At 42.5% G+C, this 1119703-nt stretch overlaps 11 protein-coding genes and 2 long non-coding RNA genes across 22 annotated transcripts; 6 read left to right on the plus strand and 7 right to left on the minus strand.

The window, feature by feature from the left end:
* Positions 1-24045: 24045 nt before the first annotated feature.
* Positions 24046-88263, minus strand: SLC41A2 (solute carrier family 41 member 2). Of its 3 annotated transcripts, none has more exons than XM_069973682.1 (11): positions 87728-88263; positions 62581-63149; positions 59876-59983; positions 56382-56453; positions 54149-54293; positions 51669-51815; positions 47488-47635; positions 44201-44280; positions 34413-34544; positions 33199-33347; positions 24046-25684 (listed from the first exon to the last, which is right to left on the minus strand). In XM_069973682.1, exons 2-11 carry the CDS (start codon positions 63097-63099, stop codon positions 25499-25501), a joined length of 1686 nt encoding a protein of 561 aa, XP_069829783.1. In that variant the 5' UTR covers positions 63100-63149; positions 87728-88263; the 3' UTR covers positions 24046-25498. The 3 variants fall into 3 exon arrangements, with proteins under 3 accessions (XP_069829783.1, XP_069829799.1, XP_069829792.1); XM_069973698.1 differs by lacking the exon at positions 87728-88263 and adding an exon at positions 83129-83197; XM_069973691.1 differs by lacking the exon at positions 87728-88263 and adding an exon at positions 69070-69216.
* Positions 87953-95167, plus strand: NOPCHAP1 (NOP protein chaperone 1). Its single transcript, XM_069973709.1, has 4 exons — positions 87953-88486; positions 88875-88961; positions 91345-91478; positions 94140-95167. The coding sequence occupies exons 1-4, from the start codon at positions 88414-88416 to the stop codon at positions 94293-94295; spliced, it is 450 nt and encodes a 149-aa protein (XP_069829810.1). The 5' UTR covers positions 87953-88413; the 3' UTR covers positions 94296-95167.
* Positions 95168-103354: 8187 nt separating this feature from the next.
* On the minus strand, positions 103355-142416 carry ALDH1L2 (aldehyde dehydrogenase 1 family member L2). The gene is made up of 23 exons (XM_069973721.1): positions 142350-142416; positions 135376-135520; positions 134695-134929; positions 134219-134384; positions 132133-132234; positions 129916-130005; positions 129700-129834; positions 126485-126610; positions 126239-126330; positions 124768-124912; positions 121567-121686; positions 120144-120271; positions 119566-119716; positions 119150-119220; positions 115603-115708; positions 114810-114897; positions 113251-113344; positions 113069-113168; positions 111559-111657; positions 108189-108354; positions 106039-106144; positions 105476-105675; positions 103355-104132 (listed from the first exon to the last, which is right to left on the minus strand). Exons 1-23 carry the CDS (start codon positions 142395-142397, stop codon positions 104077-104079), a joined length of 2769 nt encoding a protein of 922 aa, XP_069829822.1. The 5' UTR covers positions 142398-142416; the 3' UTR covers positions 103355-104076.
* Positions 142417-169663: 27247 nt separating this feature from the next.
* Positions 169664-220601, plus strand: WASHC4 (WASH complex subunit 4). Its single transcript, XM_069973734.1, has 33 exons — positions 169664-169797; positions 176097-176236; positions 178947-179000; positions 180735-180800; positions 182732-182777; positions 184388-184455; positions 186299-186381; positions 186644-186686; positions 186801-186904; positions 187645-187765; positions 187855-187978; positions 188060-188187; positions 189230-189390; positions 190032-190158; positions 199548-199673; positions 201945-202052; positions 202579-202725; positions 202976-203055; positions 203196-203301; positions 204010-204126; positions 204406-204574; positions 204810-204964; positions 205445-205519; positions 212035-212139; positions 213558-213692; positions 213829-213937; positions 214576-214642; positions 214917-215003; positions 215346-215493; positions 217107-217203; positions 217621-217817; positions 219202-219301; positions 220009-220601. The coding sequence occupies exons 1-33, from the start codon at positions 169731-169733 to the stop codon at positions 220071-220073; spliced, it is 3525 nt and encodes a 1174-aa protein (XP_069829835.1). The 5' UTR covers positions 169664-169730; the 3' UTR covers positions 220074-220601.
* Positions 220602-229401: 8800 nt separating this feature from the next.
* APPL2 (adaptor protein, phosphotyrosine interacting with PH domain and leucine zipper 2) lies at positions 229402-276582 on the minus strand. Of its 2 annotated transcripts, none has more exons than XM_069973755.1 (21): positions 276337-276582; positions 266919-267017; positions 262767-262826; positions 260179-260250; positions 256249-256336; positions 254270-254308; positions 254078-254136; positions 250749-250895; positions 250571-250653; positions 249627-249785; positions 248436-248624; positions 247674-247716; positions 244526-244582; positions 244336-244424; positions 244057-244218; positions 243897-243952; positions 240085-240259; positions 239389-239425; positions 238128-238268; positions 236215-236262; positions 229402-231244 (listed from the first exon to the last, which is right to left on the minus strand). In XM_069973755.1, exons 1-21 carry the CDS (start codon positions 276388-276390, stop codon positions 231110-231112), a joined length of 1992 nt encoding a protein of 663 aa, XP_069829856.1. In that variant the 5' UTR covers positions 276391-276582; the 3' UTR covers positions 229402-231109. The 2 variants fall into 2 exon arrangements, with proteins under 2 accessions (XP_069829856.1, XP_069829847.1); XM_069973746.1 differs by having other exon boundaries at positions 254270-254311; positions 276337-276581.
* Positions 276583-303968: 27386 nt separating this feature from the next.
* C1H12orf75 (chromosome 1 C12orf75 homolog) lies at positions 303969-343454 on the plus strand. The gene is made up of 5 exons (XM_069973768.1): positions 303969-304083; positions 332263-332287; positions 333593-333628; positions 335830-335900; positions 342465-343454. The coding sequence occupies exons 1-5, from the start codon at positions 304053-304055 to the stop codon at positions 342527-342529; spliced, it is 228 nt and encodes a 75-aa protein (XP_069829869.1). The 5' UTR covers positions 303969-304052; the 3' UTR covers positions 342530-343454.
* Positions 343455-345419: 1965 nt separating this feature from the next.
* Positions 345420-390388, minus strand: LTA4H (leukotriene A4 hydrolase). Its single transcript, XM_069973778.1, has 19 exons — positions 390158-390388; positions 384422-384552; positions 381711-381831; positions 374815-374883; positions 373841-373945; positions 373452-373504; positions 372064-372136; positions 371722-371862; positions 370749-370772; positions 369866-369936; positions 368845-368956; positions 368478-368622; positions 367084-367187; positions 365686-365756; positions 364009-364063; positions 361531-361626; positions 347947-348029; positions 347231-347335; positions 345420-345695 (listed from the first exon to the last, which is right to left on the minus strand). The coding sequence occupies exons 1-19, from the start codon at positions 390302-390304 to the stop codon at positions 345575-345577; spliced, it is 1827 nt and encodes a 608-aa protein (XP_069829879.1). The 5' UTR covers positions 390305-390388; the 3' UTR covers positions 345420-345574.
* Positions 390389-455930: 65542 nt separating this feature from the next.
* On the plus strand, positions 455931-489622 carry ELK3 (ETS transcription factor ELK3). The gene is made up of 5 exons (XM_069955635.1): positions 455931-456277; positions 482655-482863; positions 485167-485997; positions 487925-488047; positions 488684-489622. The coding sequence occupies exons 2-5, from the start codon at positions 482657-482659 to the stop codon at positions 488780-488782; spliced, it is 1260 nt and encodes a 419-aa protein (XP_069811736.1). The 5' UTR covers positions 455931-456277; positions 482655-482656; the 3' UTR covers positions 488783-489622.
* Positions 489623-497650: 8028 nt separating this feature from the next.
* CDK17 (cyclin dependent kinase 17) lies at positions 497651-611012 on the minus strand. Of its 3 annotated transcripts, none has more exons than XM_069973789.1 (17): positions 610631-611011; positions 551010-551162; positions 541321-541485; positions 523725-523858; positions 517753-517878; positions 516545-516601; positions 514892-515006; positions 513792-513886; positions 511158-511220; positions 509448-509571; positions 507955-508075; positions 506509-506606; positions 504460-504565; positions 503043-503085; positions 502132-502222; positions 499608-499685; positions 497651-498148 (listed from the first exon to the last, which is right to left on the minus strand). In XM_069973789.1, exons 2-17 carry the CDS (start codon positions 551125-551127, stop codon positions 498111-498113), a joined length of 1572 nt encoding a protein of 523 aa, XP_069829890.1. In that variant the 5' UTR covers positions 551128-551162; positions 610631-611011; the 3' UTR covers positions 497651-498110. The 3 variants fall into 3 exon arrangements, with proteins under 3 accessions (XP_069829890.1, XP_069829898.1, XP_069829904.1); XM_069973797.1 differs by lacking the exon at positions 610631-611011 and adding an exon at positions 595668-595836; XM_069973803.1 differs by lacking the exon at positions 541321-541485 and having other exon boundaries at positions 610631-611012.
* Positions 611013-632415: 21403 nt separating this feature from the next.
* CFAP54 (cilia and flagella associated protein 54) lies at positions 632416-890670 on the plus strand. 3 transcript variants are annotated; one of them, XM_069973813.1, is made up of 69 exons: positions 632416-632620; positions 648521-648626; positions 652309-652452; positions 653480-653651; positions 654613-654671; positions 656819-656962; positions 660118-660231; positions 663857-663958; positions 664775-664973; positions 666368-666466; positions 667154-667266; positions 670937-671102; positions 673293-673375; positions 679130-679264; positions 680719-680869; positions 690456-690520; positions 691789-691917; positions 693561-693714; positions 694372-694449; positions 694538-694659; positions 694937-695113; positions 696843-696935; positions 698076-698261; positions 698931-699070; positions 701877-702024; positions 706492-706647; positions 708598-708720; positions 710094-710261; positions 713951-714056; positions 717689-717778; positions 720337-720463; positions 739709-739817; positions 740264-740370; positions 743868-744098; positions 750642-750796; positions 752293-752465; positions 763934-764161; positions 771423-771646; positions 771857-771992; positions 785531-785639; positions 787001-787144; positions 788785-788985; positions 790185-790272; positions 798919-799116; positions 800542-800608; positions 800705-800905; positions 801897-801983; positions 809895-810017; positions 810148-810201; positions 811859-812075; positions 819311-819390; positions 819765-819934; positions 820743-820830; positions 821990-822137; positions 822917-823074; positions 827641-827814; positions 834167-834284; positions 846034-846192; positions 848444-848552; positions 849142-849262; positions 851229-851327; positions 860635-860776; positions 862666-862845; positions 869338-869540; positions 879456-879641; positions 882594-882700; positions 883964-884135; positions 889905-889979; positions 890253-890670. In XM_069973813.1, the coding sequence occupies exons 1-69, from the start codon at positions 632466-632468 to the stop codon at positions 890370-890372; spliced, it is 9465 nt and encodes a 3154-aa protein (XP_069829914.1). In that variant the 5' UTR covers positions 632416-632465; the 3' UTR covers positions 890373-890670. The 3 variants fall into 3 exon arrangements, with proteins under 3 accessions (XP_069829914.1, XP_069829930.1, XP_069829922.1); XM_069973829.1 differs by having other exon boundaries at positions 862681-862845; XM_069973821.1 differs by having other exon boundaries at positions 694544-694659.
* Positions 857616-869480, minus strand: LOC138794926 (uncharacterized). The gene is made up of 4 exons (XR_011363529.1): positions 869300-869480; positions 862607-862728; positions 860482-860543; positions 857616-857694 (listed from the first exon to the last, which is right to left on the minus strand). It is a non-coding gene; the product is annotated as an uncharacterized lncRNA (long non-coding RNA).
* On the minus strand, positions 890072-937744 carry LOC138794919 (uncharacterized). Its single transcript, XR_011363528.1, has 5 exons — positions 937668-937744; positions 924363-924632; positions 901865-902041; positions 899953-900115; positions 890072-890562 (listed from the first exon to the last, which is right to left on the minus strand). It is a non-coding gene; the product is annotated as an uncharacterized lncRNA (long non-coding RNA).
* Positions 937745-937785: 41 nt separating this feature from the next.
* On the plus strand, positions 937786-973759 carry NEDD1 (NEDD1 gamma-tubulin ring complex targeting factor). 3 transcript variants are annotated; one of them, XR_011363526.1, is made up of 15 exons: positions 937786-937894; positions 941259-941402; positions 947155-947249; positions 951928-952044; positions 952187-952327; positions 952432-952661; positions 955598-955796; positions 956764-956956; positions 959388-959519; positions 961257-961304; positions 962113-962309; positions 962680-962824; positions 962997-963159; positions 966233-966359; positions 967261-967327. XR_011363526.1 is itself a non-coding variant. In XM_069973842.1 (15 exons), the coding sequence occupies exons 1-15, from the start codon at positions 937855-937857 to the stop codon at positions 973739-973741; spliced, it is 2016 nt and encodes a 671-aa protein (XP_069829943.1). In that variant the 5' UTR covers positions 937786-937854; the 3' UTR covers positions 973742-973759. The 3 variants fall into 3 exon arrangements, 2 of the variants coding, with proteins under 2 accessions (XP_069829943.1, XP_069829951.1); XM_069973842.1 differs by lacking the exon at positions 966233-966359 and adding an exon at positions 973637-973759; XM_069973850.1 differs by lacking the exons at positions 937786-937894; positions 966233-966359 and adding exons at positions 937914-937969; positions 973637-973759.
* Positions 973760-1119703: the final 145944 nt, after the last annotated feature.

Below are 1119703 nucleotides of genomic sequence, written 5' to 3' on the forward strand. Positions count from 1 at the left end.
TCCAGGTGCCGTTACTGAGGAGGACTGAGGGGAGGACTTCATCATCTGCACCTGAGCTGGGGGGGACACAGGGTTAGCTGAATAGCTGCCTGTCATAGTGCAGCAGCTCTAGCAGGTTAGAAAACTCAGCTATGTCTGTGGGGGAGCTGGGGAGGCAGGGTGCCAGGCAGGACCAGGTGTGTGTGTTCTGAGCACTGGCAGCTCTGTCAGTGATCCCTCTGGCTGCAGCTAATGGCTGCCATCAGGGGCCACACAGGCTGCAGGACATTCTGCTCCCTGTGTATGATGCTCTCTAGGAGCCCCCTTCCCTCCATCAGCTCCTCTTCATGCAGCATCTGACACCCCCACCCCCCCTGCCGGGCCCCCCTCCTCCTGCTGTAACTGGTGTAATGTTACAGCAGTCGTCGGGACAATGGGGGAGAGGGCTGCTGTGTGAGGATCAGAGCGTGCTGCTGCTGCCAAGGACAGAAGGGAGTGCACCACTACACCCAGCATGCTGCAATAGGTAGTAGGTTTAACTGTACATGTAGTGTGTGTGTTTGGATATATGTGTGTAATAGATGAAGGTAGTTTTGGATTTGTAGAATGTGTTTTCATGAATGTGTTAGAGTGTGTGTGTGTGTGTGTGTATGTATGTATGTATGTGTGTTTATATATATATATATATATATATATATATATATATATATATATATATATATATATATAAAATCTGCATTGGTCACATGAGTAGCGTATGATGTCACTAATGTAATTCTGGGTTTATTCAGGTGTTATTCAGTCCCTATTCAACATGGCCAAGTGTGCTGTAAGCCACAGCCAGACAGATCGACTTATCTCTCTGAGAACAAAGAGGTTGGTTGATTTTCCATCACGTCTGAACCTCTAAGTCCACTGACTTCATTAGAAAGTTTGCTATGGGGCCCTGCCACTTCTAGTTATGCCCCTGGTTAAATTACAAAGGATTGCCCATATGGGGGAGAGGGTTAACTTATAGGGAGATGCCTGCATGTGGGAGGGGGTAATTTTATTTATTTTTATTTATTTTTTTTGGGGGGGGGGGGGCATAATAGAATTGTAGTTTTAAACCAGCTGGAGGGCCTGAGTTTGACACGTCTGATCAACTGTATAAGTTGTAGCACTAGTAGCCCAGGAGCATATAGATGTTTAAAAAAATTGTCCACAACCCCAGAATGATTTAGCCTTAATAGAAATGATTAACCTTATCACTTCCATAGGGAACTACAACACCCAGCATTCCCTGACAACCATAAACCTTCAGGAACTGCTGGGAGTTTTAGTCCTCCCTACAAATGACACTGTTTTCAGCCGAAACAGACTGATGAGCCATCTACAGGATGGCTAATTGGTCACTGGTTAGTGAGGTGCAACTCCCGGCACCCCCACTGATCAGCTGTTCAGTGTCCGGCTTACACAGTGAATGGCACCGGAAGCAGTGTCTCCATACACTGTGTGGTGGTGGCAACCTGTAACTGCAGCTCAGCCTCCATACAAGTGACATGAGATGCAATCACCACACAGTACAGAGACTGCTTCTAGGCATATTCACTTTGTAATTATCTGTAATTCGAGGCATGGCTGTAGCCATGCTGCACCCGCAACATCTTATCATAACCTTTTCACTGCACGGCGAGTGGGCCTGTGTGTTCTAAAATGCCAGGGCTGATTTTCAGTCCCAGTCCGGCCCTGTACACATTTCATTTAAAAGAATATATGTGCAATATATTAAGGGGTGCATCTTCCATGAGGCCACTTGAAGTAGTGTGACACCTATGCAGGAATGGTTGTGGAAGGGAGGTATATTTCTCCTAGGTTCCTCTCCTATGTCAGCTAACAGCCAAGGCCTCTCACCTGCGGGGTAATTAATGAAGTTGCTCAGAGGGCGGGTATATAAGAGAAGCCAGGAGGGCAGATAGAGCTCTCTGGCTGGGGACACAGAAAGCCTGTCTGTATGAGAGACTGGTGTGAGTAGTAAAGGTTGCTTAAAGGGAATGTGTCGGCAAGTAAAAAAAATTTTTGAAAGTGTTAAAAGTGAATTTGTTATTTTTTTTTGTTAATTTATATGTGTTTTTTATTTTTTTTACATGTAAGGAAATATGAAAAATTAACGATCGAATTTTCCATATTTCCCAGTGATGGCCACCAGGGGGAGCTCCAGCAGGAAACTGCTGGTAAAAGCAGCCTGAAATAGGGATGCTGAAAAAAAGAGGCAGTCCCTGCTCAGCTGCTGTGACATCATCACCTCCCCCCTCTTTTCACAAAAGAACAAAGAGGAGAAAGGTGATATTATGTGTACTGTTGGGCAGAGCCATTTTGTTGTTGTCTGCACAGCAGTACAGATACAAGAAGCATGTCCCTAGCCGATAATACACCTCAGCTGCTGCAGAACCTCCTAATACACCTCAACTCGCTGCAGAACCACATACAGCCGCCCATCCCCCGAATGCACAAAGTATTGTTGTTACACTCATACAGACAACTCATGTCACACATTACACAGGTAGAGGGTATACATATACAGGAGAGTAAAGGCACCAGAGTATTGTTCTCTGGTGTCCGCTGTGTCACACATTACACAGATAGGGTGCGTGCACACTACGGAATTGCCGCGTATAACCCGCGGCGTATTCCGTTGCTCATCTCCGCACGCGGCGGCGCGCATTTCCGCCCGTGACATAGACACCGTTTTGTGCACGGGCGGATTCTGCATTCCGTCAAAAGAATTGACATGTCTATGGCACGGGCGGGGACGAGCGACGGAATACGCCGTGGGTTATACGCGGCATTTCCGTAGTGTGCACGCAGCCATAGATAGATAGAAAGATAGATAGATAGGAGATAGATAGAGATGTGTGTGTATATATATATAATGTGTGTATGGCTATGTTCACATAACGTCATTTTGTAGTAAAGAACAGATGCTGATTGCAATTGCCTCAGTGTCCGTTCTTTACTGCAGGGGTGGCATTGCATTGAAGTCAATGCAATGTCGCCCGTTGTGTTGACATAGCGTTATTCTAACGCCCGATCTTTAGAACGGGCGTTAGAATAATGTTCCTGGACATTATTTCCGGACACTGTTCACTGAACAGCGTCTGGAAACATCAGCTGTTCACACAGCGCAATGTGCAGTACGGCCGCACATTGCACTGGAGTGAATGGCTAATTGATTTGCGGGCACAGCCACCAAATCAATTGTGAATAAAGAACGTTCCTGCATCTGATACGGATGCAACGGATGCTGTTGAACATAGTGTGAACGTAGCCTAGGGCCATGTTCACACTATGTATATATCCGGACGCATATTTTCACGGCCGGATATATACGTGTTAAACTCCGGCCGGAGATTTACGCTAGTTGCGGCCGGCTACATACGGACCGTACGTAGTCTACTTACGCTTCCCGAGCGGCATACGTAGTGATCTGACAGCGGTCTTTTACTTGGAAAGCTTCGCCTAGCCCCGGACACCACACAGAACCTTTTGAAACGGCAAAGAAGAGTGGAAAAAAGAAGAAATCACCACTACGTAAGGGACCGCATGTTACGCTACGCGCGTAAGTTACAGCATTTCCGTCCGGAAACAATGGTCTGGTTCATTTTTTACGTCGCCGTATACGATCCTGGCGTAAGTTCTTACGTAGTGTGAACTGTGCAGCCGGGATCAAATACTTTACATTGTACGCAAACTACGTAAGTCTCCGGCCGCTTATTCACGGAACACGCTACGGCTGGAAACTTACGTAGTGTGAACATAGCCTTAATGTGTGTATGGCTAGGTTCACAAAACGTCAATAACGGCTGCCAAAAAACGGCCGTTTTTGCCACAATTTAACTGACTGCAATGGCAATGCATTGAAGTCAATGGGAGGACGGACGTCCAATGCACACACCGCATTGAAAAACGGCCGTGTGTGCATTGGACGTCCGTCCTCCCATTGACTTCAATGTATTGCCATTGCAGTCAAATTGCAGCAATAATGGCAGTTTCTTAGCGGCCGTTTATTGACGTTGTGTGAACGTAGCCTATATGTGTGTCTATATATATATATATATATATATATATATATATATATATATATATATGTAAGAATATAGGGCTGGACGGCACTGTGTGGCACTGTGGCTCAGGTGGGTGCTTCAACCTCAGTGGACGGACTCCAGGACCACCTTAGTAATGAAAGAAACCGAGAAGAGGCAGCACTCCAATATGTGGTGAAAAACGGAAGATAATTTATTCACCCATCAATGTGCAACGTTTCGATCTCCCAATGAGATCTTGCTTGAAAAAGATCTCATTGGGAGATCGAAACGTTGCACATTGATGGGTGAATAAATTATCTTCCGTTTTTCACCACATATTGGAGTGCTGCCTCTTCTCGGTTTCTATATATAAATATATATGTATATGTGTGTGTATATATATATATATATATATATATATATATGTGTGTGTGTATATGTACAGGCTATTGTTCGCTGGAAGAGGCTGGGGTGACGGGGGAGGCTGGAAGAGACTGGGGTGGCGGGGGGAGGCTGGGGTGACAGGAGGGAGAAGCTGGAGGAGGCTGGGGTGACAGGGGAGGGGGAGGCTGGGGTGACAGGGGAGGGGGAGGCTGGGGTGACAGGAGGGAGAGGCTGGGGTGACAAGAGGGAGAGGCTGGGGTGACAGGGGAGGCTGAGGCTGGGGTGACAGGGGAGGGGGAGGCTGGGGTGACAGGGGAGGGGGAGGCTGGGGTGACAGGAGGGAGAGGCTGGGGTGACAAGAGGGAGAGGCTGGGGTGACAGGGGAGGCTGAGGCTGGGGTGACAGGAGGGAGAGGCTGGAGGAGGCTGGGATGACAGGAGGGAGAGGCTGGGGTGACAGGAGGGAGAGGCTGGGGTGACAGGAGGGAGAGGCTGGAGGAGGCTGGGATGACAGGAGGGAGAGGCTGGAGGAGGCTGGGGTGACAGGAGGGAGAGGCTGGGGTGACAGGAGGGAGAGGCTGGAGAAGGCTGGGGTGACAGGGGAGGGGGAGGCTGGGGTGACAGGGGGAGCAACTGGTGGTGGTGGGGGCACGGATAGCAACCGGGGGGGGGGGGCACGAGGAGAAGGCAGGGCAGAGGCTCCCCAGTACAGTTAGAGGGCCGCGTTGAGCTTCCCCCCGATAACCGTTCAGCACACCGCCGGCGACGCCGCAGGCCAGGCAGGGGTGGTCTGGGTAGGACAGTCCCCCCCCGTACAGTCACCGGGCAGCTGTGAGCTTCGAGCACGGACAGGCTGTAATACACCGTCCCGGAAGCTCACAGCTGCAGCCACTCTGTGCACTGACTTCTCTCCTGCTCTGCAACAATGATTTCACCGAGCAGGAGAGAAGTCAGTGCACCGAGGGGCTGCAGCTGTGAGCTTCCGGGACGGTGTATTACAGCCTGTCCGTGCTCGAAGCTCACAGCGGCCCGGTGACTGTACGGGGGGGGACTGTCCTACCCAGACCACCCCTGCCTGGCCTGCGGCGTCGCCGGCGGTGCGCTGAACGGTTGGTGGGGGGATGCGGGGGAGGGGGGGGGGGGGGGAGAGCTGCACAGTGTTCTCCAGCACACTCACTGTGCGGTCTCTCTCTCCTCCCCTCTCGTGCCTCTTGCTGGCCAGTGGCTTCACGAAAATGGCCCCACCACCCTGCCCCATGTACTTCAGATGTGTACTGCGCATGTCCATGCACATGCGCAGTACACAGTGACGGAGCCTCCAGTGTGAGTGAACCAGACGGACTCCGTCGGTTCACTCCAATGTTCTGGAGGTGCCGTATAGTGTCTGTGTGTGTGTCGTGAAATGACGTCACACACAGACACTATAAACATGGCAGCCCCCTGTGCAGGCATCAAATTGATTAAAAAACACTCAAGCACCATGTAAAAAAAAAAAAAAAAAAATAGAACACACTTATTTTCTCTAAATACCTTTTATTAAAAAAAAATCAAAAATGTGACACTGTCCCTTTAAGTGTTTTGTAAGATGGCAGGAAGCAGCTCTCCAGCTGATAGTCAGGATACCTGAATGTATAGTAAGCGCCGGACAGGCAAGGATTTTCTTTTGTTGCTGTTTTGTTTTATTTTCTGCTTGCAACCTTTTAAATAAACCTGACTACGTGTCAGATTGCACCTATGTATGCTGTTGGCCTGATTTGGATGAACCAGATACGTGTCCTTTGACCCCAGCAAAGGCGATCCCAGTGACTTATATAACAGTGGCCAGTGACAGTACTGTGAGAATTCACGTAGATGGTGCACTTGGACCTTTAACTTTGAGTACTCACAGTTAAGTAATGTGGTGCTGTGATTAAGACAGCAAGGATCCTCTCGAAAACACTCTGCCAATAACACTTGTGGCCACAGGCAGCATTATGTCTCCGACTACAAGAGGGTGCCCCCTCCTCCAGTGCTTGTGTGCATATAGAGCATGGAAGGTAGAGGCTAGAGGACTGCATCACTGCAGCCAGGTATGGCTTTTTTTTTAATTAAACAGGGGGATAACTAAAGGGGGCAGCTACTTACAGGGGATTACCTACGGGGGGGGGGGGGCAATTTTCAACAGGGGGGATGTCTACAAGGGCAATATATTTCCGACTTTGGGGACAAAATAGGGGGTGGGGGGATGCTACATGCGAAATACTACTGGAACCTACCTGCCCAGTAGTATCTACAATATGGATGCACAGAGGGGACCTAACTGCTATATGGGAACACAGAGGGGGGCCTAACTACTATATTAGAGCACAGTGTGGCCTAACCACTATATGAGGGCACAGAGGGGCTTAACTACTGTTTGTTGGCATAAAGTAGCATTTTGGATGCTAAAATGAAATGGCACCCATAGCCAGTGAACAGAGAGGAAAAAATTAATAAGCACCCTATTATGTGGCTTCACATGGATGATGACAGCTTACATTTTGTGAATAGTCACAAGTAATGTTGTGTGTGCTTTTCCTTATTTAGTAGAGATAAATAAAAACTCCCTCAATCTTGGAGAAAAATATGGAATGGTCAACATATATATAGATAGCTAGTAGATGGCTCCTCATATTACCTAGCATCAAGAGATTCTGCGTGTGTACTCTGGGGCCAAACCCACACAAAGTCCTGATACTACTATCTGGACTTTGTACACTAGTCTTGGTGGGTGGCCGGGAAGATCGGGTGCACAATATAAAATCCCAATACCTCACAAAGACTTGAGCTGCAAATCCCAAAAATAACAAATAAATGTATTCATTCATAAATATGCTCAAAATGCAACAGAGAATTAACAACCAATATAAGTGTCAGCTAAAACATCTAAAAACATGGTAATATTATCCTTCCACACCCCAAAAACAAGAATGTGGAAATCTCTCCATGGGTAAGACTGATATCAAGTAAACACAATGCAAACTGAGCAATATTAATCCCACCCTGGGGGCCATTTGTGTTCATTTTTGCCTGAATGCAGAGAGGTAATACCCCAATGACTCCAGGTACTTAAGTTACATACAGCCCAGGCAGCAAAGTTACTCACAGACACACATATCACGCACATGTATAGAATGGGTATTAAATAACCTGCATCATCCTGCCAGCAGCCTTACTTGAGGTATATACACCTAATAAGGTGTATACTTAAGAAGGGCAAGATTATAAAGAGATTAGGTAGGTGATATAATAAACCCTTCAAAACAAACCGTATTTAGTTCATTGTCCAAGTTTCCCTAGTGAACCAGCTCCCTGTATTCTGAGCTAGGAGCAGAGAAGGCTTTTCACAGTTAATAAAGCTGCGGGTCCCATCTGTAGCTTAATGGCGGGCTATGAATTCATTATGGTCAAGGTGTACTATTAGTTTAAGTAAAATATCAATCAGTATCGATATTGTCTTATTTTTATGTGGCCTACTGCAGAATTATCGATTAGGGTGTCCACTGGGGGATTACCTACAGTGGGACGCCTACATGGGGAGATAACTACAGGGGGCAGCAACCTACAGGGGATTACCTTCTTGGGGGAGGGCAATTTTTAGAGGGACTACCAACAGGGAGATGTTTTAATGGGGGGCTAACTATGAGGGGATGTCTACCAATATATTTCGTACTTTGGAGACTAAATAACAGAGGTGGGAGGTTGCTACATGGGAGATGATACTGGGGCCTACCTGCACAGAGAGGCCTATCTACTATATGGATGTACAGAGGGGACCTAACTACTATATGGGAACCGAGAGGGGGACTAACTACTATATAAGGGCACAGAGGGGCTTAACTACTTTTTGGTGGCCTAGAGTCAGGGCCGCTTCTGCCACGAGGTGAAGTGAGCACTTGGCCTCAGGCAGCAGATTCTCAGGTGTCTAAGGGGCCCGACATTTTATTGAAGTAAGTCAGACCAACTCACTCAATGTTCCTTTAAGTTCCCCGATGTTTGCAGGGGGGTGGCAGCCTCCCTATCTATATAGCATGTGCTCTCCTTCCTCACTGCCCAAGGTACCCCTGCAGTTAGAACAATTAAGTTCAGAACCTGTGTGCGCAGTGTTATTGGTTGAAGGCGGGTGCTGTGTTTGCTGGGCGCTCTGGTCCGGCTCCTGACATGTCAGGACATTCCCCACAATGCAGAGCGGACTTGCTAGTGTTCCCCTCCCCATTACTGACCACACTGCTGCTACTGTTGGCGTCCTCCTCCTTCTCAGCTTCTGATGCTGGTCATGTCATCCTCCTCTGGGCTGGTGCCGGCTCTGGATGATGCTGTGTGGTGAGTGTTCATGATGGTGTCAAGGAGGTCAGGGAGGTCACAATCACCGTCATAAAACAGAAAGTGCAGATTCCCTGCTCTGCTGCTCGAGACACAGTTTACACCATGCAGCCCCATAAGACATTCATTCAGGGTCCTATTCCACGGGCCGAGGAGGGCCCTATCAACGATGTAAACGAGCGGCGATCTGCTAGATCGCCGCTCGTTTACTGGGCCTATTCCACGGCCCGATGATCGTTAAGCGAGGGCTGCAAGGACATAGTTACTGATGTCCTTGCAGCAGCAGTAATACATTACCTGCAGGTCTTCTCTGCACTGTCTTTATCCCAGGGTCCCGCGCGCTCTATCTTCTGAATGGCCAGTCAGCTGACAGGCCACACTCAGCCAATCACAGGCCGCTGCGGTTTCGGCCTGTGATTGGCTGAGCGCTCCGTCAGCTGACCGGCCATTCAGAAGATAGAGAGCACGGGACCCTGGGATGAAGACAGCGCGAAGCCTGGACAGGTAATGTATGATGATGCTGCTGCTGTCAAATCGTCGGTCGCCCACCGCGCACCGCTATTCAAACGTAGCAATGCGTGGTGGGGGAACAATGATTTTAGGTCTGGCCCTAAATGAACGATCAGCCGATGACACGATCATCGGCTGATCGTTCTCTCTATTTCACCGAACGATAATCGGCCAAATCGAGCCAAATGGGGCCGATCCGGCCGATTATCGTTACTGTGGAATAGGGCCCTTAGTGTGTGTTCCCCTCTTCACACCATGTCATTATTAGAGATAAGCGAATAGTATTCGATCGCATAGCTATTCGATCGAATACTGCAGTATTCGAAAGATTCGAGTTCGATCGAATATGTGATCTAATATTAGAATCAAAATTAACTTTACTAAAACAGCTAAACAATTATTTAGCTGTTTTAATAAAGTTTACTGCTCCCTGGGAAAGCAAGGAATCAGTATTACAGGGATCGGTATCACCAGGGTTAGCGATCCCCAGAAATAATGCTGATTCCTGTAATAGTAATATTTAATTAATAAAAAAAGTTTCATTCTAAAAAAGTTATTTTTCTTGTTCAATAGCTTAATTAAAACGAATCCATGCTTTTGCAACTAAATATACTGTTAATAAAAAATAAAAAAAATGTATATTTATTTACAGTATATTTAATTGCAAAAGTATGTATTCGTTTTAATTAAGCTATTGAACTACGAAAATACCTTTATTAGAACGAAAATGTGTTTTATTAATTAAATCTTAGCTACTACAGGAAGCTCTATTGCCGGCAAAACCTATTGCCGATAATAAAGCTCAATATACTAATTAATACTTTACTTTAATTAAAACAGGAAATGTTTCTTCTAATGATGATATTTTTTTCTATCACAATAGCAACATTAAAAGAAACATTTAGATTTATATGTCAGTTCAGCTGATTGGCTGAGCAGACATATAAAGAGCCGGTTTCGTCACACTAAGCTCAGTGTGCCAGGGACCGGCGAAGAGAGGGTGCAGTCTTACATCAGTCTGTCCCCCAAGGGGTTAAGTGGGGGCCCTTACTTAACCCCCTGGGGTCCAGATTGTTCAGTATGGCACCCAAAGGGTTAAGGGGGATGCAATGCATCCTCCTTTAACCCCTTGGGTGCCACACTGTAAGCAGTGATCTGTGAAGATGCTGCATACTGTAAGGTGCACAACAACGCTCACAATGATTTGTGTGCTTTTTTTGTGTTTCTCCCTTTTCGTTTTTCAGATATTGGTATCCTGTGGATTACGGCAGATTCAACGGACTGCGTCGATGACCAGCGGTTGTTGGTATTTTTTTTTTTTTTATAAAATGGTTAACAAGGGGTGTGTTTTTTTTTTTATTTGAATAAAAAATATTTTTCACTTGTGTTGTGTCTTTATTTCTTTACTATATAGACTTAGTAGTGGAAGCCGACTAATAGACGTAATTCATTACTAAGTCAGGGCTTAGTGTTAGCTGGTATAAAATGGCTAACACTAATCCCCCATTATTACCCCAGTACCCAATTATTACCCCAGTACCCAATAAACAAATAATTAAAAAAACGGTGTAGGGTTCCCCCTATTTTCATAATCAGCCGGTTTAAAAACCAAGCAACAGCAGCCTAGTAACACCAGGGTGGGAAGGGCCATTGTTTTTGGCCCTCCCCAGCCTTAATATTACCAGCCTGCTGCCGCCCAGTCCAGGAGCGACAATTTTGACACTCCAGGACCACTGGCACCCGGCTCTTCCCAGTACCCCTGGTGGCATTGGATACTGGGGTTATAATGGTGGGGGTTAGTGTTAGCCGTTTTATACCAGCTAACACTAAGCCCTGACTTAGTAATGGATTCTGTCTATTAGACAGCTTCCACTACTAAGTCTATATAGTAAAGAAATAAAGACACGACACAAGTGAAAAATATTTTTTATTCAAATAAAAACACCCCCACACCCCTTGTTGACCATTTTATAAAAAAAAAAAGAATCCCAACAACCGCTGGTCATCGGCGTAGTCCATCGAATCCGCTATAATCCACAGGATACCAATATCTGAAAAACAAAAAAGGAGAAACACACAAAAAAACACACAAACACTAGGACAACACCCATCATTGTGAACGGTGTTGTGCATCTTACAGTATGAGGCATCTTTACAGATTGCTGCTTACCGTGTGGCACCCAAGGGGTTAAGAGAGGATGCATTGCATCCCCTTAACCCTTTGGGTGCCATTCTGAACAATCTGTCCCCCAGGGGGTTAAGTAAGGGTCCCCACTTAACCCCTTGGGGGCCAGACTGATGTCAGACTGCACCCATACCAGCAAGGAAGGGGTTAAATTCCTTGCTGGGATGGGTGTAGTGCAGGGGGGAGCTTTCTTCTCACCCTCCGATGTCTTTTATCTTCTCTCTTCGCCAGTCCTCGGCACACTGAGCTTAGTGTGATGGGACCGGCTCTTTATATGTCCACTCAGCCAATCAGCTGAGCGGACAAATAAATCTAAATGTTTCTTCTAATGTTGCTATTGTGATAAAAAAATAGCATCATTAGAAGAAAAATTTTCTGTTTTAATTAAAGTAAAGTATTGATTAGTACATTGAGCTTTATTATCGGCAATATGTATTGCCGGCAATAGAGCTTCCTGTAGTAGTTAATATTTAATTAATAAACACGAACTGGAGAGGAAGGAACGGCGGCACATCCCATCTATGACTGATACTATTGTCGCTAGGCCTATATTAAAAATCAACACCAGAGTATCTATATATGATTTGATCAAGCCATAATAGCCCCGTGTACCACGTGCAGGTCCTCTGGTTCACAAGGGTCCCTACGCTGACTCCCCATCGTGTCGGTCAGTGACCGCCACCCCCGCAAAGCGTGCACGTGCAGGGAAGGGAGGCCATGGAACGGCCCTGCAACCCCCATGTCACAGGACCAGACCCAGAACCAGAACCGTATTTTGTTTCTCTCTTTTCTCAGTGTTTTTGCACTCCTCCTGGAAGACCCACATGACCGCAATTAGCAGGAGACACCTGAGTGCATGTGCTTTTATCCCTCCTGTTTGTCCCATTCTATCTGCAGTAGCAATGGTGAGTGCAATACCTTATCCAGACTTGTGCTGTTTGGGGGCAGCTTCCTCCGCCGGCGGTGCTGGCTGGGAGTTTTTTGGGGGGTCATTTTGGGTCTGGTCCTGTGGCATGGGGGTTGCAGGGCCATTCCATGGCCCCCCTTCCCTGCCCGTGCACGCCTGCGGGGGTGGTGGTCACTGACCGGCACAGTGTGGACTTAGTGTAGGGACCCATGTGTATCAGATACCTGCACGCGGTACATGGGGCAGTGTGGCTTGATCAATTCATACACTAAATTCTGATGTTTTTTATGCAGCCGAGAGGCACTAGTGTCAGCCATAGGTGTGAGGTGCAGCGCTCTTTTTCTTCCCTGAACCGTATTTAATTAATAAAACACATTTTCGTTCTAACAAAGTTATTTTTGTTGTTCAATAGCTTAATTAAAACGAATACATACTTTTGCAATTAAATATACTGTAAATTAATAAATAAATATACATATTTATTTATATATTTATTTTTTTATTAACAGTATATTTAATTGCAAAAGCATGGATTCTTTTTAATTAAGCTATTGAACAACGAAAATAACTTTTTTAGAACGAAACTTTGTTTTATTAATTAAATATTAACTATTACAGAATTCGGCATTATTGTCGGGGATCGCTAACCTGTGCCCTGTAATACTGATTCCCTGCTTTCCCAGATGCATCCAGAGGTATTTGCATCACTTTCTAAAGATGTCTTGGACTTGGTGACCTCCAATTCGTCGAATCTTGATTTCCAGGTCCCAAGGATTTTTCTCCCATAGACTATAATGGGATTCGATATTCGATCGAATAGTCGAATATCGGGAGCTATTCGAATCAAATCCAATCAAATCAAATATTTCACTATTCGCTCATCTCTAGTCATTATTACTGGGAAACTCTGATTGTGGTTATCTACAAGTGAAAGGAGCCATCAATTATTGCGAGACACTGCCTTGTCTCAGGAGGGCACTCCACCTGTTTTTGTTGGCTCCCATGTAACATTATCATTTTCTTAGGGTCTAATGTATTTGGCATTAGTAATGAGGGCACAGTAATTTTCACTGTTATACAATATGTGTGAGTTACAGTTCAGGGGGCACATTGTGTCTGGCACTATTTAAATCAGTGGGCACGGTATGTGGCACTATATTCAGTGGGCACAGCATGTGTCACTGTTATTTTCAGGGGACATGGTAGGGGGCACAGCATATGGCCCTGTTCAGGGGACAAGTATGTGGAACTATTATAATAAAAGGGCATAGTGTGCGGCTGCATTGTATTCAGGGGGGACCATGTGTGGCAGCATTGTATCCAGGAGTTGCAGTGTATGGTAGTATATTCAGTGGGCACAGTGTGTGGCATTTCTACATTTCCATGAGTTCCATTGTAATGAATGGAGCTTCACTGTAAGGAAATGTTCACACTACGTAAAGAGACCGGCCGTTTCGTGACCCCTGCCGGGTCATGGAACGGTCAGTCTCTGCCGGGATCATCTCCGCCGGTACTTAGATCTTTCTGGCTGCAGGGCTATGATGCGGGCGCGCGCCCGCATAAGAGCTTCCCATAGCACATAGTGAAGCAAGCGGCCGGAGCCGCTCGCTTCACTGTGTGAACTGACAGGGTTTCCTACGGCCGCAATTCATTGAATTGCGGCCGCAGAAAACTAACATGTCAATTATTTGCGGCGCCGCACAGGATTCTGGCCGGAGCGTGTGCGATGTGTATACGCTCCGGCCGGGATCCCATTGAAAATAAGGCATTGTTCCACCCCGCAAAAAGTACAATTGTTGTTGCCGATGGCAACAACGGCTGTACTTTTACGTAGTGTGAACATAGCCTGTGCTTAATTCTGGATAACCCCTATAACTTTATGATAGTTTCCCACACATTCCTGTTTACATGGGGAAAAGTGCAGGCAACTACCAATTAATGCCCACATAGAAGCTGCTGTCAACTGCCTCAGGCAGCGTAAGAGCTAGAATCAGCCCTGCCTAGAGTAACATACTAGATGTTGAAATTAAATGGCACCCATAGCCAGTGAACAGAGAGGGAAAAATTTTATGAGCACCCTATTACGTGGCTCCACATGGATGATGACAGCTGACATTTTGTGAATAGTCACAAGTAATGTTGTGTGTGCTTTTCCTTATTTAGTAGAGATAAATAAATAAAAAAAATCCCTCAATCTTGGAGAAAAATATGCAATGGTCAACATATATATAGATTGCCAATAGATGGCTCCTCACATTACCTAGCATCAAGACAATCTGTGTGTGTGCACGGTGGTCAAACCCAGACAAAGTCCTGATACTAGTATCTGGACTTTGTACACTAGTCTTGGTGGGTGGCCGGGAAGATCGGGTGCACAATATAAAATCCCAATACCTCACAAAGACTTGAGCTGCAAATCCCAGAAATAACAAATAAATGTATTCATTCATTAATATATTTACAAAATGCAACAGGGACAACAGAAAATTAACAACCAATATAAGTGTCAGCTAAAACATCTAAAAACATGGTAATATTATCCTTCCACACCCCAAAAACAAGAATGTGGAAATCTCTCCATGGGTAAGACTGATACCAAGTAAACACAATGGAAACTGAGCAATATTAATCCCACCCTGGGGGCCATTTGTGTCCATTTCTGCCTGAATGCAGAGAGGTAATACCCCAATGACTCCAGGTACTTAAGTTACATACAGCCCAGGCAGCAAAGTTACTCACAGACACACATATCACGCACATGTATAGAATGGGTATTAAATAACCTGCATCATCCTGCCAGCAGCCTTACTTGAGGTATATACACCTAATAAGGGCAAGATTATGAAGAGATTAGGTAGGTGATATAATAAACCCTTCAAAACAAACCGTATTTTTCACATTGTCTAAGTTTCCCTAGTGAACCAGCTCCCTGTATTCTGAGCTAGGAGCAGAGAACCTTTTCACAGTTGATAAAGCTGCGGGTCCCATCTGGAGCGTAATGGCGGGCTATGAATTTATTCTGGTCAAGGTGTACTATTAGTTTAAGTAAAATATCAATCAATATCGATATTGTCTTATTTTTATGAAGCTGTCTTATTATAAGAATGTACTTGCCCACAGTAACCTATCACAGCTTTCATACAGTATATTATTATGTGCCATGGTAAAATGAAAGCTGAGCTGTGATTGGTTGCCATATTAAGGAAGCATAATAAATCTTTCCTTTGTGATTACAGTGAATCTGTCAGCTACAATTCATGTTCCAAACCGCTGACACTGTTAGATAGCGTTTAGGTCACAGTGACACATGGTACCTTTCATATATCTGTCTGTGCCTCCAGACAACCAACGTTGTTTGCACGAATGTCAAAATAATGATCATGAGAGTTATTCGCAGATGTCTTTTGCAAACAATCGTTCTTTCCCCGTCTTTACGGCTTTTCACAAAAAAGCCAGTATATAATGGACATTATAAAAACTTCTCTCTAAAACGTAATTTTCCAGAATATAATGCAATTATCCTGTTGGCTCGCAGGGGGCTAAGCGCCACTTTAAAGGACTTTTTACTGCATTACTTTGTTTAGAACCAGTCAGAGTTGGAAATCAAGCTTTATTTCCCAGTTGTCACTGTCAGGGACCAAAATAATGAGGCAAACATTATTTATCTGTATTATATGAGACATCCATTGCTCCACAACATGGGACATGGAGGCTCCAAAAAAATAACTGATCGCTGTTAGTGAATGCTGGGTGTAAATAGCAATTTAAAGGAGTGGGTGTTTTTACTTCTGGTGTATTATGTAGGTCAAAGAAAGCACAGAGGTGGCTCCTAGAAGCTTCTATCAATTTCCATGAGACATGCCATCAACAAGATAGATGACTAAAGGATCCACAGCACACAGGGGAAAAGTTTCATTCTAGTTAATTTTCAAAGAATAAAATTAATATTTTTATAACAAGCTGTAAAATGAATCCAGTGTCTTGCTGGTGTAATGTAATTAGGACATCCAGTGTAAAGTAATTCCAGCTAAAATACTGCTGGATGATAGGGCAAAACCCTGCATATAGGTCAGGAAAGGACTGTAACATTTTTCAGATTGTTTCCAGTATCCTCCACTTTTTTTATCCGATTACAACAATCTAATTAAATGTTCACACACAGTATATTGTGCTCAGTATATTGGTCAGTATTTTTTCAACCAAAACCAGGAGTGGGTTAAAACACAGAGACTGTGAAGATTTTTTCATTATAATTTTTCTCTGTCCGAAAATTTAGGGAACTGAAAGTATTCTTTGTACTCTTTGTTTCATTGCAGCCATTTCGTAAGTTTATTCTTTTCATTTTTTGCTCATTAATGTACACTCTGCACTCCATCTTCACAAAAAAATGTAGATATTTTTCAGATTTATTAAACAAGAAAAACTGATATATCCGATGGTCATAAGTATTCAGACCCTTTGAGTAGAAGCACCCTTTTGAGCTAGTACAGCCATGAGTCTTCTTGGAAATGATGGGGATCCTCTGCTATTCTTCCTTGCAGATTTACTCCCATTCCCTTAGCTTAGATGGTGAAAATTGGTGGACAGCCCATTTTCAAGTTTCTCCAGAAATGTTCGATTGGGTTTAGCACAGGGCTCTGGCTGGGCCAGTCACGAAAAGTCGCAGAATTGTTCTGAAGCCACTGCTTTGTTATTTTAGCTGTGTACTTAGGGTCATTGTCTTCTTGGGAGATGAACCTTCGGCCCAGTCTGAGATCCAGAGCACTCTGGAAGAGGTTTTTATCTAGGATCTCTCTGTACTTGGCTGCATTCATCTTTACCTTTGTAAGAGAGGTAAAGAAGAACCCCAAGATCTCTGTGGAGGAACTCCAGAGATGCAGTAGGGAGATGGGAGAAAGTTCCACAAAGTCAACTGCATCCCTCCACCAGTTGGACCTTCATGGCAATGTGTGTGCGTTTACCTGTATTCAGGTGGGTTCACACCACAGAAACCACTCTGAGAAGTTCCAGCGGATTCCGTCACTCGTACCTGCTCGCGGCGGTGCACATCTCCGCCTGTGCCATAGACACCATTCTATGGCTGGGCCAATTCCGCAGTAAGAATTGACAAGTCATTTCTTTCGGCGGATGGCGGAATTAAGTCTATGGGACAGGTGGAGTTGCGGCGAGCGTGTTGGACCAACGGAATCACCGGAACTTCTCTGTGGGGATTCCGTAGTGTGAACCCACCCTAAGGCATAAAGAGCTAATTATACTCACAGAAATATTCTCCTGATATAAAGCATCCAATAAGTTCTAAGAAACAAGATTTAAGCCATACTGTGAAACAATTTGAGGGAACTTAACCAAATTCATGTTGTTGAACAGATTTGTAAAAAATTGATGTCAAACAGATACGCCATGCGCACCCATTGACTTCAATGTAAAAAGTTGACTGTTAGCTGTCCATTTTTATAAACCGGGAAGAAATTTGTTCTTGTGACAATTTTTTGTGCATTCAAAAATGGACAGCAAATGTAACTGAGCCAAACTGAAGGCAAACTGAGACCTGATGTGTGTCGTCGTAATCAGGGGAACACTTTTATTTATGTTTTTGTGGTGCCTACAAACTGATGGAAATCATGGATGCAGACGTGAAGCAAGATCAGAGGAAAGAGGAGGCACATGCCCTACAATAAGTATTCATTGCATATCCATATCAATGCAGATCTGTAGGATAAGAGATGACTCAGTTCAGGCACTGTGTAGGACAGAATGCTATAAACCTCAGATGTTTCCAGAAGATATGACTCATGGTTCCATAGAAGGCTGCATTATAATTCTTTTCATTTACCACAAGAGTCACTGGCATATGTATTCATGATGTCAGCATCTGCAGACATCATGTGTTGTAAAACTAAAATATAGATACTAAGAAAAAAAATTCCTCTAAGAACCTCTATGCCATAGGCTGGTTCTGTCTCTGAAGAACACCTGCAGGCAGGGATACTGCCTCAGCAACCACAAAGCTATTCACTCTAAGTGTAAATCTATTTATTGATGCATTACAGATGTCAAGAAGTTTATGCAGAAGCTCAGCAAGCTGGATAGCACACACAGGACAAAGAGTACCAAGTGTGCAACTATATCTCATACCCAAAAATATATCAAGTGTTGATAAGGCCAGGTATTGGGATATTACCTACTTGCACCGTACCTATTTGACTACACCTATATAGACTGCCCTCTGAATGAGAAGATGATCAGAGGGTGACAGAGAGATGTTCTGGATGAAGAAGAGGAATGCTGGAAGCACGTCACTTAGAACAGCTCCTGGAAAGTTATCATTTGTAGACACAATCCCCAAGGACCCAGAGACTCTTATCTATAAACAATTTATGGAAAACAACTACATTGTGCTCTTGGATTCATGAAAAAGTATCTTTGTACAGAATGTATTGTTTTAACCTTTTTGACCTTCTTGAATAATAATAATAATGAATATTAATATAGATGCCATTGCGCATGACTGAATATCTAAATCACTAGCACCGCCTCATCTATGTCTTATTAGCATTTGTTACCACCCTATATTTTATCTGTCTATAAAATGTGATGACCATAATAAAACTTGGGCCATTTCTCCAGGCTTATAATCATGATACATTGTCTTATCTGTGTCAGTGACGTATAAGTAACGAGCTGGTAATACTGCAGATTCCAACTCTAGATATAATTTAAAAAACATCCTTTACCTGGGTTTTCGGCTTCTCTCCATAGAGAGAGGTCAACATCTAAATTTAGACTTAACAGTGTAATAAATAATCTATAGCTGACTCTTACCATAGCATTTAATAAATATAAAAAACAACATATATGTGGATAATATCACTAACAAGTATAGAAATATACAGGGGGTGCCTAATAAAGTGAATTACTAAAATACCAAAGTTCTATATAATTAGGTGAATGAAAAGACTGCATGGCCCTTATGGACAATATGCATGCATATAAATGTGCGCTGTAAAAATATTGTAAACAAAATGATTGTTATAAAGTCACAGCACGGCCTAATGCAGGCATAGAAAAAACTTGCTCGGCTTGGCCTCTATCCTAGATCATAGATAGGTAGGCCATATGTAACTTGCAATCCCTTTGTAAATCTAAAAGTTAGTTGTTAAAGGGGTTATCCAGCGCCACAGAAACATGGACACTTTCTTCCAGAGACAGCCCCATTCTTTTCTCCAGGTCAGGTCTGGTTTGCAATTTAGCTCCATTCAATTCAATGAAACTGTGGGGGCTGTCTCTGGAAAAAGTGGCCATGTTTTTTGTACTGCTGGATAACCCCTTTAACTGCCAGTTACTATATTTGTATTATGAATATAGTTCAAATATAGTTGTTTAGTTGAATGTTAATTATTATTAGACTGACGCTACAGTTTGGTCTAAGTATATATTAGATAGATTAGATCAATTGCTATAGTGGTATTGCTATACCGTAGCTAAACTTTAAAACCAATAAATTTTATTAGATTTGCCTTAAAATAACACACAGTCCCTAAACAAACTCAAATAAATTAATAATGAGTGTGAGATTGATCACTCGATATGCACTATAGATATAGCTAACACTGGGCGAAATATTCGACTCCTCAACCAAAACAATAATAACAATTCACTGAAGGCGGCGACACATATTTATCACCACAGTTGTATAAGTATATTTCTATACTTTTTATCTATATTACCATGTTGTTGTTATTAGATTATTTTTTTTTTTTAATAAAATGCTAGAAGTGTACTTTAAGAGCCAACTATAGATGATTCATTACAGATGTCCTCTAATGTTTATTATTTTATGTCACCTGCAATTCAAGTTCAAAACTGCTGTCAAAACTGCCCCGAAGAGACACATGGGGGGAGATTTATCAAACTGGTGTAAAGTGAAACTGGCTCAGTTGCCCCTAGCACCCAATCAGATTCCACCTTTCATTCCTCACAGATTCTTTGAAAAATGAAAGGTGGAATCTGATTGGTTGCTAGGGGCAAATAAGACAATTCTACTTCATACCAGTTTGATAAATTTCCCCCATGGTGCCTTTCATGTATCTGTCTGTGCTTCTATGAAGTACAAAAATGCCAGCATTATAATAATATTGATTTCTATAGCGCCAACAGATTCCGCAGTATTGTGGAACATGAATTGCAGTTGACAGATTTTGGTTTAGAAAAAGATTCCATAGGTTTTATTACACTGTTTAGGCTGCTGCATACGACAATTTACACAATGACCCAACCAGAAGGCCCCTCTTATGTCAGCACTTTATACTGGCAGTCTTCCAGCCATATGAAGCACTTGATCATTGCTGACTGAAACATAGTATGAATATGTGAGGTAACAATGACGGAAAATGTGCATACAGTAATAGCAGCCTGAAGGAGTTTACAGACTACAGACTTTTCCCACGGGTAATGTATACTTCCATTGTGAAAGCATTAGTCATTGCATAGCCCCTGACAGCTATGCCCCACAGATTTACTTAGATATGACGCGCAAGTAAGTGATTCACCAGCATCTGTGGAATGATGTACTACACTGAGTATTTAGACAGATCCCCTCACACAGTCTACTGTCTTTGAAGCCTACCAAGCTGAAGAAGGACAAACAGGATAATAAATTACTCTGAACAAATCACCTACCTGGTATTTAAAGCTGTAAGAAAAGTATACCTTGCAGGAAAGCTATTCTAGAGCATGCCTCAGAGGGGTCATGATGTGAGAATTTCCATGAAATAATGGCCTGTCTCTTAGTCATCATTAGAGTAATGACACCATTGCACTCTAATTACGCCTTAACCTCTGTATATTATGTTAACTTTGCAATAGATAGATGGCTCATCACTATCTTTATTATCCTATGAAGTTACATCCATTGCCTATAAATAGTTTGACAACTTTTTCATGTTTTATTCTGTATTAGAACTTTTTTTATATATATATATATATATATATATATATATATATATATATATATATATATATATATAATGCAGTGTTTGTTTCATCTCACCATAGAACATGCCTTTTTATCATGAGTTTTCAGCAACAAATTCTTCATCTGCCATATTCCCACAAAGTTGTGACTGGTGATACACCTAGATCTATTTTAGAGAGCTGTATAGTTATGCAGTATTCTATTGAAGAGGAGCTTTTCAAGGATTAACTTTTATATGCAAATATTGATTTTTTATATGCAAATATGTTCAGGTTGAGGGGAAAAAAAGTATACTCATCTGTCCCTATCCCCACTGTGCTGACACAACCTAGCCGTGCTGTGCAGCACTTTCTGGTCTCACTTTAAACATAAGGAACTGTCTGCCTGGACAATCATTGGCCACAGCAGCATCCTACCCTGGCTAGAGCTTGGATAAGTGGGCACATGTGGTGAGACCAAGTTGAGGAAGTGCTGGGCAGCTGGGAGTTGTAGTTTCAGTCACAGGTCTCACCAGCAAATCTTGAAACGCATTTAGTCAATTTTTCTAGACAAAAGCGCATACAAGGCATTATAGCAATCCAAATAGGGATTTATTAACAAATTAGAAAAGAAAGAAATGTTCAGGAGACCATTTATTTTAAACCAATCATTTTATATCAAAGATTGTCAGCTAAATCTATGCATAGTGAAAACACAAAGCCATTCGCTGCAATTTAAAACCTTCTATTACATGTACTTCAATTTTCCCATCAGGAGGGTGACGGTAGATCAGCAGAGATTAGTGGGTAATGTACTGACTGAATAGATTTGTAGACTGTTGCTAGCTATGAGTGTTCCTGGAAAGTAGTCTTATGATGATGGAAAATACACAAAATTTGCTGATAAAAATATATTTACCCAGATTAGCTATTGCAAATGTGACAATTCTGGCACCACACATGCACCACATTTAGTATGGATTTTAGACACTTTTTAGGCACTGCTCCTTTGTGCTGCAAAATGGGCGTGAAAGGGTGCGACTTGGGGGGGGGGGGGGAAGGGGTCTTGGCATAGGATGCAACTCCATGCCTCAAATGTCAAACAGCGTGTCTATGGTAGGGCTCGCGAGGCGTGCAAGCCCTCCCATAGACACACTGTTTGACACTTGAGGCAGGTGGGATTCCGCGGCGGAATTTTTGTTTATGTTTTAGCACAAGGATTTGAATTCTATTTTCTTATTATGGCATTGAAATAATTTGTGTGCCATTTTTAGCATATTTTTTTGGTAATCTCAGGAGAAGCGGGGTAGAGGCTGCTGTTTAACCCTTTCATATTTAATGGGGTTGCCCACTTTATAGTAAAAGAGTTCAGTGTACAGTATTAGCAAGTGTACTCACTGAACTTACTGACAGCAGCTCCCTGTGTGCCTCATAGAGCTAAAATCAGACTCCCTTTCTCCAGGCAGTGCTGTCCTGCTGTGTGGTGAGTCTGTCCATAAGATGGCCAACACGGAGGAGAATGTGACCAAACCCCGCCCCAAGTGTCCTCCACTGAGCCTGTATATGCCCATGGAGGACAGAATCTCCACAGAGCAGGGCAGCCCAGCCTGGAGGAGGGGTGTTTGAGTTTAGCTCTATGAGGTACACAAGGAGCTGCTGTCAGTATATACAGTATATGCCAACTGCTAGGTTTTCTTTTCAAATCGGCCGGACTTCTCATTTAAACAACAAAAACTTTAACTGAGCTTATTCTAACATATTGGTGCTAGGTATCACAGGACACCTTCAAAGGGCTTGTGCATGCTATGTCACAACACGTCAAAGCGGTTTATGTGGGAACATGTAGACCTACGCAATATTCGGTAGGTTATCTAGTGTTACACTACTCACAAAATGTTAGAGATATTTGGCTTGCAGGGGAAATTTATGGAAAACATAAAAAGCTCCTGCTCCAGTGTTATTATATCATGAAAGTAGGGCATTTAAATAAGTGTAAAAAAAAAAAAAAAGTGCCATAAAAAAAGTTTTTAAAAGTAAAAAAACAAAAAAACAAAAAAAACACTTATAAACCCCCAACAAAAGTTTAATATACCGCCTTGCCCATTATAAAAATATTTTTAAAAAAATATAAATAAATCAACATATTATATATCATAGCAAGCGGAATTGTCCGATCTATTAAAATATAACATTATTATTCCCACACGGTGAACTGTGTAAACAAAAAAAAAAAAAAAAAAAAAAAAAAGAACACCAGGATTGCTGATATATCAGAAAAAAAATTCATAAAAAGCAATCAAAATTTTTCTGTTACACCAATATGTTACACCAAAGAAAAACAACACCCCAAACAGCCCTGTAGTTGAAAAAATAAAAGCGCTATGGCTTTTAGAAGGCGGGGAGAAACATTGCATTAATTTGACCCAGACATTCATGCATTGATGGGCTCGGTCTTGAAGGGGTTAACTTTTTGGGGCACAGAGTTACAAGCCCATACATGGTGACTCACTGGTGCCCACTGGTCCCTCGTCCAGCATAGAAGGATCAGTCTTAGATTCCATGCATTGCTTCAGTCAGTGTCAGAACTTTTGTAGCCTCTTGCATTAGATCCACGGAATGAAAAAGCATTACATAATATCATATCTTAAAAGGATATATATAACCCCTATTCAGATGCAAAGATATGTGTAAAGTTGTACAAATCAAAAACTCAAGGACAAACTATTCAATGTGTATGAGAGACTTTATTGGCAGCTTCGGGCTTTGCTGTGTAATGCCCAGTTTGGTGAGTAATACAATTATATGCTCAACCCTTCTTAAGCAGCCTCAACCCTTTTGTTAAAACGTGTACTCAACAGACGATTTGGCAAAGGATAAAGACAATGTTGTAACAACATTTGACACACTACATAATCTCTTGTGTTCATTTCAAACAATACCATTAAAGTCAATAAGAAAAATAAAATAAAGGGGTTATACAGTTACAGTATGAAGAAAGAATGCACAACACTGTTCCACATAGATGTTTGTGAGATTCCCTCTTACCATGCAGGTTTCAGATGCAAAATACAACATGGGGATCGATTTTAAAAATATATTCATCATCTTCAAAGTGCTATATTTCCAAGGAGGGGTGAAGACCGTACCAGTCAGCCATGGTAAGTCCTCAGCTTACCAACAGCAAGTGTGGACTCTTTTTCATATATCTAGAAAATGAATTCCCTACAGCTTACGCAGAACACACATATAGACTAGAACTTACAGTGCTTCACTGGGACCTATATTCAAAATGAAAATACTAAGAAGGAAAACATAATTATTTCCTAATAGAAAAGTATTTTGTATTAGTACCTTACTAAAACGTAGTTGTGCTGAATTACTATACCTTTTTACATAAAGTTCTGATCAACCTGGCACATGTTGATTACTTCCAAGTAATTTTTTTTTTACATTGAAAAAGTGGCACAGTCACAAACTTATCACTAAAATTACCATTGGCCCATGGAGGCACTTCTGTTGGAAATGTATAGCGTTAAACAAACAATTCATTGACCAATGCACCAATATGTGAATGGTTTTGAGTCCAATACATATTAAATTGCATTTCACCGACTTCTGAGATATCAGAAAAGAAACTATATTTTGATTTAACTAAAAATTTGCAATTCAGAGAACAATGCCAGCTTTAATTATTATTATCGGCACTATCAATAGCTGGCATCTTCAACAACAGACAGTTGCTGGAGAAGTTGTAAGAAGAAGAGAATAAATTACATACAAATATAAGACGACAAAGTGAGACAGGAAAAACAACGTACCATTATTATTTATGCTACTTAAATCAGTCAAAATGTTACATAAAAAGGTATCAGAATAATACCTGGAAATATGGAATACCCTCTGGAAACGAAAAACAAAGTCATGAAACATGCATATATCATTAGATAAAGTGCAGTTAGCAAAGTATGCAACCTCCCCAATCCTCTCGATCCTTAAAGGATTGGAAACTTGGAAAAATTAAAGGATTTTCATCCAAAATAAAACCTGAAATAAAAACAAAATGTCCTGTTTTGTGTAGTTGGTTTTGCATGGAATTAGATATTTATGATGTCCCAGTTTGCCCCTCAGGAATGATTATCTAGGCACACTAAAAGGCTGGAAGTCCAAGGTATACTCGCTAGTCACCAACATCGCCATCTCTGTCCCCGATAAGCCAAAGGATATGGAAACTAATGGCAAGTAAAGCAGTTCCTAAGAGATCTCCCAATGCAGTAAGATACGGAATGGAAAAACTGTCTGGATCCTTTCCTTTCCTCCAAATGTGATGTACCATCCAGTCTGCGATCCACAGCAGAGCAAATACCTAGAAGAGATAAATCATTGATGAAAAGGATTTGACTGTAAGGCTCCATACCAGCAGTGGAACAACCATGGATTAACACACACAAGCCCTGGATTATTTGTCAGGGAGAGTCAAACAGGCGACATACTGATCAGCTATTTTCCTGCACTTATGAAAACACTAAAGGACTGTACAAATCTGAATTAATTAGTAGAAGACATATTCTAGTCATTGCTAGACAGTAGAATTTAAAATTATTTCAATAAGATACCAAAATGTCTTCTGAAGCTTCAATCAATGTTTCATGTTAATTTGCAGAGGAAAACATAACTTTAGAATTTGAATTTTAGGACATTTATTCAAAATTTGTTTAGATTAAAACATCAAAAAGTTTTTACTGAAATACCCCTATAAAAAGGTATAATTTAATCATTTTTATCCCTATTAAACAAATACTTGGTTCAATAATCATGGCTTGTAAATATTAAAATAAAATGTCCCCCTGTATGTAAAATTACATATGGATGACTGCAGTAATGTGAATTTTAAAATTCTGCCAATATGTTATTATAAATCCATTAAAATAAAACAAATTCCCTACAGATGTGACAAACAGGACAGCCCTTGGCCAGTGATTGGCTGAGTGTGCTGTCACTGAAGAGATAAGAGAAGCATCAGTGGTGAGCAGGAAACATGGGCAAAAGGCTGCAGGACACCGGGGAGAATAGGTAAGTATAGACTTTATCATTTTTACACTGCCATCAGCTGTAGGCCGCACACCACTACACGTAGTGATGGGCGGCCAGCAGCCGATGGTTTATAAACATGTTTAAACTACAACGATCAGTGATAATTGGCTTTTTGGCTGACCGTTGTCTTTATTACACGGAGCCATAGTCTGCCAAATGGGCCTGATCGGGCAGACTATAGCTCTGTAATAGGGCCCTTATTCATCCATCTGTCAAAACATGGGTGCTAGCATTCTGTTGTTACCCTGTTTTGTGCTACAATAAATGACAAAGGCAAATAATGGATGAATGGATTAAAAAAGTGGGGGTTTGAAATATTTTTTCCATTCTGCTCTGGCATCTTTGTGTTAGGCTGCATTCACACAGAACCCAGACGTGGAAGGCGCCCCCCCCCCTGCAGGGGCAGCATCTCTGATATGATGCTGGGAGCGGGGGAACTGTATGGTTATGTGCTGCGTTGTAATGAAGTAGCTAGCTGTGTGGCTCTGTCATATTCATACAGTTCCCCTGCCCCCAGCATCATAGTCCAGCCCAAGTCTTCTTTATCTCTGTCCCATGAGCGGCTTGCATTCGCCTACCCAGTTTGACTGACAGCCACGAGGTAGGACATGGGCCGGACTCGCCCAAGCTCTGCTCGAGACTGGCCCCCTTGGGAAGTTCTGCCTTACCTGCATATTTACAAAAAGGTTTGCCAATGGAGAGTTCTATTGAAATGAGGGGCCCTGTCTAGCCACAGGCTTACCTACACCCTTATTTTTCTGCTCACAGGTCTGCTTTTAAGCAGATGCAATGCACACTCACCTCCCTTCCCTATATCTACACTCCCATATGCTCACAGTTTTCTTAATACCTTCCATGTTTAAACAAAAACTCTGCTTGCCTACAATGCCATATTTTAGCTGTATAACACCACACTGTGTGTATACACAAGCCCCTTCATTGCTGAAGCCCGAATCATTATGCATCTGTTAGGTGTGCTGACCTAAGTCCAAAAACATATTTAACAGCATGTTTACCTTGGAGGACCTCCTCAGTAACGCTGACTTCACTCTTTCTTCTTCAAACAACAAATGAAAGCCTGTAAACTGCTATACTGTGTTCATGACGCTGCAATATTTCATGATCACAGCTCAAGACTGTACAGTATGTGGCAAGTGTGTCTGGAGAATAAATTACAGCACATCTGTCATAAAACAAATGCACTTTAGGTACTAACTTTTAACTCTTTGTGACATGGTACGTGACTGAGGATCTGAACTCTGGTACACTATCTCACAGTTAATACTGTCAAATCAAACTTCTTTTTAAAGGGGACCTGTCAGTAATGTTATGCCTGAAACAGAGTGGTCCATCGCGGCAACCTTGATTGGTAGATCTCTCCATGTCTGGGTATAGTGACATATCTATTGATCAAGGCCAGTGAGGAATTGAAAAGCCACTAGGGACCAGTCTTGATGACTCGTGGTTCAGTCAGGATAAATGTGACAGGTCCCTTTTGGAGCCCTATCTACTGCTCTTCTTAGGATATGAAGGTTTTTCAGTCCTAAGGCTGGGTTCACACATACAGTAGCATATTGGTTAGTATTTGATCTTCATTTTGGTCAGTGTTCATTTAAAACCACATAATGCCACTGATACGTTTTTCTGTTTTGGACCCAATACTTTTTGACAAAAATACTGAGCTCTATCACCACCACGGTTTCCCTGCAGCTTCCCTACTGGCTAAATTATAGACAACAATCCTTGTACAATCCTAGTAAAATAGTCGATGACACAAGAATGTTTTACCACCTTCTTAGCAATTATTTTTTTTATTATACATATGGTGTCAGTAGTGTGGTATAATAAAATGTGGGCCCCTTTCACTCTAGCGTTTTCTACCAGGAAGAGAGTGGTTAGTAGCATATTGTCAATCAGAAATCACGGCAATGGCTTCATATGCTTCTAGAGCCTGAAAACTTCAAGGTGGTTTCCACAGTTCACAAATCAAGCCCTTTAGTTTTTTTTCTGTAATTTCTATAAAGTCCAAAAGCTAAACTATACTGGTATACTTACTGTTAAAGAGATTATGGAGGCTTTAAAAAAAAAAAAAAAAAAAAAAAAAACATGGACGCTTTCCTCCACAAATAGCACCACTTTTGTCCTCAGTTTGTGTGTGGTATTGCGACTCAATTGACATGAATGAAACTGAACTGTAGTACCATACACAACCTGGGGACAGGCGTGGTGCTGTTTTTGTAAGAAAGTAAGCACAAGCCTCATGGTGCAAATCTAAATGACAAAAGTAAGAATGAAGCTATATGCACCAGCTGACTGTTAACTCTCAGATCTTTTGTAACCTATCCAAGATGCTAGCGTAGAAAGAACAGTAGAACAAGGAAAATATATTGTTTCTGTTCTAGAGAGCATTGTAAATCAACTTTAGAACACAAGCAGCCAGCTACAAATACCCATATCAATACAGTCAATGCCATACACTGCAGCTTCATAGTCTGTGAAAGCGCTTAAACCCACAAGTCTAATCCCACTCAGCTTTATTGATGTCACTTTGTAAAATGTGGAATGTAATATTGACGGATACAACCCAACGGCATTCATCGGCAGCAACACAGAGAACCTTTTCACAGGGCAGAGAGCGCATTCAATTAGATAAACATGCTTACCAAAAATAATGATGGAAGTAATGGAATTAGAACTTCTACATTGGCCATCCATTGGATGGCCCATGGTGAGGGTTATGCCTAGCAATTAGAGAAAATATATCTACAACATTGGTCGGTAACCCAAAGCCTTCCTTTAACAGCAGTAGCCACAAAAACATTATTCTGATTTTTTAGCCTTGGTTACTAGGCCTCAGTAAAAGTACCAGTGCCTGATGTACTGCACTAGTTACCTTTTATAGGAGCGAGAATGCAAGTTCTGGAACCTGCGCAGAGGCCAAGTTACAGTGAGGGAGGTGTTATATGCAGAAGCGCAATAAGGGGTAGGAAAATTAACTGCAGGGTGCCAATCAGTGTGTTGTCCAGCCGTAGCCACTGATTGGCTTGGCGGGAGAGCAGAAAGCCAGGACCCCATGCAGAAAGGAGACAGGCAATGTATATACAGACAGTGCGGGAGACGAGTGGGAGACGATGAAGGGGTTAAGGGGGCGGCTGCATTACATACTCGCAGGGGTCTGAAAGATGTAGTCACAGTATGTAGTCACAGGGGCCTGCCAGGACCTTAGCTCGTAGCGGATCTCGCTGCAAAACTCACAGCTAGATTTCCGCTGCGAGTTAGTATGTGTGAAGGCACCCTTTAGCTGCATAAATAGTTTAATGAGAGCTGCCGCTCCCAATGCAGGCAGTGTCTCTGTAACACACTGCGTGTGCCGACATAGGAAAGACCAGGAAACATAGAAGATTGTCGGCAGAAAGCCCTTTTAGTATTTCCCTTCTTATTATCTTAGGATAGATATATGTTTATCCCTGGCGTTTTTAAAGTCTTTTATTATAGATTTACTAACCACATCTGCTGAAAGTTTGTTCCAAGCACCTACTACTCTTTCAGTAAAGTAAGATTTTCTCCTGTTGCTTCTGATCTTTAATAATAATGTGTGCCAGTACAAAAGCAGCAGTTGAGCAATGTGAATTTTTTTTTCTATTTTCATCACACACAGAAGAGCCTTATACTATACGGGGCTGCACAGAGGGACCCAATACTATAAAATGACACAGAAGAGGCTATCTACTTTATGGGGGCTGCACATAGGGGCCTAATTCTATATGGCGCAGCACAGAGGTTGGCCTAATGGGGGTATAAAGAGACGCTAACTACTAAGAGCAGGTACAGAGGGGTCTAACTACTATATTGTAACACAGGTTGCCCAACTACTATATAAGGGCACAGAAGGAGTTTCTTTAGGTGTGAAGACTGTGCAGAGAAGAGCATGAGCCATGGCCAGGAGAAGTGTTCATGATGGCCTAGGCTGGATGGGGAAGAACAGGAAGAATGAACAGCTCCAATCAGAGAAGATGTAACCTTTGATTCACAAAGAGAAGAGGCCCCATGTGAGTCAATGGATGTAACTGCATTATAATCACTTATTTGGTCTGCAGAGGTATGTCGAGCTGGTATCTATCCTTTTATGGGCATTGTATAGGGGTATATTGGCCTTGGTATAGTGGATTTTACTCACTAGTCGTGTGGTGGTATTCGTAATTATGTTGTGGTGTTATATGTCCCTTGTAAACTGGGACTATTGATCTTAGTATACTAGATTTGGTCAGCAACAGTATGTGACAGTAATATTTGCCCCTTGTTTACCAGTATTGTTGGTAATAATTGTCTTGGTATACTGGATTTGGTTTATAACCCATGGTGAAAATATGTATGGTAATAATATTTGCTCATATATATTGGTGTTATTTGGTGACTGTATTTTAGGGGTATATGGTATCATGCATGAAAAATTCTTGCATGTAAAAGTGTACCGTCATTTAAAATATTTTTGAAGAAATCAATAGTACAAGCGATTTTATGAAACTAATTTTGCTAGGCAAATAAGCATCTTTCTGTACTCCTCCCCCCTCACATCATATCTGTTCATTATCAAGGCAAAGTCATTTACATTACAGAGGAGCAAAGTGAAAATGGGTTTGCTGTGTCGATTCTAACCTATGAAGGGGGCATGGGCTGAGGAGGAGAGCAGGAAGAGCAGGCTAACAGCTTATGCAGTTTGGAGACTGTCTGGGCACAAAAACGCTGGATTCACAGGTCAGAAAGCTCAGTGCTGGTCTGGTAACTTGGTGAGAGAAGATTGCAGGATGTTGTACTCTCTGCTGTACATGGGCTGTTTTTCTCCTCTGTCTGCTCACTCACCCCCCTCTACCCCTTCCCTCTCCATAGACCATAATGAACACAGAAGTCCTGTTTCTTCTGTAGTGGTGGTGTGGGGGGGAGGCTGCAAAACAGCTTTTTGAGAACAGAAGGAAACGCTTTTGCTAAATAAAACCTAGTACAGAGTTTCTTAAATTTGCTTGTAGTATTGATTTATGTACGGTTACACTATAAGATAGATAAAGAGGTTGATAATGTTATTACCTTTCCACGTGGTTAACGTCTCCAATTCAAGTCAGTTTGGAAATGGGAATTTTTTATTTTTCAAGTGAAAAGATGTGAGATTTTTAACATGAAAATCAGTGAGTTAACCACGTTCATTAATGTTCATGTGAACATGTCATAACAATGCTATTGGGGATGAGTATGGAGGCTGAGGGGTGGGCCCAAGATACTCCAGTCTAACAGTGACTAAGCTACATTATCCTCTACTTCAAGTTGGTATATTTTGCTACACAATAATTAACCATAAGAAAGAAAACATTCCCTGGCATAGCCCTGTATTTTCTCTGTCTCTTCAGCTCAGAATTACCAGTTACCCGCTTTATATCTATGTCATTCTTGCTCACTTGTCACTGTATCTTTTATAGAGTGTTGGCTTATCCCAATCTGTAAACATTAATAAATACAAATATAAAAAGAATGAAAAAATAATACAGGGAAAGTGTCTTTCTGCTGCCAGATAATTCACAGAGCTGCAGCACATGCATATTGAATAGACGGCTAAACAAGTGCTGTCAAATTTATACACTGTGAGGTTGCCTTCCTGGAGAAAAGCTAAATAAAATATTGAATGCTAAACAAGATAAAAGGGCACTGTGGTCCAGGTGCGTCCTATGAATAATAAACCATACAAGTCTCGAAAGACTAATAAGTGGTACAGTACTTAGTGTGCAGAAGTGAAACATCTCCAACCTCTGTATCATTACTGCTATTCTATTCTTCTATGGAAACCACTTGCTTTTCAAGCTGAAAATCATTGAACAATTTATTGTTTTGCTGTTGACATGAATAAGGTATGTTGGCTTAAATATCCCCACCAGCTCAAAGCCTTTCCAGCTATATTGTGGCTGGTTTTTAAAGCAAAAATGTAACTGTCTAGATGTGTGGTAGATGAACTTGCCTACTGTAGAGTAACAAACTTTGGACAGAGTTGAATTATTTCTTATTTTTCCTAGCCACCCAAAATACTCCATTACTTAGGTTGTGTTCACACTAGCTTCTGTTTATAACAGAAGCATGATATGAAAGGTCAGTTTTCCAACTCTTGATTTGAAGTCTTGATTTAAAGAATCAGAGATGATGTACATATATTCACATCCACTTCGGGATCTCTGCAAACATTTGATTTTTCATTGAATAGAGGCCGAACAACACTGACAGCTCACACAATGGAAAGTGCGGCTTTCCATTGTGTGCTATGGTGAATTCGGATGCGCCCACATCCCAATTCAGCACAAATGAAGTTCATCTGGCCGGTCCTGTGAGATGATCTTCACTGACACTAGCCGTTCTGTGACACGGCCGGGTCACAGAACAGCTGGTGTGATACAGCGTGTGAACCCTAGGGCTGCATCAAACTTCTGCATCCATGGGGAGTCAAATGCTGAATGTTCAGGTTTAGAGAACGCTGCCAAACCTTAAGAGTTTGGCATCTTCTCTCAACACAGTGTATGCATTAGACGTGTCTAGGGTAGCATAAGTTCAAAATCGAGTTGTGTTTATAGGGGCTACCCAGGATAGCTTTTAATGAAAGAAATAAAGGTTTGTGGTGTAGTACTAATGTGGTATTGATAAACACATACAAGATTTGGATAATAAAATACAGAAATCAAGCAAACAGAAGATACAAGATGCGACATAGGACACTTAACCATCAAAACGCCATTGCAATTTTGTGTTTCCTACCTGTAAAAGAGCCGCCAATAAATAAACCATTATAAAGATAGGTGTCAGGGACGTGTGACCGCTCTTCATTAAATAGATGGTGTATAAAAAAATTAAGTGTCCGGGGATAACAAGAGAGAGAAGAACTTGAGCCGATTTCTTATTCACCCCTGTGAAAGAAAAGGACTTGCATTTATGGGTCTGCGGGTCATACAGTCATTAACGTAATGAAATCCTGCTCAATAATTTATTTTTAGGATTCACTTTCATCAATCATTATGCAGTGATAAAACCGCATCTTAGGAGTGTCTATGTCAGTAATTTCCAACCTCTGGTTACCCATCTCTTATGGCACTACTCTATGGGATGCAGGTACTTCATCCAATCAATGCCAGGGTAAATCACAATCATGAGGAATATACTGGAGGTCAACAGCCCATTACCCAATTCTATTGCACATTGCAACAAAAGAGAGAAATGACCACAAAGAGTATGCGGCAAAAGTGAAATCTTTAGGTCTGAATATTGATATAACGATACATAAGACACTCCCTCCCCCCAACCCCAGCAATGTCACCGGAGAGTAAATGATGCATTACACCTATTGGTGCCTATTGAGATCAACAAGCTATCTGAAATGTATGGATATACTACATCCTATGCATACACAACTTAACTCTCTGGTCTTGTATAAGAGGTGACTCTTAACGTAAATCGAATGTACCACCGGTAAATCGCTTCTGTGATTTTTACATGGATAGACCGGGGCCGGGATGCCAATGCACTACCGAGCACTGGCCGGGGGTGGAGCACTGAAGGTGGGCCCGTCCGCCCCCCCCCCCCCCCCCCCCAATGTGACGAAACCCCCTCCCCTCTGTGATGCGGCTCCATTAGAATCAATGGAGCAGCGTCACAGAGGGGAGGGCCGATCTTTACACTGGGGGGCTGGCGGGCCTGCCTCCAGGGCCTCACTTTTAAAGGGGTATCCAGGATTAGAAAAACAGACGCTTTCTTCTATAGACAGCATGACTCTTGACTCCAGTTTGGGTGGGGTTTTGCAATTAAGCTCTATTCACTTCAATGGAACTGAGTTGCAAAACCACACCAAAGCAAAGGCAAGTGATGCTGTTTCTTGAAGAAAGATGCCATGTTTTTATAAGCCTGGATAACCCCTTTAAATCCAAAATAAGGCATTTAGAAAGGGTTGTTTGGCTTCACAAACAAATTTCTATTACCTGTTCCACAAAATGTCCTGCAAGGTTGGAAGCAGCCTGTGACCTCATCAGGTAGCTCTCCGGGAATGCTGTGCAAATGCAAAAAAGTAGAAATTCTGCTGGCCTGTATGGCTACCAAATTTCCTCCAATACCTACAAAGATTAAACACAGAATGATCATAGTGAACAGATTTTATACAGTAATCATATGTTCCAATTATATGGAGCTAAAACCACCAATCTATTAAAATAAGATACTGGCAAAATCTAGTAAAAGTAGAACATTTTAAGACAGTACATTTTATACAGTACATAAAAAGCCCATACACAGTCCAAATCTCAGCTCCTGTACCCCTAAGGCTGTTGATAACCAAGGAACAAGAAATAATACCCAATAGAGGGCCCAGTAGCTGACAAGTACCTGAATGACAGAGGTAGAGAGAGACCAAGTGTACAAGGTAAACTACAGGAAGCAGTAGAGAGCTTGTAAGCCACCACTTCAGAACCTATATCTTTTTACTCCCTTATGTTGCTCCATCTGCAACCAGGCAGCGTGCTGCATGCTGATGAATGAGTCCTCTCTATTATATCACTAAGCTTTGAAGCCCTGTCCATTAGATCACTAAGCTTAGGATCCCCCTCTATGCACAGTGCACTACATGTGAAGAAGAATTAAAAAAAAAAAAAATCACATACATTGTATTTTGCTGTGGAAACCCTGCAATTAAACCACCAATTTTGAATGTGCACTAACTGCGTAAGCCTGGACTGTCTTAGAATGCTGATTTATGGACAGATTCTAGAACTAATATTTCCTTTGGACATTCTACATGGCACTTCAGTGGACACCTTTTATTCAGTTCAGGTATGTAAAAATGTCCCAGTTCTAAGTGGATATGCCCTGTGGAGCGCCCTTTCTGAGATACTATTTTTAGGCCAAGCCCAAGGTGAAGCTTAAAGACCACATCAGAGCATACGTAATACCTGTAATAACCTGAACATCTTTTTGCCTTATGCTGGTCATACATTTACATTATGCAGAATGAAGACATTAAATTGGTAAAATATCTACGTGTAACATTAATATGTTTGAATGTGCATAAAATAACCATGTGTTTCTAATTCATGTAATGCTGTGATATACATCAGAAGCTGTAATAAAGACAACACATGAAATGTAGTGGTGCTGTAGTGGTGTGCGGCATGAGCTGTATGGAGGGGGACGAGATGACATCACCAGCGCCTGGCATTGTATAATGATGGGTACAGGCAAAATGACTGCAGCTCATGAGGCTATGGCATTGAAGGGACATGAGCATGGTGTGCTTTTCTCATTGTGGTCAGTACAAATTAATGGACAACCGTTTCATCGGAAATACCAGTGATATGTCATGAAAAACCCAGTGGGTTTCAAATAATATTTGAAATAACTTCCCTTTAATCCTGAGCGCACAGCATCCTGTTATGTATGTACAGATGATAGTGGGTGCCCTCCTTTTGATGCTGAAAGCATCCTTTTTCTCAGTTGTTGTCATCCTAAGCTTTTTATCCTTTTTCATATAGGTCATCTGCCAATGCTGGGTCTAGATCATGAGTAGCCTTAATAAGTAGGCTGGCAGTCTGCCACAGATCCAGGCTTAACATATTGCTGAACAGGAAACAAAAGTACAGAAACAAGCCTAGTGGCTGCAGACATGTAAATAATTTGCACTGTCTGGTGTATTGCCTCAATGTGTCAATGGAGGCATTTTACACCTGTGGAGCACTTGTGAATATTAAATCGTACTAGGAAATTTAATACATACACAGCTAATTCTAAAAAAACGTGTTGTGCTGCGCTGCTTGAGGGCTCCAAATATATAAAACATAGTGCTGCAAAACCGATGGATAGAGTGAACAGACCAGAGACTCACAAAACCATTTTAGCAATCAATGTCTGAGTGCCTCAACGCCCACCAAACAAAACTTCTAATGCTATGCCAGGTTGGAAATTGTTATTTCTTTTTGGTTTTTAAATGTAGACACCTTTTAAATAACAGAGATCTATAAATAATGGTACTTAGGAGATTGATGTATTATACAGTCCTCCAAAAACAAAGTGTAGAATGTAAAACATGCTGAACAACAAATGCATGTCCTGACATTCTTGGTTTCTAAGGGTAGATTCACACATACAATATTGCAGTGCATTTCACACTGTGCGTTTCGCAACGCAATCTGCTGAGATACTTTGTATGGTCATGGCCTATGATTGCAGCAGATTTTCATTGAATGTAGCCATTGCCTACTTAACTCATTAGGTGCCAGGCATTAAACATGCTAATACTTTATCTGCCCATGTTCCCATCTCCGGCTCCTGGGTCACTAATATCCCACTCAGCCAGTGTGCGGTCCACTGCAGCCACTGACCGGAGATCACCCTTGGCTTGGTTGTTCCTTCTTGGAGGAAGGTCTGGCTAGCTCACTCACGTTGAGAAACACGTGATGGGGTCTCTGCAGTATTTTTGCATATTTGATTTTCCAGATTCACTGATGTTAAGAAACACATGATGGTGTCTCCGTGGCGTTTTGGTTTCGCTCTCTGAGGTCAATCATTATTCTTCTTGGCTGAGCAGGACGTCAGCAGCCCAGGAGCCGGAGAAGCAGACAGAAGGGAAAATCAAGTAAAGTATTACCTTGTTTAAAGCCCGGCAGCTGATGAGTTTAGTAGGCCGTGGCTAGACTCTCACAGTGGAATAAAAATCTGCTGCGAGTATGAAGAGCCATAGGCCATGAAACTGGCAGTGTAAAATCCACTGCAATACTCCACATGTGAAATACCATAAGGTAACATTTAGGCTATGTTTACACACCATAAAACAGAGCCATGATTTTATGGCAAAAATGTGGCTGTATTTTCAACATAATAATATGCTCCATACACAATTGATTACAAACGTCCACATAATGAAAATCCTCACTGTTTACCACTTGCAAAACACAGCCTTTTCCCTCTGTTTGCACATTTTACTGTCACCAAAAGTTACGGTCATATTTAGCTTTAATTTTACTGTGTGTGAACCTACAACCCAAGTCCTGTTAGATGGCCAAACAAGATTGGTGCTAACTCGCAGAGCCTTTACAGGGCACTATTGTGTGGCCGGGCCACACAAATATCACTGTGCGGCCATTTTTATAGTCCAATCATCTCTTGTTAAGACAGACAAATGTGTGGCCAAAGTCAGCCTTTTGGTAAAAAGCTTCTTTAGGCCCCCTCCACACATCAGGAAAATCTATCTGGATTTTTTTTATCAGGAAATCCAGATTGATTTCCTGATTTGTAGGGTTCTATTGTGCACAGACACCCATCAGAATTATAGAATTATAAGAAGATCTTTACCCGATTTATTGACCATAAAAAACATGTTTAAGGTTAAAAAAAACATCTTATTTTATGTAAACATGGTCTTATAATAATTTGATATCCCCAGACTTTATTAAAGATAATCTGTTGAATGATTTTACGTGGTATAACTAATCACAGCACAAGGTAGATCTTGAATACATCTTTTAAATGCTAGTGTTGCTGCCTATTCACTGTACTATATGGCAGTGGTCCTGATATCAAAGTTTAAAGGGTTATTTAAAACTTTATAAGTCTTTATAAGTCGGGAGCTTTAGAAGCCCTGGCTCCAGCACGGTTAGACATTACAACTGGGAAAGCAGCCTGTGTTAGGAGTACTGCAGCTGCACCACAGTGAAAGAGTCAGCAGTGTTTGACAGCTATCCCTGCTTGCTCTGCTTCACTATGTGGCAGATGCAGTACTCCTGACACAGGCTGCTTCCCCAACTCAAAAATCCATTAGAATAGACATTAGGGGAGGCTTAGTATTGCTAACGCTGTATGCAGCAGTGCTAGTGATGGCTAACTGTGCTGTGACCACGGCTTCTGAAGCCCTGCAGTTCCTGACCAAGAGTAACTCCATACTTCTGCCAGTTTTGTTTTGCCGGAATACCCCTTGAAGAATACAGGAAAAGAATTAGCGATAAAAAAAACAAACAAACAAGCACTTTCAGTGTACCCTATATAGCCAAATAGGGTACTTTATAAGGTACCTTTTGTTCCCTTAAAATACCTACTAAACAGGCACAGGGGCAATATTAACAGAAAAACTAGCAGTACACAGAAATAAAGTATTATTTGTAAAATGCAACAGCAGACAAATGTAGCAAAGTGAAGACTAAAAAGACAAAAAATTTTCTTATGGAACTACACATTAAACATAAAAAAAATAAAAAAAATAGCGAAAACATTGAACTCTGCTACATCTTTCTCTAGACAGGTGGCTGATGGGCTGCTGATCTTCTAAACAGTGCAAGACATCTGACAAACTAGTGAAGCATCTTTTGCTGTGCCAAACTTTAGAACATGGTTTCCTCATGCTTACAAGTGACAGATTTAGATGAGGGAAGTCTAGCAGGACCTCAAACAACCTTTCCCTCCCCCAAAATAAGGCAAAGCTTTCTCTCTACAAAAGCTGAGGCTGGATAAGACCCTGTATTTCATAAGTACCAGCGCTGTCCCAGGAAGCACTGAAGAGGTTGGTTGAAAGTCAAACATTTCAGAATGACATCAGGGACCAGAACAGATGCAAATCTGCTTTGATGCCCTGGCATTTTCTTCATGTTACAGATTTACTTTCAAATATTTACTTGAAGATCAAACGTTCATGACCCAGGAATTGCTGCAGACATATACCACTACACATTATGTAATGATCCTTGTAAGTGTATCTATTTGAAGATAAAGTACTGATATACTTTTGAAGTCACATTTATTAAAGAATTGTTCATAGATCTGAGCTTTTGGTGCTTTGATTATGGCTTATAAATTATGTTTATTTGGATACCTTTCTCTTCCTACATATTAAGTTGCTTATTCCAATCTAGACATTAATGGCATATCCACATGTTAAAGCGACTCTGTACCCACAATCTGACCCCCCAAAACCACTTGTATCTTCAGATAGCTGCTTTTAATCCAAGATCTGTCCTGGGGTCCGTTCGGCAGGTGATGCAGTTATTGTCTTAAAAACAACTTTTAATCCTGCAGCGCTGTGACTAACAGCCGGGGCTTACATTTGTATATGCATTAGGCTGGCACAACCTCTCTGTCCCTCCTCCCCGCCCTCCTCATCATTAGGAATGCTCCAGGCAGATTGCTTCCTATTCCCCACCTGTGTGCATAATGAACATGGGCAGGATCGTTAAGACACCTGTGCAAAGCTCAAACAGCAGTAAATGTTCCTGGGTCATTCCTAATGATGAGGAGGGTGGGAAGGAAGGACAGAGAGGTGGTGCCAGCCTAATGCACATACAAATGTAAGCCCTGGCCGTCAGACAGCGCTGGAGGATTAAAAGTTGTTTTTAGGAGAATAACTGCATCCCCTGCCGAACGGACCCCAGGACAGATCTTGGATTAAAAGCAGCTATCCGAAGGTACAGGTGGTTTGGGGGGGACAGATTGTGGGTACAGAGTTACTTTAAGTAGAGGACCCTTCTGGTTGCAGGGAAGCAAAAAACAAACAAACACACAAACAGTGAGTGTGCTGTTATACAAGGTTTACTTAAAAGGGTACTCTAAAAATACAGGGGGTAGTGGTAACATAATAATCAAGGGATACTTACCTGTCTCAGTGCCCCAGGCCACCGTCACCTGCTGGTCTCCTGAATCTCCAGGTTCCAGAATCATCACGACACCACAGAAACTACCCCCTCTGAGGCTATGATATCAAAGCACCAGGAGATACAGAAGACCGGTGAGTAACTATGGTGGCACTGCAGCTGCATTGGGTAGCAGGGCAAGTATCACTTGATTGGTATGTTCTCACCACCTCTTGCCCTTTTTTTTTTTCTACACATTTGCTCTCCTCTAACTCCCATTGACTTTAACATGAGTAGCATGAAGAGCTATAAGCTATGTTTTTATAACCCGGGATTTATAACAATGTAGCCTGCAGTGCTATGCCTTTTTGCCATTATTGAAAGTTATGGATACTGTGCAAACCAGTAGTTTTGGCTAATTTCTGCTGCTAAAACACATTTGGCTGGTAAGGGGACTCTAGATAGATCTCAAGATAGATGCAGGTCTCATATGAGACCTGCACATGTCAGACATTTATGGCACATCTTGAGAATGAAAATACACTTTTACAACATCCACCATTTCCAATACCCGCTTAACAGGTATTCCTACTTAAATTAACCTATAACCCTTTAACTAGTCAGACATACAGAACTGTTCATCGAGTGGTTTATGGTTGATAAACAGAACTGCAGTAAAGAAAACAACAAAATTAGGTAAACATTCCTTATTGGCCAACCTAATAGCTGCAGCTAAACTTTTGGTGCCACTTTACTGGTCAGACAATCCCCACAAGATCACAATGGATAGACAAAGTTCAACAGATATGCAGACTTGAAGAATTAACAAGCCTCTTGGCTCGCACTCAAGCCATTTTCCATAAGGTATGGACACCCTGGCTGCTGTACAAAAACTCATCTACACCCCTGTAGATCACAATCATGATATTGTGATTTCTTACATGATATCACCCACTGGTATCACTCTGCATTTGGCTTTATCGTGGAATCACCTCCCTTATCCCGATCCTTCCCCCCTCCTCCCCTATTCTACCCTAATGTGTAAACCTATGTGATCCCCTACCCTAAGTAGCCCCTCTCTCTTTAGTGATTGTTATTAGTTAATGTTTTATGTTATTGTTGCATATTTATGTATACCTCTCAGGAATCAGCTAACGGTATGCCTAGAGGCAGCAGCCCGCTCTCTTACGGCTAACGTTGCACACAACAGCCATTTCTTGGACACATCAACCTATCACCTCTATGAAACTTGGGAAGACAGCCTGCCTTCTGTACATGGCAGCACAACGCATCCTTAAAGATCCAAAGACTCTCTGAAAATGTGTACTGGGTATCCCAGTTGCTGTTCCTATACATTTATACTGTTCATAGTTCCTTGTTTTATGATAACACTGAGACATACCTTTGTGCTATCTACCGCAAATGTCAACTTGCAAACTTATACTCGGTATGTAACAATGTTCACTTTATTCCATGAAAATTTAAATAAAGTATAGATTAAAAAAAACTGCAGTAAAGAATTACACATAAGCAGAGAAGCTGAATGAATAAAGTCACCCAAAAGGACAAATAAGTTACTTATATTTCCATTTACTGTGTGTGTATTTTCCAGGGAAATGCTGATTCTGTGACAATAGACCCTGTAACCTTACAATGCATTGTAAAAGATTAGAAAAACATGGCTGCTTTTTTTCTGGGAACTGTGCTACATTGCTCAAGCTCTGCGTCTAGTACTATGGATAACAGCAGTGCTATTTCTGCAGATTGCAGTTTTATATTCCTAAACAAGAGATGAAAATGCTGTGCCCTTTATAACATGCAATATTTGAACTCTCTCATGATATGTGGGTGGGATTGGGCAACAGGACATCACCATTATATTTACAAGCAACACATGTAAATGTTGTCTAGTAAGCATCTACTAAATGCAAACCACAGCAAACTAACACTTAAACAGTCTATTACCTAGTAAACTCAAAACGAAACCCTCCTACTCATGTTCTTCTAGAACGAATCCTGATGCATTTAATATAGAATAATATTGGATGTTGGTTGATATATAACACATAAGTGTACATAATGTCTGCTTACAAGGCTGAGATGGGTCACTCACACCTCGGCCCTGCAGGATGGTAATGATGTATAACAGGAGCAGTTTGTCAGCTTGGCAGTGACAGCCTGTAAATCTCACTGTTCGACCTAAGAAAGTTCAGAAGCTTAACAACAGAGATTCTAAATGTCATTGTATGATGTCAAATCCCTCTTTTAATAGAGCAGTTAGGTAAGCTTTAGAGAACTTCAATCATTGTATAAGAGTCCATTCACATGTACAGGATCTGTTGCAGGGTTGATAATATGTTAAATCATTAAGTTTCATTTAGGTAAATCACTTTGTTTTTTTACATCAACAGAACAGTGTTAGCACGGGGATGCCAGTCTCATGGTCCTTTTTCCGAACTGCTGCTGGTTCCTGCCGACGGGGCCGGTCAATTACAGAGCACCGGGCTGGCATGAAGCACTGAGGACGGGCCCGCTAGCCCCCAGTGTGATAAAACTCCTCCCTCTATGTGATGCAGCTTCATTAGAATCAATGGAGCCGTGTCACAGAGGGGAGGGGAGATCGTCACACTGGGGGGTGGCCAGCCCGTCCCCAGTGCTTCATGCCACGCTTGGGAATAGCCTGGCGCCATGCGTGGGAACTGGGCGTCAGTTTAAAAAAAGGACACAGGGCTGGCATCGCCACGCTGGCACTGTTCTGTTGATGTAAAAAACACAAAGCGATGTACCTAGTGGTACATTCGCTTTAAAGAGATTATGTCAGCAGTCTTATGTTGTCCTATCTAAAGGTAGCATAAACTAGTGGCAGAGAAGCTAAACAGAATGAGGTATCACTTACATTGTCCTGTGCAACAGATATGAGATATCCTCCTGAATACCAAGAGCTCTGAGCAGCGCAGGCTAGTCCTCGACATTGATGAGCACCAGCTCCCTCCAGGCTGATGATTGGCAGTTGTCCATCTATATTGTGTATATACAATGGGGGAGATTTATCAAACATGGTGTAAAGTGAAACTGGCTCAGTTGCCCCTAGCAACCAATCAGATTACACCTTTCATTCCTCAGACTCCAGTTTCACTTTAAACCATGTTTGATAAATCTCCCCCACTGTGTATAAGCAGACAGAAGAAATGGCACAGCATGAAGCCCAGGAGAACGGATGAACAGAATGATGTAAGTAATACACCAATCTGTTCAGCATTTCTGTCACTACTTTATGCTTGGGGAAATTTATTGTGTCACTTAACCCTCTAATGACTGGTATGTTTTGCTTTTAAATGAATAAAAGTTTGAAGCATCTGTGTGCATGTGTGGAGAAAATGGTTTTCTCCATCGAGGTCCACATAGGGGGCCGACGTACTTCTCAATTTTAAAAAAGGAAGTCAAGACCTGGTTTTCAGAATCACACAAAAGGCATGTATACATATTTACTATACAACAGAATTCACAGGCAGAGATTCAAACATATGGGCGTGTGTATGCAAAGACTACATTAGGAATTTAAAAAAAAAAAAACAGACTTGTCACACAGATGGCAACTTTATAACTGAGGAAAGTGCACAGTTTCATCTATTTTTTGCAATATACATTTTTATACTGTTTCTTTTAAAGCATAACTCAATAGGTATTCTTTGGCTTCCACTTTCTTTTTGCAGTAGACATTTTTCTTAATGGAAATTTTTAAAGATTCTGAATGAAGGAACCAGTTAACCAGCCCTAAAAATAAAAAATTGTACCGACTGTGTTTTGTTTTTTTTTTCTTGGAGAATCTGGTTTGCTTTTTTACAGCACAATAAGCACAGTACGTTGCAAGGAGCTGATGCTTATGAAAATTCCCTCACCAGCTGTGACATAAATGTTATCTTTATACGTGCGGGCGAGAGGCTTGTAAATTAGTTGTGGCAGCTCTTTGAGAAATTCAGTTCTTTCATAGACGCAGACTGTACTACTGGTACTTAAATAAACACATAAGTGGTAAGTGGGGACCACTTCATATACCTACGTGCAATTCATACACACAGCAACATATTATTTCAGTAATCATACATGGAGAATAAGGGCTGACGAATATACTAGCTATAAAGAGCAGTGAGCTGCTGCACCCTTACCGTTTATTACTGGTGTGTAGACAACAATCCCAGCCAAATTTGGGTCGGACACAGTTGTGTCTAGTATAAGGCCACCAACACTGAAAAATAAGTTTTACTCATTTATTACAGCAGACGGTAGCAGGTACTTAATTATTTATTTAGCATCTCGATTTCATTTTAACATGCTACAAGTTCAATGCGATGGGAGCTCTTCAGGGATGAGCTTTTGTGACAAGCTATGCTACCAGATGTGAGGCTTCCTTTGTAGTCACTCTCTGAGATATGCGAGTGGCTGCAGGCCTCATCTTAATTAACGGCTGAGCAAAGCCAAGGAACTTACAAGATAAGGCGGTGGTGGAATAGAAAACTTTGCAGCTACTATTAAACAATTTATCTATCGGAGCAAAAGCATATGGGTGGTCTATGAAAAGGACGCCAAAAGTTAAAGATAATTTCTAAAAGAAGAGTAAACATAGAATATATTAGTAATATAGTATTTGGTTTAATACATAAGAGCTATACAATTTAACTAAAAGCTGCAGGTTTTCAATCATATTGCGTCATGAATTATAGAATATAACTCTGATTTGGACAAAGAATCTGCACGATTTTCCATATATATTAATCAGCGCAGTTCTGCATGAAAAAAACATCTCCTATTGACTTCAATAAATTTTACAAAATGCAGTAAATCTGCCCATTTTGTATGTCAGATTTTTTTTTAGCCTAAAAAAAGCAACATGTCACTCTTCTGTGTGTTCCTTTATGAATTCTCCTATTGAAATTTATGGAAGCTTTAAATTTGGTGTCAAAATCCACAAAAACCTGCCTCAAAGTTCACACAGATTTCAGAAGTGAGAAAATCCCTATAAATAATGGAAGATTAAGGCAATTACTTGATTAATGTGTATTCCACACATAACATATTGGGCTGCATTCTCAGAAAAAGTAAGAAAATATGCAGGAAATAGGTGTAAAAAAATAGCAAAATTAAAAAACACATGTTCAAGAGAGGGTGGGTTCACATGTAACTGAACCGCAGCGGATGTCACACGGAGTTTGCAGCAAAATCCGCTGCGAATCCATTAACTGTCACTTTCAATGGGATTAAACACTCGCAGCGGAATTATCATCCCGCTGCGAGTATGTAAAAGTAAGCCCCCTTAACCCCACGTGGCCCGCTGCATACATTACCGGGTCCACGCTTCGGCTTGCTTCAGGGGCTCTTGGCGTCTGGACGTCCTGCTCAGCCAATCAGTGGCTGGGGGTTAAAGGAACTGCTTTTACATACTCACAGTGGGATGACTATTCCGCAGCGAGTATGTAATCCTATTGAAAGTGACAATTAAGGGATATGCAGCAGATTTCACTTTTCATTGCGAACTTGCAGTGTGAAATCCACTGCGATTCAGTTACGTGTGAACCGACCCTTAGGGTATGTTCACACTAAGCAAATATGGCGGTGTCCCAATGTGGGTGAATGAGAGGGCGCACGCTCCTCCGCTGCCACCGCTATCCGCTCAAAGTAGTGACATGTCACTTCTTTGAGCGGAGACCGGGGGCAGCGGAGGAGCGCTTATAGGCGGGCTATGGCACACTGAGACAGGCGGGATTCTTGGCGGAATTCCGTCTGTTTTACTCAGTGTGAACATACCTTTAAAATTACATGTGTATTCTACAGCCACCTTTTTATGCCCATTAATATACCCAAAGAAAAATATACGTCTTGTTGTCCATGGCAGCCAATCTATTCAGTCCTCAGCTTTACTTTCTTAATCCAGCCCTGTGATTGGCGGTTATAGACAACAAGACCTGATGTTCTGCTATAATGTTTTAATAAGTGATGAAAATGGGGTAGATTGTCTAAAAAACAAGTTTCTTGTCTACAGCAACAAATCAGGTCAGTTTAAATCTTACCAGATGAGTTTAAAGGGCTTTACCCATGAGTACAGGTTATTCCTAGCCTCAGAAAAAATATAACAATTTGTTTCCTGGGGGTCAGACTGCTTCTCCCTGTGCAAATTTGCTGTAATTCATGTTTCAAACCTCTAACACTATTAGATAGCTATAAATTTAAAGTTTTACTGTCAGAGAGAGCAGTCAAAAGTTTTGATCGGTCCGCGTCTGAGTGCTTGGACATGTACCGATTGGGCGAACGAGCGTGGAGAGGATAGAACTGCAGCGCGTCCTCTCCACGCTCAGAGTTAAAAAAAAAAAAAAAGTCAGGCTCCAAACAGTTCCATTATAAGTCTGAATCTTTTTCAGAGGGGAGGAACAGAGAGACATTCAGGCCCTCAGGAGCTTGGCAAAGCCACTTTGACACTTTGCACAAGACAATAAAAGCTTTTTTTGTTTTGTTATGGAAGCACTGATATAAATATATGGAAGGTACCATGGGTCTCCTTGTCCTTAAAGCTATCTAACAGTGTCAGCAGTTTGAAACATGAATTAAAGTTGACAGATTCCCTTTAATATTCCAAATGAAACTTTGTAGAAAGAAACTGTTTAAATCGATTCCTTCCGTCGTGAAAAATATGGAAAGGGACAATCCATTTAGATAGATCAGAAACAAAGACTAAAAACTGATATTTTTACAGGTGTCTGGGACCTACACTCTGTATGCTTAAAAATAAAAATGTTCAATATATAAGAAAACAAAATGTTTCTGGTCTTCTGTGTTCTTATATTTGTATCTGCAATAACATATGACCGCAAAAAGTGTTCATGGTAAATGTTCTAATACACACTAAAAAGGCAAACAAAAATCTTCATTTACTTACCTCTTCTATACTACATAAACAGCCCCTGTCAACCTGTCACATGGCATGACAAATGTGCATGACTGTGTGCTTGGAAAAACATTATAGAGAGATTTCATTTGCCTCCTGCTGGGAGTTGAACCATATGCTGGGAAATTTAAGTGAATATATGTCTATATATTTATTGAGATTTGTCATCTTTATGTAACCGCATGAATCAAGGGCATCCTGCTGGGCTGAGCTGAATTTTACACAATGGCATGTTGTATTGGCACAAAGATATGTGTTGTTCAAAAGACATACGGAAGCCCCTTTGGTATTAACTAAAAATTAAGCCCACCGACTATAATAGGTGTCACTCAATACTGCATACAGTGAATTATACGGGAAGCTACAGGCAACACATCAGTTTCATTAACGTGACATATTATATAGTTTGTACAGAAATGACACCATCTGTTTCTCATAAATGTATTACCTAACAAATGAAACATGGACATAATTGTTGTAAACCCAGAAGAGAAAATGCAGCAGGAATGCACCAACCTGCTAATAAGCATGGCAGTAATGACTGGCTCCCAGCCAGAATGCAGAACAGTTTTAGTAGCCGGATGTTTGGATGCCACTACAATCCATATTGGGGTTAGTGCCAAGAAGAAAGAACCGACCAAAGGTGAAACAAACGAATATGAATCTAGAAGAGAGAACAAATAATACCTATGAGAATTTCCTAATTCTCAATTATACATGCAGATCTAGAATAATAAGACAACTCATCAATGAAGCCGTTCTGCATGGTTTTACTGAAGATGACATCTTCCTTCCTAGGCAAAGTGACAGTATACCATGGCTCTCATCTCCAGGTAGTGACATGCGTTTTTCCTATGATCATGCTATATGATCACTGCTGAATAATAAAATATCAGGCAGAATTTGTTGAGACCATTGCATAACAGCAACTCTTGTTAACTCTTTCAGTAGTAATGCTTTTTGCATATAGCCCTCGCTGCTAATTCATTGTATTGACTAAAGTATGCCTAATGTTTGAGGCATCTGCAGCCTCTTCTGTACCTACATCTGTGGGAGTTCAGCAACCGTATCACACCTTGGAATGACTGAGCTTCTGCTAAATGTGACCTGACCACCACAAAGTAACACTAGGCAAGGGACATAGAGCCCTGATATATTCAGCTAGCCTGCCACTTGTTTTCGCTGAGAACCCAGGGACTCAGGGGGGGGCCCTACTGCAGGGGTCTACATTTATCACCTATTCTGTAGGTAGGTGAAAAAAAACAAAAAACAATCTATAAATTGAATCAATAGTCTGAGTATTACTGATTCTCATCGTTTAATAGATCATGAAAGGGGAACTATCAGCAGGTTATACGAATTTAACCTGCTGATAAGTCCCTATTGTGCATGAAGCGACGAGGGTGACTGAAAGTCTCTTACCTTCATCCTCGCCGCTGTTCCCATGCATTTAGTTGTTTATTTGGAGCACTGGGGCACCGTTAGGAGCAGTGCTCGCCCCCAAAGCTCTAATCTGCCCCTTATAATGATTTTAAATCAAGCGGGCCAGCCGGTGGCTGGCCAGATCATTACTAGGTGCCAGGGCAGTGCCCCTAACGGTGCCCCAATGCTCCTAATGGTCTTACCGGACCAAGGAGTAAACTACTTAGTGCACAGGAATGGTGCCAAGGATGATTTTTTTTTTTTTAAGTGTTCTATGTTTAAGTCAACTTTATACATCTGGCCACTAGGTGTCTCCCTTCCTGTCAGACTGTGGTCCATGCTCCCTCTGTGTCCATATTTTGGTATCTTCTCTGTTTGAAGAAGAAGAAAAAAAGACAGGGAGTCCCAGTCCTTTGCGCGCTCACAGACATGGCTTGGAATTGATTGACAGATATTCCTGAGCATGCTCAAAGCGGGACAAGTCTTCACTGTGTGTACAGCTGCTGAGGTTGCACATTTTGTAGCAGAGAATCCTTGGGGTGCTCGCATTGTATAGTCAGCTCTCTAGTCATACAGCACCAAAACCTCTGTAACAGTGGCATTACATAATAAAGAGCACTGTCTCCTGGTAAGCATGCACAGTTGATAATATAGTTGGAAAAAGTTAATAATATAATAAGGGTTCATTTACACAGAAAGATTATCTGACAGATTATCTGCCAAAGATTTGAAGCCAAAGCCAGGAACAGACTATAAACAGAGATCAGGTCATAAAGGAAAGACAGAGATTTTTCCCCTTTTCAGATCCATTCCTGGCTTTGGCTTCAAATCTTTGGCAGATAATTCTTCTGTGTAAATAGGCCCTAAGCCAAAGGTAATTGCCCTCAGTTGATACCTGCATAATGTGTAAGTGCAAAAGGGACTGGGACTTCCTGTGTTTGGTCTCTCTCTCTCTTTTTTTTTTTTTTTTTTAACCAAGAAGAGACCAAATATCGGAATGGAGGGAGCATGGACCACAGTTTGGCCATATGTATAATGTTGATTTAGAAAACATAGAAAACATAGAAAACAAAGAAAGTATATTTAAAAAAAAAAAAAAAAACACTATTCTTAGAAGAAAAAATCTTTGCGACAGTGCCTCTTTAGGCCATACACGTACATCACCTCTAAACTGCCTCGGTAGCACATACTATATTAGTAGCAGTTGGTCCTACCATGTTTCCCCAAAAATAAGACAGTTTCCTATATTAATTTTGCTCCCAAAGATGCACCATGTCTTATTTTCAGGGGATGTCTTATATACTGTACAGTAGTTGTCATAACAAACCAGCATAACCAGACATAACCCTGGTGGCGGGGGATGCCTTATTTTCAGAGGGATGCCTTATTTGAAGCTATCTTGTAAATTCTCTACTAGGCCTTATTTTGAGAGGATGTCTTATTTTCTGGGGGGAAAGGGTAAAATAAACTTGAAATTATAATAGTTAGATTTGAGGATTTCTAACTTGCTTCAACTTTAGGGTACAACATTTTAATACCATACCAAGATTTAAATAGGTGCTACTGCTACACGAGGACAGCTGTGCATAGTGTAAGACTACAGAGACCTCTAGTGGTAGAAAGAGATAACTACTTCCAGCCTTTGGAATTACTGTACTTTTTTTTTTTTTTTTACAAACAGGACATCCTCAAGAGAAAAAAAATATATAATATAAAACATTTGACTTTAATATTTAGGGTGCAAAAGATTAAGTAAATTGGCACCTCCTGGTGAAACATACAGGCAGATACAAATCAGATCTAATCTCACTAACCACCACAATGCAATTTTGTTAGTGATGTACTAAAGGGTTTCAAATGGGAATCTTTTAGCAGGATATGCCCCCTTATATTCAAAATGTCCAAGGATAGGCACAGATGAGATACTGCTAGGACATGCCACCAATGTTTAATTGTTGGGGTTCTGACCACTGAGATTCTTGTTGCTCACTGCAGTTAACAGGGTTATCCAGGATCGAAAAACTTATAGTTGATTTTTTTCCAGACTGCCACTCTTGTTTGTGTATTGTATTACAGCTCCATTATATTGAAGTGAGTCGAGATCAGGTGTGGTGCTATTTCTGAAAGAAAGCAACTTTGTTTTTCTTATTCTATATAACCCCTATAAAATGACTCTGTACCCACAATCTGACCCTACCAAACCACTTGCACCTTCAGATAGCTGCTTTTAAACCAAGATCAGTTCTGGGGTCCGTTCGGCAGGTGATGCATTAGGGTGCCTTATCGATCCAGAAGGCAGGGAGGAGGGACAGAGAGGTTGTGCCAGCCTAATGCACAGACATTCTAGGCCATGCCAATTTGACACAGGGCTGCAAGTTTAAAAGTAGTTTTTTAGGACAATAATTGCATCACCTGCCGAACAGACCCCAGGACAGATCTTGGATTAAAAGCAGCTGACGGTACAAGCGGTTTGGCGAGGCAGATTGTGGGTACAGAGTCACTTTAAGTTAGGAAAGTACAGTGCCATTTCTGATTTCATTGTAGTCTTTATCTGACCAACTCACACGAAACTTTTCTAGCTACGCTACTGCTTCAGGTTACCAAGTGGGGGCATATCCAAGCATTATTTAACCAATGTGTATCCTAAAGCTGACCACACACATTCAATAGCTGTCAGCTTAAAGCTAGTTTGGATTACAGTTACTGTATCTCTCTCCCAAAATGGATTCAACATGCCCAATCTGTCTGTGCTTAACATTAACTGTGGAGAGAGAGTCAGGAGGCCTGTTGAAACTGTTGAAATCGTTGGGTTCAGTCGTTTCATGTATAATTATTATGGGGATCTTAAGACAACCTTGTTAAGGAATATGTCAGATGCCAAGACATCTATTCAGGAGTGAATATGAATAGAGATATTCCAGATCCATAGAAAAAAATACAGAATCGGGGGGGGGGGGGGGGGGGGGGGGGGACGACACATACTTGCCTGTCCCAGTCCCTCACTGTCCCACAACCATTCTGTTTTTTCTGGAAGAGATTGGACAATGTCCAATGATGGCTAAGTAGGAAGGTCCTACTCCAGGTGCTTATCTCAGAAGCAGGTTGAAGAAAAGAATGTCAGGGGGCCAGAAGAAGAATAAACTGAGTTGTGGTGGAGTATATAGAGCACAAAAGCAACATAATTTTTATACTATGCTGGAATACCTTTTTAAAAGCATACTTCTTGAAATGTATGACACTACCCAAAAACTATAATTCACAAGAAATAATCTTACCTATACAGTTGTAAAGTCCCTGGCTAATCCATGCCAATATGGCAAGTGTAATAAGATCACCAAAGCTGGCAGCAATAGGCGTGGCAACATTATCAGGATTTATTCCTGTTTTCTTTGATCCAACAATCACTCCTACCATGATTATACCTAAAAAAGAAAAATATTTACACACAGATCAAAGATGTGCAGTACTAATAAAAGCAGAAATGACCAGAGGAATAGAATAAAAACTGAGCAAACTACTTTCCTTGGTTACTACACTAGTAACCAAGAAGAATATGTTTTCTGTCATGATGAATCACCCTTTTCTAAGAAACTAATTTATAGAGGACACATTACAGAAGTAGTTCTGAAAAAAAGAGACTGGCTGGAAAGAGAATGGATGAAGTATTAACCAGTTCACATGACTGAAAGAGTCAAGAAAACCAGTTTCAATTCCACAGAACACAAATGCTTTTATATTTAAAACTGTTTTTTTCCCCGAAGATCAATAACTTTTTGAGTACTATCCATGATTCACTTCACCATCACTTTCCGAGCAATGCCATAACAGAAATAAAGCATGAGACAGTGTCCATGGAAATCATTGGGTGTCACAACTAAAAAACCATGTAACTGGAATCAGTGCTAACTGCTGTATTGTTTATCCTTCTAACGAAATAAAACATGATCAAATAAGCCCATAGCCCACACAGTCAACAGAAAAATAAGACTTTGGGGTTTTAAATACATCAACCCAATATTTTGTGTTTTATTGTGCAAAAGTACCAGAATATACTGATACATAGTTTAGTATCACCATTCAGGATACTAAAACAATACTTTTTAAAATATATAACCCTTTCCTTGCAGTGCACATGGCCTAAATAAGAAGGGGTTAAGTGGGGATGCAAACATCGCGCCCAAAGACCCTGTGGTCCAGACAGTAAGCAGCGACAAATACAAATAGCTACTTACTGCAGAGGAACAGAACATCTGTCAAATTGATGAGTGTTCTGCTCCTTAGTGAGCAAGTACTCACCCATCCCTACGGCCTGGCCGTGTCTTCAGCGTGTCTGACTGCATCCTCTAGTGACCATGACATGATCACTGGAAAGAAGACCTTGGGGGAAATTTATCAAACATGGTGTAAAGAAAAATTGTCTCAGTTTCCCCTAGCAACCAATCAGATTCCACTTTTCATTCCTCACAGACTCTTTGTAAAATGAAAGGTGGAATCTGATTGGTTGCTAGGAGCAACTGAGACAGCTTCACTTTACACCATGTTTGATAAATCAGACGATTTATCGTCCGAGTGTGTAATGCTGGCAAACAGCAAAGCTCTGGTTCTGCCTCATGAAATGGGGAAATAGATGAACAGTCAAGCGCCATGGTGGGAACTCTCCATAGCTCAGTAACAGCATTGATAGCACTACAATCCCATCTACTGAAGGGTTAATCTAACAAAACCATAGTTTATAAAAAATCTTCTGAAACAACAGGTAAGTTTTGGGTTATATAATGTGAGTATTTTTCCTTAAACAATGCGAACCTTTTAATCTGCCAGCCCAGAAAGAGATCTAAACTACGATCAGCAACATTGTGCTGTGCCTAACATAGGGCAGTGCATGACCAGCGACTTCATCATGCAACCCCCTGTTAGGCCCTGAACAAGGCATAGCAGTGTCAGCTCTGTCTAGGTTTTTCCTCTCTTACGTCTCCATATGTGAATATCCATATTATATTTAAAACATCCTTAGGTGTTACAAAATTTATTTATTTATTTTTTTTTACATTTCTTTCAAAAAGTTATATATTTCTGTAATGTAACTTTATTAAAGAAAATGTCTTTTTTTCATGTTTTCACTTACTGGCAGAAATAAGGGGTGACAAAGCCCCTCTATTGCCCCCAGAGGCTGTGTTGGGAGGGCTGCAGGGCTTTATAAAGGAAATGTAAAAACAAAAAAAAAATTTGTTTCTCCAGGGCAATACAAGGTAAAAAAAAATAATTTAAATTTAAACCTGTAAGAGTTAAAAACCACTTCCTACACTTTTAAATGCTTTCTTTTATGTTAAAGGGGTATTCCACCCAAGAGATAAAAAATGTAACGCTCCCAAACCTAGCTGGTCTTACTTACCAAGTCTACCAAGTCTATTTTGAGCCATCTCTTGTTTTTCTAGCTGCTGCAATTCCTGAGTTACAAGTTTTTCTAAAAGCTGATCTATGTCAAAGATGGCGCAAGCCAGGAAACTACATTTCCCATCATGCAGTGCTTCTCAGATTGGTCCGCTCGCGTGCCCACCAGGGTGAGTCAGGAGAAGTAGCCCCAAAAAAGCTAAGAACAGGTAATTGCTTGCTTTGAGCACTATATGGAGCTATGGGTGGGGTATTTAAAAATGCAATAAAACATATCACATACTAGACATTATACAGAGAGATATGTTATAGATGGTAGCATGGTAGCATAGATTGGCCTTATTCTGTTCAGCGGTATACTTGCCTTGAAGTAGTGATGCTATAAAAGCAGTGGCCACACTGCTGGAGCAGAGAAGTATTGCATGGTCTAGGCGGTATTTTCCTTCTGGAATCCAGCCCAATATAACTGCTGCAACGGCAGCCAAAAACCCAACTACTGTTGCTTGTACCTATTTAAAAAAGAAACAGTGATTTATGCATTGCTGAAAACAGACAATGGATTCTGAGTATCCAAACAGATTTCTCAGAATGCTAATGCTTATGCCGACCACTGGAACTTACGCATGTGAGCCTGACTTCCCTCCCTCATGAACTATTGTGTATATTTAGTTCTTGCATTTAGTTTGGTTAGTTGCTGTCCATTTTATCTGATCCTTGAAAACGCGTTCATATTGGACTAAAAGTTATTGGACAATGTGTTAATAAATGTATGGGATCTGAAGTCTGTGCTGACAGCTGGTATTTTTTCTACTATTGGATTTCTCTTATATCCCCTCCCGGGCTGATATATTGCTGTGGAGCTGCGGCTGACATCCAGAGACTAGTGCGTTACAGTGGTTGTGGCTGCACACAACCACGTCAGGTAAGCCTTCATTTGGGATCACTAGGTGGATATCTACTGCTATTCTAGGTGTACTGCCCGATCAGGTACTCTGCCTGTTTTTGTTTTTTGTTTCCACGGGGATCTCGGTAGTCAGACCTCTACCAATTGGACAGACAGAAGATTATGCCTAAGGGTACAAACACACACAGCAGATACGCAGCAGATTTGATACTGTGTTCAGTTATTTACATCTAATCTGCTGCGTATCTGCTGCGTATCGCAGCAGTAAATACGCAGCGTATATGCCGTGTGTGTTTGTACCCTAAAGATATCATTTAACCCCTTCCCTCCCAGGCCAATTTAATTTTGTCCTCCTTGTGTTTAAAAGACCATACCGCTTGCGTTTTTTTCACCCACAGACCCACATCCTCAAGTCAGTATGATTACAATAATAGGTAACTTGTATGAATGTTATTTTTTTTTATGGTTTTTAAAAAATTCAACTAAAGTTTTTCAAATTGATCTATTATGATCCTTTTAACGCTTTTATTTTTTGGTCTATTGGGCTGCGTGAGGTGTCATTTTTTGTGTCATGATCTGTACTTTTTATCGGTAGCTTGCTTGCATATATGTGACTTTTTGATCACCTTTTATTACAACTTTTCTACATTAGATGGGACAAACAAATCTGCAAGTGTGCACTTTGGCGGGTTTTTGCGCTTTTGCCGTTTACTGTGCAAGATCGGAAATTTTTTTATTACTGCACTGATCTCTCAGAGATCAGTGCAGTATACCTTTTTAGCACTGATAGATTAAATCAGTGCTGGATTTCTCAGAGCCCAGAGCAATCCATCACAGAGCCCAGATCACTGTCATTGCAACGCTGAGGCTTGGCCGGGTGCGATGAAGGGATCGCACGTCTCCGCCCGTGTCATAGACTCCATTCTATGCACGGGCGGATTCTGTCGTTCATTCTTTGGACAGATGACGAAATCCACTCGTGCATAGAATGGAGTCTATGACACAAGCGAAGACGCGTGCCCACCAGAGTCCAAGAGTGGGTGCAAGCTGAGGAATGCGCCATTTTATAGTGTGTAGTACCCTTATACATAATAAAGACAATAAAAGTAGACAGTTCTTTAAACGTATCCCCTAATTAATCGACACAGACCTGTAACATCTATGGGCATGTGAATGGGGCCATAGAAATGAATGGGTCTGTAATTACAGACATGTGAACAGACTGCAACTGTCGTTTCAAACAACTTTCCAGAATTTAGTACTACAGGCATACTTTTCTTTTGAACTCATAGGGCTGTTTAACCCCCTCTACCCAAAACCATCTATAGCAGAATGAAGATGGGCTTATATTGCAGTGGATAACAGTAGTTCACAGGTCAGACTGCTCAGTGCTGGTTTGGGGACTTCTGATGGTTTGCTACAGTGAGGTCAGATTGCAGAACCTAATTTATAGTGTCTATATGGTGTATAGTAGACAGCACACAGGCTAGTCTGCATCCAGCCTGCAGAGTGGTAACTGTAATAGTGTTAGAATGGCCACAACTAGTGCTGCTCCTCCTCGCATAAACACAGGTCAGGACATCCTGAAAACTCACCTTCAATGATATTCACTTTAAATTTGATATGAAATAAGGAGACGAAAATCTAATTGAGGATTTAAGTTAATAGATGTAACAACAAAAACATTTCTTACCTGTTTTAAAGCCAAATTACCAATAATAAGATTCCACTTCTCTATAGGTGAATCCATCTTCCCAACATTAACCTTAAAAAAAAAAAAATAAAACACAGACATCATCACTTTTATCTATATGTTGCAGACTCTGCCATTATATAGTCACACACAGTTTTGTTGCTGACATTTCTGCAGCTATCCTACTCAATGCAATGGGGTTTGCAGAAATCCATGTGCATAAACAGATACAATCCTCAGACTGCTTTTAACTATGTTTTTATAAAAACAAATTTAATACAAAGAATGAACCACAAGTTACAATTTTAAAGTTGGCCGCACAGTTATGCTCAGCCAATCGCAGCTGAGTAGCTGATGACGCGGCAGAGGGCGGCCGGCACTAGGGACGGTCGGAGCGGTTCGGGCGGCCGGCAGAAGATGAAATTATTGGCACAAGATGGCGGACGGGGGTCGGCTAGAGGCAGGTATGTATAGAACACTACACTTCTGGGTCTGGTGTGGGTGGGGGGAAACACGGGGAAGGGGGCGATTCACTAACATAACATACATTACAACGTTGTATAACTTTGTAATGTGTGTTATTTAGTGAATAATTGTTTAGCGCCGCACTACCCCTTTAAGGCAAAAGAACATGACAAGAACCCTGTGTGTCTGAACAGACAAACCAGTAATATTTTTGTATAATGTACATGACCATTTGCTTAAAGGTAGATACTGAATGTCCAGGAAAAATAAGTAACATGTTAAAGTGACACTGCCACCCCCTGACCACCTGCGGAGGGCCTTAGCACCTCTACAGCTTACTATGCTGTGTGCCTGCCCCTTTGCACACTGCATCAATGTTCACAGCCCAATGAGGAGTAGCAGTGCCAGGGCCCAGGGAGCGATAGGCCCACATTCTTGACTCTATTCAAGGCCAGAATAAAAACGGTTTAATTTTTCCCGGACATCCTTTACGTAAAATATCATTTATATTATACAAAAAAATTACTGGTCTATTTGTTCAGACACATACTGTATTGTTCTGATAGGACCTTTTCTTGTTATAAACTTGTGGACAACAATTATCAGTTATAGAAGCTTAAAATCTGTCCCAAAAGCCAATGTTACACATGCATTTGGTGAAGATATAGCCATGGATTTTACCCACTGCCATCCACACTGTGCCCTCACACCTGTGAGCTTTGGCTGCTATGTGTGACAGTAGCAAAATTATTTTAAATTATTTAAAATCCTTTCTACCCAACCAAAGCAGCAAAGCATAACAACCCAGAAAGCATCATCCATTCAATGTAAGTCCTGGGATATTCCTTCCTATGATTTGTCAGGCTGCAATGCTTGGTAATTACTTCTAGTCTTCTTGCCATTTTTTGCAAATAGATTATTGATTATTTAATGTTGAGCCTTTGTTTAACAATTTGTGCTATCATGCGATAATCATAAGCCATTATGTCGAGCCGCCATATGGGAATGTACAGATCTGTGGGTGAGATTGGCTGTGCACACATTAACAAGAGGAATAAGCTTGTTGGCATTTGTTACCTGAAGGCAATTCATTTAAGAATTGATTTTCTGGGCGATATGTTTCTGCTACCAAAAAACGGCACAAGTGACATTTTGTCCGGATCACGTTGGACATGAATAACATTGTGTTAGAATAGGGAGAAGAGTTATGATTACACTGTCGGCCTCTAGATTTCCGTCCACAATTGCGGCCTTTACGAGGGTGACCTTGAACAAATCTGTTTTTGGGAATAAGAGGCTGGATAGCACTAAAGGATTTTTCACTTGTTACTGTGTCTGCTGTTTGCTTCAGGTGGCTCCTAAAGTCTGAAAGACGCTCTTTTCTGGGTACATTACAAAACACTGGGAAATAATTATACAATTAAAGGGCCTTTCTGGGACTATCCTCAGGATAAGTCATCAATAACTGTTAAGACACCAGGCACGCCAAGCCAATCAGCCATATGCCACAGCACCCACACACAGTGTCAACAGAGATGAAAGCAGATGGGAGCTGTAAGTGTGTAATAATTGTGCTGGGTGACTGCAGTTCAACTTAAACCTTCTTTTTGCCCCACACGTCACAATGGGAAATAACGGGGCACAGTTTGCCAATGTCCTTAACCAGGGTTGACTTGACTAAAATGGCCTTCTAAAATGTTATTACCTATTCCCAGGATTGGCCATCAATATTAGTTGCTGGGGGTCCCACTGATCAGCTGTTTGAAGAGACCACAGCACCTCCCTAAATTTTGCAAGTGCTTGTACATGAATCACTGGACTATAAATAGCATTGGGCCATTTAAGGAAACAGACAGGCCAACAATTTTTTTTAAGCTGAATAACACTTACCGGATCCGCAGCTGATTTTCTGCTGCGGATCCGCAGCAGATTTCATTTAATTAACTGAACACAGCATCAAAACTGCACCATCAAATCTACTGCGGATCTGCTGCGGATCCTGTAGGTGTGAACGCACCCTAAAGCAGACCTGTCAAAAGGATTAAGGTGGTTAAACCAAGTGCATTACTTGCTTTTACAGATAGAGTCCTCCAACACAGGGATAGCACTGTCTTTTTATTATCATGAAATGAGCTCCAAAAACCCAGTGGGTGTTCTTCTTGGATCCAAAAGCCCAGCTACGTAAATCCCAGCAGCTGCCTGCATCATCTCTCTGTGCTCACATCTATCAACCTCTAGCTGCTTGACTGACATCCACTAGGCTTTATTGAGACTGTGCATGTCAATTGTTACACCCTCGATAACCCTTTTAAACCTACACCAAAAGCCTATTCATTTAGTGTAGGTTTAGGCTAGGGCTATACAGCAATTTTGGCTGAGTTAGGAAAGATTCTTACAGTTTAGGGCAGCGCTTAAAGGGAACCTGTCACCCCCCATGCCAGGGCAGAACCCGGCTGACCCCCGGTTCAGACCCATATACTTACGACTTCCACGAAGTCCCGCTCCGCTCCCGGAGCCAGTCTCGCCGCGGAGAAATCCCTGTTCGAAGCCACGCGCACGCTCCCCAGAGATGAGTCCAACGCCCATAGAGAATGACGGCTCCACTCATTCTCTATGGACGTTGGGCTAATCTCTGGGGAGCGCGCGGCTTCAGACGGGGATTTCTCTGCGACGGGACGTGCTCTGGGAACGGGACTTTGCGGAAGTCGTAAGTATATGGGTCTGCACCGGGGGGTCGGCCGGGTTCTGCCCCTGGCAGAGTTAAAAGCTCCTGATCATCCTTCTCTCTGCTCTTCCTCTACAACAGAGCTGTAAATGTGGTATGTGGTACAGCACCAATGCAGCCCTCGGTGTCTCCATGGATACTGGCTACAAATCAACTTCTATTATCTGTACTACATCTACTATCTGTAGGCAAGCAAAAAAAGAAAAGGCAGATAGAAGCAAGCTCTAAAGGACTGTAAAAATGGTGTTCTGCGATCAATGACACACAGAGGAAAATCATCTAAAGTTTATAAATATTCACTTACCGCGGTCGAAAGTCGGGATGCTAATGTCATTTCTAGGTTTCCTTTAAGGCCAAGCAATGCCGGAACCAAGATGAACACTTCTGTAAGATTTTTGAAAACTTCCCAGTGCTATTGGAAGAAGGACACAAAGAAAATATGGACATTAATTTACAATATAATGGAAAATACATAAAAAAGTACAGAACATAAACTAAAGAATAAAAATTATTTCCCTTTATTTGACAAGTCTGTATGCTGCAACCCAATAATAATAGATGCAGAAAAAGCAGAACTATTCCAGGATTTTTGTCAAGTAACAGTCATGGTGTCTAGATATCCATCCATGTGAATTATGATTCATTTCCAATATGTAATGTTTTTCAATTATACTAATGAATTGTGTAGGACACTACTCTGTAAGGGTGGTCCATCCCCCCCTTTCTAAACTAAGCTTTCCATAACTACTCCAAGAGAGACTCCATCACACGCCAATCTTAGTGTCTGTGTTTCTCTCTCCCCAAGTGGCCCTGTCACAAAGAGGAAATACCCCCTCTAAATTAACGTGCAGAGGAGGACATTGGCACAGAAGCAGTCTGTGATAGCTGGTCACCTGCCTATAGATGCTGCAGTCAATCAGACCTTAGCATCTATAGAGAGAATAGAGGGATGCTTCCAATGTCCTGCTACAGAAGCCTAAGAGCCAATCAGCAGGGGAGAGAGGGGAGGGTTGGCAAAATTGTGGCAGTTATATGTTATAACCTGAAAGACATTGCGGCTCCCACTCCCCTCCCTCCCTCTGCTGCTGTCACAAGCTTCCCTGAGCTGGCGGCATCTTCAAATCCTGTACCGTAATGCAGTGTCGGGCTGGGGTACCTTGGACCTACCAGGGAATCTGATTCTAGGGGCCCACTTTGGGCCCACCCAGCTAATGGATTGCCCCTCAGCCAATCAGTGACTCAGACGGGACACCCCTGCCGTCACTGGGCAATGGCAGTCCGTCAGCCAGTCCGTGACATTGCAGCTGTAGCCGTGATGTACACAGAACCCGGCTGAAAATTACTTCCGTCAGCTGTGGCAGAGCCGAGAGTGGCACTACAGGAGGACAGGGACTGGTACTTAATTTTCTTCCTGCACCCACCTGCCCGTCATTTGTTAGTTTTTAAGAGACTTCTCCTTTAAAGGCAACCTGGCAGCTGTAATTCATGTTTTTAAACTGCTAGCACTGTTAGATGCTGTTAGGTCAAGAAGACACATGGTACTTTAAATTTATTGGTCTGTGCTTCCATAGCATAGAAAATGCTTTTATTCTCTGGTACAAAGAGTCGAAGTCCCAGCAGGTTTAGGTATGGGAGGGGGAGTTACAAATGAGTGCACATAACGTGTACATACATATTACATTCACACATCATACAAAGAGTCTACTGGGCCCTCACAAACTGCCTGTCGGTATATTGCCAACACAAATAATACAATGCAGTACAGAAGTACCTATAGAAGTGAAATTCAAAACATAAAATAGAAAAAATTTCTTTAACAAACTGCTATTTGTAACCCTTTAAGGACAAATGTAATCTGGAACCCACATTTATCTTAAAAACAAGGCCTCCCCTAGGCCCAATCTGGTCTGCTTGTGATTCCAGCAGTTGGTCTGGAAGAATAATACAGCCGAGTACGCTGTCTTAGGGTCCTTTTACAAAGTATGATTATCTGCAGCCAGGAACTTCACTGCAGATAAATGGCCTGTGTAAAAGGTCTAGCAATCAGCCAAAAGAACAAAAAAATCTTAGTCAGCTGATCACATCTTTTGTGGGAGCAATAAAATCATTGGTATAGGTAAATGGGAGTTGCACTGACAAAGTGGCACCTCCCGACTCTGGAAACTCTGTGGCTCACAGTGCTATGCTGTTTATGCACTCCCGTAGAGGTTAATGGAAGCTGCATAAACAGACTTAACTTTTTTTTTTTTTTAGCCCAGACCTCCTCTAACCACTGTAAGAGGCTGATTTGGGGCAGGGGAACCTTGCCCTCAAAATGGGTCAGGTCCCAGATGTGGAATTCACATCCTACAGACAACTATGGCATATGCTGTAGATATTTAATTGAAGATACCATTTGATCTAGCAATGTTTCTTTTTTTTGGTCCCATTCCAGGAGCCATATTTTAATAGACATAGTTGTATGAGAGCTTAGAAATTGTATTTTTAATGGTACATTTTGGGTACAGATGATTCGGGGGTATGGCATTCACTGTGTGAGTAAATAAAATGACAACTTTACTCAGCATGATTACAATGTTACTAAACATTTACTATTTTTTTTTGTTGTTGAAACTAATGCCCCCAGATTCCAAGACCCATAAAAATGTTATTTTTCTGATGACTAAGCAATGTAAGTGCTTGTTTTTTGTCGGATGAGATGACATAATATCAGCACAGCAATGAAATTCTGGTTTCTTCATAGAAACTGCTCCTCATTGTGATTAAGAGAGACAAGAGACCAGACACACACCAATCTGATATTTATTTACTCCTATATAGGGTTCTTGCTGGAATAGCCCTTTTACGGTCAAATATTTTCCATCTTCACCAAAGGCTGTTTAAGGTAAATGACAATCGTCAAATAAAGTTAACAAAAAGGAATCTAATAGTATGCCATAGATTACAGTCATCTGATATGTACATGTACGGAAGGCTTACATATTAAAGAACATACATATGCATACAGACCTGTACAATGTCTAGAACCATTCCGGCTGACACTGTTCCAAATCCTGCTAGGAGGAATGGCACAAGTATTTGGAGTGCCATAGTAAAGCTAGATTCTTTTGGCAGTTTTTTGCTCCCCTCCAAGAGGGCATCAGAGTCTCCGTCTCCAGAATTCCTGCCATCTTGAAGCATTGCGTCCGTTTCAGAGACGTCCCTCCCATCGCAGTAATCATAAGTGTCATAGTCATAGCTTGTGCTGCAAATATTTGAGCAGTGTGGGCCATTTCCAAGATAGCTTGGCTCAGAAAAGTGATGGTACTCAAGATGCTGGTCAGCTCGAAGGTTAAAGCCATGTCCTGTGGGTGACAAGCCATTGATTTTCTTCAGTCTGTCTTCCTGGCCTTTGTGGCACACTAAAGGAACCATGCTCAGGAGAAGAGATAGGAACTTGTCAGACTGAACTGATTTCAAGCTAACATTCCAGTCCACTGGCTCTCCATCTGTAAATATGGCATATGGGCTCCCATGGCTGTCACTCATTCTGCAGCAAGTTTACTTTCAGAAGTGGTGTAATACTGTTGAGCTGTTCCCTAGAAGAACACAAAGGAGAAACATTGTTTGTGTGTTAAGACAAAACATATGTACATGTCAGCATTTTGCAGATGAGGCAGAAGCTTTATGAGTGTAATGTATGTGTTGTAACCTGCCGCAGCTGACCAAATATTGTCTCTCTTCTACACGGCCACAAGCAGACAACCAACCAGGTAATGGCCCATTGCTGGTTTTCCTACTGTTTGTTAAAGAATTTGCTGGGTACTGGAGCAATGATCCTGGATGTTTACAGATGTGAGGATGCTACATTAACCCCTTATCAACCAGGCCTGGACCTTATGCACCTAACTTTTCTGTTCTTCATCTTTGCATTCCAGTACCTGTAGCTCTTTGTTTTTCCGCTGACATAGCTGTATGGAGCAATTACACCACAGATTTTTACACTTTACATTTTGTAACATTCATAGTGTGGTCTAACATAGGGTGTTATTTTATCCTATGGGTCAGTACTCTACGCACTGGCGGAACTACCGCCGTAGCAGCCGTACCGGCTGCTACGGTGCCCCGCCGCATCAGGGGGCCCGTGACGCGGGCCCCTGGAGCTTACATATCCTGCAGCACCCGGCGGCTGAGCATGCCTCCCGGGTGCTGTAGCCGGGGGCCGGTCCCGTGCTCCTCCCGACCCAGAGACTCCTTTCCCCAACCATAGGAAAAAGGAGTGACTGGGCCAGGAGGAGCACGGGATCGGTCCACAGCGCTCCTGTCACCCCCTGTCTGATGCGCGGCTGCCGTCTGATGCCGCGTCCTAGCCCCGGCAGCGCGCGTATCATAGAGTTCTGTGTGGGCTTGTGCTGCGGCCGCGACTTCCGGCACAGAGACGTGTGCCGGAAGTCGCGGCCACAGGCCCACACAGAACTCTATGATACGCGCGCTGCCGGGGCTAGGACGCGGCATCAGACGGCAGCCGCGCATCAGACAGGGGGTGACAGGAGAAAGGCTCGACGGGGGAGCGTGTTGTTAGGTGAGTTTTTCTTCTTTTTTTTAAACTTGCTTTCCTCGGGTGCGGGGGGGGGGGGGGGGGGGAGGAGGAGAAGGGGGCATATGTAAGGAAGGGGGGGGGGAGAAGAGAAGGGGGCATCTGTAAGGAGGGGGGGGAAGAGAAGGGGGCATCTATAAGGAAGGGGGGGGGGAGAAGGGGGCATCTATAAGGAAGGGGGGGGGGAGAAGGGGGCATCTGTAAGGAAGGGGGGGGGGAGAAGAGAAGGGGGCATCTATAAGGAAGGGGGAGAAGAGAAGGGGGCATCTATAAGGAAGGGGGGGGAGAAGGGGGCATCTATAAGGAAGGGGGGGTGGAGAAGGGGGCATCTGTAAGGAAGGGGGGGGGAGAAGGGGGCATCTGTAAGGAAGGGGGGGAGAAGGGTGCATCTGTAAGGAAGGGGGGGTGGGAGAAGGGGGCATCTATAAGGAAGGGGGGGTGGGAGACGGGGGCATCTATAAGGAAGGGGGGGAGGGAGACGGGGGCATCTATAAGGAAGGGGGGGAGAAGGGGGCATCTGTAAGGAAGGGGGGGGAAGAGAAGGGGGCATCTATAAGGAAGGGGGGGGAAGAGAAGGGGGCATCTATAAGGAAGGGGGGGAAGAGAAGGGGGCATCTATAAGGAAGGGGGGAGAAGAGAAGGGGGCATCTATAAGGAAGGGGAGAAGAGAAGGGGGCATCTATAAGGAAGGGGGGAGGGGGCATCTGTAAGGAAGGGGGGAGAAGAGAAGGGGGCATCTATAAGGAAGGGGGGGGAAGAGAAGGGGGCATCTATAAGGAAGGGGGGGTGGGAGACGGGGGCATCTATAAGGAAGGGGGGGAGAAGAGAAGGGGGCATCTATAAGGAGGGGGGGGGGAGAGAAGGGGGCATCTATAAGGAAGGGGGGGGGAAGAGAAGGGGGCATCTATAAGGAAGGGGGGGGAGAAGGGGGCATCTGTAAGGAAGGGGGGGAGAAGAGAAGGGGGCATCTATAAGGAAGGGGGGAGAAGAGAAGGGGGCATCTATAAGGAAGGGGGAGAAGAGAAGGGGGCATCTATAAGGAAGGGGGGGGGAGAAGGGGGCATCTATAAGGAAGGGGGGGGAGAAGGGGGCATCTGTAAGGAAGGGGGGGGGAGAAGAGAAGGGGGGGAGAAGGGGGCATCTATAAGGAAGGGGGGGTGGGAGACAGGGGCATCTATAAGGAAGGGGGGGGAAGGGGGCATCTGTAAGGAAGGGGGGGGGAGAAGGGGGAATCTATAAGGAAGGGGGGAGAAGAGAAGGGGGCATCTATAAGGAAGGGGGGGAGAAGGGGGCATCTATAAGGAAGGGGGGGGAGAGAAGGGGGCATCTATAAGGAAGGGGGGGAAGGGGGCATCTGTAAGGAAGGGGGGGAGAAGAGAAGGGGGCATCTATAAGGAAGGGGGGGGGAGAGAAGGGGGCATCTATAAGGAAGGGGGGGTGGGAGACGGGGGCATCTATAAGGAAGGGGGGGGAGAAGGGGGCATCTGTAAGGAAGGGGGGGGGAGAAGAGAAGGTGGCATCTATAAGGAAGGGGGGGAAGAGAAGGGGGCATCTATAAGGAAGGGGGGGAGAGAAGGGGGCATCTGTAAGGAAGGGGGGGGGAGAAGAGAAGGGGGCATCTATAATGAAGGAGGGAGAAGAGAAGGGGGCATCTATAAGGAAGGGGGAGAAGAGAAGGGGGCATCTATAAGGAAGGGGGGGGAGAAGGGGGCATCTATATGGAAGGGGGGGGGGAAGGGGGGGGAAGGGGGCATCTGTAAGGAAGGGGGGGGGAGAAGGGGGCATCTGTAAGGAAGGGGGGGGAGAAGAGAAGGGGGGGAGAAGGGGGCATCTGTAAGGAAGGGGGGGGGGAGAAGAGAAGGGGGGGAGAAGGGGGCATCTATAAAGAAGGGGGGGTGGGAGACAGGGGCATCTATAAGGAAGGGGGGGGAGAAGGGGGCATCTGTAAGGAAGGGGGGAGAAGAGAAGGGGGCATCTATAAGGAAGGGGGGGAAGAGAAGGGGGCATCTATAAGGAAGGGGAGGAGAGAAGGGGGAATCTATAAGGAAGGGGGGAGAAGAGAAGGGGGCATCTATAAGGAAGGGGGGGAGAAGGGGGCATCTATAAGGAAGGGGGGGGAGAGAAGGGGGCATCTATAAGGAAGGGGGGGAGAAGAGGAGGGGGCATCTATAAGGAAGGGGGGAGAAGAGAAGGGGGCATCTATAAGGGGGGGGGGAGAGAGGGCCATCTATAAGGGGGGGGGGACACCATAGTGGGAGAGCAGGCCACCTATAAGGGGAGAACATAGGGGGAGAGGGGGATATAAACGTACAACATTGGGGGAGAGGGGGGAACATCCATAAGGGGACTATAAAGGGGGAAAGGGGGCCATCTATAAGGGGACAATATAGGGGAAGAGGGGGCAACATAGGGGACTATCTATAAGGGGACAACATGGGGGGGGCATCTATAAGGGGGACAGCGGGGGGGCAACATAAGGAAGCTATCTATAAGGAGGGGCGACAGAGAGGAGGGCCATATACTAAAATAGGATCACATAGAGTCAGCCTACCCACTAAATGTGTGTGTAAAGGGGCAAATATAGATGTGCAGTTGGTAGAGATGAGAATGGTGACTAATGTGTGTGGAGCCTAATATGTCTGTCTGGCAGATTCTGTGGATTCGTGGCCCGGAGAAGTTCTCATAACGGCCCAGGGCAGATGGAAAAGAAAATGAAAAGGGAAGAACTCCGATCAGAAAAGACGTCTCCTGTAAGTCACCTGATGTAACTGTACTGTAATTTATATGGTGTACAGAACCTGTGTAGAGCCGAGTGTGTTGATGGCATAGTGGTCGATCGAGAGGGGGTGGGGCGGGGGGGCCCCAATCAAAAGTTTGCTATGGGGCCCAGCCATTTCTAGTTACGCCCCTGACTCTACGTGGGAAGACTCAAAGGCCATTCCTGCTCCACTGGGAATTCTGGAAAGTGTAACCAGCCATCACCTTGTTCTGTGCTGAAAAGGGGCAATAACCCAGAAACAGCAGTCTGCAAATGGGTATTTCCTTTTGGAAAAATTTCTGGCTTGGCACATACCCCTAGTCAATGTTCTAAGACTCCTTGATGGAGTGAAACTGAATGGAAGGAAGTTCACTGTGGTTTAATGTTAACTTTATTAAATTTGGTTTGTGGTAAATAGGTTTGTGGTGGTACCATGTATGTGTACTTTATTTTTTAGTCATGTCAGTCAAACCAGGGAGGTTGAGAATTATGTTCACAGGTCGGCCCTGAGAATATAAAGAGAACACTTTCTTTCTTCATAACTGCTAAGGTTTCTATTGATCAGAGTTAGGGGTAAAGTGGAACTGTGGCAAAAAGAAAAATTCTTTAAAAATCAACCGGTGTCAGAAAGTTTTTTATATTATATATATAATCTGTAAATTACTTCCATTTAAAAAATCTCCAGTCTTCCAGTACTTAGCTGCTGTATGTCCTGCAGGAAGGGGTGTATTCATTCCAGTCGGACACAGTGTTCTCTGTTGCCTCCTCTGTCTGTCACAACAGGAACTGTCCAGAGCGGAAGCAAATCCCCATAGAAAACCTCTCCTGCACTGGACAGTTCCTGTCACGGAGAAATGTGGCAGCAGAGAGCACCGTGTCAGACTGGAAAGAATACAACACTTTCTGCAGGACATACAGCAGCTGATAAGTACTGGAAGGTTTGAGATTTATATTGTAAAAATATAAATATATTATAAAAATATAAATATATCCCCGGAGTTATCGCCAATAACAGCCAATGCAGAGGAAAACCCAGCTGTCAGACAGATTCCTGGGGTGTAGCATACTGTGGGAACTACACCCTGCAGATGACTTACATATAAGGCATTCTGCATTATTGATTCCCTTCTAAACTCATATAGGCAAACTTCAAGTAAAATATTTTTGTAAATACAATTATATAGCAGATTTGTCATATAATTGTAGCATGGCAGCTCATTTCCATTGTTGACAGCTCATTGTCTAGGTTGTTGACTACCACTCTGCACTAACAGCAGTGGCCTACTTGGTGATATTATTTATTTATATATATATATATATATATATATATATATATATATATATATATATATATATATTATATATATATATACACACACACACACACACATACATATACACACTGTAACACACACACACACACATATACATATATATATATATATATATATATATATATATATATATATATATATATATATATATATGCGCATTAGCCAGACCATTACCTATATTAGTTAAGAAGGGAATATCCCATTAATAGTCCAGACACTAAGAATTATAATACTTGTGTGTTAGAAAAGGAAAGAAATCAAATTAGCCTCTAAATACCACTTCTTCAAACAGTTTCCATTGCTTTTGTGTAAATGTGGGTTGTTGTTTTTTTTTAACCCAAGTGAAAGCAATAAACAAGACTACGCCGAATGCCAACAACAGTGGGAGTCTGAGGAAGTGAAAGCAAATAGATCTACAGAAGGCATGGATTGTGGATGGATAATAATAAAATAAAGCACAGAAAAAGAAAGTGTTATACCAGGATGTAGGGAGCATTAGGAAATTAAAGTGGTGAGCGTATATTTATAGTACATCTTGATTTTTGCTTTTATGCATCTGTGCTTATACGAAATAGCAATTAGATAGCATTTCTAGATATAATTTCTATATTTAGTAAGGCTATATGAAATATACAAAAACATTAGGATTCATGTCATAATAAGTAAATGGAATTCTCTGCTTATTAAACATCAGGAGGGCCTGTAAAGAAGAAAGATCTCTCCATAGCTCTCTTGTATGATGCAAATGATGACCCATGTCAAGACAATCATATCAGGTGTGCATGGTCAATCTTGCAGTGTAGCATTAGATAAAGGAGAAAAACACTTACCCAGAGATCTATGCTCATGTGTCTCTTAAGCCTGGCCAAGATGGTTATAATACACCAGTACAGTCTGCGCCTACACTACATGTACAGCAGAAAACCATACAGCAGAGAAACCTTGCTCTGAGAGGCGACCCGCAGGAGCAATTTCCCCATGACCTATGATAAGTCTACTATCAGTTTGTAAGGAACTCATCTCAATGACAAAATTCTTTTCCAAAGTCCATGTTATATTACAGCAATGTGCTGCGCCTTTGCCTGAACACTTCACATGAACCAGAAAGAGGGATAGGCCCAACAAATGCCAGCTGAAGAGACACAGAACTTACCACCAGCTCGAAGCAGATAGCTATAAACGCCAAGATTTTACGAATTGTGGCAGAGACAAAATACAACTTTTACTTTAAAAGGATGAAAGATTTCTACCATGTTTTACTGTCCTTTTATTTCTCTCTCTACTTCCTGGTAATTCTTTTTATACACTGAGCTTTCTCCACATGTAGGCCTTCCTACACGTATAGCCAAGGCACAGCGGTCTGTTGCCAATCTCCCTGGGGCACATGAACCGATAGCCCTCCACAGCTATGGAATTTTGATATGAATTTTACAAGTTTTGCTCATGAATATATATTATGAGCAACATTCTAATAGGACACTGGCCCTATTACATAAGGGGGGGTCATGGAAAAGTTGTCGGTCACTATTTAGCAGTTTGTTTCTAAGCTGGAAGAGTCCATTGTGTGTGTGTGTGTGTGTGTGTGTGTGTGTGGGTGGGTGGGGGGGATCTGTGCTGTTCTCTTCCTGGATGCTGGATGACTGTATATGAGCAGCAGTGTAATATGAAGATATTCTGTGTAATATAGAGGAGGAGAAGACATAAGTAGTGTAGCAGTAACCTCTGTCCTCAATGTGGTGTTTTCTCTCTGGGAGAAGATTGTGTGTTTTTCTTCAGTGTTCTATGGCTGCAGCTGTTTGTTTGTGTGTGTCTGTGTGCGTGCGTGCTATGGCTGCAGTAGGTTGTGTGTGTGCTATGACTGCAGCAGGCTGTGTGTGTGTGCTATGGCTGCAGCAGGCTGTATGTGTGTGTGCACTATGGCTGCAGCAAGCTGTGTGTGTGTGTGTGCTATGACTGCAGCAGGCTGTGTGTATGTGTGCTATGGCTGCAGCAGGCTGTATGTGTGTGTGTGCACTATGGCTGCAGCAAGCTGTGTGTGTGTGCTATGACTGCAGCAGGCTGTGTGTGTGTGTGTATGTGTGCGTGCTATTGCATGCCCCCACAGTGACCTTCTATATCACTGTGTGACCTCTATATCAGTATGTGTGACCCCTCTCTATATCACTATGGCTGACATCTATATTGCAGGTATCTGGCATTGTTAGCAGTGTTTCTTGTGAATATTTAGTTAGAAACATAGAAGACTGTCAGCAGAAAAAGACCACCAGCTTTATCTAGTCTAGTTGTGAGTAGTTCAGGGCATGGAGGCTGAAGACTTGCTGCATCCACTGCACACACAGGAGAAGCTGCTTTATATATACAGTATTCCTTTATTCACTCAGAAGTCGCCCCAGGATCATGTAGGACATTAGGGAGACGCTGCTGAGCCAGTGTGATAAATAACTCTCCAGTGTGTATTTGCACCTTTCGCCCTATGGTAAAACTGACATGTTATATATGTTCAAGTTGGTACGATTAGAATGATATGCAACTTGTTTAACATATTTTATTGGATGGCTTTTAAAAATTTAAAATCTTTTAAAAAAAACTAACTGTGCCTTAAAGTGACACTGTCACCCCCTTTTTGTATTATGACTGCTCTACACAGGTGTAAAAGATAAATTTAGCAGTTTTCATACCTCATTTTCTATCATTCCTCATGATGCTTGTTCCAGTAAAAAGTAATCTTTTATAATCATGGATTGGAATACCTGGGCGAGGCTTCACGGCCGAAGCGCCACTTAGCTCTGTGAAGTCATCACCACATAGGCCACACCTCTCGGCGGCCATTGGTGTGGGCCAATCTAGTCGGGGTGGGGCCTAGACCTTTAGGCCGACCCTTCCAATGGGTGCTGAGGGGGTGGGGCCTATACAGCGATGACGTCAAGGAGGGGCGTGGCTACACTGGGCTTTGGCCGTGAAGCCCCGCCCAGGTATCCCAATCCCAGATGATAAAAGATCACTTTTTACTGGAACAAGCACCATGACATATGATATAAAATGAGGTATGAAAACAGCTAAATTTACCCTTTACACCTGTGTAGAGCAGTCATAATGCAAAAAGGGGATGACAGTGTCACTTTAAAATTGCTCTATTACCATCCTTATAATGCATTAAATTATTGGTCTATGGGGCTGTGTGAGGTGTCATTTTTTGTGCCATAATCTGTACTTTCTATCAATACGTTGTTTGCGTATATATATGACTTATTACAACCAAAAATGCGCAATTTTGCACTTTGGAATTTTATTGCGCTTACGCCGCTTACCATGCAAGATCAGGAATGGTATAACTTAATAGTTCGGGTGATTACGCACTCAACAATACTAAATATGTTTGTTTATTTACTTATATTTACAAAATCACATTTTTATACATTAATATGAAGTCAACTTGGGGGGCTTCTAATACAGATGATCTAATAGAGATCAGTGTAATTATATTATACAGCACTGATCGATTAGATCACTGCAGCCCAGATCTATGGATTGTTGAGCGGGGATCAGCGTCATTCCGATGCTGAGGACCAGCCTTGCCAGGACAATAATTCACCCCTCCACGATCACATCACGGGGGCGGGGTATCCGTCCACTGGACACCAGGGATGCGGTTCCATGTTTGACAGCTGCATTTAATTGTCTTAATCAGCGGGCACGGTGATCGGACCGTGCCTGCTAACTGCTGCGTCCCTGGCTAGTGAGGGCCCCCCTCTGGACTCCTCTAGCAGCACCAGGACGTACATTTACATCCTGGGTCGTCAAGTGGTTAAAGCTAATGCAGATAAACCAACTGTTTCTTTTATAGACAAAAGCAGGAATGTAATAGGATGAACTGAGTAACAACAACTCTTTGTCTGTACTAGTTTTGTATGGCCAAGTGAGTTGTAACACATTACCAGATGTGATGCATCTATCTTGTTGCACCTGGCATTTCCATGTGGATCGACAAAAATATAAGAACCAGTCACTAAATTAAACAGAATAACCTGCAGACAGGTGTGCGGCCTAAACTTTTGGTGGCAATGTATTAGTCTTTTGGCATTCCCATGGTAATACGCCACTAAAATACCATCAAAACTATTGGCAACCCTGCAGACCATTATTTGGGGATTCATACCAATTACTTGGCTTACAAGACATTCTTTCACAACTGCTACTTTGTAAAGAGTTGCAACACCCATTGTCCAGTCTTCCCTTTATGTTTAACAAGTCAAGCGTCAAGGAACACCTCATCACTACTGGCACACGTGTTGGCGTTATTCAGCCAGTATTGAACTAGGAATTAATACTTGCATAACCATGCCTGTGCTAACAATTACACATAGGGTACGGATCTTACCACTATCATGACCTATTGCATCATGGGGTTTATTTGTCTATTACCTGCCAAAGTGAATAGCAACCATGCTACAACTGCATAAAATTTTGGAAGAAATACTGGGGCTTACTTATAACTACGCCACCAGTTTTCTAATATAATTCATTAAAAAGACTAGTGCTCAGAACTTCTGTCATAAAGCCCAACAGACAGGCGGGAAACCCATGGATTTACTTAAAGGATAGGCTGAACCAAAGGGTAGATTCTAAGAGATTATCTGTTCTTAACTTTCAATATATCAAAAAGGCAACATGCCACTGTCTTTTTGTTTTTTTTTACCATTATGACTCTGTAAGTGAAGTGCAGTTTCTCTGGTTTTGTGACACAGATCTCCATCATATAGCTCTTGCTGTAATTCTCTATGGTTTACTTTATGCTCCGTGGTTTCCAAGTATTAGCGATTAAGCCCCATAGAAATGTTGCAGGTTGTTGGTGCAGACTTATGGTTTATGTCTTTCCACAGAGATGCACAGCTAAGGGTGCGTTTACAGATTATTGAAGCCAAAGCCAGGAACAGACTATAAACAGAGAGATTTCTCCTCTAAATCCATTCCTGGCTTTGGCTTCAAAATTCTGTCAGATAATCTGTCTGCTTAAAAACACCTTTAGTTTATAGGGCTACACAAGCATAGTGGTTACTTGACACGTAGATGTCACCTCTAAAAGGTTAGCTTTCCAAGACTGCTGATGGCTCCAGCTCAAATCGTTTGTTTGTCACTATGGGTCTAGGCAAGGCTACCCCTTGCTCAGCATGTCTGGCCTAGAAAATACTTGTGGGGCTGCACCAGGGTGCTGGCTGCTGGGCCACTCTCTTTGGGTTGGTTCACATTGAGGAATTCTCGCGGATAAACTCTGCGGAATTCCGCCGGCTGTACGCACGCCTTTCTGCCGGCTCCATAGACACCATACTATGGGCTGGCTGATTCTGCATTCCGCCAAAAGAATTGACATGTCAGTTCTTTCAGCTGAATCAGCCGGCCCATAGAATGGTGTCCATGGAGCCGGCAGAAAGGCGCGTCCGTGAACGCGTACAACCGGCAGAATTCCACTGAGTTTATCCGCAAAAATTCCACAATGTGAACCCACCCTTGCTCTGCAATACCTACTGACCAGTTACATATGTACACAGCGTACGCCCTGTCGACTTGCATTTCAATTACAGAACTTTTGTGACTGACACTACTTTGTGTCCATCAAAAAGAACGGATCCGTTTTGATCCCTTTTTTTTTAAATGTAAGTCAATGGAAAAACGTAAGCACACAAATGCATTCTTTTTTTTTTTTTTTTTTGCAAAAAACGGATGGAAAAAAAAACCGCAGTGTGAACATAGCCTTAACCCCTTAAGGACAGAGCCTGAAATGGCCTTAAGGACAGAGACAAATTTTATGAATATGACCAGTGTCACTTTATTCATTAATAACTTCGGGATGCTATTACCTATCCGGCTGATTCTGAGATTGTTTTCTCGTGACATATTGTACTTTACATTTCTGGTAAAATGGAGTCGATACTAATAACGAATCTTTATGAAAAACACCAAAATAACGTGAAAAATTGTGAAAAAATGCCTTTTTCAAACTTTGAAACCTTTCTGCTTATACAGAAAATGGTTATGCCACATAAATTATATATTAAATAGCATTAGAAACATGTCTACTTTATGTTGGCGGCATTTATTAAACTACATTTCATTTTTTTTTTTTAGACAATAGGAAGCTTAAAACATTAGCAGCAATTTTCCAAATTTTCTGTAAAATTTCAAAATCAGATATTTTTAGGGACCTGTTCAGGTTCAAAGTGTATTTGAGGGGCCTGTATGTTAGAAAGCGCCACAAAGCACCCCATTTCAGAAACTGCACCCCCCAAACTCTGCAAAAGCATATCCAGAAAGTTTTTTAACCCTTTAGGGGAGTCACAGAAATAAAAGCGAAGTGTGTAAGAAATTTGAAAATTTTTATTTTCTGTGCAGAGATTTTATTGTAATCCAATATCTTTCATAATGATAAACCTATTAGCAGAGAAATGCACCCCAATATTGATTGCCCCGTTTCTGCAGTTTATAGAAATACCCCATATGTGGCCCTATTGCGCTATTTGACGCAACCACAAGCCTCAGATATAAGGGGGCGCCCAGTGAATTTAAATGGCTCCGTTATATTTGGTAATTTTTGACCGTACCACTTCAGGTTGGCAGAGGCTCTGGGGTGCCAAAACCTAAAAAACACCCCTAAAGGGACACCATTTAGAAAACTGCACCCCTCAAGGAATGTAACAAGGGGTGCAGTGAGCATTTGGATCCCACAGGTGCTTCTCAGATTTTCAGAACAACGTGGTATAAAAAAGGAAAAATTCTATTTTTTACACTTAAATGTTTAACTTTTTAAATGATATTCACTGATCAGCCGCTAGGGGGCGATAGAGCGACACTGCCGGAGATTACCGAGGCCCGCCGAACACGAGGACCCGAGCGATTACGAAGATTTCAGACGCTGGATGACCGAACCCGGAAGTGACCCGAAGAAGACGCTTCGGACGGCGCGGACCGCAGATCGTCGCTTCGGACGCCCAGATCAGGTGAGTATGGTACACCTGCACCACACACACCTGTTCTGCACCCCTCAGCTACCTAGCTGAGGGGTGCAGAACGCGACAAAACAGTTTTTTTACAGTTTGATCGCCATGATGGGCCGGCCGGTACTGGTCGGCCTATCACGGCGATCGTGGGGGTGGCATCGGCGCCATCTTTGGTGGGGACACTAATGGCGATTGGTGCCGTCTCGGACAGCACCAATCGCCATTGCTTTCCGGGTCACTGATGACCCGGAAAGCTGTTTTCAGCTGCTATATGCTGATCTGTATAGATCAGCATATAGCAGAGATCGTCAGCACGGGAGGGGTTAATCACCCCCTGTGCCGACGAGCAGAGATGGCCTGCTATACATTATAGCAGGCCATCTTCCCCGACCGCTGTGTGAACACACAGCGATCGGGGAAACATCGGGCGTAAGTATACGCCCGTTTGCGTTAAAGCCCGCCCTGCGGGGGCGTATACTTACGCCCGATGTCGTTAAGGGGTTAAAAGAATATTACCATCTCAAGAACAAATCCCCTATCTAGTTAGGCTGTTTGGTGTACTGAGCACCCTACTTCCCTCAGTGAACCTCACACAAATAAAGAACCATAAAGTGGTGTGTGGGATAATATACTTTGACCAAAATGGATACTAACTCCTGATGTTAGTTTTGATTTGGCTGAGAAGCAGAAGATCAGTGCGCAGCAAGTGGATCTGCGGCCTTGACTTTCCTTTCCATAGAATTACAGCTGAAAGTGTAGTGCCTTTCTAAATATATAAAAGGAAGTTACAAAAAGGCAAATTGCCAAACACAGACACATGAAGGTTTAAAAAACAAAACATACAGATCACAAAAATAAAATTCTGCCTGATGTAATCCTTACCTGATCTTAGCCACAACCCATAACCCGTAATCCATTTTACAACAAATGTATTTCAAATAAATAAGGATGACAAAGGTTGTTCCAACAATCCTAAAATCCTGGCACACATGTTTAACACATACAGAAGCCCCATTCACTGTCTTTCTGGCATCTGCTTGGCCAGTATAACATCAGGGTTGCCATTTTCTTGCTGTATAGAATAATACAGACAGTGCTATTCCATAAAGAGGAATCAAGTAAAATAAAAAGAATGTCTACCATGAAGTATACTTTTTCAACATACAATTGAGGTTTCTGCAGAAGCACTTTGTTAGACAGCATGGAGGCAGGCCAAGCTGAAGACTTCCTTCCCCAACCAGAAGCAGTTTCCTCAGCTGTCTGGTTATTCCTGCTCAGTTTTCCTCAGATTTCTCAGGTAAAGAGCACAAGGTACTGAACGCAATGTGCTGGTGACAGATTTTACTTCATTTAAGAATAAAGTTTATATAGTCTATGGAGGGTCCAAGAGGATGAGGGAGCAGAAAGAGATGAGCAGCCAGTACAATGTGCAGACTTTGCGGCCACAGAAAACACAGACTGTTAGGCCTAATTCACATGTTCTGTAAATATGTAATTGCAGATCCAAATTTAAAGCCCACAGATCTCTTTTAGTCTAAAAAAAAAAGACGGAACCGATTAGCCAATAGAAGCCTATGGGATCCCCAAAATGTGGATCACCATAATTTAACTATCACTCTCCAATTTTTTGTGCATCCGCAAAAAATGCGATTATGGCAGCACTTCAGACTACAGATTTTTTCTTCTTTTGCTGGGTTGTGGACAAAGATTGCAGACATAGTTTACAGTCCTGAAATATTACTGAATGTGTGAATGAGGCCTTAAGCTGCTCAGTGCTCTTCTGTGTACTTCTGAAGGTTTGCTACATAAAGGTAGGATTGCAGGATCTCACTTCTAGTGCGTGTATATAGTGTATAACACCTCCATCAGAATGAAATCTGAGTCACCCAGGGGAGGAGATATCGGTACAATGGGGGCGCCAGGCCTGTCTCTGGTCCATAGAGCGGGCTGAAGTGCATGTAAAGAAGCCAACGAATATCGCAGGAATCAGGCAGCGTTTCCAAAAATAGACCATGCCACCACTGACCAGGTAGTAAAAAAAAAAAAAAAAATTGCGTAAACAATACATTCACTTTAATATATTACTAGAATATTCTAACACAACTACAGTAACATATTACAGGCTCGTATATAAAAGCAGGGGTAGAGGCTGGCAGGGCATGCAGCCTTGGTGCTAGATGTAGCGCTGATGGAAAGACTTAAGAAAGGTGGTACATAGGATTCTGTAAGCATACTCACTCTGTGGGGTGAAAGAGAGTGGGTCAGCCATCAGTAGTAGTTCTGGCACAGGGCAGGCTGCTCACTGGACTCCTCAACTACAAATCAAGCTATGTCAACATACTGTATTTCGGGGAGTGGAAACAAGCTATAGCTTTGTCCTGTGAGATGGAAAGCCTAGTTTCCAAGCCTCACCATATGCAAATAACCCCCTAAGATATTCCTCTATACGAATAAACTGTGACACTATGACCAGAATGTGGCAGTGACACCACAGATACACCAAATACCTATCACAAGAGAAAATGTGTCTTTGCAAGCAATCTCTTCATAATTCACATGAATAATTGCAGCTTTAGTGATTATAGTATGTTGTCCCACAGGCTAAAAGAGGCCTAAAAGTGGTAGAACCAGAAATTTCTTCTGAGGTATAGTTAAAGAGAAAACTTGCAGCACTTAGTGGTTTGTCAATATTTTTCTCCTTAAAGGGAACCTGTCACCCCCCGTGCCGGGGTGACAGGCTCCCGACCCCCCGTTAGAGCCCCCTATACTCACCTAATCCCGCCGGGTCCCGCTTCTGGATCCGGTCGGGTGACGGAGATATCAGCAGCTGCAGCCAGGAGCGCGCGCTGAGAGATGAGTCCAACGCTCATAGAGAATGACGGAGCGCTGGACTCTCCTGTCATTCTCTATAGGTGTTGGACTCATCTCTCAGCGCGCGCGCCGGGCTGCAGCGGCTGAGATCTTCATCACCCGACCAGATCCAGAAGCGGGACTCGGCGGGATTAGGTGAGTATAGGGGGCTCTAATGGGGGGACGGGAGCCTGTCACCCCGGCACGGGGGGTGACAGGTTCCCTTTAAAAGAACTGTGAGAACTACTGAGGTCTGGCTTAGGGTGCATTCACGTACAGGATCCGCAGCAGATTTGATGCTATGTTCAGCTATTTAGATCAAATCTGCTGTGCATCTGATATGGATCCGCAGCAGAAAATCCACTGTGATACGGTGTGTGTGAAGCTACCCTTAGGGTAAATTCACACGGGCGGATCCGCAGCGGATTTAACGCTGCAAATTCACAGCTAAATCAGCAGTGGATCAATCCCCTGTGCATTCCCATGCAATTACATACTCGCAGCGGGATTGTCATCCCGCTGCCAGTATGTAAGTGTCGGCTGCATTAACCCCCGCCGCCTGGGATGATACATTACCGGCAGCACAGTCCGGCCGCATCTGAGGCTCCCGGGCAGCCAATCAGTGACTGTGGTGGGGCCATTAACTGATAGGTTGCACGGGACCTCCAGGAGCCGGGAGCCTCAGATGCGGCCGGATCGCGCTGCCGGTAATGTATCATCCCGGGCGGCGGGGGTTAATGCGGCCGACACTTACATACTGGCAGCGGGATGACAATCCCGCTGCGAGTATGTAATTGCATGGGAATTCACAGGGGATCGATCCGCTGCAGAATTAGCTGCGAATTCGCATAGTTAAATCCGCTGCGGATCCGCCCATGTGAATTTACCCTTAAAGAAAAAATCCAGAGGATTATAAAATCTGGTAGCCGGCAGGGGCAGGGAAGAAACTGATTACAAGTACTAACTTGCCTCTCCCCGTGCCTGAGGTGAGCAGTGGGACTGGCCGCGGGACCCCTGCCAGGCTCGGAGATCTCCACAGCTGACACGTCATGGCCCAGCTGATGGACTGGCCACTCAGCCAGTCAGTGACTGGGGTGGGACCCAGTGGCCAGTCCATCAGTGGAGTGGCCAGTCCATCAGCCGGGTCATGATGTGTCAGCTCCGGAGATCCCCGAGCCCAGCGGGGGTCCTGCAGCCAGTCTCGTCGCTCACCGCAGGCATGGAGAGAGGAAAGTTGTGACACCATCGTTTATCTAGCCACTGACTTCATATTGGATCCATTCTTCCTCTGGGAGATTGGCTGCTGTCAGATGCTTCTGACGGAACAAAGCTTATTTCTTTCTCTCTAATAAAACTAGCTAACTTATCTATAGGTGGAAAATTAGACACCTGATATGTATGGCCAACTTTAGGGATATAAGATGTACAACATAGGATGACAAGGTTGCAGCCAGAGATGTATCTCATGTATCTCCAGCCATGAAGCTGGCCACGTACAAGAGATTCTTGTTGGCCAAAGTCATTAACGCAGAACAAAAAGTGGAACTCTGGTTTAAGTCCCAATTATGGAAATGGCTCTCTGATGGAAAGGAAAAGAAATCACTGGAGACAAAAAAAAAAAAGGCTCTTACAGTTTGACAGACTGGTCCCATGAGGCAGGAATTTCATTTGTAATACCAAAGCCTCCTGGTGACATAGAAGAAGCTATGAAGAATGTACTGTAGGGGGCACGATTAGAAGAAGGAGCATAGCTGGCAAAAACCTTTAACATAACTTTGCTTTCATTCTGAATTGTGTGGTTTAGCATTGGTACCTGACCTCTTTAGAGTTATCAGAACACTAAACCAAGAGATAGAGAACCCCAACTCATCGTGCTTTCTGTTAGTTATCCCTTCAACCTCCTTGGGTTACTCCAGCACAAAACAAAAGTATTGTAAAATAGGGAAACATACTTAAATTCTATTCACAACAATAATGCTGTACAGCATAATGTCTTAGCAATATTAAAAGGAATGGGACCAACCAGACCTGGGCCCCAGAAGCTGCATGGTCTGCCTTTATAGTATGTGTGACCTTGGCATTTACTACCACTATTCCTACAGTCCCAATTTGTTTCAATCCAGCTCTTCTGTATCCATACTTTTCATTACTGTAGCCGGGTCATGCGATAAGCAATCAGACCACCAGAAAATGACTGCACATAGAATTGTGTGTCTCAGGAAGAGATCTGTGCTAGGTCAGCTGACTTCCTGTGACCTACATGACCACACCATCACCTATTGGATCCCTCCCGGCATCTCTCAGACACCTCCCCTCCTGGCTCTCTCCGTATATTGCTGCTACTATCTCTTATAGATCAGGACATAAAGCAGTTATACACCTCCCCTGAGGCTGTGTTCACATGTTGCCTGTGTAAAGGGTTGTGGCCTTATAGCCTCTGGATTTACTACAATATACACTGGAGACCTAGTGTCTAGCTAGAAAAATAGTATACATGTCAAAGCATGGCGAGCAGGACAGCCATGACAGTGGCTGATTCACCTATACACCTCTTTATGAATCAGCCCAATGCTAAAGCTGTAGGATTTTACTATACTATAAGAACTTGTGTGTAAGAGGCCATTCTTGGTAAATTTCCCCCAAGGTGTACGCAAAACGCTCCACATTATTCTCTAATAATAGAGTATACAGCACTATGTAAGCATTGCCCCTCTAGCCTCTTCCCTACTAAAGTTAGTGTGGCAATTACCTGAAATCCATCAGTCTGTATAATCTTTCGGCCCTTGCTCTACTAGGAATCTGCTTTTCATACACTGACCTGGTATAGAGCCACTGATGGCCTTGTGCTTATACACAGCTGCCATTCTGGGAGGCAGAGCTACAGGGAAGGAGACAGGGCAATGAGGGTGGGGGGTCTTAGATGATGTCTGAAGGCGTTGTATCTAAACACAAGTGACATATCACAGCTGCGCCTTAATATCCGCATGCTATTGTATTCCACTGTTCTTACAATGAGATTGCCATCAGATGTTGTCAGACAAAGCTGTTAAGAAAACACCACCCCATAGCCTCCCATTTTACCTGTTTTTAGTCAGGTTTCTGTCCTTGTGTCTGGTATTTTGCTGCATGGACATAATGGCATTGCACGCTGCACTATTTTGTTGTATATTTTACGCAGACCCTGCTGTTCAGATGTGAGCAAAGCGTTAGAAAACTGGTGTAATGGAATCTCTTTCCATAAATCATATGTTCTGTTTTCATCTCTTAAATAAACATGAAGTCAAAGGTTAATAGGACAAGAGTATTGGCCTCAAAGGCTGAAAAACCTGTGTATCCACTCTGGTCAACCCTGTGTGAGCTGCGTACATCATCTGTGGTAATGTCTCCACTGCCCTGAGCCTTCCACAACTTACCTGTATATGTAATGTCTAGAAGCTGGATCCACGCGGTTCTTATATCTGCTTAAATCACACCCTAAAATTAAAGACACTTTACAAATCTATTAGGCTGGAGCATAGTAAGGTAACATATCAAAAGTTATGTTTGAGTGTAATACCCCTTTAAAGTGTCCCTTTAGAAAAAAAAATAGTGTTGACATCCTAGAGACGTGTCAAAAGTCTTGATCGGTCAGGGTATGGGTCTTCACTCCCAGTTTGCTGAAGAAAACAATCTCCATAGACTTACAATGTTAGGGTAGCTGCACAGGTACCGTATCGCCGCGTATTTAACGCTGCGTTTTTTTACATGCGCGTTTTGATTTTCACATGATTTTCATGTGAAAATCAAGACTCACATGTAAAAAACGCTGCAAAAATGCAGCAAAAAGGCCGCGATAAAAACGCAGCGTTAAAAAAGCAGTGATATGGTACGTGTGAAGCTACCCAGAGTCTAAACCAGTGTTCCCTTTAAGCTGTGCAGCTGCTCAGCTGAAAGGGAAGCCCCGCTCACTGCTGCCAGCCGCTGCTCAGCAGCACATAATTTTGCCCCTCTAAATGTAAAGTGAGTGGCAATGCATACTATGTACACATCACCACTCACTAATTTACAGGAGCAGGAAATCCGGAGGGAAATCCCAGCTCCTGTACGTACATTTTGTAGTGTACTACGTAATGTGCGAACAAAAGCAGGGACTACCTGTTCCTGTACACTCCTGTGCGCCTGTAGGAGAAGACCTGCAAGCCACAGAGACTACAGGAGGATGAGGCCGGCCAGCCTTGGAACAGAGGACAGGTGAGTGGGATTTTTTTTTTTTTTACTTGGAATCGCAACACACAAGGGACATTACTTTGTGGACAGAGGGTTTGATTACAATGCATGGGATCCCTGGGTGGGAAGAAGGGGGGGGGGGTCATTTAATATACTAGGTGCATTCAAGGGGGAGGGGGGTTATACTAGGGGCATCTTGGGTTAACTACAATACTAGGGGGATCCTGGAGGGGGCAGGGTAAACTACAATACTAAGGGCATCCTGGTGGTGGAGGGGTTATATACATTACTACAAGCATCCTGGAGGGGGCCTAAAAACTATAGGGGCACAGAGGGCCTTAACTACTACATGTGCTGGAGCTAGCAACCTAAAATGATTCTCTCGCAGATTCTGGAGAGGATTTGTGGCCGGTAGAAGTCTTCAAGACGACACGGCCTTGTTAGAAAGGAAAAATGAACGACTGATCAGAGAAGACGCCCCACATGAGTCACTGGATGTAACTACACTGATCTGAGGCTGGGTAAACCAATATAACAACATTTCTAAATATAGCATCAAATCTGCATTGGACTTTCATGTGAATGTACACCGACTGCTGCACTAGACTAAGGTACTGAAGTTCCTGTGTTAGGTTTTTGGTTTGCCCAACTTTGCTTGAACATTGCTCAGCTCACTTGCTATTCCGCTCAGCAGTGGCTGAAGCTTAGAGGAAACACTGGCCTGAACACCTTTTCTGCTAATACCACAAATATACAAGCAAAAATGGACGGCCATTGGACAGCAAGTGTAGGCTACAACATGAGAATATACCCTTATAAAACAAAAATCACAGGGTCATACCATTGGCAACAGGTGATGGCTCAGCGCTCTCCCATAGAAGTCAATAAGTCATCTCCACCACAGGTCCCTGTGGTCCAAAAGGCTGCTTGAAGGCAAACTTCTAAAATGCAACTAATAGAGCAGATAAACAGCTCAGGTATGGTGACCGCCCACATATTATTGTGCAATAAATAAAAAGAATAATTTATAATCAGATTAAAGAAGATATGTACGAGTGGCTTCAGGAAACATATTGCAGATACATAGCACAGAGTAAACAGTGTCCCGCAGCACACCCAGATGATACACAGAGCTACAAATGTAAACCGCAAAGAACTTCATAAGCAAATAAAACCAAGACCGCATATGGCATAGAACAAAAGCTGGCAAACAAAAAGAGTACGACTACCCTGGAGACATTATACGTCCACATGACAGCTACAACAACACTAAAGTAATTAGGCATTCTCTTAACTGTTTCTTTCTATAGAGACTCCCCATAGCTAATGAGACTGTGTCCACAGCGCTGTACATAGATAGGTGGTTAGTTCATGTCCCCATTACAATCTAATCTCTAGATGACAGCACCTGTTTCAGTGTAAGACAACTTATGGACGTAAATTAGTACATATTGGGCACCTACCTGAGCTTAGCTAGAACATACAATGTCACTACAGAATATAGCTAAACTCCATCCTAAACATATGCCCTTCTATTCTAAAGTAAAGGGCAGGGGACACATCAAAAGGGTCCACATGCAGTGCAGCTAAGACGACGAGGCATAGGGTATTTCCAGGTCCCACCGGTACAACTGAGGGTAATTTAGTATTTTTTTAATCAGAAATAATTAAAAGGAAAAGGCCATCTGTTTGGAAAGAGATGTCTGCTGGAAACATTTACTTCTAGGCAACAAGGTAGGAAAGTTACAGCTCAAAGTATAGCACCTGGTCATGAAATGAGAAATCAACTATATTACATGTAAATAACGATTGGGGGGGGGGGGCAGCGTGTACACCAGGTGGTGTCTTTGGGGGGTGGGGGTACATCTTGTGCACATTGGACTGGAGCCTAATTAGTAGAAGCATATACATAGTGAATTTAGAATACCATTGGTAGAGATGGTGGAGTACAGCAGACTAGATCAACTCCAATGGGGTCTGATTAGGCCACCTCGTTGGGAGCCAGGCTTGCAGTGACTTTCTGCTCCTTGAGGTGGTCTTCATCTGCAAACCCTTTCCTTACTACCAGTTCCCATCAGGATGCTTGGGGCCGCATCACAGACAGCAGCTGGCTGAACAACAACATACAGATGCCATGTGCCCCATTACCACCATGTCACATCAGAAGGCTGCGGGTGCAGATCCCCCCCCTCCGCTCTGTGAACAGTAGCTGCTCCACACCTGAAGTAGGAACAAAATCCCCAAGTAAACTGTGAGGAAAGGAGAGCGGTCACCCTGGACCGGGGAAGCATATAACAGGGAGGTGATGACACCATGATGACCCGTCACTTGTATGAGACACACACTGTGGGCCGGGCACCCTGTCACCGACTCCATCACCTATTACAGAGACATAGCCGGTAATGAGGGACCATGCAGCAGGGCACTGCCACACACACAGCAATGACTGAGCTGCTGGGCACCCTGTCACAGACTCCATCACCTATTACAGAGACATAGCCGGTAATGAGGGACCATGCAGCAGGGCACTGCCACACACACAGCAATGACTGAGCTGCTGGGCACCCTGTCACAGACTCCATCACCTATTACAGAGACATAGCCGGTAATGAGGGACCATGCAGCAGGGCACTGCCACACACACAGCAATGACTGAGCTGCCGGGCACCCTGTCACCGACTCCATCACCTATTACAGAGACATAGCCGGTAATGAGGGACCATGCAGCAGGGCACTGCCACACACAGCAATGACTGAGCTGCCGGGCACCCTGTCACCGACTCCATCACCTGTTATTACAGAGACATAAGCGGTAATGAGGGACCATGCAGCAGGGCACTGCCACACACACAGCAATGACTGAGCTGCTGGGCACCCTGTCACCGACTCCATCACCTATTACAGAGACATAGCCGGTAATGAGGGACCATGCAGCAGGGCACTGCCACACACACAGCAATGACTGAGCTGCTGGGCACCCTGTCACCGACTCCATCACCTGTTATTACAGAGACATAGCCGGTAATGAGGGACCATGCAGCAGGGCACTGCCACACACACAGCAATGACTGAGCTGCCGGGCACCCTGTCACAGACTCCATCACCTATTACAGAGACATAAGCGGTAATGAGGGACCATGCAACAGGGCACTGCCACACACAGCAATGACTGAGCTGCCGGGCACCCTGTCACCGACTCCATCACCTGTTATTACAGAGACATAGCCAGTAATGAGGGACCATGCAGCAGGGCACTGCCACACACACAGCAATGACTGAGCTGCCAGGCACCCTGTCACAGACTCCATCACCTATTACAGAGACATAAGCGGTAATGAGGGACCATGCAGCAGGGCACTGCCACACACACAGCAATGACTGAGCTGCTGGGCACCCTGTCACCGACTCCATCACCTATTACAGAGACATAGCCGGTAATGAGGGACCAGGAAGCAGGGCACTGCCACACATACACAGCAATGACTGAGCTGCTGGGCACCCTGTCACCGACTCCATCACCTGTTATTACAGAGACATAGCCGGTAATGAGGGACCATGCAGCAGGGCACTGCCACACACACAGCAATGACTGAGCTGCTGGGCACCCTGTCACCGACTCCATCACCTGTTATTACAGAGACATAGCCGGTAATAAGGGACCATGCAGCAGGGCACTGCCACACACACACAGCAATGACTGAGCTGCTGGGCACCCTGTCACCGACTCCATCACCTATTACAGAGACATAAGCGGTAATGAGGGACCATGCAGCAGGGCACTGCCACACACACAGCAATGACTGAGCTGCCGGGCACCCTGTCACCGACTCCATCACCTGTTATTACAGAGACATAGCCGGTAATGAGGGACCATGCAGCAGGGCACTGCCACACACACAGCAATGACTGAGCTGCTGGGCACCCTGTCACCGACTCCATCACCTGTTATTACAGAGACATAGCCGGTAATGAGGGACCATGCAGCAGGGCACTGCCACACACAGCAATGACTGAGCTGCCGGGCACCCTGTCACCGACTCCATCACCTATTACAGAGACATAAGCTGTAATGAGGGACCATGCAGCAGGGCACTGCCACACACAGCAATGACTGAGCTGCCGGGCACCCTGTCACCGACTCCATCACCTATTACAGAGACATAAGCGGTAATGAGGGACCATGCAGCAGGGCACTGCCACACACAGCAATGACTGAGCTGCCGGGCACCCTGTCACCGACTCCATCACCTGTTATTACAGAGACATAAGCGGTAATGAGGGACCATGCAGCAGGGCACTGCCACACACAGCAATGACTGAGCTGCCGGGCACCCTGTCACCGACTCCATCACCTATTACAGAGACATAAGCGGTAATGAGGGACCATGCAGCAGGGCACTGCCACACACAGCAATGACTGAGCTGCCGGGCACCCTGTCACCGACTCCATCACCTGTTATTACAGAGACATAAGCGGTAATGAGGGACCATGCAGCAGGGCACTGCCACACACAGCAATGACTGAGCTGCCGGGCACCCTGTCACCGACTCCATCACCTGTTATTACAGAGACATAAGCGGTAATGAGGGACCATGCAGCAGGGCACTGCCACACACAGCAATGACTGAGCTGCCGGGCACCCTGTCACCGACTCCATCACCTATTACAGAGACATAAGCGGTAATGAGGGACCATGCAGCAGGGCACTGCCACACACAGCAATGACTGAGCTGCCGGGCACCCTGTCACCGACTCCATCACCTATTACAGAGACATAAGCGGTAATGAGGGACCATGCAGCAGGGCACTGCCACACACAGCAATGACTGAGCTGCCGGGCACCCTGTCACCGACTCCATCACCTATTACAGAGACATAAGCGGTAATGAGGGACCATGCAGCAGGGCACTGCCACACACACAGCAATGACTGAGCTGCCGGGCACCCTGTCACCGACTCCATCACCTATTACAGAGACATAAGCGGTAATGAGGGACCATGCAGCACGGCACTGCCACACACAGCAATGACTGAGCTGCCGGGCACCCTGTCACCGACTCCATCACCTATTACAGAGACATAAGCGGTAATGAGGGACCATGCAGCAGGGCACTGCCACACACAGCAATGACTGAGCTGCCGGGCACCCTGACATGAGCACAAGTGACAGCAGCCATCCGCACACAGTGTGCCTGTCATGGTGGCCTCCCCTCACAGCTGACAGCTCTGGAATACAGATGTCTACGTACCATCAGTGTGTATGGGGGCAGCACATAGGCTGTTACTGGCGGCCACCACTGCCCTCATACACAGCAGCAGGGGGCCCCCCATGGGCACAGTCTGACATAGGTCACCCGGGGTTCCCCTATATGACAGCCCTGTGCCCACTACAGATAACACACAGCCCGTTATACACGCCCACAACAGCCCGGCTGTTACCTCACAGATGCCCCGGGCCGTGCCCGCTCCATGCTGCCGCTGTGCCCCCGGCTCATCCCTCTCCTGCGGTGACCAGACAGTCGATCTGACGGCTCACCGCTACGCAAGCGTACGGGGAGGGGGCGTGGTGAAATGTGTGACGACACCGGACCGCTTCTGAATTACGGGATCCACGCGTATGGGCGGAGCTTGTGTATCCTGGAAACCAGTGACACGTCACCCATAGTGACCGGACTGCTCAGAGTGCTGTGTAGCTGCACATCTCTCTACATTGGCAGTTACCTGAGTTTTATGGTATTATTAGACGGCACAATGTAACTACTTTACCACTTGTATGCATCAGGCAGCTATCTGCAGCAGCGCTACCCTATGCCTAGGAGCTTCGTCCGTTTCTCATGTTGTAGTACATACAAATGGCCAGCAGAGGCCCTCGGTGTTTGTTAGTATTTCCAATAATTCTACCAGAGAGGTGACATATCCATCAGGTCGCGCTCTGTATAAATCATTGCTGCTATAGGTGAGCTGCGAAGTTTATCAACTCTGAGAATTCTAATATAGAAAAGTGCTGGCACTCTGCCCATAGTTGTCATGGAGAATGATAGCGCGCCTTGTGGTGACGTCATCACTGAGCTGCCGGCTTCCTGCCCTGGGCGCGTGCTCCTCATTGCGATCCGACACGGGGAGACATGGAGGCGGCCAAGGAGCAGAGAGCGGAGCCTGTGCGGTCCGGAGAGCTGCTGGATGTCGGCCCCTCAGCAGGTACTGACTGCTCGTGTTCTTCTGGGCATAGGAGTGGTGGCACTTGGAGAGTATTTAAAGGGAACCTGACCACTTGATCTATAAATGAGGTGCTGCTTTTCCTTACTAATATACAGTGCACAGGGGTGGGGGCTTTTTGGAGCCTGCACACAGCTGCCAGTAAGTCTCTGCAAATTCTGAATTGTAGCATGAACAAATTCAAATGGATTTTGCAGGGTGTATATAAATGCCATTTTCTCCCTATACATTGACTTGCCTGGAGTGTGGGTGGTTGTTCTGGGAAGGGAGGGATGGGGTTAACTCAGAATAACACTCTAAGAAGCTTTATAGTACTGTGTTTTTTTAGTATATTATGTCAGGGCTCATTTTGTCCCCTCTGTTATTTTAGGTCTGTACAACAAGTTACTTATAAATTCAAAACACAACAAGAAAACCAGTTCCTGTTCTCCAATAGTTAGAATGCCAAGAAGCAGCAGTAAGTGTATTTTCCTCTGTGTTTTGTGCTCTGCTAGTGGTGTATTACTGTGTAAGTGCACTATATGGACAAAAGTATTGGGAACCACCTCTTTAACATTGCATCCAGGTGTTGCAGTCCCATTGCCATTGTTCGCTTTTTCATACATTTGTGAAAGAATGGATCATTCTAAGGAGCTCCCTGAAGTTTAATGTAGTACTGCCCGACAGTGTCAACGAGCAGCCCCCCCCCTATAATGAGCCACCATGTGCCCTAATAACAGTGTCAGCTACAGCCCCCTATAATGTACCAGTCATAGTGTCCCCATAACAGTGCCTTTCTACTGTCACGTGTATACACTAGACTATATATCCATTATATTTGCTGTGCCTCTAGCTGTCATCTGTATATACTATATACCCATCATATATACCGTGTTTCCCTGCAGTACATACCTGCTGTGTGGCTTGTAAAATGGGGGCATGTCATAATTATCGTTACCGCAGTTACATGTACGATTAACCGCAAATGAGATTTAGGCCTACATTATCCGCACACAGTGTGTGCTGGGAGCTTCATGGCATGGGTTTCTGTGACTAAACAGCAAGTCTTAAAAGGGTTATTAAATTATAAAAAAAAAAAAATTATATATCGTTGCAAGTACAGTGGTGCCTTGGATTACGAGCATAATTCATTTCGGGACCATGCTTGTAATCCAAATCCACTCATAAACCAAAGCAAATTTTCCCATAGGAAATCATTGAAATGCAGACAATTGGTTCCACAACCCAAAAGTAATTTTTTATTCTAAATAACATGTAAAACAAATGAAACAAACTAGAACCAGCTGAATATGTGATATTATAAGTTACTGTACAGTATAGCAATCAGCATGTGGAGTATAATGTATAGTAAGTGCATAAACCTGAAAAAACAGCCGCAGTTTGTAGATACAGGATGAAACTGCAGATCCCTATAATGCAGTAGCGTAGTACAATAGCTGCTGTCAGAGGTCTGTGTGGTCACATGACAGCAATGGAGCATGGACCAATCAGGACTGACAGAGACTGCAGGGAGCATGAAGGAATGAGCAGGACAGATGTGGGCACAGTATAGCAGCACTCTCTGTCCGGTGAGAGAGGGGTTACAGCTATGGAGTGATTACCCCCCACAGTCCTGTCCCCTGATGCAAGCCCCTGCCTGAAGTGGATCTGCTATGATTTGGAAGGTGAAGGAGACTTCCTGGGTCAGAGAACAGTGCTGTAGACCCAGCTATGCAGGCCTTGCCCCACTCGCGCTCCCACCCGGTACAGGGAGCTCTTAAACCAAGTCACAATTTTGAAAAAATGTGAGCTCTTAAACCAAGGTACCACTGTATATAGAAAATAATAAAGCACCTATTCTTACCTGAGTTCACTCAGACGATCACTGGCTCAGACAGGGCACCACCGTGGCTAGTGATTGCCTGAGCAGGCAGTCACCACCAAGATGACTCTGAAAAGCGGAAGCAGAAACGTTCAGTGGGGGACACTGGAGAGGTAAGTATAGGCTGTTTATTATTTTCTATATACTTCCAACAATATAAAAAGAATTTTCCCTAATCGGATAACCCATTTAAGGCCCTCTGAATTGGGAAAACCCCCAGAGAATTTTACTTGCCTGACAGCATTGTGCCAGCTGTAAAATTTGGTGTAAGAGGAATGATGTTATTCAGGGGTTGTCCTAGGGCCCCTTATTGTTAGTGAATGGAAATCCTTGTACATACCAAGACATTTTGGACAATTGTTTTCTTCTTTTCTGTCCCAGTATGACTGTACCCAGTGCACTACGCAAAGTGTATAAAGAAATAGTTGGGGAAGTTTGGTATAAAAGTACTTGACAGAGCCCTGACCTCAACCCTATCCAACTCCTTTAGGGTGAAGGAGAATTTAGATTACGAGCCAGGTTTTCACATCTTACATAACTGTCTGACTTCACAAATGTCCTTCTGCATGAAAGGGGCAAACAATCCAACAGACCCTCAAAATTTTGCAGAATGGCTGTGAATTTAGAATGGGGTGTCTCGATAACTTTGTTTGTATAGTGTATGTGTAGTGAAGTAACCAAAAATCCTAGCCATTGTAATACTATACATGTCCTGATGTGACTCAGTGGTCTCCTCCTCTCACTTCCTTCAGTAGGAGAAGACAGACATGACAGACTCTCTGGCTGGTAAAGAGGGTGATACCATGCAGGAGGTCCCTGGATGCCTGTACAGAGGGACAAATAACAGTAACTGGCTCCTTTCCCCATCCATTTCTGTACAGATATAAAAGTGTGAAGTGAAATTTTACTCCCCATTTGTGATGTCAGTTACAGTGATACTAAGTTCATCTTGTATTCCTTCACTTTCTTGTTGTTACAGTACTTGATAGAGTACAAAACTTCCTGCCTCAAATGGCACAAGCCAATGAGGATCTCAGCAGGGAAATTCAGTCATCTTCAGATGGAAAGTTTGACATCGAAAATGTGGATGGTGAGGAAAACATAATCGAAATGGTAAGTGTCAAACCTAAGACCTAAGTGCGGACAATGGGTCATTTTCAAACATCTTATATTTACAAGTGTGTATGGGATCTTTCTTTTGGAAAGCTGTAACTGATGCATGAGATGTATGACATCACATATTTAGATTATAGTGTCACATTTTCCCTTACAAGTTTTAGATGGATGTAACAAAGGTCCAAATAGATGTTATATATCTATAGCTGTCTGTTTGTTTAAAGGGTACCTGTCGGAAAAATTGCTTTAATGTGGTTTCCTACCACAACGCCAGTGTTCTGTGTACAAATTCTAATTTATAGGGCTAGTGCACAGAACATTGGTGGCGTGGAACAATTTTCCAGCATCAGCTGCACACTGATCTGCACAATTCTTCATGACAGCTACCCTTTAATTTTTATTTTAAAATATATCATTAGAGGTGAGTGGACTTAAAGGCAGGGGCGGTCTTGGCATTTCTGGGGCCCCAAGCGAAGTTATATCTGGGCCCCCCGCCCCCTCGACACGAGTTCCAAAACAATAGACCGCTGTGTGTTGCCCCCAGTAGTATATACCCCTTGTGCGCTACCGCCAGTAATATATACTCCTTGTGTGCTGCCCCCAATAGTATATACCCTTTGTGTCCTGCCCCCAGTAGTATATACCCCTTGTTTGCTTCCCCCAGTAGTATATAGACCCCTGTGTGTTCCCCCAGTTATATATAGCCCCCCCCGGGTGCTCCCCGAGAAGTATATAGACCTCCTGTGTGCTGCCCCAGTTGTATATAGACCCCCTGTGTGCTGCCCCCAGTTGTATATACCCCCTGTGTGATCCCCCACTAGTATATAGGCCCCCTGTGTGCTCCCTCAGGGGTATTTAGCCCCCCTGTGTGCTTCCCCACTTGGATATAGACCTCCTGTGTGCTCCCCCACTTGGATATAGACCCCTGTGTGCTCCTCCAGTAGTATATAAACCCCCTGTGGGGTTCCCCAGTAGTATATAGACCCCCTGTGTGCCCCACCAGTATTATATAGACCCCTTGTGTGCTGCCCCAGTAGTATACAGACCCCTGTGTGCTCCCCCAGTTATATATAGACCACCTGTGTGCCTCACAAGTAGTATATAGACCCCCTGTATGTTCCCCCAGTAGTATATAGACCCCCTGTATGTTCCCCCAGTAGTATATAGACCCCCTGTGTGCCCCACCAGTAGTATATAGACCCCTGTGTGCTCCCCCAGTAGTATATAGCCCCCCTGTGTGCTTCCCCACTTGGATATAGACCTCCTGTGTGCTCTCCAAGTTGTATATAGACCCCATTCTGCTGCCCCAAGTAGTATATAGACCCCCTGTGTGCTGCCCCCAGTAGTCTATAGCCCCTCTGTGTGCTCCCCCTGTTATATAACCCCCCTGTGTGCTCCCCCCATTTATATAGACACCGATGTGCGCTCCCCCAGTTAAACAGACCCCTGTGTGCTCCCCCTCCCATATAGTATATAACACAATAAAACAAACACTTATACTCACCTGGGTCTGGGCGTCTCCTCTTCTCTTCACTCTTGTGGCCGCAGGAAGGGTTTTCCCTGCAATCACAAGAGGCCGCACTCATCTTGTCCTGGTGCCGATGCTCCAGTGATGTCACTGCAGCACCGACACCACAAGGACAGAGCTGCCACTTGTGACCGCAGGGAAAACCCTTCCTGCGGCCACAAGAGTGTCTGACAGGAAGGGGGCCAATGTCTCCCGCCCTGTCAGTGCTGCTGCATGTAACTATGAGCGCTCATTACGAGTGCTCATAGTTACAGTTCAGATGGCAGCAGCGAGCGGGGCAGCAGCCCTGTCCAGCGGTCTTGAGCACAAGAGCGGGGCGTGGGGGCCCCCCTGGATGTTGGGGGCCCCAAGCGATCGCTTGGGGTGCTTCGTGCCAAAGACCGCCACTGCTTAAAGGGGTTGGCCACTTTATAGTAAAATAGTTCAGTGTACAGTATTAGTAAGTGTATGCACTGTATATACTGACAGCAGCTCCCTGTGTACCTCATAGAGATAAAATCAGACTCCCCTCCCCCAGGCTGGGCTGCCCTGCTCTGTGGTGAGTCTGTCCATAAGATGGCTGACCTGGAGGAACATGTGACCATGCCCCACCCCCAGTGTCCACTATAGGAATATACAGGCTTAGTCATGGACACAAGGGGGCGGGGCATGGTCACATCTTCCTGCAGGTCAGCCATCTTATGGACAGACTCACCACAGAGCAGCACAGCCTGGAGGAGGTGAGTCTACCACTATGTGGTACACAGGGAGCTGCTGTCAGTAAGTGCTGTGAGTACACTTACTAATACTGTACACCAAACAATTTTACTATAAAGTGGCCAACCCCTTTAAAGTAAGTTCAGATAAATCTGATGTTACTTGCTTAGCAATTAATTTGTTTCATATAAAAAATCATGGAAAAGTCAAGTCATACTGGACCTTTCTGAAGAATCTGCACTAAACAGCATGATTACCGTGGATGGATAGCAGTAGTGTTTTTTTTTTTATGTCTTGATTTTAGGAAAATGGTACCAAAACTGCAACTTGACCACAACGTGTGAATGAAATCTAAGTGAATATTTAGATACAAACAGATTGTTTTTCAAAATTACTGTATATAAATCTAATACTGGATTGTTGTTTTCTTTTAGAATGTGGCTTTAGTTGAACTAGATAGCTCTGACTCAAATGAGGACGACTCTGACAGCTCAGACTCTGATTCAGAGGAAGAAGTGACAGAACATAACATCAGACTGAGACAAAAAGGAAAGAAGGGCAAGATAGAAGAACTGGCTCCAAACAAGTGATGCCAAGCACACGAATGTTCACTGCTTTTTAGAAAGACTCTTGTTTGTAGGTGATGTCTTAAGTCCACTGGTTGGGATTATCCTAACAAAGGGGAGCTCACCTGTGAAACATTGTGACGCTGACTCCTCCCTATAATTGTGTGGGTTTAAGTAATTTTCAGAAGAATGTAGGTGGCTATTTCACTGGAAACCAACGTGAATGGCTTTCCTAAGCGTTCAGTGTCATACTCCTATAGCCCATACTTGTACACAGGGGAGAGGCCAGCAGATTCATGACTCTGTGTAACATGCAAATTGGGATGTTGGTTTCCACAGGATATCCTCAAAAAGAGCTGTAATTTGCCATGGATTTTGTGCACAGAATTCTCATTAATAATCCCAGCGCAAGTTCGGGAAGTGTTAACATGGCTGTAGACTGTTTTTTGCTCATAACCTAAATAACTTCATTGTAAGTTGGTGACTAACCAACCAATATCAGTACTACCTAATGGTTTTTACCATTTCATATAAAGATTATATGCTTTTTATAAAAGCACATGGTTTTTCTAATTTACCTTTAGGATGGGTTCCCACATTTGCAATCACAAACGTGGCCAATAACCGCATGATGTTGCTGAGATTTATTGGCAACATCACGGTGGCTATTGATGCAGAAATTGGGGGGGTTCAGCCGCATTCGTGATTGCAAATGTAGGAACGCAACCATACACTTAATTTGATTCTTGAGGCAGATTTATGGGAAATAACTTTACAGTTTCAGTGCTAAGCTGGAGATTCGATATTAAATGTAATCAAGCGTTACAAGACATTACTTTTTATGATAACAAATCACGTTCGATTACTTTTATTAAAGTTATTTTTCTGCACCATCATATGGTTTCCTGTAGAATCTTATTATACTTTTACATTAGATATGGGGGTGTCTGTTCATTTTGGAGCAATAGAAGAATTGCTGTGCTGAAGAGGGTGAGAATTGGCACTGTGCTGGATTTGTGTATGCAGTCTGTGCAGGAGACCCAGAAGAGAAGCTGCTTACTTGTAGCCCCTTTCAGGTCTTTGACAAGCAGCCAACTGTTAGTTTGGGTAAGCTGGAGGAACCATGAATAAAAGACAATTGTGAACTGTGATGATATCAAGTGTCACTGGTGAGCAGCCTCAGGTGTTGCAGCCCCCAAATAAAAGGTGTTTGTTCCACAATTAACAATGGGACATCCATGTGCTTAGAATAATACAGCTGCACTACATAAATAGTGTAATGAAATACATATTTATGTTAGTCTGTGCCGTCAGGGACAAAGAAATGAGACTGAGATGAGATTTACACACTGTAAAATAATGGCCATTATTTTCAGTCTTCAATGATTTTCATTGAAGTCTATGGAAACAAAGGCCGTTAGTTCACACAATGCATAGAATAACAGCTGTTGTACGCAGCAACCATCAAATTAATGTTGAGGACCTTTAGTGGTGGCTGTTATTTTAAGTTGTTATACAAAATTCAATGGCTTTAAAAAAAATAGCCACACCCAAAAGGGTGTTGAAAGTGGCCATCATTCAAGCTCAATTTAAATGAGAATTCCGGCCAGGGTTGATCTTTGGCTGAGTGTCGGGAAGGTGGGGGACAAAAGAGGTAACATGCTCTCACGTCCCCCGCTCCAGCACTGCTGCCGGTATCCCGCTCCAGCCGCTTCAGGATCTGAGTGGGGACCTGGGTTGTGACAGGCCTGCTTAGGGCCCTATTCCATCGGACGATTATCGTTCGCATAATCGTTAATGTTTAACGATCTCAAACGACCGTTATTGCGAAAGACCTGAAAATGTTCACTCATTTCCATGGAACGATAATCGTTACTTATTATCGTATTTGCGATAATTTTTCTTCGCTATTGCGTTCGTATCTACTGCGAACGACCGAATGTCTTATTCAGTGCGAACGAGCAACAATAAAAATTGGTCCAGGTATTATAAAGCGATCAACGATTTCTCGTTCGGTCGTTAATCGTTAACTGCATTTCAACCGAACGATTATCGTTTAGATTCGAACGATTTAACGATAATCGTCCGGTGGAATAGGGCCCTTAGCCAGTCAGCGGCCAAGGTGGGACCCCCCTATAGCTACTGATTGACTAAGCGGGCCTAGTACGTCACATCCCAGGTCCCCTTTCTTACCAGGAAGTGCCTGGGGGACCAGAGACTACAGTATACCAGCATCAGCTCTGGAGTGGGGGAAGTGAGAGCATGTTACTACTTTTATCCCCCACCTTCCTGGCACTCTGCCAAAAATCACCCCAGCCTGGAATTATGCTTTAAATAATGTACCCACAGTCGTCATTGCAATGACAAACGTCAAAGTATGTTAAATAGAGGCCGTTAAAAATTGTTGTGTGAACATGGCCTTGGGGTCCTTGGGATATGGGATTATTGATCACTATAGTTTATGCGGCCATTTAAATATATTGCTGTCGGCCGCACATTCACTGTTTATACAGGGAGATCTGCGGATGATAACGTATTTTAGCACAGCCCAATAGATGCGATTGAATGATTTCCCAAAGCTCGACTGATTGCTGAAACACTTACAGGGGTAATTGGCAAGGAGCATTGCTAATAATACTCCTTTGCCCAGTAGCTGACTGCTATCTTTCTTGATCCCTCCCCCTACACATTATTATTATTTATTTATAGAGCGCACTTAATTCCAGAGTGCTATACAAGTGATGGTGTAACAGGAAGCATACAAGATCAAAACACATTACATAAAAGCAAATGGCAGACTGATACATGGGGGAAGAGGACCCTGCCCGCGAGGGCTTACAATCTATAAGGTAATGAGAAACAGGACGTAAAGTGCAGCCAGTCAAGTGTGATGCAGAATTGTTATAGGTTGTAGCCTACTTTGAAGAGATGGGTTTTCAGGTTACTTTTGAAGGACTTGATGGTGAATGAGACACGGATGTGTCGGGGTATCAAGTTCCAGAGTATGGGGGAGACTCGGGCAAAGTCTTGGAGACGGTTGTGTGAGGTGCGAACAAGGGGGAAGCGCAGAAGGTCGTAACTGGAGGATCGGCGGTTGCATGAGGGACGGTAGCGGGATATCAGGTCAGAGATGAACGGAGGGGACAGATTGTGGATGGCCTTGTATGTCATGGTCAACAATTTAAAGTGAATACGTTGGGCAATGGGAAGCCAGTGGAGGGATTGGCAGAGGGGAGAAGCAGAGGCAAAGAGAGGGAAAAGGTGGATAAGTTGGGCAGCAGAGTTAAGGATAGACTGGAAAGGAGCAAGGGAGTTAGATGTAAGACCAGAGAGGAGGATGTTACAGTCGTCCACGCGGGAGATAATGAGAGCATGTACCAGCAGTTTAGCAGAGTCAGGGGTGAGAAAAGAGCGGATTCTGGAAATGTTTTTGAGGTGAAGGCGGCAGGAGGTAAGGGCCTGAATGTGGTTTAAAAGACAGGGCAGAATCAAAGGTGACCCCAAGGCAGCGGACTTGGGGAACTGAGTGCAGCCATTCATAGTTATTGATAGATTAGACGGTGAGGTGGGGGAAAGATGATTAGTTCTGTTTGTCAATGTTGAGCTTAAGATAGCGAGAGGAAAAGGTGGAAGATATGGCCGCTAGTCATTCTGGAAGCCTAGATAGCAAAGAGGCGACACCCAGACCAGAGAGGTGGTACCTGAAGCCGTGGGATTCTATGATATGTCCCAGGCCAAAGGTATAGATGGAGAAGAGGAGAAACCCGAGTACAGAGCCCTGGGGGGGGGGGGGGACACCAACAGTGAGGTGATGAGGAGAGGAAGTGGTGTGGGAGACACTAAAAGTGCGGTTGGAGAGCTAAGAGGGCCGAGCAAGTGACACCAAGGGATGAAAGAATTTGTAAGAGGAGAATATGGTCAACTGTGTCGAAGGCAGAAGATAAGGAGAAGGAGCACAAAGTATTGGCGTGAGGCTTTGGCAGTTTGCAGGTCATTGGCCACTTTGGTTAAGGTAGTTTCTGTGGAGTGGTGGGGGCGGGAGCTGGATTGCAGGGGGTCAAAAAGCGAGTTGGATGGGAGGAAAAGTGGGAGGAGAGTTCATGGTAGACATGTTGTTCCAGGAGTTTTGAGGCAAAGGGGAGAAGTGAGATGGGGCGGTAGCTGGATAAGGAGGTAGGGTCAAGGGATGGCTTTTTAAGGATGTTGCCTTAACAGTATTGGTTTCCAAAACTTCAAATACACTGCAACTCACTGGATGTTGACAAAAAGAAGACAGCGGGAGGCTAGGGATCTGGCAGCTTTAGCAGAGTGGGACAGGTAAGTATGGAGCACTGTTGTATTCCCCACAGCAGCATGAATTAATAGTTTCTGCCAGATCTTTAATCTTTTTCCTAGACCAAGTATATTACGTTATCAAGTGGAAACCAATGCATGTTGCCTCCACAGATATCTTCTAAATTATGACCATTCCCATGTATCATTCAAATTACCCTTTCCTTTTTACTTTATTAGTGCACGTAGCAAGAAAGTATAATTCCATATCTGGTACTGCTTGACCTCCCTTCAACTTCTATGTAATCCTTCTTATTTTCCTCCATTTTCAGATCAGATATCTCACCAATCTTTTAAAATGCTTTAAAGGGGTTATCCAGCGCTACAAAAACATGGCCACTTTTGCACCACTCTTGTCTCCAGTTTTGTTGGGTTTTAAAACTTAGTTTCATTGAAGTAAATGAAGCTTAAAAGGGGTACTCTGGCTGGGAGGGCTTTTTTCTGATCTGGCCCGGAAGGAGGTGGATGAGGACAACAACGTCAACTCACCTCCTTGGTTCCAGGGGTGGGTCCCGTATCACTACGCTCCAGTCCCAGCTGCCTGGTCGCTTCCTGGTCTCTTGACGCAGGCTCGAGATGTGACGTTTCAAGTCCGCTCAGCCAGTCAGTGACTGAGGTGGGATCCCGCCTTCGTCACTGACTGCTTGAGCGGACTTGAAACGTCACGTCTCAAGCCCGCGCCATTGACCAGGAAGCGGCCGGGGACCGGAGCGCTGCGATACGGGACCCGCCGCTGGGAGGTGAGTGGACATCGTTGCCCTCAGCCACCTCCTCCCCGGCCAGATTGGAAAAAAGCCCCCCCCCCACGGAGTACCCCTTTAATTGCAAACCACACCTGACCTTTATCTTACCACCGTTTCTGCCATAGCGACTAAGTCTGGCTCAGGACGAAAAACAGCCTTAATAAAAGTGACTACTTTTGGTACTAAAATACAACCATAGTCTTTTTAAATTGTGAATGGTAGACCCCATTCCAGATGCATTAGACATTAGAGCCATTAATCACCTTGCAAACTACTTCAGGTACAATATCTGCTTCAAGAATTTCTAGAGGATTGTGCAAATTTTGGAAGCTCACAATTACATATTTCATTATTTTTTCCCCCTACCTCTGTTGGTGAGCGATATAGATCCTCATGGAAATATTTCTGATTCTTTAATGTTTTCCTACCAATTCCGCTTTTGTTTAAGGCTGGGTTCACACTGCGTTTTTGCAATCCGTTTTTTTCATCCGTTTCTTGCAAAAAACTGATGCATTTGTGTGCATCCGTTTTGATCCGTTTTTCCATTCACTTCCATTGTAAAAAAAAAAAACGGATCCGTTTTTTTAACGGACACAAAAATAGTGTCAGCTACGTTTTTGTGTGAGTCTAAAAAAACTGATCCGTTTTTTTTACAATGGAAGTCAATGGAAAAACAGATCAAAACGGATGCATACAAATGCATCCGTTTTTTGCAAAAAAACAGATGAAAAAAACGGATTGCAAAAACGCAGTGTGAACCCAGCCTAATATTGCTGAAGTCATTTTTTGTTCCCTCTTGTCCTTTATAATGGTTGCTAGGAACTTTCCTGGTCCATTACTTTCTAGAAATAGTCTGACCTGATAAGAAATAGAGAATTGGGGCCTTTTGTTTCAAAGCTTCTTTGTATCTTTCTACTGCAGTCTCCCATATTTTTAAGAAATCTATTCTTCACCTTCTTTCCTCCTTTTACCTGGGCTTCTGTTTCTTAAAAGAGGTTATCTCAGATTAGAAAAACTAAGCTGGCACCAGGCCCCAGGTTGTTTATGGTATTACAACTTAGCTCCAATCACTTTAATGGGACCGAGCTGCTATATCACACAAATTGAGAACAAGTGGGGTGCTGTTCTTGGACAAAATCAGTCATGTTTTCATAATTCTTTTTTTCCTAATCTTCTCTACTAAGAGCCCCCAAGAAAGCTTTAAAATGTCCCACTCCAATGTAATCCCAATGCTGTATTTTTTCCAATACTACTTTCTAATTCTTCCATAACCAAAGAGGATTAAATTTCAACCCCATTCTTCTATTGTAACAGTCTTTAATCTTTATCAGCATTGGGGAGCGGTCTGAGACATTTACATAACTTCCACATACCCTCTGAAGAATAAAAGGTTAGCACCAATTTTCTACCTGTAGGGGAGTGTATTAACTTTTCAGCTGTTTCTCCCCCCCCCTCCCTCCCTCGCTACTGCTGCTATTACATGCACAGGCAGCAGGAGGGGCTGCCTGGACCATTTTTAGATTGTCCAGGCTGCCCATTGAATTCAGAGGCAGTCTGCTGCAGCCTCTTTTATTGCACGGACTGACTCTGCAGACCATTGCTCACGTGATCATGATTTTTCACAACATATTGTGCATGTCAGCTGATCATGGTTTGTTAGGTTGCCTTTACACAGAGAGATTTAGCTGACAGATTTTTGAAGCCAAATCCAGGAATGGATTTTAATAGGGGGGAAATATCAGGCTTTCCTTTATGGCCTGTTCCTTGTTTATAGTCTATTCCTGGCTTTGGCTTTAAAAAATCTGTCAGATAAATCTCTCTGTGTAAAGGCACCCTTAACATGTACTATTACACCAAACGATATTGGCCGATTATGGCTTGTTGTAATGTGGCCTTTACGCTCTTTTCTTTATCACCATTCCCATGCTGGTGCTGTTGGATTACAGATAAGGAAGATGCAGTAAGTACAATGTGAGATAACAGCAGCACAACAGCTCAGGGCAATGTTGTCAGTATTACAAAGCATTGGAGTGCCACGGTGATCGGATCATTCCTTCTCTGCTTAAAGAGGACTAAATAGGAAAAGTAGAGACCCATACTGTGCAATCTCTGCATGAATGTGCTCTTTGCTGGATGTAGCCAATGGCAACAGGAGGAATATTTTCCGTTTGGGAGCATAAGTGCATATAAACACGACACAAACAATTTCTAAACATAAGTCATAAGATGTAAGAAAGCACTTTTTTATTTTTCCTTCAGCGCTCATACACTTTTGCTGGTTTTGGTTGCTGCATGTGGATTAGAGCTGTGTTGCATTCAAGAAGTTCTAACTATTCCTTCTCCTTATGTAACACAAGATTTGGATATTTGCATGACCTGCTAGGACCTTGTCCTGCTTACACAAAAGCAGACGAGGGAAAGACGGTGCATTCAGTCTCCATCAATTACGGTGTCTGTGGTCAGAGAAGCACTGCGCTGAATACAGGACTGTATCCTGGGAGCAAAGAAACTACTAAACAACTGAGGTCCACAGTGCAATGGGCTATCTTTGCTTATCTTTCCACCAAGTGGCCAACCAATTGAAAAGATGAAACTTAAATTAAGGTTTATTGAAAAGTCCTGGACAAACATTTTATTATTTCCAGTGCTGTTTCTGTCCTCAGGCCGGGTTTCTGCCTGTGATTTATTCTCTGTGGTGTCATGTTTGCTCTGAATTCCTGTTCCTTCCAGTGAATGTGATGTCGCAGGATGAGTCATTGGGTGGGTTGGGGCAGGCATCCCTCCCATAAGCTGGCTAAAATTCCACCTGTAATTTAACACTGCCCATGAATACAGAGTTCTCAAAGCATGATGAGAACATGGGCTGATAAGTAACTTGTGGGTTTTACAGAAGCTCAGTAGTGAGTGCATAAACTATGTGTGTCATAGAGTAGACACTCTTAAGGCTGTGTTCACACATGCAGTAACAAAGAAAATGCAATGTGAATGCATTAATAAACTGTAGCAATTTATCAATTAAAATACACCTCAAACATGTGCAAACATACCCTAGAGGCACTCTTAGGCCAACATAGATCAACATTCAGCTGATGAGCCTTTAAAAGGTGGCCTTTTAACTTCATCATTGTCAGCGAGACATTACCTGTTTACAGAGGGCAATGTGTGGCCAATAATTTAAATTTTAGATAAAACAAAAAAAAAAAAATCCAAATCATCAGACAAACAAGCATTTGCTTGTTAGTCAGCTGATGCCTGGCTCTTCTACAGGGGAAGATTATCATGAATGAGCGTGCCTAGGATTCATTTTCTATGGAGCTGCTGGAAAGAGCCTAGAGCAGTACTGTGACCTGCAGCTCGATTCATAATAAAGGAGCCAGGTCACCGATAGAAAGATCCCCAGTGGGCAACAAGGTCAGACCCTCCTGCTGATCTTAAACTTGTTCCCTTAAATTGGAAAACCCCTTTAAGATTTAGGCTATGTTCACACTGTAAAATACAGTCATCATTTTCAATTTAATGATGTGCTTCACTGAAGTCAATAGGAAATGGGCCAGCAGTGCACACCGCATAAAATAACATCCGTAATTTATTAGGGCCATCCAAATAAGGAACATGCTCGTTATTTACGACCTGCTTTTGCAATATAAAGCTGTTTTTTATCATCTATTCACATATTATTTTATTTTCATCTAAAATTACGGTCTTATTTAGCTTTTATTTTACTGTGTGTGAGCCTGGCCTCAGGGGTCTGTGTTGTCACAGATAACTATCTTCTTCAACAATCCTATCTAATTGGCCTTAGAGAATAACCTGTTCGTCCAGTTGTAGCAAATATTTATTAAATGCTTGGGAATTACCTGTAAAAGCATTTTCTTAATATATCCGATAACAGATCAATGTTTCAATTGTTTGATACAAAACACAAACTTTCAAAAAGGGGTTTGTGCCAGCTGGACAGCCCCTGCTTATATGTCCTATTTGAGAATACGGACATCATAAAGCGATATCTTCAAGCGATATCTTCTCCTTGAGGTATTTGTCGACTCACCATAGAAGAGAGCTATTGCATACAGCTGATCCCATTTGTTTCAATTGTTACCAGGCAATAATTTTAGCAGGAAATTACGGTAAGCAAATTTAGTAATACAATATAAAATAAAAACACATTGAGGCTATGTTCACACATGGTATTTTCGTCAGTTTTTTTTATTAACCAAAACCAGGAGTGGGATAAAAACACAGAAACTGTGCAAATTTTTCCATTATAATTTTGCCCTATCAGTTCCACTCCTGGTTTTGGTTGAAAAAATACTGACCAAAAGACTGATGGAAATTGTATTTGTGAATGTGCTTTTAAGGTAGTTCCTATGTCTGTTTTGCAACATACCTGTCATAACTTGAGGGACACTTTACAGCACATGGGGTTATGTTTGCTTAGTACAGTACATACAATCAGCGTGTCAATAGCCCTGCTATCAAGTTTACAGCAGGTACATTTCCCACTAGAACGTGAAGAAAACAATCCCTGTAATGACTAAAAGATTGCATATATCATGTTTCCATGAAGGAAAAGGTGTCACATGAAAAGGCTGTATGAAAGTGATGGTATAGGCACGTGGTTTCCATTGTTCTACCATTTCCAGTATACAGTTCTTGATATTGTGAAGAGGACCGCACAAAGAAAATACCTCCATGGTGATTTTTACTGATATGTGGCTGCATAGAAATGCTTAGTACTCTACTGTGACAGCTTTTGTTCTGAGGTATTCGTGGAGTGCCTCTTCTCCTGTAGTAAAGAAATACACAGCATTAGAATCCATAGTTACCATCAAGATGAAAAACAAAGACAGGTTTAATACTTCTCCTCAGGGCAAGCTTTATACACACAGTGAGTAAGAAATAAAGAAAGATTTCAGCTCTGAAGCCTGCGACTGCGTCTGCAACCTTGTGGTGTGGTATGGTATAAGATAAGTAAGGCAGTGTGGTTAAAGTTAGGGGCAATGCACCTAGGACTTCACTGCATTGAGTGCTTTCACTAGCAGCCGGCAGTGTTGTTGTTTGGCTGGTCTCCCTGATCTGTTTCTCATAAGATAAGTAAGGCAGTGTGGTTAAAGTTACTTCACTCATATCTACCATAGGTAAATGCATAAAATACATTGAATGTCAAGCGTCAACTTCAAGAATTTGAATAGTGGAAATATTAGAAGCGAAAACTATTATGTTAATTTGTTTTCCCTGAGACCCATTGGCATCACAACATATGCCTTGTGATGCCAATGGGACGATAGGGAAAGTGTTTTGTTGAAACACTTAAAGGCATAAGTTCTACGCCCATTGGAAGATAAGGAATGGGACTCCGCGGTTAGTAATGTTAGGGTGCCATCAGTAAATTTCTCACATAGACTAACACAAGTGAAAATCTTATATAGGCTAGACTACTCCCCGCAGAGTCTGGCCAGAATGGGCTGTAGAAGTTGCGACGATTGCCCTAGATGTGGCAGAGTTCAAGCGGGGTTCCTACATTTACTTTGGGACTATCCGGGAGTTTTTGCCTTCTGGGAAAAAGTGTTGGAATTCCTTAGGCAAAAAGTTGGGTACCCTGGGGAAATTGATTGCAGAAGGGCGCTGTTGGGTTCTTTCCCGACTAATGAGATTTAGAGAGGGGGGTTTGGGATGTCCGGTCTCCTCGAAAGGGGATAGTGTTTTTGTTTTTTGTTTCTTGCTTGTTTGTTGTTGTGTTTTTGTTTTGTTTTTCTTCTCTCTCTCTCTCTTTTGGGGGGTGGTGTGGAGGTGGGTGGGGGGAAGGGGTGATTTATTATTACTATGTGATTCTGTTCTGTGTGAATTATGGTTTTTGCTGGTATTTAAAATGGAAAATAAAGCATAATTAAAAAAAAAAAAAAAGGCATAAGTTACACCCATGTAAAATAAAGAAACTGTTACTAAATGTAATTTAAATAACTTATAATAACCAAGAAATGATAAGTACTAAAGAAAGCTGTCATTATCATCGGCCTAGGTCTATAAACATTTATCTGTATGCAACACAGGAAAGTGAACTTACAGAAAAGTGTATCATTAGATATAGTTTTTGATGAGAAATGATCTAATAGCTCATGAAATATTTACCTAAGTCCTTGCCAAATCCAGACTGTTTAAATCCTCCAAATGGTGCCGCAACATCAGTTTTGTTGTAGGTGTTGATAAAAACAGTTCCCGCTTCCAGCTTCTCACTTACATACATGGCCTTACTAATGTCTCTTGTAAAAACTCCAGAAGCTAGCCCATATTCTGTCATATTAGCTCGTGCCAGTACTCCGTCTATATCACTGTGTGAGGGGAAAAAACATGTCAGATTAAATCTGTCTGGTGCCCCCTAGGTTAAAGGGGTTTTCCAGGATTCTATAACTGACTGACCCTATTCTACGGATAGGCCATCAATATTTTATTATGGGGGTCCAATGCCTGCTACATCAGATACTAATAAGGAATTGATTATTATTAGTGGCCATCAATAGACATCTGCCTTTCCCCAATATAGGACTGCACATTTCCATAGTTGGAACAAAGCCTAAAGGTAGTCATACACAGGACCACAAGAAAAAAGTCCCGCTCTGATTGTCACATGGCCTCAATATCATACAACATAACGTTCCAATATGTCTTAGTGTAATTAAACTAAAAGTACGTACCCATCTTTAAACTTGGAGATCACCATTACTGGTCCAAAGGATTCTTCTTGTGCAAGGTACATATGGTCTTCCACATTTGTGAATACAGTGGGTTCCATAAAAAAACCTAAAATAGTTAAAAAAATTACAATTTACCTCTAAAGGCAAAATTAAGCAATTCCCTATTGTATCCTTAGGGCTACTAGCTAGAGATAAGTGAACTTTGAGTATGCTCGGGTGTGTGTGAACCAAAACCCTCGGCATTTGACTAATCGGTGGCAAAGTTGGATGCAGCCCTAGGGAACCCTGGAAAATATGGTTACAGCCATAGGCTAAGTTCACACACTGTAATTTTTTGGCCGTTTCATGGACTTCATTTTGGTGCCAAAATGCAGCAGTTTTATTAAAATTTTGCATAAAACTGCTACATTTTGGCGCCAAAATGACGTCTGTTCAAAAAAACAGATGCAGCCCTAGGGTGTTCTGGAAAACATAGATACAGCCATAGGCCATGTTCACATAACGTATCTTTTGCTTAACCCCTTAAGGTTGCATGATGGGTAATGGGTATACTCGTCATGCGGCCGTTAAGGGGGATTAGAGAGGGCTCCCGGCGTGAGCCCTCTCTGCAGCCCCCAGTCCCCTGTTCCTATGTGCAGCCAGGGACCGCAGGTCTTAGCCACCGCGGCCGATCGCCGTGGCCGGCTAATTAACTATTCAAATGCAGCTGTCAAATAGTTGAGTAGTCGAATAGTGACTGTGCCCCCCTGTCCCTGGTGTCTAGTGGGGGATCTCTCCCCCCCCCCCCCCCCCCCCCCCCCCGTGATGTGATCGCGGAGGGGAGATCCCTGCTAATGAGCCAGCCAGGGCTCAGAGTGACACTGATCCCGACTCGGCAATGCATGTAGATGGTCTGCAGCAGACCATTATAATAGAGCACCAATCTGATGGATCATTGCTCTATTATATACACAGCATTGATCTCAATGGTATATAAAGTCCCCCAGGGGGCTTCTAATTACTGTTAGTGAAAATAAAATAAAGTGTTTTTATTAATAAATAACCCCCTCCCCTAATAAAAGTCCAAATCACCCCCCCTATTCCCATTTTATAAATAAAAATAAATAAATAAACATGTTTGGTATTGCTGCCTGCGTAATCGCCCAAACTATTAATTTATTTAATTCATGATCCCTCACGGTAAATGGCGTAAGCGCAAAAAAAATTCCAAAGTGCAAACTTGCGCATTTTTGTTTGCATCAAATCCAGAAAAAATTGTAATAAAAAGCGATAAAAAAAGTCGCATATGTGCAGTCAAGGATAAAAGCGCTATAAGCATGGTAATACAATACAAGTTATACATGTAACATATCGTTTTAATTGTACCGACTTGAGGAACATATATAACATGTCAGTTTTTCCATAGTACACATGGCGTAAAAACGAAAGAGAATTGCGTTTTGGTTTTTTTTCTATTTCACTGCATATATATTTTTTTTCTGGTTTTGCAGCATATTTTATGCAAAAATAAGGCCTGTCATTGCAAAGTACAATTAGTTAACGCAAAAAATAAGGGCTCATGTGGGTCTGTAGGTGTAAAAATGCAACTGCTATGGCCTTATATGCACGGAGGAAAAAACGAAAAACGCAAAAACAAAAATTTGCCCGATCCTTAAGGGGTTTAAACACGGCCACTTTTGCAATTTGCAACAACAGCCGTGATTAATGCAGAAAAAACTTATGTGAATGAATGAAATCCCGGCCACAGTGCATACACAAAGTATAAACTCCAGCTGGAATTCCAACCTGCCGCGCGAGAAACTGACATGTCAGTTTTGTGCGGCGCTATTCATTGATTAGCGGCAGCACAGAACATGTCAGTTCACACAACTCCAGATGCACGCTCCATTGTGTGCTATGGTGAATCCCAATGGTGAATCCCAATTCAAGAGAAATAAAGTACTGCAGTACTGGCTGTTCTGTGACCCGGCCGGGTCATAGAACGGCCAGTGTTTTACGCAGTGGGAACATGGCCATAGGCTGTATCCATGTTTTTCAGGACTCCCTAGGGCTGCATCCAAATTCTTCAGCGTTTGGATGCGGTTGAACCCAAACATACTCAAGGTTTACTCAACTCTATTCATTACTTCATTAGTAACCATCTTTTTTACCTGGTCGAGGCACTTGTCTGGCTCCATAAACCAAAGTTGCACCTTCCTTGACTCCAATTTCACAGTATTCCAGCAGTTTGTCTAAGTGTGCCTTGTGGTTCTGAGGGCCATGGTCAGTAGACCTGTCCAGAGGGTCCCCTATCTTCATCTTCTTAATTTCTTCTACCTACAAAATGTTTAGAATGCTTTGTCAAACGTTTAAATCAGTATTGGACAAGCATGGATGGAGACAGGTTATACTCTGCTGAAATCCTATACTATTCAGAGACAATATTCCCCTTTACATTGACCATATATTGGTAGATTTCAGTGCTACACATTCTCTGCAGACCGTACTAATGATGACAGTGTCTTATATCCAGTGACTCAAAGGTCATGTATTCTCTGATTGGAGTTGCTCACTTTTTTTTTTTCCCATTTATAGTATTACGCTACTTTATGCTCCTATGTACAATTGACAGTTGTTTCACACGTGTGTGCACGCACTTTTCCTGCTGGTGAATCACGCACAAATAGAAGTTATACCCCTGCAATGGCGAGTGCCCCTCCATGTTGGTATCCCCTTGATAGGAAATCCTACCGTAGTTAGCCCTCCAGTAGGTAATGTATCCCCCTGTACATAGTCCCACCCAAGGTAGTAATACCCCATCTTAAAAAATGGCTGGAACATTGAAGTGAAGTAATGGAGCAATTTAGCCCTTTTGTCTCAATCCCTCTCCTTATTCATGTTTGATTTAATGGTTAAATTGATATTTTTGTAATGTCTGATTTTATAAATTATATACACACTGTATATTCATTACTACTGTCATCATTGTTCCCTGGGCCTATCTGCCCATTGTATGCACTTTCCGCAGTGACCAGGGATCAGCATGGATACCCTGACGGGTTTGAGACTACTTGGCCCCTATTGCAGCATGTTGGTATACAGGAGGCATGTCGAACTCTGGCTCACAGGCCTTTCAAGGAAATTGATTGATTCCCTGGAGCTGGCCCTGCGGATTATAATATGAGCAGTCCGGACGGCCGCTTGGACCACCCATATTATAATCAATGGCTTGTCTGTAAGATTGGATCAAGCAGCTAGCCTTTACACGACATGCGCATTAAAGAGCCAATGGTATCTATGGGTAAGCTGGTTGTCCTACCTTTGACCAGTTTTGGTAGGTACTAACCACTGCATGAGGTAAACAAGACCTGATGTTTTGGGGATGCTCTTACCCAGTCATCTAGCATCACAATATGCATGTCTATTTTCCTTGGATCCAACACATCAACTTAAAGAACTGACTATTCACTTGTTGCCTAACTTCACCTGTCAGTGGTATTAATGTTAATTCAGAGTGAAATACATAAAGACATTAGGTATATAAAATCTGTTATTAATAAATTACAATATGATAATAAACAGTAATACCAGGGAAATCGGTCACTGATAAAAGTTGCCTATATTCTGTCCAGCAAATCCCAGATTAGCAGCTGGTATGTCCGCTTATAAGTGTATATTAAATAAAAGCTGTGCAATTTCATTATACAGAAGAAAACTAGGAAAGTAAATCACGGTAGTGGTAGACAAATAACAGTGGTAGTCAAATAACAGACTGAGTTTATTTAGATATAAAAATAACAAACTGATTAGTCGTAGCAGTGACAAACAGTATATCACGGCACCACAAAAGTATATTGAAAAAAGGAAGAGAATCCCTCTACCAGACTGGTTAGGTCTGATACGTAGGGGAGGGGGGAGGGGGGAGGGGGGGAGAGGAGGAAAAAGTTAAGGGTGTGAGGTCGGCAGTAATAAATACTGATTCACCCTGCCTCACTAGGTAGGAGCCGCTAGAGTCAGGCGTCCCCTCCAACTAGCGGAACTGTCCCTGCACTCAGTCGGTGCTAAGGTCCCTCAGTCCACAGGACACTAGGTACTCTCCTATCTAGTTTGTCTCCAGATGGGTACCCTTGCATTTATTAAGCACACTGTAGACTCAATGTCTTTGTTTCTAGGAACTCTGTCCTTCACCAACAAGGACCAGCACGGAGTTGTCCCAAAAACCCATTTATCATCTGGACAACCTGACATATACATTAATGGTGCGTTCACACCTACAGGATCTGCAGCTGATTTTCTGCAGCAGATTTCATTTAAATATCTGAACACAGCATCAAATCTGCTGCAGATCTGCTGCAGATCCTGTAGGTGTGAACGCACCCTTACGAGGTAACTCAGATAAACACCTATAACATAGACCATAACATCATAGTGGAACCGAGGGGTGGGACTTATACTCCTCTCTCTCATTCAGATTACCCTAAGAAGTCCACATCCTCCCAGATGAACCTCCATGTTCCCGCCACAACTGGTTGAGACAAGGAGGGGAAACGCGTCGGGACACCAGTGGACAAAGCCAGTACATCTATACTGGAACCATAGTGGACAAAGCGAACATACATATATCTCCCTTCTCTGCTATATCCATAATATGACTTCTTAACTTGGACTAAGTGGAACTACCCGACCTTAGCACCGAGTGCAGGGACAGTTCCGCTAGTTGGAGGGGATGCCTGACTCTAGCGGCTCCTACCTAGTGAGGCAGGGTGAATCAGTATTTATTACTACCGACCTCACACCCTTAACTTTTTCCTCCTCTCCCCCCCCCTCCCCCCTCCCCTACGTATCAGACCTAACCAGTCTGGTAGAGGGATTCTCTTCCTTTTTTCAATATACTTTTGTGGTGCCGTGATATACTGTTTGTCACTGCTACGACTAATCAGTTTGTTATTTTTATATCTAAATAAACTCAGTCTGTTATTTGACTACCACTGTTATCTGTCTACCACTACCGTGATTTACTTTCCTAGTTTTCTTCTCTATGTTTATATGATACGGGTGGAGACACGGAACCATATACATCTACCATATATCTATCTTATTACACAAAATTTCTTACTTTACAATTTCATTATACACAAGAAAGGCAAGTCTACCATTTAGCTTTTCCTTTGTGTAGGACCTAATTTTGCTGTCATAATATGATTTCAAATGTGATGCTTAATAATTTTGGTGTATATCATGTAAACTGTGGTCTAAACAGCAACTAAGCCTATTAGAAGTATATACACCTTGGGGGAGATTTATCAAACATGGTGTAAAGTGAAACTGGCTCAGTTGCCCCTAGCAACCAATCAGATTTCACCTTTCATTTCTCACAGACTCTTTAGAAAATGAAAGGTGGAATCCGATTGGTTGCTAGGGGCAACTGAGCCAGTCTCACTTTACACCATGTTTGATAAATCTCCCCCCTTGTTTTACGATACCATCTAAAAAGAGGGTTAGGGAAGGATGTACATTGATGGTATTTAAATGTACACTTACCACTCTTTTAACAAATTCATCATGAATAGATTCTTCAACAAAAAGTCTACCAGCTGCAATGCAGTTTTCACCTTTGTTGAAGTATACGGCTCCCATACCCTGTAAAAATAATAAATAAAAAGAATGCGTAACCAATGGCCATGAGAGACACATTACAATGAGCATTCTATTTCTGTACAGCCGTTCAGCTGAGAAAATACAAATTAGGGATATATTTAATATGTACAGGATCTGCAACCGATTTGATGGTGCAAAAATATCAATGTAACTAAGATTTAGGGTATAAACCCACACACCGTATATGCAGCGTATTTACTGCTGCGATACGCAGCAAACTCGCAGCAAAATCGCAGCAAAATCGCAGCAGATTAGATCTAAATAACTGAACACAGCATCAAATCTGTACCAACAAATCTGCTGCGTATTTGTTGCATATCTGTTGCATATACGGTGTGTGGGTTTATACCCTTAACAGAAGATTCTGTATGTGTGAATGGACCCTTCTGTTCACATTACGTAAAATGGCAACAACGGCCGTACTTTTTGTGGAGCGCAACATAACCTTATCTGATATGGGATCCCGGCCGGAGCGTATGCACATCGTATACGCTCCGGCCGGGATACCATACGGGGCCACAAATAAGTGACAGGTCAGTTTTATGCGGACAGAATTCAGTGAATTCCGGCAGCAGAAAGACCTGTCAGTTCACACAGTGAAGTGAGCGGCTCCGGCCGCTCACTTCACTGTGCGCTATGGGAAGCTCTGATGCGGGCGAACGCTGATGCGCCCACATCAGAGCTCTGCGGCTGGACGGATCATCCGACCGCGATGGCCGGTCTGATATGTTGTGTGAACATAGCCTCAGACTGGAATCACACAAGCAGTTTTTGGCGCTAAATACAGGAGTGGATATATAAAGAAAACGGAAGTATTAAACAACTTATGTGTTTCCTAACTGTAACATAGAAACATAGAAGATTGACACCAGTTAACACTGAAAATACTGAAGTTGATCCCTTACAACTGGAAGCAATGTTATGTTTAGCCATATTGTGATCAAAAACTACATGTTAGATTCTGCCCTAAAAAATGTCCTCCTGTGCCACAAAAGGACTTCACCAATGCCATCAATGCTTTCACCAGAAAACTACTCTAAAAAGTCACTTATTTTTGTACAACACTGTAAATTTTTGCACAATGTTCTAACATTTGTGCAAAACACAGGAAAACTTACACATTTTGGCATTTTGTATTGGGTAATAAGATTTGCTTTATTTTAATAAAATTGCCATGTGTTATTGTTGTATTTCTGTGGGGTGCTTTGTTCTGAGAGGACTGCATTATCACAGTGCACATTTGCAGCACGGAAAGAAATCTAGTATTGCAATATGGGCACAATCTCTTTCTGTGCACACTTGAAAAGGTGTCATTTCTAAATGTCTCTATTCTATTATTTTACCCAGCAAACAGATGATCTCACCTATAAATGATGTTTTGAGATATACTTACCATTCTCACAGCTTTGTCAAGATCACAGTCATTAAAGATGATAAGAGGAGATTTTCCACCAAGTTCCAGTGACACCTTTTTTAGATTACTCACAGCACAACTATAAAAACAGCAAAGAACAAATGTATAAAAAAAAAAAGGGAAATTGTAGATAGATGAGAACTACAAACCAATGAACATACCTTTTCATGATCTGCTTTCCTATTGGGGTAGATCCAGTAAAACCAAGCTTGCGTATATCTGGATGTTCCGATAATCTCTGTCCAACTAGCCCTCCTACATAAGCCAAGAAAAAATAATGTAGAATTCATATGGTAAATGCTTTACAGTTTAGTTAAAGTTATTCCAATAATGCAATAGAAAGAGAAATAGTATATACTCTAGTATAATGCCTTAGGCTCTGTTCTGGATATCCAGGTGTACAGGTTTACAGGGATTCAAGACAGATAGAGCAAGTCTGTCATCGACCACTCGCATTTATAATAAATGGGCATTGTTGTCTCAAACAGCTTCCCTTTAAGTGATTGCTTAGGTTATTCATACCATATTTCCACTAGGTGTCTTACTTCCCAAAAATCTGCTATCCTCTACCTTTTTTGGCCCAGCCCATTTCTAGTAAATTAGACACGAAGTTGATCTGCTAGATCGCCGCTCGTTTACTGGGCCTATTCCACGGCCCGATGATCGTTGAGCGAGGGCTGCAAGGACATCATTACCGATGTCCTTGCAGCCCTTGCAGCATCATACATTACCTATCAGGTCTTCTTCGCGCTGTCTTCATCCCCGGGTCCCGCGCTCTCTATCTTCAGAATGGGCGGTCAGCTGACAGGCCACACTCAGCCAATCACAGGCCGCGGCAGTCCCGGCCTGTGATTGGCTGAGCGCTCCGTCAGCTGACCGGCCATTCTGAAGATAGAGCGCGCGGGACCCGGGGATGAAGACAGCGCGGAGAAAAAGCCTGGACAGGTAATGTATGATGTTGCTGCTTCTCAAATTGTCGGTCGCCCGCCGCGCACCGCTATTCAACCATAGCGATGCGAGGTGGGGGAACGATGATTTTAGGTATGGCCCTAAATGAACGATCAGCCGATGACACGATCATCGGCTGATCGTTCTCTCTATTTCACCGAACGATAATCGGCCGAATGGGGCAGATCCGGCCGATTATCGTTACTGTGGAATAGGGCCCAAAACATTGGAAGGAGGTTTAGCGAATTGTGTGTAAGAGTTAACACGATCTATGTGAAGGAAAGCTGAGTCTGTCATCTTTCTCCAGAGGCCCTACATTGTGTCTCAAAGGTAAATCAGGTCTTCCAGATATATAGTGAGCCCCTAGACATCCAGTCTCTAAATTTAGGCTCCTCCAATCTTATCAAATTACAGATTAACCAGGATCAGGGAAAATGGATAAGGAGGAAGATCATAACAAGGGAGTGGGTGTGGAATCTTATAGGACATAAACTGGGTCTTCCTATTCAACATAAAGCTGACAGACGAAAGGTTGTGATGCCCACTTAATATGAACTATAGTGTTTGGCTTGGCTACGACAGCACCGGATGGTTACTTGTGACAGGTATATAACAAGTGTTCCTTTAAATATTTTATATTTTACTAATAAAAATAATAAACTAACTTTTATCCTTATTCTTTTAATAAGAACAACAAGGCTTTTTAGTAATATGATAGAATATGTACCCGTTACTAGGTATTTTAATCTACTTACAATAAAATATGAATTACCTGATCCAGGCAGGATATTGATAACACCCTTGGGTACACCTGCTTTGGCCGCAAGTTCTGCAAATTTTAAAGCTGTTAATGGAGTCACCTGAAATAAGTAGGTATTAATATGATAGCAGCACCAAACTGTACACACACAGACTAGATTAGGTGTTAGTTCTTATTAAGATTCTTTTTTATGTTTTGACTCCTAAAAATATGTTAAATTATTTTAAATACAGGTAGATGGATGAATAGACAGACAGAAACAACTATATGGCCAGAGGTATTCTTATGCCTGACAATTGCATTAGGATTAATATGGTTGCCTTGCTACCTTGAATTGCACTTCCACTTTAGAATAACACTTAACTGGCCAAAGCTAGCAGACCAAAAATCTTATGAGCCAACTTGTGGCTTGCCATTACACTGCTGCATGTCACTAAGCTTGTCAGTAGAGGTATGTTCACACACACTGGAGTGTCACTGCATTATAATAATTAATTGCTGCAATAAAAAAAATCAGTAATGCAAGGAAATGATCAATTACTCAAATTATATGATTCATTTACATTGCATTTTGATGTGAACACATCCTTAAAAATATACAGTACCGTTCCTACCAATGTTTGTCTATAGAGATTGCACGGCTGTGTCTTCATTTTATCCACCTGTTTTCATTAGGTGTGACTAAAACACATGAACTCAATATTCAGAAGGGGGCCCACATACCTCGGTCATATAGAGAAGGTAAATATAGGTATGCACAGAATCTATAGTAAACATGCTTTCATATAAACAGAAGATAAAGTACCTGGGCAGGTTTCAAAACAAGAGTATTGCCTGCAGCCAGACATGCTGCACTCTTCCAGGCAAGCATCATCAATGGATAGTTCCAGGGGATGACTATGGCGCACACACTGTGGACAGAACATATCAGCAGGTCACAAAAAAGCAGCTAAGATTTTGTCTTGCACAATGGTTACTTATGACAGAGGAGCAAACAATGTCATCATTTCTATCATTTGTCAATTTTACAAGTCTTTTCGACACGCTTGTCATTTTTTGGTGGTCCGGTGCCTAGGGCAGCACTTTGCAGGGGGGCAGCACCAGGGAGCAGGGGGACAGAAAAAACTATTTTTTTTTGTTTTTCATTTTTTTAGTTTCCCTCCTCCCGTTCAGACTTGCCAGTAAATCTGGTGTCTTTTCCAGGGGGGTGGGGGGTATGGTGGTATTGGTCATGTCTGGTATCGCCAATAGGTGCGTGAAGATGGGGCGTCTTCAGGTTTAGTGCCTAGGGCAGCAGCAGCTGTTAATATAGCCCCCCTATATGTTTTTTTGTCATCAGCTGACTTGTCATCAGCTTATTCCTAAATTAAACTGTCATTTTTCTATATTTGAATCTTGTCCTTACCAGTGCCTATAAGCTGTTCAGGTTACTAACACACTAGCTTATTAGTGTATTTTGCCAAGAAAATCCCTGTAAGGAGTCTACGGCTTTATTCCCATGCTCCACAGAAGCTATGGAGCGTGAAGCTGTGTGGCTGAATTGCAGACCGGCTATATTAGTACAGTACCCCCAACATTTAAACATTTTTGGCATTCCTGGCATCATGTTTAAATCTTTTCAGAACTGTACTGACACAGCCCCACAAATCACACACAGTTTTAGACACTGTCTGCCGTGTACCTTCCATGTGGGAATAAGGGCTTAAAGGGGTTATCCAGCAAAAATATTTCTCTTTCAAATCAACTGGTTACAGAAAGCTATATAGATTTGTAATTTGTTTCTATTTAAAAATCTCAAGTCATCCTATACTTATCAGCTGCTGTATGTCCTGCAGTAAATGTTGTTTTCTTTTCAGTCTGACAAAGTGATCTCTGCTGCCACCTCTGTCTGTGACAGGAACTGCCCAGAGCAGCAAATCCCCATAGAAAACCTCTCCTGCTCTGGACAGTTCCGCTCTTGGACAGAGATGTTAGCAGAGAGCACTGTTTCAGACTGAAAAGGAAACAACATTTCCTGCAGTACATACAGCAGCTGATACCTACAGAAGACTTGAGATTTTTAATTAGAAGTAAATTACAAATCTATATAACTTTCTAAAACCAGTTGATTTGAAAGAATTGTTCACGCTGAATAACCTCTTTAAAGACATTTCAGTACTTCTTGTCATATCAACATACAGGCTAATGAAAAAACAGGGAGTGGGTCTAAGCACACTTCTGTCTAACTGGAGTAATGAAGCCAAATCTCTGATACTCATGAGCCTTGACCGTTCTGATACTGGGTGCCTAATGTGACAAGCAGATTACATATGTAAAATATTGTGTTTTACTTGTAAATGTATTTCTGTCATAATCATTTGCTTCTATACGCAAACAAAAAGTATTCTACAATATATACAGCCAATATAAGAAGTATCTTAGAACACTGTATAGCCATATTACAGATAGGAAAAAAACTAAATTAATCTAATTTTCCAACTTTATCATCATTGCATTGATTTATTCTTCTTAAGGTTGTTTTCGCACATTGTTTCTTCATTATGTTAACACTGGAAAATTTCCCAATGTATAAACTGTTTAGGTCAGATATATCCAACTATATGTCATACAGCTGATTATGTAGCCTATATGTAACTTTCATTGCAGGACCAGTTTTTATATAATAGTTTTCAAATTAGTGAAAATAAAAAGTATGCCACATGGAATGGCCTAAGGAACATTCCGCCAGACGGAATGGCCTAAGAAACATTCCGCCAGACGGAATGGCCTAAGAAACATTCCGCCAGACGGAATGGCCTAAGAAACATTCCGCCAGACGGAATGGCCTAAGAAACATTCCGCCAGACGGAATGGCCTAAGAAACATTCCGCCAGACGGAATGGCCTAAGAAACATTCCGCCAGACGGAATGGCCTAAGAAACATTCCGCCAGACGGAATGGCCTAAGAAACATTCCGCCAGACGGAATGGCCTAAGAAACATTCCGCCAGACGGAATGGCCTTAGAAACATTCCGCCAGACGGAATGGCCTAAGAAACATTCCGCCAGACGGAATGGCCTAAGAAACATTCCGCCAGACGGAATGGCCTAAGAAACATTCCGCCAGACGGAATGGCCTAAGAAACATTCCGCCAGACGGAATGGCCTAAGAAACATTCCGCCAGACGGAATGGCCTAAGAAACATTCCGCCAGACGGAATGGCCTAAGAAACATTCCGCCAGACGGAATGGCCTAAGAAACATTCCGCCAGACGGAATGGCCTAAGAAACATTCCGCCAGACGGAATGGCCTAAGAAACATTCCGCCAGACGGAATGGCCTAAGAAACATTCCGCCAGACGGAATGGCCTAAGAAACATTCCGCCAGACGGAATGGCCTAAGAAACATTCCGCCAGACGGAATGGCCTAAGAAACATTCCGCCAGACGGAATGGCCTAAGAAACATTCCGCCAGACGGAATGGCCTAAGAAACATTCCGCCAGACGGAATGGCCTAAGAAACATTCCGCCAGACGGAATGGCCTAAGAAACATTCCGCCAGACGGAATGGCCTAAGAAACATTCCGCCAGACGGAATGGCCTAAGAAACATTCCGCCAGACGGAATGGCCTAAGAAACATTCCGCCAGACGGAATGGCCTAAGAAACATTCCGCCAGACGGAATGGCCTAAGAAACATTCCGCCAGTCGGAATGGCCTAAGAAACATTTCGCCAGACGGAATGGCCTAAGAAACATTCCGCCAGACGGAATGGCCTAAGAAACATTCCGCCAGACGGAATGGCCTAAGAAACATTCCGCCAGACGGAATGGCCTAAGAAACATTCCGCCAGACGGAATGGCCTAAGAAACATTCCGCCAGACGGAATGGCCTAAGAAACATTCCGCCAGACGGAATGGCCTAAGAAACATTCCGCCAGACGGAATGGCCTAAGAAACATTCCGCCAGACGGAATGGCCTAACAAACATTCCGCCAGACGGAATGGCCTAACAAACATTCCGCCACAAGGAAGGTCCTAAGAAACATTCCGCCAGATGGAATGGCCTAAGAAACATTCCGCCACATGGAAGGTCCTAAGAAACATTCCGCCACATAGAATGTCCTAAGAAACTTTGTAAAATTTCCTCCTCCTTAGTCTAAGGAGGTTCATTTAAATTTTATGGTATATTCAAAGGATATAAGGACCCTTATTTATCCACAAAGTAGAGGTTCAGATGCATATCCACATTGCCTTTCAGTCCCTGTCTGGATACAGCCACAACTAGCTGTCTCTTTTTTCCAACAAGAGGTAGGACTCTAGGACTAGGACTCCAATTTTATAGGAAAGAAAACCTCTTTTTATCATGCACTTACCCGAGTGGCTCCTTCTTAGTAAATGTTAAGTTGCGATTTGGACGAGCTTGATTTATTGGAATAGTAGCTCCCTACAAAATAAATAGCATAAGGGGTGCATTTATTAGACGCTAATGTATAATGTACACCAGGTTCCTGTACATATTCTATACACTTAGGATTCCTAAGATATGGAGCATTCATTTCTGTGGTTAAAAGGATAGAATGGAGCAGACTGTATCATTTTTCCATACCACCATTTGCATTATTATTTTACACCATTTCAAGTTGGAATAAATATTTGCCTTGAAAGTGCATAAAAGACAGAGCCGCTAACTTGTTTTTACTTGACCTGAAAACTATGACATTTTATACAAGATGTAGTCATGCAATAAATCAACAACTAAACCTAATAAAGTAACTATAAAAACTCTTGCCTGAATTTTATCGCACCATCCAGCGAAGTACCTGAAGGTCTGCACTGACATCCCCACATGGGTCTTCAGAGCCAAGGTGTACACTGCCCCTGAATCTAGAGCTTCAATAGTGGCTAATTCTTCTTGATGCTCTTCCATGAGATCTGCAAGTCTTGTGTTACAATAAGGTGTATTTATTATGTTCATATCCCTACTGTCCTACTTATAGTCAGAAAATGGCAAATGCAATTGTAGAATGCCTGCATATGACCATGACTTCTATAAACTGGGACAGTGAAAGGCTGCCGCATATGGGAATAGGGGAGGTATAGTCCACTCTTTGGGTGACTCTAGAGTATCCATTCTTCACTAGAGAAACGTATGATTTAACAGTCAGGATCACGCCTTAAAAAGTGTCAGTGCAATTCACCCTTATTCCAAGGCTTCTCCCTTTCTCTCATTTCTAATAATCTCTTCTGGAATTTAACCAGCTTCTAACTATTGGAATTGGCTCTTAAACCTGGCTAAGATTTGTCCACGCCTGCATTAATAGTAATAAAGTAACGTAAGGAAGCCAAGGTTATGTAGCACGTACTCACCTGTACAGTACTCTACCCCTATCTCGAGCGTTCATTTTCCCCCATTCACCATTTTCAAAGGCTTCTTTTGCTGCTGCCACAGCTTTGTCTACATCTGCTACAGAGCAATATGAGACTTTGCATAAAACCTATAAGCAAACAAATATATACATAGTTTATTAGTGTACCTTCTATTAAAAGTATTAGATTAGTAAGGACTGGCAAAGTCAAATACAGCTGACTACTATATTCAAGATCTCTCTAAGTCTGTGCTACACAGAACTGAGTATTTGTAACACAGTATGCCACCTAGACCACCTTGGGAAGGAAAGCTGAATGCAGTGTGTATATCTTTTTTATTCTCCTTGCAGAACACATTGCTGGAGCTTAGGGAGGTAGGTAGTCACAGTGTAGCTGCAAAAGGATTTACCGGAATACATCACCTAAATAATTTTTTATTCCAATTTAGTAAAAATAAAGAAAATTCCCGGATTATTTTAAAGTACACAGTAAAATGGAAAGTTAGAAAAAGTTGCCATAAATTCTTAAAAAATATATCTGCCAAAAATTATTTAAACAAATTAGGTCATTTTCAGGTCCCTTTAAAGTGTATTTGTAATTATGGACACTGCCGGATCAGTGGTAAATCCCACTCAAGACCATAATGCATGCAACCTTTATTCTGATCCAAAGGGGGTTGTGCACATTATGGTCTCAGCATGTTTATCGCCATGGATACCCGAACTTCCGGACGCAGAGTGGAATTCACCGCTGATTCGGCAGCAGCTGGGAAAACAGGTACACTTTAAGTTCCCAATCCACACATCTGCTGGGGAAGAAAAAGTAGCACAAGGTCAGGGAACTTTGTACACAGAATAAAGACAAATATCAGCTGCTGGTTACACTCACACAGCTATCACTGCCAGTTCAGCGCCCCAAAGGCATATACTATACGGCAGCAAAAATATATACTTTTACCTGGCTGGACCAAGCATAGCATACACTGCTATTTTGCAGGCCTCCAGAACATAGACAGATGCACTTTTGGAGTTCCACTAAATAACAGTTTATGCTTACAAATGAACAGAACATAGTCACTAGTAGACTATGTTTGGTCCCCTGAACTCAAAAGACCTGGTAAAGGAATGCTGCAGTATACATTAGCCTACTGTCCTGCCAGTTTTCTGACATACACCACAATCAGAGGGTCATTTTTAGATGTGCACATAGTCCTTTACCAAAATGGTTTATATCACTCTAAGAATATGTATATTGTATACCAACTGTACATATACAGTATAAGATGCCCAGGTTATATCAACATTTCTATGAGTATAGCATGTTTTTTTCTGTTTTCCAAATCTGTTTGCCCCATAGCTAGTTGCACCATGTAGTCAGAAAAATACTGTGTGTATGCGATAGAAAATAAAAGAAGCACACTTACTGATCCATCTGTGGGATTAATAGTGTTATAAGTCTTTCCACTGTCAGAGTCCATAAACTGCCCATTAATAAAACACTGGTATGGCATCTTCACAGTCATATTGTTCACATTTAATGTGGCCTGTGGATAAATATATTGAACAGACAGGCGATCAGGAAATGTATTGACATGAACCTACATTTTATAGGGAGCTTCACTACACACTTGGTTCAGCGAGGTAATCATTCACCTAAAATCTACTCTGCTTATGTTTCATGTTTAAACTAAACAGGCTGTAGTGGTTATGGCAGGAAGCCAATGGCTGTGCCAATGTGCTGTACCACCAGCTCTAAAAGTATGAGTACATAGGCTGCATACACTAGGAAACACTTTCTAGACTTTTGGTTTTAAGGTCATCTACAATCTCTGATTATATACAGTTTTCCTATGAGGATAATAGATACTAAGGTTTACCCTCAAATTACTGAACATACAGGTTTTCAGTGAGGGTGAGGAGAACATACAATCAGCATACACAAAACAAGCCTTATGTAATGTACAAACAGTAATGCTAATATTTACATAATGTTACCAGAGCAAGCGATTATAATAATAATAACTGCTTGCGGTGCAAAGGCTGCCACACCCAGTCACAGTGACAGATATCTTCCCCCTGGCTACTGTATATTCTAATAAGAACATACCATACAGCCCTACTGCTGCCACTTAACAGAAATCAATGTATAAAGAAAAAAGTATGCACATATGACAAATGGTTGCGCTACTCCGGAGTTTCCAGTAAACAAACGTGATTTATTTAGTCCATAAACAAGAGCAATACAGCAGTGACGTTTCAGTCCTTTCAATGAGGACTTTTCTCAAGCTAGTGAGCACACTTCCCTCTTGGGGTTATATATCACACAACCACACACAGGTGCAATCAATTATTCATGTCACATGATCACAAGACGTGTTGTAAACATTATTGTGCTAATAAAAATACATCATTACAAAGTGTCAAAAGTAAAAAAATATTTAGTGTTATTCAATATATAAAAAGAATTTTCTGATACACAAGTATCTTAGAAAGTCCAAAAAAGCTTCATACAAAAAGAGATGGGCAAGAGTGTTCACTTCTCCGCGTATTTTCCTCTGCCAATAAGCAAAAGATTTTAGTGTTATGCCATCCACAATAAACGCAACTAGGTGCATGTCAGTCTGAATAGCATCTTGTAATTCACAGCAGCCGCCGTTGAATGAATTGAGACCCGAAGCTCGGAGGCTTGTGGACATGTATTAGTTGTGACCACTGTGGAGGGCTCACCTATTAACACAGCTGCGTACAGTAAGGATCTCTCCCACCATCCGCAAACCAAAGATCATCTGGACACTTATCTGGGACTCAAAGTGGTCCCCATACGGACACATTTTGTATTAATTTGAATAACACTAAATATTTTTTCACTTTTGACACTTTGTAATGATGTATTTTTATTAGCACAATAATGTTTACAACACGTTTTGTGATCATGTGACATGAATAATTGATTGCACCTGTGTGTGGTTGTGTGATATATAACCCCAAGAGGGAAGTGTGCTCACTGGCTTAAGAAAAGTCCTCATTGAAAGGACTGAAACGTCGCTGCTTTATTGCTTTTGTTCATGGACTAAATAAATCACGTTTGTTCACTGGAAACTCCAGAGTGCGGCAACCATTTGTCTTATATATAGCCAAGCACCAGCGGATCCTGGTACTTTTGCTGGCACCCACCTGCAACAAACAGAGTGCTGCGATTTGTTTATATTATATATATTATATATACACTCACCGGCCACTTTATTAGGTACACCATGCTAGTAACGGGTTGGACCCCCTTTTGCCTTTAGAACTGCCTCAATTCTTCGTGGCATAGATACAACAAGGTGCTGGAAGCATTCCTCAGAGATTTTGGTCCATATTGACATGATGGCATCACACAGTTGCCGCAGATTTGTCGGCTGCACATCCATGATGCGAATCTCCCGTTCCACCACATCCCAAAGATGCTCTATTGGATTGAGATCTGGTGACTGTGGAGGCCATTTGAGTACAGTGAACTCATTGTCATGTTAAAGAAACCAGTCTGAGATGATTCTAGCTTTATGACATGGCGCATTATCCTGCTGAAAGTAGCCATCAGATGTTGGGTACATTGTGGTCATAAAGGGATGGACATGGTCAGCAACAATACTCAGGTAGGCTGTGGCATTGCAACGATGCTCAATTGGTACCAAGGGGCCCAAAGAGTGCCAAGAAAATATTCCCCACACCATGACACCACCACCACCAGCCTGAACCGTTGATACAAGGCAGGATGGATCCATGCTTTCATGTTGTTGACGCCAAATTCTGACCCTACCATCCGAATGTCGCAGCAGAAATCGAGACTCATCAGACCAGGCAACGTTTTTCCAATCTTCTACTGTCCAATTTCGATGAGCTTGTGCAAATTGTAGCCTCAGTTTCCTGTTCTTAGCTGAAAGGAGTGGCACCCGGTGTGGTCTTCTGCTGCTGTAGCCCATCTGCCTCAAAGTTCGACATACTGTGCATTCAGAGATGCTCTTCTGCTTAACTTGGTTGTAACGGTTGGCTATTTGAGTCACTGTTGCCTTTCTATCAGCTGGAACCAGTCTGCCCATTCTCCTCTGACCTCTGGCATCAACAAGGCATTTCCGCCCGCAGAACTGCCGCTCACTGGATGTTTTTTCTTTTTCGGACAATTCTCTGTAAACCCTAGAGATGGTTGTGCGTGAAAATCCCAGTAGATCAGCAGCTTCTGAAATACTCAGACCAGCCCTTCAGGCACCAACAACCATGCCACGTTCAAAGGCACTCAAATCACCTTTCTTCCCCATACTGATGCTCGGTTTGAACTGCAGGAGATTGTCTTGACCATGTCTACATGCCTAAATGCACTGAGTTGCCGCCATGTGATTGGCTGATTAGAGATTAAGTGGTAACGTGCAGTTGGACAGGTGTACCTAATAAAGTGGCCGGTGAGTGTATATATATATATATATATATATATATATATATTATATACACATATATACACACACTTTCTAAAGTACCCCTTTAAGAAATGAAAATTACCATTTTCCTCCTCAAATCTTATATTGGTGTAAGTTCAACAAACACATCAGAATGGCACTGTGTAAAGAAGCAGTTACAATAACACTTACATAATCTATAATCATTTCTTCTTTATCTTCCCCCCTGAATTTCTTAACTACCATCTGTATGAAGTCTTGGAATGTGGTGGCCATGTAGACATCTTCATTCTGTAACTCTAACCCAGCACATTTCTGTTTGATTTCTTCCACTAACCTGTACACAAATAAAAACATATACAGTATAGCTATAAAGCTATAAAATACAGTAATCACCATAATGACATAGCCACCAGTCTCTCCCCAGCCGTCCATTTTATCATTATTATGAGCAACATTTTTAGCAAGGCATGAAGAGTTAACATTATCTTAAATGGGGTTGTCTGGTGATTTATTATTTTTAAAAGTGGTAAGACAGCTATAAAGGAAACCTCTAGAGGGGTTGTCTGGTGAATTCTTTTCAATTTTAAGTGCTCAGATTGGGCTAGAATAATTAAGGTTATACTCAACTCCTGCAGTTTTCCACCACTGCTGTACCAGTGGTGGCCAGTCCCCACCACTTCCTGCTCCTCATGACAGCAAGGCCTGTAAGAATGGCAGTGGCTAGGGATCACAACAGGTAAGGCTCGGTTCACACTGCGTATTTGCAATCCATTTTTTTTGCAATTGTGTGCAATATGGATCAATTTTTTTAATGGATACAAAAATGAGGTTGACTATGTTTTTGTGTATGTTAAAAAACAAACGGAACCGTTTTTGTTCGTATATTTTTATAATGGAAGTCAATGGAAAAACAAATCAAAACAGACACACACAAATGCATCAGTTTTTTGCAAAAAATGGATGGGAAAAAAGGAGATTGCAAATATGTAGTGTGAACCTAGCCTTACCTGTTGCGATCCCTTGCCACTGCCATTCTTAGAGGCCCCGATGTTCACCACTTTTATTGTTCATACAAGTCCATCGGCCAACTTTGCAAATCACTGGCCACAGTGGTGACCTATCTCATTTACTGGCCAAGTAGGTAATTTCTTCTGTCAAGAGGAGGAAGCAATGAGAAATGGGGACTGGCCACCATTGGTACAGCAATGGTGGGAAACTGCGGGAGTTGAGTATAACCTTAATCATTCTAGCCCAACCTGAGCACTTCAAATGGAAAAGAATTCACCAGACAGACCCTTTAATCAGGATAAGAAGAGTTGTGACTAGAGATAAGCGAATTTGCCGAAGTTTTGGTTCGTATGAACCTGAACTATCGGCTTATGATTCCCACTGTCTGCCCACTTCGTGAAAAGGGGGGATACAGCCGCCTGGAAAACTGGGATACAGACATTGGCATAGGCTGTATCCCAGTTTTCCAGGCGGTCCTTAGGCTGTATCCACCCTGTTCACGGAGGCTGCAGACAGCAGGAATCAGAGCCCTGACAGCAAACACTAAAAGATAGTCAGTCTAGCAAAACGTGTGGCCATCTTAATGTATAAAATATTAAACTAAAAGGCATTTCTCTTCCACAAACCTGCTATTCTTTACTAAATCACTGACCTGACAACGTCCATAGATGCAGCTCCAGATTTAAAAAAGTCTGTTGTATCTTCAATCACAGCAACATTGCTTAGTATCCCCTTCCAAATATCCTATGTAAGTAAAGAGACATCTTATGTAGGAATGACTAATACAGGACCCTGTAGGATGAAGCTGACTTCCAAACCAAGACTACTGGTCCACATTCAGAAGTCATGCTGAATTCTCTTTATTAAAAATAATTGATTTCCCTGCACTACAGCTTACCCTGATGAGAGACTCCATGGCCTTTTCCTCCTCTGTCAATTCCAAAACTGTAACATCGCCCATTGAGAAGTAATTGGATGCAGGAATCATTTTTCCATCTTCAAACTGAAGATTTCTCACTATTAACTGTAATACATAAAAATATTAAAACAGTGCAACAGGTAACCACACTGATCTCCACAAGATTGAGGAGATTTTGACCAGTTGTGTGTTTTTTTAAAGTAACTGGGACACTTTAATACTTGCATATATTGTTCATTAGAAGGTCCTAAAGGTAGTATATGGGCAAGATGCTTTTCAGATAGATGTCCGGGGGAGGGGTAAATAGGAAAATAACAGACACTTACCTTTCTCATGTGTTGCCACAGATCCACTCAGCCAAGCAGTGGCTATAGCAGGACACTACTGCAACCACTGGCTGACTGAGTGGCCCTTTGATGTCACGTCCCTGAATTGGGAAGTGTCACACAAAGTGGGCTACAGCAACATAATACCAGTTAGAACCAGGAAGGTAAGTATAGACAGCTTATTCTGATAACCAAAAGCTGAGCTGTGAGTGGATACTAAATGTCTGGGGCAAAAATGTGTCTGATTTTTGTTTGTGATTTTAGCCATTGTATCTATAGCAATTCATCACAGTATTCAATATTTCCATATGCTGATAATGATTATACAACTAGACAAACAAGGGGTATTCCTGGGGTTATAATGCCCTGGCAGGTGCTGCACAGAAAAATAACATATGCATGTATAAATTTGCCATACGCATGTATAAACCTAGAAATGCTGGGGCAGGGAGCTCAATGAGAAAGGTGAAGGCAGGGAAGTAAGAAAGGTAAGTATATGTTACTGTAATTTGTGGCACCTGCCTGGATATAATTGCATTTAAAAAAAAACTAAGTAAACACCTTTGATACCCCTTAAATGCCTAAATATAACAGGAAACTCAATTTTACCTACAAAAAAAAAAATGATATATATATTCTACAGCTGGATGCAGAAGTATCTGGACAGTGACACAATTATTATAGTTTATCCTTCTTCAATGTGACTGAAGTGTAGACTTGCAGCTTTAAGTGATTTAACAAAAATCCGAAATTTAAGTGTTACTTTCACATCAACTAAAATGAAGCAAACAAGTCAAATTTGATTGACAATCAGGGAGAGACGCTCTGTGCTGTGCACTCCCCTGGCTATGTCTTTACATCGCAGTGGATCCCAGGAATACAAGTGACAGTAACGCTTCAACTCTAAGAATTACAGTCATCTTTTACACAGTCAAAAGTAATCAGACAAATAACTGATAAGTAGTGTCATGGTCTGGTGAGACCAGTTATATCAGTATTTCATGACAAATTAAGGCTGGAAATTGATTCCAAGTGTTGAATTCACATTTGGTAGCTGTGTGAACTCTATGTGAACTCTCAATATGTGCTTCAAAGAGCTAGTAGCAATCCTTAGGCTTAAAAAAATTTATCTATTAGACATAGAAGAAAGTTGCCAAATCGTAATGGTGGAACATTCTTGAAAAGAAGAAAGGCACTGGTGAAATCTGCTGCACAGATATGGCTACAAGTCTACAATGAAAAGGTATCATTGTGTATGTAAATATAGGGGATTTATCTCAATATGCTAACAGTAACACTCAAGAAAAGAAAAGCCAGATAAGTAAACTTTGCTAGACAACATCTAAAAAAGCTGTCCAGTTTTGAAACAAAATTGTATAAACAGACAAAGCCAAAATTAACCTGTGCCAGAAAGATGAGAAGAAAACCAGGTGAAGAGAGAAAGGAAGGGTTCATGGTTAGAGAGGAGCTAACCCTGAGCACACTTGGGTTCAACCAAATTTGAGCATGCAGCTTTGATTACAGGTGGGTGAAGAAGATGGATGCAGCCTTTAAAGAGGACCTGTCCCCCCGCATAGCCTGCCCAACCCCGCCAGTGGAGCCCCTTCCACGAGGTCCCGCTGTCGAGTAATCGCAGTCGGAAGCCATGTTGATTACCAGAGAGGAGTCTGACGTTCATAGAGAATGACTGCTCCAGTCATTCTCTATGGATGTCGGACTCCTCTCCGGTAATCAGCATAAAATGTGCACAGAGCTTCCAACAACGATTTATCAGCGGCGTGACTGGGTCCAGGAGCGGGACTTTGTGGAAAGAGTAAGTATATGGGGCTCCATCGGGGGGTCAGGCGGTCTCTGCCCCGACAACTGGGGTGACAGGTTCCCTTTATGCCTTACTAACACGACCAGTGAAATTGTCTGCGGTTGCGGATCAGAATTTTTGGGGCCCATTAAATCTTGTGTGTATTCATACCATCCGTGCCACGATCCATGCTGTGATAAAACAGCACAGGTAAAAGTGCCGAGGCAGATGGCAGCACAAATGCCCCAATAGACTTCTATGCGATACCGCTCCTGTCACACACACCCCTCCATCACCACTCCTGTAACCCACTCCTGTCATCCTCCCATTCCTCCTCCAGACAACAGCAGCGCCTCCTGATCCCCAAGCCAGCGCATCCCCTGGAGCCAGGACATATTGACCTGAACCAGCAGCACAGCGCCTATTGCGTGCTTTTCACTTGCTTGGAAAAAATCTAAATGCAAAAAACACAGAAACAAGTAGCAACTGAAGGGTTCCAGGCTTCGGGCAATGATTGGCTGTAAAGTATTTGCATCCAAGTATTAAACATAATCCTTAAAGTTATAATAATTTTGGTTTATCCAACTACTTTTAAACCTATGGAAATGGAGGCACTGTGTAAAAAACATTTGTAATTTCTAGAGTTAATGCAATATTGCTAGCGCTCTGGAATTAAGGGTGCTTTATAAATAAATAATAATAATAATAATAATAATAATATTGTTGTCAAACTTCTTTTATTAAAGTCATAAGTCTATACTTCAGTCACATACAGATGGCTTTGTTTCAGATCTATTGCAAAGGATAAATAATGAAAATAATGTCACTGTCCGAATAATAGAGCAAGCTGTATATGTATTGCCAAGGCTCATGGGGCACTTTGGCTAGTACTCACGACAGAACAAGCATAGTTTGACATGGCGCAAGGAGATTACGTTTTGCCACTGCTGGAGAACCACAGGGCACAGACCAATGCCCTAGCATGTGTTTTTATACAATGACTATTTGATCAGGAACATTTTGGGTGCATTTTATTTCAACCTCTTAATGATATCAAAATAATATCTCACCATTTTCCCATCTTTTCCAAAGAGAACTAGTCCATTCTTTGTGACAAGTCCTGGTCTGGAAGCCCCTTCAATATGCATTGGTTCACCGGTGGGCACTGCACCCTCCAGCAAAGAAGATCCATACAGTGTAACCATCTGGGGAAACAGTTTAAAAAGAATTAAAATCCTGCTAGATCGGCCCTAAACAGGAATACAAGAGATTTTTAGAGTACATACCTGACCATTTAAGACTGTCCATGCCCCAGGAACTTTATCATGTCCTCGGATCCAATTATGCAGGGCCTCCGCAGAGTTATCCCAACATACCTAGCCAATTTAAAGTGAATTACAAAGTGATATAAATATAGACTGATTTATTATTATATATGCATGCGTGTTACTGTTTGGTTTTTTGCATGCATCCATTTGCTAGTTTCACTATTTATTTAGCACATTATGCTCTCTCTATAGAGAGAGAGCAATGAAACAGTCTAGTTGCATTTATGATTTGGAATTATACCTATCCAAGTGATTCTTTTCTGTGGGGTTTCTCTTTTGCTTTTTAATGTATTCTTTATAGTTGTGATCATGTGGATGATTAAAAATGAATTTAATATTATGTTGTTGTCCTGTGGTTATAGATTGTAAGCTCTCTCAAAGCAGGGCCCACACTTGTCATGCTTGACTTGATTGTTAAATGTGCCTTTCTGTAATGTCTGAGTTTATAGAGTCTGAGTGCTGGCCAAAAGTATTGGCACCCCTGCAATTCTGTCAGATAATACTCAATTTCTTCCAGAAAATGATTGGTAATAATATCTTCATTTATTTTTCTTGCAATGGAAAGCCACAAAAGAGAATGAATAAAAAGTCAAATCATTGATCATTTTAGTTTCCGGTAACCAGAACTTGTTTGGATGTTAGTCGGGGTTCTTTAGCCACCATCTGCACAATCTTTCGTTGAAATCTCTAAATTTTTCTTTTCCGTCCACATCTAGGGAGGTTAGTCACTTCTTGATGACACTGCGCACGGTAGACACAGGAACATTCAGGTCTTTGGAGATGGACTTGTAGCCTTGAGATTGCTCATGCCGTCTCACAATTTTGCTTCTCAAGGCCTCAGAAAGTTCTTTGGTCGTCTTTCTTTTCTCCATGCTCAATGTGGTACAGACAAGGACACAGGACAGAGGTCCGAGTCAACTTCAATCCATTTCAGCTGGCTGCAAGTGTGATTAAGTTATTGCCACCACCTGTTATGTGCCACAGGTAAGTAACAGGTGCTGTTAATTACACAAGTTAGAGAAGTTTCACATGATTTTTCTAAGGGTGCCAATACTTTTGCCCACATCCTTTTTATGTTTAGTGTGAAATTCTATCCAATTTAGCTTTTTGACAATTCTTTTTGTGGTTTTCCATCGAAGACAAATTGAATGAAGAGATTAATACCAAAGCATTTATGATTGCAATCATTTTCTGGAAGAAATTGAGGATTTTCTGACAGAATTGCAGGGGTGCCAATACTTTTGGTTAGCACTGTATATAAACACCTCCTAGTATTATAAAGTGCTGCTTAGAGGGGTTATCCAGTGAAAATCGTTTTCTTTCAAATGAACTGGTTTCAGAAAAAGATATAGATTTGTAATTTACTTCTATTTAAAAGTCTCGAGTCTTTCCATACTTACCAGCTGCTGTATGTCCTGCAGGAAATGTAGTTTTCTTCTCAGTCTGACACAGTGCTCTCTGCTGACATCTCTGGCCGAGACAGAAACTGTCCAGAGCAGCAGCAAATCCCCATAGAAAACCTCTCCTGCTCTGGACAGTTCTTGTCTCGGACAGAGATGTCAGCAGAGAGCACTGTGTCAGACTGAAAAGAAGACATTTCCTGTAGGACATATGGCAGCTGATAAGTATGGGAAGACTTGAGATTTTTAAATTGAAGTAAATTACAAATCTATATAACTTTCTGAAACCAGCTGATTTGAAAGAAAAAGATTTTCACTAAATGACCCCTTTAATATGTTGGCGCTATAAAAAAAAATAATTATGATTATTATTCTAATACAACGATTTAAGTAAAATGTGAAGGGATTTTCATAAGAGTACTGTATTTATGTTGGGTCAGTGACAGTTATAGGGGGTGCAGAGGTAGTAGTCACACATTGATCCTGGTGCTTGAAGGGATCCAAATGCACTGCTACCACATAAATAGACACCAGTAATAAGAATGGCACATGTAACACGATGGCCTGTTACACAATTTGGATTGGAGCCAAGGAGCATTAAGTTACATCTCTGGTTAGTGTAATGCCTTATGTCTGTAATAAATGTACTAAGCTTGCTCAATAGTCATATAGAATAAACACAGATGACATTTACTCCAAAAAGAGCAGATAGACATAGACTTGTGTCATGTTACATAAAATATAGCATGCACCATACTGCAGTAATGCTGCGTACCTTAGCATTCTCCTTCTTTTGAATTCCTTCATAGGTAGCCCCATCTTCTGGTTGGCCTATTCGAGGGGCCTTCCCATCAGCAATTAATTGTACAGCTTCCACCTGGGCAGCAAAAACAATCTTCATGTAAATCTTATAATGTATAAAATATATTGCAGACAATGCGTGCAAGTAAATCTAGTGGACAACCATAATTTGCATCCATCTATGATAAAATGGTTATGGTCGATTGGTTTGGCAGTGCTGGCAATTTTCATTAAATGGCATTTTTCCCTCCTTGTATACCCCCCTTCCCTGCATCCACCCCCTGCTTGTATACCCCCCTTCCCTGCATCCACCCCCTGCTTGTATACCCCCCCTTCCCTGCATCCACCCCCTGCTTGTATACCCCCCCTTCCCTGCATCCACCCCCTCCTTGTATATCCCCCTTCCCTGCATCCCCCCCTTCTTGTTTATCTCCCTTCCCTGCATGCATCCCCTCCTTGGTTAAACTTGATGGACATGTGTCTTTCTTCAACCGTATTAACTATGTAACAGTCTTGTAGGAGTTCCCAGCTGTGTTGAGCACTTTTTTTTTACTTTTCCTCCACTCTGCACTCCAACTCATCCCAAACTATCTTAAGTGAGTTTAGGTCAGGTGATTGTAGGAATATGCCATCCACACTAAGGAATTCAGGAGAATCACCTGCCGCGGATTCTGCAGCTTGCCCCCGCTTGCATCTCTGCTGGTCCCATAGGCTTCATTCTATAGTTTAGCAGATTCTGCCATCCACCCAAAGAATGAGCGGAATAATTCTTCGGGCAGACGTCGGAATCTGCCAAACCATAGAATGTAGCCAATAGGACCAGCGGAGATGCATACGGCCGAGCTGCAGAATCCGCGGCGGGTGATCCGCCGGAATTCCTTATTGTGGACATACCCTTACGCAGCACTCCATCCCTCTCCTTCTTGGTAAAATAGCCCTTACATAGCCTGAAAGTGTGTTTGGGGTCACTGTCCCTTTTAAGGGTGCCTTCGCACCTACCGGATCCGCAGCAGATCTCACTTCTGCGGATTCGCAGCGAGATCAGCTGCGGATCCAGTATCAATTCACCCCTATGATAGCACATACTCGCAGCGGGATTGACATCCCGCTGTGAATATGTGCTTCAACCCCCCGCGTCCACAGCCCCGCGTCCGCATCCTCCATCCCCAGCCGCATCAGCCCATCCCCGGCCGCATCCAGCAGCCCGCATCCCCCATTCCTGGCTGCATTCCCCCCATCCCCGGCCGCATCCTGCAGCCCGCCGCCGAGAGCACACAGTACCTGCTCGGTGGCACGGCTGCAGTGAGGCTGCCGGCTCCGGTCCCGTTCAGATCAGCTGAGCGGGACCGGAGCCGGGAGCCTCACTGCAGCCGCGCCGCCGAGCAGGTACTGTATGCTCTCGGCGGCGGGCTGCAAGATGCGGGCGGGGATGGGGGATGCGGGCGGGGATGGGGGATGCGGCCGGGGATGGGGGAGATGCGGCGGCAGGGCTGCGGGATGCGGCCGGTTAAAGCACATATTCACAGTGGGATGTTAATCCTGCTGCGAGTATGTGCTATCATAGGAGTGAATGGTACCGGATGCGCAGCGGTTCTCGCTATGAATCCGCAGAAGTGAGACCCGCTGCGGATCCGGTAGGTGTGAAGGCACCCTTAAGATAAATGATGGTCCCACTAGTTCTGTTTTGTATAATACTTTTTATTTACTACTTAATTATACATGTGCTCCTTTATGGTTTCATGTCCTCTATACGAAGATACAATGTAGAAAAAAAAAACAATAAAAACCATTGGTTGAAAAAGGTGTGTACAAATTTTTCAGTGATAGTAAATGTCAAGAACTACAGAGGGGACCCTATCCTACCCGATGAGCTGCCTGCCACCTGACACATTCAAGAGAAGAATGAATGGAGAGGGATCCATGCATCTGCAAAGCTCTCTCTATTCACCCATTCTCAACATAGAAGTGGGGCTCTCACTCGTCAGGCATTGGTGACATGTCCCATCCATACTTCATAAATGTCTGAGACCCATCATAAAGAACTGATAAAAGGCTCTTACCATAGCTTTCACTCCTTCGGGAAAGAGAAATCGGTTGTAAAGAGAGTCTACAGTATCATTGGGCTCTACATCACAAACTTTCTGCAGCAGAATTGGTCCTGTATCCAGCCCATCGTCAGCCCAGAAAACAGAAAAGCCGGCCTTTTTATCTCCATGAATCAAGGTCCTGTGGATAGCATGTACATCACATTTTTGCTCAGTTACATATTACATTATTTTTTGCATTTTTTTAACCAAATGTGAAAAAAATCCCACCAGAGTAGGACAACCTCTCAATATGATAAGATTTCCTAGCTGTCCTCTTAAGTGAACTATTTGACATGAAATAAATACTCAAACAGGCAAAAATAAAGTTATAGGTACAGGGGCCTTAAAATTTGCTGAATGGATCAAACTGACATGTATGTCAGTACAAATACTGGAATACATTAAATCAGATTTTTGGCATTGTACCACTTTAAAATAAGTGGGCTCACCAATTTATAGCTGAGGCTCCTCTGTGACGAGGCAAGATGGAAGGGTGATAGATGATAGATCCATGCTTAGGATTATCAATGACGTCCATAGGTATGAACTGGGAGCAGAAGGGCAGAACATTAAGCTCAGCTCCAACAGACTTGTAGGCTTCTACGACCTCTGGAATAGATTTCCCTTTAAGTCTCCATCGGGGGAACTTAAACACTGGTGTGCCATCCTTTTCTGCTGCCACCGCTGAAACAGAAACGACACAATAAAAATCAATTGTCACTGTCAGATCTGGTACAAGCTCTGATTGATTGACAGCTGTCTCCCTATAAAGTCATTAAACTGGATAAATATACAGTATATGAAAATAAAACAGAGATATATGCAGTCAGATTTGGCAGGGAGGGTAATGGGTGGAGGCCCCAGGTACGTGACCCTCATGTTCTTTCTAATTTTTGGCCTTGCCTACAGATACGGCTAGTATCAGCCAACAACAGCTATTTGTCCTGATAGCAAAACTATAAAATTTCTGCTTAACCCATGTAGTAAAGCCCCAATATAATATTTTTCACATTAAATGAAGTGTCTAAGATTTTAAAAAAAAAAGCCTGTGGTCAGTTATGGGCAAGTTAGAAGCTGAATTACATATAGTGATTCCACAAGAAAAACAAGTGACCAAGCAGAAGACTTACCAAGAGGATCTGCCTTCCCATCCTTGTCTGGGACTGTGAAAACTCCCACCACTTTATGTCCTTCCTTGCGTAGGTTACTATACACTTCCTGACCAAAGACACTCTGACCAATAAGAGCTAACCGGAGCTTATTCTGATAGTAAACCTGTAATAAAGACAATTACAGCAGTCCTTAGACAGTCCTGAAATTGTTATACTAAAGGGAACTGTTAACTATAAAAAGCAGCAGCAAGTGATAGGCAAATCAATGTAATACAATATTCCGCAGATTCTATTGCGCCATATCATATATAGTAATGTGACATACTGACAAGCAAGTGAAAAGAATGCAATATTGTACCAGGTTCTAAAAACAACATTCAATGAAAATCAGGAAGTAAACCGTAACTACTTCCAAAACAACATAACATATGTTAATACAGAACAATATACTGTAGATGACCAGATATGAACTTGGTTGTAGTAGGTGGACACTTGCTACGGCCAAAAAATGTCACCGCACTGCACAGTTTGCATCTAGCTAATCGAAGACACTGAATGGCTAATACACCCATCATCTAATACAAAAAAATATTAGATAATTAATAAATAAAAGGCTGAAAATAATATAAATGTTATTAACAAAAAACACAGGCAAATCGTAATACAGTACCAATATGTTTGACATATGCATTCCTTGCCAGATGATTTCTCCATTCGTTTGCTGCATATGCATTCTGTAATATTTACTTGCAGAAGAAAATCCATTGTTATATATGGAGCAGAATGATCTATTCTTCTTATTTGAGAGCCTTGTTTTGCATTTTTTTGTAATTTTCTTTTATTATATCACCAGAATACAGGATATCACAACTTACCAGATATGCTCACTACGTCACAAGGTGTCTCTTCAATGTTCTGATATGCTTTATCCATTTAGCTCAGAGCCACTGCTCTCCTTATGGAGGAAAGAATAGCTCTGAGCTAAATAGATAAAAAACTGCACACAAGATGAAAGGCCCTTTACAGTCTAGGAAAGCTTCTTATATAGAAACTTATAAGTAACTACAAGGTTGGTCTAGTTCTAGGTTATTGACATTAGTGATTGTCTAGGAGTGGCTGTTTTACTGGCACGATAAAAGGCTACGGCACACCAGAGCCAAGGCATTTAAATACTTGCACTTTCTGTTTTTATAGTACCATAAGGAGAATGTGTCCCTAAAGCAACTAAAATTGGGGTTACTTAGTTCTCACCTAGTATGAAATCATTTTCCAGGTAATAACTACATGGCAAATTAAAAACTATTGTTTCTTCAAAAATAACACATCCCCTGAAAATAAGACCTAGTAGAGGTTTTGCTGGATTGCTAAATATAAGGCCTCTCCCAAAAGTAGAACCTAGCAAAAGTTTTTGTTTGGAAGCATGCCCGCCAAACAGAACACCAGGGCATGCAGCCCTGATTCTTTTTAGTCCCGCTGCCGTTGTCCCCTACCTTCACCATCTGTTGCAGAGCAGCTGCGCACAGAACTGTCACTTGCCACCAACCCCGTTCTTCCCTTCCGCGCCAGTCACTTGTAAATGTGTAGGGAAAGCATCAAGAGGCCCATCATTTGCCACCATCCCCGCTGTCCCCCACCAGATGTAGAGCTGCACAGTCTGCTGTTATCCCGTTGCCTGCTACCATACCATACACTGTCCCTGCTGTGCCGAGGTGAGCTCCCCCTGGTGGCCAGAAGCTGGCTTACTGACCCTCTGTCCCTGCTGTGTTGTACAAGTGTGCTGCAGTGAGCTCCCCCTGTGGCCGGAAGCCATCATACCATGCACTCTGTCCCTGCTGTGCATGTGACATGTGAATTCCTCTTCATGGAAAAATAAGAAATCTGCTAAGTGGATCCACTAAGACATCCACTAATAAGACTGTCTTATTTATATATTAAAAAAAATGTAGGATGGAAGGGTCTACTTGTCTAATCCATCCATCCATATATTGTACTGTAATAATGTTTCCGGATCTTTGGAGATAATCTTACTTTAGCATTAAACATATTGCACATAGTCCAAATTAATAGACATAGACTTATAGACATATTCTTCATCATACTTTATATAACCAAACACAAATTGCTGCCTGGGTAATGAGATTATAATGGATCAGATATAATATGTCTGGGCGCGAACTCTGGGTCCGCTTCATTTACCAGTTTTCGCTACAAAAATTATACTGAAACATACACCAGGTCTGAGCTGGTGTAGGTTTCAAACTTTTCGCATGGACGGGCTCCGTGCGATCGGGATTTATGTAGAGGCAATGCGCCTCTACATAAATCCCCTGAGCTCCGGAGCTGCAGGGACATTTGTAAGCCTGGCGTAAAAAGCGCCAGATTTCATAAATATCCCCCTATGTGTTTAGATTGCAAACACACGGAAAAACAAGCAGGAAAAGCCGCACTTAGGGCAGTCCTCTCCCGGCTCTGTGTCATGTGATGAGATGGCTGCATAACGGAAGTCTATGGGGCACGTTTCTTCACACAGACACAGAGCGGGGAGACGATCGTGAAGCAGCTCAGAATCGAAGCCATAAAAACATTTGACATGTTTCTCTGACATATCAAAAGTTTTTTTGGTGACAGGTACACTTTAATGCCGTATTAGATTGGCACTTGTTTTACAAGCCTATTACACTCCTCCATAATCTGTAGATTGTTTGTGCAGCCCTAGCGTTAACCCCTTCCCCCATCATACATTCTATGTCTTTATGCTGCGTTTACACGATTATCGCTCGAACTTTCGCATAAACGATAGCATTTGAGCGATAATACCGTATAAACACAGCAAACGATCAAACGACGAGTGACAAATCGTTCATTTTGATCTTTCAACATGTTCTTAAATCGTCGTTCGCTGAAAATGCGCAGATCACTTCGTGTAAACAGTCTTTCACCGATTTACCCTATGTAAAAGATGGGCTTAAGCGATCTTAAAAACAATCGCAATAACGATTTTTCTTACAAATTTTCAAACAATTTTTCTAATGATTTATTCGTCTAAACACTGATCGTTATAAAAACCAAATTGTTGCTTTAAAAATCAGTTAACGATCGATTGGGCGAATTATCGCTCAGTGTAAACGTAGCATAAAGGGAATCAATCAGCATTATTGTGCCAATATGGTTCCCAGCTGCATAGTATAGATCTACTGTGCAGCTCATAGAGCATACCAGTCACATCTGCAGCGGTAGCTTTACAAAGGAGAAAATGATGTTTTATTCTGGCTCGCAAGGCCGGGAGAGGGGCAGCAACTAGCCATCTGGTCGGAGACCTGTTAGATGCCTCTCTTCCTGTCAATCATCCCCGCAGAGCACTCTGACAGGCAGAGAGCCACAGTCACAGGCCACTCTCCGCCCAGAAGACTAGTTGCCGCCCCTCTCCCAGCCTTATGCTGCGTTTACACGAAACAATTATCGTGCAAATTCGCACGATAACGATCGAATTTGAATGATAATCGTTTGTGTAAACGCTGCGAACGATCAAACGACGAACGACAAATCATTCATTTTGATCTTACAACATGTTCTAAAATCGCCGATTTCACCAATGTGTGATATAGGCTTAAGTAATCGCAAAACAATCACAAAACGAATTTCCGTACGCTGATCGTTAAGAAAAAAAAATCATTACTCCGGCATCGTTAATCGTACCAATTATTGTTTAGTGTAAACGCAGCATTACACACCGTAATACAACTCCTTTTTCGCCAATGTAACGTATTGCTGCAGATGCAGCTGGTGGCCTTAGGGGGCTGCACAGTAGATCTATACACTGCAGCTGGGAACTATATCAGCACAATTGTGCTAGTTGGTTCCCTTTAAAGGGTGCTCCAGCCTTTTCAAATTTTCTATAGTGCTACATAGAATATAATAAGCATACTAATCTTACCTAGCCCAGGGTCCTCCTGCACCATCTTCAGATCCCCTGCTGAATGCTCCAGCCACTACTTCAGAGATGCACTTGTCTCCTCCGTTACAGCATGTTGAGACAATCACTGACTGAAGCGAGACAGCACCGTGGCCAGTGAATAGCCAAGTGGGCTGTCGCTGACAATGAGGGTCCTTCTTGGAGGTAGTGACCAGAGCGTTCAAAGGGGGACCTGAAGATGCAGGAGGAGGTCCCTGAGGGAGCGAGGTTAGGAAAGAACAGCATTATGTTCTATGCAGTTCCAGCACTATAGAAAAATATAGCTAAAATATCTCTCAAGTAATAGTTTTTATTTTTCTGTCGTCACCTGCCAAGTAGTATAACTTTTTTATTTTGAGGGGAGCAAATCTGAACCATTGGTACCATTTTGGAGTAGTATGATTTTTTTTAAATTTTCCTAGCATTTGTTTTGTTATCTTCTTTGTTGTCCCACTAGGGGACTTATACAGCGATCAGGAGATCGCATTGGTCCTCTAGTGCAGCATATTGAGCCTCTCAGCATAACGCTGACAGGTGATATACCCGGCCACGCAGCAGACAGACAAATATGCCTCCACGTTAAGGGTTAATCTAGTAGCAACAGAGGTTTCCACATTCCTGTGTGCTACAGCAGGGGCCCGGCTGTCATACAGTGATCCCTGCATGGCAGACCCACTGTGAAAAGACAGCGACCTAGAATAAGGGTGGTATTACACGGAACGATTATCGTTCGAAAAATCGTTAAATCGTTCGGATTTGAACGATCATCATTTCGTGTAATAGCAGGCAACGATTCAACGACCAACAAGAAATCGTTGATCGTTTAATATGATCCGGACCTATTTTTATCGTTTGATCGTTCGCTCATCGTTCGCATATCGTTCGGTAGAATAAGAATTCACAGCTGAAACGTACGCAATAGCGACGACTAAACGACTGCAAGAACGATCATAAATAACGATCATCGTTTTGTGTACTTGGGCGATCGATTCCAGGTCGTTTGCCTTAGCGGTCGTTTAAGATCGTTTATCGTTAGTCGTCGGAAAATTGCTTGGTGTAATAGTACCCTAAGGATCCTTAACGACCACTGTAAAGAGGGACATCTGCAGTCATCAGCAAACTTTAGTATCGGACGCTAGTCATAAGTCTTTTTATTATTGAGTTGATCGTCAAATAACCTATTTGACCTTACTGATAATGTCAGTGCAATATTAAACACATAGGGGGAGATATATGAAAGGGTGTAAATATACACCTGGTGTAAACTGCCCACAGCAGCCAATCACAGCTCAGCTTTCAGCTCTGGTAACATATAAGAGGAGCTGTGATTGGTTGCTCTGGGCAGTTTACACCAGGTGTATATTTACACCCTTTCATAAATCTCCTCCATAGGCTACAGTGCATGTTGTGTATAAATGGAGACATTTTACAATATATGTTATGCATAGAAGGAGGGAGTTTACAGTATATGCCACGTATAGATGAGGGGTTACACTGTATGGTATGCATAGGTGAAGGTGAGAATTACAATACATGTTCTGTATAAATTGAGGAAGGTTACAATATATGTTATGTATAGATGGAGGGGTTACACTGTATATGGTATGCATGTTATGTACAAATGGAGGGAGGTTACATTATGTAATATAATATAATATAATTTTATATAATATAAAGTATGTGATATGCATATGGAGGGTACAATGCATGTTATATACAGATGGAGGGGTTACACTGTATGTTATGTATAGGTGAAGGAGTGAGTTACAATATATGTTCTGTATAAATGGAGGAATGTGGAGGGAAGTTACAATATATTATGTAATATAAAATATGTAATATAATATTATATAATAATATAAAACATGTAATATACAATATGTTATGTATATGGAGGTTACAATGTATATTATGCATAGAGGGAAGAGGTTACAATATGTTATGTACAGATGGAGGGGTTATAACGTATGTTATGCATAGGTGAAGGGGGAGTTACAATGTACATTCTGTATAAATGGAGGGAGGTTACAATATATTATGTAATATACAATATATTATATAACAAAATATGTAATATACAATATGTTATGCATATGGAGGTTACAATATATGTTATGTACAAATGGAAGGGGGGTTAATGTATGGTATATACAATATACGTTATGTATAGAGGAAAGAGGTTACAATATGTTATGTACAGATGGAGGGAGGGTACAATGCACGTTCTGTATACAGAGAGGGAGGTTACAATGCATGGTATGTACAGACGGAGGGAAGTTGCAATACGTGTTATGTACAGATGGAGAGATTACAATATATGTTATGTATACATGAAGGAAGGTTACACTGCGTGTTATATACAGATGAAGGGAGGTTACAATATACAGTACGTAAGCATGAAGGGAGGTAACAATGTATGGTATGTATACATAGAGGGAGGGCCTGGAGGGCCCAAAGCTCCCCGTTCTACACTGCGTGTCTCACACTTCCATTTATAACTGACTGAAACAGACACCTTACTGGATGATAACGTCAATGATAGGAATAACAGGAGGGCAACTTTTTTTTTTTACTGGGTAGCTGCATGCTCTATTCTGCCCAACCAAGAAGAAAGTTTCCTAATGTCCCCAATGGCATCGGCTGCTGCAGGCAATGGGGGTGCTGGGGGGATTCTTCTATAAAACATTAGAACAGAGTAAGATAAAAATACACCTGTGTGACCAGGTCCATTGGGAATACAGCATTGTACATGGCATCCATTGTATCATCATTCATACATATAATTACTGTATTCTAGACAAATCCAGCAACATATGCACCAACTACAACAAACAGCCTTGGCCCCAACCCCAGCAGCTGGTCACTGTATACATGTGGTATATGCCACAGCACACATGGCTAGCTCCATGGGATTGGATGTGGTCACAGCTGACAACCATCTAGCCTCAGAGTCCTTCAATCACAGAGACACATGGCTGGTGGGGTTATATGTAGCCAGTGCCAGCATATGTGCATGCCAGCTCAGTGCCAAGTTACTCACAGCTGCAGTGGAGAACTTCCTGAAGACCTGATTGGCAGCCCACAGCATTGTTAGAGGTGGTCGGCGGCAGATGACCCCCAGATAGCAGGAGACGAGGAGAGAAATCACCTACAGCCCTGTCCCTGGCTGACTGCAGAGCCTGACAAACAGCAAGGACCAGATCCAGCCTCGCCACGCCTCCACCGCCAAGCCCCGCCCACTGTCCTGTCCATCATTCCCACTGACAGCGATCGCACATTGCTGCAGCAGGGCTTCTCACGGGTGCGTGGCATCAGGTCACGCCCACCCGTCATATAGACCACGCCCCTAACCGTGAACCTGCTACGTCTACCATGTTGCTACGGAGCGAGTGATGCAACCTCCATGGAGGCGGGAGTCCTGCTTAGTATGGGCAGAATCACGGGCCGTGTGAAATCCTCGTCAGCCGTCATCCTGCGCTGTATATGGCATCAGCATGGATGTTATTTGTAGTGCACCGAGACCAGGAGCGATAGGGACATAACTGTAGGCCCCAATGTTAGTATGGGCAGTGCAGGGGCCATGCCATAGATATTATTACTGGGGCCTAAACCTGCTCGGATCACAGAGAGATCCCCCACACCTGCCCATCAGGAGAGGCCTGCAGCCCATCAGCATGGACCTACAATAATAATAATATATGAGGGAATTACAAGTTACAGTCTGTGCGCTGGAGCCATGCTGGAAACACAGTCCAGTCTGTAGTCGTCACAGACCAGAGCACATTGAAGAGGATAACCATTTACTCGTAATTATCTGCTCATTCTGGACCAACTGGGAAATTGGGCCGGCCTACCCTGTGACTGACAGTTGTCTAAAGGTGCGTTTACACGTAACGATTATTGTGCGAATTTGCGCGATAACAAATTCAAACGATAATCGTACGTGTAAACGCAGCAAACGATCAAGCGACGAACGAGAAATCGTTCATTTTGATCTTTCAACATGTTCACAAAAAATTTGCAGATCATTCCGTGTAAACAGTCGTTCGCCGATTTAACCAATGTGTGAGATAGGCTTAAGCGATCGCAAAATGAATTTTCCGTACGATATATCGTACCGTCTAAACGTTGATCGTTATGAAAAAAAAACGTTACTCCGACATCGTTAATCGTATGATCGGGCCAATTATCGTTTCATGTAAACGCACCTTATCAAGTGCGCATATCAGGGGCCTGTCGGTCACTGATAAGACCGGCCACTTGACTACTTACGGTGCATTTACACAGAGAAATTTATCTGACATCTTTGAAGCCAAAGCCAGGAACAGACTATAAACAGGGAAGAGGTCATAAAAAAGACTGAGATTTCTCCTCTTTTCAAATGCATTCCTGGCTTTGGCTTTACAAATCTGTCAGAAAAATCTCTCTGTGTTAACACACCAGGTGGCTCACTCAACTGCTGCTTGTCCCCATTAATACAACCTTAAAGTGTACCTGTTATCAGGGCTGCTGTGGGATCTGCAAGTGGAAGTTTAGGTCTCCATGGCTCTGAACACGCATGAGACAATAATGCATGTGACCCCAATTGGATCAGAATGGGGGTCACGCACATTAGGGTGTCGTGTTTGTAGTCATGGAGACCTGAAGTTCCGTTTGCTGAGTGGCATTCACTGCTGATCTGGCAGCGGCCCTGATGACAGGTACACTTTACCACAGGGCCGTGACTCTTACCAATCAGTATTTATATTATGCATCTATATTGGCAGGCGGAGTGTGCTGTAGTACTTATGTTTGCATCTGTATTTCAGCCATGTCAGCATGCAGCTACTTAGTTATAATAGTTCTATTGGATGTGCTGACCAATATTCTACATTTCTATATTATATGTGGGGGAAGGGACTGGCTCCATTTTGGATCTTGCACTCCACCCATCGTGATTTCAGCTGGAAAATGTTGGATCCTACATGCAAAGAAGTTGTAGGGCTTAGGGACATCATATGTATCAGTATTTTTGCAACATTATTTTGTTTAAAAAAAAAAAAAAAAAAAAGGTGTTTTTGCGCAGTGTATTTTTTGCAGCATTTATGAATCGTTTTGAGCAGTGTATGCCAGCTGCACCTTTTTTCATATTATTTGCTCAGAGGGGGTCTTTGGGGTGTGGTTTATATTAGGTATTTTTTAGCCAGATTTATCATGTGCAATTTTTTTTATTTTGCACAAAAAGGATTGGGCAGCAGTCCTCCAGTCAGACCCTGATGTACTTGGTTTGCCTTTTTTTTTTTTTTTTTTTTAACTCCTAACATAATCTGTCGGGAGTGTTAGAAAGCCCCTATGCACATTAGACAATCAGAAGGTCCTGTTTGGCAAACCTTTTCTGTTATGTTTAAAGGCATTATCTAGGTAACAAAAACAATATTCTAAGCCATCCCTCTTCCCAATATCACCGTATGTCTAATAAACAGGCATAACCTATCTTGCACCCTTTCCTTGTTTTTTTATCATTCTTATCCGCTCTGGACATGTAAAATCCTCTATTCTGGGTCCACTCTGACCACTCTTAGCTCCCTCTTCCCCCCTCCTTTTGTAGTCACAGAACATGTGATCTCTCTGGGAGCTGGGTTAGCTGTCTATTGACATCATCTCCATGCACCTGTGCTGCTTCCATAGACTTACTTGTGTCCCTGAGCCTAGGTTTCTGTAATAAGAAAAGTTATAGTTCTATCTCCGCTTGCTTTAGTGAATGTAGGCATATGTACTTTTCTTTGTGTCTCAGCTCTGTAAGTGTTATGGATGTTCTTAGAGTCTGGATGGAGCTAGAATGTTTTTTTCACAGTCAGCAAGCAGAGATCTAAACCTACACTACACCCCCCGGTAAACATATGCATGTTATGCAGCACATAGCTACACCATGCGCGCGTCAGCTCTGCTACATCATCAGCTAGTATGGAATACATATTGGGGTGATGTGATGCAAAATCAGTAAAAAAAAAAAAAAGTGTTGTGTGTTTACTGTGCAAGGGTGGGTTCATACTGAGGAATTCTCGCGGATAATGTCTGTCCGCGCGCACGGCCGCGCGCCTTTCCGCCGGCTCCATAGACACCATTCTATGGGCCAGCGTATTCCGCTATCGGCCGAAAGAAGTGACAGCGGAATTCCGAGGACATTATCCGCGAGAATTCCTCAGTATGGTTTGTCAGCCATAGCAGAAACATGTAACAAGGCCTACTGCGTCATAACTCCCAGAGGCCGATATCTGTTGGATGGAGAGTCTCATCAAGGCCCAGAACTCGTGGGGACTGTGAAGTGGATTTGCGTATAATAAGCAAAGCATTTGCTGCAATTCTAGGAGTGGCCACTAGATGGCAATAGTAGTTCTGTCTGTTTCTGCATACCTGCTTACATCTGTTTATCTTTTTGGTTTATTTGTTGCTTTTTCCTCTGTTTGCTGATTTCTGCCATTTCCTCTTTCACTTTTCTTAACTGGGTCACTGCAAAAGGAAAAAAAAGTTTATAAAATTAAAGCTACACCTATTACTCCTATTTAAATACTCCAATACTTATCATCTGCTGTATACTTTAAGTGGTACATTTTTTCCAGTCTGACACTGTCTGTGAGAGCTCTCTTCTGCCACCTCTTTCCATGATAGAAACTATCCAGAGCAGCAACAAATCCTGATAAAAAAAACCTATCCTGCTTTGGACAATTCCTGTCAGGGGCAGATGTGGCAGCGGAGAGCACCGCTTCCTGTAGGGCATTCAGAAGCTGCTAAGTACTGTAAGGGTTGACATAAAGTAATTTGCATGTCTCTATCTTCCTGCCAACTGATAACTCTTAAGTACCCCTTTAAGTTCTCAATCTGCAGCTGGCCACAAACTTGCGGCCTATTATTAATACAACAAACGTTCATTTATTATACAAATATGACGCAACATTTAAAAAATTAAAGGTGTTGTCCCCTTTTTAGTCTCCTTTATTATTTATAAAATTAGAAATTATTTTCCTTATATACATGTACTAAACTTTCTGCTCACATACCTTTCTGATACCAGTGTAGTAACTCCCATCTCTGCATAGCAAAATGATATAACCCACAGATTAGTCTTGTATAATGCATCCATTTCCTATCAGGAAATCCGGACGGATTTCCGGACCCATACACTTTAATTAGTCACGGACACCCAGATTTTTCCGGAAGGGTGTCCGTTCCGGAAAATAGATCCGGAAAAAATAAGACATTCCGGCCCGGCCGCCCCTATAGAAGTCTATGGGAGCGCCGGAATCACGGGCACTTTCCTGATGTACATCAGGAAATTGCCCGTGATTCTGGATATGTGAGAGCCCGCCAGCCCCCACAACTACTGGAACCCCTGCCTAACCCCCCGGCCCCCCCGCACGGACATCAGCACAGACAGCCCCCCCCCCGGACCGCAAAGCAGCCGCCCGATCCGCTCTGCTGGCAGCCGCCCGATCAGCAAACCGCCCCCGGACCGGACAGCACCCCGAACTAGTCACTCTTCTCTGCCCGACCGGACAGCAGTCGCCTGGTCACCCGCACCCCCTGCTGCACCAGCTGCCGCCGACAGGTGAGTTAAGCATCCCACCCCCACCCCCCCCACCACAACTAAAACTCCCATCACGCAGGCCATGGTGGGAGTTGTAGTTCTGCAGCCTGCGACCATCCAGGTTGCAGAAGTACAACTCCCATCATGCCTTGCTGATAGGCCATGGTGGGAGTTGTAGTTCTGCAGCCTGTGGCCATCCAGGTACACTAAGGGCTGTGTGGGTACCTGTGATTTATGTTGGCATACTAGACCATATTATCTCATCAGGAAATCCTGAGGGTTTTTCCTGATGGTAAAAACGGATTACTGTCAGGAAATCCTGATACTTTCCTGATGACATTTAAGGTCTCCTGATCAGGATTTCCTGACAGTAAAAACTGACACGGACGTGTGAATGGGGCCTAAGGCAGGGTTACCCTTGTTCCTTCCGAGACACATGCACATTGGCACCCTGTCAGAATCAGGTGGTGATGGACCCTATATACCTCTATGGTCAGAGTGTAGTCAGCTACTGACTACATATGGGTAGTTTCTTACACGGGTCCTTTTACACGCACCGATAAATCGCTTAATCGCTCTTCTAGTGAATGACAAGTGATGATTATGATTTTTTTTAAATAAACGATAGGCATTTAAACGAGAAGATAAATCATTATAAAAAGTCGATAATGCAATTGAAATTGCGTTCGTATATATTTTGTGAATATTTATAATTGCGTTTGTATCTATATACTGTGGACGATGAGTGTATACACTAAAAGACTTGAGAACGATTAACAATAAATTTAAGGTATGTTCAAAAGATTCAATCAACGACATACATCCTCTGACTCCATTTACACTGCTTAAAAAAATAAAGGGAACACTTAACACAATATAACTTAAAGTAAATCAAACTTCTGTGAAATCAAACTGTCCACTTAGGGTCAATTTACGCAAAGATTATCTGCCAAAAATTTGAAGCCAAAGCCAGGAATGGATTTGAAAAGAGGAAAAATCTCAGGCTTTCCTTTATGACCTGATCTCTGTTTATAGTCTGTTTCTGGCTTTGGCTTCAAATCTTTGGCAGATAATCTGTCAGATAATCTTTCTGTGTAAATGGACCCTTAAGCTACGTTTACACGGAACGATAATTCGCCCAATCTTACGATTAACGGTGTCGGAGTAACGATTTTTTTCATAACGATCAGCGTTTAAACGGTACGATATATCGTACGGAAAAAATTTTTGCGATCGTTTTAAGATCGCGCGCCCGCAGCCCGGACCCACGGTCAACCGCAGCCCCAATCGGCACCCCCGCCTCTCCGATCGCCGCCCCGCTCCGATCGCTCCCCTCTTCAGCCAATCAATGCACTGAAGAGGGGAGCCAGGGATTTCGAACACCTGCTACGCGGAGCAGGTAAAATAAGCTCGTGGCCGGGGCGGCGGGTGCGATCGTAGCGGCGGCGGGGCGATCAGAGTGGTGGCGGCAGGGGTGGCGATCAGAGCGGCGGGGGTGGCGATCGGGGCGGCGGGGGTGGCGATCGAGCCAGCGCAGGGGGCTGCGGATAAACGGGGGGCCGAGCTGCGGGTGGCGGACGGACTTTCGCGCGATGACTGTTTACACGGAATAATCTGCGAAATTTTTGCGAACGACGATTTAAGAACAAGTTAAAAGATCAAAATGAACGATTTCTCGCTCGTCGTTCGCTGCATTTACACTGCGATTATCGTTCGAATTTGATCGTTATCGTGCAAATTCGCATGATAATCGTTTCATTTAAACGCAGAATTAGGAAGCAACACTGATTGACAATCAATTTCACACGCAATTAGCAAGACACACTCAATAAAGGAGTGGTTCTGCAGGTGGAGACCACAGACCACTTCTCAGTACCTATGCTTTCTGGCTGATGTTTTGGTCGCTTTTGAATAATGGTGGTGCTTTCACACTCGTGGTAGCATGAGATGGACTCTGCAACCCACACAAGTGGCTCAGGGAGTGCAGTGCATCCAGGATGGCACATCAATGCAAGCTGTGTCAAGAAGGTTTGCAGTGTCTGCCAGCATAGTGTCCAGAGGGTGGAGGCGCTGCCAGGACGTGGAGGAGGCTGTAGGAGGGCAACTACCAAGCAGCAGGACCGCTACCTCCGCTATTGTGCAAGGAGGAACAGGAGGAGCACTGCCAGAGCCCTGCAAACTGACCTCCGTCAGGCCACAAATATGCATGTGTCTGCACAGTTAGAAACTGACTCTAAAGGATAGAATGAGGGTCCAATGTCCACAGATGGGGGTTGTGCCCTGTGATCTTCACAGATGAAAGCAGGTTCACACTGAGCACATGTGACAGAGTCTGGAGACATCGTGGAGAGCGATCTGCTGCCTGCAACATCCTTCAGCATGACTGGTTTGGCAGTGGGTCAGCAATGGTGTGAGGTGGCATTTCTTTGGAGGGCAGCACAGCCCTCCATGTGGTCACCAGAGGAAGACTGACTGACATTAGGTATCAAGATGAGACCATATGCTGGTGTGGCTGGCCCTGGGTTCCTCCTAATGCAGGACAATGCTAGACCTCTCGTGGCTGGAGAGTGTCAGCAGTTCCTGCAAGATGAAGGTGTTGATCCTATGAACTGGCCCGCCCGTTCCCCAGACCTGAATCTGATTGAGCACTTCTGGGACATCATGTATCGCTCCATCCACCAACGTCATGTTGCACCACAGACTGTCCAGGAGTTGGCGGATGTTTTAGTCCAGGTCTGGGAGGAGATCCCTCAGGAGACCATCCGCCACCTCATTAGGAGCATGCCCAGGCATTGTAGGGAGGTCATGCAGGCACATGGAGGCCACACACAATACTGAGCCTCATTTTGACTGGTTTTAAGGACATTACATCAAAGTTGGATCAGCCTGGATTATGTTTTGGTTTGTTTTTGGGTTTTTTTCAATTAAATTTTGTGCGTGACGCCAAATCTATTGGTTAATAAATGTGATTTCCATTGATGATTTTTGTGTGATTTTGTTGTCAGCACATTCAGCTTTATACAGAACAAAGTATTCGATGAGAATATTTCATTCATTCAGATCTAGGATGTGTTACTTGAGCGTTCCCTTTATTTTTTGAGCAGTGTATATATTGAAGAGCTGTTTCTCAATAGTTGATTAAGTTCAGGCAATAGAAGTGAATGGGGGCCATGCAAACCTGTAAATATAGATTGCCAACGTATCTGTGCCTGGGAAGGCAGAATCATGGTTTGAATGCAACTTGACAGAACTCAACATGTTGTCATGTAACATGCAACACACTATGTGACTTGGCATTCAGTTATCCAGGGGTTATCCATGGTTAAATATGCATAGTGATAGATTCATTACTATTGTGGTTAGTCAAACTTCTTCTTTACTGTAAATGGACTCTACTGTCTATGTCTAGGGGAAATTGTCATGTTATTAATAAAGTTAAGGTAAATAAATAGTCAGCTGTCTTACACTATACACTATGGGGAAGATTGATGAAAGATTGATGAAAGAGTGTAAACTGCCCACACCTGGTGTAAACTGCCCACAGCAGCCAATCACAGCCAGTGGCGAATCAAATGTACCCTGGGCCCCGGGCGGTTCACCCAACCTGGCCCCCCCGCGGTCAATCTGCCCAAATTATAATCCGCTACTGACCCCCCCCCCCCCCACACGCTGTCCCCAATAAACACTGCTTGTCCCCCCCCCCATGCTGGCCCCAATAAACATAATGTTTGGTCCCTTGCTGCTACCCCCAGTAAGCATTGTCCACCCTACCTCCACTGCCCCCAATAAACATATTGCCACCTGGTTTCCTGCTGTTGACCCCCCTCCCCCCCCAGGTCACAGCAGCACAGAGGTTGTCAGGAGAGGAGGGGGCTGATCTTATAGGGGAGGTCACAGGGTCACAGCAGCACAGAGGATGTCAGTAGAAGAGGGTGCTAATCCTATAGGAGAGTTCCCAGCAGCACAGAGGATGTCAGGAGAGGAGGGTGCTGATCTTATAGGAGAGGATCCAGCAGCACAGAGGATGTCAGGAGAGGAGGGTTCTAATCCTATAGGAGAGGTCCCAGCAGCACAGAGGATGTCAGGAGACGAGGGTGCTAATCTTATAGGAGAGGTCCCAGCAGCACAGAGGATGTCAGGAGAGGAGGGTGCTGATCTATATGGGAGGTCCCAGCAGCACAGAGGATGTCAGGAGAGGAAGGGGCTGATCTTATAGGAGAGGTCACAGCAGCACAGAGGATGTCAGGAGAGGAGGGTGCTGATCTATAGGGGAGGTCACAGCAGCAAAGAGGATGTCAGGAGAGGAGGGCGCTGATCTTATAGGGGAGGTCACAGGGTCACAGCAGCACAGAGGATGTCAGGAGAGGAGGGTGCTGATCTATAGGGGAGGTCACAGCAGCACAGAGGATGTCAGGAGAGGGGAGTGCTGATCTATTGGAGAGGTCCGAGCAGCACAGAGGATGTCAGGAGAGGAGGGCGCTGATCTTATAAGGGAGGTCACAGGGTCACAGCAGCACAGAGGATGTCAGGAGAGGAGGGCGCTGATCTTATAGGGGAGATCACAGGGTCACAGCAGCACAGAGGATGTCAGGAGAGGAGAGTGCTGATCTTTTAGGGGAAGTCGCACGGTCCCAGCAGCACAGAGGATGTCAGGAGAGGAGGGTGTTAATCTATAGGGGAGGTCACAGCAGCACAGAGGATGTCAGCTGGCCCCCTCTTTCCCCCTTATAGATGGTCCCCCTCTTCCCTCTCCCCCCCCTTATAGATGGTCCACCTCTTCCCTCTCCCCCCCTTATAGATGATCCCCCTCTTCCCTCTCCCCCCCTTATACATGGTCCCCCTCATTGCTGGCCCCCTCTTCCCTCTCCCCCCCTTTATAGATGGTCCCCCTCATTGCTGGCCCCCTCTTCCCTCTCCCCCCCTTATAGATGGTCCCCCTCAAGTTGGTACGATTAAAACGATATGTAACATGTATAACTTTTATATTAATTGATGGCTCGTAAAAAAATAAAACCTTTTACAGAAAATAAACGTTCCTTAACCCCTTTAAGACCGAGCCTATTTGCACCTAAAAGACCAGGCTCATTTTTCAAAATCTGACCTGTCTCACTTTATGCGCTTATAGCTCAGTGATGCTTTAACGTATGCTAGCGATTCTGAGATAGTTTTTTCGTCACATATGGCACTTTATATTAGTGGCAAAATTTGGTCACTACTTTGTGTGTTTTTTGTGAAAAACATCAAAATATCATGGAAAATTGAAAAAATTAGCATTTTATGAACTTTGAAATTCTCTGCTTCTAAAAAAAGAAAGTTGTATTACATAAATTAGTTACTAAGTCACATTACCAATATGTCCTCTTTATTCTGGCTTCATTTCATAAACATATTTTACTTTTTTAGGGTGTTACGGGGGTTAGAAATGTATCAGCAAATTACCACATTTTCGTGAAAGTTTCCAAAACTGATTTTTTTAGGGACCAGTTCTTATTTTAAGTTGATTTAGGAGGTTTGTATACTGGAAACCCCCATAAGTGACCCCATTTTGGAAACTAGACACCTTAAAGAATTAATCTAGGGGTATAATGAGCATTTTAACCCTACAGGGGCTGGAGGAAAGTATTCACCATAAGGCTGGGTTCACACTATGTATATTTGAGGCTGTATTTGGTCCTCATGTCAGGTCCTCATAGCAACCAAAACCAGGAGTCAATTGAAAACACAGAAAGGATCTGTTCACACAATGTTGAAATTAAGTGGATGGCCGCCATATAACAGTAAATAACGGCCATTATTTCAATACCACAGCCGTTGTTTTAAAATAACAGCAAATATTTGCCATTAAATGATGGCCATCCACTCAATTACAACATTATGTGAACAGAGCCTTTCTGTGTTTTCAATCCACTCCTGGTTTTGGTTGCTATACAGCCTCACAAATACAGCCTCAAATATACATAGTGTGAACCCAGCCTTAGGCTGTAAAAAAATGAAAAATTAAAATTTTCCAATAATATATACATTTAGATTAAAGTTTCTCATTTTCAAAAGGAACATGAGAGAAAAAGCAACCCAAAATTTGTAACACATGTTCTCTTGAGTACTACGGTACCCCATATGTGGGCGTAAACCACTGCATGGGCACACAGCGGGGCTCAGAAGGGAAGGAGCGCCAATTAGCTTTTCCATTGCAGATTTTGCTGAAGAAGTTTCCGAGCGCCAGGTGCATTTGCAGTGCCCCTTTAGTGTCAGCAGAAAGAAAAAACCCCATAAGTCACCCCATTTTGGAAAGTACACCCCTCAAAGAATTCATCTTGGGGTAGGTTGAGCAATTTGACCCCACAGGTGTTAGAGGAAAGTATTCAAAATTAGACAGTAAAAATGAAAAACTCAAATTTTTTCCAATAATATGTTCCTTTAGTTTGAAATTTTTCAATTTCACGAGGAACAAGAGAAAAAAAGTACCCCAAAATTTGTAACGCAGGTTCTCATGAGTACAACGGTACCTCATATGTGAGCATAAACCACTGCATGGGCACACAGGAGGGCTCAGAAGGGAAGGAGCGCCAATTAGCTTTTTCAATGCAGATTTTGCTGAAGAAGTTTCTGAGCGCCAGGTGTGTTTGCAGAGCCCCTGTAGTGCCAGCGGAGTAAAATCTCGCCATAAGTCACCCCATTTTGGAAAGTGCACCCCTCAAAGAATTCATTTTGGGGTGTGGTGAGCATTTTGACCCCACAGGTATTAGAGGAAAGTATTCAAAAGTAGACAGTAAAAATGAAAAACTAAAATTTTCCCAATAATATGTTCGTTTAGTTTGAAATTTCTCAATTTCACGAGGAACAAGAGAAAAAAAAGTACCCCAAAATTTGTAATGCAGGTTCTCCTGAGTAAAAAGGTACCTCATATGTCGGTATAAACCACTGTATGGGCACACATCAGGGCTCAGAAGGGAAGGAGCTCCAATTAGCTTTTTCAATGCAGATTTTGCTGAAGAAGTTTCTGAGCGCCAGGTGGGTTTGCAGAGCCCCTGTAGTGCCAGCGGAGTAAAATCTCGCCATAAGTCACCCCATTTTGGAAAGTGCACCCCTCAAAGAATTCATCTTGGTGTGTGGTGAGCATTTTGACCCCACAGGTATTAGAGGAAAGTATTCAAAAGTAGACAGTAAAAATGAAAAACTCGAATTTTTCCAATAATATGTTCCTTTAGTTGGAAATTTCTCAATTTCACGAGGAACAGGAGAGAAAATTCACCCCAAAATCTGTAACGCAGAGTCTCCTGAGTAGAACGGTACCCCATATGTGGGCATAAACCACTGTATGGGCACACAGCCGGGCTCAGAAGGGAAGGAGCGCCAATTAGCATTTTCTCTGCAGATTTTTCTGAAGAAGTTTCTGAGCGCCAGGTGCATTTGCAGCGCCCCTGTAGTGTCTACAGAATAGAATCCCCCCAAAAGTCACCCCATTTCGGAAAGTACACCCCTCAAAGAATTCATATTGGGGTAGGATGAGCATTTTGGCCCCACAGGTATTAGAGGAAAGTATTCAAAATTGGCCAGTAAAAATGAAAAACTTGAATTTTTCCAATAATATGTTGGTTTAGTTTGAAATTTCTAAATTTCACAAGGAACAGGATAAAAAATGTACCCCAAAATCTGTAACGCAGGTTCTCCTGAGTACAACGGTACCCCATATGTGGGCATAAACCACTGTATGGGCACACAGCAGGGCTCAGAAGGGAAGGAGCGCCAATTTGCTGGAGCAAAACCGCAGCTAGTAATGGTTATTAGAATAGCGCAGTTACTAAAATACAATAAAAAAATTAGATTACAGGTAATGTGGGGTGGTTACGGGTAATCTGGGGTGGTTCCGGGTAATCTAGAGGTGGTTTCGGGCAGTCTGAGGTGGTTACGGGCAGTCTGGGGTGGTTACGGGCAGTCTGGGGTGGATACGGGCAGTCTGGGGTGGTTACGGGCAATCTGGGGTGGTTACGGATAATCTGGGGTGGATACGGTCAACATGGGGTGGTCACAGGCAACCTGCTGTGGTTACGGCAACCTGGGGTGGTTACAGGCAACCTGGTGTGGTTAGAGGCAACCTGGTGTGGTTAGAGGCAACCTGGGGTGGTTAGAGGCAACCTGGGGTGGTTATGGGCAACGTGGGGTGAATACGGACAACCTGCTGTGGTTACAGACAATCTGGTATGGTTACAGGCAACCTGCTGTGGTTACGGACAATCTGGGGTGGTTGCGGACAATCTGGGGTGGTTACAGGCAACCTGCTGTGGTTACGGATAAACTGAAGTGCTAATAGGTAATCTGAGGTGGGTACCTGTAATCTGGCGTGGTTACGGGCAATCTGGAGGGGGTCACTGGCAATTTGGGGTGGTTAGAGGCAAGGTGCAGTGTTCAGAGGCAAGTTGCGGTGGTCAGATGCAAGGTGCGGTGGTCATAGGCGATGTGCGGTGGTCATAGGCGAAGTGCGGTGGTCATAGGCGACGTGCGGTGGTCATAGGCGACTTGCGGTGGTCATAGGCTACGTGCGGTGGTCATAGGCGATGTGCGGTGGTCAGAGGCGACGTACGGTGGTCAGAGGCGACGTGCGGTGGTCAGAGGCAACCTGCGGTGGTTGCGTTCAATCTGGGGGGTTACATGTAATCTGGCATGATTACGGGCAATCTGGGGTGGTTATGCCCAACCTGCGGTGGTTATGCCCAACCTGCGGTGGTTAGGGGCAACCTGGAGGGGTTACAGACAATCTAGAATTGTTACGGATAGAGTGAAGTGCTTATAGCTAATCTGGGGTGGTTACATGTAATTTGGGGTGGTTACAGGCAATCTGGGGTGATTACGGACAATCTGGAGGGGGTCACTGGCAACGTGCGGTGGTTACGGGCAACGTGCAGTGGTTACGGGCAACGTGCGGTGGTTATGGGCAACGTGCGGTGGTTACGGGTAATCTGGGGGGTTACGTGCAATCTGACGTGATTACGGACAACCTGGGGTGGTTACGGGCAACGTGCGGTGGTTACGGGCAACCTGCGGTGGTTACGGGTAATCTGGGGGGGGGGGGTTAGGGGTAATTTGGGAGTAAACTGTAATTATTACTATAATAAAAAGTGTGTGTTTTATTTTTTTGTATGTTTGTCACTTTTTGTACTTTATACATTCATTTTCACTGTATTACTATGATTACTGTGATATTTTCTATCACAGTAATCATAGTTCAGTGACAGAGACCAAATTGGTCTCTGTCACTTTAAATTTTCAGAGCTTGGCTGGTTGTGGAGCGCATGCGCACTTCATAACCAGCCAGGACGTCGAGGAGGAAGGAGCTCCGTGGATCCGGTGAGTATATGGGGAAGGGGGGGTGACTGGGGGACGGGGGTGACAGGGGGGGTGGGGGGCGACTTGGGGGGTGGGGGGACATCACTTTTTATCCCCTGTCACCAATCATCCATGGTGACAGGGGATAAAAAGTGCCGGCGGCACATGGCACAAGCGATCAGCGGTATATAGTATATACCGCTGATCGCTTGTACCGGGACCCCACAGGGGGGGTCCCGATGACTGCCCCATGCTCTCCGCTACCTCCGGTGGCGGAGAGCATGGGGCTTTCATTCATTTTTCTTTTTTGATCACTGTGAACAGACATTAGTCTGTTCACAGTGATCGCGGCGGCCATCTTGGATCCGATGGCCGCCGCGGGAGGGGGGGTTAGTGACTGGGGCACTAGGGGGCTGATCTGGGGTCTGATTTCTACTTATTTCATCTCCCCCCACCGTGGATTCACGGTGGGGGGAGATGAAATACAGCGGCGGCACCGGCCCATTAGTGACCGCCGTTTCGGCGGTCACTAAGGGGTTAATGGGGGTCAGCTGCGGGATCGCAGCTGATCCTCATTATCTCCGGTGCTGTACACAGATGAGAACGGGATCGCTGTCCCTGTAGCGATCCCGTTCTCATCACAAAGCCCCCTAAAGTCAGGAACGTATATGTACATTCCTACTGCACGGGGCATGTGCAATAGGAACGTATATATACAGATGGCTGACGTGAAGGGGTTAAAATCACTCTATTCCCATGCTTAGGCTATGTTCACACAACGTAGGGGACCGGGCGTTCCGTGAGCTTCCCATAGCACACAGTGAAGCGAGTGGCCGGAGCCGCTCGCTTCACTGTGTGAACTGACAGGGTTTCCTACGGCCGCAATTCATTGAATTGCGGCCGCAGAAAACTGACATGTCAGTTATTTGCGGCGCCGCTCGGGATCCCGGCTGGAACATATACGATGTGTATACGCTCCGGCCGGGATCCCATAAAGAAACAGGCAATGTTTACAGGCGCATAAAGTACAGCCGTTGTTGCCAATGGCACCAACGGCCGTACTTATACGTTGTGTGAACATAGCCTTATAGTGCTTTTATCCTTTGGTCTATGGTGCTGTGTGAGGTGTCATTTTTTTCGCCATGATCTGTACTTTCTATTGGTACCTTGATTGCCCATATACGACTTTTTTTATCGTTTTTTATTACAATTTTTCTGGATTTGATGCGACCAAAAATGCGCAATTTTGCACTTTGGAATTTTTTTGCGCTTACACTGTTTACCATGAGGGATCATGAATTAAATAAATTAATATTTCGGGCAATTACGCACGCTGTGATACCAAACATGTTTATTTATTTATTTATTTTTATAAAATGGGAAAAGGGGGGTGATTTGGACTTTTATTTGGGGAGGGGGTTATTTATTAATAAAAACACTTTATTCTTTTTTCACATACAGTAATTAGAAGCCCCCTGGGGGACTTCTATATACACAGCACTGATCTCCCATTGAGATCAATGCTGTGTATATAATAGAGCAATGATCCATCAGATCAGCGTCATTACGACGCTGTGCCCCGGCCGGCTCATTAGAACGGATCTCCCCTCTGCGATCGCATCACGGGGGGGAGATCCCTCACTAGACACCAGGGACAGGGGCACAGTCACTATTCAAATGTGGCTGCGGCGATCAGCCGTGGCGGCTAATACCCGTGGTTCCTGGCTGCACATAGGGCTGAAGAGATGGCTCACATCGGGAGCCCCCTCTGATCCCCCTTAACGGCCGCATGACGGGTATGCCCATCATGCGTCGTTAAGGTTAAACAGGGAATTTGATACAATGGATCACAAAAAAATTGACAGCTGGATGCCTGCCACAGACTATAAGGAAGTCAGAGGATCTTTCCCTGAGGGGGCTATGGAATGACTATTGCCTTTTAGACTGTGGTATGGCACTTGAGAGGGATGTATGTCTCCTTCTTGAAAGTCTTGGGAAAATACATCAGCTGTGGAGAAACATCTTCTATTCTCCAACAACCTGCACACACATTGGATGACACAACATACTATTAGCATTAGGTATATCAGAACCAATACTAGTGCCAAGGATCATCCATCCCAGAATTACTTTACAGGAATGAATGTGCAACAGATGTCACCAGGGCCGGACTGGCCATAGGGCTCTTCTGGCAAATGCCATAAGGGCCGGTGGCTTCGGGGGCCAGTTCTGTGCTCCCCCTGACCCGGCGACTCCTTTCCCCTACTGTAGCGAAAAGGAGTCGCAGGGCCAGGAGGAAGACGGGATCGGCCGTCCCACAACGCTCCAGGCAACCCCGGATGATGCGCGAAGGCCGGTGGTATCCCGTCCTATGCCCGGCAGCGCGTGCATCATAGAGCTCCCTGTGCAGCTATGGCCAGGACTTCTGGTACAGTGAGCGCACGTTTGAGACGCTCCCTGTGCCGGAAGTCCCAGCCCTGACGCACAGGGAGCTCTATGATGGCATCATCCGGGGGCCAGACGGAGGGTGAAGAAGAAGAGAGGATCGACGAGGGAGCACGTTGTTAAGTGAGTTTTTTATTTTATATCTGCTGTGCACGGGGGGGGGGGGGAGAAGGGGCCATCTATAAGAGAGGGGGGAGAGAAGGGGCCATCTATAAGGGGGGGAGAGAAGGGGCCATCTATAAGGGGGGGGACAGAAGAGGCCATCTATAAGGGGGGGGGGGAGAAGGGGCCATCTATAAGGGAGGGGAGAGAGAAGGGGCCATATATAAGGGAGGGGGAGAGAAGGGGCCATCTATAAGGGGGGACAACATAGGGGGAGAAGGGGCCATCTATAAGGAGGGACAACATAGGGGGAGAGGTGGCCATCTATGGGGGGACAACTTAGGGGGACAGGGGTCCATCTATAAGGGGGGCAACATAGGGGGAGAGGGGCCATCTATAAGGGAGGACAACAGAGGGGGAAAGGGGGGCAACATAGGGGGAGAGGGGGCCATCTATAAGGGGGGGCAACATAGGGGGAGAGGGGGCCTATAAGGAGACAACATAGGTGGAGAGGGGGCCTATAAGGGGACAACATAGGGGCAGAGGGGGACTATAAGGGCACAATATAGGGGGAGAGGGGGACATCTATAATGGGGCAATATAGTGAGAGAGGGGGGCCATCTATAAGGGGACAACATAGGGGGAGAGAAAGACATCTATAAGGAGACAACATAGGGGAAGCATCTAGAAGGGGGGAAATATACTATAAGGGGCACAACATAGCGTCAGCATACTCACTAAACGAGGGTGTAAAGGGGCCAATGCAGATGTGCAGTTAGTGTAGAGATGAGGATGTTGCCAGAGTGAGGAGCCTAATATGTCTGTCTGGCAGATTCTATGGATTCGTGGATCAGAGAAGTTCTCATAATGGCCCAGGGCAGAAGAAGAAGAAAATGAAAAGGGAAGAACTCCGATCAGAGAAGATGTCCCCTGTGAGTCACCTGATATAACTGCACTGTAATGTATATGGTGTACAGAACCTGTGTGGAGCTGCGCCCACCTCTATATGACTGTATGAGGTGATCTGTGTACAGTGGATGTTATTCAGTAGCATTAGTCAGTATGTGGTGGTATTAGTCAGTATGCGGTGACATAAGTCAGTATGTGGTGGTATTAGACAGTATGCGGTGGTATTAGTCAGTATGCAGTGGTATTAGTCAGTATGTGGTGGTTTTAGTCAGTATGTGGTGGTGTTAGTCAGTATGTGGAGGTATTAGTCAGTGTGTGGTGACATCAGTCAGTATGTGGTGGTGGTATTAGTCAGTATGCGGTGGTATTAGTCAGAATGTGGAGTTATTAGTCAGTAGGTGGTGGTATTAGTCAGTAGGTGGTGTTGGTGTTAAACTCAGCATGGTGACCGGGGCAGGAATTAGTCTGTCTCTGTACACTGTGTAGTGGTGACGACCTGTAACTGCAGCACCGCTACACAGTACAGAGACTAAAACCAAAACCAAAAAAAGGGAAACAAATGCAAGATCAAAGTATGGAAAAGGTATCCCCAACAAATCCCCAACAAAGGGTGGATAAGTTGGGGATTTGTTATAGCTCCAGCTCCCATCACATGTATTTTAGCAAAGTTTGTTTTTGAATATATTCAATAAAAGATTATACCTTTTCCATACTTTGGTCTTGTAACGCCCGGAGTAGTGGATCCACTGGACCGGGACCAGCGATGGCACAAACCTCACCAGGGAGCGGAGTCTAAGGGGCCGCTGGTTTTCACCAGAGCCCGCCGCAAGGCGGGATGGACTTGCTGCGGCAGGCGACCCCCAGGTCGCTACCCCTGGCTTGGTTGCTGGTGACGGCAGGCGAGGCGTGACAGGAGCAGGTACTGACAATGGCGTGTAAGCGTACCGCAGGTGACAGGCTGAACACAGGAACAGCAGAGAGACGGGAAGCAGGAACCAGGGACTAGGAGTAGGGACTGGGTAGCGGACAGGAATCAGGAACAAGGACTAGGGACCAGGTAGCGGACAGGTATTAGGAACAACAGGGAGCTGGGCCAAACGCTATGGGAAGCATGTAGAGGCTCCAACACAGGGGACAGGGCATGCTGGGATTTATAGGGAGTGATTGGGAGTGATTGGGTGCAACTATCAATTAGGGACGGACTGGCCCTTTAAATCTGAGACAGCCGGCGCGCGCGCGCCCTAGGAGGCGGGGACGCGCGCGCCGGCCGGCACAGACGGAAGGCGGAGCGGGACGAGGTGAGGCGCCCCCCGGGGCCGAACAGACCGCAGCGCCGGGTCCCTGCACCAGGACCCCGGCAGCTGCCTGGGCAGGATGGCGGTCGCGGCGGCGGCCCCGAGCACGGGACGCCGCCGCGGCCATGACAGTACCCCCCCCCCTTTGGCCTCCCCCTCTTTCTTGCCTGCAGGAACCCCTTGATGAGATCTTTATCCAGGATGTTAGCCTCGGGTTCCCAGGACCTCTCCTCAGGACCAAATCCTCTCCAGTCCACCAGGAAGAAACGTCTCCCTCTGACAGTTTTCATGGCCAGAATATCTTTAACAACGTAGACGTCGTCTGAGACGGCTTGTGGTACAGAGAACGGAGACTGATCGGAGAACCGGTTGAGGACCACAGGTTTCAAGAGGGAGACATGGAAGGCGTTCGGAATCCGCATAGTAGGAGGCAGGCGGAGTTTGTAGGTGACAGGGTTGATGCGTTTTAGCACCGAAAAAGGACCAAGGAATCGAGGACCCAACTTGTAGCTGGGAATCTTGAGTCGAACATATTTGGCCGAGAGCCAGACCTTGTCACCTGGACGAAAATTTGTGGCAGGTCTCCTCTTCTTATCCGCCTGGTCCTTCATGCGTTCAGAGGCTTTGAGTAAGGACTGTCGAGTTTGTTCCCAGATCGACTGCAGGTCAGATAACAGCTCCTCCACGGCTGGGACCCCAGAGGATGGAGAGAGAGGCAGAGGAGGACGAGGATGATGCCCGTAGACCACATAGAAAGGGGACTTGCCTGTGGAACTCGAGTCCAGATGGTTATAGGAGAATTCCGCCCATGGAAGGAGATCGGACCAGTTGTCTTGGCGGCTGGACACAAAATGCCGTAGGTAGTTACCCAGGATCTGATTGACTCTCTCCACCTGCCCGTTAGACTGGGGATGGTAGGCTGATGAGAAGTCCAGCTTTACTTGGAGCTGCGAGCAGAGGGAACGCCAAAACTTAGAGACAAATTGAGAGCCTCGGTCGGACACAATGTGAAGAGGAAGTCCATGCAGGCGGAAGATGTGTCGGAAGAACAACTGAGCCAGATGAGGAGCAGAGGGTAGGCCAGGAAGAGCCACGAAGTGAGCCATTTTAGAGAAGCGGTCCGTCACCACCCAAATAACTGTATTGCCCGCAGATGGAGGTAGGTCTGTGATGAAATCCATCCCAATGTGGTGCCAGGGATGGTCCGGGACTGGCAAGGGCAAAAGTAGGCCGGCAGGTCTTTGACGAGGAGACTTATTCCTGGCACAGACTGCACAGGAAGCCACAAAATCCTTGACATCCTGGAGGAGATTGGGCCACCAGTAGTGACGGGAGATCAATTGCCCAGTTTTTTTAGTTCCTGGATGCCCGGCCACCAAAGAGGAATGCCCCCACTTCAAGATGCGTTTACGGAGCGCGGGGCGCACATAAGTCTTCCCGGGGGGCAGTCTCTGCAGAGCAGAAGTAGCTACTGGTACTAGGCGGTCGGGAGGTATAATGTGACGAGGAGATTCCTCTTGCCCCATGACATCGGATGCTCGGGATAATGCATCGGCCTTTAGATTCCTCTCGGCTGGACGGAAATGGATGGTAAAGTTGAACCGAGAGAAGAAGAGAGACCACCTGGCCTGCCGGGGATTGAGGCGTTGAGCCGACTGGAGGTAGAGGAGGTTCTTGTGGTCCGTATAGATGTTAACGGGGTGTTTAGCCCCCTCTAGTAGATGACGCCACTCCTCCAGTGCCAACTTAATGGCCAGGAGTTCACGGTCCCCAATAGTATAGTTCCTCTCGGCAGGGGAGAAAGTCTTAGAAAAGAACCCGCAGGTTCTGGTCTTGCCTGATGAGTCCCTTTGCGAGAGAACGGCTCCTGCGCCCACAGAAGAAGCATCGACCTCGAGAGAAAACGGCCTGGAGACATCCGGGCGGACTAGGGCAGGAGCAGAGGCAAAGGCAGACTTGAGGCTATTGAAGGCTTGTTCCGCCTCTGGAGGCCAACGTCTGGGGTCCGCCTTCTTTTTAGTGAGAGCCACGATGGGTGCGACCAGGGTGGAGAAGTGAGGGATGAATTGCCGATAATAGTTGGCGAATCCAAGGAAGAGCTGGATAGCTCTAAGTCCCACAGGGCGTGGCCATTGGAGGACAGCTGAGAGCTTGGCCGGATCCATTTGTAGACCCTGGTCGGAGACGATATAGCCAAGAAATGGAAGACTGCGCTGATGGAAAACACACTTCTCAAGCTTGGCGTATAAATGATTGGCCCGTAGTCTTCGGAGGACCTGGCGCACTTGTGCCACATGAGTCTGCTGATCTGAGGAGAAGACCAAAATGTCATCCAAATAGACAATGACGCAGACATAGAGGAGGTCTCGGAAGATGTCGTTCACGAATTCCTGGAAGACCGCTGGGGCATTGCATAGGCCGAATGGCATGACCAGGTATTCGTAGTGCCCATCTCTGGTGTTGAAAGCGGTCTTCCATTCGTCTCCTTTGCGAATACGGATCAAGTTATACGCTCCCCTGAGATCCAGTTTGGAGAAGATCCTAGCTCCACGAAGACGGTCGAATAGTTCAGGAATAAGTGGCAGAGGATAGCGATTTTTAACAGTCACCTTATTCAAGCCCCGGTAGTCTATGCATGGGCGAAGGGAACCGTCCTTCTTCTGGACAAAGAAGAATCCTGCGCCAGCGGGAGACGTGGATTTACGGATGAAGCCCTTTTGTAAGTTCTCCCGGATGTAGGAGGACATGGCTTCAGTCTCGGGCACAGAGAGAGGGTATACCCGACCACGTGGAGGAGATGCCCCGGGAAGAAGGTCAATAGGGCAATCATAGGCCCGATGAGGTGGTAGAGAGTCCGCCTCCTTGGCCGAGAAAACATCACCGAAATCTTGATAGTCCTCCGGTAGACCGGCTAGAGGCTTGACATCAGCAGGTGACCTCGTAGAGCACTTGGGTTGAGGAGATCTCAGACACCGGTTATGACAGTCCTGGCCCCAGCTGAGAACCTCCCCAGTTCTCCAGTCCAGCTTAGGGGTATGAAATTGCAGCCAAGGAAGGCCCAGCAGGATGTTGGAAGAGGAATGGCACAAGACATAGAAGGAGATCCTCTCCTGATGTAAGGCGCCCACCTGGAGGGCTAGGGGTGCCGTCTGGCAGTGCACAGTTTCGGTAAGAATCTCCCCCGTAACCGAAGAGATAGACCGGGGTTGGGCTAGCTGGATCACGGGTAGCCGCCATCGTTGGACCAAAGAAGCAGAGATGAAACTGCCAGCAGAGCCAGAGTCGATGAGGGCAGTAGTCTGGAAAACTTGCCCTGTAGGCGTCTGGATGGAGACGGGTATAGTCAACCTTGGAGAGGTGGCATTCACACCTAGGGAGGCCTCTCCCACCGGACCTAGGTGCGAGCGTTTCCCGGACGCTGAGGACGCTGGGGACATCTCTGCCGGTAGTGATCTGCACCACCGCAATAGAGACAGAGATTCAGCTCCATCCGACGGGCTCTCTCATCAGTCGTCAGACGAGCTCGTTCCACCTGCATTGGGACCTCTGGAGACGACTGGGGCATAGGAGCAACGGGACTCTGGAACACCGGTGCCAGCCGAGGATGGCGACGGGGCAGGCTCAGTCGTCGTTCCTGCCGGGCCTCCTCCTCTCTCTAGGAAAACCGGTTGTCGACTCTGGTAGCCAGTAAGATAAGATCGTTTAGAGAAGAAGGGAGGTCGCGGGCGGAGAGTACGTCTTTCACTCGGCTGGATAGACCCTTCTTGAAGGTGGCTACAAGGGCGGCCTCGTTCCAGTCCAATTCAGCTGCCAGGGTGCGGAACTGGATGGCGTAGTCACCGACAGAGGAGCTCCCTTGAGAGAGGTTGAGAAGAGCAGTCTCAGCAGAGGTGGCACGGGCAGGTTCCTCAAAGACGGAGCGAAACTCGGCCAGGAAGGCCCGGAGATTGGCAGCAACAGGATCATCACGGTCCCACAGTGGCGTGGCCCAGTCCAGAGCTCTACCCTCCAATAGGCTAATAATAAAGGCCACTTTAGAGCGCTCGGTGGGAAACTGACTACTTAACAGTTCAATATGCATTGTGCATTGAGTCAGGAACCCCCTGCACAGCTTGGGATCGCCTCCATATTTATTCGGGAGGGCCAATCGAAGTCCCGAGGTGGCTGCAGGTGGTGGTGGGCGCTGGCCTGTAGTATGCTGCTGTAGGGCGGCAGTCAATTGCTGGATTTGCTGCGACTGCTGCTGGATCTGTTGAGCCTGTTGAGCGACCACTCTGGCGACGTCACGGAGATCAGGCACCTCGCCGGGATCCATGGTTGGAGCCTACTGTAACGCCCGGAGTAGTGGATCCACTGGACCGGGACCAGCGATGGCACAAACCTCACCAGGGAGCGGAGTCTAAGGGGCCGCTGGTTTTCACCAGAGCCCGCCGCAAGGCGGGATGGACTTGCTGCGGCAGGCGACCCCCAGGTCGCTACCCCTGGCTTGGTTGCTGGTGACGGCAGGCGAGGCGTGACAGGAGCAGGTACTGACAATGGCGTGTAAGCGTACCGCAGGTGACAGGCTGAACACAGGAACAGCAGAGAGACGGGAAGCAGGAACCAGGGACTAGGAGTAGGGACTGGGTAGCGGACAGGAATCAGGAACAAGGACTAGGGACCAGGTAGCGGACAGGTATTAGGAACAACAGGGAGCTGGGCCAAACGCTATGGGAAGCATGTAGAGGCTCCAACACAGGGGACAGGGCATGCTGGGATTTATAGGGAGTGATTGGGAGTGATTGGGTGCAACTATCAATTAGGGACGGACTGGCCCTTTAAATCTGAGACAGCCGGCGCGCGCGCGCCCTAGGAGGCGGGGACGCGCGCGCCGGCCGGCACAGACGGAAGGCGGAGCGGGACGAGGTGAGGCGCCCCCCGGGGCCGAACAGACCGCAGCGCCGGGTCCCTGCACCAGGACCCCGGCAGCTGCCTGGGCAGGATGGCGGTCGCGGCGGCGGCCCGGAGCACGGGACGCCGCCGCGGCCATGACAGGTCTTGCATTTGTTTCCCTTTTTTTGTTTTAGTATTTTGTATGCCTATAGATCTGTAATATTAGAGCCTGACATAGGATAACAGTACAGAGACTAAAGCTTCTGACCCCATTTACTGTGTCATGGCTGTGATGATACAACAAGTAGCTATGCTGCACTTACAACATCGTCTCATAACTTTTCACCGCGCGGCGAGTGGGCCTGTGTGCTCTGAAATGCCAGTGCTGATTTTCAGTCCCAGTCCTGCTCTGCCTTTAACTACTAGTGTGGAAGACCAAGCCAGCCTAAAGAAGACCTAAGGAGGATGTCAGCCAAGACTGGACTGGGACTAAAATGCAGCCATAGCACACACACACACATACACACACACATACAGCCTGCTGCCGCTATAGCACACACATAGCCTGCTGCAGTCATAGCACACACACACACACACAGCCTGCTGCAGCTATAGCACACACATAGCCTGCTGCAGTCATAGCACACACATACACACACACACACACAGCCTGCTGTAGCCTTAGTACACTGAAGAAAAACACACAGTTTTCTCCCAGAGAGAAAACACCACATTGAGGACAGAGGTTACTGCTACACTCCTTATGGCTTCTCCTTATCTATATTACACAGAATATCTTCATATACACTGCTGCTTATATACAATCATCCAGGATGAGAACGGCACAGATCCCCCTCTATACAATGGACTCTTCCAGCTCAGAAACAAACTGCCAAATAGTAACTTCCAACTTTACCCCAAACACCCTTATCTAATAGCTTTTTTATTTTTTAAATAGATTTTACATTTTGTGATTTTTATTTTACATTTTTGTGTGAAATGTATGGTGTATGGGCCCATGTGTAATTTGTGTTTGTACATGTCTGTACTGTATAACATGTTTTGTCTGTACTGTGCAGCTAACAAGTAACTGAGGGAATTAGTAGAGTGTGAATTCCCCAATGCAAGAAGAAGGATGCATGGAGGAGAAAGGTGGGGCCTCGGAGAATGACAGTCCCTTAAGTTCAGATTAACAGCGGTTATGGCCCATTAACTTGTCAGTGTCCTTGTGAACTGCTAAATTTTGGAATAAACCCTTTGTTAAGTAAAGATTACGAGTGGTGAGTGCTTCATCTTTTATCTCTGTTGGGAATTTGGATGTAACAGGTCTTTGTTCCTCCCAAAAAAAGATGTCATGTGCTACTAGAAGGAGAAAAGAAAAAAATGCAGAAGCCTGAATTATCGGCAAATACATACTTCATGATGTACTTGTGGTGTATCTGAATGTTGAATTTAAAGGGTTATTCCCTAAATTTTTGTTGGGTGATCGGGAAATGCAAAAGAAAGCAATTTTGCTAATTCTTTGCATTAGCTATCTTGCTTTTAGGTTGACAGTGGTTGCCTAGAATCCCGTGCAAGTGACGGGACTTGGGTGGTCAGGAACTAATATGTTTTTTCTTTTACTATGTTATTCTTTGACACCCCTTAACCCCTTCATGACCCAGCCCAAAATGACCTATATTTAAATTTTTGCATTTTGGTTAAGGATGGTCCAAACCTGCTGAGGTTCGGGTTCGTATGAACCTGAACCCTCAGCATCAGATTCCCGCTGTCTGGCCGCTCCGTGCAGCGGGTGGATACAGCGGGAGGACCGTCTGGAAAACTGGGATACAGCCTATGGCTATGGCTGCATCCCAGTTTTCCAGGCGGTCCTCCCGCTGTATCCACCCTCTCCACGGAGCGTGCAGACAGCGGGAATGATTGCCGAGAGGTTCGGACCATCCCTAATTTTGGTTTTTCCTCCTTGCCTTCTAAGAGCTCTAGCACTTTCACTTTTCTATCTACAAGGCCATGTAAGGGCTTGTTTTTTTCAGGAACAAATGTACTTTGTAATGGAGCCTTTCAATCTACCATAACATTTAATATTTATGAAAATTAAAATTTGTGAAATTGGGAAATGATGACATGATACCGTTATTTATGTTTTTAAATGTCCCTTTTATGACTCCCTCCCTTTTATGACGGTTTTATTTTTTCACCTATGTAGCTGTTTGGGGTGTCATTTTTTTGCGCCATGATCTCTAGTTTTTATTAGTTTTTATTTTATTATCATGTTTGTGTACATCGGACGCTTTGACATCTTTTTTTATAAATAATGTAACAAAAAATCAGCAATCCTGGTGTTTTCCCCCGTCTTTTCATTTACGCTGTTCATTTACAGGATCAGACAATTACGAACGCTACGGTATCTAATATGTTTGTTTATTTAATTATTTTTAGGATAGGGGGTGGTTTTAATTTTTATTAGGGGAGTAGATTTGGGGTATTTTTAAAAATCTTTTTTACTTTTTTTTACATTTTTAAGTCCCCCTGGGAGACTTTTACATGCAGTGAATAGATTGCATACACTGATTATTTCTATGCTATAGATAGGCATAGATAAAGGCATAGGATTGATCAGTGTTATCAGTGTTCTTCACATAGAGTCTGTCTGTGGCAGACTCTATAAGCAGAACACCAACTGGACCACATGGTGGTAAGCAGATCTCCTCCGGTGGTCTGGGAAAGCAATCAGGACCTTCGCAATCATACTGCAATTGCAACATTTAAGGGGTTATTAACAGACTGCTTTGACTACTAGTTCTGCGTATCTCCCTACCCCTGGGTCCTAAAGAATGCCAGTATGTAATCCAGCCCCTTTAACCCCCCGCCGCCCGCAGCTGGAGCATACATTACCTGCTCGGCGCGGAGGCTCCCAACTCCGGTCGATCCCCATTAGCCAATCAGTGCTGCCTGTGCACTGATTGGCTGATGGGGACCGCTGGGAGCCTCACATGCAGTCCATACATTACCTGCTTGGCGGCGCGGGCTGTGGGCTGTGGGGGTAAAGGGGCCAGGTCACATACTGGCAGCGGAATAATAATTATGTTGCGGGTATTTGACCCAATCAACTTTACTGTACCAGGATTCACACAGGATTTCGCTGCGAATTCGGTACATGTGAAGCTACCCTCAAAATGAATGTGCAGTTCCACTGTAGCCAGTGATTGGCTAAGCAGGCTGTCACTGAGCAGCGACCCAGAGTAGCATGGTGTCAGGAGCTAAGTAATTCATATTTACAAGTCTACAGCAGTGAAATTGGCGTTCCATAGACTATAATACAAGTCAGTATTGCAGCAGATTTCATTGCAAAACTTGCAGCGTGAAATCCACTTCGATATGGTACGTGTGAATTTATTGTATAAATGCCCCACATACTGATAAAATGTATTACCGCAATCCTTTTTCATAGCTTAAAAAGAGAAAGAATTTGCTCTTCAATAGTTTAACAGGCAGCTACACCAGAAGCAAAAGGGGGAGGGAGGTCCCAATATGTATAAAAGCCATTCATGCACACATTGGTAATAACTATCACTCTATACAGATCATAAGCCTGTAATTTGTAGACCAGATTCATCAAGACGAGAACAAAAGTGGACGAGCAGTCATGGCAACCAATCAGATTCCAGAAAATAAGAGCTGCAGTCCTTGTCTCCCCAAATCTGGTTTACTGCTTATCCTGCACTAAGTGAAACTAAGTGACTGCCGTGTGCCAGCAGAAAAGATGGCGGCCAAGGAACCGATTCACGTATCTGCGCATCCCCCGACACCTCTGGTGGGGGCGTGCCCCGGCAGGAAGTCACGTGCCCCCGAGTGTCACGGGGAAGCAGGCGGGCGGAGGCTGTGGTCATCCCTCGGTTGCTGTGCGGAGATGGCGGCGACTACAGAGACCATTTCCCCGGACTGGGAGTTTGATCGCTTTGATGACGGTTCTCAGAGTAAGCCAGTGACCGGGGGAAGGGCGGCAGCCTGGTGTGTGACAGCGGAGGGGTCACTGTCACCTCCTATGTGTCGTATCCATAGAGGCAGGCAGCTATGGGATGTGCTCTCATCGGGGTCCTCTCTGACGAGCCACTAGTAATGTCTGACCCATCCGTGTTATCTACCGGGACAGCTGAGCTTTCACTTTCTACTTAGGCTACTCTGTTCTTAGCTCCTAGTCCAGGTGACTGCACATAGATGGCTGGTGTCCCCTGTGATGGCTAGTGACTGCACATAGATGGCTAGTGACTGCACATAGATGGCTAGTGACTGCACATATATGACAGGTGTCCCTTGTGATGGCTAGTGACTGCACATAGATGGCTAGTGACTGCACATATATGACAGGTGTCCCTTGTGATGGCTAGTGACTGCACATAGATGGCTAGTGACTGCACATATATGACAGGTGTCCCTTGTGATGGCTAGTGACTGCACATAGATGGCTAGTGACTGCACATAGATGACAGGTGTCCCTTGTGATGGCTAGTGACTGCACATAGATGGCTGGTGCCCCGTGATGGCTAGTGACTGCACATAGATGGCTAGTGACTGCACATAGATGACAGGTGTCCCTTGTGATGGCTAGTGACTGCACATAGATGGCTGGTGCCCCGTGATGGCTAGTGACTGCACATAGATGGCTGGTGTCCTTTGTGATGGCTAGTGACTGCATACAGATGACAGGTATCCCCTTTGATGGCTAGTGACTGCACATAGATGGCTGGTGTCCTTTGTGATGGCTAGTGACTGCATACAGATGACAGGTATCCCCTTTGATGGCTAGTGACTGCACATAGTTGACAGGTGCGCCCTGTGATGGCTAGTGAGTGCACATAGATGGCTAGTGTCCCTTGTGATGGCTAGTGACTGCACATAGATGACAGGTATCCCCTTTGATGGCTAGTGACGGCACATAGATGGCTAGTGACTGCACATAGATGGCTGGTGCCCCCTGTGATGGCTAGTGACTGCACATAGATGGATGGTGTCCCTTGTGATGGCTAGTGACTGCACATAGATGGCTAGTGACTGCACATAGATGGCTGGTGCCCCCTGTGATGGCTAGTGACTGCACATAGATGGCTGGTGCCCCCTGTGATGGCTAGTGACTGCACATAGATGGCTAGTGTCCCTTGTGATGGCTACTGACTGCATACAGATGACAGGTATCCCCTTTGATGGCTAGTGACTGCACATAGTTGACAGGTGCCCCCTGTGATGGCTAGTGAGTGCACATAGATGGCTAGTGTCCCTTGTGATGGCTAGTGACTGCACATAGATGGCTAGTGTCCCTTGTGATGGCTAGTGAGTGCACGTAGATGACAGGTATCCCCTTTGATGGCTAGTAAGTGCACATACCTGTAATGGCTAGTGAGTGCACATACCTGTAATGGCTAGTGAGTGCACATAGATGGCTAGTGTCCCTTGTGATGCTAGTGAGTGCACATAGATGACAGGTATCCCCTTTGATGGCTAGTGAGTGCACATAGATGGCTAGTGAGTGCACATAGATGACAGGTATCCCCTTTGATGACTAATGAGTGCACATACCTGTAATGGCTAGTGAGTGCACATAGATGGCTAGTGTCCCTTGTGATGCTAGTGAGTGCACATAGATGACAGGTATCCCCTTTAATGGCACTGAAGCTGTAATAATCTCTTACATCTTTGGCAGTTATATAACGGTAGGGCCAGAGGAAAGCCACTGTGGCTAACATTAAAGTCTATTGTTGCATCCAGAAGTTGTCATTTACACTTTGTCGCCCAAAGCTGTAACTTTCCATAAAAATGATGTGTATACTATTGCACAATCTTTCCGTTTCCTATAGAAGGATAAGAGACGGCACTTCATGCACTGTTATTACTTACAATAAAGCAGAGCGCACAGATGGACGCTCACCTACAGTAGGTCCGTTACGCATGTGGCCACAATACGCTCACACAACTTTTAATGAACTTCAGATTTTCAGAAAATCGCCCAAGCTCTAACCATGTAGTCTTGTCCTTGGGATAGGAGGTGGGCTGTGAGGGGTCCTGTCCTCTGTGCCTCCTCTCTAGCAGCTGCTCTCCTGTCAATAGGAGTCACACTGAATGCATTAGGATGTAGAAGGGAATGGCTGAATAGATGGAAGGCGGCGAGTAGCGAGCCCTTCAAAAGAGTGTCTGTGTGCAGAGCCGGTCTGTGTGTGACATGAATGGCAGCCTATTTATTCCCTTATTCTTATTAAGCTGTGCTTCCTCTTATAATGCAAATGATTGAAAGATAGTCCCAGAATCTTCTTGCTTTATAACCTATGAATGGATAATTCGAGTATGGCTCCCACACGGGTCATCTGACATATGTTTCAGTTCCCCACCATGGTTGAAGGGAATCTGTCATTATAACATTCTAAACCAACAAAGAATGTGATATAAAACAAGTTTGCAATTTACACTTTTATTTTTTTTTATCATGCTGTTTAATAAAGCTGTACTTACTTGTATCCAGGTCCAGTCTCCTGAAGGCAAATTTTTATTCTTCTGCTGGTTGAAGTCCAGTGTTTTCCAGGTCATCTGCGCGCTCACGTAGAAGGCAGTCGTGATTGACACATGCATGGAGCCGTGACTCTGTACTGACCAGGACTTCCTGCATTTAGTCTTTTTTTTTCAACCTGCACAAGACTAAAAAGCTGCCTTCAGGAGACTGGACCTGGATACAAGTTAGGGTATGTTTCTTCTACAGAATATGCGTCGGACTCCGCTTGAAGCTCCGCCTGTCCCATAGACTCAGTGATATTCTCTAACGAAATCTGCCGTCCGCCCAAAGAATCTTACTTTTTCCCTATCCTGTGAAAACCTCTTAAAAGCATGATAACTAAAATAAAAAAATAAATAAGTAATGTGTATTGTAAACTTGCTTTATATCACATCTACTCTTGATTTAGAAAGGTATAACAGCAGGGACACTTTTAAGTAGTACCACATTTTTTTTTCACCCCTGATGGTTATCAGGACAGCAGCACCAGATCCCTGAGGCTACATTCACACGTTCCGTAAGTTTGTCCGTAATTCTGGATCCACAATTGCAAACAAATTTGGAGCCCATTAATTTCTATTGGGCTGTTTACAATATCTATAGATCCATAATCCATGTTTTACAGATGTGCAACGATTACTGACAAGCTCTAGAATGAGAACATCTGTAAATTTTGTGAATCTGTTCATCTGGCTGTTACATCACATGAGTGGCCGTAAAACACGCTAAATCCTACGGCATCTGCTGTTTGGACCAGAAGTCACTTTCATTATTTGTTTCTATGGGACTTTCTATGTTCTTCCCATAAGGATAACTAGTAAATGTGACTTCCAGTGCACATAGCTGAAGCTGTGTGATTTGACAAGTCTGCTGTGCTCAGCCAAGCATTTATATCTTCTGGATGGAGAGAGGGGAGGATTAAGCTGTGGTTTGGTGTCGGCTTACCTCCCAGAGAACAAAAGGATCAGACAGTTGAAATTCAACATACCTGATCCCTCTCTCCCTAACATCATCTGTCAGAGGAGAGATGGCAGTCGCCATACACACTGGCCAAGATTTATCAATCTGACTGAGACAAGTATGTGCAACGTATGCACGAAAACCCACTGTGATGTATAGTGGAATGCTTGTGGATCCATATACGCACATACTGAAGAAAGAAATGACAGATTGTCGAGTCCACAGCATGCTCCCTCTCCTGTATTGTTTCCCCAGGTTTGGCCAGGATTTCGCTCATTGACATGTGACACAGGCAGATTTTACTTTTATATAAAGTCAGCAGGAACTCTAGGAAAAATCTTGATCGGCTCTTAGTCATAGCGAAGTGCTTTATGCGGAACTTCACAACAGGAAATATTACTAAATCCAGTGTGACTATCTCTTCTCTCTACTGACAAAATGAACAATTTCCCTGCACGTATCCTCATTTACTGTTGGGATCAGCACTTTTGGTACAATACAATTATTCAGCATTCCCATGATGAAGTATTTTATTCTTACAGTAACGTCTTAAAGGGGTACTTTAGCAGAAAATAATCTTTCAAATCAACTGGTGCCAGAGATTACTTTTATTTTAAAAATCTCAAGTTATCCAGTACTTGTCAGCAACTGTATGTCCTGCAGGAAGTTGTGTATTCTTTCCAGTCTGACACATTTCTCTCTGCTGCCACCTCTGTTCGTGACAGGAAATCCCAATAGAAAACCACTCCTGCTCTGGACAGTTCCTGTTATGGACAGAGGTGGCAGTAGAGAGAGCAATGTGTGGAAGGAATACACCACTTCCTGCAGAGTTTACAGCAGCTGATAAGTACTGGAATACTGGAGATTTTTTAATAGAAGTAAATTACAAAATCTGGCATTTTCTGACACTAGTTGATTTGAAAGAAGCATTTATTTGCTGGAGTTCTCCTTTAATGTGACCTTTGCAAACCTACTTGAAAATGATGTTTTTCAGGTATGACTGCTGTACTTTCCTGCTTTAGGGAGTAGGGGAAGTGTGAAAGTCCTGGTGTGTTAGGTAGGGTACATTCTTCACTGTCTATCAGTTACCTGTATGGATGAATTGATGTGCTTGTAAAAACAATGAAAGGGCAGGGCTGTGCTAAGTGCAGGGGCTTCTGGGAGACCCAAACTTTTCCAGGGCTTTTCATGGGCTAACTTAGACGTAGGCCATCAGTATCTGATATGTGGGAGTCTGACACCCCACTGGTCAGTTGTCTGCTAGAGCCATGATGCCTGCATACACAGTTAGCAGCCCTGTATGTTGTGCAGTGGCATTGTTAGTTTATGTAAAATGTACCTACAGTGGTTTTTTGGGAAATTACTATGTTGCAGCACTGTTCCTGATAGACATTTCTCTAACATGCATCGCTTTTGAAGGTGGCGCTGTAATAGGCTTCCAAGAGCCTGTTCTCCATGCCGGATGTTATTATTCCCTATTAGACAAGCTTCATGCTGCATCTCCATTGCAAGACACAGTGCAATGAAAGGGGCCATTTACACGCTCTGTAATCCATGGACCCTATAAAGCATGGCGCTGGGCAGTGGACTCCTGGCATCATATATCAATATGATGTCGGGAGAGCCAAAAGTGTTTAAATCTTTGCTGGACTGTACTCATACAGCTGTATCAGTACAGGCCCGCAAAGATTTAAACACTTTCGGCTCTCCTGGCATCATATTGATACATGATGCCGGGAGGTCTGTCGTAGGGTCAGTGGATTACAGAACATATGAATGACCCTTAAAGGGAACTAATCACTTAAAAAACGCATGTAACGCTAAGGCAATGTGCTGTAGCAGCACCCAGCACACTTCCCAAACATGCTTTTATACCCCCCGTCCCTGCAATGTACAAGCCAAAAACGTACTTTATAAACCCGGCGCCCTGTATGTAAATTACCCCCAAGTAGTCCTCTGCGGGCAAGTAGTCACGGTCCCTGGGCGTTCTGCAGTGCTAATCACACCCCTCTGGGCGTGATTAGCCTGCATAATTGTGGCGGCGTCATCGGAGGCGTGCTGACGTTAGAGATAGCACGCCTACATTCTTGCTGTGCCGCTCATGCGCAGTACAGCGGGTCCGGTCTGCGCTGTTCTGCGCAGGTGCAGAAAGCCTTAAACTCATTGCTGGAGATCCGGCAATGAGTTTGAGGCTATTTTGCACCTGCGCAGAACCCGCTTATTCTTCGGACGGATGGCAAAATCTAGCAAACCATAAAATGAAGTCTATGGGACCAGCAGAGATGCACGTGTCCATGAGCGGGTAGACATACCCTAAGACTTAAAGGGTAAAGACTATTCCCACGTCTATAGTGTGTCATAACTTTACAGCCTTGTCTACACAAAGCGATGACCTGATATTGTCTGTCACCCAGAATGCCTCCATGGATTGTGTCTTGTGACACTTCAGATGGATGACTGCACGTGGGTGAGAAGTGGTGATTAAAGGGGGTCAGTCAGTCAGTCAGCAGTTTTATCCCATGTGCCTACAGCTCGGCTGAACAGGAATGTTATCTGTATGTTCATTTCCTGGATGGAAGAAAGTCTTGGAGATGTAAGAATCCAACTTGGCTGATCTCTGTTCCCTTAGCAGGAAGTATATTGATGCTTAGATTGTTGCTGTCAATAATAGCTGGAGTTCTTAGAACCTTGTGACTATCAGAAATACTAGAATTGATCCGGAAACTTGTCTTTTCATTGAATGCATCTCATCTAGGAACATTTTGTTTTTGGTTGTAGAAATTCACGCAGAGGTACAACTTAAAAACTATGGGAAATTCTTGGAAGAATACACGTCTCAGCTTCGGAGAATAGAAAATGCACTGGATGATTCTATCGGAGATGTGTGGGACTTCAGTCTGGATCCTATAGCGCTTAAGGTTCGGTTTCTATATTGTTCTCACAAATACAACAACATATAGTTCTCATTGGTTTCTGTCTTATGTAAATGTTTGCATTGCTAAATAAGTGAACAAGGCCATAGCTATAAACTTAAAGGGAAACTATCAGCACGTTAGACAAATCTAACCTGCCTATGTCTTCCTATTTTGTATGGGGCGCTGACAATAAAGGTATGTCTCTTAGGTTTATCCTCAGACTAATCGGGCACTGAGCCGGCCCATTCACTTCAAAGGAACGGAGATGCAATTCCACACACAAACAATAGTATTCAGTTGAAATGGAGAGGCAGCCAGCCTGCACTGCATACACGTAGTCCCAATCTTAATAAATCGGAGGCACGGGGTACGACTATGATGAATGCAACTGGGGTGCTATGATGAATAGGTAGGAGTGTATAACGGAAAGGAGAAAAAATCTAGCACTCACCAGATGATGTCTTTGAAAGTTTATTGCATAGAAACCATAGCAGGGAGGGGAAGGTGGATCAGTAGAGGTGCAGGCGCATCACCTGGAATAGCTATTTCGGGACTCCTCCCTTCGTCTAGCCAGGCCGATACGTCACACCCGGGGAGGGTGCTTTATATACACAGTGAACAGTGATAAGTAGTGGTATAAAAAATGTGAACACGAAGGAATTATCAGAAATACATACATATTACAGAAACGTAGCAATGCTACAATGTATAAGTAACCAAGACACTTTAAAAATACACTGAGGTCATTACGTTCATTTAGACCTCCTGCCCCTGTGGCATTAAGCCTGGAGATCCACATCGATTCCCTTTGTAGGAGGAACTGGTGACGCTCGACCCCTTCTGGGGCTTGGTTAACTCTTTCGAGCCCAAGAAAACGCAGAGCCCCTGTGTCGTCGCCATGAACAGTGTGAACATGCTCGATAAGTCTTGGAACTCCTTTTTTAGATCTTTACTTTTTCTCCTTTCCGTCAAACAATAGTATTGTTGTGCCTGGAAGAAAGCAGCAGCATGCCATTTCTAATCCTGGATAACCGCTTTAAGGGAATGAGTATCCGCACATTCTTAAAGCAAATCAGTTTCATTGGGTTCAAGTCAGGGCTTTGGCTGTGCCACTCAAGCTCATTGTCACTAATTCAGGGTTTCATTAAAAATATCTGTGTACTTTGCTTGATTCAGATTCCCCTCAACCCTGACACCGTGCTGAAAAAAAGCCCAACAGCATGATGCCACCACCATGCAAATGCCAGATGGGTTTTCATGCTTCTTTTACTGTGAAGAGGCTTCTTTCTCTGATATATGTCCAGATTGATAGAATTCTGCAGTGATGGTTGACCTTCTGACAGGATATTTGGATTTCACCATGGGAGACCATTGGGTTCTCAGTCATATACTTAAAGGAGAAGTCTGGCAAAAACTTTTATTTGTATTGTATTGCCCCCGAAAAGTTATACAAATCACCAATATACACTTATTACGGGAAATGCACATTAAGTGCTTTTTTCCCTGCACTTACTACTGCATCAAGGCTTCACTTCATGGATAAAATGGTGATGTCACGACCTGACTCCCAGAGCCGTGCAGACTGTGGCTGCTGGAGAGGATGATGGTAGAGGGATGGTCATTGTCCCCCCAGTGCCCTGTGTCCCTCAGTGTCCCCCTGCCATCATCCTCTCTAGCAGCCACAGCCCGCACAGCTCTGGGAGTCGGGGCATGACATTACCATGTTATCCAGGAAGTGAAGCCTTGATGCAGTAGTAAGTGCAGGGGAAATCGCACTTTATGTGCATTTCCCATAATAAGTGTATATAGGTGATTTGTATAAGTTTCAGGGGCTAATACAATACTTTAATAAAAAATTTTGCTGCACTTCTCCTTTAAGGCTGCATTCAATGCCTTAGGCTGGGTTTACACTGTGTTTTTGAAATTTGTTTTTGCAATCCATTTTATGCAAGCCAAAAAAAAGCGCATGAAAAATCAGATGCATTTGTGTGCATCTGTTTTGATCCCTTTTTCCATAAAAAAAAAAAAAAATCAAAAAGGGATCAAAACGCATCTGGTTTGGTTTTTTTAGCGTACAAAAAATTGTGGCTGACCACAGTGGCACAGTCATCACTATTTTTATATTTCAGGGTTTGCTAAAACTTTTTACTTTGTTTTTTTCCCAGCTATAGGTAGGTTCAGGCTATGGAATTCTCGCAGATAAATTCCGTGGAATTCCGTCGCCTGTACGCACTCACAGCTGCACGCCTTTCCGCCGGCTCCATAGACACCATTCTATGGGCCGGCTGATTTCGCATTCCGCCGAAAGAATTGACGTGACAATTCTTTTAGCGGAATGCGGAATCAGCCGGCCCATAGAATGGTGTCTATGGAGCCGGTGGAAAGGCGTGCTATAGTTGTAGATATGTGTACCCATGACCTAGTTCTAATAAATGTATCTATTACTAGAGGCCCTTTTCTTTCAGTAAGGTTGTGGCCTGGGGTTGGAGGTGGGCCTCCTGTCATGCTGAGCCACATGACTGCTTACTCTTGCATGGCTTACACACCAGGAGAAGGAATCCTCACCATGGATGGTGGATTAAGACATTTCTTCTTCTCCTATGTAATAGAGATTTATTCCTACAGAAAGACAGTATGTTGTTTGTATGACTTTATTTGTTGTTTGATTTTATGTCATGTACTTAATACTAATGTAGTTTGTTCCTTACTACAGCTTGTACCCTATGAACAGTCTTCCCTTCTGGAACTTATTAGAACAGAGAATAAGGTAATAGAATACACACCTCACAGTGACTTCTAGTTGTATGGTTAATGTTTTGCCACAAGGGAGGAAAGTTCAGAGTAATAGCATTTCTATATAAGGTAATGTATACATCTTTAAGCCCTTCAAGGTTGCAGTCTTTTTTCTTTTTTTTTCTTTTTTTTTCTTTTCCCCCCACCTCCAAAGAGCCCTTACTTAATGTTTCCGTTGATGTAATAATATAAGGGCTTGTTTTTTTGTTGTTTTTTTTGCAGGACTAGTATTTTTCTGTGGGACCATTTTAGGTTACCTATGACTGACTAACTGATATTTCAGTCAATTAATCTTAGCAACAAAAAAACATAACATTTTTACACATACAACTCACTTACACACTGTTTTAGACCAAGGGCACTGTTTTAGTTGCAGTGACCTATTTCAGCAGGATAACATGCCAGCATACATCCCTGTATGAAATGAGTGATGGTCAAGGATAGCATTAACACTCCATTCAAAGTCTGTGCGACTGCCAGAGACAAGCCAAGTAAAGTCAGCCATCTTGTCTGTTAGTGTCTTTAAATCAGTGTGTCTGCTCCTATTGTCTTAGGGCCCTATTCCACAGTAACGATAATCGGCCGGATCGGCCCCATTTGGCCCGATTCGGGCGATTATCGTTCAGTGAAATAGAGAGAACGATCAGCCGATGATCGTTCATTTAGGGCCAGACCTAAAATCATCGTTCCCCCACCGCGCATTGCTACGGTTGAATATCGGTGCGTGGCGGGCGATCGACGATTTGAGAAGAAACAGCAGCAGCATCATCATACATTACTTGGCTGCAGGGCTTCTTCTCTGCGCTGTCTTCATCCCCGGGTCCCGCACGCTCTATCTTCAGAATGGCCGGTCAGCTGACGGAGCGCTCAGCCAATCACAGGCCGGGACCGCCGCGGCCTGTGATTGGCTGAGTGTGGCCTGTCAGCTGACCGGCCATTCAGAAGATAGAGCGCGGGGGAACCAGGGAGGAGACGGAGCGGAGGACAAGCCCTGCAGCCAGGTAATGTATGATGCTGCAAGGGCTGCAAGGACATCGGTAACGATGTCCTTGCAGCCCTCGCTCAATGATCATCGGGCCGTGGAATAGGCCCAGTAAACGAGCCGCGATCTAGCAGATCGCCGCTCGTTTACATCGTTGATCGGTCCCTGCTCGGCCCGTGGAATAGGACCCTTAGTGCCAGATACCACAGGACAACTATTTAGGTCTTATGGAGTCAGTGCCTCAAGCCTATTTGGTGGATTAAAGAGCACCTGTCATGAAAAATAAGGCTTGTCAAAAGTTATTGATTGCAGTGGCTCTCCCTGCTGACCTGCTGTCGTGCTGTCGTCTGTAGATATAGCCGAGGACAGAGCACAGTAGCAGCACAAACCACTCCCCAGGCGGCGAATAACTCCAACAGTGTAGTCCAATAGACGTTGTTGGAATTAGCTGTTATGGCCATACAGCCGGGGAGTGGATTACTCTGCTGCTTCAGTCTCTTTCCGGCTATATCCCCTGATCACAGTGGGTCTCAGCAGAGAGACTCAATGCAATAACTTTTGAAATGCCTGACAACATGTCAAGTTATTTTGCATGACAGGTACTCTGTCATCTAGGCAGGTGGTTGAATTATTAACTTATTTATAATCAATGGTATATGTGACATAAAGGTTTTTAGATTTTTATTCCCCCCCCCCCCTGATATGCTTGTGTGTTTTATCTGTTAGGTTTTAAATAAAGTCATAACTGTGTATGCCGCCTTATGCTGTGAGATTAAGAAACTAAAGTATGAGGTAAGTCCTTTTCCTGCTATGACATTTCACTGGTCAATTGTGGTTTGTGTCCTGCCAAGAAATTTTTTTTCCTCCTTGCAGTCAGGCTGCAGTAACTTGATCTTCTCAAGAGGGGGGTGTAAACTAAAAACTGCAGAATCTTAAGAACTCCAAAGTTGTTTTTGGGATGAAGCTGCCAAAAAGGCATTTACTGACACTGGCTGTACAGACTTCTGTGTCTGAACTGTCTGGACTAAAACTGCAGATCTTAAAGGAGAACTCTGGGCTGGGGTGATTTTTGGCAGAGTGCTGGGGAGCATGACAGCTCCAGTCCCCCAGTCCCAGACGCTTCTAGGTCTTGGGGCCCTATTACACCAAAAGATGTCTGACAGATTTTTTCAGCCAAAGTCAGGAACGGACTGTAAACAGAGAACAGGTCATAAAGATAAGACTGAGATTTCTCCTCTTCTCAAATCCCTTCCTGGTTTTGGCTGAAAAAATCTGTAAAATAATCTGTCAGACATCTTTTGGTGGAATAGGGCCTTTAGTGGGGGACCTAGTTTTCAGGGATAATTTTTTTTTCATACAGATGCCTGGGAGTGGTAGTAAAAAGGAGGGTGTGCCTACACTGATCCTTTGCAGCTACTGCACCAACAATTCCTTGGCCGTTTCCTTAAGCCTCTATTCCACGGGTCGTTAAGAGGAGCAAACGAGCGCTCTCAGCGCTCGTTTGCTCCTCGTTCCCCGCTCGCTGCCGCCGCTATTCAACACGGCTGCAGCGAGCTGGTGAGTGCGGGAGGGGCGGCGGGGAGCTGTGGGGGGGCTGCCCGGGTGATCGCTGATCGTCCGGGCAGCCCATAGGATACAGCAGCGTCTGCTGCCGATGCTCCTATTCAACGAAGCGACGGCAGCAGATCGTTGCTGTATAAGTTGCTTGTTTTTCAGCATGTTGAAAAACAAGCGACTGCAACGATCAGCCGACATGAACGATGTCGGCTGATCGTTGCACTCTATTCTACGGGACGATTATCGTCCGTAGCGGCCGATATCGGCCGAATACGGACGATAATCGTTCCGTGGAATAGGGCCTTTATTCCTGATGAAATGCCTGCTGTGCAGGAATTGCCCTGCTCAGCTAATGGCAGACTGAGGTGGGACATTGCCACAGACAATAAATGCCTGAGCAGTGAAAATCCTGTGAACCAGAAAGTAGCAGCCAGGATCAGGGAATGTAAGTGTAAGTGATTTTTTATCTTGTTCTTAAATCGTCGTTCGGCAAAAATTTGCCGATCGTTCCGTTTAAACAGTCGTCGCGAGAAAGTCCAGCCGTCCGCAGCCCGGCCCCCCGCTCATCGCCGCCCTGATCGCCACCCCTGCCGCCGCTCCGATCCCCGCCGCCGCTCCGATCGCCCCCGCCACGAGCATACGTTACCTGCTCCGCGTAGCAGGTCTTCGAAATCCCCGGATCCCCTCTTCAGTGCATTGATTGTCTGAAGAGGTGAGCCGGGAACTTCAAACTGCTCCTCTTCAGCCAATCAGTGCTCCTCTTCAATTTTTTCGTACGATTTATCGTACCGTCTAAACGCTGATCGTTATGAAAAAAAATTGTTACTCCGACATCGTTAATCGTACGATCGGGCCAATTATCGTTTCGTGTAAACCCAGCATTACACTGAACGATTAGCAAACAACTAACAATGATTTTGGTGTCAGTACAAAATCAACGATCAATGATGGTTTCTCGCTGGACATTTGAAATTTAAACAATTTAACAATATATAGCCTGATATAGTTCCATTTCACAAGCAAAATTTAGTGCTACTACATCAGTCATATGTTGTTCTTCTATTGCCATAGATCGTACAGGAGGGTCCACGTGCTGTTGTTGATTCTATTGTACTGTGATAAAATGTTTCTTTGTGTAATTTTGTTTTTTATTTCCTGGAAAACAGGCAGAAACAAAATTCTATAATGGACTTTTATTTTACGGAGAAGGAGGTAAGCCATTCTTGTATATGTTCCTCGAATAGATCTAACATTTATTAGCAGTCTTTAGATGAACTTAGGAATCATTGGGCTAGCCTTTAAAGGGACAATATCATGAAAGAAAGCCATTGACCTGTTAACAAGCTTTTGGGTCTGAGTGTTCAGATTGCGACCATACAGGTGAACGAGTCAGAAGTCTGCGCTCAGAACATTCTCCCTCAGCTCTGTGTCACTTGATGAGACTGCTACATAAAGTCTGTGGAGCCACCTCTTCACACAGACACAGAGCGAAGAGACGACCGGGCGATCAGCTCAACTCAAAAACCTGACCGAAAAAATTACTTAAATTTAAAGGGGTCGTTCATCAAAAAAAATTTCTTTCAAATTATCTGTGCCAGAGATTTGTCATGTACTTCTATAACAAAAGTCTCAAGTCTTCCAGTACTCATCAGCTGCTTTATGTCCTGCAGGAAGTGATATTTTTTCCAGTATAGAGAGCAGGAGAGGTTTTCCATAAGGATTTGCTACTGCTCACCATAGTTCCTGCCACAGACAAAGGTGGCAGCAGAGAGCACTGTGTCAGACTGGGGCATACAGCAGCTGTTTAGTACAGGAAGATCTTTTTAATAGAAGTAAATTACAAATCTCTGGCACTTTTTGATGCAAGTTGATTTGAAAGAAAAAAAATTAGCCGAACTACTACTTTAGGGTAGCTTCACACGTACAGGATCCGCAGCGGATTTCATGCTGCCAATTTGCAGCGGATCCATGTACTGTGAAGGTCTATAGGAGTTACATATGCGCAGCGGAATTTTCATTCCAATGTGAATATGTAAGCTTGCCCCTTTAACCCCCCTGCATCCCGCCACCCGCAGCCCCAGCCCGAAGCATGCATTACTTGCTCGGTGCCACGGCTGCAGTAAAGCTCCCAGCTCCCCTCGCTCCTCATCAGCCAATCAGTGCTGCCGTGCACTGATTGGCTGATGAGGAGCCACGGGAGCCTCACACAGCTGCGGCACCGAGCAGGTAAAGGTTTTAGGATACGCAATTCATGTGCGTTGACTGTAGGACCGAAGGCTGGGCCCCATCAATCACTTAGAAGAATTAAAGGGGTTATCCAGGTTCAGAAAAATATTACTGCTTTCTTCCTGAAAAAGCATCCTTTTGTCTTGTGTTTGTGTGCAGTTGTAATATCACAAACAACCTGAGGACAGGTGTGGCACTGTTTTTAGAAGAAAGCAGCTATGTCTTTCTAATCCTTTGATAACCCCTTTAAATTTCTGTGCCACTTCACAGTTTTTGGGAAGTAAGCTAAAATTGGAGGACTCATTATGCTATATTCACATATGAAAATATTGTATTCTTTTGGTATAAAAACCTGTATGCCAACATATTCCCAGTGTATCCATGCTTGGATTTTAGTGGCACTAATATATACTGACAGTGACTATGTTTATTTGTGAGTGTGGTCTGTAAAAAAAAAAAAAAAAAAAAGTTTTAGCATTGTATACTGTGTTAGCCTTTATTTCTATCATATACCACAATATTAACATTGGATTACATGTGAGCATGCCCTACCAGATATTTATGTTTGCTATGTGATATTTCTGATTCCTCCACAGCTCCAGAATCGAGTATTGTGGAGGGAGATTCCCAAATACAGATGGGAAGGTTTGTCTCATTTCTGCAGGTAAACTTTGCTCTAGCATCAGACTACTTTATATTGATAACACACAAAAACACCGCAATGGAAAGATACAGACCCACTACAGACATGAAAATAGTTAAAAGCAGCCCCCCAACTGTGAAAAAAATTCCCACAAAAATAATGAGGCTCTTGGTTACCATTTGCAAACAGTGTAAGCCACTCCACCACGATGAGGGTGGCCTCATGCTCGGGGCGGACCCTACACTGTACTGTGGCCTCTCCATACTTCATATTGTTTCCAGTGCTTAGGTACTATGTCTGCAGATTCATGGGATGTCCATGCACTTAATACATGGCTTTATCTGAGCGTTCATCTCATGCCTATGTGCTAGTGATTGTGGCAATTGACTGCCAGGTTAAAGTTATTCTGCTTTGACCCACACAGCATTCTTCCCACTTTTAGCAGCATTGTTTGTTCTTGCCAGATGTTTTTAAGTCTGTAGTATAATATATGAAAGTGTGTATTCACATGCTACTGAAATATTCCGATTGGAATCTGTTTGGAATTTACCTGCAGCGTGTTTTTCAAGTGTTTTCTGTCGTTTATAAAAACGTTTGACATGTTGCACATTTAGGTAGGTCAAGGTCTCATGCCTATAACAGGGGGGCTTCTCCTGCAATCAAATAGACCAATCACCGAGCCATAGAGAGAAATACTCTATCTATACTGTGGAAGGTCTTAACACCGACCATTTTAAACTTTTTATTTGTGTGACATGTTAAAAGTATTTTAAAGTGACAGCAACATGTTAAATCTACCTTATGTCTAATTATGTTGTGAAAACCTTTTGGATTTGCTTCTGTTAATTCACATGCAGTGACATGCTGTAGTGATCCGCAGCCACAAAATCCTTCCCCCGTGAGCGTGCCCATATTCTTTATGAATAAGTGGTCATATTAAATGGTAAATAAAGAACCAGTAACCTCACTAATCTGGGATCACACGTGCAATCTTAGTTGTCAGTTTTTATGCATTTTGTTGTAGTCAATAAACAATTGATCATAAGGGAAATAATAGTATAACAAAGCCAATGAAAAAAATATCTTAAAAATGTTAAAATGGAGTGTCACACAGCAGGAAAAGGTGGCATCCCATCACAAACCTGCCAGTAGTGTGCAAAGGTTACAAAATAATGCTTGTAGGAAATCCGTAATCCTATATGACATACTGCAACGGCAGTCCCATAGTATAACATAGATGATAGAGAGCATATACGTAGTCACATCAATACTTACTCATAACTCCTTGTTTTTTGCCTTTTGTTGACATACAATACACTTGATAGTAGTGATTATTATATTAGCTTATTTTGTATTATTTCCATTATGGAAGCTTGCCCTACCTTTCTATCCAGAATATTGGACAATCTGGCACACAGTTTTCATTTACAATATAACATAACTCAACACAACACTGTGTTAAAGGGAACCCGTCGCCATGAAAATGCTATGTAAGCTATCAACATCATGTTATAGAGAAGGAAGAGCTGGGCAGATTGATATATAGCTTTATGGGAAAAGATTCAGTATGACTTGTCATTTATTGATTGAAACCTCAGATGTTTCCTTGCTAAGGAGTCCAGTCCATTGTGTGACACCGCCCACTGGACTCCTTAACACAGAATAATCAGAGATTTCAATTAACATATTACAAATTATACTATATCTTTTCCCACAAAGCCATATATCAATCTGCTCAGTTCTTCCTGCTCTATAACATGATGTCTATAGATTAGATAACATTGTCTTGGTGACAGGTTCCCTTTAACTAATGTATTTTCTGCACTCCTCCTTTGTAAAAACAGTTTGTTCTTGTTTTCTCTAGGAACTGTCCTGTTTTGTCACAAGGTGCTATGAGGTGGTGATGAATGTGGTACATCAGTTGGCCGCCTTGTATACTAGCAACAGGTCAGTGTCACAGCTCTTTTTATGTGTGGATTTAACCATTTGCATTGCAAAAATAATTAAGTACTTCCACAATATAAATGGCATGCTGCAGATTGAAATTCATTATTTTTCTGCCAAATGCAAATGGTATTTCAAATCCCCCATATTGATGATTCTCTTGTGAATTCCCCAATAACAATCCTCAAATTCTGCCACGTCTGAATAAAGCTTAATATAGGTATACTGTCTTATGACTCATCATCATTACCTAATTCTTTTCTAGGAATGAATCCAAGATCATTGAGACTTCTGGAGTTCATTTTATGGTAAGATACTTGACTGTATTTTTGAGGATTTATTTGTATTTCCGGTCATGTGCGATGTGCCTGTAGCCGCAATGTTAAAGTGTTTCACCAGGGTAATATGTTCCCTTTCTCTAGACTATGTATGAGCACCTGGGCGAGCTGCTCACTGTTCTGTTAACCTTGGATGAAATCATTGAAAACCATGCCACTCTGAAAGATCACTGGACTATGTATAAAAGGTAGGGAAAGCCAAGAGGTATAAGGGAATAAATTGCATGACTTCTCTAGGCTGAGATTTCATCGCCCTATGATTCTTTACTATTACACCCGAGAGGCAAACATCATGCTGTCTCTGCATGTCATGCTATCTGATTATTGCCATATGTCATGGCTGGACGATTCCCAAGATCCACGTAGTCAACGCTTCAAGAAATATAGTACCTCTGTCTAACTTTATGTACATCCAAGACTATTTTTTCCTGGTTACTTGGTGGGCTTAGTAACTATGTGTTTGTTCCTATTACTGGTGACTAAGACATGGATTGAAGTGGTTGTACAAGGTTAGTAATAAAGGACCCACTTTTCTCCATAGCTGTGTCTGCAACTCAACCTTCTTCAAGTGAATGGGGAGCAGATAGACAATTATAGCACACATTTTCTAATTATATTAAGCCTAGGGGATGGATCATAATACACAGAAAAGGCTTCTGGATGGGTCAGACTCACTTGGTCTTGTAACTTTTCTGAGGTGTATATGTATCACTGGCCTGTCTATCTGTACTCTTCTGTATGCTTAAAAGAAAATCGTAAAGGAAGTAATAAAAGGGTAGACACCATGGACCAGGTATAAGGGCAGACAACATGGACCAGGTGAGCTTTTTCCAACAATCTTTTATGACACCAAACTTTTTTTTGTAAAATGTTGGTTTTGTTCTCTTAGTGCAACTCTTCTTACCAAATGCATCAATTTATCCTGAAGGTTATTAAAGTCTGTACACCATAACCCAGGGAAGTTTGGGATTCAGGAAGACAAGCTAAAACCCTTTGAAAAGCTGCTTTTAAAACTAGAAAGCCAGTTACTTGACGGCATGCTGTTCCAGGTACAGTGACGGAAGTATTTGCCTTATAATGGTACTATGGGTATATATTCTTTGTCTTGTACATTTGTAATATTTCCCTGCTTTTACAGGGCTGTGTTGAACAGCAGTTTGACTCTACCAATGGAGGTGTATCCGTCTCGAAGAATGGGACCTTTGCAGAAGAGTTTGCACATAATATTCGCACAATATTTTCTAACGTAGAAGTAAAACTTGGTATGTCCATTTTGTAGCATTAATATAGTTTTTTTAGCTTCTTGTGTGGACTCTGACTGATGTGTGTTCTTGGATCTCTAGGAGAAGCCTCTGAAATCGATCAGCGGGAGAGATATGTGGGACTTTGTGGACTGTTTGTCCTTTACTTCCACATCTTTCGTACAGTGGACAAGAAATTTTACAAATCTCTTCTAGACGTGTGTAAAAAGGTACATGCCGTATTACTGCCTAAGAATTAGGCTGGGTTCACACACTATTATACATGCATACTGTACATTAAGGTATACAGTACATGACTTATAGATTAATATGATCTATTTTTATGATGTGTTATATGGTGACATTATAACTTATAGGTGATAGTTTACTATGCTTTTCCATGCATTTTTTTGTCCTGTATAAATGTATACTGGTCTGATGAAGATTTGCCTCTGTCAGAATAATGGATCCCTATAGAGATGATTAGTTTGCACATGTTTGAGATTTTCCTCAATATACTCGCTAAACATAAGATAATAACACAGTATGAACCCAGCCTCACTGGAATGGCTTTGCCACATGTGATGGTACCAGTACAGGACCAGCCCTGGTGACACCGCCTGCCCCCTGCAGGTGGGGAAAGTAGTAACCGTATGTATCACCACACTTCCTGAATGTAAGCCGCCAGGAAATGAGCATCAAAATAACTTATTTTATCCCAAGACAGCCGCAATAATGAAACTAGCACAGTGCACAGTGGTCAAACAAAAAAGCAATGACCCAATGGTAAAGACTTAAATGGAGCTAGTTTGTTAAGGAGTTCTACCAGTAGTAAATCTTATTAAATATGCCAGTGAACGATTTATCTTTCTAGTCTGTAATGTGCTAATCCTATTGGAAATGCTTGTCCTACACCTTGCATGGCAGCAAAGCATTTCAGGTTTTTCATCTAGACTCTATGGATCTGTCAGCATACTACAACCTGCTGGATTCTTCTAATCTGTCTTTTAGGCTAGGTTCACACTGCGTTTTCAGCATCCGTTTAACGCATCCGTTTTTTGCAAAAAACGCATGAAAAACGGATTGCAAAAAACGGATTCATTAGTGTGCATCCGTTTTTCCATTGACTTCCATTATAAAAAAAAACGGATCCGTTTTTTTTGGCGGACCAAAAAACGTTACTGACCCTATTTTTCTGGACGTTAAAAAAAACGGATCCGTTAAACGGATGCTGAAAACGTAGTGTGAACCTAGCCTTATCTGTCATTCCAGGTACCAGCAATTACATTAACAGCCAATGTGATTTGGTATGCAGACAATTTTCTAATCCAAAAGGTTCCGGCTGCAGCCAAATTAATGGACCGGAAGAGTTTACATTCCATAAAGAGTCAGAGAGAAAGTTACCTTCAAACCAAGACTCAGTCTCTAACCAAGTAAGTCAGATGGAAGACCACAAAAATGAGAAGACAAACAAGAGTATATTATTTACAGTATTTTTACACCAAAAATGTGCACCAGCATGTTCTGGCTTCATCTAATGCAATTAATTGCTTCCATCTAAATTTTTTTGCATTGTATTTTTAGGTAAAGTGTTAGTCATTTGTAATAACTTTTGACATGTCATCAGTTACTGAGCGAACAAAGTCTCACTCCTTAGACCCACTGTGATCCCAGGATACAGCAGTGGAAGTGTGCAACACTGCACGCCTCTCCCTGGCTGTGAATCAAATCCAACTCACTTGCATCATTACATTCTATGACAGTGAAGTGCACTGCTGTGCACTCTCCCCAGCTGTATCTCCAGATCACAGTGGGTCTGAAGAGTGAGACCCAGTGCAATCATCATGTTACTACAAATGACTGTAACACTTTAAAGGAGTTATCCAGCACTCCAAAATGTTGAAGATGTTGCTGCCATTTTGGTAAACATAACAAAACATATTTATGGTTACTAATATGGCAGCAACATCTTAAAAACTTTGGAGCGCTAGATAACCCCTTTAAGAGCAGATATTAGTTTAACTTGTTTGTGTTGCTTTTTACTACTAATTAAGAAATGTTTGCCTCCCTTAAGAGAGGTCCAGTCATACTATGTTTTCGTAAGTTCTTGGATGATGAAGATGGAATCCATATTGTCAAAAGAGCAGAAAGCTGAAAAATTTGCAGAAGATCTAACCAACAGATGTAACATATTTGTACAGGTATTAACTATTTTTACCTATTATTGAGGTTTACTGCCAAATGATCTACGACCAAGGGCGCAGCTGTATTCTGATAAGGATTTAACATCGGTAAATTTGAGACAAAAAAACACAGAGAAAAAGTATAACTCAAAGATTTCAACCTCGTCTATGTCCTGGTTTTGGCTTTCCAATACTTATGCAACAAATTGACCTAAATATTACTGCTTAAAGGGAAAGTATCAGCAAGTAAAATAAATCTAACCTGCTGATATGTCCTTTTTGTGCATGGGGCGCCAAGGATGAAGGTAAGTTTCTTACCTTCATCCTCAGTGCTGTTTCTGTGTTCTTTTTTTTTTTTTTTTAAATTCTTTATTTTCAACCAAGCAAGGAACAAGGCATGACAGTATCCAGCCACACATGCCGGAGGAGAAAAACATCAACATCAAATAAATGTCATCAGGAGTTAGCATGTAGCCACAATCCGGCCACAAGACACACTTAAACGTACAGAAAATCAGGAAAAGATCTCCAACCAACTGCGGGAGGACACCCCGCCTGTCCAGCTCGACCTTTTCACTTTATCAAACATAAACCATCACAAAAACACAAAACAAACATAGGACTACATTGTAACATCAGATGTGCGAAAGGAACGCAGAAACATATAAGGACACAGGACAGAGGGGGGGGGAGGGGGGGGAAAGGGAGAGATGGGGGCCAGCGTGTGTCAGCAGGTGTATGAACACTCAGTTTCATCTAACCTCAGGTAAAGGTCCCGTCCGGGAGGCATCAGCAGTACGCAGGAGATCTCTATAGGCATCCGTCTCCTGGAAGGTAGCCCAAGGAGCCCAAGTGGAGTGGAAGTTTTTATTTTTGGAATGAAGTTCTGCAGTGAGATCTTCCATCCACATTACGTCATTTACTTTGGCGACCCAGAGCGAAGGGGAGGGAGGGGAGCGTTGTTTCCAACAGAGAGGAATACATGCTCTGGCCGCCATTACTAAGTAACTCAGCAACGAATGTTTGTATGCCTTTAGAGGGATCTCGCTGTGGTGGAGTAAGAACAGGGCCGGTCCCAAACGCATGGACAGGCCGGTCACCTTCTTGATGGTTTCAATTACAACTGACCAAAAGTCAAGCAAGCGTGGGCATTCCCAGAACACATGTAGGAATGTCCCCTCAGCCTCCCCACATCTCCAGCAGTTAGGGTCAACCTGGGGGATAAGGGAGTGTAGTTTGGACGGTACTCTGTACCACCGCGAGAGGAGTTTGTAGTTAGCTTCCTGAAATTTGGAGCTGATGGAAGACTTGTGCGTCAGATAGAAAATTCCCGATCTCTGGGCCTCAGTAAGATTAATTCCCAGATCGGCTTCCCATTTAAGGAGATAGGGTGGTGGGGTCTCCTCCGGACTGGCCTGTAGTAACTGGTATACAATAGAAAGGGTGTGTCTGAGCGGTTCCTGGGAGTTGCAGAGCTCCTCAAAATCCGTGAGTGCACGGGTAAATTGGGTTGCCTGGGGCAGAGATAGCAGAAAATGTCTCAGTTGCATTACCCTCCAATGTCCCAAGGCACACGGTTCCGTCAGCGCTAGTAGGGTTTCCGCAGAGAGCCAGTCTCCATTCTGTATATAAAACTTGGCTCTATGGTTCCCAGCCACTATCCAGTCTCGGAATACCTTGTCCGTCAGGCAGGGGGTGAAGTCGGGATTCCCCAAAATGGGGGTCATGCTGGAAATGGGTGGCAGGAAAGCTTGTCTAAGCATCCTATCTGAGCATGTCGCCAACGCTGGGCCAATGGTGGGATGATATTTAAGATCATTAAGGCGTTCCACCGGTAGCCACGCTACAATATTCAGTGGCAAGCCCGTGTACGATTGTTCTATCGCCACCCACGGTTTCCTGCTGCTGTTCCTACACCAGTCTACAACATGTGATAACTGAGTGGCCAGGTAGTACTTTTTAATGTCAGGCAGTCCAATCCCTCCACGTTCCTTTGGGCATGTGAGTAATGATTTCCGGATGCGCGCTGGTTTGCCACCCCAAATAAATTTAGTTTGGATGGAGGATATGGAACGGAAAAAGGCTGTCGGGATGCGGATGGGGAGGCACTGGAGCAAGAACAAGAGTCTGGGTAGAATATTCATTTTATAAATGGCGCAACGCCCAAACCACGTGTGGAGTCCTTTCACCCAGCGAGTGCAGTCAGCCTTGACGGCATTCAGCAACGGCAGATAGTTACGTTGATACAGGGTACTGAGGTCGGCGGCCACATAAATACCTAGGTATTTGATAGCCTCAGCAGACCAAGAAAAACTGAAAGAAGAACGGAGGCGATTGACCATCTCCATAGGCAAGGAGATGTTCAATGCCTCCGATTTGGTGAAGTTTATTTTAAAATTAGAAAGTCTGGCATAGGTGGCGAACTCTCTCATTAAATTTGGCAATGCAATGAGGGGGTCGGTAATGAAGAACAACAGATCATCGGCATAGGCCGCTATTTTATACTGCGTCCTCCGTATCGTCATCCCATTGACGTTTGGGTTTGCCCTGACATGACACAAAAATGGCTCCAAGGTTAAAATAAAAATCAGGGGAGACAGAGGGCACCCCTGGCGAGTGCCGTTCCGAATCGGAAAGCCTTCCGAGAGGATGCCGTTCGCTTTGACTTGTGCGCTTGGTGAGGCATATAAGGACATGACCCAAGCTAGGAAGGAGGGGCCCAGACCAATAAACTTCAATGTTTCCACCATGAAGGACCAGTTAACCCTATCAAAAGCCTTTTCTGCGTCTGTTGAGAGCAGCATTAGCGGCGAGCTAGACAGGTTGGCTTTATGAATCAGGTTAATGGCCTTCATGGTGTTGTCGCGCGCCTCTCTACCAGGCATAAAGCCCGCTTGGTCTGGGTGAACGATGCGGTCCAGGAGGGCCACCAATCGTGAGGCAAGTATCTTGGCAAATAGTTTAAGATCTACATTAAGTAACGATATTGGTCTATAGTTAGAGCAAAGGGTACTATCCTTCCCTGGCTTGGGTATGACCACCACATGAGCGCGTGTGGAGTCACTCGGCAGGGAGGCCCCCCGTGAGATGGAATTATAGGCGGCCAGGAAGTGTGGGGACAGCTCTTCCTGGAACGTCTTATAATATGTCAGACCAAACCCATCCGGACCCGGGGATTTGCCAGTTTGTGTGGATTTGATCGCCAGTGCTAACTCCCCAGCTGAAATTGGCACCTCCAGGGCCTCAACATCCTCCGCCGACAGCGCGGGCATTCCCGATTGTGTAATATATCGACGGATTTTGTCACGGATCGTCGTGTCCAGCGTCGCCGGATTGTCTGTGTCCACAGAGTACAAGGTGGCATAAAACTGTTTAAAAGCCGCCGCTATTGCCCCTGGTGTGTTAGCCCGTGTAGTCGGGCCCGTTTGGACGAACGGGATATAGGACTGTTGATGTTGTGTCCGGAGCGCCCTAGCTAGTGAGCGCCCGCATTTATTACCGTGTTCGTAAAAGTGGCGCCTGCATTTAGCCAGTTTAGACCGGGCATTCTTAGTAAGGTGTGCTCTCAGAAGGTCGCGGGTTTGCAATAAAGTCACCCTGGTGTCTTCCGTAGGAGTGCGTTTATGCAAAGTTTCCAGCTCCTCCACCCTTCCCAAGAGCTGCAAGGTCTTAGCGGCATGGTCCTTTTTGAGTCTAGAACCGTGTTTAATCAAAATGCCCCTGGCTACGCATTTATGAGCCTCCCACAGGATCCCTGGGGAGATGTCGTCTGAAGCATTTGTCGTGAAATAGTCGGTTAGGGACTTCTTAAGATCCTCCCGGGCCGCTACGTCAGAAAGGAGCGAGGTATTCAGTTTCCAATTCCATTGACGAGGGACGGGTTGGGGGAGAGAAAGCTCCACCGTGGCCATCGCATGGTCAGAAAAGGTGATAGACCCTATTCTCGCTCCTGTAAGGAGATGCAGGTCCCTATGATGGAGAAAGCAGTAGTCTAGTCGGGAGTACATGTCCCTGACCGGAGAGTAAAAGGTGAAGTCTTTGTCACGAGGATGTAGTGTTCTCCACGTGTCTATGTACTGATGGGCATGTAATGATGCGTTAACCCTCTTAACCACCGCCGCAGGCAGGTGAGAGTGACCCGTGGAAGTGTCTGTCTTTGGATCTAAAGCTACGCTAAAGTCGCCCCCCATGACAGTCACCCCTTCTGAGAAGTCCTCCACCAGCTCCAAAAAGCGTTTCAGCACTGAATCCTGACCAGTGTTAGGCAGGTATATTGACACTAAGGTGTAGATGGACGAGGCAATTTTACCTTTCACCATCAGAAGCCTGCCTTCCCCATCACAGCGAGAATCAAGGAACTCCCAGGGAAGGGAGCGGGATATCAAAATGCTCACGCCCCGTGCTTTGGAATCATCAGTGTGACTATGGTAGGCATACGGGAACCACCTGTTAGAGAGATTGAATAAAGAGTTAGCCTTAATATGAGTCTCCTGAAGTAAGGCGACCTGTACACGCTGTGCCTTCAGGAAGCTAAGTAAGATGGACCTTTTACCTGGGTCATTAAGACCTTTCACATTCAAGGTCCCCACCAGAAATTCCGATTGTGAAGCAGACGCCATGGCCAGTTCACGTCCTCCTGCACACTCGCCCCAGGAAAGGGAAGAAGCGAGGGGGGGGGTGGGGGGGAGGGAGGTAGAAGCGAAGGTGGGGGAAGGGGGAAAAGTAAGAAGCGGAAGAGATATACAGACAGACAACAAATGGACGAACACCAACAACACTGAACGGGACAGTGAACACAAATGAAGAACTTAGCACCGAGGTGCACGTGGGTCAGAACGGCCCACCTCAAGAAACAAGGAGAAAGTAGAAAACCATGGAGGAGAGAAGCTCCCCACGGCAGCACAGACCTAAATCAACAGTGATGGCTATGGTCAGACCCCATAATGGGAGGGAGGAGGGGAAGGGGGGGGGTGAGGGAGGACCCGGTGGGGTGTAGGAGTTTAGGGAGAGGGGGTAGAGGGATAGGGATGTGGGGGGGGGGTAGAGGGATGGGGAGGTGGGGGGGGGGGATGGGGATGTGGGTGGGGGGAAAGGTGAAGTGGGGGGCATCAACGACCCCCATAGCATGCATAAAAAGCAAAACGCACTCGGTACCTCAGAGGTAACAAAGAAAACAGAAAACAGGACCCTGCCCGCACTTAGCCCAGAGTCTCCAGTCCCTGGTCATTAAGGCAGGGCTAGCCATAACTATTAACGGAGGATCAGTGCAGGAGAGGTTGCATTATTGGATTCCGCAAGGGCATGAGTGCTTAACAGGGTTTGCATAGTCTCAGAAATCTGGAACTCCGGAACCTTTCAGCGCCCCGGCGGCAGTAGACATCCTAATGGGCTCCCTTAGGCCTCCATCGGGAAGGGTAGAGACAGGTCCGCTCGTGGCGGGTCAGGTTCACTCGGCGTAGTTTCCGCAAGTGGGGCTCCGCGGGGAGGTCTCCTCCTCTGGGACATTGCTGAAGATGATTCCTGGTGTCCCAGCGACAACCAATCAGGGATCGCGATCGGTGGGATGTTCAGGAAGGTGAAGAGCTCGGACAGATCATCCGGGTGACGGAGCAGGAACGTGGAGGAGTCTTTTCTGATAATGAGATGAAAAGGGTGACCCCATCTGTATGAGGCGCCCACTTCCTTAATTTTTGCAAGTAGCGGCTGGAGCAGCCTCCGCATGTACAGGGTCCGCGCTGAGACATCAGGGTATAGGTGTACCTCTGTTCCCTCAAAGTCAATCCGTGCAGAGTCCCTCACAGCTTGGAGGATCCGTTCTTTATCTGTATAGTAATGGAGACGACACAGGACATCCCTAGGGGGGGCATTCGCATTCTGGAACAATCTGGCCACTCTATGCACTCTGTCTATCTTAAAGGTGGCCTCCTCCGGCCTATTTGTAAGCAAATTGAAAAGAGCAGTCACTCTCACAGCAAGATTATCAGCAGTAGACAGTTCGGGCAGACCTTTTATGCGAATATTGTTTCTCCTGCCTCTGTTCTCTTGGTCATCAAGGCGCAGAGCAACCGTTTGCAAATGGCGGCGGTTCACAGCAGCTTCCTGTTCTAGCATTGCCACTCTGGATTCCAGAGCTGTAGTGGCCGTTTCTGTAACAGATGTTCTAGAAGCAAGCAGTTCAACCTCTCCCCTCACAGAGTCTATTGCTTGCTGCTGTGCAGCTTCAATGCGGTGCACTATGGTGAGGATGTCCTCCTTAGTGGGCAATGCCTGTAGTAATTCCCTCAGGCCATGCAGCTCCCCCTGCAAGGAATGTGTGGATACTGCCCCTTGGGGATCATTCTGGATGTCCCTTACCGCTGGCAAATAGTGGGCCGAGATGACCGGGCCCCCTGAGTGAGAAGGAGGGGGTGAGGGCGCGTGGCATGTGGTGCCCAAAATGGCGGCCGCACCGGGGGGCCGACTCCCCACATCCATGGCTCCCATCTGTGCCGCCGCCGAGACCGTGGCCTCTGCGCTTCCGGCCCAGGAGGACGGCGGAGAAGTGGCGGGGACCCGTTGCGGGGATCCCAGTATGCAGCGCTCACCCGTGGAGTCGTCCCGTTGAGGTGAGGAGGAGAGGCGCGCGCCTTGTCTCTGCAGCGTCGGCGCCATGACAGGGTTCAGGCTGTGCTGCGTCCCGGGACTGGAGGAGCTGCGGAAGCGGAGCAAGCTGCTCCGGAGGGTCTGGGAGCGCTGGTGCTTACCGGGCGGCTTGAGGGGAGGACGTTTGCGGGATCCGGGCATCCCAGGGAGAGGTATGGGGTCAGGAGAGGAGTCGGTCTGCACTGCTATGGACGGAGCTCCTCAGGAGTGCTTCTTCACGCCGCCATAGCTAAGCCACGCCCTCCCTGTTTCTGTGTTCTATCCTTATATAATAAATAAATTATATATATATTTATTTATATCCTTAGGCCTTATTCCCACGTTCTGGACAACACGGACATAGAAGGCCTGTAGTGAAATGTGGAATCCAACATCTCAATGTGATGCTGGGAGCAGGGAAACTGTATCCCTATGAATATGCTCGGTGCTGTAATGACACAGTTGTGCGACTGCTTCATTACAGCTCTGCGCGTATACATATAGTTTTCCCACTCCCAGCATCACATTGGAGATGCTGTGTGGGGGTGAGTCAGGGGGATTCCACTGCAGGCCTTCCGCGTCTGTGTCATCTGTGAAACACGGAATGTTGGAATAAGGCCTTATACAGTGGTTTGGAGACTACTGCCCCCTGGAGCACCGATATGCCCCCAGCCAGCCTGTCTCTCCTAATGAATATAAATGGAGTGGGCGGGTCAGATAGGTGCTCTGAGGGCACCCCTAGTACGCCACATTTTAACCTAAGGATATAACTACTAACTACACGGAAACGCCGCTAAGAATAAAGGTAAGTAACCTTTTTCCTTGGTACCCTGTGCACAAAAGGGACAAATAAGCAGGTTAGATTTGTCTAACCTGATCATCATTTTCCTTTGAAAGTGTACTAGAGGATTAAGACATGGCAGCCCTATAGAGAATTGTTTAGGGAATGGAAAATGGCTAAACCTCCTTCTGCTCCCTGGTGGTCACTTCTGGTTCAAAAACCATAATTCCGTAATGGGGTGATGTATATGCCAACATTGTGCAGCTGTTGGACATCAAGTGTGGCCATGGTTTCGCCTGCACATGATGATTGGGATGTGTACCCACCCCCTCCATGTTTTTTAAAGCTTACTTCTGAGACATGGAATCGCCAGGAGTGAGCACTGGAGAGCAGAAAGGGTTCAGACGTCTCCTGCTCCCCAGGTCACACCTTTAACCCCTTAGCGACCCATGACGTACCTGGTACGTCATGGTGCCGCGGGGGGTGTTCAGAGCGGGTTCCCGCCAGGACCCCGCTCTGAACGGCACCGCTCCCGACTGCAATCTGCAGCCGGGCAGTGCCTCTATTAGCCTGCGCGGGTCCCGTTGCCGCACTGGCTAATTAAGCACTTCAATGCAGCTGTCAAACCTGACAGCTGCATTGAAGTGCTTTGTACACAGCATCCCTGGTGGGACGGATCCCCCCCCCCCCCCCCCCCCCCCCCCCCTCCCACGATGCAATCGCGGGGGGAGATCTGTTCTTCTGCCCGTGGCGGGCCTCAGCGTCGCAAAGACGCTGATCCCGGCTCGGCAATAGATTGCTGTGGCATGCAGCAGGCCATAGCAATCTATCACCGATGTAATAGATCATTGCTGTGTATATACACAGCATTGATCTCTATGAGAGATCAGTGCTATGTATATACAAGTCCCCCAGGGGGGCTTCTAGTTTATGTAAAAAAGTGTTTTTATTAATAAAAAAATCCCCTCCCCTAATAAAAGTCCAAATCACCCTCTTTTTTCCCATTTTATAAATATAAATTAATAAATAAACAAATAAATAAACATATTTGGTATTGCCGCGTGCGTAATCGGCGAACTATTAATTAATCACATTCCTGATCTTGCACGGTAAACAGCGTCCGCACAAAAAAATTCCAAAATTGCACATTTTTGGTCGCATCAAATCCAGAAAAAATGTAATAAAAAGTGATCAAAAAGTCGTATTTGCGCAATCAAGGTACCGATAGAGAGAACACATCATGGCGCAAAAAATGACACCTCACACAGCCCCATAGACCAAAGGATAAAAGCGCTATAAGCCTGGGAATGAAGCGATTTTAAGGAACATATATTTGTTAACAATGGTGTGAATTTTTTAAAAGCCATCAGATAATATAAAAGTTATACATGTTATATATCGTTGTAATCGCAACAACTTGAGGAACATGCATAACAAGTCAGTTTTACCATAGGGCGAACGGCGTAAATGCAAAACTCCCCAAAATCAAAACAAATTCGTTTTTTTTTTTCATGTTGACAGCGCAAATGATTTTTTTCCGGTTTCGCAGCATATTTTATTGAAAAATAATGCCTGTCATTGCAAAGTACAATTGGTTTCGCAAAAAATAAGCGCTCCTATAAGTCTCTAGGTGAAAAAATGCAAGTGCTATGGAGTTTTAAACATAAAATGGAAAACGCAAAAGCGCATAAACGAAAATTGGCTTTGACCTTAAGGGGTTAATGCATTAGTTGACATATGATTTTGGGTATGTAAGTGATGTGTCTTACTATTTCATACTTGCATTGCTCAAGCTTCAGCTAACTATTGCCACCAAGTATCTGGAAATGTTTTATCACTTCAGTGGGGGGTTTAGTCTGATCACTGCCATCTTCCTGTGTAAAATGGTTGTCATTCATTGTTAGAACAGATCTTGCCATTATGTTATCTATGAAATGGAAAATGATACTTCACTTAAAATCTATCTTTCCTTTATCTGCTTTTGTGTTTTCCTTTTTTTTTTTAGGGTTTTCTGTATGCCTGTGGCCTTAGCAACATCATCAAAACAACAATGAACTTATATATGTCTATGCAAAAACCTATGACGAAGACGTCCGTTAAAGCACTGTGCAGACTCGTGGAGCTTCTCAAGGTTAGCATTTTTTCTTTTCTTTTTGCTGTTCAAATAAATGCACTTTACAAAGGCGACATGGGTGTAATGAGGGTAGCTATTTTTGGGGAATCCCTTATTGGTAGAAAGTTTCTCTGAGGAGACACTGCGAACAGCTCCTTCTGCTATTGGAAATTGTCATTGAGAAGCTGTATCCTGCAGGGATCCTGGTATCAGGTGTTTGTTCCGTTATTTTGCAGTGTTAACAAAGAGTAAATTGTACACCACATGTTCCCCAATAAAATCAATAGACTATACAATGCTCTTTCTTCCTGCTGTCTACTGTGGCTAGTTGATGGGAATAATGTAGAACTCCATCCTATCAGGCTGCTTCCACAAAAGCATATTTTCCACCCATATTACTTTTTTTGTGTGCACCATAATATGGAGCTAATGTTCATTGGCTATTCACAAAATGAAGCCCAAAAATACCCTGGTTCTGAAGCAGATGGTCTATATTAGGTGATTATACAGTGTAATTCTTTTAAATCAACTCATTATTCATTACTGACTAATACAGATAGCACTATATAATAATACAATACAAATTGTTAAAATGAGAAATACAATGTGGGAATTAATTCTTAGTCTTAGTGTATTTTCAATGCATGCCCCTTTGACAACACCATTGTGGTCATAATGATGATCAGCACAGGGGCAGATCTTTCTTCTATGAATCTCTCTGACTCTTAGGCAGATCCCTGTATAACATTTGTTTTTTTAAAGTGACACTGTCACCCCCTATTTGCATTTTGACTGCTCTCCACAGGTGTAAAGGGTACATGTTACAGCTTTCATTACTTATTTTATACTATACCTCATGGTGCTTGTTCTGGTAAAAAGTAATTTTTATCACCGGTGGTTTGGTATATGTGGGCGGGGCCTCGCATCCATGAGGTCATTGCCGCATAGGCCCCACCCCCTCAGGGGCCATTGGAAGGGCCAGCCTAAAGCTCTAGGCTCCACCCCCCATGCAGCAATAGTCGCTGGTGGGGGCGGGGATAAGTGGCACTAGGGGCGGAGCGATGTGGCACAAAGGCTGCAAGGCCCCGCCCACATATACCAATACATCGGTGATAAAAACGACTTTTTACCGAAACAAGCACCATGAGGTGTGATATAAAATAAGTAATGAAAGCTGTAACATTTACCCTTTACACCCGTGGAGAGCAGTCAAAATGCAAAAAGGGGGTGACAGTGTCACTTTAAATGGTTAAAACTAGACTGTCGAAAACTCCTGGAAAAGCATCGGCGGGAACGAGATGGGATCTGCTGGTGACAGCATGGTTCCCTGGTACCTGATTCCTTGGCAGACTATTACATAGTAATAGAGGACCGTAAGGGTTTATAATCTATATACAGACGTGTCAAACTCAGGCCCTCGAGCTGTTTTAAAACTACAATTATCATCATGCCTGGACAGCTAAAGCTTTGGCTGTCCAGGCATGATGGGACTTGTAGTTTTGCAACAGCTGGAGGGCCTGAGTTTGACATCCCTGATCTATAAGGTGAAGGTAAATGGCAGCTAGGCAAAGTGTGGTGCAGAATTATTTTAGGTTATAGCCTTGTATAAAAAGATGTTTTTTCAGGTTACTTTTGAAGGTTTTAATGGTGGATAAGAGCCGGGTGTGTCACGGTAGTGAGGCTATTGTGTGAGGTACGAAAGGAGGTCATTGGAGGATTGGAGATGGCGTGAGGGACGGTAGCGGGATATCAGGTCAGAGATATACAGAGGGGACAGGTTGTGGATAAACATTGCACTGAACATCTAGTCTACTTAATCTACTAGCTGCTTTGTGCACTAAATATTGGATATTGGGCATTTGAGTCCTTGGTCAAGTCATCAAAAGGGTCGGGGTTTTTTTTTTCCCCCTAAGGTGTTTTCAGGGCTTATATGATTGATAGCCTCTCCACAGAACAGACCACCAATCACGGATTGGCACCACACACTGCAGTGAATGTCTCCCGGCCCACACTACTATACAATAAACAGTGCCCCACGCCCAGCCCTGCTCACTGCTTGATCTGCGGGATGCCACTTAGTGGCATTCCACCAGTCAGCAATTGATAGCTTATCCTGTGGATTGGCCATGAATCTATATTCCACAGACACCCTTTGAGTTTAACCACTTTCCGTGTTTAAACTTTTCTAAGCTTGTAGTGTAACTGGAGCATCACCTTCATATTGCTATTTTTATATTGTTCTTATAACTCACGGCTGCACAGTGAATAACACAATTGTTTCTATTCCAGGCTATAGAGCACACTTTCCATAGAAGAACTATGGTTGTTGCTGATTCTGTATCCCACATTGCCCAACACCTTCAATATCAAGCACTTACTGCCATCGCTGTTGCAAAGGTAAAAAAGTTCAAATATCTTCATTACTGAAGCTTCTTTGTGTGCCAGTTCAAAGTGTTGAAATGGGGTCCAAATTACACCAGTGATAAACTGCTGCGGGAGTCAGCTGGTAGGCAGATCAAGGGCTACAGGGCCACCCCCAGTGCACCAAACCACCTCGTTTATATATGAAGATAAATATACCTTCTAAATAGAGGTTTGGCTATACACTCTCTGCCCGCTGCCCCATTAGAATCTAGCAGCAGGTTAAAACCCACTTGCTGCTAGATTTACTTTAGGTGAATGTACAGGATCTGCAGCAGATTTGAGGCTGAGAATGTAGTGACAGCCATGTTTAACTATTTAGCTGCTGTGCCGGTAAAAATAAGGTTCCTATAGTTAGAAGTGCACTTACTGGATCAGCACATCTGTACTGTACATCTTAACAACCACTTCTGGGTTTGTCTTTGGTTTCCTTCCACCTTTTGTGTATCTGCCTTTTTAACTAACGTCATTTTTCCTTTTTTTGTGTGTTTAATAAATGCAGAAGAGAGTAATTTCTGACAAGAAATACAGTGAACAACGCCTGGATGTTCTCTCTGCCCTGGTCTTGGCTGAAAACACCTTAAACGGTCCTAGCACTAGGCAGAGGAGGCTTGTAGTGACCCTAGCATTGAGCGTGGGGACACAAATGGTAAGAATGTTGTGCTTCAGTGTATATATGTTTATTGTATGTGTATGTATGTGTATGTGTGTGTGTATATATATATATATATATGTGTATATGTGTGTGTGTGTGTGTATGTATATATATATATATATATATATATATATATATATATATATATATATATATATATATATATATATATATATATATATATATATATAAAATCCTGGAATACCTCATATAATAAAGCTTGTTTGCCTATTGTGCATTGTAGAAAACCTTTAAGGATGAGGAGCTGTTACCACTACAGCTTGTGATGAAGAAGCTGGATCTCATAAGTGAACTGAGAGAAAGGTATTGCCCAGTGTCTGTGCACATGCTGTAACTGTTGTGTGACCATGAAAGCTTGGTATTGCCACGATTTGAAGTGTGGATGGCAAGTCTGTGAAATACATTCATCAATACAGGTGCATGTTAATTTTTCCTTCTTTTAGAGTCCGGGCACAATGTGACTGCTGTTTCCTGTATTGGCATAGAGCAGTGTTTCCAATTTATCTAGATGATGTGTATGAAAATGCAGTAGATGCCTCCAGGCTACATGTAAGTAAATTCATACTATTTTTTACTTTTTTTTTTATATCTTTATTATTACTGTATACTGTCAGTAGAGCCAGGCATAGACACATTGGAGTATAATTGTTATATTTTATCGTATAGATGAAAATTAGCAGCACTCACGACTTTGTAGCAAATTCACCATTCCTTTATTGAAAAAACCACAACATTTTTATCGCAGGTGAAGCGCCAGTGCACGCCAAAACTGTGTTGCTGGCAACACAGTTTTGGCGTGTACTGGCGTCTCACCTGCAATGAAAATGTTGTGGTTTTTTAATAAAGGAACAATGAATTTTCTACAAAGTGGTGAGTGCCGCTAATTTCCTTCCATACAATATGATGAACTGAAAAACTGTTTACTAATATAGCTGAGCACCCCACATAGCTGAATACCGGTTCCATTTGCTTGCAAGGATTTACTCCTTATATATTGGATGGGAGAACGTGTTTCACGGGGAAGTAACTCCTGCTGTGCCGTTGCTGTCTCTTTCTTGCAGATTGTTATATTTTACCCATAGACCCAGCACATCCCAAGTATTATTTGCATTTGTCTTTCCTTTACAAAGCGTCAGACATCTTACAATACTAAAACAGAGTATGGCTTTTTAACTTAATCTTACTGTAATGTGTATGGGTAGCCCTAAAATAGCTCAGAGCATCAATAATGTATTTACACTTTTTCCCTTTATTCAGTATATGTTCAGTGCATTATGGAGCTGTGTTCCTGCAATGATGCATGCTAGACACTTGGAGTCTTCTGACATGTTACTGAAGTGCTATGACAAGGAAATAATGGAGGTTTTGACAGCGGTATGTATGTACAGCTCACATGGTGCAATTCATTGTGGGTTTATTTCTTCTGTAGTATTTTGGGAACTACATTGTTATTTCTGTATGGTGTATATGGCAATTCAGTATGAGCATATGTGTTTATGCTTCAGTTCCTGTATTTGATGGACACATTCTATCGTGGTTTGGGGAAAAGTTGTGCTACTTTGCATATCTTTATATTAGGCAGACGGGCACAACAGCCACAAGTGTCCTTTTTTTTTTTTTAATTATTTTTTTTTTTTTGTTTTACGTCTTTAGCATTTGTTAGACAAGCTATGTAAAGAAATAGAGAAGGACCTCCGCCTGTCTGTTCACACTCACCTTCAGTTGGATGAGAGGAATCCTTTTAAAACTGGTATGAAGGACTTGGCCCATTTCTTCTCTCTGACACCCATCCGCTTCTTTGACCGATGCATTGACATCAAAGGTAAACTCAGTATATAAAAGTATATTGTGATACATTTTAACAGTACTGAAGAAATTGGTTGTGCACTTGCATACTAGTCAGCTCTTATTCATAAGTGCCCCATCACAGTAACTACTGATATACCCATAGTGAATGAACACTGACTATAAAGGTTTTGTATTTTGTATTATATGAATGCACCGCCAGTTATATCCAGAACAGCAGAATAACAGTAGTTTTTACTTATGTTTTGCAGCCTATGTGACACATTATCTGGATAAAACTTTCTATAATTTGACAACAGTAGCACTCCACGACTGGGCTACATATAGTGAGATGCGGAATTTGGCCACACAACGCTACGGCTTAACAATGACGGAACCTCATTTACCAAGCCAGACGTTAGAACAAGTAAGTGTGTATTATTTTTTTTTAATAAAAGGGAAGCCTCAGGATGTCAGAAGTCCATGATATAAGTAGTTTATCAAATACATTTAAAGCTAATGTACCATCCATACATTCGGCCTAAGTTTTGCACATGAATACATTGGCGTAGGGAGTCTATTACAAGCATTGGCCCGGGCTGAAGCACTGGAGGTGGGCCGGCCCAGCTCCCAGTCGGAAGACACCACCGCCCCTGATGCGGCTCCATTAGAACAGACATAACTGTCATACATTTTATACTTACCATCCCTCCTGAGTCAATGGGTGTTTCAATTCCCACCGGCCGTTGTCCCCATTACGCATTCAGTTCTCCCCAACTGGGTTCCAGTGTAATGAATGGGAGAGAAAAGGACAATATTTGCCTATAGGTTTGTTCTCGGATGTGAAAGGTCTTCGAAGTGATAGATCCTTTTTAATTGTTAAAAAATACTGTTTATTTAATTGTAGGGTTTGGATGTTCTGGAGATCATGAGAAACATTCATGTGTTTGTATCACGCTACCTGTACAACCTCAATAACCAGGTATGAGTGTTTACCTTCCACCATGTAACAGTGACTCCGTTGTGTTTTCCGCTATTTATTTGACAGACACCACTACTTACCAATGACGTTTAAGGTGGCTAAGTAAGCATGGTTTCAACCAACTTTGCAGTGATCGATAGTACAAGCGAATATAAGAAACTAATATGATAAATATTATAAAAAAAAATGTAATAATGGCCAGATGTAGTGGAGCTCTTCATGTACACACGCAGGACAGTTTATCCTAAAAAGTCACTTGAAATGACAGGTACATTTAACACATATTTACTATGTCTACAGCGGACATTACATAAGCTACTTACTTTTTGTAGCAGGAATGTTTCCAAAGCTCGAGGAATTATATCAGAAAAGAGCATTGCACTGTTCTGAAAAAGAGATTATTCTTGTAGCATTGTTTGTAGTATTAACCCCTTAGTGACCGCCGATACGGCTTTCTACGGCGGTCACTAATGGGCCTTATTCTGCTGCCATCAGCTTTTTACGGCGATGGCAGAGAATAAGGCTGCGGGGCCGGGACGGCCCCCACCCCATCCCCCCGGCTACCGGAGGTAGCTGAGGGGTTGGGGCAGTGTGTGAGGTCCGTCCCGACCCCCCCCCCCCCTTACCGACGATCGCCGCTATTAACGTTATAGCGGCGGCCGTCGGTAAAGAGGATTACCGGTGCCGCCGCCACCTTTCATCTCCCCCCGCCGTGAATCTACGGCGGGGGGAGATGAAATAAGTGTATATCAGACCCCAGATCAGACCCCTCTAGTGCCCCGATAACTAACCCCCCTCCCCCGGCGGCCATCATTTCCAAGATGGCCGCCGCCATCGCTGTGAACCGACTAACGTCGGTTCACAGCGATTAAAAAGTTAAAATGAATGAAAGCCCCATGCTCTCCGCCACCGGAGGTAGCGGAGAGCATGGGGCAGTCATCGGGGACCCCCCTGTGGGGTCCCGGTACAAGCGATCAGCGGTATATACTATATACCGCTGATCGCTTGTACCATGTGCTCCCGGCACTTTTTATCCCCTGTCACCATAAATGATTGGTGACAGGGGATAAAAAGTGATGTCCCCCCACCCCCCAAGTCGCCCCCCACCCCCCCTGTCACCCCCGTCCCCCAGTCACCCCCCCCTTCCCCATATACGTTACCTGCTCCTGGAGCTCCTTCCTCCTCGACGTCCTGGCTGGTTATGAAGTGCGCATGCGCTTCACAACCAGCCAAGCTCTGAAAATTTAAAGTGACAGAGACCAATTTGGTCTCTGTCACTGAACTATGATTACTGTGATAGAAAATATCACAGTAATCATAGTAATACAGTGAAAATGAATGTATAAAGTACAAAAAGTGACAAACATACAAAAAAATAAAACACACACTTTTTATTATAGTAATAATTGCAGTTTACTCCCAAATTACCCCTAACCCCTCCCCAGATTACCCGTAACCACCGCACGTTGCCCGTAACCACCGCACGTTGCTCGTAACCACCGCACGTTGCCCGTAACCACCGCACGTTGCCCGTAACCACCGCACGTTGCCCGTAACCACCGCACGTTGCCCGTAACCACCGCACGTTGCCCGTAACCACCGCACGTTGCCCGTAACCACCGCACGTTGCCCGTAACCACCGCAAATTGCCAGTGACCCCCTCCAGATTGCCCGTAACCACCCCAAATTACATGTACCCACCCCAGATTACCTATAAGCACTTCAGTTTATCAGTAACAATCCCAGATTGTCTGTAACCCTTCCAGGTTGCACATAACCCCCCCAGGTTTCCCGTAATCATGCCAGATTACATGTAACCCCCCCCCAGATTGCACGTAACCACCGCGCGTTGCCTCTGACCACGCCACGATGCCTCTGACCACGCCACGATGCCTCTGACCATGCCACGATGCCTCTGACCATGCCACGATGCCTCTGACCACGCCACGATGCCTCTGACCACGCCACGATGCCTCTGACCATGCCACGATGCCTCTGACCACGCCACGATGCCTCTGACCACCGCACGTCGCCTCTGACCACCACACGTCGCCTCTGACCACCACACGTCGCCTCTGACCACCACACGTCGCCTCTGACCACCACACGTCGCCTCTGACCACCCCAAATTGCCAATGACCCCCTCCAGATTGCGGTGCCCATGTCAGATTACAGGTACCCACCCCAGATTGCCTATAAGAACTTCAGTTTATCCATAACCACCCCACATTGCCCGTAACCACCCCACGTTGCCCGTAACCACCCCAGATTGTCTGTAAGCACAGCAGGTTGCCCGTAACCAGCCCACGTTGCCTGTAACCACCCCAGATTGTCTGTAAGCACTGCAGGTTGCCCGTAACCACCCCACGTTTCCCGTAACCATCCCAGATTGTCTGTAAGCACAGCAGGTTGCCCGTAACCAGCCCACGTTGCCTGTAACCAGCCCACGTTGCCTGTAACCAGCCCACGTTGCCTGTAACCAGCCCACGTTGCCTGTAACCAGCCCACGTTGCCTGTAACCAGCCCACGTTGCCTGTAACCACCCCACGTTGCCGTAACCACAGCAGGTTGCCCGTGACCACCACACGTTGCCCATAACCACCACACGTTGCCCGTAACCACCCCGCGTTGCCTGTAACCACCCCACGTTGCCTGTAACCACAGCAGGTTGCCCGTAACCAGCCCACGTTGCCTGTAACCACCCCAGATTGTCTGTAAGCACTGCAGGTTGCCCGTAACCACCCCACGTTGCCCGTATCCACCCCAGATTGTCTGTAAGCACTGCAGGTTGCCCGTAACCACCCCACGTTTCCCGTAACCAGCCCAGATTGTCTGTAAGCACAGCAGGTTGCCCGTAACCAGCCCACGTTGCCCGTTACCAGCCCACGTTGCCTGTAACCAGCCCACGTTGCCTGTAACCAGCCCACGTTGCCTGTAACCAGCCCACGTTGCCTGTAACCACCCCACGTTGCCGTAACCACAGCAGGTTGCCCGTGACCACCACACGTTGCCCATAACCACCACACGTTGCCCGTAACCACCCCGCGTTGCCTGTAACCACCCCACGTTGCCTGTAACCACAGCAGGTTGCCCGTGACCACCCCATGTTGTCCGTAACCACCCCAGATTACCTGTAACCACCTCAGGTTGCCCATAACCACCCCTGGTTGCCCGTAACCACCCCACATTACCTGTAATCTCATTTTTTTTATTTTATTTTAGTAACTGCGCTATTCTAATAACCATTACTAGCTGCGGTTTTGCTCCTGTAAATTGGCGCTCCTTCCCTTCTGAGCCCTGCTGTGTGCCCATACAGTGGTTTATGCCCACATATGAGGTACCGTTTTACTCAGGAGAACCTGCGTTACAGATTTTGGGGTGAATTTTCTCTCCTGTTCCTCGTCAAATTGAGAAATTTCAAACTAAACCAACATATTATTGGAAAAATTCGAGTTTTTCATTTTTACTGGCCAATTTTGAATACTTTCCTCTAATACCTGTGGGGTAAAAATGGTCACCACACACCAAGATGAATTCTTTGAGGGGTGCTCTTTCCAAAATGTGGTGACTTTTGGGGGGAATCTATTCTGCTGACACTACAGGGGCTCAGCAAACGCACCTGGCGCTCAGAAACTTCTTCAGAAAAATCTGCACTGAAAATGCTAATTGGCGCTCCTTCCCTTCTGAGCCCGGCTGTGTGCCCATGCAGTGGTTTATGCCCACATATGGGGTACCGTTCTACGCAGGAGAACCTGCTTTACATATATTGGGGTGACATTTCTCTCCTGTTCCTCGTGAAATTGAGAAATTTCAAACTAAAGGAACATATTATTGGAAAAATTCGAGTTTTTCATTTTTACTGTCTACTTTTGAATACTTTCCTCAAATACCTGTGGGGTCAAAATGCTCACCACACCCCAAAATATATTCTATGAGGGGTGCACTTTCCAAAATGGAGTGACTTATTGGGAGATTTTACTCTGTGGACACTACAGGGGCTCTGCAAACGCACCTGGCACTCGGAAACTTCTTCAGCAAAATCTGCATTGAAAAAGCTAATTGGCGCTCCTTCCCTTTTGAGCCCTCCTGTGTGCCCATACAGTGGTTTACGCCCACATATGGGGTACCATTGTATTCAGGAGAACCTGCGTTACAAATTTTGTGGTACTTTTTTCCTCTTGTTCCTCGTGAAATTGAGAAATTTCAAACTAAAAGAACATAATATTGGAAAAATTTGAGTTTTTCATTTTTACTGTCTACTTTTGAATACTTTCCTCTAATACCTGTGGGGTCAAAATGGTCACCACACACCAAGATGAATACTTTGAGGGGTGCACTTTCCAAAATGGAGTGACTTATGGCGAGATTTTACTCCGCTGGCACTACAGGGGCACTGCAAACGCACCTGGCGCTCGGAAACTTCTGCAGCAAAATCTGCATTGAAAAAGCTAATTGGCGCTCCTTCCCTTCTGAGCCCTCCTGTGTGCCCATACAGTGGTTTATGCCCACATATGGGGTACCATTGTACTCAGGAGAACCTGCGTTACAAATTTTGGGGTACTTTTTTCCTCTTGTTCCTCGTGAAATTGAGAAATTTCAAACTAAACGAACATATTATTGGAAGAATTCGAGTTTTTCATTTTTACTGTCTTCTTTTGAATACTTTCCTGTAATACCTGTGGGGTCAAAATGGTCACCACACACCAAGATGAATTCTTTGAGGGGTGTACTTTCCAAAATGGGGTGACTTATGGGGGGTTTTCTCTCTGCTGACACTACAGGGGCACTACAAACGCACCTGGCGCTCAGAAACTTCTTCAGCAAAATCTGCATTGGAAAAGCTAATTGGCGCTCCCTTCCTTCTGAGCCCTGCTGTGTGCCCATACAGTGGTTTACGCCCACATATGGGGTACCGTTGTACTCAAGAGAACCTGCATTACAAATTTTGGGGTGCTTTTTCTCTCATGTTCCTTTTGAAAATGAGAAACTTTAATCTAAACGTATATATTATTGGAAAATTTAAATTTTCAATTTTTTTACTGCCTAATTGTGAATACTTTCCTCCAGCCCCTGTAGGGTTAAAATGCTCATTATACCCCTAGATTAATTCTTTAAGGTGTGTAGTTTCCAAAATGGGGTCACTTATGGGGGTTTTCAGGATACCAGACTTCTAAATCCATTTAAAAAAAGAACTGGTCCCTAAAAAAATCAGTTTCACGAAAATGTGATAATTTGCTGATAAATTTCTAAGCCCCATAACACCCTAAAAAAGTAAAATATGTTTACCAAATTATGCCAGAATAAAGAAGACATATTGGTAATGTGACTTAGTAACTAATTTATGTGCTACGACTTTCTTTTTTTAGAAGCAGAGAATTTCAAAGTTCATAAAATGCAAATTTTTTTAATTTTTCATGATATTTTGATGTTTTTCACAAAAAACACACAAAGTAGTGACCAAATTTTGCCACTAACATAAAGTGCCATATGTCACGAAAAAACAATCTCAGAATCGCTAGCATACGTTAAAGCATCACTGAGCTATAAGAGCATAAAGTGAGACAGGTCAGATTTTGAAAAATTAGCCTGGTCATTAAGGTCCAAACTAGCTGCAGCACAAAGGGGTTAAAGGAGAAGTCCCATGAAATGAAAAAATTACCGGGGGTTTGGGTACAGGAACATAATAAACAAAGGATCCTTGCCTATCTTTATGTCTTCATGCTCCTCCTGGAGGAGCTGGGTACATGATGTACACAGATGTCGGCTGAAAATAACAGACTGTCAGCAAGACCTGGGAACAGTGCTACAGGGGCATGGGGATGGGTAAGTATACTTTATTATATTCTGCACCCCCCTGCCTGCCTTTTCTTATTTCATGGGACCTCTTTTTTTTAAGGAATATGTCCTCTTTCAAACAGCATTACTCAATTTACTTACATAATTAAAACCTATGAGGCGCTAAGTAAACTTACATTGATTCTTTGTTATGGCCTGTACTGCTTTCCAGAGCTGCACTTGCAGGTCTGCAGATTCCAGGGCTGGAAACTCCTAAGGCTAGGTTCACACTGCGTTTTCAGCATCTGTTTAACGGATCCATTTTTTGCAAAAAACTGATGCATTTGTGTGCATCCGTTTTTCCATTGACTTCCATTATAAAAAAAAAACGGATCAAAACGGATGCGGTTTTTTTTACGCACAATAAAGTACTGTTGACACTACTTTTTTGACCGTTAAAAAAAAACGGATCTGTTAAACGGATGCTGAAAACGCAGTGTAAACCTAGCCTAACACCTTACTGGTTCATTGTCTGCAAATATGTTGGAAATTCTTGAAATTATGGGCTTTACTCTGGGTATTGTGAAGCATTCTAATATAAGAATTATAGTACTACCACTGCTTTAGGTGGATTTACACTTTATATGAATTCTAGAATGTTCTCTTGTTGTACACATGTATAAATTGTCCTTTTAACTTGATTAAGATTTCTATTGTTCCTTTACTTTATTTCTTTGCAGATTTTTGTTGAGAGGACCAGTAACAATAAACACCTGAACACCATCAATATCCGGCACATTGCTAACTCCATTCGAACACATGGCACTGGGATCATGAGTACAACAGTAGGCATTTTATAGTCAACTATAGCATAATTATACTTTTAGGTATATTATTAGAAATTTCTAATTGAAAGAAATCCTGATGTGACGTGCTTTTCACATGCATACTCATGTAGTGGCTGCTGGGTTACTGTAGCTCAGCTCTATTCACTTCAGTTTTATAACTGCTGGAACAGTAGGGTAAAAAGTATTCCTGAGGCTACAATTAGGGTTTAAAGGGGTATTTTTATATATTGAACATAATAAAGAGCTTATCTTACCTAACCACACTCCCCCAAGGTCCTCCAGCAGCATCTTTGGGTCCCTTGCGGAATTCTCTAACCGCCACTTCCAAGACGAACTCATCTCAGCAGTGACAGCCCCCCTCAGCCAATCACTTGCCGCAGCACCATCCTGCTTCAGTCAGTAATTGGCTGAGCAGGCTGTCACTGCCAAGACATGTCATTCTAGGAGTTGGCAGTGGGAGCATTCAGTGGGGGGATCCGAAGACGCTGCAAGAGGAGCATGGGGGAGTGGGGCTAGGTAAGAATTGGCTCGCTAAATATTTAAAGGGCTGAAGTACTTTAATATTTATTTAAAGGAGAAGTCTGTCGAAAATTTATATTTAAGTATTGTATTGCTCCCTAAAAGTTATACAAATCACCAATATACACTTATTACAGGAAATGCACACAAAGTGCTTTTTTCCCTGCACTTACTACTGCATCAAGGCTTCACTTCCTGGATAAAATGGTGATGTCACGCCCCGACTCCCAGAGCTGTGCGGGCTGTGGCTGCTGGAGAGGATGATGGCAGAGGGATGCCTAGTGCCCCTCCAGTGCCCTGTGCCCCTCAGTGTCCCCCTGCCATCATACTCTCCAGCAGCCACAGCCCGCACAGCTCTGGGAGTTGGGTCGTGACATTACCATTTTATCCAGAAAGTGAAGCCTTGATGCAGTAGTAAGTGCAAGGAAAAAAGCACTCTTTAATAAAAAAATAAAAAAAAAACTCCACACTTCTCCTTTAGGGTGCCTTCACACCTACCGTATCGCAGTAGAAAATCCGCTGCGGATCCGCAGCAGACCCGCAGCAGATTTGACTAAATGAATGAACACAGCATTAAATACGCACTGTCAAATCCGCTGCGGATCCGCAGCAGATTTATAAGTGCGGTTTGATGCTGTGTTCATTCATTTAGTTAAATCTGCTGCGGATCCGCAGCAGATTTTCTGCTGCGATACGGTAGGTGTGAAGGCACCCTTAAGGTCCCTAGCTTATGCAACCACCTACATTTACTTCAGGCATAAATCTAAAATAAAAATTGAAGTGACTGAACTCCCTGTGTCAAGCACTCCCACATCAAGCTTTGCACTAGATGTATCTCAGTGTATTCTTTTTGCCCAGTGTGTTTCTTTTGAAGTCATCAGTTTTTCTTCTTTCAGGTAAATTTTACATACCAGTTTCTACGAAAGAAGTTTTATATATTTAGCCAGTTTATGTACGATGAGCACATAAAGTCCAGACTGATCAAAGATATTCGCTATTTCAGAGAAGTAAAGGACCAAAATGATCAGAAGGTAAGTTGAGATGTTTTCTTTGGGAGGTCGTGATGTAGGGGTATATATATGTATGTGTTCTTTCCTGCCATGCTTTGAAGGGGGATATTAGCTGTCAATTTTCAGTTTACTCTTTTTGTGGTCTGCTTTTTAACAGTATCCTTACGAAAGAGCAGAAAAGTTTAACCGTGGCATCAGAAAGCTTGGCCTCACTCCAGATGGACAAAGCTACCTGGACCAGTTCAGGCAACTTATCAGCCAGATAGGTGAGCTAGAAAATGGAACTATTTTGGTGGAACTGGTTTTTTTTTGTTTGCTTGTTTGTTTTTTTTAATGGCGGTTTTGAGAGTATTTAAAATTGGTCTAAATTTGCACTATGCTGTGAGCTTAATGGCAAGCCCAGCACACAGGGTATCAATCAAGCTAGACTGGTTGGGAGGAGAGCAGTGGCAGCATGTCCACATGCTGCTGTGGCTCCAGCCCTGTACCCACTTACCAGGAGCAGGGTTTACAAGAATATTTAACTTGATGATCCCTACAAGTTTAATTTAACCTAAGTTTAAACAGTAGTTGAGATGACTTTACCACTGTAGGCATTTCCGCAAGATCCGCTGATGTGCTTCTTGGACTGAAAATGGCCCCTCAACATAGATTCTATACTGTCCGTGCTGTATGGAAGTGGCACATCAGCGGATCTTGTGGAAACATTAACAGAGAGCGAGAGGCCTGGGAAACGTCAGCTGCGGCGCAGCAGGACAAGCAAGTGTACATCACTGTCATGTCCTCTGCAGCATCTACCATTATGTGTTCATCCCGGACAACCCCTTTAAGTTCCACCCAAATGTAACTTGTTGTCTTGATTTTTCTGTGGCTGTTTTATGCTGACCATTACTATTCTTTGCAGGGAATGCAATGGGCTATGTTAGGATGATCCGGTCTGGAGGTCTTCACTGTTGCAGTAATGCAATCAGGTATACATATTAACATTCTATTCCTGGAAATGCAGATCAGTTGTAATACACGCAAGCGTATGGTTCTGTTTAGTTGTATGTAGGTGTTCGCAACGATTTGCAATTGCCAGTGCAGCCCATACTGCTGCTTACTGTATATGAATATGCACCTACATTACTCTTTCAGTGGCCATTCGGGACTGGGCCTGGAGAATTGATATTTGTGCTGTGTTTTTATTTTTGTTTTGTGCAGGTGTGTGGTTTTTTTCTTAGGGTTTTTTTTTTTTTTTTTCAGATTTGTACCTGATTTAGAAGACATAGTCAATTTTGAAGAACTGGTGAAAGAGGAGAGCTTATCAGAAGAAACTCAGAAAGCTGCAAGGTGAGGTTTTTCATTATGAGCACTTAGGGGGTATGTGCACACTACAGATTCAGGGCGTAGAACTTCAAGCGGATTCCACTGCGCGCCCGCCCACTTGAAGTTCCGCCATCCCATTGACTTCATTCTATGCTCAGACAGATTCCGCCATGAGCCCAAAGAATTGAGCTCAGAATGGAGCCTATGGGACGGGCAGAACTTCAAGCGGGGGTGTGAGGCAGAATCTGCTCTGCTCAGAATCTGTAGTGTACACATACCCTAACGCTTTCAGTTTTATTCTACAGTATATTAGTATTATTGAGCCGAAAGCTGAATTTTGTTAAATAGTAAATGTTCTCTTTATAGACAGCTGGATTTCGTGCTTAGTGACCTAACCAGAAATTCAGCAGAAGGGACAGAATACTTCAAAATGTTGGTGGACGTGTTTGCTCCCGAATTCCGTAGTGTTAAGAATATTCACCTTCGAAACTTCTACATCATTGTCCCTCCTTTGGTATGTTGCTCTATACTCCTCTTTATTGTATAAATATACGGAAGTTGTTGTTGCTCTTTTGTACAAATTAAGTGTTCTGCTATTTGTTATCGCTGTTTATTATTGGATCATACCTGTTAAAATGGGTTGTATCCAGCAAACCTCTTGTCCATATGATATAGAAGGGGAAAGCACTGAAACCCCCTTGTGAATGGAGAGCCATTGAAGAGTGACTTCTGCTTTGTTAGACTTTAAAGGAGAAGTCCGGCCAAAATTTATTTTTTATATGTTATTACTTATGGAAAGTTATACAATTTTCTAATGTACATTAATTATGGGAAATGCTCATATACTGCTATTTCCCTTAATTTAGTGTATCAGGAAGTGTTAGAATTCTCTCAGAAGCAGTGACGTCACGACCAATGGTGTAATTCTTATGGAGTGTCCAGCAGGGGGCGCTCTCTATATAGAAGTCAATGAGTACCATTGACTTCTATATATAGTGCGCCCCTGCTGGACACTCCATTGGAATTACAATGGATGTGTGTATGTAATGTACTGTACTTTGCGATTGAATACATTTATGGAATACTTTGGGGAGTAAATGTCCTTGCTCCCTAAAGTATCCCATAACTGTAATCAATAAATACATTTGCTGGGCACTGAGCAGGGAGGGAGAGAGGTGCCATCTACCTCCCCCCCCTCCCTGCTCGGTGCTGGGAACATATACAAAGTACTACTCCCCCTTATCTGCAGATAATGGGGGAGTAGTACCTGTGCTATCTTATCGCCGCCCGCGCCGCCGCTCACAGTAGTGCCCCCTCCTCCTCCGCTCCCCCTCCTCCTCAAAACACTATGGCCCCGCTGACTCCCCGCCGCCCCTCACACTATACGGCGCTCCTGGTGCTTCCTGGTGTCCCAGGCCAGTGTGGGTGAGGGCTGACGCGGCCGGCCTGCAGGAGCAGAGAGTGGTGGCCGGCCGGATAGTGTGAGGGGCGGCGGGGAGTCAGCGGGGCCATAGTGTTTTGAGGAGGAGGGGGAGCAGAGGAGGAGGGGGCACTACTGTGAGCGGCGGCGGAGCGGGCAGCACTTGTGTGAGCGGCGGCGGAGCGAGCGGCACTTGTGTGAGCGGCGGCGCGGGTGGCGATAAGATAGCACAGGTACTACTTCCCCATTATCTGCAGATAATGGGGGAGTAGTACTTTGTATATGTTCCCAGCACCGAGCAGGGAGGGGGAGGTAGATGGCACCTCTCTCCCTCCCTGCTCGGTGCCCAGCAAATGTATTTATTGATTACATTTATGGGATACTTTCCATATTCCATATTCCATAAATGTATTAAATCGCAAAGTACAGTATATTACATTACATACACACATCCATTGTAATTCCAATGGAGTGTCCAGCAGGGGCGCACTATATATAGAAGTCAATGAGCATTTCCCGTAATTAATGTACATTAGAAAATTGTATAACGTTCCATAAGTAATAACATATAAAAAATAAATTTTGGCCGGACTTCTCCTTTAAGTATCAGTTGTCTGTGGTTAGAAAGAAAAGGAAATGTGCAGATTCTGTATATTGCTGTTGGAGGTTTGCACGATTTTTAGCCAGATTTTCCCCTTTTACCCTAGACACTCAACTTTGTTGAGCATTCCATCAACTGCAAGGAGAAGCTGAACAAGAAAAATAAAGTTGGTGCTGCTTTTACTGATGATGGGTTTGCGATGGGTAAGTTACACATGTTGATTTTTATATTGTGTGTATGCTGTGGGATGTAAACACTGCCCTTTTATACATTTGTGTGTGCTGTAATGCTGGTTCCTCTATTTCTTCTTATTCTGCTAATATATAATAAGAGAATTTGCTATCATTACTGCTTTTTATCTTATTCACCGTTTATGGGATATGGGCATATAAATGTTGTTCTGTTAACCAGAAGAAAGAGACATTGCTTAACCTGCTGCAGGGACATTGTTAAACAAGGCATGGCTTCCCCTAGTGGTAATACTCATTAGCTGGGAGTTTGGTAAGCTGTACAAGTTGCAATCAGCTTGCATCAACTTCCCCTTATGAAAAAATCTTTACATTTAGTCTATTTTGTTGACATTTTTCAAAAGTTTTTCCTTTTTCTCTTGTTCCTTTCAGGCGTTGCTTATATTCTCAAGCTGTTGGACCAGTACCAAGAATTTGACTCATTGCATTGGTTTCAGTCTGTAAGAGAAAAGTACATGAAGGAGAAAAGAGCAGTCTCGAAGCAGCAGAACGTACAGTCTAACAATCAGGATGAGAAGCTGCTTCAGACAATGAACCTTACACAGAAGAGGCTAGATATCTATCTGCAGGTGAAGAACCTTTTTGTCTTTGCTTTTATAGTTTTCTTTCTTTTTTTTTTCTTATTAAATTTCAGAGATTTTACAAAAAAATACCTCCTGCAGAGACAAACAGTTCAACATAACAATAAAAACAAAAAAAAAAACAGAACCAAGGCATTGCTAAAAAGCATCTATGCGTTTTTCTTCATAGCAAAAACCATATAATAAAGTCATTTAAAGTATATTTGGAGGAAGTCCATTGATTCCAAGCTTTAATCTATCCTTGACCTGATAAAGTAAGGCTGCATTCACACTTTCCGTGAATCACAGACAACACAGGCAGTAAGTGTCTGTCCTGTCTCCCTGCACAATGTAACAATATCATGCTGGGAGCGGGGAAACAGTCTGAATCTTTGCGGCTCTGTCACTACAGGGTCGGGGAGATTCAAGCGATTTCCCCGCTCCCAGCATGATATTGTTACATCATGCCATGGGGGAAAACAGTCAAGGACAGGCATTTACCATCCGCGATTCACTGAGCGAACACGGAACGTGTGAGTGCAGCCTTGGGGATGAGAGACTCAACTCATGATGAGATTGGGAGTTCAATCGCAGAGAGAGTGGGGGGTCATTTCCACAACTGTGCCAAAGATATTCTTGCAGCTATTAAAATATGGTGCACAATGTTGCGGGAAGGCGGAGGAAAGTATTGAGAAGAAATATCGGCAAGAGACTGGGTCAGCCACAATGAATTGGAAAACGTCTTTCCAAAAATGATGCAATTTTGGACATTACCACCACATTTGCAGCTGTGAGGCTGTTTGGCCACATTTTTTTCCAGCATGTTGAGGAAAAGTTAGGCAGTATATGTTTTATGCTTTAATAGTTCTCTAAAACCAAAGGACAAAACTTGATTGTTCAGCACAAGGGATTTCCTGGTAACAATAACGTTTCAGCTGCCTTAGTAGAAGCCCAGTGAACTTTCCCAACAGCTAAGCCCTCTCTGTCATTGTCAGACTGACAGTCTATTAGTGGCGTTAGCTGAACCACAGTTCAGTCATGCCCAATTCACTTGGCTGTAAAGTTGTTCTTCCATTTTTGTAATGTTTTTATGATTATTCTGATAAAAATACATACAAGGAGCCACGCAGCCTTCTATACTAAGGAGAGGTCTGCATGGTTTCTAAGAGCAGAGGTGTCCTATGTCTTCTATGGAACCAGAGCAAAATCTGACACAGCATACCTCATTTATTTGTTTATTCATGCTAAGAAATGACAACTTTTTGTAGATACGATGTAAAGACCAGGCCATTAAAAGGCCATGTGTCAGAGCCCTTACATATTGATAGCTTATTTCTTCTGAGAACTAGCTTGCACAAATAATGACTCTATTGTATATTCATCTATGCTCTAGGAGTTTGAGTTCCTTTACTTCTCACTAAGCAGTGCAAGAATCTTCTTTAGAGCAGACAAAACTGCAGCAGAAGAAAACTTGGAGAAGAAGGAAAAGGAGGGTATGTATAACACAACAACACATGTACTGTTGTGAGCCTGATCCTTTGTTGTAAGAGTAGATAACTCAGCTTGTTCCTCTCTCTCCACTGGAGCGCACACTTGTCCAACTGTGCGTTTAACTGAGTTACTGTATATGTATGTGATGGCTGAACAATTGTCCGGCTGTCAGTTATCTCTTCCATTATCTCTCTGCACTTTTTCCATCATGTCCAACCCCTATCTCCACCAACAACATCTCTGTGAATGGTTGGGAGAGCACCATACACTTTATACTGACTCCCAAACCAGCTGATAAACCCAACAAAAGTATAAGGTGGTTGTTACCTCACAGTTGTTTGGTGGTTGAGTTGCTTGTAGTTTTATTATCCTTCTGTCCCTGCAGGTTCCCTGCCCCAGGTTCTCTTAGGCCTTCTTTACACATTGCAGATCTAGTTCATATTTTGCCTCTGTATTTTGAAGCCCAAATCTAGATGAAAAGAAGTTTTCAGGATTTGGTACCACTAAAACACTGATGCAATATACTGACCAAATTTGCAGTGTAAGAATGAAACTTTAAAGACCCTAGTCTAGTAGTTGAGAAATGGTTGATAGCATTTACTGCTTTTTTATGTAGTATTTTAGAACCTAGATAACTACTGCATGTTTGTGTTCTGTGTGATGGCTTGTAAAATTACTAATGTTTGGTGTTTTTTTTTTTTTTTTTAAGAAACGTCTAAAGCAAGTACTGACAACCTTTCAGTCAATTCTGCTTCAGACTTAGTCATGAAATGATGTGTACTGTCCAGAAAATGTCTCATCTGTCAGCTTTTTGAGCTATTTGCCCACACTGGTAAACTGAAGAGACTGGACACAGACAATGCACTTCACAAAGGACAGCAGTCTGGCAGATCCCAAGCACTTTTGGAGCCACGACAGCAGATACATTGAAAATGTGCACATCTGGATATCTCACATGGTGACAGCTACTGATGAGGAACTGAAAGCCATTAGATGTAAATGAACATAATGTGCAGCTTATCATAATGGATAACCGCTCTAACAGAGTAGCCTCTCAGGATCCCTAGGTTTTAGCAAGTACCCAGAGCTTCACTACAGAAGGACCTAAGCACTACTGTGAAGAGACTGCAGAGAGTAATACTAGCGTCTTATTGTATAGTAAATTGAAGGAGCAAGTTTGTGAATGACATGAGAGGGATTGTGAGCCTGTATATGTGTAAATGCACACTTTTTGTACATCAAATGTGTATTGTAAATGTCATATCTTCAGATGTAAAAATGTATAAAATATATATAAAACTTTTTTCTGTCAGGGATCTTCATTCCTACATGCTCAATTTCAATTACTTAGAAATTTTTAAAGAATCATTATCTATACAACAGCATTATCTGAGATGTGCACACACATTACCTGTAGGGGCAGAAAGCTGAGAAACTTATACCCCTTCTTCATTCTTATTATTTATTGTCCTCATGCACCTTTAACGCTGTAAATTCAGTTCAGTTAGAGGACTCAGTGTAACAGAGACCAAAAAGACTTTTTGGGAGATTCATATAGGACAGGGTGTCAAATACATGACCCTCCAGCTGTCACAAAACTACAGTTTCCATTATGCCTGGACAGCCAGAACTTTGTTCCCCTGGGCCTTGCTGCCTTCAACCTTGTGTCTCCAGACTTGCTTCATTCAGGGTGGTCCCTTTAGTGCAGCTTTAGATTTGCTTCAGTTTTGTTCCTTAGGCAAAGCATACCAATGGCCTCAGAGTTCTACCGGGCAAAGTCTTTGAAACATGTGCAGGGCCCTTGTAAGTAGAGATGATTGAACAGCTGAAAATCTTAGGTTCTATCAAACTTGAACCTAGCCGGACCTTCTGCATTCCTGATGCCTTCCCGGTCTGTGGGGAAGGAGGAGAAAGCCTGGGTACTGCCTGGAATTCCAGAATTAAGCCTAGGTAATAGGCTGTATCCTGGAATTCCAGGCGGTCCCCGAGATGTCTCCGCCTTCCCCACGGAACGGGAAGGCTTCAGCAATCAAATGCGGAAGGTCTGGCAAGGTTTGAGTTTGATAGAACCTAAGATTTTCGGCTGTTCAATCATCTCTATTTGTAAGTTCCTATACATGGCACTGCTACTATGAAGTTTGCATTTAAGTAACTGTAGTGATAGTTTGTCATGGTGGCCTAAAAGTAACACTGTGACGGGGAGTACGGGGGTCAGACCCCCTGCAATCTCTTACTTGTCTCCTATGCTGTGGATAGTGTACAAGTTAATTTTCCCTGGACAACCTCCTTATTTGTTGGGGTCTGGATGTTCAGCCCTCCACTTTGCCCTTAAATAATGAGATGCACCTCCTGTGACACAAGGGGTGCCAATTAGTTGTTACGACAGCCAGCTGTGTTCTTAAGGCTTGTGGCTTTCAAAATACTCCATATACACCCTGCAAGCAGAGGCCAGGGAGTAAGTTGGAGCCTCCAAAAAACAAAAACTTTTTTTACTATGTTCACAGGATCTATAATCTCAATTTCGAAATTGATGTGACTTAGGGGCCTTTTATATGGACCAATTATCGGCAAGAAGCATCGCTTGAAACGCTCCTTTGACTGATAATCAGCCCTTGTAAAAGTGTCAGCGCTCAGCCGAGGAGTATAAAAAAGGCCAAATCCCATCTGTTGGGCTGCATTAAAATTTATTCCTATCAGCTGCACATCTCCCTGTGTAAACAGCGATTGGCAGCTGACAGCAATATATTTAAATTTATGCAGGGACCTTCTGAAGGCACTGAAAATGAGCACCTATTTTGCTGATACAGGGCTGTGGAAAAAGACCCTTTTAAAGCCTAACAGAGCAGGGACACTCACAGCAGTATTGTTGAAGCCATCAGTAAAGCTTGATTTACAGTGGATTGTGCCCTGTACTGGTTAGCAGTAGAGATGAGCGTAACTAGAGCATGCTTGAGTCCGATCGCATGGTATTCGAATGCTGCAGGTGTCTCTCTATGGATTAGGCAAGATAGTCATACATAAATGAACAGTGACATAATAAACATGTGATACAACAGGATAAAATAGATTGCATTGTTTAATTTGTCATGGATAGATAATTACAATTAGATGGATTTGTAGTTTAGTGCAGGAATGACACTGTACTCCCCAATCATATCATTAATTGAGAAATGAATCGTTTTGCTAGTGATTACTCATCCTTATACAAACACGGAGTAGTAGTGTAAGTCATCTGTAAACAATCATGCTAGTAAACTTTTGCATACGCCTCCTCCATTCTTTAGAAAGAAAAATGCATAATACATTCAAATCCCAAACATATAGAGGAATGTTCTAAAATAAAAATGAACTCTATATAACACAGGATTGAAAGACAAATAGTAAAGAAACGCTATACCAATGCTACTCTGATGTCCCACCCTGTACAATATCAATGATCACACAATGCATAATTTCTGCTTTATTAGAAATCCTTTGTGAAGGGGTTGGGCACTTTATAGTAAAATTGCTCAGTGTAACTGTACGCACTCTATATACCGACAGCAACTCCCTGTGTACCTCATAGAGCTAAAATCGGATTGCCCTCCTCTAGGCTGTGCTGCTCTGGGGTGATTCTGTCCATATGTCGGCAGATATAGAGAAAACACCACAATGAGGACAGAGTTTACCTATTACTGCTACACTGCTTATGGCTTCTTCCCCTCCATCTTCAGAATATACTTCTGCTCATATACAATAATCCAGGAAGAAAACAGCACAGATCTCCCCTTTGTTTACAGGCTCCCCCCACCCAATGAACTCTTCCAGCTTAGAAACAAACTGCCAAATAGTGAGCGCCAACCTTTCCCTTACCTAATAGAGCTGGTGCTTTTTACTGATATATGGAGGAAACTAATGGTGCGTTTACACGTAACGATTATCGTGCGTATTTGCCCGATAACGATCGAATTCGAACGATAACCGTACATGTAAACGCAGCGAACAATCAAACGAACGAGAAATCGTTCATTTTGATCTTTCAACATGTTCTCAAATCGTCGTAAACAAAAAATTTGCAGATCGTTCCATGTAAACAGTCGTTCGCTGATTTAACCAATGTGTAAGATAGGCTAAAGCGATCGCAAAACAATTTTCCGTACGATATAATGTACCATCTAAACACTGATCGTTAAAAAAAAAAAATCCTTACTCCGACATCGTTAATCGTACGATCGGGCCAATTATCATTTCGTGTAAACGCACCTTAAATGTACGTGAGAAAGGGAGTTTCTGTTTTTAATAAATAAAATCCTTAGATTGATAAAACATAAAATATATGAGGAACATTTATAAAATCCATATAAAAATTTGATAATAAAATGATTTACATTTTTTTTTTTTTTTTTTAAAGCTGGCATCAGTACAATTTTTTCCAGACTCCACAGCCCTGTGTTCCTCCATGTCAGCCACCTCATGGACAGAATCGCCACAGAGCAGGGGTAGTATGATGTACACTTACTAATTGTCACGGCCGCGGCGGCGTCCCGTGCTCCGGGCCGCCGCCGCGACCTCCCTCCATCTCATGCAGCTGCCGGGGTCCCTGTGCAGGGACCCGGCGCTGCTACACGTTCGGCCCCGGGGGGCGCCTCACCTCTCCACGCTCCTGTCTCTCGCTGTGCCGGCCGGCGCGCGCGTCCCCGCCTCCTAGGGCGCGCGCGCGCCGGCTGTCTCAGATTTAAAGGGGCAGTGCGCTCCTAATTGGTAGTTGCACCCAATCACTCCCCTATAAATCCCAGCATGCCCTGTCCCCTGTGTTGGAGCCTCTACATGCTTCCCATAGCGTTTGGCCCAGCTCCCTGTTGTTCCTGTGTCCTGTCCGTTACCTGGTCCCAAGTCCCTGTTCCTGAGTCCTGTCCGTTACCTGGTCCCAAGTACCCGTTCCTGGTTCCTGTTCCCCTGTCACTCCACCTGTTCCCGTGTCCAGCCTGTCACGTGCTCTCTCATCTGCAGACTATTGCCTGTGCCATCTCCTGCCACGCCTCGCCTGCCGACACCAGCAACCAAGCCAGGGGTAGCGACCTGGGGGTCGCCTGCCGCAGCAAGTCCATCCCGCCTTGCGGCGGGCTCTGGTGAAAACCAGCGGCCCCTTAGACTCCGCTCCCTGGTGAGGTTTGTGCCATCGCTGGTGCCGGTCCAGTGGATCCACTACTCCGGGCGTTACAGTAGGCTCCAACACATGGATCCCGGCGAGGTGCCTGATATCCGTGAGGTAGCCCGAGTGGTCGCCCTACAGGCTCAACAGATCCAGCAACAGTCACAGCTGATCCAACAACTGACTGCAGCCGTACAGCAGCATACCACAGCTCAGCAGTCATCACCCCCGGCAACCTCTTCAAAACTACGACTGGCTCTCCCAAGTAAATATGGAGGTGACCCCAAGTTGTGCAGAGGATTCCTGACCCAGTGCACTATGTATATCGAACTTTTAAGCAGTCAGTTTGCCACCGAGCGCTCTAAAGTGGCTTTCATTATCAGCCTATTGGAGGGAAGAGCTCTGGCCTGGGCCACGCCACTTTGGGACCGTAATGATCCGGTTGCTGCCAATTTTCGAATCTTCCTGGACGAGTTCCGCTCTGTCTTTGAGGAACCTGCCCGTGCGTCTTCGGCTGAGACTGCTCTCCTCAATTTATCCCAAGGGACTTCCTCCGTTGGTGATTACGCCATCCAGTTCCGCACCCTGGCTGCGGAACTAGACTGGAATGAGGCCGCTCTGATTGCCACCTTTAAAAAGGGCCTGTCCAGCCAAGTGAAGGATGTGCTCGCTGCCCGGGATCTGCCTACCTCCTTGAACGATCTTATTCTACTGGCTACCAGAGTCTACACCAGGTTTTCCGAGAGAGAGGAGGAGGTCCGGCAAGGACGGCGTCTGAGTCTGCCCCGTCGCCATCCTCGGCTGGCACCAGTGTTCCAGAATCCTGTTGCTCCTATGTCCCAGTCGCTTCCAGAGGTTCCTATGCAGGTGGAACGTGTTCGCCTGACGACTGACGAGAGGAACCGTCGACTGGACCAGAATCTCTGCCTCTATTGCGGTGGCGCGGATCACTATCGACAGAGATGTCCCCAACGCCCTCAGCGTCCGGGAAACGCCCGCACCTAGGTCCGGTGGGAGAGGCCTCCCTAGGTGTGAATGCCACCTCTCCAAGGTTGACTATGCCCGTCTCCATCCAGACACCCTCTGGGCAAGTTTTCCAGACTACTGCCCTCATCGACTCTGGCTCTGCTGGCAGTTTCATCTCTGCTTCGTTGGTCCAAAGATGGCGGCTACCCGTGATCCAGCTAGCCCAACCCCGGTCTATCTCTTCGGTTACGGGGGAGATTCTTTCCGAAGCTGTGTACAGCCAGACGGCACCCCTAGTCCTCCAGGTGGGCGCCTTACATCAGGAGAAGATCTCCTTCTATGTCTTGCGCCATTCCTCTTCCAACCTCCTGCTGGGTCTTCCTTGGCTGCAATTCCATACCCCTAAGCTGGACTGGAGAACTGGGGAGGTTCTCAGCTGGGGTCAGGACTGTCATAACCGGTGTCTGAGATCTCCTCAACCCAAGTGCTCTACTAGGTCACCTGCTTATGTCAAGCCTCTATCCGGGCTACCGGAGGACTACCAAGACTTTGTCGATGTTTTCTCGGCCAAGGAGGCAGACTCACTACCACCCCATCGGGCCTATGATTGCCCTATAGACCTCCTTCCAGGGGCTTCTCCTCCACGTGGTCGAGTATACCCTCTCTCTGTGCCCGAGACTGAAGCCATGTCCTCCTACATCCAGGAGAACTTACAAAAGGGCTTCATCCGTAAATCCACGTCTCCAGCTGGCGCCGGATTTTTCTTTGTTCAGAAGAAGGACGGTTCCCTCCGCCCATGCATAGACTATCGGGGCTTAAATAAGGTGACTGTTAAGAACCGCTATCCTCTTCCGCTTATTCCGGAATTATTCGACCGTCTTCGTGGAGCTAAGATCTTCTCCAAGCTGGATCTCAGGGGAGCGTATAACTTGGTCCGAATTCGTAAAGGAGACGAATGGAAGACCGCTTTCAACACCAGGGATGGGCACTACGAATATCTGGTCATGCCATTCGGCCTATGCAATGCCCCAGCGGTCTTCCAGGAATTCGTGAACGATATCTTCCGGGACCTCCTCTATGTCTGCGTCATTGTCTATTTGGATGACATCTTGGTCTTCTCCCCGGACCAGCAGACTCATGTGGCACAAGTGCGTCAGGTTCTACGAAGACTACGGGCCAATCATCTATACGCCAAGCTTGAGAAGTGTGTTTTCCATCAGCGCAGCCTTCCATTTCTTGGCTATATCATCTCCGATCAGGGCCTACAAATGGATCCAGCCAAGCTCGCAGCTGTCCTTCAATGGCCACGCCCTGTGGGACTTAGAGCTATCCAACGTTTCCTGGGCTTCGCCAACTATTACCGGCAATTCATCCCTCACTTCTCTACCCTGGTCGCACCCATTGTGGCTCTCACTAAAAAGAAGGCGGACCCCAGACGTTGGCCTCCAGAGGCCGAACAAGCCTTCAATAGCCTCAAGTCTGCCTTTGCCTCTGCTCCTGCTCTAGTCCGCCCGGATGTCTCCAGGCCGTTTTCTCTCGAGGTCGATGCTTCTTCTGTGGGCGCAGGAGCCATTCTCTCGCAAAGGGACACATCAGGCAAGACCAGAACCTGCGGGTTCTTTTCCAAGACTTTCTCCCCTGCCGAGAGGAACTATACCATTGGGGACCGCGAACTCCTGGCCATTAAGTTGGCACTGGAGGAGTGGCGTCATCTACTAGAGGGGGCTAAACACCCTGTTAACATTTACACGGACCACAAGAACCTCCTCTACCTCCAATCGGCTCAACGCCTCAATCCCAGGCAGGCTCGGTGGTCCCTCTTCTTTTCTCGGTTCAACTATACCATCCACTTCCGTCCAGCCGAGAAGAACCTAAAGGCCGATGCATTATCCCGAGCATCCGATGTCATGGGGCAAGAGGAATCTCCTCCTCACATAATACCTCCCGACCGCCTAGTACCAGTTGCCACTTCTGCTCTGCAGAGACTGCCTCCCGGGAAGACTTATGTGCGCCCCGCACTCCGTAAACGCATCTTGAGGTGGGGGCATTCCTCCTTGGTAGCCGGGCATCCAGGAACCCAAAAGACCGGGCAATTGATCTCCCGTCACTACTGGTGGCCCAATCTCCTCCAGGATGTCAAGGATTTTGTGGCTTCCTGTGCAGTTTGTGCCAGGAATAAGTCTCCCCGTCAAAGACCTGCCGGCCTACTTTTGCCCTTGCCAGTCCCGGACCATCCCTGGCACCACATTGGGATGGATTTTATCACAGACCTACCTCCATCTGCGGGCAATACAGTCATTTGGGTGGTGACGGACCGCTTCTCCAAAATGGCTCACTTCGTGGCCCTTCCTGGTCTGCCCTCTGCTCCTCGTCTGGCTCAGTTGTTCTTCCGACACATCTTCCGCCTGCATGGACTTCCTCTTCACATTGTGTCCGACCGAGGCTCTCAATTTGTCTCTAAGTTTTGGCGTGCCCTCTGCTCGCAACTCCAAGTGAAGCTGGACTTCTCTTCGGCCTATCATCCTCAGACTAACGGGCAAGTGGAGAGAGTCAATCAGATTCTGGGTAACTACCTACGCCATTTTGTTTCCAGCCGCCAAGACAACTGGGCCGATCTACTCCCATGGGCAGAATTCTCATATAACCATCTGGACTCGACTTCCACAGGCAAGTCTCCTTTCTATGTGGTCTACGGGCATCATCCTCGTCCTTCTCTGCCTCTCTCTCCATCCTCCGAGGTCCCAGCCGTGGAGGAGTTGTTATCTGACCTGCAATCGATCTGGGAACAAACTCGACAGTCATTACTCAAAGCCTCTAAACGCATGAAGGATCAGGCTGATAAGAGGAGGAGACCTGCCACAAATTTTCTCCCAGGTGACAAAGTCTGGCTCTCGGCCAAATATGTCCGACTCAAGATTCCCAGCTACAAGTTGGGTCCTCGATTCCTCGGTCCTTTCTCGGTGCTAAGACGCATCAACCCTGTCACCTACAAGCTCCGCCTACCCCCCACTATGCGGATTCCGAACTCCTTCCATGTTTCCCTATTAAAACCAGTGGTTCTGAACCGGTTCTCAGATAAGTCTTCGTTCTCTGCTCCTCAAGCCGTCTCTGACGACGTCTACGCTGTTAAAGACATTCTGGCCATGAAGACTGTCAGAGGGAGAAGGTTCTTCCTGGTGGATTGGAAAGGATTTGGTCCTGAGGAGAGGTCCTGGGAACCCAAGGCTAACATCCTGGACCAAGATCTCATCAAGAGGTTCCTGCAGGTTAGAAAGAGGGGGAGGCCAAAGGGGGGGGGTACTGTCACGGCCGCGGCGGCGTCCCGTGCTCCGGGCCGCCGCCGCGACCTCCCTCCATCTCATGCAGCTGCCGGGGTCCCTGTGCAGGGACCCGGCGCTGCTACACGTTCGGCCCCGGGGGGCGCCTCACCTCTCCACGCTCCTGTCTCTCGCTGTGCCGGCCGGCGCGCGCGGCCCCGCCTCCTAGGGCGCGCGCGCGCCGGCTGTCTCAGATTTAAAGGGGCAGTGCGCTCCTAATTGGTAGTTGCACCCAATCACTCCCCTATAAATCCCAGCATGCCCTGACCCCTGTGTTGGAGCCTCTACATGCTTCCCATAGTGTTTGGCCCAGCTCCCTGTTGTTCCTGTGTCCTGTCCGTTACCTGGTCCCAAGTCCCTGTTCCTGAGTCCTGTCCGTTACCTGGTCCCAAGTACCCGTTCCTGGTTCCTGTTCCCCTGTCACTCCACCTGTTCCCGTGTCCAGCCTGTCACGTGCTCTCTCATCTGCAGACTATTGCCTGTGCCATCTCCTGCCACGCCTCGCCTGCCGACACCAGCAACCAAGCCAGGGGTAGCGACCTGGGGGTCGCCTGCCGCAGCAAGTCCATCCCGCCTTGCGGCGGGCTCTGGTGAAAACCAGCGGCCCCTTAGACTCCGCTCCCTGGTGAGGTTTGTGCCATCGCTGGTGCCGGTCCAGTGGATCCACTACTCCGGGCGTTACACTAATACTGCCCACTGAACAATTTAACTATAAAGTGGCCAACCCCTTTAACCACTGTCACATAACTGCATGCACCTGTCAACTGATGTGATATTTGCTAGTGTGGGAAAATAGGTTAGGAACATATTTAATAACATGTATGCATCCAAAAATATGATACTTATAAGACAATGAAAAACAAAAAAAATGGTCTCTGGGTTCATATGTGTTCCTTCAAGCAAATACAGTCTGACCACCACCCATTCCTTTGGTCACAATGTGAGGTTTAATGCTTTAAACCATTGGTGGACTTTAAGACAGAAAACATACAGGGGTGTTTTCTTTAATGTCCATTTTCATATATATTGATCATTTCGCATGACCATGTAGTGACTCAACTGTTCTCCAATATGGAGAGATAGTGCTAGAATTCAAGGCTGAAGCACTCCATTAGTTAGTTTTGATTATCGTCCAACCGATATGTGACTGCAGATATCCTGGAATATCGCCAATGTTTTATACACACAGACTGAATCTGTTTAGCTCATATCAACTAAGTATTTTGGTCCTGCTGTGACTCAGTAGCTAATGTCTCCCTAAGTAAACACAGCCCAGAGTTTGACATCCTGCAAGACTGACATTTGCATACTGTGCAGAAGTTAAGTCTAGATCCCCAAACATTTACTTGTCTGCAGGTGACTATGAGCTTTTTACATGAATGCAGAGAAGCAAATGAATGACATGGTACTGCCAGGTATTTGCCTATCTTGTAGGAAAAATTCTAGTGTATTGGAAACTGAGCAATGGTTTTTATGTAATGGGCAATAGTAATAGTGCAGTATATATGAAGAATAAAATATTCTATTTAAAATATATATATTTGCTCTCATGTACCATTGCCATTCCTCTGGATAAACACAGTAGGGTTATAGGTTGAACTTGATGGACTCGTCTCTATTTTCCAACCTTAAAGGAGCACTCCGGAGAGAAAAAATTGCAGAAAGAGAAGATTCAAAATGATTGAGAAATACAAAGTAAGGACAATAAACTTCAGCCTCCAGCTGGATCAACTTCAGCTCAACAACTGCAAAGGCAGTTAAAAGAAAAAACAAATGTAGTGTAACTACAGCCTTAAAGGGGTTTTCAATGCAAGTGATTGATGGCCTATCTAGCAGATAAGCAATCAATGATTGGTGCCTGTACTACACAGTGAATAAGGATGGAAACAGTTGGCTCCATTCACTGTGTATTGTGGGTGCTAAACAGTGACACTGTGTGTCGGTACCCCTATGATCTGTCTAGGCAAGCCATCAGTTTTGCCTGGAAAACCTCTTTAATGACCAGTCTAATAATCCAGAAAAGGGAGTACAAACCTTTTTTTTTTTTTTTAGTTAGTGAGCAATGTATGCTCACTAAGTATACCATATTCATGCAACAAGTCCAGTTGTAAAACTATGTATACCATATATAATGCAATGATAGCATGGACTGGTGGGTTAGGGGCTGTCACATGTCACAAAGCACTGATCATTGCAACAATCTCATTCTTGATTAATCCCATAGGTGCTAGTTCATCAGAATATAACTGTTGTAAACATTTCTAGTACAACTTCCCATTAATCTTAAGTGCACATCATTAGATTGTATGAAAATAACCACCTCTAGGTCTACTTAAACATTTTCACCAAACTGGTGTCAAATTTATAGTACTTGCAACTGTGCAAGGTCAGTTCTGTTATGCTTCAGATTCCAGGCCTTCAGCGCACAACACATTGTTGTCATCATCCTGCGATTGGACATTGAGAAGGACAAACTTCCCATCATTTGATAGTGGGACTGATGACATAAGTTGTGCAAGTGCTTCAGGATCCTGCAAAATAAAGTTATATTTATCAGAAGGACAAAGGCAGACTTATGCTGTCATGCTGTTAGAGCTGTTTTTTCCATTCTATTTAATGTTTATTAATCATTTGTGTAAAAAAGTAGAGAAAGACATTAAACAAGTATAACATATTGGGTGTCACAGTGGTCAGTACTCTGATCATCATTAAACCTGGAAAACAGAAATAAAAGAATACAAGAGCATGACAAAAACATTGTGGAACCACAAAGAACGTGTAGTAAAATGGTTGTGCAATGTAGGTTGGGTCTACAATACCTGGGGATATGGGAGAGAGGCACCAACTATGACTACTGTGTCACAAGAGGAAAGAAATTGTAATGAGAAAATCATAGTTCATGGTAGGAGTATGGGTCACAGACAGCCAGTGATCCCAGATTTTTAAAAGCTTCTATGGGGGTAAAGCCATTATTTTATTTTGTTTTATCAGGAAGGGAGGATTTTACAGGAGCCATCCATTCTGTGAGTGTAGGAAGGCAGATAGCAAGCCAATTTTATAAAGTACGGTATATACATAAACTGATTCACATTTCTCTGAACCAAGATAAAGGAGGCATCGTAAGGGGCAAAATGGAATTGGTGCACTTATTTTGTCATGAAAAAATTAACTTGTGCCCAAAAGACTAGAGTTTTAGGACATTCCTGCAAGAAATAAAACAAAAAAAAAGGTTCCCAAAGGGCTTAGGCATTTGGAGCATTTATTAGGGTTATTAAAGGGGAACCCAACACAGACCAACAGAGGAGCACAGTGCAGTTGCTTAGGCATTTGGAGCATTTATTAGGGTAACTAGATTAGCATTTTTGAGGGAAATACATAGTGCTTGAAAAGAGCGCCCCTTTACCAGTGACTTCCTTTTAAGAGAAACTTTAACCCTGGGTGCCATCCCTTTAAGAGCGACTTGGGTCCCGTCCCTTTAAGAGCGTCATGGGTCCCGTCCCTTTAAAAGCGTCATGGGTCCAGTCCCTTTAAAAGCGACTTGGGTCCCGTCCCTGTAAAAGCGACTTGGGTCCCGTCCCTGTAAAAGCGACTTGGGTCCCGTCCCTTTAAAAACGACTTGGGTCCCGTACCTTTAAGAGCGACCTGGGTCCCTTTAACAGCGACCTGGGTCCCTTTAACAGCGGCTCTGCTACTTATAATGGTAAAGATCATTGCTCGGTTACCATGACAATCTTACTCATGTCAAGGAGACAAAATTGTTAAGGACCTTCCATCTTCTACATCTTCTATTGGCCAATAGTAGACATGTGACTGTGTGGATGGTGTGATACATTGCCTGACAAGACCTTAGAGTTCCTATTGGCTGCTATATTTCAGCTATTTGCATATGTGCTGTGATTGTCTGTCAGCGTTTAGAGTGCGGCCATTATTTCCAATCGGCCATTATTTTCTATGGGAAATTAGGGGTCTTTAAACGTAAACGACAAATCTGATCAAACGAAAAATAGATAGCACACCTGTCACCGCTGAGGGCTTCGAAACGCAGTTTGACCGGAGTCTGTGCGCAAAGCGGTTCGGGCTGTATTAATCGCAGAAAAATAGAAGAGTACGGATTACAATATAGTGCTTTTCAAGCACTATAATTAAAGGCAAGCCCAACACAGACCAGCAGAGGAGCACAGTGCAGTTTCTCAGAATAACCAATGACTGTTGAGGTGCCCGCCCCCCCCACCCAAAGCAGGAAGAGAAAGCAAGCCAGGAGCGTGAAGAGGGGTAAGTTTGGCAGATGAGAATACCCTTTTAAGCCAAAATTTATGAAGTCTGGAATGGCTTCACTGCAGTCCTAGTTTGTGAGCTGCTTGACATCTCTCTTTCCGACACAGCCCAGAGTATCCAATAGGTCTATAAGGGTCTGGTTTGGATAAATCTTTCCATTCTTTGGGCAGGACTACTAAGATGACAATAGGTCATTATCTAATGACACATTCCCTATAAGTTCTATTTACCTGAATGCAGTACCAGGCAGAACTACACCTGTGTATATGCTGTGCTTAGATAAAGAATAGAGAATCTGCAATGCAGCTAAGTGACTCATCTGACCCCCCAAACCACTTGTACCTTCGGATAGCTGCTTTTAATCCAAGATCTGTCCTGGGGTCCGTTTGGCAGGTGATGCAGTTATTGTCCTAAAAAACTACTTTTAAACTTACAGCCCCGTGGCCTAGATTGTGTATGCATTAGGCTGGCACACCCTCTCTGTACCTCCCTCCCCACCCTCTTTGTCCCTCCTCCCCACCCTCTTCATCATTAGGAATGCCACTGGAACATTTTCTCCATGCTGAACATTGCACAGGTGCTTAACAATGCAGCCCATGTGCCGGGCTGAAGCAGCTGACGAATAGTAGGCAATCTGCCTGGATCATTCCTAATGATGAGGAGGGTGGGGAGGAAGGACAGAGAGGTTGTGCCAGCCTAATGTATACACAATCTAGGCCACTCCCGTAGGGAACGGGGCTGCCAGGTTAAAACAGATCTTGGATTAAAAGCAGCTATCTGAAGGTACAAGCTGTTTGGGAGGGTTAGATTGTGGGTACAGAGTCGCTTTAAAGGCCCTTTTAAATGGGCTGATTGTTGTTAAAGGGGTACTACAAATTACCCTGTTGAATTCCTACCCATAATGTTGAATTGTTTGTAATAGGTTTCTTTAACATGAATTGGGCCATTTGTCTGCAGCACATACTGACTTGCACCCTGAAGCTGCAGAAAATCCTCTCTTCCTGGTCCACATGGTCTCGTCTCCTCTATCCACTCTCCTAAGACCAAAGCCAAATGAACTCGTCTTTTCTGTTGCCAGGCAAGCTGTAACACCTCATCTCTAACCCCGCCCACCACTGACAACACACCTATCAGTGAGCACCTGGCCAAGGGGCAGGGAAACAACAGAACAGAAAGGAAACATTTGTTTTATCTCTCTCTCTTTCTAATCTATCTATGTAGATGGATATATGGCACAGGGTAAGATTGACTGTCAATGTCAAGGGTTAATTAATTACCTCTGTCTGGCAGTTAGAGAATTCCAGAAGTGCCAGCATACAACATTGCTGTCAAGCATTGAGGGAGTTAACAGTGTGCTGTGCATACTGGGAGAGGAGGGGGATAAAAGAATCAGCAAGGGAGTACAGTCAGTGTTGTGTGAGGTAAAAGGAACAAAGGTCCTGTTGTGTGTGAGGTAAAAGGAAGCAGGGTCTTGTTCTGTGTGGGTTAGAAACAGTGACAGAGAAAGCCAGACTTCTGTGAAAACAATAGATAACAGCACAGGAGCTGCATTTGCCATAGGGGGAGAGAATTCAACCCAGTGGGAATCAGATGGATTACAGGATAGAAAGGAATGATGGCTGACCTCAGGGAGATCAACCAAAACACCATCACGTCAGGTAATGTCAGTGGAAAATTGCCCCTGGGAAATCAAATATGCGAAATTTTGCATATGGATTACAGGACAGGACTGATGAAACTCAGGTACCTGTAAACTTATCCCCCTGTGAGAAGCAGGCAGACTTGTGTGGGTGCTAGGAAGCATTTCATCACTGTCACCACTGATGCTTCTTTCTGCTGGAGTTTACTTTATATACCTGAATAATACATGGGAGCCTGCTTAACTTCATCAGGTGTGCTATAGAGAGGATACAATTAAGGGATATGACTCAAGGCACCAACCTCCCCCTAATTTCCTCAGAATCTCAAATAACTCACACTACTATGCGATTGTGACACAGCCACTTAAGAGTAGCTGTGGATAGGAGTGATAGATATTTTGTATATAGAGTCAAACAAAAGCAGACTGATTTAGACTGTTTTTTCAGAAAAAGTTGCAGTTCAGGAATGACAGCAGCTAGAAACATGTCTCAAAATACTCAGGGGGGCTTTATGAGTAAGACCAGCTAGGTTTGGTAACATTTCATTTTTTAGTTCTTGGGTGGAGTACCCCTTTAATGAGCATTCCTAGGAATGCTCATTCACCCTCGAATGGCCAGTGTAAAAATCAGCCGATGAGCAATAAAACGTCTGCTCATTGGCTAATTTCAAATCATTGATATCGGTTGCACACCTCTCTGTCTAACCAGGAGATGTGCAGGCAATAATGCATTTTAGCATTTTAGTGGTTGCACAAACTATACTGCGATTGTTCGTGAGGCCAGGTTACGCCTTTATGCAAGTTTATTGGTGCTTATTTGAGGTCATAATCAGCCACATATCACTCCATGTAAAAGGATCCACTAGTGCTGCACACTCTGGTCCTGTATTCAAGGTAACGTATACTTAACATTGTAACCATAGTGATAGTTGCTCCTGACACCTTTAGGGTGGGTTCACACATAGCAGAATCGCAGCGGATTTCACACTGAAAGTTTGCAGTGAAATCCGCTGCAATTCCCGGCACTGTCAGTTTGAATAGGTTTACATACTCACAGCTCCGGCGGGACAGTGCACAGATTGGCTGAGCAGGATGCTGGGAGCCCTGGAAGCAAGCCAGAGCATGGACTGGTAAAGTATTCATTAGGCCATGTCGGGTTAAGGGGGACGGCATTTACATACTCTTAGCAGGATGAAAATTCTGTTGCGGGTATGTAAACCTATTCAAAATCCGGAAACCGCAGCAGATTTTTCGATGCGGAACTCACAGCGTAAAAATCCACTGCGATTCCGCTATGTGTGAACCCACCCTTAGGCTATATTACCACAAGAGTCTTCTATACAAAGAATAAAGGTCAACCAGGGAAAGATTTTTATATTCTCTGGTAAAAAGAAACCCTGCAATGAATCTTGTTGCATATTAGATTTGTGTCAAGCTTAACAGTAATATATAATGCTAAAATCAACTCCACTGTCCTGAACCACTTCCCTAAATTGACCCAGAGAAGTGCAAGACTATAGTGATGATGACTGAATGTGGATGTTCTCTCTCATGAAGATTTCATAAAACATGGGTCTGAACACTTGCCTTCTCAGCAGCAGCAATTTCTTTTCCCAAGCTGATGGCAAAACATATCTGTAGAGAAGAAATGAAGGGCTGTCAAAACACCACATATATCTTCTGTCAACACTTCATAGAAGTTCACTGTTCAAAGTTTTTCCATAGACTTCTATTATAAAAAAAAAAAAAAACGGATCAAAACACATCCTTTTTTTTTAGTGTATAGAAAAATGTGTCTGAACACGTTTTTGTGTACCCTAAGAAAATGGATGCGTTTTGATCAGTTTTTGGTTTTTTTTAAACCCAATGGAAAAACAGATTAAAGCGGATGCAAACAAATGCATCCTTTTTTTAATCAGTTTTAAACAAATTGCCTTACTGTTTTTTTAAGACTGGATGCCAAAATGTTTGAGAACTAAAGCAAACTTTTCTTAAAAATATAGTTTAAGAACTGAACTGATAAATATATAATCTCGAGAAAAATATTCAGTATGATTTGATGGAAATCCCTGGTCTTTCCATGCTTAGGAGTCCAGTGGGTGATCAGATTACTCAGTGACAGTGTCCATAGGACTCCTAAGAACTTGCTCAGCTCTTCCTGCTCTATAACCTGATACTGATGGATTAGATAGCATTTACATGGCTGACAGGTTCCCTTTAAATCTGATACATGCAAATATTAATCAAATAGCAAAGAAACACAAGAACTATACTATTATTCAAAGTAGCTCTGCCAGACCAGCCATGCTTGACTGCCCCTAAGTGTCCCACATGTTCAGATAAATGGAGCTAAACTTTTAGCACACATGTAGTGCTTCATTTATAGAAAACATCATATTCACAGTAAAATGTAGTCTCAATTCCGATATATAGTGCTGATATATATATGCCATCAATAAGTGAGTCTACAAGGTGGGGGGCAACTCTGGTTAGGGTACTCATCTATCAGCCAGAGTAAAGAACAGTAGTTACAAAAAGCACTTCTTGATCTGGAAGACTTGCTCATTCCTACATTACACAACCTACATCTGAATGTCACAGCCTTAAGGCCCTATTCCACCAACAGATCTGCCGACAGATTATCTGCCAAAGATTTGAAGCCAAACCCAGGAACAGACTATAATCAGAGAACAGGTCATAAAGGAAAGACTGGATTTCTCCTCTTTTCAAATCCACTTCTGGGTTTGGCTTCAAATCTTTGGCAGATAATCGTCAGATCTGTTGGTGGAATAGGGCCTTTACTCCATGACGTCCGAGCCAGATGAAGGACTGTTATTATTAGGGAACTGGAGGTTGGCCACTTGTGTGTGGCACCTATTAACTATACAAAGTGCTGCGCAATACTCTATTACTAGGCACTGTATAATACTTCCCCTTGGATGGCAATGCAGAGAAATTGAACAATAAATATGTTTTCTCACAGCAGATTGTTGGCTGTCCCAGCAGTGCAACACTTTTTGCCAAGGAACCTTTCCAGCAAATATGAAACCGCAAATAAACTTGCCTATCAATACACAGTCTTCACTCAAACACAAGATGGTGTATTATACCCTGTTTCACCCCCCCACAAACACACAAAAAAAGGCAGTGTCTTATATTAATATTTTGCTCCCAAAGATGCAACAGATGTCTTATTTTCAGGGGTTGTCTTATTTTTCAATGAAGAATTCACAATAAAATTAACATTATATACTGTACAGTAGTCATCACAAACCGGCATAACCAGACATAACCCTGGAGGCGGAGGTCTCTTGTTCGGGGGATGCCTTATTTAAAGCTATGGTGTAAATGCTCCACTATGCCTTATTTTCGGGGGAAACAGGATAATACCCCCACCTGTAACGTAATTACGTTGCAGCTGGATTCATAACAAAACAGATCTGTAAAGACATTATTACTGCCCTCCAATCCTCAGAAGGTGGTATAATATGTGCACTGACCTTCTCACCCTCAGTGTTACTTTCCAGGACATAAGCACTCAGGGATTCGTCTCCAGATGCTTCAGGGGTACTAACAACAAATCCCACCAAACGCTTATTCTCTTGGTGGGCAGCAAACTGGGTTATGTTTTCCAGGTCAAACTATTAAAAACAAAGGGTAGAAAAAAAACATTGACTGTACACCTGACTGTACACAAATATTAGATTTGACAAAACAGAGCAGTTCGGTAAGCTTCTCATGACTGAAAGAATACAATGTGGAGGAACTTATGTGTGACTTCTTTATGCTTTTCTTTCTAGTTTGCACTGTCTCCTTTATGCCAGTTTCAATTCTGAAAAATGTATCAAATTGCCAAGTGATGTATGAAAATTTGCACATAACAAGTATGTCTAATAAGGGCTCGTTCCCACTGAGCAAAAGCAGCTGAATTTCTGCGCTGAATCAGTGCTGAAATTTCAGCCGTTAAAATAGGTGCAGAGCTAATTTCCATTGTGTTGAATGGAAATTCTGCTCTGCAGTTCACACAGTGGAGTTTCTGCACTGAACTAATCCGCTTTCCGCCAGAAGAATGAACATGTTCATTCTTCTGCTAGCGGAAGCCTATACAAATCAATGGGGCTCTGATTTTCTGTTTCAGCGCGGAATACGCGCGTATTCAGCACGGAATACAAGCGTAATACAAGCGGAAATTACTCGCTGAATCAGCGCGGAAATGGGGAAAAGGGGGGGGGGAGAAGGATTCTAGTATATGTTCTGGTATAGTCTAGTTTACTCACCAAATACTCGCTGAATTTCAGCGCTGAATGCATGCGGATTCAGCGCGGATTCCTCGAGTATTCCGCGCTGAATTTGTCAAGAGCTGATTACGAGCTGAACACTTTCCTAGCGGAATACGCAGTGATTCTGCTTACATTCTGCTCGGAATTCAGCGTCAGTTGATTTCAGGCTGAAATATTTCCTTGCGTAATCCGCTCCTTTTGCTCTGTGTGAACGTAGCCTAAAATACACTACAATAAAACCACACCCCCTTTGTCAGGTGTAAGCCACAATTGTTTGCAAAAATGAGTAACTTTTTTTTGTCTCCAAAAATCTGGCATACAAGTCTTGTTAAATTCCCCCCATTGTGTCCTGTACAAAAAAAGGACATGAAGCAAAATGAAGCAAGCAGAAACAAATATTATGCACAAGTATGTCATTCTCCAGTATTCTGAACAAAAATAACAGTATTCCATTGTGCTGGTATACTAAAAATGTACTTACACTTATTCTTATAACTTGTGTTTGTGGATCTATTAATCTGAAATGTAGAAACACGTAAAATAAGGATCTGATCTCAATTTATAGAACATATAAAAAGAACACAGATTTTGATACTGACCAACAATTTACATAACACTGCCTGCTAACCAGGCAAGGGTGGAAGACAAGGAGAGAACTAAGCCATGACAGCTATGCTACATCCATTGTTAAAAATATACCAACAAGTCCTTATAAATCTATAAACTAATAATGGAGTTTGTCAAGTTTATTTAAAGGGGTGGTTCAGCAAAAAAAAAAAAAAAAAAAATTCTGTGAAATCATCTGGTGCCAAAGATTTGTAATTTACTTCTATTAAACAATCTCAAGTCTTCCAGTACTTATCAGCTGCTGTCTGTCCTGCAGAAAGTTATGTTTTCTTTACGGTCAAACACGGTGCTCTCTGCTGCCACCCCTGTCTGTGACAGGAACTGTCCAAAGCAGTAGCAAATCCCCATAGAAAACCTCTACTGGTCTCCAGACTGGAAAGAATACACCACTTCCTGCAGGACATACAGCATCTGATAAGTACTGGAAGATGAGATTTTTTTAATAGAAGTAAATTACAAATCTCTGGCACCAGTCGGTTTGAAAGAGCTTTATTTTGCTGAACTACCCCTTTAAGGGTTCTGGTAATGTACAATAGCATCAAAAATGTACCTTATGCTTTTGCTGGTTACCATCAAGTGGGATTCTGTCATTCGAAATATATTATGAATGGCTCGTGCAGCTAAGACCTGTCTCATTGCTTCAAAGATAACCTGGTGGGTATTGTCTGTTTTTACCGCCATTGAGCCTAAGAAGCGAACTACAAACATCTGCTGCAAAAGTAAACCTGAAAAAAAAATACAACCATAAAATTACAAACTACATATAAACCCTTTAAGTTATAATAAGTATGTTCTCAGATAACCCATGTAAGTCCAAACATTGTAAATTGGTACCATAACTATGGAAAACAAATATTTGGTTGTAAAGCCACTGTAATGCCAGAAAATTAGATTCTTATAAATGTAATAAAAAGCTACTGGAAACTGTAAAATACTTTGTACAAAAAAGGACAGGAGCTTATTGGGGCCCTGAACAGTCAGCATGAGGGACAGATTTACCAGTTCAAATGCAGCAGAATTTCTGGCTCCATTTCCACTGAAACTGGTGCTGTGTATCATGCTTGTACAGTCTAAGGCCGGGTTCACACTACGTAAAAAAAACACGGCCATATTTCATAACAACGGCTGTATTTGCACAAACAACGGCCAGTATTATGAAATATGGCCGTGTTTTTTTTACATAGTGTGAACATAGCCTAATAGTGTCTAAAGATCCACCAAATTTATCACAAAGCAAGAGCCACTGTGATACATTTAGTTCAATTTCAGACTACCTACTGTTAGTCAGGATTAGTAATTCCATTGTTCAAGAAAATAACTAAGGGTTCAGACTAGGGATGCACGATGCACCGAAATATCGATACTACTATCGATATTTCGGGCAAAAAAACTATTCGGTACCAGGATTTCCTGGTATCGATACTTTATATTAAGCTGCCTAATAACGCAGCTTAACATAAAGTATAGAGCAGAGAACACAGCCGGCGGCTAGCAGAGCGCCGGCCATGTTCTGAGTACAGCCCCCTGGCGTCACTTCCTCCTCCGCCCGCCCCTTCCTCCGCTCACTGCAGGGATAAGTTATAGCCGGCACACAGCGATCGCTACTGCCGGCTATATAACTGTGCAGATGCCGCTGTGACAACTGACAGCGGCATCTGACCCATCCTGAGCCTCTCCAGAAGCAGTGGGGGTCGGCTACTATGTGTAGCAGACCCCCGCTGCTAATGACCCGCAGCCTGTCACACCTCAGCCTCCTGTCCCTCCTGGAATGCAGCCGGTGTGAGGAGCTGCGTCTAGGGCTGCGCTTCTCAGTGTGAGGTTGGTGAGGCTCTGATGCCGGCTTGCTCTCTGTCCATCCGCGGCGCTGTTCCTATGCATATTCATGTATGCACACTCTCGGTGGCTGCACTTCCTGACCGGCCTGAGTGTGCACACATGAATATGCAGGAGGAACGGAGGCCTGACAGCTGGGAGCTTCCCGGAGCTGAGGGGAGGGGGATTTGTAAAGGGAGCTTATTTAAGGTGGAACAGACAGCCTGAATCTTGGCCAGCAGCAAAGGTTAATCTTCCTGCTGGCCGAGGTTCAGGCTGTCTGTTCCACCTTAAATAAGCTCCCTTTACAAATCCCCCCTCCCCTCTGCTTTGACAAGCCACATGCTTTGAGTATCCACAGGTACCGCAGTAAGTGAGAGCAGGGAATGTGTGCCCCCTCTAGTGTGCCCCCCACATCCCTGCCCTCTGGTGTGCCCCCCCCCCACATCCCTGCCCTTACACCCCTGCCCTCGGACAGGAACTGACCTGCCAGGCAGATTAACCCTCTCTTGTTTGTCCAGACCTGGCAGCCTTCACCAGCTCCCTGCAGTGTGGGGGTTGTAGTCTGTACCCAGTGGCGGATTAAATGTACCCTGGGCTGTTCACCCAACCTGGACCCCCCCCGTCAATCCGCCCACATTATAATCCACTGCTGCCCCCCCCCCCCATGCTGTCCCCAATAAACACAATGTTTGGTCCCTTGCTGCACAGAGGATGTCAGGAGAGGAGGGGGCTGATCTTAAAGGGGAGGTCACAGCAGCACAGAGGATGTCAGGAGAGGAGGGGGCTGATCTTATAGGGGAGGTCACAGCGTCACAGCAGCACAGAGAATGTCAGGAGAAGAGGGGGCTGATCTTATAGGGAGGTCACAGCAGCACAAAGAATGTCAGGAGAGGAGGGGGCTGATCTTATAGGGGAGGTCACAGCAGCACAGAGGATGTCAGGAGAGGAGGGGGCTGATCTTATAGGAGAGGTCACAGCAGCACAGAGGATGTCAGGAGAGGAGGGGGCTGATCTTATAGGGGAGGTCACAGCGTCACAGCAGCACAGAGAATGTCAGGAGGAGGGTGCTGATCTTATAGGGAGGTCACAGCAGCACAGAGGATGTCAGGAGAGGAGGGGGCTGAACTTATAGGAGAGGTCGCAGGGTCCCAGCAGCACAGAGGATGTCAGGAAAGGAGGGGGCTGATCTTATAGGAGAGGTCACAGCAGCACAGAGGATGTCAGGAGATGAGGGTGCTGATCTTATAGGGGAGGTCCCAGCAGCACAGAGGATGTCAGGAGAGGAGTGTGTTGATCGTTAGGGGAGTTCACAGCAGCACAGAGGATGTCAGGAGAGGAGTGTGCTGATCGATAGGGGAGGTCACAGCAGCACAGAGGATGTCAGGAGAGGAGTCTGCTGATCGATAGGGGAGGTCACAGCAGCACAGAGGATGTCAGGAGAGGAGGGGTCTGATCTTATAGGGGAGGTCACAGCATCCCAGCAGCACAGAGAATGTCAGGAGAGGAGGGTGCTGATCTATAGGGGAGGTCACAGCAGCACAGAGGATGTCAGGAGAGGAGGGGTCTGATCTTATAGGGGAGGTCACAGCATCCCAGCAGCACAGAGAATGTCAGGAGAGGAGGGGGCTGATCTTATAGGAAGGTCACAGCAGCACAAGGAATGTCAGGAGAGGAAGGAGTGTGCTGATCTTATGAGAGGTCACAGCAGCACAGAGGATGTCAGGAGAGGAGTGTGCTGATCTATAGAGGAGGTCACAGCAGCACAGAGGATGTCAGGAGAGGAGTGTGCTGATCTATGGGGAGGTCACAGCAGCACAGAGGATGTCAGGAGAGGAGTGTGCTGATCTATAGGGGAGGTCACAGCAGCACAGAGGATGTCAGGAGAGGAGTGTGCTGATCTATGGGGAGGTCACAGCAGCACAGAGGATGTCAGGAGAGGAGGGTTCTGATCTTACAAGGGGGGGGTGTTGTATTTTTTTTTGAGGTATCGAACTGGTATCGAGTATCGAACTAAAAAATCGAGTATTGGTACCGAACTCAAAATTCTGGTATCGTGACACCACTAGTTCAGACTGCGTTTTTGCAAGCCATTTAGCATATACGTCTTATGGAAAAAACAGATGCAATTGTTTGTTTGGATCAGTTTTTTTATTGCCTTCCATTAAAAAAAAAAAAAAACGGACACAAAAGTAGTGTTGACTACGTTTTTCTGTCCGTTAAAAGTAACCAATTAAAAACGGATACCTTGAACATATTGCAAAAACGCAGTCTAAACCCAGCCCGATTATAATATATATATATATATATATATATATATATAATGCTAGCACAGGTAGAAAACAGAACAGGATATGCAGTACCTTACTGTATAAGGCTGCAGCTAAACAGCCAGTCTGTGCAATTATGTCATGTGTTTTACCAGTGATATTGTAGCCACTGTTACATAGTTTCAAGTTAGAATGGTTCAAAAAATTCATTCTACATTGAAAATATTATAACCTAAAACCATATGACTTGAGGGACAACTGCAGTATATTTTAAAGTTACCTTCATCCGCAGAATTGTCAGGTTTATCTTCAGATTCCCCAAATGGATTTGTACGTCTGAAAACAACATTTATCAGAGGATTATAAATTCAATTCACTTAATAGCCAGTATAATTAATTGCAGAACATCTGTATAATTATTATATCATAAGATAAGATACCTGCTGCCTCTATTCTGGTCCTGGAATTCAGTGGCCGGTAGAACAATATCAAACTGTATGGGGGTTCCAGGAGCTATTAACTGTTCCAGCTCTGGTTCCTTGAAGGCTTGCTCAGACAAGGGTTCAGGTGATACAGGCTGCATGGCGCCTTCACTGTTGGGGCTGATTTCATAAATAACAATTTCATTGTACAGTTCCAGCTACATAACAATATAAGGTTATGTTCTATTAGCGCTAAAACTACTATACTACTATAAAATCGCACCATCTTGCACATACCTTTGTGGTATGTTTTCAAGTTTTCTATCAAAACTGGTAATAGGAGTTACTGCCTGCTGAGCAGTCTGGTTAAGTTTTATGGCTACTGCCTATGGGGGGAAAAAAACAAAACAAAAAAAACTGACATTTATTTCACATTTAATAAAACCACAAACTACTTTGAAATAAAAAAATAAATTCACAAAAATACCTCAGGATTATCTGATAAGTAGATTTGCCTTGAAATATTGTTGATTGCAGAAATCCACTGAAAATAAAAGAGAACATTACCAATACTCACATAAAAAGAAAACACTATCAATGTTTACAGAGGACACATGTCTGACCTGTCTGTTATAGAAAATCCTTGTAAAATATGTTCCTACAGCTCTGTGATGTGCCATACATCTGTTATACTTACTAGAAATGTATGGCTAAATAGCCAACTGGGTGTTACCAGCTGGGGGGGGGTCCCCACACTGCCAAACATTAACCACTTTCATTGGATATTCTTTAAGTGTTAAGATACAAACTTATAGTAACAGTAATAGTAACACTCAGTTGACAACTAATAGCCCTATTTCACGAATTGATTATCGTTCATAGACTCGCTCAAACGACCGCTCGTTAACGAGCATTTAACAATTTTTTTGAGCGAACAATAACACATAATACGTGTGGGAACGTGAACGATATCTGTAGTGTAACGTTTTTTTGCGGTCGTTACATGGTCGTTTAAAACGTGGGGAAATGTAGGTAGACAGAACAACTGAAAGATTTTTTTATTCAACGAAAAGATTAGCGAATTATTGTTGAAAGACCAATTTTATTTCAACATGTTGAAAAAAGATAGTGAACGACTCAACGACGATTTCGCTGTTGTCGTTCGCTCGTTTATAGCTATTCCACAGAACGAATATCGTTAACGAGCGGTCGTTTGAACGATTTTATGAACGATAATTGTTTGAAAAAGTTCCGTGGAATAGGGCCTTTAGTCATACATTTCCAGCAGAAACAATGTGCTGTTTTTAGTTATCAGTTTATATTTAAGGTATGTTAATAATTCTATTAGTATATTAAAAAGTATGCATGTTTAACAGTATATTCAGCTTTACTTCGATTCAGCTGAGCTGCAATACCACACAGAAGCTGAAGACAAGAGTAGCACTCTTTTTAGCAGAAAAAAAACAAACATGGTAGTACGTTTTGCCATATTTTACGAAAAGGTATACAGACATCAAGCAAATGAAACACACTATCTGAGGCTATTTGAAGTCTATGGATATGTCAGACTATACATTTGCAATGTATTTTCATCAACACAAATGTATATTTCAAGCATGGAGCAAAACTGTAATGTGCTATTTCTCTACCATTGTTAGGCCCCATTCACAACACAGCGCTATAAGAGAAGGGGTTCTAAAATGATTTCATTGGGGATACAAGGATTTAATAAAATAGACAAGCCAGAAGGGGCCACAACTGCAAATGCAAACTAAGGGGTGTTTGGTAATGCTTTTCTGCATGATCCAAAAGGGGGCCGTGTCTTCAGGTGAAAGGAGTGTGGCTTTTGGTGCATAATAAAATTGCACAAATTCTGGCACATGCTAAAAGCGACTCTGTACCCACAATCTGACCCCCCCCAAACCACTTGTACCTTCGGATAGCTGCTTTTAATCCAAGATCTGTCCTGCAGTCCATTCGGCAGGGGATGCAGTTATTGTCCTAAAAAAAATACTTTTAAACATGAAGCCCCGTGCCCAACGGGAGTATCTGTGGCCTAACTTTGCACCACCCCTCCGTCCCTCCTCCCCACCCTCTTCATCATTAGGAATGCTCCAGGCAGATTGCCTCCTATTCCCCACCTGTGGCAGCCCATGCACATGGGCTGGATCGTTAAGGACCTGTGCAATGTTCAGCATGGGAAAATGTTTCAGTGGCATTCCTAATGCTAAAGAGGGTGGGGAGGAGGGACGGAGAGGTGGTGCAAAATTAATGTACAGATACTCCCATTTGGCACGGGCTTCAAATTTAAAAGTATTTTTTTAGGACAATACCTGCATCACCTGCCGAACGGACCACAGGACAGATCTTGGATTAAAAGCAGCTATCCGAAGGTACAAGTGGTTTGGGGGGGTCAGATTGTGGGTAAAGAGTCGCTTTAAGTCTAATAACACCTGGTGTAAACTTAGATTACAGTCTTCAGATGCAGTAGATTTATCAATCAGTCTGATATACAGTGATAAATCTGAAGTTTCAAAAAGTTTAAGAACTGGAAAGTTTTAGTAACTCTTGGCCACTGCTTTTCTCGTATAAGATACGGTATATACAAAACAAAAAATGTTGCCAAAAAGCGAGTGTCTTATTGTTTGCAGTCAGGAAGTAGGCCTTGGGGCTCCAAACTCCCCTGTAACAAGCTTTTTAGAGATCAATCAGAGTGCTCATTATCTGCTCTGCCCAATCAATGAGCGAATTCTGCATCTGTCGCTGGCAGTATCTGGCTAGCACTTATCTGCATGATTAGGTCAGGAGAAGATGACTGATGTGCTCACAAAACACATACCCAGAGCCCAAGGAGCTCACTAAACCACTCCACCATCAGGGAACACAATATTAACTATCAACCCCATATTTACATTATACTACTAACGGCCCTATTACACAAACAGATTATCTGACAGATTTTTTTTTAAGCCAAAGCCAGGAATGGATTTAAAAGAGGAGAAATCCCAGTGTTTCTTTTATTACCTGTTTTCTGTCTATAGTCCATTCCTGGCTTTGGCTCAAAAACATCTGTCAGATAATCTGTTGGTGTAATAGGGCCCTAAGTATTAATCCCAACATTTACCTAGACTACCCAGTCTTTTATACAAAAATAAAAAAACAATTCTCCCATTTCCCATTAGGAAATCATTTCCCCTAATAAAGGGGATTTTGGAAACCATTCTTAATGAGCTTAATTGGGGAGAAGTGAGGGATGAAGGGATACACCAGCACTTTGCTTGTAGCCTGCTACCACTAAGAACAAAAGAGTGTTAGCTGCTCCTACCAAGCTATACTTATCTTGCAGGCAGTGATCTAAACTAGGATGTCCTTGAGCAGTAGAAAAAGCGGAGACAGAAAAATAACAACATTGTAGAGGGTTAACGGAAAGGTCAGGGTCCAGACACAAATGAATCATCCAATAGAACAAGGCTTGAAAAACAAAAAACAAGAATCTGAATATTTCTGCAGTTATAATATATCTGCATATTTAATGGTTTGGCATTCTGTACAGTTATGTGCAATTTCTTATGAAAATTAAACTAAAATTGAGCAAAATAATTCAAGGAATCACTATAGATTTAGAAAATTACTACCTCTTCATATTCCCGTTTTCCTTCTGCTTGAAGAATTAGACTCCTACAGAAGGAAGCAATGAATAAACTTTGTTTAGCCAAAATATCACTTAAATAAACATACACATCGAAACAGAACAAGTGGAATCTGGTCTGAATATTAGTATAATGAAGTAAAAAAGCACTGTTTTTAGTGAGGTCAGCAGGATTATCAAATAGAATCCTGACTTATTTTCAAACTCTTTTTTTCACATAATAAGTAGTTATCTTAGAGAACATTGGAAATCTGCAAAAAAAAATTTTAGGGATAAATATTGCAAAGTGCAAGATTCTGCTTTGGATGACTTTTTTGAGTTGAGTGATACATAAAATGAGCTTCCGCAAAAACTGAGAGGAGATCATTCAATTACACCTAAAGAATCATCCCTATTTTGTATATATTGCTGCCCTTATATAGAAAATAATAATAAGCCTATTCTTACCTCACCATGCTATTCCCACCCCCCGAGTTTTCCTCGTACAAGCCTTGGCAGTGACAGCCTGCACAGCCAATGGCTGACTGACAGCACCACCCCCAGTGATTGGCTGAGCAGGCTGTCACTGTAGACATGAATCTGTCTCGGAGTGGGTGCAGTGCAGAAATATATTTTGAAAAATTTGAGCCAGAGTACCCCTTTAAGTCAACTTTGTGTTATAATGATTTCCATAAGGTCTATTCTTAAAGTCCTAGCACAAAATTACTTAAATTGCCAAATGCATAAATAAAGGAATTGGACTACTTACGATTTGCCATTGGGAGAGGTGATTTGAAAGCAATATCTTCTGTCCTCACAGTCCACTGCCATGACCGAACAATTGTCTAGATCCTGAATAAGACCCCCAGCCACTTCCCCACGGTGCTGACACATTAGGTTACCACCTTGTGTAAAGAAATACAGTCTCTCCCATGTTGTGGTGACCAAACCGGTTTTGCTGAAGAAGAAAAATAATGGCTTGTAAAATACATACACTGATATAAAATGGTTATAACTTTATGTTGCTCTAACGCTCAGGGGAGCACAAAAACATTTCTCTAACCATAGGAAACAGTTATCTAATGTCAGACTGTCGGTTTGTTTTTTAAAAGAGATCTTTTCATCTCAAGTAATATAGTTAAACTTTTAGGCTCATCAAGTTAAATATTTTTGCAAATGCACTCATTTAACAAACTTGCCTCTCTAATTTTCCCTTTTACCATCTTTATTTTAAAATAATTCTGAAATGACCACTAGGCCGAATATTACACTTCCTGTTCTATCTGTGATAATAAGGAGAAGGCTGCTCTAAAGTGATCAGTATATTACAGTAAAACAGAAATTTAATTAGATGAAGCTTACAGCACATCTCCCCCCTCCCTATTCAATGACATCGTGGACTATTCCATAGGCAGACTGAAAACTGCCAAAAAGGAACTAAGCATACACTCAGTAGGTTGCTCCATTAGTGGTTAGAACTAAGGGCCCTATTACACGGGACGATTATTGTGCGGAAAATCGTTAAATCGTTCGAATTTAAATGGTAATCGTTCTGTGTAATTGCAGGCAACGATCGAAAAATCGTTCGTATGTCGTTGATCGTTTATTTCGATCTGAACCTAAAATTATCGTTAATCGTTCGCAGTAATTCCACGTTCGTTCGCTTAAGTTCCAAGTTTTTTCACTAATCGTTCAGTGTAATAGCACATTGTTCATTGTTTTTCTGGGATCAGAAGGAATAAACGATCATAGTAACGATCGCACTAACGATCATAATAACGATTGTAACTAATTATCGTTCTGTGTAATATGGTGAACGATTTCAGGTTAATGATAAAAATCTTGTTTGCGATCGTTTATCGTTAGTCGTTAAAAAAAAAAAAAAAAAAAAACGCTCAGTGTAACAGGACCCTAAGAACAGCAAATTTAAAGGATGACCTTAAATAAACACATATTTTACCTTCTCATGTTTAAATAGCCAGCCTTTTGGATCAGGTTTCGATTGATAACTGGGGATGACACATCATAATCTGGTGTATATACAGTATCACTACAAGAGAGTAGCTCCTGTTGAGTAATCCTCATGGCCTCTGCTTCTGCATCCAACTCTCCTTGTATCCTAAAAGAAAAGATAGCATGAGTGGACACAATCCCCAAAAAACATAACATTAAAGGGAAAATGACAGCACAGATACAAAAATATCCATGCTTCAAGTTTCCTGTTGCAGATCACATGAGCAGCATTCTCTGGCTGCTGCTGTATCTTCAGATCCCCGTCCACCTCCTCTATAATGATTGACAGCCAGAAGAGGCAGGCGGGGGCCTGAAGATGCAGTGTTGGCTAGAGAGTGTGGAGGGAGCTGACAATGTCACAGACCTGCCGCTGTGATACTGTTAGCAAGGGATAAAGAATGTTTTTCAGCAACCTTCTGGATCACACAGTAGCAGTGAAGGTAAATAGGCACTGCTCGTGTGATCGGCAACAGGAAACTGGCAGCACAGATATATGCATATCCATACTGTCTCTTTTCCTTTATGGCTATTTTCACACAACCCAGTAAAATAAAAGCAAAATAAAACAGTAATATAGGTATAACAAGGCAGTTGTATTTATAATCTAATCAAATCAAATATAATGTAATCAAATTTTATTTTATTGTGTGTGCATATAGCCGAAAGCTGTAACTACATAAGACAATTTTCATCTGCACATCTCTGTCTAAACAGGATATGTGGAGCCAATAACAATGCATTTTAATAGCTGCAACCATTGTCCGTGCAGGCCAGCTACACAATAAACGGTGCCTTGTAAAAGCTCTGCAAACGGGTGCCAATCTAGCTGATCAGCACTTATTTGTTGCCTCCCATCAGGCCATGTAAAGGGCCCTTACTATACATGCTTACCGCTGAATCATGCTGGACACAGAAGCTAGAAAACCATCAGTTTTATTGGAAAACATTTCATATCCTTTTTTCAAAAAAGCAATCTGCAACATAAATTTACAAAATAAAACAATTATATTCTTATGTTATGTAATAGTTAAAAAATAATCTTTTAAAATAGGAAGACATTAATTCTCACCTGTCCTTGTGTGTAGCCAAGTATAGGATCCAGCATTGCTGTCCTCTTCCTGTACTGCAAAGCATTTAAGGCACAGTAATACTGCAAGGATGACAGGTGTTGCTTCCTTCTAGCTCCCGCAACTTCTTTTGCGATCTCCGCTTTTAGCTTTAGAAAATCAATTAGTGAAAAGTTACAATAATGTTGCATACAAAAAGTTGTCAAGGCATCCTATTCTCCTGGAAGGGCTGCTCTGTTATACATGTACTTGAAAAAATATACAAATGAATTCTGAATCCTTACAAACATGTTTTAAGTGTATACATATTAGTGAAATGCCATTATTGAAAATCAAGCTACTTTAAAGGGAACCAATCACCTCAAAAATGCATATAAAGCTTAGGAAATGTGCTGTTAGACCACACAGCACACTTGCCACACATGTTTTCATAGCCTCCTTGCCTCCCCCGTGTAAGCCACAAAGTCACTTTATAAAACTGGCGCCCTGTATGCAAATTACCTGAGGTAGTCATCGGGGCGGTGTGCAGATAGCAGGTAGTCACGGTCTGCTGGGCGTCTCCTATCGTCCTGGGCGTTCTTCCGCTTTAATCATGCCTCTGTGGGCGTGATTCAAATTGCACAGTAGCTGTGACGTTACTCAGGAGCGCGCAGTGCCCGACGTCGGCGCGCCTACGTTGTGACGCCGCCGTGCATGCGCAGTACCGCCACTTCCATTCCGGCGGTACTGCGCCTGTGCAGAATAGCCTTGAACTCAGCGTGAACCGGAGTTCACTGCGCGCTCCCGAGTGGCGTCACAGCTACTGTGCAATTTGAATTACGCCCACAGAGGCGTGATTAAAGCGGAAGAACGCCCAGGACGATAGAAGACGCCCAGCAGACCGTGACTACCTGCTATCTGCACACCGCCCCGATGACTACCTCAGGTAATTTGCATACAGGGCGCCAGTTTTATAAAGTGACTTTGTGGCTTACACGGGGGAGGCAAGGAGGCTATGAAAACATGTGTGGGAAGTGTGCTGTGTGGTCTAACAGCACATTTCCTAAGCTTTATATGCATTTTTAAGGGTGATTGGTTACCTTTAATATTAAAGGAGAAGTCCAGCGAAAATTTTTATTAAGGTATTATATTGCCCCCCAAAAGTTATACAAATCATCAATATACACTTATTATGGGAAATGCACATAAAGTGATTTTTTCCCTGCACTTACTACTGCATCAAGGCTTCACTTTCTGGATAATATGGTGATGTCACGACCCGATCCCAGAGCTGTGCGGGCTGTGGCTGCTGGAGAGGATGATGGCAGGGGGATGCTCAGTGTCCTGTGTCCCTCAGTGTCCCCCTGCCATCATCCTCTCCAGCAGCCACAGGCCGCACAGCTCTGGGAGTCGGGTCGTGACATCGCCGTTTTATCCAGGAAGTGAAGCCTTGATGATAATAAGTGTATATTGGTGATTTGTATAACTTTTGGGGGATTTCTCTTTCACATACAGGGTATGTATACATTGTAGCGAAAGGCTATGATGGACATACTCGATCTCCAGCCTTAATGTCTCCTCTCCTGAATGATATTGTAAGCCAATTTGTGACCAATCAGTTTAGATAATTATTTAGGAAATGAAATAAGGGCAAATGGCAAAAGCATACATTTCTATATTTATGTGCTCTTGATCACCAAAGCTTGGCGCAGGTCAGGTACATGCCCTTTTCTAACCATGTATACAATTTGACCAAAACCTTGGACCTATTTTTTTGCTAAAAAATTTCAGGAGTAGGTTGAAATGTATATGTTGCTCCAAACGTTTATCAAGAACCATGAGTCAAATTATTAGATTCCATAAAAAAATAAAAGTCCGCATGTTGGAGTCTAAACAATCTCTAGTAAATCCCCCTAAGTGTGTGAAAACTAAGTGGTTGTAGAAAATAAAACAAGCAAAGACCTACAGACCTGCACCCTAAGTAGAAAGCAAAAAAAATAACCAACGCATTCAAAAAGGGTCCATAACCTTTAGGGTACAAACCCACTTGACGTATTTGCTGCGTGAATCAGTCTTAAAAATAAGCAGGCAAAACGCAGGTTGGCTTTATACAATTGTTCTGCAATAAAATACGCAATTGTGTATTTTTGAAGCGTGAAGCTACATGCGTTTTTCGCACAGGTTGTTAACAACTGATGCTTTGCTAACAACAAGCTTCACGCTTCAAAAATACGTAATTGCGTATTTTAACGCAGAACAATTGTATAAAGCCAACCTGCGTTTTGCCTGCTTATTTTTAAGACTGATTCACGCAGCAAATACGTCAAATGGGTTTGTACCCTTAAAGGAACTTATAATGTCTATGTCATTATAAAAAAATGTCGACATGTTGCCGATCTCTGAGTGTTTAGATCTCCACCCATCTTTGTATAAAGCCAGGAGAATTGGGCAGATGAGTGTCTCTCTCCAGGGTTCCTCGTGATCTCTGTGTCATGAGACAGGCTTCATTATAAGTATATAGCTTGGAGAGAGAGACACTCAGCCACACACTTCTTCCAACTCTATCTAGAGATTGGTGGGCATCTGAACACTCAGACCCCAAAAGATCAAAACATTAAAAGTTATTTTTTTTTCCTGTAGTGACAGGAATACTTTGGAAAGATTCTCTGTAAAGTGATCATCAGGTGTTGCACATAAACAGAAACGCTCCAACGCAGAGAAGCTGCTGCCATGGTCCTTTTTTGAACCCTGGCCTAATTCCTGTGCAGGGGCTGGCCCACTTCCAGTGCTTCAGGCCAGGCCGATGCTATATAGCCAAACGAGACACAAACATAAGACTGTTACTTGACAAGACCTGATTGTAGGAGAACATAAGTTGGGGACATTATATTTGTCTATAACTGTATCTGACAGCTTCTTATGCTCTTCCTCGATGTCTATCCCCATTATTCTGCTAGTGAGCAGTAAAGGCATTTCAAGTGCAAATCTTAGTACTGCTTAGCCATAAAAGCTGTGTAGTTCTTGAAGCAGGAAATGTCTAAAGAGAACTGGAAGAAACTGGGTGGTGGTGGTCACTAACCAACTACATATTTTACTCCCATACAACAAAGTCCTGGTAAAAGTGCAAAGAGTATAACATATATTGTTTGATATTCTCAGTTAAAAAAAAAACCTCTTATACATTTACTTTGTTTTAGTAGTTGGTTATAGATTCTAATAACTGCAGACCTTCCTACATTTACATATACCCAAAGCCATAGACCTGGGTTTAAAACTGATAAAATTTATGAAAAAAACTACAAGAACATCAACAAGGTTATCATGAGTTTCCAGTTTATTAGCTATTACTTACTTTTTCATTCTCTCGCTTTTTTGGCAGTCGGCTGTACTTTGCCATTGACAGGTCATGCTCTAAAACGAAGCAAATACAACATTCAATGAATAAATAAATAAATAAATAAGTAAGTAAAGCATAAGTAAATGTCATGGACATATATTATGAGAAATTTCATGAAAGAATATCTGTATTTGAAAACAGACATACCATTGCTAGCAAGAAGAAAAAGATCTTTTAATGTGCTTACTTCTGTAAAACAAAATAATAATGAAATTAATTTAAAAAAAAAGTAAAAAAAAACAAAAAACAGATGTGGTAAACTATAAACTGATGTCATATTCATTGGTCTTAAGGAGACAAACATTTATAAAAGTAAAAGTGTACCTGTCATTTCAAAAGCGTGCTAAAACATTATTTTGTTAGGTTAACTCATCCAAGTGGTGACAAGTAGAGGTGGGAGCAGGGTGCTTAGTTTAAAGCGACTTTGTACTCACAATCTGACCCCCCCCCCCCCAAACCGCTTGTACCTTCGGATAGCTGCTTTTAATCCAAGATCTGTCCTGGGGTCCGTTCGGCAGGTGATGCAAGTTATTGTCCTAAAAAAAACTACTTTTAAACTTGCAGCCCGTGCCAAACAGGAGTATCTGTGCCCTAACTTTGCACCACCCCACCGTCCCTCCTCCCTACCCTCTTCATCATTAGGAATGCCACTGGAACATTTTCTACATGCTAAACACAGCACAGGTGCTTAACGATCCAGCCCATGTTTAGTATTCACACAGCTGACGTATAGGAGACAATTTGCCTGGAGCATTCCTAATGATGAGGAGGGCAGGGAGGAGGGACGGAGAGGTTGTACCAGCCTAATGCATACACAATCTAGGCCACGCCAATTGGGCATGGTGCTGCCAGTTTAAAAGTTTTTTTTTAGGACAATAACTGCATCACCTGCCTAACGGACCCCTGGACAGATCTTGGATTAAAAGCAGCTATCCGAAGGTACAAGCGGTTTGGGGGGGGTCAGATTGTGGGTACAGGGTCGCTTTAACCGAGTAAGTAATAAAGGAATCGTCTCTTGAAGACAGACAGGCGCACACAGCCCTCTACTCTCTCTTGCATACAGCCCTACCTCGACTTTCTGTGTTCTTTCCCAATCTAGCTGTTACTGAGACAGAGGCTCAAATGGTAGAAAGTTGTTTAAGATGACAGTTATTTCAATACAAGACTATATGAAGAACATTTTTCACTTCAAATGACAGCCACAGTTTTCATTAACATAATTGCAGTCCTCTTTTTGAAAACTTTAAGGTCGAAAGAACATATGAATAGTGTCATATAAAATAATATAATAAGAAAGGCAATAAAAAAAAAAAATGCAAAAAGAAAGGCAAACCAAATTTGTTGTTTTTTTGTGTTGTTATTTAACACTATTTTTGTCTTTGTGAAGAGCAAAAATCATCAACACTTATGTGTTTTATCACTGGTATTACTGCAACCCTCGCCACATCTAATCTAGCTGTCGGGACAAGTACGGGTACATCTGTGACAAACTCTACAGACACTCTTCAGTTACTCTTCAATATTGTGCTTGCAGCACAGCCACTTATAGGAGAAATCCGGTGAAAATTTTTATGAAAGTATTGTATTGCCCCCAAAAGTTTTACAAATTACCAATATACACTTACTACGAGAAATACACAAAGTGCTTTTCCCTGCACTTATTAAGGCTTCACTTCCTGGATAAAATGGTGATGTCATGACCCGACTCCCAGAGCTGTGCGAGCTGTGGCTGCTGGAGAGGATGATGGCAGGGGGACACTGAGGGACACAGGGCACTGGAGGGACACTGAGCATTCCTCTGCCATCATCCTCTCCAGCAGCCACAGCCCGCACAGCTCTGGAAGTCGGGTTGTGACATCACCATTTTATCCAGGAAGTGAAGCCTTGATGCAGTAGTAAGTGCAGGGAAATAAGCACTACATGTGCATTTCCCGTAATAAGTGTATATTGGTGATTTGTATACTTTTTGGGGGGCAATACACTACTTTTATAAAAAATTTTGCTGGACTTCTCCTTTAAGCTCTGATCTGCACCACTGCACTCAGGATAACACAGTTTTGTACCCTGTCTTGTGTTCTTCTCAAGCACTATATCAAGAGCAAAAATAAGAAATAATGATCTTTTACCAGTCAGGTCCTTTTCACGGAACTGTATCAAGGGCAACACCATGCTGTCTGCCAGCCGCTTTGCTAGTTCTGTATGTAGCACATTAAGCTGGAAAAGTAAGAAACATATTTACTGCAATCTGAGAGCACTTGGCCATAGTTAAAGGGGTTGTCCGGCGATAAAAAATTATTCACAGAATAACACACATTACAAAGTTATACAACTTTGTAATGTATGTTATGTCTGTGAATGGCCCCCTTCCCCGTGTTTCCCCCCACCCACGCTAGACCCGGAAGTGTGGTGCATTATACTCACCGCATGTCGTGTCGTCCACGGTCTCCGATCGTCAGCAGTGACGTCTTCTTCGGGAGCTTGGCGGATCTTCCCGAGTGCCGGCCACCCTCTGCAGCGTCATCCGAAGCTCAGCCGCGATTGGCTGAGCATAACTGTGCTCAGCCAATCGCGGCTGAGCGGCTGATGACGCGGCCACGTCATCAGCTGCTCAGCCGCGATTGGCTGAGCACAGTTATGCTCAGCCAATCGCGGCTGAGCTTCGGATGACGCTGCAGAGGGCGGCCGGCACTCGGGAAGATCCGCCAAGCTCCCGAAGAAGACGTCACTGCTGACGATCGGAGACCGTGGTCGGCACGCGACAGGTAATGTATAGCGCACCACACTTCCGGGTACACGGGTGGGGGTGGTGGGACACGGGGAAGGGGGCCATTCACAGACATAACATACATTACAAAGTTGTATAACTTTGTAATGTGTGTTATTCTGTGAATAATTTTTTATCGCCGGACAACCCCTTTAAGAACACAATGGCCCAGCTGTGTTGTATTTGCACAAGGAATAAAATTGGTCAGCACTTAGGCCCAGATGTCTCTGTGCCAGAATTCTCTCCAAAATCTGGGACACAGGATTTTTATTAGGTTTTAGACACTTAGGGGACACATTTCCTCCAGAACTGAACAGGTGGTGTGATCTTGGTAAAAGTGGGGCATAGCTTAAGCTGGAACACTGTAAGCCAAAAAATGTGCCAAAATCAGGCATTAAATTCAAAGAGTAGTCTTCAGGTGTAACAGAGTTATCAAACAGCCTGCATCACATTGACAAAGCTGGCATATTTGGAGGCAGTCTACTCTTAAGTTTGCACATAGGAAATTATGGTATATCTGGGACATTTAACTATGTCACAGAACAGTCCGTGTCAGAGATGATCATCCCGGATAATCTTTACGGCCGCTGATTTCGGATGCGGGCGCATCCATGCGTGCCAGCATATGAATTCCCCGATGCACACAAAGAAGTGTGTGCACGCTCCATTGTGTAAACTGACAGGGTTTTCTGCGGCTGATATTCACTAAATAGCGGCTGCAGAAAACTAACATGTCAGTTTTTTGCGGCGCCGCTAGGGATTCCGGCTGGAGTGTGTACCATGTATACACTCCCTCTGCAATTCCCTCAGATGCAGCACTACGTAAGTTCCGGAGTATTCACAGCCGTTGTTACAACAGCCGTGATTAATAAGGAACTTACGAGGAGGGAACATGGCCTAAAGCTACATTTACACTTAATAAGGTTATCCAGGCTCAGTAAAACATGGCTACTTTCTTCCGGAAATAGCACCAATTTGGGTTTGGTTCTTCACTTCTGTGAAGTAAATTGAGTTTAATTGCAATTCAACACCCAAACTGACCAGATAACCCCTTTAAGATGAAGGTCAGTAAGAGTATATTAAGCAAAGAAACTGGTTTTATTGTCAGAGTGATTTTACTCACAAGAACCAAGCAAATGGGAGATGAAAGTATTGACGTGTTTAACAGCAATTTTCACCTCCAGTACAGTTTTTAGTGTACTTAGTGTGAAATAATTGATCAGGTAGCACCGCACAATGTGACTGCAAAATAGAATCCACATCATACATGCAAACTCACTAATCCATACTATTGACCAATCCTGCCAAGCTCAGATTCCCTATCAGCTGTATTGTTCAGAATTATGACCTGTGGACCAGTTTGGAGCCAGGAAACTTTAATGTTTGTTGGTATTTTTAAAACCAGGCTTACCAATTATGATGCAAATCCCTATGGCTCAAACTTATCAATCTGCCTGAGACATATGAGGCACGCAGCTCATTCCCAAGAAGTGAAAGTTAAGTTATGATTGGTTGTTATCTGTCCAAGAAAAATGTGAATTAATCATACTTAAAACCTGGCCCCATGCCCAACACCAGACGTAGGGCCTTAATAGGGCCCAATATTTCTGGATTATTTTTTTAATATATCTAGAAATGGGTTAAAAAATTATAAAATATGTTAACTATAAAAATGTGTGGCCCTAGGGCATGTATGGCCCTAAGACAGGAACCGAGCAACATTACTGTTTAGAATACATTGTATATATTTTTATTCTGGGTCATCTGTGGGTAACTATGCTTACTTATGCATTAAAAAAAGATTTATTCCCAGCTGTTATACAAACTAAAATATTAAAACTGTTCATTTATTTGACTCATTGATTTGTTTCAAGCGAAAAAAAAAAAAAAAGTGTAACCAGAGGCAGCACCAAGCTACTCCTGAGCTTTTCATCTCCAGCTGAGGTGCAAAAAGCATTTTCACATCTACTAGCTACAAAAAACACTTCTTAGTTATGTTCCCATAACATAGTTTTTGCCAGTTTAAGGCCAAATAGTTATTTTATAATGATGGCCATCATTTGTATAATAATAATTATTTGGCCTCAATTGGCCTTGTTAATTAATATTTTTATGTTAAACACATTTTTTAAGAGTTTTTGGTGACTTTTTAAAAAAAATTTCTGTCTATATAAGCAAACAATTCTGAAGTCTTTAAATTCTCACCACTGGGGCGGAAAGTAAGCCGAGACTGCCTGTCCAGTAAGTAGTGATAAGAGGAGGCTGCTGTAGAGTGATCCATACAGCATTGCAGTGACATGTGACACCAGTAGGTAGAAGAGACAATAACAGCTCCTTGTGGAGAGACCTCTTCACAGGTCACAGAGCACATTCAATAATGTTTCACATTCATCTCAAGGGGACAATTTCCCTGTCTATTCTAGTCTATGTCCATGAGGCTTGGTGTAAAGCATATCACTAAATGCTGTTAAAAACAGCCCAGGGAAGATAGCAGCCCCCAACCCAATGTACAAAAGTCACAAAAAATTAGTCAAAATCAGAAACAAATTAGTATAAAAGAACAATTTTTAGTATCTGACTCTAATCAGTAAAAGAAAAAAAATCTTTGTGTGAACTGTCCCTAAAGGGAATGTGTCACTGAGTAAAAGAGGTGTAACTCCGCAACAGAACTCTCCGCCACGGAATCTTGCCAGCCTCATTGTCATAAAGTCTGTCTATGGAAGGGCTCGGGCGCCTCCTCTCTCCGCACCTCTTGCTCAAAGAATTGACATGTCAATTCTTTGAGTGGAGAGGCGCACATGCCCTCCCATAGTCAGCCTGTCTGACACTGAGGCTAGTGGGACTCTGAGATTGAGAGTTCGTATGACGTAATTCCACCTTTTTTACTCCGTGTGAACTGGCCCTTAAGTATACTGTACAAGCTGTGAACACATGGACAATAGCTATTCCACTATTGCCTCCTAACCACTGCAGCTCTGCTTGTTGAGGGGCTTACAGACTTTAGGGAGCTACACTTCTCCAAATATAATGGTTTTACTTATAAGTCATTAATACCATTTAAAAGGGGTTTTGATGCAAATAACCCTGCCCACAAAATTAACAAAGCAAAGGCTATTAAGCAGAGGGCCACTGAGGAAAAAAGATTTTGCAAAAACAAGCAAGAAATAATGACATGCATTCTAACACTTAGAAGATGCACTGCAGAAAGTTTCTCTAGTTTGCAGATTGTAAAACTTGTATTTAAACATCACATAAATCTGCTATCAAACAAAAGGAATGAAAAAGCACTAACCTCATTTGTTACATTTGCAAAATATTGTAGAGTTGAAATTACTTCTTCATCTCCTTTCCCCAGAGCAAAATTCTAGAAGTAGATAAACATCAGGAAAGTGACTGAGATCACAATATCACAAGACCTGATCTATGGAGCTTTACTTTACATTGTACATCAAGAGTATGTCCACACGCTACACATAAGTGGCGTACGAGTACGCTAGTCTTAAATACCCCCCCCCCCCTCTTTCCCCTGGCCAGATTTAAGCCCCCTTCACACGTCCGGACAAACCATCCGTACCCATAGACTTTAATTAACTAGTCACGGACACCCTTCCAGATTTTTCCAGAAGGGTGTCCATTTCGGAAAATAGATCAGGATTTTATAGGACATGTCCTATTTTTGTCCGGAATTCCGTCCCAGACACCCCCATAGAAGTCTATGGGAGCGCCGGAATCACAATACATCAGGAAAGTGCCCGGGATTCCTGATTGCCTGCGGACCCCCCACCACCTGTACCCCTCTCCCCTACATTTCACCAGCCTGTACCCGGCTCCCCCATCCTCCTGCTTTATGGTGCCGCGCGTCCCGGTGTGCACCTGCGTCCTGCTGCTGCCGTCCCCGTCTGCCCTGGCACCCCCGGCCTCCTGCTGCACCCCCCAAGTTTAGCGGCCCCCTTACTCAGCAGCAACACCCCTCCCCCCCCCCCCGGACCTCAGTTTAGCGGCCCCCTCCCTCAGCAGCACCCACCCCCCGCAGCACCCCTGTATCCTCCCCCCTCCCCCCCTAGAACTAAAACTCCCACCATGCCCTTCTGACAGGTGATAATGGGAGTTGTACTTCTGCAGCCTGTGGCCAGGTTGCAGAATTACAACTCCCATCATGTCCTATTTTTTTTCTTCTGATCAGGAAATCCTGAAGGCTTTTCCTGATGGTTTCCTGAAGGTAAAAACAGATTACTGACAGGAAATCCTGATACTTTCCTGATGCCATTCAAAGGCCTCCTGATAAGGATTTCCTGACAGAAAAACCTGCGCAGACGTGTGAATGGGGCCTTACTAAAAGGGCACACACCTCTTAGTACAGCCGACCGATCCTGTACAGGGATTGCACAAAAATCTCTGAAGCAGGTGTAGATTTTTGTCTGGTTTACCTTCATAATCCAGGCGTGGGAGAAGGCCACTCCTCCTCCCTGTCTAACCGTGCGAGGGATACGGCAGCAATACGCGACTGGAAAAGGGGCGAATCCGCCCCTTTTTCGTGGGAGTATAATGATAAATTCCCCCACAGTGTTTATAGAACTTACAATTCTATAAACTGACTGGTGGTGCAGATTTTAAATTCATAGCATGTGAATAGGTTGATTTTTTTAAAATACATCTACCTTTATCAAGGCTTCACTTCCTGGATAAAATGGTGATATCACAACCAGACTCCCAGAGCTGTGCGGGCTGTGGAGGCTGGAGAGGATGATGGCAGGGGGACACTGATGGACACCAGTATGTTATATGTTTATTTATATAATGGGAAAGGGGGGTGATTTGAACTTTTATTGGGGGAGGGGCTTTGGGGTAGTGTAATAATGTGGGGGTTTTTTTTGTTTTGTTTTTTGCACATTTTCCCTTTCCCTTTGGGGGACTTTTACATACATTTGTTTGATTATTCACTTTGATCACTGCTATGCCATAGGCATAGCATTGATCAGTGTGATAGGCAATCTGCTCATTGAGCCTGCCTGTGCAGGTGAGTGACCTCCGGCGGTCTGTTGCAACGATTCCCCCTGTCACTCACACTTAAACGCCGCGGTCACGCCGCAGGGTTTAAGGGGTTAATGACATGCTGCAGCGTGATCACTCACTGCAGCTAGCCCCCACCTCCTATGAATTGTGCTCCACTCCGGCATACAGGTACGCCCACAGTCGTCTGGGCACAGACTTCCAGGGCGTACCTGTACACCCTAGGTCGTCTAGGGTTTAAAGCGACTCTGTACCCACAATCTGACCCCCCCAAACCACTTGTACCTTCGGATAGCTGCTTTTAATCCAAAATCTGTCCTGGGGTCCTTTCGGCAGGTGATGCAGTTATTGTCCTAAAAAAACTACTTTTAAACTGGCAGCCCGTGCCCAATGGGCGTGGCCTAGATTGTGTATGCATTAGGCTGGCACACGCTCTCTGTCCCTCCTCCCTGCCCTCCTCATCATTAGGAATGCTGCAGGCAGATTGTCTCCTATTCGTCAGCTGTGCGAATACTAAACATGGGCTGGTTCGTTAAGGCACCTGTGCAATGTTCAGACAGGAGAAAATGTTCCAGTGGCATTCCTCATGATGAAGAGGGTGGGGAGGAGGGACGGAGGGGTGGTGCAAAGTTAGGACACAGATACTCCCGTTGGGCACAGGGCTACAAGTTTAAAAGTTGTTTTTTAGCACAATAACTGCATCATCTGCCGAACGGACCCCAGGAAAGATCTTGGATTAAAAGCAGCTATCCGAAGGTACAAGTGGTTTGGGAGGGTCAGATTGTGGGTACAGAGTCGCTTTAAGAGGGATACTGCATTTCAAACTCTGTTTGAACATAGCTAAACCGGTGAAATACTTATCTCTAATACCTGTTTTTCATATGCAAGGAGTTGGTTGGACAGTTGTTGGGTAGCCAAGCACATTTCATTCTGCAAACAGAAAATAAATTGTTAACATCCCTCAACATTTTGTAAAATACATTTTAAATCACGTAACATTACAGAATTTTTTTTTTAATTCCTGGTGTCAAGTAGAATGTGAGTAAAATATTACTTTTTATAGCAACCCTTCTGAATGAGAAAAATTACATATTTGATACATATATACATCGTAGCTTTATTTTCTTAATGCTATTTTTCTTAGGCTGTGTTTACATGGCGCTACAGACTGTATAGCAGATCTGTCAGCGGAATTTTGATGTTATAATTAAACATAAGGCTATGTAGGGGCTTTAAACTTGAATTTGTGAATACCTTTGTCTTGTCATTTGTCCTCTCTACCAAGATATAATGCTTTTAATCCATACACAAATCAGGTGCAAGTGACCATGTTCCCCTGAGCCCAGGGCCGGCGTCAGCATGTGGCGTACTCGGGCAAGTGCCGGGGCCCACAGCCGCTCAAGGGGCCCCCCGCCACTTGCCCGAGCAATGAGCCACTGGATATCTCCAGCAATGGGGCCCGCCGCATCCCCCGTACTCACTGTCGTGCCGACAGTGAGTACGGGGGATGCGGCGGGCCGCATTGCTGGCGACATCCGGGGGGTGTGGCGTTGCTGGGCGGATGCGACGTCCTCAATGACGTCCTGGGCTGGGCCTTCCTCCGCAGCGCTTCAGGACGTGATCCCCTTAGCAGGCGCAGAGCGATGACGTCATCGCGCCTGCTAGCGGATCCGTCCCTGCGGCGCACAGAAGGGAGAAGCCAGGAAGAAGAGGACCGTCCCTTGGATTAGGTGAATATGATTTTTTGTTTTGTGTTAAGGCAGAGCAGGGGGCATCTACTATGGGGCAGGGGCCATCTACTATGGGACAGGGTAGGGGTCATCTACTATGGGACAGGGTAGGAGTCATCTACTATGGGACAGGGCAGGGGACATCTACTATGGGACAGGGCAGGGGTCATTTACTATGGGGCAGAGCAGGGGGCATTACTATGGGGACAGAGGGCATTATTACTATATGGGGGCACAGCATGGGGACACAAACCTTCTTACTTTACTGCACATGACACCAAGCAGCGGAGTTACTAATGTATAGGAGCCTATGGGTGGGAAAAAGGGAAGGAAGTTGCTGGAAATGTGCGGAGCCTAAGATGTTTGTCTCACAGGTTCTGAAGAGAAGAATTGTAGCTGGAAGAAATCATCATGGTGGTCTGGGCCGGATGGCGAGGAAACAGAGAGCGATCGCATCAGATCAAAGAAGACGTCACCTGTGAGTTACCGAATTATGTTTGTTGTTTTTTTTTGTTATTTTGTCAAACTTTATTTGGTAGGTGTGCCCCGAGGTGAAAAAGGTAATCAGCAGTGTAGTATATACTTTTTATCCTTCTGTATGAGTGTGTATATATCTCTCCATTCTGTGTAGGTATACAGCATTGTATTATATACTTATTATCCTCCTACTGTATGAGTGTGTGTATATATGTGCTCGAGAGATAGATATATACACACTCAAACAGGAGGGGGGATAATAAGTATATAACACAGCTGATCCCCTACACAGAATCAAGAGCTAGAGACCCTCTAACAATGATGCCATATAATTTGCTATTCAAAGGGGCCCGCCGAGGCTCTCTCGACCAAGGGCCCACAAAAACCTGGAGCCGGCCCTGCCTGAGCCACATGAGCAGGGCAATGTAGAGTCCATTCACTTGCAACCACTGCCTCTCTGGCCACTTGTTACCTTAACAAGGCTTGGTACGCTTAAAGTGTGAATTAAAAAAAAAAAAAAAGAATATTGGAAGAATTGTTTATTTGAAATCATATCCCATGACTTTTTGTAATGGGTTCCCTAAAGCAGAGCAACACACATAAAGGACAACTTTGGCCAGTAGTCAAGGACACTCCCAATAGAAGGAGCCTGGGCCTGGATGGTTTTCATTACAGATTTTATAAGACCTTGAACCCTTTCCTTTATTTGCAACGGTCTTTCACTTCATTGCACCCGACTCTTCATCTGCTCTGCAATCCCTATCGCCCTTATTGTATGCTACTGTATGCCATAGTGATGGAGTACCTGTAGCATTAATGCATGAAACAGACAAAGAGCATTGCTTTGGGATCCCGGACCTACAAAGTCAGCCTTTATGCTGATGATACTCTGGTTTATTTGGCTATTCCACTTCTGACTCAATGGTATGGGTTCCCCAACGCTCCCATGCACTTTATACCTATGTCAGCTAAACACACCATTCACTGTATTTTCACCTATCAGTATAATGTGTATCTCCTAACCCTCCCTGTAGAGAATACAGGAATGTTCAGCTGTGCTGGTGTTGCTTAAAGCACAATGCTTCATATATTTTGGAAAAAAAACAATTTTGAGACAATGGGAGACGTGTGGGGGGGGGGAGATTACTAGTCTCAACAGTGTTTATACCTCTTAGGGTGCCTTCACACATACCGTATCCCTGAGTTTTTATCGCTACGTTTTTTACATGCGCGTTTTGATTTTCACATGATTTTCATGTGAAAATCAAGACTTGCATGTAAAAATCGCACCAAAAACGCAGCGATAAAAACGCAGCGATACAGTACGTGTGAAGCTACCCTTAGCGTTTCAGGCACTGCAGAAACTGACCCGCATGCTGCACTTTAAGCATAGGGGGGTTGCGTTAAAAAACAATGTTTTTGTAATTTATGGTTGAGTTTCCAGGAGTGATTTGAGACCTTTTTTCCCCATCATCCCTGGACCACTCTATTAATAAGGGGGGAACCTGCTAACCCCACTCCCATAGACCCATACCCCCAAAAAACACAACAAACACATGTTTGGCGGAAATTGCAGCATACGCTGCACTTTATTTAACATTGTAAACATAAACGGGGAGGCCCGACACAAATCACGCCCTTTCAGCCAGGAAACTAAAATCGACCATTTATAAAAGCGACCATTTACTGAGGGTAGCCTGTACCAGACCTGCCCTCCCCCATTGGCAGCAGCGCTCCCGTATAGGAGAACTGTCCCTGTCAATGAGGCCCCTAACCTAAAGTGCAAACCTGGGCTGAAAGGATCGTGATTTCCGCCACAAAAAGTAGGGCCCCCAGCACCAGCCCTACTTTTCCGCCACCAAACCTTACTTACCTTCTTATCCTTAACCGCTGCTCCAGGGAGTCCTGCAACAAATTGTTAAAATTGCCCAAGCCAATGTCCGACAAAATGTTCACCTGCATGGTACCATGCACTTGTGATCCAGTAGATCATCATACCCAATGGTGGTACCTCCTAGACCACCAACCAATTGCTTCATCTTGTTTACCTTTTTACGGGCTCTCAACTGCCCTCCAAGACACAGCGTGCCTCCATTTCCTCCTCTGAACAATGGAGGACCACACCACTGTAACCACTGGCCACCTTGCCAGCCAACCTTTGATCTCCACTTCCATGCCAGCCACCAGCTGCAACGACTTCAGTGTGCCCAGGTCTTTGCCTCCCACTAGTACCACAATGACGTCTGGAGCCCCATGCCTTCAGGAGACTTCACTTATGAGCTGGTGCAGGCCACTCGCACAGGCCTTTCCTGCCAAACCACTTGAGCGCAACTTTCTCTGCCAGCAGACCAAGCTGTAGACCCGCCACTTTCTCCTAGCTACCAGGACAGTCATCCCAAGGTGCTGAAAGTCTTCTCTGAGTTGCTATTTAAAGCTTCAGACCTCTCTCCCCTTTGTGCACTCTCTTGTCTAACCCCCTTCCCCATTTTTGTTGTTTCCTTTGTCTTTGTTTCGTTGTATATGCATTGATCAGGGATAATGTTCTTCTACTGAACTCAATAAGGGTTATTTGTCATATTTAACTGTGGAGATATTGATTGTTTCATTTTCTGTTGCTTGATATTTCTCAGGATTGGCAATATAGTATGATTTTTATGCCAGAATTTCTATGATACAATAAATATTAAAGTAAAAACACCACAAAAGTTTCTATCATAGTGCAAGTGACACAGCTTATTTTACAGGTAATGTTGATAAGAAAATAACGAGACACACATGAACCAGTTTGCAGTCTATTATTATCTGTGTGACTCACCTGGGCACCATAAACTCTTTGCATAGTCTGAAGCAGCTGATTTGTATACTCGGTTAGCGTTCCTGCATCTTCCTCGAATACACTCAGGAGGGATCGGGTCTACCAAAAAAAGCCAAAGCACAACATTTCAAAAAACTAAATAAATAATAATATATAAATCTAAATACATGTATAATAAACATTATGTATAACTGTAACTTAGAGTCAGAACAAGATAAATGGAAACAAGTAATGCTTAAAGGGAATCAGCAGGTTAGCGATTGGTGCACTGAGGACAGTAGTCTTGCCCCAGCGCACCTATAATGACTTATTAGAATAGGGGTTAAACTCCTAATTATCTTCACCCTCAGCGCTCCATGCACTATAGGGAGCTATTAGCAGGTTAGATGCAAAGGACATTTGCTTTTGCCATAAGGGCCCAGGATCCGCTGGCTTTCTCTGCTACATTGCTCCTGCCTTTGAAGGAAGGCCACAATGTGATGTTCTTTGGTATCACAAGCCAGCGATCCCAAACCAGTCTAAGGGTACTATTACACGGGCTACGACTACGGCCTGATAATTTTAGTAAACAAGCGCCGATATGCTAGATGGCCCGATAATCGGGCAGTAAGGCCTAACGCTAACGATGTCCATGCAGCCCTTGCCCAAACACCTGACACGTTACCTCTCCCCTGTGCTCCGCAGCCCCCCAGTCCCAGCAGCAGCAGCATCTGAGCAGCCAGGCAGCTGACAAGCCACTAAGATGCTGCAACCGCTGGGACTGGGAAGCTGCCGAGTGCAGGAGAGAAGACCGGGAGCAGGGAGAGGTAAGGTGTCAGGTGTTTGGGCAATTGTCAGCCATCAGCCGCGCATTGCTATTACACGTAGTAATGCACGGTCGGCGCCCAGCATTTTTAGGCCCAAACCTAAAACAAAGATCAGCTGATGATCATTGTCAACGGCTGATCGCTGTCTCTATCACACGAGTGATAATCAGCCGAATAGGCCCGATTTGGGGCCCTAAGGCAACCAGGGGGTCACACATGTACAGTCATACAGTTCTTTGGGGATGATGAAAGAAAGAGACAATATAGTGCATGTCATTGAAAGGCCTTTGTGTGGTCTATTAACCCCTTAGCATCCCATGACGTCATGGTGACGCGGGGGGAGTTCAGAAACGGGTCCCGTCGGGACCCCACTCTGAAAGGCGCCGCTCCAGGCTGTTATCTGTAGCCGGGGAGTCACGGGTCCCGTTGCCGCACCGGCTAATTAAGCATTTCAATACAGCTGCATTGAAATGCTTTATCACGCACGTCCCTGGTGTCTAGTGGGACGGATCTCATAACACTGATCGTTATGAAAGAAAAATCGTACGATCGGGCGAATTATCATTCCGTGTAAACGTAGCATTAGTCTCTGAAGTTGTCCTGTGATATCTGGCACCATAACTGCAATAGCCTATCCTTTAGGTTGTAAGGTGGGGCCTCCATGGATTGGACTTTGGACCCTTGGTCATATCTTGGGACATGGAGCCCATGCCAACATCTTTACTAAAGTTGAGCAAACTTTGAGCACATTCTGGTTTGTCCGAACCTGAGTGTGTCACATTTGATAAGTGATGGCTTCTGAAATTAGATGCAGCCCTAAGGAGTAATGTAAAACATTGTTACGGCCATAGACTATAAACATGGTTACAGCTATAGGCGGCAAGTTCACTCATCACTACTTCTGAGCCATTTTTCTAGTGGGCAGGGTGCATTATCCTCCTGAAAAAGCCACTGAAATTAGTGAATACTGTTGTCTTAAAACATATATTAGAATAATGTGTACACAGAGAATCTCTATCTGCTATCTGTCAGCATAGAGACTTGCTACTTAAAGCGACTCTGTACCCACAATCTGACCGCCCAAACCACTTGTACCTTCGGATAGCTGCTTTTAATCCAAAATCTGTCCTGCGGTCCGTTTGGCAGGTGATGCAGTTATTGTGCTAAAAATTTACTTTCAAACTGGCAGCCCCGTGCCCTACGGGAGTGGCCTGGATTGTTTATGCATTAGGCTGGCACAACCTCTCTGTCCCTCCTCCCCACCCTCCTCATCATTAGGAATGCTCCAGGCAGATTGTCTCCTATACGTCAGCTGTTTGAATACTGAACATGGGTTGGATCGTTAAGACACCTGTGCAAGTTTAAAAGTTGTTTTTTTTGGACAATAACTGCATCACCTGTTAAACGGACTGCAGGACACATCTTGGATTGGGGGGGGGGTCAGATTGTGGGTACAGAGTCGCTTTAACATCTAAGGGTGCCTTTCCACAGAGATTTATCTGACAGATTTCTGAAGCCAAAGCCAGGAACAGACTATAAACAGAGAACAGGTCATAAAGGAAAGACTGAGATTTCTCCTCTTTTAAAATCCATTCCTGGCTTTGGCTTCAAAAACCTGTCAGATAAATCTCTCTGTGTAAAGGCAGGCTTAGTGAATAACAAGTACGCCCAAGCTGACAGCTACCTCTCATCCCTGTAAAAATGGTTGAAGTAAGAACAAGTAAACATTTCCAGATGAGATTTATAATACATAGAAATGCTCATAATGCATGGGATGTATCATTATTGCTTAAAGTATGTGTGTCAGTTAGATTTGAATCAGATACTGAAACATGTTATTGTCTGTTTATTTGTTGTTAAAACAATGGAAACTGCAGTTTCTTCCCACTTTGGAACAACAGCAGAGGAAGGCGGCAGTCCCATTATATAGCGGACACTAATAATGATCTTTATTTGCTGCCGTCTATATTACAAGACAGCCCCTTTTCCCTGCTATGACCCAAGGTGGGAACATAGCCTCAGGGTGCCTTCACACCTACCGGATCCACAGCGCATCTCACTTCTGCGGATTCGAAGCGAGAACCGCTGCGGATCCGGTATCAATTCACCCCTATGATAGCACATATTCGCAGCAGGATTAACATCCCGCTGTGAATATGTGCTTTAACTCCCTGGTGCCCGCAGCCCTGCCGTCGCATCCCCCATCCCCGGCGGCGGCACATTCCCCCCATCCCGGCCACATCCCCCCATCAGCCCAACTCCGGACCGCCGCTGCGAGCATACATTACCTGCTCGGCGGCGCGGCTGCAGCGAGGCTCCCGGCTCCGGTCCCGCTCAGCTGATCTGAGTGGGACAGGAGCCGGCAGCCTCACTGCAGCCGCGCTGCCGAGCAGGTACTGTATGCTCGCGGCGGCGGGCTGGGGGTGGGCTGATGGGGGGATGTGGCCAGGATGGGGGGATGCGGCGGCGGGGCTGCGGCCACCAGGGAGTTAAAACACATATTCACAGCGGGATGTCAATCCCGCTGCGAATATGTGCTATCATAGGGGTGAATTGATACCGGATCCGCAGCGGTTCTCGCTTCGAATCTGCAGAAGTGAGATCTGCTGTGGATCCGGTAGGTGTGAAGGCACCCTCAAAATGTAAAATAACAAACCGGGGGAAAAAATCCTGGAAGGATGGACTCGAGTGAGAAAGCATGTAGTTAGTGAGGTATGGCGGGAAACTTTCTTCAAAGTAATGCACCATGCCTTCAAAGTAATGCATATTTTGCCTTCAATCTACCAGCCAATCCAATGTATCCGGATAGGATTTTACATTGTCCTAAGTGCAAAGTGCCAGCCACAGATTTTTGGCACAGCATGTGGTCCTGCCCGTTCACACAGGCCTTTTGGCAGGAAGTGGTGTCTTACGTGCTCTCCCACTGGCTCAGGCGGTGACAGGGGCGTCAGGCCTACGATCAGTGCCAGCATTAGTCCATGTCATACTACTAGTAGCTAAGCGCGTCTTACTACGCGAATGGCTGAAGCCAGAGGTACCTACGGTGCCAATGCTAATTAAGGATCTGAAACTATTCCTGGCATCTGATCGGCTAGAGGCTGAACGCAACACGGATAAACACGCAAAAAGCTTTTTCCAAAAATTGAAGATTTTCCTACTGACTCATTTTTCACAACAACAAATTCATGCCTTTGTATACCCGTATAGATTCACCACTTGGTACCTGAAGGCGGATATTAGCGGGACACTGGGGAGGCTTCGGCTACCCGAGCAGCGTTGAGTTGAGGTGTACGACCCTGATCTAGTGTTTACATACTTGGAAGCATGGGAGGGTAGGATGGGGAGGGCTCTTGGGGACCCCCTTCTTCTCCTTCCTCTCCTCCCCCCCCCCTTTTTTTTTCCCCTCTCCTTCTCTCTCTATCATCTCACTTTTCTGATTATCTCCTTTTCTCTATTATCTTCCTCTTTTATCTTCTTCTTAATTCTCTAGATCTGTTCTTTGTGGATGTAGGTTACCAAATAGGTGACCAACGTTGGCTGGTTGGTTATTGTTGGGAGTCTCCGTTGAGACGCACAAGGGGTTTCGGTTCCTATGGGGGCCTTTTTTTGGCCTCATGCTTTCTTGTGGGTTGGAACTGTCGGGGCATGACCTCTATAATGTATCCACTGTAAAATTGAAAAATGAGCGCTTCGACGCTTAGCTGGTTTGTGTGAACTGCTTGTCTGTGCTCGAATAAAAAAAATATAAAAAAATAAATAAAATGTAAAATAACGCACTTGTGGTGAAGGAATCCTCTATTTGTGTACCATATTGGTGTACCATATAATATTTAATTCTGTATAAATGCACTTTTACAAATAAAGTTTCCTTTAGTATGGAAAAAAATGAAAAGCCTTTGAAATTAAAACAGTTCACTTGGAGGTGCAGCCAATTTGGCAAGAACTACTTTCGATGACTGTTTCATCATATGATTCTGAAACCATTGGACAATTAGTCATCATAACAAGCTGTACCCACAATCTTTCCCCCCCCCCAACCACTTGTACCTTCGGATAGCTGCTTTTAATCTAAGATCTGTCCTGGGGTACGTTCGGCAGGTGATGGAGTTAATGTCCTAAAAAACTACTTTTAAACTTGCAGCCCTGTGTCAAATTGGCGTGGCCTAGAGTGTCTATGTCCTAGGCCTGCCCCTCCGTCCCTCCTCTTCATCATTAGAAATGCCCCCAGGTAGGATTTCTCCTATTCATTACTTTTCTGAACATTGTACATATGCCTTAACAATCCAGCACATGTGCAGTGTTCAGACAGTGTTCCCTTTTTATGTTTACTGTGAGGTGTAAACAACATGATAACTTTACTATGCATCCTATCATTACAGACTTAGTTATTACTATAGATATTTCGGGCAAAATAACGGTTCGGTACCAGGATTTTCTGGTAACGATATTTTATGTTAAACTGCACTATTAGGCAGCTTAACATAAGGTATAGCGCAAAGAACACGGCCAGCGGCTATCTGAGAGCCACCCGTGTTCTCTGTGTGCCTCTCCCTGCTCCCTCCTCTTCTGTTCTCCCTTCCTCAGCTCTCGGCGGCGCCAATTTCAAACAGCCAGCACTTTGCAATCGTTTGTGCCGGCTCTTTAACTGTGTAGATGCCGCCGTCACAACTGACAGCGGCATTAAACCCTCCTGAGCCACTCCATATGCAATAGGGGTCGGCTACTGTGTGTAACAGACCCCTGCTGCGGGTGTCTCTCTGATAATAGGGTCCGGCTCGGTCAGACTTTGTTATCAGAGAAATGATTAATACAGAGGAGCCGGAGGTCTGGGCGGCTGGGGAGAGGAGAGGGAGAGCGGGAGGTCAGAGGAGCCGAAGCTGCACAGGAGGTATCCGCGGCTGAAGAGGGAGAGCGGGAGTAGACTGAAGGAGAAGAACGGGAGGAGGCTGAAGAGGGAGAGTGGGAGGAGACTGAAAAGGGAGAGCGGAAGGAGACTGAAAAGGGAGAGCAAGAAGTCCCGGAGAGGAGAAGGGGGCCCTGCAGCACATGTGAGGAGCCAGCCAGCTGGCAGGTGGGGGAGGTGCACAGGGGCTGTGATGTGCCGACATCAGCCTAAGTAAAAGCAATGCAGAGCAGAGCTGTCCAGGCAATGCATAAGTAAACGCTGTACGCGCGGTATAGCAGAGCTGTCCAGGTGATCGCTGTACGCGCGGTATAGCAGAGCTGTCCAGGTGATCGCTGTACTCGATACACAATTATGTAAAAAACTTAAACTTTTATTTTTAACATAAAATTTAAAAAGGTCCATAAATTGGTATCTCTGTAATAGTGAAGGCCTGAAAAACATAGATAACATTTAAGGTTTATTATATTCGCTGTCTAGGGGGTATTATATTTCTGTTGTTGTGTTTTTTTGTTTGTTTGTTTTTTTAAAATATTTTTGTAAGTATCAAACTGGTATTGAGTATCGAAATAAAAAAGTTAGTATCGGTATCAAACTCAAAATTCTGGTATCGTGACATCACTAGTATGTTCACACTACGCAAATGGGGTGGAATACCGCGGCGGAATGACCGTAGCGGTCATTGAAAGCAAAACTGCTGTGTCAAACCACGGCTGTTGGATTACACTGTGTGAACATAGATCAAAAGACATATAACTAGGTCAGGCCTAGAGATCTTTGTTAGGCCCACTGCTGCCTTAGCAGCTCATCAGCCTCCTGTGATTGAACTGTAGGTAACAGTGAGGTTATCTTTGATGCAAAACAAAATAAACATTTAACACTATTTTCAGATTTCTTTTATAATGTAATTGCATTTACAGCAATCTCCTATAATCAGAATTGCTCCCTTTGTGAACAGAGAGCATTGTAACAGCAGAGAAGGGAAACACTGGTTGCTATGCCAGCCTGTGTCTGCTACACCATAGTCAGATGACAGACTGGCATTCATGGTGGGCTACATTGGTCTAATTACATTGTAGGTTTAATGGAAAGGATATGATTTACCCTCTTCTATTATCTGAAAGGAATCATATTACCTACACCAGCTTAACATAGAATTAAAATACAATAAGACGCTGTGTGCACCGCTCCCCCTTTATTTTTGCAGTGTTATATTACCACAAATTACATAAGAAATTGCACCAGCAAAAGAAACTACCAGCTCAAACGTGTTAAAACAGCCTGTGATCACATAAAAGCAAACATCCTCCTCTCAACAAGCAATGCCGCTTTAGATCAAACACCCATCCCATCCACTCCTAGTAACTCCTAGAACGTGCACAATAAATCAATCTAAGGCTGCAGTCACATGCAGGCGTTTATTGTAACACTGCCACTGTAGTTTTACAGCCAAAATGAAAAGTGGATTTAAAAGGATAAGGAAAACTATAAAGGAAGGACTTATACTTCTGCTTCCTGCTGGATCCACTTCTGGCTAAAAAACTGCAATGGCCGTTCTCCAAACTGATACCACGACTTCTGTAAGGCCGGTCTACATGCAGTGGAATATTTCCACCTAAAATTTCACTGCAAATCTGCAGCATCTGAACATTGAGTATGTTGTCTGACGCAGCAAATAAATTGTAGTGCTCAGCATGAGGAAAACAGCCATTAGGAAAAAAACAGAAAAATGTAGAAGCAGCACTCACCAAAATGCATATCTGGCAAACTTTATTGTAGCATCTCCCAGGAATACAGCACTGTTGCAGGGAGAGACAGGTAGGACGCTTTGCACTGACCTCTGGCCTGTAGCTGTTTGCACAGCGTCCTACCTGTCTCTCCCTGTCCAAGTCCTATATTCCTTGAAGATGCTTCAATAAGGTTTGCTAGATATGAATTTTGGTAAGTGCCGTTTCTACATTTTTTCCGTATGTTAACCCTGCCTGCAGTCAATAACTGCCATTCATACCCTATAGCTAGCCAGCGATTTATTTGTATATGGGGGGAGCAATGGGGGGAGGAGTGGCTAGGGGCAGATGAAATACATGTATGAGGCCAGGAGGCAGCAGCAGAAAGGTGAGCCTCCTGGTTTCCATCACTTTATGTAGTCATAAGTCCTCTTTACACCCTATCTGTCCCCCTATTATGACATTGGTAGAATTGTATAGGTGTTATAAAATAATGCAGTGCTGCCATACCTAAGAATAGTGCATCTCTGCCTTATATCTGGTATACAAAAAAAAAAAAGAAAAAAGTGAGGCAGCAGTGCCTTGGAGGCGGACCCTGATTCACTACACCCCCTTACCCTTTCCATTCCCAGAGCCATGCCCATGGCTCGACTGATGTCAGCAAGCCCCTTACATCTTATGGCCCTATTTCACGGGTCGTTTAGAGGAGCAAACGAGCGTTCTGAGCGCTCGTTTGCTCCTCGTTCCCCGCTCGCTGCTATTCAACGCTCGCTGCTATTCAACGCGGCAGCAGCGAGCGGGTTAGTGCGGGAGGGGCGGCGGGGAGCTGTGGGGTGGGGCTGCCTGGGTGATCGCTGATCGTCCGGGCAGCCCATAGGATATAGCAGTGTCTGCTGCTGATGCTCCTATTCAACAGAGCGACGGCAGCAAATCGTTGCTTATCAGTTGCTTGTTTTTCAACATGTTGAAAAACAAGCGACTGCAACGATCAGCCGACATGAACGATCTCGGCTGATCGTTGCACTCTATTCCACGGAACGATTATCGTCCGTAGCGGCCGATATCAGCTGAATACGGACGATAATCGTTCCGTGGAATAGGGCCTTTACACTAGGGCCATGTCCTGCAGCCACAGGGGAGGTCCTCTGACTGTGGAGGAGGGGGGGGAATCAAATAAAAAATTTGAAAATATTGGTGATTTATAGAATGTATAAAACACTCATGCAGCATATGATACTGTCATCCATAATAGAAAAATGCCTATTGAAGTATGGATGTGTCTGTATATACTCAGGGTTGCAGCAGGATTTCATCTGTATTGCACCCATTGCAGATAGTGGTACTTCTTTTCCTTGCCTGGTGAGTACTGTGCAGCCTATGGATGCATAGCTAATGGCGGACTGATATCCCTCACACCTCCATGCCGGTGTGGTACAGGCTGGAGAAGGATACAGCTGCTTCTTGTCTGATATTTCTTTCCTCCCCATTGTAGCTGGTGTTATGTATGCCCCCCATGGCGGGGACCTCCCAGACCTGCTCGTACCCCATTACACCCCGGAGGAGGCATGTCCCACAGGTACTGTAGTATCCCGGAGGGTGTTAGTAGTGGCACAGGTGGGCACAGGGAGGTGATGTCGGGGTCGCCATGCTCCTGTCCCCGGTCACACTGCCCGTGCCCTCCCGCAGGCCTCACAGCCGCCCGTGGACAGGAGCAGCCGCCCGCAGTCACGTGCCAGGCGGCGGCGGCGGTGGATACGCATCTAGGACAATCAGCAGCAACAACAACAACAAAGTTTCCAGCATCCGGGTGACACCGTCCTTCCCCGGTCCAGCCCCGCAGCCCATGCCCCTTATTACCACATCGCACCGACTTTGTGCCCTGGCACCTGGGTGATAACTTTCCGCAGCTGAGGATGTACGGCCGTCACCCTGCAATCTGTGCCCCGCTGCCGCCACACCGGGAAGGACGGGGGCGCCGTTACCTGGGGGCTGTCCAGCAGGGCCTCCTCCAGCAGCAGCTTATCCACAGCGGGCATCTTGTCCTCAGCAGCAGGGCCGGCGCTGAATTATTTAGCTGGATTCAATTATGTGCCCTTCCTCCCGGAGCTCAGCGACACGTACTGAGCGGACTGCTATTACACCCGCCGCCGCTAGTTGGCAGCAAGGAGCTCTACGGAAAGAGCGTCCCCTGACCCGAGCCTCGCTGCCCTGTCTATTGGCTGGGCGTCCGACAGCCACACCGCGAAGGGTTAACAGGCTGACGCGTCTGATACACGGCCACAACACGATACAACTGTGTCACTGTAAATAAAGCTCGGGCTCCATACACATAGAAGTCACGTGTGTCCTGTGTATAGTCTGCTGTGTTCTTCTAATAGAGCCGCTTATAAGGCTGTGTTCACATGCCATTCACCTGCTGCTGGATGCACACACAATCCTGGCATATACCTCCACTATACTGAGAGAATGTGATCTCAGCAGATCGATCTAGTACAAAATGTTATTAAATCGGAAGCATGTATCGGAAAGAACCACGGCACTTCGGTATTTGCAAGAATAAGTGAAAAGTTTATTTTAACAAAATGATATACGGTATGTTACTCCGACCATACATAGAAAGTATAAGGCATGAGACCAGGTGCAACGTTTCGGTCCGCTATGGACCTTCCTCAGGCAGTAGGGTCTCTTTAAACGCTGTATGCAGGGAGAGAGGTCGGTGGAGTGTGTGGGAAGCCCCGCCGGGCGGACTATATGGAGGCAGGGCTTCATATAGGCAGGCCTCCATATAGTCCGCCCGGCGGGGCTTCCCACACACTCCACCGACCTCTCTCCCTGCATACAGCGTTTAAAGAGACCCTACTGCCTGAGGAAGGTCCATAGCGGACCGAAACGTTGCACCTGGTCTCATGCCTTATACTTTCTATGTATGGTCGGAGTAACATACCGTATATCATTTTGTTAAAATAAACTTTTCACTTATTCTTGCAAATACCGAAGTGCCGTGGTTCTTTCCGATACAAGATTCATGGGTGAAGAACCCATTTACCACTGAGCACCGGCTTCCACATTTAAGGCAGAGGTGTGCAGCACTGACCCTATACAATTAAATCGGAAGCATTCCATCAGGGATCCTTTAGGCTCTGTTCCCATCTGCATTAGGGACACCTGTCACTCTGCCCTGTCATAGTAGCATAAGGGATAAAACAGTGGCAGTGCTGGATGCCATACATGTGGGCTCCAATGCCGAATAGAAGTGCAGCTGGGCCCACTGCCAGTCCAACCCAGCTTACCCTCTTAGCAATAGATAAAGGGGTTTTGTTTCAGAGGGATAGCAACCAACTACAGCTCAGCTATCCCTTCTCAGAATGGGCTGTGATTGGTTGCCTCCAATTTCTGATATTTCAGGGCCATTGTGTCTCATGTCTGTAGAGTACAGCATTATCTGTATGGTTATCCTCCATAATAAAGAAAAGATGCAAAGGCATCCAACTAAACTTATAAGGTGCATAAAGCATCTTAGTTATGAGAAAACTTTGAAACAAAAATCTGTTTAGTTTTCAGAGGAGATGTTTAATGGGGGATGTGATTGACGTATTTAAGTATATATCTATGGCTGCATAAAAATATGCTGATGTAGCAATATATATTCATCCATCCCCTCCCTTTGTTGAACTTGATGGACATGTGCCTTTTTTTCAACCTAACTATATAACCAGCAAAGTGCTCTAAATCTATTACAGTGGATGATAGTATATGTGCAACTACCTCTCTGCTGCAAACTAGGTACAAAAAAAATGGATAATGTGAAAAGGCCAGCTTACCGCTCCTATGACTGCAACTCTGCCCGGGCTCTTCACTCCAATGAGGTGAGCGGGATGCCAAACGAAACAAGGATGAGTCCAGCAACTTCTACAACCCTAGAAAAACACCAATGCATTTCGGGGGCGCTACGGTCTTTTATGCAGCACCCTTAATCAATGACACCCAAAATGCGTCAGTTTTTCTAGGGTTGTAGTGATTCCTGTATACGGTTGATGAATTAATAAATTTAAAAGCTTTTTTCTGCAGAAGTTGCTAGACAAAAAAAATGGAAACAACCTTTGATAGTGCTTACAGCCATGTTAGCCTCAACAAACATCATATACAGTCATGGCCAAAAGTTTTGAGAATGATACAAATTAATTTTTACAAAGTCTACTGCTTCAGTTTTTAAAATGGCAATTTGCATATACTCCAGAATGTCAGGGAATGGAGGGTTCACTTACCGACAGCGCTTGAGAAAGAGGGCTCCTCCCTCAAAACGTAGCGTACATGTAGACGTCATGTTTCCCAGAGGGTAAGAGCCTCGGTGGACAGAGAGCTGCAGAGCACCATTGCAAAGTCAATATTTGGATAGAAAATGAACTTTATCCCCCAAAACACATTTCAACATCATTGCAGCCCTGCCTTAAAAGGACCAGCTAACATCGTTTCAGTGATTGCTCCATTAACACAGGTGTGGGTGTTGATGAGGACAGGGCTGGAGATCAATCTGTCATGATTAAGTTAGAATGACACCACTGGACACTTTAAAAGGAAGCTGGTGCTTGGCATAATTGTTTCTCTTCTGTTAACCATGGTTATCTCTAAAGAAACACATGCAGTCATCATTGCACTGCACAAAAATGGCCTAACAGGGAAGAGTATCGCAGATAGAAAGATTGCACCTCTGTCGACAATCTATTGCATCATCAAGAACTTCAAGGAGAGAGGTTCCATTGTTGCCAAAAAGGCTCCAGGGTGCCCAAGAAAGACCAGCAAGTACCAGGACCGTCTCTTAAAAGTGTTTTAGCTGTAAGATCGGGCTACCAGCAGTGCAGAGCTTGCTCAGGAATGGCATCAGGCAGGTGTGAGTACATCTGCACGCACTGTGAGGCGGAGACTCTTGGAGCAAGGCCTGGTCTCAAGGAGGGCAGCAAAGAAGCCACTTCTCTCCAGAAAAAAACATCAGGGTCAGACTGATATTCTGCAAAAGGTACAGGGAGTGGACTGCTGAGGACTGGGGTAAAGTCATTTTCTCTGATGAATCCCTTTCCAATTGTTTGGGACATCTGAAAAACAGCTTATTCGGAGAAGACGAGGTGATCGCTACCACCAGTCTTGTCTCATGCCAACTGTAAAGCATCCTGAAACCATTCATGTGTGGGGTTGCTTCTCAGCCAAGGGAATCGGCTCTCTCACAGTCTTGCCTAAAAACACAGCCATGAATAAAGAATGGTGCCAGAATGTCCTCCAAGAGCAACTTCTCCCAACCGTCCAAGAGAAGTTTGGCGATCAACAATGCCTTTTCCAGCAGGATGGAGCACCTTGCCATAAAGCAAAGGTGATAACTAAATGGCTCAGGGAACAAAACATAGAGATTTTGGGTCCATGGCCTGGAAACTCCCCAGATCTTAATCCCATTGAGAACTTCTGGTCAATCATTAAGAGACGGTGGACAAACAAAAACCAACAAATTCTGACAAAATGCAAGCATTGATTGTGCAAGAATGGACTGCTATCAGTCAGGATTTGGTCCAGAAGTTGATTGAGAGCATGCCAGGGAGAATTGCAGAGGTCCTGAAGAAGAAGGGTCAACACTGCAAATATTGACTTGCTGCACTAACTCATTCTAACTGTCAATATAAGTTTTTGTTACTTATAATATGATTGCAATTATATTTCTGTATGTGATAAAAACATCTGACGAACACACATAAAAACCAGAGGGCAGCAGATCATGTGAAAATATAATATTTGTGTCATTCTCAAAACTTTTGGCCATGACATTATATATATATATATATATATATATATATATATATATATATATATATATACACAGTTAGGGACAGAAATATTTGGACTGTGACACAATTTTCACGAGTTGGGCTCTGCATGCCACCGCATTGGATTTGAAATGAAACCTCTACAACAGAATTCAAGTGCAGATTGTAACTTTTAATTTGAAGGGTTGAACAAAAATATCTGATAGAAAATGTAGGAATTGTACACATTTCTTTACAAACACTCCACATTTTAGGAGCTCAAAAGTAATTGGACAAATAAACATAACCCAAACAAAATATATATTTTTTTTCAATATTTTGTTGCGAATCCTTTGGAGGCAATCACTACCTTAAGTCTGGAACCCATGGACATCACCAAGCGCTGGGTTTCCTCTTTCTTAATGCTTTGCCAGGCCTTTACAGCCGCAGCCTTCAGGTCTTGCTTGTTTGTGGGTCTTTCCGTCTTAAGTCTGGATTTGAGCAAGTGAAATGCATGCTCAATTGGGTTAAGATCTGGTGATTGACTTGGCCATTGCAGAATGTTCCACTTTTTTGCACTCATGAACTCCTGGGTAGCTTTGGCTGTTGGCTTGGGGTCATTGTCCATCTGTACTTTGAAGCGCAGTCCGATCAACTTTGCAGCATTTGGCTGAATCTGGGCTGAAAGTATATCCCAGTACACTTCAGAATTCATCTGGCTACTCTTGTCTGCTGTTATGTCATCAATGAATACAAGTGACCCAGTGCCATTGAAAGCCATGCATGCCCAAGCCATCACGTTGCCTCCACCATGTTTTACAGAGGATGTGGTGTGCCTTGGATCATGTGCCGTTCCCTTTCTTCTCCAAACTTTTTTCTTCCCATCATTCTGGTACAGGTTGATCTCTGTCTCATCTGTCTATAGAATACTTTTCCAGAACTGAGCTGGCTTCTTGAGGTGTTTTTTGGCAAATTTAACTCTGGCCTGTCTATTTTTGGAATTGATGAATGGTTTGCATCTAGATGTGAACCCTTTGTATTTACTTTCATGGAGTCTTCTCTTTACTGTTGACTTAGAGACAGATACACCTACTTCCCTGAGAGTGTTCTGAACTTCAGTTGATGTTATGAACGGGTTATTCTTCACCAAAGAAAGTATGCGGCGATCATCCACCACTGTTGTCTTCCGTGGACGCCCAGGCCTTTTTGAGTTCCCAAGCTCACCAGTCAATTCCTTTTTTCTCAGAATGTACCCGACTGTTGATTTTGCTACTCCAAGCATGTCTGCTATCTCTCTGATGGATTTTTTTCTTTTTTTTCAGCCTCAAGATGTTCTGCTTCACTTCAATTGAGAGTTCCTTTGACGGCATGTTGTCTGGTCACAGCAACAGCTTCCAAATGCAAAACCACACACCTGAAATCAACCCCAGACCTTTTAACTACTTCATTGATTACAGGTTAATGAGGGAGACGTCATCAGAGTTAATTGCAGCCCTCAGAGTCCATTGTCCAATTACTTTTGGTCCCTTGAAAAAGAGGAGGCTATGCATTACAGAGCTATGATTCCTAAACCCTTTCTCCGATTTGGATGTGGAAACTCTCATATTGCATCTGGGAGTGTGCATTTCAGCCCATATTATATATATATATATATAATTGTATTTCTGAACATGTTTTTGTAAACAGCTAAAATAACAAAACTTGTGTCACTGTCCAAATATTTCTGGCCCTAACTGTATATATATATACACACACACACACACTACCGTTCAAAAGTTTGGGGTCACCCAAACAATTTTGTGTTTTCCATGAAAAGTCACACTTATTCACCACCATACGTTGTGAAATGAATAGAAAATAGAGTCAAGACATTGACAAGGTTAGAAATAATGATTTGTATTTGAAATAACATTGTTTTTACATCACACTTTGCTTTCGTCAAAGAATCCACCTTTTGCAGCAATTACTGCATTGCACACCTTTGGCATTCTAGCTATTAATCTGTTGAGGTAAGCTGGAGAAATTGCACCCCACGCTTCTAGAAGCAGCTCCCACAAGTTGGATTGGTTGGATGGGCACTTCTGGCGTACCATACGGTCAAGCTGTTCCCACAACAGCTCAATGGGGTTCAGATCTGGTGACTGTGCTGGCCACTCCATTACCTATGATAGAATACCAGCTGCCTGCTTCTGCTGTAAATAGTTCTTGCACAATTTGGAGGTGTGTTTAGGGTCATTGTCCTGTTGTAGGATGAAATTGGCTCCAATCAAGCGCTGTCCACTGGGTATGGCATGGCTTTGCAAAATTGAGTGATAGCCTTCCTTATTCAGAATCCCTTTTACCTCCACCATGCTAAACAGATGGCGTCAGGCATTCTTCCAGATTCTTTTCATTTGTTCTGCATCTCACAAACGTTCTTTGTGATCCAAACACCTCAAACTTGGATTCATACGTCCACAACACTTTTTTCCAGTCTTCCTCTGTCCAATGTCTGTGTTCTTTTGCCCATCTTTTTCTTTTATTGGCCAGTCTCAGATATGGCTTTTTCTTTGCCACTCTGCCCTGAAGCCCAAAATCCCGCAGCCGCCTCTTCACTGTAGATGTTGACACTGGTGTTTTGTGGGTACTATTTAATGAAGATGCCAGTTGGGGACCTGTGAGGCGTCTGTTTCTCAAACTAGAGACTGTAATGTGCTTATCTTTTTGCTTAGTTGTGCAACGCGGCCTCCCACTTCTTTTTCTACTCTGGTTAGAGCCTGTTTGTGCTGTCCTCTGAAGGCAGTAGTACACACCGTTGTAGGAAATCTTCAATTTCTTAGCAATTTCTCGCATGGAATAGCCTTCATTTCTAAGAACAAGAATAGACTGTCAAGTTTCAGATGAAAGTTCTCTTTTTCTGGCCATTTCGAGCGTTTAATTGACCCCACAAATGTGATGCTCCAGAAACACAAACTGCTCAAAGGAAGGTCAGTTTTGTAGCTTCTGTAACGAGCTAGACTGTTTTAAGATGTGTGAACATGTGTGCACAAGGGTTTTCTAATCATCAATTAGCCTTCTGAGCCAATGAGCAAACACATTGTACTATTAGAACACTGGAGTGATAGTTGCTGGAAATGGGCCTCTATACACCTATAATATCCTAAACAAAAAGGCTTACTACTGTTTAATCAATATAAATCTCTTTATTATCTCAAATATCAATAAAATCACAACATGGAGTAAAAATCATGCACACAAGAAGTACTGTCTAGATATACAAAGATAATATAGATACAACAGTGTATCTATAAGATGTAAAGGTATCCACTACTAGTGTGAACACTGCCTACAGGATGGTATTGGCTTTGGTGCTCTGTATTGCACTTAAAGAGTCACTGTCGTATTTTTTTTATTTTTTTTTTGCAGAAATCAATAGTCCAGGCGATTTTAAGAAACTTTGTAATTGGGTTTATTAGCCAAATCTGCCATTATCTGCATGTAAAAAGCCTTTTCCCAGGTCCCCCCCTCCTTCCTCTTTTTCATCCACTCCAAAAAATCTGAAAATTGTGACTTGTTGCAGGAGACGTCCCCTGTCTGCTCTAGGGAGAGGGGAGGGGGGAGGAGGAAGGAGGGAGTTAGCCGACAGCAGAAAGCAGATAACAGAGGATTACAGGGACGGAGCTGGGTGACAGCTGTAATCCGAGCTCAGACAGGTCACTGGTGACTGTCACAGGAGATATCCCGTTAACTCTTTGTTGTCCTGTTTTGCCTTTTCTTTAGCTCTCTCCATAGGAGAACAATGAAGAAAGGGGGGAGAGCTTCAAACTGCTTTTTCATGATAAAAATGCATTTTTCGGATAATAAACCCAATTACAAAGTTTCTTAAAATCGCCTGGACTATTGATTTCTGCACAAAAAAATTTCACGACAGTGACACTTTAAATGTCTCCTGCTATTGCACTGAACCCAGATAAATGAAAGTATCTAAATAGTAATTAGAAAGTTCTCCAAACAATAAATACACTAACTGGGAAGAAAAGACAGTACCTGATATAACTGTGTGCTGCCACCTCTAACGCACGTTTCGCGTACCGCTTGTTCACAGAGGAGTCAATACTCCTATACACCTATGTAGATATTGCACCATGTATAGAGTGTATTTGTTTAAAGTTAGGACTAGTTTAAAGTTATCTTTATTGAAAAGTACAGTGCTTTTCCTTCAAAAATAAGGCCATTTCAATGTCACCCCAAACTTTTGAACGGTAGTGTGTATATATATTGGACATGCATGCATGTGAAGGTGGCAAGAACACAAAATGAAATAGTAACGTGGCATGCATTTGGAACTCTGGGAAACGGAATATTAGTAAACTTTGTTTTCTGTTTTAGTGAACTGAAGCCCAAAATAATATTGTTCCTTTTTCATGGATTTTTTTTTTATCTAATACACTGACATTGACTCCAGATGTTTCTTCCGCTAACCATTTTCCACCACATTGTGTACTGTGTTATTAATCCAGATGATATCTGATGACAAATGAAAACTTTGACTAATGCCTTTCCAGCTCATGTTCCAACAAAGTTTCATAGCCATAGGATAAGTATGCCATAGGATCAGTCCCAATTCCCTTATAAAATGGCAGTTTGGGTTGGCTGCAAATGTATAGCATTTTAATAAAATGGAGTAGGTTGAGTGTCTGCCAAAATAGGATCTATGAAGGTAAAAATATTACTAGTTTCCTCCAACAACAGGATTCTGGACATTGTCGAAGTGTTTAGGGTTATTGGCAGGTGCCACCAAAAAGAACCAAACAGAAAGATTATCTGACAGATTTGAAGCCAAAGCCAGGAATGGATTTGAAAAGAGAAATCTCAGGCTTTCTTTTTTGACCTGATCACTGGTTATAGTCTGTTTCTGGCTTTGGCTTCAAATCTTTGGCAGGTAATCTTTTTGTGTAAATGGACCTTTGGCATTTCTAACAATACTATATCCTTTTATTTATTGTTGCTGTTATCTTATATTTAATTTGTACTTTTGGCTCTGCGCCAATTTTACATCGCCTACTGCATATTTTCTTCGCTTGTTCATTCCATGTATTTTTTGTATTACTTTTTCACTTCTTACCTTTTACTGGTATTTATCACAGAGCCAGAACTATACACTACTTTGCCTGCCTCTTAGGGTCATATTATTTATTGGCCCCTGGCCTGTTATAACAAGTCTTTCTGACTTATAATGTAATGTGCGACCAACAAAAAAGATAGAAGCAAAGGTCTGCACAAAAATCTCGCAATCATTCATGTAGGTCTGTCCACATGATAGTTGAGCATTGGAAACACAGTACGACAGGACATGTAATAGGGCTCAGAAAGAAGTTGCACAGCAAGCTGTTATATTTTTTCTGTAAGATGACAGAAGCCATGGCAGAACCTTATCGAAGCCAATGAGGTTCATCAGGCGCTGTCTATCTGTTTATCATGTGATAGTTCTCCCGCTGCCAGTAGTTTTTTCCTCTGTTCCTGTGAAGGAACAGAAAACTGTAACTACGTATGCAAACAGCCTAATATTATCTACAATACAACTAGTGCCAAATTAGTAATTGAAGAAACAGCACTGCGTAAACAAAACTCAGGAGCTAAACCCACAGTGTGGAAACAGTAAGAAGCAGCTATATTCACACAGCATCTTTTTAGGCAAAATAACGGCCACTGTTTGATAATGACAGACATAAATAATGTTTATGATCATTATTGCTGTTATTTTGTATAAAAAGACATTGTGTGAACATAGCCTAAGGGTTCTTTTATTGACATTTATGTAGAGTAAGTAGATGTTTCAACTCCTCAATTGAGTGTAACAGTGCAAGTAAATATAGGTCCTTCCATAAGATGTCAATTAGTGACATCATATTGTGTCATTAGTGATATCACAAGTACCTGCAATGTTACATCCATAAATACATACTAGGCTATATATATATATATATATATATATATATATATATATATATATATTGAAAACGAGTTGGTATGTCACCTTGGCATATGGATAAATAAATTCCCATACATCTTCTACTAGATATTTTGGAATGTTGCTTCTTATTGCTTTTTCTACAATACAACTAATAATGTTGAGTCTGACAATATCATAATAATGTACCTCACAGATACCGATTTCTGAAAAACAAAAGGGAAAAACACAAAAAAACGCTGCTTACAGTCTGGCATACAAGGGGTTAAGTGGGGATGCATGGCATCCACACTTAGCCCTATGGGGGCCAGACTGATCTCACATTGTACCCATCCCAGCAAGGAATGGAGTTAAGTGCCCCCCTTCCTTGCTGGGATGGCTAGAGTGCTGGGGGAGAAAATGGGGAGGGGGGGGGACTTTTTACACTCACCACCCACGTTACCAGTCTAGACTTGAGCTAGAAGTGTGCCGGGCTCTGGCTCTTCAAATGTAACAGCGAATCAGTGTCTGCAGTTGGGACACCACTGCAGCTGCTGATTGGCACAAGGCACAAGCATCATCTTAGCCAATTAGCAGATGTAGCAGCGGCCCGGCTCAGCCGCTGATTGAAGAAGCCGGGGAGAGGACCCCCTGGGCCACAGTCTAGCACACAGGAGGTCACGTTAACCCCCTGGGCTATAGTGGATTTTAGTGGAGCAGAAGACTTCCAATGAAGTCTATGGGAGACAAATGCCACAGTTTACAGAAAACAAAAACCACCAAACCCATTTTCATAAAACTGCTACAAAGCCTCAAAAATGCCAAGGACGAGAAAAAAAACGCCAACCAAAAAACTGCTATGTGTGTAAGGTAAATCATAAACATCTGGTTGCTAGCGTTTTTGCAAAAAAACAAAAAGAAAAAACCCTCCATGGCGTCTAAGACAGAGAAATAGAGCAATTTTAATCATAAATATTTGCAAACATTTTTTTACAGTTAGGGCCAGTTCACACGGAGTAAAAGAGGCGGAATTCCGCGACGGAACTCTCCGCTGCGGAATCCCGCAAGCCTCGGTGTCATACAGTCCGTCTATGGGAGACTCGCGCGCCTCCGCATTCCGCGCCTCTCCGCTCAAAGAACTGACATGTCATGAGCATGGAGACATGGAGAGCGAAGGCGTGTGAGCCCGTCTATAGAAACAGAGTCTGGCTGGATTCCACCTCTTCTACTCCGTGTGAGCTTCCCCTAAAACATTAGAAAAGCTATATTGTTCTAGAAAAAAAAAAAAAAAGCTGGAGAAATTAAAGGACTATAGGTCATAGAAAGCAGGGAGGGAACAAAACAAAATTGCAAAAAGGAACATTGGTCTGGTCATTTAGGCCACTTTGGGCTGGGTCATTAAGAGGTTAAAGATAAAAACTCTTTGCTAACCCTTTTTTTATCTTGTGAGCTCAGTCCCATTTTAATTTTAGCTTTGCACAGCTTAATTCTCCAGTAAGGTCACTGCCTGTCGGAATACAGAAATCACAATACAGCCCTTTTATACAGTCCCTCAGATTTGAATCTGAAGATATTTGAAATGTCCAAACAGATAATGTGGCTATTGTTGTAAGGACGTCTCTATTAAATCGTCGCTTTTTGCTTCTCAGAATTTATGCTCATCAGGCACAGCTCTTAGGATCAGCATCAACAGTTTTGTAATATTGTTTTTCATTGCAGTATTCGTCCCACAGGTAAACATGCCATAGTGAAAGCTGCTAAGGGGTCTTAAAGGAAAAGTTTTCGCATTTATTTTGTTGTAAAAAAATTATCTAACAACAATATGGCCATTGGGTATGTTCACACATGTTGGAGTTTCATTGCAGAAACACAATAAAAGACAGCTGGACAGCTATGAAATGATTACTGCAAATAAGTGATGTAGTAATGCAATGACAATGTATGCGTGAACACAACCGTTATAATAAAGTTGCTTTCACCTAATTAACCTATTAAACTAATTTATTTAATTAATTAAGATTGCCCGTATAGGGTATGTTCACACACGTTGGAGTTTCATTACATTAACGTAATGAAGGACAGCTGGACAGTAATTAAATAAGGCTGGGTTTACACCACGTTTATGAAATCTGTTTTTTTCATCTGTTTTTGGATAAGTTTTTTCCACTGACTTCTATTATAAAAGGGACAGATCACAACTGATGTTTTTTTAATGTACAAAAAACGTAGTCGACCTAGTTTTTGTGTCCGTTAAAAAAAATTGATCTGTTATGATCAGTTCTTTTTATAATGAAAGTCAATGAAAAAATGGATGCACACAAATGCATGTTTTTGAAAAAAAAAAAGATGAAAAAAATGGATTGCAAAAACGCAGTGTGAACCAAGCCTAACTACTGCAATGAAATGATGCAAAAACACAATGAGATGATGCAGCACTGCAATAAAATGATCAATTACTGCAATTAAATGACACATTCACATAGCATTGTATGTGTGAACACAGCCTTATAGCACTGCAGGCCCCTGACAGCTGGCCATACACATAAGATAGCTTTCAGCTGAATGTGCACATGACTGTTGCGGCCAATGCTCATTGCATGGGGACATTAAAACTAGAGATGAGCAAATGTACAGTAATAACAAAGCAAAATAAAACCAAGGACTTCAAAGCTGCTGTGATAAGGAGATAAGTATAGGGGTTTTTTAGGTGTCTTTTAGGTTGGGGAAAGGTTAAATTATTTTTTTACATTTTTAATTATTAAAGCAAGAATTCATATTTTTATCGATTGCTTACATTATATTTGAACTTGATAGAAATGCTGCACAACGAAATGTTAACCTCATATCTGGTTACAAGTCTACTTCAAGAACATTTTAATAATTTGCAACTGTATACAAACATAATAAGATGAATGGTTAAAGGGGTATTCCCCCCAAGAGCTAAAAAAATTAAATGCTCCCAAACCTAGCTAGTCTTACTCACCAAGTCCCCCATGAGAATTTTGAGCCATCTCCCATCTTTCTAGCTGCTTCCGTTCCTGAGTTACAAGTTTTTTAGAAAGCCGAACTATATCCAACATGGCTCCAGCCAGAGAACTACATCTCCCATCATGCAATGCTTACGTCTGATTGGTCCATGGTGTAGCAGAGCTGATATCCACAAGATATAACAGAGTTGAGATGTGAAGGGGGGGGGGGTAGAGAGATGTGAAGGGGGGGGGGGAAGAGAAGAGGTGAAGGCTTGGGGGGTGAGACACCACCACCCCCGTTCCCACCCGCAGCACCTTGGCCCCCCCCCCCCCCCCGCCTCACCCGTGGCACAGCTGGCATGGAGCGGCGGAACCAACACCCCCGGACCCCACACAGCTCAGTACAGCACCCCCCGCCGCCGGCTACTCTGCTTGGTTGCCGGGATGCAGGGGGTGCTATGCGGCGCTCACTAATCGTCCGATCCCCCTCCCCCCTACGATACCAAGTACATCACCCCTCTGATACCAAATACATCACCCCCTCATCAGATCTGCAGCGCCGGGCCGTCTCTCAGCTTCCATCAGCAGCAGGAGCTCACAGCGTTCTGTGCGGGACGGAGCATGGTGAGCTGCTGCAGCTGCTGTGATGGGCGGGGGGGGCGGCAACGTCAGGGGGCACAGTGTGAGGGCCACAGGTGTGTTCAGGGGCGAGGGGGCACACAGCTGACCTGGGGGAGGCAGTCGGATGACAGCAGCAGCAGCTGTCAGTGTCCTCCCTTACTTCAATAGGCAGGGTTAGAAGCCAGCCCATTGAAGAGATGGAGGACACGTGATGCCGTCTCGGAGGGTGAGGGACGGGAGCAGGGAGCGTGTCGGGTTGGACTGAGATCTGATGATTCTAAGCAAATGGTGGGGGTGAATGCAGCTGGATAACAGCAAAACTGTGCAGAATCCATAATAACTTTATATGGGAAAGATGGAAAGCTACGGGTGGGCAGCGTATTAAGGCAAAACATTTTTTGGGGGAAATACCCCTTTAATATAGAATTGAGAACTCATAACCACAACTTATGGTGCGTTTACACAGGCAGATTTATCTGACAGATTTTTGAAGCCAAAGCCAGGCACAGACCATAAACAGGGAACAGGTCAAAAAGGAAAGACTGAGATTTCTCCTCTTTTCAAATCCATTCCTGGTTTTGGCTTACAAAATCTGTCAGATAAATCTGCCTGTGTAAACGCACCATTAGTATGAACTGTATAAAGAAAGGCCATTCCACATGAACGGCTGTTGTTTAACACTACCTATGGCGGAAAGTAATGATCATGATTCGTAGGCTAATTCCGGCTGTAGTTAATACCTAATTTGTCAATGTGAACTCTATGTTATAAAGATTGTAAATCAATCACAAAATTATGTGCACTAGTGACTTCTACCTCAGTTTACCTTAGATCAAATACAACCACACAATACTGAGTTTCAGTAACAAATAAATCTTTATTATATAGCATTAAAAATAACATTAAAAAGAGGGAAAACCATGCATTAAAAAGACAGTGGCAATCCCGGAGGGTATATAAAAGTACAAAATACTATATTGTTGCTATCTGCCCACCTCACAAAAGCTACATAAATTAGGGCATCATATCACACATATCATTACAGGGTTCAAAAATAGAATAAAGTGCAAGCGCAAAAAACAATATATAAGCTACCTGGGAATTTCAATATATAAAATGCTATATGCAAGTAATTACATAATTCACATCACTCCCCACTGATATAGCTGGACCACATTTCGCCCTTCAATCTCTATTCCCCCGCAAAGGTTTGGGACAGAATAGACATATTACCTATAAGTCACTGACAATCACACTCCTCCGGGGCGCCACCACCCCGGGTATATACCCTCCGAGAATTCCGCTATCTTTTTATTGTATGGTTTTCCCTCTTTTTAATACAGTGGTACCTTAGTTTAAGAGTAACTTGGATTAAGAGCGTTTTGGTTTACGAGCTCACATTTTTTCAAAATTGTGACTTGGTTTAAGAGCTCCCTGTACTGGATGGGAGAGGGAGTGGGGGAGGGGCATGGTCTGCACAGTGGAGTCTACAGCACTGTACTCTGACCCAGGAAGTCTCCTTCAACTTCCAAATCATAGCAGATCCACTTCAGGCTGGGGCTTACATCAGGGGACAGGACTGTGGAGGTAATCTCTCCATAGCTGTAACCCCTCTCTCCCCGGACAGAGAGTGCTGCATGTATGTGCCCACATCTGCCCTGCTCATTCCTTCACACTCCCTGCAGTCTCTGTCAGCCCTGATTGGTCCATGCTGAACACACACCCCTTCCTCACTGCTGTCATGTGACCACACAGACCTCTGACAGCAGCCCTGCTTCTCTATTCTAGCCTGTTGTACTACGCTACTGCATTATGGGGATCTGCAGTTCCATCCTGTATCTACTTACAGGGCCGGCGTTAGGGGGGGGCAAGCAGGGCAAATGCCCAGGGCCCCCATCCCCCAGGGGCCCCCTACCGCAGTTCCAGTGGAGAGGAGAGCACAGACAGCGTCCTGCAGCGTCTGGGAGTGATCCCTGGCTGCTGCTATCAGGGGTCACGCAGAGGCTGCAGGACGCTGGGCTCCGTGTCTGCTCCCCCTCCCCCTCCCTCCAGCTCCTCTCACTGCACGTGACTTCCTGCTCTGGTGTGGAGCTGTCGGGACGATGGAGGAGAGGGCTGCCGGGGGAGGATGACAGCCTGCTGCTGCTGCAAGGAACATGAGGGAGATTCACCACTACACCCAGCATGCTAGAGGGAGTAAGTATTCTGTACATGTAGTGTGTAATGTGTATGAATGTAGGTGTATAATGCATGAATGCAGTGTGTGTTACATGTCCTGTGTATAGTGTGTGGACTGGATGGTTTGTATCTGTATAATGTGTTTTCATGGGTGTGTGAGTGTGTGTGCGTATGTGTATATATATATATATATATATATATATAATGGTGTGTGTGTGTATATATATATATATATATATAATGGTGTGTGTGTGTGTGTGTATATATATATATATATATATATATATAATGGTGTGTGTGTATAAGCACTGCTGACTCCAAGTGTTGAGGTGAATAGACTGTATATAGGAGCTGCAGCCATTCTCCGGCCTCATCAGTCCTATGTAATTGCTGCAGCTCCTATGTATAGTGTATGATGACATCACCAAGGCAATACGGTGTATTTTATTGAGAAAAAAATAAAGTGGTATTCAGTCTTTAGGTGGTGGTCACTGTATGGTGGTAATATTGGTCTGTATATAGTGTCATTATGCAGTGGTCACTCTTTGGCATTAATATTGGTCTGTATATAGCGTATATATATACACTCATTACTGCCATAGATTGACTACCACATAATGACACTATATACAGACCAATATTACCGCCATACAGTGACCACCACATAATGACTCTATATACACACTATATACAGACCAATAGTACAACCATAGAGTGATCGCCCACATAATATTGGTCTGTATATAGTGTGTATATAGTGTGTATATAGTCATTATACAGGGGTCAGTCTATGGCAGTAATTTTGGTCTGTATATAGAGTCATTATGCAGTGGTCACTCTATGGCGGTAATATTGGTCTGTATATAGTGTCATTATGCAGTGGTCACTCTTTGGCATTAATATTGGTCTGTATATAGCGTATATATAGAGTCATTATTGCCATAGATTGACTACCACATAATGACACTATATACAGTACAGCCACAGTACAGTATATATAGTACAGCCATAGAGTGATCGCCACATAATATTGGTCTGCATACAGTGTATATAGAGTCATTATACAGGGGTCAGTCTATGGCAGTAATATTGGTCTGTATATAGAGTCATTATGCAGTGGTCACTCTATGGCGGTAATATTGGTCTGTATATAGAGTGTATATAAAGTCATTATACAGGGGTCAGCCTATGGCAATAATATTGGTCTGTATATAGCGTATATAGCGTAGAGTCATTACTGCCATAGATTGACTGCCACATAATGACTCTATATATACACACTATATACACCAATAGTACAGCCATAGGGTGACAGCCACATAATATTGGTCTGTATACAGTGTATATACAGTCATTTATTATACAGTGGTCAGTCTATGGTGGTAATATTGGTCTGTATATAGTGTATATAGAGTCATTATGCGGTGGTCACTCTATGGCGGTAATATTGGTCTGTATATAGTGTATATAGAGTCATTATGGGGCGGTCACTTTTATGGTGGTAATATTGGCCTATATATAGTGTGTTTTCTTCAATAACGGTATGGAGGTAATATTTGGTCCTGATTATAGTGATTTTTTTTAATTTATTTTTTTAAAGCAATTCATATAAATAGTTCTTGTATTTACACCACTAGCGGGCAGTCCTGACATTTAGCGACAGTCCTGGCATGTAGGGGCAGTCCTGGCATTTAGCGGCATTCCTGGCATTTAGCGGCAGTCCTGGCATGTAGTGGCAGTCCCAGAATGTAGCGGCGGTCCTGACATGTAGGGGCAGTCCCAGAATGTAGCGGCGGTCCCGACATGTAGCGGCGGTCCTGGCATGTAGCGGTAGTCCTGACATGTAGCGGCATGTAAACTTCTGAACTGAGTAAGGGCCCTAATACATGGAGCGAAAATTGTCCGAATCAGGACGCTATCGCTCTGTGAGGACACTGGGGAACATGATCAGGTAGTATATATCACAGACAAGGCCTGAGGACACCGGGGAACATGATCAGGTAGTATATATCACAGACATGGCCTGAGGACACCGGGGAACGTGATCAGGTAGTATATATATCTTTATTGTTTACTATATACAGCAAGGATTGCACACACATCACTAATGATATACTGTATATATACACATAGGGGGAGATTTATCAAACATAGTGTAAAGTGAAACTGGCTCAGTTGCCCCTAGCAACTTATCAGATTCCACCTTTCATTACTCAGATTCTAAGTAGGTGGAATCTGATTGGTTGCTAGGGGCAACTGAGCCAATTCTTCTTTACACCAGTTTGATAAATCTCCTCCATAGCTTTTGCTGTAGTAGGCTCTCTAAGCGAGCTCCATTCTACCAGATTGGCGCTCACTTCTGCAGAATATCAGGCCGTGTAATACGGCCTTAAAAGTGGCCGTATGCTTCCAATAACTGCTGGCTGAACATTCCTTCAGCTGACAATTATCTGTCCCATCCGGTCCCGTCCTCCCCATACACAGACATTTGGCACATCTGAGTTTTCCTGTGTTTTCTATGAGAGGGTAAAGCCATAGCCATACAGATCTGATGGCGGCTTATCTCTCTTAGAACAAAGAGGTTGGGCATTGATTTTCCATCAAGCTTGATCCCCTATGTCCACTGATATCATCTGTCAGAGGACTGTCCAGAGAGCCCCATACACCTTACACTGATGGCCGAACCCACCAGGAGCAACAGGTACCACCAACAAAAGAGTAAAATGTATGGGGACCTTAAATTGTTGCTAAAATATTTCAGCATTTGGGGCCCCACCTTTAACTTTGCCCAGGGCCACATCTAGTCTAAAACCGGCCCTGTCTACTTATCAGGTTTATGCACTTACTATACGTTATACTCCACATGCTGATTGCTTTACTGTACAGTAACTTATAATATCACATATAAGCAGGGGCTGGCTGGCAAACTTTAGCCTGGGGGGCAAGTACACAGCAGTGGCCCATGAGTAGCGGATATTCGCCAGGGCACATATACTTAAAGGAGAACTCTTGCCGAACCTAAACATCCCAAGCTGGCAGGGGGTGAGGGGAACATAATAAAGAATCCATACTTGTCCCTATGCCTCCGCAGCGCAGCGTCACTGCTCACAGACCGGTTCCTGCAGCTCCTGGTCCTGCAACGTCACGCACTGGGGCGAGTGGGTACTTCCTGCCGGACTTGATAATGCAGGAATGGGAGGAGCAGGATAACAGCAGCTGTGAGAGAGGTGGTGAACCTGTACTGCAGGGGCACAGGGACGGGTAAGTATAGATTCTTTTTTATGTTCCTCTAATCGTGGCCGCCCCAGCATTTTTATGTAAGGCCAGAGTTTAATCTGCTCTGGCTTGGATTATACCATGTATGGACATGGGCATCATACTATTACTGACCAAATCCTGTATACTTATATTACCAATAATATTAGTATACAAGGGGCAAATAATACCGCCATACCATGACCACATACTACAATCACATAGTAACTACATTATAAAAGGTTACTTAATAATACCGTCACACCACAAGCAATACTACTATACTGGTACTACACTCCACCACACAGGGGCCAATATTCCCCCATACGGTGACCAAATAGTGGTAGATACCAGCTGTACACAAGCTCTGTATACCATATAAGTACAGTGCAAACACATCCAGTGACTCACAGGTGACGTTTTCTGAGTCGGTCAGGTTTCCTTTTCTTTTCGATCATGAATAATTCTTCCAACCACAAATCATCTCAGCAGTATCTGCCAGACAAACATCTTCAGCACCTTACTTTTACAGCACCTTTAACCACCTCTATACAAACTCTCTATCATAGTGCCCCTAAACAGTAACAGGAACTTCTTTAAAGACCAATCTGTAGTCACTTCTCTCTTCTGTGCCTCTTTTTAAAGTTAGGTCCCTTCTTCATGCCTGTATCTGTAATGAGACCCCCTCTTTGTTCCCCATCTGTAATTGTGCCCCCTGTTTTTGCCCTCATCTTTAGTTAGGCCCCACTTTGTGCCCCCATCTGCAGTTAGCCCCAGACTCTCCTAAGTGAATAGCACCCTTTGTCCTAATGAACTGTACTACTGTCTCCCTAGATAAACTGTGCCTCTTATGAACTGTGTCTATAATAAATAGTACCACTGCCCCCCCAACACTGTCCTCTAATGTACTGTACCACTGTCCTCTCTAATGTACTGTACCACTGTGCTCTCTAATGTACTGTACCACTGTCCCCTCTAATGTACTGTACCACTGTCCCCTCTAATGTACTGTACCACTGTGCTCTCTAATGTACTGTACCACTGTCGCCTCTAATGTACTGTACCACTGTCCCCTCTAATGTAATGTACCACTGTCCTCTAATGTACTGTACCACTGTCCTCTCTAATGTACTGTACCACTGTCCCCTCTAATGTACTGTACCACTGTCCCCTCTAATGTACTGTACCACTGTCCCCTCTAATGTACTGTACCACTCTCCTCTCTAATGTAATGTTCCACTGTCCTCTCTGATTTACTGTACCACTGTCCTCTCTAATGTACTGTACCACTGTCATCTAATGTACTGTACCACTGTCCCCTCTAATGTACTGTACCACTGTCCTCTCTAATGTACTGTACCACTGTCCTCTCTAATGTACTGTACCACTGTCCTCTGTAAAGTACTGTACCACTGTCCTCTGTAAAGTACTGTACCACTGTCCTCTCTAATGTACTGTACCACTGTCCTCTCTAATGTACTGTACCACTGTCCTCTCCAATGTACTGTACCACTGTCCTCTCTAATGTACTGTACCACTGTCCCCTCTAATGTACTGTACCACTGTTCTCTAATGTACTATACCACTGTCCTCTCTAATGTATTGTACCACTGTCCTCTCTAATGTACTGTACCACTGACCCCCTAATGTAACGTACCACTGAGCCCCCTAAATCATTGTTTCCCAACCAGTGGCTCCTCAGATGTTCGCAAACTAAACTACAACTTCCATTATGCAAGCAGGACATGATAATAGTTGTAGTTTGGTAACACTTGAGGAGCGCCTGGATAGGAAGCAATGATTTATGGGTACAGTTTATTTAGTGTGATTTCTCCAACATGTGACCCTTCTGCAGTTATTAAACTACAACCCCCATTATATCCTGCCAGCAGGGCATGATAGGGGTTGTAGTTTTGTAACAGCTGAGGAGCCACTGTTAGGAAGCAATGATTTAGGGGTACAGTTTATTTTGTGTGGTGTTCTTCAACATGTGACCCTCCTGCTGTTCGTAAACTACCATCCCCTTTATCTCCTGCCAGGGCATGATGGGAGTTGTAGTGTTTCACTAACTGAGCAGTCACAGGTTGGAGAACACTACCTAAACTCTACCTAAATTATTGCTTCCTAACCAGTGACTCCTCAGCTGTTGCCAAACTACAACTCCTATCATGTCCTGCCACCAGTGTATAATGGGAGCTGTAGTTATGCAATAACTGGAGAGTCAAATGTTGTAGATAGGACAAAGCACAATGTCCCCCCCCCCCATATACTTCACAAGCTGGCCCGTGCTTCTCTGCTGTTCTGGCCTCTTCTGGTCAGGCCTGGCCAGAGCAGAGAGGAGCAGGCAGTGCTAATCACACTGCACAATTACGGAGGAAACACTGGCTGGCCAGAAAGGAAGGTGAGTGTCCCCTGCTCCAGCCAGCCCTAGGCTACTGTATTGTATTGGTGTCTTATAGACCCCAGTACTATACAGTAACCCCCCCAGACCCCCTCCCCACAACCCAGACCCCCTCCCCAGATACCAGTCGGGGCGGTGGGCGGCTCCTCTCCCGGCAGGCGTCCTCCTCCATGTGCTGTGCACTTCTCTTTGCTCAGTGATTGCTCATTGGTGGAGCAGGCAGCCTGTTCAAAGTGGAGTGTGAGCAGGGCCGTTTCTGCCATGAGGCGGAATGAGTATTCCGCCTCAGGCGGCAGATTCTGCGCCCCTGCAGGGGGCGGCAAGATTTTCCCCACCGCTGTCATTTTAGCTAAGTTTAACTAGCTAAAATGACAGCCGCATCCATGGCCTTACCACTCGTCGCGCCGCCCACGACGCTCACCTGCGTCCCCTCGTAACGCCGGGTTCACTGTCCGACGTCACCCGGCAGCCTTCTCCCTGATTGTTTGGTTGCGTGCATGCGTGTGCGCGCGCGCGCCACGGCCGTCCGCCGCGACGCAGCTGAGGTCACGTCACCGGTCTCCAGGAAGCATGAGTGGAGTTCAGGTCCCCATCTGAGGAAGAGCAGTTGCCCTGTGCCGTGGTAAGTTTCTGGGGTGGGAGGGAGGTTGGATGGGTGGCGGGCGGGCGGCTTGCAGAGGTGCGGGTTGCTGGGGGTGGGGGGACCTGTTAGTTTTTTCCCATGTTGGCAGTCTATTTTCATTATTAGGGAGTCTCTGCATTGAGGGGGTCAGGGCCTCTGCTGAGACCTCCTCATAATGACAATAGACTTAATGCAGCCAGCCTTGTTTGCTGCTCATTCACTTTTTTTTTTTTTTTTTTTAAACAGGTACAGACAGGACTACTTCGGAAAGAAGATTTTTGCATTTTTGATTTAATAAAAGGGTCAACGAGGGGTCTCTGGGGAGTTTTATTTCAATAAAGAGCTTTTTAAAATTGGTGTTTTTTTTCTTACCTATTTTTGGCTTGGTAGTGGAAGCCATCTAATAGATGACGTCCATTACTAAGCCGGGCTTAGTGTTAACCCATAGAAGGGCTAACACTAACTCCCCTCGCTTATTACCCCGGTACCCACCGCCACCAGGGGTACCGGGAAGAGCCAGATACATCAGGCCTGGAGCGCCAGAAATTGGCACGCCTGAACTGGGCGGCAGCAGGCTGGCGTTATTAGGCTGGCAGTGGCCAAAATAAATGGCCCCTGCCACCCTGATAGCGTCAGGCTACTGCTGCTTAGTTTTGTATCTGGCTGGTTATGGAAAATGAGGGGGACCCCACACATTTTTTTTTCCATTTATTTATTTAATAAAATAATGCCTGGGCCCCTTATTTTCTATAACCAGTCAGATACAGAACCAAGCAACAGTAGCCTGACACTATCATGGTGACAATGGCCAAAATCAATGGCCCCTGCCACCCTGATAAAGTCTGCTTGATTTTCTATCTGGCTGGTTATGGAAAATGAGGGGGACCTTATGTATTTTTATTTACTTATTTAATAAACTAATGCATGCTTTGACCCTTCATTTTCCATAACCAGTCAGATACAGAAACAAACAACAGCATCCTGACACTATCAGGGTAGCAGTGTCCAAAAATAAATGGCCCCTGCCTTCCTGATAGTGTCAGGCTGCTGCAGCTTGGCTGTATCTGGCTGGTTATGGAAAATTAGGGGGACCCCACGCATTTTATTTATTTAATAAACTAATGGCTGGGGTCTCCCCTATTTTCCATAACCAGACAGATACAAAACCAAGCAGCAGCAGCCTGACACTATCAGAGAGGCAAGCCCCATTTATTTTAGTCATTGCCAGCCTAATAATGCCTGCCTGTTGCTGCCTAGTCCTGGATCGTCATTTTCTGGCGCTCCAGACCAGAACCAGTATCTGGCTCTTCCCAGTACCCCTGGTGACAGTAGGTACCGGGGTAATAAGCATGGGGGTTAGTGTCAGCGCTTATAGAGGCTAACACAAAGCCCCAGCTTACTATTGGATGCCATCTATTAGGCGGCTTCCACTACTAAGCCAAAAATAAGTAAGGAGAAAAACAATTTAACAAAGCTCTTTATTGAAATAAAATACCCCAAGAGCCCTTGTTGACCCTTTTATTAAAAGTAAGAATCTTCTATATGAAGTAGTCCAGAATGAAAGTATAAAAAATACAAACAAAATAAAATGATACTTACCTGCCCTTGGTCCACCTTTCAGTCCCTAAGGGTCCATTTACACAGAAAGATTATCTGCCAAAGATTTGAAGCCAAAGCCAGGAACAGATTATAAACAGAGATCAGGTCATAAAGGAAAGTACGAGATTTCTCCTCTTTTCAAATCCATTCCTGGCTTTGGCTTCAAATCTTCAGATAATCTTTCTGTGTAAATGGACAAATGCGACGATTTGCAACACCAGTAGATTTTGGCAGACAATCCAGGCTGTGTGTCAAAATCTGGTGCCACCTTCTGCTCTTTCAGGCATTCAGCAGAAGTACAGCAAACCTCATAGAGCTGTGCCCTGTAGCCAGCACAATGAATTCGCACTTGGTGAATATAACCATGTACCACATGGTTATATTCACTGCTGTGGTATATATCAATGCATACAATATATTCATCACTGGTATATATGAATGCATTTGTTGCTGTTATATATGTATGCTTGCGGTATATATGTATCTGTGTGGTGTGCACTGCTGATATATGGTTATGCATTTTGTATATTCACTGCCGGTATATGGTTATGCATTAAGTATAATTATTGCTAGTATATTGTTATGCATTTCGTATATTTACTGTTGGTATATACAGTATATGTGCGGTAGATTCATTGCCGATATGTATGGATGTGTTTTGTATATTCACTGCTAGTATAAAGATATATGCATACATTTGGTATATTCACTGCCTTTATGTATCTGTACAGTATACACTGCTGGTATATGGTAATGCATTGAGAATACTCACTGATAGTATATATGAATGTGTGCAGAAGTATATTCATAGCTGCTGTATATGTATCTGTGCGGTATATTCACTGCTGTGGTGTGGTTATCCATTTGGTATATTTACTGCTGATATACAGTGGTACCTCGGTTTAAGAGTAACTTGGTTTAAGAGTAACTTGGTTTAAGAGAGTTTTGGTTTAAGAGCTCACAGTTTTTCAAAATGGTGACTTAGTGTAAGAGCATTGCTTTGGTGTAAGAGCTCCCTGTACTGGGTGGGAGAGCTAGTTGGGGAGGGGCATGGTCTGCATAGCGGGGTCTACAGCACCGTACTCTGACCCAAAAAGTCTGTGTGTGTGTGTGGGGGGGGGGGGGCGCCATTTAAATTTTCGCCTCAGGCAGCAGAAAAGCTAGAATCGGCCCTGCGTGTGAGGCAGAGTCAGCGCGGCGTTCTGTCACCGCTGCTGACTGCTAGAATGTAAGTGCAGCGGCCGAACTTACTGAGGAAAGAATTAAAGTGGCAAAGCGGCCCTAGCAACATCCGGGCGCCGCGGCCCTTAAAGGGAACCAATCACCCAGAAAATCAATGTAAAGACAAGGATATGTGCTGATAGATCACCCAGCACACTTCCCAAATATGCCCCTGTAACCTCTGTGCCCCCCTCAATTAGACAGTAATCTTACTTTGTTCAGGTCAGCGTAGTCTCCCGCCGTACTGCGCATGCGCGGGTTCCCGAACACGTCGGCGCGGCCGCGACGCGGAACGCAAGCCGCCGGATGACGTCACTGGACCGCAAGCCTCCGAATCACGCCCCTCTGGGCGTGATTACAGCCCCGGACCGTGACTACATACGCCCCCGGACCGTGACTAGATACGCCCCCGGACCGTGACTACATACGCCCACCAGGACTACATACGCCCACCAGGACTACTTAGCAAAAATTTACATACAGCGCGTGACCTGAACAAAGTAAGATTACTGTCTAATTGAGGGGGGCACAGAGGTTACAGGGGCATATTTGGGAAGTGTGCTGGGTGATCTATCAGCACATATCCTTGTCTTTACATTGATTTTCTGGGTGATTGGTTCCCTTTAAGTGTAGTGGGGGGACCAGCCCGGGGGGCATATGCCACCCTGCCCCCCTGCCCAGCCCACCCCTGCATATTAGGCTGTTTCTAAATGTTTGTTTAATTTGTTTTACATGTTATTTAGAATATAAAAACATTTATTACGTTATTTTTAATGCTATATAATAAAGATTTATTTGCTACTGAAACTCAGTATTGTGTGGTTGTGTTTAATTCCGGCTGTAGGTAGTGTTAAACAACGGTCGTTCACACAGAACGGACGTTTTTTTATCCAGCGTGTGAACATAGCCTTAAGATGAATCATATGAGTTAACTCAGTATGGTCATGGAAAGAAGACTTTACATTCATTTACATTTACTTTACATTCTGTTTAAAATTACGAGTCAAAGGAAACACAGTTTGCAGCATTGTTTTTGTCACACTAGACAGTTAAAATTATAGACACTATTGGAAAATCTGATGGACCTATTATAGCCAGTGGGGTGTGTCAGGCTCCCTTCACATTTGTTGGTGCAGCAGTCCGTTTGTCATTGCCAAATGGGTTCTGCGACAAAGCCTCCGAATAGTGAAAATTAAGAAAATATTGTGCAGTCATCTGGTCAACATAAGAAAAACCATACTTTCTTCCTCAATCCATCATTGCGGCCACTGTCATGGAGCCCTGATCCTGATGCACAGCACTAAGGCTGTATTCCCATGTTCCTCACAGAACACGGACGAGGAGTGCCTGTGACGGACTCTCCCCCGCCCGGGCAGCATCTGTGATAAGATGTTGGGAGCGGGGAAACTGTACTCATATGCGCCGCACTGTAATCACAGCAACGCGCAGCGCTGATTCATTACAGTGAGGCGCATATTAGTATACAGTTCCCCCGCTCCCAGCATCTTATCAAACATGCTGCCCGGGTGGGGGAGAGTCCGTTACAGGCATTCCTCGTCCGTGTTCCATGAGGAACACAGAACGGGGGAATACAGCCTAAGGCATATGAGGCACTTCGTTCATTAAAGGGTTAGGGAGCCTTTACCCTGAGAGAATTAGCTGACAGATTTTTGAAGCCAAAGCCAGAAACAGACTATAAACAGGAACATATCATGAAGGAAAGACTGAGATTTATGCTATTCTCAAATCCATTCCTGGCTTTGGCTTCAAAAATAAATTAAGATAAATCTTTCAGTAGGTTATCCTCTATCCATGGGATAAGAGATAACAAGCAGATTGGTGGGGCCCAACCAGCCGATCATGAAAGCAGGAACATAGTCGTCCCTGAAATGAATGGTGCAGACAGCACCTGGAAGGCCCTTATTCCAAATGCAACTATGTTGTTTGGGGGACAGTTTATGGAGAAAATAATAAAGCTATACTTTACCTCTCCATGCTCCCCGGTGTCCTCCCGGCTTCTCTCTGTGTTCATATGTGCCTCTAGGTTAAAAAACACCAGTGCTGTGGGATTTTAAACACGGGGAGCAAAAAACTAGAGTGCAAAAACGAAGATTAGTTCTGTCATTAAAGGGGAAGTCCGGCGATTAAAAAAAAACTGTGAGACGGTGAGGAGGAAATAATAAGGAAACAGTACTTACCTCTCCCCGTGCCCGTGAAGCTTGCCCAGCGGCTCCCGGACACTTGCAGTTAAGGCATTTTCCCTTGAGAGATGACGTAATGACCCGGCTGATGGACAACCTGCTTAGCCAATCAGTGACTGGAGCGGTGCCCAGCCCCAGTCACTAACTGGCTGAGTGGGCTGTCAATCAGTCAGGTCATGACTTCAGCTGAGAAGAAGATCCCTGAGCCCAGCCAGGTCCTGGAGCTGTGATCTTCTCCTGGACAGGTGAATAGTGGTGGTTATCTTAACCCCCCCCCCCAGAAATAAAATGTCAATTCCAGTAGTGACACCCCAGGCTGTACAGATACTAGGGGCAGCTTTAGGAGGGGTATCTGTGCTTCCTCACACAGTCCACCCTCCTTTACCCTCATAGTAATCACTCATAGACTCTGTCAGAACTGCTGCTGCTCCTCTTCTCTCTTTTCAGGCCATGAAGTGATGGTGTCCTCCAGCTGTGGTGACATCCATGTGCCCCCTCCTCTCCTCACACAGGGCTCTGCAGAGTATCTCACCACCAGGAGGAGCCGTCAGCAGCAGCAGGAGCTCAGGTGTTTGCTGGGGGCGGGGTGAGGCCCCTGACAGGAGTATTACCGCCCTGCTGCATACAGGGAACACAGAGCTGGAGACTTACGGTACAGCGCCGCCTCTCCACACACAGGTGTGATAGCGAATGACCGGGGCGCTGTGTGTGCGGGGAGGATGGCGCCCCACTAGCCATGCGCCCGGAGCAGACACCGCCCTCTGCCTACCCCCTCCCCCGCACCGCCCCTGGTGCAGACCGTCCCCGCCCCGCTAGTAAAAGCCGCCAGCTCCGCTCCGTAGTGCCCCGCTCCATCCCTGACAGCAGGCTGCACGTGTGCCGCTCCCCGTAGTGTGCCGCCAGTGTACCCGGCAGGATGGGCTGCAGCCAGTCGTCATCTGCGGGAGGTAAGGAGCGTCCGGCATGGCAGCGCTGTCACTGTGTAGCTGCCCTCATCCACGGGGGATAGTCCAGCCGGTATAGTGCACGGAAAGCATGGACACCTGTGTGCTGATCCAGAGAATAGTTATTTCTTATGGAGGTGGTGTTGTGCGGTGGGCTGTTTGTCTCTTTTACCACTTTCTGTTATGTTTTCCTTCGGCATTCGCTATTATTTCACCTATTGGGGCTGCAGGATGGTACCTAGAGGAATTACAACAGTGGGTGGCAGACCCCCTTACACCCAGGTTTTGTTTGTCAAAGTTGTATTTCTTTTTGTTTACAAAAACAAGGTTTTTAATTGCAATTATTTAATGCAAAGCAAGGAAAAAGATCATGAATACACGAAGGAAAGACTGTGACTTCTCTATTCACATCTATTTCTGGCTTTGTAGTCAGTATTTGCAATAAAATTACATATATATATATATATATATATATATATATATATATATATATATATATATATATATATATATATATATATAATGTGTGCGTGAACAAACCCTAAATGTGACATAGCTATTTTCTTGCCTTTGTTGTGTTTTGGGGTTTTACAACTTTAGCAATCAGTAGAAACTAGGGATTCGCTTTGTCTCCTGGAGATGAAGATACGTATCTGTAATAAGAAGTGGGGGGAAGAAGGGTACAAGAGAACACATGGGGGTTGTTCACACTGCAAATTGAAGAGTAAGAAAATCTACATGGAATCTGAAATTCATGTAGATTTTGATGTAAATTTACATGGGGGTTTTAAAACTACCACTGATTTCAGAAGAGTAACACAAGAAGCATACAGAAATGTGTGAGTGTGGAATTTCCTATTTAAGTCAATAGGAGATGGTTTTTCTTGCAAAACTGCACTGAAACATGCCTAAACACTCCTCTGCTTGCTGCCCTGAATGTTCATAAGGTGAGGAGCACCATAGGGCATTGCACACACTTAGTACAGCAAACAGATTCTCTGAACCACATAGAAAGGGCAAAACTATGACTGCCAAACAGGTACAAAAGTATTATACCTTATTTATACGCCAGTATTTAAGGTACTTTACAGAACATATCAGGAAACGCCATAGTGTATTATAATGAATCTAAAGGGGCAATTATTTTGTACAATAGCTGCAGCTGCTTTGTTTTACCAATTGATGGGAATTTTAGCACATTTACAGATTTTTTTAAGCCAAAGCCAGGAATGGATTTGAAAAGAGGAGAAATCTCAGTCTTTCCTTTATGACCTCTTCCCTGTTTATAGTCTGTTCCTGTCTTTGGCTTCAAAAATCTGTCAGATAAATATCTGTGTAAATGCATCCTTTCACAGTGCAACCATCATAAATAAAGGGAACACTTAGGGTCTATTTACACAGATTATCTGCCATGGAGAAATCTCAGGCTTTTCTTTATGACCTGATCTCTGTTTATAGTCTGTGCCTGGCTTTGGCTTCAAATCTTTGGCAGATAATCTGTCAGATAATCTTTACTGTGTAAATAGACCCTTAAACAACACAATATTACTCCAAGTAAATCAAACGTCTGTGAAATCAAACTGTCCACTGATGTTGCGTTTACACGGAGAGTTAATTCGCCCAATCATGCGATTAACAACTTCGAAGTAACAATGTTTTTTTTATAATAAGCGTTTAGACAGAACAAAATATATTTTGGAAAAACCGTTATTGTGTATGAAGATCACTTAAGCCTATCTCACACACAAGGTAAATTGGTGAAAGACTGTGTACACGAAGCGATCTGCGAATTTTTAGCGAACAACCAATGACGTTTGAGAACACGTTGAAAGATCAAAATGAACGTTTTCTCGCTCGTCACTTGATTGTTTGCTGTGTTTACATGAGCCGATTATCACTCAAATGTGATCGTTATAGCGAAAATTCGAACGACAATCGTTCTGTGTAAACGGAGCATTAAGAAGCAACACTGACTGAGAATCAATTTCACATGCTGTTGTGCAAATGGAATAGATAACAGGCGGAAATTATTGGCAATTGGAAGACCCACTCAATAAAGGAGTGGTTCTGTAGGTGGGGACCACAGACCACTGGCTGATGTTTTTGTGACCTTTGAATGTTTTTGCTGCTTTCACACTCGTGGTAGCATGAGACAAACTCTACAACACACACAAGTGGCTCAGGTAGTGCAGCTCATCCAGGATGGCACATCAATGCGAGATGTGGCAAGAAGGTTTGCAGTGTCTGTCAGTGTAGTGTCCAGAGGGTGGAGGTGCTGCCAGGAGATGTGGGGGAGGCTGTAGGAGGGCGACAACCCTGCAGCAGGACACCTTCCTGTAGGAACAGGAGGAGCACTGCCAGGGCCATGCAAAATGACCTCCAGCAGGCCACAAATGTGCATGTGTCTGCACAAATGTTTAGAAACCGGCTCCATGAGGATGGTATGAGGGCCCAACACCGTGCAGGACGCTTGGTATTTACCAGAGAACACCAAGATTGGCAAATCTTCCACTGGCGCCCTGTGCTCTTCACAGATTAGAGCAGGTTCACACTGAAAACGTCAGAGTCTGGAGACACAGTTGAGAGAGCAATCTGTCTGCAACATCCTTCAGCACAGGTTTGGCAGTGGGTCAGTAATGGTGTGAGGTGGCATTTCTTTGGAGGGCAGCACAGCCCTCCATGTGGTTACCAGAGGTAGCTTGACTGCCATGAGGTACCGAGATGAGATCCTCAGACCCCTTGTGAGACCATATGCTGGTGTGGCTGGCCCTGGGTTCCTCCTAATGCAGGACAATGCTAGACCTCATGTGGCTGGAGTGTGGCAGCAGTTCCTGCAAGGTGAAGGTATTGAAGCTATGGACTGGCTATCCCCAGACCTGAATCTGATTGAGCACATCTGGGACATCATGTCTCGCTCCATCCACCAACGTCATCTAGGACCACAGACTGTCCAGGAGTTGGCGGATGCTTTAGTCCAGGTCTGGGAGGAGATCCCTCAGGAGACCATTCGCAAACTCATCAGGACCATGCCCAGGTGTTGTAGGGAGGTCATGCAGGCATGTGGAGGCCACACACAATTTTATAAGGACATTACATCAAAGTTGGATCAGCCTGTAGTGTGTTTTTACACTTTAATTTTGTGACTCCAAATCCAGGCCTCCATTGGCTAATTAAATTTGATTTCCATTGATTTTTGTATGATTTTGTTGTCAGCACATTCAACTTTGTGCATAACAAAGTATTTAATGAGAATATTTCATTCATTCAGATCTAGGATGTGCTATTTAAGTGTTCCTTTTATTGTTTACTATTGTATTACTATGAAAATGTGGATAAAGATCATACATCCGTTTAGTAATTAATCTATCTAATCTCTCTATCTAATCTAGTACAAGGATTTGACTCTTTACCTTTACAGATAAATTATGTATGATGCCTTATTGATCCCATACTTATGAAAAGTTGCAGGGTTTGTTTTTGGACATCATAATGCAATTGCAGATAGTGTTGACCGATCATGACTTCCAATCAATATTTGTATTTCACTACACTTGTGTTTTTAGGCTATTTTAGGAAGGTCTCTTGGTAGGCTATAAAAGTTATCTCTTCTTTCTGTAGATCTACACATATGTACTTATAAGAGTTCAGTAGAGTTCAGTACTCATACTGTACAGAACCAAAATCAATACTAGTTAATAGATGTAATGACAGATGAACAATGCCCTTTTCACTTGAGCAGTAACCAGTATCCGTACATTGAAAGTTCATACCAGGACATCTATCTTTTCTGAAAGCCTCTGGTACATAGAATAAATCACTATAGAAGACAAAGTGCTAATGCAGTATATGTAAGCATTCAGGTCTTTATTTTATAGCAAGATCTGTCCTAGGGTCTGTTCAGCTGTTGTGCTTAAAAACAACTTTTAAACTTGCAGCCCGGTGTCGAATTGTCATTTCCTAGAGTACCCATGCTCTAGGATTGCAACACCCCTCCGTCCCACCTCCCCACCCTCCTCATTATTAGGAATGCCCCTGGAACATTTTCTCCTGTTCACCACCTGTGTGAACACTGCACATGAGCTGGATCGTTAAGGCCCATGTGCAGTGTTCGGACAGGTGATGAATAGGAAAAATGGTGGTAGGGAGGAGGGACGGATGGGCGTCGCAATCCTAGGGCATGGGTACTCTAGGCCGTGCCAGTTTTACACAGGGCTGCAAGTTTAAAAGTTTGTTTTTTAGGACTGTAGAATCCTGTTTCTGCTACCTCTCCTAGCCTATGATCTCTTGCCCATAAGGCACCAAGGCTTTAAAAGAAATAAGGGTTTAATACAATAAAGGTAAAATACAAAATAACAGAGTGAATAGCTAATAGCAAAACCTTCCTCCATTGTCCTATATTGGAAAAATACAAGCATTAATACAAGACATACAACCCTAAGTGCTAAATATCTACCATACATAAAGGTGCTATATTTATATGGAAAGAACCCACATCCACACCAACACACACCCACAGTTCCACCCCTGACTCCGGTAACGTCCATCCTTCTTTATGACAGTTCCTCCAATCAGTGGGCAGAAATGGAATATCGGTGACCTCCCACATTCCAGTGAGCTGCTTGTCATCTTCCTGCAGGTGGCGATCTCGCTCTTTAACCCCTTCCCCCAATATGACGTCCCGGGACGTCATGAAAAGCAGTGGCAGAACGCATCATGACGTCCCTGGACGTCATGCTTTCCCTGCCTCCCCCCTCTGTCCCTAGGTGAGATCGGGCAGCAGGAGGAGGCTGTGTCACACAGCCTCCTCCTGCTGCCACTGCCCGGAGGGGAGCCGCGCTCCCCCCCCCCCCGGGCAGTTAACCCCATAAACGCCGCGGTCAATGTGACCGCAGCGTCTATGGGGAGATTCAGTGTCCCCCGCCGATCGGGCGGCGGGGGGAGGCTGCTGAACGCTGCCTCCCCCCACCGCCAATCAATGTGTCCCCCCTGGCCCCCTCCCCTCGTCCCCCGATACCGGCGGATCGCCGCTACTACCGTTTAGCGGCGATCCGCCAGTACCGGGCATTACCGGTGCCACCGATAGCTTTCATCTCCCCCCACCGTGAATCCACGGTGGGGGGAGATGAAAAATGTCCCCTCAGACCCCAGATCAGCACCTCGATCACCCTACCCGGGCGGCCATCAGATCCAAGATGGCCGCCCCCATCCCTGCGAACAAACGATGTTTGTTCGCAGGGATGGAAATGAATTAGTGATCAAAGCCCCATGCTCTCCACCACCGGAGGTAGCGGAGAGCATGGGGCAGTGATCGGGGACCCCCCCGTGCGGTCCCGGAGCAGGCGATCGGCGGTGTTTACTATATACCGCCGATCGCCTGTTCCCAGTGCTGATAAGCACTTTTTATCCCCTGTCACCATAAATCATTGGTGACAGGGGATAAAAAGTGTCACCCCCCCCTTCCCCACATACGTTACCTGATCCACGGAGCTCCGTCCTCCTCGACGTCCAGGCTGATTCTGAAGTGCGCATGCGCTCCAGAATCAGTTATCTTAGAAAATTTAAAGTGACAGAGACCAATTTGGTCTCTGTCACTGAACTATGATTACTGTGATGGAAAATATCACAGTAATCATAGTAATACAGTGAAAATTAATGTATAAAGTACAAAAAGTGAAAAACATACAAAAAAAATAAAACACACACTTTTTATTATAGTAATAATTGCAGTTTACTCCCAGATTACCCCTAGCCCCCCCAAATTACCCGTAACCACCGCAGGTTACCCGTAACCACCGCAGGTTGCCCGTATCCACCGCAGGTTGCCCGTATCCGCCCCAGGTTGCCCGTATCCGCCCCAGATTGCCCGTATCCGCCCCAGATTGCCCGTATCCGCCCCAGATTGCCCGTATCCGCCCCAGATTGCCCGTAACCGCCCCAGATTGCCCGTAACCGCCGCACGTTGCCCATAACCACCGCACGTTGCCTGTAACCACCCCAAATTGCCAGTGAGCCCCTCCAGATGGTCCGTAATCAGCCCCGATTGCCCGTAACCCCCCATATTGCACGTAACCACTGCACGTTGCCTCTAACTCACACACGTTGCCAGTGACCCCCTCCAGATTGCCCGTAACCACACCAGATTGCCGTAACCACCCAAAATTACATGTACCCACCCCTGATTATCTATAAGCACTTCAGTTTATCCGTAACCACCCCAGATTGTCTGTAACCACCCCATGTTGCCCATAACCACCGCAGATTGTCTGTAACCCCCCCCCCCAGGTTGCCCCTAATCACATGTAATTCCCACCAGATTGCCTCTGACCACCGCACGTTGCCCATAACCGCCGCACGTTGCCTGTAACTACCCCAAATTGCCAGTGACCCCCTCCAGATGGTCCGTAATCAGCCCCGATTGCCCGTAACCCCCCATATTGCACGTAACCACCGCACGTTGCCTCTAACCACTGCACGTTGCCTCTAACTCACACACGTTGCCAGTGACCCCCTCCAGATTGCCGTAACCACCCAAAATTACATGTACCCACCCCTGATTACCTATAAGCACTTCCGTTTATCTGTAACCACCCCAGATTGTCTGTAACCACCCCATGTTGCCCGTAACCACCGCAGATTGTCTGTAACCCCCCCAGGTTGCCTCTAATCACATGTAATTCCCCCCAGATTGCCCCCGACCACCGCATGTTGCCCCCGACCACCGCATGTTGCCCCCGACCACCGCATGTTGCCCCCGACCACCGCATGTTGCCCCCGACCACCGCACGTTGCCCCCGACCACCGCACGTTGTCCCCTCAGACCCCAGATCAGCACCTCGATCACCCTACCCGGGCGGCCATCAGATCCAAGATGGCCGCCCCCATCCCTGCGAACAAACGATGTTTGTTCGCAGGGATGGAAATGAATTAGTGATCAAAGCCCCATGCTCTCCACCACCGGAGGTAGCGGAGAGCATGGGGCAGTGATCGGGGACCCCCCCGTGCGGTCCCGGAGCAGGCGATCGGCGGTGTTTACTATATACCGCCGATCGCCTGTTCCCAGTGCTGATAAGCACTTTTTATCCCCTGTCACCATAAATCATTGGTGACAGGGGATAAAAAGTGTCACCCCCCCCTTCCCCACATACGTTACCTGATCCACGGAGCTCCGTCCTCCTCGACGTCCAGGCTGATTCTGAAGTGCGCATGCGCTCCAGAATCAGTTATCTTAGAAAATTTAAAGTGACAGAGACCAATTTGGTCTCTGTCACTGAACTATGATTACTGTGATGGAAAATATCACAGTAATCATAGTAATACAGTGAAAATTAATGTATAAAGTACAAAAAGTGAAAAACATACAAAAAAAATAAAACACACACTTTTTATTATAGTAATAATTGCAGTTTACTCCCAGATTACCCCTAGCCCCCCCAAATTACCCGTAACCACCGCAGGTTACCCGTAACCACCGCAGGTTGCCCGTATCCACCGCAGGTTGCCCGTATCCACCGCAGGTTGCCCGTATCCGCCCCAGGTTGCCCGTATCCGCCCCAGATTGCCCGTATCCGCCCCAGATTGCCCGTATCCGCCCCAGATTGCCCGTAACCGCCCCAGATTGCCCGTAACCACCGCACGTTGCCCGTAACCACCGCAAATTGCCAGTGAGCCCCTCCAGATGGTCCGTAATCAGCCCCGATTGCCCGTAACCCCCCATATTGCACGTAACCACTGCACGTTGCCTCTAACTCACACACGTTGCCAGTGACCCCCTCCAGATTGCCCGTAACCACACCAGATTGCCGTAACCACCCAAAATTACATGTACCCACCCCTGATTATCTATAAGCACTTCAGTTTATCCGTAACCACCCCAGATTGTCTGTAACCACCCCATGTTGCCCATAACCACCGCAGATTGTCTGTAACCCCCCCCCCCAGGTTGCCCCTAATCACATGTAATTCCCACCAGATTGCCTCTGACCACCGCACGTTGCCCATAACCGCCGCACGTTGCCTGTAACTACCCCAAATTGCCAGTGACCCCCTCCAGATGGTCCGTAATCAGCCCCGATTGCCCGTAACCCCCCATATTGCACGTAACCACCGCACGTTGCCTCTAACCACTGCACGTTGCCTCTAACTCACACACGTTGCCAGTGACCCCCTCCAGATTGCCGTAACCACCCAAAATTACATGTACCCACCCCTGATTACCTATAAGCACTTCCGTTTATCTGTAACCACCCCAGATTGTCTGTAACCACCCCATGTTGCCCGTAACCACCGCAGATTGTCTGTAACCCCCCCAGGTTGCCTCTAATCACATGTAATTCCCCCCAGATTGCCCCCGACCACCGCACGTTGCCCCCGACCACCGCACGTTGCCCCCGACCACCGCACGTTGCCCCCGACCACCGCACGTTGCCCCCGACCACCGCACGTTGCCCCCGACCACCGCACGTTGCCCCCGACCACCGCACGTTGCCCCCGACCACCGCACGTTGCCCCCGACCACCCCACATTACCTGTAATCTCATTTTTTTATTGTATTTTAGTAACTGCGCTATTCTAATAACCATTACTAGCTGCGGTTTTGCTCCAGCAAATTGGCGCTCCCTTCCTTCTGAGCCCTGCTGTGTGCCCATACAGTGGTTTATGCCCACATATGGGGTACCGTTGTACTCAGGAGAACCTGCGTTACAGATTTTGGGGTACATTTTTTTTTCTCCCATTCCTCGTGAAATTGAGAAATTTTAAACTAAACGAACATATTGGAAAAATTCGAGTTTTTCATTTTTACTGTAATTTTAAATACTTTGCTCTAATACCTGTGGGGTCAAAATGGTCACCACACCCCAAGATGAATTCTTTGAGGGGTGTACCTTCCAAAATGGGGTGACTTTTGGGGGGGTTCTCTTCTACGGACACTACAGGGGCGCTGCAAACGCACCTGGCGCTCAGAAACTTCTTCAGCAAAATCTGCACTGAAAAAGCTAATTGGCGCTCCTTCCCTTCTGAGCCCCGCTGTGTGCCCATACAGTGGTTTATGCCCACATATAGGGTACCGTTGTATTCAGGAGAACCTGTGTTACAATTTTTGGGGTACTTTTTTTCTCTTTTTCCTTGTGAAATTGAGAAATTTCAAACTAAACGATCATATTATTGGAAAAATTCGTGTTTTTCATTTTTACTGTCTAATTTTGAATACTTTCCTCTAATGCATGTGGGGTCAAAATGCTCATCCTACCCCAAGATGAATTCTTTGAGGGGTGTACTTTCGAAAATGGGGTGACTTTTGGGGGGATTCTATTCTGCTGACACTACAGGGGCACTGCAAACGCACCTGGCGCTCAAACTTTTTCAGAAAAATCTGCATTAAAAAAGCTAATTGGCGCTCCTTCCCTTCTGAGCCCGGCTGTGTGCCCATACAGTGGTTTACGCCCACATATGGGGTACCGTTGTACTCAAGAGAACCTGTGTTACAAATTTTGGGGTGCAGATTCTCTCATGTTCCTTTTGGAAAGGAGAAACTTTAAACTAAACATATATATTATTGGAAAATTAAAATTTTTGATTTTTTTTTTTTAAGGCCTAATTGTGAATACTTTCCTCCAGCCCCTGTAGGGTTAAAATGCTCATTATACCCCTAGATTAATTCTTTAAGGTGTCTAGTTTCCAAAATGGGGTCACTTATGGGGGTTTCCAGTATACAAGCCTCCTAAATCAACTTAAAAAAAGAACTGGTCCCTAAAAAAAATCAGTTTTGGAAACTTTCACAAAATGTGATAATTTGCTAATAAATTTCTAAGCCCCATAACAGCCTAAAAAAGTAAAATATGTTTCCCAAATTATGCCAGAATAAAGAGGACATATTGGTAATGTGATTTATTAACTAATTTATGTGCTATGACTTCCTTTTTTAGAAGCAGAGAATTTCAGAAGTTCATAAAATGCAAAATTTTCAAATTTTTCATGATATTTTGATGTTTTTCACAAAAAACACACAAAGTAGTGACCAAATTTTGCCACTAATATAAAGTGCCATATGTGACAAAAAAACTATCTCAGAATCGCTAGCATACGTTAAAGCATCACTGAGTTATAAGCGCATAAAGTGAGACAGGTCAGATTTTGAAAAATGAGCCTGGTCATTAAGGCCAAAACAGGCTGCGGAGGCAAGGGGTTAAAGGGAATGTGTCGCAAAGTAAAAAAAAAAAATTTGAAAGTATTAAAACTGAGTGTTATTTTTTTTTTTTTTTTGTTAATTTATATTTGTTTTAAATTTTTTCATGTAAGGAAATATGAAAAATTAACAATCTAATTTTCCATATTTCCCAGTGATGGCCATCAGGGGGAGCTCCAGCAGGAAACTGCTGGTAAAAGCACCTGCCTCCACTTTTCACAGGGAAACAAAGAGAGGGAAAGGTGCTATGATGTGTTCTGTTGGGCAGTGCCATTTTGTTGTCTGCACAGCAGTACAGATACAAGAGTGTCCCTAGCCTTCTAAATAAACCTCAGCTGCTGCAGAGCCTCCTAATACACCTCAACCTGCTGCAGAACCACATACAGCTCGCCGGCCCACACTCACCTCCCATACTTCTCATCGCCCATCCCCCGAATGCACATAGTATTGTTGTCACAGCTCATGCCTGTACACTTGGGATCAGTAAATGTGCAGCAGTAGCGAAACCCTTCGCTATGCTTGGCCGTCAGCCGGCTGCATTTGAGCTCCGCTCCAGGTGTCTAGAAAATCTGGTTACAGCTCTGGGGAGCTTCTCCCAGGACTGTATCCAGTTTTTCCTAACACCCAAAGTGGAGCTCAAATGCAGCCGGCTGACGGCTGAGCATAGCGAAGGGTTTCGCTACTGCTGCACATTTGCTGATCCTTAATGTACACTCATACAGGCAGCTCCCACATGCACTCCCCTACAGGCAGCTCCCACATGCACTCCCCTACAGGCAGCTCCCACATGCACTCCCCTACAGGCAGCTCCCACATGCACTCCCCTACAGGCAGCTCCCACATGCACTCCCCTACAGGCAGCTCGGCAGGAGGGAGAAGCTGGGGAGACGGGGGAGAGGCTGAAGGAGGCCGGGGTGACGTGGGAGAAGCTGGAGGGGGCCAGGGTGACGGGGGGGGGGGGGCGAGAGGCTGGAGGGGGCCGGGGTGACGGGGGGAACAGGCTCCCTGCGGCGAGCTTCCCCCCCACTAACCGCAGCCCCTCCCCCCTCGTACAGTTACCAGGCTGCTGTGAGCTTCGGGCACGGACAGGCTGTAATACACCGTCCCGGAAGCTCACAGCTGCAGCCCCTCGGTGCACTGACTTCTCTCCTGCTCAGTGACGTCATTGTTGCCGAGCAAGAAAGAAGTCCGTGCAACGAGAGGCTGCAGCTGTGAGCTTCCGGGACAGTGTATTAGAGCCTGTCCGTGCCTGAAGCTCACAGCGGCCTGGTAACTGTACGGGGGGGGGGGGGGGGGCTCGCGCTCCGACGGTGTGCCAAACAGTTAGTGGGGGGAAGCTCACCGCGGCCCGGTAACTGTACGGGGGGGGGGGGGGGGGGGGAGGCGAAGCTCAGAGTGGCCCGGTAACTGAATGGGGGGGGGCGGTCTGCAGCGCCAACGGCGTGCTGAACGGTTAGTGCGGGGGATGCGGCCAGTCCGACACTGTGTGTGTGGGGAGGGGAGAGAGCTGCACAGTGTTCTCCTGCCCACTCGCTGTGCGGTCTCTCTTTCCTCCCCTCTCGTGCATCTTGCTGGCCAGAGGCTTCACGAAAATGGCGCCACCACCCTGCCCCATGTACTTTAGCTGTGTACTGCGCATGTCTATGCACATGCACAGTACACAGTGACGGCGCCTCCAGCTTGAGTGAACCAGACGGACTCCGTCGGTTCACTCCAATGTTCTGGAGGTGCCGTATAGTGTCTGTGTGTGTGTCGTGAAATGACGTCACACACACACTATAAACATGGCAGCCCCCTGTGCAGGCATCAATTTGATTAAAAAACACTCAAGCCCCATGTAAAAAAAAAAAAAAAAAAAAACTAGAACACTTATTTTTTCTAAATACCTTTTATTAAATAAATTTGAAAAATGTGACACTGTCCCTTTAAATCAGTCCTTGTCCTTCTGTTGACCCTCTGGGACTGAGCTGCATTGTTCCTCAAGGGCGACAACAGCTGCCTTGATCCATTGTGCACGGCTCACATGGCTGTACATGGTCCCAGTAACAATAGAGCTCCAGAATAATGGCCCTATTCCACCAACAGATCTGACCACAGATTATCTGCCAGAGATTTGAAGCCAAATCCAGGAGTGGATTTGAAGAGGAGAAATCCAGTCTTTCCTTTATGACCTGTTCTCTGATTATAGTCTGTTCCTGGGTTTGGCTTCAAATCTTTGGCAGATAATCTGTCGTCAGATCTGTTGGTGGAATAGGGCCTTAACTTGCAGGTTATCACCAGGGTGTGATGTTTATAACAGTCCATTCAATAGCATCTGTTTAACCACAAACAGTCCATTCAATAGCTTCTTAATAGCAATCGTTTAACCACAACAGCTCCATACACACCCAGGGGCTATTCCAGGTTTATGACAGGAGCCCCCTGTAGAATGCTAGCTTCCCCACAGAATCTCAGATGATCGGAAAGATCATCTGGCTGGTACTTAAGTGCCAGCCGGGATGATCTGGTCACGGAATGGCAGGTCTCATATGTAGTGTAAACATAGCCTTAAACTGTGCTTGTTGGACTGTTGCTAGTAGCCTTTGCAACACAGTCATTTACTACGCTGATCTTCTAACCTGGTCTGTGAGGGGCCGACCACTGGCACACCCACTGATTATGAGAATGTGTTTTTATTTTATTTTTAAAGAGTCAGAGGCTTTTCCGAGCTCCTGAAGTACAACAAGCTGCCCCCCCTCCCATACCTGACCCTGCTTTCAGGTAAAGGAGGCATTACAGCGTTTCAAGGGCTAAAAAAGCCTCTTTGACCATTTGTACCAGAGAATAAAAACATTTGTAGATTCTAGAAGCACAGATAGATATGTAAAAGGTACCATGTGTCTCCTCGTCCTAACAGTATCGTCAGTTTGGAGCGTGAATTATCGCTGACAGATTCACTTCAAATCCACATCACAGGTCTTATTTTTCACCAACCTCCTGCGGATTTTCTCGACAGTGCATAAATTATGTTGAAAATCCGAAAGGAAGACGTAGACATGCAGCCAAAAGACAACTGAAAGCATATAGACATGGTATTCCCTGCTGGACCTAGGCTCTGCTTATCAAATAGACACTCACCTGAATAGGGGCAATTTCACTGCAGAATCTTGCCTAAATTGTCATGCCCCAATGTAACTTCATGGATTTGAAATGCCTGGAATTCTTTTCACAGAATACAGCGGCAATAAGAAAAAAAATAATTATGTACTTTAACCCTTTTAAGGACCGTGCTAACTTTCGTTTTTGCGTTTTCGTTTTTTCCTCCATGTGCTTAAAGGGAACCAATCACCCAGAAAATCAATGTAAAGACAAGGATATGTGCTGATAGATCACCCAGCACACTTCCCAAATATGCCCCTGTAACCTCTGTGCCCCCCTCAATTAGACAGTAATCTTACTTTGTTCAGGTCACGCGCTGTATGTAAATTTTTGCTAAGTAGTCCTGGTGGGCGTATGTAGTCCTGGTGGGCGTATGTAGTCCCGGTGGGCGTATGTAGTCCCGGTGGGCCTATGTAGTCCCGGTGGGCCTATGTAGTCCCGGTGGGCCTATGTAGTCCCGGTGGGCCTATGTAGTCCCGGTGGGCCTATGTAGTCCCGGTGGGCCTATGTAGTCCCGGTGGGCCTATGTAGTCCCGGTGGGCCTATGTAGTCCCGGTGGGCCTATGTAGTCCCGGTGGGCCTATGTAGTCCCGGTGGGCCTATGTAGTCCCGGTCTGGGGCTGTAATCACGCCCAGAGGGGAGTGATTCGGAGGCTTGCGGTCCAGTGACGTCATCCGGCGGCTTGCGTTCCGCGTCGCGGCCGCGCCGACGTGTTCAGGAACCCGCGCATGCGCAGTACGGCGGGAGACGACGCTGACGTACTGCGCATGCGCAGGTTCCCGAACACGTCGGCGCGACGCGGAACGCAAGCCACCGAATGACGACACTGGACCGCAAGCCTCCGAATCACGCCCCTCTGGGCGTGATTACAGCCCCAGACCGGGACTAGATACGCCCCCGGACCGTGACTAGATACGCCCCCGGACCGTGACTAGATACGCCCCCGGGCCGTGACTAGATACGCCCCCGGGCCGTGACTAGATACGCCCCCGGGCCGTGACTAGATACGCCCCCGGGCCGTGACTAGATACGCCCCCGGGCCGTGACTAGATACGCCCCCGGGCCGTGACTAGATACGCCCCCGGGCCGTGACTAGATACGCCCCCGGGCCGTGACTAGATACGCCCCCGGGCCGTGACTAGATACGCCCCCGGGCCGTGACTAGATACGCCCCCGGGCCGTGACTAGATACGCCCCCGGGCCGTGACTAGATACGCCCCCGGGCCGTGACTAGATACGCCCCCGGGCCGTGACTAGATACGCCCCCGGGCCGTGACTAGATACGCCCCCGGGCCGTGACTAGATACGCCCCCGGGCCGTGACTAGATACGCCCCCGGGCCGTGACTAGATACGCCCCCGGGCCGTGACTAGATACGCCCCCGGGCCGTGACTAGATACGCCCCCGGGCCGTGACTAGATACGCCCCCGGGCCGTGACTAGATACGCCCCCGGGCCGTGACTAGATACGCCCCCGGGCCGTGACTAGATACGCCCCCGGGCCGTGACTAGATACGCCCCCGGGCCGTGACTAGATACGCCCCCGGGCCGTGACTAGATACGCCCCCGGGCCGTGACTAGATACGCCCCCGGGCCGTGACTAGATACGCCCCCGGGCCGTGACTAGATACGCCCCCGGGCCGTGACTAGATACGCCCCCGGGCCGTGACTAGATACGCCCCCGGGCCGTGACTAGATACGCCCACCAGGACTACTTAGCAAAAATTTACATACAGCGCGTGACCTGAACAAAGTAAGATTACTGTCTAATTGAGGGGGGCACAGAGGTTACAGGGGCATATTTGGGAAGTGTGCTGGGTGATCTATCAGCACATATCCTTGTCTTTACATTGATTTTCTGGGTGATTGGTTCCCTTTAAAAGGCCATAGCACTTGCATTTTACACCTACAGACCCACATGAGCCCTTATTTTTTTGCGTCACTAATTGTACTTCGCAATGACAGGCTGAATTTTTCCATAAAATATGCTGCGAAACCAGAAAAAAATTATATGCGCAGTGAAATTGAAAAAAACGCAATTATTTTTTTGGGGGGGGCTTCATGTAACATGTATAACTTTTATTGTATCTGATGGCCTGTAAAAAATTAAAACCATTGTTAACAAATATACGTTCCTTAAAATCGCTCTATTCCCAGACTTATAGCGCTTTTATCCTTTGGTCTATGGGGCTGTGTCAGGTGTCATTTTATGCGCCATGATGTGTTCTTTCTATCGGTACCTTGATTGCGCATATGCGACTTTTTGATCGCTTTATATTAAATTTTTTTCTGGATTTGATGCGACCAAAAATGCGCAATTTTGCACTTTGGTATTTTTTTGCGCTTACACCGTTTACCGTGCGAAATCAGGAATGTGATTAATTAATAGTTCGGGTGATTACGCACGCGGTGATAAAAAACATGTTTGTTTGTTTATTTATATTTGTAAAATGGGAAAAGGGGGGTGATTCTGACTTTTATTAGTGGAGGGGATTTTTTATTAATAACACTTTTTTTTTTAACTTTCCCTTACAGTAATATGAAGCCCCCTGTGGGACTTGTATGTACACAGAACTGATCTCCCATTGAGATCAATCCTGTGTATATAATAGAGCAGTGATCCATCAGATCGGTGCTCTATTATAATGGTCTGCTGCAGACCACATATATGGATTGCCGACGCTGAGCCCCGGCCGGCTCATTAGAACGGATCTCCCCTCCGCGATCGCATCGCGGGGGGGACATCCCCCACTGGACACCAGGGAGAGGGGGCACAGCTGCTATTCAAATGCAGCTTTCAGCTTTGACAGCGGCATTTGAATAGTTAATTAGCCGGCCGCGGCGATCGGCTGCGCCGGCTAATACACGCGGTTGCTGCCTGCACTTAGCAACCGGGGGCCGCGCGCTGCAGAGAGGGCTCACGCTGGGAGCCCTCTCTGTTTACTCTTAACGGCCGCATGACTTGAGGCCCTATTACACAGGCCGATGGTGAGGAGCTAGCGAGCGCCGACCTATCAAATCAGTGGTTGCTTGCTCCTTGTTCCCCAGTTGCTTCTGGTGCTATTACACATGCCGACAGTGAGCAGGTAAGAGCTGGGGGAGGTGCGGGAGGATCTTTAGATCGTCTGGGGAGCCCATAGGAGATAGCAGCGGTCTGCTGCCACCGCTTGTTACATGGAGTGACAGCCAGCATACAGTCATTATCATTCATAAATTTTTCAACATGTTGAAAGACAAGGATCAGCCAACATTGTGCTTGTCAGCTGATTATTGCCTTTGAACAGTAGCTATTACACCATGTGATTATCGCCGATAATCGGTCGCTTGGTATAATAGGGCCTTTAGGTACATGCCTGGAGGTGACACGGTTTATCAGTAAAGCTAGGCACAAATAAACAAAAGCAACTGCTCATAGCAAGATAAAACACCAGAATTACACAACCAATCTCATTGTGTGCAGACACATATTACATGTGCAGTGTTCAACACAACAGAAGGCTTCTAAAAGATGGTTCAGGGTTGTGTTGTTGTTTTTTTGAGAACAAATGTCTTTATTTGTAGAAGAGGGAATACAAAAGATTACATGAGTAACCTGACAACAAAATGTGAAAATCTTTTGTCCCTACTAAACAGTCTTTAAAGTAAGGGAACGTGCATATTTTTTGGTTTTCAGATATGGAACAAAACAGTGCTGATGGCAAGGCAAAATTTCTAATGTAGTCTGCAAATTAGAGCTTGCCAGTTACTATGTTCTTGTTTATAAAAGCTGTTTTACAAAGTTAAAGTGCACTTTTGTCCCTGCAGAATATAGGTCATGGTTGCAAATGTTGTTATAAGAGGACGGCTCTGCAAACAGTATGTCCATTAAACAAAAACAGCTTGTTCTGTCAGCACTCATCATTGTCTGTACAGTATGTAATGGTAATGTTTGCTTATAAACAGTGTATAGAAGTGTGTAATGCTTCTTATAATTGCTGTATCTCCTGAAAAAATATTAAAAACAAACACAAACTATGGGCTGTACTAGGACATGGTTTCCCTGTCATATGACCACACTGTGGACTTAATAAATATCAAACTCTATTGTTAAAGCATGACTAACTATTCAGATTTTAAAGTGGTGCTACTAACTGATCTCCGTTGGTATGGATTGTTTTCTTCCATTCCTTACTATGGCTAGGTTCACACAACGTCTTTTTCTTTTTTCTTTTTTTTTTGGGCAGTTTGACTGCCGTGTTTGTAATCGTCCGTCACTTTGAGGTGAAATAACGGTCAGTTTTTTTGAGATTACGGATTACAGACGCTATTTGACCTCAAGATGACAAAGATGGATGTCCAATGGCCAAAAAAGACGTGAATCTAGCCTATGCCGGACACTAAGGGCCCTATTACACTGGACAATAATCGTGCAAAAAATCGTTAAATCGTTCGAATTTAAACGATAATTCTTCTGTGTAATTGCAGGCAACTATCGAAAAATCGTTTGTCGTTGATCATTTATTTAAATCTGAACCTAAAATTATCGCTAATCGTTCGCTGTAATTCCACATTCGTTTGCTCAAGTTCCACATTTTTTTCACTAATCATTCAGTATAATTGCACATTGTTCAGTGTTTTGCTGGGATCAGAAGCAATAAACGATCGTAGTAAAGATCGTAACAAACAATTATCGTTCTGTGTAATATAGTGAACGATGTTAGTCGTTAATCGTTAAAAATCGCTCTGTGTAATAGGACCCTAAACCTCATGTAATGATTAATACTTTGTTTGATCAGATACCTTACTGCACTTTATTAATATAAAGGAGCAGTTGTCATGAGAGATCCTGCGTAAACCATATCAATTCTGATAGGAAACTGTACTTAAAGGGATATTCCAATCTCAACTAATATAGTTATACTTATAGGGTTCGTCACGTTAAATATTTTGCAAATACAGTAATTTAGCAAATATGCCTCTGTCTCCTGATGAGCTGCTCTTTTCCTCTCACTGTAGACAGCTCGTTGTATAAGGGTGGTATTACACGGGCCGATGGGGGGCCAGATAATACCTATAAACGAGCAGCGATCTGCTAGATTGTCGCTTGTTTACTGGGCCCATTACACGGCCCGATAATTGTTTAACAAGGGCTGCAGGGACATTGTTACCGATGTCCTTGCAGCCCTTGTTTAAACTACATACATTACCTATCCACTTTCCAGGGCTGCTCCTGCCGTCGTCTTCTCCCTGGGTCCCGCTCACTCGCTTCAGAGCGGCCTGTCAGCTGATAGGCCACTCTGAAAGCTAATCACAGGCCGGGACTGCCGCGGCGTGTCAGCTGACAGGCCGCTCTGAAGCGAGTGAGCGGGACCCAGGGAGAAGACGACGGCAGGAGCAGCCCTGGAACGTGGATAGGTAATGTATATGGTCTGTCGCTGGCTGCGCACCGCTATTACACGTAGCGGTGCGCGGTTGGCGCCCGATGAAAATAGGTTAGAACTTATATTAACGATCAGCCGATGATTGTTGTCATCGGCTGATCGTTTTATTTATTACACGGAGCGATAATCGGCCGAATCGGGCTGATTTGGCCAAATATCGCTCCGTGCAATAGTACCCTAAGTTACCGACCTACACTCAGCTCTAAAGGCATTGGTCTGACTTGAGCGAGACTGTGTGTGTGTAATATATATATATATATATATATATATATATATATATATATATATATATATATATATATATATATATATATATATATATATATATATATATATATTGAAACAAATAAAAAATTAACCAGTGAAGAATACAAGCAAAATTAAAAAACACACCTGTATCAAGATTCATAAGGCTCTATAGGCATATACATCAGTATATATTTTCATAGTATGATAATCACAGGAGTATATATATTAAAATTCTTAGTGTAAAACACATATAAAAAAAACATAGCAAAGCTTGAAGGATGTTTCATTAAAAAAAAGGTATCTTTGTGTAGTATATTTCATAAACTACTATTTTTCCTAAACTATTATAGCAGTACGATCTTGTCCATATGCGACTCTGCAGGGCCCTTGCAGGTCGCAGCGGTTTGTAGTCACTGTGCTTATGGTAAATATAGAACTGTTCCTCTGTTAGTTGATTTGAGATATATTATATCACTTATTCTCGTATATGCAGAGGTAATACAGTTAAAATAGAATAAAAGCGGTGAAAGTACACCTCTCACCAGTCCGAAGTCTCGGTGTTTGCAGGATCTGCGGCCGCAGTTAGTGAGGAGCACGTATATGGATATGGAACTTCTCCTGCTCAGAGATCCTTCATTCGGGAGGTTCTCCCCAGAGTATTCCGCAAAGATCTTGTCTCTCACATTTGTGGAGCTTCAGGAGGTATGTTTCATGTCTGATTGCCTCTCCCAATATGGCTGGGTGTTGACCCCTGGCTGGGTGCTTAGATCTGAAGTGCAGACTGGTGATATATTGTGCACAATGCGTCTTTCTGCTATATATAACGTTGCAACTCTTATTAGACGCGTTTCAGAACGATGCTCCGTTCTTTCCTCAGTAATATGTTGCAAAGTGGATTCTGTTCCTTTTTGTAGCATTTAAATATATGTTAAATCCATGTTAATTGCAGACCTGGAGTTTTCCCTGTTGCTGCTAATGAGTGGACTGGATTCCTGCAGCTTTGCTTCATGGGGAGTGTCCATAGTATACTCATACTTTAAAGTACTGTTGTATAGACATAAAATTAGTATATTGATAAATTTTTTCCAGGTCTGCACAGCCCTGGGAGTCGGGTTGTGACATCACCATTTTGTCCAGGAAGTGAAGGCTTGTTGCAGTAGTAAGTGCAGGGAAAAAAACACTTAACAAGCTTTTCCCCTAATAATTGTATATTGGTGATTTTGTATAACTTTTGGGCGGTAATGCAATATTTTAAGAAAAATTTTCACCGGACTTCTCCTTTTGAACTGATCAAAAATATTGTATTGTAAGAGTCTGCAGAGTGGTCCAGTTAAAGGGACCAATAATGGAAACGAGCTGTCTCAAAGGTGTCTGGGCATGCTTTGACTTTGAGATCATTCCACAGGGAGCAAAATGCTCTCATTACGGCTCTGTTCACACACTGTAGGTTTGTTACAGAAATGCATGGAACTGAAAATCATTTCAATTCATCTGAATGCGGGTGTTTTGCAACCAAGCATGTGGCTTTTTTGTAAGGTTCATTCAAATGAATGGGACCACTATGGAAACGTCAGTATAAAAAAATCTGGTTCAGAAAGTGGTTTAGAATTGGATCTTGGTGTAAAAATAAAAAACTTGAAATATTACCACTTACAGTAATGTCAGAATTTGTGAGTTAGGAGTCTAGATGAAAGTCGTGCCATGTATACCTTAGGCTTTACAAATACACTTCAATCTGTATAAGGCACACCACAATGATTTTCTGTCTGAAGAGGTTTTTCTGTTTGCAGTGTAGATCTATGACTTGTTGTGTTGTGGGCCGTTCAGATAATGCACAGTTTACCTTCTGTGTAACATTTAACTCTTCCATCGATTTTGGCTTGTCCTTCCCAGGCTGTTTGCCTGTGTCTGCCTTGCACTGCATCTCAGTGATTTATTGATAACCTGAGATACTGTACAATATTTTATCTAGTGTAAGGGAAATGGTATTGTCTAGTGAGTGACCTTGTAGATCATAGCAAAGCTAATGAAAACTTTAGGGTTTTGGCCAAGTAAATACATCTTTATTACTTATTACTAGTTGAAGCCATATGCAATAACATACAACTGTCACCAATGTATAAATAGTTGTAATCTTGTCTGCAGGAGTAATTGTGAACTATAGTTGTATTTTGCTGATTTTTACTTTCTGCACGTGGGTTGGAGAATGAGGTGCTGTACTTTATGTACACTTAATACTGCACACTTAATATTTTGGTTCTTTAGTGGGCCTACCTCCATGATCTTAAGTCCGATGCACATATCTTTGATTGATATGTCAATAGAACCTTACTGACCTGAACCATTGCCTTAGGGTCCTATTACACTGAGCGATTTTTAACGATGAGTCCTGAAGTCCTGGACTGGGTACACTATAAGGGCCTAAAGAGATGGGTCGATGTAATGTATTCCATATGCCTGGTTAATCCCTCCCTTCTCCCTTGGATATCTCTTAAAGATTGCTGCGCTCTCTCCACTCTCCCCTTCCCTCTGTCACATACGCTATGCGTTTGGGATCGGTGGGTTTCGAAACATGGCTTGTCCAAGGTTCCTGGGCGGATTGCCCCAATTCTTTACAAACGTCTTTCCGGCCACGATGGCAGACGAGTACATTCTTAGTATGGGATAGCTCTGCTTGTCCCAGGATGCAAGATTGTATGACTGGCAATGCTGTTTCTCCTCTGGTCTTTTTTCAGGCCCAGTCGGTGGGTCATGGGTTGTCCTGGCTGGAATGTGGGCAACTGGTTTCATTTGTGCTGGCTCTTTTCCCACGGGGCACCTATACCTCCACACTCACTGATTTCGATAATTTGGTGGTCTCTTCTTTTGCAATCTTACACAGTGTCTCAGTTCTCTATCAGATCCTGGTGAGCTCTGCTAACCCTGACTGGGCTTCCTTCTTTGATAGGTGGGAATGCGATCTTAATATTTCTTTTGACACAGTCTCTCCAAAAAATTTGTGAACTTTTCCATGGTATCTCCATGGCTGCGAAAGAAAAGAATTTAAAAATCCTCTCCCGATGGTATTATTGCTCAGTAACTTTGCATACCCTGGATCTCCGATCGTTGTTGGCGATACCTGACGGAGGCAGGTGACGTGCTCCACATCTTGTGGGCTTTCCCCGGGAATTAACGATTTTTGCGACAAGGTCGTAGGTATTTACACTGCATATTCTGGAAAGACTGTTGCCAATACTCCCCAGCTGACTTTACTGTCGAAACTACCGGGCTCTATTGCCACAACTAAAAAGGGGATTCTGCTGCATTTTTTGATGGCTGCTCCCATTGTCATCCCCCGTCATTGGAAAACGCCTGCTATACCTACCATTGCGGAGTGGCTGGGTGAACTCAAGGAACTTGGCAGAATGGAGGAGTTATGGTCCTTTTACACGGAACGATTTATCGTTCGAATTTGCACGATAACTATCGAATTCGAACGATAATCGCACGTGTAACTGCAGCGAATGATCAAGCAGATCGTTCGGTGTAAGCGGTCTTACAACGATTTCACCTATGTGTGAGATTTAAGCGATCGCAAAACGATTTTTCCTTATAATGTATCGTTCCGTCTAAACGCTGATCGTTATAAAAAAAAAAACATTGTTCATTCAAAAACGTTAATCGTGCGATCGGGCGAATTATCGCTCCGTGTAAAAGTACCATAAGTTGCTGAGGCCCATGATTGTTCTGATAAATTTGAAAAGGTGTGGTTCCCCTGGCGCCTGTTCCTTCATTCAGATGAATTCATTGATCTCACTCGTTAGTTCATGATTCCCCGAAGCCTTGGGCTTTCTGGGCTTTTATACTGGGTTGGTTGTGATGTCTGTTCCCCCTCCTCCTTCCCTCTTCCTTTCCTTCCCATTTCCTTTCCCTTTCTTTCGTACTCCCCTCCCTTATCTTTGGCGTGGGCAGTTGCCCATAATTTCTGCTTCTTTTTCTTGTGATCCTTCCTTTTCTCTTTACCTGCATATATATAGTAGCTAATCTTCATGCTATATTTTGTCAATTTGAGCATTTTAGTTCTCTGATAGTAATTTCTTCTACTTCATCTCCTCTGTTTTATAAAAGAAAATACCTGACGCCATGTGACTTGCAGGTCGCTTTTTGTCGCATTTTATCTGCTATGTAATTTCTGTTTTTCTATGGTTGTCAATAAAATCAGATTACACATAAATCAACGACATACGAATGATTTTCTGATTGTTGCCTGCAATTACACAGAACAATTATCGTTTAAATTTGAACGATATAGCAAGGAGCGCGCTTCATAGCAGGTGGGGGCTGCAGCGTGTCATTAACGGTGAGGTGCCGGCTGCTGATTGCAGCCGGCACCTCACCGTTAATGACACGCTGCAGCGTGACATTAACTCCTTATATGGCCGCGGCGTTTAAGTGTAAGTGACAGGGGGAGTCCCCTGTCACTTACTGATCGGGACCCCCGCAGTAAAACGGACCGCCAGAGGTCTCTCACTTGCCTCCGTGTGGTCCGATCGGCGCTCTGGTCACTGAGCCTGCACAGGCAGGCTCAATGAGCAGAGTGCTGATAACACTGATCAATGCTATGCCTACGGCATAGCAGTGATTTAAAAATGAAAGTAATCAATGTACAAGTCCCCCAAATGGGACTTAAAATGTATATAAAAAAGTTAATATCACTAACACACTACCCCAAAACCCCCCTCCCCCAATAAAAGTTTAAATCACCCCCCTTTCCCATTATATACATATAATGTATAACATATAATATACCGTAGCGTCATTGCAAACGGCTTAGACGAAAAGAGGGAAGAACGTGCGCGGATTACTGATTTTGTTTAAAAAAAAAATAATATATATATATATATATATATATATATATATATATATATATATATATATATATATATATATATATATATATATATATTTATGAAATTTAAAATTTTTTTGCAATTAATTAATAAGATGGGCCTATAGTGACGCTTATAACAGTTTTATTTTTTCGCCTACGGGGCTATGTAAGGTGTCATTTTTTCCGCCATGAACTCTAGTTTTTATTCATACTACATTTGTGAAGATCGCACGTTTTGATCACTTATTAATTTTTTACCGATTTTGTATAATATATATATATATATATATATATATATATATATATATATATATATATATAAACACATTAGAGAATCTGTGTAAACCTGCATGTGTGTGTGTTCAGGCTGACCTATAGAGTAATAGTATCACGTCGCTTTTACCTTATAGTGCATTACGTAGACACAGGAACCCCCCAAACATTACCATATTGCATTCTTTTTTACGATTTCACCTATTTATATCTTCATAAATAATATATTTGGGATTCTGTCATACATTTTATGGTAAAACGAAAGACGCCATTACAAAGTACAACTATTCCTGTAACAAACAAGCCATTACATGGCCTTGTAGATAGAAAACTGAAAGTGCTAGAGCTCTTAGAAGGGTAGGAGGGAAAAACGAAAGCGCAAAGATCAAAATTTGCGCGGTCCACTGGGTCATTTTGGGCCTGGTCCTCAAAGGGTTAATGCCACAGCATGCAAAAACATTTTTTGACAATTGTATGTTTACAACTTTGGGAAAGTCTTTTAGGGACTTTTAGACCAGGAAGTCTGAAGATGTACTAAATTCTTCACGGTGGCTTATGCTATTTGACAAATGTAAGAAATATTGTTACGTACCTGCTACCCCCAATGTTGGATTTTGGAAAATTGTTGCAGAAACAGTCAAAATGCAGTCAAGATTTAACACGCAAACGCAGACTAAACACTTAAAAATCTTATAACTCAAATCACTTTCTCCTCATGGCCATATTTCTCTAAAATGCACACTTAAAATAAGAAAATGTATCAAAACTGCACACAATGTGATCTGACCCTAACCCACTTATGAACCTAATTAGTTGATATGAAAACACTTCAGCACCAGCAGCCTAACCAATGAGCTGCAGTGATGAGACTCCACCCCTTCTACCTGCAAAGCCAGAGGATTAATGGAAAATGTAGTCAGTATTGGGCAATCATTTCAGTGTGGGAAAAACCATTACAAAAGACATGCACATTCTCTCGTACAATAGCCTATCCTATGTTCTTCAAGTGCTTCTTGTCTGTTATTTAAGGGAGAAGTACAGCAACATTTTTTATTATATTGTATTGCCCCCAGAAAGTTACAACTTACCAATATACTTTTATTGGTTTCGTTCACACTGAGCAAGAATGTCGGAATTCCGCGGCGGAACTCCAGCCATGCTTAGTGTGCTGCTTTGACCGAATGAGAGGGCGCGCGTGTGTCTGTTTCCTCGCCTCTCTGCTCAAAGAAATTACATGTCACTACTCTGAGCATAGAGCGGCGGCAGCGGAGGAGCGTGCGCCCTCTCATTCGCTCAAAGTAGCACACCAAGCACGGCGGGATTCCGCGGAGGACAGTTTCTCCGCAGAATTCTGACGTTCTTGCTCAGTGTGAACAGGGCCATTACGGGAAATGCACGTAACATGCTTTTTTCCCTGCACTTACTACTGCATCAAGGCTTCACTTACTGGATAAAATGGTGATGTCACAAGCTGACTACCAGAGCTGTGTGGCCTGTGGCCAGGGCCGGATTAAGGTTGGTGGAGGCCCCAGGCGACAAACCCCCCCCCCCCCCCCCGCCAAAAAAAAAATAATTTATATAATAAACTATGCCACGATCTATACAGATGGCAGCTTGCTGTAGGCGACTTAGCACCTACCCAGGGGCGGTCTTGCCATTTATGGGGCCCCAAGCAAAGTCATGTCTGGGGCCCCCCCATGCCCCCCCTCCTCGACATGTGCTGCCCCCCCCAGTAGTCCTCTTATAACCCTCCTACCACCATACAGAGATTACATATCACCTCAAAACTGCTCTGAACAAAACAGGAAGATATTACCAATGATGCCATAAGATAATACTGCCACACCATGACCCCTATCACTACAGACCCTATAAGAGTGCAGTTACATCCAGTGACTTACAGGAGGCGTCTTCTCTGATCAGCGTCTTTTACTTTTTTTCTTTCTCTCTCCATCCAGCCTGGGCCACCTTGAAGTCTTCTCCCGGCTGGTAATCTTCCCTCCAGAATCTGTCAGAGAAATATTTTAGGCTCCAACACATACAGTAGTTAGGTCCCCTCTATGTCTATATAGTAGTTACGCCCCTCTGTGCCCCCACAGATTAAAGGTGTCCCTGTGCTGCCACTTAATAATTAGGTATGTTCTGTGCCCCAGTATAGTAGTGAGGCATATAGGCACTTCTGTGCAGTCCCAATGTAATTAAGACCGCTTTGTGCTGCCCCCAGTTATATAGACCCCTTGTGCGCTGCCGACAGTAGTAAATACCACTTGTGTGCTGCCCCCAGTAGTATATACCTCTTGTGTGCTGTCCCCAGTGGTATATAGACCCCCCTGTGTGCTCCCGCAGTTATATATAGACGTGTGATCCCCCAGTTATACATAGCCCCCCTGTGTGCTCCCCCAGTATACTATATAGACCCCCTGTGTGCTTCTCCCAGTCGTATATACCCCGTGTGCTCTCCCCAGTTGTATATACCCCCGTGTGCTGCCCCCAGTTGTATATACCCCGTGTGCTGCCCCCAGTTTTATATACCCCCTGTGTGCTCCCCCACTTGTATATAGCCTCCCTGTGAGCTCCCCCACTTGTATATAGCCCCCCTGTGTGCTCCCCCTTATATAGCCTCCCTGTGAGCTCCCCCCGTTTATATAGCCCCCGTGCACTCCTCCACTTATATAGAGCCCCCCTGTGTGCTCTCCCGTTTATATAGACCCCCACTGTGCGCTCTCCCGTTTATATAGACCCCCACTGTGCGCTCCCCCCGTTTATATAGCCCCCTGTGCGCTCCCCCCGTTTATATAGCCCCCCTGTGCGCTCCCCCCATTTATATAGCCCCCCTGTGCGCTCCCCCCGTTTTATATAGGCCCCCAATATATAAAACACACAAAAAAACAAAAAAAAAACACTTTTACTCACCTGGGTCCGGCGTCTCCTCTTCTCGTCTCTTCCCCCTTGTGGCTGGAAGTGTTTCCCCTGCGGTCACATAAGGCCGCTCTCCCGTTGTCATGGCACCGGCGCTCCAGCGACGCCTCGAGCGCCGGCACCAGAGACACAGAGCAGCCTCTTGTGACCGCAGGGAAAACACTTCCTGCGGCCACAAGAGTAACTGACAGGGAGGGAGCCAATTGCTCCTGCCCTGTCAGTGCCGCTGCTGCCTGTAACTATGTGCGCTCGTTACGAGCGCACATAGTTAGCCGCAGCGGTCTTGGGCACCAGAGCGGGGCCCCCCTGGATGTCGGGGGCCCCACGCAATTGCGTGGTATGCGTGGTGCCCAAGACCGCTACTGCACCTACCCCTCCTTGCTCCTGGCTGTATTGTTTAGCATCCTCCTCCGTTGCACACGGGATGGTCACTAGAGGCTGCAGTGCAGTGCAGTGGAAGATGACAGACCCTAGAGACAGGAGCGGGGAGGGCTAAGTATCAGAGTGTATTCCCACGTTGTGGTCGTGTTAATAAGGCAATGTGAGAACACAGCACTTTCTGTGCGCTGTTGCCCACTGTTTTAGGGTCCTATTACATAGCCTGATATCCTGGGTAAGCAGCACCGATCTACAAGGGTTCTTGCTGGTGGGGGCCCCCAAGTGGTGGAGGCCCGTGCCCCTGGTGCCCCTCCCTTTAATCCGGCACTGCCTGTGGCTGCTGGAGAGGATGATGGCAGGGGATGCTCAGTGTCCCTCCAGTGCTCTTCAGCAGCCACAGCCCGCACAGCTCTGGGAGTTGGGTCGTGACATCACCATGTTACCGTGACATCACCAGGAAGTGAAGCCTTGATGCAGTAGTAAGTGCAGGGGAAAAAAGCACTTTAGGCTTTTCCCATAATAATTGGTTATTGGTTATTTGTATAACTTTTGGGGGGCAATACAATAATTTAATAAAAAATTTTCGATGGGACTTTAACATGATGGAAACAAATGTTATTGCTGTATCTATGTAGGATCAAGGATCCCCCTAACTCTGCAAAGAATGGTAATAGGAATGTTTTGGATATTCAGATATCCTGTATGCTAGAAGTTACTAAAATGACTTTTTTTTTTTTTTTTGTAACATTATAGGTTGCAAAGATCCTGGAAAGGATGTGTGAGTATGTTATGTATGCATATGGATTACTGTACTGGTTCTGGATGGATTCCATTTGTTCCATATCCATTCTGTATATGTTTGATACACCTTCCAAGGATAGTTTTATATCTTATGTACACACTTTTCACAGCAAATACAAATTTTCATGTGGTCAGAATTTTTATTGACTTCAAAAGAGAGAAACTCTGGCTATGAAAACATCAGGATACATTAACTCATAAACTAACTTTATGGTTACTTTTCTATATGGAATGCAAATGTGCTTTTGTGCACAAGCCCTAAATCTGATAAAATGTTGAGTTTCTGTTATGATTGTACCTGATAAACCCTTGGTTTCGAGCTCTGGCTGCTAGCTACGGCCATTGGGGTAAAATTTACGTACTTGCTAGTTGTTCTCATGTCTGCATTTCACTAGTGTGAACATGGGTGGATTCTGTCCTGACCTAATAGATCACATTCTGGTTAACACCCTGCATTTTCTGGAGTGCATTCTACCACACCTTAACAGTTAAAGGGGCTATCCAGTGCTACAAAACCATGGCCACTTTCCCCCTACTGTTGTCTCCAGTTTGGGTGGGGTTTTGAAACTCCAGTTCCATTGAAGTAAATGGAGCTTAATTGCAAACCACACCTGCTTATTGTCTGGTGACTCTATACAGGTATCTCTCCTGGTTTAACCATAGCTTGCTAACCACCTGCCATTGTGTATTTTTGTCCTTGTCTCATATTTGTCTCTGCCCTGTGCCACCTGTATTATAGGGGACGCCTCTTGAGTTGTCCCATGTCGCCTAGAACACATTGAGCCAAGTAGGCAGGGACAGTGGGTGTGGGACAGTGTCAGGACTACACTTGACTATGCGGTACCTGTGTGTACTCTGATCCATCCTGACAGTTTCACTACAAATGCTTTTTCTTATTTCTTCAGTCACGGTCAAATTTGCAGCTGGTTGCTACTTTTAATATGTTAGGTAACCATTTTTCTGATATATTGAGGTCAGAACTGCAATAGTCAGACTTTAACGTATCTGTGTGCTTTTCAATCAGTTTTTTGGTGGTGGCATCTTGGGGGAGACTTATTAAGCGGGCATCATAAGGATATTGTTATAAAAATTGTTCCTGGTATCCATTGTTCACTGAGATTTGTTTTTAGAAATCTGCCGTTGTACCCACACTCTCCTTCATTCCTTCAATGGTCTTGCCATTCTGGAAACCAGTGATGGTGCCAGATGTATCTAAATCATTACTGTACTAGATTTCACCTTGAGTAAAAGTAATTTGTTACAAGCCTTATCTGATCTATAGGTCGGATGACTCCACATCTCAAGAGGAAAAGCACAGGTAAATGGTCTAATGTCTCATAGATTTCCAGTTCTAGTTTTGTATATTGTAAGGTTGTATACCTGCTTTTAATTATTCCTGTAGTGCAGATGTGTGTAAATAATTTACCTCTTAACGTTGGGGAGACATTTTGAAACTGATGAAGGAAGTGGTGAGTAGTTGCCAGTAGTAACCAATCAGATTAAAAAGAAATCTGGCGTTATTTTCATGCTTCCTGAACTAGGCATCATTGGAATGTTCAATGGAGGCTTCTCCTCACCCCATTAGTCTTGATTGATAGATCTCTCCATGTTTGGGTATAGGGAAAGATCTGTCAGTCAAGGTCAGCAGGGCAGGCAGAAGCCAGGGACTACCCTCAAGTCCAGTTGTTAGGCATCATGAACATGATGACATATTCCCATTGAAGAGGACATCCAGGCTTATACAAAACAGCTACTTTCTTGCAAAAACAGCACCACAGCTCTTGTGGTATTACAACTCAGCACTATTCACGTCAATTGAACGAAGAGGTAAAACCACACCGAAACTGAGGACAAGTGGTACTGTTTCTGAAAGCAGATAAGCCTGGATAAGCCCTTTAAGATCAAATTTTGTGTCCCCATTCAAAATGAAATAAGCAATCTGATTAGTTATTATGGTCAACAAGGTAGTTTTTTTGTGTGTTTATGCTGGATTTACACACAGCATTTTTAGGTAAATACAGGAATGGGACAAAGACAGAAAAAGGTGTACATTTTTTTTATTTTTTTTATTATAGTTTTTCTATGTTTAGGTTTCACTTCTGATTTTGGCTAAAAAATACTGTCTGAACCTAGGCTTAAAGTGTCCCTGTCACTTGCAAAACGTTTGATGTGTCAAAGAGACGGGCTACCAGATTTTGGGATGGATGTTTAGTCCCCAGGATCTCTAGAACAAGCCGTGTGAAGCATTTAGCTGAGTGCTTCTTTCCCGGCTTGCTGCGATTTCCATGGTCTTACAATGTAGCGAGACAGAAAAGGCAGCGAGCTCACCGGGATCACTCTAAAAATCAGAACTCTATTGATTAAAACATCTGACATGCTTATGCAACATGTCAAACAATTTTGCTATACCACTTTTTGGAATTGTATTATGTTTGATTTAAAAATTCATTATAAAAGGGGTTGTGGTAGGCCAGGATTCACTTTGTAAATAAGGGCAGCCTGGTTTAAAAAAAAAAAGTCTCTACTGATATCCACTTCCTTGTCCTATCTTGACACACAGAAAATGCCCGCTCTGCCAGTCACAGGCCATATTGGTGAACCACCTCATTTCTAGCAATTTTCTCTTGTATTGATGCTTGGCCAGGAGGTAGAAATCAGCAGGGTCTGAGGGACTGAGATTTAGAAAAGCAATGGTGGTGGATTAGTAACGTAAATCCATATTTTATTTTAATTTTCTTACCCAATCTTCTCCTTTTTTAATGATCCTGCTGGACAACCTTTGTAAAGCTTTAATGTCATTTGTGATAACTTTTGACGTCATCAGAAAAATAGGATCCAAAAGTACCTGGTTATAAACAATCCAAATGGCATATAGCCAGATGAAAAATCACAAAAATCTTGGCCGTACTATAAACTTTTGAAGACTTTCTTAAACTGTCTGGATGTTTGTTAGGAATGCATAAACAGGGTGAATAGCTAGGGAAGACACCACAGTGAGCCCTAGTGCGAGGTCCCCCAGCTGTCCCTACCTACTTGCCCATCCAGCCCTATGTGGTCGGTGACAACTGGTCCACGTTCTCTTCACGCTAAAGTGCACACTGTGACAAGAAAAAACAACACTGAATGGTTGTAGAGAAATGGGTCAGAAAGTGGGTAAATATAGTACCAAATCAACAGACAGGAGGTAAGAAAATCCAAAATATATTTTGAATGGTTTGCACGCTTGTGTGCTGATCGCTGACTGATACATGGGGAGATATCTGCCTGATTTGGCAGATAATATCTGTGTAATAAGGCCTTAATGTGACAGAGTAGAACTTGTTTGACAGTCGGGGAGAGCAGTGCACTGCGCCACACTACCCTCTGCTGATCCTGAGATACAGCCGTGATGGTATCAGTAACTTTTACATGTCTCATAATGATGTCAAAAGTTGCTACACATGACAGTAATGCTTTAATGTTTATTCTGGTAATATATATGTTTTATGTATTTAGTGTTTTTACTGTATTTTCTTTGAGGAATTATGGAGGAGTATATGTTGGTCTTCCAACAGACACAACTACGAGTAGCGACACAAAGGGAGCAGAAGGTATTTCTTTATTTTTTACTTGTAATTAAAATACACGCAAATGTATAATCTATGTATTTGTCCTATTGAACCTGCACCACCTCGTATGGGCGTGCAATAACCACGGTCCAAATACGTGTAAATTATATTTAATTTCCCAGAATCACGTATAAAATCTAACTTTTATTAGATATGCATTAAAAGTAAAAAATGTATTAAAACAAGTGTTCTACACATATGAAATTGGCACTTCACAACAGATCTAGGGTGTTGACCCTCTGATAGACTGGTATACTTAGGGATAAATTAGCCCAGATGTATAAAGATAAAACCAGACTTCAGAAAAAAATTGCGATAAACAGGTATCTCTGTCTCAAACCAAGTCCCTGCGCGTTTCACCCAGATATGTCCCTGGGATCATCAGGAGACCTTCACAAAACACAATGGTTACTGTTTAGAGATTATATAGAATTGTTGTGTTTAAATAAATAGAAAAATCAGATAAATATAGAAAAGGGTAGGAGACAAGTGGGGATATATATAGTGTGTATACTCTGTGCGTCGGGTGTTCACCCTGAAGCGATCAGAATACAGGAGAAGGACCTGTCAGCGTCCTCCTCCTGTATTCTCTCCCATAGGCTGCCGGCACTTCATACCAGCAGCCTATGGGAGGCCGGGCCGTGATCATGTGCCCCTCCGGCAGGCGTGACGATGTGACGTCATCACGTCTGCCGGAAGTCCCGTCCCTGCGGCTCGCAAGATGGAGCCCGAAGAGGAGGAGGATGAGCTGCTGTCTGCACAGCGCGGATTAGGTGAGTAAGATGTTTGTTTTTTTTAGGGGCACCTCTGGGGGCGTTATTAGTATATGGGGGCATTATTAGTATATGGGGGGCACCTCTGGGGGCATTATTAGTGTATGGGGGCACCTCTGGGGGCATTATTAGGGTATGGGGGCACCTCTGGGGGCATTATTAGCGTATGGGGGCACCTCTGGGGGCATTATTAGTATATGGGGGCACCTCTGGGGGTATTAGTATATGGGGGCACCTCTGGGGGTATTAGTATATGGGGGCACCTCTGGGGGCATTAGTGTATGGGGGCACCTCTGGGGGCATTATTAGTGTATGGGGGCACCTCTGGGGGCATTATTAGTGTATGGGGGCACCTCTGGGGGCATTATTAGTGTATGGGGGCACCTCTGGGGGCCTTATTAGTGTATGGGGGCACCTCTGGGGGCATTATTAGTGTATGGGGGCACCTCTGGGGGCATTATTAGTGTATGGGGGCACCTCTGGGGGCATTATTAGTGTATGGGGGCACCTCTGGGGGCATTATTAGTTCATGGGGGCACCTCTGGGGGCATTATTAGTTCATGGGGGCACCTCTGGGGGCATTATTAGTTCATGGGGGCACCTCTGGGGGCATTATTAGTGTATGGGGGCACCTCTGGGGGCATTATTAGTGTATGGGGGCATTATTAGTATATGGGGGCACCTCTGGGGGCATTATTAGTATATGGGGGCACCTCTGGGGGCATTATTAGTATATGGGGGCACCTCTGGGGGCATTATTAGTATATGGGGGCACCTCTGGGGGCATTATTAGTATATGGGGGCACCTCTGGGGGCATTATTAGTAGATGGGGGCACCTCTGGGGGCATTATTAGTATATGGGGGCACCTCTGGGGGCATTATTAGTATATGGGGGCACCTCTGGGGGCATTATTAGTATATGGGGGCACCTCTGGGGGCATTATTAGTATATGGGGGCACCTCTGGGGGCAGTATTAGTATATGGGGGCACCTCTGGGGGCATTATTAGTATATGGGGGCACCTCTGGGGGCATTATTAGTATATGGGGGCACCTCTGGGGGCATTATTAGTATATGGGGGCACCTCTGGGGGCATTATTAGTATATGGGGGCACCTCTGGGGGCATTATTAGTGCATGGGGGCACCTCTGGGGGCATTATTAGTGCATGGGGGCACCTCTGGGGGCATTATTAGTGCATGGGGGCACCTCTGGGGGCATTATTAGTGCATGGGGGCCACCTCTAGGGGCATTATTAGCTCATGCGGGCACAGCTGGGAATCCTACATACAGGGGGCACAGCAGGGGATCCTACCTACAGGGGGGATCCCACACAGCGCAGTTACTATGGGAGCCTACAGGGGGGAGAAAGGAAAGGAAGTTGCTAGAAATGTGCGGAGCCTAAATTGTTTGTCTCGCAGGTTCTAAGGGGATGAAACGTATCTGGAAGGAATCATCATGAAGGTCTGGGCCGGATGGAGAGGAAAAGGGAAAGTGACGCCTCAGATCAAAGAAGACATCACCGGTGAGTCACTGTATGACACTTTTCTTATTTTGTAGAACATCATTTAGTAGGGGCGCCCCGAGGTGACAGCTACTACATTATCTGTATTTAGAGATATCACTGTGTTATCTGTGCTGTTACATAGGACTGCAGGTGAAATCTACTACATTATCTGTACTCAGAGATACCACTGTGTTATGTGGTGTTACATAGGACTGCAGGTGATATCAGGTGATTTCTCCAGGTTGCAGAAGTTCAAACTTCATCGTGCCCTGGTGTGCTGGTGTCTGTATGTCTGTTTACATGTGTGCTGGTGTCTGTATGTCTGTATACATGTGTGCTGATGTCTGTATACATGTGTGCTGGTGTCTGTATGTCTGTATACATGTGTGCTGGTGTCTGTGTGTGAGATCAATTCTAGAGAACTGGCTCATATATCCCATTTTCCCCAGTGGCTTAAAATGTAACCTCTGTTATACAGTTATAAAATTGTAGAACCTAAATGTGAACAAGGTGCAATTTAAATAGACACTTACTTGTATAGCTGTCTCTTGTGCTCTGTATGCAGTGCATTATATTCACCCTTGCAACGTACAATTTATAGCGTGTCTACAAGCCCAGCGGGGCTCATTATGATGGAGACTAAAACTTATACAAGAGTGGGGTAGGGGTTCCCCTGTATTCAGAATGCTGTTGAGTGCTAGGCAATGCCCCATCTGGGATTATTGAATTTCGAGGGTCTATGCAGAGCAGGATAAAGACACCTCTGCTGCACAAACAGGATCTCCTAGAAAGCGTTCTCACCGCCATGTATTCGCTATCACTGTCTTGGGTGAGCTAAACTAGTCTGCCTGGGGGTGGGTAGGATTTGTATATGCTCACTAACATGAAACAGCCTCATTATATTAGCCTTATCAACATATTCTATGTTAGTGAGCTTACCGGGGGGGGGGGGGGGATGCTGATATTGGTGAACATATACAAATCAAACAGCCCCCCCAGACCCTCGAAATTCAATAACCCCAAACGGGGCATTGCCTAGTACTCAACAGCATTCTGAATACAGGGGAACCCCTACCCCACTCTTGTATAAGTTTTAGTCTCCATCATAATGAGCCCCGCTGGGCTTGTAGACACGCTATAAATTGTACGTTGCAGGGGTGAATATAATGCACTGCATACAGAGCACAAGAGGCAGCTATACAAGTAAGTGTCTGTTTGAATTGCACCTTGTTCACATTTAATTTCTACAATTTTATAACTGTATAACAGAGGTTACATTTTAAGCCACTGGGGAAAAAGGGGTATATGAGCCAGTTCTCTAGAATTGATCTGAACCAAATTATACCTCCCAGCAAGGCGTGGGGCGAACACACAATTGTTTTTTTTATTAATGTGGGGGGCCCAGACACTTTGGTTGTATGGGGCCCCGAAATTCCTGATGGCGGCCCTGGCTGCAGTATTACACATCAGAAACTGTATGTATGACCAATAGGGATAGCAATAACCCTCAGACAGTCCTTTGGGGTTCAGGTTAGATACCAGTATCCTATGATGTCACAAGCCACATGTAAATATGATAACATGCATAACCTCTATGATAATCTATGGCAACCATGCATATACTAGCTATGTCTGCCGAGTACTAGAGGAAAATCCAATCCTGGAAGATGATAAAAGTCTCATACAGCAGGTACAATCACAGAAACTGGCAAGTGCATGAAGCATATATACTGACAGTGTTTGCCAAGACAGCCATCATGATAGAAAGTCACAGTGCAAGTATGGTGCACTCATCCCCACAGGGATTACTCACTACCCCCAACGTGCCCAGGATGGTGATTCTGGTTGGGGCACGTTGGGGGTAGTGAGTAATCCCTGTGGGGATGAGTGCACCATACTTGCACTGTGACTTTCTATCATGATGGCTGTCTTGGCAAACACTGTCAGTATATATGCTTCATGCACTTGCCAGTTTCTGTGATTGTACCTGCTGTATCACTGCTGTATGAGACTTTTATCATCTTCCAGGATTGGATTTTCCTCTAGTACTCGGCAGACATAGCTAGTATATGCATGGTTGCCATAGATTATCATAGAGGTTATGCATGTTATCATATTTACATGTGGCTTGTGACATCATAGGATACTGGTATCTAACCTGAACCCCAAAGGACTGTCTCTGAGGGTTATTGCTATCCCTATTGGTCATACATACAGTTTCTGATGTGTAATACTGCAGCCATAAAAGTGTACTCCTGATTGTATTGTGTGTGGTTTGTCTGTGTCTTGGGGTTATCCTGACCTGTTGCTCCAAGTGCTTATCGGAGGCCGGGCCAGGGTGAACACCCGACGCGCACACACAGAGTATACACACTATATATATCCCCACTTGTCTCCTACCCTTTTCTATATTTATCTGATTTTTCTATTTATTTAAACACAACAATTCTATATAATCTCTAAACAGTAACCACTGTGTTTTGTGAAGGTCTCCTGATGATCCCCCATATCTGGGTGAAACGTGTAGAGACTTGGTTTGAGACAGAGATACCTGTTTATCGCAATTTTTTTCTGAAGTCTGGTTTTATCTTATACATCTGGGCTAATTTATCCCTAAGTATACCAGTCTATCAGAGGGTCAACACCCTAGATCTGTTAAGTGCTGATTTCATATGTGTAGAACACTTGTTTTAATACATTTTTTACTTTTAATGCATACCTATTGAACCTGCCCCTTAATGTGATTGCCCCTTGCATGGCAGCACTACAATTGTCAAGGGACTGTGATCTGTATATCAGTGTATAAATTATCCTGTCAAGCTGTCTTCAAGTGATTCTCTATTGGAGCAACTGTCGGCAAAATGTAATTATCAAGTATTGCAAAATGCCCCCATATAATGTAAGTGACCTAAAATATTATATATATTATATATAATTTGTATTTTGTATACCGCAAAGAAAACTTATAAGGCAGTGCAATCCATTCTTTTATCATGTACGCCAATATTAAATGGATCTTGCTGTATGGCATACATCAGCATCCATTTTTTTTTTTTAGATTTTTTTTTTTTAAACAGTATAAAACATATTCAAAGTTAGAGTTAGGCTGGGTACAAACTGTGTTTGTGTGGGTTAAATATATTTTTTTTGTTTTATAATATTAAAGGGGTTATCCAGCGCTACAAAAACATGGCCACTTTTCCCCCTACTGTTGTCTCCAGTTCAGGTGTGGTTTGCAATTAAGCTCCATTTACTTCAATAGAACTGAGTTTCAAAACCCCACCCAAACTGGAGACAGCAGTAGGGGGAAAGTGGCCATGCTTTTGTAGCGCTGGATAACCCCCTTTAAGGTTGAGGATTATCTGTATACAGTATGTATCTTTTTAGGGAGGGGTCCTAGACTCGATAGGGGGCACTTCTCCTATACCAACCTCTTCTAAAATGAGTGGACCTAGGACTATGGTTATTTTTGACCCCTTTATGTGCAACCAGGACACACATTTTAGGAAGTGGTATAGTCTTTCCAGTCTCAGTACTTTCTGCTGCCACCTCTGCCCGTGACAGGAATTATACAGAGCAGGAGAGGTTTTCTATGGGGATTTACTTCTGCTCTGGACAGTTCCTGTCACGGACAGAGGTGGCAACAGAGCACTGTCAAACTGGAAAGAATACACCCGTTCCCACTGAAGGTTTAGGGCACAGGTAGGGTGGTAGACAGAGATAAAGGAGCAGAAGTAGGCTATTTTAGTAGTATATTAACACATAATGCATGCATGTCAATGGTCAAGCTGCTTTCTGAGATGATTACAGTTAAACCAGGATAAATCCAGTCCAGCTCAATCTTTCATCCAACCCTGTAGAGTAATTACTTTGAAAGTCCATCCTTTCTCTTAAAGCTCGTGGTATAGAAAGCTCTACCACAAGAAGAAAAGACTTAGTGTTACAGCAGGTAGGTAGAGCAGGCCGGTGCTGCAGAATCAATAAATTGGACAAGCAATATTTCAAGTTTAATGGAAATTAAAACTAGGCTAAAGTTCTATTTCCATTACAAGTCAAGTCAGAACATTAGTATAATAGAAAATCCTAATTTCATTAGTTTTTATTTTAAATGCCCTGTATCCTGATATTGAATGTTCATCCATATAATGATCAGAGTGCTAATTCCTTAGGGATGGTGATAAAACTGCTATGGCATCAATTAATTAATCATATCTTTGATCATATGTGCAGGATCATGCATAACAAATGTCTCCTAAATGATTACAGACCCCATGCAATTGAACGCACTGAACACAAGGCCTGGATCCTCTCTACCAGAGAATGTCTGCTAGCACAATCCTTGATTTAAGAACTCTTAACACTAAGTACGGGTAACTGTAAGTCCACAGTTCTGATGTGACATCTTAAGGATATTGCATCCCCTAGAAGACACTGTGGTCACATCTCAGCTGCCGCTCCATTGGTGTATTATGTAATTTTATGATAAACTCTTGAGAGCCTGAAAAAATACATTTGTGTAATTATGATTTTTTTTTCTGAGCTACTCAATAGTTAGACTTTAGATGAATAAACCAATTGGGCTGTTACGCAAAATGATAGACTTGTGGAAATGATGCAGTGATAGGTACCTGTATATAAGGAATATATTTTTCATATTAAAGGATTTATCCAGTTTTATGTAAATAATCTCTGTAGAATGAACATTTGGAAACCTTCTTACTGTATATACCTCTTTAAATTTCTTGTCATTTTTCAAGATCTGTTTCCTGTCCTTGAATGAAAACTTTGTTTACATCCAGAGCGTAAAAACAACCCATACAGACCTCATGGTCCTCACAGTGGTGGTAACAATCGTATCCAGTCTGTGAGTTACATAACCTTGACTGCGCTGATATGTTGTAGCAAACATTACAAGGATTGCTGAATTTTTCATTAGCAGTGACAGAAACCTCACTGTATATCTTTCTTTGTGTTACAATAAGAAATTATGGTTGGTGTCTGAATGGTTTTAGCTGCCATAGGTGGACTAAGCATAGTAAATGATTTAATATCGTAGGCTTAATGTGTAAGTCAATGGTGTTGAACACTAGAGGATAGGGACCTGTTTATGTTACTGGGGATATTTAATGTAACTAACCCTATTGGTTAATATAAGTTCTACCCATTCTCTTAACCAGATTTTTTTTTTTATGCAGAATGCAAAACTGTTAACTATGAATTTTATACATTGTCAATTAATAAAATTATTTTTCTGTATTTTTGTCATTTGTGTGGGTTTAATAGGCTCTCTACAGGAAAACCATAATGTAACCATTATGAAAAGTCATAATGTAAACACATACACTAATTTCTCGCTTTTTCCTTTCTCATCTGTGTGAATAACATAAATAAAACTTTAAAAACATGGTGTATGAAATGGCCCTTAAAGGGGGTTATCCAGCGCTACAAAAACATGGCCACTTTCCCCCCCTCTTGTCTCCAGTTCAGGTGCGGTTTGCAATTAAGCTCCATTTACTTTAATGGAACAGAGTTTGAAACCCCACCCAATGTGAAGACAAGAGAGGGGGAAAAAGTGGTCATGTTTTTGTAGCACTGGATAACCCTTTTAAGTTCCCTTTACATTTTCAGACACCCCCCTTCCAGTCTTATTAGTTCCTACTGTGCTCTTCCGCCTTCATAGAGTAGTCAGGTTCTCTCTGTGCCCCAATGTAGTAAGGCCCCCATCTGTGCATTCATATAGTAGGTCCTCTCTGTGTCCTCATATAGTATAAGGCCCTTCTGTGCTTCCAAATGGTAGTCGGGCCCCGCCTGTATACATAGACTAGATACACCCTCAGTAGGTGGTTCCTCATGTAACTTCCGCCCCCCCTTCCCTTTGTAGGTAGTCACCCTAGTAATTAACCCTCCCAATAAATGGTATCCTCCATGTAGTTGGCCCACATTTTGTTTTGTAGATCCCTGCATCTTGATTGTTAGCACCCACCAGGAAATAGCATCCCCCATGTTTGTAATCCCTCCCTGTAGGTAATTAATAAAACTCCCCCCATAATATGTAAAAAAACAAAAATCAACCAAACACACAAGCACCAAGTCCACCGGTGCTTCTTTCTCTCTGCTCTGTGCAAGCAATGCTCAAGTCACATCATTTGAACATCAATGATTGGGGGAGAGCGCAGCTGGATGCTACAAGACTTGAAGACTGACTCGCAGGAAGACAGACAATGCAATGCATTGAACTATAAGCGATCATTAGCAACATGTAGTTAAAGGGCTAGGCGCAACACCCAGCAGACTAGTGGGCCCAAGGAGCGGTTATGTGTTTTTTTTTTTTTTTTTTAATCTTCTCCTTCCTATGTGCAAGATAGTGTTTTAAGGCACTGTTTACTATTGAGTAACACAATGAGAACCAGTTAAGTCATTGCTCCAGCAGCCTTGGTTGGGCGACACCACTTCCTATGACATAGTTTTCTGTTCGCTGACATCCTAGGACATCGGTTCTCTTCCCGGGTTGACTGGTTTGGCTTCTTCCTTCTCTGACCTGTAGATTCTGGTAAGGATATATAATTACATATGCTATATAACTATTTATTTTGTTCCTAGAAACTCACTGCATTTTATTCTTTATTTATGCTTTACTCTTATGGTGAGTTTACACAGGCAGATTTATCTGACAGCTTTTGGAAGCCAAAGCCAGGAATGGATTTGAAAAGTCAAGAAATCTCAGTCTTTATGACCCGTTCCCTGTTCATGGTCTGTTCCTGGCTTTGGCTTTTGGCTGTGTAAATGCACTATAAGTCGATATATACCTGGGATTACTTTGTGTGTGTGTATATGCAGTACAATTCTGCAGACCATATATCCATATTTGGTCCACCAGTCTGGATGTTGGAGTACCAACATAATGACATCAGTCATGCACTATTTTTGTGCACAGACAAGTCAAAAGTTTAGATCAGTTAGATATATTTGGGAGAAGTGTGCATCAGCATGCATCACTCTACAGCTCGCCACTCAATCTAGCCTATTAGACTGCTATTAGAAGGCTGTCTGTCTTATTAGTTAGACTAACCACCGAGATGCAGAGTGAAGCAAGCTGCCGCACACTTCTCCTGACTATAGTTAACCATTAGAGGGCGTCATTCAAATGACCATAACGCTTTATAATATATCATTACAGGTACACCCCTTAATGTAAAAACAAAAGAACAGATAAAGGCATAATTTTCCTGTAAAATATCACAATCCTGATTTATTGTCGCAGGGAGCATACAAATACTTTATGGAGTGCGCTTCAATTCTACTTTAAAATTAAGGCAGTAACTTATTAATTGTTTAATTCCAGTAAACATCCAGAAATGTGTTGTGTGCTTAAAGCATTAGGAGTCCACATGCAAGTCTTTGGCCACCAGCATTGCAGTCACTGGATGCATAGAGGATCTATTCTTGAGGAAAGTGCTGACTGTTTGATCCCGAGCTTTGTCAAAGTTATATAGGTCCCTAAAAAAAAAATATACAAAGTAAAGTTGTTAGAAAGAAAGGATTTATATAAAGTAGTCGAATAGAGGGAAATAGAAACTGATTTTTTTCTTGATTGACCTATTTTGTAAATAATGTAAAAAAACATATGTCCTGGAAAAATAGTGGCTTAATCATACTGAAATCACTTATGTCTATTACTGGAATCCTTTCCTATCTTTGTTAAAAGGTGGGCACCCACTCTAAGGCTATGTTCACACAACATCCAAAAAAGAATAAAGGTGTCCTCTTTTTGATGTAAAAGAGTGTTATTGCATCATTTTAATTGACTCCAATAAATTGCATTGAAGTCTATAGAATAACGGATGTCTTTTTCACATAGTGTATTGAGTGATGTCCGCCTCAAGTCTTTTTTTACATGATGTATTGCATAATTGATGTCTTTTGAGGCGGACATCACTTAATACACGGTGGGAAAAAGACATCCGTTATTCCATAGACTTCAATGCAATTTATTGTAGTCAATTAAAATGATGCAATAACGAACGTCTTTTTTTTTTTTTTTTTTTACATCAAAAAGAGGACGCCTTTCCTTTTTTTGGACGTTGTGTGAACATGGCCTAAGGGTCCTTTTACACATACAGATAAATCGCTTAAGCGGCAGTTTAGCAAACATAAAGCAAAGATTTTTTTTCCCCCTCTTCTTTTAAAGAATAGGTGTTTAGACGAAAAGATAAATCGCTACAAAAAGTCACGATGAGTGTTTACACCGAAAGACTTGAGAATGATTGCTGATGATTTTGATGTATCTTTTGAGGTTTCTTTATGGGGTTTTTTTTCCCACCTTTGTCTTTTAGGTCATAAGTAGAGATGAGCAAATTTATAGTAAAAACAAAGCAAATCGCTTCCTTAGCTCTGCTTATTTTTTATTTTTTTTAAATTGGAAAAGGATGTGTGTTTAAAATTATTTACATGGTGCATTTTTTTAAACTTTATTTCTTTCCAATTACATTTTAGTACCCATAGGGGTCTTAAATATGGAATTGTTTGTACTGTACACTGAGATAGTAATGTGCTTCTATATACTTTCACTTTGTCACCCTCCCACGAGTGCATTGCAGAATTTTGTGGTTGGACAGGACCAGCACATGGGATTTAATCTGTTAAATGTTGATGTCGTTATTGACTGTAGCACCTAGGGGGTTAAAATGAGAGCTTCTGTATGGAGCTCCATATTTCCTAGAGCACATCTATTGTATGTTGCGCCATAAGGTTGCACTAGAGGTAGCTTTTAAAGGTATCTACATATTGGATTTGGGGCTTTGTAGCAGAATACCTAAGCCCCAACTACTATAAAAATACTAGAAAAGAAAATTTGTAGAACCGTTTGAATCTGAGAATAAAAATTAAATTGTGTTAAAGGCTGCCATTTACTTTGATGCTGATAACACAAAAGCAGGAGAATAAGCAAAGAAAGTAGATATTTTTGTCTCTAGATAAGACTTTCCCCAGATCAAAAATTTATTGCATTAAATCCTTTTGTAACTGTAACTTACCGGTACAAGGGACGAGTAAACTTCATCCGGCCCTGCTCTGTTGCCATTTTTAAAGCCAAAGGAATAACGTCTTCCCACTTGGCACGGATACAGAGTCGTAACCACCTAAATCAGGGGGCAAAACCCATCAAGTTAGATGGCTAGGTTTAACGCTGTATTCCAACAGGGAAAAATAAAACCATGTGTAATTATGTAACTCTGGCTAGCATTTATAAGATATATGTAAGATGTTTTACACCAGTCTTGCCTTAAAATATTAAGAAAACTGAAGGGGAAATCTATGTAGTGTGTATGTTCACACACTGAAGTGGTGCTGCAGGAAGTGACCGACTGGAATCATGACGTATTGTTTGCATTATTATTACTCCTTACTGAATTAACGTGTGAAAAAATGGAACACTGCCAGGAAACATGAACACTAGCTAGCAGCAGAGCTAGGATTTATATCAGGTTAGATGTAATGTTTTAATAAAGCAGTTGCCATCCTAGTCAAGGTATCCCTACTGCCAATTGCTGGTACTGAAGCTGCTACATCAACTGCTATATTAGAAGGAAAAAGGTGTATTCCCATCCCATAGGAAATAACAAGCAGGTAGGGGGAAGGTCCAACTTCTGGGATTATCCACCAATCATGAGAAGAGAATGGAACGTATCGTGTGTTGAAGAATATCCTTTTAACACAACTGATACTAATTGTAGGTCTTGACCTTACGTACCTAAATAGAATTTCAGAGTTCTTGACATCATTGAAATTGTATACCTCCTGCATACGCTTCACATGAGACACAGGCAATGGATCCTGCAGAGAATAAAAATAAAGTCAGGGTCCATATGCTATACATGTATTATATTTGATAACAAATGAAATAAGTAATCTACAATATAATTATGTGTAATCTAATTATTGCTAATTACAACTTATATAAATTAAAAAAAAAAACACATTACCCTGACTTAAAGTGAGACAACATAGAGCATACCTAGCTTCTGATGTTCTGCATCACTATAAACTGCTTGACTGAATGTGGACCAGATCTGAGACTGGAAAGTCTTTCCAAATATCTAATTAAAAATAGCTCCTAGTTTAAAGAAAATTTCTACTTTCCTACTGATCTTGCAGCTGGGAATGCGGACTGATGTCTCATTGTGTCATAGCCCCAAATCAGTCAGAAGTTCTCTTCTGACTATAATATGTCTTGGATCAGTGACAGAAACATATCTCAAGAAAGGAGAAAAAGCTATGCCAAAAATAGGGGGTGGCACATCCACGGGTAATTAAATAATAAGAATGAAATAATGGACTATGGTCCAAAATATAAGTAATCTAGAAATCTTTATTGATGTACAAAAAGGCAGGTGCAAGACATACAGATAAAATCATTTAAAATACACAAAACACAAACATGGAACTGTGCAAAATAAGCACAGACCCAACAGGTACACAGACATCTGCAAGTATAGAGACCCCTTAAATGGCTCATGTGATGTTACAAGCTATAGTGCAAAAACCTACCAGAAGATGTATATAAGTATATATGTAAGCCTGTAATCAGTAAGTACAAGACAAGAAGTAGCAGAGAATAAATGTGGCCAAATAAGGCCCAAATGACAAGAATAGATATCACCATAGAGGGGAGTCCATGTCGTCGTGGTTGAGATGGAACGCGTGGGGCTCTTTGGATCCCGACATGGACTCCCCTCTATGGTGATATCTATTCTTGTCATTTGGGCCGCATGAGAATCTGTGACTGACGTGGAGGAGGCTACAAAGGAACTGTTGCACCAACTTTTACCCGACATGTCTGATCGCTATTATGACCTTGACAGGGCCCACCGCGCCCTTATGGCCCCCAGAGCAGATGGCCTCCCCAGGGATATTGTGAAACCACATTACTATTCCACCAAAGAGAAACTGTTGCGGTCAGCGCGTGATGCACCTCAACTGCAATTGCGAGACGCACCTATACAAATATATGCAGATCTAGCTCCGCGCACTATCCAGAGCAGACGCAACCTCAAGCCGCTTTTACATATTCTTCAAAAAAGGGACATTTGTTATCGCTGAGCCTTTCCATTCCACCTGGTGTTCCTGTACAAGAACCACACGCACAGAAGAAGTGGTGCTGGAATCCCTTGTTTTGTTGTCCAGAGAACCCCCTGCATTCGTCTGGAGACCCGGCTCCGAACACAGATCCTGAAAGGAGAAGATGCCTTCCCATCTTACCACTATGGAAGAGAGTAGCTAGAGCCCCACCCCCTCCATGATTTCAAAACGGACTTATAGTCCTGAACATGGTTTGAATGGGTTCCAGTTTATATGGCAATGATGGTTAGGTTACATATTTGCTTTTTCCTGATTCCTCCTCCCCCCCCCCTTTCTCTCCACAGTATTTCATATGTAGGATATTATACGTGGGGCTGCTTCATGTAGGGCTGTGGTGAGCTGGAGTGGAATAGTCCTTGTGCTCCCCATGACTTCTAGAGGGGTTGCCCCAGACTGGCACTGGGGGAACTCTGTCTCTGAGTCCTTATGAGGGGCCTGGGCCCCAAGGTCTGCAGGGACCTGTAAGACTGCGGATGTGTGGTGGTTGTTTTGTCTTGTGCGGTCCTCGTGTTTTGTCTTGTCCTTTGTTCTGGTTTGGAATGATTCTTGCCCTCGCCCCTCCCCCTCGTGTGATAACCTAAACATTGTCTTAGCCAGTCAAGATGGCAGATAAATCGGTATTTCGGGTGGTGACACATGTACAGGGACTTAAGTCCTGTTAAGAGGAAAAAGGTTTTTAATATATTTAACTCTATGCAAGCTGATGTCATATGTTTACAAGAATTGCACTTCTCAAAAGACTGCTCCTAAATTCATACATAAACGATTTCTCTTCTTTTTTCTCTCTTTAGCAGACGAAAAGAAGAGGAGTGGGCATATTTTTCTCTAAGAAGGTCGATTTTGTTTCATCGGGCACGTATTGCAACTCAGATGGTCGATACTTGCTGGTCACGGGCACTCTTCAAGGTTCTTCGGTCTCCTTTCTATCCTACTACACACCTAATACGGGTCAGGTAAAATAAAATTTCAGGACGTTTCAGACTCTTGCCCCTCATTTTGTGGGCCGGCTCATACTTGCTGGGGACTCTAACTTGGCATTGGATTTCACTCTGGACAAAAAAGCAGGGGAAGCCCCCAAACGTAGAGCCCAAACTTTTACGACTTGATTGATGCTTGGCGGTCAGCTAATCCCTCTATTAGAGACTATACATATTTTTCAGTAGCCCGAATAGCTCACATCCTCCTCTCAACTTTCTTTTAACTTTGCCTCCTTCAAAATAATCCCCACCCCATAGTCTGACCATGATCCAGTATTGGTGACTTTAGAGTCCTTCTGGACTTCTCCAACCAGGTAGCCATGGTGACCTAATGAATCCCTTCTAACCAATCCCATCTTAAGTGAAGAAATATTGACTGAGCTGAAAGCCTTCTTCCAGATTAAATTGGCTTCAGACACCTCTTCATTTATAAACTGGGAGGCGCATAAAGCAAACTGATCAGCATAGCCTCAAAAATGAAGAGGGAAAGGGGGAGGCAGCGCTGAAAAAAAACAAACAGGCTAATGTTCTTTCTGGATTAGAGGCTGCTAGGACAGAGTTGAATTTAAGGTTAACTACGGTAGCGGAATGCAGTCTTAGATGGATGCAGTACAGTTTCTTTAGCCAGAGTGACAAACCTGGGACTCCTTTTAGCTTGGAGGTAAACTCCTAGATCCAAGATGTCTTTAATCCTGACTCTGAGATTAGCGGATGGCTCCACCTCCCAACATCCTGATCGAGTCTTAGACGCGTTCCACATGTTTTACAACTCACTATATACTAATAATCAGACCTTTAATAAACGAAAAGCAGACGATTTATTCGGGGATATCCACCTGCCTTCTTTATCCACCACTAGAGATGAGCGAACCTGGAGCATGCTCGAGTCGATCCAAACCCGAACTTTTGGCATTTGATTAGCGGTGGCTGCTGAAGTTGGATAAAGCCCTAAGGCTATGTGGAAAACATGGATATAGTCATTGGCTGTATCCATGTTTTCCAGACAACCTTAGAGCTTTATCCAAGTTCAGCAGCCCCAGCTAATCAAATACCGAACATTCGGGTTCGGATCGACTCTTAACCCGAACCCGGTTCGCTCATCTCTATCCACCACACATAGGGATCTTATGGACAAGCCAATTTCTCTGGTAGAAGTGCTCTCTGCCATCAAAGTCCTTAAAAGAGGATCAGCCCTGGGCCCCGATGGTTTTTCAAGTTTGTATTATAAGACATTTGCTGATGTACTAGCCCCTCACTTAGTGGATTTGTTTAATTCATTGCGGGATGGGGGTCTTCCCTGCCCAGAAACGCTGAAAGCGTACATTTCCGAGATTCCAAAGCCGGATAGGGACCATGCTTATTGTGAGAATATCCGTCCTATCTCGCTTATTAATGTTGATTTAAAGATCCTGATCAAAATTCTGGCTCTCCACATGGATTTCTTCTTGGAATCTTATATCCATGCCGATCAGGTCGGCTTCATCCCCAACAGACAGGCTTCAGCCAAAACAAGGTGGGTATTGGACCTAATTTCTCTACTTCAGTCCCAATAGGCCCCCTCTACCTCTAAACAAGCTTTGTGTCTATCTCTGGACCTACCTCTGGATTCTCTAAATTAGGAATACCTTTATGTTCTTGAGCGCAGGGGGTTTGGCCCTGGGTTTTAACGATACTGCGTGGATTATATTCCGCCCTTTTCGCTCAGGTCAATATAAAGGGTCATTTGTCCCCACAGATATCAGTTAGATGGGGTACACGCCAAGGGTGACCGTTGTTGCCCGCCTTGTTTGTTTTAGCCATCAAGCCCCTGGCCCATTTAATTAGGTCCAACATGAGCATCAAAGGGATAGAGGTCAGGGGAATTCAACATAAGTGCACATTATATGCGGATGACATTTTACTTATGCTCACCTCCCCTTTGACCTTTCTCCCTAATGTAGATCATGTTCTCGATAAGTTCTCTCAGGTCTCTAGGTCAATCATAAGTCTGAAATTTTAAATATAAATATTCCTGTGGAGGATGCCAAGTTGATCAAACTGAACTTTGATGTTCAATGGACAGAGGACAAATTAAAATATTTGGGAATATATATAACCCCATCCCTATCCTCCCTTTTTTCCGCTAATTTTGTAGCGATGAGACGCAAGCTTAAGACTGATCTGACTTCTTGGGCAGCAATAAACTTATCTTGGTTTGGTCGCATCACTGCAATTAAGATGACTCTATTGCCCAAGATCTTATACTTGTTTAGAACGGTGCCGATTGATGTTCCCTCTCCATTCTTGCTTTCTTTCCAAAAAGAGATTCTAGCTTTTGTCTAGGGCCCCCGCTGCTGTTGTGTAGCCAGTAGAACCTTATATACTAGCAAGATGAATGGGGGTCTGGGTTTACCTAATCTCACTAAATGACTATGCTGCCCGCCTTGCATAAATTGTGGTCTTACATCGGAAATCTTCTCGCCCTTTGTGGGTTGACCTACAAATTGAACAACAAGCTTGTCCAAAAGTGCCCATTGATTTCCTACCGTGGATGCCCATGCGTAAGAGGCCGCTTATTTTATGCCCACTCCTCTCCTCATCGCTAGCTCTCTGGGACCGGCTTCATAAGCCCTTTGGATTTTTGGATTTCAATCACTCCACACCCCTGCTGCTCCGTTATTTGGTAACCTGGAGTCCCCCCCCCCCCCACCCCAGGGATACAACTTAGGCAATTTCAATGGTGGTTGGATAGAGGCCTTTATAGGATAGGGAACTCCTTTTACCATAAAGGGATTCGTCCTAAAGACTATTTTTTGTCTCTATTTATAAGTTGCCTCTGGGGGAATACTTACGCTTTAATCAAATATCTCACTTCTTAGCTTCAGTGAAGGAAAGAGCAGCTGACGTAACTGCCACTACGGCTTTTGAAAACTTATGCATCAAATTTTCTATAGGGGGTCATGTATTGTCTATCTTATATGCAATGTTATCACCACCGGATAAACTAAGCTATATGGTGCAATGGGAACGTGATCTATCTGTATCTGATTCCACTTGTGAATGGCAAGATATTGCTATGCATACAGCTAAAATATCCATAAATGCAGCTCTAGTAGAAGCCAATTATAAAGTCCTCCTAAGATGGTACCTGGTGCCCGCACGTATAGCTAAGATGGTTCCGGAATACCCCTCTCACTGTTTCAGGCATTGCGGAGCAGAAGGAACAATGTACCATACATGGTGGACTTGTTGAAAGTTAAAAGGTTTTGGCGAATCTTTAACATGTTATACTCACTGACCCAATGTAATGTACAGATGTCACCCACATATGCTTTGCTAAATGTGAAGATTCCAGGTCTGCTGAAAACCTCTTAATGGTTTGCCTCCTTTCTATTTCTAGCTGCTAAAACTGCCATTGCTACTTCATTATAGTTCTACTACTTATAGATTGTAAGCCCTCGCGGGCAGGGTCCTCTGCCCCATGTATCAGTCTGCCATCTGCCTTCATGTAATGTATTTTTTGATCTTGTAATGTTCTTGTTTGTTACCCCTGTCGCCTGTATAGCGCTCTGGAATTAAGTGCGCTCTATAAATAAATAATAATAATAATGGAAAATAGCAACGGTGCCTATAGATTTAGTTAAATCTAAGCTAAACTGGATAATGGTTAATGACAGACTCCATGCCATTCTTAATGATAAGTAAGAACTATTTTACGAGGTTTGGCAGCCCTGGATGTCATATTTAGATCCCACATCTACTAGAAGCAGGTCTCTATAGGTGGAGGAGGTCGCGAGGGTCTCATGCTTTCCATCCCCCTTCCCTTCCCCTTTTTTCTTGTCTCTCGTGTGTGTGTGTGTGTGTGTGTGTGTGTGTGTGTTTCATACATGTTCTGTGTTGGATCCATACTTTTGTATCTGTCAAGGGTTTCCTCCCGTTCTTTTGGTTTTGAGGTTCCGTATAGACTTCATTGAGACTGCTACATACTAAGTCTATCACGGGACATAATATGTTACTTGCTGACATTGTTAAAGTTTCTGCCTGTTGTTGGCCTAATGTTAGGCCTTGTTGTTACGCCTATGTTAGGCTAATTGTATGTGTCCTTATACAAAAACATTACTAATAAAACTCTTTGAAAACCTAAATGTGTTAGTGTCTATATTATACCTTTTAAAAGAACGATGGTTGACCTCAGGGAGTCCAACCAAAACTCTGCGGAGACCATCACATGTTTCTCAATGTCGGTAATCTAGCCAGACCCCTCATCAGTGTGGAGCAAGATTCTGGCTATTGGGAGTTCTCCACATTGATGAGGTGCAAATAGTCCAGAAACAGGTGTCTCTGGTGTGGATTTCTTGCTTGGGTATTTCCCACGTCATCTCATGCTTGATTGTGGCTTTTTGGAAGGGGAAACTCCAGGTAGAGGTAAAAAAAAAAATAAACCTGCTGCAGAAGCAAATAGCATTGCTTACCTATCCCAGTTTTGAAACTACCCAAAATCCATTTGTTTTGGGTTTTTTGTTCTGTATTGTGTTTCTGTACTTCCTGGTTGAGCAGTTGTACACAGTACTACAGGTTCCAGAATGCAATGCTTTCCCTCAGCTGTTCATCAGTCACCCACCCTGCCCATTCCCACCCAAAGCTGTTGCAGAACATCTAGGTTGTGTTCACACATTGCAGTTTTATTGTGTTACTGAATTAATTGCAGTACTTTTATCATTTCATTGTGTTCCCACAAACACAGCACACTAGATTCTCTACCTGTAATGCTGATATTTTAATAAAGTAAAGAGCTTTTTGAATTTATTTTTTTTTCTTTTCATCTCCACGCACATATTATGATCAAGCATCTTTTATCTTTGAAGTTGAGCCCCACAATAGGACTTTATCGGATAATCTTTACATGGGATATACTGTTTATGCCTCGTTTTTTGTCCAGGTGGGATTGGCAGTGCCGACTCTGATCCTCTGTGCCATTTAGCATCATTTAATTGTGTTACTGTATCACTTCTGTGAAGACGCTGCAGTACTGCAATGAAACTCCAACATGTGTGAACATAGCCCGAATCTTATGTTACGTTTACATGAAACAATTATCGGGCGAATTTTCGCGATAATGATCGAATTTGAACGATAATCGTACGTGTAAACGCGGCGAACGATCGAAAAATCGTTCATTTTGATCTTTTAACATGTTCATAAGTCGTCCGCCGTTCGCAAAAAAATTCGCTGATAGTTCCGTGTAAACAGTCGTCGTGCGATAGTCCGGCAGCACCGCCCGCCGCCCAGCCCCCCGCTCATCCGCAACCCCCGCCACCCCGATTGCCTCCCCCGCCGCCGCTCCGATCGCCACCCCCATCCGCTGCCGCTCCAATCGCCACCCCCACCCGCCGCCGCGGCCAAGAACATACGTTACCTGCTCCACGCAGCAGGTCTTCGGACATCCCCAGCTCCCCTCTTCAGCGCACTGATTGGCTGAAGAGATGAGTCGGGAATTTCAAACGGCTCCTCTTCAGCCAATCAGTGCTTCTCTTCAGCACTGATTGGCTGAAGGGGAGCCATTTGAAATTCCCAGCTCATCTCTTCAGCCAATCAATGCAAGGCAGCACTGATTGGCTGAAGAGGGGAGCCGGGAATTTCAAACTGCTCCCCTTCAGCCAATCAGTGCTGCCTGCACCTGTCACTCAGGTGCAGGCTAGACTGGCTGGTTAGAGATGGTGAATCACTCAGGGGATTGGGGGGGGATCCAGCCAAGCCCCCTGTGACATCACGCCCTGCCCCCTGTCTGCATCATTAGCCTGTCCTCAGCAAACACACACAATGTAAGACAGAGGCATGTAATCTCTGTCTCCTAAGATGGGAGAGCAGTGGGAGCAGGAGACAATGTGGATTGGCACAGAGGCCACTTTTTTTTTCAGTTCCTGGATGTCAATCAGCTACCAGTGTGGCAAAACCGTACAGATATGGTAATACATTATATAGATACATCTATATAACTTTTAATGTACTTTTAGTAGAAAAACTAGTTTTTCTTACTGGAGTTCCCCTTTAACTGTAGACCCTACCTTGACTTGGTTGTTCTGTTGAAGGCCTGGCTAGCTTACTTATGTTGAGAAACGTGATGGTGTATCTGCAGTATTTTTGTATATTATACTTTTGGCCGTATGAGCATCTTTTCTATGCATCAAACTTATCAAAATGGCGCACAGCCATCAATTTGGCGCAACTGTAAAAACACACTCCTTACAACTGAAGTGCCTTTAGGGTATTATGTAAGTGTGGTTTTGCACCTTTTAAAAAAAAAATGCAGTTGTTAAATGTGCCGTGACAGGCAAAAATGATCATACATTTTTGCGCAATAAAGCAATTGTCCCTCAAAGAACATAGGGTCCATTTACACAGAAAGATTCTGCCAAAGATTTGAAGCCAAAGCCAGGAGTGGATTTGAAAAGGAGAAATCTCAGGCTTTCCTTTATGACCTGATTTCTGTTTATAGTCTGTTCCTGGCTTTGGCTTCAAATCTTTGGCAGATAATCTGTCAGATAATCTTTCAGTGTAAATGGACCCATATGTAAAACAATTATAAATCCCCCTCCCCCAAATCTAAACATACAATTACAAGAAATCCAACATGTAAATGTTATATAACTTTTTTAAAACAATAAGTCAAATAAAAAAAAAACCAATGGAAGTTGCCATTGCCGCCTGTAATATATGTTCCTTAACCCCTTAGCGACCCATGACTTATCTGATACGTCATGGTGCCGCGGGGGGTGTTCAGATAGGGGTCCCGCCGGGACCCCGATCTGAACGGCGCTGATCCCGGCTGTGCAGCCAGGCAGTGCCTCTATTAGCCGGCACGGGTCCCGTTGCCGCGTCGGCTAATTAAGCCTCTAAGTGCAGCTGTCAAACCTGACAGCTGCACTTAGATGCTGTGCTGTCCCTGGTGTCTAGTGGGACGGATCTCCCCAACCCCCCCCCCCCCCCCCCCGCGATCGCATCGCGGGTGGGGGTGGGGGGTGGGGGAGATCCGTTCTTCTGCCCGTGCCGGGCCTCAGTGTCCAAATGACTCTGATCCCGGCTCGGCAATAGATTGCTATGGCCTGCTGCAGGCCATAGTAATCTATGACCGATCTGATCGATCTTTGCTGCGTATATACACAGCATTGATCTCTGAGAGATCAGTGCTGTGTATATACAAGTCCCCCAGGGGGACTTCTAGTTAATGTAAAAATAAAAGTAAAAATGTTTTTTTTATTAATAAAAAATCCCCTCCCCCATTAAAAGTCCAAATCACCCCCCTTTTCCCATTTTATGAATATAAATAAATAAACAAATAAACATATTTAGTATCGCCGCGTGTGTAATCGCCCGGCGTAAGTGCAAAAAAATTCCAAAGTGCAAAATTGCGCATTTTTGGTCTCATCAAATCCAGAAAAAATGTAATAAGTGATCAAAAAGTCACCTATGCACAATCAAGGTACCGATAGAAAGATCACATCATGGCGCAAAAAATGACACCTCACACAGCCCCATAGACCAAAGGATAAAAGCGCTATAAGCCTGGGAATAGAGCGATTTTAAGGAACATATATCTGTTAACAATGGTTTGAATTTTTTACAAGCCATCAGATACAAGAAAAGTTATACATGTATCATTGTAATCGTAACGACTTGAGGAACATGCATAACAAGTCAGTTTTACCATAGGGCGAACGGCGTAAATGCAAAACTCCCCGAAATCAAAACAAATTCCTTTTTTTTTTTTCAATTTGACAGCGCAAATGACTTTTTTCCAGTTTCGCAGCATATGTTATGGGAAAATAATGCCTGTAATTGCAAAGTACAATTGGTTTCGCAAAAAATAAGGGCTCATGTGGGTCTCTAGGTAAAAAAAAAAATGCAAGTGCTATGGCCTTTTAAACATAAAGTGGAAAAAGCAAAAGTGCAAAAACGAAAATTGGCTTTGACCTTAAGGGGTTAAAAAGAAATACACTAACAAGAAAGGGCCATCAGCCCAAAACACATCAGAGTGAGTTCCCACTATCTAAAATAACTTTTATTGGCTCATATGCAAATAAATATCCCTAGTGCGATTTTAAAAGTACGCACTCCTATTGCTCACATAGTATCATAACCCTATTTGGGGAGTAGTAACCCAGTAGCTGCAGACTACTAACTGGCTATCAGTATGTCTATCTAATATTATTCATTCATAGGAGTGTGCTAGTTAAAAGCAAAAACGCATAGCCCCTCAACTAGTATCCCCGGCGTCATCATGAGGTGGGCTGGTGGCCCTTTCTTGTTGGTGTATGGTAATTCCATCAGAATGAGTTCCTTTATAGGCACATTTAGGGTTAGTTATTGATTTCCTTAAAAAGATACACACCAAATATCTGTACCTTCTCCATGTTTCCTTTTCATTTCATTGCTATATAATCCTAAATCTCCTCCGGGCTGAAATCCTGCACCTTTTACATGGTAGCTGATTTTTTTTTTTTTTTTTTTTTTTAGGACAATAACTGCATCATCTGCCGAACGGACGCCTGGACAGATCTTGGATTAAAAGCAGCTGACGGTAAAAGCGGTTTTGTGGAGGGTGGGGGTGGGGGGGTTTGTCAGATTGTCGGTACAGAGTCGCTTAAAATAAAAGATGTGTTGAATTGCCATATTCTGACCCCTATAACTAACTTATTTTTTTTATCTGTGAAGTCGTATGATGGCTTGTTTTTCTTCTGTATACTGTAGTTTTTGGGGTACATGGCACATTTTCATACATGATGTAACAAAAAAATAAAAAAACAGCAATTTTAGCATATGGTGTTCTTTTCATTTATACCATTCAGGATGTTTAACATTATGCATTAATAGTTTGGACAATTTTGTGTGCAGCAATACCAAATGATGTATATGTTTAACACTTAAAGGGGTATTCCACCCAATGCAGTTAAAAAAAAAAAAAAAAAAAAAAAAAAAAAATTGCAAAAGCAGCCCTGTTGTACTCGCTGTGTCCCCCTAAGCGCTGGGACACCATTCTTGCATTTCTGCATGCTTCTGCTCTTTTAACATTCTGTCATGCTTTTCAATATGGCATTGCCCTGGAGACTCCAACTCCCAGCATACACCACACCTCCTATGTCTCCCTCCCCCTCCTCCATTCTGTCATACTTTCTCCCTAGCTCCCTCCATCCCTCATCTACCGCTCTGTTTCCTCCCCTGCGTTCACGCCTCTCCTCTCTCCATCATCCATTGCTGTTTCCTCCCTGATTCACATCCCTCTCTCCCTCCCTTCCTCATCCATCCATGTGCAGGGGCTGCTGTGCTGAGGAAATGTATCTCCTGTCACACCTCACACCAGAGACAAGCCTCTATTGTCCTGTGTCTCTGCAGTGGGCTGGGTTAGCAGCAGTAAGTGTTTACAACCCAGCCCAAAGCAGAGACTGAGGACATGTGAGAGGGGGAGAGGAATAAACAAGACTGAAAACTCAGTGTAACAGCATTTTTTGTTGACATGGGGTGAGACACCTAAAAAAACATCCAATTGCATATATATTAGGTACTATTAAATAATGCAAATATATATATATTTTTTTTTTAGTGGAAAACCCCTTTAAATCCCCCAAGTGGACATTTATAAGCTATAATTCCATTGCTTAGGGTCCATTTACACAGAAAGATTATCTGACAAAGATTTGAAGCCAAAGCCAGAAACAGACTATAAACAGAGATCAGGTCATAAAGAAAAGCCTGATATTTCTCCTCTTTTAAAATCAATTCCTAGCTTTGGCTTCAACTCTTTGGCAGATAATCTGTCAGATAATCTTTCTGTGTAAATGGACCCTTATACTAATCAATTGCACTGCATTATCACTGCAGTGTTATTGGTGCTCTGCTAGTACAGCCTGCCTGCAGTAGGCCTCTGGCAGGCATAGTAGTAGATGTTGACCAACTACTATTGATTGCAGCAAGTAGAGGGATAAACTGCCAGTACTGGACTGAAGTTCACTCCCAGTAGTTGCAGGCAAATATGACCTGTAAGATGAAGTTGGCTTCTGTCACCTAATAGAGGGGCACAGTCTATGTTCATCTAACCTACTGATAGATCACTATTGCACATGGGGTGCTGAGTATGAAGGTAAACTTCTTATGTTTATCAACGGCACCGTTTTCGTGCAGTTTGTAGTTAAACCCCTATTCTAGCGTTCCCAGTGTGTTGATTCAGCACGCCCGCTCCACTGATTTTCATTATTAGGGGCAGGTTGGCCAAGGGCGAATCAGTGCACTGGGGCCGTAGTCCTGTCCCCAGTGCGCAAAACCACTTTTCTAGTCTAGGGATTTAAAGGGAACTAATCACAGCTATAATGCATATAACAATGTAAGTAGCTCCTAATAGAGCTGCTAAAGTGTTTCCCTACCATATTGTGTCTGCTGTCTTCCTAGCGCACACTGCAGGTAGAGAAACCAGGACTGCTCTCTGCCTGTTAGCATGCTCTGCAGGGATCACTGACAGGCAAACAGGCCTGTTTAGAAGCCACTTTGCCTGTCAATCATCCCTACAGAGCAAGCTAACAGGCAGAGAGCCGTGACTAGTTATGGCCCAGATGACTAGTTCCGGTTACTGTTCATTTACAGCACCCTGTGCGCAATAGGGTCATATCAGCAGGTTAGATTCCTTTCATTAATTATTCATAACTCATTTTCCATTATTCATGTTTTTTCCATTATGCTTCTCATCCTTTGCTTACCCTTTCTTATCTCAAAATCTTCTCCTTGACTGGAATAGATTCCCCCCTACTATTTTGTAGGCTCGTGTTGAATGATATAACACACTGTACCATGCAACCTTTGATAGTTGTGAACTATTTGATGTACACTAACACTTGTTGTTTTAGTATTTTATTTACCTATTGCTAATCTTGTTTGAACACTCCTATATAAGTACCTGAATATGTTTAGAAAATCTTGTTTGGCCTACCTTGTACTCTCTTCATACTGAAAGAATCTTTCAAAGTAAGGGCCCTATTACACCAACAGATAATCTGACAGATTTTTTTAAAGCCAAAGCTGGGAATGGATTTGAAAAGAGGAGAAATCTCCATCTTTCCTTTATTACCTGTTCTCTGTGTATAGTCCATTCCTGGCTTTGGCTCAAATAAATCTGTCAGATAATTTGTTTAATAGAGAATTACTTAGCATAATATAATCTGACATTATTGCCACAGCAAAGGAGGAACAATTACCTTAAGCAGCAAGAGAGTCAGTAACTCAATTAGCTGATGAGATGATAATTCTTTCAAATCTGCTGCCGTGAATGAACTCAAATCGCTCTCCTTAGCCTGAATGGACAGCAAAAAAAGACAATCAATAACCGACAATAATTAAAGGGATAGTGCGGCGTTTAAAAATTATTCACTAAACACACATTACTAAGTTATACAACTTGCCTCCTTCCCCGTATCCCCCACCCCTGGAAGTGTGGTGCAGTATACTAACCAGTTACTGTTGACCCCAGCTGCCATCTTGGGTCGAACTACGTCATCTTTGGGAGGCCGGCCGGACCGCTCCAGCCCTCCCTCAGCTGGTGTCGACAGTAATCTGGTGAGTATAATATACGACATGGAGAGAAGAGAGCGGCTGCACATCCCACCTATGGCTGACACTAATGCCGCTAGGCCTATATTAAAAACCAACGCCAGGATGTTGGTATATAAAATTGATCAAACCATATTGCCCCGTGTACCATGTGCAGGTCTCCTACGCTAACTCCACACTGTGTCAGTCAGCGACCGCCAACCCCGCAAAGCGTGCACATGCAGGGAAAGGAGGCCAAGGAATGGACCTGCAACCCCAATGTCACAGGACCAAACCCAAAACACCTCACCAAAACCCAGCCGGCACCACCGGCGGGGAAGGCTGCCCCCAAACAACACAAGTATGAATATGGTATTGTACTCATCACTGCTGCTGCAGACAGAATGGGAAAGTCATAAGGTACTAACATGTGAGCACAGGTATATCCTACCAATTTGGGTCATGTGGGTCTTATGAAGGGGAGTGCCAGCTGCTCAGAAAAGGGAGAACTACAAAATACGACATGGAGAGAAGGGAGTGGCTGCACATCCCACCTATGGCTGACACGAATGCTGCTAGGCATTCCATGGCCTCCCTTCCCTGCATGTGCACTCTTTGCGGGTTGGCGGGGACCTGCACGTGGTACACGGGGCAATAGGGTTTGATCAAATTATATACCGACATCCTGGTGTTGGTTTTTAAAATAGGCCTAGCGGCATTCGGTCAGCCATAGGTGGGATGTGCAGCCGCTCCCTCCTCTCCATGCTGTATTTTATAATTTGAGTATACTGCACCACACTTCTGGGGGTGGGGGGACACTGGGAAGGAGGCTATTCACTTACATAACAAACATTACAAAGTTGTATAACTTTGTAATGTGTGTTATTTAGTGAATAATATTTAAACGCCGCACTACCCCTTTAACAGTTTCCCCCTATAAAATAAACTGAAAAAGAAAATATTAAAAGGTTGTTCCCATCTCAAGTGTTATAGTTATACTTGTAGGGTTTATCATGCCAAATATGTTTGCAAATACAGTCAGTCATTTAGCAAATTTGCCTCCTTCTCCTGATATAGTGCTCTTTTTCTCCCATTGTTGATAGCTTGTTTAGTTATAGACCACCACTCTGCTCTAAAAGCAGTGGACTAGCTGGTGTGTGTATATATAGCTACAATATGCATATTAACAGATTATACAGTATATGTTCACTATGGAGGAGATTTATCAAACCTGGTGTTAAGTGAAACTGGCTCAGTTGCCCCTAGCAACCAATCAGATTCCACCTTTTATTTTCCAAAGAGTCTGAAGAATGAAAAGTGGAATCTGATTGGTTGCTAGGGGCAACTGAGCCAGTTTCACTTTACATTGTGTTTTGATAAGTCTTTCCCTATATCTCTATACATCTACATTATGGGTCCATTCACACGTACAACTGCAGTTTTTAAGCTGCAGATATTGCTTAACTAGTTCACTAACTTGACGAGTTAGTCCTACATATATTTAACTACATCAGCAGAGATGGGAATATCCCTATAAACAAAAGTAGAAGCCTGACTAAGGCAACAGCTTTTAAGATGTCCTATTACAGCATATATGGATATCCCTCTAAGAACAGCAAATAAACGCTTAGGGCCAGTTCACATTGAGCAAGATCGTCGGAATTCCGCGGAGATTTCCGCCGCAGAATCCCACCGTGCTCAGTGTGCTGCTGTAAGTGAATGGAGAGGGTGCACGCTCCTCCGCTTCCTCTCCGCTCAAAGAAGTAACAGGTTAGTTCATTGAGCGGAGAGCAGCGGCAGTGGACGAGCAAGCGCCCTCTCCATACACTTACAGCAGCACACTGAGCATGGCAGAATTCTGACGATCTTGCTCAGTGTGAACAGGGCCCTAAGTGGGAAATTTACTAAGATTGGCGTTTTAGACGCACATCTCTTAAGAAATCCAACAGCATCTGAGGCTGTTCAGTGGCAGTAACCTCTGAGCTGGTGTAGATTTCCACTATAATTTACAATTGCTAGCTGATGTAAATTGAAGTAAACATGGTGGGGGGGGCCATGACCCATGACCCATTCACACAAAGGCATGCCCATCTGTGTTTAATTCAAAGCTGCTGAAGCCCAGAAAAGAGCAATACTTCACTTCTTACCTGAGTCCATCTGTCACCAAGTTTAATACAGGCATTGGCAAGAGTCATATCATACCTGTAAAAGATACACAATGGGGATTTAAATTTTAAGGCAAAATTATATAAAAGAATGAAAAAAAAAGACTAACAAAAAGCTACATAAAATTGCATAAAGACTGAAGGAACCAAGTCTCTAAGTACAGTAAATATTCTGATATATGACTGCATTAAGTAAATATGGAAACATTTTAATAGATGCCTTCATGCACGTAGATAGAATAAGGTTTTCCAGCACATAGAATGACATGAATGGATATAGGTTCCAGAATACACCAGATTGTCCAAGATCTCCTCACATGTATCTGCCACATCCCAGAAGATCTATTTGACCTAATTTATCTTGGTATTAAAAAATAAATAGATACATTTAAACATTTATAAATTAATCATTTATTAAAGAAAAATATAACCTGATGATATGGTCTTGTAGGGCAGTGCATGAATATTTATGAGGAGGCAGTAGGTGGGTGGATCAATGCACTGAGAATATATACCACCCCCAGCACACCTAATACCCTCATTAGTAAATTAATAAAAAGTTAAATTACACAAAAATGTCCAAGCGGATGACTATTATAAAGTTACATTGGTAGTCAGCGTCCCCTGCCCTATAAACCCAAACCAGAAGGTTCCATTCTTCTACCTACCCTGCTGTTAGTTTCCCTTCAAATAGGGAAGTAACAAAAACTCTGTAGTGACCAGGTGGTGTTACCTCTGTATATGCAGTGTGTCAAAATAATGGCGAATTAAGTAACTTTTTACTGAAATGTTGCTGACTTTGGTGAGACTGCCATTCTGATATTTAGATGAATGCTGTACAATACATTTATCTAGGTTGAGAGACAGAAGTATCTTACAGGAGTGGACAATATGTAGAGCGTTTGTAGCAGTGACATTCATCATGAACCAAGTGACATTTTAAAAAGCATGCACTCATTAATCAAACTGATGTCCTCTTATCCACAGCACCACAACCTGTCCTATGGACAGTATGAACAATGCCACTTTGCCGCTATTACACACAGTGGGATGCAATGTGTTTAGGGATATATTGTTAAAATGTGCTACTTTACAAAGGATCAGTGGTGTAATATAGGTGTGGCAGGAGTTGCAATTGTGACCTGGCCTCATAGTCATAGTACTAATCCTCATTGTGTGCTGCAGCTAGGGCCAGATAATACGGAGGGCATCTGGGACCCACAGCCTCTATCAGAACTGGGGAGTGGAGGCATCTGCAGCCACAGCTTTCAATTCTTTTGATGTCTTTACCTTGCGACGTATTATTATCAATATTTTATATTAACAATTTCATTTAATCTACCTAACTTTTCTTGAGCTAGACATGGATGCTGTTTATTACTATAGGCGTGGTTGCTATGTGGCCATGTATATCAAGGCCAACAGAAGTTGCCCAGAAGGGGGGTGGGAGGGGGGGCAAGCCAAACTGGGGCCCATGAATCTTTAGTTACGTCCCTGAGCAGGCTGCACCGAACACCACAGGTTGTGGATTACAGTGGTTGGTTTCAGTTCACAGTTGTTGCACAGCCTTCAGTCAGTGTATGATAAAAGTACAGCACTCCTATTGTAGAAAACAGAGAGAGAAAAATCCATATTGAAGCAGAACTAACAGAAACTTACTTTGGCTGCACTGGGGGCATGCCAGGTGTGTGCATCCACCCATCCCAGTCAACTTTATCAAGAATGTCCACCTACACAGAAAGAATACATATTGATAGTGAATGCACAAGTAAAAGACAAACAACGCATTAGAAAGGTCTTGAGACTCTTTCACATGTTATGTTGCAGCCTTGTGCTATTATAAAAAAAAAATGTAAAAGCCCCCCCCCCCATCATTCTGCACTTAATAACAAAGTGATAACTGAATGTTAGAAATCTTTGCGAATTTATTGAAAAGCAAAAACTAAAATATTGAACTGACATTAAGTATTCAGACCCCTATTGGTATCTTTAGAGAAGTTCCTGTGGATTCCATTGCTCCTCCCTGCTCACAGTCACATGCATCTCCGCCGTGCCATAGACTCCAATCTATGCACAGACTGATTCCACCGACCATCCAAAGAATGAACCAGTTCATTCTTTGGACGAACATTGCAGACCAGAGTTTATGGCACGGGCAGAGATGCATGGGGACGAGCGACGGAATCCGTGGGAACTTCTCCGCGCAGATTCCTTAGTCTGAAAATACCCTAACTTAGTACACTTAGTTGAAGCCACTTTGGCAGCTACTATAGCTTGGTGATTTTCTGACATTTTTCTCTGCAGATCAACTAGTGTCAGAAAGTTATACAGATTTGTACTTGTATTAAAAATCTCCAGTCTTCAAGTACTTATTAGCTGCTATATGCCGTGCAGGAAGTAGTGTATTATTTCCAGTCTGACACAGTGCTCTCTTCTGCCACCTCTGTTTGTGGTGGAACTGTCTGGACAGGAACTGTCCAGAGCGGTAGCAGATCCCCATAGAAAACTTCTCCTTTAGGGTATGTTCACACTGAGTAAAATTGGCGGAATTTGCGAATCTCCTCTCCCGTTGCTCTCCATGTCAATTCTTTGAGTGGAGAGTGACGGAAGCAGAGGTTTGCGAGCCCTCCTTTAGAGATACTGTAGGACATTGAGGCAGGCGGGATTCCGTGGCAGACAGTTCCGTCACGGAATTCCGCCGATTTTACTTTTAGTGTGAACGTACCCTTATATCTTTTCCTTTATACCTTTCTGTCACTAGCGGAAAAACCTTTTTCCCACCAGCGTACTCCTTTAATCCCAACCCGGACTAGTCTCTCTGTACCAGCCACAAATCCAATTTCTCATAGTTAGAGTTCTTTAGGTGTTTTTTTTGCAAATTCCAGGTGATCTTTCATTTGGGGAAAAAAGTGGAAGGGTCAAAAGACTATCTGAATGCACTGTAAAACACCATGTAAATACTCCATACAATACGTTTCCATATATTACCATGATCTATGGTTGTTAAAAAAAATATAACCCCCCCCCCCCAAAAAAAAAATAATTTTTTATTTGTACCTTGTCTTTGAAATATGAATACAGGAAGGTTTTCCACTCCTCGGTGGTAACACTCTTATAGGCAAACACCTGGATGTATGTTTTCAAAAACCCAAGAAACACCTCTAGAGAAGAAATTAATATTTCCAATAAAAAAGGACAACATCCCACATATTCACATACAAATAATAGATATATATATATTTTTTTTTCTTAAGTACGGATTATGTTATTTCCTATGATGCAAGGACTTATACTGAAAATCTTGGTTATGTACGTCTCAACAGCCCTGGTAATGTACTTTATATAAGTAGTTCCATTTTATCAATATGACAAATGAGTCTGCAGTTTTAAGGTAAAAGGCATTGGTTATATCCCTGGTGCTCTGTAACCCCTGACCCCTTATAGGTGTCGCGATCTGCTTAGTAGTTTCTTGTGTGGCGGCATTCTCAAAATATTGCTCCTCGCTCCGGTTGCCAAGTAAGTAGGCATGGGACATAGGCCAGTGACATATAGTGATGCTGCCTCCCCCCAGCTACTTACACATAATTGACTCCCCAAGTTTTGGACTTTGTCATCCTGAGCGTTGGGAGCTTATTGCAATCAGGCGTAAGAGACTGGAAGGAGGGTGGAGGTAGCGCGACTACATGCCACAGTGGCTCCACCCTCATGCCTACTTACCAGCTGCCAAGAGTATCGATTAAAGACTGATATTTTGAAAACACCTCAATGTGTAAAAGAACAAAAAGAATTTTCAGTAACCAACCACATGAGGAAAATCTGTACATTCACGATTGGATGACGAGCCTGTTATATAGTATTTACAACATTTCACACTACATTCTGTGGGCCCTGGAAGCATATTGCCTGATACATAGAGGAGAAATGCAACTGTGCTAGGAAACACATTCTTTTTGTTTTTTTACAGACAAAGTTTTGTGCCATATCTTGTACAGGACCTACATAGAAGTGTGCATGAGGCCTTACTGATCAAATACGGAGTATGTAACACTGTTTTATAAAGAATCTGTCACAGAAGAACTATTTTTACACTGACGTTTATTTTTCTGTGACACGGAAGAACTATCTGCAGCTTCTACAGGGTAAATTTTTTTAAATACAATCTAAGGCTATGTTGACGTACCGTACTTTTTATTAAAAGAACGGCCGTTGTTTTCATAATACAATGACTTGCAATGGATTCAATGCAAACGACTGACCCAATTTATTGAACGATGGCCGTCGAAATAATGTTCACGTCATTTAAGGCTATTGTCCATAAACTTAAATGCAATTTTTCACTTAAAACAATGGCCTTTGTTTATACAAAGTGGGAACATAGCCATAGGATGTTATGACACCTAGAAAAAAAATACTCATCACTCATGTAGCATTTAAACCTAACAATGTCAGACCTGGTCCTCCAAGAAGCTGCTCCAGGTAGAACAAAAGGGCAAATCCTTTCTCGTATGGTACAGAAGAGAATGCTGCATCCACATCAACTTCGTGTAGATTGGGGACCAAATTTGTGAGAGGATTAGTGGCACCGAAGGTGTTAACCTGTGTTCGAAAGAGAATACACAGAATATCAAACAACGTTCTATGAACACTGGTCACCAGAATATGTTCTGGTGACGTTTGTTGCAGTACATCAACCAAAAGTGTGATTGACAACCAAAAAGTTTCTCTATCCCCATGAAATCCCATGGGAGACCCATCCATCCACAGGGTGGCACATGTGCAATGATGGAATCAGCAGCCTCATAAATGTTATGCACATACCGAATTCTGCAGTTCTTTCCATCCCCCCAAAGCCTTGAACTGTCGGAAGTGCTCTCCATAAAGAAGTCCATCAATTCTCCTCTCCAGATATACTGTGTGACCTTCATTCAACCTAAAAGAAAAAAAAAAAAGGTGCAACTAAAAATACCACACTAAAGTGGTTGTGAACACTTAGGGAAAGGAAAAGGATCTTTCCCCAAAACAGACACCGCTTTATTGACAGGTGTCATGCTAGAGCTACAAGAAAGTTCACCCATTTTTCTGATCCTGAACAACTCATTTAAACATATAAACAATTTAATGTCTTATTTTAAATACCTTGCTATAAAAAGGCATGGTTAGTACCAGGAGAAAAGTTTATAAAAAAGTCTTATCCAGCCTAATAATGTGACCACTTTCTATCAGCCCAAACTCTTCACAGGGAAACTTATGTATAATGTCCCAATTTATAGAAATAATAAAATGGGTTATCCAAATAAAAGTTATCGTCATTACACAGGAGACAATTGGTGGGGTCTGACCACTTGGACCCTCATCATGAGAACAGAGTCAAACGTTGACATTGACTGTCTAAGGGACTTTTGAACTTTACTAAGCACTGAACTGTCCCATGGACTGCAAATGGAAGACTGGCTGAGCATAGGCACTTATGCGCTATTTATTCAGGGATAAAAGGTGCTTCTGTTCTCATGAACTGTGGAGGTTACAGTGGTCAGACCCAATCGATCAGCTAGATATCCCCTAATCTTGGGATAACCCCTTTAAATCGGTTCCCCAAAACACACTAGAAGTTGATCAATAGGAGTAAGACCTGATTAAATGTCACTGGGAAAAAAACTTGGCAGAACTCCTCTTTCATTTACTTACCCATAAAAATTTAACCAACATAGCAAAGTAAAATAAGTGCAATCCCATAAGGTAACATGGATTTTTTTGTTTTCCTTATCAGCTAAAAAAGACTCTGTTTGGGATCACAGAGACAACCATGTAAGGAGATAATGAATCAGGGAAATGTACATACCAGAAGTTTTCCCAGGTTCTGTTTGTAACCAAGTTTCCTGTCCAGCTGTGTGAAATTTCATGAGCAATGACCTACAAATTAGATGGGTGAGAGTTCCATTTCTGACATGCAGTAGAATAGACTTTTGTAAATATTACTGCATGTACGGAGAATTATCACAAAACTAAAGAAATAAACACTTTCTCTTTCCAGCTAAGTGTAATGCTGTCCAGCCAAAGTTAGGGATGATTTTTTTTTTTATTTATTGGTTGTTAAACTGATTAAAATGTTATAATTGTAGAAAAAACTCATTAGGGTTCAGAGGAGTCCCTGCATAGGACAAGAATACCTTCATCATCAAAGTTTGTTGTATAGATTACACTAAATGGGCTTTACTGGAAAATATTAATGGCAGGAGATTTGATAAACCACAAAGTAAGATATTAAACTGACTTTTTTAAATAAAAAAATTGTGCTACAGTAAAGTCTATGGTAAAATGTCCATCTATAAACATAAATAAATAAATGTGCACACAGATGATGTAATAATATAGTAATAATAATAATATATTTATTTGTATAGCGCCAACAGATTCCACAGCCCTATGTGCATTTTCTATAGACCTTAATGTAGCATATTATTAGATTAAAGATACAGCTGTTTTTTATACCAGCCATATTTTGCTTTAGTGTGTTAACCTATTACCATATTGTTGGCCTATCTATAGGACAGGCCATGAATATTAGATCAGTGGGGATCTTACTCCAATGTTATTTATTGGTTGGTTTAATCTTTTTTTTTTTTTTTTTTATTTGTTTTTTTTTTCTAGAAAAATGCATCATCCAAAGTGATAGTTACAAACAGCATACAGCTTCCAATGATTGCCAACATTAGCATACTCACACTTGCTAGAGATCGGTCACCAGCCTGGAATATACAAGCATAATGCAAAAAAAAAAAGAATTAGCCAAGTATATTTTTTGCACATTACAAGTCACAACATTTTTGCCACTGAACATAATTAAACAAATATATTTAAAAATCCCAACTGCATACACTTACCAGATTTGTATGTGATAAAAAAAAAGCTTAGCTACCCTTACCTAAGACAGTTTTTCTATGGGTTGCAAAGATAATAAGAAAGGAAATACTAAAATGTATGGACCAGGTGGTCATTGTCTACCAACAATCTTCTATGTTTCTATTCTTGGTATTACAGCTCAACCTTACTCAAGTGAATGGATCAAGTTGCATTATTAGACACAACCCATAGGCAACACTGGCATGGCTTTTCTAGATTATATATTTATTATACGTTTCTAGATTATATGCATATCTAGATAGAGATATTCATATCTACTGTCATATCTAGTACATGTATACTAAAAGAGAAAACACAACCAAGATGACATTTATTAACAGATGCTGCCAGGCACCCATATAAAGTAATTTTAAAACCAGAAAACATTTAGTCCAGGCAGCATTTGTGGAATTAGCTATTCCAAAGCATTTTAATTCCTAGGGATCCAGAAATAAAAATCAAATACACACAGATTTATTATATCATTGTAGCGAAAGCAGCTGTTTTTGCTACATTAATGTGATAAATCTTCAAATGCTATATTGTCATATCTGCAGGACCTTCTTTTCCTGGATTATACTTTGGGAAGTGGTTCATCCCTTGTAAATTGCACCTATCTTTATATTGGCTAGAATGGTGCTGCCCATGACTTACTTGGTTATTTCTTATAAATGTCAAATAGTTCTGTCTTATGACACTTATTCTATCTGATAACACAACGTATACTGCACTGTATAGTACACTGTCAACAACAGCATGACAAGAAACATGTCTGGTAAGTATATGATTACTTACCAACAAAGTCGGCGTTGCAAAGGTAAGGCAAGGGTTCTCCATTCCACCGTATGGGAAAGACGGGGGTAAAACGAGCAGGTCATATTTCTCCCAGACGTAAGGGCCCACCAGAGACTCTGCACATTTCAGCATTTTTTCTGTCTACAAAATTTATGTAGAAAAACAATTATATTACATTATATAAACATTTTTGTAAAAATAATATTAAGTTACAAATTTGAAATAGGCACTGATCCCGGCAGAATGTGTACGGCCAGCCTTGGACTTTATTTTCACATCAACTGTATAACATGATTCTAAGCTTAAAAATAACATATTGGACATGAGACTGCACAGACCCACCTCAGCAAATTCATAGACAGAAGCTTCCAGTAGCTGCTGCTCGGTCCATACTGTGGTCCTAGGACCAATCTTCCTAAAAATAAAAAGAGACTGGGATGAATATAGCATTAGGAGGAAATCGCCCGCAAATATCACTAAGTCTATGGGACGCGCGGAACATTAAACGGAGGCTGTGCACTTGCTTGCACTTTTTCCCATGTAAACAGGAATGCGTGGGTAACTATCATGAAGTTATCCAGAATTCAGCTGCTTTCTTGCAAAAACAGTGACACCCCTGTCCCAAGATTGTGTGTCGTATTACAGTGCAGCTCCATTCATTTCAATAGAACTTACGGAAATGTAGAAGCACCACACACTATGCCCACTGAATATAATACCACACACTGCAACTCCTGGATATAATGCTGCCACACATGGTGTACCCCCTGAATACACTGCTGCCACATACCGTGCCCTCTGATTTAAATAGTTCCAGACACAATGTGCCCCCTGAAATGTAACACATGTATAACAGTGAAAATAACTGTGCCCATATTACTGATGCCAAATATATTAGGCCCTAAGAAAATTATAATGTTACATGGGAGCCAACAAATACTGGCCAAGTGCCCTCCTGAGACAGGGCAGTGTCTCACAATAAATGATGACTCCTTTCACTAGTGCCTAACCACAATCTGAGTTTCCCAGTGATGGTGACACAGTATGAAGAGGGGAACACACATTAAATGAATGTCTTACGGGGCTGCAGGATGTACACTGTGTCCCAAGCAGCAGAGGAGGGAATCTGCACTGTTTCATGTGCCGTGACTGTGACCTCCCTGACCCCATCCCTCCCTGACCCCATCATGATCACTTACCACACAGCGGCCTCCCGAGTCAGCACCCGCCCAGAGGAGGACGACAACAGTTAGCAGGAACAGTGTGGTCAGTAAGGGGGAGGGGGACACTAGCAGCCTGCTCTGCACTGTGAGGAACGTCCTGACATGTCAGGAGCCGGAGCAGAGCGCCCACCAAGCACAGCCCCCGCCTCCAACCACAAATCAGGTTCAGGACCTGTGTGTGACACTTACGCTGCACAAACACAGGTCCTGAACTTTATTATTCTAAGCGCAGGGGTGGCTTGGGCAGGGGGAAAGAAAGCACATGCTAAATAGATAGGGAGGCTGCTGTCCGCTGCACACACCAGAGAACACTGAGTGAGTTGGTCTGACTGACTTAACTAAAATGTCGGGCCCAGTTGCCGCCCCTCAGACACCTGAAAATCTGCCGCCTGAGGCCAAGTGCTCACATGGCCTCATGGCAGAAACGGCCCTGACCCTAATTGCTGATTAATTGACTGATGATGGTATTTGTTAAATGTAAACAGGCCTGACTAGAGGCACACTTACCTCCCCTCCAAAGCACCGACCACTAGAGCTATTAAATAACTTGGTATGGACACCTACAAACCAAAAAAGCTGATGTTACTTATAAAAATAGGCTTTCTGTGGGGTCACATGAACACATTTAAAGTCATCGCATGTTACAAACAGATAGGAAAACTTGTTTGTTTAAACTGTTCCTATTATGTTTAGCAATCGACAATAGCATGTTACAAAGCTCTTTGGTTTTTTATTGTTCGAAGGAAGACAAGCTACTGTGCGACCTACATTACGTACAACATGGCCCAGGAGCAATCTTTGTGCTGTAACCCAGATAGAGGCAAACAATACGTTTCATGGTAAGAATAAAACAAAAATAGAGAACTATACATGTAATGGAAAGAAAAAAACCCTACATTTTGCTTGAAACGATAGATCTTTCTACTGGGGTCTTGTGGATCAATAAAGTCTCCATCATTCAAAGCGCTCATCAATGCCACCAACTCCTTTGGAACGGACACCTAATGGGAAGAAATGATAATTCTGAAGGTGCAGAGTTGCTCTTTTTTCCAATAAACAACTGATGTCAACAGAAAAAAAGACACACTACTATACAGAAAAAGAGAGCAGGATTCTCTAAAACCTTTACCGAGACCCTCAAGGAGATTCCCAGTAAGGAACCTCACCAATTCCCTAAATTGGGAACTATCAACAGGTTAGACAAATCTAACTTGCTTATAGCCTCTTATTGCACACGGAGGGCTGAAGATGAAGGTATGTCACTTACCTTCCTTCTCGGTTCCATTTCCGTGCAGTTAGCAATTTACTCCTTGGTCCGGAGCACAGTTAGGAGCACTGCCCCGTCCCCGGAGCGTAGAGCCAGCCTGCTCCTTCTAACGATAATCAATGGTGCGGGCGGCGCTATAGGGGCAGGGCAGTGATCCTAACCAAGGAGTAAGCTGCTAAGGGCACCGAGGAGGAAGGTAAGATACATACCTTCCTCCTCAGCACCTCATGAGCAATAGAGGGCTATCAGCAGGTTAGATTTGTCTGACCTGCTGATAGTTCCCCTTAAACAAACACTCTAGGTGGTTAGGTAAGTGGCCCAGAGCTCCCACTGCGCAGTCCCCCAAATCAATTCTCAGGGGTCCAGTGTTGTAGCACCCCAGCTGCTCATAGGCATCTTATGGATGACAGTGTAAGGATGGTGGCACTTTAACAACAACCTCTAAGCAGTTATTAATTTCAGTTTGCAATTCTGTGAGACATTAAGCTATAGTGCCATCATTACAGTATTTCTAAAGGCACCATTTACACAAGTGTGTTTTTTTGCAAAGTACTTGGAGTGGTTACGAAAAAGCTGAGCTTCTATTAACACTTGGTAACAAACCTGACAGTAATAGGTGAATTTCACTGATGGAGTATCTTGACAAGGAATGATTGTTCTGCAATGTGTGGCCTAGAAAACATAAAATACAAGAGGATATCTGTACTTATTTCCTTGCTGTAAAACGTGCAACAGTTATTTGTTAAATGTTTTAATATTAAGAAAAGGGATGAGAGAATTTACAGTATTAGTGCTTCGCTAGGCTCGGAGGTCAGCTTGTCAGCTAGCTGCCTTTGAACTCCATGCAGCTCCATTCCGGGTGCCTGGAAAAGGTAAATCAAGCCCTGGGAAACTTCCTCCAGTTTCCCAGAACAGGAGAGGAGCGGCACAGAGTTTAATGGCAGCTGGCTCCATCCAGTCACAACTCGGGGAGAAAATGACTTTCAGAGGGGGTCCAGAGGCCACTCCCACTGCTCACACCAGGCATGGGGAGAGGTAAATCCATACAGTGGTCCCTCAAAATACAATATTATTTGGTTCCAGGACGACAATTGTATGTTGAAAATTTCTATAAAAAACTGGTAATTGGTTCTGAATCCACTAAAATGTCATCACAAATTAAGAGAAAAATAAGATTTAAAGGAAAACAGGCAGATAATTAATATAAATAAAGCAAATCCTTACATATAACAGTCAGAAAGAGTGACTGGAGACTGTAAAAGACTTTCTAAGTAGAAGATGGGAGCATTTTCACAGTCCTGTACAGGTCACACAGGGTCCCAGAAATATAAAATGAAGCCGTCCTCTCCTGGTGCCCAAAGGAGCAGCTCAAGCTGGCACAGGTTAAGAGCAGCACAGGACATGTACAGTAGTATGACACTACTACTACAGTAGAGAGGAGATACCAGAAAGCCAAACAGTGTCTGCATTTCAGTAATACTGGGGTTTTACCAGTAAAATGGCCATTATCATTGGTTGATCATCTACTTATTGGTTGATCATCTACTTATTCACATGTGCCGCAGATCCTGACTGTCCATAGCATTGTACGTTGAGTCTGGTCTTAAGTTACGATGAAAATATTGTATTCTGAGGTCATTGTAAGGCCACTGTGTTGCTTAGCTAGAAAACGTGGAAATTGCTCCAAAAAAGGGATCTTTAAGATCGATAAAAAAAGAAAACGAGGAAAAAGGGGCAAATAAAATGGAAAAATTATCCCTAAGATAGGGAGTTGGAAAATCTTGCACCATAAGTGCAAAAACTGTGGCAGATATGAATATGGAAGAAGCAGGAATGGAAGGGACACAAAACTAGTTGGATCCCAACTCAGCATTGGGGAAAATCCTTTACTCTTTACTCTTTAAGCAGAATTCTCTTTAATCAGGGAAGATTTAAAGAAAGTTAGAGAAAGGCGCAATGAAGCAGAAAGTTGCATCAGCACAGTGGAAGATGAGGTAGCCAAACTGAATGTTTTGGGAAAAGTGGTGCCAACACACCACTTTTTCCCAAAAAGACAACCTTCTACATGCAGGGATTTCAGATGGGAAATAAAGGATTCCCTAATCTGTAACACAAACAGTGTCATATACCTTCTGCAATGTAAATGTAATAAACAGTACATTGGAAGAACTAAAAGACAGCTAAAGATAAGGGTAGCTGAGAATATGTACAACATTCGGAAGGTAAATATGACACACCCACTCAGCGCACTTTGCAGAACATCATGATAGTGATCCATCTGGAATTGTCTTTTTAGCCCTGCAGAAGGTACATTAGAACTGGTGAGGGGGAGACCATATTGCTACGATGTCTACCAAATCTATGGATTTGGTAGCCTAATACCAAGGGGCCTCAATGCAGAACTATTTGGCTTCATTTGATCCTTAGGTGGTTCGACGGCACCCACAGAAGGTTCTGTGCCAGGCTGCATATCAATGCCAGAACCAACCCTGGCTTCTGTCTTATTCACCCCATATCTAATCCAAGGCATCATCCAACCATTTACAGTATCTGACCAATTGCATATCTAGTTTTACACCAAATATGATTCATCCACTGTCTATGAAACTATTGAAAATAATGCCATTATTTCTAGTTGTTTATGCTATTTGTATGTACATTTTCATTTTACTAGTGTTTCATTGCTATTCTAAGGTTTTATGCACAAGCCAAAAAGACAGAAATGGCTGCACATCGCACCCATGGCTGACACGAAAGCTTGTTCAGCTACATTTAAAACCAACATCAGAAGTTAGGATATAATTTGGCCAAACCATATTGCCTCATGTACCACGTGCAGGTCTTCTGATACACATGAGTCCCTAACCAAACAACATCACTGTGCCGGTCAGCGACCACAATCCCCGCAAAACGTGCGCAAGCGGAAAAGAGGGGCCACGGAATGGCCCTGCAACCCCATTGTCACAGGACCAGACCCAAAAGGGCACCCCCGAACCCCGCAGGCGCCACCGGCGGAAAAAGTGGACGCCAAGCAACACAAGTGTGAACAAGCTCTTACCTCTCTCCATTCCTCTGCAGGTAGAATGGGAGAATACTAGGAGATCCTCCCCTTATGTACACAGGTGCTTCCTGCTAATTTGGATCACATGGGTCTTACACAGCACGAGTGCTAGCCACAATGAAAAAAGGGACAGAATACATAAAATATGCACAAGCCAAAAAGACAGAAATGGCTGCACATCGCACCCATGGCTGACACGAAAGCTTGTTCAGCTACATTTAAAACCAACATCAGAAGTTAGTATATAATTTGACCAAACCATATTGCCTCATGTACCACGTGCAGGTCTTCTGATACACAAGAGTCCCTAACCAAACAACATCACTGTGCCGGTCAGCAACCACTTCGTTCGTGTTTTACAGTTCTCCCTCTCTGAACAGCTAGCACTCCTTTATATAAGACCCACATGACCAAAATTAGCAGGATATGCCTGTGCTCACATGTCTGGACCCTATGTCTTCCCCATTCTGTGAGAGCAGCAATGGTAAGTGTAATACCATATCCATACTTGTGTCGTTTGGGGGCAGCCTTCCCCGCCGGTGGTGCTGGCCGGGTTTTGGTGGGGCTTTTTGGGTCTGGTCCTGTGACATTGGGGTTGCAGGGCCATTCCATGGCCTCCCTTCCCTGCAGGTGCACGCTTTGCGGGGTTGGCGGTCGCTGACCGACACGGTGTAGAGTTAGCGTAGGGACCCGTGTGGACCAGGGGACCTGCGCGGTGGTACACGGGGCAATATGGCTTGATCAATTCATATACAGACACTCTGGTGTTGATTTTTAATATAGGCCTAGCGGCATTAGTATCAGCCATGGATGGGATGTGCAGCCGTTCCATTCTCTCCAGTTCGTATTCTAAGGTTTTATGTATATTTCATCTCATTATGTAGGTATGAACTTATTCTCTGCTTTAGAAGATACATTATCATTAGAGATGAGCGAACCGGGTTCGGGTTCGAGTCCATCCGAACCCGAACGTTCGGCATTTGATTAGTGGGGGCTGCTGAAGTTGGATAAAGCTCTAAGGTTGTCTGGAAAACATGGATACAGCCAATGACTATATCTATGTTTTTCACATAGCCTTAGGGCTTTATCCAACTTCAGCAGCCGAAAGTTCGGATGGACTCGAGCATGCTCGAGGTTCGCTCATCTCTAATTATCATATGTTGTATGGATCAACGTATGAATTTGCATATGGCTTGGCCCACATCTGCACCTTTGGCCACTGCAATCCTATAATTTATCTATCAACTGATTCCACACGCCTGCTGAATTATTGCCAGCTACGCTTTGTTACCGAATAAAAATGAGGCTGTTTACATCATCTGCCTCCACTCCACTTACCACTGAGACACCGGGTCTCCAGAGACGGCAGGAACACACTAACTGCAGATGGGTGAGGGGTGCACCAAACACTGTACTACTGTATAATCAGCAGGTGCGATATCTGGCAGACCACCTGCTGATATCTTACTGACTACTGTCACATTCAGGAAGTGTTTCAGTCTCAGTGATGCTATTGATGAAGTCCTAGATATTTACGCATTCCAGTGAAGAGCGCAGCCTTGTACAGTACATTGATCTTGGATTCATCTGTTAAACATTTGCATGGTTGAAAATTCCTAACTCTGCTGCCTCCCGCAGTTTTATCGATTTGGGAGGATCACGGAGGATGTTGGGAGTAGTTATCTTATGAAATAGCATTTTTCAATCGACTGTACACTTCTGGTACTACAACTCTCAACCGTAAAGGGCTAAGGAGGATGATGGGAGTAGACATTCTATGCAATTACACTGTTTTTAAGTGACTGCACATTTTCTAACGGCCGTAGCCATGATAAACTTTCAGTATATGTGCTTAGACTTGGCTACATGTAGTATATGTGCTTATGATTTTAAGTGATTCATTTACTGTATGAGGGGAGCTCAAAAACAGCTGCATGCCCGCTGTATGCGGCGACCGCTTTAAAAAACAAACAATCCAACTCACCTGTCACCCGTTCCTGGCAGCCACGCGTCTCCTGTCATGTACCTGACGCAGGCAGCGTGGTGCAGAGACACTGCCTGCACCGGAAGTCCCCAAAGCCTCTATCATTCACCCGAAGCTCTCCTAGCAGCCGAAAGAAGCTTGGCTGCCAGGAGAGCTTCGGTAGAATGACAGAGGCTTCACGGACTTCCGGCACAGGCAGTGTCTTTCCACTACGCTGCCTGCACCGGGAACATGAACAGGAGGCGCGAGGCTACCTGGAGAGAGGAGCTGCTTATAAGACAAACCCCTGAAAATCTTCTTAAAGGAGAAGTCCAGCAAAAATTTTTATTAAAGTATTTTATTGCCCCCCAAAATTATACAAATTACCAATATAGACTTATTACGGGAAATGCTTATAAAGTGCTTTTTTCCCTGCACTTACTACTACATCAAGGCTTCACTTCCTGGATAAAATGGTGATGTCACGACCCGACTCCCAGAGCTGTGTGGGCTGTGGCTGCTGGAGAGGATGATAGCAGAGTGATGCTCAATGTCCCTCCAGTGCCCTGTGTCCCTCAGTGTCCCCCTGCCATCATCCTCTCCAGCAGCCACAGCCCGCACAGCTCTGGGAGTCGGGTCGTGACATCACCATTTTATCCAGGAAGTGAAGCCTTGATGCAGTAGTAAGTACAGGAAAAAAAGCACTTTATAAGCATTTCCCGTAATATGTATATTGGTGATTTGTATAACTTTTGGGGGCAATACAATACTTTAATAGAAATTTTCACTGGACTTCACCTTAAAAATTCAGAGGTCGTCTTATACGCCGAAAAATACAGTATGTTACCACAAGGGCAGGGGCATAGCTAGGATTCACCGCGCCCCATAGCAAAAATTTGTAGGGGGCCCCCCTCCCCTACGCACAACATAAAGCACTGCACACACACACACTATATATATATATATATATATATATGCATGCTTTACTGCTGGTGCACTGATAACCCCTGACCTCTGCACTGATTTCTGCACATTTTCCTTTCCTACTTAATTGCAAGCTGGAGAACAGAGGTCAGAGGTTATGCAGTGAAGATCTCTGTCTTCTGCTTGTTAACCCTTTTTGTGTTGCTGCATGTAAGTAAACATTGGGTCACTTACACACTGCAGTACATAAGGGGTTAAGCAGAAGGACACACACTCTTACCTTCTTCCCCGGGCCCCATAGCAACTGCCTACCCTGCCTCTATGGTGCACAAGGGCCCTGTGGTTTATGCATTGATTTATTGACCTTACCCTCTGATTCACCAGGTTTATATTTGTACATGCACTCATCTGTCATAGAGTTTTAGTTTGATTATTTAAAACTCTACATTAAAAACTTTATACCATAGGTTTGCTTTGAGGGCCGATACTTTTTCCTTTTTGACAAGAAAATATAGTTCAGGAGTGTGGTTAGCAAGTTAACTTCAAGTAAGGGATCCACAAGTGGTGGGTGGTTTGGAAGGAAAGGAGAGGACTTTTTTTTGTCTTGCTTTCTCACACTGAAAAATAGGATTATATACACGCTCACTGCCCAGGTGAGATAAAGGAGAAGTAGAGGCGGGGGATGAGAACGAAGCTGGTGATGTGAACCGAGAGGGAAATGAGGAAGAGGGCTTGACCTCCTTTGAATTACATCATTAGATCAGCTATAGTGGCATTATAAAGGTGGCTCTGAATACAATGGCAGGACCTTGGGGATCTTAAAACAGGATAAATAACACCTCTTATAGGGAGGAAAAGAGACTGACTGACGCTAATCCTGCGGTGAGTAAGCCTGGTGCACTGGGCCTTTAGGACGCCTAGGAATAAGGCAATTGAAGAAAGAAAGTGCCCATAAAAGTGGCATGGACCTACATAATAGATGTGGGACAGATCACCAGAATGAGTGTTGGAGTAAACATACACCTCAGGGGTAGAAAAGTGCTCATGTTGGGCTCGGTGCCCAGGCGTGGCGCTGGGCATAACATGGGTTAAAGAATGTGGAGCAGGATTGTCAAAAGAAGTTGGATAGGTGAAAGACAGGAAAGAATAGGTGGTAAAATAAAAAAAGGAGATAAAGGGCAGAACCAAAACATATGTGCAAAGTCTCCCTCTGCATGTAGGCATCTAGGAAGGGGGAGTCCAATTTACGCATTTAGAAACATGTAGCGTGAACAAGCCAGTCACTAGCAGAGATGGTAGCAGAAATGGATCACATAAGGCTTATAGCATTTCCTCTGTATCCTCTGTATCCTCAGGAGCCAATGGTTATTATTATTCCATCTATGGCTCAAGTAAATTTATATGAGGTGGCACAGAGAAGATGGCCATAAATCATGGAAAGAGCTTGACCAATATACTTTTTCTCTGTGGTGGTTCTACTCCTGGTTTTACCTAAAAAATAATGATCAAAATATTATGTGTGAACCCAGCCCAAGAAGTTCATCTACTTACCTGGCACTGACTGAAGAGATAAGGATGGATCTTCCCTGCAGTCTGTTCAGGATTCAGCCACTGAAGAGCCGATGATTTAGGCGAGGTTTCAGAACAGATTTCCAAAATAGCTTCTTGTCCTCTATGCAAAATAACACAAAAAATGCATAGTATATTATTACATAAAGATCCTGAAATGCCCCAATGTTTAAATCATGCAAGTGTGTCAACGTTAAATAAGTAAAACATCAGACACATCGCAAAGACATGTCAAAAGTTTTGATCAGTTCAGGCCCCCACTATCATTACAGCTGGAAAAAGCGTGGAATTATCTCCTTCCCTCCCAGTCAGGAGCATCTTGTTTATGAGGAGAGATTAAAATAATTAAATTTGTTTAATTTGGAGAAGAAATGTTTAGGGGAAATATGACTCATTTATTTAAATATATAAATGGCCCCTACAAGAAATATGGGGAAAAGATGTTGCAGGTAAAATCTCCTCAAAGGACAAGAGGGCACTGCCTCCGCCTGGAGAAAAAAGGTTCAATCTCCGGAGGCAACAAGTCTTCTTTATAATGAGAACATTGAATCTGTGGAACAGTCTACCACAGGATCTGGTCACAGCAAAAACAGTAGAGGGCTTCAAAACAGGGCTAGACAAGTTCTTAGACCAAAATAATATAAATGCATATGTATAGAACCTATCACCCCTCCCCCTTCCCTGTATCCATCCCCTCCTTGTACATCCCCCTTCCCTCCATCCAACTCCTCCTTGTATATCCCTCTTCCCTCCATCCATCCCCTCCTTGTACATCCCCCTTCCCTCCATCCATCCCCTCCTTGTACATCCCCCTTCCCTCCATTCATCCCCTCCTTGTATACCCCCCTTCCCTGTATCCATCCCCTCCTTGTACATCCCCCTTCCCTCCATCCAACTCCTCCTTGTATATCCCCCTTCCCTGCATCCATCCCCTCCTTGTATATCCCTCTTCCCTCCATCCAACCAACCCCTCCTTGTATATCCCCCTTCCCTCCATCCAACCCATCCTTGTATATCCCCCTTCCCTCCATCCAACCCCTCCTTGCATACCCCCCTTCCCTCCATCCATCCCCTCCTTCGTTGAACTTGATGGACATGTGTCTTATATCAACCAACTATGTACTGTAACTATGTAACTGTATGAGTCCACTATAAGTCTATGGAGCTAATCTAATGTAGACGGAAAAAGACAGCGAGTTAAGGAATGAGGCACATAACCCTATGATTCTCCCAGCTATATTTATCAATCGGTGATGGTCAGAACACTCAGAACCTGAATAATCAATATATTGTCTTTTTAACATGTCTAAAAAAAAATTTCTAACAACCAGGAGACTTTAAAGAGGTTTTCGTTAATGACACACATTATCCGTTGTGTGGGATACTCTGCAGAGGCTTCCCCACTATCTGCTAGACTAAAGAAGCCATTGCAAAAAGCAACTTAAATAAGTGATACAAGTTGATCGCCGGGTATTGGCTGCCTAGTTCCTGGGGGTTTTAAAGGGGTTATCCAAGATCTGAAAAGCTATACCCACTCTCCTCCAAAAACCCCACACCTGTCCTCAGGTTGCTTTAACTGATCTGAGCTTCAATACCTCACACAAACTGAGGAAAAGGGTGGTGCTGTTAAACCTTCTCTAAGAGAAAGCTATTTTTTAAAAAAAAATCCTGGATAACCTCTTTAAGCTAAAAACAATGTATAACTTAGGACCACAGCCTAAGTTCTTAATTCTTCCCTTTTCATTACAGCTAAATCCAATACAGCTACAAGTAGTGTCATTTTACAGCCGCTGGAGAGGCACAGTTTGGGGAACACTGGCCTAAAGGACAGCTTAACTGCATTTTCATCAATGGAGATCAATAGCTCTGGAATATTTAAATGTTAACTGAGATACTATGAATGCACTGAACCTTGTTGTAGCTACCAATAGTCAATATTTAGAATTATGGGTACAAACAGAAGATGAGAAACTGCCAAGCAAGCAGCACTAGGGTCCAAATCAATAAAGTTTGCACTTCGCTCCATCATTATGCATACGTTGTAGACAACTGTGATACGAAGACAAGTAATAAAACTGGTCAGAGTCTTCACAATGTACAAGGTTGCAAAATGTAATCATTCATTCAAAGCAATCCAAAGTGTCAAAGTCAAAGACCTATGAAGTTAGTACTAAAATCGAACCCGCTATCAGAATCGCCTACTGTGCCTAAGCTATAAACTGTCCACCAAGACCACTGTGTGCCATCTCAGCCATAAAACATAGCCATTCATTGGAGGAGGAGACAGAAATAATCAATGAATTACATGAGTTTTTCACACTAAGCCTTATCAATAGAGTAAAGGACGTATTACATGTCCAGATGTTCGGGGGGAAAGCGAGCACCGACCAGTCAGCTCAGCACTTGCTTCCCTCTAATTCACTGCTCACTGCTAGTGCTATTACGCGCACAGACAGTAAGCGGGTAGCAGCGGAAGGCTTCTTCAGTGGCTGCTCCCATTACATAGAGCAACGCTCACTGCACGAATCGGGATCTGTCAACATGTTAACAGACCACGATCAGCCAACAACGTGCAAGTCGACTGATCATGACCTTTCAACATGTCTTATTACACTAAATGATCATTGGCCTGAACATTCGGTAATCACCCAAGTAAGGCCAATAATAGTTTAGTGTCATATCAGTATCCTTACCTGGTCAGAGGGGAAGGGAGGGTGATTTCCAGTGGTGTGCCTTTAAAACTGTGAGCTGCCCCGAAGGAAAATTTTGCATCTTGTCCATTTAAAGAAACCTTCTTGATGGTGAGGTCTTTGGTGTCCAAAGTCTATAGAAAATCAAACAGAGCCATAAGCATCAAGGAACAATAAGAAGACGAAATGCCAACTACTCTGCTGTGGAAAAAAAGACTAAAGGGCTTGACTGAAATAAAGCATAGATATGGTATTTGTAGTCAATGAGTCACTCAGCAGGTCTGACCTCTCCAGTATGCATTGATCATGAGGATGAGGGGACTGTGCTGCTCAGTGGAGGGCTGTGACCCCTTTTCCAAACAGTACTTCTCTTTCTCATATGCGCGCCTGCCTCTATTCACGTGAATATTGTTATAATGCTCTGAGCTACAATACACAGATAATGCATGGATGACATTGGCCACGTGTCCAGCAAATTGATCCATTGAGTTTAAGTCTTGCAGACTGTGGGGGAGATATATTAAACTTGCACCCCTGGTGTACGCCAGAGAGAAAATAGATTGCACTTCTCCCTGGCATACACCTGACCTATCCCCTCGTCTGATATACACCTGCTATAATATCTTACAAAAAGAGTAACAGGTGAGCCATCATTGCTACACCCATCATGTCCTGGAGTTTATGCCTAGATCATTATTATCTTGCAAAAAATAATAATAAAAATTGTAGGTATCTAGAGTGAAGAGGTTTTTATGCTATTTACCCATCTTATAAATCCCCACAATATTAATGATAAAAGAGAAATTCCGTCTGATTTTTTCCCCATCTCAACTGGTACTAGAAAATTTGATAGATTTTGTAAAGAACTTGTATTTAAAAATCTCAAGTCTTCCAGTACTTAACAGCTGCTGTATGTCCTGCAGGAAGTGGTGATTTCTTTCCAGTCTGACACAGTGCTCTCTGCGGCCACCTCTGGCTGTGACAGGAAGTGCCCAGTAAATCCCTATAGAAAACCTCTGCTGCTTAGGACAGTTCCTGACATGGACAGAGGTGGCAGCAGAGAGCACTGTGTCAGATTAGATAGAATACACCACTTCCTGCAGGAAAGTTGATAAGTACTGGAAGGCTTCAATTTTTTAAATAGAAGTAATTTACAAATATATATAACCTTCTGAAACCAGTTGAGTACAGAGTTGGCCAACAATGAGAGATACAATAAATAACACTGCGCAATATAGAAACTAAATTACTAAATTACTTTCAAGATATCATATTACAAAACAGTACTGCAAGCTTTCAGAATAATTCCTGGCAAGAGACTGCGATGAGTACAGAGAAGCTCCATAGCAATACTGTAATAACAAAGACTTGTGAAATAACTGACTGTATTAAATAGCTGAAGGGGTCAATAGTCCACAATAATATGTTGGGTGATCACACCTATACTGATCTAGAACTTGCATGGATGAAGCCAGTACAGAGGAGCAGGAGCATGTAACAATATACAGTTCTGCTCATCTGTAATACTCTCGGCACAGTTACCATAAGGAAGTGGAGCAATAACTGAAGGTGCAGAACAATCCTAGGCATTTAAAGGGTGTGCCGGCACAATCTGATGTAACATACTGGAGGTCGTGCCCAAGAACACTTTCACTATCCTACAGGTACAATGCAGACCAGTTTAACTGGCTAGAGTCAAGTGGCCACATAAAAGATTGTTTAAAGGAGTTATCCAGCGCTACAAAAACATGGCCACTTTTCCCCCTACTGTTGTCTCCAGTTCAGGTGTGGTTTGCAATTAAGCTCCATTTACTTCAATAGAACTGAGTTTTAAAACCCCACCCAAACTGGAGAAAAGAGAGGGGGGAAGTGGCCATGTTTTTGTAGCGCTGGATAACCCCTTCAACAGCCTATTGAGATGTTCACACACTTTTGTTTGGCCATTTGAAGGCCGTCATTTGAGGCCAAAAACAATTATTTGGACAGTGATGGCCGTCATTATGACATAACGGACATTATCTGGCCTTAAATGATGGCCTTCAAATGGCCAAATAAAGACAGTGTGAGAACATAGCCTATAACTGCCTGAATGTAAACTAGATGGGTCTGCACATCTGATGGGAAGGGTTGGGGATGTGAGAACATAGCCTATAACTGCCTGAATGTAAACTAGATGGGTCTGCACATCTTATGGGAAGGGTTGGGGATGTGAGAACATAGCCTATAACTGCCTGTACATTACAGAACAGCACTATATACAGTACAGGAGAATACAGAACAGCACTATATACAGTACAGTACAATACAGAGCAGCACTATATACTGTACAGGACATTACAGAGCAGCACTATATACAGTACAGTACGTTACAAAGCAGCACTATATACTGTACAGGACATTGCAGAGGAGCACTATATACTGTACAGGACAATACAGGACAGCACTATTTACAGTACAGGACATTACAGAACAGCACTATACTGTACAGTGCATTACAGAACAGCACTGTACTGTACAGTACATTACAGAACAGCACTATATACTGTACAGGACATTACAGAGCAGCAGTATACTGTACAGACATTACAGAACAGCACTATACTGTACAGTACATTACAGAACAGCACTATATACTGTACAAGACATTACAGAACAGCACTATATACTGTACAGTACATTACAGAGCAGCACTATATACTGTACAGGACATTACAGAGCAGCAGTATACTGTACAGACATTACAGAACAGCACTATACTGTACAGTACATTACAGAACAGCACTATATACTGTACAAGACATTACAGAACAGCACTATATACTGTACAGACATTACAGAGCAGCACTATATACTGTACATTACAGAACAGCACTATATACTGTACAGGACATTACAGCGCAGCCCTATATACTGTACAGGACATTACAGAGCAGCACTATATACTGTACAGGACATTACAGAGCAGCTCTATACTGTACAGGACATTACAGAACAGCACTATTAACAGTACAGAGCAGCACTATATACTGTACAGGACATTACAGAACAGCACTATATACTGTACAGGACATTACAGAACAGCACTATATACTGTACAGGACATTACAGAGCAGCACTATACTGTACAGGACATTACAGAACAGCACTATGTACTGTACAGTACAGAACAGCACTATATACTGTACAGGACATTACAGAGCAGCACTATATACTGTACAGTACATTACAGAACAGCACTATATACTGTACAGTACATTACAGAACAGCACTATATACTGTACAGTACAGAACAGCACTATATACTGTACAGTACAGAACAGCACTATATACTGTACAGTACAGAACAGCACTATACACTGTACAGGACATTACAGAGCAGCACTATATACTGTACAGGATATTACAGAGCAGCACTATATACTGTACAGTACAGAACAGCACTATACACTGTACAGGACATTACAGAACAGCACTATATACTGTACAGGATATTACAGAGCAGCACTATATACTGTACAGGACATTACAGAGCAGCACTATACCGTACAGGACATTACAGAGCAGCACTATATACAGTATATTACAGAGTAGCACTATATACTGTACAGGACATTACAGAACAGCACTATATACTGTACAGGACATTACAGAGCAGCACTATACTGTACAGGACATTACAGAACAGCACTATACTGTACAGTACATTACAGAACAGCACTATATACTGTACAGGACATTACAGAACAGCACTATATACTGTACAGGACATTACAGAGCAGCTTTATATACTGTACAGGACATTACAGAGCAGCACTATATACTGTACAGTACATTACAGAGCAGCACTATACTGTACAGGACATTACAGAACAGCACTATATACTGTACAGGACATTACAGAACAGCACTATACTGTACAGGACATTACAGAACAGCACTATATACTGTACAGTACATTACAGAACAGCACTATATACTGTACAGTACAGAACAGCACTATATACTGTACAGGACATTACAGAGCAGCACTATACTGTACAGGACATTACAGAACAGCACTATATACTGTACAGTACATTACAGAGCAGCACTATACCGTACAGGACATTACAGAGTAGCACTATATACTGTACAGGACATTACAGAGCAGCACTATACTGTACAGTACATTACAGAACAGCACTATACTGTACAGTACATTACAGAACAGCACTATACTGTACAGTACATTACAGAGCAGCAGTATATACTGTACAGGACATTACAGAACAGCACTATATACTGTACAGGACATTACAGAGCAGCAGTATACTGTACAGACATTACAGAACAGCACTATACTGTACAGTACATTACAGAGCAGCACTATACTGTACAGTACATTACAGAGCAGCACTATATACTGTACAGGACATTACAGAACAGCACTATATACTGTACAGGACATTACAGAGCAGCAGTATACTGTACAGACATTACAGAACAGCACTATACTGTACAGTACATTACAGAACAGCACTATACTGTACAGTACATTACAGAGCAGCAGTATATACTGTACAGGACATTACAGAACAGCACTATACTGTACAGTACATTACAGAGCAGCACTATATACTGTACAGGACATTACAGAACAGCACTATATACTGTACAGGACATTACAGAACAGCACTATACTGTACAGTACATTACAGAGCAGCACTATATACTGTACAGTACATTACAGAGCAGCAGTATACTGTACAGTACAGAACAGCACTATACTGTACAGGACAGTGTACAGGATGGGAGATGGTGGTGCACTGACTGTACAACTACTGTACTGTATATGCACTCCAGCAGTCTTATACAGTACTGTACAGGATGGGAGATGGCGGTGCACTGACTGTACTACTACTGTACTGTATATGCACTCCAGCAGTCTTATACAGTACAGGATGGGAGATGGTGGTGCACTGACTGTACTACTACTGTACTGTATATGCACTCTAGCAGTCTTATACAGTACAGGATGTGAGATGGTGGTGCACTGCCTGTACTACTACTGTACTGTATATGCACTCCAGCAGTCTTATACAGTACAGGATGGGAGATAGTGGTGCACTGACTGTACTACTACTGTACTGTATATGCACTCCAGCAGTCTTATACAGTGCATACAAGATAGGAGATGGTGGTGCACTGACTGTACTACTACTGTACTGTATATGCACTCCAGCAGCAGCAGTTTGAGCTCCAAGCTGTTGGAGAACCGAGGTACCACTTTATATAGTAGATGTTCTGCCCCAAACAATGATTAAAATCAGATCTGATCTCTGGTAACACAGTTATGAAAAGTAAAAATGTTAATTATTATTATTATTATTATTATTATTATTACTGCGCTGTACAGCAATTACCAACCCAATTAATGTCACATGTACAGTATGTACTACTTATATACAGTGTCATATAGAGGTGTGTGGTCAGCTATGTAATATAGTAATACAGCTAGGATGGATGATACTGTAGATAAATGGACAGACAGTGTGTACAGTATGTAGGAGATGATAGACATACAGACAGAATACTACAGTGTATGTGTATATATATATATATATATATATATATATATATATATATATATATATATATATAGATAGATAGATAGATACAGATAGATAAGTAGATGTGGTGAGACAGATGTTGGAGGTGAGGGGTGCAGGCAGCAGGGAGGCGGCATATGGGCACAGGTACCAGGCTGGTGAGGGAGTCCTGCAGGCATCGCACGGTCAGGGCACTGGAGGCGGCGATCACCCGGGTACAGAAGTCCACTCTCAGCTGCAGGTTCAGGTGGCGGGTGGTGAATTGCTCCGGGGAACAGAACGAGCTGGGGTCAGACATGGTGACTTGGATACCGGAGCTGTGGACACTGATCACACTGACGGCAATGAGACGGTTTAGACGGGATTGAAAAGAAAAAAGCCAATCCCTTCATGCAACGGGGACACGTGACCGCGAAAGTCCTTATGGGAGATGTAGTTTTACTGGGCGTGCTCACTGTCTATTCGTGCAGCCTATGGAGAGCCGTGCACAACATGGAGGGGAGGCAGCAGCAGCAGCAGCCATCCATGTGCTGAAACTCAGCAGCTGGTATAGTAGGAGCCATGGGGCAATGTGAATGGGACAGACCAGGTTTTATTAATATAAAGACTTATGTTCCTCAGGCATTTTTAAAGGGAACTGTAGAGATCAAATGATGGGCAGTCATATGTGTTCCTGGGAAAACTGCTATATATATATATATATATATATATATATATATATATATATATATATATAAAATTAGAGAAATACTCCGCAGCACTCCGGTAAGTTCAAAAGACGTGAAGTGAGTTTATTCCATCCAAACAAAACGAGTCACAGCAAACAAGAAGAAAGTACACGACGTTTCGGCGTGCCTTACGCCATTCTCAAGTGTACACGTTGTGTACTTTTTTCTTGTTTGCTGTGACTCGTTTTGTTTGGATGGAATAAACTCACTTCACGTCTTTTGAACTTACCGGAGTGCTGCGGAGTATTTCTCTAATTATTAACCCTTGGTTCATGGTCTGAAACCCATCTGCTGGCACCGGACTTGCAGAGTTCTGCCTATATTGTTGGATATATATATATATATATATATATATATATTATTATTTTTTTTTTTCTGTAATACCTGTATGACCCACGTACCCACGTCTTCCCACGTCTTAAGCAGATGACCAAAAAACCTTAGACGTAAAGGAAAAAAATAATAGTTTATTCTTGAAACTTGAAAATTCACCGACACAAGAACATATACTGCATACAAACAGGCAATTCAAGTAGAACCAGTACACAGCGAAACCTAAAATGGTTGGAATTCCTCCCTTCTGTTGGGAACATGCAGTTGCATACAAATAGACAAACATTCAGGCCAACCATTAATACATATACACAAGGTAAAAAAATACATGTACAACCACATGGGAATGAAACCCCGACTAAATGAAATGGCAAGTAAGTATATCCAGAATCATGCGTAATCGCAGAATATATATATTCTCTATCAGTAAGTGTGCTGCATACACATACAACTAACAGCCCAGTCACCACAGCAGGAGGCAAGAGGGGTGAGTAATAAAAAGATACATGTGGGCAATGAAGTTAGAAATAAAGAAAGCACAACTACATAGTAAGTGGAGAGGTGCTAAAGAGTGGGGGAGGGGACTGCAGCCATACTAGACGCACGTTTCACATGTGTTTGCTTCTTTCAGGGTAAGGTTTAACTGGCAATGTTAAGTATTTATGTACAATGATATATTGGGTCATCAGGAAAACTCTCACAGCAGTCACCATGCTTATCAAAGTATGACATTACACATCATAATCTACATCTAGCGTAATGTAATATAGATCCCAATTGGTAAACGTTCCACACGGGCTACTTACACGTGTGTTTGTGGCGCGTGAATGATAGACAGTGGGTGGAAGTATAAATTGCAAGTGTGCTGTTGGCCTGGACCTGTGAGCTCCCAGCATCATGATTAATTATGATGTCAGGAGCACCTAAGCAGTTTAAAAGATTGCGCTAGTGTACTGACACAGCCGCATCCATGTACGGAAGGAATTCTACGGACGTGTGAATGACCCTGTAAGCCCCTATTACACGGGGCGATCTTCAGGAGCAAGCGACCGCCAGGCTGTCAGGTCAGTGCTCGCTTGCTCCTCGTTCCCCACTCCCTGGCGGCGCTATTACACTCAGCAACAGGGGACAGGTATATGCGGGGGAGGGAGAGGAGGTTGCGAGAAGCCCATAGGAGATAGCAGCAGTCTGCTGCCACTGCTCCTCTTACACGAAGCGACAGCAGCAGATCGCTGCTATGCTTCTCATTTGTCTTTTAACATGTTGAAAGACATTAAAAGACAACAATCAGCCAACATTGTGCATGTCGGCTGATAATTACCTTCTATTACACTATTTTCGGCAGTAATTGGCCTTTAGAGTGATGCCCCTATTCCACGAGTCGTTTGGAGGAGCAAACGAGCGCTATTAGCGCTCGTTTGCTCCTCGTTCCCCGCTTGCTGCCGCCGCTAATCACCGCGGCGTCAGCGAGCGGGTGAGTGCGGGAGGGGCGGCAGGGAGCTGCGGGGGGGGGCTGCCCGGGGGATCGCTGATCGTCCGGGCAGCCCATAGGATATAGCAGCGTCTGCTGCCGACGGTCCTATTCAACGGAGCGACGGCAGCAGATCGCTGCTATATCAGTCGCTTGTTTTTCAACATGTTGAAAAACAAGCGACTGCAACGATCAGCCGACATGAACGATGTCGGCTGATCGTTGCACTCTATTCCACGGGACGAATATCGTTCGTAGCGGCCGTTATCGGCCGAATACGAACGATATTGCTCCTCTAAACGACCCGTGGAATAGGGCCTTGAAGGTCTTTTGCCACCAACATTTCTGTCACTGGATGCAGGGAGGATTTGCTTTTGTGGAATCTGCTAAATCTTTGATCCTAAGTTTTGTCAAACTAATACAGGTCCACTGTAATGACAAGAATTATTAAAAGAAAACTCAAGATTTTGCAGAATAGTACATTTTGTAGAATTTTTATTTTATTTGAAAGAGTATGACGGAGGTTTCCGAGACACTAAGGTACAAAACTATCTTTACTGTAAAGAAAAGAAATGGTTATTCTTGAGGGGTTAAAAAAGATAATTATTTTGCCTTATAAAGGTTCAACAAATGATCTATACACCTATGTAAATGAATACATAAAATAGGCATATATCATTATCATTGCGAAACCCACTGCTGATACTTGCCTATTCACTTCAATGGGCTGACATACTCGCAGCAGGATTGTCATCCACTGCAGATACATTTCTTGTGAATTTAGCCTAAATGTGTTTAATTGGTAATCTCACTTGGTACAACCCACTATCCTCACCCGCAAAAACGTTTGGTTAATAAGCAAAGTTCAAATTCCGAATGTTACTTCCATGTAAATTTAAATTCGAATACCGAACAGTTTCAGTTTGGAAGCATTCGAACACCAAGGTACTACTGTATTGTTTTACACCTGATGGGGAAAAAATGTTTAAGAAAAAGCTAAAAAAATAAAAATAAAAGGTTGTCTTCGTAATAACTTTCAGTTGTCTTCATTATACATTTTCTTTGACACATACCATGGAAACCAATTTTTCTCTCAAATCATGCAAGGCCCATATAGTTTACGTAAATCTGCGGTTTACATTGGAGATGAATTAGAGAAGCCATTGAATTTAGTTTATTTAGAACAAATATTGAAATATTTTCTTAGCGCATCTTGCTGCATTTGTGCAATGCTTATCTTTAGGTTATGTTCACACATCGGATTTTGGGCAGTATTCCACACTTTGTTTTGGTTAGAATGTCAAAAATCCTTGCACTTATTTGGAAGTTGTTTTTTGTTTGTTTTTTATCAAGGCTGCCCAGAGTTCTCATTTAATTTCAATTTTATCATGTAACTTTTTTTTTTAAATAAAGTACGAATAAAAACCCATAAAATCTAGTCAAAACAATTTTCAACAGCAGGAGGTACCGTATTAGCTTATGGCCAAAAAATAAACCCAATGTGTAGCCAGGAGTCTTACAAAACTAGTCAATGCAGGTCAACCAGATTTCCCAATCACCAAAGGTACTTAGCACACATTTCAGTTAGCAGTTTTGACATACTGTATTTTGCAATTTTTCCTGCCACCCAACGCTTCAAAGTGTCTAAACTGTTCATTATAAAGGAGACCATCCATTCTGCTGTCAGAATAAACCATGAACTCTTGATTTAGGAGATTTAGGGGGAAGAAAATCAAGTACTACTATTCAGAGTGCCAAAAACTGACAATAAATAGAAAAACTAATAAAAACAAAAGAATCCAAGCTATATTATTCTCTTTAATAAATAAATATAGGTTTAGAATTAGAGATGAGCGAATTTACAGTAATGAAGCAAAGCGCTGTCTCTGCAATCTGCTCAAGCCTGCTACTGATCTGTGCCGCTCCTCCCCAGGGGCTGGAAAAAGCTGGATCCAGTACTGGGAAACTTCTCCCAGTTTCTCAGGACTGGATCCAGCTTTTCCCAGCACCCGTGGAGGAGCGTAACGGAGCAGCAGTGAGTAAATAGGCAGCAGGCTGATGAGCAGATTGCAGAGATAACAAAGCGCTTTGCTTCATTATTACTGTAAATTTGCTCATCTCTATTTAGACAAAAAGTGCAAAAAAAAGAAAAAAAATCTGAACTCTTGTAGCGGTGCTGGACTTACTATAGATTTTAAAGTACTTGCATTCTTATATTCTCTTTTCTAATTCCATAGCCTGAAAATAGGCTTTATTTGTTTGTTTGACTGCCAAGTCCTTACAATAGTTTAAAGGGTTGGTCATGCCCAGTGATTAAAGATTCAATTACGATTAATCTTCATGCCATTATAAAAATTATAATCTTGGCCAAACAGACTAAACCATAATCGTTAATGAGAATGTACCTCTTCAATCTGTAAATAAATATTTTATATGAACTGATGGGCACTGCTGCACAGATTCTGATGGCGTAATCCATTTCGCAAAATGATGCCCTGTTCCCGTCATCTGCCTCGCCTTCTATGTATGTAAATGAGGTCTCTTGGTGCAGTGGAGGTGGGCCCAGCGCCCCCAGTGCACTGATATCACCATAACTGGGTGATGTGCGCGTTCTAAATCAAGTCCGGCCCCAGCTTGGCTCTGCCTCAGCGTGTCACCCAGGGGAACAGATATCAGTGCACTGGGGGCGCTGGTCTTGCCTCCAGTGCACCAAACTCCCTTATTTGCATACATAAAAAAGCGGCACAGATCACGAGAACAGGGAGGCATTTTTAATAATGTTACGGCGTCATCTGAATGTGCACGATGGTGCTCATAAGGTCGTATAAAAAAATTTATTTACAGATTAAGGCCATGTTCACACGTTCCGGGTCCGGCCGGTGTCTGCAAAGATCATTCCGGCCGTAGTGTACTGATGCGGGCGCATCAGCGATTGCCCGCATTAGAACTCATAGCACACAATGAAGCAAGCGGCCGGAGCCGCTCGCTTCATTGTGTGAACTGACAGGTCTTTCTGCAGCCGCAATTCACTAAATTGAGGCCGCAGAAAACGGACGCTCCGGCCGGGATCCCATAGAGCAACATGAGGCCTGTCCACTATGGCAACAACGGCCGTATTTGTACGTTGTGTGAACATAGCCTAAAGTGGTACATTTGCTTTAAGCCAATTGAATTCCACAGTCATGAAACAAAATTAATAATGTATAATTATTCTTTGAGGGGCCCCATAAAAACTACTCTGCTATGGACACCTTCTATGTAATCCAAGTGATAGGAATTACTGCAGTGATTTGTTCTGGAGGATGTAACTGCTTTTCACATTCTTTTGTGATGACTAGGACTTTGGCTGGTGGGTCCCTTTTGTGGCACTAGTATATGGGAAGACATGCCTGGGGTGGTGATGTCAGAAAAATTATGTGCATCAGTACTTACTATGAATGGCCAGACTGCATCATGTGTTTTTACCCTTAGGGGCCCAAATAACCCTTATAATAGTTTGTATCCTAAAGACCTGGTAACTATTGACTGCACATCTTCATCTTCAGAATGTTTATGTATCAGCTTTGTCCAGACATTTGGGGGAACAACACAGTGGAGATTTTCCTACCTGATAGTTATGAGTATGGAGCAAGTTATTCTACCAATGAGAGGTGGTTCTGCCATGAGGCAAGATGAGTTTATTGCTCAGGACGGCAGCTTTGTAGTTGTTTGTAGAGGCAGCAGATTTTATGGAGTGGCCATAAATTATATTGTCTGCTATACACCACTGACTTCACTGACCCCATGACCCGGAGATGATAGCTGGGCACAGACGTAGAATGCCAGGAAGTCAGGACTGCAGACGCTTTATAGGGATTGTTATAAGCTTCACATGTCACTACTCTACAAGTGATCACTACCCCTGAAGAATTGGAAACTTTGACACTTTTTCTGTCTTGTCTAGTTCTGTCTTGAGTGATTTATGGTGGAGCAGGATTGTGTATACAGTATGCACTTATTATAAGCTGCAGGTTTTGTGCACACACACCTTACTTATGATTTTCAAAAGGCTGGAAGGGGGGGTTAATGAGTCTGTGTGGGCATGAGGGGGGGGCGCCATTTCAGGTTTCACCTCAGGCAGCAGAGAACCAAGAATCAGCCCTGGGTGGAATCTACACAGAAAACTACCTAATGGGGAAAGTTTCAAGATTTTATTGTTGGGCACCAGCCAACCACAAGGTTTGAATGTGCCCTACAATGTAATTCTAACAAATTAAGAGCATTAAAGCGACTCTGTATCCACAATCTGCCCCCACAAACCAATTGTACCTTCTTATAGCTGCTTTTAATCCAAGATCTGTCCTGGGGTCCGTTCAGCAGGTGATGCCGTTATTGTCCTAAAAAACAACTTTTAAACTTGCTGCCCTGTGTCAAATGGCGTGGCCTAGAGTGTCATTAGACTTGCACAAGCCCTCCGTCCCACCTCCTAAAGGTGAAGAGGGTGGGGAGGAGGGATGGAGAGGTGGTGCAAGCCTATGCATAGACACTCTAGGCCATGCCAATTTGACACAGGGCTGCATGTTTAAAAGTATTTTTTTAGGACAATAACTGCATCACCTGCCGAACGGACCCCAGGACAGATCCTGGATTAAAAGCAGCTATCCGAAGATACAAGCAGTTTGGAGGGGGCAGATTGTGGGTACAGAGTTGCGTTAAGATATGTCAATATACATGGTCTGCCTTTTGACATTCTTTCTTTTTTGCTTTCTAGATTTTACGCTGCACAAAATGATTAAGGCTGGGTTCACACTACATATATTTCAGTCAGTATTGTGGTCCTCATATTGCAACCAAAACCAGGAGTGGATTAAAAACACAGAAAGGCTCTGTTCACACAATGTTGATTTTTAAATTTTTAATCAATACCAAGGGTCAGGAACCTATGGCTCGCAAGCTAGATATGGCTCTTTGGATGGCTGCATCTGGCTGGTAGCCCGTCGGTGTGTGTGTGTGTGTCAGGTCTGGTAGTGTGTGTGGGGAGGGGAGGTCCGGTGGGGTCATTGCTGTACTGACAATGTTTGGCTCTACATATGCATGTGAGCAGTCTTTCTCACATCTAAAGAACATCAAGACCAACTTATAATTACGTTTAACAGATGGAAGTCTAAACACCTGCATAAAGCTTAAAGGGACTCTGTCACTGTCGAAACACCTGCTAAAACTAAGTTATCAGTACATTATACATCAGTAGAGTATACAACGCTGATTCTATATCTGCAATTTTTATCTTGTATTCCTTTGCTATAGTCCACAAATGAAAGAGTCTAAGCCATCCTCTCCATTATGTTTATGAGCTAAGTAGTCCTCTCTATAATACAGAAAAACAGACTGGCACCACAAAATGAAAAGGGGAGTGCTAGATTCCACAGCCTAAACAACATGTACAACTATAAACAGCAAATGGCTGGAAAAAATGGACTGCGCATCCCAATAATAGAAAAAATATTCACAATCTTTATTAAATACACATCAAGCACAAACAGTTAAAAACACTTAAAAACATACACAATATCGATCACTGGTTCTGATACAACACAGTGAAAAACTGACCTATCAAAAAGATATATATGAGGAGCAGCGGAAGAAATAAAACTAATGACCAAGAAAAAGTGATAATAACCTCAATCAAAAAAGTCTCAAAAACCCCCCAAAAAAGTGTGAAGTATCAAGTGAAAATAGTCATACAAAAAATATTGAGAAAGGGCCCTTGAGAAAGTCCTGGTGACGGACCGCGTGGGGTGTTCTGGTCTGACTCTATCTGGGGCAGTGGAGCTTATTTCACATTTTGGCTCATTATGCTTGCATTTTGCATTTTGTACTTTTCAATATTTTTTGTATGACTATTTTCACTTGATACTTCACACTTTTTTTGGGGTTTTTTTTAGACTTTTTTGATTGAGGTTATTATCACTTTTTCTTGGTCATTAGTTTTATTTCTTCCGATGCTCCTCATCTTTTTGATAGGTCAGTTTTTCACTGTGTTGTATCAGAACCAGTGATCGATATTGTGTATGTTTTTAAGTGTTTTTAAGTGTTTGTCCTTTCTGTATTGATGTGTATTTAATAAAGATTGTGAATATTTTTTCTATTATTGGGATGTGCAGTCCATTTTTTCCAGCCATTTGCTGTTTATAGTGTACATGTTGTTTAGGCTGTGGAATCTAGCACTCCCCTTTTCATTTTGTGGTGCCAGTCTGTTTTTCTGTATTATAGAGAGGACTACTTAGCTCATAAACATAATGGAGAGGATGGCTTAGACTCTTTCATTTGTGGACTATAGCAAAGGAATACAAGATAAAAATTGCAGATATAGAATCAGCGTTGTATACTCTACTGATGTATAATGTACTGATAACTTAGTTTTAGCAGGTGTTTCGACAGTGACAGAGTCCCTTTAAGCTTTATGCAGGTGTTTAGACTTCCATCTGTTAAACGTAATTATAGGTTGGTCTTGATGTTCTTTAGATGTGAGAAAGACTGCTCACATGCATATGTAGAGCCAAACATTGTCAGTACAGCAATGACCCCACCGGACCTCCCCTCCCCACACACACTACCAGACCTGACACACACACACACACACACACACACACCGACGGGCTACCAGCCAGATGCAGCCATCCAAAGAGCCATATCTAGCTTGCGAGCCATAGGTTCCTGACCCCTGGTATTGATTAAAAATTTAAAATTTTGTTCACAAATAAGGCAAAGAAACCCTACAAAACTGGGGCTAAATTTTATTCTAAAAAAGAAAAAAAATTGAAACAGACATTACATAAAATCTGGTTTATTTTTCCTCTTTTGTATTCTTACACATTAGCATATATTTATTTCACAACACATTGCTGAGTATTGAGTAAAAAATTTACTTAATACTTCCTTAAACAATTTCCCTTTTGTGCCGAAGGTATTATGTAATGTTTCCTTGAAGTTACTAATAGGTTTTGTTTTATTTTATTATGTTTTATCACCAGTTAGACAACAATATTTCATGTAAAGAAGCCTTTCACTTCCCTGTTTCAGGCTTTGAGAACACATAGAGGAATTAAAGTGGAGATTTTAGCTTTAGCCCCAGTGACAAGTGACAAGTCATCCATTTGCATTATTAAATGTAACAGGATTTTTTCCAGCCATTTGCTGTTTAAAGTAGTCCTTTCTATGCATCAACATGCCACATTTGTAGGCTTACACTGGGGAAATACAAAGGTATAGAACACTACAAATTACAGATCTGGAATCAGCATCCTTTATCCTACTTACACATGAATTTAGTTTAGGGTTTTGAGGAGGGTGGGTTGGAGGTGACAGAGTCCCTTTAAGCTTACCACATACTGTATCAACCAGACAGCAAAGCCATCAGGAAAACAATGCAGCACCAGAAGTCACATTAATGGTAAGAAGTACTTAATTCTTCATTGGTAGAAACAGCAGACTTGTTCTTTAAAAGTGTTGGTCTTACATAAAATGCACGCATTTACTGTTCATTTAGTTATAAGCATATTGTATGGCTCTCACGGAATTACATTTAAAAAAAAATTGGGTGTTCATGGCTCTCTCAGCCAAAAAAGTTCCCTACCCCTGATCTATACAGTGTAGTTGCTCAGATTTTAAGGTAATCTATACAGTGTAGTTGCTCAGATTTTAGGGTAATCTATAGATTTTAGGGTAATCTATACAGTGTAGTTGGTCAGATTTTAGGGCATGCTATGTAGCACTCCTGCTCCACAGATATGGAGAGGATGTGCAAAGAAGATGTTTTGTCATACAGTAATGTTCATGTTCACGGCACACATGGAACCAGGTAGAGCCCGTCATTTAACGGCAAAGTGTCCGTCTATTGGTAAAAATGACCACCTGAATTATAAAAAACTGAACTTGACAAAATAAAGTTATGCTTAAATCTTCATTGAAAGTGGAGTCAGATACTTCAAAACGATAGATACAACGCAAAAACGCTAGTTCATTTGGCTCTAGGGTGCTGGTAATATTAAACTTTTTTACACTTTTTTTTCAGTATTCATAGGTTTCCAGTAACCTTCATAGTCCTTCATACATTTTGTCAGAGTTGACAATGATTTGCAAAGCAAATGCAAAAATAAAAAGTTTGGTAAATGTACACAACTGTATGTCATATGCAGTACATTCTGCATACTTTGCAAGATCTTAAAATCTTTCATCTGTAATTTACATTTCAAATAGCCAAGACTGTTAGATAGCTTTTAGAGCAAGGAAACCCATAATAACTTTCTTATATCAGTCTCTGCTTCCAGGTGGAAGAAAAATGCTTTTATTCACTGGTGCAACGTGTCAAAGAGGCTTTGCCAGGCTCCTAAGTGCTGTAACATCTCCTCGAATCCATATTCCTGCTTGAGTGACAGTCAGCTGAAATTTGGGCCCTGGTTCCAAATCAAAATTCGCACAATTTGTATGCAAAGAGGAGGAATGTGATACCAGGAGAGAACAACACTGGGGAACCATAAGGGGAATAAATATGAATACACATGCCACTGATGTCATTCCTATGCAGTCACAACTGCCCAGAGCTTGCTATTTTTTGTTCTGACACATAGGAAATGCCCACTGAGGCCACCGATTAGCAGAATAGATATTTACTACATATCAGCATGAAGAACAGGAAGCTCTAAATAGCTGGGACACAGCTACACTACTGTAAGATCAGTGTCAGGTGAGTATATGTGTATTTATATTTTCAACTTTACATATAAAGATTTTTTTTTCTGGCCTTCTGGCAAAAAAGTTACTAGTGGAGTTTTATACTTATCGTAATTTGTAGTTGGTTAAAAATCAATTTGTTTCCCATGCCATTTTCTTTCCCTGTACACTTTAGGCGCTGTGCAAAAATGTTCATTTTTCAGCGTGAAGAGAAGAGGCGTGCAAGCCTCCCATAGACTGTCATTATGACAGGGAGGCTGGTGGCATTCTGTCGTGTAATTCCGCTACTTTCGCTCTGTGTGCACGGAGCCTTAGGTGTAAATAACATTGTGGTCTACATATTGCCTGTTCTGGTTATAGCTCAAGATACACTATAAACACTCTTATCTGACACCCAAGTCTTTAGGAAAGTTTTCACATCTTTAGGACTACAATTTAGAGAGGGGAGAGTACCAAAATGCTTGAATGGAATGGGCACAGCAGGGGGATATACTTAGTTATACATACAGATAACAGCTTTCAGGGGAAGGCCCTCTGTTGGATGGATATCCAGCACACACCTGGTTAGAGAGTAGTTTCCAAACATGGCTGCACGTGAACAGCCATATTACACATAAACTATGAACAGGGCCTCTTCTGCCATGAGGCGAAGGAGTATTTCGCCTTAGGCGGTAGATTCTGCAGTCCTGCAGGTGGCAGCATTATATTCCCCCTGCTGTCCTTTTAGTTAAGATTCACTCAGGCGACAGACACCCAGAATCGGCCCTGACTACGAAGTTATAAAAGGACCCCCTAGTGTTTCATGCACTTAGTAACTCTCTCTCCACCCCTTCTTGAACTTTCCAAAAAGAACATTCACCTCCACCTTTTAGATTATAAAAAAAAAAAAAAAAAAAAAAAAGTTTCTGCTAGGGAATGTGAATCCTCAACCCCCAACAAGTACAAAGTTATAAACCATGCAAAATACTCTTCCCAATTGGCTCCCAAGTAATAAAATACCTACCAGGTAAGTGCGATAAACATTAGACTAAGATAAGGGGGGGGAACCTTACACTGAACAATTATCAGCCTTACTTGGCTGGTTATCGATAGTGTAACATAGCAAAATCATGAAAGGCAATGATCAACCAACATGCATGATGTCAACTGATCATGGTCCTTCAACATGTTGAAAAATCATGAACAGCTTATAGCTATGTAATAGGAGATTGGGCAGCAGACCGCTGCTGACGTCAATGGGCTGCCTACTTGATCTATGGATTGTTTGGGCGACCCCTCCCTCTGTTCCCTCATCGTTGCCTGTGTGTGTAATGGCACAGTGCAGCGAGTAGGGGGAAGCAAGTGATGAGCTGAAAAGTCAGCGCTCGCTTCCCTAGAACATTGGGCCATGTCATTCGCCCTTTAGCGGATGTCTAGAAACTAGTAAGAACAAAGTAAGAACATAGTTAACCCTTTCATATATATTCTATCCTTAGTTATTGTGTCAGATAATTCTATGTGCTAACACCGTCTGGTTTTACTCTACTATACACTCATACAAGATCTTGGTTTGAAGTAGGAAAACATACTTAAAAAATTAATGTACTTTGAAGGACCTTTCTTTCTATGTTGTTTGTATGTATTTCTATGCTAATAAAATCTGATTATATATAAAAATGAATGTACAGGTACAAGGGTTTGAAAATATTATGGAAGTATCTGTTAAATGAGAACTCCCTTAAATATTTATTGGATTATGAAATAGTACTTTAAAAAAAAAAGAACAGTACACTTGGGGGGGGGGGGGGGGGGGGGGGGAAGAGAAGTGAAATTGTTTTCTGCTCATCTGGAATTTGCTGAACTTTCTAGTTCCTAGCCACAGAAAAGTTTATACCCTCTATTGACATTTAGAAGTCCATTAAAGATCAGAAGTATTGTAGATTCATAAGGCAGAATGATTTTCAGACCAGTAACACATATCAGAAATTAAATGCTAAAGAAGATAATAGATGTATTAGGTCAGTGCCAAGTGATAGCTTAGATACTGATATCCCAGATTGCCAATATCCCTTGGGTGGGTCTATTACAAAATTTGTAATTTTCGATTCAATCATGACCATCTAAATATAATCATACGTATGAACTAAGTATAACCTATACCGCCTCATTAGGCTCATCTTTGGCATGGGCTCATAGAGCAGCATAGCTAGGATTCATGTGGCCCCATGAATCCTGTACAGAACCCCCCTCATACTCACAAGGCCCAATGCAGTCCCCAGGCGGTCCTTCGTTCTCCCAGCTCTCAGCCGAAGGTCTGCGCTGGGACAGGTGAGTATGTGTTTAGGGGGTGCCTCTTGTGGCTGGAGGTGCAATGCTGCCTCCATCCACAAGAGACACTGTCAGGGCAGAAAGCTGAGAACGCTGCAGCATTTAACTGTGAGGGCTTATCACAAATGCTCACAGTTAAAGTGCCAGGACCTCTTAGTCCATGTGCCCCATAGCAGGGATGTGGTCTGCCTTCATGGTAGCTATGTCACTGGGCTCACAGTTTTTCAACAAGAATAAGATTAAGATCCCTGTATTATAGGCAATTGCATTCTGACCTTTATTGAATCAGCTTCAATGATGTCTCAGAGTCCATCTATAGATTATTTTTCCTCTTTTTAATAGTAAATCTGTAGGCACTGAAAACCAACATCCCCCCCATCTAAACCACTGATACTGGTGCATTGCCAGTGGCGATCCATGTCCAGTCTAGGGATCCGCTTCTCTCTTGATGCCGGAATTTGCATAAAAGTGCTCCTTATTAGAGATGAGCGAATACGATTTGATCGAGATGGTATTCGTTCGAATATTGCGCTATTCGAAAGATTTGACTTCAATCAAGTAGTGTGACGAATACGCGGGAAACATTAGAAAGCCCTCCCATCGCAGTTGGCGCTTTTTAAAATCCACTTGTGACACTGTCACTTTAAGCATCCTGAGAAGCTGCGGCCGCGCAGCTTCTCGGGATGCACAGATCGCTTTGATGTTCCGCCCGCACAGTGAGCGGGCGGAACATTAAAGCGATCAGAATACAGGAGAAGGACCTGTCAGCGTCCTCCTCCTGTATTCTCTCCCATAGGCTGCCGGCACTTCATACCAGCAGCCTATGGGAGGCCGGGCCGTGACCTCTCCGGCAGGCGTGATCATGTGACGTCATCATGCCTGCCGGAAGTCCCGTCCCTGCGGCTCGCAAGATGGAGCCCGAAGAGGAAGAGGAGAGCTGCTGCCTGCAGCCACAGCGCGGATTAGGTGAGTAGGATGTTTGTTTTTTTAGGGGCACCTCTGGGGGCATTATTAGTTCTTGAGAGCACCTCTGGGGGCATTATTAGTGTATGGGGGCACCTCTGGGGGCATTATTATTGTATGGGGGCACCTCTGGGGGCATTATTAGTTCTTGAGGGCACCTCTGGGGGCATTATTATTGTATGGGGGCACCTCTGGGGGCATTATTAGTTCTTGGGGGCACCTCTGGGGGCATCATTATTGTATGGGGGCACCTCTGGGGGCATTATTATTGTATGGGGGTACCTCTGGGGGCATTATTAGTTCTTGAGGGCACCTCTGGGGGCATTATTATTGTATGGGGGCACCTCTGGGGGCATTATTAGTTCTTGAGGGCACCTCTGGAGGCATTATTATTGTATGGGGGCACCTCTGGGGGCATTATTAGTTCTTGGGGGCACCTCTGGGGGCATCATTATTGTATGGGGGCACCTCGGGGCATTATTAGTAAATGGGGGCACCTCTGGGGGCATTATTATTGTATGGGGGCACCTCTGGGGGCATTATTAGTTCATGGGGGCACCTCTGTGGGCGTTATTAGTTCATGGGGGCCACCTCTGGGGGCATTATTAGCTCATGGGGGCACCTCTGGGGGCATTATTAGCTCATGGGGGCACCTCTGGGGGCATTATTAGTTGATGGGGGCAACTCTGGGGGCATTATTAGCTCATGGATGCACCTCTGGGGGCATTATTAGTATATGGGGGCACCTCTGGGGGCATTATTAGTTCATGGGGGCACCTCTGGGAGCACTATTTGCTCATGGGGGCACCTCTGGGGGCATTATTAGTTCATGGGGGCACCTCTGGGGGCATTATTAGCTCATGGGGGCACCTCTGGGGGCGTTATTAGTTCATAGGGGGCATTATTAGTTCATGGGGGCACCTCTGGAGGCATTATTAGTTCATGGGGGCACCTCTGGGGGCATTATTAGTTCATGGGGGCCACCTCTGGGGGCATTATTAGCTCATGGGGGCACCTCTGGGGGCATTATTAGCTCATGGGGGCACCTCTGGGGGCATTATTAGTTGATGGGGGCACCTCTGGGGGCATTATTAGTTCATGGGGGCATTATTAGTCTATGGGGGCACCTCTGGGGGCATTATTAGCTCATGAGGGCACCTCTGGGGGCATTATTAGCTCATGAGGGCACCTCTGGGGCCATTATTTGTTCATGGGGGCACCTCTGGGGGCATAATTAGCTCATGAGGGCACCTCTGGGGGCATTATTATTGTATGGGGGCACCTCTGGGGCCATTATTAGCTCATGGGGGCACAGCAGGGGATCCTACATACAGGGGGCATCCCACATTCCTACTCACTTTACTGCACATTACACCAAACAGTGCAGTTACTATGGGAGCCTACAGGAGGGAGGAAGGGAAGGAAGTTGCTAGAAATGTGCGGAGCCTAAATTGTTTGTCTTGCAGGTTCTAAGGGGATGAAACGTATCTGGAAGGAATCATCTTGGAGGACTGGGCCGGATGAAGAGGAAAAGGGAAAGTGACGCCTCAGATCAAAGAAGACGTCACCGGTGAGTCACTGTATGACGGTTTTCTTATTTTGTAGAACATAATTTAGTAGGGGTGCCCCGAGGTGGAAAAGGTTGGGAAGCACTGCGCTAATCTGTCCCGCTGCGCCCGCTGGCACATGCTGTCATCTGATTGGGCCTCTTACCTAATCAGATGACAGCAAGTACCAGCGCCCCTTCCTCCAGACATCTGCCTTGGCGGCCCAAGCTATGTCCTATGGCCGTATCTTTACCGCGTTGAGCTCCAGCTGCGTTATCTGTGGTGTTACATAGGACTGCAGATGACTACTACATTATCTGTACTCAGAGGGATATCACTGTTATCTGTGGTGTTACATAGGACTGCAGGTGATATCAGGTGACTTCTCCAGGTTGCAGAAGTTCAAACTTCATCATGCCCTGCTGACAGTTTATAATGGGAGTTGTAGTTTTGCAGCATGTGGCTCTTCAGGTTGCAGCACTACAACCCCCATCGTTTCCAACTGGCAGTTCATGATAAGAGTTGTAGTTTTTCAGCTGTAGAGTCAAAGATTGGAATACAATGATTAGACAATGACACAGTACAGTCCATTAATTATAGGGGGCAGTAGTGCAGTACATGAGGTGGAGGCAGTGACAGGGCATTAGAACATGGTGGCACATTAGAGTAATTGGATATAACGTTAGATAGGACTTTGCCTGATCGGGTGAGATGGGGGGCCCCAAGCTAAAATTTTGCACCAGGGCCCATCAGCCTTTAGCTACGCCCCTGCCACTAAGGGCACGTAAACGTTATACCTATTGTGCCAGTTGCCCAGTAAAAGGCACGTGATACCTATTGTGCCAGTTGCCCAGTAAAAGGCACGTGATACCTATTGTGCCAGTTGCCCAGTAAAAGGCAAGTGATACCTATTGTGCCAGTTGCCCAGTAAAAGGCAAGTGATACGTATTGTTCTAGTAGCCCAGTAAAAGGCACGTGTAGCTATTGTTCTAGTAGCCTAGTAAAAGGCACGTCATACATACTGTTCCAATAACGTTCGTACAGCATGATGCGTGATTCGCGTGAATAACTTGATGCTCTACGGACGCACATTGGAATCATGTATGTAACGCTGCGCAAAAAATACAAAGGAAATGTGTGAACATTTCCGTAAACATTCGTAAAGCGTTCGCAAATATTTTTCATTCGCAACTGCAGAGAATGGCATTATACTGGGATTTTGGGGTGTTGGGTGCACCCAGGCATGTTACCCCTAATGTCCCAGTGTCATTCCGGAGGTGTTGGCATCGTTTAGGGAGGTTTCATGGGGGACTTGGTGACCTCCAAGTGGTCTAATTTGAATTTCCAAGTGCCGAGAATTTTTTTCCCATAGACTATAATGGGATCGAATATTCGTTCGATTAGTCGAATCTTGGGGCCTATTCGATTCGAATTCTCGAAAGTCGAATATTTCACTACTCGCTCATCTCTACTCCTTATAGCTGAAACATCATGCAGCCAACATTATGAGGGGAATCCATTTCTTTTTTCATCCTACATTTATATTTTATATTTTGATAACGTGACAAAAATTTACCACTAACATAAAGTACAATTTGTCACAAAATAGTAATCTCACAATCTCATTGATAAGTCAAAGCATCACAAAGGCATTGCCACATAACATAAGACAACAAGAGTTGAAAAACATAACTAAGTCTTAAATGGGAACTCTGGCAATGTTTTCCCCCAAATCAACTGGTATCAGAAAGTTATAAAGATTTGTAAATTACTTCTTTTTAAAAATCTCAAGTCTTCCAGAGAAGAGAGAGAGAGAGAGAGAGGCATTTTTATTAATTTCTGCATGGTCAAAAGTGTACATACATTTCATTAGTACTTGGTACTATTGCCTTAAACTGTATGACTTGGGTTAAACATTTGATATATCTTTCCACAAGCCTCTCACAATAGCTGGTAGGAATTTTGAGAAAACTTGTATAACTGAGCGATGTTAAAAGGCCACCTTGCTTGCACCTGGCTTTTCAGCTTTACCCATACATTTTCAATAGGGTCGAGATCAAGAATTTGTGATGGCCACTTTAAAACATTGACTTTGTTACCCTTAAAGTGTAACTGTCATTTTTTTTTTGTAGAAATCAATAGTTCAAGCAATTTAAAAAAAAAAACCTCGGTAATTAGTTTTATTAGGCAAAAAAGCCTCTTTCTGTACTTAAAAAGCTGTTTTCTAGCCTTTCCCCTCACTTCTTATCTGCTCGTTATCAGGCAAAGCCATCTTAATACAGAGGAGCAAAGTGAAGGCGGATTTGCTGAGTCCATTATAACCTATGGAGGGGGAAGGGGTTGAGAAGAATAAGTTAACATAGAGAGCAGAGAAGCAGCCCAGCAGTTTGTAGACTGCCTGGGCACATAAAACACTAAATTTAGATATCAGAATGGTCAGTGCTTATGTAGAAACTTGGTGAGATAAGATTGCAGGATGTAGTGTTTTCTGAGACTGCCTTTTCTCCTCTCCATGCTCACTCACCCCCTCAACCCCTCCCCTCTCCATAGAGCATAATGGACACAGAAATTCCGCTTCTTCTGGAGTGAGTGGGGAGATAGGAAACCAGTTTTTTGCGTACAGAAGGAAACTCTCTTGCATAATAAAATCTTTCTTAAAATCGCTTGTACTATTGATATTTATTGATTTCTGAAAAATGTCATTTAAATGACAGTTACGCTTAAAGCCACTTTGTAAGCAGTTTGGCAGTATACTTCAGGTCATTGTCCATTTGCAAGTCCCATTTGCGCCCAAGCTTAAAATTTCTGGCTGATGTCTTGAGATGTTGCTTTAGCATTGCCACATAATGTTCTTTCTACAGTATTTTGTGAAGTGAACGAGTCCTGCCGCAAAATAACCCCACGACATGATGCTGCTACCCCTCTGTTTCATCGTTGGGTTTGTGCTCTTTGGCCTGCAAGCTTCTCCCTTTTTTTTCGAAACGTAACAATGGTCATTATGGCTAAATGGTTAAAAAGTCACTGTCGTGAATTTTTTTTTGCAGGAATCAATAGTCCAGGCGATTGTAAGAAACTTTGTAATTGGGTTTATTAGCCGAAAAATTTATTTTTATCATGAAAAAGCAGTTTGAAGCTCTCCCCCCTGTCTTCATTGTTCTCCTATGGAGAGAGGAAAAAGAGAAACCAAAACAGGACAACAAAGAGTTAATTAAAAGCTACATTACCCTCTGTACTCTCTCCTCTGATGTCACCACTGACCTATCTGACCTCTGAATAGCACTCTGAATAGCTCCCCTGCTGAGGAATCCTTTGTTCTCTGTTTTCTTCTGCGGACATTTCTCCTCAGTCTCTTTTCCCCCCTTCCCCTCTTCATAGAACAGACAGGACGTGTCTGATTGAGATTTCCTGATGCTGAGCAGTGGATGGCAGAAAGGAGAGGAGGAGTAGGGGGGGGGGACCTGGGAAAAGGCTTTTTAAATGCAGATAATGGCATATTTGCCTAATAAACCCAACTACAAAGTTTCTTAAAATCAGCTGGACTTTTAATTTCTGCAAAAAGAAATTTCACGACAGTGAATCTTTAAATTTTAGTTTCGGCAGACCACAGGACGTCTCCAAAAATGAAGGTCTCTGTTACTGTGTGCATTAGCAAACATTGATCTGGCTTTTTCTTGTTTCTTTTGGAGTAATGGCATGTACCTGGCAGAGTGGCCTTTCAGCCCATGTCAGTAAAGTACTTGTTGTAGATAATGACACTCTTACCAGCTTCAGATACCAACTTCACAGGGTATTTGCTTTTCTTCTTATGTTGATATACACATTTTGTACCAAAGCACGTTCATCTCTGCGGTACAGAACCTGTCTCCTTTTTGAGTGGACAGCCCCATCTTGTTTGTGCTTGCATATAATTGATTGTACAGATGAACAAGGCACCTTCGGGTCTCGAGAAATAACACCAAAGGATGAACTAGACTTGTGCAAATCCACAATTCTCTTCCCAATATCTTGGCTGATTTCTTTATGCTGCGTTTACACGGAACGATTATCGTTCGAATCTTCGCTATAACGATCGCATTTGAGCGATAATCGTTTTGTGTAAACACAGCAAACGATCAAGCGACGAGCGAAAAATCGTTCATTTTGATCTTTCAACATGTTCACAAATCGTTGTTCATTGTTCGCTAATAATTCACAGATCGCTTCGTGTAAACAGTCTTTCTTGTTCAAGTATTTTATTAGAATTTTTAAGTTACAAAGCAATTACCAAATAGTAATAGGCGAACATTCAAAACTGTGCTCCATACAGAGCAAAACACCAACAAATCAGCACATCTCATGTAATAAGTAGACCTATATCGAGAACAAGAGTCAATGCAATTACAATTAAAACATCAGTATTGTTGAATATAGAATACTAATAGCTGTGGTAGGAGTGAGGATAAGTATGGAAGGAGGGGGGGGGCAGCTAGACTGACAAATTCCTACAAATAATGACGGTGCAAGACCACTTCGAACAAGAGGTAAACAAAGAGAAGATACCATGTGGGTTTATGGCATTGACAATTTTGGGAAATCTAACCATTTTCCCCACTTAGACCTGAATGATTTGTCTTCTAAACTGCCTCTCATGTCTACCATGTGTTCCATAGTGCAGTTAACTTGAACTGTTTGTATGATTTCAGCTATATGCGGTATTTTATCTGATTTCCATTGTTGAGCAATTTTTGTTCTAGATACAAATAGAACATAATAATTTATTGTCCCATCTTCAGTAGGGAGATCCTCTAGTCCTAGTGAAAGTAAAACCAGACCAGATGACCATTTACATCAGCCACCAATGCTTTAACCGAGTTCCAGAAAGGTCTAAGGTTATCACATGACCACCATATATGCAATAATGTCCCTACAGTGGATTGGCAACGCCAACAGGTAGATCCCGGAAATATTTTGGAGTAAGATACCATCTGTATGTCAATTTTCGGAATGCTTCTAAGTGGCTTGCACATTTGTGTAAACAGTCTTTCAAAGATTCACCCTTAAAAACGATCGCAGTAACGATTTTTCTTACGAATTTTCTAACGCTTTATTTGTCTAAACGCTGATCGTTATGAAAACCTAATCATTGATTCAAAATCGTTAAACGAACGATTGGGCAAATTATCGCTTCGTGTAAACGCAGCATTAGACTTTCCCATGATGATATACAAAGAAGCAATGTGTTTCAGGTGTGCCGTAAAATACATTCACAGGTCTCTAAATAACTCAGATGTTGCCAATAAACCTCAGAAGTTTCATCATATAGGCTGTCGCATCATCATGTGGGCTGTCCCAAATTATTTAAAGGCCTAGTATATTTTGCAGAAAGTATAAAATAAAGTCTTAAAAATTCTCATTATTTTAGCATTTGGCAAATATAGATAATTTTGGTAATCCTAATTGATCTAGAACGAGAAAAGTTTATTCTGATTGTCAGATAGTGAGAAAACATGAATATGTGTATTTTGGTATGGTGGATGTAAACTTCTGCCAGAAGTGGTGTATTCTTTCCAGTCTGAAACAGTGCTCTCTGCTGCCACCTCTGTCCATGATAGGAACTGTCCAGAGCAGTATCACATTCCTATGGAAAACCTCTCCTGCTTTGGACAGTTCCTGACACAGACAGAGCTGGCACCAGAGAGCACAATTTTGAACTGGAAAGAATACACCACTTTCTGCAGGACATACAGCAGCTGATAAGTACGGTACTTATCAGCTGCTGTATGTCCTGCGGGAAGTGGATGGGGATTTGATACTGATCTGGACAAATCCTGTCACAGACAGAGGTGGCAGCAGAGAGCCCTGTGCTAGCCTGGAAAGAATACACCACTTTCTGCAGGACATATAGCAGTACTGGAAGACTTGACATTTTTTTTTTTTTTTTTTTTTAAAGTAATTTACAAATCTATATAACTTTCTGGTACAAGTTGATTTGGGAAAAAAAAAAAAAAATTTCCTTTAAGGCCCAAACTGGCTAGCACTAAAAGAGGTTAATGAAAACATTTATATATATGAAGAGTGAATACCTCCCTTTTTAATGATAATGTCAGGTGTGAGTGTTCTCTTCCCGCTTTGTGCCATGTGACCAAAACGGCCCCATAATGTAAGTCTAAGGGATGTCTTAGTATTCATGCACAAAGAGCAAGGAAAAGCAGTGCTCAGCTGTACACTTCTTCCATCTGAACACCCAGAAGATAGGAAAGCTCTGGTACCTTTTGAGTATTTCTGGTAACCCCTTTATTTATCTGCACAACCACACAAAAAATTGGATCTACAGCTGCATAAAATCAATCAATTTTATTATTTACCACAGTAACAAAATATACGATTAAGAGGCAATCTGCAACAGGACTCCAACAAACAGAAGTAGGGTAGGTAGTATACAATTATATACGTGGGACAACAACGAACAAGTCACATACTGGGTTAAAAGTTATTTCTCTTACATTCATGAGAAACAGATGGTGACAACCAAATCAAATATCCAAGCTGGAACCCCGACGTACCTTTTGCGATCTTTCACAAGAGGCGTTGTCCAAGGCTAGTAACAGGATTTCATATACATATATATATCCCAGTAATCCACACAACATCCAGAACATCACGTCATCATGTCATTCCCACTTCTGGTGACTGTTGATGATGCTGATACCCTCTGGTCACATGACTGAAGGTATGCGCATACCATCTTAACACACCAGAACCAGGTAATGCCCACACTTATACGTCTACACAGCGCACTCCAGACCCAGGTGGTAATGACCAAAGGGATGAAACACGCTATTAATGAGTATCATAAGACTTATAATTAAAGTGCATACCCATACTGATTATGCAAATAAAAAATAAAAAAGTGCTAATGTGCCCAAATGATTAGTTCATTTACAATTATAAGTGCAAATTATACCTCAAATCTAAAGCGCAAGTAAAGTCCATAATATACAGTTCAATGATAAGTCTATATATAGGCAATATCACACAGAATTTCGATAGCCTGATCATACTGTATCCAAATTGTGGTTATGCTGTATAATAAATTGTTGTTGACTTGTTGCTCTATAATGTCCTCCTTGTTGCTGCTGTCTCTGAAAGTCTACTATAATAACAAGAAAGAGAACATTATTATGCTTATGTGCAGTGTGTAGGAGACAAATGAAAATCTGGAGCCTAGACACAAGAAATCTGGTAAAACATGCCATTGATATAATGGCCACAAATAGTGCTACTCCTTATTTTCTCATACACAACCACTTATCCTGAAAATTTACCTGAAACAAGTATGCTTCAGTGGTTGATTCTTGGAGGCACTACATAGTGGAATTGATGCAGAATCACAGAGCCATCTGTATTCTCTACAATAGCGACATCTTGTGGATAAACCAGGTACAGTAATGCTACTGAAAATAATGTCCTTGCCGTTAGAAAAAAAAAACATTTAAAAGAAAATTCATGGATCAGAGTGTTCCTACCCCCCGATCTCAAAACAACCAAGTAGTAGCGCAAGGTTACACACTTCACTCCTCAGGTCATAGTTTTTTTCGTCTTGTTGCAAGCTCCACAAGCAGCGAGATGAAGATCTCAGTGAGCTGAGAATTTTTTTAAATGATAGGTAAACTTTTGTGTGTGTGTGTGTGTGTGTGTGTGTGTGTGTGTGGGGTGGTAAAAATAGACTGCAAAAATTGTGCCTCCTTGTGTCCTTGTGGTTTAGAAAAACATGACTACTTTCTTCCAGAAACAGCATGGCTCTTGTCTCCAGTGAATGGAGCTTAATTGCAAACCACACCTGATTATTCTTCTTGTTCCTGGGAGAATAGAAAGCAAGGCACTTCAGGGAGTTTTAGATACCTGTTTCCAAGTAATTTTCACTTTTAAAGGCCACACATGTACTAACAATTAGTCTGGTTTCACATGGTGTGTTTATTTAACATTTTTAAGTTTTTAGAAGTTCCACTACAACTCAAAGCAGAGACTAAAGAGACCTCCTGTGACTTAGTCCATGTGGTCACAAACATCCACAGTGGTGCTAAGCTGATATAACAATAGTCCTCTTGGTAAATATAGTGAAATGAAAGGATTTACAGTGGCACTCACCATTAAAAAGATGTATCTTTATTGTCTCATTCACAAACAGTGCATCACAGCAGGACACAGAGACATACTACCTTACATCCTATGTAAGCTTTATGCCCACTGGCACTTTCAGGACAGGTAAGTATACAGCACTGTTGTGTCCCCGGCAGAAGCTCTTTATGCCAGACAACCCTTTTAAAGCAGTATTGATGACAACCCTTTTAAAGCAGTATTGATAACAATGCATAGAAATATTATACTAACATCTTCCATAATCAGAACCTCACACTCCCGCCTCCAAGATTTCTCTCGTGCTGCACTAGTCCTCTGGAATGCTTTACCAAAAGACCACAGACTTATTTCCAACACCCCCAGTTTAAAGCATGCCCTGAATACTTATATCTTCAGGCACAGTTATAGCATTCCCTAATCTCGTCTCCCTCTCTGCTATCCCTTCCCCATCTTCTCTATAACCTCTTTGGTGCCATGTACTTTCTACCCAAACTCAGACAATGGTATGTCACTGGCTTGCCCAGTCACCTATAGGCACGTACAATGACTGAAACATTGGCAAATAAAGCACTTGTTGCCTCTCGTGTCACCCCCAGTCTGTATGCTCTCGTGAGCAGGTCTCTAACTCTGTATCGTTTTTATTTTAATTTATTTATTGTATAATGTAATATATATAAAACCTGTATTGTACATATATATTTTTAAAAAGTGTTGCGGAATCTGTTGGCACTATACAAATAAATATTATTATTATTTTGTGTGTGTGTGTGTTGATCTTTTAAGACACTAGCAACGCTCCAATCTTTCCACCTTCTGCTTCCACTGGCTAGATTGTGGTACAATATCTGAGCACATGAAAATTTTGCCCGGGGCACACTTGGCCTAAAACTAGCCCTGGCTTCACCTGTAGTAAGCAAACACATCTACATCTGTTACATCTGTCATAAACTAACAGTGCAGTGTAGCAACACAAACTGCTTCACATGCAGTAAGCCAGCACTGCAGTGCAGAAATAAATACTGCTTGACCTGTAGTAACCCAACACCACTATATAGCAATGCCAATAATTCCAAACGAGGAGGCACTCCAATTAAAGTGAAGAAACGATTCACCCGTCAGTGTGCCACGTTTCAATCTCTCATTGAGATCTTTTTCAAGCAACAACATAAACGTAACAATGGCAGGTATTTAACATCCAAGACCATCCCATTGTGTATCCCCAATAAATGACATCATCATGATTTTTATATGTAAATACAATGTAAATCAATACAAAGCAGTGCATCAATGTGATAAAACAATAAATTACATATATATACATGTTAGCAATATTCCTTCCTGCGCACCATCTTCATGCTGGTGTTTGTACACAGCGCTCTGGTGCAGTAAGACTTACTAATAGTAAAACAAAGTTTGGCATAATTGGATTTGTATTGACATGTAGAATTAATTTAGTATGTAAGTCTTACTGCAATGTGAACCTCACAAATTAGCATTTTTCCCTACAAATAATTTTTATCTGAATTTGTAATACATTATCTGGTAAAACAAAGAAAACCAGTGAAATACAGCTTGTTTTGCAAACAATAAGCCCTTGTCTGGTTCTGTCATTGGAAAAATATAAACCTAATGGGTCTGAGAAGGTGAAGAGAAGGAAATGTAAGCCAAAAATCTAAATTTCTGGCATTTGAAAAGGGTTAACATTACGAGGCTTAACAGAGAATTGGATTTATAATCCCAGTCTGTTTAATTGTTGGTGAAATGCCTTTAAGTAAAAGCAAGTAAATGGAGGCAACACGGCAATAATGTTGTCTGCTAATCAACTGCTACTTTCCTGTTCTTTCAGCAGATGGAGACATCTAGTCACTGTCAGTCATGAAAATACTTCCATGTGCTTACTTCACCCCATGACCCTATTATTGATATGTAAAGTATAGTCTCCAGCCGTTTAAAGGCAGTCTTTCACCCAGTTGCCCTATCTGAAGCAGTATAATGTAGTAACAAAGGCCTAAAAGGGGTACTCCAATTAAATTGTTTTGTTGGTAATGAAAACCCCATCTAAAGTTATATAACATTGCAATGTACTATAATTATAAGATTGGCAAGCCTACTGTGCTGTAACTCCACTTACATAGACAGGAAGTACTGAGGTTCTCTGGATAATAATGTCATCACATCCTGCTGTTTGGTAGTGGTAGCCATTTTGTGATGTGACCTCTGCATTATTCATTAGCGTTGGGGGCCTGGCTTAATGTCACATCATCAAACCAGACAGCACCTCTGTTGGCATCCCAAATTTAAATTCTTGCGATGCCGCTTTGCATTGCAGAGAGCCTTGTTACTTCCTGTCTGCCGGAAGCTGAGATGTCATGGCCCCGCTTTGCGCTTACCAGTAGCAGAGTATGTTCTGTGTCTATACTGTATGTGCATGCAACAGACTGGGAATCTGCACTAGGGCTTGAGAAAGGTGTAACAGTCGAAATGTTGCTGGTGTGAATAAAAGGGATTCACTTTATATTGGAAGAGCTGTCTTAGAGTTTTTTTGCTGACACTGGGGGGACCTTGGACCCAAGCCTTGGAGCAGGGGCGTAGCTAAAGGCTGATGGGCCCTGGTGCAAAATTTTAGCTTGGGGCCCCCCCATCTCCCCCCGATCAGGCAAAGTCCTATCTAACGTTATATCCAATTACTCTAATGTGCCACCATGTTCTAATGCACTGTCACTGCCTCCACCTCATGTACTGCACTACTGCCCCCTATAATTAATGGACTGTATGTGTCATTGTCTAATCATTGTATTCCAATCTTTGACTCTACAGCTGAAAAACTACAACTCTCATCATGAACTGCCAGTTGGAAACGATGGGGGTTGTAGTGCTGCAACCTGAAGAGCCACATGCTGCAAAACTACAACTCCCATTATAAACTGTCAGCAGGGCATGATGAAGTTTGAACTTCTGCAACCTGGAGAAGTCACCTGATATCACCTGCAGTCCTATGTAACACCACAGATAACAGTGATATCCCTCTGAGTACAGATAATGTAGTAGTCATCTGCAGTCCTATGTAACACCACAGATAACGCAGTGATATCTCTGAGTACAGATAATGTAGTAGATGTCCCCTGCAGTCCTATGTAACACCACAGATAACACAGTGATATCTCTGAGTACAGATCATGTAGTAGATGTCCCCTGCAGTCCTATGTAGCACCACAGATAACACAGTGATATCTCTGAGTACAGATCATGTAGTAGATGTCCCCTGCAGTCCTATGTAACACCACAGATAACACAGTGATATCTCTGAGTACAGATAATGTAGATGCAGCACAAGCTGGAGCTCAACGCGGTAAAGATACGGCCATAGGACATAGCTTGGGCCGCAAAGGCAGATGTCTGGAGGAGGGGGCGCTGGTACTTGCTGTCATCTGTTTAGGTAAGAGGCCCAATCAGATGACAGCATGTGCCAGCGGGCGCAGCGGGACAGATTAGCGCAGTGCTTCCCAACCTTTTCCACCTCGGGGCACCCCTACTAAATGATGTTCTACAAAATAAGAAAACCGTCATACAGTGACTCACCGGTGATGTCTTCTTTGATCTGAGGCGTCACTTTCCCTTTTTCTCTCCATCCGGCCCAGACCTCCAAGATGATTCCTTCCAGATACGTTTCATCCCCTTAGAACCTGCGAGACAAACAATTTAGGCTCCGCACATTTCTAGCAACTTCCTTCCCTTCCTCCCTCCTGTAGGCTCCCATAGTAACTGCACTGTTTGGTGTAATGTGCCCCCATGAGCTAATAATGCCCCCAGAGGTGCCCCCATACAATAATAATGCCCCCAGAGGTGCCCTCATGAGCTAATTATGCCCCCAGAGGTGCCCCCATGAACAAATAATGCCCCCAGAGGTGCCCTCATGAGCTAATAATTCCCCCAGAGGTGCCCCCATGAACTAATAATGCCCCCAGAGGTGCCCCCATGAACTAATAATGCCCCCAGAGGTGCCCCCATGAGCTAATAATGCCCCCAGAGGTGCCCCCATGAGCTAATAATGCCCCCAGAGGTGCCCCCATGAGCTAATAATGCCCCCAGAGGTGGCCCCCATGAGCTAAAAATGCCCCCAGAGGTGCCCCCATGAACTAATAATGCCCCCAGAGGTGTTCCCATGAACTAATAATACCTCCAGAGGTGCCCCCATGAACTAATAATGCCCCCAGAGTTGCCCCCTATGAACTAATAACGCCCCCAGAGGTGCCCCCATGAGCTAATAGTGCCCCCAGAGGTGCCCCCATGAGCTAATAGTGCCCCCAGAGGTGCCCCCATGAACTAATAATGCCCCCAGAGGTTCCCCCAATGAGCTAATAATGCCCCCAGAGTTGCCCCCATCAACTAATAATGCCCCCAGAGGTGCCCCCATGAGCTAATAATGCCCCCAGAGGTGCCCCCATGAACTAATAATGCCCCCAGAGGTGCCCCCATACAATAATAATGCCCCCAGAGGTGCCCCCATATACTAATAATGCCCCCAGAGGTGCCCCCATCCAATAATAATGCCCCCAGAGGTGCCCCCAAGAACTAATAATGCCCCCAGAGGTGCCCCCATACAATAATAATGCCCCCAGAGGTGTCCCCATACACTAATAATGCCCTCAGAGGTGCCCCCATATACTAATAATGCCCCCAGAGGTGCCCCTAAAAAAACAAACATGGCGACCCCTATAGCTACGCCACTGCCTTGGAGGACGAGCACCCTATAAGTCAGATACATATACCTGTGCTACTTTCCATCTGTGTCTTCTATTGAGAATCTACACAATGACACAGCTGGGGGATTTGTATAGGAATGAGAGGCAGGTGGAACCAGCAGCCAAGTGAGCTACTACTCTGTTCCTGACAAGAAGTTGTGTATGCTTTCCAGTCTAATGCTGCGTTTACACAGAACGATTATCGTGCAAATCTGCACGATAAAGATCGAATTCGAACGATAATCGTACGTGTAAACGCAACAAACGATCAATTGACGAGCGAGAAATTGTTTATTTTGATCTTTGAACATGTTCTCAAATCGTTGTTGGTCGTTTGCAAAAAATTTGCAGATCGTTCCGTGTTAACAGTTGTTCACCGATTTAACCTATGTGCGAGATAGACTTAAGCGATCGCAAAACGATTTTTCCGTACGATATATATCGTTCCGTCTAAACCCTGATCATTATAATCAAAAAATTGTTACTTCCAAATCGTTTATCGTACGATCGGGCGAATTATCGCTACGTGTAAACCCAGCATTACACAGTGCTCTCTGCTGCCACATTCATCCAATCCATAACAGGAACTGTCTAATGCGGGAGAGGTTTTCTATGGGGATTTGCTACTGCTCTGGACAGTTCCTGACAGAGGCGTAACTACCACTATAGCAGCCATAGCGGCTGCTATGGGGTTCACTGCCTCAGGGGGCCCCGTGGCCTGGTCCTACAATACAGTGGGCCCCCTGAGCTGTCATCATTTGCAGCACCAGGTGGCCAAGCAGGACCCCAGGTTCTGCTAATTTCCCTTTAACTGCAAGCACTCCTGATGAGCGATTACAGTTATGCAGTTATGACTACACTAGACAGGCTTAGTGGTCAGTTGGGAAGGGGGGGGGCAATCAAAAGTTTGTTATGGGGCCCAGCTATTTCTAGTTATGCCTCTGGTTCCTGACATGGACAGAAATGTCAGCAGAGAGCACAGTGTCGGACTGGAAAGAATACACCACTTCCTGCAGGACATACAGCAGCTGATATGTACAGGGAGGCTTACTTTTTTAATATAAATAATTTACAAATCTTAAAACTCCCTTGCACAAGTTGATCTATAAACATTTATTTTCCTCAGACTACCCTTTTAATATTCATCAGATGCTGCTGCTTCATCCACCCACCCGCAGCTTATTGACAGTTTCTGCCTATGCATAATAATGTATAAGGAGAAAGCTGTCAGCTTCATCTCATAATTACAAGTCATAGAAAGCTTGACTTGCACTACAGGTGATAAAAAGTAATTTCATAAAATACTGCGGGGGGGGGGGGGGGGGGACACAACGCTGGAATCAGGGTCTCTGTCAACCCGTTGTTTATGTAACAAACACTTTAATATAGTCTATTTAACTAAGATATCATTCTAAAAGGATTTTTCTTTAAAGGGAACCTGTCACTAACCCCCTTGCCGGGGTGAAGGCCGCACGACTCCCCGCTACAGCCACGGCTCCATTCATTCTCTGTGGGCGTCAGACCCATCTCTGCAGCGCACGTGCCAGGCTTCCGACAAGGATATCTTTGTCCCAGGACCGGCTCCAGGAGTGGGACTTGGTGAGATGGGGTAAGTATCCGGGGTTCTGGCAGGGGGTCGGGTGGCCTTCACACCGGCATGGGGGGTGACCGGTTCCCTTTAAAAGTAACTGTCAGTTATTTTATTAAATAAATGTAAAGGGCTAGTTGGGCTATCTTCTGCACTGATCACGTTTGCTGGTTCTTCAAGGAACCAAAGATAAGGACAAATAACCAACCCACTATGAGATCAGATCACAACATAGGGCTATGTTCACATACCATTAAACATGCCGTTTTTATTGGTAGGCCATCATTTAAAGGGGTACTCTAGCACTAAGCATTACATCATAAATTTAAAGCTATTACAAAGTATATATAACTTTGTAATAGCTTTGTATTGCTGAAGTAGCCTCTATCTCCAGCTGCACCACCATTTTGCTCCCCACCAGAAGTTCAGGTTATACTCACTTTACTCACTTTGTATTGATAGTTGTCCCCGCTGTTCTTAGCCCTGGCGCCATCTTGTGTTGTGGTGTCATCTAATATATTGAGGCTGGGCGGCACGCTCCTTGCTCTTCTGCATGGCCCTCTTTTTCTCGTCACCGCCTATGCCTTCGAACAGGCTTTGATTGGATGAAGGCGCTCACGCTCTACCAGCTGTTGTATTGAAATAACTGCCCGTAATACTGAGCAAAAATACTGTGAGGGAACATAGCCTAAAGGGGTACCCCATAACAATCTTCTTAAATGAACTGGCATCAGAAAATCATACAGAATTGTAAATTACTGCTATCTAGAAATCACAAGTATTCTAGTACTTATCAGTGGCTGTATGTCCTGCAGGAAGTGGTGTATACTTTCCAGTCTGTCACAGTGCTCCCTTGCCACCACCCGAGTATTAGTAACTGTCCAGAGCAGTTCTACACAGTTCCTATCACAGACAGAGGTGGCAGCAGAGAACACTTTGCCAGACTGTAGGGCATACAGCAGCTGATGAAATGCTGGGGGTTATTCCAGTCTTTGGAGGGTTCCTTTGGAGGTTATTTTGCATCATAACATTTGCTTACCATAGATGCAGCATCAGTGTCGGACTTGAGTACCTGGGGCCCACCAGAGGAAATGATCCCTGGGGCCCACCAATATAGAACCAGTGAGAAACAACATGCTGACCCAGTCCTTTCCTGGATTTATCTGTATCTGTAACGAATCTCAGAACTCCCTACATTTATAAAGCTCTCAGGGTATGCTGGGAGTTGTAGTCTCTGAGAGGACAACCCTTTAAAAAAATCACTGTGTGCAGAGGCTCCTGGTGGCTGCAATCTGTGGGTCACAACCATAAGCCCTGAAGGTCCAGCAGTACATCTGTCTACACTGTACTACAACTCCCAGCATATCCTGAGGGCTGCAGACTGTCAGTAAATGCTGGGATTTGTAGTGCCTGCAGCTGTTGTAGTTGGGTCCTAGGTGCATCATACACTGGATGCTTTGTGGCATATAAGAATACATAGATCTGTGGGGGCTCAGGGTAGTGACCCCAGAACATCACTAATAGGGGATAGAACAAAAACATCTAACCCTACCAGCTCTACCCAGATTCTGTACACCATGTACCTTACAGTGCAGTAACATCAGGTGACTCACAGGGGACGTCTTCTCTGATCAGAGTTCTTCCCTTTTCCTCTTCTTCTGTCCTGGGCCGAACTTCTCCGAGCCACGAATCCACAGAATCTGCCAGACAGACATATTAGGCTCCTCACTCTGGCACCATCCTCATCTCTATACTAACTACACATCTGTATTGGCCCCTTTACACCCTCATTTAGTGGGTGATGCCCCTTATAGTATATGCCCTCCTCTGTGTAGCCTCCTTATAGAAGGCCCCTCTGTGTATTCCCTCTTATAGATGCCCCCCTGTTATCCCCCTTATAGATGCTCCCTGTTAGCCCACTTATAGATACCCCCGTTATCCCCCTTATAGATGCCCCTTGTGTAGTCCCTCCTTATAGATGCCCCCTGTGTAGTCCCCCCTTATAGATGCCCCCCCCCCCCCCCCAAATATCCCCCTTATAGATGTAGATGCCCCCTGTGCACATAAAAAGAAAAAAAAACAACTTCTTCTTCTCTCTGTCCCCGGCTGAGGCTCCGCTCCCTGGGGGGTGTCCCACATCTGGCCGGCGCATGCATCAGGAAGCCCTGTGTGCGCGCTGGGGCTGGTACTTCCGGTACAGGGAGCGTCTCTAACATGCGCTCCCTGTACTGGAACTTCCAGCCCCGGCGCACACACAGGGCTTCCTGATGCGTGCGCCGGCCGGATGTGGGACACCCCCCAGGGAGCGCAGCATCAGCTGAGGAACGGATTGCCTCTTGTGACCGCAAGCAAGACACTGCTTGCAGTCACAAGAGTGATTGGGAAGGGGAAGCCTTGGCAGCACTGTAACTGTCAGGGGGCCCTGCCGCCCGACAGTCAGTGCGCCACTTCAGCGTGGGGACCGGGACCTACCAGAGGATCCTCTGGTGGCCCAGTCCGACGCTGTGCAGCATAGAATTTTATTCCTGGGGCAAACAATACAAATGCTATGCAGAATTGCAGTACATCAGTACAGCCGATTAGGAAGGAAGAAAATAGTGCTGAAGTCAAGCCAACAAAGTGAAAATTGATAGCAAGTGTACAGAGCAGCATATTACGTCAGAGAAGTGTACCACAGTTTGAGAGGCTGTGACAGATCTGTGAATATGGACTTCCTCTTCTTCTTGTAAAGGTTAAAGAAGGGTTGGAAATTGCTCCTCCACCCAAAAACTAGCTAAAGTGATGATTGTTTTACTTCTGCATACTTCCTATTCTTTTATTTTGCCATTGCCTACCCACCCATATTTTGTTGCTGTGCAGTGTTTTATTTTTTGACCAAAGATAACCTTTGAAATCATCTAAAGGATGTGTGCTAGACCATAGAAGGTCTATTCTTAATTGTAAAACCATTTTTAGTATAAAGTCAGAATTTACAAAATGCTGCTTTGTTTTTACCCACCAAATCCTTTTAAATCTGTCAATGAATTTCTGTATCTTCCAGGTTCTCCAAAGTTATTGTGCACCTTGCAGTGGAGCCGCACGCTTTTCATACCAAAATGTACCAGGAGGGTGCTGTGACATTGTACTGTGTGGAGGAATAGGCTCTGTAGATTGAGAGTAGACATCAGATTATAAAAAGAAACCTATACAGTAGGTGCCATAGGTAAAAAGCATTTGTTCAAAATTAGGCTTTTCTAATAGATTATATTCTCGTATAGCATTGTGTGTGTGTGTAGGTACCATTGTGTAGTGTGCACAACTGTGTGAATAGGTGAAAAGCCCCCCAATCTACTGATTGGTGGTGGAAGGGTGTAAGGAGAATCTACTATGTGTAAATCGACTGTGACTATTATGTATGCTTTCCCCTAAAAGAACAAAGCTTTTGTGGTCCTCAATGAAGATCATCATACCAATATGAAAACTCTTGTACGCAGGAATGTATTTACAGCTGGTGCTTCCTTAAGCAATTGGATTTAATACACCCTATTGAGGCAATTCTGCAAACATCAGAATTTTTTCATGCAGAGCTATCACAAATATACATGTGCAGATCTTGTTTTTGTCTTTTTCTCCAGGCCACAACAAGACAGCAGCAGCCATAGCTAAAGTATATATATATTTATTTATTTTTTCCCCACCACCCCCCAACACTGCTGCCCTTGGCACAGGACCACAGGTGCCTAATGGCAAATACAGCCCTGCTTGTAAGTTCTTTCTTCCTCTCCCGCAGCTCCTGGTTGTTGTGTAGTATAGAATGGCAATAACACCTGCATCTCGAAAGGAGTATCTAATTGTATAACAAAATAAAAGATTGATTACCACAATATAACAAATTATTCAATGAAATAAAAACTGCATAGATAGACTAATAAATAAAAGAAACATGTATAATTTGTTAGTTGTTTCAGCTACTAACTCATTGGTAGGAGTAGCCCACAGAGTGATATCTACAATTCTAATGTCTTTAATGTCACAGAATTGATTTCCAGGTAAATTGATCCTCCTCTCTTGACTTTATATGTTAGCTGTAAGTGATTGTAATTAGAGTCCATGGTCCAGTAATTTGATATTCACTGGCAACAAGATATACCGTCCATGTGTTTGTGTTTTGCACTCACACTGATGGCTGAATGAATCAGAGTGAAAAAGCAAAATGCCAGCCAGCACATTTACTGATAAAAATAATAATGCACCAGGAAGGAGTTATTAAAATCAAATTAAGCTTGTTTAATAGACAGTCGTTAATAATGATCATGATCATAATTAGTGACCATGTATGTTACAAGACGGCTGCCATCCCAGATATTTTCCCGAAATGGGAACATAGCCTATGTGTAAATGTAGTGATGATATATGTAAGTGATTACAATATGTTCAAAATTTTAACATTTTAACATCTTTCAACCAGCAGTTGTGCATTACGTGAATGAAATTATGTCTCTGGACAAACCCGCCATAACCTATATATTCTCAGTTTTAAAATAAAACTGACCCCTTAAGTTGAATCTAAATGTTTTACCATATAAAGGGAGAGTTATCTGTGTAAAGACTAGACAGTCACCTTCTTATGAAATCCATACTGTATATACTATATACGTTTCCTCACAGCTTGACATGCAGTACGTATGCTAATTTTGTGCACATTACATTAGAAGGTTTTTATTTGGCTCGAATCTGAATTGATGCTGCTGTGATAAATTGTATGTGACCTGTAAATCAACTCTGCCGTTTTAAAAGACATCTGTTTTCTATAATGTGGCTTTCTTAAATCCCCCAAATGCTTTAACTTTTGAAATTGAAATTACTCATGACATGATTAGAGTCAGACAGGGTCTGAGCTTCACCAAAAAGGAAATGGAAAATGCCAATATATCAAAATGAAGGTGAATTTCCGGTCCCACCAAGGGGGGAAAACATTGAGGCCATGCCTGGCGCAAACCTGGCAAATAAACCCAATTTTTTTTTTGCAAACAACTCGATTGCACTAGGAGGCAGGAAGGAGCTGTGGTGTAGATTTCAGTGATGGTACACAGGCAACTTAGACCAGATGTATGTAGGAGCATAAACATCTACATTACAGGTGTCAAACTGTGGCCCTCCAGCTGTTATAAAACTACAATTCCCATCAAGACTGGACAGCTAAAGTTTGTTTTGGCCGTCCAGGCATAATTGGAATTGTAGTTTTGCAACAGCTGGAGGGCCACAAGTTTGAAACCCTTACACGAGATGCCGGTCTTAATAAATCCCCCTCATTCTTATTGGTAATTCATTGTTCCCAGATGGAGGCATAACTAAATAAACAGTGTTTTTATATGGTATATATTAGGTGTTAGTTGTGTTATTTAGAGGTAAAACTGCAGAAGAAAAATAATGTGTTACTATTTATTTCATTCTTAATTTTTTTATCACAGCGCTAGGCCCTGTTTCCAAATCTTGCCAATCCAGGAAAAGGGACATACCAATATGTTTTGTTTTGGTTTTTTTTGAAAAAAGAGGTTGTTTTTTTTAAATTTTATTTTGGAGGCACTTTTTATATTTAATTTTTATTTATTTAACTTTTTAAGTCCCCTTAGGAGACCTTTATAAGCAGTCATCAGATTGCTCATACTGATCAATGCTATGCTATTAGCTATACATAGAATTGAAAAGTCAGATTGCCACTCTGCTAGCAGAGCCTGGTTGGAGCATGGCTATTTGCCCTACACCTGAAGACGCTCCTGTGCAAAACTAGTTGTGGAGGCAGTGTTTGTTGTCTTTAACCCCTTCCCGTCAGTAACATGTATATATACGTTCCTACTGCACATGCCCCGTGCAGTAGGAAGGAATATATCTGTTCCTGCACTGATGGGGCTTCTGATGTGTGCGGGTCCGCTGCAGTGAGAGCGGTTCCGCACACATCAGTGTCCGGGGCCGGAGGTAATGAGAGGCAGCTGCGATCCCGCAGCTGTGTCTCATTAACCCCCTTAAACGCCGCGATCTATAGCAATTGCGGCATTTAAGCTACTCAGTGACAGGACAAGCTTCTGTCACTGAGTGATTGGGACCCTCACAGCCATGCTGCGGGGGTCCCGATTACTTGTGCCAACAGGCGGGGGTAAGTCACTTACCTCCGTCCTGTCGGATCGGAGATCCATGTATAGAGTCTGCTCTCAGGCAGGCTCTATACATAGATCGGTGATAACACCGATATGGCATAGCATAGATCAGTAGATTGCATGCAATAGATTGCATGTTTAACCCCTAGAAGACCCAGTTACGCCATGAAAGTCTGTCACCAGACAACCCTGGACGTAACTGTATGTCCTGGGTGTTTCTCCTGCTATAAAGAGCGCTCGTCTTCATAGGAGGTGGGGGCCGGCTGCTCACCTCACCATTAATGACAGACTGCAGCGATCGCGCTGCAGCATGTCATTAACTCCTTAAACATTGTGATCGCAGCACAGCTGCAGCGTTTAGGTGTAAGTGACGGGGGAGTCCCGTCACTTACCGATCGGGACCCCCATAGTGTTACTACGGGGGTCCCGATCGCTGTATCGGATCGCCGGAGGTCTCTTACCTTCCTCCGTGCGGTCTGATCGGCGATCTGCTCACTGAGCCTGCACAGGCAGGCTCAATGAGCAGATCGCCTATCACATGGATCAATGCTATGCCTATGACATAGCAATGATCAGTGTATGAAATCAAACTAATGAATGTAAAAGTCCCCCAAAGGGACTTCAAATGTGTAAAAAAAAAAGTTAAAAACACCAATACACTACCCCAAAGCCCCTCCCCCAATAAAAGTTTAAATCACCCCCCTTTCCCATTATATAAATAAAACATATAAAAATAAATAAATAAACATATAATATACCGTAGTGTGCGTAATTGTCCAATCTATTAAAATATAAAAAGCGTCATGGCGAACGGCGTAAACGAAAAGAGGGAAAAAAGTGCGGATTACCGATTTGATGTTACATTATATGTAAAAAAAATAAAATAATAAAAAGTGATCAAAACTTCCGATTTTCACAAATATGGTATTAATAAAAACTAGAGATCATGGCGGAACAAATTACTCCCCATACAGCCCCGTAGGTGAAAAAATAAAACCGTTATAAGCATCACAATAGGCCCATTTTATTAATAACTAATTGCCAAAAAAAAGGATTTCATAAAAAAAAATATATATAACATTAGAGAATCTGTGAAAGGCTGGGTTCACACTACATATATTCCAGTCAGTATTGTGGTCCTCATATTGCAACCAAAACCAGGAGTGGATTAAAACACAGAAAGGATCTGTCCACACAATGTTGAAATTGAGTGGATGGCCGCCATATAACAGTAAATAACTGCCATTATTACAATACAACAGCCGTTGTTTTAAAATAACAGCAAATATTTGCCATTAAATGGCGGCCATCCACTCAATTTCACCATTGTGTGAACAGAGCCTTTCTGTGTTTTAAATCCACTCCTGCTTTTGGTTGCAATATGAGGATCACAATACTGACTGAAATATACGTATTGTGAACCCAGCCTAAACCTGCATATGGTTGTGTTCGGGCTGACCTATAGAGTAATAGTATAACGTCGCTTTTACCATATAGTTCATTAGACACAGGAACTCCCCAAACGTTACCATATTGCATTCTTTTTTACGATTTCACCTATTTATATCTTCATAAATAATATATTTGGGATTCCGTCATACATGTTATGGTAGAATGAAAGACGCCATTACAAAGTACAACAAAAAAAAAAAAACAAGCACTTACATGGCCTTGTAGATAGAAAACTGAGAGTGCTAGAGCTCTTAGAAGGGGAGGAGAGAAAAATGAAAACACTAAGATCAAAATTTGCGCGGTCCACTGGGTCATTTTGGGTCTGGTCCTCAAAGGGTTAACAGTGATAAAAAGTGTTTAAAAAAAGTGTAATAAAAAGTTTTTAAAAGTATTAAAAAAACCCTAATAAACCCCCCTCCCAATAAAAGTTTAAAATACCCTCTTGCACCTTTATAAAAATAAAAGTATTAAAAAATAAATAAATAAATAAACATATTACATATCGTAGCGTGCGGAATTGTCTGATCTATTAAAATATAACATTATTGTTCCCGCACGGTGAACGGTGTAAACGAAAAAAAGAAAAAACGCACCAGAATTGCTGATTGTGGATGGTAGACAGTTATTAGATCTACTATTATAGGGCAGTTCGTTAATTGTTTTTAATATCACACTCCTTTTTTGTCTATCATTTGATTAAAACTTACATTTTATTTTAATGGGGCTAACCGAGATTCTAGTGGGCTCAGTGGCCCTATGTGCCTTTAAGTTTTTGTTCTAATAAGCCGGTTGCCCTTTACTAGTGAGCACCTTTTAATGTGATTACCAAGGGACTGAATCTCATGCGCTATGAAACCACCAGTACGCCAAGCTTATTGGAGGAAGCCTTTTTTTATTTTCAGTTGAGCACTGCATATAAGATTCCACACACCCCACTAGTCTGACACTCTCCCCAGGAAGAAGCATTACCTCATTAGAACAACAACAAAGGGCTTTAAGCTAGATAGTCAGCACTCTGGTCTGTACGGATGAGCAAGAATCCTAAAACAGCTACAGTAGCTACAGTAGGGTTATTTGTTTCCAAGAAATGGTAGTGTATGGTCCATTCCACCACTCACCAGGGAGTGAGAGTGAAAAAGGAGTTGTAAATAAAACCTTATTGTGTGTATAGTGTTGCTGTCCTGCTTTCTCTATGGTAGGTCTTCAACAGTATAATATAGGTGTCATTTAATTCCCCATCCACCCCTAACTGCCTAATTCTGCACAGCAAACCTGATATGTGAGCTATAGGAAATGACCACTGGAAAATATTACCAATATTACCACTGGAAAATGATTCTTTTCTATGTTAAGGAATGGATAAATGGGAGTGAGTGTATGATCACAGGAAATCTGACTGCTGGGGCCCCCATATTCTCAAGAAAAAGATTCCTGATTCTCTCACTTGAATGGTGGATGTTGGGACATACCTAACCGGTTGACAAAACAAAACTGGAGAGTTATTAGCAAAGATGGAGGGTTATTAACAATCTTCTTTTATAGCTTATATGTATATGTCCACCTGCTACACCAGCGATTTCAATAATGTAATCACATAAGTGGATCATTGCAGTACACATCACCAACTATTAAGGACCTACTGGCTTATATAAAAAGCTAACACACTAAACCCCCTTCCACAACATTTCACCCCAAGCAGTGGCTTCATTAAGGGTAAAATGAGCAGTGACTTTGAAACATAGATGATTGTCAGCAGAAAGAGACCCCCTGGTCCATCTAGTCTGCCCTATTAGTATTTCCCTTTTTATTATCTTAGGATAGATATATGTTTATCCCAGGCATGTTTACATTCTGTTATTGTAAATTTATCTACCGCATCTGCTGGGTGTTTGTTCTAAGCATCTACTACTCCTTCAGTAAAGTAATATTTTCTGATCTTTCCAAAACTAATCCCTCACTGTGTCCCCTTGTTCTTGAGTTCAGGTTTTTTTTTTTCCAATAACCCTTCCCTCCTGAACCTTGACCGGATTCTTAAGGCTCCCACCTGAACAGAGCAATGGTCATGAATGCTCACACCTCTGCTCCATTTACTGTCTGTTGAACTGCCAAATATAGTTGAGTACAGTGCTTAGAATACTATACTGTACATAGTAACTTTCTGATTTTGTTTTTCAATGAGTGCAAACATTCCTATATATATTAAGAGGCTAAAAGCACAGAAGCACAAATATGTATCCTATTCTTCACACCATGTTTACCTTGCCTGTAAAAGCGAAATCAGCTCACTTATAGAAGTGTTGTGAAACCTCAGACCTCACTCTAAGGGACAGGAAAAATGATGAATAAGTCAGCACTTGTGTAGATAAGATCTGTGTATCCCTTTTATTGAAAATCCATTAAGACCCGCTATAAGCACAAAATCAGACTTTCGGAAATTACTCTTTTCTCATAGCCTGGCTTGCTTTTACCTACATATATGCTAACAAATAGCAGCTGTGTGGGCACCATGTTTTAGTACAGTTTTGATTGTCTGAATGATATCATTCATTAACTTCAAGTAGGAATCTTGAAAATGGTGGTGAATTGAAAGCACAAAAGGGCATGTACTGTTAGGCCATGTTCACACATGGTATAACAGCTGCCGTTCTGTGACCCGGCTGGTGTTTGTGAAAATCATCCTGGCCGGTACTGCAGTACCAGCCAGATGATCTTCCTTTGTGCTGAATTGGGATGCAGGCGCATCTGTGTGCATCCGCATCCCAATTCACCATAGCCGACAATTGTGTGACTTGTCAGGCTTGTGTGGCCGCTATTTAATGAACAGACATGTCAGTTACTCCTGCAGCCGCTAGGGATCCCATCCGGAGTGTATACTATGTGTATACACTCCAGCCGGGATTCCCTCTAACCGCAGTGCACGTAAGTTTTGAATTAAACACAGCCTTTTTTGCTGATTCGCAACAACGGCCTTGATTAATTCAAAACTTACTGTCAGGTAGGGTTCTGGGAAAACAATAAGACAAGTGCAGCCCTGCACTGGCACCGCCCCAGCTCTCCATACCTACCTGCCTCAATCTGCCCTAAGATGGCGGCGAGCAACTGGGCGGCTTTCCCTACACTGAATAAAGTGCAACACAGGACAGAACAAGACAAACAAACATAACAAACAATGGTCAGCAGAAAAGGGTCAGCAACAACCAGGCAGCTAAGGTACAAAATCGGAATCCGTAAGCAAAGTCAGGGAACAAAATACAAGGTCAAAATATCAGAAGCTAGCAAACAGAGAAACGCTTGATCCAGGCTAAAAGCTCTTTCACAGGCACTAGACCGGGATCAGGGGCTGGAATATATAGTGGACAGGAAACTAGGTGCTGACAGCTAACTGGCCAGATCAGCTGTCAATACGAACACAGGCAGAAACAATCAGTGAACAGACCACAGCAAGAAAAGTGCAGGGAGGACTAAGAAAACATGGATCGGAACACAGAAGACACACGCAGAGAACACAGTAAAACCAGGAACGGATCATGGCCAAAAGTGCAGTCTTTGGCGCAGAGGTCGAACCTTCGCAGCAGAGGGTGGCACTGATGCCTTTTCAGGCGCGATCATGACATTTACACTGTGTGAACATGGCCTTAATCGGGATGTGGAAAAGTACCAGAGATCAGCTGAGATCAGCATAAAGATCACCATTATCAGACGCACATCTCTCTGTGTAAACGGGATGTGCGGCTGAAAGCATTTTATTTAAATGGCCACACAAACTATACAGCCATCGTTCGTGCAGCCCAGCCATGTGATGGGTCTCGCCTTTTAAAGGTGCTGCAAGCGAGTGCTGATCCACATATCAGGTCTTTTAAAAGGAGCCTTATGCAGTTTACTCTGTTTACAACTTCTTTCTCTTCACCCATTGACCCCCCGCTAGTACCTATGACACTGAGAAGCAAAAAGGGAGATGAGTATGCTCTCAGATCTATGTAAGGAGCAGCATTGCTGTTAGCAATGTAAATGAGTTATCAATTCTGTACGGTAACAGAATTGTAGACATTTTTTGTAAAGAGCATTTTAGAAGCATTTGGTAAGGGAAAAAAAACATTAAATAAAAAAAAAAATCAGTGTGCATAGACTTTATAGTTTCTAAGAATTATGGCTGGAGAGTACAGTATAATAGGTTTGTCAAGTGCAAAAACAACACTATAAACCTTCCCATATTTGCTGATATAAAAACAAATAGAACAAAGAAGTATCTAAAAACAAGTGTTTTCCTTGAATAGGATAGTGATAGATTTTTGCCACTGATCTTAATAAAATGAGCTTAGACTGATGTTCTGCACTGGTGCAGGTATCTTGCAACTGTTGAATAGAATATTTATAGGAGTTTTATTACACTGAATGATGATAAAATTTTACTTACAGTAAACTCATTACTGTCTTTCCCATATAAACATTCTTATATTCAGTGGCTTACAGTTCACCACCAAAATGTATAGCTTCCTTTACAGCTTTTTTCATTGTAGGATCTATGATAGTATAACAAACCGCACCAGCACATATTGGGATTTTGTAACTGACTATAGTGTATAGTGGGTGAGAACAAGCTATATATTTATGTTCCTTGCCAGACAGAAGACAAGAACATGGGGCTGTGTTCTATCAGGGTCTCTATGGAAAGGATATCCATGCAGGAAGCAGAAAGGTGGGGTAAAGACTGTGTAGCATTTCTGGTTCTCTATTGTGAAAATCTTTGGAGGGACACAGGAAAAGGATGCGGAAGCTTCTACCGGATGAAGGAGGAAAGTTCAAACATAAACAGCTTCCAAAAAATTTCATTAGAGGATATTTCTTTATTTCTCACTCTGTTCTGAACCCTTTCATGGCTGGATGCCATAGTGATGTTTTACAGTGGATGCACAGTTATTAGCTTGCCTTGGATTAGTGTATTTATTAAATACAAAAAAGTAATGAGTGCAATGCAATTCCCACTAACTCCATACTTAAATATGGTACAATATAAACACATAATAAGAATACATACACAAGGCCAGACAAGAGATATTGTTCATCCAAGATGTTTTTTGTATATGAAGAAGTCTTATTGTAAAAATAGTAAAATTGAATATATGACTCAACAGTCTGTTTACTACTCTGTTCATCAGAAATAAATTTATATAAGGTTATTGAATTTATTTTAAACATTTAAAGGTATAAAACCATTTAGGCCCTGTCCCTTCCTGAAAAAAGGGTAACATCCTAAGGCTATGTTCACACTGCGTATGAGTCCGGCTGCATTTCGTAAGCCGCCGTACATGTGCGGCTGAAACTACGGGCGTGGGAAAAATCGGCATGCGGGCGGATTGCGAACATGCGGGCGAACCGCAAACATACACCGTAGTACAGTTATTCTAGCTTGTTTCGAAGCGATCTGAAACAGGTCATTTACTTGGAAATCTTCGCCCAGCCCCATAAACCACACAGAACCTTTTGGTTAGAAAAATCAAGTTCAATTTGGCTGAAATAAGTACTTTGTACGGGACCGCATGGAAATCCACGGCCGTGAGTTGGAACATTTCCGTCCGCAACAATGGTCTTGTTGATTTTTCACGTCGCCGTATACAATCCGGCCGTAAGCTCATACGTAGTATGCACTGTGCGGGCGTATATCGTATACTTTCAAGCGAACGCATCAACCTCAAAACTACGTGCGTATATTCGCGGTTCGCACTACGGCCGGACTCATACGCAGTGTGAACATAGCCTAAAAGAGAATGGTACCCTTAATGACCACTGTAAAATGGCGTATCGACGGTCATTAAAAACTGCAGCCTGCTAATGTTGTAACATAAACTACACCACCACCTCGCCCAGTCCCATACAGACACTCCAGTGCATGCTAGTGTCTGTGTTTATTTACCCTGCAGCATCGGTTGTTTGAAATGTCATCCACAGGGCAGGGAGAGCGCAAAAGTGAGGTAAGTAAATACAGTGGGGGAGATTTATAAAAAAAAAAAAAAAAAATGTCATTTTCTTAAATTATATTACAATGTTATATAACTTTATAAAATAAATATAAAAAAGAGAATACCCCTTCAAATGTACTCTTATTGTTTCTTCTTCAACATCCTCAATTTTGTGTGATGTACATAAGGTCCAACTGTACTGTTACTGATAAGTTACATATAAATTGCAGTTTTACTTAATTCTGGTGTTAACAACTACACTAAATATGAATTTTCACTACTAGGGCCACACACTATTTGCTGTGTGATCTGTCACTGCTACAGTTTTGTGTTTTTTGTTTTTTTTGCAAACAAGCCTTAGTAAAGGAAGCTTCTGTAAGCTAAGGAAGTGTGAGTCTTCTGAAATGATAAGATATGGCAATAATGTGTGATATGACTAAACAGCTCCTGTTTTTTAGTTGTAATAAATTATACCCTGACTTTTGTCTGTACCCTTTTGACAATATATTACAGACGCTAGGTCCTTAGCAAATGTTTGCTGAAGAACTAGCTAATGCTAGATGATACAACTGAAGAAACCATTTAGGCTTTTGAGAATAATAAAAAAAAAACATTTACAGTGCTAGTGTTGTGTCAGAAGAAACAAAATTAGTAGTAGGTCCAAACATGAAAAGCTGCAATTCTTTCCATTATTCCTAGTCTCTATTTATTTCCCTAATAGTATTTATTCATGTTTTTAAAAATTCTAATAGTTTTGTTTATATTAATCTAGTTGTATGCTTATGTGTCGCTGAGTAGATAGATAAAATGAATATAGACATCACTGAGGGTTATACCCAGGGCTGGACTGTTTATCTGGCAATTCAGGTAAATGCCAGATGGGCCAGTGTGCTAAGTGGGCCAGTCTATGAACAGCCTGATGGATAGCTTTTCCCCAACATAGCATAACCAGTGACAAAGTAAGTCACTGGTTATATAAAGGGAATAACCCTTTAACTTTTTTTTAGCCCCTTTTTAGTCATAAAGAGGCCTTGCCTTAGTTTATGACAACATATTTGCTTATGCATTTTTTGTGTTAATAAAAATTTAAATCAAATAATGTCCTATTATTTTGTCCTCTTTTGTAAAAATTCTCCTTTTATGGTGCGTTCACTCGTACAAGATCTGCAGCAGATTTGATGGCGCAGATTTGAAGTTGCAGATTCAAAGAAAATCTGCAGCAAATCCTGTACGTGTTAACCCACCCTAAGGCTATGTTCACACGCAGTAAGAGACCGTCTGTTCCGTGACCAGGCCGGTCCCTGAAAAGATCATCCTGGCTGGATGATCTTTATGGCCGCAGAGTTCTGATGCAGGCACATCCGTGGAGCAAGCAGCATGTCAGTGTGCACTGACATGGTTTTCTACAGTCGCTATTCAATGAATAGCGGCCGCAGAAAACTGACATGTCAGTTGTTTGCGGCGCCGCTAGGGATCCCGGTGCGGCATCCCATAGGCAGTAATGGCACGTATATTTTCGTTTTGTGAACATTGCTTTTAAAAGATAGAAAAAGGCTGTTTTAATAATCTTTCTTTTTTTTAACTTCCTACTCTTTTCTTTATGATTTTACTTTACTTTTCATTTTACTCAATGGCTTCCCTTAGAGATCATCTGTTTTACTATCATTGTCCTCCCCCTTACATGTTTCCTAAATAGAAACCATGCGCTAACATAAAAAAAATGCAATGAAAAAAAGCTAGTGACTGTGCAAATGTATGTTGGGTTATTTTATGCTTTTAGGCTATGTTCCCACACAGTGTTCTGCAACCAAAACTAGGAGTGGATTAAAAACACAGAAAGGCTATGTTCACACACTGTTGAAGTTGAGTGGATGACGTCATTTAATGGCAATTCATTGCAACACAGACGTTTTTTGCCATTAAATGACGGCCATCCACTCAATTTCAACACTGAGGACCACATGTATCATCCTGCGAACGGATGATTTTCAGCGGAAAGTGCCGATTTGCGTATTTTTTTTATACGCAAATGGCCGATTTGCGAATAAAATATTCGCAAATCGGCACTTTCCGCCGAGTACGCCAGGGGGGCAGAAAGGGGGCGTGTAGTGGGCGGAATGGAGGGCGCGGACTCAGAGTCCGCGCGATTTACCATCCGTTCCGCCCAAATATACGCCGAAAACCTACTCCAGTCCTCAGCTGGCGTAGGTTTTCGGCGGTGCGCACCGGCGCGCACGGGATTTATGTAGGGGCATTCCGCCTCTACATAAATCTCGCCGGAGCTGCGGGGACATTTTTAAGTCCGGCGTAAAAAACGGCGGACTTAATAAATGCCCCCCTGTGTGATTATAGCCCTTCTGAAATTTCAATCCACTCCTGGTTTTGGTGGCAAAATACTGACCAAAATACTAAGCGGGGTCATAACCTAAGAGAAAAAGTATATGTAAATGGACAGCAGTAAAAGGGTAAGATCCTAAATACCCAAAACGGCACAGCCTACAATGATGACTAATCACTTTGAAAAATCCAGGCCAGCAGAGGTGCTCCTCTTAGGGTATGTTCAGTCTACGGAATTAAGCACAGAATTTGAAGCAAAGTTTGTGCAGCGGACTCTGCTTGAAGTTCCGCCTGTCCCACTGACTCAATGTTATTTCTTAAGTGCAATCTGCAATCTGCCGAAAGAATAGGCATGTCTATCCTTCTGGCGGATTGTGGATTGCACTTGAGAAATAACATTGACTCAATGGGAGAGGCGGAACTTCAAGTGGAGTCCGTGTCACGAACTTTGCTTGAAATTCCCCACTTAATTCTGTAGTGTGAACATACCCTAAAATCCCAATTTTTTTTAACAACAGAAGGAAATTGGACAGTCATATAGTCAGAAGAATTAGGTAAGACAAAAGACAGAAATACAGCACAAATAGACTTAAAATAACCTGTCCTAGTGACACTGATAAAAAATCTTACTAGTTAAAGGACAAGTGCCATGAAAACTTTTTCCCAGTAATTGAAGCACATTACAAAGTTATATAACTCTGTAATATGCTTCAATCCCCTATCTGCCTCCCTTCCCTGTCTTTTCCCCCCTCCACCCCCCACCAGGAAGTGTCCTGACTCACACAGACCTGATTACTGTCGTCACCGTCACCAAGCTCTTCTCTCAGCTCCTTCTCCTGTTACACCAGCCTCCCCCCTCCCCTGCCTTGTCAGGTGACAGGCTTGCTCAGCTCCCATTGGCTGAACAACTGCAAGCCATCACTTGTCACATGTCACTTGCTTATCTTCCCTCAGACTGACTTCGGCACATAGGCAGCTCCCTCCTCCCCTCATACCCTCTCTCCTGCTGCCGTGGACTCAGTGAAGGAGTCATGTCACTAGAGAAGATAAGCTGAGCAAGCAGAGTCACCTGACAAGGAGGGGAGGGGGAGGCTGGTGTAACAGGACCTAGAGCAACCCTCCTGCTGATGACTCATCCTCACAAGAAGGAGCTGCCTGGTGACGGTGACGACAGTCATCAGGTCTGTGTGAGTCAGGACACTTCCTGGTGGGAGGTGGAGGGGGAAAAAGACAGGGAAGGGAGGCAGATAGGTGATTGAAGCATATTATACAGTTATATAACTTTGTAATGTGCTTCAATTACTGGGAAAAAGTTTTTCATGGCACTTGTCCTTTAAAGGAGAAGTCCGGGAAATTTTTTATTAAAGTATTGTATTGTTCTCCAATAATTATACAAATCACAAATATACACTTATTACGGGAAATGCTTATAAAGTGTTTTTTCCCTGCACTTACTACTGCATCAAGGCTTCACTTCCTGGATAAAATGGTGATGTCACGACCAGACTCCCAGAGCTGTGCGGGTTGTGGCTGCTGGAGAGGATGTTGCCACTGGGCACTGGAGGGACACTGAGCATCCCCCTGCCATCATCCTCAAAGTAATATAACTTTATTAAAGTAATGTATTGAAAAATGTCCTGATATGGCAAAATATGTTCTGACTAAAAGGCCATTTATAGCTATAAAACAAAAAAAAACATCTAACAAATATCTGAAGGGAGAAAATATTATTTTAAGTGTTATCATTATTTCTCCTAAAATAGAATGCAGTGTAAATGAATGAGAGTCTTTCAGGAATGACCTGGTGCACAGCTGAACAGTTTGTTAGAAAGATAGGTCACTTATGAACTCAGATTACTGGCACCATCTAATATTAGATAAATGTATTGCCACAGTTCCATTCCTAGTGTTAGTATTTTAGGAACTTAATGTAGTACATATTTTAATATAGCTGTACATATGTATTTGTAATGCCGGAAACAAAAACAGTAAGGCCTGTAATATGTATCTGAAATACAGGCAAACTGCATCAGCAATGCCATCAGAATGTCCTCATTATTGCCTCAATACTGCAGCTGTATTTCTTTGTATTAAATAATGATCAGGGTTCTTCCAGGCAATTGAACTACAGTTTGAAAAGCGGATGCATTACAGACAAAATACTGATACAATATGGCTCCAATATGGATGTCATACCACTGCATCCATCTTTTAATCCATCTCCATAGACGTAAACAGACATTTTCTATCAGCACACTGGATCCAATAGTCCAAAACATTAGCTCTATATTACAGTGTTCAAAACATGGAACTGATATAGACGTTAAAGCAGCCCAATAGTATGATCAAGAAAAAGCACTGTTGTAATTTATATGTAAAACCAAGGCACAAATTGTGAATAATTACATTCAGTGTGGAATGGAAATTATTACAGCTTTGTGTGTTATTAGCTTAAAGGGAACCTGTCACCATGAAAATGCTACCTAAGTAGCGAGTACTAAAATGCTCGGGTGCTCGTTACTCGAGACGAATATCTCCCGATACTCGAGTGCTCGTTTCGAGTAACTAACCCCATTGAAGTCAATGGGAGACTTGAGCATTTTTGCAGGAGACTCAATTTCGGTAGAGGGAAGATCATGTGAAAACCTGTCAACCTCAGAAATTGATGGAAACACAACGGAAATGGACAGGAAACAGCAGGGGCAGCATGTATGCATGCCTCTGAGGCTGCCTAATGGCACCATTATGCCTAATTCTGTGCAACAGCCTGGTTAAAACAGAGGTAGGCTTATGGACCACCCAAAAACTCAGCCTGACACAGCATGGCAGTGAGAACACATGGAACCATTAAAACAGAGGTAGCATATGGTTAACCACCCCAAAATTTAGCCTGACACAACATGGTGCTGAGGACAGAGTGACCAAGGTAGAAGCGGTAGCCAGTGAGGCTTCCAAAAATTATATTAACCAAAATCACATAAATTGAGGGCAGCCACCGTTATGTATATAATCCCCAAATGGGCGTAAATAAGTGGATAATGCCTGAGCCATAATGCTACCTAAACATATCCAAACTAAACCAAAGAAAAAAACAAATTGAGTATTGTTGCAATAATTTTATTCCAACCAATATTTAAAATACAAAAAAAAAAAAAATCAACACTATAAAAACAGGGTGGCAATCCTGGAGAGATGTCTCATATAACATAGTAGTACAAGAGCAATTCATAAAAAAGAACACTGGGACCGGATATAAAGTGCTAAGTGCATGATTGTCACATTAGAAAAATATCCTATATTTGCAATGCAAATCCGTCCCACCCCATATAAGAAGGACGAAGGACACGAAACGCGCGTCGGGGTGGTGGCGTCCTGGAGAGTGAGCAGATTTTGTGACCTTCTGGTAACGTGCGATTCTCATATGGGGTGGGATGGGTTTGCATTGCAAATATAGGATATTTTTCTAATGTGACAATCATGCACTTAGCACTTTATATCCGGTCCCAGTGTTCTTTTTTTATGAATTGCTCTTGTACTACTATGTTATATGAGACATCTCTCCAGGATTGCCACCCTGTTTTTATAGTGTTGATTTATTTTTTTGATTTTTTGGTATTTTAAATATTGGTTGAAATACAATACTCAATTTGTTTTTTCTTTGGTTTAGTTCCAAAAATTATACCAGACACAGCATGGCAGTGAGCACACAGAGAACCATTAAAAGTGAGTGAGGAAGCGAGTGTGCCTTCCGAAAATTAGGCCAGACACTGCATGGCATTGAGCACACAGAGAACCATTAAAAGTGAGTGAGGAAGCAAGTGAGCCTCCCAAAAATTCGGCCAGACACTGCATGGCATTGAGCACACAGAGAACAATTAAAAGTAAGTGTGGAAGCAAGTTAGCCTCCCCAAAATTAGGCCAGACACTGCATGGCATTGAGCACCCAAAGAACCATTAAAAATGAGTGAGGAAGCAAGTGAGCCTCCCCAAAATTAGGCCAGACACAGCATGGCATTGAGCACACAGAGAACCATTAAAAGTGAATGAGGAAGCAAGCAAAAATTGGAGTAAGTCCAGGGGCTGGGATTTATAGTGGACACGAACCCAGGTCAGTCACCATCAAGGGTACACCTGATGCCTCTCGACCGAGGGTGGTGAGGCCCCGGCCACGACTAGACAAAAAAAAAACACAGCTGGCTGGTTGGCGGGGGTGCGATTGGCGGGTTAGAAGTGACTGATGAAGCAATTAAGCCTCCCAATAATTAGGAGAGACACAGAATGCCGGAAGAAGACTTGGGTGTTGGCTGAGAATTGAATGAGGAGGAGGAAGAGGAAGAGGAGGAGGAGATACTAAGAATCTTCATGTTGAGCTGCTTTCCCCAGGTGAACAGTAGAATTCAGGTGAAATCCAGGCTTTTTTTCATTTTTATAAACATCAGCCTGTCAGCGCTGTCAGTTAACAGGCGGGTGTGTTTATCAGTGATAATGGCACCAGCTGCACTGAAGACCCGCTCTGACAACATGCTAGCGGCAGGGCAGCACAGCATCTCCAAGGCGTAAAGCCCCAGTTCGGGCCACGTATCCAGCTTTGCAACCCAGTAATTGTAGGTAGCAGAGTGATCGGAAAGGACATTAGTATGGTCAGCAAGGTACTCCCTCACCATCTTCCTGAAGGCTTCCCCCCTACTCTGTCTAGACTGGGGACGGTTGACATAGTTTTGCTGGGGTGCCATGAAACTGTCAAAGGCCTTGGAGAGTGTTTCCCTGCCTCTTGACAAGCTGCCTGCTCCACCGCTCCTCTCCCCCGCTCTTTGGCCCACAGAACAACATCCTCTGGCGCTAGCGGTGTCAGATGGGAAGTACATTTTCAGCTTCTGCACCGGGGCCTGTTGATATTGATTCACTCTCATACTGCGTTTCTCGGCAGGAATGAGAGTGGAAAAGTTCTTTTTGTATCGAAACATAAAGTCAGCCATGTGCGCCAGGGTCCCAACACGCAAGAACTCCCTCTCCTCACTAACCTCAATTTCTTCCTCCTCCACCAATTCCTCTTCTTCAGGCCATACACACTCAACAACTAAGGATTGAGCATGGGTACCCTCTTCAGTGCGGCAGCAGTCTGCTCCTTTTCCTTCTCTTCTTCATCCTCCTCACCCTCTACTCCGTGGTAAGAAACTGACGTCAGGGTGGTCTGGCTATCTAGTGGCGGATGTTCTTCACACATCTCCTGAGACGAAGGCAAAGTCTCAGACTTCAGGCTGAGCAGGGAGGTTTGAAGCAGACACAGCAGCGGGATGGTGAGGCTGATGAGGGCGGCATCGCCGATGACCATCTGTGTTGACTCCTCAAAGGGGCCCAGTACCTGACAGATAGCAGACACCCACGTCCACTCCTCATTGTAGATTTGAGGTAGCTGACTGACCTGACTACCGCTTCTTACCGAGGTTGACATCTGGCATTCCACAATGGCTCTGCGTTGCTGGTAAACCCTGGCTACCATCTGGAAGTTGGAATTCCACCTCGTGGGCATGTCACACAGCAGTCTGTGAGCCGGCAGTTGCAAGCGCCTTTGCACTGCCCTAAGGGTGGCAGCATCCGTGGTTGACACGGTCAGCCAAAATGGGGTAGGTCTTGAGGAACCGCTGCACCACTAGGTTGAACACATGGGCCAGGCATGGTACATGTGTAAGGCTGCTGAGTTGCAGAGCCGCCACCAGGTTCCGCCCATTGTCACACACACACAAAACTATTTTCATGTCTGTAGTGGGTCTGTATCTTGCCATTGCGGTGAGCTGTTGCATTTTTTTGTGTGTTTGCAATTTCAGCCATAGCAACGTGCTCCTGCCCAGTGTGAATGGTGTTCTAGGAGAGCTGACCAAATTTGTCTTTTTTTTTATGTGTTTCAGATGGGGGAGTGGCTGCCTCTACTTGGTCGTGCACTCCACCTATCCCACCCAGGTGGTGTAATTACTTGTGCCGGTATAAGACAGATCTTGCATGCCCAGAGCATAGGCGTATTTCATGCCATGGAGAGGCCATAGTACAGTGTAGAACTGCCCAGTTATGAGGCCACCGTAACGTGGTGGGGTAGTTTACACCATTTCCAAATGGTAACGAAGAGCCTCATTATTTTTGTGGAAGTTTGTTTTGGCAGTTGGGGGGGCTGCTTTTAACTATTTTCATGTCTGTAGTTGGTCTGTATCTTGCCATTGCGGTGAGCTGTTGCATTTTTTTGTGTGTTTGCAATTTCAGCCATAGCAACGTGCTCCTGCCTAGTGTCAATGGTGTTCTAGGAGAGCTGACCAAATTTTTTTTTTTTCATTGTCACAAACAACCATGCCTGGTTTGAGGCTCGAGGCGGTGCGACTTGTAGTCACTGAACGGCCTTGGTTCAGCTGTGTGGGGTGTTTAGCATTCATATGCCTGCGCATGCTGGTAGTGGTTAGGCTGGTAGTGGTGGCAACCCTGCTGATCCTGGCGTGGCACACGTTGCACACTACAGTCCATCGGTCATCCGCACTTTCTTTATAAAACCTCCAGACTTGGGAACATCTAGACCTGGCCACGGGAGTTTGATTCCGTAAAACAGTTGCTGATCTATCGCTCTGCCCACCCCTCTTCCAACCGGTCCTGCGGGTGAACTTGCCTCACCCTCAGAAGCACGGTCTTCACTAACCTTATCCACCCAGCTCGGGTCAGTCACCTCGTCCTCATCCACCAGCTCCTCCTCCATTTCCTCACTCTCCTCCCCACTTTGAGTTACATCCATGACAACAACCTCACTGTCTGACAACCAGGTCTCATCGTCATCTCATTGTCATCATCAGACCACCTTCCAACCCCGTTTTCAAGTCCCCACTCTCATCACCCACTGACTGCGTGAGCTGCATAGTCTGGGCATCGGGACAGATCGACTGCTCAGACTCAGGGAAGGGTCCACAAAAGAGTTTCTGTGAGCATAGTGGTGGATCTGAATCCCTTCTTTCCCTGGAGGGGCCAGGCTGTGGGGAAGAAGGCTGAGCTAATGGAGCAAGGGTTCCACTCCCTTGGGTAGCGTGGGCGGACTGTCTGGAAGACTGGGTGGTGGATAAGTTACTGGACACATTATCCGCTATCCACGTGATCACCTGTTCACACTGCTGCGGTTTCAATATTAGTCTACCATGAGACCCCGTGAGTTGGGCAAAGAAGCTAGGGAGTGCACATCTGCGGTGTGCCACTGCTCCCTGCTGTGTCATCCTGCCCTGAACCACACCCTCTGCCAACTGCATTGCCCTCGTCCTCGACGCTTACTCCTGGGGGTCACCATTTTATGGACACTGCACAGTATGAAACTTAGATATGCCTTTTGTAAGAAAGACAGAAATCAGAAAAAATACTAGTGGTCCCACTAGTTTAGGGGGGCTGTGGGATACAATCTGGTAGCGGATGCACCTATACACACTCCGTGACACCCCCTTACAATGAGCGGTGAAGTTCTATGCAGGTGTACTACAAATCCCAGCAATACAATGTAGTACAGCAGCACCACCAGCCACAAAATCAAAAAAGAGTACACTGAGCACTTCTTATGGGTCTGTATGCAACACCTAATGTCCCCTTTCTGCCAGCAGCCGATCACCACAGTGTGCTGCTGAAATCGTGGCTGCACTGCAAGTCCCAGCCAGCAGTCTGCAGTAATTCAATTTATAAACGATTTGAAGCCCTTACAAGGGCTGTTTGGTTGTTTCGCTAGTATTCCCTGCCTACTGGAACGCTAATTCCCTCCCTTATGCTCTCCCTGACCAGCAACAGCTCTGTCCCTAATCTCTCACAGCATGTGTCTGAATCGAGCACTACCGGCCGCGATTTTTATATGGCAGGGTCATCTGATATGGCCAACCAATCGCTGCTATCGTCATGTATGGGTCCCACGTGATCGCAGGATGTACCAAAGAGTCTCCTGCATGTTTATTGGCTGAAAAATAGCGCCCAAACTTACAGGAAACGGATGATAAGATTTTCTTGAGTATCGCAAGATGCTCGTCCGAGTAATGAGTATTATCGAGTACCTTAATACTCGAACGAGTACCAAGTTTGGACGAGCATGCTCGCTCATCACTAGCAACTAATAAATTATCACATTCTTGATCTTGCACGGTAAATGTAAGTGGAAAAAAATGCCAAAGCGCAAATCCAGAAAAATTGTAATAAAAAGTGATTAAATAGTCGCATATACGCAAGCAAGATACCGATGGAAAGTAAAGATAATGGCATTACACCTCAGACAACCCCATAGACGGAATGATAAAAGCGTTATAATGATGGTAAGAGAGTAGTTTTAAACATATTTAGTTTTTGTTTTGAATGTGCATGAATGTGCCTGGGATGAACTCCGTGCGCCCCTCGGCTCGTTATGCGCGGCTGAGATGGCGCTGATATTCAGTGTTTTGTATGTCTTGTGCAGTAACCTGAACCCTGTCTGAACACTGGCCTATTTCTATCATGATGTTCAGCCCCACCCGTCTGCTGTGTGCTCTGGCTATTAAGGAGTTATACTGCTGCCAGTTCTGATCCGCAGGTGATTCTGTTTGGAACCAGGAGCCTTGTCCAATAGGGGGCTGGAACTGTCTCCTGGTTCCCTATAAGTATTTGGCTGAGGCTCATTCTGGTGCCGGTTATTGAGCTTGTCTCAGCCTGCTTCTGCCTCTGTTTAGTTCTGTATTTATTCTGACTATTTTTGCCTTGTATTCTGACTATCCCTGCTTGCTGCCTGCCCCTGACCATATTGCCTGATTTACCTTGCTTTTTGGATTGTGTTTTTGTACTGTGCTGCCCGATTGTTGTGACCCGGACTGTTGACCATTCTTTATTGTGTTTTGTCTGTCTTGTCTTTGTGTCCCACCAAGCCAGTACAGGGACCGCCGCCAAGTTTCCCGCCGCCATCTTAGGGCGGATTGCGGCAAGCAGGTAGGGACAGTGGGCGGGGTTCAGCGTCAGGGCTCACTGTCTTGTATTGTCCTGCTGTCCGGTTCCTGACAAAAAGGTTTTAATTTTTTTTAAGCCATCAAATAAAATAAAAGTTATATTTGTTACATATCAGTAAGCATAAGAAATAGATCAATGCGGCACTTGCTTCTTTATCCACGTATCTTGGCCAACTTCTTGAATTGTCTCTTGTTAATATGGCCTAATAAAGATACTTACTGCATGGACTTTGCACCACTGAGGGGTGCAGAGCACGGCTACAACCACGGAGGTGGTAGCAGTGGCCTCCTAAGATTAGTGAGTGGATTTATTCGTTACATATCGTTGTAATCGTACTGACTTTAGAAACATATATAACATACCAGTTTTATCATAGGGCGAAACACAAAACCCTGAAATGAAAAAAAATTTCTATTTTTTTCAGTTTCACCACGCAAATAATTTTATATGGGTCGTATAAATCTGTAGTCTGGAGCTGATTGATTTCTATAAAAGTTTTCTAGGCATGCTCTTTAACCTGTAATGGAAAAAGTCAGTGAGCTTGGGTGAGAAGGTACGCTGTAACCATCAACTATTGTTAATAGTGGCTGTAGTGTTACAATATATTGATTTTGAGTAAACAAATCCCTGACAGGCTGTATCTGCAACTTTGTAGCAACTTTTTAATGCTGAGAGGTTTAGAGGTCAAGTTGCTAATTAACTCATTGTGATTAACCCTTTCGGCAGATACAGCCGGCCAGGGACTTGTTTACATGAGCCATCTCGAAAGGGAGGCTTTGTCTTCAACACAAAGCTGGGTATATTAATTAACTTCACTTTAGTATCGCACATAGACTGCAGCGACAGGCGGGGACGGGGGTAATGTAAGCTCCTCTCTCGGCGCTGAAGAATGAATGGAATTGCCCGCCGCAGAATTCCGCCACTTTTGCTCTGTGTGCACTTAGCCTTGGTGTAATGGACCAAGGCTCTGTGTGCTACATCTCAGACACATACCCAATACAATTCCAAAAAATTTTCAAGTTGGCAAAATCTAAATGTTTTGGGACATTCTGAACATATTCAGATAATTCCTAATTAGAGTTTAACTCATCTCTATTCCTAATCATTTCACTCATGTCAGAGAGAACTTGCAATGTCAGGAAAGGTAAATGGTATAAACTAAACTGGAATTTTTACTTTGGTGGTATCAAGTCATATGTACGTCTAGGAACTATATATAAATATATACTACTGATAAACTTATATTATCAAAATGAATGGGGCACAAAAGGGGCACAATCTAATAGAAATAACATTTCCCACAAATACTTGTCAGCAGATACATGTCACAAGCTGTAGTTTCATATGGGAAAGGGGGGGGGGTCTCTTTTTTTTTCAACTGAAAGAGTGGGAAGATGAGCTGTTGTACTTATAATCACCTGTGCTCCTTGCCAGAAATCTTTGACAGCTCTGTGACTCAAATCCTTACTGGCATCTGAATAGTGAACACTTTTTAGTCTATACAGCTAAGGAGAAAATGTGAAGATATGTGATAAAATTAAGAATATTATGATATGTGGCATAAGTGACATGTCCAGTTCTATTGCACAAAGAAAAAAAAGGCAGCTACATCTGGACATATACAACAATAAATATAAAAACATTTGATTAAAAAAATACCATCTACATCAAATACATCTACCTCAAAATGGTGCTGGAAAAAAGCTGCACTTCACAAAAAAAATTAGTAATCGCAAAAATTTGATATAACCAAAACTGAAAATAACAAAATTAAGTTAGCATGTAATTTTTACATATACAAATGTTTTAAAAACAAAATTCCAAAGACTGTGGTGGAGATTTATCAAACATGGTGTAAAGTCAAACTGGCTCAGTTGCCCCTAGCAACCAATCAGATTCCACTTTTCATTCCTCACAGCAACTGAGCCAGTTTCACTTTACACCATGTTTGATAAATCTCCCCCTTATTTCACAAATCATTTTCTTTGTTTCTTAGCACATTTATATGCTATTAAAGCACTTAGTCCCACCCACATCACCACTATAGCCCCGCCTCTTCATGACATCAAGGTCCCACACTCTCAGCTGTCATTGGTATGGGCCGACCTAGAGGGGGTGGTGCCTAGACCTTTAAACCAGCCTGTTCCACTGGCCATTGAGGGGGTGGGGCCTATGCACCAATGACGTTATGGAAGGGCGGGACCTATGGTGGCAATGTGGACGGGGCTAAGTTGCACTGCGCCCGTGAAGCCCTGCCCAGGTAGCACAATATGCAGATGATAAAAGATCACTTTTTACTGGTACAAGGACCATGATGTATGATATACAATAAGGTATTAAAACTGCAAAATGTACCCTTTACACCTGTGTAGAGAACTCAGAATGCAAAAAGGGGGTGACAGTGTCACTTTAAAGTGTACCTGTTGTTATAACTGTCAAAATCTAAATCAACATGGCATGTTTGCAATATACATTCATTTTTTTTTTGTTTTCATGGTAAAACAAAAATTAACTTGAAATGACCGAAAATGCGCAATTTTTCACTTTACGCCATTTACTGTGCTAGATCAGAAAAGTGATAAATTAATAGTTCAGCGATTACGCATGCGGCAGTACCAAACATGTTTATTTATTTATTTTTATTTATAACATGGGAAAAGGTGGGTGATTCAAACTTTTATTAGGGGAGGTTTTTTTTTTTATTAATAACACTTTATTTATTTATTTATTTTTTTACACATATACTAGAAGCCCCCCTGGGGGACTTCTAGTATAAGTACACTGATCTCTCATTTAGATCTATGCTGTTTCGGCTGCAGCCGAAAGCAATCGAATACGACGCAGACCCTGGCCGGCAGCAGACGCGGGGATCGCTCCTCCGGGATCTCCGCCACTAGACATCAGCGAACGGCTGCATCTGATTACCTTATTAGCGGGCACAGTGATTGGACCGTGCCCGCCAATAGCCATGGTCCAGGGCTATATGCCGCACCCGGGATCGCAGCAGTTCAGAGCAGGGTCGCCGTGTGGCCCTTCTCTGAACACCCTTAACGACTGCAGGACGTAACCGCAGGACGTAAATATACACCCCCAGTCGTTAAGGGGTTAAAAGTAAAGGCTAGTTCTTTAAGGGGTTAAATCCCATAGTAAAACATCAAAAAGTTTGCATAGACAATATATATTTTTTTTACAGTTGGGGGGGGGGGGGCTGGGAGTGTTTTTCCAAAATGCAGCCTTCACTTGGTATGCAGTTCTTTTCTCTCTAGAGTCCCCCCCCCTTAGGCTTCTCTATAGGACTTAAAGGGGTTGTCCAGTGATAATCTATTTCTTTCAAATCAACTGGTGTCAGAAAGTTATCCAGATTTTTAATTTACTTCTATTGTAAAATCTCAAATCTTCCCATCAGCTGCTTTATGTCCTGTAGGAAATGTTGTTTTCTTTTCAGTCTGACACAGTGCTCTCTGCTGACATCTCTGTCTGAGACAGAAACTGTCCGGAGCAGGAGAGGTTTTCTATGGGGATTTGCTGCTACTCTGGACAGTTTCTGTCTCGGCCAGAGGTGTCAGCAGAGAGCAGTGTGTCAGACTGAAACGTAAACAACATTTCCTGCAGGACACATGTCACGGCTGCGGCGGCATCCCGCGCTCCAGGCCGCCGCCGCAACTCCTACTCCCTGCGGGCAGCCGCTGGCGTCCCAGTACCGGGACCCGGCACTGCTGCTAGTTCGGCCCCTGGGGGCACCTCACCTTCCTCCGCTCCTGTCTCTCGCTGTGCCGGATTTAAAGGGCCAGTCCGCCCCTAATTGGAAGTTACACTAAATCACTACCTATAAATCCCAGCATGCCCTGTCCCTCGTGTTGGAGCCTCTACATGCTTCCCATAGCATTTGGCCCAGCTCCCTGTCGTTCCTGACCTCAGTCCTTGTTCCTTGTTCCTGTTCGCTACCCTGTCCCTAGTCACTGTCCGCTGCCTTCCTATTGTTCCTGAGTACTGTCTGCCACCTGCGATTACGCCTACAGACCTCTGCCAGCGGCCCCTTAGACTCCGCTCCCTGGTGAGGTTTGTGCCATCGCTAGTGACGGTTCAGTGGATCCATGACTCCAGGCTTTACAGTAGGCTCCAACCATGGATCCCGGCGAGGTGCCTGATACCCGTGACGTAGCCCGAGTGGTCGCCTAACAGGCGCAACAGATCCAGCAACATTCGCAGCAGATTCAGCAACTGACTGCCGCCTTACAGCAGCATACTACAGCCCAGCGCTCACCACCTCCTGCAGCCTCTTCGAGACTTCGACTGGCTCTCCCGAGTAAATACGGAGGCGATCCCAAGTTGTGCAGAGGATTCCTGACTCAATGTACCATGCATATTGAACTCTTAAGTAGTCAGTTTCCCACCGAGCGCTCTAAAGTGGCTTTCATCATCAGCCTATTGGATGGTAGAGCTCTGGCTTGGGCCATGCTGCTGTGGGACCGAGATGACCCTGCTGCTGCCAATCTACAAACCTTCCTGGCCGAGTTTCGCTCCGTCTTTGAGGAACCTGCCAGTGCGTCTTCGGCTGAGACTGCTCTCCTCAATCTCTCTCAAGGGAGTTCCTCCGTTGGCGACTACGCCATCCAGTTCTGCACCCTGGCAGCAGAATTAGACTGGAATGAGGCCGCTCTAATAGCCACCTTCAAGAAGGGCCTGTCCAGCCGGGTGAAAGACGTTCTCTCCGCCCGAGACCTTCCTACCTCCTTGAACAATCTTATTCTACTGGCTACCAGAGTCGACAATCGGTTTTCCGAGAGAGAGGAGGAGGTCCGGCAAGAACGGCGACTAAGTTTGCCCCGTCGCCATCACCGGCTGGCACCGGTTTTCCAGAATCCAGTCACGCCAGTACCCCAGTCAACTCCTGAAGTTCCCATGCAGGTAGAACGAGCTCGCCTGACCTCAGATGAGAGAGCTCGTCGACTGGAGCTGAATCTCTGTCTCTATTGCGGTGGCTCTGATCACTTCCGGCAGAGATGTCCCCAACGTACTCAGCGTCTGGGAAACGCTCGCACCTAGGCCCGGTGGGAGATGCCTCCCTAGGTGTGAATGCCACCTCTCCAAGATTATCTATGCCAGTTTCCATCCAGACGCCCTCAGGACAAACTCACCAGACTACTGCCTTCATCGACTCAGGGTCTGCAGGCAGTTTCATTGCAGCTACATTGGTCCAAAGATGGCGGCTACCTGTGACCCAGCTAGCCTGATCCCTGTCTATTTACTCTGTCACTGGCGAGACTCTTACCGAAGCTGTGCACTACCAGACGGCACCTTTAGTCCTCCAGGTGGGCGCTTTACATCAGGAGAAGATCTCCTCTTCCAACATCCTGCTGGGTCTCCCTTGGCTGCAATTACATACCCCTAAGCAAGACTGGAGAACCGGGGAGATTCTCAGTTGGGGCCTGGACTGTCCAAACCGGTGTCTGAAGTCTCCTCAGCCCAAGTGCTCTATGACGTCACCTGACTCCGTCAAGCCTCTACCCGTCCTACCGGCGGAATATCAAGACTTGGCTGATGTCTTTTCTGCCAAAGAGGCGGACTCTCTACCTCCTCACCGGACATACGATTGTCCCATAGACCTCCTTCCTGGAACTTCTCCTCCACGAGGTCAGGTGTACCCTCTCTCCGTACCCGAGACTGAGGCCATGTCCTCCTACATCCGGGTTTCGTCTGCAAATCCACATCCCCTGCTGGCGCAGGATTCTTCTTTGTGCAGAAGAAGGACGGTTCTCTCCGCCCGTGCATAGACTACCGGGGCCTAAATAAGGTGACTGTCAAGAACCGATATCCTCTTCCGCTTATCCCTGAACTATTCGACTGTCTCTGTGGAGCCAGGATCTTCTCCAAGCTGGATCTCAGGGGAGCGTACAATTTGATCCGTATTCGTGAAGGAGACGAATGGAAGACCGCTTTTAACACCAGAGATGGGCACTACGAATACCTGATCATGCCATTCGGCCTATGCAATGCCCCAGCAGTCTTCCACAAATTCGTCAACGACATATTCCGTGACCTCCTCTATGTCTGCGTCATCGTCTATCTTGACGACATTCTGGTCTTCTCCTCTGACCAGCAGACTCACGTGACACAAGTACGTCTGGACCTACGAAGACTACGGGCCAATCATTTGTACGCCAAGCTGGAGAAGTGCGTTTTCCATCAGCGCAGCCTTCCGTTTCTTGGGTATATTGTCTCCGATCGGGGTCTACAAATGGATCCAGCCAAACTCTCAGCTGCTCTCCAGTGGCCACGTCCTGTGGGACTAAGAGCTATCCAACGCCTCCTAGGATTTGCCAACTACAATCGGCAGTTCATCCCACATTTCTCTACCCTGGTCGCACCCATCGTGGCTCTCACTAAGAAGAAGGCGGATCCCAGGCATTGGCCACCTGAGGCCGAGCAAGCCTTCACTAGCCTAAGGTCTGCCTTTGCCTCGGCTCCTGCTCTAGTCCGCCCGGATGCCACCAAGCCGTTTTCACTTGAGGTCGACGCATCTTCTGTGGGCGCTGGAGCCGTCCTCTCGCAAAGGGACGCATCAGGCAAGACCAGAACCTGTGGGTTCTTCTCAAAGACTTTCCCCCTTGCCGAGAGGAACTATACTATTGGTGACCGAGAACTCTTGGCGATTAAGTTGGCACTGGAGGAGTGGCATCATCTCCTAGAAGGGGCTCGGCATCCAGTCAACATCTACACGGACCACAAGAACCTTCTCTATCTCCAATCGGCCCAACGCCTCAATCCCCGGCAGGCCAGGTGGTCGCTCTTCTTCTCACGATTCAACTTCGTCATACATTTCCGTCCGGCTGAGAAGAACGTGAAAGCCGAGGCACTTTCCCGAGCATCTGATGTTATGGGGCAAGGGGAATCCCCTCGCCACATTATACCTCCCAATCGCTTAGTGCCAGTCGCCACCTCTACTCTTCAGAGAGTGCCTCCCAGAAAGACCTATGTGCGCCCTGCACTTCGAAGACAAATTTTGAAGTGGGGTCATTCCTCTTTGGTGGCCGGGCATCCGAGAGCTCAAAAGACTGGGCAACTGATCTTCCGCCACTACTGGTGGCCCAGCCTACTCCAAGATGTCAAGGACTTTGTGGCTTCCTGTACCATCTGTGCCAGGAACAAGTCCTCCCGTCTAAGACCTGAAGGCCTACTACAGCCCTTGCCAGTTCCAGACCGTCTCTGGTGCCATATAGGCATGGACTTTGTCACAGACTTGCCTCCATCTGCGGGTAACACTGTCATTTGGGTTGTTACAGACCGCTTCTCCAAAATGTCTCACTTCGTGGCTCTTTCTGGACTACCATCTGCTCCTCGTCTGGCCCAGTTGTTCTTTCAGCATATTTTCCGCCTACATGGCCTTCCTCTGCATATTGTGTCAGACAGAGGCTCACAATTCGTCTCCAGATTCTGGCGTGCTCTCTGTTCACAACTCCAAGTGAAGCTGGATTTCTCGTCAGCCTATCATCCCCAAACCAACGGGCAAGTGGAAAGGGTCAATCAAGTCCTTGGCAATTATCTACGACACTTCGTCTCTGCTCGTCAGGACAACTGGTCCAGTCTGCTTCCATGGGCAGAATTTTCATACAACCATCTGGACTCGAGTTCCACAGGCAAGTCACCCTTCTATGTGGTCTATGGTCGTCACCCTCATCCTCCTCTACCTCTCTCCTCGTCCTCCGAGGTTCCAGCCGTCGAAGAACTGGTGTCAGACCTTCAGTCCATCTGGGGACAGATGTGGCAGTCCTTGCTCAATGCTTCCGACCGCATGAAGGTCCAGGCGGTTAAGAGGAGAAGACCTGCAACAAATTTTTCCCCTGGTGACAAAGTTTGGCTTTCGTCCAAATATGTCCGGCTCAAAATTCCCAGCTACAAGTTGGGGCCTCGATTCCTCCGACCTTTTTCTGTGCTAAAACGCATCAACCCATACACCTACAAACTCCGTCTACCCCCTACTATGCGGATCCCGAACTCCTTCCACGTCTCCCTCTTAAAGCCAGTGGTCCTCAACCGATTCTCCAGTAAATCCTCGTTCACTTCTCTTCAAGCCGTCTCGGACGATGTCTATGTTGTTAAAGATATCCTGGCAATGAAGACGGTCAGAGGAAGACGATTTTTTCTAGTGGACTGGAGAGGTTTTGGTCCTGAGGAGAGATCCTGGGAACCCGAGAATAACATCCTGGACCAAGATCTTATCAAGAGATTCCTGCAGGCAAGAAAGAGGGGGAGGCCAAAGGGGGGGGTACTGTCACAACACCTCCTCCCCGCGGGCAGCCGCTGGGGTCCCAGTACCGGGACCCGGCGCTGCTGCTAGTTCGGCCCTGCTGCTAGTTCGGCCCCTGGGGGCGCCTCACCTCCTCGCCTCATCTCCTGCCTACTGCTCCTGCCACACCTAGCCTGCCGTCACTAGCAACCAAGCCAGGGGTAGGTCGTCTGCCGCAGCAAGCCCATCCCGCCTTGCGGCGGGCTCTGGTGAAAACCAGCGGCCCCTTAGACTCCGCTCCCTGGTGAGGTTTGTGCCAATCGCTAGTGATGGTTCAGTGGATCCACTCCAGGCGTTACAACATACAACAACTAATAAGTACCAGGAAACTTTTTTAACCCTTAGGCGACCCTGGTTGAACCCGTACACGGGAACCCGAACCCGGGTGCCGCTTGTAGCCCGGGACCGCAGGTATTAGCGGGCACGGTCCGATCGCCGTACCCGCTAATACAGTAATCGGATGCAGCTGTCAAAGTTGACAGCTGCATCCGATTACCGAATGCAGCCGTTCCCTGGTGTCTAGTGGGGAGGATCGCTCCTCCGCGACGTTGTCCCGGAGGAGCGATCCACACATCTTACCCCTACCCATTACGGCGCTGATCCCGTCTCGGGACTTGATTGCTTCCGGCTGCAGCAGCCGGTAGCAATCAATGTGCCTATCTCATGGATCTGTGCTGCATATCTATGCAGCACAGATCTGAATGAGAGATCAGTGCACTTATACTAGAAGTACCCCAGGGGGGCTTCTAGTATAAGTGTAAAAGTTAAAATAAAAGTGTGGTTATTAGTAAAAAGCCCCCTCCCCTAATAAAAGTCAGAATTACCCCCCTTTTCCCATGTTATAAATAAAAATAAACAAATAAATAAATAAACATGTTTGCTATCGCCGCGTGTGTAATCGCCCGAAATATTAATTTATCACATTCCTGATCTTACACGGTAAATGGCGTAAGCGCCAAAAAATCCCAAAGTGCAAAATTGCGCATTTTTGGTTGCATCAAATCCAGAAAGATTGTAATAAAAAGCGATCAAAAAGTTGTATATGCACAATCAAGGTACCGATAGAAAGAACACATCATGGTGCAAAAAATGACACCTCACACAGCCCCATAGACCAAAGTATAAAAGCGCTATAAGCCTGGGAATAGAGCGAATTTTAGGAACATAAATTTGTTAACAATGGTTTGAATTTTTTACAGCCCATCAGATACAATCAAAGTTATACATGTTATATATCGTTGTAATCGTAACAACTTGAGGAACATATATAACAAGTCATTTTTACCTCAGGGCGAACAGCGTAAAAACAAAAAAAAAATAAAATAAAAGAAATGCATTTTTTTTTTCAATTTCACCACACTTTGATTTTTTTCTGGTTTTGCAGTGTACTTAATGAAAAAATTCAGCCTGTCATTGCAAAGTACAATTAGTGGCGCAAAAAATAAGGGCTCATTTGGGTTTCTAGGTGAAAAAATGCAAGTGCTATGGCCTTTTAAGCACAAGGAGGAAAAAACGAAAATGCAAAAATTGAAATTGGCAGGGTCCTCTAAGGGTTAAATAGAAGTAAATTACAAATCTATATAACTTTCTGACACCAGTTGAGCTGAAAGAAAAAGATTTTCACTGGACAACCCCTTAAATAAATAATAATTTTGAGAAATTATGTACAACCTAAAAATCTATTTAAAAAAAAATGCTTGTAAAAATCATTGACTTAGCACTTGCTACATGTATAGCTGTCTCATAATTCTGTCTTACTATATATTTTTTTTTAATATTTATCTGTGATCAAATTAAAAAATTCCCTCGATGCCAGTAATCATACTAGGAACCTCATGTTTATAATGGGAATGCATCAAACTTGGCTGTTGACATGGCCCGTAATGCAAAACTAAAATCAATGCAACACACAGGGCACAACGAAGAAATCTACAATCCACACTTTGTTGCTTTCTGCATCCTGAGAGCAGTTTTGTATTGCATGAATAACCTTTTATACTATTCATGTACATATATTCCATATTTAAGCAATTCCTTCTTATATGAGGTGCTGGCAGTTCTTGGAAGCCTAATGTAGACCAGTGGCACCACCAGTGCCATTGGTAACACTGCTGTCCTGGTGTGATAGAGGGGTTTCAGGGCCCCTGCCCTCTTTCTCTCCTATACTAGACTGTATTCCTCAGCCTGGACTTCTAGTCAGACATGATTGTGTGGGGACCTGGTGGGCTCCTCCCCTGTGAGGCAGAGGAGAGCAGCAGCCAGATGGAGCACTTGTAGCTTTTGTTTTGTTGCTGTTTTACTATGTGTGTGTCTTATATTACAACCATGCTGAACATCAGTGGCCGGAGAGAGGAGAGGGAGGAAAAGCCTGTTTACACAGACTGCAAACCGCCTGGGGAATAATGCAGGAAAGGAAGTGAGCCGGCTCTCTGTCTGACTGCTCCAACTTCCTGCTCACACACACACACACTCACATTAACACACACAGCAGAGAGAAAAAAGAGCTGAAAATCAGGATCTCATTACAACAGTGAGGCGACTGACAGCATGGACAAGCCAGGGAGTGTGCCCCAGCCCTCCTAGACAATCCCTAGCCCAGGAGAGAGTGGTGCAGCAGCTGCAGTCTGGGTAGGTACAGCAGGGGATGGCATGGGGCACTTCTTACTACTGTGTTGTGTCTGTAAGATGGAGGAGGGGCAGCTGGGTTCTGCATGAAGTTTTCTTGTTTTAGCTCGGCACGATTTGCATTATTTTGTATTAATAAAGTCCTCTCAGTGCCCCTTACATCACCATGGGTGGGCACTGACGACTCACCAGCCTTGGGTGTGACTGGCATGTCAGATATTGCCCAGCTCATATGTGGAATATTGGAGTGCTGGACACTGGTCAGTTCTGTTCTCAGTGGCATTGTATTAGTTACAGGGCATCAGTGTGTGAGGTAGGTGTGCCAGGGTGAATCATGTCAAAGCCACTGGGCATCAGTGATTGTGCCCAGCAAGTGTGACAGCAAGACACAGGCACTGGCATAGGCTACAGTGTGTCCTATTGCTTTCTGGGCATCTGTGCGTCTGACTGGCATGTGATATAGGGAGAGTCTGGTAGATTCCTGATGGTGAGAGTATTATTACTGACTGGGCAGCATTGTTTTTGGCTGGCACTTGTGGTAGGACATCAGTATTTGTGGTAGGGAACGTTGTTACTTGTTGGTACAATGCGTGTATAATAAAGAAGAGGGCATCAGAACTTGTGCCAGCCATACATACATATCTGATTAGGCACTGGCGAGTGCCATAACTGACTATGTCACAGGTATATGTAATAGGATTAATAACTGGGTAGCCTTAGTAGTGGGAGGAAAGAATGTGATGTAAATGGCTAGACATGAACACTTGGAACTATTGTGTGTGGCAGGATCTCCTGTACCGGTGTCTTGGCACCATAATAGCTCGTGAGTGGCATGTGTGACAGGGAGAGTCTCTGGTCCTAATGACTGGGCATCTGCCCTTGTGTCTGGCACTGCGAGTTAGTAAGCATCATGTCTGTGGGCACAGCACAGAGAGCAGCAGTCACAGGAGCGGATTTTCCTCTAGAAAGTTGTGTGAGTCTGTCCTGTCTGGAAACACAAGACTAATTGCCATGCGCTTCCGGCTGGGAGCTGGCAGCAGACAACATCTTGAGAATGAGTCAGTGAGCACACAAAGAGACTCTGTGGTTTCCTTCTCCTCAGGTTCATGCATGTGCAGCTTCCTTTGTAGTCTTCGGAGGATTTCTCTGAGGCTCTGGCCATTTAATATCACGCCTGAGCCAGAAAGGTAGAGGAGAAGGCTGCAGTGTTGTTTTTGGAGGGGAGGCTCTCTCTTTTATAAGGTTACAGGACCTGGTGCTGCCGGGGGAAAAAGTTCCCTTCAATTTTCCACTGGCTGCAGGAAGGGAGCGCGTTTAGTCATGGCTCAGTAATGTCTGCCTATAGCGACTAATCTCATTAGGAGTTTCCGCTCCCCAAACACTGCAGGGTTTTGTGAGGCTTATAGAGGAGCCCTGCCACCTACACACACGGCTGGCTACTCCTGGTTGTGTACCCACAGTGCCCAGTATACCACCACGAAGCATATATATATATATATATATATATATATATATATATATACATATATACACAGTATATATATATATATATATGCACTTTTCTCTGACACCTACGCACGGCTGGCTACTCCTGGTTGTGTACCCACAGTGCCCAGCATACTACCATGAGCATATGTTTATACATAATATATATACTCTGCCACATACATGCTAGGTACTACAAATAAGGCTGACACCAATGATAACAAGATGAATGCTAGCTGGCATGCTAAAAGATCTAAGAATATATAAGAAAAATAACAGCTGAGCAAGCATAGACAGGACTGCGCCTCACAAATAATTATAGAAGATAGTTTGGTTTTCCTTTTATATTCCAGTTAGTATAATAGTACTAGAGACACTCTGGGCAGTGATTCCAGCTGGCAATCTTCTTGGGTATGATAACCAAAGGTTTCCAAAGCTGGATTTGGGGATTTTCTGCCATTCTTTTCTACAAATAAGAGGTTTCAAGTCAGAGGCTTTGGCTGGGCCACTCACGGACATTGACAGGGTTGTCCCTAAGCTACTTCTCTGTTGTCTTAGTTTTGTGCTTAGGGAAATTGTCTTGTTGGAAGGTGAACTTTTGGCCCTGAATCAGGTTTTTATTAAAGTGACTGTACCACCAGGCCCAGGCTGAAGCACTGGAGGCGGGCCGACCCACCCTTAGTGGGAAGAAACTCCAGCCCCTCCATGACGTGACTCCATTAGAATCAATGGAACCCTATCATAGTGGGGCTAGGGTTTCCTCCCACTAAGGGTGGGTCGGCCCGCCTCTAGTGCTTCAGCCTGGGCCTGGTGGTACATTCCCTTTAATAATATCTCAGATCTCCCACAACCTTGACCAGTCCCACTGCTCCAGTTGGTAAAAACACATAATGGTGCTTCCACCACTATGCTTCACAAGAGATGGTTTTGGGCAGTGATGAGCGGTGTCTGGTTGTCTCCAGACTTGATGCTTAGAATTGAAGCCACAAAGTTCAGTCTTGGTTCATCAGACCCGAGAATCTTTTTTCTCACAGTTTGAGCGTCTTTTGAACAGTGGCATAACTTTAAGCCAATAGGGCCTAGTGCAAAATCTATCACAAAGCGCCTTACTCTAATCAATTATTTCTACTACTGGTCTCCTCATATGAGGAAGAGAAACTATTATAGGCCCCTCAGACTCCTGGGCTCAGGTATCGTACCCTCTATAGCTTCGCCCTGTTTGAATTTACCGCCAGCTGTGATAATTAACAAACATTACAAGGTTATATAGCTTTGTAATATGTGTTAATTAAGGGGGGGAAAACATAAACAGCTGGAGTTGCCCTTTAATATTTTGGCCAATACCTAAATTTAGCAAGCTTTCCTCAATCTCCTCATGTGCTGCACTTTTCTTCTTCTTGTTGACAGCTTGTTGTCTAGGTTACCAACCACCTCCCTGCTCTACTCTGAAATATAAATATATATATATATATATATATATATATATATATATATATATATATATACCTACATCACACAGGGAGCAAAGGGGAAGTGCAGAAGGCTGGAGGTTCCTTATACCATTGACCCCCCAGATGACCCCTCTGCCTTGATTCCTACATTTCTGCCTAGAAAGAGTGATTTTTTCCACCTTAAGCCCTTAAGCTTGTTTTTTGCTTTGAAATACATTGTCAACTGTTAGACCTTATATAACAAGGGCTCTTTCCAAATATAGGCTGGGTTTTTCCAAATCATGTCCAATCAACTGAATTTACCATAGATGACTCTAATCAAGGTGTAGAACATCTTATAGATAATTAAGAAATGGGAGTCCTCCAAAGCTAAATCTGGACCCCTTAGGCCAACATACCAGTATGTCATGAGGATGGTAGCGGTGTATGGAGAGGTTTCAGGAATTCTGATTACTTAATTCCTCGCTCTGTACATGCTATCAACTGTTTAAATGTTGCTGCCAAAATTAACAGCAACGTTTGAACACATTAAGGGTGGGTTCACACATGACGGAATCGCAGCGTATTTCATGCTGCGAGTTCGTAGCAAAATCCTCTGCGATTCCCTTACTGTCATCCCACTGCGAGTATGTAAATGCCGCCCCCCTTAACCCGCGGCGGCCCGGTGAATGCATTACCGATCCGCGTTTCAGCCTCCTTCTGTGGCTCCCGACACCTTGATGTCCTGCTCAGCCAATCAGTGCAAGTCCTGCCGCAGCCACTGATTGGCTGAGCGGGACGTCAGGATGCCTGAAGCCCCAGAATAAGGCCAGAGCATGGACTGGTAATATATTTTCCAGGCCACTATGGGTTAAGAAGGGTGGCATTTACACATTCGCAGTGGGATGCAAATTCCGCTGCAAGTATGTAACCGTATTCAAACTGACTGTACGGGAATCGCAGCAGATTTCACTGCAAACTTGCAGGGTGAAACCCACTGCATTTCGTTATGTGTGAACCAACCCTTAACCCCTACCAGCAGAAGGACATGCCGGCACGTCCTGCTGCGGATGGGAAGGTTCAAAGACTGAACTGCTCCGATCCTGGCTGCTTTCTGCAGTCCAGGACTGCGGCTGTTACCCCCACCCCCTGCCGGTCCAACTTGAATTTCCACCGGTCCCATAGACTTCATTCTTTGGGCGGACGGCAGAATCTGCCTGACCATAGAATGGAGTCTATGGGACAGGCGGAGAGCGCGTGTGGACGAGTGGCGGAATCTGCGGCATGTTATCTGCGTGGTTTCTGTAGTGTGCACATACCCTTATTAAATAAGCTACATTAGAAAGTTGTGTGTCTTGGGGTGAAAAAAAAAGTAAAAAAAAATAAAATCACCCAACTTTTCCAATTTCTTAAAACAAAAATTCACAACCAAACATATTTGGTACTAAATTGTCCAAACCATAAAAATATTTTTTTTGCATCCTGTATGGTCAACAACGCATAAGAAAAAAAAAAGAAATGCCTTGACATTTTTTGGTCACATCACATGCCCGAGGAAAATCAGTAAAAAGCAATCAAAAAGTCCCATCTGCATTAAAATGTTATCAATAAAAACATCAGGTCACAAAAAATGAACCCCCCCCCCCCCCCCAAAAAAAAAAAAAAGTTATAGGTGTCAGAACAGGTACATTTTACACATTAATCTAAAAAGTAAAAAGTTACTTTATTTTTTTTTACGCTAGATCATAAAACAACACAAACATTGTGTATCATGGTAATCTTACTGACCTGAAGAATCAAGATAACATGTAAGTTTGAATGAAGGACATAAAGAACAAAGATCCCCCCCCAACAAGATCTCAAAAAGAGTAAAGAGTTACAATACAAAGTATAACAAAGTATAATTGATCCTACAAAAAAGCAAGGCATCAAGTGGCTCTTTATATGGGAAGAAAATTAAATTAGAAGATTAGGAGAAAGAAATGAAATTAGTTATAAGTTAGTATCATCCTTAAGGGCCTAAAGTGTACCTGGGAGCCCAATGCAGGCTTTCAAACATCCACGTGCAGGCGCAGCTGCCGATAGAAGTTCGCTGTGGAGAAGTCCTAAGCATCAGCGATTTTGGTACTCTTCTTGTACACTAAACTGGACGTAACTTATAATATCTGGCACCAACATATTAGCAGCACATCCATGAAAAGAAAAAATCACAGACAGGCAGGTGTCAGCGGGAACATAATAAAGAAAATATATTTTCCCATCCCCGAAGAACCGCTCTCACCACTCTTGGACAGCCGCCGGATGGCACATCACAATCCTACCTCCTGCTGCTGCAACGTCATGGCCCTGCTGATGGATTGCCCACTCAGCCAGTCACAAGCTCTTTTCCTTGTTCTGAATTTTTACATTATTTATTATCAATTTGATGTTACTGTACTGAAAATCAGCACCCCATGTAAGCTTGACAAAACTGCACTGTAAAGCATGGGAATGAGAGACACACAGCAATGGGAGAGTGAATATTCAACTCCCTGTAAGCAGTGTAGTTAAGTTCAGACATATGTACCATGTTTCTCAGAAAATAAGAGGGTCTTATTTTGTCCCATGTACCCTCTGTCCCACTGTATTCAATATCCCCTACTGTGCATCTTCTTACCACTTCTGCCTCCCTGCAGCTTATGTAGAGCAGTTGGGGGGGGGGGGGGGGAGCATAACAAGTCTAAAACTGATTGGCAGGGAGAACTGTTTATCTGCAAAGTCTTGTAGTCCACTCACTTTCAAAACATGGCTAATTGCACATCAACACAGTTTTCAGCCACATAAGTGTGTCAAACATAATTTATAAACAGCAGAGCACTAGACATGCTGTAACATCTATTATCCTTTGTTAAATTCAGTTAAGGCCCTATCCGTATTCGGCCGATAATCGTCCCGTGAAATACGAGGCAATGATCAGCCGACATTGTTCATGTCGGCTGATCGTTGAAGTCTATTGTCTTTCAACATGTTGAAGACAAACGACTTATGAAGCAGCGACCTGCTGCCGCCACCGCTATATCCTATGGGCTGCCCAGACGATCAGCGATCACCCGGGCAGCCCCCCCCCCCCCCCCGCAGCTTCACCCGGCCCTCCTCAGACTCACCCGCTCGCTGCGGGGTCTACAAAACAAAATGTGGGCATTTTTATCAGGAAAAAGCAGTTTGAAGCTCTCCCCCCTGTCTTCATTGTTCTCCTATGGAGAGAGCTAAATAAAAGACCAAAACAGGGCAACAAAGAGTTAATCTACAAATATCTCACCCTGTATCTCCTCTGACCATCAGCACTGACCTCTCTGACCTCTGATTACAGCGTTCACCCAGCTCCATGCCTGTAACTCCCTCCTTCCTCCTCCCCCCTCCCCTCTCTATAGGAACAGACAGAGGGTGTATCTAGTCTATGTATACAGACTGGGCCCAACTACCATTTGGAAGCACAGAAGGGCCTTATACTATATAAGGACACAGAGAGGACCTACTATATGAATGCACAAATGGGGGCCTTACTACTACATTGGGGCACAGAGAGAACCTGACTACTGTATGAAGGCAGAGGATCACAGTGGGAACTAACAAGACTGGAAGGGGGGTGTCTGTAAATGTAAAGGGAACTTAAAAGGGTTATCCAGTGCAACAAAAACATGGCTACTTTCCCCCCCCCCCCCCCTCTCTTGTCTCTAGATTGGGTGGGGTTTCAAACTCTGTTCCATTGAAGTAAATGGAGCCTAATTGCAAACCGCACCTGAACTGGAGACAAGAGAGGGGGAAAGTGCCATGTTTTGTAGCGCTGGATAGCCCCTTTAAGGGCCATTTCATACACCATGTTTTTAATGTTTTATTTATGCTATTCACACAGATCAGAAAGCAAAAAGCGAGAAATTAGTGTATGTGTGTGTGTGTGTGTTTACATTATGGCTTTTCATAATGGTTTCATTATGGTTTTCCTGTAGAGAGCCTATTAAACCCACACAAATGACAAAAATACAAAAAAATTATTTTATTTACCGTGTACAAATATGACAATGTAATTTTCTGGATTTTTTTTTCTCATTTTGAGGTCTACCTATGATGTCAATTATACAGGCCTCTCTAATCTTTTTTAATTGTGAAAACTTGTACAATTGGTGGCTGGCTAAATACTTTTTCCTCCCACTGTATGTGTGTGTGTTTTGTTATCTGACTGCTCTATTAGCACATGGCAGGGTGCTGGCTACTATATGGCACACTATTGGAGGGGCTTGCTTCTATATGGGGCACTATTAGGGGTACTATTGGGAGGGCTCACTACTATGTGGTGCATCATTGGGGGGATTGGCAACTACTGTATATGTAGCACAATTTTGGGATTACCTACTTCTCGTATGAATGTTTGAGTTTGAGAATATTTGAGTTCGATTGAACCTACGATTTTCCGATGTTCGATCATCTCTAGTGCTAGTAAGGGAACTAGGAATGACTGGGTTACAGAAGGGGGCATTATTACCATTTTGGGCACTATGGATCAAGAGCTTATATATAGGTGGGGAGGGGATATTATAAAAGTGCGGTGCCTAAGGTAAGCTATAGATATGCAAGTTTTGTGAACAGTCCGAAGCCCATGATACATTTAATCTGCCACTGGTGTCCACATGACTGCTGTACATACCACCCATGATGTCAAATGCTTCCTGCCATAGAGAAGCAATAGTAGCATCTAGGTAGTTAGATAGAGGGAAGGCTTCATCTGTCATCCCAATAGCAGCCAAGGGTTCATACATACCTGACCTCGATCCCTGGTGCTTCTGCTGCTCCCCAGTATCAGACTGAGCGGCCTGTCACTTCACAGACCAGCTCTAAAGTTTCACCAGCATCTGCGGGACTGGGCAGGAGCCAGGAAGATACTGGGAAGCGTGAAAAGGTATGTATGGACTTTATATATATATTTACACATTCATCAGCTGTGCATCACTATTAAACGTAATGATGTGTAGCCAGCAGGCGACGATTTTAGGTTAGGACCAAAAGACATAATCAGCCAATGATAGTTGTCTTCATTACACTGAGTAATAATCTACTGAATCGACCTGACTATTGCTCCATGTATTAGGGCCCTTAGATTGCTTCTACCTAGTACAATTATCCAGTGATGAGATGTGTGAGAAGAGAAGGTGTGAGAAGTGGCTTTTTGAGTCAGAAACTGCTGAACTATAGAGAAGAGTAATAGGCGATATTTTAAGACCCCTGTCTAGTGCATTTCTATGTGTACTACTGTACCTGGAAAAGAACAAGGGGTTATTTTGTAAAATTAACAGTTAACCCCTATTAGTGCAAAGGTGTCATTAGCCTTAAAGTTTGGAGTGTACAGAAGATCTCATTTAGTTGGACCTTTTTTAGATTACTTTGTCAGCTAACAAAGCTCTGCGTGTGCGCTATGCCTATGGCATAGCAATGATCAGTGTATGCAATCTGATTGCATGTAAAAGTCCCCCAAGGGGACTTAAAATGTGTAAAAAAAATAATGTTTTTAAAAATACCTCAAAGCCCCTCCCCCAATAAAAATTTAAATCACCCCCCCATCCCATAGTATAAATAAAACATATAAAAATGAATAAATAAACATATTGTATACCATAGTGTCCGTAATTGTCCCATCTATTAAGATATAACAATCGTCATTCCGTAAAGTGAACGGCGTAAACTAAAAGAGGGAAAAAAGCGCCAGGATTCCTGATTTTTTTGTTACATTCTATATATATATATAAAAAAAAATTAATAAAGAGTGATCAAAACGTCCGATCTACACAAATATGGTATTAATAAAAACTGGAGATAAAAATTAAAAATGACACCCCATACAGCCTCGTAGGTAAAAAACTAAAACTGTTATAGGAGTCACAATAGGGCCATTTTATTAATAATTAATGCAAAAATAAAAAAAGGATTTAATTGAGAAAAAAATTTGAAAATCTGTGTAAACCTACATATGGTTGTGTTCAGACTGACCTATAGAATAATGGTATCATGTCACTTTTTCCATATATTGCATTACATGGACACAGGAACCCCCCAAAAGTTACCATATTGCATTCTTTTTTCCAATTTCACCAATTTATATTTTTATAAATAATATTTTTTGGGTTCCATTATACATGTTATGGTAGAATGAAAGGCACCATTACAAAGTACACCTATTCCTGAAAAAAACAAGCCCTGTAGAAAGTGCTAGAGCTCTTAGAAGGAAAGGGGGAAAAAATGAAACGCAAAAATGAACATTGGCGCGGTCCACTGGGTCTTTTTGGGCTTGTTCTTCAAAGGGTTAATGGAAGTTGCCCAAATAGCGTCTCCTGTTACATTGTTTACAGCTTTCATACCACCTCTAGCAGCCACAAACAGTCCTGAGCAACATTGAAAGCCTTTGACCTAAAGGCAGATTCGCGTCCCCAAGGTGGAACCTGCATCTAGGGGACACCTATGCCATAGCCTGTGGATATGCCATTAGTGTCCTAGATTGGTGTTAACTCTACAGTACTTTCCTTTATCTATCTGCTGCTGTTCCTGACTTAAGTTACACACTGTTGTTTTCTTCTAAAGTCATATTTAAAGCTACAGTCAGAATTTTACTGGTTTCCTAATAGTGGAGATCAGTGGACTGTGAGAGCTTAGGAAATCCAGTTTTCATGCAGTGATGAACTGTGAAATGTTTCTATTTATTTACTCTAAAGGGATTTACAATCCTTCAAATTCATTTTATATCTATATTATGTTTTTCTGATTCAGAGCCTTTGGATCCAGTACAGATAAAAGATAATATTCTGGCTGCCTGCTGGAAATAGATTAAGCTTTGTTTTCATCTGCCTTGGAGGCTCAAAATGTTGAAGATTCTGTCATATTATGTCAGGAGGTTAAGTCATGTTTGATGGGAAGAAAATCTCGCTATGCAGCACTATTCTTCCCATCAAAAGAACAGACACTGCAAAGGAACCTTATGGAGCCCAACAGACCCCCATTATTGGGTGCTGTTGATGTCTGTCTTGTGGCTTATATGCTGTCATTTTTGCTTTTTTGTTAATGTGACAGAACAGAGGACCAGAAATTATAACACAAATGTAAACAAAGCTCTATTCAACTACCATTTAGCTCTTATAGGTATAGTGAGTTTCCTATCTCCCCCAGCGGTGGGTGCAAGGCAATAATTGATGATCAACTTATAATGTATGAAGAAAACACATGCAGTGAGTGTATGTATATGTATATATATATATATATATATATATATATATATATATATATATATATATGATAAAACATTGCAAAGGTAATATTTCTTTTTGAAGTGAAATATTATTTGAATAGGCCCTAAAACATCATTTCTAAAGTCAGATACTCCTCAACCCAGGGTTTTCAGATGTCTACATCGTGTACATGATCTACAATGTAATGTGCTGCTGTGGAGGGGCTGGGCCTTGAAAGATTATTATCGTAGTGCTTTAGTAGCCCTGAAAGCAGAGACAGCTTTCCCTAAGATGCATCATTCATTAGCACTGGTTTATAGAAGTGTGGAGGAGCTAAAAATATTATTTGGCTGCTTTCTTTCAGAAACAGTTTCACATGGGTTGTGTGTTGTACTGCTGATGAATTTATCCAAGAAAATGGCCATGATTTTGCATAGAAAAAAATAGTACTCTATTCTCCGGGCTGTGATCAAGCAGGGGTTAACATTTTCCAGCGCATAAGGTGAACCCCTGACAATCTTCTTACGCCGGAAAATACGGTATTTTAATGGTTCCCACTCAATTTCAACAGCGTACATTATGACAGAGCTGTGGTCCAAGAGCAGGGCGGACCTGCATCTGTGAAAGGGCTTTTTTGCCGTTAGTTTCCCTTTAAATTTGTACTGTCTCTGTTTTCTTCAGTTCAATACTTAGGCCTCATCCACATATCAGTTTTTTCTGCCTGCAAATCAGGATCCTTTCAATGTAGTGAACCACACGTTAGTTTTGAAAACTGACCCATTTTTGACCACTGATCCATTCTGTAACTAAGTAGGACTTACACATAGGGGGCGCTCACACTATGGAATCCAAACAGATAAGCTCCAGTGGATTTCATGCACACTGCCGCTTGAACATCTGAATGTCCCATAGGCTTCATTCTATGATCAGGCGGATTCCGCTGTCCGCTAAAAGAATTGACATGTCAATTCTTTTTTTGGGCGGACAGCAGAATCTGCCTGAATAGAATGGAGCCTATGGGACCGGCAGATGTTCAAGCGGGAGTGCTGGGGGACGAGTGCATAGAATCCGCCAGGGCTTATCCTCATGGATTCCGTAGTGTTAACGCACCCTTATATGGAAACCCCTAGAAAGGCTCATCCCATTGGCCATTTATTACACTCCAGTCAGTTTTTGTGGCTCTGCAAAAACGGATGTATCACTGATGCCACACTGATGGTTTCTCCACGACATTACTGATCCTGATTTCTGAGGTCCCAAAAGAAAAATAATTATGTTTGAATGAGGCCTACGAATGTCAATGATTTATACGATATATATGATTCATCTATATTTGATATGCTGTTACCCTTTATGTATCTATCCTGGGCAACTCAAACAAGTAAAAAATAATACATTATCACATAGTAATGAGAATCAAATGAAAGAAAATTCTCAGAGAAGTACTCCAGGTTGCATTAAAAAAGTTAAGGTATTGGTGACTCATGGTGACACAGCCGATACTGAGTCCACTTACTTTGTGAGGTCATTCTTGCTTGGTGTGAGTCACTATATTTTAACATTAATTCATTACTTTGCAAAAAAAAAAAAAAAAGAAAGTATTACATGCACATATTTTCTAGCAGTAGTCAAAGTAAATGTGTTTCCATGTTTTAGCACCCCTACAATGGCCAGCGTACTAGCTACATGTCAATAAAACCAAACAAAAAGTCAATCTAGATTTTCATAATGTAAACAATGTCTTGAAATAACATGTTCAGGAAGAAGGGGACACACTGGAATGGTTACTGGTGGTCATCTTGAAATCATTAGTATAAATGAGACCACATTGAAGCATTCTGCATGATAGCGTGCATGGCTTCTTCAAGAGACATTCAAGGCACCAGGTGGTTTCAGGTTCACCCAACTTTCATTTAATTTTAACTGACTATAAGAAGAACGTTCTGTGGAAGGATGGGTTTATAGATAGCTATCCCAATAATACATTATTGGGGAATTAGACAGAAATGTTGCCTATATGGGCACAAATGCACATGAAAAAATAAATGTCTCTTTCATAGTAAAATTAATTTCTGATTCCTATATAACGTTTTTTTCAATTTGTATCTAAGGTCACTTTCACATATCCGTAGCCCTATCCATAGCTGCAAAGCATCCACAGTTGCTTAGACGCCTTCATTTTCAATCAGTGATTATTTCCGCAAATTCAGGCTACAAAATGGCTTGACTGATTTTTTAGTGGCATGGATTACGAACCCAACACACTTCTGTAACATGTACAGGCCATATGGGGCCATAGAAAAGAATGGATCTGCTTTCTGACCGAATACATGGATCTGTGATAAAGGCTTAAGAGTGGTATTAGACAGGTAGACTGCTACTTGAGTGCCCATCGAATATTACATACCTTGGTTATCATGCAAATTAGGCCACATTAACCATCACTGGATCATTTGTGCAGCCCTTGATTTCTCACATTTGTCAGTGGCCCATCCCTCATTAAAAAGGGTCTATAACAGGGCCTTAATAATGACCTTTCCTGCATAAAATTGTCCTGCATAGTAGGGCCATGTGCCAGTGGTAAGGCTCCGTTCACACGGAGCAAACCTGGCGGAATTCCGCCAGTCTCCCTATCATAATGACAGTCTATGGGAAGCTTGCGTATCTCCTCTCTTTACGTCTCTCCGTGCTGAAGAATGGACATGTCCATTCTTCAGCGCGGGAGAGGAGGCGCACAAGCCTCCCATAGACTGTCATTATGACAGGGAGGCTGGCGTGATTCTGCCAATTTTGCTCAGTGTGAACAGAGCCTAAGAATGAATGTTTGAAGCAGGAGTTATGCCCCCATGATCTAACATTTATTGGCTATTGTAGTAGTTTATTATGTGAAAAACCCATGAGATATATTCTCTAGTGTGATTTACCCTTAAAGGGGTTGTGGCGTTAGGAAAACCAGATTTAGGCTATGTTCACACGCTGTCGAAGAACAACGGCCGTTCCGCCGTGAACGCTGCCTTCGACTGGATTTAATGGTCATGATCATTAATTACGGCCATAGGTATCGTTAAACAATGGCCGTTGATTGTACAGAGTGTGAACATAGCCTTAAACTGATTAATTACATGAAATTAAACTACTTTTTGAGAGATATAAATTATGTATAACTATAGATATAGAAATCCCCACTGACTGTGTTATGATAACCTGCTGCCTTTAGTTATGGCCCATTAAGGGCTTATTCCCACTGATACTGCCGCATGGCTGTACCATTACATTACCGCAAAGATTTAAACGCTTACAGCTCTCCTGGCATCATATTGATACATAACGCCAGAAGAGCTGCAAGTTCATGTTGCAAATTCGTGCTCCATAACCTCTGGTTTGGCCAGATGGGCCAGGCATGCTCAGTTCAACTGCAGTGTCCAAGCAGTTGGGCTCCACTTAGCCACAGGCAAGGGGGGTTATGGGAAAGTGTGTGCACTTTTGCATGGCAACAGCAGGGTCACAGTTCAAAGAGGAAACCAGGGAGTGATTAAATCAATGGGAGAGAAAAAACAGTACAGGGATGTAAGTTACTTTACTTAAACAACACACTTGTTTTCACTTACATACCCTGTACATTATGTGGTACACATCTAATTTTACCAACTTTGCTTTATGACACAACCCCTTTAAGGCAAAAGTCCAAACCACCTTGCATGCACCAGTACCCTTTCACGTTTGTAGAGTAGCATGATTTTCATTCTTTTTATATTTTCATTCATCAAGCACATTTCAAAATGTTAAAATAACTTTTTTGTTTTAAGAAGCTATTTAGTTTAATAAAGTAGAGGAGGCAGATGAAAGCAGGCATGTAATTTCACCAGAGTGTACATGGATATTCCCACTGCTCTGTGAGGTAAGCTACTTTCCATGCTGTTGGATTGACTTGTTCCTGCTCTAGGAGGGGTATCCACACCTCGGCAATGCATATGACTAAAATCCTCCTAATCCAGCACTCTATAAAATCAGATGAAACTGTTTTTTTTTTTTTTAAATATTGAGGTCACTGTAACACAGGTGTAGAGTTTTCATTATTTCCTTACCTAGAAAACTAAATCTCCTCTCAATGACATAAGCGGACATTTTATGGGAAAGGCTCAAGTGTCTTTTTGTTTTCATTGTGTGATCACTTACAATCTCACTATATCAGATTGTGTTAGGATGTGAGTTTTTTTTTAGCAAACATAACTGTATCTTAAGATGCAATGTCCAAAGCAAAAATATATAGTGGGCCATTTTGGAAATTGGAAGCACTTTCTAACTTACAGTATATGCTTTTGACCAGGAGAATTAAGTAGTAGGTGAAACTATACAGCATCTTACATGCATAAAGTACTGTAGTTTTGTTCATTCCCTCCCCAAAAAGGCTACATCGCTTTATCCCTGTCTATTACCTCCGACTTTAGTTACAGCAATTCTCAAAACAGCAGGGATGTGGTACATGATTCCCCACAACAGTTGTGCTTACTATTACTGTACAGGCTCCCAGGCTCAATGTAAATAATGTAGATATATACAAACTTTCTAAAATAATTTGTTTCACATACTTAACATTTTCAAGATACTTGGTTGCTGTCAAAGAATGAAGACCTGCTTTTTTACATCCAAAGGTTGAAAACTAACACCCACCTAATAAACCCCAAATGCATGTGCTTCCCACTCTCATCAGTGAGCTTTAGGCACCTACGACCCCTGTAGCCGATTCACTAGTTGTCCATCCCTGGACCACATTTGGCAGCTAGTAACCACTACATACAGGAAACACCCATACAAGACCTGCCATGTTCTAAACGAGTTATTTAGTTATCAGTTTGCCACTTAAATCCTTACGCTTGCAAACTTTTTCCTTATCCAACACATCAACTTCAAGAAGTGAGTGTTCACTTGCTGTGCGGTGTGTCTTATCCCTTGAAAGATGCCATTGTAACAGGATAATCGATATAAGTCACTTCACCTGGCAGAGGTTTTAATGTTATGGCTGATGGGTATACATCCAGCAAATGCTATAAATGTCTATTGTGTGAATAGAGGGTATCATTTATATTGCATGGTCTGTTAATGTGATTTGATATCTGCATGATCCTTCCCCATCATTATATAAGATGTTTGCTTGGCTGTAGGCTTGGTCTTTCCTATATTTTCCACTGGGTGGTGCTGCAGGAATTCCTACCTTTTGCTGATTTCCCAGCATGACGCCTCACTAACATAATAGGAGGAAGTCCTGATATAGAACATTTTTACAGCTTGAGCACAATAGAAACACTGAGGATGCTCTGGACGGAAACATTAACAGAGCTGCATATGGAAAGATCAGCATCACAATGTTCTTGTGTATTCCCGCAGTTTGGTGTATTTGTTATCACTGTTATTAAGACTGGGGCTTAAATGTGTAACCCTTCTACTATATCTTGTGTGTGGTACATCTGCAGTAGTGTCTCAGACAATTGGTCATCTCCTGCATTTCTCAACAGGAACTCTCATATGGATGGTGCAGATGTGTTCACGTCTACTTTTTACCACATCCTGCATATGTGTGCGACCTGCATATGTTTATTGTCTAGAATGCAGCTCATGTCTTCCTTTCTTTAAATCTCTCTTCTCCACAAAAACTACAATAATATATTGAAATCATTTCATTATGTTAGACTGGAAAATTATAAATACTTGAGGCCAAATAAAATAAAATAAAAACCTGTACTAAGATATGGAAAGTGGTCATACAGGAATGTTTTCACCATGCAGACAAAGCAGTCTTAGGCTGCATTCACACGTTCCATAGTGTACCCGTAATTGCTGACCCATTAATTTAAACGGCCCTGTTTATGTGATCCATGCCTCAAAAAAAAAAAAATTGACAGGTCCTAGTACAGACCCCCAATTGTGGCAAGGGTCACTAGTGTCTGTTGAACGGGTCTGTGGATTGTGGACACTCTTTAGATGCACTTCCATAGGCTGTCCATAGCTGTGGGTCCACGGCCTATGGAATGCGTGAATGTTGCACCTTCATGGGAAGTTTCTTTTCTTATGGATTTTGTGCACATTAAAAACATTTTCTCCTGAATGCTGATTACGAATGAGGCATAATCCCTTCTAAGGCAGCATATCTCTGATACAGAGCAGTAAACAGACTCCAGGCAGCTCAGTGTGCCACAATCCCAGCCTTGCATTAGTTTTGCTAATGGCATATATATTGCAGCACATCCCCTTAACATGTTTTGGATATTTTAGAGTAGCTAAAGGGGCGGCTCTTGTTTTGACAAGTTATGCCCTATCCACAGTATCCATGGGAAAGGGCAAAGCTAAGAGATCGGACATGACTAAGAGAGTAATGGACAGAGATGTCGTCTGCATGTGCGGATTGCTGCTTTTCCCAAAAATAAGAATGGATTGCTTGTAGAGATGAGCGAACCGGGTTCGAGTTCGAGTCCATCCGAACCCGAACGTTCGGCATTTGATTAGCGGGGGCTGCTGAACTTGAATAAAGCTCTAAGGTTGTCTGGAAAACATGGATACAGCCAATGACTATATCCATGTTTTCCACATAGCCTTAGGGCTTTATCTAACTTCAGCAGCCACTGCTAATCAAATGCCGAAAGTTCGGATTCGGATGGACTCTAGCATGCTCAAGGTTCGCTCATCTCTTAATTGCTTGTAACTGTTGGGTCATTGTCACTTGCGGTGCAACACGATCTGACGTGGTGACTTTTGGCCTCTACTTTAGTGTTGAGCAGAGATACCAAGCTGTTCGCCGTGTAGCCCTAGCCTTATTTTGATAATTTGCCTATATTGGCCACGGTGCTTTCACAGTATGTGCCCAGAGACACAGAAGCTGGACTCTCTTCATGTATGGTCTGTACATGACTTTAGTTTCTCATGGTAAAAAGCCTAACACATTATATGCACTAAAGCAGAACACAGACAGAGATGAGTGGGGTGGCATAAACGCAGGAGGAAAAGGAAGTACAGAGCTATGATTTCACACTAGGGCAAATGTATGAGTCCAGATATCCTGTGGTCTGTTTTCCAGTTTCCTGCCAGTAACTTACAGAAAAAAAACAGAACTAAAACTAAAAGCAAAACCAAAGCTTTTATCACACAATCTGTTCCTGTGCGATAGCTACAGATCACCAAAAGTAGACAATTGGCCTGGGGTGTAAAGAAAAACACAAAAACTGACTATTATGTATGGATTAGCAGCTACAGTAATGTAATAAGTGCCTTTTTACTTGAACTATTACATCTCAAAGGAAACCTGTCATGTTAAAAATGTAGTCATATCTGTAGCCATGTTAAAGTGCAGAGGGGATAGGCAGATTAATATGGGCTAGGTTATCAAGTGGGTGGGCCTACTCATTGATGGACAGCTATCTTATACACAGATAGCTTACCATGGACCAGTCAATTACTTAAGCTGCGTTTACACATATAAACAATAAACAAAGAACAGGTCATAAAGGAAAGACTGAGATTTCTCCTCTCCTCAAATCCATTTCTGGCTTTGGCTTCCAAAATCTGTCAGATAAATCTTTTTGTGTACATCCTCCCTATGCCTGCGGCCAGACCAGCACCCGGACGTCGATCGCCTCCTGCCGAACAACGACGTTCCCGCTCCCCTCGTCGAGAGGGCCCTCGTCCGACTCCTCTCCCCCAGCGCTTCCCAACGGTTCAGGGAAGACCGGCAGAAGACTGAATGGGGCACTGCAGGGAGCCTCATCCCCGCGCACTCAGCAGTCCGGGTCCGTCAGCGGGATGCCCACGACTCTCTCCTATTCTCCGGTTCAGGACTCTGGGACACGTGAGCCGCCCCCCTGTGGGGGCCAGATCTGACCGCATAGTGTTCTGTTCTGTCCTCATACCTTAGATGCCCTTACCTCGAGACTGCTGTAGGGCTCGCTGCCTCACGAGACATAAGCGCCCTTGCACCACACCTGTTCATCTCCCTCCTCTCACCTGGGTCCCCCACCCTTGTTCCCCTCCCCCCCCCCCCTCCCCTTATCTTTCCCCTGTCTCCCTCCGTTTCTGGGGGCCTTATCCCCCCCCCTCACCTTTGTTTCCCTACCTCATTCCCTCCCCATCCACGTACCGCTCCCCCCTCGCCCTCCCTTAAGTCTGCTCCTCGGTGTGGTGCTATACAGGTACAAAGCGATACTCTGGAATACCCTCCAGGTTGCGCTGTCACAGCATATCCACAACTACACTGCGGTTCTCTCATTGTGCTTCATATAACTATGTGGGACTGTTCAAGACTTTGCAAATGCTCCCGATACCACATTGTCACCTGTGTTTATGGACCGTCCTTGGGAGGGATCACTGATCTGACTTTTGGGGGTCCTCTTGCATACTAGTGGTCCCCATCACTGTTCACTGTTCCCCTTCCCCCCTTTCCCTCCCCCCTTCCCCCCCCCCCTTTTTTCCTCCCCTCCACTTCCCCTCCTTTTCCCTCTCCCCCCCCCTCCCCTTCCACTCCCACCTCCCTCCCCCCCGTTTCCTTACCCCCCCCTCCCCTCCCCCCTCCTCCCCTTCCACTCCCACCTCCCTCCCCCCTGTTGTTACCCGACTCCCCCCCGCCCCTTCACCTGTTTCCCTTTGATTTGTTGTCCCAGTCCCTCTCCTGGTCTGTGTGTGTGTGGGTGTGTGTGTGCGTGTGTCCGTCCACCTCCCTGAGAGATGTCGTCTATCCTTTGTGTTTCCCTCAATGCACAGGGGCTGAATGTTCCGGAGAAGCGATCTTCCCTGTTACGACTCCTGTGGGCTAAGCGGGCCGGTGTGGCCTTCCTGCAGGAGACTCATTTTCGTGCTGATAGCCTGCAAAAACTGTCAGATCGTAACTTCCCTGATGTGTACTACAGTTGTTCTCCCGACTCCAAAACCAAAGGAGTCGCCATTTTGATATCTCGGTCAGCCTCGTGGGAATACATAGACTACAGGGTGGATAAGGAGGGACGCTACCTCTTTGTGAAAGGCACGATGGCGGGTACGTTATGTACCTTCGGTACAGTGTACCTCCCTAACAGCAGCCAGTCAACCTTTCTGGATCAGTGTCTTCTGGCGGTAGAGGATTTCTTGGAGGGTATGTTGGTTTTTGGGGGGGACCTCAATATGGCGTTGGACCCTGTTCTGGACTCTTCGTCCGGACACTCCTCTCTCCCCTTTTCTTCCCTGCGCCGCGCCAAAAGGTCTCTTTACTCCTTCCAGTTGATGGATGCATGGCGCATCCTGCACCCGCAGGACAAAGATTTCACTTTCTTCTCTCACCCTCACAATTCTTACTCTCGTATCGATTATCTTTTTGTTTCCCACTCTCATCTGGACCGTGTGGTCGCCGCCTCTATAGACCCGATCTCCTTTTTGGATCACGCTCTCATCTCCCTCTCTCTCTCTCTTTTCCCCTACCGCACCCTAGATCGTGGCGCTGGCGCCTTAATGAGACCTTACTGAAGGACCCGGGGGTCCTCGCCGAAGTGCGAACTGAACTAACTAATTACTTTTCCACCAACGTCACCTCCGACGTGTCCCCATCAGTGATCTGGGAAGCTCACAAATGTTACATCAGAGTACATCCCGGCTTAAGAAGGAACGCTCAGCGAAGATAAAATCACTGGTCTCCCAGATCGCTGATCTGGATAAAAGTCATAAGCGGACTCTTACCCCGACCGTGGGTGCGGAGCTGGCCGCCCTCCGTAGCAAGCTCCGGGACCTTACCTTCTCCTCTGCCAGGGCCTCGCTGGCGCGTTGCCGCCGCCACTATTTTGAATTCGGCAACAAGCCGGGCAAGACTCTGGCTCGTGCGCTCCGGGTCCAAAGGTCTCGCTCCTTTATACCTTTCATATCCTCTCTGTCGGGCTCTAAACTCTCTTTAACCTCGCACATAGCAGACGCTTTCCGTTCATATTATCATGAACTGTATAACTTTCCACCCTCGATGTCCTCTTCGGTTGCTTTGCGCTCGGCGATTTCCGATTACCTGTCGAGCTCAGGCCTCCCCTCCCTGCCGGAGGAGAGCATATCCCTATTGGAGGCCCCCATCACATCCACGGAGTGGAACTGGGCTATCAAATCCTCCCCGTCGGGAAAGGCCCCTGGCCCTGATGGGCTTACGCTTCCGTACTACAAAATCTTCTCTCCCCTGCTCCGTGATCACTTTCTAGCGGCCTATAATTACCTTACTGCCGATTCTCATCTTCCCCTCGACTCCCTGCGCGCCCACATTACCGTTATCCCCAAGGACGGAAAAGACCCCTCCCATTTGTCAGAACTATCGCCCTATCTCCCTCCTGAACCTCGACCTAAAACTCTTTTCCAAGATCCTGGCCTCCCGTCTCACTCCACTTCTACAACCTATCATTCACCTAGACCAAGTGGGCTTTATGCCCACCCGGGAGGCCAGGGATAACACCACTAGGGCCCTCAATCTCATACACTATGCCCACTCTGGCACCCCACCCACGATGCTCCTCTCTACCGACGCGGAGAAGGCCTTTGACAGAGTCGGCTGGCCCTTCCTGACCGCCACCCTCCAACATTTGGGACTAGGTCCCCGCATGTTGGCCTGGATCGGTTCTCTCTATTCACGTCCTTCGGCTCAGGTCTCTGTCAACGGCCTTCTCTCGTCTCCTTTCCCTATACACAACGGCACCCGTCAGGGATGCCCACTCTCCCCCTTAATCTTCATACTGACATTGGAGCCCTTCCTACGTCATGTCAGACAGAACGTAAATATATCGGGGGTACGAGTGGGGTCGGTCACCCACAAGGTAGCGGCCTACGCGGACGATCTGCTCTTTTTTCTCACCCACCCTACGGTTTCTCTCCCCAATCTTCTCTCTGAGCTTACCAGATTTCAAACCTTATCCAACTATAAAATTAACCTTCAGAAGTCCGAGGCGCTGAACCTCTCTCTTTCCCCCTCGCTGGCCTCCACTCTCGCAGAATCTTTCCCTTTTCGCTGGTCGAGATCCTCTCTATCCTATCTAGGAGTCCAGCTTACCCCCTCTATCTCCAATCTATTCAGGGTTAATTTCCCTCCCATGCTGAAAAAGATTGAAGCGGACTTGTCTGGGTGGCACCGGGGCACCTTCACTTGGTTCGGCCGTTGTTCCATCTTCAAGATGAACATCCTTCCTAGACTTCTGTACCTCTTTCAAGCCCTGCCGGTGTCGGTGCCCCTGAGCTTCTTCAGACAACTTTCCTCTTTGCTGACCAAGTTCATCTGGGCCCACAAACAGCCCAGAATAGCGAAATCAGTCTTGTATCGGCCAAAGACGCGTGGTGGGCTGGGCCTCCCCAACATTCTTCACTACTATGTAGCCAGTCACCTCGTCAGGGTGATAGACTGGCACCGACACTGTTCATCAAAACTGTGGGTCGGCCTTGAAATGTCTCTCGTCCCCCTCTCCCTGTTGGCGGCTCCTTGGCTTCCCAACTCCAGCAGATTGGTCGGGTCTCACCCGACAGTCGTCCCGACTCTTAAGATCTGCCAGAAATACTTCTCCTCGGCCTCTCTAGCTCCTCACCCATCCCCCTTGTTTCCGGTCATCGGCTCCCCCTCGTTTTCGGCTGGATCCGCTGACCCTGTTTTCCGGGAATGGCTCCAAGCTGGCTCCTTCCGTGCACGTAACTTTCTGCGGGGGTCAGCCTGGGTGTCCCTTACTGAACTCCGTGATCTCCCCGACCCTGCCCCTTTAGGGTTCTGGAGAGCCCTACAGTTGCACCACTTCCTACTCTCCTTACCTGCTCCATCCTCTTTTTCTCGCACGCTCACTCAGCTAGAAACGTTATGCCTTGGTGTGGGCCCTCTCCGACACTCTCTCTCCCTTCTATACGCCGTGCTGGGCTCCCCCCCGGAACAGCCGCCTCCTCCATTCCTTACCGCCTGGGAACAAGACTTACACATCTCATTTACGGGCCCACAAGTGGACCGTATTTATACTTGTACTCATACCTCCTCCATCTCCTCCCGCTTACAGGAGGCGGGTTATAAGATTCTGTCTAGATGGTACCGGGTTCCGGTCCGCCTTCACAGAATCTTTCCTGATGTGTCCCCCCTGTGCTGGAGAAACTGCGGTGAGGAAGGGACCCTCCTCCATACCTTCTGGAGTTGCCCCAAACTGGTCCCCTTTTGGAGAGAGGTTTGGCGTATTGCCTCGACCTTTACTGACTCTCCTTTACCTTTCTCTCCGTCACTGTTTCTCTTGCACCTGTCGGACATCCCGCTGAGAGGCTATCGCCGCTCCCTTCTCCGCCATCTGGTCAATGCCGCCAGGGCCTGTATCCCTGCCCTCTGGAGGCAACAGGCTCCCCCCACCGTTGCTATGTGGTTACGGAAGGTGGAGGACCTGAAATATATGGAGGACCTTACCGCCCAATTGCATGACCGGAACTCCATGTTCTTTCAAACCTGGTACTACTGGGAACAGTTCGCTGATTCCGACGAATATAAGACCTTCATCTCTCAGTGAGGTGCCTTGCTCCCCCCCCACCTCCCCTGTTTTGTTTCTTCCAATGTTGATGTGTATGCAGATTGTCATCACCCTTGCCCTTCGTGTGCTCCTTGGTGTTGTAGCTTCCCCCCTTTACCCCTCCCTCCCCCCTCTCCGGTTGTTACTGCCTCTCGCTCCTCTCTACTCCTGAGCGACAGCTCTTTTTTCTCTCACATGATGAGTCGCCCCCATTTTCACAGATGGCCTCCCCGTTGTGGGAGTTACTCGGTGTAAACTCTGTTGGTAATGTTGAGCCATGTTGGCTCTTTGTCTTATAGTTCGCGCACCCGACGGTGCTGTGTTCTTACTCTGAAGTGTACAGCTGATGGTATACTTGTATCTTTTTGGAAAATTTTGAAAATGAATAAAATTTAGAATTCAAAAAAAAAAAAAAAACTCTTTGTGTAAACGCACCATTAGCCCAGAATGAATAAAGATTTACTTGAATAAATGATCCTGAAAGGAAAACTATCAGCTGGTTTGTGCAGTAAACGCTTACTTCCTCTTACCGGTGCCAATCTTCTGAAGCTTGTAAATGTCCTACTACACAGAGCGATTTTTAACGACTAACGATATACGATCGCAAACGAGATTGTTTATCGTTAACCTGAAATTGTTCACCATATTACACAGAGCGATGGTCGTTATATACGATCGTTACTATGATCGTTTATTCCTTCCGATCCCAGCCAAACAATGAACAATGCGCAATTACACTGAATGATTAATGAAAAAATGCGGAACTTGAGCGAACGAATGTGGAATTACAGTGAATGATTAGCGAACGATTAACAATACTTTTAGGTTCAGATCTAATGCTATGTTTACACAGAGCGATAATTTGCTCAATCGATCGTTTAACAATTTTGAAGCAACGATTTGGTTTTTATAACAATCAGGGTTTAGACAAAGAGATACATCGTTATAAAAATAGTTATTGCGATCGTTTTTAAGATGGCTTAAGCCCATATCACACATAGGGTGAATCTTTGAAAGACTGTTTATCCGAAGCGATCTGCAAATTTTTAGCGAACGACCATAGATGATTTGAGAACATGTTGAAAGATCACAATGAACGATTTCTCGTTTATCGCATAATCTCTTGCTGTGTTTACACGAGCCGATTAAAACGCACCATAAATCATCGATCAACAACATACGAACGATTTTTTGGTTGTTTCCTGCAATTACACAGAATGATTATTGTTTAAATTCGAACGATATAACAATTTTTTGCACTATAATCGCCATGTGTAATAGGGCCCTAAGTCCCACTCTGGGGAAATTCAATCCTATAAAATTATGCAAACTAACTGCTTTGGAGGACTGGGGGTGTTCCTTGGACTCTCAGCTGGCTCAGATGCTCACGCCTACTTATGCAAATGCAAAAGCAGACAGGCTGGAGTATGCATCAGGAGTAAGCAGTTGTCGGGAATATCAGCACGTTTTTATGTATGGATCTGCTGATAGTTTTTCTTAAAACTATTCCCACAAAACTATATATTAATCTGCTCAGCTCCTTTTGCTGTAGCATGCTGCCTGCAGATTGAGCTGGGTTTCTATGTGACAGGTTCCCTTCAAGCCTTCTGCACATACCCAGTTTTTTGGTGTGGCCACTGTATACCAAAAGTTACATTTAGGGTGCCTTCACACCTACCGGATCCTCAGCGGATCTCCCGTCTGCGGATTCGAAGCGAGAACCGCTGCGGATCCGGAATCAATTCACCCCTATGATAGCACATATTCGCAGCGGGATTGACATCCCGCTGTGAATATGTGCTTTAACTCCCTGGTGTCCGCAGCCCCGCCGTCGCCATCCCCAGCGGCGGCACATCCCTCCCCATCCCGGCCACATCCCCCCATCAGCCCGCCGCCGGCATCCCGCGGCCGAGAGCATACAGTACCTGCTCGGTGGCGCGGCTGCGGCTTAGCTTCCAGACCTTATTGTGTTGGTTTGTGTGTGTATGTGTATATCTATTTATCTATACACACACACACTAGCTATATCTATTCATCTCGCTCATCTATCTGGTGGGGTTTGTGAGCTAAACCAAATGAAACAGTATTAGGCTATGTTCACACATGTATTTTTGCTCAGTATTTTGGTCTTCATATTGCAACCAAAACCAGGAGTGGATTGAAAACACAGAAAGGCTCTGTTCACACACTGTTGAAATTTAGTGAATGGCCGTCATTTAATGGGTAATTTTTGGCATTATTTTAAAACATCGGCCGTTGTTATTTAATAACGGCCATTATTTGCCATAACATAATGGCCATCCACTAAATTTCAACAGTGTGTGAACATAGCCTTTCTGTGTTTTCAATCCACTCCTGGTTTTGGTTGCAATATGAGGAGGACCACAATGCTGAGTGTGAACCCAGCCTCACTTTGTATTTTTTTTAAACAAGGTGCAGGGCTGTAAAAGGTGTGATACAGCATACATCTTGCCTGTAAGGAGAACAACGGCCTCCAAGTTGCAGTAACTTCTACTGTATGAGAATGAGGCGTGAATCTAAAGCCTAATTTTATTATCAGTACAGAACAGAGCTATGTATATTTATTAGCATTTGACCATAAGGCCAGGTATATATTGTACTTGACGCATTCTTTCTGTGTGCTAAATAAGCTCCTGTGGCATATGGTTCAGGATGTGCTTGTTTTCTAGTTTGGTTAGTTACTCATAAACCATATGGCAGCAGTGGCTCCAAATACAACATTATGCTGTGTAACTGTCTAACTATGTTCGGGTGGATTTCCCTCTGTAACCACTCTTGGTTTCACATAAAGCATGACAGCAAAGGAACTCTAGCTGTGTATGACTACAGCAGCACATCCTCTTTTCACATAAATTTTATTAACACATAGCAAAGCATAGCTTAAGTGAACAATGTCGCCTCTGAACTGCAGAACATATTGCATTCAGACAAGTCTGCCACCTTGTGGACAGATGACAGAAGGTGTTTCAACAGAGTCATTCCTGGTTTGGCTATACATTTTTACTTAAGCATTTGTAAGGACACACAGGGGAGATTTATCAAAGGGTGTAGAATATAGACTGTTGTAAACTGCAGACAGCAACCAATCACAGCTCAGCTTTCAGCTCTGGTAAAATGAAAGCTGAACTGTGATTGGTTGTTGTGGGCAGTTTCCACCAGTATATATATTACACCCTATGATAAATCTCCCGCATAGTGTACAATCAGACCTGTATTTATCATAAAGACAAAGCACACTTGGGGATATTGAATGTTGTCGTGTTAACTATATTAATATGGCTCACTTGCAATACTTATGCTTTATGCCATATAATAAAAAAAAAGCTTTACTTGTGTTTTTTCACACAACTTTTTAGTGTCAGTTGAAGGTATACATTGGGAGGATTTCCTGACATATAACATTGACAGATGCCACACAGGCACACAGTGGTTTCTGTCACACATAGACTCCCATTGCTCAATAGAAATAAATAAACTAAATGTATATTGTGTGTATACACACAGACTCTGTATGGAATAAGACACTGTTCTGCATTATTTCATACATTAGTATTAGGTATACTTACATTAGCACTCAAAAGCCCAAAAGAGTGTCATCTATTGGGTTAATGGCTGATTGTAGGTTGGAACCAAATAATCTGGACAGTGTTCACGTATCATAGATACTGACCATACATGTCTGATTTCCTACCCCTAGGTATGGAGAGTGCAATCACTCTGTGGCAGTTTCTGTTGCAATTGCTTCTGGATCAAAAACATGAGCATCTTATTTGCTGGACGTCCAATGATGGCGAATTCAAGCTACTCAAGGCTGAGGAGGTGGCCAAGCTATGGGGATTGCGGAAGAATAAAACAAACATGAACTACGACAAGCTGAGCCGTGCCCTCAGATACTATTATGACAAGGTATGAGTGTGTGTTTGTTATACAGGACAACCTCTCAAAAAGACATTATCTGACAGATTTTTGGGTCCAAAATGTATCATGGATACTAGTCATCTTCATTAAGAAGAACACCTGTAGAAAAACACTTTTTTTCATTATTTTGGGTGATCATCTCAAAAAATGTTGCATATTAAAAATTATATAAATTATAGGCTATACAGTTAATAAAATGATAATTTTACATATAATAGCATAATTTATGCACAAGATACATTGGGGCAGATTTAATTATAATACTCTTTAATACGTAGTCTAGAAAGTCCAGGGAGCATCATATTTATATAAGCTTAGTCCACTTATTATTTGGCCTCTTTTATGCCAAAATTGTGGTGCATTCTGCAAGTTGCACTTAAGTATAAAAGTATAGCTATCATACTTTTGAATCAGCCATTCGTGTTATTGCGCTGTTGTTCACATGCCGTAAAAGTGTCAACAAGGCAGAGCTTGGCGTCCACAATACCTCTCTTCTCTGAATCCCTGCTCACTCCCTTTTTGATGGACACACAAGGCTCAGGTGCCATCCCTGAGCCCTGTTAATATCCTATGCAGGTGCTGTGCCAGCAGACTTCTGTTGACATGCAGTGGTTTCGCCATGTCCAGCGTAAGCATAGCATCTGCAAAGGAATTAAACAGGGCTCAGGAATGGAATCTCATGGAGTAAGGTTTTAGAGCAGAAAAGTATGTTGACTGATGGCACTGTGGATCCCAGGCCCTGCCTCTGACACTTAAATGGATCATCTTATTTGGGGAAACTGGGCCCACACGTGATGCCCAATAGCTGCATAGTGTCTTTGAGGTTGGAACTTAGACCCATCCCCTTGGAAGGGGTGGAAAACTTTCAGCACTGGGGAGCTGAAGGCTTTAACTATCTTGTGCTCCCTGGACAACCCCTTTAAGGCTGGGTTCACACTATGTATATTTCAGTCAGTATTGTGGTCCTCATATTGCAACCAAAACCAGGAGTGGATTAAAAACACAGAAAGGCTCTGTCCACACAATGTTGAAATTGAGTGGATGGCCGCCATATAACAGTAAATAACGGCCATTATTTTAATACAACAGCCGTTGTTTTAAAATAACAGCAAATATTTGCCATTAAATGACGGCCATCCACTCAATTTCAACATTGTGTGGACAGAGCCTTTCTGTGTTTTTAATTCACTCCTGGTTTTGGTTGCAATATGAGGACCACAATACTGACTGAAATATACGTAGTGTGAACCCAGCCTAAAGGCGTACACAGGTAGGCCCCCCTCAGGCACCAAGACCTATTTATTATAAGTATTATACATGCCACATGGTCCCAGCACTGGGACACAGGAGCTTAAAGTGTCACTGTGTCACTGTTTTTTTTCAGAAATCAATAGTCCTGGCGATTTTAAGAAATTTTGTAATTAGGTTTATTAGGCAAATATGCCATTATCTGCATTCAAAGAGACTTTTCCCAGGTCCCTCCTCTCTCTCATCCACTGCTGATTATTAGGAAATCTTGACTGATTTACATCCGTCGGGCCCTATCTGTTCTATGGAGAGGGGAGGGGGGAGGAGGAAGGAGGGAGATTAGTCAGCAGCAGAGAGCAAAGGATTACACAGCGGGGACTGTGTGAAAGCCTTATTGAGAGGTCAGAGAGGTTAGTGCTGAACTCAGGGGAGATAGCCTGGTGATGTAGCTGTAAATTAACTCTTTGTTGTCCTGTTTTGGTGCCTCATCTTCCTCCACCCCTGCCCTCTCCATAGAGAACAATGAAAACAGGGGGAGAGCTTCAAACTGCTTTTTCTAGATAAAAATGCATTTTTCAGCTAATAAACCCAATTACAAAGTTTCTTTAAACCGCCTGTTCTATTGATTTCTGCAAAAAAAACAACAGTGACACTTTAATTAAAATTTTTGCCGAACTTCTCCTTTAAAGTATTGTATTGCCCCCCAAAAGTTACCAATCACCAATATACACTTATTACTGGAAATGCTTATAAAGTGCTTTTTTTCCTGCACTTACTACTGCATCAAGATTTCTCCTTTAAATTCTGCTCCTCTAAAGTACTCAAAGAACACTGTTAAATTCTGACTATGCAACAAGATAGGCCTCCTAATGGTTCTCTATTCCCTTCTTGCCTTATTGAATACTGTATGTTCAGCAAACTTTCCGGCAGTACCTGATTGCTGAGTCTATGGGATTTACCTTTGGTGGTGGTAGGGAGGGGGCACACACATTTTTTTAATTCAATTTAACTCATTTAAATTATTATTTGTATCTTCCTTCTAGAACATTATCAAAAAAGTTATTGGCCAGAAGTTTGTCTATAAGTTTGTGTCCTTTCCAGAAATTTTGAAAATGGACCCCCACACTGTGGAGGTTAGCAGGGATAGCCTATTGCTGCAGGACAGTGATTGCAAGATCCCAAGTGATCTCCACGAGAGGCACAAGCAAACCATATCAGCCTTGAAGAGTGCGAGCCGCAATGAGTACATTAACTCAGGATTATATTCCTCCTTCACCATAAATTCATTACAGCACCAAACAGATAACTACAAGGTTATCAAAAGTGAAAGGACTCAAGAGGAAGAGGAGGAGCTTCAAGAAGATGATGGTGATGATGATGAAGAAAATGACCAACCAGAAGCCAAAAGCCCTATAGAAGAAGTCAGAACTGTTATAAGATTTGTTACCAACAAAATGGACAAAGAAACTGTCCGGCCTGTAATTTCACTGCCTTCTACTTCAGAATCGGCAGCTGCTTCAGCCTTTTTATCATCAACCTTTTCTGCTAAAAGGTCTCCCCGTGTATCACTAAATGCAGCCAGTGTTTCTTCTTCCCCACGCTCATCACGATCACCTTCGCTGTCTCCTAATCTGTCCTTGTCAACAGAGCAAAGGAGCTTCTTTGTAGATTATCCTGACACCATGGAACCATTAAATCTCTCATCAGGGTCCAAATCAAAGCTTTCCCATCATCCTCCCAAAGCTAAGAAGCCCAAAGGCCTGGAAATCTGCTCTCCTCCGCTTCTCTTTTCCAGTAATGATATTGGCTCTATTGCCCTTAACAGCCCAGCACTTCCTTCAGGATCTCTGACACCTGCTTTTTTTACTGCTCAGGTAAATGATGTTTGCTGTGACACATGGCATGACTTTGTATAAAACACCTCTGCAATATGAGAGTCACAAGTAACAAAAACTAGAGATGAGCGAACCGGGTTCCATCCGAACCCGAACAATCAGCATTTGATTAGCTGGGGCTGCTGAACTTAGATAAAGCTCTAAAGTTGTCTGGAAAACATGGATACAGCCAATGACTATATCCATGTTTTCCACATAGCCTTAGGGCTTTATCCAACTTCAGCAGCCACCGCTAATCAAATGCTGAAAGTTCGGGTTCGGATGGACTCGAGCATGCTCCAGGTTCGCTCATCTGTAATAAAAACCAAAAGCAGTCACTGAATAGAAATGAAACAATGTAATAAAGAGCTAAAGAAAAGGAGGAAAATGTTTCCTGAGTGTGAGGTGTCACATGGGAGGGCTAGAGCCTGAAGGGAAATCCATTCTTAAGTGCTCCATGACATCAGTAAGGGAAATAGAGCAGCAAAGCTTGTTTTCCTTTACTTTGCAGTCATTTCACTTGAGAATCACTAGAGAAGCTTCACAGCTGATTCTCGCTTGTATAAATGGAAAATTACCATTTGGTTACGGCAAGACAAATGCAGCATAAAGTCTATAATGTAACCTCACTTTGTGCTGCTCCCATAACCATTATGTAGTCAACATACGGTGTGATAAAGGTACCTTCATGTATGATCTAATTCTGCACCTCTGATGCACTATAGAATTTTCTATGTCCAAATCTGTTCACCAGAAGGTATAGGAATTCTGTATGCAGTCCGCAAATACAGCATAATTGCATGCATAGCTCCTGTACAGCAGCACACAACATCCCTGTAGTTCCATAGGGTCTCCATATGCCAGAGGCACCGTATTATGCCTTAAAGGCAATTTTACATTTTAGAGAACAAAACAAATCTGTGTAAAACTGAAGGTAATTTATGGACATTATTATGGATTTGTTCAAAAACTTAGTTACACAACGGTGTGCATGAGCAATATAAGCATGAGGCTTATAGCACTTAGGAATATTAAATATACAATACACAAAAAGTGTTTATGATTTGCCCAAAGCTTCTTGGGTAACATTGGTAATTCATATAGTTCATTTTGGTAGATTCTAGCACCAGTGGTGCAGTACTTGATTTTCTTTTATGTATTTCTATTGTGGGTTTTGAGCCTGCAAATTTCCCATTGCTTTTATAATAGCCACTTACTATAAACTACAAACATTCTATCAATGTATGAAAATTTCACTTTGAAAAAATTATGAAAAAAACGGAACATTAGAAAACACTGACACCTGAGGGGCTGCCATAACATTAGATGGGCTACATAGCAGGCTTGACCACATCAGATTTATAGCTGTTCTGAAGAAGTAAAAGTTCAGGGTATGTACACACTACGGAATCCCGGCGGATTACCTGCCGCGGATTCCACAGCTCACCACCGCGTGCATCTCTGCTGATCCCATAGGCTTCAGTTTATGGTTTGCCAGATTCCGCCGTCTGCCCAAAGAATGAATCTGCTTATTCTTTGGGTGGATGGCGGAATCTGGCAAATCACAGAATAAAGCCAATGGGACCAGTGGAGATGCACGTGTCCGCAAGCGAGGGCGGGCTGGGTGATTGGCCGGAATTCTGTAGTGAGCACATACCTTCAGGGTTGTCATGTTGCTGTGGTGATACAGAAATTACTATAGCAATATCTGTATATGCAGAAATTACAAAGTAGAACATACAACAGTTGTGATTGGAAAATCTACAGTAATTAAGTTTAAACATGCTTGGGATAAACATATCTATTATTAGGTAATAGGAAAAAAAATAAGGCAAAAGGGATGGACCCTGTTGTCTTTTTCTAACTTCAATCAGGTTTCTGTATTGTGTCCTTAATAAACCTGCTTAACATGAACTTTGCTTTGCAGACACCTAACGGACTGTTGTTAACTCCAAGTCCCCTGCTGTCTAGCATTCACTTCTGGAGCAGCCTCAGCCCCGTAGCTCCATTAAGTCCTGCCAGGTTGCAAGGACCAAACACCTTATTCCAGGTAGGTACAAACAGCAGCTACATTAAAGCTTGGAGTATCCATGTAAAGGGAATGTGTCATTTAGGCAGCACGCACATGTCCATGATATACGGTCCGCAAGCAGACTGTATGTCATGAACTGAACTCTTGAACAGAGATAAGTAATAACGAAACAAATCGCTTCATTATCTCTGCAATCCGCCCATCAGCTTGCTGCCTTTTAACTCAGTGCCACTCCTCCCCTGGTACTGGGAAAAGCTGGATCCAGTCTCGGGAGACTTCTCCCAGTATCCCAGGACTGGATCCAGCTTTTCCCAGCACCCAGGTAGGAACGGCAGTGAGTTAAAAGGCAGCAAGCAGATAGTTGGATTGCAGAGATAATGAAGCCTTGGTTTTTATGCTAATCATGTTTTGTTTTGTTTTTAAATAAAAGAAATCCTAGTGTTTTATAGTTTTTACTCTGACCATTAAGCCCAGTAAAACGATGAGTATCCCTAGACCACACCTTCTTTTGGTTGCTATAAAGCTGATCTCCATTAAAAGCAACTCTCATAATAATCATGTTTATAAAATAGAAAACCTAAAATCTACAAATGACAAAACAGGCAACATAAGTACTGTATATTTCCCAATAATAATGTTATTTTTTCCCCCCAGTTTCCAAACCTGCTGAACGGTCACTTGCCATTGCAACTTCCTGGCCTTGACAGATCATCATCTCCAGTGCTGCTGTCATCAAGCTCTCAAAAGTCCTGATGTTCTCTCAAGGCACAATGGACATGGTTATGTAGTAAGCACTCCTGGATGTCCCTTGGAAACATTGGACAGGCCTGAAGTTAGCAGGACTCTCATCACCACACAGGATGCCTCTGTCTTAAGAGTTTCAGGCTACAACATTTTCTCCTGTGATCCTGGATTTCAGCAGTATTATATGTATCTCTATCTTGAATCGTAAACATCACAGGACGGAAGTGCACTGTACACTAGGTTAACTAAGCACATTTATAAACTGTACCTGGACTGATTGTTAGATGGCCAGATGATGCAACTGGTATAGATCCGGTCCTGCACATAATGGTTTCCCATATACATCATTAGCAAGTACAGCATCTTACAGCTACCATCGTTCTGATGACACAGACCTAAAATGAAAGGTTTTCTAAATTGTTCTGTTTGTATTAAACCGCTAAAATATTTAGAAGCTGGACACAGGATTTGTCATATATTACAGTTTTTTGAGATTTCCTAAATGTTGAGGACTCTTCAATCCTCTTTCCAAAACGCAAGTCTGATGTGTATTCCATCAAAAAAGGATAGAAAGCTCCTCGCCCCAATACTATGTTACGCACTTGAGCTTATAGAAACTATAACCGGCCGTGCCTTCTTCTGCATCATTTTTTGTAAATGTTTTATATATATATATATTTTTCTGCATTAGGGGAAATCTTTAAGAAGAAATACCTCTGATAGAATTTCTGTGCCGATTTCCCCAAGTATGTACTCAGCAATGTTTATATGTAGTGCTTTTTTTAATGTACATTGAATTATGAACTTGTACATTGTTTCCATTGTAGGGAATAAAAAAGAATAAAATATGTAAATGTATGATTCTCAAAATCACTGTTCCATCTGACCTCCAGGAAACGACACATTTTGGTGGTATATCTCATATAACATGATTAGAATTAGAACATTTTATCACAAGAAAAAAAAGCTGCTGTATTCTGTGTCAATAGTCTCCCGAACCGACACCTAATAAAGGAGACACGCTATCCCAGGAACATGAAACTGCTAACAAAATGGAAATACTGAGATCAAAATGAATGATGCACATCCGAATATAAAATGTATATCTTTATTAATCAAGCAAGTTAAAAACAATCTGTATACATCAAACAGAGCAATGGTGGGGGTGGGGCCCAAAATATCCCACACCCTAAACTGGGACACCACAGGATACAATGTGTAAACATCCCTAGCTCCTTCTCTACATGTTGGTAAACAGGCTGGTTTGAAAATGATGTCATAAGCACAATATAACAGAGTGTTCAGTACAAGTCACCAGTAGTGAAACCATGGATAAAATGTTAACATAAAAGCAATAAGTTCCAACGTGCATCTATCCCCAAAATAATGGAGATGTAAGAGGGGATAAAGCAGTCACTGCGCAAACAACCCTGCCCCAAGCTTTGTCAGCTCACTGCTGACTTTCTCAGGTCAAGTGGAGGCAGTTAAGTGCAGTTAAAGGAGAATTCCGGCAAAAATTTATATTAAAGTGAGTGGTGAGATGTAGAGACCTGCACCGCTCCAGATATGCACTATGTGGAATGGGTCTGTGGAACGGTCTTGAGCCAGACAATGAATGTGAATGTGGCTGCTGGGTGGGGGTGCAGACTACAGAGGCAAGATGTACCAAAGTTCAAACAGAGAAACACGTAGTAGCACTCACCCTTTCTTCAGCTTAGCGACTTTATTGCATTCACAAGTTGCGGGGAGGGGAAGGATTCAGGTGTGTGCGCGTCCTGCAATAAAGTCGCTAAGCTGAAGAAAGGGTGAGTGCTACTACGTGTTTCTCTATTTGAACTTTTATATTAAAGTATTGTATTGCCCCCCAAAAGTTATACAAATCACCAATATACACTTATTATGGGGAATGCCTATAAAGTGCTTTTTCCCTGCACTTATTTCTGCATCAAGGCTTCACTTCCTGGATAACATGGTGATGTCACGACCTGAATCCCAGAGCTGTGCAGGTTGTCACTGCTGGAGAGGATGATGGCAGAGGGATGATCATTGTCTCTCCAGTGCCCTGTGTCCCTCAGTGTCCCCCTGCCATCATCCTCTCCAGCAGCCACAGCCCGCACAGCTCTGGGAGTCGGGTTGTGACATCACCATGTTATCCAGGAAGTGAAGCCTTGATGCAGTAGTAAGTGCAGGGGGTAAAAAACACTTTATATCCACCAAGAAACCCACATGAGCCCTGATTTTTTGCGTCACTAATTGTACTATGCAATGACAGGCTGAATGTTTGCATAAAGTACACTGTGAAACCAGGAAAAAATTCAAAGTGGGGTGAAATTGAACAAAAAAAACAAACGCTTTTTTTTATTTATTTTTTGTTTTTACGCCATTCGCCCTAGGGTAAAACAGACTTGTTATGCATGTTCCTCAAGTCGTTAGGATTACAAGGATATAATAACATGTATAACTTTTCTTTTATCTGATGGCCTGTAAAAAAATTCAAACCATTGTTAACAAATATATGTTCCTTAAAATCGCTCCATTCCCAGGCTTATAACGCTTTTATCTTTTGGTCTATGGGACTGTGTCAGGTGTAATTTTTTGCGCCATGAAGTGTTCTTTCTATTGGTACCTTGATTGCGCATATACGACTTTTTGATCGCTTTTTATTACATTTTTTCTGGATTTGATGCGACCACAAATGTGCAATTTTGCACTTTGGGATTTTTTGCGCTGACACCGTTTACCGTGCGAGATAAGTAATTTGATTTATTAATAGTTCGGGCGATTACGCACGCGGCGATAGCAAACATGTTTATTTATTTACTTTTATTTATAACATGGGGAAACGGAGGTGATTCAAACTTTTATTAGGGGAGGGGGCTTTTTACTAACACTTTTTTTTTTACACTTATACTAGAAGCCCCCCTGGGGGACTTCTAGTATAAGTGCATTGATCTCTCATTGAGATCTTTGCTGTATAGTAATACAGCAAAGATCAATGAGATCGGCACTCAAATGCTTTCGGCTGCTGCATCCGAGTGCCGAGTCGGGATCAGTGCCATTTTGGCGAAGACCCCGACAGCGGTAAGATGTGTGGATTGCTCCTCCGGGACGATCCACCCCAGTAGACACCAGGGAAGTGCTGGATCCAGTAATTGGATGCAGCTGTCATCTTTGACAGCTGCATCTTATTACCGTATTAGCAGGCACAGTGATCGGGCCGTGCCCGCTAATACCCGCGCCCCCGGGATACACGTGGCACCCAGGACACCGCGCGGCCCCGCTCTGAACACCTCTCGGGGACATATGATGTATGGGTACGTCATAAGTCCCTAATAGGTTAAATACAATATATACAGTATACGCATGTAATAAACAAACATACAGTAGATAGATCAAAAGCAAGAGAAGCAAAGTACTCACAAGTAATGAAATCAGCTCTCAGCACTCTCTGAGTTGTAGGTACTTCTGGTATTGCGGCCATCTTGCCTACTCCAGTACACGCCAAGACATGATTCTATCATGCACTTTGGCACTTTCTGAACTTGTTTTTATGTTTACATTTCATCCATGGTTTACTACTGGAGACATGGTTCACCATTGTTACCATAATGTAGAGGAGAAGCTAGAGATCTTCACACATTGTATCCTGTGTTGTACTGGTTTAAAGTGTGGGATATTTTCATATCCCCCAATTGATCTACGTGCTGTACACAGATTGTTTTTAGCTTGCTAGATTAAGAAAGATATACATTTTATAGTTAGATGCACATCATTCATTTGGTCTATCTCAATCTTTTCTATGTTAATAGTCTCCCCTCTTCTGAGCATTACTACTTTTGCAAAATGTATGCATAGCTTCCATTTAACTAAATGTGTGACCATGTAATACCTAGTTTCACCATCTGAATAGCTTTGGCTATGGTATAGAACAATTCCTTTAACAATCAACATTAAAGGGGGACTCTGGAGATGGTTTAGTTTTTTTTTTGCTAATAGACCGCTTTAATAAAGTTATTACTTTGTAATATAACTATTAAAAAAAAAAAAAGTATTTTTTTTTTAATTTTTATATATATTTACCGTGCCTGGCAATAATAAGGGACGACACAGACGCTCTGCTGCCACCACCCTTTGAGTCAGGAACTTTAGGGCTATAAGTCTTGCAGTTTCTGATCACCTGCTATGTTCTAGTACTGCTACACATCGCTAAAAAGAGGAGGATGATGCCCCCCCCACCATGAACTGTATATTCTTATATACAGTACACAAGGGAAGAGGCTGCCCAACACGATCCTGGTGTCCGGCAGCCTTTGTAGAGAAAGCGGTGATTCGAGCACAGTCAGTGGTGATAGCCATCACTGCTCACTAGGCAAAGGCTAATGGACACCCGGGATCGTGTTGGGAAGCCTCTGCACAGCGCTTGAGTATAGCAGGAGATCGGGAACTGACACAAACTATGGTAGCAGTAGTACAAAAAGAAATATATAATTACATAAAAAATAAAACTATTTTTAAAATAGAGTTATATTACAAAAGATAACTTTATTAAACCGATCTATAAAAAAACCACAACTTTTATTCTCTCTGGCGTACCTTTTTAAACAATGTAAAAAACAAAAGTGATTTAGGAAGGGAAACTTTCTCAATTACATGAGGCTAGTGACCTGATATATTTATTTTTAATATCAGATTCCTGAATATATAAATAAGAAGGCGTGAAGTGTAAGAGAGCCCTAAGGGTCCTTTTATACGCACAGATATGACAGATTTTTCAAGCCAAAGCCAGGAATGGATATAAGAAAAGGAGAAATCTTAGTCTTTCCTTGATGAGATTTATATTTTTTTTAATGAGTAAAATTGCATGGTTTTTAATGTGTAAGTCAGTACAGATGCCCATGTGAACATGCTCTAAGAATTCCACTATGAGAAATGGTTTATAGGTTTGTATAGTTTTTTGTTTTATAAACTGAATTAAAACTGAAGTTAAAAAAAATCCCCTTCAAGGGTCCACATAAACTTCTAACTATGATTGGCGAAAATACCAGAGCATTTGTTAAAGAGTATTCCTTTGCTCTAAAAGTGAAATTAAAAGTGAGAACATTGTAAAGTAAGCAATGCTTGTAAAATCTAGGTAACCAACTGGACTATGACAATGACAGTCACTTAGAAATTTCAAATATTAAGAACCAGTTTATTTATTTTTCAACCTGGACAATTTTATAAAACACCGTAGAAATCAGCACCAGGGGGTGGGGGAATAAACAAAAAACAAAAATGAGCATATTCTTGTGTTGTACAAGAAATTCAGATGGAAGGAAAGTGCCTTACAACAAAGAAATATTGTCCCCCATTCAAAACAAGACCATTGTAATCCACTCAATATTTATACTTCAGAAAGTACAATATTAATACAGGTTGTCAGTTTAAAATAAACAGCAGTTTGTTAGCGCTATGGATTGCTTCTGGAAATTAAACCCATTTACAATTTATTAAAGTAGTAATGGTCCAATATTCACTGCTATTGAACATTAACTTGCTGTTCTCTAACAAAATCAGATTAAAAAAAAATCCCATATTATATTGGTTATATTAACGAAACAACCCACGTGTTCCACAATCACTATTCACAAATAAAATAAAAAAATAAAATAAAATGGGGAGGTCACATAATACTGTTAAATTACCCAAAAAGTCTCTATCATATCATTCAGAACAGACACAGCAGATGACAGAATGTTCTACAAGGATAGTGTGCAGAACAAAGAACAGCCATACAGTCCATTCAGGATACACCAGCTACCATTTGAAGATTTAGTCTCACTTTAGGTTAAATGCAGTAAAGAAAAGAAAAAAGGGGTGTACATAATACAGGTAAGCACAATATTTCAGATGATGAACACAAATGAACTTTTCAGTTACAGATCCCAACTACACACAATCTTAGAAAAGTGAGCCTGTCATCACTGTTAGACGGCATTTACACGTTCCATGATTACTATTTGTAATAGTGCATGGCTGTATCAGTACAGTAGCATGAACATTTCAACTGTTTCACGGCTCCTGACATAATAAAGATACACAATGCCGGGAGTTACGTGATTCCGGACAGCAGCACATCATCTGTGCATGGACCGTAATCATGGAACGTGTGAATGCCCCCTTACTTGAACCATAAGTCATGTTACTTGAACCATGGTGGCTTCTGCCTGCCCCACTGGTCTTCACCGATAGATCGCGTGCTCTACCCAAACAGGTATAGATCTATCAATACAGGATGGTGGGGGAGTAGCAGCCAGGGAACTGCCTAGTGACTCATGGATCAGGCAACATGAAAGTGATTCCCTTTATTGCTGTGCTTGCCTGTTCCAAGGGCCAGACATGCTTTATAAATCTTCCAGGATGGTATAGATTTTCTCAGTCACTAGGAGACCTCTAGAATGCACTGGTGTCTCTTTAGGTGGCATTTATATCTAACTTTTATAGCTGAACACATGTAAAAATGCAAAGAGCATGAAAAAGCAGTAGAATGTGACATGCACACTTCATTGAGCTCCTACAGTTACCACTTTGAAGGTCAATCATGTTTATAAAACTTACTTAGTTTTTGCAGTAGTAAAACCACCACTCCCCACAGAGCCCTAAAACTCCATAATTTATCCTCCATTCTTAGATATCATCACTTTTTTTCTGTCTGTAAATTTAGGGATTTAGTCATGTTTTAGACATTTCAGAATATTGTTTTAATCACTGTTCTCTACAAAGGCTGAAGTTTATTCTCCCTCTATGGAGTCACTAGTCTACTATCTCCAGCAGCTCCATAGACAATAAATGGAGTGGTGGCACACATGCCCAACTCGCTGCTCCATTCCAAACAAAGACTAGGGACCCCATTCTCATGATTCCTAGGGGGTGGGGGGGATCCTGTGTAACAAGTGTGTCTGTGACATACATGTTTTAGCTTTTACTTCTATACACAGTTAACATTTTTTACTATTTACTAATGCTAGTGTCTTGTGGCTTGGACATGATCATTTGATACCTCTCTAGCTGTACAGAGAGACGCAACGCATTAGCTACAATATTTTCTTGAGAATAAATATTTCTATTATTATATGTATATTCAATTTATGGATAGAATTTTTCAAAACTCTTATGGAGGCAGCTTTCCAGCACTGCATGTATAATATGACTACATTATTCCTTTGTAATCTCCTGTTCTTATATGTTTCTGTTTTAGATGGTTTCTGACGCTAGAACACTTTAGGCATTCTTAATAAACTATCTCATATCAGAGCATTACAAGCATTTGACACCGGCATCTACCAATACATTTTTATAATAAATTATATATGCCTTTTATTCAAGTACCTCAAAGAGTGCCATGTATTTGCTGCTAATACACAGTGTATATGTCCATATTATACAGATATAGCTGATATTGAGCCTTACTCAATTGCAATAATCACAATGCAGACGGTCATACACACTAGATATGCCTAGGCCAAACCCTGTAATTACGACTTGGAATCCAGCACATCTCCTCCAGTCCAGCTGCGTCTTCAGGCCCTGCCTCCTCCAGAATAATTTACAGTCTGAGGAGGTGGGGCCTGAAGATACAGCCAGCGGCCGTACTAGAGGAGACATGGCGGATTACAAGCAGCATGGATGTAAGTATACACTGATGCTTGTGATCTTTAAACTAACAGCACAGGTACAAACATATCTGTGCTGTCAGTTTCCAGGGCTGCAAGAATTATACAATGATCGTTCGTGCAGCCAGGGCCCCCTCGATCTGTTGTGCTGTGTAAACTGTGTCGTGCGTGTTTCTGGTCTCTGAGGCTGACAAATCGCGACATCAAAGCATGCATGTGTATGCCTATCGGGAGTGATAGCTGTTGGTCGAACAAGCTTTTGGCCAACAGCTATCCTATGTGCATGGCCAGCTTTAGATTTGGCATGTTAGAAGGATATGCCCTTATTCACTGGTTGGTAGAAGTCTAACCTTAACTAGAGGTGCATTCCCGTCATCTAAGTACTTCACTGACTGCAGATGCTGGGCTGACAGCCAAAGAACTGTTCCTTTATTCGGTCCTGGTCCTAGTGATATGACATAATATTACCTAGAAATATCTCTCGCTACATGTACAATAAATTCAACTGAATTTTAAAAAGGCCAGGAGACAAAATTTAAAAACAAATATTCTGTCCTGCTACAAGTCACACAATATTGTGTAAGGATTGCCTGTTCTGCTACTGAAACACGGGTCCAGATTGATTAAGATGCCTGAAACCCACACTGACTGTTTTTTACCCCACAGCAACCGATCACAGCTCAAATATGTTGACAAGCTCTGTTAAAATGATATCTGAGCTGTGACTGGTTGCTGTTGGGAAAAAAATACATAATATGGGTTTTTCAGGTAGCTTGATCAATTTGGGCCACTGTGTCTCCAGCCCTTCCAACTCCCTATTGCACAAAGATACAAAATCTAATTCATCTAAGCATTCTTAATAAAACTGCAATACAAAACATATTTTGCCCTTTTCTAATTGTGCTAGAGGCACACTGTGGTCATAATTTCATTATTACAAGGAAGAGTCATATCCCATCATCATAAGCTCTATGTGATTTGCTGGTGACCCGATTTTCTACTACCTTAGCAAAATATGGATCGTCAATCTTTCTTGTGAACTTACAAAACATTGTTGGTGATTATGGAAGAAACTATAATGGTCTGCTGAAACATCAAATCTGGTCCACTAGGTTTGAGGCCAAGCAAAGCAAAATAGCATTTATGGAAACAAGACAATTTAATAAAAAAAGGAAAAAAAAAAAACTGTAGAATAAACCAAAAATATTGGGCTTTAAAAAAAAACAAAAAAACAAACAAAACAGAACAATGGTAAATTCACAGATTATCAAGCCACTGCAACTTCTTCAGGCATCAACTGTTGGTTTTGGGGAATATTCAGACAGTAGTCATTTAGCAGCAACGATTCGGCAATAAATAACGACGCATCGTGTCTCAGTCCTGCACGTGAATTGCAGCTACAGTCACACTGACAGCTGTAACCTACTGGCTCTAACAGCAGAGGAGACCTCAAAACCGACTGTACAAGCTTTGTCACACTGTGACAACAAATATATATATATATATATTAAAAAAGGGATGTAAGGGGGAAGAAAAAAAAAAAAAAAAAGGAAAACTGCAGGCCTGAAATAAAAATGACTCCACTGTCAGTAGGTCACTGTTAAATAGTCCATAGTCCACCAGAAGTAAGAGTTGCCACCAAAGCTTCTTCTGATCTTCATATGAAACACATTGGAAAAAATATCTTAAAAGAGCATGCTCTGTCTTCTGTTCTTGCCATGCCCTACAAACAATACATGAAAACACATTACAACCGATGGTCTGTGTGTATGATTACAGATGAATATCAGTATCTGGCAAAGGAAAATGTTAGAGCGTGTACAATTTGGATGATTTATATAAAGAAAAAAAATGTCCTGCAAGTGAAGTGCCCCAGAGGAAAAGCACAGATAGGAACGAGAGATCGAGTCTAATTTTCTTAACAACAGTAAATAGGCAGTGATGGGCTACAAATTTCACTTGAGGCAATTTTTATACATGAATCACAGGGTATAAGAAGTCATTCTTGACCTTGCACACATACAACTGTAAATACATTAAAATATTCTAGACACCTAGATTTTATATTTTTACTGATTAGAGTCACATACTGAAACATGTTTTTTTTTTTTTCTTATCTGTTACTATTTTGTGATAGTATTTTTTTTATATATATATTTTTTTTTATATTAATATGGGGACAGTCATCTTACCTAAGCCATTTTTAACATACTTTAGAGATATGTTTTACAGCAAGCCTCATGGACAAAGGCAACAGGCAGCACACTTTGTCCTGGTAGCAGGACCACCACCTATTGTCTTATTTATAAACTGGTGTCACCTTTTAATGTACTCCTGTGTGTAATAAGGAGGTCAGTGATGAATAGTGTAAAAAGTGATTGGTACAGAACAGCAAGTCTCAGCTTAGTTGTAAGCCTAGTGACTAAAACGATTTTTGGATTGTAAAATATACATAATAAAAATGTTAAACTTGGGGAAAAAAATCTACATTCTTTGTTTTGAAAAAAGTATTAAATGTTTTACTCAAGGAAAACATTTGGCTAGCACAGAGCCTGAAGGAGGTGCATGGCTAGCTTTTGTGTTCTTTCAATACGCTGCACTGCTGCCTTAGGCCCTGCATTAGGTGTAAGTGTATCAATTTTATCCAGATTGTTCCAATAAGTTGACATAATTTTTTTAATGACCTCCCCGCTAGGTGCTGGAGCATATACTCACTGCAGATGATCAGTGTCCTGCGGCGCCGTTCAAATCATCTGCTGCAGGGACCCCTCTTCTGTCTCCTATGACTGAACGCCGTAAGTCATGCTTTACAATGCATTCTCTATGGGAGCACGTGACTTCCAGGGTTCAATCACAGGAGACAGAAGAGGGGTCACAGCAGCAGATGACGTTAGCGTACGCTGGATTTGAACGGCGACGGGGGATCGGAACGAAGCCACTCTGCGGGACACCAACACCTGAAGTGAGTATACGCTCCAGCGCCTAGTTGGGGAGGGGCCACTAAAAAATTTTTTGGGGAACTGCTTAAGAAGTTGATATATAACAAAATATACAAACAATGGAAAGGCACTGCATATTTTAGATAAGGGCAAAATGGCAGACAGTTCCAGGGCTTAACCTTGACACAAAGGAGATCCGTCATAGACAAGAGCTGGAGCAAAAAATAATGCCAAGCCACGTACCTGCTTCTGGATAAGAAGAATTCCGAAAACCAGGATCCTTTTGCAGCTGGATATCCTTAAGACTGAATATTGATATATCTGAAACATGAACACAAAATCATTGCTTAAAAAACATACCACAAACACTACATATGTGTAACCTACAACTTTGGACATGTCTGTGGAGCCAGACTCTTTCACTGACACAGAACGGGGAGCGAACCCATGTTACAGCGCGATCCTCTCACCACTCATTCCCACGATTGCTATAGGTCCACATACTCAGACCCGGACTAATCAGAAGTTTTGAAATGTCTCTATATGTATATAGTTTTTCCAAACGACAGAGACACTTTAATACATAAAAACCCATTCTTTGCTATGTTTATAATCAATATGACCTGAATTGTGTTTTTGTTTTAAAGATCTATCAATTTCCTCCTGTTTGTACCTTTGACTTTTTTTTTTTTCTCTTTATTTAACATAATCTTATATATATATATAAATCAAAACTCCAAAATTCTTAAAATATAGAGATTAGAGTTTCCCATCATTTGTTTCTCTTGCTTATCTATTGTTCCTGAAGAATACATATAAATTCTTTACCATGGGATGCACCTCCCCGAGTTCCGACCCATTTACCTCTAGATATTTCTTTTATAATTATATCTATGTTCTATTCCCATATCTCTCCTTACTAAGGAATGGTTTGGAGGGCTCTGACTAAGAACCTGGTTAAGGCCCCCCCGATCTCTCTCCACATCCCCCTATTGGGCACCTCCAACAACCAGTAGCCCAATACCCACCCGGAGGGAAAACACCTATTTAATTTTAATAACCTTATTACATATACTTTGTTATATATTTGTACAAAAAAAGAAAATGAAATAAATTATTCAATCTTAATAGACTGCTCCATATTTTACAACTTCCAAGTATACAGGAGTCTTCGAGCGATCCAGACCTTATAAAGGCCCCTCTCCCTATTCCCGACTCCTCTTCATTCACTCCGATACTCCAGACCACATTTATAATGTAGCCTAGGGGCATCTTCCTGGGGTGGCTATGAGTCAACAGTATTTAAACACCATGTCTCCACCGCCTATCCCAGTAACCATCCATCCACCTCTCCCAAGATACAGTCATGTGTTATATTCCATTTGTTATTGTTTTTACTCAATATTTAATTCCTTCCATCTCCAGTGTTTACCCCTTCCAGATGAGATCAGTCCCCTTGGTTGGCAAGCGCCCCACAGTAGGAAGAATCGACACCGGGAGCCTGCCCCAGTTCCCAGAGTCACCCCCGCCCCCTCCATACTATCATCCCCTTTTCTTTGTTATTACGTAATATCCTCGGTTCTCGGGGAGTGCATCCCATGTTTACAATCACATACATTTTATTATTTATATCAATCTTCTATCTCCTTTTTGAGTGCTCCATAGTATCTTTTGCACTCATCTCAGGTAATCTCTAATCTCCACTCTACTACCTTTCTCCTTACCCCCTCTCTTTTCTGTCCAACCCTCAAATAAAAAAAAAAAAAAAAAAAAAAAACACACACACAAAAAAAAATAAAAAACAAAAAAAAAGAAACACATAATAAATATAAAGATTCTCCCTCTCCCTCCCTCACCTCTCTATACTCAGTTCTGTTATATCATCAGATCTTGACTTTGTGGCCATTTTGCCCATGCTTTGCGGAATTTTTCGATTTTATCGTTTTTTTGTGCCCTAAAATACTCCCATTATTCTCTTCATTTCTCTCTCCCAATCTTCAATATCCGGTGGAGTTACTGAGATCCATTTCTTTAAGATACAATTCTTAGCCACTAACATTCCTTTAAGAGCAATCTTTTTTTCCTCCCCTCTTATGTGTAAACTCTTTCCCTCTCCCAAGACACATACCTTTGGGTCTTTCTCTATCTTGATATCTAAACGATTTTCTAATCTCAATATCACCTCCCCCCAATATCTATATAGCTTGGGGCATCTCCATAATAAATGAATCAAGTCCCCCCCTTCGTGATTACACTTTACACACCTATCGGTCTCTCTTAGTTTCATTAAATACAACTTACGAGGGGTATAGTGAACCCTATATATAATGAAAAACTGTGTCACCTTGTGATTAAACCTACTACACCCTTTATCTATATCAGAAAATATTTTATCCCAATCTATATTTTCATCCTCTGAACCTTTGACTTTAAATGCTGTGTTTCATTAGCACTCCTATGACGTTGGTGATATTGTATGTACATTGCTCAGACAACTACCCTATGAACACTGTTTATGACTAGAAATGTTTGTGAGAATTTAATACGCGTCCACTACGTTATTTTGCATGCCTATGGAATGTACACGCAATTTAGCCTAGACAGTATTACAAGTATAGTGAAGAGGACACTACTCTGTAGGTATTATGTTTACCTAGTATGTTGTATTATGAACATTTTAACAGTCTCTCATAATAAATATCAGACACATTTTTCTTAATTATTCCAGTCTATGTAGAACATGTATAAGACATCTTAGAATAATTACTTTCTGGTAAGCCGTGTATTTTCGTTCCCAGACTTCTGAAGTAAGCATGCTTCATAGCCTCTTCTGCTGAAATCCTCCTCTTAGACTCATACTGCAAGATAAAGAATAATGTTATCTTAGGAGTTTACATTGTATATTTGAGGCAGGCATTATATTAATTCACCTCTGGCTGTTAGCAATAAGTTAACCCTATTTTCTGTAAAATAATCCTAAATTCTTGCCGTTCTCATTTAGGTCACTAGGTTTAAAACTAAGCTGAGAGTTTCTGCTCTGTACAGATTATTTTCCAGCAGTGCCCTTCTTATCAACACACAACTCAAACGTAAATTAGTGCCTTTACAGATCGGGGATACCCGGCTATTCCAAACTTGGTACTACAACCACAAAGGGCCAACAGCCCAAACAAACCGGGATAGCCCCGACAAACTAATAAAACTTAACTTTTATTATAATATGTAATAATAAATTAATAAAGTGAGAATGTGAGTTAAAAACACTACTCCACAATCAATATCTATATCTATATAAGTCCACTAACAGTGGTACTAATTAGTGTCCGAGTTAGCTGCAGTCTAACCAGACCAATATGACTGTGGTAGTAGAACTTTAAAATCTGATCACCGCCTCCACAACTAGTTTCAGGTGTAGGGCACACTCTCAGTCCTTGGAGCTCCATAGATTTATAATGGAATTGCATGGACAGAGATTGTTGCGGGTCAGAAATGAAATGTGCTAGCGCACACCTCTTCCAGCTTGTTCTCCTGATTGGTGGGGGTCTCAATTTTTTTACATTTTTATGGTCATTGCCCGTTTGAGTCTATTAAGTCTGTGAAAAGTAGCTGTAACCTATTTTGTAAGTATAAATGTCATACAATGTGAAAAAAAAAAACATGCACACACAATTAGCCTACCTGAAGGAACCTGGTTAACAGCTCAATTCCCTCTGAGTCTAACCTAAAATAAATCATGTAGATTGTTAGATTACAACATCTAAAATAATATATATATATATATATATATATATATATATATATATATATATATATATATATATATATATATATATATATAAAAATAATATATAAAAATCATGCATTATCCACATTTGGAGGACCTTTGACATCATTGAAATCCTCAAAGGCAACAATAAAGACCAATGATTTGTGCTTCAAGCAGCATGAAAGCGATAACAGGTTTCTTTTATGGGGCATTGCCATCTCAACTAACATTTATACTTGTCAAGTTATATATTTTTGAAAATACATTCATTTAGCAAACCTGCCTCATTCACTTGATATGCTGCTCTTTTCCTACCATTGTTCACAGCTCACTTTCTAGGTTACTGATCAACACTCTGCACTGACAGCAGTGGTACAGCTGGTACACATACAAATATATATGCCATTGGTGTTTGTATCCCATTCTCCTAATAAAGCCCAAAAATATACAGTACAAGAGCAACACAACAATTTTAGTACGCTTTGCATCAGTATAATAGATGTAAATTCGTTGACTGGAACTATTGATATTTTATTCCTTGATAAACAGTAAGGTTTGACACAGCGCTCCAACAACTTCAGATTAAAGGAGAGGTCCGGCAAAAAGTTATTGTATTGCCCCCCAAAAGTTATACAAATTGCCAATATACACACACACATCAAGGCTTCACTTCCTGGATAAAATGGTGATGTCACGACCCGACTCCCAGAGCTGTGCAGGCTGTGGCTGCTGGAGAGGATAATGGCAGGGGGACACTGAGGGACATAGGGCACTAGAGGGACACTGAGCACCCCCCTGCCATCATCCTTTCCAGCAGCCACAGCCCGCACAGCTCTGGGAGTCGGGTCGTGACATCACCATTTTATCCAGGAAGTGAAGCCTTGATGCAGTAGGAAGTGCAGGGAAAAATGCACTTTATGTGCATTTCGCGTAATAGGTGTGTATTTGTGATTTGTATAACTTTTGGGGGGTAATACAATACTTTAATAAAAAATTTTGAAGGACTTCTCCTTTAAGAATTCAAACTTTTGGCTTAACACCATTTTCCTTTTTTCTTATTTACCATCTTTAAGTATGTGAAACAAAAATATTAGGAAAATGTTAAGGAACATTCTGACATATTTGATACAATTCCGCTAAGTAAACAATCAAAAAGGCAGAAAAAAAACAAAAAACTGTGCAGACCTAATAATTCTCACAGCTTAGAAATGGATGGAAATTGTAACTAGTTTAGCAAGGACACATAAAAGAGAAATGCTAAGAACCACCTGTAGTGGAAAATGTTAGTAAGATTATTACATTCTACTGCTACTCAAAATGACTAAATACCTTGGAGCATGATTGATAAGAGGCTGAGGTTTGTACTTGGGAAAGTTGTAGTTCCGAAACTCATCATTAGATAAAACTCCTGGCCAGGTTTCTTCAGTTGGAGTGCCTAAAAACAAGAGGAAATATAAAAACGAGTTAAACCTATTACTTTGTTAAGGCTGTAATACATCTTACAGCGTCTGAACATGGCCTTAAAAGGAGAAGTCAGCGAAAAATGTTTTCTATTGACAGGAATGTCCCTACTATTAGAACTGCAAGTGCCAGCGCACCTGATGGTCATACTCATGTCAGTCCAGTATGACCATCGGGTGCGCTGGGACTTGCAGTTCTAATAGTAGGGACATTCCTGTAGATATAGCAGCAGAGTGAAGCAGGACCCAATAGCAGAGCTTAGTGAGGTATGGGAAGCATGCCAAGGCAGGGAGGGAGTGCCCGGGAGCTCAGAGAAATACCCAAGTAACGCCCCAGATCATGACATGGTTGGCCCTACGTCCCGACCAAAGATGGTGGCCGGGGCTGTTTAACGACAGCCATTGGTGCATGCCAGGAGATGTAGTTTCCTGGCATTGCGCCACCCATAAAGACCAGGGGCTTAGGAAAAAATTGGATCAGGTAACTGAAGCGGTGCCTTTTGTAACAGGAGTAGCTGGAATACCCCTTTAATTAAGCCTTAATGGATTTTTGATACTTTAATAACTTACGCAGCTAGGTAAGCAATAGCATTACACTTCTGCAGCATGTTTATTTGCAGCATGTTTATTCAGAGTACCCCTTTAATGTGATGTTCACAAGTGACTTTGTTGTTAATGACATTTGATAACGTACTAAAAAAAACTTTAACAAAACACATTACAATGCATTTGAATGGAAATTGGAAAACTCCAAACCCAGAAAGTGCAAACAAATGCTGATTTGAAAGTACACAGGGGATTTCTAAATCCCTAGCATGCTCCATTCTTCCTACAGATTTACAATGCATTTAGCTGTGAATTTCACCCACTCTGAGAGACATTAAAAATCTGCATGTAACCTTATACATACAGATTTACTACAGATCGTACAGTAGTAAATCCTACAGTGAGTAAATTCTGCAAGGTCCAGTTAATAGTATTGTACAACAGATCTCCAGAATTTTACTTCCCTTATTGTATGTACAGCAGTTATCTAACAATGTTTTTTATTTCACTTTTTGTGCTTGCTATAAGTGAAATCTACTCTTCATGGACTGTAGTCCACGAAGAGACTGTGGTAAGTTTGCATGCACACACTGTAGAGTTGCAGTATCAGGCATGGGGACGAAAGAAATTAGCAGGCTAAGCCTTCCATGAGATAGAAGGTGGATTTCATCAGACTACTGACTATAATTCCTGGTTTTAGCTGTGCCTAGCTGATAACACTGAGGAAAATGAAAATATGGTATTATTAGGAACAAACTATACACACAGTAATATGTAAGGCCCCAATTGGAGAATCACTGTAATTTCCAAATGAAAAAAACATGGATTTTATTTAACACAAATGGCCCACTAATCCAGATGGGACATATATTTTATAACTCTGCAGCTGGTATTAAGCAATGGGCAGCATTCAGTTCTATATCAAATATGCATGGACTCAAAATGACCCTATCCACAAGATTTAAAATAAAATAAGATATGATGTAAGACTTAACACCAGTTCCCACATAAACTATATAGTTTAGCATATAGTGTCATTTGTGATTGCCTAAGAAGGTTGTAATAAAGTCTAAAGCTAAAAATGTATAGATGAAAACAGACATTGTCTATTTTGGTTACAAGGATCTGACTGCATATGGTCTGCCTCTATCTTTCAGCAATTACTGAAAATATCCTCCTGGATAAAGGTCCTTTTTTAGTGATGATTGATCCTTGAAGGTTGAAATGGAGACCATTGCTATTTTTGCCAAGAAACAAACTACCAAACACAGTTAACCCCACAAAGTGACACAGCTCAGAGAAATACATAAAATACTGTACAACAGAAACAATCAATGCACCGTTTTGCTCAGGTAAGAATGGTGAAATTTACCTAGAAGTCGGAAAATTAAGTGAAGCTCATCTTCTACCGTGGATCCTGGGAAAAGTGGTCTTCCTGAAGCCATTTCAAAAAATATACAGCCAACTCCCCTTGTAAAAAAAAGAAGCCAGAAAATGAATATACATCCACTAAATTCAAAGGCAAAATCACAAAATCAATCTGAAAGATACTGTGATACAATTGACTCAAATGACTTTTTTTTTATTAGTTTTTATTTTCATGTTTACAAACACAAAAGACAACCATGAAAGGAGGAATATTATATTCCCCTTCCATACATCCTATAAGGGGCTGTTCACACTGAGCCAATGTGGTGGAATTCCGCTGCGGAATCCCACCTGCCCCAGTGTCAAACGGAGTCTCTATGGTAGGGCTTGCGTGCCTAAAGCCTAAGGGTGCTAACACACGACAGCAGAAAATTCACTGCGATACGGTGAGTGTGTTAGCACCCTAAAGCACAGGAGAGGCCCCAGTTATTTTTACGATGTAATGTCTACATGTACTGAGCCCCCTGCTGGACCCTTTAGCCTGCCTGAACTACTAAATTGAGGGAAATAGCACTATATGTGCATTTTCCATATTTACTGTACATTAGTAATTTGTCTAACGTTGCTTAGGAAATAACATATAAAAAATAGATTTTGGCCGGAGTTCTCCTTTGCAATTAAAAAAGGTTATTGAAAGATTTGTTCTGCCCTTTAAGAGTACCTGTCATTATAAATACCTTTTGACATGTCATCAGGAATGTGAAAAGTTATTGATCTTACTGCCTAGACCAGTTGCCATACAAAGATACAGCCAAGAAAAGGGGGCGGTGACAGTGTGATCCTTTCCCTGGCAGCTCGCTAATTCCGACACTTTAGCCCATTATAGTCTATGAAGCTCAATGTCAGAATAAGGGAGCGGCTCGGACTGCTGTTGCGCTCTCTCTCCGGCAGTATCCTTATCTCATTAGCAGTGAGATGAGCTGCAATCGATAATTTTTTTGACATGCTTGATGACATTTCAGAAGTTACTTATCATGCCAGGTACTCTTTTAAGGTTCGACACCAGATGCTGTTCTGCATGTGTTATGGAGGATCTAGTAGAGGTGGAAGCATTCCAATTATTATATACAGTTCTGAGCATTCACATTAAAGTCTATTCAGTGTTGGTCTCCTGCCTGACAGGATATTGAAAGTGGAGAGGTCCAACTACACACTGACTGGTATAGTTGCTGTGGCATCCGTACGACTCCCAGAAAGGAGTCATGACCATGTCAAAAAGAATATTTGCACAACACAGATGCTTTGGAAACACTATCAATCAGCATGTAGTTTTAGCTCTTCATGTCTGATGTCTGAGAGCGAAGGAGAGCATACAAACCAAAACCCACTTAAAAATATATTTGTTGCACATGTTTGGCGCAATCTGAATCAAATAAGTAAAAACACTTACCACATGTCAATTTGCGTTGAATATTCAGAAGACCCAAGGAGGACATCAGGAGGCCTGTACCATAATGTAACCACCTCGTTTGAGTAGGTTTTTGTAGGAACAGACTTTGCCCGAGCCAAACCTTCATTTAAAAGGAAAAACAAAATTAATAGCAAAACATTTAATTTCTACAAATATTGATCAAGAATCACCAATGAGTCCTTAGACCATGTTTATCCAAGAGGGGATCTAAGGTCTAACAGTCGAAGATCACTAATGGCAGCTATTCCAAAAGTGCTTAATGTTTTTGCTTCCCCTTATTGCATTTTAACTTTTCCATCAAGATTTATAGGGAAAATACATTTTATTTTTGTTTAACGTTAGAGAAGTATAACATGCCAAGTCAGCACCAAGTAGTAGTAACAACAAAGTAATAGCCATGCAGGCCTTAATATAGTCTGATAAGGTATTAGGGTTGCTACATAATGTGGTGCAAACACATATATGATACTCAAATCTGCTGTACAAAATAAGCAGTGTGTCCACCTCTTGTAAACATAACCAAACACTGATTTGTTCAGTCTTCTACAGTGCTATTTACTTAATAATTATTCCCATTTTATTTATTGTTTAGTATCCACTATATGTGCTGGTGGTTATGTGTCATTTGAACCTTGCATTTCCCTTAATAAAAGGGTAAAACTAAATTTACATGTGAAGTGGTGTTGTATAGCACACAAAAGGCTTGTGAGCAGCATTTTCAAGCGATACACATTAGAACTGCATGATGGTTCTATAAATAAAATAAAAAGTGGACTACCCCTTTAATTTTTAAAGCTCTGTCACTGCCAACAGATGGCCTGATTCTGATTATATGCATCAATTTATATTAACTGCCCTTTTTCAATGTCATTCACTTGTCTCACAGCAAAAGGACAGCAAAGGATACACACGCTTTATCTTAGCAAATCATTTTCAACAACTGTCATTAGTGTTATGTAACCAAAGCTTTTTGCCCGCAATTTCAAATTATCCATGTTTGAGTCAATGAACTGCGATAATATGTGTGATCACAGTCCATTTCATACTCATTGTTTAGACAGCAACCACCCCCAGCATTGATGTATGTTAAAATGAAGCTTACTGAATCGTACGCAAGACCAAAGAATACATTAAAATGAGCATCTTAAGCATCTTCTGTTCACAGATGTTCAGATAATGACTGGACTTGTAGCAAAAGAAAAAGGACAAAGAAAAACAAATTGAATCCAGAGGCAAGTAAAGGCTGGGCACTGCAATCCACTCACTAAGGAAATCCAATATGAAAAATCCTTTCAGCAGGAAGGAAAAATCCTAAAGCCACAAGTGGGGTCAGGTTACTTGCATCTATCCATGTCAGAATATTTATTAACACAATTAGATATTACGTTAACTAGAAAGGTCAAGGTAAGAGACCCTCCATACAAGATCCTTTCTTTACGCTAAGTACTGATCCCCCAATATCCCCAACATACCAAAGTCTGCTAACTTCAGCTCCCCCTTCTCATTGATAAGGAGGTTTTGTGGCTTCAAGTCCCGATGAAGAACTTTCCTTTTGTGACAATATGCTAAGCCTCTTAAAATTTGATATAAGAATATCTATAGGGAAGGAAAGAAAAGTGTGATCATTTACTGCATCATAAGAATGGCACTTAACACAACTCTGTACCTGTGCATGCAGTTAGCATTACTTAAAAGCAGTGTGGGGAAGGTTGGGCACACCAGGATAAAAAATAGGGCAGGAGAAAGATCCTGTTTCCTGCTCCTGTCATAACACATAGAAAATGGCCACTCAGCCAATCAGAATGGTGATCATCCTCAGAGAGAGATTGGCTGAGTGGGCATTTCCGATGCATAGGGGACAGAGCAGCAAGTGAGGACATTGGGAACCAGCAGTGTCACAAAAGCACTAGCATTAGGCGATTAGAGGTTTTTGTTTTCTTTTTTTATCCCACAATGAGCCCTTTTAAATATAATATTAACGTCCTGGGTAAGCTTTTAGGAAGTGTGTATAGCTGCAATGATGTCATTGCATTCAGTGCATGCACATACCTATTCATTGGAGCAGTGATCCAAGGATCACAGACTTGTATCATGTAAGGACATGTAAATGGGCCCATTCAAATGAATAAGTCCGTAGTGCTATACCGAAGCCTTTCAGAAAGCCTATGAAGTGTGTGACAGAGGCCTTAGTCCCCTGAAAGTGCACCAGTTTTACACAACGCCATAGACTCCTCATGCTCCACTGATTACCCATATTTGTCTTTACAAATTAAAACGTCACTGTAAAAAACTTTTGACATGTCATAGAGACATGTCAAAAGTTTTGAACGGTCCGGGTCTGAGTGTTCATACCCGTACTAATTGGGAGATAGAGCCGGGAGAGGACGTGTTGCATCTGCGGTCCTCTCCCTACTCTATCTCCCAATCAGTACAGGTGTGAACACTCAGACCCGGACCGATCAAAACTTTTGACAGGTCAAAAGTTTTCTGAAGTGACAGTGACGCTTTTAAAGGTGATTTCTGGCCAAAATCTACAGTATAGGATATAAGCAGGTACTGAAAGTCAGAATAAACAAATGTTGTTTGTAGTGGTGGCACTGAATTGTGAATGGGTGACGCTGTAGCAGTAATGCTATGTATTTACATAAACTGAATCAGTGAAGATGCGCCTGCTTCACCCTCTCAGTACTATTGAAGTTATTACAATAAATCGGACTTGTATTCAGCCTTCAATGGTAAGTGCTTTGAGATTTTTTTTTTCTCATCCGTTGTTACAAAAATTGATGCTTTCACAAATGCACTGGTCAGCCGGTATTGGCCAACAGCATGGCCTCACTCACCTGATCTCACCCCATTAAACTTCTGGTTATGGGGCTTATTAAAGGACCAGGTTTACCATGACACACATGCATTAGGTGTCAGATCTGAAGGTCAGCATTTGTTGACACAATGTCACGACTCACTTCAGTTCCGTAGTGGAAAACAGTTTAATGTAGTTAACTCTGTATAAATCTTTCATTTATAGGTCTCTGTTTAGCTGGATTCACTTTTGTGTGGTGTGTGAAACTCCCCTATTGGGTAGCAATGTTGTTCTGAAGCTCAACGCCAATATTTTATTTTAATAATGTGTACTTTAAGTATGAAGACATTTATTAAAAGAACAACTCCGGAACTGTATGTACCTTTACATTATGTATGCTCATAATATTCCCACAGTCATCCATATATTGCTTCAAATCTTTGTCCTAGGAATAAAAACACAACCAGTCACTGCAAAAGTGGAGAACTAACAATAACAGGTTGATTTTGTTTTTTGGTGTAGAATTACAGTGGTACCTTGGTTTAAGAGTAACTTGGTTTAAGAGCGTTTTGGTTTAAGAGCTCACAGTTTTTCAAAATTGTGACTTGGTTTAAGAGCATTGCTTTGGTTAAAGCGCTCCCTGTACTGGGTGGGAGGGCAAGTGGGGGAGGGGCAGGGTCTGCATAGCAGAGTCTACAGCACTGTACTACGACCCAGGAAGTCTCCCTCAGCTTCGAAATCATAGCAGATCCACTTCAGGCTGGGGCTTGTATCAGGGGACAGGACTGTGGAGGTAATCTCCTCTTAGCTGTAACCTCTCTCCCCCCGGACAGTGAGTGCTGCTATACTGTGCCCACATCTGTACTGCTCATTCCTTCATGCTCCCTGCAGTCTCTGTCACCCATTGTGTTTCCCATCCTCTTCATTACTGTACAGAAACTTATAATATCACGTATTCTGCTGTTTCTGAATGTTTGTTTCATCTGTTTTACATGTTATTCAGAATAATAAATCATTATTTTTGGTGTGTGAAACCAATTATCTGCATTTCTATGATTTCTTATGGGAAAATGTGCTTTGGTTTAACATTCGATTTGGATTACAAGCACAGCCCCGAAACAAATTATGCTCGTAATCCAAGGCACCACTGTATTTTGTTTTAGTCTCCTTTGAGTATAGGCGATAACAGCAAAAAAACACCATATATTTCATGCACTATTGCTCATTGCTTGTGAGCCAACCAAACTTTTTAGCGACACAAAAGAATGTAAAGAGAAATTTACACACGAACACACATACTAAATATAGCAGACAGCTCACAGACTAGTAGATCCTTAAGCTACTTAGACAGGATTAGTCTGCTTTACAGTTCTTGTGAGGTTTATCCATACTCCTACAGTACTTGAACTTAACATTCAACAACTCTGCAGACATTTCTTATTAGGCACACAAAAAAGTGCTAATCTAATTTTGAGGCCCAATATTTTTTTCTAGGTGCCAGAAGGAAGAACTGCACTATAGCTATGGAATTATTGAACAAGTCTCCACAATTATGAGGCAGATACATCAGTATATCATGCTTGTATACTCAATATTTAATTTTAAGTAGTAATAAGTATTTTAAAGCAAGATTAATTCCTTCAAAGTGTCAGTGTTGTTATAACTTTCAAAATTTAAATCAACAGAGGATGTGATATAAACAAAGTTTGTAATTTAAATTTTTTATTTATATTTTTAGTTATGCTTTAAAACAAAGCTATTCTTACTTGTACTCTGGTCCAGTTTCCTGAAGGCAGCTTTTTGTCTTGTGCTGGTTGAAAAAAAAAGGCATTCTGCATGCTCAGAGATGGCAGCCATGTGACTGATTGACGCATTGAGCCATCACAATCTGTACTGGCCGGGTCATAGTAACATAGTAAATAAGGTTGAAAGAAGACAAGAGTCCATCAGGTTCAACCTAGGGAAACCCTACTGTGTTGATCCAGGGAAGGCAAAACCCCCCACGAGGCAGACGACAACCACCCCACCACAGGGAGAAAACAGGGTCTTTCTGCGTTTGGTCCTTTTTTTTTTCCAAACAGCACAAGACTAAAAAGCTGCCTTCTGGAGACCATACCTGGATACAGGTAAGTATAGCTTTGTTTTAAAGCATGATAACAAAAATATGGCAGACTTAATTTTTCCATAAAGTATGCTGCAAAACTGCAAAAAAAATTATTTGTGTGGTGAAATTGAAAATAAAAAAAATATTTTTTTTTATTAGGGGTGGGGGAGTGGTTTGTGTTTATGGACATGTTATCTATGTTCCCTAAGTCAGTACCATTACACTCGGCAAAATTTGATTTTATTTGACAACTTTAAAAAAACTTTTTGAAAAAACTAAATGTTCCTTAAAATTGCTCTATTACTATTCCTATAATGCTTTTATTTATTGGTCTATGGGGCTGTGAGGGGTGTCATTTTTTGTGTCATGATCTGTACATTCCATTGGTACCTTCCTTGCATATATGCAACTTTTGGATCACTTTTTATTACAATGTTTCTGGATTTAATGCAACCAATAATACGAAATTTAGCGTTTTGCCATTTTTTTTGCGCTTATGCCATTTACTGTGCATAATCAGGAATGTGATCATTTACTAGTTCAGGTGAATACCAAATATGTTTATTTATATCAATAAAATGGAAAAAGGGGGGTGATTCAAACTTTTCTTAGGGGAGGGGATTGTTTATTAATAAAAAATAACTTTTAAATCTTTTTACACATACATTAATCTGAAGTTCCCCTGGGGGACTTCTAATACAACTGCACTGATTTCTCATAGAGCTCACTCAGTGCGGTATACATATACAGCACTGATCTATAAGATCAGTGCTGTATTGCTCTGGGCTGTTGCAGCTATGGATTGCCAACATTCTTTATATCACATCCCCTTTTGGTTTTGATTTTAAAATTTATAACGAGAGGTGACCTTTAATCTATATAAAAATGTCAGACAAAATATTTCATACATACCAAATATTCAAAGACCAGTGTTAAGGATTTGTCTGTATGAACAATATCGTGTAAGGTAACAATGTTTGCATGCTTCAGGTCCTTCAATAATGAGACTTAAGAAAAAATAAATAAATGACCTTTAGTATAATGTCAAATATTAAGCTTAAATTACATTTCATAATTATGTAAAATTACACTTCATAACTATGTAAAATAATGGCCAAAATTTACTAACATCATTTCACGGTGGAACAGTGATTGGTTTTCTGAAGTTTCAGAATGGACAGAAAAGTTAGCATTGAACACTTTTTTGCAGATAAATATTTGGAGCATTCAGTGTGCGTCAAACATATGGAAAAGGCCACCAGAAAACTTTAAAGGACAGATTGATAAATATGGGCCAATATTTTTATCAATACATATATACATACAAAAATAATCAACAGACATCTGTTAAGACAATAATACCACACACAATGCCAATCCACACAGGCAAAGAAATCAAATCATATATGTGTATATGTAGGTGTGTGTAGAATATTTTAATACAGTATTTCCACTTCTACTACTACTAATTTTGACATTTTTCTGGTTCATAAAGAATTATGAAGGAGCCACACACTTTGTTGTGAAAGCAATTACACATATCACTTCCTTGTTTCCTCGGCACAGCAGAAGTGACATTTAGGAGATCTTGTTGACACTCTGCGGACAATCACATGTTTCTCCTTTAAGGGATGTCTTTCTTATTTAAACTGCAGTATTCTCTGCTGTGGTTTTTTAAATACCATGGGATTTTACATGTGATATGATGATGTAGTATACCACAGAAATAGTTCTGCTATAGCTTTCCTTACACAATGGGCCTTTCTAGTATTAGAAACATACCCCTGCATACATCACTAGGAAAAGATTGAAGGTTATGCTTGTTTTATTCTACAATATCCCATAGAATCCTGCCTCAAACACCCCCACTCATCAGAAATTCACAGAATTTAGCAGAATGTAAAAGTTATTTCTTGATATGAGGAATTATGAAATATTACATGAATAATTCCTAGGCAGAAAATGCAGTGTATTTTCAATGGAGTCACAACCAACAGCATGCTAAGCTTTACCTTCTCTAATAGCTGTGCAAGGAGCTCCTTCTTCATGTTCCAATCGAATTTCTTTCAGGGCTACAAGGTTTTCCGTTAACTTACTCCTTCCTTTAAATACTGTGGCGTAAGTACCCTAAAAGCAAAATATTTTGCCAAGTCAAGCATACAAGTGTATGAGAAGTTTGGAAGAAAAAGCTGTCAGCTACAATGGTGTATGGGCACCAAGCACAGATTTTTATAAACACTGATAAAAAAAACTGATTGATATGGATCATCTATGGGTTTTTATTAAAACAAAAATGCACAGTGAGCAGGTGGGGTAGAAAAAGGAGAGAAAGGCATAACATGGGTAGGTAGGAAAGATAGGATAAGAAATTGAAGATGTGCACAGGAAGAGTGGGTGAAGTAGTGAAACCAACAGAAAGTACTTAGCTCACTAGAGTTAGGGGCTTATTACATGGAGCAATAATCTGCTGCATCAGGTCAAATGGCAGATTATCACTCAGTGTAATAAAGACAATGATCAGCCGATGACAATGAACATCAACTGATGATGTCTTTAGGTCCTGACCTAAAATCATAAGCTGCTGGCGGATGAATCTGTAAAGAATATAATAAAGTAGATGTGTTACCTGTCCACACTCCCCAGTGTCCTGGCTTCTCCAACTCCCTGCAGTGCCTCCCTTTGAAGTGACAGGCTGAGCAGCCTGACACTTTAAACACCAGCTCTGCGGCTCTTGCGGCTGCTGTTGAGAAGAGAGGCCAAGAACACACAGGAGAGCCGGCAGAAGCACCAGGGAGCATGGACAGGTAACATATAAGGATGTCCATGCAGTCTTTGCTGCACGATAGTCACGTAATAGGCTCAGTAAATGAGCGCCAATCTAGCAAATTGTCGCTCATTTACTTAACTGATCAGGCCATGTAATATAGCCCTTAAGGGTAGTTTCACACATACCGTATCGCAGTGGATTTTCTGCTGCAAATCCGCAGCACATTTGACTAAATGAATGAACACAGCATCAAATCTGCTGCGGATTGATTTGACAGTGCAGATTCAATGCTGTGTTCATTAATTTAGTCAAATCTAGTAAAAAAAAAACCTTAGGGTAGCTTCACACAAACCGTACGCTGCGGATCCGCAGCAGATTTGACTAAATGAATAAACAGCATTAAATCTGCAGCATCAAATCTGCTGCGGATCCGCAGCTGATTTTACAGTGTGGATTTAATGCTGTGTTAATTAATTTACTGTAGGTCAAATCTGCTGCGGATCCCCAGCAGTAAATCAGTTGCGATACGGTACGTGTGAAGCTACCCTAAAGCATATATTCAGCAATGAAGCTTTAAGCCAGAAGCTGCTTTCTCATCTCAGTTGCCATTAGACACACATCTCGAAAACAGCGGGATAATACAAAATAGCAGAAAGTTTCAGACCTTTATTATACAATAAAAAAATAAAATAAAATATATATATATATTTTACAATAATTAGGCCTTTAAAACTTCTCTCAAAACAAAATAATACACATAATTCAAGAAAAGTACAGACAGATATGTAATGTAAACACAAATAAATACAGCCGTTTCATGGGAAATTCTCAAGAGGTAGAAAAAAAACTGTAGAAACATTTTCAGTATGACACATCAAACTAAAGGTGGTTTACCAACCTCTCCAAGCTTTTCCAACTTGACGTACGTTTCCATCTTCCCAAACCCAATTTCTGACTAATAAAAAATAAAAAAATGAAACAAAACAAAAAAATTGTTATATTGGAACCATAATTACAATCCCTCTGGAACCAAGTTACTTATTTACAATGCAACACCCACACATCTAAAAAAAAATGTTTTCAATAAAAGGAGTATAACAAACTCAGCTGACAAAATGTCAGCTCAGCCAACCACTGACAGCAGCAGTGACCCACCCTTAGCCAATAAATAGCTGAGAGGGTATTTGCTGCATGGACAACACATCAGAGACAGGAGATCAGAGTAGGTAAGTTTTTGTTTTTTTTAGTGCATCTTGAACACAATTCTTAGATATCTAAGGCTTTCCTTTATGACCTGATCTCTGTTTATAGTCTGTTTCTGGCTTTGGCTTTGGCTTTAAATCTTTGGTAGATAATCTGTCAGATAATCTTTCTGTGTAAATAGACCCTAAGGGTACCTTCACACATACCGGATTTGCAGCGGATTTCAAACTGCGAGTTTGCAGCGAGATCCGCTGCAAATCCATGTAGTGTGAAGGTCTATGGTGTTGCATATCTGCAGCGGAATTTTCATTCCACTGCGCATATGTAACCTGGCCCCTTTAACCCCCGGCCCAGAGCATACATTACCTGCTCAGGGCCGAGCTGTGTGTGAGGCTTCCGTCGGTCCACATCAACCAATCAGTGCCGGCAGCACTGATTGGCTGATGGGGACCGATAGGAGTCGGGAGCCTCCCTGCAGCCGCGGCGCTGAGCAGGAAATGCATGCCCCGGGCCGGGGGCCGGGGGCAGCGGGCGGTGGGGGGTTAAAGGGGCCGGGTTACATATCCGCAGTAGAATGAAAATTCCGCTGCGGATATTCCTGCAAACTTGCCGCGTGAAATCTGCTGCGAATTCGTTACGTGTGAACCTACCCTAAAAGGCTCTTTTAAGTTTATACTGCTTTCTTAAAAATTGTAGCAACCATGGGTCCTCTTTCCTTTTCTGCTATAACTAATAAAGCAACTGAAAACCACTGTTCAGAATGAAGCTACAATCTCCTGTCCCTTCAAACCCTGAAATCAACTGCATATGTTATATACCTCAGTGTTTTTCAAATTACTTTTTTTTTTTGTACTTATGAAATTAAAATGCATTTTTCTCTACAGTCCTGCGTTGTCCCATTACCAGTGAAGCTCTTCGTGATCGCCTGCTCATTGGTTGATCGAACGGTGGGCTGTTAATCTGGAGTTTCTCTAAGTATCCGTCTGGTATCCTGATGTCAGCTGGAAGTGAGAGACGCTTATTTAAGTCCTAAAAGAAAAGGGGGAAAAAAGTCATTAGTTTCAAAATGTGTACAGGGTATACCAGGAAAAGCTGTGTCTAGATCTCTGTATTCTGAAGACGGTAACTGCATACAATGTGTACATGTCCAGGGTTTCTCTTAAGATCCTGTCCATTGAAAAGATGTGGGCTGGCCAGTGACGTGCCTTTTGTGATATTGCCAACAGCGTATTAAATTGCAGAACGGTGAAAGCGCAGAGTCACTGTGCGAATTGTCCTTTCCATTAGCAGCGACTGAATTCATGTAAAGCGATTACTACCAATGTTTTTTATTCTGTGCATAGTAAATAATTTATTCAAGCATGTTGTGTAATTTAATAATAATAATAATAATAATAATAATAAAGTAATAAAATCGGATTGCTTATCCTTTGTTTGTCTCCTTCGTGCCTTTTTCGCCCTTACTGGGTGATAGTCTAAAGTCCCTCCCCTTGGAGACGTGGATCACATGTCCTATATCTCTGCAGTGTTCCAGGTTGGAAACGATAACTTATCCCACTGCAGAGACGTGGAAGACATGATCCACACACACCGTTTTTCGCCTCCAGCCTGTGTTTGCTCCCCTTCTCTTATCCTGTGCATGTACACTCTGGAGGAAGGATGACAACATGGTGGAGGGAGGAGGTGTGACCAGATAAAGATGTAGTCTCCTGGGCTGGAGCCATAGAGAAAATAGTTCCTGGATAAAAAAAAAAAAAAAGTAAAAAAGTTTTATAGGAGCAATGGAGGGGCCCAGAAATGCGGGAAATTACAAACTTGACAGGGTGGGCCAGTGAGTAATACAGGGGCGATTTAGAAGTTTTTTTTTTTTTTTAAATAGCCTGGGCAGAATACCCCCTTAAGAAATTAATGTACATTCAATGGCAACATTAAATAAACCAAGTGTATGTTGTTGTTTTTTTTAAATCATGAAAGCCACATTTGCCTATGCAGACACAATGATAATGTTCACTAATGTTGCATATTACTAAGATGAAACATTAACTACACTTTGTGTTGACACTGTGTCCCACCTTTAATGGGTGAAGAACTCTTTAGGTGCACAGGTACTAACTACAATGACATATAAATCCATACTTAGACCTCTTTATACTGCCAGCAAGAGATTGTATAGCAAATTAACACTATCCTTTCTTTTTCTACCTGAACAACATATTCTGTAATATAACTGTCTCCTAAAAGGCTGATGGGTCCCCTTGTAAAGTACTAAACACCTCTGCCCATTAGATTCAATTGTCGTCTTGCTCATACAAGCCCAAGTTTACAGAATGAAATAAGAGTGCAGTGTAAGACAAGGCTAGGTTCACACTGCGTTTTCAGCATCCGTTTAACGCATCCGTTTTTTTGCAAAAAACGCATGAAAAACGGATTGCAAAAAACGGATTCATTTGTGTGCATCCGTTTTTCCATTGACTTCCATTATAAAAAAAAAACAGATCCGTTTTTTTTGGCGGACCAAAACGGACCAAAAAACGTTGCTGAGCCTATTTTTCTGGACGTTAAAAAAAACGGATCCGTTAAACGGATGCTGAAAACGCAGTGTGAACCTAGCCTAACACAGGTACAAGAGTCCTTGGCACCCAAGAGCCCTACACCCTTATACATGCAGTAAATATGGACTACTCCTTTATGGGACCACAGCAATGCATGACACACACTGTATAACCTCACAGGAGAACACTGTGCTGCTTCTCCACGTCTACAGTCTAGATAAACCAAGCCGTAGTTTACAGAACAAAAGACATTCTTTCAGTAAATACTTTACTTTAGAACAGAACAACTCCCAGGGGCAGATCTATAAAACCTGGGACGTTCCCTTGAGATTGCAGGCAGCTGGAGATTAGATGCATGTTTCCTAAGCAAAGTGGTTTTCCATAGTTAGATAACATAAATGAATAGTCTCACACATGCTCCATGCATAACCTGTTAGGATTCCTTCTGTTTAGCAATGAACTAATATCTGGGTTGTTACTTCCCTTGAATATACCAGAGTTTAATGCACCCAGCAGATTTGCAACACATGGTTTTGTAGATGGTAAATTAGACAGCCTTTCAGAGGATTTTTAGCACATACCTAATATCTATGGCCTTCCACTCCCCCCTTCAGCAGACTAGTAGTAGCAATCCTGAATTTCCGGCATATTAAACTGCATTACCAAAACAATTAGTACCCAAAGCAGAGAAGGCAGACATATGTGTTGTAGGGATAGGGTGTGCACTGCATTTCTATCAAATATCCAATAATAATTTTATTTTAAAAAGGGAACTATCAGCAGGTTTATATGAATCTAACCTGCTGATACCTCCCTAGAGTGCACGGAGCGCTGATGATGAAGGTATGTCTGTTATCTTCATCCTCGGCTCTGTTCCTGTGCTGTTAGCTGTGAAATCTTCTGCCTGGTGAGCAGTTAGGAGCAATGGGGGCAGGGCTACCACCACCCAAGCACTGATTCGGTCCGCCTCAGTCCTCCATTGATAATCATCATAAGGGGAGGCTGGTAGGACCATAGCCCCACCTTCTGCGCTGCGATCCAGCCCCGGACTGGAGCTCGAGGGTGAGGGGAGGGCTTTAGCCCCTAGTGCTCCTAACGGCTTAACGGGCAGAGGATTTCACAGCTAACAGCATGGGAACTGCAGCAAGGATGATGGTAACAGACATCCCTTAATCCTCAGTACCCCATGCTCACTAAGGAGATATCAGCAGGTTATTAGATTTGTCTAGCCTGCTGATAGTTCCCTTTAATTCATCCCACATGGTAATTCCAGTGGACTGTGATTTCACTAGAGACTACAGTAAACATTACCTTATCATTCCAATACTTTTCACAATTTCTTTATGGTGATCCATAACCCCACCCCCCCTTGCTGGGGATGTGAAGGGTCAATGTTGCTAGTGTTTTGGTGCGGTGGGGTCCTGCTGGGGCAGCAAAGTCCAGATTTCCTAACCTCAGTTATAGTACGCAATAATCATGCACATCTCTACATCCCTTAGCTAAAGTGTAACTGCGGTGTATGGAGAAATAGAATTAGAGCACATCTTTCTGCCCCCATAATCTAATATTGCGGTGCACAGTGCAATAACACTATAGTGCATATCTCAGCTACAGTACTATATAGCTACACCAATAGTGGAATAATTATAGCACACCTCTCAGTTACATGTTATAATTCTGCAACACTGTCACTGCCCATGCTTGCAATGACCTTACATATTGCTAAAAATAAAAGAATATGGTATAACCTGTTTAAGACAGACTTAGTGGAGATGTATGGCTCAGTTGATTGTTGGTTTTGATTTGCAAGAAGAAACCAAAATCATATGTATGGATCTATGTTAAGACCCATATTTTGCAAAGTCTGTAGTAAATGTCCTGGTAAGACATAATTTCTAATGTCAGTTTTCATGTTTGTTTGTTCAACATAAGGGAACCCACAGCTCTATCTGGGCTGAGAATGTCAGCTTAATAATTCATGTACTGCCCAACAGGCTAAGTAGTACTGATTTACACTCAAGTGCAGATCCGTATACCATCATTTCACATCAGTAGCCTCTCTAGTTTATCTGTGCTCCAGGCAGTCACTGCTGCCTCACTGATAATGATGATGGATATATAGACTCATCCGCACTGCTCTAATGTCACACAAAGCATGAAAGTGTAGACAAATTCAATTATCAGCTTAGGAGATAAGAATACATTACGCATCAAGATAATAGCTGCAACCTCAAAAAGAAGAGAGCCCCAAACCCAAATTAGGGTCTCTAAACCATCAATCTACATGAATATTATCGTAACTATCCTTTTTAAGAATTAAATAATTGATTTCTACATTATAACACAATGTTTTCTAATGAGTCCTATTCGCCAAAAGGTAGTGAAGAGGCATGTGTAACCCATTACTCTGCTTTTTTTTTTTTAAGAGAAGGCTTTCAATGATAAAGGAATTGATACTAAAGATAATAAATATAACTCCAAACATAACAGAAAAATCTGAATGAGATCTCCATCTGCCTATACTAGGAAAGCACAGTAAAAAGTTGCAGCCATCAGGTTACACTATCTGCAAGCTTAATGCATGCACCAGAAACACTGACTCTTTCAACTCCTCTTACTATTGATATGCAGAGGAGATATCAGTTTCTAAGGAAACAAAAAGCTCAATTTAACAATTATTGATTGCCAGCAGAGATAAACGAAGATCATTTGTTCTAATGGCACCTGAAGTTCCTAGAGAATTCCAGCAGAGAGCAGTATATTTCTAAACACTGCAATCCAACAGTGCCAAACTCAATTGTGGTCGATAATAAGTAGATGAGACTTAGAAACCTATCTTACTTAGAAGAGAGTTGAATCAAAGAAACAGTGACAAATATTGGAGGAGGGGGGAAGAAGAAACTGCAGCTGTCATATTCTATATAATAATGTTTACAGTCTTTTCCTGTAGTTTATGTAGGTTTGAAAACTGAAGTATCTTATAGAGTTTTGTGCTGGGAACAATTTCAAATTATAAAGAATTTTCAGCAGAAAGGTAACTTCTAAATATCTCTATGTAAGCCTAGTCAATATTATGGAAGCTTGAGCTAGTTTTAAGGATGTCCACTCCTTATTGTTAACATGATTTTGAACTAAGGATGGATTTAAATCATCTCTGGATGATGGAGCACTCCAAGATCAAAGGTTTTTACAGTGGCAAAAAAATATCTACATCTGGTGACCAAAGGAGAGAGTAGCATAAAAGTTACTCTCGGATTAGAGAGTGTCACCTTGGATACTAGCTTAAAAATAGTAACAAGAATAGATGTCATAAACATGTGACAAATTACTATCATTAAGGCAAGCCACACGTCCATGAATGGGTATCCTAATTCCGGAATCCAAATTAAAATTCATGGCATCTATGGAAAGTATTACTGGCAGATGAGGATTTTGCACACAGGTCTCAGCTCGGGAAAATATATGCAGTATACAGCAATACACCTGATGTGTTATTGGCACATGTATCGGATGTGACACTGGCTGAACAAACCACATTATTTCCACTCAATTTTTGTGAATCCTGCTTACTTTACGAGCAATTTATGTCTAACAAGTAGTTAACATTGACCCACAGGCCCATCTTTTGCCATTTCTTCATCATTGCTCCTAAATGCCTTGTTTTTAGATATAAAGATATATAACATTTGACAGAAATAAAACGGTTATTGTTCTTCCAGCTAGAATAGACTACATGCAATATAATCATTCACCCATACTGTGATCTGGTAATTATTATTTTTTTTACACTGAACCTCCAGGAAAACAATATAGAATATCTCTTGTAATATTACTTACCTCTACCCCTGAGATCTAAGACCTTTGCACTTTTCTGCCTAGTTTGTATTCTGCCTGCTTGGTGAGTCGTGACCCCATCAGCACCTGCATGCTTAGCCATGCAGGCAGAATACAAGTGGGTCAACTCGGAAAGTATTAAAGACCCATTTTCTGGGGAAAAAATCCTTTAAGTATGCCTCCTAAATACATAGTCTGTATAGTGATGTTTTATTGCTAGTCAAATGAAATTGTCACAGTGGACCATGGAGACTTAACAGAGTAAAGCCCCTATTGTCGTCCAGGCAGCTCATAGAGGATAGGGCCCTTAGAAATTAGGTTGCAGAATTTAATCTAAAGAAACATTCTACCCTAAATTCAATCCTTAAAAACACCAAAAGAAAGTATATGTACAGGAATTCGTTGATCACAGATTTTAGTGACAGATCTAAATAGAGTTAGAATACAACAAACATTACAGACTGCAAATTGTGTGCCACATCATGTTACCTCCATTGAAATTCTCCTGTGTATTCTGTTCCTGAGGCAAACACCTGTGGGGGACTGGACTTCATCAGACGAGGTCCCAGATGCTTGGTCGCTTTCACCATCTGATCCCATTTTTAGGTTTTCATGTACAATGTCTGAAATAAAGAAGCATTTGAATATGAGTGATGATAGATTTAATTGTACTAACACAACTATTCTGATGGCCTTTACTAGAGACCAAAAGATTATACATACCCTTAAGCTGCACTTTTAAGACAGAAAGAAATACAGTCAATACTATTATGGACTTACAAGTGCAAAAGAAAGGTGTAAGACTGGGAACCCATCACGGTGACCCCTCTCACCAACAGATTGCCTAAGCAGGCCTTTTCTGTGTTGAGAGTTGAAAGTCCTGAATGAAAACAGCAGGAACATAGCATAGCACAGAAAATAGCAGCAGCTATTGAACAGGCCAGGCCCACAAGATCAGAAGCCATTATTATGAGATTATTATTAAGTAGATGACCACCGCTAGAATGTCTATGTGCCCTAATAGGGCATATTATATATATATATATATATATATATATATATATATATATATATATATATATATATATATACATATATATAAATTCTCAGATCTCACTGCTATCTGAATTTTTTTATAAATTTTTATTTGGTGTGCATTGGAAGAGGGGTAGTCTTATACGGTGATTATATTCCAAACTCTATATTTTAACTGGAAAAGTTGTGGGTCGTCTTATACGCCGGAAAATACGGGTAAGTATTTCCATTTCCAAGTTATCCGCTATCTATTGGATTGCTAAAAACAACTGATCAGTAGGTCTGACTGATGAATAAAATCACCTGAATAAATCGAGTACACAGCTTGTCCATGGACTGTACTCCATTTATCCCCTGTGGGGCTTCTGAACATTGCTCAGCAATGTTAGGAAGCTCCATAGAGGATGGATATTGGATAAGGAATACATTATAGACAGGAACACTCTTTTATTGTAAGGAAACAACTTTTTCTAATACAAAAAACCCGTTAGTTATAGGGGAATATTCTGCACTGTGTCTAAAAGAAACATTCATTTTGAGTAACAAGCACTAGGCGGCTGCATCATTCATCTCACTGTATAAATGATTCTTCTGTCAGTAATGGAATTCCAATTTTTTGCAATTACAGCATTGAGGCTTCCTATTGAGCGCTTGTTTTATATAATGATTGCTGTTGTATGCACCAAAGATTCTGCTTGTGTTTGCAAAAGCCTTTTCATAAAATTGCTAAATTAGTTTAAAGAAAAGAAGAAAACACAAGACAAGTGCCTCTTGTTTTACAGAAATAATGAAGTAATGAAATGGTTTGTCAGAGCTGTAAAACAAGCCACAGTCTAAACAGTAGAGTGCAAGAATATACAGGGCAAACGTTAGAACCCAACACCGCAAGACAACCGAGATCATATCTGCTATTTCAGTTATACTTGCATCCAGTCATTCACAAGTTAAGAACAAAAAAACAAAACAACAACAAGGAGCAGATTCATGACAACTATCTAAAAGGAAAAACTACCTTAGCGGCCCACTGCAACCAATCATGGCCAGCTTTTATTTTTCTACAACAGAAAACAGAAGACTGCCACTGTGATTGTTATTTGTACGTAGTCAGCATATATTTGTGTGCACAGTCAAAGCTATAGTCTAACACCACAAGAGAATAATTTGGTGAACACCACTATTTCTATATCTAAGAAATTAAAAAATTATTATGTCCAAAAACAAAGCATGACAAATCATTTAACTTTTTAAAGTGTCACTGTTGTTATAACTTTCAAAATTTAAATTAACAGGAAATGTGATATAAAGCAAGTTTGCAATTTACATATATCATGGGAAACAGCACTTCCTGTGTTTAGTCTCTTTGGAAGAAAAAGAAAAAGTCTAAACAAAGGAAGTCCCGTGTTTTCCAGATCATCTGCGCGCTTACAGAGAAGGCAGCCATGTGATTGACTGACGCATTGAGCTGTGACACTCAGGTCAGACTTCATGTCTTTTTTTTTCCCCAAGCAGGACAAAACTAAAAATCTGCCTTCAGGAGACTGGGCTTAGATACAAGTCCGTTCAGCTTTGTTTCACAGCATAAAAAAAATGTAAACTACATTTCTACATATCTACTGTTGATTGATATTTTGAAAGTTATAACAGTGACACTTAAAACAAGTCTGAGGGTACAAACCCACTTGACGTATTTGCTGCGTGAATCAGTCTTAAAAATAAGCAGGCAAAACGCAGGTTGGCTTTATACAATTGTTCTGTGTTAAAATACGCAATTGCGTATAAAAAAGGAATCTCTAAACTCCAATTCTGCAGTTCTCATAGTGTAAGAACTCTGACTTTCTGATGTCCTAGGGCAGGGGTCCTCAACTGGCGGACCGCGGTCCGAACCCGGACCGCGGAGGCCAGCTGTCCGGACCCCTGGTCAGACCTCCTAACCGCCCCGGACTCGGTCCGTCCTGCTCCCCACCGCACTGCCTCCCGCCCCATAGGCGTACTGTCCTTAGATGTCAGTACGCCTGTGGGGCTGGGGGCGGTGTCGGTCCGGCCCCTGGATGATATCCCGGGGATGTCCCGGGGATTCCCCAGCAGCGCACCACAGACCTCAGTGTACGCTGCCGGCCTGTCCTTCCCGAAAGTGCAGGCCGGCGGCGTACGCTGAGGTCACTGATGCGCGCTCTGCTGGGGAATCCCCGGGACATCCCTACAGAGCGCGTATCAGCCGGGGGCCGGACCGACGGGAAGAGAAGAAGAAGTTGTTTTTGTTATTTTTTTTTCTGTCTGGGGGGCATCTACAAGGGGAGAGCGCACAGGTGGACTATATACTACAGGGGGGACCTCACAGGGGGCTATATACTACTGAGGGGGCTATATACTACTGGGGGGAGCGCACAGGGGGCACCTCACAGGGGGCTATATACTACTGAGGGGGCTATATACTACTGGGGGGAGCGCACAGGGGGCACCTCACAGGGGGCTATATACTACTGAGGGGGCTATATACTACTGGGGGGAGCGCACAGGGGGTTATATACTACAGGGGGGACCTCACAGGGGCTATATACTACAGGGGGAAAGCACAAGGGGGGCTATATACTACTGAGGGGGCTATATACTACTGGGGGGAGCGCACAGGGGGCACCTCACAGGGGGCTATATACTACTGGGGGGAGCGCACAGGGGGTTATATACTACAGGGGGGACCTCACAGGGGCTATATACTACAGGGGGAAAGCACAAGGGGGGCTATATACTACTGGGGGGAGCTCACAGGGGGCTATATACTACTGGGGGACAGCGCACAGGGGGCTATATACTACAGGAGGAGAGCGCACAGGGGGGCTATATACTACTGGGGGGAGCTCACAGGGGGCTATATACTACTGGGGGGAGCTCACAGGGGGCTATATTCTACAGGGGGAGAGCGCACGGGGAGGCTATATACTACTGGGGGGAGCTCACAGGGGGCTATATACTACAGGGGGAGAGCGCACAGGGGGGCTATATACTACTGGGGGAGCAACAGGGGGCTATATACTACTGAAGGAGAGCGCACAGGGGGGGGCTATACACTACTGGGGGAGCAACAGGGGGGCTATATACTACCAGGGCAGTCACCCCCTTTGTACCTAATATCAAAGGCCTGGTGAGAGAGAAAAAAATGCCAATTTTCCCGCTAATAAGCAGCAATTCTGTATATAAATAGTTGAACGTTTGTGACAAAGTAACAAAACACGTTTCCTACTGATGTTCAGCTCGGACCTTCACCTGACTATAGACCCCGGTAAGTGGACCCTCACTAAAAGTTGTTGAGTACCCCTGTCCTAGGGTATGGGTCCATTTACACAGAAAGATATCTGACAGATTATCTGCCAAAGATTTGAAGCCAAAGCCAGAAACAGACTATAAACAGAGACCAGGTCATAAAAGAAAGCCTGAGATTTCTCCTCTTTTCAAATCCATTCATGACTTTGGCTTTAAATCAGAAAATCTGTCAGATAATCTTTCTGCGTAAATGGACTCTATGTTTGATCTTAGTTTATGGTCATTTTTTTTAAAAGTCTTAAAAGGTCAGCTATAAGAAGGTTAGAGGAATCTAACACGCTGATAGCTGCCTATAGCGCTGGGGACGCCGAGGAGGAAGGTATGTGTCTTACCTTGCTCCTCGGCTCGATCCCACACTGGTAGTCGGGGTAAACGCCGCTCCAGAGCACCGTTGGGAGCACTGTTGCGTCATCTAGCCTGCCCCCTCCATTGATTATCATTGGACAGCAGTCCGGATGACTCAAAAGCGATCCTAACAGTGCTCTGAAGCAGAGTTTGCTTCGACTAACAGTGTGTGACCGGCCCCGAGGAGGAAGGTAAGACACATACCTTCCTCCTCAGTGTCGCCGACACTATAGGGGGCTATCAACAGGTTAGATTTGTCTAACCTGCTATTAGTTCCCCTTTAATAAAAGTCCCTTTCCACCACTGGATTCAATAGTAAAACATTTGTTTACATTCACATTTTTGTCCATAATTAGTAAGGATATAAAATGCAAGGGACTTATTTGTTTTGAGGTGTTTTTGGGACTAGAAGAAAAAATCTGCAGACAAACTAATTGATGCTGCAGAGAATGGCACTAAACTAAACAGGGGTGACAGTATCACTACCATTGTTTTTGTTGTGTCTTGGTAAGTACACTCCATCATTACGTTGTCCTTTTCTACACCAATGGAGCAGCTTTCATTAAGATTAACAGAAAGCCAGCTGAGCATACTTTAGGGCTAAGTCATAACTATTTTTATATTATAGGTTTCTATTCTTGAATTTCCATAAATTAAGAAAGTTCCTATTAAGCAAGTAGAAGCTGAACTATCCACACCGCTTTATTTCAGAATATGCTACAAAATCTAAAACGAGAACATGACTTTAGAACATACTAGTGCTATGCTTACGTATACCTCCTTAGTTAATATTGTTGCTTGTTCCTTTTAGGTGGTGTTTCAACAGTGGGTGTTGCTTGTTACAAAAAAATCTAAAATGTGGCACGGTTTTAGAAAAACTGTCCTATTCCGTCCAGCATGACCAAGAGATCCTGTATTCTTTATGGGGAGGTGTACGTCTCAGCCAGGGAGCTCTCGCTGAGGCTTATATATTTAAAAACAAAAGGAGTCAGATGTGATTTTCTGCCTCACCCAACCCCTATCACCACCAACATCATCTGACGGTGGTTGTTTGGGAGAGCCCTATACGCCTTAGATTGATGACCGAACCCACCACAAGCGGTAGGTTGTACAGAGCAAGAGAGGTTTTCTATGGGGATTTGTTACAGCTGTGGACAGTTCCTGTCTCGGCCAGAGATGTCAGCAGAGAGCACTGTGTGAGAATGAAAAGAAAACAACATTTCCTGCAGGACATACAGCAGCTGATAAGTATGGAAAGGCTTGAGATTTTTTTTTATAGGAGTACATTACAAATCTATATAATTTTCTGAAACCAGTTGATTTGAAAGAAAAAGATTTTCACTGGAAAACCCCTTTAAAAGGCATTGATCAGTTGAGATGCACAGCGTCGGCTGTTTGTTGTCTTTCAACGTCGCTTTGTGTAATAGGAGCGAGCGGCGAGAGCTGCTTTCTTCAATAGGCCACCAGGACGATACTTAGATCAGCCCCTCCTGCAGCTCCCCGCGGCCCTCTGTTCACTGTCTATACATGTAACAGCATAAACAGAGAGCGGGAAATGAGAAGGAAGCAAACGTTGGCCTGACTGGTCAGTGTTCGCTTAATCCTCACATCGTGCCATGTAATACGGCTTTAGGCCAGGTTCAGACTATGTAACTGTGCGGCTGTATTTGCGGCTGTAATTGTGCGGCGGTATTTTTGGTGGTTCATGCATACGCTGGAAAGTATAGGATATACGGCTGCACAGTGCACACTATGTATGAATCTACGGCCCGATCGTAAACGGACCCGTAAAAAATGAACAAGACCATTGTTTGCGGCCGAGGATTGACAGGCGGTCCGTACGGAGTACTTCAAAAATAGCCGGCAATGATGCCGAATGCCGATGCCTCTAATAGTTAATATATTAAATTAATAAAACACATTTTCTTTGTAATAAAGTCCCTTTCGTTGGTCAATAATTTAATTCTAACGAATCCATCATTTGGCAATTAAATATACTGTTAAAATAAATAGATATATAAATAAATGTATATTTATATATATATTTATTTTTTGACAGTATATTTAATTGCACAATGATGGATTCGTTAGAATTAAATTATTGACCAACGAAACTGAATTTATTTCATCGAAAATGTGTTTTATTAATTAGTACAGGAAGCTCCATAAGCCGTTAATTCATATGCCGGCAATAGAGCTTTCTGTACTAATCATCACTTTACTTTAATGAAAACATCAAATGTTTCTTCTAATTATGTTATCACAATAGCATTATTAGAAGAAACATTTAGAATTATATGTGCGCTCAGCTGATTGGCTGATCGGCTGAGCGCACATATAATGAGCCGGTCCGCAGTACAGTGACTTCATTGTGCTGCGGACCAGCGAAGAGACAACATCGGGGTGAGTATAGAGCTCTCCCCACCCCCTCCCCAGCACTGCACCCCTCCCAGCAAGGAAGGGGGGGTCAGTTAACCCCTTCCTTGCTGGGATGGGTGCAGTCTGACATCAGTCTAGCCAAGGGGTTAAGGGGGATGCAATACATCCTCCCTTAACCCCTTGGGGGCCAGACTGTAAGCAGCGATCTGTAAAGATGCTGCATACTGTAAGGTGCACAACACCGCTCACAATGATGGGTGTTGTGCTCCTGTTTGTGTGTTTTTTGTGTGTTTCTCCCTTTTTGTTTTTCAGATATCGGTATCCTGTGGATTACGTCGATGACCAGCGTTTTTTTAATGTTTTTTTTTTTAATAAAATGGTCAATGAGGGGTGTGGGGGTGTTTTTATTTGAATAAAAAAATTTTTTAACTTGTGTCTTGTCTTTATTTCTTTACTTTATAGACTTAGTAGTGGAAGCCGTCTAATAGACGGAATCCATTACTAAGTTGGGGCCTAGTGTTAGCCGGTATAAAATGGCTAACACTAATCCCCTATTATTACCCCAGTACCCAATGCCACCAGGGGTACTGGGAAGAGCCGGGTGCCAGTGGTCCCGGAGCGTCAAAATTGGCGCTCCTGGATCGGGCGGCAGCAGGCTGGTAAGATTTAGGCTGGGGAGGGCCTAAACCAATGGCTCTTCCCACCCTGGTGTTACCAGGCTGCTGTCGTTTGGTTTTTAACCCGGCTGGTTATAAAAATAGGGGGGACCCTATGCGGTTTTTTTTTTAAATAAATAATTTTAAAAAACCGCATAGGGTCCCCCCTATTTTTATAATCAGCCGGGTTAAAAACCAAACGACAGCAGCCTGGTAACACCAGGGTGGGAAGAGCCATTGGTTTAGGCCCTCCCCAGCCTAAATCTTACCAGCCTGCTGCCGCCTGGTCCAGGAGCGCCAATTTTGACGCTCCGGGACCACTGGCACCCGGCTCTTCCCAGTACCCCTGGTGGCATTGGGTACTGGGGTAATAATAGGGGGTTATTGTTAGCCATTTTATTCCGGCTAACACTAGGCCCCAACTTAGTAATGGATTCCGTCTATTAGACGGCTTCCACTACTAAGTCTATAAAGTAAAGAAATAAAGACAAGACACAAGTTAAAAAATTTTTTATTCAAATAAAAACACCCCCACACCCCTCATTGACCATTTTATTAAAAAAAAAACATTAAAAAAACGCTGGTCATCGACGTAGTCCACGGAATCCGACGTAATCCACAGGATACCGATATCTGAAAAACAAAAAGGGAGAAACACACAAAAAACACACAAACAGGAGCACAACACCCATCATTGTGAGCGGTGTTGTGCACCTTACAGTATGCAGCATCTTTACAGATCGCTGCTTACAGTCTGGCCCCCAAGGGGTTAAGGGAGGATGTATTGCATCCCCCTTAACCCCTTGGGGGCCAGACTGATGTCAGACTGCACCCATCCCAGCAAGGAAGGGGTTAACTGACCCCCCCTTCCTTGCTGGGAGGGGTGCAGTGCTGGGGAGGGGGTGGGGAGAGCTCTATACTCACCCCGATGTTGTCTCTTCGCTGGTCCGCAGCACAATGAAGTCACTGTACTGCGGACCGGCTTATTATATGTGCGCTCAGCCGATCAGCCGATCAGCCGAGCGCACAAATAATTCTAAATGTTTCTTCTAATAATGCTATTGTGATAACATAATTAGAAGAAACATTTGATGTTTTCATTAAAGTAAAGTGATGATTAGTACAGAAAGCTCTTTTGCCGGCAATATGAATTAACGGCTTATGGAGCTTCCTGTACTAATTAATAAAACACATTTTCGATAAAATAAATTCAGTTTCGTTGGTCAATAATTTAATTCTAACGAATCCATCATTGTGCAATTAAATATACTGTCAAAAAATAAATATATATATAAATATACATTTATTTATATATCTATTTATTTTAACAGTATATTTAATAGCAAAATGATGGATTAATTAAAATTTAATTAGTGAACAACGAAAGGCACTTTATTACAACGAAAATGTGTTTTATTATTTTAATAGATTAACCATGAGAGACATCGGCATTAGTGCAGAGGATCGCAAACCCCGGTAATAGCAATTCATGTAAACTGTGTTCCCTGCTTTCCCAGATGCATCCAGAGGTGTTTGCATCACTTTAAGATTTTATTTGTTATTTTTAGTTGAACCAGATTTTCAAGTAAATGACCGTATGTTTTGAGCCGCATGTCTATTTTTTCCCACGGCCGGAGTTTCATCCGCACATTTACAGCCGCATAAAAAATACAGCCTCACAGTTACATAGTGTGAACCTAGCCTTAAGCCTCATAGTAAGCTGACAATTCCTGTTCTGTAATATAAAATAAAAAAAAATAAATAAAAAAAGATGCAAGATTACAGGAAAGGTGACAACAAAATTTAGATAAGAAAAGGTCATAGCTCACCTTCTCTCTGCACAACTGCGACTAAACAGGTCAGAGATCATGTCAACTACCATAGTAGCCCATAGAGACTTTTCCAGACTATGGCTTCCTATGTCTATGGGCTGCTGTAAAGCATCTCTCTAAATGCTGTCAACCTCATGGCAATACGGCTGCCCCATTCTAACATATAAAAAATTCGACAGACATGTCAACATAACAAAATATTTTAAAGGGAACCAATCAACATAAAAAGGTTACTGAACCTGGAAATATAGTGTAATAAAGCCTGTACTCCTGTTACCAGACATATAAACAATCACTAGCAGCGTTGCTGCTACCCTCCAAAAGCAGATTTTGTAAAGCTCCTGTGCTGTATGAAAATGACTTTTTATTTAGGCATGTGAACAGTCCTCAGGTCTAAAGTAGTCACGGGAGGTGCAAAAAATCGTCTGTAATCAGTCTTGGCGATTACATTGGTGCTCAGGGAAAATGCCCCTATGTGCTGAGGGCCATTGATTGTTTGACACCTTTCCCATTTGCCTACACTGCTCCCATCGCTAGATTCAAACTTTTACAAATGATCGTGGCACTTGGTTGGGAAATTTTATCTCCCAGCATGCACCGCACCTCAGAACCAACTGCCGGGTACCTGCCAGTCTTGTAGTATCTGCCCACCACTGACTTGATCTACTTCTGCTGTGCACAGTATAATATCACAATATCTATCTAACTTTCTGTCAATCTACCTGCAGAGAGAGAGAGAGAGAGAGAGAGAGAGAGAGAGAGAGAGAGAGAGAGAGAGAGAGAGAGAGAGAGAGAGAGAAAGAGAGAGAGAGAGAGAGAGAGAGAGAGAGAAAGAAAGAAAGAAAGAAAGAAAGAAAGATAAAAACATCAGTGTCTTCTTTCCCCTATACTACTCAGGAGAATCTGTTGTTTCCCTGCCCTTGGCCAGGTGAACACCGTGTGATGTCAGTGGTGGACGGGGTTACAGAAGAGGTGTTACATGTTTCCTGGCAACAGAAGAGACTAAGATTATGTGACCTCTGTCTCAGAAGGGAGGGGGAGAACAGAGAAAGGGAGACAAAGTAGACCAGGAAGTGAGGATTTTTTTAGAAGCTTCAGTTTGTGAGTTATGTGCTACAGACAATTCATTTAATAGAAAGCTATTACGAACAAGCTTAGATTATAGGTGGGGATTGAACAGGGTTAAATCATGTTAACCAGAGTTCCCCTTTAAATATGAAATTACTAGCGGCAGATAGAGCGCTGGCTTTAGAAATGCAGAGGCAGGGAAATCAGAAGGTAAACTAGGAGATGGCCACAATATCCTATAAACACTCACAGTCTGGCATTCATAAGCTTACAATGAAACATTCAATGATTTGTATCAGATGATGCCAACTAGCTCTGCATCAAGCTCTTCACATAAACATTGTCAATTCAGGACATGTTATTCTACAAGTACATCTCTGCTAAATATCCACAGACTAAAAACATCTGAAATAGATGAGGTGATCATCAACATATCGGAGTAGGGACAAAAAAAGGCATATGATGTCAGACCTCAACCAGATGGAAACTGTGGCTAAACATACATGCAGCTCCCCAGTCTAACAGCCATAGTCTTAAAGGGTTAGTATGCTTTTTAAAGAAAATTTGGAGCTGCAGAAACCAGTGGGTAACCATACATTTATCTTGATATAATGGTCATTTGCAGAGTTGTGAAACCATCTTTTATCTTTTATCTGAACTGCCATAGAGGTAGCATTGAGCTGCAGAAGCACACCTTCGTTCTCTTTCATCCTGCCCTGCATGAGTGCTGTACAGAGCTCACCTTTCAGAAGAGGGCTCTGTAGGTCACTTAGTGAGGGCAGGCCTGGAGAAGAAAGCTGCAGCTCAGCACTGCCACCATGGTGCTTCAGCTGAAAAGATGAAATGTGGTATTATAAGTCTTCAAATGGCCAATGCATCAAAATGGTGGTACGGTTTGTTTTTCTCCCTATCAACTACCCACTGGTGTATGCGTCTGTATACCTAATATAGCGTTGAGATATCCCTTAAAAAGGCATATTTACCCTTTTTAAAAGGAGAAGTCAGGCAATTTTTTTTTTTTTAATAAAGCACTGTATTGCCCCCCAAAAGTTATACAAATCACAAATATACACTTATTACGGGAAATGCACATAAAGTGTTTTTTTCCCTGCACTTACTACTGCATCAAGGCTTCACTTCCTGGATAAAATGGTGATGTCACGACCCGACTCCCAGAGCTGTGTGGGCTGTGGCTGCTGGAGAGGATGATAGCAGAGGGATGCTCAGTGCCCCTCCAGTGCCCTGTGCCCCTCAGTGTCCCCCTGCCATCATCCTCTCCAGCAGCCACAGCCCGCACAGCTCTGGGAGTCGGGTCATGACATCACCATGTTATCCAGGAGGTGAAGCCTTGATGCAGTATTAAGTGCAGGAAAAAAAAGCACTTTATGTGCATTTCCCTTAATAACTGTATATTGGTGATTCGTATAACTTTTGGGGGGCAATACAACACTTTAAATAAAATTTTCACCGGACTTCTCCTTTAAGCCAATTTTAGAGATAACAAAGTCTCTACATTACAGTCAAGGGCGACATTATTTTACTGAACGGATACTCCGGAGAGTAACAATTTTTTTTACACTATTTTCAGCCAGTGACAGAGATGAGACAGCTCCACGGTCAGTGACTGGCTGAGCAGGCTGTCACCCCAGAGACAAATCCATTTTGGAAGTAGAGGTGGGATAGCACCCAGAGGACATTGGGGACCTGTAGGACGACATTGGGCGAGTGTGAAGAGGTACACATAGCTTAGCTTCTTTATTTTTTTTTATATACACTTGCAAAGATACAGATAACATTTCTCTGGATAAACCTTTTCACATAAACAACATGTTATACCTAAAATACATGTATAATTTTTTTCACACACACAAAATGTGAGTGATAGTAATCCATGTCACTGTCAACCCCTAAGACTAGTTACAGCCTCTTGACAATAAAAAAAAAAATGTCTACAAGAAATGAGGAATTACATGTGTTCTAAGAGGCCAGGAAGTTGGCAACTATATAATAAGCTGCCTACATACTGGCAAACAGTAAGAGAACAGACACATGCATGCACTTCCTAAGAGTCTTTTCAAAGACTGATAAATTAGCATGATAGAGTTAGGCTTTTGATGCGACTAGAACATTAATGACAGGATTGAGCCAACTGTAGGACAAATGGACAAAATATGCAAGATAAACAATGGTGTAACTTTAGAAATGTTTAAAAATCACAACTGTGTCCACACAGTCCAAATGATATTCTAGCATGGTGGTACATAATCTCCTCTAATGCGATATGTTTAATGATGTATACTGATTCCAGAATGTAATCTGTAATTACAATGGCATGAGATGTGCCTGGTGGTTAGGTGAAGTGATGATATAGAGCTTTTCCATGAGCTCCGGATATCCAAGCTACCACTGTAACTATTTGCTCACATGGAGCACAAATAAAGGCCTGGATCCTTAATTTCTAGCTGATATCTTACTGTAGGACAATATAAGGAACTAGTACAATATACAGTGAATTCTCATATTCTTTGTAAGGTCATCTAAAATAGGTTTACTGTATTAACTTCTGTATAATATGGCAATGACTGGATTATGTAAATTACTTCCTGAGCAACCTTACAAATCTCCTTCTTAGGCCTAGTTTACATATATAAATTGTGTCCGTTTCCGTTTTTTCGTAGGAACCTGACTACAACTGATGTCATCAGGTTTTCGATCCTTTTTTTTTTTTTTAAAATCAGTTGACATCAGTAATATCATTTGCTAAAGTTTATTTCATTATTGTCATGAGTTTAGGGGAACATCGATAAAGGGGGCAGCCCCCCTGCTCTCATATATATAGTAGGGGATTCTATAATCAGGAAGACTGATAGAATAATTTGTCACCAAATTGTTTGCGGTCTCCCTGGTGCCAGGGTTCGGCATGTGACGGAAAGGGTGGACAAATTACTTGGGGGGGGGGGGGGGGGGGCTGGGGATGACCCAGTTGTCATGGTCCATGTGGGAACCAATGACAGGATACACGGTAGGTGGAGGTCTATTAAAAATAATTTTAGAGAATTAGGTGCCAAGTTAAAGGGAAGGACCTCCAAGGTTGTATTCTCTGGAATACTGCCTGTGCCATGTGCATCACAGGAAAGACAGCGGGAGCTCAGGGAGTTAAATGCATGGCTCAAGTCGTGGTGTAGAGGAGAAGGGTTTGGGTTTTTAGAGCACTGGGCTGACTTTTTTTATTGGGGTACAATCTGTTTTCCACAGATAATTTAAACCTAAATGGAAGGGGATCCGCTGTGCTGGGGGAGAGAATCCTAGAAGGGGTGGAGGGTTTTTAAAACTAGGGATGTGGAGGGAGGACAATGTAGTATGTAATGTAGTGGCGGATAGGTTAGAGGGGACAGAACATTGAGGTGGGAGGAGAAGTGACCTGTGAGGGGAGGATAAGAGCAGTGAATAAGGAGATCCATTTGTTGCGGATGAGCAGTGGGGATGATTGTAGCCACAGCACTACAATAAAACCCATTTCTTAAAATGAAGGGGTTAAACTAGATGGTAATATAAAGTGTATGGATACTAATACAAGAAGTCTAGCCAGCAAGATGGGGGAGCTAGAGGCCTTGGTTCTGGAAGAGTTTATTGATATGGTTGGTGTGACTGAGACATGGCTGGACGCCTCATGACTGGGCTGTCAATATTCAGGGATTCACATTGTTCAGAATGGACCGGGTGGGCAGAAGGGGAGGAGGAGTATGTCTGTATGTTAGAAATTATATTAAAGAGAGTGTAAAAGATGCAATAGTGGGTGATGACTGTGATGATGTGGAATCACTGTGGGTAGAACTACAGAGGGGGGTAAACGGTGAAAAAACTAATCTTGGTGTAATCTATAGACCCCCCCAACATTACTGTGGTGATAGATGGTCAGTTGCACAGACAAACAGGCTGCCTGGGAGGGGACAGTAGTGGTAATGGGTGACTTTAACTATCCAGATATAGATTGGGGTCACGGTTCAGCTAAAACCACAAAGGGGAGGGAATTTCTTACCCTCCTGCAGGATAATTTTCTGGGCCAGTTTGTGGAGGAGCCAACTAGAAGTGATGCCTTGTTGGATCTGGTTATTTCTAACAATGCTGAGCTGGTTGGGGTTGTCACTGTCCATGAACACCTGGGGAATAGTGACCACAATATAGTGACTTTTAGCTTAAAGTGTAGAAAAGAAAAACATGTTGGTAGGACAAAAACTCTTAATTTTAAAAGGGTCCATTTTCCTGGGTTAAGGGCTGAAATTCAGGGCATAGACTGGGAGCGGCTGCTGTCACATACTGATACAGCTAATAAATGGAAAATCTTCAAATCCACATTAAATAACTGTACTGCCAAATATATTCCTATGGGTAACAAATATAAACGGTTAAAATCCAATCCCACATGGCTTACAACCGAGGTTAGAAGGGCTATAAAGGAGAAAAAAAGGGGCATTCAAAAAATATAAATCAGAGGGGTCAGCTGTAGCCTTTAAACATTACAAAGAAGTTAACAAAACCTGTAAAAATGTAATAAAAGCAGCAAAAATACACAAGGAAAGGAAGGTGGCCACAGATAGCAAAAGAAACCCCCCAAAATTTTATAAATATATTAATGCAAAAAAACTAAGGTCAGAGCATGTAGGACCCCTAAATAATGGTGACGGGGAGTTAATAACTGCGGATCGGGAGAAAGCTGAGTTACTTAATGGGTTCTTCAGCTCTGTATATACAAAAGAAGAGGAGGGAGCTGAGGTGGGTGGGGCCAGTACTGAGGTGGGTGGGGCCAGTGCTGCTAACACATGTAATGTACCCAACTGGTTTACTATAGATATGGTCCAAGATAAATTAAATAAACAATGTAACCAAAGCTCCAGGGCCTGATGGATTACACCCCAGAGTTCTTAAGGAACTCAGTTCTGTAATTTCTTTACCCTTGTATGAAATATTCAGTGATTCTTTGGTGACTGGTATTGTGCCGAGGGACTGGCGTAAGGCAAATGTAATGCCGATCTTCAAAAAGGGCTCTAGGACTTCCCCAGGTAACTATAGACCCATAAGCTTAACGTCCAATGTGGGGAAACTATTTGAGGAGCTTATAAGGGACTACATCCAGGAATATGTAGTGGGTAATAGTAAAACCATGCTGGTTATTATATGAAGAAAAGAAGCTGTCAAACCAACCTAATATGTTTCTACGAGGAGGTGAGTAAAAGCCTGGATAGGGGGGCAGCTGTGGATATAGTGTATCTGGATTTTGCTAAAGCGTTTGACACAGTTCCTCATGGGCACCTGATGGGTAAGTTAAAGCGACTCTGTACCCACAATCTGTCCCCCCCAAACCACTTGTAACTTTGGATAGCTGCTTTTAATCCAAGATAGACAAGTGTCTTTCTTTAACCGTATTAACTATGTAACTATTTGTGTCTGTATCTAAAGTATCAAAGTGCATAAAACATTCAGAAGCATTACACAAGCTACTTTATAGGTGTTTTATTCCCCATTGCCTTTCAAAAATCTTCCTTAATTTTTCCCTTATATGCTGGACAAGCTAGGGCCATAGGTAATCTAATGCACATTTGGTGGGAGCGCCCAACAGTAAAACCACTTTGGCACCAAACTCATACTTTATTGGAGCAAATTATTTAGACCCCTTTTAGATGGGGACCAACCTTGGCATTTCTACAGGATAGGTCTAAACCTCATCTTACAGTACCTCTACATGTGTTAATGGCCACTGGAAACTGCATTGCAAAGTAGTGGAAAAGCAGTGAAATTCCTAGGGTTAGGAAACTTTTAGCTATAGTGCACTTTAGTTATTAAATGGAGACTTCCATAGCACCCAGACTGGGATCCTTATCTCAAATTAAGAGTAGCTGGATCAAATGGACGGAATTTTCTTCTAAACCTCTACCAAACACCCCGCCCTGCTATCTCTGATTCCCACTTAACTCACTTTCCAATACATTAGGTTTCTGGATGGTCGGATGCACTAATATTAAGGACGTTAACAAGCGTATGTCTGAACACCGTATTTGCATTCTATAACATATTTCTTGATTCTTGCTTATGATTTCTATTCTGCTTAGTAAGAGATATTGTATTATATTTGGTTACACATTGTAAGTGTTGGCAACTCTTCATTTTGTGTATTTCATGATAAAAGTAAAATAACAAATCATGGGAGCCAATCACGAGAGATAACACCTATAAGTGAAAAGCATGTACACAGAAATGCTTCCTGGAAATCTGTACTGGACAAAAGCATTTCAATGTCTCAGCAAAATGAAAGTTCTGACGATTACAGCAATATTCTGTAAAGTAATATTCAATGCTGTCTTCCAACTGTGATCTATATACACATTATATACATATATAGACACATATATTAAAACAAATGGCATTAACCCTTTTGTCCTGACAGATAAATACAGTGCCTGAAACTATTAGACATTCACAGCATATCCTGCATATCCAGATGAAAATAAGTGACACGTAACAAGTTCTGATCAATGGGGGTCTGCAGTAGCGGATTAGAATAGATCCTTTTCGGGCAGTAGCCCGGGGCCTGAGCTCCTGGGGGGCCCATGGCCACCCAAAAAGACTTTCAGTGGTGTATTGTCTCCTGGCTACATTTCTGCCATGATTTGCAAAAAGTTGTTGCTTTTTTACAGCAATTTTGCACACATCAAGGCATCACGAACACCACGCTACTGCTGCCATTGCTACAGTGGGGTGGGGGGGGGGGCCAGGCTTGTTGAACAGCCCAGGGCCTATGGTAAAGTTAATCCACCCCTGGGGATCTGGGTGCTCACCAATCACTAAAACGAAAAATCAGAAGACCCTAGCTGAAGGTTGTGTCCCTTCTTTTCTAACTATGTCTCTGCAGCTCTCATTGAAGCGTGCAATGTACAGATGTAAAGCAATGTACAGAAAGTCTAGCTCTAAGAGAGCAGCGACAATGAGAAGCAAAGCAGGACTCAGCTAAGGGTTTCTGCTGCGACCTTTTAGCAATTGGTGGGGTCTAAGCACCTGCCCCCCCCCCCCCCCCCCCCCCCCCCCCCCCAAATCTAAACCCTTAAATATTCCTTTAAGTTTAACTCTATTATTAGAAAAAATTTTCAATCGCTATTTTTATACAAAGCCTTTTCATTTGCTCAGTCGTCATTTCTAGCTTTCTGGCTGTTTACAGATACCTGGAAATGAGAGGGGGGTCCCAAGGAACCACAGATTTCTAATGGTTCCTGCCAAGCTCTGTCATTTCGAGGGCACGAATAGCACTAAATTACAGAATCTATCAGCCAAAGAGGTGTGAAAACAATGTCACCCAGTACTCCAAGCTTTCAGACTCCCCCCCCCCCCCTCCCCCATTTAGATGTCACCTGCATAATGATAAGAGTTATAAGAATGATTTAAAAAAAAAAAAAACATTACCTAGTCTGCTTCCATTCCTGGGCATTGCCATGAATGAACCAAGACTTCCACCAATAACACTGTGCGGTCTTCTCAATGGCGGCTTCTTGAATGATCCTGTGTATTGATGGAGGAAGGAGTGCATACTATGAGACGTTGGAGGCCTGCCATTCTTCACAATAGGTTCTAGTAATCCCAAAGGCAACACATATCCATTCCATCAGAAAAGGATAGATTGTAGAATAGGTAAAGACCCAAGGAAAAAAGGAGGAAGAAAAAGAATCAATTACTATCCACACCATCAATAGATCATCAATAGATAAAACAAGTGATTAAAGCCCAGTTATTTAGAATCACCATTACTTGGTAATGTTAGTCAGTGAGAACAGCATAAAAGAGTTAACAAACAGCAGACAACGTCATTTTTAACCAGTCCCAGCACCACTCTTCAGAAAGGATAAAATATTACTGGTGTACAATTTTTAAACAAGTAAAATCAAGTACATTAAATTGTCTGGAAAAAATAAGAATTAATAATTAACAAAATAACGGACATATAACAACCTCATCTATAATGTGTATGAATGTATGTAATCCAGGTAAGGAAAAACACAAGTAGGCAAAGTCCACAGACCTTACATTTCACCCTTTTAACAGAGATTGATGTGTTACTTGTTTCTTAACCTACAATATATATCCTTGTTTTGCTATAGTTATGGGTCACCTGGATCACAGATGATTTCAATATACACTGTAAAAGCGGTGCTTATACTGATAAAGAATCATGGAGAGACTAGCGTTGCTAGACATTTTAAACCAGCAGGACATCACATCTACCAACTAAAATGGTTAATTTTAGAAGAGATAAATACCACTGGATCGGAAACCAGGGACAAATGGCTCTTGCTACAAAGGAAAACATTTTGGATTAAAAAACTGAATAGTATGGAACCAGCAGGTCTGAATAAGATCTGTAGCTTTAAAGTGTTTTTGTAGTCAGGATATTAGTCTTAGGTTTCCTCTTGTAGGTATCATGTGTATGATTTAAATAGGACTAAAATTAAGAGATAAATAAAGGTTGAATATTAATTAACCAAGAGAAAAATCCTCAACACAATAAAAAAAATCCCAATGCATGATTCAATATATACAAACAAAAGGGGAAGCATTTACAGGGAAACTATGAATATTCTTTATTGTTTAAAAAGATATAAAGAAAACACACTCACACAGGCATCAACACTGGGGTCTGTGTGATGTCACATGAAAAGAATTTGTTACAGAACGGTCACTTATGACCACACAAATGCAAAAATTGGGATCCCAAGACACCCCCAAATGAGTATATCTAGTATAGTGATGTTGCCATCGTACAATGTTCCCCCCTACACATGGAATAAAAGTCACTAAGTATATATACTATACTATATGTAATCCATGATGTAGGTATCTGGTACATGTATTTAAGGAGCTATTAGAGCTGGTAACCTTTAACTGCGGAAGAAGCTATTGTAGCGAAACTCGCAGCAAGTTTTTTGCTGCAAGTCTGTATGTGTGAAGGCACCCTGCTGCCTCTTAGAATTACACACAAATTCCAACAGGGCAAACAGGAAGCATTTAGGGACCTTGGTTTGCAGAATTTTAACCTCTTAAGGACGCATGACGCATCGGTACGTCATGCGCCCGTAAGAGGTGTTCAGAGCGGGGCGGCGACCCCGCTCTGAACCGCCGCGGTCCCGGGTGCGGCTTGTAGCCCGGGACCGCGGGTATTAGCGGACACGGTCCGATCGTTGTGCCCGCTAATACAGTAATCAGATGCAGCTGTCAAACATGACAGCTGCATCCGATTACCGGACGCAGCTTATCCCTGGTGTCTAGTGGACACTGGTGTTACTGCTGCCGGCCGGGGAACGCTCCAAGATTGCGCCGTCTTCGGCTCGGCACTTGTATGTTTTCGGCTGCAGCAGCCGAAAGCAAACTAGTGGCGATCTCATTGATCTTTGCTGAATAACTATACAGCAAAGATCTCAATGAGAGATCAAAGTGTATATACTAGAAGACCCCCGGGGGGGCTTCTAGTATATGTGTAAAAAAAAAAAAGTATTATTAGTAAAAAGCCCCCTCCCCTAATAAAAGTTTCCCAGGTTTTAAATAAAAGTAATAAATAAATAAAAACAGGTTTGCTATCGCCGCGTGCGTAATCGCCCGAACTATTAATCACATTCCTGATCTCGCACAGTAAACGGTGTCAGCCCCAAAAAAATCCCAAAGTGCAAAATTGCGCATTTTTGGTCGCATCAAATCCAGAAAACATTAAATAAAAAGCGATCAAAAAGTCATATATGCGCAATCAAGGTACCGATAGAAAGAACACATCATGGCGCAAAAAATTACACCTGACACAGCCCCATAGACCAAAGGATAAAAGCGCTATAAGCCTGGGAAGGGAGCGATTTTAAGGGACAAATATTTGTTAACAATGGTTTGAATTTTTTACAGGCCATCAGATACAATAAAAGTTTTACATGTTACATATCGTTTTAATCGTAACGACTTGAGGAACATGCACAATAAGTCAGTTTTACCCCAGGGCGAAAGGCGTAAATACACCATCCCCCCAAATAAAAGAAATGCGTTTTTTTTTTTCAATTTCACCACACTTTGAATTTTTTTTGCAAAGTACAACTAGTGACGCAAAAAATAAGGGCTCATGTGGGTTTCTAGGTGGAAAAATGCAGGTCCTATGGTTTTTTAAAAGGAAAAAAAACGAAAACGCAAAAACGAAAATTGGCCCTGTCCTTAAAGGGTTAAAGTGTCATTGTTAAAAAAATTTTTTTGCAGAAATCAATAGTACAGGCGATTTGTAATTGGGTTTATTAGCTGAAAAATGAATTTTTATCAAAAAGCAGTTTGAAGCTCTCCCCGTCTTCATGGATTTCCTATGGAGAGAGGGAGATGAGGCACCAAAACAGGACAACAAAGAGTTAATTTACAGCTACATCACCAGGCTCTCTCCTCTGATGTCACCACTGGCCTCTCTGACTTCTAAATAGCCCTATGAATAGCACTCTGAATAGCTGTGTAATCCTTTTTTCTCTGCTCTCTGCTGCTTATCTCCCTCCTCCCCCCTCCCCTCTCCATAGCACAGACAGGAAATGACTGATGAAAAAGAGTTTAGATTTTCTGATTCTGAGCAGTGGATGACGGAAAGGAGAGGAGGGGGGACCTAGGAAAAGGCTTTTTTAAATGCAGATGATGGCATATTTGCCTAACAAACCCAATTACAAAGTTTCTTAATCTCCTGGACTATTGATTGCTGCAAAAAATTTTTAACGACAGTAACTCTTTAAACAGGTATAAATACTGTATTTAGGGAGCTAAACAGCCTAAGATAAAAGGGAGAGTCATTCACAAAACTGCAAAGAAATTCTCTAGCGTTGACATTCTGTGGCATTTCTACAGGCAGAATACACATGTTGTGAAGCCACTGTGTTTGCATGTGAAAATTAGCGCCTAACCAATTGTGACAAGTCTATTCTTAGTTTAGTGTGACAAGCCAGCTTTCCGAGAAGAGTATTTACTTTGTCACAGATGATCAAATAGCTGCAGTAATCTCAGCACAAGCCCTCTCCCTCTCTCTATATAATATATATATATATATATATATATATATATATATATATATATATATATATGTGAAAAATATTAATTAGTAGGATTTCTGCATAGATCATAGATCTAATGTTATAGAGGCTACCAATAACAACCACCATCTAATTAAAGAAGTGTATGAACTGTTTTTTTTGCCATTTTCACTTATTCGTTCAGGGTGAGCGTGATCAGGCTTTTTTGTGTGCTGAAATGTCATCCTCTTTAAAATAAATAAAGTAAAATACCATTTTATGAAAAGAAAAAAACAAGAAAACTGCAAGACAGCTCGCACTTAGGGAAATATGGACAATCCTTATAGATCAAAAACACCATGAGAGACAACATGCAGTCATTTAACTACTGACTGGTATCTCAATAGAGAGAGAAGAGCAGATTCCTGAAAGTCAGCTTAACAATAAAAGCCACTCAGCTGCTTTGAGATCCATGTCAATGTCACTTCTAGAGAAAGCAACCAAAGAAATACTGAGCTGCTGATTTAGAAGGCATGCTCTGACCTTCAGCCTCCGGAAACAAAGGATGGCATCGCTAGATTGTATTACGTGCGGCAAGTAAAACGCTAAGAGGCCAGCATTCCTCTACATACCCAAATTGACAGAATAATATACTACAAAAGACTTCTCTTCACAGACTATATAGCTATATACTATGTACCTAAGGTTTTACATTTACATCAGAGGCTCAATTCGGGGGCCTCCATCACAGATCCCTTCTGCAGTGGCAAATAGGGTTGAACAGTGTAGAGACAAAGCCTGATGGACCCAGTGTACGTTCTCTGATAGTGTTGGCCAGTTTGCAATATTCCACCAGGATGGAGAAAAAAAAATATAAAATAATGCATGCAGTGTAAACAATAGTAAGGGTGCCTTCACACCTACCGTATCGCAGCAGAAAATCCGCTGCGGATCCGCAGCAGATTTAACTAGATGAATGAACACAGCATTAAAAACGCACTGTCAAATCCGCTGCGGATCCGCAGCAGATTTGTAAGTGCGGATTTGATGCGGTGTTCATTCATTTAGTTAAATCTGCTGCGGATCTGCAGCGGATTTTCTGCTGCGATACGGTAGGTGTGAAGGCACCCTAAATGATATATCTCAGAGGCTAGCATCTCCGCCTCTACACCATGCTACCTTAAGGGTGCCTTCACACCTACCGTATCGCAGTAGAAAATCCGCTGCGGATCCGCAGCAGATTTAACTAAATAAATGAACACAGCATTAAATACGCACTGTCAAATCCGCTGCGGATCCGCAGCAGATTTGTAAGTGCGGATTTAGTGCTGTGTTCATTCATTTAGTTAAATCCGCTGCGGATCTGCAGCGGATTTTCTACTGCGATACGGTAGGTGTGAAGGCACCCTTAGGGTACAAACCCACACACCGTATACACAGCAGATACGCAACAAATACGCAGCAGATTTGATGGTTTAGATTTGATGCTGTGTTCAGTTATTTAGATCTAATCTGCTGCGTATTTGTTGCGTATTTGATGCGGATCACAGCAGTAAATACGCTGCGTATACGGTGTGTGGGTTTATACCCTTAGATACTGTGGCAACAGAGCAAGCAGGCCTACCTTTACTGGAATACGTAGCATGAAGAGAGTTAATAAATACACACATTGTGTAGTTCATTCTAGTAAGACAGTGAGAAAATGTGAATGACTTCTTTGTTTTGCCTCTTCCAAAACCTATAAAATTATTAATAAACAAGGAAATCCCTTTGTTACTGTGGTTTAATAATATGACTTAATGCTGCAGTTCTATGACCTTCTCAAAGGCACTGTTCACACGTTAAGTTTTCTGATGCATTTTTGCAGCAATTTTGACAACAGTAACACTATTTTACCACGACTGGCAGATGAGACTACGTATTGGGGGAGATTTATCAAACTGGTGTAAAATAAAATTGTCTTAGTTGCCCCTAGCAACCAATCAGATTCCACTTTTCATTCATCAGAGGTCCTTTTGAAAATGAAAGGTGGAATCTGATTGGTTGCTAGGGGCAACTAAGACAATTCTATTTTACACTAGCTTGATAAATCTTCCCCATTGTCTTTAAACTTTTGCTAATGGCCACAAAAAAAAAAAAAAAATTAACCTACTACTGCCAAACATGTGGCCGCCTGCACGGAAATAAATGGGAGTTATGAAAACTGAGCGAGACACAGGACTTTTATGACATGTCTCTCTGAGGGCATACCGAATGAAAGTGTCTTTACAAGAATTCCAGGCTCGTGTACTGAAGGGGATATTCTTCTTGGACAACTTTTGGTTTTAAATTCACTCAGGACAGATCACAAACTCATCGAGTTTAGAACCCTCAAAACATAAGGATCCGCTTTTAGGTGAAGCTGCTTTTTTCTTATGGAGTGGGCACAATCTAATCTAGATCTGAAGCACCAAAAGATTCAGGATGCAAGCCATCCACTTCACAATATGTGATGATTCTACTAAATCGTTGGCTGAAAACCTCACCATAAAAATCCAGACTATACAACTATAGGCGGATAAAAAAAAGTGAACTGCTTCTTTAAAAACACAGAAAGGACCTGTTCACACAATGTTGAAATTGAGTGGATGGCCACCATATAACAGTAAATAACTGCCATTATTTCAATATAACAGCCGTTGTTTTAAAATAACAGCAAATATTTGCCATTAAATGGCGGCCATCCACTCAATTTCAACATTATGTGAACAGATCCTTTCTGTGTTTTTAATCCACTCCTGGTTTTGGTTGCAATACTGACTGAAATATACATATACTGACTGAAATATACGTAGTGTCAATGCAGCCATAAGGTGCATGAGCAAAAAAAAAAAAACAGGGCCACAAATGCTAGTGGGCTCTTCTCTTACATCAGATATTTAAAGTCATACAGATCTTTTTCTTTCATTACACTACATATAGTACAGTTAGTAAAGGTTTCAGTTAAGTCATGAAAAACTTAACAGGAAGATATTTCTCTTGACAGGAATAAGTGTACAGTGCAGGATGTCTCTCAAAATCACCAGTGGGATTCCCTGTGACCTGCACCATTTCTGCTGTCTACTGCTCCTGCTGTAATAAACCTGTCAGCATGTATAGAGCATAAACATACAGTTCAATTACTTGCTTTAAAGGACACAAACAACGCACCGAGTGACAGGTTTTAAACCTTTCAACCATGTCTGGTACCCAACATGCTGTCATATGTAGACTAGTTTATTTTCCCTGCATTTCAGCTGGGATTAGACAATCATTTCTAACATATAAACAGATCATTCCAAGCATGATCAAAAACCTTGCACATCTCCCGAGAGCCGCTCACACAGATAAAACATTGCCATTGACTGTCATTCAACCGTGTTCATTAAAATAATAAAAGTTGGCTCAAGTACAACATTCCTTTGATATGCTCTCATTTGTGCGATGGCAAGCGAGCCGGCAGACGCATTCTGTCACTCTCAATCTCTACCCCGAAAATAGTTCAGTAATTAAAAGGGGAAAAAATACACAGTATTCTCAAAAAGCTGGAGCTTCTGCTAAAAAAGCAAAAAAAAAAAAAAAAAAAAAAAAAAAAAAAAAAAAAGCACTAAACTGATCTAATCTGAATTATTCTTCTGAATTATTCTTCTATGGTCTGATAAGTACAGGGCAGATGCACACCTGCAAAATAACCTAGATCCCATGTTAGAGCTCAGATATATGCATTCTAAAACACAGTGAAAACAATGCACCCGTTTGTTCCCCAATAGCCACTGAATGTTGCCAATAAATCCAAGCTTCATAAGGTGCCTTCACACATACCGACTCGCAGCAAAAAACTCGCTGCGAGTTTCTGCTACGAGCAGAGGTCCTGGAAGGCCCCTATCACTACATATAAGCAGAGGTCTGAAAGACTGCTGCGTGTAGTATGCAGCCGCCCCCTTAACACCTTCGGCTCCCGCACCGCTCCTGTCTCCATACATTACCTGGCTCTGGCTGCACGGGGTCCCGGCGTCTTGCTCTGCCGCCCCGGCCAATCAGTGTGTTGCCCAGCCGCAGCCACTGATTAGCTGGACGGTAGAGCAGGACCCCGTGCAGCCAGAGCCAGGTAATGTATGGAGACGGCGGTGCGGGAGCCGAAGGGGTTAAGGGGGCGGCTGCATTACATACACGCAGCGGTCTTTCAGACCACTACTTGTATGTAGTGATAGGGGCCTTCCAGGACCTCGGCTCGTAGCAGAAACTCGCAGCGAGTTTTTTTGCTGCGAGTCGGTATGTGTGAAGGCACCCTAAAAAAAATGCTGTGTGTGAGACAGCAGCCTTAAGGTGGTCATACACCTTCAATGACTGACTGTTCGGCTGTCAGCTATCTTCCCCACCCGCTGCCTGTCCTCCCCTTACACAGGAACATTTGGCAAGGACAAACACTCATGTATTCTCTATGGGGAGGGGTAAGCTGCAGCGAAAGAATTCTGACTATGACTTATCTCTCTCTGAACAAAGGGATCAATGATTTTTCATCACACGCGACCCTTATCAACAACAAGAGCCCCATACCTCTTAGCTTGAAGGCCAAAGCCACTGCAAGGTGTATGGGGACCTTTAGTTAAGAAAGGAAGGCGTGTTTTTTTTAGTCTTAGGGGCCTATTCCATGGAGCGATAATATCCATGGAGAATACCACAAGAGGAGCCCTGCAGCCTGGATAGGTAATGTAAAAAGTTTAAGCAAGGGCTGCAAGGACATAGGTTACGATGTCCATGCAGCCCTTGCTAAACAATAATCGGGCTGTGGAATAGGCCTAGTAAACGAACGCCGATCAGCTAGAGTTTACAGTTATTATCAGGCCCCTTATGGCCCGTGGAATAACACCTTTATGCTGTACTGGAAGGATAACGGAGTCACCTCACTAAGTTAAATGATCTTGCACACAGGACACAGGAGGAGAGATGTTACATAGCGGAGTGGGCTAGGGGCTCTGACTTGCCTCCCTGGCTTCTTGAAACACAGATAAATGTCGCTTTTTGTCGTTACTGCAGCAGTCGCCGCCAACATCCACACATGTGACAGATTCTGTTTATAAGGGTCACCAGAACAGAAATCCCAAGTCCCCTGCTGCTCCCCCTGTGAGGAAGAGCTTTACTGCATATGGGGCTGATGGAGGTAGCTGACTTATCCCTGTGGATAGGTGACAAAGTCATTTGTGGAAAAGGTCTTTAAAGCACCCCATTAACAATATGGGGGCACAATGAAAGAATATAAGGACTTTGAAGTTGTTGGCACCGTGTTACACCAAAGTTTCTCTTTCTATTATTTAGCCACCAAGCTCTCTCTTAAATCTGTAAAGCAAATGTTCTCCTTAGCCAACAGAATAATAATTGTTCCATTTACAGATGGCACAGCCATCTCCAGTGTCACAAGACACAAAGAGGTCTCCTGACAACAGTACCCTTAACATTAAACAAACAAAGCTGTTATCGATTGTTTCAGTAAACTCAATAAGTATACCACTGCCTAATGCACAATCCTGGCTTAAAGTAAAGAAGAAACGCCTGGATTTTTACGTTTGCATATGGCTGATGGATGGGAATATAAAATTGTACTGCATGGTTAGACAAACCTACAAGCAGGTGGTCATTGTGCTAAAATATTGCTACTAACTTACTGGATTTAACTCTTTTGAGGGGTATGAAATGTATTACTGTGACCTCTAAAAGGGCCTTGTATGTATAAAAAAATGGTGCCATTTCAACCTGTTCCACTTAACACTGGCCTAAACTTTGACTAGAAATATTTCTAAAATATTGAATAACATCTGTAGCATTTAGTGGCACAGTTTAGGCCACAACCTGTTGTGAAATCCTTTTACGACTCCTAAAAATACAAAATGGGAAACAATGGCCGTACTGAATACATGGATGGGGTTTTGTTTCTGCACATTCTCCGGCCAATGTACAGGCCATCAAATGCCACTACCAAGTCTATATAACTCAATGTGATCTGTTGTAATTTCCAACCAACACACACAAAAAGAAAACCCTTTAATATTAATAGCACACAATTCTACTTACCATTGTCTTTGCTACTGTTCTCCTCTATTGTCATTTGCTCTGCCAGTTCAGATAGAGATTCATCTATTGTCTGACTGCCTCGCAAAGTAAGTGAAAGTCGCCTCTTAAACTTTTTCATGGTTCAGCTAGAATATGAGCACAGAACAGGGAAGCCTGGAAAACAAAAGTATGATAATTGTTAGGAGAGAAACTATAAAAACCAGCATGTATATCAAAAATCTAGCTAGACCCCCCCCCCCAAGAAATAGAAAAAAAAAATGTTATATACACACACACAATATATATCTGACATGATGTTCCTAAGTTTCACAAGGTTTACAACACAACAAAACTGTCAGCAGATACAACCAATGTCATAACCAAACCTCTTATACACACTCAGAGAAAAGTTTACTGTTACAAAAAAAAAAAAAAAAAAAAGCCCAAACCATTAAATAATTCATTCAATAACTAAGCACATCATACAAAACAAATAAATGGTTAAACGTGATACAATGTTTGCAGGAGCCCTGATACAGACTCCCAGAATCTAATACCTTGACCTTCTCTGCCAAGAACACAAGGCCTAGTACAACAAAACAAACAGTAGCAGCTCATTCTGGCCACAGAGAATGTTACCAAGCAGCAAAAAAGCTACGACCTTTACCCACTTATCAAAATACAGGAGTTGCTTGAAGAGCTCCATGCACCAAATAGACTCCTACAGTGTATATCTATAGTGAAGCAGTCTCCTAAACCTGCAACAATAATGTACGGCAGCTCTGATGTGCTGAAGAAGCCAGAGCCTATGTCCAGGACCTAGAATCTTGGATATTTATTGTAGGTGCTGCCATAGGATGCTGAGCTCTTATAAGATGCCAGTGACCTTGGCATTCAGGTTATTCTATACTTCCACGTGTAAAGCAGTCTCTTGACTGTGGGATGCATTCATCTTCACGGCGCAAGTTATTTCATCAGTTTTATACTAAGTGAGAAATTTTACACAGGCACACCATTTACATGGTGCAAGTAATGGTTCATACATAGGATTTACAATTTGCTTCCCACTTAGATATTGCTGTCTAGCCTAAATGAACTGAAAATACAAGTTATAGGAACATATATTTGTTCTACAGTGTGCTGCACAAGTCCAACACAATTAAACTGTGAAATACATTACATTTAATAAAGCTCCCTATAGTTGGTTACTAGTATTTATAATAAAGTATGCATACACCATTAGATGGCGGGGAACTAGGGGGCTTTGTAATGTTTGTTTGTTTTTTTTATGCCACAGGCAAGTGGAATTAAGGCCCATGGATTTTTGTAGGGGAATCCGCCCTAAGAAATTACATATCAATTCGTTGGGCGTAAAGCAGATACGCGACAGAAAATTTTGCGCAAACGCTCCGCCGTGTGAACAACAGAGTGGAAATCCCATTGAACACAATGCGACATTGCTCTGTTCATATTTTACGGGCAGAATTTCAAGCGGAATCCTTAAGAAATTAAGCACAGATTCTGCTTCAAATACCTCACAATTCCTCAGTGTGAACATACAGATGAAGGCTCTGCAATGTTTTGGCATTATGCAGTATTTTTGTAATGCTAAGGAGCAACTGACAGTTCTGTATTGCAAACGCCTGTCAAAATCCTTACTCAAGCCTGTGTCTGAAAACGATGTTGGTGACACATTTTAGATATTTTCCTAGAAATTCATACAATTCTCACAAGATTCACCATCAGTTTAATGTGGGAATATCTGACTATCCCCAATGTCTTCCAGAAGGGGAGAACACAGAGGTTGAACATGCTGGACTTTAATCCTTTATGTCCTATTTACTCTCTATTTTTCCCCAGGATATAAGCAACACCAGATGTGTCTAGAAGCCACTTATGTGCTTCCTCTAGTGAAATAGGAGGCATGCTCTGCCAGACATGCATGTTCATGCATACGTCATGTATAGAGAGTCTGGGCAACCTTGTAAACATCTAAATACACTGCATTTTTTCTCACAGTGAATTAACATTTACATAATAAAAATATTGTTCACGCCTAATAAGAGAGCTGTTTCATAAATTCTATCCACAAGAATGGTTGTGTGGTAAATTTACTATAGCGACAAATCTGCCACTAGTGAATACAGCCCAAAGAATTTCAGGCAGCCAATACTTTTTTTTGTCATAATAATGGTGGAGTGGTATTCCACCCAAAATCATTTATGCAGGAACTACTAGCCCACTGATAGTTTTATATCTTTCTAAAGATCAAATAATTATTGCTTCTGCACCCTTTAGCAGCTTTCTAGGTGCACTCACGCATAAATTCATCTAAATGTAGTCCTCTCTGACACGCTCCTTCCTCCTGGCCCCCACCTTCTATGTCGGGAACACGTGTCCTCCCTCTCTGCTATGGCCCAAAGCAGTTATGTCAGTGGTGGGCTGGGTTACCGCTGCTAACTCGGCCCACTACAGAGATGGAAGACAGCTGTTCCATGTCTCTGGTAGGAAGAGGGACAGAGGAAGTAGCGCCAAGGCTGCCTGGCTGTCTTCTCATACTCCAGTACGCCAGGCCCTCTAGACATTCCCTTTCTTGTGTCACCCCCACAGCCTTGTAAATCCCCCCCTGCTGTCCTCTCCCACTTTCCCCTGCCCTGTCACATTTGGCAGATAATCGCTCGGTGTAATAAGGCCCTAAATGTGCATTTAAGCTGTAAGACTTTAGGCACTGTGTTGATGAGAAACTGAGGGTCCCAGAATAACACTAGAGACAACTAGAGAGAGTGGACATTTCCTTTAATATTGTCACCCAAACGAAGAGCACTAGAAATTATGAAAAAATTGTCTTCTCCTACTGGACTCCACCAATATCGGATTCTGGTTACCAAAGTCAGCACTTTTGAGATATTGTACTTAATAGCGTCTTTTTACTCCTCTGATCATTCCTTTTGCAGCGGAGTCTTGTGAGCACACTCTATATTCCCTTTGATGCAATGTAAATCTGCTAATTCATCCTGAGTGGCTCATTGACTTACATTAATTTACCAGCATAGTCATTTCTTACTGTCGCCATTCATGGTAGACATTATTTTTCTAATTATGTACTTGAAAACACTCATTACCTGTAAAAGAACAACAGATTTGCCCATCACTCAGTTTTCAGCATGACAAGTAACTGAAGGTGAAGAAGCGCTGAAAAGCGGTGCCTTTACACAGAGATTTATCTTATTTTTGAAGCCAAAGCCAGGAATGTATTTGAAAAGAGAAGAAATCTCAGTTTTTCTTTTATGACCTGTTCTCTGTTTATAGGCTGTTCCTGGCTTTGGCTTCAAAAATCTGTCAGATAAATTTCTCTATGTAAAGGCACCCTAAACCATAAATTGTATCCATGATTTCTAGGCAGCCCCGGGACTGCATCCACCTTCTCCAGGCAGCAGGATTGAAATGCTGAGCATTTAGCATTGAGATAACGCTTTACTCATTTCTAATTACTAGTGAAGAAAAGAAGGACCGTTGCCAGGTAATGAACACACCTATATGAAGGCCATTGAAACAGCGTTAATATGTTTTTTGGAGATTGCATGGATTTTGCGCTGGTGGAAGGAACTCTGATTGAAAGGCAATACTTCCTTTGCAGATCTGGCTGATAAAGATCACTGGCAATGATCAACAATAACGTGACTTGAAACGGAAGAAGTGACTACAGAACATGTTCATGCCAAACATACAGCAGTACAGCAACATATTGGCAGAGAGAATTAAGCAAACCAAATGCCAATTCATTTGTTTAAAGCGATAGAACAATTCTAACTTATGTAAATGTCTTTGAGCAGGGAAGCTGGCTGAATGTAGCCACCAAATCATTGACCAGAGGAGTTAAGTTTATTACTAGTTTTAACATGCTTAGAACCAATATAGATAAAGTTTTTTATAGCATACACACAAAAAAAAAACAAAAAAAAACAAAAAAAAAAACACAACCATGAAATTGTGGCAAATGTTACAAAGTAACAGCAGAAATACACAAAGGCAAGAAATATTCACTTCAATATTTCCAATAAGGGCCAAAAAGCTAAGGCTGCGTTAACACTGCGTTTTACTAATCCATTTTTCTCATCCATTTAATGTATTAAAAAAAAAAAATGTGTGTGCATCCACTTTGATCCATTTTTCCATTGACTTCCATTTAAAAAAAGGATGGAAAAACAGATAAAAAGATGCATACAAATCCTTGGTGTAAGTACATAACAGAGGAGACAGCAAAGCATTAAAGGGAATCTGTCAGCTGCAATTCATGTTCCAAACTGCTGTGATAGTTGCTAAGACAAGGAGACACATGGTACCTTTCATTTATCGGTCTGTACTTCCACAATGTAGAATAAACCTTTTCATCTCTGAAATGACGAGGCTTTCCTGAGCTCCTGAAGTGCAGCAAGCTGGCTATATGACAGGTACAATGTGTCTCAAACAGCTATCTAACAATGTCAGCAGTTTAGAACGTCAATTAAAGATGACAGATTACGGTGTAATGAAAACTGTCCAGATCAAAACCTCTGGGATATCAGGGTGCAGTCCCAAATAATGTCACTTCCCGAATAATTCAGGGAAAGCTTCATAGAAGGAAACCATGTCCACCCCATTACATGTGGCACAAGCAATTTCTCAAAGTAAACCTATCTAAACATTCTTCTATACGGCATACAGGGTGTGAGGATCAGAGCGCGAAAAGCAATGAAGGAAATAACACCTTTCCCTCATAACGCCAAAAGCATATCCTTACATAGTTTGTCAACAGTTGGATCTGAAGCATTTTGGAGAGCCTAAGGGACAAGGTATAATGATCAAACTTGTTACAGTGAAGCATTACTGCAAGCTTTGATGGTTTAAAGATTTTTTTTTTTTTTTTTTTTTTGCCAGAGTAAAGGGAAATTAAGAAATAAAGTCATTATTATATTGTGGATATGAAACTTTAATGAGGAAAATGCTCATGTACCTTGAAGGCCTATGAGTGTTTCATAACCCAGAAATTCTTGGCAATCATCCAGGCATTTGGCATGAGTTCTCAATGTGTTTTGGAATATTCAGTTTGACCATCCCATACTTCACTAGATGACAATCGATTAGAAGACACACCTAGGGATGAGGTCTTTCAGCCTTTGAGGGACCTGTTAACACAACTTCCACAGTTAGGGTAGCTTCACACGTACTGGATCCGCAGCGGATTTTGCTGCACTCGTTCCCCATCAGCCAATCAGTGCTGCCGTGCACTGATTGGCTGATGGGAAAGGGAGCCTCACACAGTCGCGGCGCCGAGCAGGTAACGTATGCTGCAGGCCGGGGGCTGCGGGGGTTAAAGGGGCCGGGTCACATACTGGCAGCGGAATGAAAATTCCGCTACAAGTTTGTGACTCGTTCAGTTCACACTACCAGGATCAGCAGCGGATTTCACTGCAAACTCACATCGTGAAATCCGCTGCGGATCCAGTACAAGTGAAGCTACCCTTATGGTGCGTTCACACCTACAGGATCTGCAGCTGATTTTCTGCAGCAGATTTCATTTAAATAACTGAACACAGCATCAAATCTGCTGCAGATCTGCTGCAGATCCTGTAGGTGTGAACACACCCTTAATGTGGATTGTGGCTTTGATTACCTATTCTCGTATGCACAGCTAAAAAAACAGGGCCTAAAACTTGTTCCATTTATAAATCAATAGTATCAGAGTCCCAAAAATGTAAGTCTGACCTCTGGGAAAATACTGCTCTGAAATTAGTATTTCCACAAAGACCTTAAAGAGGGGCTGTCACCAAAAAAACTTAGCAGGTCAGAGAGACGTGTCAAAAGTTTTGATCGATCAGGATCTGAGTGTTCAGACTGTGGCAGATAAAGAGAATGATCTGGGAGAAGTTGTGCTCAGTGCATTCCTCCCCCGGCTCTGTGTCAAGAGGAGACAGCCATATAAAGTCTATAAGGCACGTCTTATTATTAAAGCAAACCCAACTCATTCTACGGATCGGTCAGGGTCTGAATACTCAAACCCTGACCCATAAAAACTTGACATGACACTGAAATGTTTGCTATCTGTATTAAATATCAATTCTGAATCTCATCAACTGTTGATGGGTGGTTGGCCTACTCCCTAAAATAAATGCAGCTTCCAGGATACAGATGCCTTCAAACTGTTCTTTCCCACATCTGCATTCTGACAATACTAATGCTAAACTTGGTCCTGCAAAAAAACAAAAAAAAAATTCTTTAAATGGAATAAAATCAAGCAGACAAATAACTGTAGTAACCAGTTTCTCCTACTTTAGGACCAGATGTGATTTAGTAGGAAGGAAATAAAATTTCAAGTGAAAAAATACATAAAATTAAAAGTTTCAGGCTGGTCCACGATTTGGCTCTTGGGATGAAATGTACTCCAGTTTTTAACAATGTTTTGTATTTTCTGAAGCCAAGTGACAAGCAGCTTCTGTTAAAGAAGTTTCCTCTATAAGGGTGGGTTCACACTTGGGGAATCAGGGCAGAAGTTCCTGCACATTGCCACCCGTCCTATAGTCACCATTCTATTGTCGGGTGAATCCCGCAGTCCGCCGCAATCCGCCTGACAATAGAATGAGTCTATGGCACGGGCAGAAAGACGTGCGAGCTGCATAATTTGGGGCGAATTATCTGCCCCTATTCCGTAATGTGAACTCACCCTAAGAATTTTCAGAACGACTCCTGTGCATTTACCTGCTACCTTGTTTCTTAACATCTGTGTGTCATCCACAGTAAGGGCCCTATTCCACCGGACGATTATCGTTCAGATTATCGTTAAATCGTTCGAATCTAAACGATAATCGTTCGGTTGAAATGCAGTTAACGATTAACGACCGAACGAGAAATCGTTGATTGCTTTATAAGACCTGGACCTATTTTTATCGTTGCTCGTTCGCAAATCGTTCGCATTGAATAAGACATCGTTCGGTCGTTTGCAATAGATACGAACGCAATAGCGAATAAATAGCGAAGAAAAACGATCGCAATTACGATCAGAAGTAACGATTATCGTTCCATGGAAATGAGTGAACGTTTTCAGGTCTTTCGCAATAGCGGTCGTTTGAGATAGTTAATCGTTAACGATTATGCAAACGATAATCGTCCGGTGGAATAGGGCCCTAAGTCACAGGGTAACAATCCCAACGTCTTATTGGGGCAGGATCAGTGTGACATCATAGGCAATGAGAGAATAGTTAATGAGAATATAATATACTATATACATACATATATATCTTGATAACTATATATCTGTATCTTAAAAGCTGAAATGATTAAAGCAAACCCAACAGCAGCTGTGGATTGTAAGAGGACATAATAACTAGGTGCTATATCTGTGTTATTGTGTATATATGTGTTATTGCTAGCATTACAGGGGGCACATTTTCATGACTTGTTTACATAGAGATCTTACTTGGCATTGACAATTGGCTGGATCACTTGGCATATTCTTGCGGTGTCTGTCCATGAAGGACAGTAGTGTAATACAACGGAGTGAATAAACTGTAGGGCTGTAGTGCTACTCAGATACAGCCTCTATTGCATATACCAGCAATTTACGCTTTACTATCAACACCATAATGCAGCGTGGGCAGGGACTGACAGGCACATAAAATCTATAATGTACATGCTCATTAGGCATTTCAGGTCTTATAGAAGGGTACTGTTTAATAATAGCATGGACTAAACTCTTGTGTCATAACTACACCAGTATAGAAAGGCATCTAGTGGATTTGTCAAAGTATTAATCAAGAGGGCCAGCACAGATCTACTTTCATCTGCCATATAAAGCCAGAAATCAGAAGACTAAAGTATGTCAAAAATTTAATTCCTCTGGTTAAAAACACAGACGTTAGCATATTTTATTGGAGAATGACTTTGGATGCATGTGCACCACAGAAACATACCCAAAACAAATCGCACATTATGTAATTAAATATCTGCAATATTTTTACTAATGTAGTCCAGAGTCAACTCTAGATAAGGTTTGGTACAATTTCTTTATGGTAAGAATTGTATCAAAATTCAGCTGGGAGTTCCAGTCTTAAATCTAGAATCTGTCAATAAGTAAATAGGGTATTTTAAAACCAATTAACACGCTCAGGAAAATCTATGAAAAATAATGTACTGCCAATTTTATAATTCACAATTCACTATTGCAGTAAATTCCACGCTTTAAAGCCATGGATTATCTCCAATGAGTTAAAATGTGGCTGATCTGTATGCAGATCAGCCGGCCAATCAGAAGAAATCACAGCAGATTATTTAAAAAAGCCAAAAGTAGATTTGTCTATGGACAATCCATATGGTTTGAACACTGTTTATAGTATGCCTCACCATGAGCCACTCCAGGCTTTTGCTACAAGCAGAACTTAACATAAAGGTTGACAATTTATGGCAGCAGGCAATGGTGCACGATATTGCACTTTATTAGTATAATGTGACTTTGCACTCTGCAAAAGAAACATCCCCATCCCTGCCTAGCCTATAACCCCAGCTGGGTTTAATGTACGGTTATTATGCAATATATAGGTGTATAGAGTTCCTAAGTAAGGGCTTGTAGACATACACTAAAAAGCTTAGAAAACTTTATATATATATATATGCTAAAGCAGATAAATAAACTAATCATGCAGCTATGAGATATATACATTTAGCCATTTGTGATAAAATAATAAAAATGCAACCAGGCAACCGGAGACATATTCTACCAATAACAAAGTAATCCCAAACATTTTTGTGTCCCCATTAATGTTGCTGGTAAAGGCACTAGTTATTCTTTGCCTTACTCTGTAATACACTTTTAGGGTACAAACACACACACCATATACGCAGCGTATTTACTGCTGCGATACGCAGCAGATATGCAGCAGATTAGATCTAAATAACTGAACACAGCATCAAGTCTTTACCATCAAATCTGCTGCAAATCTGCTGCGTATCTGCTGCGCATCTGCTGCATATACTGTGTGTTTGTACCCTTATTGTTTTACCTTAAAGTGTCACTGTTGTTTAAATTTTTTTTTGCAGATATCAATAGAACAGGCGATTTTAAGAATTGTAATCGGGTTTATTAGCAGAAAATTGCATTTTTATAGTGAAAAAGCAGTTTGAAGCTCTTCCCCCTGTCTTTATGATTGTCTATGGAGAGGGTAGGGGTGGAGGGAGATGAGGCACCAAAAAAGGACCACAAAGAGTTAATTTACAGCTACATTACCGGGCTATCAGCACAGACCTCTCTTACCTCTGGATACCAGCTTCACACAGCTCCCCGCTGTGTAATCCTTTGTTCTCTGCTGCCGACTAATCTCCCTCCTCTCCATAGAACAGACAAGGCCCGACTGATGGAAAAGATTTCCTGATAATGAGCAGTGGGTGACAGAAAGGAGGGAAGGGGGGGGGGGCTGGGGAAAGTCTTTTTGAATGCAGATAATAGCATATTTGCCTAATAAACCCAATTACAAAGTTTCCTTAAATCGCCTGTACTATTGATTTCTGCCAAAAAACAAAACACGAAACGACAGTGACACTTTAAAGTGTACCTGACATTTCAGGTGATGTTTCAGAATAAGCCTCTGTTTTTGTACATAAGGAGCAGCACTATACATAGCTATTGTAAATCTGACTTCTGCTCTGCAAGCTAAATCTGTAATTTTCAGTTCTCCCAGAGCTGGTGGGCAAAGAATTATGTCTATGTCTGCCACACTGTGCACACACATAGGAAGGGAGCCTGCACTTTTCCATTGAGGTGCACAAAAATCATGATAACGTTGTAGTGAGTAGTCTAAAGTAGCCCTGCGGTCAGATCTCATACTAAAGCCTAGTCCACACAGCTGTGGGCAAGAATGCAATGCAAGGTCCGTAAATGTTGCGGCCCACACATGTGCCACTTGAAATCATGGACCAGCACTTCTGTAGTGGATAAAGTCAATGGAGCATGGCCCGCAAAAACAGACTGTACCAGTACAGATCTGTGGCAACACCGAAATCTACTGAAAAATAAAATTAAACAAACAATAGAAATCAATGGGTCCTGGATTCTTATTTACAGACAGAAAAACTGAGATGTGGATGCATCCTTACAGAGCTGTCTCTTAGCTATCTCTTCCTCTGCCTGTGTACCTAGGTACCCCCCCCCCCCCCCATAGAGTTGCCTTGCTTATAACTGAGCTAGCTACAGGATGATTTTTGCCTAAAATATATTAAACAGTTTCTTATATTGACTTTGATATTGTTATATGTAAACATACACTCACCGGCCACTTTATTAGGTACACCATGCTAGTAACGGGATGGACCCCCTTTTGCCTTCAGAACTGCCTCAGTTCTTTGTGGCATAGATTCAACAAGGTGCTGGAAGCATTCCTCAGAGATTTTGGTCCATATTGACATGATAGCATCACACAGTTGCCGCAGATTTGTCGGCTGCACATCCATGATGCGAATCTCCTGTTCCACCACATCCCAAAGATGCTCTATTGGATTGAGATCTGGTGACTGTGGAGGCCATTTGAGTACAGTGAACTCATTGTCATGTTCAAGAAACCAGTCTGAGATGATTCTAGATTTATGACATGGCCAGGCCTGTATTTAGAGTTCATGCTGCCCTAGGCACTTTGCACGCAGAGGCGCCCCCCCCCCCACGTTGCTGTACATGCATGGTATATACCCTGGCACTTGGGTGTCGCTCTGCTTGATGCCCGCTGTTCTCATCAAACAGACGTGATGGAGGAAGGAAGGAGGCCGGGGACGTCTAAGTTTGGGGGCCGCTTCTGTCCAGTGTTGGACTGGGGGACCTGGGGCCCACCAATATAGAACCAGTGAGACACGACATGCTGACCCGCTCCTTTCCTGAATTCATCTGTATCTGTGACAAATCTCAGAACACCCTCCATTTATACAGCTCTCAGGGTATGCTGGGAGTTGTAGTCTCTGCGAGGACAACCCTTTAATAAATCACTGTGTGCAGAGTCTCCTGGTGGCTGCAATCTGTGGGTGACAACCATCAGCCCTGAAGGTCCAGCAAAACATCTGTCTACAGCCGCAGTTATCATAGGATTGTACTACTTTACTACAACTCCCAGCTTATCCTGAGGGCTGCAGACTGTCAGTACATGCTGAGAGTTGTAGTGCCTGCAGCTGTTGTAGTTGGATCCTAGGTGCATCATACACTGCTTTGTGGCACATAAGAATACATAGATCTGTGGGGGCTCAGTGCAGGGAAGTGACCCCAGAACAGCACTAATAGGGGATAGAACAAAAACATCTCCCCCTATATCTTATTAGTGATGTTCTGGGGTCACTTCCCTGCACTGAGCCCCCACAGATCTATGTATTATTATATGCCACAAAGCATCCAGTGTATGATGCACCTAGGACCAAACTACAGCAGCTGCAGGCACTACAACTCCCAGCATATCCTGAGGGCTGCAGACTGTTCTGGGAGTTGTAGTGCCTGCAGCTGTTGTAGTTGGGTCCTGGAGGCGTTGTGGGAAATCAGAATACATAGATCTGTGGGGGCTCAGTGCAGGGACGTGACCCCAGAACAGCACTAATAGGGATAGGGGGAGATGTTTTTGTTCTATCCCCTATTAGTGATGTTCTGGGGTCACTTCCCTACACTGAGCCCCCACAGATCTCTGTATTCTGATCTCCCACAAAGCCTCCAGTGTATAATGCACCTAGGACCCAACTACAACAGCTGCAGGCACTACAACTCCCAGCATTTACTGACAGTCTACAGCCCTCAGGATATGCTGGGAGTTGTAGTGCCTGCAGCTCTTGTAGTTGGGTCCTAGTTTAAAAGTTTGGGTTAGTGTACTGTAGTGACCGCAGGGCTGTGTCAGTACACTACCGCAAACAATACACTGACCCATTGAGACCTCAATGGTACACAGGCTCTGCACACTATAGAAGTGATTACAGTGCAGTTACTAATGACTCACAGGTGACGTCTTCTCGAATTGCTGTCGCTAACTTTTTGCTTTCTTCTCCATCTGGCGCAGCATCATGAAGACTTCTCTGACCATAACTCGTCTGCAGGCGGGCAGCTGGGGGTGACTGGGGCAGGAGGGCAGCTGGGGGTGACTGGGGAAGGGAGGCAGCTGGGGGTGACTGGGGAAGGGAGGCAGCTGGGGGTGACTGGGGAAGGGAGGCAGCTGGGGAAGGGAGGCAGCTGGGGGGAGACTGAGGAAGGCAGGCAGCTGGGGGTGACTGGGGAAGGGAGGCAGCTGGGGGTGACTGGGTAAGGGAGGCAGCTGGGGGTGACTGGGGAAGGAAGGCAGCTGGGGGGGGGACTGAGGAAGGGAGGCAGCTGGGGGGGGGACTGAGGAAGGGAGGCAGCTGGGGGGGGGGACTGAGGAAGGGAGGCAGCTGGGAGGGGGACTGAGGAAGGGAGGCAGCTGGGGGTGACTGGGGAAGGGAGGCAGCTGGGGGTGACAGGGGGAGCAGCTGGGGGAGCCAGGGAGAGCAGCTGGGGGGCAGGGGAGCAGCAGGGAGGGGCAGCTAGGGTGGCAGGGGAGAAGCTGGGGTTCAGGGGGAGAGGTTGGGGTTCAGGGGGAGCGGTAGGGAGGCAGTGGAGAAGCTGGGATTCAGGGGGAGAGGCTGGGGGCAGGGGGAGAGGCTGGGGGTCAGAGGGAGAAGCTAGGGGTCAGGGGGAGGGGCTGGGAGGCAGGGGAGCAGCTGAGAATGCAGGGGGGGAGAGGCTGGGGGGGGCAGGGGAAAAGGCTGGGGGGAAGGGGAAGAGGCTGGGGGGGAAGGGGAAGAGGCTGGGGGGGAAGGGGAAGAGGCTGGGGGGGCAGGGGAGAAGCTGGGGGGTCAGGGGAGAAGCTGGGGGGTCAGGGGAGAGGCTGAGAATGCAGGGGGAGAGGCTGGGGTCAGGGGAGACGCTGGGGGTCAGGGGAGAGGCTGAGGGTTAGGTGGAGAGGTTGGGGGGGCAGGGGAGACGCTGGGGTCAGGGGAGTTGCTGGGGGGGCCGGGGAGAGGCTGGGGGGGGGGCAGGGGGAGAGTCTGGGGGGCAGGGGGAGAGTCTGGGGTCAGGGGAGATGCTGGGGGGCAGGGGAGAGGCTGAGGGTTAGGTGGAGAGGCTGTGGGGCAGGGGAGAGGCTGAGGGTTAGGGGGAGAGGCTGGGGGGGCAGGGGAGAGGCTGGGGGGGCAGGGGAGAGGCTGGGGGGGCAGGGGAGAGGCTAGGGGGGGCAGGGGAGAGGCTGGGGGGGTCAGGGGAGAGACTGGGGGGGGCAGGGGAGGGGCTGGGGGGGCAGTGGAGAGGCTAAGGGGGGGCAGGGGAGAGGCTGGGGGGGCAGGGGAGAGGCTGGGGGGCAGGGGAGAGGCTGGGGGGGCAGGGGAGAGGCTGGGGGGCAGGGGAGAGGCTGGGGGGCAGGGGAGAGGCTGGGGTGGGCAGGGGAGAGGCTGGGGGGGCAGGGGAGAGGCTGGGGGGGGCAGGGGAGAGGCTGGGGGGGCAGGGGAGAGGCTGGGGGGCAGGGGAGAGGCTGGGGGGCAGGGGAGAGGCTGGGGGGCAGGGGGAGAGGCTGGGGGTGACGGGGCGGGCGGCCGGGAGAAGGATGGGCAGGCAGGCTGGTTCCCTCCCCCCATGCAGCGCCGGGGTCCGGGGCAGGTGTTGAGCTTCCGGCACACACAGTGTGACAGAGGCCGGAAGCTCACAGCTGCAGCCCCGCGGTCCCGGATCTTGTCTCCTGCTCGGCGGCGCTCACGTGATGTGACGTCATCGCCGAGCAGGAGAGAAGATCTGGGAACGCGGGGCTGCAGCTGGGAGCTTCCGGCCTCTGTCACACTGTGTGTGCCGGAAGCTCAACACCTGCATCGCACCCCGGCGCTGCATGGGGGGAGGGAACCAGCCTGCCTGCCTATCCTTCTCCCGGCCGCTCCGTCACCCCCCCCCCCCCCCCTCCCGGTGCGGACTAGGCACCCGTGGGCCGGTGCCTACGGAGTTTTTTTTTTTTTTTTTTTTTTTAAGTAATAAAAAAAGGTGTTCCCTGCGGGTGCCGCCCCCCGCAGGGCGCCGCCCTAGGCACCGGACCACGGGTGCCTAGTGGCAAATACGGCCCTGGACATGGCGCATTATCCTGCTGAAAGTAGCCATCAGATGTTGGGTACATTGTGGTCATAAAGGGATGGACATGGTCAGCAACAATACTCAGGTAGGCTGTGGCGTTGCAACGATGCTCAATTGGTACCAAGGGGCCCAAAGAGTGCCAAGAAAATATTCCCCACACCATGACTAAACCACCACCAGCCTGAACCGTTGATACAAGGCAGGATGGATCCATGCTTTCATGTTGTTGACGCCAAATTCTTACCCCATCATCCGAATGTCGCAGCAGAAATCGAGACTCATCAGACCAGGCAACTTTTTTCCAATCTTCTACTGTCCAATTTCGATGAGCTTGTGCAAATTGTAGCCTCAGTTTCCTGTTCTTAGCTGAAAGGAGTGGCACCCGGTGTGGTCTTCTGCTGCTGTAGCCCATCTGCCTCAAAGTTCGACGTACTGTGCGTTCAGAGATGCTCTTCTGCCTACCTTGGTTGTAACGGTTGGCTATTTGAGTCACTGTTGCCTTTCTATCAGCTCGAACCAGTCTGCCCATTCTCCTCTGACCTCTGGCATCAACAAGGCATTTCCGCCCACAGAACTGCCGCTCACTGGATGTTTTTTCTTTTTCGGACCATTCTCTGTAAACCCTAGAGATGGTTGTGCGTGGAAATCCCAGCAGTTTCTGAAATACTCAGACCAGCCCTTCTGGCACCAACAACCATGCCACGTTCAAAGGCACTCAAATCACCTTTCTTCCCCATACTGATGCTCGGTTTGAACTGCAGGAGATTGTCTTGACCATGTCTACATGCCTAAATGCACTGAGTTGCCGCCATGAGATTGGCTAATTAGAAATTAAGTGGTAACGTGCAGTTGGACACGTGTACCTAATAAAGTGGCCGGTGAGTGTAGATGAAATGACAAGGCCTATTTAACACCTAATCACAGGGGCACTGGGTGGTTAAGCTGCACATTTTCTGATATGAATTTGGTGAGGGGGAATAAAAAAAATAAAGAATTATTAATAAAAATGCTACCAATTTTCCATTGAGTAAAATCCACAGCATACTTGCTATGTCTGAACATACTGTCAAAGGGAACCTATCATTATAATGCTGCCTTAATCACGTGATGGTCCTTGATGGCTTCTGCCTTTCACAACAAGTGTACACATTCTTTTATCAAGCTAGGAGTATTTAAATAGTTTTTTTTCTTACCACTACACTGTATTTGTACAGCATCATATCACTGATATTTACTTATGAACTGTATATTTAATATCGGAAACATAAAAGTTAAATTTGGGTCACAGCAAACCCTATACATGTACTACTGAAATAACAAGATTTTGCAAATAAGACAATAAAATCTATGCTGTACTAATGGTTTTCTGCATTTGTTGTATAGATGCTGACCATGCCCCTGGATAACCCTACCCATTTTTTACCACACACTTACAATGTTATAAAAGGTGAGAAAAGTCTCACAATTTGGAGTAATTCTGGTTCATCATAAAACACTCTAGAACTACACCTAAGGAGAATTTACACTAATAGACATTTGTTATTAACAAAGTTTTTACTTATACCAGATTATTATTGTATTATTAATATATCAGGAAAAGATAAATACAGGATTTGATTTAAAACACCTTTATCTTTACATGAATTTAGACCAAACACATGCAGCACAGGCCCATAGACTGGCACCTAAAGAGCGGCCAGGCTGGATAAAATTCAACAATCTCCCCTTTCTTGGGCTCCCTGTCATGTAAGAGCTTTAAAGACTTTAATTAGGAGCAGAGAAAGCAGAAGCGCCATCTGCTAGTGACACACAGCTGCCCTTTTGGCGTCACAGGCAGAATAATGTGAACGGCTTCAAAGGACGGATTTCAAACGCAAGAAACAGGCTTGTGTTACACAAATAAAAAGCTACAGAGACATTTCACCAGTGTGGTATAATACTGATATCCCAAGTTAGTGATTCCATTAAAGTGTAATTGTGACGGCTTCTCTTTCTGACATCTTTGTTAATTAACCTACATAGTAAAATAAGCATAAAAATGGCCACAGCACAAATAGGGCTATATTATTATTATCTGCATTAGTGACAAGCAGGGACTCCAGAAAACTAGCACAGCTTAAAGGACATATTTAGCTGGGTACAACATCCTAAGCTTGGCTGTTTTTGGTGGCCACACACAGGCTGGAAAACCTTGTTTACCTAGACAGGGCTTTCTGGGAAAAAGCGAATCAGATTATTGAAGCCAAAGCCAGGAATGGATTTGAAGAGAGGAGAAATCTCAATCTTGCCTTTATGACTTGTTCTCGATTTATAGTCTGTTCCTGGCTTTGGCTTCAATGATCTATCAGATGAATCTGTCTGTAAACAAACCACAAGTTATGCTCATTATATGGTGGCCCAGAGGATGGATCAGATAAGCTGCAGATTTTCCACCAGGATTTAAAGGGAAACTCAGCACCTGGACCAGAACTGAGGTGCTGACAGTGTAGTGTAGGTGTGTGTGTTGTTTTTTTATTGTATGATGCCTTTCTTGAAGTAATCCGCTCAGTAGATTTGCCACATTCTTGTCACAAACCCGCGAACAAAGTGTCAAAGAGGAGTAGTGGCTTGGCTTTATGACGTATTTCAGTACGCCTCACCACTACTTCCTCTTACCTAATTCTGCTGCATATTTACCCGTGTCTGGCCTCCTGCTCCACCCGGGCTTCACCTTCTTCCATGCATGCTCTGTTTTTGGCAAGGGCCACATGCTGACTTACCAGTTTGTGTCTGCGCTGCTGAGCTCTCAGTTGCTTCCCCCTATTAACTGCGATCGTGCACCCACGTTGTGTATCCCCAACTGAGGGCATTGGCTTTAGGCCCTCAGCGCGCATGTCAACTGGCAAGTTAGCGTGGATGGCCCTTGCAAGCAATAGTGCATGTGTGGAAGCACGTGGCGCCAGAGTTGAGCGGGAAGCCGAACAGCGGTAAATATGCTTTTGCATATTGTGTAAAAGCACCCTAAAGAGACAGCTTCAACAAAATACAAATATGACATTACACGAATACAAAATACTTGGGAGAGAGTCAGCTCTGAAGGTTGCAGAACTGTGAATGCCGCTGTGGCATGGAATACAGGTTATAACTTAGAATCCACACGACGACTCACCTTCTGGACACTGATGTAATGACAATTGTTTATGGTAACACTGTGGTGCTAAAAACTGCTAAATAATGCAGTAGGTGAGAAATGTTATCATTTAGTCTCATCAAATATAGAACAAATGTATGATATTTCTATGGAACATAACATCCTGAGTGTGTTGCATTCCCTACAAGTATTCTGAATGACTGTTGTATCGTGGCCAACCTGCCAGATCTGTGGCCAGTAACTGGATAAAAAACATTGCTATACTGTCCGTGTATAAATATATATACATAAACACAATATACGGGCTCAAAAGAACTTGTTTTGAAAGAATTCAAATTAATTAATAGCACAAGGAAAACCTTCATTGAGGTTCATTTGCTCAGCTGTACAAATGTCTTATATTGTATGCCAAAAATGGAACCTGATCCAGTTAGAGAAAAGTAGGGTAATCTTCCCTAAATGAAAAGGTATGGCAAAGGTATCCCTGCTTTTCTCTAAGAGGATCATGTATATACCATTCACAGAGACTATTCATATGGTAGTGAGAATTAACTGTCTATTGTGGATATGCAAGTAAGTACCTACCGGCGACGACTGCCGTCTTCTATTTATGTACCTCAGATCTGGTTGCCTGGTGGCTATTTGGCTCAGCTCTATTAGGGAAGAGCTATGATCTGATACCTACTTTCTCTAACCCCCACCATGCCGCCTCATCCGTGGTTCCAGCTGCTGATTTGTCATGCCCACTGTAGCTCCGCCTCCCCAGGTTGGCTTTAGTATATAGACACAAGCCCATCACAGGCTCACAAGCAAGTCAATAAAAGAAAAGAAGAGCCGATTCCTAGGACAGCTACAGCAGAAAGGCTTATAAAACAACCAACCTCTAGTGAAAAAAAGATCAGGCAACTGATTTACATTGTATCATAAGCAGCATTATCTACTACATATACTACCCTGGGTTTTATAATAAAAAAATATAATATTATATATATATATATATATATATATATATATATATATATATATATATATATTTATTTACACACAGTGCCTACAAGTAGTATTCAACGCCCTGCAGATTTAGCAGGTTTACACATTCGGAATTAACTTGGTATTGTGACATTTGGACTGTAGATCAGCCTGGAAGTGTGAAATGCACTGCAGCAAAAAAGAATGTTATTTCTTTGTTTGTTTTTTAAAATTGTGAAAAGTTTATTCAGAGGGTCAATTATTATTCAACCCCTCAAACCACCAGAATTCTGTTTGGTTCCCCTTAAGTATTAAGAAGTAGTTCAGGCACAAAGAACAATGAGCTTCACATGTTTGGATTAATTATCTGTTTTTCCAGCCTTTTCTGACTATTTAAGACCCTCCCCAAACTTGTGAACAGCACTCATACATGGTCAACATGGGAAAGACAAAGGAGCATTCCAAGGCCATCAGAGACAAGATCGTGGAGGGTCACAAGGCTGTCAAGGGGTACAAAACTCTTTCCAAGGAGTTGGGCCTACCTGTCTCCACTGTTGGGAGCGTCATCCGGAAGTCGAAGGCTTATGGAACTATTGTTAGCCTTCCACGGCCTGGACAGCCTTTGAAAGTTTCCTCCGGTGCCGAGGCCAGGCTTGTCCGAAGAGTCAAGGCTGACCCAAGGACAACAAGGAAGGAGCTCCGGGAAGATCTCATGGCAGTGGGGACATTGGTTTCAGTTAATACCATAAGTAACGTACTCCACCGCAATGGTCTCCGTTCCAGACGGGCCCGTAAGGTACCTTTACTTTCAAAGCATCATGTCAAGGCTCATCTACAGTTTGCTCATGATCACTTGGAGGACTCAGACAGACTGGTTCAAGGTTCTCTGGTCTGATGAGACCAAGATCGAGATCTTTGGTGCCAACCACACACGTGACGTTTGGCGACTGGATGGCACTGCATGCGACCCCAAGAATACCATCCCTACAGTCAAGCATGGTGGTGGCAGCATCATGCTGTGGGTCTGCTTCTCAGCCAAGGGGCCTGGCCATCTGGTCCGCATCCATGGGAAGATGGATAGCACAGCCTACCTGGAGATTCTGGCCAAGAACCTCCGCTCCTCCATCAAGGATCTTAAGATGGGTCATCATTTCATCTTCCAACAAGACAACAACCCAAAGCACACAGCCAAGAAAACCAAGGCCTGGTTCAAGAGGGAAAAAATCAAGGTGTTGCAGTGGCCTAGTCAGTCTCCTGACCTTAACCCAATTGAAAACTTGTGGAAGAAGCTCAAGATTAAAGTCCACATGAGACACCCAAAGAACCTAGATAACTTGGAGAAAATCTGCATGGAGGAGTGGGCCAAGATAACTCCAGAGACCTCTGCCGGCCTGATCAGGTCTTAGAAAAGACGATTATTAGCTGTAATTGCAAACAAGGGTTTTTCCACAGAATATTAAACCTAGGGGTTGAATAATAATTGACCCACACTTTTATGTTTAAAATTTATTATAATTTAACTGAGCAACGTAACTTTTTGCTTTGTAATATTAATGCATCTGTTTATAAATCCTGCTCTTGTATGAAGTTTGAAGGCTCTAACTTATTTGCAACTTATCAAACCTGCTAAATCTGCAGGGGGTTGAATACTACTTGTAGGCACTGTGTATATATATTATATATATTATAACTTTTAATGCTGCAATCTCTTTATCTTCTCATTTGAATTCAGCCTCTAAGTGTACAACACTTATCTGGTTTATTATCCGTCTGAACACAGGATATTTTCCAGTGCACAATATGTCGTCGTTGCCTCGGACGTGTGCGACTTCAGGAAATACATAGCTGAATGACTTCAGGAAACACACTGAAATTTGCATTGAAGTACACAAACCTTTGTTTCCTGTACAAGTGGAAGCAAGATCTGAGTCATGACGCTAAGAAAAATCAACCACACCTTATTCTTGAGTAAGCATTTAAAATATTTAGAATATCTATGCACTATAAAGAAGCTCAGCCTGGGAAATCCTAAGGAGGCACCATATCATCAAGCAATAGCTAGAGTGTTAAGGCCCTATTAGGGTCCATTTACACAGAAAGATTATCTGACAGATTATCTGCCAAAGATTTGAAGCCAAAGCCAGAAACGGACTATAAACAGAGATCAGGTCATAATGGAAAGCCTGCGACTTCTACGCTTTTGAAATCCATTCCTGACTTTGGCTTCAGATCTTTGGCAGATAATCTGTCAGATAATCTTTCTGTGTAAATGGACCCTTACACTAAGCGATTATTGGCCGATAATGGTTTGGTGTAATAGCTAGTGTTAAAAAGGCAACGATCAGCTGACATGAATGATGAAGGCTGATTGTTGTGTTTCAATACACTGAAAGCAAACTATGCAGATAGCAGTGGTCTGCTTCTGCTGCTCCTGTTCCACGGAGCGACGGCAGCAGACCACCGCTCTCCTCTATGGGCTGCCCGGACGTTCTAAAAATCAGCCGGGCAGCCCCCCTACAGCAAGTGAGCACTGACCTGACAGGTCGGTGCTCACTTGCTCCAAAAAGATTGGGCCCTTTACTTTCCTCCAAAACTCACAAACTAGGTTCTACCACAGACATAGCCTCATTATCTTTTCTTTGGATTATTACTAGTTGCTCTGCTAAATATAATTTGCTTATTGGCTTTAGGTATACATTGCTAATGTCACAAGGCTATAAACTAAAGTTACAACTGTAAAATGGCTATCTATAGATGCAATGGTTGCTTGTGTGTTTCAAACTATATTCAGAATTGTCAGAGCAGTTTATAGAACAGTTAATAGTAACAGTAAACGCTATTTAAAACCCCAAGGTTGTGTCTAGTATCCATCAGCGCTGTGTGTATGTCATAAGGGAACATTTGTTGAAATTTCAGTAACCTTTTCAACCGAACCGCCTAGCGAAGATTCAGGCCATTATACCTAATTAAATTCTAAGCATCTACACAATGAAGATATGGCTGGAGAGCTCTGCTGTTAGGCATAGGGATAACTTGACTGCCACTATTAAAGGATGTCATTTTTTGCATATTTAGTGAAACCATTACAATATGACGCTGACCTTCTAAACACGTAGGGTTGTTTACATTCCTGAAAGCTTATGTAAGTAAACACTAGTGCTACGCAAGTAACTCAGACAATTAAGTACTGACACAAGCCTTAGCAGAAGAACTGCCATCTTTAAATAAATGTGATCCGCCTTAACCATTAGTGTGGTTACTCAGTGTACACTATAAACTTTATAACTTGTAATTCGGAACAGACAGTCAATATGACAGCACTCTTGGGGTGCATCCATATCCCCGCAAATCAGAAATGGATGGAAATAAAGATCAACAGTAAATTACAGAAAACTAGGAGAACAGTGCTTCTCAAGTCCCCCCACATGTCATGTTTGAGGATATTCCATATTACACTGACTACATTTCTATCACCGGTGAAATACTAAAGGTACATTTTGATCAACTGAACCCACTGTTGGTGGCGGATTCAGCCATCAATATAAGGTCTATGGGGCCCTCTAAAACATCATCATACGAAATTACCAGGCCTGGATGACTTTTTCTAATGGAGTCTTTAAAGTGAATGTACGATCAGGCCCGGGCTGAAGCACTGGAGGTGGGCTGACCCACCCCCCGTGAGAGGAAATCCCCACCCCTCTATGAACTCATTAAAAAAAACACCATGTGCCATATTGGCTTTTTCTTTCTGGCGTGTTTCTTTTTGGCCTGAAAAACACCAGACAAAAAGTGTGTTTGAGGACACCCTAAAAGGCATGTGAAAAAAAAAATAAAACTGCAAAAGCTCCGTACTTTGGATAGATATTTTTCATTTCAATGTAACAATTTAAAGCTTACAGTAGGTCGACATTTTTTCCCCCCCTATAAAGCTGTTCTGGATTATTACTGCAAAACCATGAAGAATCTGCGTCAAAAACGGAATTACAGATTCACCCCTGCTAAACTGAAAGGGTTGAAATTTGCTGTAAACATGTGCAAAAGAAATTCTATGAATTTACTATTCACATCAAGTCAATTTCTGTGCAAAAATGTCAGCAGTCTGTGGATAAGATTTGTAATATGTCACCCTCTTGTCATCACTACTGTACACAGCATCTCCACCTTCGTGAGAACCTATGCAGAGCTATCTGTGCCATTTCTGCCCAATATGACAAATATCAATTTAAATCACCATCAGTAATTACTAATAGATCTAACAGAAAACTGATCTGATACACTTATAAGTCTGTCTTCCAATAATAATGACAGTAGTGACTGAATATCTGACAAAGTTTCTATGTTACGGTACAATTACTACAACAAAAGAGGAAAATTAGCTGCATCTATCCTAAAAAATACTTCACAGCCAACGCAAACCTAGCTGTATACATATTCCCAACACCTGTAAAAAATAAAAGAATGTATCCTGAAGATTCAGTTCACCAGACACAATCAGAATCCACTGCAGCATTCTTTCACCTTTCCCTATCCGTTTCAGCTACATATCCGATTCCCCTGGCATCCATGTATTATTCAAATGTTACAGATACTGAGCCTCCATCTGTACTCCCCTGTGGACTCGGGGCCTGAAGCATTTTAATCCCTAAACCTTCTACCACTCTCTAATGACTGAATTTTAAAACATTACAGGTCTCCACGTGTTCCTATGCTGCGCTGTGACAGAGGACCTAGATCCAACATCCTTATAAAGCATTTACTTAACACTCATTTTTGCCACTAATGGTAATATATAGCATTGAGAACTGTGTAATAGTGCGGTATTTGGGGGGAGCCTATACTAGAATAATCTGACTGTAGAAGTAAAAAGAAAAATATACTCTATATGATTACTAATAAAACAGACAACAATCCTGGCTAGATCATTATACTTCATACCTAATTGATAAGTCATAAATGCAGATTTTAGGAAGCCCTCAGAAAGCCTGTCTGATAGAGAAGCACCTATGAGTCCCACTATACTATTTCACGAAGCTTGAAGCCCTCTGTATACATTAGCATACAATGTATACAGGCTTCCTGCATAGGAATAAAAGGAGTACAAGCATAACAGACATATTAACATTCTGAGACTATTCAGACATTTTCTCATTGCAGTAGGCAAGGGTTACATCAATTAGAAATCAAAACTAATAGATATAGTTCCTATAGCCATTTTCCTGCTAATGATATCACCTAAAGGGGACTAGATCTACCCTTTTACTACCGTAATACCAGTTGTTTGAACAAACCCAAAATGTCACTAAACCAATGTGCAATACTATTCACAGGATTATTTGAGGCAGCTTCCGGTGTGTTGTATACTGTACATGTAGGAGTCCTTTTTTCTATTACACTATGAACATAGCATAACAATAGCATAGCAGTACTACTGAGGACCAAAGAAAACAAGGTCTGTATGCAGCACTCGCCCACACTGAAGTGTGGGTGTAAAATACACCCACAACATAGAATGAATGTGAAATTTATCAGAATGAAGCTGTGTTGTGTCGCTTTAGCTGCTCGGGGGACACGTTCCTTCAGTTTATTATTATACGTAGATGAACAAGCATCATGAGCAGAAATGTGGGCATGAAGCAGCAAACAACCCCTGTTGCTAGACATACAGTAGAATGGTATTATATGCTGATAGAAGAGATCCCAGGCGATTTCTTCCTTAGCAGGTCCATAGGTGTGGTGTTGGTGCTGCAACACTTACCAGATGGAAGACAGATTCCTCTTTGATAGAATCTTCATACTGCATTACCACCTTTATTGAAGATCCTTCATGGTGATTTACAGCAGACATTGACATTGTGATGTGACCTCTGCAGACCTTACCATTCATTCTCACATATCATAATGGGGCAGTGATTGTGGCAATAGTCTGAGTGTCAGGAGTGGGCTGTCACCATTTATTGGCTGCTATTAACCACTTACAGTAGCAGTCACGTTTAGTACACCATACATTATTCACTGGCTTAAAGGTTATATTTGCATTTTATTTTACAGTATGTTCAGGTTATACGTTAATAATTCATACTTGCTGGTATTTCACTAGATTTATACAGAAAATAGAGTTCATGGTTCACATGCAATTTCATTGTATAAATTTACAGCTGCTTACTTAGCACTGTAAATACATTTTCTTAATTCACACAAACTGCAGATTTCAGCTCCATGCTGCCTGTGGACACAGACAGAGGTCTATCTTCGTTCCACTGTCAGATATGTGCCCGCACAACTTACTTCTAACTGTGTCACTGTCATCCACGCTCCCACAATGCACTGCTGTCTAGCATCAGGAACCCAGCAAAACTCAGGACATAGCTTTCTGTCTGAATAGAGAGTAAAACCCTAGCAATTAAAGAGGCATTTAGAATTTAGACTTTATTTGCAAATGGAATTGCAGAATGAAGCACCACTTTAAACACTTTGGGGGAGATTTATGAAAGGGTGTAAACATACACCTGGTGTAAACTGCCCACAGCAACCAATCACAGCTCAGTTTTATTTTACCAGAGCTGAAAGCTGAGCTGTGATTGGCTGCTGTGGGCAGTTTACACCAGGTGTATATTTACACCCCTTCATAAATCTCCCCCTTTATGTTCTGATCAATAATTCCTTTTTGCTGGTAAAGTATTAGAGGCTCAAACCTGTATGGTTGAGTGTTGCTAGACGAGATTATACGTTTATAAGTGGTACATGATTTTCACCAGCAGGTATGCAGAATATGGATACATGATGGAGAAGAAAAACCTGCTATGTCAGCAATCCAGAGTTTAGTAAATGGTATAGGTGTTGACAATGCAGGCTGTGCACAGCTTATGAAATACAAAACTACCGTGAGAAAGTGCGGAGGAATGTATTATTCGCTTACTTTTGTACAATGTTATAAAAGTGTAGCAATGTAAGTGGCCAAACCGATGTGTATTATCAGAACTAAGAGTCCTGGACGTAAGGCCTATATAAGGGACTCCCTATGATAGTACTGGTACATCTGTAGCATACAAAGATATCTGGAGAAGATGACATTAGTTCATAGTGATTTCGGTATACAATTATATAAATGTGTGGAATGGAGGCCAATGCAGTCTATAGTATTAATCTCTCAAAACCAAAGCAAAAGAACTGCAATCTGCACACACAAAGGATGCCATTCACCCTGCATTCAGGAAAATAAAACTATTCTGAAGCTTTAATCTGGGCTGCACAAAGGCTACAGAGCTGTGGTGTGAAAACAGCAGCTAAACACTGCATGTGTTTAAGAGGATAAACTATGGCTGAAAGGGATTGCAGGATTCAGTGTCATCAGCTCTGCTGGTACTGCCTTCCCACTTGTAATCCACCTGGGAAATGACTCATCCTTGCAGATGGAGGAGATGTCATTTAGACAAAAAATGAAGCACGGCTCAGGATAGACCCAAGAGCTGTCTCAGAGTTTGTAAACTTTACTTCATGTTAATCAATGGCAACTTTAATCACACAAGGGAAAAGTCAAGGACACAACAGACAACAGCGGGCAAACGATATGCCTGATTTGAGTTTAGGTCATGTAACATTATCCTTTAAGTTTAGACCTTACAAAAGAGGGACCAATGCATTACTATTTGTTCCAAATTTATAACATAAATCAAATGTTTCCCCCTCTCTTAAAGGGGTAGTGCAGCGCTCAGAAATTATTCACAGAATAACACACATTACAAAGTTATACAACTTTGTAATGTATGTTATGTCTGTGAATCGCCCAGTTCCCAGTGTCCCACCACCCCCGCCCATGTACCCGGAAGTGTGTGGTGCCTTATACATTACCTGATCCGTGTCGAGGGCCGTCCGCCATCTTGTGCCAAACGTCATCTTCGGACGGACGGCCGAGTCGCTGCCACCTGTTCCCCCTCCGCCACGGCACAACCGTGCTCAGCCGCGATTGGCTGAGCACAGTTATGCTCAGCCAATCGCGGCTGAGCATCGGATGACGCTGCAGAGGGCGGCCGGCATTCGGGACAGTCGGAGCTGTTCGCCGGCCGCCCGAAGAAGACGTCACTCGCTGAAGATCGGAGACGGGTGTCGACACGTGACAGGTGAGTATAGCGCACCACACTTCTGGGTACAAGGGTGGGGGTGGTGGGACACGGGGAAGGGGGCCATTCACAGACATAACATACATTACAAAGTTGTATAACTTTGTAATGTGTGTTAGTCTGTAAATAATTCTTTACCGCCGCACTACCCCTTTAACTGTGATATGGATTGTTATTTGCTTGCCTCTAATGTGTCCTATTTATTTCTACTGCTTTGGGAAAGGTATTCTGCGTCTCATCCCCATGGCAGCTGTGTGAGATTCATCCCAGCTCTTACACGAGCCCCTGAGTCTTAAAATAACGGCAATACTAACAAGAAAGATGTTCAATGATAATTCAAGTCTTTTCAGCCAAGTATAAGATTAAGTACTCAGTTGTTCCCTTCAAGAGACTGTTTGCCCCTATTACATGGCCCGATTTTAAAGGAGCAGGCGATACACACACCACCAGTGACTGGGGAGAAGCGGGGTGTCGGGAAGGCTGCCCGGACGATCTAAAGGAGATAGCGGCGGTCTGTTCAAAGCCAGGAATGGATTTGAAAAGAGGAGAAATCTCAGGCTTTCCTTTATGACCTGATCTCTGTCTATAGTCTGTTCCTGGCTTTGGCTTCAAAAATCTGTCAGATAAATCTCTTTGTGTAAAGGCATCCTTAGAACCCTGCATTGGCAGTAGCCAATTCTCTTAAAGAGGATGTACCACCAGGTTCACCATGTGAAAAAAAAAAAAAAAAAATGGGTGTTATGGCCAATAAGAGGTATATAAAGAAGGTTGAGGTTGACAGAGTTGAGGAAAGGGTTGTAGTCTTTGGCAGAGTTTGGGGGGGCCGATTCAGCCTCATTCTGGGAAAAAATTTCCCTGGAAAAATGATAAGTGTAATAGTACCACTATAAAAGATATGGGTTATTTTTAGGGGTTAGGGAAAATGTGATTTTGGACATTTGGATTTTGCTTGATTTTTAATGTCCCTCGCTATTTATTAATAAGAGGTGAAATATTTGTATGGCGCTTACTGCAAAATAAAAGCTAAAGAAAGGGGGGGGGGGGGGGGGAAGAGAGTGGGGCTGTCTTTGGAAAGTGCCCATGTTTTTGTTTTAACCTCTTAAGGACCCATGACGTACCGTTACGTCATGGATCACTGTCACTTAAGGACCCATGACATACTGGTACGCGGGTCCTTTAAGAGGGCACCACGGCCGGCCGGGTCCCGATCGGGGGAGATAGCCTGCTATAATACATAGCAGGCCATCTCTCCCTGTGGGCATGGGGGGTTGTTAATCCCCCCCCCCATGCCGACGATCGCCGCTATTGGCTGATCAGCCCATAGCGGCGATCGGAACCTTTCCGGGCCATCAGTGACCCGATGACCCGGAAAAAATGGCAGTCGGTGCTGTCCGAGCATGCATAGAATGGAGTCTATGACACGGACGGAGACGTGCGCCCGCTTCAGTCCGCCGGTGGGTGCCAGCTGCGGAATGCACAAAGGGTTATCCTTCGCCATTCCGCAGTGTGCACGTACCCTTAGAGCGGGTTCACACTACGGAATTCTCGCGGACAACGTCTGCGGAATTCCGTCAGCTGTCCGCCCGCACGGGCACGCGCTTTTCCGCCGGCTCCATAGACACCATTCTATGGGCCGGCGTATTCCGCTATACGCTGAAAGAAGTGTCATGTCACTTCTTTTAGCGGATCACGGAATATGCCGGCCCATAGAATGGTGTCTATGGAGCCGGCGGAAAAGCGCGTGCCCGTGAGGGCAGACAGCCGACGGAATTCCGCGGACATTGTCTGCGAGAATTCCGTAGTGTCAACCCGCCCTTAGTGGGAAGATCGTTTGGGAACTGATCATCCCACAGCTGGATAACGGTTACCACCTGTACGGATAACTTTTATACCAGCACCCCCTCTTCCGGTCCCTCACTGCCCGAGCTACTGTAGCTTGCGGCACGATCCGAAAATATCAGAAGCAGTAATAGAGCCCTAATATTTAGCAGCCATGGAGCGGACCCAGGGCTTCTGGATATGAAAGACCCCGTATCACACCAGGACAACATTTTCCAGGTGACATCCCACACACAGGAGAAAGGGAGACCCCAGAAGAAGTGCAGAGTGTGGCGTAACAGGGGGATCAGGAAGGACGCCATTTTCCAGTGTGACACCTGTCCTGATCACCCCGGCCTCTGCATACTGGATCACTTCAAGGCGTAACACACATCATTGGGGTTCCACATTATCTAAATTCTGTCCCTTATTCCTATTTCAGGGGTCACGTTGGTCCAGGGATTATTCTGATTGCCAATATGGAGTCGGGAAGGAATTTTTCCCCTGTGATGAGGCTACTGTCGTCTGCCTTACGAGGGTTTTTTGCCTTCCTCTGGATCAACACAGGTTGAATTGATGGACACCTGTCATTTTCAACCTTATAAACTAATAATTGGCCTAATACCCCCAAATAAATTAGAATTTGTCCCTTTTCCCCAGCTAAATAGGCATGGCCGCCATTCCCATTAGAGGATGCCATGATGCAATTACAAAGCCTCTGTGCGGCCAGGACAGTAGAAACCCCCCACAAGTGACCCCATTCTGGAAACTACACCCCATAAGGAATCTAACAAGGGGGGCAGCGGGTATATGGCCCCCTGGTGACGGCCACATTTGGGACGTGAAAATGAAAAATATTTTATTTTTTATTTTCACGGCACATGTTCTACACATGTGCCCGTCACCAGTGGGGTCCATATGCTCACTGTACCCCTCGTTAGATTACTTATGGGGTGTAATTTCCAGAATGGGGTCACTTGTGGGGGGTTTCTACTGTCCTGGCAGCACAGGAGCTTTGTAATTGCGACATGGCCTCCATCCTCCATTCCAGCCTCTAAATGGCGCTCTGTTCCTTTGGTGGCTTGCCCTGTGCCCATATGGCACATTATGTCCACATGTGGGGTATTTTCGTACTCAGGGGAAATTACCCTACACGTTTTGCTTTTATTTTCTTTTTTAACCCCTTGTGGAAATGGAAAAAAAATCAAGGCTAGACCAACATTCAGTGTAATTTTTTTTAATTTTTACTCTAAATCATTGATCTTGTCTTGATTTTTTTAATTTTCACAAGGGGCTAAAAGATAAAAAAAAAAAAAACACAATGTGTAGAGCAATTTCCCCTGAGTAGGGAAATACCCCACATGTGGACATAAAGCGCCATGCGGGTGCAGGGTAAGCCTCCAAAGAGAAGGTGCGCCATTTGTTTTTTTGAGGCTGGATTTGGCTGGAATGGATTTCGAGGGACAATGTTGCATTCAAAAGGCCCGTGTTGCAAAGACAGTTGAAACCCCCCACAAGTGACCCCATTATGGAAACACAATGTGTAGAGCAATTTCCCCTGAGTAGGGAAATACCCCACATGTGGACATAAAGCGCCATGCGGGTGCAGGGTGAGCCTCCAAAGAGAAGGTGCGCCATTTGGTTTTTTGAGGCTGGATTTGGCTGGAATGGATTTCGAGGGACAATGTTGCATTCAAAAGGCCCGTGTTGCAAAGACAGTAGAAACCCCCCACAAGTGACCCCATTATGGAAACTACACCCCTCAAGGAATGTAACAAGGGGTGTAGTGAGCATATGGACCCCACTGGTGATGGGCACAAATGTGGAACAATGTGGCGTGAAAATGAAATATTAAATTTTTTACACTATAATTGAATTTATCATTTTCACAAGGGGTTAAAAGAGAAAAAAAAAAACATAAAATGTGTAGAGCAATTTCCCCCGAGTCCGTAAATACCCCACATGTGGACATAAAGCGCCATGTGGGTGCAGGGCAAGCCTCCGAAGGTAAGGAGCGCCATTTGGTTTTTAGAGGTTGGATTTCGCTAGAATGGATGATGAACGCCATGTCGCATTTACAGAGCCCTCGTGCTGCCAAAACACTGGAAACCCCCCTCAAGTGACCCCATTCTGGAAACTACACCCCTCGAGGAATCTAACAAGGGGTGCAATGAGGATATGGACCCCTTGATGACGGGCACATTTGTGCTGTGAAAGTGAAAAAATGAAAATTTTAACTTTCACGTCACATTTTTCCACATTTGTGCCCGTCACCAGTGGGGTCCATATGCTCACTGCACCCCTTGTTAGAGTCCTTGAGGGGTGTAGTTTCCAGAATGGGGTCACTTGTGGGGGGGTTCCAGTGTCTTAGCAGCACAAGGGCTCTGTAAATGCGACATGGCCCTTGAAATCCTTTCCAGTGAAATCCAGCTTTCAAAAGCCAATTGGCGCTCCTTCCCTTTGGAGGCTCGTCCTGCGCCCGCTTGGCACTTTATGTCCACATGTGGGGTATTTCCGTACTCGGGAGAAACTGCGCTACTTGTTTTTTGTTTTTTTTTCCCTTTTATCCCTTTGTGAAAATGAAAAATTGAAGGCTAGAACAACGTTTTAGTGTAAAAAATACTTTTGTCTTTTTTTACGCCATATTGTTCGGAAAATCTGTGAAGCACCTGTGGGGTCCAGATGCTCACCGCACCCCTTGTTACATTCCTTGAGGGGTGTAGTTTTCTAAATGGTGTCCCTTAGGTTTTGGCACCCCAGAGCCTCTGCCAACCCGAAGTGGTACAGTCAGAAATGACCAAATATAACGGAGGCATTGAAATTCACTAGGCGCTCCTTTATATCTGAGGCTTGTGGTTGCGTCAAATAGCGCAATAGGGCCACATATGGGGTATTTCTATAAACTGCAGAAACGGGGCAATCAATATTGGGGTGCATTTCTCTGGTAATAAGTTTATAATTATGAAAAATATTGGATTACAATAAAATCTCTGCACAGAAAATTAAAATTTTCAAATTTCTTAAACAATTAGCTTTTATTTCTGTTACTCCCCTAAAGGGTTAAAAAACTTTCTGGCTTTCTAACATACAGTCCCCTCAAATACACTTTAAACCTGAACAGGTCCCTAAAAATATCTGATTTTGAAATTTTACAGAAAATTTGCTGCTAATGTTTTAAGCTTTCTATTGTCTAAAAAAAATTAAATATAGTTTAATAAATGCTGCCAACAAAAAGACGACATGTTGCTAATGCTATTTAATATATAATTTATGTGGTATAACCATTTTCTGTATAAGCAGAAAAGTTTTAAAGTTGCAAAAATGAATTTTTTCACAATTTTTTACGTTATTTTGGTTTTTTTCATAAAGATTCGTTATAAGTATCGACTCCAATTTACAAGAAATGTGAAGTACAATATGTCACGAGAAAACAATCTCAGAATCAGCCGGATAGGTAAAAGCATCCCGAAGTTATTAATGAATAAAGTGACACTGGTCAAATTCATAAAATTTGCTCCGGTCCTTAAGGCCATTTCAGGCCTGGTCCTTAAGGGGTTAAATGGGTTGCCCACTTTATAGTAAAATTGGTCAATGATTCCTACTCCGAATGGTCCCCGGTAATAAGTGGTGTACCCCAAGGGTCGGTACTGGGCCCCCTCCTGTTTAACTTGTTTATTAATGATATTGAGAATGGCATTAACAGCAATGTTTCTATCTTTGCAGATGACACCAAGCTTTGTAGTACAGTACAGTCTATGGAAGATGTGCAGATGCTACAGGATGACTTAGACACACTGAGTGTTTGGGCGTCCACTTGGCAAATGAGGTTCAATGTGGATAAATGTAAAGTTATGCACCTGGGTACTAATAACCCACATGCATCTTATGTCCTGGGGGGAGTTACTCTGGGAGAGTCGCTGATGGAGAAGGATCTGGGTGTACTTGTAGATAATAGACTACAGAACAGCACACAATGTCAGTCAGCTGCTTCTAAAGCCAGCAGGATATTGTCATGCATTAAAACAGCCATGGACTCACGGGACAGGGATATAATATTACCGCTTTATAAAGCTTTGGTGCGGCCTCATCTGGAGTATGCTGTCCAGTTTTGGAATCCGATTAATAAAAAGGAAGTCCTAGAGCTGAAGAGGGTACAAAGACGGGCAACTAAACTAATAAGGGGAATGGAGCATGTTAGTTATGAGGAGAGATTAAAAGAATTACATTTGTTTAATCTGGAGAAGAGACATTTAAGGGGAGATATGATTAATTTATTTAAATATATAAATGGCCCCTACAAGAAATATGGGGAAAAGATGTTCCAGGTAAAACCCCCTCAAAGGACAAAAGGGCACTGCCTCCGCCTGGAGAAAAAAAGGTTCAATCTCCGGAGGCGACAAGCCTTCTTCACAATGAGAACTGTGAATCTGTGGAACAGTCTACCACAGGATCTGGTCACAGCAACAACAGTAGAGGGCTTCAAAACCGGCCGAGACAAGTTCTTAGACCAAATAATATAAATGCATATGTATAGAACCTATCTCCCCTCCCCTTCCCTGTATCCATCCCCTCCTTGGTTGAACTTGATGGACATGTGTCTTTTTTTTCAACCGTATTAACTATGCTCAGTGTACAGTATTAGTAAGTGTACTACCCATCCCATCCTAACAGACTCTGCAATTTGTATCTGCTCTGTGTATTTTGGTATGTCAGCCATTGCTCCACTACTACCCATCCCATCCTAACAGACTCTGCAATTTGTATCTGCTCTGTGTATTTTGGTATGTCAGCCATTGAGTTACTATTGCCCTCATCAAATTCTGCTTTGCTGATCTGTATCTGTTTTGTGTCTAGTATAGCTTCACTGATTTTTATTACCCCTCATTTGGCCTTGTTTGTAACATCCCACTAGCCCTGTGCCCTCTGATAGCCTCACTCTCACCACTAATCACCCCTCCCAAATGGACACCTGGGCCTGACTTCAGCCTTTTGGAGTTAGTTAATCATAGCCATACAACTATAAGAGTGGGCACACTGGTCTTTTGAATACTCCATCGTTCGCTCCATCGCAAGTGACTTCATAAGTGACCACTTGAGAATTAGACCAGAATTGAACCAGACGGAAACCATAAGAAACCTCTGAGGAAAAACCTGTGAGTACTGCACATGTATTCCATAGACCTACTAATCACTTTAAAACAGGGGTGGGGAACCTTTTCCATGTCGAGGGCAGGTCGGGCATTAATAAAATCATTCGAGGGCCGCATACCGTGTGCGGCAGTTAGTAGCGTGGGTTTGCAGCACCCGGGGCAAGGCAAAGTATTGTTCCCCTAGTGCCCCTGCTATTGTAGTTAACCCCCAGTGATGCCCCTGCTATTGTAGTTAACCCCCCCAGTGATGCCCCTTGTAGTCTAGTTAACCCCCAAGTCATGCCCCTGGTAGCCTAGTTAACCCCCCCAGTGATGCCTCTGGTAGGCCTAGTTAACCCCCATCAGTCATGTCCCTGGTGGCCTAGTTAACCCCCATCAGGCATGTCCCTGGTGGCCTAGTTAACCCCCATCAGGCATGTCCCTGGTGGCCTATTTAACCCTCCATCAGGCATATCCCTGGTGATCCAGTTAACCCCCATCAGGCATGTCCCTGGTGGCCTAGTTAACCCCCATCAGGCATGTCCCTGGTGGCCTATTTAACCCTCCATCAGGCATATCCCTGGTGATCCAGTTAACCCCCATTAGGCATGTCCCTGGTGGCCTAGTTAACCCAAATCAGGCATGTCCCTGGTGGCCTAATAAACCCCCATCAGGCATGTCCCTGGTGGCCTAGTTATCACCCCCATCAGTCATGTCCCTGGTGGCCTAGTTATCACCCCCATCAGGCATGTCCCTGGTGGCCTAGTTATCACCCCCATCAGGCATGTCCCTGGTGGCCTAGTTAACCCCCATCAGGCATGTCCCTGGTGGCCTAGTTAACCCCCATCAGGCATGTCCCTGGTGGCCTAGTTAACCCCCATCAGGCATGTCCCTGGTGGCCTAGTTAACCCCCATCAGGCATGTCCCTGGTGGCCTAGTTAACCCCCATCAGGCATGTCCCTGGTGGCCTAGTTAACCCCCATCAGGCATGTCCCTGGTGGCCTAGTTATCACCCCCATCAGTCATGTCCCTGGTAGCCTAGTTATCACCCCCATCAGGCATGTCCCTGGTGGCCTTGTTATCACCCCCATCAGGCATGTCCCTGGTGGCCTAGTTAACCCCCATCAGGCATGTCCCTGGTGGCCTAGTTAACCCCCAAATAAAAAAAATAAACATCCCACTCACCTTACCTCCGCTCCCACGCTGCCCATGTCCTCTTCTGTCCCAGGTCCTCTGTGCCGGTCTTTCTCCTGCAGGCGGCGGGCCATGAAATGACGTCATCGCGCGCGGCCCGCAGGAGACGGAAGACACGCGCCGCTCTGCTGGGGAAGAAGCCGGCATAGACAGCATCCTCCTGTGTCCGGCAGCTGTCACAGACACCGGAGGATGCTGTGTATGCCGGCTCCTTCCTCCTCCAGAGCGGCGCGCATCACAGGGGAGCTGTGGGCCGCATCGGGAGGTCTCAGGGGCCGGATGCGGCCCGCGGGCCGGAGGTTCCCCACCCCTGCTTTAAAAGCATAATGAAGATAGTAAAAATGTATTATCTCTCTATATCTGCTAATCTTGTGTCTACATACCTATCCCCCACACATTCCCCTGTGGACTCTGTTCACATCAGCTCCTCTCTCCTTCCGTCACCCTGAACCCCCATCACCTTTGTTTTTTCAAGGTGCAGCACAGAAACCGTCCTCATAAGTCACTAAATCATCTACTACCTCTCACAATTATCCTCCTTCTTGCAGCAGGAGACATTTCTCCTAACCCTGGTCCTCCCTCTTTAACACCTTCTCTTCTCCTACCACCTACAGAAACCCCCATAACCTGGTCAGGATCCGTTGCTTGCCGGATCCCATCTCCAGTAACTGTGCTCTCTGGAACGCCCGGTCTGTCTGTAACAAACTTGCAGAAGTTCATGACATGTTTATCAATAAATCACTCGATCTGCTGGCTCTTACGGAAACATGGCTACAAGAGTCAGACACGGCCTCAGCCGCCGCTCTGACCCATGGTGGCTTACACCTTTCCCATACCCCTAGACCTGATAACAGACATGGTGGAGGAGTGGGTGTACTTCTCTCCCCAGACTGCACTTACCAGGTCATTCCCCCTGAGCCCTCCCTCTCATTTTCCTCTTTTGAAGTTCACACCATACGACTTTTCCATTTTCACTGAGAGTCGCAGTCATCTACCGCCCCCCTGGCTCACTTACTAAGTTTCTTGATCACTTCTCTACCTGGCTTCCTTACTTTCCATCTTCTGATATTCCTGTTCTAATCATGGGCGATTTTAACATTCCAATTAACAACCCAATCTCCCAATCAGCCGCTCAGTTTCTCTCTCTAACCTCCTCCCTTGGCCTCTCTCAGCATTCTAACTCTAAGGGTGGGAATACCCTGGACCTGGTCTTCTCCAGATTTTGCCCAGTTTCACACTTTTCTAACTTTACCACTGACCTCTCAGACCACAACTTCCTCTCCTTTATCATAACAAATTCTCGACCTCCTCTTGACACCCCGACCTCACTCACATATAGGAACTTACGTGCTATAGACACCCAACAACTGCTAGATACCGTACAGTCATCATTGCCCCCCACCTCTTCCCTCTCCTGTCCTAATTTGGCTGCCAAACAATACCACAACACCCTCAAAACCACCCTGGACAAACGTGCACCCCCTATACCCCAAACAGACCGACACAGACGGCCACAACCCTGGCACACATCCAGAACTCGTTTTCTTAGACTGTGTTCTAGGTGTGCTGAACGTCTGTGGAGGAAATCCAAGACAACAGCCAACCTTCTACATTACAAGTTTATGCTTAGAAGCTACTACTCCGCTCTTCATTCTGCTAAGCAATCCTACTTTACCACTCTGATCTCTTCTCTTTCCCATAACCCAAAACGCCTCTTTGATACCCTCAACTCTCTCCTTAAACCCAAAGTTCAGACACCCATCACTAACCTCTGTGCTGAAGACCTAGCCCACTACTTCAAGGACAAAATAGACACAATCCATCAGGAGATCATTTCCCATTCCCCAGGTAATATTAATCCTATTCCCTCTCACTGTTCCTCCTCATCCCTCTCAGCCTTTGAGCCAGTGACAGAGGAGGAAGTCTCCAGACTCCTAGCCTCCTCTCGCCCCACCACCTGCCCCAGTGACCCTATTCCCTCACACCTTGTCCAGTCTCTCTCTCCTGTTGTCACTACTTACCTTACTTAAAATCTTCAACCTCTCCCTCTCCTCTGGCATCTTCCCCTCGACTTTCAAACACTCCGTCATCACTCCATTACTGAAAAAACCCTCTCTAGACCCCTCCTGTGCTGCCAACTATCGACCTGTCTCTAATCTCCCTTTTATCTCTAAACTCTTGGAACGTTTGGTCTATTCCCTAAGTGTCCAACACTGAGCCTGTATATGCCTATCGTGGACACTGGGGGGGGGGGGGGGGGCGGCATAGTCACATGCTCCTCCATGTCAGCCATTTTATGGACAGAAACGCCACAGAGCAGGGCAGCCCAGCCTGGAAGAGGGGAGTCTGATATTAGCTCTATGAGGTACACAGAGAGCTGCTGCCAGTTTATACAGTGAGTACACTTACTAATACTGTACACTGAGAAATTTTACTATAAAGTGGCCAACCCCTTTAAGTTAAAACCTGCCAAAGAAAATGCTCAATGAGACTTACGGCTTTTGGAAGAATACTTAGCATTGATAACCTTTATAAGTATTACTAATTCTGCAGGAAACAGGTTCCAAAACCAGCTGACAGGGTACAGGAGCCCTCCAAATTGCACCCTGAATAATATGAAAGATGTGTTCACAAAGGTTATGCTGTTAGGGCCTCTGGATTAGGATGGTATTCAACTAACTGGTCTTGTTCTTATTCTTGCCTGTGGGGCTTCTTTACCTACTGTGAAATATTTGACCTAAAGTGTCTGTCAAAATAATCAGAAATGACTTACTGTGATGTCCTAGAGACATACAAGCGAGTGTCACAATGACCCGACAAGCACCTTTCTTGCTAAATATTATACCTTTTTATATGTGCTCATAAATGTCTCTCACCTCTTCTGTTGTGCCCAGCATTTGACTTGTAGAAGACCGCTTCCCATAGCATTTGTACCAAGGTTCTGTTTATATGCTGGATTTTTTTTTGTTACTCTCAAAGCCAAAATTGGAGTGTATCCTAAATAAAAGGAAAACTAACAGTACTCTTATTTTGGATCACTGCACCATCTGTGTATCACTAGCTATCTTCTGCCATGATAAATGGGTCTCATGTGATATATATCCTGTATTTGAAGATTGTAAACCATTGAGAATGAATAAGTCAGTAACTCTGGATCCGTGGTGCACACCATTAATTCTGGGGTAAAAATCACCCCGATTCTTAGAAATGGTGGAGGTCTCAGCAGTCAGAACCCCACCAACTAGTTATCTATCTGCTATCCTGTGCGTAGGGGATAACATATGGAGATGGGAATAGTCATTTTATAAATGTTTAAAACACTTGCTGGTCTCCTGCTGGTATTTGCTCACACAGCCTCCAGCCATGACATGTCAACATGTGACCAATGTAGCCAATCACATACTGCAAGGGTCACATGTCAAAACCTCATCAGTGAAGGTTAGCTGTACACAAACCAGCTGAAAACCAGTGTGTTTGGTCACATAGAGAGAGTACAATATTTTTTCATAAGATCTTTTCTGTTTTCTGAACATAAATCCACAAATAAAATCCAAAACGCAAAACCCATGTTTTCTGCAGTAAACTTGCCATTAGTAAAATTAGCCAGAGACTGAGGCCAAGTTCTTACTATATTTATGTTATCCATCACAGGTATACTATGGTAAATAGAAGTGGTGCCACTCATTTCAATGGCCACAAGGGAGTCACCTACTGACTTTGTTTGACCCGCTTTCTGCTGATATATGCTAATTTATTATGGCTCTATAGCACAGCAGAGCACACTACTGAGTCCCTTTAAAGTGACACATCACCCCCTTTTTGCATTAAGACTGCTCTACACAGGCGTAAAGGGTAAATTTTGCAATTTTCATTTATTTTATATGATACGTCATGGTGCTTGTTCCAATAAAAAGTCATCTTTTATCATCTGCGGATTGTGCCACCTGGGCGAGGCTGCACAGCCACAGTGCTACTTAGCCTCACCACTGTAGCCCTGCCCCTCCATCATGTCATCGTCACATAGGGCCCTGCCAGCGGCTATTGCTGTGGGCAGACCTAGTGTGGGTGGGGCCTAGACCTTTAGACCGGCCTGTTCCAATGGCTGCTGAGGGGGCAGAGCCTATGTGCCAATAACGGTGGCTCAGTGCTATGGGGTGGCGCTGTGGCTGCAAAGTCATAATGCAAAAAGGGGGATGACAGTGTCACTTTATATCTGCATATACCAGCTGAAAGTAGTTCTGTGGATGTAGTAATTACATCCACAGAACAAGTAATAAGATAATTCTAGCGGATATACTGATGGGACTGTATGAAAACTCATTATTGTGCGCTTTTATTAGGGCATATCCATGTGTACATTATGTCTTGCTATTTCTTTCTATACAGAGTTGGGAATGACTCACCTGAGCTGAGACTCATGCAGGGGCGTGGGTGGATTTCTTTGTGTTCCATAGTTCAAGTTTTTTTTGTATTTTGTGCACTTTTGAAAGAGAGGTATCATGGAAAATTACAGAAATATCAGCACACATCCAATAAGCATTACATAGGGTACAAGATGTATAAAGTGCTCAGAAGTCTGAAGTAATTATATGCTACCCATGTAGGAAGGTTTATACAAACATGGTCACAATTTCCTTGATATTTCAGAAACAGTCCAGTAGATCGAAACTTTTCAATTAAGTGAACGCTGTTGTATTGCTGCTCAAAATCTAAGCACCAACTATACATTAAAGCCTTATTTTACAATCAAGAAACGTGCAACTGAGCTCGGGACATTTTTCTCTACGTTTTATCACTGAAATACTAAAGAAATCAAACAGGATGGTGCAATAGAATGCCTATCCAAAAACATGTCAAAAAGCAGTCAGGTACCTGTTGTTCGACAGAACTAGCAGAGCTTACAATCCAGAGAACCCCTTTTAATATATTCCTCAATAAAAACAACATCACTTAAAAGGGTTAATCTGGGCAACATAATCTTTTATATCTCGCAGGCAATGCACTGAAAAAAAAAAAAAATATATATATATAACACATGCCTACCTTATTGTTTCTGGGCTCCCCCTGTGATGTGTTCCGGCTCCGGTTGCCAATTCCATGAGGCACTTGTCCCAGCAGTGACAGCCTGCTCAGCCAATCACTGTGCCCCACTTCAGTCTGTGATTGGCTTAATGGGGGGCCAGAAGACAACACAGAGAGCCTTTAGGGAATGAGTTAGATATGTGGGTTTTTTGCTTTGTTTCTTTCTTTTTAGCCGATCTTCGGATGATCATTGCCTTTGAACCATGCAGGTAGAAAAACATAGGCAAAGACCAGATAGTGTAAACAAGTATATGTTGTGAAAGAGACTGATGAAAAACCACAATGCAAAGATAAATAAGACTGATGTCAAGCAAAATGTGCAATGCACTTAGCCCACAACTCAAGCACGGCCAAATCCAAGGAAAATTCTGATGCATTTCCCCATGCTAAATAGCCACAATTAATCAGACAAGTAAACACAAACGAGAGCGAGTGCCAACAGCTGCCATAACAAAAAGGACAGCGGAATTACAATATTGTCATATACAAGTGGTAACGTTTAAGATACTAATGTTTAAGACTACATTTGCATTTCTCCTGATCCAAAGCTAATATGTGCACAGTATAGTCAAGTCATTTCCCTGTGCTGGGTGTAGGTCACAAACGTCACTGTAGGTATCTGTCACAGACCACATTTACATATGTCAGGAGCTCCTCCCAGCATATACATGTACAACGTATAGCAATCAGCCGACAAATAAGCAATCATTCACAACATGATCACTAAGTTGCACAAGACTTTACAAAAATTGAGAACTGCTGCCTAAACTGCTGGATTACTTTACTTCTAGATAGCTGCCTAATATGAGGAACAGTTGACTATCTGCCCATAAAAAAGGACCCATAGATGTGCTGACCAGTGGATTTGTATATTTGTGGGACGACCGGGTAGCACAGGAGCCGATATGTATGCAGTGTCCTGTCCGGGGGTGGGTTTAGTGGCGCTGACCGCGGGTCCGAGACCGAGGGCGCGAAGCGCAGGAACCAGTATGTATTCCGTGCCCTGTCCGCTAACCCAGCTGACAGGTCTCCTTAAATGAAAAAAAATTGATCACCACATCAAATCTGAAAGATCTCAACCTATTCTAAAACTTTTTTTTTTGTCCTGAAGGGATCAGATTCTGTTCCGTGCATTAACAGCCTTGTGCAAGAATATAATCTCTTGGTGCCAGCAGATTAAGGATAAAATATCCCACCGGTGCCATGATCTGCCCCTGTATTCTGATGAAAGGACCATAATTCTTCCAAGATGCTTTCCACTGTCACTATACGGTTAACAAAGCTAACATTTCCATTAGTAACCTTTGCACTGATATTGTATTTTCAGTCGGCCTTGGTGGCTTCAGAGACAGTAAAGGTTGTAATAAGTTACTGTATACACAAAAACACAAATTATGATCAGTTTCCAGCCTGCTATATTATATACGCAAGATCATATGACAGCAGGCATCAGTAACAGGTTCCATGTTTTACAAAAGAAAATCACCACATTTTAAGTGAACGTGGAAACGGCAATTGTCTACTGAATAAAACTATTAGTCATTCCAATGCAAGCTCCAATCTGGCTATGAAGAGCTGAATGTGACAGAATGTGACAAGACATAAGCATGAAGAATGCGGGGTGCTCAGGCACAGCGGTTTCCTTGGTTACTCGTGGACATCACATAGGAATGCCAGCTACACTGCTTCTGCTTCAGAAAAGAGTGACTCCCAGGCCTCCAAGCTGGGCTCTATACCGAGGGGATACAGCACGCAGCTGGTAGCATGCAAGATTAGTAGTCTCCTTATGACAAGCAATGACACCCTTGGGTGCTGAGCATGTTCATTCTGGATTTGTGAAAGATTTGCAACTTCAGATAACTTAAGCAGAATGTATTATAAAGTAGACTGAAGAGATATTTTCCATTCAAGCTGCTGGCCCAGAGAACGCAAAACATAAGCAAGCTAAGCAAAGATAGCTCAAAGCAACTTCCCTATAGTATGTTTATAGGCTAAAAGGGAGTCCAGCCCACGTCCTGCAACCAGTAGACACACCATAGGCAATAAATGCTAGAAGGCTCTAAGGGCAACTGGATGGCATCCGAGTCTGCTCTGGGATTATCTTTACAGTTCTTCACCCAATAGTATAAAATACAGAGAGGGACATTCTTTTGGTCATATTAGACAAAGCCATTTTAACAACTAGCTATAAAACAATCACAAGTGAGAGCTACCTGAAATCACTCACCATATTACACAGAACCATAGTTGCTAGTTACGATCGTTACTCCCAGGACTGTGGAGTCTGAAAAAATGTAAAAAATAAAATATAAAATCCTTCAAAAGCATGCGGCATCTACAGGTGCCATCTAGCACATCCATACAACCTCCAGTAGGTCACACATGGTGCTAGCTCAAGAGTAATGATGCATTTACATAGAGTGATTTATCTAACAGATTTTTGAAGCCAAAGCCAGGAATGGATTTAAAGAGAGGAGAAATCTTTATAGTCTGTTCCTGGCTTTGGCTTCAAAGATCCATCAGATAAATCTGTGAGTGTAAATACACCATAAGGTAATCCAAACAAGACAGTACAATGAGAAAGGGCAGCACTCACTGTTTTAGTCTTCATCAATATTTACTGCTGCATAAAAAACAAATGCATGGACACAGTGTGAGGAGACGTTACAAAAAGAATAGTTACAGTTTCGTGCACAGGGGCACTTCAACTGACGGTTTCACAGTAAACTCTGTCCTCAATGTGGTGTTTTCTCCCTGGGAGAAGATTGTGTGTTTTTCTTCATTGTACTAAGGCTGCAGCAGGCTGTGTGTGTGTGTGCGCTTTGGCTGCATGTGTGTTTGAGAGAGAGAAGGAAAGAGAGAGAGAGAGAGGCAGGCAGAAATGAAAGGGGTATTCTCAGCAACAGTAAAAAAAAAAAAAAAAAATCAAGGGGGTAAGAGGGTGGTGGGATTATAAAAAAGAAGCCCTATAAACCAGTCCCAGTGCCCCTGCAGTGCAGCAACATGGCTCATGGTCCCCCACCGGGCTCCCAATCTTGTGATGTCATGGGCCCACTCAGCGGGTAGTTCCTATGGGGCCGCGATGATTCAGGAGCACGGATGCTAATAAATCTGGGCCTATGGCTGACCTCTATATCACAGGTATCTGGCATTGTTAGCAGTGGTTCCTTGTGTATGGTGAATATTTAGTTAGAAAATAAGACGACTGTCAGCAGAAAAAGACCACCTGGCCCATCTAGTCTAGTTTTGAGTTCTTCTGGACATGGTGGCTGGAGCTGCATCCACTGCACACACATAAAGAGGAGAATCTGCTTTATATCTTTTCCCTATTTCCTCAGAAGTCGCCCCAGGATCATGTAGGACATCAGAAAGAAGCTGCTGAGCCAGATCTACTTTACACCACTGTGATAACTCCCCTGGTGTCTGATTGGTCATTTATGAAGCAGCTGGAGTCAGAGTTGGGGTTAGTCCCTGATAAAATTCAAAAATCGGAGTTGGAGCTGCGGCATACCAACTTCACAGCCCTGGTTACTGCAATCGTTTACTCCATCTGATCCTAGCAAAAGAACAAATGATGTCTAAATACACTGGACGATTAGCAAATGAATGTGGAACTACAGATGTGGATAAAGCTGCTAGTTTTATGTTCCAAATGTATACCAAGCTCCGTACTAGGTCATGCAATTACTATGGACACGGTAACACTCTCTGAAGTAGGTGCATTACCAACTCCCTGCTTTTACGACTCCAAACTATTTTACCTGGGAAAAGTTTCCACTCCTCAGGAAGCCACGTTGTCACTCCTGCCCCATAGCAGTATGATGTAGGGGCAGGAAAAGTATATTATTCTTGTCCAGTGCTATAGTTTGGCTCAAAAATAATAAGTTCTTTGCAAGCTGAAAACAGTCTGCCTTACTTACTAAAAGTAAAAGGTCCTGATGCTGTGTTGGGCCTGTGCTGGGGAGGCCTAATCAAAGTTAAGAAAGCACAGGTTGGGAGACCCATCCAGATGCTATACTTACCATATTAACTTCTCATTTCCACTAGCGGTATAGTCTGCTTGGTATAAACAGTCAAATGGCATGTGTCCTCATGTAAACGCAGGGTGAGCCCTTCCTCAAGCTAGGTATGTGTCAGGAGGGCAAACAATGAAAAGTAGTGCTGGCAAGTGCACAGCATATATTTATATTATTTCTTCTGATTCCCTCATACATATGTGGAAATAATTTATGTGCCTTTCCATTACCCATCTAACCCTCCTGATCTTTTTGAATGTAATTGATGTAGATCACAGTTTCCACCATACTATGGTCATATATTATTTCTATTGGCTCTGTGTACCTTTTTTTTTTTGCTATTTCCTACCTTACTACTTTTTAAAGTGAACCCAGTTGCCCAGTATATACTGTACACTGAGGGACAGAAGAGAAAAGCAGAAGATTAGCAAACTTGCCTGTACCTTTGAAGTGATGCCAGGACAAGCTGCCAGGACTGAATATGTTATATTAACTATTTATGATTGGTACAACATAAAACATGCATCGTTACTGGCTCATTTCTCAGCAGCAAACACATTTACTTTTCCAGATAACAAGACATAGGTTTTTACACTAGGGAGCAGTGCAGAATCTTCCAGCCTGGCACATAACAGCTTGATGACTGCTCCATGTTTGTGGGTATAAAGAAGGCATGTGCTGCACAGCAGACAAAAGGTTAGGGCACAGGATTCTTACTCAATGAAATAATCGCTGCATACTATTGACACAGCGAAATTTCAGCTGTGAGAATTTCCAAGTGTCGATTCTTCCATGTCAGCTCCAAGGTTCTTCATAGCATAATGAGCCCAACTGTGAGAGAAACCCTTCAGAAAATCTGTGGTGTGGATGATGTCATGGCACAAGCAAAGCCAATATAACTATGACGAACTGCAAGGAAATCAGAAATGTATGCAAGAAAATTGAGGAGTACTTAACAAAAGGTGATGGGAGTACAAGGAACATTTCAAGAGCACATTAATTTTTGACTAGGCGCTCAAACAAGAACACAATACAGCAGGGCTTGAGCAAAGCATTAGGAAGAATTATGGTAAAGATCTGTGCAACACATAGAAAGTTCTTTCCAAACACTTACTAGGACTTTCGTATGGCCATTTCACTGCGGAAAATCACAGATAAACATGTCGGACCTTTACACAGCCGTGAAAACTGTGTTCTGGTTACCAATCAGATAGCAAAATAACAGGAAGAAGACAGTCATCGCCCAATATACATGTCTCTTCTGGTCTGAGCACACCTGGAAATCTGACTCACATGAGTTCAGCTTGTTGTCACTGGAAAGAAAAGCTCACAAACTGCTGCTGCTATCACTCTGACCTCCTCTAGACTAAAACAGTCACAGCTCACATTAAACCAGACTTCATTCACTCATCAGATTGCACCAAGACATCCCAGACCACACTTGAATAGGTTGTCTGTGGGTGTTGCATGTTCTATATAAACTTTCATTATTTCTTTCTAGCTCTTGTTCTCAGTCACATGACCACTGTGATTCCTTTACTTCCTGTGATGTCATGTTAATATCTGTATCCTGTTTCTTCCACTGAATATGATCACAGGTGGAGTCATCAGGTGGGTGGGGCAGGTGTCGCTCCCATTAAAGCAACTCTATACCCACAATCTGCCCCCCCCCCCCAAAACCACTTGTACCGTCAGATAGCTGCTTTTAATCAAAGATCTGTCCTGGGGTCTGTTCATCAGGTGATGCAGTTATTGTCCTAAAAAACAACTTTTAAACTTGCAGCCCTGTGCCAAGTTAGCATGGCCTTGAGTGCCTGTGCTCTAGGCCTCCTCCCCACCCTCTTCATCATTAGGAATGGCCCAAGCATGATTTCTCCTATTCACCACCAGTCTGAACACTACACATGCGCTGGATCGCTAAGGCAAGACAAGTGTCAATTAGAAAAAATCCTGCAGGAAAAAGGGGCAGGGAAAAGGGACAGACAGGCGTCGCAGGCCTAGGGCACAGACACTCAAGGCCACGCCAATTTGACACAGGGCTGCAAGTTTAAAAGTTGTTTTTTAGGGCAATAACTGCATCACCTGCCGAACGCACCCCAGGACAGATCTTGTAGTAAAAGCAGCTGACGGTACAAGCGTTTTGGGATGCAATTCCACATTAATTATAGCCCTGCCCCTGTAGACGGAGCTAATATAGGAGCTCAGTAGAAGCTGTAGCAGGAAGGGCAGCATGAAATTGAGGAAAGCAGGGGCTGATAGTTACCATGTGGGTGGCACAGTGGTTAGCATTGCTGTCTTGTGGTGTTGGACTCCAACAAGGTAGCCATCAGCTCCTGCTACAGGCATGGGGCTAAAATATATGTGGAATTTCAGCCTGCCCATGGTAGGGTAAGTCTTACCCACATGTGACCAAACCAGAGACCACAAGAGAAGCTAGAAATAAAAAATGAAAGTGTATAAAGAACCTACAACACTGGAAGGCATTAATGGAAAACTTGTTTATTGCACCGATGCCAACAAAAAACACATAGGGGGTGAATAACTAAAACTGTATAAGATAAAAGCTGTGTGGCTTAACCATAGCAACCAATAACACAGCTTGTTACGATATGATGGCTAAACTCTAGTTTCCGTAGGAAAGCCACACAGTTTTTATTTATCCCCTCAAGTCATAGTGTGTACCTAGCCTACCCATGCAGATGATCAATGATAAAATCACATACACTGCTAAGGTTATTCAACTTTTTTCTGCCCTGCCCCTCCAACCACCACACACTAGTAAAAGTCATAGCCAATGTTCAATGATCCCAGATAAAGCTATATGCATGGCAATGACTCATAGGGAGAAAGGTCAGTTTCACAAGTGCAGACACCCTTTGTAAACCAAAACAATTACATCACAAAGACAACTGCAAAAATGCAATGGCTAAAGCCCCTATTACACAGGGCAACAGAGAGGAGAAAACGAGCTCTGCCAGCGAGTGCTTACTACTCGTTTCCCACTTGCAGCCGGCGATATTACACGCTTCAGCAGCGAGCGGGTGAGTACAGCGGGGGCCGGGGGGAGGGGCTGCCCGGGTGATCGCTTAAATGTCCAGGCAGCCCATAGCAGAGAGCAGCGGTCTGCTGCCGCTGCTCCTGTTCCCTGGAGCGACAACAGCAGATTGCTGCTATAATAGTCGTTTGTCTCTTAACATGTTGGAAGGCAAACAGCAACAATCAGCTGACATCGTTCATGTCGGCTGATTGTTGTTTTCTATTACACAAGTTGATTATCGGCCGAATACGGCCGATAATCGTTTTGTGTAATAGGGCCTTAAGACTCATGCCCCTAGCTGTGACAACAGTAATGGCAGAAAAAGATGCAAGTGCAGTTAGGAAGTGTACACGGCCTGCTGTGACAGGTTTTTGCAGAACAGCTGTTTGCTATGAGCTTTGTTTCCACAGCCCTTCTGCAACTAATGTCTAACCAGTGACAACTTGCATCAACCATCCTTTAGCGCAGATTGTTGACAGGATTTTTGGCATTTGGAGCCATTAGTCAATGAAATATCCCCTTTGGCATCTTCAGGAAGGTAAAAGGATGATTTACTATACCCAATGACGGGGACTAACAGTGGGAAGAAAAAAAATAGACATAATACAAATGTCAGTTTTGGCAAAAGTTGCAGAGCTGCAGGACAACAAATAGACACAGACATTCTCCAGTTGTAGAACACAATACAGAAATATTATAACCTGGCCAATTCTGAATAAGGGTTAGAAGATATCGGACAAATTCTGGGGATTAAATCCTTAATCGAGGTTAACAATACCCAGCCTTCTGTGCAGAATAGGTAATGCTGACTGTGACTTAAGAAAAATTACCATTATGTCCGCTTATTAAATATTTTCCTTGCACTATTAAAGGGAACCAGTCAATCACCGGAAAAACGCATATAGAGCTTTTGAAATGTGCTGTTAGAGCACACAGCACACTTGCCACACGTGTTTCCATAGCCTCCGTGCCTCCCCTGTGTAAGCCGCAAAGTAACTTTATAAAACTGGCGCCCTGTATGCTAATTACCTGAGGTAGTCACCTGGGTGGTGTTCGGCTAGCAGGTAGTCACGGTCCCCTGGGCGTTCCTCCGCTGTAATCACGCCCCTCTGGGCGTGATTCAAATGGCAGAGTAGCTGTGCATTCTGATGCCGGACGCCGCCGCACATGCGCAGTGCAGCCGCTTCCATTCCGGCGGTACTGCGCCTGTGCAGAATAGCCTCGAATAGCATGTTAGCCGGAGTTCGAGGCTATTCTGCACAGGCGCAGTGCAACCGGAATGGAAGCGGCTGCACTGCGCATGTGCGGCGGCGTCCGGCATCAGTACGTAAGCGCGCCGACGTTGGGCACGGCGCGCTCCCGAGTGACGCCACAGCCACTCTGCCATTTGAATCACGCCCAGAGGGGCGTGATTACAGCGGAAGAACGCCCAGGGGACCATGACTACCTGCTAGCAGTACACCGCCCAGATGACTACCTCAGGTAATTAGCATACAGGGCGCCAGTTTTATAAAGTTACTTTGCGGCTTGCACGGGGAAGGCACGGAGGCTATGGAAACACGTGTGTCAAGTGTGCTGTGTGCTCTAACAGCACATTTCAAAAGCTCTATATGCTTTTTTCCAGTGATTGGTTCCCTTTAAAGTCATTTATAACTGTAACACATGAACATATGTTGTCCTTCAGTAGCCAAATTATTGGCTTGTATTTCATTCCATATTATTCCTTCAACACAGCTGAGCTGAAGAGGGAGCCCACGCCAGGCCAGAGAGGAACACACAACATCCTATGTAGCTGCACACAGCACAGCCTTGTCTCTAGGAAGAATTAAGGTGCTGTACTTCACATTGCCTCACAAATGTTGGCTCAAAGTCTTGTAATGGTAAGGCTCTTAAAATTGTCAGCGAGAAACCCAGGCAAGCAGTGTAAACATCCATGCTGAAGCCTGGCAGCAAGCTGACATCTCATGATAAAGATACCTTGTTAAAAATGTTCCTGCAGGAGATGGAAATCTGGACCACTGCTTGCTTTCTGTACAAAACCAGAGGAAACCCTAGAAGGCAGGCCAGGCAGCCAAGTCAGAAGAAAAGTAGCAGTGTGAAAAAGAATCTCCCCAGAGATTGCTGCACAATGTCGAATTGTGTCTCCTCAATGTTCTTATATGTGGAGCTTTTTCAGACCATTTAGCATAGGGCAGTGAGTAATATTCTCAGAAACCATACAACTAAAATAAAATGTATGAGGTCCCAAAAAATGCACAGAAGACGCCACAAATATCTAACACTCAAATACATTACTGTGCATTCAAGGTGAGGAAAAAAGAAAAAAAAAAAAAACTTTTATAGTAGTAAAAGGCAAAGTAAAGAACAAAAAAGGTCAATTCAAGTGACTAGTAGATTTCCTACAACCTGTATTTCAGGTTTAGTGGCTCTCTAAGAAAATACATTCCATTATATAGCTTGGAGCGTAATGCCTCAGATGTTGGTCTTTGGCGGCTCTGAACTATCTTTATTTTAATCTTGACAAGTATTAAAAAATGAAAAACAGCAGCCCATTCTCCAAAGTGAATGAAATGGGTAAAACCTTTAAACATGGCTGCAAACTAATCTCATATTAACAAATAGTGACAATATTAGGTGAAGCCGTATTCAAGGTCACCTTCGTTCTTGTATTTCAGAAACTGAAGGTGAACTATAGGACGGGCATTTGGGCTCACTTGAAAGTGTTGGGCATTTACATTACATTCCACTAGTGAAACTTGTTAGTCCCCATATAAGCTGGTGAAGTAAACATGAGCAGAATGAGCTGTGCCTTCACCTAATGATACCTGCTTGTCCAAACAAGCCACACTCTTGCATTCTTGACATACCAGTTATGCATACTTGGAGGGTTTGATTTGCAGTTTGAAAGCCATTTAAAAGAATGATGAGTCAAAGCGAGTGCAAAAGAAATGGTAATGTCTCGGCTTCACACGATCAGCTGATGCTAACTCAGTTTACACAGTGCTGTGTATCTGGAGGACGTACACTTAAGACTCTCAGATTTACAGTTATCACTATAACTCTTCATAGAGAAGATACTTTACTACAGCATTTATGTCTATGCAGATTTATCCACTTTTTTTTACTCCCCAGGATACTGTTGGGTTCATACTGAGGAATTCTCACGGATAATATCAGCAGAATTCCGCTGTCTGTCTGCGCGCCTTTCCGCCGGCTCCATAGACACCATTCTATGGGCCGGCGTATTCCGATATCCGCCGAAAGAAGTGACATGTCACTTTTTTCGGCGGATAGCGGAATATGCCGGCCCCCTAGAATGGTGTCTATGGAGCCGACGGAAAGGCGCGCGGACAGACAGCGGAATTCCGCGGATATTATCCGTAAGAATTCCTCAGTATGAACCCACCCTACCACAGATCAGACACTGTCTTTTAGGACCCAAACCTGAGACAAAAAGCTAACTTATAGCTAATGGAATGGTTAACCTAATGTAGATATCTAAAGTACAAGCAACATAAATACTGCATCACCCTATATTATTAACCCTAAAATCAATTCAGGGCAGCAAATACTGTGTGTGACAAATAGCACAGGTAAAAGAGAGGTTTACCTACACAAAGCTCTAAATGAGCTGTGCCTGCTAAATGTACCCACTTCAGGAAAGATGCTACTCAAATAGCAAAGGTAGTTATACTATTACCATAAGGGTACGTTCACACAAGCCTCCTAAAATGTGCAGTTCCCACCTCCAATTCAATGATGCATGTTGAAAAAAGGTTATTTGAGTACTGCGGGCCAAACATAGCCTCATATTTGATAAGACATAGTTACTGGTAGACTAGGTTCCCACACAGTATTTTGCAACCAAAACCAGGAGTGGATTGAAAACACAGAAGGCTATGTTCACACTGTTGGAATTGAGTAGATGGCTGTCATTTAATGGCAAATAACACCCGTTATTCAAGAACAACGTCCGTTGTTTTAAAATAAGGCAATTTGCCATTAAATGGCAGCCATCTACTGAATTTTAATAGTGTGTGAACATAGCCTCTTTGTATTTTTAATCACTCCTAGTTTTGGTTGCAAAATACTGTGTGGGAACATAGCCTAAAAGGGTATATGTTATTTTGCAGGACTCGTGTGACTGTGTATGCTTTGGAGTCCCACAAAACAACAGTACATGCTCAGAAATGAACCAAAATGTAGTTACTAATAAAAGTATGACCGATCGTTGAACTCAATGGGTCCAACAAGGGCACACCATAGTATGTGTCAGCTTACTGTTCTGCTGAGATGTACCACAAACATGGACTAATCTCAGTTGTGAATGTAGCCTTACAAACCTGAGAAAAAGTACACCTAAATTACATATTACATAATCACATGTAGCATGTTACAGAGGAATTCACACTTCAAGTTTTGCAGTGAAATCTACTACATTAAAGTCTTTCACAACATTCCTGCAGCCATACTAACTTGTTTGTGCTCCCTTCAGTGCCCTCTGGCTCCAGGTCCCCTGCTCACTGACAATCACAGCTCTCGCTGCAGACAGTGATTGAGTTGATCATGGTTGATCATGCAGCACATTTATCTACAAATACTGTAAATCCTTCATGTCACTATATCTGACGTCAGTGTTGAACAGTTCTACAGAGCCATGGAGGCGGTAAGCCAAATTTCTGTCTCAGACTCGTATTTTTTCCAGATTCCTTCCTAAATGGCTAATGTAAAATTATTAGTAACAACAAATTTCCTGTAGTAAAATAGTTATATCGGGCTTTTTCATTACCATCATGTAAAATGATCAGGCTTCTCAGATATATTCAATACATTATGGTTGATAATATTTAATATCATTACTTTAAGGTCAGAGTTGAATCAATTTGTTTCTAACAAGCCCTAGGCTGCAACCCGTTCATTGATTTTCCTGGTCCGTGATTGTGGTCTGCTAGCTACCTTCGTGATCCGTTTTGTCATCCGTTTTGCATCCGTGTCCGTTTTTTTTTTCAGGGATCTGTTTTCAAGCATTTTAAATTACATCACAGCCGTGTTTTTCACAGACGAACGAGGATGACACATCTATGTACCTCCGTGAAAAACACGGATCTCATTGATTTCTATGTGGAATCCGTGCTTCCGTTCCGAATTATGACGTGTCCTATTTTTAAACAGAACGGATTGGATATCCGTGAAGACACTGAACATGTGAATAGCCCGAAACAAAGCAATGGGCTATAAATTTGTCCTTGTGCACGGACAACTTCACGGAACGTGTGAATGCAGCCTAACACCACCCAATACTAACTGGACTCCAGGAAGTCAGGAATTCTACTCTGCAGTGCAAAGTGAACATGTAGCAAACATATTGGACCAAAATACAGGAGGAATTATAGCCACACACTTTCCTCAAATAACTAAACTGCTTAAATAACTATAATCAGCCAGACTGTCATCATTCTGTCAATCCCACCATGTGAGAGAAGAGCCGCGTTCTCAAGTGTGTCTGCCACCTCACCTTAACATCTACCAGAGAAATAACTTCAGAATTCCAGCAAGAGAGAATGCATAGCAAGAAAATTACATAACATGCAGGGTCTGACGCAGGGCACTACATAGGGAATGTAGCCTAACAGACTTACACTTCATCAATGGAAGGCAGAATACTAATAGATGAAAGCCTACACATGAAGATGTTTAGTACTGTTCAGCATGGGAGAACCAGAAGCAAAATGGGTTATGTAAGCTTTTACCCTATGATGGTGCATTGCGAAAATCGCTATGAGAAGAGTTGCATAGCAACAGTTTACAGATCCGCAGGTTTACAAGCATCCTGACATTTCTGTAAAACATTAATACTTAAACACTGACCTCTATTAGTAAGTAGAACAGAGGCAGCCGGGCAGCAGGCAGCTTAGAGGTACAGTACACGTCAGAACTACTCCTGTTCTCTTTAGACACAAGAAAACATTTGCTAGGACATTTAAGAAGATGATGTTCATAGTATTTAATCATGTGTACTGTACCTTACCTAGGATGTCCTACAAGCTACCATGTCCTCTGTGACGCATCTCCTCATTAAAGCTCAGCACAGTAATAAGCCACAATTAGCAGAAGAATAGAGGTACAGTGACCATCTCAGTATGTCCGAGCAAGGGAATCGCCACTGCTCTCTACTTCCCTACAAGTTCCCAATAAGCACAACAACTGCTCACAATGGCACAGATGTATCAATTTAATGGCGTAATCATTGACAACCAATCACAGCTCAGTATTTATACCTTAACAAAAGCTGAGCTGTGATTGGCTGTTGGGGGCAGATTACACAGATTGAATGATCTCTACTGACTACAATGCCCACCTAGCTGAAACACTGAAATCCTTTTCAATCTCCTTTTCCCTAGCTGCCCCCACACACCGACTATACAATAGCTGTGGTCACATATGTGACCTAGAAAGCACAGTACACCAGCTCATGATACACAGGGAACCAATGCCTGCCAAAATGCCCAGGAAGCTATATGTACAGTGTAATGACGACTCCATGAAGTTTCCAAACCTGAAACTGACACCTAGGAGCTCTACATATTCCCCCTGCACCATATGTAAATTACCTTCAACTAGTCCCATGGGCCTTCCTTGGTGCCAAACTAGTCACAGATGGGCTGCTTTCCCGCCTCTCTGGGAGTGTCAGGTCAGTGCGCAGGGGCGTGATTCTCAATGCAGGAGCCTGCTGCACATCACAGATGGGACGTTCCTGAGTGCCGACTCTTCCAGAGAGGTGGCATTACAGCTAACTCAAGCACAACATCCATGACTAGTTTGGCACTGAGGAAGGCCCATGTGACTAGTTGAGGTTAATTTGCATACGACGCAGGGCATTTAAAAACTTCATTTTCAGGGGGTATATACAAAGCTCATAGGTGTCAGTTACACGTTTGGGGCTTCATTACACCCTACATATAGCTTCCTGGGCATTCTGACAGTGATTTGTTCCGGTTAAGGAGAGACAGTGCCCTTCAGTCTTGTACTGGCTGATCCTAGCCATACTTATCAATCACAAGAGCATGCAAGGCAGCACCCAGCTCAGCAACCTCCCACCTATGCAGTAGACCTTTAGCTGCCCTACTCTACTCATCCTAGGAAGGTTCTGGTAGGTTAGTAAGGTCAATTTTCGAGGCCCCAACCAAGAATGAATAATCGGAGGCAGCAGTCCTCTGCTTCAATGCCTTCTTCACAAAAATGCTTACATGTGCTGAGGATAATGTGATGCCACAGCTCCCACGTGACCACCTCTGGGCCCAGGCTTTTTCCCTCCATCCACCTAATTTTTCCACCTGTCTCTCCCCATAACTTCTATAAAGTCCCTATTACTGCAGGAAAATGGCAGCTATCTACTAGTAAGGTTTTATGGAATGCATGTCATCAGGTAAAGATGGGCTTACTACGGCCAAACTAGCTGGGCAAGCAAGGGACAGGTAGAAAACAGAGGTAAAGCACTGACTCACTCTGCAGAATGCACTGGCCCAAATTTATACATTTACAAAAATAGGGCACATTTTAAGCACGGAGATTGGTTGCAATCTGTCCGAGACAAAAATGATCAATCCGGGCAACTGTGTTTAATTTTGTATAATAGTTGCCATATGGAGGGGGGGAAAAATCTGCATTAGGAACTTTAAAAAATAAAAGGAAATAAAAGGTCTGCGTATGCCACATGTGACCCAACAAATATTTTCCTGACAGGCAAGAAATCAATTGCCCCTTCTGTTCCAGTGGTTGCTCTCACGATTAGGTAAATAATAAAAGCATTATCTAGCATTCCCACCGCTAACAGGATGGGGGAGTCACTTTATTAACACCTACACATATAGCAAACTACATTTTAGCTTCTTACAGACATAAGGAATATGGAAACCATGGCAACCGAGGCTTAGGCACCACAGTCCTAATGATAGGAAGGAACCAGGGAGGTAATGAATGGATGTGATCCAAACCCAAACACACAGTCCACACAACATATGGAGAGCTGCAAAAGCAGCTGACAAGGTGTAGCACACATACGATGCTTACAGTAAAATGCAATCCACAGTGACCACTGCGGACCTGACATCTTACAGCTATATGGTTGGCAGGGCCTACAGGCTGGAGGATGGAATTACAGTATGCAGGAGAGGATAAGCCTGTGAGGACAGCCAGCCTCCAGTTACCTTTCTTTAGTACCAAATTAATATGCGCTCCTGTAGGTGCAGAATTCCAGCCTCAAGCTGGTCTCGTTTTTATAGTAGCTTTTCCTTTTCCCCTTCTTTTTACAGCCAGAAGGTACTTTAAAGCCTATAGTGCACCATTATACTAAGAAGATACAAAACATTTTTACTGTGCATTTTCTGTGTTGCATTGTTTATTTCTAACACCGCACACTGTAAGTATGGCTTATTTTAGGCTTCTCTATAGATGTTGAAATAAAAAGGATATCATACAATTTCAGGTTGGATAAAGCAGGGATGCAATGCAGATTAGCCTCCACTACAGAAAAGCTATCTAGAGAGCGGCAGACACAGGCTGCTTTATTATGGGATTTCTCTTGTCCATAAAGCTGGCAATTACAATATCCTTTTCTAATCCGTTTTTTCCATGTGTCACAATCCGTCTGTACAGTTTTAGTAGCCGTTAGCTTTTGGGCTATTCCCCCCATTCCCCCCCCCCCCCCCCCATTTATTTTGGTTTGTAATAAATCCCTTAATGTAATATATTAGTATATAAAGTGCAGTTGTTATGCTCTGTGCGTCTGTAGTTAGCCGAGTATGGAGAGCAGCAGGGGATCTTTGCTCTGTTCTACCTTGTGCCCTCGATAAGGTTTACCCATGCTGCACCTGATACTCTCTGTCTCCAGCATTAGGTAAAACCTGTTTGGAAAGAGTTTCAGGTATGGGCAAGCATACACTACACGACATAGCTGCAATGGGTGCTCAGCTGTACTCCAGGAGCATTGAGTGAACTTATTAAGAGACAGAGAGAGAGGGGCATCAGGTACAGCAGCGCCCGCATTGCAAGCACAGCTAACTGCAGAGCATAGCACGGGTAATATAATTAAAAAGGATGAGGATACATACTACCCCAATGTATAACAAAACCATATTCTTTTGTCATACATCAGTTCCCTATAAATCAGGGAAGTGGAGTCGGCAAGGGCCCTATTACACCAACTGATATCTGACAGAATAGCCAGGAATGGACTGTAAACAGAGAACAGGTAATAAAGGAAAGATTGCGATTTCTCCTCTTTTCAAATCCATTTCTGGCTTTGGCTTTAAAAATCTGTCAGATAAATTTCACTGTGTAAAGGCACACTAAGAGCACGCACGCACACACACACACACACACAGCCTGCAGCAGCCATAGTACGCCGAAGAAATACACCACATTGAGGACAGAGGTTACTGCTACACTACTTATGGTTTCTCCTCCTCCTCTATTTTACACAGGATATCTTCATATTACACTGCTGCTCATATACAGTCATCCAGCATCCAGGATGAGACCAGCACAGATCTCCCCCCACACAATGGACTCTTTCAGCCCAGAAACAAACTGCCAAATAGTCACCGACAACTTTAACCCTTATCTAATAGGACCAGTGCTTTATTGATGATATATGGAGGAAACTAAATGTATGTGAGAAAGGACTTATCTGGTTGTTATAAATAAGGTCCTTGGATTGATATAATATAAAATATATTAGCAGACAATTTCGGTGGTTTATGTTTTTTCCTTAATTAACACACATCGGAACATTTCTTTTCGACTCCACAGCCCTGCTATGAATAGGTTCACTGCAGAAATACTCATGGTGTATAGTGTCTAGCCTATCACTGGCCTAATACATAAGAAATGCAGGGTGCTGACATGCTTAGGTAGAACTGAATGAAGATTACCTTCCAGCTGAACCAAGACTGAATATTACAATGGAACAGTTATTAAAGTATATAAGAATTTGATTTTTCAGTTGTAAAAATGTGACTTGATAGAAAGGTAAACCTTAATCTTATTCTCATATTGGAAAACTCATAATGTAATTACATGGTGAAAAGTTGAAGAAATCTATATGCCCAGATGCAAAGAACCTAATAAGACAGCCACTAAGCTATCTAACTTCCATAAGAAGAATGCAGCCACATCCGTAGACAGGAGGCTATGGCTTTGTCGATTTTATGAGCACCATAATGCTTTATTAGCGGCATAACTCCCAGTGTGGTAAAGCAAAGGCTCATTAGTTGTATCTACAATAAATCATACAAGCCTGGCATGACAGGGGGTCATTCCTGAGCGAGGTAAACAGCACCCTGGGGGCAGCAATTTCTCTTGCAGCAGAGAGCAAGGAAACATGTCAGACAGGAGCAGGCTGGTCAGCTTCCACTTTGGATACAGGCACTTACTGCATCTGTAAGGAGAATATTATCTTCTGAATAGCTTCTAGTTTTCAAAGAACCTGTACAGGGTGTCTAGAAGGTGCTACAGTTCTGTGTGTGGCAATAAAACTATTAGTTATAACAATCCAAACAACAATTTCTTGTTTATTCTGCTGCCATCGTGTCTGCGTTGGCAGTAAGACATCAGTTTTTCTCCAGGATCAGTGACGTCCTGCAGAAACCATAGGTGATGCATCAGTTTTGTGAATCTGGAAATACTGATAGCAGGTTAATAAAAGGCCACAGGGTGGAGCGTGCTCAGGGCCTGCTAGGCAATTACTGATGAGCAAACTTACCAAACTTCAGGTTTTGCCTGAACATGAACATTCGGCATTTGACTCCCTGTGGCTGGAAAAGTTGAATGCAGCCGTAGGGAGTCCTGGAAAACATGGATACAGTCATAGGTCATAAACGTTCGGCAAGTTGGCTCATCACTATAGGCAATGCTTCAATGATAAACAGAAGGCACAGCACACGTATGGTGCATCCATGTGTCGCACATTAAACACGGACCCATTGACACTTCCGTGACACAAAAATAACCATATAAGTGCAGGTCCTACTTTTTTGCGGAATGGGCCGGTGGTCAAAACAGGTGTGGAAAAGCCCACACTGAAATCAATGGGTCCTTTTCCTGTCCGTAAATCATGTGATTTGTGAATAAGGCCTCAGGTAAATAGATAAAATGCAAACTAACTCTGCCTTCACCCCCATGGCTCTGGGACACGGCATCGGGGTTCAGCTTAAGAACATCTGATGTGTATGGTCAGCTCAACACTACAGGTGATGTTGATATAACCTTGCACCAATGTTACTGCCGGTTTCTGCAAAGGGATCGAGCAATATCATAAAATCAAAATACAATAAAATATACGAAAAAAAAATGACAAGTTATATGAATAAGCTGGATGTAGAAATATGAATGAACACTCCAATCCTTCCACTATTATAATATATACAATCACACTTTATTAATAGAAGATAGAAGAGGCAGTGACAGAAGCATTACATCACACGGCAAGGAACCATCCATCACCATTGTTCCCAACTAGCACCAATTCCTCACATTGTTTTCTTTCAATCACATCCCCATCCCCCTGCGGGAGGGTTTCATCCGCCGAGCGGTTGCTGGTGTTGATGAATAATGCCTGCTGAGCTGCAGAGGTTTCCCTGCCATCTATACAGAGAAGAAGGAGTCACTGGTGTTTTCCTTCAGGGTTTACCCAAGCACAGGGTGATGGGCTTAGATAAACCTCGCTGCTAGTAACATAGCTTCCAGGCGGTAGCCTCTAGTCAAGGCACACCAACCATGACATATGTACGTATAGATCTATGAAATCTGGTATAGATGACATATAAGGTTCTAGAGATGACAAACTAGGCCGACTCTTATTTAGGGCAATATAATGGGACATTTAATGACTGCTTTGCCTATTCTTTCTTCTGTATTCATGGCCCAGTGCCAGCACATTAACTACATTGGAATTGGCAGAAAATACTGACTCACTTGTTTTAACCATTAAAGACTAAGGTCCTAAAACTGCTCGGCATCAGGTATGTAAGAAGGAATTGCTGCGAATATATAACCCCATTGATAAACAGGACTGATTCAGTACAGGAAAGCAGAAAAATCAAAATGGTATTCTGATGACGGGAGAAGGACTTCCCTGTGACTGCTTACCCACCAACCAGAGGACTACCGCTAGTCAGGGAGGAAACTCTTACTTAAAAAAGGGGTTTCCCCACTATATCACTCTGGGAACCTCAATATCAGGGGCCACAGCATCACGGACCCATCTGTTGTTCCTGCATGGCACTACGTCCGATCCAGCATAGTAGACTGTATGGACACAGCTCCATTCACCAGAATGGGTCACATTGAATTCCTCTGCACAGAACCATAGTCCAAAGAGTCCACCATGCTCTGCTATAAAGATGTGGGGGTGTCACACAGCAATAGGACTTCACTTAGACTGGGTCAACCGATCAGGATCCAAAAGTGACCACAACTTAGGAAAAATGTCTCTTTGTTCTGTTGTCATCCAGGCTTTTAACCTTTGTAGTGAACCACCACAAGACATGTTATCGTATCCGGCGTATGGCCCGCTAAGACCCCAGCGATGACAATGGGATTGGTGCGGGCATTAGATTCCCTCTGCCAGGTCACCGCATATACAGGGACAGGCTCCTGCTATAGTGGGTGATCCTAGTGAGGCGCTTCCTCCACCTAGGCTGGCATCAGCCATGGACATGTGCCCTCCAGGATGTGGGGACAGCAGCACAACAGTCTGCTAGATCTGTATCCCCCCACACAATGTGAATGGAGGGGCATGAGACATACAGCTATGGTGCCCCCAGCTGTATACCAGTGGTGGGGGGTCTGCTATGTATGTGGCAGCACAGCGCTGGAAACTTACAGAGATGTGACGGTAAGTGTCCCTCCCATGTCCTGTACATACGCACAGTGTGACCAGTGGCCACAGCTCAGCCGGTACCCCGGGATGGGCCCCACTACACACCCCGGACACACCGGCGCCCCCCGCAGGTCACACACACACACAGCGCAGTACTCACAGGATGGCCGCTCTCTCCTCACAGATGTGGCGCCCACTGAAGGCCGGATACAGCCGTATACGCGGGGGGTCTTCCTGCCTCCGTATAACCGGCCCCTGCTCCTCCTCGGTGTCCGCTATGGGTGCAGACGTTGTGGAGTCATGACCCCAGCACATCACCGGGCTCCGCACACAACATGGCTCCCGAGCCTGGGGGAACTGCTACACAGGTACGGGGGCTGCGCGCTCTCCTCCGCCTCCTCACTACGGCTATAGTCCCGCTGTACGGACAGACGCCCCTCCGGTTCCCTGGCCGACAAAGCTGACGTATCCGGCGGATTACACTACCCGGACACGATCCTGCTCCAGCAAGATTTTTTTTTTTTTTTTTTTTTTTGAACGCAGCAACAGCAGCTCCGCCCCCGGCCTGGTAACACAGTGAGGCGGAGGCGGCGCTGAGTGTAGCGTCCCAGCGCCCCCTGCTGTGTGTACCTAGGTATTGCAGCTAGGGCAGATGAGCGTAGAATTCCTTCTGTAGCAACATATGTCTGGAAGGATGTGCAAGGAGGCAGCGCAGGTCACTGACTGGGGGTCATTAGATGAACTGACTGTGTTTAGGGGCACAAAAGAAGCAAAACACTGGGTATCTTCAACTATTTTCAATTAAGAATAAATCTTTCACAGACACATTGGGGGCACAGTCTCTTAAAGGGATTTTCAGCAGTTTAGCATATGCCTCTCTGGTTAGACAGTTTCTATTTATTCCTCCCCATTTTGTCTCTAGTGCATTTTATACTTGGCAGGGAGCAGAGCTGAAAGCCAGCAGACTTGATGACCAGAGCGCTGATCAAACGATCACTTCATTGAGATCAGCGACTTGCTTATCTCTAATTCTACCCCCCCCCCTCTGCAGGCTGGTGCATATACTTACCAATCATGATCAGTGTCCCAAGGCGTGGCCTTGTTACGGTCCTATGGCGCCGCTTAGATCCTGCTGGTGGTGACGTCACTGTTCTTCTGACCCCTTTTCTTTCTACAGGTCTATTCTACATCAGGTTCTCCAATGCATCTCTGTGCGAGCGCTTGCATAAAGATGCATTGGAGACCCTGAGCTGCAGAGCTGAAGCTGAAAGGCAATATGGGCATCCGCGGGATCCAAGAGGCACCGTAGGACCAGGACAAAGCCATGCCACGGCACACCGATCATCATTGGTAAGTGTATGTGCCAGCCTGCACTACCTTTTATTGACCATTCAGTCATAAATGGTAGTAAAAGTATGTGAAAAACTTAGATGCAATAGTTACCAGCCCCAATGTCCATGTAGGGCAAACAAAGAGTCCAGAAAAGGTAACAGCATCTCACAGATGCGCATCTCACAGATGCGGATGTAGATAGAAAAAAGAAAAAACTTTTATTCCAGCAAGGCACAGATAGCAACGTTTCAACAGCAATGGTCTTTTTGCTTGAAAAAGACCATTGTGGTTGAAACGTTGCTATCTGTACCTCTGTGAGATGCTGTTACCTTCTCTGGATTTGTATTTTTCCCTGTTTGAGAACTGTGCAAATAACGTTTTTTTCATTTCTTAAAGGGAATCTGTCAGCTCCTGGGCCCTACCTGAAGTGCTGACAGTGTGCTGTAGCTGGCAGCCCCTAGTAAGCATGGTGCCTTTTTGGTAATTTTCTGCGCAGCGGATTATGTATAATCTTATGTCTCCTACTGTACTAAAGAGTAACAGAGCAGTTGTTTGTGCCACACTCTGGCATACATCCTCCTCCCTCTTCATGAATAATTATTGATGCCTGGCCTCCTGCTCGCTCAGCTGTCAGATTGCAGATCAGTCCTCTGTAGGCAGTTTATGTCTGAAAGAAACACTCAGGTATAGTTGAATCTCTTCCCCCTAACGTGTTGGAGCTGTGGTCTAGGGGTAACTCACCGGTCTAGAGACCTGCCAGCAGTTTATTCTCTGGTTTGAATCCCCTGATGGAAATTACATAGATGTCTTTTTTTCTCATTATTGTATCATTTTTAAGGCTATGTTCGCACACAGTATTTTTGCTCAGTATTTTGCAACCAAAACCTGAAGTGGATTGAGAACACAGAACGGCTATGTTCTCACACAAATGACAGCCATCCGCTCAATTTCAACAGTGTGAGTGAGAGCCTTTCTGTGTTCTCAATCCACTCCTGCATATCAATCTACTCCTGGTTTTAGTTGCAAAAATACTGTGTGTGAACAGAGCCTTAATGATACAATAATGAGAAAAAAAGACATCTATTTTATTTCCATCTGGGGATTCGAACCGGAATATTAACTGCTGGCAGGTCTCTTGACAGGTGAGTTATCCCTAGACCACAGCTCCAACACATCAGGGAGAAGAGATTCAAGAGTTTCTTTCAGACATAAACTGCCTACAGAGGACTGATCTGCAATCTGACAGCTGAGCGAGCAGGAGGCCAGGCAGCATTGTTTAGGATTAGAGATGAGCGAACCTCGAGCATGCTCGAGTCGATCCAAACCCGAACTTTCGGCATTTGATTAGTGGTGGCTGCTGAAGTTGGATAAAGCCCTAAGGCTATGTGGAAAATATGGATATAGTCATTGGCTGTATCCACGTTTTTCAGACAACCTTAGAGCTTTATCCAAGTTCAGCAGCCCCAGCTAATCAAATACCGAACGTTCGGGTTCGGATCGACTCGAACTCGAACCCGGTTTGCTCATCTCTAATTAGGATGCATGCCAAGGAGGATGCATGCCAAAGTGTGGCAGGAACAACTGCTCTGTGACTCTTTAGTAAAGTAGGAGATTCAAAGCAAATCAAATCTAGGCCATCAAATCTGCTGCAGATCCTGTACATGTGAATGCACCCTTATGGATTATTTTTAGAGATGAGCGAACCGGGTTCAGGTTCGAGTCGATCCGAAACCGAACGTTCGGTATTTGATTAGCTGGGGCTGCTGAACTTGGATAAAGCTCTAAGGTTGTCTGGAAAACATGGATACAGCCAATGACTATATCCATGATTTCCACATAGCCTTAGGGCTTTATCCAAGTTCAGCAGCCACCGCTAATCAAATGCCGAAAGTTCAGGTTCGGATTGACTCGAGGTTCGCTCATCTCTAATTATTTTAAATCGTGTCTCCCTCCAAGTTTCACTAACTACCTCTCTGTGTACTAAGGTCTAAGGCTAGGTTCACACTACATTTTTTTGTGTACTTAAAAAATTTTTCCGCTTTGATCCGTTTTTTTTTTTATTTTTTTTTAAAGGAAGTCAATAGAAAAACGGATCAAAACGAATGCACACAAAAAACATAGTGTGAACCCAGCCTAAGATAGGCACAGCCGGTTTTAATGCTATTTTTTTTTTTTTTTGAAGGAGAAGGTGAAATTCTACCTTTCCATTTCGTCCCATCGGCAGCACACAAAGGGTTATCAGTTTCCTCTTTTCCTACTAGGACAGAAGAAAATAAAATAAAAAAAAATAAAACACCTGATTGAACAATCAGCAGAGACCAATCCAACACAAGCAGCTCCCCTAGAGGTCCACTATAAAAAGGAGAGAGAGGCCACATAACACTGTGTTGTTTTTTTTTCTTCTGTCCTCCCAGGACTTGTTTTAAGTTTTTTTCCGTTTTTTTATGCTTTATGTTTGCCTGGCATACCAAGGTTCTTCCCGGCTCAGCCGCCCCCTCCGGATCTGTTAACAGTAAAAATATTGGAGGGGTCTCTTATCAGCTTGAGTAAGCAGATCCCTTACCAAGCTCTAGTCTCCCTGCCGCTTATAAAACACCTCGCTGAGGATTGTGTTTATAGCCGAACGCTACTCACCATGTCTCGCTGGGATATTGGTGCACCATGTTCGGCAGCGGGGCAAGGAATGGAAGCCGGCGTTACAGCTGTCTCCCCTCGCTGAGGAGGATGTGTGGTGACGCCGTGATGCGGGATGTGTAGGATACTTCCGGGTTGGTGAGTTGCCGGAGTCCCGTTCCTATGTATCACCTGGCCTCTCCTTGCTAAGGGTTTGGCTGTAGGTTCTGATGCGGGGAGGTCCGGTATGGCTGTCGCCTTGGCTCCTGCGAAATTTGCCTGGTACGGTAGTGCCGGTAGTTGTCCAGCAAGCCTCAGGGCGACCCGTAGGCCCCTCCTACTTCCGGGTAGTGGCGGCGGCCCCGTTTGCTCTGAGATATCGCCTCTCAGCATCACTGTTTCAGGTGGGGGGAGGCGCTTCTGTTAGCGCTCGCTTTCAGGAGCATATATCCAGCTCTCAGAGCATTTGGCTGCAAGCACTCTGCCGGGTAACGCTGCCAGGAAGCGGTTGCGGTAAGCCCCCTATCTGGGAAGCCTATCAGCCTGGTTTATCCTGGTTTATGTCTGATGTTAGGTTGCTTGTTGTTATTTCTACTCAGATGAAACGTCATTCCAGCAAGAGAAAGAGTAGGCACAGGTCCTGTACTCACTGTGGCCAGCCTGTCCCTGATGATCTGCGGAGTGATGTTTGCCGGATTTGCGCTGCATCTGGTCCTGAATCTTCATTCCAAGAGGAAGCCAGGGATTTCTTCTCATGGATGAAGTCTTAGCTCTCTGAGACTTTTCAAGGACTCCAGTCTTCTCAGGCTAAGAGACCTAAACGTGCTGTCAGGGTATCCCCTTCCCCTTCTCAGTCATTACGGTCAGATTCCAGATCTGAGGGGGAGCTGGAATCCGATAATGAAGACGCCAAGACTCCAGAGGACTATTATCTATTTGACAAAGAGCAAGCACCCCATCTTATCAGGGTGGAAAAGAAGACTGTAGAGTCTGGCGCATCATCACAGGGGACATCAACCCGGAGGGCTCTCTACCATTTCCTTACCAACTCGCATCGTTCTCTCCCTTCTCAGCCACTCTTGCAGAACCTGATGCAAGCAGACTGGCCTAAGCCTGAAAAGAAATGTTATGCAGGTTCGAGATTTAACACCGTTTATAGCCTCGATCCTTCATGCTCGTCATCCTGGGAATTCCCTCCGAAGGTGGATATTCCAGTAGCTAAGCTGTCCCACAAATCTTATTATCTGTCAGAAGAATCATCTCTTCTAAAAGACTCAATGGACAGGAAGGCGGAGGCTGCCCTAAAAAAAGCCTATTCGGCTTCACCTGCATCCTGCAAGGCATCTTTAGCAACAGTGCCAGTGGCTAGAGCATTACGGATTTGGCTCAGCCGTCTCTCTCAGGATTGGGAGGATAGAACCTCCAGGGACAAGATTCTTCAATCTATACCAGATCTCAAGCTTGCAGCGGAGTTTTTGGCCGACTACCCCCTGGATATCCTCAGACTGAGCTCCAAAAACCTGGTCCTCAATACTGTGGCAAGAAGAGCCCTCTGGCTAAAAGAATGGTCCGGAGATGTCTCCTCGAAGAACCATTTTCGCAGTTTGCCATTCCAGCCAGTTAGTCTGTTTGGACCACAATTAACATCTATCCTGGAGTCATTGAATTCCAAGAAAGGAGTGGCCTTTCCCCAAACTCGTAAGAAGCCTCGTTTTCGCCCCTTCAGAACACAATCAAGGAGGTCTCCACTACGCAACAGGCATTTTGGGCAACACAACAAGCAATCACGCCCCAAAAATCCCAAGGATTCCACAACAGACTTCAAGAAGAGGTCCTTCAGAGACAAGTCCTCCAACCAATGACGCCAGAGGAAAGAGCCTGACCGTGGGTGCCAGATTGGCTCGTTTTTCATCGGTTTGGCAAAGAACTGTTTCCGACTCTTGGGTAAGATCCTTAGTTCTAAAGGGCTACTCTCTGGAACTTGCTCAGACTCCCCCAGATATGTTTTTCATAAATCCAGGAAAACCTCATCTAAATGGCCCTTATTCAGGATTTCATCGAAAAAGGGGCTTTGGAAAGGGTGCCATGGCATCAACGCGGAAGAGGGGTGTACTCCCGCATTTTTGCAGTCCCCAAAAAAGAGGGTCTCTGGAGGCTCGTCATAGACCTCACCTTTTTGAACCGTTATATCGTAAAGAAAAGGTTAAAGATGGAAACAATAAGGTCCTTCATTGCCATGCTTCAAGAAGGGGATTTCATGGCCACCGTCGATTTAAAAGACGCGTATCTCCATATCCCAATCTTACCAGCACATCGGAGGTATCTACGCTTAGCGTTTCGAGTGGGACATCATCAAAGGCATTACCAATTCACATGCCTTCCCTTCGGCCTATCTTCGTCCCCACAGGTTTTTATCAAAGTCCTGGTGGTCCTGGCAGCCCTCCTAAGACTCTAGGGCATTTTTTTCGTACCTTATCTCGACGATTGCCTGCTCAAAGCTCCGTCACAACATCTTCTGAGACATCACGTGGCAAGAACTATCAGTCTTCTGCAAGAACATGGGTTTATAATAAACCACAAGAAGTCCTGTCTTGTTCCCTCTCAGATGTGTCAATTCCTGGGTTTCATTCTGGATGACAGTATGTCTGTCGGAAGATCGAGTGTCCAAGTTGGAGTCCCAGGTCACCTCCTTGAGATCGGTGCGGAGAACCTCGATCAGGGCAGCCATGTCAGTTCTGGGTCTCATGACCTCATCCTTGGACGCGGTACCATGGTCCAGAGCACACATGAGGCCTCTGCAGAAGGACATCCTTGCTCAATGGAACAGATGGCCGTGGGATCTCGACAGAATGATGGTCCTTTTTCCCTTAACCAAGGAGGACTTACTTTGGTGGTTGCATCCGGGACAGCTGATGAGGGGCAAATCCCTTCTACTACCATCCCAGCTAGTTCTAACCACGGATGCATCCAGTCGTGCCTGGAGGGCTTATCTCGGCAATCATTGGGTCCAGCGGGCTTGGTCTCAAACGGAGGCTGTTTTCGTCCAACAGGAGGGAATTGAGAGCCATACATTTGGCCTTAATGTCTTTTTCCCCACTCGTCCTACATCACTGGGTCTTGATCCAGTCCGACAACCTCCCTGCGGTGTTTTACATCAACAAGCAGGGAGGGACCAAGTCCCCACACTTGGAGGAAGAGTGTCGCCTCTTGATGACCTGGGCGGAAGATCATCTGCAATAATTACGTGCAGTTCACATCAGGGGCAGCCTGAACTCCAGAGCAGATTGGTTGAGCAGGAATCAAGTGAATCCAGCAGAATGGAGTTTGAATCCCAAAGTGTTCATGCAGATTACATCTTTTCTGGGACATCCAGACATGGATGTCATGGCGACCAGGCAGAACAGACAAGTAGAGAGGTTCTGCTCAATCTAAAGCAGGATCAGGCGGATGGGCTGGACGGTCTCTCAATCTCCTGGAAGGTGATGCTAATATATATTTTTCCCCTGATTCCAAAGGTCCTCAGCAAGATCTTGGAAGATCAGGCTACTGTCATCGCGATTCTCCCTTTTTGGCCGAGGAGGGCCTGGTTTCCACTCGCGTGCAAGCTCTCGAGCGGTCGCTGTTGGGAAATCCCTCTACGCCCGGACCTCCTCCTGCAGAATGGCCTCTACCATCCGGCTCCGGGCAGTCTCCAGCTTGCGGTCTGGAGTCTGAAAGGGACAATCTGAAGGGTCTTGGTTTAGCGGATGAGGTGGTGAAAATATTGATGGCCTCTAGGAGGCCTTCGAACAATAAAGGTGTATAATAGAATACTTCGTAAATTCCATGCCTGGTGTTCGGTCAAAGATGTTTCTTCGTCCTCTGTCTCCAGTGTGCTGAAGTTTCTTCAGGAGGGATTTCAGAAAGGGTTCAAGACTAATACACTGAAGGTGCATTTTTCGGCCATTAATGCCTCTCTTCAGGGTGCCCTCTCCAACAATTCTTTAGTGAAGAGATTTTTCAGGGCCACCAAATTGCTGCGTCCTCAAATTCGTGAACCATTGCCTTCGTGGGATCTTCCCTTAGTGCTGGACTCTATGACTAAACCTCCTTTTAAGCCATTGTCGGAAGTGGCAGAAAAGTTTTGTCATGGAAAACCTTGTTCTTGGTGGCTATCACCACTGCGAAAAGCGTGGGAGAAATTCAATCCTTTTCGGCCAAAGAACCTCACCTCTGTTTCTCCCAAGATCACCTCATTCTGAGAACTCGAAAAGATTTTCTGCCCAAGGACCCTTCAACTGAGAATGTTAATCAGGAAGTATACCTACCTTCTTTCTTCCCTGATCCAGTTGACTCAGAGCAGCAGAAATGGCACCTGTTGGATGTAAAACGCGCAGTATTGGTGTACCTGGACAGAACCAGCGCTTTTAGAAGCTCGGATGCATTGTTTGTTCAATTTCAGGGCCCGAATAAGGGAAAACCTGCTACGAAAGCTTCATTGGCAAGATGCATACGCGGTGGCTTCAAGTTACTCCTCAGCAGGCCTTCTTCCTCCAGAAGGTTTCAGGCCTCATTCTACCAGATCCACCTCACCTTCGTGGGCGGAATTGGCTCAAGTATCCTTGGATGAGATATGTCGTGCGGCGACGTGGTCAAGCCCATGCACCTTCATGAAACACTACCGTGTGGATGTGCTAGCTTCCCAGGCGGCGACCTTCGGCAGAAGGGTGCTTGAATTGGCTACTGGGTGATGTCTTCCCGCAGGTCTTCTAGCTGGGACTGCTAAACTTGGATAAAGCTCTAAGGTTGTCTGGAAAACATGGATACAGCCAATGACTATATCCATGATTTCCACATAGCCTTAGGGCTTTATCCAACTTCAGCAGCCACTGCTAATCAAATGCCGAAAGTTCGGGTTCGGATCGACTCGAGCATGCTCGAGGTTCACTCATCTCTAATCACTTCCATTGTTCTGTGCAGCTGATTCAGAGATATCCTCATAAATAACATGGACAATAAGTTGTTCTCTCTATTATGTGCATGAGCCCAGTAGACCTAGATATTCATGAGAAGCAGAAAACTCCGCCCACTAGCTGCTGATTGGCAGTTATCTATCCATTCTGTGTACTGGCATTCAACTGTATATTAGCAGGTGGGGGGAGGGGTGTGGCAGGAATCTTATTCTCCTGCATATTAGGGGAATGGCTGAACAAGATGATGTAAGTAAACACCGATCTGTTCAGTATTTATATTACTAGTTCATGTTGCCCTCATTTAAGCTAGTGACAGATTCCCTTTAGGTGTGGAGAAATTGATTGAAATAAAAGTTAAATCAGGGTCAGACTGTCTGCTTTAAAGGACAACTCCGGCGTCAGCAAAAAAACAAAAACAAAACACTGACATAGATCCCATACTCAACATACCTAAGTTGATCGCCATTCAAAAATCCCGGCGGCCGCAAAACCCGTCAACCCGTTCGCGTCTTCATCTTCTTCCTCACTTCCGGCGTCCCACAGCATAAATGAGACTGAAAAGGCTGCCAATGCACGTGCGCACCGGCAGCCTTTTCATTGGCTGGATCACATCACATGGCTTCCAGCTTGCTTAGCCAATCAGAGCTGAGCAAGCTGGAAGCCATGTGATGCATTCCAGCCAATGAAAAGGCTGCTGGTGCACCAGCAGTCTTTTTGCTCCCATTCATTCTAATGGAAGACGGGGAAGAAGAGGATGACCAGGCCTGCCCCCCGCTTGTGACGACATCAGTAAGTATGTTTTTTTTTTTTTTTTACTTTCAGGGGGGGGGGGAGGCAGGTGAATAACATACATTACAACATAGTTAAGGGGGGGAAAAAAACCCCGGAGTTGCCCTTTAATCCCTTACCAACCTATGACATTCATGTGCAGGAATAGGATGTGGGCTCAAGAAAAAAATAATTATTTTATATATTTATATTAATAGGTCCCTAGGACGACTTAAAAATTGTTAAAAAAAAAGTTTAAAAAAATAAGTTGACTTTTGCTAAATTGTAAACAAAGAAAAATATCTAATATTGTCGGGTAAAGAATTGTCTAAAATACTAAATTATAATATTTCTAATCCTACTTGGTTAATAGAATCAGTGCAAACGAATTCCAAAGTAAACAGCAGAAGACAGCACTTGAAGCAAAAAATTAAGTATTTTATTCACCGGTGTGCAATGTTTCGGCCTTTCTCAAGCAGTGATACAATGCCAATGTATTAAATCAAATATATACACACAAGTGTTGACAGGAAGTGCAATAAAGTGTTACTCATCAAATCATCATCATATTTATCATAACAGTGTTGAAATGCGTGATCACAAAGTAAACCAATGTTCATATACTGTCCCATATTACATCAAATCATGCAGCAACGATACAACTTATGTGGAAAATGTGTACAATTGTGAATCAATCAATAAGTGACTGGAGACGTCATTTATCAAACAGGTACTAATAATAAATAATGTAATCATAATAATGACCCTGCACCTGGTTCATCCTCTTTCCGGGATCCTCCGTATCAGTGTTAATGCTCCAGAGTCCACCACAGATGACGTCAGACGTACCAATCCACGCCCAATAGGTGTAGAGAGGCAGAACGTTCCAAGCCCACCAGTTCAGGTTGGCGCTGCACAGGCGCACTAATCACAATATCAATAAAGGCCATCTTTAAAGAGGGAAAAATGACACTCAAGTGCAGGCACAGAATAAATGTCAGGCTGTAGATATTCTAAGTGCATAACAATAGAAAAAGACTAGAGGACATGAATATAATTCCGTACTAAGTAAATATGGCCACTATAAGTACTATATTGGGCAAAAATAATACAAATATAATATAAATACAATGTATCAGCAACTTCCCAACTCAAAAGAGGAATGAATAAGGTACAGGGGGTCCCTAACAGATGACATCTGTCACAAAATAGTCGGTCAAGTGTTAGGGGAGTTAACTAACCCAATGTATGGTATCGGCAATGATGTGACGCTCACCATATGCCGGTCCCACAAGGGACACCAACATGGAAGTCTCCCACTAACTGGAGGACAACTAAGTGGTGAAAAGACTTTTCAAGTCCTCTAGTCTTTTTCTATTGTTCCTGTGTTTGATCCTGGTCTCTCTGCTGCTAAAGACAACGGTCGCTGTTTTAAAATTCTGGCAATCAATGGCCATGACATGATGGACATTCACTCAATTTCAACAGGGATTTGAACCAAAGAATGATCTGCTGGCAGGACTGTAGACAGGTGAGTTACCCCTAGACCTCAGCTCCAACAATTTAGGTTCAAAGACTCAACTATACCTGAGTGTTTCTTTCAGACATAAACTGCCTATAGAGCAGTGTTTCTCAACCTTTTCAAGACATGTACCCCCATGCGACAAGATGCTCCAGCCCAGTACCCCCAGAGATTTGATCGATTATAATCTTTGTCCTAGGTTAGGTTCAAGCGTATGTTTTGCAGCAAAATCCGCTGCGATACTCTGTACTGTTATGGCATATGGTTTTGCATTCTCGCAGCAGATTTACATTACCAGAATGCCTATTTAACTGCTTGGCCTTACAGATAATAGTTACCTGACCACTCTCCCATCTGCTTCTCAGTCTCACAGGTCACCAACAGCCCGCCCAGCCAATCAGTGGCTGTGGCGGGCAGTCATTCGGGAGCCAGGGAAGCAGGCAGAAGCTTGGACAGGTAATGATAAGCCCCTTTCATCTAGGTACACTCCTGGTGCCAGATTTGTTTCCTGCAAATACATCCCCTGCCACTACATATGCCCCTTTTGGCTAGGTATGTCTCTTGCAGCCAGGCATGTCCAATGGAACCAGATGTGCCCCTTGCCATATATGACCCCTGAAGCCGGATATGTCCCCCTGCAGCCAAATAACACCCCCAACGTAGCTAGATACCTTCCTCCATGTAGCCAGATACCTCCCCCTTGCAGTCAGATACCTCCCCATGTAGTCAGATACCTCCCCATGTAGCCAGATACCTCCCCTTGCAGTCAGATACCTCCCCATGTAGCCAGCTACCTTTCCATGTAGCCAGATACCTCCCCCATGTAATCAGATACCTCCCCCATGTAATCAGATACCTCCCCATGTAGCCAGATACCTCCCCCATGTAGTCAGATACCTCCACCATGTAGTCAGATACCTCCACCATGTAGTCAGATACCTCCACCATGTAGTCAGATACCTCCTCATGTAGTCAGATACCTCCCCCATATAGTCAGATACCTCCCCCATATAGTCAGATACCTCCCCCATATAGTCAGATACCTCCCCCATGTAGACAGATACCTCCACCATGTAGACAGATACCTCCCCCATGTATTCAGATACCTTCCCCATGTAGTCAGAAAACTCCACCATGTAGTCAGATACCTCCGCCATATAGCCAGATACCTCGCTAAATAGCCAGTTGTTTTGATGGTTGATTTGATGTGGCTATCTATTAATGCTGAACAGAGAGGTCTGTGAGGCGTCACCCCTTGGAAATGTATTTTTACCTCGGAGTACCTCTACCAAATAACGTTCTACAAAATACAAAAAACAAAACATCATTCAGTGACTCACAGGTATCATGGTGACTTTTTGCATCTCTTCGGAACCTGACAAACATCTCAGGCTCCGTACATTTCCCGCAATTTCCTTACCTTTTTCCCACCTATAGACTCCTATACAGTAGTCATGTCATGTGTAGTGAGTAGATATGTGGGTTGCCCCCTGTATACATGTTCCCCTGCTGTACCCCGATGTAGTAATAATGCCCCCCTGCTGTGCCCCAGTGTAGTAATAATGCCCCCTGCTGTACCCCAATATAGTAATAATGCCCCTGCTGTACCCCAATATAGTAATAATATCTCCTGATGTACCCAAATATAGTAATATCTCCTGCAGTGCCCTTCATATAGTAATATCTATTAATGCTGGTCTTTTTCTGTAACTGCACTGCAAGTTAAAGTGTCAGAAATCAATAGCCCAGGTGATTTTAAGAGACTTTGTAATTGGGTTTATTAGCCAAATATGCCATTATCTGCATTTAAAAAGCCTTTTCCCAGGTCCCCCCTCCCTCCTCTTTTCCATCCACTGCAAAAAATCAGGAAATTGTGACTTGTTGCATCAGACGTACCCAGTCTGTTCTAGGGAGAGGGGAGGAGGAAGGAGGGAGTTAGCCGACAGCAGAAAGCTCATAACAGAGGATTACAGGCACGGAGCTGGGTGAACGCTGTAATAAGAGCTCAGAGAGGTCAGTGGTGACTGTCAGAGGAGATAGAGGGTGATGTATTTGTAGATTTTTCGGCTAATAAACCCAATGACAAAGTTTCTTAAAATCGCCTGGACTATTGATTTCTGCAAAAAAAAATTTCACGACAGTGACACTTTAAATACTATTTTCACCTGTTATAATATTAGTGACCACCAGATGGCAGTGTTGCAATTGGCACACATTATGCTGCAGTGCCTATAAATTTTATATCTTGGTTTGATTTACCACACTGAGATCTTTTTCCCCCTCAGTCCTTTGTGTTATTTGTGTCATTTCCCATGAAATTCCCTAGTTTTTACTAATTTTGTATATTATTTATATGTAAATAAAGGATTTTGTTATATTTCTAATTATTTGTGCAATTCTTTTGGATTTCCATATAGTAATAATGTCTCCTGCTGTGCCCACCATATAGTAATAATGTCCCTTGCTGTGCTCCCATATAGTAATGCCTCCTGCTGTGCCCACCATATAGTAATAATGCCCCCTGCTGTGCCCCATATAGTAATATCTCCTGCTGAGCCTCCATATAGTAATAATGTCCTCTGCTGTGCCCTCCATATAGTAATAATACCTCCTACTGTCCCTTCATATAGTTATAATGTCTCCTGCTGTGCCCCCATATAGTAATAATGTTCCCTGCTGAGCCTTCCATATAGTAATAATGCCTCCTACTGTCTCTCCATATAGTAATAATACCTCCTTGCTGTGCCCACATATAGTAATAACAGCTCCTTGCTTTGCCCACATAGTATTTATGGCCCCCTGCTGTCCCCTGCCCTGTCACATAGTAATGGCCCCCCATGCCCCAAAACAAACAAAACAAACTTCATACTCACCTAATCCTAAAACTCTCTTCTCCAGCCACTGAGCCAGAAGAATCACGGTGAGCCATGGCACAGCAGAGTTAGGTCTGAAGGGGAGAGAGGAGGTGAAGGGGGAGATAGGAGAGAAGGGGGGAGAGAGAGGAGATGAAGGGGGGAGAGAGAGGAGATGAAGGGGGGAGAGAGGAGATGAAGGGGGGAGAGAGGAGATGAAGGGGGGAGAGAGGAGATGAAGGGGGGAGAGAGAGAAGGAGAAAAGAGGGGGTTGAATTTGGTATTGGAGGCGCAGTACCCCCATAGCACCCACGGGTGGGTGATGCTGCTGGGGGGAAGGAGAGAAGTCAGGGCCGTATCCTATTGTTTCTACCACGCGAGGGGCTGGTAGTGACATCCCCTGACCCCACTGAGACGCGATAGGACCCCAACTCCCCTTTCCTCCCAGACCGCACTCTGAGGATAGTGGCAGCCTGCCCAGCCCGCTTTGGAGGGCGATAGGTCCCGTGATGGAGAGCGATGGAGGTGCTTTGCTGCGCTTGCACCCCTGACACCGAGGGCTCATAGCACCCACTCCCTCCATCCCAGGACGATGTTATGTCTCATCAACACAAATATGGTATTAATAAAAACTAGAGATCATTGTGCGAAAAATGACACCCCATACAGCCCTGTGCATGAAAAAATAGCAACGCTATAAGAGTCATAATAGGGACATTGTAATCACACCGATTTGCAAAAAGAAGTTTTGCTGTTAATAAAAATAGTAAAACATTAGAAAAGCTATATAACCTGCATATCGCTGTATTCAGACTGACCTATATAATAAAGATAATATTTCGGGGGTTCCATCATACATGGTATGAAAGATTAAAAGGCGCCTTTACAAAGTACACCTGTTCCTGAAAAAAAACAAGCCCTTACAGGGCCCTGTAGCTGGAAAGATAAAAGAGTTATCGCTCTTAGAAGACGAGGAAGAAAAAACAAACACGCTAAATTGAAAATTGTACCGGTCCTGAAGGCCATTTTGGGCTCTGTCCTCAAGGGGTTAAGCAATAATTTTCCATCGGTATGCAGGCAACGATCAAACGACTAGCAAAAATTTGTTCATTATGGTGGAATTTGCACGATAACGGTCGAATTTGAACGATAATCGTACGTGTAAACAAAGCGAATGATTAAGCGACGAGCGAGAAATCGTTCATTTTGATCTTTCAACAACTTCTCAAATCGTCGTTGATCCTTCGCAAAAAATTCGCAGATCGTTCCATGTAAACAGTCTTTCAACGATTTCACCTATGTATGAGATAGGCTTAAGCGATCGCAAAACGATCGCAAAACGATTTTTCCGTACGATGTATCGTTCCGTCTAAACGCTGATCATTATTAAAAAAAAATTGTTCATTCAAAATCGTTAATCGTGCGATCGGGCGAATTATCGCTCCGTGTAAAACCACCATTAGTGATCAATCACATCATTGATAATCATTAACAAATTTTTCAGCGTACGTGCACATTGTTCATTATTACGATCGTTCATATACTACAGTATACAAATAATCGTAATTGTGATAGTAACAACTGGTGAAACATTTCAGGAAATTTGCAAAAGTGCTAATCAGAGGAAATGAAAAATCGCTTCATATAACAGGACCCTAAGATATATGCTGGAAGTGCAAAAACTGCAAAGGAAAGATAACTGAGATGAAGTAGTGATCCCTGGAGTAGCTGCTTGTCTGGGAGGTGGCCTCACACTGCAGCACATAACACCAGCCTCTACTGACACTGCTGATAACAGAGACCAGTGGACTGTATAACAGTGACCAGTATACAGTATATGGCTGGGTTCACACACAGTATATTTCAGGCAGTATTTCGTCCTCATGTCAGGTCCTCATAGCAACCAAAACCCGGAGTGGATTAAAAGCACAGAAAGGCTCTGTTCACATAATGTTGTAATTTAGTGGATGGCCGTCATTTAATGGCAAATATTTGCTGTTATCTTAAAACAACGGATGTTGTATTGAAATAATGGCAGTTATTTACCGTTATATGGCGGCCATCCACTCAATTTCACCATTTTGTGTTTTCAATCCACTCCTGGTTTTGGTTGCTATGAGGACCTGACATGAGGACCAAATACTGCCTGAAATATACTGTGTGTGAACCCAGCCTTACAGTGACCAGTGGACTGTATAACAGAGACCAGTGTACTGTATAAACAGAGACCAGTGTACTGTATAACAGAGACCAGCGTACTATATAACAGAGACCAGTGGACTGTATAACAGAAACCAGCGGACTGTATAACAGAGACCAGTGGACTGTATAACAGAGACCAGTGGACTGTATAACAGAGACCAGTGTACTGTACAACAGAGACCAGTGTACAGTATAACAGAGACCAGTGTACTGTATAACAGAGACCAGCGTCAGTGGCGGATTATAATGTGGGCAGTTTGGGTGGCCGCCCGAGGCTCCAGGGGGGCCCATGCCGTGCCGCCCACATTAGGATGTTACAGAGCAGCAGAACATCACTTGTGGGGGGGCCATCTATAACGGAGGGGGGAAGAGAGAGGGGGCCATCTATAATGGAGGGGAGGAGAAGAGAGAGGGGGCCATCTATAAGGGAGGGGGGAGAAGAGAGAGGTGGCCATCTATAAGGGAGGGGGGAGAAGGGGGCATCTATAAGGGAGGGGGGAGAAGAGAGAGGGGGCCATCTATAAGGGAGGGGGAGAGAGGGGGGCCATCTATAAGGGAGGGGGGATAAGAGAGAGAGGGCCATCTATAAGGGAGGGGGGATAAGAGAGAGAGGGCCATCTATAAGGGAGTGGCGGGGGGGAGAGGGGGGCATCTATAAGGGAGGGGGATAAGAGAGAGGGGGCCATCTGTAAGGGAGGGGGGATAAGAGAGAGGGGGCCATCTGTAAGGGAGGGGGGAGAGAGGGGGGCCATCTATAAGGTAGGGGGGATAAGAGAGAGAGGGCCATCTATAAGGGAGGGGGGATAAGAGAGAGGGGGCCATCTATAAGGGAGGGGGTTAAGAGAGAGGGGGCCATCTATAAGGGAGGGGGGAGAAGAGAGAGGGGGCCATCTATAAGGGAGGGGGAGAGAGGGGCCATCTATAAGGGAGGGGGGAGAAGAGAGAGGGGGCCATCTATAAGGGAGGGGGAGAGAGGGGGGCCATCTATAAGGGAGGGGGGATAAAAGAGAGAGAGCCATCTCTAAGGGGGGAGAGAGGGAGGCCATCTCTAAGGGGGGAGAGAGGGAGGCCATCTATAAGGGAGGGGGGATAAAAGAGAGAGGGCCATCTCTAAGGAGGGGAGAGAGGGGGGCCATCTATAAGGGAGGGGGGATAAGAGAGAGAGGGTCATCTATAAGGGAGGGGAGATAAAAGAGAGGGGGCCATCTATAAGGGAGGGGGAGAAGAGAGAGGGAGCTATCTATAAGGGAGGGGGGGGGGAAGAGAGAGGGGGCCATCTATAAGGGAGGGGGGAGAAGAGAGGGGGGCATCTATAAGGGAGGGGGGAGAAGGGGCCATCTATAAGGGAGGCAGGAGAAGAGAGAGGGGGCCATCTATAGGGGGGGAGAGAGGGGGCCATCTATAAGGAAGGGGGGTAAGAGAGAGAGAGGGCCATCTATAAGGGAGTGGGGGGGGGGAGAGGGGGGGCATCTATAAGGGAGGGGGATAAGAGAGAGGGGGCCATCTGTAAGGGAGGGGGGAGAAGAGAGAGGGGGCCATCTATAGGGGGGGAGAGAGGGGGGCCATCTAAAAGGGAGGGGGGATAAAAGAGAGAGGGCCATCTATAAGGGAGAGGAGATAAGAGAGAGGGGGCCATCTATAAGGGAGGGGGAGAAGAGAGAGGGGGCCATCTATAAGGGAGGGGGGAGAAGAGAGAGGGGGCCATCTATAAGGGAGGGGGAGAAGAGAGAGGGGGCCATCTATAAGGGAGGGGGAGAGAGGGGGGGCATCTATAAGGGAGGGGGGATAAAAGAGAGAGGGCCATCTCTAAGGGGGGAGAGAGGGAGGCCATCTATAAGGGAGGGGGGGAGAAGAGAGAGGGGGCCATCTATAGGGGGGGAGAGAGGGGGGCCATCTATAAGGGAGGAGGGATAAGAGAGAGAGGGCCATCTATAAGGGAGGGGAGATAAGAGAGAGGGGGCCATCTATAAGGGAGGGGGAGAAGAGAGAGGGGGCCATCTATAAGGGAGGGGGTGAAGAGAGAGGGGGCCATCTATAAGGGAGGGGGTGAAGAGAGAGGTGGCCATCTATAAGGGAAGGGGAGAAGAGGGAGGGGGCCATGTATAAGGGAGGGGGAAAAAGAGAGAGGGGGCCATCTATAAGGGAGGGGGGAGAAGAGAGGGGGGGGCATCTTTAAGGGAGGGGGGAGAAGGGGCCATCTATAAGGGAGGCGGGAGAAGAGAGAGGGGGCCATCTATAAGGGAGTGGGAGGGGGAGAGGAGGGCCATCTATAAGGGAGGGGGAAGAAGAGAGAGGGGGCCATCTATAGGGGGGAGAGAGGGGGGCAATCTATAAGGGAGGGGGGATAAAAGAGAGAGGGCCATCTAAAAGGGGGGGGGGAGAGAGGGGTCATCTATAAGGGAGGGGGGATAAGAGAGAGAGGGCCATCTATAAGGGAGTGAGGATAAGAGAGAGGGGGCCATCTATAAGGGGGGGAGAAGAGAGAGGGGGCCATATATAAGGGGGGGGGGGGAGAAGGGGCCATCTATAAGAGAGGGGGGGGAGAGAAGGGGCCATCTATAAGGGAGGGTGGGAGAGAGAGGGGGCCATCTATAAGGGGGGGAGAGAAGGGGCCATCTATAAGTGGGGGGACAACATAGGGGGAGAGGCGGCCATCTATAAGAGGGCTACATAGAGGGATGCATATACTATAAGGGGCATCACATAGAGCATGGGTCTCAAACTCGCGGCCCTCCAGCTGTTGCAAAACTACAATTCCCATCAAGCTTTGGCTGTCCCAGGCATGATGGGAATTGTAGTTTTGCAACAGCTGGAGGGCCACGAGTTTGAGACCCCTGACATAGAGTCAGCCTACCTACTAAACGAGGGTGTAAAGAGGCCAATAGAGATGTGCAGTTTGTAGAGAGATGAGGATGGTGCCAGTATAAGGAGCCTAATATGTCTGTTTGGCAGATTCTGTGGATTGGTGGCTCGGAGAAGTTCTCAAGATGGCCCAGGGCAGATGAAGACGAGGATGAAAAGGGAAGAACTCCGATCAGAGAAGACGTCCCCTGTGAGTCACCTGATATAACTGCACTGTAATGTATATGGTGTACAGAACCTGTGTGGAGCTGGGTACCTCTATATGACTGTATGAGGTGATGCGGTGACATTAGTCAGTATGTGGTGGTATTAGTATGCAGTGGTGTTAGGATGCGGTGGTATTAGTCAGTATGCGGTGGTATTAGTCAGTATGCAGTGACATTAGTCAGTAGGTGGTGGTATTAGTCAGTATGCTACACAGTACAGATACAGAAGCTTCTGACACCATTTACTGTGTTATTATCTGTAATTCCAGTCATGGCCGTGATGATACAACATGTAGCCATGCTGCACTCACAACATCCTCTGATAACTTATCACCACTCGGCGAGTGGGCCTGTGTGCTCTGAAATGCCACGGCTGATTTTCAGTTCCAGTCCAGCCCTGCTAACATGTAAGCAGTGTGTGTGTCGACACTGGGGGTGCTGGGACTGGAACATGGACCATTAAGAGCTGGGGGGAGGGGAGGCTGCCTGGCATTGGAACCGCACAATGATTACGGGGGCAGGCTGCATAGGGGGGCCAGATGGCCATATGTTAAGAGCAACAACAGAAAACCAGGTGGCAAGATGTTAATTGGGGGGGGGGGGGGGGGGCACAGCAGAAGACCAGATGAGGTGGCAAGATGTTTATGGGGGGGGGGGGGGGAGGCAGGGTACATTTAATTCGCCACTGACCAGCGGACTGTATAACAGAGACCAGCGGACTGTATAACAGAGACCAGCGGACTGTATAACAGAGACCAGTGTACAGTATAACAGAGACCAGTATACAGTATAACAGAGACCAGTGTACAGTATAACAGAGACCAGCGGACTGTATAACAGAGACCAGTGTACTGTATAACAGAGACCAGCGGACTGCATAACAGAGACCAGTGTACTGTATAACAGAGACCAGTATACAGTATAACAGAGACCAGTATACAGTATAACAGAGACCAGTGTACAGTATAACAGAGACCAGCGGACTGTATAACAGAGACCAGTATACAGTATAACAGAGACCAGTATACAGTATAACAGAGACCAGCGGACTGTATAACAGAGACCAGTATACAGTATAACAGAGACCAGTGTACAGTATAACAGAGACCAGTGTACTGTATAACAGAAACCAGTATACAGTATAACAGAGACCAGTATACAGTATAACAGAGATCAGTATACAGTATAACAGAGACCAGTGTACAGTATAACAGAGACCAGTGTACTGTATAACAGAGACCAGCGGACTGTATAACAGAGACCAGTGTACTGTATAACAGAGACCAGCGGACTGTATAACAGAGACCAGCGGACTGTATAACAGAGACCAGTATACTGTATAACAGAGACCAGCGGACTGTATAACAGAGACCAGTATACAGTATAACAGAGACCAGTATACAGTATAACAGAGACCAGTATACAGTATAACAGAGACCAGCGGACTGTATAACAGAGACCAGTATACAGTATAACAGAGACCAGTGTACAGTATAACAGAGACCAGCGGACTGTATAACAGAGACCAGTGTACAGTATAACAGAGACCAGCGGACTGTATAACAGAGACCAGTATACAGTATAACGGAGACCAGCGGACTGTATAACAGAGACCAGTATACAGTATAACAGAGACCAGCGGACTGTATAACAGAGATCAGTATACAGTATAACAGAGACCAGTGTACTGTATAACGGAGACGAGTGTACTGTATAACAGAGACCAGCGGACTGTATAACAGAGACGAGTGTACTGTATAACAGAGACCAGCGGACTGTATAATAGAGACCAGTGTACTGTATAACAGAGACCAGTGGACTGTATAACAGAGACCAGTATACAGTATAACAGAGACCAGTATACAGTATAACGGAGACCAGTGTACAGTATAACAGAGACCAGTATACAGTATAACAGAGACCAGTATACAGTATAACAGAGACCAGTGTACTGTATAACAGAGACCAGTATACAGTATAACAGAGATCAGTGTACTGTATAACAGAGACCAGTATACAGTATAACAGAGACCAGTGTACAGTATAACAGAGACCAGCGGACTGTATAACAGAGACCAGTGTACAGTATAACAGAGACCAGTGTACAGTATAACAGAGACCAGCGGACTGTATAACAGAGACCAGCGGACTGTATAACAGAGACCAGTGTACAGTATAACAGAGACCAGCGGACTGTATAACAGAGACCAGTATACAGTATAACGGAGACCAGCGGACTGTATAACAGAGACCAGTATACAGTATAACGGAGACCAGCGGACTGTATAATAGAGACCAGTGTACTGTATAACAGAGACCAGTGTACAGTATAACGGAGACCAGCGGACTGTATAATAGAGACCAGTGTACTGTATAACAGAGACCAGTATACAGTATAACACAGACCAGTGTACGGCATGCACCCGCCCAGCGCCTGGAGGCAATAATACCCTGTATGTCTCACGTCTATCTAGCACAGAACACAGTCTGCTGCTTCCTCCGGACGTACTCACACTAAACCAAAGAAAACAGCAGACGCTTACAAAGCGTGACGTCATACGCTGTTTACGCCGGTACGCGAAGCTCGTTGTGAAAACTACTCTTTGCGTCGGTCCTATGGAAACGGTTGCCAAGCAACTGCTTCTTGTGTATACCTGGTCAATTCAATGCGGAACTGATAGCCAGCATGGAGCCGCTGCCCGCCGCCTTCTACGGTGATATAGACAGCAAGAACCCGGTTATAGCGACGTTTGAAAATGAAGTCAGAGAGTTTCTTGGATTTATGAGGAAACTGCAGCGAGCTCCCCCGGGAGAAGCCCACCAGCAGGACCAAAGGAGGGGGTAATGCGTATATGGGTTCTCTGGGCAGCCATACGTCTATGTACTACTGCAATAAGGCCTGAATGTAACTGCATAACATGTAGTGTGCTGTAATGCCTGGGTGCACAGGGTAAAGTGCAAGCTGCACAGGGGCAGGAGTCTCCATCCTGTGGCTCTTACCTACTAGTATTCCCGTCCTGTGTCTCTTACCTCCTAGTATTCCCATCATGTGGCTCTTACCTCCTAGTAGTCTCCATCCTGTGGCTCTTACCTCCTAGTATTCCCGTCCTGTGTCTCTTACCTCCTAGTATTCCCATCCTGTGGCTCTTACCTCCTAGTAGTCTCCATCATGTGGCTCTTACCTCCTAGTAGTCTCCATCCTGTGGCTCTTACCTCCTAGTATTCCCATCCTGTGGCTCTTACCTCCTAGTATTCCCATCCTGTGGCTCTTACCTCCTAGTATTCCCATCCTGTGGCTCTTACCTCCTAGTATTCCCATCCTGTGGCTCTTACCTCCTAGTATTCCCCATCCTGTGGCTCTTACCTCCTAGTATTCCCCATCCTGTGGCTCTAACCTCCTAGTATTCCCATCCTGTGGCTCTTACCTCCTAGTATTCCCCATCCTGTGGCTCTTACCTCCTAGTATTCCCATCCTGTGGCTCTTACCACCTAGTATTCCCATCCTGTGGCTCTTACCTCCTAGTATTCCCATCCTGTGGCTCTTACCTCCTAGTATTCCCCATCCTGTGGCTCTTACCTCCTAGTATTCCCATCCTGTGGCTCTTACCGTTACCTCCTAGTATTCCCATCCTGTGGCTCTTACCTCCTAGTATTCCCATCCTGTGGCTCTTACCTCCTAGTATTCCCATCCTGTGGCTCTTACCTCCTAGTATTCCCATCCTGTGGCTCTTACCTCCTAGTATTCCCCATCCTGTGGCTCTAACCTCCTAGTATTCCCATCCTGTGGCTCTTACCTCCTAGTATTCCCCATCCTGTGGCTCTTACCTCCTAGTATTCCCATCCTGTGGCTCCTACCTCCTAGTATTCCCATCCTGTGGCTCTTACCTCCTAGCATTCCCATCCTGTGGCTCCTACCCCCTAATATTTCCCATCCTGTGTTCTCTTACCCCCTAGGTTCCCATCCTGTGGCTCTTACCCCATAGTATTCCCATCCTGTGGCTCCTACCTCCTAGTATTCCCATCCTGTGTCTCTTACCTCCTAGTATTCCCATCCTGTGGCTCCTACATCCTAGTATTCCCATCCTGTGTCTCTTACCTCCTAGTATTCCCATCCTGTGGCTCTTACCACCTAGTATTCCCATCCTGTGGCTCTTACCTCCTAGTATTCCCCATCCTGTGGCTCTAACCTCCTAGTATTCCCATCCTGTGGCTCTTACCTCCTAGTATTCCCCATCCTGTGGCTCTTACCTCCTAGTATCCCATCCTGTGGCTCTTACACCTAGTATTCCCATCCTGTGGCTCTTACCTCCTAGTATTCCCATCCTGTGGCTCTTACCTCCTAGTATTCCCCATCCTGTGGCTCTTACCTCCCTAGTAATTCCCATCCTGTGGCTCTTACCGTTACCTCCTAGTATTCCCATCCTGTGCTCTTACCTCATAGTATTCCATCCTGTGGCTCTACCTCCTAGTATTCCCATCCTGTGGCTCTTACCTCCTAGTATTCCCATCCTGTGGCTCTTACCCCCTAGTATTCCCATCCTGTGGCTCTTACCTCCTAGTATTCCCATCCTGTGGCTCTTACCACCTAGTATTCCCATCCTGTGTCTCTTACCTCCTAGTATTCCCATCCTGTGGCTCCTACCTCCTAGTATTCCCATCCTGTGGCTCTTACCTCCTAGCATTCCCATCCTGTGGCTCCTACCCCCTAATATTTCCCATCCTGTGTTCTCTTACCCCCTAGGTTCCCATCCTGTGGCTCTTACCCCATAGTATTCCCATCCTGTGGCTCCTACCTCCTAGTATTCCCATCCTGTGTCTCTTACCTCCTAGTATTCCCATCCTGTGGCTCCTACATCCTAGTATTCCCATCCTGTGTCTCTTACCTCCTAGTATTCCCATCCTGTGGCTCTTACCACCTAGTATTCCCATCCTGTGGCTCTTACCTCCTAGTATTCCCATCCTGTGGCTCTTACCTCCTAGTATTCCGACATCCTGTGGCTCATTACCTCCTACGTATTTCACCATCCTGTGGCTCTTAGGCCTCCTAGTATTCCCCATCCTGTGGCTCTTACCTCTCAGTATTCACCATCCTGTCGGCTCTTACCATCCTAGTATTCCCATCCTGTGGCTCTTCACCCATCCTAGTATTTTCCCATCCTGTGGCTCCTACCTCCTAGTATTCCCATCCTGTGGCTCCTACCTCCTATTATTCCCATCCTGTGGCTCTTACCTCCTAGTATTCCCATCCTGTGGCTCTTACCACCTAGTATTCCCATCCTGTGTCTCTTACCTCCTAGTATTCCCATCCTGTGGCTCCTACCTCCTAGTATTCCCATCCTGTGGCTCTTACCTCCTAGCATTCCCATCATGTGGCTCCTACCCCCTAATATTTCCCATCCTGTGGCTCTTACCTCCTAGTAGTCTCCAACATGTGTCTCTTACCTCCTAGTATTCCCATCCTGTGGCTCTTACCCTTCCTAGTAGTCTCCAACCTGTGTCTCTTACCTCCTAGTATTCCCATCCTGTGGCTCTTACCCCCTAGTATCCCCATCCTGTGGCTCTTACCTCCTAGTATTCCCATCCTGTGGCTCCTACCTCCTAGTATACCCATCCTGTGGCTCTTACCTCCTAGTATTCCCATCCTGTGGCTCTAACCTCCTAGTATTCCCCGTCCTGTGGCTCTTACCTCCTAGTATTCCCATCCTGTGGCTCTTACCTCCTAGTATTCCCCATCCTGTGGCTCTTACCTCCTAGTATTCCCATCCTGTGGCTCTTACCACCTAGTATTCCCATCCTGTGGCTACTTACCTCCTAGTATTCCCATCCTGTGCTCTTACCTACCTAGTATTCCCATCCTGTGGCTCTTACCTCCTAGTATTCCCATCCTGTGGCTCTTACCTCCCTAGTATTCCCATCCTGTGCTCTTACCTCCTAGTATTCCCCATCCTGTGGCTCTTACCTCCTAGTATTCCCATCCTGTGGCTCTTACCTCCTAGTATTCCCATCCTGTGGCTCTTACCACCTAGTATTCCCATCCTGTGGCTCTTACCTCCTAGTATTCCCATCCTGTGGCTCTTACCTCCTAGTATTCTCCATCCTGTGGCTCTTACCTCCTAGTATTCTCCATCCTGTGGCTCTTACCTCCTAGTATTCCCATCCTGTGGCTCTTACCTCCTAGTAGTCTCCAACCTGTGGCTCTTACCTCCTAGTATTCCCATCCTGTGGCTCTTACCTCCTAGTATTCCCTATCCTGTGGCTCTTACCTCCTAGTATTCCCATCCTGTTGCTCTTACCTCCTAGTAGTCTCCAACCTTTGTCTCTTACCTCCTAGTATTCCCATCCTGTGGCTCCTACATCCTAGTATTCCCATCCTGTGTCTCTTACCTCCTAGTATTCCCATCCTGTGGCTCTTACCTCCTAGTATTCCCATCCTGTGGCTGTTACCTCCTAGTATTCCCATCCTGTGGCTCCTACATCCTAGTATTCCCATCCTGTGGCTCTAACCTCCTAGTATTCCCCGTCCTGTGGCTCTTACCTCCTAGTATTCCCATCCTGTGGCTCTTACCTCCTAGTATTCCCCATCCTGTGGCTCTTACCTCCTAGTATTCCCATCCTGTGGCTCTTACCACCTAGTATTCCCATCCTGTGGCACTTACCTCCTAGTATTCCCATCCTGTGGCTCTTACCTCCTAGTATTCCCCATCCTGTGGCTCTTACCTCCTAGTATTCCCATCCTGTGGCTCTTACCACCTAGTATTCCCATCCTGTGGCTCTTACCTCCTAGTATTCCCATCCTGTGGCTCTTACCTCCTAGTATTCCCATCCTGTGGCTCTTACCTCCTAGTATTCCCATCCTGTGGCTCTTACCCCCTAGTATTCCCATCTTGTGGCTCTTACCTCCTAGTATTCCCATCCTGTGGCTCTTACCTCCTAGTATTCTCCATCCTGTGGCTCTTACCTCCTAGTATTCTCCATCCTGTGGCTCTTACCTCCTAGTATTCCCATCCTGTGGCTCTTACCTCCTAGTAGTCTCCAACCTTTGTCTCTTACCTCCTAGTATTCCCATCCTGTGGCTCCTACATCCTAGTATTCCCATCCTGTGTCTCTTACCTCCTAGTATTCCCATCCTGTGGCTCTTACCTCCTAGTATTCCCATCCTGTGGCTGTTACCTCCTAGTATTCCCATCCTGAGGCTCCTACATCCTAGTATTCCCATCCTGTGGCTCTTACCTCCTAGTATTCCCATCCTGTGGCTCTTACCCCCTAGTATTCCCCATCCTGTGGCTCTTACCTCCTAGTATTCCCATCCTGTGGCTCCTACCTCCTAGTATTCCCAACCTGTGGCTCCTACCTCCTAGTATTCCCATCCTGTGGCTCTTACCTCCTAGTATTCCCATCCTGTGGCTCTTACCTCCTAGTATTCCCATCCTGTGGCTCTTACCTCCTAGTAGTCTCCAACCTGTGGCTCTTACCTCCTAGTATCCCCATTCTGTGGTTCTTACCTCCTAGTATTCCCATCCCCTGTGGCTCTACCCCTAGTATCCCATCCTGTGGCTCTTACCCTCCTAATATTCCCATTCTGTGGTCTCTTAACCCCTAGTATTACCCCATCCTGTGGCTCTTACCTCCTCGTATTCCCATCCTGTGGCTCCTAACCCCCTAATATTCACCATCTGTGGCTCTTACCCTCCTAGTATTCTCCATGCTGCTGGCTCTTACCATCCTAGTATTCCCATCCTGTGGCTCTTACATCCTAGTATTCCCATCCTGTGGCTCTTACCCCCTAGTATTCCCCATCTGTGGCTCTCACCTCCTAGTATTCCCATCCTGTGGCTTTTACCTCCTAGTATTCTCCATCCTGTGGCTCTTACCTCCTAGTATTCTCCATCCTGTGGCTCTTACCTCCTAGTATTCCCATCCTGTGGCTCTTACCTCCTAGTAGTCTCCAACCTGTGGCTCTTACCTCCTAGTATTCCCATCCTGTGTCTCTTACCTCCTAGTATTCCCATCCTGTGGCTCTTACCTCCTAGTATTCCCATTCTGTGGCTCTTACCTCCTAGTAGTCTCCAACCTTTGTCTCTTACCTCCTAGTATTCCCATCCTGTGGCTCCTACATCCTAGTATTCCCATCCTGTGTCTCTTACCTCCTAGTATTCCCATCCTGTGGCTCTTACCTCCTAGTATTCCCATCCTGTGGCTGTTACCTCCTAGTATTCCCATCCTGTGGCTCCTACATCCTAGTATTCCCATCCTGTGGCTCTTACCTTACCTCCTAGTATTCCCATCCTGTGGCTCTTACCTCCTAGTATTCCCTATCCTGTGGCTCTTACCCCCTAGTATCCCCATCCTGTGGCTCTTACCTCCTAGTATTCCCATCCTTTGTGCTCTTACCCCCTAGTAGTCCCATCCTGTGGCTCTTACCTCCTAGTATTCCCCATCCTGTGGCTCCTACCTCCTAGTATTCCCAACTGTTGGCGCTCCTATCTCCTAGTTTCCCATCCATGTGGCTCTTACCTCTAGTACTTCCCTATCCTGTGGCCTTTACCTCTAGTATTCCCATCCTGTGGCTCTTACCTCCTAGTAGTCTCCAACCTTGTGGCTCTTACCTCTAGTATCCCCATTCTGTGGTTCTTACCTCCTAGTATTCCCATCCTGTGGCTCTTACCCCCTAGTATCCCCATCCTGTGGCTCTTACCTCCTAATATTCCCATTCTGTGTCTCTTAACCCCTAATATTCCCCATCCTGTGGCTCTTACCTCCTAGTATTCCCCATCCTGTGGCTCCTAACCCCCTAATATTCCCCATCCTGTGGCTCTTACCTCCTAGTATTCTCCATGCTCTGGCTCTTACCTCCTAGTATTCCCCATCCTGTGGCTCTTACATCCTAGTATTCCCATCCTGTGGCTCTTACCCCCTAGTATTCCCATCCTGTGGCTCTCACCTCCTAGTATTCCCATCCTGTGGCTCTTACCTCCTAGTATTCTCCATCCTGTGGCTCTTACCTCCTAGTATTCTCCATCCTGTGGCTCTTACCTCCTAGTATTCCCATCCTGTGGCTCTTACCTCCTAGTAGTCTCCAACCTGTGGCTCTTACCTCCTAGTATTCCCATCCTGTGTCTCTTACCTCCTAGTATTCCCATCCTGTGGCTCTTACCTCCTAGTATTCCCATCCTGTGGCTCTTACCTTACCTCCTAGTAGTCTCCAACCTTTGTCTCTTACCTCCTAGTATTCCCATCCTGTGGCTCCTACATCCTAGTATTCCCATCCTGTGTCTCTTACCTCCTAGTATTCCCATCCTGTGGCTCTTACCTCCTAGTATTCCCATCCTGTGGCTGTTACCTCCTAGTATTCCCATCCTGTGGCTCCTACATCCTAGTATTCCCATCCTGTGGCTCTTACCTTACCTCCTAGTATTCCCATCCTGTGGCTCTTACCTCCTAGTATTCCCTATCCTGTGGCTCTTACCCCCTAGTATCCCCATCCTGTGGCTCTTACCTCCTAGTATTCCCATTCTGTGGCTCTTAACCCCTAATATTCCCCATCCTGTGGCTCTTACCTCCTAGTATTCCCCATCCTGTGGCTCTTAACCCCTTAATATTCCCCATCCTGTGGCTTTTACCTCCTAGTATTCTCCATGCTCTGGCTCTTACCTACTAGTATTCCCCATCCTGTGGCTCTTACCTCCTAGTATTCCCATCCTGTGGCTCTTACCTCCTAGTATTCCCATCCTGTGGCTCTTACCTCCTAGTATTCCCATCCTGTGGCTCCTACCTCCTAGTTTTCCCATCCTGTGGCTCTTACCTCCTAGTATTCCCATCCTGTGGCTCCTACCCCCTAATATTTCCCATCCTGTGGTCTCTTACCCCCTAGTATTCCCATCCTGTGGCTCTTACCTCCTAGTAGTCTCCATCATGTGGCTCTTACCTCCTAGTAGTCTCCATCCTGTGGCTCTTACTTCCTAGTATTCCCATCCTGTGGCTCTTACCTCCTAGTATTCCCATCCTGTGGCTCTTACCTCCTAGTATTCCCCATCCTGTGGCTCTTACCTCCTAGTATTCCCCATCCTGTCTGGCTCTTACCTCTAGTATTCCATCCCTGTGGCTCTTACCTCCTAGTATTCCCATCCTGTGGCTCTTACCACCTAATATTCCCATCCTGTGGCTCTTACCTCCTAGTATTCCCATCCTGTGGCTCTTACCTCCTAGTATTTCCCATCCTGTGGCTCTTACCTCCTAGTATTTCCATCCTGTGGCTCTTACCGTTACGTCCTAGTATTCCCATCCTGTGGCTCTTACCTCCTAGTATTCCCATCCTGTGGCTCTTACCTCCTAGTATTCCCATCCTGTGGCTCTTAACTCCTAGTATTCCCATCCTGTGGCTCTTACCTCCTAGTATTCCCATCCTGTGTCTCTTACCTCCTAGTATTCCCATCCTGTGGCTCTTACCTCCTAGTATTCCCATCCTGTGGCTGTTACCTCCTAGTATTCCCATCCTGAGGCTCCTACATCCTAGTATTCCTATCCTGTGGCTCTTACCTCCTAGTATTCCCATCCTGTGGCTCTTACCCCCTAGTATTCTCCATCCTGTGGCTCTTACCTCCTAGTATTCCCATCCTGTGGCTCCTACCTCCTAGTATTCCCATCCTGTGGCTCCTACCTCCTATTATTCCCATCCTGTGGCTCTTACCTCCTAGTATTCCCTATCCTGTGGCTCTTACCTCCTAGTATTCCCATCCTGTGGCTCTTACCTCCTAGTAGTCTCTAACCTGTGGCTCTTACCTCCTAGTATCCCCATTCTGTGGTTCTTACCTCCTAGTATTCCCATCCTGTGGCTCTTACCCCCTAGTATCCCCATCCTGTGGCTCTTACCTCCTAATATTCCCATTCTGTGGCTCTTATCCCCTAATATTCCCCATCCTGTGGCTCTTACCTCCTAGTATTCCCCATCCTGTGGCTCTTAACCCCCTAATATTCCCCATCCTGTGGCTCTTACCTCCTAGTATTCTCCATGCTCTGGCTCTTACCTCCTAGTATTCCCCATCCTGTGGCTCTTACATCCTAGTATTCCCATCCTGTGGCTCTTACCCCCTAGTATTTTCCATCCTCTGGCTCTTACCTCCTATTATTCTCCATCCTGTGGCTCTTACCTCCTAGTATTCCCATCCTGTGGCTCTTACCTCCTAGTAGTCTCCAACCTGTGGCTCTTACCTCCTAGTATTCCCATCCTGTGTCTCTTACCTCCTAGTATTCCCATCCTGTGGCTCTTACCTCCTAGTATTCCCATCCTGTGGCTCTTACCTCCTAGTAGTCTCCAACCTTTGTCTCTTACCTCCTAGTATTCCCATCCTGTGGCTCCTACATCCTAGTATTCCCATCCTGTGTCTCTTACCTCCTAGTATTCCCATCCTATGGCTCTTACCTCCTAGTATTCCCATCCTGTGGCTGTTACCTCCTAGTATTCCCATCCTGTGGCTCCTACATCCTAGTATTCCCATCCTGTGGCTCTTACCTCCTAGTATTCCCATCCTGTGGCTCTTACCCCCTAGTATTCCCCATCCTGTGGCTCTTACCTCCTAGTATTCCCATCCTGTGGCTCCTACCTCCTAGTATTCCCATCCTGTGGCTCCTACCTCCTAGTATTCCCATCCTGTGACTCTTACCTCCTAGTATTCCCTATCCTGTGGCTCTTACCTCCTAGTATTCCCATCCTGTGGCTCTTACCTCCTAGTAGTCTCCAACCTGTGGCTCTTACCTCATAGTATCCCCATTCTGTGGCTCTTACCTCCTAGTATTCCCATCCTGTGGCTCTTACCCCCTAGTATCCCCATCCTGTGGCTCTTACCTCCTAGTATTCCCATTCTGTGGCTCTTAACCCCTAATATTCCCCATCCTGTGGCTCTTACCTCCTAGTATTCCCCATCCTGTGGCTCTTAACCCCTTAATATTCCCCATCCTGTGGCTCTTACCTCCTAGTATTCTCCATGCTCTGGCTCTTACCTCCTAGTATTCCCCATCCTGTGGCTCTTACCTCCTAGTATTCCCGTCCTGTGGCTCTTACCTCCTAGTATTCCCATCCTGTGGCTCTTACCTCCTAGTATTCCCATCCTGTGGCTCTTACCTCCTAGTATTCCCATCCTGTGGCTGTTACCTCGTAGTATTCTCCATCCTGTGGCTCTTACTTCCTAGTATTCCAATTCTGTGGCTCTTACCTCCTAGTAATCTCCAACCTGTAGCTCTTACCCCCTAGTATTCCCATCCTGTGGCTCCTACCTCCTAGTATTCCCATCCTGTGGCTCTTACCTCCTAGTATTCTCATCCTGTGGCTCTTACTTCCTAGTATTCCAATTCTGTGGCTCTTACCTCATAGTAATCTCCAACCTGTAGCTCTTACCCCCTAGTATTCCCATCCTGTGGCTCTTACCTCCTAGTATTCCCATCCTGTGGCTCTTACCTCCTAGTATTCCCATCCTGTGGCTCTTACCTCCTATTAGTCTCCAACCTGTGGCTCTTACCCCCTAGTATTCCCATCTTGTGGCTCTTACCTCCTAGTGTTCCATCCTGTGGCTCTTACCCCCTAATATTTCCCATCCTGTGGTCTCTTACCCCCTAGGTTCCCATCCTGTGGCTCTTACCTCCTAGTATTCCCATCCTGTGGCTCTTACCCCCTAGGATTCCCATCCTGTGGCTCTTACCTCCTAGTATTCCCATCCTGTGGCTCTTACCTCCTAGTAATCTCCAACCTGTAGCTCTTACCCCCTAGTATTCCCATCCTGTGGCTCTTACCTCCTAGTATTCCCATCCTGTGGCTCTTACCTCCTAGTATTTCCATCCTGTGGCTCTTACCTCCTAGTATCCCAATCCTGTGGCTCTTACCTCCTAGTATTCCCATCCTGTGGCTCTTACCTCCTAGTATTCCCATCCTGTGGCTCTTACCTCCTAGTATTCCCATCCTGTGGCTCTTACCTCCTAGTAGTCTCCAACCTGTGTCTCTTACCCCTGGTATTCCCATCCTGTGGCTCTTACCTCCTAGTGTTCCATCCTGTGGCTCTTACCCCCTAATGTTTTCCATCCTGTGGTCTCTTACCCCCTAGGTTCCCATCCTGTGGCTCTTACCCCCTAGTATTCCCATCCTGTGGCTCTTACCTCCTAGTAGTCTCCATCTTGTGGCTCTTACCTCCTAGTAGTCTCCATCCTGTGGCTCTTACCTCCTAGTATTTCCATCCTGTGGCTCTTACCTTCTAGTATTCTCCATCCTGTGGCTCTTACCTACTAGTATTCCCATCCTGTGGCTCTTACCTCCTAGTAGTCTCCATCCTGTGGCTCTTACCTCCTAGTATTCCCATCCTGTGGCTCTTACCTTCTAGTATTCTCCATCCTGTGGCTCTTACCTACTAGTATTCCCATCCTGTTGCTCTTACCTCCTAGTATTCCCATCCTGTGGCTCTTACCCCCTAGTATTCCCATCCTGTGGCTCTTAACCCCTTAATATTCCCCATCCTGTGGCTCTTACCTCCTAGTATTCTCCATGCTCTGGCTCTTACCTCCTAGTATTCCCCATCCTGTGGCTCTTACCTCCTAGTATTCCCGTCCTGTGGCTCTTACCTCCTAGTATTCCCATCCTGTGGCTCTTACCTCCTAGTATTCCCATCCTGTGGCTCTTACCTCCTAGTATTCCCATCCTGTGGCTGTTACCTCGTAGTATTCTCCATCCTTTGGCTCTTACTTCCTAGTATTCCAATTCTGTGGCTCTTACCTCCTAGTAATCTCCAACCTGTAGCTCTTACCCCCTAGTATTCCCATCCTGTGGCTCCTACCTCCTAGTATTCCCATCCTGTGGCTCTTACCTCCTAGTATTCTCATCCTGTGGCTCTTACTTCCTAGTATTCCAATTCTGTGGCTCTTACCTCATAGTAATCTCCAACCTGTAGCTCTTACCCCCTAGTATTCCCATCCTGTGGCTCTTACCTCCTAGTATTCCCATCCTGTGGCTCTTACCTCCTAGTATTCCCATCCTGTGGCTCTTACCTCCTATTAGTCTCCAACCTGTGGCTCTTACCCCCTAGTATTCCCATCCTGTGGCTCTTACCTCCTAGTGTTCCATCCTGTGGCTCTTACCCCCTAATATTTCCCATCCTGTGGTCTCTTACCCCCTAGGTTCCCATCCTGTGGCTCTTACCTCCTAGTATTCCCATCCTGTGGCTCTTACCCCCTAGGATTCCCATCCTGTGGCTCTTACCTCCTAGTATTCCCATCCTGTGGCTCTTACCTCCTAGTAATCTCCAACCTGTAGCTCTTACCCCCTAGTATTCCCATCCTGTGGCTCTTACCTCCTAGTATTCCCATCCTGTGGCTCTTACCTCCTAGTATTTCCATCCTGTGGCTCTTACCTCCTAGTATCCCAATCCTGTGGCTCTTACCCCCTAGTATTCCCATCCTGTGGCTCTTACCTCCTAGTATTCCCATCCTGTGGCTCTTACCTCCTAGTATTCCCATCCTGTGGCTCTTACCTCCTAGTAGTCTCCAACCTGTGTCTCTTACCCCTGGTATTCCCATCCTGTGGCTCTTACCTCCTAGTGTTCCATCCTGTGGCTCTTACCCCCTAATGTTTTCCATCCTGTGGTCTCTTACCCCCTAGGTTCCCATCCTGTGGCTCTTACCCCCTAGTATTCCCATCCTGTGGCTCTTACCTCCTAGTAGTCTCCATCTTGTGGCTCTTACCTCCTAGTAGTCTCCATCCTGTGGCTCTTACCTCCTAGTATTTCCATCCTGTGGCTCTTACCTTCTAGTATTCTCCATCCTGTGGCTCTTACCTACTAGTATTCCCATCCTGTGGCTCTTACCTCCTAGTAGTCTCCATCCTGTGGCTCTTACCTCCTAGTATTCCCATCCTGTGGCTCTTACCTTCTAGTATTCTCCATCCTGTGGCTCTTACCTACTAGTATTCCCATCCTGTTGCTCTTACCTCCTAGTATTCCCATCCTGTGGCTCTTACCCCCTAGTATTCCCATCCTGTGGCTCTTACCTCCTAGTAGTCTCCATCCTGTGGCTCTTACCTCCTAGTAGTCTCCATCCTGTGGCTATTACCTCCTAGTATTCCCACCCTGTGGCTCTTACCTTCTAGTATTCTCCATCCTGTGGCTCTTACCTCCTAGTATTCCCATCCTGTGGCTCTTACCTCCTAGTTTTCCCCATCCTGTGGCTCTTACCTTCTAGTATTTCCTATCCTGTGGCTCTTACCTCTTAGTATTTCCCAATCTGTGGCTCTTACCTCCTAGTATTCCCCATCCTGTGGCTCTTTCCGCATAGTATTCTCCAACCTGCGGCTCTTTAACTACTTTAGAGCTAGAACCCCACTTTGTCCTGTCAGCCAAGCACTGTACACGGCCAGTGCATGATGGTAGTTGTAGTTTTGTAACAGCAAGGTTTGAGAACTCCTAGCATGTCTTGAGTTGTTTCCACACAGCTGGAGAGCCACAGAATGGATAGGATAGCCCCCAATCTATAGCAACATGTCCAGCATCAGGGATGTCATATGGCCCTAAAGCCATGGTGTTGTGGGTGCTGGTTTCATAGGATCCATGACAGATGAGCCTATAAAGGACATGGTCACAAGGAAATTTGCCTTAGTTCCCTTTTAAAAACTAGATTTATCAAAAATTGTACACATTGCTGAGCTTTCATGGACTGTGGCTTGCCGCTATCTGTGTATGACGAATCCATGTTAAAAAACAAAACAAAAAACAACTTAAAACCGCCTTTATTTCAGGGTATTTTTTTTTTACTTTGAAGTGTTTTTTTTTTTTGCACAGTTCTGCACCAAAAACCTGGGCAAATGTAAAAGTAATGTTTTCTTGTAAAAACCATGCTGTCTACAGACATTAATGGCCTGCTGATATTAGTGGGAGCTGTAGGGCACATTTCCTGTGCAGGGTTGGACCAATTACCAACATTCACATGGTGATCAGCCACTTAGCAAACTTGGCAAGCTTCTAATAAAAGAATGAACCATTCCGTCTTTGCATGTCAGGCAGACATTTATGCTATATATGTGAACAAGGCATTTGGTGGTGAATGCAGAAGCTTGGCCAGGTACAAGGGGGAGGATTTTTTACGGCCAGCGTACCTGTACTCTTGTCCTAAAGCCCCACCTGCATTTACACAGCCAGATTTACCAAGAGACACATGCTTCTTTGCAAAGCAAAGCCGACGGCACCAAACCTACATCTGCTCTGGGGCAGGTGTAGATTTATGTAATCATTTATGCCTGTTTACAGATGTTAATCAGGTGCGGGAGGAGGCCATGCCTCTTTGCTGCCTTGCCCATCCCATCAGGTGAGTGGGGCTTACGGCTGGCGTATATCAGAAAATTGTAAAATCTGCTCCTTTTCCGTTGTGTACACCAAAGGCGCAGATTGATTAAAGGGGTTATCCAGCGCTACAAAAACCACTTTTCCCCCTCTCTTGTCTCCAGGTGTGGTTTGCAATTAAGCTGCATTTACTTCAATGGAACTGAGTTTGAAACCCCACCCAATCTAGAGAAAAGAGAGGGGGAGAAGTGGCCATGTTTTTGTAGCGCTGGATAACCCCTTTTAAGTGCTCCATAGTGTGTACACTTTAAGATATGTTAATGCTATGTCCTTTTTTGGCCGTATTTCAGACGTTTGTACGATTCTTGATTTGTACAGAGACACAGTGATAAATCTAGGCCACTGTTTTTAAAAAGGGAACTCCGGCAAATTTCCTTGTAAACATGCCCTTTATAGGCTGATCTCTCATGGATCCTATAATTGGGATGATTGGTTCCCTTTAATGGAATGTTATTATGTAAAATAGCTCCTTTCAAAAGTCCCTATTTGTGGCATCAAGGTATGTTGAAATTTTATTTTACCAGTGTTTATTAGGAGTAGCTAAGGGTATGTTCACACGTCTTCATCTGTATGTTTTGTCTTTACGGGTTTGAAGCACAAGAAACAAGCGGTAGTAAAGCTAAAAACTTACAGCATCAGGCCTCCCGCATACTCAGTCCATGTACCCTAAATGGCCTCAGTGTTATTTTCTTATTGACTGGTTTAATTTCAAGATAGGAGCCGTGTTGATCTTACTGTAGATCTGACATGCACAATCTCTCAGTGTCTTCTTTGTGGACTGGAAGTCACTTTCACTATTCATCCTTATGGGACTGACATTGAATTTACCAATGGAAACAAATAGTTACATTGATTTCTTGTCAACACTGCAGACAGCATGAAATTCACTCTGACTGATAACTGTCAGGGAATGAAACAAGAAAAATTCCATGAAAGGAAAACATGAAAACAACATGTTTTATTGTGATTTTGTTTACAAAATTGAAACCTAAATTGTCTGTCTGGGACCCACAGCCTGATGAGTATTACCAGACTTGTTTAAGACAAAGAAAGACTTGCAAAATCATGCTGCTACTAATAAAAGACAAACCTAAAGCGACTCTTTACTCTGCCCTCCCTAAAACGCCTGTACCTTCACATAGCTGCTTTTAATCCAAGATCTGTCCTGAGGTCCGTTCGGCAGGTGATGCAGTTATTGTCCTAAAAAAACAACTTTTAAACTTGCAGCCCTGTGTCAAACTGGCGTGGCCTAGAGTACCCATGTCCTAGGATTGCATCACCCCTCTGTGTCTCCTTCCTGCTCTCTTTACTATTAGGAATGCCCCTGGGCAGAACTTCTCCTTTTCCTCACTTGCCTGAACACTGCACAGGTGCCTTAACGGTCCAGCCCATGTGCAGTGTTCACACAGCTGATGAATAGGAAAATACCTGCCTGGAGCATTTCTTATGATGAAGAGGGTGGAGAGGAGGGACAGAGAGGGTGTGCCAGCCTAATGCACAGACACTCCACGCCAATTTGACACAGGGCTGCAAGTTTAAAAGTTGTTTTTTTTAGGACAATAACTGCATCATCTGCCCCAGATTGTGGGAACAGAGTTGCTTTAACCTGCCCATGTGCCTTTTTATGGTGGCCATTAAAGGGGTACTTCGGGCCAGGGGTGTTTTTAAGCTATGGCCGGGGAGGGGGTGGTTATAGACGGCGGAGTTCACTTACCTCCCCGGTTCCGGCGACGGGTTCCGGATCGCGCCGCCCCGTACACCCGTCCCGCTGCCACTTCCTGGTGTGAGCTGCGGCATGAGACGTGACGTCTCAAGGCAGCTAAGCCATTCAGCGGCTGAGGCTGGCTGTTCTTACAGCCAATATAGCAGTGTTGGATGCATAAACATGTAATACAGAGGCCATAGTTTGCCACTGAATACATCGGTCGTAGTAAACTACAGCCGCTGTATAACAGTGTGTAAACATAGCCTAAAACTCTTTTTTTATTTCTTCTGACAGTACATAGCAGAAACCCTGAGGAACGCTTACGCCCTGTATTCCAAAATGGTACACAATAAGAACTACAACTTGTCCTGCAAAGAATAAACCCTATGTTTATGGGAAAATTAAAAAGTTACACTGCTTGAGAGGTGGCTATGGAAAAAAAAAGACCCAGAATGCATGTTGGGGGAAGGGGTTAAAAAAGCATGCATTTTTTAATGTGGTTCTCAGTTGCAAATGTGATAACACAGCCTTGATACTGGGCAAAACTATACTTTATCTTTTATATATCTTATATGAAATATCTCCTTTTTGCTGTGCTTGGATGCTTTCCTCTGATATAGAATACTGATCAACAAACTTGCCATTCACATATTTTTGTTGTTTCTCTAGATTCAGTACTCTGTTTAATATATGGGTCAAGTATAAACCCCGACTGCCAGAGTGGTATTACCAAGAAAAGCTCCTTAAGGTTGGCGATAGCCTTGCCCAGATCAAAGTAAGTCAAGGTTATTCCTGGGTGAAATCGTAATATTTTGCAGTACTTTGCCTCAGCTGTGTCTCTGTGAATGCTTTAACCCAGTATCTGACCGATGTAATAAAAAAATCTTGTACATCTTTGAGTTCTAACAGGGCTATGATCACAATATGAATGTTATCTATTTCCCTGAGAATGAATCATCTGGCAGTGTGATATTCTTGACATATTGATGAATCATGTCTGTGATTCACTCTATTCAGTAGTGTCAGGAAATGGCACATTCTTTGGTGATGAAAATGTAGGAAGATAGACTTTTATGGTCAAAGAGAAATGTGGAGCGGAAGTGTTTTTTGTAGTCTTTCCTACTTCACTAAAAAGTAACTTCTTAACCCTTTGAAGAGCAAGCCCAAAATGACCCAGTGGACCTTGCAAATTTTCATTTTTGTGTTTTTGTTTTTTCCTCCTCCCCTTCTAAGAGCTCTAGCACTTTCAGTTTTTTATCTACAGGGCCATGTAAGGGCTTGTTTTTTACAGGAATAGTTGTAATGGCGTCTTTCATTCTACCTTAACATGTATGATGGAACCCCCAAATTATTATTTATGAAGATATAAATTAGTAAAAATCCTAAAAAAGAATGCAATATGGTAACTTTTGGGGGGTTCCTGTGTCTACGTAATGCACTATATGGTAAAAGCAACATGATAACATTATTCTATGGGTCAGCCGTAACAACCATATGCAGGTTTGCACAGATTTTCTAATGCTATTTATTTTTTTCAATGAAATCCTTTTTTTTTTTCCTTTTTTTTTTGCAATTATTTATTAATTATTAATAAAATGGGCCTATTGTGACACTTTTATTTGTGGCGTTTTATTTTTTCACCTACGGGGCTGTATGGGGTGTCATTTTTTCCGCCATGATAGTTTTTATTAATACCATATTTGTGAAGATCGGACATTTTGATCCCTTTTTAATCATTTTTTTAATATATAATCTAACATAAAATCAGTAATCTGCGCACTTTTTTTCCTCTTTTCGTCTACACTGTTCGCCGTTAGTGATGACGATTGTTATATTTTAATAGATCGGACAATTACGCACCCTACGGTATATTATATGTTTATTTATTTATTTTTATATGTTTAATTTATGTAATGGGAAAAGGGGGGTGATTTAAACTTTTATTGGGGGAGGGGCTTTGGGGTATTTAGAAAGACGTTTTTATTTTTATTTTTATTTTTATTTTCTTTTTACACCTTTTAAGTCCCCTTGGGGGACTTTTACATTCGACACTTGAATTAAACACACTGATCATTGGTATGCCATAGGCATAGCATTGATCAGTGTCATAGGCCCTCTGCTGATTAAGCCTGCCTGTGGTAGACTAAGGGTAGCTTCACACATACCGCAGCAGATTTGACAGTGCGGATTTAATGCTGTGTTCATTCATTTAGTCAAATCTGCCGCGGATCCGCAGCAGAAAATCTACTGCGATACGGTACGTGTGAAGCCACCCTTATTCCTCAGAGCGGCATCATACCGCATAAAGGAAGGTTAGAGATCACTGGCGGTCCGTTAAAACAATCGGGACCCCCAAAGTCACACTGCGGGGGTCCCAATTGGTAAGTAACAGGGGTCTGCCCCTGTCACTTACACTTAAACGCAGCGGTCGTGCCGCCTTTTAAGGGGTTAATGACATGCTGCAGCGCGGTCGCTACAGCCTGTCATTAACGGTGAGAGCCGGACTGCTCACTGCAGCTGGCCCCCATTCCCTATGAAGCGCGCTCATACCGGTATGCCCAGGGTCGTCTGGGGACAGACTTCCAGGGCGTACCAATACGTCCTTAGTCGTCTAGGGATTAAAGGGGTTATTCAGCGAAAATATTTTTCTTTCAAATTAACTGGTATCAGAAAGTTATATGGATTTGTAATTTACTTCTATTAAAAAATTTCAGTTCTTTCCATACTTATCAGCTGCTGTATGTCATACAGGAAATGTTGTTTTATTTTCAGTCGGACATAGTGCTCTCTGCTGACATCTCTGGCCGAGACAGGAACTCTGTCTCGGTTTTCTATGAATCCCCATAGAAAACCTCTCCTGCTCTGGACAGTTCCTGTCTCGGCCAGAGATGTCAGCAGAGAGCACTGTGTTTGACTGAAAATAAAACATCATTTCCTGCATGACATACAGCAGCTAATAAGTATGGGAAGAACTAAGGTTTTTAAATAGAAGAAAATTTCAAATCTATATAACTTTCTGACACCAGTTGATTTGAAAGAAAAAGATTTTCACTGGACAGCCCCTTTAAGCACATCATTGTGTATGAAATAAATGTTTACCATGGAGTGTACATATTGTGACCACTTAGCTCACAGAACTGACACCTTGGCTAAACAACAACTGATGGCTGAGCGATCAGTTATTCAACCCCCCAGCCCCCCTACACAGGAACGTTTGCCACAGCTGAGCAGTCCTGTGTTCTCTATGGGCAGGGGAGGGGTAAGCTGCAGTCAGAGACGTCTGGCTGCAGCTTATCTCTACCAGGACAAAGGGGTGTGCCATCACACTCGACCCCTATCACCACCAACATCATCTGTAGATGGTCATTCAGGAGAGCCTCATACACACTTTATATTGATGGCCAAACCTGCCACGAGTGCTGAGTACAGACGACAAAGGTTTGGGGACCTTTAAGGTATGTTCACACTGAGTAAATTTGCAGGAATTCTGCGGCAGAGAATCCTGCCGAGAGCGGAGGCGAGCATGCCCTCCCATAGAGACGCCGTTTGACACTGAGGCAGGCAGGATTCTCTGCCGCAGAATTCCTCCACATTTACTAATTGTGAACAAAACCGTTTGCAGTAAATTAGGTTCACAGTCAGCTTTATTATGTATATTCATGGCAAAACTGTTTTAGGGTAGCTTCACACATATCGTATCGCAGCGGATTTTATGTAAAATCTAAATATCTGAACACCGAATCAAACCTGCACCATCAAATCTGCTGCAGATCCTGTACGTGTGAATGCACCCTTATACAATGCATATAATGAACTCTAGGCCATCCAGCTGCTAAATAAACACACATATGCCCAGATTTATAAATCTGCGACAGCCAAGCTGTGATTGGTTGCTATCCATCTGAGACAAGAATCTCACATATTTTGTGTCTCAGTAAACTTTTTTTTTTTCCTGGCAGGTAGTTTATAAGGTCATAAGGCAACTGAGACCTGTGCTGATTGATTACCAACCTGCCATAAAAAGGCATCAATGTAGCCTCAAGCCGCTTAGTCACAAGGATATGTTTTCATTGATTGGGGTCTCAGACCCCCACCCCCTGCTGAGTCCCCCACCCACCAGGAGAACAAGATGGGAGCCCCAGGCAGCCCCATTTTAAGTCTAGGACTGCTTGGACAGAGATGATTTACATCGGGAAAGCTCTGCTCCCTGCTTGGTCTCCTGATTGGTGGAGGTCTTTTGACATGTCCCTGTGATAAGTCAGAAGTTTTTTTTTTTATTATGACAGCTATGCTTCATGGGAGTACACAAAGTTCTTTTGATTGCTAAATCACACTCATCTCAATAAAATACTCATACTCTCTGTATTATATAAGGGAAAAAAGATTGCACTAGCATGCCGTTTATTTTTGATTGATAGAAATATATTAAGTAACATACTCTCATGATTTGTTTGCAGGAATACAAGCTTGCACTCTTTCAGTGCTATGGGAGATACCTTGAACAATTTTGTTTAATGGATATTGATGATATTGCAGATGTGGAACAATTTAAATCTACGTTTTTTCCAAATGGAACGGATGATGAAAAAGCCGGTCTTATGGTATAGTCATTTCATAATGCTAAGTTTATCTAAATTGTTTGAAAATACAATATCAATTGAAGCTGTATTAAATTTATATCTTGCTAGACACTCTCTCTCTTTCTACTCTTCATGCTTATTCACGCGTTCTATAGGCTTTCTGTTTCTACAGACCCGTAACAACGGGCAATGTACAGAAAGTGCATCTGTAGGCAGACGTAGGTTGTCCGCAATGCATGGAACTATTCTATACAGAATAGGAATTTGTGAGGCAATTGTGGGTCTGTATTACGACCTGCCCCTTATTTTTGCAGCATGGATTATATGGAACATATGAAGAGGGCCATTTTAAAATGAATAAAACAGATCATGTGAATGCGGTCTTCTTCTGTGAAAGTAAAGATTCCCCTAAATTCATTTTTCTAATTTTTTGAGCAAAAACAGGTAGTTTACACAGCATGTTTATTCTGAGCATTCTATGGAAATCCCTTGGGTTTCCCATGGGCTTCAAAATGTAGGACAAATCCCACACAAAGCTGGGAGAACATATACTGCACAGCAGCTTAGTGATTAGCATTGCAATTAGCAATGATCATGGGGTTCAACTCTAACCAAGCCAATATCTGAATGGAGTTTGTATGTTCTCCCTTTATTTATGTGGGTTTCCTCTAGGTACCCTACTATCTATACACATCACAAAAACATAATGAGAAGTTAATGTAGAATTACAATTGTGAGCACCATTGGGAAGAGAAACATGAGAATAATGACAAGTTCTGTACAGAATTTTGGAAGAAGATGGATTTCATCGTTTTGCAATGCATACGGTAAAATCTCTGACAAAATCCATATGTAATGCACAGGAAATATAGCTGTCCCTTAATAATGTAAATAGCAATTAAAATATTAAAAATACATTTTAAAAAAATACAGCTTCATTGTCTGGTTATAAGCAGTAAATGCAACCTAGGTCATATATTTCCTGTAAACAAGAATTCTTGCTGAAATATTTCCATATTAATTCAGATAATATTTGCCTACATTTCAGTTTCATGCCCTACAAGGAAGATGTATTTGCATGTACCAGTTGGTGAAGACCAGTGATGCTAGTTTCCAGAATCCAGAGTCATTGAAGAAATGCCTGAATATATTGTCTTTTCTTCAGCTCATCATGCAAGTTGTCCTCCCACAAGAACATCTCTGTTGGTTAATTTTCAATGGTACGTACAATATTAAAAAAAAAAGAATCAATCACTATCAATATGGATATGCTTTTATATAAACTAGGAAAGTAAAGGAGAGGCGCTTGCATGTGCAGTTAGATCCTTTAAAAATAGCTCTGTATTGCTCACCTAAATCAGTTGTGCTGTTTGAAATGACTTGAGGCTATGTTCACACAACTTATGAGGCCGGCCGTTCCGGGACCTGGCCGGGTCACGGAACGGCTGGTCTCTGAAAAGATCATCCCGGCCGGTACTGCAGTACCGGCCGGATGATCTTTAGGGTCGAAGACTTATGATGAGGGCGCATCTGTACCCACCCGCATTAGAACTCCCCACTGCACACTATGGAGCAAGCGGCCGAAGCCACCTGCTCCATAGTGTGCGCTGACAGGGTTTTCAGCGGCTGCCATTCACAGTTTTCTATGGCGCTGCAAGAGATCCCAGCCGGAGTGTATACTATGTGTATATGCTCCGGCCTGGATTCCATAAAGGGCAAGAAAACATATATTTACGTAAAAAGTACGGCAGTTGTTGCTGATTGCAACAACGGCCATACTTTTACGAAAATATACAATGTGTGAACATAGCCTGAAAGTGGATGGGAAACTGCTTTCACCCTCCGGAACAACCTCCTGGGGCCGGTAAGTAGATCAACAGGATGGAGGTAGCTTCCAAAGTTGCTCCAGAAAGTCCAACAGAAAGTGTACAGCAACTTTTTTATTGTTAAAATGGACAAGGCGTTTCAAGGGACTTATTGGGGCTCTGATGAAGCCATCCGTTTGTCAACTTCCATCCTGTGGATACGCTTTTAGTTATGACTAAAAATGTATTTTCAGTTATTGAGGCGTTTCTGAGCATTTATGGACCTATTTTTCTGTGTATGTAAAAAATATTATTCTGTGGTATTTTGGGATTGCCACTTGTTTATTCATGGGTTACCTTTTTTCCCTCCATTTAGGAAGTCTTCACATATATACAATATGCAGACATTTAATGGCATTGGGACATTCATCACAGGTAAGATGTAATCAGTATAACAATAGTTGTTGCATAGTATAAAATATATTACAACCTTGTTGAGGATTTGTGATTTGCATAACAATGTCACCTCAGAGGAGGACCAGTGAGTACTAACTAAACCCAGCCCTCTGTCCTTGCCTATTTTATAGCACGTCCTAGGGGGCAAACCACAACTAGGCGATGGTCTTTACACTGCTAAGTGCAGAAGACATCAGGGGAGAATAGTTTAAAGTTTGCATCAAAACCACTGGTAATGGGTGAACCACAAATCAGAACCAGAGAAGACTGACGTAACAAGCCAGGAGTTTAGAACTGAGGGAGCGATAAACAATAAACAGGACCAAATCAGAACCAGAGAAAAAGTAAATACCAAGCTAAGGTCAGAAATACTGACAGAACTGTAGTGCAAAATCAGATATCAAAGCCGAGGTCAGTTAGCGCAAACAGGGGTCATATACACAAATCAGCAGATACTGGGAATGGCAATTAACGGTATTTAAGACCTTAGATGCATGTTTAAATCTCCTGGCAAATGTCACTCCTAAGGCTCCATTTACACAGTAAGATTATCTGCCAAAGATTTGAAGCCAAAGCCAAAAATGGATTTGAAAAGAGGAGAAATCTCAGGCTTTTATTTATGACCTGATCTCTGTTTATAGTGTGTTCCTGGCTTTGGCTTCAAATCTTTGGCAGATAATCTGTCAGATAATTTTTTTTTGTAAATGGACTCTAAGAGTGCCTTTACACAGAGAGATTTATCTAACAGATTTATCTGATGTATCTGCTGCTTAAGATGTCCAGGCATTGTTGACAGCAGTTACGCCTCCCGCGCCATGCAAGGGGCGAGACAAACCGTGCTGGAGCATGGACAGGTAAGTTTGTAACAAGCAATAATGGATAATAATATAAGTGATCATATGCTGCACGGTATGCTTCTCTTGACTTCCTTTGTAAATATTTGAATGTTGTACTGTGCTTAGGAGACTAGGAAAGCAACATTTTTATTTTGCAATAAAATTGGACCAGCAGTAAGGCCTATGCATCACCATCTTCTGGCTGGTGAGGCTGAAGTAAAAAATATTAAAAAGCCCTGATCTAAATCATATACACAGACCTGTACCACCTGACATATTGTAGTGTGTACATTGGAAGTTGATGCGGTGTTAAGCTTACAATGACCTCTGCGTGTCGAACGATCCTGTATATGGGAAGGATAGGAGAGATAACTAGCGGCTGAATGATCGTTCGGCTGTCAGTTATTGAACATGTAAGGCTATCTTTAGAGTTCAATCAATTCTTTAAGCATTTTAAAGCTAAAGTTTTTTTCTTTTTCTTCATTAAGCCCAGAAGAATATTTCCCCCATGAGTGTCCAATAAATCCAGTTTTGTAAACCCCTAAAAGTATTGTATGAACAGTATTAGGGGCTGTATTGTGCTTTAGATTTATGAGCTCTGTAGTTCTTATCTCTTACATGCACACTGTACACATTTTTTGTTAAGTTAAAATGCCATATTTGGGCTCTTTGTATGTGTTTCAAAACTGAATAGTGTTCATAGTTCTGTTTATTAAGCTTTGTCTGAATGGATCATAAAGCATGTGAAGCACATTGGCAAATACCTAGAATCCCTCGCTGTAGGCCATTGGACTGTGATCTGAGGCTCAAGTGAGTGTTGCTGCACTAACCCATAACAATAAAATGTAACTGTTATTGTACAGATTTCTCTTGACAGAACTGCTAAATGATATGTGTTTGCTGCAGTAATTTATAGCCCTCTCCTGCGGAGAATAATTTACATTAAAGTTATCAGACAGTAGTGGAGCAGTAGTGAGCTTTAACGTCTTATCGACTTAACTGTAAAACCTGTCTGATGGGGTCCTCTAGTGGTTACATTAGGGTATTAGACTGGGCTGTAAAAACCAAACGGTAGCCTTTGTTTGTTTTACTCATCTGTGTCCACATATTTATCAGCATTTATGAAATAATAAATCTTAGTGTTTAACATTTATAGCTTATTGCTTTACTGTCTGTAAATTAATTCCTTATCAACATGTTGCCAAGTATAAAACACTTCATTTCCCATAAATGTCAGATCACTGCATTTTATCGGATAATAAACACATGTTAAATATATCTTTATTTCAGGCTCTCGAGTCCCTGTTATGGGCAAGTGTATGCATGGAGTCTTCTGTGCCTCTCTTATCTGTTCATTACCTTACCTGGAGAGCAACCCTGTATACTGCTGTGTGCCAGTGTTATTTTGACTGCCAAGCTGGTGTTCATGGAGAGGTATAGTACAACTCACCAGAAACTTTTTTCATATGCTATACATTTTATTTCTAGGTAGTAAAGGCGCAACGGTGTAAGAAGTGATAAGTGCTCACCTTTGTTCAATGGGATATTCCATAAGGGGACAATGCACAGCAGCAGATTCAGTAGTCAGAATGAACATGAATAATGAAGAGAGGCTCTGGCATCAGTGTCTCAAAAATAAAAGTTAAATCTAAATTTTATTGGAATCCATGTCAAAAACAGTGTGCCTAGCGTAAGAAAACAAAAGGCTGTGCATTTCAAACTCTATGGCTCTTCACCACAGCTGTTCTATCTAAGGTCTAAATAGTTAAGGGGACTTATTAGATTCTGAACAATAGCAAGATCTTACATCATTTGAAAGGGAGTATTACACAGGGATTACCTTGGTGAGAATTTTCCTAATATAATTCATATTGCAGCAAGGATTGTGCAGTATCCCTAAAACACACTGTGCATAAAGTAAAGGCATTGAGACAGAGCATAGGTTTACATATTCATTATGGAGCTTCATTGTGCTGATTCATTCTAATAGGAGCTTTGCTGCTGAGGCTTCATACTGAATAAAGAAGCTTCGGAGGCAGGATGTGCAGCTCAGACTTCAGTACTTTATTTTATGCGCAGTGTGCTGCAAATTGAAAATGTATATTTTAATCTATCTTTTAAAGAACTTAAAGGGAATGTTTTGCCTGGAGTACTTTTACTGTTTATAACCAGATATTGGTTTCTTATCAGTTTTTTTTTAATTTTCTGATTGTATTTTTTTATTTCATTTTTTTGTACATTATTATAAGGGTAGCTGTCTTTTCTGAGCTTTTTTAAATAGCATTTAGAAATGTGTTTACAGCAAACAACATTAAGGGTGCCTCACACAGGACGACTCGGAGCGGAAATCTCTGAATGGAATAGTCTGAATGGAATAGTGGAATAGGGCCCTTAGAGGCTGGCTTCAACAGTACTGCATTGATCAATGTGAGCAATCATGGTATTGCTCATAATAGTCCCCTAGAGGGCGCTACAAAAGTGTGTAAAAAAACCCAACATTTTTTAAATATATATATAAATCCATCCCATAATAAAAATTTAAATAACCCCCATTTTACTATTTTTAAAATAAAAAAATAAACACAGAAAATAGACATATTTGCCGAGTGTGAAATCACCTCAGCCTATTTAAAGGGGTTATCCAGTGCTTTAAAAACATGGCCACTTTCTTTCAGTGACAACGCGACTCCTGTCTTCAGTTCAGGTGCGGTTTGGAGTAAACCTCCATTCACTTAAATGGAACTTTGCAGCAAAACCCCACCCAAGCTGGAGACAAGTGTGGGGCTGTCTCTGGAAGAAAGTGGCCATGTTTTTGTAGCGCTGGATAACCCCTTCAACTATCGTATTCCTGATCTTGCGGGGCCCACACCCCAAGGAGATACAGTCAGAAGGGCCTGTAAACTACTAATATGGTAAACTTTAAGGGGCGAATAGAGGACCTATGGCACTAGCAGGGTCAACTAATAAAGTGGGCTCCTGGAGGAGTACCATAATTTGTGCTATTTCTGAGGGAGATTATACTTTTAATATACATTTCTATTAGTTAAGAAAGAAGTTCTTGGTGCTTGTTCTTTATGACACAACACCTCATAGGTTTAAATAGTCCCTCATTTTCCTGGAAATTTGTCTTTCTAAAATTCTATACAAAACCACTGCATTTGGCGCAAAGGGGTGGTTAGTAACATAAAAAATATGGTATCAACAATGAGAGGGAAGGAGTGACCGTATCAGGAGAACGAGGCAAGTTCAACTATATCATTTGAGATGTGAATACCTTTAAAGGGGTACTCCGGCCCGGGGGTATTTTTCAGTTTTCAGTATTTTTTTTAGCAAAGTCCCGCCTCGGCCGCTGAATGGCTGAGCTGCCTTGAGATGTCAAGTCTCATGCCGCAGCTCACACCAGGAAGCGGCCGCGGGACGGGTGTACCGGGTGGCGCGATCTGGGACCTGGCGCTGGAACGGGGTAGGTAAGTGACCTCCGCCATCCCCGGCCATAATTAAAAAATACCCCCGGGCCGGAGTACCTCTTTAAGCTAGGAAAGTCATATGCGTTAGAGAAATGTACATGATGTCTTCTGATCACATAATTCGGTATAAAGAGCTGTGAAGAATCACTAGTGTTGTGCTTTTGGCTTCACTTGGATGTCAGAGATGTCTAATGGGGAAATATGGGAAGTGAATGTTTAATCCTATTGACTGATGGCGCTATTCTTTCTAAAGAGAATTAGTAGTATGGTAGGCTTTGAGTTAGGAATTTTCATGTTGATGTAATGAGTTACCTTTGTTTCTTAGTTATAGTGGTTTTTAAAAAAGCTTGGAGACTTCGATAAAGCCACTAGTATACTTGCCACAAGTGTTGCCTCACAATCTTTTTGGGTTACCTAAATACCAAAACTGGCTAGTTATGTAGCAACAGATATTAGGATTAGAGATGAGCGAACCGGGTTCGGGTTCGAGTCGATCCGAGCCCGAACGTTCGGTATTTGATTAGCTGGGGCTGCTGAACTGGATAAAGCTCTAAGGTTGTCTGCACAACATGGATACAGCCAATGACTATATCCATGTTTTTGACATAGCCTTAGGGCTTTATCCAGGGTCAGCAGCCACCGCTAATCAAATGCCGAAAGTTCGGGTTCGGATCGACTCGAGCATGCTCCAGGTTCGCTCATCTCTAATTAGGATGTGTTACGTTACTGTGTACAACCTAACTGGTCTGACTTTTCTGGAAAGTTTGTTGACAATCCCTGTAGGAATTGGGCAGCCATATTGTTTGTCAGCCAGCTCAGAAACAAATTAATGTAATTTTTCAAAGCTTCTCAGGAGAGAGATACGATTGTTTCCTTTTATATTTGTATAGCTTCTTCATCTTTATTTATACAATACAACTAATTAAATTTCACATAAACCACAGAAATGAATGTTCAGTTGCAGCATAAGCAGATATTTCCTGAGCAAACTTGGCTTCTGACCTTCCACATTCACATAGGATTATACTGCAATTAATATTTTGTTTGCTGACCTATTGTTTCATTGTATAAAAGACAAGGTTATTGAGACGTTTCATATTTAATATTTGTGTGTTTTTGTAGGTATTTGCTCGCCGTGCTCTCAGTAAGATCAGCGAGCTTAGTCAGCTTGTACATATGAGCGATACCTTATATGACGACGAGACAAAGAAAGCTTTTAAAGAGTCCACTCTTAAGGTAAGCAAACATTTTGCCTGCTTTAAAAAGTGAAGTGATTGTAGGTGCTTGGCATAAGCTGAAAGCTCAATAACTTATTCATAGACACAAGTCAGGGTACAAGACATGTAATACTGCCTGTGGGGTTACTTATATGTATTACAGTAATCTTGCTGCTACTTAGTGTTGCTTAAGCATGAAGGAATGTATTTCATTTGATAGTACAGCTGCCTTTCTCCCAATAAATACACATAATCTAGACTGGTTGAGAATGAGTAGAATTATGTAAACACTTAAGAATATATTTATTCTGTACACCAATATATGTTATTGTTAGGCTTGGATATAGATGACAGACAGCATGAATCATCTTTCTGAAAAAAAGCCCTCAAATTCGTAATCCTAGTGTTTCACCTGAATAAAGCAGGATCGAAGGTCATCTCTCCACACTACACATTACCCTGTGACGTTCCTGGGTTTTCTTCCAGGGTGGTGAAGCTCCCTGAAATGTCACTGGAGGTTATACATCATGTTTGTTTACATGCCTGGGTTCTTTCTGTGCCATGTAAGGGGTTACCTGTGTTAAACCTGTTCAAGTACATTAGGCTAAATAGAAATTTGTGGTGCACCTCAACATGTCAATTCTTTGAGCGGAGAGCGATGGAAGCAGAGGCGCACAAGCCCTCCCATAGAGACACAGTGGGAAACTGAGGCAGATGGGATTTCCGCCCCGGAATTCCATGGATTTTACTCAGTGTGAACATACCCTAATGCGGGCCATGCAGCAATATAGAATCTTACAGGCAGATTTCCTTTGGAGATACTTTTCTATGATACATGTTAATGTCATCTTTATTAGCTTTGTTATCATTGACAAAATTCTTGCTTATATTAAAAAAATGCAGCTAGCAGACATACTGGGATCTGTGATTGTATTTCCGATATATAGGCCCAAAAAGCTTAAAATTGCAAACCATAGCAAGTTTTAATGTAGATCTATTCCTAAGCACAGTTTGGTAGCAAACAGCATCTCTGCAACCCCAAACTCAAGTGGGAGGGGCACTTTATTGTTTTAACCATTCCTGAGCATCTCATACGATCATTGATTATACTCACAGTTGTGGTATGTTTCCATTGTAGAGCTTTAGCATCTATAAAATGCCTTCCATCTGTGGTCGACGCACCATATTCATGCCACAAGTGACTTCATTTTTCTCTCTTCCTGTAAACTTTAAAAACTTTCACATTGTTCTCTCTCACGCTCCATCAGTGTATTGGTTTTACTGGCTTGTCATAAAAGTGCAACATTGCTTGTAAAGAGGAGTTGAGCCGACAGTTTGTGTGTTAACTAAGAGTAATTGTAAGTTTCGTATGCATGGCTGCTATTTCGCTTTTTTCATTATTTGAGTTGATGGGTGACCACAGGGAATTTACCTTGATACCGCTCAATCTATATCGTTTCTCTGCTAGTCATTTTATATGATAGTATTTTTATTCGACATTTATTATCTGTACAATTATTACCATTTCCCTTGTCTCAGGCCGTGCCCTTTATCAATCTGTGTACGTTCAAAATGTTTTAATTGACGTCCGTCATTTTGAGTCAAAATTAACAGACGTCATTTAACAGCCTGGCCTTCCCTTAGTGCAATGATGGCTGTTTGTACATTATCCTAGATTGGGATTACTAATTGCCTTTCCTGTTTACACAGGAAGATGTATGGCTGATTAAATAAATTTTAAAGCAGGGTCATAAGACACAATCAGCTGAGGATCAGGCATTTGTTTAGCCCTCAGCTGATCGCTGTCACTTTTACATGGACTGGTATCGGATCACCCCAAACCGCTGGTACATTTGTGTATCTGCTAATAAAAAAATATTCAGTACTGTGGTCCAAATCCTTGCTGGGGTTGTTATTGTCCTTAAAAAAGGACTGTTATTCCTGGAAAATGGGATCAAACATAGGTGTAGGGTTGCCATGGCTAAAACCTTCACCACCTCCTTGTGCATCCTACCCATCTCTCTTCTTTTCAGCTATGTCCTTGGGCTGGATTATGGCCCCTTTCACCCAATTCTGTGCATGTGCTGTTGCAATGCAAAGGTCGGCCACAGATCTGATGAAGGGACATTGTGTCCCGAAACGCTTTATCTGCACCCCATTTTGTTCTAATTATTTTATAGATTGTGTTTTATGGTTTAAGTGTGTTTTTATACACAATAAACGTGCACTTACTGAAATGTGCATTGAGGTTTATGTGAGCAGTGCCGCAATAGGAGCCTTCTCTTTTTTTCTACCTTATCAACACAACTATAGAAGACAGGGTGTTTACAGAGCTTCATAGAGGTGCTGTGCTCTAGGAAGTACCCAGAGCTGTCAGGAGCTGCTTCTCACCATATTTTATACTGAATGGCATAGCTGCCATAAAGGCAGACCACGCCACTGCTACGGGGCCATGCACTAAGGGGCCCGGAGGCCCCTGGCCCTTTAACTGTAAGCGTTTGTGATGAACGCTTACAGTTAAATGCTGTCGTGCTTTGAGTACACTGCGTAAGATCTTAAAAAGATCTTTCGGGCCGCAGAGTTCTAATGTGGATGTGGTAGCCGCTCGCTCCATAGTGTGTGCTGACAGGGTTTTCTGCAACTGCTGTTCAATGAATAGCGGACGCAGACAACTGACATGTTAGTTGTTTGCGGCACCGCTAGGGATCCCCGGACGGAGCGTATACTATGTATATACGCTCTGGCCGGGATTCCATAGGCAACAAATGCACATATATTTTCATAATAATCATGACCGTTGTACAGTGGCCGTGATTTTATGAAAATATACGTTGTGTCAACATAGCCTGACTGACAGAGGAAGAAGCCATTGGGTTTCTGCCCTGCCAGTCTCTCTTGTGGTCGGAGGCAGCATTGCACCTCCAGCCACAAGAGCCCACCCCCCATACACATACTCACCAGGCCCAGTGCATTCTCCCGTCATTCCTTTGTTCTCCCAGATCCCTGGTGCACGAGGCCTGTACAGGCCTCAGGATTTACAGCATTCATGGGGCTCCATGAATCCTAGCTACGCCCCTGATTATACTGTATAATATACTTGTAATGTATGGCATATTATATGGAGCAGTAGGTCTGTTGCAATGCTTTTAGCCATTTTTTTTATCTCTCTGTTGACAAAATATTGTCCGTATACTTATGTTTAATTTATTAATATAAAAAATATATAAAAATTGCATGCTTTATCTGATGCCATAAACAGCATCAGGAGTATGGTCAGAGGTATCCCTAATATGGAACAGCTTTGCCTGCAGGAAAGTGTGCATAATGGCTGTGTGCATGAGGCCTAAAAGAAAGGGGGAAATTTATCAAACATGGTGTAAAGTGAAACTGGCTCCACTTTCCACTCAGATTCCACTTTTCATTCCTTACAGAGTCTTTGGAAAATGAAAGTTGGAATCTGATTGGTTGCTAGGGGCAACTGAGACAGTTTCACTTTACACCATGTTTGATAAATCTCCCCCAAAGTATTTAGAAAGTTATGAAGCATTTTATGTAGTTTTTAAGTGTAAGTGGTTGTTCAAAGCTGAATATCCTGATATACTGTAAATTGATTTTATGGGACTAACTAAATTATCCTTTATTAGATGGCAGTAATGATCTTCAAGAGAGCAGTGTTTGAATCAAGAAGAAAACCAAAAGGTATTCTTCGCCCAAAGCTGAAAAATAACCTAAAAGATGCAGAAAAGGTTAGTTTGGTGGCCAATGTTGGTTTGACTATTTTTATTTAGTTGTAATGTCTTGATATATGCTTTTGTTATTTTAATTGTTTAAAGTGACTGTACCACCAGGCCCAGGCTGAAGGAGGCTGGAGGCGGGCCAACCCACCCTTTGTAGGAGGAAACCCTAGCCCCTCTATGATAGGGTTCCATTGATTCTAATAGAGTCACGTCATGGAGGGGCTGGGGTTTCTTCCCACTGGGGGTGGGTTCGGCCGGCCTCCAGTGCTTCAGCCTGGGCCTGGTGGTACAGTCACTTTAACATTCTTCTGAGCAATATAACAGGGACAGCACCATACTACCTGACAGCCTGGGTTTCAAGTAATAGAATACTGGGTGCCATAAATGGCAGTCTGAGAGAAGTTACATAAGACAGTGCTGCATGTTATTGTCATTCTCATAAAAAATTTTTTTGTTTTTTTAGAATAACTACTTAAAGACCTGTGGCCTTTATAAAGAAAAAACATTTTGCCATGATCCATGTGAGGCTGCAGCTCCATGGAGTCAGGCCGTTTCCTTGTTACATTTTCTTCTTATTTCTTATTTTTTTGACTAATGTAGATGATCATTCTGCACTTAGGGCCATTCTTGTGCAGCACATGCACAGTGTATATCCTTTTGTTCTGGTGTGCACGTAGTTCAGAGGTCTTATTAGCTCCCTAGTGAAACACGAGTACCCTGTGGTCAACTTTATACTAATATAAGATATAATTGAATATTATTTAAGATATTCTATTGAAATAAAATGTATTTTTATTTAAAAAAAACTCTACTGTTTTACTTCAGTTACCATGGCCTCGGACTAATACTGAACGACTACTGGTAGAGATGTTTGGAAACAATGCAGCCCAGTTCCTTGCCATTCTTGAAGCCCTGACAGACAGCAATAGAAAAGTTTTGCAGGCTGGACCACCATCTCCTGATGAACCAGAAATACATGATGTGATTGCAGAGCTTTGTTTTGCTGGCATTGATATTCTTTCAGGTAACAAATGTTTTTTCAAGGATCCTCTAATTGTAAGAGTCCAGTAATTTTGTTATGGAAGCAGACAAATCATGACATTTTATAAAGTTGAGTGGGTTGCCCAGAGGTAATCTTTAATCATATCTTTATGTACATAATAACATAAAAATCACCATCAGTATTCCTATATACATATTTATATTTAAGGGGTTGTCCAGGTTTAGAAAACGACGACTTCTTTCTTCCAAAACAAACTGTTCCAAATTTTCTATATTCTTGTAGCACATTAATATTTCCAAGAGGTTGTCCATTTTTATGTGATTAAAAGCAACTTTGTAATATACATTCATTATTTCTTCATGGAAAACACTGCACTTCCTGTGTTCTGACTTTTTTTTTCAAATAGTCTAAATAGAGGAAGTCCCGTGTATCCCAGGCCATCTGAGCGCTCAAAAAGAAAGCAGTCATGTGATTGATGGACACATTGAGCCATGACTCTCTGTACTGGCCGTAATTCCTGTGTTTATTCATTTTTTTTTTCATTCTGCACAAGTCTAAAAATCTGCCTTCAGGAGACTGAACCTGGATTTCTGGTAAGTTCGTTTTTTTTTGTTTTTTTTTAATTACATGAGAAAAATAATGAATGTAAATTGCAAACTTGCTTTATATCACATCTACTGTTGATTTAGATTTTGAAAGTTATAATGACAGTGACACTTTAAAGCAAATGTACCATTAGGTCCATTGTTTTTTTGTTTTTTTCTTACATTAGCAGATCTCCCCCCAGTGCATAGAGCTGGGCACGGCAAAAGAACGGCGCCGAGCCTTACCTTGGTGCCAGTCTGCTAATGTTAAAAAAAAGCAATGTACTTAATATGTAGTGTGGTGTAGTAAGTGTAGTATTATAAATCGTGCAATTTTACTTACTGCTGCAACACTTGAAACAGTGCTAGCATTGTTAGGTGTATTAGCACAGTATAATATTTTTGAGTCTAGGGCAGAGATGTGAGCCATTGCTGTGTGTAACAGTGAACTGGCTAGATTTTTTCATGAAAACAGACCAAAAGCTGTAAGCAGGACTAGTTCAGGACAGTTTTCAGCTGTAAATTTTTGGTATTTTTGGTTCTACAGCTTCACTGCAGATTTTATAGCTTATACACTAATGCTAGTTTCACACATGGAAGTTACAGTACAGGGTACATTGTAATGTGTTTTGTATCAACAGCATATTGGTAGCTGTGAAATGTCGTTGCTTTCTTAGACAAGATTGCATTTGAGTTTATGACATACATACGCATATATGTATTTGTTTTAAGACAAACTTTAAAACCACTATTAGTATTGTACTTGTTTCATTTACTGTCAGATAAAATTGGAAATATGAAAATCATTCTTTTGTCTATCACTTGCTTTAGGGGGCGGCAACAAAGGTGAGCGGAATATGGGATGTACCCCCCAAAGTGAGCTGGGTAAACTGCTGAAAGACTCCACTCAACTGGAACTAGCAGTGCAAGGTGATTATTGGTATAAACCTGTAAGCTAGCATTGAGTAGCTAGTATATATAATATAGTATAGAATTGGACAGCACTTTAAATTTTCACACTAGAAAAGCTTAAAGTAAGCTCCGGATAGCAGCCGAATCATTGCACATGAGGGCGAATAAATAGAGATTTGCTAGAGAGCCTAGAGGTGGCTTCTCTATGACAATAAGCTGTTGAAAAACACGGTGACTACATACTGTGGCACAAGGCCCCTTTGCTGTCTATAGCTGCCCTATTTGTAATGAAGAAATAAGAATCCTTCAGAAGAGAATGCATCACAATCTGCATCTGTGCTTTGTACAATTCTTTAGCTGACTGGTATTTATATATTATCTCAGACTCTAACCTAAGCAGCAGACTAGGCAGACTGAAAAGCATGTAACATAACTAATGACTCAATCGTACACAATAAGATAAATGTACTGCAAAAGAAATAAATCATTCAAAAACAAACGCTCGCCAAGCATCCTCGAAGATCCACAAGGTGCCAGACACTGCCAAAGGCAGCATTACATTGTCTAAAATTAGTTTAAATGTTCCTACTGCCATGTACAATTCACGCTGGGACCGATGATATATTGATTAAAAAAAGTTAGCTATCTATTGTGCTGTATGTGTATTTGGAGATCTACATTATTTGTCTCTTTTGTGTCTATCAGAAAAGGATGCTGTGTCTGCAGAAGCTGTTGTGAAGTTTTCAAAATTGGCATTTAGCTATGAACACTGGGAAGCATTTGATGCCATTATAGTGCCAATATATTCATTTCTACAGGTAACATAAATCCATATAGAGCTGATATCAGTAATGTTGTACAGTATTTCCTCCCTTTCCCTGCATCATTTATCAGTGTGATGTTCCCCCACTACAGACTATGTGCATATAAAACCCACTGGAACATTAATATGTTATGTGATTATCACTTTGCAATCATTAGGATCAAAAGTCTGTATTTTAGTTCATACATTTGCTTTGTTTTCCTTCTGTTTTATAGAATACTCTATAGTATTTCGATCTACTTTGCATTGCCTTTCACAAGTGTATTTTACATATTCCTATTTCATGTATTGGCATGAGAACAGCCAAAGGTACAAAAAAAAAAAAAAAAACAACTACTATGTATTATAAAACGAAAATTTTTTTTGTGGAATATGAAATGTGAAGTAAAATGCAAACACATTACTTTTTTCTGTAACTTGTGTCATACATCCAATAAATATAGCAGCACAAGTTTCCAGTATTTTTCTCTGGCCACACAGACATCAATGAATTCAGCTGCGTTATGCAGTACCACCACCATAGGTATATAAAATCAAGCCCCTACCAAAGCAGTCTGCCTTTACAAATGGATCAGTCACTCATTAGGGTGGTATTACACGGGCCGATGGGGGCCCGATCATACCTGTAAACGAGCAGCGATCTGCTAGATCATCTCTCGTTTACTGGGCCTATTACACGGCCCGATAATCGTTAAACAAGGGCTGCAGGGACATCGTTACCGATGTCCTTGCAGCCCTTGTTAAAACTACATACATTACCTATCCACGTTCCAGGGCTGCTGCTGCGGTCCGCTTCTCCACAGGTCCCGCGCACTCTAACTTCAGAATAGCCTGTCAGCTGACAAGCCGCTCAGCCAATCAAAGGACGGGACCGCCGCGGCCTGTGATTGGCCGGGCGGCCTGTCAGCTGACAGGCCACTCTGCAGCTAGAGTGCGCAGGACCCGGGGAAAAGAAGCCCTGGAACGTGGATAGGTAATGTATATCTCCAGTCGGCGGCCGCGCACCGCTATTACATGTAGCGGTGCACGGTTGGCGCCCGCCGAAAATAGGTCCGAACCTATATCAACGATCAGCCGATGGTCGTTGTCTTCAGCTGATCGTTGTATTTATTACATGGAGCGATAATCGGCCGAATTGGGCCGATTCTGCCGATTATCGATCCGTGTAATAGTACCCTTAGGGTATGTACACACTACGGAATCATGACGGAAAACCTGTTGCATAGAATGGAGTCTATGACACGGGCAGAGATGCGCGCAGCTGCCAGAGTTCGCAAGTGGGTACGAGCTGCGGAATCTGCAATAGGTTTTCCATCGCGATTCCGTAGTGTGCACGTACCCCAATAGGATAAAGCTTCTTAATGCTTTATTGGGTACATAAAAGATCAATAAAAAAGTCCTGTACAGTAGACAAGTGAAGTGGCAGCACGACAGGAATTAAGTGATACGTCTCAAGGAGGTGACCAAACAGCAGATAAAACTTAACTTAATATACAATTAAACTTATTATTATGCAATAAAAGATTAAAAATGTATAAGAAGGTCGGTTCTGAGATTAAAAGAAACCAACTGCTTCTTATTCCCTGTGTAACGTGTGCGCTAAACAACTGATCGGTGGAGGTGTCAGGTGTCTACACTATGCCAATTAGTGACTGATGACATATTGGGTATTTCCATCTCAACTAAGATAGTTAAACTTGCAGGGATCCTCAAAATAAAGAGGATGTATCATCAGACCTCTAATGTTGTGAAATACATGCCAATCTGTCGGCGCTGACATGTAGACTACGCTGGTGTGGAGCACTTTTCTTTTCCCTGCCCAGTCGTGTTAATTTCCCCGCCGAACGGATATTCAAATGAGCCGGGGTGAAGCACAGGAGGGGGACCCTCTTTACCTCCTCCCCCTGCCTGTGACATGCGCCGCTGACTCTCATCATCCACGCCTTAGTACCTCTTTTCGTTTTGTTCGTTTATCTTTTAACATGTCGAAAAATTATCATTGGTAGTTCACCGATCGTTTGTTTGCAGATAAAACAATTCATCATCTGCACAGTTTTTTTGTGCAGGTGTCAACTAATATTGCTTTCCTTGCGCAAAATGTATTACTAGGCACATGTTTATTGATATTTTTTTTTTTTATGCACAATACAGTTTGCCTAATAAATTATGCTAGGTTAGGCTAGGTTCACACTGCGTTTTCAGCATCCGTTTAACGCATCCGTTTTTTGCAAAAAACACATGAAAAACGGATTGCAAAAAACGGATTCATTTGTGTGCATCCGTTTTTCCATTGACTTCCATTATAAAAAAAAAACGGATCCGTTTTTTTTGGCGGACCAAAACGGACCAAAAAACGTTGCTGGCCCTATTTTTCTTGACGTTAAAAAAAACGGATCCGTTAAACGGATGCTGAAAACGCAGTGTGAACCTAGCCTTAGCAGTGCAGTACCACTGTACAATTTTGCATGCAAAAATTAAAAAAAAAATCAACCATGATAAATCTCACTTAAACTTTGACTAATAACAAGCCATGCCTCCTCTTAGCGCAAAATCAAAGGACAGACGAACATGGTGAAAACAAGGTAAAACTAGCTAATTCTGCTTGGTATTGTGCCCAGTATTATTCTATTTATTATCAGCCAAAACATCCACACAATGTCAATGATACATACCCCCTTGAATCTTTTGTTGTATATGAACCCCTTTAGGACCCATGACATACCGGTACGCCATGGGAGCCTGTCACTTAAGGACCAGTGCACCATTAAAGGCTTATTTCCACACTCAGTAATCCACAGAGGTTATGGAGCGTGAAGCCGCGTCGTGGACTCCCAGCTTTCCTATCATGAGAATCAGCCCTTAATGGCGTACCTACATATATATACTTATATATATATATATACAGTGGTGCCTTGGATTACGAGCATAATTCGTTCCGGGACTGTGCTTCTAATCCAAATCCACTCTTAAACCAAAGAAAAATTTCCCTTAAGAAATCATAGAAATGCAGACAATTGGTATCACCCCCCCAAAATAATGATTTTTTATTCTGAACAACATGTAAAACAAATGAAACAAACATTTAGAAACAGCAGAATATGTGATATTATAAGTTACTGTACAGTAATGGAGAGGATAGGAAACACAAGGGCTGACAGAGACTGCAGGGAGCAGGAAGGAATGAGCAGGGCAGATGTGGGCACAGTATAGCAGCACTCTCTGTCTGGGGAGAGAGGGGTTACAGCTATGCAGAGATTACCTCCACAGTCCTGTCCCCTGATGTAAGCCCCAGCCTGAAGTGAATCTGCTATGATTTGGAAGGTAAGGGAGACTTCCTGGGTCAAAGTAGTGCTGTAGACCACCCTATGCAGACCATGCCCCGCCTCCATTTGCGCTCCCACCTAGTACAGGGAGCTCTTAAACCAAAGCAATGCTCTTAAACCAAGTCACAATTTTGAAAAACTTTGAGTTCTTAAACCAAAACACTCTTAAACCAAGGTACCACTTGTATATATGTATACTGTATTAATATATCTCACCTTATTCTAAGTTATACACTTGCACCGTTATAACTGTTGCAATTGTATTGGCAATTTAGTTTTTTCATTATTTATAACGTTTTCTTTTTACTAAATTAAATATGTAACATTAATTTCTTTAACTAGGCCAAAAAAGACGCAAAATGGAAGAAGGAATTAATGGATCTTCGCATACTTATTGCTGCTCAACCTTTGTTGTCAGGGAAAAAACATAAGCATAATGTACAACTTAGTGTGAAGCAAAATCCTACAGCTGAGTTACCTGACTATCTCGGAATTATTGGACTACAAGGTAGGTGAACAGTGATACTAACCTTATTTTTATATATCATATACACATATATACATATCGTAGAGACAGGTGGGGTCTGGGTGCTGAGATATACCTATTGCCAAAATAAAGGGTCAAAAGTACTCAGCTCAGGTGCTTTGCCACCTTTTTTATAGACTTTCCCTGAATCTGTTCACCACTTGCTCATCTCTTACCCTTTTAGTGGAAACATACACCATAGTTCACATAGTGAATTGTGTTGTTTTTTGGTGCAGTGTTGTTGCGGTCTAAAGAGTGTCAGAGTATGCAACAGAAATCCAAGGTTGCACTGGGAATTTCTGCCGTTTATTTCAATAGCATATTTACATGGTTCTTTACCCTGTGACTCTTCAGCTGTTGCTAAAATACTATTCAAATCATGCTGGGACAGCCAAAGGCTGTGCGCACAAAGGGAGCTGTACTGTAGCTAGAGTTAATGAACACTGCTCTAAAGGAGTATTTCAAGCTAAATTTACCACGCAGAGCGGTGCCAACACCCAGTACCCACAACGATCAGCTGTTCAGCGTGCAATCCCCACTGAACAGATTTTTTCTTTGTTGCACATTGCCACCTCTCCACATTCATAGGAGACAAACTCTGTTTAGCAGCACCCGATCAGTAAAATTTTCCCAGAATGCTACTTTATGGTGCATTCACACATACAGGATCTGCAGCACATCTGCAGTGGATTAGATTGCACAGATTTGAAGTTGCAGATTCAAAGCAAATCTCCAGCTTCAAATCTGCGCCATCAAATCTGCTGCAGATCCTGTACGTGTCAATGCACCTTTAGGCTAAGTTCACACAACGTTTTTATTCAACTAATCATGCCCGTTGTTGCAAATTGCAACACTGAACGTTATTAATTGATTAAATACATTACACTGACTTTTATGGAATCCGGACCAGAGTGTATACACATAGCACACGCCGGGATTCCTTGTGGTCACCGAAAACTGACAGTGCAGACAATGTAAAGTCCGGCTCCGGCCGTGCTTTACATTGTCTGCTATTGGTAATTGGACTGCTGGCACACCCGAATGCGGCTGCATCCGAATGAAAAAGAAATGAAGTTCGTCCATCCAGTACTGCCAGGATGAACTTCACTGAACCCGACCATAGGGTGCGTTCACAAGTACAAGATTTGCAGAAGATTTGATGCATCAGAGTTGAAGTTGCATATTCATAGCAGATCCTGTACATGTGAATGCACCCTTAAATTAACAGTAGGTATCATTCATAAACAAAACTAAGATTATACTACAACAAATTCATGTTATTTTCATATATATTATGAGTTCACAAATAATAGCAAATAATAAAAGTTTGCACCTAAAAAAAATAACCTACTTTTATAAGTTGTATTACTTAGTTAAAACCTGGCGATGCATTAACAGTACTGAGATTGTCCACCAGATGGCGGCATTATAAAGGAGATTAAACAGAGTTCTTCAAGTAGACAGTTTCAACTTGTCTAATATATTCACTATTTGCCTCTATTTGACTCAAAATACTTACACTTTAACCCTTTTGAATATTTTCTAAAGTGATTTAGTCCATTCTAAGATTTTGTATTAACATTAAATAAGATCTTTGTGAGTTAAAAAAAAAGCCAAGAGTAAGAAGGTGAAGTTGCCTCATTAAAGCGCAGTGTGCTCCTCCAGTCAAACTGATTAACGTTTTCCTTTCTGAGAGGACAACCCGACAAGTTAAAATATGCATGAGATTTCCTAGTGATTATGCATCGTAAAAGATTAAGCAGCGCTCAGAATCGTCCGACTCTCCTTGTGTACTTTACTGATTTTGTTTGTGATTATTTAATGAAGAAGAAAGGTGTCTGCATATAAAACACCTCACTCTCCAATCCCCTATTACATCTTACCATAAATTTCTGTATAGCAATAGTTGTAAACAGGTATAATTTCAAATAAAAGCGCCATTAGGGAAACCATAAAAAACGCAGCATGGTAATACTTTTAAAGGATAGAAACGGCATCTTGCTATGTTTGCAGACAGTGAAGACATATGCAAAAGAAAAAGAAAAGTATTTGGCATTTGTGGAGTAAGCAATAAAAAATATAGATGGTAAATCTGTTATAGTGTGCCCAGTTCAAAATACTTGCAGTTATCCATGTTATATTGGTGATGGATATTTTTTTTTTACATTACAGGTGAACCTATAGATAACAGATCTTCAGATGATCACGTAACACTGGCAGAAACACTGTATTCTTGTGTGTTTAGCTCTTCAAAGGTATTGTGTCTGACAGGATTGCTGCTTCTAAGCATTTAGGCTATGTTCAGACACTGTCGAAATGATGGCCGTTTTTAGTTGACGGACGTCCTTTAATGGCAATAAAGGCAATTTAAAATAACAGCCGTTATTTGCTGTTAAATGATGGCCATCCAAAAATTACAACCATCATTTCAACACTGTCTGAACATAGCCTTATAGTGTAACTTTACCTAAAACATGATTATGCACTGCAATACAAGTATTTCTTGAAATGTGCTGTTTGACAGATAAAGAATTACTAATCCTCCATGTATCGGCATTGTTTTGATATTCTGCTGCCCTTCTTTACAACCCATTAAGGTGGGCCAGGTATGCTTTGTTCAGCTGTATTTTCCATGCAAAAAATCTCTTTTGCATGGAAATAGCAGGGTCACAATTCAGATGAGACCAGAAAGTGATTAAATGGGCACTGTCCTTGTAACTTTCAAAATCTAAATTAACAGGGATGTGATATAAAGCAAATTTGCAATTTACATCAATTTTTTCTTTTTTTGTTATGCCTTAAAACAAAGCTATACTTACTTGTATCCAGGTCCAGTCTCCTAAAGGCAACTTAAAATTATTTTGTTGATTGAAAAAAAAGAGACTAAACGCAAAAAGTCCTGGCCAGTGCAGAGTGTCAGAGTGCGTCTATCAATCAAATTACTTCCTTCTTCAGATGACCGTGTTTGGTCTATTTTGCTGAACCAGGACAACACTAAAAATCTGTCTGGACCTGGGTACAAGTATAGCTTTAAAGCATGATAACTAAAAAAAAACAATGTTAATCTAATTTATATTTTGAAAGTTATAACTACAGGTACACTTTATGTCTATGGGGCAGTAAACCTCCACATATATCTGTGTGTGTTACGTTGGGTTTTACCATCCTTCCTTTATGGCACAACCCCTTTAACTTTAAGTGTCACTGTCGTTATAACTTTCAAAATCTAAATCAACAGTAGATGTGATATAAAGCAAGTTTGCAATTTATATTCAATATTTATTTTTTAGTTATCATGGAAAACATGGCACTTCCTGTTTCTGCAGTCACACTTACAGGATCTTCTGCAGATTTGCTGATATCAATGTAATTAAATGCATCAATCTGCAGCAGATCCTGTATGTGTGAATGCATGCTTGAATTAAAAAGTATAGAAATGTCTAAACCTTTCCTAGAGTGAACCAGAAGTGTCCCTCTTTGGTCGTCCAAAAAGTTGGGAGGTACGTACGTGTAAGTGCTCACAGAGAGAAGGCAGTCATGTGTTTGGCAGATACATTAAGCCATCACTCTCTGTACTGGCCGTAATTCCTGTGTTTAGTCTGTTTTTTTACAGAATGGAGAGTTTCAGGTGGGTTTCTCTTCCTGACAACAGTAGTTGTTCCACAAAATAGATATAAATGGATATTTTTTACCATAAAGATCTAGTGTTATTGTTCATTGCAATCACAGTCCAGCATGATTTTAGGTTTTATACTTAATGGTCACTGTAACATTTACATATTTTAATGTTACAGTGGCCATTAAGTATAGAAAAATGTTACAGTGGTGATCCTCATAACTGCTAAAGGTTTGGTGCTGGGCAGATTGTGGCGGGTAGTCTAAGGAAGAGTAACCCCAAGTTAATATCCAGAGAGGGCTTAATAGAAGAAGAGTTCAGGAGCAGGCCAGGTCAGAACCAAAAGGCAACTAGGAAACAGACTTGCAATACAATTAAAACAGTAAAATTTGACTTGGAATCTGCTTGACGTCAGTGACGTGTAACACTATAGAGGAGGCAAAGTGATGTGTTCATAACATGCTTCTCTATAGGATGCCATCTTATGGACAGGGCCTGGTGCATCAGAGCCACACTATTGCAGAGAACAGGGCTGCACTCAGGATCCAGTATGTGTTTATGTTCCTTTTGTGTTTTCTAATTAAATTTTTTTACCAAAAAGTTAATTAAAAGTGTCCAACCTCTTTAACCCTATAAAACATCTCTGAGCTGAGAAAGAATGAACTGTCCAAAACATTAGTACCTTCTTTAATCCAATGGGGGTCTCTAATAACATATCCAATAAGTGAACATTACTAGAATGTAGTTCCCCCATGCATTCTCTGAAAATAAAAGCCTTTTTTACTATGTCACTTGCCTAAATTGGAAACTTCTGAGAAATAAGGCACAGGTGCCTCATGTATTACCTCAGGTACAAGGGATGATAGTAGAAACAATGCTTGCCTAAATTCTCTAAATTTGCCTTTGTATGCTTTAAGGGGGGTGGGGTTTCTTTGTTTCCCCTAGAAAGAAAGATTTCTTTGTTTCCCCTAGAAAGATTTCTTTGTTTCCCCTAGAAAGCTCAGCTTTTATTTCACCAGAGCAATATGAGAAATGAAAGCTGAGCTGTGATTGATTGTTGTGAGTAACTAAGGATCAGTGTCAGACGTCATCTTTATGGGATGGCTTGCACGCCTCTGCTCTCTGCTCAAAGAAATGACATGTCCATTTTTTGAGTGGACAGGGGAGGAGAGCGGAAGCGCAAGCCCACCCATAGAGATGACGTCTTAAACTGAAGCTGGTGGAATTCTGTGGCAGAGAGTTCCGCCTCCCCATTTGCTCAGTGTGAACATACCCTAAGACAGTTGATAAATCTCGCCACAGGTTTTATGCTTGAAAGTCATTATCATGTGTATAATTCTTTTAGTTGCCCAGACTTTCTGCAAATATTTGTTAAGGCTTAATGTCCTTTCAGAAACTGTCTGCCTGACTGAGATTGATAGAAAATAAATCTTTAATAACTAGTTTTAAAGTTATTTCACAGCAAAAAAAACACTATAAAATGTAATTTAAATCAGTCCATACTTGAAACAAGAAGGAAGAGAAGTGTGGGACTTGTGTTGTATAATGTGGGGGAAATCACAGATTCTTCAATGTATTTTTCTATGTACTATGAGTCCATAAGTATATTATTTACTAATGCATACCAATGGAGAGGCGTCCTAGGTAACCACAGAACTCTGTCCTCTCCAACCTACATATAATAATATTCCTATCTCCAGCCACACAGATATGGGCATGAGGACAAACAATAAACGTAGAAAAGCATTTAATTTTTATTTCTTTTTTTTTTTTTTTTTAAAGAATCTGAAATTTAAATGAGAAATTATTGAAAGCTGTGAGTGATAGATAATCCATTAACGTATGCGTCACTGCAAACAGTCAGGAAGACTGACAAGAAATCAGTGAAACTTGACAGGTTTTGTCTAGGTCTGCATATAAATCAATCACAGGGACTGCTTTGTGTACTGTAAATGGGGATTGCCATTCTGCTATTGTGAAGGGACAAAAAGCTCTGTTGGGCTGAATATTGTTTATGGAAAAATACATAAAATAGTTTTAAAGGGAACAGAACAGTCCAAATCTACACAAGTGGCATGTGTGTACTAAAGAACGCATCTAATGTACCTGTAAAGAATGTCTTCTGATTCTTTATGGGTACTAAGTGTGTTAATTTAACATAGTCTTTTTGTTTGATGACATTGGAGATGGTGGCCATTGCTTCCATCATCTGTGTTTCATAGTGTAATGGACAATGTTTCTAGGCATGAGGACACTCAGGAGTCTCAGAAAGAACTGACAACTCCTAAAAATGCTATAATAAGATTTCTACCTCACCATTACTCACCATCATTTTGTCCTTCCTGACTCATTTTATTGTGCTTTTATTGTAACATTGAGGTATCATGTATTATTTTTCTCTCTGCCTTTTTTTCATGGATACTTACTGGAAATTCAACCATATAGCCTGGCATTACTCAATATCATTGATTTATCTGTGACTTCATTCTCAGCCACATGAATCAATATGGATCTGAGAAATAATAAGCAGGGACATGAGTTGTTCTGAATTCTTTTAATACTTAGTATAGAAAGAAAAGTCCAAGTGCACTCACCGGTGTGGTATAAAATGCTTTCTTTATTCTTCTGAAGAAGTGCCGATTAGTAGGCGTGAAACAGCTGTCATCTCTAGTGGAAGGTGTTGGCGTCCTTCTCCCCCTCTACCCGCACTATGCTATCAAGAACATAAGATTCGAATAAAGAAAAGATTTTCTACTACACCGGTGAGTGCACTTGGACTTTTCTTCCTATACTAAGTATTACATGAATAACCACTCAGCTCCGTCTGATTGTTGCACCACCGATGGTAACAGTTTTACAAAGAGCACAGCTATATGCACGCAGCTGGTGAGGCTAAAATTGTAAAAGGAGCTTCAGTAGTGCCGACTGTCTCTATCTATATATTGACTCTGGTTCTTAATTCTTTGTTGTTGTCCAATCTGATGACTCATGTATAGTCATCTTTCAGCTTCAAATGAAATCTCTGGGACACTAAAGGCCCTTTTACACGGGCCGATACTTAGGAGCAAGCGAGCGCCTACCTGTCACGCACTTACATGCACCGACAGCGAGCGGGGGTGGCACCCAGACAATCTTTTGATCTTCCGAATGGCTCATAGGAGATAGCAGATCACTGCCATCATAGTCGTTCGTCTTTCAACATGTTGAAAGACAAACGACAGCAACGTTCATGTCGGCTGATTGTTGCTTTCTATTACACAAGACGATTATCTCTTGTGAATCGAGAATCGTGTCGTGTAATAGGGCCTTTAGGGCTGCATCCAATTTCTTTAACCACCGTGCTTGAGGTTCTCTTATCTTTAATATGTTATAATTTAAGAATGTATTAATGTGGCAGCCCCACATTACAGCTCTACAGACTAGTTTTCCATTGACTAGGGTGGGAGTTAAATGTATAATTAAATTACTATATTTGTAATGTAATGAGATATTACATTAGGCTATGTTCACACTACGTAAGTTTGTAATAATCACGTCCGTTGTTACTACGGAACTTATGTAGCGCTGCCTTCTAAGCCTTCTAGTATACGCTCCGGCCATGATCCCTAGCGCGCTGCAAAAAAATGACATGTCCGTTTTCTGCAGCCGCTATTCATTGAATAGCAGCTGCAGAAAACCTGTCAGTTCACACAATGGAGCATGCGCCCGCATCCAAATTCAGCGGCAGTGAAGATCATCTGGCCAGTATTGGGCCATCAAAATCATCTGGCCGGTACTTGGCCATCAAATCTGCTACGGGTGTGAACGCACCCTTAGGCAATGTTCACACATAGTAAGAGACCAGACATGCCGTTATCCGGCCGGGTCACGGAATGGCTGGTGTCAGAGAAGATCATCCCGGCTGGTACTGCAGTACTGGCCAGATGATCTTTACTGCTGCTGAATTTGGATGCGAATTCCCTGCAGCTCACAATGAAGCATGTGGCCGGAGCCGCACGCTCCATTGTGTGAACTGACAGGGTTTTCCTTGGCCGCTATTTGTTGAAGCAGCAGATGGAAAAAGCAGAGAATCAGGATAAAATCAGGATAATGCAGGATCTCTATTTCCCCCTGCACAATAATCCGTGCAGCTCAGCTCCATCCCCCCAAATGAAGAAAAGGGGCACTGACAGAAGTGGTAATTTTTATTAGATAAAACACCATGCAGACTGTAGTCATTTTGTGTGGCCCAGTACCAAGTGATCTACAGTCTGATACTGGTTCGTGGCCTACTAAATGGGGACCCCTGTACTAATGTATATTATAACAAAGCTTCAGATGTTTACTGTATTTTAATGTAATGTATTCGGAGTTTTTTGTTTTTTTTGTAAATCTCACGCTTTCTGTTTTCCAGGATGTCCAGCCTGACAGGGATATTGTCATTGATGTCATATTACTTCTGTGGCAGAAATGCAAAGTCGGAGTGCAAAGAATGCAAACTGGATTAGATGGATCCAAGTTTGTACAAAAATGTGAAATGAATAGCAAGGTAGGGTTGATCAATTGTAATGCAATTCTGTCTCAATCTTATATTTAGATCTGATTTAGGCTATGTTCCCACTACATATAGAGACCGGCCGTTCCGTGACCGGACCGGGTCACGGAACGGCCGGTCTCTGCCCGGATTATCCCCCGGCCATCAGCGCGCCCGCATCAGAACCTCCCTTAGCACACAATGAAGCAAGCGGCCGGAGCCGTTCACTTCACTGTGTGAACTGACAGGGTTTCCTACGGGCGCAATTCATTGAATTCAGTTCATGTCAGTTCTTTGCAGCGCCGCACGGGATCCCGGCCGGAGCATATACGATGTGTATACGCTTCCGCCGGGATCCCATTGAAGCAGAGGCATTGTTTCACTCCGTATAAAGTACGGCCGTTGTTGCTGATGGTAACAACGGCCATACTTAAACGTAGTGTGAACATAGCCTGAATGCGTATTAATGCCATTTTACTAACAACATATAAAATGTCATATCTCCAGCAACTCGTAAAACACTATAAAACTTGGTTCCCGGGGGCAGAATTTGTAGCCTCTGATGACTACAAACTCCTCTGTTTCCCAATATAATTAGCCCTTTCTTTTATCTTCTTATCCACCAATGTCAGCGACCGCTACCAGGTTTGATTTTCAGATCAGTACTCTTTTTCTTACAGGACAACGAGTTCCTACTCCATTGTCGGATATTTTTGCTAGATGTGGGTTCGGGACAGTAGAGACCACCTGTTTCTTTATTTTGATTAATGTAGGATGTTTTCTCCCTCACCGTGGTTTTTTTTTTTTCTTATATTGAGAATTTTAGTGAAGAAGCTACTAGATTCTTTCTGCTGGACTTTGCCTTATTCTTACTTATTCAACTGTTTTGTTATGTATGGTTATTTGCCTTGTATGCTGTTAGAGAATTATTAGGCTTTACTGTATGTTCCCCTAGGTACTTTCCCTGGTTTGTACACCTTTTTTTAAATCTTTTTTTTCTGTTATATGTTCTCTTTCATAAGCATGTATTATTGGCTTTATATAGGATAAAAAATTCTAATAAAACTTAAAATGCGGAGAAAAAAGTTTTATCTCTGTCATTTGTCTGTCTCCTACTTCCTGCTAATACACATTTGGTAGGTTAGCATGAAGTGGGATAAAAATGGTAGATATCATCATTTCAGGATCAGACTGCAGAGTTTGTTGCCTGTTGTGCGTGTGTTTCCACAGTATTTTCATGCTTTTTTTGTGCATAAAGTCTGGGACTTGGAATAGGAGCAGAATATTATTAGAAATTGTAGATAACCTGATACTTTTTGTCAATCAGTTGTACCTATATACTACATATACTTTCTCCCTTGATTTAAAGACTGTGGAATCATCATGTATTGATAATCTCATCATATCAGATGCATAGTCAGGAGATCAATTAATTAATTTTTTAATATACTGTTTCATTTTTCTTTTAGTGGATCTATATTCTGTGTCTCATCTATGAAGTGATGCATCACTCAAATGTCATTCATACAGACGCTTTTATATTAGGAGAAGCTGCATTGAGATTAGCAGGGATCGCTGAAAGTATGGCTGATTCCATTATGAAATGTGAAAAAAAGTCAGGTAAAGTATCAACTTAATAAGTTGTGACTAAAATGTAAAAGCTTAAATGATAAATTAAGCTAGAATTAAAAACTGAGCCGTTTTCTAATACTTGTTGCTTAAATAAAATAACTTCTTAACTGAGTGTTACTTCTTGTAGAATCAGCTCTCTAGGAAAATCCAGTAGTAAAGTGTTCACTTGTCTGTCAGCTGTCAGGTAACACCCCCCCCCCCACACACACACACACACACACAGTTGTCAATGCTTCTTCAATTCAGATCTTGTTTTATGTTGGGGCTGCTTTTTGCACATAAAGCAGTCCTAGCAAATAATAATATTTCCCATATAATAACTGAATCTAGGGCTGGTTCTGGGGCATTTTGCATCATGATGTTCTTCTGTTATTCTTTCTGAATTTGTAAGCATCATATTAGTGTTACCATGCCCCCGTTCTATGTCCCCCCATGGAGTCCTACTCCTTCATCCAGTGTCCCCATGTAGTCATAATCCCCCCTCCTGGGCCCCCATGTAATTATAATCCATCTTGTGTCTCCATGTCCTCATAGTCTCCCTTCCTTTGTCCTCATAATCCCCCCTTGTATCCTCATAATGCACCCTCTTCTGTATCTCCTGGATGGACATTTCTTCAGCAAAGTAAAAAAACAAACATACTACTCACCTCTCCAGTGGCTTCCATGCTGCTGTGACCCCCTAAATGCTTCCAGCTGCAGGCTGATCACCGATCTCATGGAGCAGCCACTGCCAGAAAGACATTACTGGCTGTTTCAGATCACTTTTAGATTGCAGGCCTAACACAGCCTGGGATCTGAAAGTGAAAGGCGCAGAGCAGAGAGCTAATCACTCCCTGCTCTATGCCTCCTGTCAGCTGTGTCTGCACCTTTTATAAGGACACAGACACAGCTGACAGCAGCGGCTCCCGCACAAGTACAGGAGCAAGGAGTCCGGTGTCAGACTGAAGTCGCCTGCTTCTATACGCACATTCCATTTTGCGGTATGCTGTTAGCGTAGCGAGCCATGGAATATGTGTAAAGGAGCAGAGACATCAGTCTATTGCTGATCTATCTGCACCTGTAGTGAGTGAGCATGTAATATATTTATGGACGCTCACTGTGCAGGGGCATCCAGTGCCGCCCCTCAAGGGCCTTATGATCTCCCGCCTGAGGGGAAGTCTTCACTTTGCCTCATGGCAGATGCGGCCCTGGTGTTGCATACTGCAAGCATACGAAGTCATTAATGGACTGCTGGCAATATACCAAGAATAGAAATTCCTTATGGCTTATTTGCTCTAGCTTTGTATCACTCTGGTTTGTTGTGGAAGCAGCATAGAGAAAATAATTGGTGATTCCTTAAAATATTACCCTATTCCATAAGGTTCTGTGGTTTAACATGGAAAGGATGATTACAAAAAATGGTATATAGTTCATTTTTAGGGCACAAGTTGTGAACATTTTTACTAAAATGCATTGTCTATGCACAAATGCACATATATAATAGCTGATGCTAATGGAAAGTATCACAGTTGTGTCACTGCACATACAGCTACTCAGCAAACATTTCAGTTTCCCTTCAGCCTGAAGAGTGTTTTGCATTCAAATAACCCCTTTGTGCCATATTCTTATTTACCCAGATATGGGGAAAGTATTGATTCATTTTGAGTCTTTGAAACAATTTAGGAAGTTCCAAAGACGAAGTTTATAGAACGTTTTAGAGAAATGACAATGTCACTCTGAATTTTCCTTTTCTGCCGAGAATAATGACTTTCTCAGCTCTAAAATATTGAAATCTCGATAAAGAACAAGCCGACTTTGATGCCAAAAGTGAACTGGCTACATATTACCTTCAACATTAATGTGAAGTTGAAAAAGAACATGTACCAACCTTTAGCTTTTTCATGACTGAAAGTTCCTAAAACCTGCACAGTGTCAAACAGGGCGATCCAGTACATTTCAATATTATTTCTTGCACTTTGTAGCAACTGTTCTGTGCTACTTTTTCATTTTTAGTGAAATCATTTTAATTTGTGTCCGGTAGTGATGGACCTATTTCATTAGTTGCTTCTTCCATAGTCATCTTATATGGTCCCCCTAATAACATTAACCTTTACAGCATTTTATACCAGGATTTTATTGTGAAGTTAAGCGATTACTGTCATTTAAATCAGCCTCTCTATATGCAATAGCCTCTGTGATTCCTAACTAGAGATGAGTGAACCTTGAGCATGCTTGAGTCGATCCGAACCCGAACTTTCGGCGTTTGATTAGCGGTGGCTGCTGAAGTTGGATAAAGCCCTAAGGCTATGTGGAAAACATGGATATAGTCATTGGCTGTATCCATGTTTTCCAGACAACCTTAGAGCTTTATCCAAGTTTAGCAGCCACCGCTAATCAAATACCGAACGTTCGGATCGACTCGAACTCGAACCCGGTTTGCTCATCTCTATTCCTAACATATTTGTAAATCATCACAAATGACAAATAATGTTAGATCCTTATAGACATGAGATTTTGTATGGGCAGATGTCACTATTTTTAACGGCTTTTGGGGGTTGGATTTTTAACCATTTAGTTTTTTGAACCCCCCTCTGCCCCTGTGAAAATTATTAGCTGTTGTCCTATTTCTTTTATTATTTGTATTATTACCATGTATACCATTATACTGTATTTTTTTTATTATAGTTGCTTTGGCTTCCTGGGGGATGCACAAATTAACAACAGAGAGGTATAAATATAATGAACTAGACTAGTCCTAGACAAGTACAGAGCGAGAGAGAACTCTACAGCAAGGCCTTACAGTTTCTAGAGAGATGAACAACAGGTGAAGGGTACAAGCACATTATACAGATATGTTTATTGTAGGTTATAGGAACAGGAATGAGAAATCCTGAACATTATGATGTGAGGAGCAGACAAAAGTAGTGTTGAAGGTCTTGCAAGGATTGCTGATCACATGTGGTGAATAGCCACAATATTAGGATATAGTGGGACATTGATAAAAGCTACGGCAGGGGGGTACAACAGGGAGAAGGCGCAGATCCACCCCTTTTCCCTGGCGCACACCTGCTGTATCTCCTGCTTGCCCGATGGACGGGCAGGGGGGTTTGGCAAGGCGGGGAGGAGGAGTGCCCTTCTCCTGCGGAAAAGGGTACAGGGCCAGTTTTCTCTGACTGAATCATTTAGGGTTTATTCAAGACTTGCTTTAAGTGTCAGACTCCAGTTGCTATGGTACTTTCACACAAGATGGGTCCACTGCAGATTTTCTGTGGAAAAATCATCCGTGTAAAATCTGCATTACACAGCTTAAGCCACACTGTAAGCAAGCACCTATGTTATTTGGCGCTCACTTGCAGAACGTATTTCACCACTTGGTAATCACCCAGCCAGGGCTGCACAAAATAGCAGATTGTTCATGTGGCCCATTGTTTTAATCAGTTGTGGTCTACACATCCTCTATTATACAAGAAGATGTGAGGCCGTATAGTGGGAAGTCAGGGCCAGGATTTGCTTGTTTATTGGCTCATCACTGGCACTATTACACTGAGCAAAACCTGCCTGATTTAGCAGATAATCAGCTTGTATAATAGGGCCTTAAATGCATGCAAATCCACAGTGACAAATGTACACCCAAGTGTGGTGATTTTTGTGCAAATTTGTTATGTATTTGCCTATGCAACCATAAAGGTATGTGTATGATGTGTATATTAAAGAAAAAAAGTACAGTATCAATGTGTCTCAAACCTGCTGTTGTGTATTTTGAGACACTGGATTTATTGTAAAGTATTGCTTTCTTATCCAAATGAGTGGGAAAAATCTGCCGTAAAAGTACTGTAAATCTACAGTGGACCACAATATAAATGGACTTGCTTCAGCTTTAAAGTGGACCTGTCAGCAGCCTGTTTGTTACTATGTGTGATGAATATGGACAGCCTTGTCCCTATTCATGAGTGTGTAGTTATATTATATGTGGTTATGAAAGTGAAACACTATAGACTGTTATGTGTATTCCACTCACTATACTTTAGCTTGTCCAAACATCATAAACTCTGGGCAGTTTATTGAGGGTCTCTGGTCAGGAAACACCAGGCCTGGTTTATTGAGGGTCTCAGGAAACCTGGAGTTCTTATCTACTTCAAAGAATGGAGACCCACTCAAAAACAACACCCCCCAACCATAGGACAATGGTTCAATTACAGGACACATGCAATGAGGTGTCCCTGGTCCTTCCCCATTATCACCTAATTAGCCAATTAGGGACAACTCATTATCCTAATCACCTGTTGGGTGGCTCGGAAATCTGAGCTGAGTTTTGACTGTATAAAACATGGTGCCAACAGCTAAACTTGGTGGCAGTGGAGGGGGTCAGTCTGACTGAGCTGCGATCCATGATTTCCCCTACCCCCTGGGAAGGCAACAACTATTGTAAGTCTTAGATAGTTTCTGCTTATTTCTCCCTTTTATTTTATACTGTTATTGCATGTATGTGTGTCATCTTATTTACCTTATTTTTGTAAGCACTGTACCTTTTTGTCTATTAAAGCTTAAAACTTTAATAAGTTTGGTCCTTGTATGCTCTAAGAATCCATAGCCTTTGGATGTTGTGTTTTAACCCTGTGAGAGCCAGTGAGTGGTGTTGTGGGGTGACAGTGTCCTTTCACACTTAATTTGAAAAGTGGTGGCAGCGTGTGTTGTGGGGTTCTTGGACTGTGTTGGGGTGAGATTTATGCTCAATTTGCCACCTGAGTGGAAGGTGAGTGCAAGATTGAGTGAGTGTAAATAGATTAACCCCTTGCAGTGGCATCCACGTCACGTGCTAGTAAGTGTGTACGTGACAATTTGGTGGCAGAGCGGTGGGATATTTTTACTTCTATTAGAGCATTAGTGCTTGGTTTAAGCAATTATTCTCTGCACTAAAGGAGTGGCAGTATCCTTGCAAGGAGTACACCAGTTCTAAAAGGACTAACTCAGTGCTTACTTCTGCCATACGTGCAAACAGTATTCCCCTCCCCTATCTTGTTTTTCTTTTCTATCTTTTATTTTTAAACCATGAGGAGCATAGATCTCTGCCTGTGAAAGTACCTGCAGCATCTGAGTATATTGGAGCCCCAGCTATGCCTGGAATTCATGCAACCTGAGATAGAGGCTACCAGAGGATTCCAGAGGAGGATGACGCAAATTCTTGGGAGCCGTGCGGTGGCTCAGCGGTATGGGCCTCTTCCTGATGATTTGCCCCTTCTGGAGACAGATGAGGACCTACACACCCTGGTGCCTCTGTTTGAAGAGATTTGTTGTCAATTCCATGTGCCTGAGGAGAAATGGGCTCAAGAATTCATCTGCTCCCTCAGAGAAAAACTGCTGGAGACTTTCGTTCGTTTGCCTGTGGAGGCTTACAATAACTATGACACCATTAAACGTGCACTCATCAAAGTGTGTGAAAAAGGCCAGGCCAAGATGCTAAACCCCAAGGACACTGTTATTACAAGGACTGTGCCAGAACAAGAGGTGGCTACTAGTGTGTGGCTGGAAACCAATGTGGAGCCGAGGACACTCCAGCATGTGGAGACCCCAGTTATGGAAAACACAGCAGCACCTGAGGAAGAGATCAGCAGAACCAGCCAGGTACTGTGTGATAACGACGGCAAGGACTGTAATATTACAACATGTGGGCCTATGGGAAATGCTGGAGGATTGTTGGACTGTTCCAAGGACCTGGGAAGTGCTGCAACCCCTAGCATCTGATGTAACCCCTCCCTGGAGACACCACTGGATCTAAATGGACTGTCTAAGGAGGAGGTTGTGTGTGAACCCACCGAGGCTGAGGTGGTGGGTACCCTAAACACTGACTGTCATATTGAGGTGTTTTGCCTGGCAGATGATGTGCAAGGAACCCTGATGTCTGTAACAGGAGATGGGGTGGTCAGCCCTGATGCCCCCATAAGTTTAAAAATGGACTGTGTTCCTGCCACTATGGATTCTGTGTCCCAGCAGTGTGAAGAGTCAGAATCTGTGATAGGGGCAGCCTCCCACCCTGGGATTAGGGAGCTGTCTGAAACAAGCTGTGTAGAGTCGGAGGACTCCGATGTCCAGGACCCTGAAAGCAAAGGTATGGACATTGGCCTGGAATCTCCCAGTGATAAAGCAAATACTTATGTTGGAGACTGTAATATATGTAAAGGGCCCTGTGATGCCGAGGCTGAAGATTTTTCTTGTGTTGCCATACAGGATGGACCTCCTACAGAGAAGGCTGTTGTCCATATGCCAACTGAGGAAGGCATGGACAGTGTTGATAAAGCTAAATGCAGTCTGGAGCCCAATGATATTACTAAAGGGTTCCCAGATGCAAAGACTAGGAACTGTGTGGAGGAAACTGTGGAAATGGAGGGAATAGTTGGAGCCCTTGTTAATATGGACTACCCAGATGTATTGCAAGATGGCAGAAGTTTAGTGGATCCGCCTGGATCATGGGAGTCCGTTGACAATGGACTGGTTGTCGCTCTAACTGCGAGAGGAGTCAAAGATGACAGGCTCCTCAACATCAAAACTGACCCTCCAGATATCAACAGTTTGTGGGTGGCCGGGACGAGACCTCCTTATGGGATGATTCTGGATTCTGGGAAGAAAGAGGACTGGCTTAAGATTGGTGGACATATATTGTACTATTGCTATGTGAATTCTGTGATTGTGGCTACCAGTGGTTATGATATACTTGATCTCTGTGTGGGAGGTCGGCTGACCTCCACTCATAATCCTGGGACTTGGTTAAAAAGTATGTGCTTCCCCATGCTGATGGGTTGTCCCATCAGAGGAAAGGAGCAGGAAGCTGGCCGGGAGATGATCTGTGAATCGATCTCCCTTGCCATCTCTTAAAAGGGGAAGGTGTGATGAATATGGACAGCCTTGTCCCTATTCATGAGTGTGTAGTTATATTATATGTGGTTATGAAAGTGAAACACTATAGACTGTTATGTGTATTCCACTCACTATACTTTAGCTTGTCCAAACATCATAAACTCTGGGCAGTTTATTGAGGGTCTCTGGTCAGGAAACACCAGGCCTGGTTTATTGAGGGTCTCAGGAAACCTGGAGTTCTGATCTACTTCAAAGAATGGAGACCCACTCAAGCACAACACCCCCAACCATAGCACAATGGTTCAATTACAGGACACATGCAATGAGGTGTCCCTGGTCCGTCCCCATTATCACCTAATCAGCAAATTGGGGACAACTCATTATCCTAATCACCTGTTGGGTGGCTCGGAAATCTGAGCTGAGTTTTGACTGTATAAAACATGGTGCCAACAGCTAAACTTGGTGGCAGTGGAGGGGGTCAGTCTGACTGAGCTGTGATCCATGATTTCCCCTACCCCCTGGGAAGGCAACAACTATTGTAAGTGTTAGATAGTTTCTGCTTATTTCTCCCTTTTATTTTATACTGTTATTGCATGTATGTGTGTCATCTTATTTACCTTATTTTTGTAAGCACTGTACCCTTTTTGTCTATTAAAGCTTAAAACTTTAATAAGTTTGGTCCTTGTATGCTCTAAGAATCCTTAGCCTTTGGATGTTGTGTTTTAACCCTGTGAGAGCCAGTGAGTGGTGTTGTGGGTTGACAGTGTCCTTTCACACTTAATTTGAAAGGTGGTGGCAGCGTGTGTGTTGGGGTGCTGGGACTGTGTTGGGGTGAGATTTATGCTCAATTTGCCACCTGAGTGGAAGGTGAGTGCAAGATTGAGTGAGTGGAAATAGATTAACCCCTTGCAGTGGCATCCACGTCACGTGCTAGTAAGTGTGTACGTGACACTATGTATTATACCAGGGGGCATTTACCAGCAAAACAAAAGCCTAGGGTTATACCTAGTCTCTCTGGTGAACAAAATGAGGCAAGCTGGCTAACCCCGAGCTCCTGCAATGCTGGTGAACTTAAGCCCCTGGGCACTTGAGCCTCATTTACATAATAATAATAATAATAATAATAATAAGATTAATAATACAGTTTCACTATAATATTGTTTCATTGCAAAATTCTTTTGCAGGTTTTTCCTCCAGCATGTGAGGGAGAGTTCTTAAAATTGTATTCACAATGTTGGTACTGTAATATGCTGTGGATTTTCTGCCTTCTAATGTGCCGTTGAAAATCTACAGTGTAACTGTCCCACGTGAAGGTACCCTTAAGGCTGGCAGATTTGTTGCAGAAATTTCTGCAGCTGTCCTGTTAATCTAAATTATACCCATTCAGGTGAATGGAACCGATTTTCAGTCTGCAACAAATCTGCCACATGTGAACTCACCCTAAAGCTATGTCTATATACTGTCGGAAATGAACACAAATATGCCTCAGAAAAGATGAAAATGTGCCTTAGAGTAACCTAATTTAATCATTATTGACAACACATACCTTGTAATCTTACATAAATGCCAGTTACTTGACAGGTAGGATTTGCGATCAGGTAGTCAGGTGCATGTGCTTATGGTTTCCAGGAAATATAGGTTGACAAACTGTGGCAAGCTAAAGGAAGGATGGATTTAATTACCAGATACAGCACATTCCTAGCAGTGAGGAGGAATGTATTTGTGAGCTCTGCTAAACACACTGCTGAAGTGAATTTGAACTAGGACCCTTTTGACCATGGCGGAAATTAGTTTTTTGCCGTAAGGATATTCTGCAGACAACAGGGCAATTAACCCACAGAGACACTGTGAACTTCGAGTCTGGAGAATCCCATTCTGGAGACCTTGTAAAATAAACCATTTAGCAATGTAGCTACCAACTGAAATGTAAAAGTGACCCATAGAAAAAGTCATAATACTACAAATTCTATAATCTGCATATTAACCTTTCAATCAAAGGACATGTATGCATTATTTAACCCTGGGCAAATCTGTTTAGAGCTGTGCTTCTGTCTCATAATGCAGACATGTGGTATACAGGTAAGGAGGTAGCATAACAGTCAAGCAGGGAACTTAAAGCGCATGTACCATCAAGTACTTGGCTTTAGGTTTTATACCTTGTCGCGGGAAGGCAAGAAGAGGCGTTGCCTCCCCCGTACCTAATTTATTATGATTTACGCCCGCTCGCACACATAAATCATGATCCAAATCTACACCTGCTGGAAGCCTGGCCCTCTTTGTGCCTCCTTAAGGATTCTATGGTGTACAAGGTACCTTATGGTTCCTTAAGGGTTTATACAAATCTGGGATGAATATATATTTGTTGTTACATAATAAGAAAGGACATTTGGGCAGATTAGATGGACCAGGTGGTGTTTTTCCATCAACAATCTTCTATGTTTCTATGTTGGTTTTGCACTAAAATGTTAAAGAATATTATAAATTTATTAGAATTCTGTGCATAGCACATAACGGTATAAGTTTTTTTTCCTTACCAAGGCAAAGAGGAACGTACTAATAAAAGGATGTGTTGTATTATTATTGTTTTGTCCTGAGGGATTTTGTTCAATGCTCATTGTAATCCTTTTAATTAGTTTGTAAAACCTCCATCAGCCATAATTCTGTATTTCCATTTTGCCTAAATGGTTCCCTCAATAGGATGGAGCTTATAAGGAGAAATAACATATACTTTCATTTTATTCAGGCAGATCACATGAAAAAGTAAATGCAGACATGCGCATTGGGAGAAATAAACCTGTAAGCATAAAGGTGAGTATAAAAGATGTATGTGTAAAGAATACAAAGCTAATGAATGTACAACCTGAAGTTTTTACAATGAAAAGGTGCTATAAAAAACTGCTTACAAGTTCAGGCCATGTTCACACAAAGTATATTTTTGTAAAATCACGGCCGTTGTACAACGGGCGTGATTATTATGAAAATATGCGTTACCTCTCTGTCTATGGGACACAGGGTATGCGCTCCGACCGGGATCCCTAGCGGTGCCTCAAACAACTGACATGTCAGTTTTCTGCGGCCGAATAGCGGCCACAGAAAACCATGTCAGTGCACACTGTGGAGCGAGCAGCTCTGGCCACTCGCTCCATAGTGTGCAGTGGAGAGCTCTGATGCGGGCGCGCACGGATGCGCCCACATCAGAACCCTGCGGCCGAAAAGATCATCCGGCCAGGATGATCTTTTTAGAGACCAGTCATTTCATGACCCGGCCGTGTCACGGAACGGCTGGTCTCTTACAGCGCGTGCACATTGCCTAAAACAGTAACTACAGTACTATAAAAAACTAGTTGCATCCTGTTGTATATGTCTATATACTATGTCTGTATATGCTGAGCAAGATGGCAGCCAGGCACTTAGTTAAATCCTCCAGGCCTTACCGTTTTAGTACTGTTAGCAGAGCCTACTTATGGAGCAGTCCTATTGTAATATACTGCAATATGGCAGTACCACAGTGTATTGAAGTGATCACTTCTAAGACAAAGGAAAAACTTACAAAGAAAAATTTGAAGCCAACAACCCCCCCCACACACACACACACACACCACCACCACAAATACATTTAGTACCAACCTGACTGCAAAACTTTATTTTTCAACGACAAGGAGAAAAAGTGTGGGTTATGTTATTTGCCTAACTAGTCTTTATTGCTATATAGCATTCTATTATTGTGTTCATTTAAAAAAACATCTAATTTCCTCAGATAGCAGAACTTTACAGTACATCCTTTCTATATATTTTTCTTTCTTTTTATTTTATTTTGAGTGCCTTATGCAGTTGGGACAAATAGCCCCATTAATCTTGTTGAATTGGGACTGGAAAGCCGGGAGCCCTGGTAATTTAATTTATTACACGGGTCACACAGAAATTAATTTTGCAGTTCTGTTATAGTAAAATGAATTTGTCATTTGTTGGTTGAAAATTTCTTAAAAGAAATTGTTTTGTAGTAAAAAAAAAAAATAGACCTGGAAAAAAGTGGCTTTCATCCTTATGTGGCATATTTTTTTTTTTTTTTTTTGTAGAAAACTCCCCTGACACAGCTGTCTTTTGCATATGAAATCTTAGACAAGGCAGTTAAGGGATTAGCCAAATCTAGATCAGAAGGTGCTGGACATCATGATTTATCAATATTTGACCACTACATCAGAACGGTAAGTTTACTGAAGTAGAATATCTTGTAGACAAGTGTATGGGCTATAAAGTGTGACCAAAGGGTAGCTTCACACGTACCGGATCCGCAGCGGATTTCATGCTGCGAGTTTGCAGCAAAACCCGCTGTGGATCCTGGTAGTGTGAAGTTGAATGGTCATATACCCGCAGTGGAATTTTCATTCCGCTGCCAGTATGTGACCCAGCCCCTTCAACCCCCTGCCGCCCGCAGCCCGGTCTCAGAGCATACATTGCTTGTTTGGTGCCTGTGGCTGTGTGTGAGGCTGATGGGGACCGACGGGAGCCGGGAGCCTCACACACAGCCGCGGTGCTGAGCAGGCAATGTATGAATCCGCATTGGATTTCACTGCAAACTCGCAGCTAGAAATCCGCTGCAGATCCGGTACATGTGAAGCTACCCTTAAGGGGTTATTAGAAAAAGCACATCTACTTTCATGTGAAAAAAGCACCACCCTTGTCCCCAGGTTGTGGGTGGTATAACAGTTCAGCTCCAATTCAATTGGACTAAACTGCAAAACCTATACTTAAGATAGCTGTGCTGCTGTTGGTTTCTGAAAGAAAGGGAACATGTTTTTCTAAGCCTTGATAACCCCTCTAAAGGAAAATTTATTTAAATGGTACTAATAAAAAACACAGTTTAAAGTTTAAAAATTGAGCCCCCATAAAACTCCCTATGCTTAGTTTTTAACTAGTAAATTATTTTTTAAAACTGCACAAATTGTGCAGCCAAATAAAGAGTAATAAAGAAATACTTGTGCTTTATTTTTCAGATTTATGGAGGCAGCCATCTTGCCTGAACTGTTTTGACTTTAACAGAACATGAAGACTTAGGCCTTATTCACACGTTCCGTAATTTACGGATCCGTATTTCCGGATCCGAGTTAGTGCACATTGAAGTCTATTGGGCTATTCACACGATCAGTAGCAGAAATGGATGAAAATCAATCCGTAAAAAAAAAAGGACATGTCCTAGTGCGGACCGGGTGCGGACCCATTTTTTTTTGCGGATCCTCTCATTGAAATCAATTGGTTACGGATTGTTTACGGATTGTAACATGTTGGCATCCGTATTTCCGCAAAAAAATCCGGATGAAGTGCATTGAAAAGCAATGAGTAGTAAAAAAATGGAATTACGGAAATACGGATGGAATACGGATGGAATACGGATGGAATACGGATGTCCAATCCGCAATTTCTCACGGGTTGTTTCAGGACCAGAAAAAAATACTGAACGTGTGCATAAGGCCTTAGCTTAGAATGAGGCTTAGTGGGTAAAATGGTTGCAAGATATAGGGGTTATTTTATTATATAGACAGTAAATTGGAAAATTAGAAAAGAAAATCACCAAAATTGGACTTTTTTATGACAAGTGAAAGTTATAGTTGTGGTCACCTGTAGAGACCCAGAGTTTGGTAAAGGTTCTGCTTCATGCATACAGTATTTCTACATGTTCAGCTGAGTTTAACAGATGTATCATTCACATTTATTGCTTACTCAATCTTTAATGTTTTGTATGTTCTTGGTTAAGTCTTGAAGTAATGTTTGTTAGGATTATAAACTAATTAAAACCCAGTAGCACAAATGAATACTAATCTATTCTCTATATGTTTGTGTTTTCTGTAAGCTGGGTGCAAAGAGACAACATGTTGGAAACACACTTGAAGTGCAAAGCAGTTCTTCTGAATCACGTGTAAATAATGCCACGATGATGGATTTGCAGCTCGAGCTTATTGTAGCCCAGCATCGGGTGTCAATCAAAATCCTCTATCAAGTAAAAGGTAGGAGATCTGCCTGTGCTATATCTGTCTAAAATAAAGAACTGCTATGACAGGATATCTTAGTACGTAGTAAAAACCCAAAATAAGGAATTTGATACAATTGTGAGGAAGTAAATCATGTCATCCTCAGAATTTGTCTTAATAAAATACTGTGAACATTGTAACACATTGTATTAATCATTTTTGTAGTGTCTATGATTTTATTTTGATGTGTTACTGTAGGGTGGTTGTCTACTATGCAGGAAAACAAAAGCCATTGTTTATGATGCATTACATTTGTTGTTGGGTAAACGGGTCAATCTGTGGCATCTTGTCTATAACATTTTAGCAGGGAACCCAACCTTTTGATTTTAGTAGAACATTTAGTGATATTCAGCATGTACGTATGCATGCAGACATGACCCAGTCTGTCCAGCTGTATGGATTTTTATTAAAATACAAGCCAGTCATCCTAAATTATAGGACCAGAATTTTAGTTCTAAAGTCACCAAGTTTTTTTAACTTTGTATGTAAAATGATGTCTATATTTCAACTGGGAGATAGTCTTCAAAGGTGAGACTAAGCTTTTATGTTCCTTTCCAATGTTTTCCTTACATTCTGTGTGCAGATGTTCTTTAAGTCTTCAGTTTAGGTAATATATGATTTCTGTATTTACAGCTAATAGTGAAAATCTAAGATTATCTAAAAGTTCTGGGCAAATCCAGGGAAGAGATGAGCCTTTACACTTCCACACAGGTGAGAGAGCTCTCTAAATGCTTTTATTCTAAAAAAAAATCATGATTAAGTGCTGCTTGCCCTAACTACATTGTCCTGTTCCCTTGAGTTGTAGAATCGGAAATACTTGATAAAATCAACAAAAATAAGCTCTCGAAAGCCATCTTCTTAATGCAGAAAGCTGTGCTATTGAATACAGCACTAGACTGTTCCCCTAGCATGCTCCTTGAGGTAATGTTGAGTATTATCATTTGATCAATGTTATTAAACTTTCTTTGTGTGCTAGCATTATGAGTCCAGTGTATATGTTGTGCTTGCGTCTGTTACAGTAATATTGATCTTTGGCTTAAATTATGGCATAATAACATTCTGCAATGTTACCTAGACTTTTCTATGCTTTTCTCCCAGCTTAACAATGTCTAGGACATATTTATTGTTCTTCCTTTGGACACGAGCAGTCAGAAGTACAATTTATTGCTTATTTATTTCCATGTTATTCTACTGGCAGGATTCAGAGAAATTGATTCAGCAAGCTGAAATGGAAGAAAATGTAGTCTACTTGTCCTGCATTAAACAAACAGAGGCAAAAGGTGGCAAAATGAATGTACCTCCCCCACCTATTTTGCTTTGCAGAACAGAAAATTCAATGCTGTTTAAACCAGCTTCATTCACATCGGATACTAAGGTAAACTAGTTTACAGATATTAACAACAACTGTCTATAGCTAGCTATAGACGTTTTTCCTTTTTACATAAATTAAATACATTTTTTATATTGCAAGACTACAGGGAGAATATGTCTATGGGCATTATTCCAACGGACGATTATCGTTCAGATTATCGTTAAATCGTTCGAATCTAAACGATAATCGTGCGGTTGAAATGTAGTTAACGATTAACGACCGAACGAGAAATCGTTGATCGCTTTATAAGACCTGGACCTATTTTTATCGTTGCTCGTTTGCAAAACGTTTGCAAATCGTTTGCATTGAATAAAACATCGTTCGGTCGTTTGCAATAGATACAAACGCAGTAGTGAATAAATAGCGAAGAAAAACTATCGCAATTACGATCATAAGTAACGATTATCGTTCCATGGAAATGAGTGAACTTTTTTAGGTCTATCGCAATAGCAGTCGTTTGAGATCGTTAATCGTTAACGATTATGCAAACAATAATCGTCCGGTGGAATAGCGCTTTTCGTTAAAAATACTAAGAAAATTATTGACCATATTACTATGTGGGAAGATAGCCCACCAGTTTTAAGGACGCTTTATACTTCTGTCGGCTAAACTGTCGACTTCTGACGACTTCTGTCGGCCCACTGTTTGCGGTGGGTTGAGCTGTCAGTATAAACTGTATGGGGCTCTACCGAGACTCCACTGACATGATGTTGAGGAGGACCTGATGGAAAATCATTGAACGGCCCCTTTGTTCTTGGAGAGAAGTGGCTGCAGCATACCCCCTCCCATAAAGAACACAGGAACATACGTTCCTGTGTATGGGTAGGACAGGGGAATTGTCCGTCTGTGAAACAATCGTTTTGCCTACACTTATTATAGACCAGATTTACTAAGGCTGATTGAAAGTCTGGGACAGGTTTAGGCTGTTTGGTGTACAATTGCACCACTTATTAGTTGGCTTAGTTTTACTCAAAAAATGTACACCGAAAAAGGCCATTTGCCATTAATCCTTATTCTCTTTTGGTCTAAACCCAAAACCCCTTATCCATCCCTCTGACCGTATGTTTGCTTCCTCGCGGCTGATCTCTGGCACTTTTACACTGGATGATTATTGTCTAAATGAGCGTTCCTAGAAACATTTGTTAGTGGTAATCAGCCCATCTACAAAGGACTTTAGGCTCCCCTCAAACTATTACCACATGTGCCCAACCACAACATAACCAGTATGTTGTACACTAAGGCTATGTTCATACATAGTATTTCAAAATACTGGCAGAAATACTGACCAAAATACTATGTGCGAACATAGCTTAGGGCTATGTTTCCCCTATGTACTGATAAGCGCTAACAAAATTTGTCCAACAGCCGGAAATAATTATCATGAACATTAATTCCAGCTGTAGGCAGCATTAAACAATGACCGTTCCCTGCGAAACGGCTGTTGTTTGTATATAAAAAGTGGACTTATATACAGTTTGACCAAAATTATTGCCTGGATATGTGACCTGATCTTTTTTTCTTTCGTGAATCAAAAGTGCTTTTTATATCACTTTTATTTTTTTATATGGCAAAAACTGTGGGTGGCAGCCATTCTGTGGTGTTAAGTATGTTCTTTCCATCTAACAGCCTTTTATTTTATTCATGTAGCTTTCTCATTGTTTGCTCTTGAGTTGTCACACAATTCTTATTATATCGTCTATGTTAAATATATTTTTTATGTTGTTATTTCTAGGTGGCCTGGTACTGTTTATTTGGGCGGTGTGTTACAGGCCCCAACTTAAAAGTACGGTTAAATGATCATAGTCTTCTGGGAACTGGAGAGCAGGTAAACTTCAAATGTTTCCAATATTATGTATACAGTAGATATAGGATATTACAAAGTCTGTTTCATTTGTTAGTATTAGAAATAGTGGAAAATTATTTAAGTAGAACTTAATAGCCCAAATTTATTATCTAGTTAAAGTAACACTGTCACCCCCTTTTTGCATTCTGACTCCTCTACACAGGTATAAAAGGTAAATTTAGCAGTTTTCATACCTTATTTTATATCATACATCATGGTGCTTGTTCAGGTAAAAAGTGATCTTTTATTAACTGCAGATTGTGCTAAATGGGTGGGGCTTCACGGCAATAGCACCACTTAGCCCCACCCATAGCACTGCCATTGGCTGCGCCCCTCCATGATGTCATAGACACACAGGCCCCACCCTCTCGATGACCATTGGAACAGGCTGGACTAAAGGTCTAGGCCCCACCCCCTTTAGGTCGGCCCATACCAATGGGCGTCGAGGGGTGGGACCTATGTGCTCATGATGTCACAGAGGGGCGGGGCCAATGGTGGTGCTGTGGACGGGGCCAAGTGGCGCTGTTGTCGTGAAGCCCCGCCCACTAAGCACAATCTGCAGTTGATAAGAGATCACTTTTTAGTTGAACAAGCACCATGGCGTATGATATAAAATAAGGTATGAAAACTGCTAAATTTACCCTTAACACCTGTGTAGAGAAGTCAGGATGCAAAAAGGGGGTGACAGTGTCACTTTAAGGCCTGATGTTGGTGGATATGCATCATTTGATCTTACTATAAGAAAAAAAAAATGTACCTGTGCTTATGTACTAGTAGCTTATTGATCCAAGCCAAAGGGTGCAAATTTGTGGTGAAAATGTACCGCTGAGCATAAAAGACGTTCAAACAGTTAGACAATTACAAATTAAGCGGATTTATTTATTTATCTGAGAGCTCTCAGCACTGTTTGTAGATTTCCATAACTTTACTTTTTCAGATGTGCCATTGATTTCATTGTCATTGACTGAACATGAGAACGTCTGCCAAGTAACACTGGCATATGTTTCCTTGCAGTTATTGTTGTCCCAGGACTGTGCCATAATTTGTAATCAGTAAATGTCTTTGTTGTATGTATGCAGTATCTACTGTATGTAGTAATGGTCACACATACTTTATCAACAGGTTCCAGCAAATGGTAATATCTTACTGGAAGTTAAAGGTCTAAAGATAAATGAGAAGTATATATTTGCAGTTGCAGCCTATGCAGCAGATGGGCGCCTCATTGGAGATGCGATAGGAGAATCAACCAAACCAATCCTTGCCTCTCTCCCTTTGTCAGTACCTGCAACTTTTGCCTATCTAGCTCAGGTATAATACATGTGAACATTAGAAGATTTGTCTATATATCTCTCTATTTAGCTATCTATATCTGTCTTCATAGAAAGCTTTATAATGCACACAACTGAATGTGTCCCTGCAGAGTAGTATGTTACTAGTTGTAGATTTTATTAGCCAGTGTGTTAAAATAAAAGGGGTTGGACATGACTTTTGAATAAACTAGCATTGCATTTACTTTTGTTGGTGTTGTATGTTCTATGTACACTTTCATTTTTTTTTAGCTCTTCTTCTGTTCTGAGGCTTATTAAAAGTCCTGAACAACCCCTTTAAGGTAAAAAATAAAACTTAAAGAGGATGTACCATCAGCCACATCCTCTTTAATCTGACCTAGGGATAGAACGGCGTTGTCACGGGCAAGCCGGTGCCGCGTTCCGTTTTTTGAACCGCAGCCCGGTTCCCGTGTATGGCGCCGTTCTATCCACGGGTACAGGGCCTCCTGTGCTTCTGCCCCGGCCCGGTACCCGTGGATAGAACGGCGCCCACTTTTTACTACTGTGTTCTTCCCCCTGTGATGTGTCAGCCTTGCAAGAACTGCACACTCAGCCAATCAGTGAAAAACCTGTTCAGATTTAATTGTATATTAATTTTCATTTTATTGTGTAGTTTGAATAAAGAATAAAATGCTATTCTGATTTACAGAGTGCTTATCACATTGGTAACTATAAAGTGGCAAAGAAGGCATGCTCTGTCCTGTGGAACTACTTTGTCTGCTCGCCAAATCTGGCACAAAATAGTTCTGAAATAACAGGATTCACAGATGGCCATATTACACACATGAGGTAAGTTATTAAACAACAATTGCAGTTGTATGCAGAATACTTTGGAAAATACTTTTTTCTGATTGCTTTAAGTGAGATTAAGATGCTAAAATAATTTCCAGTGTGCTGTAATTTTCTGTCTCCCTTTATTTTTGTATTGCCCCCCCCAAAAGTTATTCAAATCCCTAATATACACTTATTACGGTAAATTCACATAAAGTACTTTTTCCCTGCACTTACTACCGCATCAAGGCTTTACTTCCTGGATAAAATGGTGATGTCTTGACCCAACTCCCAGAGCTGTGCGGGCTGTGGCTGCTGGAGAGGATGATGGCAGGGGGACACTGTGGGACACAGGGCACTGGAGGGACACTGAGCATCGCTCTGCCATCTACCTCTAGTTTTTCACACACAGTTTTTTTCTTTGTCTTTCCTTTCACTGTCTTTTAAATAAAACTTAGCGAAAATTTAAAAATGGCCACACCCAAAAGTGTGTTAAACACAGCTATCATTCAACCTAAACTTAAGTTATGTACCAACGGCTATCATTGAAATGATAGCCGCCAAAGTATGTTAACTAGAGATGAGCGAACCTCGAGCATGCTCACGTCGATCCGAACCCGAACTTTTGGCATTTGATTAGCTGTGGCTGCTGAACTTGGATAAAGCCCTTAGGCTATGTGGAAAACATGGATATAGTCATTGGCTGTATCCATGTTTTCCAGACAACTTTAGAGCTTTATCCAAGTTCAGCAGCCCCAGCTAATCAAATGCCGATCGTTTGGGTTTGGATCAACTCGAACCCAAACCCGGTTCGCTCATCTCTAATGTTAACCCTTAGGGGACACAGCCAGTTTTCATTTTTGCGCTTTCCTTTTTTCCTCCTTTTGTATATAAGGCCATAACGCGTGCATTTTTCCACCTAGAGACCCAGATGAGCCCTTATTTTTTGCGCCACTAATCGTACTGTGCAATGGCAGATGTAATTTTTGCCTAAAATGTGCTGTGAAACCAGAACAAATATATATATATATATGTGTGTGTGTGTGTGTGTGTGTGTGTGTGGTGAAATAAAAAAAAAAAAACACAATTTTTTTTATTTGGGGGGGGGGGGGGGGGGGTGTTGTTTTTTTGCCGTTCGCCCTGGGGTAAAACTGACTTGTTATACATGTTCCTCAAGTCGTTACGATTACAACCATACGTGACTTGTATAACTTTTATTTTATTTGATGACTTTTAAAAAATTAAAACCTTACAGATATACTGCATAGATCCATGAGATCCGTGCTCTTTTGCTTTTGGCTGCTGCAGCTGAAAGCAATAGAGTGGCGAGCCAGGATCAACGCCATTACGGCGCAGACCCCGACCCGAGACAGATATGAGGCGCATAGACCACCATGTATGAGTGAGAGCAAGTAATTATATGCAGCTGTCAACTTTGACAGCTGTATCTAAATACTTAATTAGCGGGTACGGCGATCGTACTGTGCCCACTAATAGCCGCGGTCCCAGGCTGCATATAGCACCCGGGATCGCAGAAGTTCAGAGCGGTGTCGCCGCACGAACCCCCTCTGAATTCCCGTAGCAGCACCAGGAGGTTCAGTAACATCCTGGTGCAGCTATGGGTTAAATAACAGCCATTAACTGGTACTTAAAGTGACACTGTCACCCCCTTTGTGCATTGTGACATCTCTACACAGGTGTAAAGGGTAAACTTAGCGTTTTTCATACCTTATTTCATATCATACGTCATGGTGCTTGTTCAAGTAAAAAGTCATCTTTTATCAACTGCAGATTGTATTAAGTAGGCGTGGCCTCACAACATTAGTGCCACTTAGCCCCACCCACAACACACCGTTGACCCCGCCCCCTTGACGTCCATTGGTTGGCCGACGTAAAGGGGGTGGGGTCTAGACCTTTCGGCCAGCCTGTTCCAATGGCCGACGGGGGGGGGGCAACTGTGACATTGTGGGTGGGGCTAAGTGGCGAGGCCACGCCCACTTAACACAATCTGCAGTTGATAAAAGATGACTTTTTACTTGAATGAGCACCATGACGTATGATATAAAATAAGGTATGAAAACCGCTAAATTTACCCTTCTATGGGGGTAAACACTTCTATTGTTTCTCTAGTTTCAGTGTCACCTGTGTCTTAAGGAAAGGCTCTGGTAAAAGAAGAAAAAAACTTATAAGATGTAAGGTTCCCATTTTCTGTGGAGTATGTGTAATAGGTGTAGGAGAAATATTATATATATATATATTTTTTTTTTTTTGCATAAGCAAACCCAGGAAAGGTCAGGCCAGAAATAAAACTTGTCACGTTTTTCACAGTTCTGGCTTATTTGTTTTCTATCTTTCTCAATAATTCTGTGAATAGTTACACAGCTTTAACACAGTGAAATTGGGCACGACCCAGTCATTGTGTCACAGAGGGTTTTTATTTTTAAGCTCAATATCAAAGTCTTCCAGCACTATAGTAAATAACATGCAATGATCTATGTATAACACAGAGAAGCTTGGAATCCATTTCTAATATCGTCTTTGTTTCCAACAAAAGGGACCTGGCGATGGTTACCATGGTAACTAGAGTGGCCAGTATCAGCCTGCTGCGTGCAGGGAAGAATTTTTAATTAGTGCTGTCAGATTGTGACTCTTGCTGTTTAGTAAATAGTCGCTTTGTCATAACTTCTCTCTAATACTCCTCATCTCCTACAGGAAGTACTATAGTCAGGATTAGCATCCATATATCCAAAGGGCTGGCAATTGTTCTCATATGAGTATTAGCATGTCATGTGGTATCTGAGATTATTTGTTTTATTTTCCATAGACTGTGGCATGAAGCTCTGTCAAACTCTTCTCCCATACTACTACAACTTTTCCTGGGAAGTATTTTTATGCTCAATGATATAAAAATAAAGGAGGGAGCACTTTTCTGTGACTCTGTATGTGATGGTGAGCTTTCTCGGAAGGGGCAGGTAAGTAACAAATTGATATTCTGTAATTTAGTTAGATCAGCACACATAGATTGTTAATGGTTGGATTCAAAAGTAGACACTAAATGGTATATTCAGAAGGGGCACATTTGTTGAAGAAGTGTCTGTGATAGTTCCATAAACCTAATGGTGTTTAGAAAACTGAATGCACATTCTATAGAAACAACGCTCTTCAGATATACCGAGTGCATTTTCCATCACAGTTCTATGTGAGAACAAACCCATAATGGCTGTGGAGACCTTTGCACTGATATTTTTGCTGTTCATTTATCTCATGAATGCAAAATGAAGCAGCTTTCTAAATAGTCTTGATTTAAAAATGTCCTACCAATTTGCTGATGCAAAGTGAATGATACATTTGTCAGATCAGCTTTTTGCTCTCTGTAGCACCAGTTCAGTGTGTCAACAATTAAAATACCTCATACAGGCCCATAGATAGAAAGGAATGCAGATTTAAGTGCAGTCAGTGTGCTGAAGAGGATCACATGGTTTGTGTACAGATGTAGAATTAGCAAGCTAACACAGCAAACTGTACAGCGTGTAGAAGAGAAACTAGCCTTAATGTTTAATAAAAACCTCTGGAGAAAATGTTTTTTTGCACCATAAGTACAAAGCAAGAAATAAAGAAATGCTTAAAAAAGAGTTGACACTGGGTGCTGTAAAAAAAGAAAAAATAATTCATACTCACCTGCTTTGACTTTTTTGAGTATTCACCTAAAAACTTGCATGATCTGGGATTTGCGCCCAATTTATAATGTGCTAATTTTAAAAAATTTGCAAAAACTGGTGCAGACTTACGTCTGGTCAGTACTAGAGATGAGCAAACCTCGAGCATGCTCGAGTCGATCCGAACCCGAACTTTCGGCATTTGATTAGCGGTGGCTGCTGAAGTTGGATTAAGCCCTAAGGCTATGTGAAAAACAAGGATATAGTCATTTGCTGTATCCATGTTTTCCAGACAACCTTAGAGCTTTATCCAAGTTCAGCAGCCCCCGTTAATCAAATGCCGATCGTTCGGGTTCGGATCGACTCGAGCATGCTCGAGGTTTGCTCATCTCTAGTCAGTAACAGTTAAATTTGTTTGCGACTTTCAACTTAGACTCATTTACTATGACAGTGCGACTTTTCCATAAATCACACACAATATATTGGAACAAAAAAAAAAACAACAACCCATATTAGAATAGTCGCACATATTGGACTCCTCAGTAAATTTCCACCTATGTGTGGTATTGCAGCCTAAGGCTATGTTCACACAACGTCAAAAATAGTGAAAAGGTGCCCGATTTTTAGATTAAATAAACGTCTGTTTTTGCAGAGATTTAACTGACTGCTATGGCAATGCATTGAAGTCAATGGGAAGACATATATCCAATGCCGCGGACGTAAAAAAAATAAACATGATCATTATTTTCGGACGTCTTTTGCAAACAGCGGATGTTTTTTATTAGTAGTTCACACATAGTTTTTCTTTTGTCACCATTCTTTCTCAGTTTTTACTATTAACCCTTACGCGTACCCATACGTGGACGTATCCGTACGTCCAGGGCCGCCTCCATGTGATCAGAGCGGGGCCGCATCGTAGCCCGGGACCGCGGCTATTAGTGGGCTCGGTCCGATCGCTGTGACCGCTAATAAAGTAATCGGATGCAGCTGTCACAGTTGACAGCTGCATCCGATTACTTGAATGCAGCCATCCCTGGTGTCTAGTGGGGTGGATCGCTCCTCCGGGATGTTGTCCTGGAGGAGCGATCCACACATCTTACTCCGTCGGGGGTCTGCGCCGTAATGGTGCTGATCCTGGCTCGGCACTCGATTGCTTCCGGCTGCAGCAGCCGGAAGCAATTAATGTGCCTATTTCATCCATCTATGCTGCATATCTATGCAGCATAGATCTCAATAAGAGATGTACTTATACTAGAAGTCCCCTATGGGGGCTTCTAGTATAAGTGTAAAAGAAAAAAAAAAAGTGTTATTATCAATAAAAAGCCCCCTCTCCTAATAAAAGTCAGAATCACCCCCCTTTTCCCATGTTATAAATAAAAATAAATAAATAAATAAACATGTTTGGTATCTCCGCGTGCATAATCGCCCAAACTATTATTCATATTCCTGATCTCGCAAAGTAAATGGCGTAAGCGCCCAAAAATCCCAAAGTGCAAAATTGCGCATTTTTGATCGCATCAAATGCAGAAAAATTAGATAGAAGAAGCGATCAAAAAGTCGCATATGTGCAATCAAGGTACTGATAGAAAGAACACATCAAAAAATTACACCTCACACAGCCCCATAGACCAAAGGATAAAAGCGCTATAAGCCTGGGAATGGAGCTTTTTTTAAAGGAACATATATTTGTTAACAATGGTTTGAATTTTTTACAGGCCATCAGATACAATAAAAGTTATACATGTTACATATCGTTGTAATCATAACGCATTGAGGAACATATATAAAAAGTCAGTTTTACCCCAGGGCGAATGGCGTAAAAACTAAAAAAAAAAAACAAATAAAAGAAATGTGGCTTTTTTTTTAATTTCACCACACATTGAATTTGTTTCTGGTTTTGCAGTGTACTTTATGAAAAAATTCAGCCTGTCATTGCAAAGTACAAATAGTGGCGCAAAAAATAAGGGCTCATGTGGGTTTCTAGGAGAAAAAATGCAAGTGCTATGGCCTTTTAAGCACAAGGAGGGAAAAACAAAAACGCAAAAATTTAAATTGGCCCGGTCCTCTAAGGGTTAAATTCAATGGACTTTTTAATTAAGCCACAGCCAAAGTCCAGTTAGTCCAGCCAAACTAGAGTAATGTACCAACAGCCGTCATTGCACAAAGGGGAAGCCAGACAGCTAAATGACGTCCGTTATTTTATTTCAAAATAACGGACGTCATTTTATGGTTCAATATATTTTTTTAAAGAGTTTACAAAATAGACACACAAATAAAGAATTTGCATCGAACAGAAATTTCGGCTAGGGAACGAGTGCCGACAAAATGGTACAAAAGCCAAAAAGGAAAAAGAGAGGTCAGGAATTGGTAGAATAACATGTCACTTGAAGCCTGCCAAAATGTGAGGGGTCAAATCATTCCGACCACACCTACAAGAGAATAACTACACCATACGAGACCCCCGTAGGCACTTTATGAATCAACATTGTGCACATACAAAACAACAACGATACAGAAAGGGAGAAGAGAAAAAAAAAAGGAGGATGGGGTTAAACAGGTACACATCAACAAACACTGGACACGTGGAAGGGGATAGAGTACAGGAAGAAAGGAAATGGAGAGTGAAAGTCCCAGGGAAGGGGGAAAGAGCAGAGGAGCTATATTGCTGTCTATTAGTGTGCCATCCAAGAGTCCAGCTATGGCCGGAGATTGCAACAGAACAGTTCTATCCTGCACTACCAAACTTGTAACATGTTGCTGCCATATAAGAAAACAAAACAAACAATATATGCTTACCTCTCCCCCAGTGTTGGGCGTCGCCGGTGTCCCCCGCTGACTGTATACGTTGCAACTTCCGAAATGAGCTTGTCCACTTAGCCAGTCACTGCATTTAATGTTTATTATGTTTTTTTTATATGGCAGCAACATGTTAAAAATTTGGTCGTGCTGGATAACCCCTTTAATATCTTCACTCATATTGTATGCGCTAAGGATATGACGTTGCAGATTGTATGCTGTGTTCAGCTTTTCATTTTTACAAAATCTGCAGCATCAGATCTCTAGGGTATGTAGTACATGTGAACCTAAAAAACAAATCAATCTGCCATACAAGGTATTCTGTCCAACTGGCTGATAAACTAGGCACACTTATACAGCTGCTATACTGACACAAGTCTTACACAACTTTTTCCTATATTCAAAGGTATTATAAACATGAATTCCACACTAATGTTGACCACCATGAATAGAGTATAACCGAAAAAGGCAGTGTAGTAAATTCTATACTTAAGGATTACTACTGAAATACACATAGGCTTTGTTCTCTGCTCCCTGCTGGTGACTATTCTCCCTCCTCCCCCCTCCCCTCTCCATAGGTTACACAGGGCCCAACTAATGTAAAAGAGTCGAGATTTCCTGATAATGAGCAGTGGATGAGAGAGAGGAAAGGAGGGGGGGACCTGGGGGACGTGTTTATAAATGCATATAATGGCATATTTGCCTAATAAACCCAGTTACAAAGTTTCTTTAAATCGCCTATACTATTGATTTCTGCAAAAAAAAAATAAAAAAAATACGACAGTGACACTTTAAGGAGTCAAACGCAACAGGCAGTTTGTAGAACAAAGTATGTAATCCTGAAAGAGAAATTTGTTTATTTCAAAATATTTAGCATAAAAGGAAATTATAAAAATCTATTTACATTTAAATTGCCAAAACACTTTTGTTTAGATTGTTAAAAGAAGGTCGGCTCTGCTGAGCAAAAAGTCTCTTTGTTATCTTTAGATTTGTCGAATAGCCGAATGCGAGAGATTGTTAGTGGCTCTTGATGTTAGTACCTTGCTGAGTGATACCAGCTATGCCCTTCAAGCTGTTGTTCAATGCTACGGTCTGATTGCTCCGCTAATCTATCACAGGATCCCTTCTGTTGCAGTAGTGCAGGTAAGCAGAAATGTTCCAAAATAAATTTGTTCAGATGTGGTTGGTAATCATTTCTATTTATGTCTTCAAACATAACAAATCACTCCAATAAAAATAATGAACCGCTTGTTGCAGGTTGATGTACTTACTATAAGCAAGGAGTGACACTTTATTTAGGTATCTTGTTTTGCCTCTGAGGGTAATGAACATGAGCTCATAGTGGAGGACACTGTACAGCAAAATACATGATACTAAGTTCATATGTTGGTTTTAGTTTCCCATGTGTTGATTTTCTTATATGCATGGGGTTGGTACCGAGCTGCAGTGCCAGGCACAGCCACAGCACAGCCACATTGAGGGTACGTTCACACGTACCAACTCACAGCGGAAATCTCGCAGTGAGTTTTGCAGCGTGATCCGCTATGAGTCAAGGTCCTGGCAGGCCCCTGGGACTACATACTCGCAACCCCCTTAACCCCTTCGTCTTCCACTTGGCTCCCCTGCTGTCTGTATATACTGTACCTCTCTCCTTGCTGCACTGGGTCCCGGCGTCCTGCTCTCCCGCCCAGCCAATCAGTGGCTGCGGCTGGGCAACACACTGATTGGCTGGGCGGGAGAGCAGGACCCCGTGCAGCAAGAAAACAGGTAATGTATACACAGACGGCGGGAGAGCCGAGCGGCAGCCGAAGGGATTAAGGGGGCGGCTGCATTATATACTCGCTGCGAGTATGCAGTCCCAGGGGCCTGCCAGGACCTTTACTCGTTGCAAGATTTTTGCTGCGAGTCGGTAGGTGTGAACGTACCCTAAAGTGTTAACACCATTGCATGTACTTGGTAGGGGTCTGCCCCCCACCAATTAAACATAATTGACCTATCCTCATGGGTGAATTACAAATGGAAAAAAAATAACGTAATAAAAAAAAACAAAAAACATTTGTACGTAGGAAAAATGCTTTATTCAATAGGTTTTATTATTTATTCCTGACTGTTAGGGTTAGTATTGTTTTACTTTCACGTTTACTTCACAGGTAACTTGTCCTAGCACACAGCAAAGTTGTGTCATGGCAGAGAAGGTTTAAAATAATGCTGTGTCTGGCCTCCATCTGATGGTATGCAGCAACGAAGCACATATAGACGCAGCCCTTTGACAGGAGAGAGATATGAGCTGGTGACTATAAAATGTACTTGTGTCTGTGACCCGCCGCTCCCTGCATAATATCCATAGTCAAACCCAGCTGAATTTAAAAAAGCGACAGCCCATTATGGGGGATGGAGCTTCCTGACAGTCTGCATCTGGTCCTACTTTAGGTCATCTATGTTTGGCCATTGCACATTATGCAGTGGTGGGTCCCGGATACAACTAAGTTTATTATGTGGGAGCACTGTGAACATTGAAGTAGCTAGAGAAGATTTATTACATGTTAGTTGGTATAAGAGTGCCACTAGTATTGGGCTGGGGGAGAGGTTTAATGTGCTATTAGCAGTTGCTCTGTGGGTCACATTTCTGCTCAATATAATCTTACTGGCTAACCCATGGGTCTCCAAACTGCGGCCCTCCAGCTGTTGCAAAACTGCATTTCCCATCATGCCTGAACAGCTAAATCAAAAGCTTTAGCTGTCCAGGCATGATGGGAGTTGTAGTTTTGCAACAGCTGGAGGGCCGCAGTTTGGAGACCCATGGGCTAACCAGAAGAGTAGTGTGTAGTCTATATTGGCCTCTCATGTAGTCCCTTGAAGTCCTCCTCCTTGTACACACTCATCACAAGGGAAATCTAGGCAATTATCTGATTGCATTACCAGATTTTGTGTATAGAGGTCCGATTTTGTTTATTGGAGGCGTAAAAATGTTGATGTGCTCCTTTACCATGTTGACTGACAGCTTCCTTACTGTATGCATGATCATAAAATGCTCTTTTATGATGAAGAAGTAGTTAATCTTATAAGGCTCAATTCACTTTTTCATGTTTTCAGATCCTAATTAAATGCTTGGCAGTTTTGCAAGAAATCCCCAGCAGCACCTGGCAGAAAAAACAGGCTGGAGTAACAGAGGGCGTTCTACACATGACAGCCTGCATCGTGTATTATGTAGCAAAGGTACTTATTTAGACACATCCAACATGGCTATCAAGAGAATGCTTATTATATTTCTATTTTTAGGATGACACTAGAAGCAAAAAAAAATTTCTGTTACTTTTCTGTTTTTGATAATTGAGTGTATTATTATTTCTAAATCATGACCCTATGGTGGGTTTCTTTATATTATATACATTATTAACAGATTAGAGTAGTTAATGACCTACTTTATCAGACTCCTTAATGTAAATATTTTCTTTTTCCGCCATGTAACCTGTTGAAATCTATGTGCGAAAGCTCAAAAATCCGCTTTACAGAATCCGTAATTATATGTTATGTATAATCAGATTTCCTGCTATAAGGCAGGGATAGAGATGGAGAGCTTTTCTTACTGAGCTCAAGCAAGTGCTTGCTACCCACATGTCTTTCTTTCAGGTTCAATAGCCCGCTACCCAGAATTCAATGTAATTATCTGTTTGATAGCTATATAGCAATGAGGTAATGCACTTTTTCATATTAGCGATAATGATTGAAAAAGAAAGATAATGCGATCTTCTTATGACTTGCCTATTATCAAACATTTCATGTTAATTCAAAGAAAATTCCTTACTCTTCTCTAAAAATGCAGAGTTGCGCTTGTGCGTAATTGCGCAGGTGCTGAGGAAATGGTTTGTAATTGTCCTGCTTAGAACAAGATCAAAAGATGTGGCCTAATGGCAGTGATATTTTTTAAATCCCTTTAGAAATGTATGAAGGAGAGAGCACAGCAAACAATATTTTGTTTGCAGAAGCAGTTCATTGATGTATGGCGTAATGAGATTGTTAGGAAAGTATAATGAACAGTTTTGCGCCGGCACTGAAAAACAGACGGAGGTGCATTAAGGAATGTTGTCACTTTAGAGTTGGGTTCTCACATTGTTATATGAACTCCTTCAAGAGTAGGTCAACACAATTCAATGCTTTAGCCACTGTTTCATTATTATATAATTGGTTTGGTCAGTCAATGTACTTATTGTATTATAGTCAGCGGGAAGCATGTTGGGCTTCACAAACACATTAAGTGAACAATGAATACAAACTCAACCTCGGGTTAATCTACTACACCTTTAAAAATGTTTCTAACCCTTTTAACCTTGGCTACCATGTGATGGAGAGCATGTATAGAAAGTGTTCTCCTAACCTGCGGGTTGTCATGATCTTGTAATATTTAAACGGATGGGTGGATCTTAGCATGACCGTGTACATATCCATTGATTGTCACCTTTCAGACCAGAAGAGCTGCTAGAAGCTCCACATGTAATTAGATTTTGAGGTTTGAATATCAACCCTAACCGTGTAATTTGTTGTTGGACTTTGGTACATTTGAAAAACTGTTCTTCTTTCTCTTTCTGCAGACACTACGTTCTTGGGAAGAATATGAACTTGCCATATGTGTTATAGAAACTGGGAAAAAGTTGCTTGATTTGACAGAAAATACATCACTTACTGTATCAAATTCTCAGACAAAATCCAGCTGTGATGACGACACAGAAAATGCAAAGGATACAAATGATAAGGAAAAGGTAGAGAAGCGATATACTTCAGTATGAACAGTGTAATGTTTTCATGTTTTAATAGATGATTGGCAGTTTTGACCTGTTACTGACCACTATCAACCATGATCACCATTAGGCCGAGGCCAGACTTATAGTGGCTTTTTATAGTGGACTATGGTGGACTAGTCTACTATGGTGGACAAACAACTGCTGATGTCCTGATCCTGACTGTTATTAGTGTAGTGGCTGGACAGGGAGATGAGCCTGGATGCTGCCTGTAGGATGGACTGGAGAGGGTCAAGTTTAGAGTACAGCGTTTAGCAAGGAATTGCAATAGACAAGACAGGAATGAATCACAGCGACAATAAGAGTTTTAGCTGATTTGGTAGTGAGGAAGGGGTGGATATTAGAGATTCTTTTTAGATGCAGGTGACAAGAACGTGACAGTAAGTATCCCCCAGGGCAGCGAGCTTGCTTTCTAGAGTTAATCAAATGTGCTGTTTTTAGTAAGAAGCTTACATCCCTGTTCAAATTATTCTTCCCTATGGATCTGATTTCCTGGTTTCCTCTCTTGTTGCAATACATCAGTGCAGGCACTTTCCCACAATCCCGCTTGCTGCATGTGAAGTGAAAACCAACTGCCAGTACTAATCAGACAGAACATATAGGCTAGCTTCACACATACCGGATCTGCAGCAGATTTCGCGCTGCGAGTTTGCAGCGAAATCCGCTGCGGATCCTGTACTGTGAAGCTGAATGGGTCCCATACACGCAGCGGACCCGGCCCCTTTAACCACCGCCGGCCGCCCACAGCCTGCAGAGCCGAGCCGGGAGCGTCACACACAGCCACGGCGCCGAGCAGGTAATGTATGTTTGGAGCCAGTACTGGGGGCGGGTGGGCGGCCGGCGGTGGTTAAAGGGTTAAAGGGTGGCCGGCGGCGGATCCGCTGCGTGTATGGGACCCATTCAGCTTCACAGTACAGGATCCGCAGCGGATTTCGCTGCAAACTCGCTGCATGAATTCCGCTGTGGATCCGGTACATGTGAAGCTACCCATAACTGGGTTTGAACAGAGCATGAGTGTCTCAACAAAGTGGATGCCTGGTGGGCCATTACCAAGGGCAGCGGGTTATGAAACTAAGCAGCACATAGGGGATTAGTGAGTCTATATCTCTTAAACCATACATGTTAAGAAAAGCATGTAAATTTGGAATATGATTAATTCAACATAATGCATGAGTATAGACACCACCCCTTTACGTGAGCAATGCGAGCAGGAGAGAAAGACTGGGCGGGGTGTAAGGGAATAGGGTCACTAGAGTAGGAGGTGGGGTGAGAGGAGGAAAGGAGTTTGGAGACTTCCTCTGTCACTGGTTCAAAGCCTAAAAGAGAGTAGGAGAAAATGTTAGAAGAAATGGGACCAATACTACTTGGGTATGGGAGATGGTCTCTTGATGTTGTCTATTGAAGGTCTTTAGAAGTAAGAGGCTAAATCTTCAGCTAAGAGATCAATGATGGTTGTCTGAATTGTGGGTTTGAGGAGAGAGTTGAGGGTGGCATTTTGTGTTGTGGGAAAAAGAAGATAGAGAGGTAAAGTATGATTGCTTAGCAGTGAAGCGCAGAGTAGTAGCTAAAAAATAGGTAAAAAAATTAACAAAGCTTAAATTGCTGTAAAGTGACCGAACAGTTTTATGTACTGTACTGTGGCAGGGTGTCAATGAAAAAAAAAGTTTGTCTTTAAAATAAGCCCCAATACAACTCTGTCAGCAGCAAAATAAAAATGTTATTTTCCCTTGCTCTGGATGTTAAAAAAAAGTAACAAAATCAGTATAGTGAAATAGTAGTTTAGTTCGCTCCCTTTGAAATCACATCACAGATGTCCTCCCATTGCAGTACAATGTGATTGCAGGTTGCTAATGGCTTGCTATGACAGCTGGGGACCTAACAATGGCGCTCAGAACAACCATCTTAGTACACTCGTTTGGTTTTGCTCTTGTTATGTTGACCGTCAAAAATTATTGTACCTCCTCAGTCGCTAATTGGCTGAGCAGGCCTGCAATGTCGTGACAAGAGGTCCTGGAAGGAGCCACACAATGTAACGGATTGCTAAAAAGCCAGCAGAGGTGCGGGAGCCAGGAAATTAATTGTACTTTATTATTTTCAAACAGCCCATCCCTGAGCGCAAAAAAGGCCCCTGCCCAGAGAACCCCTTCAACACCAAAAGTGGCTGCAGAGTTAACAGGTTAAATTAAAGTGACTCTGTACCCACAATCTCCCCCCCACAAACCACTTGTACCTTCGGATAGTTGCTTTTAATCCAAGATCTGTCCTGGGGTCCGCTCGGCAGGTGATGCACTTTTTGTCCTAAAAAAACAACTTTTAAACTTTCAGCCCTGTGTCAAATTGGTTTGGCCTAGAGTGTCTGTGCATTAGACTTGCACCAGCCCTCTGTCCCTCCTTCCTGCCCTCTTCATCATTAGGAATGCCTCAGGCAAGTATTCTCCTATTCATCACCTGTAAGAACACTGCATATGTGTTGCATCATTAAGGCACCCGTGCAGTTTTCAGACAAGTGATAAATAGAAACAAACCTGCTCAGGGGCATGCCTAATCATGTGGAGGAGTGACAGAGAGGCGGTGCAAGCCTGGGCACAGACACTCTAGGCCACGCCAATTTGACACAGGGCTGCAAGTTTAAAAGTATTTTTTTTAGAACAATAACTGCATCATCTGCCAAACGGACCCCAGGACAGATCTTGGATTAAAAGCAGCTATCCGAAGGTACAAGCGGTTAGGAGGGTCAGATTGTGGTTACAGAGTCAATTTAATAAATTTGTGGAAGAAACCCCCCAGAGACTTCTCAGGTGTTGCACATTATATAACAAAAAAATTATTGCTAAAAGCTGGAGAGTCTCTGGAGTTTTCTTCTGCAAGTTTCCTGAATCCAGGTCTAAACTCTCGCATGCTCCATCAAAACAGGAGAAGGGAATGTGAGAAGCCTACTCTCAAGAGAGTTGGTCATAAACAGTAACTCTGCTTTTTAAAATAAATAAATAATTTTACGCGTACTCCTCTTAAAATTCCACCTGTAAAATATGAACAGAGCAAGGTCCCATTGTGTTCAATGAGATTTCCGCTCTGTTGTTCACACAGTGAAATTTACGCATGGAATGTTCCCCTGCGGATCCACCTTCTTCTGCCCAAAGAATTGACATTTCATTTGTTTGGCCAGATTCCGCTATAGGGAATCCCATAGATGTCATTGGGGTTTGGAATTTACGCTTTCTGCTCGAATTCCACACCAGTTTTGTGCCTCAATTTCAATTCATCACCTATTCCTCAGTGTGAGCATATCCTTTTACTGTTAAGTTAAAGGAGTTCTCCAATTAAACCGTACTTGTCCCCTATCAACAAGATAGTTGACAAAAAAAATAAAAAATCACAGGTTGTCCAACTGTATTCAAAACAAAGGAACACAGGGGTGATCTGGAGATTGTCCACCGCCCCCCCACCCTACCCCACCGGATCTCTTACTTGTATCCTCTGTTGTGTGGATAGGGGACAAGTAAATTTTAATTGGTAAACCCCATTAACAAAAAAAAAAAATATATATATCAATTTGAAACTCCGCTCCCTCCTGTTCTATAACATGTTGACTGCAGACTTTAACATGACAGGTTCCCTTTAACTATGATTTTTGTTTTATTATTTTACAGGGATATTTTTCTAAAAAGCATCAGAAAAAGAAAACAATCATCAGTGATAAAGTGAATGAACAGTTAAATGCTCTGGAACAAAATCTGCTTAAACTGACAACACCATGTAAGTAGTCTAAATGAATGAGATTTTTAAATATGCACCTTAAAGGGAATCTGTCATTAGGTTTATGTAGCCTTAAATGAGGGCCGTATAAACTAGTGACAGAAATGCTTAACAGATTGGTCTGTTACTTACATCATTCTGTTCAGTCACTCTCCTAATATGCAGGAGAATAAGATTCTTGCCACACTTCCCTCCCCCTCCCTCCAGCTTCTGATTGACAGGTGACTACCTATACACAGCATGGATAGATAACTGCCAATCAGCAGATGGTGGGTGGAGTTTTCTGCTTCTCATGAATAATGAGGACTACTGAGCACACGGACATAATGGAGAGGACTACCAATTGTTTATGTTATTCAGGAGTATATCTTTGAATCAGCTGCACAGAACAGTATAAGCGATATATTATTCTGTTCAGTTTCTCTGTCACTACTTGATGCTACCCATACATAAGATGGCCTAAACCTACTGACAGAGTCTCTTTTGAGCCATTCAACTGGCATACAACAATGTTCTCACTGCTGGATTGTTTTGTGTAAAATGTGTTGAACTGCAGTTAATTAATAACTGAATATATGAACACTAGTGCAACTCGAGCACAGTCAAGTCCGTCCAAATGTGAAAGTCTTGGCATTTAATTACTTGTGGCTTAAGAAGTGTAATCAAATGACGAGACTTCCGGGTTTGCACGAATGCTAGCACGCTCAAGTTGGCAATGCATATCAATTTTAACTTATATAGACCATGTGACCATTTTCTTTTCTTCTTGGGCCTTCAGTCTTGCATGTTCATGATTTCCTGGTCTCCAATCATGTGGTTATTTTTTTGTATCAAAAGTTGTGAACATGGTTGTTTATTCGATTGAAATGGCTTTGCTAATAATATTACCAAAGTACCTTGGGTTCAATCTAGCAGTGTGTCTCGTAGGTGCATGTTGAACTGTGAAGATATAAATTGACCACAGTGCACAATAGTGTAAATCCCCAAGTGAATAAGATGGTAATGATAGGCTATATCCCTGCTCACCTGGGGCAGTCGTGCTGCGAGCCGTACACCGCCAGTCGCTTTATAACCACAGTGATTCTAATGTCGTCTTCTGTCGAGCCTTGGGTGCAGGGAAGACCCTGATTGAAGACACTGTAGAGAATTAGCCCGCTGGAGGTCCAGTAAAGCAGAAATCCGGGGTATCAGGCACTGATCGGCTGGATGGGAGCAGGGCTGTATTTACCCCTAAGCACCCGTGGTCCGGTGCCTAGGGCAGCACCTTTCAGGGGGGCAGCACCAGGGAGCAGGGGGAAAGAACTTTTTTTTGTGTGTTTTATTTTTTTAATGTCCCACCTCCAGTTCAGACTTGCCAGGAAATCTGGTGTCTTTTTGAGGGGGGTGAGGGGTGGAATATGGTGGAATTAGTCAGGTCTGGTATCAAGGTGTTAAATGTAATGCCTGGAGCTATTACCTACCAATCCTGTGTTGAAAATTCCTTCAAACAATATGCAGACAGCTCTAATCATTGATTCAAAGCGGAAATTTATTTATGTTTTAAGCCGTTATAAACCATGAAAAACGCGATTCCAAAGCCACTCTCCCCCATGCTCCCCAAGATGGGGCGTCTTCAGGTTTAGTGCCTAGGGCAGCAGCAGCTGTTAATACGGCCCTGGATGGGAGTTACTGAATCAGCAATGATGGGAGTAGTTGTTTATCATAAAAAACAAACTTTATTTCAACTTTAATTAATTAAAGTTTGCTTTTTATGTTAAAGCCCCAAAACCACTTACACCTTTGTATAGCTGCTTTTAATCCAAGATCTGCCCTGGGCTCCATTCCGCAGGTGATGCAGTTATTGTCCTAAAAAACAACTTTTAAATTGGTAGCCCTGTGCCCAACGGCAGTGGCTTGGAGTATCTGTGCCCTAATTTTGCACCACCCCTCCGACCCTCCTCCCCACCCTCTTCACCATTTTTCCTATTCCTCTGCAGTGAAAACTACACAGGTGCCTTAATGATCCAGCCCATGTGCTGTGCTCACACAGCTAATGAATAGTAGAAAATCTGCCCGGAGCATTCCTAATGATGAGGAATGCTTACATTTTTTACAGTACCTTTCTGACAAATGTGCCCCCAATAATTTTTTGATAATTTTGTAGACATAGCAAATGTGTATAATTTTGTATTTATTTTAGCTAATTTACTTACTAGTAATTGACATCAAGTTGTAATCTCAGAAGTTTGCTGTTAATGTACTGAAATATTTGAACATATGTAGCTTATATACTAATGCTATGTCTGTTAGACAAGTAATAGTCAATTCCATCTTGAAAACTGTGAACATATTACTTTGCTAGGTGCTGGCATCCATCTGAAAGCAGAGATAAATCTGACTTAATTGAATTATGCCGCTTCTATGATTTGTAGACTAAATTGCATTTTGTCCCAATTTTCAGCAAGTAAATAAATAAATGAGTAAAAGCCCACTTCTTTATCATCTCCGCCAAGCACATCCTAGATATAATATCCTATACATCCTTAGACAAAGGACAGTATCAAACTATGGGGACTCTCCTAAATGTAATTAGCCAAACTTGTGGCAATTAAATTAACAAGTGTATAACTAAATCAATGAGATATGCATCTTAATCAGCTAATTATGCAAGTTGGTTGCTGAAGCATATGATAAATTAATTAAGTCAGTTTACAGTCTAGTCATTAAATTATGAAAAAAAATTAGGATAGATTTGGATTTTAATGACATGAGACTGAAAGTAACCTCAATATATTTCTTTTACTAAAATCCATAGAAGTTCTGTCTTGCAGTCAGAAGCCAATTGGATTTTGAAGCAGAAATTGTGCAAGTCAGATATAAGATTTTGTTTTGTTTAATGAGGTGAAAGTACTGTAAGATAATTTTATCTATTCAGTCACTAGATAGGAAGTAAAGTATCACGTCAAAAAGTGTGTATGTTAGGTGTTAAAGGGTCAGTCCAATGATGCTGCCCTATGTGTCCTCCACAATTCAGCATGGACAGGGGAGACAGGGACAGGGACAGCAGGGCAGAAGTACTCCAGGCAGCAGTGATGTGGAGATCATTGTTCAGACCATAACAATGGGTGTCTTTGTATACTGAATACGAAAAATGTCCCAAGCATGTCCATAGGGTTCCATTAACCCAACATGGTCAGGCTGAAATATGTGGGTGTACTGCAAAAAAAAGTTATGGAGTAGCATAGTAGAGTACCCTATTGTACAGTTTGCAGCAAAAATATATACTGTGCAGTTTACGTATTTTGTCCCATTACTTCACATATTATAATAGCTGATCAGTTTGGTTTACCTGGGTGATTCAATTAAACACAATATTAACTTGCCATGTTGTTATTGTTACACTGATGCTTCTATGGAAAGTAAAAAAAAAAAACAATTAAGAGATTCTTGCCACTGGAAAGAACAAGCTGACGCAGCACAACATAAATTCACCACTTGCTGCGCTCACATGTTGGAACAGAATACTAAACAGGGAAATTGCAGACAAAGTTTAAAAATATATAGCTTAGTCTAAAAATTCCTTGCTCATCGACTAGTGAAACATTAGTTTATTTGAATTTATGTAACTGATACTTGATCATTTCATTTTCCAGCTGCTGGGACACAGCTTACCGGGCAAGAAGATCCTATCCTTCTATATTCTGTTGTTTCATGCTGGTCTCCTAGTGCTGCCTTTAAAGAAAGTGAGTATTTCATAATCCAAACTGGATAAAAAGCAGTTTTAAGTCACTTTGTATCTATTTATAGGTTACAAAACAGTAGGTATAAGATGCTACGTTTGGAAAAATTGCAGTAACAGATTACTTCTCAGATTTTTACTCCAATAGGAAATAAAAATAGTGATTAAACTATAGTAGTGGATATAGCTATATAGAACGGTATAATACAAAGTGTTGTTTGTTTTTTACCCTGTGCCCTGACCAAAGAATTACCTCTGAAACCCATGAGGGGAATAATGCTAGAAATAACATGTACTAATTCAGATTTTACACTGGAGCCTTGGACCATTGTTGCACCTCTGTATATAAGACTTTCAGGTGGGCACAAGGACACAGTTCAGTACTACTGATAATTGAAGACACTGCTTTTGAAGGTTGACATTTTAATTGTTTGTGTGTGTGGAGGGGAGAAATATTTACTGTTTGTATTTAATACTCTTGAGGCTATGGGCCACTGCCTTGGTTACATCCTTTGTGCCATTACCACAGTAGCCAATCACAGGCTGTATAAAACAGTATGGAAAGCAAATCATTGCCACAGGCAGCAATGGGCCTTTACAGTCCTGTGTTGTGATAATAACAGTGAGAAAGTCAACTAGATGTGGTGGGAACCTTTGCACAATGTCGAATACAGACAGTATATATATTGCTATTTTTGTTGTTTTATGTGTGTGGATTTTTTTTTTTTTTTTTTTTGGGGGGGGGGGGCGGGGTTGTGTTGCAGTAGGAGCAAAATAAATAGATCCAAGGGCTGCTACCTGCTTACGTGCAATCACATATTCCCTACATCTTATTGAGGAGGGCAAATTGTCTACAGTCTTTCTCCTAATCTGCACACTGGGAAAAACAGGAAAAAAATCTGCACTGAATCTCAGTTTGTCCCAGTCTGTGTTCTAAACATTGCACTGTAACTAAACCCGAACATGTACGTACAAAAATAAAATAATATTTACATAACAAACCAAAGAATAAAAATAAAGGATAATGTTAACGAGAAGCCACAGTGTGAATTCGATTCGGTAGAAGTCATGGCTTGGAATTTGAACGCTCAGATAAACGAGTCCAAGAGCAGCGGTGGGGAACCTCCGGCGCCTGAGACCTCCTGATGCGGCCTGTGGCTCTTCTGTGATGTGCGCCACTCTGGTGGGGAACGAGCAGGCATAGTTAACCCCCCAGTGATGCCCTGGTATTCTAGCTAACCCCCCAGTCATGTCTCTGGTAGTGTACTTAACCCCCAGTGTTTGTCCCAAATAAAAAAATAAACATCCCACTCACCTTTCCTCCACTCCCATGCTGCCCAGGTCCTCTTCTCTCCCCTCTAGCCTGTGCTGGTCTTCTCCTGCAGGCGGCGCACGATGAAATGACGTCATTGCATGCGGCATGCCGCAGGAGAAGGGTGACAAGCGCTGCTCTGGTGGGGAAGGGGACGGCACTCACAGCATCTTCCTGTATCTGGCAGCTGTTTTACAGAGGATGCTGTGAGTGCCGTCCCCTTCCCCACCAGAGCGGCGCTTGTCACCCTTCTCCTGCGGGCCGCATGCAATGACGTCATTTCATCGTGCGCCGCCTGCAGGAGAAGACCAGCACAGGCTAGAGGGGAGAGAAGAGGACCTGGGCAGCATGGGAGTGGAGGAAAGGTGAGTGGGATGTTTATTTTTTTATTTGGGACAAACACTGGGGGTTAAGTACACTACCAGGGACATGACTGGGGGGTTAGCTAGAATACCAGGGCATCACTGGGGGGTTAACTATGACCAGCAGGGACATCACTGGGGGTTAACTATAACTACTAGGAGCATCAAAGGGGGTTAACAATGACTACCAGGGCATCACTGGGGGTTAACTATGACTACCAGAGTCATCACTAAGGGGGTTAACTAGACTACCAGGGACATCAATAAGGGGTTAACTACAGCTACCAGGGGTATCACTGGGGGTTAAGTCTGGCTACCGAGCATCACTAAAGATTCACATTAGGTACAAGTGCATCACAGAGGGTTAACTACAATAGCAGGGGCACTAGAGGAACAATACTTTGCCTTGCCCCTGGTGCTGCGCACCCACGCTACCCCGATGCCGCGCACAGTATAACATTGAGTGCGGCCCTCAAATGATTTTATTAATGCCCAAATGGCCCTCAACACGGAAAAGGTTCCCCACCCCTGTCCTAGAGCAACCACCTATAGAAAGAAATAGAAAAGTTTGTAAGTCATGCAGAATTTGGTGACCTAAAAAAACAGGAAATATTTTAGACGTTTAGTGATTATCAGTAACCAAAAGATGTCACTCTTCTCTAGTTTATGTTGAGCTGTTACAGGTACAAGTAATGTAAACTGGCTTTTAGAGCTCGAGATTGATGCCCGTGTCACTATTGTCAGTGACTTGATTAGTAATACTGTAGGTAAATTATTTGTATGACTAACTTTTCTGACTATGATTGTAAAGTTATTTTGCTTTTTTGCCTCGAAAATTTGTGTCTTAAACTGTATCTGTATTTTTTTCTTTTATCTTTTCTTATGCAGTCATGAAATTTAAGAAGAAATCTCGTTTCCTGGAATTCCTTATTCAGTTGTTACAGAGAGTATACTATGAAGAAAAGTTTCAAAAAATCCTGGAGTGGTCTTCCAATGCCTTAGACTATTTGAAAAGGTATGTTAGCTGTTCTCATTTTATTTTCGAAAAATTATGATAATTCTTATATAGGTATTCAATTAAAGTACCAGTGAAAATAACAACATTTTTTTGGCAGGAATAGAAAAATATGATAAAATTTTAAAAAGTGTCTTTAAAACAGCTGTCTTCTTAGGTGGACAGCTTTTTAAGGCCAAGTAATGGCCATGAGTGATAATGTTGTTATTAGTGAATATTTTCTAAATAAAAATTACTGAAACAAACAAAAAAAAAGTACCAGTGGAAATAACAACAACATTTTTTTGGCAGGAATAGAAAAATATGATAAAATTTTAAAAAGTGTCTTTAAAACAGCTGTCTTCTTAGGTGGACAGCCAAGTAATGGCCATGAGTGATAATGGCTATTATTTTAAAATAACAGTTTTTTTGACCTCATACTGATGGCCATGCTAAAAGACTGGCATCAAACAGCCAAAAAAAGATGTGTGAGCATAGCTATAATGTGTAATTATGGTTTAATTTTTTTCATACTTTTGTGTATTTATTTGGTACTGCCTGTCTGTGCTTTGGCCTTGTTTAGCCTAGCCCTAAAACCATATTAAAGCGTATATCCTTTCTGGTTTGAATACATGAAAATAGAAGTATAAACTATTTCAGAGTGGAAAAAATATAAGATTCATAAATCAAACATAATGGGGGAGATTTATCAAAGGGTGTAAAATTTAGACTGGTGCAAAATGCCCACAGCAACCAATCACAGCTCAGCTTCCAGCTCTTGTAAAAGGAAGAGGAACTATGATTGGTTGCTGTGGCCAGTTGACACCTTTTACACCCTTTTTATAAATCTCCCCCAATATGTTTGGCATCTCATCTTAATTTGGAATTAGACATTTGACTAAACATTCTAGTTCTGCTCGATATAGTTGTATTTTTTAAAAAGGGTGGTTTCTTATAATGAACAATTGGCTTGCATAGCTTTGGAAACAGATGGAGTAGAGATGATCTTACACCAAGCTATTACACCTAGCTACTATCGTCCAGAAATGGACGATAATCGCTTAGTGTAATAGGGCCTCTAATAGTAGTCACACTGTAGAAGCAAATTACTATGGCAATGGCAGAGAATACAAGATCTAGAGATTTAGCTCATGACTAAAGGTATTGAGATTTCTCATTAATAAGTAAAAAAAAATTTTAAATTGATTTTGTGAAAATAACCAAACCAGCTTTTCAAAGGAAAAAAAGACACCCATGTCCCATTTTCTCCTCTTAAGTGGCCTAATGTGTTTTTGTTTTTTGCCTTCTTCTGGATAAAACTCAATATGATTGTTTAAAGCGAATCTGTACCCACAACATGTCCTCCCTGAACCGCTTGTACCCTCGGATAGCTGCTTTTAATCCAAGATCTGTCCTGGGGTCCGTTTGGCAGGTGATGCAGTTATTGTCCGGGGAAAAAAAATCTTTTAAACTTGAAGCCCTGTGTCAAATTGGTGTGGCTTACAGTGCATTAGGCTCCGTCCTTCCTCATGGCACTCTTCACCCTTAGGAATGCTCCAGGCAGGTTTTCTTCTAATCATCATCTGTGCTGCACATGTGCTGGATCATTAAAGCGTAACTGTCATGTTTTATTTTATTGCAGAAATCAGTAGTATAAGCGATTTTAAGAAACTCTGTAATAGGTTTCATCAGCCAAAAAAGCCTCCTTCTGTACTCAAGAAGCAATCTCCCAGCCTCCCCCCCTGACTTCTTATCTGTGCATTATCAGGCAAACACGTGTTCATTACAGAGAAGCCAGTGAAGACGGGCTCTGCTCTCTCCATTCTATCCTTATGGAGGGGGGAGGGGCCGAGGGAGATGAGGGAGCAGGAAGAGGTGACATGGAGGTCAGCTGTTTGTAGACTCTCTGGGAACCTAAAACGCTAAATTCAGGTTTCAGAAAGGTCAGTGCTTATCTATGAACTTACTGAGAGAAGATTGCAGGGTGTTGTGCTTTGCAGAAATCCTCCGTGCTCACTCACTCTTAACAGTCCCTCCCCTCTCCATAGCCACATAATGGACACAGAAATCCTGCTTCATCTGATGTGAGGGGGGAGGCTGGGAGATTGCTTTTTCAGTACAGAAAAAAACTCTTTTAGTACATAAAACCTATTACAGAGTTTCTTAAAATCGCTTGTACTGTTGATATTTAATGTTTTCAGAAAAATGGCCCTGAAATGACAGTTACGCTTTAACCCTTTAAGGACATGGCCCATTTTCGTTTTTACGTTTTCGGTTTTTCCTCCTTGTGTTTAAAAGGTCATAGCACTTGCATTTTTCCACCTAGAAACCCACATGACCCCTTATTTTTTGCGTCACTAATTGTACTTTGCAATTACAGGCTGAATTTTTGCATAAAGTACACTGCGAAACCAGAAAAAAATTCAAAGTGTGGTGAAATTGAAAAAAAAAAACACATTTCTTTTATTTGGGGGAAATGTGTTTTTACGCCATTCGCCCTGGGGTAAAACTGACTTGTTATGCATGTTCCTCAAGTCGTTACGATTAAAACGATATATAACATGTATAACTTATATTGTATCGCATGGCCTGTAAAAAATTCAAACCGTTGTTAACCAATATACGTTCCTTAAAATCTCTCCATTCCCAGGCTTATAGCGCTTTTATCCTTTGGTCTATGGGGCTGTGCGAGGTGTCATTTTTTGCACCATGATGTGATCTTTCTATCGGTACCTTGATTGCGCATATACAACTTTTTGATCGCTTTATATTACATTTTTTCTGGATTTGATGCGACCAAAAATGCGCAATTTTGCACTTTGGGATTTTTTTGCGCTGACGCCGTTTACCAAACGAGATCAGGAATGTGATTAATTAATAGTTCGGGCGATTACGCACGCGGCGATAGCAAACATGTTTATTTATTTATTTATTTGTTTACTTTTATTTAAAACCTGGGAAAAGGGGGGTAATTCAGACTTTTATTAGGGGAGGGGGCTTTTTACTATAAACAACACTTTTTTTTTTTTTTTTACACATATACTAGAAGCCCCCCTGGGGGACTTCTAGTATATACACTTGGATCTCTCATAGAGATCTCTGCAGCATAGATATGCTGCAGAGATCCATGAGATCGGCACTCGTTTGCTTTCGGCTGCTGCAGCCGAAAACGAACGAGTGCCGAGCCGAGGACGGCGCCATGTTGGACGCGTCCCAGGCCGGCATCAGTAACGGAGATCGCTCCTCCGGGACAAGGTCCCGGAGGAGCGATCTCCCCCACTAGACACCAGGGAAACGTTGCCTCCGGTAATCGGAGGCAGCTGTCAACTTTGACAGCTGCCTCCGATTAGCTAATTAGCGGGCACGGCGATCAGACCGTGCCCGCTAATAGCAGCGGTCCCGGGCTACTCGCGGCACCCGGGATCGCGGCACTTCAAAGCGGGGCCGCCGCGCGGCCCCGCTTTGAAGTGCAAGTGAGGACATATGACGTAGGGGTACGTCATATGTCCTTAAGAGGTTAAGGCACCCGTGCAGTGTTCAGACAAGTAAGTAATAGGAGAAATTCTGCCCAGGTGCATTCCCAATGATTAGGAGGGTGCGGAGAAGGGACAAAGAGGCTGTACAAGGTTAGGGCATATGCACTCTGGGTCTGAAGGACACAAGTCAGGTGAAGCCCTGCACTGGCATCCACCCTGCTGTCCCTGTCTGCTTACCACTGTATGCCCTAGGTGGCACGAGTAACTGGGCGACAGTCCCTAAAACAGACAAAAACAGAACAGACAAACACAATAAAGTCACAGTGATTAAGCCAGGTCAGTTACAATGGGTCAGTGCAGTACAAAATTGATAGTCGGGAGAATAGTCAGAAGTCAAGCCAAAAATTGGCAAAACCAGGAAAAAGCAATCAGGAACAAAAGCTAGCTTAGTCACACTCAGAATGAGGCTTTATCGCATGCAAGGAGGATTGGTGCTCTTTGGACCCACCCAGCAGACCACGCTCTACTTGGTGACTTGTTTCCTTGTGTGCACTTTAGCTGTATATGCATATCTGTGGCATAAGCGAGGAGATGCAAGAAAACCGAAGCACTCACCGGGTTGCAGTAGTCTTCAACAGTTTATTACATGAGTCATCACAGGGAGGGGAGAAGGTGGAATAGGTGCGGGAGCGTCTCTGCAAACAACCGTTTCACGCCGAAGCGCTTTGTCAAGTTCAGAGTACGTCACTACCGGGGTAGGTGTGTCTTATATGCAAACAGTGTGCATGAATGAACAGTGAAAAACAAAACACAGGTGATTAGAAAACAAAGATATACAAAAATATCTTACAAGAAGACGCTCCAATCATTCCTTTCGTTGAGCCCCCCAGGGCCAGTAGCATCTAACTTAGCGATCCATACTGCTTCATGTCTTAGTAACTTTTGGTGCCTATCGCCTCCCCTTTCATGTGGATCAATACGTTCTAAGCCTAGGAAGCGGAGGCACTTGGTGTTCCCTGCATGGACCTTGCATATCTGCATATGCATATCTGTATTACATTTGACATCTTTGCACTGTTGCACTTGGCACTTTGATATCTATACTTTATTTGGCTGTATTTGACAGCAATCATTTACTGGTAGAGTGTGGCTCTAATTATATTGAGCTGAATGGTGTCCTAGGGATCCCATATATTTTGAGTGGATCCCCATTGAATTGTATGTGCTTTTAAATGTTTTTAATGTAGGGTCTGTATAGGGTTGTGTTTTGTTTTGTACTTTATATTGTTAATAAAGATTATATTACTTCATCTGACTGAATAGTGGTGTGCCTATAGTGTGTTATAGCATACATCTGTCCTTTCTTGTATGTGATAGCATGCAAGGAGGATAATAAAGGGAGTAGTTTTATGGAGACTGGAGTCCCAGTCCCAGAATGTGATTGGGGACTGAGAATGCAGCCCCCAGCACACTATAGAGCTGACTGGCGGTGCTGCCCACCATTCAGCACACAATCATCCTTAACAAATGGCAAACCCTATCTACGGATGCCACCGGTGCGCCCCCTAGCAACCATCCAGGCCAGTTACCAGGGATGCCGTCGGTGCGTCCCCCATGGTGGCTGCCTGTTTCGTCTGTACTAATGTCAGGAGTCAAGGGCAATGGTCAGCCCCGGCTCCTGACATATGGCATTTGGGTCAAACACTGATTGTGAAGCCCCCATGGCACAGTTTGCTACACATACAAATTTATTAGAAAGAAGACAGAAGTTTATTGTTACAGTCACTGTGACTTATTTATTAAAGAGGTTTGCTGAGTTATTTTTTACCTTTCCCCTATCCACAGGATAAGGGACAAGTATGAGATTGCAGGGGCTCTGACCTCTGGGCCCCTGGCAGCCCGACTCCTTTGTTTTGAATGGAGGGTTTTGGAGCTTGGCCCATGGTATTAGGAATACCTAATATATAACACCACTTTTTGCAGAGTTACAGCTTTGTACTTCTAGTCAGATTTAAAGGTCAACATGGGATGGGATACTGCTGGCACATCAGTTACATGTTGCAGCAATTAAAAAAAAAGTCTTTCTATGATAAAGCTAAATAAGGCTAGAGAACAGGTGAGAAGGCATGACGTGTTATTGTAAGACAGATACTGCAGTCTGTGGGCATGCAATTTAAAGCATCCACATCGTTATGCTTCATTTTACTTTTAATAATCATATTGATGATTTTCTTGTTTGATCCCTTTTACATTGTTATAGTGTTAACTTTGTAGTAATATGTTATAAGCATTTTCCTTTCAAAAAAGCTTGTTTAGCACAATGTATTAATCAGTTTGTTGTCTCGTGTGAATCACTGTTAGTATTGAGGTCTTAATTCTCTGCAATAGTGTTTTTTTGCTAATAAATCATCCATGTTACTAATATTTCTTAGGCTTCCCCAATGGAAGTGGCATGTTGTTCATGGATCTTTAGAAGTAATAGCCCCAGGTTCCCTATATTTTTAACAACATAACTGCCAAGACTGATGGATTGGCCCATCAAGAAAAATTCACAGTTTGATCATGTGTAAGCCCTAAGATTGCAGTTTAATCTTTCAAATAAAAGCTATTAAACTGTATTCCCTGTTTTACACACACACACACACACACACACACACACTCACACATATGTCTTGCCAACATTTATATCTAATTGCACCCTTATTGTCTTATCACCACAGGCAGAACAGCATAATAATAATAATTTATATAGCGCCAACAGATTCCGCATCACGTTACAATTTTGGGGGTACATATAAACCAAAGAAATGAAGCGTTGTATGTGAAAATAAAAAAGTAGCAACTGTATTAAAGAAAAATTGACACATAAAGAATCCACAAAGAATATGGGGAATAAAATAGACAAAACACATAAAAATAATAACAAGGATCAATATCTATCACTAGCAATTGTAAGGAGCTCAAAACATCAAAATCTCCAAAAACTATCCAAAAGGAATGGAGCATAAGGTAAGTGTGCATAATAAAAGTGTCTTAATAAAATTAAATAGAGTATCACAGAATGATACCAGAAAGACTCAAAACATAATTTTATGTAAGTACAAGTGTACCGTGGTTAACTGGTGCCATATAGAAAAAAAAACTAAGGAGGTAACAGACCAAAACCGATGGCCTAACAAATAACCCACTGTATAAAGAAACACAGGAGATGGCAATTATCATCCAGACTAATACCTATAGGTAAAAGGAGCAAGTGAATGCCGGACAGTTAGGAGCCCATTAGGACGCACGTTTCGCTGCCACGTGCAGCTTCTTCTGGGGTTAGGTGCATGCCAGTCCTCCAGTCTACTTAACTTGAAAATGGCCAATAAGAGAGTAAGAGATTTTAAATAATCGGCCTACCTTCCATCTGTATGATGTGTATGATGTAATTGCGAGTGTGTGCTTGACACGTGATGTAATTTCATGCACATGATCAGCATGTCTGCAATGCAGGACCAGCGCAACTAACATCAGAAATTATGTGATCAGATGACAGTCACATGATCGCATGGTAGCTACCGTATCCGCCAAGGACACACAAATGCACACTGTGTCTGCACCATGATTTATCCAAATATCTATGGAGCAAAAGCATCAGTTATATAGCGCATGTGTGCCGTGTAGTCACCTGGTTAAAAGATCATGTGACTGTCTTCTGATCACATGATCTCTGAAGCTAGTTGCGTTGTTCCTTGTAGTTTGGCTGTACTATCGGGCGGACGCAGGTAACAAAGTCGAGCAAGCAGAGGGAGTTAGGACGGGGATTGCAGGAGTAGACAGGGGGAGCTGGGACAAGGGTATGAAACCTAATAGCCAGCGCTGGGAGACTGGCTTAGCTTTATTTTATGATGACCAAGAGCCCGGTTCCGATCCCCATTGGACCGGCGCTCTGATCTTCCAGGTTCCAGACAGGTAGAGAAACCAGTCAGTCAAAAGACAAGTCTCCCAGTGATCAGTTTAACTCCTGCATTGCCAGGAATCTGAGAAGCAAGCGGGTGGGTGTGTCACACAAAAGTAAAAACAGGCCCAGTTCACACCAGGCAACTGCACATTCCTGACAAATAGGTTATTCAACTGATTATCATTGATAGATAAGCCACGGAACACCAATTTAGAATGCAGGTGAAGTTATTTATTTTTAGTGTAAGTATAAGTAACTTTACCTGCCTTACCATTGTTAGTGATAGATACTGGTCCTTGTTTTTTTTATTATTTTTGTGTTTTGTCTATTTTTTTTCTCCACATTCGTTTTGCATTCTTTATGTGTCAATATTTCTTGAATAAAGTCGGTACTTTTTTATCTTCCCATACAGTGCTTCTTTTCTTTTATATAGTTTTGCTCTGCGTGGGATTTTCACCACTGAGGGGAAATTGTGTGTTTTCTAATTTTGAGGGTACATATATAGACAAAAATCAGACATTACAGAGATACTCATGTAATTATCAAACCCTACATTAGGAGAGAGGGCCCTGCTCACAAGAGCTTACGGACTATTAGGAGGGGGTTGGAGACAAAAGGCAGAGGGGCAAAAGTGCTTCCTTGTTACTATGATTTAGCAGTCAAAAGGGAATGTTCACAGCTCCAATAAAATTTTTCCAGCTTTATTATAAATTCCTTTTAAAATCCATAATGTAACATTAAAAAAACACCCCTATGCTTTTCGAGACGCAGTCCCTTAGTCATGGCCATAGACCATAGCCATCAGCATAGAGATGGTACTGAAAACCAAACTTGCTGATGATTAGTCCAATGAGAACTTCAACAGTAAGGGGGAGAGAAGATGAAGTGAGGGCCAGAAAATGATATGCTAAAGAAACTGTCAGAGAGGAGGAAAACCAGGAGAGAGCAGAGTCCTTGAGGCTAATAGAGCAGAGTATAGTGAGAAGGAGCTGGTGGCCTATAGTGTCAAAAACTGCAGATAGATCCAGGAAATTTTGTGGTCGCATTTAGATTTGGCAGTGAGGAGATCATGAGACTTTAGTAAGGGCAGTTTCTATAGAATGAAGAGGACAGAAACTAGACTGAGGGGGGTCAAGAAGAGAGTTTCAGAGAGATAGTGGGTTTGGCGGCAGTAGACCAGGCGTTCCAAGAGTTTAGAGATAAAAAGGAGGGTCAGATAAAGACGGGTCAATAGTTGACTGTACATGATGGGTCTAGAGAAGGTTTTTTCAGTAATGGAGTGATGACGAAGTGTTTAAAGTCGAGGAAAAGATGCCAGAAGAAAGAGAGAGGTTTAAGATTTTAGTTATGTAAGTAGTGAGAACAGGAGAGAGACTGGACGAGGTGTGAAGGAATAGGGTCACATGGGCAGGTGGTGGGGCAAGAGAAGGAGAGGAGTCTGGAGACTTCTTCCTCTGTCATTGGTTGGAGGGCTGAGAGGGATGAAGAGGGAATGTGAGAGGTAAGAGGTTCAACACTTTTTGGTGACTGGAAGATGATATCTTGATGGACAGTATCTATGTTGTTTTTGAAGTACGAGGCTAGCACAGAGGTCAGTGGTGGGTGTCTGTATTTTGGGTTTAAGGAAAGAGTTGAGGGTATCATAGAGGTTTTTGAGTTATAGGATAGTAAAAAGAAGAGATCAGAGTGCTATAGTAGGATTGCTTAGCAAAAGGAAGAGCAGAGTAGTAGTAGTAGTTCTGAACACAAGCTTTTAAGGAAGACGTTCTGCCATTGTCTTGGATTTCCTCCACAGACGTTCTGTACACCATCAGAGAAAGTGAGTTCTAAATGTGTGCTAGGGTTGGGGCTGTCTGTGTCTGGCTGTAAGGGGCATGGGGTGCAAATTTAGAGTGGTTTTGAGGCAGTAATGACTGTACAGTGTCTAGGAATTATTGGGTGTCAATGGCACATAGGTTCCTGTATGTCAGTGAAGTCAGGGTGTCAACAGGAAGTCTTAGCTTAGTATTAGCTCTAATGGTGTGAGACCAAAAACTGCAAGATTGTAGGATTATTTTATAATGTAGATAGAAAAATTGGAAATAAAAAAAAAAAAATCACAAATTTTTAAAAAATATGTTTAAAGTTTCACTATGTTTGCAATTTACATTCTTTTTTTAAAGTTATTATGAGAAACACGGCACTTTCTGTGTTCTGATTTTTTTTTTTTAAGTCTAAACACAGGGAAGTCTTCTGAGTGCTCACTGAGAAGGTAGTCATGTGATTGGCAGACACATTGAGGGGTGACACTCTGTACTGGCCGGGCTGTTTTGGTCTCTATTTTTTAACCAGCACAAGACTAAAAATCTGCCTTCGGGAAACTGGACCTGATTTCAGGTAAGTATAGCTTTTTTTTTTTCACAGTATGATAACTAACAAAAAAATAATAAGTGTAAATTCCAAACTTATAATGACAGGTACACTTTAACATAAAAACATTATTTAAACAATAAGTCATTTTCTGATTACGCATTCCCTTTAAAACAAAATAGAGAATGCATTACACTTTTTAATGCAAGCAATATTCAATAATAATAAAAAAAGAAAGTAAAAACTGTGAAAGGGGCTATAAAGGGAACTATCAGGGGCTCATTAACAGCAGTGAGAGCCTAAAATCATTTTGACACCACTCAAGATGTGGGCTAACATGCAGATTTTTAAGAGTTTTTTGAAACAACAATTACTCTTTAAACCATGGAAGTACATAATAAATGCTGATTGAGATAATATACCCCATAGCTGTCTGTCAGACTAGTCAGCATGCCAGGTCAGCACACTTAAAAATATACAATGGATCAATTGGGGCAGTAATAATATATATTAAATTATTGTTGTATTGTAATTATCTATTACTAAATAATAACTTTGTGTAAAACAAAAAAAAGTAGTATTTGTTATTAGTGATTTTGCCTCCCCTTGCTAAATGCTATGCCCGGCATACAGCTAGAGCATGGTGTGCCATCTCTGTGTTGAAATCCCATGACTTTATCACGTGACCCCAGAGACCTATCATCGCACATTGAAGCATACCAGTCAGACATATTGCATAATGACACACACTAATTTTTGTACATTTAGGTTTGTTGACAACTGCCGTACTATTTGCCTAAGTAGAATTACTTTTATTCATCAGAAAGAAACCTAGATTACTACTCTGCCTCAAACTATGTCTGGTGACCATGGCCTTTACTAAATTTGTAACCATTTTGTATTTTTTTCCAGAAAAAAACACATTTAATATTTATGCATAGTTTTATAATACAAATGCCACTATATCACATGGTGTGTGCCCTGTATACTGCTACTATATCATATGACATGTGCCCTGTATACTGCCACTATGTCACATGTTTTGTGCCCCGTATACCTTATACTTCCATTATTTAACATGTTATGTGCCCTGTATACTGTCATAGTAACGCCTGCTTTGTGCCCCTTATACCGAATACTGCCATAATATCACATGCTGTGTGCCCTGTATACTGTCATCATATCACATACTAAATGCCCTGTATACCCCTGGGGTTGTCCGGCATAAAGTACAAATCTATACTGCTGCGGGGGGCACAGTACAATATATTTACCTGTCCCATTCCACCGCAGCTACCGATTCCCGGGCCCCTGCTGTCCGCCACTTTCAGGATTTTTGCTGGCGTGTTGTTCCCACAGGAAATGGCCACTCAGCATAGACAGTATAGTGCATAGTATAGTGCTGTCTATGCTGAGTGGCCATAACCTGTGGGAACAGAGGAAATTGTAAAGATTATGACGGTGGTGAAAAGCAGGGGGCCCGGGAACTGGCAGCTGCTGTGGAGAAAGACAGGTAAGTATACTGCACTGTTGTGTCCCTTGCAGCCCCAACAGCTGCGTAGATGTGTACTTTATGCCAGATAACCCCTTTAAGGGTAGCTTCACACAGCATGTTTTTATAACAGGGAGTTTTACAACGAAATCTGTTACGATCCAAGATCCTGTCAGTTCCTATGTGATCCTGTGATTCAGATCCTGTCAGTTCCTCTTAACCCACACACTGCCAGCGAATACTACACCCGTCCTCTATCCGGCTTGCTGCACTGGGTCCCGGCTTCCTGCTCTCCTGCCCAGCCAATCAGTGTGCTGCCCAGCCGCAGCCACTGATTGGCTTGGGGGAAGAGCAGGAAGCCCATACCTCGTGCAGCAAGCCGGATTGAGGAAGGGGGATGTATGTGCCAACAGCGTGTGGGTTAAGGGGGCAGGTGATTTACATACTCGCAGCGGTTTGAAAGATCAACTGCAAGTATGTATTCACATAGGAACTGACAGGACCTTGGATCGTAACGGATCTGCAAAGAACACAGTGAGATTTCTGCTGTGATCTGTCCTGTTTGAAGCTGCCCTAAAGCTTTATTGTTTGGTACCAATGCATAGAAATATTTTGTGAGAGTTGGGCTTGTGCTCTTGATCTTTTAAGATCCTATTAACGTGGTTACTTGAAAATATAAGCAGGCTCGCGCATAGTTTTCCCCCTATGCAGGGATGTGCATGTCTTCACCTTCTAAGTGCCATAACGCTTTGATTTTTCCAACTACAGGGCTGTTTGGGGGCTCATTTATCATGCAGTGAGCTATTGGTACCATATTGGTGTAATTGGAAGTCTTTGATCACGTTTCATGATTTTTTTTCTGATATATAATAAAAAAAATCCACAATTCTTGTGTTTTTTCACCCTTATTTTATTCACACCGTTCACCATGCGGAAACAATATTGTTATATTTAATCGATCTGACAGTCGTGCAATACCAAAAATGTTTATATTATTTGTGAAATGGAAAAAGGGGTGATTTACTGTTAACTTTTTGTTGGGATTTTGTAATATATTTAACTTTTTTTTTTTTTTTTTTTTACACATTATAAGTCTCCAAGGGTAAAAAAGAAAGTTATAGATGTTTCAACTGCACAAGACCTCGGCAGTTGGAAAGTTTATACAGTATGGGGGGAATTTATCAAGCATTTAGAACTTCTTTTTGGCCTTGAAAAGTCGCAAAATTTCACGCAACGGTACAGCTGCACAAAATTTTGCGACTTTTCAGAGACATAGGCTGCTCATGCCTACTTCAGCTTAGGCTGATAGTAGGCATGATTTATCAACTGCGACTTCTTCAAGTAGTGGCAGGGCTGTCGCAAACTGACTCCACATTAGAGGTGGTGTATTTCACCACCTAATGTGAAGCCGGTTTGCTCTGTGAATCGGACAAGCAGCCGCCAGCCCACAGAGTTTAAAGGATAAGTGCCATGAAAAACTTTTTCCCAGTAATTGAAGCACATTACAAAGTTATATAACTCTGTAATATGCTTCAATCACCTATCTGCCTCCCTTCCCTGTCTTTCCCCCCCTCCACCAGGAAGTGTCCTAACTCACACAGACCTGATTACTGTCGTCACCGTCACCAAGCTCTTCTCTCAGCTCCTTCTCCTGTTACACCAGCCTCCCCCCTCCCCTGCCTTGTCAGGTGACAGGCTTGCTCACCTCCGATTGGCTGAACAACTGCAAGCCATCACTTGTCACATGTCATGCTTATCTTCCCTCCGACTGACTCCGGCACATAGGCAGCTCCCCCCTCCCCTCATACCCTCTCTCCTGCTGCCGTGGACTCAGTGAAGGAGTCATGTCACTAGAGAAGATAAGCTGACCAAGCTGAATCACCTGACAAGGAGGGGAGGGGGAGGCTGGTGTAACAGGACCTAGAGCAGCCCTCCTGCTGATGACTCATCCTCACAAGAAGGAGCTGCCTGGTGACGGTGACGACAGTAATCAGGTCTGTGTGAGTTAGGACACTTCCTGGTGGGGGGTGGAGGGGGGACAAGATAGGGAAGGGAGGCAGATAGGTGATTGAAGCATATTACACAGTTATATAACTTTGTAATGTGCTTCAATTACTGGGAAAAGGTTTTTCATGGCACTTGTCCTTTAAGAGTCTAAATGGCGATGCAATAGCATTGCCATTTACCTCCAGAGGTCTGTACAGTAAGAAGCAATGTATAATGCAGTGCTCCTTACTGTAGAGGAGTGGGGAATCCCCTCACAATGTACGGGGTCTCCTACGCAAAGGCAGAAAGTCTCTGCCTTTGAGCGGGCTCTTTGAAATGCCGGTATGCTGAACAGGAGGTAATCTTTGTAGCCTTCCTGCCCAGCCTGCCAAACAAGAGTTAAGTGGCAATACTGAGCATTGCCATTTATCTCTTTTGGGACCAGACACTGTGCAGCAATCACTACATATTGTTGGGCTTACCCCCCACTTTTTGGGCAGACAGCGACTCAGCTCTGCGGCATCTGTCAAGAAGTAACACTTCTACATCTGCTGCAGTGGCAGATCTACAACTCCCAACATGGTTTGACAGCCTTTGGCTGCCTGTGTATGATGGAGGTTGTAGTTTTGCCACTGTGGCAGAGTAGAGGTTGGGGAACACTGTTCTAAAGCATATGGCAAACTCCTCTCAGACCAATGCAGCTCAGCTACATGTAGTGATCTACTGGAAGCCTCAGTCAGCTCCTCTTCAAACCTGAAACTTAGAGCTGCTGCATCTGTACAAAGAGCAGCCATGGCTCATCAGCAGAGTGTGCAGCCGGCAGCAGCATGTCGTCACAGCTCCGCTGAGCTCCCTGGTCCTGATGCCAATACAGCAGCCATCTACCTAGGACAGAGAGGAGCCTGAGAGGCTGGAGGTTCCAATGTTGGACAGGTCAAAATTACACAGAAATATAAATGTACCTGGTATGTCCAGGTAAGCCCTCCCCCTCCAGCGACAAACCCTGCCCCCTGCAGTGACAAGCCCCGCCCCCTGGATGCCATGGTCCCCTGCAGCACTACTAGAGGGCCCAGGGCAGTCCCTCCTGTGTCTTGGCTTGCAGAGGAGCCTGAAGGAAGAGAACATGGGAGCTGAAGGGAGCCAGATGAGTATGTGTATGTGTGTGTGTTTTTAATAGTCAGTCATGGGCACAGATTAGCTTTATTAAATGGGACTAATCAGCATCCAGCATTTCCAACACCCTTCTGAGACATGCACTTGGAGTAAGTGACATGTCCATGGCCATTTTTCCAGCATATTTAAAATATGTGCTCAAATCTATGTGTCACACAGTTCATATTTTCATTTAAAACAATGGAGCGTGCATTGCAAGCTGTGTGTTACTTGTGCTGAAGATTCTCCATTTTCTCTCTGTACATTGAAGAGTACTGGATACAATTGTGATTGAGAGTAATGACCAAACAGGATTAATGGGCCTGCAACCATAATGCTTTACAGCTGTAATCTGGCTGAAAAACTGCCCATCTCTTACTATATGTGATCATTTCTTATTGTAACTGTCCACCTCTTACTGTATTTCTACACTTCTTGATTCTGTACATCTCTAATTGTATCTAGATGTTCTTCCTGTTTCTGCACATCTCATCCAAATTCTGTCATTTACTGCGACAAATTAGATGAAGCAGCTGGCTTGGATTGCACAACCGCAAATAAAGTTATGTTTACATTTGCATTGTAGATTCCATTCATAATGGGAGCCATGACAGTCTGCTGGATGCATTGCAAGTGGGGCATAGGCCGGGTAATCATACGTCTTTGTATATTCCCAGTAGCTGCAGCAACATAAGGTTTATCCAACACTAGAAGAAACACAGCTACTAGGGATGGTCCGAACCTGCCGAGGTACGGGTTCGTACGAACCTGAACTCTTGGCAATGATTCCCACTGTCTGCCCGCTCCGTGGAGAGGGTGGATACAGCGGGAGGACCGCCTGTGCGGTTTCTGGAACTAAGTGGCCATGTTTTTTAAGCACAGACAACCCCTTTAAAAAAATCCCCTGCATAGACAAGGCAATCAAGGTTGATTTCATGCTGCAATGTAGTGTCTGTAGTGCCATTGCCTAGTGTCATTCCACTGCGAGAATGTACTGTAGCCACTGCCCACTTAAACCACCACTGCAGGGCTAATACATTACCTGTCTGCACTTCTGTCTTTTTTTCAGGCTCCTTCAGCCAGCCTTATAAACCAATGAGACTTTTTTAAAGATAAATTTTGAGACAATTTCGAGACAAATGTGCACCACAGAAAATAGATCAGGCTGATCCCTGATATTAAATTGCACTTTTAATAGACCAGCCAATTCTTGTCAAAGCAGAAATAGACCACATCTAGAAAAATCCCCTGTTGATAAATCTCCCCCAATATGTGTTGCTGATGTGAAGGAGTTAATAAAGTAGTATGTCATTTGTTTATTGTATATTGTTTGGTGTATCCTAGCATGTAGAATACCTGTCACTTTGTGACCATGGCAGGATACTCAAAAATTCTGCAGGTAGGCGGTGCTCTTCTTACATGATCTATGGTACGGAACCCCAGGAAGTGCCATATATGTAAGTTATTACAAGGCAGTGGGAAATTACGTACCATAGCTCATATCAGAAGAGGACTGCCTAACTGCAGGATTTTTTTTTTCCTTCCATGGTGACAAAGTGAGAAGTATCCTTTAAATTAAAATAAAATTAGAACCAGCTTGACTTTGGTTACATGACATTCAGGTTTCATGCAGCAGGTTAAAAAAATCATGTTGTTTATTCTGTGCAGTAAGAAGGAATACCTTATGGGACATGGGATAATTAAATCATTATTTTGGAGGGTCAGGAAATCTGTAATATATGCATGCAAAAAAAGAGTAGTTCTGCAGGTTATGGGTCTTGCTTTCACTTTGTGAAATTGATTTCTAAATTGAAGTTGAGAAATAGATTTGAATCAATAACCTGTCATCTTACAGTGGTACAAAGAGAGTGAAATGTTGACAACCACCTGCTTATTGATTTTCTTTTTCTCCCTGCACAAGAATTACAGGGTATTAATTTGTAATGTAATTCTATTTTTATTCAGTGAAATAATAGCAAAACAAAGCCAGATTCTGGATGGCACTAACAGTTTTTCAAGAAGTCATGACCATCAAAGATTTCTGTAAATGGCTCTTTCACAGAAAAGGGCAATAGTTAAAGCATAGGGTCAACAGATGGAATTTTATATTTGTAATAGGTTCTATCATCTTTTTAAAGAATATCCTACTGGGTAGCTGCAGAACGTCAGAATTCCCAGTCCAAACATGTTAAGCTATCTACACACTCAGCTGGCTTTACAATAATGCTTAGGCAGGGGCCCATACATGCTGCAGTAATAATAATAATAATAATAATAATATAATAATAATAATAATAATAATATTTATTTGTATAGCTCCAACAGATTCTGCAGTTTTTTAGTTTTTTTACACAATACAGAGGTTACATTTACACAATATAGAATAACAATTAAGATAAAGATACAAAGGAACATAGAAGCTTACTCACGAGAGCTTACAGATTAGGAGGACTGGAGGTGATACGAGAGGCAACAAGTGCTTTATTTGCCGATGGTCCAGCCTTTGTACTTAGAATTGTGAAGTGATTGGGTGAGCCGTCACACGCCATTGACTATGTACAAGAAGAAAGTACATGGCATTGAAGGAGATGGGGGAGACAAGGATAGGGAATGTTATAAACATGCCTGAGGAGTCTTTAGAGCGTGCTTCAAACTGTGAGTTTTGGAAATGAGTCTGAGATCTTTGGGTAGGGCATTCCAGAGAACTGGTGCAGCACGGAAAGTCTTGGAGGTGGGAGTCAATGTTTTAGATTATGTTCCTGTAAGATCATTAGCATAATGTAGAGCACAGGTAGGATGGTAGGTGGAGAAGAGGGAGGAGATGTATGGAGAGGCAGAATTGTGGAGAGCTTGATGGGTAAGGGTGAGGTTTTTGAACTGAATTCTGGATTTAATGGGCAACCAGTGACATCAGTGTAACGGCTAGAGAGTCTGGCTGGTATGTTCAGGATAGTTTGGAGTGGGGAGAGTTTAGAGAAAGGAAGACTGATTAGTAGGGAGTTACAATAGTCAAGACAAGAATGGATTAGGGTGACAGTAAGAGTCTGAGCTGTGTCAGTGGTCACAAATAGGCGGATTCTGGAGATGTTTTTGAGATATAAGTGACAGGAGCGTGCAAGAGCTTGAATATAGGGAGTAAAAAATAGTTCAGAGTCTAGCATAACCCCCAGGACCCAGGACTGATCCCTGGGGGACCCTAAAAGTAAGGGGTAAAAGAGAAGAAGTAGAACCAGAGAAGGATACACTGAAGGAGTGGTCAAAGAGGTAGGAAGAAAACCAGGTGAGAATAGTCCTTGAGGCCAAGAGAGCAGAGCATGGAGATGAGGAGCTGGAGATCTATGGTGTCAAATGCTGCTGTGAGATTCAGGAAAATCAGCAAGGAGTAGTTTTCTTGCACATTGGCCTTCAGGAGATTGTTTGACATCTTGATGAGACTGGTTCCAGTGGGGTGAAGGGTTTGGAACCCGAACTGTAGAGGGTGAAGAGGAGCGTTATCAGAGTGATAGCAGGTTATGTGAGAATAGACCAGACGTTTCAGGAATTTAGAGATAAAAGGCGGATTAAAGACGTTTTTTTCATTAATGGGGTTATTATAGAATGTGAGTGAGGGTTGAATATTTTAGTAAGGTGAGAAGTGACAGCAGGGGAGAATTACTGGATGAGGTGTGAGGGAATAGGGTCACTATGGCAATTAGTAGCAGGAGAGGTGCTTGGAGCCTAAAAGTGTAAATCCCCCCCCCTTTTCCCATTTTATAAATAAAAATAAATTAATTAACATATTTAATATCGCCACATGCAGAATCGCCCATACTATTTAATTATGGCATTCCTGATCTTGCACGGTAAATGGCGTAAGTGCAGAAAAATACCAAAGTGCAAAATTGCACATTTTTGTTCACATCAATTCCAGAAAAACTGTACTAAAAAGTGATTAAAAGTCGCATATATGCAAGCCAGCTACCGATGGAAAGTATGGAAGAGGGGTAGTCTTACAGTATATGGCAAGTATATCACAAACACTATATATCTTAACTGGAAAAGTTGGCGATTGTTTTATATGCCCAGTCATCTTATACGCCAGAAAATATCTTAACTTTTTAATATAACTTAATTAAAGAAAATGTCACTTTTTTAAACATTAGCAGCAGTATGGGGCACCAGGAACTGCTGAAGCCCTGGTCCCAGCACAGTTACATATAACCACTGGTTTTATCTTCTGTTCTACGGAGCCTCTGCTAATGGCTATTTTTATACATGTTATCATAGACGTAGCAGCTTGGACGAGCAGGAGAACCCATGAAGGGGTCATCCATATTACGTCCATTTTTGCAAAGCTGGTATTAATCTACAGTATATAGGGCATTCTCATGGTCTTACCAAATTTTTCAAAAACACTGCATGTGTTACTTTGATCCATTTTTATAATAGAAAACATCTATCAAAGTTGAGGGACAGGGATTAAAATGCATCTTATCTTTATTGTATCCATTTGTAGTGTGCAAATGTAGTTCACTCTCCTGCTAGGGAGTATTTACTGTACAGATACAGATGCAGTATTGATTAAATACTAATAACATACTGAGGACATTTCATTCATAATATGGCCATATTTCAGATCTGTATCCCCCCCCCCCCCCTGCTATGCACACTCTTCTCTACCGGGACAAATTACAACCTTCCATTACTATATATTTGATTTGTTCTTCTGTCAAAGTTCCTTGCACTATAACAAATATTACTTTTTTAGCGCATATGTGCACATTAACAGAATTTTGTAAATACATTTATGGAAATATTTGTTTGCTAGGTGGAAAACAGTAGGGGTGTTACCTGCAAGAAATAAAACAAACAATGTTTTATTCATATAGGAGAAATGAAAATGTTTTTGGAAACAAGCAAACTGATGAGACAGAGGATGTTCCAGCACCACAAGATTCCTTTAGGAGATACACTACAGCTCTCGTGGAATATCACAAGGTATAACCACCCCTCTCCCTGTATATAAGAATGAAACCACAAATAGTATTTTTTTTTTCCTGGCAGTTTTGGAACAAATAAGGAACATGTTAAGGAAAAATAATTAGGTCTAGATTGTAATTTGGTTGCAATATTTACATTTTTATGCCTAGAATGTTATATTTGTTACAATGTTCACACATAGTATTTTTGTCAGTCTTAATTTACGCTGCGAGTCGCTAGGTGTAAAGGCACCCTTAAGCTTCACTAATAAAATAAATAATAATAAAGTTTGTACAACCAGATGGCTCGTCATTCAAAGTAACATTTATTTGTCTTGCAGCAGCAGTTCTCTGTGGTTACTTGTGTAACATGTTATTTTTATTTTTACTATTTATATTATCTTTTTTATCGTTAGTGAATTAAATCAGCACATTTCTAAATATATACATTTTCTAATGTTTAAGGACCTGGGACCTTCAATGCTGAAACAAGCTAAAAGTCAGACACTTTCTAAAAAAGTGGAAATTGTAACTCAACAGAAAAAGAAGACTCGAAATGCGGAACCTCACAGGTTATTACAAAATTAGTACTTTATTGGAGTCTGGGTCAAGTTTCAAATCACATTTATGATATAAGCTTAAGAGTCACAAAATAGCATATATGTATTTACTTATCCAAAAGGATATTATCAGAAAGAGGGATAAGTAATACTTAAAGTGACACTGTCACCCCCTATTTGAATTTTGACTGCTCTCCACGGGTGTAAAGGGTAAATGTTACAGCTTTCATTACTTATTTTATATGACACCTCATGGTGCTTGTTCTGGTAAAAAGTCTTTTTTATCACCTGTGGATTGGTATATGTGGGCGGGGCCTCACAGCCTTTGTGCCACATCACCCCGCCCCTAGCCCCACTTAGCCCCACCCCTATCTGTGACGTCATCGTTGCATAGGCCCTGCCCCCTCAGCAGCCATTAGAAGGGCCAGCCTAAAGCTCTAGGCCCCACCCCCTAGATTGTCCCACACCAATGACCGCTGAGGGGGCGGGGTCTATGCGGCGATGATGTCACGGATGGGGCAGGGCTAAGTGGCGCTAGGGGCGGAGCGATGTGGCACAAAGGCCGCGAGGCCCCGGCCACATATACCAATCCACAGGTGATAAAAACGACTTTTTACCAGAACAAGCACCATGAGGTGTGATATAAAATAAGTAATGAAAGCTGTAACATTTACCCTTTACACCTGTGGAGAGCAGTCAAAATGCAAATAGGGAGTGACACTTTCACTTTAACTTTTATTGTAATCGCATAAAATAATCCTCAATAACAAAAAGAAAAAACACCAAAGTGCAACCAAACATGGACACTACAAACCCATGTATCTATGTCACAGTCCCAGGGGTAGGTGTACCAATTGGCAAACATAATGAGAAGTGAGTGAGGGGAAAGACAGAACCCACTCCAGTCTCGATTCATGCTTGACTCTGGCTTGTTGGAAGGTGTTTCTTGATTGGAGACCCACTGGCTATCTCACTGATGTTGAGAAACATGTAATTGTCTCTTTGCAGCATTTTTGCATATTTGTCTTCCTAGATTCACTGACATTGAGAAACATGTGATGGTGCCTCTGCTGTGTTTTGATGAATCTCTCTGAGGTCAAGCATCATTCCTTTAATTAGCCTGAAAGATAACTAGAAGAGAGCTTACAAAATCCCTCACCCATTACTTGGGGTATTAAAATATGTCATTTTCCATTTAGTTTCTGAAATAAAAGTGTGTCCCGAGACTTTTGATTCTTTTTGACCTTTTTGTACACAGTTCACACCTTTGCTGAAGCTACTATAATATCACTTCAGAATTGATCATATTAAAGCCAATATTGGTTCTTACATTGTTTTTAGTGCACACATGTACTTGTGTAAAAATCCAGTACATTAATTTATGGAACGTTTTTCCAATTATACACTCATGGGGAAATTATATCTATTTAAAATAATGTTTAAATGATGTGTTGATGCAGTCATTAGGGTAATTACAGTCAATGTAATTGTGTTGTGTTGTCTTCTTGCAACGCAGTCTGAGTGCATCAGTCTAATGAACACAGCAATCTGAAATTAAAGTTTTGCTTATAAAATAAAGATGTTCTACACCAGAAACTGTTGGAAAGCATATAGCAATTTGCATTAAACAATACTTCAGAAAATACTCAGTAATGAGCATACAGCGCTACAGCGTCTGAGCCCAGCAAACATATTTATATATATACAGTAGTGTAATAGTAACTTATAAAATGTAATGAATCTGACAGGGCACCAATAAACTAATAATTTCACTGAAATTGCTTATCTGCATGAATTACAACAATCATACAGTTTTCAAAGCAACATGCAAACAGAAAAGACTGCACGCCCCACATTTTAACTTTACAGGATTAAAGGTAATAGTGAATAAAATACCATTTGTTTACTATAGGAATCTGCCCCTATATGTCTATAAATTACTATTGAACATCTTGCATTTGTAACTTTCATTCTTATTGTGCAAAAGCATACAATTATAGGTAAAGCCCATGGTCTAATCTCTAAAGCACACTATATAATAACATGTACAAGAACGATGCATTTGTAATCACTAAAAGATGTGCACACTGTATATCTAGCCATAAATATTGACCTGGACAATCACAGACAAAATCGAGGGACAATGATATTGCATCATATAAAAGGAAAAAAACAAACATATTCTCTAATACAAAAGTGTAAACAGAGAATAACAGGTAATAATGCAGATTCAAACCAAGATGGATATTGTTACCTCCCTAATACAGGGGCCAATATTAAGTAGCAAGCAAGCGCCAACTTGTCAGATCAGCCCTCACTTGCTCCTCACTCCCCGCTCGATGTCTGTGCTATTGCACGCACAAACATCGAGCAGGGGGCAGTGGGAGGGGCTGCCCCAACAATCTAATGTGGCCTATAGAAGATAGCTGCAGTCTGCTGACGATGCTTTTTGATAGGACATGTTTTAAGACAACAATCAGCCGACATTGTGCATGTTGGCTGATTGTTGCCTTTCAACATGAGCTTATACACCAAACAATTATCGGTCAGAAGTATGGCCAATAATTGCTTGGTTTAATAAAGCCCAGTGGGCAGCCAAAGCGTATTGTTGTCAGGGACAGCTCCCTCAGGGATAGAGTAGTTATTAATGCTCATTTTGGTTTGAAGGCAACTGGTCATAAAGGGGCACTGTTAAGAACACTAAGGGAAAAAAATAAGTGGCAGATGGGCACTAAGGAGACACCTGACCCTGTGCCCATTTGTCATTTATTTCCATTTTGTTCTTTTATTGGCCAGATATCCCCATTTAATTATATTAACCCTTATTCAATAGCTAATCAATTTACTAACAGATAACAGGGTAGGTCTTCTCCATAATGTCCCTGTTCTGTCTGAATTCTGATATAGACGTTTGGGATGTCATCAATGCTTTAGCCTGAATTAGATATCACTGCCCAAATGTCCTTCTTCTCTATGATACTGAGCAACCCTTAACTTGATGTTGTTCCTTATTGATAAAAAAGAGCAATGTCTCTTTGTTCATGTAGTGTTTTGATTGGTCTGACTCTGGACATTTTGATCCCCATTCAGATGGGAGAATAACTTGTCTGAGCGCATTTTTCCCCAGCTAACTGTTCATTCTATCTCACCTGAAGAGACGGGCTCCATAAACCTACGATAAAATCTTTCCTTCTCAGTCAAGCGTTTCTCCTGGCTTGTTCTAGCAATCAATGGGGTTCTGAGCACTCAGACTCCAACTGATCAAAAGTTTTGACATGTCTCTGTGACCTGTAAAGTTCTTTCACATGACAGGGACACTTTAATTCTTTCTATATAGCCTTGTTTTATTTTGTGCTTGTTTTTATGTGAACCTTTGTGAACTTTTTGAAGTTTGGGCTAAATCTTTACATTTTGACAGAAGATAGGCTATCATACATTATATGGCTGTTATGTTGAGATTATTTTTTTTTCTTACAGTAGATTTAATATTGTTTTTTTCCCCGTTTTAGACTTACCAGGGAGGAGGCTGAAAAAAAAGCTTTTACAGCTTTGCTTGTGCTGCTAACACCAATTGTTAGTAGATATATAAAACGGAAGAGATTTTTTCAAGCCAGCAGAGAAGAGATGCCATGGAAAGCTCAAATGAATCTACTTTTGGCACTTACTCACTTCAGCTTATTTAAGAAAAAGCTTAGTCAGCTCTGCAGTGAAGAAGTGGCGAATGAGCATAGCACTAACAGGTAAAGCTAGCACAACACACGAGCAGCTTCACAAATAATGGCTCTCATTAGCATTCCTCCACATTTTGAGATCGAGACAAACTACCAGTGTAAGATCCTCTAGTAATGAAGAGGCATAGTGGCCTCTGTTCTTAGGTTTACCAACTTGAATGTTATGTTGTCTTGTTAGCTCCTTTAATTCTGCAAGAACAAATTGCCATTGTGTGACCTTTTCTATTTCCTTTTGTTGCTGTCTGTTAATGGGCACAAACGCATATTACAGTATCTGTAATTTTGTAGCATTGCAGTTCTTCTATACACAGTGCTGAGACTAAGGGGCCATTAGCTGTGCTCCTTTCACAAATTTGTATGCAGCCACTATGCCATTGTCTGATACTGTTTAGGTTTTGTGACTACCTATGCCAAGTTCATTATGTCCTGCCCCTTGGGTTCCTTCATAAAGTGTTATTTTAATTTTTGGCTTTTCCATCTCTTTATAACCAATGATGATTGGGACCTTCCTGACCAGAGCAAAATGTCACTTTTGGAATTCTGCTTTTCCCATTAGCTATACCAAAGTTTTGTGTCCTCATTTGCAAGACACAAGGGGGGGGGGGGGGTTATCATTTCCTGCATTATCGCAGAAAATTTTTATTACAAACTTTTTGCACATGGTGTCTTTTTTCTTCACTATTGGGCCAGTTCACATGGAGTAAAATCATCAGAACTGTCCAAGGTGGAATCCCACCTGCCTCAGTGTGACACTGTTTCTCTATGGGAGGGCTCGCTCGCCTCCACTCTCCGTGGCTGTCCGCTTAAAGAATTGACATGAATTCTGCCAATTTTAGTCCGTGTGAACTGGCCCTTTATTATGCACAGTTGGACAGTTCGCTCAACACTGCAACTGCCCTGATCTTACCAGAAATCCCAATTCAAATGAATAGAGCTGAATTTTAATTGCAGAAATTTCTGCAGATCTGCGACGTGTGAGCCCCCTGTCAGAATAATAGTGCCTCCATGCATACCATTCTTTTGCAATTAGTAAAGTTACTGAAATGTGCTGTGTAATGCTTTCACTCCTAGGCTCCCAGATCACCAACAATATCATCATTTTACCTTGTCCTAATCCCCCCGACAACTTTATACAATGAATTTTTCTAAATTTTACACGAAAATGTTATTAGTACTTTGGAACAGCAGAGAATTTTCATGTTAAGTCTTACATTGCAAATACATTCTACTTTCCTTCTTGCGCTCCCTTTACCATGCCCTTACCAATGGCTCTTGAGTGGAGAAGTTTACACATTTTTTTAACTAAGTCTTTGTGCATTTCTTGCTGTTTTTAGTCTCTGGCTATACATCATTTAATATACAGTACAAGACACTACATTGACCAGTGAAAATCAACCAGACTGATTGTAATGCAATGTGTGTGTTTTTTTTTTTTTTTTTTAATGTGGTGTTCACTGCAAAAATCAGAATATAAATTCTAAGTTAGGTTTACATTTTTTTTCTGTGTTATTTAATAAGATTTAATTTTAATTAATACTCTAGGGGTAGAGATCAAACTGTTAATGTTCATTTATATGTAAATCTTTTAATCATGTGTATGAAATTAGGAAGACCCTGGCACTCTGACAAACAGGGCTTTTAGCTTAGAATGGAAATGAGGATATAACATTAATGCTGTATATGTCACAGATATAACAAGCATTATTGATACTGTTTGTTCATCACATATTAGCCCATTATTATTACTCCCAAATGTGCCATTCTATTGATATATAAGAAAGATAAATTGTCAATGTAAGCTATAATACATTATGTGGTGGTAATATATCCTGCTCATAATTCATCTCATAACTTGACAACAAAACATATCCTTGATAAATTGCAATAATTTCAATAATATAAGTGTTTTCCTAGCATCCAAAGCCAGCTATGTTATATTACCTCAGATGTCCAAGCCTTATTGTTAGAATTAGTAAGGTTTATGAGAATTAGTGGATTCTATTGTCATATAATTTGTACAATATTGCCACTACTAGCCATATGTTACAGCAAGCTTGGAAACCGAGGTTCAGGTGGTCATAAGATCTGTTTTCTAAATTATTTATATTTATTTAGTAGCATGTAGCACATTATTGGATGTAAAATTCATTGTCTTTCTCATGGAGATAGGACTTAGATATTAATCATTTCATTGTTATCTTTTGTAAGGCTGAATAAAGTCCAACCTGTTTAGCCCATTACCCCATAATGTTGATACAGAGGAAGGCAAAAAAAAACGCAGGAGGCAGAAGCCAGTTTTTCAAATTTTATACCTTCTTTACTATATATATTTGTAAAGAAATGTCAATACCTTTATTTGTTTTTGGTGCTTTCTTTCACCTCCATATTAGTCCAGATAACACTGCTCATGATGTGATAACACTTACTGTTTGGAGGAGTGTCATTAGTTCTTTGGCAGTGCGACCCTGCTCGCTCGCACAATTGCTGGATCGCTTATTCAGCCTATTAGCTTCATTATAGCTAGATGCATCCTTCCATTTACACAGCAAGGCTGGGTTCACACTATGTGAGACACCTGCCGTTCTGTGACCCGGCCTAGTCACAGAATGTCTGGTGTCAGTGAACTTCATTCCGGCCAGTACTGCATTACTGACCAGATGAACTTCATTTGTGCTGAATTGGGCTGCGGGCATATCTGTGTACGCCCGCATCCCGATTTACCATAGCACACAATGGAGAGTGCAGCCAGAGTGGCACTTTCCATTGTGTGCTCTGACTTGTCAGTTTTTTCCTGCAGCTGCTAGGGATCCGGCCAGAGTGAATACTATGGGGGACATTTATTAAGCCCAGTGTTTTTTACGCCGGGCGTAAAAATGTGTCCATAGCTCCGGAGCTCAGGGGATTTATGTAGAGGTGCATTGTCTCTACATAAATCCTGATTTCATGGAGCCTCTCCATGCAAAAGAGCTGGCGTAGGTTTCAGTATCATTTTTCGTTGCGAAAAATGATAAATGCAGTGGACCCAGAGTCCGGGCCCCCCGTCCTGCCCCCTCCACACCCCCTCCCCGCCCCACTGGCGAAGGTGGCGTAAAATGGCCAGATTTGCGAATAAATTAAGTCGCATCTGGCCGTTTTACGCCAACAAATACAACTTTTTTGCTTGATAACTTCCCCCTTTTCGATTAATCATGGCCTTTGTTGCAAATCGGCAATTAGGCCAAGCGATGATTTAAATACCTACAGAAAAGATGTGAACAAGTAGTAAACATTTTCAAATTTTTTGTCTGATTACTGGCCCTTTTCCACGACATTAGGTTCAATATACCCAATGAGTATGCCTGCCAATATTTGTCCTGAGTAAAAGGGACATTAATCTTTAAGTGTTCTCGAAAAACAGTTGAAATAAAACAGACAAAAATAAAGCATGACAGAACAATAAAAAGTACACAAAACTGCATATCCCATTCTGTGATTCAGCTGTGGCCATTTTTCCTCATTGAGATAGACAGGTACAGAGAGTGCCAAAAATCAGAGGAAAGTAATACTTGAAAGTGAGTAAAGGTGAGTAAAGTTTAGAGGGTGTGGTTCAGTTTTGCCCAAAGATACACTTTAATGAAGTGATATTTTGATTTCTGTTAAGATCACAGATGCTCCTTTTCCACTTACATCTAACAAAGCTGTAACTTGAGACTCTCATACTTCTGGCTGTATTCCATTCTTGCATGTAAAATCCATACTTTCAGGGTCTTTTTCTATGAGTGCCACATGTAGTTTTAGAAGTGTACTTTTTTGTCTGCTTCAACCAATAAAAACTGTACTAAAAAGCAGATTTGCACATCAGTTCAACCACTATTATTAGGACATTTATTAGAAAATGGTCTTCTTGTTTTCCCCATTTCTCTTGGGAACTCAGTATGAATCTTCACAAACCGCCGTTAAACCAATTACTTTGGTCAGATTGAAATTTTTCTGGTTGCTATTACGTTTGTTACGAGAGCTCAAGTTATTGATCTACTTTTTATGAGAAATCAAAAAGAGCCAGCAAAAGTTTCACTTGACAAAAGCTTTCTCCCCAAGGTGTTTGCGATAATGTAGATGAGAAATCTGTAAAATAGGGCTGTGTCGATTGTTCACAAAGCTGAAGGGAAAGCAGCATAATTCAAAATATGAATATCTTTTGTTATATGTTATAATATGTGTGAAATAGCTTAACCAGTTGTTGTCCATGTTAGCCTAACGTAAACATCTGTAAATCATTGTTAAAGTTTTCTATATATATGTATGTATGAATAAATATGTATATGTACAAATGACATACATAATTGTAATTAACTCTTATATGATCATGCCATTAAGTAAAAAAAATTACTATTTTAATCCCTTGCTGTATTCTATAAGGCAGACTTAAACTTCATTCACGTGTTCAGTAGTTACAGTATGTCCGCAATAATTTTCTGTTGTGCATCTTCAATCTGTATTTTTTTCGGATCTACATAAAATGGGAATTTTTTTGCAGATTTTTGCCTACATTACAGACATTACTTCCAGATGCTCCCGTAGACTTATAAGGGTGAATCTGTGCAGCAATTATAGTCTGTACTGGGGCTTGTCAGTAATTTTTGCAGTTACGTAAAACACATAATATGGATCCAAAAAACTCCGGACATCGTGAACAGCCTAAAATAAATCAATAGCCTGTAAATTTGCCCTTAATTGCAGATCGGCAATTATGGACAAACTCACAGAACGTGTGAATGTACCTTTTGCCATGTTCATGCATGTAATCCAGGCCATAGTGTGTACAGTGTGTATATGTTGCAGTGAAATGATAGAATCAGGAATTTGATTAAATCCCTAAGTGATTTGATCAAATCCCAGGAAATAATGAAATGACCAAGCCGTTCCATCATTTCCCTGAAGAAAGTCAGGGATTTGATCAAATATCTGACCCCTTTCAGGGAAATTATGGAATGAGTTCTATCAATTCCCTGGCGACATAGAAGTTGCTTACTGTATTGCCTCCTGCTTCCCAAGTCTGTCCGCTCTGCTCCCCGTCCTGCCTCCTGCTTCCCAAGTCTGTCCGCTCTGCTCCCTGTCCGCCTTTGCTGCCTCTCTGCTCCCTGTCCACTCATTTACCCTGCAACATAGAATTTGCTTCCTGCATTGCCTCCTGCTCCCCTAGCCTGTCCACTCTGCTCCCCGAAGGCTTCCGCTGCCATGCCTGCCAGGAGTGCCATCTTAGTCCTACTCCTCGCCATCTGCCCCCTACTGCTGCTGCTGTGCTGTGCCTGCTGGGAGGTGACAGAACGCCGCCTATCAGGGGCCTCCTGCTCCACATTCCACCCCCGTCGCTGTTCCTGTAGAGAGGCTGATGCCTTCTTGGGTCTACTGCTACCTTCCGTCCACCCCCGCCAGCCGTGCCTTTTGAGAGGTCACCGCCATCTTGGGCCTCCTGCTCTCCCCACCGCTGCTGTGCCTGGCCTTGGGTGAGTAACAGACTTAAATAGGTTACTCGTTCCATCAATTCCTTAATCAAATCCCTGACTTTGCTCAGGAAAATGAAGGAATGGCGTGGTCATTTCATCATTTCCCGGGATTTGATCAAATCCCTGGATTCCATCATTTCACTGCAACATATACACTACAGCCATGATTCCTTAGGATGTTATGTAATCGGCTACTGTCATTAAACAATGGCCGTTATCGCAGACCTGCAACATTGGCCATTGTTTAATGAAAAATACACAATGTGAATGAGGCCTTAGTCTTCATTCACACGTTCCACAGTGCACCTGTAATTGCGGACCCACAACTACGGACAGCACTACGGACCCATTCATTTAAATGGCCCCGTTTACACATTCTGTATGTGTTATGGGGCTGTGACCCACATAAAAACTGACGCGTTCTACTACAGTCCCATACTTGAGGCACGGATCGCAGTTCTCTATTGATTATGTCTGTGCATAGCGGACACCCTACAGATGTACTTCTTTCTGTAGGCTGTCTTTAGCTATAGCATGTGTGAATGGGGCCTTAAAAACTGTTTGACAATTCACCTGTGTTTGCTCATAAATAGCATTGGAAAGTATGCATGTATCTCTAAACATGTGTCCCAGGTGGACAGATAAACGTAACTGTACTTTTTTATAACCTGTGCTATTGTGACAATATTCATCAGCGCCCGGTCTATCTAACAGGGCCCTAAGTTTGGTTCCAGACAACGTCCTGAGAAAGTTCTATTTATAGCTATTTGTTACAGCAGAACAGTAACTATAATAAAACATAGTGACCGGGTTTAAAGCTGATGGCTTTGAGCTTGCAGTTGCCACTTTAAACACCTTCTTTTGAAAATGTAAAGGTAAATGTTCATTGGAATATTACATTAGTAGAACACTCTTTTCTTTCTCCACCAAATTGTACCTGCTGCCTTGTTCCAAGTTGCTAGTTAAGTGGAAAAGTGTCTGTTCTTCAAGTTGTTGTGACTGAATTAATTGCTTGGAATTAACATTTGTTTTGGTTCCATACATGTGTTTTTCTGTGTTTGTGCAGCTATAGAGTCCTGGATCCCGAATTATTCACTTTGCATCATGCTGGCACTGTAGTCATGGCAACAGAAACAAATGCTGCAGATGAGCAAATGTCTAGCCTAGGTCACCTTCATCCCTCACTTAAACTAGATCTTCCACCAGATGCCAAACTAACGGGTAAACATTTTATAAATTTATACCACAATGTCCATTATTTTACTGTGTTTTTGCATTTAATTACAAATGTAATTGCATTCTCAAAACGCCTCCATTGAATTGCAAATTGCCTGTGTAATGGCTTCAGCTCTAAGTGACTGTACAGCAAGCACTTTGAAAAAGACATGCCTGTTACTGAGCGCCAGCACTGAAATTGTACATTACAACTATCCACAAATGGCCCACACTTTATAAATAGGGGTTACTAATTCATCACCAGCAATGATAATTATTAATTAATAAGTAATGGCTGTAGTAGGCTTATTGATGTATCTTATGTATTGATAAGAGTCATCATGCAGATTCATATAGTTTTTTACGTCTTTCGGTGCTAGAAAATTCCTGTTGCTGCTTACAGAATACAATACTTAAAGATCTTTTGTGTAACATTTAATGTCATCATGATTTCATCACCAAGTTCGCCGCACAGAAGAACCAATCAGCCGATGAAAGAGTAGCTTCTCATTCATCAGCTGATTGCTGTCCCTTTTACACTGGCCTATTACCGGAACTGAGCATTCCTATGGACACTCATTCAACCAATAATTAGACTGTGTAGAGGTGCCTTAAAGCGACTCTGTACCCACAGTCTGACCCCCCCAAACCGCTTGTAACTTCGGATAGCTGCTTTTAATTCCAATATCTGTCCGTTCGGCAGGGGATGCCATTATTGTCCTAAAAAATAACTTTTAAACTCGCAGCCCTGTGTCAAATTGACGTGGCCTAGAGTGTTTATACCCAAGCCTTGCACTGCCTCTCCGTCCCTCCTTCCCAGCCTCATTACCATTAGGAATGCCCTGGGCAGGATTTTTCCTATTCATAACCTGTCTGAACACTGCACATGTGCTGGATCGTTAAGGGACCTGTGGAGTGTTCACACAAGTGATGAATAGGAAAAATACTGCTCAGGGCATTCCGAATGGTGAAGGGAGTGGGGAGGAGGAACGGAGAGGCAGTGCAAGGCTTGGGCACACACACTCTAGGCCATGCCAATTTGACTCAGGGCTGCAAGTTTAAAAGTTGTTTTTTAGGACAATAACTGCAGCACCTGCCAAACGGACCCAGGACAGATCTTGGATTAAAAGCAGCTATCTGACGGTACAAGAAGTTTGGGGGGTCAGATTGTGAGTACAGAATATATAATATCTAAATAATATCTTCATAGGAAAAAGAATTAAAACAAAATCTGATACAAAAAAAACATAGTATTAAACAGTAAGTATCGTTGTGATATCACTTCCATGTTGTTTTTTGTTGCATATATTCTTTGTAAAGCAAAATAGCAGGAAAAATCTTAGAAAAAGTCTTAAAATCTTCATCAATGATTATTATTTTCTTAAGTTTATTTTGTAGTTTATTTATCCATTTGCCACTTTTTTCTTACTGTGTATTTTTTGTAAACTTGGATTTTGGTTCATCCAGCATTAAGAAGCCTACTCTTACATGTTACTATTTAGATTCTTCTGAGCTGAGTACAAAGCGAAGTGATGTGGATACACCACGTACACAAATGACCAATGACACCGAGGCATTATCTCCTCCTTTGAAAGAACAAGCAAAGCTAAACATGTCCTCAGTCATTCTTTTGGATCACCTTGGAAAGGTTTTTATTCATCTTAAAAGAGCATTGGTAAGACATTTCCTAGTTAAAGTGCCTTTTTTTTATTTTCCCTGAAGTGCACTCATGGCTATTAAACAGTATTTATGTCATAATGTTTATTTATTCCTATATTTTAAACATCAGATCTTTTTTTTGGCACTTACAGACTTGCGCTTCAGTAATATTTTCACTAGATTCATGCATTTAAATTGGCCCATAACAAATGCTTATATCTCAAATTTATCAATTTTAAATATATGCAGCCTTATTATTTGCCAAATAACAATTCCCATAAAGTTTTGCAACTGCTTGTCAGTATATGCCATGCCTGGTACATTCTTACAGACATCTGCTGTTTGTATTAATCATACAGTTGAAAGGATTTATATACATGACCAGCATGTTTAGTGAAAATTTTTTGTTTAAATAAATACACAGGCTTTATCTACTAGTTTGCATAAAATGTCTAAAGTTTATATCACAGCGCTGGAGTGATGGTCTGGAATAAGAGTTATATGTCCAGATTCAAGCTCTATTATTCACTGCCTTTACTTTAGTCAGCAAACAAGCTGTTGACAGGTCTGCTTTAAGGATCTAAATCTGTAAATTCTGAAGGAAGGTAAAGGGTGGCCGTGATCAAAAACTTTAAACCCTTAACCCCTTAGGGACCAAGCCTATTTGAGCCTTAATGACCAGGCTCATTTTTCAAAATCTGACCTGTCTCACTTTATGCGCTTATAGCTCAGTGATGCTTTAACATATACTAGCGATTCTGAGATTGTTTTTTTGTAACATATGGTAATTTATATTAGTGATAAAATTTTGGTCACTATCTTTTGTGTTTTTTGTGAAAAACATAATATCATGAAAAAATTGCACTTTACAAACTTTGAAATTCTCTACTTCTAAGAAAAGAAAGTTGTATCACATAAATTAGTTACTAGGTCACATTACCAATATGTCCTCTTTATTCTGGCATAATTTCGGAAACATATTTTACTTTTCTTGGGTGTTACGGGGCTTAGAAATGTATCAGCAAATTACCAATTTTTCATGAAATTTCCAAAACTATTTTTTTTAGGGACCAGTTCTTTTTTTAAGTGTGTTTAGAAGGCTTGTATACTTGAAACCCCCATAAATGACCCCATTTTGGAAACTAGACACCTTAAAGATTTAATCTAGGGTTATAATGAGCATTTTAACCCTGAAGGGGCTGGAGGAAAGTATTCACAATTAGGCCGGAAAAAAATGGAAAATAGAAATTTTCAAATAATATGTTCGATCAGATTAGGCCGGATAAAAATGAAAAACTAGAATTTTTCCAATAATATGTATGTTTAGTTTGAAATTTCTCAATTTCACAAGGAACAGGAGAGAAAAGGCACCCCAAAATCTGTAACGCAGGTTCTTCCGAGTAAAAAGGTATCCCATATGTGGGCATAAACCACTGTATAGGCACACACCGGGGCTCAGAAGGAAGGGAGCGCCAATTAGCATTTTCAGTGCAGATTTTGCTGTAGAAGTTTCTGAGCGCCAGGTGCGGTTGCAGAGCCCCTGTAGAGTCAGCAGAGTGAAACACCCCCATAAGTCACCCCATTTTGGATGTACATCCCTGCTGCGAGTTTGTCCGCAGCTCGCCCCGTTAACTCCCCGGCCGCCGAAAACTATACGTCGCCTGATCCCGGCTACGGGGCTCCCAACATCTTCACTGCCCGTTCAGCCAATCAGTGCTGCGGTGGGGCAGCGCACTGATTGGCTGAGCGGGACGTGCCTGGAATCAGCGAAGGACCAGGTGATGTATAGTCGGGACCAGGTGATGTATAGTCTCCGGCGGCCAGGGGGTTAACGGGTCGGCCTTTGGACAAACTCGCAGCAGGGATGTACATCCCTGCTGCTACTTTGTCTGCCATTGGGTACACAGGGCCGGGATCCTCAGCGAGTCTCGCTGCGAATACACAGCGAGAAACTCGCTGCCGATACGGCAAGTGTGTTTGTACCCTAAGGAATTAATCACTGTGAATACTAAGGTTATTGTGTTCATCTCCTCTCGCTGTGGATTAAAGAGCTATAAAGAGCTGATGGCAGCAGAATAGAGCTCATTAGTGATTGCCGTAAAAATTCATATCGGCGGTCACTAATATAATACATGTATTCTCTGGGTCACTACGGTTACGGCGATACCACATTTGTGTAGGTTTTTTTTTAACTATTACCACTTTGGCGCAATAGAAACTATCTTCCTAGCAAAAACCCACAAAAACTGTAGCCACATTGCAAGATCCATAGCGTTCTTATCTTTTGCAGGACAGAGCTGGTTTTGGGCTTATTTTATGCAGGAAGATCTGTATTTTTTATTGATACCAAGTTTTATATGTATATGACTTTTTGATCTCTTTCATGATGTATTTTCTAAAGCAGATTGATAAAATACAGCTATTCTGGTACTGTTTTTTTATTTATTTTTTTACAGTGTGTGTCGTGCGATATAATTATTGATATCGTTTAATAGATTGGGTCGCTACGTACGTAGCAATACCAAATATGTATAGGATTTGTGTTTTTGATCACTTTTATGTAATGTTTTATAGTGTATGGGGAATGTAATGCATTTTTATTATGGGGGAGGGGGGGCTGGGGGGATTGTGTTTGGTGCACTTTTTTTTTACTTTTTTACACTAGTGTACATTACTGTACACTAGTGTAACACTTAGATCACAGTAGCAGGATGGCTTATCCATGGTAAGCCCGGAAACCTTCATTAGGCCCCTGGAGTTACCATGGAGACGTCGGGGGGACCGGAAGGCGCCGCGGGACCTGCGATCATGTAAGTGGACCTGTGGTGCCGTGTGGTACACACCGGAACCCGTTAGATGCCGCTTTCATGCTTTGACAGCGGCATTTAACGGGTGAAACTGCCCGAAGCGGAGAATCCTCCGCTCCAGAAAATTACAGGAGGGTGTCAGCGGTCACACTGACCGCTGATCCCCCGTCCTGCAGCCGTTGCCGGGCGGTAATTTATTTTGATGCGCCCGCCGTTAAAAGGCGTACGCATCGGAATAAAACCCATTAGTGGCCGCCGTAAAAAGGGGTTAACCCCTTAGTGACCGCCATGCTGCCTTTTCACGGCGGCCACTAATGGGCTTTATTCCGATGCGTACACCTTTTAATGGCGGGCGCATCGGAATAAATTACCGCCCGGCGGCGGCTTCAGGACGGGTGATCAGCGGTCAGTGTGACCGCTGACACCCTCCTGTAACTGCCCGGAGCGGAGGATTCTCCGCTCCGGGCAGTTTAACCCGTTAAATGCCGCTGTCAAACCATGACAGCGGCATTTAACGGGTCCCGGTGGATCCCGGACGGCGCCGCAGGTCCACTTACATGATCACGATGTCCCGCGGCGCCGTCCGGGGTCCCGATGTCTCCATGGTGATCCCGGGGTCCTAATGAAGGTCCCCGGGGTCACCATGGAGATGCCTGATGCTGACAGGGGTGGCTGTGGCTATTGCCTGTTAGCATGAGGCATGATACAATACATTCCAGTACATCAGGTACTGCAATGTATTGCATCAATTATCTAAGTATTTTACACTAGTGTACAGTAATGTACACTAGTGTAAAAGTAAAAAAAAGTGAAAAAAGTGTGCACAAAACACAACACAGCCCCTCCCAGCCCCCCCCAATAATAAAGATGCATTACATTCCCCATACACTATAAAACATTACATAAAAGTGATCAAAAACACAAATCCTATACATATTTGGTATCGTTACGTCCGTAACGACCCAATCTATAAAACTATATCAATAATTATATCGCACAACACACGCTGTAAATTTTTTTTTTAAAAAACAGTACCAGAATAGCTGTATTTTATCAATCCACTTTAGAAAATACGTCATAAAAGAGATCAAAAAGTCATATACATATAAAACTTGGTATCAATAGAAACTACAGATCTTCCCGCAAAAAATAAGCCCAAAACCAGCTCTGTCACGCAAAAGATGAAAACGCTATGGATCTTGCAATGCGGCGACAGTTTTTGTGGGTTTTTGCTAGGAAGATAGTTTCTATTGTGCCAAAGTGATAATAGTTAAAAAAACCTACACAAATGTGGTATCGCCATAACCGTAGCCACCCAGAGAATACATGTATTATGTTATTAGTGACCGCCGATACGGATTTTTACGGCGATCACTAATGGGCTCTATTCTGCTTCCATCAGCTCTTTATGGCGATGGTGCAGAATAGTGCAGCGGCGCCGGTAATGCCCGCAGCCCCCTCCTCTCAGCTATCAGAGGGCGCTGAGGGGTTGGGGAAGAGTGTGGGGTCAGTCCCGGCAAGTCCCCTCACCGGCGATCGCCTTTATTACCAGTATAACGGTGGCCATCGGTAACAGACATTGCCAGTGCAGCTGAACGCTTTCATCTCTTCTCACCGTGAATCCACAGCGAGAGGAGATGAAAACATGTCCCCCCCCTGTCCCCAGAATTAACCCTAGTGACCTGGCCACTGACCCTCCCCTCCCTGGGCGGCCATCTGATCCAAGATGGCCGCCGCCATCACTGTGAACAGACTCTGTTCACAGTGATGGATTCCTAAAAATGATCAAAGCTTCATTCACTCCACCTTCGGAGGTGGCGGAGAGCATGGGGCAATGATCGGTGACCACCCGTTGTGGTCCCAGTACAAGTGATCAGCGGTATATACTATATACCACTGATCGCTTGTTCCAAATGGTGCCGACACTTTTTTACGCCTGTCACCAAAGTCAAGTGCCCTGGATTACCCGTAACCACCCTGGATTACTTGTAACCACCCCAGATTACCTGTAACCACCCCAGATTACCCGTAACCACCCCAGATTGCCTGTAACCACCCCAGATTGCCTGTAACCACCCCAGATTGCCTGTAACCACCCTAGATTGCCTGTAATCTCCCCCAGATTGTCCGTATCCACCCCAGATTGCCCGTATCCACCCCAGACAGCCCATAACCATCCCAGACAGCCCATAACCACCCCAGACAGCCCATAACCATCCCAGACATCCCATAACCACCCCAGACTGCCCATAACCACCCCACATTGCCCGTCACTACCCCAGATTGCCTGTCACTACCCCAGATTGCCCGTAATCTCCCCAGATCGCCTGTAATCTCCCCAGATTGCCCGTATCCCCCCTGATAGCTTATAACCATTCCAGACAGCCCGTAACCACGCTAGATTGCCACAGACTGCCTGTAACTACCCCAAATTGCCTGTAACCACCACAGATTGCTTGCAACCACCCCAGATTGCTCGCAACCACCCCAGATTGCTTGCAACCACCCCAGATTGCCCATCACCACCCCAGATTTCCTGTCACCACCCCAGATTGCCGGTTGCCACCCCAGATAGTCAGTGAACACCACCAGATTGCCCGTCACCACCCCAGATAGCCAGTGAACTCCCCCAGATTGCCCATCACCACCCCAGATAGCCAGTAACCACCCCTAGATAGCCAGTAAACACCCCAAGATTGCCCATAACCACCCCATACAGCCAGTAACCACCCCAGATTGCCCGTAACCACCCCAGATTGTCTGCGACCACCCCAGATTGACCGTAACCACCCCAGATTGCCACAGACTGCCTGTAACTACCCCAAATTGCCTGTAACCACCACAGATTGCTCGCAACCACCCCAGATTGCTCGCAACCACCCCAGATTGCTCGCAACCACCCCAGATTGCCCATCACCACCCCAGATTTCCCGTGACCACCCCAGATTGCCCGTTGCCACCCCAGATAGTCAGTGAACACCACCAGATTGCCCGTCAACACCTCAGATAGCCAGTGAACACCCCCAGATTGCCCATCACCACCCCAGATAGCCAGTAACCACCCCTAGATAGCCAGTAAACACCCCAAGATTGCCCATAACCACCCCATACAGCCAGTAACCACCCCAGATTGCCCGTAACCACCCCAGATTGTCTGTGACCACCCCAGATTGACCGTAACCACCCCAGATTGGCACAGACTGCTCATAACCACCCCAGATTGCCCATAACCCCACCAGATTGCCTGTTGCCACCTCAGATAGCCAGTAAACACCCCGAGATTGTCTATTACCACCCCAGATAACCAGTAAACACCCACATATTGCCTGTAACTAAAATGACACTCCTTCTCTTCTGAGCCCTGCTGTGTGCCCATACAGTGGTTTATGCCCACATATGGGGTACCATTGTACTCAGGAGAACGTCCGTTACAAATTTTGGAGTGCTTTTTCTCCCCTCTTCCTAGTGAAATTGAGAAATTTCAAACTAAACAAACATGTTATTGTAAAAATTCAATTTATTTCATTTTTACGGTCTACTTTTGAATACTTTCCTCCAATACCTGTGGGGTCAAAATGCTCACCACACCCCAAGATGAATTCCTTGAGGGGTGGACTTTCTAAAATGGGGTGACCTTTTTTTTGGGGGGGGGGGTTTATTCTGTAGACATTACAGGGGCACTGCAAACGCACCTGGCGCTCAGAAACTTGGCGCTCCCTTCCTTCTGAGGCCCGCTGTGTGCCCACACAGTGGTTTATGCCCACATATTGGGTACCGTTCTACTCAGGAGTACCTGTGTTACATATATTGGGGTGAGTTTTCTCCCCTTTTTCGTGAAATTGAGAAATTTCAAACTAAACAAACATGTTATTGGAAAAATTCTATTTTTTCATTTTTACTGTCTTCTTTTGAATACCTTCCTCTAATACCTGTGGGGTCAAAATGGTCACCAAACCCCAAGATGAATTCTTTGAGGGGTGCACTTTCCAAAATGGGGTGACTTTTGGGGGGGTTCTATTCTGCTGACACTACAGGGGCTCTGCAAGCGCACCTGGCGCTCAGAAACTTCTTCAGCAAAATCTGAACTGGAAATGCTAATTGGCGCTCCTTCCCTTCTGAGCCCCGCTGTGTGCCCACACAGTGGTTTATGCCCACATATGGGGTATCGTTCTACTCAGGAGAACCTGCGTTACATATATTAGGGTGAGTTTTCTCCCCTGTTCCTCGTGAAATTGAGAAATTTTAAACTAAACAAACATACTATTGAAAAAATTCTATTTTTTCATTTTTACCGTCTTCTTTTGAATACTTTCCTCTAATACCTGTGGGGTCAAAATGGTCACGACACCCCAAGATGTATTCTTTGAGGGGTGTACTTTCCAAAATGGGGTGACTTTTGGGGGGGTTCTATTCTGCTGACACTACAGGGGCTCTGCAAACGCACCTGGCGCTCAGAAACTTCTTCAGCAAAATCTGAACTGGAAATGCTAATAGGCGCTCCTTCCCTTCTGAGCCCCGCTGTGCGTCCATACAGTGGTTTACGCCCACATATGGGGTACCATTGTACTCAGGAGAACCTGCGTTACAAAATTTGGGGTGCATTTTCTCTCATGTTTATTATGCAAATGAGATACTTTAATCTTAACAAATATATTATTGGAAAATTTCTATTTTCCATTTTTTTCCGGCCTAATTGTGAATACTTTCCTCCAGCCCCTGTAGGGTTAAAATGCTCATTATACCCCTAGATTAATTCTTTAAGGTGTCTAGTTTCCAAAATGGGGTCACTTATGGGGGTTTTCAGTATACAAGCCTCCTAAATCAACTTAAAAAAACAACTGGTCCCTAAAAAAATCAGTTTTGGAAATTTAATGAAAATTTTATAATTTGCTGATACATTTCTAAGCCCCGTAACACCCTAAAAAAGTGAAATATGTTTACAAAATGAAGCCAGAATAAAGAGGACATATTGATAATGTGACTTACTAACCAATTTTTGTCATGTGCACTTTTTTTTTTAGAAACAAAGAATTTCAAAGTTCGTAAAGTGCAAAATTTTCAAATTTTCATTATATTTTGATGTTTTTCACAAAAAACACACAAGACAGTGACCAAATTTTGCCACTAACATAAAGTACCATATGTTACGAAAAAACAATTTCAGATTTGCTAGCATACGTTAAAGCATCACTGAGCTATAAGCGCATAAAGTGAGACAGGTCAGATTTTGAAAAATGAGCCTGGTCATTAAGGCCCAAACAGGCTTGGTCCCTAAGGGGTTAAAGTGCTACTGTTTCTTTTTCTTTTTTTTTTTTTGCAGAAATCAATAGTCTAGGAGATTTTAAGAAACTTTGTAATGAAGTTTATTAGGCAAATATGTCACCATCTGCATTCAAAAAGAGTTTTCCCAGGCCCCCCCCCTCCCTCCTCTCTCACATCCACTGCTCATTATCAGGAAATCTCGACTGGTTTATATCAGTCGGGCCCTGTCTGTTCTATGGAGAGGGGACGGTGGAGGAGGAAGGAGGGAGATTAGTCAGCAGCAGAGAGCAGAGAACAAAGGATTACACAGCAGGAGCTGAGTGAATTTGGTATTCAGAGGTCAGAGAGGTCAGTGCTGACCTCAGAGGAGATAGCTTGGTGATGTAGCTGTAAATTAACTCTTTTTTTGTCTTGTTTTGGTGCCTCATCTCCCTCCACCCCTCCCCTCTCCATAGAGAACAATAAAGACAGGGGGGAGAGCTTCAAACTGCTTTTTCCGTATAAAAATGCATTTTTTGACTTATAAACCCGATTACAATTCTTAAAATTGTACAATTTTATAAACCCGATTACAATTCTTAAAATTGTACAATTTTAAACGACAGTGACTCTTTATGGACTGAGCCAATTTTCAAAAAATTTTTGTGTACGAAAATGCAATTTTTTCAAGGGGGAAGGGGGCTTTGTGTTTAAGTCCTATGGTAAAACTTACATATTATCTATATTCCTCAAGTCAGTACAATTACAATGATAGGCAACTTATATAACTTTTATTTTATTTGACAGCTTTTTTTTAAAATTAAATCTTAAAAAAAAAACAATGTTTTTCAAATTCCCATCCTTATAACGCTTTTATTTTTTGGTCTTTGGGGCTGTTTGAGGTGTCATTTTTTGTGCCATGGTTAGTACTTTCTATTGGTACTTTGATTGCATATATGTGACTTTTTGATCACTTTTTATTACAATTTTTCTGGGTTTAATGTAACCAAAAATCAGCAATTTTGTGCTTTGGTATTTTTTTGCCCTTACGCTGTTTATCTTGCGAGATCAGGAATGTCCTAATATTTAACCCCACCCATCACTGACACCAATCAGTGAACACCTGGCCAAGTTGCGGAGAAACAATAGAATAGTAATAGCCTCCTGAGCAGTATAGGGGAAAGGAAACATAGTTGTTTCTTATCTCTCTCTCTTTCTAATCTATTTATCTAGTTATCTAGCTACATAGCAAAGTAAATCCAAGGGCACTATCTAGCTACATAAATAGATTAGAGAGAGAGAGGTGAAACAGCTGTTTCCTTTCCCCTTTACTGCTCAAGTGGCTCTGACTTTTCTGTTATTTCCCCACCCCTCGGCCTGGTGCTTACTGATTTGTTTGATGTCAGTTTTTGGGCAGGGTTACAAATGAGGGTTTACCGCTTGACAGGTAACAAAAAAAAAAACTGAGATTATGTGACTTTGCTCTTAGAAGGGGGGACGGGGCAGAGGAACAGAAACACAGTAGACCAGGAAGTGAGGATTGTCTGCAGCTTTTAGGTTGTAAGTCAGGATGTGCTGTTGACAAACGGCCCAATTCATGTAATAGAGGCCTATTACAAACAAGCCTAGGTTATGGGTGGGGATTGAACAGGGTTAAATCTTTCTTAAGTGGAATACCCCTTTAAATGTAAACACAAAGTGCAGTGTGAACATATCCTAAGGGCCTTATTACACGGCACAAGGAGGAAGCAAGCATCGCCCTGTGAGATGAACGTTCGCTTCTTCCTCGTTCCCTGCTCACTGTCTGTGCTATGACAGACAGTGAAGAAGTGCGTGTGGTGTCAGCTTCTTCACAGCTTCTTCACTGTCTGTCATAGCACAGGGAACTAAGGGAAGGGCCTGCTACACAAAGCGACATGCACCATACCATCGCTGTCGTTATTGTGATTTTTTTAACCTATTGAAAGACCTCGATCAGCTGACATTGTGCATGTCGGCCTATCGTGGTCTTTTTACAGACGCTGTTACACCAAACAGTTACCAGACGGTAATTGGTCTAGTATGGACGATAATCGTTTGGTGTAATAGCGGCCTATCGGTGCTTTCACATGTAAATGATCTGCAGCAGATTTCATGTCGCAGATTTGAAGCTGAAAACATGCTGCAGACATCATTGTAACTAAATGATTGAACAAAGCATCAAATCTGCAACAGATCCTGTATGTGTGAATGGACCCTGAATCTACATTTCATGAATCACAAAATATCCCTATGTTTAAAATGCTGTATGTCTCAAAAGATTTTAATTTAGTATCCATAGCTTTACGTTACTTAAAGCGTAACTATAAAATATTTTGACCATTTAGTCTTAGTTAGCTTAGGTCATGATAAGAATTTTTGCAATATACACTAATTAGCTAAAATGAACAGTTTTTTAAATACATGAAGCTGAATGTCCTGTCAGCTCTCTGTCTGCCTCTGTGTTATTTCTGCAATCCTGCTGGACACGCCCCTCCCTGGGAATCCGCCCTGAATAGCAGCTAGGTACGGACTCTGACAGCAGCATCACATAACAGCCCTGACACAGACAGAAACAAAACCTCCTCCCCCACCTCCTAGCGCAGGGGAGGAGCTGGATGGAGGGACAAGTACCCGGTGCTTCAACCAGGGGAAACATGCCAGCCTTGACTACAATGTACTGCATGAGGGAGAGTGGGTGAGTCACTGAGGGGAGGACTACAAGTCCCAGCACAACACAGCTGTAGTCCTTCCATAGTACAAATAACATTCACTATCAGATGTCTGCAGTATGTGCCCCCACCTTCATGGCTGACATTATCCTACAGTTGTAGAAGAGCAGATGACTGTATCTAATCCCACTGTCATACCATCTGCTGGGGCTCTGTATCTAATCTTACATTGTGAGGCCGGGTTCACACTACGTAAAAAACACGGCCGTAATTCATAACACCGGCCATAATTGTGCAAACAAAGGCCGTTATTTCATAACCAACGGCCGTTGTTTGCGCAATTACGGCTGTTGTTATGAAATACTGCCGGGTTTTTTTTTACGTAGTGTGAACATAGCCTGATACTGTATGCTGGGGCTCTATCTGATCCCACTATGTGTGATACATCTGCTAAGGTGCTGGTCAGTGAATGGAGGGACGCAGCCAGAGAGATGAGGGATAGGCCACGCCTACTTTCTGTCAGCCAGGAGGAAAATTCATTTATTCTTCTGAGCCAAACAACTGGGGATATCTCAGCAAGCGCATGCGCTATCAACACAGTTTAGGGCTCTTTTTAAAGGGTAGCACGTGGGCTTTTTATTTGAGGAATTTCATTTTTTGGCTTATATTATAGTTACGCTTTAATGAAATATTCTGTGATTTGTTGCCATAATTGCTAAAGTTACACATACATCTAAATTTTGCAGGTTTTGGCACATCGAGGAGGACATTGGACTTTACTGCAGAATGCTGGTCGAGTATTATGGAACCTTGTACTTGAAATACAGTTAATCACTAAACAATATGAGGCAAATAGAGGATTCTTTCCCATAACAAAGGATCTCCTAAACAATGAAATTTGGATGCCATTCTATTTTGCAGCAGACACCATACTTGATATGATAGTCACATTACAAAACATTGGTTCGGTTCAGGTAAATATTATATTAGTGTTATATCACTTTTTTAAAAATTAATGTGCTTTAATTGATCTATTTCTTTTTTAGAGACAGTGTTAACCGAATTGTTTACTTTTATTCTACAATGTTAAAAAAATGTTTGGGTGGAGCGAAGTTGTTGTATATATAATGCATACTGTATGTTGGTGTACATATCTGAAAACATACAGTAGAGTTATTCTGTACTCAAGCATTCATTAATGTCTGCTAGGTTAGGATCCCTGCTATAGGACCCATCTCTTTTGGAGAATGGGGTTGACCAGTGAATAGAGAGATTTACACATTAATTTTCCACCTGAGTGTGGTGGCTATTCAGGTAAGGGTGGGTTCACATTTATCATACACTAGTATGTTTAAAATCTGTTAAAATGTATCCCACATTGTCCCTATAAATTTTAATCTAGCAGACGTAGGTAAAAGTAGGGCACTTTTGACCTTTTATTTTCTCCTGTACATTTAAATAAAGTTTTTATTTCATAAAGTCCTTACCATGCTTTTCTGTACCACAAAGAAATCATATACAAATGTAATTGATTTACGCTCATTGAAATGTAATACAGACATATTGAAACATAAAGGTATACATTTAAATATGCAAAAAAACACCCAGAGGTAGAAATTCTCACCAATCAAACATTTATGACTTTTCCTGTGGATATCTTTGTCAGGAATAACCCTTTCATTCAACTGAGCAAATAAATCAATTTTTCTTCTAAGCATTATCCAACAAAGTTGCAGGATAAAATGACTACTGACAGCAAAAAGTTTGTCAATATGCCACAAATGCTAAATTGAAAATAACCCTTATATTTCAGTTTGGATAACAAATCTTCACATACACAAATTTTCAAAGCCACTTCAAACCTGAAGCTTGTACTGGCAACCTCGTGCCTCTCCTAAGAACATTAGTGTTGTCCTAAAAAGTTTGATCACATTTGTAAGAAAGTCTACAAAATATAAAAATGTCTTTAATGTTGATACCTTGTATACACTATAATGACCAAAGTTCCTGCTCTCACTTTGAATAAATAACCTTACAGTTAAAGAATACTTACTTGAAGAAATGTGTAAAAAGCCCTTTAGCATATATCAAAATGTGAAAACTTTTTTTTATATATCTTCTGTGTGAAGATATGAACTTAACAGCACTTGACAGAATTCAGAGGGAGTAATGTTGTTACTAGAATCCTTCAGAAGTTCTGCCTCAGGCTTTGGGGCCGTAACTTCAAGAAATCCTATTGCAGAATAGAAGTTATATTTCAAAACCATTTTCACATGTTCAGTGTACATTTGAGGGTCTTTAATAAACTCTGTGAGGTGTCTTTAAAGGTTGCTATAGAAGTGTTGGCTAAAATTTGGTTAGAAATGATAAAACTTAGTACCTTAACATCTAGGCTCCCCCTTGAATGAAAAAACAATAATTAACCAGTAAAGAGTCCTATAGAGCTGATCCTCTGCTAACCAAAAGTTTGTAAAAAGAACCTGTGGCCTCTTTTGACTTGTTTGTTTTAGTGAATACTTGTTTTTACCATGAAACAATAATTCCCGAACATCTTTAAAGTAGAGTTCTGTGTAATGTGGTTCTTCTTTTAAGGACCTTTTACATAAGCCGATTATTACCAAGTGTTGCTAGAAACACTCATGTGGCCAATAATCGTCCTATATAAAAGTAATACCGATCAGCTGAGGATGGGGAAAACACCTGATCCTCGGCTGATCAGGTCTCTGGAGCAGGCTTTTAAATTTATTACTGGGCACACATCCATAACTGCAGTTAAAATCCATAACTATAGATTCTACTGTGGTTCTACAGCATTTTCACCACAAAATCTGCAATGGTAGAATTTCAATGAAGATTTGTTTTGATATTTTAATTGTCATTAGATCTCTTTTATTAAGGCATACAAAGTAATAATAATGTACATGTATAATAGCTTTCTATAATACCAGTACATAAAAACATATTACAGGTTTTTACTTAATACCATTTTAAATTACAGATTATAGAAAGAACTTTATAGGCCCTTTTACATGGGCTGTTTATTGCCAAAGAGCATTCCTAGAAACTCTTGTTCAGCCGATAATTTCCGCATGTGAAAGTGCCAGTGATCAGCTGGGGAGACCCTCACTAGTTGGTTGATTTCATGATTGATTGATTGATTGGATGTGCGGTGGCAAAATTTACTGTTATCAGCCACACTTCTCTCTGTATAAACATTAGATGTGCAGACGATAATAATAAATGTTAATGGCCACACGAATGATGGAACAATTGTTTGTGCAGCTTGGCTGCACGATCTGTCAAGCCTTGTAAAGGTACTGCAAGCAAGCTGATATGTGCTCTTTTGCATCTGTATATGGCCCTGTATCGGGTAGTGTAAAAGGATCCGTAAACAACCCCTCAACCATTCCCTCCAATTCCCCTTACCCATCAAGCCATGACTGAGCAATCCATCCAATAATTTGTACTCTCAGTAGTGCCAGCAAATATAGGCCAGGATATACAATCCAGCTTCCCCACTTGTTATCAAATTTATTTTGGTCACCTATCTTTAATTTTATGTGTTTTTTTGCTGCAGTCATCAGTGTATGTAATGCATTTATGATTATTGTTATCAGGTGTCATGACTATTCTTGCATCTCATTGCTGAAGCTACTATTGAAGGTATTCATAGGGCCTAGTTTTGTGCTCATGTGAACCCATCTTAAAAGTGCATGCAACATATAATGCCTCCTCTCATAATGTGCAAACAAGTCAATTAAGGCATGATTGACAAGCCGTAGAGAGGACCTTAATATTCACTGCCTATTCCAAGAGCTTTAAGCATGCACAGTGGAGGACATGGGACCCTCTTTGGCTTGTCAGCTATACCTCAATAGGCATGATTACAGTCATGACACAGTGACTACATCCTCATGAAAATATGATATTCTGTTTGACCAATAAGAGAAACTTAACAATTGTTATATTGCTCATATTTCTGATATTATTCTTATAAAATGTTATTTCATAAAGTCGAAAGTCATAGCATTATCATGAAACCATCAGATTTTTTTCAACATGTTTTTCAAAAAAGTTTAATTGCTGCAGTCTCAAATATCTACACAGTTTAAGGCCATGTTCACACAACGTAAGGCACCGGATGTTCCATGACCTGGCCGGATCACAGAACCATCCGAAAAGATCATCCTGGCACTGCAGTACCAGCCGGCTGATCTTCAGTGCCGCTAACTTTGGATGCGGACGCATGCATGTGCATCTGTTGCAACGGCCGTGATTTCTATAACACATACGTTGTGTAAACATAGCCGAAAGTTGTAATCATTATAAATAAAATGAGACATTCATTAATATCAAGAAATGTTTTTTTATGAACATCTCTTAGAACCAGTGTAGATGAAACTTTAGCTTGCTTTGTAGTGCATACAAAATTATACTTGCTATGTTCCTTATATAACATCTGCTAAGTTCAGAAAGACTATTAAAATATGTATGAATGTCTAGACTGTTATACTTAAGATCAGCGGCCTGGGACCAAATTTAGCGGTGTATATCAGAAATGTATTTACCAACCATCCCTTCAATTCATGAAATCATAGTATTATTTCACTATACCCTACTGTTAAGATATTTAACAAATAAATACTGAGCAATCTTAAATTTTAAAGTTATTCTTAGGATATGCCATAACATTAGGAGGGTCTCACCTCTGGAACTCTGCTGACAGTACATCTAGAATTTCTGCCAAATGTCAGCTGTAGAGGTGAAAATCCATATCTAAGCCTAGTTGACCTATGAACAGGTCTGTTAGTCTGATTTGGGCGCTCATTGGCACATTGGGTCAGTGTAGCTGGAATTACTTATTGCTCTTTGCTGCATATCTTCTGCTCTGGTTGCCAATGTCACATTGATTCCTGATGCTTGAAGTGTCTTTGATGTTTTGTGTAGTGGTGCACACAGCATTCTTACACTGGGTGGTGCCAGACTTGCTGATGCCCAGAACAGAAAAGAAGCGAGAAGCAGTGAGTTCTTAGAGGCTTTTTTTGTCTTGAGGTCTGATCTATTCAGTTTTCTTGGGGCTGTTTTAAGGGGGTCTGGTCTGGAGATGGATTATTTTAGGAGTTGGGTCTAGTGTCTTACAATGTCTGTGCCTTGTTTGGAGTCTGAATTTATTTAGGGATATGGTCTGAGTTTAGAGATCTGTTTTTGGCTTTAAGTTAATATCAAGGGTTATTCCCATCATAGGAACTAAAGGCATATCTCTGAGATGTGTATTCTCTTTCAGATCATGAGAATGAAGGGACAGTAAAGCTAGTTTAGCATTGTCTGCCCTTAAAAGTCTTCCCCTGTACAAATGCTCCATAAGCACCTGCTATGCACGGAACTTCAGGACATCCCCATTCAATTGAATATTGTTGTGCCCCAGTTCTTAGCAGAATTGTTGGTTGGGAGTAGGACTGTGCAAGGAAAAATAGTAAAGAGACAGCAGTGATATATGTTGTGGTTCTTGTCTGAACTCTGCTGAATTTGGACAGATACACCAGTCTCTTGCTTGCTCACTGTATTGCACTTTAGATTTATTTTTTGTTGTATATAATGCATTTAATAAAGGAAAGAAAAAAATCATGTTTGATATGCCACCTTCATGTGTAACATATTTCTTTCTTTTTAGATTTATTGACAGTGGATTGAATTTTTATGCATTGTGACTGTCACTGTGTCAAATCAGTTTTGTATTTTCTTCTTTGGTCTGCAGTATAATGATACTTTGTTGTGCACCTTCTAGAACTGGCATTGGCCTATTATATGGTCACGGTGTAGTGGTGTTATTGGTTATACTTTTTTTGTGTAGTAGGAACATTCACTTGTTGTTCGCTATGCATTCAGGTGTTTCTGTGTCTGGTATGTTTTATGTATGGATGAGTTTTAAATCACATGTTACACTATAAGTATCCACCTAAAGAACAGTTGTGGAGACCGGAAGCAGGCTAGTAACATCAAATTGTGTTTCCTCCCCTTTATACCATGCCTTTATCAATCTAGGTCTTTTGGTTGCCATTTTCTCTTAAACTTTGTCTTTATTTCACTACATTAGCATTCCCAAAGCATAGCATCACTTCTGGTAAGTAGTGGATAGTGATTACAGGCAGTAACAATTGCCTACCTCAGTGAAAATTCCGGCTGCCAGTCTAATGTATGGCTGTAATCGCAGTCTGATGCCCTGTACACTGCAAAGCTTTTTCTCTTGGGATTTGCTCTAACCATTATATTAAGTTCATAAATGGCTCAGTGTAAGCTTCTTTTTTCGTTTGCCTCCCTTGTAATGTTTTTTTATCCATGCAGTTCACTAAACATATGGCTATGATCTCGCTTACTAATTTTAGCACTTTCACTTATATTTTAAAATGCACAGAAGAATAATCTGTTTGACTAATAAATATTTGGCACACCCATGAGAAATGAAGTTGTGTTGCAGGCAGGCAAAGATAAAAATGTTACGTTTTGTCCAGTCAATTAAAAATGTCCATACAGCCGAGCGAATCAGAGGAATAAAGCTGTTGGCAAACAGTAGTTTCATGCTACACATGATTCATTAGTGTCTTGAACAAACTCTGGGACAATGCCAACACACATTACTCTTTCCTAGTCACAGTTTATATGTTCCCTTCTGAGTCTTTATTTTTAAGCACAATAAAAAGCTTTCAGCCCTAGTGTTTATCTATGTATCAGTTTCTGCCTATTGAAAAAGGTGATGCATAGAAATTTTTATGATCTGAATACATATAAATAGAAGTCAGCTCACTCGGCTTTATCTGAGCCCTTTTAATGTACATCAGACCAAGAACTGATCACGGGAAAAAAAACGTTCTGTGATATTGAAGTACAATATGTTCTCCAGTGACTCTCCAGCTTACACTACCAATACTGCACCCACATATTTAGTCTCAGATAGTCATTTCAGACACCTTTTCCCCCATCCCAGCCTATGTGATTCCTAACATATTTGTAAATCACCTAATTGTAAATTACCATAAATGACTCTAAAAATATGTATCTTTGTTCATTCTGCTTCCCACTGCCTGATGTTAGGCAAAGTACATCTCTAGAAACAGACCAAGATGGAACATAGAACGTGGGGGTGGGATTTAGATCTAGGACTGTGTACCTTCAAGATGAAACGGTCTGCTGGCTTCAGATAATCTGCACAGTTTGTGGAATGTATATAATGGCTTCCCTGAGACTAAGATTTCTCTCCTTTTCAAATCCATTCCTGGCCTTGGCTTTAAAAATCTGTCAGATAAATGTCTCTGTGTAAAGGCACCCTAATATTGGAGAGAATGAGAGATAGCTGTGCATACCCAAGGGGTCTTTCATGGTCTCAATAACAACAGTGAGAGCACTAAAAGTACCCTATTACCACTGGTTATTCTAACAAAACCATGGAGGTTTTAAAAATTATTTTTAAAGGGTACACTGTACAATTCTTGACAGGATTTTGCAGCGGTTATAAAGTGGTTATCCAGAATTAGAATAATTGTCAGGACAGGGGAGATAGGGACAAGATATGACAGTGAGCACTGATGCTGAGCCCACCCACTGTGCCTACCTTCTTGTCTCAAACGGCCCTAGGTAGCCGCGGCTGGGGGAGACTTTGCTCAGCCAAGCCGCCGTGCATCACTGGAGCCCGCAGCACCCCTGGTAACCAGGGACGCTGTCGGGTCTCCATGACGTCACATGTCCCCGGGCAGGCAGGAGGACAGTGCTGTGCTCCAGCGGGAGCAGACGACGCTGGAACGTAGTCAGGTAAGTTCCTGACAATGATGTTACATATAAGTTGCTTGTATGTAATTTGAAAAAGTGTTTATTTCCTATAAATCTGTGGTTTTCCCCCTAGCTTCACAGAACAAATATATACAGTAAATATAAATTTAACTATGTAATATATATGCATTAAACAGTGGAACAGTAAAACATTAATGCAAGTACCTAATATCTGATTGCCTGTTGTATTACAGAGTTGGGCTATGTTCTCACAACGTCTTTTGTTGGCCATTTTGCTGGCTTTTTATGGACGGCTGTAATTTTGGCGCAAAAACATGATAGGCCCAACAACAACAAAAATGTCCGCAAAATTTTTTCCTAGAAGTATTCTTTTGTGTGGTAGTATGCTGATAAGTATGATCTTAATGTGTCATGGGTCATTTAGTAACATTATAATGTTCTTTTTATCTTTAGGTCATTGATGACAATGCAAAGTTTAGTGTCCCAAGTTGCATGGGTAGTATTGCTGATGAAGAGGGGGGCTCTAACTTAAAGTTTGAACACCCCTTTGACGATGTGACTATAATTGACATGCATTGGATATGTGATCTAGTAATGAAAGCCATGGAAGTTTTATACTTTGTGAGAAGATGGGAAGCATTGGTACATATAGCGGTGCAATTTAATGTTCTTTCTCAGTAAGTATATTTGTGTTAGTCATATATTTGAACAATAAATGCAGATATGCCTCATTAATGTTGTTATATCCAGTGCCTGTAATTTTCATTGCATTGTCTTCAAGAATCCCTGCCCCAGCAAAGAAAAAAACAAATGCCCCCTAACCTCTTTGAGAACGATATTGGAGTCTAAATATATAAGTATAGTAATTTGTTGTTGTATTATTACAGTGAGAGGTTTACTGAACAAGTCACACCACTTTTGGTTCATGCACAGAGGATGCTAGTTGGCAGAATATTTCACATAAAAGGAACTGATGTTTCAGAAACGGATTTCTATGCTCGTGCAGTGGAAAGTGATGAAAAGGTCAGTGACTGAATTTTACATGTTTTGCATATTGTATTTAATGTTAAGATGTTTGAGCTGACATGACTTCACCCCCATTGACTGAATGAAACAAAATATTTTTTTCTTAATTTTTTCATGATTCATTTTTTGTTGGTAAAATAGATGAGATGTTTAGCAGACTTTTCTGGTCTTTTTAGTTTAACATGACCTTATCACGTTTATGTACAGTTTACTTTATGCATTTTAGTGGCCATACATCAATTTTAGAATAATATTGTATTTTCATTGTTAATAGTTGTTAATTTCAGATATGAGGCTAATGGCATAATTACTTTAAAAAGGATAGAACCATATTATTATATTTTGGTAAGTATTTTTTTCCAGAAATAGGTCAAAAGCACAGAAAAAGTGACAAATCTTTAAATTAATTTTTTTTCCCCGATTTTGCACTTTGGTAAAAATATTGATCAAATGAGGCCCTTAACTAATTTTCAGATACTGACCAAAATATTCTATGTAACAGACAGTAGACATTAACTTGTAGTGCTACCAAACTGGCGTGGACTTTGGCCTACACCAGGGAGTAGAGTCCAAGTGCCCTCCAGGTTCTTATTCTTTATCCCCCCCTCCAGGATACTGAAGCTAGACTTCTGTGGCTAGAGGACACCAAGTCACTGCTGGTCCCATGAACCAGACACTGCAGATGTGAAGTATTGGAGAACTGGTAAAATGAGCATAATCAGCAAGCCAGGTCATCAACAAGAGAAACAGCATGGTACCAGGGATGAGGCACCAGCATAGTCAGTCAGACTCTGGATCAGGGCATGTAACCTCAGATCCAGGGAAGACAGTCCGAGTTGGCAATGGGAGTTGCAGGCGGTACAGAAAGAGGGTGTTACACTGTGTGAACCCAGACTAGCCCTCAGAGTTGGACTTGTTCAGACATGGCTGGAAAACTGCCTTCTAAAAGCCACAATAATTTCCAGCTGTCATTTAGAATCCTGAGCCATGAAAACACAGGATCAAGTAGAGTTCTGTATTACACAGAATATCCCCAACCCTTTTAGATTATAATTAGAGATGAGCGAACCGGGTTCGGGTTCGAGTCCATCCAAACCCGAACGTTTGGCATTTGATTATCGGTGGCTGCTGAACTTGGATAAAGCTCTAAGGTTGTCTGGAAAACAGCCAATGACTATATCCATTTTTTCCACATAGCCTTAGGGCTTTATCCAAGTTCAGCAGCCACCGCTAATCAAATGCCGAACGTTCGGGTTTTGATGGACTCGAACCCGAACCCGGTTCACTCATCTCTAATTATAATCTGACAATAATTAGTGACAATTCAATACCATGGTTATATAACAACTATGGATATCATGTTACTATACTCCTGTATTAAGAAAAAAATACTGGGAAACCTGGACATGTCAACTGTATTTTAACCCCTTAACAACCGCGGGCGTATATTTACGCCCTGTGGCCGTTAAGGACGTACTCTGAACTGCGGCGGTCCCAGGTGCCGCTTGTAGCCCGGGACCGCAGGTATTAGCGGGCACGGTCCAATTGCCGTGCCCGCTAATACAGTAATCAGATGCAGCTGTCAAAGTTGACAGTTGCATCCGATTACCGTTTGCAGCGCCATCCCTGGTGTCTAGTGGGGAGATCGCTCTTCTCTGGGACGTTGTCCCGGAGGAGCGATCTCCGTTACTGAAGCCGGCCGGGGACCGCTCCAAGATGGTGCGTCCCCAGCTCGGCACTCGTTTACTTCTGGCTGCAGCAGCCGGAAGTAAACGAGTGCCTATCTCATGGATCTCTGCAGCATATCTATGCTGCAGAGATCTCTATGAGAGATCAGTGCACTTATACTAGAAGTCCCCCAGGGGGGCTTCTAGTATAAGTGTAAAAGTAAAAAAAAAAGTGTTATTAATAAAAAGCCCACTCCCCTAATAAAAGTCAGAATCACCCCCCTTTTCCCAGGTTATTAATAAAAGTAAATATGTAAACATGTTTGCTATCGCCGCGTGCGTAATCACCCGAACTATTAATGACGTTCCTGATCTCGCACGGTAAACGGCGTAAGCGCCCAAAAATCCCAAAGTGCATAATTGCGCATTTTTGGTCGCATCAAATCCAGAAAAATGTTAATAAAAAGCGATCAAAAAATCGTATATGCGCAATCAAGGTACCGATAGAAAGTAAACATCATGGCGCAAAAAATGACACCTGACACAGTCCTATAGACCAAAGGATAAAAGTGCTATAAGCCTGGGAATAGAGCGATTTTAAGGAACATATGGCTGGGTTCACACTATGTATATTTGAGGCTGTATAGCAACCAAAACCAGGAGTGGATTGAAAACACAGAAAGGCTCTGTTCACATAATGTTGTAATTGAGTGGATGGCCGCCATTTAATGGCAAATTTTTGCTGTTATTTTAAAACAACGGCTGTTATATTGAAATAATGGCAGTTATTTACCGTTATATGACGGCCATCCACTCAATTTCAACATTGTGTGAACAGATCCTTTCTGTGTTTTCAATCCACTCCTGGTTTTGGTTGCTATGAGGACCTGACTTGAGGACCAAATACTGCCTGAAATATACGTAGTGTGAACCCAGCCTATATTTGTAAACAATGGTTTTAATTTTTTACAGGCCATCACATAATATAAAAGTTATACAGTACATGTTATATATCGTTTTAATCGTAACGACTTGTGGAACATATATAACAAGTCAGTTTTACCCCAGGGCGAACGGCGTAAAAACACATATCCACTAAATACACAAAATGTGTTGTTGTTTTTTTCAATTTCACCACACATTGAATTTTTTTCTGCTTTTGCAGTGTACTTTATGCAAAAATTCAGCCTGTCATTACAAAGTACAATTAGTGGCGCAAAAAATAAGGGCTCATGTGGGTTTCTAGGTGAAAAAATGCAACTGCTATGGCTTTTTATGCACAAGGAGGAAAAAACGAAAACGCAAAAATCAAAATTGCCCCAATCCTTAAGGGGTTAATGCATTCTAAGTTTTGTGTAAGTGACGTGTTCTGGCAATAGTTTATAATTTGTTGCGAGGTCCAACACCAATTTAAAGATGTGGTCACTTGTTTTTAAGTTGCTTTGTGGGTTTCTGCAACCGTTCTCTTCTAAAGTTCTGTAATTGGGCAGATCAGTCATATATTCTATTCAGCCCTTGTAAGCATTGTACTGTACACTCAAAGTGCGCTGTGGTCAGCACAGAAGAAAGTATTAGTGTTTGTGTATAGCTACAATTTACTGAACATTAAATGATTGCAGTAATATATCTTGACTAGGTAAATGGAATGTTCATGTTGTCACATACTTTTTAGGAGAGGTTTAGTGCTCAGAAGTGTATTAGTGCTATGAGAAGTATGGAATACTGCCAATATTTTTGGAGTGCTCATCATTTTTAGACAGGATAGAAGGGGCCTAACATTTCTAACAAAATAGTCTGAATGCTTTCACGTGTACAGCAATGCTTAGACTTTAAGCACCAAATAAAATATTTTGGGTGACGTTGGATGAGCATAATATTATCGCCACAATTTAATTATTACATATATCCCATTCCTCTGATGTGATGAAGACTGACCTACGAGAAATATATTGGGTCCTTTCATATTTATGTGTATGCATATGTGCATTTGTGTCTTTTTAGTTAAAGAGGTTGTCCAGGGAAAGTTAACTTGGGAACAAGTAAGAGATCATGGAGGGGTCCAACCTTTGTACCCCACCGCCGATCACCGGCTTGTTTTGAATAGATCCGCAGGTACAGCAAGTGACCCACAGCTCTATTCATTCCTATGAAGCCGCCGGAAAGAGCCGAGTAAGTACTTTCCAGCTGAATAACCAACCTCGGCTGCATTCATAAGATAGAAGCCAGGGGCCGGATGCAAAGATCGGCGGGGGGTACAGAGGTTGGATCCCCACAATCTGTTACTTGTCCCTTATCTTGTGGATGGGAAACAAGTTAATTTTCCCTGGACAACCTCTTTAAATAACATCTATCATTAAGCTTCTATTACAACCTACCAAGATAGGTAGTAAGTATTGCAATGTAATCTACAGGTGGTTGCTTAGGTGAAATAAAAGTATAACAAAAAAGTATTAACATTTATTTTTTTATTAATTCTTTAATACTAACAATTAACCCCCCTTATGTCCAAAGGTAATTGATGCATGAGTGTCCAGGTCATGATAAGACAGTTCTGTCCTCCATGCCATCTAAGAGCCATAACGCTTTTATTTGTCCTCCTACAGGGCTGGTTGGAAGCAATTTTTTTACGCCATGGGCTCTACTTTTATTGGTATTATATTGGTGTATATTGGTGTCCTCACTCTCTATGAAGCGAGCTCGGCTCCTGAGCTTGCTTCATAGAGCCCCTGCAGACCATTACGTAAATGTATGCCATGTTTCATTTGGGCCAAGACTTTCATGGCACACATTTACGTCCATTGTTGTTAAGGGGTTAAAGGTAAGAATATGGGGATGTAAAATTATTTTCTTTTCAAAGGTTTTTATTCTTAAGCCATGTTCACGCTCAGTAAAGTAATATGAAAATACAGACGCAATTTTGAGGTAAAAATACGGCCAAATAGTCTTGTTGATGTCGATTGTTGTGGTTTGTAATAATGTTGTGTACCTTGATCTATGATTTTAGCAATATTATTATTTGTCAACCTCTGTTTTAAAGTTTTAGAAAAAAAATTGTGTTTTCTTGATTTTTTTTTTTAATTCCTGTTTGTCACAGGATATGGATGCCTTTAGCCCAATAAGAGAATTGCATTTGTCAGGTTGTGCTTTTAGAACATATATAGGGTTTAGGACTGTACTATTGTGTTATCTTAGAGATTATTTATTTATTTTTATTTCAAGCTTGAAATCACACTCTTTGATCATTCCAATGGTTTTATGAAGATATGTGCCTATGAACTGTGCACCTGTTGTACTTTATTTTAACCCCTTAACGACATCGGGCATAAGTATACGCCCCCGCAGGGTGGGCTTTAACGCAAACGGTGTATACTTACGCCCGATGTTTCCCCGATCGCTGTGTGTTCACACACAGCGGTCAGGGAAGATGGCCTGCTATAATGTAAAGCAGGCCATCTCTGCTCGTCGGCACGGGGGGTGATTAACCCCTCCCGTGCCGAGGATCGCTGCTATATGCTGATCAATACAGATCAGCATATAGCAGCTAAAAACAGCTTTCCAGGTCATCGGTGACCCGGAAAGCAATGGCGATTGGTGCTGTCCGAGATAGCACCAATCGGCATAAGTGTCCGCACCAAAGATGGCGCCGATGCCACCCCCACGATCGCCGTGATAGGCCGGCCAGTACCGGCCGGCCCATCACGGCGTTCATACTGTAAAAACACAGTTTTGCCGGGTTCTGCACCCCTCAGCTAGGTAGCTGAGGGGTGCAGAACAGGTGTGTGTGGTGCAGCTGTACCATACTCACCTGATCTGGGCATCCGGAGCGAAGATCTGCGGTCCGCGCCGTCCTCACGTCTTCTTCGCTTCACTTCCGGGTTCGGTCGTCCAGTGTCGGAAATCTTCGGAAACGCTCGGGTCCTCGGGTTCGGCGGGTCTCGGCAATCTCCGGCAGCGTCGCTCTACTGCCCCTAGCGGCTGATCAGTGAATATCATTCACTGATCAGTTGCTTTGGGTTAAAAAGAGTTTTTTTTTCCCCCCAAATTTTTTTTTTCCGCCCTAACGCCGCTGAGTGCTGATCAGCATCGCACATAAGTGCGCCGCTGATCAGCAACTCCTCCATTTTGGCGTAGGGGCGTTTTTTCCCCCCTACATCCTACCGCCACTGTCTGCTGATGAGTGCCGCACATAAGTGCGGCATTTATCAGCAGCTCCTTTCTTGGCGTAGGGATATTTTTTCATACTGTCAAAAAAACACGTAAAAAACACTACACTACACCACACTACATGGAATAAAGTTTTACACTACACTACTTTACACATTTACATACCCCATATACCAATCCCCGTATAAAGATGGCCCCCAGGGTGTTTTCGGCGTCAGAGGCATACGTTATTATTGCCTCAGACACCGAAACAGCCAGTGAGGATGAATGGGGGGATCCTTCGTTCCTACATTCATCCTCATCGTCCTCATCATCCAGTGACGTGTCTGGGGGTAGCGTAGCGTACGCTGTCCCCCAGACACGTCTTTTCCGCCACTACCGTCCCAATAAGAGATCAAGGTATGGCGTGAAATTCTATAAACTCTATGAGCGTACCTCAGGGTGCACTTACAGATTTAGGCCAGGTTCAGACTATGTAAGTGTGCGGCTGTATTTGCGGCTGTAATTGTGCGGCGGTATTTTTGGTGGTTCATGCGTATGCTGGAAAGTATAGGATATACGGCTGCACAGTGCACACTATGTATGAATCTACGGCCCGATCGTAAACGGACCCGTAAAAAATGAACAAGACCATTGTTTGCGGCTGGACATGCGGCCGAGGATTGACAGGCGGTCCGTACGGAGTACTTCAAAAATAGCCGGCAATGATGCCGAATGCCGATGCCTCTAATAGTTAATATATTAAATTAATAAAACACATTTTCTTTGTAATAAAATCCCTTTCGTTGGTCAATAATTTAATTCTAACGAATCCATCATTTGGCAATTAAATATACTGTTAAAATAAATAGATATATAAATAAATGTATATTTATATATATATATATATATATATATATATATATATTTTTTTTTTTTTTTTTTGACAGTATATTTAATTGCACAATGATGGATTCGTTAGAATTAAATTATTGACCAACGAAACTGAATTTATTTCATCGAAAATGTGTTTTATTAATTAGTACAGGAAGCTCCATAAGCCGTTAATTCATATGTGGCAATAGAGCTTTCTGTACTAATCATCACTTTACTTTAATGAAAACATCAAATGTTTCTTCTAATTATGTTATGACAATAGCATTATTAGAAGAAACATTTAGAATTATATGTGCGTTCAGCTGATTGGCTGATCGGCTGAGCGCACATATAAAGAGCCGGTCCGCAGTACAGTCACTTCATTGTGCTGCGGACCAGCGAAGAGGACACATCGGGGTGAGTATAGAGCTCTCCCCACCCCCTCCCCAGCACTGCACCCCTCCCAGCAAGGAAGGGGGGGTCAGTTAACCCCTTCCTTGCTGGGATGGGTGCAGTCTGACATCAGTCTGGCCCCCAAGGGGTTAAGGGGGATGCAATACATCCTCCCTTAACCCCTTGGGGGCCAGACTGTAAGCAGCGATCTGTAAAGATGCTGCATACTGTAAGGTGCACAACACCGCTCACAATGATGGGTGTTGTGCTCCTGTTTGTGTGTTTTTTGTGTGTTTCTCCCTTTTTGTTTTTCAGATATCGGTATCCTGTGGATTACGTCGGATTCCGTGGACTACGTCGATGACCAGCGTTTTTTTTTAATAAAATGGTCAATGAGGGGTGTGGGGGTGTTTTTATTTGAATAAAAATTTTTTTTAACTTGTGTCTTGTCTTTATTTCTTTACTTTATAGACTTAGTAGTGGAAGCCGTCTAATAGACGGAATCCATTACTAAGTTGGGGCCTAGTGTTAGCCGGTATAAAATGGCTAACACTAACCCCCCATTATTACCCCAGTACCCAATGCCACCAGGGGTACTGGGAAGAGCCGTGTGCCAGTGGTCCCGGAGCGTCAAAATTGGCGCTCCTGGACCGGGCGGCAGCAGGCTGGTAAGATTTAGGCTGGGGAGGGCCTAAACCAATGGCTCTTCCCACCCTGGTGTTACCAGGCTGCTGTCGTTTGGTTTTTAACCCGGCTGGTTATAAAAATAGGGGGGACCCTATGCGTTTTTTTTAAATTATTTATTTATTTTAAAAAAACGCATAGGGTCCCCCCTATTTTTATAACCAGCCGGGTTAAAAACCAAACGACAGCAGCCTGGTAACACCAGGGTGGGAAGAGCCATTGGTTTAGGCCCTCCCCAGCCTAAATCTTACCAGCCTGCTGCCGCCCGGTCCAGGAGCGCCAATTTTGACGCTCCGGGACCACTGTCACCCGGCTCTTCCCAGTACCCCTGGTGGCATTGGGTACTGGGGTAATAATGGGGGGTTAGCGTTAGCCATTTTATACCGGCTAACACTAGGCCCCAACTTAGTAATGGATTCCGTCTATTAGACGGCTTCCACTACTAAGTCTATAAAGTAAAGAAATAAAGACAAGACACAAGTTAAAAAAATTTTTTATTCAAATAAAAACACCCCCACACCCCTCATTGACCATTTTATAAAAAAAAAACGCTGGTCATCGACGTAGTCCACGGAATCCGACGTAATCCACAGGATACCGATATCTGAAAAACAAAAAGGGAGAAACACACAAAAAACACACAAACAGGAGCACAACACCCATCATTTAGAGCGGTGTTGTGCACCTTACAGTATGCAGCATCTTTACAGATCGCTGCTTACAGTCTGGCCCCCAAGGGGTTAAGGGAGGATGTATTGCATCCCCCTTAACCCCTTGGGGGCCAGACTGATGTCAGACTGCACCCATCCCAGCAAGGAAGGGGTTAACTGACCCCCCCTTCCTTGCTGGGAGGGGTGCAGTGCTGGGGAGGGGGTGGGGAGAGCTCTATACTCACCCCGATGTGTCCTCTTCGCTGGTCCGCAGCACAATGAAGTGACTGTACTGCGGACCGGCTCTTTATATGTGCGCTCAGCCGATCAGCCAATCAGCTGAACGCACATATAATTCTAAATGTTTCTTCTAATAATGCTATTGTCATAACATAATTAGAAGAAACATTTGATGTTTTCATTAAAGTAAAGTGATGATTAGTACAGAAAGCTCTATTGCCGCATATGAATTAACGGCTTATGGAGCTTCCTGTACTAATTAATATTTAATTAATAAAACACATTTTCGATTAAATAAATTCTGTTTCGTTGATCAATAATTTAATTCTAATGAATCCATCATTGTGCAATTAAATATACTGTCAATATATATATATATATATATATATATATACATTTATTTATATATCTATTTATTTTAACAGTATATTTAATTGCAAAATGATGGATTAGTTTAAATTTAATTAGTGAACAACGAAAGGCACTTTATTACAAAGAAAATGTGTTTTATTATTTTAATAGATTAACCATGAGAGACATCGGCATTAGTGCAGAGGATCGCAAACCCCGGTAATAGCAATTCATGTAAACTGTTTCCCTGCTTTGCCAGATGCATCCAGAGGTGTTTGCATCACTTTCTTAAGATTTTATTTGTTATTTTTAGTTGAACCAGATTTCCAAGTAAATGACCGTATGTTTTGAGCCGCATGTCTATTTTTTCCCACGGCCGGAGTTTCATCCGCACATTTACAGCCGCATAAAAAATACAGCCGCACAGTTACATAGTGTGAACCTAGCCTTAGGGTAAGTGCAAACTGCGGAATGGCGAAGGATAACCCTTTGTGCATTCCGCAGCTGGCACCCACCGGCGAACTGATGGAGGCGCGCGTCTCCGCCCGTGTCATAGATTCCATTCTATGCCCGTGCATAGAATCAGTCTGCCGGTGGGTGCCAGCTGCGGAATGCACAAAGGGTTATCCTTCTCCATTCCGCAGTGTGCACGTACCATTACAGTGTATGAAGGAAGGGACACCCGAATCCAGCCCCCAGATGCCCCCCCATCCTCGGAGTTAGTGGGAAGATCGTTTGGGAACTGATCTTCCCACTGCTGGATAAAGGTTACCACCTGTACGGGATAACTCTTATACCAGCACCCCTTCTTCTGGTCCCTCGCTGCCCGAGCTACTGTAGCTTGCCGCACGATCCGAAAATATCAGAAGCAGTAACAGAGCCCTAATATTTAGCAGCCATGGAGCGGACCCAGCGCTTCTGGATATGAGGGACCCCGTATCGCACCAGGACAACATTTTCCAGGTGACGTCCCCCACACTGGAGAACAGGAGACCCCAGAAGAAGTGCAGAGTGTGGGGTAACAGGGGGATCAGGAAGGACACCTGTCCTGATCATCCCGGCCTCTGCATACAGGATCGCTTCAAGGCGTACTACACGTCATTGGAGTTCTACATTTTCTAAATTCTTTCCCTTATTCCTATTTCAGGGGTCACGTTGATCCAGGGATTATTCTGATCGCCATTATGGAGTCGGGAAGGAATTTTTCCCCTGTGATGAGGCTACTGTCGTCTGCCTTACGAGGGTTTTTTGCCTTCCTCTGGATCAATACAGGTTGAATTTGATGGACACCGGTCATTTTCAGCCTTATAAACTAATAATTGGCCTAATACCCCCAAATAAATTAGAATTGTCCCTTTTCCCCAGCTAAATAGGTATGGCCGCCATTCCCATTAGAGGATGCCATGATGCAATTACAAAGCCTCTGTGCGGCCAGGACAGTAGAAACCCCCCACAAGTGATCCCATTCTGGAAACTACACCCCATAAGGAATCTAACGAGGGGGGCAGCGGGGATATGGCCCCCTGGTGACGGGCACATTTGGGCCATGAAAATGAAAAAATTGTATTTTTTATTTTCACGGTACATGTTCCACATATGTGCCCACCACCAGTGGGGTCCATATGCTCACTGTTCCCCCTTGTTGGATTCCTTATGGGGTGTAGTTTCCATAATGGGGTCACTTGTGGGGGGTTTCTACTGTACTGGCAGCACAGGAGCTTTTTAATTGTGACATGGCCTCCATCCTCCATTCCAGCCTCTAAATGGCGCTCTGTCCCTTTGGTGGCTTGCCCTGTGCCCATATGGCACATTATGTCCACATGTGGGGTATTTTCGTACTCAGGGGAAATTACCCTACACGTTTTGTGTTCACTTTCTTTTAAACCCCTTGTGGAAAAGGAAAAAAATCAAGGCTAAACTAACATATAGTGTAAAAAATGTTTAATTTTTACACTAAATTATTGATCTTGTCTTGATTTTTTCATTTTCACAAGGGGTTAAAAGATAAAAATAACACTAAATGTGTAGAGCAATTTCACCTGAGTACGGAAAAATGTGGACATAAAGCTCCATGCGGGTGCAGGGTAAGCCTCCAAAAGGAAGGAGCGCCATTTGGCTTTTGGAGGCTGGATTTGGCTGGAATGGATTTTGAGGGGCCATGTTGCATTCAAAAGGCCCCTGTGTTGCCAAGACAGTTGAACCCCCCCACAAGTGACCCCTAAAAATATCTGATTTTGAAATTTTACTGAAAATTTGGAAAATTGCTGCTAATGTTTTAAGCTTTCTATTGTCTAAAAAAAATGAAATATAGTTTAATAAAAGCTACCAACATAAAGTAGACATGTTGCTAATGCTATTTAATATATAATTTATGTGGCATAACCATTTTCTGTATAAGCAGAAAGGTTTCAAAGTTGGAAAAATGCATTTTTTCACAATTTTTCACATTATTTTGGTGTTTTTCATAAAAATTTGTTATAAGTATCGACTCCATTTTACCAGAAATGTAAAGTATAATATGTCACGAGAAAACAATCTCAGAATCGGCTGGATAGGTAAAAGCATCCCGAAGTTATTAATGAATAAAGTGACACTGGTCATATTCATAAAATTTGTCTCTGTGCCATTTCAGGCTCTGTCCTTAAGGGGTTAAGAGGGAATGGTGCATATAGCTTTATGCTCAAGTCACACTTCTAGCCCCAATTATCAATTAGAAATAACAATTTAAAAAAATTACAATGAAAAAGTACACAGACAGAATTGCACAAATGTGCCTGTGTATTTAAGGATCACAGTGCCATTTTAACAATTTGCATGGTGTCTACTATGATTGCATGGTGTCTAGTATGATTTTTTCATTTTGTAATATTCGTTTTCTGTTTCCATGTCCATGTCAGTATCAAACAGTGTTGATACTGTTTGAACATTGTCTTGGTTACTGGAAGTGAAAAATTTCCAATAACTCCTGTTAGCAAAAGAACAGATTAGGGCTATGTTCACACTACGTATATGTTCGGCCGGACATATACGTGTGAAAACTCCGGCCGGGGATTTACGTAAGTTGCGGCCGGCTACATACGGTCCGCGAACTTACGCCCGTAGTCTACTTACGCTTCCCGAGCAACTTACGTAGCGATCTGACAGTGGTCTTTTACTTGGATATCTTCCGCTAGCCCCGGACACCCCACAGAACCTTTCGGATTGGCAAATCAAAGTGCAAAAATGAAGAAATCACCACTCTGTACGGGACCGCATGTTACGCTACGGGCGTAAGTTACAGCATTTCCGTCCTGAAACAATGGTCTGGTTCATTTTTTACAGCGCTGTATACGATCCGGGCCGTAAGTTCTTAAGTAGTGTGAACTGTGCAGCCGTAGATCCTATACTTTCCATTGTATGCAAACTACGTAAATCTCCGGCCGCTTATTCACGGAACGCGCTACGGCCGGAAACTTACGTAGTGTGAACATAGCCTTAAAGGAATTGGCCACTTTATAGCAAAGTTTTACAGCTTCCTGCATCAGTAAAACAGTTGTAAAGCAATCTTCTCAGGTATCTGCTGCCCATTGCCTTTCTTTTCTTTTTCTTAGACAGACCAGGACAAAATACAGGAAGTAAGGGTGGGATTTAGCTTTCGTTATATTCTATAGAAGTCGTTTGTAAATAATCCTACAGCATGGTGCCAGCCTATTTGCTCCATGGCACTATTGCATAGCAGTAAGGACCAGGTGTTGTGCTATGATGAATTTATCTGTGCCATGGTGGGGACTTTTAGGGGCTCAATAACAGTAGTAAGGACACTAAATTCCCCTTGTCACCACTGTGAGGGGTTAATGTGCCAAAAAAAAGTTTTTGCTTTTTTTCAATATTTTATATGATAGGTACCCTATGGGACACAATGTCATAGAATTATAATAAGTACATATTGGGTGGGCTGTCACATAGCCAAGATATGGTTTTGTGACTGGTTTACCTGCATATAGCCCTATTTTACATATCTGGCCATTAATAATCAACAACCAAACTGTAGGTCAGCTGCATCCAATCCACCCAGCTTTTAGTATATGAGGAGCTACCTTAAACATGCCATTTATATTCACATGCTGTTGTCTCATTTTGTGGGTAACATCATATTCATTATTGTCATCTTGTTTTATATTTATGGTCTTGTGTTACATTTAATTTTTGCATTTAGTATATCAAATAGTTGGATATAAGAAATGTTACCCGCTGTTATCCTTTTTTCTGGTTTTGATAAAAACATTATTTCCAATAATTCAATTTAATATAAAAAGAACATAACACAGCTTTTCTACATTGTTAGATTTCCCTGTAAAACATAAATTGCTGTTATATTTTCACTAAAGGACAAGATTAACATCAGTCTGTCTTCTCCTACATTGGATTATATATAAAGCTACATCAGTGTTATGGTATTTGAAGAACATGCACATCATAAATTGCAAAAAGAAAGAAAAGATTTGTTAACATAAGCCATGAGAAATGTTCTCTATTCTTATTTACTCCTTAGGTGCATTGCAGGAATTACATTGGAAAACAACTGCACGTTGGCACAATCAGTAATAAAGTGAGGAACTCTGGAGCCGATATCGATCAGAGAGGACACATTGTTCATTCGGGTCAGAGCTGAGCTACATCTCTTTATGTGACATGTATTTTTATCCAAAGCAAATAAACCACACAATGTTCTGTCTAGACCACTGTAATGTTTATATGAAGGAAACTATCTTACATAACTACTTTAACCACTGGATGACAGGTGGTAATATTTACTTAACATGCTGCTATATTACTACATTCATCAAATACAGATTGATAAATTAACAGAGTGGCATATTCTTAATTCATAGATTTTCTCTTTAGGCTATGTTCCCACAGTTTAAAAAAAGGATAAATAACGGCCATAGTTGCTAAACAACAAACATTATTAGGCTGGGTTCACACTACGTATATTTCAGTCAGTATTGTGGTCCTCATATTGCAACCAAAACCAGGAGTGGATTAAAAACACAGAAAGGATCTGTTCACACAATGTTGAAATTGAGTGGATGGCCGCCATTTAATGGCAAATATTTGCTGTTATTTTAAAACAACTGCTGTTATATTGAAATAATGGCAGTTATTTACTGTTATATGGCGGCCATCCACTCAATTTCAACATTGTGTGAACAGATCCTTTCTGTGTTTTTAATCCACTCCTGGTTTTGGTTGCAATATGAGGACCACAATACTGACTGAAATATACTGTATGTAGTGTGAACCCAGGCTTAATAAGCATGATTATTATTGATGGCCATCATTTTAAAATAATGGCTGGTATTTTTCAAACAGCGGAAGTTATTTTGCATAAAAAGACAATGTGGGAACAAAGCCTCAGACTGTTTTTTATTAAACAATACTTCAGCAGTATATTTACATGGAAAACATGTGGGGTTATATCTATCATCAGGTAGAAATAGGGCTAAACATCCATAACAAGGTTTAGAAGTCCCTGGTGATACCAGAGATGTATGAAACATATGAAATTAAGTCACGTTTTAAAGGGGAACTATCAGCAGGTTAGTTGATTATCAATGGAGCGGGCAGGCCAGATGATGCTGTGGGGGCGGGGCTGTATTATAGAGTTATTTTCTCTTCAAAGCATTGCAGCTTGGAGAGCAGAACTCTGTTATATGATGCCATAAGGAGAACCATATGGAAGCCTGTACATTGCCTATGGGTCCTTGGTAGAGAGCCACAGGGACTCCATGTGCTGTGCTATGTGAAGGAGGACTTACTGTTACTGCTTGTTTGCTGAGTTTTATTGACTTGTTTGTTGAATTTACATAATATATTGTATGGTATTGTGTTTTTGCTATGTTAAAACAGTTTTCATTAATTAGGATTTTTTAAGCTCTTTATTATCCAATAGTAAACCTCTTGTTAAATCTATCAAACACCTTAGAATATTGTGTGAAAACATACTTTCCTCTCATTACAGACCCCAAAGCCCTTACATGTGTTCCCCTGGATGTGTTAGATACATTTGCTTGTTTCCGTGAAAGTTTACAGAAGTCTAAATACTCAAGCCGAGCATTGAAACATAGCAGAAAACTTCTCACTCTATTCTTAGCTCATACTCAAGGTATGAAAATCCATATATATATATATATATATATATATATATATATATATATATATATATATATATGTGTGTGTGTGTGTATGTATATAGTATGTTAAGTATTGGGTAAGCGGATCTGTCAAAATATTCGAGTTCGGCAACATTGTCCAAACCCAGACGCTCTGCAGGAGTTGGATTCCATCCTAGGGCTGCCAGGAAAACATGTATACAACCTTGGGCTGCTTTCATGTTTTCCAGAACCCCCTAAGGCAGCATCCAACTTTTGCTGCCACCGGGAATGAAAGCCGAACATTTTGACACATTCACTTAACACAAGGGAAGACCATTGGGCCATATTTTCTATTGCAAATGAACCAGAATTCTTTGAAGGCGCTTTTCTTCCAGGCCACGTTAAAGGGTACAGTTTCAGTTTAAAGGGCAGGGCCATTATGTTTAAAACATGCATGATTATGGTTTCCATCAAGCCAACTTAAAGAGGTACTCCGGGCTATGTGTATTTTCTGTGTGCGGCCGGGGATGGGGTGGATATAGTAGCTGCTGGTCACTTACCTCCCCGGTTCCAGCGCCGGGTCCCGGATCACGCCGCCCTGTTCTCCTGTCAATATACCAGAAAAAACTTTATTAAACATAGACAAATGTTCATTGGGTAAAAGACTATTGTAATTCAATGCACAGCCATACATGCAATGCTGATATGTTAGCATTCTGACAACATAATAAAACTGTATCTCAGACTACATTGTTAGCAATGACTTCTAGTCTTGGAATGTATGGTACTGAATGATTTCCCAGAAAGAAGTGTATAGTAGGTTTACGTCTTAATTGGATGGGGAAGATTACAAGAGATCAGTACAGTACATCAGTGACAAGAACTTCAGCCACTTCTCCTGCCAGTAATTAATTGTGTAATTAACAGATGCATCAATGTATCAAGTTATGTGTATGATGATAACAGTATTGCAATTAGGAATTAACCATTGATTTCTTAGGCAGTAAAACATGAGTTCAAAGTATTCACTGATGAATTATGATGCTCGTAAGGCTATTATTGTTGATAGACACAGGAATTATGTCTCACAAATTTAGCACTATGATAACAGCAATCAAAAAAATACATCACCCACATTGCTACAGATAGGCAATCTAGCTGACTATGATCAAGGCTTGCCACAGCCAAAGGGCTCAAGAACACAGTCGTATTACAACTCTGTTTTGAACTGAGGCATAACAGGGCCTTACCGATCTGCAAGATGTGTTCTGCAGATACCTAGGACAACATGAATTAAGTGTGGCTTTAACCTAAATTGTTAAGAGCTGTGCCAATTTGCATATAAGCAACAGTTTTACCCCACAGCCATTAACTATCAATGTTCAGAATTACATGGATATTAACTACATGTGGGAGTGGTTTCATTTAGGTAGATCTCACTCTGCATTCTCTCTCTCTCTCTCTCTCTCTCTCTCTCTTTTCTTTCTTTTATCACTTCCATGTAAAAAGAAGTTGCAACTTCTATCCATTTTAAAATATACTTTTATAAGGCTTAATTTCCCAGAAGTAAGTGCATTACTTTATTTCTCTATCCATGGCTTGCATAAAAGAGATTTACATAATTATTTTAGATTTCTTGTTTCCTTTTCAGGGCCAGATTCACAAGACAAGCATACCAGTCCACAATTTTCCTATGGAAAAGTCGGCTTTTCTGATGGTGCATTGCAAGCCCACCGCCCACTTCCCCCAGACCTCTCCGAAGAAGAGTTTACCTCTGTGTGTTCTATTGAAAGCAAGGCAATCCCTCCCTCGCACCTTTCAATTGTTATAGCTTCCTATGACAAGACTATTGGTAAGGCATTTATTTTTTGACTGATAACACGCCACAGTCTTAGATCAATTAATCTGTGGGTTGGGGATTAATGTCTTTGACATCCAATACGTTTTGCAAAGCTGGACAGTGACAGCAAAATATTCCCAAATATATCAAGTTAATTTAATCACTCTGATGAGGGGGGGGGGGCTTCAATCAACCCATCTTGTTACCTGAGGGAAAGATTAGTATGCATGTGGGCTTAGAGTTACCAATCATTCAATCCTTCATCTTCTCAGTGCTAAACAATTCTGCTTCCTATCCAGAGCTGTACTTTGTAAGCCTAGACACTGCAGCCTGTCATAGTGTGCCATGCACTTGCCAATACATCATTTATCTTTTACTGACATATCCATTTATTTGCAAATTTATTTCAAGACAGACAAAATAGTAGGTTAACAAAATAATGAAAGGTCCTATAGAGAAATACATACTAGGATAACAAGAGGAACATCTGTCTTTTTACGTAATATGCATATTAAATAAAGTAAGAATATGCAGTAGGACAATGCAATATACAATTGTCTGTTACTTTTTATTATGCCATTTCTTTGTTTTTGTAACACAAATTTCTGACATAACTTTCTGCAAACCAGTTTCGTTGTCCACTTCCAGACAAGCTAAATTCACACTGTGTGTAGCATTTACATTTGGCTATAAAGTTGCCTAAGCCCCCCACTGAATGCCGCCCCTAAAGAAAATATATTTGATATACTGTTGTATTGAAAAGTGTGGTTGATTTAGCTATTGAATGCGTTTGAGCCTGCCAGCTTGATATAATTTGGCCAGATTTATGGCAAAAGGACACCCTGTTGGCATACGTTTGCCCATTAAAGTCTGTGAGCACATTGAGTTTCCTGTTTTTTTTTTGTTATGCTAACAGTACACCACAGACATTATGTGAAACAAGTCTTAACTGTCTTTTTAATCATTTTATTTCTGTTCTCTTTACAAATATCTTTACCTTTCAATCTCCTACATGTGGGTTATATTTTCTCACGATACAAACAGCATGTGATCTTGTTATGACTGTATAGTTACATGGTGTAGAATATATTTAAATATTATGTAATAGTATACTATAACTAAGCTTTTGTTATAATTTAGTGTACAATCATACTAATTATATGTCAGTTTTAGTACCTAAAGCCTGATTTTCTTTTTTTACTGGAAATTAGAAATCCTGCATGCACAGAGACAACAAGGCCTTAAAGCCCAGGCTCTTCATGAGCTAGGCAATCTTCATCTGTATGCTGGAAATAAAAGGTAAGTTTATTATAAACTATTTTGACTTGAGATCATTTGTAATATTGTATTTTAGGTGTTGTTTAAAAAATTTACTCTACACCGTAAAATACAGGTGTAATTTTGAGATAAAAATATGATCATATTTTCAATATAAGGCTATGTTCACACAACAATATTTTTAAGTAAAAGGAAATCAATTATTGCAAAGGAATCGGCGTCCGTTCTTTACTGCAGAGACGGCATTGCATTGAACGAAGTCCATGCAATGCTGCCCGCTGTGTTCATACATCGTTATTTTAACGCCCATTAACACAAAGCAAAGTTAGCCGGTGGCCGTATTTTGTCTTGAAATGAATGGCTAATTGATTTGCAGGCACACCTTGTGGGGCCCGCAAGTCAATGTATAAAAGAGAACATTTCTACAGCCGATACTGAGGTATTGGCTGCAGGAACGTTCTCAATGCAGCCCAGTGGCTGGCAGTTTGACAGCATCCATTGCTATGCAATGGACACTGTTAAACGTTGTGTGAATAATGCCTAATAATGCACTCCATTGACACCAATAGGGAATTGGCTGGCAATGAACACAATGAGTAGAATAACGTCCGTAATTGATTATGACTGTCCAACTAATGAACATGCTCATTAAGTGTGACCTGCTTATGCAAAATACAGCTGTTTTTTTTACCTTTTCACACTGTTAACACAAACTTTTCATTAATCAATAATACAATCAAATGCAAGGATACTGTGATAATAATAATAATAAAAATAATAATTTTTATTTATATAGCACTGACAGATTCCGCAGCACTTTACAATTCTGGGGGTACATACATAGAAAAAAAATAGACATTACAGAGATATACATACTGTATAATTATCCATACATGAGGAGTGAGGTCCCTGCTCGCATGCATGAGCTTACATACTATTTAAGACAAAATGGCAGAGGGGCAAAGTGCATAATTGTTCTTATGGTCCGGCCATCTTTATAAATAAGGCAGTGCAGGTAAGGGTGAATGAATCTGTCACCAGCCAATGCCTGCATGCACAGGTCTAAGTGCTTAAATGCTTGGCGTGTGTGTATGTGTCTGTGTGTGCGTGGTGGAGGTGTGTGTGTCTGTGTCTGTGTGCGTGTGTGTGTGGGGGGGGTTGTGGGTAGCAGTCAAAATTAGGGAACCTGGTAAGCCTGCTTGAACAGATGTGTTTTGAGGGCACGTTTGAAGCTTTGTGTATTGGAGGTGAGCCTGACAGTCTTGGGTAATGCATTCCATAGAACTGGTGCAGCTTGGGTGAAGTACTGGAGACGGGAGTGAGACGTGCGGATCAAGGTGGATGTTAGTCGTGAGTCGTTAGTGGAGCATAAGGCACGGGTAGGACGGTAGACAGAGATGAGGGAGGACATATAGGGAGGTACAGCACTGTGGAGAGCGTTATGGGTGAGCAGGAGGACTTTGTATTGTATCCTGTGTTTAATAGGGAGCCAGTGTAGTGACTGGCACAGGGGGAGGCATCTGTATAGCGGCTGGACAGGGAGATGAGCCTGGCCGCTGTATTGAGAATGGACTGGAGAGAGGAGAGTTTAGAGGAAGGAAGGCTGATTAGTAAGGAATTACAGCAATGAATCAAAGCAACAATGAGAGTTTTAGCGGATTCGACAGTAAGGAAGGGACGGATTTTAGAGATGTTTTTAAGATGCAGATTACAGGAACGTGAAAGAGATTTAATATGAGGAGTGAAGGACAGATCCGAGTCAAACATAACCCCAAGGCAGCGGGCTTGTTGTCCAGGGGTTATGGTCGCACCACAGACAGAGATGGAGATGTCAGGTAGGGGGCGGTTAGCAGAGGGAGGGAATACAAGAAGCTCAGTCTTAGCAAGGTTTAGTTTTAGGAATAGGGAGGACATAGCGTTGGAGACGGCAGACAGACAGTTACTGGTGTTCTGTAGAAGAGAGGGGGTGATATCACGGGAGGAGGTATAGAGCTGGGTATCATCAGCATAGAGATGGTACTGAAAACCAAACTTGCTGATGACTTGTCCGATGGGTAAAGGGTAAAGTGAGAAAAGGAGAGGGCACAGGACTGATCCCTGGGGAACCCCAACTGTAAGGGGAAGAGAAGAAGTGGAGCCAGAAAGTGATACACTAAAGGAGCGGTCAGAGAGATAGGAGGAAAACCAGGAAAGAGCAGAGTCCTTGAGGCCGATAAAGCGGAGCGTGGAGAGGAGGAGCTGGTGGTCTACAGTGTCAGATGCTGCAGATAGATCCAGGAGAATGAGCAGAGAATGAGCAGAGAATTGTGATATATCTTATCAGAGAAAAAATGCTTTTTTTCTCCTCATTTCCTGTCTTTAGTAGAGCAGTGAAAATCCATTACCCCAACTCCTATTTCCTCTGACATCATACTGTCTGCTGAAGCTACAGCAAAAAATACAACTATAGAACGGCACAAACCCTTAGTTTACTAAAGGAAGTTATCAGAAAATGTTGTCACTTAAAAAACATAAGTGTGTTTGGTGGCAGCATTCTCCCACTTAGGCTGATTCACTCCCAAACAGAATATACGTTTTGGATCTACATATAGAAGTCTGTGCCTTTTTTAAGGCTGCAATATGTAGAACGGAAACATGGTTTTGTATATACATACAGAAAGGCCATTTACCCTTTGAGTGGCACAATATGTTTCTAAAGTTAAAATGTATACAGAAATAGTAAACCTGAGCTTATTGAAGCAGTAGAGATGAGCTTGTCAACATTTTCTACTGTTTTCGAAATTGAGGCAATGAGGCAAAGTGCACAAAAGAAACAGTGAAGTAACAAATTCAGACCTGCTACATCTTTATGTCCATGGATAAACTAGAAGCAAAAGAGCTAAACGCTTTAAAAGGTAGAAGCCATTTGTCAAGGCAGTGTATATGAAACAAGAAATTGGTGAACTAATGGAAGGTTTCAAAAACAACTTTTACAATCATCTATCTAATCCCAACAGTTGAGTACGGTTAATTCCCGTTGTGGAATGTAATGGGGATTTATGTTAAGCTTAATTGATATGCAGTAAAATGTTATGCAACTTTTTATTGTAGATTTATTGTAGAGAATCAAAGCTAATTATAAAAATGAACAGGGAACCTATTTGGAAAGCGTGTAAGGGAGTGTATGGATTGATAATTTTATTAAGGAAAGTAGACATTAGTAGTAGATAAAAATAGAATACACAATAACATATAAAATAGATAAACTCATACAACATGTATAAAATGCATGAAACCCCTCACAAAGCATTCATCAGGCATTTACTTCATTAGCCATACTGTGTTCAGTTGAGATAAAGTGTATATCAGTCCTACCAGCTATCAGTCCTATCAGCTATGTTCCCACAATGTTTTTTTCATGTCCATCTTGTAATTTTTAAAATGATGTCCCTCATTTTGAGTTCAAAATGATGTCCGTCATTTTGCGGTTTGGGCACTCATCAGTGCAATGACGGCTGTTGGTACATTATTCTAGTTCGTGTGGACTGATTGTCTTTTGGGTGTGTCTTTAAAGGGGTAGTGCGGCGCTAAACAATTATTCACTAAATAACACACATTACAAAGTTATACAACTTTGTAATGTATGTTATGTTAGTGAATCGCCCCCTTCCCCGTGTTTTCTCCCACCCACACCAGACCCGGAAGTGTAGTGTTCTATACATACCTGCCTCTAGCCGACCCCCGGTCGCCATCTTTTGCCATGAAGTCATCTTCGGACAGACGGCCGAACCACTCCGACCATCCCTAGTGCCAGCCGCCCTCTGCCGCGTCATCATCTGCTCAGCCGCGATTTGCTGAGCACAGTTATGCTCAGCCAATCGCGGCTGAGTACCTGATGATGCGGCAGAGGGTGGCCGGCACTAGGGACGGTCGGAGGGGTTCGGCTGTCCGTCTAAAGATGACGTCATGGCATAAGATGGCGGACGGGGGTCGGCTAGAGGCAGGTATGTATAGAACACTACACTTCCGGGTCTGGTGTGGGTGGGGGGAAACACGGGGAAGGGGGCGATTCACTAACATAACATACATTACAAAGTTGTATAACTTTGTAATGTGTGTTATTTAGTGAATAATTGTTTAGCGCCGCACTATCCCTTTAGGGTATATTCACACGAACGGGCTCGCAGCGAGATTCTCGCTGCGAGCCCGGCAGGTCCTGGCAGTTCCCATACACTACATACTTGCTGCGGTCTAAACGACCGCAGCGAGTATGTAATTCTGCCGCCCTTAACCCCTTCTGCTCCCGCCCGGCTCCCCCGCTGTAAGCATACATTACCTGTCCTCGCTGCACGGGTCCGGCGTCCTGCTCTCCCGTCCGGCCAATCAGTGGCTGCGGCTGGGAAACACACTAATTGGCCGGACGGGAGAGCAAGACGCCGGACCCCGTGCAGCGAGGACAGGTAAAGTATGCTTACAGCGGGGGAGCCGGGCGGGAGCAGAAGGGGTTAAGGGCGGCAGAATTACATACTCACTGCGGTCGTTTAGACCGCAGCAAGTATGTAGTGTATGGGAACTGCCAGGACCTGCCGGGCTCGCAGCGCGAATCTCGCTGCGAGCCCGTTCGTGTGAATATACCCTTAATTTAAAATTCTGTTGAATGTAATGGTAAAGATGGTGAGTGTATGGTGAAAAATGTAAAACTGTGTAAATATCTAAAAAATAACATCTGCTGTTTGCAAAAGACATAAGAAAATAATTGCCATGATCATCATTATTTTGAGGTCCGTTATTTTATACACTCATTGGGCGGCCGTCATTCCATTGGCTTTAAAGTATTGCACTGAAGTCAATTAAAATGCGGCAATAACTGACATCTTTTTAAAAAGAAAAAGCGGGTGATTTTTCACTCTTTTTTTTAATTTTTTTTTACTTAGTTTGAACATAGCCCTTAAGTATGCACAATGTCCCTCATAAAACATGATAACTGGGTCTAAGCCTTCAGTTCGTAAATATACTATATATTTAGTTCATATAATGTTTCTGTGCCACCTGCTGTCCTCCAATCTCAATCGCTATCATCTTTTTGATTACTTTGCCGACGTGCTGTTTCCACAAGAGATGTCCGCACATCATAAACAGTAAAGTGCTGTCTATGCTGAGTGTCCATTTCCTGTGGGAGTGGCACGTCAGCGGAAGTTGTCAAAAAGACGACAGCGACGGAGAGTCGAGGACAGCAGGTAGCCCGGAAAGTAGGATTCAAGTATAGTATCTGCATGTGGCTTTGTTATCCAGCACTTAAAGGGGTAGTCTGGCAAAATATTTATTTACACCTATTTTGTAATGTTATAGAAATTTGTGATACAACTTTATTGAAGAAAATGTAATTTTTTTTTTCTTCATGTTTTCATTGAACGGCAGCAGTAAGGGGCAACATCTCCAGTGGCTGCATCGGGAACCACAGGGACCCTGATCCCAACATAGTTAGATATCAGTAATGTTGCTCCATGAAGCGTTAGCAATATTAAGCCTCCTCTGATGTCTTTTTTAATGCATATTAGCATTAGAATGGACATTACAGTTAGTGATGTAGCCTGAGTCAGGAGTGCTGCAGCTGCTGCACAGCGAAGCAGAGCGAACAGGGATAACTGTAAATCCCTGTCTTTTACACTTCTGTCTACATTTTCAGTCTCTTTAGATTTTTTATAAGCAGATTTTTTTTTCTTTTAACATAACCCATAGCTCTCTTGTAAACCATAGCGGATTCTTCTTCCTTTTACGTTTGATAATTTTTCTTTTATATAGTCTAGTTGCCTTTAGGATGGGTTTGTAAAATACTGTCTACTGAGTTCACTCTCCCACTGTTTTATCCTGTGCTTTTAACTCATTATTGAAATACTCCCCCGTTTTCCTGAAATTAGTCTTTCTAGAATCTACTACTTTCGTTGCAGTATAGGATTGCTCACAGTTAGTTTGTATGTCAAATTATAAACATTGGTGGTTACTGAAATTTAAAGGGGTTATCCAGTGCTACAAAAAAATGGCCACTTCTGCGCCACTCTTGTCTCCAGATTGGGTGGGGTTTGAAACTCAGTTCCATTGAAGTAAATTGAGCTTAATTGCAAACCGCACCTGACCTGGAGACAAGAGTGGGGAAAAAGTGGCCATGTTTTTGTAGCGCTGGATTACCCCTTTAAATTTTCTTCCATCTTAACTTCAGACACCTGATCCCTATTGCCAAATATTAAATCTATAATGTTGGTGACATCACAAGCCGTTTTAGGGATGCCCCTGTAAGGGCTTCTATTACATTATTGCATTAGCATGTAAGTGCACAAGGGTTATACCAGTAAGTATTTGGCATGTTGATGTCACCCATAACTACAAAATCTCTCTTTACTGCTACATGGGAAATTTTATCCAACATCATAATCCTAAAAATTCCCTGGAGAACTATAGATAACACCTATTCTAATAACCGTTCTCTCTTTAGATTGCATGCAAACTTAGAGTCTATATCTCTGTATGTATTTTTCCTGTACAAAGTATATACCTTAACATCATCTAGATATTGCAATCATTGGTGACCAAAATGATTTTGAGACTCTGCCAAAAGTATTTTCCTTGGCAATGACAATTCATTTTCCTCTATAAGCTGATAATCTGCTTTGCATATGATATTTATCAACAAAGATGTTTTCCATTGCAACTGTCATATTTATCTAATGCTTACAGTAGTGGCTGTCATTGCCATTTACCGCATCTAGCAGGGTTATTTAGTAGACTTATTACCTTTATCTTGAAGGCTTTTTATTGGTGCAAATCATTTGTCTGTTTCTTTTGTGCAGAGTTGCCATCAGGTTTGTGGTCCATATTTCATAGTTTCAAGGTCATCAGATCATATTTCTGTATATACACATCTATCCAATGCCTATGAAGTTAGGCATCATAACCATATTATAATCTAACCCTCCTATTTAAGGCCATGTTCACACTTTGTAAAACACAGGCCGTTCTGTGAACCAGCTGGATCACAGAACGGCTGGTGTTTGAGAAGATCATCCCGGCTGGTACTGCAGTACCCGGCGGATGATCTTCATTTCTGATGAATTGGGATGTGGGCGCATCGGTGTGCGCCCACATCCCAATTCACCGCTCCACTCAGTGGAGCGTGTGGCCAAAGCCGCTCGCTCCATTGTGTGCACTGTCATGTCTACTATGGCCGCTAATTAATGTCAGTTTTTTGTGTGGCCGCTAGCGATTCCAGGAGTAGAGTATACTATGTGTATACACTCCAGACAGGATTCCCTCTAGCTGCAGCACAATGTAAGTTAAGTATTAATCACGGCCGTTGTTGCAAATTGGCAACAACGGCTATGATTAATACTTAACTTACGTTGTGTGAACTTGGCCTAAAAGTGCTAGCAAATGTACAGTAGGTATAATATAGGTGCATGTGTTGATTCTGTACCAGTAATACAAGTTGAAACAAGATGGTAGTGATGCTAAAAGGAATTGCCTGTAAATATTACAGACTTCAAAGTAGTCCTCAAATTTTAGTACTCCTATTTGTTGTTCTTATCACTGCATAGGCCCATTGCCTTGTTTATGCTGGCATTTAAGTGTACCTGTCATGATTTCTTGTGCTACAAGTTTTTGAGGTTTAGTGGGACCCTAAACAGGTGTCAACTCTGTCCCCGGCGTTTTCCTAGCCCTGTCTAAATGCCCGCTATAAAATACATTACCTAATTCCTAGCAGGCTGTAGGTTCTCTGTGTAATAAAAATGCACATTAGCTCTGCTTTAAAGCTTTTTTTCCCACTAAAATAAAAATTAAAAATCTCTAAATGTACCGCTTTCATCTTTAGTCAAATTTTTAAAGGGTAACTATAATCTTTAGCAGGCAGCAGGATACGCTATCAAAAAACCTGCTGCTGTGCTCCAGCTGCACTGCCACCGTGCTTGCTATGAGGCACATGCCAGATACGGATTCCTGCCAGCAGCGCAGTTGATTGCATTTGAATGCAAGTGGGCTGCTGGAAGGAATCTGTATGTGGGGCGTGCCTGTATCTGGAGTGCGGCTGCATCTGGAGCGCGGCTGGAGCACAGCGGCGGGTTTTTCATAGCGTATCCTGTGCCCACTAAAGATTATAGTTACCCGTTAACAAATCTTGTCTTAAATTTTCAGTTATATTGTAGTTAATGCAATAGGTTTTACTTAACCATCCTGTAGCTCTGAACAGCAAATCTTTCTAGTAACGTTAACACGAGGACTGAGCATGTATCAGATTTGTCAGAGTACATTATATGCAAATGGCTAAAAAGAAATATATACTTTTATGTTTGTTAGTATTGTTTGTTTTTTGTATGTGCACCCTAATATAATAGGTCTGTATTGCATTTTAGACTCACCTTTGCAGCTTGTAGACACATCATATTCTCTATATATCTATATTCTTATATATTTACCTTTTTTTTTTTTTTTGAATGCTAGCAGGATATGTGGAATACTTTATACTGATACACAATAATTAAGCATCTGGATAACATCGATATAACTCACTCTATTCATATTCCCCTGTGTATGCATTACTTGATCTTTAAAAGTAAAGAGGTTAAGCATTTTATTTGGCTATGTGTGCACTAAATCTCCCCCATAGTGTCATATTTTTATGCATTTTATATGTTGTAGAGCTGCTTTCAAATGCTGGTGTCAGGCCCTTGATGAAACGCTCAACATGTCTGATGCTCTTAATTCATGGCAAGAGCTTGATAGCTCCCCAGACAGCATAAGCAATGGAAGATCTAAAGATTACAGTGAGAAATTTCTCTCCCGAGCGGGAATTTGGGGTTGTTTGCTGGCTGCCGTCATTGCTGCTAAAATGTCTCGGTAAGTATTGAAGAAAAAAACTTCTTGATTTATTTTTATTTATCACGTAATGTTTAGAGCCCAGGGGGGAGCAATAAAATGTTCTCCTGGTACATAGTGAAGAAATAAAATGTTACAATATAGAAAAGGAAAACTTTTCCTTATCAGCAGCTTGTTGCGTAGTCCTCCCTATTTTAGCCATATAAACATTACATTTTTAACCCATAATAAAAGGCATGTTATATTGTTATAAGAAGTTATCTATATTTCTGCCTGAAAAACAGCAAGTTTTTACAATAGATTTTGCTAAATAACTCTACATTTGCCTAAGGAGGTCAAAATGTTGTCATTTGTATAGGATCATACATTAGGGCGAAGAGAAGAATTACTTTCAGTGTTTATTCAATGTTTTTTTTTAAACATTTCTAGTAACAAAATAGCATGGTACATGTCATTCACCATTCGTAAGATTACAGGAAAGGCTTACATTGATGTTCACTGTCATTTTATTATCTATTGAAATGATTTAGCTGAAATGTTTGCATATTCAAAAGCCCTGTTTGCCACTGCAATAAATTCCCATATTAGCTCCCTCTGATTGCTGAATCTGTCCATCTTGGCAGTCTTTTTAAATATGGATTTTTAAATTGAGCTTTCTACTTCATATTGGAAAGACTCCTGTTACCATTAGAGTGTTTATGAAAATCTGTCATGTGTTGACGGATTTAAAGTCTAACTTTACCTCTAAAACCATCAAATCTAATACCAATAAAATATCCTGCAATATGCTGGTTGGCTGTTACCGTTCTGCTCCTTAAATGTTAATGCCTGCAACATCAGTGACCATGCTGTTTATATACTGGCATTAGTCCATCACTTAGCATCAAACCGGATTCCTGTTTTTTTTTTTTTTCATTAAAAGAATACATATTGAAGAATTGCTTTATGTTTGGTGTTATAGCATTAATTCAGTTTCCCCACGTCATAACCATAGAGGAAATGAAGAATTATTACATGTCCAGATGGCAAAATTTCATGCCCATTCTAGTTCCATTTGTGCTAATTTCCCTTTAAAACTAGTAACAAAACATTGCAACAAAAAAATAAGTGGCCTGTGTCAGGTAGCAGGGAGCAATTAACCTATTTTTTGCAGCTAATATGTGTCTAAAACCACAGTATGACCTACAGAATGAATATCCATGTCAGAAACATACAGGTATGACCTTGGATTACAGACATTGAGAAATGTCTTTTTCCAGATGGAAAAAGGCAGGTATCCTACTGGCCATTAGTGTGGCTAAGGCATCTACCCATCTACAGTCACTAATAATGTTTTGCTAGTCATGTGATGAGTAGTTTTTATGCTCAAAAGTCACAGACTTTTTTATGTCTCCCTCCATCTGCCATTGTTATATAACTTTCTTGTTTTGTATGTTTTTTTTAAAGCTATATCTTGATATCAGATATAAGAAAGCGAACAGATTGCTGCTTGCTCTCAGCTTTACTTTTCAAGGTAAGAAGCACATTTGTTTTGTATGAATTTCTGTGACAAGTAATAAGTTATTTGAAAGCAAATGACATAATATATGGTTTCTGTTTTTCTTTCTAGTCCCTGTTCCGCGTGTCCCTGCCACATCCAGATGAAGATCTTGATTATGCATTATATGAGATTGGAGAAGGATGTGAAATATCTGAACTTATTCCAGGGATTGACCTGTTTTCTGATCGGCACAGAGCAGATGTCATAACTGTTGTTTCCAGTCTAGGTTTTCTTATTTCTGAATTGCATTCTGTTGCTCAGAATCTTATGGTTAGTGCCAGTTTGGAAAAATAAATTAATAGTTTTTATATACCTGAATGTTTATGGTGCCATTAGTTTTAGATTTATCACTGTCTGGTGTAATTTTATCTGCACATCCAGCTCTAGTTACTTGTGTGTGTGTGTGTGTGTGTGTATATATATATATATATATATATATATACACAACAGATTTGGTTCCATTATATTAAATTTGTATAACTGGTTTTAAAGTGCCACTGTCATTATCATTTTTAAACTCTAAATTAACAGTAATTCTGAAATAAAGCATGTTTGCAATTTACACTAACTATTGTTTTTTAGTTATGTTTTAAAACAAAGCTATACTGGCTTGTATGCAGGTCCAGTCTCCTGAAGGCAGCTTTTTAGTCTTGTGCTGGTTGGAAAAAAAAAGAGACTAAACTCGGGAAGCCCCGGTCATTTGCACTTAACGAGAAGGCAGCCATTTGATTGATGAACATATTGAGCCATGACACTTTGTACTGGCTGGGACTTCATGTGTCTCTTTTTTTTGCAACGAGCACAAGACTAAAAAGCTGCCTTAATAAGACTGGACCTGGATACAAGTAAGTATAGCTTTGTTTTACAGCATGATAACTAAAAATATAAAAATTAATGTACACTGAAAACATGCCTTTTTTTTAAAATCCCCCTGTTGATTTAGTTCAAAAGTTATAACAACAGTGACACTTTTAAATATTATTACTAACTATTAAGAATACTTGTACACCTAAAGGCTATGTTCCCACACAGTATTTTTGCTAAATATTTTGGTCAATATTTTGCAACCAAAACCAGGAATGGATTGAAAACACAAAAAGGCTCTTTTTCACACACTGTTGAAATTGAGTGGATGACCGCCATTTAATGGCAAATAATTGCTGTTATTTAAAAACAACGGTAAAAATACTGTGTGGGAACATAGCCTAAATATTATAAACATGTGATGTTTTCCCCACAAATAAATGCTGTGTATTTACAGGTTCTTCCATTATTCACACTGTACCAGTATCTGGTCAGCGTTATTTGTCGTGACCCTGTTAGAAGTGTAGAAGGAAGGCTGTTGAAGGTATGTGAAATATTAATTTAAGCCTATTGACACTGAGATAAACAGATGACAGTGTGACTTTTAACAGCAGTAAATGTATTACACAGACAGACATTATCTTGCCAACAATTGATTTGTTTATATGCTGTCTTTAGTCATTTTTTACTTGTATTGACATAGGTATCAGTATTTGCTGCACTAAAGTCAGTAGTTACAAGTGCCATGACAGCAAAGGAAAACGGTGGCACAAGCTATAGCAAATTAACAGTTTCAATCTGTCTTGTGGATATTGATCTCAGAAAACATAGGCATATAACCAACAACACTGTTTTTCTCAGTACTCTTTAGTACATGTATATCCAACGATGCTAAATTCACCTCACTCTATAGTTGCATTTGCTAATGTACAGATGCTGCAGAACTGAATTTGTCTTTTAACTTTTCGTGCACTGTGGTAACTGAGTTAAGATCACTCAGCTATGTAATTGCACTATGTTTATTTTCACGCACTACTATACAGCTAGCAGTGGACACACTGTACACAAAGACATAATATGTGTATAGAATGGATTTGCATATATATAAGCAGACAAGGCATTTCTGCAGAGCTCACAAGTTTCTGAAAGAGGGAGAAACACTGCAGAACACCTTATACCTTATAGATAGCTTCATCTAGTGCACCGATATAAACATACAGTGCTCATTTACCCTATGTAGTACATGTTGGGGGGGGCATTTATAAAGACCAGTGTATGAGCACACTGATCTTAAATAAAGCCCCGTCCCTTTTTTTCGTATAGATTTAGAAGAGGTGCATGCTGATGTAGATTTGTATCATGATTTACATCTGCAAACCGCAGGCAGGTATCATGATTTACATCTGCTTGCTACACCTCCCCCTCTGCCTGCCCATTAGGCGAGCGGAGGATAGAGCCTTCTCCCTGGCGTACGCCCAAGCCACAGCCTTCATAAATCTCCCCCAAAGTGTCCAGATATTTTCATACGTTGCCTGGTACATAGTGTATACTGCGTAGATTGTTAGCGCTTGTGAGCAAGCCCCTCTCTCTTCATGTTTGATTTCATGGTTAAATGTGTATGAGTGGGTTCACTTTGAGGAATCTACACAGAGAAGTTCCCAGGGATTCCGTCGCTCACGCCCGCGCGCATTTCCATCTGTGCCATAGACGTCATACTATGCTCCGGCGGATTCTGCAAACTGACGAAAGAATTGACATGTCAATTCTTTCGGCAGATGGCAAAATTCCCCTGACCATGGAATGGATTTTATGGGACAGGCAGAAATGCGCGCGGGTGTGAGCGGCGGAATCCGCGGGAACTTCTCTGTGCAGATTCCTCAGTGTGAACCCACCCTATTTCTGGAATGTCTTTTTTCTATATATGTACCCCCTAGAATTGTATATGCTGTGGAATATGTAATCGCTATATACAGTAAACTTTTTTTATTATTATTATAGATTTTATACGGTTTCCTGTTTCCTGTTTACATTGCCTAGTGTCAGTATGTACATAAAGCCAAACAGTTCCCACAAAGTGAGAAACTCACATAGAGCCATATAGTATCTATATAATGCCACACGGTACATAAATAGTAAATAAGGTTGAAAGAAGACAAGAGTCCATCAGGTTCAACCTAGGGAAATCCTACTGTGTTGATCCAGGGAAGGCAAAAAACCACTATGAGGCAGATGACAATTGCCCCATCACAGGGAGAAAACTCCCTCCCGACTCCAATGGCAACCAGAACAATCCCTGGATCAACGTATCACCAGAAATATAATGCCCATAACTTGTAATATTATATTGTTCAAGAAAAGCATCAAGGCCTCCCTTAAACTTATTTAATGAATCGGCCATGACAACATCATGTGCCAGAGAGTTCCACAGTCTTACCGCTCGTACAGTAAAGAACCCGCGTCGATGCTGATGATGAAATCTTCTTTCCTCTAGACGTAGAGGATGCCCCCTTGTCATGGTTACAGACCTAGGAGTAAAAAGACCACTACAAAGATCTCTGTACTGTCCAATCATATATTTGTACATTGTGATCAGATCGCCCCTAAGACGTCTTTTTTCTAGCATAAATAACCCCAAGCTTGATAACCCGTCTTGGTACTGTAACCCACCCATTCCCTTAATGACCTTTGTGGCCCTCCTCTGCACCCGCTCCAGTTTAGCTGTGTCCTTCTTATATACCGGTGCCCCAAACTGTACAGTATTCCATGTGTGGTCTGACCAGTGATTTATAAAGAGACAAAACTATGTTCTTATCTTTAGCATCTACAGATGTAGCCTGTGTTAACTTGATCACAATGACGCATTTAACTCGACACTCTAATTGACTTAACACAGCTCCCTGACTCAATTGTTGCGTCAGGGATCATGTTAACCCTGGCTACATCTGTATACCTCTTTTGATGCATCCCATTATTTTATTAGCCTTGGCAGCTGCTGCCTCGCTCTAATCACTAAAGTTGAGTTTACTGTCCACCAATACCCCTAGGTCCTTTTCGGAAGTAGTTTTACCCAGTGTTTTATTATTTAGCACATAACTGTACTTATTATTTCTATGGTCCAAGTGCATAACCTTACATTTATCTACATTAAACTTCATTTGCCATTTTACTGCCCAAGCCTCTAGCTTCTCCAAATCCCTCTGTAATATGATATTATCCTCCTCTGTGCTGATTACTCTACCCAGTTTAGTATCATCTTCAAAAATGGAGATTCTACTCTGTAGCCCCTCTACAAGATCATTAATAAAAATATTAAAAAAGTGGACCCAGCACTGACCCCTGTGGTACCCCACTAGTAACGAAAACCCAATTTGAATATGTTCTATCAATGACCACCCTCTGTTTTTATCACACATCCAGTTACTTACCCATTTGCATACGTTTTCCCCAGGTCCCAGCATCCTCATTTTGTAGACCAACCTTTCATGCGGCACAGTATCAAATGCCTTTAAAAAATCCAGATACACAAAATCCACAGCCTCCCCCCGGTCCAGTCTATAACTTACCTCTTCATAGAAGCCGATCAGATTAGTCTGACAGGACCAATCCCTCATGAATCCATGCTGGTGCTGCGTCAGAAGATTATTTTCATTAAGATACTCTAGTATAGGATTTCTCCTATTTCTACTACTTTTATTCCCATATGGTATGTGTTGTTCACATGATTTAGCCAGGATGCTCTTAAATATGTCCCATTTCTCTTGTGTACTTTTATTTCTGAAGGCATTGTCCCAGTCTATGTTCCCAAGGTCCTCTCTTAGTTTTTGGAAATTAGCCTTCTTAAAATTTAATGTTTTGTAGCCCCTCTACTAATAATTTTATTGAAGGATAATTGAAAACTTACTATGTTATGGTCACTATTACCTAGGTGATCCCCAACCTCTATTTTTGATATTCTGTCTAACCTATTGGTTAAGATTAGATCCAGGAGTGTCCCCCTCTTGTTGGTTCCTGTACCTGGTACCTGGTACCTGAAAGGTAATTATCTTTTACTATTTTCAAAACCCCGCTTCCCTTCCTGGAGCTGCAGGTTTCTGCTTTCCCGTTTATATTTGGGTAGTTAAAGTCCCCCATAATAATGACGTCACCCTGCTTCGCTGCCACATCTATTTGTCTTGTGAAGATTTTCTGATTCTTCCACTATACTTGGAGGTTTATAACTCACTCCTATAAGAATTTTATTATTCTTCGTCCCTTCCCTTATTTCTACCCAAAGAGACTTCACATTTTTATCACTTTTATCCTCCCGCAGAATGGGCTTAAGGCAGGATTTAAAGTGACACTGTCACCTCCTTTTTGCATTCTGACATCTCTACACAGGTGTAAAGGGTAAATTTAGCGGTTTTCATACCTTATTTTATATCATACGTCATGGTGCTTGTTCAAGTAAAAAGTCATCTTTTATCAACTGCAGATTGTGCTAAGTGGGCGTGGCCTCACAGCATTAGCGTCACTTAGCCCCGCCTGCAATGATACAGTTGGCACCGCCCCCTTGCCCGCCATTGGAACAGTCTAGACGAAATGTCTAGACCCCACCCCCTTTATGTCGACCAACCAATGGGCGTCAAGGGGGCGGGGCCAATGGTGCCAAAGGACACTTTTTACTTGAACAAACACCATGACGTATGATATGAAATAAGGTATGAAAAACGTTAAATTTACCCTTAACATCTGTGTAGAGATGTCAGAATGCACAAAGGGGATGACAGTGTGACTTTAACATATAGACAGACCCCTCCCCCTTTCTTATTTTTACCGTAATTTCTGAATAGACTATAACCCTGGATATTAACAGCCCAGTCATAGCTCTCATCCAGCCATGTCTTGCTTATCCCCACTATATCATATTTCTCTTCCACCATTATGAGTTCTATTTCCTCAGCTTTATTAGTGAGGCTTCGAGCATTAGTATACATACATTTAATATGTTTGTCCATATTCCCTTTCCTCTTGTCACTAGTGACTGTTCTATCCCCTCCCGCCGCTCCACCCTCAGTTCTATAATCTAGGCCCAGCTCTCTGTCTACTCTGTCTTCACTTACTATATTGTCGTTGCCCTCCCCCCTGGTCCCTAGTTTAAACACTCCTCTAAAATATTAGCCCCCAGCACGGCTGCACCCTCCCCATTGAGATGCAGCCCGTCCCTACCGTAGAGCCTGTAATTGACTGAGAAGTCGTCCCAGTTCTCCATGAACCCGAATCCCTCTACCCTACAACAGCTCTTGAGCCACTTATTTACCTCCCTAATCTCCCGCTGTCTCTCAGGTGTTGCTCGTGGTACAGGTAATATTTCGGAAAATATCACCTTGGAGGTCCTAGTTTTAAGCTTTCTGCCTAAGTCCCTGAAATTGTTTTTAAGGACCCGCCACCTACCTCTAACTTTATCATTGGTGCCAATGTGCACCATGACTGCTGGGTCATCGCCAGTCCCTCCCAATAATCTGTCAGCCCGATCCGCGATGTAATGAACTCGAGCGCCAGGAAGGCAACACACCGTTTGACGATCCTGGTCTTTGTGACAGATTGCCCTGTCTATCCCCCTAATAATTGAGTCCCCCACTACCAGTACCTGCCTGGCCTGCCCTGAACTTCTGTTTCCCACCTTACAGGAGCAGACACCCCCCTGGCTTTCAGAGGCAGTGTCCTGCTGCAGCAATGCCACCCCTGAATCAACATCCCCCTCATCCGCCAATTTGGCAAACTTGTTGGGGTGTGCCAGATCAGGACTAGCCTCCCTTACACTCTTCCCTCTACCCCGTTTTTCTAACTGTGACCCAACTAGTTGCCTCTTCCTCCTGCACCTCCATGCTATCACTCTCTCCCCCATCTACCCCTTGGAGCACTTGCTCAGTGAGCAGCAGACCCCTTTCCAGTTTGCTAAGGCATCTCAATAGTCGCAGCTGCTCATTTAGATCCAGGATCTGGGCTTCCAAACCAGCAACATGCACACATCTCCCACAATGGTATGCACCCTCGATCGGTTGATCAAGGATTGCATACATCGCACAAGATGTACATTGGGCCGCATTGTCAAACATGGTGCTCATTTTTATGGGGATATTATGTATAAATAAACAAAAAAAAAACAAGCAACAAAAGCAAACAAACAATATGTTCAAAAGCAAATATACAATTTGTTTTCCTCTAAAACTCCTCGAATCTAAAGTCCCAGAATATTAAAGTCCCACACTTGAGACAAAAATACACTTTAGATCAAATACTTGCACGCTCCAAAACTCGCTCACAAATACAAAATAAAAGAACTTAGCTTGCAGAGATAGCTGCTTCTGGCTCCTGTGTTGGAAGGAGCGACACATAATGTCAAAAGATGCCCAACTAGGACAAACAGTTCGCTATAATGCCATACTATGGCCTCATAAAGCCGTATAGCACTCAAAACAGCTGATAAAACTGTGTTGTTAACATTAATGTCGTGGGAAATCTTTTAATTCCAAAGAACTTCTCAGCTCTATGCACCAACCAGGACTTAGCGGAGTAAAAAACAGGACCCCTGGGACAGCAATTAAAATCTAGGACTATCTGACTAGATCCAGGCCACTAGGGATGCTTGCCCTATACAACTGTTGTTACTGTAACCTTGGATCAGAGATCACTGTAATATAAAGTGTAATTTACAAAGTTTCCAACCATCCTGTACTCTTTTATATTCACCTCATCATGCATGTGTAGTGTAACTCTGTCAGCTGTAAAATAGTAGCTGGTTTGTTCTGCGTGGCATTTATTGCTATCACATTAGAGAGAATCAATATATATTTATATGTATGGCCCAGGTATTTACAGCTGTGTAAAGAAGTACTCATACAGAAAGGGGGTGACAGTATCACTTTAAATGGGTACTTTGGAAAAAAAAAGTTTTCAAATAAACTAGTATCAAAAAAGTTAAACAGATTTGTAAATTACTTCTACTTAAAAATCTCAAGTCTTCCAGTACTTATCTGCTGCTGTATCTCCTGCAGGAAGTGGTGTATTCTTTCCAGTCTGAAACAGTGCTCTCTGCTGCCACCTCTGTCTGTGACAGGAACTTTCCAGAGCAGGAAAGGTGTTTCATGGGGATTTGCTACTACTCTGGACATTTCCTAACATGAATTTAAAATATAAGTCACTTACAAATCTAACTTTCTTGACAATTTAAAAAAATGTTTTCCTTCGGAGTTCCCCTTTAAAGGGGTAGTGCAGCGTTTAACTTTTATTCACTTAATAACACACATTACACAGTTATACAACTTTGTAATGTGTGTTATTTAAGTGAATGGTCCCCATCCCCGCACAGCATAACTGTGCTCAGCCAATCGCGGATGAGCAGCTGATGATGCGGCAGAGGGGGGCGGAATGAGGGATGGCTGAAGCGGTTTGGCCGGCCTCCCGAAGATGACGTTATCGACACAAGATGGCGGCCCGGGTCGACAGCGAACATGTAAGTATAATGCACCAACACGGGGAAGGGTGCCATTCACTTAAATAACACACATTACAAAGTTGTATAACTTTGTAATGTGTGTTATTTAGTAAATAAAAGTTAAACGCCGCACTACCCTTTTAAGGCACCATATCAAGAATTGGGGCCCAAGTCTCCTGTTAGATTAGAGTCGTGGGTTGCACATAGGTGCCACTGGCTTATCATTTTCAGCTTTCATAAGAGAGAGAGGATAACTTTGTAAATTGGGAAAATCCCTTTAAGGGTGCCTTCACACCTACCGGATTCGCAGTGGATTTCACGCTGGGGATTCGCAGCAAAATCCGCTGTGGATCCAGTGCCATTCATGCCTATGAGAGCACATACTCGCAGCAGGATTGACATCCTGCTGTGAGTATGTGAGCCGCCCCCCGCAACCGAGAGCATACATTACCTGCTCTTCGATGCGGCTGCATGTCAGGCTCCTGGCTCCCATCGGTCCTGGTCAATGGTCCTGGCCAATCAGTGCATGGCAGCGGTCGCGTTGCCGAGTAGGTAATGTATGCTCTTGGAGTCAGGCTGCGGGTCTGTGGGGGGTTAACTCACATACTCACAGCGGGATGTCAATCCCGTTGCGAGTATGTGCTCTCATAGGCATGAATGGCACTGGATCCGCAGCTTGCCATCCTCTGTGAATCCGGTAGGTGTGAAGGCAAAAGTTAGAAATATTTTTCTGTACATAAAAAACATGAAAAACACTTTTTATGCTGTGTGTGGATCAAGTCTGACAGGCAGTAAAATTAAAACAATGTCATTATGGGATGTCATTTTGAATCTCTTTTAGGCTGAAATTAAAAGAAAATAAAACCTTTATGGATTCACTTTATGGCATAACTTGATTCTTATTTCTTTATTGTTTATTTTATTGAATATGAGAGATATTGCCAAAATGTTGTAATTCTTTACTGTACTTTTCCTTTAAAGGTTAAAGTCCTTACAGATCTTTGCCTATTATCTGAAGCCTTCCAGGAGCTTTTTCTCCTAAATAGTGGAAAAAAAATTCCAAGAAGACCACATGAAGGATTCTCACCAGCTGGGAAAGTTGTGGTAAATCAATTTTGTAATATTATGATTCCCCCCCCCCCCCCAGAATAAATTATTTGATTTACTGGTGAACTACTAATTTGAATGATCAAATCAAAGTTAGCAGGATTTTAACTGTACTCTTCAATTATAGGCAAATTTGAAATTCTCATCTTCAAAGACGCTTATCTCCAGTGAAAACTTACAGGTAGGATGTACTTTTTGTTAGTTTGGTTTGTTTTATTATTAACTTACAGCTACAATCAAAGGGCTGCTCTAAAACGATGTGATATAAACATCTGTAAATGAAAAACCATCAAGGCCCTATTACACGAAACGATTATCGGCCAATAATAATAATAGAAGACAACGATAAGCCGATGTGAACGATGTAGGCTGATCATTGTCAGTCCTTGTCTTTCAACATGTTAAAAGACAAATGACCTAGATAGCAGTGATATGCTGCCATCGCTCTATGCAATATTTATTTTTGACTATATACACTGATACACTTAATGGGCTCTGGGGCTTAGTACAAATCCCATAGAAAATACCATATTTTGGTACCAAGGAGTAACCATTAAAAACGGCAAACAGATCTGTAAAACAGAAAAGTTAATGGCATTGGTGTAAAAATTGTGCTTCATACTCATGCCTTTTAGCCCCGTTGTTAATTGCCAATAGGGCTGCCCCTTAAACACATTGTTAAGAAATATATTCAGTGATTCATCATTAAATGGCCACTGTCATTTTAAACAGCTCACTTTCTTCACCAACTGTAGTTCACTGCTTGTTGTTAGAGCAACTCTGTCTCTAGTAACAGCTGGAGTAGGGGGTGTAGCTACTGCTATGAGAGAGGGCTGAGAAAACCTTGGTTGTGTAGCAAATATGAGTATGCGCTGTTGTATGATTGGCCAGAGAAGTAAAAGAAAGGCAATCCAAGTCAGTACTACTAGCAAACACCCCTGCTGTGATCTCACCCGCTGAAATGGTGAGAATGATTAACAGCCATGCACAATTGATGAGATTCTCAGGGGCTCAACAACATCACTGAGAATGTTAAGGTCATATTGTTACCACCCTGAAGGGTTATTCTAACAAAGGTGTGCAGAATTTTAAAAATGTTTGAAATGACAGGCACGCTTTAAGAGCATTTATGAGATTTATTGTATTTTTTTATTGCATAGTAAACATCCCTAATGTGTCATACTAAATACTGAATCTGAATGTTTTGCCGTGACTGTTAGGTCTTGCCAAGTTATAATACACATTGAATCATATAGTTTATATATGTAGGATAGATTATTTTTGTAAATATAAATTTATACATCTTGGCAAGTCATGCATTATCATCATTTTGTTTATTATGGATTATTAACTTCTATCAACTTAATCTGTGTTTCTGCTTGATTTACAGTTTCAGTGTAGTTTGTTTTATTTTTATTAGTGTATTCTTAAAAAAAGCAGCATCTTGGAAAAGAATGTTTTGCCACCTATTTTTTTTTTAAGTAAAGTCTGCTGTCATGACTAGGTATACCCTAGTGGTTTTGTTACTAAAATAAGTCAGATCTCTTCCTTATAGAAACAGCTATCGTTTGATATTTGCTCCCCTAAAGGTGCACTTCTTGTCTCTAAGGCTTATTTAATTGAAGAACCATATCTTGCTACAAAAAAAATCTAGATCACAAAACATAAACCACAAAATATTGTAATGTAGTATACTACTGGTAAAATACCTTATATATTGTTATATATATATTATATATTTATTATTATTTATTTAGTATTTTAAGCATTAATGCTGTGTAGACAACAGTGCTAATCTGGTTATTATATAATTAGTATACAATATGTTGAAATTACAGGCACTAGAAGATATTCTAAACACAAAACCGAGTCCTTGTCTGCTTTCCATGTGTGATAAAGCAACCAAGAATAAGCTGGTACTGGCTAAAACCCATTTCATCCTAAAACTGTCTTCTACGATTAATGCCATGCCTGAAGTAATAAACGAATCTGAAAATTATGTAACTGGGGACAGAACAAAGCAGCCCAGTGAAAACCAGGAACCAACCTTGTCAGGTAATAAAATAAACTCCCTTTTACTTTAAGTGTTGCCAAATATTTACAACTGTCAGTGCTTAATATTGATTGTATTTTTTAATAAGATCAGCCATTGACTTTTATTGATGCCAAATCTCCCCCTTCGTAACTGGCAAACCGGTCATGCCAGGAAAAAAAGTCTAAGTGCCCTCTAGGTCCTAATCAGGCTGGGGTGCATAATCATGCAGGACTTTCATGCATGTGCAGGAAGAGCTCCTATACAGAGATGGGCTGATATCTTGTATGTCAAAGAGTGGCCTGATTATGTAAATATGAATATGCATAGTAGGCGTCACCAAAAGAGGCAGTGGGCGGACCAAGGGGGTGCTCTGTGGGGCTGTGGAATGCCTCCAGTGCTCCCAACTAGCTGATTTGCATATTTATTCTGAATCAAACTACTCCAAAACAGTGGGACCTAGAGGAAAAAAAAAAGACAGGTGCCACAAAGATTAGGTAGGCAACTGCAAGGGGTTTTCACAAACTAGCTGATACGCCCCTTTAATAAGTGATGGTTGTGTGGAGGCTCCTAGTTGCTGCAATCAGTGGGTCACAACCATCAGCCTTGAAGGTCCACTAATAAATCTTTCTACAGTGCCATCAGTTATCAGAGAAGTTGTCTGTTCATTTGTACTGCATATCCTTAGGGCTGCTGAGAGTTGTAGTGTTTGCAGATGTTGTAGTTTGATTTTAATTTCCAATAAATTATCTAAAATTAAATTTGGGGGGGGGGATAGCTCACTATCTCCCTTTATAAATTACTTGAGGGGTGTTGTTTTAAAGATGGGGTCTACTGGAGTGTGTTTCCTATGTTTTGGGACCTTAAGTTTTTTGCAAAGCCAATATAGGTCCTTTATTTCTGGGCCCTGTTTGCAAGTCAACGCACTATGGCTACACATAGAATATTTCTAGAGTCAGGGTAATAAAAATTGAAATACATTTTTCTGTGAATACCTCTGTGTGGCGAGGGAAATTGGATTAAAATTAAAAATTAGATTTTTTTTTAACTTTTACATCTTACCTCTACTTAAAGGGAATCTGTCAGCTCCCAGGCCCTACCTGAGGTGCTGACAGTGTGCTGTAGCTGGCAGTCCCCTAGTGAGCATGGTACCTTTTGGTAATTTATCCGTGCAGTGTATTATGCACAATGTCAGGTCTTCTACTGTAATGAAAGGTGAGTTATCCCTAGACCACAGCTCCAACACATTTGGGGTTAGAGATTCAACTATAGCTGAGTGTTTCTTTCACACATAGACTACAGAGTGCTCCTACAGAGGACTGATCTGCAATCAGAGACACTGGCTGACAGCTGAGTGAGCAGGAGGCCGGGCAGCATTGATTATTCTTGAAGAGGAGGAAGGAGATCAGAGTGGTGAGGTGTACCAGAGTGTGGCACAAACATCTCCTCTTTGACACTTCATTACAGTAGGATTGTGCCTAATCCACTGCATGAACAAACTACCAAATGGTACCATGCTCACAGAGGGAGCTGACAGATTCCCTTTAACTTTTATTCCTGTGAACCACCTAAAGGATTAACAAAGTTAACTAAACCTAAATGCTGTTGTGAATTCTAGCATCTTCTCCCAGTTTCCCTGGACTGGATACAGCTTTTCGTAGCACCCGGGGAGGAGTGGCATGAAGTCGCAGTCAGTTAATAGGCAGCAGACTGATGAGCGGATTGCAAAGATAATGAAGCGATTCACTTCATTATTACTGTAAATTCGCTCATCTTTATTGCTAACCTTCTGAAAAGCATGTTTACTAAAAAGTAAAGGCATGTTTACTAAATCATGGAAACATTAAGTAAATTTGAATTGTTAACTAATTTGTGTGGCATGACTATTTTTCTTACAATCAGAGAATTCCAAATTTACGTATCCAATAATATGAAGTTTAAGCATAAATCTTTCTTACAAGTAGAGAAATCTAAATTTTGAAAAATGCTAATTTAAAAAAAGGAATAAATTGTTCTCAAACAAACATGCATCAACCAAAATGTACCACTAACATAAAGTGCATGAAAAAAAACCACTCTGAATAATTGAGGTTTCAGAATAACTTAGAAATGTTATTGCCACATAAATTGAGACAGGTCTGATTTGAAAAGTGGTAAGAAGTAGAAAAGTGGGGAATTTTGAGTGATAAACCAATGTCTCACAGCTTAGGGCCAGTTTCACACGTACCTCATCGCAGCAGATTTCATGCTGCGAGTTCTGTGGAAAACCCACTGTGCTTCTGTGTACTGTTATGGTCTTTGGCTCTAAATTCTCACAGCTGATTTTCACTCCACTGTGAGAGTGTAGCCACAGCCTACTTAACTCAGCATCTGCTCACGCTCCAGCTTGCTTCTCTGGATCCCGGGTCAATGACGTTCTGCTCAGCCAATAAGTGCAGCCACTGACTAGCTGAGTGGGACAGCAGTGGCCCGGGAGCTGGAGAAGCAAGCTGAAACACAGGCAGGTAATGTATTCACTTGTTAGCACAGCAGATTTAAAGAGGAAGTCCGAGCAAAATATTTGTAAGATATGTTATTGCCCAACAAAAGTTATGAAAATGACTAATAGACACTTATTATGGGAACTGCACCTATACTGCATTTTCCTTGCACTTACTACAGCATGGCGTGTTCAGGTCTCTGTAAAGACATCACATCACATAAACTGCCGACTGCGTCAGTTTATGTGACGTCACCAACTTTACAGAGACCTGAACACACCATGCTGTACTAAGTACAGGGAAAATACACTATAGTTGCATTTCCCATAATAAGTGTCTATTAGTAATTTTCATAACTTTTGTTGGGTAATAACATATCTTACAAATATTTTGCCTGGACTTCCCCTTTAAGTAGACTGTGGCTAACAATACAGAGAATCACAGCGGATTTCGCTCCGGAACACAGCCTTAAAATTTTTACCCTCTCTGATAACAAGAGGCATTGCACAATCATATACTGTACTTACATGATCTAATTTCTTTGGTTACATGTGGCTAAAAGAAAAAAAAATGCTTTCTGTCTGGCTTTCATACTATTGACACCCCTTTCATATAACAAAGATTGCTGTTATAATGTTTGATCATTTGCAGATTTTAGTAACACCTGCTACTTTCTCGATTTGCAGCTTGTCACTCTTGGTGTTGCAATTTTAGTGTAGGGGTGTGTAATACAATCATTTTTAAATGTATTTGAAACTGTCATTACTGTCTACCACTTTAAAGCCACTTCACTAACCCGTTTACTCCAGCAATACCTTTATATACGTTCCTGTTGCCGATGCCCTGTGCAGTAGGAATGAGTATATACGTTCCAGCTGTAAGGGGGTTTTAATGTGTGCGGGACAACTTCAGTGTGATTAGCCCCGCACACAGCAGTGTCCCTGGAGCCGTACATAATGAAAGGCTGTCAAGATCATGCAGCTGCCTGTCATTAAGCCCTTAATCGATGTGATATATAGCGATCACAGCAATTAAGGGAGTCAATGACAGGATAAGTACCTGTCACTGACTGATTGGGACCCCTGCAGCCCCCGCAGTTCCAACCATTATACCTGACAGGTGGGGGTATGGTATGATGCTTACCTCCATCCTGTCGGATCGGCGATCTTCTTATAGAGCCTGCATTCAGGCAGATTGCCGATAATACTAATCAGTGCTATTCAATGGAATAGCATTGAACCATATAAAACGTTTTTTTTTACAAGTAAATATGATACCAATAAAAACCAATATGATTTCAATATTAATGTGATACCAATAAATACTATAGCTCATGGTGCAAAAAAACACCCCAAACAACCATGTAGATGTAAAAATAAAAGTTTATGGCAAAATAAGTAAGGAATCAAAGGATGATTGTGTGTCCCTTATAGATCAGCCACAAGCTATACCCAACTATTTCCCCACCAAAAAGCCATTGAGACAGTTAACGTGGTTATTTGCTTCAGTTTTATTGTGGCATTGTAACAACCTCCCTAATCAAAACAGGATTATCCTATTAGGCTGGGTTCACACGCTGTAACTGTGCGGCTGTATTTTTTATGCGGCTGTAAATGTGCGGGTGAAACTCCGGCCGTGGGAAAAAATAGACATGCGGCTCAAAACATACGGTCATTTACTTGGAAATCTGGTTCAACTAAAAATAACAAATAAAATGTTAAGAAAGTGATGGAAACACCTCTGGATGCATCTGGGAAAGCAGGGAACACAGTTTACATGAATCGCTATTACCGGGGTTTGCGATCCTCTGCACTATAGCCGATGTGTCTCATGGTTAATATATTGAATTAATAAAACACATTTTCTGTCTAATAAAGTCCCTTTTATTGTTCAATAATTAAATGTAAACGATTCCATCATTTTGCAATTAAATATACTGTTAAAATAAATATATATATAAATAAATGTATATTTATATATATATTTATTTTTTGACAGTATATTTAATTGCACAATGATGGATTCGTTAGAATTAAATTATTGACCAACGAAACTGAATTTATTTAAACGAAAATGTGTTTTCTTAATTAAATATTAATTAGTACAGGAAGCTCCATAAGCCGTTAATTCATATGCCGGCAATAGAGCATTCTGTACTAATCATCACTTAACTTTAATGAAAACATCAAATGTTTCTTCTAATTATGTTATGACAATAGCATTATTAGAAGAAACATTTAGAATTATATGTGCGCTCAGCTGATTGGCTGATCTGCTGAGCGCACGTATAATTAGCGGGTCCGCAGCACAGTGACTTCATTGTGCTGCGGACCAGCGAAGAGACAACATCGGGGTGAGTATAGAGCTCTCCCCACCCCCTCCCCGGCACTGCACCCCTCCCAGCAAGGAAGGGGGGGTCACTTAACCCCTTCCTTGCTGGGATGGGTGCAGTCTGACATCAGTCTGGCCCCCAGGGGGTTAAGGGGGATGCAATACATCCTCCCTTAACCCCTTGGGGGCCAGACTGTAAGCAGCGATCTGTAAAGATGCTGCATACTGTAAGGAGCACAACACCGCTCACAATGATGGGTGTTGTGCTCCTGTTTGTGTGTTTTTTGTGTGTTTCTCCCTTTTTGTTTTTCAGATATCGGTATCCTGGGGATTACGTCGGATTCCGTGGACTACGTCGATGACCAGCGTTTTTTTAATGTTTTTTTTAATAAAATGGTCAATGAGGGGTGTGGGGGTGTTTTTATTTGAATAAAAAAATTTGTAAACTTGTGTCTTGTCTTTATTTCTTTACTTTATAGACTTAGTAGTGGAAGCCGTCTAATAGACGGAATCCATTACTAAGTCGGGGCCTAGTGTTAGCCGGTATAAAATGGCTAACACTAACCCCCTATTATTACCCCAGTACCCAATGCCACCAGGGGTACTGGGAAGAGCCGGGTGCCAGTGGTCCCGGAGCGTCAAAATTGGCGCTCCTGGACCGGGCAGCAGCAGGCTGGTAAGATTTAGGCTGGGGAGGGCCTAAACCAATGGCTCTTCCCACCCTGGTGTTACCAGGCTGCTGTCGTTTGGTTTTTAACCCGGCTGGTTATAAAAATAGGGGGGACCCTATGCGGGTTTTTTTAATTATTTATTTATTTAAAAAAAAAAAACCGCATAGGGTCCCCCCTATTTTTAGAACCAGCCGGGTTAAAAACCAAGCGACAGCAGCCTGGTAACACCAGGGTGGGAAGAGCCATTGGTTTAGGCCCTCCCCAGCCTAAATCTTACCAGCCTGCTGCCGCCCGGTCCAGGAGCGCCAATTTTGACGCTCCGGGACCACTGGCACCCGGCTCTTCCCAGTACCCCTGGTGGCATTGGGTACTGGGGTAATAATGGGGGGTTAGTGTTAGCCATTTTATACCGGCTAACACTAGGCCCCGACTTAGTAATGGATTCCTTCTATTAGACGGCTTCCACTACTAAGTCTATAAAGTAAAGAAATAAAGACAAGACACAAGTTTACAAATTTTTTTATTCAAATAAAAACACCCCCACACCCCTCATTGACCATTTTATTAAAAAAAACATTAAAAAAACGCTGGTCATCGACGTAGTCCACGGAATCCGACGTAATCCCCAGGATACCGATATCTGAAAAACAAAAAGGGAGAAACACACAAAAACACACAAACAGGAGCACAACACCCATCATTGTGAGCGGTGTTGTGCTCCTTACAGTATGCAGCATCTTTACAGATCGCTGCTTACAGTCTGGCCCCCAAGGGGTTAAGGGAGGATGTATTGCATCCCCCTTAACCCCCTGGGGGCCAGACTGATGTCAGACTGCACCCATCCCAGCAAGGAAGGGGTTAAGTGACCCCCCTTCCTTGCTGGGAGGGGTGCAGTGCTGGGGAGGGGGTGTGGAGAGCTCTATACTCACCCCGATGTGTCCTCTTCGCTGGTCCGCAGCACAATGAAGTCACTGTGCTGCGGACCCGCTCATTATATGTGCGCTCAGCCGATCAGCCAATCAGCTGAGCGCACATATAATTCTAAATGTTTCTTCTAATAATGTTATTGTCATAACATAATTAGAAGAAACATTTGATGTTTTCATTAAAGTAAAGTGATGATTAGTACAGAATGCTCTATTGCCGGCATATGAATTACCGGCTTATAGAGCTTCCTGTACTAATTAATATTTAATTAAAAAAACACATTTTCGTTGAAATAAATACAGTTTCGTTGGTCAATAATTTATTTCTAACGAATCCATCATTGTGCAATTCAATATACTGTCAAAAAATAAATATATAGATAAATATACATTTATTTATATATCTATTTTTTTTAACAGTATATTTAATTGCAAAATGATGGATTCGTTAGAAATAAATTATTGATCAACGAAAGTGTCTTGATTACAAAGAAAATGTGTTTGATTAATTTAATATATTAACTATTAGAGGCATCGGCATTCGGCATCATTGCCGGCTATTTTTGAAGTACTCCGTACGGACCGCCTGTCAATCCACGGCCGCATATTCAGCCGCAAACAATGGTCTTGTTCATTTTTTACGGGTCCGTTTACGATAGGGCCGTAGATTCATACATAGTGTGCACTGTGCAGCCGCATATCCTATACTTTCCAGCATACACACGAACCATCAAATATACCGCCGCACAATTACAGCCGCACATACAGCCGCACTCTTACAACGTGTGAATCGAGCCTTAAAATGTATGATTCCAGATTATAATATTCTTTTTTCTTTTTTTTTTTGTAGAAGACAATGGATCCAAGGATGAAAATGCAGCTGCAATACAACTTGCATCTAAACAAGATCTTACACTCCCAAAATTAAAGGTTTGCTGCATGTTAAGGATGAGTTTAGCATTTGAGATATGCAGAGTTTATGATATTGTTTGCTAAGGCTCCATGAACACACAGAGTCATTTATAATTCTCAGTAATATTGGTACACGTTGCAGCTCATGGACAACCTCTTTATTTCCATATGGGTTTTCATTATGGAGCTTAAGCCGTATAATGGTATTTATAAGTGGGACACATCACAAGCTGCACAAAGATTTAGGAACAGAGATTTACGAAAAACAGCTTATAACACATTACTTTTCTAAAACATTCCTAGGAAGGGGTTACCTTTTAGTTGTGTAGTACCAAAATGAAAACCATGACGATTGTCTTACCTATTTTCTGTTTGTTTCGTTCTCTATTTAGGGCATCTTATTGAAAAAAGCTCAGGAAAGAGTAAAAGGCATTTTTCATAAGGTAGAGAAGAAATATAAGTATCAGCTTTCAAAATGTACAGCAGTCGACCTGGAAATAGCAATAGAGGCAAATCTTCAACTTTCTGAAATAGCACGGCAAAGGCAGCAAATTGCAGTAGGGTAAGTGTCACACGGGGAGAACAGTCATGAATAGGGAAACAGACTATCATATAATTGGGGGTGGTAAAAGAAAGTTTTGAGTTTGGATAAAACTTGAAGGCTTAAGCTAATTGGACAAACTAAATTAGAGGGTACGTTCACAAAGTTCACAGCAAATTTCCTGTGGAAATTCCACAGAGCCCTTACATGTAAATTTTATTTGCTGTGGATATAATTGCTGATATGTGGATTTAGAAGTGGATTACCTTCCAAAAACCCATAGCTGACCTTTCCTGTCTTAAAGCCTCCAAATAAAAAAACACTGTGAATGTATGACGTAGTATGAGCGGATGATCTTTAGCGCTGCTGAGTTCTGATGCGGGCGCATCAGTGTGTGCCCGCATCAGAACTCCCCACAGCACACAATGGAGCATGCGGCCGGAGCCACAGGGTTTTCTGCGCCCGCCATACACTGAATAGCGGCCGCTGAAAACTGACATGTCAGTTTTCTACAGCACCGCTAGGGATCCCAGCCGGAGTGTATACACTCTAGCCAGGATTCCCTCAGCCTGCAGCAACACGTAAGTACCGAAGAAATCACGGCCGTTGTGACAATGGCCGTGATTTCTGCAGAACTTATGTAGTGTGAACATAACCAAAGGTTGTAAAAATTCAAAAAAACATGTTACTGCCATGATGGAGTAAAGCACTTTATTTTTTGCACTTTACAACGCCTGGATGCTGTTACCTTTTGTATATTTTTACATAACCAAAGGTTGTAATATATACAACATGACCAGTAAATCGTTGCTTATCTTAATAATTGCAGCATTGCTATGTCATTTTCCACACTGAAGATGCTTCAGGAAGCTGAACTATTTGCAGATAAAGCTAAGCATGATAGTAAAGATGGGCAAGTAAGTGCTAGACTTGCTATTACGGTATATATTTTCTTAACTGTATTAAATGATCTATTAAGTATAACACCTCTCTCTCTCTCTCTATATATATATATATCTATATATAATACTTTATATGGTTATTGCTTCTATACTGTTTCCATTCTTTTCCACTATTTCAAATTTTTAGGTGTACTGTATTTATACCCATGTAATATCTATATTTTATTTTTATTGTTTGTCATAGTATCATGGCAAACAATAAAAACCTTACTCATAAAGAATATGTGTTATTATACATGCCCATATATATAATTGTTAATGCATGTTTATATACCTTTGATATTTGACAATATCCAGTTAAATAATTATGTTTGAGAACAAAGGCTTTCTACAAAAATATACCATCTTGACATTTAACAGCAAACGCATTGACTTCCTAAGAACACGGAATCACAAAGCACTCCTCGTTTCCTGTCTATTGTAAAAGATCATAATGTAACTTAATCCAAAGAGCTGCACTTGCTTTGCAAAGTTCATGATCAATGCAATTTCAGTCCTTTATTTGGCACTTATTCCAATTATTAAAGCGGACCTGACATTTTTTTTTTTTTGTTGAAGTAAAAGAAGTGTACAACACTTCTTCCTACCCTGAATCAGGAAATGTAACTCTTATTTAAATGCTTTGATCCAGTGCTGAGGTATCAACTTTAGAAGTTTCATGCAAATTGGGAGATAAGCATGTTACCCTGGGCTGCAAAAGACCTGCAAAGTTCAGAGTCAGCGTTTTTATGCAGGGTGTTAAGAGAGAAGGGTTTCTGCAGCCCAGGGTAAGATTTTGGGGTCTTTATCTCCTTATTTTCTTATATCATGGTGTTGGAACAACAGATTGAAATTAAAATTATAACTCCTGATTCAGGTAAAGAAGCCAAATTGTACAATGCCCTTATTTTAGGCAGCAAAAAGCTGCTGACGGGTCCTCTTCAATCACGTTAACTAGAAAGTATTTAGCTTACGTGTCATCATATTTGTGCCTGTATCTGCTTTTGCTGTTTATTTCAGTGTCATAATACTATGTAAAACACATTATTTGTTAAGGCGTAGTTTATATTTTGCTTTCTGAGCTAGGTGTTTGAATGTATATTACCATAATTTAACTATTCTACTTCATTTTAAGATCAGACAAGAAATTTGTGAAGAAGCAGCTTCCATTCATCCAAATGAATCTGAAGCCAGAGAACGCCTGGGCATAAACACATGGTTAAAATGTCGACTTGCATTTGTTGCCATTCTTACAAGGCAGATATGTGGTATAGCACTTAATGGTATGAACACAGCAGTTATTGTCCTTACAACTAGCATTTCTGCATAGCATTGTTTATAACAAAGAGCTTCAGCAAAGGCTATTATGCAGTTTGCGAATCAGTAAAAAAAAATATTTTCAGACTTAAATGGTCAAAATAAAAGAGTCCCTGGCACTTAATTGTATGCCTGTAATAATTTAATTTAATCTAATGGTAAAAAGCAGTAATTTTTGAGATGTGAAACAGACAATTTTTCTATCTCAGAAAACATGCCAAAATTGCACATTAAGCCTTAAGCAGAGCATTCTGCTTGTTTACGCGTTTCGGTCTTTTATAATTTATTTACATCACTTTCCTGGTTTGCAATTCAGATGTTACCCAAGGGTTTTTGTGGTATAAACATTTCACCTCCATCCCTATTACACATAGGGCACTGATACTTAATTCTTCACTAAGCATAGGTTGTTCTGACAGAAGTATCTTTTCACTTTTTTATAATAGTGAGCTAATAAAATTGATTTACTTTTTCTTTCTATTTAAATTCAGATTGTATTTTTACTATTGTATTTCTTTCTATTTAAATTCAGATTGTATTTTTAAAAGTCTATCTGACACCATTGGCTGTTGGCTATGTGATCTGCCTTAACATCCTCATTGTATTGCTCCTCTGTTGTTCCTAACAGTTTTCTAACATTAATGTTACACTCTACTGTCAGTTTGCATGTGTATTGACAGATGTGTTGCTATCAAAACAAGATTGCTGTTATAGTAAGGTAATGTTTTCTATATCACATTTCCAGATCAGGATGAGCTTGACGGTTCAGCTCTGATAACTGAGGGTATTGTAGAGGCTGAAACACTCAATGATTCTGAGACCCAGGCTCAGTTCATGCTGCAAGCAGCTTTCCTTGATATTCAAGAGGGACATCCCAGGAAAGGTGTTCAGCTCATGCTGGAGGTACATTACATATTTGTTGCACAGTGAACTTGCTTGTATATGTATTACTTTTCAGGATGTGTTGCTTGACTACAAACTTTAGAGACCATTTCAGCCCAATTGAGCGAGCAATAGTAATATCTTAGTCTTGAAATGGACTCATTTTTTAACTCTGTAACCTATGGGATTTTTTGTGCACCTGCATTTTCCAGCTCTCTACTAGTTTTACTGCAGCAGTCAGTCAGACAGCCTCCCATATTCCTTATGAAAATGTTCAACGCCACTGCCTATTGCACCCACCTGGCAGCACAGGTGGCTTTTAAACTGTCTAATGCCATGCATATAGGAAATAAATGTGAATGGTGGAAGTACAAACAACCTCAATTATGGAGCAGTGTTGAAAAGCAAGTCTATTATTCCAGTTACATAACCTGCTGGACTATAGACTAGAAAATCTCAACATTTACCTTGATTGTTTTTTTATTTGCTATTTTGCTGTCTAATTTCTGTTTTCATTTCATATATGACTATAGTGTTTCTGAAAGTGAACTAAAGCATTAGCCAAAGCTTTCAAAAGTATGGACAAGCAGTGTTAAGTTGTATGTGCTGCAGAATATATTAGAATATAATACTTTGATGTAAGTGTCTAATTTCTTGGTATAAAGAACTGAAAGCAGAGTAGGTTTTATTTATAGTCTGTGTTATGCCTGAAGACTGATAGATGATCTTACCCTCTTGCTAATACTAGGCAAATATTGTTATAAGTTTGGATTTCAGCATGATCATAGTAAACATGTTTCATATTCTCTTGAGATGTACTGTACCAACACAGGAAACTTCAGAAAATACAAACAGCTTTTTTTAGATACTGTGGTTATTCTTTTACTTTTATGTGATTTAATGAATGTTTTTAGAATTAGTAATGTTTCTGTATGATGTATTATCCTTCTGAAAATGTGTAGTTTAGTCTGAATACACGTATAGGTCAGTTCTGTAAAGCAATAGCAATTGCAACTGATATGTCATGCAGGACTTGTAGTTTCACAGCAGTTAGAGAGCCAATGTTTGTAGTCCGCAAGTATGTAATGATATATAAAATAAATGAGAAGTATTAGAAAAACAAGGAAATAACTGAAAACTTATCACTAATCGCTCTAACAGATAATTTGGTTGTATAAAGTTCTATGATCTCTGGTGTCACTAGCTCAAGGCTGGACTGGGAATAAAAGGCAGCTCTGGCACACAAACCCCACAGGCCCACATTCAGTATAACAAAAAAATAGCAGCACACAATGTGCACTGCTGCATGCTTTGCTGTAATTGCGTTGCAGGAAGTGGAACACGGTTTCTCTCTCTGCCTGTGTTCTCCCCCTCCTGTCTCCCTCCTCCATAGAATTGCCTTGCTTCTGACTTGATCCCTGAGCTAGCAACAGGATGGGACTGAGCTGGTTTTTATAAAGTTAAAGACCAAAGGGGGGATGTTTCATAATAGAAGAATGAAGCATTTTATCTGATAATATATATTACAAAGTTTCTCTTGTGCACTTGTACTATTGATCTGTGCAAAGATTCCTGAAATGTCAGTGCCTGTTAAGGGATGAATGTACACAGCAGTCGTAATATAGCTGTGATGCAGCTGAAAATATGCTGTTAGTGTCCCTTGTATAACTACTAGTGGTGACCAATAGAGATGAGTAAACACCAAACACACTCAGAATTGTCTGAATTTAAACGCTCTGCATTACCACTGGCTAAAGAAGTTGGATGCAGCCCTAGGGAGCCCTGGAAAGCTTGGATACAGCCTATGGCTGTAGCCATGTTTTCCAGGCAGCCTTAGGGCTGCATCCAACTTCTTCGGCTATTGGTGCTCGAGGTTCGCTCATCTCTAGTGACCGACTGTCATGTGATTGCTTTCAACATTTTCACCCCAGCAGTTGGGGCAATGTGTTGCTCCCAGCAAAGGCAAGATTAAAGTGTTCACCACAAGGCCTTCATACTGAATCCCAACCATTGTCAAATCCCAAATGGAATATGGATCTGTTGCTAAAAATATGGGTTCAGTATATATCAGTGCAGGTTTTAAGTTCACTACAAACAAAGACAATGGCTGCCTGTCAGGAGCTGGACATGTTATTGGCACTTTGACCCCAGTTGTTCTACTAAGCACCAGGAAATATTTTGGGCAGAGACAGGGATGTGTAATGAAGGTTTCACCTGTGTGTAATTGGTTGACAAAGAAACTGGAAGCTGCTTGAGCTTGTCTTCTCACTACTCTTGGTCTGTCTGTCAGCTTGGAGTTGACATAGATATGGTACATGGTACATGGGAAGCCATAGAAGTGCCAGATTTATATTTATTATAACAGACGTGCATCTTTACCCCTTTCACATAAGCCATATTGCTATATATGTGAGATAACATGAAGGGTAAATGGAGAGGGTTAAGAATCTGAGCCCGCTCCATAGACAGCAGAGGTCGGCTACTATATGTTACAGACCTCCAGAGCTCATGACTGACACTTGCGATCCTAGTGGTGTCTGTCATTTAACTTTTTCAATGCTGCAGTGTAACACGATTGCAGGATTGAACAGGCTCAATGATAGGTGTTGCACCTGTCAGATTTCCAATTGGCAACCCTGAAACATGATTAGGTCACTTAACATGCCAAAGGTCTATACTTACCTTCTGATACTCCTAAAGTGTCTGTCTTACACTCTGTTAGCAGAGCATCCACTTCACTGATCTGTGCAGTGCTATAACATTGTGTAGACTATTATTAGTAATCAACATTTTCATATGAAAGGTCCCTAGGGGGACTTAAAAAGTGTAAAATAATAAATAAAAATAAAAAAAAAAAACATTAAAAAACTTCAAATCACCTCCTTTTCCCATTTTTCAAATAATTTTTTTTAAATAATTATAAAAATAAACATATTTGGTAATATTATGTTATTGATCCTGCATGGTAAATGGTGTAAGCGGGGGAAAAAACAAAACACCAAAATTGCCTATTTTTGGTCGCACCATACATAAAATGAGATCAAAAGGTCCTACTGTAAACCAAAATAGTACAGTTAAAAACTATGGACCATGGCACAAAAATAAGCCATTATACAGCCCCATAGACAGAAAAAGAAAAAAGATTATAGGGCTTAGAGCAGAAGAATGTTAAGCATATTCATAAAAAAAAACAAAAACTTTACAAGTATTAAAATAAAACAAAATCTATCTACATTTGATATATGTATTCACACTGACACACAGATAAAGATAACCTAGCACTTTTCCTGCATCTTGTAGAGTGCAAAAACACAACCCCCCAAGGTTTGATAAATTGCTCTTTTTTATTACTTCACCCCACATTTTTTTTATACTTTCTTTGTACATTTTATTTTATATTTATATTATATTTCATGAGAAAGTACAATTAGTCCAGCAAAAAATAAGCCCTCATATGGCTCCATAGATAGAACAAACTTAAAGGGCAACTTCAGCAATTTTCTTTTTTAGGTTATTTAACACACATTACAAAGTTATATAACTTTGTAATGTGTATAAATTTAATAAGCGGTTTGGCCCGATCCCCCCCCCCCTGATTGGCTGAGCTTGCTGGAAGCCATGCGCTCCAGCCAATGAAAAGGCTGTTTCTGTGTTTTTTATTTTTTATAGGTCCTGCCGGAGTTGTCCTTTAAAAGTGAAAGTAAATCCGGATATCAAAGGAGGTTAAATAAATCTGCCAAACCTGACATAAGTAGAATTTAATTAAGACTGGTGCTAGTCTCAAGGTCCCCAATACACTTTAGACTTTCAGCACCAAATTTTCGCATCAGTTAAGCGTCTATATGGGCGTCTAAAACCACCATAGACAGAATATATCGGTGGTGATAGAGGTCAGCCATGATTCTTCACCCCTTTGTTCAGAAAGACATAAGCTGCGGCAAGAGTACTCTTATTGCGGCTTACCTCTCCTCTTCCCATAGATAACATAACAATGCTCGGCCGTGCCAAACGTTCCTCTTTATAGAAACATGTGCAGCAGGCAAGAGATATAAAAGACAGCTGGACAATGGCTTGGCCATCAGTTATTGAAGGTGTATGGGGCCTTTAGTAAATGTCCCCTAATATTTGAGCAGTAGGTCAATATCTGATCTTAGGCTATGTTCCGTGAACATCCGCATCTAAATTCCCTGCTGCTCACAATGGAGCGTGCGTCCTGAGCCACATGCTCTATTGTGTGTACTGACAGGGTTTTTGCGGCCGCTATCCACTGAATAGCGGCTGCAGAAAACTGACATGTCAGTTTCTTTCGGGGCCGCTAGGGATGCTGGCCGGAGTGTATACCATGTGTATACACTTGGCCGGGATTTTATGCTTTCACATACAAAGTGTGTGCTGTATATATCACGGCCGTTGCAACAACACATCTCTACAACACATACTGTACGTTGTGTGAACATAGCCTTATTTTGTATTTTGATCTTATTTTCTTTATTTTATATAGCAAATTTGGAGGTCAATTAAACAGCATGTTCTGTAAGAAGAAACTTTACTATTCAATTTAAAAAGCGGTTTTGTCTATTTTAACAGAATATCATCAACTTGCTACAAGGAAAGTGCTTCATGTCTCCTGTGGCATACTTAACATTGGCTCAGAGCTTGATTCTTTCAGCTGATTTAATGGAAAATAATGAGGACCAGCAATTGTTTTGGACAAAGCAGTTCAACAATTACAAATTGGCACATGAACTCATCATTAAACAGGTAATTATATCTGTACATTTACTTGTATTATGAATTTCTACAGTATACAGTGATAAAATACATGTTTCCATACATTGACCGCTCTATGAAGTGAAAGTGTCTAAGTAGGCATGAAATCGTAGATCCCAGATAATGATCTGTTATCACATTAAGATGCTGTGCCCTGCTGAGGTAGATGTAGCAGTATAGGTAATACTTGGGCAGGTTTGGTCTGCTAGAGCAAAAACACTTTGTTCACAGTTATCCTCCTATCTCTGATCAGAGTAACCCCTCTATGGTAACCATGTGCGCTATAATATCCATGTGCCCTAATAGGGAATTCAAAACAACACTTTCTTGGTGGGATGACCCTTTCAAGTTTTCTAGGAGAGAGATTAACCCTTAGAGGACCGGGCCAATTTCAATTTTTGTGTTTTCGTTTTTTCCTCCTTGTACTTAAAAGGCCATAGCAGTTGCATTTTTTCACCTAGAGACCCACATGAGCCCTTATTTTTTGCACCACCAATTGTACTTTGCAATGACAGGCTAAATTTTTTTATAAAGTACACTGCAAAACCAGAAAAAATTTCAATGTGTGGTGAACTTGAAAAAAAAAAAAAACGCATTTCTTTTATCTGGAGGGTTTTTGTTTTTATGCCGCTCACCCTGGGGTAAAACTGACTTGTTATATATGTTCCTCAAGTTGTTACGATCATAACGATATGTAACGTATAACTTTTATATTATGTGATGGCTTGTAAAAAAATCAAACCATTGTTAACAATGGTTTCTATCAGTACCTTTATTACGCATATGCGACTTTTTGATAGCTTTTTATTACAATTTTTCTGGATTTGATGCGACCAAAAATGAGCAATTTTGCACTTTGGGATTTTTTTGCGCTTACGCCGTTTACCGTGCGAGATCAGAAATGTGATACATTAATGACATTAATAATGATTATTAATTTACACTTATACTAGAAGCCCCCCTGGGGGACTTCTAGTATAAGTACACTGATCTCTCATTGAGATCTATGCTGTATAATTATACAGCATAGATCAATGAGATAGGCACTGGATTGCTTCCGGCTGCTGCAGCCAGAAGCAATCGAGTGCCGAGCCATTATGGCGCAGATCCCGGCCCGAGCCGGATGTGGGGATTGCTCCTCCGGGAGCTGCAGTAAGTAATCGGATGCAGCTGTCAACTTTGACAGCTACATCCGATTACTTAATTAGTGGGCACGGCGATCTGACCGTTCTCGTTAATAGCCACGGTCTCGGGCTACGAGTGGCACCCGGGACCACGGCGGTTCAGAGTGGGGCCGCTGCGCGGCACCGCTCTGAACATCCCTAGGCGGCCCAGGACATACAGGTACGCCCAGGCTCACCTAGGGGTTAAGGGTACCTGGAGGAAACTCCTGCAAAACAGGCAAGCTGAATGGGAGTGGATCCTAAACCCTGAAAAATGTATTCCATTTAAAAACTAAAGTCATTGTACTAACCACACTTTTCTATTATATATGTTTTTTCTGGCTACAGAGACGGTAACAGCTGTTTTACGCTTACACTGAGCACATCATCACACCTTCATCTCAGTACTTTCCTTGTTTAAAGGTTACGCAATAAGTTCATTAACAAAAGAAATGTGTTCAGAGAACTATTGGCAGGCAAGGGGAGAGAGAATGTGGTGGGTACATCTCCTGTGAAATGTTTATTATTCTTTCATCAACATCTTCCTTTCCATCATCCGGTCGGAGGCCAGCTAATAAGCATCCCACATTCTCATCTTTATTAGAAAAATGATTTATGACACTAAAACCTAGAAGACCAATGGACAATTGTTGTATACTCCTCAGTTGTTTATGTTCAGCCTGTCCTGTGACAAATCTACTCAAATTGATCTTACTACTTTTTGTAAATAGGAAAATCTGTTCATGATATTATGTATTGCTTAACAGCACTATTGATTGGTGTATTGTATAGACCCTGGTATCAGCCTCACAATATATGGTGAACACATGCAATTAAGTTGGTTGTGACTACACACAACCAGGCCAAGTGAGCCTTGACTCATTTAGTGACTTATGAGTATTTAACATGTACTGTATACTTGTCACCCAATGAACTGCAGAAAATACATTTTCAATGACATGTTGCACTTTATCACTTTGTAACTTTAAGAAGGTTGTCAGCCAATCTGATGTAGTTTAATGCTTGGTAGTTGCAAAGGAAATTCTTGCAAAAATCCTGGAATGATTTCCATGCAATTTACTCAGACCCCATTTGTCAACCTGTTCAATAAGCTGTGGTAAGTCATTGTGGCGGCTTCTAAAGACAAACTTTTGTAACAAGTGATAGCAGATTAACAAAGAAAAAAATCCCCAACACAATAAAAAAAAAACAACAACGCACATTTCAATATATATAAACAAAAGGGAAGCGTTTATAGGGAAAATATGAATATTCTTTATTTATTGTTTTAGAAGATATAAAAAAACACACACAGGCATTGTAGTGAAACGAGTGTCAGGTGCGTGCGTCAAGTGGACCTGAGACCCTCCAATGCTGGTTCACAGGTTTGTGGCAGGGGATGTGTGATAGGTGAACTGGTGCCTTACTGTCAACCCCCCCCCCCCCCCCCCCCCGTCCTTGTGATGTTGCATACTTATACAAACCCACACACCGTATACACAGCAGATACGCAGCAAAAACGCAGCAGATTTGAAGCAGATTTGGTGGTGCAGATTTGATGCTGTGTCCAGTTATTTAGATCTAATCTGCTGCGTATTTGTTGCGTGTTTGTTGCGTATTTGCTGCGTATTTGCTGCGTATCGCAGCAGTAAATAAGCTGCTTATACGGTGTGTGGGTTTGTACCCTCAATGTGTATTTTCTCCCTCTCATGTTACTGCCTATTGGTTGTATTAACTATTTGAGCCCTGTTACATGGTTTGAGAACTTGCACTTTGATCAGGCTATGTTCACACTACGTATGTTTGAGGCTGTATAGCAACCAAAACAAGCAGTGGATTGAAAACACAGAAAGGCTCTGTTCACATAATGTTGTAATTGAGTGGATGGCCGTCATTTAATGGCAAATATGTGCTGTTATTTTAAAACAACGGCTGTTATATTGAAATAATGGCAGTTATTTACTGTTATATGGCGGCCATCCACTCAATTTCAACATTGTGTGAACAGATCTTTTCTGTGTTTTTAATCCACTCCTGGTTTTGGTTGCTACGAGGACCTGACATGAGGACCAAATACAGCCTCAAATATACATAGTGTGAACCCAGCCTGACTGTATATATACTTATTGATTTTTATTCCATGTGTGGGGAGGGGGGGGGGGGGCATTGCATGATGGCAACATCACTATTTTAGATATATTCATTTGGGGGTGTTCTGGGATCCCATTTTTTGCATTTGTGTGGTCATAAGTGTCCGTTTTGTAACAAATTCTTTTCATGTGACGTCACACAGACCCCAGTGTTGGTGCCTGTGTGAGTGTGTGTTTTTTATATATCTTTTAAAACAATAAATAAAGAATATTCATATTTTCCCTATAAGCCAGAGACATTGGTTAGACACAAGAAACAGTCACAAGATCCTTCTGTTCCCACCATATTATTATTATTATTATTCATTTATAAATTAATGGGACAGCTAATGGCATTACCTTGTGAGAACCTCTCAGCCATCCTCTAAGATTAACAGCACATCTCGCAGTTGTGAAGAGCCCAAGATTAGTCTTGATTACCAAACTAGCATCCAAAGTGCAGCTCATAAACTTTCATGATGAGAGATGCCATGGTGCGTTTTTTTAAGGCTTAAACTTTTACAGTTCTTATAACTTTCAAAATCTAAATCAACAGTAGATGTGATATAAAGCAAGTTTGCAATATTCATCATTTATTCATTTTGGTTATCATCCTTTAAAACAAAGCTGAACTTACCTGAAATCCAGGTCCAGTCTTCTGAAGACAGCTTTTTAGTCTTCTGCTGGTTGCATGAAGTCCTGGCCAGTACAGAGTGTCATGGCTCAATGTGTCCATCAATAAAATGACTGCCTTCCCTATGAGCATGTAGATGACCTGGGAACCAGGAGACTTCCTGTTTAGTCTCTTTAAATACAGGAAGTGCTGTGTTTTCCATAACTAAGAAAAATAATCAATGTAAATTGCAAACTTTCTTTATTTCACATCCACTGTTGATTTAGATTTTGAAAGTTATAACAACAGTGACACTCTGAGTGTGTACTCTCAACAAATGTAAGATAAGGTATGGGTACTGTTCTGACACTGATGAGTTATTTTAGCTATATCAGATTGCACTGTAGTAGTTTATAGCTGCTTAGATTTAAAATAACTTGCAGAATCTTTGCAAGCAGATTTTCGAGCCTCTGCAGGCAGTGTCCAGACATGCCTAGTCTGTAACAATTCCACCGAAGTTTTGTAACTTCAATGAAAAGCAAGGAATTCCTTTGCTTGCTTGTTGTATCAATTACATAACAGCACATATATTGTGGGCAATAGTTTGAAAATATGATACAAAAAGACTAAAACAGAAGATTTCTCCAAAAAATGGCATGTCATAGGAAAACTTCAAGGTGCATTTCATGATTAGTTACAGAAATTACTTAATATACACTGAAGAGTTTTCAGGAAGCAATATCCTCATTGTCCAGTGTAATCAGCCCATGTAAAAGTGTCAGCTATGAGGCCGAGGAGCAGAGAACGACCGCTTGCCGTTTACCGGGAGCACATCTCCCTGTTAAAGCTCAGCAAATTTGATTACCCTTGGCCGAAGAAGTTGGATGCAGCCATAGAGCTGCCAGGAAAACATGGATACAGCCTTATCAATGTTTTCCAGGACTCCCCAGGGCTGCATCCAATTTCTGCATCTGTCAGTTATCAAATTCCACACGATCGGGTTTATGTGAACCCGAGAGGGAGATTTGCTCTTCTCCACTTCCAGTGTAAACAGGAGATGTGCAACCAATAGCAATAAATTTACCGGGATAATTTGTGTGGCCTGGGCACTTGATTAGTTGTGCTGTGTAAAGACGCTGCAAACGAGTACTCAAGAATTAGTCATTTGGGCGGAGACCCTGATGTAACTAGACACGCCTTTCTCCCTGCCTTGCGTGCAAGAATAAAAAAAAGTTTCTTTCTGGATATACAGATACCCCTGAAGACACCGCTGATATGGTAGGTGAGCTGCATAGGAAGTATATTTTGTGCAGCTGGGAGCTACAGTATATCAGCACAATCATGCGGATTGGTTCCCTTTAATAATTGTGTGTGTAATGTTAGGAATTTGAAAAATGTAGAATTCAGTGCATCGATTTACTTTCTAAGGGTCCTTTTAGACAGCCTGATATGAGGCCATATTAGGAAACAAACAAGCACTGATCAGTGAGATTGGCACTCGCTTGCAATGTCTTTATATGGCACAACTAATCAGATGTCCAGGCCACACAAATTATGAAAGATGTTTTTCCTGGATTTACAGGTACCCCTAAAGATTCTGCTGATATGGTAGGGATGCTGCATAGGAGATCTATTTGGTGCAGCTGGGAGCTATATCAGCAAGATTGTGCCGATTGGTTCCCTTTAACTACCCCAAGGGGGCATATTTCTTTTTTCCTTTTGTTGTATTTATTTTCTCCTTTCAGTCCTCCTTCTTGTATGTTTTCAAAATGGTTGCCCCTGTAGTAGCCACTTGGCTGTCAGTGACATCATAACATCATGAAATCGCTTGTCATGCTGGTTACAAGTCCGATCCTGAATTGGACAGCCAAAAGCCTATGGGTTTTAATGTCGAGTATGGTTTCTCCCCCTTTCTAATACTCTGTTGACCAATGAAAGATTCTTTATGTGTTGAAGCAGTTTTATCACATACAAATTTATCTATTTTTTCTTCTTTTTTTTTAATTCAGCTTGTATAGCAATCGATTCCTCTTTTACTTTTTTCATAACTGTGTTATATTGAATGTCCATTAATCTACAGTTTAATTCCTTTTTGCCTTAAGCCACTGTCTTCTGTGGATCTCTGAGACTCTTATCAAGCCTCTCATAGAAATACATGGAGAAAATTGACTTCTGCTCCACACAGTGGTAACTGTAGGATGTGGAGAGTCAATAATTTGGTCATGTGGGCGTTCATCTTAACTGAGAAATAGTGTTGTGCCCACATTATTTAAGCATAATACATTTATGCTGAGCAGGGGAAAAAAGTTCCCAGAGACTTGGGAGCCATGGCACTTTTTAGCAGGGTTTGGGGAGTAATTATATTCTCTGAATTGTAATTTGATTGAAATGGTAAATTTTGAAAGATAATAAAGACATAGCTTTCACATTTGTTACAGCTTGTATATCTTGGTGAAACTATTGAACATAATGCAACACCATCATCTTCCTGGCCATCTCTAAAGAACATATACTTGCCGCAAATTTGTCTACTGGCAAAAGCACAAATGAGAATAGGTAAGCGTGTCACATCTGTAATAGGCATGATCTGTGTTTTGTGATTCCTGCTTTGTTATCTTTTTAAGAAGGCCTTTTCAAAGACCATTGTTGACTCTGCATAGAAATAGGTATAATTATCTATACAAATCCTACCATCATATTGATTATGAAATGTGCTCCTCTGTATTCTGCAATCAATGAGCTTATATTGTTCTCTCAAGACTAGAATAGTAATTGTTTAGAGCTTTAGAACAAGCAGAGGGGGAAACAAACTGATGCAAAATTACCCACTGAATGCTTATATCTTTTGGCCATTATCCAGCTTTTATTGCATTTATGAAATGCTGTACAGTAGAAGAAGTTGTTCTAATTTGCTTCTGTGTAAAGGAGATTCATAAACAAGACTTTGGCTTTTCTACGTTTTCTTTTTTTGCAGTCTGCAAATATGTCTGCATTTATTTGCAATCCAAGCATTAATTATGCATCATTTTAATTAACACTTCATTCTAAACATTGCATTAGTGATCTTGATCTGATTCAGTTTCATTTAGATTTTGGGTCTTCTGTAATCAATGACAAAGTTACATTTTTGTCTTTAAAAAAGTACTAAAATAGTTTTTTTGGACATGTAATGGTAACTCGCCAGCAATATTCCAGTTTCATCCCAGTTTAGCTGCCCCTGGAGTAACTTTAGGGTGCCCTCACACCTACCGGATCCGCAGCGGGTCTCACTTCTGCGTATTCGTAGCGAGAACCGCTGCGGATCCGGTACCATTCACCTCTATGATAGCACATACTCCCAGCGGGATTGACATCCCGCTGTGAATGTGTGCTTTAACCCCCCGCTGTCCGCAGCCCCGCCACCGCATCCCCCAGCTGCATCCAGCAGCCTGCCGCCGCCCGCATCCCCCCATCCCAGGCCGCATCCCCCCATCACCGACAGCATCCTGCAGCCCGCATCGCACATCCCCGGCCGCATCCTGTAGCCTCACTCAGCTGTTCTGAGCGGGACCGGAGCCGGCAGCCTCACTGCAGCAGCGCCGCCGAGCAGGTACTGTATGCTTTCGGCGGCGGGCTGCAGGATGCGGCCGAGGATGGGGGGATGCGGCCGGGGATGGGGGGTGCCGCCGGGGATGGGGGGATGCGGGCTGCTGGATGCGGCTAGGGATGGGCTGATGCGGCCAGGGATGGGGGATGCGGCGGGGCTGCGGACAGCGGGGGGGTTAAAGCACATATATACAGCGGGATGTGCTATCATAGGGGTGAATGGTACCGGATCCGCAGCGGTTCTCGCTACGAATCCGCAGAAGTGAGACCTGCTGCGGATCCGGTAGGTGTGAAGGCACCCTAAAGGTTTTTAAGAGTTTTTTTTTTTTTTGTATTTTCATACTATTTGAAAACATTCAGTACAGGCAGTAATATTAAATCAGTTTCTTCCAGATTTTCCACAATAGGGTTTCTCAATACCAGTTGAAAGTAAGGTCACAAGAATCTCACATGGATGGTTTACATAATAAACACAATCATTACAAAATTATTACAAAATCAGTAGCAAAGTTCACTGATGGTTGTGAGGCGATTCAACAACATGAAACCTTCATGGTATATGATATAATTCAAGTTTACTCGGTGTAACACTTGATTAATGAGTGCTGTACTTTTGAAATGTTGAATAATAATGAAATTAAAATGATCATTATCTTGTTGTCGTCCAATGAGTAATAGTGTGGATCCCTTCATTTGTTGCAGTTTAATTAACAGTTCTTCCACTGCTGCTTATGTCAGTCATCTGGAGTGTGCATTAGAGCACACCTCCAGTTTAACCTTGTGTTTGTGCCAAAAAATGCTGAATTTCTGCTTGCTATATGTTACATTTTTAGGCTATGTTCACACTATGTATCTGTGCGGCTGTATTTTTTACGCGGCTGGAAATGTGCGGCTGAAACTAGGGCCGTGGGAAAAAATAGACATGCGGCTGAAAACATACGGTCATTTACTTGGAAATCTGGTTCAAGTAAAAATAACAAATAAAATCTTTAGAAAGTGATGCAAACACCTCTGGAATGCATCTGGGAAAGCAGGGAAACAGTTTACAGGAATCGCTATTACTGGGGTTTGCTATCCTTTGCAGTAATGCCGATGCCTCTCATGGTTAATATATTTAATTAATAAAACACATTTTCGTTGTAATAAAGTCCCTTTCGTTGTTCAATAATTAAATTTAAACGAATCCATCATTTTGCAATTAAATATACTGTTAAAATAAATAAATATATATAAATAAATGTATATATATATATATATATATATTTATTTTTTGACAGTATATTTAATTGCACAATGATGGATTCGTTTAAATTAAATTATTGAACAACGAAACTGATTTTATTGCAACAAAAATGTATTTTATTAATTAAATATTAATTAGTACAGGAAGCTCCATTAAGCCGTTAATTCATGTTCCCGGTAAATAGAGCAAACTGTACTAATCAACACTTTACTTTAATGAAAACATCAAATGTTTCTTCTAATTATGTTATCACAATAGCATTATTAGAAGAAACATTTTGAATTATATGTGCACTCAGCTGATTGGCTGATCGGCTCAGCTCACATATAAAGAGCCGGTCCGCAGCACAGTGACTTCATTGTGCTGCGGACCAGCGAAGAGGACACATCGGGGTGAGTATACAGATCTCCCCACCCCCTCCCCAGCACTGCACCCATCCCAATAAGGAAGGGGGGTCACTTAACCCCTTCCCTGCTGGGATGGGTGCAGTCTGACATCAGTCTGGCCCCCAAGGGGTTAAGGGGGATGCAATACATCCTCCCTTAACCCCTTGGGGGCCAGACTGTAAGCAGCGATCTGTAAAGATGCTGCATACTGTAAGGTGCACAACACCGCTCACAATGATGGGTGTTGTGCTCCTGTTTGTGTGTTTTTTGTGTTTCTCCCTTTTTGTTTTTCAGATATCGGTATCCTGTGGATTACGTCGGATTCGGTGGACTACGTCGATGACCAGCGGTTGTTTGGTGTTTTTTTTTTTTAATAAAATGGTCAATGAGGGGTGTGGGGGTGTTTTTATTTGAATAAAAAAAATGTTTCCCACTTGTGTCTTGTCTTTATTTCTTTACTTTATAGACTTAGTAGTGGAAGCCGTCTAATAGACGGAATCCATTACTAAGTCGGGGCCTAGTGTTAGCCGGTATAAAATGGCTAACACTAATCCCCCATTATTACCCCAGTACCCAATGCCACCAGGGGTACTGGGAAGAGCCGGGTGCCAGTGGTCCCGGAGCGTCAAAATTAGCGCTCCTGGACTAGGGCGGCAGCAGGCTGGTAAGATTTGGCTGGGGGGGGCCTAAACCAATGGCTCTTCCCACCCTGGTGTTACCAGGCTGCTGTCGCTTGGTTTTTAACCCGGCTGGTTATAAAAATAGGGGGGACCCTATGCATTATTTTTAAAAAAAATAAATAATTAAAAAAAAACGCATAGGGTCCCCCCTATTTTTATAACCAGCCGGGTTAAAAACCAAGCGACAGCAGCCTGGTAACACCAGGGTGGAAAGAGCCATTGGTTTAGGCCCTCCCCAGCCTAAATCTTACCAGCCTGCTGCCGCCCCAGTCCAGGAGCGCCAATTTTGACGCTCCTGGACTACTGGCACCCGACTCTTCCCAGTACCCCTGGTGGCATTGGGTACTGGGGTAATAATGGGGGGTTAGTGTTAGCCATTTTATACCGGCTAACACTAGGCTACGACTTAGTAATGGATTCCGTCTATTAGACTGCTTCCACTACTAAGTCTATAAAGTAAAGAAATAAAGACAAGACACAAGTGAAAAAAATTTTTTTATTCAAATAAAAACACCCCCACACCCCTCATTGACCATTTTATAAAAAAAAAAAAAAAACACCAAACAACCGCTGGTCATCGTCGTAGTCCATGGAATCCAAAGTAATCCACAGGATACCGATATCTGAAAAACAAAAAGGGAGAAACACACAAAAAACACACAAACAGGAGCACAACACCCATCATTGTGAGCGGTGTTGTGCACCTTACAGTATGCAGCATCTTTACAGATCGCTGCTTACAGTCTGGCCCCCAAGGGGTTAAGGGAGGATGTATTGCATCCCCCTTAACCCCTTGGAGGCCAGACTGATGTCAGACTGCACCCATCCCAGCAAGGAAGGGGTTAAGTGCCCCCCCTTCCTTACTGGGATGGGTGCACCCCGATGTGTCCTCTTCGCTGGTCCGCAGCACAATGAAGTCACTGTGCTGCGGACCCGCTAATTATATGTGCGCTCAGCCGATCAGCCAATCAGCTGAGTGCACATATAATTCAAAATGTTTCTTCTAATAATGCTATTGTGATAACATAATTAGAAGAAACATTTGATGTTTTAATTAACCCTTAGGGGACACAGCCAGTTTTCATTTTTGCGTTTTCGTTTTTCCCTCCTCGTGTATATAAGGCCATAGCGCCTGCATTTTTCCACCTAGAGACCCAAATGAGCCCTTATTTTTTGCGCAACTAATTGTACTTTGCTATGGCAGATGTAATTTTTGCCTAAAATGTGCCGGGAAACCAGAAAAAAATTATATGTGTGGTGAAATTGAAAAAAAAATGTTTTTTTTTATTTGGGGGGGGGGGGGGGGGGTGTTGTTTTTACTCCGTTCGCCCTGGGGTAAAACTGACTCATTATATATGTTCCTTAAGTTGTTACGATTACAACGCTATGTAACATGTATAACTTTTATTTGATTTGATGGCTTGTAAATAATTAAAACCTTTTAAAGAAAATATATGTTCCTTAAAATCGCTCCATTCCCAGGCTTATAGCGCTTTTATCCTTTGGTCTATGGGTCTGTGTGAGGTGTCATTTTTTGCGCCATGATGTGATCTTTCTATCAGTACCTTGATTGCGCATATATGACTTTTTGATCGCTTTTTATTACAATTATTCTGGATTTGATGCGACCAAAAATGCGCAATTTTGCACTTTGGGATTTTTTTGCGCTGACGCCGTTTACCGTGCGAGATCAGGAATGTGATTAATTAATAGTTTGGGCGATTACGCATGCGGCGATAGCAAACATGTTTGTTTATTAATTAATTTATTTATTTTTATTTATAAAATGGGGAAAGGGGGGTGATTCAGACTTTTATTAGGGGAGGGGATTTTGTGTTATTAAAAATATATTTTTCTTTTACTTTACACATATACTAGAAGCCCTCCTGGGGGACTTCTAGTATATGCACTCTGATCTCTCATAGAGATCCATGCAGTATAGTTATACTGCATGAATCCATGAGATCGGTGTTCTATTGCTTTTGGCTGCTGCAGCCAAAAGCAATAGAATGCCGAGCCGGGATCAGCGCCATTACGGCGCAGACCCCGGCCCGGGATGGATGCGGGGATCGCCCCCCCGCAATCGTGCCGCAGGGGGGCGATCCCCCCACTAGACCACCAGGGATGGATATGAGCAAGTATTTAGAAGCAGTTGTCAACTTTGACAGCTGCTTCTAAGTACTTAATTAGCGGGCACGGCAATCGGATCGTGCCCACTAATAGCTGCGATCCCGGGCTACATGCGGCACCCGGGATCGCGGCAGTTCAGAGGGGGGTCGCCGCGCGACCCCCCCTCTGAACTCCCATAGCGGCACGAGGACGTTCAGTAACGTCCTGGTGCAGCTATGGGTTAAAGTAAAGTGTTGGTTAGTACAGAATGCTCTATTTACCGGGAATATGAATTAACGGCTTAATGGAGCTTCCTGTACTAATTAATATTTAATTAATAAAACACATTTTTGTTGTAATAAAATCATTTTAGTTGTTCAATAATTTAATTCTAACGAATCCATCATTGTGCAATTAAATATACTGTCAAAAAATAAATATATATATAAATATACATTTATTTATATATATTTATTTTAACAGTATATTTAATTGTACAATGATGGATTAGTTAGAATTAAATTATTGAACAACGAAAGGGACTTTATTACAAAGAAAATGTGTTTTATTAATTTAATACATTAACTATTAGAGGCATCGGCATTCGGCATCATTGCCGGCTATTTTTGAAGTACTCCGTATGGACCGCCTGTCAATCCACGGCCGTGAATTTGCACAGTTCCAGCCGCAAACGATGGTCTTGTTAATTTTTTACGGGTCCGTTTACGATCAGGCCGTAGGCTCATAAATAGTGTGCACTGTGCAGCCGTATATCGTATACTTTCCAGCGTACGCATGAACCGGAAAAATACGGCCTATGATTTACAGCCCGCAATACAGCCGCACAGATACATAGTGTGAACATAGCCTTAGGCTACGTTCACGCTACAGTTGTGCTCAAAAGTTTACATACCTTGGCAGAATTTTTGCTTTTTTTGTCCTTTTTTCAGATAATATGAATAACACAAAACCTTTTGTCCACTCATTGTTAGTGGTGTTGTGAAGCCATTTATTTTCATACTACTGTGTTTTTGTTTATAAATCATAATAAAAACCAAAAACATCCAAATGACCCTGATCAAACGTTTACATACCTCAGTTCTTAATATTGTGTATTGCCCCCTTTAACATCAATGACAGCTTGAAGTCTTATGTGGTAGGTATGGATGAGGCTCTTTATTTTCTCAGATGGTAAGGCTGCCCATTCTTCTTCAAAAAGCTTCCAGTTCCTGTAAATCCCTGAGCTGTCTTGCATATACATCGCGTTTGAGATCTCCTCAGAGTGGCTCAATGATATTGACGTCAGGAGACCGAGATGGCCACTCCAGAACCTTCACCATTCCTACTGTAAAGCATGGAGATGCATCACTGATGTTTTGGAGATGTGTGAGGTACAAAGGCTCCAGAAACATGGTCAAAGTTGAAGTAAAGGTGAATGCAGCATGTTATTAGCAAATACTGGAGGCAAATTTGCACTCATTAGCCCGGAAGCTGCACATGGGACGTACTTGGACGTTCCAGCAAGACAACAATCCAAAAAACAAGGCCAAGTCGATCTGTCATTGGCTACGGCAGAACAAAGTTAAGGTTCTAGAGTGGCCATCTCCTGACCTCAATATCATTAAGCCACTTGAGCGCGCAGTTCATGCAAGACAGCCCAGGAATTCCCAGGAACCGGAGGATTTTTGCCAAGAAGAATAGGCAGCTTTACCATCTGAGAAAATAAAGAGCCTCATCCATAACTACCACAAAAGCTGTCATTGATGTTAAAGGGGGCAATAAACGGTATTAAGAACTGGGGTATGTAAACTTTTGATCAGGGTCATTTGGATGTCAGTATGATTTAACCCCCTAAGGTCAAAGCCAATTTTCGTTTTTGCGCTTTTGCTTATTCCATTTTAAGTTTAAAAGTCAACAGCGCTTGCATTTTTTCCCAAAAAACTAATTTGTTTTGATTTCGGGGAGTTTTGCATTTACGCCGTTCGTCCCATGGTAAAACTGACTTGTTATGCATGTTCCTCAAGTCGTTACGATTACTATGATATATAACATGTATAACTTATATTGTATCGGATGACCTGTAAAAAATTCAAACCGTTGTTAACAAATATACGTTCCTTAAAGGGGTTGTCCGGCGATAAAAAATTATTCACAGAATAACACACATTACAAAGTTATACAACTTTGTAATGTATGTTATGTCTGTGAATGGCCTCCTTCCCCGTGTCCCACCACCCCCACCCGTGTACCCGGAAGTGTGGTGCGCTATACATTACCACGGTCTCCGATCCTCAGCAGTGACGTCTTCTTCGGGAGGCCAGCGGATCTTCCCGAGTGCCGGCCGCCCTCTGCAGCGTCATCCGAAGCTCAGCCGCGATTGGCTGAGCATAACTGTGCTCAGCCAATCGCGGCTGAGCTTCGGATGACGCTGCAGAGGGTTGCCGGCACTCGGGAAAATCCGCCGGCCTCCCGAAGAAGACGTCACTGCTGACGATCGGAGACCGTGGACGACACGATATGCGGTGAGTATAATGCACCACACTTCCGGGTCTAGCGTGGGTGGGGGGAAACACGGGGAAGGGGGCCATTCACAGACATAACATACATTACAAAGTTGTATAACTTTGTAATGTGTGTTATTCTGTGAATAATTTTTTTCCGCCGGACAACCCCTTTAAAATCGCTCCATTCCCAGGCTTATAGCGCTTTTATCCTTTGGTCTATGGGGCTGTGTGAGGTGTCACTTTTTGCGCCATGATGCGTTCTTTCTATCGGTACCTTGATTGCGCATATATGACTTTTTGATCACTTTTTATTAAATTTTTTCTGGATTTGATGCGACCAAAAATGCACAATTTTGCACTTTGGAATTTTTTTGCGCTGACGCCGTTTACCGTGCGAGATCAGGAATGTGATTAATTAATAGTTCGGGCGATTACGTGTGCGGCGATACTAAATATGTTTATTTATTTTTTATTAATTTATATTTATAAAATGGGAAAAGGGGGGTGATTTGGACTTTTATTAGGGGAGGGGATTTTTTATTAATAAAAACACTTTTTTACTTTTTTTTTTACATGGACTAAAAGCCCCCCTGGGGGGCTTGTATATAGACAGCACTGATCTCTCATAGAGATCAATGCTGTATATATACACAGCAAAGATCCATGAGATCGGTCATAGATTGCTATGGCCTGCTGCAGGCCATAGCAATCTATTGCCGAGCCGGGATCAGCGTCATTCGGACGCTGAGGCCCGGCACGGGCAGAAGAACGGATCTCCCCCCCACGATCGCATCGCGGGGGGGAGATCCGACCCACTAGACACCAGGGATAGTGTGCATAAAGCACATCAATGCAGCTGTCAGGTTTGACAGCTGCATTGAAGTGCTTGATTAGCCGGCGCGGCAACGGGACCCGCGCCGGCTAACAGAGGCACTGCCCGGCTGCACATGTCAGCCGGGATCAGCGCCGCTCTGAACACCCCCCGCGGCACCATGACGTATCAGATACGTCATGGGTCGCTAAGGGGTTAAAAAGAGAAAACACAGTAGTTTGACAATAAATGGCTTCAGCCAACCACTAACCATCAATTTCTGTTTTGTATGTGGATTTCTTGTGGCCTTTATACAATAATTTCTGCAATATAATCTGCAAGCATTGTATCTTTGTGGACCTAGCTACATAATATTTGCAAATTTTAAACCATTTTATTTGTGTTTGTATCGCAAGGAAATCCAGAATAGCCGATGTGCATAAAAATATGCTTAGTCTCCTGCATAGTAACCTGTTGTTATGTTCCCTTAGTACACATAGAATGCCTAGATTGAAGGCAATTTTCTTACCTTGATCTTCAGTTCTTCTTTTTTGGGAAATCTTGATTTTATTCCATACACAAATAGGGCAGTTCAGTGCACCTGGGGTCCGCCCCACTGGCATGCCCCTCCCAATAAATATTAATCTGCCGTTCTGCAGTAATGGCACAGAAGTGACATCACCAAAAAGCGCTGCTTCTATATTCACATATAGTGGGGGGCTGGCAGGGTTGATCCATGCACTGAAGGCGTTACTCCCACCCCAGGTGCATCAAACTGCATAATTTGCATATGAAATAAAATAAAGATCTCCCAAAAAAGGCACTGAAGCACTCACTGCAACTTGCAGGACCGAGGCTGTGTTCTGATTATGACCCTTTAGAATTGCAACCACAGCATCTAACAGGTTGACAGAGGTAGAGTTCTCCCCCTGTTTCCCTTTACCGCTCTGCCAGGCAATTGGAAGTCGCGAGTCTGATCTGCAGTACCGGTCTGTACAACACTGTATTATATGTGGGATCAAATAGTCAAGTGCCCTAGTGGGACAGTATAATAAAGGTAAAAATGTAGTAAATACAGTAAAGTACATGTAAAATAAAATTAAAAAAGTAAAAAAAAACTCATGTAACAGCATTCTGCATTTTGTAAAAATGTCACTGACCCAAGAAAATGGCATTGAAAGGCGAAGAAAATAGCACAGAGAAAAAAGCATTTTAGGTGTAGCATTTTATATTTCTGACAATAACCTCTGGCTGAAGCATTTCTTCAGAAAACAGTGAACCCAGCCTAAATGTGTAGGTGGTTATGCCTGCAACAATGCCCAAAACATTCACCCACCCCACCCCTTTCATCTCAGAAGTTATCACCAGAGACAGTCATAGGAGAGAAGTAGAGCTCCAGAGAACAGAAGCAGTAGAACCTTTTCTGCTTTCCAGATAACCCCTTTAACTGCAAGAAATTAGGTTGATAACAGCAAAGAATTAAGAATTAAAAAAAAGCATTGTATTTTAGAAAGCAGCATAACCCCTGTTCATGTGCTCTGTTTGGATGGTATGGGTACCTTCCCCATTAACCCCTTCACGTCAGCAATCTGTATATATACGCAATCTGTATATATACGTTCCTCACTGTGAAGGGGTTTGATGTGTGCGGGACCGCTGCAGTGAGAGTGGGAGCTGAGGATAATGAGAGGCAGCTGTGATCCCGCAGCTGCCTCTCATTAACCCCTAAACGCCGCAATCTATAGCGATCGCAGTGTTTAAGGTACTCGTGACAGGACAAGCTCTTGTCATGCTGCGGGGGGTCCCGATCACTTGTACCGACGTGCGGGGGTAATCCACTTACCTCCGTCCTGTTGGATGGGCGATCTATGCATAGAGTCTGCTCTCAGGCAGGCTCTATGCACAGATCGCCGATAACACTGATATATGCTATGCTGTGGCATAGTATAGATCAGTATATGCAATCTATTGATTGCATGTTTTAAAGTGAAAAAAGTGTTAAAAAAAGGTTAATAAAAAAGTTTTTAAAAGTATTAAAAAAAACCTTATAAATCCCCTTCCATTTAAAGTTTAATATACCTCCTTGCCCATTATAAAAATAAAAAAATAAATAAATAAAATAAATTCAACATATTATATATCGTAGTGTGAATCGTCCCATCTATTAAAATATTACATTATTGTTCCTGCACCGTGAAAGGTGTAAACGAAAAAAAAACACACCAGGATTGCTGTTTTTTTATTTAAAAAAAATATATATCAGGAAAAAAATTAATAAAAAGTGAAAAAAAATTCTGTTACACCAATATGATATTAATAAAAACTAGAGATCATGGTGCAAAAAAATGACACCACAACCAGCCCTGTAGGTGGAAAAATAAAAGTGCTATTGCTCTTAGAAGGCGGGGAGGAACATTGCATTAATTTGACCCGGACAACCGTGGACCCGGACATCAATGGACTTGGTCTTGAAGGGGTTAAAGTATTAGTCAAAATGTAGATTTTTTTTTTTACACAGGAATTTTTTGAGTTGTTATGATAGACATGTTTTATTAAATTTGCTACAGAAACTGCAGCCATATAGGTTGTTATACTTTATGTTAACCTATTTGTACTGTACAGTGTATGTCTGTTTTTGCCTTTCTGTTGTTGTTCAGAAAGAAATTCAATGCAATTTAGAATTTAGCCTTAGACATAAATGGAGAAGGAAAGATAATTCAAAGGGGTATTCCCATGATAGTTATGGCATCATGCCTTGTCCTATAACATTTACTGTCCTCTAAATTGTATTTTATCAGTCTGGTTGTTTTCTCAGGCATGCAATGAAATTTTTCTTCATCTCGGGAAAGTTTTTTTCTGCCTTCTTCCATTCAATTTTTTTGGCTGAAAATATTTAGACTGACAGGCAATAAGACCATGTGAGTGCAGCATTATATTGTCAGAGAAAAAAACGTGCAATAACAGTTATAAATAATTATTTTCTACAGGACGCATCCTGACTCTCCAAGCAAATTCTCTTTCTGAATCATCAGTTAATCCATCTTACATTTTGCCAAGTCTTAATCTGTACAACATGGCATTAGGACTATGCAGATTGTCTGCATTTCAACAAAGAGACTTGGAAGCTGAGTTGCTGTTTTTAAAAGGTATCTTGACTAATTATTGGATACATCAATTACAAATGAATGAACCTGCCACTTTAAAAATGTAGTCCAATCTGCGGGCAGAATGTTATGAGGCAGGAGGAGCTGAGCAGAATTATACGTAGTTTTATAGGACAAGTTCCAGGATAAGATGATTTATTCATGTCAATTTTTGCTAAATCTCTAAGTAGTCAAGTGGACAGTCTTAGAGGCAGCTTTTAATCATTAAGTAGGACCGCCCACTTGACCCCTTTGCCCAGAATGAGCAGAGATTTATATAATATCCTGGAACTTTTCTTTACAAAAAGGAAGCAGTGTAAAATATGTTTTTAATTAATGGAAACCCATCCTGCTGATCTTCCCTGCCCACATCAAAAATCGAATCTATGAATGCTTTTAGAACATTAGATGGTTTATGGAAAGGATCATTGCTCAAGATGCTCCACTTCAACCAATATGATCCCCTACACCATATGGTTGGGAGTGTAAACAAGGTCTGGCTTGTCTCGCCCTCCGAGTCTTTTTCCCGGCTTCCCCCTAGACTTACCTTCATCCCCTCCCTTATCCCTGAATGTTATATGTCTAACATTTTGTATATTGAAAGAACCCTCAAGAATTGGAAAGATGCACGCCCTTATCATTTTGGATTTCATTGTATTGAACATTGTCTAACAAAGCATGATGAGGCGAACTAACCTTTAGATATTTCACTGCTCTACCCATCAGATCTGCTATCAACCTTCTTAAAATTTCACTTGTCAATGGACTTGTATCCACCTCCCACCTCTTCACCCCCATCCCATTCCCATCCTATCCCCCTCCCTAACAGTTTTATGACAATATAAATAAAGAAATTATTAATGGGGAAAACAATCTCCATGTCCAACAAAGTGTGGGATACAAGCAATTTTCCTATTGCAGCGACTTATTCTATCCATAAATGTAACTTTACTGCTAATACTCTGTACATAATCTTGGTTCTCAAAGGCACATCCACTTTATGAGCTGGGAATAGCCCTTTTAGGAGTTAAAGGCTTATTTGTATCTCAACTAAGTTAGGTCAACTTGTAGGGCTCATCAAGTTAAACATTTAAGCAAATACATTGCTTAGGAGACTTGCCTCCTTCTCCTGATATGCCTGCTCTTTCCCTCCCAGCTCGTTGTCTAAGTTATCAACCACTTCTCTACTCTAAAAGCAGTTATTGAACTGATATAGTATATCTATTATATATGTGGTGGTCAGTAACCTAGACAATGACCTGTCAACAATGGTAGGAAAAGAGACGGTATATCAGGGGGAAAAAGGCAAGTTTGTGAAATCAATGTATTTGCAAACATATTTACCTTGTCATGTTCTAGAAGTTTAATAGTTTTTTTTTGTCCTATTTAAGGTTAGTGTAAGCTAGTGACAGAGAAGGTGAATAGAATGATGGATCACTTACATTGTTCTGTGAAGCTGAATAACAAGGACAATAACTGGTCCTCTCCATCATGTGCATGTGCTTAGTACCCTGGATATTTATGAGCACTAGCACACTCCCACTAGCCCACTGGCTACAGATTGGCAGTGTCTGTCCCTACTATCTATAAGCACTCAGCTTTCAGTCAGCAGCTGGAGGGTGGCGGAAGTGGTGTGGCACAAAGCCCATTCTCCTGCATATCTGGGGAACGGCAGAACAGAATAAGTAATACATTGTCCTGTTCAGTATTTATGTCACTAGTTTACACTGCCCTTTATGATTCCCTTTAACTACTGTAAGTTAGTTGAGATGGGAATACCCCTTTAGGGTATAAACACACACACCGTATACGCAGCGTATTTACTGCTGCGATACGCAGCAAATACACAGCAAAAACGCAATAAATACGCAGCAGATTAGATCTAAATAACTGAACACAGCATCAAATCTGCACCATCAAATCTGCTGCAGATCTGCTGCGTATCTGCTGCGTACACTGTGTGTGTGTTTGTACCCTTAAACAGAGGCAAGGCAAGCCATTAGTTTATTATAGGATGAATATCTGCATTTTTACACAGATATCCATCCTAACACCAATAGAATGCTGAAGATTTTTATACAATCTAATGTTCTTTAAATAGTAATTGCATAATAACATGCACAATTCTGTTACCCATGCAGTTGCATGCATATCATTTGCTTAGGGGATTCATAATAGAATTTAAAAGGCATTGCATTACTTTTAGTTAGCAAACATATTTTCTGAAATATTTCTATATTTACATTCTGAAAAGGTAAGACCGAACGCCTGATGTTTGTTCTGGGAGACAATGAAAAGTCCTGCGCCATCAAATCCTTTTCACAAGCTATTATCATTAGCAGGGATACCGATCAAAACTTCAGGTACAGTAAGACATATGTAAATTAAGTAAAGAATATTATATTCATGACATAGAGCAAACTCTAATAGTTGCTTTTCATTAGGACAGTGGGAGACACATAACAATACATAGGTGCAAATGTAAAGTAGAACAAGTACATGACCGCTAAGTTCCAGCACTATACAACCATCCCAATCTGAATCACCATATTTTCTTTTAAACCTTCGTCAGTTCACAGTTGGGTTTTCTATCACACCTGCTGTCCACAGTTTGTTCATGCCAGTATTTCAGGTTCTTATTAATCTAACTGTTTATGATTGTATAAAGTTTTTATCACTTGATAACCTCTAACATGGCATATGGGCATAAATGATGGGTCCCCTGTTCAAAAGTCCTCTGTTTGTTAGAGCAGAGTACCACTCCCACTCTTGCAGATTAAATGGTGACAATTTTCATCCATTAAAGTGTATTTAATTTAAGATAACCTTTAGGGTGCTTTCATACGTACCGTATCCGCAGCTAATCCGGTAAGTGTGAAGGCACCCTTAAAGATCGATTTCTCTACTTACATATCACTAATTATAATTTCTATCATTACCTTTTACCTATAGTTTAATAAGGAAATGTTATCTGGAGATAGCACTTGTCTACCTGCAGATGTCCAGTTTGGATGCGAACAAAACAAGTACTATACATTTACATACCCTGAAAACACCTACTTCAAAGCGAAAGGTAATCCTAACATTTCTGTGAACTTGGTTATTTTTTTGTTAGAATAGTTAACATTATTCAGTAGAATTTGTCTTACTTCATTTTGTATATTTTTAAAAATACATGAGTAGCAATTATGTGTCACAAAACATTTATTTTCACAATGGAGGGTATCATATCAGCAGTAAAACTGCTGTGCAATGCATCTGATTTTGTGAATTTTCTATGTAATTTATGATTCAAGTTTCAGATACAGTATTTACAGTATACTGCATTTCCAGCAGCAAAGTGATTCAGACAAGCTCCAGTGTATCAGAAGATGTTATATACAGTATAGAGAAATGCTATTGGCCTTGATTGCATCAAAAGTGATGTAGATATTATAATGTAGATTAATGAATAATGATATGGGAAATCTCATTGGTTATTATGAGTACAGCTGGGTTCACACTACATTTTTTTCGTCTGTTTTCACAAAAATACATTTGTATGCATCCGTTTTGATCTGTTTTTTTCATTAACTTCCATTATTAAAAAAAAAGTATCAAAACTAATGCATTTTTTTTTAAACGTACACAAAAATAAGGTCAGCTATGTTTTTTGTGTACGTAAAAAAAAAAGAATGATGCTTTTTGATCCTTTTTTATAATGGAAATCAGTAAAAAAAAAAGGATCAAAACGGATGCATGCGTTTTTCTTTTTGTTTTCAAAAATTGTATGAAAAAAACGTAGATATATAGATAAGTATAGATATTATGAGGTATATTTCATTTGTACTTGCAGTGACAGTCCACAGTAATCAGTGGATAGGGGTTAGTTAGGACATTTGAGTATGGTTTGTTTTAGTGCACCTGAGTACTTATTTAGAGAGACATCTAAGTGCACAATCACATATGATAAATTTGTTGAAGGGGTTATATATGCATGCATAGATTCCTGCAAGCTTCATACAGATGCATTGCACAACACAGCCTGCAACAACACAGACTTTTATGAATTCACCCTAATGCATTTGTGTTATAGAGTCCCATGAAACATGGCAGTTCAAAACAACAAATGCTGCATGAGCAAAATGCAATGGAAGGACTGATAAGTTCACAAAAGGTCAAAATTAACATAGTCCCTTCACAAAAGGTCAAAATTAACATAGTCCCTTCTTCTATGTTAAAGACATTGGCCTACTATTAAAAATTAATTTCTTTAGTTAGATTGTACAAAACATAATTTTTCAGTTAGAAAATGCTTTTGTGTCCACATGTTGCTATTACATACTTATTTTGGCACCCTCTTGTGTTCTTTCTACTATAATATGTGAGCACCAAAAAGTATGTAATAGGAATATCAAGAAACCCAGAAGCATTTGAGAGTTGTTTTTTTTTTTCATTTTACTTGCCCTAATGTGGTTTTCCGACCTAAGAAAGTTCTCTATATTGGTGCCTGTCTGGGAGGGGCCCTTATACTGACCTCCTGGACTCACACACCCACCTTTGTTCACCCACACCAGGCCCGGTAGACATTGCTTACTATGAATTGCCAGTCCAGATCCACACAGTACCATGCAATAAGGTCACAGCAGAAAAAGAAATACGGTTAAATTCAGCTGTTTGGAGGTTTATTTAGGTCCACACACATAAATGCGACATTTCGGCAAATTGATGATGGCAATTTGCCAGAACATCACATTTGTGTTTATGGCCCTAAATAAGCTTTTGACCAGACCTCCGTTTCCACAGTGAGCTTATCGCATGGTACTAAACAGAGGTGGCAGTGTGAGCCCGGGAGCTAAGTATAAGTGCCCCCCTCCAAACAGGCACATATATAGAAAGCTTTTTTAGTTTGGTAAACAGAGAAAATTAATTGTTCATATGTTTCATTTTCTAAAATATTATTTTATATATATTAAGAATAGCCAGGTTAAGTTAATAATTAGTAAAGTGGTTTATTCCCTAAAATAGGAAATAAGTATCAAATCTTTATTTTTTTGTAGGTGGATAAAGTTTTGGATAAGGATGGTGGAGCGAAAACCGTAAGCACGTCTGAGTTATACATATTGCTGGCATGGATTGCTGTTAGAGCTGCCACACAGGTTATTGTCATGCTTACACATTATCTCTACCTTTCTCTACTGAATAGCTTTTAGACACTAATTCCTTGATAGAGAAACGGTACAGTCTATCATTCTGACTTTGTATGTTGGATGATAGCCTGCAAGGTACAGAAAAATGTAGACAATATATGTAGTTTCAACTACACCCAATTCACTTCTGTCACATCCAAGAGATCACCTGTGTTTCTTTTTTCTGTTGGATCTAGCAAAAAAAAATCTGGAGGGGTTTGGGCTAGGTTCTTTTTGCTAAAGATACTGACTAAAATACTGATGAAATACAGACCAAAATGAGGACTAAAACCCTATGATGCAGATGTACTAAAACGGTGTATGTGCAAACATAGAGTAGACAGTCTTGAAATGTGCCAGGTGTAACAGAGTAGTGCAAGCTGTTTGATCTGTGTCCATCTGAAGTTTGTCTACTATACTCTAAGTTTAGACCAACTTTAGCCGACTTAGGCCACAGCCCTTTATTTAAGTAATCCGAAAACCTAATAAATGTGAAGAAAAGTCCTGTGCGACTCTGGACAGAATTTTGGAAGCTACTATATGCTTATGCCTGGATAACTTGATGTTGTGAACTGCCTGTATTTTCCAGCATATCAGACGACCCCCAACTTTTCCAGTTAAAATATAGAGTTTGAGAGATACTCGCTGTCTAAGACTACCCCTCTTCCAACGCACACCAAATAAAAATTATTAAAAAAAAACATGAGACACCAACGAGATCTGGGAGGCAGAGAAGGAGGTAAAGTAATACCTGTAGGATACAAGGCAGGCCAGACAAGTGAAAGAGGTTGGGTTTTCTGCTCCTCCCACCATATGCGTCAGTACGGTTCCGAAGTTTATAAGCACCCGTGCTATAAGATGACCCCTGGTGTATAAGACAACCCCTGACTTTTGAGAAGATTTTCCTGGGTGAAAAGTATTCTTAAAATACAGTAAATAGGTTCTTCAGATTTTATTTTACCAGTGGTCAGTGTTGAACCCTATATGTTTTTGAAGGTTTATGATTTGTATCCATGTTGCTGCTTTTTCTTTTATCTTTTTCTTTCAGCTCTTCCATCTTTCTATTTTTTCCCTTTCCAAGAAATCTGATATATTTATAATGTCAGAACTAAGACACCTGTAGTCTGGCCTTTCCTGATTCAAGTGGAAGGTTAGATGTCATAGCTCATAGATGTTTCTTTGTTTTGCCATACACAGTATTCTCCAAAGTATTTACCAACACCAAAGGCGTCAACACATTTCTTGAGCTGCTTCTTTATTGCACACAGCACATTCATCAAGAATCACAAGAAATTCTATAGCCTGGACCACTCCGATTACTGTTTATATAGAACAGTTGCAATATTTAAAACACATAACAATTTTGCTCATCTTCACCAAAGATATTAAGTAGTTTGACATTTTTTAGAACTATTTTATTTCCGTTTGTCTATTTATAAAGTATAAAAAATGTTGCACCTGGGCACACTACTCGACTTTCCAAACTTAAAATTGTTAACTGTTACATGGGTACATTTCCAAAGATTGAAGAGAGGGAATCTATAGTTCATGAGGTTAACACTTATTCCTATGTGAGGATTATGATACATTTGAGTCATGGGGTTAGTTAACCAGTTTTGTTTTGACCTATGCCCTCCCCTTGGCATGTATGTTTTATGATTTGTTAGACTTCAGCATAATCTTACTGTCCATGGTGCTGAAAACTCAGTGCACTATATGCGGCAATAAAAGATGAGCTATTCGTGGCCAATTGATAGTTTAAGGTTACTACATCTGCATCAAATAAAAGTTTATTCCTTTTGCAACATGTAATAGATAGAATAATAAATTATATCATAGGTTTATGGCATTGTTTTCAGGCTTCATAAGCTTATTTCATGCAGGTAGGGACAAGCCATGACCTTCTTATTGATTTCCAAGTAAAGTGTTTGTTATTTGGACAGTCAGATAAATGCATGTGAAGAGACAGTGAAGCTTTGCTTCAGAAAACATGCGGAGCTGAGCTAGACAAGGCACTCTCCAGGGAGCCAGCAAGAAAGATTGTCTGTTGTGAAGACATCTGCTTAGTTTTCAGTCATAGAACAAAACTATTTTTATATGCCTGCATGCTATAAGAACTCTCATATAAGGGATATTACATCTATTTTCAGGCACAGATTCTATGTAATCTATTTTTAAATTCTTGGAATCTTTCAAAGTCATTTACATATTGCTGTACAGCTTGTAAAAGATTTTGTCTTTTTTCATGGAAACAAGTCTTTGAGATATTAGTGTGCTGGCAGTATAAGCAGCAGCTGTTCGCGTACAGGGTCTCCTGGAAATTTTATGATCACACCAGATTTTATGGGTTGGCATAATATCCTATAATCAGATTTGTGAACATTACAGGGGAAAACCTGTTTTCCTTTTTACTATATCTAAACGTTATTTAGTGCTGTGGTGCGCTAGGAATGGGAACATTTGTCACCAGGAAGATTTCAGTCTTCGCTGTGTTCTGTCCAGCCTGATAGATAGCAGATGGAAATAACTGGTTCTTCTTGTCTGCTTTGCATGAATTGTAATACTGACTTTGTGTTAGTAACTTTGTATTACTGATACTTTGCATAAAACGAACATCTTTTATTACTCTACATTTGCTAATTTACCAATAAGGTTTTGTTTATTTAGCATCTGAAAAACACCTTTAGGCTATGTTCACACAACGTAAGAGACCGGCCGGGTCACAAAACAGCCGGTCTCTGGCCGGATCATCCCAACGTAGGGTTCTGATGCGGGCGCATCAGAACCTCCCACAGCACACAATGAAGCAAGCAGCCGGAGCCGCTCACTTCATTGTGTGAACTGACAGGGTTTCCCACGGCCGCAAAGTCAGTTATTTGCGGCACTGCACGGGATCTCGGCCAAAGCGTATACGATGTGTATATGCTTTGGCTGGGATCCCATAGAAATGTAGGCAATGTTCCACACTGCATAAATTTGTCAGAATTCATTAGTTAAAAAAGCTAATTTGAGTTGAAATATTTTTTACGATAAAGAAAACTATGTACCACCAAAAAGGCCAACCAAATATTTAAATGGATATATCAATTCCTATCTATACAAAAAAACATCAAAACAATATTCAAGTAAAATATATTTTCTTTTTCAAGATCCATTTTATCCATTAAAAACACATAAATGAAAAAGGGAGGAACAAGTATCACATAGAAGAACTAATGGGTAGTCACCAAAGTTGTATATTTTTCAGTGATATTACAGTAAAAATTCATAGATACAACAATCATAAACCAATATTATTCAAGGCATGTGTGATATTAGAATAACATTTTTTTTTACAACTTCAGAGATAGAAGCAATAAAAGGTCACCCTAAAGTAATTTACCGTGTAGTATATTCCAAGCATGAAATGCATGCCATTTTAACACATATATCCACTACAGCTGCAAGCCTCTCAGTAGATTATCTTCCCTCTATCCATGTATTCAAATAGCTCACTAATCCATGTTAAATGAAATATGACCATACAAACCAGGGTTGGACTCACCCCAACATGTGTTTTGCATTTCACACTCCTGTGTTTGGGTGGGTTCAGTCCTTGTTTGTATGGTCATATACAGTGCTGGCCAAAAGTATTGGCAACCCTGAAATTCTGTCAGGTAATACTCAATTTCTTCCAGAAAATTATTGCAATCACAAATGCTTTGGTAATAATTAGAGATGAGCGAACTGGGTTCGGGTTCGAGTCCATCATTCGTCATTTGATAAGCAGTGGCTGCTGAACTTGGATAAAGCTCTAAGGTTGTCTGGAAAACATGGATACAGCCAATGACTATATCCATATTTTCCACATAGCGTTAAGGCTTTATCCGAGTTCAGCAGCTACCGCTAATCAAATGCTGAACGTTCGGGTTCGGATGGACTCGAACCCCAACCCAGTTCGCTCATCTCTAGTAATAATATCTTCATTTATTTTGCTTGCAATGAAAAAACACAAAAGAGAATGAAAAAAAGTCAAATCATTGTCATTTTACACAAAACTCCAAAAATGGGCCAGACAAAAGAATTGGCACCCTCAGCCTAATACTTGGTAGCACAACCTTTAGACAAAATAACTGTGAACAACCGCTTCCGGTAACCATCAATGAGTTTCTTACAATGCTCTGCTAGAATTTTAGACCATTCTTCTTTGGCAAATTGCTCCAGGTCCCTGAGATTTGAAGGGTGCCTTCTCCAAACTGCCATTTTGAGATCTCTCCACAGGTTTTGTATGGGATTCAGGTCTGGACTCATTGCTGGCCACTTTAGAATTCTCCAGTGCTTTCTCTAAAACCATTTTCTAGTGCTTTTTGAAGTGTGACCTCTGAGGGAGTCTTCAGACTTCATAATGCCATGCACACGGTCAAGCAGTCTAGTGCCAGAGGCAGCAAAGCAACCCCAAAACATCAGGGAACCTCTACCATGTTTGACTGACGGGCCATGTTCTTCTCTTTGAAGGCCTCCCTGTAAACTCTATGCCTCTCTGATGCCTTTACTTTTGTCTCATCTGACCAGAGAACATTCTTCCAAAAAGTTTTTGGCTTTCTCAGGTAAGTTTTGTCAAACAGCCTGGCTTTTTTATGTCTCTGGGTCAGAAGAAGGGTCTTCCTGGGTATACTACCATAGAGACCCTTTTCATTCAGATGCCGACAGATAGTATGGGTGGACATTGCTGTACCCTTGGTCTGCAGGACAGCTAGAACTTGTTTGGATTTTAGTCGAGGTTCTTTAGCCACCATCTGCACAATCTTTCGTTGAAATCTCTCAATTTTTCTTTTCCGTCCACATCTAGGGAGGTTAGTCACAGTGCCAAGGGCTTTACACTTCTTGATGACACTGCGCACGGTAGACACAGGAACATTCAGGTCTTTGGAGATGGACTTGTAGCCTTGAGATTGCTTATGCCGTCTCACAATTTTGCTTCTCAAGTCCTCAAAAAGTTCTTTGGTCGTCTTTCTTTTCTCCATGCTCAATGTGGTACAGACAAGGACAGAGTTTGAGTCAACTTTAATCCATTTCAGCTGGCTGCAAGTGTGATTAAGTTATTGCCACCACCTGTTATGTGGCACAGTTAAGTAACAGGTGCTGTTAATTACACAAGTTAAAGAAGCATCTCATGATTTTTTTAAGGGTACCAATACTTTTGTCCACCTCCTCTTTTATGTTTTGTGTGGAATTGTATCCAATTTGGCTTTTTGACAATTCTTTTTGTGGTTTTCCATTGAAGACAAAGTAAATGAAGAGATTAATACCAAAGCATTTGTGATTGCAATCATTTTCTGGAAGAAATTGAGTATTATCTAACAGAATTGCAGGGGTGCCAATACTTTTGGCCAGCACTGTATATTATTCTTATTTTATTGCAAGCATGTTATGCCTGGAATATACTACATGGTAAATATCCAATCCTTTATTGCAGAGAACATGGTTTAGGACAGGTGTTCCATTATGAAGTTGTAGAGCCAAGAATAGAGTGAGCAGTGATAGTAATCACTGCAAAGGCTGCTCCATACACCGATGATGAGAATATAGAAATAGAATGTAGAAATGCTACTTTACTTACCAAATTTAGATTTTTGGCTTGCGTGTTCTTTTGCCATAAAAGTAACATGCTAAATTTATTTTATGTATCAGGGAAAAAAAATCTGTGCATTGTCATGTTTTGACCCATATAACTTTTTTATATTTCCACTTATCCTAAGTAAGGCTGGTTTCACACGTCGCAGTTGTTTGGAAAACTGCCACGGCAGTTTTTTGTGCAAAAGCCAAACGAGAATTCAACAGGAAAGAGAAGTACAAGTCCTCCCTTTATTTTCCATCTTATTTGAATCCACTTCTGGTTTTGGCGCAAAAACTACAGAGGTGGGTTTCCAAAAATCTGCCATGTGTGAAACCAGTCTTGTTTTCGTGCCATCATCTGTAGTTTTTGTACAGTAAAGTAAAACTGGCTCAGTTGCCCCTAGCAACCAATCAGATTCCACTTTTCATTCCTCACAGAGTCTTTAGAAAATGAAAGGTGGAATCTGATTGGTTGCTAGGGGCAACTGAGCCAGTTTCACTTTACACCATGTTTGATAAATCTCCCCCTCACTTTTTTTTAAAGATATTTTATTAGAGATTTTCACATATAACAATACAGACATTATTTTAGGAAGATTTTTAGAAATAAGATTACATAAAAAAAGAAGTTTACAACTAGAGACAACTAGAGATTGAAGCTAATACATGAGATATAATCCACTTACAAGTTGGCTGAGTTTGGTTACTTCGCATATCAAGGTATGTATTAAGAAATGCGCCTCTAAAGGGGGAGGGGGAGAAGAGATAATGGGGGAAGTGTTAGTAGTATTGTAACAGTAGGAATCCAAAAACTTATATAGATCTTGCTGCTTTTAATTATATTTTACTCTTTAAACTTAAATTATGTATTAGAGCAAAGGGGTAAACAAGGTTAAATTGGATTTTGTTCTCTCCCAACCAGCCTAAATATAACAGATTCCCGATAAGAGATCCAAAGACTCCATATAGTCAGGAATTTTTGTTGCTTGTTTGACTCCCAATAAAATATTTCTTCCCGTCTAAATAGATGTACCTTTTTTGATCACTTTTTATTCAATTTTTTTTTACAATGTCATCAGGAATGTAATAATTTAATACTAAATAATGTTAATCAAGGAACTAAAGTAGAGCTGATACACTCAAATAGCAAAAACAAATAAAATCTAGATACAGCACACAAAAATACTAATTCGGCAAAATACAAACCAAAATGATTGATAAAAATTAGGGATGAGTTAACTTTTGAAAAGTTCGGTTCGGTTCGATCCGGCGAACTTTCGTGAAGTTTGGATTCGTACGAACCGAACCTCAAACGAACCTTGCTATAATGGCTGAATAATTGCAGCTACATTAGTGGGAGTCTGATAGGGTATAGTTTCGTTTAGTTGCAGTTGCTATTACAATGAAAAAAGTGAAAAAAATCAAAGTGCAAAAATAGTGAAAAAAAATTGCCGGCAATAATACCGCCCCCTTTAATAGTTAATATTTAATTAATAAAACAAAGTTTTGTTCTAAAAAAGCTATTAAAAATGGGTAAGAACAAAAATTGAGATGTAACCTGTCCTATATGGATAAATGTTTGTGGACAGTATGACTTAATTGAATGGACACACTAATTAAGCGTAAACGATAATTGAACATTAACGGTAGTTCAGTGTGGAAGCAATTCATAAGATTACATTCAGCCGAGCACACACTGAAGCAGCGATGTGATCTTCCATGAACCCGATGTTAGCCCTGCTTCAGTGAGTGCTGCCCTGCACTTAAGTGATTGATACCTGTTTTTAGACATTCCAGCAGCTCCCCCATCAGATCTTATCTACCCCCCTGCTGTCCGATCACCGATCCAGAGAATTACAGAGCAGCACACGCGACAGCCAGCGATGTCTTCTATGCAACAGCTGTAATGACTGCTTCACTGAACTCTGCGCTGTACTTTAGTGATTGATCCATCCCACTGCTGTAGGGGTATGGATGAAATACCATGGGAGAGCTGATGGAACTTCTGAAGAAGGGCATCAATCACTAAAGTACAGCACAGAGCTCAGTGAAGCAGTCCTTACAGCTGCTGCATAGAAGACATCGCTGGCTGTCGTGTGTGCTGCTCTGTAATTCTCTGGATCGGTGATCGGACAGCAGGGGTGTCCACAAAAATTTATCCATATCGGACAGGTTACATCTCAATTTTTGTTCTTACCCATTTTTATTTGATTCGTTACGAACTTTCTCAAAGTTCAGTTCAGTGATGAACCGAACTTTTTGCAAAGTTTGTAGCGAATCTGGTTTGTAGCTAATTTCCTTTCCCTTACAGAAAATGTATGCACACTTAGTTAAGTGAGCAAATAAAAAGTTGGAAGGAATAACAGTCAGCCTACATTTAACAAAGGGGTCATTCACACATTCTGCGCATGGTCTGTGATTACAGGCGATGTCCTACTGAACCAGGAGCTCCAAACCAGTTTAAATCTTAGCACTACTTTACTGACACAGCCATGCTCGGACTGTAATTGCGAAAAGCGTGAATGACCCCTATGGTATATGGCCACCTTTTAGATTTCTACTGCATAATGTTTAAACATTTATATGGATAAAGCAAAACTACATAGTGTTCTCTGGTAGACCTGCTTGCAGTCCTTTTCCTCTGTTCTTTGTACAGCTTTCTAATAATATATCCCTCAATGTTCAAAGTTTTATATGTATAAAATGGAATATTAAATACAAAAATAGGTGTTTTTGGTTACTAAGTTGGTAAGTAGGGTGCATTGGCTGAGTAAAAGACAAAAGGGTAATTTTGTTTACACCACTCATGTCTGTTCTGAGAATAGTTCTATTTGTATGCACAATTTCAGTGGCAAGTCTAATTTAACAAATTAGACAAACCTTTTTTTAATGGCACCAATAAAGAATCAAAAGGGCGCAAATTCACTTCACACACTTACGTATTCGGGGGAATGGGAATAAAAATGGTGCAAAAAGATGTGCCATTTTAGTAGATGATATGGCACAGCCAATTTTGCTCTAGAGGCAAAAGGTATAATATAGACCACTTTCCATTTGGAACAATTTTGATAAGTTCCCCTCAAAGTTCTTAGACTGATGCCAGCATCCAGTCAGCAACTAATTATTTTCAGAAAGAAACAGTAGTTTCTGCCGAGAGATTGATAAGAAATACTATTTAGCCTCAAAAACATGTTAAGCATTGTTCCATGGAGTTATGTCTATATTGCTAGTGCCGTGAATGATATGGGTCCAATGATCTTTGTGATTAAGCAAAGGAAAAATGATGAGATTGTACACAGCATGTACTATTAAAAAGACAGCAGAGGTATCACCATGAATACTGTCTTGATGAGAAGTAATGTTGGATTATAAAAACGATTGCTAACTAGAGACAGGAGTTACAGTCCCTGTCAGGAGAAAGATATTACCTTTCTTGTACACTGCCAGCAAATTGCTCTGGGCAGGAAAGTTCAGAAGCATTGTGAAATCTTAGCCTCTCCAGAAAGAACATTAACAAACAGAAAATTACCTGTCTATCGGGATGTCGTGCTGTGAACCTCCTCTGTAAATTCATTACTCCTTTTAGTTTATCTAGTAAAATAAGTTTGCGTTTAGTTTACCAACTTTCACATTTTTTAACTTTGCTATGTTGTTTTTTATCTTGTTCTTCATATGTGCACAGGTTGCTACAGCCATGTTGGCATATAAACAGTTAATTGGAGAACTGGATGTTATTGTGCAGTCTACAAATGCCCAGCTCCACGAGAATATCCCATCATTTGCATGTATGGATCTTTTAGGAACTTACAAGAGATACTTGCAAGGTAAGTACAAAGAGAGGTAATATACAAGGTGCTTTCTTCCTATCTAACACACTGGAATATAACACTGGTAGAAATCAGGTCATGTAATAAGTTAACTTGTGGGTAACTCTATATGGTGGATTGTGCTACAAATGACAAAACTGAGGAGCTGGTTGCTTTGTTGACAAATAGTAGAGTCACTAACCTTGTCATGTTAAAGGAGAAGTCTGGCAATTTTTTTTTTATTAAAGTATTGTATTGCCCCACAAAAGTTATACAAATCACCAATATACAGTTATTACGGGAAATGCTTATAAAGTGCTTTTTGCCCTGCACTTACTACTGCATCAAGGCTTAACTTCCTGGATAACATGGTGATGTCACGACCCAACTCCCAGAGCTGTGCGGACTGTGGCTGCTGGAGAGGATGATAGCAGAGGGACACTGAGGGACACAGGGCACTGGAGGGACACTGAGCATCCCTCTGCCATCATCCTTTCCAGCAGCCACAGCCCGCACAGCTCTGGGAGTCGGGTTGTGACATCCCCATGTTATCCAGGAAGTGAAGCCTTGATGCAGTAGTAAGTGCAGGGAAAAAAGCACTTTATAAGCATTTCCCATAATAAGTGTATATTGGTGTTTTGTATAACCTTTGGGGGGGCAATACAATACTTGAATAAAAATCTTCACCGAACTTCTCCTTTAAAGGACAACTCCCATGAAAAACTTTTTCCCAGTAATTGATGCACATTACAAAGTTATATAACTTTGTAATGTGCTTCAATCACCTATCTGCCCCCCTTCCCTGTCTTTTGCCCCCTCAACCCCCCCACCAGGAAGTGTAGGAAACTCACACATACCTAATGACTGTCGTCACCAGGCTCTTCTCTCAGCTCTCTTCTTGTGACGATGAGTGATCAGCAGGAGGGCTGGTCTAGCTCCTGTTACACCAGCCTCCCCCTCCTCTGCCTTGTCAGGTGACTCAGCTTGCTCAGCTCCCATTGGCTGAGCAACTGCAAGCCATCTGAGTCATGTCACTTGCTTATCTTCCCTCGTGACAGACTCCCAGCACCTAGGCAGCTCCCCCCTCCCCTCATACTCTCTATCCTGCTGCCGAGTGGACTCAGTGAGTGAATGAGTCATGTCACTAGGGAAGATAAGCAAGTAACATGGACTCAGATGGCTTGCAGTTGCTCAGCCAATGGGAGCTGAGCAACCTGAGTCACCTGACAAGGCAGGGGAGGGGGAGTCTGGTGTAACAGGAGCTAGAGCAACCCTCCTGCTGATGACTCATTGTCACAAGAAGGAGCTGAGAGAGCAGCCTGGTGACGACAGTAATTAGGTATGTGTGAGTTTCCTACACTTTCTGGTGTGGGGTGGATGGGGGAAAAGACAGGGAAGGGGGGCAGATAGGTGATTGAAGCATATTACACAGTTATATAACTTTGTAATGTGCTTCAATTAATGGGAAAAAGTTTTTCATGGGAGTTGTCCTTTAAGCCTATAAACACTACTAGTGCTAGATTATCTTGCATTTTCAGATGTTTAGGTATGGTTGCAAGGTTTATTGCATTTTTTTTTTTCATTTAAATACATTAAAGTTACGTTTAGGTCATGGAAATCTTTTCTCGTTCTTAGTTTCTAATTCTGAGCTTTATGAAAAACAAAGTAAAGAACATTTAACACTGCTATGTGAATAATGAGCTGTCTCAGCTCTGCTGTATTTTTTTTAGAATCAGAATAGTTGCCAGTAGGGAGTCTGTTACAAGATGTCCACTGCAAACAAGAATGATAAACTAATAGTCATTCTAACATAACAATAATCATTGAACAAGTGACAGCCATTAATACCTGGGGAGTCAGATTGCTTCAAGTTTAGTACTTGTTCTGATGATTGTTGTAATTCACAGATTGTTGCCCAACAGATAATCAACACAACTGTGCCAGCCAAACAGACCTTGCTGATGACAGTCCTGTAGATGCAAACAAAAGTGTTGAGGATAGTCTTCCAGTAGATACGTTGTCTTGGGTTCATGTCATCCGATATCATAATCACCTGATGAGACTTAAAAATCTGCTCACAATGCCAGGTAAATTACTTCATTCTATTAGTGTTTTTAATGGCTAAATCATGTTGAGTTGCGTACTGTATATGTTAATATTGCATAATGTTAGAGTAAAACGGTCAGCCCCATGCCAGGTAAAAAGCTGCAGATTCTGGCAGATGCTAGGTAGATAAAAAATTTTTTTTTTTTTTAACTGAGAGTTTATTAACCCCTAGACGACCCTGGACGTAGGGTTACGTCATGGAAGTCTGTCCCCAGACGACCCATGACGTAACCTTACGTCCTGGGTGTTTTTCCCGCTATGAAGCGCGCTCCGGAGCGGAGCGCGCTTCATAGCAGGTGGGGGCCGGCTGCAATCAGCAGCCGGGACCTCACCGGTAATGACACGCTGCAGCGATCGCGCTGCCGCGTGTCATTAACCCCTTAAACGCCGCGATCGCTGCGCGACCGCGGCGTTTAAGTGTAAGTGACCGGGGGAGTCCCCTGTCACTTACCGATCGGGACCCCCGCAGTGTGACTGCGGGGGTCCCGATCGTTGAAACGGACTGCCGGAGGTCTCTTACCTGCCTCCGTGCGGTCCGATCGGCGATCTGCTACACTGAGCCTGCACAGGCAGGCTCAATGAGCAGATCGCCGATAACACTGATCAATGCTATGCCTATGGCATAGCATTCATCAGTGTAAAAATCAAAGTACTGGATGTAAAAGTCCCCTAAAGGGACTTCAAAAGTGTAAAAAAAAAAAAGTTCAAAACACTAACACACTACCCCAAAACCCCTCCCCCAATAAAAGTCTAAATCACCCCCCTTTCCCATTATATAAATAAAACATATAAAAATAAATAAATAGATAAACATATAATATACCGTAGCGTGCGTAATTGTCCGATCTATTAAAATATAATAAGCGTCATTGCGAACGGTAAACTGCGTACACGAAAAGAGGGGAAAAAGTGCGCGGATTACCGATTTTATGCTACATTATATATTAAAAAAAATCAATAAAAAGTGATCAAAACGTCCGATCTTCACAAATATGGTATTATTAAAAACTAGAGATCATGGCGGAAAAAATGACACCCCATACAGCTCCGTAGGTGAAAAAATAAAACCGTTATAAGCGTCACAATAGGCCCATTTTATTAATATTTAATTGCCAAAAAAAAGGATTTCATAAAAAAAATATATATAACATTAGAGAATCTGTGTAACCTGCATATGGTTGTGTTCGGACTGACCTATAGAATAATAGTGTCATGTCGCTGTTACCATATAGTGCATTACGTAGACACAGGAACCCCCCAAACGTTACCATATTGCATTCTTTTTTACGATTTCACCTATTTATATCTTCATAAATAATATATTTGGAATTCCAGCATACATGTTATGGTAAAATGAATGACGCCATTACAAAGTACAACTATTCCTGTAAAAAACAAGCACTTACATGGCCTGTAGATAGAAAACTGAGAGTGCTGGAGCTCTTAGAAGGGGAGGAGGGAAAAATGAAAGCACTAAGATAAAAATTTGCGCGGTCCACTGGGTCATTTTGGGCCTGGTCCTCAAAGGGTTAAGGTTTTTGAATATAAACAATAAAGACAATAACAACGAAATGCAAGAGCAGTGCGAAAAAATCTGCAGGTCATAAAATCGAAGCATCTCGGAAACCACGAACCTTGGGAGAACACAAACAATAAACCCAGATGATAGTGGGGGATATAACAGACACAAACACAGACGACAAAAAGATCAGGGAGAAGGAGGGAGGGGGGTAGGAAAAAAAGGGGGGGGGAGGTTCCCAGATTAAGTCAGGCGTAGCCTAAGTCCGCACAATAAGCATCCCATGGGGCCCAAATTACCTCGAAGGAGGCTACCCTGTTATTCAGTCTAGCCGTGAGCGACTCCATCGTCCTCATCTCCTTAATTCTGGCCACCAGATCAGCCATGGAAGGGGGAAGTACCGACCTCCACTGTCTGGCAATCAGTGTCTTGGCAGCGGTCAGCATTTGCAGAAGTAGCTTAGTAGGCTTTTTCCCTATAGATTTAGGGGTCAGATTAAGGAGACAGGGCAATGGGTCCAGGGGGAAGGGATGTTTCGTAACCACTGCAATCATAGCACAGGTCGCCGACCAGAATGGCTGTATAACTGAACATCCCCAAAATATGTGATATAGAGATCTCACCGCTGCATTACAATGCCAGCACAAGGGGGAGACGGACCCATTTAGTTTGTGTAGTAATTCTGGGGTGTGGTACCAGAACATAAGTAACTTATACTGAGTTTCCTTATAAGTGACACAAGGCGATGATTTGGCAGCTTGCTCCCAGATGATCTCCCAACACTCCGGAGAGATCGGCTTAGCCAGTATAATCTCCCATTTAGCCATATAAGTATGGCGGACCGGTGAGTCATCCAAAGGTGAGCCCAAGATTTTGTAAATATCCGAGATAAGGCCCTTCATGCCCGATCCCGCTCTAGCTCGTTGCTCAAAACTCGTGGGTCTAGAGACCGTGGTGGTATCAAGTTGCGACATCATGAAATGGTGGAGCTGTATATATGTATATTGTTCAGAAATAGGGAGAGCACGCTTCTCGCAGAGGTCCTCAAAGGAGAACAGAGCTCGCGTCAGCGGATTTACAATATCGGCAAATTGGAAGAGCTCCTGGGCTCCCCAAGCCTGGACCACCACGGTCTCCATACCCGGAGGGAAAGCTGGAGTGAGCAGGAAGGAATTCAGTGGGGAGGCTACTGAAGAGAGCTTGAATCGCTTGGAGCAAGTGTCCCAGATATGCTTGGTAAACTTGATAGGACCTAGGAGTAGGCGAGGTAGCGTCACAGCTGGATTTGCGTGCCAGAGTAAGGAGTTGGGGTGGATCGGTGCCAACCACCTCCTTTCTATCGCCATCCACTTACTATATGCGTGGTATGTCGACCAGGATGAGATGACTCTAAGATGGGCAGCCCAGTAATAGTGCAGAATATTGGGCGTCGCTAACCCCCCCTGAGACTTACTCGCCATCATTACACTCTTATGTATCCTATGTCATTTAGAGTTCCATATAAACCGAAAAATAGCTGTCTGGACTGCTTTTAGCTCCCGCATGGGGATCTTTACTGGGAGTGTCTCAAAATAGTATAATAGTTTGGGGAGGATAGTCATTTTGACCGCCGCTATCCGGCCTAGTAGGGAGATGAAATGTTTGGTCCATGATTGCAGAAGAGATTTAACGTCTCGAAAGAGCTTGGGGTAATTGGCCGAATACAAGGAAGGGTAGGTCGGGGTGAGCCGTACACCAAGATATCTGATGGATTCACGAGACCATCGGAATCGGAAATTGGAACTAAGATGACGAAATTCGCCCTCAGATAAGTTTAAAGGGAGAGCCTCAGTTTTTGTAGTATTGACCTTGTATCCGGACAAGACCCCAAACTCCTGGAGAAGCCTATGAAGAATCGGAAGAGTAGTAGGCAAATTAGTAAGAGTAAGGAGAACATCATCCGCAAACAGCATCAGTTTGTACTCCCTACCGCGAATGTGAACCCCCCGAATGTCCGCGTTACCTCTTATGGCCGCCGCCAGGGGCTCAATGCAAAGTACAAATAACAGAGGGGATAAGGGACATCCCTGGCGGGTGCCATTAGAGGGTGGGAACGTCCCCGAAAGGTGGTGGGGCAGCTTGATTGAGGCGGTCGGTAGGGAATACAGCCCCTGGAGGGTGGTGACAAAGGAGCCAGAGAAGCCAAAAGCCTGAAGGGTCTCGAACAGGAAGGGCCAGCCCAGGCGGTCAAAGGCTTTCTCCGCGTCAAGGCTAAGAATCAATGCCTTGTCAGATTGGAGATTAACCGCATCTATTATATCAATTGCCCGCCTGGTGTTGTCCGCTCCCTGTCGACCCACAACAAAGCCCACCTGATCCTTGTCCACTAGAGAAGGCAGCCACAGGCTGAAACGGTTTGCTAAAATTTTCATAAAAATGTTTAGATCAGCATTAAGCAAGGCTATGGGTCGGTAACTAGAACAATCCAGTGGGTCCTTGTCAGGTTTGGGGATAAGTGTGATTAAAGAATGGAGCATAGAGGAGGGAACCCCAGAGCCTTCCATGAAAGAATTAAAGAGAGACAACAATCGCGGGGCCAACTCCACAGGGAAGTTCTTAGAATAGAGATACGTGAACCCGTCCGGTCCCGGTGAGCGGCCCGAGGGAAGGTCCTTCAGAACCTCCGAGAGCTCCTCAAGGGAGATAGAGGCATTCAAGTGTTCCACTGCCTCCCGAGTAAGGGTAGGCAGCTGACAGCTTGAGAGGAAGGCTTGTATCTGTCGAGCTCTCATCTCGGGATCAGAGGGGAGGGAAGAGGGTAGGGAATATAGTTTAGAAAAATAGCGTTCGAAAATCAAGGAGATGTCTGCAGGATGATATTTGGTACAGCCTAGATGATCTCGCAAGGCTTGAGGAGACTGAGCGGCAGAGAGGTCAGATAGCATACGAGCCAGCAGAGTGTGAGCCCTGTTGCCTTTTTCATAAAAGCGCTGTTTTGAAAACAAAAGCAAGCGCTCCACCTTATAGGTGAGAAGATGTTTAAGTTTAGCTCTGGCCGCGATCAGTCTACGCAAGACCCGTACTGATGGCTGGGAAACTAAAGTCGCCTCCAAGTCACCAATTGCGCGTCTGGTGTCTTGAATGGCAGCCATCCTATCTTTTTTCTGCCGAGACCCCAGAGCAATACAATGCCCTCTTATCACGGCCTTATGGGCTTCCCAGAGGGTGGAAAGAGATGAGACTGAGCCCTCATTTTCCGCGAAATAAGTCCTAATGTGCTGCTGAATAGAATCCCTTGTTATCTGCGTTTTTAACAAGGACTCGTTCAGACGCCAATGGCACTGGCGAGTAGGAGATAGGAGGGAGGTCAGGGAGACAGTAACTGGCCCATGATCAGACCAGGAGATGGGCGGTAGATAAAATTAACCACACTCTTTAGTTTTTCGGATTGCTGTTTGTAAAGTTATAAAAGTGGCTAAAGAGTCAAACTGGTGGTTCTTAGCTACTGCACCCTCCGCCACCCTGTCCTGCATAATGAATATACAGGGCTCAGCTTCCAGGCTTGTATATCAATCCGTAAAGGTAGGGTGGGAGGGAGGAGGGGTGCTGCAGCTCAGCACCACCAGTTTGACTCTTCAGTTGCTAACAGACAAGCCACTTTTATTACTTTACAAACAGCAATCAGAAAAACTAAAAGGTATGGTTTATTTTATTACCCTAGTGCTACCTGCTGGAATATACCTGGTATGGAGCGAGATCCGCTGCGTATCCCTGCCCTGTACTTCTATGGGCAGACAAACTATGTCCGCAGCCCGCCCTATTAACCGCCCTCTGCCGGAGCGTATTCTTCGCCTGGTCCCCGCTCCGGCTTACTTTAGGGCTCCCCGTGTCTTCACGTTCTGCTCAGCCAATCAATGTGCTGCGGCGGGGCAGCGCACTGATTGGCCGAGGGGGACGTGCTGGGAACCCCCGAAGCGTGCCGCACCGTGGAAAAGGTGATGTATAGGCTCTGGCGGCGGAGGGGTTAACGGGGCGGGCTGCGGACATACAGCGGTATCCACTGCGGATCCGTTATGTGTGAACTCACCCTTAAGGTATATTTTTTGTATAAGTTATCATGGGTATACATGAGGAATTGCAGTATTTCCAGCCATTTGCAACTTGCACAACCTGCACAAACACATAGGATGGGTCCTTGCACCCCTATATCTTTATAGTACACCCCCAGAAGCAGCACATTAGACATTACAGAACAGTACTGAGAAATGGTGCAGTATATCTAACACTTTCTCCAACACCCCCCCCCCATAGATTTCAGGTCTCTCAGTGTATGCACTCCTGTGTACAGATTGTATCAGTGAGTTTAGTCAATGATCAGTAGAAGGGTAAGGGGAATTGATAGATGTTTTTTCTTTAGTATTACACATTGCAAAAATGGCCTATCTTTTTTATTATTATTATTACAACAATGTTTGTCCCAGCACTAACTCACCTCTTTATCACTTACCTCTGCCATCTGTCCTTCTTCCTGTAAACATGCAACACCCATTCTCAAAAAGCCATCCCTTATTTCATTGTCTCCTGTTGCTTCAAAACTTTCTCCCTTTGCCTATCCAACTGGCTTTTCGGCCACCTACAATCTGGCTTTAGCCTTAACAGTTCCATGGAAACTGCCCTCACCAAAGTGCCCAATGATCAGTCAACTAACAAAGCTTTATGCCTTTTGTGCCCTTCCAGTCTATCATTTACTTTATTCTAGTGGTTTTCCTGATTCAATGTTACATTCTATATGTTAACCCGGTATATGTACAGCTCTCTGGAATCATCATGCTTTATCATGCTCTAGTCCACCCACACACACCCTCCATAACCTACCGCTTCTAATATGTTTACTATTAAAATTTTCAGATCCAAGATTTCATCTAAAATAGCAATACCTTGTTTGTTTTAATATGCATGTGCTTTTTTCTTTCAGATTTTGATGATGGTAAAGTGTCTGCCAGTGACTCGCTGTACACATCTGTCTTTGATAATGGGATTACAGTGCGCTATGTGGAGATGCACCTGTTCCTCAAGAAGTATCTTTACTCCTATTTCACATGCTGTGCGAATGACTTTCCTGCAGAACTACTGTGGGGGCTAGAAGAGAAAACATCAGGCTTTTATACTTCATCTAAGGTATATTAAACAATATGTGCCTGAATATTCAAATGTATGTAAAGTAAGAACTTTATACTATGGATCAAAGCTTAATATCTTTTAAAAGATATTTAGAAGTATTTAACAGCAATTTACCTTATGCTACATTGTACCATACCTTACACTATGCCATATTGTGGGATTTGCTGTTTTATTTTTATGTCACCATAGCAGACAGTGAAAGGATTTTTATTTCTAAATATGCAAAAAATTTCTTACACACAAATTTGCCCAAAAATGGCCCACCAAATTTACTATAATTTCTGCCAGTATCTAGCATAAGTTATTACAGAAATCTGGTGTAAATTTCATAGGTTGATATTATATGCCTACAGGAGTTTACTTAGATGGGTACTCTGGCCATGTAAAACTTTTTATAGATTGCTGTGTTTGTGTAAAGAAAATGTTCTAAGCCAAGGCAGCAATATATAAAAACTTTTATTTGGCTATAGTACGCAACTAAGACTGGTATATGAAATGAAATGCTGGTCTTAGTAAATTCCCCCTAATGAAGTCAGTGAGTAGATGTGTGTTTTTATTAACTAGTACCAGTTTACAGCTGCAGACCTAAATTACAAAAAATTTTATGTGTCACTGACATTACAGAAAAAAAACTAAAACTTTTGACATAGCTAAGCTCTCCTCATCTCTCTTCTCTGTGCAGGAGGTAGGCTCCATAGACATTCTAAAACAGACATGGCAAACTCTGGCCCGCGGAGCCATTATTTTTGGCTCGCCTAGGAAATCAATTGATTGAGCTGGCCCGCTGATAGGTCGTCGCAACAGAATATATTATGGGCGGTCTTCTGGACCACCCATACTATAATCTGTTGCAATGTGTGCTGGGAACCTGTCACCCCTGGACAGCTCACGAACCCTCCCCACCCCTGGATACGGCCCCTATACTTACGCCATTCTGACGGTCCCGCTCCTGATGCTGATCCTGCTGAGGAGATATGACCGCCCGCTCATCTGCGCGGACGGCTGTTTCCCCGCGGCGTCATTGGCATCAGGAGCGGGACCAGAAGGATGACATAAGTATAGGGGCCGGATCCAGGGGTGGGGTGGGTTCGGAAGCCGTCCAGGGGTGACAGGTTCAGGGTGCAGACAGATCCGACGATAAACAACGAATTTTTTCTTTATATTCTTTTATTCAGATTCCAGTTTTTTGATCATTTGCACTAAACTTATGTTCCACTTCACTTACAACATCTTGTTTGGTAAAATTTTGGAAACCTTTGATTTCTGAAATACAGTATCGTGTTTTTTTATGAAAAGAAATATTTTACACAGTGTTAAACATTTAAAAAGACACATTCATTTATCATTGCTTCAGATTGGTATGATGTCATTCAGATGGTGGAACTATGTTACTAAAACAGTTCTATTTTTCCAGTTCTCTGTTGAGAATATATAGCTGTGAGGTTTAAAAGCAAACTAGTTAAATACAGTATAACCTATAGCAATGGTTCCTTACTAATGATTCAACTAAATGTCATCTCTCCTAATAAATCAGTGTTTTTTTAATTATTACTATGTTTACATAAATCTGGGAATTTATTTTCCTAGAGAAAATGTTGTTACCTTGGCAACTAGCAAGTAATTAAGCTTTTTTTTTCCTACTTGCTGTGTGCTCGGGAAACATCATTTTGTGTTTAAAGCAATTAAATGACATGTGAATGCTAACTAAAATATACACACTGTCTTCTGCTCTGAGAGTTACAATTTCCTAAATGCCAGCAATGACCTTACCATCTGTTTCTGTAAATGGGGGTGCCAGCTGAATCAGTGGGAAGCCTCTACATTTATAGGATTACAAATCTGACTTTCTTTATGCAGAGCACCAAGCTAATCTTTTATAAGAATCAACCTTCTTCTGCCATTAAGCTTTAAATTCACAATTAATATATGTTTAAGTGCAGAAATTACACATAGGGTCATAAAAATGACCTGGAATCTGGCTTAGATTTAATGCAAGTTTTCCACCTTGGCAGAGGAATTGTGCATGTACTGACCTCCTGAAATAGTTGGCTTAAATTGAAGAAGGAGCGTGAGCTGAATGCACAAATAGATTTTCAAATTGTAATGTTTGACATGTATATTATTCTGTGCCATAGAGAAAGTGCCTTCCCTTGTATGAATACAGGACTGTTTTGACTTCAGTTGAATTTATACCAAATGCTACCAGAGAGGAGGGGGGAATATATATGTGTGTATATATATATATATATATATATATATATATATATATATATTATATATATATATATATATATATCTTGTTACTTTCTGAAGTAAATGGAGTGGGCTCTATGGACTCCATAGACATCAGGGTCGGCTACTATTTGTAGCAGACCCCCATAGCTAATGACTGACACTGGCAATGTAATGCAATCACAGCAGTGAATGGGTTAAATAACAGGTGCCGCATCTGTCAGGTGTCAAATTGGCACCCCGACAACATAATTGTGGGGTGCGAATGGGTTACTTAACAAGCAAAGGGTCCATAATTACCTTCCAATGCTGCCACAGAGTCTCTGCTGAGCACCGATCTCACTGATTGCATAGATCAGTATTAGCAATCTAATGATTGCTTATGAAAGGTCCCTAGAGGGACCTAATAAGTGTAAACATAGGGGTTTTTTTTAAAGTTTTTAAAAATATTTAGAAAAATTCTCCCATTAAAATCCTCCCATTCCCTTTTCCCATTTTTCAAATAAAAAAAACCTAAACCAAAATAAAAATAAATATATTTAGTATTGTTGCATGCAGAATTGTCCAATCTATCAAAATACTTTATTCTTAATTTAAATTTAAGACCCAAGAATTAGTGGTTTAATCAATCAAGATAGTTGCTGTATTACTATATTCCTGTTTACAAGTGGAAGATGTGTGGGTGACTACCAATGATTTTAATGCCTGTACAGAAGATCAGTGATTAGTCAGCGAACAAGAGATCTCTCATTTGTCAGCTGATCATTGGGGTTTCACACAGGCCTATTATCGGCTGTAAGGATTTCTGCCTGTTGATAATCAGTTCATGTAAAAAGACCCTAAGCATTATGCAAAAAACATTCTGTACAGATACAGTTCATACAGTGATCCATAATGGTACTTCTGTTTCTATTTTAAACAGATCAGGTGCTCCTGCTACTATAGTACCTTTGTGTAAAGGCCAGCACCCATATTTGTAATCAGTTAAACTTTTTATTAAATCAGATTTAGGCCAATTTCACACATACTGGAAACACAATGGATTTCACGATGCGTGTTCCGCAGCGAAATCCGCTGCGATTCCCGTTACTCTCAGTTTGAATGGGTTTACATACTCGCAGTGGATTTTTCATTCTGCTGCGAATATGTAAACACCATTCTGTCTTTAACAACGGCTGCCCAAGAAATATTTTACCTGTCCATGCTCCGGCCTGCTTCTGGGGCTTCCGGCTCCCTGGTGTTCCACTCAGCCAATCAGTGCACTGCCCTGTTGCAGTCACTGATTTGCTGAGCGGGAGCCACGGAAGCAGGCTTGAGCGCGGATGGGTAAAGTATTCACCTGTCAGCTGCGGGTTATGGGGGACGCTGTTTGAATACTTGCAGCAAAACTGACAGTACCAGGAATCGCAATGAATTTTGCTGCGGAACCTTGCAGTGTGAAATCCGCTGCGATTTCGGTACGTGTGAAACTGGCCTTAGACTACAACTGTCATCTGAAGTTTGTTGGTTGTTTATAGGCACTTTACACGTATCTTATCATTCTGCATGTGCATATATAATGTGTATCACTTCATACAGAATTTACTGAATAATGTACAAATTTGCAAAGCTGTTTCCAGAATTACATTGTAAAATGTATAATATGAGGCTTCATTTTGAATCACATTAAGCATAGTTGACATCTCCAAGCAGCATCATATTAAAATGTTATATAGGTCTATTTGTTACTTTTTTCATTTTCATATATTCTCATTCTGTTTTCCTCAGATCATCAGCTGCAGTTAGCTGACAGGTGCAGGCATAATCGTGTATTACCCTGTCTGTAGCAGATAGCTAACAAGCAAACAGTCCTTTGATTATTTTGTTTCATTACAGAAACAAAGCTTTGGTGCTTTTAAACATGTCACGATGAATCCAGTCAAACTCCCCCTGTAATGTAATGTCATCACATGTTTTATACAAAGATGAAAGTGTCATTATGCAAGCGTTCTTTATTATGAGTAGATAGGGCAGATCCTCATCCGAAATTCATAACATCCTTTATTGAAAATCTAGCATGCAAATATTTTGATTTTATGAAATAATTAAGCTTTGGTAAATGTTAAGCCTGTTCAGTGCTGTGGGGGGTTTGTTTTCCCTAAGTTATTGATTTCATTTTCCTTTGGTCTGGTAAATGGAAATACAATGATTGGATTTTAATGTAAGAATGATTTAATTTTAAAAATCCTTATAAAAAGAGATCATAATGTTTATTAAGCCTGCCCCATTATGAACTAAAGAATGGCATTAGCAATAACATCTGAAAAGTAAAATTTTCCTAATGACAGCATACCTGTCAATTTTTGCACACAGTTGATTTTGCACCTCCTGTTTAGTGAAGATCATGGGAAGGTATATGTGGTATGGTATGGTAACATCTTTCAGGTGTCACAGTACTCCATTGGTATATGTTGAAATTTCACAGAAAGGTTGTATATATGTAAACACCAGTTTTTGTTTTTTTTGGAATTTAGCTTCAGTGTCACACCACTACAAGTACATGAATGTCCTCTAGCCAGAGTGCCCTCAAATCAGAGGTAGAGGTAGCTAGATGGCCTCTTTAAAAACAATCACAGTTTTATCATAGCAGGTAGCCTCAGTGCCTCCAGAAGAGATAGCTACACTGTATGCCATGGGGCCACATGACAAATTGAAATGGTTTTTGAGGGCCAGACTAATATATGTAACTCAGTTCCGTTGGGGATAAGAGTGTTTCCCAACCTTTACCACCTTGGGGCACTTCTACCAAATAATAATCTACAAAATACAAAAAACTTAATTTATTGACTCATAGGCGTCACTTTCCCTTTTCCTATCCATCTGGCCAAGGCCTCCATGATAATTTCTTCCAGCTACAATTCATCTCTTCAGAACCTGCCAGACAAACATCTTAGCTCGCACTTTTTCAGAAACTTCATTCCCTTTTTCCCACCTATAGGGTCCCATACAGTAGTAATTCGGCTGTTTGGTGTCATACAAAGTAAAGTGAGTAGGTATGTAGGATTCCCAATATAGTAATAATATCCCCTACTATAACCCACATATAGTAATAGTGTCCCTTGATGTGCCCCCCACACAGAAATAATGCCTTCTGCTGTGCCCCCATAGTAATAATGCCCCCTGCTATGCACCCGCACCACCCATAGTAATAATGATCCCCTTTTGTGAACAGACCCCCACCCATAGTAATGCACCTGTTATGCACCCCCACCACCCCATATTAATAATGTCCTGTTTTTTCCACCCATAGTAATATTGTCCCCCTGCTGTATACAGCCCTCCAACCATAGTAATATAGTCCCCCTGCTGTATACAGCCCCCGCAACCATAGTAATGATGCCCCCTGCTGTATACAGCCTCCAACCCATAGTAATATTGCCCCCTGCTGTATACAGCCTCCACCCACAGTAATAATGCCCCCTGCTGTGTACAGCCCCCCACCCAAAGTAAGCTCTTCTGCATCTTCTGGCTCCAGTTTCTGAGTCACAGGACAGATCCTCCAGCTGGTGCGATGCAGTCATATCATTGCGTCTGCTGAGAGATCCCGGCTGTTCATAGCCTACAGCCTGTGACAGTGAATACAGATGCAGGATGCTGACAGGTCCTGCTGCTCCTTTCTGTTTTTTTTTTTTTTTTATGTTCAGCACTCTCACCCACCAGTGAGTGGGCTGAACATTACAGTTGCATGGCATGCCTAGAAGCTGCACGGCCACAGGAAGTGGCTGTGCAGCCAGAGTCTGCTCAGAAGTAACTCTCTGCAATCCCTAAGTGTAAGCTATGTGCTTAGGGTCATTATATGGTTAAAAGCTGAACTTTCAGCCCAATCTTAGGCATAGAGCACTTTAAATCATGTTTTCATTAAGAATATATCTGAACTTTGCTCCATTGAGCTTCCCCTTAACCACCAGTCCTCTTGTCCCAGCCACTGAAAAACACCACTATATGATTTTCCTACTGCTATGCTTAACTATAGGGATGATGTTGAGCAGGGGTTGGGCATTGCCTGGTTTCTTCTATTTATTTTGCTTAGAATTAAGGCCAAAAAGTTAAATCTATGTTTCTTCAGGCCAGAGAATATTCTTTTTTACAGTCTGAGAGTCCTTTAGGTGCTTTTTGCAAACTGCAGACTGTTTTTCATGTGTCTTTTGCTAAGGAGAGGTTCCTGGAGGCTGGATCTAAATACAGGATTTTTGGAGCTCATCCTGAATAACAATAGTATTCTCGCCCACCTCTCCAGCCTTACTGTGCTTTTGGTCTAGCAAAATTGACTTTACCTTCTCCAGATCTTTGCCTCCACATAATCCTGTCTCTGAGCTCTACAGGCAGTTCTTTACTTCTCCTGACTTGGTTCAGACCTTATGTTTCCAAATCATGTCTTATTAACTGAATTTATCACAGGTGGCTCCAAGAGAGATAGAAGGATCCCAGAGCTGAACTTTAAAGGAATATTCCGGACATTGTGTAAAAAATCATGGAGGGTAGGGGGTGATAGGAACATCACAATCAAAGGATATTACCTGTCCCCATGCCCCCCCCCCAGCGCAGTGCCACCACTCTCAGCCCCCCACTGGTCTCTAGATCTCACGGTTCTGTGATGTCATGACCCCTGCTTAGTCACTCGGTGACTGACACGGGACACTGCTGCATGGCTGAGCGACTAGTTCCTGCTGGGTCATGACAGCACAGAAAGGCAGGAGAAACAGGAGACTGTGGTCTCTCAGTGAGTGGTGGGGGAAGGACAGGTAAGTATCCCTTTATTGTTAAGTTCCCGTCACCCTCTGCCCTCTGTGATTTTTTTACATTATGCCGGAGGTCTACTTGAAATGTTAGAGTTAAGGGTCTGAATACTTATGTCCATTTTTATGGGGTATTTATTGCAGATTGATGGGGGACAACCTGTCATAATTTATACTATATTCAACTAAAGCCTGCTGACTGTAGGCTTATCCAGTGGGTGTTTTTTTTTAAATTATTGATATCTATCTCTGTATACTCACACAGGGAAGGTTGTCAATGATTGAGTCAGTCTGGTGATGAGAATCATAACCCCAGAGTGCAGGAGTTTTAGTCTATAAGTCCCCACTTGTATTGATTATTTATTCCCAAAACTATAGATCTGCTCAGCTCCTCCTCTATGAGATGCTTCCTGCAAATCCAACAGCCTGGTCACTATAACAGCTTTTCTTTAAATCAGCCAATAATGTGGATTTACATGGACATAGACATTTTAGTGACTGTCCATTTCATCTTAAAGGAGAAGTCCAGTGATTTCTAAAAGCTGGCAGCCTGCAGGGGAGGGGATAAATTGATTACAAGTAACAACTTACCTCTCCCTGTGCCCGCAGTGAGCGGTAGGTCCGGCCGTGGGACCCCCACTTCGCTCTGGGATCTCCGGGATGTCCATATCACGACCCGGCTGATGGACTTGCCGCTCAGCCAGTCAGTGACTGGGAAGGAACACCATCAGCCGAGAGAGCCATTTTTCCAGAGAACTCACAACTCAGGGAAAAATGACTTCTGGCGGGGTCCCACGGCCGGTCCCACAACTCACCGCAGGCACAGGAAGAGGTAAGTTCCTTCTTGTAATCAATTTCCCCCCTCTCCCTGCAGGCTGCTGGCTTTTAGAAATCGCCAGACTTCTCCTTTAATGAAACTTGCAAACTTGCAGGCTTTTCAACTAAACTTCAACTTTGTTACTTCAACTAAATTTATTTATGACATATCAGTCACCAAAAACAATGAAAAAGGGTGGGGGGAATGCTGAAAAGATAGAAAAAGTAAAACTAATGCCTCCTATAGAACATAGGAAAAATAAAAAAGGAAAGAAAAGGTGAAAAGAAGAAAAAAAGATGGAGACAGTAAATGGGAGGACCATAGAGAGTTAATAGAGGAAATGGGGATAAAGGAAGATGCAGAAGAGAGGAGATTATAGTACTGGCCAAGAAATTCAGCTTTTCGGTCTTTTCAAAATAAATTTTGGCTGTGAACTAGTGAAACTTGCAAACTGCCTTGCTCATCTTTGCTAATAACCATTAACACTGGAGGCTAAACCTGTTATGCTGTTCAGTAAATGAAACTATTATACCTCATTAGTTCCTTGTGTGAAATAGCAAAAGTTTCCTTTCTGCATAAAAAAACGGATGTATGTACAATAATTTCTAGCTTAATGGGGAAATGTGAGGGCACTGGGTAAAAAGAAATCCATATACAGTTTATCCGTTTTTTCTTGTGTTGAGAGAATAGCGATTAGCATGTTCTGCAGAAGGCCATATAAAGTTTTACAAATGCCTAATCCAGCAATGTGACAACTGTTCTCTCCTGTCATAGTGAAGAAACCATTAGGAAGCATCTGCAGGGTGATTCTAAGTAATAAAGATGTTTTACAGACTTAGGAAGCTTCTAGATCATGTATTGCTGAATACTGGTATTAGCCGTAAGTCTCGTTCACTTGTCAAGACATGTTCATCAGCACGTGGAGTCCCTACAGTTCCATATTACAAAAATGTAGGCGCTCTCTGAGTTGCCATATGTTCCCTCTGTGAAGCATTGTATTCTTGCCTAGAAGCAATGCATGAGATGGAACGTGCCACAATTTTTAAATCACAAACTCTGTCCAGATCTAAGAGAAAAAAATCAGAAGCACCTAAAGGTGTGGGCCCATATTATGGCTGCTTGCATGAGCAGTAAGGAATAGAGCTTTTACTGAATAAACACCACATTGTGAGGCTTTGTTTTATAAATCTTGTGCAACTAAAGAAGACGTGAAAGAGAAGCACTACTATACAAAAACCATAGACATAAAAACAGCAGACCTTCACCGTACCCAGTGGTTTCTGTTATCTTCCAGGAGGACTTTCTTCACTAGTATATCTAATGCTTACAGAGCAGTTCAGTTTTTAGAAGTTGTTTCTTCTGTCATTTTGTTCCTAGTTTTAGAGTAAATATCTTGTGAGTTTTCATATATAATCCATAAGCATTCAGCCTTCTTCCTCTTTATAACATAAAAAGCTGTTTGTCTGAAGTGTAGACTGCTTTTATCTTCAGGTGTCAAACACTTCTATTTTACAGAATAAATTACCTGTGAATACTGTTTTTCATAGGCACAAAAATTAAAAAGGTTGTCCCAGGAAAACTGAAACTTTGCCTACAGCCTCCATTTGGCGTAACACAGTGTGTGTGTATGGGGGGGCGGGGGGGGTCAAGTATGCATGGCTTATTATGTTATGCCACAGGGAGTCTGTAGGCAAAGTTTAGGTTTTCCCTGGACAACCTCTTTAAGGAAGTGCTCTGGACATGCTCTGTGATGTCTTTGGGTCCCCCGATGAACGTTCTGGCCACCACTCCTGAGACAGACTCTTCTTGGCAGTCACAGCCCACTCAGTCAATCACTGACTGAAGCTGGTCAGCCTTGCAGTGAATGATTGGCTGAGCAGACTGTCACTGCCAAGATGATTCAATCTTGCAAGTGGCAGCTAGAACTTTCAGAAGGGGACCAGAAGACATAACAGGAGGTCCCTGTGTTCTCTGCAACATCAGCAATACAAAAAGAAATACTGATGTCTGGAGTATTCTTTTAGATATGAGACTTTTACATAGTTTTCATTGCCACAAACCTAGTTTATTATTGTATTCATGTTTTAGGCAAATTTGGAAAATAAAGAATCTCGGCAGCGTACACCACAACCATTGAAATCACCTTCTAGTGGCTCACTGGAAAACAAATTAGAGGTTCAACAGGAGCAAATGGTAACACATGCGTTGGACCAAGAACTTTGTCTACAGTGGTATTTTCCATCCTTAGAAAGACCAACACAAGAAAACCCCAAGGTAATGTATAGTGTTTGAAATGATTTTCAGCATAAATTCTTAGGTATTTTCTCCATTAGTTGTGTAAGATTTATACCTATAAAGAGTTAAAGATAATGACTTAAAGATTTAAAGATAATGACTTTCACTGCAGTTCGTTAGAGTCCAAAAACTTTACAATTAACCAGAGACCTTTTACATGGACAGATAATTGCCCATTATGAGCACTGATCATTAGCATTAGCAGGTAGTCGGTTTGCAGTCCTTATTAATAAGAAACTTTTAACAGGACAGTTGTGAGTTTATGGCTCACACGACGAGATTTTGTAGCCGCCATTGCCGATGGCCATTAAAAAGACATCTGTTATTTGCTGATGATGGACGTCTATAATGATTATAAACATTATAGATGGCTGTCATCAGTAAATACCGGACGTCTTTTTAATGGCCGTTGGCAATGACGTCCACGAAATGAAATCTTCCCAGGTGAATATATTTCAGTATATTCAGAAACTTTCTTTTTCATTTCAGTATGTTGCCTGTAGAGACCCTATGGCCCCATTCATACAGCAGTATTTGGTTCCGTATTTAGAATCCTTATTTGTAAGCCAAAACCAGGGGAATAATCTACATAGAAAAAAATATATAATGGGAAGATTTGTACCTCTGTTTTTGGACACATTCTTGGTTTTGGCTTAAAAATACTAATAAAAAATACTCACACAAATACCTAAGGGTGTATTTAAATGGGTGATGTGTTGCAACAATCTTTTTCAAGTTTTGCTAAACTTGAACACATTTGTAAAAATGGAATAAAAATAAAAAATCTGCACTTAAAATCTTTGCTATGCTAAATTTTGTTTGAGGTTCTGAAATAGGGACAAATGTTTTATCCTTCTTTTACCCACAAGTTTCCTAAATGCATTATGCAGTATTTTTTTCTTCTGTTAGAATCGTAGAATATTTAAAGTGACACTGTCACCACCTTTTTGCATTCTGACATCTCTGCACAGGTGTTAAGGGTAAATTTAGCGTTTTTCATACCTTATTTCAGATCATACGTCATGGTGCTTGTTCAAGTAAAAAGTGTCCTTTTATCAACTGCAGATTGTAATAAGTGGGCGTGGCCTCGCGGCACTAGCGCCACTTAGCCCCACCCACAACGGCACCGTTGGGTCTAGACCTTTCGGCCAGCCTGTTCCAATGGCCGGCGAGGGGGCGGGGCCAACTGTGGTGTTGTGGACGGGGCTAAGTGGCGCTGAGGCCACGCCCACTTATTACAATCTGCCGTTGATAAAAGGGCACTTTTTACTTGAACAAACACCATGATCTATGATATGAAATAAGGTATGAAAAACGCTAAATTTATCATTTACACCTGTGTAGAGATTTCAGAATGCACAAAGGAGGTGACAGTGTCACTTTAAGTCAATGGGGTCTTTCAGGCTTTGTTCGTGTCATGCAGCTAACCAGTCAGTTCTGTTTGCTGCTGCTGAATGGTATCTTCAGCAGAAGCCCTGAAATGTGCCTCCGATGTAGATGTGAGCCTGGTTGTAGCAATACAAGCCCTGGAGACATGTGGGATATCAGAGGGAGACATAAAAGTGGTAACAACATACTTACCAGCCCTAGCCCACCAGTTCCATCACTACTGGCCACTGCTCTGATAGCTGATAGTGGTGGTCTGGATCCTAGGCAACTACTGTCAACATGATAGCAAGAAAAAAAGGACCAAAGTTGAAAAAAAAGCAATTTTGCTAATAAAAATCATTTGCAAAGTTGCTTTCATTCGCATTTCCCATCACCTAAGAAAAGTTTAGTTTATAGGAATACCCCTTTATCTGGCAATTTTTTTTTAAAGAGAATCTGTCACTAGGTTCATGCTGCCTTAAAGGCGCGGTCCAGCAAAAAAAAAAAAAAAAAATCTTTCAAATCAAAAGTTATATAGATTTGTAATTTATTTCTATTTAAAAATCTCAAGTCTTCCAATGCTTATAAGCTACTATATATCCTGCAGAAAATGTTGTTTTATTTATTCAGAAACAGTGCTCTCTGCTGACACCTCTGGCCAAGTCAGGAACTGTCTAGAGCAGTAGCAAATCCCCATAGAAAACCTCTCCTGCTCAGGACAGTTCCTGTCTCAGCCAGAGATGTCAGCAGAGAGCACTGTGTATGAATGTAAATAAAACAACACTTCCTGCAGGGCATATAGTAGCTTATACGTATGGAAAAACTAGATTTTTAAATAGAAATAAATTACAAATATATGTAACTTTCTGACACCAGTTCATTTGAAAAAAATTTTCCCACTGGACAACCCCTTTAAATGAGGGCAGCATAAACTAGTGACAGAAATGACAGATCAGTGTATAATGTACATTATATATGTTCAGCTGTTCTCTCTGCAGGAAAATGGGCTTTGTGGGCTGCCTTTATATATAGTATAGACAACTGCCAATAAGCAGCCGGTGGTCTGAGTGTGCTGGTGCTCATGAATATCCAGGACTAAGCACACACAGACACACACAATGGAGAGGACTAGTTTGCCATGCTCAAAGTTGTTGTTATTCAAGGGGATAGCTCCAAATCAGCTGCACAGAACAATGTGATACATCATTCTGTTCAGCTTAAAGTAAATGTACAATCAGGCCCAGACTGAAGTACTGGAGGCAGGCGACCCACCCCCAGTGGGAGGAACCCCCCGCCCCTCTATGATACGGCTCCATTGATTCAGCCCGGGCCTGATGGTACAGTCACTTTAAACAGCATAAACCTACTGACAGAGTCTCATTAAATTAAGGGACCACTGTATGTTCCCTACATTTAGTTCTCTGTTTGCCTGGCATAATTTGTACCTTGTGTAAAATGATCACCCCCTACATAACCTAGATCGAATAAAGTATATGATGAGTGAACAATTTTACCAATTACATGCATATTATTTACAATGCACTTTTTGCATTTATATTTTAGGTATTGCTAATGTATGCCTACAACAAGCAGAATCTTGATGTTAAAGACCCAAGAAAGTGTGATCCTTCCGCTGTCGTCTGTGGCTATCTTTGGATTTCTTTGACAAAGTAAGTACATTATTGTTTTTATGTCTATACTGTAAATCTTAGATGTTGCTTATCAGTGTTACTAGTTGCATTTTACATCACAGATTCTGAACAACCTACATTTAATGTATCATACCATACCAGGACCAGTATTTACATGCTCGTTGTCCTGATACACTGCCAACACAGCTCTGCCGTTAACACATTAGTGCACGCTGGCAATGGGACTAACAGTCCAGATGTCTGCCTTTTTGCCTAAGTGCTGTGCATGGCCTTTTTTACTATCTTTTTGTCACATTACAATTTAAGCTTACATTTCAGTTATTAATTTTCTCCTGTAAGAAGAACCTGTAAGAGGAATTCTGCGTTGACCATGAATCACAAAGTGGGCAAAAGATTAATCAGCAGACACTAATAGTACCAATACATAATACTTATGTTGTATCAGTACTTGGCCTAGGTAAATCTTTACCATGTTATGCACATTATGTAATACTCTACAGGTTCTCCAATTTATTCATGGGGACGAGAAGCTACATTTAGTCTCCAATTATAATATATTTCTTTCTTTTTTAGTAAACCATTCAATCATAACATTAAAACCAATCTAGCGGATCAGTGCTCGTTTACAGTTGTTATCGGGCCCTTATCGGCCCGTCTAATAGTACCCTAAGACACACTTGAATTAACAATTAATAATTAATATTTGGTAGCAGTATAGCGGCCGCACAAAATAAGCAGTGCACACAATGTAAGTATGGCTTGAATGCGGACACACCCGAATGTGCCAGCATTCCAATTAAAATGAAGTGATGCTCATCCAGCCAGTACTGCAGTACTGGACAGCTGAACATCACAGACAGCGGCCGTTCTGTGACACTGCCATGTCACAGAATGGCCGCTGTTTTTACAGCATGTGAACTCGGCCTTAACCACTAGTTTGTGACATACACGCATGAATCACAATGTTTCTACCTCTATGCCCTACCATGTGGTGTTGTAAACAATTTTATGCTATAGGCCAATAGCTGCCTGGTGGCAACTATCAGCAAGCTGCTGTGTTGCTCACATGTTGCCTACTGTGCAGTCTTCTCATGAAAAAGGCAACGTAGACCGGTGCTGTGAAACTCACTGTAGTAACCCACAAAAAAGGGTTTAGGGGGTGGCAATGATTTGTGTTAGATATTTTCAGTGTGTGCTATTAAATAACTTGTGTTTTGTAGAGTTTGTCCCATGATTAAACCTGACAACTAGAGATGACGGTTTTATCTTTTTTTTTATCAGTGTCCTCTCATTACAAGAGAAGCTTTGTAACGTGAGACAGAAGGCAGAAATCTCTATGCATAATGTGAGTGATACCTCTATCCCGGGCAGTAGTGAAAAACAAAGACGATCTTCTCAGATGACTACAAGTAAACCTGATGTGAAAGCATTGAAGATCACAGAAGAAGTGCAGGTAAAGCAGACAGCTCACAATCAGCAGGGTAATTTATGTGGGTGGCTCTGATAGATGGGAACACATTGATAAGCATTAGTATTAGTAGCTTGGCTGTCACACTCGGATGCAGGAAGAAACACATCAGTATCTGGTGACAGGCCAGGGATCTATGTATCAGTCTTTTAAATTGCATGTCATGGCAATAGATACACTTTTCATGTTTCTGCTTATCTAGGATATTTGTAAATCATATTTACTGACTCCCATTGAGTCTGGCCATATAACATGAGATAACATGATGTGTGGCAATATAATGTACTTTCTTGAGCTGCAAAATAACACATATAAACTTATGACTGGAATTGTCCTTCATTTTTCAGTTTCTTTAACATAATTTTTTCTTTTTTGTATTGATGGTGAATATGTTGAATAGAATTCCATCTTGAGAAAACTACAAGGATAGTTTATTCTATTGCATATTTTTTTTCCGATTGATTTGACATTCATCAGCAAAGCTTCTAAATGTGTCCATTTTCTAGTTCTAAATTGGTTTTCCATATATTTGCCCACTATTTAGTCTTATGTGCACCAAAGCAAGAAAAATACCAGTGAGTATTATTTGCTCAAAAATTTATGACTTTGGCTACAGACGAGCGTTTTTACAGCAGACGTCAAAATATTGAACATGATCATTATTTTCAGACGTCTTTTGCTAACAGCGGACGTTTTTGTTAGTTGTTCACACACAGTGTTCTTTTGTCACCGTTCTTTCTTCGTTTTTACTATTAAATTCAATGGACTTTTCAATTAAACCACACCCAAAGGCCAATTAGTAATCCCAAACTAGAACAATGTACCAACAGCCAGGCTGCTAAATGACATCCGTTATTTTAGACTCAAAATGACAGATGTAATTTTAAATGGAGCTAAAAAAACATTGTGAGAACATAGCCTTTTTTCAGTGTTTTGTACAAAAATTGTGCAAAACACTGGGAAAGTTTTTCCTTTTTTACACTGGCTTTCTGTGAAAGCATTGATAAATTCCAATAAAGCAAAACCATACCTTTACCACAAAAACTTCACTTAATCCACTTTTTTTATATAATTTTCTCTTTGCAATACAATCTGACTTGAACACCAATCACCACCAGTGCTACCAGCTGCACTTACGCATTAGTGTTGGCCGAATTGGTTGTTTATATTATAATGTATGTATTGAAATGGTACATGCTCGGAAGTTTTTCCTTTGTTACTATGATAATTTAAAATAAAATGTAAAAAAAGGAGTGTTGGCTGAAGAGATCCACATCTGCAACATTTCGAAGATTGCTTCTTTCTCAAGCATTGATAAATTCCCCTTACTGTGTCTTTAAGAACCACATTTATGTTAACTCTTAGTTTATTTAAGTTTTCCAGAAGTTTACATCAGTATAGGGACCGGAACCGTAGTTGTCCAGGACCGCTTAGGGTCGTTTGCGGCAAGTAGGTAGGGTCAGCTTCAGGGCCCACTGTCTCGTACTGTTTCTGCCTACCGAGTCTGACAACATGCTAAGAGATGAACATGTAGTCATTACACTAGTACATAATAACGTGAAAGAAGAAGAAACAAATAGATAACGATCAGCCTGATGTAGGTGGAGTGTCCAGGCCTGGACAACTCTGAGAGGAGAAAAAACTTGCATCCTGTCTAGACCAAGGCGAAGCTGTCTTTAAGAACCACATTTAACCTCTGATAAGATCACTTGGCTGTGCAAACCATGGGTACGATGGGCAATACATTCCTATTGCTCCCCGTATTCTAGAGGAGTATCTCTTTTAATACATAAATCTCTTAAATAGGAAGTGGAAAGGGTTAAAGTGGATGCAGAAGGTCGCTATGTTTTTTATGCTTTTATTGACAATCCCTATGAATTATTAGTACTGTATATTCCATCCCACCCACCAATTCATTCAATTGCGCTGTAAATATGCGGGGGACCTTAATATGCTTTTTAATCTATCCCTAGACTATATATAGGCTATATTACTTCTCCTGCCCATAATCCCACCCTATATACGTTACAAAAGATTTTATCTTAGGTAGGCTGACTGGATGTTTATACACACTTTTACCCCATGTCCAGAACTTATTTATCAGTGTGTTGAGTGAACTTGCTGTATGTTTTGGTTCGGCCGAAGAAAAAGTTGGATGCAGCCCTAGGTAATTGAAGAAAACATGGCTACAGCCTTAGACTGGATCCATGTTTTCCTGGCAACGAGTGTCAAATGCTAAGCATTCGGGTGCAGCCAGGCCCAAAAGTTCAGCAAGTTTGCTCAACACTACTTAGAGACAAACTTTAGGTAACCTGAGTCTAGTGTCCCTAGATATGTCCTGTATAACTAAGTCTCTAGTTACAGGTCTAGGTCTGTAGTTGAAAGTTGAATATGCAAAAATACTGCAAAGACACCATCACATGTTTCTCAACGTCCGTGAGCTAGTCGTCACACCTTCCTCCAGGAAGGAACAACCATGCCAAGGGGGGTCTCCAGTCAAGGAAACCACCTTCCAACAAGCTACAATCAAAAAATGACAGGACTTGCAAAATACCCCAACAAGTTATCCATCCATAGACAATTGTTTTGGGATATTTGCAGTGTTCTGGCTGATCTCCCTGGTCAACCATCATTTTTTTGAATGCATTTACTAGGTTTTGCTCCCAGTAGTCAGAATCCTACTCCGCACTTATGAGGGGCAAATACCCTGAAAAAGCTGTCTGTGGATGGATATCTTTCGCAAGTCCTGTCATTTTTTTTATTTTGGCTTCTTGGAAGGGGGTTTCCTTGAATGGAGATCCCCCTCTGCTTGGTTGTTCCTCCCCCGTAGAAGGTCTGGCTAGCTCACTAACATTGAGAAACATGTGATGGTATTTTTGCATATTTGATTTCCCAGGGAGCAAAGTTCCTAGGTTCACTGACATTAAAAAAACACATGATGGTATCTCCGTGTGCTTTGGTTGATCTCTCTGAAGTCAACCATCATTCTCGTGAATGTAGTTAAAAGATGAAGCCATTTTGTTTAACAATTTTAAATCCTAATAATGGCATATCAGACCAATTACAGATGTTCTTGCAAGATCCCACTGAGTTTGAAAATAAACTGACTCTGTGGGACACAACTAAAGTATACCTACGCGACTGTTTTCAGTCTTTTATTTCCTATTTAACCCCTTAAGGACAGAGCCAATTTCGCGTTTTCGTTTTTTCCTCCTTGTGCATCAAAGGCCATAGCACTTGCATTTTTCCACCTAGAAACCCACATGAGCCCTTATTTTATGCGTCACTAATTGTACTTTGCAATGACAGGCTGAATTTTTGCATAAAGTACACTGCGGAACCAGATAAAAATTCAAAGTGTGGTGAAATTGAAAAAAATAAACGCATTTTGTTTATTTGGGGGTAATGTGTTTTTACGCCATTCGCCCTGGGGTAAAATTGACTTGTTATGCACGTTCCTCAAGTCATTACGATTACAACGATATGCAACATGTATAACTTATATTGTATCGGATGACCTGTAAAAAATTCAAACCATTGTCAACAAATATACGTCACTTAAAACCGCTCCATTCCCAGGCTTATAGCGCTTTTATCCTTTGGTCTATGGGGCTGTGTCAGGTGTCATTCTTTGCGCCATGATGTGTTCTTTCTATCGGTACCTTGATTGCGCATATACGACTTTTTGATCGCTTTTTATTACAATTTTTCTGGATTTGATGCGACCAAAAATGCACAATTTTGCACTTTGGGATTTTTTTGCGCTTTTGCCGTTCACCGTACGAGATCAGGAATGTGATTAATTAATAGTTCGGGCGATTGCGCACGCGGCGATAGCAAACATGTTTATTTATTTATTTGTTTACTTTTATTTATAACCTGGGAAAAGGGGGGTGATTCAGACTTTTATTAGGGGAGGGGGCTTTTTATTGACAACAACACTATATATTTTTTTTTTACACATATACTAGAAGCCCCCCTAGGGGACTTCTAGTATATACACTTTGATCTCTCATTGAGAGATATGCTGCAGAGATCCATGAGATCGGCACTCGTTTGCTTTCGGCTGCTGCAGCCGGAAATAAACGAGTGCCGAGTCGGGGACGGCGCCATCTTGGAGCGGTCCCCGGCCGGCTTCAGAAACGGAGATCTCTCCTCCGGGATAACATCCCGGAGAAGCGATCTCCGCCACTAGACACCAGGGAGACGCTGGATCCGGTAATCGGATGCAGCTGTCATGTTTGACAGCTGCATCTGATTACTGTATTAGTGGCCCCGCTCTGAACGCCCTTACCGGCAATAGGGCGTACCTATACGCCCTTTGTCGTTAAGGGGTTAAAGAGAATGGAAACAAGTGAACAAAAAGACTTAAGGGGGGCATACACCTTAAATAACTGTCGGCCAGTTATCAATGATTATCTCTCCTGACTGCTCAGCCGAGCATTCCTGTGTTCTCTATGGGGAGCGGAGGGTTAAACCACAGCCAGACTGCTCTGGCGGCAGAACGAAATAGGAAAACATGGCTACCTATGGGACAACAATCTTCTAGAATCTTCGTTATTAAACAAATGGCATGTGAACTTGGCATTCAATCTAGTAACCTATAACCTATATAGTCCATCAAAACATGCAATCCTCAACTATTTTGCAAGATAAGGGATGCTCATGTTCTAATCATGATATTACAACCTAGTTCACCATATTTTATATGGATTTTTACTCTTCCCAGCATACCTCTCCAATTTACAAGTTACATGCTTATGTAGACACCATAAAATTCCAAAAAAATTCCATGATAGTATAAACTGTTTCTAGACTCATTGGAATTGGCAACTGATACAGCAATATTGTATGTATAGTTAGATGTATTAATGAACTGGGAGTGAAGAAATACCAATTGTACTTCACTACACACTATAGTTCATTGCCCACCATATGATTGTCCATATCGCATCTGTAGTGTCTTCTGTATTGTAATCTGTTTTTTTGCGCATCCGCAAAAAAAGGTGTAGTGAAGAAAAAAGAGGGGATGGCAAAAATGATGTCACTAGGTCACATGTTTGTCAGGGGGCCATTTTATAGTCCTTTCTATCAGGCAGGATATTTCTGGCAGGAGGAGGAGCATGGTGATGTCATAAAAAAACGGATCGATAATATGAATGGTTTTGCGGATTGCATATTTTGCATTCTCCATAGACTTCTTTGGGGTGTCCGTTCCATAGTCACGGACTGTATTACAACATGTCCTATTTTTTCCGGGCATGGATTGCGGATCCACAAATTAACTGCATGTATGAATAGCACCATTGAAAATAATGGGTTGTAATGGATTCCGTACTTTATGGTGCCTAAAAACAGATGAAAAATACTGATGTGTAAATAAGGCCTTAGTCTTTTGGTTGGATAATGGGTCCAAAAAACATTCCAAAATACTGAGGTTCTTGCTCCAAAGCACTGACTGAAGTCAGTATTGTGCTTGTTGCAAGGATACTCTGAATATGTGTCTGCATGCATAGGCAGTATAAACATGAACAGAGCCTTTGTTTACTGAATATATGAACCCAGCGATAAAGTATATGGCAATCCGGGATACATTAACAAAGTTTTTCTATGGCTTATATTAACTTTTAAAAGGGAGGAAGACTTTAAGTAGTGATTGTTTTTACAATGTAATCTTTACTTTTAATGTCCTTTAAGTAAAACAATCAGCCACAATACATCCCCATTGTGTTTTTTTTTTTTTTTAAATTAAAGGCAATGGTCCTGCAGTGTTGTTCTGAAGCACAAGCCTTGCTGTCTACCGATCCGGATCCCCAGCCAATTACTCAGGTTAGCATCCAGTATATATTTGTCTTTAGCACTGAATATCCACATCACAAGATAAAACAATTGTAAATGATTAATTTTCCATAATTTGTTCTGTTTATTCAGTGTTTATGTTACATTTACATAGTCTGTGTGTCTGCTCCTCTCCATTTGGTGGATATTGCAGCACAGTTTTGCTTTATGATATTAATCTTCTTAAGTGCGAAAATGGATGTGATGCTTGCCTATGACAAGAAAAATGAATCTCTCACAGCTATAATTTCCTTCTTTTCACAGGCTCCATTTGACATCACTTTGCCATCATTAATCAGGCTGGAGAGAGTCTTTGACCTGACTCACGGCTGTATGTTAATGAAGGGAAGCCTGCTAGATTGGACACTGTCACAGCTCACCTGAACAATCAATTCATACTTATTGTTTTATCACTCACAAATATATTTCTATCCGACACATCGCATGCACCGAGTTTACTAATTCTTATTCAAACCATTTCTTATATCTTTTCCTGCAACTTTCTACAATATTTTATTGCATCGCCCATGGGAAAAAGTCTCAGAAAATCAATCTCTTTGCTTCCCTGTAGTTTCTGAAATGAGAAGAATGTACTATAAACAGCTATTATAAAGAACTGTTAAGATCTAACTTGTTCTTCTGTGGTGTTCTGACTTAAAATGTTCACTATTATTTCATAATATACCCATACAATGAATATTAGTTTGCCTATTTTAAGGAAAAACATTTGACATAACATCACCCAAATATCTAGCATACACTTAAAGGGTTTGTCTTATGAAGGCAACAACTTTCTATATGTCCGTTTAGGGCATATGAACATCAAAGGGGATCTCGTCTTATAGAGCAATTAGCCAGAATCAGAATGCTGCTCTATACAAGTAGTTCCAATTATGGGGGATTCAAGTGGGCCTGGTACTACATAGATGAGAATTCATCTGAAGTACCTGTATGTAACATTACATTTCTCATTCAGCAGCCACAGCATCCTGCATAAAAATCAGCTGTTTGCTGGGAGAGCCATGTCATTCCTTAAACCACTTTTTATACTGTAGGTAATCACTGCTCAGCTTCCATTTTAAAAGAGCTGAAAACCAAGCAGGGATTGGTTGCTGTGGTCGGTTTACACCGGTTTGATAAATCTGGACCCTAAGCTTTTCATTTTTCTACTGACCAAGTTGTATGGGGGCTTATTTTTTACATTACAACTTGTACTTGTTATTGGCTTCTTTCATTTTATTATATAATGTATTTTTTTTTTAAATGTGCGGTGCATCGTTTTTTGAAATGATCGTTTTGAAATAATTTCTTTATCGTAAAACTGACATGGTAACTTGCCCTGTTGCCTGTCTCTTTTCTCTGCTTCCAATATAAGATTTTGGAGAAGGACTCACTATTCCACTGACCCCAGTGGTCTACATTTCATGTAATAAATAGAGATGAGCGAACCGGGTTCGGGTTCAAGACCACCTGAACCCCAACGGCCGGCATTTGATTAGCAGGGGCTGCTGAACTTAGATAAAGCCCTAAGGTTGTCTGGAAAACATGGATACAGCCAATGACTATATCCATGTTTTCCACATAGCCTTAGGGCTTTATCCAAGTTCAGCAGCCACCGCTAATAAAATGCCGAAAGTTCGGGTTCAGATGGACTCGAACCTGAACCTGGTTCGCTTATCTCTAGTAATAAAATTTGATTCATAAATGACTTATTCAAGGAGAAGTCCAGACAGGGAGATTTTTTTCAAAAGTACCAGGGGAGTGGGCGGATAAAAAAAAATAACATGCACTTACCTCCCCGGGTCCAGTGTTGGTGGCCGCATACCACTGCTCTGGTCCCTGGCCGCTTCTTAGAGAGAGGACCTGGGATGTGGAGTTTCATGCCTGCTCAGCAAGTTGGTGGCGGTAATGTGGTCACAGGAAGAGGCTGGGTAATGCAGCAGCAGTTTGCGGCCGCCAGTGCATGATCCGGCAGGGAAGTAAGTGCGTTTTAATTTTTTTCATCCTCCCCTGGCACTTTTGAAAAAAATCTCCCTGCCTGGACTTCTCCCTTAAGTTGCCTTCAAATGAGGCAATTTACCTAATAAATATAACTAATTACATGCAAAATGTTAATTATTGATTGCACTGTTTAATTTCTACTTACAGACAAAATGTCTTACAGTGCAGATTTTAAGACATGCATCAAATTCACCTGTTTCTGTGATTAAGGGACATTGAGAAATAATGAGCTCTGTGGTTTTGCAGAGCAGCAAAAATGGTAGATTACATTATTAATAGCTAGGTAATTAGTACAGTCTGAACCAGGTACAATGACTTGGGGATATTGATTTCAGATTAGTTGCATTGACCATAACTGATTTTTTTATTTGTTGTGTATTGTAATTCCTGGATTACTGATTCTGGGTCTTTGTGAAACTGTTCTGTGAATTGACATTTGCTAGGCTGTTATTGCCCATTATCAAAAAATTGATGTAAAACTTAACTTGTAAATGTAATGCTTAGAAATTAGTACTGCAGGATTATTTGAGTTTTGTTTTGCGCCTAAAATTTTTGAGAATATAGGGAGGTAAGCTAAAAAATAACTTTTATTCATATCATAATAAAATAAATGGTATACAAAAAGTACAATGAATCTATACAATATATACAGTGTGCGTATAGCACTGTCTCTCCAAATCTTAACAATACCTAAGGACCAACGGTAGCTACAATGTGTTGCTATATCCTAATTGGTCGGTAAAGTAAGTAAGTAGTCCGTACCAGTCAAAGTCTGTTTAAGGAACCGTTTAGTCCCAAATGTATCACAGTTTATAATCCAGTGCGTATATGTGTCGAGCAGGTCACTATCTGCTAGGGAAAGCAATCCCATATATATCACAGTGTGTCCTGTCACCACAAGTACCGTCACATACATCCTACGCGTTTCTGTCACTGTTATCCGTGACATCATCAGGGGTCAGAGGTGCACAAAAAGGAGGTACATGCAAAAAATAATAAATATGTATATGAAGACAGTCAGAGCCCTTCAATTGTTCCAGCCATGATGAGGGTAATGGAAACTTGGCATCTGAGAGGTGGGAAGAGCATGAATTCCGGTGTACTCACTGTACCCACACTGTAAGACCCCAATGCAGAGTGTCCTGGAGCGTCATTGGCTTGTGTGTAGACCTTAGTAAAATGATAATGTATATTGTAAATGACTGTAAATACATTATGTGTCCATGTGTGATGGAGCCCAGTTCTACTTACAATTCTGCAGGGTCATGATAGGTGGCAGTGAGGAATAGCTGTGTTCCCAAAGTTGGCCTCCCTGTGAGAAGCAAATAAACCTTACACAGATATACCAGGTATGATAGTCCAATATAAGGCTATATGGTTAGGGAGACACTCACCTGTCTTCAGTATGTCTCTGGAGATGTGTACCAGTCAGGCTGCAGTGGCAGTCTAACCAGTGGGTCGCGTCTGCAGCCTATTTACTGGCCGCATAGACGCCGCGCATCTGACGTCACAGCACGTGGCGTGCGCGCGCCAAGACATCTGTACCAACCCCCCGCACGCTCAGGGGGCGTGGCGTCCTGACGTGGTTTGAGTGCAGGACGCCGATGCTTGGCTGTGTCGCTGTCCAGGTGCTGAAGCGTAAGGGCGATCACTCACAATGCTGTGAGAGCGCTCAGTATATGAGAGGCTATGTAAGATATGGTAACCCGATGTAAAGTTGTTACCAGTGTACTGATGGATAATCTAACAAGTGGAAAAGCGGAAGTGCATACAGGGGTATAAGAGAATGAATAAAAAAGTGGTATAGAGGGGTGTGGATGATAGCCTCAGTACAGAGAGCCTATTAGGACAAGGGGGGAGGGCTACCTAGATGGGAAGGATAGTGATAGGAGGGATGTAATGGGCCAGCTGCTGGTTCGAATGTGCATAATTTGAGGAGCTATTGGTCCCTGATATGCCCTAGCTAGTGGGCCCTAAGCCTATGTGGGGTGGCCGTCCTAAAAAGGACGGTCCCACTCTGGAACCTATCCCTGGTTATCCCTAAATGTCCCTGATAACAGACAAAAGAGGGAGGAAGAGACCAGTCTAGTCTATCTAGAGGGGGAGTCCACTAGGACCCCACTATCTAAACTCGCGATACTGGCTTGAGGGAGAGGGGGAAGGACAATATAGGAGAGGGAAAGCCGTATGTTTAAATGAAGCATGAGAAGTTTAAAATCTCATTAAGCCCCTGAGGGGACACCGTTTGTAGGGTAAACATCCATTTGGTCTCTTTCTGTAGTAGAAGTTTATCTAAATCCCCTCCTCTCGGTGACGGTTTAATGTTTTCAAGTGCGGTGAAGGTCAAGCCATCCGGGTTGCCAGCATGACATTCATGAAAATGTTTGGCTAGAGGTGTATCTCTATTATTTCTAATATCGCCGATATGTTCCAAAATCCTCTTACGCCAGTCTCTAATGGTTTTACCTACGTATTGCAGGGCGCATGGGCAGGTGGCAAGGTATATAACCCCTTTGCTACTGCAATTAATGAAGGAGTTAATTTTGTATGTGTAATCCCTGTCTCTGCCTCTAAATGTCTTTGTTTTGTTGACATATTGGCAGGCCCTACAATGTCCGCATCTATAGCATCCCTGGCCTTGTGAGGTTTCCAGCCAGAACCCCCCAGTGTTTTTTTAGGATCTCCCTGATTTCTACAGCTTGATCATCAAAAGTGCCTATGATGCGAAAAGGTCCTGTCTTGTCCTCTCTTGGTTTGGGGGTGAGAAGTAGATCCCTGCTCGTGTGAGTAGCTTCCTGAAATGCCCTTCGTAGTGTGTAGTCCGGGTATCCCCTAGTCTTGAATCTCTCATCTGCTTGTGCTTTAAAATCTGAATCTCTGGAGCACATCTCTGGCACAAACTGTTTAAAACCAAAGACAGAAGGGAATGCCTTGAGCTAAGTATCTCAATGGAGGACCTACCAGCAATCAGGGACCTTACAGGATTACTAGACAGTAACATCAGACCCAGAGGACAAGGCCCCTTCACTGACTGTAAGCCCAAAAGTACTAGATTCCCACCTATCGGGGACATCTCATGTATAGAGGTCTTTTTTGGACCTGGTCACAAGAGACTTAAAGGGGTAGTCCACCAAAAAAAATTTTCTTTCAAATCAACTGGTGCCATAAAGTGCCAGAGATTTGTAATTCACTTCTATTAAAAAATCTTAAGTCTTCCAGTACTTATCAGCTGCTGTGTGTCCAGCAGGAAGTGGTGTTTTCTTTCCTGTCTGACCCAGTGCTCTTTGTTGCCTCCTCTGTCCATGTCAGGAACTGTCCAAAGCAGCAGCAAATCCCCATAGAACACCTCCCCTGCTCTCCAGACTGGAAATAATACAACTTCCTGTTGGGCATACAGCAGCTGATAAGTACTGGAAGACTTAAGATTTTTTAATAGAAGTGAATTACAAATCTCTGGCACTTTATGGCACCAGTTGATTTGAAAGAAAAATTTTTTGGGTGGACTACCCCTTTAATGGGATTGGAACTCAATCAACACCCCCATAACTTGACGCCCATCGAACGCAGTGCATTGAGGGAACTCCAGAATAACTCTGGAATTATCATAAAAGCAGCGGACAAAGGGGGGAACATTGTCATCATGGACAGAGGTGACTACACTAAGATGTGCATGAAAGTCCTCAACGATAAGCATACATATGAAATTCTATCCTCCAATCCAACTGAAATCTACAAGCGGGAACTGAAAGAAATTCCCTTGGAAGCAAAAGGTGAGGGGCTTATTGATGACAATGAATTTCTCTTCCTCTATCCTAAGACACCGACAACTGCTACATTTTACTCACTGCCCAAGGTACATAAGGGAACAACACCACTGAAGGGACGCCCAATAGTATCTGGGATTGGTAGCATTTCACACAACATCGGCACTTATGTGGATAAGGTACTACGGGAATTTGTATTAACATTACCTTCATACACTCGCGACACCATGGACCTCCTCAGAAAGCTGGAAGATATCACAGTTGAACCCAAAGTTTTACTGGGTAGCATTGATGTAGAAGCATTGTACTCATCTATCCCGCACCAATGGGGCATGGTAGCCACCGCTTACTACTTATCCACGAGGGGTACACACATGCAAGCCCGCAACCAATTCGTACTTAAACTTCTAGAATTCATACTAACCAAAAACTTCTTCGTATTCGACGGAAGGTATTACCACCAGCTCAGGGGCACAGCCATGGGTAGCCCATGTGCGCCCACATAAGCCAATTTGCTCCTGGGCTGGTGGGAGGCCACCATCGCCTTAAGTGATGAACGGGAATTCTTTTCGGACAAGGTTTTATTTTGGTCGAGATATATAGACGACATTTTTGTCCTATGGACAGGATCGGCCCAATCTCGGTACATAGATTCGTTAAACACGAATCATATTGGTCTGAGTTTTACTTTTGAAACAAACAACCAGTCCCTGCCCTTTCTAGATGTAAGAATAACAAAGACCTCAGGTGGCACACTGGAGACGACGGTTTTCAGGAAAGAGACTGCGACCAACAGTCTCCTGAGATGGGAGAGTTGTCATCCCAAACCACTCAAACGTGGTATACCTAAGAGACAATATCTCCATCTCAGGAGAAACTGCTCCAGAGATTCAGATTTTAAAGCACAAGCAGATGACCTCAGACAGAGATTCAAGACTAGGGGATACCCGGACTACACAGTACGAAGGGCATTTCAGGAAGCTACTCACACGAGCAGGGATCTACTTCTCACCCCCAAACCAAGAGAGGACAAGACAGGACCTTTTCGCATCATAGGCACTTTTGATGATCAAGCTGTAGAAATCAGGGAGATCCTAAAAAAACACTGGGGGGTTATCCTACTGGACCTTGACCTCAAAGAAGCACTCAGTGACCATCCACTCATCACATACAGAAAAGGACAAAGTATAGGGGACAAAAAAACATTGAGCCACCTCACACCAGAACGACGTTCACCCACATGGCTGGAAACCTCACAAGGCCAGGGATGCTATAGATGCGGACATTGTAGGGCCTGCCAATATGTCAACAAAACAAAGACATTTAGAGGCAGAGACAGGGATTACACATACAAAATTAACTCCTTCATTAATTGCAGTAGCAAAGGGGTTATATACCTTGCCACCTGCCCATGCGCCCTGCAATACGTAGGTAAAACCATTAGAGACTGGCGTAAGAGGATTTTGGAACATATCGGCGATATTAGAAATAATAGAGATACACCTCTAGCCAAACATTTTCATGAATGTCATGCTGGCAACCCGGATGGCTTGACCTTCACCGCACTTGAAAACATTAAACCGTCACCGAGAGGAGGGGATTTAGATAAACTTCTACTACAGAAAGAGACCAAATGGATGTTTACCCTACAAACGGTGTCCCCTCAGGGGCTTAATGAGATTTTAAACTTTTCATGCTTCATTTAAACATACGGCTTTCCCTCTCCTATATTGTCCTTCCCCCTCTCCCTCAAGCCAGTATCGCGAGTTTAGATAGTGGGGTCCTAGTGGACTCCCCCCTCTAGATAGACTAGACTGGTCTCTTCCTCCCTCTTTTGTCTGTTATCAGGGACATTTAGGGATAACCAGGGATAGGTTCCAGAGTGGGACCGTCCTTTTTAGGACGGCCACCCCAAATAGGCTTAGGGCCCACTAGCTAGGGCATATCAGGGACCAATAGCTCCTCAAATTATGCATATTCGAACCAGCAGCTGGCCCATTACATCCCTCCTATCACTATCCTTCCCATCTAGGTAGCCTATCCCCTCCCCCTTTCCTTCCCCCCCCCTTAGCCTCAGTACAGAGAGCCTATTAGGACATCATCCACACCTCTCTATACCACTTTTTTATTCATTCTCTTATACCCCTGTATGCACTTCCGCTTTTCCACTTGTTAGATTATCCATCAGTACACTGGTAACAACACTACATCGGGTTGCCATATCTTACATAGCCTCTCATATACTGAGCGCTCTCACAGCATTGTGAGTGATCGCCCTTACGCTTCAGCACCTGGACAGCGACACAGCCAAGCATCGGCGTCCTGCACTCAAACCACGTCAGGACGCCACGCCCCCTGGGCGTGCGGGGGGTTGGTCCAGATGTCTTGGCGCGCGCACGCCACGTGCTGTGACGTAAGACGCGTGGCGTCTATGCGCCCGGTAAATAGGCTGCAGACGCGACCCACTGGTTAGACTGCCACTGCAGCCTGACTGGTACACATCTCCAGAGACATACTGAAGACGGGTGAGTGTCTCCCTAACCATATAGCCTTATATTGGACTATCATACCTGGTATATCTGTGTAAAGTTTATTTGAGTTTATATGACTACACCGGAATTCATGCTCTTCCCACCTCTCAGATGCCAAGTTTCCATTACCCTCATCATGGCTGGAACAATTGAAGGGCTCTGACTGTCTTCATATACATATTTATTATTTTTTGCATGTACCTCCTTTTTGTGCACCTCTGACCCCTGATGATGTCACGGATAACAGTGACAGAAACGCGTAGGGTGTATGTGACGGTACTTGTGACAGGACACACTGTGATATATATGGGATTGCTTTCCCTAGCAGATAGTGACCTGCTCGAGACATATACGCACTGGATTATAAACTGTGATACATTTGGGACTAAATGGTTCCTTAAACAGACTTTGACTGGTACGGACTACTTACTTACTTAACCGACCAACTAGGATATAGCAACACATTGTAGCTACCGTTGGTCCTTAGGTATTGTTAAGATTTGGAGAGACAGTGCTATACGCACACTGTATATATTGTATAGATTCATTGTACTTTTTGTATACCATTTATTTTATTATGATATGAATAAAAGTTATTTTTTAGCTTACCTCCCTATATTCAATATATTCTTTATTCAGGCTTCCCGTTTCTAGCTACGGAGCCCGGCGGGGGTCAGAAAGCAAGGCAGTACGCGCAGCAGTGCGCTCTGCCCCCTCCCCTTTCTCCCCTGTCGCTGTCACAAGATTATGACAGCGGCAGGGGACATAGGAGAGGGGGCAGAGCGAGGGACATCAGCTTATGGGATCATTATGATCCCATAAACTGATGTCAAATCACGACCTGGGCATTGAGGCATCAATGATCCCAAGTCGTGAAAGGGTTAACAAATGGAAAATCAGGGGCTCTGTAAAAACCAAGAGCAAGAGCCCTTGGAAAGAAGATGCAGCCCCTAGGTGAGAACCACAGCACAAGGAACACCTGACTCATGGTAACCTCCTTCCTTACTGTTGCTTATGTAAAAGACTGGGCAAGTAAATTAGCATGTCCCCTACCATACGCGCCTCTGACTCTCAACACCCTGCAAATGGCTGCTTTTTATTTATGAAGCTGCAGATATCAAAAAGTGTAAATAATCACACTGTAAATAAATTCGCCTTGGCATGAATTTTCTAATCCCTGTGACTGTGTAAAAACCAAACAAGTCAGGTAGACCAACAAAAAGTTTGAGCGAAATTACCAGGAAAATTGTTTGGGATGCAAAGAAAAAAACCACAAACAACATCAGCTAAATTACAGGACACTCTGAAAACTAGCAGTCTGGTTCTTTCAAGATACACAACACAAAATGGGCTGCATGGTCACCAGAAGAAATCTATTACTGCGCAAATTCCACAAAGTATCTCGCCTGCAATACGCCAAACAGCAGAGACAAGCCTTAAAACTTCTGCAATAAGATCATTTGGAGTGATGAGAGCAAAATCGAACTTTTTGGCCACAACTATAAACAGCCATAATAAATGTCCCCCTAGGTCTATAGTGATGCATTATGTTAAATAAAACATAATCCAAATTTACAAGCATTTCTTAAAATGTATCATTTGGGACATATATGCTCACTAATCCCCCATGGGCTGCTTAGTTTTATAACCTATTGCCTTGGTACCTACCTGCCAGACATTCACTTTCTTGCAATGCTCAGTTCAATCCCAGTGAAATGATCAGTCTTATTAGTACTGTCAGTTGGTTTTCATTTGACATGCAGCAAGGGAGATTGTGGGAAAGTATGTGCAAAAACAGGGTCACAGTTCAGAGAGGAAACCAGGAAAAAATCTGATGTATAGGGAAGAGAAATGGTTCAGTGATTTAAGTTACTTTACTATAAACAGCATATTCGTTCTCATTTACATATATGTGGTACACGTAATGTGGTACACATCTGATTTCACCTTCTTTGCTTTGTGACACCACCCCTTTATGTCTTAAGATCCTCTTGGAGTAAATACATATGTGACCAGTAATACCTTATCGTGCCCACCTACCAGGCATGAAGAGAAAAGCACAAGGAAAATATTGGCCTAAATTTATATTATGGGCCCTTTACACCAATTTCTTTTTTACTTACTGATAAATCTGGGCCTTTCTCTATTTACAATGTATAGAGGGTATAAATAATTTAGCATTGGAAAATGTATAATTCATCTCAGAAAAAAAAACTTGATGGGCATGTGCCTTTTTCAGCCTACGTAACAATGTAACAATATGTTTGGCTGCTAGAGAGCTAGTGGATTTATCCTTCAGACTGCAAAGTAGAAGACCAAATATGTTTGAGCTACTGTACAATAAGTCAAAGTCTGCTGGATCATGTCAGTGAATGACTGTATGAGGAGCACCATGCTTTTATGGAGACTTGCATTGTGATTTCTACATGCACTGAGAGTGCTGCTGCTGCTAAAACCTGTACTCCATGTATTCTACTCAGGGCAACAGGATGAATGTGACAAGGAACTTTATCGTAGGGATCAGGTGACTATAAATACAACCTGAAGGTCAAAATTCTAACACAATAATTATGGTCTCAGAAATTTAATTTTGTTAAAAGTACGTATATAGTCTGTTAATTTAGGGATTTTACTATCCAATCTCTCAAAGAACCATGTTTATATCTAGCAATGTACGTAGACTTGGAAGATAAATGGTGAAGGTGAGCATAAGTCACAATAAGACATATTACAGTGACAGCTAACACTTCAAACAGGAACATTGAACACAATGTAACAGGAACTACAAGCTCTTTCCAGTCTGTTAAACACTGAACATGACGGCCTATGTGAAAAGTGTTCTAACATCAATTATTGTCAGATGCCTTGGATAAATGTGTCACTTGGAAAAATAAATGAACAAAAAGCAATGTGTTTTATGTTAAACTATGTATTTAAGCTACTTATACACATTAGGTTAAAGTGATCGAATAGACTAGCAATAGTTGATCAGCAAGATGCTGATACCTGGCACCCCTGCTGATCTGTTTTCCAACTTCAGGGTATGTGCACACTGAGTAATTGTGACGGAAACTCCATCGCGGAATTCTCTATGGAGGCTATGACACGGGTGGAGGCGCGCAGTCCGCGAGCGGCGGATTAGGCGACGGAGTTTCCGTCACTTTTCAGCAGTGTGCACATACCCTCACTGAGAATAGAGCCCAAAGCAGTTGGCTTTGTAGTGTGTGTATTGCGGGAACCGAACAGCTGATTGGAGGACCTAACAGACGTAGGCAAGAAACCCCTTATATTGTTTTCAGACAAGATACAGACCGACACAGCTTTAGTTAACCTAGTAGGAGAAACCAGCTTTTCAGGAAAAGGTTAAGGTGCAGGCAGTGTGATGGAACTGGTGTAAACTGCCTGCAGCAACCAAACACAGCTTCACTTTCATTTTACTAGAGCTAAAAGTTGGGCTTGCTGTGGGCAGTTTACACCAGTTTATATTTTGATAAATCTTCCCCTTAGTGCCTATGTGGTGTGCTCTGCTGAAAAGTCCATTTCAAAGTATATGCTTCATAAGAAATATTGCCGCACTAACCACTATTCGTGCAAAATATGCTTCTTCCACAAAGTGCTTGGACATCAGCAACCACTGCAGCAGATACAGACATCAGTTTGTTCATTAGGTTCACAGGTGACAGCTGTTTCGCACTCTGGTGCGCTTCTGCAGACCCCCTGTATATCTGGGCCACTGACTTTTTCTTCTTGTCAGAATCTGCAGAGAAAAACTGATTCAGTCCAGATTTCCCTGTAGAAACACTGTGGATTTTGCTCACACAAAACAGAGGAACATCCACAGCATATTTTCCCTGTGTGAACACGCAGCTTAATATAGAAAACATACTGTGACCTATGAATTCAGAATATTAGGTAAAGTGCCCTTATATGACAGTTAACAATTACATTCTTTACTTTTTGTATCTCTACTCATTTTACTTATTTAAGTTTGTCTAGGCTGTCAGTTTTCATATTTTCTATTTTTCTAACAAATTTTTTTACAGTTTTACTTTTTGCTGATGTCTCCTGCACTTGTCTGAAACAGTCCTATGCAGTCCTTAGAACCTATGTCAGGAATTTCAGCATCACAATAGTGGTAAAAGGAAGAGGTTGGTGGGATTTGTCTGGCGCAAACACCCCTTTTGGAACACCGGCCACGTTCCCCTGTACCTTCTCTGAATGAAGAGAACTCCTGGCACTGGTGTGAAGTCAAATTCAGGCTTTTATTTGATGCAATGCGTTTCGAGGGTGCAATCCCCTCTTCATCAGGCATAATACAGGTAACAAACAACAATCTTTTATAGTAAAACAGTAATGGACGACCCGGAAGTGCTTTCTGCTCTCTGGTGACCTCTGACATCATCATCCCACATTACACTGATACTAACAAACATTTGGCTAAAAACACATATCTTTCAACCGGAGATTGAGTAAAATAAAATAAAAATACACATCCTCATAAAAAGCGTTCTTTACATTTAGTGGAAATGCTTCTCTACTGTTTTCCAGACTTACAAGATCACTATCTCTATCCCATATGGCTTTATAGTGCTGGACATAGATTATTACCAATATCAACTGCAGGAGGCAGAATGTCTAAATGGTCTAGTGGTAAGTGTCTGGCCTATGACCAATGAGCCTAGCTGAAGTCATGGGTTCAAGCCCCTTGGGAGGTTAATAAATAGTATAAGAGTATAATAAATTTCATTTTACATATATCTATATTGATACTACATAGTACAAGGTAAATCCACCCTACAGTGAGTGATTATGAATTTATATTGTGTGACTGATTATAACCTTATAACCCCACCCAAAAAAAACACTTGTACTTTCAGATAGCTGCTTTTAATCCAAGATCTGTCCTGGGGTCCGTTTGACAGGTGATGCAGTTATTGTGCTAAAAAACAACTTTTAAAATGGTAGCCTATGGGAGTGGCCTAGATTGTGTATGCATTAGGCTGGCACAATTTATCTGTTCCTCCTCCCCGCCCTCCTCATCATTAGGAATGCTCCAGGTAGATTGCCTCCTATTCATCAGCTGTGTCAGCCCGGCACATGGGCTGGATCGTTAAGACACCTGTGCAAATGTTCAGCATGGAGAAAATGTTCAAGTGGCATTCCTAATGAGGAAGAGGGAGGGACGGAGGGGTGGTGCAAAGTTAGGGCACAGATACTCCCATAGGGCACGGGGCTGCCAGGACAGATCTTGAATTAAAAGCAGCTTTCCGAAGGTACAAGTGGTTTGGGGGAGGGGGTCAGTTTGTGGGTACAGAGTTGCTTTAAATAAACTATTACCTTAAAGTTCAGCCAAAAGTATTTTTAATATGTTATTACTTATAGTATGTTAGACAAATTCCTAAGGTACATTAATTATGGGAAATACACATATACTGCTATTTCCTTTAATTTAGCAGATAAGGCAGGGTTCAGACTCTGGTAAAAACCACGATGTCACAAATCAATTGTAATTCCTATGACGTGTCCAGCAGGGGGTGTACTATATGTAGAAGTCTATGGCACTGTATTGTGTCTATGGAAGGGTTATGTAAAGTAATGTAATGTACACTATGCTTTATTGATTGAATCTTTTTCTGATTTGGAGAGGTACCCATGAGTCCACCCAGTCTTTTGTATATGATTTAAATATGAATGACTAGGGGTTAAGTTCACCCCAAACATTGATCAGGAGAGCATAGGCTAGATTTAGTTGTCTATCATGTAGATGGCGGTTTTTATGCAAAAACAAATTTCGAACAAATAGACTCTAACAGCGTTTAAAATTATAATAGTACTTTTACTCCATTTTACCACATTCGTAAAAACTGCATGTTCTAACAACGTCAAAAATAGAGAAAGGCGTCCGCTTTTGAAATTTAAAATAATGTCCGTTATTGGCGCGATTTAACTGACTGCAATGGCAATGCATTGAAGTCAATGGAAAGACGGACGTCCAATGCACACAGCAGCCGTTTTTTTATTAGTTGTTCACACATGTTTTTTCTTTTTTCACTGTTCTTTCTCCGTTTTTACTATTAAATTCAATGGACTTTTTAATTAAGCCGCACCTAAAGGCCAAATAGTGACCCAAACTAGAATAATGTACCAGCAGCCATCATTGCACTAAGGGGAGGCAAGACAGCTAAATGACATCCGTTTTTTTAGACTCAAAATGACAGACGTCATTTTAAACGGAGCTGTGAACATAGCCATACAGAGAATTTTAAAATTAAGGCAAACGTTTTAAAGAATGATTTTGCAAAAAAGGGCTACTGCGCATCGGCTGCAGGAACGTGCCAAACGCCGCCCGGGTCCGGTGGTATAACACCATCCATTGCTATGTTATACCTAGTGTGAACAGAGCCTAAGGCCTTCAACATAACACATTGTACAGGGGTCTTTTTTATGTATTACTATTGTATTGATCAGTTTTTTTCTAATTCTGTGAGCAATTTGCTGAACATATTTGCAATCAAATGAACAATGCTAGCCACTATGTAATCATGTTCGCAGTCTCGTGCTATGTAATGATGGTGGTGCTTCACTCCCCTGCCTGTAACTATATGACCACTCTGCTTGCTTTCTCTACAACTGTCAGTGGTTTCTTCTAAACACCCGATTCTAGCTTTTCTGCTGTCTATATGCCCCCCCATTATTATTTTGTAATCAAGTGCACACATACATAAATAGTAGCAGCAATTATACTGCACACAAAAGTATACATTAGCTTTGAATATATATTACATCTAAAAAAATACCAGCATTCACTGTATCACACATATACCGTATGCATACATGTACCAACAGTGAGTATACTGCATGCAAACAACAAGTACCAGCAGTGATTATACCACATACATAAACATAGCAGCAGTGTTTATACCACATGCACACACATGTACCAGCTGTGTGACCAGTGACCAGCATCCCCACTGTCTCTGTGCCTTATAGATTATCATCTCATGCTATATGGCAAAGGGCAGTAATGTTGTGATTTATAAAGGATGGGATGGTGAGATCATGAACTATAAAGCATGGGACCGCATCACCTCATTTCACACCATGCATTATAGTTCACCTCCCTTAATCAAATGTAATAACCCTCCAGAGTGCCACTGTAATGGTGGAGATCACCTAATACAGTAGACTACTCCCAAATAGCACCTTCATTAGTCACAGTGAACTCCTAATAGCACTACCCATAATACCTCCCTCTGACCTAAATGCAGTCAATCACCAATTTTTATTCATGCAATTTTCAAAAACCAACATTTAAAACAATAAACGTAACTGACAAAGAGCCTTTCACAGGCATCGAATCATACAAAGTAAGGCCAGATGGCAAATCTCACTCCAGCATATATCTGCTGTATAATACACATATGCACATTCACACACACAACAAATATTTACACTTATGCACTCTTACACGAACCTTATGTTATGAGCTATTTCCTGGCTTGACAGTTTATTACACCGGTCCTACGAGGCTGTGGATGAGTCAGGACCTTTAGAAGGCAGAGCTGATGATGATGCAGAGGGGCTAAGCACAGGACACAACTCTGCAGTGTCAGTTTCTTGGTCTAAAGGCTGCCGTGCTAAATGCCTTCCCCTTCCTCCCAGACCCAACATTGAGACAGCACACAGTGGACAGAAAGCATGGGAGGGAACACAGGCTTAGGCTGATCAGGAGGAGCAAGCGAGCGCCGACCAGGCAGATCAGTCCTCGCTTTCTCTTAATTCCCCTCTTGCTGCTGACGATGTTACGTAGGGGGCTGGTCTGGCCTGGCCTGAAGCACTAAAAGCGGGAATAGACCGGCACCATGCACAGGAACCGGGCCGCGGTTCAAAAAAAGGACTGCAGCACCAGCATCCCTGTGCCAGCACCGGTTGATGATTGATGTTAAAATATTAAAAATGCAATAGCTCACCGCAACGGCAAGATACAGACCAACTACAGGCATGAAAATAGTCTAAAGCACCGCTAAAAAAAACCTTCCACTCTTGGTTACCATTTGCAAACAGTGTAAAACCATTCCACCACGTTGGTGTGGTGGTTTACACTGTTTGCAAATGGTAACCAAGAGTCCCATTAATTTTGTGGAAAATTTTTTTGGGCGGTTGGGGGGCTGCTTTTGACTATTTCCATGTCTGTAGTGGGTCTGTATCTTGCCATTACGGTGATCTGTTGCATTTTTGTGTGTTTTAGCCATAGCGACATGCTCCTGCCTAGTGTAAATGGTGTTCTAGAAGTGCTGTCCAAATTTGTCTTTTTTCTCAATGTTAAAATCTTAAATCAATGTAACTACTGGTCAGCGTCGTAACTAGAAATGGCTGGGCCCTAAAGTAAACTTTTGTTTTGGCCCCCCTTCCTTACCGACTTACCACTAAGCTATTAGTCTAGTCATAACTACAAGCACACGTCAGGAGTGCTTGCAGCTAAAGGGATATTTGCAGAACCCCAGAGGGGACAGCTCAGGGGGCTCAGCATATTGCAGGGGCAGGCAATGGGGCCCCCTGATGTAGTGGGCCCCATAGCAGCCTCTATGGCTGCTACAGTGGTAGTTACACCCCTGCGGCTGGTACATTTGCTTTAACTAAAATGACAGGGCTGGAGTATGTAATTTTCCCACTTTCAACATGCATGTTGTTGCTGTAAAGAAGCAATATAGAGTAAGGGCAATCACTCACCTTGACAACCAAGATATGTTAGATATATAAAATACTCCAAAAACAATCTTTTTTTTAAAAGGAATTTCATGTTCCAAACTGCTGACACTGCTAGATAGCTGTTAGGTCAAGAAGACACATGATACAAAATATTTATCCAGCTGTGTTTCCAGGATGTAGGAAAATGCTTCTGTTCTCTGGTACAAACAGTCAAAGTGGCTTTCCCAAGATTTCCATAAGAGTTCCTGCTGGTAGTGTAAGGTACCAAAGAAACTACTGTGAAAAGCAATGTGTACACTTTGCCCGACATGTACAGTCTATCTATCCCTGATCCTTTCTTCTAGCTCAGTGCTTCTAAAACTATAAGGGGAAGGAGGTCTTACTAGTAAAGCACCCAAGATGCTTGTGAGGTGCTGATGGGGCAGCAATTTAAATAGAAGTACTGTAGTTATAATGTTATTTAGAGTTTTTGAGACAAATGCAAAAGAAATGACAGGCTGACAGGCTCCCGACCCCCCATTAGAGCGCCCTATACTCACGTGATCCCGCCAGGTCCCACTTCCTGAGCCGGTCGGGTCAAGGAGATATCAGCGCCCGGGATCACGTGAGTATAGGAAGATCTAACAAGGGGCGGGAGCCTGTCACCCCGGCACGGGGGTGACAGGTCCTCTTTAAGATACGTTATTAGTTTAGAAATATATTTTAAACAATGGTGAGGCTCAGTCCTAACCTTGTTCTGGATGGTGAAAAAAAGATTAAAGGGTGCTGTTCTAACCTATAGTTGCTTTTCCCATTATAGTTTATATGTATTATCTAGTATACATTGAAGTTTTGCTTGTTCTTCTTCCCTTGACAGTATTTTACAAAAGCTTTATTAATGCATCATTGTCATCTCCTGTAAAATCAGCTGCTGTGACTGCAGGTATATACGTTAGATCAGACATGATCTATGTCTTCACCAGTTGCCAGGGGAAGCTAACGGAGAAATGATTAATAGGAGGTAGGGCTAGTGACTCTTCAGTTGTTACAGAAGGAATGTGAAAACTATACTTGTCTATAATCAGGGTATTAAATGATAAACAATATCATAAACTGTACATTTAATTGTTTGTAAAGCTACGAGGGTGAAAAGTTCATGTTTCTCCAATTTTTTTCCCCACAATTAATTTACATTACATAGAAATAAATTATGGATACAGCAAAAGAACTGCAGTTCATCTTGAGTCAAGTACCTTTGAAACAGTATGATATTTGTCTCCATATTACTGTTTTCATAAATATATATATTTTCCATGGCATAAAGTTCTGACTTGTTCCTTTCCTCCTAGACAGGTACTACTGACACAGTATGTCTGATACAGTCCAATAAGTGGCAAAGTTTGGACTGAACCTGGGTTCAATGGGATCAGTTAGTAACAACCTGTTGTCAATTTATGCACTTAGGAATAACAGAAGAGATTTAAGAGAGTATTCTCCAGAATTGTTTGGATTTGTAATTCAAGTATTTACGAAGACTAAAGACATGTCTGAATAGGCAACAAGTCCATTTTCTAGTCTTTTAAGCTAAGTAGACAAATACTATATATATACTGTAAAAAAGAATTAGACCCCAGCTCATAATGATTGAACTAACATTTCATGCAGTCCCATTAGCAAAGGTGTATAACATTAATCCCCCACCAACGCAGTCTGCCTTACATTTGTAAAAAAAATGGGCTGTTCTAAAGAGCTCCTTAAATTTCAGCATGGTACTGTAATAGGTTGCCACCTACTAGACCTTCCTTGATCAACTGTCAGTGGCATTATTGTGGGAGTATTTAGGAACCACATGACCTCAGCCATGAAGTAGTGTAAAGTTATAGAGCTTGGTTGCCAAGTGCTTAGGCACATAGGTCAAGATTTTGAAATCCAAGACAAAAATGTGTCTGATTTTTGCACCAACCACAGCTCTGCTTTCATTTGTTAAAATGACCTGTTATTAGTTGCTAAATTAATCCCTCCAAGACAGGGCCCTTTGATGCACAAAAGTCCGGGTCAGATTAATGCAATGTTCCTCCCTGCTTTTAAAGAGCCATAACGCTTTTATTTTTCCACCTACATGGCTGGTTGAAGTGTCATTTTTTGGTGTAAAAGAAAATTTTTTTATCGCGCTTTATTAATTAATATAATTTATTAAAATCAGCAATCCTGGTGTGTGTTTTTTTTTTCCATTCAGGCTGGGTTCACACTACGCATATTTCATTCAGTATTGTGGTCCTCATATTGCAACCAAAACCAGGAGTGGATTGAAAACACAGAAAGGATCTGTTCACACAATTTTGAAATTGAGTGGATAGCCGCCATTTAATGGCATATATTTGCTGTTATTTTGAAACAACGGCTGTTATATTGAAATAATGGCAGTTATTTACTGTGATATGGCGGGCATCCACTCAATTTCACCATTGTGTGAACAGATCCTTTCTGTGTTTTTAATCCACTCCTGGTTTTGGTTGCAATATGAGGACCACAATACTGACTGAAATATACGTAGTGTGAACCCAGCCTTATGCTGTTCCCCGTGCGGGAACAATAATGTTATATTTTAATAGATCGGACAATTCTGCACGCTACGATACGTAATATGTTTATTTATTTTTTAATATTTTTATTTTTATAATGGGTTTATAAGGGTTTTTTAATACTTAAAAAAAAAATTAAATCTTTTTATCACAGTTAAACATGCAATCAATAGATTGCATATATTAATCTATGCTATGCCATAGTATAGCATAGATCAGTGTTATCAGCAATCTATGTATAGAGCCTGCCTGAGAGCAGACTCTATACATGGATCGCCGATCCGACAGGACGGAGGTAAGTGGCTTACCCCCGCCTGTCGCCACAAGCGATCGGGACCCCCGCAGCATGGCAGCTTGTTATGTCACTGAGTTACTTAAACCACGCGATCGCTATAGATCACATCGTTTAAGGGGTTAATGAGACGCAGCTGCCTCTTATTACCTCTGTCCCCGGACACACTGATGTGTGCAGGACCGCTCTCACTGCAGCGGTCCCGCACACATCAGAAGCCCTGTCAGTGCAGGAACGTATATATACATTCCTACTGCACGGGGTATGTGCAGAAGTAACGTGTATATATATATGATTCTGATGGAAAGGGGTTAAATAGACAAAATTTAAACACATTTCTGTCCCAAGACCCCCATACACCTTGAATAACTGAAGGCCGAAGGATCGCCCGGACGTCAGTTATATCTCCCGCCTGCAGCCCGTCCCCCCATACACAAGAATGTTCAGCAAGGCCGAGAATTTCCGTGTTCTCTATGGGGAGGGGAAGCGTAAGCTGCAGCAAAAGTGTGCTCTCTGCTTATCACTCTGTGAACAAAGGGATTGGCTGTGATTTTTTTTTATCAAGGCCAACCCCGATCAACACCGACATAATTTGTAAGTGGTTGTTCAGAATGGCCCTATACACCTTAGACTGACGGCTTGTGGCAGGTTTGGCCGTCCATGTCTATGGTTTACGGGGACTTTTAGACTAATAAATCTGGACCACAGTGCATAAGTTGCCAAAATTCTGTGGAGCTCTAAACCTCATGTGGCATAAAAAATGAACATACAAACTGCACTGGGAGCTCTATGGCATGTGTTTCCATTGCAGAGGATTGGTAGTTACACTGGTAAAGTTAAAAAGAAACCAACGTATCTTAGCATATCCTAGTTATCGAATACACAACTGTACTATAAGACATAGGCTGATCTAAAATTTAGAATTAGCAAAAAAAATTGGACACATTTTTGTCTTGGACACATTGATAAATCTTCGTTTGTGGTTCTAATTAGCAAGAAAAATATAGTTGGTGTGTTTTTTTATCTTATAGAAGCATTCACTATGCAGTTAGCGGATGACATATGTGGAGGTTTAGTTTTGTTTACTCACTGCAGATGTAATGTCGTTTTCATAGATTAAAGCCAAACCATGTACTGTAGATCCAATCTTGGTTTTGGCTGCAAGAAATTAATACCAATAAGGCCTTTTAAAGGTGGACTGTTGTCCCCAAACCCCTTGATCATTCTCAATAGACCATAAACTATATAGTCCTTCCTCCGTGTTTATTCATTGACTTATACTAACATGTTCTGTGAGCTTAACACACATGCTTACACATTATTATTATTTTGATGAAACCTTCAAGTGACTCTGTACCCACAATCTGATCCCCCCAAACCACTTGTACCATCGAAAACCTGCATTCAATCCAAGATCTGTCCTGGGGTTTGTTCAGCAGGTGATGCAGCTATTGTCCTAAAAAACAACTTTTATAATTGCAGCCCTGTGTCAAATTGGCGTGGCCTACAGTATGTGTCCGCCCTAGGATTGCAATGCCTCCCCACCCTCCTTATCACTAGGAATGCCTCCGGGCAGGATTTTGCCTTTTCCTCACCTGAACACTGCACAGGTGCCTTAATGATCCAGCTCATGTGCAGTGTTCACTCAGGTGATGAATAGGAGAAATCCTGCCTGGGGCATTCCTAATGATGAGGAAGGCAGGGAGGAGGGACAGAAAGGTGTTGCAAGCCTAGAGCATACATACTCTAGGCCATGCCAATTTGACACAGGGCTGCAAGTTTTAAAGTTTTTTAGGACAATAACTGCATCACCTGCCGAACGGACCCCAGGACAGATCTTAGATTAAAAGCAGCTATCCAAAGGTACAAGTGGTTTTGGGGGTCAGATTGTGGGTACAGAGTCGCTTTAACCAAAAATACTATAGTGATCCCTCAACTTACAATGGCCTCAAGATACAATATTTTCAACATACAAACATACAATGTTCCTTTTTGGACCATCGTAACTTGAGACCAGACAACATACAATGCTACAGACACTCCAGATCTGCGGAACATGTAAAAAAAAAAAAACTAGCTGATCAACCAATGAAAGAGGCTATTTTACTGGCAAAATCCCAGTATTAGTACTGTCTGGTATCTCCTCTCTACAGGACAGTGTGATACTACATGTCCTGTGCTGCTCTTTACCTGAGTTGCGCCTTTGGGCACCAGGTGAGGGCGGCTTCATTTTATTTTTCTGGAACCCTGTGTGATCCATTTAAAACCCTAAAAATGTTCTAGACCTCTACATAGAAGGTACCTTAGAGTCTCTTGTAGCTCTTTCTGACTGTTGTATGTCTCAACATACAATGGTTTCAACATACAATGGTCGTCCTGGAACCAGTTAATATTGTATGTTGAGGGACCACTGTATATTGTCGTCTATACTACACACTACAATAAGTACATTCAAGCACATGTAATATAAGCACAAAACTCTTGCAATTTGTATACATTAAACCTGAATGTGGAACATGTTAAAAATCTGGATTACATAACAATGGTCAAGGATAGAGTTTAACCATTCTGACCCATCAATAGTGATAACTGGAGTTCTGAGCATTAGGAATATTATGCAGTTTAATCTCCATCAGCTGACCTGTCAGATAACATCAGCTGTCACCAGAATAAATCACTTTATATTGATGAGGGAAGGAAAGATTCTGAGTATAATCCCTGTACTGTGTCTAAATAGCCTAACACCCAGGGTCAGACATATATATTTTAGAACATATTCCCTATTGGAAATCAGAACTCACCCAGGATTTATATGACCACATGCAAGTGACATATAGAAGTAACCTTTGTACATGTCACATAAATCTGCTAAGACACAATGACATCTTATATCTCTTGTAATTTATGGGTGAAGGAGCATTATCCAAACAAGATAATACACGGTATCTGTGCTTCACAAAGCATTGTATATAAAGCTGCTTCTTACAGCAAGGTATATATGTATATTACGGCAATTTCTTATCTCTCTCCCTATATACTGTATATCTATAATGATATTCATTCAGTAATATATTGTTTCTGTTACTAATATGCGCTGACATTTCCACACGCGCTATTACAGGAGACAGGTTTACAATCTGCATTGCATCTGTTCTCCAGCGCATACCCTAAAATGTCTAGTTATTATGTACTATTTCTGTAGCACATTCCATCTCATTTAAATGCCAGGCATTGTATGGAAGATTAATTAAGATGATTTATTTCTGTATACGTGTTTTGTATCAGAACAATGTTGGAATAAACTGTTTGCAAGCCAGAGCGAATGGGTTAAATACATTGTAGGTTCACATCAAATTTGTTCATTATCAAATGTTTTGGATGCAACCAACCGTATCCATATTGACAACACTGCTTAGAAACAGAAAACATTTCCATTTGCTCAGTGGCCAAGCAATCTGTGATTCCAATCAACCCTTTCTAACTGTGAAGGCAACATGTCTAGGGTCAGATCACGATTCATTTATTTTTAGCAATTGCACAGTAAATGAAAAAATTGGAACAGCCTCCTTAGTATTGTGTGCATTTATATGGCTTTTCATGACATATGATGTATTTTATGTAGTTCTTTATTATTTTAGCACTTCTTGGCAATTACTTTTTTACTGCCTATGTTAATGACAATTAGAGTGCTGTGTATTGTATAAACAGTATCTTACACAATTAGGATGGCTGTAAGATAAGGTCCTGATACGGATGATGTTATTTAAACGTACTACACCTTAATATACTGAATGGCTCATCTGATCTAGAAGAACGATTTTCAAATAGTTAATGCATTTTCATTTTCATCAATTAGGGAACCACAAAAAGCGCCTCCCACTTTCCCTGGGGGTCGGAGCACATCTGGAGATTAGCGCACACTATGTAATTCTTCATTTTCCCTGGAGTGGCGCTGCAGGTTTGCAACTGGTCACTTAGCTGTGGGGCCACATGTTGACAACTTATTTTCCAGTGCCCCATCTAACAAGTGGAGATGGTAACAAGAATATATCCCATTTAATTTCTTTATTTATTTTAATGTGTAAAAAGTATTCTAGTGATTATTCTTGGTCCATTTCCTAGCGTATACTATATTTTTGGACTAAGCTACCTGGATTTTGGAGTCCACAAAAACAACAGTTTACACTCAGAAATCAAACATACTTAGTTACTTCTAAACTACATTTGGTCCATTAAAATCAATGGTTTCTGTGCGTGTACACAATGCTATGTCAGCATATCATTTTGTTAATATAGCTTTGACATATAAAGAAAAGACTATTGTCACTTACTTATCTAGCCGCACTCCAGTGATTGTCCCTTCTGCAGTACTGGAGGCAGGCTGACAACCCAGCATCTGTGGGCAGGAAAGCCAGGCCAAACTAGAGCTGGCAGGCAGACCATGCAAATCAGGGGTGAAAGATTTAAAAAGACTCACTACCCACATTCTGCCCCCTTAACCACTTGTACCTTCGGATAGCCGCTTTTAATCCAAGATCTGTCCTGGGGTCCGTTCGGCAGGTGATGCAGTTATTGTCCTAAAAAACAACTTTTAAACTTGCAGCCCTGTGTCAAATTGGCGTGGCCTAGAGTGTCTAAGCCCTAGGCTTGCACTGCCTCTCCGTCCCTCCTCCCTGACAGTACAAACAGATTGTGGGTACAGAGTCGCTTTAAATGAGCAGCTGATGCTCCACAGGTGCCCCTGATAGTTTTGCCTTGCCTGACTTTACCTTTATCTTGTGTTCCTAGATCCTGTGTACATGACCTCAGCACCTGACCTCTGCTTGTATCTTGAATTTGTACTTTGCTCCTGTGTTTCTGACCTCTGCTTTTTTATGATATTTCCTTTCTGGATTCTGGATTTTGTACTGTGTTTTCTCTCTCTCTCTCTCTCTGTAGACCCCTGGCTTATTATCTGACTTTAGTTCTTGTTTTAATTTGTAGCTCAAATGTTCCTGGTTGGTTTTGACTGACTACTCTGTCTTGATGGCCCAAGCACTTACCTGTGTGGAGGCCATCACCCAGTTGTGGTCTGCTGCCCAGTGCAGCACATCAAGTGGACTGGGACAGAGATCCGGGCTCACTGCACCCACTTGATATTACAACTATATGAGGAAAATTATATAAAGACAGCCTAATCATTAACAAGTAATGAACTAATCCCATGGATGACATGCATTACAGAAGTACTTTTTTTTGCACTTACCATCACCATTTCTACAATGCCTGTTTAATCTGTTTAATTCCAGTCTATTTAGTAACTTTAATTGGAAGATGTGATCACCAGCCCAACCGACAGAAAATCAGTGTTTATTATATGAAGTATTCTGTCCTGGGTTATCTGACTTAATGTAAACAGGATGACATCATCACCTAAGAGATTATCTCTGCCCCCCCCCCCCCCCAACACACACACCTTCCAATCTGTATGCTGCTATGATGAGTATATACCTCCTCTTAGCCTGTGCTCACATGTTTTGTTTTTGCAACTTTTGACACTCAGTATTTTTGCTAAGTATCTTGCAACCAAATCCAAGAGTGGATTAAAAACACAGAAAAATTATGTTCACATACTGTTAAAATTTTGTGCACTGTGAAATTTAATGGAAAATAATTGCTGTTATTTTAAAACTACGACCGCTGTTTTAACCTCTTAAGGACGGAGCCAATTTTTGTTTTTTCCTCCTTGTGCATAAAAGGCCATAGCACTTGCATTTTTCCACCTAGAAACCCACATGAGCCGTCACTAATTGTACTTTGCAATGACAGGCTGAATTTTTTGCATTAAGTACACTGCGAAACCAGGAAGAAATTCTATGTGTGGTGAAATTGAACAAAAAAACGCATTTCTTTTATTTGGGGGTATTTTGTTTTTACGCCATTCGCCCTGGGATAAAACTGACTTGTATAACTTTTCTTTTATCTGATGGCCTGTAAAAAATTCAAACCATTGTTAACAAATATATGTTCCTTAAAAACGCTCCCATGCTAATAGCGCTTTTATCCTGTGGTCTATGGGGCTGTGTCAGGTGTCATATTTTTTTGCGCCATGATGTGTTCTTTCTATCGGTACCTTGATTGCACATATACGACTTTTTGATTGCTTTTTTCTGGATTTGATGCGACCAAAAATGCACAATTTTGCACTTTGGGATTTTTTTGCGCTTACGCCATTTACCGTGCGAGATCAGGAATGCAATAAATTAAAAGTTTATTTACTTTTATTTAAAACATGGGAAAAGGGGGGTGATTTAAACTTTTATTAGGGGAGGGGCTTTTTACTAATGAGAACACTTTTTTTTTTTACACTTATACTAGAAGCCCCCCTGGGGGACTTCTAGTATATACTCACTGATCTCTCATTGATCTCTCAGCCGAAAACGAACGAGTGCTGAGCCGGGCGGAGACCCCGGCCGGCACCAGACACAGAGATCGCTCCTCCGGGACAACGTCCCGGGGGGGGGGGGGGGCGATCCCTGCCACTAGACACCAGGGAAGAGCTGCAGAAGGTAATCAGATGCAGCTGTCAACTCTGACAGCTGCATCTGATTACCTTATTAGCGGGCACGGCGTTCGGACCGTGCCCGCTAATAGCCGCAGTCCCGGGCTACACGCGGCACCCGGGATCGCGGCGGTTCAGAGCGGGGCCGCTCTGAACACCTCTTGCGGACGCATGATGTACGGGTACGTCATGCGTCCTTAAGAGGTTAAAATAACGACTGTCATTTTTTTTAGCATACACAAAAATTAGTTTGACCACATTTTTCTGTGTCTTTAAAGTAACTATTTAAAAATGGATTAATTAAATTAACTGCAAAAACACAGTGTGAACTTTTTTAGTCTTACTTGACTGGACTCCAATATCTCGTTGATTAGAACACCGCATGATGTTGTTAGGAACTGCAGTAATGAGGCTCCAACCCCATGGAAAATGTAGGCAGCATTAAAAAAAAAATCACTTCAGTGGGCATGGAACCAAGATGGCTGAAATCCTAAGCCACACAAACTAAAACAGGTAAACACAGGGCATATGAGCCTCTACTAGAGATGAGTCAATAGCTGGAAATCCTGGAAAACTGGGAGAAGTTTCCCAGTATTGGATCCAGCTTTTCCTGGCACCAGAGTGGCAGGGAGCAGAGCAGCGCAGAAGGGCTGGCAGCTTGATGAGTGAATCACTGACCAAACTAAGCACTTGGCTTTGATTAGATGAGCGATTTGCTCATCTCTAGCCTCTACCTTATTCTCTAATAATATTCTATCTTACTATATAAGAAAAAAAAAAATTCCAGAGTGCTTGTGAAATTTACATTACACATGGTTATGGGGGAGGGGGTAACAGAAAAATGGAACATTTGCAAACCTAGGTCATCATTAGGCTGTCATAGAGGTTACAGGTGAGGGACAGAGGTTAGGATAACCATTACTTAGCATGTACAGTAAATTGCAAGAAATGGAAAAGTCTACAGTGAATAGTAAGAAAAATAATTGATTAATGTACAGATAATAAGGAATACCATATTTTAACAATAAAACTTAATTATACACTGCATGATCTAAAGAGACTTTTATCCCCTTCGTTTTAGCATGTCTGTAGTATATTGAGAGAATATATCTGGGGTAGCTGACCTTTTACAATTCATATCCTATTCTCTGCATAGGCCACCAATATCAGATTGGTGGGGGTCCCAACCCCCCTTTGCTCAGCCATTTATGGCGCTTGTGCAATAGGCTATCAATATTAATCTGAGGTATGGGGGAGCTCACCTAGAATACAAGAAAAACAAGGGGTGCAGCTAAGTGTCCAAGGAAACGACCTTATGCAAACAAACAAGAAAAAAGCTGGACACTATAGTAAAGCGCACACCACTATATCCAAATAAAATGCAATGTTTATTAGGACAAACAAAAAGACACCACAACAAACAGCAATAAAATCAATTCAAAACCACATAGGTATATAGAGGACTGTATACTCTCCTACTTCACCAGGGAATCAAACCATGTTAGTAGTGCCCCACATGATCAGATGTAAACTATAAAGTACACAACTAGAATGGCTGCCAAAAATACAAGAAAAGATCTATAGATAATAAATAGTACACAATATAAGAAGCAAAAAGTGCTACAGTGCAAACGTGCAAATAGAGTATTGAGTCATTGTAAACACCAATGTAAACCTCTAACGTAGAAAAGGAGCCAAACCATGTATACAACCCCAAATTCAATTACATGGGAGCGGATGCCCTGGTGCAGACCCAATGCGTATCGTCACACACAGTGACTTCGTCACTGTTCAATTCAATTTGGGGTTGTATACATGGTTTGGCTCCTTTTCTACGTTAGAGGTTTACATTGGTGTTTACAATGACTCAATACTCTATTTGCACGTTTGCACTGTAGCACTTTTTGCTTCTTATATTGTGTACTATTTATTATCTATAGATCTTTTCTTGTATTTTTGGCAGCCATTCTAGTTGTGTACTTTATAGTTTACATCTGATCATGTGGGGCACTACTAACATGGTTTGATTCCCTGGTGAAGTAGGAGAGTATACAGTCCTCTATATACCTGGTTATATATGTGGTTTTGAATTGATTTTATTGCTGTTTGTTGTGGTGTCTTTTTGTTTGTCCTAATAAACATTGCATTTTATTTGGATATAGTGGTGTGCGCTTTACTATAATGTCCAGCTTTTTTCTTGTTTGTTTGCATAGGCTATCAATTTCTGATGGCTGCAGTTGTTTCAGTTTCCTGTTGCCTGTCCTGCCATTGCCATTCTTTGGGAAAACACTGCAGTTACTTGCATCACTGCTACAATAAGTGCAGTGCCTGCAGTATGAGCAGCAGCAAACACTGAAGAAGCTGTGGCACTCTGACATTCATGGCCAAGAGGATAGGTCAAATAATCTCTTCGGTTTCTGTCTGTATTCTGTTAATACCTCCTGCAGGGCAGGCGCAGGGAGTCTGAAATTCTAGGTCATTACAGGATTACTCCTGCAGGTAAAGAATAATATCAATATTTTACGGAATTGAAGGGGTTGCCTGATCAATGCCAATACTCTAGCATAGAAGAAAACCATATTCACCTCTCCCCTTTTTTTTCAACACCTTTCTGGGAGATAATATAAAGTTCATGCTGTATGCCAAGCTGTGGCAACATGTAATGGGTAGCACGTGTAGACCCATTGTTATCTTACCAGTGTGACTTGGGGCTAAACTCGGGAGCAGAATCTGTGTTTCCACCTGCTCTATGATGTACAAAATGGACTATGTAGCTAGAGAATACCAGATTGCTAGCTTGATACCAGATTGCTTAGATATTGCTAACATATGAGGCAATCACATAATGGCTAGGCGCAAAAATACAGTGTTAAATTGGCCTTTGGCACATTCCAGTTACTCCAAGATGAGAAGGTACATTCAAGTCAATGTCCCTAGCAACTGATCAGATTACTACTTTCATTTTCAAAAGGGCCTTTGGAAAGATGAGAGCAGGAATCAGGGTTGTAACCCCCTCACCCCACCCCAGGGCCTCTACTGAGATCCCCTAAAGGTGACATACAGCTCCTACAGCCTCCCACTTCTCCAGACAACATTCCAACACCCACTACCCTAACCCCCCTCCCAGCCATACAAACAACTATGTGACCCCCCCCAGCCATAGAAACAATTACCCAAACCCCCAGCCAAACAACTATCCATCCCTCTCCCCCAGTCTAATAGCTATGCAAACAACTATCCCCCTACCAAGAGTTCTTACCAAAGTGCAGAGGGACACAAGAGGTGCCGCCATCACAAGCACAAGCATGTGCTGTCTGTCTGTTGGTGCACCCCAAACGAACCACTATGGGAGGAGGGGGCCAGCTTGGGGGCACTCTGGCAGACAGACAGCATATCCAACCTAGAAATCCAACTATGACTCTTCATGCCAGAGAATATAAGCATTTTTCTACATTATAAAAGCACAGCTGTATATATTAAAGATACCATGTGTCTCCTTGGGGTAACAGCTATCTAAGGCCCCATTCAGTGTCAGTTTTTACTGTCAGGAAATCCTGATCAGGAGGCCTCAAATGGAATCAGGAAAGTATCAGGATTTCCTGACAATAATCAGTTTTTACCTTCAGGAAACCATCAGGAAAAGCCTTCAGGATTTCCTGATCAGAAGAAAAAAATAGGACATGATGGGAGATGTAGTTCTGCAAACTGCATGGTCACAGCTTGCATTACTACAACTCCCATCATGCCTGGCTGACAGGTTATGATTGGAGTTGTAGTTCGGCAGTCTGTGGCCACCCAGGTTGCAGGTCATAATGGGAGTTGTAATTCTGCAACCTGGATGGTCACAGGCTGCAGAAGTACAATTCCCATCATGACCTGTCAGCAGGACTTGGTGGGAGTTGTAATTCTGCAACCCGGATGGCCACAGGCTGCAGAAGTACAATTCCCATCATGACCTGTCAGCAGGACTTGGTGGGAGTTGTAATTCTGCAACCCGGATGGCCACAGGCTGCAGAAGTACAATTCCCATCATGACCTGTCAGCAGGACATGGTGGGAGTTTTAGTTCTAGGGAAGGGGGGTGATCTCAACTGTCCTGGCTCCTGGTCTTCTGATGTTGAACCGGTGGTAAGGATACATGGGTGCCGCGGGCGCCCGGGGGGGGGGGTCGTGTCACGGCCGTATGGGGGGGGCTGCTGTTGAGCGAGGGGGCCGAACTGAGGTCCGAGGGGGGAGGACGTGCTGCTGGGTGAGGGGTCCGGGCAGGTGCCGCTAATCTGAGGCCCGGGGGTGGGGTGGGGGTGCTGCTGGGTGAGGGGGCCGCTAAACTGAGGTCCGGGGGGCCGTGTGTGTGTGGGGGAGGTGCAGCAGGAGGCCAGGGGTGCCAGGGCAGACGGGGACGGCAGGAGCAGGACGCCAGTGCACACCGGGATGCGCGGCACCAGGAGGCCAGGGGAGCCAGGTACAGGTTGTAAGTTATCGGGGAGAGGGGTACAGGCGGTGGGGGTTACAGGCGGTGGGGGTTGCGCAGGCAATCCGGAATCCCGGGCACTTTCCTGATGTACATCAGGAAAGTGCCCGTGATTCCGGCACTCCTATAGACTTCTATGGGGGGGATCCAGGCTGGTATTCTGGACAAAAATAGGACATGTCCTATAAAATCCAGATCTATTTTCCGGAACGGACACCCTTTCGGATAAATCTGGAAGGGTATCCGTGACTAATTAAAGTCTATGGGTCTGGAAATTCGGATGTTTTTTCCAGACGTGTGAAGTAGGCCTAACAGCGTCAGCATTCTGAACTGTAAATTACAGCTGACAGATTCCCTTTAAACTACATAAGACCCAAGGCCAATCTTTGCAGATAGCTGGCATAATTCTGGACATTGCATGTTTCTCGCATGGACAACTGACAATGAGTTTTATTAGGTATAAATATTTATGTCTATGCATGTCACAATAAAGCTGCCAATGTTGTTCACCAATAGACTCTGTGATAGTTCAGCTGTTAGGTATGGATGAAAAATTTAAAAAAAACTGTGTGCAACTGCCAGCTTATTTAGGGCTACTAGTGCATGAGCATAGATTGGCCTCCTGGGCACACTTGGAACAAATCCAATGAACATACATAAAGACAAACATGTTATACTTGGGCAGCACTGTTATTTTTCTTGTACTGTACTATATATGCAGGGCTCGGGAATTACGTTTTATGTTCCTTAGGCAACTGGATCTATAGCTCTATAACTACTGAGGATATCTGGAGTTCCACACTAGTGCTTCCAAGCCAAGCTTCACTTTATTAATATCATGATGTATGTGCCCTGTAACAGTAGTGTTATAGAAAGACAGCAAAATGTGTCTTGAATTTTGCAAGCTTTTTTAAATATACTTTTTACATGCCTACATGCATGTTTGCCAGTTCAAAAGACTGCAGATGCTTAAAGGACAAGTGCCATGAAAAACTTTTTCCCAGTAATTGAAGCACATTACAAAGTTATATAACTGTGTAATATGCTTCAATCACCTATCTGCCTCCCTTCCCTGTCTTTTCCCCCCTCCACCCCCCACCAGGAAGTGTCCTAACTTACACAGACCTGATTACTGTCGTCACCGTCACCAAGCTCTTCTCTCAGCTCCTTCTCCTGTTACACTAGCCTCCCCCCTCCCCAGTAATCAGGTCTGTGTGAGAGTCAGGACACTTCCTGGTGAGGGGTGGAGGGGGGAAAAGACAGGGATGGGAGGCAAATAGGTAATTGAAGCATATTACAGAGTTATATAACTTTGTAATGTGCTTCAATTAATGGGAAAAGGTTTTTCATGGCACTTGTCCTTTAAAACCCAATTCCTTCAGAAAATGTAAAGGTACTTGAAAGACAACCAAGGCCTATCGTTGCAAGAGTTCCTTATAAATTTGGCACTTTGTGAAACAAACTTAATAGCATATATCACTGATTTATGTGAAGTTGGTAATTTTACAACTGAGTAGGGTATAAATAACATTTCTAGTAATGCCTTAAAAAGAAAGTTCTGCACCATATGGACAGATCTTCACAAATTACTGGCTCCTTACTGTTTGCCCCCTGGTTCTTTTGGAACACTGCCATTTGTGTGACTTACACAGACTAATCCCAAGATGCCCCACATTTTCTTGCATAGTTATTTTTAGCAAATTTCCACATTTTTGTCTTTTACAATTTTTATTGCTTGCTTAAAAATCTCATAACGGTAAGGCTGTAAGATGTAAAAGAAAGACATTGCTGCTTGTAGCCCATACACTTCACATGTGTTCTTTTACTGTTGCATGGTTTAGAAAAATGCTTTTATTCTCGTTAAGTGGCTTCCCAAGTCCCTGAATTGCTGCAGGATGCCTTCTGATAGTCCAACACTAAGCCACTAAGCTTGCAACTATGTTTCAGTGCTGAATGTGACTCTCAATGTAAGAAAGTTTGGAGACCACAGTTGTAAAGATATACAATCTATATAATGGCTAAAGAAGCATATGCTTGTGCAGAATCAACTTCCCACAAAATCACAGCAAAGTGAGAAAGTAGATATTGATATGTATCTCCAATTACTGAAGACAAAATCAGGAGTTAAAAATTGTATTTAAAAGACCCACATAGAAAACGCACAGTTTACAATAAGAATTCACATCTCTAAAGTCCCAATGTTAACATTATGGGTATTCCACATATACACTAGGTGGCAATGGTCTTAGTTCCGTGTATATTGCTGTTGTCTCTGAATCTCTGTTATGCTTTTGCCAACAGCCACTTCTGCCTCTCCCTGTAGTGGGCTGGGGTCTGCATACTGCTTGTGACATACATATTGGCCCAGATTTATCAAGTAGCCTAAAACACACTCAGTCTGGTCATTCCCACCAAAAGAGCTTGTTAAGATACAAAACCTGAGCTGTGATTGGTTGCTGTGGGAAAAAATCACACAATATTGTTTTGTTTTCTCAATCTTTCCCCACAAATAATGTTTCTTGTCGCCATGCATCTTTTGGTAAATAAAAGGTGTCAATGCAAAGTACAAGTCCTTGAAAAATGTTATGGCTTTAAAAACATGTGGAAAAAACAAAAACAGAAATAATAGAAATATTCTGGTCTTGAGGGGGTTAGTAGAACTTCCAATAGATGTGATCTGGACATTTCCAAATAGTAGTTGCTTTTGTTTACAATTTTTTTTAATGTCTATCGAAACTATTTGGACATCCTATTGAAGACAGAACCTAACTGAAACCAAACAAATAAGCTAACACAGATTGAAAGGCAACTAGGGAAATGGAAATACATGATCCCATTATTAGCATAATAAAACATTAATACTACGGTCTTCTCATTAGTGCTCATGATATACAGCAGCTCTGTAATAAAGAGGTTATTATAGAAAGAATCTAAGCATCAACTTCCGAGCTATTTTTGGACAATAATCCATCTAATGATAAATATGCCAATTAAAACATGCATCTAATTAATATAGCATTTTAGAGTTTTTTTTTCTAGTATTTTTCATAGCTTATTAAAGTTTCTGAAGGTAGGGTTGATAGAAAGTAATCATGACATGCCTTTATAAAGAGTATTTTTAATGTATGAGAACCATCATTCTCTATAATTGTGTAACGCAGATATATCGTATTAAAAGGCTTCTTCCTGGTTGGGTTCTCTCTTCTAATCAATTAAGCACAGCTGCTTTGACCTGTAATGTGTCTGAAAATAGAAGCTTGTACACTGTATGGAAAGCATCTTTCAGATTCTTCCCTTAAAGCGGAAAGCAAGTATTATCACTGACATTTGGTGCTGTTTTTCTGCTTTGTATGGTATCTAATAAACAGCATTATGAGATACTGGCACCACTCAGCTTACTAGATATGAGCTAGGACTGAATTGACGGGATGATTTCGCCTCCTGAAGGCAGCCATAAACAGGATACAATCATGTAAAAAAGCATTAAAAAAGCACTTGTACTCACCAACTTGCTGCAAAATCAGTCTGTTTATTCACATAAACAGTAGCTTGTGTGTAGAAGGAAGATAAGCGACGGTCCTTCCCAGACAACAGCCATTTCTTGCAATCTGCACTTCTTCCGACCAGGAACATTTTTCGTGCTTTTTACATTTTAAGGAATACTTGTACATTTGAAATATGTTTAATTCTACAGAAAGCATAGGTATAGATTTAGTTTTCTTCATGACAAAACTTTATTTCTTCCCAAGCCAAAGAACTGCAAGGAAGCAACAATCTGTTAAAAAAAAGAAAAATATTTAGAAACATTGGACATATTGATTTGTAACAGGCCACTGATACCTCTTATATGTTCCTGGATACCTTTTTTGGAGAGGCCGCTTTGTACTTGTTTTATAGTAGGTTCTATTCATTTACCATGTAATCATTCTTCTTCAAATGATAATCACTCCTCGGCTTATGTGTTGACATCATTATCTCATTATTGATTATTATTGTCAATCCATAATACAATTGTCTTATTGCCACCCCACGATTGTTTATATTATCAGGCACATGTTCATCAAATAAATGGCCAGCATGTCAGATACACCATGTGTACACACACCAAGCATGTATCTGCAGTCAATTCAAACAGGTTCTTCATCTTCTTCTTTGGTGGCCTATGACATCATTGGGAGGGTAATGTCTAAGCTTATGGGGCTGTCATTCTCCCTATGAGACCCCACCTTTCTCCTCCCACCCATCTGTCACTTGTCCCCACCCCCTTTATGTTGGGTGAACTGGACTCCCTTACTTTTCTTTAGTTGTCTGTAACCTTCAAACCATGAACTTCTACTAACAGTATGTCTTGATGTGTCACAATACAGACAGACCATAAAACAATACAAACATGAACACAAAGACAAGACACGCGAGGGCCCCTCACACCATACATTCTCACACAAAAAATGGCCAAAATACACAAAAATATACAAAAATATCACATTGTCATTGCTTTCCTTCTGGACAAATTTCCATCATTTCTTTATACCTAAGGAATAAGCCGGCAATTAATAGCATTTTCACAAAGCCAAATTTCAGACGCCCATCCTGCTAAACTGTGAAAAAGGAAACATATTAGGGTGATTGTCACAATTCTTTACACTTAAAATAAAAATCATTATTGGAGTAACATGGTTACCAATACCACTGGATTTTCTTTCCCTATTTCCAATTTAACCCTTAGACAACCCAGGGCATATAGTTACGCCATGGAAGTCTGTCCCCAGACGACCTAGGGCGTAACTGTACGCCCTGGGTGTTTCTCCCGCTATGAAGCGTGCTCCGGAGCGGAGCGCGCTTCATAGCAGGTGGGGGACGGCTGCAATCAACAGCAGGGACCTCACCGGTAATGACACGCTGCAGCGATCACGCTGCCGCGTGTCATTAACTCCTTAAGCGCCGCGATCGCTGCGCGACCGCGGCGTTTAAGTGTAAGTGACAGGGGGAGTCCCCTGTCACTTACCGATCGGTAAAACGGACCCCCGGAGGCCTCTTACCTGCCTCCGTGCGGTCCGATCGGCGATCTGCTGCACTAAGCCTGAACAGACAGGCTCAATGAGCAGAGCGCCGATAACACTGATCAATGCTATGCCTATGGCATAGCAATGATCAGTGTAAAAATCCAAGTACTGGATGTAAAAGTCCCCCAAAGGGACTTCAAATGTGTAAAAAAAAAAAAGTTAAAAACGCTAACACACCCCAAAACCCCTCCCCCAATAAAAGTTGAAATCACCCCCCTTTCCCATTATATAAATAAAACATATAAAAATAAATTAACAAATAAACATATAAAATACCGTAGCGTGCGTAATTGTCTGATCTATTAAAATATAACAAGCGTCATTGCGAACGGTAAACGGCGTAGACGAAAAGAGGGAAAAAAGTGCGCGGATTACCGATTTAATGTTACATTATATATAAAAAAAATAAAAATAAAAAGTGATCAAAACGTCCGATCTTCACAAATATGGTATTAATAAAAACTAGAGATCATGGCGGAAAAAATGACACCCCATACAGCACCGTAGGTGAAAAAATAAAACAGTTATAAGCGTCACAATAGGCCCATTTTATTTATAATTAATTGCCCAAAAAAAGGATTTCATTTAAAAAAAAATATATAACATTAGAGAATCTGTGTAACCTGCATATGGTCGTGTTCGGGCTGACCTATAGAATAATTGTATCATGTCGCTTTTACCATATAGTGCATTACATAGACACAGGAACCCCCCAAACGTTACCATATTGCATTCTTTTTTTGTGATTTCACTAATTTATATCTTCATAAATAATATATTTGGAATTCCATTATACATGTTATGGTAGAATGAAAGACGCCATTACAAAGTACAACTATTCCTGTAACAAATAAGCCCTTACATGGCCTTGTAGATAAAAAACTGAAAGTGCTAGAGCTCTTAGAAGGGGAGGAGGGAAAAATGAAAACACTAAGATCAAAATTTGCGCGGTCCACTGGGTCATTTCGGGCCTGGTCCTCAAAGGGTTAAAGGGGTAGTGCGGCGGTAAAAAATTATTCACAGAATAACACACATTACAAAGTTATACAACTTTGTAATGTATGTTATGTCTGTGAACGGCCCCCTTTCCCGTGTCCCACCACCCTCACCCGTGTACCCGGAAGTGTAGTGCATTATACATTACCTGATCCGTGTCGCGCCAGTCCGCCATCTTGTGCCAAACGTCATCTTCGGCCTGCCGACCCGAACACCTCCGATCTTCCCGAGTGCCGGGCGCCCTCTGCCGTGTCATCAGCTGCTTAGCCGCGATTGGCTGAGCATAAATGTGTGTTATTCTGTGAATAATTTTTTACTGCCGCACTACCCCTTTAAGGATATTCGCTATTCATGTTGCACACGATCTGCAGCTTCACACAAACCACCCATGTTTCATGCATCCCTTACTCATTAATGAGCATTACACCCATACCATGCATACATAACTTCTTGTATATATTCTCACCAAGAAACATTGGACCTGGAAAGGAAAAACAAACATATTTATATCATAAGATACTAACATTAAAATCATCATTACTAACATACAGTATAAAGAGAATTCACTGCTATGCCTTCTACTGGTGAAATCTCTTTGTTTTCAATTGGACAGATCACTGTTCAACCTTCATACAACTTGTCTTCACACAAGACAATTAACCCTTCCTCTTCCATACTGCCACACAGGTTTCCCAATTATAGACTAAAAATACAAACCCTCTAAACAGTTAGACATGCCTTTCTATGTGGGGCTATAAATCTTCAACCCTAGAACCATGCACAGCTTTTTCCTTTAGTTCCCCAAAACCTTCTAAACCTAACACTAGAATTGTCTAAATCTTACACAATCTAACTGCAGCTTTCAGAGTAACACACAACATGACTACCCAAAAATCATTAGAAACACCAGACCTCAGACAACAGACATATTACTGATCAAGGGGATGTGTCTGACCCCAGCTCCTGCAGGATGGCATACTGCTCAAAACATAAAGTACAAACAAACACAACCACCATCATCTGTCACATATTAGCATCTTCTTACTAACAGATCCCTGATCATTTCCCTTAGTAAGATCAACTTTTGCTATGCAATAGCACTACCCCCACCAACTCCATGGTACAGACATAGGCAATAAATCTGCTCAAACAAGATACACAGAGAAAAAAAAAATCACTCCATCCAGCAAATCAGCTTTCCAAGGAGCTTAACTTTTTCAACATTCACATTTACAATTACATACAAGCTTCCATTGTTTGCTGGATTCATAATCAGCACACATTTTCATTTTCCACTATACTGCCCTAGCAGACTGTTCTATTATCTATCAGGCTCACCTGATCTCCAAGCTTAATACAGACACTCACTCTACCTGTATAAGCTATCAACAGGGCCGATTCTGGGGTCTCTGCCGCCTGAGGCAAACCTCAGGCGGCCACCCCGGGTGATGGCCGGCATCGCCCACCTCCCCCCCCCCCAGCCAGCCACGCCGCAGCCGGCCCGCGCTCTCCGCTGTCTCCACATCCCGTCAGGTCCCGCGACGTCACCCTGCAACTGTCACGGACCTCCAGGCTGTGGTGAGTGAGTGGGGTGATCGCCCCCCAGCGCGTCCCCCACCGACCCCGGGCACTTACCACAGCCTGGAGGTCCGTGACGTTGCGGGACCTGACGGGATGTGGAGAGCGCGGGTGACGGGATACTTAACAAAAATGACAGCAGGGGGGACATAATGCCGCTTCCCTGCCGGACAGCAATATCTGCCGCCTGAGGCGAAAGGCTCATTCCGCCTCATGGCAGAAGCGGGCCTGGCTATCAAATGTAAACAGCAACCTCCCACTGCTTACTCCAAACCCGTAAAGTGCCCTGCTCAGCACCAGCTTAGTGAGTGACCGGGAGCTTAATGCAGACACTCACTCTACCTGTATAAGCCATCAAATATAAACCTGCACAGTTTACTCCATTCCCGTAATGTGCCCTGCTCAGCACCAACGTAGTGAGTGACCGGGATTATTCTCCCCCCCAGGGTGAACTCCTCAACACCAGCTGGGAACATTCTTCCAAGGGAGAAAGCAACTACAAACAGCAAAACAACAACAGAAAAACTCTACTCTCTCCATACCGCAACATATTTATAAATGCATCCCACTTCTGACACCAATTGTTTTATAGTAGGTTCTAAGATGCGGGAATAAATATGTCCACACACAATAAGAAGTGAATATAGTTTACTTAAGTGATAAAAGCAAGAAAAATATAATACAAGATACATAGCTAAGTCAGATACAGAAGCTACAAATACAAAGCTAAGTCAGATATAGAAGCTACAAATACAAAGCTAAGTCAGATACAGAAGATACAAATACAAATACAGAAGCTACGAATACAAAGCTAAGTCGGATACAGTACAATATACTTAGCTATCCCAGGTGAGGGCCCCGCCCGGTCTTCGGGGCACCCGGGAGAGATGACCGTACACACCATCTTCTTCTGCTGTTCCACCAAAATGCACCCCCCCCTGCTTGTGTGCATCAGCTTTTATAGTCCCCCGAGTATCATGCATCTATACACTAAGGATGACCAACACTCCAGCAAGGCCCTTAGCCCCCTGTACTTTGGGCAAGTATAGATCAGCATCATGTTCTCATTGGGGGAGAAGGTGAAGACTCTCACAAACACAGTTATAAAACATCCAGCTGACAGGTAGCTAAGATAAGGATTCCCCATAAACATTAGGCCAAGAACAATGGTGAATTGAATGAATTCACACTTAATCTAGTATGACTGTCTCAAGTTCCTATATACTACACTACACTATACATAAAGATTCACTGTGCTATATTACTTAATTGATACAAGCACACAAATATATATTATAGTATACAGTAATACTAATGTAAATATACAATTACATTCAGTACATTTTAGACAAAACACTAAGGGGCCATTTACACATCTGCAATATACTCTATGCACAGACTGTATACTGAAGACCAGACCTCAGAATTCCCCAAATATCGTTCATTATGATGCCAGGAGCACTGAAAGAGTTTAATTCTTTGTGCTGCTGTACTGGGGTGTAAACTGCTTTTAAAGAGATTTGACAGAGAGCGAGTGTACATCCACTGTGCTACCCAACCCATTTGGCTTTGGGCCACACCAGGGAGCAGAGTCTAAGCGCCCAATTATCCCTCTCTAGAATGCAGAAGCTGGACTTTTGCACCTAGAGATACCAGGTCGGTTGCTCCACAAGCATGGGCTTGGTGTGAGCAGCAGATGGCCCCCAAGGACAAGACAGAGTCAGTGCAAAGCACCAGGAAGTATGCCGAGTATACGCGGTGAGCAGGCTGGGTTGTCAACAAGAGAGTCAGTGCAGTATCAGAGTAGAGATGAGCGGACCGTCGGACTTTTGGTGCGACGGCATCAGCGCTATCTCATCATGCCTGTGATCCCGGCCGCATACTTGCGCTCCCGCGAATATGCGGCCAGGATATTCCAGGGAATTCAACAGGGATTCCCTGGAATATCCTGGCCGCATATTCCCGTGAGCACAAGTATGCGGCCGGGATCAAAGGCATAATAAGAGAGCGAACTGCTTTCAGACCAAAAGTCCTATCTCTATACCAGAGACAAGACAGGAATCGAACTAAACAGGCAAATGATCAGTGCAGGTGGCTACAAGACAGGTCATACAGTCTGAGCCGGCAACGGGAGAGGCACACTATACACATAAGGGTCAGACAGAAAGCGTAAACCGAGAAACAGGCATGGGTTAGATCACAGGGAGAGTCAGCAGAATCACAGAAAGGCACTTTCATTTAGAATGCAGCAATGCAACAGCGCTCAGGGAAGAGGGTGGGGTGGAGAGACTTCAAATATATGCAGGGTAATGCTAGGTAACAGTGGAGACCAGTAACTGCAGCTAAGCTCCTGTTCACTTCAAACAAGAGCTGTAGTTGCAGGTCGTTACTGCTACAAAGTAAACAAGATAAACTGCTACAATGAACTGTGTATTGCAGGCACTGAACAGCTGATCAGCGTGGGTTCTGTGTGTTGCCACAATGTTGATCAGCAATTGACAAGCTATCCTGCTGATAGTTCATCAGTCCATCAGCCTGGAAAACTCCTTTAAACCTACCTGTACTTTTAAATACACTTTTAAAACCTGCATCATGTTGTTACATTTACCCTTTCAGACAGGTGACAAGGTAATTTTAGTGTTATCACTGCTTTTATTGAGCCCCTGAGAGTTCCTAGCATGATGCACAACTATTTATTATTGTCTCTATTTTAGGGGGCAAGACAGCAGAATACACAGGAACTTCCATTTCCTTACTTCGCTGACCAATAACAGGTCAGTACCTACTGCAAGGTGCACATAACTGAACAGCTTGGCATTGTGCAGGTTGAATGATTTACACAGTACAGCACTATAGTTGCCATATTGAGGGGAGGGGAGGGGAAGGGAAGGGAGGGAAGGGAAGGAATTTGCTTCAATCAGAAGGCAGCTCTGTGTATTAAGATGCCCAAAATGTTTTGGGTAGTAAGAGATGACAGGTTACATTTGAGTTAACCTTTCAGGCACAATGTGGACGCTATCGAACACAGCATGGGCCTCCTGTTGGAGGCAGACTGATATAGCTTGCATTTATATGTAACTTGCTAAGCCACACCATTATTTCTGTGTTAAAATCTTGGTCTCTCTGCTGCTAGAAATTGTATTCCCCTAACAGGGATTGGGAAGCAGTTTGCGGGAAACTCAGACACCTAGCTGTGTTTTTAAAACAAAGTGATGTAAACATGTTTTATAGATTACATAGGATATTGTTTGTAGGGAAGATGTTTGAAACCAGATGACAAGTTACTAAATAAAAAAATATTTTTGCACTGTGATCTGTAGTTGTTAATTGACAGCATTTTTGAATGTTATTGAATGTTTACAACATTCAACATGTGGATTAAAGTGATACTGTCACCCCCCTTACTCTATGTGCGGTTCTCTGCACCATCCACAAGCTTAGATGCTGCACATTCAATATATATAACTATATAAAACTTGCCTTTGTGGTTTTTTTTTCCTATAAAATTGCTTCATTTTATTGATGGACAGTGTCACCTAGATGGGGTTTCATTACAGTTGGGCCCCTTTCTCTTAGGAGATCACCTAACTGCTATGAAGCAATTTTAGAGCAGAAAAAAGACACAGACATGTTTTCTAGAGGTATGTATCAAATATGCAGCATCTAAGCTTGTGGGTGGTGTTGAGAACCACACATAGAGTAAGGGGGAGGGGGGGGGCGACAATATCACTTTAAATAACATAATATTTTCATAGTTTGGAGAACACACAGAAATAACAATTGTTTCTTTTTTGCAGTGTTGTATGGATAGGCTCAGCTTTTCAGCCAGTTCTATATTACCACACTGCACATGCACTACTTTTAGAGTTGAATGATGGAAAAGGTTACTATAGGGAGGGGAGGAAAGATATTAACCTTATTTCATCATCAACTTTGACACAAGCCCATAGCCAACAACAGCATACATTGCTCTGGTAGTTTTAAACAATCTATGGTATTAGGCTGGGTTCACACTACGTATATTTCAGTCAGTATTGTGGCCCTCATATTGCAACCAAAACCAGGAGTGGATTAATAACACAGAAAGGCTATGTCCACACAATGGTGAAATTGAGTGTATGGACGCCATTTAATGGCAAATATTTGCTGTTATTATAAAACAACGGCTGTTATATTGAAATAATGGCAGTTATTTACTGTTATATGGCGGCCATCCACTCAATTTCAACGTTGTGTGAACAGATCCTTTCTGTGTTTTTAATCCACTGCTGGTTTTGGTTGCAATATGAGGACCACAATACTGACTGAAATATACGTAGTGTGAACCCAGCCTTAAAGTGTTTTTTTCAGGATAGCTCATTAGTCATTTGCACTACACAGTAAATGGGTCCGGAAGCAGTTTGTCTCTGATCAATGTGTAGTGATAGTAATCTGTAATTACACCTCAGCTCCCTTTCAAGTAAATGGTAACTGAGATGCAGTAACCAAGCCTGTCCACTACACAGTGAACAGAGACAACTGCTGCAGGCCCCCTTCACTGTGTAGTGTGGCCACCAAATGGCTGATCGCCAGGGGTGCCAGGTGTTAGCACTCCACCGATCAGTAACTGATGAGCTATCCTGTCTATTATGCCTGGAAAACCCCTAAAGGGTGCCTTCACAGCTACCGAATCCACAGCGGATCTCACTTCTGCGGATTCGCAGCGAGATCAGCTGCGGATCCAGTATCATTCACCCCTATGATAGCGCATACCCGCAGCGGGATTGACATCCCGCTGTGAGTATGTGCTTTGACTCCCTGGTGCCCACAGCCCTGTCCCATCAGCCCCGCCACTGGCATCCTCCATCCCCGTCCCATCATCCCCGGCATCCTCCATCCCCGCATCCTGCTTCCCGCCGTCGAGAGCATACATTACCTGCTCAGCGGCGCTCACTGTAGCTGCGCCGCCGAGCAGGTAATGTATGCTCTTAGCGTCGGGATGTGGGCGCGGGGATGGAGGATGCCGGCAGCGGGGCTAATGGGACGGGGATGCGGGCACCAGGGAGTTAAAGCACATACTCACAGCGGAATGTCAATCCCGCTGCGAGTATGTGCTATCATAGGGGTGAATGATACTGGAACCGCAGCTGATCTCTGCGCAGAAGTGAGATCCGCTGCGGATCCGGTAGGTGTGAAGGCACCCTAAAAAGGATCAGAGATAGCGGGGACTCTTAGAAAAGGTCATCACAAGGGGCCACACACTCAAAAGTGCAGTCTTAATATACAGCTCCTTCAATGGAAAAATAAAAATGTTATCATTCTTTGTATGTTACAACAAAAACAAATTATTTTGTAGAAAAAAGGTATTATACTGCGGTTTACATGTGATATTACCGGAGCTGAATTGATCCTTAGAATAAAGTGAATGACATAAAAAGATAAATACTTGGGAAAACTTTTTTATTTTAAGTCTTTTGGCCCATTATATTCATCTATGAAACATAGGCTCCTAAATACTTTTATAAGGATTCCACTGGCCTTACAGTTAATTTATATATCCAGTAAGCTGTATATCAATCTTCATACAGATATTTATTGCATTAAAATGGTTTCCATTGCAGTAAAATAGAAACTTCTTGGGTCTGATTGTATTTTCCCAAGTCTATGCCCTACCAAGCACAGAGGAAAAGGCACTGCAGAATCTATTTTCACACAAGTGCAATGTGATTGGAAAGCAGTCCTGCAAATGTGAAATGCAATATCCCGAAAACTATATTTCCCATAAGACACATCTAGTTGGATTGATGGCCTGTCCACGCTGTGTTCACATCTAACTGCTTTGCACATGTTTTTTTTTCTGTCTATGCCCTGATATTGTCTATATCCCCTTCTTTTCCTCAGCAGTAAATATGATTACGGTATTTCAGATCCATAATTAAAGCTCATATAAGTAATGAATTGGTAATGATCACACAATGTAGATGATTATTTTATAACCTTTGTGTTCTCTGTGCCAGCAGTCAGACCCTCACAGATCCATGGCACAACAAATCATTATGCCAGAGGGGTTTCAAATAGAAAAACCCCTTTCGAACATATGTAAAGACTTTCTGCATTAGGCCATTTAATTTTTTGGGTATGAATCGGAGAAAACGGTACAGCACCCCCCCCAAAACATCTATGAGTGTCATGTAAGAGTTTGTCTAGCCACTAAAAAGAAACTTATGCATATATCCGTACTGCCAGTTTCCAGATGCCGATCACACAAGCATGGCATACATACCTTCAACAATGCTCTGTGATCCGACATCTTTGGAAAAAAATCTTTATTTTGAACTGACAGTGTCATGGAGGCGGGTCTGTCACACTGTCAGCTCCCGTCTACTTTCTGGCTGCTGCTGTATATTCTGGGCTCCACCCCGTCTCCTCCAAAATGATCGATAGCCAGCTCATCTCCGGCTGCACAGGATTTCAATGTTAGTTATCTGTCAATCATTCTGGAGGAGACAGGGTTCTGACCAGAAGATACAGCAGCAGCAAGAGAGTGGGCGGGAGGTGATAGACCCGCCTCTGTGACACTGTCAGACAGGAATAAAGAACATTTTGACTGAAGATGCCAGATCACACAGCAAGTATGTATGCAATGCTCCTCTGATCATCATCTGGAAACTGGTAGCAGCACAGACATATGCTTATCTGTGCTTCAGTTTCTCAGTAAAATTTTTCAGAATTGTATAAAACAATAAATGTCATACTCACCTTAACAATTGCCTACCACTCCCGATACAATCCCTCCAATAACTTTTTTTCAGATACAGATGTATACGGGCTTGTTTTTTGTCAGAGAAGTTGTACCTTGTAATGACCCAACACATTTTACCAGACAGATTGATAGATCTGGGTTTTTATGGTGCTTTAACAAAGACAGATTTATCTGACAGATTTTTGAAGCCAAAGCCAGGAACAGACTATAAACAGGGAACAGGTCATAGAGGAAAGACTGAGATTTTTCCTCTTTTCAAATCCATTCCCGGCTTTGGCTTCAAAAACCTGTCAGATAAATCTCTCTGGGAAAGGGCGCGTTCAGACTACGGAATCAGTGCAGAGAACATCCCGTGGATTCCGCCGCTCACCCCTGCACGATCCCACTTGACTCTCTGCCTGGGTCACAGACTCCATTCTAGGCTTGGGCAGATTCCACCATCCACCCAAAGAAATGACATGTCAATTCTTCAGGTGGGTGGCAGAATCCACCTAGAATGGAGTCTATGAGATCAGCAGAAAGTCAAGTGGGATTGTGCAGGGGTGAGCGGCGGAATCCGCAGTCTGAACACGCTCTAAAGGCACCCTTTGTCTTCAGGCTAGTACAACAAGAGAGGATCAATGGGTTGTTGTTTTCTCAATAAAATTTAATTGGATATATAATCAGTATTTGTGGATTCAATTTGTTATGGGGTTATTGTAGGTTTAGTACAACAAGAGAGTTTACAGGTGCCGGAGAGTCCACACAAACTACCAGGCAGCCTCTTCCCAACCCCTGATGATGTCATGGATCCGGTGAGGGAGTATGCGGTGAGCTTAGGAGTCTGCTTCATACTGGGCAGATGCTGGCCGCTAACTGCCATCAATACCTGCTAATAACTGACTTCACGGCTCGCTCCAACGTCCAAGGTCATTTTACGGTTGATATGAAGCAATTGTGACATCTCAACCAGTTTAGATGCATCCTTGGCGGTCTAGTGGCCTGACCACCACCCCTGCAATGCCATGAGAATGTTACCTTAAACATATTTTAAATAACGCCACTTGTTGCCACTTGAGCCCTTGTTGCCAGCACATCCACCCTGCCTTGTCCAGCCACCCTAAACATAAGTTCAGTCAGGACGGGGTGCACTAACTACAAGGCCACCAGGACTAGTCACTATGGGGGGGGGGGGGCGGTGGCGGTTTTATCATGTCCTTTACAGGGGTGGTCTTGGCATTTCTGGGGCCCCAAGCGAAGTTATGTCTGGGGCCCCCCCTCGACACATGTTTCAAAACAATAGACCGCTGTGTGTTGCCCCCAGTAGTATATACCCCTTGTGTGCTACAGTCAGTAATATATACTCCTTGTGTGCTGCCCCCAATAGTATATACCCCTTGTGTCCTGCCCCCAGTAGTATATACCCCTTGTTTGCTTCCCCCAGTAGTAGGTAGACCCCTGTGTGTTCCCCCAGTTATATATAGCCCCCCGTGTGCTCCCCCAGAATTATATAGACCTCCTGTGTGCTGCCCCAGTTGTATATAGACCCCCTGTGTGCGGCCCCCAGTTGTATATACCCCCTGTGTGCTCCCCCACTAGTATATAGGCCCCCTGTGTGCTCCCTCAGGGGTATTTAACCCCCTGTGTGCTCCCCCACTTGGATATAGACCTCATGTGTGCTCCCCCACTTGGATATAGACCCCTGTGTGCTCCTCCAGTAGAATATAAACCCCCTGTGTGGTTCCCCCAGTAGTATATAGACCCCCTGTGTGCCCCACCAGTATTATATAGACCCCTTGTGTGCTGCCCCAGTAGTATACAGACCCCGGTTTGCTCCCCCAGTTATATATAGACCACCTGTGTGCCTCACAAGTAGTATATAGACCCCTCTGTGAAGCCCCAGTAGTCTATAGTCCCCCTGTGTGCTCCCCCTGTTATATAGCCCCCCTGTGTGCTCCCTCCATTTATATAGACCCCCGATGTGCTCTCCCCCAGTTAAACAGACCCCTGTGTGCTCCCCCTCCCATATAGTATATAACACAATAAAGCAAATACTTATACTCACCTGGGTCCGGGCGTCTCCTCTTCTCTTCACTCTTGTGGCCCGCCCTGTCAGTGCTGCTGCATGTAACTATGAGCGCTCATTACGAGTGCTCATGGTTACAGTTCAGATGGCAGCAGCGAGCGGGGCAGCGGCCCTGTCCAGCGGTCTTGAGCACAAGAGCGGGGCGTGGGGGCCCCCCTGGATGTTGGGGGCCCCAAGCGATCGCTTGGGGTGCTTGGTGCCAAAGACCGCCACTGGTCCTTTAAGGCAACAAGTTATGTGACCAAAGTGTCTGGGCAATTTATCAGTTGTGATTTCACTGTAAAAAACAACATCTAAGAATTCGCAGAGAAGAGTCAGTCACATTGTACGTGCACACGACTGGGGCACGTGTACGATGGCACTTACAGCGTAAAGATACACCCGGAGGGGCACTGTGATACCCGGTGAAGGTGTGCGCCACAAGGTCCCCTCTCACACCTCCCGTCCTCGCGGCGCGCTCCCGGCCTCCCTGGAGCGAGCACGCAGCAAGTGCTACAGCGCGGGAGGCAGTTGCAGAGACCGGGTGACGTCACGGCGCACTCCCCGAACCGCGATGCAGAGTAGGGGAGGCGGGGGACGAGACCGGCTGCAAGGTGAGAAAGGGGCTCGGGAGCAACAAGTAGTAAAGTGCTGCGAGCCCGCTCCGGTTACCACCGACAACTCCGCCGGTGACTACACTTGGCGCCTCGGACACGGTTTGGCGGGACGTTTGAAAGTTTCAGGCTGTGTTACAGTGCGGGATGGAGGCGTCCAGTCCCAGACTCCACACTAACGGCTCCTGGAGCGACCTCTGGCTGCCGGAACTAGTTTCCGCTGGGCTCCGCCGTGTCCGGGTGTTTGTTGTGGTGACCGCTCGGGCTCCTCTCTCCGAGGACACGGTCACGTACTGCAGTGTCCTGTGGCGGAGCTTTGAGCGGTCATTACAGCGTGTCACAGTCTCCATAGTGTGAAGCACAGAGCAGTGTTCTCCAACCTGTGGCTCTAGCTGCAATTCCCATCATGTCCGCACAGCCTTGGGGGAGGTGTGAGCTGTAACAGCTGGGGAGCTGCAGGGCGGTGAACACTGACAGTGACAGCTGGAGTCACCCGCTGCAGCGCTGTCAGTGTCATCAGAAGGGTTATTATGGTGGTCTTAAAGGGGTCTTTCAAAGACTAAGAACATGTTCCTAATACATTGCATAATAATAAGTGTGCAGACACCACATCTAACTGGACCTGTCAGAGAGTCCTCTCCCCACTCTGTGTCATGTGATATGATGGCCTCATAATGACAGTCTATGGGGGCAGTGGCAGCGCTGTCTTCTCCATGATCATTCTATTGATGAGTCTGGGTGTGAACACTCAGACCTGGACTGATCAAACTTTTGACATGTGCCTCTTCAATAAATCCCTGCAGTTCCCAATGCCCTGCTGTGATCTGAAGTACAGAGCAGGGTCTGTTCCCCTGTGTACTATATATTCTTAAAGTGACTGTACCACCATGCCCAGGCTGAAGCACTGGAGGCGGGCCGACCCACCCTTAGTGGGAAGAAACCTCAGCCCCTTCATGACGTGACTCCATTAGAATCAATTGAATGGGTCGGCCCGCCTCTAGTGCTTCAGCCTGGGCCTGGTGGTACAGTCACTTTAAGGCCTTATTACACAAAATGATGATCACCCTGGTAATCGTTTTGTGTAATAGAAGACAACGATCAGCCGACATGAATGATGTTGGCTGATCCTTATCTGTTACCATTTTAAAAGACAAACGACTAAGATAGCAATGATCTGCTCCCATTGCGCCATTTAAGGGCCCTATTCCACCTGACGATTATCGTTCGCATAATTGTTAACGATTAAAGGACAACGGCATCCTCCTCCTTTAGATTCTTTCTTTTCTTAGTTTGAAAATGTTCAACATGGAAACTTGCAACTTGACAACCATATACAGTCTGACTCAGTACTTCAGCTTCACTTGGCTAGCCTTTTAATGAGGCTTACTCTTCTGAACTTGAACTTAAAGGGAACCTGTCGACCCCCGTGCCGGGGTGACAGGCTCCCAACCCCACGTTAGAGCGGGACCCGGCGCGATGAGGTGAGTATAGGGGGTTCTAACGGGGGGTTGGGAGCCTGTCACCCCGTCACCGGGGGTGACAGGTTCCCTTTAAAAGCTTGCAACAGTCTATACATACTGAGCTAGACTTATGACTGCAGCCATAGTGACCCCCCACAAGATGTGTATATAGATAGATATATCTCTCACCTAGTGACTAATGCAAGTGACCCCCTACAATACAGACACCTGAGGGGCCCTGATAATAATAATTGTGCATATATCTATCTCCCAGTGTCTGCAGCCAGTTTGCCCTACACTTATAGATGGCCCCCTCCCCTTATAGATGACCCCCTCTACCCCCATTATAGATGCCCCCTCCTCCCCCCCATTATAGATGCCCCCTCTCCCCCCCATTATAGATACCCCTCTTCTCCCCCCCTTATAGATACCCCCTCCCCTTATAGATGACCCCCTCTACCCCCATTATAGATACCCCTCTTCTCCCCCCCTTATAGATACCCCCTCCCCTTATAGATGACCCCCTCTACCCCCATTATAGATGCCCCCTCCTCCTCCCCATTATAGATGCCCCCTCTTCTCCCCCCCTTATAGATACCCCCTCCCCTTATAGATAGCCCCCTCTCACCCCCTTGAAGATGGCCCCTCTTCTCCCCCCATTATAGATGCCCCCCCCCCTTTCCTCTATGCTAAGCAGTATTTAAAAGAAACAAACACACAAACTCACCTGACAACCCGCTCCCCCGGGGATCCTCTTCTTCTTCGGACGCTGTCCCCGGCTGATGCGCGGCTGCCGGGGGTGTCCCGTCCTATCCCCGGCAGCGCGGCGCGTCAGTGAGCTCTCTGTACGCCGGGGCTGTGACTTCTGACACAGGAAGCGTCTCTGACGCGCGCTTCCTGTGCCGGAAGTCAGGGCCCCAGGCAGCTCACTGATGCGCCGCGCTGCCGGGGATAGGACGGGACACCCCCGGCAGCCGCGCATCAGCCGGGGATAGGACGGGACACCCCCGGCAGCCGCGCATCAGCCGGGGACCCGGACTTAAAGATACAGCACGCCGCCGCCGGGGCCAGTCGCAAATGGCGCCCAGATTAATAAATCTGGGCGCCATTTGCAAAATATCAGTCGCATTGGCGACCATTTTGGTCGCCATCTGGAGCCCTGTCCATGCTGGCCATCTTGTGGACAGGATCACCTCAGAGCATGATTGCCCTTCATTTCAGTATTTACTTTGCCCAAAGCTTTACATATGAATCTGAGTTGTCTTTATTTTGAGATTTTCCTAAACTACCCATTTTAAAAAGACTGAGTAGCTTTATTCTGGCCTATCTAAGGGCCCGTTCACACTATGGATTCGGCACAGAGATTGCACTGGCAACCTCCGTCTGTGGACTCCGCACCTAAACTCTGCTGCTAGGTCTTTGAACAGGAGGGCTGGCACGCAAGCCGAATCCGTTGTGTGAACGGGCCCTAAGAGTAGCATAAACTAGTGACAGAGAATAACATGAACAATAAGTAGTCCTCTCCGTTATGTGCATGAGCACCGTAGTCCTCATTATTCTTGAGATGCAGAAACTCCGCCCACCAGCTGCTCATTGGCAGGTATCTATCCATGCTGTGTATAGGCAGTCACCTGTCAATCAGCAACTGGGGGGGGAGGGAAAAATGCTGCAGCGTGAAATCCATTCTCCTGTATGTTAGGTGAACGGCTGAACAGAATGATATGAGTAATCTGTTTAGCATTTCTATCACTAGTTTATGCTGTCCTCATTTAAGGCAGCATAAACTTAGTGACGGATTCCCTTTAAGGAATTATTATTGCGGCTCCTCCAGTTCTTTATAAATATCATATTCAAAATAAGTTGTAAAAGGTTAATACAGTATTTTTACGTTTATTTTATTTCAGGAACCACAATGCAGGACAACATCAGATTCGCTTCAGCTGGCGATGATATTAAAATATGGGATTCCTCATCCATGACTGTGGTAGAGCAGTTCAATCCCCATAGTACTACGCACCCTGTATCATCTCTGTGTTGGACTAGTAACAGTATCCTTTGACAGGTGTTCACTACCTTCTTCGGTAGACTTGCTGTTTCAAAGTATTAAATGTTTAATAATTCAAGGTGCTGCTATTATAACACCCTTAAAGTTCCTGCAGGCAGAAATGTCACTTTATTTCTAAATTAAATCTTTCTTGCTAATTGTCTGAATTAAAGTCTCTATGCTTTGTGACTGATTTTGACTGCTTAGGCTATACATGGTTGTAGGTAATTGTAATTGAACAATTTTGGCTTGCTTTTATAGGTTAAATTCTCACAAAATCACCACACCGCTTACTACAGTATCACAGACTTTTGGCAGCTATAGCAGAAAACCTAGCCAAAACCTGCATGTGTAAATACACTCTTACAGCAGAGCCACATGTTCTGCCAGACGCATTTGTTAGGGGTACTCAGGTAAAAAAAATTATAGTTAAATCAACTGGTGTCAAAATTTTTAAAAAGCCGAAGTCCAGTACTTATGAGCTGATGTATGTCCTGCAGGACGCAGTGTATTATTTCCTTTCTGACACAGCACTCTCTGTCCAATGCAGGAGAGGTTCCCTTTATGGATTTGCTACTGCTCTGCACAGTTCCTGTCAGGAACAGAGGTGTCAGACTTGAAAGAATACACAACTTCCTGCAGGGCATACAGCAGCTGATACGTATTGAAAGACTTCAGCCTTTTAATAGAAGTAATATACAAATCGGTATAACTTGCTGACAAGTTATTTTTTTTTCCCTCTGGAGTGCTCCTTTAAGATAGGTGTCTCATTAGCTTGTTGTTGAGGTATCTGCCAATTTACTAGAGGGTCCTATTGCAGAATCATATGCCTTTGTTACAGAGTAATAAAGGGTAAATTCTGTGGACGTCTGACAGAGTAGTAGTAGATACTTGGAACAAACATCCATCAGATCCAGCTGTTGCAAAACTTCAATTCCCAACATACCTGGATAACCAAAGCTTTAGTTCTCCAGGCATCATGGGAATTGTAGCTAGAGGGCTGCAGTTTGACACCTGTGTTGTACAGTAACTGAGTGTAGATCTGCCTGGGATAAACAAATCTCTAATAAGATATCCTATTTCCTTGTAATAATAAAGGAATCATTAAAAGGGCAGTCTAGATCATGGGTCCCCAAACTGTGGCCCTCCAGCTGTTGTGAAACTACAACTCCCATAATGCCTGGACAGCTAAAGCTTTGGATTTGGCTGTCCAGACATGATGGGAAATGTAGTTTTGCAACAGCTGAAGGGCCGCAGTTTGGAGACCCATGGTCTAGATGGACCTGGAGGTCTTATTCTATTTCTGGACCTGGAAGAACGGGGAACACTAATAGCAGTATACTTGTATTTTTCTTTAGCTTTAGTATACAGTCTGCACATTTTATAGTTAGCAGAATGTTGTTAAAATGTAAATGCTGCTTAATTATGGTATTCCAGCCATTAATACATGAATGGAGCTGCAATGGATACACAAGTCCACCCCTTGAAATGCCATTCTCAAGATCGTGGGGATTCAAGCAGTTAGACCTCTGCAAACATACAGTTACCTCCATCCTGTGGTTAATGGCTGAAATACCCCTTTGGGAACAATATTAGGCTCTTCATAATGTGCTAGGGACAGTAAGGGTACTATTACACCGAACGATAATCGGCCCGATTCGGCCGATTATCGCTCCATGTAATAAGTACAACGATCAGCCGATGACAACGATCATCGGCTGATCGTTGATGTAGGTTTGAACCTATTTTTGTCAGGCGTCGACCGCGCACCGCTGCGTGTAATAGCGTTGCGCGGCCGGCGACTAAAGATATGCAATACCGATCCACGTTCCATGGCTGCTGCTGCGGTCTTCTTCTCCCCGGGTCCTGCGCGCTCTAGCTTCAGAGTGGCCTGTCAGCTGACAGGCCGCCCAGCCAATCACAGGCCGCGGCTGTGTAATAGGCCCAGTAAAAGAGCGACGATCTAGCAGATCGCTGCTCGTTTACAGGTATCGGCCCGTGTAATACCACCCTAATACTGTGTGCACAAGCTTATCCATTGGAGCATAGAATGTACCGCGGATTCATGATCCAGTGATGGCTAACCTTGACACTCCAGCTGTTGCAAAACTACAATTCCCATATTGCCTGACCAACCAAAGATATTGCTTTGGCTGCCCAGGCATGATGGGAGTTGTAGTTCTGCAACAGCTGGAGTGTCAAGGTTAGCCATCACTGCGTTATGCCCTCTTTGAGCTGTTAGTAATATCATAATCAGTGAATATGTTAAAAATAAACCATATGCCTCCATGTAATATTTCACCCACAAAGAGGTACATTATGGAGGCATTTATTTTTATGGGCATTACATTCTGGGTAGGTGTGACACATATCTCAGAAATACGTGTGTGCATAAGCTCTTAGGAAAATTATACTTTTTACTATTTTTTTGGCAGAAATCTCTGCAAGTGTTTCAATGTACCTTTACGGCAGTAGTTGACAGGCTGTCAAGTACAATGGAAGTTGTAGTTTGCAACAGCTGTGGAGCCACAGGTTGGGACCACTGCCTAGGTAATACAAAGGATATTATAAAATTGTACCAGGTGCAAATCAGAATAGATCAAGACATTTTTCCAAGGTACTGAGGGGCCCATGTATATGATGACTAGTTATATACATTTAGTTGTGTGTGTAATAAATATATACACATAAACTGATCTGTGTGTCTATGCATGTACCTGTTTTTTTTAAGTAAGGTAATGTTAAATGAATTCTGCACACAGTGCATTGTCATCCCTGCATTAATGAGTCATTGATGGAAAAGGAGTCAACATCTATTAGGGCAGCAAACCATTTCTGTCTAGAAAACACATTTGTTTTATTTTTGTGGACTCTAGTAGAGGCTAATAAAACACTTTGCAGTAGAATTTTAAAAGCAGCAATGGACTATCAATCCACACAGGAAATGTAACAAGTATATTTGACAGTGTGATAGTTCACCTATTTTGCTGTTCATTGCCATACAGACCATTGAATCTCACAGTAAACTAAGGGCCCTATTCCACCGGTCGATTATCGTTCAGATTATCGTTAAATCGTTCGAATCTAAACGATAATCGTTCGGTTGAAATGCAGTTAACGACCGAACGAGAAATTGTTGATCGCTTTATAAGACCTGGACCTATTTTTATCTTTGCTCGTTTGCAAAACGCTCGCAAATCGTTCGCATTGAATAAGACATTGTTCGGTCGTTCGCAATAGGTACAAACGCAATAGCGAATAAATAGCGAAGAAAAACGATCGCAATTATGATCATAAGTAACGATTATCGTTTCATGGAAATGACTGAACGTTTTCAGGGCTTTCGCAATAGCGGTCGTTTGAGATCGTTAATCGTTAACGATTATGCAAACGATAATCGTCCGGTGGAATAGGGCCCTAAGGCTATTCACACCACATTAGAGGCGTCTGTTTCCACTAAACAAACATATGCATAAAGCCCAGTTACCCGATAGTGTCATATTAACCTCAGACTTATGCATAGAGAAATATGCTTAAGTAGGTGGGGCCATGTGTGTGGGCGGGATTCGGCATTGAGGGGCCTAGAAATGCCCCGAGTGCAACAAAGGGACTAAGCATATTCCTTTCTGAACCAATTACTTCTAAATGGCACCATGGAGAAACATAAGACTGCTGCTGGAATCAGCAGCTCTGTAGAAACAGGTACATATCGGCAGGTTCATATATTTGAATCTGCCAATAGTTTTCCATTAACTTTTCCATGGCAGCAATATTGGCTGTTAATTGGCCGGTTGCTCAACGCTAATGATTGATGTTGGTCATTTAACCTTATAAGTGCTGCGATCTTTAGTGAAAATTGCATTTAAAAGCCTAAATAATAGGTGCTGCACCTGTTGTGTGTCCAATTAGCAACCCCGCTAAGGGTCCTTTTACACAGAAAGATTATCTGCCAAAGATTTGAAGCCAAAGCCAGGAATGGATTTAAAAAGAGGAGAAATCTCAGGCTTTCCTTTATGACCTAATCTCTGTTTATAGTCCATTCCTGGTTTTGGCTTCAAATCTTTGGCAGATAATCTGTCAGATAATCTTTCTGTGTAAAAGGACCCTGAGAGTTACTTTACACTGACAGATTTATCTGACGGATTTTTTAAGCCAAAGCCAGGAATGGATTTGAAAAGAGGAGAAATCTCAGTCTTTCCTTTACGACCTGTTCCCTGTTTTTAGTCTGTTCCTAGTTTTGTCTTCAAAATTCTGTTAGATAAATCTGTCTGTGTAAAGGCACCCTAAGGGCCCTTTTACACAGAAAGATTATCTGACAGATTATCTGCCAAAGATTTGAAGCCAAAACCAGGAACAGACTATAAACAGAGATCAGGTCATACAGGAAAGCCTGAGATTTCTCCTCTTTTCAAATCCAGTCCTGGCCTTGGCTTCAAATCTTTGGCTGATAATCTGTCAGATAATCTTTCTGTGTAAAAGGGCCCTAAGGGTCCATTTACACAGAAAGATTTTCTGACAGATTATCTGCCAAAGATTCAAAGCCAAAGCCAGGAATGGATTTGAAGAGGAAAAATCTCAGGCTTTCCTTCATGAGCTGATCTCTGTTTATAGTCCTTTTCTGGATTTGGCTTCAAATCTTTGGCAGATAATCTGTCAGATAATCTTTCTGTGTAAATGGACCTTTAGTAATTGCTGGGTGTCGTTCGGTTACTGTGGCAGCTGGAGGGCTTCAATAAGCCTCTGTGCCTGCCATAGAGCACATATACTGTAGGTTAAACTAATTTGTGCAATGGTATAGATTTAATGTAAGCAATATAAAGGGGTACTCCGGCCCGGGGGTATTTTTGAGCTATGGCCGGGGAGAGGGCGGTTATAGACGGCGGTGGTCACTTACCTCCCCAGTTCCAGCGCCGGGTCCTGGATCGCGCCGCCCCGTACACCTGTCCCGTGGCCGTTTCCTGGTGTGAGCTGCGTCTCAAGACAGCTCAGCCATTCAGTGGCCGTAGTGGAGTCCCGCCTCAGCCGGTAATTGGCTGAGCTGCCTTGAGACATCACGTTTCATGCCGCAGCTCACACCAGGAAGAGGCCGCGGGACGGGTGTACGGGGCGGTGCAATCCGGGACCCGGCGCTGAAACCGGGGAGGTAAGTGACCGCCGCCGTCTATAACCACCCCCTCCCCGGCCATAGCTCAATAAAATACCCCTGGGCTAGAGTACCCCTTTAATAATTCCTTACAAACACCCCCTTTGTGGACTTCAAAAGAAAATAAAGAAAAGATTAACATAAAATTCAAAAATTACCTGATAAATTCCTGATAAAATTCAAATTACCCCCCTTTCCTATTAACCCCCCCCCCCCCCATTAACATTTTATTTTGTTTTTTTATGGAATGTGCTACAGCTTATTGATGATAAGATTCTTGAACAATTTAGCTGGGATATTTCCTAAAACAAGGTTGGTGTATTTCACAGGATCCAACGCTGTGCTAGCCTTTGCTTTGAACTTTAATCAAAGTGAAACTTTAAGATCAAGAGTACTGAGGCAATAGTAAGTTAGCAAATTCTATTTTTTGCCTCTTAGAGGTCTTGGCCATTTCAGAGATTATCTCTCCTGTTGTCTGCTTTTCATTCTTTGTACTTGAACCTAAAACTGACCTTTGTTGATAGAATTGCAGGTTAATACTAGCATTCCTCCTATGCACTGTCTGTAACAAATTTCACAGATTGCATTGTATGGTCCCTAACTATAAGTTCAGATCATTTTCTGGTCACTGCTTCTGGCAGTGGTGATAAAATTGTTGTTTCAAGTTGTAAGTCCAAACCTGTTCCTCTTCTGGAGTTAGCAGAGGGGGTAAGTATATTGGAAATTTGCCTTTATTCCTTTTGTGTATGTGGACAGGAAGTTGTAAAGGAGTGAATTACGTTTTTTGCATTAGTTCCGCCATGGTTTTTGGTTTTCGTATACAGTAAAACCTCTTCTCTTCTAAAGACCATCTCTTAGAGTCTACCTAAGCCAGATACTTCCATGAACAGATTTTTAATTCCCCTAACGTCAGTGTGTAATGGCCTTCTTTTAGGGAAATACTTCCCTACATCAAAAGCTTGTATTCCAGCTTTACTGTAATGTATATTTCCCTTATGTCCTTGGTTAATTTATATGTGGCTCAACTGTCATGAGATATTGTAAAGCTCGGCTTTTGTTGCCGTCTAAGGGTATGTTCACACTGAGTAAATTAGGCGGGCTCTCCGCCCGCCTCCGTGTGACACTGCTTCTCTATGGGAGAGCACGCGCTCCTTCGCTGCCTTGGCTCTCTGCTCGAAAAATTGACAGCGAAGAAGCACGCTCTCCTATAGCTGGGCTATGACTGAGGCTGGCGGGATTCTTCGCCGCGGAATTGCCCCTGATTTACCCAGTGTGATCATACTTGAATACATACGTTTTATACACTTATACAGTTTTGTATAGTGCAGTTCTTTCTGCAACTATAAGGCAGGGATCACCAGTGATGCGCCGCCTAGTTGTTGGTGAGACACAGCTAGGGAGAAGGTTTTCACAAAAGTGACTATAAGCTGCACAAGATCATTATTGACTAATTTTGTACTTATTTTAATGTTCTACGGAGTTTAAGAGACAAATGAAGGGTAGACTGAGCAATAGTTTTTATTTTTGCATGGACTCCCACCACAGATGGCGAGGCCCCAGCCTTATCTTGGTCAGTATGGGATGCTGCTGTATGCCATAGAGTAGAATCTGTTTGATATTAACTTAAATTATCATAACACCTCCCCCCTAATGGATTGCAAGGCATAAGTTGTTTTGGTTGACATTTTTTGTGTACATACTATGATGGAAACAGAGACAAAAGGACAGTTTAACCCTTAGGCGACCCTGGATGTACCGGAGGAGCGATCTCCGTGTCTTCTACCTGCCGGGGTCTCCGCCAAAATGGCGCTGATCCTGGCTCGGCATTCGGTTGCTTACATTTGTTAACAATAGTTTGAATTTTTTACAAGCCATCACATAATATAAAAGTTATACATGTTACATATCATTGTAATCGACTGCTATGGCCTTTTAGGTACAAGGAGGAAAAAACGAAAACGCAAAAATTGAAATTGGCCCGGTCCTCTAAGGGTTAAACCGATCCTAAATGTTAACTTTTTTTGTACGTGTTGATTTAAGCATATGAGGCTTATCTTTTGTGGATACATATAATATTATTATTCACTATTTGTGAGGGAGGTTTAGCATGTTATGTGCACTTTATATAAGCAAAGATTGATTGAAGTAAACATTGATACTTGCAATACGCTGTCGGTGACACTATTACTTGAACACAGCATAAACAGTTTGTAAAACACAATCAGAAAATCAATATATCTCACAGGTCTTGTTGACTCCACACTGCTTCTCAGAGCTTGCCATCATTAATTAATAACTCCAGATCAACTTTATAAGTCAACCTGCTTTGTGCATGGGAGGAAGGTCACTGCTGCTCTAGCCCTAGGTCTAAGAGCTTTTCTCTATTAGGACCTTGCTATTACACTCATGTAAATTTCCCCACGGTTCAAGACTAAACCAACTAGGTGCAGTGGGTCAGAGTGAGAGAGGGTGATAGAGAGTTGATTATGGCTACAGCCTTTTAGACTGACTTGTCACAGTCATTGGTGGGCTCAAGGGCTCCTGTCTGGATGTACTGCTCTCCAATACTTCCCTTTTCTTGCTCCCTCTCTCCTGGGGGCTACTGTAGAGGTTTTAGGGAGGCTGCACCAAGGCAATGGTAGTGGTGGTTGGTGGCGTAAACCTTCTCTTCAACACCTGATAAATGTGTCTGTTCGCTAACAATGGCAGGGATACCCTTTATGTTGTGAGATATGGTGCAGATAAACCAGACTATAGGGAGACAAGGCGAGGGGTGGTGCAACAATAACTCTTTACTCATAGCTTGAACGCACTTACAATCCGGTAGCTTACAGATCTTGAGACTATGAGTGGGGTCCTGTAATCTCATTTTTTCCCAATTAGGGGTTGAGTTTTCCTTCCTTTTAGCTAGGGGCCGGGATGAAAGCCAATTAAAATGGCTCCTAGAAGGGCCCAATGGTGCCCTACCCCTTGAACTCAGTACAACCTAACCTGTGAAGGCATTAAAGAGGTCAGGTCTGTTCTAGCTTTGACACAAATAACTTAATGAAAAACTACCACAAAAAGCTGTGCGTGAACCACCCCCCTCCCTTAGGGTATGTGCACACAACAAAATACGCACAGAGACTTCAAGCGGAATCCGTCGCTCATCAGACTCTGCCTATCCCATATTTGCCACCAAATTCTGTGAACTGCACAAACAATTGACACATCAATTCTTTGTGCGGACAGTGGAATTCACTAGCAAATATCAATAAGTCTGTGGGACGGGTGGAACTTCAAGTGGAGGGCGCGTGGCGGAATCCGCTTGAAGTCTCCCCACGTATTCCATAGTGTGCAGATAACCTTAAAGAAACCAGTTACATTAAAAATGCAGTCCAATCTGCAGACATCATGTCAAAGAACAGAAGAAGCTGAGCTGAAAGATATACATGTAAAGTTTTGTGAAAAATGTTTTAGGATAACACTCGTTTCAACTTATAAAATGTAAACCAACAAAGGCAGATTTTTAGTCTTGTGCTGTTTGAAAAGACTAAACCCAGGAAGTTCTGGCTAGTACAGAGAGTCATAGTTCAATGTGTCCATCAATCAAATGATTGATGCCTTCTCTGTACGCCGAGGATCGGGACTTCCTGTGTTTAGTCTTAGGCCGGGTTTACATATGTCCGGCGGTGCGGCAGCGTTTCCCTCCGGCGCAGGAGAAAAACGCCGGAGGGAAACGCATCTTTGAACTGATCCCATTGTTTTCAATGGGATCGTTCAAAATGTGCGGCGGTGAACTAGTGGCCGCCGCATCGCCGGACCGTCGGCGCCGCACTCATTATAACGAATAGAACGCCGGATGCCTGGCCGGGCAGGACGCATCCCGTACGGCCTCGGCATCCGGCGTTCAGGCGAAGAGGATTGCCTTTGCAGCGCCCGGGGGTCCTGTGAAAGCCCACCCAACAGGGCTGTGTATAACAGTGTAAAATCATAAATATATGTAATAAAACGTTTTAAAAATCAATAAAAGGGTGTCCTGTTTTTATTTTTTTTATGCATAAAACTATTTAATAACAGGCAGGGTCGGCTGTAGCTGGCTGTAGGGTCCTACATAGGCCTGTACAGGGAGTAGCTACAGTGCTGAACTACGGTGAACTGTACAGCCTGCGCAAAAGGTACACAAAGCATATCTATACCCCTGTGAGCTCCCCATATCATTTATATCCCCCCCAGTGTGCTCTCCCCCCTCCCATATAGCTCCCCTGTGAGCTCTCCCCCCTCCCATATAGCCCCCCTGTGTGCTTAGCCCCCCAGTGTGCTCTCCCCCCTCCCATATAGCCCCCCTGTGAGATCCCCATAATATTTATATCCCCCCAGTATCCCCTGCACAAAAGCACTATATGTCCCGCAAATGAGCAGAACACAGTCACATAATGACTCCGTCCTGTCAATGTGACCGTCATCTGGCCGTCGGCTGCACGTCAAGCTGCATGGCAGCATCCTTTTTTCACTGATTTTGTAGCCCGACGTGCAGGCAAAAATGAGATGTCAACATACCCAAGGGGTCTGCCACTATACTATACTGCAAGTACCTTAAAATCACTTTGAAAATGACAGGAAAACCTAAAGGGAAAAGAAATGTCAACTTTATGAGAGCAAATTGTGACAACTGATGGCAACTGATGACAACTGATGGCAACTGATGGAAAAAAGGATAGAAAAACTGATGACAACTGATGCATTTTTGGCATCAGTTGTGGTCAGTTTTTAGGCAAAAAATGCAACTGATGCCAACTTATATATGTAAACCCAGCCTTAGGCTAAGTGTCAGTCATGACTTTTCTCTATAAATGCACATTAAGGGTAGCTTCACACACACCGTGTCGCAGCAGATTAGATCTAAATAACTGAACACAGCATTCAATCTGCACCATCAAATCTGCTGCAGATCCGGTGTGTGTGAAGGCACCCTGATACAGAGAATAACTTTTAATTGCTGAGTAGGTTCCCCAGCTTCCCTGCTTAAAAATAACCTGTCACCCTTGGACGGCCCCCCCATACTTACCCCACCCTGACAGTCCTACCGTGGAGATGGGATGAGTATGGGGGGCCATATCCAGGGGTTGGGTGGGTTTAGGTGGCTGTCCAGGGGCAACAGTTTCCCTTTAACCCAGAACGAGCAGAAATTTACATGTGTATGTGACAAGTTATCCTGGAGCATTTATGAAACAGCAATTCATAAATTGAAGTGGGTTGTTTTTCCTACAGGATTTTTAGTTTAATAAAATATTTTTTTGTTTTGTTTTGTTTTTTTCTTTTAAAAGTTGCAGATTAATGTATCTTTTTAGTGAGTAAACTGATGGAATGTGTTAAAATAAATTGTTTACAATCTTTCAATTATCAGAAAAAGCAGACATGTGTGAATCTCAACTCCAGCTCTCAATATGTGGTCAGTGGAGGCCTTGATAACACTGTGAACATCTGGGATTTAAAATCTAAAAGACTACATCGCTCTTTAAAGGTAAGACGTTTTGTTATCGGTCAGAATTGCCAATTGTAAACTACGGTCAGCTCAACAGCCTGCAGCTGTGGTTTAGTTAAAAGTAACAGTATTTTACAGAACTTAAGATTGTTAACTTTTTTTTTCTCTCATTTTATTTTAGGATCACAAGGATGAGATCACCTCAGTTACGTTTAATGGGAATGACAGCTATATTGCTTCTGGCTCTATGAGTGGTGAAATCATATTGTATAATGTTACTACCAATTTATCCAGTGCACCATTTGGTCACGGCAGTAGTCAGGTATTGTGTATATTGTAACACTTATTTTTGTGGCGCCTTTAAAAAGTAACTTCTGTGTGCTAAGATGATCTCTTTTTTCCTTTTAACAATATTTGTTTGTTTAGCCTATTCGTCATTTGAGATACTCCAATGTAAAGAAATTTCTACTTGGTGCAGCATCTGACAGTGGCAGCGTGACGCTATGGGATGCACACAACCAGAATCCAGTACATATGTTTGACAGTGCTCACAAGGCCCCAGCATCGGGAATCTGCTTCTCTCCAGTAAACGACCTTTTGCTTGTGACCATTGGATTAGATAAAAGAATTATTTGTTATGACGTGTCTAGCAAAATGTAAGCATTTGATTTTTCTTTTAATTTGCTTTAGTTTTATTCGTGATTTTGTATATTTATTTTTTTATTTTATTTGTCCAAACATTACATTTACATACTCACTAAGTAGCATGTAAATACTGGATAGGAATGGAGGAAACTGCAGAAGTAGGACAATAAACTTTGAGAGTTCGTTTTAAAGTTTCTTCTCCTTAGGTCCATTTTGTACGTAAAAGGGGAAAACATCTGACTAGGTCAGAGTGCACAGCTCTGGCATTACATCAGGAAAAACCTGCGCAGTAAGCATGGAGAGAGAAAATTTACATGTCATGTATAAATGCATTTACAGCTGCCTAGGGAGAGAGTGTGATTTTTATTTTATAGTAATAAGTATGCTTTAATAGTCGATAGAAATGTGCTGACTTTCCAAAGGCACAATTACTTACATGATAGAAATGAAAAGTCTGAGTTTTAACTTTATTTGAAGGGAGGGAAAAGAGAGGATTCCGAAGTTTTGGTATCAGTGGTATCAGCGCGTCTCCTTTTTCAGATTACAATTTACTTCTGTGAATATAAAAATTCTTGTCTCTTCTACCAGGGTACACACACACAGGCCAGATTCCTTGCTTGTTAGTTTCTATGGGAAGACATACTCTATGGGATTGACATCACGCTGCGAGTATGTAAGTGACAGCCCTGTTAACCCCCCTCCGGCCGGAGCATACGTTACTGGATCCATGCTCCGGCTTGCTTCAGGGGCTCCCGGCATCTGCACGTCCCGCTCAGCCCTGTCACTTACATACTCCTATCCCTAGTATCACTTAGGGGGACAGCCACATGGATCAGTAATCGTGTGACCTAGGGGGATGCACTATTACTGCACCTTTGCAAAACAGTGTATAAATTTGTGCACCTTTTGCAGCACTTTCTTAAAAAGCTCTTTATATCTGTAACATTTTATGGCATATCGGCAGGTCTGAAATAAATGCCTGATGTGTGTGGGTCCTAGAGGCTGGACTTGCATCTTTTTTTTAAATGAGGGCTCCCTGACCACCTCTGGCTTGCTTCCGGACAGTTAAATAGTGCCAGTAACAGGCCTCTCATCCTCATCACTCATCCTCGCTGAGCGCGCTGATAGGTAGAGAGCAGTGAGTACACACAGGTGGGGAGCTGCCCAGATGACCACCTGCCAGTCTCTGCCTGCCACGCGCCTGGGGATTAAAACTATATTTTCTCAGGTATAAAGCTTCTGCTGCAGCCATGGCCGGTACGTGCCGCTGGCTGTACAGGAGCTTTATATAGTGCTCCAGGGAACCATATCAGCCCAGTTCGGGTGATTGGTTCGCTTTTAAGGCGAGTTCACACGTACCCTATCCGCAGCGGATTTTACACTGGAAGTTTGCAGCGAAATCTGCTGCGGATACCTGCCTATTCACTTCAGTGGGATGACATACAGCGGAATTGTCAAACTCAGCCTCCTTAACCCCCATGGCCCGGGTACATACTTTTACTGGGTCCCCACTTCGGCTTGCTTCGGGTGCTCCCGGTGCTCAGCCAATCAGTGCGCTGCCCTGCCGCAGCCACTGACTGGCTGAGCCCTGAAGCGGGGACCTGGTTAAAGGGGTAGTGCGGCGGTAAAAAATTATTTACAGAATAACACACATTACAAAGTTATACAACTTTGTAATGTATGTTATGTCTGTGAACGGCCCCCTTCCCCGTGTCCCACCACCCCCACCCGTGTACCCGGAAGTGTAGTGCATTATACATTACCTGATCCGTGTCGCGCCCGTCCGCCATCTTGTGCGGAACGTCATCTTCGGCCCGAACACCTCCAATCTTCCCGAGTGCCGGCCGCCCTCTGCTGCGTCATCAGCAGCTGAGCCGCGATTGGCCGAGCACAGTTATGCTCAGCCAATCGCAGCTGATGACGCGGCAGAGGGCGGACAGCACTCGGGAAGATCGGAGGTGTTAAGGCCAGCTGGCCGAAGATGACGTTTGGCACAAGATGGCGGAAGCGTGTCGACACGGATCAGGTATGTATAATGCACTACACTTCCGGGTACACGGGTGGGGGTGGTGGGACACGGGGAAGGGGGCCATTCACAGACATAACATACATTACAAAGTTGTATAACTTTGTAATGTGTGTTATTCTGTGAATAATTTTTTACCGCCGCACTACCCCTTTAAGTACGTACCCGGGCAGCGGGGGTTAAGGACACTGAGTTTGACATACTCGCAGTAGGATGACAATTGCGCTGCTAGTATGTCCTCTCATTGAAGTGAATGGGCAGGTATCTGCAGCGGATTTTACACTAAGAGTTGGTTTGAACACGGCCTAAGAGCAATTATGTGGCTTCTGGCTTGTTTACTGTGAACATTTATACAGCATTAGTGCTATTTTTATTTCTCTTCAAAACTAGCAGAAATTCTCTTGAGGTAGGTTTCCTTTCACAAACTGCATCATAAATCATATAAAATACAGCCAGGAGAAGAATAATATCCGTCACAGCCTATATCACATCAGACACTGGCTGGATAGATACGTGTGGGAGCTTGCAGCCAGCACAGAGGGAACCAATGTCGGGCGACCAATGTGGCGCTCTGCTCTAGTGAGACTTTAAACATAGAATGCAGGTAGATGGAAAAAGCGGCACTCACCTATTCATGCAATTTGGTTGTTTATTGTATAGCAATCACCAACAAACATAATAATAGACAGACAATTAGTAGCAGGGGCGTTCCACGGGCGATGGCCGTTTTGCGTGTCACACCTTTTACTGGCCTGGTGTAACACTTTTCCATCTACCTGCATTCTATAAATCAGTAGACTCATATTTCAAATAATTTTGCAATAATGATGCTTTTACTCAGGAATACCTTTTTATCCTTATAACCGAAGTATTACATAATAGTTTTGCAGCTGATCATCTCTTACCTTTTCTTTCTTCCAGTCTTCTGCAAACTGTAGTAGCAGAATCACCTCTGACTGCTCTAGACTTCATGCCAGATGGAGCAACACTGGCAGTTGGCTCTTCACGTGGAAAAATTTATCTTTATGATTTAAGAATGTTAAGCTCACCAATCAAAACAGTGAATGCCCATAAAACATCTGTACAGTGCATTCAGTTTCAGCACAGCAGCTCACACAAAGTGAGTTCTTCTCTTGGTGTATTGTGTTTAAATGCCGTTTTATTTTCTTGTTGTGTGATGCACAATCCAGCTAATCTGTTTTCGACATTTTTATGATTATGTTTTACCTGATTTCTGAAGCTGGTTAGTCTTGTTCAATATGGCTCTATATTAACCTCACTGCATAAAAAAAATATATGCCTACACAGCTGTTTTTCTAAGAGTAGCTAATCTCAGGCCTTATTCACACTTCTGTCGGGCTGCCTGTAGACCTGCAGCTGCAGTAAGCACTGCAGATGTGCATCCGTAGCCAGCTGCAGTTGCACGTACTAGGAGCTTTCAGTATTTTTTATGGAAACAGAACATGCCCCCATAACATCTACCGACAGCTAAAAATTTCACCAGGCAAATGAAAACATTTATGCATTCAGAATATAGCTATCTTTAGGAATGTTATAATGTGCTCATGAACATGAATTTTCTCATGCCCATTCTTTGGTATACTCTCAAAATCAAGTTATTATAGCCAGTGGTATAATATTTAGGTCCCCTAATTCTTAGATTAGTACCGTAGGTTATTTTGATGATAGCCGTTTTATTGGCTAATGGTCTCAGAACTCAAGTCTCAGGAATTTTTCTTTAAAACATACCGATCATAATAAGTAATGTGTACTCTGAAAGAATCCTGCAAGTATGCTGTCTCTTTTGATGCAAGCGGGGGACAGAACTCCGGGAAGTGCCATAGGCTACATTGTAGTACACCTACAAGGGCACAGTCTACTACCTGCATCAGAAGAGATGGTGTACCTGCAGGATTATTTCAGCGTATCCTGCTAAGGTCACAAAATGATAGGTATGCTTTAGGCAGAAATGCAGTTGGTCCTGTACTTGACTAGTGAATGAGCAGTTTAACAATATTAAATTATTTGTATTATACTATGCATTCTACATCTGTGTATAACTTTGTTTTGTTTTTGTTTTTTTTAAGACAAGCAAAAGTTCAAGTAAATCTTCCTTGGTTTCTTCAAATGTAGCAAAGAAGGTCCCAACTAAATCAACTGCTGCTGTTGGTGGAACACATACAATGAAAGATTTACCATCCAGTTTAACAACACCAGCACTTGCTCAGGCCACCGTGACAGTGGATAGTAGAGGACCTGAAATCCAAAATGACAAACCTGGTACAAATGTGTTTTGTATTGCTTTTATTTTATGTCGTGTTTTTTTTCTTCTTTTTATGAGGTTGCCAAATAGATTGAGCTACATGACTTTGCAGTTGTGGTTGCAGTATACTCATTACTCAAAGAAGTTGACACTAGCTTTGGAAAACATTCGGAAATGATTGTCCACCATTGTAAGGTTATGCGTGAAATCACAAGTTTTTGTATAGCTCCAGCATAAGGCACCAAAAATAAGATTTCAGCAACATGCCTGCACATTAAATAGATTAAAGTGTCCCTGCCGTTTACATTTTTTATTGCAGAAATCAATAGTACAGGCGATTTTATGAAACTTGGTAATTGGGTTTATTAGCCGAAAAATGCATTTTTATCATGAAAAAGCAGTCTGAAGCTCTCCCCCCTGTCTTCATTGTTCTCTATGGAGAGGGGAGGGGTGGGGGGAGATAAGGCACCAAAACAGGACAACAAAGAGATAATTTACAGCTACATCACCTGGCTATCTCCTCTGAGGTCAACACTGACCTCTCACCGTACTTTGTAGGGTGTGGAACACTGCCTTTACTGCTATGGGATCCCGGTTGGAGTGTATACACATAGTATACGCTCCGGCCGGGATCCCATACGGCGCTGCAAAGAACTGACATGTCAGTTTTCTGCAGCCGCAATTCAGTGAATTGTGGCCACAGAAAAGCCTGTCAGTTCACACAATGAAATGAGCGGCTCCGGCCGCTTGCTTCATTGTGTGCTGTGTGAAGTTCTGATGCGGGCGCGTGCTGATGCGCCCGTATCAGAACACTGCTAGCGAAAAGATCATCCGGCCGGTACTTAAGTACTGGCCAGAATGATCTTTGCAGAGACCAGCTGTTCCGTAACCTGGCCGGGTCACGGAACGGCCGGTCTCCTACGTAGTGGGAACATAGCCTTTGTTTGGTTGAGGGGCTGTCAATCCAGAGCCAAGTTTGTCTCAGAAGTGGAGGCTCTGCATTCAGCAAGGGACACTGGCAACACTGCAACAGTACATCGGGGGAGCGCAGAGAGGTAAGCATGTGATTTGTAAGCAGAGATCATTTTGCTGTCTCCCAACACAGGATAACCATCCTATCCCTATCCTATCAGCTGCATGATAAAAGGTAGTGGATAATAAAGTATGGGCTTATTACATGTATATATACTGTAATGTAAAGTGAGGTACCTGCCCTTGTATGCAGCTATTAAGCTATATTAAGACTATAAAGCAGATATGCCTCTTTAAATAATATTCCCATCCAAGGCATTGAAGTGGTCATGTGTTAATATATCAGAAGTTAGAAACAGCCTCAGTGTTTGATATTTTTAGCTGTCATCTTAGAATTCACATTATAGAACCTATTCGGATGGCATTTTGTCAAAATGTTGAAGCATCAACAAAGGGACAATTCACCAAGAGGCTGATTCTAGGGTGACAACTAATCTGGCTGCATTCTGTGTTTTTGTGACTTTTTTTATAAATAAGGGCTATAGAACATAAAAATGTCAATTTCTCTGTAAATAAAGGAAACATAATTACCAAACTTTTGCTACAACTCTAAATTCTCATACTGTTTGTCAGTTCTTACATTTTGAGTGAAAGTACTATGTTCACCAAAACTCTTGTGCTTGGAAGAGAAACTTTAATCTCAGAAATAGCTGTGCAGCTGCCGGCAGAGTTGCATAGCTATATTAGGGATACTGCGGAAAAGAAAAAAATTCAAATCAACTGGTGCCTAAAAGTTAGGTAGACTTGTAAATTACTTCTATAAAAAAACCCTCAAGCTTTCTAGTAGTGTAGTTATCAACTGCTGTACATCCCAAAGAAAGTACAGTTTTTCTTTCCAGTCTGACACTGCTCTCTGCTGCCAGTTCTGTGACAGTAACTGTCTAATGTAGTAGAGTTTTTCTATGAGGCACAAGTGCCTCTCCCTCTCTTCTTCCTTCACCATCCTCTCTGTCCCCTGTCAGCCTTAAGTGACATGCAAGGCTTGAGTGGCAGGTGCCCATGATTTGAACACTTTATAAGATTTGGACAGTGTTTTCTGTGCCCTGTCTGTTGCTCAAAGCTGAAAAGGGTGATAAAGGAAGTAGAGAGAGGCATCTAAGGCCATTAGGGAATTTAGTCTTTGTTTCTCTGCTGTCAGAGAAGGAACGCAGGAAGTGGTGGAAGAGCTTAGCTAGGCCAGGGCCTTGACTGCATGCAGGCAAGCTGAGCTAGTTTGCCTCCTCCACAGCTTCATGCTGTGCCAGAAAAGGTAGATTATGGCTTCCATTGCATCCTTTACCATCCATTAAGTTCTAGGCAACTGTCCTTTGTGCTAATTGTTATCATCATCAGCAGTAGCAGTTCACCACTTGGACAATGTTTGCTTTTGTGATGTTTTTGCTGTGCTTATTTATTTATTTTTCCCTGTTTTTGCAGGTATTCCACATAGTACAAGTCTTGATGTAATACCATCAAAAGAAACAGACTTAGCTAAAACAACAGACTTAAAAGCAATAGATTCTTTTGGAAGGAGTAGTCTAGGTGACATATTTTCTCCAGTTCGTGATGGTAAGCTTGTTTAGTTAACATATACAAATAGGTTAGGACACCAGTTTTATTATCGTCAATAGTTTAAAGTGTCACTGTCGTGAATTTTTTTTTTGCAGAAATCAATAGTCCAGGCGATTTTAAGAAACTTTGTAATTGGGTTTATTATCCGAAAAATGCATTTTTATCATGAAAAAGCAGTTTGAAGCTCTCCCCCTGTCTTCATTGTTCTCCTATGGAGAGAGCTAAAGAAAAGACCAAAACAGGACAACAAAGAGTTAATCTACAAATCCCTCACCTGATATCTCTTGGGACCATCACCAGTGACCTGTCTGAGCTCAGATTACAGCTGTCACCCAGCTCTGTGCCTGTAATCCTCTGTTATCTGCTTTCTGCTGCCGGCTAACTCCCTCCTTCCTCCTCCCCCCTCCCCTCTCCCTAGAGCAGACAGGGTACGTCTCCTGCAACAAGTCACAATTTTCAGATTTTTCAGAGTGGATGAAAAAGAGGAAGGAGTGGGGGGACCTGGGAAAAGGCTTTTTACATGCAGATAATGGCAGATTTGGCTAATAAACCCAATTACAAAGTTTCTTAAAATCGCCTGGACTAATGATTTCTGCAAAAAAAAAAAATACGACAGTGACTCTTTAAATGTGGCAGATTATTAGGTTTGCCTATAATGTTGCATGTTTGCAATGTAATAGGCATGTTGTGTTTTGGAGATCTTCCGCATACCCTTAAACCTACCTCTATAAATTAATTAAAAACTAGCGGGGAATCAAACGCTGAGTGATTGAGTTCGGTTAACATTGATGAACCCGTTTTTTATTTTTTTTTATTTTTACAGATCTGCTTAACACTGTCAAACGCTTCTATCCTTTGGTCTATGGGACTGTGTCAGGTGTCATTTTTTGCGACATGATGTGTTCTTTCTTGATTGCGTATATACGACTTTTTGATTGCTTTTTATTACATTTTTTCAGGATTTGATGCGACCAAAAATGCGCAATTTTGCACTTTGGGATTTTTTTGCGCTGACGCCGTTTACCGTGCGAGATCAGGAATGTAATTAATAGTTCGGGCAATTACACATGCGGCGATAGCAAACATGTTTATTTATTTACTTTTATTTAAAACCTGGGAAAAGGGGGGTGATTCAGACTTTTATTAGGGGAGGGGGCTTTTTACTAATAACAATACTTTATTTATTTTTTTTACACATATACTAGAAGCCCCCTTGGGGGACTTCTATAATATGTACACTTTGATCTCTCATTGAGATCTTTGCTGTATACTTATACAGCAAAGATCAATGATATTGGCACTCGTTTGCTTTCGGCTGCTGCAGCCGAAAACAAACGAGTGCCGAGCCGAGGATAGTGCTATCTTGGAGCGGTCCCCGGCCGGCAGCAGTAACAGAGACACCTCTACTAGACACCAGGGAAGTGCTGCATCCGGTAATCGGATGCAGCTGTCATGTTTGACAGCTGCATCTGATTACTGTATTAGCAAACACGGCGTTCGGACCGTGCCCGCTAATACATTCGGCACCCAGGACCGCGGCGGTTCTGAGCGGGGTCGCCGCGCGGGCCTGCTCTGAACACCCCTTACGGGCGCATGATGTACCGATACGTCTTGCGTCCGTAAGGGGTTGAAACGTGTGTGTGTGTGTGTGTGTGTGTATGTGTGTATATATATATATATATATATATATATATATATATATATAATATATAATTTTTTTTTTTCTTCTTCAAGATGCCTCACACTACAGAGTGATGGAAGAGTTTGCATCCAAAGGAAATGGTATGTGTTTTTTTTGTTGGATTTTAAAAAGCTTGTTGAATTTTGAGCCCCAGTTTGTAGTGAAAAATATCTAGATATGTAAAGATCTTCAGTGTAAAGAATACAGAGAAAGTAAGGTTAGTGGGTGCTGGAAGACAGAATGGAAGAGTTTGCTTGACGTTGAACTGTGTTTTTTGTATACCATTGACCATGATGTGCCAAAATGTTTTGAGACCTCTATCCAGATTAAAATCTTAAGCTTGCAATAATTATGCTTAAAGGGAACCTATAAAAAAGTTATAACGCTATAAATCCGTGATAATACATCCCTAACTCCCTTTCCAAACATATATCTATAGGGTCTGTCCCTGCCCTGTATACCCCCAAAACATAGTTTGATCTGTTCCCACACTGTATGTTAATTGATGTCATCTAGTCATTTGGGCCCTGTGTCACAGAATCATTATCCAGAGGCGGCCCTGGCATTGCATAGCCGTCTTCGTTCTGGTGGACATGCACAGTACAATGGTTCCTATCCCCGTGCAGAGTCAGGCAGAAATTAAGAGGGTACAGCACTCAGTTAAAGGGGATCAGTGGAATGCTTCAAGTTCTAGCTTCAGATTAAAGGTTTAAATTGCTTATGGCCATACTGTACCCATGTGAGACAACCCCCCCCCCCTTTCCACATGTGATACACATGCTCTTGAGACACAAATAATCCCTTAAATAGCTGTATATTGTGCCACTGATTTTGCGGACATGTTTCCTTTCAGAAATTTAAGCATGACTGTTAACATATCATCTTAAATTGTGTTTTCTTTATTTTTAGACTTTGATTATCTGGCTCAGTTCAGTGCAATACCTGCATCAAGACGACATCCTGTAGGGTCCAGCAATCAAGGCATGCATTCCTCACCTTTACACCTAATTATTGGAAGTCCTATTAAAGAGGAAGATGAGCCCCAAGATGTAGAGCTTAAAACAAGAAAGCCATATATTGGTAAACCAGATTTAAAAGAGAAACAGGTAATCAGTGTATTAAAATGTATGTTGTTAAAAATATTTATTGTGCACGTAAAGCCTTTACCTCTACATGCAGGTGATCTTTGTTATTGGCTCTGTAAGGGTGCCTTTACACAGAGATTTATCTGACAGATTTTTTTTTAGCCAAAGCCAGGAATGGATTTGAAAAGAGGAGAGATCCCAGTCTTTCCTTTATGACCTGTTCTCTGTTTATAGTCTGTTCCTGGCTTTGGCTGCAAAGATCTGTCAGATAATCTCTGTGTAAAAGCACCGTTATTTATATATGTGGGTTTATATTAGTTGATCAAACATCACATTTAAATATATTTAAGTGTTACTGATATGGAATGGTACTTGCTATTTTTCATTTTAGCCTACAAAACCAGCAAGCAGTGAAGTTACCATCAATACATCACCTGTACCAATTTCTAGGAGACCAGATACATCTGAAAGAGTGGTAACGCAAGTTCCATCCCAGATGAAACAAGATTTCTCTGTTAATGGCACTAAAGTTTTAAGTATGTGACTTTTTCGTTCAAACATGGGGTATTTGTTGCAGTTTACTGTAGAAGAAAATATAGATAGCTGTTGGACCATTTAGTGGGTGCAGTTAGTGCTTACTGGCTTGTTTTTTTCCTAATTGGTAGGGGGGCGGCATCTACTTTAATAACTTATTATTTTTTCTTAAAGGTCCAAAGATGCCTAACTCTAACTCTGCAAGTTCTGAAGTTGCCTGTGCCCTGTCAGAAAAAATAGCAGATTCATTGACATGCGAGAAACCTGGAGCCCCGCTGACATCTGTTCAAATTAATTTTATCAGAAATATGATTGAAGAAACCCTTGATGACTTCAGGTAATTTTACTCAACTTTGAACTGCTTGTTTAGCACAACTTGTACAGAATAGGGACAAGTATGAAATTGTGTGTGTGTGTGTGTGTGTTTGTTTGTTAACCTCATACTTGTCCTCTATGCTGTGGATATGGTGAAAGTACATAGTCATTGGGAACTGTAGGAGTGCAAAATTTGATTCCAAGCCCATCTGGAGCATTAGTGCTACAGAGAGGTGTGTGTGTGTAAGCTATAGTGAGAGGAGAAAAAACATTAGTATACCAGTATATACATCATATAGTTGCAGAAGTAGATGGTGAAGTTAAATTAGTTAGAAAGACTCTGTTACTGAATCAATTTGTTCAGAGCTATAATATCTGCGTATTTGGTATTGGGTGGATCTCTTGAAACAAACAAAATTTGGAACATCCACTGTACATCTACTGTAATTTTTCTTTCATGTCTTACTATTATAGTATAATAGTATTACAAATAGAAGCCACACATCACACTGCTGAGGTATTAATGTTACATTTGTTAAACTGGTGGAGACATGACTTTGTGTTTTCCTTTAGCCTAACCGCAAGCTAAAATACCTTTTTTGTGTGGAAGTATAGTCCCATTGCCAACCCATGTCTTATCTTTTATGGCAGCCTTAAAGTGACGATTTACCCACAATCTGACCCCAATAAATGCTTGTACCTTCGGATAGCTGCTTTTAATACAAGATCTGTCCTGTGGTCAGTTCAGCAGGTGATGCAGTTATTGTCCTAAAAAACAACTTTTAAACTGGCCGCCCTGTGCCCAAGCGCCGGGGCTTGGATTGTGTATGCATTAGGCTGGCACAACCTCTCTGTCCCTCCTCCCCGCCCTCCTTATTATTAGGAATGCTCAAGTCAGATTGCCTCCTATTCCTCACCTGTGTTAGCACGGCACATCGTTAAGGCACCTGTGCAATGTTCAGACAGGAGAAAATGTTCCAGTGGCATTCCTAATGATGAAGAGGGTGGAGAGGAGGGACAAGAGGGATGGTGCAAAGTTAGGGCACAGATACTCTAAGCCCTGGCTGTTGGGCATGTGGCTGCAAGTTTAAAAGTTGTCTTTTAGGACAATAACTGCATCACCTGCCGAACGGACCCCAGGACAGACCTTGGATTAAAAGTAGCTATCTGAAGGTACAAGTGGTTTGGGGGGGGGGTCAGATTGTGGGTACAGAGTCACTTTAATGTTCTTTTGTAGTCTTTCACCATTTTTACAGTATATATTTAAACTATTCAGACTTTTATTTAGCACTACTAGGAAACATTCACAGTGCAGGAAGACGATATAAACTCGTAAACTTGTTTTAAAGGGAACCACTTACCATATTTTTGCATATAAAGCTAAAACTCCTCCCTTATAAACCTCCATCCACTCTCTCCTAACATATTATTCCTTTGTTTGACCAGGCCAGCTATTGGGTAACAATTGCTTTGCTGTAATCATGCCTCTCTGGGTGTGATTCTAGTGCAGTAGCTTCCTGCATCACAGTGCCGACATCTTCACTCAGCCGGACATGTGCAGCACAGGAAAAAGGCATTGGGAATTCAATGCCACTATGCTGCACGTGTCCAGTGAGTGAAGACATTGGTGCTGTGATGAAGATTTGGACCAGCCTCCAAGCTACTGCACTGGGATCGCACCCTGAGGCGTGATTACAGCGAAGGAATTCCCATGGCTTGTGACTAGTTAGGATTGAAAGACCGTCTTAGGGGTCTTAGGATTGAAAGCCCTAGTTAGGGGACATTTGTATGCAGTGTGGGAAAAAATTAAAGTAGGTAGTGGCCTTTTCTGGCTTCCTGAACTGTATCTTACAAGGAACAGGTCATAAAGGAAAGACTGAGATTTCTCCTTTTATATCCATTCCTGGCTTTGGCTTCAGTAATCTGTCAGAAAAATCTCTCTGTGTAAACACATCTTTAGGGCCCTATTTTACGAGACGATTATCGACCGTACTTGGCCGATTAACGGCCGTCTCGGACGATAATCGTTATTTCTAATAGCTCATGTTGAAAGGCAATGATCAGCCGATATGCTTGTTGTCGGTTGTTGATTGTCTTTTAGCATGTTCAGCTGCCCATTGCTCTGCCTAATAGGAGCGGTGACAGCAGATTGATGCTCTCTTCTATGGGCTGTCCTGCAGCTCCCCCTCTCCTCCTCACTCAATGTCTGTGTGTAATATCACAGACAGTGAGCAGAGAACAAGGTCAGTGCTCACTCCATCCTCAATATGAGGCCGTGTAATAGGGCCCTTAGACCCTGCATTGTGGATATCTGCTAAGCATGATCAATAAAAGATAGTATGATTGGTTAAACTGTCTAGTAGTAAGATTGTGACACCAAATAACCAAAGATATCGGATGATAAACCGCGATGGTAAAACAGGAAAAAAGGGGGCTAGCACATCTAAAGCAGAAACTAAGATAATCAAGTGCAAAAGTGCTGACATCAAATGCATAAAATACTGGATACAGGAAAAAATAAATTCATGAATGTGCAAAAATGCTACAACAGTAAACCAGTAAGATATATCTGTAAATATATTAGATGTATGGCGTCCAAGTGCAGCCCCCACCCCAATGTGTTTTGGCGACAAGCCTTTTTTCAGGGGTCTTTGGCCACTGTGCCCCTAATACATATTCCCCTCACAGTGTTGATACATATTATATATACATCCTTAAGTGGGTCTCTATGTACTGTTAGTCAGTGTTTATTAATTAAGAATAAGACTGCTTTTTTTGTTAATTAATGCAGAGATCCAGGAAATTCCAAAGGTTTAAATAAATTTTTATTTCAACTATACAATCAGATGTCGGATTAACAGAATTGTTTTACTATTTCAAAATAACATATCCCCATGTGTTGACTGAACTCCTTAAAACTTTGTTTCATAAGACATTACATTATTTTGCTCTGACGGTGACCTAAAAAGTCCCTTCTTGTTTTCTCACTATAATAAGACAGTCTTCCAGATGGGTTTATGTCTGATAGTTCTTAAGAAGAAATGCTACTGACAGTGGGAGACTCTGACCCTTTTCAATGTTGTGAACTGTGATAGGACTCAGGAGGAACTGTTCTGAGAAGATAGAATTCTAACCAGCTGTTGGAACTGAAAACCTGTGAACCACATATGTAGATGTAGAGCTTAAGTCCTCCGGAGACTGTAAAAGCAGTTGTCAGGAATGGTACTTTTTAATGGATGTTTTTTTCTTTATAGTTATTTATCAAGTGTATGTGAATAAATTATCCTAAATCTTCTACCCCTACTTTTCCATCCTCTGCCTGGCAGTCTCTTAGTTGTATGTGAGCTGTGTTAGAGGGCTATTCCAAAAATACCATTTAAGCTGAAATATGCCTAAATGCAAAAGCAGACCCATTAATACATACCTGAGGTCCCATGCAGACAATACATTTTTCCATGTATCAGAAATCTGAGGGTATACCCTTGGATTTATGATGTTTACAAATAACACTAGTCAAAGCTACATAAGAGTGCTGATAACACTTTCCCTAACATTCTATGTAAATAGCCTATTAAATATTGCTGAATGTAGCTTCCTTTTTATATATATATATATATATATATATATATATATATATAATATATATGTGTGTGTGTGTGTGTGTGTGTTTTCCATGCAAAATAGACTAAGGTTGTCAATCACCGATCAACAGGGTGCAAACACCCAACACACCTGCTGCTCAGCGCCTGCACTACACATGGAGCTGGAAAAGTGGGACCTGGTTGCAGCAGCTCAGCTGCCATTCATTTAAACGGGAGCTGAGCTGCCGTTATGCGTCACCACTGCTTCAGAGTCAACTGCTTCTGGCCCCTTTACTGTGAAAAGCTCATCAGTCTGTTTTTCCTGGAAACCACTTCATCAAAGATAGAATTTGTCTGATAGCACCTTGCTGTCCACAGACTTTACAGGCAGCCATTCACCAAGGATTTTTTTTTTTACCCTGAGTATTGAGTCAAATAATAAAGTAACTGTATGAAATAACCATTGTCACCAATTGTATTTTCCAAGGTTTTTGTCTACATAATTTATTAGAAAATATCCTCCTTTGCCACTTTCATTTCAGGGAAGCATGTCACAGGGATATTATCAACTTACAAGTGGAGATGATAAAACAGTTTCACATACAATCGGTACGTATATGGAATATTTTATTCTGCTTAACCCCTTTATATCACAACCAATTTTAATTTTTGCACTTGAGTTTTTTCCTCCATGTTTAAAAATACATAGCACTTTCATTTTTTTAATAAACACCCATATGAGGTCCTTTTTTTGCCTCACCAATTGTACTTTGTAATGAGACTTTTCATTTTTTCATAAAATCTGCTCAAAAACAGAAAATAATTTGAAGGTGAAATTGAAAAAAAAAAAAATGTTTTCAAATTTCATGTGGGTTTCATGTTTTGTGGTAAAACGGACATGTCTATATTACTTAAGTCAATACGATTACAATCATATCCAATTAATATAACGTTTATTTTATTTTACTACTTAAAAACTAAAGGGAGTTTATTGCCTACATTTTCTTTTACTGGTTACAGTCAGATACTTAAACGTGTTCTTTTAATTGAATCTGTTTTTATTTTCTCTCAATTTTTTTTTATTTTATTTTATTTATTTTTTTGTACATTACTATGGAGGATGCCATCTTCCCTGGGCTATATTTAGTGACAAGCTTTACAGCAAGACTCATAGACATAGACAACAATAGACAGTCTGTCCCCTCAAGGTGAATGTGAGACATTACTGAGAATACTCCAAAATTCTTAAATATGTTTAACATGAAAACATTATTTAAACAATAAGTCATTTTTTGATGACACATTCCCTTTAAAACATTTTATTGTCCCATGATCTCTAGTTTTTATGAGTACCACACTTGCATATATATGTGGCTTTTCGATCACTGCTTGTTCCATGTTTTTCAGGCATGTGATGTGCCTAACAATCTGCAATTTTGCACCTTTGCTGGTTTTTGCATTTTTTGTGCAAACTGATTACCGTGCGACATCAGGAATTGAATCATTTGATATTCAGGGCGATTCTGCATGTGCCAATACCATATTTGTTGTTACAGGAAAAAAGGGGTGATTTAAACTTTTATTATAGGGTGGTTTATTTAGATGGCTGCTTTGATCGATACAGTGATTGCTCAGACAACAATATGCACTGCATCAATCCATAGAATCCAAACCACCGATGACAAGTAATCCAGGCCATTGAAATGTCAATTTTGAAAACCGCATTTAAATGGTTAAGTAGCCGTCATGGAGGATCGCGGCCACCCCCAGCTACTGGCCATAGAATCCCTTAACAACCTTTTGACTCAGAATAACTATGCAGATTGGAGTATCTATTTTGCAACATAAAAATAAGAAAAGTTTTGTTGCATGGCAATTACTAGAAATATTTCAATATTAAGTGTGCAAGTGGAAGTAACATTGTGGAGACTTGCTGTCTCAGCATTTGTGAAGGAAAGCAATTGTTGTAATAAAACTTAATAAAGAGAGAACTATGAGGAGAAAACGCAGTTATTAAGAACGTGTGTTATGCAGCTGTATAAGTTACCAGTAGCCTATACACTTAATATTATTTTAATGCTTTGTTTCATTAGAAGGAAGGTTAGTTTCACAGCATGTAATATGACAGAGAGGGTGCTGGGAAACCATGGTGCATTGCAGAACTAGAGAAAGCAGACGTGGGTGTATGGGGCTCTCTACGACATGTTCTGAATGCAAAGCTCTGTGTTGGACAGTAAACCTAATTAATGTTATATAAGATATAGCTCGTCTTAAAATAGTCTCTCCAGGAAAATGTTACTTGTAGTCACCTGTTAGGCCTTTACTTGTAAACACTTATAGTGATTTTGCATAAACCATTTTAGTAGCTGCATAAAGAGAAAGTGGCACCTTAGCTAGGATGGATGTAAAACGACTTAGAAACATTGGTGCAACATTGTATTTTCATCTCTTTGCAGGTGTTGATGAGGGGTGTTTTTTTTTTTTTTTGCCCCCTTTATTTTTAGCCATTGCTTTTAAATTTAGCTTAAATGATCTAATCTCTTCTGTCTATAACCTCCCATAAACTTAAGTTATGTCAAATTTAACCTACTGTTTAAAACCTTCCTTAAAATCACTAATAAACTACCCCAAAGCCCCTCCCCCAATAAAAGTTGAAATCACCCCCCTTTCCTATTATATAAATAAAACATATAAAAATAAACATATAATATACTATAGCGTGCGTAATTGTCCGATCTATTAAACTATAACAAGCGTCATTGCAAACAGTGAACGGCGTAGACGAAAAGAGGGAAAAAAGTGTGCGAATTACTGATATTATGTTACATATATACATATATATAAAAAATTATAAAAAGTGATCAAAACGTCCAATTTTCACAAGTATGGTATTAATAAAAACTAGAGATCATGGCGGAAAAAATCTCATACAGCCCTGTAGGTGGAGAAATAAAACCGTTATAAGAGTCACAATAGGCCCATTTTATTAATAATTAATTGGCAAAAAAAAGTATTTCATTAAAATATATATAACAGTAGAGAATCTGTGTAAACCTGCATGTGGTTGTCAGGGCTGTGGAGTCGGTAAGCCGAAACTCTGACTCAGACTCCTGAATTTTATCAGGACCGACTCCCGACTCCGACTCCTTCATAAATGGCCAGTCATATACCAGGAGAGTTATTTATCACACTGGCTCATCAGCTTCTCCCTAATGTCCTACATGATCCTGGGGCGACTTCTGAGGGAATAAGGAAACATATAAAGCAGATTCTCCTGTGTGTGCAGTGGATGCAGCCAGTCTCCAGCCTCCATGCCCTGAACTACTTACAGCTAGCCTAGATATGGAGCAGGTGGTCTTTTCCTGTTGTCAGTCTTCTATGTTTCTAACTAAATATTCACCATACTTAAAGAAACACTGCTAACAATGCCAGATCCCTGTGATATAGAGGTCAGCCATAGTGATATACAGGGGGTCACACATAGTGATATAGAGGTCACACAGTGATATAGAAGGTCACTGTGGGGGCACCCAATAGCACACACACACACACACACACACACACACACACACACACACACACACACACACACACACAGCCTGCTGCAGCCATAGCTTACACACACACCCACACAGCCTGCTGCAGCTATAGCACACACACAGCTTGCTGCATCCATAGCACACACACACACTCAGCTTGCTGCAACTATAGCACACACAGACAGCTTGATGCAGCCATAGCGCACACCACACACACAGCCTGCTGCGGCCATAGCACACATACACATAGCCTGCTGCAGCCATAGTGTACACACACACACAGCTTGCTGCAGCCATAGCACACATACACACAGCCTGCTGCAGTCATAGCACACACACAGCCTACTGCAGCCATAGCGCACACACAGAGCTGCAGCCGTTGAACACTGAAGAAAAGCTCACAATCTTCTTCCAGAGAGAAAACCCCACACTGAGGACAGAGGTTACTGCTACACTACTTATGTCTTCTCCTCCTCCTCTATATTACACAGGATATCTTCATATTACACTGCTGCTCATATACAGTCATCCAGCATCCAGGAAGAGAACAGCACAAAACCCCCCTACACAATGGACTCTTCCTGTTGAGAAACAAACTGCCAAATAGTGACCGACAACTTTTCCATGACCACCCTTATGTAATAGGGCCTGTGTCCTATTAGAATGTGGCTCATAATATATATTCATGAGCAAAACTTGTAAAATTCATATCAAAATTCAATTCTACATTTTTTAAAGATTTTTTAAAGCTGGAGTCGGTACATTTTTTTCCGACTCCAGCCAAAGCCAGCTCCGACTCCAGCCAAAACTAGCTCTGACTCCAACTCCACAGCCCTGGTGGTTGTGTTCGGGCTGACCTATAGAGTAGTGGTATAATGTCACTTTTACCATATAGTGCATTACGTAGACACAGGAACCCCCCCAAACGTTACCATATTGCATTCTTTTTTACGATTTCACATATTTATATCTTCATAAATAGTAACTTTGGGATTCCATCATACATGTTATGGTAGAATGAAAGATGCCATTACAAAGTACAACTATTCCTGTAAAAAACAAGCCCTTACATGGCCCTGTAGATAGAAAACTGAAAGTGCTAGAGCTCTTAGAAGGAGAGGAGGAAAAAAACGAAAGAGCAAAGATCAAAATTTGCCTGGTCCACTGGGTCAATTTGGGCCTGGTCCTCAAAGGGTTAAAGGGGTTGTCCAGCAAAAATATTTCTTTTTTAAATCAACTGGTGACAGAAAGCTATATAGATTTGTAATTTACTTTTATTAAAAAATCTCAAGTTTTCCCATACTTATTATCTGCTGTATGTCCTGCAGGAAATGTTGTTTTATTTTCAGTCTCACACAGTGCTCTCTGCTGACATCTCTGTCCGAGAGCAGGAGAGGTTTTCTATGGGGATTTATAGAAAACTGAGACAGAGTTCTTGTCTCGGCCAGAGATGTCAGCAGGGAGCGCTGTGTGAGACTAAAAGTAAAACAATTTCCTGCATGACATACAGCAGCTAATAAGTATTGGAAGACTTAAGATTTCACATTTTGTTTTTGTTTTTTGTTTTTTTTTAACTAGGTTGGTAAGAACTTCTGACCTTTTACCCTTTCTGTATTTCGCAAACGGACTCCTTTACACCCTAGGGCAATAAAACTTAACTTTTATTTAAAGAATAAATGCTAAAAAACTGTCATGACAATAACAAACATAGTGAAAGCACACGTGTTCAGACTACACTTAAGGTAGCTTGATAAAGGGAGATATAAATATATATAAGAACTGTCCACACTGATGTACTCAAATGGCTAGGGGAGGGAAAGTGCTCTCTCACAGCTAATCCCGGTGATCGGTTCTCACCCTGCCTTTTGGGGTTACCCACCTCCTTAATAGGGTGGCCCCAACCACGGTGACGGTCCCTCCTTACTTACTAAGTGCAGGGAAAAAAAAATAACAAAAAGAAAGTGAAAGACGTGCATAACAATAAAACTTTACCAACACCCTATATACAAAAATTTATAAACAGTTCCAACGCGTTTCTCCTGTCAGTTTTTACAGGTTCATCAGGGAAACAGGTGTATTAATTGTATGAATCAGCAAATAGCACATAATGTAGTTGATACAATACTGTACAAGGAACAGTCTGCCACTGGTCAAGCATAAAGTACATGTAAAAATCTCCTAAACAGGGACACGATATCCCCCTTGAAAGATCTCGGCGTCCGCCATTAGATCCATTCAAACACAGTCCCACAAGATACATCACCGGACACAACCATGCGTTCAATATAGATAGTACTTAGCTTTAAGATGTAGCTCAAGATGTAATTCCTACAGCGCAGATGTACCCCAGCTACTGTAGTGACTGCATGCCCACTTAGCTAAGCTAAGTACTATCTATATTGAACGCATGGTTGTGTCCGGTGATGTATCTTGTGAGACTCACTAAATTAAGTGTTTGAATGGATCTAATGGCGGACGCCGAGATCTTTCAAGGGGGATATCGTGTCCCTGTTTAGGAGGAGATTTTTACATGTACTTTATGCTTGACCAGTGGCAGACTGTTCCTTGTACAGTATTGTATCAACTACATTATGTGCTATTTGCTGATTCATACAATTAATACACCTGTTTCCCTGATGAACCTGTAAAAACTGACAGGAGAAACGCATTGGAACTGTATATAAATTTTTGTATATAGGGTGTTGGTGAAGTTTTATTGTTATGCACGTCTTTCACTTTCTTTTTGTTATTTTTTTCCCTGCACTTAGTAAGTAAGGAGGGACCGTCACCGTGGTTGAGGCCACCCTATTAAGGAGGTGGGTAACCCCAAAAGGCAGGGTGAGAACCGATCACCGGGATTAGCTGTGAGAGAGCACTTTCCCTCCCCTAGCCATTTGAGTACATCAGTGTGGACAGTTCTTATATATATTCTCCCTTTATCAAGCTACCTTAAGTGTAGGGATAAGTCTAAACACGTGTGCTTTCACTATTTATGTTTGTTATTGTCATGACAGTTTTTAAGCATTTATGCTTTAAATAAAAGTTAAGTTTTATTGCCCTAGGGTGTAAAGGAGTCAGTTTGCGAAATATTTAAATAATTGTTTGTACACCATCGGGCATGTGTAATATTGAGGCTAGCGGCAGCCGTTTATAATTAATTCCCGCAGTGACAATTGCACTTTTACCCTTTCTGGCCATCATGCAACTAGCTGTTCTTACAGAATGCTACCTTTACAGGTTCTGCTCCTATAATAGACTGTTGGTGTTTTTTTTATTTCCATATAAATTAATTGTGTATAACTCCTGCTAAAAATGTGTATCTTCCTATGACATGTGTCTCATTTATTAAAATTTTTCCTTTACATTTTTTTTGTTTTAGAGTGAAATTCAAATGCTACTTGAAAGATACTCGGTAAATGAGAACTTAGTCGCAGAGATAGAAAAGCTCCGTGAGGAGAATAAAAGGTTAAAAGCTCACTATTAAAAGGACTTTATGCTGAAAGAGTGTTTAAATGCTTTTTCATCAATGTTTGTCATATTGATAAGATTACTTTTTTGGCAATATTGTCATTTAGTGTTTTTAATATGCAACAAAGGTTGTCACCTCTTCACCCTATGTTTAAAGTGGTCATTCAGTCTTAGGGTGGCTTTACACAGGGAGATTTATCTGACAGATTTTTGAAGCCAAGGCCACAAATAGACTTTAATATTGAGATTTCTTCTTAATCCGTTTCTGGCTTTGGCTTCAAAAATCTGTTAGATAAATCTCTCTGCGTAAAACCACCCTAAGAAAGACATGGCCTCTTTCTTCCAAAAACAGCATCACTCTTGTCTTCAGTTTGGGTAGGGTTTTGTAGCTCTGTTCCATTGAAGTGAATAGAGCGGAATTGTACTACTACACACAACCTGGGGACAGGTATGGTTCTGTTTTTGCAAGTAAGTAGTTGTGGTTTTTGTAATTCTTGATAACCCCTTTAAGCAGGGGTAGACTGTCTGTGAGTAAGATATACTCAGTCCATTATGGACTATGGGAAGCAGATGGCTGGTTTTTAGCAAACTCATTCGCTGTATCTTTCATTGCAGTGCATCAATAATATAGCCCCCCACAATAAATAAAATGCATTATGAGCTTTCAGAACAGGTATATTTGCAGTGCAATAGACATCTGGTTCCTCTATGAAATCAATGAGCCTGTCAATAGGAATGTTCCTTGCCTTATGGTTATCTGCTCTCCAGACTAGAATATAGGACATGGCAGAGGTGGCATCCCTTAGCTTCCTGAATAGAATCATAAAGCAATAAGTGGCACTCCAGAAGTCTGGGATTTATTATTATTTTGGCATATGACCTGAATGGTGTACTTAAATACCCAAGTGCCTGTTTTTTATATCCACTTTGGGCTTAATTTAGTGTTAAAAAAACAAACAAAACAAAAACATACTGTTGTCAGCATTGTGATTATTCACAATGACGCTATTTCATAGGATGTTTACTATAGATTCTTTTCATTTTTTATTTAATAAATCATTCAGTAACATTTTTATAAATATTCTGTATTTATTGAGATAATAAAGTTAAGACTTTGTGTATTTGCAGCATTACTTTATGAATGTTTTTATTTGTACTTTTCACTGTAATAAGCTAACCCTGACGCTCTTTGTTTGTGTTTTTATTTTGGTGAAGCTGTCTTGTTGGAGTTGTTCTAATGAACTTAATTTTAAACCTTTATTTTTGATCTGATATGGAAAGTAATTTTATTTAAATCATAAATATAAAAGCCGTTTTAATCCTCTTCAGCACTACATCAATATTATATAATAAGAGAAGAAACGGTGCTGTGGCTAAGTCTGATTGATGTCTAGTCAAGCATGATAACAAAAATTAAAAGGTGTACCTAGAGAATCACGGTGCCTTTTTACTGATATTAAATCATTGAATGATTTAATGACCTTGAATTTTAATAAATTGCTTTTATATTCAATCATAGTGATTTTGGTGAGTTTTCGAGCAGAGCCTTTTTTACAGCTATGGTTCGTCATTCACAGATGTTAAAAAAAAAAGTTGTGTAAACTTTCAACATATTTCTTCTATTGCTGTATTGGGTTATACTCTTACTTTTTACATGTAGGACTGAATATTTACAGCTGCATGAACCTATGCCTCAAATTCTACAATACTATTTTAAACTATGTCTGTATGTAATCTATGACTTATGTGTATAAGCAAAAGCATAATAGAAACAAACAAGCTGAAGAAACTACTGACCACTTTAAAGTAAAACTAAGTGTACTCTTTGTAAATGTATTTGCTGCACTTGTTATCGTATCAGATGCCCCTCCTCCAGGCTGTGCCGTCCTGTTCTGTATGCTGAGCGATGATCCTGTCCATGAGGTGGCTAAGCATGAGAGCATGCCCCTCCCTCCGCATCCTCTACTGAGCTTGAGAAAAGAATGGTCAAATGCTCGATCACCGTTCAGCATACAGCGTAGTACCACACAGCCTGGAGGAGGGTTATTTGATGTCGGCGTTACAGGGCACATAGGAAGGAATTGTCAGTAAGAACACATAGTGATATGTACCCTGACAGTTCTACTAAAAAGTAGCCAACCCCTTGTAGATGTAGAAATTAAACAGTGGTGTATCAGTAAAATAAGGAAACTATTGGGTGAAGTTATTATTAGACAGCAATTGTTAACATTAAGGCAACCCTTTTCCTCTTTTAAAGCACATTTAAAGAGGACCTGTAAAAACCACCCCCCCACCCCACCCCCGTGTCGGGGTGACAGGCTCCCGACCCCCCGTAACAGCCGACTATACTCACCTGATCCCTGGTCCCGCTTTTGGATCCGGTCGGGTCACGGAGATATCAGCTCCTGAAGCCCGGCGCGCACGCTGACAGGAGAGTCCGACGCTCATAGAGAATGAATGGGGAGTCCGATGCTCCGTCATTTTCTATGGGCATCGGACTCTCCTGTCAGCGCGCGCGCCGGGCTTCGGGCGCTGGTATCTCCGTGACCCGACCGGATCCAAAAGCGGGATCAGGTGAGTATAGGGGGCTGTAATGGGGGGGGGGGGGGGGCGGGAGCCTGTCACCCCGGCACGGGGGGTGACAGGTCTCCTTTAAAGCAGAGAACTTTATCCAATGTAGCCTAAGGCATTGAAATTCGGCGGCTCCATATGATACAGCTGATCTTGGACTTTGCATCTGACAAGTTTAAAGGGTAACTGTCGTTTAATTTTTTTATTTTTTTTTTGTTGCAGAGATCAATAGTTGAAGCGATTTTAAGACACTCTTAATAGGTTTTATTAACCAAAGGAGTTTCCTTCTGTACTCAAAAAGCTGTTTTGCAGCCCCCCCCCCCCCGCCCCACTTATCTATGTCCATTATGGTCTATGGAGAGGGAAGGGGTCGAGGGGGTGAGGGAGCACAGAAAGGAGACAAACAGCTTGTGTATAGCAGAGAGCGCAAAACATCCTCCAATCTTTTCTCAGCAACTTCCTATACCAGCACTGATCAGTCTGACCTTTGAATCCAGCGTTTTCTGTGCCCAAACACACACAGTTTCCAAACTGCACAAGCTGGCTCTGTCCTCTTCCTGTTCACTCATCTCCCTCGACCCCTCCATAGCTTATAATAAACACAGCGGAACCTGTCTTCACTTTGGGCCTCTGTAATGTAGACGACTTTGCCTGAAAATAAGCAGATAAAAAGGGCGGGGGTGGCTGTGAGGCTGCAAAACAGAGAAGGAAACTTTTTCTCAAGAAAACCTGTTACTGAGTTTCTTAAAATTGCTTCTTAAAAATTAAATGACAGGTACACTTTATGTAAGCAATCATTGAAGGGGTATTTCCAATTCAGCAAATGCAGTAAAATTGATTTCCCTACTCCATGTACACAGAGAGATTTATCTGAACCAAAGCCAGGAACAGACTATAAACAGGGAATAGGTCATAAATGAAAAACTAAGGCTGCATTCTCACGTTCAGTGTTTCTCACGGAACACGGACGAGAAATGCCTGTAACGGAGTCTCCCCCGCCCGGACAGCATTTGATAAGATGCTGAGAGCAGGGGAGAACAGTACTCATATGCGCCGCGCTGTAATGAATCAGCCGTGCGTGGTGCTGATTCATATGCAGCACATATCAGTACAGTTCTCCCCCGCTCTCAGCATCTTATCAGATGCTGCCCGGGCGGGGGAGACTCCCTTACAGGCATTCCTCGACCTTGTTCGGTGAGGAACACGGAATGTGGGAATGCAGCCTAATATTTCTCCCGTTTTTAAATCTACTCCTGGCTTTGGCATCAAAAATCTGTCAGATAAATCTCTCTGTGTAAAGGCACCCTTAAAGTGTCACTGTCAGATAAATCTCTGACCACCATTACTGTAAAAAGTAATTGTGGTCATGGTGCCACCGGCCCCAACGCCGTTCACGGCGATCAAAGTCCCCCAAAAGTTATAAATACCTGCTCCGGACCCCTCAGCTAGGTAGCTGAGGGGTCCAGAGCAGGTATTTGTACATTACTCACCTGTCCAGGGGTCCTGATCGGCGTCTTCCGGGTTCGCGGCGTCCTCGTCTTCTGGTCGGGTCTTCGGCTCCTTCCGTGACGTCCCGTTCTGCTTTTTTCGACTCCAGCGTCGTCTTTTTTTCGGATCTTGCGCTCTGCTTCCCCCTAGCGGCTGATAAGTGTAATACACTTATCAGCAGCTATAGGGATGTTCAGTATGTAAAAGGTTTTTTGTTTTTTTCCAAATTTTTTTTTTTCTATTTTCCGCACCCTATCGCCGCTGAGTGTTGATCAGCATCGCACGAAAGTGCGCTGCTAATCAGCAACTCCTCCTTTTCGGCGTAGGGTGTTTTTTTTTTTCTATATCCTACTGCCACGGTCTGCTGATAAGTGCGGCACATAAGTGCGGCGATCCTTCGTTCCTCCATTGATCCTCATCCTCCAATGACTTATCTGGGGGTAGCGTAGCGTACGCTGCCTCCCAGGCACGTCTTTTCCGCCAGTACTGTCCCAATAAGAGATGACGGTATGGCGTGAAATTCTACGAACTCTGTGAGAGTACCCCAGGGTACACTTACAGATTTAGGGTACGTGCACACTGCGGAATGGCGAAAGATAACCCTTTGTGCATTCCGCAGCTGGCACCCGCCGGCGGACTGATGCAGGCGTGCGTCTCCGCCCATGTCATAGACTCCATGTTATGCACGGGCGGATTCCATCGTCCGTCCAAAGAATGAATACGTTGGACGGAGAGCGGAATCCGCCCGTGCATAGAATGGAGTCTATGACACGGACGGAGACGCGCGCCCGCATCAGTCCGCCGGTGGGTGCCAGCTGCGGAATGCACAAAGGGTTATCCTTTGCCATTCCGCAGTGTGCACGTACCCTTAGAGTGTATGAAGCCCCCAGATGCCCCCACAATGCCCCCCCATCCTCGGAGTTAGTGGGGAGATATTGGGGAACTGATCTTCCCACTGCTGGATAAAGGTCACCACCCGTACGGGGATAACATTTATACCAGCACCCCCTCTTCCGGTCCCTCGCTGCCCGAGCTACTGTAGCTTGTGGCACGATCCGAAAATATCAGAAGCAGTAATAGAGCCCTAATATTTAGCAGCCATGGAGCGGACTCAGCTTTTCTGGATATGTGGGAACCCGTATTGCACCAGGGCAACATTTTCCAGGTGACGTCCCCTACACTGGAGAACGGGAGACCCCAGAAGAAGTGCAGAGTGTGGAGTAACAGGGGGATCAGGAAGGACACCATTTAGCAGTGTGCCACCTGTCCTGATCACACCGGCCTCTGCATACTGGATCGCTTCAAGGCGTACCACACATCATCGGAGTTCCACATTATCTAAATTACTTCCCTAATTCCTATTTCAGGGGTCACGTTGATCTGGGGATTATTCTGATCGCCATTATGGAGTCGGGAACGAATTTTTTCCCTGTGATGAGGCTACTGTTGTCTGCCTTACGAGGGTTTTTTGCCTTCCTCTGGATCAACACAGGTTGAATTTGATGGACACCTGTCATTTTTAACCTTATAAACTAATAATTGGCCTAATACCCCCAAGTAAATTAGAATGGTCCCTTCTCCCCAACTAAATAGGTATGGCCGCCATTCCCATTAGAGGATGCCATGATGCAATTATAAACCCTCTGTGATGCCAGGGCAGTAGAAACCCCCCACAAGTGACCCCATTCTGGAAACTACACCCCATAAGGAATCTAACAAGGGGGGCAGCGGGTATATGGCCCCCTGGTGACGGCCACATTTGGGACGTGAAAATGAAAAAAATTGTATTTTTTATTTTCACGGCACATGTTCTACACATGTGCCCGTCACCAGTGGGGTCCATATGCTCACTGTACCCCTCGTTAGATTACTTATGGGGTGTAATTTCCAGAATGGGGTCACTTGTGGGGGGTTTCTACTGTCCTGGCAGCACAGGAGCTTTGTAATTGCGATATGGCCTCCATCCTCCATTCCAGCCTCTAAGTGGCGCTCTGTCCCTTTGGTGGCTTGCCTTGTGGACAATTATGTCCACATGTGGGGTATTTTCGTACTCAGGGAAAATTACCCTACACGTTTTGCGTTTATTTTCTTTTTTAACCTCTTGTGGAAATGGAAAAAAATCAAGGCTAGACCAACATTTAGTGTAATTTTTTGTTAATTTTTACTCTAAATCATTGATCTTGTCATAATTTTTTCATTATCATCAAGGGGCTAAAAGATAAAAAAAAAAAACACAATGTGTAGAGCAATTTCCCCTCAGTACGGAAATACCCCACATGTGGACATAAAGCGCCATGCGGGTGCAGGGTAAGCCTCCAAAGAGAAGGAGCGCCATTTGGTTTTTTGAGGCTGGATTTGGCTGGAATGGATTTTGAGGGGCCATGTTGCATTTAAAAGGCCCCTGTGTTGCCAAGACAGTTGAAACCCCCCACAAGTGACCCCATTATGGAAACTACACCCCTCAAGGAATGTAACAAGGGGTGTAGTGAGCATATGGACCCCACTGGTGACAGGCACAAATGTGGAACAATGTGGCGTGAAAATGAAATATTAAACTAAATTGAACTGCCGCGATCCCGGGTGCCGCATGTAGCCCGGGATCGCGGCTATTAGCGGGCACGGTCCGATCGCCGTGCCCGCTAATTAAGTACGTAGAAGCAGCTGTCAAAGTTGACAGCTGCTTCTAAATACTTGCTGATATGCATACCTGGTGGTCTAGTGGGGGGGATCGCCCCCCTGCGGCGCGATTGGGGGGGGGGTGATCCCCGCATCCATCCCGGGCCGGGGTCTGCTCTGTAATGGCGCTGATCCCGGCTCGGCATTCTATTGCTTTTGGCTGCAGCAGCCAAAAGTAATAGAACACCGATCTCATGGATTCATGCAGTATAACTATACTGCATGGATCTCTATGAGAGATCAGAGTGCATATACTAGAAGTCCCCCAGGGGGGCTTCTAGTATATGTGTAAAGTAAAAGAAAAAAGTATTTTTAATAACACAAAATCCCCTCCCCTAATAAAAGTCTGAATCACCCCCCTTTCCCCATTTTATAAATAAAAATAAATTAATAAACAAACATGTTTGCTTTCGCCGCGTGCGTAATCGCCCGAACTATTAATTAATCACATTCCTGATCTCACACGGTAAACGGCGTCAGCACAAAAAAATCCCAAAGTGCAAAATTGCGCATTTTTGGTCGCATCAAATCCAGAATAATTGTAATAAAAAGCGATCAAAAAGTCATATATGCGCAATCAAGATACCAATAGAAAGATCACATCATGGCGCAAAAAATTACACCTCACACAGACCCATAGACCAAAGGATAAAAGCGCTATAAGCCTGGGAATGGAGCGATTTTAAGGAACATATATTTTCTTTAAAAGGTTTTAATTTTTTACAAGCCATCAAATCAAATAAAAGTTATACATGTTACATATCGTTGTAATCGTAACAACTTAAGGAACATATGTAACGAGTCAGTTTTACCCCAGGGCGAACATAGTAAAAACAACCCCCCCCCCCCCCCAAAATAAAAAAAAAAACATTTTTTTTTTCAATTTCACCACACATATAATTTTTTTCTGGTTTCCCGGCACATTTTAGGCAAAAATTACATCTGCCATAGCAAAGTATAATTAGTTGCGCAAAAAATAAGGGCTCATTTGGGTCTCTAGGTGGAAAAATGCAGGCGCTATGGCCTTATATACACGAGGAGGGAAAAACGAAAACGCAAAAATGAAAACTGGCTGTGTCCCCTAAGGGTTAAGGCCATTTCGGGCCCGGTCCTTAAGGGGTTAAAGTAAAGCTTTAAGTGGGTAGTCAGATATTGGCAGCCTTAAACTGACTATTAAAGTGACACTGTCACCCACTTTGTGCATTCTGACATCTCTACACAGGTGTAAAGGGTAAAGTTAGTGTTTTTCATACCTTATTTCATATCATACATCATGGTGCTTGTTCAAGTAAAAAGTGACCTTTTATCAACTGCAGATTGTATTAAGTGGGCGTGGCCTCGCAGCATTAGCGCCACTTAACCCCGTCCATAACGGCATCGTTGGCCCCGCCCCCCTTGACACCCATTGGATGGCCAATGTAAAGGGGGTGGGGTCTAGACCTTTTGGCCAGCCTGTTCCAATGGCCGGCGAGGGGGCAGGGCCAACTGTGGTGTTGTGGGTGGGGCTAAGTGACGCTAATGTCGCGAGGCCCCGCCCACTTAACTCAATCTGCAGTTGATAAAAGATGACTTTTTACTTGAACAAGCACCATGACGTATGATATAAAATAACGTATGAAAACCGTTAAATTTCCCCTTTACACCTGTGTAGAGATGTCAAAATGCACAAAGAGGGTGACAGTGTCACTTTAAGCACATTCCACTGGAGATATTTATGTACGGAGTCTCTGGAAAGATCATAATTAACTAGAGTAGGTAGAAGGATTTCTAAACATTACTTTTAGAAAACGCCACAGTGTAAGTGTAAAGGATACATGTGCCCTTCCAAGCCTTAATGGCAAGTCTATGAACTAGACAGCACTTTTTAATATTGGATGAAGGAGCATCTAGTAGTGGTTGTAAACAAGACATGTAAATAATATGCTAATGTTGATATGAGTTGGGAAATAGATCAGAGAGGATCCAAGGGCACCATAAACGTAATTGGTCCATTTTATCTAAATTTAGGTGTTGGAAATATTCAAATAAGAAAGGAATAATTTATGCATTAACATTAAATGATACCTATCATTCTCATAACCTTCCTTATTGCTTGGGCTTTATTTTTTTTTATTTCTCCTTTTGTTTTTCTATTAGTTTTGACCTTCTGATCTTTTGATGATATTCTGAAACTAATGAAAAGGTTAATGACTCTTTAAATGTTATGTGCAATAGTTAACATATTCCACTAATTATGTAAATTTCCAATGCTATCTTTATTGTGTTTGCGCAGTGCTGACATTTTTAAAAGTCCCAATTATATTTAAAGGAAATATCCCCTTTAACAAAATCCAAACAAAAAAATACTACAGTGTCTTATAATAGCCAGTTATTTTTTTTTTAATGTGCAGCATTATATAGAGTTTAAAATGCCACACGCTGAATTGTACCAAGGCACATTGGACATGCTTTTCTAACCTTATGCAGCGTCTAATAGCAAACAAGAATATGCTAAAAATGTATGTGCATTTTTTTTTGACACATCATTTGTAAACTGAAACTTTAAATTTTAACTTTTTTCCTCGGTGAAATGAGTTTAGTATAGTAAATTTTTTTTTATATATTTTACCTGGAGTTGTATAAAAATAACAACATAAAAACAAGTGATACTTACCTCTTCTGGTGTCCTGCAGCTCTCATTCTAGAAACTTTTGGTCTTCCATTGCACACCTTTTCTCATTGTCTTGCTAAGCACTGACTCCAGCAATGTCCCATCTGAACAAGTGAAGTCCTACTGAGACCTCTCATCTTGGAAGCAGTAAAGGAACAGAAGTCACTAGAATACAATCTATGTGTGAACATGGGGGTAGGTAAGTATCACTTGGATTTTATTTTTGTACAACACCCAGCAGGCCCACAGATATGTTTAGACAGAAATAATGAAGGTTCCTTATTAAAAAGCTGATCCTACTGGACAACATAAAAAAACATATACTTACCTCTCTTGCTCCTGTTTGTCTGCAGCCGTTTGCAGTTATGTGGCACCTGCTGTTTTGTAGGTTGGCTAGTGCACGGTATCTTGCCTCTGCTGCTGATTGGTGGCAAGAAAAAAGGAAATAAGTTGATGGGTTTTCTTTTATGTTTTCTAGCAGGCTCGGCACATTTTGTGACAACTCGGTATACCCCTATAAGTTAAATGTAAATAAGAAACACTAAAAAAAACACAAAGTGCAACAGCAACTCACAGGTGCAAGCCACAGGTGCAAGCGCTTACCGTATATACTCCCCCCCCGGTGTACACACACTAAAAACCTGCTCTGTAGATATTAAAAAATGAGGATCAAACTATTTGATCAAACAGTGTACCATGTCACCACGTTAAGGTGTCCTCAGACACATGGTCCCTACTCTAGCATTTTCACACTAGCAATGGCCTCTCTTGGGCTGAACATGCTTGCACCTGTGCTTGCTGTTGCACTTTCTGTTTTTTTGTCTCTACTTAAGCCACATGCAGCATGCAACTTGCAGCGTGAACAGAGGGATAGATGTGCTGCCAATTTTTCCCTTTTTTTTCTGTTAAATAAGAAACAATACCAGACAGAGCCTATGTGCAAGAGTTGCTTTGGGAAAAAGAAGCAGAGCCTTTTCATATAACTTAGGGCCCTATTACATGGAGCAATAATCGTCTGAATTGGGCCAATTTATAGCTCTGTGTAGTAGAGACAATCAGCCAATGACCACAATCATCAGCTGATCGTGTCTCTTGGTCCTGACCCAGCCAACGGCTAATGAGTATGTGAAAAAAAAAAATGTTACCTGTCCCCATGGTCCTGGTGTTTTTCTGCCCTCTGCTTGCTTCCTGGAACAAGCTGTAGATTCAGAGTGACAGGGTGCTCAGCCAATCACTGGCCGTGATTGGCCAAGCGACGCTTGCTAACAGGAGGCATCGGGCTGTCTTATATACTGCTTACTGCTTAGAAAAGTCTGTACCATAGAGACGTAAGCCAGTTCATGCTAAAATTTCACTTTATCAGAGCTGAAAGCTGAGCTCTAATTGGTTGCTGTGAGCAGTTTACGCCATATTTTACACACTTGGATAAATCTCCTTCTAGATTCCTATTTTCTTTCTTGATTTGTGAATAAGCAAGAATGTTACCACTCTGTCCCCCTCCCACAACGTAACACTTTTGGAGTGATTGCTCAGGTAATTCCCTTATTTGGAACCCTCCTTTGTAATGTTGCACACCAAACCTAATTATTATTTGAGCTGATTTAATTTACTGTAACAACGCCACAGGGAGAAGCATGATTCAAAGACATATCCTCATTCTTGCATAAATTGCAGGAAGAATTCCACCTATAGCTGGCATAAATGGTGGCAAAATTTTTGCAAATGGTTATATCTCAGATACAAATAAATTTCAAAGGGAGGTCTACAAGTGAGTGTTGGCTACATTCCAAAATGTTACCATGTAGACAGTGGTTAGGTTAAGCAGAAACATAATATAAACAGCATATATCAGCATATGCTTTCATAGTGTAAAAAAATGGTTTTGTATTCTGTTGCATTCCCAAAGAGGCATTCCCAAGCCCCTTAGAGATGATCTCCGGAATAAAACAACTATTCACAGAATGCCTCTTATTCACTTCAATGGGATCTAAGACTGCAGTACATCAAATCTCTAGGAAGCCTATAGTGCCATGAACGGTGCAGTACATCAATGTATTGTGCTGAGCCTACCATGAATGTTGCAGTACATTAAATCTCTAGGATCGAATGCTGAAAGCAAATAGTGCTATGAAATTGTAGTACAAAAAGCTACCCCAGATCTGATGTAAACATTCCTTCAGATATAATAGGGGGTTAGTAAGGCTTTACCTTTGAAATAGGGAAGGGAGGGCCCTGGTGCTTCTGAATGTGAGGCAGGGCAGCACTTTGCCAGCAAGGGGAAGGTCCTAAAAAAGGTGCAGAGTGTGTTCTAAAAGAGAATGAATAAGAAAACCAGTTCAGTGTGACACCTGCTTTGAGAAAAACCTGGCCTGTGAAAAGCAGTGCATTAAAGTGTACTACACATGTATAGACTATTCATTTTGTTATTTACTCAACCTATTTTACCACCTTACATCCTGTTGTACTTACATTTGTCCTGTATTATAATTATAATTTCAAATTCCAGTAAAATCTCAAACAAAACTACAAATGTTGATTATACTCTTAGCAGAAAGCACTAAGAGGTGTAGTTTTTTAAATGGTATCACCTCTTGGGGATTTCTACTGCACTGGTACTAAAGAGGTTCTGCAAAAATGATATGCGACCAAAAAACAATTCTGCAAAATATGAGCTCTAAAAGCTTAATTGTAGGCCTTCCTCCAGTGTCCCTATTCAGTAGTTTACATCCACATATATAGAAATGACATATCCAAGAGGACTCGCTTAACAATTTATCGGGTGTGTGTCACCAGTGATATAGGGCACTGAAATTACATAGCTGTGGAAAAATAACAATTTTAAAGTGACACTGTCACCCCCTTTTTGCATTCTGACTTCTCTACACAGGTGTAACAGGTAAATTTAGCAGTTTTTATACCTTATTTTATATCATACGTCAAAAAGTGATCTTTTATCAACTGCAGACTGTGTTAAGTGGGCGGGGCTTTGCGACAACAGTGACACGTAGCCCTGCCCACAGCGCCACAATTGACCCGACCCGTCAGTGACGTCATAGGCACGTATGCCCCGCCCCCTCGACACCCATTGGTATCGGCTGACCTAGAGGGGGTGGGGCCTAGACCTTTAGGCCAGTTTGTTCCAATGGTCACTTAGCACAATCTGCAGATGATAAAAGATCACTTTTTACTTGAACAAACACCATGACATATGATAAAAAATAAGGTATGAAAACTGCTAAATTTACGCATTACACCTGTGTAGAGAAGTCAGAATGCAAAAAGGGTGTGACAGTGTCACTTTAACTTAGCGCTGTCTATGTGTAATCCTGAAATGGTGCCTGAAATTTTTCCCTGTAAAAGGAGTCTGCTAAACTCACACCTGTGTTTAAAGGGGTACTCAAACATAAGTTAAAAATAAACATTCTGTAGAAGCAGATAGTATTGCTTACCTGTCCTGCCCTGATGCAGAAACAACCAAAATTTCTTTGTTTTTAAAATCATATTTCTATACTGCCTTGTTGTACCTCCTGGTTGAGCAGTTGCTCAGTAGTGCTACAATTCTTAGAATGCATTCCCTCAGCTATTCATCACAGTCATCACAGCACTCCTTCCAGCTCAGTACTACAATTCTCCTTCAGCCTTTCATCACAGCACTTCTGCCAGTTCCTGCCCAAAAATGTTGCTGAACATCTCATTTTTAGAGATGAGCGAGTAGTGAAATATTCGGCTTTCGAGAATTCGAATCGAAACAGATATTCAACTATTCGAAAAAATATTCGATCCCATTGTGGTCTATAGTAAAAAAAATTCAAGGCACTTGGAAATCCAAATTTGACCACTTGGAGGTCACTAAGTCCCCCATGAAACCTCCCTAAACGATGCCAACACCTCCAGAATGACACTGTGACATATGGGGGAGCATGCTTGGGGGCACCCAACACCCCAAAATCGCAGTATAATGCCCCTCTCCGCAGTTGCGAAGAAAAAATATTTGCGAACGCTTTACGAATATTTACGGCAATGTTTACACATTTCCTTCATATTTTGTGCGCAGCGTTACATACATGATTCCAATGTGCATCCGTAGAACGTCATGTTATTCACACGTATCACGCATTACCCTGTACAAACGCTAGGCCGCAGAAGAGCAGACATTGGGCAACTGGCACTATAGGTATCATGTGCCTTTTACTGGGCAACTGGCACAATAGGTATTACATGCCTTTTACTGGGCAACTGGCGCAATAGGTATCACTTGCCTTTTACTGGGCAACTGGCACAATAAGGTATCACGTGCCTTTTACTGGGCAACTAAATTAAATATTCGAGGTCATGTGGTTCAGCCATCCAATGAGGGTAGACGGCGTTTTCGCGCTGCGTACTCCCAGGGTCCCTCACGGCCTCCCTGCATGGTAATTGGATTTAAAAAAGCGCCATGTGCGATGGAAGGGCTTTTGAATGTTTCCCGCGTATTCGTCACACTAATCGATTGAATTCGAATCTTTCGAATACCGCAATATTCGATCGAACACCATCTCGATCAAATCGTATTCGCTCATCTCTACTCATTTCACTGCAGACTATTGCATCAATGAAATTACAGCTCCTGCTACTTTATGCCATATCTTTTCTTCTGCCTTGGTAATGCTTGATAGCACAAGGCAATATACTGCAATGACTCCCATTCTTTCTATATGTCCATATATAAATATATATATATATTTATATATATATATATTTAGTCATTTGCCTTCGTCAGGTTACAGGAAACCTACAGAATTATGCTAGTTACCATCCAAGACATATAAAAAAATTACTCTATAGCCATTAAGACTTTCGATTTGGTGGAGGGGGGCCTTCCTACTCACTTAGGAATTTTTTGTTTTGTTCAGGCACTTATCTAACTCAAGATGGTGGTGGGGCTAAATTTAGTGGCAACTATGTACCTCCCGGGAGGAGCAGCGGCATCAATCGATTTAACGATCTACCTCCTAGAGGGCAACTATCTTTACTGGAGAGCACCCGTCTACCTACCTATTTGTGGTTAAACTTCTATTAGAGGCACTTGTTTACCTCCAAGGTGACACCTATCTTCTGTAAAACGGGAACAATAACCTACTGGGTTGCACCAATCTACCTCCTGGGGCACCTTATACCAAAAGGGATGTTATTACTATTTGTGGCTTCTGGTGGGGAAAATGCAAGGATCGATGCTGGAAACGTTTTTGTCCAACAGATTCTGTAAATACAAGTTTTTATGGTGGTCTTGCACAGATGGGGGAAAAAAAGGAAGAGAATATGTCACTATATACAGTATGTGTATTTTTCCAGGGCAGGGCACCAAAATGTCTTGTCCCAGCTCTGGCGCACAAGCATACTGGATTTTATAGGCGCATGCCCATACATTATTCCATGAAAAGAAGAAAGTGCATATGCACCAATATAGCAGAAAAAAAATCTTTGATTCAGAAATATACACAATCCCAACTCATAAAAACACTTAAGCAGTAACCAAATCCTGGCAGAATAGTCACAATCAATCTCTAAGCCTATACAGAATGAACGCCTAGATAATAAAGTGCAAATGCAAAGTGCATTAATATGTGCCAAGAGGCTTGTAATGTAATATAAAGGTAACAGAAATAAGTGAAAACAGGAATCAAAGAATGGTAAAGAAAAAAAGCACATTCATGCATAGCTGTTAGGGAATTATTACACGTGCCGATGGGGGTCTAATAATAACTGTAAATGAGTGCCGATCTGCTAGATCGGTGCTCGTTTACTGGCCCTATTACACGGCCCGGTAATAGTTTAACAAGAGCGGCATGGACATTGTTACCTATGTCCTTGCAGCCCTTGCTTAAACTGTGTACATTACCTGCCCATGCTGCAGGGCAAGTGGTAAGCATTTCTACATATCAGAATGTTAATGAGAATTGCTTATAATTTAAAGCTTACCTTTGACTTTATACTGATTTACACATTCAGATAATTTGCTTTTATTATGAGGCTTTTATGTTAAACATATATAAAAAAAAATGGAAATTTGGGCTGCTGCTACATTCAGGAAATTTATTTTATTCTCCTAACAGTGGAAAATCTCTATTGACTAATATGGGCATGGTTGTGCTTGCATGTGATAATTGTGATGTAGTTATAGCTCCCCCAACTCCCCCCAAACAAGATCAGGCAGTGGACCATCAGGAATGAGAAAGGGTTACTTTTCTTCTTTCCAGATAACCCCTTTAAGGCTATGTTTATACACTGTCTTTTTTTGTTCAAATAATGGCTGCCAATTTTATTTAAAATAACGACCATTATTTTAATTCGTCAATGATTCCCATGAAAGTCAATGGAAACAACGGCTGTCTGTTTACACAATGCATAAAATAACATTCCATTCATGACATTAATTACCGGCTGTTATTTAGAAAACAGCAGCCGCTATTTTTAGTTGTTCACACATTGCATTAATGTCTGGACATCATTCAACCATCTTTTAACTTAAATTTTATTTAGGTTTTAACCCCTTCATGACCAAAGGTCATTGATGCACGAATGTCCAGGGGAAATTGTTCCTTCTCAGTTTCTAAGAGCCATAGCGCTTTTATTTTTCCACCTACAGGGCTGGTTGGGGGTGTTATTTTTTGCGCCATGATCTCTAGTTTTTATTTGTATCATATTGTTGTAAAAGAAAAATTTGATCGCTTTTTTTCTGATATAATATTTTAAAAATCAGCAATCCTGTTTTTCTTCTGTTTTTGTTCTGACGTTTACGCTGCAGGAACAGCATTGTTAAATTTTAATCATTCGGACGATTCAACACGCTATGATATGATATATAATATGTTTATTTATTTTTTTGTATAATGGGAAAGGAGGTAATTTAAACTTTTGAGGTTTTATTTAATTTTTTTTTTTTTAAATATGATATATATAATTTTTTTTTTACACATTTTGTAAGTCCTCTTTAGGAAACTTATATATGCAATGCTCAGATGCCATAGCGTTTAACGGGTAATGAAAGGCAGCTGTCATTACCTCTAGCTCCAAGGACACTGTGCAGGGCCAATCGCATTGAAACGGCCATGAACACATTTCAACCCCTTCATAGTCAGGAACGTTTACATACATTCCTTCTGCATGGGGCATCGCTGTATGTCTGACGAGAAAGGGATAAAGGTCACAACCAAAAGGGTGTTAAACGTGGCCAACTTGGTACCTGAACATAAATAATGAACCCATGGCTGTCATTGCAATGATGGATGCCGAAGTATGCTAAACAATGTCAGCTATTTTAGACTCAACACAACGGTTTTTGTTTTGAACTGAAATAAAAGCCGTAGAAAAAATGTGTGAATATAGCCTAAATGTGACACATGTAAAATGACTAATAATAAGCAAAGTTTTCAGAAGTGACAGAACATTTGTGGTTGTAATACTGCATTTGATGCTAGATTTTATCTGCCTGAGGATCTAATTCACTCTACAATGATTTTACATATTTTGTAATTAACAATCATCTTTCATTATCATTAGTGTGCATATATTACAGCTTTACATTCCAGCTGAGCAATGTAGCTTAGCTTCTAAAGTATATGCAGTAATCGTATCTAGAACAAGGCTGCAGGCGACCTGCCACCAAAATAACAAAGATAAGTTTTAATACCGCCAAACTTTAGTTCCATTTACATAAATATATGGTCCAGTGCTGAAGTAGATTTGTGGAGCTGAGCTTAAAACAACATCAAATCCTTTTGGATTAAGCTGTATTTTCTGTTCAGATTTCAATAAGTTTACAAATGAACTATTTGAGTCTTGAACAATTTATTTAAAGAAAAAAGGCACAAGGTCATTAAATCACTAAGGATCTCCTGCTAGCAACACAATCCTGTTTTCAGAATACTAAAGGCAGCTTCATTATCAAACCACGCAACTGAAATATATAGTTTCTAGCAGCTAGAAAATCCCCTGCAAAAGACAAGGAAAACAATTTACCAGAAAGCTCTGTTAGGATTAAGTACCTAATGACTGTAGAAAACATATTTTGACAACTCTATATCAGGTGAGCGTTTAAAATTAGAAAAAAAGGGTTATCTCCCCCCCCCTCCCCTTGAATGAACTAATGTTAGCTGAACCAGGACCAGACTGTGACTTCAATGCTGTGCTGATACACAAACCTACCAGCCTTCTAACAACATTGCCCCAGCACAGGAAAATATATCACAGTATACCAAGGCCATTACATGATCTCATATCACCACTGTGTAGTGAAAGAATAATACTACCATACTGTTACTGGACCAAATCTACTATGTATAGACCAAAATTACCCCTTAAGGCACTTTAGGCTCCTATAGTGGGACATACCAGTTATAATATATCTACTGTATATCCAGTGGCTGATCATAGACATTCTTTTTCCATTTTCTTGCCCAGACCACCAGGAAAACTTTTGTCAGTGTCTTATTTTTTCACCACTTCCACCCCATCCTTAGTGCTTCAAATGGTAATAATGCCCCCTTTTTCTAATGTAAGTAAAATACTGAAAACCATGGCTCCCCATTCCCACATAAAAACTGGTGTTCTTGGCCTGGTGCAGGCTGCACGATGCAGTGATTTGTTGCCTTTCCAAAGGCTTAAGTGTTCTCAGCCATCCTGACCTCTTGTATTTAGGCTGCAGGTCTGAAGCATCCCTAAGTAGGGCAGGAAGCCAATAGCTGCTTTGTAATAGTTTTCAACTGGATCTGTGTACTAAGAAAGCAGGTTGAGCTTAAAGGGGTACTCCAGCGAAAAGCTTTTTCCCAGTAATTGAAACACATTGCAAAGCTATATAACTGTAATGTACTTCAATCACCTATCTGCCCCCACCTATCTGCCCCCTCATTCTTACCTAATGACTGTTGACCCCAGGAAGCCATTTTGTGACAATGACATCATCAAGAGGAAGGCGGGTCTAAGTCCTGTTGAGCCAGCCTCCCTTTGTCAGATGACTTAGGCTGCTCAGCTCTGATTGGCTGAACAAGATGTAAGCCATCTAACAGTTTTACAAAGTCAGACATCGCAGGAGACAAAGTGCATCATGGGAAAGCCCAAACCAAGAAGAGAATAAAAAATGAAGCCACCAACTGGAGCTTCAGGACCTGCAAATAGGGGAAAATTCCAATGGAGACCAACACCGGAGGGATGGTAAGTGTGAAAACTATGTTTGATTGATCGATTGTTTTTTGTTTTTATTAGCGCCGGAGTACCCCTTTAAAGTGGCATTGTCAGGGGCAATTAATAGGGCTTGAAGGGGGCGCCATGACAGCTACATGGCCTGCCTTCTCTATAGGTACTGTACACTACTGTACAGTTCTGATGCAATGTAGTTAGAGGCATTACCCAACAATAATAGTCGATCTGTCAGCTCTCCTGATCATTTTGATTCATGCTTTTACTCCCAATGAGAAATCAAATAATTTCCAAAACATCTTAGTTTATAAGTAGTGTTAAGGGGACTTACCAAACTGTTCAGGTTCGGCAGCGTTCTCTAAACTCAAACACTCTGCATTTGACTACTGGTGGCTGGAGAAGTTGGTTGCTGCTGGATAGGCATGGATGCAGAGCGTTCGTGTTCAGAGAATGTTACTGAACCTAAACAGTTCGGCAAGTCCTCTCAACATTATTTATAAGTCTAAATAGTGTTCTTTCTGTTTTTTCTTCCTGAAAGGACAGATGTGTCCTTCCTCAGATTCCCTTATGCATAGACATACCATCTATATTATAATAAATAAATATTGTCTATCTATACTGTGTATATATACTGTATATACACAAACAGCTGTTAATCAGCATCTTGAGAGCAGAGGGATTGTGGGTCATGAAGCTCATTCTCTTGCATATCAGAGTAATACATTGTTTAGTTCAGCAGTTCTGTGAGTAGTTTATGCTGCCCTCATTTAAGGCACCATAAACTTAGACAGACAGATTCCCTTTACCTAACTTTAAAGTGTACCTGCTAGAACGGTCGCTGCCAAAGCAGCACCAAATTCAGCTTGTAATCCTGAAGATTGGGTTTTAATGGTTACAAAAAATGTGTGACAAAAATGTGCGCAACCTCCATTCTGAGCCAATGAAGGTTGTGTGTATTGGGTTACCATGTATACCCAAACTTCCTGATTAAGAGTCAGCTTAACTGATTAGGCAACGGCTGTGCTGGCAGGTTCACTTTAAGGCAAGGTAAGGGTGGACACATCTGTATAAATACATTAACCCAATAAAGCAAGACAACACCAGTTTTACTTAAACATTTTCTTTTGTATTTTTGTTTTTGCAAAAACAGTCTTATAACAATAAATCACCACAGTGTAAAAAGATCCGCTTGCCTTGAGGAGTATGCCTTGCCTTAAGGATAACACACAAGTCTTTTTAAACAGAGTCCATTTGCCCTACCCGGGGTATGCTCGATCCATGCTCGTAATAAGCTACAAGCTGCACTCACGGGTAAGTGTTGGTTGAAGATCCACGTCTACACATCTGATTTGTATGGATCTTTTTCTAGAGGACTCCCTCCTGCACATTTATATACAGTCTGACTAGGACTTAAACAGATGTACAACCAATTATAGGAATGCATGAATCTTATTGAATATATTAATGTGTGTTGAAAACAGGCAGCCCTTTTGTTACCTGCGTTTCACCCAATATGAAATACAATTTAATATTTTAAGGGTGCGTTTACACAGAAAGATTTATCTGACAGATTTTGGAAGCCAAAGCCAGGAATGGATTTGAAAAGAGGATAGATCCCAGTCTTTCCTTTATAACCTGATCCCTGTTTATAGTCTGTTCCTGATTTTGGCTTCAAAGATCTGTCAGATAAATCTGTCTGTGTAAACGCACCATAAGAAGCACACATAATTATTAATCAACAATAAATGATTAAATAATGAGGAAAAACAAGTTTTATATCATCTGAAAGATGAATCATAGACAACACAATGCACCATGCAACAAGCGGCCTAACAATGCACACATATGAATATGCATAGTGGGTGGGTTGGGAGAGGGCAGGCTAGGCGGGAGGAGCGGGTGCTCTGGGAACATGGGGAACACCCCAAATGCTCCAAGCACCCTAATTAGCATATTGGGAATTAGGAGAAAATGCAGCTATACCGACTGCACAGCAATAACACGTACAGCCCAGGAATCCTCAGGCTGGCTCATCTCTGCAGGTTCACTGCTTTAAACCAAAGCAAAAATTTCCCATAAATAATTGAAATGCAGACAATTGGTTATACCCCCCCCCCCCCCAAAATAATGTTTTTTGTTTTTTTTTAAATCTGAATAACGTAAAACAAATGAAACAAAAATTTATAAGCAGCTGAATATGTCACCTTACAAGTTACTGTACAGTATAGCAATCAGCATGTGGAGTATAATGTCTAGCAAATGCATAAACCTGAAAAAGCAGTAGCTACAGGATGGAACTGAAGATCCCCATAATGCAGTAGCATAGTACAAAAGGCTAGAATAGAGAAGCAGGGCTGCTTTTAGAGGTCTCTGTAGTCACATGACAGCAATGGGGAAGGGGTGTGTGTTAAGCATGGACCAATCAGTGAGAATCACAGAGCTGTGCAGCTGTACAGCAGTGTAAATGACTGAGTGTAAGTGCAGGCACATTATAGCAGCAGTGTGTATAGCTGACTGTGAGTGCAGGCACATTATAGCAGCAGTGTGTATAGCTGAGTGCAGGCACATTATAGCAGGAATGGAGAGGATGGGAAACAAGAGCTGACAGAGACTGCAGGGAGCATGAAGAAATGAGCAGGACATATGTGGGCACATATAGGGGTTACAGGTATGAAGAGATTACCTCCACAGTCCTGTTCCCTGATGCAAGCCCCACCCTAAAGTGGATCTGTTATGATTCGAAGGTAAGGGAGACTTCCTGGGTCAGAGTATGTTGCTGTAGACCACCCTGTGCAGGCCATGTCCCTCCCCCACTCCCCCTCCCACCCAGTACAGGGAGCTCTTAAACCAAAGCAGTGCGCTTAAACCAAGTTACAATTTTGAAAAACTGTGAGCTCTTCTTGCAAAATGCTCTTAATCCAAGTTACTCTGAAACCAAGGTACCACTGAACATTTATTTTAAAAATTTAAGTTAATTACACAGAATTCAAAAACTAGGATTTGTCAATTTATTTAACGTATATTCCTTATTTTATTGCTTATTACTCTTTTTATTGAATTGTTTAAGTGAGAAAATATCTTTGTGTGGCTGAGAGAAACTTTTTTGTTTGCAGAATATTGCATGCAAGAACACAATAAATATTGGTTGATTCAGACTCCCGTCCTAAAAACATCATAGCGGATATGCCAAGTCAGAGTAAACTTTAATGACAAGAAGACCTTAAGTATTGCCGCTGACTTCTGAGGACTGTTAAGAAGGGCAACAAAAAGAAAAAAAAAATGCAACCGTTTGCAGTTTGCTTTTATGTTGTCTTATTAAATAAGCTTGAGGGTCTGGGATCTCAATAACCACTTTTTCCTTTGGCTATTCAGTGAGGTGAAGGAGAAGCATTTTCCTGTTGCCTTTTAAATGCAGTGTGGCTGGCACTCAATCCATAGCTTTTGTTTTATATGAAAAAAAGGAATTCTGGAAATACTGCCAAAGATCGAGGAATCGAACTAAGGAGAATTGAGCTGGTGGAATCCATATCTTTTTATCTTGGCTTTATTAGAGTTCTAGCATTACAGAAGACATAAGTATCCAGAAACACTCTTATTCAGGCAACATGAAATGCATCTGTTTGTTATGTCTGCCAACTTTTAATTCGAAATGTAACATCTAAAGATGACAGCATGACATTTTTCCAAATTATGTCCTTCTCATGATAGCCTAACACTGTTTTTGTGAAAGCATTTTCCAAAGGCTTTTATTAGGGATGGTCCGAACTGAGTTCGGTTCGGGTTCGTACGAACCCTCGGTAATGATTCCCGCTGGAAAACTGGGATACAGCCATAGCCATAGGCTGCATACCAGTTTTCAGGGCGTTACTGCCGCTCGATCCGCCATAGCCATAGGCTGTATACCAGTTTTCAGGGCGTTATTCCCCCTGAATCCGCCCGCTCTACGGAGCGGGCAGACAGCGGTAATCTGCTGCCGAGAGTTCGGGTTCATACGAACCCGAACCTCGGCAGGTTCGGACCATCCCTAGTTTTTATAAGATTAGATTAGAAAAGGCGGAACAGATAAAGCTAGAAAGTGCAGGAAACAGCCCTCCTAGGGGTGTACCTTGTTACAGTATATGAACAAAATAAAAAAGGGCAGTGGAAACCAACACTGGTTTTCTTATATAATAAAGCTGTTTCTGAACAACCTGCACAAATAGAGTGGATGTCTTCCAGCTTGCTACATTATGAATTTTATCAGCAGGGGCTATAAACTGCATAACAGGAAGACTGATGATCTAGGGGGGGAATTAATTCCAAGAACTTTGGTGATTAGTCTAAGGATATGAGTGGAAAAGATCTAAGCTACTGGACAGGTCCTTCAATTATGTTCAAGGTCTCTCTCTAGCTTAACTTCCCTGAAATCATGTCGCAGGTACCGCTAGATAGAGTGAAGTTTACCCTATGCAACACTTATTATTTCAAAACAATGATTTAATAATTTTGGAGATAATGGAACATTCAGATTAGATTCCCAAGTGGAATCCCAATATCAGTTCACCATGGCCTTCACCCTACTCTTAGTAATTGACCTATGAGAAAGGGCTGGCAGTCAGCTGACAGTGGAGCAACAACTCGTTAGTCAGCTAATTGGGGGATATGGGATATGCAGCAAACATTCATAACTTAAATGGGCTGCACAATTGATTAAAGGCCCTATTCCACGGAACAATTATAGGCCGTATTCATGTCGGCTGATCGTTGCAGTCATCTGTCTTTCAAACATGTTAAAAAAACAAATGATTGTGAACAGGAGCTGTGGCAGCAGACCACCACTATCCTCTATGGGCTGCCCGGACGATCTAGCGATCACCCGAGCAGCCCACCCGCAGCTCCCCGTCGCCCTTCCCGCACTCACCTGCTTTCTGCTGCCGTGTGTAATAGCACTGACAGCGTTCGTTTTCTCCTCTCAGTCGGCCCGTGGAATAGGGCCTTTAGCCTTGTGAAGCAAATGAGCTCCAATCAGTGATATACCTCTCACTCTTTTACTGGTTTGTGTTGTAATTAAGTGGTTTGTTCACAGGGGATGGGATTACCACCCTCAGTGCACTGATCTGTTCATGAGGAGGTAGCCGCAGAATGGAGAACTGAAGGTGTAGTCCTGCCTCCAGTGCACTGAGCTGCCTAATTTACATATTAATTAAACTAGCGATTTAATTACCTTCATTCTCAGTGCCTGCAAGACTATGGAAACATTACAGGAGGTCAAAGTCTTTTTACCCAACTTGACTCCAGTACCACTTTATGCTGTTTAGCAGACTGTGCTACAGCACATCTGGTGCTCACTGATGACATCAATCAAGCAGATAATTTAAATACATTTTCTTACATTCACTACCTGAGTGCCTGCTCCCAGCTCTGATCGATCATTTTCTGGGTATCTTGGATTTGCCTTGTGTCCCAAGTACTTATTCCCTTTCTTCTCCCTAATTGTGACATGTCAGCTGATAACTTACCCTTACCCTTATGACCCTTAGCTTTCATGTTTGGTTAGTCATAATTCTGCAGCACAAAATAAAAAAGCCTGAGACATAATAAAAACAAACATCCTAATATTGTGTATGTATAAAAAAATTATTGTTACTGAACTCACAAAATGATAAACAAAACTGCATACAGATAAACCAAAAAGGGGAGTCACTACTCCAGCCCCAACAAACATGGCCTCCTTCCACAACCTAAGAACAATGTAGAATAAATACCACTATAGCTTTAGTTTTGGCTGTCAATGCATGATGGGAGTTGTAGTTTTGCCACAGCTGGAGAGCCAAAGTTCCCTACCCCTGCTATAAAGGTATTTACTTTACATTGTTTTTGGGTAGTGGAAGGTTGTCTAAGAATATTCTGCATTGGTGATTATATAGTGTGCCTTCTTATTCTTGTTGGGGTAAACCTTCACTTGCTGTGGTGCAATCCCCACTATTCAAACTTTATTCTTGGGCCCGATTCGGCCGATTATCGCTCCGTGGAATAGAGAGAACGATCAGCCGATGATCGTGTCATCGGCTGATCATTCATTGAGGTTCAAACCTAAAATTATCGGTGGCCACCTGCGCATCGCTACATGGAATAGCGGTGCATGGTGGGCGACCGACGATTTGAAAGTATTATACTTTACCTCACCAGGCTGCAGGTCTTCTCCTTCTCCCAGTTTCGCGTGGCAGCATCAGCTTTGGAGCAGCCTGTCTGAGCTGGCAGACCGCTTAGCCAATCACTGGCCAGGACTGTCGCGGTCAGTGATTTGCTGAGCGGTCTGTCAGTTCAGAAGGCCGCTTTGAAGCTGCTGCGGTGCAGGAGCGGGAGAAGGAGAAGACCAGCAGCCTGGTAAAGTATGAAACAAGGGCTGCAAGGACATCGGTATCGATGTCCCTGCAGCCCTCGCTAAACGATTGTTCGGCCAAGGAATAGGCCCAGTAAAAGAGCGCCGATCTAGCAGATTGTCGCTCGTTTACATCGTTGATCGGGTCCTGGTCAGCCCGTGGAATACCACACTTAGATTTCACATCACAGGTTAATCTGTCCTAATTTGATTGTGGTATAGAAGACTAATCTTCCTTTAAAAAAAAAAGAAAATGAGTTTTCTTTGATTAATATAATGGACTGTTCAATGCCATGTATCTCTAGAGGTACAAGCAGCACCCTCGATGGGAATCCTGGTAAAAGCCACTGTCTGTATTGCAATGTAGGCTGTGTATAGGGAAGAACAGGGACAGCAGCACGTAAAGCAGTAGTTCAAATACTGGTGGTTTATTACATATCACAGATGCTTGTTTTGTGCTATAAACAACCAGAATTTAAAGAGGATGTACCACCCGGTACATCCTCTTTAACCTGAACCCACGGATCGATCGGTGCCGGCACGGGGAAGCCGGTGCCCCGGTCCGTTTTCGGACTGCCGCCCGGTTCTCGTGCACGGCGCCGTTCGATCCAGCGGTACCGGCCTGTGCTGAAGCACTGGAGGTAGGCCGGGCCGCCCCCAGTGGGAGGGAATTCCCTCCCCTGTATGACGCGGCTCGCTTAGAATAAATGGAGCCGCGTCATACAGGGGAGGGAACTGTCTAGTACCATGTTTATTCTCACCTCCATTTTAAAGACGCATCTGTCAAAAGTTTAATTCCTTTACTTTTCCTTTTATACATTACCTACCAAAAATGTAAAGTAATACAAAGAATTTTTTACTAAACTACTATAAATTATTATTTTAGAAGATGAAAGGCTTTTTTTTATAGGAAATATATTTTTACAATGTTTATTGCAAAGTTTGGAATTATTTTAAATTCAAACTCATAGTAATAGTTTAGAAAATTATGCACTTTATTTAATAACACACTTAAGGACAGAAATGTAATAGGAAATGCGTGATGTAAAATTCTAAAATTGTCAGCAAAAAAGGTCATTTGTCCATAAAACGCTCAAATAGACTTTACTTTTTACCATGTAATTACGCCGGCCATCTATTTCTGTAATGTGAACTTGTTTAACCTGTTCTTAAAAATAGAACCACATTGCCAGAGGGTAAGGGGCAACATATTGTTTTATACACTTGAACCGCCGCTAGAAATCCAGCCTCATTTTGCGATTCATACAAATTTAATGCACCTGCTGTGGTTCATATGAAGCAGCAGGAAACATTGGATGATAAAAGTTTAAGGCAGAATCGAAAAAACAGACTGTGAGCTGCGGGATCTTTTGGTGTGTTTTAAAATCTATTGAATTAGACATTGGCAGACAAAACAGGAGCTCAAGAATGCTGAGCTGAACAATTTTTGTTTGCTGCATTTTGTTTGTATCTAGCTTAGGAGTTGAGTCAGACAGCCTTTGCCAACAAAAGTTCTTGTTTAAAACTTGTGCACTGTTTTGTCCGACTACTATCAGACAGGTAATGTATACAAACATAAATACAGCTATACACTTAAGTTACTGTATAATATACAGTTGTTATGTTCTGACATTGTGTTACTTTATATAATGTTACTTTATGTATATAGCACACAAAAACATTTATATAAAGTCACAGAACCCTGGATGATACTAATATCAGTGATATTTCTTATTGTGTCACTGTCGTTATAACTTTCAAATGTGATATAAAGCATGCTTGCTTTATATGACACCTCTTGTTCATTTGGATTTTGAAAGTTATAATGACAGTGACACTTTAAGTTGAGTTAGTAAAGTCAGGGCTGTTGATACTTTCCATGCACAATGTACATAGCAAGCTTTGGCTAGGCATTAGGACATGAGGCTGCTTTCTGCTTAGCCAAGCAAGTGTGAATTCTAAAAGCAATATAGCACCAGTGGCGTAGCTATAGTGCTCGCAGTTGCGACCTGGCCCGCCAGTGAGGGGGGCCCAGGCAGGCCCCCCTTGCCACTCAGTGTCGTTCTGAAGTCTCCCAGTGTCACACATTGACACTGTTTAGGAGCGCAGCACTGTATCACTGATTGATGGGACGCGGCCGACTGGGAGGAGCTGCAGGGCCCCATCAATCAGTGATAGTGCTGCGCTCCAACTCACAAGACAAGCTGTCCCCGGATCATGGATACATTTCCTCCCAGCCTCTCCAGCAACTCCCCGGAGCACCACTGACCTGCCGACCCTGACAGATCAGGAAGAAGGATCATAGCCCACACTGGTGAACGGGATCAGGTGAGTGTATTTGTTTGTAAGTACAAAAGGGGGGGGGTGCCGTTGCCTCTGCTGTGCCTCATGAGTCATGGCCGGGTGGGCCCAACTACTAAAGGGGAGCTAGCTGGGGAATATCAACAGAGAGGAATTTCCCAGGGTTTTCTTCTCCCCTGCAGCTGCAGACACTTGGTCAGTGTCTGCATACATCCCCTACCTCAGGTCCGGACAATGTGCTGCATCACTGGAAGCTTCTCAGAGATAAGGGGGATGGGAGATTTCTTTTTAAGGTGGAACAGGCAAGAATGGTTAACATTTGCTTCTGACCAACGTTCAGGCTGCCTGTTCTACCTTAAAAATCCCCCTCCCCTCAGCTGGGAGAAGCTCTGGTGTTTGCAGCACATGGACAAGACTCTGACATATCTCCTCTGTTTCCTGGTCGGGACAGAGGGGATGGGGATGTGTGCAGCTCCAATGCAGCTCCCTGCCTGCCACCACATCTACAGACCCCCTCCCTGCACACTGCTCTTCAGGAAAGGTATGTATATATGTGTAAGGTGTGTGTATATGTGTGTGTGTCATGTGAATACTGTGCATGTGTCATATGTGTATGCCTGTGAACTGTATGTTATAAATGTGTGTGTATGATAGATAGATGTGTCTGTGTTACTATATATTATGTTTTTGTCTTTTTGAGGAAGAAGGAAAGCATGGGGACTAAGGAGCCTGGTGAGTATATATATATATTTTTTAACATATATATATATATACAGTATATATATTACAAAAGGGGTTGCCTATGGGAGGGGTTGCCTTCATGGAGGATACAGTTTGTTGGGGGGAGGAGGTACCTACCAGGGGGACTAGCTATAGGCTAATGCACAGAGGGGATCTACCTACTATTTTGGGAACAAAGAGGCTTCTAAATGAATGGGTCACAGCTATATGGATGCACGGAGAGGCCTTAATGCTATCTTGGGATGGCCTATATTAAATGGGGGCACAGAGAAGAGCTGCGCTATATGGAAGCACAGAGAGGCCTAATACTATATGAAAGCATAGAGGGGGCTTGTCTACTATTTGGAGGCATACAATATATTCACCATAATGGCTTATATGGGGGAACAGAGGGGTTTTTGTTACTGTGTGGGCCGATACAAATTGAGAGATTTTATATAGATGAGGATGATGCTGGAGCGAGGAGCCTGAAATGTTTGTCTGGCAGAGACAAGGAATCACCAGGAGAAATCTTCATGATGGCCGGGCAAGATGGTGAAGAACTCTGATCAGCAAAAACGTGACCAAAGAAGACGCCTCCTGTGAGTTACTGGATAAATCTGTGCTGTAATACATTTATAAAGTCTGGTCAGTGGGTTTTGGCACCCTGGTCACATATTGATATCCTATACTAAGGATCGGCTATCAATATGCGAAATTGCAACTACTATTGGGGGGCAATGGGGATATCCGGATGTGGCAGCCCTGCAGAACCTTTATAGCTAACTTGTGGCAGGTCTGGAAGCCTTCACTAGGCTTCTGGCTGCCATGACAAGCACGTTGTAATAGGGAAACAGAGGGGCAGAACACAGGGAGCCCCCCTGTTACCTAATCACAATGTGTCTGTTATGGCAGCAAGCTGCACAAATATATCAATAGCTTCTTGTGGTTGGAGGATGGGTAGGGGGGCCCAAGTTGACCTCTTGCACCAGGGCCCAAGAGACATTAGCTACGCCCCTGTATAGCACCATATTATATAAGAGTAAATGATAGAAGTTAATTAAATTAAACTCTAAGTTAAAAAAGAGTAACATTAACCTCTACTGTTAAATTACATTTTTATGTCTACTGCAAGATTGAAGTCACGATAATATATGAGAACTCAGTTGTAGTGTAATGTTTACTACTGTCAGGGACTAATTACAATACATGCCAGCTCCAACTCTTAACCGATGGCCAAGTTATCCACAATAAACTTACAGAAAAGTGCATGTCACCAGTCACATTAGCTATGGACTACAGCATTACTACTAGGCTGGCGATTAAACAAGATACAGTCATCCCTCAACTTACAATGGCCTCAGAATACAATATTTTCAACATACAATGTTCCTTTTTGGACCATCATAACTTGAGACCAGACAACATACAATTCTTCAGACAGTCAAGACCTGTGGCAAATGTGAATATGTAGATGACTGACCAATTAAAGTTGCCATTTTACTGGTATAATCCCAGTATTAGTGACATGCATGAAGTGATTGGCTGTCTAGTATCTACTCTCTACAGTATAATGTGATACCACTTGTCCTGTGCTGTGTGTGTGTCTTTTAGTAGTGCTACATGTTCTGTATGACCTGTGCCAGGATGAGTTGCTTGTTTGGGCACCAGGTGAGGGCGGCTTCATTTTATTCTTCTGGGACCCTGTGTGATCTGTACAGGACCCTGTCTTCTACATGGAAAGTAATTTACAGCTTCCAGTAGCTCTTTCTGACTGTTGTATGTAAGGACTTGCTTTATCTATATTAGTTATCTCTTTATTTTTTTTTTATCTTAATTTTTTCTCATTTTGGGATATTTTGGCAGCTTCAGACCCAATTACTAGTTATCCATAGAGTTACGGACTCAACATACAATGATTTCAACATACAATGGTTGCCCTGGGACCAATTAAAATTGTATGTTGAGGGACCACTGTATACAAAAATAGTGACTTACACTCAAAAAGTGGGCAGTAGAAGTCTAATAAAGCAGAAAAAGTAATTGCTTCAACTAATTTCAATAAGAACACAGTTTTAATACTAAGAACCATTCCTAGTCACCAGATTTAAAAAAAAATACGACATAGCCCCTCCCCAATAAAAATTTTAATTACCCACTCTACCATTTTATATATAAAAATAAATACACATATTGGGTATTGCAGTGTGCGTAATTGTCTGATTTAGTAAAATACAACAATAGTGTTCCCGTATGGTGAACAGTGTAAACTAAAAAAGAACTAGGTGAGCCGAGAAGAAGCCTTTTATACGTGAAACGGCCGTCGCTCTTTCATTTTTGTGGAAAGCACCCTTTGCTGATGCCTTTACTGTCCCAACAAAGCATCTTTTACCGATACTGGTGAGTGCAGCCTTCGCTATATTTTCTATTGCCAAGATAAAAAAGCACTAGGATTGCAGATTTTTTTGTTACCTTAAATATTAGAAAAAAATGAATAAAGAGCGATTAAAACATCCCATCTACACAAATATGGTACCAATAAAAGCTAAACAAATTAGACACCGAACAGTCCTGTAGGTTGAAAAAAAAGCACTATGGCTCTTAGAAGACATGGAGGAAAAAAAACAAAAATGGAAATTGGCCTGGTCCCTAAGGCCAAAATCCACTGTGTCTTTAAGGGGTTAAAGCCATATTCCTACCGCCTAAACTTTTGTTAGGTAATAGGGAATGCAAAAGAAGGTAATTTAGTAAATTTTGTTGTTTGTCTTCCTGTACACTTGACAGTCTGTTGCTTAGGTTCTTGACCACCATTCTCTGCTCTGCGAGTAATGGCCGGAAGAGTGGTAATAATGATTCCTATTTCCTTGCTTCCCTCTGCGGCCTCGCTATCACACATGGCTCTAAGGCTTTTATTGTCCCTGGAGACAAGTGTAACGTCAGTTGGAGACACAGTGATGCCGAGCTTATTTAGCTCAGCAGCGTTTCGTCCCACCTTTCCTTTCCCCTGCCAAGACAAGGAAGTGAGAGGGGACAGAGTGATGCCGATCTGAAATTTCAGTAGATTGGAGAACCCCTTTAAATATGTTGTAAAACCCTGCTAGTATTTCAGATTGTTACATTACCCAAACCTGCCATGTTTCCTTAAAGCACCGCTAGTCACATGACCCACCTCGGTAGCGATGTGGCATTCATTATCTAGCCCCACTTGCCTGTGGGCTTCTAAAATGGACGTGACGTCAGTCAGACATTGTGCTTATTGCGGGCTAGACTAGAGAAGAATACTAGAGCATGCATCATGGAATAGATGTTACATCAATCAGATTTTTTTTGTTTTTGTTTTTAATAAAATATTTTAAAAAAAGTACAGTCATACCACTGAAAGCACATAGTGAATTCAATACATGATCTCACATTCTCAGTGGGCATTATAATAATGTATGTATGTAATGTAAGGTTAATAATTGTAATGCTGATACTTTTTATAATATTAAAATGATATATTCCATGTAAATATTGATATTTCAGGAAGACATTGTGCAGCATACAGTAATTGTTTAATAAAAAAATAAAAGGTTACTCACATCCTCCCATGTTAGTAAAAATATAATATCTTTGTGCCACATACTTTACATGTTAATGAAATTCACAGATTCTTCAAAGGTAGAACAGCTATAGCTATAGCTATAGTGGAAAGTTAAATATCCCTTCAGGCACTGTCTATTAGTTGGCAAAGTAAATCAGTGTTAATTTATTAGTGAGGCAGATTTGATTTGTCTGCTAAAGAAAACTATAGAAAACTTTCCTAAGCAATGTACCCCCAAGGCTAAAATCTTACACTGTGCTGGATCCTGAAAGAAAACTATGATCACCTTCTAGAGAAACAGGGTGTTAGGAACCTAGAGTGAAGATGATTTGTATAAGACAACCTTAAAAGGGTTTTCCACTTAATAGCTAAAAAATGAAAGGCTGGCTGGTCTTACTCCCCAAGTCTCCCTGAGTATTTTGAGCCGTCTCCTGTCTTTCTAGCTACTGCCGTTCCTGGGTTACAAGTTTTTCTAAATGCAGAGCTGACGTGCACATGGTGTAGCAGAGCTGATGCATGCATGGTGTAGCTGAGATGATGCATGCATGGTGTAGCTATGTGCTGCATAACAGGCATCTGTTTACCATGGGGTGTAGTGTAGTTTTAGATCTCTGCTTGCTGACTGTGAATGTAAACATTCTAGTTGCATCAAGAACATCCACATAACACATGTAAGTCTACGGATGCAACACTTTCACTAGTGAACAGATGAATGGAGATGATGCAGTTGATGTCTCTGCTTTTATATTAATGTGTGAACATAGCCTTAACCCTTAGAGAACCCGGCCAATTTCAATTTTTGCGTTTTTGTTTTTTCCTCCTTGTGCTTAAAAGGCCATAGCACTTGCATTTTTCTACCTAGAGACCCACATGAGCCCTTATTTTTTGCGCCAATAATTGTACTTTGCAATGACAGGCTGTATTTTTTAATTACACACTTTTTTAAGTACCCTGCGAAACCAGAAAAAAATTCAAAGTGTGGTGAAATTGAAAAAAAACCCTGAATTTCTTTTATTTGTTTTTTTTTTTAGTTTTTACGCCGTTCGCCCTGGGGTAAAAATGACGCGTTATATATGTTCCTCAAGTTGTTACGATTACGACGATATGTAACATGTATAACTTTCATTGTATCTGATGGCCTGTAAAAAATTCAAACCATTGTTAACAAATCTATGTTCCTAAAAATCGCTCCATTCCCATCGCTTTTATCCTTTGGTCTATGGGGCTGTGACTTTTTGATCGCTTTTTATTACAATTTTTCTGGATTTGATGCGACCAAAAATGCGCAATTTTGCACTTTGGGATTTTTTTGTGCTTGCGCCATTTACCGTGCGAGATCAGGAATGTGATTAATTAATAGTACGGGCGATTACGCACACAGCGATACCAAACATGTTTGTTTATTTATTTATTTTTATTTATAACATGGGAAAAGGGGGGTGATGCTGACTTTTATTAGGGGAGGGGGCTTTTTACTTATAAAAACACTTTTATTTTAACTTTTACACTTATACTAGAAGCCCCCCTGGGGTACTTCTAGTGTAAGCGCACTGATCTCTCATTGAGATCTGTGCTGCATAGATATGCAGCACAGATCCATAAGATAGGTACATGGATTGCTTCCGGCTGCTGCAGCGGGAAGCAATCGAGTATCGAGCCGGAATCAGCGCCATTACGGCGCTGACCCCGGAAGGGGTAAGATGTGTGAGCGATCCTCCCCACTAGACACCAGGGAACGGCTGCATTCGGTAATCGGATGCAGCTGTCAACTTTGACAGCCGCATCCGATTACTGTATTAGCGGGCACGGCAATCGGACCGTGCCCGCTAATACCCGCTAGGAACGGCACCCGGGACCACGATGGTTCAGAGCGCTGCCGCCGCGCGGCCCCGCTCTGGACGCGGGGAGGCGGCCCTGGACGTACAGTTACGTCTAGGGTCGCCTAAGAGTTAAAGAGGTAGTGCAGAAATTTCGTTTTTACGCTTAATTAACTTAATTAACTTTGTTGTGTGCTATTAAGCGGTCTGGCCCTGTCCCCCTCCCCCTCTCCCAACCCCGGAAGTTAAATAAAGTATACATACCTAATCACTGTCGACCCTGTCCTCTTCTCCCGGGCGCCATCTTGGGTACAGCAGGGGGCGGGCCTGGTCTCCTTCCTCTTTTCTGTCTTCCACAGCAGTGAATGGAAGAGGAAAAGCCTGCTGGTGTACATGCACCAGCAGCCTTTTCATTTGCTGGAGTGCATCACATGGCTTTCAGCTTGCTCAGCCCTGATTGGCTGAGCTTGCTGGAAGCCATGTGATGCACTCCAGTCAATGAAAAGGCTTTTCTCTGCCAATCACTGCACCCGGACCTGGAAGGGAGGACGACGGGCGAAGATGGCGGGGACGCGGCTGGAGGGAAATCGAACGGCAATTGTCACCAGTGGGATGGTAAGTATATTTTATGTGTGTGTCTGTGTTTGTTTGTTATTAATCCATGCTGATGCCTGGGCTGTGGGGGACATATTAGTACTATATACTTACCTGTTCCGCTCTTCCGCATTACGGCGCAGACCCCGGTCCGAGCAGAATGTGTGGATCACTCCTCCCGGACAACATCCCGGGGGGGCGATCCACCCAACTAGACACCAGGGATGAGGCTGCATAAAGGATTCAAATGCAGCTGTCAACTTTGACAGCTGCATCTGAATCCTTAATTAGCGGACACGGCGATCGAACCGTGCTTACTAATTGTCGTGGTCATGGGCTACATGTGGAACCCGGGACCGCGGCGGTTCAGAGCATGGTTCAGAGCCCCGCTCTGAACTCCCAGAGGTGGCCGTGGGGCATAAATATACGCCCGCGGTCGTTAAGGGGTTAAAGCAAACTTTTTTTTTCTTTCAAATCAGCTTGTGCCAGAAAGTGCTAGAGATTTGTAATTTACTTCTACTAAAAAAAAAAATCTCAAGTCTTACAGTTCTTATCAGTTGCTGTATGTCCTGCAGTAAGTGTTGTATTCCTTTCAGTCTGAAGAGCAGAAGAGGATTTCTGGTTCAATGTTTTTATTAGGTTTTTTAAGAACAAATTACAAAAGAGAAAATCTATAAACACTGACTTTAGTGCCAACAGTATAGTTAACGTTTAGAAACAATAGGAATAACATTCGGTATATTATATAGATATAAAATTGTGGTAACATACATTCAGCATGGTAGAACTGCATTAGGTGTAGCACCTCCTGAGAAAATTGGTGTAAAGTATACTGGTTTGTCAGTAAAGATAACATACAAGGTAAAGAAAGAAAAATAATATATTATAATATAATGTACATTTCCTCAAAGCCCATATGTGAGCTGCTCATTGTGTGTGGCAGAAAAGGTTTTCTATGGGAATTTGCTACTGCTCTGGACAGTTCCTGACATAGACAGGGGTGGCAGCAGAGAGCATTGAGTCAGACTGGAAAGAATACACCAATTTCTGCAGGACATGCAGCAGCTAATAAGTACTGGAAGACTGATGATTTTTAATGGTAGTAAATTACAAATTTCTGGCACTTCCTGACAGAAGTTGATTTGAAAGGAGTTTAAAGGGTTAAGGGGCTATTCTTACTCATTAGTAAGTTCAAAATAAAGCTGTATTTTATACCTGTGTTACTGTCTGATTTGGCTTTTATTTTCCTGTGTGTAAACATAGCCTAATACTTGGCAAGGTAAAAAATAAGATTTATTGTAAGGAATTTTGTTTACATATAGCTGTTTTAGTCAGACCTTATATATTTCTAGCGTAATCGAGAGCAATACTTTCAGGAAAAGATAGATGCCACTCTAAATACCTCTAATAATAGTGATGCACAGCAGTGGTGACTATGACACGTGCCATTTTTATCATGATGCAGTGTAATTACCAGCTAACTAGTGATCATTTGTTGTGTGAGGTCTATGTGTGTAGGTGGATGTAGAGCTACTATCATTCACAGTCTGTGTGACTACCAATATTGTGTTAGTAATAATGCAGGTAATTTGTCTCAATTAGCTGCTGCCGTGTATACCAAGGTTTAATGTTAAAAATTAAAGGAGCTTTAAATGAAAGACATTTATGGTACATCCACGTCCCATGGGATCCCACCCACATCTATATTGTATATGGAGAAGAGACCGTTGTTTACAATCTAGTCTATAGACATTATGGAAACAGAGTTGTTATAAATGTATACTGTGGGAAAAGCCATTAAGAATAAATAATATTGCAAGATAAATGCAGGATAAATAATATCCCGTCTCTTTTCCATCCACTGCAAAATATCAGGAAATTGTGACTTGTTGCATCAGACGTACCCAGTCTGTTCTAGGGAGAGGGGAGGGGGGAGGAGGGAGTTAGTCGACAGCAGAAAGCAGATAACAGAGGATTACAGGCATGGAGCTGGGTGAACTCTGTAATCAGAGCTCAGAGAGGTCAGTGCTGTCAGAGGAGATGGATGGTGAGGTATTTGTAGATTAACTCTTTGTTGTCCTGTTTTGGTATTTATTTTTGTTTTGGTACAGATTTAGGCTATGTTCACTTCGCTTTAAGGCTATGCTCCTCCTTCAGGAACATAGCAGAGAAAAGCAGACACTAATAATGATCATTATTAGTGTCCATCACTATTCGGAGACTGACGTTTCCCCTGCTATGTTCCCGTACTGGGATCACAGCTTAAATTACAGTGTTCACACATAGCAGTTTTGCTATGTTTTTTTTTTTTTGCACAGTTTCCCCCCCCCCCACAATGTTACCAAAAATGGGGCAAAAATGCAGCCTTTGAACACGGCCTAAGTGAAAGACTAGGACTTCTCCTCTCAAATCCATTCTAGACTATACACACCCTTATTCTCAAGCTAATCTTTTGTCGAGTAACAATGCATTACATACAGATGCTGTGAACTGAAAGAAAATTTTTATTGTTGGCAGTTTTACTCAAAAACATAAACCACCATAAATAATATAATTTCATAAAAATACACATGTAAATAACTAGAATTATAACAGTTCATTACACTATGAATGATGCATCTGTGTTGGGAAGTACTGGGATGTGTTTTTGCATGATGTGGTGTAGTTATAGTGGGAATGTTCCCTGTTTCCACCTGCAGGAGGCATAGCTTGTTCTAATTTCGGATGCTGTTTTGTGATTTTCATTTCTTCCTACATAATTGCAAGAAATAACTAGGAAAGGGCATTCTAGTCTTTTCGTTTTCTAATTTGCTGTATTCATTTATAAGGTTTTGGAAGAAGGACAAAGATTAGATGTTTTTCTTTTCTCTAACTGGTCATTTTCTAACAGATGCTACATATAGTATATGGGCTAGATAAGGGTGAAGATAAATAAATCACTAAAGGGGGAACTTATTGAAGGTGCCATGTTCAAGTTGCAAATTCTTGAGATTCTTTTTTCCTCTGTTTTTGCTATTTAGATTACAGTGGGTGGAGTTCAACACAAGGGGCCTCTCAAACCTCAGAAGATTTTCTAATGTATGCCAAAAATTTAACAGAAATGTAGTTGTAACCTTACCAGTTCATTGCTCTTGAATTGTTGTGTTTGTGTAAGGAACTTTTTATATATTTCACTTAGAGCAGTGTTAAGGAATATGCGGCCCTGCAGTTGTTGCAAAACTATAATTACCATCATGCCTGGACAGTCAAAGCCAAAGAATTGGCTTTCCACGCATGATAGAAACGGGCTGCAGGTTCCCTACTCAATATTATAGAATGTAAGGTTATTTTTATACGTGTTAGTAGATTGGAATATGCACACTTTATTATTACTTTTTATTTATTTTTCTTTTTTCCTTTCAATTTTCAAATAAAAATTTTGCATGTTTGTTAATATAACATTTTTGTTAGATTTTCACTGTATTTATTAACAGCCTCTAGTCTAGGCTTTGAGACCTGGACATAACAGTTGTCTCTAGTTTGGGTGGGGTTGTGCAACTCGAAGTGAATGAAGCTTAATTGTAAATCACACCTGCACAAAAAGGTGGTGCTGTCTCTGGAAGAAAGCGGCCATGTTTTTGTAGAGCTGGATAACCCCTTTAAAAGCTCCTGATTACTGCACCTGGACCAGGAGTCATTCTTGGTCATCCCCCAAAAGTAGGAACCCCAAAGCCTCATTCACACATTCTGTAAATATGGTTCCTGCATGCTGTGGACTGGAACTTGGAACTCCAGGCATCATCATTCATTATGATGCTGTGAGCTCCAAAACTAGTAAATCTCCATGCTACTGTACTAACATGGCTGTGTCAGTACAGTAGCATGAAGATTTAATTCTTTTGGAGCTCATAATGAATGATTATACCGGAAGTTCAGAGGTCGGGTCCATAGCATATAGTCCGTGCATGGACCATGTGCATGGGACCTATTATTGCAGGGGTAAAGGAGATTGTAAATAGGCAACAGCTATGCATTCTGACTCACTGCCAGCTACCCTATTGTACATGGTTGGAAAAAGGTTAAGTGGGTTGGAAGTCTCACGGTTAAGAATTGCTGTCTCATTACTTTAAGGCACCTAAATTAAAGGACAACTCCAGCGCCAGAGGAAAAAAATGGCAAACACTATATAGTTTGTAAGTGAGGTTTTCTATACTCACCCTCACGCAAATATGCATTTTGATATTTCTGGAGGTGATTATGGGGAGGGCATAGAAAAGGGGGATAGAAGGCTTATTAAAACACATTACAAAGTTATAGAACTTTGTAATGTGTTTTAATTGCCGGAAGAAAAAAAACCCAAACACCAGGGTTGTTCTTGAACTTTTCTCAAACATAAATTGCAATGATTTTTATTGTCTCATCTTCCTAAAATGTTTACTTCCTTTAAATGTCTCTAAAAAAGAAAAAACTGGTGATAAATAGGAGAATAGACTTTGTCTCTACTTATGTCATATAAAGTATCCCTACTAAAATAGAATAGGGACTAATTCACGTTTTTGCCATTAGCAGAAAGGTAAGTGGACTTTTGTAGCTCTATTAGAGTTTTAATGTGATCTATGAATCATTTTTTGTCCAATAGTTCAAGCTAGAATCAAAGGCAAGCCTTTATAATTGTAATTTTCATGAAGGTCAGATTTCATGAAAACCATATAAACTACGCTGTACTAATGATTTCTTTAAAATTGATTTTCAGGTTGTAAAAGTGGTTTCTAAAGTCTCTCCTGTTGATTAATGGTATACTTGTGTCTTATCTATAAACTCACATAATTTAAAATAATGATCACTTCATTGCTGGTTTGGAAAATTTAGAAAGTTCGTAAATGTTTAAAAAGCTGAAAGAGCAGGAGATGAACTAGGCCATGGTAATTGGGCTTAGTAGCCAAAAGCAACACCCAAGGGGCAATTGGGGCTTTTTCCCCATATTTTGACTGAGGATTAATCTTGTGTTATACTGATTAGTCTTGATTAGTGATGAGTGAGCATGCTCGTCCAAGCTTGGTACTCGTTCGAGTATTAGGGTACTCGATGGTCAGGCAATGCGCCTCTACATAAATCCTCTGAGCTCCGGAGCTGCAGGGACATTTGTAAGCCCGGCGTGTGTTCCCCCTAGTATACGCTCTGGCCGGGATTACATCCAGCCAAACGAAGAACTGACATGTCAGTTTTCTGCGGCCGCTATTCATTGAATATCCGTTGCACAAGACAATGTCAGTTCACGCTTCATTGTGTGCAGCAGTGAATTGGGATGTGGGCGCACACAGGTGCGCCCGCACCCGAATTCACCATAAGTGAGGATCATCCATCCAGTACTTCATTACTGGCCGGGATGATCTTTGGTAACACCGGCTGTTCTGTGACCCGGCTGGGTCACAGAACGTCCAGTGTTATATGTACGTAGTGTGAACCCGGCCATAGGCTGTATTCACATTTTCCAGTACTTCCTAGGGCTGCAAACAACTTCCTCAGCCACCGATAATTAAATGCTTGAGTTTTGCTCCTCTCTAGTGCTTACAGATCACAGTATATTCTTGTTTGCACCATTTTAGCTATAAGCAAACCTCATATATTTACTTTCATGCCTTTTCAAGAGCAAGACCTTTCTCTCACACAAAAATTGTATCTATGTTTTATGCATTATAAACTCATGATTCATTATAATTTTAAACTACAACATTATGATTTTTTTTTTAAAAAACAATCTCTCGGAAGGTAGTGTATCTCCATGCAAGGGGTGGAGAGAAATTAGAGCAACTACTTACTACCTATTGTACAAAATAGCTCTTCTCTAGGAAGATGACAACTACAGGTGATTACCCTGTGAATTACTGTGAATTGTGTATACAATTGTGTAACCCTTTCCTGATGTATAACATACTGTGCATGTATGACATACCTCAGGTGTTTAACTTTCCACACGTTGTGGTCAACAACAAAAGAGCACAGATCAGTTGTGCTTAAGGCCTCTGTGACTGCCATGTTAGATCCGCTAGTCTGCCAATGGCTGTACTACCAGAAAGCCAATTGGGTAGGATAAGTAAAAAAAACTTGTCACAATGAGGCTTCATACAACTCTCTTGATGAAGAAATACAAATTATAGATCCTAGAAACTGTTAAAAAGGTTGGACACTTAAAGATGGCACTAGAGGGGTAGCTTTAAGGCTATGTTCAAACAACGTATATTTTCGTAAAATCGTGGCCGTTGTATAACGGCCGTGCTTATTACGAAAATATATGTTACCTTTCTTTCTATGGGATCCCGGCCGGAGCGTATACACATAGTATACGCTCCAGCCAGGATCCCTAGCGGCGCCGCAAACAACTGACATTTACCGTAGAAAACCCTGTCAGTTCACACTAGCTCCATAGTGTGCAGTGGAAAGTTCTGATGCGTGCACGCACAGGTGCGCCCGCATCAGAACTCTGTGGCCATTAAGATCTCTGATGATCTTTTCAGAGACCGGCCGTTCCGTGACCCAACCAGGTCACAGAATGGCCGGTTTCTTTTGACGTGTGAACATAGCCTAACATTTCATAGACTAGGTGTATTCTAATTGCTTTAGGTGAAAATCAGTCAGGAATTAAAATACTGGTATAATAGGATAAAGGCAATTTTTTTCCAGAGCGAGCAAGCAGCCGTATATTGGATTAATATGATACTATTTTCAAGAGACTATAAATTAATTTGATTTCAGAATATAAATTGATGTTCATGCCCATTTGCTTTTCCCAGTTTTATAGAACCATGCTGTTATATTCAAAGTATTAATGCATCTAGGTTATTTCTTAAAAATAACAGAGGACTTTACTGAGACTAGGTTTCACACACCGGTCTTTAGTAAAATCCTGTAGACTTTAACATGTTCCTCTAAATGAACCTGCCACTGTAGCTGCTGATTGTTCTTTGCATGTAGAAATCTACATTTTGCACTTTGGTTCATTTCAGTTTCTGCCGTGAACATGGTAAATCTGCCAGGCTATGCAGGCCCTGCCCCCTTTAATGGTAAGCCACACCCACTTCCCCCCAAAGCAGCGAGTGTGGGGCAAACTCGTTAAAAAATTTAAAATGTTGGTGCAAATGCAAACATTTTTTACTTCTTTAGCCCAAAACCTAGTGTAAACTGGTCTTGGGACATAGGGGAGGGGATATAGGTAAGATAGGCATACAGATACATTGATCTTAATTAACTCCCTTCCCCCGAAGGAGTCCAGGAAATTTAATAGTCTAGATTTACTATTGCCCATGTGTTCGGTGCAATTTTGTTGCATTTGTTCCAAAAATGGCTTATATGATTTACACCACATTAACAATATGTAACACTTAATGGTACACAGTTAAGTATAAACTGAGACCGACACTTCATCCTGCACTTGGCAACCCCGCCAGTCTCACGGCATTCATGCCAGCCTGGATATCAGAATAAAGATTAAATAATGGTGAATGCCCTCTTGTATTTTTCTATGATTTTTGGACAGTTAAGTTAGCCAACAAGTGGGTTGTCTATAAAAGAAGCTACAATTTCTTGTGGATTGATAATTTATTCATGTTTGGAACCTAAGACTACATTCACACAATGTCAAAATTCCGTCCATTTTTTTGGACAGATGTTTTTTTTTTTAAAAAAAAACTTGGATATAATTGTTATAAAATATTGTCCGTTATTTGGCGTTATCAATTACTATTTTGGGCTATGTTCACACACCATTGAAATGACGGCTGTTGGTGTAAAAATAAGAAAGACGTTACACTCACCTAGGCTGATCCTCCACATCACCATTTCTGGTTCCTAGTTTCTACATTTTATCCCTCCCTTTTAAAATAGCAGCAATGTTTCAACTAACGTGTTGTCTTTCTCAAAGTCAAATAGCTTTAACTGAATAAAAAATATCCTTGGCGAAATGGAAGTATAGATACTTAATTAATCCACTTTCATGTGTATTACCCGCCTTGTTCAGTAACTGGCTGAGCAGGACAGTTCCTGTGGGGGATATGTGTCACAGGATCCATGAAGGAAGTGATGACAAGCAGAATATTGGAATGGGAGTTGCGGGGGATCACCATAAGTATCATTTCTGTTTTATTTGTGCACCACTCCCAGTTATGAATAATATAAAAAAAGAAAAACTATTTATCATTGGATAACCCCTTTTAATTGGTGCTGTATTTCAAGTCTACCTTTCAAGGGCTAAGGAGATGTCTAGTGTTGTTTTGTGTTTGATTTTTCTAGGTTGGCGAGTTCTAAGAGGATGTGTTTAATTTCTAGCATTTTTAATATGAGCAGATGCTTGGATGCAGGCTCCCCATAGCTTCAGACTGTAAGAAACAAATCCATCAGTTAGTGAAACTGTCAACACAGATTCATATAGGGAGGGATTAGGAAACTTTTATATGTTCTTACTTGGAGTCTAAATATCTCTATATTCCATGTTATGTTTTTTATGACAAGCTGAAAGTGATGTACCCCCTTCCCCCAACCCAAATTCTACCGGAATTCTCATATTACAGATTATCTGTCACCAGTTTTTCATATTTAAATCAGTTATATCTTTTCTCATAGGAGGATTCATGGTTTCCCTTACTGATACCACAGTGGGCAGACTTAGAGAGGACAGTCTAATAAAGTGCCAAAATTAAAGGGTAAGCATATGACTGTCTACACCATCTTTTAGCTGGCTTAATTTACCAACTAGGTTTACAGAACCTATAAGGGGGTTTGATTTGTGCAGAAATCCTGCACCAGAATTCCGGATACACCCTTTTTAGGAAAGCCACACTCTTTTTGAAATGCAGTAGAAAAATGTTTAAAATCTGACCAGTCTTACTTTATGGGTTTATAGCATATTTCACTTTAGGATATTTGTAAATTTTGGCCAATATCAGTACAATTTTAGCCAGTTTTTCACAAAAAAATGTCTACAGTCATCATGTGGGCTTAGTCATGGGATGATTTTATTGTCAGAGACATTACACATGCAGTGATACTAAATATGTGTTCTCTCCCCCCCCCCCCCCCCCAATATAAAACTTTATTTTACTATCTCACCATGGAAACTTCAATATCTGATGTCACTGCAATGCAGATCTGCATTGCATTGTAACCTGCCTGTCATAGGTATAGCAGATCAGGGTGTACCTTAGGGCTGAGCCTGATCAGCTTCTGTAGCTATGACATAGGAGGCCTCAGGAAAGCCTTTTATAGGGCTCCTCTGTTGCTCCATTTAGTATAGGCCCACTCTGTTACTTTATTTAGTATAGGCCCTCTCTGTTCCTCCATTTAGTATAGGCCCTCTCTGTTCCTCCATTTAGTATAGGCACCCTCTGTTCCTCCATTTAGCATAGCCCCCTCCGTTCCTCCATTTATTTTGGGCCCCCTCTGTTCCCTCATTTAGTATAGGCCCCCTCTGTTCCCTCATTAAGTATGGCCCCCCTCTGTTCCTCCATTTAGTATAGGCACCTTCTGTTCCTCCATTTAGTATAGGCCCCCTATTGTTCTTCATATAGGTCTTCTCTCTACCTCTATATAGGCGTTAGACTTCTTTGCGCCCCATATAGTCCCTCTGGATCCCCATATTGTATTTAGGTATCCCTCATGTAGGTAATCCCTTTGGTAGTCTCCCTGGTAGTTAGTTCCTTGTAATAAGAACACTGCAAGCAATACTCCATGTAATTAACCCCCCTATAGGCACCCCCATGCAAGTATACCAACCACTGTAGGCAAAACCCCACGTAGATAGTGGTGTACCCAAGGTGCCCTCCGCTTTAATCCAGCCCTGGTTGCCAGGATTACTATTAGGGGAAAAACGAGTCATGGTTTTTACCACGTTTAAGACGCATATGGAGAAACACAGCCTCACAGACCCTAATCTCTAATGTCTATGTTAGTATAAAGGATTGTTGTTCTGTGTGCACTCAGGAGGATGCCAGATTCTGCTCCCACAGAATAGTTTGTAATCAAGAATGTGTCTTTCTTTCTCCCCTGTATAGATCAGAGTTTTATTATCATTACCGTTAGATGCTACTTACTTAAGATCTATTCCAGCGATGAAAAATCCAAGCCTATCATTAACTACGTTGAAATGAAACTCGAACACAAAAAATGTAATGATTACTGTTAAATAGATACTTGTATACATTATAGTGCCATTTGGAACATCATTCCCATAACAAGCATTATATGGTAAAAATATAAATGAACCTCTTAAGCCGGTTAATGGTGATTCCAGTTAATATGAGTTATGGTGGTGCTTCAACTTGTTTGCAAGTATTTGAGCACTGCATATTCCTCTGGTAGGCTTTTTAATAATTTGTTTAATGGATAATCACGCCATCTGCTACTTTTGTCCCGAAGACCTGATAACAGATATGCATATAAAGTACAAGGAAACCAGAAAAGGAGAAATGAAGCGTACCAAAGTACAAGTATGTTCATTGATGTTGATTCTTTGGTAAGCACTTGTTTATATGTGGTTTGAAGAGAAAATAATGTAAATGTCTCTTTTTGTTAATACCCAGAGTACAGACATTCATTTCAAAGACATAAGTGCTAACTCTACATTTCTTATGATGAATAAAGAGAAAACTAATTATATAGTATTATCTAGAATTTGTTTTACAGTTTTAGCAAGAACAATAAGTAGCCTTTTGGACAATGCAGAACAGCAGTCTCCCCATTGTGTGCTGCTGGATTTGCATTGTGGGGACTGGCAACATCATACCCCCAACACAGAACATTGGATTCATGGTCACACACAGGGCTGTATCTGCCATTAGGCACTTGTGGTCCCGTGCCTAGGGCAGCAGTTTTGATGGGAGTATGAAAAAAAAAACATATTATTGATTAGAGATGAGCAAACTTACAAACCTTAGGATGTTTTTCAGGCAGCCCTCCCCCTCCCCCAGGCTATAGGTATCAAGTGCCGAACAATTGAGTTTGCATGAACCTAAACTTGCTGTAAGGTCAGTCATCTTTTTATGTAACTGCTGCCGCCATGCTGTGACCTGTAGAAAAAAAATCATTATCTCCCTTTGGTTGAATCCACATTAATCAGAACTAAAGCGAAATTTATCTGCAGGTTTGCAGCCACAGCATGCCCATTATGTTGTGGATTTGTGATTTCACCACTTTCTATGTATAGTGATGACATCCATGATAAATATGCAAAAAAAATCCACAGGTAACTCACCCTGGTCAAACAGTTTTCACTATCTCTTAATCTCTATGATCGGTGCAGAGCAAGAATAAAGAGTTCATCATCAGCCACCAACATCCAGCATCTATCGAAAGCTGCAGAAGCATCTCTGGAGCCGAGAGAAATGGGAAACCAGTGAACACCAGATATGGATTAACCCATACTTCACAAGAGCTACAGGCATACTGGCATTAACCCCTCTAAAAAATCCAGCCTTAACCCCTTTGTGAAATGACAAATGTCGATCTTTTGATTACAATTTTTCTCCTCACCATCGTCTATTTGCAAATATTTTATTTGCATCGGGCCAATCTGCGCCTCCTTCACCAGTGGGGCAGAGAGGGGGCGTTATGGGTGTGTGTGTGTGGCTGCACGCAGAGGGGGCGCGGCCTCTGCGTACGCCACATTTATCATTTTTCCGGCTCTGAGCTGGCATATGTTTCAATTTATTCACACGGACGGCAGTGCTCTACATATATCCTCTGAGCTCCGAAGCTGCGGGGACATTTGTAAGCCCGGCGTAAAATCCGCCAAACTTAATAAATGTCCCCCATAGTGTTTTTATTTTTCAATTGCCATTGAGTTGTATAAGGCCTCATTTTTTTAGCACCATTCATTTTAATATATAATGAATTAAATTGTGGAGCAATAATTTTTTTCCTGAATTCACTATTTGATAAAACTGTTAACTTTATTTTAGAGATTAGTACAATTACAACAATAGCAAAACTACTACTTTTCAACTACTTTTTAAATACTACGTAAATGTATAGTATTGTGGTGGTGCCAATTGGAACTTCAGCAGGTACAGAACCTGTCAAATGACTGACTAGTATACTGTGATGGCTACTGATTTCAGCATCTGATTGTTGATATTGAATTGATCTTACATGCCAATTCTTAACAGTAAGAGGAGTAGGGCCAGCCATGTGTGGATCAGTCTCAGCCTCTGTATTTCCTGGGCTTAGAAGTGGTTAAAACCTGTTCTCTTTCAAGATATCTGCAAAGGAAATAAATATGTAATGTCCCTATAGGTGAAAATGTCAGGGGAAATATTAACAAAACAAGCCTTCAAGAATAATGGAAGCAGTAGAAATCCATTTAATAAGGCAAATAGATGAGGAGGGAAATCATAAAAAGTAATTATTAGCTCCAGGTGCCGTAACACACCTTTGGTTGTACTGCCCCATTCTGGCAATGTCTGTATGCGGCTTGCTGTTTGTTCTAAGACGTCATGTATTGAGGGGGGCATGATTGATGCCATCATTTTCTATTTGGTAGGGTGGAGGTTCAGCATTGGGTTGTTAGACACACCTCAATGTGTATCAGAACCATGACTAAGGATGCTCTCAGGCTTCCAAAACACGCCAGTTTTGTGCTGTGATTTTCAATAAAGAATTCTATGTTTAAAAGGGTTATCCAGCACTACAAAAACATGGCCCCTTTTCCCCCCTTTCTTGTCTCTAGTTCAGGTGTGGTTTGCAGTTAAGCTCCATTTACTTCAATGGACCTGAGTTTCAAACACCACCCAAACTGGAGACAAGAGTGGTGCAAAAGTGGCTATGTTTTTGTAGCACTGGATAACCCCTTTAAGGAGTTCTCTTGCAGACTGCAGTCGTCACTTTAAAAATCGATCAGTACAGTCTCAATGTAGCCTGAATGTAGGTTTATTGTGTCAATTAATTTGTTGTAGTTACAAGCATGTCAAATTGTACAAAAAAATGAGTGTTGCCTGTAAGTAGAAAGATAAGTGTTTGTCAAAGGAGCTGAAAGAATTAACTTCATTGACGTAAATAGCAGATAAGGACCATATGAGTAATGTTGGACTCAAAACACTTTACAGCATATGGGATTTTCAGTGAATACTGAGCATATGTTATTTTGTCATATTAGAGGAAGTGGAAACAATATTTCAGTTGCAATTAAAAATATAGTAACTTTGACAAAATATCTTTGGAAAAATGCATTATAGAAATATTTATAGTATAACCTTATGTTTACATGTCCAATTTTGATTGTGAGAGAGCCACAGAGGCTGGTGATTCTGCAAGGTAACCAGTGGCTATGTATTTTTCACCAACAGGACTAGTTGTCCCACAGACTGTTCAAGGACAACCAGAGACAAGAGGCATTGAGAGACAAGGAGTGTAATAACAGAGTTATTGTCAAGTTGAATTGTGTCTTGTTAAACAGTTAAGTTGTACTCTTGAGAGGCAGCATTTCAGTAGAAGACTGTGGACTAATGCTGGGTTTACACGGAATGATTATCGTGCGAATTTGCACGATAATGATCGAATTTGAACAATAATCGTACATGTAAACGCAGCGAACGATCGAACGACGAGCGAGAAATCATTCATTTTGATCTTTTAACTTGTTCTTAAATCGTCGTTCGCAAAAAATTCGCTGATTGTTCTGTGTAAACAGTCGTTCACTGATTTTACCTATGTGCGAGATAGGCTTAAGCGATCGCAAAACGATCGGAAAACGAATTTTCTGTATGATATATCGTTCAATCTAAACGCTGATCGTTATAAAAGAAAATCGTTACTTAGAAATCGTTAATCGTTCGATTGGGCGAATCATCGCTCCGTGTAAACCCAGCATAAGGGTCCATTTACACAGAAAGATTATCTGACAGATTATCTGCCAAAGATTTGAAGCCAAAGCCAGGAATGGATTTAAAAAGACCTTTATGACCTGATCTCTGTTTATAGTCTGTTTCTGGCTTTGGCTTCAAATCTTTGACAGATAATCTGTCAGATAATCTTTCTGTGTAAATGGACCCTTATAGGAGACACTTTGCTTTCAGTTGTATGCATATTCTTGAGGCGCTCATACAGCTGTGTTGTGGCGGTGGTGGCATCCCAGGCAAGCTACTTGAACCTTACTTTTTCTTTAGTACATATGTGATAGCGAACTAATATATTATGTCATGGAGTACAAGGATCCTTTTGGTTATTAAGCAGTTTTGTACATAGATGAATTTGGGCACTAGCACTTTACAAATACTTTTTATCTTGTTTGTGTGTCGATAATATAGAATCATTCTGGAAAACTAGTAATTGGCTCTGAAGCCCCCATATTAGCCCAAAATAAGAAAAAAAAATAAGATTTATAGGAAAGTAAGCAGATAATTAATATGATAAAAGCAAGTCCTTACATACAAGTCAGAAAGAGCTACTGGAGACTGTAAATTACTTTCTATAGAAGACCAGATAATTTTCAGGGTTCTGTACAGATCACAGAGGGTCCCAGAAGAATAAAATGAAACCACCCTCACCTGGTGCCCAAAGGAGAACCTCATTCTGGCACAGGTAAAGAGTAGAGATGAGCAAACCAGCCGGATTTCTGGTTCGTATGAATCAGAAATCTCGGCGGCTGACTCTCGCCAATGGCTGTATCCCAGTTTTCCAGGCGTTCCTTGCGATGTATCCACCCACTGCACGGAGGGAATAGACAGCGGGAGTCAGCCGCCGAGATTTCTGATTCATACGAACCAGAAATCTGGTTGGTTCGCTCATCTCTAGTAAAGAGCAGTACAGAACATGTAGTATCACACTGTACTGTAGGGAGGCACCATTAGACAGCCAATCACTGCATGTAATTCACTAATTACTGGTGTTTTACCAGTAAAATGGACACTTTTATTGGTTGATCATTTAGTTATTCTCATGTGCTGCAGCTCTCTGTTACATTGTATGTTGAGTTTGGTCTCAAGTTACGACCACACTTCTACTAAATAAAATCCACTATACAAAGTATAGACCAATATTTCCCAAACAGAGCTTATACCAGCTGTACAAAGTCTCTGCAGAACATATGTAATTACAGTACAGTTACGCACAGTCACTTACAGGGGGAATAATTTCTGATTAAATCATAGATAATGTCTTCTCTGGTTGGATTGGTTCATTTTTCCTTATCTTCTTCATCCATTTCTGGTCATCATGAAGACAAGCCATGAAGCCAGAAGTCCCAGCCATTACTCATCTCCCCAAAATCTACTGTACAAACATCTTAGTCTCCTTGATGAAGCACCCTCATCACCTCTACTTAAACTCCTCATCTGTATTGCCCCCTTTGTGCTCTCATATAGTATATAGGCCCACCTCTGTGCACCCATATAAAACTAGGCCCTCTCTCTGCCATCATTTAGTAGTTGAGCCCCTCTCTGCCCCTATATAGTATTAGTAAAGAATCCTGTGGATAACTGGTGCTATAACATCTCTGTAAACCATATAGTATTCAGCCCATTTCTGTACCCCCACATAGTTAGCCCCTTCTGTGCCCCCACATAGTGTTAGTAGTTAGGCCTTTCTGTATTCCCATATAGTATAAAGCAACCTCTGTTCCTCATGTAGTATTAGGCCTCCTCTGTCTTCCATGAAAAATGTATCAATATCATGCCAGCAGCGGGAAAAGTCTTTGAAGCGCAGCAGCACTGTACTCACACAGTCACGCAGCTCTGATATTACAGTGCTGCAGCGCTTCAAACACTTTCCCCGCTGGTGGCATGATATTGATACATCATGCTGGGTGGGGAAAGAATCCATTGCAGGCATTCACCATCTGTAGGTCCGCAAAATCTGCAGACATGTGAATACAGCCTTAGTGGCAGCAACTGCCAATTGTATTGTGCCAATACAGTATGGGAGGAAATTATTTGTATGGTGCCAGCTGATTCTGCAGCACTGTAAATTTTGGTCCCTGTCCCCATTAGGGCTCACAATCTAAATTCATCTGTCTGCATGTTTTGGGTGTGGGAGGTATCCGAAGGAAATCCATGCAAACACAGAGAGAACATACAAACTCTTTGCAGATGTTGCCCTTGGTGGTATTTGGTACTTGCGGGGCCACCGTGCTGTCCTCAATAAATAATAATAATAAAAAAAGAGATAAAAATTACTTGTTTAGCTCTAAGAAAAGTGACAACATTATTTTAGTATCACTCCAAAGGGCACCATACACTTTCGAATACACTCATATGTGTTCAGAGGTGATGAGAAAAAAAAAGGAAGCTCAAACACTATTGCAGCTGCCTGCGTTCTGCAAGGACAGGCGTCTTTACATAGATATCAATATAAGCATCTCTGTCCTTACAGCCACTTGGAAGGGCAAGTGCTCACTCTCTAAAGCTTATTTGAGATAAGTGTCTAACCCCTTTAAATACGGGGCTACTGGCAGGACAACCCCAGGCTTTTAAAAAAGAAAAGACACAAAGTATAAGTTACATCACCTTGTTCTTTTAACCTCATCTGTGCCACTTTTAACACCAAGCCTTTTCTACACGACTCTCACTGTAATTGACAGCAACCTTTTTCGGTCGTATGCAATTATTATCAATCCGAGGGTCATTCTTTTGCTGCCTGAATAGGATCTTCCGTTCCTTCAGGTATAGATTGATACTATCATTAGATAGGAGAACAATGTGCTTGATAAAATGATGATTGCGGTGTTCTAATTGAATAGCTTGCTCATCTATTACAGACGCAGAGCTTTAATACTGATTGAAGTCTTTATTTAGTAAACAACCTTCCATAAAACATTCCAGATGCCTAAATGATGTGCCTGGCAATCGGAAACATAAGATCCTGTCCTAGGTTTAAAAATAGTGGAGTATATGCGGTTTATATGCGAAGAAAGCCACTTTAAAAGATGAAACTGAACACCTTTATTTGATGCTGTTTAAAATGAAAGCGAGAGTTAAAGTGTATTTTAAGGAAGGAAGCCTTTTCCAGTAATCCTCATGAATTTTATCACACGTTTATGATCCAGAAATATGCCATTCTGTCATGAAAACCTACACCCTGGCTTCAGATGTTTGTATGTGTTTGTATAGATCTGTGTAAGTTATATCTTTTACACAGCGGCAATAGAGTTTTATGGAACCCGCGCTCCCCCCTTTTACTTATGCTGTTGAAGACTCTGCTCTAATCCCTTGCCAATATGTTGCCATAGTAACCAGCTACCTGCACACCTGCCTCACAGTTACAAGGAGAATAGAGAATACAAACCGGTCGCACTCAACATTGAAATGGATAATAAAAATCCAAGAAAATATTAATATTTCATACATATGTATATCTTTTAGCTAAAGCTTCATTTTTCCCCAATGCAGCGAAAGAAGTCTCTTCCTGCTCAGTGTTGTTCGCCTTATTATAAAGTCTTCAATAATAATACACAATGGGTTTTCTATGCATTACGGAGAACCATAGAAGTTAAAATGAGGATTGATTTTGATAATATGTAAAAGATGCTGAGGACATTTCCTTGCCGTTCCATATCTCGGTAGTGTTCTTATAATTTCATGGTTATCTCTGCAGTACAGAGACACTGGAAAGCATAGCCAAAATGAAAAATGCGAGCTTTGTTAATTACTGGGCTATATTTAAATGATACATTATGTACTGGATAAAAATAAAGATGGTATATTACCTGCGGTAGCTTATCTTTATCCTGTGAATTGATTAAATGTGTTTCATTGGACTTTATCCAGACACTGCGAGAAAAAGGTCTGGAGTTTCCATAGTTATTGGAAATTTTCTCTGGCTGAATTTAGTTAATGACTCACACTTTTCACTCTCAGTAGTTTTCTCTATTTTTATGAAGTAGATGGAATACTGGCCGTAATTAATCACGGGCATTATTTTTTAAGCTTAGCTGTGACAGGTTGGCTTTACTGTGTATACCAATGCATATCTTATTTTATATTTTACATAAAGGTTGTACTATGAAAAGTTATACAAATAATAGTTGGAAGGCTATATAACCCTCCACTAAGAAAATCTCTTTATTGGTAAGGTCAATTAATAGCAAAGTACCTTGAGGGTACAAACCCACTTGACGTATTTGCTGCGTGAATCAGTCTTAAAAATAAGCAGGCAAAACGCAGGTTGGCTTTATACAATTGTTCTGCGTTAAAATACGCAGTTGCGTATTTTTGAAGCGTGAAGCTACATGCGTTTTTCGCACAGGTTGTTAACAACTGATGCTTTGCCAACAACAAGCTTCACGCTTCAAAAATACGCAATTGCGTATTTTAACGCAGAACAATTGTATAAAGCCAACCTGCGTTTTGCCTGCTTATTTTTAAGACTGATTCACGCAGCAGATACGTCAAGTGGGTTTGTACCCTGAAAGACATGTCTTTTTTGTCTAGATCATTCTGGCCAGGGTGGCTGGTGATAACATTTATTGGATTGTAGAAATGTTGTTGAAGTACAGTTTTCTTATGATATTTTAGGAAAAGTGACAGATTTTTGCCAGGTGGCACTGGAAATACAGTGAGTAATCATTGTTGTAAGGGACAGCTATGATTCTTTTACTTTACACACCAGCAATCGAATACTAATGTGGCTGTGGAATTGATCCAATAATACTGTAGGGCTTCCCGAAGAAATGCCACCTGACAAAAGGCTATTTTACGATATTCTGTGGAATGTATGGTATTAGGGACTTCATTGGGGAATTTCATAAATGGATACTGCTGCAGGAAAAATTTTAAGGCATAACTGCAGTATTTTGTAACAGGAATGGCTCTAATAGTAACCTTTTATAAGGAAATAATATATTCTGCTAAGTAGCTTTAAAGTGGAGACACATGTTATTTTGCAAATCTAAAGCTATTATTTGTGAGGTAGGGTCAATTGATAAAGTGTAACTATCATAACACAAGAAATCATGTATTCATCTGTACTCTAAAAGTGTGTTAGATATAACGCAAACAGTAACATGTTTAACCTACTGAGACAATGAATTGTCATCCCCCCCCCCCCCCACACACACACACAGACACTGAAGTAGAGAAACTGTTGCAGCATACCCACTCTTTCTTTTTATTCCTATCTAACAATTACGGCCCTTTTACATGTCCATTCTTAGGAACATAAATCGTCCTATATAAAAGGACCAGTGATCAGCTGATAAACAAGCAAACTTGTTTACTTTTTTCAGCTGATCACATCTTCTGTGCGCCCACGTAAATTATCATAATCAGCCACACATTGACCTGTGTAAGTGGGGAATGCGCGAACGACAATTATGAATGTGAAGTTCTGCATGATTGATCAAGCTCATTGTCTGCCGCTTGTCGGACTCATCTCTGATCATAAGCATAATAAGCGTGAAGACGAGCGGCAGGGGTATTGTGGGTTCTGCCCTGGTCTCTGGCCTGACAGGATCCCTTTTTAAGGAGTTGGCCACTTTATAGTAAAAAAGTTCAGTGTACAGTATTAGTAAGTGTACTCACTGTATATATTGACAGCAGCTCCTTGTGTATCTCATATAGTCAAAATCAGCCTTACCTTCTCCAGGCTGTGCTGTCCTGCTCTGTGGTGATTCTGGCCATAAAATGGCCAACATGGAGGAGCATATGACTATGCCCTGACCCCAGTGTCCTCCAAAGGTATATACAGGCTCAGTAGTGAACACTGAGAGTGGGGCATGATCCCATGATCATGATCACTTACAACTGCATGAAGTCTTCACTTCCTTGATAAAATGGTGATGTCACGACCCGACTCCCAGAGCTATGCGTGCTGTGGATGCTGAAGACGATGATGGCAGAGGGATGCTCAGTGTCCAGTCCCTTGGTGTTGGCATTGTCCCCCTCCTGCTCTCTGCACCACCGCTGCAGCCTCTCTCTCTCTGTCAAAAGGGGCTCCATCGACGATCTCTCCCAGCTCTGAGGTGTCCCCAAGCTGGAGGAGAGTGGCGCAGCCCCCTATGGTGAGCAGAGAGAGGCTGCAGCGGAGGCGGAGAGACCAGGAGGAGGAAACATATATTTTCAAAGTCAAAACTCCTTTAATAAAAGTTTCTGTAGCTGTCTATATGGCATTTAAAAATTACTTAGGTTTTTAACCCCTTTCAATACCTGAACTGCCTCCTTGTTATTTTTCAGTCACTTCAGTCTTAAAGCAACTTTGTACCACCATGTAGCTTCCCCCAAATCGCAGGTATTGAGTTGCAGAGTTCCTCACACAGTGTTTGGTTCAGTGGCTGGCCTTTTTGCAGTTGCCAGTATTGTAAAGAAAAACTACTTTTATTGCCAGGGCAGATAGTCAATCTAATGTAGCCTAGAGCATCTATGCCCTAGGCCTGCAGCGCCTCTCTCCCTACCTCCCTTCACTTTCAGCATGCCTTTGGGCTGGATGGAGGTGGGAAGAGAGGTGCCGCAGGCCTAGGGCATGGATGCTCTTGGCCACACCCAATTGACCCCTTGCCCCACCACAGCAATAAATGTTTTTCTTCAAGATACCGGCACTGGGAGAAAGGCCGACCCCCGAACCGGACACTGCGCAAGGACCTCTACAGTGTGGTACCGTCAGTTTAGGGACTGCTACATGCTGGTACAGTGTCTCTTAAATACCTAATAATAATTGCCAGCCTTTTTTATAAAGCTCCAGCATGTTCTGCAGCACTTCAGAACTGCTGATAAACCAAATATTGTGAAAGTAGCATAAAACATAACTTTTAATCTATATAGTTAAAATACACCTAAATATGTGATCCCATCACTATGGGTAAAACATAAACTGTTACTAAATGTAACCAAGTTTCAAGAACAAACTCAGACAATGGCTATAGTCAGAACTTGGGATGGTCCAAACCTGCCGAGGTTCGGGTTTGTACAAACCCAGACTCTCGGCAATGATTCCCGCTGTCTTAAACCTCCGTGGAGAGGGTGGATAAAGCGGGAAGACCGTTTGGACTGGGATACAGCCTATGGCTGTGACTGTATCCCGGTTTTCCAGGCGGTCCTCCTGCTGTATCCACCCTCTGCATGGAGGTTTAAGACAGTGGAAATCATTGCCGAGAGTCCGGGTTCGTACAAACCCGAACCTCAGCAGGTTCGGACCATCCCTAGTCAGAACCTAACTGCCAAATCCCATCAATTTGCATACAAAAACACTGGGCTGTATCTATATCCTGTAGAAGATTGTGTAGACAATAGTCAGTCATGTCATGCCCACATCAACCTCATAAGATATGTTCTATGGTTATATCTGACCCCTACAAAGCAGGCTCACTGATTATAGCTATTGTCTATGTGTGTTCTTGAAACTTGGTTACATTTACCAACTTACAGTTTCTGTTTTACATATAGTGATGGGATCACGGACTCTGTTGTATTTTATCTATACAGAAAAAAATATATTTGGTTTACTGGCATTGCTGGGAAGTCTTTAGATCTGGTTATTGAGTACCATACTTACTTGATAGAACTTTAAAAATGTATCTGGAAACATCTACATCAGAAATGTATTTTCAATGTGTTTTTTTTCTCAGTTTACTAAGTTAGATTAATCCTGACCAATCCAATTTATCTCATGCAATAAAGATCACTTCTAACTAAATAACACTCTGCTTTAACCTTTATATTCACAGACAATCAATTGTAATTTGGATCTTTTACCTTAATGAACTATACCTACCACTGTTTAAATGCCATTTTGTGTTTTGTATAGTGGTGTGAATGCCTGATGGACATGTATTGTAAAGGTGAAAAGGAATGGCAGCTTACGTTACCAGAGATGGCGAGCTCTTGGCTGTGCCACTTTGCTTTTATCCGTAATATGTAGTTAATAGAAATTCTTTGCCCTGCAGTGCAGACTTCATTTATCACATATACCTAGTTGATTTAACACAAATAGAATGTAGCAGAACAATAGATAGCTTTCTGTATCCTCTAAATACATTCTTGGAAGGAAAATCATGTTGTGGTTTTCTCTCACACACTGAAAATACATGCAAAATTTTAATTGATAATTGAGAAATGATTTTTAAAGTTTTCTCAGGATTTTATGCTTTATATACCCTTAAAATTATATGTAAAATCTAAAAATTATTTGGGCAAAAAGTATATACGGTAGCTGAGTGCCATTGGAGGTAGCTTTTCTTCAAATCAATGCTTAACTCTTAAAGGGGTACTCTGGCTGGGAACCCCCTTTTTCAGCAATGTCGGGGAGGGGGTGGGTGAAACCCCCCCCATCCATTTACCTCTCTGGCTTCAGCGTTGGCACCTGTATTCCGCTGCTCCTATCCCCTGGTGTCAAGACGCTTCCTAGTCTTGAGACATGATGTGGCAGGCCCGCTCAATTAACATTGAATTTAAATTTGAAGTTTGGTGGGACAATGAGGACCTGCTCATTCACATGCCTCCTTGGTGATTCATGCCAAGCCTCCTGTGACATCAGAAGATGATGTGTTTTGATGGGAGAGAGGAAGGGTGGTGAAGCACAGAAAAGCCAAGTACCCCATTTAACCCTCTTTTTTAAACTCTTTATTTAATGCCAATTTTTAACCATAAAATTAATAGGGATACACCCTGACACTGTCTTATACACAATAACAAATGATATTTACATGCTTAGATTTCCTAACCGACGCCCTCTGCGCCCCTTCCTACCCCTGTGTGCTCTACTCCCAACTTCCTCCCTTTCCTCTATCTAGAACTATACCCTGTCACCTTCATCCCCTGTTAAACATATTTAAACAGACTCTACCAGTAATTCATAGGGGTTGTCTACAATATAAAATTAACTACCAAAAATAATTAGAAAACAAACAAATAAACAAAAGGGAGACAGAGGCAATTACAAATAAAATCATAAAAAGAGCAGAGAGTGGAGGAGGAGGAAGGGGAAAGAAAGTAACTCTCCTTATAATTGTGAGAGAGAGCCTGGTGATGACCCTGTTAAAAATTGTGGGGAAGAGCCTATTGTGAACCTGGTAGTGACCCTGTTAGAAACTGTTGGCGAAAGCCTGTTGAGACGGTTCTTATAATTGTGGGAGAGAGCCTGATGGTGAACCTGTTAAAAATTGTGGGTGGAAGTTTGGTATGAACCTTTCAAAATTTGTGGGTGAGAGTCAGGTGTGACCCTCTCGAACATTGTGGATTAGAGTCTGGTGTGACACTTCCAAATTTTGTGGGTGCGAGTCTGGTCTAACCCTCTCAAAAATTGTTGGTGAGAGAAAAAGGTGCAAGGCAGGGGACAGTGTCACCTGCAGGTGCTTATTGAGGAGCACAGCCTACATTCCTCCTAGTTGGGTTCGGTGCTTTGTCAACATGTGCTGCTGCATGCTGGTGGTGGTCAACCAAAGTGGTAGCAGTGTAGACTTCATGTATAACTTTAATTAAATGTGAATTAATATAGAAGCTAAATGGAAACTAATATTGGACTATTATTGTACATGAATACAGTAACCTCAGTGTATAAATACAGCACCAGAATCAAGCTTATTACACAAATACAGTACCAAAACCAAGATTTTTACAGCACCAGAACTGAGCTCATAACATAACTTTAGCACCAGAACTAGATTTAGCATTGAACTGTCATATAACCTTGCTAATTCACACCTCCCAGCATGCTTTGCAGGGTTTGTTCTTCCACATACAAAATGTTAGTAACCATCACATTAACAATGACAGTGACCCAGAAGTGACATCTTATCAGATTGGTATTGCTTTCTCTTTTTTGTTATTTCTCCATCTGGTCCCAAAAATCATGGTGAATTTCTCCTGGTCACGACTCAACCGTGCAGAACTTTTTGCACAAGTGACATCAGCTTCTCACTTTGCAGTTCTTCCCTACAATGTGACCCTGAAAGTAATGATTTTATAATGCCACCCGAATATAAAATGTCCCCCACTATACCCTTGAAGAAAAATGTGCTCCACAATGTGGCTCTGGATAAAAAAAATGCACAAGCTGGGCCATTAAATGGAAAAAATGCCCTAGATGGTGCCCATTAATAATCAAATGCCCATATTATACCCACAATTAAAAATATACCTGTTCGCACTGATTTGTCTCACAATGTGCCTTTGACCAAAAACTTTTCTCCAACACTGCCTCTGAATACAAGTATATCCCACAATTTATCTCCTACATAAAAAAGTGCTTTACACTGTGCCTTAAAGGAGAACTCCAGCAAAAAGGATCATTTGCCAGAAGTCAAGGGGGGAACATAATAAACAAGCGCTACTTACCTGCATCTCACAGGCTCTGGGACAGAGCTCATTTCCTTCAAGTTTTGATGACATCGGAACTTGGAGAAAAATACCTGACCCAGGTGATGGATTGCATGCTCAGCCAATCAGCGACTGCTGCAGTGTCCCACCTCAGTCACTGACTAGCTAAGTTGGCTCTTTATCAGCTGAGCCATGATGTCTCTTGAGAAGAAGATCCAGGAGGTCAGTGGGAGTCCTGGAGCCGTAAGACAGCACTGCGGAGGCACAGGAAGAGGTAAGTAGAATTTTATATGTTCCTCCCAGCCCCTGCCAGCTGGAAAATTATGATTTTCTCCATACTTCTCCTTTAAAATGCATTGAACCCAGTAAACAGTATTCACCTGCAAACATTGCCATGCAGACCTGACTTGTGTGGACTGAAATGGGAAGCAGCAATATCATTGTGCCACCTTTTTCACAAAAAAAGTATGTAGTGGGGGTGTAAGTAATCTAGCAAGGCTCCTTTGCTCCCTGTAACATCCTTACTATATTCAATTGTATCCACATCTTAAGGGTGCAGATATCATTGAATCCAAGGAAAGAGGCCTGGGTCAAAACAAACAAATTACGTGCAGAGGGGGGAGGTCCAGTCCTGTTGGAATGACCACCTATTATGCATGCTTTTCTGCTAAGTCTGTGTAGTCTGTTAAATATTGAATCTTTTAACATGAAATGAGACAACTGTTATGGTAGAGGCATAACAAAATAATTATTCATGATTGCAAGTTTTGTATAACTATTCAACATTTAAAAAACAATAAAAATGCTGAGAGAAATATTATAGGTAAAGCATTGTATCCAACCGCGTGGAAAACATTAAGAGAAATAATCAGCCAAGCAGTTTAATTATAACTAAATAGTTTTTAGTAGTCATTATATGAGGAAAGCAACAGCCAGGATATTTGAAAGGATGCAATGAATTATTCTACACAACCTTTTAATACTTTGCTCGATTTAGAAACATTTCTGATGATAACTCGGCAAGACAGCATTGGAAAATGACCTGCATTCCCCACTGCTTGATAGAAATTTCTACTGATATGAATTCAGTTCAGCAGCAGTGAACTTAAACGCTGATGTTGAATACATAAGGCAACCTGCTGTTAGAAACCAGAAAGATACCTTATAGGCTGTTTTGTTACACATCTAATGCTTCTATAAATGGAATGATTTCTAGGACCAGATATGCATAGTTGCTTCTAACAATCCAGCCTCCTCCGGCTTTATCATTACGACACAATAAGGGGGAAAGAAGCAATGCAGACTACAAATCGTATACAAATAATATTTACCTGAACATCATACGCCAGTTTTAAAGGGGAACTCCAGGCAGCCTTGTTGAGAAAAAAACAACTTCTAAACAATGTAAGGTTCTTACCGATGTTCCCCCCAAAACTCTTCATATGGTTTTTCAGTAGTCCTGCTCCTCTGATGCAGCATGCTAGAGTCTTCTAACCTACTTATAGTTTCCCTATAAGCTGTGAGATAAAGTGCACCCAAGTTGAAATGAGGCACAGTTGGGTACATTTAGATGGGAGTGATCACATGTTGAACACTTGCACAGACCTTTGTCTTGCTTCAGCAATAGCTGGCACAGAAATATAAATGATTACATATTGGCTTATTTTATTGTTATTCTGGGTTCAGGAAAAAAAATAAAAATAAAAGTTGACTACTTTATTTAAAACTTAAATGGCTTTAAATGATATTTGACCTCTGGTGATACACATGTAGTTTTGTTAAGGCCTCATTAGAAAAAATGTTGAAAATCCTAATCTGGACAATGAAAAATCCCCGACGACAGAATCGAAACAAAGAAAAAGAATGGCAAATGAAACCTGACTTAATATTCTTATTTTTTGTGTTCTGTTTATGGCATACATCAGAATTGCAAAATTAGAATTGATAATTAGAAAAATAGTACACATGAGTCAGGAAGCTTAGGAGGTGTGTGTGTGTGTGTGTGTGTGTGTGTGTGTATGTTTGTGTGGGGAGTTTAGATTGCAAACTTTTTGTCTATTTAGTCTGCATGCCCATTTTGGAACAGAGTTAGATGGGCATATCCTAGAACCAGCAGTAGTAAATCTGCCTAGATAGGTATTAATTATTCTGCCTTTGCTATATCACTGCATAATTAGGCAGATTTAGATGAGATCAAACTGGATATGTACTCACTATTGTCATTGGGACTTACCAGACAAGATGAGACTGGGGAGATTTGACTGACAGGGCTTTTTTTTAATGGCTGGCGAGGGTGTCACTATCACCCCTTTTTTTTCCTTCTTCACCTGTGATTGGAAAAAGATTATGGATTTTGACCTGGATTATGACCTTAAAATGAATTTGTCAGCTGTAATTCATGTTCCAAACTGCTGCCACTATTAGATAGCTGTTAGGACAAGGAGACACATGAAAAATGTAGAGAAATGCTTTTATTCTCTGATACAAAGAGTCAAATAGGCTTTCCCAAGCTCTTGAATAACTGTAAGCTGTAATGTCTCCTCTTTCCCCCTTTCTGTTTGATGGACAGTCTCAAGCAGGGTCAGGTATGGGATGGGGGAGTAAGGAGGTGTGACAGCTTGCTGCACTTCAGGAGCTCGGGAAAGCCTCTTTGACTGTTCTTACAATATAATAAAATCTCTTTCTACATTCTGGAATCACAGACAGATATATGACAGGTACCAGGTGTCTCTCTGATCTACCAGCTATCTACCAGTGTCACAGTTTGGAACATGAATTGTAGCTGACAGATTCCTTTAAAGGACCAGGCCAATTTTCATTTTTGTGTTTTTTGTTTTTGCTCCTTGTCTTCAACGTGCACAACTTGCCACTGCACACAATGAACTGACATGGGTTTCTATGGCCGCAATTTAGTGAATTGCAGCTGCATAAAACTGACATGTCAGTTATTTGCGGGTCCGCATGGGATCCCGGACGGAGCGTATACGACGTGTATACGTATGCCGGGATCCCATTGAAGTGCAGGCAGTGTTCACAGGCGTATAAAGTACGGCCGTTGTTGCCGATGGCAACAACGGACGTACTTTTACATAGTGTGAACATAGCCTAACTCTGCACTGTAAAAGCATAATGTAAGAAATCTTCACAAATTTTAAACATAAGTATTTAGACCTCATTACTTAAGGTACCTTTCTGCCTTAAGTCTTAAGTCTGCCTTGGTCTTTGAGGATTCTCTAAAGTTTTATCAGGTTGGATGGGGACTGACAGTGAAGATCCATTTTCGGGTCATTTCAGAGATGTTCAATTGTGTTTAAGTCAGGGTCTTGGCTGGGACACTCAAAGATATTCAAAGAGTTGTCCATAAGCCACTCCTGTGTTCTCTTGGTGTCTGCTTAGGGTCATTGTCTAGTTGGAAGAGGAACCTTTGACCTAGTCTTGGTCCAGAACACTCTGCACTTTGCTCCATTCAGCTTTTCCTCAACCCTGACCAATCTTCTTCTCCAAGCCACTGAAAAAAAACAAAAAACCCCTCCTTAACATGATGCTGCTACCACTATGCTTCAATGTAGGGATGGTATTGGGCAGGTGATAAGCAGTACCTGGTTTCCTCCAGAAATGAGGCTTGCAGTGGAGTGCTGCGGTGATGGTTGACTTCTGGCAATTTCTACGTACATTTGGAGTGCAACCAGTGTGTGTATCCTGGTTGTTAAAAACTTTCATTAACCTTTTAAGGACATATGACGTACCAGTACATCATATGTCCTCATTAGCACTTCAAAGCGGGGCCGCGCGGCAACCCCGCTTTGAAGCGAGGCAGTCTCAGGTGCCGCGTGTAGCCCGGGACCGCCGCTATTAGCGGGCATCGTCTGATCGCCGTGCCCGCTAATTAGCTAATCGGAGGCAGCTGTCAAAGTTGACAGCTGCCTCTGATTACCGGAGGCAACATTTCCCTGGGGTCTAGTCGGGGAGATCGCTCCTCTGGGACGTTGTCCCGGAGGAGCGATCTCTGTTACTGATGCCGGCCGGGGACTCATCCAAGATACCGCCGTCCCCGGCTCGGCACTCGTTTGTTTCCGGCTGCAGCAGCCGAAAGCAAACGAGTGCCTATCTCATTGATCTTTGCTGTATATCTATACAGCAAAGATCTCAATGAGAGATCAAAGTATATATACTAGAAGTCCCCTAGGGGGGCTTCTAGTATATGTGTAAAAAAAAAGTGTTGTTTATAGTAAAAAGCCCCCTCCCCTAATAAAAGTCTGAATCACACCCCTTTACCCAGGTTTTATAAATAAATAAATAAAAAAACATGTTTGGTATCGCCGCGTGCGTAATAGCCCGAACTATTAATTAATCACATTCCTGATCTCGCACGGTAAACGGCGTCAGCGCAAAAAAATCCCAAAGTGCAAAATTGCGCATTTTTGGTCGCATTAAATCCAGAAAAAATTTAATACAAAGCGATCAAAAAGTCGTATATGCACAATCAAGGTACCGATAGAAAGAACACATCATGGCGCAAAAAATGACACCTGACACAGCCCCATAGACCCAAGAATAAAAGCGTTATAAGCCTGGGAATGGAGTGATTTTAAGGAACGTATATTTGTTAACAATGGTTTGAATTTTTTATAGGCCATCAGATTCAATATAAGTTATACATGTTATATATTGTTCTTAAGGGGTTAAAGAGTTATGAAGGCCACTGTGCTCTAAGGAATTTTCAGTTTATGGGCTCTACAGGAAATTCTATGTGTCTCGTGGCTTGGTATTTGTGGTGATATACAGTACATTGTCAGCTGTGAGCCCCTTTATAGATAGGTATGTGTCTTTCTAAATTATGTCCAATCATTTGAAGTTAACACAGGTGACTCCTATCAAGGTGTAGTGTTAAACTTCAAGTGCCATAGTAAATGGTCTAAATAGTTATGTCCTTGCAAAATTTTTGGTTTTCCATTTTAATAAATTAGCTTTTTATTATTTTAAAGTTCTTTTTACACATTCTTTTTATATGATATTGAGCACAGATTGATGGGGAAAACTTTTTTTAACAAAGTGTAATAAAAGTGAAAAGGCCTGAAGACTAGAGGCTAGAGGAAAACACAGACTGTCTAGGAACCCTGTACATACATAGTGTTGCATATATCCGAAAGAAGCAACCTTTCAAATCGGCCACCGGTTTGTCTCTACCAACATAATGGTCTGTTTTACTGCAACTCCAATTATTGTGAAAGTCTGTTTGCCAAGTTTATTCAGTAAAAGACTAAGTTACTTTTCCATGACTTTTTTCCCCGCTGAGTAACTATACACCCATCATGAAGGGCATTCATCTTTCCTGGCGCTCAACAGTACCCAATGTGGGCTCTAGAGGAACACCACTCTGGATCACCATCTCTATAAGTCCAGACCCCCTTGACTGGGTCTACCTAGGGGATTGTGAGACCACCAGTGAATCCACTCACGGCTCTGACAACTGAACGGGTGACCCTAAGGGACCACTACTCCAGCTATTTCTCTAATACACACTGTTAACTCCCCTTTTTTCCAAACTATGACAGGTGCAGGTAATATAAATCCCACCCACATGCTAAAAATAAAAAAATTCACACAAATAAGTAAACACAATTGATTTTGCCGAGTCCTTAAATAAATCATTCCTCTTAATCAAAAAATTATTTATCTCACATAATAAAAAATGAAATAAAATGTGATCATGTAGTCATATGTTCCCCCAAAACACCAAAGAAAACTAAATGAAAGGGTAAATAGAAAAGAGAAGAGGTTGACAGGTTTTCACAATTTTTTTTATCTTTTACTGCAATATGTTTCCATTTCAAGTGAAAATCACAACATAAAGCACAAATTAAAAATGTGTCCATAAGTTGATGACAGCCCTGAGTTTTCAGACCCCCCCCCCAATGATAAATGCTTATAATACAATTCTAAAGGTTTCCACAGACATGTCTATAGTAATGACAGGTTGCACAGAGTTGAGCGGTTCATCATTTGCTTGCTACTCTATATGTGTAGTGTGGCAGTAGTTAAGTGAATAAATGAAATCTGAACATCTGGTTCTTTTCGTTTGGTTGAAGTATAAGGCCCAAGGCAATCTATAGATCAGTTTCTAAACTCTGCTCACTGACTGTCCTCCTGTAAATGGAAAGAATGTTCTTTATAAAGTGCCAGATATTACATTGGCCTTGAAGTATCTGTTTTTCAAAGCATGGCTTGTTAAATTGTCAATTTAGAACATTCTATAAAAGCTGAATGTTTGTAACATTAATTACTTTAAGTGGGGTAAAAAGTACTAGAACTCTTACTTGGTTAAGAAGCCAAAGTAACTGGAAATGTTCACCTAATATTAATAAGAAATGGATTATTACATTATTTATTCATTTTATATATACTTTTTGTTTTAATATCTGCAGTGCCACATCATTTGTTTAACTATGTCTTTGCTATAATATGGTAAGCAGAAAGATTTCATTACAGAAGGATTCTTATTAGTAGCTCATTTTCCTTTTCTACCCTTTTACCTTTTTTTAAAGGGGTTATCCAGGATTAGCAAATATAATTGGTTTCTTCCAAAAACAGTGACACATCTGTCCTTAGGTTGTCTGTGGTATTACAACTCAGTTTTATTCACGTCAGTGCAACTTAGCTCCAAGTGCTGTTTCTTGAAAAAATCAGCTATGTTTTTTGATACTGGATAACTCCTTTAATTTGATACCAGTCCTAGTTAATTGCTGTGCTTCATTGAAGTAAATGGGATATTGGTTGGAAGTGCACACACCGTATAGAAAAAGGGCGGTAATTACTGATTTACAACCTGCTTTCGCAAAAAATGGAGGCAGAAGGACCCTGCTTCATATGCTAAATTGACATAGTAAAATACTGTATATGTACTGTAGACGGGGTTCGTCTTATACACCGGGTATGGTCACCTCATACAGTGGGGGGGCTTAAAAATGTCCCGTATCCCCACCGTATGGGGCGACCATTTAAAAAAAAAAAGTTAACTCACCGACCCCGTTCTCGATCTCCGCGTGTATTCTCCTCCGTTGCTGGAGCAGCCAGTGTGACGTACACTGATGGAAGTACCCGAAGCCTCTGTCATTCTTCCGAAGCTCTCTCCAATTAGACACTCGGCTGCTGGGGAGAGTTTCAGGCATCCCTCGCGCAGTCACTGTACATCACACTGGCTGCGCGCAGAAGACACGCGGAGGCCGGGAACGGGCCCAGATGAGTTAACTGTTTTTTTTTTTTAATTAGTTTAGCTGCAGTTAACCCCTGCCTGACCGCAGCAGGGCTGCGGTCAGGCAGGGGCAGGGCCGCCATCAGGAATTTCGGGGCCCCATACAACCAAAGTGTCTGGGCCCCCCACATTAATAAAAAAAAAAAATTGTGTGTTCGACCCACGCCTTGCTGGGAGGTATAATTTGGTTTCCGATCAATTCTAGAGAACTGGCTCATATTCTCCATTTTCCCCAGTGGCTTAAAATGTAACCTGTTATACAGTTATAAAATTGTAGAAACTAAATGTGAACAAGGTGCAATGTAAATGTCACCATACAGACACTTACTTGTATAGCTGCCTCTTGTGCTCTGTATGCAGTGCATTATATTCACCCTTGCAACGTACAATTTATAGCGTGTCTACAAGCCCAGCGGGGCTCATTATGATGGAGACTAAAACTTATACAAGAGTGGGGTAGGGGTTCCCCTGTATTCAGAATGCTGTTGAGCACTAGGCAATGCCCCGTCTGGGATTATTGAATTTCGAGGGTCTGGGGGGCTGTTTGATTTGTATATGTTCACCAATATCCCCCCCCCCCCCGGTATGCTCACTAACATAGAATATGTTGATAAGGCTAATATAATGAGGCTGTTCCATGTTAGTGAGCATATACAAATCACCCCCCCCCAGGCAGACTAGTTTAGCTCACCCAAGCCAGTGATAGCGAATACATGGCGGTGAGAACGCTTTCTAGGAGATCCTGTTTGTGCAGCAGAGGTGCCTTTATCCTGCTCTGCATAGACCCTCGAAATTCAATAATCCCAGACGGGGCATTGCCTAGCACTCACCAGCATTCTGAATACAGGGGAACCCCTACCCCACTCCTGTATAAGTTTTAGTCTCCATCATAATGAGCCCCGCTGGGCTTGTAGACACGCTATAAATTGTACGTTGCAGGGGTGAATATAATGCACTGCATACAGAGCACAAGAGGCAGCTATACAAGCAAGTGTCTATTTGAATTGCACCTTGTTCACATTTAGGTTCTACAATTTTATAACTGTATAACAGAGGTTACATTTTAAGCCACTGGGGAAAATGGGGTATATGAGCCAGTTCTCTAGAATTGATCTCACACACAGACACCAGCACACATGTATACAGACACCAGCACACATGTATACACACATACAGACACCAGCACACATGTATACAGACACCAGCACACCAGGGCACAATAAAGTTTGAACTTCTGCAACCTGGAGAAATCACCTGATATCACCTGCAGTCCTATGTAACACCACATAACACAGTGGTATCTCTGAGTACAGATAATGTAGTAGATTTCACCTGCAGTCCTATGTAACACCACAGATTACACAGTGATATCTCTGAGTACAGATAATGTAGTAGCTGTCACCTGCAGTCCTATGTAACAGCACAGATAACACAGTGATATCTCTGAGTACAGATAATGTAGTAGCTGTCACCTCGGGGCGCCCCTACTAAATGATGTTCTACAAAATAAGAAAAGTGTCATACAGTGACTCACAGGTGACGTCTTCTTTGATCTGAGGCGTCACTTTCCCTTTTCCTCTCCATCCGGCCCAGACCTCCAGGATGATTCCTTCCAGATATGTTTCATCTTTTCAGAACCTGCGAGACAAAAAATTTAGGCTCCGCACATTTCTAGCAACTTCCTTCCCTTTCTCCCCCCTGTAGGCTCCATAGTAACTGCGCTGTGTGGGATGCCCCCTGTATGTAGGATCCCCTGCTGTGCCCCCTGTATGTAGGATTCCCTGCTGTGCCCCCTGTATGTAGGATCCCCTGCTGTGCCCCCTGTATGTAGGATCCCCTGCTGTGCCCCCTGTATGTAGGATTCCCTGCTGTGCCCCCATGAGCTAATAATGCCCCTAGAGGTGGCCCCCATGAGCTAATAATGCCCCCAGAGGTGCCCCCATGAACTAATAATGCCCCCAGAGGTGGCCCCCATGAACTAATAATGCCCCCAGAGATGCCCCCATGAGTTAATAATGCCCCCAGAGGTGCCCCCATGAACTAATAATGCCCCCAGAGGTGCCCCCATATACTAATAATGCCCCCAGAGGTGCCCCCATGAGCTAATAATGCCCCCAGAGGTGCCCCCATGAACTAATAATGCCCCCAGAGGTGCCCCCATATACTAATAATGCCCCCAGAGGTGCCCCCATGAGCTAATAATGCCCCCAGAGGTGCCCCCATATACTAATAATGCCCCCAGAGGTGCCCCCATATACTAATAATGCCCCCAGAGGTGCCCCCATACACTAATAATGCCCCCAGAGGTGCCCCCATACACTAATAATGCCCCCAGAGGTGCCCCCATGAGCTAATAATGCCCCCAGAGGTGCCCCCATGAGCTAATAATGCCCCCAGAGGTGCCCCCATATACTAATAATGCCCCCAGAGGTGCCCCCATATACTAATAATGCCCCAGAGGTGCCCCCATATACTAATAATGCCCCCAGAGGTGCCCCCATGAACTAATAATGCCCCCAGAGGTGCCCCCATATACTAATAATGCCCCCAGAGGTGCCCCCATATACTAATAATGCCCCCAGAGGTGCCCCCATACACTAATAATGCCCCCAGAGGTGCCCCCATGAGCTAATAATGCCCCCAGAGGTGCCCCCATGAGCTAATAATGCCCCCAGAGGTGCCCCCATATACTAATAATGCCCCCAGAGGTGCCCCCATATACTAATAATGCCCCCAGAGGTGCCCCCATATACTAATAATGCCCCCAGAGGTGCCCCCCATGAACTAATAATGCCCCCAGAGGTGCCCCCATATACTAATAATGCCCCCAGAGGTGCCCCCATATACTAATAATGGCCCCAGAGGTGCCCCCCATGAACTAATAATGCCCCCAGAGGTGCCCCCATATGCTAATAATGCCCCCAGAGGTGCCCCCATATACTAATAATGCCCCCAGAGGTGCCCCCATACACTAATAATGCCCCCAGAGGTGCCCTCATGAACTAATAATGCCCCCAGAGGTGCCCCTAAAAAAACAAACATCCTACTCACCTAATCCGCGCTGTGTAGCTGCAGGCAGCAGCTCTTCCTCCTCTTCGGGCTCCATCTTGCGAGCCGCAAGGACGGGACTTCCGGCAGGCGTGATGACGTCACATGATCACGCCTGCCGGAGAGGTCACGGCCCGGCCTCCAATAGGCTGCTGGTATGAAGTGCCGGCAGCCAGGCCTGTATTTAGAGTTTATGCTGCCCTAGGCACTTTGCACGCTGAGGCGCCCCCCCCCCCCCCCCATTACTGTACATGCATGGTATATACCCTGGCACTTGGGTGTCGCTCTGCTTGATGCCCGCTGTTCTCATCAAACAAATGTGATGGAGGAAGGAAGGAGGCCGGGGACGTCTTAGTTTGGGGGCCGCTTCTGTCCAGTGTCGGACTGGGGCACCTGGGGCCACCAATATACAACCAGTGAGACACGACATGCTGACCCGCTCCTTTCCTGAATTCATCTGTATTTGTGACAAATCCCTACATTTATACAGCTCTCAGGGTATGCTGGGAGTTGTAGTCTCTGAGAGGACAACCCTGTAATAAATCACTGTGTGCAGAGGCTCCTGGTGGCTGCAATCTGTGGGTGACAACCATCAGCCCTAAAGGTCCAGCAATACATCTGTCTACGCTTTACTACAACTCCCAGCATACTCTGAGGGCTGCAGACTGTCAGTACATGCTGGGAGTTGTAGTGCCTGCAGCTGTTGTAGTTGGGTCCTATACACTGGATGCTTTGTGGCATACAAGAATACAAAGATCTGTGGGGGCTCAGTGCAGGGAAGTGACCCCAGAACATCACTAATAGGGGATAGAACAAAACATCTCCCCCTATCCCCTATTAGTGATGTTCTGGGGTCACCTCTCTACACTGAGCCCCCACAGATCTCTGTATTCTTATATGCCACAAAGCCTCCAGTGTATAATGCACCTAGGACCCAACTACAATAGCTGCAGGCACTACAACTCCCAGCATGTACTGACAGTCTGCAGCCCTCAGCATATGCTGGGAGTTGTAGTGCCTGCGGCTGTTGTAGTTGGGTCCTAGTTTAAAAGTTTGCGCTAGTGTACTGTAGTGACCGCGGGGCTGTGTCAGTACACTACCGCAAACAATACACTGACCCATTTAGACCCCAATGGTACACAGGCTCTGCACACTATAGAAGTGATTACAGTGCAGTTACTAATGACTCACAGGTGACGTCTTCTCCGATTGCCGTCGCTTCTTGCTTTCTTCTCCATCTGGCGAAGAAGACTTCTCCGACCACAACTAGTCTGCAAGCAGGCAGCTGGGGGTGACTGGGGAAGGGAGGCAGCTGGGGGTGGCAGGGGAAGCCGCTGGGGTGAAGGGGAGAAGCTGGGGTGACAGGGGGAAGGAGAGCAGCTGGGGTGACGGGAAGGGGGAGCAGCTAGGGGTGGCAGGGGGAGAATCTGGGGAGGCAGAGGGAGCAGCTGGGGGCAGGGGAGTAGATGGGGGCAAGAGGAGGAGCAGATGGGGGGCAGGGGGAGCAGCTGGGGTGAGAGGGGCAGGGGTAGTAGATGGGGGCAGGGGGAGCAGCTGGGGTGAGAGGGGCAGGGGGAGCAGCTGGGGAGGGCAGAGGGATCAGCTCGGGGGCAGCAGCTGGGGTGGCAGGGGGAGTAGATGGGGGGCAGGAGGAGCAGCTGGGGTGGCAGGCAGGGGGAGCAGATAGGGGGCAGCTAGGGTGGCAGGGAGAAGATTGGGCAGCTGGGGTGGCAGGGGGAGAAGATGGGGGACAGGCGGAGGAGCAGATGGGGCAGGGGGAGAAGATGGGGGGCAGGAGGAGCAGCTGAGGGGCAGGGAGAGCAGCTGGGGGTGCTGGTGGAGAGGCTGGGGGGTGCTGACAGAGAGGCTGGGGGGGTGCTGACAGAGAGGCTGGGGGAGAGGCTGGGGTTGCAGGAGGATAGGCTAGGGGGAGAGGTTGTGGGGTGCAGGAGGAGAGGCTTTGGGGTGCAGGAGGAGAGGCTGTGGGGTGCAGGAGGAAAGACTGGAGGAGAGGCTGGGGGTGCAGGAGAAGAGGCTGTGGGAGAGGCTGTGGGGTGCAGGAGGAGAGGCTGGAGGGGGGTACAGGAGGAGAGGCTGGAGGGGGGGGTACAGGAGGAGAGGCTGGAGGGGGGGGGTACAGGAGGAGAGGCTGGAGGGGGGGTACAGGAGGAGAGGCTGGAGGGGGGGGTACAGGAGTAGAGGCTGGAGGGGGGGGGGGTACAGGAGGAGAGGCTGGAGGGGGGGTACAGAAGGAGAGGCTGGAGGGGGGGGGTACAGAAGGAGAGGCTGGAGGGGGGGTACAGGAGGAGAGGATGAGGGGGGGTACAGGAGGAGAGGCTGAGGGGGGGTACAGGAGGAGAGGCTGGAGGGGGGTACAGGAGGAGAGGCTGGGGGGGTACAGGAGGAGAGACTGGAGGGGGGGTACAGGAGGAGAGGCTGGAGGGGGGGGTACAGGAGTAGAGGCTGGAGGGGGGGTACAGAGGGAGAGGCTGGAGGGGGGGGGTACAGAAGGAGAGGCTGGAGGGGGGGGTACAGGAGGAGAGGCTGGAGGGGGGGTACAGAGGGAGAGGCTGGAGGGGGGGGGGGTACAGAAGGAGAGGCTGGAGGGGGGTACAGGAGGAGAGACTGGAGGGGGGGGTACAGAAGGAGAGGCTGGGGGAAGAGGGAGCGGCCGGGGGTGCAGAGGCAGGTGAGGCAGGTGAGGCAGGTGAGGCAGGTGAGGCAGGTGAGGCAGGTCCCCCCTTCCCATGCTGCGTTGGTCCGGTGAGCTTCCGGCACACTCTGCCTCTATCACTGGCCGGAAGCTCACAGCTGCAGCCCCGCGGTCCAGGAACTTCTCTCCTGCTCGGCGCGATGACGTCACGTGCGCCGCTGCCGAGCAGGAGAGAAGGACCGCAGGGCTGCAGCTGTGAGCTTCCGGCCAGTGATAGAGGCAGCGTGTGCCGGAAGCTCACCGGACCGAAGCGGCACAACCCCCCCCCCCCCAGGTGGCAAGGGGGGCCGTGCGGGCCCCCCTAGCGTAGCGGTCGGGGGGGCGGCGGCGGCGGCGGCGGCGGCGGTCGGGGGGCGGCGGCCGGCGGGCCCGCCGGGCCCCCCCGGCCCCCCCCCATGTCTCTCAGGGTCCGGGCCCCATACGGCAGTACCGGTTGTACTGCCCTATCGGCGGCCCTGGGCAGGGGTTAACATTTTCCGGCATATAAGGTGAATCCCTGCAAATCTGATTAAAAGTCAGGGATCGTCTTATACGCTGGAAAATACGGTATATCTAAAGTAACCGAAAAAAAGAAAAAAACAGGCAGAGTGAAGTAGATATACCAGTAGTATGGCCAAGGGTCATCTGACTGGGTTGTATCAAGTCTAAACCACTATGCAGTGCAATTAAGAAGCACAGCAGGTCCATTGGCCACAACAGGAGTAAACATTGCCTTAACGTCATGAGGGTATCCAAGAAAAAAGTATCCAAAATTAATAAAAAGGTCCTCCCCGCAGACCACATAATCCAACAGTAACAGGTTTCATTGAGTGAAGTGTCCCATTCTTAAAGAGGACCTCTTACAGACTCCCGACCCCCCATTACAGCCCCCTATACTTCCTGATCCGGTCGGGTCACGGAGATATGAGCGCCCGAAGCCCAGCCCGTGTGCTCACAGGAGTGTCCGATGCCCATAGAGAATGACGGAGCATCGGACTCCCCATTTATTCTCTATGAGCGTCGGACTCTCCTGTGAGCGCGCGCACCGGGCTTCGGGCGCTCATATCTCCGTGACCCGACCGGATCAGGAAGCGGGACCCGGCGGGATAAGGTGAGTATTGGGGGCTGTAACGGGGGGTCGGGAGCCTGTCACCCCGGCATGGGGGGTGACAGGTCTCCTTTAAAATACATACTATCATATACCATAAACCATGATACTATCCTGTAGTTTCAGAAAGATGCATTTTATATCCTTAAACGCGTTACTGTTATATGTGGTCTGTGTGAAGGATCTTTTTTTTCTGTATTGAGATTGAACAGCAACAATATGCAAGTCTCTTGATGATGAGCTGTAATACCACACACAGAACAGACAAATCGTGTATGTCTCCCTCCCTCTACCAAAACAGCTCTTACCCAACAAAGCATGGTCTCCACTAGGATATTAGCAGCAGTTCTTCTAAAGAAAATCTGTTGGCACTCAGACATGAGTCGATAAATATTACCTTTCCTGTAGCTCACTGTTTTGTAAATGTATAAAACATACTTTTTCTCCTAAATGAAGAGTGGAAGAGGCGTTGGCCAGCTGCATCAGTGCCGCTACAGGAAACATTAGCAGTAGTGCAGTAGTTCCAGGGTCAGTTACGTAACACTGTCAGCAGATTGGTTTACGTCTGAGTGCTGCCAAATCCATTTTAAGTCCTTTAACCCCTTAGCGACCCATGACGTATCTGATACGTCATGGTGCCGCTCGGGGTGTTCAGAGCAGGGTCCCGCCGGGACCCCGCTCTGAACGGCGCTGATCCCGGCTGACACGTGCAGCCGGGCATTGCCTCTATTAGCCGGGCGCGGGTCCCGTTGCCGCGCCGGCTAATTAAGCCTCTAAGTGCAGCTGTCAAACCTGACAGCTGCACTTAGATGCTGTGTTCACACTGCCCTGGTGTCTAGTGGGACGGATCTCCCCCCCGCGATGCGATCGCGGGGGGGAGATCCGTTCTTCTGCCCGTGCCGGGCCTCAGCGTCGGAATGACGCTGATCCCGGCTCGGCAATAGATTGCTATGGCCTGCAGCAGGCCATAGTAATCTATGACCGATCTAATCGATCTTTGCTGTGTATATACACAGCATTGATCTCTATGAGAGATCAGTGCTGTCTATATACAAGTCCCCCAGGGGGGCTTCTAGTTACAGTAAAAAAAAATAAAATACCCTCCCCTAATAAAAGTCCAAATCACCCCCCTTTTCCCATTTTATAAATATAAATTAATAAATAAATAAATAAACATATTTAGTATCGCCGCGCGCGTAATCGCCTGAACTATTAATTAATCACATTCCTGATCTCGCACGGTAAACGGCGTCAGCGCCAAAAAATTCCAAAGTGCAAAATTGCGCATTTTTGGTCGCATCAAATCCAGAAAAAATGTAATAAAAAACGATCAAAAAGTCGTATATGCACAATCAAGGTACCAATAGAAAGAACACGTCATGGCGCAAAAACTGACACCTCACACAGCCCCATAGACCAAAGGATAAAAGCGCTATAAGCCTGGGAATGGAGCAATTTTAAGGAACATATATTTGTTAACAATGGTTTGAATTTTTTACAGGCCATCCGATACAATATAAGTTATACATGTTATATATCATAGTAATAGTAACGACTTGAGGAACATGCATAACAAGTCAGTTTTACCATAGGACGGACGGCGTAAATGCAAAACTCCCCGAAATCAAAACAAATTCGTTTTTTTTTTCAATTTGACAGCGCAAATGATTTTTTTCCGGTTTCGCAGCATATGTTATGGAAAAACAATGCCTGTCATTGCAAAGTACAATTGGTTTCGCAAAAAATAAGCGCTCATATACGTCTCTAGGTGAAAAAATGCAAGCGCTATGGACTTTTAAACTTAAAATGGAATAAGCAAAAGCGCAAAAACGAAAATAGGCTTTGACCTTAAGGGGTTAATAATGTTTATTTGGGTGGTATGTAGTAAAATAGCATCCACATAAATGCCAGGTGCCTCCATAGCTTTGCCTTATTTTTGGATCTTTCACCTTGGAGCCATTTTTTTCCCTCAAGTAAGTGACGTACACGCAATTGGAGATTCACATAGCTTAACTTGTAAAAAACATTTTTGCACATTTGTTTAGCAGAACTGCTTCCTTCTCTTGTTGACGGCTTATTGTTTAGGTTAGAGACCACCACTCTGCTCTAAAAAGACATATTATAGACAAGAGCGGTGCTGTTTCAGGTAAAATCTCATTGACTGCTTAAAAAAACCAGCATGAGACTCTTCTTCTCATTGGTGGAATTCATCATTTTCATGCCTTACATATGCCCTCTCACCTGATGGGCGGGTAGGGGGTGCGGCAAGGTGGGGAGGAGGCATAGCATCCTCCCGCACCTGATTTATTATAATTTACACCCCACAATAGCAAATGTAAATCAAGGCTAAAATCTTATCTTGATGAATATCTTTTAATACACAATGTGAGGTCAATTTTATTAATTTACATTATTTATTTTTAAATTCTTTATTTTGTTATGGACCAGTGTGGATTTAAAAAGAAAAAAATGACCGATTTTTTTGTCACTTTCGGGAATTTCTCAGTTATGTTGCTGTAAAAGTTATTAAGTTTTGTCATCTTGTAAAATGACAGTTGTGTTTACTGAATAAAACAAGTCATTTTCATGTTAAGGAAAATAGGAGCGCACATCCTCTCATATCAGCTTTTTTATTTTAGGGTTGTAATGGAATGTGAAGCTGCACAAAGATATCCTTGCATTTTTCCGCACATAGGACAAAATCATTATTTGAGAATGTGATGTTTTTGTTTGTGTTATATACTTTAACAAAGCAGCACAAAGCGACAGCACATAAATAGTTCATTTAAATGATTACACATCTCTATCTTTCATCAATATCGCTTATTAAAATCTTTGTCTTTGTGCGACAGAGACTACAATCAAATGCAGGTGAAAATGAGATGTCTATTGCTCCACAGAGAGAAGACAAATAAACCCAATTAGGGGATTAATCAGTTTTCTGCATCCTCTTTCAAGGACATATTCACTGGAGTCCGAACAATATGTAACATGATATATCAAAGTGATTTGTTTAAAATTACCAGTTTGTCTAATTTCTATCATTGTGATACGTTAAAGCAGTTCAAAAAACTGCTTCATAGTGGTTAACTTTGTGACTGTTCATTAAGGCATCAAGCTCTGGTTACTCAAGCGAAATTAGTCTAATAAATAAAAAAGGTAGTAGTTAATTCATATTTTTTCCTTCTAAAGCCTCAAAACATCACTTTACTACAGGTCACAACAACAATATGGAACCTGCTGATTGGCTGGAATATGCAGGGCGATAAATTTTTGCATACTACAGAGCTCCAGACTAACACCCTATTACATGGGGCAATGTGGAGAACAAGCGAGGGCGACCTGTCAGGTCAGTGCTTGCTTGCTCGCTCCTCAATCCCCCACCTGCTCCCCGCGCTATCACACGTGCTGACAGCTAATGAGTAGGATAAGAGCCGGGGGCGGGGGGGAGGGAGCTGCAGGGGGGACAGGAGCATGGAGACAGAGAGAGTGACGGCAGCAGATTGTTGCCAGACTGATCGTTGGCATTTCAGCCTGTTGAAAAAGAAAAAACAACGATCAATCGACATTGTGCATGTTGGCTGATTGTTGTCTTCTGTTACACAAAGCGATCAGCCGATATTGGCTGAACACGGACGATAATCACTTTTTTTTTTTTTTAATTTAATTTTTATTCACATTTAAAAGTAATATAACAACATATCGCATAAATCCCCCCCCCACCCTCCCCTCCCACCCAAGGGCATGGCGGTGCAATACAAATAACAGGACGGTAAAGAAAAAGAGAATCATAAACTTAAATCCCCTTCCAATTCCCCCAAACTCTTCCATACCGGCGGGAAGCTTTGATTGAGGAGCGCGATGCTATGCGCTCATAGCTTTTAACTTTCTCAACAAGGTTTACCCATTCTTTCAGGTGTGGCATACTAACATCAATCCAATGTCTGACAATCAAGACTCTTGCACATCCAAAGACCTTCAATAATAGGGTACCATTCTCGCCATCATCATTTATTCCCCCCAGCACAACTTCCACAGCCGAAAGTTGAAGGGTTCCTTTAAAACATTTTCCCATATACGCTATCACATCCCTCCAGAACTCTCTTATCTTCCGGCAGTCCCATACCAAATGTACCATATCTGCCCTTTCCATCCCACATTTTTTACAACATATAGTGTCTCCCCTAAACCTTGACAAAGATCTCGGCGTGTAGTAAAGCCAATAAATCCACTTGAAAAAAATTATCCTATGTGACATGCAAATGGATCCCCTACTGATATTCCTATTGCACAGTTTCCAAGTGTCATCAGAGAATTGTCCCAGCGCATATTCCCATCTCCCTCTTGCTCTGTCTATCTGCGGAGTCTTGGCCTCTAGAATCAATAATCTATATAGTCTGGACAAAAGTTTCCGTTTATCCCCACCCTCTAGACACTCTAGCACCTCATGTGAACTAACTTCTACTTTACTTTTATCCTTCATTGTGTTAAACGCATGTGCGATTTGCAGATACTGGTATTTGTGGTGATCTTTAAGTGCATATTGACCCTTTAGGACTTCAAAAGCCACAAGTTTCCCTTCATTAAATAATTGTCCAACCCGTGTAACCCCCCTTAGTTCCCAAAATTTCGCAATTTCCTCATTAAAGAACTCTTTAAACTCTATATTCCCCCAAATTGGTGTATATGTCAAACTACCTTTGATTCCACACATTTTTTTGACCCTATTCCAAATTTCTAAAAAAAGAACTGTGAAAGAAAAAGAACCCATTCTCTCCTCAATAACCCTCCCCACTTCTAATAACTCAAACATATTTCTACCTGACCCAATCCGACTAACTATATAGTTTAGAACGGGGGCGGAGGTCCCCCTCGCCAGCCTCCGGGCTCCAGAAGCAATGAAGTAGAGACCGAAGTCTGGCAAGGACAGACCCCCCCCGCCCTCTTGCCCAGTCAGCACCAGATATTTTATTCTAACCCTCTTCCTTCCCCAGAGCAATTTATTCAAAAGGGCCTCAATCCTCCTAAACCACAAGTCCGGAATCCATCCTGGGGATGACTGAATAAAATATAAAATCTGTGGGAGTAGGATCATTTTTAATCATTGCGGCTTTATCGGCCATTGAGAGCGGTAACTTAAGCCAGATATCTATTTTCCGTTCAACTTTCTTCAATAATGGTCTAAGGTTCAAGTCCACATATTTCCCTACATCTGCGGAGATCTTAATACCAAGGTACTCTATGACCTCAACCTGTGCCAAACGCAAATCCCCCCGCCCCATCCCCTCCGCCCCCGATACTATGGGGAGAACTGCGGATTTAGACCAATTTATTTTCAAACCCGCCATTTGTCCAAACTCAGAAATAGATTTAACTATTTTGGGTATACTCACGATAGGATTTTTAAGAAACAACAATATGTCGTCCGCATAGAGTAAAATTTTGTCTTTAACTCCCTCAATCCCAAATCCTTCTATATTATGGTCTGATCTAATTTTTTCTGCAAGGGGTTCAATATATAAATCATACAGGAATGGGGAAAGGGGGCACCCTTGCCGAGTACCACGAGATAATTCAAATTTCTCGGTTTCCCCATCATTGACCATAACTCTGGCCACTGGACTTGAGTATAGTAGTTTCACCCAGTCCACAAACCTAGGACCCAATCCAAAGGCTTCTAGTGCCTTCCAGAGGAAGCCCCACTCCACCCTATCAAAGGCTTTCATAGCATCCAAAGACAGGATGGAGTGGGGCGCCTCTGTTCCAGTCTGAATATTTGCATATGCTCTCTCGATGTTATCAAAGATAATGCGGCCTGGGATGAACCCGACCTGATCCCTCCCCACCAAATCCGGTATCACCCTGGCCAATCTCCCCGCCAATACCTTTGCAATGATCTTAAAATCAGTATTCAGAAGGGAGACTGGCCTATAGGACTCCACCAACCTCGGGTCCTTATCCTTTTTAAGTATGAGGACAATATTAGCCTCCCTCATAGAGCACGGCAATACCCCCCCCTGGCAGGATTCATTGAACACATCTAATAATTTGGGTAGGAGGGAGTCGCCGTATTCCCTATAGAAGTCAAAGGGGAGGCCATCTGAACCCGGAGTCGAAGATCTCGGGCAGTTTGCCAACGCCATCTTAAGATCCTCTATCTCTATTGGCTGATTTAAGGCAGTCTGTTGTTCTTGTGAGAGGGATGGCAGGCAGATACCCTCAAAAAAGGAGTCAACGCAATCATCCCCCACCCCTCCTTCAGATGCATAAAGAGAGGAGTAGAAATCCACTATCACCCTCTCTATCCCATCTTTATCCCGGACCAGTTTCCCCTGTGTGTCCAGAATTACAGAAATACGATTTTTCTCCTTTTGGGCTTTCAATATACCCGCCAACAATTTCCCTGGTTTCCCCGACTCTACAAATCCTCTCTGGTCCCTAAAAAACATTTTATGCTGCGCCTTTTCCCTCAGGAAACTGGCATATTGATCCTGCAATTGCTGTAGAGTGTCAATACCATATCCCGAATCCTCCCCCAAGTTCCTCTCCGCCTCCCGAATAGACCTCCTCAGTCCCTCCTCCTGGGCTCTGAAAGATTTCTTTTTAACGGAGATTTCTTTCAAAAGGATCCCCCTCAAAAAGGCCTTCAACCCATCCCACACATAATGAATGTGAGCAGTACCTTTATTAATCTTCCAAAAATACTCAATCTCCTCTATTATATACTCTTTATTATTCATTATGGTGAACCAGTGTGGGTTGAGACGAAAACTCCTTCTAGGTTGGAGTGTACCTTGAGTATAGTCTATTTTTACGATCATGGGGGAATGGTCAGAAATAGAGCGAGCCTCATAAACCATTCTCCTAACTGACCCCAGCGCCAAATCATTACAAAAAAAGAGGTCTATACGGGAGGCGGATTTATGATATGTGTTAAAACACGAAAAGGCCACTTTTTCCCCGTATAAGACCCTCCACACGTCAGACCATCCCATTTCCTGAAAAAATCTGGACAAAGGAGTAGATGCCCCCCTAGCTCCAGATCTTCCTCCGCTCCTGTCCAGCCCTGGGTTCATCACACAATTGAAGTCGCCACAGGCAACTAAGGGAAGGTGCTCCTTACCCTTTGTAAAGCAAACCAGATCTACCAAAGGCTGGAGAGAGAAAGGGGGAGGGACATATATAAAAGCAAGTATCATCTCTGTTGAAAAAGCCACACACTGGAGAAAGATATATCTTCCCCTATTGTCACATTTACATTCTATAATCTTGAATGGAATCTGGTTGTGTACTAAAATCAAAACTCCCGAAGAAAAATTCGAGAAACTGGCATGGACATCAACCACACTCCATTTCTTTTTTAGTCTATCTATTGTCTCAATAGTACAATGAGTCTCCAAGAGACAGACTATGGCTGGCAAATGCTGTTGTATAATATCAAAAATCGCAATCCTTTTCAGTCGATCTCCCGTCCCTCTGACATTCCAACAGAAGATGTTAAAGCTCATTCAGAGAGAGAAAAAAAAAAAAAAAAAAACGAAAAGGATAAAGAAGGGGAAAAAGAAAAACAAAACAGATACAAAACAAAAAACACCCAGAAATTCTCCGCCATGCCGAAATCCCGCCCTCAAACACCCTCTCCCATTCCCTCCCCCCACCCCTCCCCCCTCCATGGCACTCAGATGAAGACATACATCAGCCATCCAAGCGACCCCTCCACCTAGTCGCCTAACTCGCCCCCCCCCCAAGAGCCCCCCCCCTCGGAACCGAGCATAATACAAGCCCCAGATAACTCAACCCTCAGTGAACCAAAAAGTACATTAACCATATCCTTGTTACAGTCTCTCCGAATCCAACCACTCCGCTGCCTCCTGCGCATTAGAGAAAAACCTCACGGATTCCTTATAGACCACTCGCAGTCTAGCGGGAAACAGCAGGGAGAAGGGGATCCTGGCAGCGAAAAGTCTCCTCTTCACCTCTCTATAGGACATTCTTTTGATTTGTGTCTCTCTGGCAAAATCTGGAAATACGGCTATCTTAGAACCATTAAAGAGCATGGCCTCTTTTTGCCTTGCCATTTTTAGTATCATATCCCGATCCCCGGAGCACATGATCTTAATTAGCATAGTCCTTGGCTGAGAACCAGGTGGTGGCTTCTTCCCGGGGACTCTATGAGCCCTCTCTATGGAAAAGAACGGTGATAGGTCCTGTATTCCAAATGTATCCACAATCCATTTATGACTAAATTTTACTGGATCGCCCTCTTCCACCCCCTCTGGCAGTCCCACGACACGAATATTAGATCGTCTTGAGCGATCCTCCAGATCATTCACTTTTGCCCGAGTGGCCACCAATTGTCCATCCATTTCTTTAACCTTGCCCCTCAGCTCATTCAAAGATTTTTCAATTGAGGGAACAGATTTTTCCATAGCGGCTGTTCTATCACGGATTTTGTTCACCTCATCTCTAATAATCATTATTTCTGAAGACATCGTGCCCACTTGGGTAGAGAGATCTGAAAGAGATTTATTGCAATTCTGTACCTCTTTAAGTATGGTAAGCAACATATTAGGATCTTGAGCCACCCCCTCCTCCTCCAAGCCCTGCTCGGTCAGTAAGAGTGTAGAACGAGGGTCAGCAGCCTTTGTACGCCCCTTCTCTGGAGAGGGGGTTCTTAAATTTGAGGAATTCACCAGTGAAGCTGGTGATTTTAGATAACTGTCCAATCTTTGGCCCTTTGGGAGGTCTTTTGGGGAGGCTGCCACAGGGGTTTTTTAGATGTATTTTTCAAGGGCATCCTGAACAACTTTACACAAACCGGATCTTATCAAACAGTATAGCCGTGCCACTTTATCCCACTGCGCCACTTTACAGCTGGAAAATCAGGAAATCCACTCTAAACTACTGGAAGTAAAAAAAGGGGAGAAAAAGAAAAAAAACAGGGCCCCAGTTACAGATAGTGCGTTATGGCCCCTTGAACTTACAAATAACATCCGAGCTGAGTGGTTAACCATATCACTTCCAAAAGTGCTGCCCTTTTATGGCATATGTTCATAAAATTATATTCGATCATTTACAGCTGCTTATAGATCATCTCTCCCCCTTATAATCTAGTCTGGATCTTCTGTGGCAATTTTCAACAAAGGAGGCATCGCTGATTTCGCCTACTCAATTTTCTGGCTAACTAGAATTGAAACCAACACAGTACAGTACAGTTGCAGAGCACGTTGTACGATAGTCACTTTGTGTAACAGGGCCTTAACTAAACTTTACTAAAACTGTCTAATGGTTAGACAGTGCAAACATAAAACATTAAACAGGTGCTAGATGTATTTATCATAGTGGCTAATGCTTACATTATGCATCTCAGTTTACACCAACCAATATTTGGTTTAAAATATGCCAGGATTTTGTGCCAAAAATTTGTATGCATTTTTGTGTGAACGCATCTTAACCCCTTCCCCCAATATGACGTCCAGGGACATCATGAAAAGCAGTGAGTTACTGCATCATGATGTCCCTAAATATCGCTGGAAGAGTACCAACCTGACGAATAATGATACTTATAGTAAATGGCATGATAAAAATAATGAAAAACAGCTGCCAAATTGTGTTTTATTTGTACCCCTCCCCATAAAAATTAAATAAAAAATGATCATGGTGTCACATGGCTCCCAAAATGGTATTTATAAAAACGTCAACTTGTCTTACACAAAGATTTTGGCACCACAAGGCCTCTGTAACATGGTATAATGGCTAAAAAAAACTGAAAAAAAGGCCCCAAAATTCACCAGACTTCTGTCATGTCTGAGGCCTGTGGTGGAGTCAGGTGACACACTACGGCCAAATATGGGATATTTCTAGAAACATTGAAATAATAGGAATCAATAGTGAGTTGCATTTCTCAGTTAGTATTTGCTGTGTTAGAGGGGAAAAAATTTAAATGGAATATCTGCCCAAAGAATGAAAATTTTAAATTTCCCCTCCAACTTTAAATTTCTACGAAACACCTAAGCGGTTAATACAGAACCACGATAGTTAAAAGCATCACAGAGTTATTACTTCATAAAGAGAGAGAGAGGTCAGATTTGAAAAATAGGCCCCGGGTATTAAGGCCAAAACAAGCTGCAGAGGTAAGGGGTTAAAGGGCATATATCGCCAAGATTTATTTTTCACTGATTAAAGATGCATATTGAAACATTTTCTTTTTGTCTAATCTGTTTTATTTTTCTGTTGTATTTTTCATTTTTTGTATATTGTTATTGGGACAGCCGTCTTGCCTGAGCAATTTTAGACACCATTTAGGGATCATAAAAACTTGATTGAAACAATAGATCATTTTCGGGCCGGCACCCATGTGATCCAAATTTGCAGGAAGCACCTGGGTACATATGGTAAGTACCTCCTTTGATTCTTCCATTCTACCTGCAGGAGTAATGGTGAGAGGTAAGAGCTTGTTCACACTTGTGTTTGGCGCCCACTCTCTCCGCCAGCAGTGTCTGCGGGGTTCGGGGGGGCCCTTTGGGGTTTGGTCCTGTGACATTGGGGTTGCAGGCCACTCCATGGCCTCCCTTCTCTGCTTGCGCACGCTTTGTGTTCACTGACCAGCACAGTGATGTTTTTTGGTTAGGGACTCATGTGTATCAGAGACCTGCACATTGGTAGATGAGTCAATATGGTTTGATCGAACTATATACTAACTTCTGATGTTAGTTTTTAATGTAGCTGAATAAGCTTTCGTGTCAACCATGGGTGTGATGTGCAGCCATTTCTGTCTTTTTGGCTTGTGCACAGATCATTTTCTGATGACACAGTCTCTTTTAGGCAACACTGTCTCGGGCTTGTTGGAAAAGTGCCCATATATGTGTAAAACTTAAATGGGGGAATCAATCAAAAATATACCTGGCGTATGCAAGGGAAAGGGTGCTAATTGTGCACCAAAATATGCACCTTTTCACTGGCACATTCACTTGCCTAATGGGTTAATAGGGATGTGCGGCCACCCCCCACGTCTGATTATTTCTGACTTGCGCCTGCTAGCAGGGATAAATCATGCCAGAAATCTTCGGCTGCTCCTGAGCAGGGGTAGACTTTCGTACCTGTCGTGCTGCACCTGCCAGATTTAGTGTGCCTCTTAGTAAAACCTGGCGTGGGACATTGGGGTGAAGCTTTATGTAAGACTGATGTACAGATACGCTAATCTTGATAGATTCCCCCATAGTGAATATGACACAAGTCATGTGAGACTATTGCAATTGCAATAGTAAACCAACATATGTTTTTGATCCATAGTAATTATTAAAATAAGTGTGAGGTAAAACAGATATTTGTAGGGGAGGGGATGGGGGAGCCTAAATTGATGTCTTGATAGCATCACCTCAATCTATAACTGCCTAGTTAGAAAATGAAATGCATCAATTGACGGAACACAGAAAGTTTCAAAGCATTTAAGAATCAGTTCAATACTCCATACCATTCCCATAATTTTTTGCATATATTTGTCAGAGAATTCTAGAATGTCTCATCCTCCATCTGCTGGATTGTAAACAATCAGATTTCTTCTTTCATTTTCCAAAGAATCTGTGAGGAAAGAAAAGTGCAATCTGATTGATTGCAAGGAGCAACTGAGCCAGTTTCACTTTACACCATGTTTGATAAATAGATTGTGAAGTCTATTGTATCAAACCGTGCTAAATTCGAAAGGATTACAGTGATGTTTTTGTAAAAAAAATAATAGTTTCATTAACCCCTTAAGGACAGAGCCCAAATTGGCCTTAACCCCTTAAGGACAGAGCCAATTTCCATTTTTGCATTTTCGTTTTTTCCTCCTCGTACATTATAGGCTTTGCAATGATAGGCTTAATTTTTGCATAAAGTATGCTGCAAAACCAGAAAAAAATTATATGTTTGGTGAAATTAATAATAAAATGCATTTTTTTAAATTTGGGGGGTTTTGTGTTCACGCCGTTCACCCTAGGGTAAAACTGACTTCTTATACATGTTCCTCAAGTCAGTATGGTTACAACCATATGTAAGTTGTGTTACTTTTATTTTATTTGGTTGCTCTTAAAAAATTAAAACCTTTTTTAAAAAAATAAATGTTCCTTAAAATTGCTCTATTGCCATGCTTATAACGCTTTTATCCTTTGGTCTATGGGGCTGAATGTGAAGTCATTTTTTGTGCCATGATCGCTACTTTCTATCGGTACCTTGTTTGCATATATGCGACTTTTTGATCACTTTTTATTACAATTTTTCTGGATTTGATGCGACCAAAAATGCGGGGAGGGGATATTTTATTAATAATTTTTTTTTTTAAACACATACTAGAAGTCTCCCTGGAGACACTTCCCGTCTTCTGTGTATTGACTGTATAGAAAATACACCCGACATATCTTCTCTAAGAAATCTAACCTGTTTAGACCAACTTTTTTGTGGCTTGTAAAAACCCTAAGACTAACACTTTAGTGAAGAATAAGATGAAAAATGTTTGGGTTTCTAGGGCATACCCATTGCCACACCTGATTACTGATCAAAAAATGTAGGATAACTAGGGTTCTTTAAAAATTTGTCCACACATGAGACAAGATTTTGGCATGTTGACAACAAAGAGCTTTGAGGGCTCTTCAAAAGAGACAACAGAGTGGGTGTCATCAATGGGCAGTTCACTCTTTAACCATTATTTCTTAGATATCAAGGTTCCAGATACTTTTATGCATTGGAGCTCTCTGCTGTCGATGTCCCCCTTTTGGGCTGAATATATTATAGTTTCAAAATGACAATTGTTTTAACCCAACTAGTATGGGATAAGTGAATTTAAATTTTTGTCACAGAGATTTATGGACAAATATTAAACTGCATTAGACTCCAGATTAATAATAATAAAAAATATTAATTTTCTTTTATTTTTTTTAACCATTTTCTATATGCATGTTGCATCCATTAAGGAGTTAATGCAATTCACCCTATATGTACAGCATGGTGATCATTTGGGTTTAAAAACTGTGCCTGTGTCATCCACTGTAAGCGCCAGCAGTATCAACTGTGGGTCAACAGTTAACGCTCTGCTACAATGACTGATATTAAAGATAACTCTAATCCTAGCTGCTTACTTCCTTAAAGAGGACCTATTCTCTATGAGCGTCGGACTCTCCTGTGAGCGCGCGCACCGGGCTTTGGGCGCTCATATCTCCGTGACCTGACCGGATCAGGAAGCGAGACCCAGCGGGATCAGGTGAGTATAGGGGGCTGTAACGGGGGGTCGGGAGCCTGTCACCCCGGCACGGGGGGTGACAGGTCTCCTTTAAGGCCCTATTCCACCGAACGATTATCGGCCGTATTCGGCTGATATTGGCCTTTGCGGCCGATTATCATCCTGGGAAATAGAAGGCAACGATCAGCCCACATCGTTTATGTCGGCTGATCGTTGCAGTCGTTTGTTTTTAAACATGTTGAAAAACAAACGACTCATACAGCAACAATATGCTGGCAACGCTCCTTGGAATATGCATGCTATGGGCTGCCTGGAGGGTCTAGCGATCACATGGTCCCCCCCGGACTCACTCGTTTGCTGCCGCCGCGCCGAATAGCGGCGGCAGCGAACAGGGAGCGAGGAGTGAACGAGTGCTGAGTGGAATAGGGGCTTTAGATGCCACAGTCAATAGTGCTGACAGGCATAATACATTGCATGATAGAAGTATTGTAGTGAATCATATAAACAATCAAAAGATTGGATGTTCAATAGAGATGAGGTTTGGCATAGGTACTGTTTACTGTGCAAAGCAGAAGCAGATCAATTCAATGGGTGCATGGTAGTTGGCTCTGAGGTGCAGTGAATGCGGGGAAATGTAGTTTCCTAGCAGGATGCCATGATTTCTTCCATCTAGGGTTCCTGTATTCAAACTGTTAATAAGCTAAAAACCCAGCCCATTGCTTCTGTAACTACCCGACTTGTTAAATTAATATTATTTAAACCACATGGTAGATGCTGTAACAATAAATTAAAAAAACAAACAAACAATTCCAATAATGCTCCTTTGTTCATCCCACCAAATGAAACAGAAATGATCAAATATCAGAAATATCACAAACATGGCAAACACAGTTTTGCCCCTGGGGAAAAAAAAGTTATGGCTCTGAGACTACCACTCTGTTCTTGCTGACCACTACTTTTGTAGTGGTGATTGGTAAGATAGACTATGAGCTGTCTACAATGCGAGGAAAAGAGCAGCATATAAGGAGAAAGAAGTTTGCTACCCCTTTAACCAAACAACATAATTAAAAAGCATCTTCATTGTTTGGTATCTCAAATTGTAAAAACAAGCAAACAAACAAAGAACGAAACACAAGATTTATATTAATTTAAAATGGGTAAACATTGATTTGAGATCAAACTATATTGATTTAGAATAGAGTTGACAATTTGTTGTCTCTTTCCAGTCAAATATGCTTTGAGTATATGAATTTTTGCCAAACTGTGATATTTATCTTTTTTTCCCCCAAATACTAAACAATGACTGCACTGAATGGCATTGTTTTATTATAATGGAGATAATATTATTTAACTTTTCTTTAATTAGTTTTTCCATAAATAATTTCAGAAGCCAAGATATATTACACAGGTATTTCAATATTCTTGTGGCAGCAAATTTTAATTTATATGTTTGAGTATCGTCAAAATCGAGTACATAGTGATTAAGAGTTGCAGGACCAGGAACCAAGGTGTTGTGCTGCCTGATTGTATGACTGCCACTTAGTCAATCAAATGGGTCTTATTCAAGTGCTTGGGATGCAATCCTATTCACCTGAATAAGTGGCAGGGTTGTGTGCCCAGGCAGCACAACACAATGGTTTTTAGTGATGCCTCCAGGAATCACTGTGCAACCTATTCCTTACCCAAGGTTCACATAAATTCAGCTTTTTATTTTTTAATTTTTCGTCAAGTTTTAACTAGAGAACTTTTGAACTTTTCAAAGGTTCGGTTCGGCAGGTTTGCCAAACTTTGAAGCAAAGTTCAGGTTTGGTTCAAAGACAAAATTTTCTGTATGCTAGCTTTGCATTGATGTGATCCCCATGTATGCTGACTGTTTTCTACCCTGCCAGCTTGTTTTGTGTATATTTACTTATCACAACATTTTTGTTCAACCCTGCTGTTTTTCATTTTCAAGAGCAACACTAAAAAACATGTTGTGATAAGTAGATATACACAAAAAAAGCTGGTGGGTTAGAAAGCAATAGACTTCATCCCTTTGTATGCTGATTGCTTTCTGCTCCACCAGCTTGTATTGTGTATATCTACTTATGACAGCATGTTTTTATTCCTACGTTGCTGTTTTTTTTGTTTTCAACAGCAACATTGGAACAAAAATATTCTGTGATAAGTAAATATGCATAGAAAAAGGGTGGGGTGAAAAGCAATTGACTCGATCCTTTTGTATGCCAATTGCTTTCTACCCACCTGCTTATTTTGTGTATATTTACTTATGACAGCATGTTTTTTTTTCCCAATGTTGCAATGCCCACAGCGCTCGCAATAAGCTCCCACCTCTTCTCATGTGTGGAAGTACCAGCATGGATGGGCATCCTTGCACTAGGCATAGATTGACAAAGTGTTGCACTCTAGCTGGCTTGCACCAAAATTAGCAATTTTCCCAATGTACATCCTGCTTGCCTGATGTGTGGGCAGGGTATACACCGCTATGCTCCTGTCCACCCCTCTGCTGTGTTCCGTACTGGTCCTGGGGCTGCTAGTTCTCGTGTTTTCTTGCCTCTTCCTCCTCCTTCTGACCTCTGCTGCAATTGTGCCTCTGGCCACTGGGGTGTGCATGTGACCAACTGCTCTGGATTTATAGAGGCACCTTGGGAGATTTATCAAACACAGTGTAAAGTGAAACTGGCTCAGTTGCCCCTAGCAACCAATCACATTTTCCTGTGAGGAATGAAAGGTGGAATCTGATTGGTTGCTAGGAGCAACTGAGACAGTTTAACTATACACCATGTTTAATAAATCTCCCCCATTTTCTCCACTTGTTACTGCTTTCTGCCAATCCAGAGCCATCTGCTCTTATTTAAACTAGCTTAACCTGCCCCTCCTTGCTTGTGCCTTGTTGGATTCCTGCATTCCATATCAAGGTATGTTTCTGCTATTCTGCTGACTCTCTGTGAATTCTGACCTGTGCCTGTTCTTCAGATTACACTTACTGCCTGACCCCTGTCTATACCATGGGCCTATACTGTTGCTGACTCGGATTGTCTGACCTGCCTCTGAAGCCGTCTGCCCTGACCCTTCGCTTGCCTGACTACGATACCCATCTCATCTCTGGTATTGCTCTAACTCTCCTGTTGAGAGCAAGGTCTGCTGACTATGATTATTGTTTCATGCTGCCTTGCAGCAACTCTTCTGGTCCTTGGGGGACCTGCTGCTGCTCTTGCCGGAACCACAGTTATGGAGCGACCTGGTGTCCTCTAGCTGAAGTCCAGCTTCCGCATCCTGGAGCAGGATAGAGGGTGAAAACCTAGAAGGCACTTAGACTCCCTGGTGTGGTCCAAAGCCAAACCAGTTGAGTGGCACAGTGGGACCACACTGGCTGTCTGTTACATAAAAGCGTAATATTTTAGAACTAGTTTAACCCCTTAGTGACCGCCGATACGGCTTTTTACGGCGGTCACTAAGGGGCCTTATTCTGCTGCCATCAGCTTTTTACGGCAATGGCAGAGAATAAGATAGCGGGGCTGGGAAGGCCCACACCCCATCCCCCCAGCTAGCGGAGGTAGCTGAGGGGTTGGGGCAGTGTGTGGGGTCCCTCCCGGCCGGCCCCCATACCCTATTAACATTATAGGGGCGGTTGCCGGTAACGGGCATTGCAGGAGCCACCGCCGCCTTTCATCTCCCCCCGCCAAAGATGAAATAAGTATCAATCAGACCTCAGTTTATCCGTAACCACCCCAGATTGTCCGTAACCACCCCAGATTGTCCGTAACCACCCCATGTTGCCCCTAACCACCCCATGTTGCCATAACCACCCCATGTTGCCCGTAACCACCCCACATAGCCTGTAACCACCCCACAAAACCACCCCACATAGCCTGTAACCACCCCACGTTTCCCGTAACCACAGCAGGTTGCCTGTAACCACCCTAGATTGTCTGTAACCACAGAAGGTTGTCCGTATCCACCCTGGTTGCCCGTAACCACCCCACGTTGCCCATAACCACCCTACGTTTCCCGTAACCACAACAGGTTGCCTATAACCACCCTAGATTGTCTGTAACCACAGAAGGTTGTCCGTATCCACCCCACGTTGCCTGTAACCACCCCACGTTGCCCATAACCACCCTACGTTTCCCGTAACCACAGCAGGTTGCCTATAACCACCCTAGGTTGTCTGTAACCACAGCAGGTTGTCCGTATCCACCCCACGTTGCCTGTAACCACCCCACCTTGCCCGTAACAACCCCACCTTGCCTGTAACCACCCCAGGTTGCCGTAACCACAACAGGTTGCCCATGACCACCCCATGTTGACCGTAACCACCCCAGGTTGCCTTTAACCACCTCCAGATTACCCTTAACCACCCTGGTTGCCCGTAACCACCCCACGTTGCCCATAACCACCCTACGTTTCCCATAACCACAGCAGGTTGCCTATAACCACCCTAGATTGTCTGTAACCACAGAAGGTTGTCCGTATCCACCCCACGTTGCCTGTAACCACCCCACGTTGCCCATAACCACCCTACGTTTCCCGTAACCACAACAGGTTGCCTATAACCACCCTAGGTTGTCTGTAACCACAGCAGGTTGTCCGTATCCACCCCACGTTGCCTGTAACCACCCCACCTTGCCCGTAACAACCCCACCTTGCCTGTAACCACCCCAGGTTGCCGTAACCACAGCAGGTTGCCCGTGACCACCCCATGTTGACCGTAACCACTCCAGGTTGCCTTTAACCACCTCCAGAGTACCCTTAACCACCCCAGGTTGCCCGTAACCACCTCTAGATTACCCTTAACCACCCCAGGTTGCCCGTAACCACCTCAGGTTGCCCGTAACCACCCCATATTACCTGTAATCTCCTTTTTTTAAATAGTATTTTAGTAACTGCGCTTTTCTAATAACTATTACTAGCTGCGGTTTTGCTCCAGCAAATTGGCGCTCCCTTCCTTCTGAGCCCTGCTGTGTGCCCATACAGTGGTTTATGCCCACATATGGGGTACCGTTCTACTCAGAAGAACCTGCGTTACAGATTTTGGAGTACATTTTTTCTCCTGTTCCTTGTGAAATTTAGAAATTTCAAACTAAACCCACATATTATTGGAAAAATTTTAGTTTTTCATTTTTACTGGCCAATTTTGAATACTTTCCTCTAATACCTGTGGGGTCAAAATGTTCACCACACCCCAAGATGAATTCTTTGAGGGGTGTACTTTCTAAAATGGGGTAACTTATGGGGAAGTTCGCTCCACTGGCACTACAGGGGCGCTGCAAACGCACCTGGCGCTCAGAAACTTCTTCAGCAAAATCTGCACTGAAAATGCTAATTTGCGCTCCTTCCCTTCTGAGCTCGGCTGTGTGCCCATACAGTGGTTTATGCCTACATATGGGGTACCGTTCTACTCAGGAGAACCTGCATTATAGATTATGTGGTAAATTTTCTCTCTTGTTCCTCGTGAAATTGAGAAATTTCAAACTAAACGAACATATTATTGGAAAAATTCGAGTTTTTCATTTTTACGGTCTATATTTGAATACTTTCCTCTAATACCTGTGGGGTCAAAATGTTCACCACACCCCAAAATGAATTCTTTGACGGGTGCAATTTCCAAAATGGAGTGACTTATGGCGAGATTTTACTCTGCTGGCACTACAGGGGCACTGCAAATGCACCTGGCGCTCGGAAACTTCTTCAGCTAAATCTGCATTGAAAAAGCTAATTGGCGCTCCTTTCCTTCTGAGCCCTCCTGTGTGCCCATGCAGTGGTTTATGCCCACATATGAGGCACCTTTTTACTCAGGAGAACCTGGGTTACAAATTTTGGGGTACTTTTTTTCTCTTGTTCCTTGTGAAATTTAGAAATTTCAAACTAAACGAACATACTATTTGAAAAATTCGAGTTTTTCATTTTTACGGTCTAGTTTTGAATACTTTCCTCTAATACCTGTGGGGTCAAAATGTTCACCACACCCCAAAATGAATTCTTTGACGGGTGCAATTTCCAAAATGGAGTGACTTATGGCGAGATTTTACTCTGCTGGCACTACAGGGGCACTGCAAACGCACCTGGCGTTCTGAAACTTCTTCAGTAAAATCTGCATTGAAAAAGCTAATTGGCGCTCCTTTCCTTCTGAGCCCCGCTGTGTGCCCATGCAGTGGTTTATGCCCACATGTGAGGTACCTTTTTACTCAGGAGAACCTGGGTTACAAATTTTGTGGTACTTTTTATCTCTTGTTCCTCGTGAAATTGAGAAATTTCAAACTAAACGAACATATTATTGGAAAAATTCGAGTTTTTCATTTTTACGGTCTAGTTTTGAATACTTTCCTCTAATACGAACTGGAGAGAATGGAACAGCTGCACATCCCATCTATGGCTGATACTAATGCCGCTTGGCCTATATTGAAAACCAGTGGTAAGTGTTTTTATGGGGGTTTTCAGGATACAAGCCTTCTAAATCCATTTAAAAAAAAAACTGGTCCCTAAAAAAAAAATCAGTTTTGGAAACTTTCACGAAAATGTGATAATTTGCTGATAAATTTCTAAGCCCCATAACACCCTAAAAAAGTAAAATATGTTTACCAAATTATGCCAGAATAAAGAGGACATATTGGTAATGTGACTTAGTAACTAATTTATGTGCTACTTTTTTTTTAGAAGCAGAGAATTTCAAAGTTCATAAAAATGCTATTTTTAAAAAAAATTTTCATGATATTTTGATGTTTTTCACAAAAAACACACAAAGTAGTGACCAAATTTTGCCACTAACATAAAGTGCCATATGTGACGAAAAAACAATCTCAGAATCGCTAGCATACGTTAAAGCATCACTGAGCTGTAAGCGCTTAAAGTGAGACAGGTCAGATTTTGAAAAATGCGCCCGGTCATTAAGGCCCAAACGAGCTGCAGCGCGAAGGGGTTAAGGACATATCATCATGTTAAAAAATCTATTGTAAGTGGTAATTTGCAGGTCTCTCTAACTATACCAAAACAAAAAATCCAAAAAAGGATCAAAAATATGCAGGACAATCCAAAATAAATATAATTATATCTCTTTATTAAGGTAGATTTTAATGTAAAATACATACAAAAATGAATAAGAAAAAATAATGATAAAAAACAAACAAGTTGGGGGAATGAAACAACACCAAATACATAAAACGGTGAGGGGACATAGAAAAATGTTTTATGAAATCATATATTGCACATGCATGGAAGTTGAAAGAGACTAATGTAGCTGTGGCAGTGTAAGCACCCTCCACTGAATAAAAAATAGTGTAAACAGTATTAATTAGCAGCGAAGGATAAAGTGCACAAGGTAAACAACCTATTTAAAGCTGCGATTGCTAGATAAGCAACATACAGGGGTGAAATCACCAACAAGTATATACCAATGGACATACAGACTAGGAGGATGCGTACACTGCAACAAGTCCCACACACCTACTCACCCTACGCACGTTTCGCGTGGCTCGCTTTGTCAAGGGATATATCATATCATATCCCTTGACAAAGCGAGCCACGCGAAACGTGCGTAGGGTGAGTAGGTGTGTGGGACTTGTTGCAGTGTACGCATCCTCCTAGTCTGTATGTCCATTGGTATATACTTGTTGGTGATTTCACCCCTGTATGTTGCTTATCTAGCAATCGCAGCTTTAAATAGGTTGTTTACCTTGTGCACTTTATCCTTCGCTGCTAATTAATACTGTTTACACTATTTTTTATTCAGTGGAGGGTGCTTACACTGCCACAGCTACATTAGTCTCTTTCAACTTCCATGCATGTGCAATATATGATTTCATAAAACATTTTTCTATGTCCCCTCACCGTTTTATGTATTTGGTGTTGTTTCATTCCCCCAACTTGTTTGTTTTTTATCATTATTTTTTCTTATTCATTTTTGTATGTATTTTACATTAAAATCTACCTTAATAAAGAGATATAATTATATTTATTTTGGATTGTCCTGCATATTTTTGATCCTTTTTTGGATTTTTTGTTTTGGTATAATATATTTTTATGTGCGTTTAGGACTGAATTATTTGGGGCATTTTTTGTTTAGGTCTCTCTAACTACTTAACCCCTTCAAGACAGGGCCCTTTGATGCACGGATGTCTGGGTCAAATTAATGCAATTTTCCTCCTTGCCTTTTTTGCACCATGATCTCTAGTTTTTATTAATATCATGTTGCTGTAAGATAGCTTTTTATTTTTTTTTCTGATGTATAATACTGCAAGCCTAATGTTTTTTTTCCCGTTTACGCTGTTCACCGTGCAGGAACAATAATGTTATAGTTGGATAGATTGGACAATTTCGCACGCTACGATATGTTTTTTTTTTTTTTTTTAAATATTTTTAAAATGGGCAAGGGGGTATTTTAAACTTTTATTGTGAGAGGGTTTATAGGGCTTTTTAAATACTTTTAAAAACTTTTTTTAATTACACTTTTTTTTTACAGTTTTTTTTAACTGTAAGACATGCAATCAATAGACTGCATACACTGATCTATGCTATGCCATAGCATAGATTAGTGTTATCGGCGATCTATGCATAGAGCCTGCTTGAGAGCAGACTCTATTCATAGCTCGACGATCCAACAGGAGGGAGGTAAGTGACTTACCCCCACCCTTCGGCACAAGCAATTGGGACCCCTGCAGTGTGGTCCTGATCACTCAGTGACAGAAGCTTGACCTGTCACTGAGTACCTTAAACGGTGCGATCTCTATAGATCGCGGCGTTTAAGGGGTTAATGACACAGCTGCGGGACCGCAGCTGCCTCTCATTACCTCCGTCCCCAGACATACTGATGTGTGCAGGACTGCTCTCACTGCAGCGGTCCCGCACACATCAGTAAGCCCCTCAGTCAGGAACGTATATATAGATTCCTACTGCACGGGGTATGGCCAGTAGGAACATATATATATATATATGTATATGTGTATATATATATATATATATATATATATATATATATATACACGTATTACTGATGGGAAGGGGTTAATAAGTAGTTTTGCCACCAATACAGTTATAGCAACTTGTTGCATTACCTTTTAGATGAGGCATAAAAGCTGTTGAACTCTTGCTACTCAAGTTGTCGATTATATTTTTTATCCACTGCATTGAATTTCAGTTTTGTTCTATTAGCTTATGAAAAAATTTCTTGATTTTCAAGCCAGAGAAAAGTGGTAAATATGGCACAGTTTATGTTAAATAAATCTTCTATTTTTATGTGGCATTCTGTCTTCAGAAATATATTTTAAAGGCACAAAGAATTACTGAACAGTGTGTACTTGTGTAAACTATTCTTTTTTTCTATGAAAAAGTAATAACATTAATTTTATTTCAAACTTTTTGTATGAATTCAAGGCTGTCACATTAACCACACATAAGTATTAGATTTAATAAAATACTGAACACAGAAATGATGTTTTGCTCAAGGCAGTCATCGGGCCATAGAAAATGTAACTACTTTGCCATTCTAATGTTGCTGTTTCAATTCAGGTTCTTCAAGGCAAAACAAAGTGTTAGCATATGCACACAGCTTATGCCTGGCTTCTTATTGCAAGACTTTTAAAAATTTAATTTTTGAGCTACAATTTGTTTTAACAACTTTCAAAGCTTTTGCAATTGTTGTTTTGTTAATTGATTTCCTTTATGGCCTGGTTCATGTGTTCCTCCTCTGCAAAGCTTTGTTTGCTGTAGCCAAAAGCAGGCTAAAAAATGACAGGAGAAAAAAGTATGGTAAAGGCTATGTTCACACAACATTGTTTTTCAGTAAACGGACACTGCAATTGCAATGGAATCAGCGTCCATTCTTTACTGCAGGGGCGGCATAGCACTGAATTCAATGCAATGCTGCCTGCTGTGTCCACACACTGTTATGTTAATGTCCGTTCTTTAAAACGGCTGTTAAAATAATGCTCATGCCTATTTTTTTCGGCCGCTGTCCACCAAACAGCGTCGAGAAAAAATACCTGTTCTCACAATGCAAAGTGTGGCGGCGGCCGCACTTTACATTGAAGTGAATGGTTAATAAATTAGCGGGCAGAAGTATCGGCTGCAGGAACGTCAAGAATGCAGCCCGGTGGCCAGCAATTTAACAGACATTGTTAAATGTAGTGTGAACATAGCCAAACACTGTTTTGGAAACAGTTTTGGGAACTTGATTTGAAATATATCCAATTCCATTCCCAGAAAAGTGAAGGCAAAACCACATTTTATATATTGGCATACCACTACCTTCATCTGTAGGCTTAACATAAGGGCCTATGTACATGGTTATATTATGGATCTATACATAAGCTGTATATTAAGTGGCAAAGATGGGATTGGATCAAATACAGAGAAATAAGGAAAATCTTTCTTTAAACCTCTCTTGGAAAAAGAGATTTCTGATTCTCCAGCGAGAGAACTGATCTTATCCTTGGCAATATATATACAGCTCATGAAAGGATTTGTTATAGTGCCAGGTTTATAAGCCATTAAGGTTATATAATCCTATATAAAAGCACCTATAATTCTCCAGCTTCAATATATCTTCCATTGCACTTTATAGATGCTCATGGGCCACACATTATTTGTTAATGTTTATGCAATGTCTCCATAGAAGCAATGGACTCATTTTTCCTGCTATCTACAGACTTTGTTCATGGCTGCAGAAATGTATGAACAAACATTCATGAAGAGCATTATATGATTATATTATACAGAATCAAAGTTGCAGCACTGTGTGGCTCCAGGCTCAGTATAGGGTGCACAGCTTCATCGTTCTGACCCAGGTTCTAACTTCAACAAACAATAGGAAGTGAATCAAAGTGATTTTGTTTATTCACCCAGCATGTGCAACATTTCAATCTTCTTAATGAGATCTTTATCAAGCACCATGATTATATTATGGTATACAAGAAAATGGATACACCCAGATAGAAATGTCAGATGCAGAAAAATTTGCCATTGAGTTATGTCTCAAGAAGATATATAAAAGATTACAAGGCCTTTCTGACCAAGCTGTTTGGAGGTGTTGGGAACAGTGGTTATATGGGAGCATACACACATGGCAAAAAGGCTCTGGATGATCCTGGTGGACCACCAGAAAAGACCACCGCCGACAAAAAGAAATATTGGTCGGCACTCTGGGTGGGGGGCAGGGGGTGTGCCAGGAGGGGAAACAGTCAATGCAAAAATAAATGATTTTCTGGCACTCACCTAATCTTCTGCACACGGATATATATACATTACCGTTCAAAAGTTTGGGGTCACATTGAAATGTCCTTATTTTTGAAGGAAAAGCACTGTACTTTTCAATAAAGATAACTTTAAACTAGTCCTAACTTTAAACAAATACACTCTATACATTGCTAATGTGGTAAATGACTATTCTAGCTGCAAATGTCTGGTTTTTGGTGCAATATCTACATAGGTGTATAGAGGCCCATTTCCAGCAACTATCACTCCAGTGTTCTAATAGTACAATGTGTTTGCTCATTGGCTCAGAAGGCTAATTGATGATTAGAAAACCCTTGTGCAATCATGTTCACACATATGAAAACAGTCTAGCTCGTTACAGAAGCTACAAAACTGACCTTCCTTTGAGCAGATTGTGTTTCTGGAGCATCACATTTGTGGGGTCAATTAAACGCTCAAATTGGCCAGAAAAAGAGAACTTTCATCTGAAACTCGACAGTCTATTCTTGTTCTTAGAAATGAAGGCTATTCCATGCGAGAAATTGCTAAGAAATTGAAGATTTCCTACAACGGTGTGTACTACTCCCTTCAGAGGACAGCACAAACAGGCTCTAAACAGAGTAGAAAAAGAAGTGGGAGGCCGCGTTGCACAACTAAGCAAGAAGATAAGCACATTAGAGTCTCTAGTTTGAGAAACAGACGCCTCACAGGTCCCCAACTAGCATCTTCATTAAATAGTACCCGCAAAACACCAGTGTCAACATCTACAGTGAAGAGGCGGCTGCGGGATTTTTGGCTTCAGGGCAGAGTGGCAAAGAAAAGGCCATATCTGAGACTGGCCAATAAAAGAAAAAGATTAAGATGGGCAAAAGAACACAGACATTGGACAGAGGAAGACTGGAAAAAAAGTGTTGTGGACGGATGAATCCAAGTTTGAGGTGTTTGGATCACAAAGAAGAACGTTCGTGAGACGCAGAACAAATGAAAAGATGCTGGAAGAATGCCTGACGCCATCTGTTCAGCATGGTGGAGGTAATGTGATGGTCTGGGGTTGCTTTGGTGCTGGTAAGGTGGGAGATTTGTACAGGGTAAAAAAAGGATTCTGAATAAGGAAGGCTATCACTCAATTTTGCAACGCCATGCCATACCCAGTGGACAGCGCTTGATTGTAGGCAATTTCATCCTACAACAGGAGAATGACCTTAAACACTCCTCCAAATTGTGCAAGAACTATTTACAGCAGAAGCGGGCAGCTGGTATTCTATCGGTAATGGAGTGGCCAGCACAGTCACCAGATCTGAACCCCATTGAGCTGTTGTGGGAGCAGCTTGACCGTATGGTACGCCAGAAGTGCCCATCCAACCAATCAAACTTGTGGGTGCTGCTTCTAGAAGCGTGGGGTGCAATTTCTCCAGCTTACCTCAACAGATTAACAGCTAGAATGCCAAAGGTGTGCAATGCTGTAATTGCTGCAAAAGGTGGATTCTTTGACGAAAGCAAAGTTTGATGTAAAAACAATAGGTATAATTGTGTCACCAAAGGACCAATGGCATGCAGATGAGTTGCATACATTATAGGCTCTGTCCTATACTTTTCCTGACTTTGCTATTTCTCAGTAAATAGAATCACTTCATTTTTATCTGGTTACTGCATGCTATATTTTACGTTTAGATATAGAATGCAAGAAGATGGATAGTAAGGTAATCATGTTTTTCCCATTTGAATTTTATTCTTCGAATGAAATATCATTGACTTCACAAAAATCACCCATATACTGGGAACACATTTCTACAATCCTTTTAACTGATATAAAAGACACTATTCTTGGTGATGCCCTATAACAAATTTGATATGTCATTGACTTGATCTTCAGCACGATTGATTCCATGAGACATTTTACCAGTAACTTATTTACACTGAAAACTATTTTTTATAATGTGAGAGGATAGACAAATGCAGCAAGTAACTTCAACAGAATCTAGATAGATATGGTGTAGAATTGATTCCCTATTTCAAAATTCCCAATTGTGAAATGCAAGTGAATATTGTTTTTTTTTTGTGTCTGAGTTGTCAAAAAATGAACGTATAAAATTATTAGAAATAGCATTATGATTTAGCATTAAATTATATGAAAATGACAGAGGAATCTCCTTTGTGAAGCTTTAGTATCAAACAAAATTAACATTTGACAATACCTTCGTGAAGTTCGGATGCGTATGAACCGAACCTAAAAGAACCTTGCTATAACGGCTGCATAATTGCAGCTACAATAGTGGGAGTCTGATAGGGTATAGTTTCGTTTAGTTGCAGTTGCTATTACAATGAAAAAAGTGGAAAAAAATCAAAGTGAAAATAGTTAAAAAAAAAAAAATTAGCCAAGGTGTAAGTGATTACACGGGACATAGGACACAAAGTTTCTTGGACCCAGTAGGATGGAAAACAGACATTTGACAGTGGAACCAGCAGAAGTAATAGTACTGTATTGGACTCAGCATGGTTGAGAACAGACAATTGGAGGAGGCGGCACCACTTGATTGCACCCAGGCCAGTATGGTTGAGAACAGACTATTTGAGGAGGAGGAGGCAGTAACTGATTGCACACAGGCCAGTATGGTTGAGAACAGACAATTGACAGAGGAGGAGGATGTTCAGCCTTGGAGTGGTGGCCTAGGAATCTTCTCTGGTTATGTTGTTCAGCGCACTTTCCAGAACACGAACGAGTGGGATGTCGTTGATCCCATAGTCATGCCTGCTCACAAACAGAGTCGCGTCCTCAAAAGGGATCAACAATTGGCAGGAAATGTTCGAAGAAACCTGTGCACTATGAGGTTTATGACATGTGCCATACAAGGTGTATGACTCAGCCCTCCCTTCTGCACTGAAGAGACAATGTTCATGGGGTACAACACTTCTCACCGTTAGTTGACAAGGGGCCAGCCATTCATATATCTCCTCCCTGATGGTCCGGAGGAGCTCCTTCCCACTGTGGCTCCGTTCACCCAGGCTCACAAAATGGAGGACAGCCTGAGAGCACCGGGCCTGACATCGTTGGTAAGACACCAGGGCAGGTTGGACTGAAGTCAAAGCGGCGGATGGTTGCAATGTGGTGGAGGCAGAACTGGCCCCCTAAAGCATTGGGAAGGTGACAGTGGCAAGAATGGGCTAACTTTCTGATGGTCTTCTGGGAGGATGTTGATCCAATGGGTAGTAACAGACATGTACTGCCCTTGCCCATAATTAAAAGACCAGACATCAGCACTGGGGTGCACGGTCTTGGACACCAAGAATCCCAGTCGCCATTTTTCTACACAACTGTGCAGTGATGGGACAGCCGATGGGACTTTTTTTTATTGTAAAGATATAAACTGAGATTTTCACTTAACAAAGTAGATCAGCTTGAACACTGAAGTTGTTTCATGTGTCTTGGTTGATACTCACAGACAGCTGTCACATTACATTTTTGATTAGGCAGCACCCAAGTATATCTGAGGAGACTAATTTAAGGTCACACATCTTAATATTCACAGAAAGCAAAGATACAAGGGATTATAGGAGTAATAATCCCTTGTTTCCTGGTCTATTCAGTAATTTTATTTGTTATTGTTATTTTAACTAGATTTTTTACAAACTTTCTCAAAGTTTGGTTCGTTGACAAACCGAACTTTTTTCAAAGTTCGTGACAAATCTGGTTTGTTACGGTTCGGTTCGCTCATCCCTACTCCCGCTTACCTCGAGAAATAGCCCACCCCACATTATCCCTCCCTGGTTGGTAATCAGATCTGACTTATTCTCCATTTTGGTATTGGAAACCAAAGGACCCAAGGCTGAAAAAAATCAGGGGAGGCACACTGGAAAGGCCACAATCCCAGGCCAATTTGCAAACATGTAACAATGTTTTTCAAGACCCCTGCGTTGGGGAAAACATGTTTACTTTTTGATTGGATGCTCCAATAAAGTTTGAAGAATTATTCCTGTGTGGATGCTGTTGGATCTTCTCCTCTACACGTTATTCTCCATTTTAGTCTGTGGAGCAAATGGACCTCCCAGCTAGGGAGTGAAGCGAGCTGCTGTGCCCTTCACTCAGCTGTGGTTCAGGATCGTAGTGGGTCTTCACAGGCATATGCCCCCATAACTTAATTTAAATAAATTATGTGTAGATTAAGATGTTGCTTACATTTACACGTGAGTTTTTGCTTAAATTGTCAAAAATTTTTGTGAAACTGTGGTTTATTGCGTCTTTTTGCTTTGTTTAGCTGTGGCGTTTCCTCCAGCTGTGCGTGGGCTGTGAGGACATAACTTCAAGATCCCTGGGTGGGTTCCCTTTAACCCTATAATCAAATTAATCAAACTCCAGTGTAAAGGTTTCTGAGCATTATTTAGGTTGGTGTAGATTTGTCTAAAAATTGAAAAGTCGTACATTATAAATTGACATAATGTACTGTGTTAGACAGACCCTTATTCCTACTATTTAAAGACTCTATAATGACAAGGATTTTTCCATATGACTGGAACATAGCAAATGTGTTGTCATTATTCAAGTTTAAAAAAAAAAGTTTAACGTCTATTGTGGGTAAAGTATTTGAGGGTTTTGTAACTACTTATACTTATGCTATACTTAACCCCTAGGCCACCCTGGATGTACCCGTCTGTCCAGGGCCGCCTACATGCGTTCAGAGCGGGGTCGTGCGGCGGCCACGCTCTGAACCGCCGCGGCTATTAGCGGACACGGTCCGATCGCAGTGCCCGCTAATACGGTAATCAGATGCAGCTGTCAAAGTGGACAGCTGCATCCGATTACTTACTGCAACACTTCCCTGATGTCTAGTGGGGAGGATCGCACGGAGCGATCCACACATCTTACCCCGTCTGAGGTCAGCGCCGTGATGAAGCTGAGCTCGGCTCGGCACTCGATTGCTTCCAGCTGCAGCAGCCGGAAGCAATCAATGTGCCTATCTCATCGATCTATGCTGCATATCTATGCAGCATAGATCTCAATGAGAGATCAGTGCACTTATACTAGAAGGCCCCCAGGGGGCTTCTAGTATAAGTGTAAAAGTAAAAATAAAAGTGTTATTATTAATAAAAAGCCCCCTCCCCTAATAAAAGTCAGAATCACCCCCCTTTTCCCATGTTATAAATAAAAATAAACAAATAAATAAATAAACAAACATGTTTGGTATCGCCACGTGTGTAATCGCCCGAACTATTAATTTATCACATTATCACATTATCATTTTTGGTCACATCAAATCCAGAAAAATTGTAATAAAAAGCGATCAAAAAGTCGCATATGCGCTATCAAGGTACGGATAGAAAGAACACTTCATGACGCAAAAAAATTACACCTGACACAGCCCCATAGACCAAATAAAAGCACTATAAGCCTGGGAATGGAGCGATTTTTAGGAACATATATTTGTTAACAATGGTTTGAATTTTTTACAGGCCATCAGATACAATGAAAGTTATACATGTTACATATCGTTGTAATCGTAGCGACTTGAGGAACATGCATAACAAGTCAGTTTACCCCAGGGCGAATGGCGTAAAAACAAATACCCCCCAATAAACAAAATGCGTTTTGTTTTTTTTTCAATTTCACCACACTTTGAATTTTTTTCTTGTTTCGCAGTGTACTTTATGAAAAAATTCAGCCTGTCATTGCAAAGTATAATTAGTGGCACAAAAAATAAGGGCTCATGTGGGTTTCTAGGTGAAAAAATGCAAGTGCTATGGCCTTTTAAGCACAAGGAGTAAAAAAGGAAAACGCAAAAATTTTAATTGGCCGGGGTTAAGGGTTAAAGGAGAAGTCATGTGAAATTTTTTATTAAAGTATTGTATTGCCCCCAAAAGTTATACAAATCACCAATATACACTTATTACGGTAAATGCACATAAAGTGCTTTTTTCCCTGCACTTACTACTGCATCAAGGCTTCACTTCCTGGATAAAATGGTGATGTCACGACCCAACTCCCAGAGCTGTGCAGGCTGTGGCTGCTGGAGAGGATTATGGCAGAGGGATGCTCAGTGTCCCTCCAGTGTCCTGTGTCCCTCAGTGTCCCCCTGCCATCATCCTCTACCGCAGCCACAGCCCGCACAGCTCTAGGATTTGGATCGTGACATCACTATTTTATCCAGGATATGAAGCCTTGATGCAGTAGTAAGTGCAGGGAAAAAAGCACTTTATGTGCATTTCCCGTAATAAGTGTATATTGGTGATTTGTTTAACTTTTGGGGGGCAATACAATACTTTAATAAAAATTTTCGCCAGACTTCTCCTTTAATGAAAATAATCTTACAACACAGCACCAGCATAGGTTTATGAGCAATCATTCCTGTCAGACTTATCTATGAGGAGGTCAGTTATAGACTGGACCTGGGTGCGGCTGTGGGTGCGGTATATCTGGACTTTTCAAAGGCATTTGCTACTGTGCAATGTAATGTATTGGCTCTTGTACCCCTAACAACTCCTTAGATTTCTGACTATGTACCATGTTGTCAGTTAAGCTTAACCCCAGCCCATACAATTATCCCTTGGTGTTTGTTTGTCTGTCTTGTCTTCTTTTCATGTTACCTTCATTTCACCTTAGACGCAGGTTAGAGACTGTGGCCCAGTTGCCCGTAGCCACCTAGACTGTCTTGAGGCAAGTAGGCAGGGACAGCTGGGTGGAGCAAGTCTAGGGCTCACAGTCCATGCCCTCCCTTTACCCTTCCGGGTCATCCTATGACAGCCTAGCAGATAGATGAAAATGAGAATGCTGGGACTAGGGGAAAATATATGTAAATAAGTAACTGGCTGAGTGATAGAAAACAGAGGATGGTTAACATACTCTGATTGGGTGAGGTACTGCAGGGGTCAGTATTGGGTCCTTTTCTTTTTAATATTTTTATTATTTACGACCTTTCAGAGGGGTTACAGAGTAGAATTTTATATATGCAGACAACACTACTCTGTTTAAAGTAATTACCACAAAGGATAATATAATATTACAGAGGGTTCTGGGGACCTGGGAGCTTGGGCAGAGAAATCGTTAATCGTTAAACTATTTTGGGATATTGGTGGACAGTAAACACAACTTTAGTGATCAGTGCCAGGGAGCTGCTGCTAAGGCTAATAAAATTATGGGGTGCATCAAAGGATGCATGGATACTAAAGATTAAAGCAAAGGACATCTGGAGTGGGAGAAGAGGAGGGCAACCAAGGTAATTAAGAGAAGTACCAAAGCAGGTTATCCGGCTTGGGGTTATTTAGTTTAGAAAAAAGATATCTTAGGGCCCTATTCCACTGGACTATTATCGTTCAGATTATCATTAAATCGTTCGAATCTAAACGATAATCATTCGGTTGAATGGCAGTTAACGATTAACGACCGAACGAGAAATCGTTGATCGCTTCATAAGACCTGGACCTATTTTTATGGTTGCTCGTTCGCAAAACGTTCGCAAATCGTTCGCATTGAATAAGACATCGTTCGGTTGTTCGCAATAGACACGAACGCAATAGCGAATAAATAGCAAAGGAAAACAATCGCAATTACGATCATAAGTAACGACTTTCGCAATAGCGCTCGTTTGAGATCGTTAATCGTTAACGATTATGCAAACGATAATCGTCCGGTGGAATAGGGCCCTTAGGGGTGATCTGATTGCAATGTACAAATATATGAATGAACAGTTCAGGTATCTTTCTTTTCTCATATCTCTATTGAATTTTTGTATAACAGTACTAAAACATGCAACAACAAACACTATTTTGCAGGTACTCAGTAACAAGTACTAGGTACAACAGCTCATTAGACATCTGAGCTATACTGAAACAAAGGTAACAAACCAAATGTTCTGTGGTACAAGCTGGTTAAGGCAACATGGTACATGGTATTGTGTCATACCATGAGGAATATTATACAATAAGTGTAGCGAGGATTAAGAAAAAAGGGCTTGCTCTCTAGCCAACGCAACCACTCTTTCTTATATTTTAAGAAGGCATGTAAAAGGTTTGCATACATACGCTCATAGGAGGAGGAGTTAACCAGGTTGATGACTTCCGCTATGTAAGGTGTTGATACACTCTTCCAATGTCTAGTTATTACCAGTTGTGTAGCCATAAGTACAGTTTGTGCAATATGACTAGATGGACACTTGGGTGGTAGTCTTTGACATTGAGAATCACTAAAGCCACTTCTGGGGTCCTAGGGATTTTAGTATAAGTGACATCTTCTATATTCTGGAAAGCTGCTTTCCATAGAGGCTCAATATTGGAGTTCAGGTATCTAGTGATCTTTGTACACCCATGCCTGTAACCATGACAAGGGAGCATCCTTTACATCTAGAGGAATCCATCATCATTCTTCATCACAGGTGGGGATCCTTTTCTGAAAGAGCAGTGAGCCTTTAGAACTATGCCACATGTTGCCATGGCTGACTCATTAAACAAGTTCAAGGAAATCCTGGATATGTAACTATGCGGTGCAGATCACAGGAATTACTGTTCATCATTTGGAGCTAATTGGCTCATATAGAAAGGGTCCTTAGAGCTTCCTCCTCCCCATTCCCTTCAGACTACTTGCTCTGTGCTCTTTTTTAGATATCACCTGATTTACCCTTCTCTTCCATCTCCCAATACTACTCTACTCCTCTAGACCAGTGTTGTTTCAGTAGGTGGTTGGAGTCTGAGCGCCCAGAGCCCAATTGATCAAAACTTTTGACATACCTCTGCGATATGCCAAAGGTTTTTTTTTTTTAAGTGACAGTGCCCATTTAAGCCGTTGCCTGATCTATAACAGCTATTCAATATGAAACGTCACATTCACTTACAAGTGGATGATGAAGGGGCAGAAACGAAAAGCAGATAAAACTGAATGCAGAAAGGAAGATAGAAGGAGGGTAAGACACCAGAGAGGAGACCTCATATAAAGAACTCACTTGCTGCTGAATACTGGTATTAGAGAGTGGAGCATCAAGCTAATTCTTGCTATAGGACTATAGTAACTTGCAATGCTGTGGCTATGGTCCTCATTTCAATGTTTGATGTCATGTTACATGGTCTGTTGGATTGAGGAATGGCATGCAACATAGCATATATGTGTAATGTGTTAAAACTTTGGCCTATTTTGGAAACTGACACTATTGTTTTTAACTATTGAGCATTGACTTTTGTGCTAGTAAAACTTTACACATTTTTAATTCTAAAACTTATTCTCAGAGGTTTCTTTTTCTTTCTTTTTTTTTTGTATTTTTGTTAGCATATGTAATACTCTTTATTTTGTGTCAATTAGTTTCCAAGTGCTTCCTTCCCCTTTTATTGACATTTATGCATTTATACATTGTGACTACATTGTTTTAATCATTTATTTCAATGCATAATTATACTGAAAATTACTTGATATAGAAATTATGATTTGTCTAAGGTTTTCGTAATAAAAACTATTTGATCATTTTCACCACTTTATACATTCACAAGCTCAGACTGTTGGTCTTTTAACTCCATATCATTATTTTTATCAATCATATTATTTTATTATTATGTTTTATATATAAAACTATCAGCTTTAAGGTCTTGAAAGTTATAACAAAAGTGTTTCTTCATTTTCAACTTTGAAAAGTATGTATTTATTCTCTTTTATGATATTTTGGCTTAGGCAATGTAGTTCAAGTGTGCTCTGGGTCATTTTATAATGAAAAAATAGTGTTTTGGCACACAACTGAATAATGAAAGAAAGTCCTTTCTTTTTAAAGCCCAATACCTTTCAACTAAGGTGTTATTATGAGATAGAATCTGCCAGGTTGTGCTCACCAATGAAGATTATAAAGGAATTAAAGAACAGAGTGGCTGAAGAATGCAACTATACAAACCAACCACCAATAGAGGGAATACACTGTGTACAGATGAATAATGAACAGCCTAGATATCAGATAATTCAAGAACTACACATACTGTGCTTATGGAATGTAACAAAAACTAAGGAAAAAAAGAAATCATAATATAAGAGTTACAATTCAAGATGCTTGCCCAAATAATTAATATGTATTATGCTATAATGTATTACTCTATTATACTATAGTAATATTTGTTTTATTCTTGCACCCATTGCTTTTAGCCATCTGCTTTAAATCTTAAATGATAAAATTCCCTGTGCAATTCATTTATGCATCCTGTCGCCTAGTGAGTGTTTTATGTGTAGAATGCAAAAGGCATCTATTTTATAAAAAAATTGTACATTCTGTTACCACTCCAAAACATGTAGCCACTTATACTAATACAGCATAATTCACATAACAGCTGATCATCTCTTCCTTTCACTACAACTAGAAACAAGAGAAGGGTGTGAGAGCTCTTTCATTTGTTTTTAGCCATAGAAGGGATCTTGTGGTCACCCAGATGAAAAAGCAAGGTGCAACATCCTGAAGTAACACAGCATGTAAATTACTTTAAGGCAAGGTTTACACACACTTAAATAAAAGCTGAATATGGGAGTTATCTTGAGTCAAATTAAAACTGTGTGAATGGGTAAAAAAATGGCTGTATTTTGCAAAAGCAGGTCATAAATAATATTTAACATTCTATATTCAATTTTAAAAAAAAGTTTTAACTTTGAAATGAAGGCAGACTTAAACAATAGAAAAAAATAATTATGAAGGGTTGTGCACACTGCAGTTCCTCCTGCCCTATTCCCATTGTTTGTACTACAGCTGTCTGAGCAGCAAATGTGGACGTTGTTTATTGGAGAGAAAGGTGTCTTAGGTGCCTAGTGTCTTATGAAGAAGAGATTGGGATTCAAACACTGACAGCACTAGGATTGGCAGGAGATTGTTGAGATGGGGGTATTCTCACTGTCAGAGAGTCCTTATCCAGGACTGGCAAATAGAGCTCATATTTATTTTGTTATGAAAAAAATAGCAAAAACAATATTCAGGAAAATTAAGTCTTAAATTGCAACTACATTTGTAGCCTCCCAACACTCTGTTCATACAGTCAGAAATTCAATTATCTCACCCACACCTAGGTGCCTTATATCCACAATTTGTAGATCCCAAAATTTTACAGTCTTAAAGTGACGCACATTTGGTTTAAAAAAAACACAACAAAACAAACACTATAGACAAACCATACTCCTATTTTATGATAAAAAAGAGTTTACAATCTATGTGCACATCACCAAATCATACCAAAGGCAGATAAATCTACTTGGTTTTGCTACAGCACTGTTTTATCTGGTATTAATGAACTGGTTTTAATTCATTAAGTCATTAATCAGCTTATATAAACCCAGCACAACCTCCACCCAGGTTTAGTGACATGCAGTTAGGAGGCAGGTAATGCTGTGCAATGGTGGGGGGTTCATGTGCCAGTTAATCTATAGAAATGAAAGTGGATAAAGACAATACTTTGCTGGCCAGCAGGTGAATTACAGATGTAGCCAGTGTTAAACAAGTCCAGGGTTCTACTGTACCCACCACTACTAGAGATGAGCAAACTTTTTAAAAGTTCAATTCGGCAGGCTGCAAATATTTGGCATAAAATTGGCATGCAAACCGGGGTGACAGGCTCCCGACCCCCTGTTAGATCCCCTATACATACCTCATCGCGCCGGGTCCCGCTTCCTGAGCCGGTCAGGTGACTGAGATTTCAGCACCCCCGAAGCCCGGCGCGCGCTTACAGGAGAGTCAGATGCTCATAGAAAATGAATGGGGAGTCCGATGCTCCATCCGTTTACTGGGCCTATTACACGTCCCGATAATCGTTACCGATGGCCTTGCAGCCCTTGCTTAAACTATATACTTTACCTATTCACGCTCCAGGGCTGCTCCTGCGGTACGCTTCTCACCAGGTCCCACGCACTCTAGCTTCAGAGCGGCCTGTCATCTGACAGGCTGCTCAGCCAATCACAGGCCGGGACCGCCGCGAAGCTAGAGCACGCGGGACCCGGAGAAAAGCAGACCGCAGGAGCAGCCCTGGAGTGTGGATAGGTAACGTATATCGTCAGTTGCCTATATTTGTTGGCGCCCGACAAATATAGGTTCTAACCTATATCAACGATCAGCCGATGATCGTTGTCATCGGCTGATTGTTGTATTTATTACACGGAGCGATAATCCGATTCGGACGATTATCGTTCCGTGTGATAGTACCCTTACTGAGATTGCAAAAATTGGCATTTTTTGGTGAGTTGCCACTCTGTCAAGAGGGACTACATTCCGGACTATATGCACAGCCTTGAACCCAGTGAGAAGGGGGAGTACACTGCAATTCGAATTGGAGCCAATCTTATCCGTAACATTCAAATGAAGTTAAAGCAGAAATAAAGCAGGAGTTTGACTCACTGTTTCCTGTCTTCGCATTTCTTTATTCATATATGCGTATTTATAAGGCTGAGGAGGCTTTTGAGGTGTGCATACACAGAGTTGGCGCGGTTCTTGTCTGCCGGGCGACATTTCGAAGGAGTGTCCCTCTTACTCATCAGTACTCATCAGTAAGATGAGTAAAAGGGACACTCCCTTGAAACATCGCGCAGCAGATGGGACCCACGCCAACTCCGTGTATGCACACCTCAAAAGCCTCCTCAGCCTTATGAATACGCATATATGAATAAAGAAATGCGAAGACAGCAGTGAGTTGAACTCCTGCTTTATTTCTGCGTTAACTTCCTTTGAATGTTACGGATAAGATTTGCTCCAATTCACATTGCAGTGTTGAGTATAGAGACCAGTGGAGGTCGAGAATTGTGTGAGCCTGCTCATTCAATCTGTTCACCTGCACAGATAATTTTGCACGAGGTGGAGTATACCACTATGCAGGGGCCGTGAGGATGGTGGGCTGCTGCCATTATACGGATTGATATGTTACATTCAGAATCTCCTTCATCAGCAAAAGAACCTGTGGTGTGGGAGGAAGAACCACAACAGTCTGCGCAGGCCCTGCTAGAGAGTTTGTGTTTGATACCTTCACCAGAAGCGGAAGCCATCCATCCAGTGGCCAAATCCAACTCAACAGTTCCTTCTACTTTTAAGGTAGTGCCCAATTTGGCAGATACCATCTCATGTTCTACTCTACTGACAGTCCTTAAGTAATCAAACACCATCTCACTTTTTGCTTTAGGGTCAGTGCCAAAGTCAGAATACATCGTCTCACCTTTTGCTTCAGGGGCAGTGCTAAAGTTGGGACACACTATCTCAGCTTCTGCTGTAGGGGCAGTTCTAAAGTCAGGACACACTGTCTCACTTTCTCCTATAGTGGCTATTGTTGCCCTGGAACCAGAGGGGGTATCTTCAAACATAATGGCTGACACTTCTAAATACACAGACTCCCAACTGTGTGTGCCATCAGAATTAATTGGATGCCCAGAGGCCTCAGGGGCCAGCTGTCGAGCCTTTATCTTTTGCCAACATTGACGGCTTGTGAAGTAGGGACAATAAGAGAGCCACTGTTATGGGGGGGGGCAGTTTTGTTGGGGTTTAGTGTGTTAGAAACAAGCTACTACAGTGGTTACTAAGGTCATATATATTTTTTTAAATAAATGATTATATTTGGTGACTATTTTATACAGGCACTCTAATGGACACTACTTGCTATGTGCTAGAGGAATTCTATCTACAAAAATGGACTTTTGAAAGGATGCTATTCTGGCATGACACAGTAATCAACTGTAGCATTAAAGGGAAACTTCAAATAAGGAAAACTTGTTTTCTATTAACCCTTTAAGGACGGGACCACTTTTCGTGTTTGCGTTTTCGTTTTTTCCTCCTTGTGTTTAAAAGGCCATAGCACTTGCATTTTTCCACCTAGAAACCCACATGAGCCCTTTTTTTTTTACGTCACTAATTGTACTTTGCAATGACAGGCTGAATTTTTGCATAAAGGACACTGCGAAACCATAAAAAAATTCAAAGTGTGGTGAAATTGTAAAAAACAACGCATTTCTTTTATTTGGGGGGATTGTGTTTTACGCCATTCGCCCTGGGGTAAAACTGACTTGTTATGTATGTTCCTCAAGTTGTTATGATTAAAACGATATATAACATGTATAACTTTTCTTGTATCTGATGGCCTGTAAAAAATTCAGACCTTTGTTAAAGGACAACTCAGGTGGGACCCCCCCCCCAAAAAAAAAAAAAAAAAACACAGACGCCATACTCACCATCCCTCCGGTGACAATTGCCACTCCATTTGCCCGCCGTCCACCTCACCGTCACCTGCGTAACAATCCCCCCCATGTTCTGTTCCATAGCATTAATCTCCCTCCCATGTTCTGCCCCATAGTAACAATCCCCCTCCCATGTTCTGCTCCACAGTATTAATCCCCCCATGTTCTTCCCAATAATAATAGGGCCCCCCCTTTTCATTGCCAATCACAACACACACACACACACAAAAAACCCCATTATACTCACCTTCTTGCAGACAGCGGGTCCCTCTCTCTTCTGATCTTCTCCGGCCTGCGAGGAGCAGGACCTATCCTCCTACAGGCGCAATGACGTCAAGTCAAGGTGCCTGTTGGAAAGAGAAGAACGGGTGCGGGGGTGGCGGCTCGTCAGGTGATATGCGGCTGGCGGAGCTGCGTTCCGGCAGGGGATAGGGGCAAGAGGCAGATCTGCGCTTCGGCAGGTGATGGGGCGGGGGTCGAGTTGCGCTTTGGAGCGCGTAGAGAGGCAGACGATGCGGCAGGCAGGTGCAGGCGCGCGAGCTGGGTGAGGTCTGGTTATCAATAATGCATTAAGGGATAGGTGCAAATTTTACTGCAACTTATGCCCTGCTTACCTACAGATTTTGTCTCTACACAGTACTTTTTCCCCCTCCTTAAAGTTTATTAGCAGCCGGCTGCCTTTGAACTCTCTGCTGCTCCAGATGCCTCCTGGAAAAGCAGGCTTTCCAGACACCCAGAGTGGCACAGAGTTGAAAGGCAGTCAGCTGTAGCCTACTGTTGCCTGGAAATATTGAAGTTGTATAAATATTCTTTTTACAATACCATGTAGATTGACTTAATTCCTATGCCTGAAAAAGACTGTACAGACCTCACTTTACTAGACCTAATTCTACTCTGGTCTATGAAAATATGGAGCATGAATCCTTGCTAGGCATAATTTGTCTTCCTAGTCTCACTGATGCACAGAAGGAAATTCTGTATTCTCTATTTGTTGAGCTCTTCTATGCAGTACAGGATTGAGTTCTGTTTCCACAAAGTATTTTTGCAAACAAAACCAATGTATTTGCCAAAATACTGAGCAAAAAATCTGTTGGACTATAGCCCAAGAAGAAAAATTGCCTGGCCAAGATGGCTTTCCAATAGAACTATTTGTATAAATACATGTATTATTTTTACAATGCTATGTAGCATTTGTTTCGTATGCATGGAAAAGACTGTACAGACCTTAGTTTGTGTCATCCAATCTTATTTTTTCAGATAGTAAAATAAAAAAAAAAAAGAAAAGTGGATCCATCTGAATCAAGCAGTTAATATAATTTTTTTTTTTAAGTCAGCAGTATTTCATAAATGGGAAAGATCATGCTTTAGTCACACTTGTAGTCTGAACATTTCACCAGACCAAGCGGAACCTCATCTCTCCTGTATTTAACCCTTTAAAGACAGAGCAATTTCGATTTTTGAGTTTTCATTTTTTCCTCCTTGTGCTTAAAAGGCCATAGCAGTTACATTTTTCCACCTAGAAACCCACATGAGCCCTTATTTTTTGCGCCACTAATTGTACTTTGCAATGACAGGCTGAATTTTTTCATAAAGTATACTGCGAAACCAGAAAAAAAAATAAATGTGTGGTGAAATTGAAAAAAAAAAACGCATTTTATTTGGGGGGTATTTGTTTTTACGCCATTCGCCGTGGGGTAAAACTGACATATTATATATGTTTCTCAAGTTGTTACGATTAAAACGATACATAACATGTATAACTTTTATTGTATCTGATGGCCTGTAAAAAACTCAAACCATTGTTAACAAATATACGTTCCTTAAAATCGCTCCATTCCCAGGCTTATAGCGCTTTTATCCTTTGGTCTATGGGGCTGTGTCAGGTGTCATTTTTTGTGCCATGATGTGTTCTTGATTGCGCATATACGACTTTTTGCTCGCTTTTTATTACATTTTTTCTGGATTTGATGCGGCCAAAAATGCGCAATTTAGCACTTTGGGATTTTTTGGCGCTTACACCGTTTACCGTACGAGCTCAGGAATGTGAATATTTAATAGTTCTGCCGATTACGCACGCGGCGATAGCAAACATGTTTATTTATTTATTTACTTTTATTTAAAACCTGGGAAAAGGGGGGTGATTCAGACTTTTATTAGGGGAGGGGGCTTTTTACTGATAACAATACTTTTTTTTTTTACACATATACTAGAAGCCCCTCTGGGGGACTTCTAGTATATACATTTTGATCTCTCATTGAGATCTTTGCTGTATACTTATACAGCAAAGATCAATAAGATCGCCACTTGTTTGCTTTCAACTGCTGCAGCCGAAAACAAACGAGTGCCGAGTCGGGGACGTCGCCATCTTGGAGAAGTCCCCGGCCGGCAGCAGGTACGGGGACCTCACCCACTAGACACCAGGGAAGTGCTGCGTCCGGTAATCGGATGCAGCTGTCATGTTTGACAGCTGCACCTGATTACTGTATTAGCGGGCACGGTGATCGGACCGTGCCCGCTAATACCCACGGTCCCGGGCTACAAGGGGCACCCGGAACCGCGGCGGTTCATAGTGGGGTCGCCGCGCGGCCCCGCTCTGAACACCTCCTACAGGCTCATGACGTATGGGTACGTCATCCGTCCTTAAGACGTTAAAAGTACATTAAAAGTTATATAGATGTATCTATATTATGTTTTACCATATCTGTTCTGCCACACTGGTAGCTGATTGACATCCAGGAAGTGAAGAAAACTGGTCTCTGTGCCAATTAACTTTGTCTCCTGCTCCCTTCGCTCTCCCACCTTAGGAGACAAAGATTACATGCCTCTGTGTGTGTTTGCTGAGCACAGGCTGATGATGCAGACAGTGGGCAGGGCGTGATGTCACAGGAGGCTTGGCTGGATCCCCCAAAGCCCTTAGTGATTCACCATCTCTGACCAGCCTCTCTAGCCTTTAGCTTACACCAGAGCAGGCAAGGCATGATAGAAGCAGCTGCTGCCACTTCACTGAGCAATCCTATACACTTCTGCTGAAGTTTCATTTTTATTTTACCTCTATCTGGAGTTCCCCTTTAATGTGACCTGTCTAAGATGCAAGAGGGTTTTAAATATACCTCAAACCCCCTTAGCACATGCACCTGTTATGTGCTATATAACTCATGACAGTATATTTTAGAAATATTTCATTGTTTATAATATTTTTAATTGCTTTTCTATTTTTGTTATAACTGTACGTTGTTGCATAATGTACAGATTTTGTTAGAAAGAAGTGGGACAGTATTTTAGTGTTTAGCAGCAGTACCTGTTCTGTTGCAAGCAGGTTTTATACCAAATTTACAGTTTGTTTTATTGTTATAGTTTATTTTAGCAATCACATTTTATAGACATGGCTGGAATGTTTACAGCAGATGAGGCCTAGAAGTTGTTGGCTAAGGCAGTAACTTTAGCAAGGTTTTAGTTCTGAACATTTGTCCTCAGATTCTGAAATTTACATATTTTCTGATAAGCCATTAAGATAGGAGGTGTCACAAAGTGACTGTTGATTTTGAAAGTGAGAAGTTTTCAGATATTGGGCCTGAGCAAGTGACAGAGAGTGATGGTTTCCTTTTCAAGTGCAGGAAAAACTTAATGGATCGCTCCTGATGAGCAAATTTACAGTAATAACATTACAATCAAAGCAAATTCCTTTGTTTCTCAGCATTTGGCTTATATGCTAGCCGCCTTTGATCTCCATGCTGCTCCCTGCCGTTCTCCAGGTACGTGGAAAAGCTGCATCCAGTCCTGGGTAATGGGAAAGGGGAGGAGCGTTAGTGAGTGTCATGGAGATCAAAGGTAGCGGGCTGATAAGTCAAGTGCTGGGCAAGCAAATTGATTTGCTTTGTTTGTAATTTAAATTTGCTCATCTCTAATCTTGGCAGTCGGCTTATCAGCCTCCTGCCTTTTAACTCAGTGCCACTCCAAGTCTGCTCTTCTCCGGGTGCCAGGAAAATCAGGAAGAAGTTTCCCAGGACTGGATCCAGCTTGCTTCTTTATTACTGTAAATTTGCTCATCTCTGGTCCACAATATTCTTCCCCTCTGGAAAAATATTTCTGAGGTGGAAGGGAAAAAAATCATATAAACTCACCTGTTGCCAATCCCCTACTGGTTCTGTTTTGATGTTGCTGGTTTCTATTTCTCAAGACACTCGGTGTAAAATTGATTTACAATTTTCCATTTTGAGTTTGTAAAGCAAGAAATTCTAGATGGTGTGATTATACAATCTAACCTTTTTGCTGAGCAGTTCATTTCTGCAGGTCCTCATGCTATTCAGACAGCGATATCTGGTGGTACCACAAAAATAAAGTAGAGTTAAAAAAAAATTTTGGCCGTACTTTAGCTATGTGCGGGGGTTAAAAAAAACACTATTGAATCATAGTGAGATATGCACTGTGTTACTTACATTGTTGCAAAATATATTAAAATACATACTGTCTATTACTTCATAGTGGTGTATTATTTCCAGTCTGACACAGTGCTCTCTGCTGACACCTCTGTCCCTGATAGGAACTGTCCAGAGCAGGAGAGAATCTGTTTATAAACAGAAGTAATTTACAATTTTACAAATCTGTATAACTTTCTAGCACCAGTTGATTTGAAAACATTTTGTTTTCACCTAAGTCCCTATTTAAAACAAATCTGTCACTCCTAGACTGACTGCTGAGCTGGTGGCACTGCTGGATAGATATAAATTTTGAACATTTCTTTGTTTCCTTTTTATTTTTATTAAAAAAGCAGTCATTTGGGCCATAAAAAATTGGGCGGCACGGTCTATGGTTCTCTGGTCCCTATAACTGTAATGCTTACACTTAGGTTTCTGGGTATAATGAGCACTTCTTATTCGCTGTAGGGAAGCTGTCATTTGTAAAACAATGCCTGCACACATAGTTGGCAACAGTCCCATTTTTACAGGACTGTCCTGGTTTTGAGGAAACAATCCTGGCAAAATTAAGTCCCGGTGTGTCTTGGGAAGCCCTGCCCGCGGCCACCCGCTATGCCTCAGTGGCAACACTCTCTGTTTCCTCCTCTGACCCAGACCAGCATGAGTAAGTATTATAACTGGGGGAAGGAGGGGTGGGGGCTGAGGTAAATGTTTGTTTGTTGTGAGGTTCTTCAGCAGCAGGGGTGCATTATGAGGTTTTGCAGCAGCTGGGGTGTGTTATGGGGTTCTGCATTAGCTGGGGTGTATCATAAGGTCATGACGTTCTGCCAGCCTTCCCCCCTCCCGTCTTCATTACAGAGAAGAAAAGTGAAGACTGGTTTTCTGAGTCCATTATAACTAGAGATGAGCGAACCGGGTTCGGGTTCGAGTCCATCCGAACCCGAACGATCGGCATTTGATTAGCTGGGGCTGCTGAAGTTGGATAAAGCTCTAAGGTTGTCTGGAAAACATGGATACAGCCAATGACTATATCCATGTTTGGGTTCGAATGGACTCGAGCATGCTCGAGGTTCGCCCATCTCTAATTATAACCTATGGAGGGGGTAAGGGATGAGGGGCATGAATGAGCAGAAAGAGGAAACAAGCAGCTGTACAGTTTGCAGGCTGTCTAGGCACATAAAACACTGGATTCAGATGTCAGAAAGGTCAGTGCTTATTTGGGAACTTGGTGAGAGAAGATTGCATGATGTAGTGCTTTGCAGTTCTGCTTTTCTCTTCTCCGTGCTCACTCACCCACCCACCCCAATCCCTCTCCTATAGAGATGAGCGAACCTCGAGCATGCTCAAGTCAATCCGAACCCGAACTTTCGGCATTTGATTAGCGGTGGCTGCTGAAGTTGGATAAAGCCCTAAGGTTATGTGGAAAACATGGATATAGTCATTGGCTGTATCCATGTTTTCCAGACAACCTTAGAGCTTTATCCAAGTTCAGCAGCCCCCGCTAATCAAATACCGAACGTTCGGGTTCAGATTGAACCCGAACCCGGTTGGCTCATCTCTCCTCCCCTCTCCATAGTGCATACTATACTATTCTGAGTACAGAAGGAAACTCTTTTCCTTAATGAAACACATTATAGAGTTTCTTAAAATCGCTTGTACTATTGATAGTTATTGATTTCTGAAAATCACATTAAAGTAACGTGTTGTAGTGGGATTCTAGGTGCTGACCCACAGTCTCGTTACAGCTTTGTATTATTGTGTATGAGTATACAGACAGTAAATTTTTATATTACCAGAGTCTATCAGGTTGGTCACAAATGAAAAATATTTCTTGTAATCATCTCATTCTAAAACCAGTCATTATATAAGAAGCTTCATGCTGCAGCACCTTAACCTAGAATCCTTTGTGCACGAATTGCAGTTTATGTGGAATTGCTGATAAGTGTTAGGGGAAAAAAATTCTTTCAATTCTCATTCAAACTTGCATTGAAGATTAAATATGTTCTAAGCTTCTTGTGGTGGCTGTTCCTTATGATGAAGTGCTCATAATCTTGTAATTAATGACCTGACAAGATGCAAACATTAATCAGTAAGTGGTACTTCCAGCAACAGGAATGGGTTCGTAAATGACTATTATTTCAATGAGTGTTATTTATGCTATCAATACTTAATCTGGGACAAACTAGAAAATTCCCATGCATATTTCATTAGGTTTTTAGAGTTTAATATTTTTATAGACTTTGAGCAGCACTTTACATTGTATAAAACAGCTATTATGCAGATACATTAGAATTGTAATATAATTGTATATAAATGTGGGTGATTTAGACAAATGCATAATCTGCTTTTTCTTTAGATAAGATTTGTTGTAGTTATTCCCATTAATGAAATAATAATTTGATATGCTGCGTGTTCTTTATCTTATCTTCATTATAAAGACAAGAAATGGTAAAATCTGTTAATATTATGCTGCCTTTAGGCCTCCTTTACACACACTTTATTATGGAGGTTTTTGGGTTTTAAAAGGCCTCTAAAAAAATCCAGTTTTTTTTTAAATCACAAATTTTTTTTCCAGCAATTTCATGTAATTTTTTTTTAAATCATGTTTTAGCACCAGTGTTTCCTTTACTGTTTTTTTTCCCCACTAGAAATCATGTAATTCATAGAACAAGTGATTTTATGAGTTCTCTTTGAATTACATGATTTGGAATGTCCACAAAGCAAAATATGTCTTTTTGCTATAATGCATTAAAACATTCTTGCTTATGTTAGGTAGGTATAAAGTCCACCTGTGGATGGATAAACCCTTCCTCACGGAGGCCCCCCCAAGCAGTATCTCTGATAAGATGCTGAGAGTGGGGGAACTTTATGATTGTACGCTGTGCTATAATGAAGCGCTGTACGTTTTCATACAGTTCCCCTGCTCTCAGCATCTTATAATAGATACTGTCCGGGTGGGGGGACTCCTTTACAGGCATTCTATGTTTGTGTTCCAGAACATGGAACACGTGAATGCAGCCTTAGACTAGGTGATTTCACATTGTGCCCCATGTTGTATGATAAACTTGTCACATCTATTGAGGGCCTATTATTTTACTTAATTTTACTGACTATGACTAGTAATACTAATGGGAAATACTTTAAAAAATAGATGTAATTCAGATGAAATGCTCATCAAATACAGATTACATAAAAGATGTACACTATAAATATATGTTTGCAATGAAATATTCTATCTCTATGATAAAAATGAATGTCTGTCTATCCTGTATAGACTTCTGAGCACCGCTTGACCCTAAATTTTGCTAGCAGATATACTGAGTGCTGGGAAGATTAGAACAAAGGTCCAACCCTTGTCAGATGTACACTACAGGAGAGGAGGGGGATGGGAAAGACCAGCCCATAGAAATGAAAGGGAGAATCTCCACACTGCGCACACAGGTGACATAATTAGAGCTCCCTAGCAATGCACAGATGAGGGAATTAGCCTCAGCCAGAGCTATAAAGACATAAATGTGTAGATCCAAAGAATTGTGAGCTACCAGGCCTGATGGTAGCTCACAATTATTAATAACAGTTATTCTAATGTAGAATCTAGATGCACCATAACTGTGTAATGGAACCAGGATCTGCATGAAAACATGTCATTACCATGTGCTGGAAGCAACCTGGATGTGCTGCTGGAGTTTTTATTCTATGAATTCCACTGATTAACATAAATGAAAGAATACCTTTTAAACGATAAGGCTCCGTTCACACTTAGCAAAACTCCGTGGTGGAATCCTCCGCTGCGGAATCCCGCCAGCCTCCCTGTCGAAAGGACAATCTATGGGAGGCTTGTGCGCCTCCTCTCTCTGCGCTGAAGAATTAACATGTTCATTCCTCGGCCGAGAATTCAATCACGAATCAATCTACTGGTATGTGCAGACTGAGGAATAAACAAGGAATAGACAAGAAATTGAAGAGGAAAGTTCTTTGCTTGAAATTCTTTGCCTATTAAACTCTGGCAGAATATGAGCAGTATTTGAACGGAATGCAAACATAGTTCAAGCGGAATTTAAGAAGAATTCAAGCCCCAATAACTTCTATAGGATGTCTGTAGCGAAATGCGCCCAAAGAATTGACATGTCAATTCTTTGTGCAGAAAGCGGATCCACAGAAGAAAATTCTGCTTGAAAAGTCTGCCATGTGAACAACAGAAGACGAGTGTATGTTGCCTGCTCCAGAGTAGGATCAGGTAAAAATCTATGCACCTGGCAATAAAACTGCCAATGTTGTTTATAAACAGGCTCTGCCATAAAGTCTTATTACATGACATCTCAGTTTGGCTATTAGGTATTTAGAATGTTATTTTTTTTTAGTTTATTTAAAATGTGCATACATAACAATTTACATAAACAGTGCAGAACTGTCAGGGTACATAGGCTTTCTAGCGTTTTCTTCGTAAAAACAAAACAAAAATGAGGGCATAGATTGGCCTCCTGGGCACCCTTGCAACAAATCTAATTAACACTCTCCGCAGCAACACTAACACGGCTCTATTTTCTTTTAAATGCATCTGTCACATGCATACTTCCCTAGGAAGTGACGTGGCTATGGCTGTACAGGATTGGTTGATCAATCTCCATTTTCTCAGTCTTCGACACACTTTTTACCCAGGTTGCAATTTGAACATAAATCACACTTCAGTGTAAAAATACAGTGTACACCTCCCAAAAACAATCATGCTGCCCCTACTTATGGAATATGCATACACTGCTTTCCAGCATTTAAAAGGTTGAACATTCTATCAAAGGTTGTTTGTAGTAGAATATACAATCGTCATATTGATTAATGTTTTAGGATTTTCTTAGCTGGACGGAAGGCGTCCGATTACTAACAACCTCTTGCAGAGAATTTTGATTGGCTGTTCTCGAATTTGTTTGTCAGAGTTTGAGGTTATCTTTTTCAGAACTGTATCTGCGTGTGCATTTTTTGAAGCCTTTAGGTTAGGTGAGTTTGTGGCTAGTAGTAAGATTGCAGTTCTTTCACTGTTGTTGTCTGACTTACCATCTATCCGTAGGTCTAAAGTGGTTAATTGGACAAAGGAGCGGTGGTTAAGATTAACGCTATACTGGAGACTCTATGCACATTGATGGTCCTCAGGTGACCCATTTTCAAATTTGCAGCACTGTTAAGGAAAGTGTTGGTGGAATTGGACTTGGATAGTGTAGGTTGCAACAAAAGTGGCCAATTCAGGTCTGTCATCTGATGTCATAAAGTCCATTGGTAGGTGATCTTATCGTTGAGTTCTCTTTTTCCTTGTTCCAGGTTGAGATCATGCCTTGGGTGTCTAGTGTATTTTTATTTCTGTTATTACTGTTATTTCTACATTTATTATTTGCATTAGTCTCCTTCCCTGACTGTGCTCCCCTCTGCTAAACTGTGCCTCAGCATTTTTTTCCATCTTGCTCAGATGACTAGCATCCCTGGTGCGCTTTCTCTGCACTCTGTGATGCCAGCCAGCTGGGATGGTTATTCAGTGAGGTCTCTCGCAACTCTCTGGAGGGCATTTTTTTACACACTTTTAAAAACGTTAAGATAAAAAATGTGTGTGAAGGAGCCCTCATAGAAACTAGGGTCCTGCAGGCTACCAAAGGCAAAACTATTAGTTTTAATGCAGCATTGGACTGTGGATTGTTTGGCAGGGAATTTTTTTTTTTTTTTTTGCCTGTTAAAAGTTGTCTTTCCGTATAATGTTTATAACTTAACTTTTCATTCATATTCTGATCCCATGAAATAAGCTTCGTAGACTTAAAGCATTGTCATTTCCATGTTTTAATGCCTTTCTATCCATGTAGCGAGGAATCTGGCTGCGCTATAAATAGATTTCTAATGACTGTCAGACTCTGTGCCTAGGAAATTTCCTAGTAGGTTTCTCATTACAGAGACAACATCATTACTAAAGTTGCTAGGATTTTTTTTTTTTTTACCATTGCAGAATTATCTTGCTCATCAGTAGCTGCAAGGAAATCTGCCTATTGTGTATAATTGGCGACTAATTTTTAAGACTGTTATTTATCATAATTATCTATATAACGTAGTGACAAAAAAAGAATGGCTAGCTATGAAGAGCAAATAAAGTAATGGCAGATGGTCTAAATGTCAAGACACTATGGAACACAGTGTCAAGGGATGCAGATTGCAGTATTGCTGCTAAATTGACCATATGAGGAATCTGTCACCTTTGCCCCAATGTTTCAGAGTGTTACTGTGCTGTGTCCATCCTGTTTTTTTATTTTTTTACACTGCAATCAATTGGAGACACATTGGGGAACACACAAATTATAATGTAATGCATCAAATTCTACAATTGGGACTTTTCTTGTCAGATTTATGCTAGAAAAAGCATGCGAGAGGCCAAACCTGGCTTAAGCATTTCAAGCTAATGATCTGTGTCAAATGTGAGAAATGTGATTAACAATAGTTGTTCATTTAAGCTCTTTGCTTTCTGGAGCCAGTATTGCTGTTAATAACATCCCGGTTGTGCTTGTATTTTATATATACTCAAGAATATATATATATATATATATATATATATATATATATATATATATATATCTATCAAAACTAGTAATATGGAGAAAAGTGCACAAAAGAGAACTCTAAAAAAAGGCTATTTAATTATGAGATGTTTCAGTCCTGACACTTTGAACCTTTTTCAAATATGATTGCTGTAGGGATTCTGGAAACAAAGAAAGTGATTATAATGTTGATGCTAGTAGAAATAGGCCACTGCTGTTCTCAGTTAGGGTTGGGATCCTACTTGTGCACCCTTAATATAGAGTGTCATCAATTCTGTAGCTCTACAGACAAAAAAAAAAGTAAAAAAAAAGAAAGTAAAAATATTCATGTCAATAGATACAGATTTACGGTTAATGTGGTTTTAAGATTTGTGATCACTATGTTGTTATATTACTTAATTTGTTTAGGCAACCAGTGCACATAAAGACAAAGGATCATGTTAAGCTGAAAAGGCAGCATTGTGGACACAATTAGTTTTGTACAGTGAAATTTGTAACAAATCTGTGGCAGAATGGATCATGCTGCAGACTTAAAACTCTCTGTAGCATGCCATCAACTATACAAAGATTTATTTTCACAGGGTTTGCAATTTTGACAGTAAGCAAGGCTCTGCTCTGGCTGGCCAAGGGCCTGGCACCTGGCTCTGGCAGTTTGAGAGAGTGAGTGTCTGGCAGTATGTTACTTGTATGACAATATCATTTGTTTTGCAGTGTTCTTTGTGAATAGTGTTTGACATTACTATGTAGACATTGTTTGGAACCGTAATCTGGTGACTTATTTGTGTACTTTACAGCATTATTACTAGGTAAACATTGTAAGGCACTATAATTCTGACAATGACAACTAAAGTGGACCTATTAACAGCCAAAAAGGTAAAAATAAGTCAATGGCTAATTAGAGCTTATTGGGATTCTTGGCATTTTTGTTTTTAAGGGAATCAGCAAAAAAGCACAAAAATTGATATGAAGCTTGAAAATGTTGCTAATGCTGCTACTCATACACTGCACAAACATCAAGTTATCCCCTCTGTTCCTGCCCGCTTTACCCCACAATCTCCTTTTATTAACTCCCTCGCTGTATGCAAATCGGTCTAAACTAGGCATCGGGGCAGTCCCTAAGGCCTAACCTTATATGAGTAAGCTACCATAGGGGGGGTTTGCTTACTGTTTACTTATAAGAACTTTTAAAAACTTTTCTAAAAAATATAAAATAGAGTTTTGTTGCCCTTAAAGGGGTACTCCGGCGATGATAAAAAAAAAAAATCAATCAATCATAAACATACTTCTTACATTTACCATCCCTCCAGAGTCTGTTTCCGTTTGAATTTCCTGCTGTTTGCAGGTCTCTGAAGCTCCAGTTGGTGGTTTCATTTTTTTCTTTACTTCCTGGTTTGGGCTTTCACATGGTGCTCTTCATCTCCTGTGATGTCTAACTGACTCTGTAAAACTGTTAGATGGCTTACATCTTGTTCAGCCAATCAGAGCTGAGCAACCTGAGTCATCTGACAAAGAGAGGCTGGTTTAAGAGAACTTAGACCCACCTCCTTCTTGATTATGTCACTGTCAAAAAATAGTTTCCACAGAAAAGCCTGGGGTCAACAGTCATTAGGTAAGAATGAGTTCACTTCATTTCCTGGTGGGGGGGGGGGGGTTGAGGGGGGAAAAGGTAGGGAAGGGGGGCAGATAGGTGGTTGAAGCATATTACAAAGTTATATAACTTTGTAATATGTTTCAATTACTGAGAAAAATCTTTTCGCTAGAGTACCCCTTTAAGACAACTTTTTTTTAAAGTCCACTGGCCACCCATGTGCCCAAAGGGAATTTCCATGAGGGCATATTATGTCCTTTCTACAGTATCCACAGGATAGGACATAACTAAGAGAAAGCTGCATTTATTTCTCTTTTGCAGCTTCATAGAGAATTAATCGAGCTGTGGTGCATGTGGGTGATCTGCAGCTCTTTTCAACCAGGATTTCAGGGTCTCTGTAGTCGAGATCAAGGGGGGGCCCTAGTCAGACATCTATAATCTCTTAGTTATGTACTATCCTGTGGATACTGTGGATAGCACATAACTTGCTCTGTGTGGAATAAAGTGTGAAGAAAAATAGTAGGACATATAACATACAGTGGTGCTATGGATTACGAGCATAATTCGTTATGGGACTGATCTTGTAATCCAAATTACTCTTAGATCAAAGCAACCTTTCCCCTAAAGAATCATTTAAATGCAGATAATTGGTTTCACCCCCCTAAAATAATGATTTAAAAAAAATTCTGAATAACAGGTAAAACAAACATTTAGAAAACTGTAATACTATAAATTACTGTAGAGTATAGCAATCAGCATATGGCCTATTATGTATAGTAAGTAGAGATGAGCGAACGTGCTCGTTGGTACTTGATCGAGTATTAGGGTACTCGATGGTACTGGTTACTCGGACAAGCATCTCGCGATACTCGAGGAAATCTCATCATCCGTTCACTGTAAGTTTAAGCGCTTTTTCGCAGCCAATAAACATGCAGGAGACTCTTTGGTACATCCTGCGATGACGTGGGACCCATACATGTCAATAGCAGCGATTGGTTGGCCAGATCAGATGACCCTGCCATATAAAACTCGGCGCCGGCAGTGCTCGCTTCAGACGCATGCTGTGAGAGATCAGTGACAGAGCTGCTGCTGGTCAGGGAGAGTGTCAGTGTAGGATTTAGCGTTTCAGTAGACAGGGTATATACTAGCAATACAAACAGCCCTTTTCAGGGCTTAAAAGCTTTTATTAATACTATTACTACAGACTGCTGGCTGGGAGTTGCAGTGCTGTTACCGCGATTTAACCAGCACACTGTGGTGACCGGCTGCTGGCAGAAAGGGGACATTAGGTGTTGCAAACACACCCCTAAGAAGTGCTCAGTGTACTCTTTTTCGATTTTGGGGCTGGTGGTCCTGGTGTACTGCACTGTATAGCTGGGAGTTGTAGTGCATCCCGCATAGAAATTACTTCACTGCTCATATTGTATTGGGGTGACAAAGCGTGTGTACAGTTGTTGCCCATACCAGATAGCACCACCTAAACTAGTGTGTATTGCACTGTATAGCTGAGAGTTGTAGTGCATAGAACTTACTTCACTGCTCATTGTATTGGGGTGACAGAAAGTGTGTACAGTTGTTGCCCATACCAGATAGTACCGTCAGCCCCCCCTAAACTAGTGTGTACTGGACTGTATAGCTGGGATTTGTAGTGCATCCTGCATAGAACTTCACTGCTCATTGTATTGGGGTGACAATGTGTGTACAGTTGTTGCCCATACCAGATATCACTGTCAAGCCCCCCCTAAACTAGTGTGTACTGCACTGTATAGCTGGGATATGTAGTGCATCCTGCATAGAACTTACTTCACTGCTCATTGTATTGGGGTGACAAAGTGTGTACAGTTGTTGCCCATACCAGATAGCACCGTCAAGCCACCCCTAAACTAGTGTGTACTGCACTGTAGCTGGGATTTGTAGTGCATCCTGCATAGAACTTCACTGCTCATTGTAAGAGGGTGTAAAAGTGTGTGTGTATAGTTCCGGCCAATACCAGATTGTACCGTACAGCCCCCCCTAAACTAGTGGGTACTACACTGTATTGCTGGGATTTGTAGTACACCTGCTTAAAACTTCACTGCTCATTGTAAGGGGGTATCCCAGCGTGTGTCTAGGTCCAGCCACTACCAGATTGTACCATACAGCCCCCCCTAAACTAGTGGGTACTACACTGTATTGCTGGGATTTGTAGTACACTACCCCTCAAGTGATGATCCCTTTGCATGAGACAATTGCCAGATCCTCAAGGATCAAAGTCAAATTCAAAATCAAAAAAGTGGTGAGTTACATTATGCAGGGAATGCAGTCAAATTGAAAATCGAAAGGGTGGTGGTGGGGGTAGAAGTGAGTAGTTACATTATGCATGGAATGTTACCCCAACTGCTGCAGTCAAATTGAAAATCGAAAGGGTGGTGGCGGGGGTAGAAGTCAGTAGTTACATTATGCAGGGAATGTTACCCCAACTGCTACAGTCAAATTGAAAATCGAAAGGGTGCTGGGGGTTGTTGGCTACTTGTTGGCTACTGCTGGGCCTTAACTGGCACCCATGTAGACTACTCGTGTGCCTGCCTTTGCCTCGTTGTTGCTGGGCTTTAACTGGCATTCATGTAGACCAGTGATTTTCAACCAGTGTGCCGTGGCACACTAGTGTGCTGCGACACATGGTCGGGTGTGCCGCGGGGAAAGTTCCCCAAACTACGGTGCCCCTGTAAAACAGGAGAAAACAATGGGGAAGAGAAACTTGGGGATGGGGGAGAAACAGGGGAGAGAAGCAGGGGGGAGAGAAACATGGGAATGGGGGAGAGAAACAGCGGAGAGAAGCAGGGGGGAGAGAAGTTTGGTGCAGAGAAGCAGGGGGAAGAGAAGTATGGTGGAGAGAAGCACAGGAGAGACGCATGGGGGAGAAAAGCACAGGAGAGAAGCAGGGGGGAGAAGTATGGTGGAGAGAAGCAGGGGGGAGAAGTATGGTGGAGAGAAGTAGGGGGGAGAAGTATGGTGGAGAGAAGCACAGGGGGGAGAAGAAAACAGGCCCAGGTTTCACACTGAGTATAAATACATTTAGAATCTATATTATTAACTATATGTATAATATGTACTGTTTTGGTGTCATTTTGTGCCATTTTGGTTGGTGGTGTGCCCCGAGATTTTTTAAGTATAAAAAGTGTGCCGCGGCTCAAAAAAGGTTGAAAATCACTGATGTAGACTACTGGTGTGCCTGCCCTTGCCTCGTTGTTGCTGGGCCTTAACTGGCATCCATGTAGACTACTGGTGTACCTGCCCTTGCCTCGTTGTTGCTGGGCCTTAACTGGCACCCATGTAGACTACTGGTGTGCCTGACCTTGCCTCGTTGTTGCTGGGCCTTAACTGGCACCCATGTAGACTACTGGTGTGCCTGCCCTTGCCTCGTGGTTGCTGGGCCTTAACTGGCACCCATGTAGACTACTGGTGTGCCTGCCCTTGCCTCGTTGTTGCTGGGCCTTAACTGGCACCCATGTAGACTACTGGTGTACCTGTCCTTGCTTTGTTGTTGCTGGGCCTTAACTGGCACCCATGTAGACTACTGGTGGGCCTGCCCTTGCCTCGTTGTTGCTGCGCCTTAACTGGCACCCATGTAGACTACTTATGTGCCTGCCCTTGCCGGTAATGGCCACTTTATGTTTTTTTATTTTCTAACCTTCAATTTAAATTTTAAAATCAAATCGACTTCAATTCAAGTGCAATTTTCACTGTTCAAAGGAACAGACAGTGATAATGGTGGATCCTAATTTAGCATCCTTGTGTTATCCATTTCAAACCATCTGATCTTTGGATGTGAACTTGTGGGGGTTCTCTGCCGTCCTTTCATTTTTTAGCTCGGGGCCTCTTAAGAAGACTGTATTGTTATTCTTTGTCCCCACCTCCAAAGAGATGCATGAGGGTGTGAGGCTAAATTTAGCCATAATCCGGCTATTTTAGTTTTAGGCGCAGTAGCACTGCCGTGGGTAAGCGCCAACAGGCGGTGCTCAAATTCAAGTTCACCACCTTCTACCTTCCTTAGATGTTTTAGCCGTTTTGAATCCAGGATTGACCAGGCCTTTTACCAGTAGCTTCTTTCCTTCCTTGGATGTTGAAGTAGCCTTTTTGAAGGCAGGATTGACCAGGTCTTTTTAATACACAGGCTGCCGCACTTGCCGTCTCTTAGAGACTCTTTAAAGGATTGAAAGTGTATTTGATCAAATACAGACTGAAGCAGACTGTATTGTTCTCTGTGTCCTCACTGCCATGCTCTGACGTCACACTACGTCTGCAAAGGAGCGAGACTGGTTGCCAGGGGCCCGCTGATCGCGCCCCCGCCAACCAGCCAGCTGTTTTATTTTAGTTTTTTTGGTCTAGCTGTGGTCGGGGCCTCACTACCCCCGGTCGAGAGGCATCAGGTGTACCCTTGATGGTCACTGACAGCTGGCCTAGCCAGTTAGCTGTCAGCACCCGGGTTTGTGTGTAATTAGCAGTGAGCTTGGTTGCGTGTGACAAGGGGCGGAACCTGGTGGCGGCTCTGCAATTCGGCAGCCTCACACATGTACCATGCCTGGCCCACGTCTTCAACCTAATGTTGCTGCGGTTCCTTAAAGCTTACCCCAATGTGGCTGACTTGCTCAACAAGGTGCACCGCATCTGTGCGCATTTCCGCAAGTCAACTGGCATCCATGTTGACTACTGGTGTGCCTGTCCTTGCATCCTTGTTGCTGGTCCTTAACTGGCATCCATGTTGACTACTGCTGGGCCTTAACTGGCATCCATGTTGACTACTGGTGTGCCTGCTAGCGACGAGCGAATACTTTTCGATCAAATAGATATTCGATCGAATAGTGAGATATTCGAATATTCGATATGTGTACGACTATCCCGCGCATATTCGATAAATATTCAATAAGCGTTCAAATCCCTTTAGCTTCCAGTTTTACCCTCCAAATGGTCAAATAGATGTTTTTCACTAATCGAATACTTGTTCCCATAGACTTTAATGGGATCGAATATTCGAATAATCGCGGGATATTCGTACGAATATCGAATATTCGAATATCTCACTATTCGCTCATCACTAGTGCGTGCCCTTGCATCCTTGTTGCTGGCCCTTAACTGGCATCCATGTTGACTACTGCTGGGCCTTAACTGGCATCCATGTTGACTACTGGTTTTGGACAACACAGATTACTGGGTGTTCACTCTCCTGGACCCTTGGTAGAAACCGAACTTTTCCACTGTCATTCCTGCCGAGGAACGCAGTATGAGAGTGAATCAATATCAACAGGCCCTGGTGCAGAAGCTGAAAATGTACTTCCCATCTGACACCACTAGCGCCAGAGGACGTAGTTCTGTGGGCCAAAGAGCGGGGGAAAGGAGCGGGGGAACAGGCAGCTTGTCAAGGGGCAGGGGAACACTCTCCAAGGCCTTTGACAGTTTCATGGCACCCCAGCAAGACTATGTCAACCGTCCCCAGTCTAGACAGAGTAGGGGGGAAGCCTTCAGGAAGATGGTGAGGGAGTACCTTGCTGACCATACCACCATCCTTCCCGATCACTCTGCTACCTACAACTACTGGGCTTCAAAGCTGGATACGTGACCCCAACTGTCTCTTTACACCTTGAGGTGCTGGCCTGCCCTGCTGCTAGCGTGTTGTCAGAGCGGGTCTTCAGTGCAGCTGGTGCCATCATCACTGATAAGCGCACCCGCCTGTCCACTGACAGCGCTGACAGGCTGACGTTTATAAAAATGAACAAAGCCTGGATTTCACCTGAATCCAACTGTCCACCCGGGGAAAGCAACTGAACATGAAGATTCTTGGTATCTCCTCTCCTCCTCCTCCTCTTCCTCCTCTTCCTACAATTCTCAGCCAACTGCCAAGTCTTCTTCCGCAATGCAGGGTCTGGCCTAATTATTGGGAGGCTCAATTGCTTCCTTACTCCTAATGGTTCTCTGTGTCCTCACTGCCATGCTCTGACATCACACTACATCTGCGGAGGAGCGGGATTGGTTGACGGGGGCCCGCCGATCGCGCCTCCACCAACCAGCCTGCTGTTTTTTTTTTGTATAGCCATGGCCGGGGCCTCACCATCCCCGGCCAGAGGCATCATGTGTGCCCTTGATGGTGAGTGCTGACTGACAACTGGCCTAGCCAGTTAGTTGTCAGCACCCGGGTTCATGACCACTACATATCCCAGCCCCTGGACTCACTCCAATTTTTGGGTGGACTCACTTGTTATGGCTCTCTTTGTCTGGCCTAATTTTTGGGAGGCTCACTACCTTCCTCACTCACTTGTAATGTTTCTCTGTGTGTTCAAGGCCCTGCACTGTCTGACCTAGTTTTGGGGAGCCTCACTAGCTTCCTCACTCACTTGTAATGGCTCTCTGTGTGCTGAATGCCATGCTGTGTCTGGCCTAGTTTTGGGGAGCCTCACTAGCTTCCTCACTCACTTATAATGGCTCTCTGGTGCTGAATGCCATGCTGTGTCTGGCCTGGTTTTGGGGAGCCTCACTAGCTTCCTCACTCACTTGAAATGGCTCTCTGTGTGCTGAATGCCATGCTGTGTCTGGCCTAGTTTTGGGGAGCCTCACTAGCTTCCTCACTCACTTGTAATGGCTCTCTGGTGCTGAATGCCATGCAGTGTCTGGCCTAGTTTTAGGGAGCCTCACTAGGTGTGCCTGCCCATGCCTCCTTTTTGCTGGCCCCTAACTGGCATCCATATTGACTACTGCTGGGCCTTTACTGGCATCCATGTTGACTACTGCTGGGCCTGCCCTTGCTTCCTTTTTGCTGGGCCTTAACTGGCATCCATGTTCACTATTGCTGGGACTTTACTGACATCCATGTTGACTACTGCTGGGCCATAACTGGCATCCATGTTGACTATTGCTCTGTCTGCCTTTGTTTGTTTTGTTTTTTTATTATTTGTGTAGCGCACATAGATTCTGCAGCACTTCACCTATCTGTATGTTTTTGGGTGTGGGAGGAAACCGGAGTACCCGGAGGAAACCCACGCAAACATGGAGAGAACATACAAACTTTTTGCAGATGTTGTCCTTGGTCGTCTTTGAACCTAGGACTCCAGCGCTGCAAGACTACAGTGCTTACCACTGAGCCACCGTGCTGCCCTTGCCTCCATGTTGGCTACTGCTGGGCCTTTACTGGCATCCATGTTGACTACTGCTGACTACTGTGGTGCCTGCCCTTGCCTCCATGTTGTCTACTGCTGGGCCTTAACTGGCATCCATGTTGACTACTGCTGACTATTGGTGTGCCTGCCCTTGCCTCCATGTTGGCTACTGCTGGGCCTTAACTGGCATCAATGTAGACTACTGCTGGGCCTTTACTGGCATCCATGTTGACTACTGCTGACTACTGTGGTGCCTGCCCTTGCCTCCATGTTGTCTACTGCTGGGCCTTAACTGGCATCCATGTTGACTACTGCTGACTACTGGTGTGCCTGTCCTTGCCTCCATGTTGGCTACTGCTGATCCTGCCTGGCCTCCATGTTAACTACTGTTCCTCCTGCCTGGCCTCCATGTTGGTTACTGTTGCTCCTGCCTGGCCTCCATGTTGGTTACTGTTGCTCCTGCCTGGCCTCCATGTTGGCTACTGCTGATCCTGGCACTTCTCTGTGTGCTCAATGCCATGCAGTGTTTGGCCTAATTTTGGGGAGGCTCACTTTCTTCCTCACTCAATTTTAATGGTTCTCTGTGAGCTCACTGCCATGCTAGGTCTGGTATAATTTTTGGAAGGCTGACTGGCTACCTATTCTACCTTGTTGACTCTGTCCTCACCGCTATGCTGTGTCAGGCTGAATTTTTGGGTGGTTCATGATAAGCTACCTCTGTTTTAATGGTTACCTGTGTTCTCACTGCCATGCTGTGTCAGGCTGAGTTTTTGGGTGGCCCCTATGCCTAACTCTGTTTTAACCAGGCTGTTGCACAGAATTAGGCATAATGGTGCCATTAGGCAGCCTCAGAGGCATGCATACATGCTGCCTCTGCTGTTTCCTATCCATTTCCGTTGTGTTTCCATCAATTTCTGAGGTTGACAGGTTTTCACACGACCTTCTCTCTACCGAACTTGAGTCCCCTCAAAAAATGCTCCCATTGACTTCAATGGAGTTCGTTACTCGAAACGAGCACTCGAGTATCGGGAAATACTCGGCTCGAGTAACGAGCACCCGAGCATTTTAGTACTCGCTCATCACTAATAGTAAGTGAATAAACCAGAAAAAAATGCAGCAGTTTTTTAGATACAGAATGGAACCGCAGATCCCCATAATGCAGTAGTGTAGTACAACAGGCTAGAATAGAGAAGCAGGGCTTCTGTCAGAGGTCTGCGTGGTCACATGATCACAGTGGGGAAGGGGTGAGTGTTCAGCATGGACCAATCAGGAAGTGAGAATCACAGAACTGTGCAGGAGGACAGTGACAGAAACTTTTCTATATAGCAGTGTGTATAGCTGAGTGTAAGTGCAAGCACATTATAGCAGCAGTGTGAATGGCTGAGTTTTAGTGCAGGCACATTATAGCAGGAATGGAGAGGATGAGAAACACAAGGGCTGATAGACTGCAGGGAGCATGAAGGAATGAGCAGGACATATGTGGGCACATGCAGCACTCTCTCTGGGGATAGAGGGGTTACAGCTATGAAGAGATTATCTCCACAGTACTGTCCCCTAATGCAAGCCCCAGCCTGAAGTGGATCTGCTATGATTTGGAAGGTCAGGGAGACTTCCTGGGTCAGAGTACAGTGCTGTAGACCCAGCTATGCAGACCATGCCCCTCCCCGACTTTCCCTGCCATCCAGTACAGGAAACTCTTAAACCAAAGCAATGCTCTTAAACCAAGTTACAATTTTGAGCTCTTCTTGCAAAATGCTCTTAATCCAAGTTACTCCTAAACCAAGGTACCACTGTATTTTGTTGGTAAATAGAACTAAAGAATCAACTATTACTAAATGGTTGAATAGTGGAATATATAAGCTAAGGATTTTATTTTAATGTTAGATGTATTTAATTGGTGTTTTATTTTAATTGAAGGGCAAATTTAATTAATTGCTTTTGGAAGTGTGAAAATGTATATTTTCTGTTAGGACATAGGCCTTCATGTGGGCCTTGTGTCTTGATTCTCTTGAGAAATCTTCTGTAATTAAAAAATGTAGGCTTTTGCCTTAGAGATGTCTGTATAATTTACATTTTATCTGCCAGTAATGCCTGTCCTGATAACTGAAAAGTCTTCCCTTTTAAAGAGGAGAAGAAAAAAAGCAAGCAGGTGAAACATGAAATTGGTAGGTGGTCAATGAAAATAAATTAGCTGCTTTGGCCAATAAAGTTTAACTCTGTTACACGTAACTTAACGGAATGTGACATGTTATCTGCAAAATAATGTGAAATCCAAGGGGTAGTTTAACCCAAGAGTATGGAAGAGATTGATCAATCTTTACAATACAATAATGTGGACCTAAAATTATTAGACAATTGGTCTGCTTTCATACATAAAATTACCCTGGATACTGTCATGATCCATCTGTCTCAAATCCAAGGCCAGCTTCTTTTTAGTAGACCAAACACTTTTGGTAGAAAATGATTAGAATTATTCACACCTTTCCAATGTTACTAATTTAATAGTATGCTCCTTTATCCTTCTGTCAATTACATATTTTGTTACCATTTTTATTGGGAAACATATGGGCAAAATCTTATGGCTGATCATTACTAGACGTTACATTCCACGTGTAAAATCCTAAAATTTAAATGTAAAATAGTCACAGCCGTTGGCATGCATTGTTGTACATTTGTAAGTTTTTTTTAAGTTATGTTCATACCACATGTTTGTTCTGGTATTAGGGTACATTCACAGGTACTGTATCTGCTATTGATGACATGCAGCTGATTTAGTTACATGAAATACACAGAGGATTTGCTAAGCATTAACATTAATGGGTAGTAAAATGTGCAGCAAACCTGCGGGTTGTTACACTCCATGGGTTGAGTCCATAGTTTCATAGCATGATCACTTACTTTCTTGGGCACTGCAGTAAGCAGCATTGTATAGTGTACTGATGGAGCCCTTGTCCTCATAATGATACATTTTATACTCAAAGACCAGAAGCCTTTTGCTCCTAAGCCTGGCCCTTGGCTATACAGCCGCAGCCCAGCTGTTAGAAAGGTATCTGCACACCCAGCCTGTGCTCCTGCTGGAGCATGCGATCAGCCCCCTTCTGATGATGTCCCTGACAACTGGCCTGGCTGGGTGCAGGCAGCATTCCGACTGCGTCCCTGGCGACAGGCCCAGCCGTTTGCTAGGGAAGCGGTGGTTCTTTCTATCTGATGTAGCTGATCAGCACTAGGTGTTAGCCATTTGTAATCAGCTGACTAATGGCTGGTACCGCTAGTCAGCTGTCTGATGTGATCTGACATCTGGTCCCATAAGTATCCTCCACTTGTGTCCATTCCCTGCCTGCGATAGAGCCTCAGAGCCTGAGTTCCCTCTTGACATAACAATTAGCATTTATTCCCTGGCATTTTGACTTTCCGGCTTTGACTTCTGACTTTGATTCTGGCTCGTTTTTGTACTGCCTTGCTAGTGTGTGTTTTGACCTGGACTAACTGACTCTAATACATTGTGTTATTTTTCTGTTTGTCTTGTTCTGTGTTCACTTACTTAAGTTAGGGACTGCCGCCCATTAGTCCACTGCTGCCTAGGGCAGTTGAAGCAAGTAGGCCAGGACAGCGGGGTGGGTGCCAGCGTCAGGGCTGCACCAGTCTTGTGTCTTTTAGTTACCAACTTAAACACAAGCTTGGGCTCTGCAGGAGGCATACATTGTATACCCCCTGCCCAGTATGCTCGGAAGGAGCTTACTGTCCCTCCACAACCACAACTTTTTCTTCTATTTAAAAAAAAAACAAAAACAAAAACAATGAGTAGAACCCCCCTCTTTTCCATAACCAGCCAGCAGCAGCAGCATCAAAGTGGGAAGGGGCATTTCCTTTGGCCCTTCTCAGCCTAACAATACTAGCCTACTTCCACTCCAGACCTGAAGTGCAACGTTTTCACTGCAGGACTGATGGTACTTTGCTCTTCCCAGTACTTCTGTGGCAGTGGCTACTGGAGTAATAGTGAAAGGCTTAGCTTTAGATGGTACTTAGTAAGGTAAAAAAAGGACACATGTCCATCAAGTTTAACCAAGGGAGGGGAAGGATAAAAGGAAGGGGTTGTGGAAAATGGATACATTCTATATTTCTAAATATGCATTAATGTTGTTTTGTTCTAAAAACTTGTCTAAGCCTGTTCTAACATCCCATAGAAGTCCCATCTTAGTAGTGGAAGCCATCTATAACACTTCTTCCACTACTAAGCCTGTAAATTGATTAAAAAAAAAGTACACCAGTAAAATTTTATTGGCATAAAAACACACATCCACACCCCTAGTTGACCACTTTATTTTAAAACGGCCGCTGGTCATCAACATAGTGCACCAAATCTGATGTAGTCCTCAGGATACTGGTATCTAAAAATAGAGAGAGAGAAAAAAACTTTGGTAAATAAAGGGCGCTTCCCCCTGCTGTGCTATTGGTTGCAGCTAGTGCATACATTGCAGTGAAGCTGCCCAAAAGTGCTGAAACCCCAAAAGCCACCTCACCTGGCACCGGTCTGTATGGCCTGGCATACTCCTCTGGAGGTTATTCAGGGAGCAGTTCTGGAACCTCTTTTTCTCACTTTACACATCCCCTGTTTGACACACCCTCAGCAATGGTGGCTTTCAGTACCATCTCTATGCTGATGACACCAAGCTGTATACCTCCTTCAATGACATTAACCCTACACTCCTACAAAACACTAGTCTCTGTCTGTTTTCCATCTCTAACATTATATACTTCTTATATCTAAAACTTAATCTTACTAAAGGGAACTTCTTGTATTTCCTCCCTCTACTAAGATTTCCATCTGTTTGTGGTACTTTTATTCCTCATTATGAAATCTGTTAAACTCTTATTGTTTTGATTAATTTCCACCTTCATTATTGCAACTTCCTACTAATCAGCCTTCCTTTCTCTAAACTCTCCCTTCACTAATGCACTCTAAATGCAGCAACCAGGCTCATCTTCCTGTCCAGCCGTTACACCACAGCCCCTTGTGTGCCAGTCACTACACTGGCTCCCCATTCAGCACAGAGTACAATATAACCTCCTCATGCTTACCCACAAAGCTCTCCATAGTGTTGTACCTCCGTTCATCGTCTTCCTGATCTCTGTCTACCATTGTACCCATGCTATCTGCATAGTAGTTCACTTCTAACAACTTTCCCACAAACAATACAAAGAGGATAGCATGACATGGAAAACAATTCTTGCAATGTCAAAGTTAATATTTTAAAGCTCATGTAATTAAAGTTAGCATGGATACAATAATGTGTCACATTTAGTCATATTGACAGACATACATTTTTGCTAATGCATGAAAAACAAAATGCAGCAAAATGAAAGCCAAATTAAGTTTTCAAGGAAGCGAAAAAGTAAATGGTAAATGTATGACTTATTTGTAATTCTGTTGCTGAGCAGATCATGTCCTCAAAAGACAAATGTTGCAAGCAACTGGGATATAAAATCTTAATAGGACATTCTAAATGTGTGAGAATCGCATAAAAAACAGGTGCTGCCTCATAATGATGCTGTCCCACTGAGCATACGTTCCAAAATGAACAAATACTTTTACGACACCCATTGTAACTGCATTGTAATTCAAATCATTCCCCTTTCCCCCAAATACTAGATCATTAGCTAAACCACTGGTTAAAGCATTTAACTAGCTAGTTAAGAGCACGATAAACAATTTAAAACTGACACCATCAGCTTTACTTCTTCTAGTGTTTATTACAGTATGTAGATTTGCATCTGTTGTAAACATTTTGTATTTAATGATCTTCTACCTGCTTTGTGTTGCTTTAACATCTTGTTTATTCTAAAGTTACATAAGTAAAACAAAGAAGAAGTCTGTCTGAAAATTGGGGGAATGGATGGAAATGGGGGTATCTTTGGCAAGGGTAACTTTAGAACTTGTTTCCCCATATTCATCTAGATTATGGGTCTTCAAACTGCGGCCCTCCAGCTGTTGCAATACTACATTTCGCATCATGCCTGGACAGCCAAATCCAAAGCTTCAGCTATCCGGGCATGATGGGAATTGTGGTTTTGCAACAGCTGGAGGGCTGCAGTTGGGAGACCCATAATCCAGAATAAGGTAACAGGTGAGCAATAAACTATTCTGCCTAAAAATGCACTCATACAGGTCATGATTTGGGGGTATATATTTTTTTCAGCACTTTATTGAAGGTATCAACTTCAACTGGATAGGCCAGTATAATATCATTGTGACTTAACACATGCATATGGATTCTGTGGTAAGATATTTATGCACCAAGCTTTCTCGTGTGAAATATGTATTGCAATATTACAATTTCCCTGTGGTGGTTAATCCTTTTTAGTTTTTTTTTAAAGTTTTAACTGTGCTTGGAACATTGTTATTTAGATAATTTTGTTCATCTAATAAAATTTGTTTGCAGAATTTGTTACAGGTGTACTGTTATGTGTTCTGTCTGTTTCTTTGCTTCATTGTGTTACCACAATGCACTATTTTGATCTGTAGCAATGGGATGGTGTTGGAATTAAAACATTGAATATAAATAAATATATATATATATATATATATTTTTATTTATTTTTTTTTGCTTTTTTTTTTAGTTTTGCACTTGGAGCAACTTCTTGGGAGGTCAGTTGACTTCTGTAAGGAAAAAATTGTCCATATTATCAACAACACTCTAGACCAGTATAGCGCTCCTATGAGAAATGATGTATTGTGTTTGAATGTGTTGTGAAGAAATGGATAGAACACGTCATAGTTACACATAAGATATCAACCATTTTTTTTATTTACTCTGCAGATAAAGTTTTGTTTGCATTTTCTAAGGCTGGATGTCTTTGAATCTTCAAGGGCGAATCTAGCGTCTGTGGATGAAAAGACACACTATTAAATGCTGGTAGATACCGCTAAAGTTTAATTTTGAAAAATAATTTAACCAACATATGGCAGATGTAAAATAACATATGGGTTGAGAGATGTATTTTAAATCATATTGACATTTCACCTCGTCAAATTGTTCCCACAAATGCACTATATTTGGAAAAGAGAGCAATCCACAGAATATATGCTCATTCTGCCTTACAGAACACACATATATATATATATATATATACACATATACTGTATATATACTAGACTATTTTTGAATATATATAAGGCTACGTTCTAACTATGTAAGTTTTGTAATAATCACGGTCGTTGTTGCCGAATTGCAACAATGGCCGTGATTACAACAGAACTTAAGTTGTGCTGCCCTCTATGGAATCGCGGCCAGGGTGTATACACATGGTTTACACTCCGTCCGGGATCACTAGCGGCACTGCAAAAAAATGACATGTCAGTTTTCTGTGACCGCTAGCAAGAATATAATAGAAACCCTTAGAGGGGCATCTCTAAAATAGCTTGTGAAGTCACCAACCAGAGGAGAGAACATGCTAGATTTAGTATTTACTAGTTGGAATCGGGTGTCTGAAGTTAGAGTGGAAGAAAATTTAGGTTCCAGTCACCACCAGTGTTTATGGTTTGACACACAAACTGACTGCGTCCAATCCCATACTACAACAAGGGTGTTGGATTTTAGGAAGACAGATTTTAAGAAAATGGGGGAGTATTTAGATAAAAAATTAAGAGGGTGGAATAAAACATTGGAAGCGATCGCTCAGTGGGCGATATTAAAAATGCCATATATAAGGCAACTAGACTACATGTTCAAGACTTTAGCAAAAGTAAAAGGAAGAAGAATCCATTATGGTTTACTAAAGAGGTTAAGGCCATTGTAAAGGGAAAAAAGGCAGCGTATAGGAAGTATAAGGAGACTGGGAATGAAGCTGACAGAGAGACGTATAAAATTATACAGAAGGAGGCAAAGCAGATTATAAATGCTGCTAAAGCCTCAAAAGAAGAAGAAATGGCAAAATCTGAATAAAACCTTCAGATATATAAGGGACAGGAAGAAGAAGAATAGCTTTAGCATTATTAAAATAAGAAATGGGGAGATTATGTTTATTGATGGAGATAAAGCGGTCGCTGACTATTTGAATAGTAACATAGTAACACAGTTTATAAGGTTGAAAGAAGACAAGAGTCCATCAGGTTCAACCTAGGGAAACCCTATGAGGCAGATGACAATTGCCACATCACAGGGAGAAAATTCCTTCCCGACTCCAATGGCAACCAAAATAATCCCTGGATCAACGTATCACCGAAAATCTAATGCCCATAACTTATAATAATATTATGTAATATTATGTTGTTCAAGAAAAGCATCCAGGCCTCCCTTGAACTTATTTAATGAATTGGCCATGACAACATCATATGGCAGAGAGTTACATAGTCTTACCGCTCGTACAGTAAAGAACCTGTGTCGATGCTTCTTTCCTTTTAGACGTAGAGGATGCCCCCTTGGTTACAGACCTAGGAGTAAAAAGACCACTACAAAGATCTCTGTACTGTCAATTTATATATTTGTACATTGTAATCAGATCACCCCTAAGACTTCTTTTTTTAGGTTACAAACCCACACACCGTATACACAGCAGATACGCAGCAAAAACGCAGCAGATTTGAAGCAGATTTGGTGGTGCAGATTTGATGCTGTGTTCAGTTATTTAGATCTAATCTGCTGCGTATTATTTGCGTATTAGTTGCGTATTTGCTGCGTATTTGCTGCGTATCGCAGCAGTAAATAAGCTGCGTATACAGTGTGTGTGTGTGGGTTTGTACCCTTACTGTAAAAAACCCAAAGTTTGATAACCTGTTCTGGTACTGCAACCCACCCATTGCCTTAATGACCTTTGTGGCCCTCCTCTGCACCCGCTCCAGTTCAGCTGTGTCCTTCTTATATACCGGTGCTCAAAACTGTACACAGTATTCCATATGTGGTCTGACCAGTGATTTATAAAGAGGCAAAACTTTGTTCTTATCTTTAGCATCTATGCCTCTTTTGATGCATCCCATTATTTTACTAGCCTTGGCAGCTGCTGCCTGGCACTGATCACTAAAGTTTAGTTTACTGTCCACCAATACCCCTAGGTCCTTTTCGGAAGAAGTTTTACCCAAGGTTTTATTATTTAGCACATAACTTTTTTTTATTTTTTTTACGGCCCAAATGCATAACCTTACATTAATCCACATTAAAATTCATTTGCCCAGTTTAATATCATTTGCAAAAATGGAGACCAATGTTATACCCATCCACAAGAAGGGGAGTAAAGAAGAGCCCGGTAATTACAGGCCAGTTAGCCTAACATCTGTAGTAAAATGATGGAAACTCTTCTAAAAAAGAAGACAATGGATCGCCTGATTTCTTTGATTATGTCACAAAAGTGCTGGATGAAGGTGGTGCTGTGGATATCGCCTATCTGGACTTCAGCAAAGCCTTTGATACAGTTCCCCATAAAGAGCTGATAGAGAAGTTAGAGAAAATTGGAGTTAATCCAAGTTAAGTTATTAATGGTGTATATTCCAAGCAGAAACTGGTTACAAGTGGTGTGCCACAAAGGTCTGTTCTGGGTCTGTTTGCTGATGACACAAAAGTGGGCAATAGGGTTGATATTCCTGGAGGTGTCAGTAATATAGAAAATGATTTAGCTTTGCTAGATAAGTGGTCCAAACATTGGAAATTGAAGTGGAATGTTTCCAAATGTAAAATAATGCACTTGGGGAGGAGGAATCCTTTATCTGAGTATCGCATCAGCAGTACTGTATTGGAAAAGACTTCAGAAGAGAAGGATTTAGGGGTAGTGATTTCTGACAGCCTTAAAATGAGTCACCAGTTCAACCAGGCAGTGGGGAAAGCAAATCACATGCTGGTCTGTATAGCTAGAGGTATAACTAGTAAGAAGAGGTAGATTGTTATCCCGCTGTATAGAGCTCTGGTGAGACCACATCTGGAGATCAGTTCTGGAGACCTCGCCTAAACAAGGATATTGATAAAATAAAATGGGTCCAAAGATGGGCCACAAAAATGGTGGAGGGTGTGAGGCATAAACCATATCAGGAAAGACTTAAGGATTTGAATCTGTATAGTCTGGAGGAAAGAAGGGAAAGGGGGGGACATGATTGAAACCTTTAAGTATGTTAAAGGACTAAATAAGGTTCAGGAGGGAAGTGTTTCTACAATAACAGAATTTAAACATATATCTATCCTAAGATAATAAGAATGGAAATACTAAAAGGGCAGACTAGATGGACCCAGTGGTCTTTTTCTGTCAACAATCTTCTATCTTTCTATGCTATTTATTGAAGAGCCGCCACAGGAGACATGTCAGTGCACACAATGGAGCATGAACAATGGAGCTGTGAGCATCTCTTCCCATCCATTTCTTGCAGAGAAAAGAGAGATGAAGAAATAAGTGTTTAGAGGGTGGTGGGTAGAGATGAACAAACATTCCAAAGGTTCAGTTTGACAATTGTCTAAATTTTGGTGTAAAATTTTAGTTTGTCTGAGCGAACCGTAAGCAAACCACACTAAAACAACTGCAGTAGCAGAGGTCTGCAATTTGCAGTGGCAGAGTTCTTATTTTATCTCATAACCACTATGGCAGTCACCAGACTCTTTTGTGTACAGGTGTTCATAGAAAAACTTTAACATGCTGTGTCACGTGACCTTATTGGCCCTGATTACAAGTGCTGTTTACAAGTGCCTTATGAATGACTTTAGAAGTTTCCCTTTGTGCAGAAGTTCATCTTACTTTATAAGTTATGTTTATCTTTATTGTAATATTTAGGCCTATTGCACTATATTTATGAATCTTCACCTATGCTGCTGTTATATTGCAAGTGAGGTAAATGTGTTGTAAAATGTAAGAAAATGTAGGAAATGTGCACTCTTTGGCCCATCTTAAGTAATCCCAATCCAGGGCATTAAAGTGCATGAAACGCATCAGGGTCTCATAGCGGGTGCGGGACATGATTGCTGCGAATACAGGGGGGCTATGGGTAGCCCGGCCACTCCAGTAGCTGCGTATGTAGGGCTTTTTCACTACACCCATCAGAAGTGTCAAGCCCAAAAACTTTTTTATTTCAGCGACACTTGTGGGCCTCCAGGATGTTGCATAGGTGCAGGTGGGCTTCTGGGTGATGTATTGCCGAGCGTATAAATTTGTCTGCTCGACAATAAGTCCTAGGACCTCATCACCCACAAATAAATAAAAAGAAATCAACAGGGTTGTAATTGCTGACATCCCTGTTGATCCCAGGCGTGGCAGTGAATGGGGGAATTTGGGGAGAGAAGGAAGTGGCAGGATGCCAAAAGCTGACAGGGACGCCACTTGCTCTAGGGACACCCCTTTCCCTAGGGACACGACTGGGGCCAGGCTGCGACACCTCCACTGCAGCTGCGGCCGCCATACGGGATCTAGCAGGGACAGACTCCTCTGAACTGCTACTACTGGCGTCAAAATTCTGGATCTGACGCAGTGTCAGTCTCACTCCCAGAACTGCCAGAGCAAAGCATGGTGTACGCCTGCTCTGCACTGTATTATCTGCTGGACATTTTACTTTTTACAACCAGCAAGAACACAAAAAATATAGAATAAAAAAAAAAAAAAAAAAAAAAAAAATATATATATATATATATATATATATATATATATATATGTGAAGTGGGGGTTCTTCACACACAAGGGGGCGGGGCTAGATGCCAATGACATCACAAAGGGGTGAGGCCTATAGTGCTATGTTTATTATAGATTTCTTTGTGCTTTGTCCAGTAAAAAATGTTTTTTATCATTGGTGGATTGTACCACCTGGTCACCGAGGGGGTGGGGCTAGATGCCAATGACACCACAAAAGGTGTGTTGCCTATGGTGCCTATGTGGGCGGGTCCAAGTGGCACTCTGGCCATAAAGCCCTGCCCAGGTGGCACACTCCACCAATGATAAAAAGCATTTTTCACTGGAGCAAAAACCAAGAAATCTATGATAAAGTAAGTTATAAAAACTGCAGAATTTAGGCTTTACAGCTGTGAAGAGTAGTCCTTATACAGAAAGAGGGTGACGTGTGAAAATAGCCGTAAACTGATAATAAAATGAAGTCTATGGCTACGTTCACACAATGTCAAAATAGGAGAAGGTGTCCACTTTTTCTGTTTAAAAAGCCATCCGTTATTGCCGTGATTTAACTGACTGCAATGCATTGAAGTCAATGGAATGACAGATGTTGAATGCACACAGTGTATACAATGATGGACATTATCTGCGCGGACGTCAAAATAATGATCATGACAATTATTTTCGGATGTCTTTTGAAAACAGCGGATGTTATTTTTTAGTTATTTACTCACAATTTTTCTTTTTTCACCGTCCTTTCTCTGTTTTTACTATTAAGTTCAATCAGGGCCGGACTGGGGAAGAAAAGCAGCCCTGGCACACAAACCCCACCAGCCCACATATAAACCCCCCCCCCCACTATAAAGTTCTACTATGTCACACTATTTTCTTACATATATAACGCCCAAAATTATCACAGAAGAAAAGTCAGTGTACACAACCAATATACTCACTAATACCGCCATACACTGACCATATAGCCACCAGATACAAATGCTGCAGAGTATTAAACCCTGCAGACTATAGAAAAGAATACAGCAGTGATTTCATAGCCCCCTTCAGGGGCGTAGCTAATGTCTTCTGGGCCCTGGTATAATAATAATACCGGCACATACTGATTAATACCACTGCATAATAATACCACTGCCACTGACTAATACCACCACATACTGACTAACATTACCGCTGCTGATGAATACCACCACACACTGACTAACACCAACCCTGCTACTGACTAATACCACCACACACTGACTAACACCACCGCTGCTACTGACTAATACCACCACACACTAATACCACCACATACTGACTAACACCAACCCTGCTACTGACTAATACCACCACAGCTACTGACTAATACCACAACACACTAATACCACCATATACTAACATCACCAGCCACCCCTTATAGAAGGGCCCACTCACTCTCGCCCACATATAGATGCCCCCCTCTCTCCCCACATATAGATGCCCCCCTCTCTCTCCTCCCCCACATATAGATGCCCCTTCTCTCCTCCCCCACATATAGATGCCCCACTCTCTCCTCCCCCTTATAGATGCCCCACTCTCTCTCCCCCCCTTATAGATGCCCCACTCTCTCCCCCCCTTATAGATGCCCCACTCTCTCCCCCCTTATAGATGCCCCTCTCTCCCCCCCTTATAGATGCCCCCCTGTCTCCCCCCCTTAGAGATGCCCCCCTCTCTCCCCCCCTTATAGATGCCCCACTCTCTCCCCCCCTTATAGATGCCCCACTCTCTCCCCCCCTTATAGATGCCCCACTCTCTCCCCCGTCATAGATGCCCCCCCTTATAGAAAGGCCCCCTCGCTCTCCCACATATAGATGTCCCCCTTCTCTCCCCCTTCATAGATGCCCCCCCTATAGAAGGGCCCCCCATCTCTCTCCCCCACATATAGATGTCCCCCTCTCTCTCCTCCTTCATAGATGCCTCCCCCTATAGAAGGGCCCCCCCTCTCTCTCCCCCACATATAGATGTCCCCCTCTCTCTCCTCCTTCATAGATGCCCCCCTATAGAAGGGCCCCCCCTCTCTCTCCCCCACATATAGATGTCCCCCTCTCTCTCCTCCTTCATAGATGCCCCCCCTTATAGAAGGGCCCCCCTCTCTCTCCCCCACATGTAGATGTCTCCCTGCTCTCTCCCCCTTCATAGATGCCCCCCTATAGAAGGCCCCCCCTCTCTCTCCCCCACATGTAGATGTCTCCCTGCTCTCTCCCCCTTCATAGATGCCCCCCCTATAGAAGGGCCCCCCTCTCTCTCTCCCCCACATATAGATGTCTCCCTTCTCTCTCTCCCCCTTCATAGATCCCCCCCCTTATAGAAGGGCCCCCCTCTCTCTCCCCCACATGTAGATGTCCCCCTTCTCTCTCTCCCCCTTCATAGATGCCCCCCCCCTTATAGAAGGGCCCCCCTCTCTCTCCCCCACATGTAGATGTCCCACTTCTCTCCCCCCCATAGAAGACTCACTCACACACACACACACACACACACTCACACTCACACACACACACACACCTGACCTGACGCAGACCGCTCCCGCTGCCTGGCCGTAGTAGAGCTCCTGCCTCTGTGGCCCTCTGCGCGCTCGGCCCGCTTCTGCCACCGCAGCCCACCTGTCGCGCTCGGCCCGCTCCTGACGTGCAATGCAATCCTCCAATGCAATCAACGTGGAGGAGGAGCGTGGGGCCGTTCAACGCGTGCGTCACGGCTGGCCGGCCGCAGCGGCCCCACGCTCCTCCTCCACGTTGATTGCATTGGAGGATTGCATTGCACGTCAGGAGCGGGCCGAGCGCGACAGGCGGGCTACGGTGGCAGAAGCGGGCAAAGAGGAGCGGGCCGCAGCGGCGATTTTTTAAAATAATGTTTTTTTGTAGTCCAGGCGGCCCACGGACTGGTAATCCGGCCAGCCCAGCGGGCATTTGCCCGGCTGGCCAGCTTACCAGTCCGGGCCTGAGTTCAATGGACTTTTCAATTAAAGACACATCCAAAGGGCAATTAGTCCACCTGAACTAGAATAATGTATCAGCAGCTGTTACTGCACTGATGGGAGGGCAATCCTCAAAATAACAGACGTCATTTTAAAATAATTATAAACGGACAGGCAAAAATGTTGTGGGAACATAGCCTATTAAGTTTTCTAGATTCCAGCTTGTATAAGGTGCTAACATTATGAAATATTTTCTCATGTGCATAGGTGGATGATATTTTCCAGATAGAGTATGTGGTACTTTATTTTATACACCTGACATCTCCTGCTCAGTTTTGCCTGAAAGGCTCTAAAATAGACAAGCACTTTGAGTTGTTATATTCTAGTCAAACTATCCTATAACATGGAGTTTTGGATAGCCTATTATTTTGCATCCTGCAGTTAAAAGCACAAGGTAAGAAGCAAATAGGAGCCAATGTTTCATTTGAATGGCTCTAAATCTGCCTGGGATTTACAGACTGTCACCATGGTGTAAAACCTGGCAGACAGCCAGTGGAGTTTGGCTCTGCGTAAGAAGTAAAAATCTTAAAACAATCCAACTAAAGACTTTTTTTTTGCTTGACAGGTATTGTTTTTTTTTTCTCGAGGAAATAAAGAAATATTCATATCCAATCCTGCATGAAATAAAAGACTTTTAGAGGATGCGTGGAATTGACTGCCACTGCTTTAAACACATCTCCTGTGAACCCATAAACAAAATTACCTTACGAAGAATTTCTTAATCAGGAAAGAGTATAGCTGTTCCTCTTGATCTCCCCCCTTGGGTGGTCTCAGTAAGAGAGCAGCAGACTTTCTGATGGCTTGGCTTCTGAAAAGCTACATAGTAGGATGCTGACAGCTGTAGACCTCTTTTTGTTAGGCATAACAAACATTTTGCACTGAGGACAGCACACAGCCCAGCTTGCAGTATGCCCAATTAGAGAAGC

This window comes from Dendropsophus ebraccatus, chromosome 1 (genome assembly GCF_027789765.1).
Source record: "Dendropsophus ebraccatus isolate aDenEbr1 chromosome 1, aDenEbr1.pat, whole genome shotgun sequence".
Classification (NCBI taxonomy): Eukaryota; Metazoa; Chordata; class Amphibia; order Anura; family Hylidae; genus Dendropsophus; species Dendropsophus ebraccatus.

Excerpts from the sequence above, each read along its gene's own strand:
- CDK17 (XM_069973789.1), bottom strand. The coding sequence starts at position 551,127 with ATGAAAAAGTTTAAGAGGCGACTTTCACTTACTTTGCGAGGCAGTCAG. Across the intron at positions 541,486-551,009 it reads GAACAGTAGCAAAGACAATG|AACCTATTGTGAAGAATGGC; the intron begins GTAAGTAGAATT and ends TGGGATTACTAG. Across the intron at positions 506,607-507,954 it reads TCAACGCAAATTGACATGTG|GGGAGTTGGCTGTATATTTT; the intron begins GTAAGTGTTTTT and ends TTTTTTTACAAG.
- ELK3 (XM_069955635.1), top strand. The coding sequence starts at position 482,657 with ATGGAGAGTGCAATCACTCTGTGGCAGTTTCTGTTGCAATTGCTTCTG. Across the intron at positions 482,864-485,166 it reads TCAGATACTATTATGACAAG|AACATTATCAAAAAAGTTAT; the intron begins GTATGAGTGTGT and ends TCTTCCTTCTAG. Across the intron at positions 485,998-487,924 it reads CTGCTTTTTTTACTGCTCAG|ACACCTAACGGACTGTTGTT; the intron begins GTAAATGATGTT and ends TTTGCTTTGCAG.
- CFAP54 (XM_069973813.1), top strand. The coding sequence starts at position 632,466 with ATGGAGCCGCTGCCCGCCGCCTTCTACGGTGATATAGACAGCAAGAAC. Across the intron at positions 652,453-653,479 it reads ATGAAAAAGCCGGTCTTATG|TTTCATGCCCTACAAGGAAG; the intron begins GTATAGTCATTT and ends CCTACATTTCAG. Across the intron at positions 834,285-846,033 it reads AAAAGCACAAATGAGAATAG|GACGCATCCTGACTCTCCAA; the intron begins GTAAGCGTGTCA and ends TATTTTCTACAG.
- LTA4H (XM_069973778.1), bottom strand. The coding sequence starts at position 390,304 with ATGTCTGACCCCAGCTCGTTCTGTTCCCCGGAGCAATTCACCACCCGC. Across the intron at positions 373,505-373,840 it reads TCTATCGTTTCAAGCAAAAT|GTGTCCATACCAAGTTATTT; the intron begins GTAGGGTTTTTT and ends TTTGGTTTGTAG. Across the intron at positions 367,188-368,477 it reads GCAGCTTCTTGGAGGACCAG|AGGTGTTTCTTGGGTTTTTG; the intron begins GTCTGACATTGT and ends TTTCTTCTCTAG.
- SLC41A2 (XM_069973682.1), bottom strand. The coding sequence starts at position 63,099 with ATGAGTGACAGCCATGGGAGCCCATATGCCATATTTACAGATGGAGAG. Across the intron at positions 54,294-56,381 it reads GTAATTTGGCTTTAAAACAG|GTACAAGCAACAGTAGTTGG; the intron begins GTAAGAAATGTT and ends TTTTTTAAATAG. Across the intron at positions 34,545-44,200 it reads CTACACACCAGTAATAAACG|GTATTGGAGGAAATTTGGTA; the intron begins GTAAGGGTGCAG and ends TAATCTTTGTAG.
- NOPCHAP1 (XM_069973709.1), top strand. The coding sequence starts at position 88,414 with ATGGAGGCGGCCAAGGAGCAGAGAGCGGAGCCTGTGCGGTCCGGAGAG. Across the intron at positions 88,487-88,874 it reads GGATGTCGGCCCCTCAGCAG|GTCTGTACAACAAGTTACTT; the intron begins GTACTGACTGCT and ends CTGTTATTTTAG. Across the intron at positions 91,479-94,139 it reads AGGAAAACATAATCGAAATG|AATGTGGCTTTAGTTGAACT; the intron begins GTAAGTGTCAAA and ends GTTTTCTTTTAG.
- WASHC4 (XM_069973734.1), top strand. The coding sequence starts at position 169,731 with ATGGCGGCGACTACAGAGACCATTTCCCCGGACTGGGAGTTTGATCGC. Across the intron at positions 190,159-199,547 it reads GATGTAACATATTTGTACAG|GGTTTTCTGTATGCCTGTGG; the intron begins GTATTAACTATT and ends TTTTTTTTTTAG. Across the intron at positions 213,693-213,828 it reads AGGACCAAAATGATCAGAAG|TATCCTTACGAAAGAGCAGA; the intron begins GTAAGTTGAGAT and ends GCTTTTTAACAG.
- ALDH1L2 (XM_069973721.1), bottom strand. The coding sequence starts at position 142,397 with ATGCTGTGGGCTGCCAATCAGGTCTTCAGGAAGTTCTCCACTGCAGCT. Across the intron at positions 126,611-129,699 it reads TTGGAAAAGATGGGAAAATG|TTAATAGTGAGAAATCTTCA; the intron begins GTGAGATATTAT and ends TATGTATTACAG. Across the intron at positions 108,355-111,558 it reads ATGAATTTGTTAAAAGAGTG|GTAGAAGAAATTAAGAAGAT; the intron begins GTAAGTGTACAT and ends AACATTTTGTAG.
- C1H12orf75 (XM_069973768.1), top strand. The coding sequence starts at position 304,053 with ATGGGCTGCAGCCAGTCGTCATCTGCGGGAG. Across the intron at positions 332,288-333,592 it reads AAAGATCCTGGAAAGGATGT|GTCGGATGACTCCACATCTC; the intron begins GTGAGTATGTTA and ends TCTGATCTATAG. Across the intron at positions 335,901-342,464 it reads CGACACAAAGGGAGCAGAAG|ACCCCATGCAATTGAACGCA; the intron begins GTATTTCTTTAT and ends AAATGATTACAG.
- APPL2 (XM_069973746.1), bottom strand. The coding sequence starts at position 276,390 with ATGCCCGCTGTGGATAAGCTGCTGCTGGAGGAGGCCCTGCTGGACAGC. Across the intron at positions 254,137-254,269 it reads TTTTCTTCTTGCTAGCAATG|AGCATGACCTGTCAATGGCA; the intron begins GTATGTCTGTTT and ends GCTTCGTTTTAG. Across the intron at positions 243,953-244,056 it reads GACCAGAATAGAGGCAGCAG|ACGTACAAATCCATTTGGGG; the intron begins GTATCTTATCTT and ends TGTTGTTTTCAG.
- NEDD1 (XM_069973842.1), top strand. The coding sequence starts at position 937,855 with ATGCAGAGTAGGGGAGGCGGGGGACGAGACCGGCTGCAAG. Across the intron at positions 955,797-956,763 it reads AGCACAGCAGCTCACACAAA|ACAAGCAAAAGTTCAAGTAA; the intron begins GTGAGTTCTTCT and ends GTTTTTTTTAAG. Across the intron at positions 967,328-973,636 it reads AACAGTTTCACATACAATCG|AGTGAAATTCAAATGCTACT; the intron begins GTACGTATATGG and ends TTTTTGTTTTAG.